The sequence below is a fragment of the Lathamus discolor genome, chromosome 13 (genome assembly GCF_037157495.1).
Source record: "Lathamus discolor isolate bLatDis1 chromosome 13, bLatDis1.hap1, whole genome shotgun sequence".
Classification (NCBI taxonomy): Eukaryota; Metazoa; Chordata; class Aves; order Psittaciformes; family Psittacidae; genus Lathamus; species Lathamus discolor.
Window position 1 is genome coordinate 7349215 of NC_088896.1, and position 1153433 is coordinate 8502647.

Genomic DNA, 1153433 nt, shown 5'->3' on the forward strand with positions numbered 1-1153433 from the left:
TGATTTATTCTTTATGAAATAGGTGGGTGCCTCCTTTGACTGTGCTGGAAGGAAACTTGGGTTTTATACTTCAAGGCAATAGTTTGACAATTACTTTTGTATTTGGGAAAGAGAGTGTATCAATTGCACCAAGTCCTTTTTTTCCTGCTCAGCGACACCATAAGTTAAAAATACAGACCAAGGAGAGTGGAACCAACAGTCCTACATGGTCTTCTTTATGGTTGGAAATGGGGCAGTTCTTCATAGCACAGAAGGTTGTACCAAAAGCTGGTGCCACACTTCTCAGTAGCGTGGCAATTACAGCGTTAACGTTCTGGGCCAGTATTTCCCTAGGTGCAAACCCATCACAGAGTGCTCAGAGCAAAGGTAGTGGGCAGCTGCTAATGGTTTTGATTGGGTTCAGTTGTGTTCTCAGTGCCATACTGAGCTAGTCACTGAAGCAGAAACTGGAAACCAGGAGAGATTTGGGTCTGTACTTTGTTTTTTAACTGTATTGAACACTCTCTGTACTGCATATATGATATTGCTGGTTTAAGTTTTTGGCTTTTGGTGTCCTGGCATGGGTTTCTACTGTTCTGCTTTTGCATTGCTCGATGGGTAACCAGAAATAGTAAGCGAATTAATGGGTGAAGAATGCAAGCTGTTAAGCAGGATGTTTTTGTGGGTGAGGCAGGGAGGAAGCAGTGTTATCTAATGCATGGTCTTCTCAACACTTTATTGTTACATGTATTTCAAAAGCTCCTATTTAGGAGGAAATGCTACTTTGTAAATAATCTGTATTAATGGTTGCGGTGTCCCATTAAATGTGGTTTCCTCTTTAAATGTGTATTTTCACATTTAAAAAATGGTGACCAGACTCTGAGAGTGCACAATTCAAATGGAGAACTCTGAATTCTGGTGCAGCATGTCAGAGAGCTGGGAGTTTTCTTTGCGCCCAGCTGCATGCCTACCATATGGTTGGTTCTGTGGGAAAGGCCCTGTTGGTCCTTGTGGAGGATTTGTGAAGTGTGCAATTCCCTGTGATGCTCTCTGCTTGTTCTACTCAGAGCTTGTCCTACTTGAAACAGGAAAATAAAAGGAGGAAGATGTTGGGGAGGGGGGCAGGGAGAATTAGATTATAAGGACTGCAAAGACTTGCACAGAAGAGTAAGTGAGCTTTTATAGTTGTGTGCATATATACATACACATATATAAAGAACCTTTTGTGTTTTCTGATCTTGTGAAGGTAAGAAGAGCTTAACAGTAGCTGTGCTGCTACTTTACATCCATCTTTGCTTTGATGATTATGGGTTTCTGCCCTGATGTTACATTTTGGCAGTCAGTATGTGCATTTTCTGCCCTCCCACAACATACACGCTTTTTCTTTCCTCTTGCAAGATGTGCTGGGACTACAGTGATTGTTATCATCCTGAATACTTAGTACCAAATTAGATGCTTTTATTCCAGTCGCTGCTCTGAGCAGCAGCTGTCTTGCTTGGATAATAGCTTACTTTGTTTTGTAAAGTTGGAAGAAAATGAACCAAATCAGGGGAAAATCAATAATTCTCCCTGTAATGGAAGGGACGTGTCTCTAGCATAGTTTTTGTCAATATGCATACTGAATTATCTTAAGTACAACCAAATATTAGGTGAGTTCCTTCTATTCTTACTCAGAGGTGTAGCTCCAGATAAGCAGGAAGTGTATTTAAAAAAGAGCATTTAGTTTTCCTTCGTGTGCTAGAGCTCCCCAAGATAGGTACTGCTCAGGTTTTCTGACTGATTGCAGGTGTTTGGATGCTTGGTCTGAAAGAGGTTTTAATTATTCTGAAAGCAGTGCCACTCAAAATGGCATGGTCTGCACACCTCTTACCTCATTGTGGAAGTGTTAGGTGGTAAAAGATGAGGGTCACGGCTTACACTGTTTCCCAAAGAAATTGTTGGATACCCTGGGTGTTAGTTTTTTTTTTCAGGTGGGTTTTGTCTGTTTGTCTAATTCATGGTTTTGTATTTGTAGTTCTTTCCTTTCCTGGGATCTAGTCAAGATCTTTTGGAAAGGAGTGGGAGAGGATCCTTCTGAAGACAAACATCAGAAAATACTAATGTTATCTGTCATTTCTTTCCTTCTGCAAACAAGGGAACTGAGTTTCCTTAGTGTTCTGATTTGCTTTGTTTGAGGCTAAGTAAGATCAGCAGAGAGGTCAGCATGGTTTGCTGCTGAACTAATGCTGTGGACCTACAGGAGATGTCTGATGTGTGAACCCAGTGGGTCACCATAAGTGAATTTATGAATTCTAAAACCTTTCACAAGAGGCAGTAGAAATAATAAAAATATCGTGGCAGATACCAGCGAGGAAAAAGATCACTTAAAAATATGCAGGAATGCAAGAAAGCCTTAATAATTGCATTAGGTATATTAAGCTATGGTGTTGCTTTTGCTTTCTGGTGTCCTGACTTCTAGGACGAGCCTAGACAAGATGAACTGCATTGAACCATCCTGCACTGACAAGCATATAGCTCAGATGGGCTGATGTGAAGACTGTAATGAATTTTTTCCTTTGAGTAGTGAATTTTTCTTAAAGAAACAATACGTAGGATCTTTAGCTCAAGTGAAACTTAATTCAGGAATATTCGGTGTTGCTGAATAAAATAAAAAAGCTTCAAGATTAACAAGAGATCTGGAAAGAGAAGTGTGAAATCTTGCTCTTGTCCTTTAGTTTTCCTCCACTATGCTGAGGCTAAAATAATCAAGAGCATAAGTCAGCAAGACCAATGTGATGAGTCACTAAGGATAGTATGTGACCAAGTCACTAAGGATAGTATGTAGGTTTTTTCCAAGCCCTTTTCTCTGTGAGTGTATTTCTGTTTTAATAGTACAAATTTAAGGATGGCTGTTTGTGAGAACTGAAGGTCCCTTTTTTCTTTATTTTTCTTCTTTTTTTTTTCTCTCATTTTTTTCCTTTTAGAAATCTATTGCAGGCTGCCACCTTTAAATCATGCTTAGAGGCTCCTGATCTCCATAGTATATATACTACAGTGGTTTGTGACACTGCTTTCTATTGTAATATAGTAAGTCATTTAATACATGATAGTTCCTCCAGTGAGCTGGTGGAAAGTCTTCTTTAGCTAACGGTGTTTGGGAGCTTGAGGTCTTGACTCTAAATGCAGGGATGATTTTAGTATGCAGAAAGCAATTACCAGCCTTGGAACCTGTCCAGAACAGTGAGACTAACGATGCTCCTCTTCTCAATAGTGCCCTGTAATACTAATAACCAAAAGCTCACTGTGCTGAGACATGCATTTTAATAGGCAGTCATGGTCGTATACTTAGTCTTCTCTGTTTTCATTTGAATATGTGTGAATGCATTTAACATCAGACAGAGCAGACTGAGCAGTGAATTTGCAAATAGACATGCAGTATGGAGACTTATAGAATACTAGCCTTGGTAAAATTGTAGCAGGTAAATTATGGGTGCTCTAGTGTATAATCTGCACTATTATCATAATTGCTATCTGCTTTATCTTTTGACTGGAGATGAAAATATTTTCTATAACAGAATTAAATTCCAGTGTTTGTTGTACTACACTTAATACTTTGATACCTTTTAACTACATTATGCTGTAAAGAATAACTCAAGTGGAATACAGATTAGTGATTGTTTGTAAAATGTCTGAGATGAAATGCCTGAAGATTGAGTGTAGCTGAGGCTTCTAGGATACTTTGTGGTTATAAGACCTTGAAATTGAATACAAGTTCATTAAAGAACACTGCTAATTAAATAATATGATTATTCTTACTACCTTTTGCAGAATTGCTCCAAACTATGAGTCTCTTTTACTTTCCAGGTGGTTTTTGTGATTAAATGATTTATGGTCAATGAGCTCCTAAGACTCTGTATGCAACCCTGCTATAAACCATTGCCTTGTTTGTGCATTAATGTGGTTTTCAGCACTATTGCACTTAGCAGTAGTCAAAGGAGGTGTCTTTCAACTTACTGCTTTTGAAAACCTCTGTGCCTTCAGCTTCACAACTGGTACTTGGTGTTCACAGTTATGGGCTCTAAAATAAGTGTAGTGGGAGATGCAGCTACATGTGTGGGATTTGCAGCTGCTGATAAACAGGTCCTGCTGCATTTATCAGGCAATTTTTAAAAAGCCTTCTTTTGCAGTTAGATTTCACTTCTCTATCAAAATGCAGTAACATTTGTGTTGGATATCAGGGTTTGATAACACCTCAATGACCGTATCTAGGATTGTGGCCTTTCTGTATGGACAGACTCAGCCTCTTCTACTGGTGTGTTTTCCCTGGAGTTCTTACAAGGTTTGTTAACAGCACAGGGGCTCTTGGTGGGTGTGGAAGACCAAGGCAGGATAAAAATGGTACTAAATGATCATGGAAGCTCAAATGTTTTTCCTTGTTCTGGAATACCTGGCGATGAGTTCCGTCTTTTGCCTTTGTTATCAAGGATCTCATGTTCATTTTTCACTGACTGCAAAAAAAAAAAAAATAAAAATTGAGAGGTTAAGCATTTCACTAGCCACAACTGTCAGGAGTTCTTAGATCAAATTCTAATATCCTACGTGCTTCCTCTGACACCACAGACGTTACTGCCATGGGTTTTACTCATTCGTTTGATGCTGTTCAGATGAATGCATCTCAGACTGGTCAGGGGATATGGGAGAGAAGTGTCTTGCCCTCCATATAACCATCCAATAAAGGTAAGAAAAATTAAGATTGATTCATGGAAACGGATGATAGTGTTGAGATAATGTAGAAAAGCAGCACAAACTGTCCTCTGTTCTCAGCCAATCTGCCAGTGCAATCCTGACAGTAACAGCCAGAGTAGAGAGTTTCTTGTGGAGTATTAAATACATCTTGTACCCTAAATTGAGACTGGAGAATATCCAGGCACATGTGAAATCTGTTTACATTTTATGGACATAACCTACTATGCTTCTGTGTCTTGCAGGGCTAACTGAACTCATACATTAAGGCCATGAACCAAGCAAGAAGAATCTTGTGCTTGGTTATTATCTCACCTGTATTATGTAGACTCAGTTATCCCAACCCACTGAAATGGTGAATGGTGCTGTTTGGTTAGAGCCATTGAATGGTGAAGGAAGGGGAAAAATGGCTAAAACACATACCCTGGCCCTTCGATACTTCTGTTATCATCTCTGGTTACTGAGACAGGGAAGTGGAAAAAGGCCTAGAGGGCCAAAAGCAGAATTGATGGATGTTATGAGCAAGAGAAAAGGGACATCCTATTGCTATGGTCAAAGTCATCCCTTTTCTTTCATACACTATGACTCCTTAGTACATGCTGCCCACTGCCTGGAGCTCATGAGGACAAAGAGGTTTGTCTGACTTGCTGCAGTTGTCTGTAGTTCCTGGTGTGTGCTTGTGATAAAGCTCTTTGTAAGCAAACAAAAAGCATGTTACGCTTTGATTCACAGGATATTAAATCTTGTGTGGAGTCAAAGAAACAATTTGCTGTGTGGCACAGAATGACCTGTCCAACTGTAGCTAGTGACCTTTATCCAAATGAAAAACCTTCTTACAAACATCTGCCTTATATGAGAAAGATTTCTTGAAAACCTAAGCTGAATACTGAAGTCTTGGGAACTGTAATGTATTTAGATTAAATAAGAACAGTTCTTGTGAAGCTTTGGGAACATTTCATTATCATATGATAAGCCACAGTACAAGGTGATAGGAGTTCCCTGGTTTTTGTCACATTTGGTTTTCCTTTGTAGTTACGAGAACATGGACATGGCACATGTTGGAGCCCTGCTGCTTAGGTCTCTTAGGACTTACCTGGTTACTTACTAAAGGTAACAGGTATATAAATGTTGCACAACAACTGGATTTCTGAGTGCAAATAAGAAGCTTGACAGGAGATAAACAGCTTTTATTAAGGCTGGATCCAAAGCTTAGTTTTCTAATTGAGCTTTGATAAGCACTAGTTTTTGGCACCTAATAATTTGGAAATGTGTAAGTGGGTTTTTTGTCTGGATAATGTATGTTACACCAAAGACACTGGGCTGTAACTGTGTTTCTAGTGCAAGGAAGGCTAATCCTTAAAACTTAATTGCCTAATGAGGAAAACAGAATCCTACCTCTCTATATTATCTATTGAAAAATAAACTATGTAATTTAGCACAAAAAATGTCATGATTTCTTTTAAAAACTCATTAAGTGGTAAAAATCTGAAGTTAATCTTATTAATATAAATGTATATGGGAGTACATTAACTTGAAGGTCTGGAGGACTTAAATTATTCAGATGTGCACTTAGAGGTTTAATTTTTATCTGTAGTTTGTTAGGCTATAGTTACATGTGAACTTTTTTTGCTAGGCTAAACAGTTCTTCCGTTTTTCCTCCTTCCCTGAGGTGTTCATCCTGCTTTTCCTGGTGGGACTGCATGGATTAATGTACAGAGCCTTGGAGAACTGGGTGGGTAGGGCAGCTGCTGCTCAAGCTGTTGTAAGCAGCACTGATGGTGAACATCCAAGTGTGGTCTCATTCTCTTTGGATCACTGTTTTCCAAAGTCATTATGAAATGGGTAATCTAATTCTCATCCTTTACACTTCCTCTAAAGCGATCGCTGCAAACATAGCAGGATGCTTTTGGAATGCTTCACACGCTCTTTGTTTAGTGTGCCTTTTTCCTTAGGCTTCTTAAGCAAGATGAATTGTTGAATATATTTGCATGCTGTTCTGCTTCAAATTATGTATTCACAGATTTTTTTTGTCTGCATACAACCATTTGGGCGTAGATACTCATTTTTAATAAGAGAGTGGCAAGATTCCAAGCCATTGTTTTCTGCTTTTTTGTTTAAAAAAAAAGTGTCATTCTCCCCAAGGAATTACAAACTAAGATGAGGCAGATTGAGGGCAAGCATGTGGTTATGAACAACTCCTGAATAATTTCATATAAGATGCTCAGTGATGACTTTGAAAACTTTGCAGGTAAAACACAAACTTTTCAAGTAAAACAGAACCCATCAGATCAGCAATTCCCTGTGCGTGTGTCTTGATTTTGTTTTGTTTCCTTCCCTTTTTATTGTATCTACTGCAAGGAAATTCTAAGATGATTATGATATTCCATTCATGCAGAAAACTTTGACAAAATTCAATATGTTTAAGTTCTTAAACTTTGTTTATTTTCTTAATTAAATCTCAGCTCTTGTGCAGTGATCTGCCGGTTTTGTGAGAGGAGGGTAGCTTATGGAAAGAATACATAAGAACATGGGATAAGCTCTTGCACAACAAGAAATCTCTTGTTTCCCCCCCCTCCCCCGGCTTTGAAACGCACTTCCGCAAATTGTCTTTCAAACTCTTATCTCTGACCTATAGCACAGTGGCTTATGGGGTCCCCAGTTTAAATTCCTTTTGTGCCTGATTTGAAGTAGGGATTTGGGTTTTGCTCTTTTCAATGAGCCATCCATAAACAAAATATCTGTGTGCCTCCAGTGGACCTCTTCCACCGTGGGTAATGTAGTTAAACCTGTCAACTACAGAGTGACGCAATGATGTTCAGATGTTCAATGATGTTCAGAAGAACATGCAGTGTTGATTTTGCCCATTACAGCTTGCTGATCTAGCCTATCCTTAGACTAGAACATTGTGTAACTCCTGTGGAAAAAATGGCTTAAATAAACATTGTCTTGCAATCTTTGTCCAGAGGTAGTCATACGGGTCCTGACACTGCTACAGGAACAGCCCTCTGGCTGTTCAATAGCTCTTCCCCAGTGTCCAGGGTTTGTAGATGTAATATGTTCTATGACTTCTCTGTTGTAGAAATAATGCAGTTCTTGTGATCTCATTTTATACTGCACAATTAAGCAGAGTGTAACCTGTTGCTAAATAGGCAAATATTTGGCTCAAGTCTTCTTCAAAGCTATGCAGAACTCAGCCATTTCTGTCAGTTCCAACTGTTGCTCTTACTGTTTGTGTCCCCCAGCTCCTTTAGGCCAGTATGTCTAATGGTAAGATACTCTGCTGCTTAATGTTGACTTCCCAGTCCTAAAGCAGGTAATATTTTTTCCTCTCAGCACATCATGCTCCTCTCCCAGATAGTGGAGTTAAAGCAGTATTCATAACTCATCTCATTGCTTCCAAGAACCAGACATGATCACAGCAGAATCAAAAAATTAATGCTAAAAGAGAGGCAAAAGGGTGAAATATATTACACTGACATTATGGCAACATAATGAAGAAATTGAAAGGCACAAAATGAGATCTTACATTTTCCTTAAGTTTAGTATACCCATTCTTTTGAGCTTTATGGATGTGGTGAACATCAATAAGATTGATTTTAAAAAGGCTGCAGAATGTTAAAATTATGCCATGTTGCTTCCAGCTTCAGTATTATTCATGCTTACAATGGGCCATTACCTAGACACTGTTCTTTATGGGGGAAAATAATAAATTAATTGCTTTCTTCTGTCTGTTTTTACCTTGCCTAAAGCTTGTCAACAACTTCTCTTTAAAGATTGCTGCAATTGCCATTTGCATAGTAAAATCTGCTTCTTCAGCTTGGCAGAAGCTTTGCTATAAGCCTAGTTTCTTCTGAGCAATTGGCTTTGCTTACTTACAGTGTGCAGCCTGCTGCTGTGTGATAGGAGCTGTGGGAAAGCAAGGACAGCAAGTGGCCAGATGTACAAGGTACGGACCTCTTGGGGTGGCAGTAGCTTGGCAGGGGCAAGGTCAGTGGAAGAAATTGTTTCAGCTGAAGTTGCTAGAAGCCTTTGAGCACTATAACCAAAACCAAATCTAAGCCTGTGGCTGCTGTAGGTAACACAGCACTTCTGCGTTTTGGTGGATGCATGATAATTTAAGCCTTAAAACTCCTATTTATGAGCTGCAAAGAGCTTCCATAGAGGATTATTTTCCCTTGACTTGACCGCATACCAGAAAAGGAAATCTGATTTACCTCAAGCACATTTCTTCATCCAAAAGGAAAGGAGAAATACTAGAGATGGTATAGGGATGATCCCAAGTGAAGTAAAGCTGAGGAAGAATGGTCAGGCTGTGTTTGTGGTTATTTACCTTAACAATAGAGTTGTGCTTCTGAGAGGAAAATACTCACATGGGGGAAACATAAGGGGATTAAAAAGGAAATTTAATCTTGCATCAATTTCTCTGTGGAGCTGACAATGTTTGGGTAATTAAACTGTTTACCTACATTTTGTGTGCCTGCTGTTACAGCTGGATGCTGTCACCCTCGTTTTTTCCCACTGTATAATTTATTGCTTTATCAGGTGGCTGAGGCTTCACTGGCCTGCAAAAACATCCACCCAAGGAATGGAGAGAAAGGGTTTTGCTCTTAATGTGCAGGTGCTTTAGGGATTCATTGAAGGAGATGGATATCTTTTTGATGCATATAATATGTATATTTTCTTGAATTATTTGGTTTGAATCGTGCCTGGCAAAGTAGGAGGAATTCTTTCTCCTTTTGAATGAAAGAATTGGCAATCCCTTCTCCTCCTGAATGAAGGATCTTGGGCAAGTGCAGTTCTGAAGGGAAGCCAGCCAAGCTGTTTCTTTAAAATCTGCTGCTACTACTCAAGCTCTGACTAGGATAGAGAGCTTATAAACCAGAAGAGGACCATATGTATATCATTTTCATCATGTATATACTTTGTGATTTTCTAAGGCTAACTTGGGTAAGATCCTGTCTGCAAAGGAGGCTGTGCTGTGCCCCTTTTACTGTTTTATTTTCTTTGTTGCTCAGAGCAAAGCCAGCCAGTCCCCAGCAGGGAGGAGGGGCAGCAGGAGCAGCCAGGCAGGGCCTCCTGCAGCTCAGACAGGACTTCACTCTGTTCCTGGCTGTGTACTTGAGTATTTCCTTAATATTTTTCATTTCATATTGCAGCTCTTCCTTCAGCTCTGTTTCACTTTGTCTCCTCTGTTGTTTGCTTTCTCCATTCTTTTACCTGATCTTTACTAACTCCTCCCTGCACCTGAGAAAGAGATGATTTTTGTCAGTCTGTTCATGTACTTCTGTTTTTCCCTCTTTACAGAACATCTTCAGGGCAGGAATACCTCACTACGCTGTATATATGGCACAGTGGTATCTATTAATGACTGGCTGTTAGGTGCACCTCATAAGTTTCAGTAACAATATTTCTGCAATTGTCTTCATCCCCATTACATGAAGCAGTCAGTTTGATGTGAGAAATCAATAGAAAAATTAACCCTTATTGATCTGAAAATGCAGACCTTAACTTCAAACCTGCTCTTTCCAAAGAAGTCCTCTGCTTTCAGTTGAAGAAAGGCCCTTTTGAAAATACCAGTCTGAGAGGTGGGCACTGATTCTCCTTTCCTTTTTCTGTGATAGGAACAGAAGCACTCCCTCAGCACAGGCATACCATAGGAAACATTGACTTTTCTGTTGGCATTTAATGGCTTTCACAGAAGTTATTCATAGAAGCAAATCCACCATACCACACTTAGTTGCTCCTGATTCTTTATGGGAAATTGTACCAGAAATTGCCAGGGAAATTGAAGCTTCAGAAGTAAAGAAATGAGATTTTTAGTTGGCATAAAGAAATGATATTTTCTAGTTAGCTCTGAAAACAGACTTGTGAACATCTATGGCATCTTAATGAATGAAAAAGCATCTAGAAAGCTAGCAAAGCAGGGGGATGCAAAACAGACCAATGCTTTTACTGGTGCTGAGCGTAATAAGAAATGTGTTAAATTTATGTGAATATTTACTATGTGGCAAACTCTGAGTAAACCCAGAGGAACCGTAGTGCTGAGACACTGTACCAACGCCTGCCCCAGGCTAAGGAAAGAGAGAAAGGAGCACAGGGCATGGAAGAGTTTATCTAAAACCAAACAAAAATAACCTGTTGAATTCACAGTGAATGACCTGGGCAAGGCACGTCTGAGCCACCCAAATTCTTTTTCATCTCAATATGATGAGATACTTGCTAGGTGGCTTTTCACGTATCTGTTTGGATGCTCTTCCAGGTGGGACTGCTGATGTGATATCACTCATGAGACGTGCACTTCAGTGGCTCACAGGAGTCCCAAAGTGCTTGAAATGTGCACTAAGCGTTGCAGGTGCTGTCTGATACATTGAAATGTATCTCTTTTTCTCTTTGGCATTGTCTTTATATTACATAAACAGGGGAATCTTGAGTTCTTCTCTATTAGAAACTCACATGTATTTTTCATGCTGAGGCAGACTTGATTTCAGTGCTTGTTTACCAAACTGGGTGTATTTTTCTGCTCTGTTTCTATCTGTTTGTGTTGTTCTACATTATCTTTTCCCTACCGAAAATCTTACTGAAAACAGTTCAATTATTCATTTCAACAGACTCTGCAAAGCAAGAAACAAAAAGAAAGGAAAAGTTCTATGGAGTGAACTGTTAGAAAATAAAAATATATACTTTTAAATTGCTCTTGACAAAACAAAACTAAAAGCTACCAAACACACAGTGTCTGAAACTTGAAGCTGAATCTGTTCTTATTGTCAAGCTAAAAAAAAAAAAGTCTAATAACTCCTAGAACTTGTGAGAAAAGTTGTCTTTTCAACCAGATCCAGGTTTAAGCCGTCTGTGATTCAACATGGGCAATACCATGCTGATTTTATTCCTCATAGTTTGGATGGAAGAAGTTGATGATAATATGTAGTTCTTCAATAACACGATGTGGTAGCATTGTACAGAAGATATTAATTAAAGTAAAATGATGCTGGTAGAGATTGTGCAGGCATTAAAGGGATTAATTCTGGGGAAACAAATTTATTTATGAATGTGTATTTGGATTTATTACACCTACAAAACACATAAAAGCTTGAAAACTCACCATACCTATAAAATCAAATGAGCAAATAGAAATTGTATACAAAGGTACTTAAGGATGCTAAGAGCCACCCTCCACCCATTTAAAGGAAAGGAAATAGGAGCAAAAAATTATATATTCTTTTATGCCAAAATGGTGCTGACATTCCTTTGTTTCAGTCTTAGGGAAGGCTTTTATTCCTTCTTGAGCACTGTATCAATATTCATCTCAGCTTCTGTAGCTCTACCTTCAGGACAGGCACCCTGTTGCAGAAGATCTGATTTGGGGTTTTGGGTTGTTTGTGGTTTGGTTTTTATACTTTGCAGAAGCTATCATGCCTTTACATTGACGAGGACATTGCTGGGGGGTGTTCAGCAGCAGATCTCCACAAAAGCTCAAAAGTTCAATTATTTCACCTCCCTTTTGAGAGAGTTGATCAAAGCAGTTGATGGGGAATGTGGAGAGCAGGGAGTGCACCAGGCTGAGGAGGTAATGAATGAGTGAAGACAGAAGCACAAGAAAATTCCCTTTTCTCCCTTCATTCTGTTCAGAGGGTAGGGCAGAATGGGCTTGGAAAGTAGCTCATTTGTAACCACTGTGTGATGGGAAACTCTGGCTGGTTGCTCTGACATGGCCCCAGAACCAAAGGGCCTGACCTGGGCTCTCTTCTGTCCACATACACCTGAAAACTTCTGCACTTGGATCACAAAGAAAGGGAGAATCTTGCCTTTTGAGCCTAGTTTGTAAACAACACTGGTATCTTGCAGAAATATAATCCCCTATTATTGCAGTTATCAGAATGTGGGCTACCATACACTGGTCTTGCTTTACAGACGTGTAAGCATAGTAATTCTTTGAACCAGCCTATAACTTCCAGGACAACTACAGCATAAACAATATAACAAATTTCACAGCCTCTGCAAGAGCTATTGCCAGATTTTAACTACAATATCTTAGAGATTAAACATAAACCTCTTCTTCACAAGGCAATTCTTCCCTAATTGTACAAAATCTGTCAAAACAAAACTACACATGCAATGCAATTATTGCAGAAAATCAAACCCCTATGTTTCTCTTAGAAATACTTATTTTTGGGGTAAGCTTAACCCAGTCAAGGTTTGGGGTTTTTTTGCTAACACACTCAATTGATTTGTTGCTGTTAAATGGCAGCTCCATCTATGCAGTTGATCCTGTCAGTTCTGGTGACATCAAAGCTTTGAGTATTTCTCCATGTGATGGACAACTCTAGAAGCCAGGTTTGGCAAAGATCATGGGCTCTTGGCATTTCTGGTCTTTAGCATTCTTATTTTCTCAGTAGTTCATTTTGGGTTTCCTCTGGTTTTGTTCCAGATTTCACTTCAATTCCATACATCTGTGGGTTTGGATCTGTTTTGTAGGTGGCAGCTATTTCATGTAGGAGAAGACTGACTTCATCTGACTGCTTGGAATTTTCTATCTCAGCTAATTACTAGTTATTTCTAATAACAGAGTCAATTACTGTTTTTTCTAATAACAGAGTTATATAGATATTAATAACTACTGCTTTCTGTAATGGCTTTACAATTTCAATTGTGTGTAATTTATTTTCAATTTATTCCAAAAAAACATTACCTATCCCTCACTCCAAATTGTATTTTAATATTTAAATTTCAACTTTCTCTTACTAAATACCGGAGTGTTTCAGATGTTTTATATACTTTCCTCCTGAATGAATGAGTCCTCTGTAGACTCAGTGTTCTCTCTACCATTCAAATAGTTTACCATATTTTATAGTAACTTTGAAGCATCCTGCTTAAATTAATTCCTTTGCATAAACTGCAATCCATGAATATTTCACCATGAGGAAAATAGGCAAGTGGATCTTTAAAGGGGGAATATGAAAATGGGCTTGGAACTTGGATGAGTAATAAAAAGCTTTTCTGTCTAATGAACATCTGAGCTTTTAGAAAAATAGTTCTTTTCTCAAAGGAGGCAGAGAAGGTTCAAACCTTAGAATGGTTTGTGAACTGAATCTATAAAAGGATGCACTAGGTTAATCAAGATATTTCATTGAGATACTGACCTCTTGCATTTAAAACAAAGACATAATTCTGAAGTCTAAATGAAGAAATCTTTTATAAAATGTCAGAACTTGACTTTTCAGCAGCTTAAAGTTGTTTTGTTTGGTTGGGATTTTTCCTGCCAGAACAGAAAATTCATCAGAACAACAATAAAAGATAAAACAAAAACCTCAGAACTGTTTCCACAATAGAATTTGCAAATCAATAGTTATTAAGAATTATTTAAAAATTAATGAGCAGATGTGGTTGAGATGCTTCAGAAAATTACTCAGACAAGACCCTTGAGCATTAACTTAGAACTTACGATCTAGCCTCTCCTTTTACAGTCTGGAAAGAGCTCCCTGTGTACCTTAATCCTGGGTATTTTTGTACAGTTTTCATATCGTCTGCTACAATGGATGTGTAGCTTTAGTTCTTTAACCAAACAATTTATATAGTCAGTCACTTAAATATTATAAAAGACCAGATGATGTCTTTATGGAATCAATGTAATGTTGCATGGGGGAATTGTTTCAGCCAGAAAGAATTTCTCTGGAGGAGTTAACATTGCTAGAGGAGTTTCTGATGCCTTTTCTTTTTTCTGCAACAGTATATGGTGTTCAGTTTAGCATAGGAATCAGCTCATCAAATCACTTAGTAAGGCAGGTGCAAATGTGCTGCTGAGTAGAAGCTCTTCTCATTCTTTTCTTCCTCCATCCTCTTGTAGAGGACCAGAAAAGAATGCCTGGGTTTTGCAGGAGTGTTGCAGCTGATGACAATGCAACAAGCCTTGTTATTAGGGCTAATGCTCCTCATGGTCTCTCTCTCACACGCACACAGAGAAATCACAACAATCTGACACAAACTGTTTAGAACATCTAGTCTCTGGTATGCAATTATTGATTTTTACACTGCATTCTTACTATGCATTTCAATCATGCTTCAATATTTGACTGATTCAGAGGTAATGTGTGTCTGAAAAGCTGAAAGCTATAAATTTTATGTTAATTGACAATATAACATCTGAATTTAGAAATACCTGGAATGAATAAAATGTAAACTGGGATGATTATGTGTGATTAAATAGTTGACTTTTATATTGTATATTAGTCATGCCATCATCCAATTAAAAGGATAATGGAAACAATAGTGATTTTTAATTTTTGAAGCAGTGTGGGCTGCATTAAGGGGATTATGCAGCTTTATGGAGTAGTTTGCATAATGTAATGATCAAGAATAGAGTCTGAGTCAAGGCTGAGCTACACATCGTAAATCAGGCAACTTTTAATTTCTCCTTGAGATAAATTTGGACTAAAAATTTTGATTATGAAATATCATGGAAGTGTCTCCAAGTTATGAAGAGGTTTGCAGAACAAGGTTGTGATTTGTGTTCATTTTCAAGAATCCTTTTCAGGCCAGACTTTGATTTGGCATGTGAGTATTGAGGTCAGGGTGGCTGTCTCTGCATTATGTGCTTTGTTAGACCAGACTTTATTCTTTCTTCAGCCAAGGCTGATTTAAATAATTGTGGATGCTCCATGCCAATAGCTGCCACTATGTTTTATCCACTGAAGCTTGCTCTGTGCAATCTGTTGCTTATTACTATTAGGAAGCCTTCTTCTCTTTATTAACCTAATGATCCTCTTCATTTCATCTGATTAACTGCAACATCGGTGAAAATATAGTAATGTGGCCTCTGATACCATTTATAGAGGTCAAAGGAATTGAATGTGGCTGTTTGCCTACATGACCAGATTCCACAGGGCACACTCCAGTGAAATATGAAACGTTGTGAGAAAGGTGTTGCTTTTCCCTCCCATCACATTCAAAGATGGCAACAGTTAATTCAGTATCTTCAACTTATTTCTGTTCTCCCTAAAGAACAGATTATTTCAGATATTTGGTTGTTCCTGCAGTGCAGGTGACATGTTTATAGGAAGGTTTTTTGGTATTGTTTGTACGAAAGTCTCAGCCCTTGCATTAGTCTTGTCAAAGGCAAAATGTTTTATATGTGTCATAAAATAGCTGCACATCTGCTGTCTTTAATAATGTTAGCACATTCAGAACTCCTTTGAAAAAGAATCATTTTTTGATTCAACATTGGTTATTGTTCTGCAATTCTTTAAAGTTTGTTTGTTTGAATGGGCTGACAGTTTCGCTGAAATATCCTGGTCATCATATTGTGTCACAGGGATCATGAGTGAAAATTGCTGGCAAAAAATAGATTTATACTGGTATGTTAATCATCTAGACTAAAGGATCCCAGTGCTCACTTGTATCACAAGAGAGAAACAAGCCTCTTCTTTTCTAAAGAAGAAAATCCCTTAATGCAACAATAGATTTACAGTTTAGCTGCTCTCAATTCAGCACTCCGAGTTTCCATGGTTTAATGCAAGGATGGTTGCACCAGGGATTCCTGGCTGTAGCAATGTCTGAATTACTACTCTGAGAAGGTGATGATTTATGTGGTTTCCTGAAGTTGCAAGAGAGACATCTGCAAAGCAATCCTAATGATATGTAAAAGCAGTTGAAATGAAAAGCTGTTATTTCTTGATTGCATTTCTTCTCTTGTCCTTCATTATTGTATGTGAATATAAGGAAGAAAACCCAAGAGAATGGGGTACCAGTCTGTGTGAATTTTGCCTGAACTGAGGCTGCATATCCAGTGTAGAAATACTAGCACTATAAAGAAGATAGAAACCACCTGAGCTTATCTGTACAAGCACACACAAAAATAGATTCCTGCCTTTTTCCCACAAAGCTCTATTGGATATTAGGTTGTGTTTTACACAACCCTGGCTTGTGGAGCAGCAATACCACCTTCCCTGACCTTCCCTGGGCTCATCAGTAGGTGATTGCTGTAACCTGGAGATAGCAATGGACAGGGACATGAGGATCCATGTCCTGAGTGGTTTGTTCACAACTCGGACTGCAAAACCTGAAGTAGCCCACAGTATTTTAAAGCGTGTAAGTGAACTATTCAGTGTTATGGGGAAGAAATCAAACATGCCAGAGTGTGGCCTATTCTGGCTGTAGAAAGTGGGTGAAGAATGAACTGCAGTCTAAAAATAAAGTGTTGCCTGAAGATGGTAAGACCCATGTTAGAGGAAGAAATTTGCAGAACAAACTATGGATGAATCTGACTGCAGCAGCTCTGGCAAAGCATAAAGTTGCTGAGTCAGTTGGAAACATGGGCTTGTTTGTAATAATTGGGGAAACCCCAGGTATTGGGGAAGACTCAAGTATAGGGTAAAATGAATGCAGTCTTGAGGAGAAGAGGTCCGTCATGCTCTTGTAGAATTACATTGTAAGTTTGTCTCAGACTACTGGTATAGTGGTTGGTTCACAGCTCACTAACCCATAAGTGTATTTTAGAGATGGTGCAGCTGGCAGAGAGAGAAAATACTTATATTTGCTTTGTCTTGTTGGCTTGAGCTTTGTGTCACCCTGGGGAAGGAGAGAAGGGAAGATCTGGGAAAAGCAAAGGAGAAAGAGGGAGGTTGGAGGGGAACTAGTGTTACACAGGAGCCTGCTGGAAGGAGAGATTGTGATTCCCCAAGAGGAACTTTGGTGTCAGCTCAGGTCACAAAGCCAACTTAAAGCAAAACCTACCGGGAAGCTGTGCTGCAAAGCAAGACAGGAAGCAACTGGCATCCCTCCTGGTGCTATTGGAAGGGGTTGTTCCTAAGCCTTGTATTTACTTAGTCTCCCACAGCAGACCTGAAACTCCTTTATATTTAAGGATTTATCTTCTACTTTATTATTTTCACATTTTGTAATAAAATGTGGCTTTAGAGCCTGGGAACTATTTCCTCTTTTTTCCTGTTTATATAAAGGAAAGAAGGATGGGAAGAATAGTCCACTTCAAAAGTTTTAGCTGCATTATACCATCATCCAGGAATGAACCTCTGTGGTGCTGCACTGGAAAAGAACCAGATTTGTGCACTGATACTCCACTATTCATTCTTTATGAAAATACATTTGTTTAAAGAAGCTGCTTTAAAGCAGCAACAAAGAGTTTGGTTCCCAAAATGGCATTGCCTGGGAGTTTCTTTTCCTAGACAGTGGATGCATTAGCTGCCTTTTGAGCAATGTCTCTTAGCCAGGTACAGGCTGTGGTTTTACACTTTGGGGTTAATCTGGTTCCAGACTGGTGTCACTTGATGAGTGAAGGATCAGGGACACAAGGGCTTCTAGAGAATTCTGAGTTGCTGTTGACCTGATTCACCTCATGCTTGGAGGAAAAAAAAGCAGAAATTACCCAGGAAACCAAGAATTTCTTCAAATCAGTCATTTCAAAGTCACAGCAACTTCTAGTGACTTCAGAGTAAATGGGACTTGACCACTCATACTCTCATTGTCATCTTGAAAACTGTATGTACAGGATTCCCCACACCATTCTGTTCCCATAGCTGATAGAACAGTGGTCACCTGCAACACTCCCCTTCATACCACATGGCCCCATAGCAGGGCAGCAGGTGGTATGTGAGTTGTAGGGGAATTGATTGGGGTAGGATCTCATGTTGGATGGCACAGCAATCCAGTCATGTTGGAAGCACAGCAAACGGCTGACTTCCCACAATGAAACATTTGGGCAATCCATTGCCATCTGTCTTTATTTTGCAAACCCACTCAATTGGCCAAAGCATCACTGCAACTTATTTCTCAAAGAGCATTTTTTTTAAGCCTGACAAAATTACCTACACGTTTTTATTCTGTTCAAATTGTAAAAGCCTTCTTTACATTCATGTTATCATGATGATTTATAAAATAGCCTTTTCTTGGGCCAAAAAATGTACGTCCTTGAGAAGTGTAAATACACAGTAGCTTTCATAAATGCTGTAATTCTATTAGGAATTCTAATAAACTATGATAATGAACCAGTTCAGCCAAGTAGGCTGTAAGGCAATGACTCAAGACTGTGCCATATTTATCTGGGTATGGGTGGTCTAGCACTTAAGAGGCAGTGATACTAGTGTTTGTGATCAGCTGTTTTGTTCCTTCCCTTTCCTACAAAATGCAATAAATGCTTGTACCTACATTTACAACATAGGAATGGCTATTCCCCAAGTCTGTATGTTGTTTGTGGGGCAAATACAGACTGCATGGCAGTAGCATGTCGTTTGACTCACACAATAGAGCTGTCTGTCAGTTTTTGGCTTACCTGACAACCTTTGGTCTTGATGTTTCTGAAGAATTAACAAGGGCAAGGATGTTAGAGGAATATGATATTGGAGAATTTGTGATCCCTGAAGTTTCTTGAAAGATGGGCAATTAAAAAAGTCACTCCAAAGTAAGCATCTTTCACTATACTTGCTCAGCACTGCTCTTGCTTACTGCTTGACTGGCTGCTTTGCGTCTCAGTGCACCAGTGCTTCTGAACAGGAGTTAACAGTTCTTTTTATCTTGCTTCTTTTGCTGGAATTCCTTATGAATGAGAGAGAATTCACTAAAACAAGTATTAAGACTAGTGGCAGTGTAAATACCTCTGCTGATTTAGGTCCTAAAAAATTCTCAGTCCTGTGTTGTTCTGTGTTCTCTGCTGTTTATACTGGGCACTGTTTCTACTCCAATTTCCTGACAACCTGAACTCTCATTTTCCAACTTTTCTGATTTATTTTTTTAATTTTTATACCTCTTTTTTTTTTTTTTTAATTTTTATATCTCTTTTGACATTTTTGAGAGTAAATATTCCAGGGAAAGCTGAACTGGGATATAAAGGAAAAACTGTTTTGGGGAGTTTTCTAGAAATCACATCACCTAATCATTAGTTTTCATAGTATCTTGTTCTCCTATGTCAGTTATCTGTCATAGAATAAAGCTATCGTTTTCTTCACAGGAGTGCTGGCAGCTACTTTTAAAAAAGTCTGTGATTATTCTCACGTTCCTTCCAGCCATATCCTATTAGTTCAGTTACACTTACTGTATGCTCAGTTTTAACACTTTAGAATGTCAATTAAGTTACTTCTGTGAATAGTGAATTTAAATTTCTTCATGCTCTATTACTATGTACAAATTGGGCATGTCCAGCAGCCAGTCTCAGGCAGCACTCTCTCCAATATTAATGTTGGGTCCATTTTAAACTCCATGTTGGCTTATCTTCTAATGCTTCAAGTGAATTTGTCTTAAGTTGCATCGCAAATGAACCCAACTTTACATTTCTAAGAAGGAGGGGAAGGTAATTGATAGCAACCTTAAAAATATGCTCTTCCTTGTCTTATGATGTAATGCCATTAAGCATTCTAGGAATAAGGTGAAATGCTGAGTGAGTCTGCCAAAAAGCAAGGTAATCCTGCCCTTTCAGTGGTGGCTGGGAACTATATCTATATCTTTAGAATTTGCAAGCTACTGGACATTTAAACCTCCCACTCTAACAGCTTTGAATCCTGCCTTTCTTTAGTCTCAGTGGAATATCATTAGGAAAGAGGTTGGAACAGCAAACTATGGAAGTGAACTTAAAAACTTTTTGCAGTTAGGTTTGTTACTGCAGCTTAAATGGAAAAAAAGCAGAAGTGTCTCCATGTAGCAATTTTCCTATACCATGCTCATGAGGAGCAGCTTTATGAAGAGTGTAGAACAGCAGGCACTGCTTGCTAGAGATACGTGGTAGCGATAATGTGCAGTCCCATGGCTATGAAAAACTGTGCATGCTTTTATAGGCCTCTTGTATGTAGCTAGGAAGAGCAGTACATTTTGCACTTCAATAAATTCTGAGCTTGGTTATTGTGAACAGCAACACAAAGTAGTGTCCTTTGTCAGACTTGCATTAAGGCTGCCTTGGAATGCAGGACATATTCCAGGAGGTAAAAACAGGTAGACCACTAAAAACCAAAACCAAACAAAACCACCCCAAACCTTCCTCCAAGCTAAAACTCAAAGTCACAGACCTGGTACAGACTCTAACACTGTTCAAACATGCAGTGAAAAGCTTATTTTGTACATTTCTGACTTTTAGACAGTGAGAGAAATTAATGCCCTAGCCTGAGGCCTCTGTGTTTATGACCCCTAGCTATGCAGTGATGAAAGGTTTTGTACATCAGCTTGTTCCCTACTGCTGAAATTCTTTGTAGAGCTACATCTTTTTATGCTGGGCTCTTTAAAACTTAAATTTATAAATGTATCAAACAGAGGCATTCTCCTTTTTCATTCCTCTCTATTTGCCTTGAAATGTGATCATATTAGACTAGATGTTTACTAGGGAGACAGTCTCCTTTTCAAAGTGATGTTTATGGAGTCTTAATTGGTCTGGCTAGTGTGCTCTGAAGATTAGGCTACTCCCCATAGATACAGAATTATAAAGTAGACTTAAAAGAACTGATTTTTCCAGCTTTCTCTTTATTCAGGAAATGCCTTCCTCATCCCCCTGCTTTGCATCTGTCACGGATCCATAGGAAAAACCTGCCTGCTTCTGACCAATATTTCTGAGAATCACTAACTTTACTATAAAGCTCATTTGTTTTTTTCAGTATAAAGCCATTGTTTTGACAAAGGGTCTGGCTTCAGAATGGCTATTCCACTTTCTCTGGCTGCTTTCAATGTTATGGCATTGTCGTAATAATCCCAGGCCTGGTCGAAGAACAGTGGGATTGCTGCGTTTGCAAGGAATGTTAATCAAAGCATTAGTGTTAATTCAGTTAGGCATCTGAAGACACTTATGCTCCATTTGATTGAAGGAGGCAAACACGTCCTGTGGATCTCTGACAGTGTCTTAGTGTTTGCTTGAAGAAAATAATCTTGGTGTGGATAATTAAACATCTTGGGCTACTTAAATCTTGTGGACTCTTACGGATAAAGCTGTTTCAGACCTTATCCTGTGCACTGTATCCATTTATCAGTGTGTCATCATTGACACAATAAAAATCTGTTTACAATCAAGCTTGAATATAGGCCAGAGGAAACTGAATCTAACCATGAGAAAATTTATAGATCCTAAGGACAAGAAAGACCATTTGGATTGGCTGGTCTGACCTATTTTAAATAGAGTAATTTATTTCGATCTCATCTGATTTTCCCAGTAAGAACGACAGCTTGCTGTTATTTTTATCAGATGTAGAAGAGCTATTAACCTCTCTAACTACTATTATATGTAAATTACTGGACTATTTTACTATAGGTTAGGGTGCTGTGGAAGGCTGTGTGTAGCCTTGGGATATGCTGGTATCTCTCATTGTAACAGAGCAACATTCTAGCTACAGAATGGTGAGTGGGATTTCGGGGCATTTCTAATCAGCTTGTGCTGAATTAATTCATTGGTTTAAATGCATCATGGCACTGGTACCAGTACAAATCTTACAAATAAGAGGTTATATTCTATTTAATTTACAATCCTTAACCAAGGTGTGAAGGTGGATTTAATTCTGAACCAGATTATGATTGTTCTTAACACCTTTTTAATTGCAGTCGTTTGGGTTGGAATGGGCACGGGTGATTTTAAATTCAAAGTGCTCCACTTACTGCATACCAACACAGCTCAATTGATTTTTAAGAGTTCTAGAGCACTGTAGGAACATTAGTGCGCTTTCTAGAGCACTGTAGGAACATTAATTAATTTCTGATTATCAAAGTTGTGCTTTTGAACACCATTTCCTTTGTCTGATCTACCTACGAGTATATTTGTTTTATTTGTGGGCAAGCATAACAGCAAGAAGATGGCACTTGTGTTACTTAAATAGAATTACTGATCACCTGCCTTGTTTATTAGGGTTCTAGCCAACTGAACAATATTAAAACTGGACATAATAAAGGGCTTTTCAGATCTTTAATTTATAGTCTGCTTTAGTAGCTTATTTACGCTTAGTTTGCTTGCATGAGAATTGCATGATACTACTATTCAGACTCCTTGGTCCTAGAAAATACAATATATTGATTTACTGACTGAAGTTGGAGACTCAAAAAGATGCTTTAATAAGGCTGGATGGTTTTGCATGTTAACAAAATGAACAGGATAGGCAAAACAATCAGCAGTTAATCACTGATAATTCCTCTGCCATTCATACAGGATGCATTAATAGATGTAGTTGGAATAGATCTCGTGTTGTCAAGAATTTAATATTAATTGAGAAATCATTTTAGAATTAAAGCCTAATGCTACAGGACTAAATTTTAGCATATCTATATTCAAGCTGCAGTACCGTGTATTCATAGAGGCGACATGACTGACTTGATTGTTCTTTGCTTTAATGTTTTTTGTAGAATAATGAGTGATGGGAGGGGGGGGTTATATCTGAAAAATTGCCTGATTATTGCAGTATTATGGTATGGGACTGTACACAAGAACTAGTGAATGGCTGGACCAAACAGCATCTAACACTGTCCTGTGCACATAGTCAGCAATGTGTGTTTGTACCTGCAGCTTTGCCTGCTCATATGTCACCTTTGCCCTGAATTGCTTGTTATCTCTATGGCAATTAGCTGTGGGGGCTTGAATACCATCAAGCTCTACCCACCTGTGACAGCAGACAAGACTCCTGTTTTGATATTTCTTCTCTCTTTCATCTGCTGGGAACGAAATAATGCTTTTCTTTAAATCTGTGTCTTCTCGACAGCTTTAAAATGATATATATGTATATATATATCTTTATGATGGATATGTGAATTTATATCTCAGCAGCCTGAAACATCTGGCAGACTCAAGTAGTAATCAGTTGATATTTTGACAAGAATATGCAGATAGTAGATATTCCATGAAACTTGTACTAACTTAAAGCTTCTGGAGAGCAAGCTACCAGCAACTTCAAACCATTTCAGCTGCTGGCTTCTAGTTCTCTACTGCTTGCTCTGATTGCTCTAGCAGCAGCATCCTTAAGGAGCCTGTGAAGCATGCATTGTGTTTGGGGTGTCTCTTATGTATTGCTTCCTGCTTCAGCTCTCAGGAGTTTATGCTGTTGTTTTAAGTTTAAATAAATAGTTATCATTTTAATCACAAGCGCATTCAGGGATCTATGGAGAGGTGGTTCTGACATTTTTTCACACCTCAGTGTTTAATTAAAAGACACTTGAAAACAAATAAAGAATTGGGGATGACATTTTACATGAGGTTTTACCTTATCTTTATAATTCCTGATGAGCAGAATTAGAAAGCAGACTTTATGAAGCTGCTATGTGTGGGATGTGATACTATTTTATGGCTCTAAGGCACTTGTAAGAAAAAGACATAGCAGAAATTAACAATAATGGATATTAAGAGCAACAACTCTGGACAGTACAGTGTAAGTTTAAAAAGTGACAGGTATTGCTAAAATATTTTGAATGGATTTCATTTTCAAAGCTAACCCTTACACACTCCAGTGCTCTGTATGATCAATACCATAAATTAATATGCAAAACTGCCATTAAAATGACAGATTAATCTATAACAGCTGTGAGCTGATGGTGTTGCAGCCTAAAAGAAGTGTGAGCTTTTCTGGCAGTTCAGTATGGCCGTCTCTCAGTTTTTAGGGTAATTTTACTCCTAGGGCAAGTACTATGTAATATGTGACACCATGGATTCCAATTAAGCTCCATCAACATTAAGGTGGTATTTGATGAAAATTACAGTTTTTAGTGTTGTCCATAGATTTCATATAAAGTGAATCTATCAGACTGTAATTGAAAGTGAAATGGAATCTTAAATAATTCTATGTGGCATCTTCAATTATTTCTAATAGAGGATTTTTTTCAGGCCAATTCAGTTGAGAAAATAAAGTAGGCTTGATTTTTAAAATCTTTTAATAGAGACAGACTTTCTGTGGAGTTGGAAGTGGTACAAAAGGAGCACAAACCCTTACAGCTGCTCATCTCTTAGCATAGGCCAAAGGATGTTTTGCTTATAAGTGGTATAAAAGGAGAGGCTGTCATGTAGTGATGGCAGTGTTTTTAAGTAGTGTGTGTAGATAGAGCATAACTTGTGACACCTCTCAAAGTGAGAGAGGCATTTTTCCTCATCTCAGTTCGCTAAAGTTGAACATGCCTATAGCATGTTTTCAGTTTGCTATATTCTCCCCTTTTGGCCCAGATGATGGACTGTGAGGAAAATGTGGCTTGAGCTCATATGAACTTAACAAAATCATGACAGAATTACTGCAACACTAACATGTACCACAGCCCACATCATGTTCTTTTTATTAAGGAGTGTTTTGTAGTAGGAGTTGCTTCATTTGGGCTCGCTTCCCCTTCCTGTGCTTTATGCAGGTGTGATGCTGTGGATCTTTGTTCACTATAGTACTGAGTGATCTTGGGGAACTGCTGCTTTTTTAGGTGGCTGCAAAATGACTTTCTAAAAACTCTTTGAAAAGTTACAATTAAGCCCACATTCACTGGGATTTTCACACTCGAGTGCTGGTTGTTCTGCAGAAAAGTGTTTTATTTGAGCATTTTGGGAGTACCTCTTCTGCATTTATTGGTTCAAGCACTAAATAAGAAGTAATTTTTATATTTTTTTGTAAAAATACGTGTACATTAAATCACTTCCTCGTGGAAAACCAGATTTGAAAGCACATAAGTGGGCTTCTCCCATGCCCTTTTATTCATGAGGGTTAAAAACTGGCAATCCCACAATCGCATTCAAAAGCAATCCAGCTCAGTTGTCATGGAGACAGCCGGGCTGTTAACGATCTGGATTAATATTTTAAAAGCCAAAGCACTTCCTTGTGTGCTTCCTCCTTCCTCTTTCCTGATCCTGAGATCCCATCAAACTCTGAAAGTGCAACATGCTCTTGAAAATGAATTGCCTTTTTTAATATTTCTTCCTTCTGAAGGAATCTTTCAGTCAGGGAGCACGTGGTAACTTAGCTCAGAGCCTTACGTGCCTATGATCTCTGGAGTTCATTCTCTGGGGTGTGATTAACCTGCACATTCTGTAGGGTGATCTTAACCTACCCATTCATCAGCAGTAGTCAAGGGTGCTCAGCACTTTGGCCTTTTACGTTGAGTCGTATTTCTACATGATCCTTCTAGATGCAAGTTTATGCACTTGTAGGCTGTATCAGTGATAGAGCTTGACTTATGTTTGCAAAAGCCCCCATTTCTTTGGGGATATATTGAGCTTTATACTCAAGCAGTGTATTTTTTCTCTTGGTTTACTGTTGCCAGCTGAACTGAAGAATGTTGGATGGGCTTTACTTACTGTGATAAGGTTAAATGTTTAATCACATCTGTAATTAAGTTGTTACTAGCTCTTATTTGGTACTCTTAGGCAAACTTAATTTAAAGCTTGAATTATGAAGACTGCTTATGGTTGACAACAAAATTTAATCTTATACTAAAAAAAAAAACCCTAAATGAATGATTAGTCCCGAAGTATGACAGATGTTTTCCATGTATAATAGTGCATGAGGTGTTGACAAGTTTATAAAAGAAAATAATAAAAGGCTAAAAACTGGGAGGGGAGGAAAAAAAACAACCAAAACAAACAACCTCCAGAACTTTACTTGTAGTTCTTATCCTTGAAGTTACAATGTCATCTTTCCTTATTTAGTCATTCCACTCCACTTTGCCCTCTGCCATTATGCAGGCTCCGACAAAGAAGGTGACCCCTAAATATTCAAAACAAGGCTGGGTAATATACTCATAAAAATTCATGTGATGTTTAACAAAAAAAAATAAAAAAGGAAAGCTCAAATCTTTGTTCAAGGTCCATTAAAATGTACAGATCATTCTGCAACGCTTTCATTGGCGAGCTCCTTACTCGAAAAAGGCCTGCTTATTGTGTGATGAATCCCCCACAGTATTATTGACTGTCTTGTCCTCTCCAAAGGTAGAAGATAAAAATAATTAAAAATAAAATAGTAGTATGGTGCAAGAATGATAGCAGTTCAGTTTCCTCTGCAGTCTAGCATATGATATGCATTAGCTTTGGGCAAACTCTGTTTGACCTCATATTATTTGGCTATTCAATATCATTGAAGGGGTCCATAACTCATACTACAAGTAAATGAAAATGCTAGCAAAGGTCTACATTTGTTTATAATATAACACCGGAACTCTTCTAAGGCTACCATGAAGAAGTAAAATGCAACAAAAAAAAAATAAAATAAATAGAGGTAAATGCGAACTTAAAGACTGGAATAATTTATCATGCCTGAAAACTCTTGTGCAATAAATGATCATTTCAAAGGGGACGTGCACATTTTAGCAGGTCTTTTCTCAGCTTTAGGGACTAAGGGACTAATGTTGCTTAGGAACAGCCTGCATAGCTAAATGTTTTAGTTTTAAATTAAATACCACAATTCAGCTAATGAATGCCAAGCTCTGAAACTAATTTCTGGACTACTACCTTGTCTAAAGGCTGTCTTTACTTACTTTACTTGCAACTGTATGAAAACATGCAAGAGTTCTCAGTTGCTCATGCAATCTGTAAGTTTATTCCTGTTTTGTCACCTTCCCAGTGAAAACTTTCCAACTAGTGTTAAATTCTCTGTGTTTCAAATACTATGCATGCTTTCAAGGGTAAACTGAACTGTCACAATTTGGTTCTGTGTCTTTACAACTCAAGTGTCTCTGGAGCTGTAGATAGTAAGCATTCCTGCCTTTGAATCCAGTAATCCTGGGGTTTATTTTTCACATATTGCAAAGGCAATGATGAAGAGGTGCAGTGTACTCAGTGAACTGCTGTGACCTACTAGAGCTGAGAAATTGCTGCTTGGTCTGGATGGATGATGGACAGTGAAGGTACATATAGCTATGGCTGTACTTTTGTAGCACCCTGATTCATAGGGCTGAGATCTCCTAAGTCATGTAAAACCTGCTCAACAGCTAAACTGCAAGTATTCTCTTAAGGTTTGTGATCGTTTTCCCGCTAAATTCTGTAGGGGTCTGCTCCTACCTCACAGTAATGCGGATCTCTGTGGGTGTTGCTGTTCAAAAGATAGCAGAAGGAATGCTATAGATGATGCGACTACTTGGCCTATATCATACTCTTCGAAATGTCTGTGGCTCATGTTGTATTACAGCTGTCAGTGAATAAAGTGTCTCCTCAGGGCTAAGTAGGTCTGTGGCAGGTCTTTCCTGTCTGTTCAGTTCTGTTCCATGTCAGAACTGCAGAGGATTATTTAATCTATGAAGAGCGGCTTCAGTTTTCAGCTGGATTTGCACAAGTACTCCACCAGCTCACTTCTTTTCTGTGTTCTGTTGAAGATTTTCTAATTATTCAATAAACGTATTGAAGGAGAAAGTAAGAAGGGAAATCTAAAAGATAAAGGGCTTAGAATCAGCTCAAAGAAAATCAGTCAATTGTGATAAATGTAAGGTAGTTTGTAATTGATCATGGTATCGAAGAATTTTGCCTCCATTAGCTCTATGGTCTCCTATTACATGCTTTCCCATCATAAGTAAACTAGACCCATGTGAGCCTTTTGTAAATAAGATCAGTCACAGCTCCTTTAAAGATTACTGTGCCTGGCAAAATCTTGGAGCAGATTCTCCTGGAAGGCATGCTAAGGCACATGAAAAAAACAAGGTGCTTGGTGACAGCCAGCATGGCTTCACTAAGGGGAAATCTTGCCTGACCAATCTGGTGGCCTTCTATGATGGGGCTACAGAACTGATGGACAGGGGTAGAGCAGTTGATGTCATCTACCTAGACTTGTGCAAAGTGTTTGACACTGTCCCACACCACATCCTTGTCTCTAAATTGGAGAGACATCAATTTGATGGATGGACCACTTGGTGGATAAAGGTGGCCGCACACAAAGAGTTGTGATCAATGGCTCAATGTCTGGCTGGAGACCAGTAACAAGTGGTGTCCCTCAGGGATCGGTGTCAGAACCGGTGTTGTTTAACATCTTCATCACTGACATGGACAATGGGATGGAGTGCACCCTCAGCAAGTTTGCCGATGACGCCAAGCTGTGTGGTTCGGTTGATACGCTGGAGGGAAGGGATGCCACCCAGAGGGACCTTGACACGCTTGTAAGGTGGGCTGATGCCGACCTCATGAAGTTCAACCATGACAAGTGCAAGGTCCTACACCTCGCTCGGAGCAATCCCAGGCACAGCTACAGGTTGGGCAAAGAAGAGATTCAGAGCAGCCCTGCGGAGAAGGGCTTGGGGGTGCTGGTCGATGAGAAAATTAACATGAGCCGGCAGCGTGCGCTCGCAGCCCAGAAAACCAACCGTATCCTGGGCTGCATCCAAAGGAGCGTGACCAGCAGGTCGAAGGAGGTGATCCTGCCCCTCTACTCTGCTCTTGTGAGACCTCACCTGGAGTATTGTGTGCAGTTCTGGTGTCCTCAACATAAAGACGACATGGAACTGTTGGAACAAGTCCAGAGAAGGACCACGAGGATGATCAGGGGACTGGAGCACCTCCTGTATGAAGACAGGCTGAGAAAGTTGGGGCTTTTCAGCCTGGAGAAGAGAAGGCTGCGTGGAGACCTCATAGCAGCCTTCCAGTACCTGAAGGGGGCCTATAAGGATGCTGGGGAGGGACTCTTCGTCAGGGACTGTAGTGACAGGACAAGGGGTAATGAATGGGTTAAAACTTAAACAGGGGAAGTTTAGATTGGATATAAGGAGGAAGTTCTTTCCTGTTAGGGTGGTGAGGCACTGGAATAGGTTGCCCAGGGAGGTTGTGAATGCTCCATCCCTGGCAGTGTTCAAGGCCAGGTTGGATGCAGCCTTGGGTAAGATGGTTTAGTGTAAGGTGTCCCTGCCCATGGCAGGGGGGTTGGAACTGGATGATCTTAAGGTCCTTTCCAACCCTAACTACTCTGTGATTCCGTTCTATGATTCTATGATGAAGACATTTTTCCCAAGTATTGCTCTGCAGCTCTACCCATACATTTTGCTGTGAAGCTGAGTCTCTGCTATTTTGCAATGACAGTGGGGGAAAAACGGACTTCTTGGCTTCACTTTATGTAAAGGAAGCGCACAGTAGAATTTGATGAGCTGTGTCTTAAGGTGAATGCAAGAAAATTTTGTAGGAGATGAAGTTTGAGATCTGTCCAGGCTTTGGTAAGTCCCTGAATATCAGTTCAGTATCAAAGGACATAATTCACCTAAAATGCAGACCTAACTTTACTGTTTGTATTACAATTTTTAGTGTGTAGCTTTCTTCATTTGTCTATGAAAGGGATGAGTTTTCCTTTTTCTGTTCTTGCTTTTGTGGTTGCATTTATGCTTCCTGCTTATGGGTGAGTACCAGTTTCAAACATCATACTTACCACTTATTGCTATTATCCATCAATACAGTAGCACACAATTCCACTGATTTTAATATAATTGAAGCAAATTAATTTTAATAAGCAAAATCTGAACATTATCATTACTTGAAGTGGGAATAAAATTGCTCCCATCTCACGTTTAAATCACTGCTGCTTTTCATAAATTTTAAAACAGCTGACTCCAAATTCCTACCTGCGTTTTGGGGGAGAAAATTTATTACCACTATTTTTTAACAGGGACTCATGCAGAATTCTATCAGTGGCTGTAGTTACACTAAAGATAAAGTGCAACAAAAAGGCTGACTGATGTACCAGAAGCATACGGTAAGGAACATTACAGCATAATTTTCTAATACATAACTGTACATCCCCAAAGGGTGGAACACATATTTGTATTAACAAATGGTGTGAATCAAATGGATCAAACTGGAAACTAAAATCAAAGCTCTGACTAGTTGAAATAAGTAAACTTTACGTCAGGTTTTGAGGAATTACTTACTGTTCTTGCCTAAAATCTCAAGCTATTTGATGCTTAAGTATGTTGACCTTTGTTACAACTTTCCCTAATTGACGGGGGGGATAATGAAAACTAATAACTAAAACACTAAAAATGCTCTTCTTTTGATCTGATCTTTGCTGCCATCTCCTAGCAGCCTGATGGTTATGTAGTCAGCAGTGATCTACAGTTCTGAGGCTCATACCATACAAACAAATCAGGTTGTTCTCTGTCTCCTAGTTCCATTCTAAAGGAAAAACTGATAACATATTTAAACTATCTCTAGATTTCATTGCCCCAGTTTTGTACTGATGTTGGAACCCCCAGAGGATTTCAAAGCTTTGGGGAACCCCCATTGCACTGCTCATCTGTGAAGGGGTTGGGGTTGCCATTGGTCCGTATTTACAGATTTGGAAACTGAAGGCAAGAAAAGTAGTGGCTTAATTGAATCTGGTTTTTCTTACTCAGGCAAACTGGCTTGCCTGCCTGTGTCAAAGGGTATAGGACTTGTTTGTATTCAAGAAGAAAAATGTTCCTGCACAACTCTGCTTCTCTTCTGCTGTTTGGTATTTCACTTCTGTTCCACAGTCATGGCTCTGACCTGGGAGGCAGGTCTCCATCTGCCACAAAAAGCTCTGTATCTGGCTGCTTGTATTGATTCTGAAAGTTCCAGTGGGTGAGCATATTAGCAGAACTGCCCTTCTAGAAAAATGCATTTGGTGGATTTACTCTCATCCTACCATGACCTGGTTGATTAAGCAAGTGATACTCCGGACTTTTACCTGCAGTAAGGAGTTGTATAGTCCTTTGAGGGTTGTGTTTTGACTGGAAGAAGATCCTGCTCTGGCAGCACACATTTACATGTGCAGTACTTGTAGTCCAAGTGTGAGGGACCCTGAATTTTACATTGCAGTCTTGTGGTTTGGAGAGATGCTTTCTTCTGTCATTCAGTATCTTTTCCAACTTCATCTCTCTACTTAAAATACTGTTTGCAAAAAGCAAGAAATGCATGTGTTGTTGACACAGGCTGGCTCTTAATTTGAATTAATGTTTGAAAACAATGGTGTGTCTTATCTCTGCTCAACTGAACTGAACCATGTTAAATTTGTTATTTTCTTTCCCTGCTTTCCTCAAGTGTAAAGGGTACACAGACTTTACTGAATGCTGGTAGAGGGGATCATGTTGGGGCAGATGATTCTTGGAGTGAGGATTAGAGTCTTTGCATATGAGAACTGCTAGCACTGCATCAACATTAAAATTTAATGGTTGATATGCATATGTGCACGAAGGGAATAGACTGACTTCTTAATTTGGGATAGTGAATGCTGTTAACTTTCTTCATGTTTATGAAAATTAAACTTTAATTATGAGACATATTTTGAAGTTAATTTCTTTCTCTTTGCTTTGCCTTTGTGCTAAGGTTGAGAACTGGAAAGTGAGATTACGTAAATTGTTTAATTTAATTAGCAGTCTCATGGTAAATGTTCTGCAGAGCACTAGTGACTGACCTGTGCCCTGACATTATTGAACTATAAAGCAAATACCTATGATAAGGAAGTAGGGTGAATTATCAAATTTTCTAGGAAGAGACGAAAATTAACCTGTTCTCATAAAATTGTATCTATGCAAATCCTTGTACTAATATCACTCTGAGAATCTGTTACTCAGGGAGGTGAAAACAGGTTTATTTCAAACTCCTCATTGAACTGACAGGATGCTAGTTAACCCTTTTTTCTTTTCCCTTCTCTCTCCCCTATCCTTTCTATCCTAATCCTTTGCATGGGAGAAATGCACTTCTGAGCTCCTGAAGTGAGTAGAGGGGGGTTTTGCATTTTATTTCAGCATCAAGTAACTGGAAAGAAGTAGCTACAGCTGCTGCCCCATCTGCAGTGGCAGCAGTTGACTTTAGAGGAGCGGGTTTGTGAGTGGGGATTTGACACTCAGAGCCCAGATGGCTGGGTCTGTCCCCTCTTCTAGTGTTAGCATTCAGATTTACAAAACTGAATTCAAAACTGCATCCACTTTTTACACACCGAGGATCTTGAGGATAGTCATGAGGAACAGTGTTTCAGAGTTTAATTGTTTGGTTTTTGCCCTAACAGGATGGGAAGTGGCCTGTAGAGTCTGTGGAGTCTGAGACCTTCTCCTGAGGTTTAACTTAGCTCAATTTCAAACTTGGTTATTCCAAAGGGTACATAAGAAAACACCTCTTAAGACTCCTGGAATATAATTTAACATATAGGCAATATTTTGTGGGTGGTGATGAGAATTTAAGCTACTTCAATGTACTGTTAATTACCAGTCATTATTTCTTTTTTTAAAATCATAAACTGCATGTGGAGTCTAAGAGAAATCAACATCAAGATGGAAGTTTTAATGTGGATCAAAGTGGAATTACAGTTACTTGAGGTAGTTTACCTTTAGAGATCTGGTGATTATAATGAATTTCTTTAATTTCTTTAATTTTATGAGAAGTTGTTAGCAGCTTGTAAAAGAAATGTGAACTTTTTTAAGATAAAGACTCCTGGAGCTTTGTGTGAATAGATGACTCCCTCAAAATGTTTTGAATGCTGTCATCTATCTAGGAAAACCAAGCCATCTGCCACATTGATTATGACAGAAACCTGTGATAATTTAGTTTCCTAAAAGGATTAGACTCTAATGAATTTTCATCCATATTGATAGCTGTATCTAAAGAACAGAAAGCTTGCTCTTACTTACCAGCATTTCATGAGCTGGATCTCTTCAACCCAGACTTGTTTTACTTCTCTGATGCTAGCTATTGTCTGGCATTTGGGTTTTGGTGGGGTTTTTTACTTGCTTGTGTGTCTTTGAAGATTTCTGGTACCTCAGAGCTATCTTGCTATCACTTTCAAGGCTCCTGCCGTGCTGGCGATAACAGTGCTGATGGGTACACTAAGAAGGAATCTTATATGTCTTAATGACACATTAAATGAGAGTAAAAAGCATAGTGCTGCATAATCTCTCACAAACATTTTTACAAATCTAATTGCATCTTTTCTTTTTTACACTTTGAAACCTTAATCTCTGACTTTTTTTATATATTGAATTCCTTTATAAAAGTGTGCCGTGATAGAGTTTAAAGACTTTGCAGCTTCCTACAAAGCGATATTATACTTCCCCCTTCTCTAAAAGTACGATTTCTAAGACATCACCTTTTACTTATTTACATCAACTTCTTCATTGCATCATCAAAAAGCAAAATGTGTATTACAGCTTGAAAGCAGTGTACAATCCACTGATCAGAGAAGGGAGTGAAACAGGGCTTTTGAACAGCTTTGCCAAGAAGGTGCAATGAGGCTTAGAATTATCATTAGGTGCCAGCTTCATCTTGCTCCGAATTCTTCAAAGCCGCAGGGCTGTTGTTTCATTAAAAGAATATATCTGCTTTTAAAGTAAGAAATTGTTAATTAAATGAAGTTTGCTGCCAAATATTGATAATATTTGAGTGCAAAGTCAGGGATTGTTAAACAGCTTGCTGTGCTATTTCTGGATCCTGAGGGCCTTCCACCAGGCTGGACAAACCATGGCAGTGAGTGCTTCAGGCAGGCTGTCTGGGAGGTGAAAGGTAAATCCTTAAATCCATTGAGCCCAGTGTGCATCTGCTGGGATTACTGATGCCTGGAGAGGGAGGGATACCAGCTGGTTCCATGACCAGAAGTCAGCTAATTTCTCATCAGTGTTTCTCTGGGTTGTTAGTGGAAATGGTGACATTTACCTACAGGAGCTCCTGTGCCATTAAAACACAGTTGTCATGTAAAAATGGTAGGATGGCCTTTGTTTGATTTTGTTGTTTTTTCTGTAGTGGCATACCTTTAGTCAGCAGATGGACAGATGTGGTACAACACGGTGGTTGTTTTTTCTGAGGCTGACAGTACATATCTAGCCTAAAAGTGGAACTTGAAAAAGATGTCCAGTCTCCAGTACCTGAAGCTCCAAAACTTGAATAATCCCATCCTTGTATAGGAATCACCTGGCACCAGACTGGGAGATCAGCTTGGCTCTCTCAACTAGATTAGAAAGCCAGAGGTACCAAACCTCCCCAGAAGCAAACAGCTGAGGTAACAATCACGATTTACAACCAGGGTTCTTAGGACTTCACAGAAAAACAGGACACAAGGGGGGAAATATGTCTGACAGCAGGAGCTGGCAGTTGTCTAGGCAAGCTTTGACTTTGTATGGCTTATCCAATTAATCCCTGTGACTCCTTGGCTCTTCTGCAGTACCTAGCAGGTGGGCTTAATGTACTAAACAGCCCATGAGCAAAGCAGAGAGAGCTTGTAGTACTAACAGTGTAAAACAGCTCCCGGCAGAGTGGGGAATTGGAGACAGTATCATCTCCTCAACATGATGCAGTTGTACCGCCTCAAACGGTACACTTCTGGAGCACACTGCACAGTAACTGAACTAAAGCCCTTAAGCAAACCAGGCAGAAAATATAAATTAGCTGGGAAGGCACATATATCTGAAAAAATCAATTTAAATCCTACAAGGCCCTTGCCAGCAGGACCAGTCTCAGATTTTTGAGATCGAACAGAAATGTTCAACACAAATGTATTTTTGAGTATTAGTACTAAATAACAGACCTCTGAACCAGTGATCTGGAGACTGCTACATTATCCTCTGTCTCAATAAGGCACAATGGAAATGTTCAGAACTGGGCAGAGTAAATGGATGTGAGTTCATTACAGTCTCAGCCCCTTTGGAAATCAAGTTCTGCTACTCTTCCCTTAGTATGGCAAGATAAAATTACATAGAATCATAGAATAGTTAGGGTTGGAAAGGACTTCAAGATCATCTAGTTCCAACCCCCCTGCCATCTTTGTTAATGTTTTGCATTAGCTGCTATCTGCACTGTAGCTCAGAGCATTTGTGCCTTTTGAGTAGGGTATAATTCAAGGCATAAGGGAAAAGGATGCTGGCTTTGCAAGATATCTCTTACCTTATACACAGTGCAGTGAGGAGTGTTTGCTCCCTCATCTCTTGGCAAATGATGAACTGTAGAAATCACTACAATGTTATTAATCATTGAAAACCAGACATACCCCAAGCAAGAGTTTAACCTAATGCAGACCTCACTTTATCAGTTTTAAACCCTGATGCCTGTATTTTCAAAGTTCCAGTAAATCACTCTTTTAAGTTAGTATTTGTATGCACACATAGCATGAGCTAATAACCAGATGAGGATGGGTTGGAAGGAAGTGATTTCCAGGTATAGTGGGGGGAGAAGCTATCCACACCCCTCAGGCTTGTGCTCTGTGTACACTGAGCTCCCAGTGTACAGCCTCTGTAAGGGTACCTACGCTTCATGTTCTGTTCTTATTCAAGCACAGGCCCAATTAGGACCTGACCTTTCTTGTTACTTCTGTACACTTCTGGGTGAGTTCAGTTATTAGGTTTAGCTTCCCAAGCTCATCAGCATGCAGGGAGGAAAACTGACACCTGAGAGAAGTATCTGAAGCTGATACTGCCTTCCATTATGAAAGCAAATGGAGTAATGGAAGAAAATATACTGAGGTGACAGTTCCCATTACTACATACTGTGTGAACTAGCTTCTAGGTATAAAATTAAGGGTTTTCTTTACATGCATGTCTGCACAAATACCATTTTTACTCAGTCTCCTTACTCCTTGTAAAGGAGCCTAATCTTTTTGTATGCAGCATCCTCTTCCATACGACACCCATGTGAAAGATTACTAGGTGACACTAATGCTTATGAAGCCAAGCAATCAGCAGGGGATGACACCTTGCAATTCTATGGGCACCTCACCCACATTAATAACAAAAAAAGAAAAGAGGAAAAAAACCTACACATTTCTAACATTAAGACTGGGATTCTGGGGATAAAAGGAAAATAATTTAGAACTGATTTAATATTGAGCTTTTCATTGGGTAAAGATGGAAAGTGCAAATACACTGAACTTAAACAATCCACGAGGAATACTATGAAATAATACAATTACTGATTTGTACTTTTCTGTTTGGAATAATATTTTTATTTCCCATTTGCCTTTCACAGCCACTTCCATATTAATTGCTAATATTTACTGACCCAAATCCCTCAGAAAATATCTTACAAATGTGTTACAAAACCCCTACAATTTCTGCTTGTAGTGATTTGTTGATGGCTGTTCTCCATGAATTAAAGTGAAAAGCTGCTTATGTGAACTCCCAGTCCAAATACAGATAATCAGAACTTTCCATACTTAGATTTAGCCATTCCAGTGGCTACCCAAAGTGAGAATGCATTGAGTCTGTCAGCAGGAGGAAGTGGTTGGCATCTGGAAGTATCAAATCATATAATCCTTGAAAAATCTATTGAAAATAAAACAATTATGGAAATAAAACATTGGCCAGAATAAAACATCTGGGCTTCTGTTTCAGGACAAGTTGACTTTGAGGACATTAGAAGATTTTGGCAATAAGGGAAAACAGACATTTATAGAAACAGTATTTTTCAAACCTTTTTCTTTTTTTACTTATCTTGGGACAATTTCAAATTTGAGGTCCTAAAAGTAAAAACAATGGTGAACAGAGACATGATGATGATGTAGTTAGTATTCATACTGCAAGAAAGGCTCCTATTCCTGGAAGTGTTTAACTGCAGCTTAGTCAACAGTTTTAAATGACAAACTATTGCAATGTGAAGATCCTACATACAGGAAAGTCTCATCTATTTCTATTTCAGGTGTTCTTGGGGGATGCATGGATGGTGTTGGGGGGGGACACAGCCTTTCCCTAGACTTTGGTGGTTTTTTAATAAGGGTCTTAAAACACAGACTCAAATTTTTGTTTTCTTACACAGGTCTCTTTGATAATCTTTTTAATAATCACCCAACATTTGAATTTCATGCACAACAGCACATGCCAGCCACAAACAGCTCTAGAAGTGTCGTTACATGATATTATCAACTCTCTTTTGAAAAGCTGTTTCATTTATCATAGAATTACAGATTGGTTTGGGTTGTAAGGGACCTTAAAGCTCATCCAGCTCCAGCCCCCTGCCACAGGCAGGGACACCTTCCACTAGAGCGAGTTGCTCCAAGCTCCATCCAACCTGGCCTTGAGCACTGCCAGGGATGGGGCAACCACAGCTTCTCTGGGCACCCTGTGCAAGTGCCTGACCACCCTTGCAGGGAAGAATGGCATTCTGTAAACTGTTACTTCAAGAGAATGGCAGTAATTCTATAATAGGATTATCTTATCTGCACAGTATTCCTGTCATGGCAGTGAAGGAAACAGACTTTCACTCCTTGCCTCCCTGTTTCCTTTTAATGGTGAGTAATGCTGTGCCAGATGATGCTGAGGGGGCAGCAGCATCATTCCCCAGGCACCCTCCTCCAGCGAGGCTGCAGCAGAGCACTACCTGCAGTCTTTATACGTGGCACTCTCCACACGTTTATTTTTAGCTTTATATCTTCATTTTATGCCAACTGAACAAATAAACAAATCTTTTTAAAAAGACTTCAATGTTCCCTGCTGCCAACCTGGAATGATGCCAGGTTCGATTTGAAGAATTGCCTCAGCCTCCTGCTGTGCATTATATTGGGGTACAGCGTGTGCTCTTCTGAGGTGGCAAGCAGGAGAGGTGGGCAAGGAAAGGAGATGAAAGGCAGGGGGAGGATCCCTCTTGCTCCTCTGTGTAACCCAGTCTCTACCCTTATATCTTGCTCAGTTCATGGTGCCTCCTCTCTTGTCCCACCTTGAACAGTCCTGTTCAAAGGGTGGGAGTGTTCTAATTTCCCCTGTCTCCAATAGATCATGTTGTATTCCTCTAGAAAAGTAAGGCATGTGTTCTTCATAATTCCAAGTAGGTGAACACAAATCATGTTTACCAATTCATCTTAAATTATCTGTTATTCCCATATTTTTAATCGGCAGAGAAGTCCCTTATGTTGGGTGAATTTTCAAGAAACAGTCACTGATCCAATTCAATATTGTCTGGGTTTAGTGATTCTGTCTGGCTACTTTAATCTAAAATCCAAATCTTATGTTTTATTCAACCTTGCAGGAACATGCATTACTTACTGAAGATTAACAAGCATAAAAATGTAGCGCCCTCACCTTATTTCTCCTCTTCCAATTAATATGCGACACACCTGGAATTGCTAATGTCACTACTGAAATAATACGTGATGCTGCAAGGATACTTGCAAAAAACTTGTGCCCTGGTTAGACACTGCTTCTTGGAATACATGGGTGATGGTAAAAAGCATTCCTGCTTAAATTACACTTAGAAAAAGGGTGTAATTGTAGTGATGCTTTGCTGTCTAATCTGGTAAGATCATAGAATCCCAGACTGGTTTGGGTTGGAAGGGACCTTAAAGCTCATCCAGTTCCAACCCCTGCCATGGGCAGGGACACCTTCCACTAGACCAGGTTGCTCCAAGCCCCGTCCAACCTGGCCTTGGACACTGCCAGGGATGGGACAGCCACAGCTTCTCTGGGCGCCCTGTGCCAGCACCTCAGCACCCTCACAGGGAAGAACTTCTGCGTCCGATCTAATCTGAAGAGCACTTATCTCCATCTGTGCTTTGCTGATGGGAGAGGAGTGTTGCAGGTGCTAGTTGCAAAGGCTGGCACTTGAGCAGAGGCAATGGAGTGCAGATCTGAACATCCACAGCCTCATCCTAGGTACTGAGTTGTGAGCTCTAACCAGTGCCTCTGCTGATCCTCACAGTGCATTAGCCAGCGTTAAGGGTAGAGGCTTTATATGGGAAGACAGGATTTAAACAGTGTTATGATTCCCTGTTTTTGACTAAATAGAATGAAGGTGAGGGGTTTGATATTTTTTTGGCTGTTCTTTGGCATTTGGTGAAGTGTCAATTCCTTACATAAAAGAATTGAAAACCTGAACGTTTTCCTTTTTACTAAAAAGAAAACTAGTCCATCCTATGGGAATAGCCCTTTTTCTTTTTTGTTTATGCATAAATAGGCAAAACACTGTGAACAGCGGCTGAGCAAGATATATTTTGTTTCAAGAGATCTGGAGTGCCCACAGCTATACTTGACTTCAGCAGAAATTCTGTGTGTTCACTTCTTCTGAAAATTAGACCCTTTGTTCTTTTCCTCAAGCAATGACAATCTGTGTCTCAAAGGTAAAATCACACCGTACCATAAGCTGTGATTGTAACAACACGCTTGTGGTTTTGCAAAGGAGTTTGCAAGTTAAAAGAAAAATAATGGAAGAAGTGAATTTTTAAAAGCTGGGTTTGATTTAACACCTCCTTCAAGATTTTTAAATCTTAAGCTCTTTCCCAGTCAGTTTTCCTAAGGGGACTTTTCTCACATTCTTCTGTCTAATAGAGCTGAAGTGAAAAAGGCATTGCTGTTGTGTTTTAATTGTGATCAGAAAGCATGCTAGCTGCTTCATGGAGCAGAGCTGCAGGAAATGGACAGTTCCTTTCTTTTTTCAGGTACTTTTCCTTGTTCTTACTTGTTATTAAGAATTTAAGACCAGAAAAAAGGCCCCCAAAACATAAAGCCTGATGCCAGATCCTCACAAACATAAATTTAGACACTGAAATAAATGTTTTCATTTTTCAGATGTTCCACACAGTTTTCTCCAAGGGTTCTTAACTTCTCTAAAAGCAAGTTGCATTTCTTTGTGCCTAACATTTGGAGAAGGTATTTTCTTCAGAAATGCTATGGGGTGTATTCACAGTTTAATTTTTGCAGTTAACAGTCTGTCCTCTGGGCATACGTAGGGCAAACACATCTGTGCACAAGGAATTATTCCTTGGAAAGCAAGATTAATCCTCTGGGTCTTAGTTACCTCTAAGTCTTCTCCTAGGTATCATTCTCTGGAAGATGTTGGATGGCAGAAGTGCCTCTCAGGTTATCGTTTTGTGCTAAAGAAGGTTATGTTTGTATCACATGTTAATTGGGAGAGAGTGAGAGGTCCAAATCGATGTGTTTCAAACTATCTCTTGGTTTATCTACAAGACTGACACATAGGTTTCAGCTTCTTATCTTCTCTGAGACTTTCTGTCTTTAGTATTGACTGGGGTTTCCTGATTTGTGTGTGCCTAAAGTAGGAATACCTGTTAATTAACTGATAATTGCATACCTAGCTCACTTAGATTTGTTGCCAGTCTAAGAAGATAGCGTAGGAGATTGTGATGTTTCTTTTCTTTAGTCAAGTCTTAGAAACTGCCAGTTTCCAAGATTGGAAGCAGAGCACAGGCTGAAATGCGTGTGAAGGACAGAACAGAGAATCAGGATAGAACTGGATGCTGGCAAGATTTACGGGACTGGGGAAGTCACCAAAAGAAGTTGTTCTTTTAGTGCCCACAAATGATACTGGACCCCCTGGCTCTGTGTGATGTCTTGGTGGCTGTGTTGCAATTGATCCTAAAATAAAATTAAATAATTTTATGAAACCCTTCACATTGCTTACAAATAGTAATTACTGTTGCAAAAATAATTAGTGGCATTTAGTTGAACTCTAATGGTATTCTCGGTATAAGACTTGGTCTCCGTCTTTTCTATGGTAAATTTAATGGCTTTTTAATGATAATCTGTAAAGTAAATTAATCAAATGTTTCAGCAGAGGTCTGGTAGAATGAATGAAAACTTCAGAATAATCCGAGTGGCATGTTAATTGCTTGATAGCTACATTAAACTGAGTGGCAAAGTAGATGGGATTCAAAAGCATAGCTGAATATATTCTTCCGACTCCATGATGGCATGTCAAGTTAAGTTTTAACGGCTAATTTAAATAATTATCTGCATTAAATTTTACTGTCTGTCATCTTACAGAATCAAAGGAATGAACTTAATAGCAGAGAACATATTTGAAAACATCTTTGTTGGAGCTGGCTGAAAATTTTAACAACTGTTTTTGATCACAAATGGCAATTTCATCAAATAAAAAATGTTTTCTGGAAGAATGTTGATTATTTTCAGCAGAATAAAGTCAAAATAGTGCTTCAGAATTTCCTGCTTTCATTTTATGCTTCTTGAGATTAAGCAAGAAATTGTTCTTAATTCCAGTTTGGGTTTCTCATACTGATTTGATACTTTGAAATTACATGGTTGTCTATGGAATACAAATTTCATTTTATGACTATGTCTAATCTTATTAATCAAAGTAGTTCAATATTTTATTTTGCTCTGGTGAAATAACCAGTCTGATTGAGTAGCACTGAAGAGAACACTTCAGCCCTACTTAGTTTAGAAAACTTAGCAGTGTTTTCTGATTATTTTTTAAATGTGGTAAGTGAAAGAGATTAAATTTCATTAACTTTCTTTTAAAAAAGGAAAAAATGTATAGTTCTTCATACCTGTTACGGAAGATTGGTTTATGAGCAAAATTACAAGAACTTAAAGCAAATATTTGCTCTTTATGGGGAGAAAAATGTTAATTGTGGAAGTAGAATTATACCAGAAACCTGTTTGAAGTGTTCTATTTATGCAATCATGATAGAGCTCATAATCATGATTGCGCACTGCATCGCAGGGGATAAATAAAAGCACCAGAGGCTTTGTTGAATTGTGTAAAATATTACAAAAGGAGAAATCATTAAGAATGAAAGTGAGATAAAGCTGTTCCCTGAGCCAAAGCAGAAGCACTTTCATTGTTCTTTAAGAATGACTTGCAGAGAGATGACTTTACAAGTTGATCCAGGCTGCTCTGTAAAGTTTCACTGATGCAACTGATAAGCAGTAAATTTAAGTAATTAGAGGTCTTGAGATCTGCAGGAGTTGCTGTCTGACAGATAACAGAGATACAACCATTGCATAAGGTTAATTAGTTATTGCAGGACAGCTCAGCAGCATTAGCATGACTGGTCATGTCGCTACTGTGCTTCATAGTTTGGGTACTTGGTATGTTTGTAGCAGAGTTGCCCATTAAATTTTGTCTCCAAGCTCTGACATTTATTCTGTTTGTAGAATTGGTTTCTGTGCTGCTACTGATTTTTGAGGAGTCCCTTTTCCCTAGACAAACCAACCTCAAAATCTTGTCTTTCACAACTGGTTGTTACACCCTAGAACAATTAAAAAGTGCTTTAACTACTTAGCACTACAGAATCACTAATATGGCAAATAACATGGCAGTGTCTATACTCATAGTCTGTCTACTCATCTACTTATTCATTCGTATAAATGCTTTGTCAGCCCAGCAGGTAAGCTGCACAATTCCCTTTAACGTCCAACCAGACCCAAATCCTAGATGAAAGGCAGAGTCTTTCCTCTTCTGAGTCCCTCTGTACATCTGCTGTCTATGCTTTGAACTTGAGTTCTGTATTTTACCTATGAGCACTGCCTCAGAAGGAGAAGCAAGGAAGGAGGGAAAGGCAGCTAGGAGCTTTGTTAATGTCTCTAAAGAACAAATCCTGGAGATTGCTGTAGGCTGTTTGGGATTGTGCAGTCTTAAGATTTGCACCTGACCCCAAAGTTACATGTATCCATCTACTGCTAGTTTTAAATCACTAAGTTATGGGGCTTATTCTTCTTTCCTGTCTAACATTTGATTACTACCATTAAAACTAAACCAATAAATCCATGAATTATGTCCATTTTCTTGCTTTCAATCTGTGAAGGCATATATGTAACATGGTTTTGGCACAGAAGAAAGTTCAGAGTGCAACCCTTTAGTTGGTCATCGCCATTATTAGTTCATAAAACTTCACCTTATGATTTTACCAACAACTTTTCTGGAGTAGGTTTTTCTAGACTGTATTAATAACAAAATTGGTGGGTATTGCAAACTGATGTGGATAAAGTACCCTAAGTGGTAGGCAGATGTTGCACCAGCATTTCCTTTGTTGTCATTGTCCTTTTCTTTCTTTGTTTCTCTCCTTCCATTTTGCTGCTGTTTGAAGCAACTTGTGAAGTTCAGTTCTGCCACTTCACGTGACATTTCTTGAACTTTTCAGATCATTTCAGGTCTGTGGAGCTTGTGCCTAGTAGGATTTGTATGGAGCTCGGGGCTCATCTAGTCTTCTCAGAGCAAATCCAGTATTAAAACAAAGCTGCCAGGCTTTATTCAGTTGTACCATTTTATTGTGAACTTCAGATGGGCAACTCTGAAAGATGATGCTTGTAGAGGGAAAAGATGGCACTCAAACAGCAAAAGAAAACCTGGTATCAAAACCACAAATATGTTGTGACAATCATAAATGTCACTTGGAAATTCTTTGTAGAGGCTTGAAACCAAATTTCCTTCCATTTATTTTATTTACTTATCCTCTTTCACTGTGCCTCACCAGCACAGCATCAAACACAGAACAAAGTGAATCAGCAAGAGATCTGCTTTTTTTTATAAATGAAAACGGAATCTTAGTAGATTTCTCTTAATTGTGATAATTAGAATCTAAAACCACATTAAAGCACAGCTCTGACCCTGACAGCTGTCGCTGAATTGTGCTTCTTCTAGTCTCAAAGTGATTCTTCCCCCCAACTCATTATTCTTTCCTACAGTAGATCAGTCCAGATTTCCATGTTCAAGCACATTTAGTTTTGCGAAGTTTAGGTTTGGACTTTGCTGAGCACATTTTAAATGTTTCTAGGTTCTTGTCGATAGCTGGATGATCCAAAACCTAAGTGACAGTTTTTGCATACTGCAACTCTTAATATATCCAAACTAGGCAGACATACAAGGTAATTTCTTGGGTTTTAATCTGCGAGAAAAACAAATTGCTCTTGATACTAATGATAAACTCATTGGTTTTTCAGCATCATTAGAATGATCTTATTTGTTGTTTTAATGGGAGTGTCTGTGTTGCAGTATGTTTTGGTTTTCTTGCTGGTGTGAAGAATTTAAATCTATGAACACAGTGCCCCAAGGCATCAAAATTGTATTTGCTGTGTTGTGAATGAGCTGGACTTGGTGCTGCTGCAGGGAGGTAGATTTGGCCTCATTGGGAGTGACTGTTGATGCACCCCCTAAGTAAGCAATCGATAGTATTGATCTTGCTCGGTGAATTGTGTGCTGCTCGCCAGTCATGGCACATGCTGCAGACTAATAGGAGAATGAGACAGCTCACCAACCTGCTGCTGCCTAGAATTATGAGAATTAGAAGTGACTGATGTTGAGAAAGCTAAAGAATTAGCTACTACCTGGGTAGGTGCAGCCTAATCAGTGGCTAAAGATGATGCACATACTTGCCTCTGCGGGAGCTGTCCTATTTCTACCTGAGTGCTTCATGAGGACCTGCAGCCTTTGAGATAACTGGTATCTTTTAAACTATTGTCCCCCAAGTGCTGAAGTGTGAGCTGAATTGCTCTATGACAGTTGCAGTCTTGCACAGATAAAAGACATAATAGAAGCTGACAAACTTTCTCTTATACACTGAATTTCCTAATAGCTTTCAGTTGCTTTAATTACTTTCCATGGGTACAAGGAGAGCTTTAGTATAAATATTAATGTTATGAATGAAACATGAGATCCTTTTATCTTAGTAGTGTCTTCAGATTCACTTAGAGTTTCCTTCTGGTAGAATGATTGATGGAATGTCTTGTTAGGAACTGGACAAAAATTGTTGTTAAGAAATAGCATCATTTTTAAAAGCGTTTAGCTCTTGATGTATTGATAGCAAGAGTTGAGCACATTTTAAATGTCTTTCAAATAATCTCTGGGAACAGTTGACACAGTGTCACTTTCAGACATTAGGAAAACTTCACAAATTGACAAATGTTTCCTTTTCTATTTCCTCATCCTACTTCAGAATCCATTTTCCTTTCCACAAAGCCATACTATGTATCGCAAAGCTTTTGCTGAAACAATTTCCTGATGGGAATCTTCTAACCACCTCTCATTCCCATGCAAGAACAAGGAAGAAATCCTTACACTTAAATACATTTTTGATATTTCTCTAGAACAAGTGACAATTTTTCTTACTCACCCATACAGTTTATACCTGACAGTGTCCAGCTGCTTTCCCAGCTCAGATGATACAGGATGCTGACCAGGGCTGGAAACATTTGCCAAGCTGATGTGAAGATTTTCTCCAAAAGCCTATTAATATGCTGGCATTGACCTTTTGGCAGAAAGTGACTTGTCCCATAAGTGCCTTTTATATCTTGTCCACTGGAGCAGGAATACTCTGGGATCGAAATTTTTCAGTAACATCAATAGTCTGAACATAAGAGAGATGTATGGGAGGTTTTCTTCTGAAGTGGCTATGTGTTAGAGTGGCAATACCTAAAGTTATCTGCTGTGAAATCTTAGGAGTATCTCAGTATTCAGTATTGAAATTCCTGGTTATGGGTTAAATCCTTGAGATATGTCACATAATACTGAATACATTCTCCTGAATCCTATGGTAGTAAAGCATAGTCTTCTTGAATGGATGAGAGATCCTGTGGAGCACCATTCTATGGGATTTGGTGAGAGGTTCTGTATCACAGAATCACAGAATCACAGAATCCCAAGGGTTGGAAGGGACCTAAAAAGATCATCTAGTCCAACCCCCCTACAAGAGCAGGGTAACCTACAGTACATCACACAGGAACTTGTCCAGGTATGGACAGTCAGCTCCTAAATCTCTCCCCCACTGTCTTTTTTGACAATTTATTTTCTATGGAGAATATTTTTCTTCCTAGGAAGAATTTTTTTCCAGCAGCACCCAGCTCCCAAAATCTAAATCTTAGATGATCCCTTCATTCATATTTGACCAGGAATCATAAAAGCTGCATGCACACATTTTTCCACTGAAAATAAGTGTGACAATAGGATAATTATATTTTCAAACACTTCTGCATATTTATTGTCATCCATAAGTTTATGTCAACTTTAAATACTGATGTGCACATTTCCGTCTGCATGTGAATATTCTTGACTACTTGTTTTTGAACAGATTTCTCTTCTATGCTAATGCGAAGCTTTGAAAAATCAATTCTTTTGAGTTAAAGCAGTATTGCTAGGAAGAATTATCATCACTGGCTTTAATGTACTCAGGAACCAAATATAGCATCCTTAATCAGTCATAGCAGAAAGCCTTAAACAGGGTGAGAGATACTTTATTTCACATTAGCTATTTTTTAAGTGAAAATCAGCAGCTATTCAGTAGAGTACATGAACTTTATGGGATAGGTCATGGGTCTTTTTACTTGTCAGACAGTTTTATGTTCCATACGGAGTCTTATTTGACAATTTAAGTAAGAATACGGCATCACGTCTGATACTTTGACTAAACATGATGAATCTGCTTTAACTTAGTTTCATGGTCACATTCTGTAGCCTTTACACAGACATTTTGTATGTTTATACATTTAAAGCCCCAACAAAAAATTTAAAATACCATTTATTCAGGTGCCTGAATATTTTATTATTAAAAGTTACTATTAGAAGTACTACAGTGTTGTGAATTTTTATGATTATGTATTGCTACACCTACATGTAGATTCTTTTTTATAAAAGCTATTTGATATTAAAATGCAGAATAATTCAAGATTGTTTCCTAAAGATGTGAAGTTGAAAACAATTTATACAGACGACAGTTGAGTAGAGGTATCTGTAAGTGCAGGAACAGCCTTTTTTGCCTTCTATGAAGGGCGGTACTGGCAAGATAATCATTAACAGAATCCCTCCTGCTATCAGACTGATGGAAATAAGAAATGTAAAGGTAAGACTTAGTGCTGTGTGCCTTTTGAAAAGGTGTCTGCACTTCTCCCTTGATTCTGCATTTTCCTTACAACCTCCAGGTTTTCATTTAAAAATAACTTTCTCTTCTTCTCCTGCCAGGAAGTTATCAGCTATCCTTGTGTAAATCTCTGCTGACACATGTTAATTCAACCTTGCTGAAGACCGTCTGCTTTTAAATTGCAGTGGCAGCAAATCCATAAACTGTAGAATTTACTGAGGGTCACATCAGTATTAAGATGCATCAGCACAGCAATCCCAAACCTTGATCCTGCAAATGGGCACACTCACAGGCAACCACCTGAAGCTCTGGAGAAGGTATGAGATGCTTCTAAGGATAGGGATTAAGTACTGGTCCTATAAGATGAGCATATTTATTCAATGAGAATAAAGATCTGGGGGGAGCTTAGCTCACTGGAGTTTAATTAATCTGTCAAGTCATATATAAACCACATTAAAAGGTTTAAGGTCAATTTTGGAAGTGTGTAACGTATTATGCAGTACCTTGTGCAAGCATTGGTGTCTTTGGTCCAGTGCACAGTGCCTCTGGCCATGTATAAGTTCACAAATAAACCCATGTTAGGGGTAGAAATACCCATTAGAGGAAGGTAGATGAGCATGTAGATGAGCACAGACAATCACACAGATGAACAAATCCCTCAAGATGACCTCTTAGCTGCCTATGTGTGCAAATAAAAGACTTCAGAAGCTAGCTAATGAAGCTTTTAACCTGAGGAAAAAAAAAAACCCGAATGAAATTCCAAGCACGGAATCACAGAATGGTTTGAGGTGGAAAGGACCTTTAAGATCATTTAGTTCCACCCCCACCCCATGCAACACTAGACCATGTTGCCCAAGGCTCTGTCCAACCTGGCCTTGAACACGAACTTTTTATTGTACACTGAGTATAATCTTTCTTGCATGGTATTTCCTTATACAACAGTGGTCCTTTATCAAGCAAAAATACAATAGCGCTCTTTTCCTCCTTCATCCCTTAGCCTCAGACAAGCTTTTTAATATCTTTTAAGAGTCTGTCACAGAATTTCACCAGTGATGCTAAAATAAAACCTAAACATTTATAGCAAGTAACACTTGAATTTGTCCTTCAACCTTTCAGGAGGAGGAGGAGGGAAGGAATATTCACCTAATGCCCGCATTTACTAGCCTCTGAGGAAGAAAGAGTATTTTTCTCTTAGTAGTAATGGTCCAGCCAAGGGAATGTCATTTAGCACCAAGGGGTGTCAACATGACAGAGCATTTGCTAATTTCATCAAGATTAATATAATCCTTGGCACTGGGTCCTAAATCACTGGTGACAGCTCATGGCAAAATGGGAAATATCACAGGGACCAGTGACACTTGTTACAGCTTTCCCTTCAGCAGTAGCACTTCTGACGTATTTATCTTAATTAGCAGCAGCAGGAGGAAAAGAAAGGAATAGAGACAGAGAGAAATTCAATTGAGTTTGAGCAAGATCATAATTAAGAGAGCATTCACTGTACAATTCCAAATGTAGGTTTCTGACAGAGAAAAAGAAACACAATTCGCTTAAAGGCAAAAAAATGTAAGGATGTTTAATGGAATGTTTTTCATTGTTTTTCCCTTTTTAAGCATCAGCTCTAATTTCTATCACTGTGTTACTCATTCAGAAAGGCTCTCATTCTTTCATAGAGAAATCTTAGCAAAGGCAGAAAGAACAACAAAAGTACTGTCATTGCTGAGAGGTGAAAACTGAATCATCCAAGTTGAGCCTGAAATGCCTTTGAAAACAAAAATGGTGGAATTAAATATAAAATATCATTTTTTCTAGATTATTTATTATGTATTTGTTTTCTGAGTCGTTGAATTGTCTTTATCTCCAGTAAATACCAAAGTGCTGAGTAACTGAGCAACACCTCTGTGTAGCCCCACTTTTACTGATATATGCTTGTAAAAGAGAAACAGATTCTAATATTATCAGTAATATGCCTAACTACAGTTTATCACTAATAGTTTATAAACATCTAAAATTTTAAGTTATTTAAATTAAACCCAGATATCCCAATGTTTCCAACTCTTCTCATTTTGCTCTTCAGAATACCATGTGAATTTTGTTCATAAACAAATCAGTGGTCTAGAATGAGTGAGTTTTGGGGGGTTTTTTTGTCCTGTTAAAGAAGTGGAGCAGCACAGAAACTGTTGGAAAGAGCAAAGAAGGTACTGGAAAGGAGAGATTAATAAAGGGCTGGATGAATAGTTATGGAGGAGGAGGTTCTGCTTCAAATTATTGCAAAAAGTGTGTTTTGAGCCTTTATAGGGAGAAGAGTGGGCAACATCCAGTAGCTCTAGACATACAAGATTAAATGGTTGTGAAAAAAAGATCTACACAATAATAAAGGCCTTGTAAAATCCCCTTTCACGTTCAAGCTTTTGAACTGCTTATTTTCACAAATGCCTGTGCAAAATTAGGTACAACTTCTTTATATAGGAGATTGTTTGATGGAACTGTATGTACAAAAAGCGTATTTATGTGTGTTACAGATTGTTGCTAGCACACATCACATGATTATTATGTGCCTAAAGTATGAAAATAGTCTGTACTCTATAGAAAAGCTGAAAGTTGAAGGCAAACATAGTGCATACCGTTGCTGCTCGTGCCAATATTTCTACTCCCAGCCTAACTGGATTGCTTCTGGGAGGTGAGCAATATTAAAGTCATCTTTTTTCCCTGCTGTCAACTGCATGAGGTGCCTTTCCCCTTTATTGACAAGTATCTAATAAGCTCAGATCTGCTCACTTTCATCTTTCGGAGATACTGTACTTATATCGAGGCTTTTTCATCTGGCAGATGGATACCCTCTTCTGTTACATACTTGGGAAGCATAAAACCTTGACCAGCTTTACTTGGTAATCATTATTACAATTCACCTGACAGAAGAGCATGGGCTTGCTGTGAAACCTATGTCAATTTTGTGCATGTAGCAATAATCTTCATAAACCCCTAACTTTTCCTGGGGGAAGGAGAGTGCATTTGGGAATTAAATGTTTAACGATGTAAGTTAACTGTTAATGAGGGAACTGTGAATATTAAAAAAAAAAAACCCAAAACAAACCAAAACATTGTAAATCGAGAAGAAACCTAAAGCTTGCAGGGCCACGTGGTTGCAGGGCTCTGCACTCACCACTGGCTTTCAGCAGTTACAGTTTGTGGGAGCGATGGGGAAACTTCCGGCTCAACCTGTTCCAAATTTTGTGCGAATTGAGCAGATTCCTGTCAGTATTAGATTCAATCTGTTAGTAATTTGTAACACCCGACCTGGCAGGTTCACTTGTGGGTGTGATTAGACAAACATTGTGAGTAACCAGCTCCATCCACTTTGGGGAAGTAAATTTGAATTTAGGTACCTTGCTAAGAACATGTTTGTGGATAATCCAGGCAGACTGTAACAAGACTCATTCTTAATCCCTCCTGAGGAAGTGCAGCAGTGGAAAGCATGACACAGCCATGACTGAAGCCACACTGTTCCTCCAAATGCAGAGGCAGCTGATCTGTTCTACAAAGCACTCACCTTTAGCTAGTGAGAGTGTAAAGAGGTGGTTAGATGCCACAAATATTAATTCAAAATCTGGGTTTCAATCATTCCTGGAGCTTCAGTCCCTTCCAACTTGAGTTGTTCTGTGAACTGATCCACTTAAATTACACAGCTTCAATCCAGCAAAATATATGGTTTAATTATGAGAAAATACTGAGCAGACTGGTGGCTTCCTCAGGCCTGAATGTGCTTCAGTGCAGCGAGTGAACCCTATGTTTTGTGGCGCGTGGACAGGCAATGCATTTCCCTGCTGCTTCACTCCGTGTGCTAGACAAGCTCGACAGGTTGCGAGTGTGGTTTGGTACTGTCGTGGTTTAAATCCAACCACAAAGCTTGTTCACTCACTCACCCCTCTTTTTTCTCCCTCTTTCTTTCCTTCCCCCCCACCCTGACCCTCCCTACTCCAGGAGGGATGGGGAGGAGAATTGAGAGAATGTAACTCCCACAGGTTGAGATAAGAACAGCCCAGTAACTAAGGTATAACACAAATCACTACTCCTACCACCAATGATAATAACAATAAGAGAATAACAAGAGAAGAGAATACAATGCCAGAGCCGAATGAGTTCGACCCCCCAAAGAGAGCCCGTGCCCTTCCGGGTAACTCCCAGTTACCTCCCTGGGCATGACGTGCTGTGGTATGGAATACCTCTTTGGCTAGCTTGGGTCAGGTGTCTCTGCTTCCTCCTGGCCTCCCCTCGTCCCCGGCAGAGCATGAGACTCACAAAGTCCTTGGCCAGAATAAACATTACTTAGCAACAATTAAAAACAATCGGTGTTATCAGCTCTCTGCCCAGGCTGGAAGTCAAAACACAGAGCTTGCACCAGCTACTAAGACGGAGAAAAACGGCTACTGGTGAACCCAGGACAGGTACCTGCACAGCGATGCAAAGCCAGGGTGCCTTTCTCCTGCTCCTTTGAATGCAGTAGAATTAAATATTATGAATTTATCTCCCTCCACTTTGGTGTACAACTGTTGTTAGAAATACTGGATAAATGTGAAGGGAAAGGATTGATGTGCGTGTACCTTCTCCTTGAAATATTTTAGTTTCTCCGATTTGCCATTTCTCTGGCATTTCAACAGTTTTTCCTTTTTCATTACACCTGAGATTAATGTTCACCTGCCACCTACTGAACTGACTTTATTTTGATATGTGTCAGCTTGAGATTAACATACAAAAAGGTTCCTGCCATCTAGCAATTAGTCTCTTGGAAAAATTAAAACCTTCAACACATGTAATAGGACTGAAATTTTTCAGTTGCTGTATCTCAAACTGGAATAAACCCACATAACCTCATAGCTGTCATTAAAATCTATTTCTTTACTAGAATGTGCTCCTATTAATCAGCAGGATTTTCTTTGTCCTGTTTCTGAATTTGTGCTCTTTTTCTTCTCCCACCCGCCTTCTTGTTGTGCAAGATCTGATTTCAGTTAAACACTTGTTCTGTACTTTATCAGTAAAATTAGTTTTCCTATAAAACAGTAATAAGGTCTTTAAGTCATGTTCTGCAAATATCTAGAAGAGGTCAGTTATTTTTGTGTGCATTTGTTTTCAGTGAACTATGCAGTAAAATATTTACTCTCCTTTTTGAACAATTTTTGTTTCTTGTATTTGATACAGTGAGTGACACAATTTAGATTTGATTACATGAGGATACTTACCCACACACACTCTAATCCAGACGTAGTTACACTCATCATGTTCTGGAAGATAACCCATGTGGTACCAAAATAATTTGAAATTATTGCAGTGTTTCAAGGAGAACAAAAAATTGGTACCATATTTCAGTATGATTTACTGTGAGATCTAATGAGAAACTGAAGTGCTCTTCCACTTACTTAGACTCTAAATTAGGAAAATACAGGAAGGAGTGTAGAACTACATGACATAGTTCTTGACACTTGTGGGTCTGCTAACTAACCCTGACCCCACTCAAAACACTGGGGTTTCTGTTTCCCTTCAAGACGGACACACTGCGGATTTCTTCTGTAAAGCACTTCTGGCTCTGAACTTGAATTGCTATGGAGTAGCAGCTCTATACCATAATAATATTTTGAATTAGGGACTTGCTATGGAAGTAGTTAAACTCTGGTGAATGTGAGATATGGAGTGTGTTGCACCCTCTATGGTCACAAGTAAATATGGACAAGTTATTTCTAATAAGTACCTGTAATCTGCTGGAGGCTCCACAGTACAGCTTTCTCTCTCTGGGAGAACTCTGTGCAACTACAGGACGTGGATAACTTTGGGTGTACCTAAGTACAGAGACCATTGCTTTCTGTCACATCTGGTGGCTTTGCCCTGGATAAGTCAATCCATACTGCTTGATTTTTTCCAGAAATAAAGAACACTCTGATTTTAAGGAGAGAAGGAAGGGGAGAAATTAGCCTGTTCTTAGTAAGTGTGGGTTGCGTGCTCGCGGAGGAGGGACATGGGGCAAATCTTCAGTCTGTTGCCTCCAGGATGCCTCTTGAGCACTTCATTGTAGCGCTAATGTGGAAATTCCGTGTGCTGAGGGTCCTGTGCTGGTCCTTTGCACAGGGGAGAATTTTTCCTCTGACATGGCAAGGGGCTACAATAGCTGCTACAAGCATTTCTTATTCAGCTTCTGGTCTCTCCATGCCTCACAGGTACTCCACGGGGAGCTTCCTATGCTGTCTACTCTGAGAAGTGGAAAGTTTTGTGCATATATTCAGTTAATTCCGAAATCTCAGGTGTCATCTCCTCAGCCCATTTCCAGCATCATTTATGTGGAACCACATCCTGCAGCCAGGATGGAAATGGAAAAAAGGTAGGAGTTAAAAAAAAGACAAACAAAAAAAACCCCAAAGAAAAACATTTTAAAATCCCACTGTCACTGCCTTCCCAGTCTGAGCGACTGTCTCCTGCCTATGGGAACCTGTGCAAAGCTCTTGGTTCTGTGTCTTTTTAAACTCATTTCAGGAGTCATGATATCAACTTGCATAACAGTTATGTGTTTTTCAGCATACTCTAATTAGCTGAGGTCTTCATAGCATTCTTAGCTTATTTATCCATAGCTCTAAGAAATACTGACCCTCCTCAGTCCAGTTACTGGATTTATGTGGGTTTTGTTATTTGTAAGAGATATTTTCTTGGGTTTTAATATTTGAATAGTCATTTTCAGCTCTCTGATATTGTTCCATTTCTTCCCCCCTCCCAGTTCATCTTTCCTTTTCATGAAACTGAGATCTCTTGTGATTTGTGGCAGATTTCCCATGAAGCTCTGTGACTAATCCCAGTCTTACCAGTGTGTTTATTGCTTTGGTGTCTGGTGGCAACTGTACAGCAGATACATGATTTTCAAAGGGAACATACTGGGCAATATCTGCTTCAGCACCCTCTCCTCTCTTTCATTTCAGGATGCTTTGGGGGTTTGTTTTCATTCAGGAGATAGTGGTTAAGCATAGTCCTGTCCTGTTGCTTTGAGAACCTAACCATTCTTTTCCGGTTGGTGGGCTGAGAAGTACGTAGCAAGTATCTTATTTTTAGTGTTTCTTTCAGATCATTAAAGTTACAGAAATTAATTATCATATATGCATAAAATCTCCTTAACCAAATTGCATTTCTTCCAGGGGAGATTACTAAGGAGATTTCATTCTATTACTGTCATTGCACTCTTAAGGGCAAGCATTTTTATTGTGTTATCTCACCTAAACTTAGGAGACCAAAGTCTTGTTTTATTAAGTATCTCACACACACATCTATAGTTTCCTCTAGCTCTGGCTTCCTTCATATCAAGCACTTCTCTGCAGGGAGTGAAGAAAATACTTCTGAGCCTGTAATGTTCATCTTTCTCTGACATGCCTGGTTGTGATATATTAATTATTTTAAAATAACATTCATTAAAACTGTGCTTGTCCTTTCAGGATTTTAAAATCAATGTCAGAGAAAATGAAAGCCTTTGTTTCAATTTCTCTTTCTGATTATCTTCTCTCTAATTGACTTTTGCTCCTTTCCAGTCAAGTTTTAATTTCCTCATGTGGCTATATGAGGCTCTCTGTTTCTATTTCTCTTTTTTTCTGTCTGGTTTTGCATTTCTGGCCCACTGTTGCATAACTGATTAATTTTTGTTGCCTACTAAATACTGTGCAGAATGACACCCCTAAGGTGTGCCTGTGGAAGAGTCATAGACAGGGTGTGCTTTGCTTTCGAGAGGTGCTTTGGTTTTCAAGAGGTGCTCAGTACCTCCATGGACATCAGCGGGTACAGGGGCAGGTCAGGATTTACTCTCAAGGTTTCATAGTTCACAGAGCCACCCGCTGATGCACATGGCTATAGTATGTGCAGAGAGAGTCTCCCCATTTTTGAGCAATCTTTATGACAGACCATTTTTAATGTTCTTCTGAATTATACATTGAATTCTAATTTTTGAATTATATATAATTATATATAATTATATATATATATATATATATAAAATATATAATTGTTCAGCCCGGGGATAGGGATAGGACAAGGGGGAATGGCTTTAAACTAAAAGAGGGTAGATTAGATGTTAGGAAGAAAGACTTAGATTAGGAAAATGGTGGTGAGGCACTAGCACAGGTCGCCCAGAGAAGCTGTGGCTGCCCCATCCCTGGCAGTGTTCAAGGCCAGGTTGAACGGGGCTTGGAGCAACCTGCTCTAGTGGAAGATATCCCTGCCCATGGCAGGGTTGGAGCTGGATGAGCTTTAAGGTTCCTTCCAACATAAACCATTCTAGGATTCTATGATTCTAGATGTTTTTACTAGTTTCAGCTATAAAACCCAGAAAGAGATCAGCTCCCCACTGAAGTGGAGTATGTGAATGAAACTGTTTAGTTACCTGGGAAGATACCGAGTCATAGTTTTAGGTATATTAAAACTTTATCATGTCTGTACTGCCAAAAAAAAAAATCTATCATACAGTGCCATTAAACAGACTGTCTCCCAATGTTTTTTCCTGCTTTATGGGTTACGTTAATAGTCTGACAGATATTCAGAATTACTGTATGTTTTCATGGAAAAAACTATGCAAAAAACTTCACCCTCCCCCCCCCCCAAAAAAAAAAAAAAGATTACAAAACAAAACCATAATATGCAAATAAATACTTAATCGGTATATTGTAAAAATAAGCTTCATAGATACACCTGATAAGTTAAACTGTTTTAATTATCTTAGTTATTGTCATGCTTCGTATTACTGTAAGGGAAGAATAATAGAACCACCTGCAGGCTTTTGCAGTGCTGTGTCTCAGGTAAATCATCTTTAAAAAGAAGCTTGCACTTAACTCAGTGTCTTCTGCTCCTGAGTATTAGATCATGGTATGCACCCCTGCTAATGCTGACCTTCCTGAAAACACCCCTTTGAGGTTCCTTAGCTAATACCATGAGAGCAGACGAATGTACAGGTTGATTATACAGCTGTCAGAGAACTGAACTGGGGGCTTTGATCCCTTTACCATCTGGCAGTAGTGACCTTCTGTTTCTCATTGCTCAAGGAATGCTATATGGTATCCCCTGTTACTTTATTTTGCCTAATGGAGAAAAACACTGCTGATGGAAAGGTATGTTTAAAAAAAAATCACTCCCACACCTGAAAGTGTTACATAAGGAGGAAGGTATTTGTGAGGATGGAGAGAACTTAACCCAAGTTGGTAAGCTGACTAAAGCACAAGTAAACTGGGAGAAAAGGCTGCATCAGAGAATGAATTAAACCTTAGTGCTGGTAAATATTGGCTTCATCAAGCACAGTGCAGGATGTAACATCTCCGCGGCAGATTTTGTTCTTTAATACTTTCCTCAACATGAGAAGGAGCTGTTGTGTTCTACAGTACATCAAATACATGTTTGCCAGCGGACTTTATTAACTTATTAAATCAGCAAGATGAAATAGCCACTTTGTTCTATTTAATTTAAAACAATAAAACTAAATAATAAAACTGTGGCTTCACAATGTAGTCTCGTGTTAGATAAGAAAGTCTTCTCTTCAGTATTAGAATTTCTTTTGGTGGTATTGCAGTTTTGTTTACACCCATAAGACACTACATAAGGGTCTAGATGCTTGACAGCATATGCCATGTAATTAAACGTGAAAAACTTTTGCAACTAATAAGGTTACTAAATTAAATGCATACAAGCCTAGAAACTGAAATTTATTTAAATCCAACCAACCAACCAAAAACTCTTCTCCGAATTCTTTAGGCTGCATGTATCATATGTGGAGGTGAGTGTGATAACTTTGATGAGAACAAGTCCTTATTTTCCTAGATTCTCACAGCTTAAATCGCTATCCACCCTCTTGTGTACTTGTCCTGGTTTTGGCTGGGATAGAATTAATTTTCTTCCTTGTAGCTGGTACATTGCTGTGTTTGGATTTAGGATGCGAATGATGTTGATAACACACCAGTGGTTTAGCTGTCGCTCGGTAGTGTTTATACTAAGTCAAGGACTTTTAAGCTTCTCCCATCACTCCACATGGATAGAGGAAACAGAATAGTTATGGTGCAGGTTACATCTCCATATCTTACACTCATCTGCAGTAGGTATAAACACAATTCTTCTGTTCCATCACACTATTTTTTGAGCTTAAAGCCACTGTTACCAATAATTGTAATGGTCTACAGCAAATTCCAAATGATTTGGGAACAAGTTTTAGCCAGACTATATTGATTTTTCAGGGTACAGTTCCATCTTCTACATCTCTGCTCATACTTTACTTAATCCACCTGTTCTTTCTGCCTGAATAAATGTACAGAATATTGAAGTGGGTACAAATATTCCCAAATTCAAAATTCCTTGTAAGAATATGAAAACACAGGTGCATTGTAGCTTTATTTGTTCTTTCCAGTAAAAATACATCTGATAATGCTTTAATACTGCTTTTGATGCAGTAGTTTTTAATAAAGGCTGCAGGAGCTGAGACTCCCTGTAGTCACTCTCTGTGTGCTATAAAACCTGCATATGAGCCTTCTGCAAAGTTTATGGAAATGCGGCTTTGGGTAAGAGATACTGTTGCTCAGAAATAGCTGTAGCTGTTGACATTCTTGCATGATTTTACTTTACACACAAGTAGCACAGCTTGGAGTTAGGTCTGCTATCAAAAGCTATGGAAGGGATTTTCTACTGGTACATGGCTAATCAAAATATGAAATACCGAATACTGTAAAGGTCACCATGGCAAACAGCTGCATTGTATTTCACTGAATACATTAAGCATTTCATTTCTAATGTCTCATTCCAAAGACAAAGATTTTAATGAAACTGGGAAATGGCAGGAATTTTTTTTTTCTTTCCAATCTGGCTGCATATTGCAAAGCAAATAGGCAGTTTCAAAGTCAGATTGCCATTACGCATTGAGATCTTTCAGGCCATGTCAAGTCTCGTTGGAGCTGACAAGTACATTCAAGTAAAATAATTAACACCTGCTGCTTACAGGAGTCCCCTCTTTCTTCTTCTTTGTAATTTTCAAAATGAAGGATGATATCAGGACCCACATCCCATACGCCTAAAGAGGAGGTTCACTGTTCTTCATGGAGTTTATCTGAACTTCAGTGGGGTAATTAGTGGTCTGTAATGGAAAAGCTGGATGGGAAACTGATCAGAACTCTGATTTTTGTCATGTTCGCACTGGCCATGTTTGCAGTGATATGCAATATGCTACTTGAATTTTATGACTACATTAAGACGTAAGACAGGTTTGATGACTGAAATTAAATGCCTTAAAGGATTTATTTTTTATTTGTGCTATCACTTAATACAAAAGATATCTATTAAAGCTTCTTATTAGGAGCTTACCATGGCAAAACCATGTATCACACCCAGCCCCAGGACAACAGTACAGTAAGCTGATGGCTGGTGGCCACCATCTACTGCTCTTTCCTGAGAGCCCCACAGCCTGTCCCCCTTGGTCCCAGACTCCTCTCCATTGGATGACCATTGGAGATGTCAAATACCATGGGACAAGTGAATATCTGGAGCAGAAGCACATGCATAGTAGGTCACAGTGTGGAGTGGGGATGGAGCTCCTCACTTACTCTGGCCACTTGGTTGCATGCTGTGGTGGGAAGAGCTGTTCTTTAGCTGGGTGTACAGTGCTCTGTATGGATGTGGGATCTGGATATAGGCCCTGCCTTGCCCTTGGCTCCTTGCTGTCCACCAAAGATTAGGTTAGAATCGTTTATAGGTAGGAATTAAGTGAGTAAAGGCTTTTGGCGCAGAGTACAATACCAGCATCCTGCACGTGTAGTTTAGCTTGTCTTTTTTCCTAAGAACTGGTAGAGATCTGATAATGAGATTTCACATTTAAACAAATAGATAAAAATCATAAGAGCTGCAACTATGTTTTGGTTTATTGCTATATTTGTAGCCTTAGGTTATAGGTTTATGAATAGAAAGAAACCTGGTGAGGATAAATGTAAAGTCTCTGCTAGTCCATTTAAAAACACAAATCTACAGTACACAGCTTCTTCATCAGATTGAGCTGATGCACAAGTGGTGTATCAGATTTGTCAGTGTCTGTCGGATGTTTAATTGGATAATTTGTGGGTGAGCAGGGATCTTTTTGAGCAGTGATTTGACATTTTCTACTGTGTGTACTTTTGAGAGCCCTCCCATTCTTCAAGTATGTAAGGAACTTGATTTCGAGTAACTGATTTAGAGTTCAGTCTATAGCAGCTATAGATTATTCATGACTCAACCTTTTTCTTTTGATAGAGAAAATTATGCCACCATCTCAAATCTTATGGCAAATATTTCACATTTCCAGTCCTACTGGGGCAAATAAAAGAAGTAAATATGTATTTTTCTTGTAAGTCAGAAAGCAGTCATGCTGCTGTAGAAGACGAGGTAAGTGCCATGTGCTCCGTGCTGTTTTGTCATGTCCCAAGCTCCACGGATCCAGGATCTGCTCACTGGACAAAAACATTGAGCCATGGGATATGCCTGCAATTGTAATGAATGAGGGATCATTTCCAAGAATGCGGAATGTTTCAGCGAAGTTGGTACAGGTTGGTCTGCTGGAATCACAAGCAGATAACAGCATATGTCTTACCTTGAGTATTGAAAACCAGGGGCTTTCAGGATTCAAGGTCTCCTGTTCTGAGTTACCTTCTGGGGAAGCTGCTTTCCACTGCATGCAGAGAGACCCAGGGGTACTGCTGCCAGGCTGAAGTTAGTTTGTTTTGTGGAAGTCTTCCAAAGTGTCCCAACTAGTTTTGTATACTCAAAATTCTTGGTCCTTTAAAAATAAATAAACCCCAAAGAAGTTGTGTTGCAGTTCATTATGTGCACAGAAAACTCCCCTTCCATTTTTTTTGCCTGGATATCGGTCTTTGGGGGACTATAATGGTGTAAGGGCAGTGTTCTTTGGATTTATTTTTCTGCTGTAAACTCAGGGGTGGTTATTTCTGCACATTGTTATACAGGCAGTTTATTCAACTGGCACTTGCAGGAGGGAGAAAGCAGGTGTGCTAATGGAGGTAGGATTATACGTTGAATATCAAAGCCATGCTAGTGTTCAGAAATTTGACTCTTTGGGAGATGTGATGAGCCAAAACAGTCCAACCAACCTGGATGATGTTTTCTGTACAGAAGGGCTAGTTACCGTGAACCTAGCTAAGGACCAAGAAGAAGCTGTTTGCTGTAGGGTGGATACAGGCTCTTATTAATTGCCCAAAATGTATTTTCTCATCACTTTTCCTGTATAATATTTTCTCTGACAATCAGTGATTGTCAGGAGTTCTACTGAGATGCACGCTGTGAGGATGCCTGCGTTGGGGTTTTCCATTTTAAATCATGCTTCCTTTCTCACCCCAGGTTTCTGATACTTTAGTGACAGTTCTGTGCTTTGAGGAATTTTGATGTACTTTACTAAGTGTGACTGAAAATAGTAATTTGAGGAAATTCTTATTTTGCTTTGCTTTTAAGATACCCACTTATTTCAGTGCTGCTTCTTCAAGTGAATGGCCTTTGGATGAATTATTGCTCATTTTCTATCTAAGATGAGGTTTGCTGTGTTGTTCTCCTTTATCATCCCCTGTGTCTGCCCAGTGCCTTCAACATTTTTGTAATGAACCTGTGTTCTTCAAATACTTACCCAGGGAATTAAGTATATAAGCTGATATGCTGAGAACTGGGTGTTTGTTTTTCCTGCTCAGCTGTTAAGATCTGTTGCAGCATATGACTGCACTTTGTGTTTCTCTCATGCACCAATATAAATACATAGGCTGGCATAATTGTGAAATGTATCCTTCCATTTTATTTCCTTATCTACTTTTTTTCATAGATAGGTGCAGTCTGACACAATTCTTCTTTAAATCAGTGACAATTTCAGATCCAAACTCCTATTTTCTCATTATCTGTCTCATCCAGGTTACTTATTTTACTACATTCATTTCTGAATATAGAATTTAGCAATTCACATTGCAAAAGAGAGAGAACAGAGAAGAAGGGAGAAAAGAGAAATGTATATGGAAATTATTAGCCTATTACTTTATAAATGAATGTAGAAATTTGAACTAAACATATACACATATATATGCATATAGGAAATAAGAAAAATTTAGCACCATAGAATATTTTTGATGCCTTTGGTAGCAGAATTTTAACAAGTTTCTTGAAAGTTTTAGGTGACATTTTGAGAAAAGACTTTGAATTTAATACAAACAAGCAACCCATCACCACAGAAACTTACACAATAAATAGATATGCTACTTAAATGGAATTAAATGTTCTTTTTCATTATGTCAACAACAAATTCTGTAACTCCCTTTAATTGTAATAGATGAGATACAGCTACAAAGTGAGGATCTGCACCGTGGACTATTAGAACAGATGCGTTATTGCCTCAATACCGCCTGCTGCTTTGTGTGGGCTGAGGTAAAATGGTCTCTTTTCAGAGATATTGATGTTCACTTAATATATTAATTTGTAGATTTGAGGTCTAAGATTGTTCATCTTTTTTGCTATACTGCAGGCTGTTGTTTACTTGCGTTGGTGCTAAACAGTAACCATGCAAGTATAATGAATGCATTGATTAATAATTTCACTGTAAATCATTTCTATTCCAAATTAAGTGGCTTGAAAAATAGCTGAGAACAAAGGGGGGGGGGGGGGCTCCTGTTATTTATGGGTTTATTCTTCTTGTCAGTGCCTGAGCCTGCTGGAACCTACTAGGCAACTGTTTCCTCCAGCCCAGTTCCTAACCAGAGAAGTTAAACACTCCTGATAAAGGCAGCAACAGCATCTAGATGCAAAATTTACATGTCAAGAAAGCTTAGTCCATTGTCATGTCTCTGAAGGAGAAGACCCTGGAATAGCACAAGAGAAGGATAAAAAGTTGGGGATTTTCTTCCTTTTTTTTTTTTTTTGTTTTCTTTTTTCTTTTACCTTTTTCCTTTTCTTTCCGTTTTGGAAGAAGCACACACATATAAAGCCTGTCACCTCAGGGTGTCAGCAACTTCCAAAAGGTCTAAAGGCTCAATAAAAGTGTTCCCCTGCAGACTGGATGGTATTTGGGTGTTCAGCATTACAGTCCAGAGCCAGTTAGTTAACGCTTTCCCCTGCAGATGGTCTCTCCGAATGATCCCTGAAGCTTTTTCAGATTCTCCTGGAACACTCTGCTACTACAACTGATAGAAATGAGAACTTACACAGTACTTTTTATCAGTAGGCCTGTAAGTGCTTTGCAGGAGAAATGAGTACCATGATGTGCACTTTAGCTGGAGAAGTCGTGGCACGGAAAAGTGCTATTAGAAGAGCAGGAAGAGCCAGATTTCAGGACTCCCTGCCCTGGGCTCTTTGAAACGTTGCCAGGCAAACAGGCTCTAAACTGGTGCGAGATCCACAGAAGGCTTCTCAAGCCTCTTATATTAGCACTCGGTATGAAGGATATCAGAATTGGGACATTGTATCATCTCAAGCCTATTTGTCTGGGATTGTTAAGTCTTAGTGCATAATAAAGGCAGATGAGACAGTGGCTTTCTTAGAAAACACTATTCCACTCAACAAAATGTTTCTCTACAGTAGCAAAGAGCAGGTTTTATTTCTGCCAAAATCTTTGCAACCAAATGGCCAAAATTTCTCTGTAGCCTGGCAGCCAGCATGCATTATCCTCAGTTCCCTGCTAAAGTATTAAAATTAATCAGGTGGCAAACTTTCATTATAAAGCCAGATCAAGTAAACAAGAAATCCAGGCTCTTACTATGGAAACATCAGTAAATAGAGCAGTACAATAAAATGTTCGAGGAAGCTCTCCAAAAGCAAGTCAAATCAAATTAAACTGCATATATACCAAACTATTTATTTTTGTATTGAATCTGCCATACAGAAGTATCACAAGCTATTATATGCTATATAATAAAGTGCAAATGCCACCAGCTTGGGGGGTGAGACTTTGCTGTGTATCCCTTTGGCTGACCCGTTAGTATTGATGGTGATGTGGGAATCAGCACCTACAGGTAAATTATAAGGAAGTTTGGCTCAGAGAACTTCCTGTTCCTACTAGATAAAGAAAGGTAGCTGAGGCCATTTTACCTTGGAATAGACTGTGACTTGACACAAGGTCTGGGAAGAGTCAGCAAAATGCAAGAAAAATTAGCCAGGCAGCAAGAACTGCATCCAGGGCATCGTTTATGAATAATAGAGATAAGGTATAGAGGTCACAAGCTCCTCAGGTCAAACAGACCTGGAATGAGGATAGAAAAGCTGAAACAGTGGCTCCTGGGAGCTATTAGGCATCCTGTAAGTTCTTGTGCTGCCCAGTGCTCAGACAGGGAGGTCACTAAAGTGGTTCTGATTTTATTGTGTCTGAGCCTGGCAATCCTTTCTCCAAAGGTGGTAGACCAGGAAGCAATGCGTTTGTTTCTGGCGTGAGGAAACTCATCTGTGTGTGTGTGAGGCAGCCAATATCCCTGTGGTGGATTCAGGCAGTCCTGGCACCGTTGACAAATCCAGACCAGGAGATGTGCAGCGCTGGAGAGATTTGTTCACTAAATTGGGATTAGGCTCAACAGCTGCAAAGCCTTTGTGACAGGCACTTGGGGAATATCAACTGCTGCAGATGAGGGCTCTCACCTGGCAAATTAATTTCCACTTTTAAATTGATCCACCCTCAAAACTGCCTGACTCTGGCTGTTGCACACATCCAAAGCAGGTGGATTCTGCTCTGCTGCTGTTGTGCAGACAGCTTTGGAAATAATGCAGAAACTTCTTTATGGTTTATTTAATGACTGATGCATAGTAGGATACATCTTTTCTCTTTCCTCAGCACATGCATGTTTATTTGATTATGCTCCTGCCCTAACATGAGTGTTGATGGAAGGTGGCAATGACGCATGTGTCACTCTTTCTCTAGAGTCTGCCCAGGGTAAGTGCTCTGCCCAGAAGTCCATGTAATCTGTTCCTGGGAGCAGCAAATCCTTACCCAGCAATGCAGGACCTTCTCCAAAACAAGCTGTGAATTTAATAAAATCACTCACCAAGAGCAAGAAATATGGAACATTTTGTGCAGGGGGCTGATAACCAGGACTTTCTAATGTGAATTTTCTCTCTGGTTTTAGGCATGTCTCCCTATTCTCCCTCCCCGTCTTTTTAATAAGTAAATACAAGTCTGAAGGTATGCTCTAGCATTAGGATTAGCAGCTGAGTGCAGTGCTGTGCACCTCAGTGGGCAAGTAATCAAGATCTACTCCTTTTCTGCAGCTGCATGCTAACAGAGGCAAATAATCAAGCTTATGAATTAAGCAGAGAGGGCCATGTCAGAACTCCTTATCCCGTTATTTCTATTTTGAAGTCTAAGTGTGGTGGAAGTGTCCATGTTCATAGGGTTCATACCAGGGGTTGACATTCTGTCACATTCCCAAATCCTTCTTGGTTGTTACACATACAGGTGATGAGGGCACCTCCAGGTTTAATGCAAGGCTGCCCAAAGCCTTTGCTCATTGCATTTCAGATACGATCATTTCACAATTCAATTATCTTACAGTGTTTCTTGAATCTATTATGTGGAAAGAGAAGATGGAAGGTAAAGGCAGAGAGACGATGATATGGATGAGGCCTTTAGGGCTTCCTACAGTTTTTTATGCCCTATTCAATAGCTCTGGATGGGTTTGGCTTAAATTTTTTTGTTGTTGTATGGATTTTTTTCCCCCTAAATACACACCAGACCTTTTGTATTAGTTGCAAAGGAGACTCCGACAGATGGGATGAAGAATGAGCGAGTCTTAAGGTGACAATTGAGTTGATCAGGATATTTTTAGGTTGGTTTTTTTTTAGACATTATAAACAAATCGAGTGGTTCATATTCAAAGAGACTTGGTTTGAAAACTGTACGTTGACATCTTGCACAATCTATTGAGCATATCAACAGCAAAGGCTGACCACCAGCTTGTGCGACTGGATTGTGAGGGGACTTGATATCTGTGTGTGTATGGGGAACCTACAGCATCCCTGGTCATTCTGCTCTTGTCAGGAAGCTTTGTGAACTTGCCTTGTGGGGCAGACAAAGGAAGAAGTGCCCCATAAATGTTTATGAGCCCTGGAGAATATTTTTCTCACAGGTGGTAAAACAGGATCCAAAGAGTTGTGAGTGGCTTCAGGGAGAGGGAAAGTGTTTGAGCTTCCCCTTGAACTGAAATGGCAGGATTTTAGCTGACACTGGAGAGCTTTTATCCATAAGCATATCACAGCCAGCTCTATATAGAGAGGGAGGTGTTTGGGGGTTTTAACTATACATGTTTTTGAGTTGCTGTAATGAAAAAAAGGGGAGAAAAATGCTGTACCTGGGATTCACTATTAAGCTGTTTAGGCAATGCTATGTCAGACATCAATTAATCAGCCCAATCAGAATGAATGTGCTGGTCTGAAATGAAAGAGTAGATGGTTTCTAAGCAGGAGATGTAAGCATATCAAAGCTGAATGGCTTTCTGGAAACAGCTTATTTTAGATGTGAGTTTTAGTTTTTCTGCTCTGGGAGGTGCTAACACCATCAAAAAAGCCCATTACAAGCAGGCTCTTCCTCACATCAAACCATGTGAACTTGGTCCTCCACTGTAAGGAAATACTCACCCGGTTGGCTGTCAGTTGGCAGGTCTTGAATTAATGAGTCTCTGTCTTCTGTGGTCGTGTCAGTTCTGCTGCACTGAGTCCCAAGCAGAACTTAGGTCTAGGCAATGAAATATAATCTGCGTGCAGAAATAGCACTATACCTGAGAACTGAATCTCTGCAGACAGACATTCAACCTGGGGCAACGGCCCTGTCAAATCTCATAACTTGAGCAACTGAGAGACAAAACTGGTGGAGAAGGAAGCAAGGCAGATAGTTCAGCTTTAAGATACTTGTGCCCCACTAGTATGATGTTAAGTACCAGCTCTTAGCGCAGGATTGTGCTACAGTTTAACTGCTTGACTATGGCATTGCTGCAAACTAAGATCATTTTATGTCTGAATACTAGACCTGGGAGAAATAAATTTGATTCCTGGCTTTACCACAGGCTTCCTGTGTGAGCAGCAGCTTTGCATGTTGCTTATATTCTCTGTGCCTCAGCTGTGAGGGGCAAATTAGAATTCACACTGCTCAGCTGGAAGAGTTGCGGTATCTTAAACTACAAGTTCACTAGCAATTTCTCCTCTTTTTATTGGAATCACAGTCACCAGCCCACAAGTACTACGCTTATTATGGTGGTATCAAAGCTGCCAACCAAGAATAAGGTCCAAATATACTGGGAACAACAAAAAGGGAAACTAAAACTCTCTGTTCCCCATGGTATTCATTGTTTTAAGGGGTTTTCTAAAGCAGAAAGTTATTTGGTATCAGATAAGTTGTGAATAAACTCACATAAACCAGTGTAGCTTCATGAGGCTCCTCTGATGCCAAATTAAAAGTAAATTGTGTTTGCCTGTATTTTTTTACTTTGTTTTCAACAGCTGCACCTCTTTGCAGGATTGCAGTCAATGAAGTATTTTAGCCTGGTGTGATTTACCTCCATAAACCCAAGTGTACAGAGGATTTTGTTCATCTCCTAAATTCCAGCGTGTTGTGCAGCTGTTTGCTGGTTTTATACCTATATATGCTCTATATCCTCCTAGAGCTGGCTGTATTTTACTAGTGAACAAAATGATTCCATAAAACATGCTCTGTAAAGAACCTAAGATGCTTTCGAATGACATGTACTCTACAAATGTATGGCCAGTTATTATAGTCCTGCCCCTCACTGGAAGATAGGGATGGAACAGAGGGAATGGCAGATAGTAAGTGGTACAAAAATGTCTCCCAGGGAGGAGAGGGGAAGGATATACCCTCCAGTGATATAGAATCAGCTTCATTAAAAAGTTACTCCACTTAAAGATCTGACTCATAAGCTATTTCTCATGCCATGATTGACGTAGAAGCTGTCTGCTGAACCCATTCAACAAATCTTCATCTTTATGATCAGTGGTTGGAGCTCCATCCGTATTTTAGTACCGTATCACTAAAAACATGAATTTAATTAATAGGGAGAAATTACATTCTTACTTTGTTAGTATAAGGACATTATGTGTGACCTAGTTCTGTGTATATTAGGAAGGAAATAGGTAGGCAGGAGTATAATGCAGTAGCTAATTTTTAATATGCTGTGAACTGCTTATAGGGCGAGAGCCATTCGTTCCAGTGATTATTTTCTCATCGTTTACATATTCAGCTGCATCTGCTTCTACACACAATTCACAAACTGACCTTAATTATTTTTAAGCCTACAACTTATAATGTGTATATTTTAAAACCCATCTGACTTAAATCAGTGCGTTAAACAGCAACATTTTCATTAACTCTGGGATACTTTCCCCTATTTGTGGTGATTTATTTTTCCTCTCTTACCTAGCTCTTAAGAGCAGAAGCTTATGGGTTCCCTATGGAATTCTGTTGCTATAGTGAAGTTTTTCATTGAAATTTGAGCAGAAAAAGCCTTGAGGGTATTGAAAAGTTTTCTGCCAAAAATTTAGTATTCCCAAGAATTAACAGAAACACCTTTTCCAGTGATCTGCTATGTGCTATTCACTGTGATTTTAATGCCTCAGCAACTCGATTCAGATTTTCACATGTCTGTACAGTTGTGTTCAAGATATTGTTGCAATGCTTGTTTAATTTCACAGAGCAAATATATTCAAATAAACCATACACATAATTAGGGAGCTTTATTTCTCTGAAATATAGCCAACGGGAATAATCCCAAGGGAAAGGAAATTCTCAGCTCCCATTGACTTGCATTGGTTTCAGGTAGCAAAGGCACAGGGACATCTGACATAAAGACAGCAAAAGAGAGAATGATTTAGGAGGTTGGAATATGAATAATTCTCAAATTCCATCAAGTAGTCAACTGGAGTTATTTAATAAAACACCAGGGAAGACTTGGGTTTATGGCTGTTGCATGGGAGGAGATGAGAAGAAAATAGTAGCACCTGTGTGGTTCCTTTGGGAAAATTATTGGAATTTCATTAATGGAGCATTAATGAGCAGCAGATGTATTGCCATGGCTGATCTGTGTCTCTGGAACCTGCGTATCATAGTTTAAGATGGACCCAATCCCACTCCTGCTGCAGTCAATGGCACTGTACCCATCAATTATTTCTTACACTTCTCATATATAAAGTATCTCTGAATTAAGGGCTTATGAAATGTCCTGGGCTGGCAGCCTTAGAGACTGAAATTGTGTTTATTCATGGAGTGGACCGAGCTTAACTAAGAGTACTTCTGGCACTTCATCCCAATGCTGATGTGTTTGGACCCTCTCTATAGGCGCAAAGATACTTGACCTGCCATCTCCTTTCACTTACTGCATCCCCCAGAAGTGCTAAGACAGACATCTCCTAGCTACTGAGGGCTGTTAGTTTTCCTGGGCTACAAACAAGGGCAGATATAAATGACTGTCTAAATTTCATTTATGACTAAATGTGTTGCACTTGTCAGCAGGCAAAGTGCATTTCTTCTGTACATACTTGGTCCTGTTTGGAGGAATTTCCTCTGCAAGGCCAAGCCTGGCTGTGTGAGGAATTGGATTTTAAAGACGCAGGTTTGCAGACCACTGAAGAGCCCTCAAATGCTAATGAGTTTCAGTCAAGACCAGCCAAGGGTACATTGGGAACAACAACCTCTGGGTGAAAGGTTCAATATCCTCTTACCAAACCTCTGAGGCCTCCAGTCATGTTGATGGATTTCTTTTCATGTTGCCTAGATATTAACTCTGTATAGAATAGAAGTAAAACCTGAGCCGTAGCCTGAGAGGCAAGAAAAGTATTTTTAAAAAATGGGGAATGTTCGTCATTTTTATTAGTATTTCTAAATAGTAATAGTACTTCTATAGAGCTGTAAAAGAATCTACAGAATAATGTAATCTATAGAATAATCTATATATAGTACATAATCTATATATAATATATATAATATATGTAATCTAATCTATAGAATGTTAAAAGTCAGAAACGTTTTAAATTGAGATTATGTCCTTGGGGAAATCAACAGGAAATGATTATTTAACTTGTGCTGTTTCATGTGAGAATATTAGTTCAAACAAAATGTTAAACTAGATGCGGCATGCCTGAGTCCAAAACTTCATTCAGGCTCTGCTAATTCACCCTGTGACATAGCGCACAATGGATGCAAATTTTTTAAAGAGATTAAAATCATATTTGGGAATGAATCCATCTGGACTTTATGAGCTACAAAAAAATGCAATAGAAGCTCTAACATTCACTTGGAATCGAGGAAATGTAACTACATTTAAGAGACAGAATTTGGTAAGCATCAATTCATACCGAAGAATCAATACAATCATCTAAGTTTCACTGCTGATGGGTGGCACTTTCAGGATCTGAAAGGCGGTTCTTCCTACATAATGCAATTGCACAGAAAGAGTGGAGCACTTTTGTGGGTTAGTAGCAGGTATTGCCAGGTCTAATTGGATCATATGCCAGTACTTACTTATGGGAGACAGCCTGATCCAAAGAAAAGCCTTTTCCCCACAATATTCAGATAGTAGCATGTTTATAATGGGAGCTGCTGTTGAGCATCTTGCAGTATAAGTGCTTATTTTAATGAAAATGTGGTATTACATGAACAATATGTATATATATGACACCTTCTCCTACAGTCCTCAATGTACTGAATGAATGGTGGTATCTCTTCCTAGAACTTAAGTCTGAAAAGAGTAGATCCTACTACCGCTCTTGGGTAATGGAGGTATTTTTTCAGTGTCAGCGGTACAAGCTAGTATTTCTGGCACGCTGACAGACCGTAATAAGGGTCATAACACTTGCTGTCTCCAAACTCCCAGTGACTTGAGTGGGCGTTTCAAGTGCGTAGTATCAAGCATAAGAATTACGGCTGAAGAGAAGCGTGTCTGCTAATAGTAATTTCTGGTAAACAGCAGGTGAAAAACAACCCTCACACTTCTGGGAGAGGGAGACAGCGGAAGCTGTGTGAGCTTTCTTCGTTTCCGCTAATAGTATTAATCCCAGCACTGTGTGTTTTACCTATGGGATAATAAAAATGCAAGTGCCACAGAATAATTTCAGGCACATGGAAGAGAGTTGATTCATTCAAGTCCTTTGATAGAAATAGGAACTACTTCTAAACTCTGACAGAAAGCCTGGGATTTCACTGCTTCCTGTGCTCATTCCTTTATAATCAAATAAAAACATCTCATGGTAATTTCAACTTTCTTTTAAAACTTGTTTGTAGTGATTTTGGTCAGCTTAGCAAGGAAAGCTGGTTTCCATTTTATTTTACAGATGCATATACACATATGTATATATAGGGTCTATCTCCATATAGAGTGTACATTTGGATTAGACATTAGGAAGACTTTCTTCCCTGTGAGGGTGCTGAAGCGCTGGCACAGGGTGCCCAGAGAAGCTGTGGCTGCTCCATCCCTGGCAGCGTTCAAGGCCAGGTTGGACACAGGGGCTTGGAGCAACCTGCTCCAGTGGAAGGGGTCCCTGCCCATGGCAGGGGGTTGGAACTGGGGGAGCTTTAAGGTCCCTTCTAACACAAACCAGTCTGACGTTCTGTGATATATATAAATAGCCATTTTTTAGACTTATTTTAGTGAGCCGTATTTTCTTCCCAGTTAATTAACGCCATAAAGAATTAATGATAAATATGGTAATCCTGTAAGATGTATTTAAGGCAGGACCAGGGTGACAGCAGGGCTAATGGGTTATGCAATTAAATTATACTTAAGAAAAGTCCTTTGGATTTGCAGCCTTTATGGATGATAGTGACTTGAAGATCCACAGGAGTTAGTTCCTACACAAACTAGGGCAGGTTTAAATGCTATTACAAAGCTGATTTAATCACATGTATCTTGTTTTGTACTCTAAACCCAGAATTTCCAGGTTTGCTGTCAGTGTTCTTCCAGATTCCAATTGTTTGTCTCTAAATGTCATTTCTGCAGAAAACCTGATCATTTTCTCAAAATGTTGATGGGAAAAATAACAGAGCTGTGAGTAAAGCTGCTGAAATACTCCCATTTTTCATCTGGGTCTGTCAAGAATGCAGTGGGCAACTGATGTCTCCTCCCTTCCTCCTTCACTCCATCAGTCTCTACATGAGACCAAGGACCTTGGACACAGCGGAACCAGTGAGCTCTGGGTAAATTTGGGGATGGGAAACAAGAGAATGAAAGGGGAATTAATATTTCTTCCAGACTGTGAAACAAGCATTGTCTTAGCTCTCCAAGAGCTCATCAGCACAGATATACAGGGTGAAGAGAAGTTAAAGGACCACGCATGGTTCCAAGCCATATTCAAGCTATATATGTCCACTGGATACAGAGTAAAAGTAGAAGGGAAATCTACTGTGGACTTAGCTGGCCCTCTGCAGTCCCCGCAAAAGGCTTTGGGTTTCTCTGTTTAGATTTAGCTAAAGTCTGTGGTGTGCCTTTATTTTGAGCAGCATTTATTTTCTCTTTCAACATGACTAGTTAGCCAACTAAACTGCTGCTGAGTGCGTGCAGGATCAAAACTGCTTGCATTTACTGACATAACCAAAAGCTTAGTGCCCTGGGAGAAAGCAAAGCAGCTTACACTAATCGTGAGAAGTCAGCCAGGTAGGGCTCTCACATGGTAAATATGTGCATCTGCTGCTGTTGAAATTGGTGGTAGTGGGGAACCTTTTGAAGCCGATCTGTTTTCTCTTGCGTGCAGTGTAATGGGAACTTTTTTCAGTGAATAAAAGAGTTCCTGGAAAAAGATAATAAATTTAGTAATTTTCTCTTTCGTGGCATTGTTATACATGTTTTATGATGACTGTACAGTGTTTGCCTACCTAGTTCTTCCTCTGTCTTTGAATGATTAATCTCTTTTATCCCTGGTTGTAAATTGGTTTGTTTCTTTGGGCTCTTATTTTGTCAAAGGGATGTTTTGACACACTGCTGAGCTGAGTGAGATTATCCCAATTACATTTTACTGATCATATCTGGTGTCTGATGCCTTCCATGTGGATATCCACATGGGACGAAATGCTGCCTTTCTTTTCTGTTTGATCTTGCTATACTCATTGGCGACTTGCACACAAATTATCATCTCCAAAGCAAGAGGTTAATTATGAAAATCAGTGACTAATGGACTCTTGATCAACAAGAGATTTAACACCCTAAATCACTAACAATAGGTATAGTCAGTGCTGGTCTCACAATCTAGCAACCTGTACTCATTTCCCTACTCATCCTGCGTTTATGAATGACCTATGGGAAGTTCTTCAAATTCTGTACCTCAGAAGACACATTTCTATAAGGAAAATTGACTCCTTTGGGGTGGGTGAACCTTCCTTATCTTCTTGGATAATGCTTATTTTATAGAGGATTCATGAAAAAAAAAAAATCCCACAGTCATAGTCTGACAGCAAAGGTGCTAGAGATGTACAGAAACGATGGTCCTGGTTAAGTCTGGATGCTCCTGAGAGTGATGCGGGTCATCTGCTAGGATTCACCACTCCTGCAGACAGACCTGTAATGCCAGGTCCCAAGAAGAGAATATTCCTTTCCCAGATTAGAGAGCTAACTCATAGAAGCCCTGGGATAGGGAGGATGTTGAAGCCTAATGTATGGCATCGCTGTTAGCTCTTCCTAACTGCGAGTACAATTAAAAATGTGGTGTTATTTTTAGAAAGATATTGTTAACTGTTCTTTCCAGCAATCACATTTTCCATTTTCATATTGTTGTGACATCTCCTATCTGGGTATGGCAGTTGCATGAATTAAGTTAAGTGCTGTTGTTCAGCTTGATTACAAGGAAAGTGAAATATGCCCCTCCTGGGTATTATCTGTCATGTTGCTAAATACAAACCCAACATAAAGCTCTGCTTGTTTCTGTAAAAGACTTGCATATCGTGCTCTGAACCAATTTCTGTGAGGTACTGAATAGCTCCTTCTCCTGCCAAAGTCTTCTTGATCCAACACCTCTTGGTGCTACCCTACTGTCCTGTGACACAGGAACTTTAGTGGTTTGGACTTCAGCAATTGCTAAGGTCTTTCACAGGAAGCCTCCCCAAATTCTCTAATCCAGCCATCTCCAAAACCGGAAATGACTTTTTTGTGCTTCCTCTGGGAAAGAACGCAGATTGTAATTCATAGGCTCTTTACAACTATGGGCACATGTTCCTCTCGGCTGTAAAGCATGAATTCATAATCAAGTTGCTAGAGCAGAACAAAATGCCTCCTACAGTCAATAATTCCATTTATGCCCCCAAAGTCACAGCCCTCACATTTGTGCAGCACTTGAAGGTAAAAGTAGAAATGAAAATATTGTGGTAAGTCTTTAATGTACCGTGTCTCTTCAAAACTTCTGTGGCACCATTTCTCTCCTGGCCTCCTTGTGTCATCTTCAACACGGCCTGCATGCTCATGCCTTCTGTGTGTTGTTTATTTAATACCTGTCCTCATTTCACTTTCCCAACTGAAGTGCCTATTTTAGGTTTCTCAGAATCTTGTCTCCAAGTGGATTGCGCCATGTTATTTTGCATGCCCTGCTTTGAAAACATGTAAGTCAAAAATGACTCAGGGTCTTGGAAGAGAGAGAACAGGGAAGGATAATGGTCCTTAAACTTAACGAGAAAATTGGCTGCTATCAACTCTAAGAGCATGCTTTGTTTTTCAGCTTGTACAGCATGCACATGCAAGCAGCAGCTAGCCTTCTGTTTTAAAGCAAAAATTGCACCTTCTCTATGTTTAGCTATTTGTTTGACAACCTCCAACATCCATTTTATAAAAGAGCACACAAAACTAAAACAGCAGCTAAGTGATTCTTTTAATCTTAGATCTCTGGTTTGAATAGACTTGTGTTTCCTCTTCTGTATCTTTCCTCTCCTTCCCCAATTACTACAGTCATGATTTCCCACTGTCCCCAATCAAGCACTCATGATAACATGGGCATTGTCTGGTTTTCAGAGCAGGACTGAGACCTGAACTGTGAGTGACTTTTATGTGAGTGTTGACTAAATAAGTTGACCCAGACTGCCCTAAAGAATGCTTTGGAGGTGCTCAGAAAATACAACGGTGTATGTGACATACATAATAAAAAGACTTGTCTCACAAATGCTAGGATTCCAGGAAATGAAAATTTCAGTGACCTCATTAGAAGCCTACTTTTTTTTATTTAAAGATGTTGCAATTGGAACAAGCTTTGAAACGAATGAAGAATTTCATACTTTGAATTTTCTGTAGGAACTGCTTTCCTTTTTTACTTTGTCTGATTAATAAGAGCTGAACAGACAGCAGCTGGGCAGTCATAGTCAAGGACTAATGGCCAGTTTGCAGTCTAATTTTTGGCAGATGTATGGCTTTGTTTGTAAATCATCCCCTGGAAAAGTCTGTACTGGGTGAAGTCTCTCTCATCTTCTCTCTCTGCTTTCTATCTGAACAAGGAGGGAGTAGCAGCCCCAAGTTGTTGCTTCCTCTGTGTGTGTGCGTCTGTCTTCTGCCAGGTTGATCAGAGGATGGAGAAAGGAATTTCAGGCTGTTCCCAAGTGCCTCTCAATGTGTTTATCTTCAGTGTCCCCTGAAGGGAGACTACTGGTTTTGTTCCCACTTCCCACACAAACAATGGGCAGTCTACCTAGTATAAGGCTCTGAAGTGGCACTTGAGCCAGCTTCAGCACTGGAGGCACGGTAACTAAATGACTCAGCCCTCCTTCAGAGGAGCAGAGCATGGCAACCTAGACAGAACTATGCAGCAGTACTGGTGGTGCTTCTCAGATGTCTCTAATGGCAATGCACCGTGCTGCTTATTTGCCCAAAATCACACTGTGTTAAGTCTGTGCTGGTGTGTGAAATTCAGCTGCCTCCCCAGTCAAGTACATGGGTAGCAGAGCATCCTCCCAGCTCTCCTGCCCACTGGGTCATGCAGCCTGGGAACACTGCTGTGGAGCCTGTTTCTTTCTCCCTGCAGGAAAACAGGTCTCTGTTCCTCTGCTTCTACCAAAAAAAGTTCTCAAGCAGTAGCAGTTTTGTTGACTTTATGAGTTAGGTTTCATCTTAGTTTGAGTATCTGCATACAGAAATAAGGAAAGATCTAATGGCAGTATTGTTTGACTAGGTGACTTAGAATATTAGCGTTTTTCTGAGGAATAACTCATGGCTTCTTTTGAAATTTGATTCATGAATTTAGTGCAGAATGACCTATAATTTTAGAACTCACAAGTCCTTTTCCTTGGTTAACTTGACATCGTAAAAAGACCTTCCAGAAACAGCTACGGTCTCACTATGTAAATCAGGGTCTTCTGAAGTGGCTTAAGTTGGGCCCCCATATAATGTCAAAAATAGTTTCACAAAGCTAGATGATTATCCTCAGAAAATTCTACATGTTTCCTCTTTGAGCTTACTTACAGAATACTGTACAGAGATGGCTATCAAGCTGCAAAAGAAACCAAGTAAATGAACATATTACAGCTATTAGGTAGCTTCAGGAAGCATAACAAAAGGTGAAATAAAACACAAAGTGGTTTATAATACACAGCACAGTTTCTTAGCCAGTCATGGTTATTTACTCTATAAAATATACCCTTGATGTGGCAAAGAAACTAATGGGTTGAGTTACATATTTTTAGACTGCGTTCTGTGCTTTAGTAATTTTAAGAGAAACTATCGAGGAAGAAAGATATGATGAGAAAACTCTTAAGCCAAGTATGAATCCGGTGTATTAAAATAACTTAGCATGCTTTGAGGGATGTTTTTTGCAGCAGGAGTAGGTAATCAAGATATTCTGCTATGCAAAGTGGTTTCTTTTAAAGAAGGAAAGAACAAGAAAAAATTTGTGTAGGGAGAACATTAAACTTCTGCTTGACATATGATGGTTTCAAAGCAAGTAATAGGCAAAATTTATGTGATTAATATTCTTGCTTTCATGCTACACTCTATGTCCTGTGACCAAAAAATTGGAGAACATTTTACACACCATTATGCAGCAACATAAGAGCAGGGTCTACATTTTTTTGAAAGCTTGTGTATCCACTCTTTGCATTTTTTATTCCTTTTATGTACTGCCCTGGGACATAAAAATACACCATATTCCCTTTATAGTTGTATAAATACTGGAGGTTAAATTGTACAAATGGTCTATGTCTAAACACTTGATATCAAATCTGTGCAGCTTACTGAGGAAGAGGCTTTAAAGAATCAAATAAATCTCCTTGTGTGCCCATGTATTGATATAGCCTGTCCTTACATGCTGTGGACGTACAGGATCTGCCAGGCAGCAGCTACTGCTGTGTCCAACTGGTGTGTATGTATTGACTTAAGGATGCCATGAGGTTTAGAGCAGCAAAGCAGAAGCGTGATGCATGAATGGCTATGTGACATTTTAAAAACCCACTGAGCCTACACAATCCTTACTTCAATAAATAAGAAATTTCTGCTTTCTGTAGTAAACAGTTACTTTCCACAAATAACAAGGAGTCAAGATCCATGGAAAATTTGACTGCACTTTGCTCACAATTTCCAAACTTGTTTTTAGAAATCATATTGGTGGGAGAGAAAATTAATGCTGCAGCCATTGTGAAGAGTGCAGGGTAATAGCAAAATAAAATGCTCTGTTCAAGAAAGAAGTCCAAAGATTTACAGTTACCTGAGTTATGAAAGTGTCCTTGAAACTTGCTCTCTGTGGGAAATGATCTGGGAGTATGTTCTTTAACAATTCTTTCTGGTATTTTTACTAAAAAGTCAGCATTGGGCTTAACTGATAACTTCTCCTCAGTGCATACATATGGAATAATGTGATTAGTTACCCTATTAGTTAAATTTTTATTAGTTATCTAAATTTCACATATTTTCATACGCAAAATCCTTTTGCTATATCCTCCTAGTAATTACTATATGTATGTATTTACATTATGGAGGATCAAAGCTGCTGCAGGACAGCTTTTTGCAGCTTGAATATTGCTTTTCTTAAAAAACAATTGCACATGCAAGCATTAAAAGAATTAAATTGCCCTCATTACAGTGGGACTGCACTGAACAATTTTCATTTACAAAACTAACAATTTCAGTGCTGTTCATGAGTTGTGGGTTTAAACATAACTGATTTCAGTTGGTTTAGAAAGTAATTTTATGCTCTTTTTAAAACAAGCAACTTCTTCATAATGCTAATAACTAGGATCAGACTCTGACCTTATAATGATTTGCTTTACTTGTTTATGGATTATTGCTAACCTAGGACTTGCAGTAAACTTCCTTTATATGTACTTTATAAAAAGTTGCATTTATTTTTATTTTAATCAGTTCTTCTTGTCAGATCAGGAGCAAAACAGAGCCTAAACTGTATAGTTTCTGGAAACAAGAAGCAGTGAAGTTCCCAGCTCTGGTAGCAGCTCTTGGAAGGATTCCTTTTGATCTAATTCAGAACTAGGTTACGGGGGGGTGCATATGCATTTAGAGCTCTTGGAAACCCTGTGATGCTCGAAATCCAAATCCTACTGCCAGTAATTAGCAAATCAATCCATTCCCTCCTCAGGTAAAAGAGGTGGTGTCCATATCCTGCGATTCAGGATCTGGCCTATCATTTAATCATTTAAACCAGAATAAAATTGTCCTAATTTTGAGCAGCCATTTGCTATAGGAACTGCAAACTTCAGTATTTGCTGTACTTCAGTGCTGCTGATTCTGTTTTTCTGTATAAATGAGCCCAAGAATTCAGGTTGGAATAGTCAGAAAAAGAAGCACAAATTCATTTCAGTATCTGATACCACCAAGCAGCAAAGGGTTTTCAAATCTTGGTCAAGAGGGGCCCTTATGACTCTTGGATCCAGCCTCTGTCTTCTCTTCCTACATTACAAGAGTTCGGTTGTCAGGTTGTGGTACTGACGTTTGGGGGAATAAAATTGATTTTACCCTATTTTGAAAACAGGGATATGAGGATAAAGGGAGATGTTGAAGTAATTCAGTGCTCTAGGTGAAGTTTCAAGGGGAATTACCTTCTACTTTCCCCCTGGTAACAATGCAGACTCAAAACGCATTATTCCCTTTCATATGTGAGTTTAGCATGACACATAGTCCAACCAAAAACCCACAACGCATCTATGATTTATTTAGCTGAGATCAAAGACTTAGAGCTGCAAAGAATCTAATTAAAATTTGATGATGCAGCAGGCAGGCTACATCTATTATTTAATTTGGAGGTTGTGATCTTATACAAAATTAGCTTCCAGATTTCACTTACACTCTTGGGCTGCAAATATACTTGTACTCAATCATTTTGATATGGAGTTGAATCACCGAAATTTCACAACAGATACTCAGATGTCCCATGTGGAATTTGTTGTCAGGAAAGGAGATAACAAATTCCAGCTTTGGACCAGCTCAAATAAGTTTCTGACCACATGTGTGCTTAGCACAAGCACAGCTCAGCTTGGTTTGCTTGAAGGACCAACTTGAAAACCTGACACGAGACAGATTTCACAAGACAGAACAGCACAGAATTATATAAGAGTCTAATAAATAGACTCTTTCCATTTCCTTTTTTTGGTTTAAAATAAGAGAAAGCATGTCATTTCTGTAGTCTCATTGATAGAAGACTGGGGAAGAAATTACTAAAAGAATTTTAATGGAAAATTGTTACAAATCAACCAGGTTATGCAAACACTCCCTTATAAAAGTGAGAGTGCCTGAAGGTGATGGTTTTGGCTGACCTTGCACCTAAGTAAAACAGCTCTGGAGAATGCACATCGCTTTGCTAATAGATACAATCTCCCCAGGGAAGTGGTTGACTCCACAACTTTGGATGCTTTTAAGAGTTGGCTGGACAGGGTGCTGGGAATCTCGTCTGGGTCATGCTTTGCCTGGAAGGTTTAACCAGATGATCCTTGAGGTCTCCTCCAACCTGTGATTTTGTAATTCTATGATACAATTTCTGCATGTGGGTACAGTGTATTCACCTAAGCAAGACTCATCTTTTGTTACACAGTAGCAATCCCAGCCCATTTATCTAATTAGGTATGTGATGCTGAAGCTAAAGTAGAAGCAGGTTCCAAAAGCCTAACTGATGCATGAGGAGCAGTCTCTGTGGAACAGGGATGTCCACGCTCCCTGTAGCCTTGCACTCTAGGTCACAGAATCACAGAACGGTTTGGGTTGGAAGGGACCTTAAAGCTCATCCAGTTCCAGCCCCCTGCTATGGGCAGGGACACCTTCCAGAGCAAGTTGCTCCAAGCCCCATCCAACCTGGCTTTGAACACTGCCAAGGATGGAGCACTCACAACTACCTTGGGCAACCCATTCCAGTGCCTCACCACCCTCACAATAAAGAACTTCTTCCTTATATCTAACCTCAATCTCCCCTGTTTATTTTATAATCCATTACCTCTTGTCCTATTGCTGCAGTCCCCAATGAAGAGAAGCATGAGTCAAGTATGAACAGTCAGGCATGTGCTAATTGTTCCCTGTCAACCCACCTGTGCCCATCTTCAGAATTAATATCGTTTTGATGTCAACAGTGGGATTTTTTCTGAAGTTATCAACCGGACATTTTAGTTCTGGATATCTGTTCCACTGCTGATTTAAGTGAAGTTCCTTTACAGCACAAAAAAGCAGCATTCATATGGCCGGGCACTGCTTTTATCTTAGAAAGGGCTAGTGAGAAAGGTGGCTGCTGCTGCTTCCTAACAGAAACTGATGTCTGACTGCAGGAGTATTCCTGGTCCACTCATTTGTGCAGCTGCATGGGAATGGGAACACGCTGCTATAAACCAGCTCTGCATCTTTCAGGTGACAAGGAAAAAGCCTTACCTGTTCTAAGCTGAAGACTTCTACTTACTCTTCTGCAGCCAGGGCAGCGATGGTGATGACTACAGAGAAGGAACAGCAGGACTCTTGCCGCGGAGGTTTAGGGAGGAGAATGGAAAGTAGGCTGAAATATTGATCCCACTTTCTTTAATGCCTTTGCTGTTTGGTCTGGGAATTTGTTGTGAAATACAGATGTACACTGCCAGAACCCACAGGGCTTATTCGAGATTTGGTACCTTTGCCAAGTGCATCAAGGGAGTCTGGAGAGAATGTCCGTCCTTAATTATGTTCTGAGATACTCCTCCGTCTCTCATTTCTTTTATGACCGCTGAATGTGTTTGCACTTCTCTCTTTTGAAGGTACCCAGTGGTCTAATTTTGGCTTTTTTCAACTAAAAAACAGAAACACCACAACAAAATAAAACCTCGAGATTATGTGGTATCTATTTTTTTGTTCCTTTTAATAACTAAGGTAGAAAGCAAGCTTTTCATGCTGCTGTTCTATTTTATTCACTATGGAGAAATTATCCCAAATGTATCACAGACAGATTAAAAGAAGGTTCATTGATTGTATCAATAACAACCACCAGGTTCCAGATTAACCTGCTTTGGTGTAAATTTGGATTTGGATATTTGGGTACTTAGCATAGAGTTATGAAAACTGGCAGTCTGAGGATGATTTTCCTAATTGGCAGATGACTGAGTCTATTATTGGTGAAATACACGCAAATGATTGAAATGAGACGTTAATAATGCAGAGTGGGCCTAAGATGATACATACTTTTGATTACCGTTCTGTTTGGGTTTTTTAATATTAAACTTAATCAAAGAAAAAACAAATTTCAGTTAATGAAAGGAAGAAAAATGTGATCCAAATCTTTAGGGAGTTACAACACTTAATTGGATTTCAAGTACTGTAGCTACATTCTGAATAGTGTTCCATTTTTGTTTCAGGATTACAGCTGTTTAGTTCCATTAGCCTTAATGTACAGGGTCAGCTTTTAAATTATACTGCATTAGTCTACTGGTTTCTTTTGCTTCATTCTTTCTCTTTTTCCTACATGGCTTCTCTCATAGCAATGACCTACCTTGGCAGAGGTCGCTTGTCACAGCCACGAGAGAGCTGCCACTGGAACTGACAGTCCTCTCTCTTCCTAATGATTCCTGTCTTCCTTCCGAGCCTCCAGAGTGTCACCAAGAAGTTAAGAGCTCTGTCTGTGCCTCTCAAAACAACAAGCTGAAGCTACTATCTGCTTGTTAAAATCAGTGTTTACCAACCGCCTTCCAACTGCACAAAAAGATTGAAGAACTTTAGTTGGCAGCACTCAATGAATGTGATTCAGCAGATCCTTAGGGTTTATATTAGATTCCAGATTAACAAAAGACATTATTAGGTGCGATGCTGGGATAAATTTATATTGTACAGGAAGCATTTTCAGTGTTGGGAAGGAGAGGTTCCTAAGCAGGACAAGTTATTTGCAAATGCTAACGTGAATAGCTTAAAAACACAGTTGTGAAATGTAAGTGGAATTGGGTGACAAAATCCAAGTGCCTATTATGGCTTCCACATAAAGGGATTCATTAAAAGAATTGACTTTCCTTCTTCAGGGCTTGTTGCCATTCAGTATGATGGGTTCAGGCAGACAAAAACCAAGCACTCTGCTGAATCCACTTTTTGACACGTATTAAAAATCTGGCGTGTTCACCGGGTTTGAATTGTGAATAGTTCTTCCTTTTGGAAAGAAACCCTTTTTGTAGTGAAAAACTGGAATAATAGATTAGGATGACTTCGCCATTCATTTATATTTCCTGCTTAATTGTAAAACTATGTAATAGCACACACAGCAGGTTCATTTCACTTAATTCTACCCTTAGATTTCCACTGCTTTAAAGAAACTCATTCTACCAATATGACTAGGAATAAACCCAGGTAGCAATGAGTTACACCAGCACTATGGGAGCTCCAATCTCTAGAGGCAACATTTAGTTTACCCTAAGTTTTAAAAACGTGTCAGCATTGTTTCTGTTTCAGAGAAACACCCAACGCTTCAGTGAACCTGACATCTTCTGGAGCTGACCCTATTAATTATTTTTGACTTACTGTGTACTATACATCCACAGGGATTTGCAGAGGATCAAGTACACTATTGCCAAGGGCTTTTATTTCTCTTTTAAATTTACTTGTGTGTACAAGAGAGTTTACATGTAAAACTATCTATTAGTGGATGCTATGCGATAGATGGGTTTAGAGATATAAATGCATCTGCCCTCAGGGAAAGCATGCGTAGCAGATTAATAAAATGCACTGTAAATTTTGTATCTGCTGCTCAAATATTCAGACAGGATATAGACTGCCTATGCACAATAGCTCATTTTACTGCAGATCTTAAAAGAGCAACTTCCAAGGTCAAGCCTGGAATACATTCCTCAACAGAGAGGATCAAATCCTGTTCTCAGGTATGCAAATATCAAATCTGAATTCTTACTAAATCTGAAAGACACACTCTGATTGACACTGGTGGCACAGAATGCAGAGTCTCTCCCTCTGATATTGTTTGCTCTCTGGAGACCACTGATGTTGAGAGGTGCTAAAGTGAATGGCACATTAGTTACAAAGCAAGAAAAAAGTTAAAAATGGTTGGGGCCGGGAGAAACTAACAGAGATGCTGAGAAAAATCATCCTTTTTCTGATTCTTTTTGTTATTCAAGAGAGAAAAGATGTAAACAATACGAAGGAAAAGAGAGGGAAAAGGCAAAACAATAAAATTGTGCCTTTGTACAACAAAAAGTCATTTCCCCATTGCCCACACATGCCCAGGTCTTAAGCAAAGTGCAGAATGTGTTGCTCCATGTAGTGAAAAAAAAAAACGAGGTAAAGAGTTTGGGGTTTGGTTTGTTGGGTTTTTTGGGTTTTGGGGTTTTTTGGTGTTTTTTTTTTTTTTTTGGGGGGGGGGTGTAAACCCATGACTTCTCAATAGATTTTGTCAGAAATTCAGCTGAGATTTAAAGCTCCATGTTAAAGGCAGCTGGTTCTGAGTTTAAAGCCTAGCCAGACAATCTGTCTAGGTCTGGTCCCTCACAGGCCATACCTGCATATGAGGATTTGGTATAGAAGGTGTCAAAAAATTTATTGACAGTTCAGGAATTGCCTTGTCATTGTCAGACAGTGTTGATTTCTGTTGCGAGACTGAACTGAGAACAGAGTAAGGGAGTGCTATTCTCTGAGTGATCCAATACTTAGCACTGTAAGATCTGCTTTTATGTGTGTGTGTTGTGGGCTTTGTTGGGTTTTGTTTGTTTTAATTTTGGGAGGCTTTTTTGCTTTTGTTTTTTTATATATTTTCTATTTCAATTGAGAAGTCCTGATGTACCTGCGTGACTCCTCAGTTGCCAAGAATGTGGGAGTGTAAATGAGAGTGTCAGCATGAATGTGATGAAACAAGACTGACTCCTGGAGGAATATAGTCTTGCAGCATAGGCTACAATTTTACAGCCTGCTCTCTGGACAGTCGAGTTTTACTATTTGAATCTGATCCCAGTATTGGATCACCATCTTTTAGTTGTTCTTTTGTTTCTCTGTAAACCACCATTTCCACCTCTGAACATTATGCAATTCAGCATTTATATGAAATGACCTCTGTAAGGGCTATGTTTGCTAATGGTTACCTGTAGGGCTATTTGACTGTACCTGAATTTCACCCTGCACTCAGAAGAGAGCAATGATAGTTGAGTACAAGTGGAAGGAAAACATGGCTTTTTAATGGCATCTTTATAACCAACTGGAGGAAACATAGAAATGGCATTGAAGTAAATGCAATGTCCTTGCAACTAATTATATGATCTCCTTTGTGTGCTGTACTGTGCGAGATGACAGTACAAGGTGATACTACAGAAGGTGCACTAAGCCATGCTGCTTTCAGAGATGGTGAATTAACTGAGTAAAGTATAACCTCCCTGGGCTTATTAATAAGCTCTACAGAGAACCCCAGCATTACACAAGTTAGTCTGTTAACCCCTGCAAACTGGGAGGTGAACAGTTTTTAACCAACATCAGGCTGCTGTTGACAAGAGTATGGAACAGGGAAGAGTTCCAGACAAAGCAACAGCCAAGTCTGGGTTGTGTTTCATTGCCTGTGCTCTCCTGCCTTTCTTGCCAAGCTTCTGAGTAGAGGAGGTTTCACCCCAAAAAAGTTTCAACCAGTAAAAATGATGGTAAAATAGGTTACAGAAAAAAAGACTGCTGAAGAGATGCATCTGAAGTATTTAAATTAGTTGATGGATCTTCTCCGAATCCATAGGAATCCCTACTACAGACACTCAGGAGATACGAGCTATACAGAGCAATATTGCTAGCAATCAGACAGCTTCCCACCAAAAAGAAGTCTCAGCTAGATTAGAAATTCCTTTTAATCTTTCATATACTCTGAGGCTTTTTCTCTGGCGCTTGTCATGAATGTTGGGTTCTTTTTAAACCAAGAATGAGGTATCAGCAAAATGTTGCCATTAACACCATGTGAATCATTGTTTTAAATGCAGTGCCGGCCTTTAAATGAAATTAGGTTGGCAAACAAACAATTTGTGCTTTTTCTTGGCATTTTCCTTTCGAAATGTACCAACTCTCCCCCTTGCTTTACATCAAATGTTTGGTTTTGGAATGTAGTTATTTTTGTTTGGGATTTGTTTAATGCTTTAATTAGGGACATGTTAAAATTTACATAAAGCTTTATTTTTTTTCACTGCAGTGATTTTTTTGTTGTTTTTTTTTTTTTTTTTTGGGGGGGGGGGGGAGGGGGGTGGTTTGGTTTTTTTAATGAATGCTTCAGCTGAAAGAATTTGGAGCAAACTTTCCAAGATTCTGAAACATGCATTTTTTAACTGAAGGCCCAAACTGAATGAACAGAGTGACAGACTGATTCTTCAAAGACCTATGCATGCAATCTTTCACTTCAGATTCAGCCCTACTTTCTGCTAATGGGATTTTTGGAGGCTCAGCATTCGTGTATGTCAGGAGTGGGTCTAACTGCAACAAAAGATTTAGCATCACACTGTTTGTGGGTTAACAGAAGTCGGTGATTCTGTCTTCATCCCAACTTCCTAAAGGACAAGTGACATCCTGAACTCAGCAGCATGACTAGAAAGAGGTGACAAGAAGGAAAGGGGCAAGCCAGGTGAACTTAAGAATTCATCTTGACTCTGCCGTCCTCCCTAAGCATGACTGCCAGTGATGTACTGTGTCTTCTTCAAGGAGGACACATTGGCCACGGGTGATTTCCATCACTTAGCAGACCTGTGGCTGGACATGAAGTTCTGCCCTATACTTTCTGCAGTAATTCGGGAGATTCTCCTTACATCTGCTAAGGCCGGTGCCTTGAACACAGAAGATAGGAGCAATAGGCATTCTTTTTTTTTTTTTTTTCCAATTTGTTGCAAATTTCCCACCTTAACTCAGATGAATGTCACACAATTAATAATCACCAGTAATAAACAGGATGGTTCAATTATTTGATGTCATTGATATTGACTGCTCAATTTAATTTGCCTGCTTCATAGTATTTGGTAAGAAAACACAAGCTGAGCCACAAGAAGGTAGCAGTACTGTGAGGCTGTGCTAAAATCGTCAGAGGCTGGATCTGTTCTTTACTGACAGGGTAATTTTTCTTGCTGTCAGCAGCTGCAAAAGTGTTTAATTTTATTGATTCTTTATTCATTTTTATAATTTATACCCTTTATGTGCCTCTCCAATGAGATTGTTTTCCTTGTGATGCATTCCCATGCAGATAAAAACAGCTCCACCTCCATAATTAGCATGTAGATAATTTTCTCAATACAGAAAATCGGATGCAGAGCAATATTCTCAATAGAATAGTGCTGTGCATCCAGATTTTGGTGACATTTCTACCACACTGTGGTAGAAATATCACCAAACCAGATGAAAGTTGATAGAAAACATACCCACCATCCCTCTTTCCACCCACCTTCAACCCCCTCCCCCCCCCCCTTTAGGATTCTAGGCAAAATAGGAATTTCAATACACTCTTTAATAAGTTGTGGACAGACAGTGCAACCCCAATGGAAAGAACCTCTGCTTTTCCATGTTGAATCAGCCTTCATCTATCTTAACTCTAAGTTATCATCTTATTTCTAGAGGAAAAGGAGATTTGAAGAGTTTTGTCTTCTGAAATGGGCTTAGAATTATCTTCTCATGTAAAAGTCACAAATTTCTAAACTTGCAGCAAATGGAAGGACAGAATTCACTGGAAGAAACTATGGAAATACCTTGTCTATGCCATTTGTTGAGTTAATTCTCAAAGCTGCCTGTTAAATTCACCAGATTTCAAGTCACTCTGCAATTATTTACAATTTCCATCACGCCTTTCACTGAAAATCTAATTTCAGGTTGCTTTTTGAGTGTAATTCCTGCCATACTTTCATTCCACTGGAGACACACCTTACAGGTTAGCAGCTAGAGCTTCAGGAGAGTATTTTCATTCAGAACCTTAAGAATATTAGAAGCACCTCAGAAACCAGAACTCATTTCTAGTCACCATTCATCTATCTCAATCCTTACTGAGCACACAATTTTGCTGACTTTGTTATTTTAAAATATTTGATGCATAAAATTAATCTTAAAAGTTCCCCCCTTTTTTTTTTGCCCCTTTTTTCTTTTTTTTTGTCATTTTAAGCTTAGGAAGCAGTGAATCTCTCAAACACTCTAACATGCCAACCTCCAGCTTCGACCCTGCAAATGCTGGTCAGTATACTCGACTCCCTGTATTTTGCTCTATTTTATCATCTTGGACAGTACATGGCCATTTCTTCCACCTCTGCAAAGGCCATTCCTGTTTCTGGAAAACAGATGCAACATCTGTATGTGTGGACCATTGTCCTCAGCCCAGAAACCAAGCAAATGCTTGGGCATCAGTGTATACAGAGACATTTGCAGGAACAGCTGTCTGCAGCACCAGGGAAAACTTGAAACATCAGGGTGTACCTGGACTTCAAGGCAGCCTCAGAATGCATTTTCATTACCCCTGAAAAAGTAGAATCGTTTCAATGAATATGTAGAATGCAAACACCATGACATCTGCAAGCAGAAGCTATGCTGGTTTCTCAAATTAGTTTAGACTTCACACACTCCACCCCCACCTTCTGTTTAACAAATGTATGCAGAGATGATAGGAAAAAATAAAGTCTACAGGGAAAAAAAACCCCAAACCATGGGAATGAACTAATTCTCCTGTCACTCAAGTAGTTATAAAACAAGCCAAGCATATACTGAAGGTGAATGTTAATGACTAAGGAGGCAGACAGATGGTCTGACTTTTCTTTAGGAGGTTCATCATCCTTTATTATGCACAGAAAATTGTCTTTGATAAATGGATATAATGTTACAAAGATATCTGGGCAACAGATGGGTCACCTTTTGCTTATGGTCAAGCAGGGTACATTTGGTAGACTTCTACCACCTTGTGACTGGTTGCAAATACAGCATTTTTATTAATTTTTTTTAGTTTTGTGAAGTTTTTCTGGGTTTCGTTTTTTTTTTTCCTGTTTTGTTTCGTGATTTTTTTTTTGTTGTTGTTGTTGTTCTTGTTCTTGTGGGTTCTTTTAGCACAGCTTATCAGTACTGAACTCCGTGTTTGTTCCCTCAACTTAAAAGCAAACTCCCATTCCACAGAAACCACAGTTTGTGAAGTCTCATGTTCACTCCATAGTGAGGCCACTTTCTTACTGCCGTAACTGCTGATACCTCAAGATCCCTCCTGCAGGCATAGCTATCACAAGGGAGGTTCAGGCTGTTCTGGATCCTTCAGGAAATGCTTTAGTGTCTCAGAGTACTCGGCCAGCCACAGGCCTGTTTCCCAGGAATATGAACCTTCTTTTTTTTTTTTTTTTTCCCTTTTTTCATTATTTCTTGTTCTTTTTTTTTTTTTCTTTTTCCCTTTTTTTTTTTTTTTTTCCCCTCTGCTGAGTAATGATAACCACCTAACCAGAAACTGGGAATTAGCTGGCTGGAGAGCAGCTACTAATACTGATCTAGCAAAGGCTTTGCTTTGCTTTACAGATGGAAGTGTCTCAGGAAGAGAGGATGGCCTGTCCCATGACATCCATCTTTCCCTTCCTGCTCCCAACCTCGCCTGCCATGGAATTAATGCATGGCAGTTGTAGCGGCAGGTTTGGAAAGGCAAAGGCATTCCATTGCACCATTATTCTCCTCCACACTAATTTATGGGTGGAAAGGATAATGGTGACCCACCTGGCAGAAGTTTCCTCCTCTGCAATATGACACAAATCCCCTAGTTTATACTCATATAAACTAGGGGATTTGTGTGTATAAACACATATATATACATAATATAAAAATATCATGTATATATAGTATATACTCATATAAGGCAAATGCTTGTATGAGTAAGTTTTACATGTTTTGTGACTAACAAAATGTAGGAGCAACAATTTGCATAGATGATCTGTATTTATGCAGGAGGAACACCACAAGTCTGCTTTTTAACAAACATCACCACATCCTTGTGTCTACCCCCTGCTTTATGTGAAAAAAGAAAATAAACCCCAACTCTGATTTTGCAGTGTCCCAATTCTATGTCCTCAGCATAGAATTTGGCTGCTGCAATAACACATATTTACCCCAAATACTAAAATACTGCTGCTGTATAGTGTATAATTTGTATTAGACTTCCCATTAATGTGTAATATTGAGTCAAGCACACTGCACCTTGAATTCCTCTATCAATTCACCTGTGTAATTGACCAGCATCTCATGGGTATAGATACCGCATTTCAGAGAAGTTGAACTCCTGCAAGCTGGACAGTTAGATAGTTCTGGCCAATTTAATTATGCAAATGGGTATTCGGTTTCCCGGGAATACATTATCAGTACGGCTTCAAAGACTTGCATAGAATTCTCTCCTATCATCTTTTCATGGGTTCTTTTTCTTTGTTGCACAAGTGAAAATGAAATATTATGATATATTGACGAAATTTGGTGAGAAAGTAAATGAGGTCGATACATTTGCGAATGTCTCCTGCTCCAGTGAGAGGCTGGTACGCTAGGAGTAAAGAAAGAGGAATTTTGTTCTTTCTTCCTCTCCTGTCTTGCAGCTAAGCTTTTATGGAGAAATTCTGTGTGATTTAAATGAAAACAGCATTACAGGTATTTTACATCACATCAAAGAATTTAATAGAATGTCTAGCATGTAGCATTCTAAAATGTATTTAAAAAAACACTATTGTAAAAGGGAATTTTCTCATAAAACTTTTCATTTGTAGAAATTGTTTCTTTACAGTTTTAAAGGATTCCGTGTAAAGCTCTAAGGGTAACAGCAAAAATATGTCTTCAAAAGCGGCATTGTGAAATCAGCGAGGAATTAGCCTGGATAATGAGAGAAGCTGCGGCTGCCCCATCCCTGGCAGTGTTCAAGGTCAGGTTGGACAGGGCTTGGAGCAGCCGGCTCTAGTGGAAGGTGTCCCTGCCCACTGAATGGCATTTTGGGCTGAGGAAACTCTCCCACCCCATCTCTCTTTCTCTGCATTAGTATTAGAGAGATGCACTCATCTGCATAAACGTCTTCTCAGAGTAGGCTTCTTTCTGGGACTGGGTTTTAATTTCTAGATTTTTATTTAATTAGTGCATTATTTCTTTCTGAAAGTGAATTCTTTGAATTCTAATTTCTCATAGGAGTGGACATATTTATAACTTCAGGTCTCATTCCCAAGGAGCGATGGTAAGTATAACTGTAAGTGCAGGTCAGAGCTTATATCCCAATAGCTTTGAGTGTTAAAAAGTCATAAAATAGCTGCACATTTCCATTTTTATAGCATGAGCAAATCTTTCTACAGTGAAGGCCAGCCTGTAGGCAATCACACTGTCTCATGATCTCAGTCAGGAAGTGGACTTCTGGAAGTTTCTAAAGGGCAGGACCACAGTGTTAACTCACGGCAAAAGCAGCTTTTTCTGAAGCCTAATGAAATTGTCCTGCCACTGAGACAGAGCTGAGTGAGGGCCTCTCTCTTTCATGGGCTGTTTTGATGTTAACCTCAGTTTTGCCTAACCAGGTTCTGCACTGAAATCAATTGCTGACTTTGCCTTAGTAACAATTTCACCATTTCTGACCATCAGGTTAGTGACGAACCACTGGCATCTGGCTTCTTTTTCCTCACTGCCTCTTGACAACCTCTTTAATCTTGCATTCCTTTGTCTCTTTTGTCTACAGATCATGAGACTTTTCAGCACAATGAATCATCTGGAGTACTTAGGAACTTGTTGGCTTTTAATCAATCATCCCTTTTTTATTTATTAGCCCATTTTCTGTTGGCACTGTATTGCACAAGGCCTTCCCCAATGAGCTTGTAATGAAACCAGGAGGAACTGTGGATAATCAGTCCTTGTTTGAGAGGTAGTCACTGTCTCAAAGAATTGTGCAAAAAAAAAGTAATTATAGCCCAAACTATGAAGCTCTCAAAGGCTTTTACGGACACCCTAACCTGCACACACATTTCAATTGACAAGGTTCATTTGAATCAGTGGCTAAAGAGAATAATGCGTAACATGGGTGACACAATACTTCAGACTGACACATTCAGTTGATTCCTTAATGTCACTATTCAGTGACACCATCCATTTCTTCATAGTTGAGTTCACTGGTATTGCATTTTGATTGAAAGACAGTTTGAGGCTCTCAACTTTTCCTCTACATGGGATTTTCTTACTATCTCATACTCTTCTCTATTTCACACCAATAAGCAATGCAAAATTGAGAGAGAAAAGCACAGAACTTCAGCATTTTCTGTCGTGCATTCACAAAGACTTTCAGTGTTCAAGATCCAGTAACTTCTGACAGAAGCTTGCTAGTGGGCTGCTCTTCAGCATTCCCAACACAGCCTTTGCCATATACATTTTATTGAATTCTTTCTCTTCACTGTCTGGAAATCAATCTTCTTAAATCAGTGGTTGGTTATTTGTACGGTAAACCAAGATTTAGGAGCCAAGAATCTGGATACCATTTGAAGTAAACTGCACGGACTGTTTAAAGTAAACCACATGCTAAATAGCACTGCTGCCAGCCTTCAAATTGGCAAGCATGCCCATCCAGTTCCTGTTAAACAGCATTAAAAAATGATGCTGAATGAGAAGTATGCACGTTAATACTTTACGCTAGCAGCTACAAGTGCCAGTCTTCAGCCTGAATGTGATGTGCCAAGACTGTCTAATCACAGACCACAGAGAACTATCTCTTCAGAAAGCCTTTCAGCCTACTGGGACGGCAAAAAAGTCCAGACAGACAGGGAGCACGGGGAGGTCAAGAAAATATTATGGGTCAGCTCAGAAATGAGCCAACCACAACAATCGTCTGGTGCCTCATTTTGGCGGGTTCGAGTCACAAGCAGGAGAGGTTTGAGATGAGAAATTTTGCTGAAGTTGTTGCTAATCAGCATAAACTTGGGAGGAGGGCTCAGAGCTGCGCACAGGCTGCACTGCCTCGGGACTGCCTTTGCCCAAGCCAAGGTGCCTGCAGGAGCCTCTGCTGCCCTGACTGGGTCCCTGCAGCCTCAGGTCCCTCAGGGCTGTTTCTGCCCTTACTGGGTCCCTGCAGCCGCGGTCCCTCGGGGCTGTCTCTGCCCTGACTGGGTCCCTGCAGCCGCGGTCCTTCAGGGCTGTTTCTGCCCTTACTGGGTCCCTTAAGCCGCGGTCCCTCAGGGCTGTCTCTGCCCTGACTGGGTCCCTTAAGCCGCGGTCCCTCGGGGCTGTTTCTGCCCTTACTGGGTCCTTGCAGCCGCGGTCCCTCAGGGCTGTTTCTGCCCTTACTGGGTCCCTTAAGCCGCGGTCCCTCGGGGCTGTCTCTGCCCTGACTGGGTCCCTTAAGCCGCGGTCCCTCAGGGCTGTCTCTGCCCTTACTGGGTCCCTTAAGCCGCGGTCCCTCAGGGCTGTCTCTGCCCTTACTGGGTCCCTTAAGCCGCGGTCCCTCAGGGCTGTCTCTGCCCTTACTGGGTCCTTGCAGCCGCGGTCCCTCAGGGCTGTTTCTGCCCTTACTGGGTCCCTGCAGCCTCAGGTCCCTCGGGGCTGTCTCTGCCCTGACTGGGTCCCTGCAGCCGCGGTCCCTCAGGGCTGTCTCTGCCCTGACTGGGTCCCTGCAGCCTCAGATCCCTCGGGGCTGTCTCTGCCCTTACTGGGTCCCTTAAGCCGCGGTCCCTCGGGGCTGTCTCTGCCCTGACTGGGTCCCTGCAGCCGCGGTCCCTCAGGGCTGTCTCTGCCCTGACTGGGTCCCTTAAGCCGCGGTCCCTCGGGGCTGTCTCTGCCCTTACTGGGTCCCTTAAGCCGCGGTCCCTCGGGGCTGTCTCTGCCCTGACTGGGTCCCTGCAGCCGCGGTCCCTCGGGGTTGTCTCTGCCCTGACTGGGTCCCTGCAGCCGCGGTCCCTCGGGGCTATCTCTGCCCTTACTGGGTCCCTTAAGCCGCGGTCCCTCAGGGCTGTTTCTGCCCTTACTGGGTCCCTGCAGCCTCAGATCCCTCAGGGCTGTCTCTGCCCTGACTGGGTCCCTTAAGCCGCGGTCCCTCGGGGCTGTCTCTGCCCTGACTGGGTCCCTTAAGCCGCGGTCCCTCGGGGCTGTTTCTGCCCTTACTGGGTCCCTTAAGCCGCGGTCCCTCGGGGCTGTCTCTGCCCTGACTGGGTCCCTGCAGCCGCGGTCCCTCGGGGTTGTCTCTGCCCTGACTGGGTCCCTTAAGCCGCGGTCCCTCGGGGCTATCTCTGCCCTGACTGGGTCCCTTAAGCCGCGGTCCCTCAGGGCTGTCTCTGCCCTTACTGGGTCCCTGCAGCCGCGGTCCCTCAGGGCTGTCTCTGCCCTTACTGGGTCCTTGCAGCCGCGGTCCCTCGGGGCTGTTTCTGCCCTTACTGGGACCCTGCAGCCTCGCTCCCTCGGGGCTGTCTCTGCCCTGACTGGGTCCCTGCAGCCGCGCTCCCTCGGGGCTGTCTGTCCCCACTTCGAGCATGGACTCCCGCCGCAGCGCGCTCGCACTCTGTTTCTGAAGTATCTTTGCACAGAGACCACCTCTTCCCTGCCCGGCCCACCACTGCCGGCCGCCGCCCTGGCGCGCCACACCGCCCTGACGCGCGCTTCGATCCCGCCAGACCCCGCTCTGGCGCGCCGCTGCCAACCAGCTGAGGCACCGCCCAGCTGCCCCGCCCCTCAGAGCCCGCGCCGCGCGGTGGGGTTATGGCGGGAAATGGCGAAGGGGCGGGACAGCAGTGAGTGCTGGTGCGTGCTGCACAGCGGCATTGGGAGCGGTTCTGAGAGCCCGAGATCAGTTGTTTATGGTGTGTTTTGGCCATTTCCCAATGGAAAGAATTGTCGCATTGTAAATATTAGACTATTTAAAGAGTTTTCCTTTTTCCTTCTTCATTTTTACATATTTTTGACAGTACTACCTTAAGTATCATTCACCTGTATTTGCAATGTCTACTTTAACACGTATTAAAGGCAAGAACATACAGTCCAGCAGCAATTAATTAGTACCGCCGTGCCCTACTGATAGAGTGCTCTTGCTTGGCTAATGTGCAACCTGTCATTATAGTGACAGGTTGCATACATGAGAAAATAATCCACTTTTTGACAGTTACCTCAGGTAACAGCATCAGACAGCATTAGGAGTCAAAGGGAGAAAATAACCTGAAATGCAGTAGTAACTATGAAGAATTTAATACTTGAGCTTGGATTTTGCAGGATGCAGTACAAGATATTATAATCTCTTTATTTCCATCTTCAATGCATCATTAGATTAATATTGAGGATTTCAGTCACTCACTACTAGCAGTGCTTGTGGTGAATACTGTAAATACCCCAGGAAGACAATTTATCTTTAATAGGTATATTTACCAGAGTGTCTTCAGTCAATTCTAAACCAAAGGTAGACCAAGGTGGAAGGAATGGAAATGGAGAGAAGGGAAACTGCAATGGTGGATCAGGTTAAATTGTTTTCTTCCTGCTGTGATAGTGCGAGGGACCGGTGTTCTTGTGACAGGAATTGGTACGGGCATGGGTCAAGAGATTGCCCCTACCCTGCCAGACTTAAAAATTCAAACAACAAACCAGAGGGTCAGGGGCAGTACATTGTATAGGTCATGAACCACAATGCAGAGAGATTAAACTGTCATAGTATCATAGAATGGTTTGGGTTGGAAGGGACCTTAAAGCTCGTCCAGTTCCAACCCCTGCCATGGGCAGGGACACCTTCCACTAGAGCAGCTTTTTCCAAGACCCTTCCAACCTGGCCTTGAACACTGCCAGGGATGGGGCAGCCACAGCTTCTCTGGGCACCCTGTGCCAGCGCCTCAGCACCCTCACAGGGAAGAACTGCTGCCTAAGAGCTCATCTCAATCTCCCCTGTCTCATCTTAAAGTCATTCCCACTTGTTTTGCCAATACAAACCCTTATAAAATTACTTCCCTTTACAGTCTGGACAGCAATGGAAGTAGCATGGAAGCTGGGACTAGATGATCTTTAAGGTCCCTTCCAACCCAAACCATTTTGTGATTTCCACTGCAAACTGCAGCCTGGTGCTGGGACACCTTGCTTCTGTGAGCTATGTAAACCACTAAAAGCAGGACACATCCACACACACTTCTCAGATAGAAAGCAAACCTCATCCCTGGTATTAGGATTCAGAATTAACTTTAGGAGAAACTGTAAAAGATACCTGGATTATACTGTTCTAGATTAATACTAAGTTAACCAGTGAACCATGAGACAATTACTTTTTATTGTTTTATCAAGTTATGGTAATTTTTACATACATTTCAGCAGCATCTAGTGGCCCCAAGGGTCATCAGGGCACCACTCAAGACAGGCACTGCATACAGGAGTAGTTAATTGGTCCCTACTCTAAGGACCCTATGTAGTAGATATAACACATCCTAGGTGGTAGGAGGGAAAGAACCACAGGTTGGTGTAGTGATTGCGCTGTGGCCAACAGGTATTTTAGCAGAAATAGTTATATATCCTGGGTTTGGCACTTGCATATTCTATTTTCATGCATCATTGCTCTCTAGTGAGTAAACCAACTTTTCTACAAATATGCTTGTTTCTTGCAACCTATTTTTTGCTAAACAGGTTCCAGCTAAGGAATTACAGTTAGCTATGCATTTGCAAATGCTTTTCTTCATGTGGGATTATGTATTAGGCTATTTGGTATCACATGATTCCGCTGCATGTCTGGATGACTTTATGAAAAATAAAGAGTGTATGGAGAATAACTTGCTTTATTCAGGTTTTGAGCTAAATTATATGGTATGTTAAAATGTATGAAAACTTTTGAGTTTACTAATATTAACATGGCCTGGTAGCATTGAATAATACAAGCAGCGAATTCACCGCTTCTGTTCATATATTAATGAATCTATCTTTATATCATACAAATGGCTGCAGAGTTCTCAAGATCATTAAGGATTTCTGATATTTGTTTTACATTAGAGGGAGGAATTATGGAAAAGTTTTCAATGGCAGAGAAAAATGCAGGAATATATATATATTGCAATGTTTTTCAAGTGTACAGTTCTATTGATTTAAGCAACCTGTAAAAAAGAAAATCAAGAAAAGTGATACACCAGCTCAAGTAGCAATTGTATATTTACTCTGAATTGCTCATGTTTGCTTCTGAAAATTCATAACCTGACGTAGAATTGAACAATGAAAGGGAAAAACCAAGCATGTAAAACCAATTGATGTGCTGGCCAGCTAGCAGAACATCTTTATTTTCAATAACCACATTCAACCCTGTTTCATCTCTATTTATCACTGAACTCATTGGGCAGAACAAAAAAGGTGCTAATGTTAATACCTCATGAATATGCACAGAAAATGTTCCCTTTTGGTTAAATATCAACACTTATACTAACCTTTTTGTTCTTTTGTGTTTAATAAGAATGACAGATAGTGGGTGCTGTGGGCTAAGACTGTTCATTAACATTGTTCCCTTGAGTATTCTTGACATTCAGTTTCAGGACACACGTGAAATGAATGTAGATCTTGTATTTAGTTTTTACATATTAAGCATTAAAAAAAAAAAAAACAACAAAAAAGAGGGCAGTAAATGTAGGGGCATATCCTCAGAAACACCATACACTGTTTGAAAGCAGACCCTCATTTTTAGGGAGAAATAGCACCTGATGATCAAAATGATCCCTCACAAATGCTTGCTGGCATTCAAAAGAGAAGATGGAAGTTCCAGATTACAGTGCTTGCTAAACCGAAGTACCTGTCCTGGCCATGAACAGAACAACCCATCGCCATCAAGCCTACTTAGTTTACACACGAGTTGTATGCCACCGACAACGTATTAGATACATCATTCGGTTTGGTGTGGAAAACCATGTGGATTATCCTGCAGGGGTAGAAGACAGAAGAGGCAGACAATGTCAAATGATTTCGCATAGTATAACAACGCACTTGTCGCAGTTCTTTGTTTGATGAATGTCATTGAATCTTGTCATTATAACAGTGCAAGCACATATGTTGAGTGTACGTACATATATATTCCGTGTGAGATGTAGGTTGTGACAAAAAAAAGTCTTTGAGTATTTTGGTCCATTCCAGAGCAGTATTTACGAAGCTTACAGCTACCACTGTTACATTGAAGTTAACCCTGTTCATTCGTGTACAGGCTGCTTGTAGAAGTACTGTGGGAGCTGAAGAGGTAGACCTTTTTCCATTCTGTCAGTAGAAGAGTGTCATGCCTTGATACAAGATGCGTGTAAAACACCTACTTGCAAATGATGTGACTGTCCGAAGGGTGGCAAGTAGGTTCAGAAAATCCAGTTCTGTAGATGATGACCTGCAGAAAGCAACTCACTCTTCATTTTTATCTGAGTTTGCTTTAGGTTCCTCAATCTGTTTCATGCAGAGCTCTTCGGTTAGGTGTCAAATACCTGTTAAGCTGCTTTAGCTGCATGTCTTCAGTTTGATTCCTGGAGAGAATGGAGCAGTTCTCTGAGGAGCAATGCAGGACACTAGTCACTGTGTGAATATGTGTCATTATTAATTGCCTTGTCCCAGGAACCCCAGGATTATTTCTAGTGACTGTATTTTAGTCTTATATAGCAATTGTGGATTTCAACCACGTTTTCTGAAGAAAGATTGGGCATTTAGAGTGAGCACTGGTTTGCTTTGTATCTAATAGCTGTGCTCTGGCAAAATTACTGTTCTCCTAGCAGAGAAGATAACCAACATTAGAAAGGAGTCCTTATTGCAGCACGCCTTGTTTTTATGAGTTCCTAAGTAAATCTAGCAGATGGACCCTGTGATACAGATACTATTACCTGTAACGCCCTCACTCTGTTCTAGGGAGGGGGAGTTTTTTCTTTTCTGCAGTTACAGACTTTGATTGTTACAATATTTGAACAGAAAAGACAGGGAAGAGTTCATGGGTTTTCTTTTTAAAGCCCACATGCACTTTGCAAGAAATGTTTCTCTCCTATTATTTTAATCTTGGCTTTAACAGAAAGGAAAGTTTTGACACTGACAATATCGTATGTGTGGGCTTGTCTTGGTTGAATCCTTTTGTGATCTTGCATCTGTTGTACAGTCTGCTAGTTCATAGAAAAGATTTTCAGACACAATCACAAATGACATTGTGTTTTTAACTTTTGAACAATAGCTCTTGCTTGGCATAAACAGGACTTGTTTCTTATACATTGGAGAAAATCAGAAAAGAAGTATTAGAAAACACTATAAAGCACTTACAGGCAGGTGAATCAAGATTTCTATAGGGGACACAGCATGTATGGTCTAATTTCAAAGACAGGCATGTGTTAGACAAAGACAGCCATATTCAGATATCAGCTTTCAGTGATACTTGTATTATCAACCTTCTGTATTTGCTTTCTTTTGCTCAGTGATACTTGTATTATCAAGCTTCTGTATTTGCTTTCTTTTGCTCAATATGTTCTTTAGAGGAGTAAATATTATTAGTGTCATCCTACACCTGAGAAATTGAGGCATAGGTTAGTGATAGCAGTAGTCTAACATCATATTATTAGGCAAAGAACAGGAAGATTAATGAGTGGTGGTAGCCTCGATGCCTGGGTTTTGCTGTCAGGTTCTGAGCCTCATATCTGAATGAAAACATCAACATTAGGTATTGAAATATTCTACCCAGAAAACGAAGCCAGATGAATAAGATTGTGTGGGATAGAAGGAATAGCATTTTCTCCTCGAGCTCCCCCAGATGGTCGCTGCCCGGACCAGCAGAATGCTGATGTAATTTCTAAGGTCATGAAGTTCATATAGAGCAGGTCGGCTTGAGGCTAACGCAAGTTTACAAGTTAGCGATGAAAAAGAAGGGATGAGGGGATTATTTTTCCCAGGAGTTCAAATAATTTACCTCCATATTCTCTCTTTACTTCCAGTTCCTCCTTCTTGCAGCTGACAGTTGATAAATATACCTCTGTCATGAAAACACAAGGGGACAGGAGCAGTACTGTAACTTTTAAATTCAGGGTAGAAGTCTACCTAAAAGATGATAAAGTATCAGTACAGGAAGGAAGATACCATGACTACCGTATCCTGCAATGAAAAACAAGTCTTGTCCTGCCTGTGGTTGCAATGCTAAGTGGGTTTTCATCTAATGTGCAATCAGAGCACCCTGTGTGAAAAGAGATGCTCGCTGATGATCAAGCATTTGAGAAACAAGAGTGCTCAGCAGGTTTTAAAGGAAATCAGGTGAAATCTTCCTCCAGATGCCACCGCTTCTTTATATGCTGTATTGCACTGATAGAATCCAATAAAGAATCATCCGTCATGTCAGTGTATGACACAATGTATTTGTGATGAGTAATGTCCTGAACACAAATTTCGTTGCACCGCAGTAGAATTTACCATTTTGTACTCCCCTTGGCCTACACATAACCAAGCCTATCAGGCATGATTTTGCACAGTGCAGAGGCACAGTATTGATCCTGTGTTAGTGAGATCAATGCTGTGTGGCCCTTGAATTGCCTTTGCCATGTAGCAAAATGAAGGACCAAGAGCCAGGCTGGATAGTTCATCACAACCTTAAGATGCCTCTGTGATGGGGTGGGAAACTTGATGAGAAGGGAGGAGCTTTTAAAACAGAACTGCTAGTTCCAATGACTGCCCTTGATTACAGAGGTTACATGTAGAGCGTGAGGGGGTGGCTGCCCTATTAAGCTCTGGCATGCAACAGAGGTAAAGCTCTTGGTGGCAAGGTCCCAGAGACCCGAAGGAGGCCAAGAAGGAACAAAAGGCTAGTGAGAGGCTGAGCAGGTCCTGGGAAGCATTCATGCTACATCTGGAAGAGGTGGGTGAAGGGCTTGTAGATGCTTAGCTTACAAACAGACCTGTTTGTATAGACAGCAGTGCAGTGGGATCATGAGAATGATTTCTGGTTATGGGGATTTGTTCTCTGTAGGCACTGATTTCTATTGGTTCTGTTAATTAATCTCAATGAGTCTTGATAATCTAACCGAAATTCGGGGTTTGTTTTGTTAAATTAACGTGGAGGGTATAGGTTGGGAAAGGAGGAGCTATAGCGTTATCTCTAGCTGTATTCTGTATGACTAAAATGTTTATTATCCCTTTGGTTGAGCCAAATAATGTATGTGAACTGGGGAGTGTTTTATGGGGTAGTTGAGTAGGCATTTTTGAACTTCTGAGATTTTTCTTAAAGTGGTTTCATAGGGCTGCTCATAGGCCTGTGTTACCTATTCCTGAACTGCAGCAGCTATTATGCCTGCAGGTCTCCTGCCTGTTCTTCGCAGAGTAGATTGCCTTTGTATCTTAAGACTATACTGGGATGGAATAATAGTATCTAAGTAAGGGAGGATGCTCCTTTGTGAGCCAGCAGAACTTGTGTGAAGGTTTGTGAGAGAAAAGAGGAGTTGTGCAGTTGTCTTCCAGCACATTTCAGGATTCACAAGCCAGATACAAATGAATTTTCCCAGGAAAAAAAGGAGTTAAAGGCAAACTGGAACTGGGTGTTCTAGGAGGAGTTCTGTCTCTTTCCCTTGTGCCAGAGGCCACTCGCAGGGCAGTGCATTTTTCTCTCCATAGCTCATGGCTGTGCCTGAAGGCACCTTTTAGTATTACACATTTATACTAAGGCTGCACACCTGAGACCAGCAGCAATCGTTTCAAAGATTTTACAGAAGAAAAATCCTGTTTGCCCGGGGTTCTCTAACAGAAACCTAAATACAGTCAAAAATAAGTTAAAAATCCAGCTGGCTTTGTTTATGAAGGGAATGTGTCTCTTAAAAGCAGTAGTTTGCTGCCGGCCTGGATTAATACAGACTTTCACAAGCAATGTGAAGAACAGGATCGCGATGCTGCACGCGACCTCCTGCACTCAGCAAGAAGCAGGTCGTTAGCGCTTATTTAAGTCACTGAACTTCCCAACTGGTCTCCTTCTCTTGTTAGTTGTTTCAATTATGCCTGTTTAACAGCATACCTGCTAGCTTAAAGATAGCAGAATATTAAACATATTCTATGCTGCTGCTTTAGAAGGATGTAATTCATAGCAGCAGAGTGATGGTAAAAGCTGTCTGTTTTAGACAGAGTCCCTCTGATGGGGATAATTCAGTCGGATTGCTTAAAAGTACTTTAACAGAGTTCTGAGAACTTTGTTGTTTTTCTGCTGCTTTAGTTGGCCCTTATTTGTGCTGGTGCTGTACACTGGTGACTTGGGGAAGAGACCTGCGTGATAATGTTAATTGTCATGCTACAAGAGGCACGTCTACCCAGTGAGAAACTCAGTACGCATTTTGGTACCTGAGCCACGTTAAGGAAGTCCGTTGTTGTATGTGAATGGCTGGTATTGTCTCTGTGTAAGAAAAGCCAAGGTGTGTAAACCTGCAGCTGCAACAAATCAGTCATTAAGATGATGGGAAGCAGCAGGTCAGCTTTGCAGTCCAAGCTTTAATTTGAATGTAATTCTTGCTTCAAGCCTCTCCAAGGGTTTTTGGAAACCAGTTTGTTAGTGATATCTTCTGTTTGTCCCTGAGCAAGCAGTGGTGCAAAATGAGTGAATGTTGGCTTAAAGAACAGAAAAGACGATGTGTGTGCAACAAGATGGTTTCCAAGGCTATAAGCTGGGAGGTTTTGGTTGGAGTGATTTGCTATTGTTTCTTCACCTGGGATAGCTTTGTGCTTGATTACCTTTTCCAGCTCATCTTTTTTTGTGAGGAGCACAGCTGGGTTGTGATGAGCCAAAATCTACCACAGGCTGGCTTCAAAAAACACTGCTAACCTGAGGAACTCCACAATTTGATTCAAGTTTGTGTGTCTAAAGTTGTTTTCCTCCCTGTATGTTGAGTTGGCTCAACTGACTTTTTGTTCACTGTTAAACTAATTTTTTTCATGTCTGCTTCTGAAATGATGTGAACCTCCCAGCTCTGTGGCACCTTTCACCTGCCTGGAGCTCAGCAGCTTCTTATGTTTGGATGATAAGAGAAAAACAACAGCACAAATTCCTTCATGCAATGCAAATGTCTTTGTGCTATGTAGTAACTCAAGGCTGTTAGGGGGAAGGTGACGCTAAGAAAATGACATTCTTCAACCCAGAGCAAGTTTGATGTTGCTGCTGTTACTAAGGAATTGTGGTTCCTTTCTTTCAGATGGTGCCCAAAGCACTTCTCAGCCTTTTCAGTGTAGTTTTCATAGGGCTTTTTGCTACTGGGACCCCTAAAACCAAGGTGGAAACTTAAAACCAGATAAGACCAAATAAAAAAATAATAAAGCAAAGAATAAGGAAAACTTGTTCCCTTTGAAGCCAATAGACAGGCTTTAAGGGACTTTAATGGTTCTCTGAAGTACTGTTAGCAAAACCAAAAGAAAACAAATGGAAATAATATAGTCTCAGTGCAGACCTCTCTGCATTATAATTCAGACTCAGTGATTTTCATTCTGCTGTTTGGAGAGTAAAACCTCAGGTTGTGGCAAGAGCAGGGTTACTTCATTTCATAACTGAACTAGAGTTCTACTTTGGCTTGTCTGAATCCTACCAGGATGGGTTCTGTAGGGCTTGCACAGCTCCAAGCTAGTAGAATTAAAAGTTTCTCTTTCCATTTTCCTCTTTGTGCTTAAATATCAGAACAGTGATGCCCTTTCCTGGTACTTCAGCCCATTTGGGTTTGTTCCCTGAACTGAGAGATGCACTCAATCACAGGTGACATCTCTTAATTCTAATGGCTTTTAAGGTGAGGTGAGAGATTAAAAGTAGAATTTGTAGAGTTAGATATCAAAGGAGAAAGCTAATAAGAAAAAAATGGATTTCAAGGGTGAATTTAAAAATACTGGATCCTTTATGAAGAATGTTGATAAAGAGGAGAAGGAAAAAGAAAAGGTGAGAGAATAGTTTCCTGATTATGATGTTGGTGGTGCAGGACTGTGTGGAGGATTAGTGGCAAGAGCATGTGGTAACATGGCATGGTGAGGAAGAAAATATTTGTAAACACTTGAAGGGGACGTGTGTTTCCAAGTATAGAAAGGCTTTTTCCAGCTTCTCAGAAATGCCTGTATCCTTAGGGTAACAATGCAACCAAAGAAGAGTTTGGGGAGGAAGTGGAGGAGACACCAGAATCCTATTGAAAGAGCAGGGGATGTCTCTTAAAGGGAATAGAGTTACACAAGCCAAGGATTATTTGGAGTAATGAAGTAAATGAAAGGATCTCGGGAGTTGTGTTACCCCTAAAATGACTAGATCCTTACTAGTGTTGTGAAAGAAGTTGTGATTATCTGATTATAATTTATGCCCTGAACAGTATTTTGCAGAAAGAATTAAAATGGTGTGTTTGGGAAGTGTAGTTGGTTGTCTTACTTCTGCAGAGAATGAGCTGGGGAAAGCCATATTGTATGTGTGTGGTGTCCCTCACAGCATATTTTTACGGGGTAATTTTGAGGATGCTATACGCCGAATGGGGAGGTGCCTCTTGAGCTCAGCATGTTACAAATACAGATGTGTATACTATGTTCTGCCCCAAAGAACTCAAGAGATAAAGTGTTAGCGCAGAAAGTGGAACATGGAAATGGGCAAAGTGAACGACATGATTTTAGCTTGTTGTATACAGATAGCTGTTTGTGTAGAATGGCTAGTTTGAAAGTAGTATTTTATAATGCCAATGATATTGGGTGCATCTTGCATCTGAAAAGCCCAACTCTATATTAAGTATTTTCTTGAAAAACTGTGTTCCACTTGTGAAGCAGACCAGCCCCATGACTTGGTGTTAAGGTTTCTTACTGAACAAGATGTTCCTTTTGCTTCTCCTGTTTGAACCTAACAACATGGGATTTATATACAGCAGTTATTTCTATTTTACTGAGCGAAGTAACTTCAGTGCCATGTCAAATCCTACTTAAAAATGCTTATCAGGCTGACGTTGGTGCCTGAAGACAGCAGACTTCTAACAATGCTCTCATTCACTGCTACCAAACACTCAGAAACCCTCATTTTATGAGGTTATTCCAATGAGGTTACTATGAGGTAGAATAGGTGGACTATTCCAACACACCCAGACTGTTTTGCTGGCTGAAAAGAAAGAAGACATTCAAAAAATGCCTCAAACCCACAAATGAAACAAAGATAAGCTTGCTACTTAGTACAATAGGGGTAGCTGACCTAGTGCTAAGCAGAGTAATTAGCTGCTGCAGCCCGTTAGTGAAGCACTTCAGACACTGTGATGTGCACGTATATCTTTTCTCTCAAACACCAAAATGTCTTTATTGCTGTTTGTATTATTTTTTTAACCTCTAGTTCTGACACCAAAAGAAACTAGACAAGTCTGTTTTGGAAACATCTTGTTATGATTTTGAAGTTGCCATGCCATTTAAAGCCCACAGAGGTCAATGTGAGATTTTCTTATTGACTTCACTTACATTTTTACGTAGCTCTAAATTCAGGTATACATCTACATTTGAACAAGTAGGAGGAAGAAATGCAGTATAGAGCAGAAAATTACAGGAGTGCTGAGAAATGTTTTGACTATATTCCGTTAGAGACCAGCTCAGAGTTCTTGCAATCTGCAGAAGTTTTGACCTAGGAGAAAACACTTCAAAAGCATCTTAGGGGTCGTTGTCCCTGCCACTAATATGGCTTGCAATATTCCTTTGCTCTATGACTACTCCTTATTCCTAAATTACATAAATGGTTCTAAAAGAAGACTAGTATCACGGGCAGTTACCTTTCTTCCTTATGCTGCCTGCCTCTTCACCGGGTTACAAGAATCACCCCCTCAACCAACCTACTTGGGTAAAATAAGGAAAATAAATCTTCAAATATGTTTCATCGGTAGATACTGGGTTTTACAAGAGCCAAGATGTGGGATTGACTTGATTTGTTTGAATTATTTGTGTAAATAACAGCTGTTATTAAAACATGCTGCTTATTTGTATTAAAAATACAAAAAACCCTACTGACAAAGGTCAGATTCAGAGGGTAGAGGCATTTCTAGTTTACTGGATTGCTTCATAATTGCATTCTTAAAACAGAAGTTCAACTGTGGCTGACTCTAGGTGTTACACGGTGTGAAATTTGGTGTGCTACTGAGACTAGATGGAGATTTTCCTTGAGCTAGAGATACTCCTGTGTTGCTGGTACACACTGTTCGTTCTTTCCATCCTCCAGGCAGATGTGTACATTTAATTGGTAAGTGCAGTACCTCTGGGCATCTGTCACTGGACTCAAAGGTTCCTGTAAGGGTGGATTTATATCTGACAGCCTACCACCACTGCAAAAAACCGCTCTTGTCAGATCATGGAGATGGTCATTGCAGGATGGAAATCATCAAATCATTGAGCTGTTACTTAACTTTAATACTGTCTTGTTGAAAGAGCTTCACAGTTACCAGACTTTTTGTTTTGCTTTAGTTAAATAGGTAGTCAAAAGTTTTTGTTAATAAGGTTCAAAAACCAACAAACCTCATCTTTTAGACCACGGTGATTAAAAGACACTCAATGTCCTAAATCTGATTCTCTTGATAGAACCGGTGTTGTTCTTTTGACATAAACTGCAAAGACCTATGGGATGAAAATCCCCAGTGCTAAGCACTGACTTTTATGCAGCTTGCAGTCAGGAGTTAATAAACAACAGAGAAATACGAATTTCCCATTGCGTGCTTTCATGCTGAAAGGTTCAGCCACTGAATGCTCAGGAAGAACTCTACAAGCAGTGAAATAATAAAGCCTGCATTGTCCCTGTGCCTTCTCATCAAGCTATTCTAAAACTTCTTACAAGCATCACAATAAAGGAAAGAAGGTACATCAATGGCATGTTGTAGCAATTTTTGGGAGCTCTGCTTAGCATGAGAAGTGATGTGGGGAAAAGCACAAATATGCTGCTTTGAACTTACATCAAAGTAGGTGGTGGAGGTGGCTGCTGTGAATTCATCGGAGATTGGTACTACAATGCAGTAGGCAGGGTAAGGGTGCAATTTTATTCCTACTGTTCAGCTGAGAAGCTAATATGCAATAATCTGTTCAGTGTGGGTCCTGGACCTGAACACATCCTCTGAACAGCCAATACTTGTGCCATGAAGCTGCCCTTACTCCCTTGCTTGTCACATCTGCAACTCCTTAATGAATCAGAGTATACTATCTCCCCTCTGTTGTTATTCCAGGAATCCCCTTCAATATTTGATAACCAGCAATGCTCATCAACCTACTGCAGAAGTGCTTTATGTGTTATTTATTGGTCAGCGAATGTGTCCTTTGTGGTTCTCTAATTTAATTGGATTTTTTCAATTTACCTTTGTTTGTCTCTGGTATACTGCAGACATAGTTAATTGCATGTGAATGTATTCCTCCTAGAATAACAGTAATAGAAACTAGAATATTATGCCTTCTTTCTCTACCTACTTATCATACAACAGTGTCTTTATATACTGTGGACTATTTTTTATTAAGCTCTAACAGCATTCTGGAGGATATGGAAATGTGCCATAAACACAGATTGGCTTTCCTTATTTAGATTAACATTTTCTTTTGGAATATTGTCCTCCTTATTGTGGTTAAACCCAAGCTCATTCAACTTTCTGCCCCTTCCCTCCTCTTGCTTTCCAGTTATGTATCTGAATGCTATTCCTTAGTACACGGAGTCTAATTCCAATAGTGATTAGTTTGGTGACTGGTCTACTGAAGATTCTCTGGTTTATTGGCCTTTACAGCTGAAACTGTTGTTAATACGTTGTCTTCAGAAGCATAGTTACCATAGTACAGTTGTCAAGGACTTTTAAATTGCAATCTGTTATGCTGTGGTTTAGGAGTTTTCACTGTTGAATATAAGCAAGGGTATTTTAGGAAATCTTGAGGAGGGGGGTGGAAATTGTTTCTAAAACCACCTTTCTGCTGGTGGGCTGTTTCTTTGCATTGATGTATGTAGATGTGTAATAGACACAAAGAATGCAAGGCAGGCTTGGCAACTGATGCATCAGGATCAGAACAGTGGAACAAATGTCAGAATATGTTCACCTTTTGCCAGAAGGTGTGATTCAAGAGGAAAATATTATGAAACTGCTGTCAAAGGCTGGTGGGCCAGGGACTTGTAATGTTTGTCATCCAGCCCTTTTGGTCTTTCTAAATGACAGTCAAGAAATGAAGCAGGCTGCTGCTTTCATGACAAAGAAATATCAATTCTTCAGTTCTGAAAAAGGGGTAGTAGCAGAGTAGTGCAGAACTATGTGCCACAGGGCACCTGCCTATGAACTCTGTGCTGATGCTTTTGGAGTGTTTAGACTAATATAACAGAAAATGAAAAGTCAGGCTGATTTTTAGACAGTGACTGGATCTCAGTGTAGCTGGGAGAGGCTGCTGATTAAGTAATTCCTATGAAAAGGACAAAGCATTTCAAAAACAATCTTTCTTTATGCGCAAGCATCACAGCAGCCCAGAGGTGATGGCCCAGAAATAATTTATCTAGCAAATCCTCGGAGTAGGAATGCCCGTAATCTGACAAACGGATCACTAGTCTGAAATCTTTCTACCATATATTCTATCTGCTTCACATGAGTTGTCTGGCTTGGTGGTTCTGGGAATTCTTTGAAGGCAGATGGTGTAAAACAGTCGGAGATGTCATACTTGTAAATTTGTGAAACCACTGAATTTTGGCTGTAATTATATTAAGAGATTTGAAGACTTGGTCAATGTGCCTTGAATCAGACATTCATAAACAATGGACTTTTGGAAACTTTAGACTAGATCATCTGCACTTCGAAGAATCAGAGGTAAAACAGGCTTTAGATTTGAGCTCGAGAAGTAAGAAGGCTTTATCTGAAAGACAACTTCAAATAACAGCTCCTCCAATCCAAAGACAAACTCAACTCATTTTCTCTGCTATACCCACCCTATTGATTGATTCCTAAGCCAAATTTGCTTTGCCTTATTCACTAGTTCAGTTGTAAGACTGAAAATCGACTGCTATTAGCTGTTGGGAATTTCTTTGTATGATGTAAGAATGTTTGTTTTAAGAAGAAATAGCAGAAATAACTTTTTGCCCCATTCCAGCTGGATTGGGCATAATACCCAAAACTACAGAAGATCAATCCCTGCTTTGGACTTCTGTATGTATTGATAGAAGGGTAGACAGTTTAGCTTGATAGAAGACAAGGTCAGCTCTTTTATAAAACTTGGCTCCTATGTAAATACAAATCTAAGCGGAGCAAAGAATGATTTATTTTTTTTTTTTTTCCCTGATTTATGGCGTGACCCAAGTCCTGCAATGTCCTTCAGGTCTGATTTAATGCTGGCACCGTCTCTGGGTTTGACTTTCCAGTTATTGGCCATTCATCAAGGAAACTGATGAATTTGATCTATTGTTTTCTCAGGTGGGCCACTGTTCCTGCTATGTGCTTCACAAAAGTTCAGAGGGATTGAAGCCAAAAAGGGAGGATTTTCTCTGTTCCCCCCCCTCCTTTTGCCTTAAGTAAAAGAAGAGTCAGGAGAAACAAATGTCTTCTAATGTCGAGTTATTGTCAGCATGGACCAGGTTGAAGATAAGCTGAACCAAGAACGTGTTGAAGCTTCCATACATATCTAGATTCACCACTTTGAAGGAACCAGCAGGAGTTAGCAGAGCACAACAGAAAATAGGAAAAGACATAGGGTTTTCAGAAATACCTTCTGCTGTCTTCTTTCTGAGTGCAGAACCATGACCTTTGAATTATATGAAAGGTTGAAGTGGCACATGCTGATTTTGGTGGTGAAAGTAAGAGCCACAGGAGTCAGCCAGTGGAGTGAAGCCATTTCCAACATTGTCTTCACATGGGAACCGTTAACATCCTGATAAATAAGCAGAACAATGAGTTGGTTACTTAATTTGGCACATAAATTGAGTTGTCTGGGAAATGACCTGCTTGCTCTGCCTGGGTTTGATGACAAACATGCTTAGGAAGCTTACATCACTTGAGACAGATTAAGGAGAGTTGGGTGCAACTTTTTCGTCTCTTGTTGAAATGATGGCTTCTCTCTCCTGTAGCTACTGGAATTGGATACTCACCTGCTGGGATTATTCCAAACACTGCTCTAGTCAGCAAAATAGCAAAAGTGAGAAGAGTTGCTACACTAGACTATGGATTTGATTGCTGGTATGGTTCCTTATGGGGGAGGGATATGACCTGGGAGAGGAAGGGGAAATAGAATGAATATAATTTCAACCCCATCAAGGAGAAATCTGGTATATCTGCAATTCAGAGGTCCTTCCTAAGTCCCTGAGAAGCCTGCAGAGCTCAGTGCTGACAGACGGCATATGTTTAAGGTACTAAACATTTTCACATCTCCCTGGCTTCGTATACTTTGACATGGAAAACCTTGCATTATTGAACTCTAAATCAGTTGATGCATTGTCACAGCTCCCTGAATAGATGGCTAAGTCATAGCTGAATTTTATTAACCTTGCCCAACTTTAACATTGGTCCAAACTCTGCTTCCTTTGCCTCTCTAAATGATCCCATTGGTTCTGCTTCATGTAAGTTACTGGAGTATTACTTGCCTTTGAGGTAGTAATCTGCAAGACAATAAATAATCACTGGTTTTAATTAAACTTTAAGTATAAAGCACTCACGAAGTAAGGGGACACTGAGACAAGCGGAGCCTAAATGCTCTCTAGTTACAAATACAACACCGCCATTCCAGGTGATTTTGCAATTAACTAGAAAAGCTAGAAATTCACTATGACTTCAAGCAACATAAGCTAAATGAAAGCATCAGTTACAATGCTTCAGTCTTCTGGAGATGTGTGAAACAGTAGGTTTTATGAGCAAACCTAATGCATCTTGGACTTCCTGAGGTGTGAAGGCAAGGGTGACAGACCAGCTCACCCGGACCTGCTTGGCGGTGTTATAGATGGCAGTGCGGTTACCAAGACAGATGGTCAGTCTTGCAAGGAACAACAGGGCAGGTAACTGCCCATGGAATTTCTGCTGCTTGTTGCTTTTCCTTGGGATTGATACCAGCTTCTGCCAGTTGGGTGTTGTACTGGTCGTGATTTGAGACCTTCTTACATGTGGATCAGGTTGCCAAAACCAAGCTGACGTATGGAGTCTGTCCTGGCTATGCAGGTGACCTATGAAACTTAGGCTGGGATTTTTCCCATGAATTCCAGTCTTCTGTCAGTCAGTCTGGATGACTTGGGAGTTCAGTTAACACTTGAGGCTCTTAAATAGTCCTGCACTCTGGCAGGACTCAGCATTAAAGAAACATGGGAGAGGTCCCCAGATGGTGTGGTAGGATGTGTTACCTGGGGCCAAAACGCAGAAAAGCGTTTAGATAGAAATTCCATCTGAAGCAAGTAACTGCTTTGCCTGAAACTTGCTGGAAAAGCTGCTTGGGCTTTTTTGGCTGCTTTTAAAATGGTGTTGGTACATGGTCGGTTGTAGTGACTGTGTGATACTCCTTCGGTAGCTTGTTAACATTGAGATTAAACAGTCCTAGAAAGCCCCAGATTTAGGAACTGCAACATAAAAGATTCAAGGACTAAGAAGCATTTCTTTTTCTTTTTTTTGGGGGGGGGGGATGGGTTGGGAGGGGATAAAGATCTTTGACTTGAGGCTTCTGTATAAGTTTCTTAAGGATTTGTGGAAGAAGGCTGCCTGAGGGATCCCTCAGCTGAACTGTGCTAAGTGGCAATGAGGATACTTTTACCTGTTCCTTATAGTAGCTTAAATTATCTTTGTATACTGTCCATGAAAATACATAACGTATTGGCTTACCCTGTATTGGAAAGGGAAAGCCATTAGTCTGGCAGGCTTTTTGATGCAATTGGACTCTATAGCATGTACCCAGAAAAAAAAGCATTTAGTCTCTTTGCTAACACCATCAGGCAGGTATTAGCTGCTGAGTCAGAGGTTTACTGTCTGTAGGCAAAAAGCTGTGATAAGGAACAAGCTACACACAGATGGCAGAAGTTAATAGTCTGATTCTGATCCTGCCATCAGGACACATAAAAGAAATTATCATCCATAGAAGATAGAACAGTTCTGATGGCTTGGAACAGATCTGTACTGCCCTGTACTTTGTGCCCTCATTTATGTAAGTGTTAGCATTCTGCTGCACTTAGTATTATTTTTAAACTGGCATAAATAATTCCACAAGACTGAGGATAACAGGGAGCTGAAAGACCAAGACAAGGAGTCTGTTTGACTTTATTGAAAAGAAGTGCTGCCATTCCCATTGATTTCATCTCCAATTAATGAATTTATTACCATGACTAAAGCAATATATGAATCTGGTCTCCAGAATGATGTTGCCAAGCTGTAACACATAACTGGTACCCAAATGTTTTGTAACATGGAGATTGGAAGTTTGTTCCCTTTCTCAAGTTGCCGGATGCCTGCTGTGTCTTTCAATTAGAAGGTTCCCCCAAAGCCTTGTGTGTGTGTCAGAATCCTGAGGCTGATCATAGTGGCAGAATTTTTCCCCTTTGTGTTTCAGTTAAAATATCTTGCACTGGGGCATCACATAAGTAGATCTCAAATCACAGCTATTTTAACGGTGAGGTGTGTATAAATAAACTTTGATAAAGTCTTACTTGTCAGACACATTAAAGTCCTAGACAAGTGACTGTTAGGAAGTACTACTGTGAAAGCACGAATACATATAAAAAGGTTTGTGGTTAAGTAATTCCATAAAGCCAAGACAGTTTTGCTTTGAAACAACACCTGTAAATATCTGATTTTATGGATGGATAAAGGCTGGATGTTGTGGTCACCAACACATCAGGGTGCAGTTCAATTAATCTTCATGCTGACAAATCTCCATGAAGTTTGCTTTAATGCTGCCATATATTTTGGCATGCAGCGTGCTGTCCAACAAGGAAACTTGGAAGCAAATATAACTTACAAGAAAAGTAGTAGTGAAATACAAACCAGCACATGCTCTACTACCTGCAGTGTACTTGGTCTTGCAAACAACCATCTAGATAGTTACTTTCATCTTAGGGACAGAAGATTGGAAATGAACATTCTAGTTCCATATGAATGTATGAAGCCAGGGGAAAGGCGTTCAGTCCAGAAGAATCATTGCCTGTGCTTAACCTGTTAGTGAGACAGCAGAATGTTGTGTACCTTCTAAATAGCAACAGGAGTTTTGCTTGTACATGAAAAAGGACAGTTGTTTACTTACATTCACTTCTATTTGTGGTTAAAGAGGTAAAGAAAACATTATTGAAGATGGGCCTGGACTGTTAAATGGCTAGTGAACTACTCTAATCTATTAATAGTCATCATTAAGACTTCACTAAGGCTGACTTAATGAATTGCAGCATTTTCCCCACAGTAGCTGCTATCTACAAGTACTGGACCTCTTAATTCAGTAATCTTTTTATGTTTTCCTCCCCTTCATCCTCTGGAAACTTGGTAGTATTGTAGGTTCCAGGTATAGGCTGCTGAAGATTAATCCAGGTATGTTTTTGTCTGAAGGCTTCACTGGTCTCCAGAACAAATGTACACTGTAAATGGAATTGTGTAGGTAGCTGGGAAGCTGGATAAAAAACAGATAAAAGAATTAGGAGCAGGATTAAGACAGAAATCTTACAGGGTACCTAAAACATGAGATTAGGGGTGGTTTCTGGGATAAAATACAGGGATGAAATGATGAGTGAAGCTTGGTGTTACAAAAATCAGTAGAAATACCAGAGTTCCACCCAGTACATGTGAGGGGTATCTTCACTCATTTCTGAGAACACAGTAAGAGGCATGTTTCTGATGTCAAACCAGACTCTGCTCCTTTCTCTATAGGTATGCGTGTCAGGCAACACTAGCACAGATACCGATCAGCCAAAGAGATGTTCTCTGATAAATAACACTCCTTGGTTTGAGCTTTTTATTGGAAGCATTTGCTTCTGTGATGCATGTAATACACTGAGACTTCTATCCCTCTTGTTTCTATCTTTATCCCCTTTTTTCCCTGCTGCTTTATAGTTTGTTTTGTAATCCTTTCCTTATTGCTGGAAAATTGTCCATTTTAGGCTGTGATTCTACTATCAGCTATGCCAGATCAAATCCACAGCAGCAACCCTGGGGAAGGGCATTCCAATCTGTGCACTGCAGTTGTCATACCAGGGTTATGTTCTGTCCTTTTTATCAGCAGTGCCAACCAGGAGTAAGTCAATAAAAATCATTCTTAAGTATTGCTTTTCTCATACTGATTTTGTCAATTATATTCAGGCATCAGATTTTCAGAAGGACGCTCCTGCTCATAGCTCACAGCTGTCCACACTATCTGATTAATAAAGGCTGTTGCAGGGAATACCAACCTGAACAATTGCCACCATGTTAACTGAAGTAAAATGTAAAAATAGGCTGATATTTCTTTATTGCAAGAATTATTTGGCAGCATAAATGTATTATCTCATTTTGAAAACCTGTGTAGGCTGCGAAATTGCAAGATAATTGGGGTAATTGCAGGCAATAAAATAAGCAAAATTTTGCAGCTCTTCTGAACAATGAGGCTCTGACTTTCCCCCTGCCAATTACTATATAAATACCATGAGCCTGTGTCTACATTTGGCTTGGCAGTGCAATTTGTAGGTCAATTTGAATGCGTGCATTTGCTTACACAGACAAACAATTACTACAACTCTGCCTTCTGCAGACCTGTAGGAATTAAGCCTCTGGTCAATTATCAGTGTTCTTTCAACTTCCCAAATGATGTAACATAGAAATTACGTTTTGAATAACAAATATATTGTACAAAATCATGTTCCATTCATGTACAATTAAAAGGCAGAACACTCATTTCTAAAGGAAAACATTCATCACAAATAACTTGTTTGGCTCTCATTAGTACAGAAATGGCACCACCATCTACTATATGTGGGGAGTGAAATTAGCTTAGAAATACTTATTTTTAGTATGCTGTACAAAAATATTTCAGATAACGAGTTTTTACTCTTACTGTGATTGTTGTAATTGTGTTTCTGAGTCACAGACGCAGGGTGGTGTATCCTGGAAATAAGCTCAGCTGTTTGGGAAGTATGAATAGTTCTGCAGTGAAACCCCTTACATATTTGGACATATTAATGTGCAGTTCCCTCAGTGTAGTCATCATAATGCTTTGGGTTTGAGTTACCAGTTTCGGGCAAATCTTGTTCCATTCACTTTTCCTAGTATTATTTTCCCCCTGATTTTTTTTTCATCCAAGACATGTATCTGGATCATTAGTGTGAAGGTAGGACTTATTCTTGCTGAAACTTGACTCATCCACATCCCTACAAAGTATTTTTAAACCCCTTTTTTCATAATGTGTTATGTCAACATTATTTAGCTCGCTGAGATCCTAGGGCTCTCCTCAAGCGAGGACGGATTGTTCTAGTCCTGTTTGAAAGTCATGTCACACAGCACACACTGAAGGCATATTTCAACTGCAAAACTCAAAATGTAAGATACAGCACTCTTGTAAAGCACTTTTAAAAGCCCGAGACCAGAAGATGCAGTTGAATTGTCAGACAGACATGCAATAAATCAGGAGCAAACCAGACCAGCTTAATGAAGTAAGAGAGAACGAATCAGTGTTTATCAACTTAATCATCAGATAATGAACATTCTGATTCACAGTCACACGGAGATGAAACATAGCAGAGAAAATATGTCAAGTGAAGAGCAACAGGAATACAAAGGCAAGAATCCTAAAGGGAAAGGTTTGTTAAAAAGGCTGGAAACTAGTGGCATACTTCATCATGAAGCCAAGGATGTTAGTTTTGGTCATGACGACAGTTTAAAACTGTGTATTTTAGTGTATTCCTTACTGCTGCTTTCTAAGTCATACTCAGAAGGGTGAAGTGCAGCCTATTCTGTATTGCCATGGCATCCAGTGTGAAAAGGGGGCCTTACCACAAGGTAAGTGCTCATGCTAACTTTTGGCTTGAGCTGTGTAAAATCAGAAGTTTGATTAAATGGGATCAAATCACCAAAGTCTCCTTGGGCTTTCAGAGAGTTTGTCTCATCTTGGTTAAGTTAAGATGTCTTTATGCATTTCACTGCTGCCTCAGTTGGTATTATAGACCCTTGTTAGGGTCCTTTGAAAGGTAGTCATTACTTAAAAATAACTTTTGAAGCACATCTCTTTGACAAAGCTCTGTTAAATTTTTTCTCCACGGTGTGGACGTTGTTATGATTTTAATGGTCCTGGAGAAAACATGGTTCTTAGTTATACAGGAATGGGAACTGAAGGAAACTCTCCCTAAGACGGGCAGCTAATTAGGAGCTTTGCTGTTTTGTATTGGGAATTGGACTATGGGAAAGATGATGCACAATGGCTTGCTTTTGACACAGAAGATGGTATTGTGGTTCTGTGTTAATTAAGGAATAGAGGTCATGGTCTTATGTTAATAAAATAGATATGATAGCTAGGTTATTTGTCTGGAACTTAAATAGAATGAATACTAGGATTGTTTTGGTACCAGGTATCTTGATAAGACACCTGCAAGGCTAAAATGTAATAGTGTAGCTATGGTAATGCTGTTGAATTAGGATTGATGTAATGTTAAGAACTAAGTTAATGTAATAATAAATTAATAAATTTCTAACCAACAGACTGACATTTGTGAGTTATACTATTGGGTGCTCTGTTGTAGGATAGAAAAATTCCTGGTTTTAAGTGGCTGGCCAAACCTGTTTAGCTGTGTGCAAAGGGGACTTGGTAGTAAAGACCTTTGGTTTCCTCTGCCTTTGTATGTGTGGGATGGGGCAGGGGGACAGGAGATTTGAGGTTCTTCTATCCTTCCCCTGATTGGGGGAACCCTTTCCTGAATACAGATTCTACTGAGTTGCCTTCTTCAAGGCAGATATCACATTTCTGTGGGGCATCATTGAAGTCTTCTCATTAGTCACGGGCAACTTCTTTTCCCCTTCCAAAAGTATGCTGTAACAATTAAATACCACAGTACTGGATACAGAAAACAAACTCTCAATCTAATTTATATGAAACTGTAATTTATTTTTCTAATAATCCTACTCTGCATTAATACAATATTTGGCATTTTATAGTCTTACCTACCTTTAGAAATGGAGTTTAATTAATCAAACCTCCATATTTCTTCTTATTTCCTGCTGCATTATTTGCTGTCTCTCTAGTTCAGGGTACATCACCACAATTATTTACCTCTTTAATTAGTTCTGCATCATTAATCTATACTGCTTCTCATCTGTCTTTAGATAGAGTAACAGTTTGCATTTCTGGGAGAGCAAAACAGTCATAGCTGATGCAGTTCCCTTGGTATCTTATGGCCAATATCTATGATGTGTTAAGACCTCTGTGCGCTTCACAGTAAGTATATTTAAAGTCAGCGTATTGCAGCCAAAGGAGTCTCTTTAGCTTCTTTAGCATCTAAAATATGTTCATGAACACTAGATAATGGTGCAGTTACGTCCGTGTACATTGAATAATGGTGCTCTATCTTTTTAAAGCTACTTGGAGTCCATTTTTCTTCATCACATTCAGGGTTTCTGCAAAGCTGAGCTGCCAGAACAATTGGAGAAGTGTGGTATTAAAGACCCCACTTAGTTTAGCAGTTCTGTGGATGTCTGTTGCAAGAGGTTCCTGTAGTGACTGATGTCTAACTGAAGTGCCAGGCTTCACACTACTACCCTAGCCCTTGCATTGATTGAAGTTAGGACTGCACTGAGCTCTCTCACACTTGTTTTTCATTCACTGCATTTGGTCTCTAAGGGGTCCACTCCTGCAGTCTAGGCTGGAAACCCAACGCAGCCTGTCTGTGAAGTCTGGGACTGCCTCTGAGTGCTGCCCATCTCCCCTCTCACCTTTTGCCCACAACTGCCCTTCACCAGAGTGCATTATCTTCATGTGCTTGTGTGAAATTAGGCTGTGACACAAGTGTTACAGACTTTCTGCCTATGTGAGGAAAGTGTTACCAAAATCACTTCCTCTTGAGTCTCTTGTTCCGGGTCTAGGGGGGAACTTTGTCTCTTTAGTTTTTTACATGGTGAGCTTTGTCCTTGTCTTATTCCTTGATGACTTCAAGATGAGGAGGCAGGAAAGTGATCAGTTTTCCTTTAGTTTTCTTTTTTCCCTGTAGAGATTCAAGACATCCAGTTAAGCTCCTACCATGCTGGGTTATTTTAACCTGTGGCTGCAGTTACACGCAGTAATTAGGCAAAGGAAGCTTCTTGGCTCTTCTTTTAGACAGTGTGACAAACTTCCCCTCTTTTGAAGTGAGGGGTATGCTACTGGGAAAGGGGTTGGTTGTACCTGCAGGAAGATAATGTATAGTACGTAAAAAATGCAAAATATACTATTAACAGCTTCTCACTGTTTTGGTCCTTTAAAATTGTTCGCACTTTGCAGAAAGAGCATTTTGATTTTATTGATTTGTTTTGATATTCTCAGAGTGATCTCATGAGGATTAAGATGCACAGTTCCCATTAATTTAAATTGGAATTACCAACACTTAAATGCATTGAATGGTTTGGGAAATCCAAGTTTTATTTTTTATTGTAGAACATTATTCAGTGCAATTAACCTACAGAGCAGGCAACCCTGAGTGCGGTGAGCTGCTGGAATAGTGATTGAGTGAGTGCTTGCTCTCTCCTGGCTTGATTCAGGGTTCAGGAGCCTCTGTGTGGTCCATGATGAGGGGTAGCATGTGCAGTGAAAGACTGCCCAGGAAGGTCAGTCATGCTCACAGATCAGAGGAGCTGTACTCTCAGCTTAAGAAACAACTTCTTTTGGATCAGAGTGAGCCCACACTGCAGGTGGATGGTGCTCCAGAGTGGGGACCAACAGCTATACTTAAATCTTTTTTATCTAAGAAAAGATCCTGTTTATATCTGTGTATCAGAGAAACAATTTCTGCTGTCCTGTCCGTGGCATACAGAACAACCTGTCCAACTGGTACAGCAGATTCTGCTGCTCAAAAAAAAAACACACTCAAGCCTGTGTCTTGCCTTGTGTACTTGCGGTTAGCTTGGCCTTTCTTTCCTATGCCTGTTGGTTCTAATATTCGGGAATAAATACACAGAGACACTGAAGCTACACCTGTAGCTTGGTGTAAAAGGGCAATGCAGTCATTATGTTAATAGCTAGGAACTCTAAAGACCCCAATTATATCTCAGGCTTCATGTAGAATATTTGACAAGTCATGTGCTTTCCCTACTTCTTACACATACCTCACAGGTTTTAAATGGCCTGAAAAGCTAAGAGAACAGAAGGGCAGTGTTCTAGCAGAGCTACCATTCTTCAGCATTCCATTCAAAATGTTTGTCTGATCCCAGCTGAGTAAATTGTATAAAGGAAAAAACAGAATTGTGAAACCCTCACTAGGTATTGGTGGAAAAACTGTCTTGGAACATTCGAGTTCTGTGTGAGTTGTGTTCCAGGTAAGCCCATGTTGACACACTTTTCATCTGTAAATTACAGGGGGAAATGAATGGTGCCAGGCTGCACTAAGTAAATGATCAGAGTACATTATTTCCACAGAAGGTAGGTATAGGCTAGAATCAAATTTTGCATCATGGGTATGAGAGCACTACTCAGGGAAATAAGTACATTAGGGCATGCAGCTTTCTTAGCAGCAGCTATTACATCCTTTTAAGCCATATTTTGGATAGTACATTTCCTTCTTGAAAATTGGGAATTTGTTCTATTTTTATAGAAATGAGCTTATTGCAAATTGGCATACTCTGTTGTGTACACAGCTTTTTGTGCCACACAGGGACCACAGGGCAATTATCAGAGGCATCCACTGAAGAACTTAAGTAATTTGCCAAATGTTATTTTGTTTTCAGATACAATGAATAATTTTAGTACTGAGGGGCATTTAAGTACTCTAACTTTTTGCTTAGTTTGTTTAAATTGTCTTGTTCCTCCTACCCTTTTAAAAACATTCCTCTGTCACTGAGCTTTTTATGTGCTTGAGCACAGTTATGTGACTGATTGCCTTTAATGTCTTATATAAATCTGAGCATATGGGAGCTCATGCCAAGATGTAGCTACACAAGGATGTCAATTTAAAGGCAAAGGTGTGTTAGAGACGTTGTTAGCAGTTTAAAACACAAGGTCCTCTGTGTGAGGAAACAGAACGATGGGGTTTGACAGCTGTGGTACTCTTGTTAAAAAGAAAACAATTTCTGATACAAATAATTTTACAAAAGCTTGTCTTCTATTTGTAGTGGATTACTCCTTGTATTAATCTGTGGTGCACTGCAGACATGACCCATGGTTCTACCTGTTGCCCGTCTAGATCATCACAGAAAGACCAGTGTGTCCCTTAAGCTGTTCATTTTGAATCACTCCAGTAATGACACGGAGAATGTGCATTGCAAGACTTTTAATTCTACCCTCTACTCGCTTCTGTTTCATTTTTAAACTACTCAGTGCTGTCTTTCCAGTGAGAATAAACAGTGCCGTGTGCTGTGTGTGTGTTAACAAAAGTCTTCAATACATGCTGTTCCTTGAACGACAGAGCTTATAAAGCTTAGTTTCCTCTTGACTTACCTCTTGTTCCCTGTGCTCAGACCAGTCTTAAACCCAGGTGGTGGGTCAGATGAACAGTGTGAAGCTGCTGGGTAGGTGAAGCATCCCTCCCTTTCTTCTAGTGTGCCTTGTCTATCTCCAGCTGCCGTTTTTGAAGAAGCTGCTAGGAATGTAACACCTCTGCTGCTTTGTCACATGTAATTACGGTTGGCCAGGTTCAAAAGCCGGGCAGAAGTCTGGCGTTGTGATCCCATAAGCCTTGTTTTCTTAAGGAACCTGGGCTAAAATTACTATCCTTTATTACATGGCATTGTATTACATTACTTAATGTGTGTCTTCAGGAAATGATAAATGCCAGGCAGCTTTCATTACCTTCAGCTCTAAGAGCATTCATTGTCCTTGTTACTGTGATAGTGCCATGAATTGTTACGTTTCCTGCTTTTCAGAAAGAACTAATACCCTCCTGTGCTGTACAGCTCTGCTTTGTCAGAAAGCCCACTTTAAGTTCACTTTGTTCTTCTGTTTGCTCTTGCTGGGGGACCATTAGCTCTGCAATAACACTATACGTATTTGTTACCACTTCCCAGCTGGTTTTTGGAGAGGAGCAGGTCTCTGCTGAGGCTGATAGGGAGGGCAGGGGGAGTGGAAATGTTGGCGCAAAGGCTTTCTGCGGTTGACTCGCTCTTCCCTTTTGCTACTGTGCAGAGAATTCTCCGTGGTTGCTTCCTCACTCAGACTGCTTTATCACCTTCAGCAGCCAGCCTTACCTAATCCCAGCCTGTATCAATCAGAGGTCCTGCATTTTTATCTTTCCTGACTTTCAACTTTCCACTTTTCAACACCTTCTTGTGTCTCTGCTGGCGGGTGCTTTTGAACAGATGCCACACTGCACCTTGTCAGATCTGTTCAGAAATACATATCTGGATGACTTCTGCAAGCAAGCAAGAGTTGCCATCCTTATTTACTCTTCTATATCAAACAACAGATTCAGATTAGTTAAGTTGGAGCTGAATAGGTGTGATTCTTGTGAGACTTTGATTACTCTTCGTGGCATTCAGCAATGCCGTTTGTAGTGGAATTATGATAATCTCAGTGTTTTAATGTAATTACTTTTACACCAATGTAACATGGTGAAGCTGTGAAATAGTGCCCACTATTCCTGAAAGGTTGAATGTCTAAAGATGTTGGTAAGCAGGTCCCTTCAGTGATAACAAACATTTGAATTGTAGTAACTGGTCTGCAGCTGCTTCTGAAGTTGTAGAGTTGATTGGTGATTTATTCCCACCCCAAACACGTGTGCTTGGCAATTTGTTTAATTACCTTTTCAATCCTGACCCACTCCTTTTGCCAGGCTTTGGTTCTCAAGTACACAGAGGAGAGACACAGATACTAACAATGAGTTTAGTCTGAATACCTTAACATAGAAAAGCAAACAAATGAATAAATGCATTTTCTCCCACTTCAGTTTTTATCCTTTGGTCTCTACCATATTGATGGTGATTGGGTTTTCTTTCCTGACTTCTCACACGGCACTCCAAATCTTTCCTTTTTTGATCTCGTCTCCTGGGTTTTACAGGTGTGTCTAAATGTTAGTGGTGTCAGCATCATACTAACTCCAGCTACTGAGTTCCTTTAATACCACAATTTGAGAGCAGGATCATTTAATCTAAAATAGTTCCTGTTTTAAGTTCATTCACCTCTGGCACATTGCTACCTACCAGTATGAAGTTGGCTGGATTGCTGGATGTGGAAACAGCAGGCTGTGGAGCATGCAAAGCTTCATCAGCCTCTTTTACACATAGGTCATAGAAGGTGCTTAAAGGCTTTGTGTACATTTAAGTAATTCTCATTATCTTTCTTGTCACAGTTGATTCTTGGTGTCAAATTGACTTTACCTTTCCTCACCTCTAAAGCTGTCCTTATCACAGTATTCTTGAGGGTAACAGAGATGAATCCAGTTTTCTATTTTTCATCTCTCGTAGTTCAGTCTTGTGCTTTTATAGAATGACTCATCATAGAAAAGGAAATAGCTGTTGGCAAGCTGGTGTCCTAGAAAACAAAGGCAACCATCCGAAATAAAAACCAAACAACTGACCCCTCACCCAGGTTTATTTGTCAGGCAGATAGAATGGACTGATATGGTCAGCAAACAGGAGAGTTCTTCATCTGACATGGAGGGAAAAGTGAACGTTGTTCAAAGGACCAGGTCGTGTATCGCTAGCTTATTCTGTGTGATCCTGTTCATTTTTTTAGTTTTGCTTTCTTTTATGTGAGGTTATTTGTCCACTGCCATTCAGATATGATCTGTCTTGAAATAATCCATCACTGATGGTAGATACGTCAGTACTGGTACAATCTTAAAGCCTTTTATGCCATTCTATGGGTTGTGTTCTGGACTCCTGTGCTGGCAAAGACCTACACTTGTTTGGTGTGTTCTCCTCTGGGATGGTGTTTTTTCACATCACATCTTGGAACTGTTACAGTACTTTTTGTTTTGTGTCAGTATAGGTGCATTATGCTTGATAGCAATACTAAAGTACCACCTTAAAATGAATGCTGAAAATTGTTGCTGTTCCTTTTTAATTATTTAATTTGTGAGAGTATATTTGAAAGAGAGTGTATTTCATAAAAGCCTCACCAGCCTAAGTTTCCCTTAGGCACAGAGCAGTGGTGTGATACGTTGTGCTTGCTTATTGTGATAGTTGCAAGATATCAAAGTAATCTTAACACTGAAGGAGTCATCAAGGAGAAGAAAAGCCTTAGAGCAGGCAGTTTGCAGTCTGTGTTGCAGTGCGTTCCGAACTGATGCGTGGACCAACATCTGAGTAGTTGAGACCACATGTTGGAACTGTTCCAATGTTCACAAGCCGTTAATTACTGATTAAATTTTTCTGATTAACTGATTAAATGCAGTAATGCAGGGCAAGAGTCATCCTTCATAACGTGAGCCATGTTCATAAGTCTGCACAGAACTGAAGTCTCTGTAAGTGATTCCCTGTATCACTGAAATCAGGAGCGGAGCAGTGCTGCAGTTTGTGTCAATAGATGACTAGACTGGAATATGAACTACAGGCTGTAGTGAGAAATTTGAGTTGATTGTCTGATTCTGGATGTAATGGAAGGAGACAATAATTAGAAGGGATTTGGCTAGCAAGCAGAGATGTTTTGAAGCATGATCTGGAGTTATAAAAGTCTATAAAAAGTTAAGTTTCATCAGTGTTTGATCACTTTGAGGGGAATTTAGTAAGACTTTCAAAGTCTAGAAGCTCTTATGGAAAACATTTGTCCACATGATGCTTTTTCCTAAAATGGAGGGATTCTAGTTGTGCTGACAGACAGAATGGCCCAGCCTCTGCCCCTAGAGTGGCTTGTTGGTAGTGATCAAGTTCATTTGTCTGTAATACCTGTTTGGTTTTAAAATATTCTTTTAATACCTCAGTTAGTATTTTGTGGGGTTTTGCCTTTTTAGGAATGAAACAACCAAACAATAAAAACCAAACCCACAAGCTTTAAATGCAAAATCATGGATTCAGCTTTGGAAACTGAGCATGTGGCTCTGGTGTGGAGCCCAGTTTAGGGTTATTTGTCTGTGTCCATATGCAGGGAACAGTATTCAGGGCTGAGCATCAGTGTAGTCCTGTAATTCATAAGTAAGTGTTACAGGTAAGTTCTTGGGTAAAATCAGTGGTGGTGCTGTTCACCAAGGAAAGCATTACTCAATGCCTCAATGTTCAGACTGGGGGACTTGCTCTGGGTACCAAGTTTTAAAGGAAAGACCCCAAACTACTTCCTCCCTGCATGTGCAGTGTGGTTATGAGCACTGCCTTTGAAGGCAGACAGCAGACAATCTGATTGCTTTTCAAATGGAATGCCTCACCTGCTGTTTGTAAACGTGGTGTTCTCTCATTTACCCTGTTTCTGAACAAACAGTCATTGATTTCTGATGCATGCAGCAATATCCCAGATTGGACTCAAATGCAGAGCCTCTCTCTGCTTAGTGAGGCATCCAGCTTAAAACTGCAAACTACTTAAGAAACTCTGGCCAGTCCATTCTATTGTTGATTCTGGTAATAAGGAAAATGAACACAGTGAAAGAGAATACACAGGTATTAATGCACTCCTGTCCTGGAAAACGTGCATGTGAAAATTAAATGTGAATTGCATTTGACTTGAATATGGGTGAGGGATAGCTTACATTAGAAAAGTGGTTAAAACTGTATGAATGGATGCATGGCAATTCTTCCATTAGACCAGAATAAATTGCAAACCCACTGATGCCAGTGTTGTGACAGAGGGCAAAGTCTGTTCATTGTTCTGGAACAGGATCTGTATTTTCAGTAAGAAAAAGGCACAGTGGATTTATTGATTACAGAATCTACATTATGTTCATATCCTTAATGCTTATGTTTTTTTTGTCTGTTGTTTTTAGAGTATGGCTTAGTTATGTTGGTTTAATTCTTATATACATACCTGATCAGCTTTCCTGCCCCTCCAACTTTGATTTTTGTAGTAGTACCAAGAGGCCTTTAGCTCTTGCTGCCTGTTGCAAATGTATGATGGAATATAGGCTTAGTTTCCATGTAGTATTTCTGGCACACAAGACAAGACAAAGTGTGTATAAAAGATTTAAGCAAAAAGTGGCAGACAGAGAAAAGCCAAGATTTAGGCTGGGATTTTCTGAAGAGCTCAATCTCCTTTCTGTTATTATTTTTTTAATTTTCCAAAGTATCTCTAGTAACTGAAATGCAAGTACAAGTAAAAAAAAAATCTGCTTCAGGATGGGATTAATTCAAGTGCTGAAGTTAAGTCTAGTTTGCCTTCAGATTTCAGAAAATGAAATTCACTTAGCATCCTGGTCTGAATTATCCTCTAATATGAGTACCCCAAATTTCCCTGTGGCTCTCTGCTGACTACATAGGCTGTCTAGAATTGGTTCATGTAATTACTACCTAGAATCAAATGCAAGACTTCTGACTTCATCTAGTAATAAGCCTTTTGCCATCCTTACAGTGCTTTAATTTATAAATGACAAGATGCTGGCATGAGGCAGAGCAGTGTGACAATGACTTGATTACACTTTGCTTCCCAGTATTTGCTACTTCATGAGTATACTTATCTCCATTTCTTGGAGCAGAGCAGCTTTCCAGCTGTGTCTAAGGGAGTGCCTTAGGTTAACTGTTCCACATGTTAAAGAATAAAGAATACTATGGCATTTTCAATGGCTTGCCTCAGGCCATAAGCCACACTTATTTCCTCACAATAGAGCTACTCAGTGCTACTGATGTGACAATATATAATTAAGGCATGTGGAGTTAAGGCAGTGTTATCAAAGAGCTTATACAATGGCATTGTACATTTTCAGTAAGAAGTGGACTGCATTCTTCCTTATACAAATAACAGATCAGTGTTTGGTGATTAAACACATTCAGAGAAGGGTCTTAGGCTTCTAAGGTGAAAAGTTTTGTGATCTGAAGTGTGTGGAAGACCCCTGATGGCAATAACCCCAGACTGATACATACCACCAAAGAATGAATTGCAGCTTTTCCTCTGTTTTGGGTACTGCTGCATGTCATTGATTATGTATTCCCATTCTAATGTTTGTAGAGCGTGCCACCAGCTCTTGCTGCCAAGGTACGTACTAAACTGTTTACACTTTGTATATGATTCTGATTTAATGGAATTTTCCCTCCTGGAATGTTCACTACAGAGTGTACTTTGCTGCACAAGTCTGTGGACAGAGTAAATCGCTTTGAGTGGTCTTGCCCAGGTGCTGTAATGCTTTTTAGGCCAGCAGTTTTTACAGAGAAAAAGACATGTCATCCTTGGTCCTTAATCTGCTCTTACCTGGATATAATCCATATTAGACTTAGTCTAATGTGAGAGCCCATGTCTGTACAGATTAAAAAGCCTTATGCAAACTATTTTAAATATTTTCACTTCAAATAGTTTTTTATTTTGAAATAGTATTTTTACTTTGAAATGCAATTTCAAATATTTCAAAATAGTATGCTACAGTTTTGTTATGGAATTCTTCATGGTTTTGACTGATTTTTATAGCACCATTAGGAGAAAGAGAGAATGAGGAATCCCTGGCTTGGATCATAAAAGAGACTACAGAAATCTGAAATGAAACTTGAATCAAAATTATGCAATTTTACCATAAGGTTTTCTGAAACTTACTATTGAAACAAGTCTTAAAACAAGCATGACTTTTCTAAGTCTTGCACAAAGATTAAACAAAAAAGGCTCTGGAGTCAAACAGCAGGTCTGTTTAAGCTACAATGAGTTGCCTTCCAGGTGTAGCACTGTTTGACCATCACATTGTGCTGTCACAATGTTAGATTAGGTAACACCCATATATAAGATTAGATAAGTGTGTCTTTAGTTCCTTTGCAATTAAATGCTGGTTTGAGTTGCATATATTCTTTAGACATCATCTATAGCTGCCACTGTTACTATTATAGATACTGATTATGCAAGTGAAATTCAGTATGTATGCTCGCAGGGGAATGAGTCGGCTGATGAGGCTCCTACATGTATACTTAGCTCCTGGGCTTGCCATTTAATTGAATCTAGAATCAATTTTCAATTAGTGGTGGTTTGGCACCTCATATTAGCAGTTAGAATTCTGAATAAAGGTAAAGAGCAAAGCATGCAAATCTATAATGACTTTTACCTTAATGAAATGAATGTTAGCAGCATGAATATGCTGAGTACATAAGAAGAATTCAGGAGGGACATTGATGTGTCCAGAGATGCTAACCTATACCAGGCTGGCGATGTGCTTGGTATTACTGCATTTATCAAGGGCAGGATATCTAGTCACAGTTATTTTGACTATTGTTTGAGAAACAATCCATCCCTACATAATGCTCCTGTTTATGTATATATAGCATGTATATCTGAATGCCCTGAGGGACACAGCAACTGCAGGTGGATTTTCCATTACTAGTTGTCTTAAAAGTTTCTAAGATCTTGTCTGTGGTGTTCAGGTTGGTGAATGATATCTGCCTCCTAGTGCAAAAGACCTAGCCCTCTTCCTATCAGCTGCTATCAGTGCAGCTACCTCCCCTCATACTGAGATCTGGTCAATACTTTTGCATTCAGTTCCATGCTGCAAGTCTATTCCAGAGTGACCATTATTTTGCAACCATTGCCTTATAGGCTATTTGTTTTAAATTGTTGCAACATAAAATCAATACAACAGAGCAGGGCTCAAATGGTGAACACTGAAAATGGGAATGCTGTTTCTTCTGCGAACCGTTCCGTGTGCACGTTCATTATTTTTGGCGCGGAGGATCGTGTGTTTGTCTTTCCCCAATTTCCAGCAAGTTTTATTTTGGTAAATTGGTGATTTTCTTTGAGATGTTTTAGTAGAAAGCCTGCCTAGGTCTTTCACAGGCTTTGGGGGTGAGTTTAATGACTAACAATGGAGAAGTAGTTGAAATGTTGTAAGGACAGACTGGATGGTCTTCATGTTTTGTTACTTTCCTGTATTTACATGGACTGCCTTATTTAAAGGACAAATGGGTGGCACTGAAAAAAGAAAACACAAAAAAAGCCCCAAACACCAAAACATGCAATTCCCATTGATAAAACACAAGTTATGAAAGTAATCTAATAACGCACAAGTAGTATCCAAAGTATGAATTAGTAAAATCTGTTCACTTCAGGCAGCATTGTCTGACAGCTGTAGATTTCTTTAATTTCACCCCAAACACCTTATAACTACAATGGCAAGAAAATCCCCAACAATGTCTGGACACAGGATCTTGCTACTGAGCACTACTTATATGCGTCTTCCTTAGTGGTATTTTAGAAACACAGGGATGGCATGGAGCACCGGCTCATCATGTTCTTGCTGTGCGCATTTCTGAAACTGCTATTATAGTTCTTAATGACAGGCTGTTGAGTTTTTCTTAGGCTTGTTAAACCTCTTATAGGTGTCATGATTCCACTTCTTAGCAGGACTAGTTCTGTGCTATTGCTGAGGACTGGACTTGAAAGCCTGTGTCCCATCCCACAGCCAATGAAGATTGAATGTGTTTGCAGTAAGCAGGGCTTTGTATCTTTGGTCACCTGCCAGTTCTAGCAACACCCGATTTCTGCTTTGCTCCCTGGTGAGTGTTAGAGTAGCCCCAGAGCTACACTGATGTAGTCTGACTGCTCAAGGCCGCAGGACTGTTCTGTGAGCAAGGGTTGAACAAGTCACTGGAGATTCCTCTGTCATACTCCCTTCATACAGGCTGGCACTGTATTGATTCTTAGCTACTAGAATGGTCCCTGGAGAATGGACCAGTGTTGTTAGCATGCTGATGTATCAGTGTCCTTTGCTGTTCTTCCTACTCCAAGTCAAATACAGGTAGTAATAGAAAAATTGCAAGAAAGCTTGAATGCTTCTATGGATTTTTCTTTGTTTTAATGCTGTTACTGTTTGACTGGCTAATACATATGGTTTTCTTCAGGTATACTGTGGCTACAGATGGCCTTGATTTGGCATCCAAGCTTAAATCTCTTCCAGTTATGTCAAAGTCCAGTTCTGAGGCTGCATCATGGTTTCCTGACTCAGCCCCATTTCTACCTTTTGCAGCAGTAATTACAGTAATTCATAGCAAAAAGACTATCTGTTGTGTTGCAGTTTAAACTGATTTCCTGCAAGCATTCCCATGGGTATATTGATTAGTACTGTGTATGTATTGAGAAGTATATTTTTATGTGGATTGCTTTATAAATTGATTATTTATAACTTTCAAAGAAATGTTTAGGTATATGTGACACTTCTAAGGAGTAAATAGAATTTTCTATTACGGTTTTAGGTTTAGCAGTTAGGGCAGTTTGAAGCTGAGAATTCCTTTGAAGTCAGTGCTTTTTTACTACTGCATTGCTAAATAAGTTTGCTCTTGTTGAAACAGCACATATAGCATGTGGTGACAAAGACTAGCAAGAATGCTGTATGTCTGGGGGAGGGAGCAGCTGTGAAGGTGCAGCCTTCACCATAGAGGATTGCAGTACAGATTTATAGGCCTGACAAACAGATCTCCTTGAAGACATTCATTGTATATGAGATGTATTTCTTCCGCATTTTCTTGTGCATCTTGACTCTTCTGTGTTGTTCCTTGTTACTCTTCTGTGGTGGTGCTGTGGGTCTTCAAAGGCAAAAAAGAATACCAGCCAATAAATGCTTAACAGTAGTGTGAATTATGTGAAATAGAATACACAGTTGTTATGGGGAAGCACAGATTAATGGGTCTGAATGCAAACTGCCATAAAACCCAAAATACCCTGAGTCTTTACAAGCAAACCAGCATTAGCTGTGATAAAATGAATGTTTGCAATTGTTCCAATGAATTCCTGGATGTTTATTGAAATGTTAAATGGGTTTATGTGTAAGAAGCCATTGGCAGCTGTAATTAATTTTTCCCTAAACATATATAATTTGTGGCACACTTATCCTCTGTAATAAGTAAGAATTTAAAGGCTTAAGGAGCTTCAGATAAACTACAGCAATGCCTTAATAAGCTTCTACATCTTACTGAGTACTTCAGCTATCTTTAATGACTCTTACTGTTGAAGTGTTCTAAAAGTTTATTTACCAGCCTGTTTACATTAATTAGTGTAGTTATTGCAAAATCAAAACATTTGCAAGCACTTTAGCTCAAGATATCTTATTCTTGTCTCATTTTATAAAGTTCCTAAATGTATTATTGCGCACCAGTATTGACTGCTGCAAGTAAAAATATGTCTAAGTCATCCCTGAGCCTAACTGAAGGAGCTGTATGTAATGCTGTGGAGAAAAATAGCTGAAAGGAAAACATTGCAGAGAACTCTCCATCTTTCAAACTTCTTTTCAGGTGGTAATGGTGGATTAATGAAGCTTGTGGTGTGCCAGTGAAAAGGCTCATGCTGGGCACACTTGAAAATTGGACCATATAGCAAAGCTGTGCTTTTCATGCTGACTCAATGAGCAGCAGTTTTCTGCTGAGACCACTGCTCTGTCAGTGCAGGCTTGGTCTCATCTATCTGCATCCAGGTAATACCAGAGTTTCCAATGTAATTTTACGGGGGAATAGCTGTTACGAATTATACCTCATTTCTGTCAGGGAATACGAAGATAAAGTAGGGAGTGGTCTGCTGCCTGCGCATGGGATATGTATTTACATATGCAGGAAATCTTCCCAAAGATTTTACCAGTATGTTGGGAGCTTTGTGTAACTGCTGTCACCTAATCCATATTGCATAGCTTTTTTTCCACTTCATTCAGTACTTCATTGACAGAGCATTGTTATTCTTGGAACCTTCAACTGCCTGTGATCACTGAAGAATAATCAGTCTGGGAGTTTTGTCACTAGCCGTAATTTGCAACACTTTTTTCAGCTCTGTGCATTGATTATTGCTTTTTAACATTTAAAGGTAAGTTAATGCTGTGACACAAGAACTGGCATAATAAATAGGAAGATTGCCAAGCCTTTCTTTAGGATCGAAAAGAACTAGCCTGTGCGCACGGGGGCAAATCCTGCAACTTTTGTGCACTGTTGTGAAATAGAGATGAAAGTCTGCAAATACAGAGTGAGCATCTTTATTACTCTTCTGACGACTTCAATATTTTAAGATTTGCATTCACCAGAGACAGGATGTCTTGGATCATCTAATTCTACATTTGAACCTGACAGTCCTTTACAAGCAAGGACTGCTCAGCAGTGAATATTCAGTTGTAAAAAGGAAGAGTTCTTTCAAAGGGCAGAATACATTGGTAATGTCATGTGTTATAACCTATAAACTGCACCTGTATAAGTACTTGAAAGGCTGTCAGTTTTCTTAGATAAAAACTTGATGTTCCAGCAAATAAATCTTTCTGAAACACTGACCCTTTATTTTGAGCCAGTTGAGCTGTAGAGAAATCATCATGATTAGGAATGCTCCATCAAACTCTTATTTTCTTTGATAACAGGTGTTTGTCAAACTTACAGCTGTAGCCTGGGCATGGAAATACAGTGATGCATAGGAATGGAAAGTGAAAGCATTGGAATGCTGTTGGGCTAGATATAGTTCTGAGCAACCTGATCTAATTGAAGATGTCTGTATTCATGGTAGGGGGGTTGGACTAGGTGACCTTTGAAAGGTCCCTTCCAACCCAGACTGTTCTATGATCTTTGCAATTGTGTGTATGTCACACAGGGCAAGTTTTCAGTAGTGGCTGGGGGACTGTACGATGTAGCTCAGAAAAATGGCTTTGACTTATCTTTATACTTTCCTTAGACAAAGCTGGAGGTGCTGAGTTTACTCTCCTTAAGGCTATTTTAATGAGCTCCAGTGGCAGCCCAAATGGCCAGCAATTGGCTCCTGCAGGGTCTTGGCCATGTCCCTTTCTCTAATCACAGGTAGTGCCTGCAGAGCTGGGCATGGCTGTGGTACAGCAGGTGACACTCCTTAACTGCTAGTCTGGATAGCACTCATTTCTGTATGGAAATTTAGTTTTAAATGACTGATTTTCAGCTAACAGTTTTTGTGTGTACAAGGTGTTGATGAGAATCAAGAAATGCATAAACCAAAGCTTTTCTGACAAACACAATTTGGGAAAACTGCAGCAAAATTGACGTGTTGATATCTGGTACCCGCGTTATGTTCTTCCCTAGGCATCTGCTGTGCAGATTTGGCAGCGGAATAGGAAACCTGGAAATGTCTGGGCAAACAGATTGAGGCAGAGTGCCTACCTGAGGGGAACGTGTTGAGACCACTTTGGCTGGCTAGTGAAGGAAGCTTGTTTATGTAGGTGCTGCAGAAGGAGAAAGTAGTGAAGGTAACTTAAAACTCTGAAATGCGAGCATCTTTATCCATGTGTTTTAGTAGAATACTGGACAAGGTACTTCAGTTTCCTTGTGTTTCCACATGAGTAACTCTGAAGCCTGGTTTACTACAACGCTAAGACACCATTGCAAACAAAACATACGTGCTTGGATGCCAGATGTGATACATAGCATGAAACAGAAAAGCAGACTAAGTCTGAGGGATCTCATTTAATGCTCGGCACTAGTTAACAGACTTGAATAGCTGCTCAGAAATGGAGCACTTGGCAATATACATGCCGAGTTAGTCTGTTAATATAGCATGTGTAAGGCTGTAGTGTAGTGCAGCCACACAATAGGGCTGAATTATGGTTGCTTAGGCCAGTTTACTTCTGGCTTTTTCTGACCTTAGAGTGCTTCCTTTGCAGCCTTGATTCTGCCATTTAAACAAGGGGCATTTGTGCACTGTTTTTATGGGATGTTCAACGGATAACAATGACTGGAGGTTTGGTTTTCTGCTTGATTTTGCACACATTGAAGAAACACATTCCAGGAAGCGTCTCTAAATTTATTCTTGTAACTCGCTTTGGCTTTAATTGGTAAATTACTTCTTGCAAGTCTGTGAGATGGAGAGTCTCGTTTCCTGGAGTGATTTGATTGGCAATTTAGAGATGATTTGTTAAACTGAAAGTGTATTTTGTAAGATTAAATATGAAATTACAGAACTGCTAAGGGGTGTAATTGCCCTGCTTTCTCCTAGAAACAGCACTGGGCTGGAAATGTATACACCAAGCATGTTCCTGCAGCACTGGTACTGAAAAGGAAACACACCGAGCTTGAGAGACACCTTGGAGCTGAGAATCAAGTACCCATTCAATCTGTAAACCTGTTTTCTGGTGCAGCCCCCAAATTGTATTGTAAATAAACGAACCTTGAATCATAATCTCAGCAGATTTGTATGTGATGGGTCTCTGCACCCTTTAAGGTTCTATCTGGTTAATATTAATGCTTTCTGGGCCCTTAGCTTGCAAGCTCGTCTCTCTTTTAATATGTACAAGAATTTACGTTAACGTTTTTTCACTCAATAGTAGATATCCTGGTCTAGTTGAGGGATTCTGAGACATCTGTAGTTTCAGAGATATCTGTGACAGTGAGTTCCACTCTCTAGTGATATTGTTTGTTATGCTTTAATATCACTCAATCCACTTACATTTAGAATACATTTCTTCAATTGGCTGGTGAAAAATTACTGCTTTGGGGTTTTTTTTATTCCCTTGGTCAGATGTATTTTCCCTGCCCCTAGCCAGTGCAGCATTACTGGTACAGCCCAATTAGGTCCTTCTGAATTCTTTTATATATTTCCATCTATTTGAGTCTACTGTAATATTTTGTTTTTTTGCAGAACAGCACAGGAAAGGATGGGGAAGCCACAGCACGTTGTTGTTGTCGTTGTTTCCTATGAAATTCCAATCAGCTTTTCAGGAGTAAATCTGTGATAAGTCAACAGGACACCCAACAATTCCCTGCCTTTTTGGGAACAGGAAATTCCAGGGGTCTGTTAGCTGGCAGTGTGTATTCCAGCTTTCTCCCTCTGTGTGGTCACAAGCTCAGTTGCAGTATGGCTTTGTACCAGCCACACCTGGTGTGGAGCCTAATGCTACAAATGCTATCCTCTCTAGACTTGTCTCACCCTTATTTCCTCTTTTCTCAGCTGGTGAAAGCATTTTCTCCTGCTCACAGTGCAGGTACAGCCTGGCCTCGCTGTAGTCGTTTTGCATAGGTCACTGATTCTGACTTTCCCCATTCTGGTTGACACAAACCTGGGAGGAAGGAAGACCGAGATAAATACCATGGGCACGTTTTTATTACTGGGAGGTCAAGAATCGAGTTGTTAGCTTTAATATTCAGCTTTCATTTTAAAATCGTTTTATTTGTGTCCCTTCAAAAAACAATTGTCACATCCACTCTGCCAGCTGTGAAGTTAGAAAGGGAGACTTGTCATTAACCAGGGGAGAATCCATGCCTTTCAGTAGCAAGTTTACTAATTCTGATTTTTATTGTTGCTTTTCTTTTACAGCTAAAAGAAGAGTGGTTTCTCTGGTGAGCAAGCAGCTCACCTTTAGACACAAGCCTGAAAACAGTGACCTATATGAAGGGAGATATCCACAGACAAATTAACCTAGATCAAACTCCACAATGCAGAAAGCAGATTCATTTAAAAAAGAAGCACTCATTGTGGTGATTTTTAGATTAGGTTATGTAGCAGAAGGAGTTGACTGCCATTCTCGCTGCTGAAGGTTTATAAGGCCAGCTTTTACAGCAAAGGCTAATATAAACCACCCAATTACATCACCAAACCAGTTTGTTTTTCTCATAAAGAAATCTCATTGACTTCATTATCTTTCCACATATGCTCTAGCCAGCAGAAAGGGGTTTTTGTTTGCTTTTAATTTGAACTTCTACTGATGAGCTTCTCTAATTAAAAATAAACGCCATTGACCTTAGAAAGGTGCAGGTTGTGTAATGTTAATCCTCAAGGAGTAGGAAGAACATTTGGGTTTTTCTGTTGCTGGGAGCACAAATGGGGCAGGGAAGTTGATGGAACAGAAAGTCTATTCTTAATCACTACCCTATGAAGGGTCTATTAGTTCTCCTCCACGTCCAGAACAAACTCCAAAGTAAGCTGGTGGCAGGCGAGGCACACAATGACTGGGAATGTTCTGTCAGCTAGAAAGGGAGATGGGCATCGTATCTTTCACATATAATGACTGATACAAAAGGCAAAATCACGGCAAAACATTAGTTAAGGCCAGGCTGTATCTAATGCTTTATGCTATAACTAATTATTAATAAACTGTGTTTAATCTCTTATTTGACCTGACGGAGACTCACACAAATTAAGAGCCTGCCAAATGAATTACCCACTCAGTCTCTGGGATGTCTGATTGCAGCACTTCTAATGATCTGTTATCACTTATTGCTTGGGATCTTAAGAGGGTTTATCTTCTGTTTCAGTACTAGCTTAAATCTTGGTGTGGTGGAGCACCGGAGCTGGCCCGGAATGACCAGTTAGATAAATAATTGATTTTCTTTTCCTTAAAAACTTTTTGCATGCTTTATGTACACAACTCAGGAGCTTGTCATTACTTAACCCTTGCTTGTTATATTGAGACCTTAATCAAAGCTGTCTGTGGTTTTTATTGACATTAATGAAAGTGATGTATCACTGTCTTTTGCTCTTGCAAAAGCCTCAACTGTTTGATCTGCTGTCATCCCCTGTTGGGCTCTAGTCCTAAAATCACCTATAATTTTAAAGTCTGTCAGAAACCGTTCATATTCCCTCTTGTGTAGACAAATGGAGGATTTAATTCTGTAATGAACAGTGTATTCTGTATTCCAGACTGCTACAATGAGAAATAAGTTTGTATTTTAACTGAAAGAAGAGTACTGATGGAAGAAAACAATTTATTTCTAGCAGGCCTAGAGTACTGAGGGCAGTGGAGGTTCATCACTGTCAGCACAAAATGCTGCTTCTATTAAGCCCTCTACTGCTTCAGTGTCTTTTGATAAATACTGCATTTTGCTGTGAATTTAACCAATAGGTCCTCCTTGTCTTGTGCATCGGATCTATGGAATTTGGTAAGAGACCTCCCTTCCAGGTTTTTACACCTCGCTATAGGATCTCTGTGCCACTTCCAGAATCTGTGGAATTCTACTGTGCGCGCTTAAACATGTATAGTAAAATGCAGCACTTCGTATTGCATGTCACAAACTTTTCCTGCAGGGGACCTGCTCTAGAAACATCACATTCAGGCCTGTGATGAATCAGCAAAACAGTGATAATGGGTTTTAGAGAGGAAAAAAAAAGCCTATATTTGTGGTTCCATCCAGCAGGAGCAGCTGTTAACACTGGAATACTAATTCTAACTTTTTTTTTCGTATAACTTAGTAATTTCTGTCAATTTCCCAGTAACTTAGAATTTTCTTGATGTCAGAATATTTGTATGTCACTGGGTAGTATGTTTTCTTCCCCTAGCAAAGTATATATACCATTCTGTTTACAGAATAACCCAGTGCTAATATATACTGTTTACGGCTTTAGGATTTGTGAACTAGATTGTGCTGAACCTTTGAGGTTTCCAGGCAGGGAGAGCTAAAGATTTGCCAGATGATGATGATGTCATTCAGTTCCCAAAGGAAGAAATTTTATGTAGAAAATTGTAACCTGTTTAATGATTATTTTAATCCTAACAAGTGGGAAAGGCAGAAAATTTCATTAGAAGCTTGTTAAAAAAATGGACACTAATGGAGAAGTAAAATTGGGCTGATGTTATTAAGAGTGAAGAAGGCCAGTAGGATTAAGTTGGAAATGGAGCAGATGGCCAAGTCTAAGGCCCACTTCAAGTACAGATTAAAATAGAGTATTTGTGTGGTTTAGTATTCTTTGTTCATATGCTGCAATTACTAAAGAAAAACAAAAATCTCAGACCACCCTAGTCAATTGTATTTCTCAGATAAAGTAAAGCAAAATAAGACTCATTCCAGTCTGGAGGGCATCGTAGAAAGGATGGCTTTTCTGTTGTATGGGTCTCATCCACTGCTGGAACTTAGAGCTGACATGATCATAATTCTCTTCAGATAAGTGCAACTCCATGTTTCAAGAAAAAAAATCAGGATGGGACTCCTGTGGGAGTTGCATTTTGAGGGCTTTTTTGGTGGGGTTTTTTCTACCCCAACCAGACTCCCTATTGTAATTCTTAACGTATAAAAGCTCTTGATCTAGCTGAGGGAGGTTTGTTCCTTCACTACACAGTATTGGGACTTTAGTTTTCTGTGCTGCTGAATTGTTTATGGTTATTTAATGTAGACAACCCGTTGACTAATGGTATAGTTTATACCTGAAGGTTGCTCAAAGCTAGTACAGCAGTGCCAAAGAGACTTTGATAAGAATACATTTCTCACATAGGTGTTGTAGGGATAAGACTTCTAATTCGCCACTGAGACTCTTTTTCTCTGCTATTGCAACCAGGCTGAAATGGAAGAATACAGCGGGGAATCTGGCATGCTATCTTGACTCTTTTAAAAGCCTCCTCATTCCCAATGTAGAAGTTTATCTCTGTTGAATCATTTTTCTGTGCAAAAAAAAGTTGAGATCTGCTAACATTTCTAAAGAAGAAAACATAAAGTATTTTGTCCAGTGTGGATAACTGAAACTGTTTCTGGGGATGAACTCACAGCATCTGAGACAACACATTAGAAACAAAGTGTGGGTGAGGATTCTTGTGGAGCTGAATATCACGATACAGCAGAGAGGTGTTGCAGATGGCTGGAAATAAAGATCTGAGAGCTTAGCTGGCTTGGCACTTTAGGGAGAAGGCAATGTCATCTTCTTGCCTTTAGCACTGTTTTTCTCATTGTGTATAGGATGATTTCAGTAAGTGCTGACAAAGAGCTATTAAATCTTAGTTCACTCAAGGGTTTGGCTGTTTTGTAGGGACTTCAAAAGAAATTGAAAACTGAGGTATGAACAGAAAACTTTTTATGTGTTATGGGATTTCATTTTGGCCCAGAAGCCACAAATCTCATTGCACTTATTACTGAAGTCCCTGTGGACCTGATAAATAATTGATTTAAGGGAACTGTTCTTAGAGCAAAGGGGAATGGAATAGCAAAGAGGTCAGCAGCAGGTTTGCACAAATACATGAGCTGTGACAACTTTAGTGTTGTATTGATCAGTACTGGTGAAAGGGAGATTTGTGTGGGGTCAGGAACTACATTATGAAGGGCATGAAAACCTCCTTGGCTTTAGCCATGTAAAGGAAAGCAAGCAGTTAGGGGTGAGGAATGACCAATTACTGGGGAAATGTGGACCTTGGCACTGTACCCAGAAGAACACATTTTGTTATGTTGCATGGTAAAGGGAAGGAAGGAGGATTAAGGGGTTTTAAAGAGTGACTATGAAGCTACTTAAATGAGTAGCAAAGGAGCTGTTGAAGCCTAAGCCACTGCAGTTCTTTGCTTTGTACTCTAGGGATATTTGTCTGTTGCTGACCCGTTTACAGTAGTCAAAGTAGCCTGTGGCATGGTGGTTGCTGTTCAACCCTGAATGCAGTGAGTGTCAAAATTAAAGCTCATTGAGAATTTGTATTTAAATAATGGTAGCTTTGGTACTATTGTTATCCAGAGCATGATTTTCCTTTTTCTGTGGGTGAATAACTTACCATGTAAGACAAGCAAGGGGACTTAGTATCTGGAAATCAAAAGCTTCAGGGGTTATTCCATTTAGTAGTTCTAGTGTTGCCCAGCCTCTCTGTTTGTCTGGTGGAGATGAATGCTTTCTGTTGGCACTGTCCTTTGATAGTATGAGAACAGAGAATAAGCTCCGAAGTGCAACATTTCATAGAATCATAGAATGGTTTGGGTTGGAAGGGACCTCAAGACCATCCAGTTCCAACCCCCCTGCCATGGACAGGGACACCTCTCACTAAACCATCCCACACAAGGCTTCATCCAACCTGGCCTTGAACACTGCCAGGGATGCAGCACTCACAACCTCCCTGGGCAACCCATTCCAGTGTCTCGCCACCCTAACAGGAAAGAATTTCCTCCTTATATCCATTTGTTTGGTTTAGGTTTATTCTAAGAAATTTTAGCTATTTGTTCTGTAAGGGAATCTGCAAGTTCACACAGAAAATAATCTTAGGTGGTCAGAAGTCTTGTTGGGATGATTGCCCGGAAGTGGGAAGCATCTATGGAGCTTGCCAGACAGGCAAAGGAATCACACAGTGCAATTTCTTTCATGGTATGTTGGTAGATTCATTGGATTTCCACCAGCTAAAATAAGGAGCTGTTGTTAATACTCAGAATTGGAATGGAACTGATCCAAGTGTGGAGTTAAAAAAAGTTAATTTTAAGTCTAATTTGAGGCATCTGGTCAAAGACTCTGCAGGGCTGCTTAAATATTGAAAGTTGAGATAATTTCATTTTTTTTACATTGATGATACTAATTTTCATTTAGTTCTGAGAACTCTGAAAAAACATAAATTTTGCATCTAGAGAGAGCAAGAGCTGAACTGGAGTAAGAAAGCCATCATAGCAACATGTAAGCTAGCTTAATGTCAGTGTTAGCTGCACAAAAAATTACTGTAATAGCAGTGGTTTACTGGCAGTCAGTATTCTTGCCTCAGTCCCGGACTGTGCAGGAGCACCTGGATCTGTGCATTAATTCCCTGGGTGACCTTGACAAGGAAGATGGAGAGAACTGAAACTAGTAAACAGTTTTTCTTGGTGCTTGGAAACCTTCTTGTGGCTTTGTCTGGATTTTCTGTCCTTACACTACACTGTCTTGCATGCAATCTCCCTTTCCATTTGTGTCCTGTAATCCATCAGACAAGAATCTTGCCCACTTCTCTAACTTCCCTTCCCTGTCTTTAACTTATATGCTCCTAGTATCCAGCCTTTTTTCTTGAGAAGACGTAGCAGATACTATATGACACTTGTAGGGTATTTGCTCTGTGTATTTTGCCACTTCAAGCAGAGGCTGTGTCTGTGTAATTTATAACCTTCTTGGCTCAGAGACTTGTATTACTCTGTGTGTACAGTGCCTGACACAAGCTGACATCACTCTGGCTTGGTCTTTAGGTGCTACAGAAGAAATATGAGTAATAATGGTTATAGGAAAAGGAACCTTCTTATCAGTTTTGAAGTTATCCAGAGCATCAACATCAATAAAGTGTCATAAAGTTTCCAGTTTGTGAACTTTATCTGCACTGAACAGCTAGGGATAGAGAATAAAAAGCACATACTGTAACATCAGACTGGTTTTGATCCTGGAACCGGGACTTTGCAGTTCATCTGGTTTCCCAGAAGCTAGCGGATACTTCCAAATGTGAAATGATTCCACTTGTGCAGAAATGTAAGGATTCAAAAGTTCAGCTTCAGCAGTTTCTGCTGGGGCTGTGCCCAGGGTCTGCCGCTTACTTTGTAATATATTTTTTCTAAATTAATTATATTTTCTTTTCAAAACATAGGAAGTCCAAGCATTTAATCTAATTTAGTTTATTTATCAGTTTTACCCTGCTGAGCCTCGCTGTAAATCCAATAACCTTGGTAGACCTGGAAACTTAAGCACTTGTCCATTGGCAAAGCTTTCTTTAGTTGTAAAGTGTGGAATATTTCCATCCCTCTCATTAGGTGGGAAGGATTTGGGTTGAAGATACTCTCAGAACTGCAGATAATGTCATCAACACCGAAGAGCATTTTAGAAGACGTTTTCTTGAAGGTCATCTTCATCTGTTCTTCTCCAACCATTTGTTCTATAGTCAAATGGTTGGTGTGGTTGGTTTTGTGTGTTTTCTTTGGGGGGAATATTATATTTCCAGGTAGCCAGATGGCTTGGTATTCAGCTGCTTCAGGGATCCTATTACAGCAGTGGTGAATATGTCTTAAAAGACCATCTAGCACTTGTATAGGGTGAACATGCACCACCAAAAGACGTATCATTGCTTCATATCTTCTTTTTGATGTTTAATGAGGATCATTAAAAAACTACAGCATGCTGTGGTCCTTTTTTGCTATGTGTTGTGGCAATCAAGTAAACTGACGATAAATCCGGACTCAGTGGAAATAAGCTGAAAGAGTTCCATTAGCTCCTGTGAGAAGTGGATGGGTTTTTCGTGAGAAGCTGAAGTAAATATTGAAAACAAGATTGACCTCCAGGTCAGAGTGAACCTTTAATGTTCTGTGTGACTTTATCACCATCTGCTTTGAGTTCTGTTCATGCTGCAGAAGGTCACATACAGAAACTTACAGTAGACTTGAGAAAGTGCCCTGCTGTCCTCTGAAGGAAAGCATGAGGCGTGGAAAACTGAATGTGGTTGGATTGCCAGCTGGATGCTGATGTAATGGGGGAGTTACTTATCAAGAAATGTTAGGTATGCTTCTGGAGCTGCTGGAGAGATTTTTTTTTTTTTATGGTCATCCCATTTGGGTATTTATTTTCTTGTTGTTAATTAAGAAGCAAATGATTCCCAGTTTTGTTTAGATAAACAGTGAAACATGCAATAAATGTATGCTGAAATTAGACTGAAATCCTCTCACCAGTTTGGGAATTAAGAGTGCAATAAGCAGTAACAGGGTTTGTTTACTGCTCTCTAATTTCTGAATAAACTGTTCAGTACATGAGGATCACTGTGTTTAATAATAAACCATAAGCAACTGCATATGTTTGGCCTTATGCTCTCAGACCACATTAAAAATTACAGTTAAACTTTGTGATGCGTTGTTAGGAGAAGGCTTATGATGCTCAGGAAATGCAGACTGGAATGGGTTTGTTGTATGGTGCATGTCATAGGTGCAGAGGGCACTTACTTCTTTCTTCAGCAACCTGGTAAGGTGTTTGGGGTGCTGAAAAAATCACACAATTTTGTAAAAGGGAGTGCAATTACATGACCAGAGCAGGTATATCAGCAGCCTGAACACTGTCCTCATCTGTGGTGGTTTGTTTCTTTCAGGAGGAGGCGGCTTTTAGTATTCTTATAATTGGTGTGTTAATGAAAATTAACAATTGCTGATTATCTACTGCAGTGGCCCTACAGAGTAAATCTGAAACCCAATGTCTGCTAATATATCAGTAGTCAAAATCTTGTTTTTTTTTTTCTTTTTTTTTCCCCCTTAACCTTAGTGATCTGGAATTTGCTTAAGTCCTTCTGCCCAGGAATTGTTCAGTGCTACTCTATAGGAATCGATAAATGTGTTTTACAGAGGAATGCTTCATGCAACCTGGATTACGTACAAAGAGGGTCAGGAAAGTAAGTGTCAGGAAACATTGCCCTTTTTGAGACAATAACTTTAATTTTTGAGTTTTTGGGGGATTTCTTTCGCCATATCCAGGTTTAAAATTAAGGACAAAAGGGCAAGCAAAATAAAATGGTGCTGGTCTCAACCAGAGTAATTCAGAGATGGCTTTTTTGAGGGGGAGGGACCAGGTGCAAACTGTTCCTTTAGTGTCATTCCTTCCCCTTTTGATTCTCTTCTTGTCATTTTCCTGAGCAGGTTTCACATAAATAGAACATGAATGGATTCGCCTGCTCTAATCCAGATGGGAGGATGCAGAGCTGATACAGTTTTGATGTGAAAGGTACATTAGGTTTCATTTAAATTATGTAAATATGTATGTTCTCCACTGAATAAGTGAAGACAAACTGGGAGGCATAGATGATAATTGTATATAGAGAGGTGTGAGCCCTTGGAATTGATACACACACGCACACAAGCTTTTCAATTTGGAACAGCTTAATATTGTAGATGAATCACTGACCTGATCTTGCAAACAATTACCCATGTGCTTAGTCCTGTGTACCTGTGTAATACTGTTGCAGGCAGTAGGTTAATTGAAATTTGGAGTAAGTGTACAAATGATAGATCAGATTGGAATGAAATTTTATGCTTGCAAACAATTTCCCCATTGCTGCATATATTTAGGTTCTGTCCTATGAAGTGAGTCCAATTATTGCAAAGGTTTGTCCCCCTCTAGGTAACAGTGCCATTAGAGAGCAGGCAGAAAAAAAGCATCCTTGAGAATAAACTTACCCCATGAAATAATCAAAACTTTACAAAGGCTTTGGGCCTCTTGAGTGATTTCCTTCTGGTGCTGACAGTCCAAACTGAGCCAAATGGATGGGCTTGACAACTATACGCTTGTGTTGTGTAGTATTTACTAACCATGGACTATAGACTGGAGCTTTACAGAGGGCAATGAAAATGATTTTGAAAGAGTCAAATCAGTGCACTGCTGTAACAGGCTTGAATTATTATGAAGTAAGATATGATAATGAGCTATAAAGGGACTCAGGCTCTGTTTTGAATAGCAAGTCTATTTGTTGTGAGGGCTTGGAGAGAACTCTGCACAGGTGTGTGTATTCATGTTCCTCATTAGAGAAATAAAATATTCTCCCTTATTCTTAGCTCATTTATTGTTCAGAACAATAATATTCCCTAAAGAAAACTAATTTTGGGGGAATAAACATGTGACTTGGTCTCCGTGTCAGCAATAGTAACTTCTTTTTGTTTCTCAGCTAGCTAGGCCAGCAATAATTGTGTAGTTCCACAGCCCCGGAATGCTAGAAAATTGTGATTAATGTAAGTAAAGGGAATGTATGGTGTGTCTTTTTATGCACATTTTTTATGTCACATTTGCGTTAAAGGCCACAAGCATTAGCTGTGGTGAACTTGAGGATGACTGCAGTTTTACCAGCTGTGAAGATCTTGACTTCTCTTCTTTATTGACACATAAGGGAAAAATTTAAGGTAGTATTTCTGACTTAATCACCTTTTAGATATTGATCTTTTCTCTTTATATGTATACACCTATATATACCAAATACCCTCAGAGCCAGTGATGATAATGCAGAGATTTTCATTTATTATAGGAATTTTCTTGTAAATAGAACAGGCTTTTACCAATTCCTGCATATTTGGAAGGAGATGTGATATTGCCCTACAAAGATTCTACAAAAATCATGATGTTGTCTTATATTAAAATATTTATTAGGAAAAAGATATTTTGTCTTTAAAAATAGATGTTTGGAATTAAGAAGTTGCTCAGCAGCAAACAATTGGAAAGTTTCTCCTATGCAGTGTTCTTTCAAAATCCTGCATTTAGAGTACTCGCTATCTGCATGCTGCTTAGGATGAAAGACTTATAAAACAATTGCTGTGTATCAGAAGGCAATACAATTGCATTTACTTTAGTTTAAAACTTACTTGTTTAATTAGAAATTGTCTCCTGAATGTATCTGGAAACTTTCTCTCTCGAGTCACTTTGTTGTTAATAGATTTTTAACCAGTTATAGCATACGATTAGCATCTGGAAACATTATGCATATTTTATATGGAATATATAGTCACCCATTTATAATTTAGAATATATGTTGCTAAAACATTAAACATTGACAGCTGGCCTCATGTTACTACTACTACTGTGTATTATAAGTACAATGAGATCACTCAAATATTCCCACAACCTTTCTATCAACATTAATTTATTGTTAATACTTTTACAAACTATGGTAGCATGAAAATGGCCATAATGTATCATAAATGAGTTATGAAGTCATCTCTGCCTTGTCATTTGTCATTTAGGCTGTATATCACAGACTGTTGTTAAACCTCTATGGAAAATACACTGATCCACAAGTATCAGAAAGAATACACTGTGCTTTGAGGAAATACCAGGGTTTTCAAGGAAAACTTTTTGGTAAACAAGTCAGTTACTGTGCTGTAATGTCCTGGGTTTACCTCTTGTAGCATGCAGTTTGTTCAGCAAACAAGCCTCCTGCTTTGCTTGCCCTCAAGGGCTTTCTGTATCTTTTAAAACCTGATCACTTTGCAGTTGCAGCTTTTCTGCAGCCATTTTTCTGTATGGTACTGCTTTTTGGTTTCCTGCTTTAGCTGTGTTATCACACAGTGTCTCCTCCCTGGCAGATTAGGGAGTAAACTGAGGTGGAAGGAAGGAAGTTGAAGGTCCTCAAGTCTAAGTGGGACTGCTGTTTGGGATGGATGCAGTGGGAGAGCAATCTAGTGGAGACATTGTCACCTTGGTGAGCACAGTGCTCTTTTGAGAACCAGAGGAATAATGGACTGCTGGTCTCCTTACACAACTGCTTACATGAAAAAACTCATTAACATGCTTAAGTAGTTCTGGAAGCAGGAGATGGAGTTTAGCGACCGCCCTTCTGAGGTGCGTGGACAGTGGCTCTTGCCTCCATCACTTTGCTAATGTAAATCAGAAGCACATGCACTTCCCTAGCCTGGCACATGCAAGACTAATGATCTTCCTCTCCAATTCCTTCAAATCTCTCCTTTCCATTGTGCAGTCCAGATTGATTTGTGGCCTTTGCCCAAGTCCATAAATCTTGATTCTGACAGACAGTTTTTATGAGCTCTGCTTTAATCTGCCTTTGCAAGTGTAAGTTATTTTGCTGCACTTTTGATTTTATGCCTGTGGAGAGGAGGGTGCTTCTGAGGCCTGTGTAAGTAATTGGTAAATGCTGTAGTATGTGCCGTAGTTAACTGCAGAAGAACTCTTTCTTTGCATCCAGTTATTCATTGCTGCCAGATAACCTGCTGTGCTATCTCTGCAGTGGTGAATGGCCATTTTGCAAATGCAGTCCCTGGACTATTGGATGTATAATCCTCCCTTTTGAATATTTAAACTGTGCCGCTGAATCAGTACTAGCCATTTTGTGATAGTATCTCAAAGCAGTGTGCTGGAATTCCTTGTGCTATACATGGCATATTATTATCTTAATAGTATTTCTGTTGATGAATTGGCTGCTTTTTGACTATAACCTATCACTGTGTACAACTTAATTTCTTCCATTCTGTGTGGTCCTAAACCAGCTAAGCTGCACTGTCTGAGAGAGGCTTTGCAGCCGTTACAGGTATGTTAGAGCTAGAATTTAATGGAAACTATATGTATTCTGAGATATCACTGTGCAAATGTATGGATTAGTCTACTTTTGATACTACAATGATAGAACTAGAATTAGTGAGGACCCCAAATGGTGTTTGAGATTGGAAGGGAATAACTTCAGTAGTGTGGATTCTCCCTATCTAAGCATAAATTAATTGTTCCATTGTTTGTATCCAGTTTGTAATCTGTAATTTGCTGTTCTGAAGGGTTTTTTTAATAAAGGAGAAAACTTTGAAATCCTGTTAAAGACATGGTAAATCCAGGCAAGATATTAGATGAATTTTGCAAGTTGGGGTTCCAGTGTCTACAAAGCCATCAATTCTTTGAACAGCTTATATCTACACCATGCTGCAAATCAACCTACACAGTTTCTCCACTGTTATGTAGAGATGGCTCTGAGGGCTATGGCAGTGATGTTTGGTTTATTCTGAAAGCATTAACTTCGTTCTCTCTGGTACTTGATTGATGGATAGGGATGCGAAGAACTGCATGCAGCTGTACTGGCTGATGCCACCAGGCTTCGTTTCTTCATTGTTACTCTGTGTAACTAGATTACAAATTAAGGTAATACTGTTACTATTATGGCCTTAAGCATAGAAATCAGTGTATGTGACTTGAGTTTGCTCACATAAATTATACATAAATCTGTTCCAGGATTAACAAGATTTGATTTGTGGAAGTTTTAAGGAGAAGAGTTGTAAAGGCTTTTAAAATTCAGTTTCTACCAAGTTCCTTTACAGCATCTCAAGGCTGAGGCAAGCAATGAAAAATCCATAAAAACACAACTTCAGAAGCAGAGTGGTGTGATGCAAACATCCTGAGGCAGTGTTCATTCTGAAGTAGTCTGGTTTAAAGTATTTGGAGTTTTCCCAGTGCATTTAGATATGTAGTTTGTGCCATCTTTCACCTATTTGATGGAGTTTTAGATGCTTACGCTGTACTCTTTCTAGGAGGAAATCATTGCCAATGAAGTTTTAATGTTAACTTTCAAACTACTTTTCTCATATGAGAGAAGATAAAAGATGACCTAGCAAGATCTGTGCGGATCTGATATGAATTGCTCACTCCAAAGAGGAGGCAACTTCAAGTTCTTAATAGGAACCTTAGAGATACTCAAAGCACTCCAGACTGGTCTGGCTGCCTGCTTTAGGTGGCCCAGCTTGAGCAGGGGTGTAGGTCAAGGTGACCTCTAGAGATCCCTTCCAACATCAAAAATCCTGTGATATTTTAGTAATTGGGTCCTTGATTTAGCTATCAAACCAGTGCTGTATTCTAGCCTTACTTAGTGAAGTATTTGCTTAATTAGGCACACTGAAAAATCAAGGTCCAAATCAAGACTCTTTCCTTTTTGCATCTTTTTAAGCAAGTGGAAGTGGAGGATTATGCTATGGAGGGAAAGGGAGTGATGTCTGCTTCAAATCCTATAGGAGAAAAATGCTTTGATAAATGGTAATTGTTGGAGCCAGGGGGTTCTGAACCTGTAAGAACAAACTCTGAAGACAGCATCCTCTGTGGAAGAGAGAGGGGGAGGAAAGCATGTCTGTGGTTGCATTTGCTTTGTTGATAATGGGCTGGGAAATCAGTGCATGGAATAATCAAGACCTTTGGGTGGTGCTGTTCCTGTCACCAACTTAGTAAATTAGAAACTTAAGTCCCAACAAAACTTCAGTATCAAACTGAAAATCAGAGAACCAGACTCTGGAAGCACTGCCTGGGCTATGTGGCCTTCAGCCAACTTCTTTTCCACTTTGCACTTCAGTTTGCAGAAGGTTTTTGTACTTTTTTTAGGGATGAGGTAGCATTTATTCAGCTGCATCTCTCCAGTGAGGAAGGAAAGCACTGACTCATGTCAAGTGCCCTTTTCTTGTTATTTTATTAGCAGATCTGGGTAATGTGCACAACGTGAGGTGCTATAAAGCAGCAGCCCTTGAGCCCAAGCTCTCTTCATAACTGTAACAGCACCCCACTTAAGCTAATAGGGACTGCTGTGATTAGAGCAGCAGCAGCCCACTTTGGAAAACCCTTGACTCAAGGCTGAGCAGCCATTTTGTAGGATAACAACTGGCAGTTTTCCAAAAGGATAGCTGGGGTACATGTCTGTCATTGTGGAGAGCTTAAAGCAGCTTCAGTGTGCTTCAAGCTGACTTCTTAGCATGCACAAACTGCTCACCGTACATATTAACATGTTTTCTCAAGCCCTGTTGTTACAATGATCTCTTGCTGTGTAAATGTTTTTGTAAAGCAATAGTAAATTCTGATGTTAAAACCAAAACAGAAGCAGGATTCAGGAGGGGATGACAGGCATGTGTTCCTTGTGTGTGGAAGTTGTTAAATGAAATGCTCTTGTTCTTCAGAGGGTTTTTTTTCCCCTCAGTTCATCTCTGACAAGGCTCTTCACAGCTTTTGGGAAATTTAACAGCTTTTCACATGCTAAAACTGTAAACTAATTTACTTGTGTATTGCCTCTTTCAGCAAAGCAGTTTGGCATGAGCTGAAGTGTAAGCATGTGTGTTTAGTGCTGAGGATGTCACCATGCTTAAGGCATCTCCTCAGTGATATATGGGAGCAGTGACAGAGCTCAAGGACAGATAATACATGGTCTGAGAGCGGATGGATTCTGAGTTATGGGTAGAGCCCCAAGTGTAAAAGCTGTAATTTTCCAGTTGTTGTGGAAGGTGTCTCCTCTTTGTGCAACATCTTGTTTTTCCTGTTGTGCTGCAGTAGCACATGAAAGGAAAAAGGCCTCTTAAATGTAGCATCACTTCATGACACCTCATGGTTGTCCTAAAAAACCATTTGTTTTTCATGTGCTGATGATGAGTGACCATCCTGAATTGGTGTGCTGTGAAAGGTGATAGATATATAGCTTGGACACTGCTAAACTAGGAGAAATGCAACACTCTCCTCCTTATGGAGTTACGGGTCTACAGGATGAAAATTAGCTCTGGTGGTTGACATGGATGCTTTGCTTTAAAGGCTGTCCTTTGTTAATCATATTTGGATAGGATGTTGGTCACTCACTTCACTATGAAAGGTTGGGGGAAACTGGGCTGCTCTGATGTTAAATCCTTTCATCTCTGGCGGCTCCTCATGGTTTTTGCTTTGGCTACAGCCTTGAACATCTGTTCTCTCCACTGTTGCAAAGGCAAAATCCAAAGGGAGCTCTTGGCTCCTGCACTTGGGGCTTTGTGTACTGGAATAGTTCCTTACTCCTACCTCTTTTCCACAAATATAGACATCCATGCAAGGTGGTTGAGTGCCTTAAATAATCACCACCAAGTTGTAAATGTTTATTTGTTTTCTTTTGTCGTTATTTGACAGGTTATCTGTGATAATTTCGTTAATTACCACTTGCAGGGAAGGATCCCACTTACTCTTTTCTCTATACTTATTATACATGTGTAAAAAATTGTCATTTAGCTTTATACACATTTACATGAAACACTACTGTTGCTTTGTAGGAGGATTAGTTCTAACTGCTTGACAGGAGAGTGTGTGTTTATATAATGTGTAGTATTCATGACTATAAATACATCTAAACATCAGAGCTGAGTTGCTGATAACGCAGAGCTATTGTCAGGATTCGGCAGGCTGCTCTACAGCTTGTCGCTTGGATGTGAGCGACAGTGCTTTTGAGCCATCTGGAACTGGCAGCTTTGGGGACCTTGACTGCTGTGAGTGGGCAGAGCAGTGGTGTGTTTCTGGAGGATGCTGTTCCCTCCTGTGTTCTCCCAGGGTTTTCACTAGCATAAGAGAGTCATGTTGGCAGAAGCCGGAGGGATGGGGGACTTGGACCAGCACCTCCTCTCTTCTTTCCCCCACAGTACTGGGTAGGGAAGTGGAAATGGTAAGCGGTGCATGTACAATTAACCTACTGCCTCTTTATCTTGAGGGAGCTTAGAGTTGACAGCAGCAAGAAAAAGTGCAATTGTAAGCTTATTTACTACATTTGTTAACCAGCTGGGATATAAAGCCTCTAAAGTGAAGGAGCTGTCAGATTTCATTCTAGTTAACCCTGTGGAAACAAAAGGCTTGATTTTAATTTCTTGCATCAGCCATTCAGTTTTAGTAAAAACCTTGCACAAAAAGCAGTTCTTGTGGATTATATTTTTATTACTATTTTCTTGATACATCCACGTTGTCATATGAGCCAATTACTGACAGGTCGCCAGTGGTCAGCAGGGCTCCTGCTAGAGGACAGGGGGAGGAACTCTTTTTGACTGGAGCTGTCAGGTGCCGTGAAAGGTGATGGATGCACACAGCTTGGAGACTGCTAAGCTAGGAAAGGTGCAACATTGCCTTTCGCCATTTATGGGGCTGCAGAGGCAAATTGGTTCTGGTGGGTGACATCGAAGTTTTACAGCAGAATAAATATGGTTTAATGGCTGTGGTACATGGGAAATAAAATGCTGATCTGGCCTCTTGAAATGGAGAAAAGGGATACTAGAGAACTGGGCAAAGACACTAGTTGGGAGCAGAATATAATGCAGATGCTGTTGCCTACTCTGCAGAGTGTTGTGAGCTCTCCTTGAGTTCACACAGAGAGAGAACAGCCAGGATTCATCTTCAGTTTCCTGAATAAGAATGCAAGAAAAAAAAATACTGATGAACTGGCACAAATTGTGATGGTTCAAGGTACTACAGACAGAACAATGAATAATGTAATGGGGATGGTAAGCTTTGCTATATAGTACTGAACCATCTTGCTTTGCTTTTGGTTTGTAACTGTAGAAACTAGTCTGTGTTCTTCTTTGCCTTTTTTTTTTTTTTTTAACAGTTTAGAGCTATTTTAGCAAGGTTGAGAACTGGTGCTGCTTTCTGCCCTGACCACTAGTGAGCAAAAGTAAAGAAGTTAAGGAAGAGAAATGACTTGAAGAGGGAAAACCAAATAAGAACAGCATCTCACAGCAGGAAGATGAATTTTACACTGGAGCAACACTGGCTCCAACAGAGCAAATGCAGTTTAGAGAAGGAAAGTACATTTGTTCATGGTATTTGAAGGAAGTGGGGAGAAAGATGCTCCAGTAGAGAAGAGAGAGGGGGAAAAATCCAGTATCAAGGACAGGACAAATCATGTAGGATTATATAAAGCAGCCATAGGAATTCTTTGCAAAGAAGGTACATAACCTTAGTGAGATTATCTCTTTTGATGTACACGGGCTTGGGCTCTGGCTCTGGCCTTGAGATCCTGCTGTTAGGTGTTGAATTTCCTCTCAGTGTGTATGGCTTTAAATAGGTGTGGTTGCCCCCAGGAAAAATGGGTAGTGGAAACAGCCCCTTGCAGTGTGGGAGTTGAGTGTTCTGCACTACTGAAAATCAGGTTGCTTTGGTGCCAAAATATGGGTTTAGTTGCTTAAAATTAAGTCTGCCCGTGTCCCAGTTTCCCCGTCTGTAAAACATGTTACAGCAATTTCAGCTAATCCTATTAAATTGTAGTACTAGTGTTTCACTATTAATACATCTACAAGGACATGCATCATGGTTACTTTATCCCGTGGTGACCGAAATGTCTCCAGTAGCACAGTATAAAATAATCAGAGCCTCTGGGACTTGAGCTCTCCTTCTTTAATTGGTCGACTAGAAAGGAATTATGCCAGTTTCCTCCAAGTACAGAACTGGTCTACCCTCTCCGTGAGGGACAGAAAGCATCCATTTCTCAGACTCAGGTTTTCTGTTGCCTCTCAACCCTGTTGTTTTAGGGTAACAAACAAGCAGGATTTGGTGAGAAAGCATTGTCTCTTTTTTGCACATTAAACCTGTGAATCTTTGTTTGCTTTATCTAACATCATTCAAGGGAGAACTCGGGTGCCTTCTAAATGCAAAGACCATGTGTAATGAAAAGACTTCCTGCTAGGCAAGGAAAAAAGCTGCAGAGGTAATTATAGCTCTGTTTCTTCAGCATTTTGTTCCATTTAGTGTTTTATGAAACCTCTCACCTGATCTTTGGTGTGTGTATGATAAAAGGAAGTTTGTAGTGCAGCCAACTCTGATAGATGGTATAATCCTTTTAGCAGGCAGGATGTAAAATAGGTCCCGTAACACATCAGGATTTCCTTGGAAATCTCTGGCAAGGCTAATTCTTTCCTAGCCACTGAGCAGTCGCTAACTCTCCCACGGTTACTAAGCGCTTCCGACCTTCCGTATTTCTTCTACACTGGTACAAAGATTACGCCTAGAATCCCTGAAGGACACAGCACCTGAGTTACTGCTGGAAAGCAGAGCTCCTCATGAAGAACACTGTTATTGACTGATGCAGTTTGTGCTTGCTTGGTGCGTCCTCTGAAGGCGGTAGCACAACATGTTGTATTGCCATAACAAAAAATAAAAAGCCTGTGTTGTTTGGAGTCCATTATATTAATAGAAGCCATTAATATCCCGTTGATTGCAGTAGCAATGCAGTAATTATAATATATCTCAAATGTCACTGTTGGAAGGATTGTAAAGGAAGGCTATGGCACAAGTTTGAAAGTAGGTGCTTACAGCATGCTGCTGGAATAAATCACTAGACAAAGGGAAGGCAGTCTGACCTAAAGAAATAGGTCTCAAATCCTGATCAAACATCCCAGACTGGTACTGAAGCCATAGTCAGAGATTTCAAGTGTTCACCAATGTGTGTTAACATTTTGGATGTCCAGATTTTCCCTGGATATCCTGAAGCTTGCTCTCTGTATAATGTTCTTCTTCAAACACTGATTACTACCAGCTTCACCCTTCTGTCTCACCATCTCCATAAGAGAGGCGATGGCCTAGGGCAAAACAGTCGGGATTCCCAGCCCTGCCTGTAGGTCTGGGAATCCTAGGGTTGCTGGTGAATGGGAAGCCTAGACTTAAACCGCATGTTCCTTGCTCTTGTAGGCACATTGTCTTTTGAAATATTATTGTCAAGTTTCTGACAGTGATTTAAATAAATAATCACCAGAGCTGCATTTCCATTCAGTTGACAGCCTGGTTCTTATCTCAGTAATTTTTATGGTTCCCCAACCAGAGCTCAATAAACCACATCTCTGAAATAATTAGAATGAAGCAAAGTGTTCTGTTGCTTTCTTAGAGGGACACATTTTTCAAATGTTCCCTAGGAAGGAGTTTTACCAAACCCAGGAACTTTCAATGCTGTTATAGCTGTAACTGAAACCATAATGATGCAATTAAATATGAAACCATCAATCAGATGCTCTGTGTTGCTGTTCAGTTAGATCATGAATACCCAAACTAAAAGGCAAACCCCCCCAAAACCCAGATGCAGAATACGTGACAGGTCAGTGCAGTTTTGTCAGACTAGAAGTGGAGGAAGCCCCAAGTTGTGTTTACAGCTGCCAAGCACATGATGATGAGACATCACAGAGGGAACTGGAGGGAGAATGCAAAACCATCAGCAACCTACAGTGCCTGGCACAATGCCGTCCTTTCTATAAGGAAGTGCTTATAGTCTTCGTCTATCTCTCACAGATAATACATGCTTTTTATAAAGCCTGTTTCTGATGCAATGTAGGAAAACCTTTACAATTGGGAAGCTGCAGCACAGGCGTTAAATGACTTTGAAGTTGTGCAGGCAAGTTGAGCACAATGGGGATTCAAACCCAGATCTTATAACTTGCAAAGGTTTTCTAGTAACTGATGGATTGTCTTTTTGTTGTGGCAATTATAATACTATTTTATGTGATGTTAAAAAACAGCCTGATGCTCCTGAAAACTATTCCACAAGCATGTCTGTGATCCCTGCTAAAATGCTATTGTAACATTTACATTGTAAATGCTCCAAATACATTTCCCTTCTTTCTGTGGAATTGGCTGGTTCATGTAATAAAGCAGCTCTAGGTATTCTGGAATACCCTTTATTTTTAGCTTGGGTTTTTCTTCCTAATTACGGAAGAGTGAAGCTGGAGGAGATTCTCCAAAATGTGACATGGTTCCTTGCTACTTCTAAAGCCTTTATATTGCTGGAATAGCACAGTAAAGCTCCTGCTTAATGAAAACCCAAGTCACTCAAACTATATTACTTCTACCAAAGGTAATTTTTAAAGCTCTGGATATACTCAGTAGGGCATGATCCTTGTAGCTAATGAGATCTTCCCTTTTCATTTACCTGGAGTTTTGCATTTCAGAGACACTCCTACAAGCTTTCTACAGATATGTTTTACCAGCTTTTAAACTAGAGACACGTACAGTCTGTATGTGCTCTACTTAAAACTTTTCTCTAATAAAAACTTGCTTTCATTATTTGTGTGTTTTCTTTAAAGTAATTCTTGGTCTCCAAGTCCATGTTCTGCTCTTTTTCTGTATCAATTTAACTGTTGTGACCTAAAAAATCCCTGTCCTCTTATTTTTGTCATTACTTGAGCTCCCATTGCATTAGAAATTAGATTGAATGAGCCTGCTTACTTCTCCCACACCCCTCTCTTACATAGTTTGTACAGGGTAACTGCTTGCAGCTGGATACTCCAGTGGTTTGCTGCATTTCAGAGGTTCTTAGGCTATTCATCTAACTGGAAAGCCAGCATTTTGCTGCAATCCCATGGAAGTGTATACATTGTGATATCAAAACTGCATGTGCTAGAAAGTGCATACATCCTCTAAATTCTCTCCACAATGGAGTTTATTTCTGCAGTATAGTGACTCCATTTTTTGAAATCTAAGCATTTGATTAATGCGGTGATAGGTATGTGTGACCCATTACTGTTTTCAGGGCCATTGAAGGCCAGACTAAATGTTATCTTACCATCAATTTGTTGAAGTCAAAAGAGCAGTGACAAACTAAATGATGATCTAGCCCTAGAAAGTGATCCAGCCTGTTGGAGTGTTCTGGCTGATAAATGGGAATGATGTTTGTTTTCTTACTTTGTAGAGTCAGAGCAAAGCATGCTCTGCAGGGATGCTGAAGTTGCTTGCAGCAATATTTTCTGTAATATGAATCCAAATAAGTGAACAGACATAGCTTTCCATAAGAGTAACCAGCTCACAGGGGAAGAATCCCTTTCTCAGATGCTGTAGGTATGTTTTTACAACAGGGGAATTTCTGGGGAGAAGCAAAGTAGTGGTGCAGTCTCCAGTCCTATTATGGTCTTGTTTAGAGTCCACATAGGCAAGTTATAACCTGCTGCACAAACAGCTTCTCCACTGCCTAATCCCAGCAAATGGTGTCCAGTGACAGCAGTTTCTAGGAAAGTATGTGACAGAGGGAAGATGTTCTTAACCAAAGAGCAGCATGTTACACAGTGATGAGGTGTAAGCTTTTCCTGTGTTTCCTATATATAGGCTATACCTATATTTATTTAGTAGTGTGACTGGCTATTATTTGTGCAGTCAAATAGGGGAAATAATGGAATTGAACTCTGCATGTATTTTAGACCTCATGAAGTTTGATTCAAGCAGCTTGAAAAGCCAGTGCAAGTCTCGGCACGATAATTTTGACATGCGCTACATCTCTGGGGAGAGAGTGCATCTGTACACTGCTTCCTTCATGTTGACCCCATCATAATAAGAATAGCTCATCACATGGAAATTACCTGTGCAAAGGACAAGGAATATCTACTGTGAGGGTGGTGAGACACTGGTACAGGGAGCCCAGAGAAGCTGTGGCTGCCCCATCCCTGGCAGTGTTCAAGGCCAGGCTGGATGGAGCTTGAAGCAACCTGCTCTAGTGGAAGGTGTCCCTGCTTCTGGCAGGGGGTTGGAACTGGATGAGCTTTAAGGTCCCTTCCAACCCAAACCACTCTGGGATTCTATGATTCTGTTTCTTGTAAAATACCCCCAAATCGTTACAATCATTTCCTTCTGTATTATGATGAATCATTATATAGCAATGAGTATAAAGAATACCCAACTACAAAATTCTGCTATCTCTGAAGATTCAAAGCTATCAGAAATTCTGCCTGGATAAGTAAATATGAATCTGCTTTAAATTTAAGTTTATAATGTATTTCTTGCCAACAGCGACAAAAAAAAAAAAAAAACCCACAAAACCCCCAACAAAAGTGCCCTCCGCTGCCCCCCCCCCCCAAAAAAAACCTCAAAACCAAAAATCACAAACTCCCACAAAAGCAAAACCCCAAACCTCAAATACAAACGATCCTGAAGAAAATCCCAACAGCTGAATCAATTTTATATATTGTTGGGTGAGGTGAAGTGTTCAGGTTGTTGTTTTGAAATAGTTTAATCATGTATAAAGCAATTCAAAACCCTTTCACAAATGGTTTTTAGAGCATAGATGCAAATTACCAGTTAAATTATACATATAAATCGTGAAAGGAAGATTAGAAGGTAATGGAAGTAAAACTGAGGCTCCTGAGTGAGCCTATAAAGATGTTCTATGGAAATGTGGAATTTTGAGCTGCAATAGATGATTTCTTTCCAGTGTTTAGATACTCAAATTCCCAGGTAGGATTTTTCTATCTAATCTTCATTTTAGGTTCCAAAAATCAGAATAAAGACCTTTTCTTCTTTATATATTGCAATTTGCAGACTAAACACACACGCCCCCCTCACACACCCCAGACCATCAATTTTGTGTCTTGCTCCAGCTATCAGGACCACTCCCTTCCTAGAGCACTTAGTGAGTAATTCTCTCAATGTATCTCGATAATGGACCATTATTCTGAGACCTTCAGCACCAGGAAAGAAATATATCCTTGTGCAGTTGGGTTAGTTAGAGATGGATGTGCCTCTTAAATTGTGAAAGTAAGTCTCAAGTGTGCTATCCTTCTGTCCAGCAGGGAATTTCAATTCCCAAAGAACAAACTTGTCCTATTTGATACAGAGGTGTTACTGGAAAGCAGAGACCCATCTTATGGCTCTTCTGTTGCGTTTAACACTATTTTGGCTAACAGAGCTTATCCAAGCCCCCAGTGACAGTTTCAGGTGTTGTTTTGCAATCAGCCTATGATGGTATGCCTACAGATTCCGTATGTGTTCACGTGGAGATAGCTCATGGAGCTCAAAAGCAATACTCAAAGTAGTTTGTGTAGGCTGACTTTTGGGTTACAATAACTAGGATAGTTCTTGAAGAATCATTTAGGGCAAAAGAAACAAGAAAAAACCCCAAACCCTGCAAATCTGTCGTGGTGTTGTCCCATATTGCTTCATGGGAGAGCCTGTCGTGTGCATTCACATTTATTTCTGAACAAAGTGGTGTTTGTTCCAGCCTGGAGGACATGAACATGTTTTTGTGGAAGCTGGACAACTGGGGGACCTGGGAACTGAGGTAGAGAGCACCCATCTGGACATGCTAAGGTATTATTGCTACCAACAGCAGCATGCTAGAATGATCCACACTTACCTACTTATGCATTCAAAACCATTTACACTTCACAGTCTAAGTCTAGGAATCAAGAGAATTGGGCAGCAGAGCATTCAGCTCAATTTGTCATGTTTATTAATGGTGGCAAAATAAAGGTACGTATTTAGGCTTGTGCAAGATTCAGTGTTATTGAGCTTGCCCGAGTCTCTCCTTAAGCACTGATCTGGTTAAAAAGCTGTTAGGAGGAAATCTGCCAGTTTGCTGTTGTTTGGTATTTGTACTGTCCATACAGTAACAGAACTCCATTCTTGAAAAGAATTTCAAATTACCCCTTAATGACCCCCTGTAGTGGTAGTAACATACCTGGACATCTCTGAAACATCTCCCTGAATTGTAGTGTAATGCTCCTTACCTGTTGCAAGGGGAATATTAGCACAGGCTGAGGCTACAAATTCCTGTTACGGTTGAGCAAACTGAGAAGTTTCTACAGAATCAGGATTCCCAGGAGCTGAGGGCTAGATGGGCCTCTGTTAGAATCATAGAATCATAGAACAGTCAGGGTTGGAAAGGACCTTAAGATCATCCAGTTCCAACCCCCCTGCCATGGGCAGGGACACCTCACACTAAACCATCCCACCCAAGGCTTCATCCAACCTGGCCCAGAAATGTGTTGCAGTCTCTTAGAAGTCCGTAGTTCATTTCCGTTGGTCCTTTATTGCTACAAGTATCTTTCTAAACTAAAACACTTGCACCAAGTTCTCTGGCCTTTATTCAGAAGTTGTTCTACCTTTTGTATAGGGCCATTTCTGTTATTGCACATTTCTGTATGTGTTCAGAAGAATAATTTCAACCTAGAATACCTCCAGTAGTAGTACAAGCATAGTCTTTACAAAGCAATTCCACTGAATATAGATTGGTTATTCCCATTTCTTAACATTTACTGAATCTACTGGCCCAGGGGTATTGGTACTATCAGCATGCTGCTACTATGGATGCAACTACACCAAATGTCTTCTATTTCTCAATTCCTTTCCCTTCCCACCCTCCAGTCAAAAAGTTGCGTCAAGCTACTGGATTAAACTGGAAGGATTGGTGCTGGTTTATGTTGTTACTTTTAAAGGGAAGCAGTTTCTTTTTATTTTTCCATTTCTCTGGGGAGGTAAAACTTTGCTACTGCTCTAGAAAGGTTTGCTTTGACAAACTGTTCTGAGGACTTATGAGACCATCAGTGCCTTTATCCTGCAGGTCTTTGCAGGGACATCAGGAATGTCAGGAGACTCCTCAGATAGTCTCTCTCTATGATATAGACTAGCAGAATGCCCTTCAGTTTAAGATCATACTGTGTTCAGTGAGCACTGTCGCGTGGTGGACATCTGCCTGTGGCACAAACAATTTATGGGTAGCTCATTTGCAAATGAACTACACATTTTGATCAGCGCTCCTGTTATCACATTGTGTTTGCAGTGGATGTAAGAGACACATCATCTGTTAGAATGGCATACTACAGTTATCTTAAACAGGCCTGTTAACAAGAGTTAACACTGTCTGCTGGCTATATAGATATCTGGGCTCTATGGGAGCCAATATATCTCAATATCAAAGCTCTCTACTGTGTTCTGAAACTGTGTTTTACAACACAATTCAGTTCCTTGTCAAAGTGCCTGAAAAGAAGGGGGAGAGAGGAATGAAGACTTGACATCATTTTAGAGCTGAGAAAATAGAGACTGAAACTTTTCATTTGTAATCCAGTTCATAGTCTATTTTTTTCAGTTGATACAGTGTTTTTGTTTTAATGTTTAGTCTATATTGTGCTATTCAAAATCTTAAACATATGCTGTGTGACTCACATTCAGCAGCAGAATACTCCTTCTGTCTGAATAAGCATTACACCTGTGCCTGAGTTACAGAAGCCAAAGCCTCTGGAAAATGTATTATAAAATATACTTTTAGAAAGCTGTAGTGTCTAAATTTCATAGTTCTCATAGAATCACAGAATGGTTTGGGCTGGAAGGGACCTCAAAGATCATCTGCTTCCAACTCCCTGCCACTAGATAACACGCTTCCCACTAGATAAAATAACAAGTGCTCACACATCATGGTGGAAAGGTTAGAGTCAAGCAATCATGAGCAACAATTTATTTAAAGACCTGAATGGTTTCTAATGAGAACTGTTTCATGGTAGTTTGGCTGTACAAAGTGTATGGGGGAGCTTATTCATGCTGTTCTGTCAAAATGCAGTCAAGAACTTGGATTCTTTTGGCATTCAGTACGGGAATAATCCCAACGGAAACAAAGCACCGGGTCGATTTCACCATACCAGCTAAATGGGCTCAACCCCATTTCTGCAATCCTATAGCTGCATCTTGGTGCAGTTTGCAGAACTGTTTCTCCATTAGGATTTACAGCATGAGATCTGGTGAGAGTTACCCACAGGGATTTGACTTTTTTGGCAGCAAAGATACAGGGAGGCTTTTCTGCCTCTCGGGGAGGCTCAGCGGTAGCGGTGGGTATAAATTAGTAGGTTACAAGAGCCTGTTACAAAGCTGTCCAATGTTAATCTCATTGGATGTATCTGTATTTAGAATTAATTGTGTTTCTGCTGATACAGGCTCACATAGGAACTGTTTGTGTACCTACTCATTTGCATGTTAATGGGGTTCTCCAGGGTTTTTCCTTGATCTTTAACAATAGGAAAGCCTGGCTAATTGAAATTTATTTGAAAAGGGTTTATTTGCCTCTTGGGCTAGGGACAATAGACTATAACAGCTGAGGAAGGCTGCAGTGCTCATGTTAGCGAATTAGATTTTAATACCTAAGCATACCCACACTGGCAGGATGAATTAACAAAGGAGGTGAATGGTTTACACTGATCCTCCTCATGCTAATCACCGTAAACTGGTTTTGGTCCAGCCTGTCCATGTAGTGACTCCTTCACAGCAGCTGAGTCGGCAACTCGTGTTTTGTAGTGGAACAAAGGTCCTGAATGTAAAGCTTTCCATGGGACATAGTTCTATGCTTGTAGCAGAGTAATCTGGCTCCAGTATGTAGGAATGAGACCCCATAAAGATCTGTCCCAATTACCACCACTATCACTCATAAGAGCTGAACATCTGCACTGTCCCTAAATGCCATACATTGAATCCTGGCTTTGTTTATTCTAACACCTCTGATTCTTTAAATCCCTTATTCCACTGTCAGTGTCTCAAGATGCTTCTATCTCAGATCTTAGTGGAGTTTTGCATACAGCCCCTTGCTCTCAACATGACTCCTGTCCAGAAATGCTGGAAAGTGTTGGTGAAGCATGACAGTTGCTGTAGCAGATCAACATACTCCGAGAATTACCTCTAGGCTGGGAATATTGTGATGGCTCAATTTATCAGCTGTCCCCTTTTCCAGCACCATCAGTCAAACTGGAGCTGGAGGTCAGGATTTCAGTGTGAAAATAACATTTTGGGTGAATGATGATTATTATTTGTTGGGGGGAAGGCTTGTGTATTTTTACTACTTATCCTCTGGGGCCTATGTTTTTGGCTAACTAACTGCATGAGAATTGTTCTGATGTGCATCTTCTGGGTCCTTTGCTTTTAGCCCAAATAGTGCGGTTTCTTTCTTCCTACTTAGTCACCAAAAAACACTGCAGGGCCTTATTAACATTTCACTAATATCTGTATTTTAGAACCCATCTATGATTTGGTGGTCTCAGTCTTTTTCTCTGCCAATATTTAATTGCTGAGTCTTATATTGGGGTGTTTGATTGCGAAGTGTTCATTATAAGGCAGACAGCACATTTGCTAGCGCAGAAAGTATAATCACAGCTGAAGCACAGCTGTCAAGATAAAATGAACACAAAGTGCAGCTATTGCTTTAATTGTGTTTATATCCTCGTTAACTCTGAAAATTTCCCAGTCCAAAGTGGTTCTTCATTCTAATAGTGTGGTAAGCAATGGGCTACCACACTTCTGTAGCCAGTCAAACTGGGTTGTGTCTTTCTGCCCTATGACAGACCTGATTAATGTTTTAAAGGGAGCGTGCAGTTCCCTGCACTCTTTCAAGGCAGTGGAAAGTAGATGTGACAAACAGAATATGTCAAGGACAAGGCTCTCATTCTGCCAAAGGGAAAAAGGGTCTGGAGGTACAACTGGATGCTGAGGAAGTAGAGAATTATCCTAGGGCAGTTTGCTATGTGGTCTGTTTCTGGTGGGCTCAAGGCAGGTGTTGCATTCAGAACTGATAAGCCATTGAGCAGCAAGCCCTGAGACATGGGCAAGCATGTTGTGAAACTAGCTCTCTTTGTACCACCTGAGCACCTTTTTTGTGCACTAACTTGGCATCCTCTTGGTTTTGAATACTATGACAATTCAGGGAAGGATTTTCCTTGACAGCCTTCATTTCTTTGTATTCCTCCCAACCCCCTGAGTCTGTTATTCACTGACATAATATCTACAGGAGAGGTAAAGATGTAAAGGCTCTACCATGGTGCACAGATGTACAATTTTCTGTAGCTTTTTGTTAAAGCAGTGGAAAGCCATAAAGGACTGGAAGGCACTTGTTTGGCCATGTCTCTAAAGGAAAAAGGAGACCCACAACCATGTGTCTAGTGCCTGCAGACAGGAATGTAACTGGTGTATTCAGCAAATTGCTGTCATCCATTGATGACTTTGTAGTTCCTTATAATCTCCCTCTTCATTGTCCTTGAGTAAGCATGACCCTTTATATCAAACTTTAGTTTAATAACCTTTAGCATGCTTAGGGTAAATGTTGTATCATAACTAAACCTTTTCCTTGTGCTATTGTTTGTGATTTCTTCTTCCTATCTACAAACAACAAATTATATGTATGTTACCATGTATGTATAGAGGAGTTTCTCATTGTCTCTTTCTTATTTTTGTCTTACCATGTATGTATAATGGAGTTTCTTATTGTCTCTTTCTTATTTTTGTCTTAGATTTCAGACATTGCTTTGGTCAAAGTTCCTTAAAAGTAACCTTATGTGTTTCTAGCATCAAATGCAGCAAGTCATATTTAGGGAAAACTGGATATTCCTTAATAATTGTTTCCATTTGTAATTTGGAGTTATGTGTTGTAGATGCGCAGCTCCTCCTGTATCTTTCTGAAGAGTGTTATTTCACAGGTAATGTTATACATGGGAAGAAAAATGGAGAAAGAGTGGGGTAGGGATGTGAGCAACTGTAGAGACAAGAGTTTAATCTAATAGCTGAATGCTCAGTTTTAACTTGGAGATTCAGAATCAGCTCACAGCTGATAATGAGTCAGGATGATCAGTCTGAGAGAAGCTGAGTTGTTACCTGAGAAAACACGAGTGAGGGGGCTCTTTAGCTTCTCTGCTAGCCTTGACACAGGTTCTGGCCATTAGAAGCTACTGAATTGGAATGTCAGTGAGAGCCCATGCAGGCACAAGGTTTAATTTCAGTGTTTAGTTAATCATATGCTTTATGATGTTTATTCCTATTTAAAAAGAGGAAGAATAAAGCAAGATTAATATTGCAGAGAAAATATTTCCTTTACAACAGTTTTAATTAAGTATTGGGGGAGAAAAAATATGCACTAAACTAATTCTGCTTGCCTGGAATAATGGATCTGGAAACTGAAATGAGCCTACTTTTTCTTGTCTCAGTATGTTAAGAATAAACGAATGATTGAAAGCTTCAGGACTCCTTCATATAATCATTTCAAAAGCCTCATAAGGGAGTTTCAGAGGCATATCCTGCTACAAATTTTAAGTGTTCGTGCATCTTTTCCAACAGTTGATTTTTAATATATGTTAGAGTTCATCTATTAAGCAATGGTTATTATGCATATTTGCACACGGCAGACAGTGAAATAGGAAGTTTGACAGGCTTTGCTGTGACTGATTAAATTCTTTTTCTACTTCCATTAGAGTCCTCAATCTCACCTTGAAAACCTCATCCCACACCTTGACATAATTTTTAAACGGCATTTATATTGTACATATGAAACACAGTAACGTCTGTAAGCTCTGTATTTAATAATGAGACTGAGAAAATATGTGGTTTCATTGGAAATCTCCCCTTTTTAGATAATGTCTCCCAAATCAGAAGGTTTTCATGTTGCCATTTTCCTTTTTTTCTTGACGCAAATTTTTCATCTTGAAATACCCCTTCTGATTTTTGAAATTAATGGTACCTTTAATCAACTTTAATCAATATATGTTTCTCCCATGTTTTAAGCATACCCACAGTTTAAGTTCACTTTTGACTGCCACCAGTTGAGGGTAAGGAAGAAGAAAAATAAGAATTCAAAGAAGCTGTGATTCACCCAGATTTATCTGCAGCTTCACTCCAAATGAAACTGAAATCTGAGACAAATGACAGGAAGCTGTGGGACAACCAGAAAGCAGTGAATCTCTGGGGAAACAGTGGGAAGATGCGAGCAGCTTTACACAGGCATGGTGACAAACCCTCATCCTTTGTCAACTAGTGAAGCTCCTCTGATTTCACAGAATCTGGCCAGCTATGAGCTTTTGAGAAAGGAAGACTCTTTGAGGTGCTATGACAGGTAATCTGCACATACAAAGAGTCAGTGTCCTCAGCCTCTGTCCCTAAAGGCACCCACTCAAACTTTTAATTATAACATCTTTTGATTGCATAAGAGCTGTTGTATTTTCAGATATTATAGGCTCCTGCATGTAGAGGAGCAGAGCTTGTTCTGTTCCTCAGCAAAGGCTGGATGCGGTGGGTCAAAGGCTGTTTCCAGATAGGTGGTTTTTAATACAGAAAATCTCTCTATTAGCTTCAAATGACCTATGAAACTAGTTGTAGTGTGCTTATCATCACAACATCTAAGTAGCAGATACTGTTGGCATATGGTTGTGTTCGTATGAGAACAAAAGCTGTAGAATCCGGAGGAAAGAACTAGAAGTACATTTTGCAGCTGAGTATTGGAGATAGAAAACTTCCTTTTCCCACCCTCTTCTGAAGACCCGCTGGAGGTTTTTTAACTGAAACACTGCATCTGATGGTTTCAAGCGTAACTTTTGTGTGTTTAGCTGGTTTTGACAAGACTTTTGTTAGTGATTCAAAGGTCAGTTTTTCCTCCCCTCTTCCCTGACAGCATGCTTGAACAAAATGCAAACCTCTGCTAGCTCTGAAATTTGAAATGGGAGAAAATGCAGACGTTATGCTTATTTCCAGTAGTTTTTAACTCCAGCTCAGGGAGACAGGCAAACACAGCAGTGTGTGCAGTCTGTGCCTAAAGCTACAATTCTTTAATTTCCCTGCACAGTGCCCATAAGAAGAATTATTAAACATGATTTTTGCAAGGCAGGCATTTGTTTTTTAAATCAGGATTGGAAGATATGTGGGGGCTTAAGAGATGTTTATGCCATTGCCTCTTCTGTAATTGTTTCTGTAAATGGATGTGAGTTGAATCACTTAGCATCATTTGCTTTGCTGGAAAAAAGCAACATTTTAAACTGAGCCTGTTTTCATAGCTAGGCAAATGATCAGTTATTCCTGAGCACACCTTGCTGTTGAGGTTTCTTGCTGCATCTATATTGCTGCCTTTTCCATCTGAAAGAGAAAAAACCATACAAACAGTAGCTCATCCTGTCAAAGCTCTAGGATATCTAAGGATCTCTGAAAATGTGCATTCTCCATACCCAAGTAAGATTTATATTCATAAAGGCTGTTCAGGACCTCAGTTCTTACTAATTTTTGCCAGCTCAGTTGATTTCACTGGTACTGATTTACCTGGCACCAGCTGTGAAAATCAGCATCCTGGATGTTTGTACCTTAAAGACAAGAACTTATTGCTGAACTGTTCTGTGATCAGAAGTGCGTGTGTGTGTATATATACTCATTATGGAAGTCTGCAACATTTAGCTCAACCACTTTATTGCCTTCTTTCACCCTTTTTTTCTATCTACATGATGTATTATTATGTTTATATGTCTATAAGCTTATGTGGATACATGCATACATATACATATGTTAGAAAACAAGCTAATGGGAAAGATAGAACTGTAAAAATCAGTAAATCAGTACTTCCACCATGGAGTAAAGCAGTGCCGTTCTGTGTCAGGTAGAAGTTTGTGCAGAAATGGGCTTGCGGATTCAAACTTGTACCTTCAGGAGGATTTTTGAATTAAGGCCAATTGAGACTTCATTAAACCTGCATCCTAGTTCTAAGTATTTGTTCATATTAGTTCATTTTCCTCATTTAACAGAGCTGAAGAGTGGCTCACAGGAGATTCCACAGTTACAGGTATGGATGATGAGTGACCTGGCAATGCCTGGTTTCCCTCTTTGCCAGCTGGTAGCAGCAGTGATCTGCATTGCATCAGATCCTCACCCTGGAAGGTGAGCAGGCAAGGAGAGCACGCTAGAGCTCAGTTACCCTCAGTTTGGGTAAGGAGCAGTGTTCAGGAATGCTGCTTATCTCACACTGCTGCTGCAGGTGACAGTGTAGCTGATCCTTGTGAGGATGCAGCACTGAAATGGTAGTATAAATCAGATGGGAGCAGGGTGTGCCGAGAGGAGTGCTGAGTCACATTATCTGTATGTCTGTCACTGCAAGAAGAAAGAACCTGATTTTCAGGTGGATCCTTTTCTGTTGTTATCGAACATTTACCAGTATGAAACGCCTACAGTTTTTGCAATGCCAAGACCTATTGGATTGTGTGCCTTTTACTCTGTTCATGGTCTGGACCAACCCATGGGAACTGGCTGTGTAGTTTCATTCAGGAGCCCATATGCAAAAATTGAGCTCATCTTTCAGCCAGACTTCTTCATTTAAGCTTGCTCATCTAAATATTTAAAATGGCTATTAAAGATGCCGTTTTATTCCTATACAGAGTTAAGTCTTATTTTGGGGACACCTAATGCAGTCAGTACCATTATTTTTGCATGTAAAGATAAATAGAAATTTTAAATAATTAACAGTAAGATTTATTCATATTTCTCTCTGTGAAAGAGAACTAGTTTGAGATACAGGGAAAAATACATTATTCATCATTTTCTGTTAGAAATGAGAACATTGATATGAGGATATTTGGCATGGACTATAAAATCTCATTAGCGGGAGTGTTCTGAGACGGTCTAAGAGGAGAAATACATTTAGTTAGACTAGATTAATACATGGTAGTGCCACAAAGTAAGCTATGTCCTCCTGATGATTTTTGTGAGGCTTCAAGTTAATAGTTCTGTTTCCTCTTGAAATTAATATTTAGTGAGCAATGTTCCAGAATGAGTCCCTCTGCTAAAAGCTGATTGCAAACTTGCGATACCGAGTAAGCAGAAGGTTTCCTATATTAGTTTTTTGCTCTGCTTGTTCCCAGCCTGACTGAATGAGAATACTGTGGCCTAAAGTAATGGCCAGCTCATAACCCATTATGTTGCATGCAGCTATAGGTCTTGACAGATTTTTCCTCAACCAACTTCTGGGAGAAACTTTTTTCATCCCAGGGAAAGCAGCTTTCATTGTGTGCGGATATGCAGTGTTTGAAATGTTGAGGTTGCTCTCCATGGAGCCTGCAGGTACTTCCCTGGCAGGAAGATAATAAAGACATTAAGATGCGGCTTTAAAGTACTCTTGTAATCTCGCAGTAAAATAATTAACTCTGATAGTTCAGCAGTTTGATACAGGGCAAAAGGTCTGTTTGAAGAATACGCTGTCACTAATTACTTTTTGTGATTGTATGTATTGATATTCCAATACAGAGTCAAAAGACAGTATCTGTCAATGAACTGTGTTAGTGGCAGGCTCCTGGGGTTGAAATCACAGGCCCATGGAAGTCTGCAGTAAAAATCCGCTTTATTTCTGGAATTAATGTGCTCGGGCAATTACACTCTCTCCTTTGGCAGAAATCTGTTGCTCAAGAGCTAATTGCTGGATAAAATCACAAGACTCTAAACTAATAAACAGCAATAATAGTCCTTGGTAATAACTAGAAGAACAGAAGGAATAAAGTTGATATTAAAGTGTGGTTTAAGTGAGCAATAATATACTTTCGCGTGACCTTTTACCTTGCTGGTTGTCACAGCAGTGTAAAACAGTAAGTTTTTAACACATGCTTTTAACAGTGGTTTAACGTCAGTGGTTTAACTTTCACTAATGTTCATGTTCCTTAAATTCCCCTGCAAAATGTGCAGCCATAGTATCATCCAGGACATTTGTAGTTCAGCAGGAATTGCTCCATTTCTTTCTGAACTTATTTTGACCTTTCTGAGGTTCTATTGCATAAGGCAGATAACTTCAGCTGCCTAATGAAATACTGACAGAAAATAAAAGTATTTCTTTATTTTTAGCTGTTGCTTTCTTCAGAGGCTTGGTTTCCAAGGTGAAGCAGGTCTTGGTTTTGCAAAACACCAATAGATGGCCACAAGTTCATGCAGTGTCATGAAAAGCGTTTAAGAGGCTTTATTGTCATAAAAAATACCTTCAGAAGTTGTTTCTGTCTCAGTTCTTATTTAAAACACTACTGGGTGGCTACTCAAAATCGGGTAACTGGTATTTGTCTTTTTTGCAGTAGACTCTTAGCTTCCTCTTGGGTCATTCTGTAGCATGGGGCTCATTCAAAGCTAGTTAGTTATTCTGTGGTACTCGGGGCAGCAGTGATGTGTTTATAACAACCTGTCTTAGAGATACGGCTAAAAATGCATCCATCTAAAAAAAAACCTAATATTAAACACTACTTGTACTTCATAGGTTATAATTTTGACCTTTTTTCCAGTTATTTTGAGTTCTCTCTTTCTTCTTGTGTACTTGTTGTAACTTCTCATAAAAGGCTTCATATTATGGCCATTAACATCAGGAAGAGGTGCTACAGGTAAACATGACAGTGTGCAGGTAAAAATAGCATGGCTTCTTAAGAATAGCAGGAAAATTTCACCAACCTCATTAGGCTAAGGACTGAGGAAGAGCCATCTCAATTTGGTAGATGTACTTTCATTCCAAAGACGTATGGGACCAATAAAATGTGTTCTCTTTAGCACAGCAGGCATGTTATCTATTTTATTATACTTGCAAAATCTAGCTTAAATGTTTTGGAGAACCAATTTGAAGATCCAGAAGCATCTAATAAGTTGTTCAAGTCAGGAGGAGATGCCTCAGGGATGTGATCCAGGTTAGATGTACTCTCATTAACCCCTTCTCTAGGTCTGCCACAATAGTAGTTTTGACACAAATGTTTGGTACAGGTCAGGTTGCTTTGGATCACACTGATGTAAATCCAGCTGGAAAATTAGCTGAAATTTACACTTTAAATTCAGAGAGAAATGTATATTGTCTTTTACAGGACAGTCTGGGTAATCTGAAATGTTGTGAACTTACAAATTCTGACAGGTTTTCTTTCTTTGTCTGAGAGAAACAGAAATGCCAGAAACAAGAATATTCTGTGCACTATAAAAAGAAAAAGGTTGGGAGGGTCAAAAGAATTTTCTCCATATAGAGAAATCTGTAGCTCAGGGGGAATCCACAGGTAGCTAGTTAAGGCTGCTTTGTGCTTCTGGCCAGTCCTGAGAGCATCATCCGTTATGTCTACCATATAAATCTGAGCCTTATACTTAAAGCTTTTTCTTTGGAAGATGTAGGTGTCAGTCTCATTATTCAATCATTCTTATTTCTGAACAGAGGGAACTATTTCAAGGGGTGTTTTCTTTTTTTCTTTCCTGATTTGGTATTTGTAGCCTGTTAAAATTCCCATGTAAATGACAGTGCAATGCAAGGCTGTCTGAACCAAAACAATCATTTAGATAGCTCTGTCCTCATAACAGTTTTTCCCGTTTACTAAGAAGGCAGTTATTTCAATATTGCCATGTTCCTGCCTGACACATCCCTTTCAGCAGCTTGTTCAGAAGCACTGTAGGCACAACACAGTAAAAGCAGAACAGCTATTCTGCCATTTTTCATCATTGACAGCATAGCTAAACCTTCCATGAAAGCTCTGTTTCTGGAAGAACAGGTGCCTGATGGAGAAACTGCTCCTGACTGAAGTGAATGGAATTGCTTTCTCAGATCTGTGGACTTCTATTAGGACAAAAATTCAATTTCCAGGCATTGGACCAGGGATCCTTTGTCGCCCTTCTACTGTTCAGTGGCCTAAAGAAGCCTGTAGGGTATGGCTAAAAGCAATGCTAATGATTGACAACTACCCATAAGCCTTCCTTTTCATTTAGGATGCACAATGTTGACATGTGATTCTTGTATGTACTGTTGCTTAAAAGCTGTTCTTTCAAAGTGAAGGTCTTACGTGACCGTAAAGTGGAAGGGTTTCTTTTGTGTCTATAGCATCTCATGTACGTTTTATGAGCCAAGGGGGATAAACAGGAGAAAGGTGCCAAAGTCATATACTACTCTTCGAATGTGGAAGAGTTTTCCCTGCCTTTAAGGAATATAGAAGGGTGTGTTGGGTCTGACAGTGGAATCAGACTAAAGTGAGAAGCTGTAGGCTCATACCACACCACAAGCACACGGTGTGTACCAGAGGTATTTCAGCTACTTGAGTTTACAGAAGATTCAACGCAATTTCAAGGGTTATAAATTTATTTTCTTCCAAAAATCAGGATCAAAATTGATCCTTTTTTAATTCCATAGGTTTTAGAGAAGTCACTTTGCTAGTGCATTTGGGAGGTCCTTGGGCTTGTAATCTTAGTGTATTATCTCTGACAGAGGAAAAGACTGTACTAGCACAAAGCTGGTGGAAGAAGTACCTGCATTGTTATTTATAAGCAGTTGGCTGAGGCCTCCTTAGCAGTAGGCACGCTCAGCATCTTTCAAAAGCAGATTCTTAGTGTCACCAGAGTTTATAGGTCTTGGCCCACTGAATTATATAAATAGCTACGGGTTACAGCTTTGTAAAATGCGAAATGTCCTTCTCAGGTTGCTGGAGGTGCTCAGTTCCCATTGACCTCCAGCTGAACTAAATAAAAGCTGATGTCAGAGGGAGTTAAATGCAATAAAACCACTTCCTTCTCTTTGGGAAGCTTTTGAGCAGTAAGACAAGCTATTGTATTGGATATTTAGTCAGGATTTTCTTACCTCTTGAGCTCATTTCTGTTTGTATGTGAATGTATGTGTATGGATCTTACAGATAAAATACAGGAGAAAGAATGAGTGCTTGTCCTAACACAGCAAAATTTTTGTGTTCTGTAGCATTGCTTGTTATGACTTTGCTTGTGTGACCATGTACGTACGGACTTTCCACCCAGGAAGCGTACGACAGTCTTCTAAGTGCTGCTGAACAGGGAGCCTGTGTTGTAGACTAGGTCTGTACTGCTGTTGACTTCTCCGTGTGACTGATGCCCAGCCTGAATGCAGACGGTGTCCTCGAGTCCTTGTGCGCACCAGTTTGCATGGTCTGGTGTGTTCTGCTGGGGAATGAATCCCTGTACTGGATAACAGCTGTAGTGGGTACCGTGTACAAACCCAGAGATTAGCTTTGACAAGATATGCACTTGTCAGGGTTTATAAGATTAACTTCTCAAGAGGTGACCTCAAGCTATGGTTGCCACTTGAAAGTAAAAAGCAAGCAGACTTCCATTAATGGAGCTCGCTGTGCACCTGCTTCTCTGTCACTTCTGTTCTAACACCCAGACAGGCTTGTTTTCTGAGCCAAGTAATCCTGAGGTGTAGTGATACAGGTGCTCAGGAACTCGCTCTGTACGGCCTGATGTGCTAAGGTTGAAAATTGCTGCGCAGATCTCCTGAGAACAGCTTGTCACACAATATTTTCACTGTGGTGTTTGCCTCCCACTACTGCCCTTAGTGTCACTCAGTTTGAGGGGACTATCTCTGTGCAGGGAAGCATTTCCTCACTGAGGACTGGTTTAGGGCTTCTGGATGGCTTGTAGGGGTCTTGAATCATGTACAAAGTTAACAGCATTCTGTCTGATGCTGTCTAGACAGCAGTATTAATGCTGGTCTGGGGTATATCTATGTACACAGCAATCCCTGAGGAGAGCTCAGCTGACCAGAGGAGTATCATAGCATCAGTTTATGCCCTTTGTGGTATGGTTGGTTTTCCACAGAGTGCCGGTCTGACATGATCAACACAGTCCATGCACTTTCATTTCTAACACCAAATTCTTTCTGTCTCTTGAACACTGGGATTTCCCTCTATATTTCTGCTTCTGTGTCATAGTAATTTGTTGTGGCTTCTTTGTTTATGCTAATTCAAAGGTTATCTTGCTTTTGTTCTACGTTATTAATGCTAATTTCCTAGATTTACCTGTATTTCCAAATGCTGGCCCCCAAACCCTGACTATTCAGATTATCCACTGATTTACCCTTTCCTGTGTACAGTCTGTGATTTTGTTGTTGTTGTTGTTCTTTTTTGGCTCAGTCCCATATAATTATCACTCTGCCCACATTACAAAGGGTACATTTTGGAGTTCATGTTTCCAACATATGTCACCACCACCAAAAGCATGTGAAGCAGCAAGAATATTAAAATAGGTTTTTTCTTGGGGGAAAAAAGCAATCTGCCTCCTGCTACGTAGACCACAATCCAATTACAGCTGGGATAAATCTGTGGTAGAGCTAGACAGATGTTCCCGGTAGTGTTTTCAATGTCTGCAACTATAAATGCAAATCAAAAGGCACAAAAATAAGTAAACTTGATGGGGCCTAAAAAGCAATCCTTCAACCGAGTAGCACAGAACCCAGTATTTGTGCTGAGTGTGCTAACCATGGGATCTCTAGAGGAACCAAGGGTCCTTTCGAGTGGGTTATTTGGAGTGGGTTTTATTGTCATAACTGAATTCTGGAGATATTTATTGCCATATTTAAAATTTGCTTAACTGGAAATACATTCACAGAGGGAGGGAAAAAAAGGAAAAGGAGAAAAAAAAGAACCAAGTGTGAACATATTCCAATTATTATGTTAAAGGAACTCCCATTTCCTTAATGGTTCTATTCAGTATCTTTTACTGATAATCCCCTCCAGTGAAAATTCATGGATTTTAGATGTTTCACAAGGGTTGCTCCAGGTAACTTTTTGTCAGCAGAAATTGCTCATGGAAATACATTGTAAAGTCTTCCTTCGTTTGTTAGTAGCTTAAGACATTTGAGAATGAGGAATAAGATTAGGTGATAAAATTATTTCTCTTTCTTCAATTAAAGCTTTCAAAGGAATTGATTGATTTGGGAAAAAAAAAAAATCTATCCTAAATGTAATTTCTGCAGGATAACCCACAAGTATGACTTTGATTTATTTATTTAGGGATCTGAGGAAACCTTCACTTTCTAGCATGTTTTCAGTTAGGAAGAGAAGTTCATGGGGCATATACTCCTAAAATCTCTAAGGGATGGATGCCGAAATCAGTAATTTTTCATGGTGAAATAGAGTTAATATATGGTACTTGCATGTGTGGTAAAGTGACTTTTTATATGCCATTAACTGTCAGTTTCTGAAAGTAGATGAGGGATGCTTGGTATGTTTAGATTATCTGTCCGGATGCTCTGGACTGCAGTATTGGGTATGATTTATCTCTTATCAGCCAGGATTAAAAACCCACCCACCTTAAACTCTCTTTAAGATTAAATGTTAAATTTCCCCATAAGCCCAGTGAAGTAACTGTCACATCCTGCACCTCTCCTGTGTCCCTCTACGTTCTGCAGTGCCCTCCTAAGGTATGACATAAATATTGCTCAGGACCTTCTCCTTCCAGCTACAACTTGCATTAAATATTTCACTTTGAGCACACACGAAAACAAACAAGCACCAAAAGAAAGTGATGTTTCAAAGGTGGCTGACAATAAGGAAAGGAGTATTTTATGAAGTCGAAAAACCTTCATTCTGTTGCTTTGTGTGTGTGATCTTTGCAGCACTAGTGAGCTAGCGCCCTTTTTCTTCTGATCAAAATTACATTTCAAGTCCAACCATGCAAAAATCAATATATTTCAGTCAGTCACATCTAAAGCTTTACTTGATAGCACATGTTCTTCCTATAATATACTAGGTTATCGCCTTCCAAATTTGATGGAGCTAAGGCTTTGGGATGAGATAAGAAATATTAATGCGGTGTGCAGTTTAAACAAATCAATGCAGCAATCTGCACTGAACGCTAGCAGAGTAAACAGCTGATTCTCATTTGACATGCAGCAGTCCCAGTACTTAGCTTGGCCACAGTTCCTGCAATTTGTTTTCATTTATGTTGAGCCACTGAAGTCTTTTTGCGCTGCCATTAGCACTTTGGGAGCATTAAGGAGGAAAGTGAGATGGATTCAAATCCATACTGGTACAAAATCAAACTAATCTTCCTTTGTAGCTGAGAGTGAAATTCAGAGCTCAGAATTCTTCAAAGTCATTTCTCCAAATTCATTGTAGAAATCATCAAAGCTCTGTGTTTCTGCTTTATCTAGGTCTGAAGAGGAGCAGTTACTTTTCTTGACAAGGCAGTGTATTTTGTATTCCAAATACAATCCAGGGTTTGCTCAAACTGAACTCTCATTTGTTCTTCAGAGCTGTACATGAGAGAAGACCTCATTGTCTACAGAATGACTACATAAAATAGCATCTGTGGGAGAATGGAACTTAGCTAACAAACTCGTTGCTTTGAATTTACCACATGAAGACAATTAAATATTATTTCTTTACAACAAACAGATTTCTTGACAATAAACAGGAGGAAAGCCCCCACAAATCTCTGTCCTGTTTTGCTTTCTGTGCATGTTGTCAAGCTTGGTAAATTTTTTAGCAGCTGTCAAAGTAAATTTATTACAGAAGAGGTCTTAAGTTCTTGTGTAATTCAGAAGGGAAAAGCCCTGCTGACTCGCTTTTGCTTCGTCTTTTGCCTTTGCAACAATTTTCAAGCCTCATGTTCCAAGATGCAGGAACAGTGCTAGTTGAACAAAATTTTCTGTCTGCTGAAGAAGAGTGTGTTTGGGTGTAGTGCTTGTGTGTGGAATATGTGGGTGTTTAGATCTAAATGAGAATTTCCTAATAGCTCACTTCTCAACAGGCCTGTTTTAAGCATGACATCTGCTAAGGATCTAAGTGTAAAGCCCATGAATTGGAATTTCAGAGCTGGAATGAGTGCTCCACAACCTGAGCTATTCTGAAACAAGGGAATTTTGCTGATGCTTGGCAGGGAGAGCTTAAACTTGAGTGAGGGAGGAAAGCTGCCAAGTCAGTGAAAGAAGACTCTAAGGCTGTGTATTATTGAAGGCTGTATCCCAACAGCTGTGTGGTGAGATGTCACACTAGATGTCATCAATGCAAAGAAACCTCTTAACCATATGTAATGTAGCACAAAGTGAATAAAATCAAGGGAAAAAATACTGTGTGTACAATGTATTTAAATGTATAAAATATCCTAAATATTCCAGAACTTTTGGACACAAAAAGCAAGCTAAACTTCATTGATGAATCTCTTCTCTCTGAGGTAGTCAGGACTGTGGATTACCTCTTGTTCTCCCTTCTGCTCTAGAAAGGCTGTCCTACCTTGTTCTGACATGCAACCATCTGGTCTATGTCTGTTAAGTCAGTTCTTTACTGCTCTGTAAGTCTGGGTCACTGGCAAAGCACTTCTGTGTTGTCACTCTTGAGAAATTAAAGTTAAGCAAGTATCTGCACTTCGGAGGGCGCAGTCTGAACTATGAATTAGAGCAAATAACAGCAAGAGGCAGAAGGAAATTAGAGAGATTTATTTTTCAGTTCATTTCTGCAGAGAAGTGCATAACTGTGCTCCTAACAACCTTCATTTAGATGAGTGTGTCCGTGCCTATCAATTTCCCCTCAAATGAAAAAGCCAAGAGTTCATTTAAACAAATACATTTAGAGAAACAACAAAAAAGCGAACAACTCCCTCTTCCCCCCAACCCAAAGAAAATACTATGTGTAAAAATAGGGAATAATTTGAACTCATAGGGATGATGTTTGTTTGATCTTTGCGGATTGTACCCGCACATGTACTCCCCAGATACTGATAAGCTCCTAAAGTGTGTGTAGTTTTCAATCCTTTTCAGTAGAGTCCCCAGCCCTGGTAATTTGCTGACCTTAACTGAAGTCTTTGATCATTGTGTGATCAGAATTTGGTCAGCTGGATTCTCTTTCTTAGCAATACTTACATTTTTTTGATCCACTTTAGACTTTCATAACTTGAAATACATTGAGAACTAACACCCCCCCCATCCATGTCTATCTGTGATCATCGTGCCTGGTTTTACAGCAGCTTTAATTTAAGTGAAAGAAGGCCAATAAAATCAATCTGCCTCAAACTGATTATTTTTTTTTTTCCCCAGCAGGAGGTATAAATGAATGGGGGGAGGACAGATTAATTCAGCAGGAAAAGCTGCGTAATTTGCTACCCAGCTCTGCTAATGAGACTATCACTGTTATCATTGTAATTCTATTTACTACACCCATTCTTTATGAATAGTAGAGTAATATAGCTTCAGGTTAGGTTTTAGTAGTCATTAAATTTGGGGGAAAATTATTATTTGCATAATATCTGCACTGCTTTATTCTTTGGCTGTGTTTTCCAAATTTGCCTAATCTTGCATAATAACATGACTGGTGTGAAAGATTGACCTATATTTGCTGAAAATATTACCTTTAAATATGCTTTAGAATATTTTCTTCTATTGAATTTTGTAGGGGTTGGAAGAACAGAAAATTGCCCCTCTTTGAGCAGACTCTTAAAGGAATCTAGAGTCCTTAAGAAAAACCTTGTAATACACTTTTCTAATAGTGTCAATGGGCTTGCACTGTGAATATTTTAATTAAGATTTTTCTGCAGCAGTAGGGTTGGAATTTGTTAAGGACTTCAGCAGTGACCCAGCTCTGTTCCTCCTGAAGTCAATGGAAAACAGCAATTGATTTCTGCAGGAGCAGAACTCAACAGCAGGTAATTATAAAAATCATATTCAAGTGTGTTTAGACCTAGGTTAAATATTGAGAAGCACCTAAGTGACTTAGGACCAAAACTCCCATTGATTTTCAGTAAGGCTGAGTTTCTCATCTGTAATTCTTTGTGCCTCTGGCACAAAGTGCGAAACTGTATTATCATTGTTATTTGGGATTAGGTTGCTTTTCAGATTAGTCTATGAAACTTCTGCAAACAGCTAGATTCTTCCGTTGCTTGTGTGACTCATCCATATGGTTCAGTTATGGTTGCATACATGACAATGATACAGAGATCCACACAGATTCTTATCTACACTCTGTTCAACAGCACTTACCATGCAAGTAACTGCTGTCCAATATGAATAAGGATGTCGCTATAACAAGTTTTGCTACTTTTCACAATGCAGCAATTTGGAAGCAGAAGGCAAAGTGTCACATAAAAGGTGATAAATTTGTGTATCAGCTGGAACTGCAGCCTCAAATCTTCTAATCTTCCAGGCTGAAACATGCAGTTTCTTCTCATTCAAAATTCCCAGCAAAGTCACTGGGCTTAGCTCGTGACTGACTTTGTCATTATAGGCATTCATATCTCAACAGAAACCTCAGTTACTACTTGTAATTGGCATGAAGCCCCTGCAAAGGGCCTAAGTGTTTTAATGTGTGTAGAGTAAGGATCCATAGCATTCAGCAGCTGTACTCAAATGTTTTTACAAAGGAAGGAGAATGGGAAGGACCAGATGTGAATAAGAAGCACCATCACTCTGATCTCAGTTTTGGGATTTTGTTCACATGGATCTTAGAGCAAATTTTATGTTCTGTTTCAGTTCTGTAGAATTTTCCTGAAGGTTTCTGTATTTTTCTCTGTGTCTTTGTTATCTCCAGGATCTCTATAATAAATCTGTAAAACTGCTCCTAAGTTTCTCTAAATGTTACTGAATTTGGCTCCTTTCTGACTTCAGCCCTTCCACATTAGGCTCCAGTTCTACATCATCAGCAAATTTAATTGGTCTGTTCATAACCTGTTTCCAGTTATTAAAGTGTGCTTACACTGGGGGGTCTTGATCATCCCTGTGGCATCACTTGGTCAACTCTGTGCATCTCAAATTGCTTCTGTGCCAGGTTCCTTTTCCATATCAAACTTAAGAGAACTTGAAGTGGACGTTGTCTGAAATTTTTCCTTGTAAAAAGCTTGCTTCCTCCTTAAGTAAGATGTGTGTTTGTGTAATACTTTCTTGCCTAAGGCAGAGATCCTGTGGATATTAGTTCAGTTGCATAATATGCTTGTACAGTAAATAAAATACTATGTTCATTCCTCATATAGAAAAAGCTGAGAAGTAGCCCACACTTTCTAGGATAATGCTAGGAATCTGTACATCTAGGATTTGAACTCTCCTGCTTGAATTTTCATTCAGATCACATTGCTTCCTTAATTATAACACCAGCTAATCATAGATATCCAGTGTATCAGCCCAGCAGGACTAAATTAAAGAGAGAACTGTAAATTAATGTAGCTTTCCAGAAGTATCTGCTTTTAATATGTCAGGTTTATGGAAGGCTTTTGAGGTGCATTTTTCTTCACTAAGGTTGTATTTTTAGGAGCCGTATAATGTTACCTTATGGTAATGAGAATCATTATTAACTTTTTTTTTTTAATTAAGTCATGCAAATATACTTCATGTAGGCAGCTCTGGTACCTTTTCTAGGAATGCCCAATGAAACATCCCATGTCGCTTAGGAAGACCTCACAGGTAGCATGAGGTGTTGCTTAGGGGCTAGGTACAGCGTTTTATGGGTTGAGTCATAACTGTGTCTTGGGTAGAGTGAGGTAAATTGGGATAACTGTTGGAAGTAAGTGAAAATGCAGGGGCATTAAACTCTTTTAAAAGAAGTCACACTTATTTCATGTTTGAAGTTTGATTGTGGGATTTCCTGAGTAAATTCCTAGCTCCTGGCAGCCAGTGGCAAAACTTCCTCTGCCTTCAAATGCAGCATCAATTTACCTCATATTTATTTGTCTGAGAACATCCAGAATGCTTTCAGTTGTTGCCATCATCATCACCACTAAAGCATTCTTACAATGCGAGCGAGATCAATTTTACTGACCATCTTCAGGGAATCGTATTTTGTCAATCTGGGTTATTATTTAATGTCATAAACCAATCCTCATTATAGATTTACCTTGGTGCTCTATCTAAAAAAAAAATATTACTATCTGCTGTTGCTTTCAGCACACTTAAACCTCTGTATCCCGTGAAGTCTTTGATCATTTGGGTAGTGGAATACCTTTTTGACAGCATTTTTCCTTCAAGGCCATGTGCTTTCTCTGTCTTTGCTATCACATGTGCAAGCAAACCTTTGTAGTCTGTTGAGTAGAAAGGAGATAGTGTGGGGGCTTTTTTAAAAAGAAAACCTAACTGTGCCTCCATTTACTTGATGTTATTCAATATCAGGATTTATTGAATCTTTCTGTTTGTTTTTATATAGACTAGAAAGTAGGTATTTATAAATCTCAGAGAATGGATGAGGAGTTCTAGGAATGAAGGACCTACCACCTATCCAGGCAGCTTAAGAAGCTTGTTTTTAACATGTCAAGAAACTTAATACTGAACGCTGCAAGCTGGGAGCAATCCATAGGACAGAAATGAAGGTAGCGAAGCCATAAGAGAAATAGAGAGACAGCAAAATGCAGATTGTGGAGACTCATAGCAATTCTTTATTGTGAGTGCCAATGCAGCCCTTAGCTGGTACAGAAAGTTATTTTGGTGCTTTTTCTTTATCTTTTATGTCTTTACTTTTGGTTTAGGTATTTTTATATTGGCTAATTAGTTATTTTTTAGCTCTTTGCTTTTCTATATACTGAAATATTGTAAATATTCCTTTTAACTTTGTAACCTGCAAAAATAGAAAATTCCTTAATGAAGTGGAAATCAAAACCATAGCTAAAGACTTCCTCAACCTGATAACTGATCGTACAAAGTTCACTATGGAATACATGATTTTTAAAGCATCATGGCACATATGGAGGAAAACTGGCTGTTTTTTCTTTGCTGAATCACTACTGTGATTTTACTTGAGTTTCATGATGCATTAAATGAAGAAGAGAGAAATTGCAGTTTTGACTGACAATGCAATTCTTTCCTCAATTTTTCTTAGAAAGTAATATTTTCAGCCAGTGGAGACAAATGTACAGGATCCAGCTACAGAAATCTGTAGGATTGATGTAAAGAACTTGGAGAAATTATTTTGTTCTGTGATATTTTAGGAATCTCTACCTATTCCCCCTGGAGTAGTGTGTGTTTTCCCTATGGCTACACCATTTGTACAATTTATAAACAGGGAAATAGCAAAATTCGTCAAATAAATTATTCACAAAGGAATTATTCACTCAGTTCAAGTATTTCCTTTAAACAAAACTGGATGTTGTCGACTCATATGTCTTGTAAGAATCGAAACTGTTTTATTTAAGAGCTCTTTATGACAAAACAGACAGAAGGAAACGCTTCATGTGACAGTGCTGGAGAGTACGGTGCTTGTCAAGTAGTTTGGGTATCAGCTTTTAGAAAAGCAGAGCAATACACAAGTACACCATTAGAGGATTCAATTTCTAATGTCCTTTTTGTGCCAGATATCAATATGAAATTCCAGTATCAGACATTTTTCTGCCAAGTGGAAGCACAGTGCAGGTGAAGCTCCCTGTGGAGCAAAGAGTGGGTTTAGTGAAAGAGTATTAAGGTAAAAACTTTGGTTTTTTTTTTGTTTTTTTTTTTTTTTTTAATTTTCATTAAGTTTTTTTCCTAAAACTAAAAACCAGCAAAACCTACCAGCTTTTCTAGTTAGAAACGGGTTTAAGCTAGAAAAATCTAGGCAGTAAGACGCTTTAATTAAAGTGACACCTTAAGAGGTAAATAGTCCTTTTTATGGTTTGTAAGATGAAAATATAATAAAGTGAGGGTATTTTTATGATCTTTTAATTCTTTGAAAGTGTAGTATATTTGCTTATGGAATTAAGACTCCTTGATTATGGAATTTTAATTAGACTATTACCTTGAAAGTAATGAGCTTAGCTCTCATAACATGGCGCCCAGTCCTCAAAATGCTAAAGCTCAATTCCCATCCTTGAGAATATGAAGCATCACACCTGCTTCAGTGACACACATTTGCCTTCTCTTACTCACTATCACACTGATGGGTGGACTTCCCATGTTGAAACTTGTTTGCCAGCAGTGCATGGTGAGAGAAAGCCTTTCAGTGAAGGGGAAACACTAGGCTTTATTAATCTTGCTGAGTTGCAACATGTCAGATACTGAGCATAAAATGAGAGCAAGATTACAAGTAGCAAACAGTAGAAACAGTGTGTGTACTTCAGTTATCTATTTGTGTTTGTTTGTTTCCTGGTTCTGATTGGCGGATAGTCAGCCGATGTGCTTATACAGCCTGTCGCAATTTGTATTCACATATGCCTTTATTCTAAGTAGCCGGTCAGCTTAAAAGGTTGGGTCAAATAGGATTTCAAGGAATCTGTTTCTGCTTTTATGGAAGAAAAGGTCGTGTCGAGTTTGGAGTTTTAAGCTGTGTTAATAGTTTTGCTGTGCCAACTTCTTAATTTTTTATTCCTTTAGTCTTTACTGTAGTATAACTCAGTCTTCCTGATAACCTTATCTTCCACTGCAGTGGGCCAATGGGAATGGATCATCGAGATAAAAATTAGCTGCTTCAGTAAGTTAGATAATTCTCTCCTGATGTATTTGTATTGAGATGCTATTGACAGTGAAAGACTAATGTATATGCAGAAAAACCTGATGGGATATGCTTTTTCTTTTGCAGTTAAACCCCTCTTCTTCGAAAGAGGTGTTGAAACCTCTTTCTTGGATTTGCATAAATACATTACCTAATATTTAACGTGGCATACAGATCTGAAATAAATTGTAGGTAGAATGATAGTCTAATTTTTTTTTTCTTGTTTTGGAGTATATTCTGGGTGTCCAGACACACCCCCCTCTCTTTTTATTTCTCCTTATTGGATATTTCTGTCTACAATAGTTCTAGTTCTTTATTTAGGTTACTGCCCCATTTTTGTGGTCATGTTCATGGATGTCTAGGTTTCTGGGATTTTCTTTATCACAAACTCAATGAAAACAGTGGACATTCAGAACAGGACATCCTGTGATCAGTTGACTTCCATGGGAGCTTTGCTTGAGATACACAAGTAATAAGTCACTGAATTTTATATGGTTCCATTATAGTTACTTTTTATATAGAAGGCTTTACCTGTTTCCTGGTAAAGGTGTGCTGGCTGTGTTACATGCCTGGCACCTTTTTCTGTTCACAAGGCAAATATCCCAGTGTGGTGTTTGGCTTCAGCACACTGGGTAAAAGAACACTGCCTTTGGGACAATGAAAACAGAGGTGAGATAAAGAGTTAATAGCAAGTCAGGAAGTGTGTTAGCAGGCACAGTAACTGTAACACTTAATGAGCCACACATGATCTATTGCCCATGTAACTAATTTGTTTTTCCAGAGGCACAGTAGAGGATATTTGCAGCTTGTGTAGAGCTGTGTCTCTTGTCAGGATGAGGCATGGAGCATGCTTTGCTCTACTATCTTTAGTGATAGAACAGTGTTTTGAAATCACTGGCAGGCTCTTTAAATGTGAAATCATGAGCTAGATAAAGCTGCAAAAGGGAATGATATCTGTTAGAGATGTAGTGGAAAGGAGATGGAACAATAGGAAGTAACAAGTCCTGGCAGGCATCCTTCCCTGTTTGCAGGAGCTGAATCAAGGCTGGCACTGATGGAGTCATTGCATGACAAAACGGAGCTCTGGGGATTTCATGAATGAGGAAGTATTTCCCCATCAAATGTACTTCTCGCTCTGAAATAGGCAAAACTAAGAAGCATGATATCTTGTGTCTGTTGTATTCTGTAGCTTTGCAATTCCTCACTAGCTCTTCTCCTTCAGTTCAGCTAAGCAATTACACCTAGTTTTGACACATCAAAGTAGTTAAGAATCAGAGCCTCTGTATGCAATTCCTGGCTACAAATTGGTGGTATTTAATGAAATATCTTCTAGACTTTAGGGTTTTTTTGCTTATCAGCTTTGGATCCTTCTATTCTGAAAGGGCTTCTTTTGGTTTTTGCAGTTAGACAGATCTTATTTCCAGGAATATCCGTACCTAGAGAATTTCGAAGTGTGGCTGAAAGAAAAGTATGAACTTTGCATCTACTAGCAAGGGTTTGTCAAAAAAGATACAGAGACTGTGTTTTGAAAAATCCTAAATAGTATTATGAGTACAGAGAGGTTTCTACAATAAAATGGTCAACTATAAAGAAATACCTTAAAAATACAGCTTTGGAAATCAGTTTTATGCCACTTCTGGTTACTTTTACTTTGGTGTCAGAAAAGAGATGATCTCTCCTTCTTTCAGGTGTTTTACGTTTTTTCTTTAAGCTTTCTATCCTGCTGTTTTCCCTCACCGTAGACTTTTAGAATGTAGTATTGTTTCCATCAGGAGAACTGTTTCTTGATTGCAGAAGCTGACATTCACATAGCTCTACTGTACCATTTGTGTCATATAACAAAACCCCTGGCTTTTCTTTTTACTCATTTAACTTGTTCATAGCTAGAAATAACTGGTTTTGAAATTCTGTGAATACCAGAAGTTAATTTTACTCAAAGTATCGTCATTCTTTATGGAAAATTTATGTTTTCCTGGTTAGATTTTTCCTTGTGCTTTGGGGAGAAAGCACTAAACCCCAGTAAAGGTGATTGCTAGGTAGAAAGTACAAATTTCTGTGCTTCAAAATCAGCTTTCTCATATACATAAATGCATGAATGTATCTACTTGACACATAAAGATATGTATCTGCCACCCTAACTTCACTTATGATAAGAAACAAAACCAAGTAGGATTCATTGAGAGTAGTAAAGAAAATTATTCTCTGTTTCATTCCAGGGGCATATTGGTGTCGTACCTTATGAAAGGATGCTAGTGATGAAAAAGTTGATAGTATTCTGTATTCATCTCTGAAACTGCCCATTCAAACACATTGCTACAAGACAAGTATATGAATTATCCTTTCATTGTTTTCCTTTTTCTTCTTTTTTTTTTTTTTTTTTTTACTTACTCTAATGCATCATCACCAATCAAAGTGCATAAAACTGGGGGTTCCAGTGATGCACAAAAAAATATAGAAACATCATTAGTGAAATGTTTGATTTTTATGGACTTCTCTGTGGGAGTCATTCCCTCAGCTGATCACAAAAGCATTCACAGATGCAAGATGGAACTATTATATCTAAACCCCCTGTTAATGGATCTTAAATTTTTCTGTAGCACCTCTCACCCCTGCAAGTCCTGAATCCAGGCTTCCTAAGAACACCATATTGAGTTTGATGACTGCTGAGTTCCTGATGGGAGACATTTAATGGTTTTTGTACCATACTTACTTTACTACATAAAAATGTTTAATTATATAGAAATACTGCTTTTGGTTGTTCTGATCTTAATGATGCACAGCTGTGGAGGCAGATGATACCTGGGAAAATAAAGCTGGCACATAAAGGGGCCAACTTACTATAGCAAGTAAAGAGCCTCTATCTGATTCTACAGTGTAGGTTAAGCACTTGCTTTCTGCTGTGGGGAATGTTCAACTTATCTGAAAGCCCAGGGTAGGATAAATGTTATTTACAAGACCGCTTAATAATGTCAGTAAAAATACCACCGAGCTTTAGATCTGTTCGTCTTAAGCATATAAGTGACATTAAAAGAAAAATTGAGCAAAATGTACCATCTGTAGAGGTAAAAGAAAACCTGATGGAAGTGTATGAGGAATATCGGAAGTGGAATACAATGGAAAAGGAAGCATGTGGGTGTAGAGTGGTCCTTTTATGCATCTTTGGCACAGGCTGTTTTTTTTTTTTTTTTTAATGGGATCTGTTTAGTCCTTTATGAGGTTTTTTCCTTTATGAGGGACTTGGACACACAGAAGTGCTCAATTCTCATCACTGCTTTATTAACAAATGCATGTATCTCCAGAAATCATTTGGTCACATACTTTATCATTCATGGTTTTTAGAGGCTTTAGGTATTTTTCTGAACCACAGAGGTTTCATAGTACCAATATTGAGTACTATGCAACATATAGTAATATTGAGGCTAGCAGCAGTCACTTATCTTTTCAGGTAGTCCAGCTTAGAGGTGGAGTCTTAGTGCCTTGAAAGTCTTGAAAGAATCTTCATTTCTTTTAAATTCAGAATGTATCCTAAACCCATTAAATGTACCAGATAAAGAACTTGTAGAGGGGAGAGCTGTACTTCCTGTTCGCATGTACATACATGTATATGGATGTCTGTGTTTATAGGCAGCACATCCTGAATCCCGCTCTACATTTGAGTTTGTTTTCTTGCATTAGGTGGTAACCAGCTGAGTATCTGTTACAAGGAGGGTGGATGTGGCTTGTGGAGCATTAGCAATCTGCAATCAGTATTCCTTCAGGATTATTTGCAGGAATTACTGTTCTTAGATTTTATTTTCCTCCTCTTTCCAAGATGTTCCTACCTAAGTGAACTTCTAGTTCATTAGTGAATTAGGAAAAAGTACTTGAAACAGGCTAGAGAAGTTTCTTCAGTCAGTTGATCTAAGTTTTCCATTTGCTGCATTGTTGGGGTTTTTCATTCCTCAGCCACTTAACAATCCATGCACCTGATGACTTTTCAGGGCCTGTCATTGCTAAGGGTCACCTAAATAATTCATGAAGATCAGTGAGCAGAGAGCTGCTGTTGACTTTTAATTGTTCATGTATATATGCCTTGCAATATTAGTTTTCAGGCAATGTTTACAGATTTTGTTTGTTCTTTAAGAAACAACACAGTTGTTGGAAACGGTGTTAAACAAGTGCTTGCTTTAATGGAAGTTCTTTTAAACCACCTTTTACTTTTGCAGCTCTGCAGACTGGTGCTAAGCAATATAAATCCCTGCTGCTTGCATGAGCAAGTGGAGGATTTTCATTTTCTAGAAGTTGCACAAAGAAAATGGCTGCAGTAGCTGCAAAGCAAATGAAAATCAATGTTCCAACCTTTGCTCTGATCTAAAGAGATTGTTTTAATTGTTTATATGTTTTTATCTGATTTTGAGACCTTGAAGAAAGCGGTGTTCTACAAGGGAGAAAAAAATCCTGGTATAATCGATCATGGTTTGTTGCTTTTAAAAATAAAGTGTGCAGCTTTTTATGTTGCAAATGAATCTTTCTCTAGATAGCTTAAAAGGAAGCTTTTGCCACCTTATAAGGTCCTACCTTTGTGCATTGTCTTGAATGAGAAAAGGAGCCTGTTGCTTTTATAATATTAGGTCTTCTACTAGCAGGGGGAAAAGAATCCTGTAAGAAATATGCAATTTTATAAAGACACTCCAGGTTTTGTGAGATCACTTCTTTTGTCATCCAAAACTAAGCAGTACTTTACCAAATAATTCTGTCAAGGGTTATCTGTGTTTATCATCTAGCTCTTCTTACGGTTATCAAGTGGAACTGAAGTCCTGGATACATGTCATGAGCCTTGAGCGTGATTTGTTCCCGATACCACCCTTAAAGAAGCCCAGATTTTCACTGGCTCTGCTAAGAACTAGTATGGAATGAGGGGGTTCCTGGGGTATCTACATATCCCTCCCTATGTGCTGCTACCCCTCACAAGAACTGTTATGTCAATGTTCCTGACCAGTAGCACACAGTTTCAGCTTTCCCAGAATGGCTGGACGATTCTGAGATCTCAGATGCCTCTAGTATTGCGACAGTTTCACACCAGGTCCAGGTTCCCACTGTCAAATGGCATAGCTCTGATTTCACTGACACCTGAAAGATTCTCAATGAAGCTTTCAGAAGTGAATGAGCTGGTTTCCCCTTCCCTCCTTCTCTGAAAATTTCTGGTGAACTGATGCATACTGACCCTGAAGAGACCTGAATCATTTTTGAAGGGAGTATGCTAAGTGTGATATGTGAATGCACTCCCGTGTTTCAATTTCCTTATGCTTACTATGAGATAAAAGGAAGAGGTTCTCCCCCCCCTTTTTTTTTCCATAGCAGCAATTCTTTGACTTTATGAAGCAAAGCTCAAACTTACTTTATGCATTGCTTTCATCATCCATATAGCATGAGTCATTTTAAGTATGCTAGATTTACATCTCATGTAAATGCATAAAAATAGGAGACTAAATTCAAAGCTAGAGATAGAAATTCTATTTCTTACAAATCAAACTATATAATTTTTTCAAAAGGGCTTAGAACAAAGTGATAGTGACATTCTTATCTCGGTAATTTAACAGGTTATCTTTCCCTGCCCTCTTTGCTGCAGTAGCCACCTCATTGACTCTCAGGATGTGATTATGCTCAGAGGCAGAGCGCTGGGATTGGGACTGCCGGCACCCGACGTTCTCCAGAGAGGAATGTCACTAGAAATGATTCAAAGTTTATGGATTGCTGCAAACCAGGAGAGAAAGGGGAACGAACCATTTCAAGTTTGTTTGCTTAAGGCCTGATCTAAGCCCCAAACTGTGTATGAGGGGAAAGTGCTTAAGAGTCTGCTCACGATATGCATCTGCTCCCTTTGGTGTCATGGTATGAGTCCTCATTTCTAGTGGCCTTTGGGTAAGGCCCTAAGTCCCCACAGCAAAGGATTAAGAAACTGCAATTTGACTGTTCATGTCAGAAGGATAATTCAGTCTCATTAACATTATTTTACTCAGCTTGATTTGCTGATACACATTGGCTGCTTTGCACCTCTCCATAGGCACAAAGCAGCTCTGTACCAGGTGAAATTGGGGTTATGGCTGCAATGCGTTGGCAGCAGAATATAGAGCATACAGGTAGATGTGACCTGTTGTTAATGGTGATACTGCAGTAATCCAAGATGCTTCTGCTTATTCATCCCATGGACATATAATGTCTTGCTAATAGTTTTTGGGAAACATGCAAAGATGGTCAGAAAATTCTTTAAACCTTGTATATCACATGTTGTATTTGGGAAAATTATAGCAAGGTTATAGCTTGAATTGGTGCAAGCTGTAGTTTTAGACAGAAAAAGCAACATCGATGGAAATTCAAATTTGGGTCAAGTACCACCCCAACTCCCACTTGTAACTGATAGCTGGTTCTTCTGATGGTTATTTTTCTGTCTAAGGTTTTACATGAGACGCATGCATTTTCTGTCCAGCTTGAGACAGATACGTTTGGTTTAGCCTTAGACTGAGAAAGACAGCATACTTTCTTCCATGAAGTCTCCTCCTCTTTCAGAATTGGTGCACTAATTTCTGTCAAGCTTCTATGTGATAGGCAGCTCTAGGACATACATATTCTTTCTACTGGGACCTCAAACAATATTGTATAAAACTGCTTCAACATTTTATGTAGCCAACATTATTTGTGATCCAGGAATGGGAATATGTCTGCAAGCAGTACAGATTGTCTCACCTAGCCTGTGGATGTGTAGAACAGAAGTTCCAGAGATTCAAAATCATCTTTGCTTGTTATTTACTCTCTTCTTTTGGCTATCCTATTTTCTATTCTGTGATCATGGTAGCCTTCATGGGTGAAATTACAGGCTTCTCTCTAGATCAAATGCATTTATGCTGTCCATAAAATGAAGAATGTCGTTCTACTGACTTAATTCTTGAATGCAGAGAAAACAGTTCTAATTCTAAAGAAGCTGGAGTCCTGGTGTTGAACTCGTTTCACTAGAAATCAAAATAAAAGCTTATTGGAAGGAATAGCTTGTTCTTGCTGAGAGAGAAATCAGTTCTTGGTTTTGGCCTAATATATTGGCAGGTGAGAGAGGCAGGATAGCAGCATGAAGTAGGAATGGTATTTTATTCATACATCATGTGCTGGAGATAACAAGGCTTTGGAAGATTTCCTTCTTACTTTTTACAGTTGTGTCTATTTTGGCCCTCTATAAAGTTAGTAAGTATATTGATTAACGTGGTGGGTATGTAGAGAGAGAGATCGGGGAGCTTAATTTGCTGGTGTCTGTGGTTAAGATTTAAAAGCCTATTTTGCAGCCCCCTGAGAAGTCACTTTGTAATGTAATATTGAAGGAACATAAGATCAGCAGGTATTCATGCAACTTATTTTGGTAAAGAAATAGAACAGAGAATGCAAACTGTCTGTAGACCACAACCTACTGGGATAGAAACACAGAATTCACAGAGACAAAATCATGGGCAGAATCCTCATGGATGGTAACATGGGAACTGTTCAGGGATTGAGGTAATGGAATAATTCATATTCACCTACTGCTCCACAGATTATGCTAACACCATGCAGATTCTACAACATTAGTAATATTTATAGTAACCTCTGTCATTCAGAACAACCTTAGGCAACAAGCCTAATTCTGCTCACTTTTCTCAAACAATGATTCCATTAATTTATTGTGGAATATGTGATTATATCTTCTATGCCATATGTAAGAATTACTGCCTCCAACCTTGCAAGGTTCATGTTTGGAGTCAATGTAAAATGAAACACAAAACAAGAGGGACTGAACACCTAATCAGGAAACATAAATGCTGAAGGGGTCTGTCCTCTGTAAAGAATTCTTCCTACAACTATTTCAAAGACATCCTCCTGATACCAATGGGTTTCAAGGCAAGGGTGAGGAAGATACTAGTTTGCATGGGAGAGTGGTTTCTTTGTGATTCAGGATCTGATTCAGATGACCCTTGAAACATAAAACTGTGTTCCCTGGAGGAATCTGGCTGGTTAAGCAGGGGGAGGAGAATTTCTCAACCATTTGATACTGCAAGAATAATTCGTGTCATTTAGAATAGCGTTGTAATGTACCCTAATAATTGCTGAGGGACCTGCCTTACCCTTCACATGAAACACTGCATGTTAACAGCACTGCACTGTAGACTAAAATAATTTTTCACAAAGAAACTTATTTCTGGCTTGGGAGTAAGGAAAAGAGGTTTTTTTTCTGAATGCAGGTGGCACAGATGCCTGTATCCTGAGTTTTCTTCCTGCAATATCTGTACAGCTGGGAAAGGTCTTTTTTGCAATGTGAAGGGTGTCTCTGCTGGGTGTCTGAAGTTCTGCATGTTGTTTCGAACACCTGCAGCTTGGGATTTGTATCTAGAATTTACACACCTTCTTGGGGGAGAAAGAAGCAAATATCTTCCTTTTGTGAAGAATGTATTCTTTTTATATTAGATACCATAATACATTGAAAACTTTAGACTTGCTTTAAATTAACAGTCTTGCAAGGAATAGGGGCCATCCAAAAGAGCCAGATTTAGGTAAAATATGTTGTGTTAAAAGTAATTCTGTTACAAAGTGCTCAATCTGTTTTATTTCGAGTTTCATTTGATTATTGTTTAAACCTTAATGTGTAGGTTTATATATATTTTCTGTCCCAGTTTTCGCAGAAACAGATGGTATACGTCTGATAATCGATCTGTCCTGAAGTGGCAGAGTAAACCACTTTTATTATAGCAAAAATTATTTAGAAAACTCCCGAGCTCACCCTTTTGTGTACAAAATTGACTTTTTGGTGCAAAGCAAGTTTTATCGCTCCTTAAACTGGTATTGATCAAACTATCAAAAATTGTGTTACGGTTTCAGCAGTTGTTCTGGAGGTACCTACAAGAATGGAGTTTTCTGTCTAAATTCTGAAATCAATCCTCATCCTGTGAAATACCATTTTTCAAACTAATTTGAAGCTTGGGTTACTCTCCTAACCTTTTATAAGACAAGACAAAAACCTGAAGTAGTGTTGTCCCTCTTTTAATTTCCTCTGAAAAGAATTAATTTGAATGTTAAAAGCCTTTCTGCACACCTCCAAGCCAGTCTTACTTTTGGAGTTAAAGGTACTGCTTAAAGCTCCAGTTATTAAGGAAATCAGTAAGAATAAATCAAGGGTTTGCTTCATTTAGAGCTAAAAGTAGAGTGAAATGCTCTGTGTAACATCTAGATGTAAACAAACTTCAGGGTATTGCATGCTATGGAAATGTAATATGTATAATGAAAATAAAGGCTATAACCATCTCAGGTATGTCATAGCTTCAGAAAACTGAATTATTTTAATCTACCTTCAGGTCACAGAAAGAGGAACCATGTATTCCCATTTCAGGAAATAGTATTAAAAACAAATAGGGGTTTTTTTGCATTACTCCTAATGACTTTCTATCTCCATTTGTAGATAAACCCCCTCCAGGACTTGAGTCTTGATTCCCCCAAATTAATTCATTTGCTAGGAAAACTGAACTACATTGATATTATGTGAAACTTTGGCCCTAAATATGTTTATTGATTTTGAAGACTGCATTTTGGTCTCTAGCCTTCTAAGCCAAGAATGAGAACCTCTTCCAGACTGAGGTGTGCTGCAAAAAGAAAAACTGTATTGTGGGCATTTTTTTATTTGAGAGCATTTTTATTGCATATTTATGCATATTTGAGAGCATATTTATTGAGAGCATTTTTTTAATGCTCTCCATCTTCCTTGGTTTGGTGGGCTTTTAAGTCTATCTCATGCATGAATGTAGTTGTAGAAACAATTAGGCATTAAAAAAACTGCAACTAAACCAAAACAAGCCAAATCCCAGAACCATTTGTGACCTGAAAAGCCTACCAGTTTACCACTTGGTCCTGCTTAGCATCGCGAGTTGGTCAGCAGAATGTGGGTGGAAGCATTTATTCCTAACACAGCTTCAGATTCAGAATACATTATCCATGTCAGTGAATGCTTTTTGCAAGAAGACACATTGATTTTAGTGGAACTATCATTCTCAGTTTATGATCAATTAGGCTCTCAATCTGGCATGAAAGAAGTAAATGAGGAAAATACATAATGTATAGATCTGTATCCTGTCTGGAAAACCCTGAACTAGCTTACTTCATTTCTAGTACAATGGAAATGATTCGATCATTACACAAAAGAAACTAAAGCTCTAGCTTTTTGTAGTGAGAAGTCTCACTGCTGTGAAGGATATATGGTTTTAGTAGAAATTTGGAAAGCTTTAATCTCTGAGGTAAGCTGTAGCAAGGCTGATTTCCAACAGAAAAAGTGAGTCAGGGAAGAAGAGAGGTATTAATTACAGTTAAACTCTCTGGAGAACTCTTTTCCACATATAGATATAGCAATGTAAGAAAAAATAGAACTGAAAATGTCCTGATTTACGCTGCTTAAGGTTGAAAGGTTGATGTTTATTATATTAATGTTTTGAGGCATCTTGAAAAAGCAGTGACTTAAACATGCTCAGAGCATTGCTTCCGGATTTGTTCTAAGTGGCGCATGGATATTGCATTATAATTATCATTTTACATAAACTTGATAACACTTTGGTATATTCTTCATTAAGGTATTCATTTCTCATGTGGGCAAATAAGCCTGTGTAAACAAAGAGGTATGTAGATGAGCTAGTGCTATTTAGTGTTTTTTCCATACAGTTTCTTCTTTAGTTTTCTGCAATTGCTGCTGCTCCGTCTTATTTGCAAGGCAGGCGGGATGGAAATAGGCAGAAACGCATTGCCATTAGCCTGTGTCTTAATTGTGGAATTCAAATGTGTATCTATACTTCCCCAGAACTGGGGGAGACTGAAAGTACAGTGTGGGTTTCTAAAGGAATGGTAATGACTGGTGTGTGTGGGGAAAACACCTATCCTGCTTCTGACTGGCCACGGGCAAGAACCAGTTGCACTAATATGGGGACCCTGTGTGACGGACCATTACTGCGCTTTCTTCAGGGAAAGGCTGAGACACAGTGGTAAACCCTGAGCCTTTCCATCTCTTTTCAAGAAATGCTTCTTAGGATTGGTAAAATCTTACAATGCAAAAGCAGTACATAATTACTTTATAAATACTGCATAAATTAACCAGTGCAATCTTAGCACTTGATTAATGGAATGAGTGAGCTACTGGGATTGTGTCAATGTTCACAGATGTAGACCATGAAACAGGAAATGAAATATATATTATACAAATAAAATTAATGGGAGAATTCATGTGAGAGTTATGTAAAAGCAGTAGGGATCTCATGTAGCCTGGGTGAGAATTCCTTTCTGTTCTTCAAAGCAAGTGCAGACACCCAGCTTCTCACATGTAAAGGGATAACTAGGGAATCATGCCAAATTGTGCCAGATGGAGATCTGCCCCAGAATATTTAGTTCAAGGAACAAATAATTGAACTAAAAAAACATGCTTATTGTTGAGGGAAAATGTCTGTAGTTAATGTACCAGACACAACTTCCTACATCATGTAAAACTTGATGTAAAAGTCGTGACAAAAGAAGCCATGGTAGATCACTGTGTGTGTCATTATACACAGGGGGTTTGTTCCACTAAATTTGCATCTAAATGACCTGAAAACCAACACTTTCTTGTCTATGTGTCTTTTCCCAGATAGGTCTGTAAACTCCAGATTTAGTAAGGGAAACATGCAAATGTTTGTTGAGGGGAACAAATGTGCTCTCTGTTTATTTTCCATACTAAATTGAATTTGCTGAAGATTTAACAGAGCAAAGCAGCACCTGCTAGTCTAATATTACATTATTATCAGTCATGCAGAGTGGGGGCCCTACTCAATGACTAGGTTGCTAGGTTTGCCTGTGCTTGGTAATTGAGATGCAATAGTTTTACTCTGTGCTTTGCAATGGGAGCACTATGTTTTGCTAATCACTACCTCATTATGTTTGGATTGTTATTCAGTAAGTTGTTTGATAGAGGGTGTGACTGACAAATGGAAGAAGAAGGTTAGCCTGGTAATATGTTTGCTCCTGACTTTTGGCTTCTGCAAAATCAACACAAAGAGCAGATATTAACCTCTGCTCTGAGGGGAACAATTTCTGCTTCGCTGTTATATCGGCTGATGGGAATATCAGTACAACACGGCATGGTGTGCAGAAGCGTTGTGGGGTTTTCTTAATATAACTTAATATAAAATATTTTTTTTTTAATTGGAAGAGAAACATTGAAGATATCTGATGATGTGTGTTGGGCTTTCTTTTGTTTTCTTTTATTTCCTCTGAAAGGCATGGGGGAGAAAGGTGAAGTTCAAACCTGCTACTTAGTACAGTAAGAAAGAGGTTGTTTTTAAGGCATTCCTAGGTGCTCTGGCTTCTGAGTACTACTTCCTTGAAATAAGAAGTTATTGCACTACCAGGTATGTTCTTAGCGGGACCCACAGCAGTTTAATCAACACATACTTAGTGGGTGAGTATCTTGCAAAACTTTGGACTGAGAAAGCAAGCATTTGATAGGATGTGGCTACTGACCCTCCAACATCCTAAATCTGTGTGTGGGAGAACATCTATTTAAGATGAAATTATTGTTGTCTTGGATTTCTGTAGGGCTTATGTTTTTTGTTTTTTTCCAATGCTAACTCTGATAGGTGTTAAGGCATATAACAGTATCATGCTTGATTACAGGGAGGCTATTGAATGTTATGAGTTTTCCATCAATTCTAAAAAGCTTGCACTCTACTGTTAGATAGCAATAACATTCCCTGTTGTTCCAATGAATGTGGTCATCTAAGTGAGCACAAAGGGTGTTCTAGAGTGATGAAATATTAATTCATCTCACTTTTAAGTACTGCAGTTATATTGTCTGGTAGCTTCCTTGCTCATCAAAAGCTCAAATGCAGTGAGAGCTGTAATGTTACTTCCTGCAGTGTGTTAAGGATAGAATTTACTCCTTTGAACTCATTGGCACTTTCAGCTAACTTTAGAAATTATTAGAGATTAAAATTATGTCCTCTTGTACAGATACCAGTCTTATGTAAAAAGCTGAAGTCCATGTTTAATGGACTCAGCATTCCTTGCCATAATAGTTTGTCCTCAGGTCAACTTGGTCAAAGTGTACCCTCTCCCGAGTATGCTTTAACTCAGTTACAAGTATATGGTTAATAGAGTAGGTGGAATAGAGTTGTATGCATTCATGTTGTTCAGTTGTCACCAATGACAACTAAATGGTCTGTTGAACCCCTAAAGGGTTATTTTACTGTCAGACCTCATTACTGTCATAAAAATCCTGTTTTTTGGGGCATCTCTGAAATCAGTGGAATATAATTAAAATGGAGCAGTGGCATTACTTCACACCCGGAAAATAAGACCATTGCTGAAGTAGTCCCATTAGGCTAGTTCTTTGCATTGTGTTACTAATTCATTGAGCTATATGTGTCTTGATCAAAAAATTACATCAGTGATCAAAATGAAGGCTGAAGAAGAGCAGCCCTGAAAGCAGTGCTGTTCTGAATACCAGTGTCAAATGGTGTTAGAGGATTGTAAAGATTTGTTTATCTGTGTATTTCACTACAGCAGAGACAGGACATAGGTTTATGGTAAAAAACCTTGATCTTGGAACATTTGGGTTTGATTCCTCTTCCCTTCATCAAATTGTTATGAATATACAGTTAGAAATAACTGGCTACAAAGAACTAGCATTTTAAGAAGTATTTAGTTCCTTAATGTAAATCTTATTGTCATGATATTCCAAAGTTCCCATGCACGAAAGTTTAACTTACTTTCATGCAGATTATGGCATTAAGTAATCTTGAAACCCTACTGATTTAATAGGATGTCCGTTTCTTAAAGGCTCTTAAAAGGGTTATCTCAATTTCTAAAGTAGTTTTAAAAATCAATAATTAAGCAGTTTGTCAACAAAACTTCCAAAGGAATTTTCCCCCTTTTCCCTCAGGTGCGTCTGGGCTTGTGCTTAATTAGCCTCAGCTTCAGGTCTGCACATTTAAAAGCAAACAATAACCAACAGATTCCTCACATGCCCTGGGGAAGGGCAGTGTCAGCAGTTTTGGCTTCCAGCCTGCTAAGTCGCAACCACTATGGTCTCAGTGTGAAACCGAGCTCTTCCTTGCACTTGAAATGCAATATTAATGGATTATTTCTGTGCTTGATTCAAGCATGTTCTTCAGTGCACTGTTCTCATGGTACTTTTCCCAAGCTCAAATCTTTTGCATATTGAAGTGTTAATCATCAACAGTAGAAGGATTGTCAGGGAGGGGTAGGAATTAAGTTTTCGGCTGAAGCTTTTGCTGTTTAACAACATTTCAGTCTTGCAACAGCTTTGTAAACAGACCCAACCAAAACAAACCATGAAAACCAACTGAAATCATGCTCCCTTTAATCAGTTTCTCTGGTTTTACGTTGGATTACCAGAAAGGAGGTGATCTTTAATGTACTTGTTTACTTCTACTCCATCAGAAAGCCCTGGTAAAATAAGCTCTCTAGTCTTGGAATCCTGCCCTTAAAGAGTGCTGGCTACCAACTGCTGAGGTCCTTGTTCAGGGCTGGATGCTTTCCCAGCTTGAAGTTGTCATGCAGGGAACCCAAACCAACCGTGGTGCTCCAAGTATAGGAAAACAACAAATAAGCTCTAAATCCTCAAAAGAAACTAGAGTAAATGTAAGGGTTTTATTACTATTGTGCTAATGAAAAGTGAGGTAAAGAAGAATTGTTTTTGAAGTCAGATTTAAACTACCAAACCTGAATTCCTACATTGTCAGTTACTAGCAAGAGGCGAATCACTTGTAATCCTTTAAAGCACATATATATGTCGGTATATTTTATTCTGAGGTGCAAGTTCTAACCCACACTCCATAGAAATTAAATCCTAGCTCTGCAGAAGGGATGTTGTATATTGTAATCCAGATCTGAGAGAAATAGCCTTGTAGCACTCATTGAATGGTAGATCAGGTTGTTCCCATAAAGGTTTAGCCATTGAAATTGAGGGCCACAATATTCTTGTTTATGAACATCAGTGGTACCCGATGGAAGTGGGAAGATCCTTGAAATCAGTTGTGCAGGGAAGGTATTTTCTATTGTGGCAGGTGAAGAAATTGAGATGACTGCAAACAGTGGCATAAGACTGAGGGGAGAAGGAAGAAGAGTCCAAACTCTTTATTTACAGATAATGAGAATAATTTATTTTCTTTATAGTCTGTTTAAATTTTCATTAAACTTGAGTCCTTTCTCTCAGGTCTGGATTACTGTGTCCTTACAGGCAGCTCTGCCACAAGGAAGGGAATCTCATTTCTATGGAAATTAAAACCAGATCTTCCATCCAGGATTAAAGCAGAAACACATCTTTGTTTCAAAGACTGCTACAGGAAATTGTCCTCATTTAAAGCTGTATTCCCAACCTTTAATGTTAATTACATTTTTGGGAGATGACACTATGTAAAGGAATTGTATTTTGAAGAAAGATTGCTATAATGTATTTGATTCACTATCAGAATTTATGCTCTGGTAATAAAAATTAATCCCTGCCTTTCTCTTCCCCCCCTTTGATAGCTACTTTGTGTATTTTGGTGATGTTTTTGAGGTTTTTTTTCATCATATCCTCTCAGTAAAATAATTTAAAAGCAACACAAGTATGATAATTTTGCTCATTTTGAAATCATTTCATGAAGATATTTTCAACCTGGCATGAAGCTGGGAGATAAAAAGGGCAATTCACCTGTTTGCGCTAACTTTAGGTTTGAGTGAGAAGAGGTGTCATGGTTTAAACCCCATCAGCCACAGTTTCCACCCCCACCTCTTTCTTTCCTTCTCCCCCAGCTCCCGGAGGGATGGGGAGGAGAATCGAAAGAATGTAACTCCCACGGGCTGAGATAAGAACAGCCCAGTAACTAAGGTATAACACAAATCACTACTGCTACCACCAGTAATAATAATGATAAGGGAAATAACAAGAGAAGAGAATATGATATCACCGCCGAATGAGTCCGACACCCAAAAGAGAGCCCGTGCCCTACTGGGTAACTCCCAGTTACCTCCCTGGGCATGACGTGCTGTGGTGTGGAATACCTCTTTGGCTAGCTTGGGTCAGGTGTCCTGTCTTTGTTTCCTCCCAGCCTCCCCTCCTCCCTGGCAGAGCATGAGGCTCACAAAGTCCTTGGTCAGAGTAAACATTACTGAGCAACAACTAAAAACTTCGGTGTTATCAGCTCTGTTCCCAGGCCGAAAGTCAAAACACAGAGCTTGCACCAGCTACTAAGAAGGGGAAAAATTGACTGCTACTGCTGAACCCAGGACAAGAGGGAAAGCTTAAGAACTTGCAAAAATAAAGGAGCTTTTACTGCTGCCCTTAGAGTACTGGAACGAAAGAGGAGCTGGGTTGGGGTTTTTATTCATGTGAGACATTTAGTTAAAAAATAGATCTGCTTAAAAAAAAAAACCCAAGGTTGTGATTTCCCAACCTGAGATCCAAACCTGTGTCTCACTGCAGTGGTCACCTGTCATTTACAAGATTCCTGTGGTGTGATTTGTTTTGAAATCACTGCTGCTGGACAGCCAAGTCTCCAGTCACTAGAAAGTGGTTTGAGTCCTCCCCTATGGAGCCTGTTGGTTACAGTAATGTTTCTGGTTATGTCATAGAGCAGAGCCTCAGGTAGTGGACCTAATGCAAAGCTTAAGCATAGCAGGTGCGTGACAATCTTCTCCTGTTACCAGTAGCTTCAGGCTCAAGAAGTTGCACATGCTGTTCTGGTGCTTCAGCAGATTATAACGATTGTGTATATATAAAAATATACATTGTAAGAAAAAGCAGCAGGAAAGGCAGAACAAGAAATTAGCTGTTTACCAGTGTGATGTCTTGCTGCCTCCCGCAAGGTGCTTGACTTTAACTGAAGTTGAGGGCTCTCAGGGCTTCTCGGGAGCAACTTATTTCTTCACTGGAGCAAACATGTTACCAGCAACCCCAAAGAAACCTTGGGAGATGGTGAAGATTGAGCTTATCTTATCATCAGCACAACAAAATAAATAAATATGGTACCTGGGGGAAGGGATAATTATCCAGCTATTAGAGAGTGGAAATGTACAGAACAGAGAATCACAAAGCATTAAAGGTCTTGCATTTCTGCATTTCTGCATTTCAGAAGCTTCCTAGGTGTGCATTTTAATACGTTGTCTTAACCTGAAGGTGAATCTCAGTTATGATTGTTGCCTTAGGTAAGTTTTGACTACATCTTTTCAGAATAGTAAAGCAGTTCCCTCTATGAATAGGCTAAGTCTCCTTGCAAGCAAACTTGTAAGTGCATACCTATATAAAATGAACAGAATGTACTATTGGTCGGTATGTGTGTTAAACAGCCAGTATTGGTGGCTATGCCATAAAATGAATAGAAAATGACCAAGCCAAATCCCTTTTCTCATTAATCCTGTGGTGTGTTGTGGGTATCCTAGCGTCCTGCAGAACATTCTGTGCTGTGGCTGTGTGGATTTTCAGCTGAGGATTTACTGGGGGATGGAGAGCAAGCCTTAGTGCTTACAGTCTTTTCCATGGGGAGAGCATTGTGTTTGCAGTGTGCAGCCTCAGTTACTTGGTACGGTGTTGGCTGATCAGACATGGGTCTGGATGCATTGGCATAACCAGCTGCTGGGCACTTGTATCTCCTCTTGAAAGCAAAGTGCTATTTTTTCTTTCTCTGCCAACCTGAACAGCTGAGCTGGTGGTGTGGGTAACCAACCTACATCAGGCTTAAAGCAAGTAGAGAGGAGAATGCAATTCCTTCTCTTCCCAGAGGTAGCGCTGACAGTAAAATTACGAAATACAGATAGGAGGAAGGACAGATGGTAAAAGCTGGTCTCAGTTTCTTCTTTTCCATTTGGGATTGTTTAGGGTAGTAACATAAAATCCCCTAAATCTGATGGGCTGCCCTCTTCAGCCACATAGAACAAATCAAAGAAGGTAATTGAGCAAGATCCCATAGGGCCACTGTGTCTATGCCACCTTGGCTGGAAAGGTGGCACTGTTAACTTTGACCTCAGGCTTGCAGGCTGCAACAGTTCCAGGTTCAGACAGGGCTGGTAGTTTCCTGTCCTGGCTGCTTGTGCCATTCACCTTGGCCAAAAGAGCTTGGGCTGTGAACACGGCCTTGGCAAAAAGCCTGTTGGAAAACAGTGCAGTTAATTAAACCAGTGCCTGGTTTCTAATCTGGGGGTAAACGTGTCTGCAGAGAAGGGCAAGTTCTCTGTCTGTGGATAATGTGGAGGATAATATGAGGTTTATGCTCACTGCTTGCAATCATTTCTGATCATTTACATTCTCTAGAGCTGTAGTGATCACAAGCAAGAGTCTAAAACATGGTTGTGTGAGAGGGGTGAGGGCATAAGTAAGGGTTGAAGGAAGAGAAGGTATAGTATGAGTGCTTGTGATTATATGCAGCCATGTGAGCAGGTGTGGTTTGGATCTTGAATATAATCCCTTCAAGACTTTTCATTTTCTCACATTTTGGGTTGTGCTAACTAGATTCTGCTAATTTGTCCTCACCCTTGTATTTCAGTACAAGTGCATGAATAAAGGAAACACGATCTAGCTGCTCATGATTTATAGCGATTGACATAAAGCATTGTTATCTTAGAAAACAGCCTTTCCACTTCCTTCAATTTCTACAAGTAGCTTTTTATTGAAGCCACTTTATTTTCTGAGAAGGCTAAGATGGTACTCTAGGAGGTCATAAGAGGAGGATTTTTGGAATCAGACCCTTCAGAACATTTGTGTTCTGAGTGTTTCTGTATGCATCTTTCTGTACGAGTTTATGCTGTAAAACAAATCATTGTCCTAACTTTCATATGTATTCATTGTCAAAGTCAATAGTGCTGTAATGATAGAGCAGAATTGGCTCTTCCCCAGTTTCTTCTAAAAGCTGCAGTCTACTCTGAAAAAGCAATGAATAGATACCGATTAATGACATATGCCTGAAATAGTCCTGGTTTTCAAAATGATAGAAACTTTAATTAAACACTATGAAAAACTGCTGGACAGATCACACAGGTAGAGACATGCCACTGGCACCTCCTTTTGAAATAGAGTTTTGAGGCTGTGATGAAAGATATTGATATTGAATAGCTGTGCGGTGGCCTTTCTGCTTAACTTCCTGATGCTATATATTGGGAAACCGGCAGTGATGGTCAGAGCAAGGTTTCTTTTATGATTAGGTTTAAATAAAAAGCTGGTTTCTCCATTATCATCTATTTGTAACTCCTTTGCAAGACTACGTTTTTATCAAGATTTATTGCTGCTGCCTCAAATGGAAGCAGTTGTTTGGTTACAAAAACCCATTCCTATCTGCAGGCAGCTGCTGAGGATTCAGTAACCACATGTGACAGGACATGTACATTTAGTGGAGGTGTTCATGGAACAGTTCCTCTCACTGCTGAGGTGTACTTAAAAACGTTCCTTGAGATGAGCTGGCTCTAAACAGTGACCTTGTAAAACAGCTTGCTATTTCCAGTGGCCTCTCTCCACCAAGTGTGTCGAGAGAGGAAGAAAATTCATGGGGCACGAATGTTGAAATAAGTCCGGTTTTTAGCTCTGTCTTTGCGGGGTTTCGTGTCTGAACTTTTCCCAGTAAAATGTAGGGTTTTGTTTGAAACATTTTTGCTATGGATTGCAAATGATTCCTTATCACTTTATTCCTGAGTATGACTTTTTTTCCATAAACAAAGTTGGTGCCATATTTAACTGGTCTTGTTGAATCAATTGTAATGAAATTTAAAAGGAACAAAATGCTGATTAGATGGAAAAATCCAATATGGAAATTGATTTACTGTTCCATTAGGGATAAAAATAAACTGTAAATCATACCCAAAGTGGTGAGAACTTCAGGAATATTTTGTTTTGGAACCCTGATTATTCGTCATCAAAACTGACAGCTGAACATCTCTGTTAATGCTTCTTGAATATGATGGACTCTGATTGACTTAAAGAAATTTGGATCAAAGCTGGCTTGCAAATGGATAGGTCACTTATTTAACTTTTAGTGATTATTTATATAATTTAATGTTAGTGTGTGATCATCAGCTTTGTCATATCTGCAATCATTAAAAAGGTGATTATATTTTATGTAACTTGTCTTTTTGCAGTCAGTATAAATTGATACCAGTACTGTCAAGCAATGCCTTCTGTACTGTCTTCTAAAAGTGTAGTGTGGGTAACACATTTGAACTTACGCTGTACCTGAGATGCTTTCTTCTGATATTTCTGAGCATGGCAACTCTGATTCTTTTAACTAACAATTAAATAGTTAACAGAATGCATTGTACCATCTTTAGCTGCTTGTTTACCAACTAATAGCTATCTTCAGAGAAGCTGTCTCGTGAAACAGAAATCAGTATTTGGATTGAGCCTTTTTCTTACAGCATTGCTTTGGTTTCTCTGTTAGCCCCTACAGGAAGCTTTTGGGTTTTCTCCGTGATATTTTTTCTTCATCTGGAGTTTCGAGGTTAAACTCTGCTGTTTACTTGGATAAGATGGACGCTGGGTTTTGCCTGCCGGTAGGAAAACTTGACAATATAAATGTTCCTTATGATATTACACACATGGAAAGGTAACCCCAACCTTGCGTTTCTCAAGCATCCTCAAGGTCTGAGTCTCTTGGGCTTGGCTACAACTTCTGCATTATCCTGATTCACTGTCTCTGAGAAGTTTTCTAAACTTTTCCATTTTCATCTTGATTCATCTTGTCCCTGAGCACTAGGCAGGTTTAATAGTAAACAAAGCCAAGATTTAACAAGACCAGAGGTCAAGGTTTTGCAGCAACGTTGGAGACAGAAAGGCACAAGTAAACTCAGCATAAAACACAATCCTGGGTGATACTTGACAATATTTCTTCCAGCCTGTTTGTTGTATCTCTCGTCTAGAATTCACTGCTACAGCTTCTTCGTGAATGCCAAGCTCCCAGGTTCATGGAGTCATTTTACTTCCAGAGGGCTGAGTATGTTTTCTCCTAAGCTTGTCACACTTGCATTGCGCTGGAGTTGGGGATGAATACAAATGGAAATGCCCTTGATTGCTTGGTGAAGGATCTTGGATACCCTATGGTAATTCCCCCCAAGCTTCTGCCATTCATACCAGAATGAACTATGAATGCTGCTGGTTTTGTTTCTAGACCTTCAGTTTCTGTAGACATCTGCTTCTAGGCAGCTTTGTTCTTACTGCCAGTCCAAGCAGTTTATTGTCTCCCCAGGCCTGTTGAGAGTAGTGTTACATTCATATTAAATATTAATAGTTAAATTCATAGTTATGTGCAGCCTGTGAAGCTCATGGTTGTTGTTATGTTACGAGCCTTCAAAAGAGCCTGTATCGAAAATAGTTGTCATAGTCTGTACATGAAACAGATAGCTAAGGTCACATTAAAAACAATTGCTGGATGTTGTAAATTCTACAAAACTACAGTGCAGAACAGCTTATGTATTTGTGCTCCAGGTTTTCTGTGTTACTGCTTTACAAACTGTAGTAAGTTTTAGTTTGCTAACAAAGAAGCAAGCAGGAAGATCAGTATTTGCAAAAGAAGGAAGCCTCTAAATTTTCTTTTCCTCTTTGATTTTAAAATACATGTGCGAGTGGTCTGGACACCTTTATTATCCATTCGATGATCTTTCAGTAAAAAAGAGACATGAAACTTCAGTATTGCATATCATTCTTTTGAACAATTCAGTCTTCATTTTTTAGCTAGGCACCCAAAAATCACCTCCATTCCAGTGATTCAGTTTCTATAGGAGCCTCTTGGGGTTTTTCACACAGTTTTTTCAGAACCATTTCTGTGCAGAAATGTGCCAGTCACAGCAGACTATTTCCTTGTGCTGAGGAAGCGTAAAGGTGACCTATACGCTGAAGGCTGAAGCAGAAATGAAAGCAAATGGAAAACTAAGAACAGTGAAGCCACAAGACGGCTTCATGTGGAAGGCTCTGGGCCTTGTTTTTCTTCAGGATTAGCTCTCTGATACTGCCTCCTTGGGTGCAGCCCATAGTGGAAAACAAATCTGTACTGTTTTCATTCTTCCCATTTGTCCCTACCTTTTTTAATGTTTTATTAGCTTGGACTGTGAGCTTTCAGAGACAAGAACTTTTCCCTTGTTGCGAGGTTAGTATGCCATCCATCAGTGTGGGTCTTTGCACTTAGTTGCACTGAAAATAAGTTGGATGAAAGAAGTCCTGAGCTGAAATAATGAACCTAACTGTGTTATCATCAGTTTGGGTTGTGTCTTCCCCCAGCAGAAATGTTTGATCAAATTTTCACTAGCTGTCTACAAGTTTTCCTTTGAATTCAGCTGGTGTCTTGCTGACTGTAAGCTATGGGTGAAGTTCTCTGGCAGCTTAAGGTCAATTAAATTACAGCTGTTCTGTTCCCCCCAAAGAGGAGAGATTAGTGTTTAGCTAAATCAGCCCCAACCATCCCCTAGCCAGTGGGAATATGTGGTTGGAAACAGAGGGAAGGTAGAATTAAACCTGCATTGACTTAAGCTGATTTGGAACAACATCATGATAGAGTAGACATGGAGATGGAAGGACTTGGATTATTCATTAACTGGTTAATGATGCCTCAGAGGATTACCACTTACACTGGCCTTCCCTGCAGTTCTGCTTCTGTGTGACCTGTTGCCAACATTAGTGTAGGAATAGAAATGGCAGGCTGTAGTTGTCACAAAGCAGCATCACGAGAGTTACTTCTAGCTGCCTTTGAAGCTGAACTCCGTGGCATAATACACAGAAGCTTTATCTATTGGCAGGGGGGAAGCTTATTACTGCAATTTCTCTGTTCTTCTGCTTCACTTAATCATATAGCCTGGGACAGTAGAAACCGCCTTACTGGTGGAACAGAGCTCAGTTTATGGTAATTTACCCTGCTTATGGGTACTCTGACCTCCCCACACACTTACCCGTTTACTTTTTAAATGACCAATTTAATCAGGCACACGTGAAATACAGAAATGGGTGTGTGAATATCTAAATATATGAGAGAGGGAACTTCAGATGTTTTATCTTTCATTAGCTAATAACAGCAGTAATGACCTCAGCAGCACAGGATGTCTTTTGCAAAATTAATAACCACATGAGGGTTAATGGCCCAAGGCAATGAACTCTCTCAGACAATCATTAATCTACCTTGATGATTATCGCTTCATTACAGAACACTGAAACCTCCTTGGTGTACCAGCGAATGCCTGATTTCAGCCCTCCCTACTGATGTTCATAATGTGCCCTCTTATCTTTCTTCTGGGCATGCAGAAGAAGAGGAGTAAGGCTCTGGGATGCAAATGAAGGTAACAAGCATGAGAAATATGAAACCCATTTGAATATGGGTTTGGAGAACATGTTTCCCAAAATTATTATCTGTTTTCTACCTACATATTAAATAGAGTTTTAAGGAGTATTTTTTTACGTCTTTAAATACCTGTAGTCTAGGAAACAATACCTGGCTTATGAAGCAAAGACTTTCTGAGATGATTAGGTGTATAGATTGTCTTAATTGGTTGTCTGTGTATTTAGATAGTACCCATTAGTACAGAGTCCTTGTTTTTCTTCCCAGGAATAGCATCCTGCAGCTCAGAGCTGCAGACATTTCCCATTCATTGCTGCTATTGATCTGAATTTAGACCTGTAAACTTGATGTGGAGAAATGGAAGCTGAGACATGCAAAAGAAAACAGCATGTCAGGATATTTAACACAACCAGCCCCTCCACAAACAGAAAATTTTATGGCAACTTAGTCCTCTCTATTTGGAATAGTGCAGTTCTCTGGACCAATGCCAGTATCTCTGGAAGAAAAGAGCTCTAAAAGCACATCATCTTGCTGGCTGTGGAATATAGAAACTTGCACAATCCCACATCCAGCCTTTTTTCCCTCCTTGTCAGCCTGTGACAGCTGTGCACATTAACCTTCAGAACCCCTCCTTTTTTTTTGCTGCTTTATCATCTCTGCTGCCAGGATTAGTTTTAGTTAGACAGTGATTAATATAGAGAGGGTGCTGCATAACCAGCTCGAATTTGGATAGGTAATTAGGACCTCTAGCTACTAGCTCCAAGTTAAGAACAGCTGCAGTTCATTTGGATTTTGCAGCAGCACAGCCCTGTTAAAGAGCAGAGAGACATGGAAGGTATTTTTTAAACTGCTCTGCCTTACTGGGGTGGAAGATAGCAACTGTTTATGCTTCTCTTACTTTGTTTTTTGTTTTCCTTTGTGGCATGTGGGAAATGTAGCTAAGCATTATTGATGTAAAAACCCTGTAATTATCAGCCATTATGATTGAAGATGGTTTATTAGAGATGGGAGAGCACTGTAAACCTCCTTGGGAGCAGTCTGATACTACACAAGTGGAGCCTGCCAACATTATGGGAGCTTAACAAAACACCAAAGTGTCTGTATCTCAGCTATAAACTGGGGACTGGGAAATTGCAGTTGTGAAAATTCATAACCTCACTCTGCAAGGTGTCTCCCCTGCACTCTCTGATAGATGGAGGCAATAGAAACTTTCTTACCAAGTCTTCATCCACACAGCAAGTCCAAGCTTTAGAAATGATTTCCTAATAATAAGCAGAAAAAGTCAAGTGCAGTAGGAACTGTAGTAATGACAGCAGTAACAGCTATTCCATTCTGCACATGGCTTTGTAGTTCTGGCACTTCTTGTGGTCCTTGTTTTTCATGGAGATTGATATACACAAGCATCCTGGATCTCCATTGACTCATTCTTCTGTGTCCCTATATGATCTATTGATCATAAGCCTAATGGGTGGTCAACAGCAAATTTGATGGGAGATTTTCTGTGCTCTGCTCTCACTAGAGAGTACTTACTGTGTGTCTAGCAATTAAAAAATCTCATTCCATTAAACTACTAATTTACAGGGAGTGAAATTATAAACAAGGTGATTACTGAATGTAATTTATGGCCCATGTAATTATATAGCTGTCAAAGCAACGGATGCAGTTGAATTGGTTTCTGGGTTTGGTGGGCTCTTGTTTTGTGTTGTATTTTAATAGATTAGGTCTGCACTTTTTTCCTGGTCTACTGAGTTTGTTAATTGTCCACAACTGAAAATACTTTTTCCATTGCAAGGCCACCAACCTTCAGTCTAAGAGTGTAGTTGTAGCTGGTATGATTAACTGCAGAACTGGTGGGAAATATTGCCGGTTGTTCTTGGAACCCCCTCGGGTAAATGAGAAAAGCTTTTCTTCTTTTGTCTACTGGTCAATGAAGAAAAGAACTTCAGTTCTCTGAGAAACAGCCAGGACATTACAGTAGTAAATAAATGTTGCAAAAAGAACTTGTCATAAGTGTCGTCTACAGGCTGGTAGGAAATACAGCTGTATATGATGTGAAGAAGAAATCAGAATGAAAATACTGACCATGTTCTTTGGTGGGATTATGGACAGCAGATGCATCATTTTATGATGCATTAAGCAACAAATGTGTAGAAACCAACATGGAATTGCTCTTTCACAAGCATTCAACTGGTGAAGGAAGGTCATAATAGAACCGCATCTCTTATATTTGGCAGCTGTTACCTTTATACTCTTTGTCAGACGATATCAGTAAGTTTAACTTTCTAAAGTAATTTTAAAGGATAGAACCATATTTGCTTATAGAATCTCTGCCTCTGGTGTAGTCTGCATTTAGTTCTTTTTTAATTTCTGTATTTTTTGTTCTCAGGAATGCCATGAATACGATGGTGAGGTTTGCATTTGCTTTCCGTCTAAGAGGGAGGAAAAGAAATCCTTCAGATGATAGTGCTAATGGATGCACAATGTTTTATTGCTTTCGGTCTAGTGTACACTGAAGAAGTGAATTGTGAACTTTTGCCACATTGCTACTCAGTGTACTAGCACCTATTGTCCATTCGTGCGCGTGGAAGTAACTCTTGCTCCTGGGGTAAAAAGTTCACCTTGGTTCTTTTATCACAGTTTTCTTCTAAAGTAATTCTAGCATGTCAACATGTAAGGCTGCTTTAACTTCAGGGTAATTGTCAGTCATTGTACCATATGTCATATGTCATGGGAGAAAACAAGAACATTTGTCACCTGCTCACAAGAAGCTTGTGGCAGTGTCTTCTACATTTTTTGGTTCACCTTGTACTTCAGTCATTAATACTGTGTTGAATCAACTTTGGCTGGCATGCAAAAGTATAAAAAATAATGATTTCACAAAAAATACTGAGCTGCACCTTATGCACGCATCCTTTTATGTTAGTTTCTGAGTATGCTGAAATAGCCCTCTCTAATGTTCTGGATAATTGAACCCTTGTAGACCGTTGTATGAGTATATTATTTATTATGATGGACTCTGATTTATTTATTTGGCTTGATCTGTTCTCTTCTACCTGGAAGATTTCTGCTCCCTTCCGAGCTTTGTCCGTGAAGTGTGGAATAACAGTGCACGTACTATCCCCGGAGTGCAGTTGTAGCTTGCATCTGCAAACACCATTACTAGTGCAGAATTAATGGTCTTTAGAAAAACCCCAAACTACTAAACACAAAAAAACAGCATAGGAAGGCAAGTGAAGCCTCCTTAGAGCTTGCTGCTTGTTTGCAGCACGTGCCAATATTTAGGCTAAATGACCTTGATTCATCTATCACAGTGTTTGCTTATTAACGTGCCACCTCTGACCTAATCTGTCTTACCTTCCATCCTGCCTGCTTAGAGGACATTAAATACTGACTTTAGGAAATGCTTTAGTGTAGAGTTTTTAAATTAGATTCCAGAACAATCAACCTTTTAAATGAACACCTTCTAGTGTGCTGGCTTCCCTGACTTCCTCCTACAGGAGAAAGATCACACTCTGATTTTCATCTCATATTCCCCTTTCTCCTCCCTTTTCCTAACGTTAATACTAGCTACTAGTGACTGCAGATTTATTGAGGAAGGTCTTTTGATGTGTCATTTTATCTGATGAAAGATGGCAGAAGGTTAAACAAAACAGACTTGGCTGCTTAGCGTGTTCTGCCAGACAGCCACAGTATGAAGGAGCAATGTGTGAAGTGTTTTGTGTATGGAGGTATATTTGCAATATCATTTGAATGCCAGAGTCCAAACCTTAAGCCATCAACAGTGCTTGTCACCTCACAGCATGCTATATGCACCAGTTTTCCTGGGGGCCATCAGTCGCAGAAAGGAACCGAATCTACGTTTGAGTGCTGGAAATAGGCATGGAAGTAATGTATAAAGTGGAGTGATACGGTGTTACCATAAACTCAGTTCCTTAAATGGCTGGTGTGAACTGTGAGGATTAAATTGCTCATTTTGGTTTCATTCCTTCGACAGTAGTCTAACCGACTTGGCTGCAGACTGTCTGCATCTCTCATTCTGCAGTCTTACACAGGGTTTCTTTTATTTAGTTCAGTATGACTGTCTACTTCTCAAAATATTTTGGGTTGAAATCTATTAATCATGTGAGTAATCCCCTTAGCTGGCTGAATGAAGAACACTCACATGAGTAAGAACAAAAAAATAATAGCTGTTAATGGCTTTTCTCCCAGTCTAGGTGTTGGCACAGGGAACCTTCTGGAATGAACATTTAACACAACAAACAATAGAGGTTAGTACCAGGAGGAACCATTTAGTTCCATTTTAGAACCATTTTAGTTTTCAATGTAAGAAATGGACTTGAAATGATTTCTTGATGTTTTTTGAAACTATGTGCATTCTGCTTGCCTTTCATTTTACCAGTCTGGTGTGACTACTTGAAGTAGCCAAATGTGTCTGTTAGGTCACAGGAGTGAGGAGAGTCTGAGGTTCCTGAGAATGCAAATAGTCAGTCCCACAATGCAAATAGTCAGTCTCGCCTCACAGGAAAGAGGTTGCTTTGGAAAGGTACTTAGTGGTTGCTGTCTAGTGTAAACATGTGCTGCCACCTCTTCATTGTAACTGTAGAAAAATGAGCTGCTGCTGACTTTGCTTTTGCTAATACTGGGTATGCTTCCTGGGAATACAAAAGCACTAAAAGACTGAAAAAAATAAAATAGTCTACATACTTTCTTGCCTTAAAATGTGTGAACTGTTAAAGCACAATTTCATCTTCTAAAGATATGGAATAAAATATCATTGTTTCAACTATTGCAATGACAAAAATAAAATAATAGACTTTTACAGACTCATATTTTTCCTAGTACTAGAAAGGTACAGTTAATAAACTGATGTAGGTTGAATGGGTACAGAAGCATAATCGTTTTCTAAGAAATGATGATTTGGAAGTCAATAAAGAGATGTTATAGTGTCCTACAAGTCAAAGCCAAAATCCACAGGCAACCATGACTAAAAGTATCTAGGCTTTTCATGGCTTCTCTTAAAAATGAAAGATGATTCCTATTCAGAATTCCCAGTTTACAGAGACGTAAGTGCTCATGTGATGGGACAAGAGGAAACAGCCTCAAGCTGCGCCAGGGGAGGTTTAGATTGGGTATTAGGAAAAAATTCTTCATCAGGAAGGTAGTCAGGGAAGAGGCTGCCCAGGGCAGTGGTACAATCACTATCCCTGTAGGTGTTAAAGGCCATGTAGACAGGTCAGATGATTTAGTGGTGGTCTTTGCAGCGCTGGGGTTGGACTTGATGATCTTAAAGGTCTTTTCCAACATGGTTGATTCTGTGATTCTATGTCCTGTTTAGTTCCCTTACTGCAGTCCTACAGTGTGTATATGCCTTCTGTAAAATTTCTGTGTAGGCTTTAGCAGTTATAAATTGCTCTGGTTGCCAAATTGAAAAACTAGGATATTTGATTTCAGTTTTCAGCCAAATTGAATATTTTCAAGGAATAATGAAACACTGAATTAATAAATGTATTCTTTTATTTGATGATGTATGATTTTTAAATTGTGAATCACTCCTCAGTTAAGTTGCTTCTTTGAGACAGAAAGATTGATATTTCAGTGAAAGGCTCATTCTTTCTCTTTCTGAAATTTACCAAATTACAGGTATTTTTGATCATGGAAGTGTTTTGTTTTGAGTCAAAGTTGCTACTCATTAAAAATTAATAATTTTCAGCTCTATGTAATGGTGCATTTTACTTTTTGGTGATTGAATTTGTTAGTGAAAGACCTCTTCTTCTTCCCCCCCCCAATTCCCTTGCAACAGAAACTCTTATACTTTACGTGATTGTAACTTTTGGGCAGAAAAAGTATAAATGAAAAATTAACTGGTAGTTTTATTTACTAGTAGACCTTGGTAAAAACAAGAGTAGGTGAAACTGGAATGAGGTGGACAGATTCTCAGTAAAAATGCCAACAGTCAAAAGCCATGCGCCGAGTTGGGCATCTTAGTAGTATGAAGAGGAGGTGCTACAGGACTCCTGTGATACTTTTTAACAGAGAAATCTGTAGTGAGTAAGCAAAGAAACAGAAATTACACAGGATAAAAAGCTATTTGGCTGCTCTGAATAGATGGGAAGCTGTATCGTATTTTAAGACCAGGTCCCAACTTTAAGCTCATAAAATTTTAGGCATTTTGAAGATTTTTATAGTTTTCCCACCCTTAGCCCCAACCTTCCCCTCAAAATTAAATGAGGTACTGTATTCAAACACATAGTTTACTTGCTTCTTTGTTGCCTGAGAGTTATTATTTTATGGATGTTTAGAAAAAAGAATGAGATTATGTCCTTACAGCAGAAGTTGGTAAAGCAGTGGTTCAAATTATCTTGAGTTTATCTCAAAAAGAGCAAGTGATGTGACAGTATAATAGTACAGAATATCACTGTGTATCAGCAGTCTGGTCTAATTATCATGTTATGTCCTGATGGATTTTGTATTAGTGAAGCTTCAGTAGCACAGTGACATTGCACAGGAAAGTGTCTGGAGAAAAATATCTATTAAGTGGCACAAACAACTTTGTGATTGTTTTATGTGAGAATGTACACGCTATTAGCCCAAAAGAATAGAAGGGAAAGAGAATATGATCTAAAGTCTGCTACCATTGTTGGAACAGCTTTTGGAGACTGCAATACCCAAGTTCAAATTTATGTTCCTCTATATACGGATGATGGCACATGGAAAACAGCAAGCATGTCAGCCTGTTCTTCTGAGCTGCGTCATTCTTGCTACGCGTTCACACACACACACTTGTGTATCGGGGGTTTTTTGTTGGTTGTGTTTTGGCTTTTTTTGCAGGAAATATTGATTCTGCTAAACAAAATTGGATGTTCTCTAGTGCAACAGTGAATTGTGTACATGATGTTCTCCAGTGCATAAAAATCTTGTTCAAGATCCCTATCATAGGGAAGAAAAATCAATCAGATATGCCTATTTTCTTTCAATGAAACCCAAATTATTGGTGTGAAAAATGACTGCGATAGTGTGTCAAAGGAGTTTTGACTGGGAGATCTTTTTAGCTTAAAAATGCATCACTTATTTAAATGAAAAGTCTCTGCTAAGAAAAATTAGATTGTATTAAATAGTTTGTAACTATAGAGTAGGACTGCAAGTTGTTACGTTACACATAAACCCTGAGAAAGCAGGGGCCTCTTCTGGCCTGTGGGTTTTGTGGGTGACTTTTTTGCTTGTTTGGTTATCAATTCAAGGCTATTATCTTGGATGATGATATCTAGAGTCTCACTGCCTGAATATCTGAAAGGCACGTTTAAATTACATTGGGGAAAATTACTAAGACAATTATGGGATTGTAATATAAAGTACCATAATTACGCTTTAATGCTTCTTATTGATTGTTGAGCTTTGCACTTCACCATGGCATAAAACAGTGAACCAGTGTTTTCTTTGCCCACCCAGAAGGCTGGTGCTTTAATATTCAGTTTGCAAAGGCAGTTTTACAAACTCAGTAAGTTTGTCTGAGATGAAAAATATACAGTATATGAATACATACATATGTACATACATTCATCATGTTTTGAAAGCCACATGTCAGTATATTTTATCTTTCAAGTTTTTTCCATCTTTAAATGGTCAAGTGTAGTGCTACTCCGAGGGACAGATGTGTTTATATGCGTCCATGAGGAAAGAACAAACATTGCCAAATGGGGAAGGATGAAATGATGTGATGGGTGATGCTCATACTTTCTGTAGCTAGAAAAGGCAGCCTGTTATCTCCCAAAATTACTAGGAAGCAGAGAGGGGACATTTCACTGAAGAAATGGGTTTCAAAACACCAGCCATTCCAAGTTTTTGGGGGTGTAGTCAAAAGACAGGTTTTGGATAGCTCTTTATAAACCAACCAGAGAAAATTCATAGCAGCTCTAACATGTAAAATTAAACTGTATACAAAGAATGCAGGTTAAAAGTGTGTATCCTTTCTGGCTTAATTTTACACACTGAGAATAATCAAGTATCTCTTGCATCTATTGCGGAGGCTCTCTGGATGAGGTTCTCTCACTATAATAATGAGTAATGTATTACCACTGCAAAAATTAATTAGCATACCTGTGTTTTCAGTGTCTGTTAATTCTGTTTACCTGTGTTTTCAGTGGCTGTTAATTCTGTTTACCTATATACTCCCTAAGCTGCTGCTGTAGGCTGTGTAATTTCAAGACAGTATATACTTGTATAGCAGATAAAATGAGGTATAGCTTTGCCCCCTACTTGCGCATACAAGAATGATATTCCCTCTATTACCTGGTATTGGGAAGTGTTCAGTTACCTCACTATGCTCCCTCAGATCTCTGGCTGAACCTTCCCTTTGCTCCTATACCTTCACCTACTTGGTAATGACTAGGGCCAGCTCATAGATATCTTCATCTCCTCACTGGTACCTTTTCTGCTGCTGTCTCCTTTATAGCTTGGTAGCAAATTTAGCCAATTTTCATGTGCTTTGTTTATAGCAATTTGGATGGTGAGTGTTCTTGCAAATGAATCTCTCTGAGCCTTCTTGTTAATTTATGATCGTTTTTATCTATGAGATTGAGAAATATGAGAAAAATTCAACCAGGCCCTTCATGACAGCCATAAATAAAGTCTTGAGATTTGCATCTACATGCCTTCCCTTCCTTTTACGGACTCTGTTATTTCCTAGCAGCTGCCTCTGGGCCTCGGGAGGCTCATACGACATTTGGATTAAGCTCTGCAATAACAATATTGATTGAAATGTCTTGCTGGTCAAAGAAGCAAAACTGTCCTGATCTGTAAATACTGTATCATCATGTTATCAGTAGCTTACATTTTAAACTATTCTGATGTAAAGTGGATTCGTCTTTCACTTGTGTATTAGACATAAACAGTCTTCTCCTTAGACTGCAGGATGCACTTTTTTCTTTGGCATGTTCACCTTTCCTGAGGAGCTAGCTATGAGCATGCTGCCATCTCATGGCAGGCCACAGCTTAATTAGAAATGACAAACAGTACAGGGCAAATGACAATTATTATGTAAATTTGACTTGTACAAAGATAAGTAAAATAATAATAATTCAGCCTGTGTTTTAAAACTAAGAACATTCTCTGAGTTCCATGTAACAGATAATGAGACTGTAAGTGCAGAGCAATCGTAGCTGAAACTACTGTGTATCCTTCTACATGCACAATTTTTTTGTGCTTTTAGAAAAATGAAGGACCTTGACTACACAGTATTAATATTAAAGATGTCTGGGATATTGCAGCAAATCCCACTGAATGTTACTATCAGCACAGTTTACTCCCTAGAAAAAGATCTTTGTTTTCAGCAGCAGGTATTAGTATACATGGTAGAGAAAACCACAATTAAATGTATTAAAGTGACTTGTTGCAGAACATAAATGTCTGAATACTTGATGGAAAAAGAAAACATTTTGTCTCTCTCTTCTGAGGGTAGATAATGCTATGTCTTCCAATCCTTGTTTAAGAATTCTCAGTCTGTGAGTCTGTTCAACCAATTTATGTTCAGCTGGGGTTTCTGTTTGCACCCAGCTCTATGATATCCAGCTGCCACCATGATACATGCATAACATGTGTTACTTAAAACTTTGGTCTCTTAGAGTCTTCAGTTTTGGCACAGGGTGTTTTGGCAAAGACCATATGGGAGAAAAGGTAGCCCATGTTTTGCATTAGAGATCTCTATTTCAAGACAGTGGTTTGACCATGTGGTCATGGTGTCAATGTTGAGAAAAACTGAAATCTGAGGCATCACTCAATAGGGCATCTAGCTCAGTGTCCTGCTTCCAGTAACAGCTATGGGAGGGCCAGCTGAACTGATAGCAGCTGTAGAAAGTGCTTACCCTTGTGTTTTCAAGGTAAGATGGTGTTTTAGAGACTGCCAGCCACACAGGATCTCTTTCTACCATTTCCATTTTACATTTGTGGGACTTTGGTGTCACAGATTATATATAAATTCTTGACCACTCATTTGGCTTATCTGTAGTGTGCATCTGCTAACCAGAGAAGGAGGAAAGAATGAGTGGTGTTTCACAGTGATCATTTTGTAAAAGTCTGTTATACTGTGCATCTGAGTTTCCTTCTGCTCTTAAAGAAAGAATGGATAGAGCTTTGCAGTACCTAAAGTTACATGAATTAACAACTGAGAAACCTCCTTAACCTTCTTGCAATTTAAAGTCTTAATGCATTGGCAAGCTTATGTTTCTGAGGCAGATTGTAATCTTGGTGTAGTCTTCTAGTCATACTTTTTAACCTTTTCTTTTTAATATAAACTCAGCCTTTGCTATGTTTGTGGCTAACAGTATGCTTTCTGAAAAGTTGCTTCTCCATTCACCAGCCGAGTTTGCAGTTGTGTATTAATACTGGCAACTCCAGGCTGAACTATTGTGATTTGCACCTAGCATTCATCTTGTGAGCACAGAATTGCTGTGCTCTTTCATACTGCACTTTCATCTGTGGATTTAGTGCTGTCTGGCAAAGTGAGCATGTAGGAGCAGCATGAATTTACTCATATTATGTTGGCAGTGAGGACCTGGTGTACTCTTTCTGAAAAATACTGTGAATAGAAGAGGGATTCTGAAGCTGTATAACTCTGTAATCTCTAGAAATTTCTAGGTGGCTGTTGCTTCCTCTCTAAAATAAAGAAGTATGGTGGTGATTTTTTGCCTGTGGTATGAGTGGGAAATATTGTCAACTGCAGCTTATAAAATGGCCTTCCTCTGGCCATTTGGTGAATAAATTGGAAGAAGAACTTCTAGTCTTCTGATTCTTAATTCTATACAGTTTCTTGTGTGTTTTAGTGTGAAGAGCAGGAGGAAAGATAGCTCAGTATAGTCTTGTTTTCTTTTCAGCCAGCTTGATGCTCTGAGAGTTTCTCTGGGTTGATTCAAAACTTTTACATGCAGGAAAAGAAAAGGCATGGCACTCCCCATAGAGTTTTCTGAGCTGCATGCTTATGGTGAGATCCAAGAGAATGCTGGCAGGCTAAGATCATATTGCAGATTCTAATCTGTGAAACAAATTTTAAACCCTTCTGAACTTTGACAACCGAAGTCTAAAAGGCACATTTTTCAATGTGAAGACCAACTCCTGTCAATAGACAAGACTCTGCCACCTGCTAATAAAAGACAGGTGGGAATTGGGTTTTATTTTCTTGAAGAAAAACCCATCCAGGCAATTGGATGATAATCAGTGATATTACCCAAAGCAAAAGCTGTAACACAAATGCTGCCATTTTTATCTGAAATTTGTGTCCCTGTAGTTGTCCAGTAACTCCCCTGTTCTGGGACAAACTCAGGGAAAACAACAGTGTTATTCAAAACAAGAGCGAAGGGTTAGGTGATCAAAGTGAGAGAATAGTTGCAAGCCAAGAGAACAAGCTAAACAATGAAGAACAAGTCCAGAGGAGGCCACAAGGATGATCAGGGGACTGGAGCACCTCCCGTATGAAGACAGGCTGAGAAAGTTGGGGCTGTTCAGCCTGGAGAAGAGAAGGCTGCGTGGAGACCTCAGAGCAGCCTTCCAGTACCTGAAGGGGGCCTATAGGGATGCTGGGGAGGGACCCTTCTTCAGGGACTGTAGTGACAGGACAAGGGGTAATGGGTTAAAACTTAAACAGGGGAAGTTTAGACTGGATATAAGGAGGAAATTCTTTCCTGTTAGGGTGGTGAGGCACTGGAATGGGTTGCCCAGGGAGGTTGTGAGTGCTCCATCCCTGGCAGTGTTCAAGGCCAGGTTGGATGCAGCCTTGGGTGGCATGGTTTAGTGTGAGGTGTCCCTGCCCATGGCAGGGGGATTGGAACTGGATGATCTTAAGGTCCTTTCCAACCCTAACTATTCTATGATTCTAATCAAGTCCTTTTTTTGTGTGTTCTTGGCTTATTTAAGAGTCTGGTGACATGCCACCTGCCAGTTTAGGATTTACTGATGGGGTTTCTCTCCTTAAATACATGTTCACCTTTTGTTCAGCATGGCATTCTTCCTTCCCTTCATGCTCCTGTTTTTATTCTCAGTCTGGTATAGGCTGCCATGTAGGTTAAAAGTGATAAATAAGCTTTACTCCCCTCTTTTTCATGCAGAACTTCAGTTTTAACACCTTGTGTTCATCACTTGGCACCTAACTGTTGTCTGCACCTTCTACTGTTGTATGAAGCGTACATCAGAAATTGTATTCTCTGTATGTACATGCTACTATATTTATCATTTTTCAATTGCTTTTAATTCTTCTAAGAGGTCACAATGGCATCATTTTATACAGTGTGGACCTGGTGTAGAGTGATTCTTCTAAATCGCTTTTCCCTACCACGAGCCTCCTTTTATCAGTTCTAGGGGATCATGCTGTCACAGCCATTCAAATAAAAATGTTGCTGCAACTTTTCCTTTACTTAGTCTCTTTGTACTTCCTATAACAAAAATTATGAGAGGATTTTCATTATAGCTGAGGAGAGGAGAAAGCATTGCAGGAGGCAGTTGTTGTTCCCCCAGGATGCTGCCGAGTGAATAAAAGATTAATGTGCATTTCCATAAGATACTTTGTCTTTTTGTTAGATATTTAGAGAAAATCTATTCTGAATCTGATATACTGAATGAAGGTGTTGGCATTTCCCAGTCCAGCTTGAGGGCTGATGAACAGCAGTTCTTAATGGCTTACTGTCAGAGATGTTGGCTATGCTATATCTATTGCTCCTGAGGTCATGGCCTGCCATTGTAATTGTGGATCAGGCACTGAAGATTAGAGATTGCAGCAGATCCATGGACTTTATTGCTTCACAATTATCCACAGTGATTCAACAGGTACCAGGAAGACCTACACGTCAGTCATTTTAATAATGCCAGTTCTTTCTCTAAATCTCTGCTTAGCCCAACTGAACTAAAAAGAGGCTAAATTAGTGCTGTTAGGGGTTTGTTTTTTGTCCTTTTCTGGAACTAGATTACCCTGCATGTCATTAGGACAGCTCCAAGATTTTTGTTTAACAACTGACTTCAGTGGAATATTCCAGTTGGTAGGAATGGTACAGTGGCAGCCGAACAGTGCACACCAGCACTGGTTTTCACACCAGGCCTTCCATTGTTTTACTGGACCTGACACCCTTATGCTGTTAATTTGTATATAATAAGCTACTTCATAACCAGTCACCTTGTATAACATACATAATTTTTAGTCTGTTTTTTGCTTAAAGGTGACTTACAGGATTCTCATGAAACAGAGATGCTCAGCACCTCTGAAAGTTGAAACCATTGTTCTGTGGAAAAGTGGTATAACAAAGAAAGGAAGACATGTAACTTCTCTGTGCAGCATTTTAATAAGGAATATGATTTGTCCTATTGGAACATAAGACTTCTGAACATAAGAGTTCTGAAGATGAACATAACACTTGAAAGAATTGAATAAATGGTGTCATTATTATATCCCTGACACTTTCACACTCCGGATGAGAAAGACTATAGAGAAATAAATGGAACAGTCTTTTCCACTGTAAGGGGACTGTTCTGTCCTGCTTAGAAAATGGATGTGTTACAGATGAGTGGTATAGTGATGAGGGGTATAAATACATTGAAAGAAAGTGGAAAATATAGGAAATTGTTTTAAATGCTGATTTTATCCACAAGGCTGATTCTTACTGCTTTCTAAAAACGTGTGTGTTATTTTGTGGGCAATCGTTCTGATCTTCACTGATGTTAAGTCTGAGGAAGACTTCTCTTTTCTAGAAGTAAGGAACCTGCTGAGAACAAAGCTGTCAAAAGATGGTTTTTTTCACGTGGCACTGGAATACTTCGGAAAACCACAGGTGTGCAGATCTCTCCCCTTATTTTTGATCTTTGTTTTTGTTACAGTGCTGGCTGTCTGGTTACATATGGTAAGTGACAGAGATTGACCTGATAGTAGCCAATGAGCAAACTCTGACTTCACTATAGAAGTGATTTCAACTGAGATGTTAATCCATAGCCTCTGAGTTACTCTTTTTTGTGCCAGCCTTGGTTGGAGCTTTTTTGATGTTTTGAGGGCTGATTTGTGTGTTCTTGGGCATGTACCACAGCACAAGGTATTGAAGCACATTGCACTTGAAAATCACCCTCCCTAAACAGAGGAAGGGAAGATACTAGAAAATGAAAAGAATTTTAAAATTCTATGAAGTATTGGATAAAGCCTTGGGAAGTTACAAAAGAGAACTCTGTGGTGCTCTGGGTCTTCCTTCTTTGATTTCCCTCAGTGAAGCCAACTGTTTCTAGTGCTGTTGAGCTCTTAGAGACAGTTCAACAGGGTTTGGTCAGATCATTGCCTTAAGGTCCTTTCCAACTCTAGCTATTCTATGATTGCCAGGATGGAGAAAGAGATGACTGCAGAACAGCTTTTAGGTATGCAGACATCAAAGCAAATGCTGTCTTGATTATTTTTCAAGACTCGTGGGTTATAACTCTTTAACGTTAATAAACTGCGATTCTATATTCATGTCAGGCTGATGGCATCAGGAAAGACTTTAATATCATTTGCCAGCTGTATGAACTACTTCCACTGACTTCAGCTGGGTGAATAGAATATATACCAGATTACCTCTGATCTCACCTATTTCCTGCAAATCGTCATAGAGAAAACATGATCACCTGAAGCCCGCTTGCAGCTGAATATAGCAGTGGAAGGAAGGTGAATTATCATCCTAATAATTTAGTCACACTTGACAATATTTGAATTCAATCCTGACCCCCTGCAGTATCTATCACACAGACTCTTCTTTTCCTGGACCTCTGTGTAGGGAGAGGGACTCAGTGTAGCTGCTTTCAGCAACCTGCCTCTACAGTGACTGGCTGTGTACTTCTGTTAGTACCTACTTGCATATGCCGGAGTTTGTTCCTGTGGTCCTTAACATTGCCAACCTTATCTCCCTAACATTTTGTTAAATTTATGAAAGGAAATAACCAATCCAATTACCCTGCTGTGCTGGTTGAATTGTTTAGTTAGCTTACTCAAGAGTCAAAAATTAAACTTCATTTGGAGGGGGGCAGTGACCAAAATTCAGGTTACTAATTCAATTATCTGTTTAACTATAGCTTTGGGAAGATAATTATATGGGTAAATCTGGAGATTTTTATTGAAATCTTAACATAGTACCCCATTTGCCATAAATAAAGTGTTTGCCCTATGTAAGTAGTTAATTTTTAAGTGTTTAGTCATCACTATTTGAGATTCCTTAGTCTCACTCAGCATTATCTTGGAAAATCTAGCAAGTCACTCCCATTTTTTTAAGGCTCTGAAGTCTTCAACAGACTTAAACCAGGCTCTTCTGGTTTAATCCACTTTTTCCTGTAAGCATGACAACCTGGCAGCATTGCTTCTCTTTAAAGGGAGAAATGCTGAGATATGTGTATTGGGAATCAGTTATTCTCCAAGTTTTGCTGATGATGCCATTTACCAATTGCTTGCAATTAGGCCTAAATTTTCTCTTTCCCCTGACACTACTGTCCTGTACATTTACATCGTAAATTCTGAATAAACACTACTAAAATCCCCTTGATAATAAGCAGGATTAATAGCAGCTACCCCAAATTAGTGTTGTGTGCTTAATAAATTAAACAAAAGTGAAAGATAGCAGAAAACTGCTTATTTGTACACTGGGGCTGATTCTCCACTGCTTTACAATTTACCTTGTCATCTATACTTGTACAGTGCTATTGTGTAAAACTAAATGGTGTATATTCCAATAGTACCACTTGTTAATTAATATCAGGACCTCATTTTGTTGCATGTTGTACAAATGCTTTACAGGGAGCAGCCCAAATTACATAGAGTTTACAACTTCGACATAAAGCAGTGAAACTTGTAAGCAGAGACATGATGAAATGCTTCATCAAAGCCACATGTCAGATCAATAGCAAAGTTAGGGCAGGGGGAAGTCTATTCTGATGCTCACTGTAATGGGAATAGGTGTTCATGGCATAAAACTAAGTCTTTGTTCTTTTGGAAGGAGTTGTATATGGTCATGTTGGATAGGAAGCCTTAAAATGTCTACAGTAAAGATAGCTTCCACAAAGCTGTCTCTTTTAGAGTAGTCTTTCACAACTGTATCCAATAGAGCAATACCCAGTCAGTCTTCACTATCAATCTCTTTCATACCATCCTAACAGAGGCTTCACAGGTGGTCATTTCACCGGGAAGTTATTTCAGGCATTCTTTAGTCAGAACATTAAGTGTCCTCATTCCATCCAGAGAAGAATTTAGAAAGGTCTTTTTTTTTTTTTTTCCTTTTTTTTTTTTCCTTCTTTTTTTTTTTTTACTGCAACATTATCTAAATGCTTAGGTTTATAGGTTTTTTTTCTATTAGACCCAGTGGTCAGGAGCTTTACAATTGCTACTTCTAAGGATAATAGTTCACTTTTCTCAATTCAAAGCTTGGTTTTATAAGCAAGCAAACAAAAATCTAAAGTTCCTCCAAATCAAATGCTTTGAGGAATGAATTCCCAGCACAAATAGCTTGTGTGACATGCTGGAATGGAGAAAGATGATGTAGGGAAAAATAATTTCTCAATGTAATTTTCTTTGCAGATTCTTCTCCTGCTGGCTTTAAGATACCCTTGAACCTATTTGCAACTGTTGCATTGCTAGTTAAATGCGGAAGTGCTATGTTATAATCTGGCAAGCCCAAAGTTATGATTTTTAATTCCTTGTACCCACCTTAATGAAAATGTGTTGGCAGCAATATCCCAAGAGTATCCATAAGAGAGATCTGTTTCTGTTGCCTCTTGGGAACAAAATTCATGTGGACCTTTCTGAGCTTTGAGTTGGTAAAGCAAAGTGCTCTGCTCTCATAAAGAATTATGGAGTCTCTGTCATACATACTATTCTTTTTTGCTGTTTATGAATAATAATCCTTAATAATACTATGAATTCATGAACTGTACAAAGTCCTCCCTCGGGTCTCAGTATTTCAGTCTGAATTCTGCTTGTCCAAAAAAGTTATCCTAGTTACTGTTTCAGAGAAATATTGTGTGGGCTGGTGAAGAGAATTTGGTCTGCTGGCAGTTCTGTGGTTCTTTTCCAGTTGTGCTGTTGGAAGTGATGAATGTTTTCTGTAGTCCTTCTCTTGTAGGAAATGGAACCATCACTGTTAATCTTGGAAGAAGCTGGTCAGCTGATGCTGAGCATTTGGGCATATTCCTCTGTCTCTTCCCATATGGTGTGGTATTTCATTCTCCTTGCCTATGCCAGGTTGTGACATCTATGTACCATGTCAGAGTACCTTGCGATCACTTAATACCTCTCAAAAACCTTCTAAATGAAACACCTGGGTGTCCTTCCTTTCTTCACTTTTTTTATGTGAAAAAAGGTACAGGGATGATGATTTATTTATTAACCCATTATAGATATTGGTAGCAGTAGTATATTGAAAGCAGGTTTTCTAGATGCAGACTGAAGTCTTAATCACTACATCAAACTTCTCCAAAGACTGGCTCTGAACATGACGTTAGTTCAGGATTCTTTTCACTATGTAGTTACACTGATACCTTCTTCATTTCCAATGAAGGGAAGCTTACAGGTCATTGCAGAAAATGAAAATTACTTTAAAATATCTGAAGTGGATGCCTCTTCACTCAAATAAACCTAAATACAGTCACATCTCAAATGCTTGATATTTCCACTGGCTAACCAAACTCTTAGCTCTTACCCAAAATGGGAAGAGACAGTGGTGTTTGGTTGTTCCTATCCTTGACCAAATGTAGTATCTGTGGGAAAGGAGGCCCCAGTGTTTGACCTGAATGTAAATACTGAATGAACGGCCTGAGTTTGTTGACTGCTAGTCACATTTGAAATAATATCTTAATTATATTTAGAGTCTCTTTAAGCACGCTCTTTTCCTGAAATTGAAGTCTTGGTGATAGATCAAAATAATTCTCCATACATTAAAGGAAACATTAGATTCTCTGATCTCTGTGGTGATTACCTACGAGGTATTAGCATGTAGGACTGACTATTAGAGCATGAAGTTACGCAACATATCACACCAAGAATGGTTTCTTCTATTGAACATGACTCTAGGGCCTTGTCAGTACTTGAAATCGTTCTTGGATAGCTATTTCAAAATAAGTATGAAGTCTTAAGTTGCTGTTTGAAGATTGATTCTCCACGAAGTGTTTTTCTTTTAGTGAGACTGCATAATTCGTTTTTGAAGTCCTTCCCTGCAAGAGGTTTGCAATCAATGAACTCTGGCCTATGGGCACTCTGTATGAGGCAGTGTTGCATGCAGAGAACTTGCTGGATTGGGTCCGTTATGTCAAACTTCCTTCCTCTCACCTTTCAAAGTAATTGTGAAAACTCACTCACTGCACTGAACATGCTGGCTCCAAAGACCATCCCACGCTGTGTGCTTTCTCTCTTTGTAATCTGCTTCAGTATATTGAAACAGCTTGCATCCTCCGATTACAAGCTCTCAGGGGTAGGGATGTGTTTTGTTGCTTGTTTTGCTCAGCTCTCCTACCATAGTGTTCCTTGTTTGTCGCTCTTGGAACACTGTATGGTACAGCAAAATAGTATTATGTTAAAAGAACTTAAAGTTCTGAACAAGTAGACAAAGAGCTTTGGAGTTCTTATTTCCTTACATTTTGATGTGGTAATTCTGAATATTACATCACAAGACACATATCCCTTCAACGGGGAAGCCTTAACTACGGTTACTCCATGAGTTCAGAGTTAAAGTGCCTTGCACTGTCTTGGGTTGAGCTCACATACTGAATCTAACTCTAACATGGCCTCTGCTACTTTAGTTTGAGTAATGGTTATACTACATAACATACTGGGTGGCAGATTCCAGCCTTACCCATTCTGTTGAGAAGGACATACAGTTACTTGGTGTCTACAGTAATATGCTCTCTTGTATTGCGGTTACTTGCTATAAGAACACAAGGTACAAAAATATGTTTTATTACCTTGCAGTAGCTTGGGTCATCATTTTGTCTGGAGGATGTATTTCACTCCACTTCAGAATTAAGTGACTCTAATATGTTTTTTTTAATGTGTATTTTCTTTGTTTTCATGCTGCAGAAATAGTTTGGATCTTCTGGTTGTTCAAAAGCCCAGAATGTTTTTTCTACACAAGAAATATCCTCAGATCTAATTTTGCACCCTTTGATACATACCCGTCTGTGAATTTAAGCTGAGGGATCACTTCTTTTTTAGTCTTATGTGACACACTTTAAATTAATAGCTTTGGTTTCAGCTGGAGTCAGATGATAGGATATTTTTTTTCTATTCTTGTATATTGAAAACAAAGTTGGGATGGTGTACGTATAGTAATATTTTCAAATATTTAAATCTCCAAACTTCTGAAATTCTAATATTTCTGTAAATTCATACACGATGACCAGAAATATTTTTGTGGCATAGAGAAAGTAACAAAATGTAATTATGTATAGCTGAACTCAGAATGGTTTTCCCATTGTCCATGCTGCTAAAAATGTGAATAGCATTCACTTTGTCCTCTTTTTCATTTTTTTTTATTTCTTGATTAAACTATTTTTACTATCTTCTTAAACTTTTTATCTAATCCTATTCACTGGCTTTGCAGTGCCCGTTGCCTAGTCTTTTTATGATGGCTCTCTGTCTTTCTAAAGTCTTTTATTAATGCCGCACATATGTATATTCTTTCATTTCATTCAATTGTGTTGCATTTTTTCCTTGCTGTCCCCTTTTCTTGTCTCCCACTCATTGTGATAAATACCATTTTTGCATTCTGTTTGTGAATCTTAGTCTTCACAAAAGGCAAAGATACCCATTTGACATCACAAAGAGAATGTCAGTGTTTAAACATCAAGGGCTTCATTTTGTAAAGGTTGAGAGTGCTTAAAGTTCCATACTGATATATAGGTGCTCAGTTCTGCAGACTTGGTCTTCTTTTCTTTCTTTCTAGCTGATAATAAGCTGTTAATGAATGCAGAACTTTGCTGAATAAATATATTAATCATTTAACTGTTACAGAAATCTTCAAGACTTGAAAATATCAAAAGAAACATAAATAAAATCTTGCATCTTTCTTGGGCCAGATTTTCCCAGTGTCAAATACCAGTCCTATGAAAATAGACATGAAGGCCACCATTAATTTTAAAATGACAGGATGTGTGCTGTGGATGCCATTAGCAGAATAGTCTTTCTAGAATTAACAGTCTTGTCTTCTGCAAATATATGAAAATGAGAAAAACCTTCAAATGAAGGAAATAGTGTGTCTGGTTTTTGGGAATGCCCTTGGTGTTAGGTAGATAGGATTTGTCTAGCAGTGAACATAGCATGGCTATGCCCTTAGAGTATGTCTTGATTAAAACTCAATCAAGTAATCTGTTGACAAGAGTCACAATGACTTAGTCTTAGGCTTCAATAACACAGTTGCAGTCTTCTGTACGAATTATTTTTCTTATGATTTCCCATTTAGCTGCTTTGCCCTCTTTTTTTAATCCTGAAAAGTCACAGATTTCTGATTTTGCTCTGGCAAAACAGTTTAGCGTATGCTGGACTTCAAGTGTGTCATTAGTTCTGTTGACTTTGATGGGATGTAAGTGTGTACTTACCAGCCCTGGAGACAAGAGCAAATTATTAGCTGCAGTACAGTCATTTCCAGTGTTGCATTCTGGAAGGACTCATAACAAGGCCAAGACTGATAAATGTAAATAGCATAATAGACAGCAGCAGATGTTTGGGAGTTACAGAGAATAGAGAGCTAGGATATTGTTATTAAAATATATCTCCAGCTTTATTCCTGCTGAAATGTTCTTTGTCTGTAATGAGTATTTACTGTGGCAATCTTTGCTGTTGAGCTCTGCCAAAACTCTTCATTCTTCTCCCCTCAGTGCTTGAGTTTTCCTCCCAGACCTATGCTTTTCTTGAGCAGACTGATTAGTTACATCAGTAATAACATATCTGATGCATTTTCTTCCTTAGCCTTGCAGGTCACAATCAGGTTATGCTCCCATTCTTGTGTGGGATTTGTTGCTTACCCAAATGAAGATACTTTCTTTCCAAAGAGACAGATAGTTATTGTAAACCTGTCCACAAAAGAACTATTTTTTTCTCTCCTAATGATACCTGGGTTAACGAAAGATTTGTTTTGTGTATTTCTAACTTTGTAAATGCATTAGTAATTGTGGGTTTTACTTCCAATTCCTTCACTGTGATGCACTTCATTAATTCCACACGTCACATTCTTTCCAGCTTTAGTCTAAATTGCTGTATCATTTACAGTTGATACAGTTGTCATAGAAGCTTTGATAAGTATTTGGTCTTTTCGTACCCTTTGGCAATAGATTTCTGATTTTTAAACAGCAGCTTCTTTTTCTCTGGTGTTCTGTCGCTTCTTCTAATACATCAACTAGTTGTCATGATGTGAATAGGTATTTCTTTATATTGAGCCATGTACAACAGGGACTAGCTTGAGACTACCTAATGGTAGCATCTAGGGTCAGGTAATGGGGGGAAAAAAGGATTTGCAAGCACATTTAATTTATACAATTAATTTTCCTTGGTGCTGTTATTTACCTGTTTAACCTACTTTCGACCATTCTTAAAATACTTCTTTTTTTTTCTTTTTTTCTTTCTATTTGTTACTGACAAAAAAGGGAATCCTGTAAATATTTGAACAAATGGATTAAGTGAAGATTTAAATCACCATCTATCTGGGCTTTTTGATTTTTAGTTGTCTTGTTTCAAAAGGTTTTCATCTGTTAAGCTGTGCTTCAGGAAAACACTTAAGCACATACATAAATCCATCAGTACAAGGAAGACCCATAAGCCTGAGTTTAACTAGATGCATATTTCTGAATCAAGGCATTAAGCTGTTTGCTCAACATGCAGAAAATTCCATCTTTTTAAATCACAGTGCTCATGTACTTCCTTGCCAAACCACACTACCATATATAAATATTTACAATTGAATGAGCTGTAGTACAGATGGGAAGGTATGTTTTTTTCATTAAAAACATCAATTTGGGATGTAAGTATAGCCAGATATTTGGTGGTGGCAAGAGAAAGATAGTCTGATTAGGTCTAAGCTTAACTTTCATAGACTAGGTACTAGGTAATTGACATGCGCTAGGTAGTATAGGATTAAATGCCCACCATAACCAATTTCCTACTGGAATTAATCACTGTGATGGCACAAATCAGCAGGATCCCTTCCACAGTGCCAGGTGAACACAAGATTTCTCAGTGTTTGGTCCATGATGATATTCAGTCATCTTTGGTTTCCATGAGGTACCCTTTCTTCCAGTCATTGTTTATGGGTCTCAGTTTGGAACCTCTTTTCATGAGTATCTGAAAGTCTAGTTCTTTTGTGCTGTCAATAAATCCTGATCCTAGTCAGGCTTTTGCCATCCCTTGAACATTGAGAAATGTTATGAGAAATACTTGAATGTAAAGGTGAATAACTCCATGGAAGGATAAGCAGCCCACTAACCTACTCTTTTTCCTGCCACTTTTGGACTTGCTGTTCTGTCCTCCTTACTTCTGCTTATTTCTTCTCTTTTGAATAAATTAATCTGAGATCTTATATCTCCTCTGACCTCTGCTCTCGTTTAGAGGATAAGGAAGTGTAGGAGAACAGACAGAAGGGAGGTAAAGTTGCATAATAAAATTCACTTTCTGGAAATCCTGCCATCAGTTTTATCCAGGGCAAATGATTAATGAAAACTCAAAGTAAATGAGACCTCCAATTTGTGATTCTGCCATCAAATAAAGCAAGCAAAGCCCCTGTACTTCTTGGTGTCCTGGCTTACACCACCCCACATGTGTTTGGAGCCACAAGCAGACTGTAAACAGCTTGCGTGTAGCTGATGCTGTAGCAGGAACTGCTGTACCCAGAGTTGTAGCTGTGAACACCTACCTAGTAAATTTTAACTGGCAATTCTGCCTGCAAGTTACCCATGCTGCAGGTCGACCCGCCTGATGCTGGTACTCCTTGGAATGTCCTTGTAGATGCTGGGCTATGAATCATCCTAAGCAGCTCCTTGCCCCTTTGCTCTCGGAGGTTTGCAATGTCTGTCTCAGCCTAGGGAAGATTTAGTTGTGCAGTTTATAGGATTAGGAATTTTGCCTGTTCCAGTCTAATTAGGAACAGTGTTGATGTTAGGGTCGATGTTCCTGTTTTATTCCTTGCCACAGTTCTTACCCAAATGAAAATGAATACATTAAACAGTGCTTCCAGATATATTTTATCAGATTTCATAGCGTGGGAAAAGAAAAGGGGGAGAAGAAATAGAGGCCATTTGAGATGGCTTTTTTTTTTTTTTTCTGTTTTTAAGCAGTCCATGTAATTAGCTCAAGAAATTACTGGGAGCATAAAATGACCAGATTGCATGTATGCGAAAGTCATTTCTCAAATGCTGTTTATTCACCAAAGACTGACGTCTTTTAAATGTTTCCCTGTAAAATATATTTTACTGTGACACCTTATGAATATTAGAACATAGGACTTTGCAGAACTGACAGATCTGAAATCACAGAAATGCACGATTCATTTCTTGTATCAGTCATTCAATCCATTCTTAGCTTCCCAGTGAGCAGGAGGTGTGTTATGATCTCTATGTCCCAGGAGTGAAAGTCAGAATATTCCCAGAACAGCATAGAGGAATGTATTTTCCAGATACTGGTATTGCATCTATTTGCAAGGTGTCTAAATGCAGAAATCTGAATGCATCTATATTCAAATCTAGAATTAGAACCAACAATTCACCCTATTAAGGGCCCTATTAAGTTTTCATGTGAGGTTACTTTCACCTTCTGTTATAGTTTACTGGTGTTATTGGGTGTTTGCAGTGCAAGCAGAAGAGGAGTCATCACAAAGCCACAGTGGCCTGGAATGTCAGGGCACTAAGATTTATTTTTTCATTATAAAAGGAGAAATTGTTTCTAATAATCTAACATATACTCAACTCTTATTATTTAAATTGAACATGGAGCTCAAGAATTTGCAATTTCATGACATAATTCACTACTTGCACTTTTATAGGAATAATTAGCATCTAAACAACATTTTTTTTCTTGTTGCAGTCCTAAGCTCATCTCATATAGAACCAATTATATCCCTGCATTTCAGTCTGTTAGAAGCTCATGGCACAGCAGTTGTTCTTACGGAGGTCAGCAATGGTAATAAGTTGTTCTTAGGGACTTTTTCCACTATTTGCATTTGACAGTTACTGTGCATTGTATTTATGCTGACAGCTCCTGTCAGCATCCACAAATATTAAACCACCTGTGTCATTTTTCTGCCTGTGGTTTGTTGGTCTAGATTTGACACTCATGGGAACCTGTGTAGGTGAAAACACAGTCGCTTGAATTAGTGCAAAATAAGCGTAGAATGCGTGTAGTGGCATTTAAATTAGGTAATGTTGTTGCTTTGCATCAGTGGAAAGGCTGTTTTGTTATGTGCGTAGAATGTAATGTGTATCTTAAATTATATTGGTTGGTGTTAATATCTGATAGAAATCAACCAGTTGCGGACTATTAATGGAGCTCTGATTTGCAAATTTTGACACAATAATATCTGTTAACTCTTTGTTCTTCATCTCTGAAAGTATCCACAGTATGAGCTAGGCTAGGGTAAGACTAAAGCCTATGATCCTTTCTGACTCATAGATATCTAAAATATAGTATTGATTCTGTTTCTTGTGTTAAAGTGCAATAGTATTCCTAAGCAGTTTAGAATTTACCTCAGAGATCACAGGTAATAATAATTTTAATAGTGATGCCAAGAAATTTGCAGGTTTGGGTGAAATGGATCTTTGACAAGGCAATCGTCCAATGGCTGGGGAATTTTGAGGACTTTATATAGAGCCAGTAATGTTCTGGGTAAAGCAATTACTTATTTAGAGTGAGGGTGTTCAGAATATTGGATGATCTGCTTTCTTGCCAAAATCTGTACATATCTAATAAATTCCATTTGAAGTGATCATCAGTAATTATGCTAGATGTAAATTTTCCATTCTTTAGTTATAAGATGCTACAGTTTCTTGCCAGATACCACGGTTAATTATAGACAAGTTAATTACTCCCCAGTCATGATTTACTGTGGCTACTGGCCGCTATTTCCACTTCATTGCTGCCACCTCTCAGAATGACAATGACAAATTATGCTCCAGATCGGATGTGAAAGGGAAGAGAAATCCAGTTTAAAATGCAAAACTAAAAGAGCAGCAAACATTGGTAAACTCCAGAATAGAAAGCATGGGGAAAACTTCTCTCCGTGCCCACCTCCTTCCTCCCCCCGCCATTGTAGTGGGCAGTTGAAATTGCAGTAATTATCAAAACCATGAACTGAGAAAAGCACATTCATATCTGTCCACCCCCTGACCCTGTTTGTCTGGTATCAAGCTACTGCATCTTGTCACAAATTATGAAGTCTGTGAAACGAGGTCTTTATTTGTATCAGTTCTCACAATGCAGAACAGGTCGTTTTGATCCCTGATACTGGCGCCTGTAGTTACAAAGTGCTGCATCATATCATGGTGGCATTTGTAACTATAATTAATATAAAACTCTTGTAACCTAGATACTTGCTTTTATAGATTCCGATTGTCTGTTGCCAAGTAGGTGTTGTCATTGTATAATATTTTTGTGTTGACTGAAGAATTTTCATTGCTTGTCCCTAGTGGGACAACTTTCTGATCTTGTATCATAATAGCCTGGAAAGGTTTGCACTGGCTAAACTGCCAGTGTCAGCAGCAGTTCAGTCTCACGTGTAGATCCAGTTAGTTAGCCACTGTTCTTGGGTCTCTTCCACCACAACCAGAATCCTGCTTCTAGACTTCCCCACCTTTGGGAGCAGAAAATGCTCTCAGAAAAAGCTGATAAGCAATGTGTATGCTGGGACTCGATCTTCAGTGGGTACTGGGGAGTTGGGCACCTGTGGTCTGTAGTTTTTGCTGAAATCTGGCTGTGCTCTGTTTTTATGTCTGGTACTTCAGTTCTGTACCTGCCACTGCGTCCTGAGAGTCTTGCTTACTCTGGTCTCTCTCTGTTTACATAATGCAAACTTGAGCTGTTTCCCTTGATTTTGCTATGTAAGGGATCGTTGTTAGAGTCAGTCTATGTTAGACTTAAACTTTGGAAGATGTGGACAGACACAAAGTGGTTTTGTTTTGGCATCTGAATTTTGCAATTCCAAGGGATTTGACCGGTGACACTTCTTGGATACCGGCCTCTTACACTCACTCTCTGCTCACCATGTTTCTTGAGGATTTTTGAAAGTGCATTAATAAGAATGTCAGCTCCAGCCATCACTGATGGTTACAGTGACAAAAATGTGTCATAAAAAGAGCTGAAAACTTACTTCACCTTGAGATTCACAAGGACGTTTATGCACACAGTCCCTCTTCTAAAACAGACTATGCATTTCATCTTCCAGATTTGTTCTCACTGCACACAAGCATTCATGGAGAAAATGTTTAGCCAATGCTTGGAACAACTTAGGCATATGTCATATAAAGAAGGAAAGTGGGATCTCATTAATTACTCCAACAATGAAGTCAATTAGAGAAGTGCATCTTCTAACGTAGCTGCTAAGATTCTACTTAATGGCTCATTAGTTGTAAGCAAGCAGTCTGATATCATTTATAGTGCCATGTAAAATAGTGAGTGAAATGGAAAAACATATGGGAGAGCAAACTGTGCTGTTATTAATTTTCTTTTTCTGTTTACTTTTCATACTGTTGGTAAAATGAATTCCTCCTAATACAGAACTGCATTTTACCTGTCCTATCCCACCACTTCTGTCCAACAAACAGATGACATGAATTGTCTTTTTACTGTGTTTGGCTTGGTATGCAGGATACCGGGTTTCAAGAGTTTTGTCTGATTGCCTAACAGTGCTTACTCCCTAAATTAATTTTTTGCTCCTTCAGTTATTCCATACTTACTAAATAGAAAGATGGGCATCTGTGAGTAAGAACTTCACTGGTGCCCTAAGGATTCCTGTCTCACTCTCTTTCTTGGCAAAGGAGTATAAGTCATGTAGGTGATGGCTTGTCGCAGCTGCTAGCAGTGAGAAAGATGGGGTTTGCATTCCTGTGCAGGCACAAGCAGGTTGTGTGATTAGTACAGTGTCAGGCTCTGGGTGATTGTTTCCTTGTTTATTCAGGCAGGGCTGAGTAGGCAAAGGCCACTGTCTTGTTTGGTGGTTATTGCTGGCTAATGACTCAACAGGGATCACGCAGTTATTAAAGCCTTTTGTTTCCCATTATCACAGTCTGCCTTAATACTTTTGCCCTTCTGTTAAGGCAAAGGCAGAGCATGAGTTTCCCAGTGAAGGAGCCTATGTAACTATAAGGGTGCAATGGTGACCTGCAAGGACAGTGCACTAGGAAGCTGATGAACAGCTGGAAACTTAGTCTTGAGATTTACCTCATGTAACACAATTTGTAATCCAGGTCTTAAGAGATGGAGCTTAGTCAACTAACCTGGTATCTGAGCAGTAATTATTCTAAGGAGTTCCATGATTAGGGTGCACTATTTACTACCATTACAACAAAATAACACAGTACTCTGTCTTGCTTTAAGAAGGGTAGTGATGCTTTAAAATGAACGCTGCTAACAGGAGTAATCCTATAATCAGGATAATGTTTTATACACCAGACTATTTTTATACAATGCCACTACAGCAAATGAGCCTATTCTGATAACATTGAACAAGTGCCACAATTTTCCAGGTGGGCAACTTTGATTAGACATTGGTCTTTTTCTTTGGGAACTTAAGGTTCTGCTAAACAACATACTGTGCTGAGTTGTTAAGTTTAAAAGGAGATAATTCCTCTTTATAAATACTTGTCTTGGCACTCTAAGTCCAGAAAGATGATTTTTATTTTCCAGCAATGCAGGGTTATAAATACCTAAATGCTTAAGTACTCTGCCAAAATACTGCCCTCTCCAGCACTATAAAATTGAGAACATTACAAGTTCTGGAGATTTATTTTGACCATAAACTTTATATGGTTAATGTCATTTTTTTTCACCTGTTTTATTGGATTTAAGTTATTGGGGGTTTTTTGAGCTCAAGCAACTGAAGAGATGTAACCCCGTTTGATCTGAAAGCAATGGGATCTGTAGTTTCTAGTACTGTTTTCCATAACTGTGTTCCTGGTGAGGAAAGCTGGATATGATTTTCACACATCTGGAGCAGATACCTTCCTTTCTCTAGTAGAAACTAGTTGTCTGGCAGGGTGGAGCATGCAGATGCACCTAGTCCAGTGTGTCTACAAACTCAGCCAAGCTCATGCAGTGATTTAAATTCAAAGTCGGTCATTTGATTTTGGCTCAAGTCTGTTTGGGGAGCCATAGCTTTAAAACATACGTGCAAGATTTGTGGTCTGGAGAACTTATGTTGAACAGTGTAGCTGCTCAGGAGGGTGCAGGGAAATCAAAGTATTAAGCATAAAAATAGGGGGAGGTTAATGTTTGAAAACATATTTCCATTTTCTTCAGCAACCATAATTGTATTATTTGATAAAAATGCTTTCAGCAGAAAATTCTAGAGATCAGGAATTAGCAGAATCATGTGTGGCCACAGACTGGGTAACAGATGCAGTGACATCTAAACTCAGAGCACCTGGATCTGCCAGAGCTGAGCATCACCTGCATCATGGCAGCATTTGAACCCATGGTGTCATCTGCTCCCCACAGTCCTGCGTTGCACGTATTGAATAGCACATTCTGGATTTTGTAGATCTGTGGGAATCCATTCCTGCTGCTTTGGACTCAGTGCATCAGCATTACATCTGAGTGTATAGAACATGCTTATTGTGCACTACCTATTTTAATTACAGATATCTCAAGCTTAGATTCATCATCTTAGTTTTCTTCAAGATGTTTTGCTGCTCTTTGTGCATTATGAGTATCATTTTCATGGTTCAGTCTTTAAGATTTTGCTTCCTGAATTAGCATCTGTATTTGACATTTTCTCGATAATAAATAGGTGATGCTATGATGAAAGTACCCGGGAAGGCTACATTATATTCTCTGGCAATTTATTGGAGAGACATGTGAAGTGTGTCCTTCTTTCAAGGCAGAGCTGATGCTATTCCATACAGTGTATTTCAGAGCTTTTAAATCCTCAGGGAAATTATCTTTCAAATTACTTAAGGGGCAAAAAATATAAAGGCAGCACGGCTTGACACTGAGGATTAACTGCTCCTACGTAAGTTAATTTGGTTTAAAGATGTGATACTTTCTGGATATTGACTTGGATATTTTAGTTCTATAACCCATAAATTATAGGCAAACTTAGCACATTATGAGGATAGTTGGCTGGATATTAAAATTTTAAAAGTACTTATGAAATAATTGCTAAAGTCATTGCTCTGAAATTCTGGAGGTTTTTAGAAAATTCAAACCCAGGAGAAGTACGAAATAAATCCATTTCTGGAAAGACCAGCATAATTTGTTAAAGCAAACAAATAAATCCCTCAGTTGGGGAACACCATCTGTGACTTTATATGTCTCCTTTGTGCATGTTACACTGAGTTTTCTACAACTGATTCCAGAGAGGCATGGGGATTTGGCAAGTAGAAGGTTTGAGTCTGTGGGATATTCAGCTGTGAGAAAGTAAAATAAAAAGCTTGCATCTCTTATAGGATCATTATCAGTAACCCTTGTGTGCCTTTTTTTTACTTGAAGATTTAACTTGTTCAGTGAAAAGAGTGTGCATTTCCAACAGATAAATGGTGTCTGGGAACCAGTAATGAAATGGCAAAGTGTTTATAGAGCAAATAAGTTAATGAAAATAGCTATTGGTATTGTTAGGTAGCTGTTGACAAGGAAAACCCAGTATTCTGCTCCAAAATATATTCATTTCTTATATCCAGTACAGAACAACAACCAAACAAAAAACAAATCAAACCCAAAACCTCATCAAAGAAACAAACAAAAGAACTGTATTCTTCTATATCCACAGAAGGAGAGCCTTTGAAGAATGTGAACCTCTGCAAGGATGCCATGTGGAGTTTGGCATCTCTAACTTGCTGGTCATGGGGTACAGTGGGTTCATGGGCTCAGCTGCCACACTCCCAGCCATGGGTTTGTACCATCATGATTTGTATGCACTGCTGAGGCAGCTTGGCTGCTTGGATGTTCTGCCTGCCCCAGGCAAGGCCAGGGAATAAAGGCTGTGCAACCTGGGAAAGGGTTATTGGGGTTTTCATTCTGAAGGGGATACTGCTGGCTTGCAGACAACATCCTACTGCTGACAAATGGAGTATCCAGCCAGGACATGCCTTTCAGGAGGGACTGTAGGAGCTGGCTGGGAGCTGACAGGGAGCCCCAGAAGCGTGTCCCCATTATTTTCTACCTTTGCAATGATTCTGCTGCTTTTGCAGTGCCTGTGGAAATGAAGTAAAAGGCATCACGCTGCGAGGGATGTTGCAGATAAGTGAATGTTGGTGGAAAGGATTCTATGGCAAACAGTCATATTTTTCAACAGCCACAGAACCTAGTAACCTGGGGTTTTCTATAGCTATTAATCTGTCTGTAGTTGCTGTCTCTTCCTCTTGCTATTATCTCTGTCGTTTACGTTACAGCTCTCCTGTATGGAGTAGTTGTAGTTGGTTTTATTTAGCAAAACACCTTTGATCACGCTTGATTTCCTTTGTGCTTCAAGACAATAGAGCTTATGGTGTGCTTGTACAGAGGTTTTGCATTTAAGACTACCTTTTACTCTCTTTTAATTGTCATGTGCATAAGTTACTGCTGATCTTTTTTGCAGATTCTTGCCCTCGAGTTAGGTAGTCTCCTACTGATGGTTTTTGTTGCTTACTTTTAAAACACTTGTCACGCTCTCAGGAATTATTTCAACGCGTCTCTGGTTTTTTGGCTTCCCATTGAAACGAATACAACCACCTTTCTGTTAAATGAGAATTATTGTTTTTCTGTCTCAGTGTCATTATATTTCTTTTGCTGAAATGAACGTGTCATTAGAATCCCCCTCAAGTAAGTCATAAGGGCTTGCCAGATATTGTGTAAGGTACAGATCATGATTTAAGATAACAGTGCTAATTAATTTCTTCTTACTACTTTTTTCCTTTAATTACACAGTATTATGTGAATAAATTGTCAAAGCTTCAGGATCTTTTCTAGCTGCAGTGACTTTATTTCTGTCAGTTTAAAAAATGCCACCATTATAAGAGGATGATATAAGGAAAGCGTGTTCAATTTTCTGGAATTTGGCAGCTGATACAGTTTCCAAAAGGAAATTTAGAGCAAAAAATACTCAAATCCATAGGTAGGAAATCTGTAATTGTTCTCAGTTATTAAGAAAACTGGCAAGGTTTTACTGCCTCACTTTTTAAGTGCACTTTTTAAGAATAGTTTATTCTTAACATGTAACAGAGATATTTGTTAGTAAAATGTAAAATAAGCTCTTTAAGTGCACGTCATCCCTCCAGCAAAGCACATCCTGCACTGTAGTACTTTAGGCAACACCCTCAGTTCAAATACTAGAAATACACTAATACTAAAGTATAGTGAGGATACTGAGTACACTAAACCTTTTTCCAGAAGTGGATTTAGTGGAGGGTGAAGGGCAACCTGATGGCATTTAAACATTTTAGTTCCTACAGGTTTTGGAGTCTTTGGAATAATGATCTGGACTCTTTTCTCCTTCAAAGGAGGCGGGAAGATAAAATAATGGTTGCTATTAGCCAAGACAGTCAATGCATAGTTCAACAAGGCACACAAAACTGATGAACATGAAGTATTTTTCTCTACAGAATCAAATCTAATAGGATTCCAATATTTCAATTGACTGAAGTAACAATCGGATTCCCCTTGCAGTTTAACGATTAAGGCTGTACCAAATGACATTGATCTGAGACAAGAAATTAAATCTTTCACCTTCATTCTATGCTTGTATTTCTCCCAGCCATAATTCACGATTCTCACCAGGAAATTGGATAAAATTTATTTAAGAAAGAACTAATATATAGGAAATCTTTTGCTTAAATATTTCTTGTTCATTTTCACCCTTTCTTCTCCTTTAGGGCTTTAATTACAAGATTGTTTATGTAACCTCTGATATATGTAAACGTCTTGTGGGTTTTCCGAGCTCCCACCCTTTCAGAACATTGATCCTTTTTTTGCATACCCAGAGCAGACACACATCAGCATTCCCTTTGTCTTCTATGCAGCCAAATAATTTGAAGCAGACTTTTTCTTCTTAAAATTCTGTTGCTGTATTCTATTATTTTTTAATTAAAATAATTGCAAGCCTCTCCTAGAATTCATAGTTTTTCTACTGAGACTTCTTTAAATAAGTGCCTAACACTCTACTTTCAAAGGACCCTTTGTTGCCTCACTAAAGCTGTGTTGGAGTATTCCCTGAAATAGCTCAATTGGTTTTGATTCTTTTTTCCTTTTCTTTCCTGCAGCCCTATCCATTCACTTTCAGGTTTGCAGTTTCTTCCTCTCTCTTCAATAATTACATCTTCATCTACCAAACTTTCCTTTTTCATTAAAGATCTTTGAATCAGTGTAATGCTGCTATGAAACTCAGCTGGCTTCCATATTGGTGTCTGTTCCCATTTTCATGTATTCCATAGAAGTTTTCTTTCAAGGTAGTTGGTATGACAGAGATTTTCTGAGTGTTTTACAGTTAACTTTTTTCCCCTTCATATGTGAGGTCCTTGACATTTTTATTCCATTTGAGAAGGAAAATGACATTGTTCAGAATACCATACTCCATGCTAGAATATCCGGTACCCTCTTTTAGACCATTCACCTGAAACCCAGAACATTCAAATTAACCTCTCTGTTTGTAAGACTATGTGTTTATGTGGGTTAGAAGATCTCTGGTACATTGAGTAATCTGGTTCTATGGCATTTCCTATCCATTTCTTTTGGCGAAAGTGCTGAGAATTCCCATGTTCCAGGAAAAAAACTGCTTCTTGCATAACCATTATCCTTTTACTTAACTGGTAATTCTACTTACGACCTATGAATAAAATGTACTAAGGACTACTTCTGGAAACAGAAATTTAGCTTTGAGCCAGGATGGAAAACACAAACCGAAGCCCCAGAAAAGCAGTGGTTCTGCTTATCATGTAGCAGTTTCCTCTGTGTAAAATGGAAACTAGCTGAACCTAAACGTCAGCTATACACATAGGAACATGTTACTTGGACGCTAAGAGTTCGTTGATAAACCACTACAGCTCTGAAGCTAAGAACAGTGGTGAAAATGTTGTAATTCAACTAATTTGAAGATAAAAATCTTCAGATTTTTATCTTTAGCCTCATCATAATAGTCCTACATCTTCCCAATTAAGGTGCAAGTTAGGGTGCATTGAGTGAAAATAATACAGTTGAGAACACAGCAGAAGTAAGTGCTATTAAATACTCTAAAGCAATCAGAGGAAATGCATTAATCTGTAGAGATGCTAAATCTACCAGTGCAAGCAGATAATAAATTATTAAGCTATTATTTAAACCTACAGATTATAATGCAAGTGTAAATCATAACAGAGTGACATATTAGGCTCCTTTCCTGGATGAGTCTTAAATTGGGGAAGATTGTCCCTTTTCAGCTGTAGGCTCTGGATTCGTGCTGCCTGAGCAATCAGCTGTTGTCAGGCTGAGTACTGGATAAATTGAATTCTGGATCTGACTGCTGAAGGATGAATACTATTAGGGCTGTACATGGCATTGTATGTAGGACTGTAGGCCAGTTTTTCACCTATAATGTAAATAATCCAGATTTTCCTACTCTCAATTTCTGTTCAAACATAATTTACTTCCTCCTTTATGAAGCTGCATTTTGTTACAATTTCATCTACCTTGCAACTGAGTAATCCTGAGATTTCACTGCATTGGAAACAAGCAAAATTCAGGAGTTGTACACATCCCAGACACCCTACAGCAACACTGTAATGCAAAACAAATATACCTCAGTGAACAGAAAAATGACTTTTAATAGCAAATAAATTGCAAGAATGTTGGTTTCAGATGATGCAAACAAGACCCAGCTATTCAGGTTGGCAACTTTGTCCTCTAATAGTTTAATGACTTTATTTTTGAGTGGTGGTTTTCAAAATGTTTGTCAACTGACCTATAGAAGAGACAGAAAATCCAGGTAGTCTTCATGATGCTTTGTGCTGAAAGACAAATGCTGCTCCCCCACAACTTGCATTAATGTCCATGATACCAGGGAAACCTCAGGCAGTTTTGCAGGCTCCTGCGGTTATGCACTGAAAATTCTTATTGGCTGGACGAAATCCACTGCATTGTCAGCAGCTCTCTGAATAAAAGCTGGTTTTGAGGATTTCTATAAGTTTTGATGACTGATGGATGAGGTAGGTTACAATTACTGGGCTGTAGTCCCACTTTTGGCAGTCATCGCTGTATATATTCATATCAATATCTATATCTATATTTATATTTTTTATATATATATATTTATATATACATTTATATTCTTATATATACATGTATAATAGTTAGAATTCAGGTTTACCCATCAGTAAAAGAAAAAAACCCAAATCAAAATACAAGTGATCCCCCCCCCCCCAAAAAAACCAAAACAACCAGGACCCTCGAAACACACTCACCCAAAACCCAACTGTATATAACTACTTGTCTTCTAGTTCTTATCATTTCTTAATGATTCTATGATTTCTGCTTTCCAGGGAGAGGAAGATTAAAGGGAAGTGTATGCACATTCTCTAACATGAAATTCAAGGACCCAGTTACTAGCATCATATATTGGGGTCACTGAACTAGCCTAATAGAGAACTGTGGGAAAGAGGAGATGAATATGGTAGCTACCACACTGTCATGGTTTAAACCCAGCTACACGGCTCGTCCACTCACTCCACCCCTTCTTTCCCTCCCTCTACTCCCAGAGGGACGGAGAGGAGAATTGAAAAGAATGCAACTCCCACAGGTTGAGATAAGAACAGTTTAGTAACTAAGGTATAACACAAATCACTACTGCTACCACCAATGATAATAATGATAAAGGAAATAACAAGAGGAAAGAATACAACACCTCAACACCAGCCAACCAATAACTCGTCCAACCACACCCGACCGAGCACCGACTGATACCTCGTCCAATCCTGCAGTGTCCTAGCGCTTCCGGGTAACTCCCAGTTACATCCTGGGCATGACGTGCTGTGGTATGGAATACCTCTTTGGCTAGTTTGGGTCAGGTGTCCTGTCTCTGCTTCCTCCTGGCTTTCCCTCCTCCCTGGCAGAGCATGAGGCTCTGAAAGTCCTTGGACAGACTAAAACATTTGTGTTATCAGCTCTGTTCCCAGGCCGAAAGTCAGAACACAGTGCTGCACCAGCTACTAAAGAAGGAGAAAAATGACTGCTACTGCTGAACGCAGGACACACACTCAGAGGGCGAAGCATTTGACAGTGTCTTCTGGTGTATTAATGGAGTCTGCCCTGCCTTGTGTAAGAGAATGCAAAATTCAGAAGTAATAGCAAAGCAATATAAATGTGTTACAGGGACACCGCTGATAACACTGCCTTTAAAACTTAAATATACTGTGAATGGCTTTAAATTAACAGCTCTTGGAACTGTACCTTGTAAAACTCACTCATACGTGACTTAATTTTATTACATTCCTGTTACACATACAGTGCTGAAATTATACATGTGAAGAACATTCATAGTGGAGAAGTGAATTATTGTGTGTGCTTTACAGGTAGGGTAATAGTGGTTAAACAGTGTCGTTGTGGTAATCATGCTGTTAGAAAGCTGTGAATCAGTTGCTGTGTCGTGGTTTAAACCGATCCACACAGCTCGTCCACCCACCCTCTCCCCCCTCCCCTACCCTCCCCGCTCCCAGAGGGATGGGGAGGACAATGAAGAGAATGTAGCTCCCATGGGTTGAGATAAGAACAGCCCAGTAACTAAGGTGTAACACAAATCACTGCTGCTACCACCAATGATAATAGTAAGAGAAAATAACAAGAGAATATGATACCACTGCCGAACGAGTTCGACCCCCCCAAAGAGAGAGTGTGCCCTTCCGGGTAACTCCTAGTAACCTCCCTGGGCATGACGTGCTGTGCTATGGAATACCTCTTTGGCTAGCTTGGGTCAGGTGTCCTGTCTCTGCTTCTTCCCGGCCTCCCCTCATCCCCGGCATAGCATGAGACTCACAAAGTCCTTGGCCAGAATAAACATTACTTAACAACAATTAAAACCAATCGGTGTTATCAGCTCTCTGCCCAGGCTGGAAGTCAAAACACAGAGCTTGCACCAGCTACTAAGAAGGAGCAAAACGGCTACTGGTGAACCCAGGACATGCTGTCACTGCTTTGCATTTTGTCTGAACACTTTTCCATTAAAGCTGTCATCAGCAGTGAGGTTGTCTGGGAAAGGATGCTGGGGCAGGGTAAGGGAAGATGTACTAGGCATTGATTAAACACATTTCTCATTAGTGCAAGTGCACTTACATGGAGGCATGACATATTCATGGGCTGCTAATTTAACAAGCAAGGCAGGTAGGCAGATAGTTAACCTAACAACAAGCAGGACTAATGCTTTAGCAAGGGCAGGAATCCTTGTACTGAATAATTATGTAAGGACAATCTCCTAAACCTGATTTAATTAGGATATGACCCAGGATGTTTCTTGGCGAAAATATTTGGGTATCTCCTTCCTAAATAGGACCATGTGTCCCCAAAGTATAGAATCAGTGTTCTTAGTGCTTTAGCAATAATAATTCTGCCCTGAAAATCTGTCCATCCTTGACTCAAATGCTATATATGTGTAAGTACGAATGGTGTCTTCATCATATGGAGGATTTCTTTCAAAATACAGACTATAAAAATAGAAGAGCTCAATATTCTGGAAGTCAGAGCTTCTGCCCACAATATCGAGGTTTGATTATAAGTTGATTTAATTTAAATGGCTTTTTGATTTTGCTTTATGTGCCAGAAATGATGTGAAACTTACTGACTGCATCGTTTGCTCTGCAGAAACAGCTGGAAAGCTTTTACTTGTAATGAAACACTTGCTAAAAGCTCATATATGCTCTCACCAGGATTAAAATTCCAAAACTTTGTCAGTATTTGTTCTCTGAACGAGTGAATTGCATGAGGAAGAGGAATAAATTTCATTGGGGATGTTGGGTTTTTGGTGTGTGTGTGTGACACAAGCATAAAAAAGCTTTGCAGCAGACACACAGAACTTTAAGCTTTCTTTCCAGTCACATACTGTCAGATGTAAATCTCTGCCAGGCTGGAAGACAGTGAAGAGTCAGGCCCCTTGGGAATGCAGTTGCTGACTGAGTGGTCAGACAGCGATGCAGGAACACCTGGATGGATGGCTCTACTGGCTACAGGATCTCTAAGGATCTTGTTAGTTCTTTGGAAGGAGATAATTTTCCATCCTCTCTCATCTTTCTGCTGGTAGCTCCTACCTCTCTATATTGTTTTACCTACAAAGTGACTAAATTGGCTATTGTGGAGATGATTCCCATCGTCATTACAGTCATACATTACATCGTCATACAGACATACATTACATCGTCATAAAGTCAAGGACAGACTTTCATTCTCACTACTACAGTATTACATCTCTTTGGAGAATCCAAAGACCATTAATAGGGTCCATCTTCTGAGATAGTGGGAGATATTATTTCCTTTTCTCTTTTTTGTGGTATAGTTTTTTGTATAATAGCCATAATCTCTACTGCTTTGTGGTATGTAGTGCTTGCCATAAATGGCTATCAGGATTGACTAAATGCCTGAACTTCAATGTGCCTCCCATAAATGGCTATCAGGATTGATTAAATGCTTCATCTTCAATATTTAATCAAACTCACCAGCTGTCGATTGCTGTATACTACAAAATCATGATTATTCCTTAAATGTGATGCAATAAAGCAAATCATTCATAAACCAGGTACAGTATCAGATATCTTTGTATCTTCTTTGCCATTAACTAAGGAAAAAGAATCATGGGCAGTGTTGACTGCCCATGATAATTCTGTGATGTAATTTTAAGAAGTAGAACTACATATAAAGTATTCTCTTTTCCTTAACATTTGTGTGAGTATTATTGTCATGTCTCTACTAGTTAAAATCAAAGATGTTGATTTTTCACTATACTCATGTTCTTTACATATAGATAACAAACGAACCAGTTGATTGAAAAAAATACTTCAATAAATATTCATAGCACTAATAAAATTTGCAGCAAGAAGTATCAAATAAAACAATTTAAATTAGTTTTCTGAATTTAAAAGATAAAAAAAGAGATTATTTATAAACATACTTTTTGTAGTTTGGGTTTGTTTGGTTTCTTTTTATCCATGTCGCTGCCAGGAAATAAGACTCCATTGATTTTTACAAGAATTACTTTGTCTAGTTGATGTTACCGCATGAATAAATAGCAAAGTATTCATTCTTTATTTAGATTCCTTTGTATTACAAATAAATTCATTGTTCTAATTTGCATTTTCTGCAAGTACCTGGTGGCTGAGCATCAAAATGTATTCAGCAAATCCTCCAGGCTAATTGGTAAACAGGAAAACCTGATTGTAGTTTATATGAACATAATTAGGCTAGAAGCAGGACCATGATCACTGAGTTACCTGGCAAAAAAATGCCTGTAATCCTCACTGTCCTTGTACATCCGGGTGGCCTGAAGTAAATTGTCTAGGCTCTATGCACAAATTCTCTAGGCTAAACACGAGTTGTGCATCTTGGAGAACTTCGTAATGTCTTGTTAAAATAGGAAATAGCAGCATCTCTTCAAATGTCTTGCTGATCTGCTGATGAGGCTCCACTGAAGAGTAATTCCACAACAGGAGAGTCAGTACTTCCATAGGGGATTTTATCCTGCAATATTTTGTTAGCCGCTCACTTCATTTTAGTTCAAAGGCCAAAAATCATGTTTTGCAACAAGGTCAGAATAGAGACCTGTGTTAAAGGAGAGGGAATTGAAATAATAGGGATTATATTTTATGATCTTTCAAAGAGAAGTAGATGTCGGCATGTGGGTGTTAATGGTGGTGCAATGAAGACTGTGTAGGTAATAGGTAATATCTGAAAATAATAATAGAATAATAAAAAATGAATACAAAGAAAAGTAAGTGAGCAAAGGAAACAATAGCATGAATTGCTTTGCACTAAATTAGAAGATTCTAGACTACTAATAAGGAATTAAAGCCTAAAATGATGGTGTACTTAGTGAGATTGGAAGGATGTATGTATAAACTGTAGGAGTGAGATTTAGTATGACTTGTACTTTCAAACTGAAGTTGGAATATCTAAGCAAGACATGAGGGACTGAAGATGTAAATGACAGAACAGTTCAAATACCTTGGTATTTGTGTAGATCTAATCTCAGCTAGTAACTATACCCCATTTAGAGAATTGCTAAATTCAAACAAAAGTCATCCTGATTAACTGACAGTCTGTTGTAGTGGAGATGAGATAGAGAAAAATTAAGAGTAGATCAGCTTTGAAAAAGAAGTAGCTGACATATGCTCAAAGATGTTTCTTTTTGGGTGAAATGCAATTCATTCTACTTCTTCCAGGGGGAATGGGAAAACAGGCAGGATGGTTTACAGCAGGAGTCAAGGAAGAACTGATCAAGAATAAGCATTGGAATTGTACAAACAAAAATGGGTAGAGAATAAAATGTCTTAACTTTATCCATGTGCCAAGTCCATGTTGGAGCCAGGATTAATATTCTGGATTTACAACAAAACTATGCTACCCACAGTTCATGCCCAACTACCTAAAAAATTCACTAGCCATTAGCAAGGCAATGATACACTGCATTTGTTAACATTCTGGGAAGCAGTAAGACTGTTAGTTTCCTATGAGCAGTAGGTAAAAGATAAACTGAAGGTCATATTCTTCCTGCTCTTGTGCTACATATTACAGTGGACTGGCTTTGGTTACATATAAACGTAAAGACCTGTGTTGGCCTAAACATACCTACAGAAATACACATTAGTATTTTTATGTGACTACATTTCTTTTCCAAAGACTATCTGCAGTATTAACTGACTTGGTTTTTCAGTCCTCACCACTTATTACAGGTGATAAACATGTGAGATAAATACAGTAACTGTTTAATTTAGAGGGGAAAATTGTGATTTAGTGTTTTGTGATGGCCTTTCCTCCTCAAAATGTTTTGTGTCATAAACTGATTTCTGCCTGATACAGACTTATAGAAGAAAAGTACTTTTTGTTTTACTGCATTTACTAAAGAAGCCATTTCCAATTGAGAAAGCACTATAAATGCTATTATAAGTCTTTTTCTTCTTTTGAACTTATGGGATGAGTTAAATAATGCTGTCACTGCTTATCCAGAGTATTAGTTATATATTCTTTGGGCAGGGTTTTGTTTCTTTCTTTTTGAAAGAAAGGAGGCTGCTGGTATTTCAGTCTAGGAAAAAGGAGAACCATAAATAACATTTAGTAATGTGCTTTTTGATAGCAAGTTCTTCTGAGGTAATAAGGCTAGAGAAGATACAGCCTGTTGTTTTTCTAAATACTTAAGCAATACAAAAGTATCATTCGATGGAACATATCTCACTAAAATGTCACTGCTTCCCAAGTGTTTGTCTTTTTAAAAAATAAAGACTTTCACTGTTTTTTCTCCATAGAAATTAAGGTTTTTCTTTAAAGAATATTTTGAAGTTCAGGCAACATTTAAGGCTGTGTGTTAATGTAACTGTTTTAAGCCATTGTTGAGTTTCCCCTAGACATGTTGTAAGCTAGGTGAATGTTTGAGGTTGTTGAGTTGTCTTTACTCTGCACTTTCGTAAGTAAGAAGAAATCAGAGATGTTATGTAGAGGATATATTACATTTCTCAATGTATATTAGATCCAACCTGGAAAGAAAGGAGAAAATAGAATTTAATGGCCTATTTTTATTTTTCTGAAGTTTAACAATATATTATTATTAATCTAAAGTCAGTGGGTTGTGTTTGAAGGCATAGCTGTAATTTCTGAACTTTCCCTGAACAGAAATGTCTGTCTGTGACACAATACCGTGCTCCTCACCAAAGGCCTAAAAGCCAGCCATCCCTGAAATAGCTGTGGTATTGCATCATCTTCTAGATTATAGTAATTTTTTTTTTTTAAAGCACTGGTAAGAAGTACGTATTTCATTATGAAAGTTTGACTTGAGAAGATTGTTCAGCCATAAATGTGCTTTACTGGTGTTTAGTTTAAGATAGATTTTACTCGATTTCTTCAGTTTGTTGTCTGTCCAAAGGTAATTAGGTGTAGCCCACTGCTGTTTCCAATAGAAAAAATATATGAATTATGAATTAGCACATGAAAATGAATTAGCAGAAATTGTTGCCTAGTTTTTGCTAAGTAAACAATGTTACTCTCTCTATGTTAATTAGATAAAATAATTAAAACAATTAAAATGCATTTGGTTGCAAAGTGCGCAGCACCATTCACTAAGTCCTCTTTGAACTTCCAGAGGTAAACTGTCTGAAGGTACTGCAAAGTGGAGAAAGCCCATTTCCACATTATGTGACCATATAGAGATAGTTTACTTTACTACTACATTTCCCTACTATAATTCTATTACATTTAGGGGCTCATTTAATAACACATATCTGTCTGATGCTAAACCAGGCATGACATAGCTAGTCCTGCAAAACTGTAATGCTGGAACGCAGCTTACCATCTGTGCTTGTAAAACACAAAACAGTACAAACCAGTCCTCCTTCCTTTGAATTTACCAGGTGTTAGAAGTACCTTATCCAAAAACACCAAAATAACCAAGCAGGGTAAGAAAGGACTGTTAACATTTATTATGTGAATGAGCTAAATAACGGATCTATGGAAACAGCTTTCTGGTATTGCTTAAAGATCATGAAGCAGCTCAAAATGAGTATGAGGAAAACAAAACTGAAAAACCTCTGCAGTATCTATAAAAAAAACCATGAGAATCCTTATGTCCTAGAAAATAGTTCTCTCACTTGTTTACAGCTAATGGGGTGAATGTGTTAATGTAGTCTTCTATCAGTGTTGTGACTTGTGAAGAGAGCATTGTCTCGTTTTATAGATTCAAAACTATAAAAGAGAAAATTTATTATTTAATAAAAACCCAAATAATTTATCCAGCCCAGGAAAGAGCTGAGCAAGGAACTATTCTTGAGTTCCTAAATTATATGTTGAGAATGTGCTTTCGGTGTTTGGTTTTGGCATAAGAGTCGCCAACACTACAAATATTTATGCAAATTCTCAGTACAGAGGTAACTAAATTGACTTTCAAGACAGTGTTAATTAATCTTGCTTCACTAGTGACACTAGGTCTGTACATACCAGGCAGCCTTCGCTTCATAAAAGCTCTAAAGTTTGGGATTTTTTCAGTGTGCTACCAGAACTTGCTGTAATATTAAAAGTCTGTAGAAACAGATATGCACACTCCACTGTGCAGATTCCTGCTCAAACTAACAAGTCTATTTCCAATTTAGAAATCCCACATAAAATAAAGCAGAGAGAAGATGCACACGGATGTCTTTTGAGTCTGATGTGCTCTGGATGTGTTGCGCTTGCACTGTAGAGCATCTTTATGCACTGAAACCAAATTGAACATGCTGAAGAAAATCAGATATGAGGTAGCAGAATTTGAGTCCATCCAATTATAATAGCATCTTCAGTTTGAATTATTTTTAGGAAACAATATTTTTACAAAGATATTTAGGCCATAATTCTACAATAGACTGCGAGCTGGAGAAGCTTGACTTGGTTTGGCACAGAGGCTTTCTCATCATCCACTTGCTTAATGGATTCAGAGGTTTTCTTAGTAATCACAATATAGATGTGTTTAGTGCGTTAAAGCCTAGCATCTATTGGAATTTGTCTTAATAATATTTTTTCTAAATATTTAATGTTGATTACCTTTTTGTTTATGCATATATTACCTTGCTAATTATGCTACTACTAGACTGATTGAATGTAATGAATTATTGAAGTACACCTGCAATGTTTTATATAGTTAGCCTCAAGAGGTGAACAGTTTTTAGAACCTTACTAATAACTGTTGAGGCTAGGATAGACAGCCGCCTAAAGAGAAATAAAGGGACTTTTTTAAAGTTCTGATGAAAAGTTGAGCATGGCCAAGGTTACACAGAATCCCTTATCCCCAGTGTAGATTCCCTTCTTCCAGCTTTTTACTGAAGTATATCTGTGGAAATATGAAATTTAACCATTGTTAAGATATTTTTTGTTCATATGTTGTTTTGGAATACTATCAATTTAGCTCCCAGTTTCTCCTCTGAAGCACATATAACTTATGTGAAATCCCAGCATTGTACAGTCTAGTCTGTGTTTGCATGTGATGCTTGGATCCCTGCAATTCTCGTGAAATTCCCAGTCTAAAGTGTTCCCTCACTCTTTTCACAGCATGATGTGGAGTTCCCATCCTTCCTTCACTGACCTATCCTCCTTCCTCTGTCTTCGCTCTTTAAAAAGCATCGTCGCTTAATATAATGGTAAGAAAACATCCTGCTCTTCCTTGTCTTTTGTGAGCTGCCTTCCTGAAGGTCTCCTTAAGCACAGTCATAGGTAAACATTTAGGGCTAAGAGCAGTTTTAGTGTGAGGTGTCCCTGCCCATGGCAGGGGGGTTGGAACAAGATGATCTTGAGGTCCTTTCCAACCCTAACTATTCTATGATTCTATGATTCTAAAAGGAACAATTTATCATTCCAGAAGATGGAAAAGTCTCTGGGAAAATTCCTTCACTTCTCCTTTTCATTCTTTCTTTACCAGTCCTATAGAAAATCAGATCTGAATGCCTAGGTACGAAATTATCCCCAGCAAATGCCCTTGGCAGCTCCCAAGGTCTTGCCAGAGCCAGCATCCCTACTTGTTCCGAGGGGGGGTGTCAGGAGTGGGATACAAATGGATTCTGCCTGGCAAGTACCAGTTTTAACCACTTAAATCACTGTGTTTAGTAATGTTTCTGCAACTTCATTTAAAATTGAGAGCAATGGAAGCCTCATATGAGTTCTGTAAATAGTGTAATTTTACTGAAGAGTGCATGACATGACTGATTCTACTGTATTCTCTTCTGACTGGATCTTGACCATATGGAGAAATACCCAGATAAATCAGTTAAGGTTTCTTTGTTTTCCTCCTTTTCTTCTCACTAATGGTAAGAGCTGCAGAGAAGAGAGGAGTTTCCTTAATTAATTGATAATTTTCTAGCTGACAGTCACACCAAAGTCCTTGGTGTGAAATGTATGGAGAAAAGAATCCAGAGTAAAAAGTAAAGGGGGGAAGAGGGTGGGAAGCGAAACTAGCTGTATTTTGCTAGATAACATCACTATGATTTAGGCTCTAGACTTTGCTTCTCAAATAACTATCAAACAAGTAATTATGTTGCATCTTGAACAACAACTGACAAGAAAATGAAAGTGCCTCAGGATTGATTCCACAGAAACAGAAATTAAAATAAATCTGAACTTTCTGGATAAATACAGGACCAAATCTTCTGAGGATGCTACTTGAAGTAATCACTTGAAGCTTCAAGTAACTGAAGTGGGCTGAATATTTTGCCTGTGAGCTTGTTGAATTTTTGGATTTCTGGTTCTTCCCTGAAAAATCATCAGTTTAGAATTCACCCGATAAATCAGGAAATGTCCTTCTATGTGAGTTGGGAGGATTTCCCAGTTCACATTAAATAAAGTCAGCATGGCAAATGGTGTAAAAAAAGAATTAGACCCGTGAAGTTTCATTTGCAATGTTTCTGTGCTGTATGATTGTGGAGATGGTTTTTTATATTCACTGATCAAAATCTCACTTTGGTTCTGTGATATATTAAGTTCTTTGCTCACTATTCGCAGCCCACTTTAGGATGTTGGTATGACTTTAGATGATGGGGGTTAGAGATGACATAATGCTGCTTGTACTTTGTATGACAGTTGTTTTATATGGAGGTATAAAATAACTTGACTCCACAGTCTTGAAACTGGCACCTTAAACGTAATAAGTGGGGGCTGAATTTTCTTTTGTTGCCTGAAATGTCACCTCCAGACCCTCACACGGGTTTATTTCTACCCTTGGAATTCTAAAATCACGTTACTCTTGCTTTTCCATCACCTCCCCTTTAAATTCACACATATGCATTAAAGTGTTAGAAATTCAGTGCAAATTCCCCCTCCTGGGATTATACCTCATGGTGATATTCAGTTACTGTACCTTGATGTCAGCCTGACTTTGGGGGAATCTGCTTTCTCTCTGTGCACAGAATACCCAACTCAGCTATTACCATGAGGATCTGAAGAAGAAATTTTGCTTCCAGTGTCTGGGTGCCACGGGGATTTCTCATGCCATGTATAATGCATGATGCAGGTCACTGCAGTTTTTCCCCTTGTTTTGGTGAATGGCTCTAATCCTTTTGGCCAGACTTCTGTAACACAAGTACCTGTGAAAAGACCATGTACCAACACTTTGTAATTGCTAATGCATGGGTCCTTTTTCAATGTTACGGTGGAGGTAAAGGCTTGATGAAAACACAGTTTGCATTCGTGTAAATAAAAGGCCAATTATAATGGCATTTTAACCACTGGACAAATGTGGTCCCAGAGATTTAGCCTACTGTGCATGGCTAATTAGAGTCCAGAAGCCATATTCTTAAGTATTTATTGAGTATTCTTTGAGCAAATCATAGCACTGTAACAGCAGCTCACGCATATAAAGGACACTGAGTAATTTTATTCCTTTCATAATAGATTCCCTATTCTGCCTTGGGAACGATAGCTCAAATTTTTGTGAATAGACATCATATTTTGTATGCACCAAGGCAGTGTAACTAAGTAGCTTTCAACAAAAGATTAATTACCTTCTTTATGTAGCACAGACCTAATGGATGCCATGCAGCAGCTATAGCATTTCCAGGACTGGGCTTGCTCCATCCATGTGGGATGGAGCTGGTTGACCTGACCACTAATAAGGCCACTCGCCAGGGCCGAGACAGAGTCAGCATCCTGGCTTCTCTGCTGTGTGACTGAACAGGCTAAAGCCCAGATGAATGTATTAGAGCATCATTTGTGATGCTGAGTCACAATGCTCCAGAAAAATAATATCTCTGATTTCTACACTGCCTCTATAGTGCTGGTGTGCTTATTCTGGTATTTCTGAGGAAGTCATCTTTGAAGTCCCTTGGTCCTGGGTTAGAGAGGTGAAAGGATCAAGAGGATTAACTTGCTCCCATACGGACTTGGAGCAGAAATTGGCAGTCATTTAAACAAAAAACAAGTTAGCATCTCAAAATGACAAAATTGAGTTGGCTTTATGTAAAATTCAAAGTCTGAGCATAAAAACTCTATTGAAGAAAGAATTGCCTGGAAAATAAGATCAAGCTTTGCAGTCTTGCAAATGTGTTGCCTGAAGAGAATAACCTCATTCCTGTCTAGAAAGAGGAAAAAAAACCCTAAGGATATGTACATCTTACTCATTAAAGTAAATAAGACTACTTAATATACAACAGCAGCACAGCCTTACATTCTGGCCCAGTTTTATATGCTGGAATCAATCCCATTTAAGGTAATGGGACTACTCATACTGCATATTCAAGTGCATAGTGAAGTGTTTGTGAAAGCAGGACATAAATGAGGGAATAGCTCCTCATTGCTTAAATGCTGGCGAGCTGGGCATGTGTCTTTCCCCATCTAAAGCTTTTATTTATTAAAACAAATGATTCACTAACGAAATCTAGGTTTTTCTGAATTTCGAGGTGGACATTCAGTCCAAAGGTTTTAATGACGGAAATAAAACTGTGCAAGCGTTAAGTATTAGCAATTCCCAGCACAGCTTAAAAAACGAGGCCTGGAAATTCACCTGTAATTCTTCTGAAAATTGATGCCGAAACATGTAATTTTAGTCTGAATGTTTAGACTAAGATATTTTGTTGTTGTTGATAGTGGTGCCTTGGGGGTGGTGGTGTTTTGGTTAGGTTTTTACTGTGAACACCAACGAAGCTGTGCAGTTTCTGGGGTTCCAGCTTAATTAACTGTTGGTGATTACAATAGGAGGATGTGCCAAACCAGCTCTAAGGCAGCTGAATTAATGAAGATACATTCCCCACCTGTTGCTTAAACTGGGATTTCCCCTGGTGAGGCTGTTTTTAAATTGCTTAGTATAAAAGGGGGTGTGGAGGTAGCAGGTAGGAGGTTGGTGCACTGAAAGATACGGTAAGGGGATTTTTTCTCTTTACTACAGAAGCAGATATGCTGAACAAGTAGCAAGCTCTAAATCATGAGGTGGGTAAGATAGCAGTGGACATATATCAGTGCTTTAATGTGATTAATTATGATGTATTAATCTGGGTAAATGATTAAGAAATGAAACAGGAAATGTGTAAGGTAAAAGGAAGCAAAGGATATGCTGAAACTCTTCGGGGGAAAAAAGCATCTTGGTGAAAAGCCGAAGAAAGGGAGTGAGCTGGGAATTGGCTAAAAGCTTTTTGTAGGACTCTCAGTAGATGCCACAGGGTAGTTACTGCTTTTCATGGGGATTTATCTGAACTGACATGGTGTTTGTTAACTGCTCCAGCTGAGCTCTGCACTTAGGACCTGTAAATAGGCTTAATAATGCTATATGCTGGGTTGTTTAAATTATTACAACTATAGTTCACCCAGAGTGAATCAGGTAAATCAGCTATGGTCTGGGGCGATGAATTGTCATTATTTCATCTCACATAGTTCAGAAATTTACTTGAGTAGAATGTGCCTGTAAGTATTCCCCTGACTTGGTCCACAGAAAGCTTGAGTTCTTTAGTTCTCTGGCTGCCTCCTTAGGAGCTTAAGTAGTTGAAAAACGTGTTTTAAGCTTCTCGGGTATCTTTCTCAAACCTTAGCACTGGTCAGCTTCACATATAGAAGGAGTTCTTGGATTTATTTTGGACTGAGATTCTGGTAGAGAAAATAGCAGGAGTTTGGATGTGTCTATGCCTTCTTCGTTCTTCTCATGCCCTCTTGAGAGGGAAAGAAGAAAAGCTCCTAAAACTCAAAGGAAATATGGTGCATGTCTCTGATGACTGAAATCTTCAGACTTAGATATGATGCATGAGACCAGCTCATGAGCAATATTCGTGCCTGTTACTGAAGCAACAACTAAGTGTTGCTCTTGTTCTTTCACACCTACATCTTCTGTCTCTGCCAAGATATGTTTCCTTCATCTGTGCCCTTATTTAGTATGCTGTCCACCTACTATCTGCATTTTCATTTTGTGTTTTAAATGAGCAATAAAATAACCATTTACATAATGAATACACTTATATATTGATACTATGTTATATAATTTAGAGACAGTTCTTAATTATAAGTTGTTTATAATTAGGCTTCATGCTATGCCAGCTAGCTTGTATGTTATTTATAAAACTTCAGAAATAGTAGAACAGCTTTACTATTTGGATGTGCACATAATCTTAGGTATTGCCTTTAGTAACCCTTTTGGGCCCATTTTCATTTATTGGGCCCATTTATTGGCATGTTTCTCTTTTACTGGGGTACATATGAATACTCAGCAGTATTTGCTGGTGAGGATAGACTGCAAAGAAACTGCTGTTATCAATTTTAGCCTGGATTTAATTTTCTCGTTGTTTCAGATCAGGAGGTAGAAATATTTTTTTGGGGGGAGGGGTGTTTTGTTTTTTATTGTGAATTGGTATGACTAAACACAGCAATGCAGTGATTTCATTACTTTATCTCTTTTTAAAAGCTGAAATGTATACATGCTCCAAAGAGATGTAGCCATCCAAATGTCTTCTAAGCTTTTATTTTTGATGCCTCTGATTGTCACATCTTCCTTGTGATGCATTAAAATGGATAGAGACTAAACTGTGATGAATGAATAGGGACAGTCTTCAAATGAAGATCTCAGCTTTAGAGATAACTGATAATTTGGAATGTTTCACTGTTTTAAGGAATCAGACTTGGGACCTTTGAATGAATGGTGCGTTTGCTCATCACCTTACAAAATGAAGCATTTCTATAAATGCCAAAAATGTGTTTCCCCAATTAGTAAAAACTATTGGTGTGTTAAGTCTACGCTTTCTGCATGTGCTGTTTCTTAACCAGAGTTATCACTGAGGGCAAACAGCGCTCTCATTTAGAGGGGAAAATAATTTGAGGTTTCACACATTAGCTATTCCCGGTTTGTTTATCTTTTGTTGAAGCGGTGACCTATGGTGTCTGTCTTACTGAGTGTGGTTTCCATAGAAACTAGCTGACTTGTAGCATGTTTGTGTTCTGGCAGCAGCCTAAAATGGTCTTTAACCACATATTGTGCTAGGAGGAGCAATACTTCTGCTGAACATCAGGAAAGCTGTCGATGGTCTGATATTGAGCCTGAGAACTGCTGCCCTGCCTTGCTCAGATTGTGACTGATGTGTCTCTTGAAGACAGTCCATGCAAGATGTATATAAAACGCAGAAAGTTGAGTTAGAGCTTACATATTGAAAGTTATTTTTGCCAAGGTCATAAATATCATCAAGAATGAGAAATAAAGCACACCGGTAACTGCAGCCTTCGGGAGTTGTTATCAGTGTCCAATGGCATTTTTTAAACTGAGGGGCAGCCAGCTTTCACTTAAAAGTAGTGAGCTCCTTTTGCTTTGTCACATGAAGTTCCCTCCCCTGGGGAAAATGAGCCAATTCAGACAACGTGTTTTTGAATGAATTGTGATCTGGCTCTGTAATTCTTCTTTTAAAGTTAAATAAATCAGGCTGGTCCCTGCAGGTTTTCCTTGGGAAAACTCAGATACGTCAGGTTATATACCACCTCTTCTGCTTCCAGGAGAGAAAAACCCCATAGTGTAACGTCTATGACTTCTCTTACAAAACTGGGTGTTTACAGAGATGTGGAAGTAGCTTGGAGAGCAACCACCCATTTAGAGATCATGTTTCAGAAAGGAAATTAAAACATTTGGCAAGGTTTGTTCTCTGAAGTAATATTAGGCTTAAAGATTAATGTTGTAAAATCATTGAAGAAGTTCGGATGGTCTCAAAGTATGGTTAAAGGGCGTCTATGTTTTAACAATATAGACAAATAGCAGTCATGCATTAATAAATCAGTTCAGGCAAAACAGCTGAAGCAGGTTGCTCTGACTGCTAAAAAATCTTCCTTTAATTTTAATTCCAATTAATTAATTGGCTCTCAGGTTGTCACAGTTTGTTTTCTGCTCCAGTGCAGAGCTGTATTTCTGCAGAGGCTGTGCTGTTCTCTTCATATAGCACAGACTGGCCTTACTTTTGCTTCCATTATGTAATTTTTACCATATTTATTATAGTCTCTTTAATGCTTTTCTCATTTTCATCTTTTTGTTTGGTTTGGATTGGAAATATGTTCACTTTTCTATTTTTAATTTTTATTATTGTTTTCTATGGCAGTCTTGTGGCTGCCCATTCCTCCTTAATTGATTGCTTTCCATAATGTTCCTTCTGGAAAAAGATGTGCTTTTTTCTTTTTATTTTTTTTTTAACCTTATAGATGAAAGAGAATAAGAAAATATAATAATGAAAAAAATAAATGTTTGATTTTGTTTTATTTTGAAACATGCATAGAATCAGGGAAGTATTGGCTGTAAGGGAGCTCTGAAGGTTTCTGATCCAATCTACTCAAAGCAGGCCTACCACATCAGCCATGATTTTGCCTACCAAAGTCTTGAGAACTTGCAAGGGTGGAGACCATTCTTGGTAGACATCTTAGGGCAATGTACCTATCTTATTCACTATATTTAAAAGTCCAGTTCACTTCATTTTGAAGTATATAATTTGTAATTGTTGATGCTTTGCTTTTTTTTACACACATCTTGTTCAGAGTCATTGACAGAAAAATCTGAAGGACTTGGATATAAGCTCTTAAAGAAATTTAGATTTCTGAACATTGTAGCAGAGAGATGTTTTTATCCTCTTGAAGTGGAAGGAAGGGATTCCTTCAGTGTTAACTGAAGATCTGTATTTCGTTTCTAAAGCTTAAATTTGAATACAGATTCAATAGAAATCAACCTCTTTCTCTCCCTCTAAAAGTGCTCTAGAGAATTATGTCCAAAATCCCCAGCTAAAATATGCTTAACTTGGCAGCTTATTTATTGCTTTATTGATCAACATTCAGACAACAGCAGCACTAGTGAAACACTCAGTTTTCCATCTCATTACTCTTATTTTTCTCTCTGTGGAGTACCTGGTGTATAATCAGTAGAAAATGCCAATTGTTCTGCTATCTCGTGTCTCAAAGAACAGAATAAATATTTTAGGCTACTTACCTGTACTTTCAACATATCATATCTATATTAAGCAAAGAAAAATTATTGGAAATATTTTTTCTTAGTTTGGTTTATCTGAAAGATATTTTTCCAGTTATACAAAATGTCAGGTGTATGGTGCCCCAAAGAATAAAAGCAAAAATCAAACTGACAGATAAAAGTGCTGGTTTGAATAGATTATGAAGTTTTGATTTTTGAATAACCTGGTGTATTTCTGAAAGGCTCAAGGTCCATTTGCAGCCTTTGAATAAGCTCTAACTCCAGGCTAGTTCAGTGAAAAGGCATTAAGTTTCAACTTTAAGCAGTCACTCCCTCAAGCTGTGTGGAAGGATCGGTCTGATCTCAGGACTTGGTTTCTACTGTTGATCACAGTATATTGAGTTACACTGGAAACACAGACCCATTTCCTCTAACTGTACGCCATGTTGCACATGAAGTCCTACAAAGCAATTCCTGGGCCTTCAGAACTCTATTTCAAGGTAGGTTTTTGCATGGCTTCTTCTCATGGTCCAGAGGCAGACAATTACTGTATTCATTCCACTAAGAAAGGGTCTGCAAAGCTGGTTGCTTTTAGTTAGACTGCCATGTTGGCTTTTTGATCAGTGGGAGTACCTCGGGACTAAGTGTGAGCACTGAAAAAAGACTGGAGCATAACAATAAATGCATGATTACATGAATAAACACTCCGAGTTCTTGTTAACAGATATGTCAGAATGATGCAGGACTTAACTCACTTGAACAGTGCAGTCATGTCACTTGAATAGGACTGCAATGTAGTCAGAGTAGTTGCTGTTTGGAGCAACTTATACACTGTATGCAAAAAGGTGAGATGCTGTGTTACACCACAGATAATGAGGGAAAGATATAACCTGGCTATTGTTTAACATGTACCACAGCAAGACCAGAGGAAGCTTTCCCTGTCAACCAAGAATAATGGTGTAGAAGAAGAGAGATCAAAGTGTCTCACTGGCTTATTTTAAAGACTGTGAATTAGCTCTGAGCAAGGTGTTAATTAAAAGACAATCTGGAAGAAAATTTCAGGATTTGCATTTTGCAACAGAACTTGACTCAAGTCAATTGAGAAGTTTATCTCTGCGTAAGAGAGTTTTCCTACAAGCCTGGCTTGATGTGTGTTTCAAATAAATGATGCAAAACGACTATCAGCAAGGATCAATGTGTTTGTCACATCAGAACTGCGCTATGTGATTTACATTACCAGGGACTGACAGTAGTCTGATTTATCAGAGTAGCCCAGACATAAAAGCTTCCTTCTGGGGCTCCATTTACAATTTTTCTAAACCATCTGTGGAGAATATTTTGTACCTTTTCTCCTTGTCACTGTCTTAAAAATACACAGAGCAAAAGGCTAAATAGATAGCCAGAATTGCAGGGGGAGTTTTAAGATCCAGTGGGTCTTAATTTGATTGTCTTTGTGCTTTCTCTGCTTTTTGTTGGGTTTGTGATTGGTCTATTGAGTAACTTGAAGGTCTCAGCTACATTGGTGTGAATAGATACACGCTTAAAGAAAACCTTTGAACATCATCATCTTTATTTGAAACTCAAGCCTATTTAATTCAAAAGTTGTTATCTGAGTCATTTATAAGAAAACACTGGTAGTGAGCGGGGAAGACAGGAGGGGGCATCTGGTTTGCATTGTGTTGGTCACAGGTTTCCAGTGAAGTGCTGAAGAATTGCTACGTTCTGCTGGGCTGTGGCTCTCTGTAAGGACAAGAGTGCTCTTTTCTGCTCTCTCTGTCTTTTGAAGCTACTAGGAATTTGGTCAAAAGAGAAACTGGGAGGCTCTGTGTGCTGGGGTTTTGAGAAATGAATAATAAAGCACTTACAAATGTTCAGAGTAAATACATTGGAAAAGACAAGCTAGTAAGTATTGCACATAATTAATACAGTTGTGCTTTTTTATCATTGTTTCTACAGTGTATCCATGCTGAATCTCCCAGGAGACACCTCTTTTCTATTAGCTGAATTTTACCTAGTGTAGCTTCCCAGCACTGTGTGGGATTTATGATCTCATCTCTCTTCCAGTGTCTCTATAATTAAGCAAACCTAGGGTAAGATTTAGTCAAATGATGCTGAAATGAAATTCATTCCATATCTTCTGAAGGACTCCAAATGTTATTGAAGCCAGGATACTCAATGTAAACATGCTGTATTTTAGTCTGGTTTATACTTCCTTTAATTGCGCTTGCGAAAAGTATCAGATCCACAGCAGTAGAAAACAGTTCCCCTGCCTTATGAAGCCTCCTATGTATTATTTAGGATCCAGAGATGCTATTACGTCTTTCCATCTATTGTTACGCTTATTGGAGCATGGTATTAATGCATTCTGCTGTAAAAGACTATGATGTAAAGCACTAGATTATTTTCAGTGCTTGTAATCTCTTCACATGGTTTATTACTTCACTTTGAAGTGGCTCTAGAGCTTCTTCCCTGCCTGTTGATTTTGCAGCATCTTTACAGTGCAAGTTGGAGTACTTTTTCTTGCTGCTTCAACATGTAAAATGGTTGTTATTATTGCCTGTTTTATTACCACCTTTAGTATTGTTAGAATAACAATATCATCTGATGAGAGTACATCATACCATTGTAAAGGGCTAAAAATTGTTGCATTTTAGCAAATGAGTAATTGGGAGTGTTCGTACTTTCTTTTTTGAGAAGCAAGTGGGGAAAATACCTTTTGCAAAGTGCTTTGAGATCTGCAAATGTGTGAATTATAAATGCAAGTTGCTATTTATAAGCACTAAAAAATGTAGGTAACTCAGAGTTCAGTACAGAATCGCTGTAGATATTAGAATAAAGAAACCCACATTTCATTAAGTGAGTCAGAAAATAAAAGTTCTGGAGGAGGCTAATAAGTCCACCGATGCCTGCAGAGAGATGTGTGAGTCACCATGCACTGGAGAAGAAGGCTTTAAAGTGCTGATAGGTGGCATAATTTCAAGGCATCAACTGGAGAGATTTAACAGCAAAATTACAGCTGAACTTCAGAGTGGCCACTGTGGAGTTGACATTCCCACTGCAATTAGGAGACGCAGTGTAATTTCTGACTGCCTTTGAAAATGTTAGTTTCTAAGTACATATATATTCTGTTCTCAGGCATTGTTTTATCTGTATGGCTTTTATTTCTCCTTTTCTTACCGTTCTTCCCTTTCAGTTGTGGTGAGTTGCTATGAAACACTATTTAAGCTTAGCAATTTTAGGGACATCCTGGTTATGGATGATGCTGAGTTTAGAAGCTGCCAGTAACTTACTAGTAGAAACCTAAAGTCCTTTGGCAATCTTTGCTATGGTAGAAAATACTTAAAATAAGCAGATTATCACAGTTATCCTAGTGCTAATGCACTGTCTTTCTCAGGCTGACATTTATTGTAATAGCAAACAGCAAGGTTTTTATTCTCTTACAAAAAATTGTGATGACTCTAAATCTGAAACCAGCTGGAGATCTTAATTTGATTTTGATTGGCCTAAGGAAGATTCTTCGGTTAAAAACCAGGATTTTCAGACAAAGAATCCCAATCTATCACAAAATTGGATAAATAATGCCTGGAAATACAAGACAGATTGACTCTGTGTACAAGACCTGATGGCTATGAATAGTTGCTGTATTCAGATGTCCTTGTGTCTTTCCATTTAATTCGACAGAGGTGCCAAAGGGAGAGCAGAGCAGTCTCCACCACCTGCAAAGCTCAACTGCAGTGGACGAAGAGTGCCCAAAGTTACTTCAGCTTTAGATATAAGTTCCATGGGGACTTGATTCTATGTGTTTCCACACAAAAGACAGTAACTCCCTGCAACAAGAGCAGCATCTATTAGCCTACCTATTTCAAAGGAGAATAGAAAGTATGAAAAACCATCAGCATGGCGGTACTGCACACATTACACTGATGTTTCTACCTCAGATGGGAGTTACTTGCTGAAGTAAAAAATCAGCAATAAGAAAAAAAGGACAAATAATAAAAATCATGGGTACAGCTTAATCCAATATTATCATGTATATATCAAAATTGGGAAAGAGGTTTGTGACAAGACAATATGAACCTGAAAACTTTCAACTCCACAGTTTATTGGAATGTTGGAATAAGACTAAAGGAAACAGTGGCATTAAAGAATTCCAGTACTAGGTTGTGCATATAGCATGTCCAGATTTATCTGTTGTTAGCATCAGATTGGGCTAACCATCAGGCACTGCTTCTAGAATTGAGAAGAGTATTGCATCACATGGGGTTTCTTATTTATTCTCCAGGACTGCATGATTTCGCAGCACAGAGGTTAAGAGGGACACACTAGTGAAGCTTTAATGTAGATTTTTATACTGATAGTATGAGAGCAAAATCGGCAGTGAAAAGTTGCAGCTTGATCCAGGTGGGCATCTTGCCCTCATATACCCACAGGATCCTTTCAGGCAAAGTGTGCTTGGTTTTTGTATTGCAATGATAGCCAATAATCTTAGGAATATGAAGTGGTGCAGCAAGTATTTTTCACCTTCCAAACACTCTCTCTGCTTGCAGACCTGTTGCAGAGTAAAGGTGGGCTGTATGTGAAACCATGGAGGGAAGTAGAGGTGTGCCATGCACTACCGTCCTCTCCCTGCTCCCACCACTGCTTCTCATGGCTTCTCAGAATGGTTTCTGAGAAGAAAGGGAGGATGACTGTGTTAGTGTTTAAAGTGATTGTTGCTGTGAACACTGTAACAAGAAACCCAGTTAACAGATGCAGACACCCGCATTACTGAACTGAATGGAAATTAAATGAATGTAAAAATGATGTTTCCAGAATTATATTAAAATGACTTTTTTAACTTTCTGCACAAATTTTCAGTTCATTATTGCCTGAGCAACTTCATTATTCTATAGCATTATATCAGGAACTGTTTTCTGAGGTGATGCTTCCTCGAAGTGATGAGCTGAAGGAAGCTGCCTCAGGATACAGCTCAGAAGTGGGCAGTGTGGCAAGTAGCAGAAGGGCAACAGCTGTATTTCAAGTAAAGCTACTCCAGCTATCTGCCCTTGTGAGGGTACAGGTAGAAAAGTGCCTCTGTTTTGACCTACTGCTGCTGTCTGAAAGGCATGACAAACTGAAATGGACACCCTGGTCATACAGGTAAGGAAAGCAATTTTTCATGCAAGGGAAACACCATAAATGATTCATAGTACCCATATTTCTCACGCTTATTTCCTGTGAGTGTAGAGAAGCAGGGATTAGAAATGAATGGCAGTGCTTACTGCTCATAAGGGGTTTGCCTGGAGGTGATTTTACTTCTTTAAGCTTTAAAATTAACTCCATGGATGCCAGTCCCAAGAGCTAAAAAAACCCCATTGAAAACTTTCCATGAGCTGCAGTTATAGACAGGGAAGTCTAACAGGAGGGAATTAAATGTGATGTGAAAGTGTTTTATAGTGTGCAGAGTGATTAAAAAAGTGCAAGTGCTGTAGCACTGGCCTGCCCTGAGCTGCTGTGAGTGCTAAAGAGAGAAGTGGTCAAGTCATGGGAGAAGGCTATGATGATGGGAGCAGTTGTAGGTATTTGGCAGAGCTTTTCCAGATAAGATCTGGCTTCTGGAGGAGTCCATCATGATCCTTCAGCTTGTGGTGGGAACATCAAAAACCAGCAACCAAGATCCTTGTTGGGTGACCCTACATGGAGCTTGTGGGGTTGTCTGGGGTTTCTTTTGGTTTTGAAATCAATTTCTTAACCCTGTTTTCAGAATGAACTCAACTTTAGAGTAACCTTGGAGACATAAAGACAGTGTCAGTCTGTGAAGTAGCTACCCCACTTTCCCCACTTTGTGCTGGTCTCCCTGCAGTGATAGGAGGTGAGCTGCTATAACTTTGATGTGGATTAACTTACTCACATACTTTACTTTGTCTCTGCTATACCTATCTGTAGGGTCAGGGTCAGTAGGCAAATAGTATTTTGCTGTTTGCATGGGAACAGATAAAGTATTTTTTCCCCAATGTTATCTATAGTTTGTGACACAGAGAACACTTTAGCCCAAGTCTCCTGAGATCCACTCAAGCACTTTAGACACAGGATAAATCCTATTTCTCTGTAGTGCAAGTACAGTTAAAATGCAAAACAATACACGTGGGGATGGGTGGAAACTCTGTCCTTAATTTTAATGGAGATTTATGTGGTATAATATAGCTGATCTTGGACTATCTCCTGAGAGAGACAAAATATTGCCAAGAATAAAAATGTGCAGGAAAAAGATCATAGATTCTATCAGTGAGCAATTAGGAGCTTTGCAGACCATATATTTTGCTTATATATCTGAATGAGTAGTATATGATATATTAGTTATATCTGCCCAGACTCTTTAATCTCTGGAAGCTGGGTACTGTAACCCACTGTTAATTTAAAAAACTATTGATTTCAACTTCTACTGCTTAAAAAAATCCCATCTGTCAAGTAATGAGAAAGTACCAGGAAGTATTGGAAAATCAGCTTGGTTTTATAATTTAATGTGCCAGTGAGTCTGACATTTGTAATCAAAACCTTTTTGAAAGCATCCTTCATCCCCTTCCTCATCATCATTCCATGTGCCAGCACTAGAAACCCACTAGTTTTTGCAGTACAACAGTTCAGAAGACTTCTTCTCAGAGAGGTTTCATCATTATGTACAGGATGCATATTCAGCAATCAGTAGCTGTCATTTGCTCTTTAGAATAGCTTTGGTAATGTCTTAAATCTGTCCAATTAGCTGACATAACATTTCTCATTGTGCTAGAAAAATTTAATTGGTATAAATCTTAGTAAAACCAGTAGTAGCCACAAGGGTTAGGTTATGGTGCATCTTGATGTGTATGTACTCATATATACAATGAAGTCCCAACAAAGATGTTACACAAATGCCTTATTTTATTTCAGTAAACATTTTAGACCTATCTTCCCTCATGTCTGCATTCTCTAAAAGGGTTTTGCTAGCACTGGATAACTCTATACTGCTCAGAAATAGCTCAAGATCCAGCAGGCCTGAGATGTCTGTCTGCATGTTTAACGTTCTGTTAATCATAAAGCAGATTAAGTTGCCTTTAATGTCTAATTTAAATTTCTTATGCTGAGCAGCTGCTGAGCTGCTCCACAATGGTTGCACATCGCTAAGTATCAATGTACTGCAAAATGAAACATTATGTATGTTTATAAGCTGTCCTGGTTCTATCTGCTGCGCAGGCACTGTGGCATTGGAAAACCCACCTCAAAGCAAAGCTTAAAGCTGAAATCCTTCTCTGTAGAAAAAGAAGGAAATAACTCCTTTTGATATCTCTTTATACGATTATAATTCTTGACAGAATAGCCTTTTTTTGACAAACTGATTTCCAACAGGATAAACCATAGTGCTTTTCTTGTGTTTTTATGAAGTGCGTGTTTTAAGTAGGACTTAGAAATAAAACAGAATTTCAGAGAATTTACCATATAATTTCAGTATGTACTTTTAAAATTCTACTGTGCCGTGATGTTTTCCTTTGGAGAATAGGGATGAGAAATAAGACCAGTCCCAGTATTTGTGTCTATTACCAAATGTTTAGTGGTTGTTGATTAAGATGTTGGTATTTAATATGTTCCAAAATATGGTGGTTTCTAAGATTCTGAGAGTACTGCCTAAACGATTAGGTAAGTGCTGAAGTATCTCCTGTATGTGTGTACAATCCCCTCATTTGTCTTTTCCAGAACCTGAAGACAGCTCTGAATAACACCATCACATGTTGGTCCTTTAGGGAAATAAATATGAGCTTGCTTGAGACAGCTATATGTTGATAACTCATTTTTACATTTAATGAAGACTTTCTGGGTGAAATTCTTTGTCTAGCAAAGCATGTCCTAGGATGTTTAATAAACAGAAATAGCGGAGGTATCTTTTCAGACTTCAATCCATCTCCTTTAGGAAAGATGTGGTTTATTGGGGATTTTTTTTTAAGGTTGTGTAAATAATTTTTTTTTACCTGATGTCAAACTTAATGTAAGTGTAATACAAAAGCTAATGAGTTATTCTGTTCTAAATCACAATAGCTATAAATTATTGTTTCACATGATACTTGGGCTGCTGGATATAAATAGATAGGTAACAGTTTATTTGTAATGGGCTTGCCCCAGCATGGAAGTGTCCTTGGGTAAAACAAGTCATGCCATACTTTTAAATGATCTTTTACCACTCCAATACTAGAACAGGGGTTCTAGGCAAAGGAAAGTAGACATAGCCAGAGAATGAGACAGAAACTTAAAGCTCAATGAACCCATGCTAATATGTTTTCCCTTTTTTTTCTTGCTCTCGTGCCTCTTATTTGTGTGCTGCACATTCAGTGTCCAATGTATAGAGACATCTAGAACAAAAAATTCCACCAGAGCTGGGGGAAAAATCTTGATCACCTTCAGTGAATGTTAAATGGCTTTGGTTTGTTTGCTTGGTGTGGATTTTTTTTCCTTGCATGGTCTCCGGAATACCTTCATTTTATGTATATATATATTTTATATCTATAAAAGTACTTACATTTTGCAAATATTTTGTCTGAGTGATTTGATCCAGTGCAGAAATTCTGAATGAAGCTACGTGTTCCCCTGGGTCTGTTTTCATCTTTGTAGGCCTTGATCTTAAAAAGGCTTAACTTCACACGCTGTGCAGGTACTTAAATAGAAATACTCCCGTGATTTACTGTGTTGATGTATGCGCTTAGAGTTTGGAAAATTAGGACACTAAGGGTAACACATGCTTAGGATGGGATTTAATGAAAGAGCCGTAGCTATGTACCAGCCCATAATTCTGCCAGAATCACAACACGTGCAGGCAGAGGAGACTGTGCATTTCTTTTTCTTTGTAGCTCCTGACAAACAGCAATATCATTTGCAAAACTTTAACTGTAGCGACACGTTCTTGCTTCCTTCCTGATTGATTTGTTTGTTTTCCTTTTTCTCCCTAAATGACTGCCTCACAGTTGAGAATGAGAAAGGCAGGTTCAGGTGTACAGCACCAAGAAGTGCTCTACTGGCGAGTCAAGCACACAGGCAGTAAAGTCATGAAGCTCAAAGTTAGTTTATTGTATGCAAATACATGAAACTGCTGTGGCCTTCCTCCAATTGCTATGTGTGTCTGTCTTCTAATGCAGGTTATCTGTGGTCAGTCAGAAACCACATGAGAAACTTCTGAATAGGTAGATTGACAATAGAAATGACTACAAAGGAGCCCAGATGTTCACCGATTGCATCTTGCTGCCACTGCCACTTAGCGAACTAATAGAAATGTCAGTCATGGTAGCTGGCAGGATAGGTTTTTGTTTAGGGAAATCAGAATTTCTGAAGTCTGTTGCTTTTTCCATTCCTGTTATAGTCAAACTTCACCAAACAAAACCTGTATTTAAAAATTACATACTACAAAGTCACTGGTTTTTCTGGGACAATGGCTCATGACTGCCCAGGTATAGAGTGGATATTCTAAATTATGGTCCTGCTACAAAGCTAGAGCTCTCCTTCTTTCCCATTTCATATCTATATGTCAGAGCACAATTCTGTTTGTAAGAGGCTAGCAAATTTTGATGGTTTACTTTTTCTAGTTTGGGGGTTTGGTTAATTTTCAGTCTGGAAAGAGAGTTTGCTTTGTGATTTTTTTGTCTTTTTCATTTAGACCCAGGAGAGCAGGTCTTTTCAGATCAATTGAGATTTGCCCTTACTTACACTAAAATGTCACTTGCTCGAATTATGAGATTTAAATAGCTTCTAAAATAAAAGTAATGAATGTCTTACTTATTTCAAACCTGTCTAAACCTGTGTTGAATTTCCCTGGGTCTGATTCTGGATTCCAGTACTGCATTGAAAGCCTTTGTCTAATTACATTTTAAGGACATAAACAATTCAAGGGGAAATACATAGTAAAGCAAGAAGATATCTATGTAATATGCTCCTCAGTAATGAAATTTAATTGAGTATGGCTGTCAATGAGTTTTATTTGTAAATGCATTTGCCATGTTTAACTGCATTTATCTGGCTCTTCAGTATCTCATTCTAGCCAACATTTTACTGTTCTTTTTTTGTGGTGATGTTATTCTTTGTACACAGAAGTCTGAAAGACTTCAGAAGTTATATCTGTGTTTACAGGAAAAATCACAACTTGTCCATTCTTCAGTTGAATAATCCATTGAAATAGCAAATGCTTGTCAAATGATCTAGCTGAATCTCCAGATGTTCCTCTAATTGCATCCAGAAAAGCTATATTCAGTCACATATAAATCTCAAAGCTCATTTGAGAAGCTTAGGTAATTTATTAATTCACCTGAATTGTTTCTTCCACCTCTGAATTTAATCTTATGAAAATTCTGCTGGCTTAAATATGCCTTTATTTTTGTCCTCTAGGAAAACAAATATTTGTTTGCACAGAAAAGCTGCACTTAGCTGTGGTAAATGGCTTCTTTGAATCATGGACAGAAGCTTTATGGAACCCCTTGTGATTCCACAGGAGTCTTATTTCCATTTACTGCCCTACTCATCATAGAAAGTTGGCAGTCACTGGAAAACAAAGTGACTAATGTCATCTTACTGTTCTTCACACCACAGCAAGAAGCATATTCCTTTGATCCAAATTGCCATTAGAATTGTTATTGAGATAATAACAGTGGGAGATTCAGCTTAGATAGTAGGAAAGAACTCCATCTCTAAGGATACAAGAGACTTGAACAAATAATGTTCAGAGCTTGTTATACCTCTTCTACTGGAGTTTGTAAAAAGAGGTTATACAAATATTTGAGAAAAGGGTGTAGCTGACCTTGTTTTGTGGTAGCAGCAATTGCCAAGATGACTTCTGGGAACCCTATGCAGATCTGTATTTATGTGGTCACAAGCTGGGTATGACATGGATTGCATTCTGGGAAATGTATGGCACTTGTAGCGCCATGGTATTCAAAATGTCATGGGCTGGTTTGGGTCATTTCATCTGTAAGTACCAGAGTGCCTACAGCTTTCTTAGATGATGATACTGCATTTATGTATGCCAGCACTGCTCTGCAGCATGTACTGCCAGCCACTATTCACTCAAAGACCAGGCAATGACAACTTAAAACACAAAAATCCCTTCTTCTGTGGTACAAGGTGATTTTAGAGTGGTAGAGACCATGGCTGGTTACAGGACTTTGGATTTAACACATACAGAAACAATGGAAGCTATTCGCATGCTTGTTCCATTGTTTTAGAACAGAATTGTTTTTGCTTTGCCTGTTTTATATTGGCTACATGTACAGGGCCAGCATATTGAAGCTTCGGTTTAATTCACTTGTGCTCAAGAGGAGCATAAAAGCTTGTATATTGAGAGGCTGAATTTGAAGTGCACTCCAATCTGAAAATACTTTATTTTTATGCATAAGTGTAACACTGATATACATTCAGCAAAAATATTCCCATTTCAGTTGCATCTAAAGAGAATAAAACGTTGGAACCAGTCACAGACGTGACAATTGCTTTTCCCTAATTTCTGACTTAACACAAGCATTGGCTAATGAGAATTAAAGCTGTCGGTAGTGGTACTTTCACTGAAAATAACTTCTGGGTGAGGTAGTGCATTGTCTGATGATTTATTTATTCTGAGAAAAAAATAGAGTATTATATTGAGAGGCAAAAAGAAAACTAAAGGTATTGATTTTCATCTGAAATGTTCACCTTTGCATTTTGATGCAGAGGAAACTATGCACGTGTGTTCAAAACAGGAGCGCTTCAGGCCATGTAAACACAAAATGTTCAGATAAGGTTTTTAAATAGGGTTCTAGGAGCTGATGAAAGAATGCAGGTGTGTACCTAAGGCTGAAGAGGTTCAGCTAGAAAGAGAGAATGCTGTTGAGCTCCCAATAAGAAATGTAAATCTGTGTGTCAAGAATAATGTCTCCCAGTTACATTAGCTCAGCAAGGTTGTACAGGTTGGAACCTGTGTGTTCTGGAGATAGCTGCCTCTGTAAATAAGAGACAGCCATGAAGTTTTCTTAAGGTATTGAGAGAAATCAGGAGATACATATTTAATCAAGTGGGGTTTATGTCATTGCTGTGATTTGTTTTTTAAGAGCTTATCTAAATATTATCCTTACTTCTGAAATAGCCTTATCACGAGACACTACAGCTGACACTCTGTGTGCGTCAAATCCATTTTTGTTGCACACAGCGTATATACTTTAGTCAGTAATTTGCAACAATGGAGGTAGGATTTTAAGCTACTTTCAGTAAAATATATTCTTGGGCATCTTGCTGCTGGCCCATTTGTCTTATTACAAAAGGTCTGTTAAAAGAAAATCAAAATAATGAAATATGGGCTAGAAGGACTGTATTTAAATCAGCCTATATTTAGCCCTGTTAAGTTTCAGAATGGCATCAGAAGCAAGGGCAGTTACCTGCTGACAGTTTGTTCGACAGAGAAAAAGTAGTCTGTGTTGCTAGGAACTGATGTGTGAATCACTGGGGGCTTGTGGACGAATACAAGAAGGGTGAGAGAAAACAAACAGCTCAGTATGATTTGGAGTCCTAAGGGCAGCCAGCAGAATATGGGCATGACAGGGAAAGTGGTGGCTAACACAACTGGTGTCACAAGAAGTTGCTTTCTAGTCATATGCGGTGTCATCTTTGAGTTACTAGGATGAAACAAGCAAAAATGCTACACAATCCTACAAGAAAGGGAGATAGGGAAGGGAATTGTCTTTTTTACATGAGTCTATGCAGGCAGCTGCAGGCAGTGCAGGTTGAACCCAGGGGCTCAGTGTCACCCTAGTCACTGTGATGCTGATGGCCCATGAGCTATACAATGGCCATGGAGAGGCTCTGAGATGCTTGTGAATTAATTTGATGCCATTTATACGTAGCTTGTATTTGAAAATCTCTTTATATTAATGTAGGTCGATTTGTGTTAGTGTTATCAACCTAGAAGAAATGTGGGAAACCCAGAGGAGAAATGAGCTAGAAGCAGCAGGAGGTACTGGTGGTGCTGTAAAGGGACTTAGGGATGCTGATCAGCTGGGATTTGCTCTTTGAACATAGGTTGCAGACAGCTAATGCCCTGTATCACAAGCTGGAATGTGTGTCTGCTTCACTCATCTGGACAATAACCTGCAGTTTCTGGCTGCATTGTTGAGTGATGTGTTAACAAATCCCTGCATGCTGGCAGACTGGCTTTTAGCAGTCATGGATAAATTACTCTTGTAAGCGCATGCAGCGGTTTATATTACAAATAAGGTGTTCAACAATGAGAGGATCCTCCCTACCACTTTCCTGTGCTTGACTTATACTGAACTTTAGTGAAATAGGTGGGCTGGAAGCAGAACCAGGTGTTATTATAGTGACTGCTTTGGTGCTTCCTCTAATCTGTCACATCTGCCTCAAAACCGCAGCACACACAGTGAAAATGTGCTATTGCTCTGAAAAGCAGTTATACTGTGCTCCCTCTGTTTTGGCATTCTCACAAAGTGGTATCATTGCTGCAAGACTTCTCCCAGTTTTGGTTCAATTATCATATCTTTGGCTTTTAGCCTGAAGACTTATGTCATAGTTTTAATAAATATAATCTTAGGAGTTTAGAACATATGAACTAACATGGGGAATAAAAGGTAATTCATCTTGCAGTCAGAAATGAGCTAAATGTCCCCTCGCAGCCAGTTTGATCTCTCTTTCTGGCTAATATACAAGGTTTCATGGCTCCCCAAACACAAGGCAAGACAGATGGCAGGTGGAAACAAATACCATCATGGAGCATCCCGACACCGTGACCACGGCAGTGTCTTGCACAGCCACATCCCTGGATGTTTGGCTTTGAACAGAGGGGCATCTACATACCAGTGTGCATTCCGTACTCTGGCTCTACAGGGAAAGGACAGATCTGCTTCGTTTTTACTGCAGTAATTGGTGATTTTATTTTCCGTAACAGAAACCATCTCAAAGAATTACTTTTCTTTGTATCTGCCTGAGATTTATTCCGTATATTTTCCACGTGAGATCATGCTGTATTTCAGTAATTTTAATCTATGTTATATGCTACAATCACTGTGGTTTTGGAACACACATTAGTGTAGTCCATAGTATATTATCAATATATTATCAGTTGTGGAATAAAAGCTTCAAAAGGGAATATGTGTTATTGCACTGTTACTAGTTTGAAAACAAACACTTGGATAGTCTTTAAATTTCAAACCAACAATATGTTAACATATTTTCCTCATACTCGTGATTACTTGGCAATGTTTAAGGTCTGGATTCTATAATGTATTTCAGTATTAGCTGGCATGTGCCATAAATTACTAAGAAATTAGAGCTTGGCTTCAATGGGGAATACATTAACAGATTATTTATATCATAAGGGTTTACATCTACCAATGAGTGAGGTGTTTCAGAGCAAAAAAGCCTTGTGTTGTTTAAAGAAGGTAAATAAACATGTTGTTCACAGGTTAAACAAAGTATAAAATTAGGACTAACCGTATTCTGGTGTAGATATTTTCATGAATGCGATATGATAGCTTTGTGTGTCTTGTTGCACTGAAAAAGGAACTTACGAAAGAACATCTTATGAATGAACTTTTTGTAGAAAAGCTTTATCTGAGAGTTGTCTGAAATGTTCTCTTTCTCTCTTCTTTGTTCTACCATATTTTTCACTTGTAATAGAAATGTAGGGGAATAAGAAGAGTTGGGAAAGCAGGTGCTTTTCAAGAACATTTTGGTTATTCATGAAACTCAGAATTATGTTTCCAAACCCAATACAGAATGTTACAGGTTTATACAGATGGCCATTGTTTAAAGACATTAGTGGGGCTGAGGTATATAGGCACTGCTCATTTGCATCCCAATACGTTGTATATATTTTGAATAACACTTTTTTGTTGTTGTTGGAAACATAGGACATTTAAAACCATTTTATAGGCTTTTAAAGACAGAGTGAATTCACCTTACAGCTGGGTTTGGCAAGTCTGCACCCCATACAATGCTTGCCCTGAATTTGAGGATTAATATTTTCTTAAACAGCTTGGATAACACAGCCACTGCAGATGTGTACTGTGCAAAAGAAAGAAGTTGGACACATTCTTTTGATGTCTCCCTACTCTGTTATAATTCTTGACAGTATAACTGTTTATCAGCAAATGAATTCCTAAAGGAGAAGCAGTGTATTGGATTTCTCTGCATTTTATCTTTTATGGAATATAGCGGAATCATCAGTATACACATCAGTGGAGAGCAGGGAGGGACTTAGTGAACTGAGAGCTAGCTTGCTTCAAAAGCCCATGTTCTTATAATTAAAAGGTTAAAAAGTTCTTTAGAAGTCATACTACTTATTTTTCTCAAATAAACTGTTGTGCTGATGTATTCTGTTGCATGTGTAAGATGTATAAGGCCCAGAAATAGTTCTCAGTAGCCATTTTCACAAAAAATGACTAAAATGTACAGAATTCTACATCGTATTACTTAAACTGAGAATTTTAGACATATTTTTTCTTGCTGCAGAGGATGAGAGACTGTATTGTAGCCACTCACCTTCACAGGATGTCTTGATTTTTTTTTCTCATGTCTTGTAAAAGATGGTTATGATGAAGTAGACAAAGGGAGGTGGGAGAAAAATACATTGCAAGTTCTTAATAGTAATTTTATCCAAACTCAGCAAGTATCTTGCCAAAATCTGTAAAAGTTTTCTTGTTTTTGCTCTTTTGACCATTAAATGCAAAATCATCATAGGTTTCTTCAGAAACCCTCCATGTGCCGTGTTTCTGTAATATTAAGTAAGACGAAAAAAACCACCACCCTGCCATGTTTACACATGACCTACAAATAAGAATAATCTCACCTAACTTTTTAAGGTAGCAAAATGTCATGGCATCATAATGGCACTAAAATCTCATCAGGTACCCCAGCTGCTAGAGACAGGTATTTGAACGTGACTTTGTGACATTTGCTTATTTGCTTCCTCAGTCTGGCTGTTGGTTTATATTGGTTTATAACGTTGCTAATTTATGGCTTTCCTTAGTCTTTTTAGTGAATATCCTGCAGAATCATGGCACTGCCAGCAGTGTTTCTGCATGCCACAAAGAGAGGAGCCCCAGTACTCCAAGCAAGTGGTGATAGTTTGCTGCAGAGGGTCCCATGTTGTTAAGTGCAAGCAAAGGGTTTTTCTTTGCATACTGCCTTTTCTGTAATAGCTGGGTTTAGTGTACTGTGTGTGTGGCCAAATTGCTGCCTGAGGTGTCAGAAAATCAAATGTCTCTCTAGTGCTTATCTGCAGTGCACAGCTAGAAAGCCCTAACTCATGTGTTTTCAACCTCTGTTTTGTTGATTCCAAAGATGATAGCATCCTTAAAACAAACTGAGAGTCCAGTGTTTGCATGTCATCATTGCTCTCAGTCAGTAAATGACTCAGTTCAGATACATTCTGAGGCCTGAAAGTAGTGTTTTCAGCTATCTCCCTAGGTAAATATTGCATGGGAAATAGAGGTGAGCATGCTAAAAGCTTTGCAGTCCTGTGCCAATTTGATTTGTCCTTGGGAGAGCTAACCCTTTTGTTTTGTGTGACGGACTTTTGCAATGACTGCTGACAAGAAACTGTCGGATATGGCTCTGGTGAGACTGAATGAGATATTGGATGTCATCGGCTGAAATATGACTAAGGCACAAAACATTTTCAAGACACTTGAAAACGATGACAGTTCACACATTTTTCTGGGAAGGAAGGCTACCAGGAATTTAGGATAGAGAAGGTTTGGAGTTGGAAAATTCATTTGCATATCTTATAGAATCATAGAATAGTTAGGGTTGGAAAGGACCTCAAGATCATTTAGTTCCAACCCCCCTGCCATGGGCAGGGACACCTCACACTAAACCATCCCACACAAGGCTTCATCCAACCTGGCCTTGAACACTTCCAGGGATGGAGCACTCACAACCTCCCTGGGCAACCCATTCCAGTGCCTCACCACCCTAACAGGAAAGGATTTCCTCCTTATATCCAATCTAAACTTCCCCTGTTTAAGTTTGAACCCATTACCCCTTGTCCTGTCACTACAGTCCCTGATGAAGACTCCCTCCCCAGCATCCCTATAGGCCCCCTTCAGGTACTGGAAGGCTGCTATGAGGTCTCCACGCAGCCTTCTCTTCTTCAGGCTGAACAGCCCCAACTTCCTCAGCCTGTCTTCATACGGGAGGTGCTCCAGTCCCTGTTAAGCCTCTGGAAAAAGCCATAGTATGCACGTGTTGGGCTAGCTGCGGTACTGTGCATATTTATAAGCTGAAGAGATAGCAATCAAAGTTCAAATGTTCCACAGAAATACCATTTCAAAATGCTGCCAAAGCAAATGGAAGGACAAGAGAAATTTGTGACATTTATGATACTGGCAAATTTAAAGTAGCTGGAAGGTTTAGAACTAGATTCTTAGCAGAATAAATCCTTACTTTCAGTGGTGCTCAGACTCTTTAAACCAGCAGAAATCTGACCATTGGACTGGAGGTTATTTTGCTTTCTTAACTTCTGATTATAACCAAAACCAATGTTACTGAGAGCTCAAATTTATGTACAAACATTCCAAAACCTAAAGAAACCCTGAATCTGTAGGAGGCAAGGGTAGGCTAAATGGAACCAAGAGAACAAAAGAACAAATCGGAAGAATGGAGTTAGTGCTGAGTCAGAACAAGACAGTGAAGGAGAAGGCTGCTGGGGAGAAAAACCCATTACTTTTTTTGCTACCTGTCAGGAAGATAAATCTTTCTCTTTGGGGTAGCATTTCAGCCCTGTGCCGCCCTCTCTATTCTCATTAGAGGTACAAAGCCTCCACTCAGCACCAGAGGTTCAGTACATCTCTCCTCCCCATCCTCGTGGGCAGTTGGCTCCAGGTAAGTGCCAGAAGAGCACTTGGTTATAAATAGCGAAGTCGAAAAGCATCAGCATGGATTCCAAGTTCAGGTGTTGTCCTAAGCCTCAGCCCTATCTGGGGAGTGCTCTGAAATGCAGGCTGCCTACAGGGTTTGCATTACATGTCTGCAGACAGTGCTTGAGCTCCCTGTGGTTCCTTCTCATGTTCTTCACTGATTTGTATCAGCCTGCCAGTTGCATATATTTAACTCATTTTCTATTTTTCACATGTATTTTATAAGGTAAAATACTTTCAGTTTTCCAGAATAGAAACAGTTGCTCTGGCAATGGGAGTGAAAAGCCAGCATCAAAGCTCCTTCTGCTAAGGCAGGCTGATTTTTATTCCCTGCAAAACTGCAAATGTGGATTTCAAACATATTTGTTGGATAGCTTTTCTAATGTCCACTGCAGCTGCACAATATATTTGCAGTACCTCTTGCACATACTGATACATACCTACATCTGTGGTGTGTAGGAATAAATGTATCTGTGGTCCGTGCAATTAAAAATGAATGGCCATGTAAAAAAGATAGCGGGGTTGTTTCCATATGATGACGAATCCATAAAAATAGATTATTGCATAGTAAATGATCAGTTTATAGATGTAGCTTTCTTTTACTTTAAAATGCCAGATAGCTGAAGCACATTCCCACCTCTACCACCCGCTTGAGTCATTATTACGAGCTTTCTTCCTAATACTGAACAAACATTGAAATAAAAATACATTCTTTGTTCTTTGGAGTTCTGGCACTTATAGGCAGTGGTTATGTGTCTGTGTGGGTGTCTGTAGGTGGACATTGCTGCTGTGCAGCTGCTGAATTCTCTCATTAAAATAGTAAGAGGGGAGTCCTGGCTTCACGGAAGGAAAGACAGGATTGCCATTACCTCTAAATTCATCCCACTGTCAGCAGGATGAGCAGTTGAGGCAGCTTTGACTCATTTTGCTTTTCCTTCTTTTTAAAATTAATCCCTATTGTCTGCCATAATAATGCACTGGTAATGCTTTGATAGGGAGTTAATATCACTGTTCTTTTCCGGGGAGTGAGATGTACCTGCAGTTGGCTGCGGCTGGTTAGGCAAGCTGATAACCTTGTCCTAGCATACTGAAATTTTTGTCCAAGGGCTGAAACAACCATGAAAGCTGGTTGAAATCTGAAATGAATTATTCCTGTAGAAATAGATTCATAAGGTATTGGGTATACCGGGGCCCTCTAAGCTTTTTGGAAGCTTCACAGGATGGCAGGAGAATCCGGTTACTATTTTAATATGAATTCTTTCAAAATGACAAAACAGATTGGTGTTTAAATTCTGTGTAACTTACTCTCTGCTCACAAGGAGTTTCTAGTTGAATAAGCTCTCCAAAGAGGTTTCAGAACAAAGGAATAATTGGTGAAAAAATGTATATTCCCAGAATTGGTCTCATTCACTGATGCTTATTTAGAAGGAATTCTGGACCCCCAGTGTTCAGAGGGTGCACATGGTAAGAAACATTTTAAGCCTCCGTTACGGGAGCCAGTTCAGCTCTTCTCACAATATGTGCTGGATTTGATATGTATATGCTTATGTATATAAGCAGTCAGTGAATATCTTAGGAAGAAAAGATGAGTTTCATATCTGTGCTATTCTCTCTTATTTTTTCAATGGTTTGCTAACACCAGTGTTTATTTTGTCAGATTTAATGGCTCAAAGCACAGGACTGCTAATGGAAGACAGCACAATAGTTTTCAATTCTATTGTTCGGTACTCCTCAGTTGCCAATGTCATTTTCAGAGGAAAAATCTTTTGAGCTGTGTGAAATAGCAAATCATTTAATTGTGTCAGAGCATATAAGCAGCTGCGCCTGTTAGAAAACCTCACACACACTTGATAGAGATAACTCTTTAAGAATGTCAGTATTCTTTTAAGCAAAATATAAGCAGAAAAGCTGCTAGGTTTTGTGGAGTTCATTCATGCAGAACGTTATCAGAGTAAATCTACTCTTCAAAAGTTAAATGGAAGTTTCAAGAACTGAAAACTTTTCAATTTACTCATTTTTATTTCTGCATGGTGGCTATCCTATATGTCTGTAGATTCCTCAGGGGCTTCCATATTTGCATGAGTGTGTGAAGCATCACAGACTTGGTACACCAGCACTGGCAGGCTGCCTCACTACCAAACGTTTGTGGGACTGCAGCTTTCTTTGTTGGTATGTGGACACTTGCAAGCTGTGATCAGTGGGCTCATGCTAGCAAATACTGACATGGTTACACTAAGAACTGCCTTTGGCTTATTTTTTCTTTTTCCTTCTCTGCTAGCTCTGCATGGGGAAGGCAGTGTCCACATTAGTATCATATACAGAGATAGGGTGACTATTAGCATCATCGCAATCATCAGGAATGAGATGAGCAATGGTGTGTGGGTGTAGTATCAGGTTTTGAGTCGTTTGTTTGGACCTGGAACTTCCATATTCCTGGAGCAACGCATTGATGTTTGTGCCTTTAAAATGTCATGTTATTGAGCTGCTGTGGCATGGTTATAACTGTTACAAAACAGGAAATTCAGCATTGCAAGTGAGACTAAAATACCAGAGCAACACGCTTATCACTGGGAAGATAAATCATGTCAGAAATTCCAACAAGTCTGCCTCCTTCCTGTGAACAGAAACCTATCCGGTGATCAGCACAGATTTCCAATAATATAAAACAAGGATATTTCATGTTTAAATGCTTTTTGTCCGTGTATCAACTTCTTATTTTCGTTCAACCTTCATTCAAGTGAACAGAAGATTCTACATTACTTGTGCGAGCATGTTTTCAAATGTTCAATGATTGAGAATTTTTATTGCACTTTTTTAGTAGATGCTGAATTTGCTGTAGGCATGACTCCAGTAACATTAGTGTGAATTCCTGTTAGAAGACAGTGTGTATCTTTGGAGGGTGGGTGGATGATGTCCAGATCATGCACAGTTCATGTGCAAATAAGACTGTTCTTTCTCTCTTTATGTATAATCTCTGATTTTCTTGTCTATACAGTGGCAAGCACAGATTTCAGGAAGACTGTAGCTTTCTTTTTAGAGTCCATAGCAGTATAATTTGTGAATATCCCCGTTACCATGCATCTGATCTGGGTTGGAAAGGATGCTAAATCACTTTACTGATGTCAGAGAATGATGATTTGAGGAAGAGTCCTTTGCTATCCTTCCCTCAAATATCTACAAATTAACTCTTACTTAAGCTGATTAGAACATGCTCATAGAAACAGTCATGTTACCACAAGGTTCTGTTTAACACCAACTGTCTCATTTTTGGAGATGTGTTCACTTTAACTTGTCATTTTCAGTGTCCTTTGATCCTTGTCTTCTCTAGTTAATCAAAGGTCTGTTTCTGACAGTAAGTTCAGACTTTCTTTCTTTCCCCACTCCTTCCCCCACAGTTCTTCTCTCTGAAGCCTCTAACAAGCCACTTTGGAAGTGATCTTCTCTTGCTGTTTACATCAGTGATCTTTTTCTTCGCAGTGTTTGACTTTATGGCTGTGGAAAAGTATTTTCCATTTTGTGAGTACATGTGGCACTTCAGGTTGCCTGGTATTTAGGTTGCTTCAGTTACAAAACACAAGTCCCTGTGCATATACTGAAGATCTGTGAATGCTTGGATTTATACACTGTATTTGTGACTTTTCTTAGTCCATTTTTATGTACAGTAGGCTCTGACTTGCCAGGATTTAGAAGAGGCTATTGATGGTGGAAATGTGAACTCTAATTCTGTATCTTTTGGCACATTATCATGAGGCTCACAAACAATGATGTAGGCACTGAAAACAGTTGGAGAACAGCAGAGGAAAAACATGGCCCTCTGTCAGCTTCATTAGCTCATGCAATAACAAAATGTAACATCTCTTAATCATAGAAATACTGATTGGAAGGTGGTCCAATCTCCTGTTTAAAGTGGGGTTATTGCCCACATTGCATGAGGTCACTCTTGGCATTTCTGAGTCTTCAGAACCTCTGAAGACATAGTTTCCACAGCCTCTCCTCCTGGCCTTTTCAAAGGCTATGCTACCCTTATGGTGAAAATCCTCTGCAGTTTGTTTGTCCTGTACACATGGACAACAGTGCCATAGAAGGCACAAAACGCTGACCTTTCACTATGGGCAATCTCTCAATTCAAGCAGAAGTGTCTTCTCTGGCAGCCCTTTCCTACGGCCACCTCCTGACAGCTGTTTAATCAGGTACATCAGGCAGGCAAGCTTGAGCAGAACATGAGCGTGGACGGCTAATAGAGGAGGCCTTTGAAAATGCAGCTTAGAGTCGTTGCTTCTCAACAGCTGATAAATTTTGTAGTGCTGCTTGTGAAAGCTCACTGCAGAAAATCAAGATCTTTGTAGCCCATTCCGGCACTGCTATAGCAATATATTATTTAGTAAACAGACTTTCATGCACAGTTTGTTTCATGTTATCATCACACACTTTAGTTCAGCTTTGAAGGGTCCTTTTTTTATTTTTCTGTTCCTTATTTAAAGCTGGGTATCTAATAGTGATGTCTTCAGGTATTTGTAAACAGATTTGCAACCACAGTTAAAGGGTGACTTTTTCTATAGAAGCACAGCACGCGTTTTTGCCAGAAGTTTCAATCTCCAATAGATAGCATTGACTTCCTGCTGTGGCAGACACAGACATGCAGAAAATAACCCCTTCCTGGACCAGGAATTCAAAAGCTCTCTGATACAGATGGGACCGGCTTGACTTTCCCGTTTTCCAGACAGTGTGTTTGAAACATCTGCAGCAAATACAGTAAGGCATGACTTTGGTATTGCAGAAAGTGTTTATTCACTGTGGTTAGAAATGCTGCAGAGGTCAAAACAGGAATACATGTGGGCTGATTGATGTTTGCTGCAGAATATACAGAGACTGAATTGCTGCAATAAGGCATAGAGATGGGCAAAATGTGAATGCTGTTTATTGCTGAAGGTCCTGCTGTGCTAGTTGTTCTGACAGAAGTTGTTCCTATGGATGCAGTAGTTTGAGGTTGCACTTACGACAGTTCATCCTGAATGAACATGTTATTTATTATTGAAAAAGCTTTGCAGGAACAGTGAGACCTGAGCTTTAGATGCAGATATGTCTTTCAAAAATGCGCCTAGAAGAGGCCCTTAGGCTTGCTTACAACTTGCTTCCAAAGGAAGCAGTGATTAAACCACATCAGCTTTTTGTATGGTGCATTAATCTTGAGCCAGCAAAGTTAAAGAAAAAAACATTTCAGTGTAGAGACATCATGTGTTTGCTGACGCAGTGTCAGAGCTGCTGAATGTGACCAGCACTGTTACGCCAGGTTTGCCTGACCGGGACAGTGTTAAAGCTGTTTCTCATTAAGAAAACTGGCTCCATAGCCTTGGAAAATAAGCTTTTCAGAAACTGTGGACAAAGAGAAGTATTTGGACAAAAAAGATCCCCATAATTTGAAAGTAAATATTTAATTGTGGCTTGTCTTTTCATTCATTTATTCATTCATTTGTTCCCTTGTGTGTTTATTTGACTGCTTGGTAAGGAACAATCCTGAGCTGCTTCTGGTCCTTGAGTGACAGGGTCTTTTCTCAATGCTTGATGTGGATGGAGGTTCTGTAGCAAAGGTGGCAGGCAGCATCTGCTGACAAGCGTTACAGTAATTGTCATCTGGAACGTCAAAACCACTTAGTAGCAGACTTGTTGGGTGAAGAACTTTCTACTCTGCTCTTTATGCCAGCAAGATAATCATTACTGTGTTTCAGAGCGTGACAGGATTTTTCTTCTACTGTCGTATATCTGTGCAGAAATCTTCTCTTGGGTGCTACTTGCAGGAACTCACTTTGTATTTAAATTGTATTACCAGTGTGCTTAGTTAGGGAAATAAATGAAACAATGCAGTATATTGCTCTGCTTTGATTTTAATTTTGACTTAAGTATTATGTTCGGCACTGCAAACAGTGTGTGGTCAGAAACAAACTGAAAACAAGTATCTTGTGGTTAAGTTAACAGTAGTAACTTGATGGTCTTAAAGCACCATCAACTTGACAGATATGACAGTTCTGGGATTTTGACTTCTCTAGATGTATTCTGGAGGGAGAGGAAAAATTAGAATCATAAAGACTCATTTCAGAAGGGAAATCACAATGGGAACTTGTATGTTCTAGTTAGAGGTGGTAAATGGGAGCTGCGGTCTGGAGATGAGAAACGAAACCAGGCTGACATTTCAGATTAGTTTCTCCTTTGCTCTCAATACCTTAATCTTGGAAATTTTCTTGAAAGGAATAACATTCCTTGAAATGGAAGTTAATTCCTGATATTCACTTGGATCAAAGTATTTTCTCCCTCAATCTTAAAGGACAGCTTTTGTGAAGAAAGTTATACAGAGGACAGGAAAATCTATTTCTAATGTTTACTGCAGTGCAGGCTGTTCTGTAACCATTTTCTCTGCAACTCTGACTTGCCAGAGTTTAGGTCCAGCAACTACTGTATTGTCAATGTAATAAATCATATTGGTTTCAAAATGCCTATCATGTCTTTGTTATCTAAATAATAATGATTGTGAGCAAAATCTGTCATTTTGCTGTCAAGTTGATTCTTCCAGAAATTCTAAAACCAGCACGGGGACCAGCTCTAGCTCTGTCATGAATGACAGTTCACTGTTGTGTTTGGCTTAATTCTGCTATATCTGATTTACTCCTTAAGCTTTCAAAGCATCAACTTTAAGTCTATTTGTTGCCTATTTTTCATATTCCACTCACCCCCAGCCCTCACCATCCCAGTAGAATCACTGAATTGTTTTTCATCCTAAGCAAGGTCATTTTAATATGTGTTTTTTCTCTTCCAAACTGTTTTGTTTTTTGGAAAGTTTACATGAAAGTTCTAAACCCCATAAAAACTTATGTTTATTAGAGGTATATTGTAGGTACATTTTCTGGCTGGTAGAACTGTTTTCCTTGTAGTGCCAGTTAAATAGGATATGTTGGTATTACCGGGGATCTGTGGGTTTTTTCCCTTGTGTTTAAGTGTTTCATTACTAACCCTGGGACTTTCAGTCATTCTGTGTTCTGGATACACAAGCAAATGCATTTCCAAGGTCTTGGAAGGCATGAGATGTATTATCTCTTGGGATTTGTGATAATACCTATTGGTTGTCATTGTTGATATAGGAAAATAAACGGTAGGCTTTTATAATATTACTCTGGCTGTCATTTGGCATGTGACTTACTCTATGATCTTGCCATTACACTCACCTCTTCCTTATGACTGTCAAAGCATTTTAGCTTTGCACCTTTGTATACATAGGATGACTGTATGTTTGTTCGTATACAGATACGTGTACACATGAATAAGCACAAACACACCTTATTTATAAAAAAAATACAGAATGTACATGGTTAAAATGTCTTCTAGTCATAATGAAGAGATGAGGCAAATGACAAGTTTATGTCTCTAAATATGGATAGAAGACTAGAAAGAGCTCTCAGAATAGAGCATATCTTAACTGGAGGCCTGAAAATGTTTCTGCTGCTGGATATCCCCATGTTCCTGGGGGGATGTCACTGAACCAAGAAGCTGTAATGCACCAGAAGTGAATTTTCCCAACTTATAATAAACAATTTCTAGCTAACATTTTGATTTGGACTTTAGATAGAACTATGCTGATAAGTTGGTAATTTATATTTTCCTTTGAGGGGAAAATATCTATCTGCAGAAGCGCTATAATCTCTTGTGGCATTCTATACAAATGTTTTTAATCTATTTGCTTTGAGCATGTATTACCATTTGCCAGTGATTGCAGCTTCAATGAAAGGTCTGAGTGTTGTCTATTCACCTTGTGCTGTAGGAAGCGATTACATATTAATATGTGCTTGCAATTTTCCTTTTTATTTTCTTTCTGCAAACATGAAAGCAAACACTTTGTAGAGGGAAGAACTATTCCTTTGTCAGGAGCTCTGGTAATTAACACAAATAAGCCTCTCCTTGTTTGATAATGATGGGTTTATAGGTAGAGTGATTTCTCCCTTAGACAGGAAAAACTTGAAGCCTCTATGTGAAGTTCCTGTGGTGGCAAAGTCAGGCAGAGGGGAGGTAATTTCTTTAACTGGTGGATTAGCTGGCTTTTTCTCTGCACTTAATCTAGGCTGCCTACAGAGTGGGGAGTGCTGCACAACTTGCCTCCAGAGCAAACAGAGATAAAAAGGGAAGTAAAATACAGTGGGGGAGAGGAAAAAAGAAGAATTTTGTCTTTGTGCTGGTCAGAAATGATCAGGTGTGTCGTGCTCTTCTGCGTTTCAGGAATCTAGAGTTTCATGGGATATATTTTTTAGCTTCCAGGTGTATGCGAGCAATTCTCCCACCCCCCGCTGAACTTTGTATTTCATGTTAATGCTCTAAGAGTTTCTGCTGGGTTCCATCCCTTGCAGGCTGTGCGGTGTGACTGACAAGAGCCTGTCTCTGTGACCTTTCCTCCCAGCTTGTGCTTTGTTGTAAGGTGGAACAAAAAACTGTAGGCTGCTGGACTGGCCTGTTACTATGGGTAGTCCCATTTTATCTTCTTTTGTACATAAAAGAAGCTACCCTTCTGTGAACATGAAAAAGCTACATCTTGTGTGAATTCACTGCTAGTTCAGCTGATGGATTAATAAATATGTTAATTATATGACTGAAAGAAGGGAGAATATCCAGATGTTTCCTGAATTACCAGCAGGGGATGAACTAAGGAAGAGACTTGACTGAACTTTGAAATAGCAGACTCAACGAAAGAGTCCAGACAGTATCATTAGTGTGTTCTAAAACAATATGATCATATGTCCTATATTGTTTCATTATCAAGTGTCCCTCGTGCCTGGAAAGATTTAGAGGGTTTCCTGAAGCTTAGGTGCTCCTCTGAATCAGGACATCTTGCTTTCCAGCCCAGCCTCCTGTAGGAGAAGGTGGTTCACCATGCAGGAGCAAACTTCTGCCTCACTGCTCTCATAAGCACACTTCCAAAGTGCTCAGGAGCTCCTGAAAAACTCTCTTGCCAAGTTAGATTTCTTTGCATCTCAACAGTACGTGCTCTGAGACTTTTACACTGCTTTTCTTTCTTGATCGTTACTTTCGCAGTTCTGCTGCCTGCACATTTTATAACTTTTGTACTAATAAACTCATCTACTTTAACAACTATTAATCTAAGCATTTTGAAACCACTGTGGATATTGCCCATTTGCTCTTGAACGTTTTAGGAATCATAAATGTGACGTGATGTAAATCTGTAAATGAAATATTACCTCTCACATAAAATCTGCATAGATTTTTGCCCTGGTTATTTTATAGTCTTCTCTCTGTGGTCATTTTTTGTATCATTAATGTCTTTCTCCTTGCCTCTTGAATATAAAAAATCCTACTAATTATTGAACAGTGTCTCCAAGTTAAGCTAAAATAAGGATTTAATGACTTCTCGGATTTAAGACTTCATCCATCTAATATATGATACACAGATTTTAAATGCTGTTCATCGAGTTGAACTATCCTGAGAATGTTCATAAATTGATGTTATTTTCTCTTCCCATCTGTAATCTGGAAACAGAAAAAATTACCCTGTTTGCCATTTTTTTTCTGTTTCACTTGAACACTACAGGTAGATGCATTTTCTCCCTCTCCTTTGATGTATCAATATGCTTTAGCACTAGAGGTCTTTTAAAGTCGTGATAACCTTAATTCACCTCTGATTATTATGCTGAGTAAACTCCAGGATGTTTAAAACTTGAGATAAGCACAGATTGCTGCAAGTGTTTAATACAAAACATTTGAGTCTGGGAAAATTCTCTAGGATTTTTTTTTCTCAGCCAGGAATTTCATAATAGGAATTTTCTGTGGTGGGGAATTCATTTTACAAATCAGATCAATTGAACCATTCAAAAACTTTTGGTAGTCTTGAGAGGGGAAATAAAAAAAAATGATCATACTTCTGCATTATTTTCTTCTTTGTATCTGCTCTTAAATATCTTAGAAGAGTGACAAGGTGGCATAGATCACCAGAAGAACTTGGTGATGCTTGGGGCGGAGGCCATGATTCATTTTGCCTACTGCGTCTCAAAAGAATGCTGATTGATAGACTGAGCACAGCTATGTTTCATCACTATAAATCTGAAACTGCAAATAACTTTGGCTTTGCAGTGACTTTAGACTTTGAGCTGACAGAATCATGAGACTGCTGAAGTGAATGGACTCGTGATAAATTTACACCAGTGCAATTGAGAATAGAATTTGATTTAATATTTCTTAAAGATAATACAATGATTTTCTGCTAGTGTTTTCAACAAGTCTGCTGGTCTTTTTAATGTAGTATCCAATTATTAAAAGAATTTGCTTGGTGAACGTGTCTGTCATATGATTATTTGATTATATGATAGTAATGTTTCTGATCAGAGGAAATGGTAGTGTCCTTCACAACGTCTTTTAAATGAGGTTAGGGAAGTCTTCAATATACTAAATATTCTCTGAGTTCTTCTGCTTTGATTGGAAGCAAGATTCAAATGGACCATTAGTTTCTAGGTGAACTTAATGCCTCATATGATACCTGTGTATAATGCATCACATTAATGGAAATGCCAACAGACCTTTGGGACCTTGGCCTGTGTTCTTTTCAGTAGCTGTCATAATGTACCAGAGGGTGTTGTGATCGATGCAGTATCAATAACAATACTGGGTAACCTGCCCAACTTATTTTGCAACCATCCTAGGGAAATGATTTTGTAGTTAGGACTCAGAGGATGTTGAGGAACATACCTCTTACCAGAAACTTTTCAAACCTGAAACCAGCTTGCCTTCTCAGTAGAAACAGGGGAAAAGAGGTAGTCATGTAGGCTGGAAAGAGAACCCAGCTGGGATTACAGAAATAAAAGTAAAGTAAAAGTAAAGTGAAAAGTAAAATAACTAGTTAAGTAAATAACTAAAGCAAATAACTAGTAAATATGAAAAATAAATAACTAAAGTAAATAACTAGTAAAGTAAAAGTAAAGTGAAAAGTAAAATAACTAGTCAGTAATCAAATCAGGTATGTTAAGCATCACATGATGCTTCAAAGCAGGAAAAGATGAGTTGTCATTTCTGGTAATTTGTATTATAATTCAGTAATAGATGTTCTCATTTTAAGTTCTGTTAGATTATTTTGAAAATTCATGATAACAATATCTTATAATATTCTTAAGATTTGAGACTGTTTAATAGTATTACTATAAAAATTAAAAAGTTAATGATGACGACTATAGGTCTTTTATAGGGAGGCTTGTGGGAAACAAGCATCTCTTCAAAATGGCTTTGCAAGGTTTTTATTCTCTTCACTCACAATAACCGAAACCTGCCTGATCCTTAGTATTTGTTCTAAGACTAGAAAAACTGTTTTATTGCAGAACATGTGATTTATGATTATTTTTTAACCTTATTATATTTTTTCCTATTTTATTTTAGGAGTCCCCAAAATGAGCATGATTACGTGCAGCAAAACTTCCTGTGGTGAATGAGGAGGCCCTCCTTTTGCTGACCTCAGATTGCATCCAAACTCCTTTGCAAGTATCCAGACAAAAAGGCTTTCCTTTCATCCTTTCCACTGGACTTCAGGTAGGAAATGGATTACACATTCTGTTGGTCTAGATGATGAAAGGATGCAATGTCTACCTGAGTGACTCATGGCACAGAAATGGTGGGGCATAGGCAAGGTCAGCTTCTGTACAGTTTTCATCTAAGCAAATTCAGGTGCTAGTTACTGCTGTCCAAACAGTTTTAGTGTTTCTCTTGAGTAGCAGTGTTATTACCATTAGGAGTTTGGTCACGCAGAATTGGATCTCTTTTTAATTTTTGATGCTTAAATATTCTTCCTGTTGAAAAGGTAAAAGGTAGCTGAGCTCTCTTGGGAAAATCTTGCTCTAGTGTGAGCTGAACAAACTTTATGTGGTTATAGAAACTCTGTCTCGTTACTTTCATGTGCTTTGAAAGGTGGTGTTCCTCTCCATGGGCTTCATGACCAAAGCTGTGCTTTATGAATGTGCTAAGGCTGCACTGCTGTGTAGGTAAAAAGGGCATACTTAAGAAGTATTCTCTGACCAAAATAGGGTGATTTTGTGATAAACCTAGAAACACATTTAACGTAGCAATTTTGTTAAAGTATCTCTCTGTCTAAGGTTCTTTAGAATAAATTTCTTCTAATGCCACTTAAAATCCAAATAAATATGCATTGGCATGATTGAAGCTGAAGATTTGTAGCTATCTGCCTTTGTAGAATATCAAAGGCATGAGAGGAAAAGGTTTGGCTCAGAGGAAGCCAGGACAAGGAAGAAAGGATGCAAACAGACATCAGACTAAGTACAACTTTCCAAAATTGAATCCTGCAGGTCAAATTAGAAGCATATCTGTCAAGGTGTTCTTATCACATATAGAACAGCTAATTTAAACACCATTATAAAAAGTTAATTAAGCATAATCTGCAAAAACCTGAAGTATAAAAGTAAAGGACTGAAATTAATAGTGCAAGAATGAGATTCATTCAGTTTTAAACTAATGGTTTTTACATGATATCTTCCATTAAACCATAGGCTCATTAGGGGACTGCAGGATAGTAAATTTTTATCAGGATTTAATTTTGCTTAATTTAGAGCAGAGTTCTATAATAACATTTACCATGGAATACTCAAATTAGGTTAATTATGCATGTCAATTTTTGTTCATAAATCATTTTTAAAAATAGACTTGGGACACAAGGTGGGTAATCCACTACATTACTGATAATGTATTTTAGAGTGGTGTTTTTATTGGGATGCAGCAGAAACTGCTGGTGCTGTGCATTATGTATTTGTAAAGACCATGAAGTCGTAAACAACGTAAAATTAATCCCAGGATTAAGCAGTTCAGGTTGTCCCGAATGAACATGAATCAAATCCAAAATATAGAAATTAAGGTATTCCTTGGAATTAATATGCAGAACATGACCAGACTGTGTTGTGTTTCTTCACAGTAAATGCAAATAGCTTTTATAGGAAAGCACACATGAGTCATTCTATATCACCTTTGAAAAACCCTTTCCAAGACTGTGGGCATTCCATGTAGTGTTCTTCAGCAAGTAGACAACAAAAGAGAAACTGTTTGAGTTGCAGGAGTCCTGTTGACAGGGTTTTCTAGTGGTTCTAACTGGAAAATTAGTCAATCCCCTGAAACACGCTTTTATTAAAAGATGTTTCATTTTTTTGCTGATGCCGAATATGTGCTTCTTTCTACAAGGAATGTACGTGCAGGCATTATCCTCTTTTCCAAATGCAGATAACTTTGTTTTAAAAGTCAGTTCAGTTGCCAAGTGATTGCAGTGTACTTACCTGCCACATTATTTGCAAATCTCAGGAACTTAACAGGTAGGAAATGATTAGTTAAGGGACATCATAAATCTTAACACAGCTCACACAGTCAACACATTGGCCTGAATCCAGTCCTTGCAGCTGGCCAAAATGCATTTTTTACATGACCCTGAAAATGAGAATTTAAATAGCTTTGCATTCTCTGTGAAAAAGTTAGCAGCTCTACCCATAGGGTAGCCTGGGGCAGGTTCAAAGCACCCTAGGTTGCAGTTTTGTAGCCTCAGGGGCTACTCTAGAAGATAAGGAACCCTATGATACTCTTGTCAAACAGCAACTTTCACAAGCTGGATGCTGGGGACTAGGAAGAGGGCTATTGTGTGACTAAGCTGGCAGTGCTTCACAGGAGAGTAAGCTCATCATGATAAGCAAGTCAGGAAGTTTGACAGAAAGCGCTACTAAAGCCAATTTAATGACCTGTAGTAGAAGCAAGAAATCTGATGTATTTTTCTGATCAGACATAAAGGAATATTTATTTCCTCACAGAACCTTCTCTGGCCTATAGTTGTGAAAGTGAGGTGTGGCATTTTTCAGCAAGATTTCTATACTGAAGCATATTCTTTCAAAGGGTAATCATTAAAGTAGGTGCATCTGGGTTGGGGGTTCAAGAGTGCTAGCAAGTGTAGTGTAATTTTGTCAGATATAGCAGCTCCTAAAACGCCTCCAAGGTACATTCAAATTCTAACAGAAGGAGCTCAGTGGATCCCCAGAAAGTAGATTTGGTATCTGACTTAGTCATCTATCTATTGATTTATCTGTCTAGTTTATCTAATCAGCTTCATCACCTGAATCTTTTAAAATCTAATTTACTTTATCCATCAATGTTTTTCCTAACAGTTCTCCTGCTGTGTTGTTTCAGCGAGGAAGCTGGAATCAATAAATAAAATGGCAAAAAGTACGAAAAAAAATTTTTAAATTATTTTTAATTTCACTTTATTTTCCTTTTATTTTTCTACTTTTCTTTCTTCCTAATACACTAGAGAGGCTTGGTGTTTTTTTTTCTCTTGTTCTTCCACCTAAATTTGCAGTTGCCAAATGCTTGTACTTAAAGGGACAACTGCCAACACCCAGCAGAGCCCAGATTTGTCTGTGCTTTGTGGGTAACTGCATTAACTGCAGTGAGATGGCAGTACCCATTTAGGAGTTACGGCTCTAATACTATTGTGGAACATGCTTTTGGGGATGATCAGAGGATATGGATTTGTCTGGGACAGAGAATGTGTCCATGCAGAGCATACATGCATGAATACACGCACCTGCACACACAGACAAATTGATCTTTTCAGTGGAGTAAATGGACATGGTGCAACCAAGAGAAAGGAGAGAAAAGATAGGACGCGGCTTTTGCAAAGGACTCAACTGTCTCCTGTGTCTGCAAATACAGAGACACCACCTTTTCATAGCAGTCGTGAAAGGAAGCTAAAAGAGCAAGCTGTATAGGGAAGCTGTGTCTCATTCCCACCACACAGGGTGCTGTAAGGTACCTTGTCTGTCTGATTGTGTCAAAACATGGACCTGCTAGCCAAAATCTTTGTCAGTCACGTTGGTTTGAGATTGAGAAGGGAAGCATCACTTGCTGATGGAGCCTTTATACACAGAATCAGTCTCTGAAGGCACTGTCCAGGGCTTTCTTATTCCATGACTCCCAGGAAGCCCATCTCTACATCACTGAAATGTCACGTTACCAGATGGGTGCACATCAAATGTGCGACCACACAAATGGCGCTACCATTGATTAATTATGAATAGAGTGATTTTCTGTGTTTCTTTGGTTCTCAAATAACCTGAAAATCAGTGAAATGTGGGTGACTAACCCTCGTGGGATAGGACTGCACTGAAATTTGGAGGCGTGATCACATCACCGGGGACAATGCCCAGATACCTTTTATACTAATTGAGAATAAGAGCGAAAGCACATCAGCACAAGACTCGGCACGGCAGCCAACTCCTGCCTGCATCCTGAATTCCTGGAGAGCTTGTTCAGCTCCTGCCCAGCTTCTTGTCACTGTTGCTGTTATTTCCTGAGTTGACTCATTTGAAGTCTGTGCAGACATGCCTACGCACACTGCACTGAAGACTGTACACATACCCCTAAGGCTCCTAGGAAGAGCTGGTTAATGATGTTTATTCCGCTCAAAGACTCTTTAATTTAGCCAGCAATGGCATAACATGATCTAGTGTCTGAAAAGCAGAGTTAAAAGCATTCAAATTGGAAATAAAAGGCCAGCTTTTTAGCAGTGAGGCTAATTAATCATTGGCATAGTTCATCCAAATAGTAATTTCTTTTTTTCATGTAGCTATTTATGAAGGGCATGTAATTCTCACTTAAAATATAGGAATGTCTCCCTGGTAAAACTCTTCTGTAGTAAAGGAGCTATTACAATTACCTAAGGAACATCAGACCCACGTTCCACTTCAGCAGTCGGCTTTAGGGCTTTGTGCAGGAGTGCACACATAGTTGGAAGACAAGGGGTAACGGGTTAAAACTTAAACAGGGGAAGTTTAGATTGGATATAAGGAGGAAGTTCTTTCCTGTTAGGGTGGTGAGGCACTGGAATGGGTTGCCCAGGGAGGTTGTGAGTGCTCCATCCCTGGCAGTGTTCAAGGCCAGGTTGGATGAATCCTTGGGTGGGATGGTTTAGTGTGAGGTGTCCCTGCCCATGGCAGGGGGGTTGGAACTGGATGATCTTGAGGTCCTTTCCAACCCTAACTATTCTATGATTCTATTCTATGATTCTGTTTCAGGCCAGAAGATGGACCAGTTTCTGTTCTTTGTCCCCTTTGATCTTTTAGAAACAAGTGGTGGGCTCTTCACAGGTGGTAGCAAGCTGTGCACTTTCATTTCCATTCCTCAAAACCCTACTCTCGAGATTTCTGTGCAGAATCCATAAAGCACTGCTATTTGTTGAAGCATTCATTGTGAGAGACAAAAAGGTGTATGCTCCTCAGGGCTTTTGCCATGAGAGATTTATGTTTGTGTTTATTGGAAAACTCTTCACTACTGTGAAGGAAGTATAAAAAAGTTGAATCTAGTCCCAGAAGTTTCCTACCCCCCTAATGCTATTTTAGAACTAATACATTAATGTATTTACCAAGAAACAAAATCATTATTTATATTGTTTTTCACCTTTTCTTACCCAAACCTTTCTATTTTCCATTTATTTTCTCTCCCTGTAGCACACTGCTAGCTTTTGTCAGATACAAGGCTTCACTGCTGAAATAATGTGCTATTCACTGCCAGGAGTCTGATAATGGGAAAAAGATCAGCCCTCTCTGAAAGTGGTTTTGGCCTTGAAAAGTTGTGATCTTCTGTAATGAATACTTTTTATGATACATAATGTGACTTGTCAAATTTGAGAAGGCAAGGGAGGGAATTAAAGCAGACCTTCCAAAGGTTATATGCAGCTGCTGTTTTCTTTCTCCTTCCCACTCTTTCCTGTCCTTGACACTGAAACCCCTTGTTTAGACTCCTGGCTCATGTTTCCCGTGTCCTTCTTGCTCTTACCTTTTCACAAACTTACTCACTGTTCTCTGCTTTTTGATTTTGGAGCTGGTTTCCAAATTGTTCCTTACTTTTGGAGAGTAGACACATTCTCACTTCAGTTTGGTTGCTTTCTCCCTCTCAGTACTTGCCCAGCACGTTTGTATTTTTTACTTATTAAACTAAACTAGATTTATTTTCTCAAAATGAGATTTTGTTCCGGTTGACGTATTCATTGTGTGCAAACTTCTGGTGTTAGGTAGAAAGTTGTGAATAGCATTTATTAATTGGCTTATGTGATGCAACTTTGTTTTGCATGTCATTTGTCTCATTTCACTACCAAATCTCATAAGACTTACCTCTACTTAAGCCAAAATCTTGCTGACCTCAGGAGAGAGTGAGAATTAAATCCCAGTCTATCTTAATGAGTCTTGAATGAGAGGTAAGACCCAGGGCACTCTGCACAGGGAGGTCATCAGTTGTCTATATTGCTAACTCATGTTGAAATGTTCTTTTTACACACACCTACAAACCTTCATGAACACACCAAGTGACAGTCCAGTAGACTCAGGAAAGAACCTTCCATTTAGAAGCAGATCTGAGTAATACAAGAGTAATGAGATCAATTTGTTCTGGTCTTTCACTGACTTTCTGATTAGTTTTTAACTCTGGCAAGAATCCAGCATGGATAATTACATTCTTCCTACCTAATTCTCCCTGTTGTTTCAGTTGCATATGGCATTCTTTGGCTTCTGTTGTTTTTTTGTTTTCTGGGAACTTGAAGAATATGTTATTTCCTTTCCTGACACCCTTCATAACTCTCAGATCTTACAAGTTTACTAAATATCTCTCCATAGTATTGGTGGGGTTGGAAAGGAGCTCTGGAGATCAAATAGCCCAACCCCCTGCTTGGAGCAGTGTCAGCTACGGTGCTTTGCTCAGAACGGTGTCCAGTTGGTGCTGGTGTGAAGTCACCATTTATAAAAATGAAGACTTCACACCCTCTCTTGGCATCCTGTCATGGCAATTTACCACTCTAACAGTAAAAGAGCCGTTTGTTATGTTTAAGTAGAATTTCCTGTGTAATGATTTGTGCCCTTTGTCTCCCATTGATTGATGGGATATCACTGTGTCATGGTTTAAACCGAGCCACACAGCTCATCCATTCACTCCCCGCCTCCCCCCCCCCCCTTTTTTTTTCCCCTCTTTCCTTCCCCACACCCCCAACCCCGCTCCTGGAGGGATGGGGAGGAGAATCGAGAGAAGAGTCTGGTTCCATCTTATTTACTGTCTTCTATCACATGTTCATAAACATTTCTAAGATCCCATTGAGCCCTCTCTTCTCCACTTTCATCATCTCTGAGCTCCTCCTTGCATGTCAGATGCTCCATGTCCTCAACCATCTTCATGGCTTTTTACTGGTCTCACTCTAGTCTGTTCATGTCTGTCTTATCCTGGAGAGTCCATCTCTGGACACAGCACTCAAGATACGTTATTCCCAGTGCTGAGTAGAAGATAATAATCTCCCTTGATTTGCTGGCAATGCTGTTCCTAATGCAGTTTAGGATGACATTGGTCAACTTTATCACAAGGAGACATTTCTGGCTCTTATTCTGTCTGGGTTTTCAGAATTTTTCAAAGCATCATTCGCTTTTTACTCAACCTTTCACTTCTTTTTTCCACTTAAACTGTCACAAAAATGGCAAGCTTTAGTTTAGAACTTTGTCATTTTCAAATCTACTTGCTGTAATCTCTGTAATAAATTAAATTATATAGTAGTTGGTAGAGTAGGTCCCAAACCAGAAGTTTCAATAACCCATGTGAGCCTGAAAACTTTATTTCTTCTAATACTTCCTGTAGTTGAGAGTTTGCATAGAATTGTGGACTAATGAGATAAGGTTGCAAATAGAAAAATTAGTATTATGATATTACTAGCAAAGAGAATCAGGCTTTCTGATGACTGAGGTTGTCCGATTACGTAGTTTTAAGCCTCAAAGGAAGAGGTTTCAATGGCGTGAAGAACTGATTAAAAAATAATAGAATACCCTCTAACACAGCTAAAAAGACTAACCTAATTAGAGCAGGATAAAGGCATATTGCAATCTGGCATTCATTTCTAGCTTAGCTACAGGCTTTCTGAGCAACTTGCAGAAGTTGTTTATTTTTTCACCTCTTTATATTTTCATCAGTAAAATAAGGAGCAAAGACATTCCTGGATGCTCATTGTTACCCTAAAACTGGCAGGGAGGGAGAGGAGTCATCTTTATTTTGCAGAGGTGATCCAGAGGGGAAACAAATCTGCTAATTATGAAACCTTCAAATGTTACCATAATAGAAGTAGTAGGTGTATGTAACTAACTAAGTAAAGACATTATCTAGATCCACAGTTAAAATTTGCACAATGTGGGCTTTTAGGATTTTTTTCTTTTTCTGGTAAAGCCACAGTTGTCCTTCATTTTAAATAGCCTATGTCCATTTTTACCATACAGTGCTGCTTACTTGAAATGAGAACAGAATCATAGAATCACAGAATGATTTGGGTTGGAAAGGACCTTAAGATCATCAAGTTCCAACCACCCTGCCATGGGCAGGGACACCTCCCACTAAACCGTGTCACCCAAGCCCCTGTCCAACCTGGCCTTGAACACTGCCAGGGATGGAGCACTCACAACCTCCCTGGGCAACCCATTCCACTGCCTCACCACCCTCACAGTAAAGAACTTCTTCCTTATATCCAAATGAGAGAATTTTATGAGAATTTTATTTGCATCTCAAATTCAGGGAATAATTGGGGAATTATAGCTGAATTTTAAGAAAATGAGAGGGTAAAGGTTTTCTTGGACCCCCTGTAAAGAATCTTAAGCATCAGCTATAAAACTAGGAGAATTAAATGTAATTGTGGCACATACCTCATTGACATGCATGACAATTTCTGCTGTAATGTTAGAGATGAAAATTCACTTCTAACGTCTGTTAATCTCAAATTTACTGTATGGATTTTTGCTCCTGCATTTTTAATTGCCAAAAATATAAAAATATCTGTTTGTGGTTTTGGGGTTGTTTTTTTCTGTCTGGTTTGGTTTTTTGTTTGTTTGGCTTTGGTTTTTGTACTCTGTTCTTTACAAGTGGCTCTAGAAATGCTTTGTCTAACAATCAGGGTCTTTATTTGTTGTTGGGTTGGTGTTTCTGATTGTATTTTATCTACTTAGAGTTTATAATTAGTCTGGAAAACAAATGTGTCCACAGGTATGCTAAAAGCTTACAGTCAGGATCCCTAGTATTGGTTTTAAGCTTATAGGCATCCCTACAAGGATAGTCATGTCTTTTTTCCAGATCTGGTCTTTTTTTTTTTCCCCCTTCCTTCTTTTTTGCTACTTTCAGCATAGCTGACAGTTGCTGGCATGGTACCTGCTCCACATCTTTGAGATCTTGGTGAGCTTTCTGATTTTAAAGTGTTAACATCCCATGTTTTCTAAAATATAGGACTCAATTGCTTTTAATGGCATTAAATATGGAATTCCATTCAGGATTTGCAGGATGCAAAGCTGCAGATAAGGTCTCAAAGTAGAGAACTCAGTCTGAGTCCTCTTGAGAAGTGAGACCAGTTTTTAATTCCAGGTACCCAACAAAGGTCTCTGTCTCTATTAGCTTGTCTTGGTGTGAAGAGTAGTGCTATGATTCTTGCCAGAAGTCTACAACTATTTGAAAGATGAATTAGTTTTCCTCCCTTCCAAAACACACAAAAAAAAAGTGACTAGGAAGATATAAATACTCTAAATTTGGCCATAAAGTAGCTTAAGCTGATTGTTTTCCTTTGTAATTTTAGACTGTCAAAATAAAATCTGTCCATAGCAAGATAACCTGATCTCTTATAACAAGTCATGTAATGTTTGTGCTGCTGCTTTTTATAATATCCATTTCACCTCTCTGAGACAGGCATGTTACCATCTTTAAAGCTGATGTTCCAAAAATATCTTACTTTAGTAATAGTTTCTGTCACAGATGGTGACAGGAATGGCATTATGTGTCTGGCAGTACTAGAAGAGTTATTAGTACACAGAAAGTTAGTGTTTTGAATGCTGCCTTCTATGTGCAATGCTCATTTTGAGCCTTGCTGTATCCTCTGCTGGAATTGTTGTAGTTGCTGTGGCGTCATTCCCAAGTTCTGTTATTTGTGGTATTCCCTTCTCCAGGAGAGTTATTTTTTTATCCCAGTCATGACCATTACAACAGTTGTATCATTTTTGCCTTGATGGTTATAATTTTAGTAATTTATTTTGGTTCATTAGGGCACTGACCCAAAAGGAAATTTCCAATGGGCTCAGAAGGTCGATCTTGTGCTTGTATCATGTGATTTCTTGGGAAAGCCCCAGTCAGTGAAACCTGTCTGACTTAAGACTTAGAAACTTCACCTGATTTAACTTTATTAAGTGTGTGTGACTCACAATCATAAGTAGTTTTGTATTAAGATCCAGCTAAGGCCATATCCCCTCTTTGTTGGCCCATTAGAAATGTGAGGCAGGGGTCATGGGATGAGTACTGGATGATGCATATTCTCCGAAGTATGCAATGGAAAGACAGCTGTGATAAGATCTTCTTTCAGACATTACATAGAACTGTTAAGATAAAGTGTCATTTAAGTGAGCTCACTAACTGTGAAACTCAGCAAGTTTTATGAATTTTTAGCCAGGTACGAAGTGTTTGATAATTTTATTGATAGAGTTCAGAAGCTTGGTAACATTCCACAGCAGAAGACAGATAAAAGCTAGCCCTGAAATGAAATACTTCAATACTGTCAAAGCAGGATACTTTGACCATTCTAGGGGCTTACAGAATCCACACCCATGTAAATGTTTGAGACCTTGAAAAAAGTAAATCCTTGTTATCTTTTTAAAATCTTAGATATTCTCAGAATTAGGTAAAAACACTCTCTTTTTATCTAGCAGTGTTTTGAGTGACAGCATTTTGAATGGTAAGCTTAAACTGGGTTTTTTTGAATGAGATCTTAGTGTGATATGGAATTTTTTCCTTCCTGAAGTTTAGTATCTTTTAAAGCCCTGTGTGTGCTATACTGCTTACTCTCCAGAAAAAGCTTCTTGCTGTTTGGCCAAGACATGTTCTAACTAAAGTATTTTACCTTTCTTGCCAAAATAATGGCACCTTCTGACTGGTGGCCTCCTCCTTTTGAGTCAGGAGTGGTAACAGCTGGAGAAAGTAGTTGCTGCCTTATGAGAAAAGCCATTTGATAGGGAATATCACCAGTTGCAACCCTGCTCTTTATCTTCTGACTGAAGCTCAGAGATTCAGGCTTGCTTCTTAATAGCTTTCCTGTAATCCACTCTTGTTATTCTGATGTGTATCTAGGAGGCAGGTATTAAGTATTAATAAACCTGCTATTTAGCTTGGTTTTGCAAGGTAGAGAAAATTGAGATCCTTATTTGTCAAGGCATTTAAAAGTGTGTTAAAAGTCCCATTAAAATCAGTGTAACTACTCACATGCTTAAAGATAAGACCCTTATCAATCCTGAGACCACTGCTCAATACTTGACAGAATATAGCCCTAAATATACTGTCTCTGTATTTCCACACGCTCCAGATTTGCACATTAGTCATCCTTACAAGATTAGAGATCATAATAAAGCATTTAGTACCTTAAAGTCTTCACTTTTTCGTCTTACACAAGCATCATGAAATCTTAATATTATTAGAGGTTAAATAATTTATGTTGTTTGCATAAGAGAAAATGTCATAGAGTGCCTGTGGTCTGTGGGCTTAAATTTCTGCATGTCTCTTATTGACAAAAGACAACATGCATTTGATCAAGAAAATGTTTTTTCACTCTCCACTGCCCCCCAAAAAACACCAAACAGTCCAAAGAAAAATAATATAAATCAAGAAGACAATCCAAAGAATAAATAGATATTGCTGCAGAAGTGCTCAGTTATTTTCTGAAGTGACATTGTTTTTCCCATGCAATAGTAGTTTCATCAGTCATTAAGAATTACACCAGTACCTGTTCATTCTTTCCTTTAAAAACAACACGTTGTGTGCCAACTGAGATATATGTGACCCAAGATTTAATGGCACGCTGTACCATCAGCTTGTTTGAAAGATTTACAGGAGGAGTTCTCTCACTTATTGAAGCAGAGATCTCACCGATTCTGTTTCAAGGTTGCAGTCATCAACAAGGATGGCATTTAGACACAAGGCAAATGTAGTCTATAGATCTGCAGGTGGACTGAGAAATTCAGAAAGTCTCAGAAATGGCTGAGAATAGCTGTCTAAGCAGATAGTTTAAACCCCATAAATTGTGCAGCAGAGAAATGAAGAAAGGAGATACACCACTGCTGATGGAGTTTTAACTTGCCGATTCATTTCCTTCTGTAGTACCGATTTGGTTTGGGGGTTGGATTTCTATTTATTTAATTTGGGTGAAAATTAGATATGAAATAGTAATTCAGTGATTCAAGTTAAATTCCAAACCGGCGTACAATTTGGGTTTGGAACCACATTTTCTCACGGTTGTGAACTTAGGATTCTAGATGAGGGAGATCAATAACTTAAACATCAGGTTTGTTTCTGAACACTAAAGTTGAAATTAATCTTTCCTGCTAAATGCCACAAAATCTTAAGCCCACAAAATAATTATGAGAAAACTTTCCTCTTAAAGCAGGAAAACCTCTTTGCTTCATCCAGGGCTTGTGTTTGTAGTTTTAGCTTCTCACTTTCCAAATCATTATCTGAGTTTTGAGTCCAGTATGTGTGGTTGTGCTAAGAGTAACATTTCCTGACCATGTTGTTATGAAACTGGTACAAAGTTATTTGACTGCAAAGTAACTAAAGCTAACAAACTTGAAGAAGGAGACAGTGTTATTTACTGCTTCTCATTACTGGCATTAAAGCAATGTGCACCAAGGGAAAAAAAAAAAAGTAATTAAAAGAATCCAATAAATACAATGTTTAAAATTAAAGCAATTTAAAAATATTTACTTGTGAATAGCTTATAATGAAATACTTAATTTTTTTAAGTATTTATTTAAAAAAAATCGTGACAAAAAATTAAATTACAATAACGTGGTGACTTCCACCAATTAAAAGTGTAAACTGTAGGTTCCATCTCCTTAAATATCCCATCAGAACCATGTGGTGCAAGAATTTGAATGACATGATTTAGCCATCAGCTTCCCTGCTTCTTTGTGACTGCTATCTAAATAGGAGGTATAATCCAGAGGCAAAGCAGCATGCAGGGAGCTGGAAGGAACTGCATGTTTAGAGGCCTGAAAATTCATGACAAATTACTTGATTGTGGTGACAGCCAATAGGTGCTCCCAAATTGGCCTGCTGTGATGGAAAATAATCGAGTTAAAAATGCTGCAAGATGATACAGCAGGATAGAGCCTTTCCTGATGTCATGGCAGTGTTTGGAATGGGTGTTATCTGAGGGCATTGCCTTTTGGCATACATACCAAGAGGTTTCTTCTGATGACATCTCTTGACTATAAACACGTTCTACAGATGAAGGCATGAAACTTAAGGGTTTGTTCGACACTGTAAGGTGGTCTTCGGCAGCAGAGCTGGAGGAAAAAGTACATTCTGTTGGCTCCTGATTGTTCTTTCAGCTTCAAATCAGCCTTTCCCTTTTTTGTCCACTCCTTTGCTCAACCCCCCCAACCCATCAAAATAATCCATTTATTTATTCTACTTGAATGGCTTTGTATTAAACAAGAAGGGTTTGAGCTCTGTGATAGACGCTGGGATTGTCTTAAGAAGGCATAAAACCCTACTGTTTTATTAAGAACAATTTTCATAAAGGAAGTAGAGTGAAGTTAAATCGTGGAATAAGTAAGTCTTCAGTGACCTTCTGGTAGGTGGAAGCTAATAATAACATTGTATGAACAAGTTGCTTTTTGATAGTTTGCAGGCAGTTGATGGAACAAACTCAGGCTGTTGGAATTGTAGCCTATATTAGAGTAGTAAAAGAAGCAACAACTTTTCTATGAGAACTCCATTAGTTGTGAAAATCCAATTCCTCCTGAGGGCAAGCCTGCGATGTAAGCATTGTTTCAGGCTGTTTCACACACAGTTTTCTGTTCCTGGCTTTTTTTCTTCCTCCCTGACCTTGGACAGGAGGTTGGAGTCAATAAAGTGCATTTCTTCTTTTCTGCTGCAGATACTTCGGTGTTGAGGAAGTTTGGTTTGGTTGGTTGAGGTTTTAAAAACTTTTTCATTGCATTTTTAAACCTCTCATTCTGTGCATGTTTTGCAGTTTGACCTCTTGGAACTACGGTATTAAAATTTCCACAACAAAACGCGTTTTGATGTGGCAGTTGTAAAGTCTTTATTATTGAGGGATTATACTTTAGCAGTTCACGCTGGAAAATACACTGTCCTCTAGGTAAAGAGTGTCCCTAGTTTTCTGTATTTGTCTCTAACGATTAAATGCTATCTATCTCTACTTAAGAGAAGTATTCCCATCGTGCTGAAACTGCTCTTTGTGGTCCCCATCAATGTCAATGAAAAGTCTATCACTTACTGCTGTGAGTCTGAAACAAAGCCCAGGTTCACAAAAGCATCCCTTTCCCATACAAGTACTAAGAATGTTCTTGTATTAAAGCACAGAAAAATAATTTCATTTGAAATGTCTGAGACTTCCCACTCGCACAAATGATTAAGTATTTGGCTGCATTTTGGATCTAGTAAATTGGAATACTACCAAAGGTTTCAGTGGTGCACGTGAGGCACAACTGAATTAAGAAGGCAGGCAGAAGGGTAACATGTTGGTCAAGACTTCTGGATCACTTTGCTGTCTCTGAATTCCCCTGGTGTGAAAAGCACCACATCTTTCCATAGCGCCAGTGCAGTTTCAGCTGGAACGAAACAAATCTCCAAGGCTTTGGCTGTATATGTAGCTTATTTCTTCTTACTGGAGTGGGAATAAACACTTTGAAGGCATAGTTTTGATAGGTAAGGTACCACCACTGCATGATAGTATAAGGGGGCAGGTGGCTGGAGTTTGTTTTCATTTTCTTCCTTGAAAAGAATGGGAAGAGAGGTTAGTAGAAACAAGGGAGCCTTTAAAAATAATATCCAATATGTGATTCAGTATACAGCCTCAAATACTTACCAAAAAAAAATAAAAATATATATTTCAAAGTAAACAAAACCAACATGATTCACAGTGTCCAATAACTGCAGTGCAAGGTCAATTAGCCTCAGTACAAACTGCAAATACTCTGACATATCATAGAACCCCTAAAAAACACCAGCTCCTGAGCAAATAAAGCAATGTAACTCATGTGTCTCTGAGACAATCCCAAGGCTTTCTGAAAATGTCGGACTTGGAAGCAGCAACAGCAGAAAAATAAGTCACTTATTTTGAGGGAGCGGTATTTTCCATTGCTTTTCATGCTTCAGTGCCTTGCCACTGTCTAAACCAATGAGACTAAGTGTGTTTTGGTTTTTGTCAAACCTTGGGAGCAAGTTAACAGGTGACTTTTTCACCCTATCTTCATGCATTTTCTTCACTTGCACTCTAATTCCCAAATGTGGTTTTATCATTTCAGTCCTGATATAATGCAATACATAGTTTGATACACGCAGTGCTATGACAACTGCTGTAATCATTACAGTTCTGTTCCTGTGCTGAAATCTTGGGAATCTGAGAGCAAGGACAGAAAATACATGCCTTTTGATGGTTTGTTGCCTTTATTATTTGTGACCAGTGCTTGAAAGAACGGGAGATTACTCTTTTGAGTCTTAATTTTGGTCAGACACTAACCATAGCAGAGGGGCATTTATGAATGCACATTATCAAGCATCAATCTTTGTTAACAGTTTATCAGTGTTAAAATCAACCTTAGTCATATGTATTTTAGCTGAAATAATATTGAGATGGAAGCCTGGCACAGTGGAAATGCTAAAGTAGAAAGAAATGACTGTTAATGTTCAGAGGGAATGAAGAATATGCATGTAGGCATGACGTAGACCCAGCAGCCACTGCAGTAAGCATTAATTTAGCTTTCCGTAACACTTGGATAACTTGGATATAAGCCTGGTGTGGAAAACAACATGCACATCATTTTAACCCTGCCTGCTAAAATGTAATAGCAATTCTCTCCACTAACTTAATCAACTGCTATCAGGTTATTAAATGCAGCCTGCCAGGGTGGTGCAACGAGCAGGTCTGCTGCACAAACTGTGAAGTCTGAAAAATAAATACATTTCATGTCAACATCTATTGGAAATACCTGAAATGCTTTCTGAGCTATCACTTCTCTGTGTGCTTATGAGTAAGTTTGTGGGGTTTTGTTCTGTTTTGGGCAGGCGTGGATGGACTTTTGAGTACCTACATTTCCATGAAAACAGGATTTCAGTCATTACTTAGGGAAAAGAACACCTCTCTTATTCTATCCAGTATAAGCAAAGCTAGGGAGGTTGTTTATAGCATAGAGAAATAAGTGTGCAATGCTTTGATTTAGGAGCGTGAGAGGAGGAGTTGGGGGTCTGAGGGCATATATTATTTTGCAGTATTATTGCAGGGTACAGAGGAGGAGAGAAGCTATTCTAAACTGAGAATCTAACCCTGTAGCACTAACTTCCACTCCAAATTTACTGCATAGTCCAATTGAATGTTTCATTGTGAAGATACCAACATGTTGGATCTTCATCTTTTTGAAGGCAGCAGAAACACGTCCTCAAAGGCCAGTGCCCATAGGAGATGATTTATTTGCTGAGAGGAGCAGGAGAAAGAGAGAGGAAAAGGAAATAATGAATAATGTTGCCAGACTTTGCCCTCTAGGTCAAGTAATTACATGAAAGCCTTGACTTTCTATTTTTCTAGCTGCATCTCTAATTATCTTTCTTGCATTTAAGTATGCTTGTGTCCATAACCATGAAAGCTGCAATGTAGGATATAAGATCATAAATTCATGGCACTGCTCAGAAACTAAACTAATGCATTGCAGTGTTATATAAAACAGGTAAATTACCTTTTAGATAGAAACCTGGCTTACAATGTTTTGAATACTCAGTTTGGCAACAGCTTACTATGCTTAGGGTGATACCCTTTTTGGATGTTGAACCTAGAGCTATGCCCCAATTAACCCAGGAGTGTTCCCATTTAACCACTGCCTGCTGAAACAATCTCTGAGGACCTGCTTGTGAGAGATGTCTGGAATCTTTTGCTAGCTCAGTCTCAAAAGAAGGTATGCAAAGAAATGCTAAGTACATCCCCAAATTGGTCTCTGAGACTGACTTCAAAAGGCCCCTCTGAAAAGCACTTGAGATTCAAAGGGTCGGGGCTAGGGGAGGGAAAGAGGCAGATCAGGAGGAGTGTGAGCAATGCAAACAGAAACGGGAGCAGAAATACATCTGCGAGGAGAGATCTTGAAAGTGAGAAGAAAACGAAGCTTGACCTTGCTAAGTCAAAGAAAAGAGGAGTCAATGAGGAGATCTGAGGATTCCTATAGACTTCCTAATATTCAAAGACTTTAAAAAATGTTGGGTTTTTATCATTTATAACATTCTATGGCACAGATATAAAAAGTGTTTAGGCTTGTATAAAGCTAAAACATTTAAAAAATAGATCAAAACAGCACCCAAATTCCTTCTGAAAGGCACGCACATTCCTCAGAGAAGAGGACAGTCTGAGTTTTACCATCTTATCCAAGATTAATAGAAATTCAGAATTTAAGCTCAGCTCAGTGGCAGTTTAGAGCAGAAGGGCAGTTGTTTCCAGTGTAAATTGAGACTCATACTATCAGGAGACACTGATGACCACAGCCCTTTGAGGTTCCTTGGGGAAAAGTTGAACACAGAACCAGGTTGTTGTAACAGAACATCCCCTTGGCGCATTAACCAAAGCCAGACCTCCCATCAGCATACTTGTGATTCTTTTTTGCCACTGGCATTTCTGATCCCAAGGGAGTTATAATGAGACAATATACTGCAAACTACCCCAGTTGTGTTACTGTTTGTATTGTGAATGCTATTTGGAAAGAAATTGTGCTTGACCTTTAACTAGATAAGTTTACAGTGAGGTCTCAAGGAGTCAACAGTTAGGAACTAATCAATAAAAAGTTATCATTGGCTCCATGACTCCTTTCCCTGATAGATTTAGGCTTTTACTGATCTACAAATGTCTGTAGTTTAAGTCTTAGCAAGGCCTCGAAGGCAGACACCAAGGTAGAGGCAGGAAACAATGCTGATACTGCTCAGGTGCCCAGCTTGCCATTCAGATGCAGGTGGTAAATGCTGAGGGTGATTGTCCCTGTAAAAAACCTTCTGGCTCAGAAGGTTTCTGCAGTAAGTGGGGAGTTTGCAAAAGGGACTCTACATTGCTCCATCCAAACTGAGTAATAATAAAATGCTACAAGTGCATTGGTGTAGGGAAGAGTTAGAAAAGCCTGTAGGAGACTCCCAGAAAACTTAAACTGAAGATATAAACATGCCATGCCATCTTTCATAGAATGGTTTGGGATGGAAGGAACCTTAAAGATCACCCAGTTCCAGCTCAGAGTGTCTCCATAGGAGAGGGGCTCCAGCCCTTTGGTATCTCCGTTGCTTTGCTACAGCAGGTCCAAACCCTTCTTACACTGGGGCCCTGGATCCAGTACTCCAGGTGGGGTCTCGTAGGAGCGATCTTTAATCATCAGCACCTTCTTATGCCAGTCTGTGGCTAACATTTAGGACTTCAGCTTCAACAGTTCAGACTGTTTGGCAGTGAGCTTACCCAGCTTTGGGGTGACTGTGCATCAGAAGAGATTGCTACAAAAGTGAGACTCCAGCTGTATGGATGAGGTAATGGAGGGCAATCTAACATATTGTAAGAATAAGTAGTGTTGTCTTTAAATTCCTTGTTTCAAGTCACTACTGCAACCTTTCTGCACTATGAGAATGACCCTTCTTTCCCATGAGGTCTTGATGTGAAGCACTGGTTTGATAAACTGCTGTTGCTTGGTTTTAAGCTAACCTGTAATTGAACATGGTGTATTGCAGTTTTAGTTGAGAGGTCAATCTAATTGTCAAGTAATTGTCTGAAAATTACATGAACAATAAAACACAAAGTTGTACACTTTGTAACATACAGTGTGAGGCTGGGAAGAAATGTTTTTACATTTAATTGACATTTAACAAAATAATTACAAGTCCCTCAGGATAATTAGAATACACACTGTATTTGCAAAGTGCTTAAAATACTAGTTGACCTTTAGGAAGTGTGTTAATCAATAACAAACATGTAACGCGCTATTATGCCAATTAAATGCCTGTGTATTTCACTCAGGTATTTGAAGGCGAAGGTTAAAGCATGTTAAATCACGGCCTGTCCAGGTGGGCACTTTGCGCTGGCGCGTTGCTTCCAGAGGAAGGAAGGTTTCTTTTGGAATGTCCCAAGGGTCCTACGGATCCATTTTAAATGTACAGCAGGGATTTTAAAATCCTGATCTCGTGTGAGCTGCACCCACAGGGCTTGTTCCCAGGAACGGTCTTTCTGCCCCTTGAGTCTCCCTAGAAACTCCCAATGGATTTGGGCTGGCATGAGACTGTGGGAAGGGTGACCCTCAGCAGTGTCTGCCGACATCCAGAGAAATATAGCGAGGTGAATCTTACAGGGGTGGGGTGGGGAACTCACAGGGTTTGATAACCGGAGCAGAGGGGAATCTTGCAGGGCTGAGAACTTGTGTGAGGGGAACTCGTAGCAGGGAACAACTCATGGGGATGGAAACCCACAGGGGCAACTCATGTGGAAAATCTCATGTAGAAAAACCTGCATTGAAAAGTCTCATGTGGGAAACACTTGAGCCAGGGAAAACTTGTGTGGACTAATCTCATGGTGGGACAACTCGTATCGGGGGGAATCTCATGGTGGGAGAACTCTGAGGGGGAGGAACTCAGGATGCAGGGAACTTGTGGGAAAAATCTTGACAGAAAAAACCCTTCACAATCTTTAATGTGCCCTTAAAACCTATTTGTGTTGTGTTACTCTTTTCTGTAACACTTGGTGCAGGACCTCAAAGGTAAGAAGTGGAAATGGTTGGCACACGCAACCAGAAGTTGCAGGTTCTCTGCCAAATTCAGTGAAGTGGTTAAAAGCAAGGAAAAGAGAGGAAGTGTTGTTTTTTCTTTCTGCTTTTGTAGGAATTTTTCCAAGATGTTATCTTTGCAAAAAAAAAAAAAAAATTATTCAGACACAAGTGATCTAAGAACAGAATTGTTGCTCTTGATGTAAATCAGCATTACTCCACTAAGCTGTAACTGTTCAAGTATGTTGAGGATCTGATCAAACATATTTGACAAAGGTGCAGTAAATTAATATGGCCATTCTCTCTTTTTCAACAGTAATATGCTTCTGATTTGCATAAAGGTCAATGAAGTGTTAAATTGAGGCTGATTAAATACACAGTGTGAAGGAAATGATTCCAAGAGCAAGAATCAGTGAGACGACAGATACGAATGAGGATGCAATAAAAATAAGGTAATCAGTGAATAAGAAAACCACCTTCTGATATACAGAGTCCAAAGCTGTGACGATTTGAAGAAGCAGTGGCACAAGTACTGGGGAAAAATAAAACCAAACTCTCTCCTTCCTGTGTAATTGAGGCTTTGTACTTGTCAGTATTGGCTCCGTACCGGGAACTGGTATACTTAGAGCAGAAGGTCAAAGGCATCAAGTCAAGTAGTTCAGAACTACCTTTTAATAATATCGTCCCCAGGCCCAGTGCTTCCAGAAAAATTCTTTTTCATAACCATATGTTTAGATAAAAGCTCCTCTTCCTGGTCCTGCCTTTACATTGCTATCACAGTGTAAGTAGGCAACGTGCTCATCTTAAATTTGCTAAAACAATGCAAATGAAATATGGTATTTTCCAAGTGTTTTGTTAATGATAACCACTGTAAAGCAATTTTTGTTCAGTTTTTGTCTGGACTAGATTTACTAAGTAAATAAGGAGCTCCATGTTGTCCTAAGAGCCCATGGAATTCCCAGTTAAGACTGAAACTGGTTTGGTCTGAAGGTTCCCGTGTTGCTCCAACATGAGGTTATGACTAGATGTGATTCCTCATATTCACTGGAATATCTGTCTATTGCATTTTAAAGCATAACACAAAAAAGAAAGCAAACCCGCTATGTTTGCGTTACCCATATGAAATAAAGCCTTATTTTCTAGATAATTGTCTTCTGAATAATACATTGCTCCCAAGATGTAATCTAATTGCCTAAGAGGTAAACCGGGAATTCTGCAATGAAGTTGATGAAACTGAAGTCAGACTCGCATCAATAAAAGCTGTCCCTAAATATTCCCCTAAAACATTCTTAAACTTGAGGAGTATACCTTGGGTTTAGTATTCACAGAAATAGAGATTTACAGTCAGTGAGAAGCTGATGATGAAAAAGTTGAGAGGTTTTATGAGTCCTGAGGCAATAAAATGCCAAGCTATCCATCAGGCCATTTGAAATAAAAGCCCAGAAATCGCTCTCCAAGAGGATTGTTGATTTTCCATGTAAATAATTGATAAAATAATGTACAGACATCTTAGCTGTAGACGTAACTGCCAAAAGCTGTGAAGCTGCATTAGAATACACTGCATTGCTTTCCTTTAGAAAGTTCAGTTTCCAGTATGATTCCAGCATTACTGAATTCCATCACTCAAGTTTGGGGAATCTTTCTCACAGGTTGAATTCTTTCTGGTTGATGTAAAGTTTTAAAGTGTGATTTCTTCTGCCCTACACACACACACAGAGCAGTCTTTTATGCAGAAATAAGCTATTAGCGATCCATTCATGACGCAGTCCCAGTCTGATTTGATCTTTATGGAGCAGTGGTGCATAAGGTGGAGCATGGTACTCCAAATGATATTTCTCTGATGTTCTGTAGAGTGGCTTTACAGTTTTTCTATCTGTTTCTGAAATGGATCATACTACATTTGCATTTTCTGAGCTTATGGGAGTCCATAACTCCCATTTGCTCAAAACAGTTTTGATACATCTAGAAGAATGAGTGGAGTGGAGACAGAGGAAATACTGTTATCCACTAGTTGCAAAATTTGCCTAAGGGGCTTTACATTGTTTTTCCATAGTCTGTTAGTTTCCTGCATGTGTTTTTTGTTTAAGTATAGGTGCTAAGGACCATGCAACTGCCATAGACCAAAGTGTTCTGAAGCTGCAAGGGAAAAATACTGAATAAGGCAGCAACTGGGAGTAAATTAACCATACTGGGGATTCAGCATCTAATTCTCCCCTGCACTGCAGATACCATGACTAAAGAGGAGCAATTTCTTCAATCCCAGGATAAACTGTAGTGAAGAAATACTGAAGGAATTTAATATGCCAGAACTAGATAAATGGCTGCTTTAATATGGCTTCATGACAGGTTTCTGTTTAGTTTCTACCTAGAAGCTAAACTAGGAAAGAAAAGCTTCCCTTACAGTTCCTTGATACCAAATGTCTGTGCAATGAAAAAATGGAGCAGCTACATCAAAGTGAGAAAAGTACTGAATGAGGGTTTGTCCCAAATTTAAATGTCCATCACTATGAAACTATGTCACCTGTTACAAGAGTCAAAGGAACTTTCACAGGCATTTTGCTCATCATATTCAGGATGGTTCTTTTTGCCTGTCTAAAGTGTTGTACTAAAGCCTCAAGGAAGAGTTATAGTCTCAATTATTCCTTCTGCATTGCTCCCATATTCGTACTGAGTCCTGAGGGAAGGGTTACCACTAGTAATTAATCTTTCCCTAGTTTCTCTGAGCAAAAGTACCAAGCTTGCAAACAGGGAGACAGTTTCCTTTTTTAAATGTCTCTGCTACTGTCTAGAATTTTTATTGCTTTAGTTACAAGAATTAAGTCCAAACAGTTACTCTGGAATCTGGTAGTTTGGTTTTGGAAATGTAACAGGCAGAGTTCCTGTGTTGGTTCTGTCCATTATTCACCAAGATCCATCATTTTAATAAATCACATGGTAATACAGATTCCAGATTAATGGTCCTGATACCTTCTGCAGTAATCACTGAAACTAGAACTAGAAATATGCTACTTAACCACTGTTTGATGGTTATCACTAATGATTATTTTATGTTGTTTATTTGCATTGTCCTAGTTTCTTCGAACTTATTATCCGTAGGGTGAGGTGAGCATTAAAAGATTTGGATAGTAAGTCCAAAATGCAAGTATCTGGTAGACTGACTTAGATTGTTCGTATTTCCTTCATCTCCCATGTTGAGGGTCATTGCATAGCCTATATGCTGTTTAATTGCTAATAGGTAATACCAGTGTGAAACCATAATTGGTTGATTTTATGCTTCAGTCTTGTGGGGGATTTGCATCCTGTAGGGTGTATATGTTTCTTTTTGAACAGTTTGAGATCCATTTTCATCCCTGCTTTCATTTTCCCCCTTCAACAGTTGCTCAGAAATATCAAACAGTTCATCCTTGGGAAGATTATCTCATTTGAATCTGCTTTCCCATTTAGACTTAAAGAGGCACCTGAAGGTATCAAACAGAGCTCACATTCATTTCAGCTGCAATTATAGCCCAGAATCACTGTCAAGGCTATGCTGAGCTTTACCTATCCCCTTAAAAGCTTAGATTTTGTGACCCTTTGTTGTTTCAACATTGGGAAGCTCTTGCTGCTGGGTGATAGGATTCTGAGAGCTGGATTAGAGCACGTTACCGCAATCTTCCTTTGTATATAAAAATTTTCCTTTTCATAAACTCAGCAGTATGGCCACCAGTCTGGAAATAGAAGCCTGGAAGTGGTGTCAAAGCTTAGAGATTTACACTAAAGTTAGTATGCATTAAGTAAAATAAATAAATAGAACCAAAGTGGGAAGTGGCTCGTCTGCTCTCTTTAGGGCATGTGTTTGCTTATAGTCTGGCAGTTCGGAGTCGCAGCCAGTTTTGGAGACTTCAACTTGGTGTGGTGAAATACTAATGAGGTTAAAATACACGTGCTCTTTTTTTTCTTCTTCAGAGATCTTATCTAATTAGTGCCTTAAACCATTTAAGAGAGTAAGGTTGCAAACATGGCACTTTGCTGAGCTTTCAAGTGGGTTCACTGCAATACCGCAATAAGCAAGTTTGCTTTTTAAGGTGTAACCTAAACTCCTTGAGTCTGTGACTTCTTAAGTTGTGAGCTTTAACAAAATCTCTTCTCCTGCTTCCTGTAAATAAATTTTTGTTAGCTCACTTGAAAGGTATTTCTTGTAGAAAAGTTAAGGGCTTTTGAGGTTTCTGAGTGCTTCCTTCAGAGTAGTCTGATCACTGCACAATCAGGCACCCTGGGTCAGGTCCAGAGTAACTTGAAATCCACTGGAAAGATTTCCCTGGACTTGAGGAGGCTTTGGGACAAGTTTTATCTGGAGCTATTTCAGTCCAGCTTGAGGCTTGCAGGTTTCATAGCTTAATGTGTAGATATCTGGGAGGACGGGGGTAATGGAAGTGGACCCCATCAAAGGTAATGCTGCTAAGTGAGGGATCTCTGATTCATGACCCTGCACTACCAAATGAAAATAGAAATTGTACATCTATCCTGAACTGAGCCTCTGGCATATCCACTGTGCACTGAAAGCCTATGAAGAGCTCTGGGAATGTACCCATGTGTCTCACAATAGCATTAAGCAATCAGCCAAATTAGCCTAGGTTCACTTGCATTAGAAAATATTACCTGGTCAGGATGCCTAATTTCAGAGCTGCAAATGTGCCTGCCAGCTGTGACAGCCAACACTTCCTAACCTAGCAATTGGGTCACACAAGGCAGCCGAGTAGATGTTTCAATACAGAGTGAAATGAAATAAGCCATTGCTGAGTCCAAGTTACCCTTGCTTTTAGTATCTATACTGGCCTAAGCTCCAGGACAATTAATTTTACAATAGAAAAATGAGTGAAAGCTACAAATGCAAAGTTTGTTCCCTGCTGTGCATATTAAACTCTTAGTTTAAATTCTACCTTTTCCACATGTCATATATTAAAATAAATTAAAATGTATTAGGCCTCATTCTCTTCTCAGTGAGACAGATTTCACAATTGTGTGGTTCCAGTGCCTGCAATAATGGCTTTGCAGGCTCAAATTGCATAGAAGAATAGAAAACTCAAACTGCAGAATATTTATGTTGAAAACTGCACAAGAAGCAGGCTGATGGCTCACAAGGTGGATTGAACCAATGTAACAGCTCATCCAGTGTTCTTTAGCATGATTATTTATTTTACCAAAGCAAAAATTTGGGTAGACCTGATAAGGTTTTGGCCTCTTCATAAATGTACAGCAATTGTCTTTTCAGATCTTCCATGAGGAAAGCATTTGTTACAATTATTTTGGCGAAACTCTGTGAAAGTGTGAATGACACTGTAGGTAGGACAAAGATTCTCACGTAAAATTGCAGAAGATTTAAAATGAAAAGCTAATACTTTCCAGCTGTAAATATACAGACTGCTGTGAGAGTTTCCTTTATGTCCAGGAGGTGTGAATGCGATGATAAACTAAAGCACACTGGGAATCAGAATCAAGGCTGTCCCCATTCAGAATAAAAGTAGAGCAACTACTCACATCCCAAGTGTCAGACTCAGCCATGCTTTCTCAGTACAGTGGAGCATCCATTTAGCCTCTTTTGACTCTTCTCCAAAAAATGGTTTTGTTTGTCCACATGCAGTCAATATTAATTTAACTTCAGTTAAAAATGTTTTATGACTTCAGTGAAGTAGGACTTCACCTGCCTCTTTGCTTTCCATTTCTTTTCATCCTTAGCTCCTGCAAATATGATGGTCTTTCTTATTCCCCATGTGCAGAATAATCAATGTAGGCTATTGTATCAGTGCTCTTCTCTAGTGCTTGGCAGATTTTCTCTCCAGACTTCCCTAGGGAATTCCCTGTTGTGCTATTTGTTGTTACATGTTGTTTCATATAGTGAACACTTCACTGATGTTTATTATGTAGAAAACAAGAACAATGAATGGTGGTTAACACTTTGTAGGTGGATAGCTTGTCCTCTAAGTAGTTCTTCTACTCAGTCTTTTGCTTTCATGTTTGAACACTCATGATTGATTTTCTTTAAGTTCATCATATTGTTTAGCTGGTTGATTTTAGTCTACTGTACATGATGTTTGAGTATTGCTGTATTGATTCCCCAACAAGACATTTTAGTTTCAAAACATTAATGACTCAAACTATAGGTACTGGCACAAGTGTTTTCTTTCATAAAATCATTCAACAATGGCCAAGGAATAGAAAAACTTTGTGCTTATTGCCTTTTGTTTGGAAACATTTAGCTAGAACCTTTTTTTACAGTAAACTACTTCCAGTGAAGGAGATAGAAGCTGTTATAGCTCCTACGCAACTTAGGCAATTTGTGATTTAGAAGCCACAGTGGGACTTTGTCCTGCAATGCTCTCTCCCGTGCCTGTTAGCCCTGTGCTTGGATTCTCTGGGGAACAGCTGCTAATAAATAACACTAAAAGAAGTACTAGACCTCCCTTCCATTTGTGTTTCCCTTACTGCAGACCTCTGTGTTCTTAGATAAGGATGTGGTGATACGCACATAAAAGAACTGTTCTCCACTGCTGAATATACTTCATATGAGTGTCTTGTTGAAAGACTGATTTTTGCCACTGTTCTCTGACTTTATTTGTTGTCAAGATGAACATGCACACTATGCTCTGGAAACATAAACATGTATATTTGGTCTTTTGTCTGCATTGGAGAGCACTGACTATGGCATGTCATGAACCCCCTTTTCTAAAAGAATCTGAAAATTGTAAGCAAAAAAAAATTTCAGGTTGAAATTATTACTCAATTCAGTCTTCTTGAGAACTTTTCACACCTCTATGCATAAGATTTGCATAAATTCTTATAGTCTTAGACCAGTGTTCGGAAAATCACATGTGCGAAAGCAAGAAGGTACCATAAATTAACACAATAAATTGTATGTGATATTCTTACTAAAATAAGACTTTGGTGCTGGCTTATTTGTGTATATTAAGATCTTTTAAACCTGTATAGTTGTGTTTTAGCATCATGTCATACTTTCATTGCAATACAGTGCCTTTGCATAATAGTTTGTCTGACACCAGCTATTGCAAGGGACTAAACAAGGAGAAATTCTATTACTTCGTATTATGAACACTAGACTTGATTTTTATTGTAGTCTAATAAATGCATTAGCCCTGCAACCTCCTGTATTCAGTTTTGTCCTTAAGCCATGGTGCATTTTAGTTATTGATTTTGTGATGATCTCAGCTTTTGTGCGGGGCTGGTTAATGACTGCAGAAATCAGAACACATTAGTGAGAGGCGCTGCTCTCAACGGTAATCTCTATTTCTTCCTTCAGCCAGTTTGATGAAATTCTGCTGGCTTCCTCTCTCAGCAGGTGAGATGATTATATGTGAGTTTGGGAAAGGTATCTGACTCGATTTGCACCCAGTGGTTCAGTTGCATTTGATTATTCAAAGCATCAGTCATGGGACTGTGTTTGTACACATTAGTAGCACAAGTGCTGTCCCATAAAATTCAGTCTTGGAAAGATTCCCTTAGCCGGGAGAGTTACAACAAGGAAAATCTCTAACGCGTTTTGTGCTTAGGGTGTGACTTTCTGACGCAGTTCAGAAATGGTATTTTCAAATGGGGATCGCCCCTCCTTCTGTTAGTGCCCCTCCGTCCCCGTTGAGTGACCCGGAAGTGTTTGTTCCAAATTTTCTGATGTCCTGAAGGCTTTTGCACGCTACCTTTCTAGTTTTTGTCCTGGCCACTTGGTGTGAATGGAAGCCATCTCCTGTGCTGCCAGAAGAGGAGCAAGTGCAGGACAGACATGCTGCAACAGTGAGTCGGGCGGGATGAGGGTATAAACCAAGTCATTCTGAGGTAACTGGAATGCTGCTCTCACTGAAGCCCTGTACGTATTCCCAGCTTACAGAGCTCTAATTTAGCATGAAGTCATTTAGGCTCACTAATTTTCCAATTATATTTTCAAGAGTATAATGTGCACTTGAGAAAACTGTCTTCCGCTGTCACTCACCTTCATTGTACCCAACACAAAACCATTAGAAGGGGCAGGACTAAGGAGTCAGGGCAGGACATTGTGTAGACCCTGCAGGACCATGGGTAAAGCAGCTTCAGAAGTTGTTAAGGTGAACTTGAGGTGATCTTGCAGATATGTTTGTAACTTGCTGTGCTACTGATTTGAGGAGGGGTGATTTTAAAACAAGTACCATATGCAAATACCATAAATCATCTTATTTTTCAAAGGGAAAAAATGTGGTTTGGTTTTCTTCTGTTTCTCCATTGCGGAATACTCCTCCTGGGCACTGCCAGTCCAGTGAATCTCTTTCCATACATACATGCCACAGCATGGCATGTTCACCAGTACATCAGCCCAACCTATGCAGCAGCACTGTCTTCGACAGGACATGTACAGCTAAGCAGTAGACCATGTTGTCCTGCTCTGGAGAAGAGTTATTTACTTGTTTGTCCTCTGTTAGTCCTCAACTGTTAACCATAGATTATTTCTTTTCCTAATAGCTATATGGAACCTGGGGGCAATACCCACTGGGATCTGTCTGCTGACTTAGATCAAATTTTAGTTCCAGATATATTTTCTGTCACTTCTTTTATATAGGACTTGTAAATCTTTTCATGTAGAAACAGTGTGGAACTAAAGGTCTAAACTTCCCCTTTGATGTCAGTAAGAGCTTCCCTGCTTAGTTGGATTGGACTGTGATATTGTACTTTCACTGGGAAAGAAAACCTTGATAATGGGTTGTTAGAAACTTTATTGGTATTTTTAAATTAAACTTTAAGTGGGCATATTAATAAGCTGATATAATGAGCTCTGCTGTGGGCTTGGGGAAACACGAACAAATATATGTATTATTAATAAAATCAAAAGTGTAATCAGGTGGATATTTCCATTTATGTGCAACAGGTTTTGTAAATCAGCTATAAATCTTACTGAAATCTTAAATGAGCTAAGGATGCTGTATGGTTTCACTGCGTACCCAAAGCACTGGAACCCTTGCTGAGGAAATTGTGTTAAGGACGTTTTATTCTTAGTTTATTGCAATATTTCTTCTGAGCAGGGTATACAGTTTGAGCTGCCCCTGAATGTAGGCATGCTGTGCTTTCTGGAACAGAAACAGATGCGTTCATCTCTTCCTTATATGTGGCACCCAAGAGGGAAAAAACAAAACAAACCCCAAACCTAAACAACCCATGCTTTGGGGGTGGTAACTATTCCATGTCCTATTGATACCCCTCTCTCATCTCTCAGAAAGCTGGGATTTTAAAGATAGTCACCGAGAAGTGTACAGGCAGAGTATTTGTTCTGTTCTGATAAGCATCTATTATAATCGTCTCACCTGGACAGATCCTGCTTTGACATTCCAGAATCTTCATGTATTTCAAGCTATGTAGATTTTAAGTAGCATCCTAATACTTTCACATACATATAATTTTCACCATTATATATTATTTCTATATATTTTATTTGTATTCTATTTTATTTTTATATATTGGTCTTCATTATTTTGTGCATATTATGAGGTTAGTTCTTCTTTTCCTCTCTAGCTGTAATTGCTCGGATAGTATCAAGAATGCAGTCTGGTATAAATTTGGTAGTTCCAAAGACATGACTGTCTTGGGTGATGCTGCATGGGTTAATTTAATTCCCAAACTACTGTACGTGCACTGCAAAAATGCATTAACTGAAGATTTTCCGAAATACTGATTTCACACTAGTGCGGATTGATACTTAAATGAGGGAAGTGATAAGTTTGTGTATTAAGGCTCTGATATTTACACTGCATCGCAGACTTTGTGTTTCACGCTGTCTCTGAACTCTGTATGTTTTTCTAAACAGCTGAATATGCTTTTTCTTCTGAAGAGTCAGTATTTCAGCTCTCAGCTTTTCATAGGCCAACAGCAAGGGGGAAGAGAGAGAAAAATAAGAACAATAATTACTCCCACTTGTGTATCTTTCATCTCAGTCTCCCAAGCCAAACACCATTAGTCAGACAGGACTACTGGTTTTATTTCTGACCTGCATCCAAGCTGCCTTTTCTTGTGATCTGGCTCGAGGTAATTAGTGATAGGAGAATTGCTGGGTGGCCAGGACAGAGCTGACTCTGGTGTCAGTACTGAGCATCTCCGATTTCCCCTCTTGTGAGTAAAGAGCGTCTTTTCCAGGAAATCTCCTGCTGAATGGGAAATAGAATCAAGAGTCTAAGGCCTGTTTAGTTATGAAATATCGTAGAATCCCAGACTGGTTTGGGTTGGAAGGGTCCTTAAAGATCACCCAGTTCCAAACCCTGACCATGGGCAGAGGCACCTTCCACTAGAGCAGGCTGCTCCGAGCCTCGTCAACTCTGGCCTTGAACACTGCCAGGGATGGGGCAGCCACAGCTTCTCTGGGCACCCTGTGCCAGCGCCTCAGCACCCTCAGAGTAAAGAAGTTCTTCCCAATATCTAATCTAAATCCCCATTCTGTCAGCTTAAAACCCAAATAATCTCCTGTGGATAGACACGTGCACAGGAAAACCTTGCACATGAAAACACGTGAAGAGCTCGTGTAGCGTGGGGAAAGGCGCATGGAACATCCCAAGTGTGAGGAACGCGCCGGGGGCGAACATTCGGGGGCGAGGGGGGAAATCCCCTCCGGGAGGACACCTCTGCGGAGGGGGGAGCTCGCACTGCGGATCTCGCGGTGTTAAAGCCGCAGTCCCCGAGCGGGGAAGCGGGAGGCGGGGACAAGGGTCCCCCGTGTACGAACCGGCTGCCCTCGCTGTTACCGGGAGAGAGTAAGAACAGGCAGGTGGGTAGGTGCAGAGTGGGAAAGGACGGAAGGGACCAGTGAGCCCATGAGCTGCATCCCAGCAGCTCTGGATCTGGGGGCAGGACCTGCGCTGAGGGCACTGTCACCGTGCTCACCTCCCGCAAAACCGGGCAGGCTCCCCACGCTGCGCACCCGGACACATGGCTTCTGCAGCAGCTTTGCCAGTGCAGCACCGGAAACGCTGCAGGCAGTGCTTCAGATTCAGAGTGTTGGTTGCTGTCAGTGAAGAAGTGCTTTCTCCTGTTAGGCCGGGCAGGTCTCTGACCTGGGAATAGCCTTAATGGTGACAGTTCCTTTTAACTGCCTGGATCTTAAGATGCTGCTTCTGTGGAGAGTTGACAGATGAAAACAAGGCTGCTTCTCACTTTACTGTGGCTGGTTTCCCTTTATTTTGTTGAAAACACAGGAACAGGCTCCTAGCCCAAAGCCTCTTGCCTGTCCTGCGTGGAGCCATGTGTGCTCCGTTGCTGTAGAAATAAATAGGGATGCTGTATTTTGAGCTTTTTGTGTGCAGACCTGAAGCACTCAGGAGACTCAGGGTTATTCCATCACCCAGCGAGGGAAGGAGCTGGGCAAGACGAAGGAAACCCAGAAAAGGTCTTGTAGAAATCCAGGTGAGGAACTGTCCATCCATCCATCTGCCACAACGCAGACATCCCGGGTGGGCAGGATTTAAGGTATTTCCTCTGTGTTTGTCGTAGCCTTTCCTCCCTGGACAGAGTTGATCCTGCTTCTCCCAGACACCAAATGCTTGTAGGATGCTGGTTTGAGTCTTATGCCACAGGCTCACTGTGCAGCCCTCAGCAGGGCAGGGCTTAGTCTCTTTATCCTGTTCTGCACCGATAAATGATGCAGACCACCTCATGGCAACTGGCAGGGTAGAAGCAGACTTATAAACAAGCAGGCTACTGAGTATGACTTGGTTGTTGCTCCATCATGAGCTGCCTGCAGGTCCCCTGTCATGGGCAGACCTCCTCCTGCAGGCTCTAACCCCTGCGTAAGCACAGGCTGAGGTAAGCAGTTGGCATCTACTATAAGGATGCTTAACCTTGCAGTGGCTTGTCTCAGCCTGAGATACAGATCTTCATTTGAGCACATGATAATTATGCAGTAACCATAAGTGACAACTCAATATTTCCCATGTTCCCACATTTTGATTTTATAATGGAAGAAAACTTATGATCCTATTAACAAGTTGTTTGTTTGTGGTTTTTGTCTAGAAGTTATGGCCTTTTGATGGATGTGTTATGTACATGCTGACTGATTAAATGTGATGGTAAATGAAAATGTATTCAATAATACAGGCTTGGGATGCCAGCCAAAGTATTCATGAATAAAACCAATGCGTGACAGAGGACATAAGGGTTGTGTCCTGTGGCAGGGTCTGAAGTCCAAAGAGTGTCAAGTTCAGAGTCAGTCCCACCAAGGGGTTTTAGTTGCAGTCAGATCTATGGCGTTGGTTTGTTTGGTAGTGCACCTGCAGTGAAAACTCCCTCCTGGGTGCTTCTCAGGAAGAGCCTCATTTCTGCCAGGGTTTCTGTTTGTTTGGGGTTTTTTTTACCCTAACAAATGTCAGTATGGAAACCAAGGTGTGAAATGCCTGTGAGCCCCAGCACCCGGTGTACAGGCTCAGCTCCCCTGCTCAGCTCCAGCCTCTGCTGTGGCGCAGTCCCACCAGTTCTGATTTCCCACAAGCTTTTTTGTCATGTTAAAGGAGTAGATTGTGCTGAACTGTCTTACAGTAATAAGCAACATGTTCTGTTAAATCCTCTGTCTTCCTGGATCAAAGTCATAGTGGAATTGTTGCTGAAGCCTGTTTGCTGACCTTGAGTTGATACAAAGTGTACGAATCCAAGACCTTTTCTACATGGAGACTAAAAAGGAAGTGTTAACACTAGGTGATTTCAGTCTGTTTTTCTTTCATGCAAATATAGTGAGATGCAGCCACAGGAAATTTGTGATGTCAAATTGTGGTCCAAGATCAAGATCAGGAAGTTTTTACTGGCTTGCAATATCTTACTACCTGCATCCTTCCTCCTATCGCCATAACCAGCAGTCTGCAGAAGGCTTTAAAACCTTGTAAGCAGCTTAAATCTTTCCACAGCACTGTTTTACATTTTAGTTCCACAGGTCCCAGTTTTGCAAACCTGTTAAATGTGCTCTGAGAATGATCCCAAAGTTCTCTGCGAGTGATTTATGTGCAGGAAGAGCACCCTTTCCCATTGAAAAGCTGCCACCAGCTGAGGAAAAAAAAACGTTTTATTCTTGGCTTTTCAGTGTTACATGTTGGAATAGGCAGAAATTCTGGGTTAAAAGAAATCCTTCAAGGGAATGGGGAAAAAAAAGCTTTAGTCCTCAAGTTATAATAGTAAATGGGGACTTTTTCCATCCTGTTAAAATGAGAGACTACACCATCACTGGCAGTGACCTGGATTTTGTTTTGATAGACAGATATGCACGTATTTGGAGATGTGCTCCTCTGGTCAACTCCCAAATCTTGCACCCTCCCACTGCCCAAAGAGCCATTGGTTTTCACAACTCTTCCTCCCTCCCACCTCTGTGCAATCGAATTACCTCAGCCCGTCGCCAGTGAGGAACAAAGCTCAGTCAAGGCTGAAACGTAGCAGAAACAGGATAAAAGTCATAAAGGGGAAGTTAATGGCCCAGCAATCCCTATCGGGAGCACTACTGAATGGGCTCTGTTATTTCTGCCGTATCAATCACATCTCGCTCAGGGAATCTTTGATGGTTTCCTTGTTGCTGCTTTTACTGAGGAGAGAGCCAGGTGAAGAATCCCCCCAAAGCCTAGCAGGGGGCTTGTTAACCAGGAGCAACCTGTGGTATTTATCTTGGTGTCACCTCATAGTTCTCTGCTTGTTCAGCAAAGTAGCTCCATCAACATCAGTGTCTTTGGAAGTAGCCATTCACTTTAAATCAATCGGCGCTTGAGTGCCGACACACGTTTCGGGCACAGCAACATGGTCAAAATGTTGGTATAGAACAAAAGGTTAGTGTCAGGAGTTACACGCAGCCTTGGGTGCCATGGTTTAGTGTGAGGTGTCCCTGCCCATGGCAGGGGGGTTGGAACTGGATGATCTTAAGGTCCTTTCCAACCCTGACTGTTCTATGATTCTGTGATTCTATGGTTTAAAAATACAGAGTTATATCCGATGCTCTTTCTAGAGGTTTAATTTGGTGTTTAGTTTTCATTCAGGGTAGCTTCTAGACCAGTTGCAAAGATCACTTTATAGAAATCTGAGCTATTTACACCTAAATAGGATAATCTGGATGTATGGATGCTGACTTATTTAGAATGTAGCTCTTGAATATAAACATGTAGATCTGCTAGTGATGAGCACATTTTAAACCAAGGAGAAAATAAAACCTGCAAAAGACTTTATTTTCCTGCGTAGTGCAACTGTTGGGTAATCCAAGCTGTAAACTTGGTGTCATAGATTATTTCATTGTGTTTGTAAGTGTACTGTGGGAGAAAGTCTAAAATATTCCAAATAGTGATAGCTCTTCAGTATATCAAGTTCTTCTGGTTGTGTATTGCAGTTAGATAAAGAGTGCTATAGGGTTGTTACCTGTTGTCTCTTCCTTGGCATGAGCATTCTGAAACAGTCAAACCATAAATACATGTTTTGTGTGGAATTCTACAAGCCTGGGGACAAATAAGATCATTTCTTGACTAGTTCTTCCTGGTTTATTTCTTTGCATTTGCTTTAGTTATAGCATCCTAGTTTTGATGTTTCTGTGCTCACAGAGCTTGATAATTATTACCAATGTTTTGTTTGACTTGCACTCTAAAATCCTAATATTTGCAGAGATAAATGTCTACAAATATTTGGCTACAAGCTTCACTTTTGGTGCATGCAATTTGGTTTCAGTTCAGAACATGCCTTTCCCTGGTTTCTCTTTCCAGTGCGGAGTGTGAAATCTTCTGTTAAATTACTAGACAACTGTCGGATTCTAGGGCTGTATTCATCATTGTTGGGTAATGATTGGTGCAAATACAAGGTAAAATGCTGTTGTTCTCAACCAGTAACTTTATATTCCTACAGTTGACTATACACAGCATAGAGAAAAGGGAAATTTTATTTCCTAATGTATTGCAGCTGACATTTGACTGGTCTGGGACTAAAGGAAAGCTAAGAGGAAAGGTTAATGATTCCTCAGCTCAGAAAATGTAACCTGAGGATTTGAAAGAATGTTTGATGTACATATGCCTTGTGATTTCCCTGTGCTGTGCTGCAGACTTATAAAGCACTGTAAAAGTGATAGCGAACATACGTATTTGATGTGTCTTAATGACTTCCAGATCAAATGTTTTTAAATTACAAATAAGTCATATTTTCTAGCTGAAAAGCATGCACTACCAGCAGCTCTGGGTGTCCCGCTATAGTGATCTTTCTAGGGCATCACCTTAAAGTGTGTAGCTGAGGTCAGCTATTCAGCGTGGTACCTGGTGGGGCTGTCTTGTAATAAACTTAGGAATACGGAATGGTATTTGGAGCCTCAGTGCAGAGAGGGACATGCGGGAAAATAACAGTAGCTTGTGTGTTGCTGCTGTGACTGTGTAAGTCTTGTTTCAGAAGATTGAGAGGATGGATTTAGTAATATAAACTGCTGAAATACAATGTTTAGAGTGGCAAGTCATCATGAAAATTAGAAAATATATTTAGCTATTACAAGGGTGCTGCATTTAGTGTGTTATATTTTTTGACTCTCAGTAAGCCAGACACACTCCCTTGACATTTTCATTATATGAGTCTGGTAGTGGGCATAAATATTAGTGCAGAATAACAAACCAAAACTCAGAGAAACCAACTCAATTTACCTTTGAGTATTAAGAATTAATATTTATGCATATATGAAGTGAATAATGCCCCAGTGTTTTACTGTAATTGAGTCATAGCTTTCTGGGAGTCCAAACAACAAGCTGCTTGGCTGGTGACAGTTTCAATAGTAGTGGAGGGCCACCCCAGAAGACCACAGAAAGGGAAGCCATGAAGTATTTGAGACTATTCCAAGGGCAAGATGCAGGGTATCAAAGCCTGCAGGAGATGAACATAGCCCAGAAACTTTATTAATACGTTTGTGCATCTCACAGTGACCACTTTCCCTGCTAGCCCTTATGGAAGTGAACCTTACCTTTAAAGCATGAGAGTGCTGCCTGACCCACACTGCAACACCAGTAGCAGCTGCAGCAGGAGGAGAGGTGATGCTCTAGGAGGCTGTGTTGGTGTACTGCAGCCCTCTGAGAGCCAAATCCTGTCGATGTTGTTGTGAGAGTATTGTATTTTTCATGCATCTCATCTTACTGCATCATCTGTGATGTGTCTGGCTACGTGAGGAAAAGAAATACATGGAATAAAATTCAGATTGCCGTTAACTTCTTTAAAGTTTAATGCAACAGGAAGTGTACCAACAAGAGCAAATTACAAAAATCACCCATCCCTGACTTTGATGGATGTTCCCCTCACAAACTCACCACATACTGTTTTATGAACTAGATTATATGCCTAAATCATCAGCACATGATTGATTAGAGAAGCAAAATGAATACATAATCACTTCTACATATCTTGCTTACTGCAAATAAGAAAGTTTTGTACAACAATTTATTAAAAGCTGATTAGATTAAAATAAATTGTATAGTTAGAGCCCTGACAAATGTTTCTTTTGTATTGAAATACTCTGTGGTTAAACGGTGTTGGCTCAGCAGCTGGCTGAAGACTGGCTTTGTGTCTGCTGTAGCTTCTAGAGCTGTGCTGTCAAAGCATGCTATCAAAATGCTGGGGCAGGAAATATTTACTATATGAGTGACTGGGAGACAATAAGTAAATTCTGTTTTCATGTCTACTCCGTGCCAGCTACTGGCGACATCAGTAAAAGAATTACTCCTTTGAGAAGTAGGGATAAGGTCTTTCTTGCTAAGTTTGCTAATAAATGAGAGAGACAAGATTAGTGGAGTGGAAAAAAAAATCCTAAACTGTAATTTTAGGATTACAGCAATTAAACCCAGCAGCTTTTTAATGTAGACATCTTTTTTACAGTATAAATCCCGAGTCTGACAAATATTTGCATCATTTTATTATAGTGTGTGGTAATAGAAAACCTACATAGGATGTTTTAATCTGAAATCTAGGAATGAAGCTGGAGCACATTTGTTCCTCTGTCCCAGTGGTTTTGAGGCATGCATTTAATCCCCAAATGTGGAACAAGTATTGAGGTGATATAATGTAACTGTCAATTTAAAGAAAAATAATGTGGTCATACTAAGCAAGGGAGATTAAGCACTATGAAAAATGAAACTGTATTAAAGAGCCATAGCTTTTAAGAAAAATGCACTGCCAAAGTATCCAGAACTGATTCAACTCAATCTATAACCAGTCCTGAGTAAGAGTAAAATTGACTCTTAACATTATATGAATAAAAAGCATCTTTGGGCAAGGTCCTGTCTTTGCCAAAGTCTTACAAAGTGCTCAATTCATTTTCAAAGATCAGTGTCTCTCCCTCCTCTCTCTCAAGTTAAGAATGATGGGAAAATGAATAGGAGAAAAACCTTGTTCTTTAGCTAGAGAGGTTGCCTTTTTATATTGATCAGCATGGTGATGGGCACAAAGTAATGGAATAAATGATGTGATTTCCACCTCCTGGTGTGTGGGGGAATGAGTCACGTATTCCCAAATTGTACCCTAAGAACAGTCATCTCCAAAATGAATTTGCCATTGCTATCTGATGCGTAGGCATCTCCACTGTAGCACAAAACCACGTGTTGCAGCAGATCCATCTCATTCAAAGGAGTTGCAGTCATGGAAGTGAGCAGGGTTTGAGCCAGTACAGAAACAGGACAAGGTGTATGTATTTCTGCTTCTACTTTCTCTAACAGTGACCAAGACAGCTTGTAAACAATCCTGAAAGGATGAAGCGTTAATGACTGATTTACAGAGGGTTCCCAAATTGCATGAACACATCTTTCAAGCTAAATTAACATTTATTTTTTTTTTAAATAAAAGGGATAATTCATCTTTAGTGGACTCTTTTCTACATGGCATGGTGGTGCTTTTCTTAGTACTATCAAGAAAGTTACAAGCTCGTCTGGTGTGATACATTATCAGTCTTCTGTTTTCTGTGAGCCTGTTTTCAGCAGAAAATGTAGTATGTTCAGTTGTATGTAGTGAGAACTTAAGTAGTTTTAATTGCGTAGGCTTATTTTTTAGCTTTAGATGCAGAGCAATTTCTAAGCATATTATTAAACTTTCAGGGACCGATGGCTACTCACTTAGATGGCTTAATATTAAGCATGTGCTCTTGTTGATTGATGGACTGGTTAACAACTGGGAAACTGCTTAACCACCTACCTGGCTGCAGTCTTTGCACAGGACAGAAAATGAAATGATGTGTGTAAAGATGCTGTGGTCAGGGTGTGTTAAAACCTGATTTATCATCAGGAAATTATCACTTGAGCTATTGTTTTAGAATAATTTTTAATTATTTTTTTTTCTCTTCTTAATAGGGGAGAAAAATACACCAAGCTTTAGTTGGTACCATCCTGTAGAATGTCTACCTATTATCTGTTATAAAGAATTCAGACTTCTTTTATATAAAAGACAGGCTTATTAATGTCTCAGTGCTGCAGATTGACACAACACATCATTAAAGCTCAGACATAGTCATTACCCCATGCTACAGTGCCTGGAATTATTAATATTTTCAGCGCTATGAGGACACAGGAGATGAGCCACTACTGCACGCATTTCCAAGCCTTGTGATGGATTAAAAGAGGGATGCCTGGATACAAAGCCTGTTAATACTGTCCTGGCCTTTTTTAAAGCAGTCTTCTTTCAACATTCAGGGAGATATTTCTATTGTTCCACTGAGCATGTGCTAATTAAACCGTTGGGAGGACTGATTGCAGGATAGGTCTCCAAAAGTGCTATGCTAAAAGGAGTAATATTAGATTTGCTTTTGAAAACTAAAGTTCTGAGTTATGACATGTGCACATTCAGTAGACCACACACTGAACTGGAGCCTAATCCCCAGAAACTGAGCATTGAGGCTTTCAGTATGTTAAAAGCTCATCTTGTGGTTTCCAGCAGACATGCTGCAGGGCAGAGAGGACAGAACACGTGAAGTGGTCCCTCCTTCCTACACTCAAACACAATTTAATGCACATGACTGCTGGCATATGCAGATCTGCCATCTCCTGGGCACGATGGGAATGGTACAACTGCATGTCCTAGACCAGCCCATCAGCCAGGGAAATTTCTCTTCAGACTCAGCTAGATGGGGTTGGACATCTGTGTTGGGCATATTGCACTGCCACTCACGTGCAGCCTAATGATGCTGAGTAGCAAGTCCATACCACTGCGTAGTGCAGCAAAATGCATACGGATATACAGTACTTATGCTACCTTAACTGGTACAAACACAATGCTGGCAGTGGGATAAATCCTTGTAAAAAGGGATTTTAGTGGTGTAGCTGATGCTTTGCCTCAGCTCAGAATGGTTTTCAGTCCTAGGTTGTTTTTTAGGTAAAGAGAAGCAGTTTCAGTGAGATCTGTGACTGTGTTAGAAATGTCTTCTAGACTAAATCAGGTAGCCAGGAGTGTTTCCCCCTGTGCTGTCATGCACAGAGAAGTTCCCTGCGTGGGGACTGTGTGTACCTTCTGCCAGCTTGACTATTTTCAGTTTTGCTCTGAGACAGATGTCTTTAATATGAAGGTACAGATTGTTATCACCAACCAACGTGAGGACTCTAGTTTAGTGTTTGGCTCATTGAGCTCTTCTTTGGCACTACAATGGTTTTATAATTATTATTGACTGAATTGTCCTTTTCAATACTTAATCCCCATGTATTTTGCTGACCAAGGCGGATGTTTTAGCCATACTCTTATCTCTGTTTTCTATAGATATCTCTTGAGTATTTTCTCCTTGCCTGCAAAACAGTCTTTGATTATAGAAGTTTCATGCATAAAATGAATGAGAGTAACTTTGCTAGTACTGGGCAGTGTGGAGAGAGAGCAGAGCCCTGAGACACTGCAAGTGGAATTTCGTTATACGACCTTTTGCACCCGCTTCTTTTGTTGCATTTTGCAGAGTTTAGAAAATGACTAACTATACATTCTCTCTTTTGGGGTTTGCATGTTATCTTTCCAAATAGCCACTCTTTTATGGATGCATTCTAACAGTTACACTTTATAACTAGCATTATTTATTCCCCCTGCATAGGGGCATGCAGGGCTGTATTCCCACCTAACTTCCGTAGTGCTGTAGTTGTGAAGTCAGTGGACTTCTGTTGTTTTCTACTAGCTGAAAACATGCACTTTCCTATAACAGTAGAATATTTTCTTATTGCAAGTTATTTTTGTTATAGCATGATAACTTCTTAAAAACTGAACAGTGTTGACTTGCCATAGGATTGTGTTATGCTGACATTGTAATGGGAAATTAAAAGCATGATCTAAAACTACTTTCCAAGAACTTCTTTGAGAGGAACTGCACCAAATACATTTTGACTAGCATGTATTTGGACAGAGAGGAGAAATGGTGCCATAGAACTGGTAGCTGCTACTTCCTAATTTTGTGAGGTAAAAACAAAGCAAGTGAGAATGAGGGAAAGCCAGTAACAGTGTCGTTGGATAAGCCACACACTGTCGCAGGATGCATTCAGCTACCACACATGCAGAAGACATACCTGTCTCGCTGTATGAGACCACCCAGCATCCTTAGAGAGTTGTCTACTTCTAGCAGTTTCTGAGCTCTGAAGGTCCTTGACTTAAGGAGAGCTTTCCAAGAAGTGTATGGTGTGAGCTCAGAGATTCCCGTTAAACTTCTTGCTGTTTTGCTTCTCTTTCTGAAAAATAAGAAGTTCTTGCCTAATGGACCATTTAGCTAGTATTTCAGAGAAACCCAGAGTAGTTAGGCATCTGGCACTCACTGACTTTCCACCTTAGTTATTATATTGGTTAATCCAGATCATTTGCATCAGCATTGCAAAAGCAATAAGCTCCCTAACTCAACGAGTTACACTGCTGTCAGTGTTTATTGACTGGTTGACAACTTCAGAAGTGTTATCTATCATGATTCCAACAGCTCAGCAGGTAGTAAACATTCTCTTTAGTATAACATATTGAACAAAATTTGTATGCAAGTCTATTAGCAAAGCTTGTAAACACTTGACTAAACTATGTGGCTCAATTAGCAAAGAATAATGGAGCAGTAAGTAAAGCGTGTGCAATTTTATCAACTCTTTGCAGCTCAGTGAAGTCTACAGCATTATCAGGAAAGCATAAAGAGCAATTGTCAGTGTATCTCCCTGAATATTTGCATATTGCCTTTGACTGAATCACAAAGGTATGTCAGAATCAGAAAAAATGATTAAGAGCATCAGCATGAAATGCAGCACCAACAGGTGCATATAGTCATTAATTAGCAAATGTGTACTACCTGGCTAATTAAGAATATAAAAATGTCACATCTGAAGTATACTATTAAGTTATTGAAATAGCAAGGTTGATCACTAACATATAGTACATAAACAGCTCCATCATGGAAAGTATATATACAGCACAATATTTTAATTATGTAAATATGAGCACACTTAAAATACTGCTCTATAGTCAGCATGTGAATTGGATACTGCCAGGAACCTCTATATTGCACCCAAACTCAGTTTGGCCTAAGGTTCAGGTAAGGATTTGAAGACTAAGATTTGAAGACTTAAAATTTTTGCAGCCCGAAGACCAGCCCCTGTGGTATTGTATCTATCTCAAGCTTCCACAGTGAGATCAGGAGATGAAACACTATCAAAGGGACAGTTTGGGTTTATTCTTTGACATCTTTGAACACAGAAATCAGGATCTGGAATAATGTAAATATTGTAAGTGTATAAAAACACCTTAGCACTGTCTGAGACTTTTGCAATATCTATAGCAGTAAAAGATATCTTGGTAGCATCGAGTATTTTGAATTTAAGGCATTGAAAGACTGGACCATTTAAGGATTGCTAGCCACAAGGCAGCTAGTAAGTGGAGACTTTTGCTTCCCTTCATTTTCTCTGCACTTTCTTGCCAGCTTTGCCTGGCTCAGGAGCTGAAGAGTTTTGGTTCCAATAAGAGGGGTAACATCAGATAATATTAGATGGGTTTGGACTTCTTTCTCCTGTCCCACTTCTATCATACTCATCTCTCCCAGCCCAGTTTCCTCTACCAGACTTCCCTCTTCAAGTCCACATATTCTCCCATTACTAGTGGGGGAGCATAACAACAGCTTTTCTTGTACTAGGTAGCTAGACAAAGGGAGAAGAAATCGGTGCAATTCTAACCCAGTAACTCTTCACTGCTCAGCAAACAGAACAAGTGCTGCCCTGGACAGAGGTTCTGGCAGGTACCTGAGGCCTGGAATTTGAGATGAAACAGGGCTGTGTGAGACAGTAAAGTAGGAGGTACCACTACTTTGGGCATCTAATAACTGTGGTAGAGTGTAATATTTCTGTACATTCTGCATGGCAAACACTTGTGGTGTATCATTCCATTGTGTGTCATAACTGCTGATGAACTTGTTGTCTTTAAGAATGATTATGTACAACATTAGCTGATCTTCATTGATACTATCTGTGGAGACTTCTGTGTTATATGTTCCATAAGCACTGTATTTTCTGCCTGATGGCTAGAGATTATGAGGGATATGGTGAGATTAAAAAGAATATTTGAAATGTGCCTTTTCAAGAGATGTCTTTGTGGCTTTGAAGTTTACAGGAATCTTAATGCAAAGCAGTGTCTTCTCACACAAAATCAGATTCTTTAATGAAACTTTAGAGAACCTCTGAAATGCTTTCAGATTAAATGGTATTCTCTTGGTATTCATAGTAAGTCACAAGTAACTGCAGTGGATTCTTTCATTTTTTGCTTCAGATGTGCATTAAAATATAAATGTTCAACACAATTCCGAAAATCAGAAACATCTCAAAGACTCTTGAATGATACTGGTTTGGTGGTTGTACAGGGACCATGGTTGCATCTTTTGGTCAAGTTCAAAGAAATTAGTTTAAACACAGATACAGATTGCTTTCAAACTACCTCTGTGGAGACCATTTGAAGTTTTTGGGGTATTTTATTTGATGCTGCGCCTGTGATTTGCATTGCCTTGTCCTATTTTGAAGAATTAGAAGGATCAATACATACCTTTTTTTCAGATAAAAGAATTGTGAGTGTTTGTGTGTTGTAAGGAATTTTCCTGATCTTGTATGGACAAGATAGCTCTCTGGCTTTATACCTAATTGCACTGGGAACAAGTGGCTTGGATGAGAACACCAAAATCCAAACTTTTGCAATCATTTCCTCAGTAATTTATCATCTCTTGGCAAACTCTACATATTGGCTCAATGATACTGTCAAAGCACAGAGATGTGGTAAGCTGAGTACAGAAAACTAAATTTTACTATAAATTCAGTTTAAATGTCAGTAAACCACAAGATGAAAATCTATAGGAGACCAGGCATCCTTAGTTCTGCTGATTACAGAACTGCTTATTAATAACAAGATAGTTGAAGCACCAGGGAATGAACGGGCAGTTTTCAGACTGTTAGCTGCTAGAACGTGGGCTGAACAGCTAACGTACTTGGCACTAACAGCCTTGCGTCACCTGCACATCAAGAATCAGTGATACACAATGGATGGTAATAACTGCTGTGATTTTAGTTATAGTTACTGCTGGAGAGCTACAAGTTTGTTAAATCTTTCGTAGTTGGCTGTGGAAGTGTAGCATGGCTATCTCCCTTGGTGGAGTCTATGAGAGGATGCATGCCTTTTTGCCATTGCATTGAGTGTCCAGCTTCTTCACAGTAGCAAGGTCTTCCCAGTACATTTTTGCACTTGGATTTCCTGTGATTCCAGCTATGGCTTTAAACATGCAATTGAATGACAATTCAGTGATCTGCATTGTGCTGGAAAATTATGGAATTTGCAGTAGTTGTGCAGGCAACCAAGTCTGTGTGACTCATGAGCAACTGACTTTAGTAGGAGAGACCCTTCAGTCCCTTAGAGTTCATCCACATTCATTGACGTAAACTGACTCCTAAACAGAGGCCAAAGGCCTTTATGCATTGCATGTCTTGCTTAAGCCTTCAAGACTGCAATTAAATGAGATCCGGGTTGTATTTGGGACTTGTGCACTGATGCTGCCATGGCTGTTCTCTCTATTTTGTGGTAGTCAGATGTGTTTTCCGGTGATCAGAGAGCTAGGTAAAAGGTTTGCTGCTCCCAACGTCTCTTTGCTGCTCATCACAGCCCTCCTGAGGTGGGCTGAAAATGGCTGAAAATGCCCAAGTGAATTAGGATCATGTTGGTAGGACAGAGCGCACAGGTAGCCCACAAAACAGCTGAGCTACACTGAGCCTGGCTCAACAGCATCCAAACAACCTTGCTGAAACTAAGTTTCTTGTTTCAGCTATCTAAGGGAGCCAACTTTACATATTTATCCTGCATGCTGTATTCCCATTTTGTTGAACTATATGGTGTATTTCCATGCATACACTGCAGTTATTCGAGCTTTTGCTTTTGCAAAATCAAGTCTGCCTATACCCAGCCAGAGGAGGGATCTGTCATGCTGCACTAGGTGACTATATTTTTTATGACAAAGAGAACAAGATTCCTTATGGACACAATAAACTGCAAGAGAGATCTCTAGAGCACTATGTATATTCAGGCTAGTGGGCTTTTTTCATCATGAAGCCATTAAGTATGGCATTAACTACAGCATATGAATGGGTACCACAGATTATAGCCATAGGAGGTAATGAGAATGTGCCCCCTCTTACAGTGTTTGTAGAAATGCGGTCATGTTGTGACGATTTATGTTTTCGTTACAGAACAATTCCCATAATAACAGGCATTGAATATGGATGCTTAATGTTGAGTACAGGGGGAAAAAAAAGTAGAACTACACTTTGAGTAATAAGTTTTGATTGAATGAATGGCTACTTTATAAACTTTCATTACTGTGATTTGGTCTGAGGGAAATAGCAGCTTGTCAGAGTTTTTCCAATGGAAAATTTAATCAACAGAAAATGATGCATTAGGAGAATGAAAGGGCTATCAACACCATTCTGTTGGAACCCCACAGCTCTGCTGCCTTTCTAATCCTTTAGCAGCCTGGGTTTTCAGGGTCCTGTCCCCTTTTCCCTTGGGCTGCTGGTGGGATTGTTGTGGTAGGAGCTGCGCTGGGAGCCTGCAAAAGCTCTCGAGAGCTTTTTGATCATCTCAGTGCCAACTGTGATGTTCAGTCACATTGCTACTCCTGAGTGAGCGACACTGTCCTCCATGGGTCTTTGCTAAACCATCCTAAACTTGAAGGCTGTCCTAATGCAAGTTGGATAAATTCAAGCTGGTGAGGGGTCTTACAAACAAAACTTAGGAGGATTGGTTGAGGGAGCTGGAGTTATTTAGCCTGGAGAGAAGGAGGCTCAGGGGAGACCTTATCACTCTCTACCCTGAAAGAAGGTTGTAGCAAGGTGGGTGTCTCTTTTCACAAGTAACAAGTGATAGGACAAAAAGAAATGGCCTCAAGTTGTGGCAGGGGAGGTTTAGATTAGATATTAGGAAAAAAATCTTTCACTGAAAGAATTATTAAGCATTGGGAAAACATTATGCACGTACTGAGGGTTCAGAGCATATTTAGTTGTTAGTGCAGTGGCACTTGGCTGCACTCAGTCTGTATTTATGCTGTCTCTGTGTAGGACAGAAGTGTTTTTACTGGGAAATTCATGAGCATAGTGTCATTTTCAGTAGAGATATGACTTTGAAATAGTACTGAAACATCACCATAATTCCACAATCTTGTAGTTGTAGCACTACAATTTAAAACTTTTCCAGTGATAATCTGCAATACTAGTCAACATCTATTTTCTTTATGCATTACTTTGATCAATAGAGGTTTGCTTTCTTGTTAACGATACCTGATTGCCAGGTATGTTTTTGAGGATCAGATTTTAACCCTGTGATTCAGTAACTGTCTCTTCCCCCTCTCCTCTTTCTTTCTCACTTTCCAGAAAGGAGAAAGTGCAAAACTAAGTCAGATTCTTCCATTTCCTATAGCTTGAGCAAAGTGGAAAACAGGGAAGCATGTTTAAAGAAGAAAATCAAACCATGAGAAGTCACTGGTATTCCCCCAACTAAAAGAGTCCTTGTAATATCCGTGGGTAGAACATGAGTGATACCTGTCTACATGCTGGCTTTTCATCTTAATTTTCCCTTTGCAATTCTACTATTTTGTATTCTGCCTGTTCTTTCTCTCTATTTGTTTTGTCCCAGGCTCAATCGTCTTTGTTTCAACCTTATTCTAGGATTTTCTCTGTTTTTTCTGAATGAAAACTACGATTTTATGCACAATGTTAAAGCGTTTTGAAGGAATTCTTCCACATCCAGCCCCAGTCCTAAATTTTCATAGCAATTTGCTGGCAGCTCATCTTTCATTTAAGTTGCTAAATGACTTCTTTTCCATTCTGTTCTCCAGGCATTTTTTTTCCCAATTATCCATCAGTTTCAGTAGCTCTGTGCTTTGAACAGTAACAGCTTCAGCCAGCATGCTGTATTGAATTATTTGTTCTGCACTCCTAATCAGGAGACTATTAGTCTACAAACTTAGAAGAAATGTACAAGTCATATATACATAACCAGGATTTGGAAGTTTAGGCTTCGAGGGCTTTTGATCTTAGAACTGTGGATCTAAATAGGTGATAATATAAGGTCATGCAGATAAATTTACCATTTAATAAGCTCTTTGAACCAGTATATTGCAGAATCTACAGCACAACTGGTTATCACAGCACATTCCAAATGACAGCCGTAGAACTGTACGTATTACAGAATCCTCATGGGTTTTGCCCAGATTCAGCGTGCATTTTCAAATTACACTTTACCCACTAGCTGCTCCCGTTACTTGAACAGATAGCTGGCTTTACTCTCTTTATGTTAATCATGAATTGTACCGTTTCCACTGCAGCAAAGCAACACAGTCAAATGCGTTGTAAGTAAAAAGCTACAGTTTAAGTGGCATGTTTTTCCATCTTAGTGTATGTCACCTAACACATATTGTTGTGACGGCAAGTACAAATTCAGCACTTTATACTTCTGATGAGGCCTGTGTCATTCCAGGATGAGGATAATGTGACATGAGTACATCTTAGCTTGAATTCTCTTTGGCTGCCTAGAATATTCAGTAACACAAAATCTGCCAAGAAGCCCTAATCAAGGAGACATGCAAATCTGGTCACTGACTTCAAGGAAGCCTATACTTTGGGTGTCATTCTAAGCACAGAGAGCAGCTTCTCTGCTGGTGTAAGCGGAAGCTGCTCAGCCGAAGTAAAATATTTAAGAAGCTCATTATGTAGTTGCTCACCTGTTGGGTACATGACCCTCTCAATCACTGCCTTTCTTTATCTGCTTCTCTGATTCAAACAGCGGGTGTGATCCTGCATAGTCACAGTTGGAGTTGAGCTCTTCATGCACCTATTGCATATGTATCAGTGAATGATGCTGAATATTTGCTTTCAGATACAGAACTTACTGACTTGCATGGAAAAATAGCACCATACTCTAGTTGTATCGTTCTATAAAGAAGTCAGTTATTTTATTGACTCCCATTTCTTGTGGCAATTACATATACATCCTACATAAAATAACATTTGCTATTACGACTCAAAACTTGTAACCAGGCCAAACACAGAAAAATTTACAGTTTACCCCTTAACAGTTTTTTTTCTGCTTGTAGATCTGAGAGAGATGCAAACTGATTTCTTCATGTAGTTTTTGATGAGTCCCTGTAAGATTTGACTAAGATTTTAAGGGCATCCTTCTAACACTGATGACAAAGGAACGTTATGTTGCAGTGGGATATGTGCAAATCCAGTTCAGATCTCTCCAAACAGGACAGGAACTGAACGTACCACACCGCAGATGAATGTCTTCATCAGTGACCTGTGAGCCTTTCTTCCATGACTATCTTTCACAAAAAAATCCTTTTCATTTTGGAACAAAACTAAATTTCTACGTTCATGCTGTTGACAAAAAAGTCTCATTTTCCAGTCTCCCATCACTGTTGCTATACTTTAGCACTTCCCAAGGCACCCTGATCAAGTTGGGATTTAGGGAAAATATCAGGATGTGTGTATGACTGTTGCTACAATTAAATTGTGCAGAAACAAGGAATCACTTTTCCAGATGTTCCACAGTTAAAATTTTCACATTAATAAACTAAAAGCATGTGAAATCAGGGGGATGATACCAAGAAACACAAATGACAAAGCTACATCTCTAGCAAATATGTCTAGCCAGGCCATGGGGTATCGTTGACAGTCTGCATGTACTTTAACCTTCTATATGTTAGGTGATAAGTTCTTGGCTGCAATTGCAAGATACTGTTCTAGCTATACAGAAATGTTCTTCACAGAGGCAGGTCCATTCATCTTGTTCTTGTGAAGTGCTGCAGTATAAATAAAACAGCTACAAGGACAAATAGGAGAGGAAGAAAAGTTGGGAGCATATCCCATATCCACTTGCACTATCAGGCTTCTCATAAGAGGTTTCACTTTGTTCTTGAGAGTCTCTGTTTACTTCAGTGCTTGATAACAATGTGCTTGAGACCCCTCTGTCACTTAGGACAAAGCTCTTTCAAGCAAGGACCAGAACACTATTGCTCGTCTTCCACAATAGTATTTCTAGCTTTGAAGCCTAGGATTTAATCCCACTTTAAATCCTATGCTTCTTTGCACTTTCAGACACTTGGAAAACACTGGTATTTGATGAGCATATCTTCAGGTGCTAGAAGGATTCTTACTGCAGAGTGGTTTTAGAGCCTTTTTTAAATCTAGAACCTGAGGGCTGCTGTTGATGTGACTAAAGCAGTCGAAGAGAATCAGCAGAGCTAAACCAGATGACTCTCCTCTGTGTGAGCTCGTTCCTAAATACTCACCCTGCCTGGAAACGTAATCTCTATACAGTATTGATCAAAAAGCCTTGGTTTCGGAGTGTCCAGGTTGTGCTCTGTCAGTGATGCTGTAATTCAGAGGGACTTGGTGTCCATGTGGACAGCAGCTGTGACAGCAGCTGGGCATGGATGGAGCTGGGAGCTGTTGAAGTCTTGAGCACAAACCAGAACTGCGGAGCTGGTGCATAGGAAGGTAGAGTGAGGATGGACCCAACAAATTATTCCTCACCAGGGCACTGGGCTGGCCTGGAGCATGGCTGTCTCTTCCATGACAGAGCCCCAACATGAATCCAGCAATTTGACATTAGCCGTAGAAGAAAGACTGATTCCTGTGGGCTAGCAGTCATCTCAGTTTCTCCATTGTCCTCCTGTGATTAGGGTTTAGGGGAGTGAGGATACATGCATAACTCCCTAGTCAAGTTAAACCAATACAGTTACAGAAGTACTTGTCCACTGCAGAACACCTTTGCTTTCCCATCCTTAGGCCAAGTCTCACAGCCCTCCAAATGATCATAAGCCACAGGAGAGAAGACTTGCCATGCAGATGTCTCCTGAAATACACGCTTCAGCTTTTTCTGATAAAGCCTTTCCTTTAAAACAGGTCTTTAGAAAGTTTGGTTGGTTAGCTTTTGACTTCTGCTTTCTCAACGAAATGTATTCCTTCCTGGAAAGCACTGGCTACTCTTTGGGGGGGTCCCTGTGTGTATCAGCAGCTCTTGCATACAGGACTTTGATAGCCTGGGCACTTCTCCTTTGAAAATGTATACTCCATCTCTTTCTTACCTCCTACATCAATTTCCTTTGTGATAGAATGACACCAGGGTACTTTTTTGCTCTTATCTTGGCCTTTTCTTCTTTCAAAGGATGTGGATTTTCCACCTTTTCATTCTTTGTGTGCACATCCCATTCATTGGTTCTTGTTTTTGTGTTTGATGATTTATTGATAAATAGAATGTGTCCTGTTTATATAATCTTGATCCTCAACCGAAACACCACAAAGCTAAATAAAAATCCAAGCCACAAGAAATAAACCCAGAAGACAGGAGCAGACAATAAGAATGGGGGACATTCTAACAGTAATAATGTTTTTCCTCAGCTCTAACTGTTGCCCTGTGCATTTTTATGAGGCTTTTTTAGACCTAACTTACTGCAACTTTGGCCATGAGATAAAACACTCAATAATTCCTGTTTCAATTACAAATGACTGGAACGACCATTCATGTTGGCCTGAATGTGGATACATGAATATTCACAAAATATATATGGGTTTTTTTCCTACTTAATTAAAGGATGATTAGTGTGATAAATAGTGACTTGTCAGTCAGATACAAATCTTCACAATAAAAGCTTTTCACAGCAATAAAAATAGTGAAATATCCAAGCTTTCAAATGAGACCCTCTGTGCAGTCTCTGTAATAAACACACCTTCAACACATTCTGACCTCTTCATTTTTCATTGCAAAGATTAATAATAGGTAGCTTAGCAACGATGCTGTATTGTCAGCACATGTTAGAGACTTGGCAGCATTCAAGGTCGATCTGCAATAAGCTTAGATTGAATGCCATTAGCTAGATGCCACTTTGCCTCTGGAGTTTATTGCTAAATTTTTATTCCAGGAGGGAAAGAAAATACCTTGCTGACACAGTTAATATTTGGACTACAGCAGAAAGGTCTGGATCACTTTACATGACCCATGTATTGAAAAGAACTACAATAAATTATATTTTAACCATTTGAAAACTGAATCTATTATAATTTATTATTGAGTGTAGAGTGAGAGTAGTCATTGAACTGCATGCAGTTATGACTGCAATGGTTACCTTTTTGACTTGTGAGAACTAGGGTTTGACTAATGACTCTGAACCCGGAAAATCGGATACGTTTGATCATTTGTTGGCCCACCTCTATGAGAAGCTGATTCTTGGGAAATAAGGATCCTCAAAATAATGTTAGTGCCTAGAACAGGGATGATGTATCTATATCCAAGAATTTAAATTCAGAATCCCCCTTTAGCTGGTGTTAAGAGCATCAAAAGACCCATTGGGTAAAATCTGTAAATGGGGCAATTTGGGTTGGATTTTGCTGCAAAGGGGCAGCTGTTAAACTCTTCTTATAGAACAGGTTTTGGATCTGCAGAGATACTGAATACAAGTGGAAACAGTCCTCTTGCTTTCATGGCTACACGAGATGCAATCAGTGAGCGCGTGCTTGATGAGTGATCTTTCCCTTCATGAGATTTGATTAAGCTGGCAGTAAACTTTCATTGACTTTTGAGGGTGGAGGGATTTCACCCCAAAACTGATCAACTAAGTCTGAAAAACGATCACAGCTCTAGCAAACTGTATGGATTGAACCTCTGGATATTAAAGTGCTGCCAGTCACCCAGCTTTAAACCCTGCTGTGACCAGTCATACGTGCAAAGCCACATAATTCTAGGATAGTTTTCAAAGCACTAAATAACACAAGACAAAGGGTTGGAAATTTCTTTGTGAAGCCTGAAGCTTTAAAATGCCATAACATTTAACATCTGTCTCTTGACTAATCTGTGCTCAGTGATAGCATGAATTCAGTTATTTCCTATGACTTTGGATAAGCTGCAATTGCACATTCATTTTTTATTGCTACATAGCACTTAATCTCTTGTATCTCTGACCCAGCATTTCCCTTTTCCCCAGTGCCTGCTTTTTCATTTGGTCTCATGCCTGAGGCACACTGTGGCTCAGTACTGGAGTTTGCAGGCATGGGTGGTGAGAACAGCAGACATATTCTAGAGCTTGTTTTCAAGCTACCACACACAAATGCTAGAGGCCTATGGGTCTTTAAGATAACAAGAGTTACCTAATTTCCTTAAACTAACTCCGTTTCTTAATTAATAGGTAGAATCTAAAAAGTCCTGGAGGTGTTTATGGGAGTCTTTACAAACAAACTCCATTGTTTGAAACTGTTACGAAGAAAGCAAAGTAACAGAAATAGACTAGTTTGACATTGTGAGAGGAACAAAGAAATGTTTTCCCTGTAATTTCCATGTTCCCACTGTAGGGAATCATTTAATAGCGGAAAAAAAGAGAGCAATGACAGTAAAAGAGTGAGAAGAAAATCCGATCAATACCACATTTGATGTTCCTGCTACCACACGGTTAATAGCGCAGCTGAATTTTTCTTTCCCTTGCAAATATTTATCTTCAGTTAAATGTCATTTCTTGTGCTCATGATTAGGGAAAATGCAATTACAAATCCAGATCTACTGCATAATCTTCTAATAAAGTCAACTTTTCCCACTGTTCTTCTACTGCATCCATCCTCTAATTTATTTCTCATTAGGCTATAGCATTGCTAGTTAGGAGTAAAGCATGGAAATGAATCAACAGACCTGAGAAGGATTTTTAATAATTATTATTTTAAAAGACACAGAAAGTCAAATTATTGAATTGCAGTCATGTTTCTGATGCATAATTTCTATTTCAGAACTTTTAAGAAATTAGAACTTCCCCCCCTCCCCCCCCCTTTATTTTAGATCTGTTCGTTTGTGCTCTGGGTAGGATGTCCCAAGTGCATTTATCATAAATTGGTTATCTGAAATCATTATCACCAAAGGAAATCAAATGAAAGTTTATTCTAGCTACTTGTGTTATATTTCATCTTGTATATTCCCTGTAGACTTGGTTATGAGTTTAGAAGTCTCTTTCTTGAAAAGAAATAGCTTTTGCTGGTTGGCAGTCTGTCTAGCTTTCCTGTTTTGAAATCAGACACAGTAGCAGTTCTTCACTCTTTATGTGACGTTTGATATATAATGTACAGGGAAAAAAATCAAAATCAATCAACATGCAAACTACTGCCCCCTTTTGCTTAGTCTTCATATACAGCAGTCCCTGCTTAGGAACACAGTGTACAGTGGGACCTGGCTTTGGTCCCATTTATTGATGCTTTGTGGCATGATCCTCCATCAAATCTAAATAGACCGATAAAATGTAGAATAGTCTGAACTTAATTCTGTGGTTCTGCGCCAGGGGAATTGTCTTTGCTGAATTTTTGCAGATTGTTCTTGTGCATAAGCAAGCTCACAAGAGAACGTGTGCTGTCTGGGGGGTTCTAGGAGACACCCCGCACCATGGCCAAGAGGTAGATGGGATACTTTAGAACCTGGCTCTATATTAATCAACGTAATCGCTTATATTACGTACATTGAGTAAATGTATATGAACATATGAGAAATTATTAGCTAAAATACTTTTAAAATCAGTACAAGAATGTCCATCCAGGCTGATGTACACACAGGAAAAATGGAAACACTTTTTTCAGACCTGCAGGGAACATTGGTAATCCATGTTGAACCAGCAGATTACTTGCTGTTTTAAGGAGATTATGACACCAGTGTCCAAAAGCAGCACACCATTGCAAGAAAACGAGTGTTTTCAAGATGATTACAGATCAGCAGCAAGGCCATTTTCACCACTGCTGAGGTGGGGACTGTGCTATTTTCACTTCAGCTGCAAATTAATTCTGGGGAGGGATTGCAGGCCAGATGAATAGAGGAGCAGTGACAGAGAACAGAGCTCTTAAAACTGTTTAGAGGTAACCAGTTCCAAGGGAGGAAACTATGGTGGAGATGGGAATAAGCAAATGAAGGAGTGGTGAGCTGAGCTGCAATATTTAGCACGTTACTTTCAGGGCTGATGTGAGTGCTAAGCTTGCTGAGCCACTGAAGGACCTTCACAGCAGCCTCTCATGCTTTGAAGTTGTGTGTCCTTCTGATCTGTTGCGTAGCATTGGCCAACTGAATTCACGTTGGTTAAAATATCTGTAGTATGCCTTGCTACTCTGAATGTTGTCTGCTTTATACTTCAGTTTTGTGCAGTGTGGCCCCTCATTCTATTAAGGGAAGTATCTGCTACTATGGAGTCTGGGACTACTGCACAGAAGGGGTTCTGCAGCTAGTATTATTGCTATTCTAATTATTAAATGAGAAGAATTTGAAATAGTATGCCTTTTTAAATTGATCCTCTCAAGTGACATTTGATTTGTTCAGTGTATTTTTATTAGAGATTTCTTTTTGTGCAGTTATTTGATAGTGTATATGCTTACTTTAGAAACTTAGGCTCACTTTATTCGTTGCTAAAAGAAAACCTTGAATTCATATGCTTTATGGTTTGTAATGCACATTTTGCACCTCTCCAAAGGAATATATTCAATGTGTTTTGCTCAAATTTACTTTTTCTTTAGTCCCTTGGGCCTTAATATCTTACTAACATATAGTCTTAGGAAAAGAATGAGGATACACAGGGCCTTGCACCTTTAGGTTATTATTTCTGTTCTTGCGCAGATTGACAGTGCTGAAAAGAGACTGCCCTGTAAAGAACATGTAGTGCCCGCTTATATACAGGCTATACTGGTATCATCTGCCTTGTCTGTGAAGATCACTTGTTGCTTATTATCTAAATCAACAAAACTGTAAGTAACCTGAACAGGAATTTTGGTACAAGTCAAAACATTGAATAGTGTACATAACAATAACAACAATGAATACATTGCTGATGGTGACAGAAGAGGAGTAATAAAAGATAGAATAAATAGGCAGTTAATTTCATAACCACACAAACTATTCTGCATTATTTGTATATTGCTTTTCGCAGTGTGCTGTGACAGCAACAGCAAACTAGGAGTGATACATATTATGGAAATAACCCATTGCAGAATGAACATCTGCTTTGAATTAAACAGGTCTATGGGAAATTCAGCATATTCATATGCATAATTAAAGATTGTTATTACCAGAAAGTAGAGAGATACGTTAGTAATTAAATATAGTTGAAAATTATTGCACTCTTTCTTTATAAACTGGCCTTGCTTGCTTAAAAAAGTTATCAATTGCCAAACTGATCATTTTGAGGAGTACATTCGTAACTTAAACAAAATTCGGGAGTGGAAATATTCTCTCCCTAAAATGCGCCTCATTTTTACTTTGAGGTTTTGATTAATGACTTAAGATCATTCATATTTTCAGAGCCTTGCTAGAGATGACATTAAAAGCTTTACTATCAGAAGGTGATGAGATACCTTCCTTCTGAAATACTGAACACTAAGTGTCAGAAGTTCAGCATCCACAAATGGAGACATCTGAAACTAGTATTCACATTAGCAAGTGTCGACCTTTTGCTCATGTGTCTCCCTAAAGGCATTTGACTGAAGACTTCCCACATGAGACAGAAATTGCCTAGGGATTATGGACTAAAATGTCAGCAGGGCCTGTAAAATTTATTGCTAGTGAATCTGGTTTTGATGAGCCAACTTTAGATAGCCAAGGAGTCATCTTTCCCCAAAACAGCAAACATACAGGGTCTGTGGCACAAGTTGCAAGATGTTATAGCAGCAGTCGATACAGATAGTCAAAGCTAGGCCAAGATAAGACTAAGAAGGTACAAGCAGTTGGTTTAAGAGTAGAATTTAAACAGAAAGAAGGGGGTCAACAACCCCTCCAAGTTACTTTCCTTTTAGTAGAGATTTGCCAAACACCATATAAACTGGCAGAAATCTCCTGCTGAGCAGTTTTGCTCCAGCCCAGCATTTGGTAGAGACTTTCTTGCTAATTATTGGACAACACACTGGTAATACTGAAGCTCTGTGACACTTACCTGCTGTGTGGGGACAGGTCATTGATCTCTTGGGCTTTCTGTTAAGTGTTCCCTTCTTTGGATGAGTACCTGTTACAGTACTGAAATAAGCACTGGTTTCGTCTGCTTTTTGACTCATGGAAGAGAAAGCTCAGTGGGGGTCTCGTATCCAGTCTGGAGAGCCAGATTCGGTCAGAATCTGAAACAAGAAGTAAATATGTGTTGTTATTTCATAAAACTGTGGGTGCTTTTCCTTGACTTGCCTAAAGTATTGGTACAGGCGGGGGAAAAGAGAGATCATTGATAGGTTGTTATTTCATATTTTTTCTCCTCTGTTGCTAGTAGTTTAATTGATCCCCTACTTTACTGCGGTTAGTAAGCAATCTACTTGCATACATTCCTCTGTGGTTTATGCCCCAGTCATCATCTTCAGCTGCATAAATTGGCTAACTTGAAAACTGCTGATACAGACCTGTCATGGTCTTTTCCTTAGCTTCATAAATTATGTTTTCCAGGTGAAGGACATTGTGTTAATGGACAGTCTGTATGCGCCTGCTTCATTTCAGGCTGTGTTGTCTGAGATATGTGAAAACTCAAAGTGAACTTCATACTACAGAACTCAAGCAGAGAGAAAGATAACAACTATATCTGAGAAACCCTACAGTAGGAATAGAAAGTTAGTGTAGATCTTCATCACAGACTTATACCAAGGTCTCTTTGTTTATATCTATCTTACTAAGGAATAAGCAGAGAAATATTATTATTAGTTTGCAAATCAAATGAGCCTTAATATTAGCTTCTCCAGCTATTTCTGCAGTGGGGTCGTCTGCATGGTTCATAAGGTTGGGCTATTGAAACACTGCACAGAGTACTGAGCCAGGTAGCGGTTTAGTTGACTAGTAAAAATTGAGCACTAAGTGGTATCTTATCCCTGGACATTAATGTGGGGAGAATTAGATTAATCTGATGAATTGCTAAAGGTCTGTAATTCATCTGGTTGTTCTCTCTTCTTGTTTTGGTTTTCTGTGACATGCCCATGTAGAATCTCTGTATGTGTTTTCAAACTTAACTATTTCTCTTCTTGTCTGTAGGTTCATTTTCCTTCCCTCTTACACAGCAGACCAGACTTTAGCTCATTGAGTTCACGTAGCAGTAAAAATGAAGAGCGAGGAGGTAAAATACTGCCCTGGTTCACACCATGTAAATCTGAGGTAATTACTAGAACCAGGTTGAAGATGGAGTTTTCATCCCAGGGGCACATCCTTTTAATTTAGAAGCCATACCAAATGTAAAAATATTGAGGGAAGCAGAGTTTAAATTTAATGACACATTTTGATTTCAGAGTCTCAAGATTTTGTTTCAGTTACTGCAGTGTTTCCATTAGAAGTATATTAGTATATATTAGTAGTATAGCGCTGTTGAGACAATGGAAATGAAATGCTTGGATAATTCTTATACAGAAGATGGAGGAATTGGATGCGTCATCGTATATTTTGGGTTTTGTAAATCAGTGTTATTCTGTGGAATCAAGATCTGGAGGAAAGCTTTCAACCAGTTCTTGTGTTTAACTGGAATATATAAGTTAGATTGCATTTTCAGACAAAACTGCGGCCAAAATAGCACAACCAAGTTACTGTACATACTTCAGAGTTGCTTCAGACTCTCACAAGCACCAATGAAATCTAGTTCAATAAATAACTTTTTTTTTTCCTGTATCCTTTCACCACTGTGACACAGTTGTCTTCAATGTAGATACAAATTACTGGGTTCATACAATTTACAATTACCTTTTAAGTAATTAATTGGCACTTGCAATAGACAAATTCAGGTAGTTTATTATTAAGCTTGAAATAACCCTGGGTATTTTGTCTGTTCTGACTTCTTTGCACAAAGGCTTTGACTGAAGACTGCTTCCAGCTATTATCGACTACTCGAAAGACCTGTGTTCTCTGTCACTGCTGCACAGATTATTTAGGTTAGTGTTAGAAGTCACTGGCAAATAAGATTCAAGTCAAGTTGGGAAACGAACAGTACTCATTTTTAATATCTTAAAAAAGAACTAATCAAATTGTAAATACATGAACAAGTATATGCTGTTTTGACTTCTCCCCCCCCCCCCCCCCCATTGATCTATGACCAATTTATAAGATGCTTTGAGGTAGAATGATTAGAAAAAATTAGGAGAGTTTAGGTCACTGGGAAAGATCTCTTACCAAAGAGTGTCTGAAAACCTTTATATAATGCATATGTGTAATCTCAAATTTGAGTTTTGGGTTGAGCAGAACTAATTCAGACACTTTTTTGGTGGGGTTTTCAGGGCTTTTTATTTATTTCTTCATACCATCACCACAAGTGACCTAAATTTTAGAGAGAGAGAGAGAGAGGAGTTTCAATTTCTATACTTTTTTTCACAGCAGTATGAATGTTCATCACACTTTATGACCAAAATATTAAACTCTACTGACTTGCACAGTTTTTGATTTGGAGCGACTTCAAGGGAGTTAGTCCAGACTTAAATATTGTAAGTGGAAGCATGAATATTTGACTCAGTATGGATTTGATTCTGATTTCAGCTGCAGTTGTCGATGCTGTAGCTCTTATTTGATTCAGAAACTTGGGTTAGTATAAGCTGTGTGACAGTGTCCTTTTCAGATGGAAATTACTGCAGGACCATTTAAATAAAGTCTTAATCAGGTGTCATAAAAATTCCTGATTAAGGTTTTTAAATAAAAAACTTGAAGTTAAAACCAGCAGGGCATAAGAAATTCCCAGAGCGGTGAATACAAATTCATTAATCTGAACCACTTGTAATTCCTGCTCGGAATTTGTTAGTGGAGTAGTTAATTAAATTGCGGTTCTGCTTTTAGAGAAGTATCTGCTGTGAACGTACACTCATTTTTTGGTAATCAGAGATGTCAGGCAATAGTACTCACAGAAACAACTTCTCATTTAATCTTTGAATACAGAGTAAAAAAAATCTCATGGAGAAGATTTGCTTTCTCATAGATAGCAATCACTGCAGCATGAGACCAGCAAGAGCATCAGTATGGAAGTCCTAATGCCTGGCAAATCACACAATAATGAAAAACTGAATATGGGAGGCCAGGACTGAGCAGTGTTCTTCCATAGCCTTGTAACTACATATGGCTCCTGTTTGCAATGATAGAAAGCAGAGATGACAGCAGTTCAGTGAAGTAATAATGATGGAAAAGCAGAGTAAACCAGGTCAGAATTAGGACCATGAGTTTTCTTGTGTTTCCTCTCTATTCACCAGCTGGGTTTGCTTCTGTTCCCTATCCATTTTGTAGAAGCTATCATGTCAGTGTACTGGCTTTATTCTGTAAAGAACTAAAGTAATGTTTTGTATTTTCGGCAGAGTCTTCTATATTTTCAATGCAGGGTACACTCAGGCATAACTCAACTGCAGTTTTATCACTGCTAAGGAAAAAGCTTCTGATCACTCAGGTTGATGGGGTTGTTTTGCTGAGGCTACCTGTAGAACCATATTGGTGATGAGCAGGAGCCCTGCTCCTAGGAGCCCAAGTCTTCCTGGGAGAGAGAGCAGATAAGGCACAGCATTAAGTTGGTAAAGCTGCTTCTTCACATTGAAAATAGTCTGACCTTATCTCTAGGAGATTCGGGATTCTGTGAAGCTTGTTAGTCATGTAAAGAGGTCACTGTTAATGATTTTTGGTGTGCATGGGAATGTAGATGAAAAGCTTGTAAATTACTTTTTTAACTGCCTCTCTGCTGGGCTCTGGAAAGACTTCTGTGCTCACTTGCTACTGTTTTCAAGACTCTTCTAATGTGTTTACTTAGCCTGGGGTTGAATTCTGTCCCTCACGATTTTGGTTCAGGTAAATTCCTGGGGTTAAAGAGTGCTATTGCTGTTTGCAAAAGGTGAGGAATCCTGCAGCACAGAATTGGGCCCACCAAGCCAGATGAGATGTTTGTGCTGGCAGAGACTGTATCCTCAACCACTGGTCTTTCAGCTGTGCAGAGACAGGAAGCACAGTGGTGCAGCCAGAATCAGTACAGATAGTCTCAGCATCATCTCCAGAGAATGACAACCTTGCGGAAGCAATGCCTTTCTGTAGGTTTGGGGTTTGTTCCTAAACTGACACTAATCAGAGAGGTACCAAATGGAAGATTCAGCTGGCTTTAGTAGAATGCAAAGTAATAAAATGGGAAGGAGGGAGAAGGGATTCCCCAGGAAAAAGTAGTAATTCACTGCAAGAAAGCCTAGCCCTAGAAGACTTGTGTTCCATGACTTAAATCAGTGGGAATGTTGTCAGCTCTGGGCTAATTGCCTTTTCCCTGTGATAAATAAATGTGCATACTCTTGAGTTTGAAGCACAGATTTGGATCCAGCTCTCTTTGACAAAGCACTTCTGTACATGTTAAGCGTTTCAGTAATTTGAGGCTCCTGTGAAGTGCCTACTGCTACAATTTCAATTTAGAGAAAAAGGGGTGAGAAAGCTCAACCTGTCTCCAGGGGTTCCCAAATACTCATCACACGAATGACCCTGTAGCATGAAATAGGGGATTTCTTAGACTCTCCATGCAGCAAAGCTCAAACATGCAGCTAAGAATTAAGAGCCTTATATTGGCATTTTTACATATTCATTAATTTAAGGAAACAAGTTCTGTACAACAAATAAACACAGGGTATGCACAGTGAATATTATATTGCTTAAAAAAGGAAAACAACATAATATGTTCTCTGTGTGACTGGAGTATCCCCAATGCTTATTTTCCAATTAAGTGAAAAAGCACAGAAAAAGAGGGAAAATATAGAAAAAGTATCTCTGAAGTCATATCCAGGATATTGGTTGAAGCAACTAACAATAATTTTTGTCTCACAAGAGTACTGTGAGAATTAGCTCGTATCTGCAAAAAAGCTTTTAAAGTTCTGGGATAAAAGACCCTGCACAAATATAAAGCATTTTAATATTTTGCTTTAATCGCATTCCTTTTGCTGGAATTACTTATACTACAAGATGGAAATAACAGTAAGGATGTCTTTTGTTATCTGTGAGGGAAATCACTGCTTGTTGTAGCTAAAAATAACCTGTGCTAGGGAAATGCACTTCTGCATCTTAACCAGCACTCGGGTCATTGATAGTTGATGGGTTTTCACCTCTAAAGCTTAAAGATTAACAAAGGTCTCTGGGCTCATGGCAAGACAAGTAATAGTGGTGGCTTTCAGTGGCATCTACCTCTCTTCCACTAAAATCTGTATTTACAGTCCCTTACAAACCTAGGACTGTATAGGGCTGTATAGAGCTCACTGCATAGATGTGGGGTTTCTAGACCACACTAAGAAGCCATTTTTTGTATTTGAAACAGAACAGAAAGAACCTGTGACTTTCTATCTATTCTGTGCAGCCCTTACAGAGGAGAGTGATTAGCTTTACTGATTAATTAGTGAGCCAAAAGAGAAGGTGCATAAGGGGAATGGAAATGGAGAAGAAAAGTTAAACATATACAGCAAAGGAATGCTAAAAGCTCATTCCAGACTAAACTTTAAGCTCAAAACATTCTGTTTAGGGTTTTTTCTGGATTTTCCACTGAGCAGTAATTTACTGCTTCTGAATGCAGTAGGAACTGATGATATTAATGTTTTGTTCCCAGATGAATGAGCCATCATGCATAGCCGGTGTAGTGGAGCTGTACAGGCAGCATGTTGTGCATATGGTGGGAGAGCATGCTGAAAAGCACCATGATTGGAGAGGATGATTTTAATACAGAAAAGAAAGAAGGGGAGGGTTGGAAGTGAAGTGTGACAGAGGACGTGTGTCTCTATTTGTGGTCTGATTTCAAGGCACGAGGAAAAATAATTACTTTGAGAGTTTAGAAAGAAGCCTTTACTGAAAGTAGCTACAGCCAACAACCTTGTCTGTGCGAGCTGGTTGTCACTTACTTGACAAGTTACTATTAATCCTCAGTCACAAGTATCAATTCACCCTACAGAAAGCAGTGAGTGCGAACCATGCAAGAGCTGAAGAAGTCTCTTGATAAGCTGGACTTGATGCCCTGAGACTTGACAAGACAGGTCACTGGGCACAGCAAAAGGTGGTGTTATCTGGGTGGGGCTGATGTGACAAAACCCCATAGTACTGAGTTATTTGCAGTCTAGAAAGGGGAGGAAATGGCTCAGTGCACTTATCCATGTCTGTAGATGTACTGAATGCACAGATATAAGAATGGCTTAAATCGAGGCTCTGTATTAAGAACAGGTTTTTCCTAAAGTCTTAATGTAGTTTCCAGGGAAGTAGATGGGAGAATTCGAACATTAGGACAGTGCTTGAAATCAGTTAAAACACGGTGATTTTAGGCTTTTTATGATTGTAAATATGTGACTTCACACACAAGTCAGAACTTGACTAAAATGCAGAGATCAGTAGAGCTTGCGTTGGTCTCTCCAAGCTGCACGCAGAAAAACAACTGTGTTAAACAAATACGATTTTGAGACCTAAATGTAGAAGTATTAACTTTCAAGGTGTGATGTAAAGTAACCAATCTTCTATAGAGTCTGTTGATAGGATATGACAGTGCAGAATTTTTATCTCATTAGTGAGTGATATTTTGTGTATGAGGTTTGCAAACACAATATGGTTTTGTCATATAAAATACAGTTAATTTTGCTCACTGCCCCAAGGGAAATTTTGAGATAATTTTGTCAGCAAGCTCTGTAATGAAATGAATCTGGGGGCTCCCAGGCTCAGTAACTTTCTCAGCAGAAGAAATAACACTTCTTAGTCTCACTCTGAAGGTTGGTGGCGACTATAAAAATCTATAAGTACTTTGAACGATAACATTTTAAAAGGTTAGAAACGAGCCAGGATGAAATTGGCTGCTCCTTTCTCTCACTTCAGAAACATAAAAGAATAACAGCAAAGGGAAATGGGGGACGAGTACTTGCACACAAACAGAACCTAGGGAAAACTAAGCCAGCTCAGAGTGAGGTGCCCGAGTTTTAACACAGAATGTGACAAAATCATAATCCTTTTTCAAGGATGGGTGGCACAAGACATTGGCAGCACATAGGTATCATATGTCTTGAACGGCTGGTTCACTGGTGGGTATCTTGGTTTGTATTGTATTTATCATATTCGGTGTCTGGCACAATGTCCAAGGTTGAAATCCAGTAGTTTGGAATCCAGTTGGTTTGGAAGGAACTGATGTTGTGGAAATGCTGGAGCATGACATGGTTTTGGATCAGAAGCAGGCTGTCATTGCAATTCTTGCACATAGCTACCTGTCTAAAAGCAAACTGTCTGTCCTTATGGGAAGTCCTGCAGCCTCCCCAGTGACCTGCAGTTCCCAGACAGAGCTGATGTGGTGGGATTTTGGTATTTTAGGAAAGCAGAAGCTCCCTTCTCACACTGGAGCCCAACCAAAAGGTGGGGTTTGTCTGTATCTGCCCTGAAAATGTCAGCATGAGGCACTACAGGAGGCACAGCACTGGTGAGGCCAAGGACCAAATGCTCCAGCATGACTTGCAGCAGTGAAAGAAGAGACTGTGCGCACTGATGCGCATCTGTGTGTGGGCAGGTAAAATAACCTCCAGCCTTTGCAGGGAGTAAACCGCCTCTGGCTCGGGCCCTGATCACCCTGTTTAGATGGAGGTTGGATGGTGGTAACATTAAGAACCAATAGTAACACATGTAACACTCTTATTTTCAAATTATCTGAAAACGACTGAAATAACATCTAAAATAAAGGCTCTGGTATAATATGCGAGTCACAAATGAGATGTTACTGGCATTTCCATACTCATGCTCCACAGAGGACAGTGAAGACACAGGGAGGCTGGTCCCTGAGTGCTGACCTGTAGCAAAAGGGCCCCGACTGCTTCCACATTTTCCCTGGAAGTTTGGACTTTGTTTTGTGCAGGTTTTTCCTGCAGTGGGAGGTGCTATAAACAATTCTGATGCAAAGATGGGATGAGGAGGTGAGGCCCCAGTGTTTCTGTAGCCACTGTTATATAATCTCAGGCAAATTAATGTTTAATGATTTGACTCATTCAGGTTTTGTAAACCAGAAAAATAGCACACTTAAGTGCTTAATCTCTTTGCTCCATTGACTTTAATTAAACTCATCTGCAGCTTAGGAGTTTTGGTGAGCTCATTACAAAAACACACAAACAAAACTTTGCTTGTGTGGATGAATTACCCTGAACTCCCAGTTTCTGCATTTTTCTATTTCATGTGGCCTTGTGAACAGACAAATTAGAAGTAAATGTGAGACAAATTATTGCAATGAAGGTGTTTCTCAAATCATGATGGATTGAAGGGAAAAGTGGCCACATTCTGATTTTTACCAAATTGTCTTTGCACAGAAGGCCTGGTAAGCATGAAATGAGGAAGCGTGCATCCTGTTTTCATTGTCAAACTCTGGACCTTGGGCAGACGCACTTTCCAGAGTCTGCATCTGATAAATTATTGGGACTAGAGTGGTATTTGAGGTGATTGGATAAAGAGGCAATAAAAATATTTTTCTATTTGTTTACACTGAAAAAATATCATCTACTGAACTGTCAAGCCTGAAAAATGGGTGCTTTTGACTTCACAAATATTCAGCAGCCTAATAGAAATGTCAGATGTGTGTGTGATGGAGAGAGAAGGAGAAAGGAAAAAACCAACTACATAATCAAAATGTTCATTTGTTTTCATCAGGTTTGATTGTCCCTCATGTAAGGGATGGATCCAAAGACCAAGAAAGTTTATGGGTTTTTTCTTCTTGATTTCAGTGATTTTTGATTGAGCACTGTAGAATACTAGGGTTGAGTAGCAGCTCTTTACCATCACCAGTTCTTCTTGCTGAACAACTGGTGTCAGGTGGGTTGAGATGCATGTCATAAAAAGCAAGCAGTTGAAGCTGGTTTTCAGCAAGTTCTAGCACAAGGAGCACACAGGTTTGGTGATGAAGCAGAACCATGGTGGTTGTGACTGCTGCCTTCTAGCACACCTCCGCTGCTCCAAAATGGTTTGCTGGCAACCTCTCTCCCTGCTCATCACCGGAGATGGGGCCATGCCGCCTCTGACAAGGTGGGTTGGTTCCTGTGGGTGTAAATGCCATGCAAAGGTGAAGGTGGGCAAGATGTGCAGCTTGCAAGCTTTAAATGCCATCTGACTGCCATGGAAAGCACCTCTCCATGGAAACTACACAAACACTGTGCAAGATTCTACCCCTGTTCACATGCAGATTGGAGAGTTGTGGAAAGGGTGGGAAGGGGAGCAGTCTTCTACCCTATGAGTATTTAAAAGTTGTTTTTTGGTAATTTACTGCTACCTTCTACATTAGAAAGGGAAAAAAAACCCCACCGAACAACACTTAAATAATGGGAGACTTGAATGGATCTTTCCTATGTTAAGTAGGAATTACAAATAGTAGCAAAAATAGGACTTTTGAACTGTAGGGTCAGAATCTGGGAATGCGGAAACTGGGTCATTTTGATCAGGACCATACGAGAATGGTCCTGGGCAAATTGGCATTTTTGCCTTATTGCCCTGAGCTGCCAGAGCTGGACATTCTGCGGTTGTCGATATCATGTGCCTACAGACATATACAGTGAAAAGACAAGAACAAGGCAAAAACTCTAGAACTAAAGCCTGCCAGGATACAAGAGAAAAGTCTCGTTCTTGCTTCTTTCAAATTTCTCTCAAAACAGACTTTAGTCCCTAATGTCTCCAATGGCACAAGTCAGAATGGATCAGTTTTGTGATGGTCTTTGTTTTTCCTGTAATAGCTTAGGACAGTTTATCCTTTGGGCAATAGCTGTGTTTAAGTTTAATTATATAATTAGAACAAATGTGTGTAAATCAGATAAATGGGACATAATCAGTTATAAGATTTTGTGGCAAACATTCACAGTGCATATGAAGTACATGGTTTTAAGGTTCAACTAATGGAACTGTCAGCAGCCATTAACGATGATAAAGCTGTAGCTTTCAAGACCTGGCTATAGGGAACAGGAAGAATTGGGAAAGCGTTAAAAACGCATACCCACGTGCTGTTTCAGCTGACAGTCTGGAGAGGGCTGGACCCATTGCTGTATGTCCTGCTGCCTTGACAGGAGACAAAGAGATTGAGGTTTTGGGATCAAAACAAATCACAGCTGAGGAAGAACACCCTGTGTTTGGGGGACTGTTTGTTTTCCATGTGCCATTTCTATCTCAGACTAATGTTTAATAAACTACAATTTTTGAAGTATTCATTTACCCTCTGAGGCAAAAGCCATGATTTTATCTAGCCCAAGCAACAAAAGTAGGGAAAGCCAAGATAGAAAATGAGATTGTATGCAACTGTGAAGAAGAATTTTGTCCATATTCATCTGTTCTTTACATATAGGCTGGGAATTGCATTCTCAGAGGAACTTGTTTACATGGATGCCTATTTTGGTCTTTGGCCTAAACTCGTTCTTAAATCTTACAAACTTAATAAGAATTAAGTCAAAGCTTACAAGTACTGTCTAACTGTTACTCATTCGCTGAAGAAAAGAAATTGGTCTGATTAAAAAACAGCAGGAAAAAGAAACTTGTCTAAGGAGAATGGATATTGTTGTGGGATAATAGTCCCTGATAGTCTGTAAGTTATGTTCATGCAAGCTAAAGGGTACGATTTTTAATTCTTATAATGCCTAAATCACTGTGATGGATTGCAGGATCTTTGTGTTGTTGAAAATCTAATTCAGTTTTTGAATTGTTTTGGTGGAGACTTGTGAGCAGCCATACTGTCATTCATTATTCCGTGTTGGTTTTGAATAGCATTGAGATTTGCTGGAGAGAAAGCAAGTACTGCACAGATTAGATATTGTCACGCTACAGGCAGGCTATAAATAGCTGATTGGGTTGGCTTTTGTTTGCGAGCTTGGGTTTCTAAATTGCAGCCTTTTTGGTATTCCCTTCTCTGAACATTGATGGCTGCAGAGACACAAGAGTCTGTAAGAGAGTAACGAATGTCCTCGCGCTGCTGAGTTTGCTTCTGACTCCCCGTCTGAAAGAGGGTAATCGCCATGCAGTAGTCTCTGAAGCTATCCCCAGATGACTCTCCTGTTACAGGTAAAGGAGTATAGTGTTCTTAAAAAATAGTATATATTACCCTTTGAAAAGAATGTCCTTAGTTGAAAAATGGATGCCTGGGACTTTAGGACTATTGAAAGAAAGAAAAGAAAATAGGAAAGTTGATTGAGGCAGGTTATATTGAACTGCCTGGAAACTCTGTGGAAGTAGTGCTTTGAAAGAACAGCAGGGGTACAACAGATAAATAAATCAGCAGCAGAATTGCCAGCAACTGTCAAATCAAAAGCAGCAGTAAACCAGAAATATACAGTCAATATCAGTCTGGATAAGCATTTGTTAAACACACCAAGGACAGACAGGCAGTTGTGCAAAGCCATAACATCAGTGATGTTTTCAACAGATAATTGTTGCTGTTAATAGTAGCAGGTAGTTAATGCTCTGTGCTGATGAGTATGACTGTTTTAATCAAATGAATAAGTAAAGAGCACAATGAAACCTTGGAAAGAAAGCAGTGAATGTGTTAGTTGTGTTTGATGGAGTGATCCTGCCACCCTTTTTTCACTGAGTTTTCCCATGATGGAGTCTGCTAGGAACCAAGACTATCAAGAGGTGACTGCAGCGTTTAGGAAAGTATCAATCAGATGGGGACCCAGCTTGGCTGTGCACTCGTTGGGTACTGCTGGTGGCTGAAAACGTTTCACTTCCCCACCACAAATGTTTTTCCCTGTGTCAGTGGTGGCGGATTCTCTCAGGTCAGTCTATACAGCCTTGGTCCGCACACACACAGTGCTGTTCCCAGGTTTGTTACTAAGATTTTAGAAGGTGCAGCTTATCTTGTAGATCCATACAAATCAAATGCACACTAGAGGAATGACAATAAAACACAGAGCGCACAACAAAGCTGAATTTGACAGAATATTGTCTAATTCCATGTGTGGATAATGGATAGTGTCTGTGACCAGTTTGTGTCTGTAATTAGGTTTTTGAGTTTTCCAGGCTATTAACTCTGGCAAGCTTCTAAGTAACTGGGTGTTCCCAGGGCTGCAAACAGGGGCTTGTGAGACAGGTTTGGGCAGTGATGAAAGAATAACAGCTGGGGGTTTCACCCACTTCCCCTGCTAGTGAACCCAGAGCCATATTTTATTAAATTTCAAGTAATTTTAGAACTAATGATATTAGACCATCTCTCTGTAGTTTTTCCCATGGAGACTGTCACTTCCGCAGGGCATCTCTTAATACACTTACTGTAATTTCTGTTATTCCTCTAACGCTGCAGGAACAGGACACCTGAAATGCTAAGAGACTAATCTTCCCCAGTCCTCAAACAGGTTGTTTTGAGAAGCATGCTCATGGCATGCTTTTGAACCAGAAGCCAGCAATTGCATACTGCTGTTACCTTCATGACACGGGAAATGTTTCATTGGATTCTTTTTGATGTACTACTTTGTTTTCTCATCTGGGATCACATCTGATAAGGACAATCTAAAACTTTCCCTAGCAGTTGCAGTGAAACTCTATGCAGATGTGTGCTTCTCTGTATGAAAAACTGCTCTAAAAATGTGCAGCTTCTAAAGCCAAGCCAAGTTGAGAGAAGCTGTGGTACCAAATGTGCATCATCAAAGTTCACAGTGGTTGTGGCTTTCTTTTCCTTTCTCTCATCCTTTCAGATACTGAAGCAGCAAACTTCAAGGGTTTGATGAGAAAGAGGCGTATGCTCCCTTTTGTGCAAATCTGCTTGATGCATGTGAACACTGTTCATTCTAAATCCCCATTAAGATACTTTCCTAGCGGTGCAGCTCTGGCAGAATAGATTCCACAGCAAGGAAAAAAGGAGGGGAGAAAAGCCATCTTGCAAGTCTGTCACTCCAAAGAATACATAAAAATAACATTTATTAACACATCCCATTGAATAGGGTAAAATGGAGTGGAAAAAAGTATCCAAAATTATAATAGTGCAGCAGACATAGGTTTTCCTACTAAAAGTTGCCTGGGCCTTTGGAGTCTGGGCTAGATCCAGCATTTCCAGAAAATCTGTCTCCTATGCAATGCAAGGAGTGAAGAAACTCACAATGAGGACCCACTACATCCTTCTTGCCAAAAGCTAGTCAACAGGAAAATAGTGAGGGATTTCTCTGAAACCTAACCTTCCACTGGTGCTGTACCATTGCCATGGTGTTAGGAGAGGGGTGTGAACTCTTTTTTGGACTTTGAGATTTATATCATCACAATGTACCATATGTGCAAGTTTCTGTATACAATATATACAATTCTCTATATACAATAAATAGGAAACAAGCCAAAACCAAATGGAAATACCATTTAGAGACACAAAGGACCTATTTCACTCTTACAGTCAGAATGTCTCAGTCTTACTGCTTTGTCTTGAAATGAAATTTGTCAAAATTGATATATCCTGCCAATTTTTTTCAATTTTGTAAAAAGCTCCTTTGCTCCAGAAAGCTAATAATTGGATTCTGTTTTTCATTGTTGCCTGTAATAATCTTGATGGTTTAGGATTTTATCATCTCCCTGAGAAAAAAAGAAGGGGCAATACTTTGATCACTTCTATGCTATGAAAGCCAGGTGTAAATGTATAGAAGTCAGACAGATTATTCTGGATTTCAAATCATAAACCTGAGGTCATGGTTTGCTTAACTTTAGTGGAATTTATGCTATTCTTTTGGTGAGGTTTAATAGGTTTTTTGACTAATCATACTTTCCATTAAAGCATTTGTTACTGGGAAGCGGTGGTTCTCCCTACATATTCATAGTAATACATAAAGCAACTTCTTATCAGTTTAGGGGAAAATAACGTCTTGTATTTTGAATATGTGGCAGTGTTTGAAAGCCTCAATGGATTACTGTCCTTCTATATATTCCTGATGTATAATAACTGCTGTGACTTCGGACAGCTGGTTTTAAGTAATTTTCAAGGTTACACTTGCTACTACTGCAGCTATGAATGTCAGAATACTGTTTATCAAATGAATTATTGATCACTATTTAAAATCAATTATCAGTGGATACATCAGAGAATAGGTTTTCCTGCCTACTCACTGTACCTCTTCGGTGGCATGCAAGTAAACAAGCACATGGTGCAGTATGTTTTCTTGCAATCCTTTTAATCAAAAAGAGGCCCAAAAGAAAGCAGATACACAGAAAATAATTGTGTCTATGAATAGAGATGCTAGCACAGATCTAGTCACACTAGGCAGGGGACCAGATATATACTCCCATCTGTAAGTGTACTTTGCTACAAAACAACTAACTGAAACTAATTGGCCACATTATGCAGTGTTTGTATGTTGGGAGTAAGCATCTGAATCTTTGCCTACAGCCAGTTAGTGCCTCTTTCCTATGCATGGATAGCTTTCCAAATGTTCCTACCTGAAAATGTATTTCACAATTCTCATGCCTCGTTTTAAACAATGAATTAAAACCAAAACAAAAGGCACTAGTCGTTTTTCTTCCAAGTCCAACTAGTGTACTCACTCTATTCAGGCAGCAAGTATGTGGTCTGGTACATGTTACTTCTGAAAGTACTGAGGAAGGATGTGTGTTTTGAGACCTGCGTAGCACTGGGATTGCTATAGATAATAGCCTTTGTTGTCAATTCTGGGTGTCCTAGTTCTTCAATCTATGAAGATGCTTTACATCTGCAATGAAAATGTAAATCTGTAGTGCTGTTCTCTAATTTGCCATAGAGAGAATCGGACCTTGAGCTTTTATCCATACTAATCTAACTGGTTAGGAATTTGCAGACTTATCTTTAGTATTTAAATTTTATTTGTTTTTAAAAAAGTAAGATTCAAAGGTGGATTAAGTTTCTCATGACAATCTTGAGACTTGACTTTCCAGTAACTCCATCCTCTCAAGTTACTGTTTAAGCACCATGGTGATGGCCCTTCTGTGGTGGAACCTGATAGCATCTGGGATTTTCAACTGCCTGTAGTACGTCTCAGAAATGTGTCTTCACTTTAAACACCCAGAAAGGTGTAGATTCTTCAAGTATTATGCCATGCAGTTACATGGCTTACTTCTTCACATCAGTGACAGTCATTGTTTAGCTTTACTGCATTCTTATGTTAGAACATGGACATTGATGTTTCTGCATCCTTGTAGCTCAGTCTGATTTCCAGTCTCTTTCCTGGGTCCTCAGTGGGACCAAGACTGGGTTTTAGCTGAAGTTCTGGATTGACATGTGAACCTCTCCATCACAGATACTTCAGGTAATGCCTTGAAGCAATTGCATATTGCAAACTAGGCAACTGGACAAATGATAGGAATCAGGTGTGTGTCAGTAAAGGCATTCCCCTCCTTCCAACAACTGCTATGATAATGTCACTGTTTCACCGTGTGATTGCATTATTAAGTAAATTTTCTGTGTCTGTACATCTCCTTTTGTTCTTGCCCACCTAACATCTTTCCTCTGGATGTTTATAGTTATTGTTTTAATAGCACCTTAGAGGCCTAAAAAGCAGCAGGCGTTCTACTGGTTTAAACAGAGTTTATTCAGCTTCTCTGCTCTCTCTTTTCCAAGTGTTTAACACCTATTAAATGTACATTATCTGGCACATAAGAGCCCGTGGCAATGATGCAGGACCCAACTGAGGTAGACAAGACTGTTTTCTCCCTGCTTTATAAATTCTGAGAAGAAAGGCTGTTATGGGATGCCAAAGAACAGGCTCAATTTTGGTACAAGCACTTGGAGAAGCATGAAAGTTACATGGCATAACTCTGTGAGTTCCTACCTGAGAATGCACTTCTCTGGGTCATCTTGAGTGCTCTTTCCATCACTGACCTAGAAAATACGGTCTAATGCACATACAGGTTTTTTTTTTTTTTGGAAAAGAAAATGTATTTTGCAGAAGAGGCAGCTTAAATTCTATTTCCATTGGAATGAGGAAAGTGGCGTTTTCCTTCGTTTTGGCTAATGTAAGTGGTTCCTAATATGTAACTACTGCTACCAGAAAAGCTAGGTTCAGGTAATCACTTATGTCTTTAGTTTTGTGACAGTCGCATATTAAAAACACAATGAAGTCAGCATCCTGATAACATAATAGATAACACGTTAGAAAATCCTGAGGGTCACTGTGTAGAGTAGGGTTCAGTAATTAAAAAGACCGGGGTAAGTGAAAAGAATAGAGTATACTGAAAGAAAACCAGGATTTGATGCAGTGAGAGAGGTCGTGAACAACTGTTGATCGTTGTACTGAGAATTTTAAATTGGACTTCTTCAATCTGATTATATGCCCCTTTTGTAATCTTGCTAAAGTAGATACATTTTTTGAGGACCACAGGCTGGTTTTATCAGTGCTGAGACTTGTAACTTAGTGCAACAAATCGTTGTCCCAGATCAGGAGCCACACAGGCACCCAAGGGGCTGTAGTTTGTTTATGTGTGTCTCCTCCTGTGGATACATTTGATAGACGGGCATTAAGTGGCGTGAGTGAAATTGTCAATGTTTCACGTTAAAGTCAGGGAAAAGAGCTCTCTGTTTATGGGTTTGGTTTTGTCTCTCTTTCTAGCAAAAATAGACATATTAATTTGTGGAAATCCAAGAAGCAGTAAATAAGAATGCAGCAACCTTAAAAGGTCAGGCAGAGTATGATCCAAATAAGCTTTTCTACATCATATCTACTTCCTCCCTAATTGGAAAGGTGAGCAAATATCATACTGCTGCTTTCTTAACTAGGTGAAAACATAGCTGGTTTTGGTAAAAATATTGCTGTCCTAATGACGGCAGCACAAGCTGGAACCTTTAGGATGTTTATGTCCCCAGCACATATAATAGCTTAACTCTTCTAAATATTTATGATTTCACTAATGGGTGGCACAATGGTAATCCAAATACTAAATGACATGCCCGCTAATGTACTTCTTTTCCCAGAACAATAAATAGGCCTGCCTTTTTTGCAGTACTCAGGGGATGCTGTAGTTTTAGAACTAGTTGCAGCTAGCAACAGTAATGTCAGTTCAAATTTTGATGAGTTTAGTTGAATCTTTTATTGTATTCCTGCTCCTTCATAACTCACTGGTGTATGTTTATGTATGTATGGGTTTAAGCCTAAACAGAGTTAATTTCAGGTTAAATATAAGGAAGAAGTTCTTTGCTGTGAGGGTTGTGAGGCACTGGAACAGGTTGCCCAAAGAAGTGGTAAATGTTCCATCCCTGGCAGTGTTCAAGGCCAAGCTGGACAGAGCCTTGGGCAGCATGGTCTAGTGTGAGGTGTCCATGCCCGTGGTAGGGGGTTGGAACTCAGTGCTCTTAAAGTCATTTCCAACCCAAACCATTCTGTGATTCTATATGATTCTACTGTGACTATTCTCTAACAAATCCTTGATGGCAACTTTTGAAGACAGACGTGGGCATTCTGGGTCTGTGACTATGCCTTTGGTTACAAGAATGAAAGTTGCAGGTCCTGAATGACCTGATCACATATTAACTTTCTCAATGTGTGGCCAGGTATATATACTTAATTGATTTTTTTTTTCTGGTGCTGATTCATTCTGTTTTTCCTGCCTGTTACACTGCTGCTTTTCCCTCCTGGCTTATTGGGTTGACTGAGAGATAAAGCAATGGAACTCTCCAGTCTGGGAAATTATAAGGCTGCTTTTAGCTTCTGCTGGTGTATGCTCTGAAAAAGAGGAGGAAATAATGCCCTTCCATAAAGCTCACCTGATAAAGCCTGCCACATAAAAATGAATCCACAGAATGAAATATTGGAAAAGCCCAAGGATGCACAACAGAACTCAGGCAGTCCTTTGAGAGCAAGATACCACTATTTAGTAGAAAGGGTTGCAAATCTTTTCTTTTTTCTTTAAACTTTAACTTCAGAAAAGATGCAGAGAAATTAAAATAAAAGGCTGATTCACTGGCTATGGCAAGCTGAAGCCCAGTTCCTTTACTCTGTTCATAACCCTGTACAGATCTTTAGGTGTAGCTAGGCCACTTATTTTTACTGACTTACAGTGCTGCCTGTGGATTGAATTCCTCAAGACCTGTGTATCAGGTCTTTGTGGTTTTCCTGGATTTTGTAGAAACCAGGGACTGACTCCTTGATATAATTGTGTGTTGTTTGGGAACCTTCTCATCAGGAAACCAAGTGCCAGCACAGATTTGCAGAGTCCTTTCACATAGTTGTCAAAGAGAATATCCTGAATAAGTCTCCAAGTTGACTCTTGAATTAAAAACAAACAAAACACCTTCAAAATAGTTATTCTTTATGAGCAACATACAGATCCCAACCCTGTCAGAATTCTTTTTTTCCTGAAATGCTGTAGACATGCATTTCAATCTGCCAGCAATCGTATGCTGCATCCTCTTTTCTTATTCTTTCTGAAGATGCTTGTTAATGAACCTTCTTGAAAAGGCGCAGAGGAGGATGAAAGACCAGGGCACTGGTTGGAAAAGCAATACAGATTGGTAAAGGCAGAAAGCTTATTTAATTCTTTCGTTTCCTGATCTTAACTCCCTCCAGTTATCTTTAAAAGGGTGTTTAAAGCTGACAGTTAAAACTTTTCTGTATTTAACTGTAATAATTAGAAGCAGCTAAGGTAGCATTCAGGTCCAAAGGGAAACATTTCACCATCATTTCAGCCATTGCTGGTCATGTGTATCGGGGTGGATAGGATCTTGAGAAGAGTTCACAGCCACCTTTTTACTTTTATTTTTTTTTTTAGTCTATTGTGCTTAAATTTCATTCATTAAGATTTAAGGTCTTCTTCAAGTGCCTGTAACTTACCAATCCTATGGACTCTAAATGGCACTAATGACTCTCAGTAGCACCAAGCTGAGCTTTATTTGAGGATGTAGTTTTATGACTCTGCTATTGAAGTGAAAGATGTGGGTTGGAAGAAGGAGCTGGGGATGTGGGAAAAGTAGAGGGATAGAATCTGTCATGATTAAATCCTTAAAAAGTGGTACCGTACTTAGCATGCTGCTTGCCCTGTGGATCACCATTCCAATGGGATGCTCAGGATTGACTGTTGCTAATGAGAATATAGACCCAGGAAGCATAGCATCCTGCCCACATCAATGACTAATTCCAGCTATTTAAAAAGGACATAAACCCCCTATATGAATCTATTGATTCTGTAAGGGAATGGAACTGCTGATACAATATTCTAAATACCAAGATCTCAGTCGACATAATTCATATGCTTTTCAGAGTGGGTTGTTGAAGTATCTTAAACACAGATTGAGACTGTTACAGGTGAATGTCTTCAGTTTCTTCCATGATAGATGGAGATCACTGGTCAAGCTTCTGGTCGAGCTGAAATCTTGATGTAGTAGTATCTTAAGGGCTCAGTTTATTCCTGTATCATCTTAGATGTGAAGAAACAAGAAGAGTGTAAAATATTTCTGGACAGTGGTCACTACAATATGGCATAGAGCTAGAGTAGGGGTTATAAGTAGGACCAGCCATGGGGTTTAGGAACAGGGAGTACGGGCCAGTGTATTCACAGCTTATTCTATTCGTATTAATCACCTAGAAATAGGATGAGGTTGTAGTCAAGAGGCATGATTTGATTTCTTCTCCTGATCCTTGCTGTGGGTATGAGTTCAGACAGTAGAGAACTGTTAAGGTTGCTTTGGCATACTATTAAAAAGAGAGCTGTATGGAATTGCTCATATTTATAAAATATACAGGGAGCTCTGTCCCCAAAACTTAAAACATAGGAACCAAGAAGTTACTTGCAGGAGACTGGGCTACTGAGCAGGCTTCAGGAGCAGCTTCTCTGTGACTGCACGGCAGTGCACTGCTTTTTAGTTGTTCAGTTCAGTCTTATCCCACAGCAGTAAAACTGCAATTTAAGTATTGTGCACTGATCTTTCCCACCAGTGCACACAGCACAAATCTGCTGAATAGCAGTCGAGACAAGGCAGTTGTGTAGGTTCTTACCTACATTGGCCACTGAATCGTGAGGTTCAGTGTTTCTCAGGTACTGTGTCTTGTGTGCATTGCTAGCACTAGAGCACTAAGTCTATGTCTTCGTTGGACCTTCAGTTTGCACCTTATCACATTTATCACTAAGAAAAAACACATCCCTCTCACCCAACCTGAGTGGATCCTGCAAAAGCTTGAGCTTTGCAGCTTTAACATCCAAATGAATTTGGTCAGGCTGTTAATGTTTCAGTAGATGCAGACAAGCCCCTTTAATTTATTTCCTTCCACTTCCTTCCAGCTGTTCCCTCCCCTGTTCCTCAAAAGATTACACATGTGGATTTTTCCCCTGGGGTTTTTGGGAGCTGCATGGGAGAGCACTGAGCTTGCTGATACACAGAGCAAAACACTCGGCAGTGTTTATGGGTCAGCTTGGCCATGCCTTTGCCTCCAGGCTTGTCTATGGCTCAGTCCTGAGCTACTTGTCCAGAGAAGGTATCAGATCAGATACAGGAGCAGCAGCAGATCTCAGGACCTCCCTGCCTGATAAGGCAGCTACTTTCCTTTATCACAGCTGCAGAGGGATGCTGTTTCTTTGCACAAGCAATCCCTTCTGCTGCCCTACAATAGGCAGTGGACTCAGAATGTTCTTTGCCAGCTTTTCCAGTGTGTTTCAGGCTTGCTTTTGTGCATCTCCTGCAGACAAATTGCTGATCCACAGACTGGGTAACAAAGCCACAGCCCCTTTCCCTGTTCAAGTACCTTGACATTTGCAATGGCAACAGTTGGGGGGCTGTGCGTGTTCATTTTATATGTATGCACAGATCATAAATAATGGCTCACTAATTCCAAGGAGGGCACCAGTGTCTAGTCACATCAGCTAAAATGAAGTCTGTCTCCCAAGATGCAGATAAATGTAATCCCAAAATCCAGAGGCTTTCTTTGCCGGGTCCCTATGCCAATTATACTGCTTATGTATTTATACAGTAAAATACGTCAGGCAGGGATTACCTCTCCCTGCTGTACTTTACTCAGCACCACACATACTGCTTTCTCTTTATGCAATAACATTAATAATAAATCTTGCAGTAATCTGGTTACAGCATGATCTTCAGACTGTTCCTTCCACTATGTGTGAGCTAAAACAAACTGACAGATGTTTTGGGGACTCCTGAAACCATGTTTTGGGTTCTTCAGTCACTTCAATATGGAAGGATTGGATTATATGGCAGAATATGGTTTTATGTCTGCTTTTGCTGTTGCACTGGAGTAACCTAGGAATAACTTTTCTGAAGTTATGAGACTATATATATAATCTCCTTAAGGCAGGAATCCTCTCACATAGCTATGTGTCATCACACAGGCAGTGAAACTAAATAAAAGCTAATACTTAGCTCCTTGTGGTTACTTCAGGCAGAATATTGGTCTTATAAACTGTTTGATCAGCACCCCGTTAATCAGCAGTATTAGCCTTTTGTAAGTGATACATAAACCTTTTCTGGGCCTCTGCAAAATGGTTAACGTTTATGCCCATGAAGTGGTTGGACACCATACATTGCCCATGCATTTATCATAAAATATCAACTTAGATTAAAGCAGGCAGCTCTGAATATGGAGCTCGTGTGCCACTTCTTCTCCAGCATCACACCTGGAGGCTTGGAGGTTTGGTTTGCATGTGATCCATCAGCCAGCACAGGCTGTTCTCCTTGTTCCCCTTCTTACATTCTGAACTATTCCGTTTGCAAACTCAGCAAACTTGATAGGTCCTTCGCACAAACAGTGCCCATTTGCTTTGGCATCTTATTTGCAGGGATTGTCCAAAGCCATGCCTGCTTGCCGTGGATATCTTTTGGGTTTTGTGGGAGAAAACAAATTTGTGTATTTGGCTGGCTAGCAAGGGAAGAGCTGCATTTCTGAATGTGTACATAACTGATGCGTAGTTAGCGTTACACAGGCCTTCCTTGTGCATATGTGCGTATACTAGCACATAGGTATACAGACAGGGAGAAAACAGGAGAGAAATCTGACTATATTCAGAAACGTGGTGTAAAATTGCTCTCCCAATATACAATTTGTAATTTAGGAAACTGTTATAACTGGAGTGAGGTTCAGGAACAGGTATTTCCAAAGCTGTGAGTGCTGTTTGTATTTGCTGATTAATTCCAAATGAGGGCAGAAGCTCTTAAAGGAATACTATAAAGGTACATTTTCTCTTTTCATTTAGAAACATAATATCTGAGAGGCATTTATTAGAAAAGCATCAACTCTATTTGCACATTTCTAAACAGACTATTAGAGCAGCTGAATCTTAATGTTCATGTCTGTAATTTGTTAATATAATTATTGTACAATAGTTAGGTGATTTCAGATCTTTCAATGTTAATTAAAAAGCTAGTAATTTGAAAAGCTATAAATACTGGGGTAGAGGATGTATTGTTCCAGGCAGTTAATCCTTTATTTGTCATTTACTAGAGATCTTTTTGCTAGAAGGCTGGGCTTTATACTGAGTATGGCACGCGGTTTCTCAACTCCTCCTTGCTCCCTGATAGATATTCCTACCATGCACAGATTTACCTGCCTATCTGTGGATTGATACTTGTCACAGTGTGAAACAGTCCTTCTCTGGTTCCTTCTAAAGAACTTATCAGCTGGCCATGGAGAGGTTTTGCAGCTTGTTAGGTAGAAACTATGAGAAACTCTTTGAAATGCTGTCAGCCGCATCAGGAGCAGTGATGTGCGTTTGTCAGAGGATGTATCCTTGCAGCTTGTTGCCGACAGCAGTTGTAGGAACCACACCTTGATCACTTAGATCTGATCAGTAATCTGGTCAGAACTGGCTGAGGTATTTACATTTCCACATCTGGGGAAAATTGTCATGGTTCAAAATATGAAAAGGAAAGCCAATCTTTTGCTGGAATATCTGCCACTATGAGTCTCCTGAAACAAGTTATTGGGGTTCCCAATGAGCTTATAAAGTTCAGTTTGCACTACTACACTGGTATAACTCTGCAGGCTATCATGCATGGAGCTAATCACAGCTAAAGAGAAAAATACTCCGTGATCATCATGCAGTGTGTTTAAGTAGTATAATTCATGTCTTATTCTTGCAAAGTACTTACATTTTAGTAGTCTAGAATACGAATCACTTTCTATGCAGTGTTTACTCTTTAGGATGGAAATGAAAGAAAGATTTTATTTGAATATAGTGATCCTGTTTCTAAATTAACATTGTCTGGACAGAGCCTGATTTTAATAGAGTAACTCGTGATCCATGCTAGTAGGGAAGAAAAATGCCATTCATTAAACCTATGGTGGTCTGGTGCCAATTGTTTTAAATGTTCAGAAATAAGACGTCTGTTTTAACAGCAAATGGACTTGCTCTTCAGTTACGTAAATGAAGCACAAACAAATGAGTCTGTGCTACCTCACAGAAGGAAAAGCTGTGATTTAAATTCTAATCATACAGTAGCATTATGCTAGATAACATACACAGCCAGACACACACACACACACACACCACAAAGCAGCTGCGATTGAGGCAGATCTTTAAAACAAGCCAACAAGACAAATGTTGGAAATGGGAAGCGACATTCCCTCTTAGCAAAGACAATGCTTAATGGCGTACCTCAGCATTGTTTCAGCACACAGTCGTTTACCTAACGGAAATCATTAATTCTGCCCAGCATTTCTGAAGAATAGCTTGATGATGAGCTTCCTAAAAGGCACTCAAAGGAAGCGCTGCTTTCTGCCGTTGGTTCAAATTGTTTAGTGTTTGTCAAACTTGAATTGCGTTTGAAGGATACATTGTGAGTGATGGATTCTCTTGCTATTTACACATGGGCAAGGCTGCACAGCCATTCCATGCTGCAGTTTATTGCGCTGCATTATGTATGAGGTGGTTTTGCAAGCAGATACATAAACACAAAAGGGAGGAGGGAGGAAAAACCCAGAAGAAAGCAGATTCGTGTATTGTCCAATATGCAACTGTTAGGAATAATTTACAGAACTTTAAAACACTCGTGTGCAAATGTTTGGAACTGCAGCTCTGAAATGAGTTATTTATTGCATGTTTAGCAGGGAACACGGTAGCTTTACCATGAAGCAACTCCTCCTCCTGTTGGAATTAGTTTATAGCTACTGCACTGCTGTTACATGACACTGACAATCCCAACAGCTTTCATTGAAAGAGTCACATCCTAAAAAGAGCTATACTTCTTCATTTCTCATTGCTTTAAGGGGATTTTAGGTGCTAAGTCCATTTGTAAACCTGCTGTTCAAACTGTTAAGATGTAGGTGTGTAGCTAGTAAGAAATACCAAATGGCTGAAAATCACCCACCATGCACTGATTTTCAACAGGCATTTAGGGTATGCTCTGCTTAGGGATTTATCAGTAAATCCTACTAAGCTACCCTCTAGGTAGTCAAGTAACTGTGCTGTTCTGTGAGCACTAACAGGAGATGTTTAACACCTCACAGAGCTGGATTCTCCTAGGCTGACTGTATGTTTCTTACTGAGTAGCACTTAGCTGGTCCAGAGCGGCCTCATTCGAGTCAGCTCATTCCCTTAGTAAAGTCAACCTACGTGTAGCGGCTGATGAGAGTCGCTGCTCACCCATGGGAGTCCACAGAGCTCAGTCTGGCGCTGCAATAAGACTAATCAGAATAAATTATCACTTCAAGTGAGGAAGGATGTCAGGATTTGGCTCTTTATCACTGGTATCGTTACTGACTTGGAACTTGGCATCTGCGTAGCTGGGACTCACCACTGTGCTGACCACAAGACATTGGCATCTTGTCAGTACAGCTCCTTGGCTTTGAGAGTATCATCTGCCTTGGAAGGGTTTATTCCTATTTCTTTAAACCTCCCAAGTGCTGTGCTGAACTGAAGCTCATTGTGGGTTTCTTGGATGAGCTGTCATGAGGGCAAAAGGAGATACAGCACATCGCAAACCAGAGCTAATATTTAGACACTTTTTGTCTGAATATGAAATCAAATGTCAGAATCTGTGATTTTATGAGGAGACTGTCTGACCATGGATATGTTGTCTGGGTATAAAGTGCTGTTTGTTAGTTCTGGAACAAGCTAACTAATGAGCACTGACTTGGTACAGGAGTCAGAGAAGCTTTTTATAGGAGATCGAAAGGGGCCTGTCAGCCATTGCAGTGAAAGACTCCAAAGCTGCTTATCCAAAGATACTTCCCTCATAGCACATGATGTATCGTAAATATCTATAATATTTTTAGAGACTGTTTTGATTTATCACCCAGCATACTGTATTACTATTTGATGCACTTAAAGTCCGCTGCTTCGCATAAGACTATTTGAATACTGAGCACATATATGGACCTTTATAACAATTTTAAGTCTGTGAATGCCACGACAGATGCCAAAATGTTTTTCTATGATTTGTGTAAGATGGGTAGGGTCATGAAATACCTTTCCTGAGCTCACTGATTCCCTTTGGCAGGGTTAGGCTTAGAACTCAGGGCATTACTCCTTGCCTCTTAGAAAATTCACATTTCCAGACCATGCTGCTCCTCCTAACAAAGGGGCAAAGAGAGAACTCAACAGCCTCATGAGCAAGCTCCAATTCAGATCTCCATAGGCTCCTGGGACTATTTATCCTCAAATATTATGTCCTTAACTTGGCAGAAGAAATAAACTTAACCAGCCCAAAACATTTCTAAACTATACCTGGCAGGTTAGATTCCTTGCAGGGCTTCATCCCTTCTGCAGGTTGGAATTACTACTAATATACTTTAGAAATACTAGTCCATCATAGAGATAGATTACTTCTAGGCAGTGTTAATATTGTACACAAGAGCATAAGGATTGATAGTCCTTGTAATCTCTTATCTAAACATAGAAGAGCTGCATATGCTGTTCATAAAGCACTGAAATTAATCATTATAGTGGCAGACAAGTAATTGGGAAGCAAGCTCCTACTTGTGCCAACCAAGAGAGGATAACAGCCTTCAACAGGTTTTTGCAGAAATGATTCGCTGTCTCAGTTTTTAAACTTCAAAATCTAAGGTGAGTCACCGACAATCAATGTGTGAGCACTTAGATAGGCAGCATGAGTTTCAGAATTGAGAAAACCTTCCATTCCCCACAACTTCAAAAAGCCTGAAAGTTATCCATCACTTCAGGTGGAAAGACCTAGGAATGTAGGGTGCTGGACTTTGATGCTGATTTCTTGGTACCGAACTGTGAGGAGAGTGGTTCAGAGCTGTACATCCTGCTAAGCGATAAAGACCAGCTATGTCTGCGTGGCTCTAAGAGTAGGATCAGGTTTTAATTAACGTTTCTTAACTCCTTTGAAATGTTAAGGCTTAAAACAATTATATGACTGCACAGCTCCATCATTTTTTTTAATGCAAGTCTTGTAAAGGGGATCTTGGAGCATTTAAGAACAACTCTGCTTACACGTTCAGCCAGATGAGGATAGTCAGAAAGATTCAGTAATTAGGAAGAGTTTGTTACTAAAAGCTCCTCCATGTATTAAACATTAATAGAATGTTTTTAACTATGAAATGAATTAGACCTAGCTAAACTGTTGTATGAATTAGCCGTATTAACTCTATGATTTTCAGATTAGTTACATTAATTTTAAATACTGCTTTCTGCCAGGAAGAGACTAGTAAATACATAATATTAAAAATTGACTGCCTCATTAAAACATTGAGCAAAGAATATACTGCTTTCATTAATTTTGTTTGGTTTAGGTAACTCATTGTAATCCACAACTTTCATTGACTTTGCTGGGATTTATCCTCTTTTACAACCACACTAATAATTATTTTGTTCTGGTTTTTATTACTTCATAATATGAATGAAAGAGGTTTCCATTGCTCAGAGAAGCTCAGTTTAGTTCTGATAGAAATCTATATAGTTGGCAATGGTCCCACATATCTACACAACATTATGTAAGTTCTCTCTGCCCCTCAGTGTGGTCAGCCCCATCCGTGCTTTCCTAATTGTAGAACAACAGTTGTTTCCCTTATCGAGGCTTGGGATCGGTTTGGGGTATTTTAGTGTTGTGTTTATTTGGTTTGTTGGGGTTTTCTTACCAATTGTGATCAGGATCTTGGTCTTGCAAGGAGTTTGTGTGCAGGTGGATCTGTGCATCCATCCAGCTCCCATGAAGTGTGAAATACAAACCGGTATTTGCCACGTGTCATCGGAACGCTGTGGGCTTGGGCAGAGAGGGCTGGTTGTGTCTGTATGTTGGGGGTTGTGACCACAGCTTTTTGCATTTAGGGCGAGCTGATGGTTAGCTTGGAAGCAGTGGAAAAGCAACAGAAGAAATGTGGGATTTTTACTTTTTGTTTTACATCCTGTGACAGTAAAGCTCTTACTTTAACAGACTGTGCATTGCATCTTTGCTGCTGCGCATTGCATTTGCTCTCTGATGACTCACAGCGAGATTGCAAATCCTTTACTTTCTTCCTTGGTATTGTGGTATTTAAAAAAGTACAAACAAACAATTTCATGTGTGTTTGAAAATTATCTGAAGGGTGTTTGAATGAGTTGCAAGGTTTCAAGCTATTGCACAGTGTGTTAGAGTTTGTTGCAGAGTTTCTTCGTAGATAAATAAAAGCTCTAAAGACTCTGGAAACAGACTGAATCCCTTTGCAAACGCTTCCTCTTCCCTCTTCCCTCTTCCATCTTCCGTCTTCCCTCTTCCGTCTTCCCTCTCCACTCCGTAATTGCTGCCTATAACCTCAGCAGAAAACTCACTGAAGAGAATTTGTCTCTTTCTGGAGATACTTACATGCTATTCAACACAATAGAGTCCTGATTTTAACATAAGGTCTTCAGATGCCACCTTAATGCCAGTCAATAAATAACCATCCCTAAAAATACCTTCAGACATGAATCTCGATTATACACCAGCATCTGGGTCTGCGGCAAAATTTGCCTTTTAAAGTTATTCAGTTCTAGTCCAACATAAACTTCTTGATCTATTACAGAATAACTACCTCCTACCATGAAAACAATTCAGCCTTTTCTGCCCAGAAATGTGCTTCTCTCTTCCAGGACACTGCAGGGAAGTTGGAGCGCTGAGGCAGTAATTTCATGTTAATTTACTACTTGGGATCTGAAAAAAAAAAAAAAAATCAGATGAAATTAACATCAAATATCCTCTTCCTTTGGGTTCTGATTTAAGACAGCGCTTGGCTGGGAGAACTGGAAGGGGGCTTTGGTCTCTACATGTGTTTAGCTTGGCACGGGAAACTGCTGTGGTTTCACAGGGTTTCTATAGGAGCCGGCAGTTCCCCTTTACTTAGTTGAGGGTCGTGGCTGTGACATTCTGCATTTGTCAAGGACTTAAGCACCTCTCCAAGTAACACATGCAGGCACCCTTGTACTTAGGTAGAGGATTTTACCCTTCTTTTTAAAATTACTGGTTAATTGGTCATAGTGCTGGTTTAATCACTTATTTTCCCCATCTGTTTTGGATGCTAAAAGCTGCTTGTGAATGCACAGCCATCAAAACCATTAATACTTGTCAGACTTTAAAACTTGTGATCTCAAGCCAAGTACGGTCTTTTTTTCTGTTTTAGAAGCCATATTCTTTATGAAAGAGGCCCTTGCATAAATTTTGGTTCTCTTGTGTACAAAATCACACATGATTACTTCAGCAATTAGATGCCAACATGAAGAGGGAGCAGCAAGGCACTCCTGGGAGAGACTTAAGAGTGCAGTGCTTCACAAGATGGGGCTGTTAGAATAAGGCTGAAGGCTGAGAGCTGTTAAATGCAGCAGGTGTGAATTACTGCACTATAATTTGCAGGCTTGGGTGTCCTATTAGAATTACAAAATAGCCCCATGCAAATATTGTTTAAAGATGCAAGGGCAAATAATCAGACAAAAATGGGGCACACTTCAGCTAAGGATCACGAAGTCTTAAACAGCGATGAGGTATTGCATCAGAAAAGTAAAGAAGAAAACAAAAAGGGCTATTTTATGTTGATTCAAATCAAATATGAGTGCACCAAAATGTTTACTTCTAGATTCTTTGTCAGACACTGTATTTGCCTGTCGCAGTCTCTGCAGAACTTCCCTATTCATTCTTCTCCTGGTGGTTCTCATTCCAGTGCAGCAGCAGCTGAAGTCCCTATAAAAACAGGGGTTTGATCATCCATGTTTTAGGAGCTTTTTCACAAGGATTAAACTATTATATAAATGACTGAAGCATAGGCACAGTATTGCTGTTTTGAAAGGGATGCTCTAGTTTTGACTACATAGCTTTAGTACTCACTGTGGTGAATTTATACTTGTATCTGATGCAGAATTCACTGCCGCCTGCATTTATCCTTAGCCTCCAAAAATCAGACTGCTCCATTTCCCATTAAAATGTTAAATCCGTGGGCTAATGACAGGCCAGCCATTGTCATTACATACATGACCCGAAAAATTGAAGCCATCCCTTCTAAACCTGCACATACTGATAGATCCAAGCACATTCTTATTGTTACAAAACCACTCAAATCCCAACAGATGGGCTCTCAGTAAAGAGTAGTTAGTGGTTTGTTTAAGAAAGGACAATTGATGAGAGCTTACTGTGAAAGAGGGGCTGGGATGGAGGCTGGGCTCACGAAGAGCTAAATCAACTTGCAGGTTGTGCAGCAGTGCCAAGCAAGCAGAGAAGCCTGGTGCGATCTAATGAGCTCAACAGCTGGTAGGTGTCAGTCTGCAACAGTGCTATAAGAAAAGCTGATTTGATGTTTTGCCTCGTGGGAGATTTATATTTAAAACACATATTTGGATATTTATGTTCTCCAGAATGTTTCTCTAAAAAAGGTCAAACAAATGTGACTGAACAGTAGCATCATTTCTGAGTTTGGGGTTTTATTTGGCAAGTTACAGTGTTGGCAATTTGCAGGGTCTGTAAATAAACCAATATGTAACATTTTAATCTTTTAATTTACTTAGCATATGGTCCAACCATGAGAAATACTGGCATCTATGGCTCCTTTCTGAGTCAGAGGGTTTAAAGTGTGATTGTTTTATTTACCAAGTATATTATCATAGATCCAAAATGATCCTGGTCCTTAACTGAGGTTGTATTACCTTTTCTATGTAGGGAATGTACTATTCTATATAGGGAATGTACAACTTACAATATTTTTAAGTCCCCTGCTTTTATTCAGTGTTTATTTGGGCTAAAAATCTGTATTCTGAGAGCACTGGAAAATGAATCTTGGTTTAGCTGAAACTTTGGTGGCAACCCTCGATCAGTTAGGCTTCTTTAAAAAGGCATCTTTCTCTGAGCACTTATTTCATATCTCTTTTTCTTATCACTGCTGTAATAAGCTTAGTAACATGCCCCAGATTAGATTTCTGTTACGGTTATTTGGGGATATTTCAATACATTTACAAAATTGAGTCATCTCTTACAACGATATCACTAATTAAACGCAAGATGAGCAACTGCTTAAGCAGCTTGGTGGGTACGATTGCAAAGTTACTCCAGCACATGTTACAGCATATGCATCCTTTAGGAACATCAGATGAATAGAAGTTGTGAACCTATCCAAGAGTGAATGTCAGATTCCTCAAGCAAAAGCCTGACTGAACTCTGATGCCCATCTGAGAGTCTAAAAAGGTCTCCAAACATTAAATAGAAAAGGCAGTTTGCTATGAGGATTGATTTCATTATATCCCTCTGGCCCATTCAGGGGATACTGCTGCAGCCTCCTACTCTGGGGTGTTTTAACCTCTGGATCTGACAAAAGGATATGAGCAAGAACTCGTACTAAGAAAGACAATGTCACCATGGGAAGCTGAATAAGCCTTTAAAATCACAGCTTTGCTCTACCCTGTGTCCCTGGCGCTCTGCATTTCTTCAGGCTCGTCTAACAGTGTGCATGGCAGGCTTTTATCTCCAAAACCTATCCAACAAGTTGCTGCCATTTTACTACTCTTCATCCTTCACCAGGCTGGCATTTTCTGATGGAGACCCAAGAACTAGATTTCTATAACAGGGACACAATTTCCCCACATAAAAAGGTTTTAAATTACATTTAAAGCATGTTCAAAGGCATGAGGATTTAGTCAAGCGCAAGTAGGTGAAAGCAGCAGTAGTCGTGATAGCAACATCTCCAGACAAAAAATGTGATTACTAATTCCTCTCCTTAAACAAATTATAACACACCTTAGCTGCTGTTTTGGCTCCACAGGAGGGTTGGTAAATAAGGACATCCAAGATTCTTCTTATTCTTAAGGTTTGGTGATTTCAGACTGCCTGAAGTCATCATTTTAACTTGCCAGTCAAAAGGCAAGAACAAATGGAAATAATTGATCATCTTCTAAAGTAAACCTTCTGAATTGGTTTCATTTGCTTCAAGCTTATGTAAGCTTACCACTATTTCTGCAAGCATGCTTCTGTTAGGGTTATTGCTGCATTCGAATATGCTCATAAATAACAGTCGTTGTCACTGCAGGTCTGAGTCTACCTGTCAAAATGAACCAAAAATCTTGCGCAAGCCAAGATGTTAAAAAGATTTTCCTGGAGCCAGAGCTTTGAAATTCTCTGTTCAGGATTCCACATGACTGAAGAAATGGATTAAAAATATCATTGGCTGTTTCAGTTATCAAAATGATACCGAATTCTTCCCTGTGGATGCAGATGTGTCCACTGCACTCACTGCAACTCTGGTTTTCATTTGTTTTCCATTAAGCCCATTTTTTCTCAAGTGAGATTTCAAGGCACGAAAAGCCTTTTAAAGGAATGCAAAATTTATGCTCAAGGTAATTGAAAACAACACGTTGTTTTCTGCATTTTTGCGTGGTCACTGCAGGACAGAAAGGCTCTCTTGAGTCTCTGCACTTGTGTCACCGCAGTAAATTCTTGTGTCACCGGCATTAGCTTAACACAACATGACTGATCTAATTAGACACGATGTGTCTCAGCAGCTGCACGCCAGCCTGGAAACTCAAATAGGCCTTTTCAGGTGATGGCAGCTTTATATGTTCCTTCCACCCACCCACAGCAGCTGATTAAAAATGCATGTATTTTCAACCTTGAAGTTGAAGCCCTTGCACAGCTCCCCAGGGAGACCACGCCAGCCACTGTGTTATGGTGCTGGGTGCAGGCAGTGCTGAGCCCCATGGGACCCACCAGCAATGGGCACATCCACTGATCACTGGTGGCCCAGCCCCTCATGAAGACCTTTTTCTAAGGGCAGACAACAGCAGCAAGACTCACACCATGAAGGGAAGTTTCTCAATCAAGAACTCTCAGTCCTCCAAAGGGATCTGCATCCTGGTCTGCTGCAGGATCCTAGCTGCTGGAAACTGGAGCTTTGATTCTATGGGGCTGCCTTTGAGATTTATGGGAGCGAGGTGTTTGACCTTCTGAACTGGAAGAAGCAGCTGTGAGTGCTCAAGATGGTAAACAGCATATCCAAGTGGTGGAGATGTGCGAGGAAGGAGTCACCAGTGTGGAAGGCATCATCTAGCTAATTGAAACAGGTAGCTAGTGTCACATGTTGGCAGGATCTCTGCCAACACTCACTCCTCATGGAGCCATGTCATCTTCATGCTCAACAAGAGAGGGCATTTGTATGCCAAGTTTTCCCTGATTGATTTGGCTGGGAATGAGCGAGGAGCTGACATCTCTGCTGCAGACAGGCAAAAAAAGCTGGAGGGGGCTGATAATAAAAGCCTCTTGGCACTCAAGGAGTGTAGCAGGGTATTGGCACGTAACAGAGCCCACACACTGTTAAGGGCTAGCGAATTCACCCAGGTCCTGGTGGACTCATTTATAGGGAAAAATTGTCAGTCTCTTGGAATAAGATCCCACAAGCACACCCTTAACACCCTGTGATATGCCAGCCGTGTGAAGGAGCTGATGGTGAATTAAAATTCCCTTGGACAGCCCTGTCAGGAGGTATTCAGCCTCCCACGTCACTGGAAACATGTGCGGAATCTAAGGACTATTCAGACCTCTCCCAAGACAGCTGAGTTACAGCTATTTCAGGCAAGCAAGGAAGTCTCCCCCTAGTTATTTACTTTCACTGCTGGGATTGGGGAAACACAGAAGAGAAAAGATGTGGATGAGAAAACACTGATTGAGAAGCATCGGGAATCTCTGTGGTGGTTTAAAGTATTCTTAGAAATGGCTTGGAAAAGAGACTACAATGTAGATTTTAATGCTGCACAGTTTGCATCAGTCCTGGGTCAAACAGTCGGCATGCTGACCAGCTTCCAAGAAAAAGTGAGATCATTCCGGTCATCTCTTTGCAAGGAAGAACAGGGCAGTACCCAGCGCTGCATGAATTGATCCCATGCGCTGTAAGCGGTGCGAGAGACCCCTGAACCATGAAAGTACTGCAAAATGAGAGCTGTTATGGTGCCTCTCTGTCAACTGCCCAACAACTCAAATGCCTTAAAAAGTCTTAAATAGTGTCTGCAGGGATATTCTGGTTGGGTTTTTTTTTCCTGGAAGATAGTAGGTCAGACATGTAGAAAAATAGCAGTGTTGTTGCCAGGTATTTTTCACTGTGGAAAGTAAAATTGTCCAGTTGTGAGGATCTAATCTGTAAGAAAAGGTAGGAATTTACTGAGAATTTATCTCGCCTCATCTGAGCAGGTTTCCTCTTCATCCCTGTAAAATATACACATGCATATGTGTACACAAGCACATGTATATATATATATACCTCCCTAGATGGGGCTTGCCTCAGGGTTATGTCAAACTGCACCAAAATGAAAATCAGGGTAGGAGGTATTTTGAATGAGTCAAAAAGGCATTAAGAGTGCAAAGCACTGTAATTTCTGAGCATGATGCATTTGGGAAATGAAGGTTATTTTGTCATGGTATAAGCAGTAGCTTTTTTTATAACATCAGCTCACATTTTGCCCCTCTCCTTGTCTCTTCTTTAACTATGTTCTAACAAGACATTAAAAGGAAAAGGTGCTAGAACATGCCTTCATAAAAATCAGACTAAAGATCATGGCAATTGCCTGACCAGTGGGGAGAAACTATACCTGCAAGAGGGAAGAGTTAATGCCCTGTATCAGGTGCCTAATGAGAGGAGACTTCCCAGATCAAAGGGTCAACAAAGCACCATCTGATGGTGTGTATCAGTGAGGTAGCAGCACATCCCAGGCTGCTGCGTCCTTGATGGGAAACAGAGCAAAAACTGCTCTTGGTAGAGGGATTTATGCATCAGGCAAATATCTTTGTTTATTATTCAATTTGAAAATTAATTAGTATAAAATAGTGAAAGGATAACAAATAACTGAAAGAAATTAAACTGTATAAATAATTAATGGATTATAATCTCCCTTCATTTCTTCATGCTGCCCGAGCTCTCTCTGGCTGTTAGTCCCATCCACCAGTTTCTGCTTTAAACATCTGATCTCAACTCTGAAGAACAACTTTGGCAGCCTTTAGCAAGACAGAAATTTGTTTTCAGTGATGAAATTATGAGACACCAAACACTGTTTAAATGCTGGTTGTCTGCTAGTAATAACGTGCCATGCTTTTCATCTTCAGTGCACTTCACAAGCATTTAATTGGTAATTATTTGTTTTGATATTCCTGGTTTCAGCAGCTCATAGTTTTCAGAGGTGCAATGAGAGTACATGGTTACTACTTGCCACATTAAGATAAAAGTGTGTTGTTTCCAGTGGGGTTTCTGCTTTATGAAAGTAAGCTTGACATTTCCTCCTTGGATTCTTGTGTTTGAGGTGCTGGACATAGCAGGGCTGTAAAAAGCGCAGGTACCCCATCATGGAGTACAGTGTGTGAAAGCACACTGGCTTCATGGTCACTTGCCTGGCAATATCTTGCATGCTCCTATTTTAGCTGGGTGCAGGAAGTGTTTTCCACACGAGGGATGTGATAGATTCAGCATTTTGGCTGCCTGTGGTCCTTACTCCAGGTCGGAGTTCCTGCTGTTCACATGCTGTGGCCATGTGTTAGCTATAAATCGCGAGCATGAGATGTTCTGGCAAAAAGGGCTATGAATTAATTGAATTGGGCACAGTTCTAGAAACACAGTTTTAATGAGCTGGAACAAAGTCATACCAGGGTGGGATGGTTTGTAGTGAGTAGGAAAATGAATTTTATTCTCTCTGTGTTTATACTCACACATTCAGAGGCTGTTTGCAGCTGAACTCAGAACGTGACTCATGAGCACACCCTACTGCTTTCTAAGGCAGATGCAAAATGAATTAGCTAAATTAGACTTTTCTTCCATTTTTGTGGTTACGTGAAGTGTTGATTAACCTCTTTTCCGTTTTGGATGATCTTCATGTGCATATTTTCTTTTGCTTTCTAAGCATCAATCTGGTGTATGTAGACAGTTCAGAACCGTATCTTCCTATTACCTGGTCTTTTAGCATGCTTACTGCCTGGTTTCCATGATTCTGTAGCCACAAAACAGCCCCTTTTACTCTGGGTTTGGAGGTGCAGTTTAAGCATGTTTGCGTGTGTCCGTAGAGCCCAAACCATGAAGGTTCACAGTTTTAATGAAAATGCACTCTGATTTTTACTGGTCAAGACGTGCCTTTGTAATGAAACCAGATAAGCGTGCTGGGGTTTAGGTTTTCATTGCTCTGGTGACCATGAATGTTCAATTAAATAAAGACCCCTAATTAATTATAGCGAGGTCAGCCGTTCACTTAACCTGTTAAACAACCGAAACACTTTTATGGGATGCATTTTTTGTTTATAACTGATTATAGCTGAATGAACAAGAAAAGCAGCCGTTGTATAAACAGAACCTGGCTAATCTAATCATTTAATGACAGATAGTTAACCATAAATATTGCTATTCTGTTATGTTGCAAGGATTTAAATCTGTTATTTTCCTACCTGTGTTGTTTCTAAGGGAGATTTCATTCGTATTGAGGCATTATACTTAGGAGGTCTATACCCACATACCCCTCACCCCAATACTTCATATGCCTCTGCTTATATATATACACTCGTATATACTCTCTGTGTATACCTCCACTGTCAACAAGTGGTAGTAGTTCCTGTTGCAACTATATATAGATAGACTGACATATGTACACATTGGTCCAATTTTCCAGCTGCCACCTTCCTAATTCTGAGCTTGGAACAACTTTGGCTGTAAAATATATTCTTATTTCCCACACTTCTCTAGTGTTTGCCATTTAATTCTGTCAGAGCAGCACTGCAGTGCCTCCATAGCTTGATTCATTCTCTGCTCAACTCCTTGCTAGGTTTCCTCATCGCTTGTTCCAACTCTTGCATCTCAAAGGTTTGAAATAAGATGCTTAAGAGCTTGACTTTGGCAGTACAACTCTTAAACCTGGCTTAGGCACTTGTGTTGAAGCCTGTGCAAAGGTAACCCCTTTCCTCAAAACCTCTGATAACCAGGTGGTTCGTTGACCATTTGAAGACATCATTATTTGGCTCTCTGTCTATGGAATTCCAGGAGAAGGATATAGAGGGCTGAGCTCAGGGCCCAGAAGACCCGCAGTTTGGTGTGATTTTGGGAGAGCTCACACAGGCCCTAGGACAGGAGGTGGCCTCATTCTGCTGTAGGAGGGAGGAAAGCTAGCTATGTGCATTGTGTGATAGGGAGCAAGTTGAGGTTCAGCCCTGGCAGGAGACCCCTAACTGCAGCATTTGAAGTTTCCAGTTCAGTTCTGAAGTGTTAGTCAAAATGGGAGCTGGAATGAATGGGTCAAAATAATCCGTACCCTGCAAAGACAATCTGGGAGAACAAGCCACCTTCTGGTACTGCCTCTGCAGCAGGCGGTGTGCAATTTGCTCAATTTAGCATCAAGCAAGCATGGCTGAACTTAGCCCTGTATTTTGGGCTTTATTATTATCTGAGTATTACAGCTCAGCCTGTTATCATGAGGCTAACTCACAAGGTTTTATTCAGATTTTTCTCTGGCTTCCTGCTCAGACAAAGCCCAGGGCAACTGGGATTTTCTGGAGTGGAGAATGACTGTTGTCGCTAATAATAGCTTTAGTCAGCAACATATGTTTAGTGATGCACATCAATATTTGCACTTTCACAGATGCTAAGATTTTGCATTTTCAGTGTCATTGTGTCCAGGAGCATGCTTTATCTCCATATAAAAATGCATGTCAAATATTGAATTTTTATACCTACATTTCCCAAGTGGAAAGCTGATATTCCTCTGTGCTGTCAGGCCATGTTACATTGCAAGCCGTACCATTTCCTACTTTATACCATGAATCTTTGAAATATGCATCTCAGCTATGATTTACAAGGTATTTGTATCATTTTCCTTTTATTTTTTTACAGAAGTGGGTAATATCTCATAGGGCATGTTGAATGCCATTAGGTTTTGAAGCAATTCACCTGGTATTCTGCCTCGCTCGCTTCTTTAACACTAGAAGGGATATGTGATGAAACAATGTTGTTATTCTTTAGATAGTTCCTTGAAGTTTTCTTGTGTTTCTACTTCTATATTGTGACCTCCTAATTATTTCCTGGGCAAGAGACTGGGATGTGATGTGCATGGAGATGGTTTTAGGTGAACAGGAAAAAATACATCAGAAAAGCAGGAAGCTGAGATGTAAGGGTCATGTTTATATGAAAAACTTTCAGGATTTGGGTAAAAAGCACAGAAATGTTTAAATTTGCATCACAATGTTGTTCAAACAGCAAAGCACAGTCTTGTCTGCAAACTAGAAGTAGAATTCCTGGCAATTACCTCAGGTGTGTGACTGGATGGAGGGAGCTGCCCTCCTCATTGTAATACTGTTTTATTACTGAGTCGGTGGGATCAAATCTGAATGGTAATGGTTTGGCATTTATGTATGCTAACATTGTCAGGCTTCTTTTAAAGCATACCTATTAGTGTGTGCAGTTCAGATGTCCTCTATCCAGAAATGATAACAGCTCCTCTTCACATTCTGGATGAAAGAGGTTGATCCACCATGTAGCTGTGCTTATTTTTGTAGACATAGGTTTTGCTTGAATTTATTTCTGTCTTAAGTCATGGTAAGAAGTAAAAACATGAGGAGCCTTCTCTTCCTCGGGACAGGCTGGGGCCAGGCTGATGACAGCATCATGCATCAAAACACTTGTCCCCTTTATCTGACTGAATCAGTTGGTCACAAAGAAGCATTTTGTTTCTTGTGTTACAGCTACAAACAGGCTCCTACAGCCACTGCGCACAGACATTTTCTCTCAGTGAGCTCTGCTCTTGATTTTGAGGAACAGAGCGGTAGCTGCTGAACAGCTGCTGTGTAATAACCTGCCTCTGTGCTGCCTCTGCGTCTCGTCCTGAAATTGATGTTTAAACTCATTCTTGTTAGACTTCACTGGTTTTGCTTGTCACCTGAGAGCTGACTTCATAGGTCTTGCTTACAGCTGAGCAGAAGGGTACCATGCTGGTCTGGGGTTTCTTCTGTTGCTCACAGTCTCATTTTCGTGATTTTATACCAATTTCAAGCAGTGTTAAGAACCTCTTGAAATAGGACATCAGTGCTCAAACTTTGCTTGGATACTTATTCTCTCCTTCTGCAGACTCTCTTGCTCCTGTGAGATGCTGTCTGTGATGCTTCTCCCTCATTTCTTGTCACAACAAACCACTGATTATAACCTGGTCCTTCCCTTTTGGTGAGTTCGTATGTACCATCCTCCACGGAGTTGTTCCAAGGAGAGGAGAGTAGATACATCACCTCCCCTCTGAAAGAAAGAAGTTCAGGCAGAAATGCTTCCATTTCTGATACTTCCTCAGTTAAGTTTCCCACTTTCCTTTTTCTTTATCTCCCACTCATGGTAACTTTTGGGTAATGGTGCTATTCTTGTGTGACCAATTTGCATAAAGCCATAGGAAAATATCTTTGTTTAAACTCGCTTTTAAAATCTTTTAGAACTTTTGTGTGTAATTTGGTAGATGGAAAACCACAGGGAGGTGCAGAATTCTGTTTAAAATGTATCATGAGTCAGTGAGTGCCCTGGCTTTTCACTTTTGACTTAGCAGCTTCATGTAATGGAGGTTGAAACTACCAATAACTGTAAATACAACCCATTTTTATTGGCATAACAGTGACATCTATTGTTCAATATTATATACATCTATGCCACTCTTAGCAACTGCCTACAGGTATTGAACTGATCATTCTCAATTTCACAAGATGCAAGCATGCAAAGTCACATTATTGATTCACAGAATTATGTACTAACACGTGTAGTAATGCCATTGGACAGCTATGAAATGAAATCTAATTTGTTTTGTCACAGCCTAATTTACCAACCAGCCTGGACTGATGCACAAAGAGAGGTGCTTCTGAGTGTCAGAAGATGTTGCTTTTATGAAACCCATATACGAGCAATGCAGCGATGCTGAATCTTCACAGTGTGCACAATCAGAGGCTGATTCTCCCAGGAAAGAGAACCAGCCTCTGACCAATTCTCTCTTCTGGGAGCCCAATACAAAGCCCAGAATCAATGCAGCCTATGGAAGCCGCCTTTGCAATGACCCACAGTGCAGCTTCAGAACATCTGCCGCTCTGAAGTCCTCGAACCTAAGCAAGCAGTTTAGCAGTGCTGAATATTCAGTTGCAGGCACAAGTGGTGTGGGCAAGCAGTGACAAACACCATTGCTCATTTACTTTTCACTGAGCACCTGCTGCAAGGCAAAACCACCAGCCAGTGCTGAGTCTGCCCTGGCCACCAAAGCTGAACTCAAAAACAGCCTCAGGGGTGTACAAGGGATGGAGCATGCCAGGTACCAGATCCGGGTATTTTCAGACTGGTTCTTGCACAGAAAACAGAATTCCAAAGCATCAGGCCAGGGGAGTTTGAAGTGTTACTTTTCTTTAGTTCTTTCTTCTTGTCTTCTTTTGATTATCTCTTTCTACCTCTCTCTCCTTTTAATAGAGGATACAGAATTCATATAGGGGAGATTTTAATATAGCAGTAATGAAATACAGGGGCTATCTAGTGTGTCAGACACTGTGGCTGATTAGACTTTCTGATTCTTGGGCTAGCACTCAAGGGAGCAGCAACTGTCTCTTTTATTGCCTTGTCTATGAAAACAGCAGAAGGCTATGTATGCTCATTACTATTTTATGTGATTCTGAGCATTAGAGCAGAAGTGGAGAGAGCAGAGCTACAGAAAGATATGTTTAATAATTTTAATGGAATACAGTGTTTAATTCTTATATAAGCAAACTCTGGATAAGTCATTACTCTCAGTAAAAGTATTTGGTACGGGTAAATGAAGCAACATAGTTCCCTTCTTTTAAGGCATAAGCTTTAATATAAGGATGCAGAAATGTAGGAAGTGTAGGTAAAGCAAATACATTGCCTATAGACCATGCTGTGAAGATAGCACTGAAATATGTACTAAACGTTCAGCTTGCACTTAGAGTTCACTGGTGTACATAAATGCTCTCTTGAAAAGCCATAGCACATTCCTAAACTGAGGATATAAAGATGGGCTGTGTTGCCTAATCTGACAGGCTTAACATCATTTGAGAAAGAAACAGGAGTAAATACTGACTTGTCCTCCATGGATCAGTACATAGATGGACTTTTCCAAGCCTTCATTCAACTGCAAAGCCTGCAGGATGGAATATTAATATTAAAAATCTTGGATTAAAATCTACATCTCTTTTTTTTTCATTTATTGTTCTCCATAGTGATATAAACTTGTGTCTGATTTCCTATGTTTAAGCCTCCCTTTTCAGATGCTTTCCACATAGTAGCACCCAGCTGCAAAATAACAGCAGCTGTGTTTCTAAGGGCCCATATTGAACTTCTGTGCTTTCCAAAGAGAGAGAAGAATAAATGTTATAGGAACAAGTAACACAGATTTCATAAATAAACACGTTCTGAAGGTCTCACTGTTACTTCAGTCAAGAGGGAAGAGGAGCGCGTATAATGAAAGCTCTGAGTATGTGTGGTGTATGACAGGAGCTGGAGATGCAGACATACACCAAACCCTACTGGGCTGTATTTCCTGAGATGAAACGTTCACAGAAGCAGTGAAGGAGGTTGTCTGTTTCAAAAATGTACAGTTTCATGGGTGAAGAATTAAGAGATCTGGTGGTGGCTGTAAGAAGCAAGTGGGGTGCTACGGGGCAGCAAGATGAGAGGTCAGCACCTCTGTCTGAAGCTCACTGCCCAGAGATTCTCACTTCCCAGAGACTGTATGTGAAAGTGTGTGCAGTGGTGATGGCAGCTGGTATCAGAGACTGGGGCTGGAGATGGGGGTGCGAGAGAGAAAACTCAGAGTGTAGGGATAAGGCACAACCCTGGGACTAAAGACAAGCACTTGCCAGCAAACACAGAGCCAACCTGCAGGACTTACCAGCCATGCTGATGGAGCCTCTGTGGTCGGTGTTTCTAATTTGCTAATTAAAATGAAAGCCTCGGAGCAGTTGGTGCTCCATGAAACCCTAGAAAATGCAGGGACAGGGAGATGTAGAGTAGCTGGGTGTGCCCAGGGATAATGGTGCAACTCCAACAGCACCGGTTTGGATCCTGCTGCGTGTGTCAGTTCTTTCTGGAACTTCTTTTGTCCCCCAAATTCTTTATGCAAGGTTATGCAAGTGCTCTCTTCTCCGTAATTGTAGCTAGAGCTATCACAGGCGCTGAAGCAACAGCACCTTGACCACAGTGTTCCCTGGCACAGGAGGAAGGTCCTTTGCCTTTAGCAGATCTGTGCAAAATTACATGCAAAATTGCACTGTTTAATGGCAGAGCTCTTCCATACCCCGATCTTTCAGGAAAGCAATGCCCTAAGATAAGGGAATGCAGTTTGCTAATATATTTAAACATGTCCTGCTCCATGTGCCCATAGCTCTTTGGAGACTCTAGCCTAGGTGAGAACTGAGCTTTCCTGTGGCTCTTTCTAGCTTAGACATCCTGGTATTCATACCATGGGTACCAGTGGGACCAGCAACTGGAGAACCTCATCCCCCGCACCGGCCACGAGCCCACTGATCCTGAAGGTATATGTGAAAGAGGGAGGGGTGTTTTAGTTGTGTCCTGACACGTGGCAGAACTAATGGAAGTGCCAGGGCTCTTGAGGAAAGCACCGCTGACTTGCGGCACTCCAATGACCCAGAGCAGCCATAACAGTTCCTGGCCTCGCCAATCTCAGGAGGAGCATTTCCTCTCCATTTTCTTTTTATGGGCAAAACCCTGAGGTCTTTATTCAGTCTCTGTTCTGCACTTGTGTGCCAGAGGACGTCACTGTGACTGGAATTAAGTAAGCGCTGAGACTCAGGCCCCATCCTGGCAGAGGCACCATTGATTTTGGGTGAAGTTTCTTCAGATTCATCTCACTGCAGAGCACATTTTCCCCTCTGGTTCAGTCAGGCATCCAAGGCAAGCATCCCACTAAACCCCGCCACCACCACACTGGTGTGGCCCCTTTGCAGCTTCACTCCCCTGCTCCAGATGCCTGGGGAGCAGCAACAGGGTTTGCAGCAGGCACACAAGTAAAGCTGCAAGACTCTTAAAGACCTGGGGGATGTAGGAGCCTGTGCCACACTGATGTTCAGAGGGCACTGTGCAGTGAATTCCCCACACGTACCCTTGAAATCCAGTCCTGTGTATTTATTGCCTCTGAACTTGCATCCCTTTAGATTGCAAAAGCAGAGAGTGAGTGATAGTAGCTTCTGAAAAATCAGCGTTAGCAACATGCAGGCAGCCCCCAATCTAAGTGGAGGGCAGTAATTTATTATCCATTAGGTGATCTGTCAATCAAAGAGGACTAACAGAGCAATAAACTTTGAAGTGATCGGTGGAGCTCGGCCCATACTACTAGCTGGCTATCAGAAAGGTCAGGGTGGCAAGATGGATAGTATCCTCTTCTATAGACACTATCTTTCTGGTGACACACACAGCTCCCTCTCATCAAGCAAGATTGTCAGCTATCTCGTGTGGATGAAGTTAACCCCAACCCAGCTGCATGTTTTACTGTTTCACAGGAAAGAATCAGAAGTTCTTATGTTTTACTGAAACAAATTCCAGTAAGGACAACAACCCCTGTTGCTTCAGTGGTGCTGGAAGTGAGGTGCAGCCTTTAGTGCCAAACCCAACCTCTTCGCAAGGCTGATGCTCTGCAGGGCTCCCGAGGTGGGGGGCAGATGCTGATGCAGTGCAGCTGCAGGGAGGTTTTGGCAGGTAAATTACTCTCTTCTGTTGCTCCATTGTAGTCAGTGTGCCAGGCCCTAGATGTAAGACCTCTTACCTAGGATTCATTTCTTGTTTCTTGTCTTTCACCTGATCCATCAACCTGTGGGCTCCTGAAGGGCAAGACCCCGATCATCCTTCAGTTTGAGCTGAAATTCAGGATTCTCTAAGCCAGACAAAGCAAGAGAGATTCACAGGCCCCATCCTTGGGAAATGGGGAAATTTAGATTTTTGGTCCAAAACAGCTTCAAATGTTTCATCCCACACTTGTTCAAGCAAACCAGAAACACTCCTGGAGGCAGCAAGTAATACGTGTTTTGAAAGGTTTCTCTAAAGCAGGTGCAGAAGCTTTCCCAGCATGCTGCCCTAACACATTAGTATTTGCAGCAGGCTACCCCAAACCCTGAACAGTCAGTTTTGCCTCTGGGTGGCCAAGGAGCCATATTTCTTGATTAGACTTTTAGCACATTTGAGAGCTCTGTCCAAACACAGTGCACAAAGCAGCCCAGAGCGCTCTCGTGATGGGGCATTAATCCACGCTCTGACACACTCTCGGGCCCTGTCCTTCTTCCTTCACTCCTTATTGCGCTGACATTTGTTACCAGTCTCTGGCTTGCAGCTACAGGCAAAAGTGTAACCAAACTTTCAAGCCCTTGGGAGGGAATTGGAAATGGTCCCAACCTCAGATGCCAGCCCAAAATACAGTTCTGGTATTCCCCATCCTTATTGTTATTGCGGTATCGTGCACATGTTTATTTGTCGTACTCTAATAAGCTGTATGTGAACAGCTAGCTTGTTTATTCTCTAAGGATAGATTAGAGCAGCCAGTCTCCTCCTGGAATAAGTGGAACTTGAATTATTTATTTTCTTCACAAGAAGCTTATAGCATACTGGATGTGAAGTCAGAAATAATTAAGAACGATGCTATGCATTCGAACAGGAGAGAGAGACGTAGACCAGCTGAAGTGACTATTGCTGCCCCACTGTTCATGCGTAACAGGTCACAGCTGGTCTGACTGTGGTCTTGGGATGGGAAGGGAGTATCTTTTTGGTAGTGGAAGATCCAGACTGGAAGGATGTAGTGATTCTGTGGAAGTCTGTCATTTTATTTGGAACACTCATGTTCGCTTTCATAACAGTAGGTAAGCATCTGGAGGATGCTTTTTACCAGAAGGTGTAGCAGTGTTACACAAAACAGGCTGCTATCACCGTGTGTGTTTGAGGGAAGGGGATACTGAGGCAAGAGGAGGGGTGAAATTCCAGGGTTTGGAACATTTTATCCCTTTAATTATGCTTTCAAATATGGCTCTCTGTATTCAAGGTATGATTTCTGTTATTGTTCATGCAGACAAAGTTTGAAAATACTTCTCTCTAGGGATGCATCTTCTTTCTTTTCTAAAATGTTGTTGCTTCCCATAGAGGAAAAATTCTGCTTTTGTAAGTTTCTGTTCATTGGTCCTGCACCTCAAGTCAGAATTCTGAATAAAAGCCAGTATTCCCCAACAGTGAGGATTAGAGCTGGTTTATAAGGTGTGAACTAAAATCCCTTTAAAGAACAATAATAAATTACTCCTGTTGCTTTACTGATACTGGATTGATTTTACATTGCCCAAATACATAGTTGGATGTGTCAGCTTGGAAGCATTACATATACAGAAAAAGCCTTTAATTATGATTCTCATCACATGTGGAACAGGATTTTCTGAAACAGATTTAAGGAAAAAAATACATTTCAAGGACTAAATCTTCAGTAACCCCAATTGCTGGAATTCCATTTGGGAATAAATAGCCCAATGTGCTCTTTTCAGTTTAAGAAAGAAATACATTATCTGTAAAGGTATTCTGAATGAAAAAGTAATCTCCTTTCCCATTTCAGGACAAACCGAGTCCATCCCATATAATCATACTTTGTACTACATACAGATCTGTGATTGCTCGTAAAAACAGATTGTCTAGGTTTAAAGCCAATTGCCGCTCATGTTTAAGTGAAACTGCTATTTTACCTGAGGGACAGCAGATAATAGTCATCTCAACCTATTACCAAGTCCTTAGAGTTTAATTAATGGATGTGAAGTGCTTTGAGATCATAGATAAAAGGTAGTTTGTAAGTGTAAATATGTGATGATGACTGCCTTGGCTAACCTGCCCTGCAGATGGCTGGAATTCAGAGCAGTGGAGGGAGAAGAGCAGGGCTTTAGCTTTTAACACCAGCCATCTCTGTGGATGCCACGCAACAGGGATCTGTGGCCAGTGGGTTACGTGAAGGTATGGTTATTTAATGCCAGGAGGCAATCAGATTAAGCACCTCGCCTTGCATGTGGACGTTTTTAAGGTTAAAATCCTGCAGAGTATTTCAGAGCTATGAAATAACATGGATTTTGCTAGAGTTGAGCAGAATCCAGCTGTTCAAAGAGATAGGGATTTTCCAAGTGCTCCAAGGTAGTTAGGTACCCAGCCTCTGTTGAAGCTCACCGGATACTAGCCCTGACTTTCCTGCAGTCCTTTGAAAATCCTCGATGTGGTAAAAAAAATTATTTATGAAGGTTTTTTAGCTTCTCTGGGAATAACAAAGCATAGTTTGGATACTTCAAACGGCATCTGCTTACAGCTGGGACAAATTCTTCTGTTTTTTCTCTTTAAAGTAAATCCTTCTGTATATATTTGAGGCTTGAGAATTTATGATTATCGAACTCCATAATTTACCATTTTAAAATTCATGAAGTACTTCACAGGCAGTGTAATATTCTTCAACCACCTTCCTGGGCATCCCTGTGCTGGCGGCTTTCACAAGTTCTTTTAAACTAGGTCAGTGAAATGTCCTCTCAGTCGAGGCTTTTTTTCTTTGAAGCAACCTCACCAGAACAGCCTTGAGTTAGCATAGTGAAATGTATCTCAGAACATAATGTATAGCAGTATATGGGATATAAGATTCATTGACTGAGCTAAGTTTAAAAAAAAACCTAATCCTTGTTCCCTAAATCTTTGATGAAACATTATTTTAACTTGCAATGTTATGTGGCATGTAGTAATTCTTCCTTGGGTATAAAGTTTTATTTCTGCTTCAAGCCTGTTTTGGAAATCTTGGCACTTTCAGCTTACTGCAGACAGCTGCCACAGTATGAAAAATCCTTTACGATATTGGAAAGCAAGGTGCCTCAGTGCTGTGTGATGTGAAAACTCATTTAATTATAGGAAGAACAAAGATGATAATTTCAGAATTAAAATATCCGTGCTGGAAACACAGAGGTTGAACCCAGTGTTCAGCATAGAGAATTGACTGACAGGTTCAGAGGACTTTTCTCATCCCAGATTGCTTGGAAATCAAGCCGATGCATCGGTTCTAACCTCCAGAGATGGATACCCCAAGCTGTGGGAACATGGTGTGCTCTGAAAACCATGTTGTCATCTGCAGTCAGTGACCTCCACCCAGCAAATGGGACCACTGCCAGTTCCATCAGCAGAAGAGAGCCTGAATGTTGTCAAGAACCCATCCCTATTTTATCTGAGTTAGTGCCTAATATTTGGATCCACTAGCCTGCTTACAGCACGTTGTGTTTCCTTGCTTTGAAAACTCATGCTCATTTTGTAAGTTTAAAGAAGAAAAAAGAAGCAAACCAGCTGCATGTTTTGGGAATCTTTTAAAGCTAATACTGTTCCAAATGCAAGGTTGGAGATTTGGAGACCTCTCCTTTCTTGTTTTTGCTTTATTTCCCATTTAATTGCTCAGTATCACCAATTTTGATTTGCAGGCAAAAGTCTTCAACTCCAGTTACAGGTATTATCCTTATTGCCATTACACATTCTTATTTAATTATTTTTAAACATCCTGACCATTACAGATTAAAAGTCATGAATGAGGTTAATGTATAATTAATGAGCAATGGTGTTCATGATGACAGCTCAGAATAATGATGAATGAGCTGAACAAGAGATCTGACGAGCTGTCCAAGGTCAAATTGCACATGGGAGTGTTAATGTTGCCTGACACAGCTTTCTTTCTTTCTGATTTCCTATTTTAAGCAGATTTGTTATTCTTACAAAGCTGTTGAGCCATTTAAAGGGATGGAAAGAAGTCCTCTGACCTCTAAGTGAGGAGTGTTCCTTTCTGGTAGTCCCTTATACTATCTGCCATGAAACACCACATCCAAAATCTATTCCTCTCTCCTGAAGAAGGCCTTTTCTCTCAGTTGTCCACTAAGCTCAGAGGACAGTTTATTAGGGGTGAGGGAAGAAGAAAGAAAACAAACCAAACAGACCAAAACCTCTTCACCCCTAATTACAGATTCAAAGAAAAACCTGATCCATTTCCATACAGCAAATAGTCTGTTTACCGAAATAATAGACAGACTGCAAACAGCATCTCTGATTTCTGTAGGAATCCTGGCTTTTCTGATAGCACTGACATTCTTGCTGTTGTCTCCTGTGAAACCATGACCAAATCCTATGTAGAATAGTAATTGGCTGGTGAGAGTACTGTAGCAGTTGTTCTGTGGATACATAGCCTGGCCCCATAGTTTTAATCCCCAAAGATAGCATACTATCTTTGATAGGTACCCAGGCCCCACAGCTGCAGGAACATGCTACTGTAATCTGTACAGTATGTTTTACAGCAGCAGCAATTAATTCTGCCCTTTCTCCTTACTTAAAGGTGGGTTGCTTCATCAGTAGCCTTTCCTGGGAAGCATGACATTAAAGATGATGGATAGACTGTGTGTCAGGATTACAGGGAAAATTGTTTATGTCTGCTGCCTTTGGGTTTTGTTATACTGGACTGTGGGCCAAGTCTGGTAGATGCCTTGAAAGTGGGCAATTTGTCTAGTTGCAATGTTTTCCACAGAGTCTTAATTCACACTTGTCTCGGGGACGAAGGAGAAGTTTTCTGTCTCTCTAATCATTTACTGTGTATGTTGCCACTACTTAATTTATTTTCTTTGGTCAGTATTGTCAAGGTATTGTCAAGGTACTCCTCTCTCAATCATGCACTGAGTTAATTGAATGCTGGTGCATACCCTGTCTTTCTGCAAGAAGGTTGCTCAGTGTTACGCGATATCAGTAGGAAACAGCACAAAAGTCTTGAAGATTTCTTTTCTTGTCTGAAAATAGTTGAAAAGGAAGAAAGATTTTCCGTTGTTACTTGTCATTCCTGCCATAGGCACTGCCTATGCAAACGTGCCTGTTTTGACCCTATGACCAGAGCCAAAGGGCAGACTCTGAACCCACTACACAAACCAAGCCTGATGTAAAAGGGGTTTGCGTGTGACTGGAAGAACCTCTGCCCCATGCGTGTTCCCATGGAGTCAGGGTAGGCTGTGATCCTTTGATCTACCTGTGGTACCTTGGGGATGCAGAATGTTTCTGGCCAGCAGAAACTGTGAAATCACCGAGACATTTCAAACCATTCAGGAACATAAATGTGAACTTCTCCTACCCTTAAAAAAGGAAGAAAAATTCCACAATCTGTAGACATATATCAGCTGCTATAGAGATTGTGCTAGCTTGCTTAAACAAAAACATACCATAACGTACAGATGCACAATATGCTTTTGTGTGGTATGGCAGAAGAGGAGGTTATTTATAGTGCATATCTGTTTCCTTGAAGGCTGAGATCACAACAGAGGGGGTACACAAAAACATGATGATCTGTAAGAGTTATTGGTATAAATCTTCTGAATCAAAATAATTAGGGTAGAATCAGAAACACTAAATGATGTCCTGCATAAACGGTCACTTAGAACTGATCTAATTTAGGCTGAATTAACATAAATCTCCAGTACAGTATATTTAGAAATTGTTTTCATTTTGTCATGTTCTTAAGTTCAGCTTTTGCCTGATGAGGATGTATTTAACAGGACATGTACTGCTGATGATTGCACATAAATAGGATTAAGGCAAGCTAGAAAAAAAAGATCTTTCTACCTCCCATAGTGCTGTATGAGCAGAGGGGCATGTCACCATGCAGACACACACTGTGCCTGTGTAATTATTTTTAAGTTAAAAGTTAAAAAAGAGCTGAAAATGAGCAACAATGACAAAACGCAGCCCATGCGGCATTATGCATGCTGTATAAAGAGAGCGACCTGTTCAAGTCAGTAAGAATGTGTGAGACCTGCCCCAGCCTGGCACTTGTTCAAGGACAGGGTCCCTCCAGATCAGGCCACCAGCGCAGGAAGGTTCATGTGATGCCAGTCATCAGTCAGATCACAACACGCAGGACGACTGACCCAGACCCTGTCTTGTAGTTCAGGAACTTCATTTGTCAAAGCAGACAAACACACGTGTGACTCTGCTTCCACAGATTCTATCATGGGAGGTACCTGCAGTGACTTCTGTTCACAGATCCCAGGACTGGTTCCTAATTTCATGTGTTTGGTTAGGAAGGCTGGGGGAAGGAAGAATGTCACACATTGCTGTGTGACAGGGTAAAGAGGTTGTGTTGGCAGGTGTAGACTTGGCTGGTCCATGTGGCTTTGCCAGCCAGGCCCCTGGCTTTGCTGGGGTCTAGGAAACACTCCTTTGTTTTCTGTCTTAGCAGAGACCAAAGTGTTGGTCTCAGCCAGCTGTACAGCAGTGAGGACATGATGGCAGGAAGGAATTGCATTTCCTCTGCCTTTCAAACCCTTTCTGTCATTCCAATAATTTCATAATGCTAAATTTTGCTTCGAGTAAACCACAACCTCATCACACATTTGACATCAGGGATTAAGTGCCCAAAATATACTTCTTATTTCTCCTCCTGGATTGTCTCTTTCTGCTTATGTTTTCTTTCCGCTCCTAGGCTCCAGACTCACTCAGTATTCCGGTTAGATAAACCCCACATGTTCTCCTTTGAAGGGCTAGTGTTTTATTCATGTTTATTGTTTTCCTGCGGTACTGTTTCCACTACTTTTTGGGGGAAGGGAAGCTTTTTTTGCCCTGAAGCCTGCTGGAGCAAGATCTTAAAACCAAGAGAAGCAATACCTTTTCAAAGAGAAAATATTCCTGAATTCTGGCAAATTCTGAAATGTGAGTTTAAAGAGCAAAGTTCCTTGTTATTTCTGAACAGAGACTTTTAGGAAAGGGTGCTTGGTCTGACGTGGTGCACTGTGTTTTCTAGATGTGCTGCAGTAGGGACTGATCTGACAGCCTTCTAGACATGAGATTTTACCTTGGTTGGGATAAGTTGCCGTTAAGCATGTTTTGTTAGGAGGAAATAAGAGAACCCCCATCCCACTGATACAACCCCAGCTGGCATGGGTCAAATTTGAGCAACGTAGAAGTCATGGTTGCAAGAATTGATCTTTGTAAGCAGTGACACAGGTGCCTGGCATGGAGAAAGAGCTGAGGTTTGGGTCCGGGTGGAGTTGGTTTTATTCTCTTTGTCTTGTTTTTTTTTTGAAGGGGGTAGAGTAAGTGGGACCATGTTGGGAACCACAATAAGCAATGTCCCACTTGGAGAAGATAGTAGCGTTTGGACACGTAAGATGTGTGCGCCATTTGATGTGTATTGGTTGCTAACTAATCAATTCTGAGCAGTTTTAAAAGGTGGTTTGAAGCTGTAGCAGCCTAAATGACAGACCTATACCCATCCTTCTCTTTGCTGCTATGAGTAAGCATATGCAATGTTTTCATGAAACCTGCTGCACCTTTCCTTCCAACTAATGCACGTAAACAGACTATGATTGTTTTGCACCATGGAGCAAGAAGCAAGTTCTACAGGCTAATTTGCTGCTAGAGTCCTTCTCTGGACAGTATCAACAGATAACAGGAAGTAAGTGAATATTCCTGAGCATGACCTTAGGTTGCATATGGGAGAAAATGGAGGAGGAATATTGGTTATCCCTTAAATTTTTTATGGGAATCGCTTTTCCAGCAAGTCAAGAGACCCTGGATTTTTTTGGAGATTGGGTGCTATGTGAATTTCATTATTACCTTTACAGATTGGTGAATCACGTGCTTGTCTTGCATTTAGCATTTCATATCTGTTGCCAATATTCTCACTCAGGGTAGGATACATTGAGTTCAACCAAACACCTTGTTTTCATCTCAGAAAAAAACAGTTCCACTTCAACTCGTACAGTCTCCAGAAAGAAACCCCTTATTTTCTGTTCCTCACTATTGTCCTTAACCCTGTGCGTCTTTAAAGTGTTTCTTCCTCAACTGTCTGTTGTACAGTGGTCATCAAACCAGGCAGAACAGATTCCCATAGGTGATGGTGTACAGGCCATTGGGCTATGAAAGAGCCTCCTGTAGCCCAGCTGCTGACTCCAGGTCTCATGTTCTTTAGGCTCACCTAAATACAAACTGAAGTGCAGTTTGTTGCTCACAAATTGAGGTTGCTCTCCTGGTGTTTGGAGCTCCCACGAAATACACTGTGGAAAGACACAGGTCCAGTGGGGTCCTGAAGGGATATTTACATGTCCCTTCTTCATTATTAGGTCAGCTTTTCCTTTCCTCCTTCAACTGTCCTTTTCTTACACCTTTTGATCTTTTGGATATTACCTGATTTCCCATGTCTCGCATGGGCCCTCCCGCTTTATACTACCTGCTTCTCCTGGCACTCCTGTGCACCATCCATTCCTATGCTCACTGGCCTTTTTCTTAAGTGAATCTTTCCCTTATTCTTATAGTAGAATTAAAAAATCCTCATATCATCCAATGCTGGCAACTTGTCAGTTAAGTCACAGGACCAGGAATGCTTTGCCAAAGGTTTGGACAGCTCTGGTCAGCCCTTACCATCATCCCCTTTGCAACTGATATCCCGACAGCCTCCCAGCTTCCATGTAGCGTCAGTCCTGAAAAATTTTCTTCATATCCATCTGGAGAAGTTTCAGACAGGTAAACACTTCTAATTCAGGTGCTGGGAGCTGATGCTGTCTCTTCCAGCTCAGTGCCTGGCTTGTTAATCAGAGAATTAACAGGCTGGAGCACAACACCAGCTGATGCTCACTGACGGAGCGAGGAGGATGCCAGGCCTGGAACCACATAGGAGGGAAACGTGATTCAGATGTCTGTTTTCCCTAAGCATATTTGCCAGATCCTGGGCTCTACCCTGTCAGTAAAAACTTGGCTTCCAAGTAACACTTCGGGGTGTTTTTGTCATTGATGCTATGAATATTTGCAACAGCTAAAATCACTTGGAAAAGCCCATATTGGTTAGTTATCAAGGTCACCTCATATGCAAAGGCTTTGGGAAGCTTTTGGTCAACTGTAAGAAAGGTTTTACTATACTTTCTGCATTTAAATGTGGATGAAAATATTTCAGGCTGTTTTAAGTAGCATTTGTAGTTTTGCAAATGAAAGTCTGTAAATCCAGATTGAAATTAGGATTTGAAGGAGTTGAAACAAACAGATGCAGAGAAAGCTGGAATTGCTTGTCGGTGAAACTACTTCCCTTTAGAAAACTATGCTGAACATTTTTTCTTGTTCTTGATACTCAGTTTCAAGATAAAAGGCGTAATGCCCAAATTAGACAAGATGGGCGCTCTCCTTATATTTGTTATCCATAGCATTTATTCACATAAGCTATAGAACACATGCACACTTGTCCGGTTCTGTGGCAAGGCGGTGACTGAGAAGTGACCCTCAAATAACCCAAGTGAACTCATACGTCATGCTCCCACTCCTAAATTAATGATGAGGGTTTGAGGACTATGCTACATCTTGTGAGTGCTTAAAGAAACATTTCTCAAATCAGCCCCCTGATGGTTATTTTATTTCCTTTTTTTTTTCCCCCCATACCTAATGAAGATCCCTGCATAGTTTGTGTCACAAAAAATGTTTGGAAAGTTCCACTATTCAGTATGGAATAAAGACAAATTTTAAAGCTTTGGGAAGATCTTTGTAAAACAGGTCATTTTTGGTCCAGCTGTACTTGGCAGTTTCTGTTCAAGTCGAGGGATGCTGAGCTGGGGGTAGCACTTGGCAGAGCTCATCTTGTAACACCCTCGTTATTGTGTTCTGTTCTCTCACTAATTTCATCTATTAAACAAATAAATGAGCGATTATGCCAGATGAGGGTTTTTTTTTGTATGAGAGGATCATCTTCTAGCATCGCCATCTTTTAGTGGTAATTATGTGTCATACAGCTGTTGCCTACAGGCAGGTTGGAAATGATAATTTTGTAAGGTATATAAATCACACCATCAAAATAAATGGAGGCAAGCACCTAATCAGAAGACAAAAGGGAATTAAAGCTAGGGATCCAGATTAGAGTACTGTGCTAGACTCGTATTACAGTGTGTCCTGGCTATAACTGTGCTATGTCTTTACATGATCACAAAACCAAGCTATTAAGGCTCTGGAGCTTCAAAAGAATTATACATGTGCTGAAATGTCCATACCTTGAGCAATTCAAGTGTTCTATTTCTTCTTTTCTGCTTAGATTCACAGTGCAGAGTGGGGAAAAATACATGGTGGAGGAAGTCAAGTAGATGTGTCATGTTTTGGAGGATAAAAGCAGGCCAGCATCAAAGCTTTGAGAAACCCAAACCTCAAACTCGCAAACTCTGTGTGCAACACTTAGCTAACACATTGGCTCATACATTTGGATGAAGATCCTGCCCAACATATGGTCTGAAATGGGTCTCTCCTGTAAATTTCATGGAGTTATTTTCTTTATGGCTTTACTCTTTTGAAGCCTAGTAAAAATTCCCGTTTTCTGTTTATTCTGGCTATTTAGTCTGGCAATTATGTAATGTTCATGAAACAGAAGCTGCACATAATTTTTATGGTTCATAATACTCTCCTCAGCAAAAAGCTGGCCACTCGGAGGAGTCTTCTTATCCCAGGATGCTTTTTTGGTGATGAATTTTTGGCAAAACCAAACTGCTGCAGCCTGGAGGGAGTCATTTTGTGACTGATTGACTGCTCTCTTCCTGCTTATGAGCGTTCATAACTTTTATTGCTTCTCTTCCCCGTTTCCCTTCTCTTCCTCCTGAGGTGATGATAGGACAGAAATGTCTCATTTGGGCTTATAAAGCTGCCAAATTTCAGCGTGATTTTGTTGGGGGTGTTCTCTTTTTCAAGAGATAATGGAGGAGACTGCATGTGGGGAAAAAAAGAAGTTTGTGTCGGTTTAGCATTTAAGGGAGGTATAGGAAGTTCATGGATGCTTTCCGTCCCCTGGGTTGCAGTTCAGATGTGTTTGTACCATACAGATATGACTACAATATTGTTATGTTTTTATTTAAAACCATAAGACACTAATAAAAAGATGTACTTGCAGGCTTGGTTCTCATTTTCCTATAAGCCCACAGTAGTTCTGTTGAAGCCAATGGACAAGCACTGGTTGAAAAGAAAAAGACAAAGGAAAATCGGGACATTCTGTTTAACTGCTGTGAGAAACATGTTGAACATCTGAATTTTAAGAAAAATACAAATTAAGTAGAGAATGTATTTGGAAAATTCAGATTATTTGATTCATATCCGAAAAATGGACATGGATAAAGACTGTAACCTTTAGTGGAATGACAGTTGAGGTTACAGGGATAAATATTTATAGGAAAGGTGTGAATTATTTATGTGTTCCAAGATGGAAGAGTTTAATAGCATCCTTTCCCTGGATTTGGCACAGTGTAAGCTGGCGGTTGCATACACACTGGGTGTTAGAAGATTTGTATTTGACACGAAGAGGCTGCAGTGGAGGGAGGGGAGCAGCCTTGTGTTTGCGTTTGTATTCAGAATAGGTGGAAAGGCCAGCAAAAGCTCGCAGCTCTGAATAAAGAACATTCGAGGCCCCACAAATCATCAGTCTAATGTTATTATGATACAATGGCAAATTATGCTGGTTTTATCTCTGCGGTTAGTGCAACAGATGGTAAAGATTCGCACAACCAGTTAAAATTTGGGGGAAAGTAATTTGGTCTGGATTTGTAGCTGAAGAATTACCCGGGATACACGGGAATGTTTGGACCAAATGGGGAAAAAAATCCCAAAGTTTTTTTCATAATCTCTCTTCCACTTACAAAATAAAATGTGCCACGTTTTTCTAACAAGCAGTAAATTTACACCAGCAGTTTCCATTCATGCTTGCACTGTGGCAGGGAAGACTGCCAGCCACACATTACCCAGGAAGCTGTTTCCAACAGGGAAATGCCTAGCAGGGAGCAATTCCACCTGTTAGGTCTGTTTGGGAAACTCAGCAATAGGACAGACACTGCGTGTTTGGCTGCACAAAACACCAGTCTTGTTCTGCTACGTGTTTGCACACTGGTGGTTCCCAGATGTGGCGCTCTGAGTCCAGTAGGTGTGAAGGAAAGTTAGGCGGATCCACATGCAGAATATTATGGCGATGCCTGGTCTATATGCTTATTTCTCATCTTTCAGTTGTTACTCTGTTACAGTCACACTTTCCAAAGACTGTAATTACATTGAAGTTTGTTAAAATTTCAATGCAATTTCAGCGCATTTTAATACATAATTGTCTGTTCACAGTAAAGCTGAACAGTTACAGTTAGAATCCCTTTTACTCCAAAGGAATAGCTCTGAATACATGTACTATTAAAATACAGGTATTATAACAAAACTGTACTGCTCCCATGCTCATTCTCTGTTACCCATTGAAGGGAATTGGGGCTAATTTTAAGAAGTGAATACAAACCACTATTGAACAGCAGTGCTTTGCTGATTGTTTTCCGCACTGCGCTTGCATGTATAGAGCCATATGTAAAGCAGCAGGGATTAAGCTGTGGATTTATTCTTGCATTTATTTTAGCTGTTTCTTGAGTGGATTTTAACAGTGAGGACTGTGCACTTGCAGCTGTGCTGAGTAACACATCCACAAACTGTGTGAAAGTTGCTGGGGTGGCAGCATCTTCTTGGTGCCACATGTGGCCTGAGCTGCCCATGCCCCTAATGCCATGGCTGACGGCACCATGGATATAAACTGGGGTAGCTGGTATGAGGGCTCACACAGGAGCTCTCACCAGACGTCACACAGGCTGTTCTCATTGCCTTCCACTGCCAATCAGCAGAAAGGTTTGGGGAGGCTTTTGGGGTCTGGTCCTTGGCCAAGGCAAGTGGCGGAGCTTGTAGGTCAAATGCTTCTTCCCACCAGTGCCTTAGGCAGATAACCCTGAACAAACTGAGTGGACCTAGAAAGTCTGCTTTAGATGAAACGCATGTGGCCATCAGTCCTAGCCTGATCAAGGGCTTGGATTAGGGCTGATAATGGGGTTTGCAGGACTGTCAGGCTTCAGGAGGTTTCTCCATGTTCAAGGTCCCGCCTGTGCCCCACGGTCAGCCTGCATCTGGGCCAAGGGGCAGGGACCAAGGCTGAGCAGAGGTGGAGGTCATGCCTCCCAACAAAAACTTTGCTGCAAAAAATTTAACTATTCTATGATTTTAGAATGCTTGTCCTTGGGTTCTTTGGTGGAAAACACAGGACTGTTATCCCTCTGAGGGCCATCAAACCTAGCTGCAAGCTAGGGCTGTGTTGATGACTCGTTTCCCTTTGATTTTGGGGTTTCTTTTTGTCAGTAAGACACTGCACTTCTGGGGGAGGGGGAAAACAAACCTGGAGATAAAACAGATAATACTTGTTCATTTCTCTGCCAGTTCACCCTCGGAAAGAAGAAAGGCAGCAGCCCAGCCTCGCTTGAGATAGTGATTTTTCAGCACTTTTGATAAATTTTTCACAGAATTTCTCTCCAGGTTCTGCTGGATGGTTCCTGCATGCAAAACAGCAGTTTTAACTCCACTTGATTGTGAACTCTGGGCTGCTCTGTGAAACAAGCCAGTACATGCTTCTGCCTAAAGGATGTGAAGTCCTTAGTGAGTCAAGCCTCGATATGGCTGAATTTAAGAACCAAACTCCTGCTGAAGACAGTGTAATCTCAGTATCTAAAAGATTCTTGGAGTGTTCATCTGCATCACACTGTGTCCCTGAGATAAAAGACTGAGGATGCTGCCTTGTAACATGGTTAATTAGAAAGGAAAATTATTCTTTTAATATTGTGATTAATTAGTTCTAAATGTGTGACCCTGTAACAACAGAGAATTTTCCTGGTTAACATCCTTCATTCTGGCTGAATCTCCTTCGAGGGCATATTGCTGATGTTTGACCTTTAATTGTACCTGGCCATTCATCCTGGATTTATGTGATGCTGTGCTATAGGCTGCCTTTATATTTTTAGCTTCATAGAAGTTGAGCCCTAATTTCCCTTTGCAGATAAGCTGTAGGCATTTGTAACTTGGATGAAAAAATGCTACAACTTCCCCTCTTTCTTTTGATTGCAACAGCTCTTGATATTTCCTCAGCATTCGGAATTTCTACCTGTGAAAGCCTTCAAACACTTGTCAGCATTGCTGCTGAGACAGAAGAATAAAGTTGCTTTACCTCAATCATCTGTTCAATTACAAACTAGTGATTGTCACGCTACCGGTACTAGTTTGAAAGTTTTTAACATGTTCTGTGGATTTTCATCTGGTATTTTTGCTGTTTCATTGAGTAGCTGTGACCTTACATTGATTTCTACTGAATATGCAAACCATTTCCAGGCATAGTCTGGCACTGTAGTTTAGTAGGGGAAAAAAAAGTCATTTTTAATCTCAAACACAATTTTATCTTCATTTTTCACAATGAATTAAAATGATATTTTTGATAGCATCTGCTGTAAAATGCACGTGCACTAAAGAAATATTTTACCTTAGCAGTCAAATATATTCAGAGTAATTAAGAATAAAATCATTTTACGCTGCTTATAAAGATACCTAAAGCTTTGTAAGGCAAATGTGCAACTGGATTTCTTCTCTTGTACCTTAGAGTTCAAAACCATGCTCCTGCTTTGTATCACCAGACCTCCCAGTGTACTGTCCTCAAAATAGATCTGCCTGTAAAAAGCAGAATAGAAGCTGTGCATCTTCCCCTTCTTCACTTTAATTGTACAGAAGGCTCCCCCAGTTGTCATTGCCCAAAGCTGGAATAACTTGATTTGATGGCATTACAGAAGTTGCTCAGTTCATATGCAATCATCTGGGTCCAATATGATCCAGCTCAATTTCCAAGAGAAAATCTGATCCTCAGACTTCTCTTGTTCCATTTTTATTGCCAGCTTGCTGCGTAAGGTGTTTCTCAGGAACCTGGCCTATTTTTCCCCCTTATTTGATAAAGGTACTGCTCTTGGCACGCTCATATGAACAAGTAGGGGAAGAAAACCACCCTCAAAAAGCAAAAGCATCCTCAGCTGGACAGTGGTTTTTTAGCGTTGTCAAGGACTTCATAATGCCCAGCTGATTTCTCTAAGGATATGTATTCCATTTAATTTGAGCTCTAGCCCAAATGTTCAGTGCTATAATTGAGGGTTTTGTTAGGTAGAGGAAAAAAGAAGCATACCCACAGCAGTTATCTAAATGAGCAGATATTTTGTGGCAGCGACATTTCTTTTTGATAAACTAATTTTAGAGAGAAACTATTAAACCTGCATTCTCCTGCAGTTCAGGAGATAGAGCTGCAAATAGTTCTGGTTTGGGCTGGACTTCTTTAAATTTACATTAGTGCTTAAATCAGTCTTTGATTTTTTGCTTCCTGTTTTCTGTTACTTTCTAACTTTGTAAGAACTGAAAAACATCCTCCCTAGCATCAACTCCTAAAAAATGGGTCAGAGCCATTGTTTTTCTTAGGATTGAGTCACTTGAGTGAGAAAGATTAAGAAGAAACCCTCAAACCTCCTGTCTGCCATAAGTGAGTAACAAGATCAAATTAAACAGTGAGGCACAGGGGGCCCTGGGGAATCAATTAGGGTCAGCACACTTGTGAATGATGTATTTAAAGAGGGCACTGAAGGATGCAGCCGGGCCACAACTTTCCCAAAACAATGAAAGCTTTGGGGACTGGGAGGTGAATGTTTTGTTGTTTTTCGAAGACTTCTTTGATGGGCTTCCTTTTAGGAAATAAGATGCTAAGAGGCAGTGATTTCTAGTGCTTCCTTAAGGACTGTGTTTAATTTTCTTTGTAAGTGCTTGAGATCTGGAACAGGGAGGGGGAGAAGAAAGGGAGGTAGATAAACAAGATCAATGACTTTTAATTTTCTCTGATGTGTCTTTGGATAAAAATTAAAATCTCCTGCAGCTGAGTTTGTTAAAATAGGAATTGATACTGCTATTCTTCATCCTGGGAGACTTTATTTACTACAAGAGCAGAGAATCTATTTTTTTCCTATTATGGCAAGGTTTCTATTTATACCCTTGTTTCCTAAAGAACCAATACTGAAGGTATATTCATCTCTTCCTTTATCCCTCACTTCTCTCCTCAGTGATCCGAGCCCATTGACTGAGTTCAGCCCAACTGGCAGAAGGATAGACCTGGCTCAGAGGCAATTAATTATTATGGATTTTGCAGGAGTAGGTGGCTGGGTAGAAGTTTTGCTGCAAGTGCTCTTCTGAAGAAGAGGTGATATGGAGAGCTCAGGCCCCTTTCTAATATAAAATAATCAGTACAGAGATGTTAGGAAGGCTTCAAATGCAGGGAGAACCTACAATTGGAGCTGGCACCTTATCAGACCTCAGGACAGCCGTTCACAAGATGCATGCCCAGAGCACTCCAGCCCTCTCTTCTGCTGCTTGCAGAGCAGCCTGTCTGTTCTGTAGCTGTAGATGCGCAAGTACTTTGTTTTTGCACGGTTTTGCAGCAAGGCTTATTGCTGTCCCTTTGTGTCAGCCTTGTTTTGTGCAGGTTGCTAACAAAAATTCTAAGCAGGATTGGCAAAGAGGATGTCACAGATGAAGCATCCGGCTGTGACAGTGGGATAGATGGAGGCTGGCTTGGCTGCCTGAAAGAGGAGACACTGAGGGATTGGTTCCTGTGGCTTGCAGATGGCTTCCTCAGCTCTTCACAATAGTCTCGTGATCCTTTGCCAGTAATTGCCACAACAGCAAACATGTCAGGGGTGTTTCTGAGCTGGGAGGGGTATCACAGAGCCCCCGGACCTGTGTTGTATTCCAGCCGACCTAAAGCCCTGGGTGCTTTTGGTCAGCCAGGGTTGAATTTCGGGTTGCTCAGGGCTTCCTGGCAGGAGGACTGTGCTCTTGGCAGTCCTGGGAAGAGGAAGGGCAAAGTGCTCTGTCTCTGCTGCTGTGCTACCTATTGCAGTAGCAGAGGATTAGCAAGCCCTGAACAGCCTTGCCCTTCTCTCAAGCACATGGAAGTTGCAGGGGCTGAAGCCCTCCGGCCAGAGACTGATAAAAGGTTGGAAAACATTGTCTAGTTATTCCTTGAGCCAAAAGGAAATAAGTCTGTTATAAATGGGTAAAATTCTCTGAGATGAGCACCTAGGAAAGAATAAAGTAATACCAGTGTCTACCCTCAGGAAGAACACTTTCCGATTTTGAGGCTGAAATGATGTCTGTGCTTTAAAGACTGGGACATCTTGAACAACGCTTGAGCTAAATTGTCTGGTTTGTAATATGAGCTGGTAAATCCTGTCTTCCTCACAAATTAAGTCCATACTCTGAAATACATGGAGCAGTTAGGGTTTGAGAGGGTCTTGTTGGATCAGTAATCAAATAATATATTATTTTTTTTCATGACTCAGAATAATTATCCTTATAAATATTAACTTCAGCTCAACGTGTATGCACTCTGGAGTTCTTAGGAGTGAATAACAATATTTAGTTGCAGAAGCTAGAATGTTCATTGAATTCTTTCAGATAATCTTCAAATGGGGTGTATTAAGAGTCAGATATGTGCTAGCAGGAGGGTTTTCTGCAGAGCTGGGAAATGCTCTTTGAAGTTTCCCTCTGGCCAGGAAGATACCACAATGTACCACTGCTAGCGTGGAGAAGGAAAAATAGAAACAGGCTTTGTGTGGCCAAAACAGCTTCACGGTAATATACAATTGCAGGTATGATTTATATAGCTAATTCTACCTCCCTACCAATTCGATTAGTATTTTAAGTAGTATTTTATAATTAGCATCTTTCAAAGTCATTTCAGGTTGAGCAACACTGATGGAACAACCTTTCTGTTGTGATAATCCCATACTATTCTAAAAGGGATGTAATATGGAGGTTTGCTTCTTTCTTTATCATTACCCTGAATCCAGGAACTTTGTGTACTGTGGAAAAGGCAAAGTGAACTGTGGACATGGCTCTGTCCACTCATTTGCTGCTTGGCAACAGAGTAACATGCTAAAATCAGGTTTATGAGGGGTTCCTGAAATCATAGGAAATAAAAGGGGAGGTACCTATAGGAAATAATCTATGCCATCCCTTCCCCCAAGCCAGCATTGGCTATACAGATGCTGCTGCTGACTGATGTTTGACTTGGCATTCTAATGCTCTGCCACTTTCTTTGTACTTGCAGAAATATGCTGTTGCCTTATTTACAAAGGAGAAATGCATCTACGTAATTAATAGACTCAGTGTGTGTTTTGTCTCGCTCTTTCTCAGGTTCAGCTCCCCACATAGTAAACCCTTGTGATGAATCATACAAATTTAGGCACTTTATAAGCCTTGCTTTCAAATTTCTAAGGATCTTGTCTGGAGATCAGCCGGAACCTCCCCAGATAAGCTCCCAGTATGTTCATCTTTGAATGGCTTAACTCACAACTGTCAAAAGCTGTTTGTGAATACAGAATAGGCAAGGCACAACATCCGAGCCTCATTGCAGAGATCCACTTACTGTCTGCTCTGCATGTCAGTTCCACCCAAAATTGTTGCTGCTGATGTGTCTTTAAACAAGATTCATTGATACATCATTTATCCGCTTTTTCTGCTGGAAGAAACATTAAAGCAAAAGGAATATGTGTAGTATCTAACCCAGAAAAAGATAAGTTGAAGCCTTAGTGAATGTAGGCAATCTGAAGGAGAACATCTGCTAGCCTAGCTTGGTTAGGGTGGTTATTGCCCGCCCCCCCCCCCCCCCCCAATATGCTAACAACAGCTTCCTGATTTCAAACCGGGATGCATTAAGAGCACCAGGCTGGTTATTCATTTAGACTAGTAGTCACTGTTTCACTCTTTTATTATGTTCCCAAAAAGCTTTGACTGTTTTCCCATGCATCTTTTTGCTCAAATCCATCCTTGGCATACCTGAGTTTTGGGCTCTGTTTGCTGCTGACTACTCGTGTGTGGTAGCATCCAGCCCCTTAATCGAGTCAGGTGATACTGTTTCTGATTTCTGAGTAAATGCCCCAAACTTCTTTAACAAGGGAATAACAAGGAGTTAGCAGTGAATTACTGAACACTCTTGATCCCACAGGAATATCTTTGTTTGCATGAGAATGTATTCATACAAGAACAGCCACTCCCCAACCATTTGTGCAAACAAAACCATGTTTCCTTGAATATTCATGAACAACAAGGGGCACAAACACGGCTGAACCAAGCAGCTGCTCGGAATGCATACAACCGTTTGGTAAACACGGCTTCGCAGTATTTGACCAGCTCTAGGTACTGCTGTCAAACAGGAGCACAAATGAGCTGAAACCTTGACAGGGCTTACAGCAGATGAAAAAGAAAGTAATCGGTGATACATTTACATACTTGTTAAATGTTCCTGTGTATAAAGGCCAACAGTGATAATGAGCCTAATTCAACTACTTTTGTCTTTGATGATGAAATACACCAACATAACAACACATCTCATTGGTTAGACCGTTTTTCTCAGACCAGTTTTGCTATCTTATCTCTTCTGGTGTTTCCTTCCTTCATTATTTCATTTCCATGCTGCAGGCTTGAGTGCTGGAATAAATTAGTTGCTTGAAAATTGGGGTCCTCTACTAAATATTCTGCTTGATTTCTTAACCCGTTTTCCTCCACAGGTGTCCATTCTTTCCACAGTGAGTGCAGGGATGCTCTAGGACTGGAAGTGGAGCAAAAATCATCTTTTTAGCCTGCGCTGTCATGGCTGTTCCTTGTTCAGCTCTCTGTGATGATGCTGCTCTGTGCAGAAATGCCAGTATTTTACCTGAAGAGAAGTAGAATGTGGCTTTTTATCAATGAGAAAAACTTTCTAGGTTGGTGAAGGAAAATGGCAAGGAAAAATAAGTCTTCGAGAGTAGTGATGAATAAAAAGGGAGACGAGTTTTCAAGAGTAGCTTGGAAACTGTTCTCAATTTGGATTCGAATTGCTGACTTCCCAAACCAATTTAGTCATTCATCCATGAAGCTAAATAGAGTTAGCTGCAGCCTATGTCTAGGAGAGTTCTGGAAGCTTTTTTGTTGTTATTTAATCTACATCTGATCACTCTATCAGCTGGGGTTTTGTGTGTGTAAATGTGCAAATTAAAAGTGCTCTCTGGGATTTCTGGAGCTCTACGTGGAAAACTATTTGAGATCAAACGTGAGATTTGAGTTGAGCAGTTCCTAATTTCTCTAGTATCATGCAGAGATCAAATTCAGTATTGTTATCTGTGGGATGGACATGAGTTAATCGGTAGGATACTGACCTAAAAGTAGGAAGGTCTGCAACCGACCTACTCAGTTTGGCTAAACTTTAGTTTCCTCATACAAAACAATAGGGAACGAGAACTGTAATTAATCTTCTTGGGTCCATATGAAGCTGAATTGATCATCTGATTCTTCATGTGTATTTTCTGAAATAAGTGGAAGACAAGGCACTGTGTGCATCTTCCTTATGATCCTTTGTTTTTCTCCTCCCTTTCAATCAGGGAACCTGTGTTAAGAGAATGTTCTTGCTCCATCTCGACTGTCCACCTCCCATGGAGCACCCCTCATTTTTCATGTTGCTCAGTTACATTGATGATAGTGTGATGGCAACAAGGCAAATGCAGGAGCTAAAAAGTTGAAGATTAGTACAAAATAATACAATAAAGTTGGTTGTGGGCATGTGGTTTGCCACATTAAGCAAACATGCTTAGGAATTATTCAGAAGGTGGAATACATTTGGAAAAAAACATGTATCTTTGCATAATGCAGCAAATTTCTCAGCTTTTGTGCACCACAGAATGTAGATGAGATATTCGTTTAAGAAGTTTACAATCCTGCATCCATTCTAATATCTGTTTATAATAAATAACTGTGAGTGTAGTTTGAAAAGAGGAAGGTGATCTCTTACAGCCATTGGGTATTAGCTGCTACCGGAAAGATGCATTTTTAGCATACGCTGTTTATAGTGAAATTACATGTTTGCCATGGAAACCTACACGTTACGATATACTATCTCATTCTGAAGTGCAGGGGAGCTTTGGAGTGAAAACCAGGAATATATCATCTAGTGCTTTTTTCCTGATCTGTTCCGAGTATGATTTCTTTGTATCTCTGATTGATCTAATGAGGATAGCTCTAACTGCTCAGACTGTGTGGAGAATGAGTACTCCTATCTACTAAACCTTATCTTCCTTTGAATCCTCTTTTACCTCCAAATTCCAGACTCTTCTGTGAAGGAAAAGCCTGAAACACATTTTTAAGGAAGTGGTTCTCTTTCTTGCTGGCAGAAACAAACATTTGTTTGCTTTTTAGTTTGATTTTCGTTTGCATTTTGTGTTAACTCAAGAAACCACAAAGCAATTGAAATTTTCCATTTGAAAACATGAGCTGTTTCAGCTTTGCCCTTATGTTCTATGTGCTTTCTCTTGTTAAAAGCAAAATCTAGTGAATGTCAAGTAATTTTTACAAACTGGGCTTTTACTTTTGATGGGACTGAATATTCTGTTCTTGGAGGAGTTCTGCTCAGTATTGTATCCAAAAGCCACTCACAAGTCACTAGGAATTGCTTCTCTTCTCGAGGTCAGGCATGGTGCATGGTCCAGCAGCCTCATCCTGAAAATAACCGTAGCATTCACTGGATCTGTTTGACAAAGCTGCAGCTCTTATTCCCCCACCAAAGGGTTTAATTTAAAACTAAGAGACTTGTGCAGCCTAAGGCAGTGTTGGACATCGCTGCTGCTTTGCCTGAGCTTCTGAGCAAGGAGGAATGAGTTTGAGCGCTTATGTGGCTTTGAGCTTTATGTGAATGAAACCGCTTGTTACAGGTATGAGTTTTTCAAGACTTAGTGGCTTGAAGCAGCTGCTGCACAGATGTTAGAATACAGACTCCAACGGCAAAATATGTCAAAAGTGGTTTAGCATCTAGAGGCTTGGGCACTGTGTTTTGCAGAAATTCATTAGAACATAAACCTGCGCCGATCGCGCTATTCTCTTTCTTCCCCTTCCACTTTAATTTTAATGGAAAATAAAACTACTGGATGGTGGCGGGGAAGGAGGGGTGCTTTTCAAAGAATAGAAATTGAAATAATAGCACTGTTTTTCTTCTTTCCCTCATTTTTCTCCCCCTCTTCTCTTTTTTTGGCCGTGTCTGAGAAAGCCAGTCTTCTGGAAGATACCCCAGTGGGTCTATGTTCTGATGTCCTGGGGCTGTTCTGTGGCTTGACGGATTCTTCTCTGAGCTGTTTAATGGACTCCCAGAATGGGTTTCCATTCCCTCCCGCGCCCAAATGGCTTTTCCTGAGAAAGAGCCAACTGTGCTTTGCACAGAACTTTCTTGCAGGCTATGATGCCAAGATAAATAGCATGCAGGTAACTTCCTTTGTCAGAGGTGGAACAGGATACCTTAACCCAGACTCGTCTGAGATCACGGTAACAGGCTATGCATACAGGCGAAGTCTGGGTTAACATTATTGTACCCATGCCTGGATCTGCTGGTTTATACCTTGCTTGTCCTTTTTGAACTATTTTCTTTTAAAAAGGATCTCAGTAAATGAAAGGGGGAAACGGGGATTGGTGCAGCCAAAATAGATGTATAAATTAAAGCAATAACTCTTACAGAAAGCGGTTTAATAACCAGTGTGGCAGGCATTGCTAATGTTAAACCCGCTTTGAAGTCTGTTACATAGTGAAACTGGGATTTCACATCAAAAAATGTTATTTACGTTTGCACATGCTAGCCCAGCTTTTGTTAACAGCACTGGAAGAAGATTAGATGTAAATGATCTGAGACCAGTAATAGAAATGCAATAGTGTAAGGCATTTCTCAAGGAGGACATTACAAGACTGGGGGGAAAAAACTAGGAACATGGTTAGGAATTTGAATACTGTCTTCCACAGCGTATTTCCAGATGCCAAAATAATCTCAGCTAGCAAAAGTGAAACTCATTTGCTCAAACCTTCCCACTTGCTGAACTTGCGTAACAAGACACTTGAGACATAAGTTTACATTTTTACAGTGAAAATTAGATGGAATGATGCAAAGCTCTTAATGTCTCCTCCCTTGATGTTTCTACTTGTCTGACATCAGGTGGTTTAACTGTCACATCTGCATCTTTCCCTAGACTGCAGTGATGTTCTGATTACTGCTTGGGGGAAGATAATTCCTGGAGGTATTGGGATTTTGAGAGAATCAGGGGTAGTGTGAGGAGACTACCACATGGTTTTCCCATCTCATATCCTGGAATTGTGTTGCATAGGATGGACATGGTTGGATTTCTTGTCTGCTCTGTACCTCTAGGTTAATGCTTTTACTTAGGCCTAGATCCAGGTTTTGGATGAGGTATTTGATTTTTAGGCATCTATATTTAAGAATCAGTTAGGAGTCAGTCCTTACTAGCACAGTGTGAATCCTACGTGGAGGCATGGACTTCTGTCACTGATTTTAGAAGGAGTGAATGTTTTCACTGGAGACAGTCTGATTAGCAGCTGAAAGGGGAGTAAGATATGGCCTGTTCTCCTGAAGTAATTGTATAAGCAGGTAAGCTGTTTTTCTCTAAAGCCTTATAGAAATATCAATTTAGTCCCACAAAGGACAGTCAGGCTAAGTGGGGCTTTGGGTCATATTTTGACATGAATTCACTCTTATTTCTAGTTCTAGGCAATCTTTAGTAGCTTTTCTTTTGCCTGCTGTGAAAAGCTCAAATAATAATACTGCTACTTAGAATTAGACTTGCTCTGTTCTCTTTTGCCTGCTCAGCTGCCACTTTCTAGAAAGCCAGGGATGACTTTCAGTTTCCATTCAGAAAACAGGCAGGAATTTCTGCAGTATTTCCTGATTATTAAGGCAAACCAGAATCTTTAACCATTTTTGAACCACGTACCAGATTCGTCATTCATAACTAATCTCAAGTAGAAATAGTACAAGCCTGATTCTCCTTTCAGTGGGAACAATAGGGAATGAAGGATTATTCCACTAAAGACGCTTTAATTAGTAAAGTCTTTAGCAAATAAGAATCAAGATTACTGTCAGGAATGAGAATTAAAACAAAAATGAGAGCAGATTCTTTAGAAAGGTCTCAATTTTTCACATCTTGTTTCTAGAAGGTCTTCATCAGTGAAGCCTACTGGGCTTCACTGAGAGTCATGGGTCCCCAGTGCTTCTAACAAATAAACTGCTGCTTTTAGCTTTTTAACAACTGTCAGACGTTTTTATGGCTGGGTCAGATTAAAGTGGAAAAAATCCAAAAGGAATTTATCTCTCATGATAAGCATTGGAAAATTCACACTGATTTCCCTTGAGTTTCATTTGAAAAGTCTTAGTCTCTGTGTTTTATCCCATTTTTAAGTACCTAAAGTCACCTGTTATATTGGTTATTTGCTGTGTGCAAGGTGAAATCTGGTATTTGAAGCATGCAAATAAATTTCTTAACTGTGAATTTGTGGGATTTTTATATTTATATTTTTTATATTTTATATTTATATTTTTATACTCTGCAAGAAGAAAAGAAAAAGGCACTTTAATTCTTCCATTATCAGTGCATCTTTTGTACCTCTTTCCATTTTGGGGGTAGTTTGGTTTATAGCCCCACTCAGAACTCTTTTTTCTAAAGCAGAAGATGCAGCACAGTTCTCAATAAATACCTTGATTGACATTCTGAAATGAAGGTTACTTGCATACTTTATGGGGCCTTTGAATAGCATCAGATGAATAGCCCAGTGATTGATTCTGATCACCATCCACATATTAAAGAGTTTTGCAGCACTCTAGAATTCGTGGAGCTACATGTGTGACTTCTGTGAAATGTTCATCAAGTCAGACACTGGAAGCGTATTTAACTTGAATACAAAGAAGCAGATCACAGAAAAAGTGACTGTTTGGGTCAAACTCATTCTGTATTATACCAGCATGAATTTGGCATCACAAAAGATGGAGGCAAAATAGAGGATTTTGTCCAAAATTTATTGGAAGCATATCTTGAGCCAAATCACACATCACATGTGCATATCCAAAAACCCTAATGCTGTGTCACTGAACATAGCATCTGTGCCATCTTCATTAGTCAGTTCCCTAAAAACCAGACTACCGGTAAGGATGGATGCCAATTCCTGTAAAGCTGCTTCTTGTTATATTGTTCATGTTACCCTAAGTGATACAACCTCACTTTGTTAGTGGAAATGAGCTGGAAAGCAGGGATCACTGATCCCCATGGGTTTGAGAGAAAAAGGAGTGATAGGCTCGGGGTTTTCAACAAGCCATAAAAATGTTAGTGCCTGGCTCCCAGGCATTAGACTTATGAAAATGACAGGCTCGATGCATTGATGCTGCTTCATTTTCTGTTTGTCAAGCTGCAAGAATTTCCATCTTCCGATTGTCAAGAGTGGTGGCGAGCTCAACCAGATAAATACGTGTGGAAATTCTTATTTACTAGACTCTTAACTATGTACTGCAGCCACAATGTTTTAATAGTTAACATAAAACATAATGGTCACTCAGCTATTTTCAGAAAGCAATATATTGCAGGAGGGTCATCCATTTGATTAAATCAAAACATGTTTTAAACATTAATTTGCACTGGCTGCTACTGGCTGGAAAGCACAGTGGCTGGAATGGAGCATTTTGACAATATCCTTCCATGGCTGCTACAAGGCTATTGCTGCGAATCCCTGGCTAGCTTAGCAAAGCTGTCAACACCATCACAGGTCAAATAGCAGGTAACTCCTGTGTAATTCCATAGAATGATTAACCAGATTGGATGGTAAAAGCTAAAGCACCTGGGTAATTAGAGACACCATTAAATGACATATCCTGCAAAGAGTAGAGGTGGTATTGTACATCCCTCTCAAATTAGGTTTCAGTGAGCTAGCAGCAATTAAAAGGACTTCAAGTTAGCATTTCTGAGAGGTGGTTGACGTTTGATCTGGCATGTAGGAGATGCTAGCTGAGAAAGTGACCTGCTTAAAAGCCTCATTGATAGGGCTAGGTTTGGAATGACTGCTTCAGGAATAGGGGGAATAGATTTTCCCTGACAGGAACTGTCCACCAGGCAGATGTCTCTTGCTTCATTTACAGTTAATGCTTTGAAGGAGAAATTCATCTGACTTATTTTCAGCGTTTACTTAAGGGTGAGATAAATCTTGACCTAAAAATGCTTTGGTCTTTTCTGTGAGTATGTGGGGTTGCGACTGTTTCAGGTCTCAGTATCCAACTTTAATCATTCATTTATATTTGAAGAATATGAAAAGGTATTGGAAAAATATAGTTTCTTCAGCATAGACCAACATAAATTTTTATTAGTATGTGGACATCAAGGGGAAGCAAATTACACAGCGGAAGAAAGATCACTCTTGCCCTTCCTTTTTCTTTGTATTCCTTTGAGTGCAAGTTAGACTGGGGGGTCCCACAGGTCAGGGACCCTGGGACTAGACTTACTCAAGCAAAATCCCAGGGAGTGTTTGCGTGCTCAGAAGAAGAGACTGTAACTCACCTGTATAAGCAAAGAAAGAAATCGTAACTCATTTGAAATCTTGACATTCAGTTAGTGATGTTTCTCCTGTGCACTGTTGCCTCTGTGTGGCAGCTGAAATAAGTAGAGATGATTAAGCCCCCGCTATGGTACTGCTGTATATAGATGTCTGATTTCTGCCACTTGTATCTCCTGTCACTATTCAGTCCCTGCAGTGATTTCTTAGAGGAAACTTTTCTTCAGCAGAAATAGCAGCAGCATGTCATGGCTGGTCTGCTGTAGCTGTGTACTGTTGCTGCTTGTGGTGCTGCTCCCAGGGAGCTCTCCTGGTGTGTCTAAGCAATTATTTCTAGATCTGTTGCTAATTCTGTGTTAAGGAAGGAGTTGGGGGTCCAAAGCCAGAGTGGGCAGATGATGCACTCAGCTCAGTGTGTTTCATGCAAAATGAAAGAAGAGATAATAATACCATGTCCCTCATTTTCTGCTCTGTCCCCTCTTACATGTGTATTCACGTATCTTTGCTAACTATTCATCTACAGTGGGATGCCTGGTAATACTTAAGCACATGTCAAAACATGTCCTAAACCATCTTTTTTGTGCATTTGCTGCTGTTCTTCATTTTAATTTGCAGTAATTCTTACCTCTTCTCAGTTTTCTGTCTTGGCACTTTGGTTGCAGTATTTATCAGCTTTAGCTAAATGATAGCAATATACTTGAGAAAGATCTGCTACTCCTATTGATCTAGTCAATCCTGGGGGATGATGACAGAATTGTAGCAAAATCAAATGGCAATTTAGCATTGTCTTTTCAGCACATCTTTGACTCAGTCTTGTCACACATAGAGGACCAGTAATAACCTTTTTAAGCGTCCTAAGTACCAACTTGCTTTCCTACTTTGAAGTTCCTCCTTTAATTCACCTAAATTTGGCATCTCCCAAGGTGTTTGTTTACATATCAGAAAGAAAATGAAATTGTCATCAATCTGTATTTTGAAAATCAGAATTTGAGACATCTTAAGGTGTATCACTGTTTCCCTCACACAGGCTAGATGGGAAGTAGTTGAAAGGAAACATCCATGCAAAGGATTTCCATCAAGGACATTAAGAGCAAAAATGCTTCTTTGAAAAGACTGGAGATTCCCTGGAAATTAAAAAAGAGCACATGAGTATGGTATGAAGAGCTTTTATGTTTTTTCTTAGGAGCTAATGGCTCCCCTGTAACTATGTGTTTTCCCTGTTGCAGGCAGTAAACAAAATAATTCTGTGCTTTGACAGCTACTCATCTAGTTTCTTCCTCCATCCCTACCATGAAATGGGTTTGAAAGCTAGGACAGATTTTTTCCTAGTACTTCTTATTTCAAGCTTTTTGAATCTTTTGATTCAAACATTTTAAATCTTTAATTTCCTTCAAGAAAAAGGACTAGAAAGTTAAGGAGAAGTGGCTGTTGTTGCCCTTTTTTTTCCCTAAGCCAATATTCTCATGTTTTCATGTCCTCAGCTTAAGGAGTTTGGGAAAGAAATGCCAAATATCACCTATCTGTGATAGTCATGACTTGTCATTTCTATCAATTCTTGAAGTTGCATATATAAAAGAATGTATATAATATGCATCAATTTTTTACTGGGGAAATAAGCTGTTTTCCCTGGAATGTATTCAGAGTTCAATGCATCCAGGTACTGTTTTGTAAATAACACCACTCTGGGTTTGGTTTTATTTAGAAGGGGGGGATGAAGATCAGTACTTCAAATTGTTCATATGAAAATAAGGGTTGTAATTCCTACCAGCTTATTTCTGTGAGCGTTCCTGTCAGGTTGGTAGGACTTACTTGCTGACCACAACTCACAACCTCTTGGCTTTATGGGCTTCTGACACATGCCTGGAGAAGTAAGGTGGAATTAACTACATCAGCTCTTAAAAAGCTTTATTCTGAGCATGGAAAAGTTCTCCTCAGGTTGCACTCCCCCAGAACACAACATGCCTTGCCAGAACTGCAGCTTTCTGTAATGAGACATAGGATGAAGCTTCAACAACATACGAGCGTGTTACAGTCGCACATGGTGCAAGTGTTGTATTTATTCCTGTTCACTGCTGTGTTTGTACAGAATTATTTATTTCCTTTAAATTTATTTTTTAACCCCCAAATCTCAGTACTTCCCAGGGTTTTAGTTTCCAGTATTCCCCATGTCTCTCACAACATGCTCTTTTTTAAACTATGATTTTGTTGTGTTCCTCTGTCAAACCAAAGCCTGTAATCTGCAATGTGAATTGGCCGGGTGCCACATACGGCAGATGGACTTGAGCATGTTTCTGCCAAGTAGCTAGCATGTGCACCAAGCTCTGTGAGTGTGGCATCCATTTCCTAACCAGAATGTCAAAACAGCTGTCTGTGGAGGACTCCTGCATCTGTACTAACAGGATCTGCCAGAAGTCCTGCAATTTGGAGCCTGGTTTCTGTCTGAATAGTTCAAACAGTTTTAATGTGCCCAAACCTGGAGCAATGCGCTCTGAGCACTGTGTGGTTTACACCAGTTTATATGAGAATAATCCCGCAGGATGGTGAGGGTTTGTGTCTGATGCACATCCGTTTAGCTGTGTTTACCAAGGTGCTAAAGAAGCGAGGAGAGGGGGAGTTGGATCTGGTTTGGTAACTATTTTAGAATGGGTTTAGAAGTTTCTGGCGCTGGCAAATGGTACCGGAATGTAAAAAGCCATTTGGATGAGTGGGAAGTTCCAGAAGATTTCAAGGGAAACGGGTGCAGCCATAGCTGGTCTGAAAGGAAGGCGCATCAGCAGCAACAGGCAGGTCCTGGGTGAGACAAAGCAGATTATTCCTGTCCAGTGAAGCTTCTGAGCTTGGTGGGAAGCAGCTTCTTCAGTCACGTTCCCTGCAATTTTATATAAGCTAGCATGCTTTCCTGCTTGGCCTTTGCCTCATTCATAGGTTGTTGGTTTGAACAGTTGCCCTGATTTTTGTCTTTCATAGGGCTTGTTTCTTAATGAATAAACAAAAGTTGAAGAACTCATTCTAAAAAATACTTTTATTCCTCCATTTTATTAATCTAGCACTGCCTGTCTGACCTTTTGTTTCTGTTACAAATAATCACTTCCATTTTCTCAGGCATTATGAAATGGCTGTAATAAAGGTATAGCACTTGCCCTTTGGAAGAGACAAGAAACCAGCCATTTCTGTCTGTAGCTGCACCTTGCCAGTGAAGTTAGAATTGTCTTGGAACCTTTTCCCCAATAAGAGTTGAAATAATTGCCCTATTCTGGGTGGTTTTCTCCCTTGTTGTTCTAGTGCTTTTACTCTCAAAGAGCAAATGGCATTTAGAATGATGAATGTTTTGTTTCGACTTTCCTTCCCTAAAATACATGGCAATAATGTCTACTAGACATTTCTGAAATGACCAAAAATGCATTTTTGTGACCAGTTTTGTGTTCATTTTAAATGGCCCTTCTTGGGATATGTAGCAGATTATCAGATCACATGATTTTATTTCTCTGTTGCGGTACTCAGTCCTGTAGACTGGAAAACTGGAATTAATATTTTGTGATACAATTGACTGACTATTGAGAGCCATGCAGTCATGTTCTGTTGCATAGTTTATCTCACAGCAGCACCGTGGATTCTTGAGCACCTTTCCACTGAATGTCAAACGTGTCCTTGTAGCACATCTTTAAGTGATGTCAGTGGTCACTATGGTCCAAAGAGTTTGGCTTGGTTCATACTGTTTATTTCTACTCCCCTGTTATGTTGAAGTTTCAGATTCTTAGGTGTTGCTTTTCATTCCTACTTTATGTTTCCTGTCTCTCTAACTCTCCTGTACTGGCTTTGAGTTCAGATAGATGTAGGGTGCCCATTAAATTGGCTTGTATTAAAGTGAGGGCTAGCTAAATGCATTGAAGCTGCATCAATATGTTGAAGCTAATACAGACCACTTGTAGAAAAACCAAGTAACCTGAGGGTGCTATTAATTTTAGATTAAGAACGCATCAAGGAATGAAGGCTAATCCATTAAACTAGAATTGTTTTGCTGTGATTCTAATGTAAGTAAATGTCAGAAAAGTAAAGATATTAGCAGCAGCTAAGCAGTTTCACCAAGATCAAGCCAAGGCTTGAGCGATGTCCTCCTCGTTTTTGTGGGTTTGTCATTGTTCTCTTCTTCCTTACAAAAGGAAAATCAGTACAAAATTAATCATCAACACTGGAAATAATTCAGCTCTAGATCAAAATAAAACAAGTCCTTTTGAGACTCCCCTAATGTCTACATATAATCTGTACAAACCCACAGAACCAGGTAATTATGTACAAGAAGCAAGCACTGAAAAATGTAGTAAGAAAAGGAGAATTTACTTTTTTCCTTTTCCAACAGTTCTTTTAACTGTTGGTGCTTTCTAGAACAACAGATCAGTGCTATAGGGATGAGTGTGACTTTTAAGTCAGAACTATCCTTTAGCTTTTTGCAATTTATTATGCATTGCTTTTAACTATTAGCATATATGACATACAAAGAGCTGTCCCTGTGTGCCTCTGCCTTCATCTCTGAAGGTAAGAGGCACTCACCTGCTATGGAAATCTGCAGCCACAGATCCCAAGCTTCACAAGAACAGCTCCTGCTTCCCCCTTTTTTTATGGAGAGATGTTTTTGTAAGGAAGTCCTTATTCTGAATATTATTTTTCCTTTTATCAGAGTGTTTCTAGCAGTTTCCATTCCAGTGCTTCAGCATATGCAGGCATAGCTGGGATGAGGCTCCAAACAGCCAGTGCCTTTGACCAGGCACAAAGGAAGCAGTTTCCTTGGCAACCACAACCCCAGAAAGGTCCCAAAACGGCACTTCCACCTGCCTGAGATTTCGTTTTAATTTAGGAGTTTGCACATCGGCTTTGCATGGAGAATTGGGTTCTTAGGGCTTTATTCATAACATAAGTTGCTTACAGGAATCATGTACTTTTTGCATATGGATTTATACTTTGGAGTGACTAGCTTACTGGAAAGACTGTTGATTTATGTAGTGACAGCGGATGCTGCAGTAGCACGTGGTGGGATTCAGGAACGACAATACAACACATGCTACAAAGATTAAAACACTGCATGGAGTTAAAAAAGAACTGTCTAGCGAAGAAATAGTTTGCTCCTATGTCCATGTTAGAAATGATGAGATCAGGGAAACTGCCAAACGTGCGTATGTCTTTGGGTTCTACTAGATTTGTTAACTTTAAAGGGGAAACAGCCAAAGAGAAGGGCATTAAGTAAGGAAACACTAAAACTCGATCCTCACTGCTGAGGGATGGGTATCTTCGTAAAGAAAAGTTCACTCCTGCTCCTGGGGTCACTTGGGTCAGCTCCTGGCCATTAGCAGAGATTGGCTCCATTTACCCCATGTAGGCTGGGGTGCCCCATGGCTGCATCTTGCCTGGGGCCAGCCTGCCCCCAGTGTCTGTGAGGTGCTTCTCCAGAGCGTGTCTTTAACAGCCATTTAACTTCAATACTCAGATGCAGTTTAAAGCCCAAATATGTTTACTCAGCTCCTGGCTTCCGAATGTCATCAAAAATAGCTGCATGTGAAAGGATCTGAGCCTGTGCTTTGCACCAAGGGTGCTGTGCAAATGCAGGGTTGTCTCCTTAAGAAGAAATAGCTGTGCTGTGCAGGTGACACCAATTGCCCCCTGCCCAGACCCTGCCGGGCGGGAAGAAATTGCAAAGAGCTATAGCAATAAGGAGCTGGAGCCAGGGCAGGCTGAGGTATGAGACTACAGGGAAAGAGGTGAAGCAAATAACCTCTGAACTCCAAATGCAAGTGAAAGCAGAGCATTAGTTGCATGGGCAGCAAAGCCTGGATGAGTGAAACTCTCTCTGTGGTTGGAAGCTAGAAGTGGAGGACAAAGGTTAAGGCATCACATCTCATCAGTGTTGATGAGACAGATGTTCCTCAAAGGTATGTTGCTGCCTTTTCGTGTTGTATTTTGTGTTTAGTGAGACTGTGCTGCCAGGGAAGCTGTTTTCAGGTCGGTGGGGTTGGTCAGTGCATCTGGTGATGCCTGTTTCTAATGTGAATTTTTGTGGGTTTGTGTGCACAGCAGTGATTGTCTTGTTCTTGTGGGGTCTAAAGCTTACCAGAATGTGTGGGAGAGAAAGAGACATCATCAATTTAGCCTGCTTTTGGTGTTAGGCAGCTTCTTCAGCTTGAGGTCTCTGCTCCACTGATTTGGCTGTCCCAAGACCATGTTCCTGGGTAGGCTGTGTCTCACTTTTACATATATCAGTGCTTAATTTTGTAAAAAAATTAGTTGGTTGAGGTTTTTTCTGTGTAAAAGGTGTGTCTTTGTGCAGCACATGGACCTTCCTATCCTAAGTAAAAGGATTTTCTGTGACTGCTTTAACACAGGAAACTAAAACTAGACATCATGTCATAATGCTTTGCCAAAACTGTGTATATGTTGTAAGTCTCTACCTAATACTTCCCATTTTCATGAACTGCACTTGGAGAGGGGCTGTTTGTGCTAGTTAGCTTTATGTAGTGCAGTTAAAGCAGACAGCCCCTCCAGCAGCTCTAGTGAGTGCCTCAGAAGCATAGGTGCTAACTGAAGCAGCTGTGGGTGATAGCTAAAGCTAAGCAGTGTGCCTGTCCCTCCTTCACCCCAGTTCCCAGTACCCAATTAATGTTTCTTGAACTTGAGTGATGAATCTCAGAGTGAAGCTCTGTGTTTTAACAGGGAGAAGAAAAATTCTTCCCAGCTGCAGCAGCTATTTCAATCCCTCTTTGACAGAGCTCTTTTAATATGATGCTCTTGTCTCCCTGGCAGCGATGGATCCTGCTAGCATGGAGGCTTAAGTCGTGTTGTTAAGAGATTTTTGTGACCTCATTTTGGTTGGTTTTATCCCCAAAATTAACGTGTCACTTACCTGGTGATGCTTCACAACAGAACGGGTTTTGCTGTGAATGAAGTTAACCCCAGAAGCAGGTTTCCATAGCCTCCAGGTTTAAGTGTGGGTGTTGGAGAGGAGAAGTTTCTTTTTCCAAGCCTGGGCTCAGAGAGTGATTCTCATACCCAGTGGAAATGCTCTGTCAATAGAGAAAGACTAATGAAAAGGAAGACGTTTTCAGGTGTCAGAGCTCTGTCAGCTCTCCAAAGCACTACCTTGATTAGCCTCTCCCTTCCTGGTCACCTACATAACAACATTTATTCATTTTGTGTAATGCTTCAGTGGAACCCCTGAGTCCTCAAGCTAAATACCAGCATATGTGATCTCTGCATATTAATGTCTCCCTCTGGTTTACATGTCACTAAAATACTGCAGACCTGCTGGGTTGTTGGGTTATATATTTGTGAGAGAATAAATCGAAGAAAATAAACTGTGTGACAGCAGTGTAATGAGGAAGCAGGCAATGATCAGCCTAATGGGAGGGTCAAAGACATAGCCCAATAAATAAGGGAGAGATGGAAGTGTCCCCATCAGCTAATATGTGCAGATACTGTTATCTGCTTACCAGCTGAGCCCCTGCACAGCTGTAGGGAATCAGACAGACTGTGTGCTATTGCTAGCTCTGCCAAGGGTGAGAGTAATCAGTCTGAGCTTGCAGTGCTGCGCTGCTCTGGTACTCCGGCCCCTGACTTCTATCCCTCTGTCATTTATCCTTGCTAGAAAAGCAAGGAAACTGGTGCTTGAGAGGAAAGATGAGTTCCTTGCCTGGTTTTGTCTGTGCTTGTTACCCATGCCCTGCTGCAGGTCCTGCTTGCAATCATGAGTAAATTGTTTGGGTAGTGATGTCCTCTCATGGACTTTGGCTGAAGAATGTTAGGGACCAAGATTCCCACTTCCTCTTAAAACCGTGTTTAGTAGGGACCTTGGTTTCTAAAGTTAACATTCCTCATGTATCTTAGAGTTTTGCCTCTTAATGTACGGAGAATTCTTACTGTGGTTGAGCTGGTTAGTGCCTAGCTTGGGTTCGATATTTTTCCTGATGAAGCTTCTTGGCTGCTTTCTTCATTATAGGGGGATAAAAGTTAAGTGGTGATGTGTTGAATGTTTTTATTTTTAAGGTCCTTTTCCCCAGTGCTTCAGATCCTCATCTGCAGAGGCAGCATTAGTTACCGTCTTTCGGTGATATCTTAAGGAGTTGATGTACTTGTGCTTCGTATCTGTATGTAAAACTAGGAAGATGTAGCAAAATAAAAACATCGTTTCTCTGCCTTTTAGGTGCATTTATTAAGGTAGGTCTTCATTAATTCTCATCATCCCAGTGCTGGTCCTTTACTCCAGCTTGAGGTTGCATTCATCCTTGTTAAATGTAGGAGATAATTTCAAGTACGGGTTTTCAGGTAAGGGCTGGCACAGCAGTAGCCTGCATTAAGTGGATAGGTGCATTAACAGGCTTTGCATAGGACCTGAAATTTCATGTGGTGCATGGAATGCTGGTAGAAGGATGTGGGGTTTTTGTTGTGGGTTTCCTTTTGGTTTATTTGTTTGTTTTGTTTTATCATTTTCTGAGAAACAAGGTCCATGTGAAGCTTTCTTCCTGTAAGTTGGCTGTGCACGGTACCTGCGTGGACTTAGTCTTAACACAGGTTTATCTATGGGGACATGCAATATGGGCCATCTTCTGCTTTCTAAAGAGATAGACATACTGACCTACGGCTAGAAATGCTCAAAAAATTATCTTCCAAATTTCCTTTTCTCTTGGCTTCATTATGATAAAAGCCTGAGCAAAATTGTTCTGAACTTCCTGTTGTTGATTTCATAATTGCTGACTTAAGCATCTTTAAAGTGTTTAAAGCAACTAAATGGAAGTTGGAAATTTCAGGCAAAATATTTTTATGTCTTTGCTATAAAACAGTAAACAGCAGTTAGTGTTTGTGGACACTGCCAAAATGAGCAGTACTGACTGTGCCACAAACTGAACTTCTTTGCTTGGAGTCAGCTACCTTGAGATGACATTGTGTGATGTTTTTTCTGTCCCCTGTTGACTTACACATAAACGCTTTCAGCCGTTTGTGTAGAATTGGAAGAGTAATGAATTAGAAATGTCAATTCACTTCCACAATTGTTAAGGTTTAATGATAACCGTGTTATTGCTGTGATATTCTTATTGAAAAGACTAAGAAATGTGAATGGTTTCATTTTGCATTCTCTGAGTACATTTATGAGATGAGATGTGTGATAGCAGAGAAAATTACAGTAGGTAGTTTACCAATTTGCTTATTTCTCTTTTTAGATGTTCTCATTTTTCTTGTAATATTATCTGGTATCTCCTACCATTATTGAGTCCTTATATGTGCATGCACACGCACAAAAGTCGGTAGGTAATGCATGACCCCAAGATGTGACAGCAAAAGACAACAAAAGAAGCAAAGGGACCATGAGTACCAACTCACAGGTAGGAAACTAATGTTCAGTGAGATTTAGCAGTTTCTAAAAGTGGTGTACTCCCAGCATACACCAGCATAATTTCTGTACTTTGTCGTATGAGGTTTTATATATATGCTTGAATTTTATAGCATCTTAATGTGAATTGTTCCTAAGAGGAGTGTAATTGCAGCATCTAGCTATGATGGTAATGGACATTATAGAATTAACCTCTGTGGAAAAGCAGATCCTATATATAGTGATGATGTCATCTGAAGGTTGAATAAATGAGAGAATCTCCTTGTTAAGTGGGATGGGATGTGTCAGAGATGAAATAGGGTTAAAAATGGAAATTTTATGGAAATAAGATCAATGAGGCGGCTGGAGATGCAGGGTGTACCCCATGGGTCACTAAGAGAGAGCAAATTTCCCTTTCTCTTGCATTCAAGTGAGAGCTCATTGCAGCCAGACTGCTGCCCAGCATTTTTGCTGCTTCTGTTTGTCACATTTGGATGTCAATGTCTAATTAACTTGATGATGCAAGGTAATCTACCCTGGCCAAGGAGCATGTAGCACAAAATAAATCAGGAAGGACAGAAACTGATGGTGTCCTTTGTATGCTTTCAGTCCTAGGCTGACTGCAGGTGCTCTGAGCTGCCACACTTCCTTGCTTGGGGAACTTCTTTGGCATAGACCATCCTTCAGGTTTTCAAATTTATATAAAGGGACCATTATCACGTTGCCGATACTTAAGATTAAAACCTTCAGTGGAAGCCACCAGATTAATGGTAACATTAATCTTCATGATGCAAATGAGATGGTGAGACACAAAAATGATTCCGCAGGAGCTGTGATGGAGAAATGAGCGCAATGATTTGATTTTATTTATTTATTTAGGGCCTGTGTCTGAGCTTTAACCATGCTATTGCTCTTCTCCATGAAGAGCACATACAAGAAGTCTTGTGAAACCATTTACCTCCATATCATGTACTTAACCCCAACTTGAGTACTATGCCTCAGAAAGGCAGAGCAAGTATATTTTTAAACCACTAAAAAGATTTTGTTGAAGTATATAAAGCCCTTGAAAACAAATCTGTGATACAGGATTAAAAGCTATTAAATCAATGCTGTGCTCCTCTATTTAGTAATTTCTAAATATCTTGTACTGATACAGAGAGAAACATGATTTTAAAAGCCAACAGATTCATTAACATGGTGTGACAACGCAAAATACCTGTATATTATAAAAAGATAATCAACAGATCGATAAACCTGCCTGAAACAGTTGTCTTGCAGTAGTATTGAATTTTGAGGTTTTTGCACCAGTCAGTGTTTTCTGAAGGGATAATTTTCCATTAAAGGGGAATTGTGTCATAACCAGTTGCTGGGCCACTGCTTTTATGGCTAAGGAAGAAGAAAGATCTGTACTGATTCTATCTCCTAATTAGCAGGGAACTTGATCTGAGTCCAGAGCTTATTCTTAGGAGGCCAGCCAGGCTGTCTGAATGGAGAAATTAGACATCTCGAATGACCTTGGATCTGTAGCATGCTTCTGGTGACCCCAGTCTCTCCCTGTCTTCCGCTGTGCCAAAGGAGAGCTGCACCATATGGTGGAGAAGTGCAGTGGAGAAAAGGTGTCAGCTGATGACTAAGAATTACTTTTAATTCTAGCTCTAGACAAAACAGAGGGCAGGGTGCAATCCTCTGTCTTCATTTTTACCCATTCTGCAACTGGGATCTCTTGTTTCCATCCTTCAAAAGCATCCAGGGAGGTGGAGGACAGATTAGTACATGCAGCTGCTGGCTGCTTGAGTTCATTAGAAAATGCATGTGCCGTAACCCACAGCGATTTGCCCATGGAATGGCATCGCTTGAAATGTTGCAGGGTTGATAGAAATCAAAACAATGTTGACTCCAAGTTGGTTTTTAACACTGATACCTAATTTAAATAAATACCAGATGGGACAGAGGCAGTTTGTCTAGGCTGTTACATGATCCCCACTTGCACAATGCTTTACTGAGGCTTCAGTAACGATATGCATGGAAGCATCCAACAGCTGGGATGCTTCTATAGCAAGGAGAAGCAAGGCAATACAGCCAGAGTGGGAACAGGGAGAGAAAGGTGGTTCACCCCATGCCTGGGATTTTGGTACAGCCTGGAGAAGCTTTTGAATATCTAGGAATAATTAAAATGAATGCAAGAAATATGAATGTAAAATTAGTGCTTGGCTAAAAGTTACACTTAATGTGAAATTGCAAGTAGTTTTGCAAACAGCCCAGGAAGTGGCTGGTAGCTTCTGATGTCTTTATTTTATAGCAGTAGAAATGGAAAAGGGAGTTCAACATAAATTGAGAAAGGACATTTAATTAGTAAAAATTCGACTAGTAGCAAATCAGTTCAACTAATGTCTTTTAGATTTCTTACTTGGAGACATCAGCTATCACAGAAATTTCATTAAACATGATTAGTTTAATTATTTTGTCCTTAGTGAAGACTGCTAATTAACTCGGCTATGATAAATATGCATTTGAATATCATTCTGAAATCCCCACAGATCCCAATTATTCTGAAAGTCTAAGGTGTAGAACTTGCTGCTACAATACCTTTTTTAGAGCAAAGATTTTTTCAGGGGGTACCATTGATTTCAAAGGTGAGTAATTTTTTTTCTTCTGAAAAAAAGGGAGGCAATTTTTGATCAAAATCGGAGGTGAAATTATGAGGGCTCTGAAAATAACCTTGACATGTGTATCTTGTTCCTAGCCATGGATTCTGCCTATGAATTGAAGCCAAATGAAAATCTGCAAAGAGGAATGGTTAACTGCTAACCATTGTAGCAGCTTCAAATATGTAATCAGTTTGCATATAAGAATAGCATTAGTTACACTTGAAGGTAAAAAGGAACGATATATGGCAAACCCTCTTAAGCATACATCAGGCCTTAATTTGGGGCCATTGTCTTGTAATCACAATGGAGTGAAGATGATCCTCCAAAATCATTTTAAAACCCTGCATGCGTGCCCTTTCTGGCAACTTGGAGCTCATGATCTCCCTGACTATTGACTGGATCTACGACTCTCTTGAAGACTGAGCCGAGAGAGAGGAAAAAGAGAGAGCTCTCTCTGAAAAGTTTTTATTTTAAGCATCTCTTTGGTTTTACTGCCTAGAAAACTTTTACTAGAGCAAGCCTTTTTGCTTTCACATGAATGGGCTAATGATGCTGTTGGGTTATCTGTTCTACAGTTCCTTTTTCTTGGCTTCTTGCCAGGTGTAATTATAAAGTAGATTCAATTCCTTGATGTAAGAATGAAGTTAAGGTAAGCTAATTAAAAATGGAGTCACTATAGGTGTCCAAAGGTGCTTCATAGATTTGCTTGGGTTTTTATTATTCAAATCTCCCCGTGTCAGGATATGTTTCTTTCTAATCCTTGACCCTGTCAGCTAATCAAACAAAAGCATGCCTGTCTTCTAATTAACAGAATAATTTCCCTTGTGGATACAGATGTTCCTGTAAATCTAAGATAAACATCAGTGCAATTAAAGTGCAGTTCAAGTTTCTGAAATTTACTTTGGAACACCAAAATGCCATAGTATTAAGTGTTTGAGGAACTGTTACTCCATCAAATGATTCATGGGGGGTTTTTTGTAGTAATAAAAAGGAGCATTTTACACAAATTTTAGTATCAATAATAAAGATAGTGCTTTGGCCATATTGTGTCCAGGAAATACTCTCTGTCCTCAAAATGTGATAATTATAAGCTGAAAAATATAGGATGAGTCTGATTTTTGTCAATGATCTATCACTAGAGCCTCTTAAAGTTGCAATAATACAAGGGACATGAAAAGCAAAAAGGATGTAAGTGCCTTGACTTACAACAGTAATGAGTACAACAGTTTGCTGGAGTAGCTGTAAATCAAATGTACTGTAGCTATAAAAAGCCCATAAGACATTTGGATGTGATCCTGGACTGCTTCCACGACATAGAAGCTGTGCATACAAATGAGAAGTCATCCATATTGCATTGTGGGGAGGACTGCATTATTGAAACTGGAAAGATGATAATAGAAAGTTGGTTTTGGAAAACTACTGAAGCTGAGCTTCATTGTGTTGGTGCCAATATAGGGCAATTACATTTGGGACAACATCAATATCAGTTAAATAGAGGAAATGTAATAAAGAAGGAATATGTGATCATTAGGAATATAAATCGAATTCAATTCTGCAGATTAAAGGACTGTTTATTTTAATTTCATTTTAGCCTGATTTCTTCCCCCCAGCCCTCACCATCACCACCACACATACCCCCCTCCTCTTCCCCCTTATTTATTTCGCTTTATGCTTTATTACTTTTAAGCTTTTTTTGCCTTGGTGCGGCTGATGCTTATGACATCTTCTTTCTACATGCTGTGCTTAATAGAAGTCTTTAAACAAAGAAATCTCTTGGGGTAGACATTCAAAAATCAATGCACCGTGTATAACATAGGGCTGAAAATGAACGAAGAGGGACAGGATGCCTGGAAGCTCGTCTTAAAATTGTTTTAGGAGAAATATTCCTATAGATTAGGATCATGTCTGGGGACCTGTAGGACATGCATTCAGTTCTGACCCTGTTGTGTCTTTGTTCTCCACCTGTATAAGCAAAAAACCTTCCTTCCTCTTCCCTGATTCCTACATGTGCTAAGTCTTTAATAATTTTTAAATGGGGTCTGGTTTTCACAGTACAATTCACTTAATCAGCATTCTGATTGCATTTGGAGTCTAGGTGTTAATTCCAGTGTTTGTATTATTCTGACAGCATTTAGTATTACCACTTGTTAAGGTAATATTAATGGATTTCCTCAACCGAGCATTACACTGGGTTAATGCTGGGACTGCGTGTACGCAGTCTTGTCTCAGGCAATCTGTTCCATAGTGGCCATAGGCTAAATCTAATGGGCAAAACCTGTAAATAGGAGCATGGTGACTTGGATTCTACCCTTGGGTGTAACCCGGCAGGCTGGCTCCCTGGTGATGTGCCTCAGTTTCTCAGTGTGTGGGTGCAGAGCTCTTGTGTGGTAGACCACGATGTTTGTGAAGTGTCTTGAGACCTGGAAGAAGACTCTTTACAAGCATGATGAATGGGTAGGAGCTGCCTTATCTCCAAGAGACCAGTTAACTGTCATAGGTGTTTGAGTAAGCTTCTGTTTTCTTCTGGTTCTTTAACAAAACCCAAACAAATCCATGAAGAAAAGGAGGCACTAAGCGAAAGGTGGAAGTTTGAATGTAGGTGTCAGGAGTTTGACTTGAATGCGCTATACATCACAAATCCATAAATCACCGTCGTACTGAATGGTGAGAGATCCCACAGATGTGCAGTTCTTGCTTGAGAAATCCAGGAGTAAATTGGCACACGTAGCTGTAGAGAGAGAAAACAGGAAAACTTTTGGCTTGGGAATTTTCATCTAGCTTTGTTGTACATTTCTTATGGAGCTCCTTATATGCCTTATCCAAGAGAATGGCCTCATTGTATTAAACTGCACAAGTACACATAACCAAGCACTTCTGACTTTGGAAATTATTATTTATCCTTTTAATAAAGGAAAGAGAATGTCATGGGAAAAGTGGACAAAGACTAAAATCAGTGTTGAGAAAGTTCTGCAGCAGGTGAGTAGCAGTGATGACGCTATATCCATTGGGTCACACTGCCTCTGTAAGGTTTGGTTGCTGCTTCTGATAGTTGTGGGAATGCATCAGATGGCTGCCCAGGCCTTCTCTGCAGAATGGCCCCACGATGTATTAAGGGATAACCCCCCAGAAGCTATGAGTTTGTGTATTGCTAGTTATTGGTAGTCTTTGACTAGAGAATGGGCGGTAGTACTGCATCACTATCGGCACAAGACTGAATGTTGGATTGCCTATAGCAACGTGCTGCTCTGGAGTACATCTGTGTTTGCGAATAGCTTGGGCAGTGGGCCAAGGAGATTTCTAACGCAAATATGTAGGCACTTTACTGTAAACCAGCATAGCTGAAAGGGGGTAATTGTGAGGGGACAATGGTAGTCTTTCACCTTACGCACCGGGTTTATCCTCACTGCACCTTTGGACTGCTGAGGCAAATGTCTGGAGGCTGCAGTCTTGTTCTTTTCCTCTCTGTGCTTCTTCCCATAGCAAGCAGTAATCATGCAGAGTTTTGGTGAGTCTTGTCATATAATGGCCATTTTTCTTACCTCAGGGACTGGAGGGAAATTTGCCTTTAGATCCATCTGTTCATAAACCAGTGGGGATCTATTGGTCATTCAACTTAAGATTTGTGTGAGTAAATGAGTTCACATAAATGCAGTATTTACTGCAGTGCCTGTTTGCTGCTGGTACCTGTTAGCCAGTGTGGGGATCACTTCTTTGTACTGTTTCTACTATCCTTGCAGTACTCCAATGCAGGTAAGGTTATTTTTGACTCTGTTTTTCTCTGATCTGATTTTAGAAGTTGACTTGAAGCTGGAAATGCACACTCTCCATCCCACCCCAGCTGATTATTTTTTCAGCACATGCAGACAACTAAAACAGCCGTTTAAAATTGTTGCGATTGAATGTTCAATTGAGTGATTAGTATGCTAAAAAGTAATTGTTGGAACACATTCCTGTTATTTCAGGTAATGTGAGTCTAATTTGATTTAACCATTAGGCCTCCCTTTTCCTGACGTGCTGGCTTCTGAATCTTTTTCTCACATTTGGAAAATGCCAATAGACAAAAGCTTGCACTTTAGAGTGGGACATGTGAAAATATCAGGTGTAGTATGTAGGTGATAAATCCTTTGGGTTCTTTAACAGCTTTATTGATTTTTGTCTGGTGATATTTCTGTCAGGAGAGAGATCTAATCCAGCCTGAAGTGGTGTTACGTATAGGCCTAGCAAAAATAATCAGAAACTCCTTATCTGTACTAAGTATATTTACGTACTCTGCTATGCAGTTTGGATACTTTTCTCTTCATAATGTTTGAGTGCTGAAATACCACTCTGTTCCCCAGAGGCTGAGAGAATGTTATTGGTGTGTTTATTTGCTCTTGCCACATACATAGCATTTAGAGTGATTAATGGGAGCCATGTGCATTAAACCCCCTGAAAACACTAATTCCCAGATGACTGGAACAGCCCAGAACTGACATCAGAGGGCCAAGCCCCTCTCATAAGCTTATTTAATAGACATTCCCATTGATCTCCTCCATTTGGTGGAGGCAAAAAAGAGCTGAGATCAGGCCATCACGAAAGTGCATAGAAGCATCCCAGGGTAGGTAAACTCCCTGAATTGTGTCATAAAGTTTCAGGAGCCCTCATCAGACTTTCTCTAACTTTCTAATACTGGCTCCAGCTTGTCTGGGCTGGCAGGTAGGCAGGGGTTACTTCTACTTTTTGTTCTCCTCTAACACTGGTGGTTTTATTCCTCCATCATATGTTGTTTGATCCTGATGGGTGCAGAGCAGATCCCACCAGTGTGATTTGCCCCCACTGCATGTAGCAGTTTCTCTTTTCCTTGTGAACCCAGTCAGTGATGGCAGGTATGCAGGGCACAACAGAGCGGAGGGTCTGTGGGGCAACATGGTAGTATGGGTAAGGAACTTACCATGCTTGATGCTTCATAAAAGCTGGCAGAGCTGAGTTCTGGAAGCCAATGTAATGGTAATGTCAAGTTCATAAATACCATTCTATCTAACATACCTTTTTTTTTTTTTGCTCATTATTACTTGAGAGTAGCCGATTGGCTCTTTGAATTAGACAAGCTCTGATTCAGTCTACGTTGTATCTCACAGAATGCTTTCTTCCATCTGGGTGTTCTTCAACAAAAAGTACAGGCTTATCTTTTTCTCTCAAATTTCATTTGTATTATTTACTACTTGAAATAGCGCTAGTCTCCTGGGCCTCCTTATTTTCATGCTAGAGCTAGTTGGCAAGGATGGATACCTGTCATGACTTAACACACACATCAAAATGAAATGAAATGGGAACTTTGCCATTTGTCAGTACCAGAAACTATTGAACACGGAGTCCTTCTCCTGTACAGTTAAAAAGAAGGGAAAGCTCTCATCTGCTAGAGTACATGAAAGAAAGTATTATTAAAAATGTTGAAGCTTCATTCTTCTTGGTGTGGCTTCTGAAGTGGGCTGGAATGAAAGCTGGCCCTGTCTCAGCAGTGGCATTGGATACTCGCAGAGGGGTCATGGCATGTGCTTGACGTACACCCCCAACACATTAGCTTGTGCAGTAGAGCTGCCCTAGTGTGTGCTTTGGTTGGGATAATGCCCAATGAGTCTGATTCCTCCAGGCTGAATCTTCAGTGAGCAAAAATACCTTGAGAAATGAAGGCAGCAGCAATAGAGCTGTGTGAAAGGAATTTGAATAAGGACATTACACGACCTTTCCAATAAAACCCCAGACAACGAGGGGGAATCTTTTGAGCTGTTACATATAAACTCTTTATAAGGGTTCTGTTTGCAATGGTGACTGTAAGGAGGAGAAACAAAAATGGTATGAGGATTAAATAAGTACTGTATAACCTGCAGAAGCTGCAGTCTTGTGAGCAAGTACAAGTAATGTGTCCAAATCCTGAAGAATAGAGCAACTGAAAATCTAGAATCTCAGCAGGGAAAATTGAGAAAGGAGGGAGGGAAGGGTACTGTTTATCCTAGATAATAAGCCATTTAGGGGAATAAACATGGAATTGTTCTTCAGAGAGGCCTGTTACATAAAGGAACAGTAGAAAAGTACAAAAAAAAAAGCATTAATATAACTGATATGCATACACAGTGAGCAAATATCCATGCCAAGAAAATGTTAATCTGCTATCTGAATGTCCTTTTTTGCAGTGAGCTGAATGTTGATGATATCAACATTAAATCTAGGGAAGCATGTTAGATGAATTGTATTGTTTTCTTCTTTAACCAATTTATGTGAAACCTGCTAATGAGGGGATGGTTCTCCCTGAGATGCTGTTGGTAAAGCAAAAGAAGTACCATAATTATTCTGTGTAAGTGGCTTGAAGCTTTGGATTCACAACCCTTACCCTTCTCTCTGATGGTGCACAGGATACAATGAGCTGTTTGTCACTTAAACCTTTGATAGCAAGGCTGAGGGCATTTGAGGCAGGCGCTTTCAGTCAGAACTTTCTGTGCTTTACATAAAATCCCTGGGTGAATTTCTGGACATCGCACTGAATGTTTGTCAAAGATGATCTGTCACTGTGGTACTTGTGTGGTCCCTGATCCTGTAAAAGTGGCTCCTGTTGTGTTTAATCTTCCCAAGGCTGTGAAGAAGTGTTATGTTAGCGATGGTCTGCGATGTCCCTTGAGCTTCCCATTCTGCAAATGAACCTGGTTATCGCAATGCCAAGCAGTGCAGTGCCTGATGTCAGGCACAGCTCTAGGCTCTTTGACACCCGGTTCGCCTGAGCAGGATGGAGGGAGGTGCCCTGGGGCGATGCACAGTATGTGGAAAGAACTCAGCATTTTGGTGCAGAACTGCTGAGCAGCGTGCCCCAAGTGTGACCTGGAGGTGGAATACTGGTACACTGGTAATGATAGAGAAAGGTAGAGTATTTCTGAGAGGAAGGGAACCTTGATTTTAACCAATACCTGGGTAAACACCCAGTTTCAAGCCTACTACAGAATGAGCAAGGTTGTTGGTGTGCTAGCTGTTTGCAGAGCTGAGGTTGTTTTTGCTGAAATACAGAGCCCTCTTCTGTTAGCTGGCACTAATACAAGAGATTATACCTTTGCATCAACAGCTGGATGGAAACACATTCACAAACACTGAGAAGTCATCCGTCATCAGGCAATGATGCAAGTAGACCCTAATGCATGGTAGTAACAGTTCTATTACTTACCCATTAGTTCCTCCAGGAACCTAACCCTTTTCCTCAGTATTCAATGCCAGTGTTTTTGGTGTGTTTGTTTTGCAAGAAGCTCAAACTGTGCCTATACCTTTTATGAATTTGAATTGTTAATGTGAACATTTGAGCTCATTATAACTCTGAAATGTTTCCTTTGTTACCAGTAACTGACAAACCTGCACACACTGCTCAAAAAGCAGTAAGTGCTATTTCTAGGATTGTATTTTGTTCACTGCTGTGCACAACAATATGCTCTTGCCTTTGCTAATGAAGTTTTTCTTTAATGAACACAATTAGAGCTAGGCAAACAATGCAAAAATATTTTCCATGAATATTCATCCAGAGTCTTAAATTAATTCCCTTCAATTGTGTTTGCACCCATTCATTGTCCTTTTTTAGCGGCATTTTCCAAGATTCAATCTTTGATGCTCGCGTAATGAGGGTGCAAATTAAGTTTCAGCTCAGGGGTTACACTTCTAATGTTGTCTGACTGGTTATTTCCTATTGCTATACTTGCGTTTCTGCAAGAATACCTGGGTAGGGAGGTAGCGTTGAACAAGAAATGTGCATCTGGTCACTGTAACAGTGACTTTAGAGCTGAGACCTAGGCAACCTGGAGACAAAATCAGGATCATGTGGAGGAGAAGAGCTGTTGAGGACAGAGTTCTGTGAAGGTGCTGGGGTTTTATTTGTTTCCTTTCTTATTCTGGTCTTTTAACAGCCAGTTCAAGAACTTCAGGTACTGTTGCTACTAACAGAACCCTTGTCAATGTACGTATACACACAGTACATTGAGATACAGTACTTCAGATTTAAATAGTAAAATGGGATTTTAAACTTATGGGAAATGCCACTGAATAATGACAGACAGCAAAGAAAGCACAGGGTGAATGATCTGGTTTTAGATGTTTTCCTGAAAAGCAGCAGCAATTAAATCAATTATAAACTCTTTGCTAAATTCTAATTACGTTTAGCAGTGTGGAAGAGCACAGAGCCTCTGCTGAGAATTGCATGGGGCTTATGGAACCTTTCATGTGCACAAGCGTTGGTGCAGACATCTCCCCCAGGAGCATCTGAAGTCTCAAATCATGTCGTGGCTGCTCGGTGGTCCATGTGAAGCCTCCAGTCAGCCTGTGCTGGGTGAGGATCTGTCTGCATCGGGGAAGAGCCAAGTGCTATAGCTGTTGTTACTGCTCAGATTCTGAAGGAATCTCCGGATGAGGTAGATATTACCCAGAAGCTCTAGGAGCGGTTCTTTTTTGTCCCTTCACTCCCCTCCTCAGAGCACAAATCACAACTTCAGTGTTAAATTTCCATGAAATTTTGGTGGAGAAATTATTTGCTTTTAAATTCTTCCTCCCTAATTTCCCCGAGACTTTCCTGTACCTGACGTTGATCATAGGCTGCTCAGAGGCTTCCTGATGAGGAGGAGTCTAAACTCACTTCATGCCTATAAAAATTCAGTGGTTATATAGGAAAATGAATGGATAGAGTAATCAAGATAAGGGAAGGAAGTTTCCTGGCCAGTTTCTCCAGCATGTTTCATAAAGGCAGTTAAAAAAACCAAAACTATCAAATATGTCCAAGGCAAGTGGTCACTGGTTAATGCCCAAATCAGTTCCATTTTTGGAGTTTGAGGGTTGGCATAGAGAGGAATAATGAAAGATAAATGAGAAGACCAAAGCCATAAATAGAGCTGTTATCTTGAGGGCTTTAGGAATTAAAGCTTAAAGCCAACCAGCTGATGTATAAGCCAGGTGTGTGAAAGCAGATTATTATGCATTTCATACAGAAATCTCCTACAAGGTCACTTCAAGTTCTAAACCATTTGGGTTTTTTCATTCCTGTGTAGTTTCTTCCAGTCCCCAAGTCCAGAGACAGTAAGTGTGACATGTGATGAGCATCTTTTGTTTGCAGTGTGGTGACTGAACAGGAATAGAAGAGCCTCTGTGGAGCAAAGCTTGAGAGAGTTTTAGTTTTCAAGGTAAACAGCTGCAGCAATCCTCTTACTGCAGAGAAATTATTAAAATGGAAAAGCCCTGAAGTATTCCAAGGGCACTGCTTAATGTCCTCATAGTTGGTTGTGGTTAAAGTAGCCACGTTGTTGTTCATTATCTATCTATGTGGAAGCCCTGTATCTAAATCAAAAGGACTGCTGTAATCACTTTTAAACGTTACTTAGATTGCAACCTTGGCACAAGCCCATGTAATGTTAAAAGCTGCCGCACTGTGCTCTCTGCTCTGTGAACTGATTGCTGAGCAGCACCTGAAATCTGCTCAAGGTATAACAATTATGAGGGTGTATGTTGTATGTGATGTCAGGGTGGCACAGGCAAGCATAGCTAATTTCCTGTTTGCTCGTACAGAGCAAGTATTTTTGCTAGGTGCTCCAGGAGAGAAGACGGTGTCAACACAGCTGGAGAGAGCCTGTTGGAGATGGCAAGAGGGGTGATGTGGAAGAGGGAGAAGTGCTGTCTACACCTGTGGGCCTGAATATAATTGAGCACTTAAGCATGTGTTTTGGTTCATTCCTATTCAACAGATGGTTTTAAGAATGCAAATGATGCCACCTTGAAATGCAATGGAGATGCAGTTAAAGCTGCTCCCTAGGAAAGGCCAGCTGTCAGTATGGCCAGGGTGCTGTCTCCTGTCCCTCCTGAGAGACCCCCTGTCTGTGACTCCTCTTTAGGCTGCTAGAAACCATTGAGGAACTCAAATCTCCCTTGTTCCTTCCTTGTCTCACTGCCCCAGAACTGGTTGCTAAAATCCTTACAGTTTTGCCTAATGTTACAAAGCTGGTATCTGCAGACTTAAGAACAATCATTACCTTCAGTAGTGCTTGTAGAGATTTGGTTTTTAATGGGCAGGATGGTGTGTACTTTTGTGCAAAGATAAGGCATGAGGGTTCCCCTTTGACAGAAGTCCACGACTTTGTGCATCAAAAAGTCTCTGAGGTTGATAAAAATTGCTTTCTTTAAAAGTTTTCCAGCTTCCTCTGTGTTAATACCGACTGTTTCTCACTGGCTCTTTTTATGTGAGTGTCAACAATATATGCTTTTCAAGGGCCTTTTCCCAATGCTTTTCCAAGGTCCAGGTTGAAGACTTGGAATTAGAGTCATTTGATGTAAGATACTGAGTATTTACATCATGTATATCTTTATTGCAGTTTGATTCCTATGTGAGAACTTTTGTACTAGGCAGCCTTTCTACATAGTGTCAGCGCATTGTCAGAGAGCTAATATTGAAGCCTCTTGTTGAGGCAGTTCAGTAATAAAAAAGGGGAAAAACAGAGGAGGCTGACAAAATGCACTTGAGTAGAAAGGGGTTTCCTTGAGCTTTTCTCTTAAAGAAAAAGTCCATCAAGCTCCCTGCTAATCAGCAGCAGCTTGGAATTATGTTCCAGGAGGAAAAGTACTTTTTAGAGGGTCCTTGTTGCCATAATGGAAAAATCTTCTAAGAAACAGACACACGTAGGCTTGTTTTCATAAGGGAAATACATATTTGACTTTGGTAAACTGCAAGGGTTTGTATTGTGTTAATTATAAAAACAATAGGATGAGATTGTGGGTGCTGTAATGCTCTGCTCCTTGAAGGAGGACCTCCAAGATCCATGCTTGTTCATATGCTTTGCTATAGCAGGATCTGAGGCTGATGATGATGCGGCACTATTGAAAAGCTCCTCTTAACCCTTTCCAGCAGGAAGCTTTTAGACTATTGTTTAAATCTCGGAAGCATGTAGTCAGGAGTAGTAGGTAACTTGCCTGTCTAGACGGAACAGTGTCCCTTTTGATGTCAGGCTAAAGACCAGAACCAAAGCCAGGAATTAATTGGCGAACAGTTCCAGTAAGCAGCCAAGCTGGGAAGTCTGTAACCTGCTCCTGGATGAAGTGCAGGACACAACTGCAGCTGCAGATGGCTCTCCTTCTTTCCCACCTGCCTTCTGATGGGTTCATGCAGTTGATAGCGTGGATTTATCCAAATGCTTTTAGCACACGCACACACGCACACACACACACACACACACACCATTATGTACTGTTCTTTATTCATCATTGTAGGTCTGCAAATGTGTATCAGTGTTGGCAGAGGTGCAACGGTGGCTGCCTAATTAGCCATTATTGTTCACACGTTGTAGTTTTTGTAGTTTTACCTCGTGTCAGAAACCACAGGCAAGATTCTTCAGGCTGCACTGGTTCAGAGCATTCACTAAGGGTCACATTTTGCTGTTCTGTCCCCAGAGTGAAACTGGTTTTAGTCTCTCTAATTAACATACAAGGATTTACTGGAAAGCTGGCTTTGTAACATTCATATGAAGTCACTGGAAGATGCCGCAGACAACAACTGCCACCAAAAAGCATTCTTATTCCAGCTAATTATTTTTTAATGATACTGTTAGTAATTGGAACTCACTGTACACAGCGTACTCCAGATAAAGATCTCAGCAAGTTTTACATAATACAAATGGGAAGCCTCATAGCACATTTAAGTTAGGGCGAGTGGATTTCTTTTATAGCTGTTTTATACGCAAGTCACACCCAGGCTAATGCACTAGTTCCAAATCAAACTCCATCAGAGCTACAAGTTTGAGCTTAAAGGTCGCTTGGCTCCTTGTCCTGATGGCTGTTTGCTGGTTTACTTCATCATTTAGTTCCATTCCCTCAAAGTGGAGTTCATCATCATCTCACAAGCACTTTGAGGCACCAGTTTAGCTCTGTGTGAGAAGTCGCTGCTCGATATCTCCCTGCTCTAGCACCAGCCAATTTGACCCTGATTAAGCAACCCCAGACAGGGAAGGAATGTAGTCTGCCAATGATTAATATATACGGCTTCACCCAGAAACAAACAAGAAGCAAATGAATCATGATCTTGCAAGATGTTAAGCTGCTGGGAGAATAAAAGGAAGCAGGGGCAGTGTAATGTGTCTTTAAACTTCATGTCTCTGCTCTGAGAGCCAAGTTGCTCAGACCAAAAAAAGGTGGGAGTGCCTGCCCCCCCCAATGCCTGCAATTGTTGTTCATAAATATCTCTGCCCCAGCAATAAATCATCCCTGAGTGCTCCAGAGCAGCAGCCTTTATCCTGTCAGCTAGGGAAACCTGTCCCACATAAACACGCTCATTCAAAAGGGGTTTGGGCTGCAGCTCTCTCCGTCTTTTGCCTGTGTTTCAAAATAGCCTTTGCATTTTTTCAAAAGGAAAAGCACGAGCATTAAAGGCTCTGTGTCACCCCGTGCTCATGGCATCCCTGACGAGAGTTTGTTAGAAAAGCTGAGTTTTGTGGGGTTTGGAGGAGATAAGAGTTGGTTCGGATTGAGGACAGGAGATATGACTCCTGAAAAGCTCTCTGGCTTTTCTGCAGGATAAGAAACAGCCTGAGCACAGGAGAAGGACTTGTCCAAAGACTTATTTATAAATCTGTGGACAAGACGATCCTCTGTTTATTACAGCAGGCCTAGCCTGGAAAGCCAGGAGCTGCCGTGTGCCGCTCAGTGTTTCCTTTGGGAGGGGAAAGCCCACAGCTCTGCTCCTTTCTTCAGAGATGCTCTGACCCTCTCTTCCACATTATCTTCTTATGCACATCTATGCCAAGATAGAAGTTGCAATGCATGAAGCTGCTGTTGCTGCTTCCATTTAAATGAGCTGTGCTTAGGGTCCTGTCCAGTTCTTGGAATTTAACTTTGTACTTTTATTTTGTGGTCAGGCTGGCCACAAAGCAAGTGGTTCTCTAGCAATATTTTATTTAGGTGAAGGCATATTCTTCACTGCCATTTTTAGGGTATTTTCAGTGTTAGTGCATGCAGGAGCAAATGCCTTAATCACAGTACATGTACTTTAACTTCAGTGCTGTTTTTATCCTTCAGTCATGCACAGACACTCGTGTATACACACGGGGAAGATATTTAAGCCTTGGGGATTTTGTTTTTGTGCTCACAAGAAAATGAGATTCGTTGGTCATTAATTAGTTAATTGAATTAATTAGTCATTCAGAAAAGTGAATCAATCCATTGTAAAACTATAGCTGCAGTAGGGGGGTTTCCTTTGTTGTTTTGTACATCTCTGCGCTTGAAAGACGGAAGATTTCTGCAATATGTCATTCTGTTTAACGTCTTTTCAACTTTGGTATTAACAAGAACAAAGCAAAACACGGTAAGGAAGCAAATCAGCGAGTCCCAAACCAGCCTGGTGCCGGTCAAAAAGTGTGCTGAAAGGCAAACATAGGCTCTGCAGGCCCCGTGCCCCTTAGAAGAAGGGTAAATTCTGCTCCTTCAGATTAGTAACTGAAATGAGAAGTGTTTTATGGCTGGCAAGAGTTAGTTTTCTCCTCTTCCCCTTTTCAAGCTGGAAACAAGGGGTTAGAGCTTGTTACAGCTTAGCCAGAAACATAAACCACAGTGGAACAACCAGTGCAAATGATCATGGTCCCTCTGTATGTCTGACTGGTGAAGGGACTGGCTGCAGCGTGGCTAGCATGTGATACAGATAGTCTCTCAGAAACTGTTTGCGTTAGGATTCTTGCTGCTTTACTGTGTATTGTCAGGTGAGTAGGTGGCAAGGCATGGTACCCATCATGGATTCTTTAGTGGTTACTAAGTCACTTAAGTGTGGTTTCTGTTCCACAGCATTATTGTCTGCAATGGTTGTTTTTTAAATGCTCTTCTAGTTGCATGGCCTGCTGTACAAGCCTGTTATCTATCAGATACCAGACCCAAGATGCTCTTGTCTGTGTTGTCTGTTGAACAGACATGCTAGGTGCCAGGTCAGATAATAGGAGGAGATCAGAGTTATTCACAATTCTGAAGTGATACAAGATGACTTCATGGTGCTGCTAACTGATCTATGCTGCTGGAGTCTTTTGCCATTCAGACATCTCAAAGCATTTTCTGTGTTGTCTGATTTGATTTCTTCCTAATGTAACTGGAGTTTTTACATTTGTCCTTACTGCTTGCTTAGTATCAATCGAGAGAAAACCTCTTAAGAAATAACTTATTTCATAACTTCTTATGTTCTCTTCCTGTTTCTTGTTTTAACTCTTTGCTGCCCATTCCTTGAGGACTGAGTTGACAGATGCTGTGCCTTTTGCGGTTATAGCTGGATCTTACGCTGAGTTTGAGCCAGCAGTTTTTGGAAGTCAGTGGTGCTTTAGCAGTCTTAATGGTTGTGTGGCCTTTGGGGGCACTGTTCTCATAGTATCAGAATGCTAACTTTTGTGTCTCAGTCATGCATTATCTGATATGTGTGGGCTGCCTGCTGTGCAAAAGGTTCGTGGCATATGAAGATCCTTCTTAATACAGTTGTTTGATCTGTGCCCACCGTGTCTCCCATGGTTATAAAGTAGATACATACTTGGCAGCTTTTCTTAAACACATGAGTAAGCCTTTTGTCTTGTGATGTTCCTGATTACTGATGAACTCCCTTGGACTAAGGAACCATTAAAATCATGCTGGATTTTCAGAAAGGCACCTGTCCATGATATGAAAGAGCTGTTGGTAACATTTACAGGACCATGCACAGTACACCTTAGGATGCTTTTTGCTTTATACGATCTTTGTGTGAAATATGTCTTCACAGGTAGCATAACTCACATTTGCAGTACGCATCCACCTGGCACTACCAGAGATGACCTAAAGAATAACACCGCGGCCTTGCTTTTTGAGCTTGAGGAATAGAACCACAAAAATAAGACTGTACTTTAGAAAAAGTGAAGATCAGTGGGTTGTGTCAGCAGGAACTCAAAGGTTGTGTTCCTGCCTTTTACAGAGATTGAATGTGTAGGAACACTCTTTCAATTCTTTGCAGGTTTCAGTTGACATACTATTACTGAAACGCTGACATTTGGAGAGAAAAGAAAATGGACAAAAGTCAAGTCCTATGGAGCACATGTCAAAGTATTGTATCTCGGATGTGCAGCTTGATTGCAGACCAAACTGAGGACTAGTATTCCTCTTAGATACAGAGCTACACTCCATTTGCCTTTAGAAAGCAGTAGCAGAGCTACATAGTAAGCTCAAAAAAAAACCACTTTCAAAATGAGTGTTTTCATATCAGGAAGCTTCAACCTACATCTTCTATACAAAAAAGTCACACCAAGTACTCTTAATATAGATCCAGAACTGTGTGAGCAGGAGCTTTCTGTGCCTAATCGGGGCATCAGCACATAGGCTGGAAGCCAAGGAAGCAAAGCCACGTGAGTTAACTTACATTTGGTAAAGGCAGATTTTAGCTTAGTGTTGCAAGGCAGCTTGCCCAGCATTAGTTGGGTTTTAATTGCTCCACGGTTTTAAAGCAAGCAAATCTTGACAGTAGCATCTGTGATAAAAATGGACTGGAAATGTCATCTCTCTAGAAATTTAACAGCCTGTCTTTTCAAGCCTTTTTGTTCTTAAAAATGCAATTTTGCTGATATGCCAGGTCCAGTTCTCATTAGTTCACATGGACTCACACTTGGAAATGAGTGACAGATTTGACCTCGTGGCTGCCCTTATTCTTCTTCACTCTACAATTACCAACACGGATCAATTTGGAAAAAAAACCATGTACCTACTCTAATTTTCATTAGCAGCTGAACTATACCATGTTTCTAAAAGGGACGAGGCCTGGTAAGCACAATTCTCACTTTTATTTTTATTGTCACTTGAATGCTATAGACACCTCAGTAGGTAATCAGGATATCCTTAATTAGAAAATCTGCTTAACTGGGACATCCTCCAGGGTACTGAATTAAGCCCAGTGGTATTTAATTATATTGCTTAGGGAAGGTTTAGTTTCTGTTATCCGCACCTTCCATCGCCTGTGTGTTGGAAATGCTTCCCCTTCTCAAAATACCACTTAGCTGTGACACATCCTGCATCAGAGTGAGGTTCTCATCAGTCAACCCATGCAGTTGCCCGAGTAGCTTCTTCAGTTATGTGCAAAGCAGGATCCTAAGCTGGACTTGGCCAAGGTAGAATTCACCACTCTTCAGAGAGCCTGGAGCAGGGTGCTGCAGAACATCATCCTCAAAGTGACTGAGACTGAAGTATTGCACAGACTCCAGTAACTCTGGGCTTTAGCTGTGGGTACTAATACACTATAAAAAATTTTACTGCATAAGCTAACATTTTGGTTTTTAGTGCAGTTCCTGGCCAACTAAAGCTGTGTGGAGCAAATCATAGTACTGCTCTATCTGAGCTTTAAATTGGATCAGAAGGTATATACCTCTTTGATACATAAACTTATATTCAGATCCATGCCTCAGTATTTTTCAAGGTTGTTGATTATGTCACAGTATGATAGCATGCTATTCGAATGGAAAGCAGGGGGGAGGGAAAGGCTTAGATGTATCACTTCTGACACTAAAGCCACACATTAGACAGTGAAAAATGAGAATTCAAGCATCGGTGCCACTGCTAGAATTAATTTGTGGTTCACAGTGTGAACTGTTGATGCTTGATGACCGTGTATTTATGTTAAAAATGTGTCATTGCAGTAGAACAGGGCTTTAGTTAAATGGGTCCATTTTCAAATGACAGCATCAAACTTGCAAATCAGGCAGTTCGTTGTTAATTGTTGTATTTTAATGTCTCTTCTAATAAAAGATACAGCGGCTCTTTGCGTAACTCACAAAATGCTGAACTCAAGTATCTGCAGTATCTGCCAGCGTTGTGGCTTTTTAGTTAAAGGCATGGTGCTAAAATAAATCTGAGCTTCTCTCAAGTTATCACGTACAAGAATCTTACTGATGGAAATGTTATTTATTAAATGAGATGTACGTACTTTAAACAAACTTTCTTTGAATAAGTCTTGTGGTATCCCTGTTTTCTCAATCTCCTAGCCTGCTTCCAGAAAAAACCCTGTATTAATATGTCCAGTAGCTCACAATATTTAGTTCATTTGCATTCCCTTTCTCTGTAAGGGCATGATATTTGGTCAATTTTGTTGAAGCTTAGAAAGTTAGCATTTACAGAATCGAATACCAATGAGTCAGCTCTTCCTCATTTGGGAGAGGAAAAGCAATGAAAAGTTCTGTTGGAAATAATGACATTAGAAATACCGTGTTACACAAAAATCCAGCGCTGCAAAATAAAGCAGGTGCATATGAATTGGAAATGGAAAAGATTCAAGATACACAAAAAGTGAGGCAAATTATCCTGTTTCATTTTCTGGTGGAGAATAACTCAGAAAAGTTAAGCCATGTAGCAAAATTTCAATTAAGCACTAGACTTTTCTATTTTAACAGTCCCTTTTGGTACATGGCTGGTATAATTAGCAACATACCTGGCATTGTAAAGACAATGAATAATGTAATGAATGTAACGCCTTTATTTCAGCCTTCCAGCTGCAATACCTGCCTTTTATTCTTAATGGCTGCACAAAATTAGGTTTTGTTAGTGCTTCATATACCGAACAGATAATACTTCTCATGTTGAAGAACAGATGTCCAACTGCACAAAGTGCTAAATCCTAAATTCTGACCTTAGGGTCCTATCACAGCCTCAGCGTAAAGATAGATGTACACAGACTTTACAGCTGTCAACTCCTAAGCCACCCACAGGAGCTTCCAGACTGATGGGAGATGCTGCTGCTTCCCCACATATGATCCAAACCCATGATCTAGCTATGTATAAGTGTTGGCCACACATTAAACCCTTATTTACACACACATACACACACACAGCCTTACGCATATGTGCTCCTCTCTAAATCTGTTCCTGGCTGTCCACATAGCTTTTGGAAGTAGCTGGCTGAAGCAGCTACACCAGTATAAACTTAGCTTGAAGTGGCATACAACAAGGAGCAGGTTGCACTGAAATGCATTTGATTTAGAGCCAACTTGAAACTTGCATAACTGCTGAGCATAAGCAAAGCTGCAAGTCAGACTTGGGTCTGTGCTGTGCATACCTGTGAGCACAGCCTGCCTGCTGCAAGACATTGCTGTTGATTTTTCATGGAAATTGTCCCATTGATAGTAAAGGGTGTCCTGTCATCACTAGGTTTGAAAAGTAGCTTGAAGTACGTTCAGTAGCAAGCAAATAAGCAGTCAGCCAAATTGGTCCATCCGTCTTTAGCCAGAAACACATATTTCCCATAATATTTGAGTGAAGCCATTAACCAAGCTCAGTGCCTTGTGCTTGGAGTTATGTTAAAAAGCAGTCTACCTTTTAATGCTTTCATTTGGGTTTTCAAAAACAGCATTTAACGCCAGTTTCAAGATAAGCAATTACAGCAATTTCTTTGGACCCGGTCATGTCAGGAGTCTGTTGAGGCAAAATCCTATAGGAATGCAGGAGGGAGGCGGTTGGTGGGGGAGAACCAGCTGGGCTCAAACCATAGCTCAGGCTCCCTCTGAGCTGGAGCAGCTTCTGCAGTAAAGATTTCTGGCAATCAAAGAGCACAAATGCAGAATGAATTTGAATAATTACATCCTTGCTTATGCACAAGTGGTGCATAATAGATATTTACAAATCAGGCTGCTTTTCAGACATCAACACAATTTTATCTTTGGAAGATGGAGTTCTGCTAGTTTCATTTTGTGCTCCAGAAGGAGAATGAGTAAAATGAAATGCGATGAGTAGCCTTCCTCAGGGGTCGGTGTTGAGGCTGGCACTGTTTACCTTTGGTGGTGGTGATGTGAACAGGGGGATTGAACATTTTACCTTCAGCAAGTTTACTGATGATACTGAGCTGTGTGATGCACTACTCATGCTGGAGGGAGGTGATAGGTTTTGATCATGGGAACCTTTTCCACCGTGGGTTTGGACTGTGTTAGTTGTGGAGCAAAAACCCTTAAACCCCTTAGTTTTAGACCTGCCCCTGCTCCTGTTTACTCTGTTTGTTCCACTGGAAATGTTTCTGAAAATCAAAATATGTGTTTGAGATATGCCATATTCTGTACTGGGTTGGGGGGGGGGAGGAGAGAAGGGAGATTCTAATGATTAATTCTTCTTAGTTGGCTTAGTTTCACTCAGTGTATTGAAATAGGATGTTTAAATTAATAGCTAGCTATAAGGAATTCACAGGAGTGTTAAAAAGAAAGGAAGGAATTTTATTTCCTGGGATATTTCACATATTGTTTTGGAAATGAAGAGTTCAGTCTGGAAAATCCCATTTCTTCCTTGGCTGTCTTCTCTGTATGTTGCGTTGGGAATGATACATCTTACCTTCAGAAAGAATTAGATATCCTGACTGTGAGTAGCACAGTGTACATGGTATTACTTGACTTTGTTTCGTTCTTTATCCACAAGGATATTAGAAAAGACCAGCTCTTAAATTAACCCCTCAAGGCTACCTTTTTTGTCATTATTTTTAAACTATCTTTTTTTAACTAAAAGGTGCAGTGCCCTGCAGGGAGTACATAAAGGCACTAGACAATAGTTGAACTAATAATGGTCAGAACTGTGTTTCTTTTCTCTCTACATCTGGATTTGGTGCAGTGGAGGGCCAAGCTGGCACTCCCAGGTAGGCTAGCTGAAAGTCAGTTCACCTTTTGGAGTGTGGAGAGGGGAGGAGGAAGCAAACAAACAGGGCTCGTTGCACTCAGAAGCGCAGCACCCAATTCCTTGTGCTAGGCCAGGGTGGACTCCGAGACCTCTGCTCTGCTTCCAGCTTACCCACAAAGCTCAGCTGCCCTTCTTGTATGAGCAGCCCTTCCCTTGCTCTTGGTGTGCTGATGTGTCCACAGCCTTACTTTGGCTGTTTGGGGTCATTTTCATAGTGATGACAAAATCCTGGAGGAAGGGGAAACCCAAACCAAACACACACAAATCAACCACAAAATCCTACATAGCAATCTAAACTATTTGCTTCAATCTTCACTGGAGCTGCTTTGGTGACCCTGGCAAGTTCATTCCTGCTTGCTTTCTCTGTATGTTCAAGCAGTCAGGCTTCATTTGCATGAGCACCCATCAAAAGAGCTTTTGCAGTCGTGTAACAGACATACTGTTGTAGAACACAGGACAGGGATGTTTTCCGAGACAGTAACATCATCTCCTCTCTTCTCTGTTCATGCTCAGGTTCTTTCTTCTTGGCCGCATCCCATCTCTTCACATTTTCGTGACCCCATATCACACAATTTTTGCTCAGGAAATAACTTCTGCTGAAGGCACAAGAGAGTCTTGCTGCTGTGGATTGCCCTTTCCCCTCCTATAGCATGTGAATAACTCCCTTAGAATAGAAGCTGCTCATAAGCTGTGGCGGTAGAATGGGGTCCCAGGGTTTAATCCAGGGACTTGGTGCACTTTTAAATAAAAGGTTTCTCTGTAGAAGGAAAAATGTTTCAAAAGTTTAATGCTTTGTAGAGATAAACTGTTCCTTTTGAAGTCATTGTTGTGTTGTTCAGGTACATCATCTCTGAGGAAATAATGCAGAGTGCTTTTATGTCCATCCCTGTGCTGCCTGCAAGGGGAATATCTAATACAGGCTGCATGCGGTAATACTGAATTCAGAGTAGGGACTTCTGTGAGGTTAGGGAACACATCCGACTCTTTTACCCCCCCTGTTCTTGTCCTCTGTGCACCTTTTTTCCCTCAGATTGTCCTTATTTTATACAAGGTCAGAGCAAACACAAAGCACCCTTTTGAGAGAAACAGAGATATCGGCAAGGAATGATTTAAAGTAACAGCAGTAGTTCTGTGGGGAACTTGTATCTGCGTGGGGTCATGCTGGTCCTCCAGCATGTCAGAAAGGGTCCAGCCCCTCTGTTTCCTGGGATGTTGTGATGAGAAAAAAATAAAACAAATAGAAAAGCATTCCAAAGCATGGGAATGATAGCAAAGAACCTCCAATCACCTACAAAATGAAGTTAATTTCGGTCCAGTGCAATATTTACCATGAGCAACGCAGCTGTACCACTTAAGAAATGTCTAAATAGAGGTATTTGAAGCAAAAGATAAATTACTTGCTCAGAAGAGAGCAAGTGGAGATGCTTAAATCTTATTCAAATGTTGTTATTTCTGTCCTGAAGTTTCCTTGAAATGCTCACCTGTATTTCTATATGTGTGTGTGTATATGTTTTCATGTACCTACATGTTCTCCCAAAGCTGGTGGCCTTGGCTCTGAGGTGTTTGTGCCACCCTGTGCAATTCTGAGTCCTCCTTCTCCTGAACTAACCTGAAGAGTATTGGATTACCATCAAGTTTTATCATTAGCTTGACTATTTATTATTGTTGTCATTTGTATCCATCTGGGCCACAGTTTTGAATCTTGACAAGCAGTCACTTTCATGCTTGTCAAGCAACCAGATTGCTAATGCCACAGATACAGCTGCACACCGGGAACTGGCCCGAATTCTGAGTCTCAGCTTGAGTCAAAATAAACTGGAAAGAGTTTTGGTTTTCTCTGTGAGTGGCTGTGGTCAGATGTTGCCGTTAGTGGTTTGCAGGCAAATGAGCAGCTTTCCAGTGGGGAAAACAAGCAGAGGATGGAATCAGACCAAGCCAGAGGAGTAAAAGCTTTACTGAGGAGGTGCATCTTAAAATGCATGGCACTTAAGGTCTTATTTAAGATTGAGCAAGTTTCCTGTGAATAATGGACACTTTGTCTCGTTTTTCAAAGGCACCAATTCTGGGCAACCGCAGAAAAAAAGGAAAATATAATTGTATTTTCAAGCTGTGTTTTTCAGACTTTCAGGAAATTGAGAGCTTTTGATTGGGACTTAAGAACCAAAGATGATACGGGGGGTGTTTTTCTGGCCTTTTTGCCCTAAAAGCTCCCACAGACATTAAACTTTGAAGGCTGTAGAGTTTTGCTTTAAAAGCTAAATCAGTTTTAAGTTGTGGGGCATATAATAGCCCATGAAAATGCTAATGCTATTTTTCTGCTGTTTAAATGCCAGCCAGCAAAAACTGAGCCAGAGACTTGTGGATCCCCACTGAGCAGCCCAGCTTTTTATTCCTTTTTTTTCCCCCTTGCTTTTGGCAAAGTACAACTTTCTCACTCATTTGCTAAGGAGAAAATTGCTTTGGGGCATAAGCCCTAAGCAGAGGTCTTAATCTCATCCAAAGTAACAGCATAGTTTTAATTGCACATACTCTATAGTTTGCAAACACTGGTATCAGCAGGCTGCCTTTTAGGGTTTCATCAATGAAAATTAATCCTTTTTTGCATTAGAAAAATGTACTGGGCTAGGAGATAATTGCAGAACATTCCATATCTTCACATATGGGTGAATATAAATGGATCAGGTTTACAGAAGACTGAATTCCTAGCGTGGGGCTGCTAAACTGAAATCCACCAAGATGCACTCAACAATATTAGTTGGAAGTTTTGCCATATAAACTTCTGCACGTTGTTCTTTCGTAAGGGTATGACTTCCCTGTCAAGCACAGAATACAAGTAGATACCTCAATATTAGATACAGCAGTAGGTAACTTAAATGTTTAATGTGCCCTTTGCATTTCTTTCAGTTGCCTGTCGGCAGCTGCAGGCGGCCATTCAGAGAGAGATCAGGACATGGTATAACAGGTTTGATCTGCTCTGAGGCTCTGTGCGTGTGTGTGGTTTGAGCAGGTAGGTCATAGCCAACCCACGTCATTGAAGAATGAGCCTGGGCTTCCTTTTTATCCCCAAATAGATATATTCTTTTAAACTGTGACTTAAAAATCAAATGCGATGGCCCTTGACTACATTTTAGGCTGGTTTTGTTTTCTTTTTTTTCAAGGTACTCTAAGAAGGAATGTAAATAAAACTACCTAAAGAAAAACGCAGGTATTTAAAAGGTAGGAGGCTCATAATGACACAGTAAGATTCTGATGGCTCAAATCCCGTGTTCCCATTTCTTCTTTTATACCAATATTTTCTTTGATAGTTGTTTCCTAAAGCCTTGCAGCCAATAGAATCAGTTGACAGCTATTAGCAAGAAGGGAACAGAAGAGTGAGGCTTGGGAGAACATTTGATTTTGTGTTATTAAGAGTATTTTTAAAAGTAGGAAGTACACTTCTACATACTTTATATTTTTATACATCCTTAAGTCTTTTTCTGGCTTAATAATTCTTTGTTAGATATGTCAAATAAATGCAGTTCACGGAGACCCTCCATGTGATACCTGTATTCCTTATCTATTCCTTGCCTCTCCTAATGGGTATTTTTTAAAGGCTTTAGAGCCTTTTCATGTGGGAGACTGAGGCAGCACTGCTGAATCGGGTCAATGTTTCTGTTGTATATTTGAAAGCCGTACATGTATATTTAATATGTTCTAATATTTGATCTTTTTCATATATGGCTTAGCTGGATTACGTGATATAACTCTCATTTGATGCATGACTCCACTAGAGCTCACACTAGATACTAATCTGTATTGAGATCCAGTTAATAATGCATACAACTCTTTCTGTGAGTCATTTCTAAGAGTAACTTGGGGTGTTGAAAGGATCAGCCTACCTTCCTCTCTGAAGTAGGTTTTCTCTGAAATAACGGGTTGACACCATTTGAGACTCATTCCAAAAGCAGCCTCAGATTAGGTACTCAGGTCCAGCAACATGTTGGGGTAAACAACTGCACTGAGAAAGCAAGGTAGATGTGAGAGTGTTGTAAAAGAGCAGTAGATTTAGTGGTGAGTCCTGTTGCACCTTTATTACCGAGGTCCAAGTGCTGCTGGGGCTCTGTTAGCCACTGAACATGGGGTAAGCTTGCTCTGTGACTGACAGGACAGTCCCTTTGCTCTGGAGTTTAGATGCACGGTACAATAACCACCAAATCCCACCCGAAGAGGTTGAGAAGATCATGTTCCCTGTTCTTCTGGCAGCTCAGGTGTGGCCCTGAAATGTCTTCCGCTTTTTTGCTGCCTAGGTGCAGTGTGACAAGGAAAGAGTATTTTTCCACTCAAATACATAGGATCTGCTCCACATTCTGTTGCAGTGTCCTGCTCCTGGCATGACAGCGCTAATGAGAACAGCAGTTGTCAATTAAACATTCAGGTGCAAACGATGTAATGAGGAGTATGGGTCAGCATTGCCTGTTGTCATTTCCATCAGGTTAAATTGTGAGCCTCTCATCTAGTGCTGAGCCTGAGTGTTAAGGGTGAGGCTGATGAGACCTCCTGAAGCAGCTGTTTGGTGATGCTGGCTGGGTGCACTCTCCCCACAAATAGTATCACACTCGGTTTGTTAAATACATAGTGAGGGATTTACAGGCTCGGGCTTGGGTATACATTTGCTGTTGAAAGGTTGTATCTTGTAGCTTCTCTTTGCTCAGAAAAATAGTTCAGACAAACCTTGGACCACATGCAAGCACCTACCCTTCCCCTTTGATTTGGGAACACTCTGAGGAGTGGCACTGGTCAATAAGAATGCATCAAGTTCAGTTCCTCATATAACACTTACTACTCCCCAAGCATTATTACAGCACCAGTGTGCTGGACAGGCAATTGAGTTGGATCTTGTCCTTTAACTGTTCTCACTCAAGTAATCAAGCCCTAAGTGAATATGTGCATCTGCCGATATACATGCTGTGGAAAACACCCATAAAACTGTGTTAAGAGGATCACTCCCCTTCATTACAGGCTACAATTTTTCATGGTTGCTAGCAGGTTTTTGCTGAAACTTGAAAATAGGTCTCTTGGAAATTGCCAGAAGTGGGCCCTGCTGCTCTGCCTTTTTCTCTTTCCAGATCATTCCTTGAATATTAGCTGAGTATTAAGTTGTTTAACAAAGCTGGCAATATAAATATATCCTTTATTCCCATGCAAACAGCCTTGAAAGAAAAAGGATGAGGCAGTGAGAATTTATAGGAAGGCAGTGTCTCGTGTGTTAATCCCACTTTACTTCAAACTGCTTTATTGAAAAAGCAGTGAGCTTTTTATTTTATGACAAAGGCTGTGACTCGGCAGCGTAATTGGTGCAAACCAGGCTGCCTGGACAAGCTTGGTTTAGATAAGGTCTAACTCTGGGAGGTAGATGTGTTGCACTGTGCAGAATCTGGTTTTTCAGAAGTTTTGGAGATGTCTGGAGGTGAAAACTTTCCAAAAGCTATTAGTGAAGCTCTGGGTAATGCCAAGTGTTCAAGACACAAAAATAACAGAAACCTCATCCTTTTGGGTCTGATTTCCACATTTGTGACTTCCCAGCTGCCCTGGCTGCTCTGATACCTTTTGAGCCCTTCACTCTGAACTTCAATCTTGAATTGAATCTGTGTCACTCCTCTTAGGAAGGGAAGAAAAAAAATGCATAAGCATTAACCACAGCCTTAGGAAATGCCACCTGGGGATGAAGCTTAAGTATTAATCTTTCAACAATTAAGTGGTGCTCGTTCTCAGAACATACAGGTAGCCTTCCTGCAATCACTCTACCCAGTAGGCAATCTCTCTGCTTAATGTCTCTGCTTAATCATCTCTCACTTCTATCTTTGCCCTTTCCCAGCCACCCTCACAGTAACAAATCTGGTTCACCCCTAAAGCTATATGTGTAGCGGATTGAACAGATAATACGCTAAACACTCCCTTTTACTGCTCAAGGTGGAGGTACAGGAAGGCTGTTTAAACCACTGAATGCTTTTGCTCCTTTGCCTTTATGTGTGTTTCTTCCTTTTGAGTGTCCTGTCCCCCCCCTCAGTAGATTACTCCCTGTCCCTACTGCCTGCTACTTCTCTGGGGGGTAGTGAAATGCCTTTGTCCCTCTTTTGCAAAACCCTAGTTGCAATAAACAGCCAGCTCCATCTCCTCTGAGAGTGCTGCTGCTCCAAGAGGTAGTCCTGGCCTCCAGTGGCTCAACTTTCTGTGGGGTCAGCATCATGGCCCCCATGCAGCTACACGGCTACTGGTGCTGAGGCAGGGAAGGGCTGAGGAGCATGCCGGCAGAGGAGAGGAAGAGGAAAGGGCTGCTCCACAAAGCAGAAGCTTAGTACCTCCATCAGCTTACTCTGAGAGTGTAGCTGCACTTTTAACATATGTTTAACTACATGATCCACTGTGGTGTAAAGATACCTGAGCTGGCTCTGATTGAGCTGCCTTCCTCATTTCATAAGTCCCAGATGCCATATAGCTCCATTAGCATGGTAATACACCCAAACTAATGAGTTTGGGTAAAGCTGATGCTGCTGTATTACCTTCCCTTCTGGTGATAGCTCATTTCCAGCTAGCTCAGATGTCTCTTAAGTGCTGTTTTGCATGATACAGATAAACCCTAAATAACCTGTGCGAGGCGAGCACAGAGTCCAGTAACACACAGATAAATCTCTGTTTCCTGAGCTGTTCCTCTGATTACCAGACCAAGCCGGTTAATACAGCATTTTGTATAAAAGGTAGGTATATTGCTGTGCACAGCCATTGTACTACTTAACTGTCCTGCCAAAGGTTTTGGGGGTTACTGATCTGAGCCGAAGGGAAAGATCTCAGGAAATTCTGAAGTTGAAAGGAGAAATTTATCTTGGTGTGCAGTCTGTCCATTTTAGTTGGAGGTTTTTTCTCCCCCCACTTACCAGATGTTGGGAGCATTCACTGTTGCTCCTTAAGTAACTTGAAAGCCTCAGGTATTCAGTGCTTCTCTAAGCTGCGGATCTTGGAAGCCCCTTTGGAAATAGCAGCTACAATATGCTAACAATGACTGCATCACACAATACGTTGAGATGAAAAGGAGATCATTTCCTTGATCTCACTTCAGAAGACTGGCATGTCTCTTGGCAGAACTCATTTGGATGTTGCTTTCTGTAATTAAAGAGTGTATCATCATGCATACAGGGCATGGTTGAAAGAAGGTCTCTGAGAGGCTCAATTAAAGCTGCACAGACAACCTTAATTTTGGCCTTTCCTAGTGTTCAAATACTTGACTTGCAACTTCAGTAGTGTTGGCTCTTTAAAATTATTTACAAGCAGTCTCCTAAAGGAATTGATTTGCTTGTTTAACTTTGAGCTGCCATTGAGTAGCATGTAATTCTTGGTACATAAAACATCACCAGGGTTGGACCCACTTGTCACTTGGGTTGCTAACAGAATAACAGTGGCTGTAGGTTTCCCTTCTCTGACTGGACTAGTGCTAATTTGAGATGGGCACTTAGTTGCTGGGTTTAACAGATGTTGACTATCGGGAACTTTGGTTTCCATTTTTGGTGCTGGTTTACTCAAATTCCCCTTCCCTCCACACACACACACACACTTTTTTTTTTTTTTTGGTGTTGCTTTGATTTTTGTATTATGAAAATTTTCATTATTCTAAGAATATTTTAATGCCAGGAGTCCCAGGAGTTACCAGATTCTTTCATTACAATGCACTCTTCCTCTCAATCCTGGAAGAGCTATTTTCATCCATCCCCTAGTACCAAGCTTCACATTTAATTGTCTATCTGATCTGTTTGTGATTATTACTGCAATCAGCCCCCTTCCTTCTTGGACTAATTAATTAGAAGAGTCCTAATGATTTTCTTCTGGAAGCACAAAAATAACTTTGGGCAGGTAGAAACCAAGGAAAAAGAGATTCCAGATCAAGATGTTTTCTATGCTCCCGTCATACCTTGTTCACACATCTACAGCATATATAGCAATTCTTCCTGTGAGTAATGCAGCGTAACAGTTCAATGTGTAAGCACCAGTGTTTCCTCAGTAACAGTATATGTGTCTCAAAGCTGAAAATAGTCTGCAGCATTGTCTCTATATTGTCTTAAATCAGAGATACTTGTCTATGCTGTGAAGATCCTGTTTCCTGTATTTTTGTGGTTGGTTAGCACAGTCCTGTCTTGATGTCTCATGGTGACTGCTGCAAATATCATAGAATCATAGAATAGTTAGGGCTGGAAAGGACCTTAAGATCATCTACTTCCAACCCCCTTGCCATGGGCAGGGACACCTCACACTAAACCGTGTCACCCAAGGCTTTGTCCAACCACACCAATGCTTCCTAGATAACTGTGAACACGCAGAGTGATTGCAGGAAAAATACTATGATGGAAATGCATTCAATAGCTTTATGCTGCACTGTTTCATCTAAATTCCTGAGTGGAGGTTTCATTATTTCACACTGGTTAATCAGTGCAGGGGTAGGGTAAGGGGGAAGGATTGAACTCAATCAGAACATGCAAAAGGCAGTAGATGGGTCCAGGGGGTGCCCAGCTCCTTAGATAACTGAAGGCTGGAGTTTTGCTTATCTTCTCAGTTAGGGCTTTTTAGATTCCAATGCAAGAACAATACAGAAAATAGTTTGGAACACACAGACGATCCTGTTCTCTTAATAGTTCAGTGTAAGGCAACATCTTGTATGTCATTCCCTTTTATCATGTGTAATCAATGTTACATTTAATGCAGCATGACTTTTGAAGTGATTAAGGACCTGGTGGGGACATTAACAATGTAAAACTTTATTTGCATTTACACTAATGATTTTATAATGAGAGTTTTACTATATTAATGAGGACTGCTGAGAGAAGAAGGGAAAAACAAATCTGAAACTCCCCTAATGTCTTGCTTTAATAGAGTACCCTCTGCTAGCACTTTGTTGGCATAGGTGCTTATTTGCATATAGGAAAATATGGGCATTTGGAACTATTAATTACTGAGTGCTCAATGTATTTTGTGGTAATTATGATAGTGAAATATTTTAGAAGGGGTTTATGGAAAATTATTTATTTATACAATTCAGAGGGGAGAGAAAAGTTTTTAAAATAGCTGCATTTGTATCGTCATGGTACCACATCTCAGTAACAAAATATGGGATAAAAATACCTGTGAGAGCAGCTTACCTTTAGGCAAATATATCCATAAATGCCATGAACTGCTTTCCTGCTCTGTGTTGTTTCAGTTAGTTACAAACCTTTTTAACTGGAACAGGAAACTTGCAAAGGGAGAGCTGTTGGCTGTTGGAGTCCAAACACTGGCAGGACCTCCCAAGAACACGAATTAGCCTTGGATCCGAGTTCTGAAAAGCAACATCAGCTGCTTATTACTACTTCCAGATGTTGCCTGAAGGAGAAATTAAAAAGCAAACCAGAAAACCCCTTACAAAACCAAACTGAATTATTGGAATGGACTGCACTTGAAGCAAGCTTTGTCCAGTACTGGGCAGTAATAACATAAGAAATGAAGTAGCTCCACTCAACACTTTGATTTTTGCAGTGCAGCTCTGAGGCTGCCCTCGTGTAAGTACTTATGCCAGCAGTTTGCTATATTTTCACACAATAGTTTTTCCTAAGCTCTTCTCTAAAGTAGAGATCAAAATATGTCGTCTTTCTTGATGCATCAATTATAACCCTGGCATGAAAAGTGAAGATGTTGGTAAAACAGACGAGCCCACTGAGAATGTAGTAATAGACTTGATTATTTAAGGCAAAAGTATTGCAAACCTATCCATATTGTTTTCATTCTGTCTACTTAATGGCTTCACCTAAACTCTTTTGCTTTGATTTCCCTCCAATGGACTAGCACAGGTACTACCAGCGAGCTGGTTTTCCTGTAATTTCTGCAAATGCTCTCTTATAGTAATTAGGTTTCTTGGCAGCCAGCCTTAAAAGTCAGCTTGCTGTCAAGAGATTGAATTTCATTGCATCTTACTTAAACACAGGTGATGTGACCGGTATTAATTAGGATTGCTATGAATAGAGTTTGGGAAATTAAGGATGTAGGTAGGCATTGTGGGACCGTAAGGCTCCCTGAATAAGCAGAGGTTTGCAGCATGAATGTCTGGGACAGGAGCAGGTAAAAATATCGGATTCTTCCAGAACCCCTCAATGTTAAACAGCCAGAGCTCTACATTAAATAACTCAGTGATGCTGCTGGAAAAGATGTTTCAGTGGGGGAGGAAAGTGACACTAAGTGGAATTGTAGCAATGGACTGGCTGTTGACTGGGATCTGCAGTGGCAGAAAGCAGGAGCTGGAGGAGAGAGAGCCCAAGTCCAAGTTCTTTTGAGGTCTTTTCCTAACAGCATAAATCCTGATTAAAGTACAGTGGACTCTGAAAACTGTAGCTCTGCTTCAGCTATGACATATATGATTTATAGCTCTGAATCAAGTATTCCTTAGGTATATCTTCCAAGGACTACTAAAGTGAAGTCAGAGATAACAGTTGAATTCAGAGGTGTTTTTATCAGGCTTTAGAGGACAAAAGAGACCCTCACAATCCAGCTGAATCGAAAGAAAATAATTCTGTTGGCTTCAGTGGGTGAGAATCTAGAGGTTTTTGTAGGGTTAGGGTTAGGGTTTTGTAGTTTGCCACATACAAAACAATTGTTTTAGGCAATGACCCGTATTTTCAGAAGTTATCTACAGCATAGTATCGCTATTGGACTGAATGAGTGGATCTCTGGAACGGGTTCTGTTGTAATCAGTAGTTCCATCTTATGGAATCATAGAATAGTTAGGGTTGGAAAGGACCCTAAGATTAGTTGCAACCCCCCTGCCATGGTGAAGACTGATCTTAATACCGGTACTGTAACAATACAGCAGCATGAAACAATTCCCTAAAAATGGGTTTAAGCAGGCTACTTCAAACTACGCTAATGTTGAACTTGCAGTACCCTCTAATTAAGCTTTGCATCAGACTGGTTCTCCAGTAATTTACCTCTTTACAAAAACCCTACAATAGGAATCTTCTTGCACAAGTTACCAGAAATAGGTCGCAATCTAAAACTTTAACTTTTCAGTTTAGTGAATGTAAATATTTATGGTCTTGGAAAATAGACATTGTCGTTTCCCATCTACAGCTCTGTATAAACAGAGCATTTAAGTGGAAATGCAAATGTTCTTTCTTCTGCGCTTCTGTGAACACCTGAAAGATATATAATGGTAAAGTGCATGTTTTTCAAAGGATTTCTTGAAATCAGTTTAAACTTCTCTGAAGATTCTAGCAGGAGGCATCTGAAAAGAAATGAAGAAGAGTCGTGCCAAGGAAATTACATTACTGTCATTGTTAATTTGCTTTAAATGACTGTGAAAAGAAGTAGTCTATCCGCTGTTAAAATTTCCCATTGGCTTATAACCAAGTGGTGAATATTATGTTTTATAGACTCTGACATGAAGTCTGTGTTTAAATATTTATCTTTTGAACAGCTATGTTTACAGGTAAAACCTTCCTCCAACTTAAACTTTAGCAATAACGTGATCTATTCCTCTTCTGAAGCTGTCTCAGGTGAAAATACATTAGCAGGTCAGGTTTTATGCAGTTCTTCAAATCTCTCGCATTGTTTGTTCAAATGGAGGTCAGTACTTTAAAGATCAGGGTGATAATGCCTGCAGTACACTACATTCACCCTTGCTTGCAGATCTGTTGAAGCAATTTGGACTTTACCATAGAACATCGCTCAGTATTGACAGTATTGCGTATTAGCTTCGCTGCTGGGTTTTGAATGAAGAGAAGTCATCGGTCTTATCGATGTCCTGTGAATCTGCCAGCTTTCAAAGCCTTTTTCTAGTCCTCCCCATTGCTGCTGCTGTTGTGGTGTTCAGGCTGCTACTTCAAAGCTATCACTTTAAGTCTGCTGACAGCATAGATGGAGGGCAGGCCACAGCTGAAGTGATCAAAATACATGGCTGTGCTTCTGGCTAAGAGATAATTAACTCAATAAATTGAGCTTGGTTTTCTTCTCCATAATACTTTTATTTTCTAAACTGCAAAATATGTGTGAGTTCCAAAATGAGCAACCAGAATGCCCTGTGGAGCTTTGCTGAGTAAGAGAGGAGTGCTTTCCCTCTTGTGCCATGTAAAGGAAGCGTTGAAAAGTGTCTACTGTCATATAAAGGAGCCTTTAAATTTATTGTGTCTGTGATTGTGGTTCAGGGAACATGTTTGAGCAGGTATAAATTTTGGTGGAGAGTCAGTTGGGCCTCATAAAGATGCCACTAGGAAGCCTGCAACTCTTGAGTACTAAACTTGTTAGTGTTACAATATCAGGGGAAGATATAAATCTGTTTTACGTGATGCATCTATCCCGTGCACATGAGTTTGTTTGCCACTGGATGCTGTTGTTACAATGTCAGTTGTAATGAAATCAGGAAAGATTAAGCAAGATAATGCCTGTTTTAAAAAGACAATTCCTTACAACCACATTCAAGGAAAGGACCGAAGTAGAGCCCTGTCAGTCTCGGGAGCTCTGGCAGGATGCAGGGTGGCAGCAGGGGCAGGGATGGTTTGAGCCAGACCATCAGTTGTGGCAGAGGATGGTGTAGGAAGACAGACTGAAGTCCTTCACATTTCCAGGTCTGAGTCTTCAAGCAGCCTTTACCATCTGGGTGTGGGCTACAATCACAGATCCTCAGAAGCAGCTGGGAGGCTATATTTAATATGTTCACCTGGATCAGTGAAATCAAAGTGCCTTTTTGGATTAAGCTTCAAATACTGCTTTTGCACTCAAAGGCACTTTTTGTAATTGTGAACGTTTAAGGGCAAATACCTGCAAGATTTCTTTTTGCATATTTTTTTGTTAAAGTGATTCATCCTGTTGGAACTGCGAGGTGATTTACAGTATCAGCATGTACCAGTGAACCACTCTGAATGGCAAGCCCTTACTTTGCTCCAGGTTTTTCATCTCCACTGCTAGTGAAACAAATTGATCGATAGCAATTAGTCTTCTTAATGGCACAAATGGTAGCCTTATGCTGAATAGGTTCTGCAGGCTTTGTCTGATGGAATTTATTTGTGTCTTCCTAGGTTAATCAAGTATTTCAAAGAAAGGTGCTCAGAGAATACTAAACTCTTTTTGCCTATCAGTATTCTGAACAGCCTTTTCTAGCTATCCAAATTCACTTGAGCTGATGTACATGTATTATACAAGATATTTATTGCCCAAGTAGATTTTTATTTTTTGTAAATGCAGTCTTCTTGCAATTAATAAAGCTCTTAGGAGATGCTTTTGCAGGGTGCTGTGTCCTTCATAGAAATGCCAAAGTCATTCCACAAAGGAATTTAACACTTTGGGAAGATATGGAAGAAAAAAACCCGAACACTCTGGTGCTCAAAATTGCACTAAGTAGTTTTTCCTTTCGTGTATTTTTAACTTGGGTATTTCTGAATTTCAGCCCAGTAATTACAAAGAGATCTCTCTAAATGCATCATGTGTCTCTCTCCGATCTTGAAAGTGTTATTTAACAATATCTTTGAATTGCAGAAGTGCGCTAAAGTATGTTTCAAAATAGTTTATTCAATAACTCCTAATGGGAGGGAAAAAAACAAACCACAAACATTTCCTAGAGAAGAGTTATATGGAAGCGTTCCCTTGCTGACATCTCGGAAGTGTGACATTTTAAGGATTGCAAAGGTGAAATCTAAATAGAAGTCACTTTTGATTAGCGGTACATTTGCTGTGGTGGTGCAGGTAATTTCATAGAGGAAAAGCTGCACCTGTTCTGTTCAGTGCAGAGGCTGGAAGAGGATTTCATACCACTAATAAGTTGTGAGGTGTGCGGTAAAGTTTTTCCTAATTGCAAGTGGTGCTTCTGCTCTTAATGGTCAGCTTCCTCAAATAAATTGATGCCATGTAAAGATACTCACATTGTATTTTACATCCCAGCTGCTCTGGCCAGGTTTTACAAAAACACAGTTGCAATTTAAAACTCAATCCTGTGCTTAGGCCTTTTAGTTGTGCACAAAGTGTGTGGATGGGAACACAGCTGCAGGATGCTTAGGAGGGTGCGGAGGATGTTCCTGCTGTATCCTAGTGAACACAATCTAGCCTCCAGCTTGTACTGGACCCCCTTTCTGGTGGGGGAGTCCTGCCTTCAGGGGTGGATGTGGGACTGGTGATGACCTTATTTGTCTCTATTTAAATTCTTAGTTGAGCATTAGCAGTTGAGTACCTCTCCCTGCGCCCTGTCATGGTAGCGAGAGGACTTGACTCCAATCCCTCCAGCAGTGAGAGGTCAACTGCACCCACCCTCCCCTGAAAACGTCCCTGCAGCACTTAATTACACAGGGAAATGTTCCAGCCAGGCAGGCCAGCGAGCTAAAGGTTTGCTTCCCATTTATCAGGGAGGGCACTGACGCTCCATTCTTTACTTTTAATAAGTAAAAGTTAAGTAAGAAAATAATTTTATTAATCTCATTAAGGTTGCTTTGTTTTAACAAGCAATAAAAATTATAAATAATTAAACAACCAAAGAAGCCATGTGCTAGCGGGTTATTAATGCAGGCCTAGGGCACATTGTAAGTCATGATGGTGAAGGCAAATTGACTTTAATCAAAAGGCCTGCATAAATTACTTAGTCATTCCAAGCCCTTTTCTTTTTCTTGCTGTGATGATATCAACGTTTTTTGTTTAGCTTTGCTTCGCCCCAGCAAACACAGATATTTTGGGGACAGAAAAAAACCCAGAAAATCTGCAGCATAGATTTCAATTTAATTACATTGGCTGAGATCGAGCCTGCTGTAGTCCCCAGCCGCAGCACATGGCTTTCCAGCTTCAGTGTACAGTCAGGTTTTTGGAGCCCTCCCCAGTTCAGTCACTGATTATGAGTGACCAAGTTTTCATGCTCAGTTAATGAAAATGACTTTGGACAAAGCGTGATGAGACACTTTTGCCTGAATTTGTACAAAAGAACAGAAGAGCCAGGTTGTCTTGAAATTTGTGCCTTAAGGGTTCATTTTCATTGCTTTACTGTTACTTCTTGTGTTGGTCCTTCCTCAAGGTCTTCAGAACAGCTGAAATGCAGCCCTGGGAAGGTCAGTGGAAGGCTGGTGCAAAGCAAAAACCTCATTTAAGCTCAGCATTGCAAGCTTAAGCATTGCAAAGGCCTTGTCCTGTCATTGCACCGAGGGCTGAATTCCCTTCAGGGTGAGAAATCCTGACTCTGTTAAACCAAAATGCTGACTTGGCCATGTGGAAATGTGTTCTTTCAAGCCTTGCATTAAGATACATAAATGGATTTTTATACGTTTTTAGGTAGCAGTATAGTATCAGCTCTCAGGAACTGGGGCCTTATTAGTACATGTGACCAAGCACAAATGAGTTGTGTGTTTGTGCGACAAATGCGTGGCTTTTGTGGAAAACTCTTCTTCCTTGTATGCAATGTGGTAATTCCTGTACATTTTGGTAACTTGGATAGAATCAACCCAGAAATCTTTGAAGAATGGAATTTGCAGAGTAGTGATTTTTATTTTTTAAACATAGAACATGTTTATACAGCAGGCCAGTTGCTACTACTTTTCCTATGCTATTTGAGATATATGTATTTAATATGCATCCTTCATATATGTCTGGTGTCCTCAACATAAAAAGGACATGGAACTGCTGGAGCAAGTCCAGAGGAGGCCACAAGGATGATCAGGGACTGGAGCACCTCCCGTATGAAGACAGGCTGAGGAAGTTGGGGCTGTTCAGCCTGGAGAAGAGAAGGCTGCGTGGGGACCTCATAGCAGCCTTCCAGTACCTGAAGGGGGCCTATAGGGATGCTGGGGAGGGACTCTTCGTCAGGGACTGTAGTGACAGGACAAGGGGTAACGGGTTAAAACTTAAACAGGGGAAGTTTAGATTGGATATAAGGAGGAAATTCTTTCCTGTTAGGGTGGTGAGGCACTGGAATGGGTTGCCCAGGGAAGCTGTGAATGCTCCATCCCTGGCAGTGTTCAAGGCCGGGCTGGACAGAGCCTTGGGTGGGATGGTTTAGTGTGAGGTGTCCCTGCCCATGGCAGGGGGTTGGAACTGGATGATTCTAAGGTCCTTTCCAACCCTAACTATTCTGTGATTCTGTGTATGCGTTTAAGTGTTGTACCACACATAGTAATCATCCTTGTGATTTCCCAGGTCTCTGCTCTCATTTAATACCTTATTTTGGTCCACTTCAAGAGCACAACAGGGAACTGGACAGATTAGCTTTTGGTGCTGCGGCCTTAATTCATTTGAAAAGAAAAGAAACATATGAAGACTTCAAACTCCTTAAAACTCAACTCCCATTGCAACAATCAGACTTGAAATAGTTGCCGCAGGTTTTAAAGGGGAAGGCCTCCGTCTTTCAAGGTTATCTCTAGTCACTATGGCAGTGCTGTCACTGCAGCTTGAAGGTACCAGTGGTGTCACCAGTGTTATTCTCCGTACAGTGTTTGTCAGTGGATGGTGTGTTTCCAGAAAGGTGCTGCTGCTTTGTTTTTTCCTCATAAAGCTGTTGCAATGCTCACCAAGCGGACAGCTAGATTTATGTTTAAATATCAGTTTAATTACATCTGAGAAACTTGAAGGAACCAAGGGGGAATGGCTTTCAGGAAAGCATGTTTAGGTGGGCTTAGTATTCATAACTGAGGTCTCAGTACCTGCAGAGAAACATCTGGTCACTTCTTTAAGGCACTTAAACAAGAAATTAGATCTTTTGACTGTCTGGTTCTAAATTCACTTACCGTGCTAGTCTTGTTAATTTTAACTTAGAAGGCAAATTTGTGAGATCTTCCTCTCTTCCTCCTTGCTCTCTTACAGCTGTCCCAATCTTTTGGAGGCAGCGAAGCTCTCCAAGTTTCATTGTACCTAAGACTAAGTGGGAAGATTGTGGGGCTAGGGGAAGGTGACCTGTCTGAAACAGATGCCTATTACTGGCCGAGGGGGATGGAATAAGCAGAGCCTGAGTCCAGCTAAAAGAAGGGTAAAATAAAGAAGTGCAGTTGTAGCTAAAACAAAGTCCTGTGAAATCAGCTATGAAGTTGCAGTGCGTACACAAAAAACCTTTCCTTTCTGCAAGCATTACAATTACTTCCCTTTAGCTGCCTCCGGAACGAATCGGTAAGGGCAGAAACGATAGAACACCCTTCAGGCTAAAATGTCTACTGCATATGGGGGCAGGTCAGAGATAGTGCAGAGGAGAAAAATAATTTATCTGTCATCAAGGCAGATGGAAACTCAGTGAAGCAGCTTAGAGAGAGCCAGAGCAGCAGGTAGTTATTCTGGAGCAAGGGTATAAATGCAGGAATGTTGAGAAAAGTTACCATGGATTATGATGCCAATAAAGAATTAAAGTACTTCAGCCATATCTGATGACAGGCAGTGCATATCTGGATAAGATAGCTTGCCCCGGGTAATGCTGTAAAGCGTCTTGAGAGCAAGTTCCCATTTAGATTCTCCCAGGTCTTACACCTTTATCTATCAGTCTCAAATGAGCATTCTCAAAAAAGCAGTCCAGAGTATCCTGGGAAGGAGCTTGAGACAACTGATGAGAACAGGGAATCTGCCACTGAGAACCTTCAGTGTTCTGCTTCTGTTATCAGCCTCAAATGTAATATACCTTTACACATAAAAAATGGGTGTCATAGTGTGCAGCTCTTGGACTACTTCAACCAGCCAAGCAAAAGTGCCAGTTCATTTTTGGTGAAGATGCTGTGTAATAGCTGAATATATGTCGTGCTTGCATCATAAGGCTGTGTGTCTTGACCAAAAGTAAGCAGCAGGTTGCCATAGGCTGGGAATATGTGTGTTGGAGCTACACCACAGTTCCTAAGTACAGAATTAAGGAGGGGAAAGGGAGATACTATTTCTCTTGGATGTATTAGGTTAAATAAAGTGAGATTCCTTATGAGAAAGTGTCTTGAAGATGTATTTACCCAAAAGAAAGGACATGGAAGATCATCTGGAAGTACTGCAAAAATGTGTTTAGAATCAAGGTTCTTCTGCAAAAAGGAGTTTACTCAGCCTGTGCCTGATCCCTGACACTGGTTGCTCAGCCAGCAGTACTGACACGCATGCAGAATAACGAGCAGGTATCCAGTTCCCATTGCAGTTCCATGGGAACAGGAACCTGCTTGGGCTCTGAGCTTTCTTTGAAGACCCATATACCAAATCCTCACTCTGCATTTTCCTGTTCTGAAATCTTACGCTGTGCTACTGCTTCTAGACGAATTGCAGTTAACCACAATGCAAATTAAAAAGCCTCCTCTCAGTGCTGTGCTAGTTTAATTGCTAAATGAAGACAAGCACCTGACAGAAATGTTAGCAACATGACTTGTACCAGATGCAGAGATGCTTATTCATTCAGATGAGGCGAGATTCGTGATTATCAGGAGCAGATTTGATGGTGTAGGCTGCTCCGGGTAGCGTCTGTCTCAAAACATCTTTGCAGGAAAAACAAACCCTGCCCTTGACTGCTGCAGATCTTTAATGCAATCCAGTGAATTTACACAGAGAAGAGTCTGGATGCTTTGTCAGCTGGGCGAGTGTCACTTGACTCTCATATTCTCTGGCTGATTTGGGATAGCTATAGGTCCATGTGGATAAGCAGGGTTTTTTCAGTACCTATACAGTCATCAGGGATGAGCACTGTGGGTAAAAATCATTTCTGGTTGATGGCTGCAAGTTGTACACCAAGACAGGGACCTGTAGTCAGGGCTCTGTACTTCAAACATGATACTGACATTGAACAGAGTGATGCTTAAGCCAAAGTTTAGGCAGAAGTTAAGCAAAACATAAACGTTGGCTTTTAGCTGGGTATCAGTTCATAGTTCCAACATGCACAGTACAATATTCTGGGAAAAACATGCATGGTTTTCCGAGTTTGACCTTTTCCATGCAACAACATTCAAAGGACAACAATGAATCACTTTGCCCCACTGGGGGAAAGCTGTTAGATCTGCTTTAGGAGGAGAACAAAATATAAGTATCAATACAGAAGTGTCACATGGCTCTTCTAGAGTTCCCTCCACATCACTGGAGTTGTCACAGCCTGATAATTTTGATACCAGACAAATTGGGAAGTGAATTGGATAGAGATCCTCTTACTGACATCCTACAAAGCTTTAAAAACCCTCCCTACTTTAGACTGTAATAAAAACATCAATGAAGATAGTTTTTGCTATGTCTGTGTATCTAAAATGGGGTGGACTGGACTATCTCATTTTCCTGAGTTTCTGCGAAATCTACATTCTCATATGCATATTTTACAGCTATTTTGACAGCCAGTGCATAAACATACAGAATAAATACATCTATCAGCTAAGAGTATCTCTAGACATTGTCATTTTCATTTAAGCTTGCTGATGATATACACAATAATCACAGGAATGTATTTACTGAAAGCAATACAGGCTGCTGTGGTATATTACAATATTAAAAGCATAAATTCCCTCATGTGGGGAAAAGAGTGTAATACGCAAAAAACATCAGGCAAGTGGGAAAAACTGTCACTAAGTTTGGCAGTGAAAATGCTTCATGAGAAAGGTGGAGTATTCAGATTGATTTCCTGTACAGGGGGAACTCCAGGGGCAGTGTCATCTCTAGAACTGAGTCCTAGACAGTTTGTGCTCATTGCCTCTTTCCAAAGTCTTTATCTTATTAATTACTTCTTGTTGTATCAAGACTGCTTGGAAATGCTTACACCTACTGCTAACCTGTTACTAATGAGCCAGTCAATATTACTCCAGAAGGTTCTGATGTCCCCAATCTTGGGTATAAACAATTACTCTCTAAAAAGGTGTGATTGTATTTAATGCTGAGAAGATTTTTGAAGTTGAGGCTTTTAAGGAGCACAGTCGTGGCAGCGACATGGCAGAGCAGAAAACAGCTTTGTGCCAAGCACAGCAAGAACTCAGCTGGGGGAATAGCAGAGAAGTATAAATATAGTTCTCATCTTTTCAAGTGTAAGGAAGTGAATTGTTTGAGAAGACTTCCCATAACAGAGTAAGGAAAGCTGCACGGGATTTAAAGATCCTACGTTTGTTCTGACCAGATAGAGATTGGTTTAAATGTTGGCACATAAGAGCATAAGTTAGCTCATAACACCCAGGAGACCAAGGAGTATTTTTCTGCCTCCAAACCATAGTCGCATTAACCCACTATAAGTACAGCTGCTTTGTCAGTTACAAGGAATGTCTATTATAAAAAGCATGAGTAGTTCACAGAAGTATCCCAGAGTATCCAGCAGGTTCATGTGCTCCTTTGTGCGCGTGGGCCACTTTTAAAAAGGAGTGTGAACTCATGAAGCAATTGCGGCTAAAAGTCCCTTCCACCCTCAATGGAAAATATTTTAATTCCCATCTTTTTAATGTTTATTCCTGTGCTATTTATAAGAACTTGTTTTGCAATCCCAGTGCTTTATTAACCATAATTACTCTGAAATGTGCATCATTGCCCTTTACGTGGGCTGTATAATACACACAACAGAACATAGTGAGCTGTCTCTGCAGTGAAGCTGCAGCAGGGATGACTGGTGTGCTGTATGCAAACCAGAGAGCATAATGTTCCAACGGCTTTTTGTTCCCCTTGGTCTCATTCCCAGCAGGATGGCCTAGATTTGGAGTATACCTATTAATATTACCTACCAGACACAACACAATGAGTAAGAAATCCAGTGGTGTTTTTTAAATTGCCCTATACTAGTAATGATTCATTTAAAGACAAAATTGCAATCTTCCCAGTTAATTCTGGGAGAGGAACCCATGGCTGTGGCTTAATTATATTTATTTTTCAGAGTAGTTCATGTTCCCTACCCCTACAAGGCACTTCAGATAAAAATACCTGTATATGAGAAATAGATTTTTAAAGCTGGAGAACTTTTGTTGCACATAAAATAAGGAATATTATTTAAGTTTCAGCTACGGCTTTGGAGCTCCCGGCTCTACAGTGAGAGGGCAGCAAGTGGTTGTGTATCCATTGCATCTGCCCTGCCACACCTCCTCCAGCCCTATGGCCCTCTCCACGTATTCCTTCCAACCTTTACCATCTTAATATCTGGTCTTTGGAGCCGAGAAAGAGAAATTAATTGTTGCAGCCAACAATTTACTTACAGCAACAGATTGGGATTTCTTTTTACTGCAGTAAATTATTGTTTCTTTACACTGATTAAGGTAAAAAGATGGAAGTACAGTAAAGACTAAGGTGAAAAAAAGTATAAAGTTGTAGAAGAATGCAGGTAAAATGGGGAAGGAAATAGTCAACAAGATTTGATTTGTGTATTTTAATATGTAAGACAGTCCTGGAAGCATTCTGCATGCATTGGAGGTGATCAGAATGGCATTCAAACTGGCCAATAACTGTGATAATGCAAGATATGAAAAAGGCATCTGATGTGAGGTAACTTTATGTCTAGCAGAACACCAGTATATTCCCTGGAACATCTGTCTATGACAAGGAGCTGCACACAAAACTGTGTGGCGCTTTGTATGACAGAGCTGCATCTGAGGATTTTCCACCTCTCGTATACTCAGCAGTTGACACACATGTAAAATCATCTTCAATGTGATTTTTAGATCTGAAGCATCTTAATGTAATTACTGTACCAGCTTCTGACACAATGATTTCTATAAAGGAGTAAATCTGCGTGCATGTGGGGGCACTAATATAATAGTTGATATTAAATGCAAAAACGTATCAGTAAACTGAAAGCTTTAATTCTTCAATTGGATAGCACAATCTGTTACCTTAAATTAAATTTCCAAAGGAGTATTTTTTCAGATATTACATACTTCATAGGTGACAGGGACACTACCTAATTAGCTATTTATATGCAAGGCATAGCAGGAGATAATTAGAAACATGGATTATGCAAAGGCAATCAGACTGACAGAGGGCAAAAGAAGCTAACATATTATATCAAATTTGTATATAAGCTTAGACAGTTTATCATGTGTCATTTGGGTTGTATTACAGTAATACTTCATTTAATGTGTTGGTACACATATTACTGTAATTCACTAATTTGTAAATTAAACATGTGCTCTCCTAAAAACAGTATCTATTGGACTAATGAATCAGGCCTGCAGGAAGAGGCTTAATTAAGTTACATATGTATTCCGCCCCACGGGAAATGCCCTACGCATCTCTGATTGCATTTGTCTGTGTTCAGATATGGGCTTTATGGCTTACTGCTGTCCTCAGCACATCTTAACACATACTCAATATTTGTATTGCCAAAGCAGTGGTGAATGCAGTGTGAAGTGCAAGGGTGGTTGTTGCTGAGCCAAGGAAGAAGAGAATGACAGTGGTTAATGTTCTTTCCTAGAGTTAGGTAGAGCATTCACATTATGTATCATCTAAATTCAAGCACATCGGAAGAGAAGGTCATTTGTTGTGTAAAGTACATAACTCTGATATGTAGCATAGCTAGTTTGTGTAGCTTATGGGAGAAGTAGGCTTCTAAAGTAGCTGCTCTGAATCCCTTTGTGAAGGTGTTTAATTTTTTACCACTGACTGTATCGAAAGTCTAAGGGACTTGCTCAGCCAGGTAGTGTCGAAATGAATGACAGATAGACTATCCTTCTCAGGTATGCAGGTAGAGAAGTTTTCCCCACTTTATGACCACCTCAGTCAAACAATTTTTCTAATTTGAGAATTAAATGTGTCAGGCCTGCAGCATATACACATGTACCTATGCAATCAATACAAGTCCTTCTAAGTTTTTAAATGGCTGGCAGATTTGTTTCATGGGCAATTGACAAGTCAACAGTAGATCAAGGCACAGCTGCTGAAATCTAGATGATTCCCCTGCTACAAGATCTAAAAACTTTGTGTAGTCTGTTTTTACTACTTCTTATTAACCATTCATAAGAAATTGTGTTTATATGGCAAACGGAGGGTCAATTCTTTTAAGGTCTAATTGTAGGAAAATCATGTAACAAAAGCAAAGGATGCATGAAAGCAAGAGGTACGATTAATTGTGTCTGCATCACCCAAGAGACTAGTGGCTTTTTATCTGGGAGGAAAGAAGAATCTGTATTGTATTTTGTCTGAGTGACACTTAAGGTAAACAGTGAAGAACAGTGCATTTTGGGTTGATTCATATCCATTCCTGTTGTTCCCTTTCATTTCTTCTGATAGTGTAGTAAAGCATTCGGGATTATTAGCCCTAGATCTTGGGTAGCCATCAGCAGCTTTTTTTTCTCTGAGAGAGCTGATGTGATCATGTAGGAGTCTAGATATGGCTGGCGTTGAAACTGCATTCAAGTTACTCAAGTAGTATTTCTTTTTCTTTACATCTGAATAATTCTAATCTATAGTGACTCTGCACACTATTTGTGAACTTGAGTGAAGGGCAGCAGAAGTTCCTCTTTATAGCTTGAAGTTCCTCTGATAGCTCATTCAGTGAAATAGGAGCAGCCCTCCAGCTGATGTCTCATGGGAGCTGGCAGTATGCAGCTTCTGACAGTGTGCTTCCAAAATATCATGGGCTCCCCTTTTATTCAAACTGTAAGCCCTGCCTTAAATAATTTTACTGACATATGAACCTTGGCATAACTGAATGCAGAATTTACCTCCTGGAACTTTAAATGTTTTCAATATTTATTCTTTGGTCTCTAATAGAAGGATATTTGTCATCTTAACTGGATTTCTGGATGAGAATCAATGGAACATTAGTTTTAATTACAATATATCAATGTCATACTGATACAATTTATATGTAATGAAATTAGTGTCGGTGATGTAGTGTACTGTCATCAGTAAATTCTTCATGATAACTATGAATATCAAAACCTGTTTTCTTTACATTATTTGCAGATTGATTCATCCAGTACAGTCTAATTAAACAGACGCCATTTAAAAAGTGATTGCATATTAATGTTGGATGAGGTATGAATAGATTGGCCCACCCAGCTCTGAGAAAGGAACATCTATTGTAGCAAGTAATATAGGGATCATGTAGTGTGGGAAAAGAATTAGACTGGGAAGCAGGAGTTTTGTTTCTGCTACTAGTACTACATTGTAGCTTATATTTTTCAGAAGCATTTGCATCTCAGCATCTCTATTTCTCAAGTTGCTTTATTCTTTGTGCAATTATATAAACAAGAAAAGATGCTATATTATAGGTATTTGTTGTGTGTTTCATATCAGGCATGTTTTACTGGCTCAGGCCTAGAGTCTTCAATAACTTCCAAGGTAAAGCTTGAGACATCAAGCTACCTGAATGTCTATGATAGCCCTCAGCTTATGTATCCTGAAATAAAACTGTCTATCTCAACTGATTTCACTTCTACAGATGATAGCAGAACTAAATGTCAAGACAAATAGACTATTGGTAGCCACTGACAGACCAGTAAAACAAAACTGATTAAAGGTCCAATAAGTTGTTTATATTTCTGTCTCATAGATGAGTGGCAATTATTTAATTGGTTAATAACAAAAAAAATAAAGCAAGATTAATAGCTTGTAGGAAATGAAACAAACTGGTATTTGTGCTAAGGAAGTGTTTCTGAAGGCCATTCAGTGCTCACCTGCAGCACCACTTACACTGACACCAGTCTAATCCTTATGCAGCAACGAAATTTAGGATTCACAGTAAAGGCTCCTTGAGAAGGTCACATACATGAAGCATCCTTCTGAACAAACATCAAATGAGGCATATCATGACTGGGGTGTTTCATTCTCAAACTGGAGCTACCAACAAGAGAATCAAGGTTGCTTGGGGGTTTGTTCATTTATGACTATCTATTTTCAGTCCACTCATAGCTAGGAGGGAAGCTGCCCGTTCACCAAAAGTTATCTGGACAGAGTTGGGTACCTTACACCATATGATCGATGCTTTTGTAAGTCTGGATGGTGATGATACCACAATGGTTCAGTGTCAGATTCTTAACTTCCCTCTCCTGAGATGAGGGCAGTGAGACCACTTCTAATGAAATGAAGTCTGCATTTGTGTTACAGGACCAGGGCCTTACTTCATAAATATACCTGATTTTTCTATCATTTCTTCACTTGGTTTTCATTTTCTGTCATTTATCTAGCTTTAAAAGGAGGCAAAATAATTAAGGTGTGCACGTGAATGTGAAGTAGTGCTTCAGTATTTGCAGTTGGGCGTAAGTTACTATCAGTGATCTGCAGAAGGGATTTTCAAAGTTCTCCTGCACGCTCTGTACCTCAAACCCCCACAGTTTGTTTTCAATGAGATCTGTTGTTAATTTATTTGCCTCTGAATCTTTTGTTCCAGTTTCCTACTCTTTAAGGATAATTAATTTTAATATGCTCTATCAGAATAATTCTCTCTCTTCCATTAATGAAATCTTCACTTGGATAGCTCAGAACATCCAAATCACTTTGGCAACAACAGATGTGGAACTGGGCATTAGGATAGTCCATGTTTATTTCCTTACTCTTCCTGAGAGAAGTTTGCAGTTGTGCTTTGATGAGGAATAGTGAATAGTAGACACTACTGAAATGAACTATTTGTCTACATGAGAGCATCTCCCTTCCGTTTGTTTGATATGTTTTTATGATGTTTTGTTGAATGTAGTTACAGGGTTTCCTAAGAGACTCCTTACCTGTCTCTGAATGGAACTGGAGAAATAGTCCTGTGGACAAAGATGTCGGTGTGTGTCTGGAAGGGGGAGAGAACTGGGAAACAGAAAAATGCAAATGCTGTCACTAAGGATACCATGACTAAGTGCCTGAGATCCCTGGCAGAGCTAGCTTTATGTGCATTTTGTGGTAACTGAGAAACAGTTCTATAGTTTCTGACTTTGGTCCCTCGAAAGGTGGAGACCGAGGAAGGTGCGCGTTAAGTTCATGTTTGGAAAAGCTTGGTAACTGCAAGAATGTCTGCATAGTTTTCCAAGGAAAGTGGGAAAGGTGGCTTCTCCAAGTAGAAGCTTAAAATCAGAATAGTTTGGATTGACGGGGACCTTTAAAAGTCATCCAGGCCAACTTCAGAGTTACACCTTGAGGAGTTTGAATAAAATGTTTTTGGGAAAAGTAACTCAACCCCTCAAGGTTATAAAGAGCATGAATCCGTTTGATAAATGCTGCAATGAGTCTTTTTTGTTTTCTTTGCAGCACATGAAGCCCTCAGAAACAGCTCCAGCTTTGCCTTCTAAAGTTGTAAAAGAGAATCATAAAGAGCAACCGTGAAAAATACTGATGTATGAACAGTTTGTGACCCTGCTTACACCTTGCTGCACAGTGTGAGAAATCCCATCCAGAATGCTCCCCTGCTCCTGGTCCAGGACTGGTTCCAAGTCTGCTGATGCTGGAAATAAGTCTTGCTCGGAACTTTCTATTGCTTGGGATGAGCACTTGTCTGGCAATGCTGTTACTACTGCTGTCATCCAGACCAAGTCAGGAAAAAGAGGTAAGAATTATGATGCTCCCGCTTGTTACATGCGTTATTCTTTCACTTGTATATACAAAATGTCCTTTCAATTCCATTACATTCATCATGTTTAAATGTACTTTGTTATGGTCAATAATCTATTACTTTAGATGTCTGATTATTGAGAGCAGGGAGTGTTGGCATTTCTCATTGGCAAATGGAATTTCCTGCTGTTTTCTTCCTTTTCTGCTTAGGTGAAATATTACAGCTTCATAGATGGTAAATTAAATGTCAAATGTAATTTGGCATCTAAACCATGAAGTCTATTTCTGTCCTAAGAGCAAACCTGACAGATGCCTTCATGTACTGGCTGTATAGAGAGCTATACAGGATAATAAATCACTTTTTAGTATGTCATCACAAATGGTTCAGCGTAACTTCTTCATGAAAGCTGAGGATATTTATAAGTGCTTTAAAAATCTTTTTACACAGCTGGTAAACTCAAATCCTGGAGCTCCTTCAATCAGCTTCAACATTTGGTTTTTTATTATTACTATTTTCTTCTTCTCTTTTCCCTAAATCATGTAAACATGCCTCTAGTTGATTAAAGTGTGAGATGCTTGGTCCCTAAGGTGTTTGGTCGCAGCATTATCATGAGAAACCCCCATAATTCCTATTTAAAAATAGAGCACCTGTAAAATTAGGTACAATAAGAGAGTGAGAACTTGTTTAAAAGGACCCCAGAAATCTCCACCTGAATCTGTAGGAAGAATAAAGCCTAACCAGAGGTCATTTTTAATCCACATCACAAAGTGCTGTGGATCTTTTTTATTAACATGGTTTCCATAAGGCTGTCAGTGATGCATTTTGAGGTGTTGCATCACATCCTTGTGTGCGCATACACCTTAAAATGCCAAAAAAATGGTTATCAAATTAAGTGAAACACTCCAAAACACCCATGAACTGAAACCTTGGTGTTGTAAAACCAGTGCTGAAACAGAACCAGTATTCCTAATGAATAATGAGTCCTTCTTGAAGGAGATACACATTGGGATATAATTGACATATGGCTGGACTCTATAATCTTAAGTTTTTTCCAACCTAAATGGTTCTATGATTCTGTGACATAATGGCTGAAAATCAGGCACATGGTCATCTGGCGAATAGCTTGCCCACAAATACATTAGCCATAACAACAAAGCAGCTCTTAAAGTGGTGTCTGTCAGTGCAGAAAAATGTCAGTGGGTGTCCAAGTCAAGACTGACGTTCAGAATTGCAATAAACTCCACAGCCAACCAAAGTCATCATATCTGGGTAGCTCATAACAGACTTCACTCATAACAGCCTGGGTAATGTGCAGAGATCCTGAGCTATCGAATCGGCAGCAGAAATGATTTTTCTTTAGCTGGTGTTTATTTTGTCATTGTTTTCTCGGCCTCCTTAAATACGTGTCAGCATTGACCATCAGAGAGATGAAAGAGCCTGAGATCAGTATCTGGCTGGAACGTCTTCAGTCTTTCAAAAGAGATTAAATTTGTATGCTGGGGCGTTCATGCAGTAAATACGATGAAGGAGGAAAGCAGAAAGTTTTATATAAAATTGATAGTATTTTCAGAACAGAAACATGGGAGTTAATGTATTGGATCAGTGCAGTGTCTATGTAGCACATAGCTGTCACCGACAGAGTTGAAACCACGGGCTTCAGAGGCAGCCCAAACAAAAGGCACAGGTAGTCCAAAGAACTCTAAGGGCAAATTTTCTCCCATCTTCAAAGATACAAAAAGCTCTAGAAATGTTCCCTGTGGCACGGGAGTTTATCAGCCTTCTAAAGCACTTAGAAATTTTTGTTTTGAACTCATAATTACACCCCAGATTGTACTGGCATTCTTGCAAATGCCTAACCTCTCTGTAACTCCTTGTAAGCTTTCAGACTCACGGATACACTGAGTCAAGAAATCCCACAGCCTGATTGTTCGGTTTCGCTATCAGTTTTGAGAATGACATCTAGTGTTGCTGGGAAGAGAAATGTGAGCTCATTAGCTTTGTTCCCCCTCTGCAAAATGGTAGTAGTAGCACAGTTACCATAATAGTGTTCAGCAGAATATCCACATCCTTGATACATCAGCCACATCGATTCCTAAGCTGTGGATCCACCCAGAGGCTGAGGGAAGCAATGTGTCATTCCAGAATTTATGCATCAGGTCAATGGCAACACTAGGAATACAGCCCTGCTCACCTAGGTTAATACGCTACCCATTAGACCTAATTCTCTGCCAGCCACCGCTAAGTGATAAACACCACAAAGTATATAACTTATCCAGTAACATGCAGTAAAGCACTGTACTTTATGGTTCTTTAATCTCTGTTTTTTATATTGCCTATGAAATTAGCAGAGGAGGAGTAAAAGGAGTGAACATAGTGCAGACATCTTGCTGATAGATTGTTAATAATCAAAATGTAACCTGTCAAGCAAGGGACAGTCAAGTCAATATCTTTTTATTCTTGTTTCTTTCTAGCTGCCTAAAGGTGGCTGCCAGACTGAATCGCATAAAACACGTGCAGACTGATATTTCCTCTCAGCATATTTATATAAAAGGGTGTTAAAACAAAAACCATCCCTGGGAAAGCACTCTGTGTCCAAGACTATATTCACTTTCACTTTAACACATTCATTGTGACTGAATGGGTTACTCCAGCCTTGGCTACTGTAGTTGATTGATGGCTCTCCTTCCTCTTACGAGGATGTTGCATAAGAAGCAGTGTAAAATGGAAGAAGTTTTTGAAATGTCCAAGTGGCGTGAGAGAAAATTCTAGTCTGTGATTTGAAGACTGCTGCCTGTGTTTAACCATCTGTATCTCTCCAAGAAGTGAAGGTTGCTAAGTGACCAGTACTACTTGTCCAGTACAGAATCAACTGAACTGTTTATCCCTACCTCTTTCTGCTACTGAGACCAGTTGGGTGTTGCATAAGTGGGTCCTGAGCATGCTCATGTCTGCTAGTCACAATGTGCAGCCAAAAGTATGCTGTGCACATAACTTCAGCCAATAGTTTCCCCATAAATTTTCTTGGAGGTTGCTGTGAAATTCATGGCAAGTGGAGCTGGGTCTCATTATGCTAAACAGCCCTTCAACAAACACCTGAAGGCAAGCAAATAGCTCAGTGTGAGGTATCAGTGTGGGAGCTAGAAAGTTCTGCATTTCCTTAATGGATGATCTGGGAAGTGGTATGATAATGTACTGCTACTAACCAGCAAAGGTTGTTTCCTAAAGTAATATTGAGATAAAATTCCATCCTATTCATGATAAACTCCATCCATATTATAAAGAGTAAGGAATATGGCTACAATGAGAACTTTATATTTATTTTCCAGTGTCACAGTATGCACTATAGGAATGCTTTGCATTGGCAGTCAAGTGCTGTAACTACGTAAAGAAGGAATGAGGATCAAACTCTGCTCCTAGCTGTGCCATGTGAAAATGACCTTGGAAATATGAATACGACAATGCTTGCCTTGGTAAAGTGCTTTGAATAGTCTTATAAAAAGAGTGGAGAATTAATACTCCTATCCAGTTACATGCAAACACAGTTTTGCTTTATAAAACAGTAATAGAAGAGAATTATGTGCATATATTTTGATGGGGTGATAAGATGTGGCTTCTTCTCACTAAAATATTCATGGTGAGGTGTACCTTTCCCATCAAGTGACTGTAAAAGCTGATGTAATGGAGTTCAAGATTTACTCTCTTCCTGAATATTTTCGTACAAGGTTTTGCAGCTCATCAGGGGATTGTTTTTAAACTGCAGGTGCAGGTGTTTGCAATGCAAACCAGCTCCTCGGTTGTTCAGAGATAGTATAAAGGTGGCTGTGTGTGGAAGATCTTGTAGCAGTGGATTTGGGGAGAGAATAAGGGTTGGGGTGAGCTGGGGATTCTGGAGAGGGATTAAGATTGGGTTGAATTTAGAGCTTGAAGGTAGCCCTAGGAGCAAGCAGATATTTTTACTGGTTCTGAGCTGGAATGAGCTTAGATATCGATTGCAAGATGTGGACTCTGAGCTAAAGTTGAAGAAGTGCACTAGAGGTAGGTCCTTGTGCAAGGGTTGGTTGATGCTGATTTCCAGTCTCTTAGTTAGCATTCTCCAAGATGTTTCCAAACACTTGGTAATCTTAAAGCATTTCAGTCCTGGTTTGTTGAGGCATATGTAGGGTTACGCTGAAGTGCTTTAAATTGACAGTTTCTCATAAGAAACTCCTGAATCTTCTTGAAGCTGTAGCCATGGCTCTGTTCTTGATTTTGGACAACTGTCTCCATGCATGTTCTCTGCCTTTAATGTTTTCTTCTAGTGTTTGTCTTCTCATGGTTTTACTCATTAACGGACTGCTAACCATTCACTCGAAGTGCTTATAAGGATGCTGGTATATGGGAATGTCTTGTAATAAAATGTACAGCACAGTGAAATCTTTTGCCAAGTGTTTAAAGCAAGAATGGTGGGTTTATAATCTCTAATTCTGAAAAACAGTAGCAGAATCTGCTATATTCACCACAAGAGGGGTTAAGCCCCTCTCCAGCATTAGAACAGCATTTGCTCCCCAACCTCACGCTGCTGCTGTGTGCCCAACAAAGTACCATAGAGGGTGGATATATGTGGTTGAGAGTGCAATATGATGAATAAAGAGAGCAAAGCACAAGGCTGCTTCTTTACCCTCCAGTTAATGAGCGAATAGGCCAACATCTCTTCCAAAGGCACATTCATTATAATTCTAATTAGTAATATGTATAAAATAGATTTGCATACCTAAAGGAAGAAAAACTCCCTCTGAGAAATGCTAGAATTACCAGTTTAAGAAAAAGAAAAGATGATTCTCTGAAGCAAATCTCATATTTTTCTGCTGCAATTAGCTGGGATTTTTTAAGTTGTTTATTCTAAGCCTTTAAACATCTTTCAGCCAGCAGACAGAGTCAACCATCTTTCAAAGTATGAAGTGGCTGACTCTGTACCTGGAATCAAAACACAGCTGATTCCAAATCAAGAGTTTTAAGCTGCTTCTTAGATCCACCAAGTTGTTCTGATGATGCAAATCCTTGAGCTGATACTATGTCAAGATAAACTGACAAAAAGCGAACCAATACACTTGTTCTGATATTGTATTACATTATGAAGCATACAAGGACAGAAAATCTGTCATTTTGTGTGTCTGTGAAGTATCAAACAGCTTTTCATGATTCATAAATAATGACTAGTAGAAGTATTTGTTAGAATTACATTGCAAGGCAAATCTCTGGCATTCACCTAATGTCTTGCATGATCAAGTGCTTTACAGACATTAATTAGAGTTTATTTCAGTCAGTAGAACAATGTTGAGATAAGTCTATTAAACAGCCCAGAGTGAATAGTTATAATATTGAAATCGTCAATACCAGTGTTTCAAATTGTGTTGCAGGAATGATATACAAAATCCATGGCTATTAACAGCGTTTACTGGACTGAGCAATGCTCTGAGTTCCAGTTCCATGTAATTAAAGCCTAGCACAGAAAACAAGAGTGTTGCTATAGCTGTAGCTGTTTGGTTTGTGTTCAATGAGATATGGAATGTTTAACATATGTTGAAACAAGTAATGTTTGTAATCCAACATGTATTCAGTGTTTTAAAGTAAATGTGTGGCAGAAATATGTCTAATTTAATTGCAAGTAGCTCAAAATTCAGTGGGAAAGCTGCAGATTCAAGCAGTAGCTCTGGAAGGATGTTTAGAATATCGCTTGAGATGATCTTTTCCTTCCAAGCTTTTGGGTGTAGCAGTTTAACCTATGTTTGACAGGCTTGAAAAGCAGGGTCCTGTATTTACATACAAATACACTATTTAGGCGTATGATTCCATTCAAATTATTTAGGTATTAAATTCTTTCCTGAATTTAGGGCTTCTTTTAAAACTTTATTCAGAACTCACAATTGAAATGAGCACAACCTTGTGCATCAAAATTCCCGGTGACCAAGGTATTGCAAAACGTAATGAATGGACTTCTGATAAAATGTGGTGTTTTCAGAGAGAAAACAATAATTTAGCTCGTAGTTCAATAGACAAAGTGTGTTTTATTTGGAAATTAATGTGTATACATGTACGTGTACACATGCATAATAATCCTTCAAATGTAAATGAAAACACGATCTATTAACCTGCTGTTCATGTTTTACCATGCAAAATACTGATCCTTTTTCTAAGTTTCATATACACAATAGTTATGTATACGCTTCAACCACTCATCTGTGATATACAGTCTATAGCTTCTAATTTTAATGTAATATTTGACATCTGAAAATTCAGGCAATTAATTTCCATTATTTCTTACCAAAATGTGCATGCATCGTTGCAAGAAACGGAGATGGTTGTCTTCGTCCTGATTGCTGGCATGGAAAATCATTCCTAGCACTGCTAGAAAATATATTGCTAGGTTATTTTGTTGTTTTATTTAAGGAAATCACTTTATGATAATTCTATCTGATAACATGTATGAGAAGAGTGAGTATTACTTTAAAAACAAACAAACAGTACAAATACCAAGTGCATCCACAGCCCATCCATATTTGTTGTCATAGTGATGCTAAAACCAGGAAGCAGCCAGTGACTGAGCCATCCATCAGTTGGACACATAGCATATTTATTGTTATTATGAAATTGTGGATTGATGGCTAGTGAGTACACTTCCAAGTTATCAAGTCGTCCTCTGTCCATATCTTTGTAAAAGGAAAGCACTAGTTTCTTGAGGTTGTTTTAACAGGTGGCCAGCACCATGGTCTGAGTTCTGAAGTGGCAGAGAAAGTAGTAAGTTGTTGACACTGGGTACAAGTTTGGGAGCAATCGCACATCCTGTACAGGGGGAGAAAAAAAGAAGGATTAAACAAGGTTGCTGTTGTTCTGAGTGTCTTACATTGTCTAGTCCTCCATGAACAGCTTTTATTTTTATTAGCAAGTTTACTGAAAATAAAACACATAGGATGTGACTTTTGTCCTTCTGCAGAAAGAGGCAGTGCCCAGGTCAGAGTCTGCACAGCAATATGATTTAGCAAAGACACTTGCGAAGTACAGTTCTCCACGTATAAGCTTCTCATGTGCCATCCACTCATTTCTCTTATTTTTTATTAGTTTAGGGAAGAAGAGTAGGAGTATTTCTAAAACCATTTTTTTTTCCTCCACTATACCTGACTACCTAAAATACATATTGTGATGAGAATAAAACTAAGAGGCCAGGGACTATCTAAGACCATAGGAACAGGAATCCGTAAACAAGCTCATCCAATATGTTGTCAACAGGAGACATATTTATGGTGAAATGGTTTTCAGAGTCGAAACTATTGGGTCCTCTTTTTTTATCTGTTCTCTGGCAGAGGAATGATTTAAAGTGAACCTCAACTCACATTTCAAATAATAGATGACAGGAGCTCATCCATTCCAATATAATTCACTGCACTGCATATGTATGGGGGAGATTTTAAAGGAAAATGAGGGAGTTATATTTCTAAGTGAGCCACCAAATTTTTAAATGTGGTATTTCCTCCTCACTTTCCTTCTATTAAACTTATTGGCTTCCCTGAATGGAAGACTGCACTTGTGCGTTAGGTATTGCTGTTTGTCTCACGCCAGCTCTAGAGCTAGGGGTGCAGCGTAGGGTGCTTATTGATATTCTGACTGGGTTCTGGTAGCTTGTTTGTTTCTTGTTTAATTGTTGTTTCTCAAGTACTCGTTTCCTGTTCACATATAGTACAATTCACTTTCCTGAAAAGCTGTTAGTGCTCAGAGCTCGCTCCTTGCATGTGTCTGAAATACATGAACCCCAGTTCTCTTCAATATCATAAACCTGAAAGTGATTTCATTAGTCTCTTACAGATTTCTGGGTTGGGTGTTTGGGGGGGTGAGAGGGTGGGGAATGTTCTTATTGATTTCTTTGATTTGAATCCTGGGTAATGACATTCCCTATTGAAAATCTTCCTTTGTCTGAGAATCACAGATCAGAGACTGAGTATAGCTGAATGCTGAGGGTGCTGGGTGCTTTCACAGCCTGGTACTGTGCTTGGGAGTAGAATCTGGAGCCTTAAATATTTGTTGGAGTCAGATGTCCGGACTGAAATCCTAGACGTTGTAGTGGATGACTGCCTTGGTTTAGGTGAATCAGAGGCTATTCACGGGGTTTTGTCCCTATTTTTAATGGGTGAGGTCCCCATTCATTACTTCAGAGATGCATTGACATGATTTGGACATTGCATACCAAGTCCTTACTGCATATGCTGCATGTAAACTAAAGCAGATGCTAACATAAAATGTGTCAGAGTTGTTCTAGCAGAAAAATCAGTCTTTTGTGGTTCCAGGCAGTTTTCCTACATGAACAGAATGTTTTATATTTGGAGACAACTACTTTATGGGAGGAATGACAGATATGGCTTCTCTTTGAAGGAAACAAAGTGCATAGTCAGTGTTTTACTTTCCATTGAGCTGCAAACTTATGGTAAAATTTGGCTGATGAAAGCAAAATTAAGTTGTTTTAAAATTATGAGAGCCAAGGCATTTTGGCACAGCAGATTTGCGTCCAATTTCCATCATCAATTGTTGCACATTAATGTTGGCTGGAAAGGCTTTCATCAAGACATTCACTAAACCAAAAGGCATCAGAGTAAACCGCAGTGTGGGACCTGGCAGTGAGTGAATCTTGGGGCAAGAAGGGGATATGTGTGCCAAAGCAGCTGAAGTAACAGGTTTCTCTTCATATCCATTTGTTTATCACCTGTTGTTCTTAATTCACCTTTCATTCAATTCATTTCCCTGCTCTTGGGAAAAGTCAAGTTTAATAATGCCAACCTGTACAGAAAAGTATATGCATATTCATGAATAAGAATTATTGTTAAGTTCCAGTTGAGTCAACATTGATCATGGCAAAAGGCAATTAAATGCACTCTTCTCGTGGAGGAGAAAAAATCCATCTCAAATGACGTTTTTTGTCTTGATCACATTTGAAATGCATTTTGACAAAAAATAAACCATTGAAAGGTATCAGCTGAGGAGCCCATATTTCCTGTCTATAAAGCTCTATCCTGTTAATCAAAACAGTGTGTTTTATAGCTCCAGATAGAAATACAAGAGGTTTTAAAGGTCTCTTGGGGTTAAAATTTAAAATTCAGATATCCTGGAAAGTTTGCAGTTCATTCAACTTGTCTCATCCTAGTGAAAACGTCTCCTGCTCCTTTTTGTCATTCTAAGGGAACTGACTCGCTGTCTATAGGGAACGTTTCCATGACTGTCACAACATATCCAAAATGTGATGAGTAGCACAGGTAAAAATTCTTGACACAAGCATCCTGTCAGGAAATGCAAACCAATCAAAATGTAAGTGTTTCTCAGGGGTACATAAACTTCTCACAAATCATAGGTGGAAAAATGTGTAAGTTAGTAGATTTAGACCTCATAGCAACCTTCCAGTATCTGAAGGGGGCCTATAGGAATGCTGGGGAGGGTCTCTTCATTAGGGGCTGTAATGACAGGACAAGGGGTAATGGGTTAAAACTGAAACAGGGGAAGTTTAGATTGGATTTAAGGAGGAAATTCTTTCCTGTTAGGGTGGTGAGGCACTGGAATGGGTTGCCCAGGGAGGTTGTGAGTGCTCCATCCCTGGCAGTGTTCAAGGCCAGGTTGGAGAAAGCCTTGGGTGCCCTGGTTTAGTGCGAGGTGTCCCTGCCCATGGCAGGGGGTTGGAACTGGGTGATCTTAAGGTCCTTTCCAACCCAAACTGTTCTATAATTTAACTTTGTCATTGCATCTTGCCTTATTCCACATGGACTTTTATATATTGTCCCTTGTGATTATCCTTTCAATGCAAGGTTTCCACACTGTCAGGACTGTATCACTGAGAATTTCTGCTCAGCTGAAAATTTTGTGACTTTTGTGTTTTGTTCTGATCTGAGACACAAAAAGTTTCTTTCTATTTCCACTGGAATGGACATTCTGATTTCCAGTTCTGGGCTGGATTTCCAAATCTATCCTCAGTTTTTGTGTGATCAAACCTAACCCTATGGTTTGAGAAATCAACCAACCAATGTAAACCCATTAAGGTGTTGCAAAGATTTTCTGCAGTAATCGTATGAGGAATTTGCCTTAAAAGGTGCTGTTTCTTGAGCTGAGTCCTATATTGCGATGGTCCTTATATCAGATTCCTATAGCTAAAGTTGAGCTTGGAGAAATGGGAGAATTATTTTAGTGCTGTCAAAGGAAGAATATGATGAGTCTTGAGGTTTTGGAAATTTCCTGAGCACATGTAAAGCCGTATATTGTATTCATATTATCTGGATGTTTGACGTAAAGATAATTTTAATTATGCAGGTTGGCATTTGTTAGCCTTTTGTTAGTGTTCTTTGAGCATTGAGCCCCATTGTTTTTCCTGCTGCTGTTTTCTTTGAAGGAAAAAGTCAAGGAGTGCATGCTGAAGGACATACTGTCTTCAGTGATAATAGTCACATCTCTCCCATATACCAGAAGATACAATCCTGTGGAATTGCTGTATTTTAGGTGAAGAGCATCACAAAATGAGAGCCAAACTACTTTTTTATTACTATTTTTTTAACAAAAGAACATGGGATAAGCCAGGTTCTTACCATCATGCACTCAAAAGGTATAGTTTGGACTTGGGTAAAATGCCTGAAACCTACTGTCTAATGAGAAAAACTGATATGCATCTGATTTGAAAAGTTTGTCCATCACATGAGATAAATGTAACGTATATATCTCTTCTGCAATACCTCCGTTGCAGTCAGTGCAAAATGGTTGCTTGTCTCTGTAACTGAGGCAAATCCTTGGTTATTTCAACATGTAACATAGTGAAATCAATGAACTTGTTAACCAGCTGCAGTTATTTTTCTAAACCAGATTTCAACCGTTTTCTGACTTGTTGTTATAGAAAAGAATAACTTTCCTGAGAAACACCTGGTCAGGCAGTCCAGTGGTAGATTTTCTTCCTCTTTTACTGTCATTTCTCCACTCAACCTTGTCCGAGTGTTTGATACAATTGCAGTAGTGTTCCATTGCTTTTTGGTGAAGTAGAGCAGCGTGCTGGGTCTCTTTGTTCCTCGCCATTTCTGCTTTTACGAGCAGCCCACAAGAGGAGCTGGTGCCCCTCCATAGTGCAGAGGGACCAGCTCTGTGAGGGCTGGCATGACTTCTGCATTGCATTCAAGGTTTCGAAGGACAGAAGGGCTTTCACTGTGGCAAGGATCTCTGAAGCTGTGTTACAATCAAAGACGTAAGCCCATCTACCTGAGTAATATCGCATCTAGGCTATCTACAGGGGACAAGAGGCTTGGTCCACCTGGAACTGTCTTTACTGTGGTGTTTCCCATTTCTGGTAGCCCCAAGAAGATAACTGGGGGGAAGCATCTTTGACGACTGTGCTAGATAGTGCACTAGTAGGGAAAAGCACGCAGAGCCCTGCACAGAAAAGCAGGGCAAAAGGGACTAAAAGGAAATTAGAAGCTAAAGAGCACTGTAAATATCAGCAACACATTAAATATCAGGTCAGGAAAACGGTAGCCTCACTGTTTTGAAGCTTGCCCTTTCTGTACCAGGAGGGATGAACCAAGCTTCCATGTAAAATGCTGAGCTGTCTTCTTTAGCAAAACTTTAGCAATACATAGATCAATGACAAAGTCATGAGACCTGGTTTAATGGTTGTTGAGTCTGTCTTTCATACACATGTAGCTAAGCCATTTTCATCAGGCTGCAGTCAGTTTCTGACTCTTGTCTGGCAGACTAAACCAAGTGAAACAAGAACATGAGCTGGGAATGAGAATGTAAATGTGATTTCATGGCACTGTAATCAAGAAGATGCAGTTCCTTATTCATTCATTGCGAAGACAATGTCAGAGAAATGAAAACAAAAATAACTTTAATTTGTTTGCTTAGTAATTGTTTCACCTCCATCCAACATTTGGAATTACTGTTCCATATGCCAAACCATGCCTTTTGATTACTGCACACAAGCTCTGTCCATAGAAACCCATCAGTGTTCTTGGGTTTTATTCTTTCTTCCAAAAATAGAAAACACACATTTTTTGCTTTCACTGTAGAACATACTCTTAGATTTAAAAAGTTCCTCAATGAGAAAAAATGGTGCCCTCACAATTTATACTGTGTCTGTTTTTTTCAAATGAATGATTTAAACACTCATTAAAGTATTTAAAAGTCTGTTTGGGCTATTATGGGATCCTTTAAAAATCTTTTGGGGACACAAGCTACTTTTAAAAATATCACTTTGTTGATGGGAATACTTGATTTCTTCCTAAATGATTGACATTATTTTAGGGATGCTGAAACTCTCGGCTGTCTAAACTCACTGTCGGGTTCAAGGGCAGCAAAGGTCAGTAGACATTGCTACATTCTCAGTTGCTGAGTATTTGCATAACACAGGCCTCCTTGATATGGGGAGAAGAGCAAGAGCCACAGACAGCAGAGGCAGTGAGCGCTGGTGTTGGTTTGAGTCTGCCTTGCTGGAGCAGATTTCTAGCACACAGAGGTCCTGTGCATTGGCTACAGTTGTGGCAGGGCCTTTTTTGCCAGTGAGTGGATTAGCTGGGTCAGGGCTCGGTGGCATTTGTTTTGGTCATGTTCTTTGCAAAGGGCATGTTGGAGGATCCAAACCTCAGGGGTTGTCATGCCGCTGCTTTTCAGGCATCCTAGAGTCAAATAGATGGTTCTTTTTCAGGCCTGAGCAATCAGGACTCCAGAGTGTAGCAGCTTTCTAATGTGGAGATGAAACAAGCACTCCAGAATGTTCAGAAACAATAGACATTCTGATTGTTTAATACACTGATAAGAATGTGTTTAAAAAATAAATTAGCTACTAGCTGCTGGGACTGCTTGAAATGCCATTAAACACTAATGAGAGAAGGCATCGCAGACAAATTAATAAACACCCTACGCACTAACCTAGAAAATACCAGCCTAAAACCTTTGATGCTAAACTGATTAAAATGAGAAGCATATTTCATGTGAAACCGCTTGGCATATTTCAGTGTATTAATTGAAGCATAATGAAAATGGAAGATAGAGCATAGAAAAGGGAGAATATACATGATAAAGTAGACTTTTTCTGCAAAACAGTCATAGGCAACTGCAGCCTTAGTTTCATGCATATGAGCAATTCCATAGCAGTAGAGAGAGCATAGAAGAAAGTTAAATATATTCAGATTTCAGATTTTAGTGCATTTTGGTTGGTGAAATCAGAGAGGGATTTTTTGCATATGTTATAAGCTGGCAGGCAGGGAGGGGTTATCGTCTCCTGTCTGGAGGAAACAAGTCTATGGCTCCAAAATAAGTATTTTCTGCTTCCATGAAATCTTTAGTGCAGCTGTGGTTGGAAAATGAATTAGTCTGCCCCAGCTAAATAGCTGGAAGTAAGAAGGGAAGTGCCCAAACTAACTTGGAGCCAGAGCTCCCTCCCAGACACTTCTAACACCAGGTACACTTCTGCACATCCCCTTCATTTCTGTTTGGCCATCTCAGCTTTTCAGTAGGGAGCTCCCTGCCTCCCACTGAGCCCCTGTATAAAACCTTATTCAGGCAAGAGCCCTCTATGAGACTTCTTGTGTGTGTGCAATGATATAAAGCTCAGGTTCTTTTGCAGTAGCAGCACTGTACCGTTTAGAAGCGGTCTTTGGTGTTCATGTGTCTATTCATCAAATGTGTCTCCTGAAAAAAAGTAGTTTTGTGTTAGACTTCATCCAACAAAGTATGTGTACAGAGACAGTGTATGGTTAACATGGTCATGCCCTAAAGTGAAAGTGTCATCAGGTCACGATACATGAAGTCTGATTGAAAATCTTCCATGCTTACAGTTGTCACTATCTGGAGTGACAGTCCCGCTGGCATAGTGAGCAGGTAAGCTTAATGAGGAGACTGTTCAGGCACTATATGTGCTATATGAATCGTGCCCTTTCCTCTTAAGTATGTATTTGTGATCTACATATAAAAATGGGGCCCTAGACATTGGTAGCTATGAATTGAGACCTTACAAATTAGTATTAAAACCAAACAAAACCAACCCAACCAAAACCCACAGTGTTTTGTGTGTGTGTCTGTGTATATATGCATTCCTCTATTTGCATTGTTTCTAACTTTTTAAGTAGTGTTTGGGCCTCTCTTTCTGTAGGAACAATTGGAACTAAATGATGTGTATTTTTAAACAAAATTGAGCAATCTCAGTTTTCTGTTTAGTATCAGGTATAGGGGGGTGCAAAGCATTGGTCACAATGAGGCAATAAAATCACAACCTTTATCTAAGCCATGTCCAGATCCTAAGCCACTCAAAACCAGCAGGGATCTGTGAATGAATTTCAATGGACTTTACAGCAAACTAAGCAGCTGTTCCTCTTCAGCTTGTAATTCTTTTTGACCATTGTTACAAGTTTAAATATATTCTTTCACAAATGAGAAATCATTTTTTTCAGCCTCTGGAAAATGTATGACATGGCTGTTGTTATCTGTATGAATCAAACCTGCGTCAGTGAGGTGTAACACAAACCACAGACTACTATCACTGAAATCTGTAGGAGCAGCAATGGGCCATTATTCATTTTTGATGGAAAGGGAAAAGGGATAAACACTCCACAGTAAATAAAGCAGCAGAAATTAATAACCTGCACTCCAGACAAAGAGTGGATACTTGTTCTGGTATTCATAGTCCTTCTATTTTTCCCAGTGATGGAAGATGGTAGTGGTGCTAGAAGTTCTATTTTTGGTTAACTAATAGACTTTAGATTTAGCTATTTTAGATGCAGCATATTCTTTATATTAACTAATAGGTGTGAGGTGTAAATTTGTTGAAATATTAAGGAAAATCCCAGGATATATTAAAAATTAATCCTCTTAATTTCAGACTCATGGCTTTGAAGGAACTGAAAGCGTAGTGTAAGTGTGGCAGAGAGTGTAGTGGCCAAAACTCATTACCACCTATGTCTGTTTCAATAGTAGCTTTTATTTGGGTTGACTGAATTTACAGAAGATAAAGACTTTTTTCATTAGGACTGGCTTGTTTCAGAGGTACAGCTAGTTTCTGAGTACAAGCACATTGATTTAGACAAATTAAAACTGTTTCCCAGTTTTACACCTTCACCCAGTTCTGTAGTGACAGGTTTTTTTGGAAGGCTGTTACATCTTTGGTTATCATTTCTTTATCATGGTTAATGTTTCTTTGGCCCTCTTCTTGATTTGATGGAGCCAGAAAAGCATAGAAAAGCCATGAGACCAGGATTTCTAGAATATGCAAAGCTTTCTTTGATACTCAAACTATATTAGTAACTTTTGGTTTAGATTCATCCCAGTTTGTGCTGGAAAACTGAAACTAGAGCCAAGTCTGACCCCCTTATTGAGATACCACTATTATGAAAAGCAGCGCTAAGTAAGAACACAGAGATTTGGTTATTAATATTATGTTGATTTGCTGCCGGAGTAATACAATAAAACCCCACGGTGTGGAACTGACATTTGTGTCTTGGAGTATATAACCACCAACGTTGCAGGACTCTCTGAAACAAACAGTCATACATTTTTCTTACATCTTTCTTATTAACTTTTTAAAGCCTCTCCTGGCTTTGTGGGCTTATTGCAGTGAATTTGAAATGATGGATGAAATAAGAAAGGAAAAGGCAGGTTCTGCTCCACAGTCACTACTGTGTGGTGTTGGGTGATGTTATACTGAGCTCATAAAAAGCCAGGACAGGTCTGAGCTTTAAGAAAGAGAAAGAAAACTTCACTGCAGACGTATTAGTACTCCTTCATATAGCGAAACTGGCCATGATGAGTGATTGCCCTGATGCTGTGTCTTTGCTATGTTTTTCCTGCTTCTTTCAGCTGGTAAATTCTGCAAGGTGAACTTTCCAAGGCTTGTCCCTACCCCGGGCAGTTACATCCATACTGAATGGATACCCCACAGGGCAAAACCTGTATTGTGACTCTGCCTATATTATTTAGGGAAAGAGTGAAACTTGCATGGTGGGAGTAGCCCTGTTCCAAGGATGGCTTTTCTTTTTATCCAATGTATCAAGCACAAGCCCTACTTGAGTTCATACTTTATTTTTAGTTGCTTTACTTGTTTCAAGACTGCTTTTTCTTTTGTTTTGACTCCTGTTGCTCTTCCATCTATTTCTTACACACAAAGGAAAGTAAGAGGAAAAGAACACTGACTGTTCTTTTCTGTTGGATTGAAAGACCTTTGAGACACAAAGTATGTTTTTTCCCATCATTAGTGTCCTTCATTTTGATTTGCACTGTAATACAAATAATAGTATTATTTGTAGAGGGTTTTTACATAGGAGTGCAGATCTTTTTAGGTGTCTTTTTAAAGAGACAGGTGCAGCCAGAACCAGCAAGAAAGACACAGATACAACAGAACAATAGAAAATGAATGAAAAGAGGGAATAAATATGTATGTATCAATTTGTAATTCATTTCTATCTGGATTTTATTGATCTATGATGGTAATATCATGGTTCAGGTGCTGTCTGAATTTTTATCAGGTTCATTCATGTGGTTTTGTCATGTTCTTTGAGAGATGTTGATTAAATGTTAATTCAGTTTGATGGGGGAGATGGGAATGTAGAGCACTGGTAACAATGAAAAGTTCAACCAAAATGCATTTACTTCCAGAATGATGGACAAGCTTCAGCCTCACAACTATGCAAATGCAAGTAGCTTTGATGGATGTTACAGCAGTAATTCTACTCTCAAGCTTCATTTGCGGCAAAATAACCCAAACAAATTCATAATAATCTATGGTAGATAAGTCGTGCCTGTGTGGAAGCCATGCTCCTTGTGACCATTTCCTTGACCATGTACAAGAGACTAAAGAGTAGTCAGTAACACCACATAGGAGACACACTGTTGCACTTAGCACAGAAGATTCTTGGTCCAGCATGACCCAGGTGGTCTGGAAACTTGGAAGTGGAATGGAAATCGTAAAGTTTGAGTTAGAAATGTAGTAGTGCAGCATGAGAGGAGCCTATCAAGCTGTGCAGAACAGGAGCTCTTGTCATTTCATATTAAATGCATCCTAGAAGTCAGTATGAATCATCAAACAGGGTGATTTCTTTTATTCTGGTTTCGGATATCTGAATCAAAATTTACATTTTAAATGAAGGAAAATAATTGTGGATAATCCCTTCTAATTCAATTTGAGTTCTAAGTCATTTTTTTCTCTAATGGTATTGGCTTTATAATGAAGTATGATTGAAGCTTAAAATAAAGCGAAGATGAAGTGAATATAAGTTCCGAAGAAGCCTGATCTCCAAATAATTTTGCATAATAATCTGAAATAGTCAGATGTGCAGGTTTTTATGCCCATTTACACAAATTAAGTCTACAATTTATGTGCGGTCACAAGCAGGCTCCAAGCATCTTACAGAGACCAACATGATTGCCTCCTCATCTTTTCCATTAGCTATGAGAAGGTTGTTACAGGTAGGATAGGAAAAAATGAAGACCTCATTCTTCTTTCCAATCTGTAATACTTTTTTCTACTGCATCTGCCCAGTCTGAATCCACAGCACAGGGCTTTCCTTTTACCATTATCACCTGCTCTTCTGTACTGTGCTTGTTGGCACAGTGAGCAGCACCATCTGCTTCTCAGAAAATGTCTAGACATCCTTGAGTACCATGCAAGAGGTCATCAGAAGGGTTGTTGATTACAGGTCCCTGTTTAGCTCCATTGTGGGGAAGAGGCAAAGTGGAGCGAGTTGGACAAGCTGCTCTCAAACTCATCAGACCACTGTGGCAACACGTCTTGTACAGGCTTCCTGGGAGCAGGCTGCCTGCTGTCCTGTACAAATGGCACGCAGCACGAAGCGGTGCTGCTGGGCATGGACAGTGCCTTCCTGATGGACCACAACAGAACAGATTTTCTTGTCAAATTCATAGCAGCTTAAGCAGCTTTTAGTTACAGAGTTCATTTCTCTTCCTACTTGCTTCAAACAGAAAAGGCTTTTGTTTTACTAATTACAGAAGAACAGTAAGTCAGGAGATGCTCCTGATTTGAGGTGGTATCATTAACTGGATATGAGGAAAGGTACTGAACCTCCTTACTCAAAGGAGTATGGACATGTGAGTTTCCTCTTAATAGGTAATATGATTAGATATAACATATAATTCTGTGATGTGGAGGCTTTCATTTGTATATTAATAGAGGCCCTATTCAATGTAATCAGTAAATTTGAGGTGTTGCAATGTCTTTTTAGAAAAGCTTTGCTGCTTCTTAATGTGAGATCTGTACAGACCTGGTTTTCTGTTTAATCTCTCTGGCAATAATATTGCCATCTAGCCATTTGTATCTAGCCTATATTGCTGAATCCACACGTCTTCCAATTGCTCTCGTGTGAATCCAAAGTAAGTTAGGAACATGATCCAAGGCCCTGCAAAGTCAGAAAGAGGGTTTTTTTCCTAGCTAGTAGGCTTTGGAGTAAGACTGTAGTGGGCAATTGAGTCAGTTGCTTGTTGAGAGACGCTTCATACCCTGGACACTTTACACTATTGCACTGTTGTCTGTCCTCAGGCTGCCTATTAATTTTTAGAAAGACTTTTAAGTTGTTGGTTACTGGCCTATAAAGCTCTTAGAGATTTGGGAGCCGTCTGAGACTCTTAAGTGAATCTGCTGGACTGGTGATCAGCAGAGGCATGAGAGTGAGTGGCATTTTCCAAGCAGGATACTCAAGATTGAATGTCCCTATAGAGTCCACGTTAGGGCTTCAACTGGGCCAAATAACCTGATCTTTCTGAATGTGGCAAGAGTGCAGTTGGGGTTTTAGAAAGGATGATGGCTGAGAAGTGTTTATTATAGAGTGGTAGGAATCTTTGCTGATTGAGTGTTATTTCCAGTTTATCATGCTGAACTGTTCTTTATACTGGTGTAATGTTTTGACACATCCTGCGTTTAAGTAGACATGTACATACAAGTACTTAGAGGTTGATAGGCACAGCTTAATAACAAGTAACTCTCTTAGGAGTGTATGTTCATCTAGGCAGGGACTTTCTTCTAATGGTTTCTTGCAGAAAGAAACATGAATTTCTCTTCTCCATCAAGGTATGAAAATCGGCATTGATTCCCTTGATAAACGTAGGCTGATTTCCTAGCAATTCGCAGTCATGATAATTTCTAATGTATTGCCATGCCTGTACATTTAAGTTGTGAACCTGTATAATAAAATATAGTTTGAATCTCGGTGTTCCTGCCAAAGCTGGTTAAGAATGTGGGTGATTTGCTGACACATTTCAACAGCAGGCTCTCAGGAAGGTGTCCCTGTAAATCCTCCTCTGTTGTTTGTTTGGCCAGTGATGCTGTTTGTAAATGGAATGCTACTTCATGCTGTCTTGTGATTGCTCTTCAAACTATGATACGTTTGCTCAGCCTTCAGCTGAAGGGAACAAGCAGCCTGGGGAGTACTTTATAAGGCAAGATGTATCTCTTCAATATTAAAGTCACAAATCTCTAAGGAGTGCAAATATTCTGTCGCTAGGATGCCAATTCCCTTTTATGACTCCCTCAGTAATTACTGAGTAATATTTATTATGGAGCAGTGTACTAGGGAATAAGTGGGGTTTTGTAGATGGGGACCAAAGTGAAGCTAAGGTGTTTGATAACTGAGGTCTGCCTAGGAGGTCGTGAATGTTCCTGGTGTAGGACAAATTAAGCAGAGGTGGATTTTAAAAGCCATCTTGTGGGAAAAAAAAGTTCATAGTCAAAAGCGTTTGCAACTGATGCTTATTTGGGATGCAGAGCACAACTTGTTCCCCATTGGAAAATGGCTTCTGCTTCCCCGCTGTCACACGTGCATTTCCCCTGGCTTGAGGAAATTGCATTAAATAGGCTGGGTTTCCACCACACTGCTTTGACCTGATATTGAAAACATGTACATAGGTATTAAATTCCTCAGAGTTGGGATGCAATGTCTTTGCATAGGTCATTCCCGGTGCAGTGGGACCCTCATCTCTGGCTCAAGCTTCTTCCAACACAACCAGCAATAATGCCTTCTGTTTTACCAGCAGAGGAAGTTTTAAAGGCAGGAGAGACATTGAGTTATCCAGTGAATGCACTGGGCTGTTACTGGCCTCCAGAGACCCGCATAGACAAGGACGATAGTGCTGATGATAGTGGGGATGGGAGAATCAAACTGAGGTCGCACCAGTACAGGCCTAGGTGCAATAAACACCTTTTCTGAGAGATAAAATCTCTTCTGTGTTGTTATATTTGCCCACTGCTGCTGACCTTGGCTCAGATTTCTAGGTCTTATGGTAATACTGATGTTATTAAAACGGGCTACAATCTTCAAATATGTGCTGTGAAAACAAGCGAAAACTAATTGTATCTACCTATGATTCACAGCTTTCTTATTCCAAGGAAACTGTAAGATGAAAATTAAGAGTGCACATATGTGCAAAGGTGCATATCCATCCTCTCTATAAACTCATATGATTTTTGTAGATATATATGTATTTTACATTTTTATTCCATGCATATGTGAATAAGTGAGTGATATGTGCATGCACGTGCTATATGGTATGGTAAGCTCTTAAAACTTACTGATTCTATCTTATTTTAGTAAATGCAGGAATGGAATGAATAAGGTCCTAAGCTTCAGCCAGTGTACTAGCACTTCACTCTGAATATCCATGTCCACAAAGGCAGCAACCTCATTCCTTCTATAATACATTAATATTTTATGGAGCAGAACAACACAGAGTCAACCATTTCATATTATGATCATGGTGACATAAAGCCCAGTACTCGGCATGTTTTTCATCTCCAAAACCTTAAAAGCCTCCTGCCTGCACACGACGCAGGTTAGATCTTGTGGCTACATCCTTGTTGTCTCTGGACGTTTATCTGCCTTGCAGAGTGACTTTCTGCAGAGAGGTGGTGGGAGCCTGTGTGGCTGCCAACAAGCCCACCTCTGTGCTCAGGAACACATGATCCCACATGCTGTGGCAGATATTTTGCAGCCAGGCATGCATGGTCTATGCCAACAGCCACCAACAGTGCTTTCTATAGTGGAATGACAGCTAAGATGAAAGGGAAGAAGTTGCTTATCTGGGCTACTGATATCACCATGATGTGAAACGCATGGGGCTATATAGCTGCATTTATGAACATAATTAACGACATTTAATTAAGGACACTTAAGGAGACAAGGAATTACTCTGAGCTGTGAAGTGCCAGGTAGTATGCAGAATGAAGTTGAGAATTTGGATCAACTGAGCTGGAAATGAATTGGGCTCTGAATTATATGCTATATAATTGCTGCAGATGTCGGGGCGACCTGACAAGCTGGTCATTCCCTCTTCTCCTCAGATGCCCCTGAGGAGTCTGCAATGGGCAATGGTGACAGAAGTAGATTCTTCCCTTTCTTGGCTTGAAAGGAAAAGCATGTACAAGTAGAAGAGTGATGTGGTGCCACTGCCCTGCTTAACCTCCAGTTAATGCCTGTTTTGAGGTATTGAGCAGGGCATAGGCTGTCTGCTAGTTCTTTTCACCAGGATGGAATTTCAGCCAGTGTGTTTAGCTTCAATCCTTATTTATCTGATTGACGATATGGAAGAACACAAGAGCTGTACTTGGGTCAGAGCAGAGGTTTCAGTATCGGGTATTCAACCTTTGACAGAGACCAGTAGCATACACTCCAGAAAGATGGCGTACACCCTTGCAGTTTTCTCCCATGGCACAGTGTTCTCTTTAGATGAATTCTGATATTTCATTAATAGATTTTTAGCTATTGAATGTGAAAATGACATGGAAAAATGAAAGGTGTTTCCTGTGCTCAGAGAAGGATGCTTACTGCAGGCAGCATTAGAGAGCTCAATTTCCCTGCTCCCACTTTCATGCTGGCTTTCTGCCTAAAGCACATGGCTCAGTAAGCTGTCACAAAGACAGCAGCACTTTCATTTTGCGAAACAATCCACAGTTGTTGGTTTCAATTTGATATTTGTTTTGCTTTGGTGTTTTCTTCCTATATTTCTGTTCTGATGCTGTCAGAGGCTTCTTTCTCTGCAGGGCTGTAGAATGTCTTAACATTTTGGCCTTGGTTGTGGTGTGTGTGTACTGTGATTGATTGTGTTCATTAGGAAAGTTGACTGTTGTTTATTTCACTATCAATAGATACGTTAGCAAACAAGATAAGTCAAGACCAGCAGTCTTGCTCTAGTAATTACTGTAGGCTCAGATAAAGCATGTAGCATTGGAGCCTCACCCTAATGAATCCTTGCTGATCTGAAACAGGAGGTGCGTTATATTTTAGAGGCTGAAAACTTCCCACAGCCAAATGGGAAGAATCAGAGAAGAAGAAAACGGCTAATTCCTTAGGGCAGTATGTGTAGCACCTCGAATAATGAGAGCATAGTTAGTGCATGGCACCAGCTTTTAGCTGTAGCACTTCTGTTGTGGATCCAGGGACATCAAAAGTGTCTGATAAAACTGGATCAATTTTGATGAGATCTTATTGGAAAACACAGTGACAGCAAAACTCAGTTCATTCCAGCACAAAATCTTTGCACAGCATTTCTTACACCTCCCCATTTTGAAGTGCGCTTCTCCTCCTTTACTTAAAAAGCAGTTATCTCCTTGAAATTAAAACTAGATATTTTCCAGGCACCTCTAATGTTCTTCACTATCCCTCCCATGCTCTGTGTTTCATTTTTTTCCCCTGTAAGCTCAGCATCCCTCATGCCTATTTCTCCATCTCAAGCTTCTTCTTTCCACTGGCTCCCTTGTGCTCTTCTGCTGAACTGGAAAGAGCCATTGCAGAGGAAGTGCTGCTGATTCTGGCATGCTCAGGATCATCTCTCATCTTTGCGGAGCTTTGGACTTGGCCGTGCTAACCAAGCACTCTCACAGGCTTAGGTCAGCCAAATGGGAGCAAGGCTTTTGTTTTGTATTAAAAAACAGCAGAGGGCTCATCCTGCCAAGAGCCTGACTTCCCATAGCAATCGCAAAGCCCTTTTCTCAAACACAGAAGCTACTGTTTTTACTTATTTGTTTTTCAGAATAGCCAAAGCCAGGATCTTGCCTCCTTCCTGAACCATCTTGTGGAGACTCCAGATATTTAAATCTTGACCTTAGAACATATTCTGTTCAGTGGAGATGCACTTCCTTAGAGATGTGATTTTGGTAGACTCTGGCTTTAAAGACAAAGGAGTAAATTAAGGAGGGACATACAGGCAGAAACACAGTGACCCTGCAGCTGAGGTTCCTTGAGCAGGAGGATATGTGTGGGAATGTAAAGCCAACATGGCAATTTAACCACAAGAAGAAAAAGCCAAGAATTGTTTGTGCCATAAACAGGGTAGCTCTTCAGATGTAAGGTGAACCTCCCATTCTGAATCATTTTCTCCCTGTAGTCTCTCATCTGTACTATCCAAAAGCTCTAAGAGATGATTAGGACCTTTCCAGGGGTTGTGGGGGAACTGGGGATCCCCCTGTCCTACACTGTGAGGATCAGAACCTTTTGGATGTGATGAATTAACTCCTAGTTAGTGCAGTGAAAATCTTTTACATCAAATACTGTCTGCTCCTAGGTGTGGATCTGTATTGTTTCAAGCAGTCAAAGTCAAAGACTTTTTGTACCCCAAAAGGAAACAAGCGGCAAGTTGCTGCAAGATGTAATTTTAAGAAGCATAAAACACTTGTGATTTTAATTAAGTAACAGTTGCTCAGTATCTGCCAAACCTATCCCCTAGTCACTGTTTAACTAGTAGTACAGGGGATGTTTATACCTGCAGCAGGTGATGGAGCTGTCTGTTCCTGCATCGCTTTCGCCATTCCTAATGTACTTGATAATGTACTTGATTAGATTTAAGGCACTGATGCCTTAAAAAGCTGTTCTGGAAACTATGCAACAAGAATTTGCAGTCCTACGTGTAATGTGTGCCATGGGAAGTTTTTAAACCCAGCAGGCAGAAGAGACAGTACCTTAAAATAAGTTATTTTAACACCAAATAGGCTCTTGGAAGCTATTTGTGATCATTATGCAGCTATGTTATCTCAAGCATCAATTTCTACAACGAGGTGCAAAGAACAGATGAACAAGATGGATCTTAGTTACCTTCACAGGGTGGGGGAGAGTCTCACAAAGAGGATTAAAGATAAGAGAGATGAGAGAGCCCACTGAGAATGGATTTACAAGCATTCAATACCCACATCAGAGGTGACAGGTGAAGTGGCAGAAGTTACTTTGCCATAATTGAGACTCCCTGATGCCACTGCAGACTCATTTAGATCACTAGCAGTCTCATACTCCTTGTGTAGGAGTTATTCTGAGGGACTGTAGGTTGGTACAATGGGTATACTGAAAAGACAGAATGAAAGATCTGAGGCACGTTATAATTTCAAAGGCAGTCAACTTTAAAGCAGTCACACCTTATTCAGGACATTATTTGCATCCATCCTAACTTTTGAGCCCCAGGCATCCAAGTGACATCAGCTTTGTCTTAGAAGTGTTGCAGAAATATGTGGTGTGAGCCTGTGAGTTAAAATGAATGGGTCTTAATGAGCCCAAAATGATTGCTTATACCTACATGCATTTGGTGTAAGAGCATATAAATCAGAGTTGTCATTATGTATTTCCTTGAGCTACAAATCAGATCAGTATGTCCTGAAACAGAGGCAAGAACTATGCTGTGGTGGAAGATGGAGCAGGGCAACTTAAACAGTATCGATTGAAGGGGTAGATGTGCAATAGGTTAGAAAAATCAGTAGTTAGGTAGTAACCTGGTCTTAAACTTGGAAGTTTAGTGGGACAATTGTGCTGCTGTGATTTATTTGGAATCAGGTGCATAGAGGAGGGTGGGTAAAGTTTCAGACTCTGTTTTTGTGGATCATTGTGGCAAACTGAAGCTCTGAATACCTGTGTGTAGAGACTGTGCTTGAATTACAGCTTTTATACAGGAGAGAGTTTTATCTCCCGTCATGCTTCGTTTAGTTTTATTTAATATTTATCTAAACATTGTTTTTTCAGAGCAAAATCATAGTCAATATAAACCTAAAAATTGGTGACACTTTTAACTTCAGCTCTAAGAATTTAAATAAATTAACAGAGTAATATTGTAAAAACCTCTTGTCCTTCCTTTGTTCAGTGGTTTGACGTGGGTAAACCATTTGTTATGACTGCAGAGGAAGTACTCTGGCACCTTCAGCATAAAAGGTTGACTCAGGAGAATAAGTTGCTCAGAAAAGCAATTACATAGCAAGTCACCCATCACTGTAAGTTTGCAAAGAGAATATGGTCAACCTCACATTCATAGTGACACAGATTTCTTAGGAGGGAGAGAGAAGCAGTATTCCAGCTCTCTGAATGTGAGCCACTGCACTGAAAAGTCAGCACACAATTCAGTAGTGAATGAGAGCTGCTTTGATGGTGGAAGCACCTCTAGAAAAGGTGTGTCTGGATGGAAAGAATTCCTTCTGTGTGGAAAACCCTTCTGTGATAGTAATTCAATGAAATGCCTTTAGTATTCACACTGGGTCTCCATTGATGAAGCTGTAGCTGGGAAATCCCAGCAGTGCAGTGCCCTCCAAATTAACAGGATGGCATTCTTCAGTTCTGTGTGTGTCTGATATTTGAATGACTGATGGCCCAGAAAGGGCACAGCACTGACTCAATGTACCTGTGCCTTCAGATGTCTTTTCCTTTCTCTGATTTTCTGAAGTTAGTCTAACACGATTTGAGCTGTGTAGGACTAGACAACTGCAATTATCTTCAGCTTTGGCTTGAGGGAAGGAGGCTCTGAAGAAATAGCTCTGTATCATAAAAAGATTAGCATCTTAAACTGTAGTACATGGCATAATTCCTGCAGCAATTTCAAAGTTATGTACCATCAAATGCCATGTCACGTCCCTCATAATAGTCATTAGCAATTATGTCACATTGAATCACAGAAAACATGGTGAATTTGGTACTAATAGAGCAGAACAAAGTCTTTTCTGGCTTACGAGTGTTGTGCTTTAATCTCTACAACTGGACGTTGCAGTTTAGTACTGGCAGGGAGCCCTGTTTCTCTGTAGCTGTGTGCTTGCTTTTAGTTTTAAGATCATATCAATTCTAGAGAAAATTCTGCCACTATTAGGCATGCAAGTGTGGTAATTTATGCAGGACAAGAACATTATCTGTTGAAACCAGCACTTGTCTGCTTTGTGTTCATTGTGCTTGTAAATCTGGACAGCAAAAGCCCAATGTGCAGCCACACGTAACTATTGACCAGTTCAGCTTGGCTTTGCTGCTGCAGGGAAAACTGCTATACCATGAAGTAGAGGAAGAGGTGCCAAATCTCACAGGTTTGAGATTTTTCTAGAGCAATGATTATGTACTTGTATTGGCAAGAACTAACTTGCCAAACAGATGTGTTCATCTTATCAGTGCTCCTTTATTGCCAACTCATGGAATACTTTTGCAGACACCAGGAAAGTGAGTATGAACTGTCTTTTGGAGTATTCAGTTAAGAGATAGCAGACTGTGCTGCAGTGACATTGTTCAAGAAGGAAAAACTGTGTTTAATAGGAATCCTGAGAATGGCTCAGAAATGGGAATGGGAAGGAAAGCGAAGCATCAGCACGAAGTGGTCATTTCTTAGGAAAAGTGGGAGAAAGGACAGTGAATGGAATGAGCAATAGTATAACTCTAAAAAAAGATTCCCACACCCGTGTGCATCATAGCATAGTCATGGGAAAACAATAAGCTCTTGGTCTTGTTAAAGTTCCACCAGGATGAATAAGGGCACAAAAGACAAATAGCAACTTAATGTAAATACTACCCCAGAGAGAGAGGAATATATCTATCTTTACGTTTCCAGTGACCTCACCAGATGTTAGCATGAGCCCTTCTGGTCCCAGTTTTCAAAGCTGTCCTCATAACCGGACCAAATCAGAGCTTTAAGGTTTGTGGGTACCTTTAAATGTATGTTTTTTAAACACTATGTGCCCAAGAAGTTTGATCTGTTGAGTGATGATTTTGTGTACATGCTCTGCCTACAGGCCAGGGCTCTAATGATGTTTAATCATATATAGGGAAAATAAATGTAAGCTGTTCCAGTAACAGTTTGTTACCACCAAGCTCTAACTGGTTGACATTGGCTATCAATCTGGCTGCATGGGAGTTCGCCTCCTCCTAAGACAAACCGCATTTATGTTGTTAAGTGGATGATGCATTAAGCAATGAACGTTGTCCTACAAGTCTGTTAAATATCACAGAAGAGTGGTCGGCTGAGCTGGTCACAGTGATTTTTCTTGAGGATCATGTAAGGCAAACCTAGCAGAAACTGGGATGAGCCATCTCTCCCTTAAATTTGTTTGGATTTTCTAAGAATTTTCTCTTACATTGAACTACTGTGAAGTTAGCAGTGTTATAGAACTACTGTTGTCTCTACTGTTTCAAACAGTGATGTATCCAGCTTTTAGCCACCTTGTTTATTATGAACTTGGCTTCCTGTTTCTGAGACTTAAGAGCACCTCTGTATCCCATAGAGCATTCGTTTTGAAAATGCAGCGTGACAAAAAGGACTTCTAATTTTGGACCTTCCAAATTGATAACATGCTCTCAAAACAGAAGTAATTGATGGGCATGTATCTTTAATGTACTATAATACACATTATGTTCTTCAAAGAGCTTCTTAGCCTACTTTCTGGTAATGTTGCTGCGGTGTTTTTTCTATAGCTATTTTTCTTTCTTTGTGTTACTTCTAATGACCTCATGTAAAGCTGGTCATTTTACTTTGCCTTGAATATCAATTATTTAAAAATGGCGATGATTCTGAATAAGAGTCAAGCTGAGCTCCATAAAGTATCTTTTTTTCCATTAAACCCCAGTCTGCAGCTATTCTTTGGTATAGGCTTCATGGAGGTAAAAGAAAGATGTGAAATTTTGACAAATTACTTGGGGAAAAAAGAAAAGGGGGGGATAACCCAGTGCATTGTTAGAATGACTCTAACAGCTTTACGAATTCAAGACACTGTTGTGTTGTGACCTTTCTCATCTTGTTAACTTGTTTCCCCAAAGTGTTCTGACCTTAATGTAATGTATTTGCTAAAATGTTTTCTCTATATTGTCAAACTACTGCTGTACTCAATTCTGTCTTAATGGCTCCCTACAACATCAGCCAGCACTTCTTTTAATACCATCATTACAGTGTTAGCACAAAAGCATCCTCAGGTTTTTTAGTCAAACTGTCATTTGCTGTTTTCTTTCAGCACTGTATCTTTATTATATTGTTCCTTGTTAAGATCCTGTGCTACTTCTCGAAGAACTTCTTTTTTCTCTTCAGTTCTATGAAAGTGGCTCATAAATGTAACATTCCTCTTTGAGCAAACCATATCTGTGTTCACATCTGCCTTTTTCCTCCTTTTCTCGAACACAAGAAGTTGTGCAATTGTTATATATTTTTAATTTCCAAATTCCTTCTAATTAAAAATTAAATCAGGAAACAAAAATCAGAATCTACCTTGAGATTAATTCTGGGTTTCTTGTGTTGGTTTTATTGCGGTGTCATTCAGCTGAAGTTGGCAGTTATTTCTGATTCATACAAGTAAATTCGTAATCAGAACCACACTTTGAGGCCTCACTCCAACTAAGCGTTTAATTCCCTTATTCTCTGTAACAAGTTTATGCAAATACTGTCTTGGTTGGCAGCTTGTTTTTGTTAATGAATATGATGCAGGTCTTGTGTGTTAACAGGCAGCTGTTTGTTGTAGGGTAGCTTCAGAACACACTGTTAGGGGATCTGGGCTGAAGCGGTGGTCTAGAAGAGCATCATTCAACAGGCACAGAGTAGCCACGAGCCATGGTACCTTGTTAGCTGTCGTGAAACTAATGAGTTTTTCCAAAACTGAAAAGATGTAAAGACACACACTAAAGCATGTGATTGCTGTACTGCAGGGGGGTCTCATGAGAGCAGAGGGGGAGAACCCCCTCCCTTGATCTGCTGGTCACACTTCTTTTGATGCAGCCCAGCACACGGTTGGTTTCTGGGCTGCAAGTGCGTACTGCTGGGTCATGTTGAGCCAGGTCATCAATCAACACTCCCAAGTCCTTCTCCTCAGAGCTACTCTCAACCCATTCTCCACCCAGCCTGTAGCTGTGCATGTGCCCCCACGCAGAGCCTTGCACTTAGCTTTGTTGAACCTCGTGAGGTTTGCACATGAGGGTCCGTCTGGGTCCCATTGCTTGCCTCCAGTGTGTCGACCACACCACACAGCTTGGTGTCATCAGCAATCTTGCTGAGGGTGTCTGTGCTCAATCCCACTGTCCATGTCTCCAGCAAACAAGCTGAACAGTGCCAGTCCACTGTTTGATGTGGTTACTGGTATGATTTTATTCCTTAGGTGAGGCTTGTTTCTGTTACTTGCTGACTTGGTCCGCTGTTCTTTTAAATCCACCGTGGGATGAGCTGAAAGAATATTCTAAACATACACCTTAAACTGATGCTGTAATTAAGTTCCAGAACAACAGCCAAATAAACTATTCATGGAAGGCACAGATGTTCTAGTTTCAAAGTAATTTTTGAGGATAACTATTTCCTTCTCTGCATCCTGAAGCAATGGGTAAAGAAAGATTACAGCCATGAACAGCATGCGGTTCTCTTTTAAAATGCTTTAGACGTGGATTGCACTGCATGGTTGATTTTTGCATAGAGGTCGCTTACATGTATAAAAATCACTTCCCAACTCATAATAAGCTGCCCTAGGTGACCATGAACTAAATTATTCAGTGTAAAAATTAACAAATAAGGGAGGTCTTTGATGACATTGTCAGAAGATCAGCATTTGTTACCAGTGAGCCCTCCCAAGCTCTGTGTGCTTCAGATAAAAGCATAGGAACGCCGCATTCTTCTGGGAATGAGTGAGGAAGGAGCTGTGTTGCCACTGTCAAAATGCCTTTGTGGTTGACAGGTTCTGGAATCTAAAGAGGATGTCATATTTGGGGGGACTTTGTGGTATCTAGTTATTATTTAAATATTTGGATATGAAACTAAAGCCTGACAGTGAGCCACAGATTAGCAATTCTGGTCATGGCTCTGTCTTCCTTTTCTCTTCTGCACTGAATTTTTGTATAAATTAGAAGAGCATTTGATCCAAGCTACACTTATTATTCATCTGCTTCTCATTGGCTTCTCTTTTTAGTGACGTACTCTCAGGCTTTAAGTTAAATGCGTAAAAGAACAGGGACCTGTTTTATTTGAAGGTCTGAGACTTTTGAAACTCATTCCCAAATTAGTAGAGCCTGATGAAATTCTAGAAAGTTGCCGGGTTTAGGGGTCTTTTTCTCGTCTTGAATTTGTGTTGCTTTTTCTTGATGATTGAGTGCTATGAAGGTGCTGTCAAGCCTCGGAGGAAGGAGGGATTCTTCAGGGGGCAGCTTACAAATCTGGCCAGCGACTAGGTATTACTGCCAATAGGAGGCTGCTGGGATGGGGTAACCCCGTGAGTGGCTTCTGAGAAACAGAGATTTTGAAGGGATCTCTGAAGACTCAATGAATTTCAGGGCAGTTTGAAAATCCCTTTAAAAGAATTTCACTTGTGTCCATACTCTATCAGAAGGAAAACTTAAGCTTGCCAGAAAAGTGAAGTTGAAATCAGATTGGACTCAAGGCACCACCTGAGGTGGGAACACATGGCAGGAGCTGACTGTCATGATGCTTCCCAGCTACTGCACTGAATTCCCCTAGTTCTTTGTACGTAGGGAGTTCTGTTGCACAGGCAGCTTTCCTCATTCAGACCTTTTGTTGATGCCACTGTAGGAGGTAGGCCAAGTGGACAAGGGGTAGAATGAGCCCTAACCATAACGGTTGAGGATGCACTGACTGATGTCATTGCTCCCGTTAATGATGTATATCTCATGCCAGAACTAAGGAAAGGTTTTCACAATCTATTTACATTTAAATATATGGAAATACATATTTACCTATTTACCATACGTTTATGCTGCCAAGACCAAAGCCAAACACTGTATTCATTTCCTTGGTTCATCAAATGCTCTGATCTGCTTTTTGTCAGAACGTGTTATTAAATGATGTACGTATTCACGTGTTCCCTGACTTCCTGACTAGCTACAACAGGAGCTTTAACAATGTTGGCAGCACGAAGCTAAGGCTAAAACTAATACCATGTGACATGAATATGTATAAAGATATTAAATTCAGTCCTGGTAGGGATTCTTTTTCAGTGCTTTGAAGACTCCAGTGTTGTGAAATAAAGATTTTTCTTGCAGCAACTTTTCAATTTATATTTAATTGACTTTCTGTAAAATCATCTGCATTTTTATATGTTTTTTCCCCTAAAAAGCAATATGAACATTTTCTGCATTTTCCTAATAATACAATAAAAAGTGTTTGTAAAATGAGCAAATATAAAAATGAGACAGATAGGAGCAACTATTATTAGAAATGAGCTACTTGCTCATTCATTTTGTTGGGTTTTAGCAGGTCTGGCTCTTCAAGTCTGTTTAAAAACTGGCTGAGGGTAGAAATAGGTTGACAGTATGAGAACAGCTGTTTCCCATTTGTTAAATATCAGATTAAACAACTATAATATGAAAAGTTAATAATAAGGAATATGTTCTAGCTTCGGCCAGTCAGACTGCAGCAAATAGAGGCTTGATTTCTGTTCAAAAGGGATAAAACTCAAGTAATTTCAGCACCAAAGATGAATGGATAAATTACTGTATTACTAGGGCGAAGGGAACATCCCCAATGGCATTGTCCATGAAACAATGGCATTGTCCATCCAACCTCATGTGCATAGCAGCACATCTACACGTGTGCTTAGGCAGCCTGGGCAGACGAATGCAACTTCCCCACTCAATACATTCCTCACCTTTGCATCAGTTTAGTCCTAAAAGATCCTTTTGTTTCTGGAAGCCCCGTAAATAAACAGAAGTCTGTGGTTTGTTTATTCAGGAAGGCTTTAGTTTGAGCTCAGGGAGTCAGCAGTGGAGAAAATTTAGCTAGAATAATAATAAATATCTCTTCTGAATTCATGAAACCTTCCCTTAATGAAATTTGTTCCAGCTTCCTGCAAGTCACAGGCTGTCATTGTTTACTGGTAGAACAGGCGGCTGCCCTTAGGAAGTTCTTATTTTCATGATCCATTGCAGTGAGCTGTAAGGTTTTTGTCTCTGCACTTATGCTGGCAGCAGGATGGTTAGAAAGCATGGCAGCGAGCTGGTGAGATCCTTGAAGCATTCCTGCTCCTGGCCAGCCCTGCAGAGCTTCACCTTCCTGAGCAACATCTGAGCACAGCAAAAACTAGGGGTAGGGTTCTGAAGGAAAGCAATATAGCTCATTCCTGTTTAGAAGACAGTTCCTTCCTGTAGTCCGGTATGAGGTACCACTGTGGGAGGCAAGAGTGACCCTCAGCAACTTGTTTTTCTTTCTTTTGTTAAATAAAATATTTACAGTGAAGCTTCAGCTTCACCTCCAATGAATCCTGAGCTACTTTTCTATCAAGAGCTTCCCTATGCTCCCTTCTAAGTGCTTTCTGTTCCATGAGGCACACACGTTCTGTCTCCCACTGCCTCCTTTAACTTTCTCCCAGCACAAACACAGAGCATCTAGTATCCTATTGGTGAGTAAAAATACCAATATTGCACTTGATGCCTACAGGATGAGTAAGTAATAAAAGGGTCTGTGTATGCACACTGAGAGCTCATCTGGTGTTTACCAGGGACTGTTTAGAGATGCTGCAGTTGCTTCATAAGCATCTGTAGTAGTAAGAGGGGAGAAAGGAGCAGGGACAGAGGTGAAGACTCAAAATAGGTTTCAGCTGTGATTGACAGTACGAGGAAGCAGGCCAGTGAGATGGGACTCCAGGCTAAAGTCAACACCTCAGTGATATCAAACCCCTCCATTTTCCTACTGTGAATGAATTTTTCCAATATGATCCATGAACATCTTCCTGTTTGCTGTGGATAATATCGCTTGCTGGGATGTTAAAAGACATTTTACTAAAACTGAGCTTTCTGAAGTGTTTACTTTTGTTATGTGTTCTGCTTTATTAAGTAACCCAAGTGAAAACAGGGGAAGCATGTCACCCTGCAGGGTCATATATATATTATGTTATAAAAAGGTTTATTATTAAAAGGTTAGAAACCTTTTGTTTCTGATTGTCAGTTATTTGGAAACTATATGTAGTACATCTAGAAATAAAGGGGATGATTACTTTTTATAGGCAAGAAGGGATTAATAAAACTCGTAATGCTCAAAGAAACAGCTGCTTCTCTGTTCTATATTGCTTCTAAACCCTCATCTAATGCTGAGTGAGTCAGCTGGGAGATGCCACTAGTGTTAAAAAAGAATTAAATGGAAAAGTAGTGGTTATTATTTGAAAACAATTATTCTCTAATTGTGCTGGGGGGGGGGGGGAAGAAAGAAAACTGCTGTTAAAATAATTTATAATTGGAACAAAGTATAGAGTAGGAAGAAAATATCTTTTAAAATAAAGACTTCCTAATCCATAAGCAGAGATGATGTGACAGCAATTGTGTTTTTATTAGTCTGCTTTGAAAAGGCTGCATTGTTCACAAGTGGCGTTGATGCGAGTGAAGTCAGGCTTCCTACTGGAGTTGCTGTCATGGGCTGGGAGGGCAGGAAACTCCAGCTGCATTCCCAGCTCTGCTGGGAATAACCTTGGAGCAAGGCACCGCATCTCCTCAAGCCTTCTTCTCACCCTTTTAGCCCTTTTTTATTTGGGTAGGGTGGTTTGAACTGTCGAGGGTTCAAAGCAGAGGCTCTTTTGATACGTACAAATATAATGTGCGGCTTGAACTTCAGTTGTTGAATATGGTAGAAAATAGTTGCTGGCATTTCTGTGCTTTTTTTTGCTTCAAACATTCATATGGGTTTATGATTTGCTGGCTGATTGGCAGAGGGAGGAAAAAAGTTTGTGTCTCCATTATGCACTTTCCATTAGAAGTGCATATTTTTAATAATTACTGCTTACAGTGACCTTAAGCCACATGATGTAATCCTGATTCAATTTTTAATAAAGGCAGAATTCCCATCAGGTGAAAGACATGTCAAGATTTACCACATTAGGTTATAAAATATTCTGCCCCGGTGCCTTATGTTCTTTCAATAATGTATTTTAATGGCATATCTGGAAATGCAGGAATACTCTTTGATTACTTGATAGATTAATGGACTTTACTATTAGTCTTTGAAAAGAGCTGTGATCCCATAAATGCCTCTAGGTTTATAAATGGTATCTTCATAACGTGTATGCAGCCCTCATAACTTGTGTTTAGCGTGACTATTTTTACTTCTTGTCCTTTAGGTTTTGGTTCAGTTCATATTACTTTTCCAACATACTTGGGTTTTCTTCAACCTAAACAACCAAATCTAACATATGCCACTGCAGGTGAATAAATCTCTATTCCTAACTTTTCTAGGAATTTGGCATTCAGAAATTCACAGGTTGCTTTTAGAAGAAACATAAGGGAGAAAGAAACCAATAAAAGACCCAAGCAGCAGTGTATCAGTAGCTTGAGAGCCAGAGGAAGCACTGGTAAAGAAATGACTGCTTCATTCTTGCCATTTTCCAGCCTTCTTCCATTTTCAGTTGCCTGTAAAAACTTGCCAGAAACTATATTCCCTTTATGGATGAAGAACCTGACATGTTTTGTGTAGTTGCAGATTGTGTTAAATGGGTGATAGGGATATAAGACAGTGGTATATTCAGAAAGACACTGGGTTTCCCTATTTTCCCTGGTGGTCACTGTCTCCATCTATTTATCCCTATTTTCTAGACAGTGCTGCAAGGTGGTACACTTGAAGTTCACTCTCGGGGAGTTTGAAAATAAATGAAGAAGACCTTCTTGAGGCTGAAGAAAAGAATTTATTAGTCCTTAGGGCTGAAGTGTATAAATTTGGAAGGCCTTTATGAGGCTAAAGGAAATAAATTAAACCTAAAAAGATGCTATTTCAGGGACAAAGATTTATCATTTGGAGGCATGCGAGAGCTATACTCGTATTGCAAAGTTTCATAAAGGAGACTTTGTTTCTTCTCTGTAAAATCTATTAGGTTCAAAAATGCCGAGCCCACTCTGAATTTCAAAGTACCTGCTGTTGCCTCGCTGTGCCTCGCTCCTGGAATAAATTACTGTCCCCTCTCTCTGTGAAATTAGGCTGCTATGCCATTTCCTTTGCAGGATACTTTGCATAGAAAAAGTAAATTGTGCTATTCCAGCTCTACGGCCGCGCGGCAGGCAGATGTTCTGATTTATCATTCACTCTCTCTAGCACGCTACAGGAACATTCTGGTGCATCTGATTCAGATTTTCCCGTGTCACCAGAGAAACAGAGAGTTCATTTAATTTTGTAGGCTCTTTGTCACTCCAACGCATGTGATTTGTCCTGGAGCAGAATATCCTGGAAAACAGCCCTTGTAGCAGAGAGTTCTGCTTGTGCTGCTGAGCTGGGCAGGCTGGCAGCAGAGAAAGCAGCGATCTAGGGGGGTGCAAGAACTTCGTGTCTAACCTCTCCTGGTTTTCTTCTTTCGAACCCAGTATGGAGTCAGGGGCTGGAGGGATTATGCAGACCACAGAGGGTTTTGTGTTACGTCTGTCCATAGCTTTTACATTCCCTGATACTGCTGGAGTAGTAGGAATAGATGTGCTGCTTCTAGCAGAGAGCTTTATTGGATGCGTGTGGTTATTCCATCACTGATATCATTCCCATGGTTTGATAGGAGAGAACTTTCTCTAGAATTTTCTGTTTCCCTAAAGAAAGTTTAATTGTGACAGGTTTGGAGGTTATTTTTGTTGATGGATGCGTTTCAGCATTGCTGACATTTTCCCTTTTTTTTAACCTATTTTCTGGCAAAACCAAATCATTCCGCCCCAACTTACCAAATTCCAGAAAATTCTGTAATTCACAGGGTACTTCACCTCGTGTGAAGGAGAGAGAAGGTCATCATGCTTATGCTGGATTTGCAGCACCCCCTGTTCCTTCCTGTCACCCTGGGAAGATGTGTTCCTTCTGTTTAATGTATACAGGTTGTTGAATGTATAGGCTCTAAGAGGTTGGCCTAACCACACTAGTATTTCCAACAGCTATTCCAAAGGGGAGGCAAAAGCAAGTGGTAGCACACAAGCCCTGGATCAAACAGTTCAGTGTTTACTTTATTTGACCTTCCAGAGTGAGTTGAGTGGAATCAGCTCTGGAGGATCAGCAACCCCAAGAACATGCCTGGAGGGAAGTCAGAACACTGGTTTGCAGTTTTGCCTCTGGCTGACAGCTGTAAGAAGTGTTAACTAATGAACGATTCTAAATGGGTAAATAAGAAAGGAAGGAGGAGAAGCCAGAAAGCTGATAGAAAGCTGCCCAATAAGCACAGAGTGAATTAAAGCTTTCTAACTGCAAAACTCAAGTTTCTTTTCGTATTTTGGGATTGATTCTCTGGTCAGCATATAAACCAGCCTGTGAGCCCAGAGCAGCAGGCAGCAAAATCCTCATTAAGAACCTCACGTGTCTGTTGGTTTTCTTCTCATCTGAAGATTTTCCTCTCCCACATCTATGTGTGCTGTCAATATCTGGAGGGTACTCAATTTAAGATGCTATATTCAAAGTTTTACCTTTGCTAATGTACAGATCATGGCTTCCCACTGAAAAATAGAGAAGCCGTAGCCATGGCACTAACCCTGGCTGGTTACTGTGTAGAGTGAGTCCGTAGTCCAGATAGTGGTTCTCCAACAAGTGGGGAGCATCCTGCACCAAGGCATGACTTCCTCCAGAGCCCGGTTTGCTCTCTCAGCCAGGTTCAGAGACTAGAGCCAAAGCTCCTGTTGAGTTTGCGTCCACTTACTGGGTGGCTCCACCTGTCTGCTTCTCTTTGAGCAGCCTGCCCAGGCTCAGTGAGCCTCATGCCTTCAGAACTCTGGGTATCTTCACTACTGCCTCACTGAGGGCTTGCCCCTGTCCCTTTCCACCTGAGAAGGTTAGCACCCCAGCTACCCATCACCACCCCGTAGCAGGGGGTGACCACCTCTCCCAGGTCAGTGGGTCACCTATGCTCTTCCTTAGGCAGTAGAAAAAGCTGGAAAAGTGCAATTTTCCCTCACAATAGCATCCAGAACAATTGTGCTGCCATAGCGATGAATAATGAAGCAAAGCTGCCTCCCTCAAATGTGTCACTTTCTTGCCCGAAGGATTTTTCTGTTATTTTTCAGGTTAAATCAATTAGACTCAGCTTGTGTTATGAAAAGTTATGTAACGGAGATGTCTGTGTTCCCTGCTCCAGTGATACACCAGAGTTTGGTTTCTTTAAGCATTTAATATAAATTGACCTTTGGGGCAATTCAGGAATACTGCAGGCCAGGCTGTGCTTTGGTTTTATGAGTTATTAGCAAGAGAAAACATGTTTACAGTCTAATAAATCATGTCACTTAAATGTGAGATTTTACTCTGCTCCTCGTATATATACAGAAATGTAATGGGTGAAGTACTCCTAGATAATATTTTGCATGTACTCACAGAAGAGGAAGAAGTCTCCATGCAGCCATTCCTCTTCCCATTTGCAGGCATGGAAGGTACAGCTGGAGTTTTAACTCTGTATTTGATTAAAAAGCCAGCATTGAGTAACCCACACAGTGGAGAAGCAGAATGCACCAGAGCATGGCTGGCATAGCTCCTCCAAGCAGCCCTTTAACCAGCCAAAGCCACCATCTGCATCTTGGCTTGCTCCTTGGGAAGAGATTTGGTACTCGTGAAGAGCCATGACAAGTTGCTCGAACTGGATGCCGTGTCCATTTCTGATAGTTGCTGGAATAAGAAAATAGGTTTCTATCCTGGTTCTGTTACTGAAAGCATGTACAGTGTGAGAGAGGTATCTCTTGCTGTAAAAAATAGGAATTCCTCATTCAGCTTATGGAATGTAATTGCACTGAAGAAAAGCAATTCAGTAACAGCATTTGCCTCATTAATAAGTGATGACCAGTGCAGGCAGTTGAAGCTTGAGTCCTGTGACCTGTTTTGACTGTGCAGAGTCCCACTAGAATCAGTTTCTGTGCACACTGGTACCGTCCACTGCAATGACACAAAGCTTTGGATTTCCAGAAAGAGCAAAGGATGTTGCAGCGATAGAAGTAATAATAGTCCAAATGAAAGCTGTCCAGAACAGCAGGTTGTTCCTGTTGCAAAGAGTGCCCAGAGCTTTCCACTGCATCTCCTTATAGTGGCAACATCTATTTTCAGTGCTACATTTCAACATTCAGCAGTAACACTTCCGTCTGAAATTCCACAAATACTGACTGGGTGATTTAAAACCCAGTGTTTGTCTTGCAAACTCTTGCTAATGCTGACTTTCTCCTGCATGCACAGCTGATTTATATACACTGGTACAGGCAGATATGTAGAAAGGGAACTGTTTTCAAATGGAAAATAAGACTAAAGTCATTCTGGTTTTCTAACATGACCGTTAGTAGAAATTGCAGCTCCGGAAGAATTTCCCAGGTTTTCTTCCATGGATCACGCCACTTGTCAGGTCCGCACACAGATTTAAGCATTAGGACACCTGTACTCAGACCCCATGGATTTACTGTTCTAAGCAGTAAGTGGGTTTTTTGCTGTATTTCTCTGCCTGAAAAAAAATAGTGCAGCTATCTTTATCTGTTGCTGTTTGTGCATCGAACACAAACAGTTTGGCTTCCCCCAGCCTTGTATATATTACAAAACGTATTTAGCCAGAAGTCACAAAAATGCATTTAAAATTCATTTGCTCTCTAAAAAAAGCAGATGTACAGTTATGAACCAGTAACCTGTAGGGCAACATGAACTTTTGCCTTGTGAGATAAGATTCCTGCTGTCATTCCTCCCTCTTTCTCTTTATGTGTTCAATATTTTCCAGGGATACACATCGTAAAATCTACAGAAGATCAAATCTCTCCTGGATTTGGTTTCATTATATAAAGGCAGCGCATTCAAATAATTTGTGTCATGCTGCTACCCTGCACTGGCTTGGCGTAATCTGCTCCAGAAGACATTAACAAAAGCACAAGTGTGACATCTATTGACAGCACAAAACTCAAACCCAGCTGGCAAGAAGAGCAGGCAGCCTGTTTGCCTGCAGCTTGCTGCAGCAGGAGCTGTGGAAGGGCAGTAAGATGCTGCAGGGCTAATCTCAGAGTGATCTTAGAGCAGAGGTTTACAGCAAAAGGCTAATCTTGGCTCTGAGCTGCATGTGGTTTTCATGGTTTTAACCCAGGTCATTACACAGATTCCTAGAAGAAAAATCCATCTGGGACTATGAGACACAACAGATACCAGCTCTGTCTCAGACAGATCTTGTGCTTCAGCTTCTGCTGCAGGAGCGCAGAAGGGAAGTGATGAGTTTTATGCTTCTGATGCCCATATGCTCTTCCCCAGGCATTTGCTATTCGCTAATGATTAGTGTACCTATCCCTGGAGGTCAGTGCTGATCAGCATGTATTAGCTATAGCAATACCATGGTTATCCAAGTTGGAGCAACCTGAGGAACCATAACTGCTGTAATGAGCCATCTGCAGTTTTGCTGTGTGTTGGCCACTGGCCGAATGAGGATGCTGGGCAAGGCAGACCTTCTAACCTGGTACAGCTGGTCTCATGTGTAAGCTGAGCTGTAGGAATGAACATTATTTACAGTGTTACAGCACTGCTGTGTTACAGACTCAGTATAGCTGGTATTTTGTCCTTTGACGTGGGTGGCAGAGGCTGGTTAGAAGTGTCAAAGTGCCTGACTTCAGGGCCTGTACTGTGCACAGAGAGCTTCTTGAATCATGCTTTGAAACTTTCCTAAGCCATATTGCCCTTTTTTAGTAGGAAAAGGTTTTCTGGCAGTTCTCTTAATTTCTGACAAAGTAAAAAAAGATATTTGCATTACCAATAGCTGAGGTGTCCCTGCCCATGGCAGGCTGGACACTAGGTTGGTTGGAACTGGATGATCTTAAGGTCCTTTCCAACCCTGACTGTTCTGTGATTCTATGATTCTCAAATAGTTGTCCTTAGACAGAGTCTTTGTAACAGGCAGAGAGGTGGTCTCATGGTGATCTCAAGCATCAGACCTGGACTCACAATGTTTTCTATATGTCGCCTAAGTTCAGCTCTTGTAATTCCACCTTCCCTAAAAGGAAGGGTTTTGTCTAAAGTGTTTAAAGGACTATAAGCAATCAGCTGGGAATTAATTGCCAAAGGCTCCTTACTGAGATCACTGCCACATCTTGAGGACCTAAAGGTACTTGTATGCCTTTAACCATCTGAATATTTCTAAAAGGAAATCACCTTTTTAATTATATTCTGATCAAGTTTTATAATGTGTAATTCCACTGACTTTGGAATGTTGTCTGATGCTTTGTGTTGATGTAAGAAAGATTGCGATCAGCCTTATTTCCAACACAGCCTATTTTTGCTGAACCTTTGGAAGGCATTCTTAAGATGGATTCCCAGTATTTTCAGTGGGGATAGCTTTAAGATGGATTTATAAATCTGATTAGATCTAGAGATTTTAACCTTCATTCTCCATTATATTGCTGTCATCAGATGGGTTTGGATCTGAGCTTAAACTTTAGATCCTAGTGTTACTAAGTGAACCTATTGTCGTTAAATATTATATTACACTTTAAAATTTGATACATTTTGACTTATTAAATAATAAAAAGGAAAATGAGCTCATCCTGGTGATCGGGTTCTTTGTGAGTCTGAGAAAAGATGCAGAAGGTGACAACATATATCTGTGATTTACCTTCATGCACTCATCATCTGAGTGCCAAAAAGCTTCTGTGCTGAAACAGTGGGCTGTTATCTTTCCCTTGAATATAGAATCATAGAATAGTTAGGGTTGGAAAGGACCTCAAGATCATCTAGTTCCAACCCCCCTGCCATGGGCAGGGACACCTCACACTGTATCTGTGGGCAAAATTGCATCCCTGTCCATTCTGAGGTCTCCCTTTGCACCGGGGCTATGTGAGGAAGTATTTTAGTGCATTCTGAAAGAAAAAAGGCTTCATTTTGATCTCTCTGAGCAAGGAATGCAATTTTCTTTGATTGAAAAATCTTCTTTAATATTAGATGATTTCACCTGGCTTCCCTGGCAAGAGCTTTCCCAGGTTCCCTTTTACCCATGTGTTCCTGCAAGGAGGCAGGCTGTACACATGGGAGCTTTTTTGTATACCCTCCACTTTCACCCACTGCAGTAACTCAGCTGGGATTGCTGCCTCTTACACACTTATGTGCAGAAGCTGTTTCTTTAAATCAATGCATGTCTGAAAGTATAGGAATTAACGCAGAGTCAGAAGGACAAGCAAAATGTCTTCTGTCTTTTTCTTCTCTGTTGCTGATTCTTAAGAAAACGAACACGCTCCTTCAGTAAACCAACACGCAATGAAAATTGATGCGAGGGAGCGTGGATAAAATACGTGTAATTTCTAAGTTCGCCAGTTTTCTGAGCCCATGTGTTTAGCACCAAAATAAAACTACAACACGGGGGGAATTGGATGATAGATCCAGGACAAGGGGGGGAAATATATGGCTATTAATTTGTAATTTTGTTTTGCTAACTGTGAGACAAGAAGGCTTTCAGCACACTAAATAATGACGGTGTTTGGAGTGATAAATCTGAGCATCCTTGTGCTGTCTCCTGCTGCTGAATAAATCTGTTGGTCTGTTACAGGTTAACAGTTCTGCTGATGACTTTAACTAGGCTGTTTCACAGAAAACCAGCCTCTTTCCCCTTGGCTTCTCTGAGATCCTTGACAAAGCATGAATAGATGCCCTTCTGTACAGCAGGAGCAGAGTTGGGCTGTCAGGATGGGTCTGCCTAACACAGCCTCGGTTCTCTGTTTGGGAGATTGTTTCTTAAGCTCCCTGCTCTGCACTGCAGCTGAGAGGAATGAGCTCCTGCTTGTCATGTTATGGCTAGTTAGATGTACCCTTCTTTCACATGAGAAAACTCAGAGCAATAGCGCTCATTAACTGCTTGCATTAAAGCCTTGACAAAAGCAGGGTTGGAGTGGGAAAACTCATTTACACCTGATATAAGGGGATCATTAGGTAGCTGAATGATTACAAGAAACCCAAGGCCACAGCACACCAGAGAAGAGACTACAGGCAGGCAGGAGGCTTCCTGTGAGTCTGGGAACTGTTAACTCTTTACACTGCTGTATGCACAAAGGAGGAGATTTCTTGTTCCTTTGTTTGTTGTGGGGTTTTGGCTGATTTTCTTCTCTTCAGCTCCATTTTCTACTTCCTGGCAACTGTTGTAATATGCAAGTGTGGGAGTTACAAGACTGACACCAAGTTTGCACAGGCGCATAAACTAGATTATGGCAAAGTAATCCTACACTGCCTTTATTGCCAACTTCGTTGCAGCATAAAGTGAGACTTTCTACAAAAGTAATTGAGGAACAAAGAGGAGCCATGTGTTACGTTCCGTCAGGAGGAAGCAGCAGTAGCTGTAGCTGATGTTAGCAGGCTCAGGTAGGCAATGTAGGAAATGGCAGACCTTGCATTAAAATAGCGCATTTTAAAGATGCGCTCACACATACTCTCTGCCAGTAAACCATTTGTTCAGGGGGTTTAGTTACGGTTTTCAGGGAGAAAATCTGTTCAGATTGCTCACAGATAGGTAAATAGGATTTCACAGCTGTTATTTTGGCAAACTGAGAGTTGGTGGCATTTGGTTTATTTGTTGTCAGATGTAGCTTGTGGGAAGGTGAGATGGTGATGGCAGATTAAAGATCATTATGAATCTTTCCAGGCTTGACCCTTGCTGCATGATCAGCTATAATGGCAGGGACTGGGCTTAACCTTCCTATGCTTCTCTTCTTGTTTCTTTTGTATAATTACTCCTCTGTGGACAAACACTTGAAGTATCATGTAATGTATTGTTATGTGTCTGTATACATAATGTTGGCTGTGAAAGCCTCATTCACAGGATAAATGTCCTGATCTTCACACTATTAAAAGTGCCTGATTTAAAACACAAGGTCAATCCATTACCAGCTCAATAGAGGAGTGGGTGCAGAACTGTAGATTCAGATCCCAAGGGAAACAGACATCTCTTTAACACAACTGGAAGTACCAAAATCTGTAGGAAAGGAGCAGGACTTATGTCTGTCACTCATCTTTGACTTGTTATATAGCTTCTTTCAGAGAAAGTTAAGGTGGTACATGTTGAATGTGAGCACCCACTTATATTTGCTGACCCAGACATCCAGGGATCCAGGGTGACCATATGTCTCCTAAGACAAGTCGTATGGAGACAAATGGGAGTGCTCAGTTGTATACTGAGTTCTGGTGATGCAGCCTCGTGCCTCTGACCTCAAATTCTTGGTTCTTTTAGTTTTGCAGTCAAATGTTTGAACCCAGTTGAAAGCGAAGGCCATAAATTTCAGCCATGCAAAAGAACAGAGCGAATAGTTGTAATAAAAACGAGCTGATAATTTGAAACCATGCCAAAAATACACTCTATTGTCTGGAATTCATTTACTAAGATTTTACCATAATTAGAGCTTGAACATTCATTAATTATACTGAGTTTATTCAGAGTAAGTCAGGTAATTGCTGCTTTTCACAATTACTCATGAAAGATTGTAATTAAAGAGCCTTTTGCCGTTCTCAGTCAGACTCCATTGAAGTGACTTGCCCTGCGTTGAGAATCCCCTGCTTCATTTTGCTTCCACATCCTTCTGGCAGGGCTGCTCAGAGCTGCTAAAAAGTTCCTGTGGCAGTGCTTGGGGGAAGATTTGTTCTTGTATTTTGTCCTGTTTGTGGTAGTTTTACCTTGTTTCGAGATCTTTATTGTGCAAGAGTTACCTAAATGTGAGCTGCTCCAGAGCGAGTATGTTGAGGTGGACAGGAGGGAGAACAAGCCTAGAAGTGTGGTTTTATTCTCTGAATCCCCTACATTTAGAATTTAATACGTTTTATAAAATGTATGTATGTTCTGTGGGTTTGGGGAAACTCAATAGTGCCATGAAAGATGAGGGAAATCAGACAGCTGGAACGCAGTTCAAACTTTAGTTGTGATGGCAGATTTATCCCGAATGGAAGAAGTTTGGAAGAAGTCATGTGGGGAAATTATTACAGAATTCCACTCTGATTAGTTTCCTTGTGTCTTCCTCTGCAGCATCTGGATGCTGTCAAAAGCACTATGTTGGACCATGGTTTTTATCTCTGTGACAGTTCTCTCTTTACTCAAGTTACTGGCTTAAAATGTAATTGATAATTTTGAACTGAAAAGATGGCTGGGGTCTGTCTCAAGCATGCTGCTAATTTTCAAAGTGATTTCTATGGTCTTTATATGGTCTTACTGAAGAGCACTTCAGTGTTAACTATTGGAAAATGAGGCACAGGCTCCGAGGTTGTTCCATTGGCACTCTCTGTTGTCAGCAAAGAGAGGCAGGCAGCTCCAAAAGAACTGGTGGAATTCCTTTATTACTTATTTTTTCTTTAAGAGCACTGGAAAGAGCAGAGAAAATGAAAAAGAATCCAGGGCACTATCCCTGTTGTTGAATTAACACTGTTACGCCAGCGATACAGCGTGCTCTCTTCTTAAGTTCATGCTCCTGTTGAACCTCTCATTACTATACTACTTTAAAGAAGACATTACAGTCTGTCACACCAATAACTCACTGGCTGGAGCCCATGAAGTACATATTTGCATTGTTCTTATTGTAATGATTTCTAAAGGAGATGTTATAGTTCAGTGTGCCTGCTAACATTTAATCAACAAGCCATAGATAAAAATCTCTGAGTGCTGTGAAATTGGATAAAAGATCATAATCATTGCAGGGTTTTTCTTTATTAAATTATTCTTAAAATAAGAGGTCTCCTGGGCTCAAACCTAGGAGAGCACAGAGGATCAGGGCAGTGCTGAGACATGAACAGAATTGCTGAGGATGATACAATTCAGTTCTTTTAGGAAAACTGAGTGGTAAATGAGCAGGATGGCAGTGTCATAATGTGCTCTGCAACAGAAACAATTGGATGCAAGATACTTCACTACTTTCAAGTAGTCTTGCAAGTGGTTCTACATTGATTCTGTGTTGCTCACATCCTCATTCAGATGTAGATCTTTCTGAATTCACAGTACTTCTGCTAGGAACCAAATATCCCGGGGCAATCAGTGGAGATTGAAGCTACGAAGTGTAGCACAGGTGGCCACATCCAGCTCTATCTTGCTACCTATTTGCTGCTTTGGAGTAATGTTTTTTTATATTGCTTTCTCTGCACTTATAAGGTACAACACTGTGTGTGGTTAGTTATACAGGCTTTTTGAATGGTATGCTGCATAAATTAGACTTGATAGTATTATCTGAATAAAAAGTTGATACGTGTCTATTAAGGTGATGGTTAAAACTTGCAGGCGCCTAAGATTCTGGTAGTTTTCATTTGTCTTTGTGGACTCAAACAGAGCTTTGAAATGTGAACGGGAGATGATGAGTCAGCCCAAGAAAGGTCCCTTGGTAGTACCGGATCAATTGGACAAATCCCAGAGCTTATTATATCATTTGGACAAGTGTTGTCTGAATATTTGAATGCTTTTCGGAGACAACTCCCTTGAGCAGATGAATGAGATTCAGACACTGCTACCACTGAGCCCGATTTGCTGTCCTTCTGGCTAGAAGGAATAGAAAGTTCACTAGAAATAACAGCCATGGCATTACAGGACCAGGGCTAGATTAGAAAGGAGTTATGCTGGCACTTTCTATTCTCTCTTGGCCCACACAGCTATTTCTTATTCACTTTCCTGTGTGTCTGGATTTACGTGATGACTGACATTCCAATACAAATTGAAATTTAAGCTTTAGCTATATGTACATAGTTGCTTCTTCAGGCTGAGGCAGTGTGAGCTAACGGTTAGTCCCTCAATGTCAAACAAAAGAGGAGCCAGACTGTGAGGGGAAGAAAGTGGTATTATATTTGGCAGATGTTCTCAGTCTTCCCAGCAAAGACATGACACTTGCAGTAAGTGGAATTTCCCACAAATTAATGAAATGTTCTGCAAACTTGCCTGTCTGTCCTTTTAAGTCCTTGAGGTTTTTACACTCTGAAAATGATAACAAGCTCTGGAAAGTTGGAAGCCAGTTAATGTTCTCACAGGAGAATAATATACAGTGAATTCTGTCTAAATGAGCACCTGATATAAAAGGCGTACAGTGATAAGACTAAGTAATCCGTATTTGCTGTCTACCATGCTGCTCTCCAGTGGTAATGTTTATATGCAGATAGCCACATAAATGAATACCTTATGAATAACTCAAAGTCAGAGAAAAAACCCAAATCCTTCTGTAAATAGATAAAACAAATTATGAGATATCTTTTAGGATGAACTTCTTTGCATTTGCCTTGAGGGGCAACTGTTCTGGAAATGAATGGAGAGAGACCTTCCCCTTTCCCATTCTCATCTTGAATTTCTTGTTTCATGTCACACAGAAAGGGATTGGTTACAGCTTTAATGGGCATAATATTTAACCTGCTATGCCATCCCCATACATGATCCTAATGAGCATGAAATAAACCCTGCTTGTCCTCATTGTGGTTATGGAAATCAGAGATTCTATGGCAGCTGTTAGGTTATCTCTCGGTTTATAGAGTAAGGAGAGAAAAGCACTTGCTCCAATAAGCCAGATAGGGAATTTAATACAGACCTTTCTTACGGTCCTGTGAAGAACATAGGGCCAAAGTCTTTGGTATTCAAAGGTTAATTAAGGGAATACCAAGTTTAAATTGGCTCATTGTGCAGAATGTATTGTCAGCTTTCATGCTTCTGTTTAGTTACTGGCACCAGTTCCATGGAGGATTTTGTTTTAAATAGAAGAAGTTTGCAGCAGTTGCTTAAGTTGCAAAGTCAAGTGCATCATATTTAAGTTTCTATATGCAACTTGAGTTGTGCCTGCTGGATACTCCCTCCTGATCCGTGAATGAAGAAGGTTCCTGGAGAGGGTGAGGGTGTTGTGGCAAGTGGGAAAACGAAGGTTTTCTCACAGATTTACTTGTCATTTGGTCTGAGAATCATGCAAAAAACAATTGTACTGCATCAGCAGGTAAAAATTCCCCTGCTATGTCCTTGCCACAAGTCAGTGCTTAGATGAAAATGTCCTTGTCATGAAAACATCACTCTGCTCGGCCTTCTCTTAATGAGTGGTCAGAGAGCAGTGCTGAGACATGCTAGCTGTGAAAGTGGAGCTAACGCTTTTATACAGATCAGTTAATTATTTGAGCCATTTCTGCCATCTTCTCTTACCTGATTCCCCTTATTTCAGTAAAATCCAAGCAAGTCATCCAATACACACTTTCCCTGTCAGCTTCAGATCTAGGGACCGCCTTTACCTTTTGATCTTCACCAAAGAAACATTTATCTAAATTTAAAATTAATTAATATCACACAGCTAAACCTGAACCCTGTGGATTAGATTAAAGTTTATCCAATAAGAGCAGAAAGTCTGATCCTCTGAATATAAATGACTGCATCATCTGCATGAGATTTAATTGAGAAAACTGCATCGAAAAGGCAAATTAAATAGCAAGAACACAACAGATTTTCCACAGCGAAACACCGTGGGAAGTGAAAAGCCATCTGTCCAGAGAAGAACAGAATGGTATTTTTGCATCATGTCAGCCAGATAATATTTTCTCCTTCTTGCATTATCTATGTTAAACATTTTGATAAGACGCATAAATTAATGTACTTCTGCCTATCACCTGACATTAGTTAAGATGATGAAAAGATGATTGCAAACTCGGAATGACACAGGAATTTTAAATGCTTTCAAATTTACATTATTGCTCTAATCTTGTTTGAGACAGACAAAAAGGCAGATTGTTAGGAGTGCTATGTAGAATTCCTATCTAACTTTTAGCCTGGGAAAATGCTTCTGGAGCCCTGGTTTTGCACAACTCCAAGCTTTCATGGTACATGTTTCCTAAAAAACGTACCAATATAGCTTTATTGGGAGATTTCCAGTAAAATTAACCCCACTGTTAATAAATATGTTTAAAAATTATGTTTCACAGCATATGTTTCAAAACCTCAGAAATGCTGCCATCTGGTTTTGCCTGAATTCTGAAATAGCCACAGTCAAGCGGTACTGTCAAAGCCCAGTAGCATCCGTATGCCTTTAAACCAACAGACAAGTTGGATGCAGGATTTCCAGTGCCATATGGACTAATGTCATTTTCTCATTACTTCAGCTAAAACCAGCATTTTGTGTTTGTGTGTCCTGGTTCCAGATTCACAGGTAGTCCAACAGAAAAAACACCCCCCTCAAGTCACTGCTCCTCAGACCTAAGGATTTTTAAGGTTAAAGAGCAATAGCAGCAGCAAAGATGTGATATCCACTGAGATACAGGAGCTCAATAGGTTATGAGAGTGTTGCTGGAGTTTAAGAACCTTTCTGCTAAAAATATGTGGTATTTAGTGTGTTTTCCTCCAACAGTAGCTACATCTTTGGAATAGACGTTCCCAAGATTAACTAGGCTCCATTTAAAAGGACCTAGACAAGGTGCTGCCGTTTCTAAACAGCCATTAATTTGTATGTAACCCAGTATAATACACACCACACGGGGAAACTGGGTGGTGAAAATAGCTCTGTTTCTCTAAGCTGTCAGCATGCTCCTGGAGTCTGCAAAGACTCTGCAGAGTTAAAAATAATGAACTGAGGTATCCACACAATTACTTATTTTCCAATTGGTGAAGTGCCATTTTCTTCTCAGTTCAGGAAATTAACCTCCCCGAAAGCCAGCTTGCTCTACACAAAATTAATAAAGCAGAGCATGCTGGCGATAACTTGCGCATGTTTATTTATGTGTCATGTCTCCAGCTAGAAAGGCTAAGATGAAAAATTGACTCAAAAGGCTGCACTCTGAGGGGATTTGCTCCTGGGTTGGGCCCATTTTCATGTTGTTTAAACTCAGAATTGATGGAACATGAATCTCCTCTGGAGCCTATAAAAATTAAGCCCTTTTATGATCACCTTTCCTTTTTTATCCCATGGCACACACCTAACTCTTTTAGAAAATAAGGTGAAGAGATTGCCAGTACAGGTCTAAAGGGGAGAAGCAAGGGAAAGAAGGGAAAAGGTGATGAGGGTTGCGAGAGATCTGTTGGTACTGAGCATGGGAAATAATTTTATCCGTGTCTTTGCCCTGAGCCTTTACATGTGTCGTGGTTTGAACCCAGGACAACATGGTTTGAACTGAAGTCGTATTCATGTTAAGTGCCTGTGAAATTTTGTCCCAGCATATGTACTTGCACTTGCTCATCTGAGCTTTGTAAGACGCCTCTAGAGCTTGTAGCACTGCAGCGTCTAATGAAACTCCCCCCAAGATGGGGCTCACCCCAAAGTTAAGCCCCAGCCTGTGGAGCTTGGTGAACACAAGTGGTGCAACAGGGCTGAGGTGCTCCAAAATCAACTCTCTTCATCAGCCTGATTCAAATTTGGCGTGAAGATGGAGGGTGATAGAATAATTTCCCTGGGATGCTTTTTCTGCTTTGTTGTGTTTGCCCTCACCCTGTTTTTCTCCTCAGGGAGCACACGTTAACAATTCCAGTTTGTATTTATAACAGGTCTGTTATCCTTGTTTCTTCACTGACAGCTTTGCATTGTTCGCACTATCCAGAGTACAGGATTTAGCGAAACTTTAGCTTCAAACTTGGCTGTGAAGAAGATATTTCTTCGCAGTCTTGACATGCCTCTGCTGGGTGCTGCATGCACAGAGCCATCTGGGGTGCTCCCCAGGCTGTGCAAGCAAAGGCAGTCTTCTTAAGGGAGCTGTGAGGATTTCAGGTGGTAGAGAAACCTCTTCAAAGTGAAGGGATAATGTTTGATTGTGTCTTCCAGGTAGGAAGCTGGTGATCGTGCTGGAGTCCTTCCTGTCCTGGGCAGGTGTGGTTTTGAAGGTGAGATAGGCTCATAAGGACTGATGTCCTGGGCACCAGCTGCTCTCTGCTTTTTGATGCTGTGGAGGGCGAAACTGGAAAAGGGTGAATGTGAGCAGTGCAAAAATCATAATGGTATTAATTTGAGGCCACACTGGACACTTCTTAGGACTTTTGCTGTCCTATTCAAAATGGGGTGTTCAAGTGCTATCACATATGTTACTTCTCAGCTTCTTCTTTGAATGGTATCGTTTATCATCAGGCATCAACGGGAATGTCAGGCCATACAGAAAGTGTTGTCAAGACAGCCAGCGTTTCATAAACCATCAGAGTGCCACCCTCTTCTACTTGTCCCTTCCTTAAATACTTGAGTCTTTTATCCAAAATAACCCCAGCTGACTGCTCACTCAAAATGAATCCGGTCCATCCAAAATTGCCACCCCATCAGAGTTTAAAAGTGTCATTAAATTCTAGGGATTTCACAGCCTTGGGGAGAGGTAGCGCTGCGTGTATCAGGGCTGACACATTTTGGCTTTCAAATGTGTCCTTTTGAAAATCTGAGAGATGCTGCCGTAATCATGTCAGAAGTATAGTTCGTGTGCAGCAGAAACCTGTGTGTTTTCCCTCTGGCTGCAGGGTGGCTGCAAGCCTCTGACCAATTCTGTTCTTTTATTTGAGGGTACCTTGGGAAGCCTTTTGTTCTGTTTCATCAAACCTGAGTTGCACAAACATTACTCCTAGTAACTCTTCTGTGCCTGGAAGATTTTATCTTTGTGGCAAAGGTGCCTACAAAAGCCTTAACAGATGTTGGTATCTTGTTATGCTACATAATGCAGCAAATAATAATGCTTTCATCTGCTCTCATACAATCTAAACAGGAAAGATCCCCTTCTGCCTCTTATCTGAAACAGGGACTGGGCGCAGGGAGTGTGAGATTAGCCCGAGGCTATGAAAAAGCCAAGAGCCCAGTACAGATAAATGAGACCAATGCCTAGGCAGGAGATCTCATAGCTAACTAAGGACAAAAAGACTGTAAATACCTAATCATTGAATGGTGGTGTTTCCTGGACCTGCCTGAAACCAGAATATGCAAAGAACACATGCATATATCAGGATTTTCTTTTAATTAGTTTTACTTCAGAAATTTGGACTAGCTTTTGGGCAGAGGCTTTGATTTCTTTTTGAACTCGGTTCCTGTGATTGCCAGGAAAGGCAGTTCAGTTTCATTTTCCTTGAAGTCAACAGAACTACTGTCTTCAAAAGCAGAAACAGGCCCCAAATTAACAGCAGTTGTGCAGCTCATTTGCTACATTCCCTAACTGAAATCACGATTGTTAATGCACTTCCACTGAGGGCTTGGACCACCATTATTGCTTAATTTCCAGTGTTCAGTCCAGTTGTGGGGATAACTTAACACCAGTTATTAGACAGCAAATGAAATGAAAGTCTGATTTTCAAAAATCCTCACTAATTTCTGGCATAGTTTTCAGCTCTTCCCTTATAAGAAATACTGTCTTTCATGTAGTTTCCTTTATAGTGATTTAATCTGCAGAGATACTTAATGTATTCTCTTTGATGCCCTCCCTGTAAGTCTCAGTTAGAATGCTCTCACAAGCAACCTTCGACTTCAGCCTTTAAAAATCTTTTAAGTCTTTAACACTGTCAGGGTGTTAAAGATGTGTTTCTTGGTTTGATACAGGTAATGCACCACTGAATTGTGAGCTTTATGGGTGCATTTTGTTTACTGTTTTCAAATGGAAGCAATTCCTGTTCTTGCAATACTAGGTCCAGATTTCAAGCATTGTGAAACCTGACGGTACCAAGAATTAAAGGAGTTATAGAGCCTTTTGTTTTAAGACAAGTAAATGGAAAATTAGACTGAAATCAGAAGGGACAGCCCCATCCTGAAGGATGGTAGGGAAAACCTTACCTGTTTTAGAGTGTGTCCAGGTACTACCCCGTTGGGCAGCACAGTTCAGTCCTGTGATAGGTGCAAGAATTTCAAGTGTGAGAAAGATGCTGATTCTCCATTGCCTTCCTTAATGTGGCATCATTCAGAGCCACCCTGACCTTCTGCCGTTCTTCAGAGATAATTGAATCATGAATATTTTGGTCCTGTGCTATTTGAGCCTAACAAATGAGCTGCTTCAAAAGCCTGTGTGGTTAATGGATGAAGGGAACAGATTCAGCATGCTATCTGTAATTCTCTTATGATAGCAAGTGCAGAAGGACTGCCTAACCTACCCCTCACTTTGCAAGCCTTTGTAATGATACTGATTGCCTCTTTTTAACTTGGAAACCTGAGCAACTCCTGGATGAAAAGCAGATTGATTTGTATTTTAGTTGGTCAAAACATTGATTGCATAGTTCACTGTGCATGTTTCCCTGTTTTTCTAAATAGATACGGAATTAGTGCCAGATTTTCTTATGTTGATACAAGATAATTACAGCGATGTTCCAAAGTTGTTTCTTTTCGTACAATTTGGTCTCTTTCCCTGGTTTCCCCATCTGACTTTCCTCCTTCAGTCTTCAGGCTTAGCTATGGGTAAACCTTTACATTATGTTGGGCATGATTCTCCAACTTTCTGTTCCTGGGAGTTTGGGATGAGATTTGTTTATCCTAACATTTGCACATAAAAATGAGATGTCTGCATTTTAGAGAGCCAGACTAGACCAGATTCTTTTTTATAGTCAGTGGAGAGAAATACATATGTAAAATTTTGCACAGTCCCACTGTGTCCAGGAGTGTGCTTTAGACTGTAATGTAGACATTCAGGAAGATTTAATTGCCAATCCTGGACTTTGGCCAGGGTGAGGAATTGATGGCTGTACTTACATTAAATGTGCTGCCGAGCATTAAAGATAACGTGATAATGGCTTTCCCTTTTCACTCAACTGTTCCTTTTGTAGGAGCCTGACTTCCCCAAGCAGATGTCAGGGCAGGCTTTGTTTCAGAGGTGGGAGTGTTGCCTCCTGTAAAACTAATATCAAACGCCTCTCAGAGGCAGGAGATTGAACGTGTTTTCCAGTAGCATGGACCAACTAAGTGGCAGATTAAATTGCTTCTCTGTTTTAACAAATACACCAGAATCAGATTGCCCAGTCTGTTTTATACTTCACTGTTGTATATTTGTGCGGGTCTTATCAAGACTGCCCAGTTATGTGGCACAGTGGTTGGCTTGGACCCTTTGAATGTATGTACTTGCCGGAGAAATCAATATTTGATCAGTTCTACCCCATTCACTGGAACTCTGTCCAAGATATTAAATTCTGTCCAAGAAATTATAATGTCACTGCATGGGTGGTTCTTCTGACAGCCTTAAAGAGGATTGTGCACAACTGCTTTGAAGAAAATGGGTTAAGAACTTAGATGATAAATTCACTTTTTATTTGTAGCAGAAACCCTTCTGAACACGAAATGTTGAGTAGAGTAAGAAGTTGCTACTCGCAGTGTTCACGCTGGTATTTTCAGATGTATTTGCAGAATTACAATGATATTGAGCACAAGGGGGCAGGTGCGCTGTTATTCCTGTGATTCACTGACTGTTTCATTCTCCCTGAATGCATTCTGATTTATAGTACCTGGCTTCCACCTGGCATCTCTGAGTCAGAACAGAAGAAGGAAATCCTTGCCAATAGACACAATTATAGTTAACTCTTTTTAAAAGCAATTAAAGTACATCAAGTTCTGTAGTTTTAGTGGGCTCATAGCAGCCTTCCAGTATCTGAAGGGCGCCTATAATGATGCTGGAGAGGGACTCTTCATCAGGGACTGTAGTGATAGGACAAGGGGTAACAGGTTAAAACTTAAACAAGGGAAGTTTAGATTGGATATAAGGAGGAAGTTCCTTACTGTAAGGGTGGTGAGGCACTGGAATGGGCTCCCCAGGGCGGCTGTGAATGCTCCATCTCTGGTGGTGTTCAAGGCCGGGCTGGACAGAGCCTTGGGTGGGATGGTTTAGTGTGAGGTGTCCCTGCCCATGGCAGGTGGGTTGGAACTGGATGATCTTAAGGTGCTTTCCATCTCTAACTATTCTATGATTCTATATGTGTGTTATGGACAGCTTCTTCTGGTTTTCAATTCAATAGCCAGCTAGTTAAAAAAAAAAAAAAAGAAAAAGACTTTTTAGTATTAGAAGAGCAAGATATTGTCTAATGGGTATCAATGCACATGGAAAATCAAGTCATCTAAGACTTTGTCTTGTCACTTCCATTTGTATGCTTTAAAAGTTTTGAAAATGCACACTCTTAACTTGCAGTTACAGCAAAAAAAAAAAAAACATATTTTCTTCCTCTCTGAAGATGAGATTCTGATTCAGTCATTCAGAAAGTCAGGGGATAAAGAGTTTGTTTCAGGTTCATCTATTTAAAACAGTCTTAATATACTACACTTTGGTATTACTCCTATATAATATGTTTATGTTCCTTTGCCATAGTTACAATAAATGCAGAGGCCAAAGTTTCTTCAGGAATGCCATCACTTTATTTTTCACGTTGGTCTAAGTTGCCCAGAAGAAGCATATTTTGGCATCTCATATAGGAAAATTCTTAACACCTTAGAGCACTTAAATCCTGAGATCTGTATGGCTCCACTGGAATCATCAGAAAAGGACTTATTTCTCTGTCTTTAGACTGTATAGATTTTAACAGGTTTTTAGGTCATTATTCTGATAACACTTCCCAAAGGAGACTTCTTTAACACAGCTTTCTGTTGCTCTACATTCCTTGTGGCAGTCTTGGGTATGAAACTTCCAACTACATGTCAAGAAAAATGAGTAAAACAAGGGTGGTGGAAAAGCATCCAAGGAAGACTTCTGGTTGAAAATCTCAGTGGAAACACTGGAAACCCAAATCCAGGTTTGGCAGCTGTTCCTCGTTTGCATGTCCAGATGCAGGATGAATAATTCCTTCAAGACAAGGAGATAGCATCTGATCATTCCGTGTATATGAAGCCTTAGAAATGCTTCTGTCATTCACATTTTCACAAAGGAAATATAATTTGTGGTTATTCGTGCACTGCATAGACAGATGGAAGCACAGCAGGTAGATAAACACTGACATTCTCTTCTATGAATCCCTTCAAAAGAAAGGTCAAAGGTAAGACAGTCAGTAAAGTGAATGTAGATTAGGCAGAACATCTGTTGAAGTGGGATAGTAGGGAAAATATTCATTGCTTTGCAAATAGAGGTTCTGCTTTAAAAAGTATTGATGGGCATCTGCTTAATTATAAATTCTTTGCCATCCGTAACATTAGTCTTTCAATCAAATACAGAAAATAGAGAAGAAAAAGCACTATTAACCCCAAGAGAGAATTTACTTCTGCTTCCATAATATATTACCAGAACTTGCTTGGACTAGATATGCGAGAGGGTAGCTTAGCAAGTATCTAGAGTACAAGAGGTGGGGATGAAGGGCATGTCGGGCAGTGTCCTCGTCCTTCTGTACTGTCCCATTTAGTAGAGTGACAGAATGGAATAAAATCCTGAACCTGGGTAGCTCTGGCTGTTGGCAGTTGCCTTGGTATGATGCTCTCAGCAGGGCATCGCCCTTCTGTAGCAGCAGGACAGACCTGACTCTATTCATTTCACACCAAAAAGAAAATCAGTCACATGAAATGAGCATGGCTTTCATCCCTCCTACAACTGCCCTGATCTCAGTGAGCTTCAGAGGAGTGAAGGTAGGCTATTTTCCATAAGTTTATGTGAACAGAAAATCCCACTAACCAGACTGAGTTTGTGCATGAAATATATCTCTGCCTCCTCTTGAACTCTTCATTGATACTCTACCTCTTAGGATTGATTAAATACGGTCAAAATAATCATTTCACTTTCATCACTTTGATGTTCCATTTTTCACCAGTCTCTGCTATTGATCTGGCATGTTCCCCATTCTGGGTTTTCATTGGACCAATTGTTTGTAATGGGTGTGTAAACAGATACCAACCCAATTTAAGGACAGTGGGAAGAGGCAACCCCTTTCCTCTGACCTTTTTGCCAGAAAAATCCCATTTGATAGCAGTAAGAAAATGACTGCTATTATTATAATGACATACGCTAATCAGGTACCTGTCAACCCAGAGCACCCTTTACATCATTCCATGTGTGACTGCAGCTGTCTGAAGAATTAAACAGCAGTAAAGAGACTGTTGGGTATAAATATGCAGGTGACATTCTGTAACACTGATGTGCTGCATTTTTCTCTCTGCACCTTTTGCAAAGCACCAAATGGTTCTTGTATACTGAAAATTAAACAGAAAGGTTTTTTCCATGCATACATGTGTGCTTGTGCACATCCCTACAAACACAAGCAAAGCCATCATTTTCAGTTTGATACTGAACTATGACCATTGCTTTCAGTTCATACTGTTGTTAATATCTTTATATTTCCAACCATGCAGTTAAGATTCCTCCATACACATACATATGTAATACTACCTTTGGGGAACTAAAGGAGGACATACTTGGATCTCTCTGTATCCTGTAATTGGCCATTTCCACTTGGGATCTAAAAGCACCTTGTCCAATAGCCAGGGATTATGTATGTGGTAGGAAGGTTGTCTGATGGTGCAGGTTGTCCCCCAGGAGGAGGGAGACGCTTTTCGTGGAGCCATTCAAAATGGGAGCGTTGATTGCACAGTATCAATAACATCCTGCTGCTTTTAAGGGTAACTGATGTTTCCACAGGGTTCAGTCACTGGACCTTCCCTGCTTTATTTCCTATCTGCTGTTAGTTTCAGAAACATTCCCATTTTTTTCCCCACAGATAGAATATCTGAGCCTTCTCCAAATTAAAGAGTTCTTACTGTCTCATATCAAGGGCCTGTTATCACTGGGGGAAAAGCTTTGCTCTTAAACACTTCACATACCTGAAGGTTTCCTTGTTCAAAGACTTTCCATCAATTGCCTTCCCTTTCAAAGGACTTGGCTTTTCTGGAGGTTGTGTCCAGCTTCAAAGTCTCTTGAGTTCATGTCCCAGGCAGGGACCCTGCCTTCAAAGGGCTGTGCTTGCTATGGCCAAAGGAGTTTAATGGAATGACTGGGGAAAAGTGCTAAAACACGGCTTTAAGATTTGATGCTGGTCTCAGGGATTTTATTTCCTTTCTTAATCAAACCTTCTTTCAGATGAGCATGTCTTAAGGAAACCTGTTCCTAGGCTTTGCTAAAGAAGGGACACAGCGTGGTATTATTTTCCTCTCTTTCTCTCTAAATATCTGATTTAAAACTCATGAGACATCTATATTTGCTGTATCATGTATACAAACATTTAACACTAGCCATATGTTTCTGTATTTTCTTAAAGTCCTAAAATAATTTCATAAATCATCCTTCCTTTTCAACTTCTATGTTCAAGTGCCTTTTTGGCAGCCTAAATTGCTCAGTGTTTAAGTGAAATTTATTTCATAAAAGAGAATTTATATCTGTGTCTATTTGCTGCTTATGCCTCTGAGTTCATTAGAAAATAGCGTAGTGTGCAATGTAGAGTCTAGGACTTTCTGTATAGTCCAGAAATGATCTGATCATAGAGCCAAGCATGCTGCGATATGTCTCAACAGCTTCAAAGCAGGAGTGTAGAAGGATGAGCATTAAAAATCAAGGAAAGTTAGAGAAGACACCAGGTTCTGTAGGGAAAATGGCAGAGGGAGCAGCCTACTCGATGAAAAGGCAGGTTCGTTTTATAGTTGTTATAAAAGCTGCAAGTAAAGAACCCCTCGGGGTGAAGTTGGACAGTAACCCATTTTGGAATGAGTGGGGCCAGGGCCTCACCTTTTAACAATTACCTGCAAAGAGCAAAGCCGCCTTGCATTGAATAACAATTATCATTTTCACCAGCATTAAGCTATGCTGGGAAGTTGCCAGGAGCTGTAGGGCTGAACCTGTTTTATATAAACACTTGGCATTCCGAGATGAATGTGCCCATGGAAAGGTGAACAGCCTTGTTTTGATGCAGTTATAAAGTTCTGTTTCTAGCTGCTGAGAGAAGACTGCAAAAGGTGAAATGAAGTAAAAAAGGACTCCAGCAAATAAAAACTAGAAGGGAGATGTAAAACAAATGCAAATGGAAGATGAATGGAGAGCTTTCAAAAAAATCTAACTGCTTTCTTCTGAACACAATTAGCCTCTAATCCTGAAGTACTGTAACAACCATTCAGCTCTGAGGAAGGACTCTGTAACAGACCCTGGATTTGGCCCATGATCCGTAACTTAGACTTGGAACCGTTTCACTACCTTCATGTTCTCAAACCACTCTTTAATTGGAAAGGAAGTCATCTCATTTTCTCATAGCAGTGTGACAGAGCAGGAGCTTGGAATAAGTTGCAGGCTTGCATGTGGAAAGAATATCTTTGTCTGATGATGTCAGATTTTGATACAGCCTTGTCAACATTATCAGCTCATGGGAGAATCCGAAATCTAAGCTTGTATGAGTGCTGGGAGCACCTTGCAGTATTTTCTCTTAGGCAATCACATTAGGATGCATAATGGAAACCATAGTGATATAGTGATTTAATTCATATAACTAGATTCCAAACAGTATAGAAATGTTGTCATAATTAATTTTCAACCACCAGCTTTTTTCTTCCCCTTTCTAATTAGTAGAGTACAGATGAGATGATACTGCATAATTGATAAAAACTCTGGTTTAAATTGTGTATATATGATCATTCTTACATAGTTACATCAAATGAATTGTCATTGCCTTTAATGCAGCTCAAGGGCTAGAGAGGATATACCAGTCATTTTATGCCTGCAGTGGAATCATATTAATGCTCATTGCTCTTCATCTGAAGACATCAAAGACTTTTGCAATGCTGCATGGATTTTTCTGCTTCCATATATGGGGAAATGGAGGCTCAGAAAGATTAGAACACACATTTTTTAAATCAGGAGATCATTCAATCATGAGATCAGAATAAGTGAATGGTGCTAAAATCCTTAGTCTGAAAGATTTACACATATAGGCATCAAGCACAGAGCTCTGAACCATCCCTTATCCCTTATAAATTAAAACATGTTTTATTCGTTGGTCATGGCAGATAATATAACTGGTAGACACGATGTTTTCAGAGATACCGATAATAGCTTTGCTCTCTATGAGCCAGTTGCACCAGTAGCAAGGCCTAACCAGCTGTCCAGAGCTAAAAAAAACACTTGGAGAATGAGCAAACATCAATGTTGATCTTTCCAAGTGAAGGATTTCCAACTCCACACCATCTTTTTTTGATGTGGCTTGGAACATGAAAATAATGATTTCTAAATCCATCCACCAAGTTGAAAAATCAATTACTGCACTCCTCAGCTCTAGTGAACTGTTTGTTCCTTAATGTAATGACAATTGTCTTCCAAGCAAATTAAGTCCAGCACTACAGAAAATAAAATATTCATTAGAAAAGTTATTAGAAAAATAGATCAAATTATATTGAGGCAGTTCATTTTCCATGTTCCTACAAGGTGCTTGTAATACTGTGTTGCCTGATTTTAGGTAACTTTGGGACAGTCTTTTGCTGTTCTAGCATAAGAAGTTTTCTATGTAATTCCTAGAAAGTCCCATAGGTAAAAGCATAGGTAAAAGCATAGACAGTGGAATTATCCTGAATTACCTTTTGCTTCTACAGAGTACAAGAATTTAAGTGGAACTGGTTGTAGCAGCTGTGTCTTGGGAAAGAAGGGCTGTAGTGTCTTAGCAAATGTGTAGAGGGCTGAAAGCTAGATTTTACACCAACAGTGTATCCTGACCAAAAAACACACAGAAATTCTCAGCCTCCTTAAGAAACTATGGAGCTGCATTATCATTCTGGAAGATGGAGGAATTGCTTAATACAAAAGGGAATGCAATCAAACTTCTTGCTCTTATCTTCTGCACAAGGTTGTGTCTGCTTCAGGTGCTTTTTCCCCAGCTGGATAAAAAAAAACCCTCAACAATCCATAATATAACAACAAGCACCATCTTCTACGCTGCCTGCACTACCAGCTGGCACAAAGAACTTCAGGCTCTTGAACTTTAGTTCACACTTAATAGCCTAGAGATGTCAGTAGAAAGTCTGTAAGTACAGCTTAGGTGCCTATATCCCTTCTGGGAACTCTTGGATGAGAATATGCATGTGCTAAGCTTCTGGGATCCTTTCCCCTTTCTTTCTGAAGATGTGATTGCCTTTAACCTACATGGTAATCAAACCAGACTCATCATCCAACAGTCAAAGTCAACGGTGAATCTCAACCATAAGCTCTTCTATTCAGAAGTCAGGGCACGGTTGCCCTGCCACTCCTAGACAATTTTCACTCATGCAAATAATCCTTCAGATTAATGTTAAAGCAGCAGCAGCACAGGGTTGATTCTTGGAAGCAAAACTGGGTTCATTTGACAGAATTGAAAAATCGTTATAATTATTCTCTGTGATCTCTCTACATTGCAGGGAGAAAGAAAAGGGAAAAAAGCAATTACGTTATTTGCAAGTATGGTCATATATTATGACTTTTCCTCTTTCTTTGCATGTGGGAATCTGTAATGTAGCTGACAGTGATTTGGGGCTTTTTAAGGATCTCTGCTTTCCTGGGAATTTTAAGTGTTCACTGACCTAGCTAGATAACGGTGAAGGAAAAATATTTTCTTTATTATTTGGAGTAATAATGGGGAGCATCTGAATAACTGTTAATTACTGCAGCCAAGCTGAGCTCTTGTGATCAATGTAAACATTGTCCTTGCATTTATCACAAAGCAGAGGGTAATATAGACCTGACCTGAGCATAAAAACTTAGAGATTAATTAATGACCTACTTGCAGATACACGGAGCAGTCAGCCAAGTTTCACTTTCCTATAAGAAGTATTTTGAGTGTGTAGCAGCTCAGCACCAGATCTTGGTGCATTCTGCAGGACTGCTTGTGAGTAGAAGTAAAAGGTACTGATCTGGTCTTTCGATAAATGAAACAGGTGGAGGAAGCTCTTTCTAGAGATGAGACAGCCCTCGATGTTAACAAAGTAGGCGATATCATTATGTGTTTTTGCAAGCTGGGACGTATCGACAGCCCCTCTCTGTGCAGTGTGGTTTTAACAAGAAGGTTATCCCCTTCTGTCACCACCGGCAATAGCAATCTTCTCTTATTGCCTCCTTTTAAATGTGCTGAAGAGAGATGGAAGGGGCTGTAGCTCAACACTCCAGTTCAAGGAAGCATCCCTGTTAAGAAGGGTTCTTGAATGCCAGCTAGAGTTTAAACACGTATTTAAATGCTTTTCAGGGTGGTTTATAGTACACAGTAACTGTTTTCCTGCCTCAGGGTTTTAATTAGGAAATGATAGTGAGCATCTGTGCTTGCTGGCTGGTGTAGGCAACTGAAGAGAGTTAGAAAGCATCATGCAATAACTAGAGATACATTTGGTGGTTTGGTGTCTGTTCATTTTAAAAGGTTGGAGATTTCATCCTCTAAAGATACGTCTGGGTCTCTGTCTTCTTTCTCTAATTATGATAAAACATACTGAAATTTTGTAAGATATATTTGGTCAAAAAACAGTTTACTTTAAGCCTGGTTTGAGCCAGTATTTTTAGAAAGGAGAGTGCTGCTAAAGGCCTGTAACTTTAATTATAAGACATGGCAAAGCCTGATTTGTGTGTCCATAGGAAGGTTAGGCCAAACAGTTCAGTTCACACAAGATGGAGGCAGGTCTGGCACGTAGGAAAGCAAAACTGCTCTTTCCTAGTTTATTCAATAAGAAAACCCTTAAGTGTCATAATGGCAAGGCGGAGGTTTAAGCACTACAGTCTGGGAGTTGGTACCTGTGCTAAATCCCTGCACCCTTTTTGGGCACCAGCATTTGGCCTCAGTTTGATCTGTGAAGCATTCCTCTTCACTAAGGTGTCATTGCTGAAACTGTAAAACTGGGAGAGAGAGAAGCACCCCCCATTTTCCTGCCATAAGCCACTTAAGATCACTGGCAAAGGACCCTCTTGTTTCCTGATGAAGTGTTGCACATATATTTTGCTGTGATTTTGTTCTCCTATTTGAAAACGGGTAACAGTGGCATCTGTCAGCATGGGATTCCCTTTTGTCTCCTATAGCTGAGATTGCACCCGTACACAGTAAAATGTTTTGCATGTTTCTGCTTGAACTTGCACGGCACTTCTCTTCATGTAATTGATAGACACGGGTATTGCCGAGATGGGTTATACACCAGTGGTAAATGATACCAGTGAAATTCTAATAGATCTTTCCGCAGCTCTGAGCCAGTTAACAAGAAGCTCTGCTAGCAGAGAGGTGAAAAGAGGTGCAATGCACGCCTTTTGATAAAAGAGCTTTATCGTCTCCAGAATTTCAAAGAAAGCCATTTCACTACTTACATAGTATGCCAAGAGTTTTGTCTCTCACTAAAACATAAAAACCAAAGGGCCAGATGTCTCCAAAACAAATGGTACAATATTTTCTTATTGACCAGAAAAGCTAGTTTGTGTCTCTGTTCATCAATGGAGTACAATGACAATTCATTCTTCTCTCTTCCTTCTGGTTAATAAGGAGGGTAAGAAGTTCAATAAGGGGAGCATTATAAAAGTCAGCAAAATCTAGATGTTGATTATTCTACCCCCTCCCCAGTGTTGAAATGCTTCTTGGCACTGCTGAGGATTTAAACAGTGTTATTCGCGCTCATGGAGTTTTCATCGGTACCTACAGCTTCAGGAGCAAGGCAGGGAGAAAATGTGGAGGAAATTCCCCTCTCTTCTTTCTGTTTGGTTCTTGAGCTTAGAGGTGAAGACTGTCTGGGGATGAGCTCCATGTTCTTCTATTATTAATAAGATTTAATGTTCATATTATGGTTGTCACCCATTGCTTGGTGTGTTAAAAGGCAGACCCTGTCCTAGGAGTTTACAAGACTAAATGTCGTGTGAAGTTTGAAACAGATGATTCTGCGATTCTGTGTAGATGCAATATTTAAGAAGAAAAAGGAATTTGGTAACTGAAAGAAGTTGTTTGCACCCAAACTTGTTTGACAGAGAGGTATAAGGCCTGACAAAAGCTTCTGCAGAAAGTGGCATGTGGGGAGAGGAGCAGGTACTGCTGGGGATCAGAAGACACAGGCTGCACCTCGCACCCATAGCGGAGCAGAGCACCCAGCCTTCAAGAGTTCTGGGTCACCACCCTGCTCAGCCAGGCACTGTGGCCATGGCAGGGACCTGGGGCAATGCAGGGAGGGGAGGGCAGGGGCCGCAAAACACAGAACCACTGGAAAATGGACTTCATGAATTGCATTGCTCATGAAAAAAACTTATTTTACGGTGCTTTTACAGTTCTGGCAGCCTCGTCCTAACATCCTGTTAACTGTTACTTTCATTTATGCATCTGTTTACAATTTTCAACTGACCAGATGATATATGACCTTAGAGTTTTCTCTCTCCTCCTGTCTAATATGAAGCATTTGGCCTTTTGTTCTGGACTGTTTCTTGCCTTCGTTATTTTCTTCCATTAATCTACTTTGGTACTGGTTTTTCCTCCCTTAAGTGCAACATTTTCACTTTCTTGAGCAATGGACTGAACCTTTGCTTTTAACAGATTGGTTTTTAGAACTTTGTGACTTTTTAGTTTTTAGGGAACTCTCAGGTAAAAAAACAGATTTTAGAGGAGATCAAGGGCGAGTTTCAGCCTCTTTAGGTTAGATGTGACAAGGGATAAAGGAAATACTTGAAAGAGCTGTTGCAGTAACAACTGCAACCTGCAGCCTAATTGTCTTTTTGAAGTCGAAATTGATCCTAAAGAGTTATTATTGCACTGACTCTGGTAGGAAATGTAACAGCAGATCTGGGTTTTAATTTGGTTGTCTCCTCAAGCAAACTTTCAGCTTTTCCAGCTATGTTTTTATGAGTTAATTGTCTGTTCTCGTTCGTACCAAAGCTCTTTTGTCTTGTGAAAGCTTCTGTAAGGTGCTTTGGTTTCAGCAGGATGGTAACAGCTTCCTGGGAATAACTGGCACATGAAGCTGCATTTTAGTTGGCTTTGCCTCCATTTCCAGCCCTCGTAAGACAAATTAGTGCGTGGACCAAGTTATCCACTGGGCAGGTAGGAGGTACCTGCAGCCTCAGAAATTTAGTCTGGTTTATATGTGTAGTAGCTTCTCCTGCAACACTTGGGTTATTGACCAAGGCTTTCACCTCTTCCTTGCACTTGTCAGTGTTGGCTGTAGTGTGAATGCATTTAAACCTCTTTGTGGTTTATGTGTTTTAATACTTTTGATCTCTTCTGAAATGCTTGATGTGTTCCAGGTGTCAGTGCTGGCTGTAGTAGACCTGTCAGATTTGTCTCTTGTTTCCTGAGCAGTTGTGTTACACCCTTTGCAGTCTTCACCCTTCTTTTGAAATTCATTGGTCACAAAGGTGCAAGCTCAGAAAGGAATAACTTCCATTTTGACATATTTAAAGACTAGTTTATACGGAACTTCCAAATCCATCAGGAAATGATACCAAATGAACAAACTGAAATAAGCCCAAACCTAGGTATGTTCAGTAATTAGCATTCTATAGTCTTTATTTAATGAGTTAAGTAAAGGATGCCTTACACAGAAAAAATATACTGACACGGAATAATAGAATTAACAGCAAATAGCTCGTATGGAATTCATTGGAGTCTTCCTTCCTCCCTAGGCTTTGAATTTCTATGTTTGAGTCATTCCTTTTATCCTTCCTAAGGAGCTGCTTGATTGGCAGCAGAGAAAGTTATATTCTAAACAGTTAAAAGGTGTTGTCAGTGCATGTATCTGTAATGCCCCAACAATGAATATCCAGACCTGTAGTGGGCAGGATAGCAGGTTTCCATGTTTCAGCTGCTTTTCCAAGGCTGATAATAAAAGAAGATAATTAAGACTGAAGTCTACTGGCTGCTGCTATAGCCCAGCCCTGCGTGTCACATACATGAGAGGTGGAACATTAACCGCTCAAAACTATACATCACCGCAGGTATTGCATCAATAAGGGGTAAGGCACAAGATCACCTAGAGGGAAGAAAGAGGTCTGGAATAAACAAGCAAAGACTTGAAGGTTTAGAAGCCCCTTGAGGAAATGAATCGCCTTTCTGAAGTGTGATTAGCAATCACAAGCAGACAAACCCGAGCAGCAGAATTGTCGTCCCTATCCAAATGGACTGTCACATCACTTAACTTGCTTCTTGCTGGCAGCAGGCACTCTGTCAGAGACTGCAGCCTGAAAAAACAAGAAAAGGAAGAGAAATAGCAGACATTTGACAACTGAAGCGATGCTTTGCTGTATTGCCATTGTCCCTGAATTTTGAAAGGCCAACATCAAAATATTGTGACTCCCAAAATGTCATAATTGCAGTATCTCAGCTCACGCTTGTCTTCACTCTGTGCCTGAGACCTTATGTTTAATCTCTTTAATGTACTATAATTATGTCTTCAGTGTGGATCAATTATCTCAGAATAGGGAAACAAATTACCATAATCATCTCCAATTATTCTTTACATTTTCTTTTATCCTTTTTCCTTTTCTGGGTTCCTTTACTGGTGACAAAAATGTAGTTCACATTTGTGCTCCTTTATTCTTCTCTGCCTGAATATATATTTGGCAGTAAATCATCTGCCAAGCAACGAATTGTCCTTCCCTGTGCTGTTATTCCCCATTTCTCCTTGTTGGGCAACTCATTACTTTCTGCATATTCAAGTAGGTTTATTAGAAATACAGCTCTCAAATAAAACCAAAGATGGGGAGCGGATAGACTCTTTTTAATTCCTCAGGTTGCTCACTAAAGTACTTACCTCAAATTAACATCCACTATATCCACAAGAATAACATTGGTATCTGCAAGACTTGAGTTTATTGTGACAGTAATTCACAGGTCAAAGCTCACTCATCTGCACTGATGTGACAGCTAATGGTTCCTATTATGTTAGTGATCCATGAATTATAGAGTAACTTGTCACCATTCCATTACAACTATAAATAAATCTAATGAAGTTGGTGCTTTGAAAAAAAAAATGCATTAAGCTACAGTTGGACTGCAATCTGGTAAAGCAGAGGAACTAAATCTGTGAATTTCAGCTGCATCTTGTGATCTGGTCATTGGAGAAAAGTCACTATAACACCATGTACAGAGGTTCTGTGTTCTGCACCCCCAAAAAGAAAGCTGGTTCTTAAAACTCAATCTCGGCAACCCTTCTCACCTAAATTATTATCTTTGGACTCCAGGACAATTTATCTGTATAAGGTAAACTACGCTATGTATGTTGCTTGGAATAATGTCAGCGAATTATTTCTGGTGTGATACTGGTAACTTACCTGTTTGGGTCTCAGCTGGAGTCTGTGAATGACACCAAGCTATCCAAGTTAGGATATTTTTTGAAGGTGATGAATTTGCTGTAGGGATTATGTCTTATTTCTTCTGAATTGGCCAAGCTTACCTCCAAAATGTTGCTCTGAAAACCAAGTTTCATACAACAGGAATTTTTACTAAGTAAGGCTTATAGTGGTAACTCTCTTGTAAAACAAATCATATCTCCCTGCCCTCCTCTCTCCATTTTATGAGGTACCTTTCCCCTTCTTATTGCTTTTTCTTCCATTTCTCACTGTCTCTGCTGCACACCAAGACAATAAACTACTGAGGTGCCTAAGAAAAAGGCAAGTATGTACTCAGTTCAGAATTGCACCGAACCTGGCTGCCGCTGGAAAATAGCAATTTCTATCAACTGTATTTCAAATTAAAATGCTAAAGTGCTGGAGAAATGGGGTGTGGAAATACTTAATTTGATAGCAGATTACATTTATGGGTTGAGAAAATGATGTCTTTTAAAAATGGGTCCCAATGTTCAGTGCATACCTGTTTTAATTACCCAGGTGTGAGTAATAAAGACAGAGATGCTTTGCTGGGAACAGTTCAAGGACTGCTGATGTCAACAAATGGCAAGGCAGCAGCACAGACCCAGATGGTTAGCTGTAGGCTTTTCTTAACCATCTAAACAGATTCACTCAAACCTCCTACAAATCCAGAATCCAATACAAAGATTAAAGCTATGCTTCCTTGTGCAGGGCTTTATTAGCTCCAGTTACAAGACATGTTTTTAAAACCGAGGCAAAGTGGAAGATTTGGGGGAATTATTAACAGCGTTTCTGTTCTTTGCTGTTTCTCTGCTGATCTGTAGTCCTCTGGGTGACTCGCAGGAGAATTTGATGCGCAAAATAACAACGAAGTTAACAGTGAGCACGCTGCCTGGGTTTAGACTGTAATGCAGGCATCAAAGGCTGTAGTGATGTGTCAGCTCTTTACTTCTGAAAGTTAACTTCTTACCAGTACTGGTCTGAGCAGCAGCAGAACTCATGAAGTGGAACCAGGACCACTCTGCAATGGCGGCTGTGCAAGAGAAAAAGGGTGGGAGTTTTCTCTTGTGTAAAGCTTATAACTTCTTGTCTAGAATGTTCTTTACTGATGTATCTGTGTTAGGTAGAGACCTGGTAGATCAATGGTGCCTGTAATGTTTTCTTGCGTGCAGTTTCATGGCGTGGCATTTGGCCGTGCCCACAGGGAGCGTGGCTGTTCTGCAGTAGGGACCCTCTGTACCTGTGTCACACAGGCAGCCAGTTGGCTTTAGGGAACAATTTTAATTTGATGATTGTTTGGGAATAATGGAAAATTGGTATCCAGTAGGCTCAGGATCTCCAGTGTCTGGCTCCCACCACAGGGGTGATTCCCCAGGGTCAAGAGCAGCTTCCCCTGTAAAAGTGCAGGAGGATGGAGCTCACCCTGCACCACCAGACCCTGCACCTGCATACAGAAGAGGGCATCAAGTGCTACTTTCCATTGCTTTCTCCTTCTGTATGGCAGCTCTGCTCTAAGACAAGTGACTATTCTATTGATAAGTGATTATTCTATTCTGGGGTGGATTTTGGCCTATGTTATCCTAAGTATAGTATTACAATGTCTTTATAAATTACCATCCACTTGCTGCAATAACTTTCTTGCCGCTAGACTAAGCTCATGAACACAACAGTGTACTTACAGCAATCTGTATGACAGCTGACAGCTAACAGAGATGAGATTCTAAAGCTTCTCCAGCATTTCTGAAGAGTGTTTTGTCCTCAGACCTGCAGTTGAGCTGGCAGAGGTTTCAGGGTTGTTTTGAGATCAGTAAACAGTATCTGCAATGACCCGTTATGGGAATGGGCAATGCCGGCGGGACTGCACCAGATCTCTCTGCTGAACAGTGCACCAAAAGGAAATTGCTGGAATTGGCTTTTAAAGAACATGAACAGTTTCATGGCTCCAGAATCAGGGCTGGCTGGTGGTGTCTTAAAGTGTCTTTGGCATTCATTAACTTCTCCAGTCGAAAGGGTAGTTACCAGCATTAAAATGACTGTCATATATTAGGGTCATTGAGAATAGTCACATTAGAGAAGTTAGAGAGAAAAGCCAGCAAAATCCAGGCTTCATCTGACAAATCTCTCTGTAATGAGCTCCTGTTACTTCAGGGGTGAATCCAGGTGAAGGCACTGGTGTTAATGCAAATCTTCACTAATAACTATATTATTAATAATTGTATCTGTTAATGTACGTGAGCTGCCGTTGTTTTCTAGTGCTTGGTAATAAGGACTGCCAGCCTTTCCGAGGAGGCTGAGGGTTGTGTTTGTCTTGGGGAAGTTTCCTGAGAGTAGTTGTCTAATAAACACTCTGTGCTGGAGGGGAAAACAAGTGATACACATTGCAGTACAGCAATATAATGAATTAGTTAAAAGCAAGCAACCCCCAAAACAGGAGACTGCCAGGACAGGTCTGTGTCTGCCAACCAATATTTCTGTGCCAACTTTCCAAATGGAGCACAGCCAAAAATAGGAGTGCAATAACTCATCGTGAAGGAAGAAAGCTATTACAAGGGGGATGAAACAGCAGCAGTCTCTCACCAGTGACCCTAGATTACAGGTCTGATTCTCAGTCCTTTAGCTTCTGCTGTAACTTGCACCACTGCTGCAAACTGTGCAAGATGCTAATGAAACAAAACAGTCTCACACCTCTCTCTGTAAGGGCATAGTTGGGAAAAGTGGTCAAGAAAGAGCTGAACTCAGTGCTTGTGTGGCTAACAGGAATGCTGTACTCAGTGGAGCTAGCATAAGTAATGGGAACATCTTCCGTGTGCTCACAGGTTTAGTGCCTTTGCTTAGCGGGTCATACAGCATTGGCAGCATCCAAGTGACATAAGGAATACCTGAGGCATTTTACACCATGGGAGATAAAGTTGTCTAAGGCAAAATAGGGCAGGTGTTAAAGGGTGACCTCTGCAGCCTGCTTGCCTGTTCTGAGTCTGCAAGTGTTGCTGAATCTAGTGTCAGCAAATTAAGGTGAAACAGGAGAGACGCTTGCCAAACGCAGCTCATTTTAGTCACCGTGCCACAGCCAGATGTCTCCATTCACTTTGGAACAAAGAATTGCTCTCTCATGCCAAACAGCTGAAATAAGATTCATCAGCAAGATGAAATTCAACTTATTACACGCTATTAGGAGAGGAGAAGGTGATGCACAATTGCTGCTTGCAGCATGAGGTTAGTGAGGAAGAAATGCTCGCATTTTGGAAGTGGGCAATGATGGCGAACATCTACTTCATTTGCAGTTTCGCAGATGCGGAGGATATTTCGTCCGACATCCACACTTAGAGCCAGGGCATTCTTCTCATCAGGCTCCTTTGTACCATTTGGATTTGCTGAGGAATTATTTAGCAAGGAAAAAAATGGGGGGGGGGGGGGGGAATGATCACCATTCAGTTCTCCCTGCTGCATAATACCAATCGATACACATGCTGGAAGGGTCACAGATATTCAGGTACTAAGGGTCTGCTACAATGTGATGCATCCAGCCAAGCTCCCTGGTGCTCATCTGAAGTTTTACAGTCCTTGCTAGACCTACTGAAATTGAAAACTATTACATCTGTGTGGCAATAGAGGTTACCTTGGGAATTTTGACTAATGATAATACACTGGAGTTACAATGCATTTGCATTGCATTTCTTTCTCCTTCCATTAGTTTCTTTTTTTTCCCCCAGAGCATTATTCTCCGTTAAGTCACAAAGTCACTACTGCTAAGCATTTCACTGCTTCAGGAGTGAACTGAGAAGACTTATCAGAGAGACAGAGGCATACCTTCTCTTGGGGAGACACTTGAAATAGTCCCTTGAATATGTTTCATGACCACGGAGTGCCAAATTTCAGATATTTCCTTTAAGTTTAGATTTTTCAGACCAACATACCCAGCTCTGAGGCACTGAACGTTGTGTATTCCACTTCTTCCACTGCTTGAAGTAGAAGGGTTATTAGCAGCATATAGAATTGATGGTTTTATGACCCTGCAGTGAATAGAGGTCCTCAAAGAGTTCTCAAAATCCAATCCTTTCTGCAGAGAAAATATAGAAATCCTACTCCACATGATGCCCTTTCCAAGGGTATTTCCCAGGTGATGCTACTGCAGGTCTAAACAGGTATCTGGTTCCTTCTGTGCAGAGTAGGCACTGTATTTTTCACAGTAGCAAACTGGGATCTGTCCTGCTTCTGTTCAAAAAAGACTGTGCCAGCACATCCCGGTCCAGCCCCTGAGAATCCGTTCCATTGCACTTAACTGAAATGCAAAACCACATGATAGGGTGTTTTAATTTTGTTTCATATCGGAGAACAATAGGGGGGGAGCAGGAATGATGACCTATAAATAGCCAGTAAAGTATTAATAGCTCTGGAGAAATGTTATTAAGAACGATCCACAAGGATATTGTGGCATTTACCTCCACCAGGGAGCGGAGCATCAAAGGGCAGGACACTGCCATCCCTCCTCAGCTCTGCCACTGACTCCTTAAAGAGCTGTGGGCCACTCACTGCAATGTTTCTGTGCTGTAAAGATCATTCCCACCCTGGACAGAGAGATTACAGCTGTAAATTTAAATGCAGCCATTTTATAGTGACGCTGGAGCTCTTCTCATGGTTGTAAAGTGATCTGGGACACTTAAATGTGAAAGGTGCTATGGCTGCTGTGATGTATTTTTACACATAATTTGCCTTGGAAGCAGCAAGCGAGTCCTAAATAAATGGGAGAAACATAACCAGAAACAGAAATCACATTAGAGATAGCACAAAACTTGGGCTAAAACCATGAGATGTCTCAAGCTGGAAGTACCCTGAAGGAGAGGGGGTGTGTCATATTGCCATCCAAGGGATGTCACTTAAAGATGTGTATATGACGGAACTAAGGTTAACCACACTCCTACACTGACTAGTTAAATACCTTATGTGTTTATCCGGATAAGTACTTTCTTCAGGATCATGGTTAACTGACATGCTTGTATTTAGATCTGTGACAACATCTTTTACATCTTCTATGGTTCTGTCATCTTTTACAGAGCCTTTACAAGGTTTTCGTGCAGATACATCCAGTGTGAGTTTATGCAGCATCTTCTGCAATCCAGAACTGAGATTTTCAATTTTCATTATTTTTTCTTTCTTTTTTCCCTACCTGCATCACTGCTGTTTAGCAAGAAATGTTTAGCATTAGTCACATAAAATTAAACCTTCTACTCATCAGTCACTGAAACGCAAAGGTATTCTTAGCTGTCGTTGGAAATGCACTGAAAATATTAGGCAAACACTACAAATTAGATGTAAATGGAATCAGAGAAACAGCTGTCACCTCTTTTGCAAGCTGATTAATTTCTTCCTGAGTCATAACAATTACATTTCAGCATGTTCCAGCCATCGGACTGCCACCGCTGCCGCTCCTGCTCACCCAGAGGCTGGGGGGGCAGTTCCTTGGTGGGGAATCTTGATTAATCTCCGCACCATTTAGCATAACTTCACCTTAGCAACACTTGGCACTCTCCCCCGGAGGATCTCCTCCCGTCAGTTCCACTCGCAGCACACTGAAGTCACGATGCTTTGAAACATGTGTGGCAGTTATTGATTGACAGAATTCCCTGGAGCGGATCCCTCCAGACCCCCAGTTGTTCCCAATGCCAGGCATTTCTTAGCTTCCACTGTCCTCTAGTGGTGCTTCATTTCCAAACCGTTCTGTTGGCTGCCCACGGCGCTCTGAGTCCTGTGCATGGGGCTTCCCCTTAACCTGGAGAGAGCCAGGATGGAGCCTGGAAGTTGTGTCGGACCCTGGCACATGGATGGGTTTCTCCGCTGAGAAATGCTGGTTTAGAGGAATTGTTTCCCTCCGCTTCCCACTCACCAGCCTCTGCCGTTGAGAGTCCAGGCCTTGCAGTACAGCAAATGGGAAGCTTCAGCGTGTGATTTCTGAATCAGCACGGATGTCAGCCGCAGGATTTAGATGGAATTTAATGGGTTTGTTTTGTGCCCTGTGCAGGGATTGACAGTGCTGCTGCTGATGTGTGGCGTGGAGCTGGTATCGGCTGAGAGCTCTGCAGCTGGGGCTCTCAGGAGGAGGCATTGCACTTAGGATGTTGTCAGCATGTAGGCTTGCATGCTTTAGGGCATTAGTGGGAAAAGGTGCTTGCAAATATAAAGTATTAACCAGCCTTTGTTTTTAATAAACCTGATTACTGTGAGGAAACGAATCATGTTTGCTATAATGTCACTGAGTTTGTTATATTTCCTGAATTCGTTTTATGAGTATCTGTTTTATCCCTCACTTGCATTAGGAGACCAGCTGAATATTGTATAAAATCAGTATTTCTGTAATATTCAAATTACCGTATCAGTATTCCTACAGATGGTGCAATGTATAACAAAATGAATAATTCTCAGAAAGCTATTTATTCAACAAACCTAAACCCAAATTCCACGGAGACTTAGGTGTACACTTAACATTTCTCAGGAGAGTAATCCTATTGGATTTGCTGTCAATATTTGCATGAGTGAATGTTAACATGTTTAGGGCTTTCTCCTTTTCCGATCTCTTCTCTATTTACATAATACTACAACCTTGACTCAATTAGACAACTGATTCCCTGAAAATTGCCTTTATGTCCTCCTTTGAGCTGCCTGTGACCAGCCGCGCTGTGGTTTGGGTTGGTTGGCTGCGATAGCTTAGCTGTGATCTGGCTTGTTTGTATTGGGATAAACATGCAAGCACTTCTAGCAGTAATGCTTGCATGAGGGGGTGTTTTGTTTGTTTCTGGTTGGGTGGGATTTGTAAATCTCACGTGGAAAGGAAGGTAAGCCCTTGGTTTGCTTTTTGTTGAGCAGAGGATAAGGTATTCTTCTCCCTGCCTTTATCTGGCTTTCCTAGCACAGGGGCTCTGCAGTGGAGATGTTCGCTTCCTATGCAGGTTTTGTATCCTGCCTTGAGCCTCTATTATAGAATTTCTCCTATAGCAGTCATGAAACTTTGATATTGGTTGTTTTTCTCTAAAATTCCTTTTCTTGAGTACTGGCAAGAAGTGAGATACAGCAAAGGGTGACTGGTGGAGACTGGTTAAAGCTACAGTGATCCAAATGATGATGGCAATAAAAAAGCAGGGTATTGATACCGTCTGACTTCCAGTACCTGAGACTGCAGTTTCATAATCGCTTTGGGGTAATTTAAACACAAGCTGCTACTCAGCTGTTGCCTCCCCCTCCCTTGTGCCAGGGTTGGCACTTGGATGCTTGTGTGGGCAATTTAAGCCAGGAGCCACCCCAGGTGAAAAGCCATTTAAAATAAATAAATAAAAGAGTAAGAATCATTGGGGTTGGCTTATACCAGGCATGAAAATACCCCAATTCGGGTGTCCTGAATCACTGTCTGAAGTGGCCTGAAGGCCACAGCTAATGTAGGACCCAGCCTCCCAACTTTGCATGCTCTGGATCATATCTTGGTGTCAGCTTGAAATAGGTGCTGTGAGACCCCTGTTCGCTGCAGCTGATGTACTTAGGCTCCCATTATAGTTAATGAAGACAGGATCCTGCACCTCAGAGGCTACTGTGACAAAGAGCTTAATTTATCTGCTCAGACTTACCATCTGGGAGGGGCCTGGCTTTCTTTATGAACTGTAAAGAGGAGCCTGAGGGTTTAACCTCCCCAGGCTGGCAGTAGCCTTTATGAATCCGCACTATCTCTGCATTGCCTCAACCCATGAATGTTTTTTTCCCTTTTCTTTCTGTGTCTTGCTACAGTGCAGTCAGGATTTGTTATGGAAATAATGCCCTTGGGAACTACAACAAGTTCTTGCAAGACTGAATACCAGGGATGTAATGGAGATGCACAACCACAGCACGTGAACAGGTACAAGAAAGGAAAAAAATTAGCTGTGCTACTATGCTCATGCTATTTACTCTCCTGCGTTGTTATTTGGATGTGAATATGAAATGTATTTGGTATGCCCTTCAGCAAATATTGTTCTCGTCAATATTTACAAGTGTATCAGCTGTGCATTAGCAGTACTCATTCTCTCTGGAGTAATGTTTTCTGCTCTCACTGGAGAGCCTTCAGAAAGATCTTTAACCTTTGCGAGCAGCTTTGTCTACCCTTTCGCCTCCCATGAGATAAAAATGAGCATCTGAGATTTGATTGAATCTGTGCGTGGGGAACTCAGGGGATGCCTAAACACCGTGTGGCTGCTAGAACAAATTAATCTTTGCTGTAAATCCACATTTCTGGAAACGACTTGGTACCAGAATCTTGATGTGAAAGTCCTTCACTACCCTGCAGAAGCTGTGTCTCCTCTATAAAGCTATAGGTCTTTAAAATGTGCAATGGAATTGCACTGTTGGGTATCTAAACCATCCTGTGATATGGTCCTCAGTGGTGTGACCCCCATGCACTGAGGAACAGCGTCTGTCTGTTGTGTCTATGGTATTCGCAACATCAGCCTCCAGATTTAATACTGTTTTGACACAAGAAGAAAAAAGCCAGCTTCTCCAGTGTTAAACATAGACCAGTGCCCAGTTTTCTTTCTTATTTGTACTTTCAGTGCTGCATTTCAAGGGGAATTAAATACAAAGCTTATCTTGTTATTTAGCCAACACTTTAGTATGCCGCTGTTAACAGCAAAATACTGCTCAGGGAGGTGTTCACCTGGATATGTGTGTGAACTTCTGCCAGTAGAACTGTTGAGATAGTTTAGGAGAAATAACCGTAATTTCCCTCACAGTTTCATCCCAGTGGTTTATTTCTCCAAGCTATGCCATAAGCTTCTTCAGGGGCATCTGAAGAGCCAGATTTGTAAAAAGAATGGATAATTTCATTGCAAAAAGACAAAACTAGCATTGTGCATGTTAAGTTAGGGGTAAACAGATCTCATGCTTCAGGGCACAAAATGATTTCCTATTGGGCTCAGGAAAGATGGTTTTCTTCATGTAAAGCACTGTACGGTTGGGCAGACACATTACTAAGGGGTTTGTTTATTTTGCTGCCCTCTGAAGCATCGGTTTAGGAAGCTTCATTTTAAGTTCTGCTAGAGGCAGGATGCCAAATGTTGTTATGGTTTTACTTAGCATCAAGAATGTGTACTATAAACTTCCTGCTCCAGTGGACCTGTGATGCCTGCAGATGCATAATGGAGTCCCTCAAAGCAGGCCAGACTCCCCAGCCATGTAATCCAGCATTGGTGAGTCCATACAAGGATGGAGCTGCTCTTTCCTTGTACTCAGAAAGAAAAGGATACCAATATTCATTTAACTCATTTTCCTCTTAAGATACTACTCATCTCCTGCTTCTAGAGAGCAAGTGGTTACTGCAGGTGCATGATTCCCAAGATGTGTTATCAGGGCACTGGTATTCAACCGTGCCATGGTGTCTGCCTGCCAGGTGTACCCGAATACCCCACAAACCAGCTCCCACAGGTACAGCAAGCAGAGTTTTGAGTTAGTCTTTCAGCTGAGGGCCAGGAGCATCCTGCCTGCTCTATACAGGGAAAGAGCCTGTAGCTGGTCCCAAAAACGCCTACTCACTCCCTGGATTCGCATTCTGGCCATCCTCCTGTGCAGCAGTAATTCAGCCTGTGACTTTAGTACAGAGATGAGAGGACATAAAAGCAACTTTGAAAGTTCCCACAAGAGCTGCCTTTGTATTTGATGCCTGGAGTCAGTTTCCTTTAAGGAAATGGAAAGACAGAGAAATAACTCCAACAGCCTTGGTAGTTTTTATTCTAAGTGGGCAGCCTACATAATTTTGTAGAAACAGAAGGAATCCAAATCTGTGCGTGCAGCAAAAGCCACAGGAATTTAGATGTATGCAGTCAGGAAATTCACTGAGAGGAAAGGGACGGCTTTCAGCTAAAACATTCCTATACACCATCTGAGCTCAAATTCAGTTCATGTGTTAGTCGTGTGTGCTTTGTAGAAGTCACCTCTTCTCTCCGTGACTGTATTTTGCATCTGTAAAGCAAGGGTGACAACACCACCTTTATCCAGTCTAGGATTCAGGCTGCTCTGCCTTGGGGCAGTTGCTTTATACAGAACTTAACACAGTATTTTGTATAAGTAACCACAGTGCTTTCCAGACAGAAATGCTTGTGTTGTAAGGCTGAAACATTTTTCCCCATTCAAAATGTCTGGGGTTTTGTTGTTGTCTCTCATTTCCTCTTCTCTCCAGCCTGACTTATGTTCTTGAAACCTCTGGTGGTTCCATCAGTTAATCACAGCCAGCAGACTGGGTACAGCTCTTCTATAATGATCTGAATTAATCTGCTGGGGGAGGAGAGGTCTGCTTGTAGATCACTAGTGCTTTGTTTGGGTGATGAATGAGGAGTTTGACAGCTTCATGTCCCAGGGTCTGTCATGGTGATGATCAATTGCATTGAGCTGTAATTGCAGCCTTTAAGATAAAACCACCTTTCACAAGGGGGCCAGGGACATCTCCATTACTGCAATCTCAACACCACCACCCTGTACCCAGCCAAGGCTGTCTGCTCTCTGCACAAGTTCCTGTAGATGGGGTGGCTCAGGCTATGGCTGTGTGACAACCGGAGTAGGGAACACAGCTCTTGTAGGCATGGCTGAGCTATTTTAGGTCAAAAACTGAGTTTATGGCAACTCAAAGTACACTGTGAGTTTTCTGAGTCTGTGTAAGAGCTGAGGTAATGATGGACATCAGTCCATGCTGAAATCCATGCTGCTTCGTTTTTATGCAGACTGGTTAGATTAAAGCAGGCTCATGTGCATCTGGGTGTGCCCCCCTTATAGCCTGAATGTAAAATGTTTTGTTCCCCACATCTTCATTACCACTACAGTAGCATTCCTAGGGCCATGTAGACATACTTGGCTTATGCAGGGATCAGGAGGAGAGTCTGTTTGTTCTGTACCCCCTGGCACAGGAGGAAAGGATGTCCTTTGGCATGAGGATGTTGCAGGATGATGAGAAGATGCTTCCTCATGCAGATGATGTCTGGGGGATTTAATATAGTTTCCAAATGTCTGTCTTGTAGTTATCCCCACATTCCACTTGCTGCACAGCAGAACTGGGATGATCTGGAACTGGGAAGGATTTGGCTTGAGAATAGGAAATACAGCTGCGTGTAAAAGGATTTGCATGCTACAAAGGGAGGTGGCCATGAAATAGGATCAACAGCTGCTTTATTGTGAGCCAGCTGGTGGCTGGAGGAGACGCCTTGTTTGAAGGCTAAATGGGTTACCTTTCTTATTTGAAATACATGTATATTCTGCTTAAGGCACTTTTGCTATCATAAAACTACACAGATTTTTTTTTGTGGAGAAGGTAGAAAGCTGTAATTTCCTGAAATTTAAAACTTCTGAAGAGCAGCAGATTGCAATTTCAGGGGCACCTTGTCCTTAATAGATACAAATATTTCATCTCCATTGAGACTTGCTCTTCAAATTAGAAATTCAGCTCTTAATCTTTCAATCAAACAGCACTAAATAAAAACAGCGTTTAACTTTTGCTGTCACTGCTCCTTGAAATAGAAGATAAAAAAGAGAAACTGTTGCTGGAGCCTACTCCAGAAACTCCACGTTACTTTGTCAAAGCCTTTTAATGTTGTAACGTGAGCTTCTGAATTGCAAATAGCTGGGCTTGGAAGTAATTAAAGAATTCCTACAACACTTCAAGCAAGGACCTCAACACCCTGCACAAATGTTACTGTAAGAGTGGCTGCTGAGATAAGGAGGAGATCAGGGAATAGGAGACAAGGTCATCCTTGGAGGAGATGTGTTATCACTCGCGGTGCAGCTGAGGCCACAGACCTCACAGAGGCTGGAACATCCTAGAGCACAGTGCGATACAAGCACCACCTAAAAAGCAGTTCCTACCTTGAGGACTTTGCAGTCAACACTGGCAGCAGGACACGGGCAAATTCCAGTCGCCAGGTTGTAGGTGGGAAGGAGAGGCACATAGCATGAATCTGTAGCAGGAGTCGTGCTTTCCTCATGATGTTACTGACATGTTAATCATGTTTGTTCTTTCTGCTTGTGATGCAACTCTTCTGTGTGAAAGTGGGGAACTTGCAGCCTCCAGAAAGTCAGTTCCTTGTGTATGGGATTAAAGGTAGCCATCAGATGTCCATACATCAGTTAGCTGGCTAGGGAAACTTCATTTGTGGGAACTGGGGACTTGTATATTTATCTCATCTTACTCTTTGCTACTAGGCTGGACTCCATAGCAAAAACTGCAAAGCGAAGTTCCCTTCACTGCTGCTGCAAGCTGACTCGGAGGTCAGGTTTTCCAGGAGCCATTCATTTCTGTGCAAGGCCCTTCTCGTTTGAGGCCATGCATTTTGCCATTACTAGCAGTGAGATCCTCGCAGTTCTTGGCATGAACCAGGAGGCTTTCACCCCTTCCCTTAGTAGTTCCTGTTCAGGAATACAAGGTAGTGCCTTCTCCACAGTTGTAGAATGAGTCCATAAATGCAGCAGATGTGCCCACCATGAAATAACGTCAGTGCGTGGAAAGACCAGTGATAAAGGTGTGTAACAGCAGTTATGGTTTGAGCTCTGCAGCTCCGGCTGCTGCAATAGTTCCTGCAGTTTTGCCACAGCAGAGTAAGTTAAATCAGCTCTGACTTGGAGCTGCTTCCTGACACAGATGAGGGAGGAACTTGGAGAGGTGCAGAGGACAGAGTTGCTGTAAACTTGTCTGCCTTCAGCACAGTTTGGGTAGAGGAGAAAGCTGACACTTCATCCTCTATCATTATATATATCTATTTTATATTTCGCTATATTATCTATTTTATCCTCTATCTAACCCCGCTGGGCTGGAATTTTTGCATGGAGTTAGTTCAGTAGATAAGAAAAATAAGCTCTAGGATGCAAATATCTCCCAGTGTAAGAATTTACCTGAAGGGGAGGGAAACCATTTGGTCAGAAACAACTGTCTTTTTCTTCTGCCAGGTTTTGATGATAAAGGATCCTTGCAGGAGACATCAAACCAAATTTGAATATGACTTCATTTTGCAAACACACGGAGAATCCTCTGTGTATGGTGGGAGTTGTCTGGAAAATGCTGTTCCAGGAGGATTAGGAAGCGATGAGCAGTGGTGCCAAGTGGCATGTTCAGAGGATGTTTGCTGCCTTCTGATGTGCATTGCTTGAGGAGTCCATCCTGGAGGGCAGGCAGGTTTGCAGCCAGCACTGGGCTCTGTGATAGAGTAGAAAGCTTTGGTTTTTGGTTGTTCTTTTCATGTTTCCACACAGTTGAAATAACAATGAGCAAAGCAAGTGGGTTTGAAATACTTATCACAGGACCGTCACTGCAAGAAGCTGTAATGCTTTCTATTAATAAAGGACAGGCTCTCTCAAGTAAGGTGTGAATGATACAGGGCAAAGACCTGCTCCCCAGCTTTCCCATCAAGGACAGTGCGAGCTCTCAAAACCCGTATGTGCGGTCACAGCAGGGAGTGCCCAGATGTGATTTACTTGTTTAGATGACTTCACAGGTGAGAAACAAAACTGCCATTAGAGAAAAGGGGTCAGCATCTGCCATGGGGCCTGCCCCACATACATGAGAGCTCTCCAGGGAAGGTCAGGCACAGACGCTCTCTGCTTCCTAAGAACCTCACTGTATTTCTGCAGTCTGAGTCCATAGGCCTTCCCTTGGGTCCATCTTTAAACAACCTGGGGCAGGAGTGGCTTCAGCAGGGCCATAGCTTCTTACTTCTTCTAACAAGTGTGTTTATTGGTTTTGCCTTTCCTTAACATGATCTGAAAAAGTTAAGACCCTCCAGGGAAGCAGCTGTTGAGTTCTTTCCCCTGAATGATCCCTTTCTTCTGGTGTATAAGTACCCGCAGTAATAGTTGTGCCTTATTAGCACTGAGATCTTAAATTAGCATAGTCTGGATCCTTTTGGGACTCACACATCATCAAAAGCATTTCTTCTGTGCTCTTGTTTTTCCTTCTTCAGTACTAGTACCAAGAAGAGATGGTGTAACTGCGGGCCGTGTAGCATGCTGTGTGGGCAGCCGGATATAGCCTCTTTTGTTTTGTTATTGGCAAGGAGAATCAAGTTGAGATTTGATTTCCAAAATGGAGAAGTTGTTGCCTTGTCTGCAGATTTATGAAACAAAATACCCAAGAGAAAAATTTGGTGGTTCCTCTGCTCATCTCTTCCCAACTGCTCATCCAGTTCATTCTTGCTGTTGTAATCTCCCTTCAAAGCGCTCTGTTATCTCCACTGATGCCTGCAGAAAGTCCCGGTTCTGCTCACAAGAGCCCTGAGGGTGTTGGTGGGGAATGGGGTAGTTGCCCCTGCTTCCCCCCTGTGCGAGCAGATGCCAGACAAACTTCCCACAAAGAGTTTTTACAAAATCAGGAAGAATTCTTTGTCAGTGGCAATGAATTGAAGAAAAACAGCCCCAAAAAGAACCTTTTATCCGAAATCCCTCCCTCCTCCTCTGCTGGTTTGGGGCAAAGAAACAGAGCTTGGATGTTCTGGCTAGAGGCATGGAAATTTATTACATCTGCTGTGTACTGTGAGTGCAATTTTCAGGGAGTCCACTGTGTGCTGGAAACAGCTCCATCTTGGTTTTGCTCCAAATGTATTGAGAGAAACCCACTGTGCTTTGTCACTGCACTTACTTGTGCATCTCACCATCTAAAAATAATTTAAGTTGAAAGGATATGAATTTTGTTTGTGCATGGAAAAAAACCATAATGGTTTCAACTACTGCAATTTGGGGGAAACAAAGATGACAATAACTTACAAAGTCAGCCTGCTTGTGTTATCTATAGGTTCAAGAAATGTTTAAAGCAGTGAAATTTAGACCACTTTTCCCATCACTTATACCTAAACAAGTGGAGTCAAAGGCAAGTATAAATCAGTGCAGAAATGTACTAAAGCAAGTAAAGAAAACAGAAGAGACCGGCAATTGTCTCAAAGAGCATATAGCTTTAGATTTAAATTCAGTAACAGAAGTTGGTGGAAAGCTTGTAGTTTTGTTTTAAACCTCTATTCTTTTTTACTATCTCCAGCACTGTAGCAACTCTTTAGGAAGCAATATATACTGTAGATGAAGCTTGCTGAACTAGAGGATGGAGTATTTCCCTGGTGTCTTGAAAAGCTGCGGAACAAATTGGACTGGGTATGACAAGCTGCACAGTGTTATTTTAGTTGCTGTGGATAACGGAATTTCTCCTTCTAGTCATTAAGTGTTACTAGTTCATGTATCACGAGTCAGATCCTGCTGCCGGCCACAGAAGTGCGAGTGCAAAGGATCTCCAATGGAGACTCAGCAGTGGCTGGGGAAGCTTGGGATTTATCACTGTGCCATCCCAAGCTAGGGCTGCCTCTCGGGGCCCTTCCAGGAGCAAATGTGGCAGTCTGTAGCCAGGTAAAAACTTCATTTACTCTTCAAGGCTGTGTGAGTTCTCAACTGTTTAATACAGGTGTAATTAGAGTCATAGAATCATAGAATAGTTTGGGTTGGAAAGGACATCCAGATCATCCAGTTCCAACCCCCCTGCCATGGACAGGGACACCTCTCACTAAACCATCCCACCCAAGGCTGCATCCAGCCTGGCCTTGAACACTGCCAGGGATGGAGCACTCACAACCTCCCTGGGCAACCCATTCCAGTGCCTCACCACCCTAACAGGAAAGAATTTCCTCCTTATATCCAATCTAAACTTCCCCTGTTTAAGTTTTAACCCATTACCCCTTGTCCTGTCACTACAGTCCCTGACGAAGAGTCCATCCCCAGCATCCCTATAGGCCCCCTTCAGGTACTGGAAGGCTGCTATGAGGTCCCCACGCAGCCTTCTCTTCTCCAGGCTGAACAGCCCCAACTTCCTCAGCCTGTCTTCATATGGGAGGTGCTCCAGTCCCCTGATCATCCTCGTGGCCTCCTCTGGACTTGTTCCAGCAGTTCCATGTCCTTTTTATGTTGAGGACACCAGAACTGCACACAATGCTCCAGGTAAGGTCTCACAAGAGCAGAGTAGAGGGGCAGGATCACCTCCTTTGACCTGCTGGTCACGCTCCTTTTGATGCAGCCCAGGATACGGTTGGCTTTCTGGGCTGTGAGCGCACACTGAAGCGGGCTCATGTTCATTTTCTCATTGACCATCACCCCCAAGCCCTTCTCCGCAGGGCTGCTCTGAATCTCTTCTTTGCCCAGCCTGTAGCTGTGCCTGGGATTGCTCCGACCCAGGTGTAGAACCTTGTACAGGTCCATCATGGTGATGGAGGCAAAGGGACAGATTTTCCATTGTCATGGACCAGACGGTCTGTTGGTACGTGGTACTCTTGTGGTTTAGCTTTGCGTGTGCTGTTTTTCTCTACATGTGTTACAAGTTGTGCAGCTTCTCCAACACTTGTCTGTGTGCTAGAAAAGGAGGGTTGTTGCGCTTGGCAAGGAGAGAGCCTAGTGTCTTTGAGCCAGGGCTGACCTTAAAGACATCTGGGCTCCATTCCTGCTGCTGCCATTTATTTCTGGTGTGACCTCAAGCAGGTAATTCTGCATGCTGTCTGAGCAAGCCTATGGAGGTGCTGCAAGCCAGCTCCAAAAGCAGGAGCAAAATGGCAATGCAAGGGTAATGGGGCAAATTAGCCCTGGTCTTTTGGACCTGAGTAGTGCCTTAACATAGTACCGTATGTTGGGCAGAACTGCTTGTGGCAGCTATTAAACACAAGCACATATTCCCTAAAACTGTTTTCGCAGTGCTCCCTTGCACAATGCAGACATGTTGTATAGCTCAATCCCAGGTTATTCTGCTCATCTTCTGGTTTGTCAGGAGGGGGAAATAAAAGGGTAGTTAAGAGTCTTGCAAATGAGCTGAGGGGGAGTTAACAGGAATACAAAGCAAGGATAACTCTCTGCTCCACTGGGCTCTCTAAAGACAAAAGGCTCAGGGACCATGTAGGAAGCGAGACAGGACATCTGTGAGCAGTACTTTGGAAATGAATTAAAATAATTCACAGAAAGCCCCTTGGCCATATTTATAAACATACCATTGGTCTGTTACAGCAGTGACAGCGTTTAGAAGGCAACACATGTTTACTTGTGCTTAATAGTTGCCTCCAGCAATTTACATCTGCTAATGCAAAAATGGATAAACTTGTGTCACAAATACTGGGGACATCAACTTCTTCTTTAGTGCCTAAACACATGCAAGATGTTATGAATCAAGAGCAGTGTATGCCATTTCCAGACACAGACTGCAGTAAGAGTGTAGCCAAATCTTGTCTTTATTGCACCTTGAAGTACTATTTCATTAGTGAAGGAAAGAACAAATTTGCCTTTTATCTCTTCCTTTACATTGAATTAAACCAGGTACTTTTAAATTATAGACCTGAAATTACCAACACTTTGGACTCATGCATTTTCCCATTAAATGTGATAATACGGAATTATCTAATACGTATTATTTTGGGTAGATTAATACATCAAATCTGTCTGCCTTCATTTAGTATCTCCTTAACAGTGTAAATGTATTTGATCTGGGTGAGGATTCATACATTTTATGTGCAATGGTGGCATGGCAAAATTTCTTGGGTCTTTCACATACATTTGTACATCTCAGAACAACTGAGGTTGAATAGAAGTTACTGCCACATCTCTCACCAAGTAACTGAGTGCAAAATTACGTATTATAACAGAAGTTAGCTCTGTGCACAGTGTTCAGGTACGACTGTTTGCTCTGCCCTTGAATTTGTTCTAAGGGTGGTTTGTTTGACTTCTTTTATCTACTGGACTGTGAGAATTTCAGTTCATAGTTAATAGTTGGTCTCTAATTAGTCACAATTTTTGTGATTATCTGTATTAGGCTAAAAATAGCTTCTAATTTAAAATTCAAAGGAGGCCTTAATAATAAATCAAATGCAGTCATGACTAATTTGATCTGTAAATAATACAAAGGGCTCACGTTCAAGCAAGACCTCACCTCCTGGATGTACGCTGACTCAAGCACAACCATGGGCTCATGTCAGTCCATTCTCTTTTTGGGTGATCACCCAGTTTTCCTGACCTACCTCCAAACGTGAGTGTCTGCTTTTGTACAAGACCACAGTGAATGTGGCTCACGGGTATTAAAGCACATGTGGGATCTGTGCATTGTGTTGTGTCGGTAAACGCACACTAAGTGGGGAAAGTGGAGGAGTTTGCATGTTCCCTTAGCTTAGACACTATCAGTTTTACATGATGGTTCAATGGTAATGCCAGAAATCAGGGGAGCAGCAAAACAGGAATGAGTTTCACAAAGGTTTATACTTTGCTTGTCTTTATTAACTGCTGCTGTTGAAACTCTTTAACAGCCGCTCTGGAAATTGGGCGGACAACAGGGAAAAGCAGCAAGGATCATAATCTTCTGAAGGACGCCATAAAGATTAAACTCAAACTCCCACTGAATTACCTTTCTCATACACTCACACATTATAATAGAATTAGTAATTCTCATGATTCACCAAACTGACAGTTTCTTGCCCAGTGTGAGTTAATGGGGTGGTGGTTCTCTGCCAGGGGCTGCCACCTAAAATACTGAATTTATGAGCTAGCTCACTAACTGAAATGCTGTAAGATCCCATATTTTAAAACAAAGATCCTTGAATAATCTAGGCTGGTTCTCTCACATTTTATGTGGGAGTGGTGGAGAGGTAAAATGAGTTGCATAGAGTAGACCTGCAGAAATGTTTCTGACATGAATATCCATCTAATAACTAGTAAAGCCATCACTACGACACCAAGGCATCAGGGAACTGTATTATGTTTCATTTCTGTCTGTAAGAATTCAATCAAAAAGCCACTGGAACTCATTTCTTTCCTCTGAAGGACTTCTACCAGGCGCTGTTAGCACAGCTTTATCTCCAGAAGGTCTCTTACAGCGTTATAAAAGGCTTGATGAGAAGAGGGAATTTTCCTACTAAAATGAGAATAAATCATAATTTTCCATTCTGTAGGACCTGCTCATACAAATGGGATACTGCTACAATACAATGAAAAATTGCTTCATGTTATTGCTTTAGTCACCGAGTCCAAATTACCTCTGGAAGCTGCAGGTTGAGGCCCGTCCTCCGGGTACTTTCCTTGGTGAACTCAATGTGCCAGATAGAGAACGAAGTCATTTACTTTTGCAGTTGCAGGACTCTAATGGTTTTTAATGGAATAAGCAGCATAATGGCCGGGGTTGTAAAACCCAACATAGCTTCAATTTTAGCAAAGATCCCTTACACTATGTATTGCATTCAGAATCATATGTGGGACTTGCCTGAACTCAAGGTTTAGTGAAATCGTTAACATTGAAAGAAAGGAAATGTAAGGCGTGGATTCTCCTTCTCACCTGCCAGAGGGTGGTCACTCCACTCCTCTGTACCATGGTATCCCCTTAAGGAATATGGTACAAGCTATCTCATCTCATATGAATATGCGGTACAAGTACAAAATACTGACATAAAAGTACTACCTATCAGCAGTGTTGTACCTAAGAGGGACTGTGAATTCATCATGATTTATGCCTGTGTTGTGTTTTATGGTTTGCCATGTCACAGGGACACTTTGCTGCTGGTGATGAGTAGCCTGAGACTGCAATATAAGAGAAAGCTGTAAGTGAACATCTTTTGTACATTAAGTGAAAGGCAAAAATAACATGTCCCAGTGCTTGTTTTTGCAAATACCAGATCTCTTCTTATTCCAGAGTAGCAAAGACAGCTTTGGAGTGTACTGCAGCTGAACCTGGTACACAGGGTAGGACCCATTCTGTCAGTAGGATGTAGTATATCGAATTCCCCCTTGTGTCCTCCAAAGACATACAGGCTCCATTTATATCCCTTGGAAAGTCCCAGTGAGAGACTGCAGGGTTTGAAAACCTGGCACGAAGCTCCTTTGCTGCATTGCTATTGCTGAGCTGTAGCATTAAATCTGGCATAGAATAATCTTTCTATAATCACCTTAGCTGCAGTAGATGTTGGGGAAGGTTACACTGGCGCACTGAACTAATACAGAGTCAAGAGGCAAATGACATTGGCACCGACTCTTACCATCATTATTTAAAAACAATTGAAGTAGGAACATTCTGCTCTGTCTTTTATCTGCTTATACAGCAAATGTATGAGGGAGACAAAGGAATTTCTCCAATTGTTCAGTAAAACACTCTCATGTGTACTCAGTGGTGATGGCTCCGGACAAGGCTGCCCGGCTGGGTTGCACTGAGATGGATAAATTCCCTCTCTCGAAGCAAATATTTGCTACAAGTGTGCTGAGAAGCTGGCAGGTATAAAGCCGCTGTTGTCAGCTTTATGTTATCTCATGTGAAGTGTTTTATTCTGGAAACGTTACATAAACAGGCCAGAGCATAAATTTATAGGTGCCCAAAAGCCACTCTGCCCAGGGAATAGCCATACCCAAGAGATTTTATGTTCAGTCTAAGAAATGAAAACCACTTACCATAGCAACCCTGGCATCAGTGATAGCTCTCAGGTAGGGAATGCTTCTTCAAAGCAAGAAATGGGCTTTAAAATACTTGTTATGTACCCACACGTTGGCTTCAGTTCTACAAACTGGTTTGGAGAGACCTTTGAAGTCTGTGAATATGAGACTTGGTCTCTTGGCCTCCATCTCCTACTTCCAGACAGTGGGGCTGGGGGCAGGATGTTTTGGTCTGTCTCACTCTCCACCACCCTGTGCATTTTGGGGACGGTTATCAGCAGCGTCTGCCACAAGCCGGGCAGAGAATTGGCACCGTGCTGCAGCTGAGACACGCTCGCCAAATGAGGTCTCTGCTCCCAAGAACTCAGAAAGTACCAGTCTGGATTCGGACCGGGATCCGGGACATCACTGCAGACTTCCTTCTCTCTCTGAAAGTACTGAATTATTTTATAGCATAATGTATCCAGGTACAGGAATGGAGAAATTTCTCTTCCAGACATTTGCCCTCCTTCCTGGTTACTGAGTTTTTTAAGCATTCTGTTCGTGCTGTCTCAAGGATGATATTAACATGCGGCTTATTTCACTACAGAGATGTCTGCAAGTGTTTTCAGATGGGCACATTTGTAAGTTATTCAGCTCAAAATTGTGTAGTTTTCAGGTCTCATTATTTGGTTTGGTTTGTTTTGGGTTGTGTTTTTTTCCCCTGAGGTGAAGCAAGAATATTTCATGTTTGGATTTCTCCCATTCCTTTTGTTGAAGATATAAACCAGGGAAGGGAAAGAAGGGGGCATGAATCCAAGACTGGTCCCTGGTGATATAAAGACTCATTCCTTCCTCTGGTAATCTTCCAGCCAGCTGCTGTCTAAAATGCTCAAAGAAGTGTCTTTAAAATAGGTAACAAGAGCTGCCGGCTGGTTCTGCTCCTCGGTTCACAGGGGCTGTTGGTGGAAAGACACCCCAGGCACTGAGCAATGGGGAAGGAAGGGAGAATCATTATTTTGCTGTCTGTTCTCTGTCTGGCCTTACTTGTTCAGTGGTGGCCTGATGATGTTGGCATCAGTGTCCCCCACGCCAATGGCAACAGCAAAAGCGATAGTGGAGAATGCTTAGCGTTACAGAAACAGGAAAGGGGCCAGTAGAGTCTCCCTAAATAAGAGAAAGGAACTTGTGGCATCTGACTCCTCTTCCTCGTGCTCCTTCAGCCTCTCTGCACCCACTTCATCCCCCATGCCTCCTTCCAGGGGCTAATGGTGTCTGCTTCTTTTGTAGAAACAAACAGGTGGTGGGGGCTGCAGCAGCTGATGACATTGCCGGAGTCTTTCTTTTTCAGTCTGCTTGACTTCAGTGAGTGAGTCCAAGTGGAAGCAGCCCAGGATGAGGCATGGAATGGCCCCAGGTGACAGGGAGGTTCTCACTTCCCTTAGAATAACATGGAAATCTAGATGGGCAGGGAGTTAAGGGTTGCAGTGCCTTGGCTCTCCCATGACGTGCCGTGTAACCCTGGATAGATGCTGCCCTACAAAGTGGCAGCTCTCTTACTTCATTATTCTTCCTGTAATGTGCAGCCTTTTTCCTTACTTTCAGGTGTTGCAAATTGTTATTAATATTTATAAACCTGTTGTTTACTGACAGAGACACCAAATTCCAGTGCAGCATTCACCCACAACTGGCTTCCAGTTGCACCTTCCAGAATCAGTGTTACTGTTCTGTTCCTTAGTCCTACCCGATACCATGGCAGCGTTAGTTAATTGCAGAGTCAGTTGGCCCACTCATGAAGATAACTGTCATGTGGTTCAGTGTGGCTTCACTCCTGTGTTGATTCTGGTCTCGGTGTTACCAGGGGTAATTTCATGTTTTATTCTAAACCTGTAATAATTATAATTTCAAATTATTAAGCAAAAAATACCAAAAAAGAAAAAATAATAATTAACTTCTCATCAGTGTCAGGGCTAAAAACTAGGCTTTCAGATAGTAAATAGCACAAGTGGGTTGTAATTCATGGTGCCTTAAGAGATGTCATGGAGGACACAGTTCTATAGAAACATACAAACAAGTATCTCTAAGACTCCATCATTTTAATGGAAAAGTCACATTAATTTCAATGGGAGAAAAAATGATTGTGTGTCAGAATATTAGTAAATTAAAATGAAGTGGGGTTAGAACATTACTCATGTATATTGCTGACATTGGCTGGAGGTAAGCAGTTTTGCATTAGCATCAGAGAATGTTTTCAGTAGCATCTGCCTTGCACATAGCGAGTTTTCCTCCTCTTCTGACAGGAAAGATGTCACAGTAATTATTTTAATGTTATTTATCCTTTCTGGGGCTATGAAGTTGTTGAAGCAATTATTTTATAGGTTGCTTTTTCTTACTCGAGGACAGAATCAGCCATTCCAATTTAGGTATAAATGCACAAGTGTGGAAACATTGTAGGCAACCTCAGCCTAAGACAGAGAGTCAGCAAGGGGAATTTCAGCCCAAATGGTTTAAGTCTGGCAAAGTTACTAATAACAGAGAACAGGGCCATGTAATGAAAGTGTCAGGCAGTTGTACTCATAGATATTGCTACCTGGCCTGCCTAAGGTGGATATTTTATGTAACTAACAAGATACACCTTATTTTTCTTTTACTCCTGTTACTTGCTGTGCTGTTGCAGACATGTAATGTGAATTGACAAGAAGGGGTTTTCCACCCCCTGTTCCAAATCTGAAATGCCACTGATTCTGGGAAGGGGGAAAAGGAGAAAACTCTTTTCCCCGCTCCCCATCCCCAGTGTCTGTGGTATATTTGAAGGGTTATTTTCCTTTTTTCATGCCTATCTCAGGGCTGTATTCAGACAATGCCAGCTCTTCTGTCTTTCCTGATCGTCTGCCCAGAACACGGTATTATTTCAGACAGCCTGGGAGTTCTCCTAATTAAAGTAGCTGCTTTATTGGAGCTCACATCCAGTTGGATCCCACGTAATTTGGTCAGAGAAATTGGAATTGCAGGAAAACACTGAGTTTATCCCCACTCTTCATTTGTGATTGTCCCTCCCTTCCTTTCTGTAATACTTTCATCTGACCCCAATCTGACCCAGTATAATTCAGCAGGAACATATGTAGCACCTTGTTCCGCAGTTCCCCATATGGCACAGTGAGGGAAGGAAAGCTGGTGCCAATTGCAGATCCAATTATAGCCAAGCAAGGTTGCTCCATTATTGCATTTGAAGCCATAATTAAATTTGCTAACCGTGAAGAGGTGCCAAACCTGCCATTTCTTTGGAATATGGGACATCTGTTTAGTGCTAATGCTAACATGGGATTTGAGAGGTAACATCAAAACCTCCATCAGTTTCTGCTGTTTCATTTCTTCATTAAAAAAACCCAAACCTTCCAGTTAGTAGCCCCTTGGTTTCAGTTTTACATTTCTTCAGGCATTTCTGAACCAATGGTTGCAAAAGCTCTGGCTCCTATGCAGTCCAGATCCTTCTGGAAGCAAATAGAGGTGCATTGAGGCAGTGCTGCTCCAGAGTGGATAGACCCCATAGTGTCTTGTGTGTGCACATGAGCTCATGCAGTTGAATGGGTGCTGTTGAACTGCCTATTCACAGAAGCTAATGTTCTCTTCCTGCATCCATACACCCAGTCCTTCTTAGTCATGGTTCCTTAGCAGACCTCTGATAAATGGTGGTGTTGATCTGGTTTGGTTTGTATATTTTATATATGACAGCATCTTTAAGCGTGAGCAAGTTTTGCAGCCAAAACAGCCTCACACCATTTGCTTTCCCCTGCTCTACAGTGTTCCATGGCCTTGAGTTTCTCTGTCTGCTTGCACCCTGCCCAAAGCTGCCTCTTTTGCCTTTCCCTAAAGGCAAAACCATCCCTAACAGCTTGGTTATGATTGCATGCATTTGGGATGAATTCAGAAGCTCCTTGCTGTTTGTTGCTAGTACCACCTCATACAGGTTCAGCATGGGACAGAGTTTCTGATGGGACACTAAACTTTTAGGCTGTGTAAACCTGTTACACCTTTTGCTCCAGGTACACACTCCACCAAATTGCTGTGCAAAAAAAGAACCCCCATTTTTCTTGCATCTGGCAGCATTCGAGAAACACATGTACTTCAGAGTACCTGAAGTAGTGCTTTCTCTGCCATTGATTTCAGTGCAGTGTGAGACAGGTTGTGTGACCACTGGCCCTTTACAGCATTGAGTTTCTGCTGACCATGTAAGTACAATGCTGACAGAGTTAGGGGTATGGGTGCCAAGTCCCTGGTCCAATCTGAGAAGAGTAAGAAGGAGGACAAACAGTGGCAGATGCAGAGTAATGTCAACATGTGCAAGCTTTAAGTGTATTTTAGTGATTGAGAGAAACATGAGCAGCACTTACTGTTGTTATCAACCAGGCACAGCAGTATTTGCTCCTTAGCATTTCAGCGTCCAGGTTTTTGTGTGGGAGATAAAAGCTCTGCGCTTTGACTCTTGGTTCTGACATTGTTTAAAACAGACTTCATATTTGTCTCTACCTTTAGATTTTTCTTCTTCACATGCCTTCTACTTCCCTTGCAGTTGTGCCGAGCTGAGATTGCTCACTCTTAAAATGGTAACACAGTTTGCTAAATGGAATGTCAAAATACACGGGGGAGTTGGATGCTCTCTCTTCGTATATTTTCACCCCAATGAGTTAATGATTTCAGGAGTTTATGTCCTTATTGTTAATATACAGCCTGGTTGTAAAAAATGAAAATATAGCAGGTCTGTGTAGGAGGGAGAAAAAAGCAGGTTCAGGTAAAATGCCTCCAGAGACTCAATTGGAGACAGGATGATGGATTCAGCCGCTCATTCCCAAAATATATAATGGCTGTAAGAACAGGCACTGAAAACATTAAAAATTAAAACATGGATTTCCGTTACCACCTTCAAATGGCAGCTGAGAAATTCATGAGGTGTAGAGTTGAGAGTGCATATGTTATGAGGTGGTCTACAAGAACGTATTTGCTGTTGACAGATATCAAAATGCAATGTAATTGCACCTCTAATCAGACATGCAGGTTTCATAATCATATCACACTTCCAAGTGCATTTTTCCTCTTAGAGTTTTAGCAAGAGAGAGATACAACCCAGGAGACTGCAGTACAGATATATTTATGAGTACTTCTAAGCACGCATTTGGCTGTCAGCCTCAGAAGTGAAAAAGCAGTCTGGTGGTGGTTTGGAGCACCTGCTTGGAAAGCAAGATTTCATGAGTCTGTTCTCATCTTCCTCAATAGTAAGTCCACAGACAAACCAGGTAATGCTTTGGTTCTTTTTACTGGCCAGCTAGAAATTCTACTTACCCACCGGAGTGTGAGTAGTTCAATAGCACGTTCTAAAATCACAGTGTGCTCTTCATAAGGTTTTCAGTATCAGAAAGTATGTAAAGACTACGATGAACAAATGGTGCATCACTGATAAATTACTGACTGATGTTACAAATAAGGTCTGGGCATGTGTTCGTTGGTTTAGAGTGGGACTTCTGCCCTGTCCTGTTTCAGGAGGCAGCATTACAAACACTCACCTGTATTGGCTGATTTCAGCCAAACCAAAAGTTTTCTGTTTGCTTCTGCAAAAAGCTGGACAAAGCTTCAGAGCCCTCCAGATGGTTTGAATGAATAATACTTTAATTGCACGAGCCCTTACATAGACTGCTCTGAAACGGCTATACAATATAATTCTTCTCTTTACATTCAGGTATCTGCATAGAAACAGCTGGATACAGAATTCAGGTCAATTGTTGGTGGGATGATAGACCAAAGTCCATGCTTCCCTCTGCTCAGTTCACAAATTCTGGGGTTTCTTCACTTGTCAAAGCATTAGAAGAACCCTGCTAAGGATTCTTACTGTACAAATGCAGTTGGATATAAGCTTTGGTACAAGAACATCTCTACCAGTGAAGTGCAGCTGATGCTCTGAGAGCTTGAGAGGGCATTTTCAGGTAAGCAATGTATCTGTGCCAGGCAATCTGCTGTTCCTTGAAAGACACTAAGCAGTTCTTGCTCTCAAATAGTTTTAAAGCATCTCATTTCTTAGGATACCTCAGGGCACTTTCTAATTCAGTTATGTCACTCTAACGGTATCTGTCGTGAATACAAACCCACTTTTCCTTTGCTAGTTGTATAGCCTCAAAGCAGTTAGACTTTGTACTGCCTAGCTCCTGCCTGTAGATATTCCATGCCTACTCTTTGATATCATCTCTGAAAGACTTTATGGTTCTTTCATGTGGATTAATAAGACTCTAATCAAACACAGTAAAATGTCTATGGCAAAGTCATTTACAGAATAACAAAGGAATACTAATAATGGTACAATAATGCTGTTTATATTACAACCATTTGCAGCTCAGTAAGTTGTTCTTATGGCTTGGCCTGCTGTGAGAATAGGGACTGATGTGGCCATCCATTACTTTTAGGAAGCTCTTTTCGCTCCCATGTGTGTCAAATGATGTGTATGCAGCCCCAAGTGCCACTCATGGAGACATGAAGCAACATTTTCAAGTTCATAGTGTGTTATACAACAATAGGAAGGGCACTGAGGTCACTGGATGAAAGAGTCTGTGAGGGATTTTCATGTTTTAAATGACCCTGAAGGGAAGGCAACCCACATGGACATTAATGCCTTGTTCTTAAGTCTGGGCTTTTCTGCCCACCTCACGTCTGTGATTTGAATATTTGTTTTATGGTGCCTCAGGAAGTCTGTGCCAGTGCCAGAACCTAGTGCACTGTCAGTGCTTCTGGGCTCTGTTTTATAGCATAGGTTTACAGCATAGATTAGCTTTTGAGGTTTTTCTTTACCTCTGACAGCTTTCATTTTATTGTGGGATAGTGAGGGGTTTGTAAATCCGGGGGTACAAAGCTGAATGGAGTTAAGCTTCCAGGGGTATTTCTAGCTTATATGTCATTTACATGATTTCCTGCAGTTGCAGGGAAGTGGCTCAGCCACACAAAGGATCCTTTCCTGTCACTAAGACAAATGCTTCCATATTGAATCTATAATGTTCCAATTTCATATAATGAATCACTGCTACCGGCTTGGCATAAAACAATATGAAAATATGCAAGAGGAGAAAAGGATAAAGTGATATATCAAACAGCAGTTTTCCATATTCAGTTTCTTGCATTTCCAGGTTTTGCTTGTGGTTTTGCTTCTACATGGATTGACATGTGTTTAGAAAGATTATGTGAAATAGAAGTTCTAACATTGATGAGCTTTCTGAAATAAGTAAAGGAGGTTTAAATCATGCATAACTTTGAATGGTAAGACACAACCCAAGCTAGATTTGGTGCATGGTTCTAGCCAGAGAGATGAGATATTTCAACTCTGATATTTTACCCCTCAGATCATTCGCTCTAATGTGTTTCTTCCTCTGGTGTTGACTAGGTGAAGACAGCAAAGGATTATGCACTCTCTTGGTTAACCTGCTGTTAACTTATGAAAGGATTATTTAGGACATTCCTCTTGTAACCAGGCTGTAAGCTCATGGCTGCTGTTATTCTGCAACTCACTTGGATGACACAGATGAGCACCTGGATCAGCCCTTGTGTTTTAGCTGCTGTGCAGCTTCATTAAAAAATGTAAGGTCAGTGCAGGCAGTAAAATGTCTCATTGCAGGGGATTTATTACGTGGAAAGGAATGCTGCAAATATGCTAGTTTCTTACTGGACCCTCTTGCTGATGGCATTAGTTTTTAAAAGTCATTTCTAGTGGATCCCCAGGGGTGCTAAGGCATTAACCTACAGAATTTATGTACCTCTTGCTCCATAGAGGCATTGTGGCAAGTTTTCCAGGGCAGTCAGTGAGGCTGGGTTTTCAGGTGTCTGTTAGGAACAGAGGCCCATTGGGCATTGATAGGGTGTGAGTCCCTAAATCACTCATACACTTCTGAAACTTCTGCCTTGCAGTCCATGTGTCCAGTCACACAGCACCTTAGAGTTCTGAGCAAGGGAACTTTTAAGTGCTAAAAATTCCACAAAACAGCTGCCTTCTCATCTTCTTTTTCTTCCCCTTTTTCAAAGAGATTGCCCTTAAAGCAGTATCCGAGTCAGCAGATTAAAAGGGATTGTTTGCAACAGAAAGCCTAGTAGGAGGAACTGCCCCCAAATAAGCTATTCTGGGAGGAAGACAAGTTCATCGTTTCTTATCAATACTATAACAAGGGAACAGAGGTACTCTAATTACCGGTGTTTAATGAGCAGCCCAGCACTGTCAGGGAGGAGGATCACGGGCCTGAGTCTTGTGGCCATTAAGGATGAGGATGTTGTTTCTAAAATAATTGTGGAGTTTCAGTCTTTTGGCTTTTTGATGCCATTTGCTTCCTACCAAGCCAACCCTGCCATCCAGACACCATCTTCATTAGCCACTGCAGGTTCCAAACAGCAGCTAAACTTCAAGGCACAGATTCCTAGAAATGAAACTTCAGTGTTTCAGCTGTTCATAAATCACCTAATTGGTGGCTCAAGAAGAGCATGATTTGAGCAGATCTTCAGCTGGTATAAAAATAAAGAGACCATTGATGTGTGTCATTGAAAACATCATCTGAAGCTTAAGTAGAACGGCAGCCAAAAAAACTTTTAAGTTATCACTCAAGCCTTAAAGAGTGAAAAGCAGTAATGACCTTTTTCTCAGGGAGAATCTTTAATTTGCCAATGAGTTTCCGTATATTGGGGTTTTAGGTAACTGCTGAAGTGATGTCAACATTCATTAATAATGAAGCTCTCAATGAAGTAGTAAGAGGTGTGCAGATCTCATCAGCATTGTTGCTGCCGTCCTTGGAGAATGGCCCATCCTTCAGCTGGAAAGCCATATCTCTGGCACATGGATTCTTGGAGTTTGCAAGTGAATATTATGGTCACACTTCACCAGATGGCTTCAGCAGGGATTTTGTTTGTTTTCACTTGGAAGGCAGGGAATAGAAGTACCTTGATGTGGTAGAGAGCTGCACAAGGAACAGAGAAACAATTTTTGTGAGCTTATATGTTCTCGACCCCAATAGGTATTGGATAATATCATTGTTTCACCTATGAAAAATTGATCATCTGAACTTTTGCCTGACTAAAAAGTCCTGAGAACAAGTAATATCTCATTATACCAAGTCAGATGACACTAGAATAAAGTTGATGTGATGAAGAATATCAAGAATTATTTTTTATGCTTAGAACTAATTTTCTGACTAGGGAACCACTGAACATTGGCTTAATTACTGCATTCCTCATAAACCTGTTGGCACATCTCTTTCAGGGCTCATTTTACCATATAGTTACAGCTCCACTTGTAAGTGCTCACCATCATCAGCTGCAGCCAGGATTTCAAGAGCACAGTTCTAGTGTTGGCACCAAGAATGTGGCCTATGCATTTCTAGGTCTAAGGAGCTCACTGTATATTTTTAGTTTCAACTGATCCTCACTTCATTAAAGAAAAGTGAAATAATGGTGGGTTTTTTTCTGGACGTACAGATATTCCCAAGACACTAAACTAAGGCCTGAGACACATAGACTCAGTCCTGACTGTTGAAATAGGAAGGCAACACAGGTTTTCTCGTACAGGTTTTCAGCGAGCTCCTGAAGGTGGAGCATTAATTGTGTGTTCTGCCCCCATGCCATCTTTGTCTTTAGGAGAGTTAGCATTTGGGGTGTCACTCAGAAAGAACTTTTACTGCCCTTAACAACCTATTTCTGTAGCAAAGGTCAGATTTGTTATCTATCAGGATGTAGCAGCACAGTGGAATAATGAGTTGCCACAATGAACTGGCCTTTTTACCTTCTGAATGGGCTTCTAAATCAAGCAGAGGGAGCATTGACTGAAAATCATTGGGTCTGTCTACTTGAAAGGTCACAGTCTGAAATACTGCAAGATAATTTCACCCTGGTTTATATAGTGAAGCAGCCACTGGTACAAAACCCACCACCTACGCCAGTTGTTCAGTTCTCTAGCTGTCTTGGGATTTGAGATGGTAATGGGGAAAAAAAAAGAAGACTACTTTGATCTGTCACAGACCTAAATTAGCCAAGGAAAGATAGAAAATAATAATGGGTTGGCTGCTTTTATTACTATTTTTAGCTTTGTGGCAAAAGACACCATAGCTTGCAGTGACTTTCCTTAGAGGAAAGTCCTTAAAGTCCAAGTAAAGTTGCCTTTCTTGCCCAACAGTGGAGCCCATGTGTGGATAGTACATCTTTCTAGGCCTTGCTTTCACAAGTAGTTTATTTTGTCTTGCTCAATACTCAATTATTATCAGTTTCCTTCCAATCTTACTTGCCAGTTCTAAGGCCCTTCTCTTTACAATTTCAGTCAAGACTGTATTTCTTAAACACAGAGCTGCAACTTCCAGTATAGCAAAAGGTATGCAAGTCCCTTATTCTCATGGCCTGTGACAACAGTCTTTAGTTTTCAGCCAGTCAGACATTCATCAGCTCTGTCAGATGGAGATGCTATGTAAAAGCAATACTCAACATTATACTGGTATAAAATAAATCTCAGTAACTGGTAAATTAAGGTCTTCATAAATAAAACTTCTGCTTGAGCTGTTTTGGAAAGCTGTTTAGGCCTTGGCGTATGGATCGTCATCCAATACTAGCCAAAAATTTCTCTGTCTTTCCTCCAACTCCCATTTCTCTTGCAGAGAAGCCAAACGAAGTTCATTGTCAGTAGCATTTGAACCAAATTCTGCTGCTTAAGTGAAGAATATCAGTCTAGACAAGGGTCCAATTCTGTACTTGAAACTGGCTTTGCACTGCTGAGTTACTTACCTTTATGATGTTGCGTCAATACACCCAGCTTTTTCCAGTAGCCATAGAAATATTTAGTTTTACTGCTGCAAGACAAGGCTGTGACTTGCAAAATAGCCTGAGCTCCTGGACCTGAGAATTTCACCTGAGTGAATTTGTCCTCATGACACGAATCTTCTTCTGATACAAGGCAATTTCACCTCTTTGCTGCAGGAGGCAGAGCTTCTTCAGCTACTGTCTGAAGCCACAAAGTACTAAAAGTAAATGATTACCACAGACCTTTCCATCTTCCCTATCAAAACCCAGCAGGCATCTCTGAATTGCTCTTCACTGAATACAGAGTAGTGGGTAAAAAACCCAAAGCCACATGCACCCCATGAAAACAAACCAGAGCACTTCATGTCTCACACAGTGCTCTCCAGAGGCAGGATGAAAGAAAAAGGAATAAACCATGTCTGACAGATGTTAATGAACATGGAGATTCATTTTAATGAAGCACTGGAAAGCGGCCAGGCTGTTGTTAGGACATTATAAACCATACGGAAAAAGGAAAGGACACAAAGAATTGAATCTCTTTTCTAAAAAGTATCCTTCTTGAAGGATGTTTGGGAGAGTTTTGTATGGTTGTCACAGGGCATCTTCATGTACGTACAAGCAGAAACCCCTACTTCCTGTGAAGCAGAAGTGCTCTGATGACAGTTCAGTTCTTGGGCACCAGCACAGCTCCATCCGTATCTGCTTGTTAAATGTGCTGGAAGCTACTTGGGGAACAGTTTCAAAAGGTCAATAAGCACCATAAATTGCCAGTGACAGTTCATGAATGTGGTTCTCTGTTCTCCCACTGTAAATGCTACTCAGGCAGTTTAGAGTGATGCTGCAGAACAGCTCTTCCCAGTGATACCAAAACAATCCCCCACCTTCCTCTGCAAAGGTACCATCTGGTGGCATGGGCTGCTGTGGCTTGCAGCAGTACAGGGCTGTGCCTGCTCTGAACTAGATCCTGTGTTGCATACTGCCCACTTTTGTTTTATCTGCCATCACCAGGGAGGTTGTGATATTTAAATGTATTACATTTGAAATATTAGGAGGAATAAATTATTAAACTAAATGTACTAAAGAGATAAGCAAGGTGCACAAGGTAAAATGCTAACTTTAAATACTAAAGAAACCCACAAACCAAACGAGAGGAGGGAACTTGTGGACCAGCAGCCTGAAGATTTATTCCACATTATTATATTAACTTCAGGATTTAAATTTAGCTTTTGTTCCAAGTAGACTCCTTAAGGAGTTGTGGCTAATTTTCAACGTATTCAAGAGTGTACACTGAGCCCTCCCAAAAGAGTAATTTCATTAATTGCTTGGTACTGCTGCTGCTTGGACTTCTAATCCTTCCTTTAAATTACAAAGAGTATTCAAGCCAAGACAGCTTCCCTACATGCAGCACCAGAAAAGATTACCCTCTGTGATTCTGCTGCTGCTGTTGACACAGTGGTCATCTGCAAATTTCATGCTATTTCTGGGAAGAGATCTGTTTATAATAATATTAATGTACACATGATCCCTGCAAGTCTTCACTTTAATCTTGGTTAAATAGCCAAGCTATTAAATAGTAATTCCTGATGCTGGAAAAACATCCTCCTCCCATGCGGCAAAACAGGAACAGGGAATGTTTACAGCACTGGCATTTTAAAGCTAATTTAAGGAGGATTTAGCACAATTAGAAAAAGAGTTAATGAGGGATATGTGCACATTGTCTGGGTAATAGTGATCCGCATTGTACCCCCATCATGAAGCTGAAGGGTAACTCAGAAGAGCAAACTCCTGCCCTGGTTACAGACACCGATGTGACTGCCACACAAGCTAAGCATCTCCAATATCACTATCCAAAGAATCAGTGTCAGAGCAGCTGTGAGTAGTACTTAATAGCCCAAGACAACTGAAATGTGATTGACAAGAATAAGAGAATTTCTGTGGCTTAAGGCAATATAATTAACACTGCCTTCTGCTCTGCTTTATCTACAGAAGAAATACCTAGGACAAGTTTTATCGACTGCATTCATGATTTCTGCAAAGAAAGGCTTGTGAAAAGGTGAATGCTGGCTGAAGTCTTCATGATTAAGTTGTTTAAGAACCTCCTCACAGGCATTCTGCATCTCCTGCTAGAGCTGCCCATCTGTCTCTTGAACAGATTGGAGTGCAGGTACCAAGTTCAACACTTGTTAATACTCCACAGGCTCCAATCGCAGGTCTGCCTTCTAAAACTTCGGCTTCCTAGTCCCCTTTTAGTGATTATATGGGCATTATTCCTGTCCATGCTCAGACTGGTTTTTCCTGTAAAGCCAGAAGCATGTGTATATGCAGATAGATCAATGGGTGAATGGAAGGCAGACAGTAAAGCAAGCGTGGAAGGCACACAGGCAAAACAGCAGGGATTTTGAGCTCCCTCCAGAAGCAGCATTAGTATTATGTGAGCATGGCAGCTATGCTTGGCAAGAGCTGAGCTGAAATCCGGATCAGTGACAGGAAAAACACTGGCCATGGAAAGCAAGCCATCTGATGGATGTGAGAGAGGTGGCTATTTGAGAGGGTTAATCCTAATAGAGAAGAAAGCAAAACATATGAAAGGAGTCTAATGTGAGCCAGTTTCCAGGAAAAAAAAAAACATTTTTAACAGCTCTGCTGGTACAGCAGCAAGCTCTAAATAATGGGCAAGGGCTGTGAAAGATTTGGCTGACGACATCTTCTCTACAGCAATACAAACCACACTGCTTACTGGAAAAATCTGAGTAAACCAATCTCATGTTCCAGGTTTTATTACTTTTGGCTGGTTGTAATTGAAGGTGAGACCTTGCAGAAGACCTCTTCGGGGTCTGGGGATCCATGTGAAATTGTTTGAGGTCTAATGAAAACCCCAGGTAGATTACCTAAATATGTACAAAACAAATCAGTAACTTTGGTGTCAGTGTTAGCAGTGGATCTTGTTCAGTGTTACATTTTGCTGTGTGCTTTCCTTGGGATCGTGGGGAGGGAATAACAGGATTTTAAATATATATTAGCCCCGATTTGGAATTCTGACTTTATCCACTGCCTCCATGTCACAAGTTAGATTTCTGAATTGGATTTTGGAGCAAATGAAAGGGTCCGCCTGAGGGTTTGTAGCCCCATCAATAATGGAGCTTGTGTTCCAATACGAAGTTAATTCAGCACATCCTGTTTTACATGGATAACGTAACACAGCAGCTTTCAGATTTGCTGAGACTGAAGGCTGAAGTCTCACTTAGTCATTTAAAACATGTTCAAAAAATTGAGATGCAGTAATTTTTCAGCTTACTGGACTCCCAAGTAGGTTTTGTGCCAAAACCTTGGAAGAGAATCACTTCTCTCCTTTTTAAGCCCTGCACTCTTTAGAGCCTGTACTGATTTAATGAATTCTTTTTAAGAGCAACTATAAATCGTTTGTTGTGATTGATGAGCAGGGCAGCAAGAAACACAGCATGTCTTTGTAGCTTCCAAGTGTGCTTACTACTATAAAAACCAGCTTGATGCAAACTTAAACCCATTCTGCTGATGCAGACTGTTAGGAGGAAAGCCCTCAGAGGAAGGGAGGGGATGTGCATTAGAAGAAAGGCAGAGCTGACTGAAACAAGGAGGTCTGAAGTGAAATGTGATGTTTCTAGTCTCTTGTTACAAAATCAGATGTGTCTAACCTTATTCTTCTCCTGCTGGTCAGCTGCTTTGATGTATGCTTTTCTGTACAGTCATCTAGAAATCTTTCAGGGAGGTTTTGCTTGTGTTTGTGGGATATTGTAGGTTAGATAAAAATGCCTGATGTGTTTCAAATATGCTTCAATTAAATTCAAAACTTGAAACAGTTTGATCTTTCATTACTTTTCTGTGTGAACTCTGTTGCTACATTCTTATTGTTGCTCTAGTGGAGCTGAATTTGCCTTTTCAGTACTTTTTCAGAACTAGAATCAGGGGTAAAGCAGAAGACATATTAATCTCCTTATGCCAAGGGGAAAACAGTGTCTGCTCCTGTCCATTCCTGGGCTAGATCTGGTGCAGTTCCCACTTGGTTTAGTGCAGACCTGCACTGCTCTGCATGAAGATGCCAGCTCAGGTCCCAAAAGTGACACACAAGCTGCATCTGTGCATCATTTGGCATAGACTTAGGCTTACTTCTCAGTGCAGGCTGTGAACGCAGCAAGGCTCTCTTCAGTTCCAAAGCCAAGCTGGCCCTGGACACGTACAGATCAGACTCCTGGTTTTCCAGCAGTTGGTTTGATTCTGAATTGGAATGTGTCTCATGGAATAGAATTAATTTGAAATGTTACTTTTAATTCTACCATTTTTTCTGTTCATAACTACAAGGTTTTCTAAGTGGATCTTTGTTGACATAAAAAGTTCTGTTTTCAAGCTACATTTAGAAGTCAGAAAAGTGTTGAGCATTTGATAACTTTGGATTGGTTCTTATTCCCTAAAATGTAGGGGCAAAAATCATCATTTCCATAGCACCTAAAAGACATTGACCAGGACTGAAAGCAGGCAGAAAATACTGCAAACAGTCCATATACTTGCTTTGTATTAATGACAGACAAGTAGGTATAAAGAAAAATCAGAATAAATGGGACAAAATCCATAGCTGTAGCAATGAGTAAAGGAGTCTTTAAAGGTGTTCATACAACTGAATCCTGTGGAGATGATTTTTTCTGCCAAATATATATTACCAAAATGGTTCAATCCCCAATATATACCAAACATGCAAGAAGTATCAGGAATTTCTATCCCTGCATACTGGCCAGCCGTGCACAGTAAGTAAATCTTCCACTAGATTTGACTCCCAGCAGGAGTCTGTGAAAGGATGTGTCACTGTATCCGTGCACTTATTTTTGCATAGCAGATTTATGCCTTCCTGGAATAGACCTGCTAGTCAGCCACAGCATCTGGTATCATCAGAAAGTTCTAAACAAATGTAGTATTAGATCAATCTGTTCACCTTAGAATAATTTTAGTTCCTTTTGGCATTTCTATTTATGGGGTGGTTGTTCTTTTACATATATCTTACATAGAGATACAGATAAAGAAGCAGAACAAACAAGGCGCTTTTTCATTTAAGAATCTAAGTTACTAAATCATTTAAGCATATGCCTGAACTCAGTGGGTTTTAATAAGATTTAGCCACATGCTGAAGGAGGTAGGTACTTAATGCCTTTTGAAAAACAATTGATATTTAAGGAAAGCACCTAAAGATATAACAGTGCCTTTTTCTGTATTCAAGAGGTTTCAGTTCAAGGCACAAGCAGAGTATTGAATTTCTGAGGTCAGTCTAATTAGTTCTCTTGCATTGCGCAGAAAGAGCAACAAGAGACAGCAGTGATGGTTGTCTGTGTTTTTATATTTTATCATAGAGGTGATCCTTCTGTCTCATGTCTCACCCATCACTTTACAGTGCATGTATCTGGATAACCACAGCTCTTCCAGTTCCACCCTGACCAACCTGCTTCAAAAGGTGATTGTTTTCCTGAGTGTGTGATATGAGTTATGTGGATACTTGAATTTCATGGCCAGTGGTCACCTTTATGAATACAATTCCATGGCAGTGGCCTGTTCTGTCTCTGCTGAGCTAAGCATGCTCTTAGCCCAGCTCCACTCTAAACCTGTAACACCTGCAGTACCATAGGTTAATGACTGCATGAACGAAACTCCTGTTACCTTCCCAGCTGAAGGTTATCAGCTTTGACAGTGTTTGCTGATGCCCAGTGAACCATAAGCCATATTCTAAGAGTACTTATCACTTTACTGTCTTGCTGCCAAAGCAATTCATAGGTAGTTTGTGAGGGAAAAATGTGAGCAGGGCTGAGGGGCACATGTGAAATTTTGGAGGGGGGGGGGGAAGGAAGAGTATTTGGCAATGTTAACACATCAAAATAGGCCATAAAAAACATTAAAAATAAGAGAGGCATCATGGTGGAAATAGCTAGAGCACCATCCATGTCAGTCTGGTACATGCTTTTTGCTCACTCCCGAACCTGCCTGATTTGAAAGCAATCTTTGACATTTATGCTGTTAGAACACTTCTTGCCGAGAGATCACTGTATAGTTTCACAAATGTTATTGAAGTCTCACACAGTGCCTGTGAGGTAGATCTTTGAAGTTATCCCATTTTTATCAGATGAGTAAGTTACCACATAGGGAGGTGATTTTTTCTTTCCCTCAGACCACAGCAAGCCAGCTTGAAAACCAGAAGCGGGATCCCAAGAGTCCTGGCTCCTTCATCCTGGTTTTATAACCTGCACTAACAGAGTCCTGGTAAGTAATTTTTATGCATTAATTATAATGTGTGATTATGAGTCAGATGTACCTATACCTGGTGCTAGTCCCTATGCATTAAAAGAGAAGGAGGAGGTGCTGCTCAGTAGGATTATGGTTGCTAATGTTTGCCAATCAGCCTAAAATATTCTTTACTAGTCAGCGTCTGTTGTTACTCTGATGCCAATAGTGTAAAGAAATACTCGGAAAGCTATTGGTAATACCGAAAGGTTGAAAAGCTTTCCATATTACCAAGCTCACAGATATCCTATGATTTCATGTGATGCCTCATCCTGTGGGAAATCTGTGACTTCTCATGATAAAGATAGTCCAAAGACTCTTCCATCCACAGAGTAAGAACTTATGAGCATCTGAACTGTAGCTCCTATTAGCTACAGTAGTGTTTCCCACAGCTACAGAAATGTGTGTTGACCAGGAATCATACATTTTGTGTTAGATAATGTAAACTTCATGTAAACATTAAGTAAAACATTTTTAATTGAGAATGTAGAGAGACTGCTGAATGACAAGAGGTTTGATTAACAGCATCATGGTTCTAATCAAAAAGAAACCCCTAATAAGTTCCCTTTCAAAAAGCAAAGAGCTAAGATTTTCTGGCTAAAAATATGTAACCAGTCATTCTGTGCAATGTAAATTTACAGTCAGTCATTAGAACTATACAAAGAACTGAAAAAAAAAATACAGAGGAATAAAGATTGACTTAACTGATAGCTAAATATTAAATATCAACAGTGTTCATAAGAACAAGGGAAATAAGAAAGAACTTGCCAAACTGTGAAATGTCCAAAGTGGCTGACTGTATCAAGAAGTTAAACATCCTTGGGCAAAGCAAACTGTATACCAGCAAAGGTCATTACTGTTTCCTCATAGGGTTTAGCTCTTTCACTCTGCAGCTAAGCTGGGGTTTTAAGAATAGTTTCAGTATGCAGACTTAAAGGTCTTTGTCTGTGTTAAACAGAGATCCTTTGAAACCAATTCCCTCTAACAGATGTTAATTAATACCAGCAGGTTATTAGGATGTTACTTGTAGCAGCTTCACTGTGTGATACTGTGTGTGAGGGCTACACCAACCATACAGTGGTTAAGGATCAGAGGTTTAATTGTCCATATTGCACTGACCTTGCCTTTAGACCTCAGAAATAAAAGGATTGAAAGATGAGCAAAGGAGAGATTATTTTGTCTTCCATCGGAGCAAAATTGGGATTGCATCCTGCCAGTGTGCTGTGCACTGCACCCATGCCATTGCACCTATTACCACTGCATTGCTGTTTCAGGCTGTGGTAGTAGAATTAATTTCCTTTATTATACCTGTATTCCATTGGCACAGAATTTACTGAAAAACTAAAACTGATGTGAAATGGTCCGAATCCAGTGACCACTTTCCTGGTGTGTAGGTAAACATACATCTGTATTCAGAAGTCTGCTGACAATATTGTACAATTTGCATATTTTCTGCCATTGATTTGAGCAACAGGAACAGTAAGAGTTTAACTGCAGCTCAAGTGCCCTGTTCACAAGATGATGGTGCATTGTTAACTGAGTCAAAGGTAAGACTAAGCACTACCTGAAGCTTATTACCATTCAAGTGAGACCAGTTAAAAAGCTAGCACAAACTTAGAGCTGGTGACCTTGAGCTGAGTGTTGTATTACCAGACAGAACTGAGTACGGATTCAGTTCAGCTGAGGGGTAGGCACGAACTCACAGTAAAGAAATTATAAGTAACAAGCCACTGCAAGAGAGGCTCTGTCTTGCTTTCAGCCCTCATTCCCCACAAAGTCAGAAAATTGATGGTAAATGCACAACATCATCCATGGGTGGTTGGAGAATTCCAAATTGAAAGGGGCTGAGGTTACTCTTGGCTAGCAGATGAAATGCTAACTGTATTTCAGTGCATTTGGGTGTAGCGATGGAAAACATAATTTATCTGGGATGTCAGGAATGACTTTGCTTTTCATTAACGTAATGAGGCTTTGCTCTACTACTGTGTAGGTACATGTACTGTCAATTCCTGGGCATATATATAGATACAGAATTAAGACTGTTGGAAATTCCTCAAAACCTTGCTGGGAGAAACCTGTTAAGAGCTTATAGCAGGTATTTATTTTATGTTTTAAAAATTCAATAGACTCCAGTTAATCTGCCCTCTGGTAATCCACAAAATAGTGACTGAGCCAGACACTTAGCTGGTGTAATGTAGTGAAGCTCTTCTGAAAGCAACAGTCAGGCTGGTACTCTAAGAGGCTTAGGCTCAATTCCCTAATTTACCACAGATCTCTTTTGTAACCTTGGGCAAATTCCTTATACCTAGATAAAAAGGGGGTTTACAGGCATCGAACAAAGTTTGAATCCTGATGATGCTCAGACTGACTACATGATGTGTAAGGAGAGCAAGGCTCATTGAATGAAATGCAAAAAAAACCACAGTGGCTGGGCACTAAGGAGGCACTCTCAGCATCCTCACATAACTTCTGTATGGCTTTAAGAAACCAATTCTGTGAAGTAAGGCATAATCCTATGTATTTCCAATGAGAATCCTCTGGTACTGCTTACATCAACAGCAGAGAACCTAGTGAGTGTGTACCTTACTACTCCTGAAGATAGGTGTGAACTAGGGGCCAAGCTATTCAGTTCAGTCATGACAAAAGACACTGTGGGCAGGCACAGAAGTAAAATTTTCCAGTCTCTGGTCAAGCCACAGCTGAGAGCATGTTTCAAGCATCAGATCTCTGGAACTAGACATCAAAAGAGTGACTTCAGAAAGCATAATGACTCTAACATTTAATCTTTCTATTGTTGCTTCACATCTTCAGTATGGAATTGGAAGCTAAGTGCTTTAAGAAGTATAAAGCATTCAGTTACTGTAGCAATGGGGACCATATAAGTAGCTAAAATTAATAGATGCTGTCATTTGTAATTGCTGAGAGTTTGAGCACCAGAGTGCACGATAAGTGAGTATGGTGGGCAGGCTTGAGCTCTTTAGAGTTACTAGTCTGGTCTCTGATCCATACAGGTAAAGCTGTCTGGGGGGCCATTGTATGGAGATGTGCCAGGCTATAAAGGTCTACCCTGCAGACATGACTGCAGAATAGGCACTTTCAAAGCAGCAATGCAAGTACAGGGTGTAGCTGCTCTGTAAGCAAGTGGTCAAGTGAGTAGTGATGTCAGTGCCCTTTTTGTGGCGTAGTACATGAGGAAACCAGTTTCATGCTTCCTACCTGCAGGACGTTGCTTTGTCAAAGGATACCTCACCATGAACTGAAAAGTTATTTGCTGTCACTCTTGATAGCATTTTCTCCAGCCTCATCTCCCCCTCTTTGCATTTGACTAAGGAGAGGTATTGATATCCACTATGACCCTTCAGGAACATTTTCTAACACAAAATGTCACTTTGAGAGAAGTGTGGCAATTTACAGTTGAGTTACTGTCCTGGTTTTGGCTGGGATAGGGTTAATTTTCTTCCTAGTAGCTGATGCAGTGCTGTGTATTGGCTTCGGTCTGAGGATCATGCTGATAACACACTGATGGTTTAGTGGTTGCTAAGTAGTACTTACTCTGCGTCAAGGACTTTTCAGTGTCCCATGCTCTGCCACTGAGGAGAGCACAAGGAGCTGGAAGGGAGCAGAGCCAGGACAGCTGACCCGAACTAGCCAAAGGGATACTCCATACTGTAGAACATAGAAAATGGGGAGAGCTCACTGGGAGGTGCTGATTGCTGCTTGGGTCTGGCTGGGTACCCATCAGTGGGTGGTCAGCAGTTGTGTCCTGCATCACTTGTGTTCCTTTGGGCTCACACAGCTCCATGGTACTTAGTTGCCAGGTGGGGTTAAACCGTAACAGTTACTTACTGCTGGAACTCAAAGCTCCTTTTAAGCAGGACCACTAGAAGACAGTGATTTGTCAGGGGCCAGCCGGAGCCCAGCATTGTCCTTAGTGATGAGAACAACCTGCACCAAACTATTGATAACCCCTGGCATAGAACAAAGCGTGTAAGGGAGAGCCCCAGCCATCTTAAGCAGGTCCTTCTGTACAAGACAAGCAGAAAAGGCAGAAATGGTTATTGGTCTGCAGCTGGCATACTTTTCTTATTCATTGTATTTGTTGTTAAGCTACATAAGGTCCCTGCCAAAATCAGTGTGAACTCCTTTAGGCATTCCCTGTCTGTGTAACAGGGATTGTTCAGACAGGGGGTTCTTCCCCAAACTGGTGGTCCCGAGCAGGCATTTTCACCATCCAGCACATGTGTAATGAGTCACTCCTTTTACTTTTCCCTACAACCTCTGATACCTACTTCTACAGGTAATGCAAACACCCGTGTCCCTTCCTGTCCCTGCCAGGACTGTTTGGTGTTTAGCCAGAACAAACATGGACCATAACAGAGCAGGAACCAAGTTTAGGTTTGCTCTGTACTAGCCTGGTTTCACAAAGACTGTTTCGTGCTGAAATTCAGCAGCGGTTTTCAGAAAGCATCAGTACACAGCCAAGGATTCTGATTCTTCCAAGCTGAGAGGTCAAAAGCATAGCTCAGCGCTGAATTTCATGTGTCTTTTCGAACAGAGTTGTGTGTACAATTTAGCAGACTCTCTGTTCACAAGATCAGAAGCAGGGTGTGCACATAAGTGAATGTAATTGGAAGGAGAAATGTAGAAAAGATGGAAGAACTCTCACTCCTTTTCAGAACTAACGACATCAGTAAGCAGCAACAGACTCGGTGTAACGGTTTTGTATGGGAAGAGCTCTGATCATGGCAGAAAAAGCAACTCTTGGAGGCTCTTCCTCACAGCTGCCTTCACAACAAACCATTCAAATAATTTTGATACCCTTCTGCTGCATTAAATGTTTCAGTGAAAAACCCTGTATTGCTGACATTGGAGCCTCATTACCCAGCGATAGCCATGGTGCAAATCCCAGTACTGACAAGCTGAAATTTCCAGTTTGCCTACAGGACACATGCCGTCTGTTAGAGCGAGCACACGCAGCGCATCCAAAACTGTTCTCTGCTTTTAGAAACACCAGTGGGATTCCTGCGGTGTGTAAACTGTATCTTTTAGACATACTGAGAATTGTCTCACACAGCATTAAATCACTAGTAGCTGCATGGTCTTGCAACTGCCAGTGCTCCAGCTCCCTGGGTAAAATGTACTGCACAAGAATGTTTGCCATAAACATCAGTTTGGAGATGCAGCCAAAGCAGTGGGTATATTTTGAGTTTTACAGCTGTTGTGAACAGAGATTCAGACATTTTAACCTTAAGTTTCAGAGGAGCAACCGGCAGTAGCTTTACCCTGCTCCATCCTGATACAGGGCACATATCTTCTGCAGTTGCTCTCCTTAGTGAACTTAATTATAGCGAGCTCAGGCTCTGTGAGAAGTCACTGTACAACGAGGTTGGTTCATATACATGCTGCAAACCCCAGTAAACTTCAATGCGAAAGTAAGAGCCTGAACTCCATGAGAAATGTGTGTGATTCCCCTGCTCCACAGTACTTGAGGCTTAACATGACACAGAGGTGGCAGTGCCATAAATCTCCATTTAGGTAACATGTATTAACCTATTAGCATCAGCTGTGCAGCAGCCCCATTGGTCAGAGCATAGCAGTAACTAACCAGGCACAAATGTGGAAGTAAAAGGAATCCAAATACTTTCTTCCTTAGAAGAAGGCTCAGTCCAAACACAGGCAGATGTTGTTTCTGTGTTCAGGTTGAGAAACTGGATTTACGTTTGCTTCCCTTAGCAACAGGGAAAGATATTCTTCAGCTCTCCCTGAGTTCCAGCATTAAAATCTGCATTTTTTTGTTTCTTCTATGAACTGGCAGGTATGGAGCTGATTCTTCCCATTTAACAAGTTGGCAAAATTTTCTCCACTGACAGCAGGAAAATCACTGCCTTTTAAGTGGGTCTTTGGTAGGTCCCCATAGCTCTATCTTCACTATTGGAAAGAGGTTCTGTTTGGGGTTTTTTAACTTCCAAGCTCTGAGGCAATTAGCGTGTGGTAAAATCTACAGCTGCTGGGAAGTTCTTCCAACAAAACACCTCTGATAATCAAATACTGATTTTTCAGTCAGAGCTGTTCCTGGGAATCTGGTTTCATTCAAATCCAGTTTCATTGAATTGTCAATGAAACCTAAAGATTTTTTGGCTTTGAATCATTTTTTTATTGACTTGTATGAGAAACATACTTTGAACTGGCCTTCTGTTAAGAAAAACACAAAAGTGCTAAGAAAATCCTAGCATGGGCAAAACCCTTTGTCATTTCTTACATGACACTAACACATGAAAAAAGATTACAAAATGGCTCATTCTGAAGAGGACAGTACCATAAATTGTGCATTTGTGTTCAGTTTAAACAAACAAAACAAAACAAACCACACAAACTCTGCAACGTTTCCTTCCCTATTATCCTCTTTAATAACCAAAAGCCTACTACCTCTTTCCCCAGTTCAACTAAGAGCCTGCGTGCACCGTCACCATAGGTGAAACTTGGATGGAGACTCCTGTGGAACAGCATAACTGAAGGATAGTTCAAAATCATGGCACTGGCTGCTTCTTGCTTTCCTTAAAATGCTGTCCCTGAGTAGCTTTTCAGGCCATGCCTGGGTTTCCTGCAATGCATTTATTTGATGTGAGCTAACATTTTTCTAAGCTGCTTTGTCAAGTGATTGAAGTTATTAGTAAAATTATGACAACATTTGTTGTCCCTTACAAGAGATAGATGAAAATTAGCCTTCTACTTCATGTTTTCTATATGCTCAGTTTATGTAACAGTAATTACTGAGTAACCAACTAGTTCCATCCTTTACCTTGGCATAACTACCAACCTAAGGAAATACTCGATGTTCTTTTTAGAGGAAAAGGGAGTAAAATGTAGCAAAAGCCACAAATCAAATTAGGAACACAGATTTATAAGCTTCTTTACCTTTAAAAACTAGACCGAGCAAAATCTGTTGCTATTGTTATTTTTTATCTGAGAAGTCACCCTGCGCTACAATATCCACATGGTACTGTGTATACTGCTCACTTCAGTTTAAAACACCTAAACATCCATGAGTCATTTGTTTAATCATGTCTGAGTTTTCATGCCAAGCACCTGCCTTTTAAGTTGCTGCAACCAACCTGAAACATCTGTCAGTTTTTTCCCCATGAATTAATAATGCTGTAATTAAAATCCAGCAGAGAGCTCAGCTGAGACTCCTGGTTAATTAGGACAGGAGATAGCCATGTGAGCAGCATGGCATTACAGTAGTTGGAGAAGGCCTGGATTTGAACCAGAGCTCTGTGGGTGACACGGACTTACCAGTCCATGATTTAATGATGAAGCTTTGGGATATTTGTTCCAGTAGCCAGCATAGCTATTTGTGGGCAGTCAAATATTGCTGAAAATATTTAATCATATGCAGTGCCTGAAAACTATTTTCTTTAAATGTGTATTTTTAAAGGATCTGGTTTTAGTTGTTGCTATTCTCTAAATACTAAGAAAATGAGAAGGAACAGTGCTGAACTAAGCTCTTGCTTAGAACTGTTTTGCACTTCAAGTGGAGTGTCACTAAGAGAAAAATTGGCTTCTTGGTAAAGGCCATACCTGCTGCTAATGTGCAAGGATTCTGGTTTCTTCCAGGATTGCTTTCTACGCTGATAATTGCAGCGGTGTCCAAATAATCAAGATTGTTCTTGGTACTGAAAGTTTCAGCTTGATTCAAGTTGATGTAGATTGATTGCTGCAGCTTTTGAAAGAATCCTTATACCACAGACTTGATATGTAAGGATTTGGAGATTCTTCTTTTGCTTTTTGTTTTGTTTTAAAACAGCAGAGAAACCTATTTGTTGTTACACCGTGTTTCAGCACACCTAGAAATGAAAACCTCATCACTTGGATTTTTTTAAACAAGTGTACCAATAGCCCAGAATTTTCCAAGGTTGTTCATTGAAGACCAAGGAATTTGTATTGCAGCTGAGAGGGAGATACAAAAGACTTTTATCATGTACTTAGTAACTTGAAAACAAAATTAAACTAAGCTTGTAGCACACAGTGATGTATGTACCATATGTAATCTAGAAGTTCTGCTGTGTACCACAGATTAAAAAGTGTCACAGTAACTCAGAAGGCATTCCTGGTTTAATTGGACAACTTCTGTTTTACAGCTGTCTAAAATTCACAAAGGATCTCCTACGAAATAAAGCTCTTTAAATAGCTTTAATGTAGAGAGACATTTCGCCAATTCATATATTCCTCATTGTCAGCTTAAATGTGACCCAGTTATTTGCCATCTTCCTTTGCAGACAAGATGATAGAAAAGTTCCCAATTTTTCATATGCTAGTTTGCTGTAAATCTGAATTACTGAGTTCATACCTTATTTTCCATTTTGAGCTTGCTCTTTATGCAGCAGTATATATATATATAGCAGTCACATCCCATTCATGAGAAAACTAGCTACAATTCCTGCCAGTTAACATTCAGGCAGGTTTTTGATTTCTTCATAAGTTTTCCTGTGAGACTGAAGCAGAAGATTCTGCCTTCAGTGGATAAGGTATACTTAATAATTAACCTCATACAGGAAAATTGAGTCAAGACTCACAGTATTCTGTAGTATAATAATGATTTCATCATTTCTTTATAAACCTGGAATCCATTGCAGGAAAATCTGCCTCTGGAGAGAAGCTGGGGGAACTGGATGATGCATCTTTGTCTCTGAGAAGGTGAACTTGAGAAAAGGCTTTGGTAAGTTCCCTAAATATACAACAAAACATTTATCTCCAGCTTTGATCCAGGGAAAAAGGAGGATTGTTTCCTGAAAGGAAAGGGAGGAGAAGCAGGAAAGCTTTTGGATTACCACTGCAGCATGAGGGTAGAATCCCAGAGTAAGGTAATGTTTCATCTCTTACTTAAACACAAAAAGTTAATAGATGTTAATACTTGTTTCTGAAAGACTTTACACTCAGTCATATGGAAAACAAGTACACATGGTTTTAGCTTCAAATCAGCTGTGGCTCCCATAGTGTGTTATTAAAAAGATGTTTTTCACTTGGAATTCTCAGTGTTTTAGAAGGGGGAGAAATACAGATTTGTCCAAGTTTATGTGGAAGTCCCAAAGCAGTGGCAGTGTGCTGAGGGTGTGTGCTCCACAAAATACAGCATAGAACTGAGAGTAAGACAACCTGATTGTCATCCCCTTGTCAGTCCTGAGAAACACCCCATCCCATACCCTCTCCTACCCTTTGAGAGCTTTGCATTGCCTATACAGCGATTATTTTTTAACATTTCAAATGACAAGAGATCATTATAACTTTAAAGAGCTGCATCTGAAGCACACTGTGTATATAAGAAAAGCCAATATGGCTGATAGGGAATTGCCTTTTCCAGAAACCATCCTTTGCTTGGAGTAGCCACAGCAGGAAAACCGAGGAGATTCGTTGAACCATATTGCCCTCTGCAGGCCACAGACACCTCCCTCCTTCGCTAATACTCATTCCGCTTTTCTACACAGGCAAATTACATACACTGTTAACACAACAGGGTTTGGATTTATATATTTTTTCAATAAATTAGTAATTAATTAAATGGATATTTGGGGGCAGCTCAGTATTCTTAGAGAGATTGGGTCCCAAACAGTAATTTACTTTGCTCGACTAGCTCCTGATTACGTTTGCTATCATCTGAAGGCAATGAGCTAATGGAGATGATACAGAAGGGATTTGATTTAGCTGCTTGCTCAAGTTGAGCTACCAGCACAGGCCATAACCAGCATATGGTCTAATGAGCTACAGTGAGAATCCTGCAGATCCTGTCTTTGTTGTACTGGATAACAAGGCAGAATCACACTAAAATGGACTACTTCTCACCTGGTAAAGATTTTGAGAGTAAACACAGATCTTGGGAGATGGGAGGAGGCAATACTTTACGACTTCTCACTTAATCTCTGTTGAATAATGATCTTTTAAGAACCTCTGTTGGTTTTAAACTAAACCTGAAGTCATGACCATGGTTTATGATTTTCATTTAACAAATAACAGCAGGTACAAGTCAATACCATAAATCAGTTTATGAACATGACAGCTGTTTAAGTATTTCACTCGATGTGTTATGTGCATGTGATTCCTTGAAAATAGGATTGAAGACTAAATAAGGTAAAGGTGTGATTTTTAATAATCTAAATTATTGATATGTGACTCTGAGCTCTATAACTTGCAGAACTAGATTGAAAAAAATCTCTGCATCACTGTCATACTTAGGGATATGATTTTATATTTGTAACTGACATAGCAACAAAATCTCTAGTCGAAATAAAAGTACCTTGACACGCTTGCCTATGTTGGCATAATACATGTTAGCTCAAGAGGCCAGGTATAAACTATGCCACTAAACTCTTTTGTCACAAAACATTTTGCAAAGAGAAATTATTTACCCTTTTCCTTCTTTTTTTTTTTTATAACACATTATGTGTGCTTGCAAAAGATAGCAAATGTCCTTTAGCAGTAATAATTAAGTATAATACTATATCTGTAATAACAGTAAAATTGCAAGGATTCTCCTGGGACTCTTTGACCCACAACTGATAAATACCAAGGATTCTAGGGAAAAGCTGAAGAGTCAGGCAGGCTTGTTTCAAGCAGAACCTGAAACTCTCTAGCAGTTAATAGATCTAGACTAGTAGCTGATTTCAATGAGTAACTTTATTCAGTAAATTCCAGTGAAACAAAAAAGCTTCATCAGTCTTTTTTGTCCCCAGAGTAGCTCAATAAAGTGTGCTGTCTGGAACAAGTTCTGACTTGCACTGCAGGGTGAACAAGGGCTAATTTAAATAGGCCGGTATTTTCAGTTTTGGTGTTAAAGAGCAAATGAGATGAATACAAAAAAAATTTAGAGGATGTCTTTAAAAATTCTGCAACCAAGAATAAGCAAACTCCTGTTTTGACAGATGATGTCTGGCTTATAACCAAATGACGAGTATCAGACGTAGGGAAAATTGAGATGCATCCCTTAGAATGGAAACTCACCAAGCTGTGTGATGAACTAACTAAAGAAAGAGTAAGAAAAAGTCTCAGCTTCTGCGTTCATTGTACGTAATCAACTTGCCAAAAAGTTCTTGTAACAACTTGCTTTTGTAGAGATACTGCAGGTACACAAACATGTTCTTCTCCAGCCTGTTACAGCCATCCAGTAGATGGGGCCATGGAGTTACTCAAAACGCAGAAGAAAGTAAAACGAGCTTATCCTAAGAGCTCCTCTCGTAATCAGTGCAAATAGAGCTTTGTTAATTCATGAAATTCTAACGTCAGGCAAATAATTTATTTGGTTATATCATGTTCTGACTGTATAACTGATTAGGCTGCACTCAAATGCTAGTTAATATGATTCCACATTTGTTTGATACTGAAATAATTACAACTCTCAGTCAACAAAAATTACAGCTGAGGTTTTAATTCTCATTCATGCCACATTCATTCCCAAGTATTGTACAGGCCTGAGATAGTCAGACTTGAGATGAAGTGACACAATGGGAGGCATTGATAGTAATTGTAGCAAGAGAGTCCCACATGTGGAAGCGTGTATGTGGTGAGAGGAGCGTGTTAGTGGTTCCTGCAGAATACAAAGGATGACTTTATGACTGTAACTTACACGTGCTGTTGGTGGTTGGTTTGTTTGTTTTTTCCCTGCTTCTTTGAGATCTGCGCATCTGTTCCTGTTAAACAGAAAAGGGCATACGGGTTTGAGAAAACATGTATGAACGCTGCAGGAGCAGCGGTCAGTCCCAGTGATTTCATGGCAGGGGATGCTCAAGTCTGAAATGTGCCTGCACACAGTGTGCTGTATGGCATAGCCGAAGTTGCCACCCTGTGCTTGCAGTTCTCTTTTAATATGAATGAATTATATGCAATCAGTTTAACCAGCCAATTGCATCAGGTATGAATTTACAAGTGCACATTCTATTTTGCTGCACTTGAAAACCTGACTTTTTTTTATGGTCTTGTACCTGAAAGATCTTCACACCTGTATAAAGTTGATCCTTTGAGTCAGTTATGCTATAAAAAGTTGTTCAAAACAAAATTACCATCACTCTTCCGTGCCACTGAGCAGGTCTGTGCGGGAGTGCTGCAAGGGTGGTGTTTTCCCCCTTTGTGTTGCTGTTAACATCGGTTTCCAAGCCACAGGTGCCGGCAGGAGCCCTGGGTCGCTTCGACCCGGGTGTTCCGAGGCTTGCCTTACCGCACGCCCCGCTTCCCGTGCCTTCAGCTGCCAGGTACCGTCCGGAGCTGCCTGAGGGTCCTCGGGGGTCCCAACAGCGCCTGAGGAGGAGGGCGTGGCTCCATCAGCCCGGCCTCGCGGTGCCGCGGGGCAGAGCCGGCGCGGTGCTGCCCGCCCGGCCCGCACGTGATCCCCAACGGGGAGCCGCGACGGCACCTGGAGGCGGCCCCGCCCCGGTCCCAGGAAGGGAGCGGCCGGATCCGGCGGGACGGGACGGGACGGGGCTGCCGCCCCTCAGAGGCCGCGCGACTCCGGCAGCAGCGGCCATGGCTTTCGGGAAGGCTCCGAAGGACCCCTTCGGCACGGCCGTGGGCAGCCTGGTCGGTGAGTAGCGAGGGGCCGCCGCGCCCCGCCCGGCTCCGCAGCCCGCCTGAGGGGAGCCGGGGGGCGCCATTTCCCCCCGTCGCCGGCCCTGGCCGTGGGGGGTGCGGCGGTTCGGAGCGTCCCCGCTGCTCCCGGCCGGCTGAACGGCGGCTCCCCTTGGCCTTTCAGACCGGGCGACGCTGGGATCGCTGCAGACGGAGGACTGGGGGCAGTTCATGCACATCTGCGACGTGATCAACGCGACGGACGAGGGGTGAGCGGCGCGGGGGGCAGAGGGCCGGGGGGCGGCTCGGTGTCAGAGGTTCTGCCGCGGCCCCTTTCGCCTGCAGGGCTGAGAACAGCCGGTTTTCGTCTCGGAGGTAGCGCCGGCGTTGCTCGAGGGCAAGGCAAAATCGAGCAGGCAGTGTATGATGTGTACGTAAAGTTACCCAAAACAAAGGAGCAGCGGGGAGCAGGTATCTTTGGTTCCTAGAGAAGAGTTTTGTCTGTTTCGGTGCCTCTTGCTCAGCTATTGGGACTTGTAGATTAGATGTGTAGGCTGCTCCCCACAGACAAGCGGTAGCGAAAGGTGGTAACATAGATTTCTCACCCGAATCTGATGTACTTTGTATAACCTGTACTGTTTGTCAGGCAAAACGGGTATCCTTGTGCTCTGCAAAACCCAGCCTGAAAAAAGACCTTGAGCATTTGGTTGCTTACAATGCTATTTAAAGCTCCATGTTTTTAACTTAATCAGAGTTCCCCACTGTGCAGTGTCTCAGCCAGCCTGTGTCACGGCAGGAGCAAAGCTAAGGCTGGATTTCTGTTCAGTGGGATCCATCGTACCAAGGTGTGTACCCGGGGCAACCAGGACAGAGGTGGCCTCCTGCACTGAACAGCCACATCCTGGTTTACTCAGCCACTTGCTGCTTTGTGCTTCCCTGTCCTTACCTGTAGAAGGAAATTTGTTCTCATGTAAGATGCGCTTTAGTGTTGCATTGCGAGAATTTCCTGCTAGCAGTGGCATATTTTAACACCAACTGGAAAACTTGCTTCAGGAGAGTGAGCTGTGCCTAAGTTCCTGCACGGGTGGGTTTTGGTGGTTTTATATCAGCTTTTCCTTTCATTTTTTCTGGATCCCACACTGTCACCCATGGCTCATTTCCAAAAGCAACAGCACACTTTGACCCTCAGTGTTAGTTTCTATGTCAAGTTTCTATGCAGCAGAGCTTTTTATTAAACATTTCCTCTTGTGCACATCTTATGCTTACAGAGGAACTCCTTATAACTTCCTCCTAGCAACTACTGGTCACAGTCTGTAACAGGGTACTAAGAACAGCAGAACTGCTGTATCTAATTAGGCAAATAGGGGTTTTAATGCAGTATCCAGCTCCTGACCAGATGCTCCAGATGCTTCAGTGAGAGAAGCAAAGAAGCAGGAGTGGAATAATAGTAGTTCAGCTTTCTGCAGGGGAAGTTTTCTTCTCTGCTCTCATGTTCCCATCCAGCTCTTGATGCTGTACTGATATGGCTGGGTATAACATAGGATTAAGAAAAACAGATGTATTTATCATGGTTTTATCTGATGAAGTTAAACAACATTTCAAACTGAAAAAAATGCAGTAATACCCGTTTAATTTTATTTGCTTTGAAATACTTTAAAGATTTCTTTTTTTCATATTGAAATATGGTGGATGTGCCTATTGCTCTATCTTAGATTCTAGAGTGATCCTAAAGAGACTTTAGGACATCTTGTTTTTGTTGATCATGAACATTGAGCTGGCCCTAATAATTGTACAGTATAGATAGCCCATATTAATTAGGCAAAACTGTTTCCCACATGTGATAAGCTTGCTACCATCTTCCACCCTTTTCCTCCTACATAGATAGTTAAAAGATGTGGGGTGTATATATATATAGACATCAAAATGACTGGGCTAGAAATGCCACTATCTTTGGGGTGGAATGGGTTGGCCATCCGTACATGGTAATTACTCAGGTGAGTTAAAAGCATCCTGCAATTACAAGATTAGAGCTAGCCAAGACACCCCTACTCCTGTCAGCACTCCCAGGAGAGTATTTTTTAATTGCGTCATAGATGAAAAATAGGTACCAGTCAACTCTTGATAGAGTTGGCAATTGTTATTCCCTTTCATAGCAATAAACTTGGGAAAGTAAATCTGTTGCAAAACAATGAAATAATATAATTTTGGAGGAGACTTTTCAGAGGCGAATAACTTAATTTCTCTGCACAAGTCTCTGGAGTAATGCAGAGTCTGCAGTAACAAACCTAATTCGCTGCTTTGCTACTTTAGCTCAGTGCTGAAGTGATTTTCCTGGCATCAGTGGGGTAATTGCTCTAGTTTTGTATGGGTGTAAAATCAGGGATGAATTTGGTCGTGTACCTGTGGCTGGTATTTTTGGCTCTTGGATGAAGTTATGAACTAGAAAAGCAGTCTGGTTTCACTGGTAACTTTTTCTACTTAATTTGTCACAGGCCTAAAGATGCAGTTAAAGCACTAAAGAAAAAGCTTTCAAAAAACTGTAACCATAAGGAGATCAGGCTTACCCTGTCTGTAAGTACAGCTGTATTTCTATTAATTAGATACTAAGAAGGCAAACATTTTAAACGATAAGGTGGCGTGCAAATTATCACTGTCACAACTCCCCAGGATGTTTTCTGTCTTTGTTGTTTGTGTGTGCATCACTACCACAGTGCAGATTAGATGGTCTGTTGGCATTCCAGAGATGATACAAATTTGCAGATTTATTGTTGCTTTTTTTTGGGGGGGGGGGGGGGAAGTGTTAACTTTTTTTAAAGTACATGAAAGTAGTATAGTTCTTATTTACTCCAATGGCTGTCCCTCTGTGCATGCCCCACCTTGTTTGTGAAAGATACGGAGGTTGAGTTATTGCATAAAAGCTTCATTTGGCCATTCTATTGCTCGCCTTGTGGTACTGATCCTAGTTAGGCTGAGCAAGGTATGCAGCATGGCACATCCCACATGGAATGTGCACTACCTGTTTTGTAAAGGTGTTATCACATATGAATGAGAAACCTGAATGAAAGGGTAGCAGTGGTGAGTTAAGCAAGGGAGCAAGACTCGTGGTAAGCCACTTAAGATTCAGATGTTACAACTAAAGGTTGGCATAGCTAGGAATATCCTCACTTGAGATAACCTGGCCTCCAGAATCTGACAGTGTTTCTGAACTATCTGAGAGTTTGAGAAATTGTGATTTCAACATAAGATTTAGTGGAGCATGTTCACAAGGTTCTATTTTCCACTGCACTGATAATGTAGGCAGCAGGAAGTTCCTAACACTGTCCTAAGTCCACAGTTCCCAACCTGAATTACTTCTGACTAACAATAGTGCAACTGTCAGAAGAACCATACCATTCCTGTTTTAAGTTGTTGAGGATTTGTCTTTCGTTATTTGTCTAGAAGTGTTTTCTTCGCTATTTCCTTTTTTGAGGTAGTAGAGGCTTGTCTGCATTGCACTTAATAGTATTACTCATGAGTTTGGTATTTGTTGTGCAAAATCATTGTCTATATCAGTATGTGCTGCAAAGTGATTAAGGAAGATAGGTGATTGATAGTGTCAAATTGTAGGTCGCTTAGCAATTGCCCAAGTGTCTCCTGACAAGTTAGAGGTGCAGATAAATGTGTTAAACGTACCAATGTATACCTTCAGCTCATTCCATTTCCGCACTTCTTTCCTGGCTTCCTCCTCCACTGTCTCATGAGTCACCTTTTTGTGTGCTCTGTGTGTTTGCATAACAGAAACACTCGGTTTCCGCTGTAATTGTAATCCCTGTATCAGATCTTTCTTTCTCCTACAGCCTTTGTGCACCTCAGTCCTTCTCTGAACATCTGAAGCAGTCAACTGGAGTTATAATAACCCAGTGTCAACATTTAAGAGCCTTGCTTTGGTTGTTTACTCTGCCGATATGCCCAAGGTGACATTATAGATTAGCTCTTAAGAGCATAGAAGTGGGAGAAGGATCTTGTTTCAGGTGTATACAGCAAAGACCTTTCTCAACCTGGAAGCTCACTGTATTTGCTCACAGATGGGAGTGTGTACCAGGTTTCAGTTGTGCTTGTAGGTCATCACTTTCTCGCAGTCTCTTTACCATTTCATGCCCTTTTCTCCATGTCTGTTCTCACCCACTCACATGTACACGTGTAACTGCCTCCCCAGGCAAACCCATCCTTTTGGCCCAGCTTCTGTTTTCTGACTGCAGGTTTCTTCTCCCTGAGTTCCTTGATTCTTTTATTAATAAGTGCCAGCTTTTCTTCTAATTCTCTTTCTTCATGCTTTTTGTTCTTGTGTAAGATCTTCCATCCTTTGCCTCTCCTTCTGGCCCTGTCTCCTTTTTCTCGTTATCAATCAGTACTGACATCAGTTTAGCATGTGTAAAAGCTTCACTTTGATAACCTCATTGCTGACCATGTGTGACTTTTATCTCCTTTGTTCTCAAATCAGTCTTTCTTTGTGCTGTATCTCCTGGTTTTATGTTCTTGATTGCCTTAATGAAACCGTTACTGTTTCCCATTTTGAAATGCATAGGTTGAAACAGCAAATCATTGCAAATGAAGAAACAGACATAGTTTTCAGTTCCTAAAACACACATACACACTCTTGCAACACTTACCTCTTAATGTTGTTTTTCTCCCAAATTCCTAAAAAATAAGGGCTTTTTTCTTTGAACTGTTATCACCTCTATTTCCTACAGTAAATGTGGTAGTCCTGCTCTTGAGACTGTACACAAAATTGTCTCTCTTACCTGCATTAGATACAGCTAAGAAGGCACCAGATCTACAAATATCTTTTAGTTTGAAATGTACTTTAATCCACTTTTATTTACTCAACCTTGGTATTCTGGAATTTAATCTTTCTAATGAAACTGCTTACAGAGCTTATTCCCAGAGAATACACATGGAGTGAAATGTGCAAGTCTTCATCTGAAGTAGCGCCGCTGCACGTGTTAGCCCTGATTCTGCCATTGAGAGATGTTAAATCTCAACAGTATCTTCCTCCTCCTGGCTCACAGGTGTTGATTTATTTACTTGGAGGAAGAAGGATGAGTGCCAGCTGTATAAGGTGTTGGCTGTAGCTTGACTTTATGTACTTTGATCTGCTGAAGCACAACGTGGTGCTTGTGAAGTCACATGGATAGAGGTGTATGTGTGTCAGCCCATGAAGTTGCTTCATGCACAGTTTGATAAAGCCAAGAAATCAGGCTTGGCAGTGGTGATTTTGCAATCAGAGTGAAGAGGATTAGAACTTCTAAGCGGGAATCCAACAAAGCGTCTATGTGTTATTTGACTCCTTATTGCTAATACACTTTGGATATGTAAACTGTGTTTATGCAGTGAATGCTGAGATGCCTGTTCAGTTGTCTCTGTAGATCTCCCTTGAGTTCGTAGAGCATTTTTGCTCTGATACCTTTAAGGTCTTAGGAGCTGAAGAGCACATGGGGAAGCAGTTTATCAAATGTGTCCCTCTCTGTACTTGTGTCCACACGTACTCTGACATACAAAGCAGTGGATGGAAATATAAGGTGAAGTTATTGTTTCACTTTGCATTGTTGGAAAATTTGTTAGAGGAATTCCTTGGTTATACTTAATGGAGTTTGGTTGTTTTTTTTTATTTTGCCTTGAAAAAAAAATCCTGGTTTTGCTTTTAATATTTTAGAAGTTTTCAAATGTAAAAAAATGTTAGCATCACAGATGCGGTCTTCAGATTTTCCTTTGTTTAATTAACATGTCACAAAGCAGAGGCTCTAAAAAACAAAAGCATGAGAGCGCCCTTCAGCTCCTCTATCAAAAAGTCCTAGTCAATTTTATTACACTTTATGATAAATATGAGCAAAGAGGAAAAGAGAAGGATATTGAGTGGGAGCAAAAGAAATCCATGTTTCAGTGTTAAACATATATGTATATATGTTTACATGTACATATACAAAATCTGAGAAATTCAAGATTTCTGAAAAACATTTTTTAAATGCAGAATCTTGGTAAAATCTATATAGCCACTACACCATAGCTGAGGAAAGGCAGCTGAAAAAGCTGCTTATACAGGTTTATTTTAAATGCTGGCGCTTGGAAATAGTGTCTTACTGTTAAAAAACTCTCTGGGTAGACATCACTTTATGTTTATGTTGTGGTTTAAACAAAAGTAATCCATAAATCATAGAATCATAGAATGGTTAGGGTTGGAAAGGACCTCAAGATCATCTTGTTCCAACCCCCCTGCCATGGGCAGGGAATCACACAGTTGCTCTCTCACACACACCCCCCCCCCCCTTCTTGCCCTCCCCCTGCTCCCAGAGGGATGGAGAGGAGAATCAAAAAGAATGCAGCTCCCACGGGTTGAGATAAGAACAGTTTAGTAACTAAGGTATAACATGAATCACTACTGCTACCACCAATGATAATAATGATAAAGGAAATAACAAGGGGAAAGAATGCCACACCTCAACACCAGCCAACCAATAACTCGCCCCACTCCCCCCAGCCAAGCACCAACCGGTACCTCGTTCCACCCTGCAGTCCCCTAGCCCTTCTGGGGTAACTCTCCGTTACATCCTGGGCATGACATGCTGTGGTATGGAATACCTCTTTGGTCAGTTTGAGTCAGGAGTCCCGTCTCTGCTTCCTCCCGGCCTCCCCTCCTCCCTGGCAGAGCATGAAGCTCGGAAAGTCCTTGGCCAGACCAAACATTTGAGCAGCAACTGAAAACATCGGCGTTATCAGCACTGTTCCCAAGCCAAAAAATCAAAAACACAGCACTGCACTAGCTACTAAGGAGAAGAATTACTGCTACTGCTAAACCAAGGACAGTTTAGTAGAGTGTAATCCTGGAGATGCATTAATGACTTGTTCACTTTGAGTCAGAAAAACAAAGAAGCAAACTGTCCATCTGTGTTTTCTTGCATTCACTTAGGTCTGAGAAATATCCATCACAAACTACATCTATTCATTGCAACTTTATGGTCTGTTCCTGGCTGTTTTAGATGGGCAGAGTCCTACCAATTTCTGAGTGAGATCTCTATTGATAAGGAATGTAGCTGACTTTCTGTTATACCCACCAACTTCTTCCCATCCTGTTTCTGCCTTACAGTTTGTCTTCACCTCTGTTCAGATGCCTTTTATCACTTTAATTCTGTACTGCTGTCACGTGAACCAGAGGGCTTTTACTGCAGCTTGACCCCTGTTTTAGCTCAGTGCAGATCTCTCGGCTGGACATCTGCTATCAGCTAGTCTGGAACATAGCAGCTCTGTCACTTCAAACAGTTCTTGGGTGCTGCCTGTCATTTGCTCTTTAGCCGTTAATGGATTGGTTGAAGTTAACTTGCCAATTCTGTTATTGAAACATGTTTCTATTGAGATACCACTGTGCAATGTGAAACAGTGGTTGACTTGGCCGCCTTGGACCTATTCATTCCAATGGGACTGCTTGAGAAGGTGAAGAACTGTTTGCAACAATAAATAACTATATTGAAATTCTAATGAAAGGTGTTATTAGCACAAAAGTGGCTTGTTCATGAATGGTCTAGTTAAAAATAATTGAGTTAAATTTTTCCTTTTTTTATACCAGTTTAGTTTCACTCTGAGCAACTGGGCTGGACTGGCATAATTGAGTGGAGGATCTAGCCCATTAGTTCAGTACTTTCATTCAAATAGTAAATACCCAGTCTCTTAAGTAGTGAATTAAAAGTGAGTAACATACTAGATTTCCTGTGCACTGGATTGAAAATGTTTTACACAGACCATCTTTGAAGTACTGCACAAGCAAATGGCTTGGCTTATTAGCATATGTTTCATGTACTCTTTCAAATGAAAAATAATGATTCGAGCCAGGAATTTTTTGTAATTATCTCTCAGTTAGTTGTTTTTTTGCACAGCAGTCTGCCAGCATCTCTTTGTTCTACCCTGTTTTCATTTCAGCAATTTATTTTCTTCTGGTCTTAAACCTGTTTTCCCATAAGTTCCTGATCATGCTGGGAGAAAAATCCCCAAATCCTGAGGCTAGAAAATGAGTTACTAAAATTATTTTGACTTAGTCAAATATAGTCTGCTCTGAACAGGAAAGTATATTTAACCTACTCTTATCAGGATTACAGTAGTGTCCCTTGAAATCTGTGTAGCCCTTTGAGAATATTGTGTGCTTGTTGCATGATTCAAGGGAAGTTTTGTCTTGCATTTGCAAACTTTTGTTAATTTCAACTCTGCTTTCACCTTTCCATCCTCCTTCTTAAAATAGGAGGAAAAATAAATATATGGTTGAAGAGCAAAAAGCACAGAGTGACTGGTTTTCTCTACTTGGGCCATCGTAGTCCTGTGGTTGATCTCCAGATTTGAGCCAGTCAAGAGAAGGTCTGTTTCTGATTCTGCAACTGATCTGACTAACCCCAGTTTCCTATCAGGACTTGTATTGGCCTGATTTCCGGTGACTGGAATGTAGTGACAGCTTTTGATATCTCTTCTGTAAAATGGGAATTGTAATCAGGCATCTCCAGGTGTACAAGGGAGAAGTATTATGTCATTATCGCATACTGCTCTATTTCGTAGCTCAGACATGTTGCTTGCAGGGATCCTACTCTGAGCATTCCAAGTAGAGTTTTGGGAGTAGACTTTTTTCATAAAGATGAATCTGACGGTTGGAACAATTCAACTATTCTGTTTCAAATCAATGTGACCTTTAAAACATGTGAAGAAATTGTACTCCGAGATGTTGAATTTGTTCTTTTCTATTTTTTCATTTGTCTGTCTCTCACAGGGCAGATTACAAGAGAGGCATTTAGTAATCTTCTTATTTTCTCCTTTAAGAGTTCTTCAGAGTCTGTCAGCCCAGTGTACCTCTATGCTAGGCAGTGAATTAATTCTACTATCAAATCTGTGATTTCATGGTGTTAAGGTACCGTATGTGCAATAATTGCCATGACATGGAAACAAGTGTGAACATACTTCCTTCTTAAAAATAGTATAACTCTGGCGAACACATGTAATTTAGTATTGTGTTAGGTATTTGTGCACACGGTGAGTTACTCTTTCCCTGTAGTAACCTCATCAAACATTCTAGTGAGATATCTAGGTGCATATAATCTGTTCATATCTATTTCCTCATACCACCTTGGAACAAATTAAACAAAAGGACACAAAAGCAGTCAAGTTGGCTTTTATTCCTAGTATCTGTGTAACCGAAGCTTTTTGTGTGTGCAGCTGCTTGACATGTGTATAGAGAACTGTGGCCCAAGATTCCAGTCTTTGGTTGTGAAGAAAGATTTCTGTAAGGACAAGCTAGTGAAATTACTGAATCCAAGATATAATCTGCCAATTGACATGCAGGAGAAAATCTTGTCCTTCATCATGGTAAGTCTAAAGTAAACAGTACATGTTTGTGTCTCTGCTATATGGTAAACATTTAGTGTTGCAGCCCATTTATGTACTGCAACATACTCATGGGAACCTTTTCATAAAGCAGACTTTATTCTCGCTGCTTCATGCATGAGCAGCCCAAACTGGAAGACAAAGGGAGAGAACTGGAAAACTGTCAACCTCCACCTTTTATATTCCCTTCCCAGTCTGCGTTTGTGCTCCCACTGTGGTTGCATGTAGCAAGCAGGATGATAGAGCTCTTGTGGTTCCTGCTGCTTTGAATGTGGAGTTAGCTGGAGTGGATGGAGGACATGACCTGCCTTTAGGACTGTGTTTTAGAAACACTTGTCTGACCCACTGACTGTCCATTTCTGTTCTTATTACTGTTCTTGTTACTTTAAAACTAGACATGGGCCCGAGGTTTCCCAGGAACTGTGGATGTGAGCGAAGTAAAAGAAGTTTACCTAGAGTTGCTGAAGAAAGGAGTGGAGTTTCCATCTTCTGACACCAGCAGAGGGGGACCTAAGGTGGGATTGCACAAGGATATTTCATTATCCATTGTAAATCAGAAACAGGATGTGTTTATTGTATGAGCTCTGTAGACAAAGCAGGTGTGTCTGTTTTGTTTTTATTTAAGTGCTCCAGGGCAGAATATGACCAACCTACTTAAGCATGTGAGCAGGAATCGGTGTCAATTATAGCAGCTAAGATAACAACAAAGAAACCTGGCCTATATAATAGTTTATTTCAAACTGCAGATTAGTGACTATGTTCTCAAAAAGGAAGCATCTCTCTTGAGACTTTTGAAATGTCTGAAGGGTTTGGGCACACTGTTTATCTCAAGATGAATGAGAGCTGAGTGTTCTAAACTTGTCAACTTCTGAAGGCCTCAACTAAAAGGAGTAAGATTTTTATGAAAACATATACTGTTCAGAATATAAACATTATCTACCTTTAAAATTAAGCCAAGGAAGGTAGGAACCTATAAGAAGAGAATGTTGTTTGTATCTTCAGCTGTTTGCACAGGAGTTTTGGGAAGTGTGAAAACCATCGGCCAATTGCAGTTGCAGAATTGGATGTCTATAATCAGTGCAGACAGGAATGACTCGGATTTATCCTAAGTTTGATTTGATGATTGGATAGTGGGATGCACAAAAGCTTATGTATGTAAAGATTGTTTGAACAAGCTGTGTGAAGAATGTTCTGAATAAACAATATTGTTTTTCTCACCAAGTACAGTACAGATGATACATGTCTACCACATGTATGTGCCAATTCAAGTCGGTGGTAAACCTTCTGCTGATCTTGGCAGCACCAGACCTTGAGCACAGTTTTCACCTCACTCTCTAGGAAGTGAAGGACATGGATGTGTGTAGTCTTCTGCACATGGGGTTTTGGATTTGGATTTATTTTGTCTCATAGCAGTCAGTTCAAATGCCATGCAAGTGAAGCCTTCTGCAGATAAAGCGCTCCAGCTTTTCAATCTGTAAGGCCTTTGTAGTTTGTTATCTGGAAACACCCAGACTTCAGCTCCCAACTTTTCCACTGCTTCTAAGTGTGATTACATTCTAACGTATCCTTTGTTATAAAATTGCAGTGGCGCTTTGGGAAGGACTCTTGGCTGTTAGATGGCTTAAGAGCTCAAGGAGCTAGCCTGTTCTTAGCCATTCCCACTTTTTCCGTGTTAGAATTTGCTTCAAAACCCATTTAAAAGATATCTGAATTCCAAAACTCATTTAATTACAAAATAACCATTAGATTTATTCCTGTAAATAGAACCTTGCTCAACAAATTTCCTGTGAGCACTGGTCATGAGAAAGCCAATGCCCAGTTGTCTGGTCTGACAAAGATATTTTGGAGCTGTCTCATCAGTACGTCTGCTTCAATTCTTTTGTTAAACCTGAGCTCTGTTCCTTTGTCTTTCTGCAGACTTCATCTCAGCCTTCTACAAAGTCATCACCATCTTCTTCTAGTACTCCAAAACAGCCTTCACCACCTCTTCCCACAGGCCCAACACTGTTCTTGACTCCTGATCAGGTGCAGTACTGCAGGTTTGGAGGATGGTGGGTCCACTTGAAATGTAGTGCTGATGTGTGATTTAAACAGCCTGGACATATAGACCACCAGATGCAGTGAAGAATGCACTGGAAGGGACCATAAGTTCAAGTGGCATAGCTCTATATTCACAGTTTTAGGTCCATTCTCCTGAAGATCTTTTATATGGTGGTGTGCCAAAGCAAACTACGCAGAAGTGAGTTCAATAAATGATAGGCTGCATCCCAACCAAAAAGTGGAATCGTTTACTCAAGTATGAGAATACCTAATGATGTCTTAACAGTGTTGTCATGCAAGTTGATGAAGGTTACTTCAAAGATAAGTGAGAAAGCCAAACTTACTTTTGTATAAGATTTGTGTGAAGAGACTGTTCCAAAAAGCAGGTAGGAAAGAACAGTTCCCTTCCTGCTTGGCCTGTAGTTAACTGAAAAGAGTAACAGTAACATTAGTGAGAAGGATTAACTGCTAGGAAAGTTAATAGCACTATCTGACTTGGATCTTAGTTTGATTGCACATATAAAAGCTGAGCTGATTCCATTCATTTTCATGGTATATCACCAGAGTGAAATAATGGTAATGAGGCTTATATTATACCTAATGGTGAAGAAAGTACATATTAGAGATAAGAATTATTCTGCTCGCTCTTTTCACCTATATAATATTCTGTCCTGTTGACCCCAACAGATTGGGAAACTGTACAGTGAACTGGATATGGCAAAAACAAACGTGAGAGTCATGTCATCAATACTGAAAGAAAATGTCCCTGGCTCTGAAAATCCAGATGACATGAATCTTTTACAGGTATAAGAATTCATTGGTGGGGTATATTGGTTTGGTTTAGTTAAAGTTGATTTTAAAATGTGTTATATCCTTTCTTTTAACATCTGGATTCAGATTGCCAAATGGAAACCAACAACAGGTTTCTGTCACTGGTTTTGCTCAGCTTTCTCTTGTTTCTTTCACCTTCCCTGACATCTACGTAGTCAGGAAAAGACAATAAAGCTTGCAATGCAAATTGAAGCTCTAGGGAATTCCAAGGGCAAAGGAATTTCATAATGGAGCGTTCTCTGTTAAGCACGTTCTGTCAAACAGCCCGGAGAACATTCCAGTTGAACGCGGTTGCCTTGTGGGTAAATAGATGATAACACATTCTCTCTCCCTCATATCCGTCCTGGAGTTTTCAGTGCTCTCTTTATTATTACCAGTACCTTAAAGGCAGTGAAGAATATGAAGCATTGGTTTTAAGTGCGTGACCTCAAAGACTGGGAGCTTGCTGTGCCATGGATGACTCCATGTGCTCTTAAAGTGTAGCCTAAAGGAAGCATATTGCAACAGTCTAGTTTAGATTTGATGGTGAACATGAAGATGTTCTTTCTGTGATTTCTTCTACTTGGTTGTCCTATATTTTCTATTATAAATACTAAAAATGCATTATTACTTTGGCATTTCAAGTGACCTGTGTCAGTAGACATTCTTCTGTTTCATGTTGTCTGCAAGAATTTAAAAAGCTTTTATCACATCCTTCTGTTTCTAAACTTGTTTCCAAACACCTAGGATGAGGAAGTATTTTGGATACTTTGTCAGCATTGAACGTGTTGGAGAGTTGATCTAATTTTTGCAATCCTTCAGTGTGCTCTTGCTCAGTGGAGAATATTTCCTTTGCAAGGAACCTTTATTGGTTGGTTTACTTTCAAGGTTGTGCTGTTCATCTGTGTCCATTTATGGACTGGCTCACAACTGGAGGTTAGATACAGTGAGATGGCATTGCCGTCTAACATCTTTAATGACAGGCAGTGCTGAGGAAACCAGATAGGAGACAGATGCCATCTTTCCAGGGGTTTTGCTCTCCTGGATATTCCTCGCAACTCCAACACTGTATGTCTTGCAGAGATTTGTGGAACTACGAGTCCAAAGAGGGAGAGCCTGCGAAGTGAGGGGCTGAGGAGAGTAGACTTTTTACACAGGCAAAATAGATTGCAGAGGGCTTGCTTTGCCTACGCTAGAGGGCTTATCGTAGCTTGTTCCAGCACTGGACACCACCTAGGCAGCTAATCCATGGCTGTTCTGTGCACATTACTTCTGTAGTGAAGTACACCAAGGAGGTTGCCAAGGTGCAGACTGGCCTTAATGATTTAACCAGCCCTAGGTGGGAGAATGCACTGGTTTAATATACTCTGTCCTGTCCATAACAAAGCAAGTGCTTCTGGTTGCAAACACGAAAAGTATGTCTTTGATTTCTTGTCTCCTACTGTGGCCCTTCTGCATGTGGGTGCACATATTAGGTTGCCCGCAGTACACCAGTGGATTCTTATTGACACTCCCAGTAATAAAATTGTTGGCAAAAGTCTGAGGACAGGGTGTGGAGTTCCCATTTGTGGGAGAGTGACTGAAAATTCATTCCTTCTATGTTAATTTCACTGTTGTTGTTTCTGTTCTTTTCTGCTGTGCACTGAGTAGTATAAAGCATCAAGCATGGCTAGCTTGTTCCTTTAACAGTGTTTAATGTTCCCCTTTGTTTGTGGCTCTACTTGGATTAGGCTTTTGTTGTCAGAGAACAAAGTCCTTTATTAAAAAAGCTGCTTGTTTAGCCTTTGAGAGAGCTGGAGACATTAATTTCAGTCCTGATTATCTGGAGTCCCTCAATAAAAACTCGTAACAGGGTAAACTTGATCAGTGCAATGTATTTTCAGTTCTGCAGCTTCATTAGTGGCTAGGCTCCTCCCTTTCTCCACCCTGTTTTGGACAAGGCAGATCTCAGTTGAAATAATGTGCTGACCAGGAGCAGTAGTTAAAGAATAGCTAAAGCTCAGTGTCAGCAAAGAAGAGTAACAAACTTTCGTAGTGGGTAGTGAATAGATGTACTTGATGGACATGCAAGAATTTGGGTCCAGGTCATCAGCTGGTAAGAATTAGTACAAATTCATTGGAATCACTGGTGATTGTTATTCCAGCTGGTCATCCACCACTGTAAAACTCCAGCTTTCAGAACAGAAGAGTGCCTGCACCTTTGTGGGTAGGAGCAAAGTGTAGTAAATCTGTGCTACAAAAAACAAGTGTCTCAATTTCTTCTCTGTTGAATGTGGATATTTATAAAGGAGCTGGTCTGCCTGTATAATGGAGTCATAAGAAATACACATTTTTTTAAATGGTAGTAAAGTCTGGAGTTACAGAGGTTGTAAATTTAATTACAGACATTAAGCTGAATACATTTTTGTATGTTTTATCCTGGGCTATGAAGATGCAGTGCTGAAAGGTGCAGTACTCTGTAATCCTTTTGCAGATTTGGCAAAGGGGTGCAAAACTGGGCTTTTATTACATAAATAAAAGCATTTACTTATGTGAAGTATATGGGTTTTGAGGGGAAAATTAGTCTGAAAAGAATACCAGAGCAATTTCTGAATAGCAATATGCAAATGGAGTAATTTTCTCTCTTTTTTTTCTTCTTTTCCTGACACAGAGCCAGCATTTGCAAATGCACACTGGGGGGTAAAAAATGTTGGCTTGAGTTGCAGTTCCTGTTGCTAAAGAATTTGTTTCTTTGAGCATGCAAAATCTGCAGTGGAGAGGAATATAAATAAACTGTCTTCTATTTCAACTAGCGATAGGGCAGAATTCTGTTCAACAAACTCATAATTCTATCAGTTGATTCTGCTGGGTTTGTGTTATGTCCTCATAAGGTGAACAGATTTAAGTGCTGCCAAACTTTCCCACTTAAGGGAATAGCTAGACTGGTGTCATGGAGCACTTCTATCTTTTTGATTACTATTGTCTTTTCTTCAAGCAGATGTTGATCAGGATCACATCCATTACATCCATGTGAAGTATCCTGCTGAGTTTAATCAGCTGCAAACAGGATCAAATCAAATTTGTTCTGCATCACCGAGAGGGGTCTTCATGATTTTGCGATTTGTAATTTAGACTTTAGAGACAGATATATCTTGAGAAATAAAGGTGGGTCAGGAGGTAGGGATTGGGTAGGAGTGCTGGTAGTGATGATAGGAGTTGTCAGCCTGCATTGCAGAGATCAAAGACATGAAAATTATGCTATTTGCAATGTTTGGTATGCAGGTGGTTTGTGTAAATTAGGGAATGTTTCACATGAGGCTGCAGAGCTCAAGTGTCTTATCATCCTTCTACAGAACTGACAAGCTGGGAGACACAGTTACGATTTATATATTTCTTTTTTTCTTCCTCTGCCTTGGGCAGAAACTGTATAAGACCTGTCGGATGATGCAGGAGAGGATCATGGATTTGTTGGTGACAGTGGAGAATGAAGATGTGATAGTTGAGTTAATACAAGTAAATGAAGATCTGAATGATGTTCTCCTGGGACATGAGAGGTAAGTAAGTACATAGCCTCTCTCCTCCCACTTGGTATCTTCACTGAGTAAGTGTACTTCATAGATGCAGATAGTCCTTACATTTAATGTTGATCCTCCACAAGGAGACATATTTTTACACTTAAATCCAGAAAAAAAAGTTATTCAAAAGGAGAAACCTATGTATTTGCCTGCTCCCAATCACCTCAGAAATGATTAACAAAGGTAGTTGGAAAACCATTAGAATGGGTTAAAACAAGTTAACAGCACAGACAGGAAGTCAGATGGAGGCACACAAAAACCATTTAGGAGTTTAACATTCCTTTTCGGTAGCACAGAGTGAATTTGTCATCAGTGTGCTGCAAGCCCCTTGGTACTGATGATGGTCCTTATCTCTGCTATAAGTGTATATGCTTCCAGAAAAGAACACTTTTCTCCTTTCTAAACAACTTTGACAGCTTTATTGGAGAAATCAGCTATGGAGTAGCCTCCTTGCATGCTTAAGACTTGCTTGCTTTTCTCAGCTAGATTGAAACATGCTGTTCTACTTATCTTACAGCAGAAAATGTTTTTCTTTCACATGTGGAAGCAAGAGTGCTTGCTTTGACATCCTGTATATTTGTTTGTTTACATCATTGGTAGCATGACTGGATGCCAGCAAAACTGAAAATAATTTTAAACTCAAAATTCCAGTATTATCCCCCAAAATATTACAAGTATACTCATGGAGAGTATTCTGGTTTAATAGGAGTTAGCCTTCTGTGTTAAGTAGTTGATCTCTTCCATGGCAAAGATACGCTCTAGAAATCATTATGCATCAAGTGCAGTGGTTTTTCACAGATTTAGAGAATCTTGTCATCTTTACTTTTTAATCCTTTTCTGAACTCTGCGCTGAAAATATCACTGATTCTTCTGAGTGTTGTGGCACAAACTTTGGGCCTAATCTTGATAACATTTGGCTTTCATTTACCCTTAAATCTTATGTCTACATCAGTGTTGGCATATTTTACAGTAACTGCCCTGGAAGAATTGTGTTATCACTTCTTGCTTTAGGAAGTTTTTCATTTTAGTAAAGCAAAAACAGAATTCCGTTTAGCTTCTGTAAGTCCACTGAAATCAGATGTGGGCTTATGTTTTTGTTACAACTGAATACTGGCAAGGCCAAGAACTTCTTCAGCTATGAGTTACAGATTGTGGGTACAATTCAAGAAATTCCTTATGAATGACTTGCCTGGTGACTGAAGGAGCAATTAACTTGCCATAGTGAGACTGAACAGAAAACTGCAGCTTTTTAGTACTGTACTGGTATGGTTTAATGGACCCTAATGAGTCTTCCTGGGTGCAGTTGCATTGCACTTGAGAGTTGCTAAATATTAAAATGTGTTCAGTTAATGTTTGCTGCAGAAGATTGGTTCTATGGAACTCCCTCTGTGCAATGAAATATGTAAAGGACAAACTGATTTTAACCAGCTGCATCTGTTTCATACTATGTGTATTGTTTGAAGACAAGTTATGCTGCATTCTCTGTTTCTCATTATTAATGTGGAGTCCAAATTAAATCCGGAACAATCACCGTTGTGCAATGAACATGGATGGATGTAACAATGACTCCCTCTAGTGGCTCCAACAACTTGCATGTTCTGCCTGTATTTCAGATCAATATATCATGTTCTGCAGTTGGAAAGCTGTTCGAGTTTTTTCCTTCTGTTCCTCCTTGCATTATACTGTCTTATGTGGGCCTTGCTAGTATGGTAACCCTGAATAGCTAGTGCAGTTGTATAGACAGTCTCATAGCCATACCACTTAGGGTCTTATTTCTGAAATGGGTTGACCTTATGAATGCTGAATATCACATGGCTGGGTCTCCTTTGGACCCTGTGTAGCACTGTTATTACTCCTAGTACATAAATATTTCTGCAGGTGGATTTCCCACACACACACTTTTTACAAATGCCTAAAGTAATGAGCAGGCTGCATACCACAATAGTCATGTGGTTTGTCCTGAGATGGCAGGAGGGAATGTGGGGACCACTGAGGACAGAAAGTTTCCTGGGACTCAGCTGGAAGCGTGTTCTGGTCGGAAGGAGCCAGGTTTGGCACAGTGGGTGTTCATAGTTAACTACCCTGGTATGAACAGAGGCAAACTTTGTCAGCTATGCCTCGATTTTATTTTGGAAGAAACAGATGGCTGTCTCCACAAGTAAGCCCAAGAACAAGCTGATTGGTGTTAGTTTAGGTGATTGGAGGACCACAGCTCTGGGGAAGAGTCTAGTGCAGAGACAAGTGCCCCACAGAAAAGCACCTGTAGTGGTTGTTTGGCACCTCTGGAGTCTTGATAATCAAAACTTTGGTTGTATCTGGTTTATAGTTTTATGAATGACTTCACAGAAATGCAAGAATGAATATCTAATACTGCAACTTCAACAGGTTCTCCCGAAACAGAGTGCGTTTTTTGGAGAATCAGAGGATACAACGTGAGCGCGAAGAGGTGAGTAATTACAGATGAACTGCTGGGCTGTAAGTATTCTTTTTTTCTGTTCATCATGAAAAATACACTTTTGATATATGCAGAACTTTATTCTCTAGTTGAAGTAGAGGAGACAACAGGCTGTTTAGAAAGATCTTGCTAATCTTTCTAAAGTCTAACTTGTAGAATTTCATGCAGATTCTTTTAACTGAAGTAGCAAATAATGTCAAATCTAAGATGGAAGCTTGGGTAGGAAAAATGAGAGATCTATTCAAATGCTGATTTAGTACCTCTACAGCCCAGCAGTACTATCTGCCATCTACAAAATGAGGAGCCATCATGTTTCTTTTCATCCATTCTCAGTTAGGCATTTTATAGGCCGAAATACTATTACACTATTAAAACTCACTATTCCTGATGGGTTTTTTTTCCCCTGAGTCAAAGCTTTTTCTGAATTGTGAATAATGGCTTGTAGCAAATCTTTAATGACTATCCTTTATTGATTGCTAATTATGGTTGTTAATTATATTGCCCACAGTAGTTTTGCACATGTTTCAGTTTCTGCTAAGCCGTAACGTCTCATCATTTAGAGCTCAATATGAAAATGACTGCATGGTGAATGCTGAAATACAGCTGACAATTAAAAAAAGGTAGAAGGTGATCTTGTTTTCCTTGAAAAGCCACTACAACTGCATTCTGGTTATATAGGTGGATGGTTTTGCTTGATGGATGCTCTGTTGGATTAGCTTAATAGTTAAATCATGCAGTCTGTACGTTTTCATTTATTCAGGAGTCCCCAAGTTTAAAATGCATTATCTTTATTTTTAACCTGGTGTGACCAAACCTGTCTGATTCAAGCGTATGAGTTTATTAAAATCTTTGGTTGGCTACATTTTTAATTCTAACACATTCAGATGGGAAACAAAGGGAACCCTTTTCTGTGTCGTAGGAAACACTGTTGTGATTTTAAACTTTCCCTACCCAAATCAATCTCCTAAGTATGTACCAAACCTCAGTGACACAAATAAAAGGCATGAAAATAATTGTACAGGATCAATCAGAAGATCAGTATCAAACCTGTATCAAACAAGCTCATGGTTACTTTTTAGAATTGAGTTCATTCTATTTCCTACTTCAGAATTGTTTTCCTTAGTCTTTTGAAATAGCAACTTGAAATAGCTGAAACGGATCTTCTCTGGAAAGCACTTTTTGTTTCACTAGCTATCTTACACACACACACACACACACACACACACACAGAAAATCCTGGTATTCTCTCATACTTAAAATGATAATATTATGATTTTAAAAGTTTATGTTCTGTGGAAAAAAAACCCCACAATTTGTTCAAGCTGTACAAGTTCCTCTAAAAAACCCAACCAACCAAACCAACCCAAACAAAAACTTTATTCCTTTTCAAATGTTAAGCTCTACAGGAAACAACCATCTGCTCCCTCAAGTGATCTACTTGACCTCTCCTTGGATTTGCCATCTGCTGTGTCTGCAGTGGTGCTTATTGACTCTGCAGCATCTCCTTCAGGCCGTAGTAAGTGATGCATATTTCTCTTGCAGTTTGGTTTCTAAAGCTTCACCAACAGTGGAGCAATCAAGTTCCTTACAAGAAAGAAAACAAAGATACTGCTTGACTTTAAGGCTGCTCCTTAAATCTCCTTAAAAGGAGAACTGATGTGTGTACATGGAGAAAAAATGTAAGTTACCATAAGGTTGCCTGTGATTTGTTTATGGTGGAAGCAATAATCTTCCCCCTGTTACATAAATTTGCACAGTAGAACATGCTCTGTTTTCTGTTACAGTGAAGCCTGTAAAACAGTCTGGTCATTGCTTATTCTGTAGACCTGGAGAAAAGAAACACAGATGTCCTTGATGTCCTGAGTTTTCAGGAGACAGTGTTAGAAACAGTTCACTTTGAGAAAGGTACTCATCTCCTCTAACTTTAGACTTCTTTCTTAGTTAGAGGAGTGAGTAAAGACCCTAAGTTTGGTACCCTGCATGACTGTTTGCAGAAGACCCTCCTTTATTCACTCTAGGGGAGTTCATATACTGAAGTTAAAGGTGTGACTGTTCCTCCAGGAATGAATGCCTGTAATTCTATTTTAATCTTTTAGAGATAGTGAAAGAAGCTTTAAGTGGTATCTACAATGTACAGCACTACTGATTTTGTTCTGACATTTTAAGGAGATAAATACATTGCATCCAAAACCTCCTCTTAGTTATTCAAATTTTGCCTTTCATGTTATAAACAGCAATTTGTTTCAGACACTTTATATGCCTTCCAAACAAAACTTTGCCCTTTCAGTGTTCATAGTACAAGTAACTAACATTTGCTTAATAATGTTTAAGTGATCATTAATTATCACTTTGAATTTCAGATGGTGTATCTGCACGCCCTGAAGACAAAACCAAGCATCATCCATCAATTTATCCACAGCTAGATTTAGCTCAGCAATTCCCGTGAGTAATCTCTTACCAAGAAATGGTAACAGACAACAGATCTTCAGAGGTATCAGTACTCCACAATTCATCTTCTGAGTTTATAGAAAGCCCTGAGAACACAGATTTTCTACTTTTACACATTAGTTCATTAAAACAAGTGAAAACTGCCTGTATGCCAGACATTGCTTAACATGCTTAAAAATACACCTGCAGCATTATTTAGTCATAGACATGAATTTATCTCAACAGTCAAAACATTCTTGAGATACCTAGGGCTTTGTTGTGTTGCCAGTGCTGCGGTGAAAGGGATAAACAGATGAATTGTACAGGTCAGTAAGAATAGTTCAAGATGAGAGGTGTCCTTGTAGTTCCTTAACTTCAGTGTGAATGGGACACTAGCCCACCTGCCCATTCTGCTCTCAGTTGTGACATAAGGTAAAGACAGACCAGCTAAAACATAACGTAACAATCAGAATGTACAGTTTTAATAGTTTCTCAGTTACTGCCAATGTGTTATATTACTCTCTCCTAGATTTGCAGCTGAAGCATCAAAAAATAGTGTCAGTGATCCAGCTGAACACACATACAGCAATGTGAGTAGTGCTCATGTTCAGAATAATCATAAGCTGTCAGAATGAAAACTGTTAGGATTTACCCTGACTGCTGTCCAAATGGGATACAAAGGTCTCTTCTCTATTTGTGACCAGGCCAGCTTTCCACTCTTGGTACCACAGATGCTAATATGGAAGTATGTTTTCTTGGGTCCAGCATAATCACAGGGGAGTTTGCAGAAAGCAGTTCCTCTATTATTTGAGTTTAATCTGTTGCTTTGTGAAGCAAGCTGAGAACTCCTTCTGCTGCCATTATGTTACACTGGTGTATTTCCTCTCTCAAATAAGTTATTAAAAAAACCCCAAAACCTAAAATGAATATGAATTAAAAAAAGAATATGATGAAGGGGCTTGGAAGTAATTTTAGGAATTCCATGCTGTCCTGTGGTAGACAGCACGAAATAGAAAAGATGAGAAGCAGTCCCCAAGCTCATGCGCATATTCCCTACTTTAAACCACAAGTAAAAGCAGATGCCTGTATTGTGAATACTGTGGTCTTTGTGTAGTGTAACAAATTACACAGAAGTACATTATACAAGTGTGCTGTAGCTAACACTAAGAGATGTTTTGATGTTTGTGTGCAGAATCAAGGTTAATAAGATTGATTACTGTTGGCCTTAGAATTTATGTGATAGAGTCTAATGATAAGTCAGCAGGTACAGAAGTTAGGTCAAACCAGTTCTCACAGAAGAGTCTCTTTATGTGGTCTTTTGCTTGATGTCCTTAGTTGGCGACTGTCTTAAGCCCAGTGCCTCTGAATCCAGGACAAACTACACCATCAAATGAACTGTCAGCAGCAGGTAATACTTACTGCAGACCACTTAACTTCTACAGAGATACGTTTTTCTTGTTAGAACTTAAGGGCTGCATAATGGCTGTTAAAGACGGGGTGCAACAAGCATTGATGAAATCTCGTATTACTCATAGCTTCTCTTATACGTATCTGTGTATAAGCAACTAGATTCATAAGAGATAATCTGCTACTTTCAGGAAGATACACAAAAGTAACATGCAGCAAGCGTGCTTTTCATTTACATTTAAATCTGTATTGTATCTACCTCTCTTTATTCTTCAGCTGCATCAAAGAACAAGGCACAATCATCTCATTACTATGAGATAATGGAATTTGATCCCTTGGCTCCTACTGAGTAAGTAACTTTTACAATAGCTAATAATACAGTTGTCTTAGGTGCCAAAGGCAGGAAAGCTTTTTTCTTCTAAGTGAGAAAACACGTCATGCTACTTAGGCTGAGTTGGGTGGCCAGCTGGATTGCTAATGTAAATGAGAGTGGCTGTGTTTTGTACATTTTATTCCAGTATTTCTGGCATGACGAATTAAGGAATAAGCTCTTATATGTTCATTAAACAGCATCTGTAAAAATGGTGGAGTCAAACACAGTCTCATAAAATCCTCTCCAGTGATAGAAAATTAATATAAAACTAAACTGATGGCAGAACTCTCCTTTTGTACCAGTAATTTGTAAAAAATTTGAGCCATTGACACAAAACTTATTTCTGAGGAATTCTGATGTAGAAAAAATCTCATCAAAGGTTTCTCTTTTTAATTGCACACCACACGGTATGCTTTTGCCATTTGCATTTTGTTTTCCTGTTCCCAAATTTATTTCAGTGGAAGTGACCACGTCCAAAGGTGTCTCATCAAAAAATGTATTGTCACAGACACATCATAGGATTTGCTCCTTGTTTCCATGGAAACCTGGGCATCCTGCAGCTGGTGCTGCTCCGTTAGGCAAACACTACACGTTCTTGGCAGTTCATGGTTTTGTTGGTGCACTTTGTCAAGGTGAAACAAATGTGATGTTGGAGTTGCCCTGTTCCTCTTCTTTCAGAGCTGTTTATGAAGAAATTGATGTTGTGCTGAAGGCGGAAGCTAAAAAGAGTACCGAATGCTGAAGGTGAAGGTGAAGTTTTTTGCTGAATGCAGGTTATTCTCTGATGCTGGCCCTGTGCAGTTCTTCCTGTAACATAGAAGTGAATAACAGAACAGGTTTTGTGTTTAGACATAGTATTCCAATACTTGTTTATTGAGCTGTGTGGAAGTTGAAGTGTTCCTTAGTTCTACACCTTGATAACTTGTCCTCAGTGTTCAACTGTGTCTTCTTCAAGGTGACTTTCGTGATTTATTTTTCAAGCATTTTGAGGGCCTTTAAAATATGATTTCCAAATTCATCTGTGTATCAGGTAACACTTGACACAAACAAAAAGGATGTTAGGTGTACAGAATCTGTGAACCCAGTTTCTGTTTCGGCCTCATTGCTGTCCATGTTTACCTCACTAAAAGTTTAAGGGGGCTTTGGTATGTAGGATGCTGATAGATGTCTGAAGACATGCAGTGTTAACTCTCCTACATTCATATTCTGAATACAGGTTTTTTCCTCCTACAAGCCCACAATATAGTTGGATTTTTGTCTTCATAAGAACCTGAGCTGGGACTTGAGGTGCTGTCATCCATGATAAGCGGAACAGAAAAACCCCTGCTTGTTCCATTGTTGTTGTTACTCTTATTTACTCAGTAAATATTGGAGGGGGATGAGTAATTTCTTTCAGTGTTCCTGCCCTGCAGAGGTGATTCTGGTGAAGGAAAAAATAGTCATCTACAATGCAGATGAGCAGTGGTTATCTGTTTAATCTAACTGTGTAACCCTGTTAATAACAATTACCTTGATAATTAAAGTGCCTTATCTATTTTAATGCTGAATGTAAAATGTGCACTTTAACAGGTATAGTTCTCTGAGTTTATAATTGATATAAAGTCTGAGAACTTGGTGTTCATAGCTGATAAGCTAGGGGGTTGTGAAATACTGTATTTTACATGTTCACTATATTAACTGATTTAAGTGATAAATTCTCAGTTGGTTCTGCAACTTTGTAGCATAAAATGCCAAATAAAATGAAATGCTTACTGAGAAGTTAACCCCATCATGTCTTGAGTTTTTGCATGCACATCCCATGAAATACCAAATGTAGATAATACTACATAATAGTAATTATAGTAATAGTAGTAATAGTAATAATAGTAGTAATAGTAATAGTAATAATAGTAAGTAATAGTAGTAATAGTAATAGTAATAGTAATGGTAGTAAGTAATAGTAGTAATAGTAATAGTAATAATAGTAAAATAAGTATCTTACTATTTTTCTTGTATTATTTGCAATGGTCAGGACAGCAGCCTGAGAAGACTGCTGAGCAATGGGATTTGAGGTGGATCGGTTTTTCCCTACAGTTTAGTTGTATTGGTAAAACCCTGGGACACTGAAGCGTAACAGAGTAAGTTATTTCGGTGCAGTGATCCATAATGGATGATTGTGAACTGAACTTTCCATATGTAAAGAAGTAAAATGGCCATAGATAGATGGCAGGGAACTGGCTGATTACTGAGGTCAGGGAACTCGTTTTATGGCTGGAATGTGCTCAGTGGGGGGGGGAAACCCACATTTTTAGGGGACTGGCACTTGCCAGGGAGGGTGCTCCTGTTCTCCTGAAACACGTGGCCAGAATAAAGCAATATGAGAGAACTGTCATAATCAGTTCAGCTTCCAAAAAGGCATTGGACTAAAGACAGCCCAGGTAAGAATTGTTTTATCTAGCCTGGATTCAAAGATTTGTCTTGTTTTTTCTTACTGAAGCATAACTGGCATCATAAAGCTTATTCATACAGATCTGTGTCCCTTGTGTGGGCTCCACGTGTTCTGATGGATAAAATGCTTTAGAAAGATGAAAGAATGAAAAGTTTTAAAACTTTAATAGAATGCAGATGTGACATGAGTATCATCCAGAATCTATTTAATCACCTAATAAGTACATTAGGTGCATTTTAAAGTAATGCATTTTAAAGGTAGTATCCACTTCAAACACTTAAAATTATTGTATGCAAACCTGAGACTGAAGTAACTGCAACTTAGTTCTGATACACACATTGCCTTCTTAGGGTCCAAACAAACCAACATTAGCCTTACTTTATTAGCTCTCATCTGCTGAAAGGGGTGGAAAGAACTGGCCCAGCAAGTGATGTACTGGGCCAAGGTTCATTCCTGTCTGAGGTCACTTTAAACTTGCTCAACTCCCTCCTCACTTGCAAAGCTATGTTATTATCCCTACCCCACAGATAATGACCAAGTTACCTGAATACAGACTTGCATGTTGTGATGGTACATACAGCCCCTATGAGTACCTCAGAACTGATAACACTGCCGGACTTGAATGAGGTTGATTTCCTTTGGGGTTTTGAGACTCCTAGGCTACTAATTTAGGCTGCACTTTAGAGCAGTTGTTCAGGTACTGCCTTTCCCTTCAGAGCATTTCATACACAGGTTGTGGACGTGCCCAGTGTACTGAGTTGAACGCAGCATCAAAATTTGAGGGTGGCATTTCTAAATGGAACCCATACCATAGATTTGACGTGCTTACATCTACTCTTCCTCATTCAGATGATAACAGTCTGCTCTTACCAAATGAACTACAGATGCAGTACTAACTCAAGAGGCTGCATCACCTTCTGAATCATCATAACCTTCTGTGCCATAGGAGGGTTATGCAGCAATGCAGTCTGACTTTGTTCAGCTTTGAGACTTCATGAGCTGATTTCATTTTTTACTTTTTTATCAAGTAGCTTACATGGAAGTTACTTTTCAGAGGCAGAAATGCAATTTTAGATGATTAATGAACTGATTTCTTACTCTGTGTTTAAATGAAGATCTCATTTTACACTTGGGTTGAAAAATCTGCCTCACAGTACTGATTATTCCTCTCAGCAGTAGTGTTCCCTTCTATTGTCTGATGAAGAAATACTCATCCCTAAGAAATAATATTCCAACTACAGATGTTTTTTGTTTAGTTTAATAAAAATATATCCTTTCATAACAGCAGCATGTGCCCATGGTCGTTTAATAATATAATTTCATACCACACAGTATTCCCACAGTTCGTCCTTCCATGGAAGAATGGTTTCTAAACTGGTAATCAGGTACCAGAAGTTGAATTGGGTAGAGAGTGCCTGTTACTGATACCCAGGAAGTGGTAACTTCTGTCCTTCCTTTGCTTCAAAAAAGGTGTAAGAGAGAGTGATCAAATCAACTTTAGCCATTTTAGGGTCCTCTACAAATTCTGGGTCAATGTAGAAAAAGACAGGCATGTCCACTTCCTCTTGAGGATTTAGCCGTTGTTCTTCAAAACAGAAGCACTGAATGGGGTGGAAAGAAAAAACATAGTTAGACAACACTAGCTATGGTAAACCTAATCTCTGCCAACGTGACAGAGTTGCTGTCTTTCAAACTCCACTCTTATTCCCTGTACACCCCTATAATCCTGGGAAAGATCAACCCTATGAGCAACAAGACAGCAATTCTATTCCTTCTGTGTTACAGGGGAACAAAATGAGCTTTTAACAGTGTCCTCAGGTGCAAAGGGGCCAGGCTGGCTCACATCCTTGCCACCTGCCCCCAGTGCATGGCTACTAAATACCCTGTTATTTAGGAGCCACTCGAATCAGATGTGTGCTGCAGTTTGTTGTTAAGGTAGGATGACTAAAACTGAACTCATGTGCTGGCATTTGGAAAAATCAAGGTATCATCTCAAAATGCTCAAAACTAGACATGGATCCAGGATTAAAATGAGAAAGAGTCATAAATTCTCAGTCACATAGAGGAAAACGTGATCTTTGCGTTGTTCACACTTACCTGTATCTTGTTGAAGTACTGTCCTGCTTCAAAGGGTATTACATTGTACGTAGAGATTCCAATTATGGGTTTGTCAGTCGGGTTTTTCGCTTTGTAAAAGGCCAATGCTGTTTCTCCTGGCACCACCTGTATGAAGCAATTGCACAGTGCTACTGTTTTTGTTAATATACCACAGCACTGCGTCCTCAAACAGAGTTCTGTGGACTTCAGTTAGAATTATTTTCTCTTTTGCTGTGTCAGTTTACAAACATTTTGCTTATTCAGTTCCTACCCGTTCAAAATCAAATGCAGCATCAACAATGTTACGTATGTGCATTTTTAATCTTAACCTGTTTGCCAGCAAGACTTCCATTATTCCAAGCAGTTTAGCAGCTTTCTTAATATGTAGATTTATACAGGATGTACATTTAATATTTGAGGTTATTCTTTCTGAGCTGGACTTGGAAACCAATTGAGAAACGTAATTCCTTGTGAGAGTCTTCATTAAGAACTAGTTTTAAACAGTAAGGGTAGACTACAAAAATCAAACCAGTCCTACAAGGATAGAGGCAACAAGAGGTTTAGGTATATGGCTACACCATATATATTTTAAATGTATACACACACACGTTTTATGCGTATAAACATATACCAAATATACATGCTTGATGGCGTATATACTTTTGTGTATATAATTTTGGTGTGTATGTGTTGCGTATATAAAGTGATACACTTGATAGCGATTGGGGTTTGGTAGCCTGATGGGATGGCAGGGGAGCAGCTACGCTTCAGTTACACTACAAGAGGCACCAAGTCCTGCCCGAGTAGCAGGACCCTGCCTTCCCAACCCGCACCAACACGGTGCTGAAGCAGCAGCGCTCCAGGAGCATCTCAGTGTGGTTTCCCAACCCAGGGCCAGACCCACAAACCGGTGCCTGTGCGGCACCAAGGAGGTGGTACCCGGGGTGTTCAGAGCCCAGGTGCGAGCGGTTCAGGGCAAGCCGCGGGCGGGCGAGGGCACTCACGAAGATCTCGCTCTGCTGCGGTTTGAAGTTCCACTGCATGCTGGAGTGCACGTCCGCGTTGAAGGTGACCCTGATGACCCGGTCCCTCACCGGCTGCATGCTCTCGATCTGCTCCGAGCCGTGCCCAGCGCCCGTCGTGCCGCCCATGCCCGTGGCCTGGCAGAGAGAGCAGCAGTGAGAGACCCGCGCACCCCTCCGGGGCACGGGCAGGGACGGGCAGCGGTGCCCCGGGTACCTGGCAGTAGAGGCGGTAGAGCGGCACGGCCGCGTACGACATGCCCACCATGCCCACGGCGGCGGCGGCGATGTACGCCAGCGCCGACCGGTTCCGGCGCCGCCATTCCTCCTCCTGCTTGCGGGTGAAGGGGTTGGAGCTCCGCAGCCCGCGGGCCCCCCCCGGCACCGACACCCAGGGCCCGCCCCGAGCCCTCCCCTCCAGCCGCGGGGGCACCCGGCCCAGCACCGGCGCCCACCGCGGGCCCGTGCCGCCGGGGAGCCGCAGCGCCCCGCAGCGTGCCCAGCGCCACCCGCACAGCCGCATGCTCGGGGGCGCGCGGGCGGCTCCTCTCGCGAGATCAGGCGCACGGGGTGTGCGCGCTCCCGACGCGGCGTGGGGCCGGCTCGGTGCTGCCGTGCGCCGCCCCCCCCCGCGGGGCTTAGGGCTCGGGGCAGTCCCCGCCGCCGCCGCCGGTCGGTGCCCCCCCTCGGGCGGCGCTTTGCTATCGAGGTAACTGCTGCGGCCGCGCAGACCGGCGGGCCCCGCACCGGGCGGGTTTGGTTTGCTGCGGGGCCGCCGGAGCTCTGCCAGTAGCGAAGCGCGGCCGGGGGCGGCGGGTCCTGCCCGGGTAGCGCAGGGCGGTCACTGCGGCGGGCGGCGGTGAAGCCCCCTTCGTGCTGGGGCCCCTCATCACCGAGCGTTGTGTGTGCAGAGTGAGCGGGCACCGCTCCGGGGTACCAGCGCGGGGAGGAGAGGACTCCATCCCTTCGCGTTCCCGCTGTTGTCTGGACGCTGACACCGGTATTCCCCGTTCAGGTGCACTCCGTAGGGTGTGAGGGTTTGGTTTTGTTTAGGCACAGATGTTGACACGCTGCGGTGATTGAGACCGGCTGCGAACAGCAGCCACCGGCACAGGTGGCCCCTGGACTACAGCAAACTTTGCCGTAGCAGTGCTCGAGTTTACTGCTTCAGGGCGCTGCTGCTCTTCTCCTGTGCCGGTTCCAGTAACGTGAATCATTCAGTGCCTTGTACGTCCTGATAGCACTTCTTTTACCGTTTAGATGTGTTGAATAAGAGGCTCACAAAGCCCAGAATGAAGCGATATTGTGGTGTTCTCTGTACTTAAACGGTGTTGTTTTTTTTTCTGATCCTTTAGCAAGAGATGTGAAACATTTACTGCAGGAAAACTTCTGCTATTCCAAAGTGAACTTACCAGTGTTTTTTTCATGCAGAAATACAGCAGGAATTGTTCAGTGGGGTTTTATGTTGGCTGGTGCTGTGCACCCAGGGAGGCTGTTGTATTTCAGCCCACGTTGTAGCATATCACTGGTGCCAGTAGCACCTGTGGCTGTCTTCTCCCTGTGCACTGTTCAGAGAGTTCCTTGTCCTGCTTGTATCATGTCTTAGGAGTAATGATCTTTTCTGGTTGGCAGCCGTGTGAGGGTTCATGAAGCCTGCGTCTGACATATTTCACGTGAGAATCCCATAGGCCTAAACACTAGATATTAAGTTAAAAAAGGTGAGAAAACAAGACACAAAAAACACCCAGTCATGTTCAAAACAAGATTCCCTCCCCAAGTAACCATCCCTGGAAATAGATTGTGTTTGTCTTTAGCAGTTACACTGATTTATCCTGGAGTTGTAATCTCACCTATTTCATTTCTTAGATTTTAATCACGTGGGGTTCAGGTTCACCCTAATTCCTGTCTCATAGACGAAGAGGAAGTTAAGATGTCAGAAGTTTTGGTACAATATATAGTGCAGCCTGAGTTAACTGCTTCCTTTCTTCAGTGATGAAGTGTATGTGCTTTGTGATGAAAGTTCTCTTTTCCCACTTGCTTTCGGCTGGTCAGTAACAAACAAGAATAGTTGTCAGTGTCTGATGCTAAACATTGCCGTGTAAGTTTCAAGAAGTGGTTTCTCCTTTCTTACAGCAGCTATTATCCTGCTTAGGAGCCAGAGCTACCTGTGTCAGAATCCTTCATTCTGATCTTCAGCAAAAGTAGCGCGCTAAGAAGATGTCCAGTACAGACCCCCTAACAAATACAGACGAAAAGTAAGTACTTTTATCCCCATACATACACACACAGGGGTACCATTGCTGGGTTGTAATCTGCAGTTTCATTAGTAGCATCTTGTTTTGATAAAAAAGCTTTGGTATTGAAACAGTCTGAAGCAACCTCTTGGAAAAGCTAATACCAACACCAGTGAATTTACACATAAAGTGAGGAAATAGCTCTGAAGCTTTTCATTAAGTTAATCAGCACTTGGTTTAGACTGGTTCTTGCAGAGATAGAACCCCACATAGAAATTCCTTAATGCTTCTCCAGCTATGAAAACGTGTTCGTAAAGTATATAGCAAATGACTCCCTTGTACATCTAGGGCACCTACAGTAATGTAAGACACTGCATAGAGCTTATGTATGAAAATACATTACTTTTTGAGAATACTCTGCATGCTTTAATATTTTGTATGTAGTGCTTTGGAACCACCTTGGTTTTTATCAGCGCCATGGGATATTAAATGGTAATTATATTCATTCTCTAAACTGTAATATTATCCACTTAAAAGTCGGATCGGATTCGAAATGGCAGACATGGATTCAGTGTGATTGAAAATCCTAACTCCCAAACATCTAACTAACCATGCCAACACTGTCATCAAAACCTTAACTAAAGACAGGCACAGACAGTTCGTGCTGGACTATCATGTTTGCTGTGCTTGTGCAATAGAATCCAGCAAATGGTATTCAAAAGCTTTGTCAAACAGTTCGACGTAGATTTTGAATTACGCCACTTCATAAATAAGTTGGTTTTTTTTTTTTTAATAAATCCACAAAATAGCAAAAAAGGGATGCAAACACTCTGTTTGCTGGAAATGCAGGGACTGCATCTACAAAACAGCTGTGACTTGCCACACTTGTGGAAGGTGCATTGTATGAGTAGGTACTAGATCACTGAATTCCAGTGTAAGAGATGCATATAACTGCACTTCAGCTGCATGGTGGTGGAAGACTATAATTTTCTATACCTATTTATTTTCTGGGAGACAGTATCAATGCACAATGCTTCAAGAATGCACATGGTTATATGTTAATTGAGGTTTACCTAAACTTTAAATAATACCTTTCTTCTCTGCACAAGGGGTTAGCCCCAAACCATTCATGCTTCCCTCCAATTGCAATGTTGCTCAAGCCTTTTTTCATGTTTAACAATTGCCATGTAATGACATGTGTTTTCTTTTAATCTTTATGACTTAATCAGCAAAATGTATTTTGCATAATTGGTGGGTTTGGATAGATCAGCAGGGTTTGCTCACACCGTATGATACAGCGTTCTCTTGGCTGTCGTCCTTAGTACCATAACCCGTTTAGGGTTAATGAACCTGAAAGGTGTGATTGACTTGTACAGGATTTTTGTAACAGGCCTTTGTTTCGTTTATAACACAAAGATCTTGTGAATCGTGGCTCTGAAGATTCTGCACATCGTTCCGTCATGTGCTAAATTCTCCTGTAATCTGTCTCAGTTGCTAAAGCATTACAAAACTTCCTTTGGGAAAGGCGAGTCATAATAGTGTTGCCAGAATAGAATAGTTTACTGGCTGTTTGAGAACAGATCCCGGTTTGTTTGCTGCATAAAGTAACACATGATGTCTCTTGAAAATTTAGTCTTACTGATACTAGGTTTTATGGAGTTTGAAGTTGTTACGGTATTCCTAGATCTTTCTGGAAGGAAGAAGTAGTTTCTGTTCCCCCGAGTATGTTCTTGAAAGGCAGGGAACTTGCAAGAGAGGCAATGATACCATTTTTCTATATGAGACCTTTGGAAACACTAAAAGCAGCACAGCAGCAGAATTTTCAGGTAAGGAGGGATTGAAGCTTTGGGGGTGAGTTCAGGCTGTATCGTTTACATTGAAGGAGGGATGGAGGAGCAGTTGTTTGAACAAGTGATGTATTACTGATAATAACTCTAATAAAAAGGGCTGGGAGCAATAAGCTTAATCCTAGTTTATATGTGCTTAAATTGTTTGGAAGTGTGTCATGTCTGGTCTAATAAAACTAAGTTTTTGCTGCTTAATAATGGAAAAGCGTAGCCTGGAGCTGTACTTTTAACGGGAGGTGGGTGGTGGGTGTGTTTCTGTTGCAGAAAGCGCATCTCTGGGAACAAGTTGTATTGGTCTGAGCGATTTGTTTTGACAAATGTTCCTCATACTGATACCACTGATTGAATTCCTCTGCTGCCAAGACAGTTTTGTTGGAAAAAGGCTGTTGGCATTTTATGTTCTGTAACCTGGCCTGCAGCACATCTAATTGATTATGATCCTTGGAATATCAGTACCTTTTCTTTCATATCAGACTGTGATGCCAGCAGGGTTAAACTGATGGAGAAGAGACTATGAAGAGTCAAGTTTTCTTCACTGAATGCATGTGAGCAGTCCAAATGGTGCCAGTGGAGTTCTATATGCTCTGGGAACTGGGGAGGTTGCTTCATATTCCCCACTTCCACCACTGCTTTGCTCTTTCATCTGTGGTGGGTCACTTCACCCTTCTTTACCTTGGGCATGCAGAGTGGACTGGCCTCTGTATATTTGAACACTACACAGCACATCACCTACAAGCGAACAGATCCTTCCTCAGAATGAAACCCCAGTCACTACAACTTTAAAACAGAAGAAGGTGCCTGAGCTCAGCGTGTGCATTCCTGGCATAGCTGAGCTGTCCTGCTGTGCAGCTCCAGACGTTGACAGATGCTGTCTCATCACAGGGTTACTCCCTTTCTCCTGAAACTCAGTGCAGATAGAGCATTTTGTTTTCTTTTTAAACTGCAGTCTCTGTGCGATCTTTGAAAGAGGAGGAGTAATGGGAGTGCATGTTCTGGTGCAAGCATGGAAGGAAATAGCAGTTAACAGAGCTGATGTTGAGTGCTCAGATCTCCTGAAGATACATCTCTGACAGACCCAGCCTCAGATCAGAAGAGAGTCTTACTCTGGGAACAGTGGTATATGTTTTTTTCACCTGGATTATGCTCAGTGTAATGATATAAATTCACCATTTTTATTCGATTTCACAAAAAGAAAACCCACCAAAACCAGTATCAGCTTCCATTTCTAGAGAAAATATAAAAGTTATGTGCTATCTTTTGACTGTTGTATATTGAACTACTAAAAACCAAATTAAAGCATGACACAAGTCAATGCTGTGATTGAGAATGTAAAGTAATAGCATGATGGCATTTGTTTCATTAATGCTTCCAGTCTGTCTGCTTTGCTGGCTTTCCCTTTTGTGTGTGGATGTACATAATCCAGTCTGCTAGGAAGATTGCTTTAGAAAGGTCATGAGTTACTGCTTTTGACCTTGTTTGGAGGGAGTGTCTAAATGAACTATTGGAAGCACATGAGAAAATAAGTTTGCTTTAATTACTGCATTTGCTTTCAGCTGCTGGATAGAGACTCTATAATCACAGCTGTACCAAGTGCAAGTCAATTTTCTCTCCTTTGCGTTTATCAGGGTTTAAAATTGCTATACATTTCCATTTGAAAGAGAGAAAAAGTAAACATTACCTTGATAGGTGCATTAGTCCATGTGACGCAGAGGGTTTCAGAGCAGATTAAGTAGGCAGAGACACTCGTCTCGAGCTCTGTCTGTTTGGGGTTTTCTTTAGTAACAGAAATTGTCCTGCACGTACCCTGTATCCGGCTGAATTGGAAACCTCGGCTGTATTTTGGTTGCTTTGTCACTGCCTTTGCTGCCGTGCTGAAGAATGTCTTTGCTCTCACCAGGAGATGAAGATGAACCAGAGCGTTTTGATGGTCTTTCTCTCTTATACTGGTATGCTTAACCATTAGGTTCTGATAGCATTTTCTAGTCTGTAATTGGGGAAAGTACAGTAAAGATAATTTAAAAGCTGTAGATTTTCTCAGCTTCTTTTCATTAGCAGATGGAGTTTATAATTTAGATTTTTGTGTCAAATAATACTTATTTTGTGAGGGAAGGGTGTTATTTGTCCATTGATAAACCTAGGTAAGCATTTTGTCTGTACACAAAAATGACTAGTAAGTTGAAATACAGATCAGAGGAATGTGCACAGCTGTATATTCTGCTAAGACTCTAGAAGATACGAAACATAAAGCTGTGAACTTCCTTGTGTATGCTGCTAAAAACTAATAGAAAACGGTATAAAAGGTTTCATTTTAATTGCCTTTAATAGACCATCTACACAAAACGATACTAGCCCGGTCTATCAGCATTGCAGAACTTCTGTAAGAGCATTGAGTTTAGTATATTTTAGTGTTACACGGTTAAATATTGTGGAGTCTTGCTTGCTTATTTGATGTGTCGTCTCTCATTTTCTGTGTGCTAAACCCTTGCTTACAAGTGGTTTTGCACGAGTTCTCAAGGCATGAACCGTGACATCTGATTGTTTCATTTGAAGACCCATCTCTTACATTATATGGGATTAAAAACTAACACCAGAAGTCAGCAAGAGGCAATATGCTAAACAAATTTGGGGCACTTGAAGATCCTTGTCTTTTATGTGATAAAGTTACTTTAAACCACGTGTACTGAAGGGATTTAATCTTTAGAGCATAAATACAAACTGAATGTTTTGTAAAGGGGTCTGGTCAAAGTGTCAGTTCTTTTTAATTCTAAGTGGCAAAATCATGACAATTTCACTGTTTCAGAGGTATCTTATTCCTCTCCATTGTGAATTAGTAGTTTGTATGTGCTCTGTATCCTCTTTGTCAGTGGTTGTGATGTGTCTTTTGCAAGTATTGCCTGTTACTTCTAGAAATGTGGATCCTTTCTTAAGTGTTCTGTGCCTAGATTAGATCGTATTTATACAGTCATGGTGCGTGGTTGCATATAGGTAGGTTCTGTGATTCCTGGTGAACTCTGAACTTTAAAGTCTGAGATTTGATCTTTTCAGGCTTTACTGAAGTGAACTTCTGTGTGAAGTGGAAATAGCATTTGTTCTTGCTTTTTTGTGGTACTAAAAGCCACTATGTGAGAAGTGCTGAGAGGATGGCAGAGCCAGGAACAGAATAGGAGTAGCAAAAGGCAAGACAAACAGAATAATTGTCAGTAATAAATAATAAATAATAAAGATCATTGTACCTTGTTTAAGTTTTCAAAGGAAATCAGGACAGACCTGTAAAGGGCATGACTAGCATGTTGCCTTTTAGCTTCGAAACCGTTTAAATTCATGGGATAATTGAAGTGACAATACTAGGTAGTAATTCAGAATACTCTGCTGTTGTAGGAGTAATCGTATCAACAAAGTTCTGTTAGAGAAATAGCAGATTTAAGGATTTATTCCTTTCAGACTGTGATTAAGTAAAAGCGGTTTGATTCACTTTTAGCCTTAGAAAGTGTACTTTACGGCTGTCGCATAGGGACAAGGTCATGTGCAGTCTTGTCAGTGCCCAAATACCCTAACGGGGTTTCATCAGTTCTTTTTAGCCTGTGAAACAGACACTTCAAGAGATACTGCAGTGAAGGTGGGTGTTTGAAGCAGAGGCTTCCTGTTTCTGTGTTTCTAAGGATGAATTACTAGGTCCGTTCTTACGGCCGGCGTTTCTAAAGGAAGGGCTAGTTTTGCAAATACTTGGGAATTTGAGGTTGTGGAACAAATTCTTGCTTTTCAGAGCAAGTGCTTATCCCTTGGTAAAAATCTCATCCCGTTTTCTTGCACAAAGCCAGAAAGAATTATGTATGTTGTTCAGAAGCTGGATCTCCTGCCTGGTGCTAGAATTTAGGGACATCTGGACCTTCTGGAATTCTCTCTTCCCTCTGGCATGGTACCGTTTAATGCCATGTACAGAAATCCCCACTTTCAGGCATGGAGTTCAGGCTGTGTGCTGGATTTGGTAGCATGGGAGGATTTGGGTCACTATGTCCTCCACTTTGATCTTCTTTTCCTTCTGCTAATGATTTCTAGTTGTTCCATTTCACTTCAACATTATGCTCTAGAAAATGCAACTCACTACCTAATATAGAGCAATATGTAGGTCAAAGCAGAAAAACCTAAGTGGTGCTTCTGCTTTTTTCTGGAAGGGACCTGGTGAGACTTCTCCAAAGTGAGAGGACAAAGGAGCTGGATAAAAAAATACACTTGGATTTTTAATGATAATTCATCTAAATTGAAATAAAAACTGGAAATGGGTAACCTGGATTTATAGGAATTCTTGACTCTTTGCATTCTCGGAGCTGATGCTGATGGTGTGTCTGATGGAGCTGTAAGTGTAGGCTTCAAAACTCTTAATCCTTCCCTAATTCTTCAGCATTGTCAACTGCCTCCAGAATACTTGTCTGCCTTTAGACCATTTCACCTCAAAATTCTATGTTAGATCTCTTAGAAAACATTTTTGTATACACTGTCCTCACTGTGGTTTTGGTTTAGTATTCATTACCTGATCTAAGATGTTATGATACAGGGGTTTTGCCCAAAGGCTAAGATGATCCAGATTGTGGGATTTTGTTTCTATTTAATTATAATCCTTTTATTATAAAGAAAGTGGAATTCATAATTCAGCCTGAAATGCTTTGAGGGAAGAGGAATATACTTCATTTTACCTTGCCATCTAATATTAGCTGTGAGGAGACTGATTTTTCACTGGGGAAAGAAGGGGTGCTGCAGAGGGATTTAATGGATTTTATTTTATTCCTTAGGACTATTATGGGCCCTCATGGAATCAATCGAGCTGTGCACCGCATTTCTTTTTCTGACTGTCAAAATGGATTAGGTAATCCCATTCCACATTCTCTTGATTCAGAGTAAACCAAATATAAAAGCACCTGGTGAGGTTTTCCACTTCACACTGTCGTTAGTAGGAATTTCATTTATCTAGCTTTTAAGGATTTGACTGTAAATCCATTCAGGACAGTAGGTGGAATAACCAGTTTCTTTCTTGTTTCATTTGTTTCTTCTGCAGGAGTTAAAATTATTGGAGGTTATCGGGCACAAACAGCAGAAGATTATGGGATTTTCATAAAGAGAATTCTACCTGGAGGAGTTGCTGCTGTAGATAGTAAGTAATTTTAAAGGTTTTATTATATATATTATAATGCATATAAAAGCTGTCAAGTCATCTTTGGTTTACTTCGTGGATAAGGGTACTTAAAGTGTGATTTAGTCAGAGTTCATGATGCTTTGGCGTACTTTAAAATGGAGAAACAAAATTTGGACCCTTCATGGGAAAAGATTTTAATACTGTCAGTTCTTGAAAATGTGTGCAGATCTCAAGTTGGCTGGTGTGAAAGCAGTTGGCAATCTCAGCACTGCTAAATGAGCATTGAGATTCTGGCCTTTTAATTCCTAAAGGATAAGAGTAGTGTTTCCTTTATAAAGCTAGTGATTTTTAGTAAGTTCTGGTTATTTATTTTTTAATGGGGGTTAAGATGTTCAGAAGAAATCATACTAGGCAGAGTTTGCAGTAACAAAGTTGTTAGTACAGACTGCACTTCTGTCGTAGGTCTGTATATGGCGGGTTTGAGATTCCAGCTGGCCTTGTGCACAATGATCATTGAAAATAATCTATATCTACTTCAAAAGGGGTTGCTCCTAAACTTGAGATTTACAGAGGGTTACAAATAAAATTGGTTCTAAAAACATCTTGTGGATATCTTTATGGATGTATAAAATGTTAATGCATTCATATGTGCTTACTTACATCTATGTTAAGCACTGAAATATAAATTCTAGTCCCACAAGTGTAAATAATACAAAGAGCTAAATAACATTCATTTTCAGTGACTGTGCTGTGATTTGTACAACTGATTGATAGTTACTAGTCTTATCACAGTAACCTAGATTAATTAGGATCAGAACCTGATCTGCTATAAGTAATAAGGCTGTACATTGTACAGTAAATGTGATGTTTATTGCATTAGGTCACATAAAATTGAAAGTCCCTGTTTTATTACTGTGATTACATATGTTTACCATTTTCCTATTGATTCATGCATTACTGTTGATTTCTTTACAAGGCCGTTTGCTCACTGGCGACCTGATTTTGGATGTCAATGGAGAAAACTTAATTGGAGTAACCAATGAAAGGTATGTTTGTTCCGATTACTAAATGTTCATCGGTCTTGGAATATTATATGCGGATTTTTTTGGCCATTACTGACCACTGATTTCATAGAGCACACTTGAGTTCCTTGGGGTTCAACTAGCAACTAATTTATCCTGTAAATCTAATTCAGCAAAACTACCTTGGAATTGTTTTATAAGCTTTTATAATGACAGAATAAGATAGTTTCTTAATGACATAGATTACAGAATGTATGTGAAAATAGCATTAAAATACATTAAGTTGTTAAAATATTTGTATAACTATCCGTAGGTTCAGTACTGGTGAATGTGAATGATGCAGCCAGGAAGTATCATTTTTAGTGATGAAGGAGAAACTGTCCAGGAAAACCTGTAGAACTTGTTGGATGGTTTCTGTAGCTGGATCACCAGGGATCAGCACAGCTTAGCTGAAGACATAGGTAAAAAATTCAAAGATAAATTACAGTAACTGTTGTTGAGAGCAGTACCTGGGCAGATGTTCTCCTCTGGTGCAGGCTGTTAATCCAGAAGGAATTCCAGGAAGGCAGTAAGGTGGACCAAGGAGAGATGAGAACAAAAGGGAAGGGGAAGAGGGCAATCCCAGTTTATTCTTGGCATAGATTCACCACAGTTCTCCGATGCTTCATTTGGGTTATGCTGCTGGCAAGCATTTCTCTCTGTTTCTGGCAGTGAAAATGATAACTACACTAACAGTTTGTCCATTCTCCTGCTCTTTTAGCACTACTCACCATGTACTTCTTGCCAGCACCTTGGTTTATTTATTTGGCTTTCCCCCCCCTTCTAGGGCTGTTGACATCTTGCGAACAGCATCAGCGTCTAACCACATGTCTCTGCTGGTTGCTAGAGATGAAGAAGCAAAGTAAGAAAAGATAAAACATTGCTTTAACCTCAGAGCTAATGAAAAGCCAGAGCTACGTCTAAGGTTGGGGGGGTGGGCTTGCATGTGTTTTTCTGTCAGATTAGTTTAATCGCAAAATTGCACCACATGTCACATTTTTCCGTGTTAGGATTTGATACCAATTCTGAGACTGTTTGCATCAATTAAAGTAGCAAGCTTAGGCCAATTTCAGCTTAATGAAGAGGATTGAAATGTTATGTTACCAGCTAATGCCATTACAAATCATTTACTGTGATAATTTTATTTTATACTTCTCACAAAGAATCGGGGAACCCGTTAGACCTGCAGTGCCACAAGACTGCGTGGTTTAAGCTGGTCTTGCCTCCTGAAAAAAGACATTTAGGGATTGTTTCACCCCGGAAGTTTACTTTTTAGTCTTTCGTGAGCCTTTGAATTAGCTCGGGTAAGTAGGTTAAACTGCTCAGTGCAGTAGGTAGTCTAAAATACATCCATTGTAAGGACATTTATGTTAAATATTGCTCTAATCTTGCCCTTCAAAGTTAAGCACATAAAGCAATATTGGCAGCAAATCGTCGGAAATGGCAGGATCCAGGTCTCTATCGCCTCAGATCTCTGGAGGAGATGGCTGTTATGTAACCACATTTGATAATCATTGCAACAGTACCTGCTGTTATTTGCCTTTCCTGGGATGTTCCCTTTACAGACTAATCTGTCCATAAAGGAATTTTCTCTAAATTCCTTTAGCCTTTTGCCCAATCTAAGCTTCCTCTTCCTGTGCTTGTATATTTTGTATGTGCCAGACATTTAAATCCCTCTGTAACCTCTGACCTCTCCTTTTTTTTTTTTCAGACTGCCTAGATATATGTGAGGTCCACTCTTAATCTGCTTTTATCTCAAGCATACTGACCTAGTTCCTCCAAAGTCCTTGAATAATTCAAATCTCTCAGTCCTTTTCCTGTTCTGGTGTGTGTGTGCAGAAGATGTCACTGCGCTCAGTCCTCACTCAGGCACCTGTGGATTAATTCCCTGTGACTGTAAATCCTGTGCTAAAAGCTGGTTTGATTTACACTCAGCTGTGTTTATGGCTATTCCCTGCCTCTGGCGTTAGTTAATAAATCTTGTCTTTAATGCATCCAGCAGATACGAGCAACCCTCTGCAGTCACTGGAATTACTTGGGAATTATGTTCCCAGCAATCAGTTAATTTATGTTCTCTCTAATTCTATGGTATTAATTTGCTGATGTTTCTGGCTCCCATCATTCTTTATTATCTCTTTTTTTCTAATCTGTTATCACTGAGGTAACCATAGCTCAGATTATAAACTTCTCTAAATTAAGCTGTGCCCAGATTAACCAAGAGGGTTTGTTTTCTCTTCAATACATGTCGTATGGGATGCACATCTTTGCCACTGTCTTGCCCATTTGTTACAGTATGATTGGTTTCGGCAAAGAACTTCTCCTTTTGTTCTTTATCACTGTTTTTTCCACAGTGCCTCTAACCAAGAATTTCCCTTTATTTCATCAGTTGGGGATGTAAAAACAGGTTTCATAATGAAAAAGATAAGCAAAGCCCAGGCGTGCACATTATTTAATATGTAATGAGATCTACCTCAGACCCTGTATTCCTGAGAAAGCTAAGGAGAAGTTAAAAATTTGCATGTTTTACTTATTCTTGAATAACTAATGAATATATATTTTCTATTTTCTCTTTTTTTGAGGTGCCACATCTTTGTTTACCAGCCTCTGCTGGGTTCTTGTTTAGTGTAGTTAAACTAAAAGCATTCTTTAAACATATTCATATGCTATAGGTGTATTATGTGATTGCTTCTGATGGTAATAACTTGGTTTGGACCTCACTATATCACAGTCCTATTCTCTGTTGTTGACTTGAACTAAAAGTTTTGAAATGGGGGGTAATAATCAAGCTTTTCTACTATTAGTCCATTTCATTCACAGTCTGTTGCTATTCCACCCTTAGCCTTCTCTATTGCACCAACTTTTCCTTGCCTCTTCTGAATATTGGATAGGGCTTTCTTCTTTCAGTTGAGGTTGAGCTGCCTTCTCTGAGGAAGGGAAACTGTCCAGTAGAAACAGTAGGAGGTTTCAAAGGGTGCATTTAAACCTGCAGAGTATCGTTTTATTGCCACAGGAAGGAATTTCATGACCTGATGGATAAATACGGCTCTCACAGTGACATCAACTCGGCCAGAGGTTCTCCAACACAACCATTATCTGGTGAGCGATTGCTTCCCAACCTGATGTAATCCTGTGGGATAGTAGTCCTGCTTCGCTGGAGTAGAAACCTGCACTTAAAACTCTTTTCATTTGGGGGGAGGATATATTGAAGGAAGTGACTGCAAATCAGGCCAAACACACGTTTATTTAGTCTGTAACAGTTTGTACTTGAAGCATGCACCTTGTAGGGTTTGAGTGTCAGTTTCCTCAACTCTTAAAATAAATATACTACTGCCTACATTCAGCAAGTTTAATCAATGAACAGCATGAAAAGTATTTGGTGCTTGTACATTTCAAAGTACTAATGAAAATTTGAGCTACAATACCATGAATTCTAATCCTTGTGGAATTGTTGCCTGATTAGGATGCCTTTATATAGCCTGAGTTTCAACATATATCTATATAGCATGAGGGATTGTTCTTTAGGAAAGACAGTTGAGATTTATTTAATTGCTTTTGAACCCCGTTTGAAAAACCCATCGGGTGCTGTGTTTTGAAGAGTTAACCCTGGGTGATTCACAATTCTTACGCTGTTTAGACTTAATCTTTCTCTTGGTTGTCTGATTGCTTGTAGTTTGTGTTTCCTAATATAGAAATAGTCCTACTGAGCTTCCTTCCGTGAGTTGAAATTTTGTTCTTTTCCCCTAATGTGTGCTTTAATTTCTTTTTTTCATTATTTCTTCTTTTTTAAGCAAAATCCAGTGACAGCCCTTCTGGGTCATCCTCAAGGTCACAGAGCCCTCAGTTGCATCCGAAGGATAATGTCACCACCAGCAGCAGAAATAATTGTGGCCCAGCACCATTCCCAAAGCTTGCAAAGTAATCTCCAAACCCGACTGTAACTCTCTTGTGTGAGCTATAGAAAATGTTGTATTTGGCTGGTCAGGAAACGTTTGGGTTGAGCGCTAAGTTTTCAGTTGTATTGATTCATTTCTTAAATCGTATAGTTTGCTATACCATTGATACTGCAAAATTTCAGTTTTCATAAGTCATTATTCTCATTTATTTATTGCTTTAGAAATAGATTAATCAGGTTGACTTTTGACTTCTAATGAATTGATTCTTCTGGTGTGTGTGCACCCAGGTAGTCCCATAAGCCTTGGTCGGGTATATACGGTAGATATATACAGTAGAGAGGAACTTTTAGCCTTGTAAAATAACCTATTAATTCTTTCTGTAACTGCCAGAATTGTGCTGTTGATTTTGTAGTAAAGAAGCAGCGCAATGTTTGAACATGACGGTTATGTCCACTCTATTAGTTGTTGTAATATGTATTTGTGAAATCAGTAAGAGAATGATACTACATCACTTGAGTCTCTATTGAGTATGTGGTCCTGTGAAGTAATTCTGCTTTTCTTTCTCTTTGTAGCGATAGTGCATTTCAGATGATCTCTGTTTGCAAAGGAACAAGCCTAGGTTTGAATATTGTAGGAGGAATTAACAGAAATGAAGGGCCTTTGGTATATATTCAAGAAATTATTCCTGGTGGTGATTGTCATAAGGTAAAGACCTTTTTTCCCTCCCTCCCCTTCAGTCAGCTGTATTTTTGCCTTCATTTAGTACCAACTTCAGTGGGTTTTATGTATGCAGATATATTTTAAATACAAAATTTATGTTGCTCTTTGCTTTCTCTTTAAACAGAGTTCTCTTATTGCACTGTATCATGGTTACATGGCCATGACAATTATTCACGAGTTCGTTTAGGGTAAACGAGGCTCTTATTCCCCAGTTTACATATGAGAAAGTAAGAAACCAGCTTCTGTAAGAGGTTGCATGATGCAAAGTAAATCCGCAAGGATGGGGCAAAGCTACAGGTTGCATCTCTTCTTTTGGTTTTTGGTATTCAAAAAATCACTTTTCCCTTAGACTTCATTTAGCTGGATCCTTGCATTGAAAGCTTTGTGTAGGCAAAGCAGGAAAAAAATAGGACAGACTAATAAAATGTATGAATCAGTCCTGGTTACTTTTCATATATGACAAATGCAATATGTAAATCAAGAGGGCTTGTCAGTTTTGATGAACAAATAGTTGTTTGTTTCAAATACATACAAATGTTTATCTGAGCGTCTCCTTTTGCATCCTGAGTTATTACAGTTATTTGATGTGTAGATAACCAGCTTTTGCCTCTTGCCAAGCAAGAAGGTGTGAGTTAATTTCAAAGGCAATGAGTTTTGCCCTAAAAGTCTGTAACTATTTGTGACTGCATTTGTGCAGATGAAGATTAATCCTAAAATGCCAAAATGGAAGGAAAAATGCAGTTTCTTCAGACTTTTAGTAGATAAATGGTGATCATTCTTTTCTCCTATTTCATTATGGTTTCCAGAACATTTTTTCTTGTTGTAAACATGTAATTTAAAGCCTATCACACATAATCTGACTGAGAAATTAATCTGCAGTAGGTTCTACTATTAGCAGGAGTAGAGGTAATTTTCCAGTCCAGGTTATCCTGTTTGAGAAACCCAAGTAGCAGGCGTATTTTAAACATGTGCCACATGAGGGCAGCATTGAAATGGATATATTTTAATAGGCTGGAGGCAAGTGAAAGAAAAGATCTACATTTTCTTTAATCAAAACCGAAACAGTCAGTGACAAAAAAAAGTAGTAAAGTTTGAAATAGGTTTGAAATAACACAGTTATAATCATGCTATGTGGGTATTAAATATGTAAAAATATACTGGTTTTGGAAAGGTGTTTCAGTTATATCTTCTGTGCGCAGTTCGTATCATATGGTCAGATTGATTCTGTGGTCAATTTGTTGGGAGCTGGAGAACACAGACATGTTATTTGTAATTTGATGTGTATTAGACAAATGTCCCAACTAACTCTAACCATATTACGTGAATTTTCGGTGAAGTTATTGATGCTTCGTTTAAAATGTGAGTAAGGAAGGCTTTATCCTAGTGGAAATCTAGCCTCACATGCTTGAAGTCTTGTCTTACAGTCTCCAGGAGAGGAATGTGATATGTTACTGTGTTGTGAGATGTTTGCAATGAGTTCAGCAGAAGCACAAAGTTAGTATTATTTCTATAGCATTTTTGACTGGTGAATTTCTTATAGACTTACCTGTTTTCTCATCAAGATGAATATGGCTAGTAAGTGCCTGAAGAGTCCCATATTTAGCCAAGAACATTTGGTTTTGAAATACAAATTAATCCAGCTCACAACTGAATGAATTAGTAAAGAACCTTCCTGTAGTCAGATGGGTTGGTACTCCTTGCTGGAAAAATTACTATCTGTGGCTGGTTTGTTTAACAGAAACATGCGTCTGCGTCCAGATTTCTTCTTTACACAGTACCTGAGATCCATTCTGTCTGATGAACTTTTCTAATGACTGCTATCATGGTGATCAGAGGATCATTTGATTTGTTTATTTCTGGAAGATTGGCAGGCAAAACATATAGCTGTTCTTGATAGTCCTTGTCTTAACTGATCCAGAGGAATGCGGTAAATTGCTGTGATTACGCAGCTCTTTTTAGAGTGTTTTAGCAGTTAATAGAAATGTTGTGGGTTTTCTTTTTTATTTGTTACGTTAGGATGGACGATTGAAGCCTGGAGATCAACTTGTATCCATAAACAAAGAGTCAATGATTGGTGTCTCCTATGAAGAGGCAAAAAGTATAATCAACAGAACAAAGATGAGGTATCTGGTAACCCTCTAAAATCAGCTCACCAAAATGGTTATTGTTTGACATTTATGATCAGATTAATGTGAACTATTTTCTCATATGTACTTGGAGGTAATGCAAGGGATATTAATTTTTTTCAGCTATTCAATTGCAATATTACTTCCTAGAAAAAGGCAGAAATGCGTCTTTTAGACCTGTACTATTATGACACCTTCATAGAATCATAGAATAGTTAGGGTTGGGTAGGACCTCAAGATCATCAAGTTCCAACCCCCCTGCCATGGGCAGGGACACTTCACACTAAACCATCTCACCCAAGGCTCTGTCCAGCCTGGCCTTGAACACTGCCAGGGATGGAGCACTCACAACCTCCCTGGGCAACCCATTCCAGTGCCTCACCACCCTAACAGGAAAGAATTTCCTCCTTATATCCAATCTAAACTTCCCCTGTTTAAGTTTTAACCTGTTACCCCTTGTCCTGTCACTACAGTCCCCAATGAAGAGCCCCTCCCCAGCATCCCTATAGCCCCCCTTCAGGTACTGGAAGCTGCTCTGAGGTCTCCACGCAGCCTTCTCTTCTCCAGGCTGAACAGCCCCAACTTCCTCAGCCTGTCTTCATACGGGAGGTGCTCCAGTCCCCTGATCATCCTTGTGGCCTCCTCTGGACTTGTTCCAGCAGTTCTTTGTCCTTTTTATGTTGAGGACACCAGAACTCTACACAGTTCATTCCTTTCAAAAGGAAAAACAAAACCCAAAGCCACAGTATTTGCCTTTTTAATGATGAGGAATAAAACACCCTTTTAGAAAAGTAGTTAAAGCATATATGGTGTTTGGGAAAACGTGATTTTTGCAAGAGTAATGTAGAATCTTACCAACAGGATAGGTACAATGTGTTGAAACTTTCTTAATTTTAATTTTAGGTCTGAAAGTTTTTGTGAGATAGCTTTTATTAGGCAAAAAAATATTCCCAGTTATTCAGAGAGTCTGCAGCGTCCTTCCAGCCTCTTAACATCTTCTATAGCGTATGGAGACCAACAGGCTGCACTGCTTAGTTCTCTTGCATCTCCTAATGGGAAGCTTGTTTCAACGTTCATTCCAGATGCAGTGAGTATACGTACTAGTCCTCTTAGTATAAAGTGAGCAAATGGTTGGTTTTCCTGATTTCACTGGAATTTCAGTATGGAGTTGTTTTAATTCAGCTTCCATCCTCATAAAAAAATGACTGGCTTTTTCCTGGCAGTCATCAAGACTTTTCCAGAAAATGTGTTGTGTAACAGTAGAGTAAAACACACTGATGAGAGGATTAAGAATATTACTTGACTTGTGGTAAGAAAACAAATCAAATAAAATAAGCATCAACTGTGTTCTTAGATGCAGGGTTCTCCTCACTTTGGAGGAGTAAAGTTTCAGAATTGGGTGTACATATTGTTATGTATTTCAGAGATGAAGTACTCTGCTCACTTCACATACGTGAGTACAATACGAGCTCACAAGTTACACTTTCTCCGTGATCTTTTTCACTTAAAAATCAGAGTTCTGGTTTATTCCCCTTCTTTCAGCTAAGCAACAGCTGTTTTAATTCATGGAGCTCACTGTTAGTGTAAAGAAATAATGTTGACCATAAGAAGTAAGATTTAAAAACAATTATTTCAGTTTAATAAAAAATAATTCATTTTTTGTATTTTTAAAACTATTGTGTTTGAACAAGAAAGAATAAATGCTCCATGTCAAGCGTAAGGTCAAAGCAGGTCATCCTCAGTTGTTCTTACATTTGTACTTCAAATTCTTGCTCATTTTTCTTTCCTGCTCGAGATATAAACATGGAAACAGGTTGCCTAGAGAGACTGTGCTCTCTTAAGCTGTGAAGATACTCAAAACCAAACTAAGGTTTTGATAAGGTCCTGACCTAACTTTATTGAACAGCATTCCTTCTCGCCTCCCAGCCTCCCGATGTGTTCCATTTTCTCCTAGGGCTGTTTTGATCTGTCCAGCCCTATTTCTCACCGAGTCTTCCTTCCCCTCCCTCTCATTTACATTAATGTGTATTTCTAGTTTGGCTTGTGATCTGCTTTGGAAATGGTATGACTTTTGCTTTTCTTTCATAGATACAGACTGGAGTCATGACAGGAGAGCAGTCTCCAATTACTTCTCTAGACGGCAATCCTACTGATGTGTCTGCCACTGGTAAAGGCTGATTTAATTCCCTGCCACCCTTTTTTCCTTCAGTAACTGCCATAGAGAAAATAGTACAGAGTGAGACTCAGTAGTCTTTAAAAAAGGAATATTGCACTGGGTTTATAGTACTAAATAAGGACTGAGATCAATGGATTGTTTAGCAGCTTCTGTCAAATACAACTTACATTGTCTTTAACAAACAGCTGAAACCAAATGAGTGATCACAACGTTTGCTATACAGCAGTAATGATAATATACTCAGTAGAAACCAGATAATGAAGACTCACATATAGATCAAGATTAGGTTGCCATAGAAACTGTGCTTGCTTGATCTGGTGAGATTCTGGGGATGTATACTGCTTGTGCTCTTCTTTTTTGATCAGGGCAGCATACTGGAAGGATAATAACATGCAGGCCTCTTTAACAGTTCTTTGATTAATAATAAATAGAATACATATGTGTTTATTTAAGAGTCATGGCATTCAGACAAAGACAATAGTCACTTCGATTGTATAGGTTAAAAAAAACACCACCACTGAGGAGAATTAGAGGTTGTAGAAATTGGTCAGAACCAAGTCTGAGCTGAACAACTGTAAGTCCTTCGGGAAGCAAATATGTGTTGTATTTACAAGCAGTGAAAATGCAGTACTCTGATATAATAATGAATCTCAGTTGATACCGTAATGGACCTGATTCTGTTGTGTATTTCTTTATGAAGACCTCAACTATATTCTTTAGCTTCAGGCAGTAGTGTGTAAGCATAACCTGTGTTTAGCATACAGAGAAAAGGAAGGACAAACATACAGGATCTGATTGATTCTAGATGTTATTTAAATTGTACCTGTATGTATCATGTCAATTTGAAATGAAGCAGTCTCCATATAGCACATCCGAGCAGTTGGCTTCCTTCCTTGGAGGGTGAGCTGACAGAATGTGAACTTTTAAAACTGAAAAGTCGTAGTGTAGAATGCACCTGGAGTTTAATGATCACACATTTATTTCACACTGATCATGACAACACCACAACTAAATCAGAGGAACAAGACAAAAGGCTATTTTTTTAATATATTCAGAATATGAGACTCTGGGTTAATATAATGCAATACACAGGAGCATCATTGTCGCTGAAAAAGACCAAGAAGGCCACAGTTCTTTAGCATATCTGAAGAGCTTAGCTGGTAGAGTGGAAAGCAGAAATACTGCAGCTCCTGTTTGTACTGTTTATTGTCATTTTAAGTTTTAGTCTTACTGAACAGCACATCCTTATGTGCTCTCTCCTGCTGCCCTTTTTCAAGGATAACCTTTCAAAGATAACCTTGAAAAATCGAAGTCGCTCTTAGATGATTTTTTTCTTAGTGCTGTAAGAAAAATCAGCATAGTTTTGAGAAATTCTTGCCCAGACTCATACACAACCCTGTTTCATTCTGAGCTGAAAGGACATGTGCCAATTCAGCTGAGGTTCTAGCCCACTGTCTTCAGAATTTAATATAGCATGTGAGAGGTGTTAGTGTCAGAGATTTTCAAGATGTTTTGGTTTATGCTTTTGGCAAAGAAGGAGAATGTAAATCACTTTGAGCTTGGAAACAGATAGCTGTGAAAGTGGGGAAAAAATTCTATGAGATTCCTTCTGTTCCTTTAGAGAGAATCTCAACCTTTAGTTCTCTCAAATGCTGGTTTTGTTTTCAGTACCACTCTAGTTCATTAACGAAATAATTAAGATGCACGTTATGTTTATAAATAAGGACTGAAAACGAGTATTCCATTTTCTTCTGAAAAAAACCAAGTCAATGAATTTGTTCTATTTACACACATTTAAAATCTGAGGAAATTGATAGTTAACTGCTCCTTTTGCCTACTGTCTGTGATCAAAAGCTTCCAAAGGTTGCTGCTTCTCGTGTTGTAGCCATAGGTGTGTTCGAAACATAACAAATCTGTGACACACACACACACACACACACACACACACACACACACACACAAAGAAGTCAATTACCCTGAAATCTTGCACATGAAGTGCTTGGTGCTGTGAACTCCTTTTCCTTTCCTCAGCTTAATCATTTGGGTATGTTGGAAATAAAATAGATGCACCATGAGTTGTTAATGCAACTAGCTAAAACTATGCTGTCTGTAAGGACTGGAGAAGAGGGGGATGATGGGTGATGGTTTAATGAATGATAGTTCTTGTAAAAAGAGTTCCTTCCCAGGAAAAAAATGCTGGAATTCAGTCCAAGCTGCAGCCCTTAGTTGGCAACAGGTCATTCCCTCTCTTTCCACAGTGTTTTCCAGATCACTAGATCCGCTTTTGGGAACTGTTGATTATGCCAAGGGTGTGCCTTGAAGGTCTTTCTCAGAATTCACAAGTGTGTTTCCCTTCTGTTTCCAGAGTAACTGTGTATCTCTGAGAGAAGAGAAAATACCGCAAGTAGAAGCCATATGCTTGATGGATCAATCAAAGTTATTCTGGTTTCTTTCTGCTAATTTGCTGCTTGTCACTTTTTGATGGGGAAAACTAGTTTTAAGTGATTGATACTCACAATTTTTGTTTGTTACAATTATGTCCTTTAAGAAAAAAGTCAATCTAAATATTAACATTTATTTGTGGCAAATGGGCATTTAGCTGCCATCCTTTTGATAAGCAGATCTTCAGAACAAGTCTTTCAAAGGAATAGTTACAACTGTATCATTATTTAATGTTAATTGTTTTCTGCTTAGTTACTGGCCCCAGCCAGAATGATGATTATGAGCTGCAAGGAAGGAACTCTACTATTCGTCTCAAAGCAGAAAAGCTGGAAAGGGTAAATACTTGTAATCTCCTGAGTTTTCCTTTCTATCCCTTCATGATGCACGTAAGACATCTGGAGCGTATTTCTAGGCTGACAAAGTTTAAGGTGTGAATTATACACCAAATTTTCTGTTTGAATAGTTCTTTTAGGTTGCAAGCTGATATTTCATTTTATGTATTGGGCAAATTGCTGTTTTTGTTAATCTAATTACTGAAACTCTTCCGGGAATCTGAATATCCCTCAGGATTTTTAAGGCAGTTATTAAGGACAAAGGGGTTTGCTTATTACACTCTTCCATATTCAAGGTTAAATAATATCTGAACATCTCTCAATTAGAAGGAAAAGTCACAGAGTGTCTCTGGAATAAAAGTGTTGTCAGTGAGAGTGTACTACGAAACAAAGGCTCTTTGAAGTATAGCTCTTTAATTACTCCCCCTTGTCCCTGCAGTCATTATCCCCAGTCCTCTCTTTTTTTTCTCCAAATTAAGTTTTCTCCTTCCAGGCATTGAATTATCTTGGGATTCAGCCCACAGATGAACAGCAGCAAGCCCTAAGGCAGCAACTTCAGAAAGATTCTAAAGGAACAGTGTCTTTTGGAGGTAATAATTTGTTAATTACCATGGAAAAAAATGAAATGTGGGAATATAGAAATGATGATAGATAATAACCGTTAATATCTTCTGTGTCAGTGTTGGGTTGCTACTGCAAATAAAGTGATACTTTGAGGCTTTTTTTTATTCTCCTGTATGAAAATAAGCTTGGAATTCTGAAACTAAGCAATTGGGAAGCAAATCACGAATTTGTCTGATAAGAGCAGCCTTGAGAAAGTTGGGATTTGTGCTCACAAGTTCCTACATTTTTGCCTTGACAATAGGTTAATTGTTCCAAAAATCACCTGGGATGGTATTCATGGTTAAAGCGACTTCTTGAAGGAACTACGCTGACAGCTATTTAACTTCTTTAGTTTGGGAGAAGCAAGAACCTTTCAACTATTGCATATAGAAAGGCAGGCCATCATGATTTTTCTTCTAGTTAAGTCTAATTCTGATGGGAATGAGTCGCTTCTGTTGGTTATGACAATTTTGGTAGGTGACACTAACAATTTAAGAATATTTCTTATAAACTGTGAGACATGATAGTTCTGATGCTAAAACTGATGGAAATTGCACTTTTCCTAAAGTTTAAGAAAAACAGCATCAAATACTAGTATATAAAGATAACTTCTGTACTTAACCACCCAAAATGACACTGGATTTTCAAATCAAGTATCAAGACAGATACTGGAATGTGAACTTCACATCATCTTTTGTTTTCTCCTTCACACCTTGACTCAGTGATATTTTATCCCAAGATCTTTGTTGAATATTTTTATGCTGATTCTTACCATCATTACCAAATGTTTCTCTTCAGAGAGCTCTGTCTGATTTTCATGTTTTCCTTTAGAAATCAAATGGAGGGCAGACTCTGCATTTATAAAAGAGTAGCCTTACGTTGTGGTTTTAGCGTGTTGTGTTTAGCGATACTGCTACAAAACTTGTGAAAAAAAGCAGCAAAATCTAACCTGTTTTTTAGATTTCATTGAAGTTTCAAAGAATCTGTTCTCTATGCAATTGAATGCAACAGATGACGGCCAAAAATCTCCAACAGCTGGAGTCAATGAAATTACCAGCTACTTGGGTTCACAGGTAAAATACGTGCCTGGACAATGTTTAATTTTGGGAGGAGATTATTGGAGAGTTTCTTACATATAAGATTACTCCAAATCTTGGACAGATATTTAGAACAGCTCCATATTGTGATGTTCTTTAAGATAACCTAGTTCCTGTGAAGCTTTTTAAAGCAACCTACTTTGCAGAAAGCAATTCACATAATTACGTTGTAATTTGCTGTAAGTATGGACAACGGTGATTTACTGAGGTTTCTTAATGGAATACATACTGCTACGACTTGTGTGAGTGATAAACAATTATTGCGTCCAGTGATTTCCACAACTGCTATAGTAAAAAGCACTTTCTTCTAGGGTCGACTTTAAGAAAGAGCATTTGCAGCATAGGAGTAATAAAATAAAATCATGTATTATTAAAATATTGAAGAAAACGGGGGCTGTTAGTGGTGTAATTTTGATACTTTAAAAAATATTAATCCTTTTTAACAGGAAAAATATTTATTGTTTAGGAAGAAAAGTTGGGCAGAATTTTCTTGAACATTTTTAGTATTTTCAGAGCTTTAAATTATTGTAAAAGTAAGATTTTCCTCTTATTTTACTAATGAGCTTTTAAGAGAAGATGTTAAGGATTATAGAAGATACAGTTAAAAACATGTTCTAACCTTTAGTATTTAAATGTGCACAGATTGTGACCTCTGATTCTTTGGAAGATGATGTGGAAAGACTTAAGAAAGAAAGAAATGATGCTTTAAAAGAAATGAGTAAATTAAAGGTAATACTCAGTTTCCCTTTGCTTTGAATTACTCAAGAGGCTAATTTCTCTTTGAGTGTATATAGTAATTTACTATTTTTCTTTTGAGTTTTATGTGCTATTTTTGATGACTACATAAAAAAGCAAAGCAAACAGCCCTAATGTTTGAAGTTTGTTTGCTTACAATATGTTTCTGGAGGTGGTGAATTTGGTTTGTTATATTGACTACTAGAGCATTTTTTATCTGATTCACAGAGAAATGAGTCGAAGCAGACTTAACAAAAGTGAATTTAGAGAAATGAGTGATTTGCATAGCAATTTTATTTAGAAACGTGTGATCCTGGGAACTGCAGTTTCCTGGCATCTGCTGATATTTCTGGAAGAAGTCAGAACTGGAGGATAGATTAATCTGTTTTCAAAATTAATACGTATTTTCACAGACATTACAAAACGCGTAAGACCCGAAGCCACAAATACATTTGTTGTTTCTTAGTAACTTGGGCTACGACCGTTGTCCTATGCTCCTGAATTTCTTTTTTCACAATCACAAAGATAAAAGGTCCTGGTGCAGAATTAAATGTGTTTTACTTATCTCACAGAAATGTTCGTGAATAATCCTCAAATGCCCAAGAAATTTGAACAGTTATCAGTGAACCCTCTGAAAACCTGCCTTTTAGAGATTAAGATTTGGCTTTGTCACAGGTTCTGTAAAAGCTGTTGATTATTATTTCCATCAGAACATTTTTAATAGGTGTGTTTCTGATGATGCATCATTAATAACAGACTTATGTTGCGGCCTAGAAACACACTACAAGACAGTACATTGGTGGAACTTCAGTGTTGCTACCTGTAGTTGTGAAAAAGCTAATTGGGTTTTAGGAATAAAACCTCTCTGATTTCAGACCTGATTATTAATGATTTCCTTTCTTTAATAGGAGAAATTATCTGAATCCATGAATTTAGAGAAGCAGTTAACAGAGCAGCTACAGATTGTCAAGCAAGTATGTTGAAGTTTCTTTAAACACAAATTATTCTCCTCTTTTTCCTGTTATTTGTGGGAGAAGGAAGCATTTCTGTCTTGATTCTCATATGGACTATACTTCCCAGTGACTTCCACACAACGTGGTTATTTTGTAGCTACAAAGCTTTTGATTAGAATTGGAGACTATTGATCCTTAAGTTTTTAAAGCAGTAGTTCTCTGCTGTTGCATTGAGGCTGAAAACCATAAAATAAGCTGGGTCAGGTAAGTTGGGTAATAATGTAGTAGTACCTGTCTGGTCTTAAGTGTTCTTGAAGTGATTTTCCTGTTCTTAGACAACAGTGTGCCTATCCTACAGACCAAACATTAACTACTTTATATGTCAGCCAGAGTTTTAAGTATGAAAATACAGACACTTGACAATTCTACCTGATATGTACCAGGAAAAAACAGCAGTGTTTTGTGAAGAATGCCTTGTTTATGTCTCTATATCTATCAATAAGAGAAGAAATCAGAGTTTTGTGTGAAATTTAGCCTTCTTGTGTCTCTTTAAGGAAATTTCCAATTATATGTAAATCCCATGTAATTTGTAGCCTGGATTCAAAAACAAGTAACTTGGCTGTTTCCTGATTCTACTGAATATCATTCTGTCAGCTGTTTTCTTCTTATGATCTGGCTGCCTTTCTGCTATCCTGTACTGTTATACGTATTCCTTATAGGTTTCTCAAGGCTGTCTGTTCCATCAGATGCCATATGTAAAGTTGCAAGATAGAGGTTAAAAATCTGTGTACTGTTATTAAGATGAGGTTTACTCCTGTATGTAGGTTTCTTCAGCACCTTCATTATCACCTTGACTATAAAAGAACTGTTTGAAAGCTTTTTCCATGAGTGTTCTGATGTTGCCTCAGTAAATTGTGGGACAGCAGGGAAATAAAATGGATTCTTTTTTTGGATAAAATTGAACTGGAAGTATGTGCCAGTAGCGCACCTCTTGTTTCCATTCACTAATGGGTGTTCAGTCTGTTGCTCTAAACCAGAGCAGATGTTCAGTCTACCAGTCTAGACTAAAGCTGGTACAAACACTAAAATGTAGACAGCGAGGATATCAGGTCCTCAGCATCGACTGTTTCACTTCCCAGACCTGCTCTTACTGCGAAGGTGGACTTGGGCAAAGGTGGTTTAAGATGCTCTAAGTGGCAGCAATGCCTGTTTTCTACCACACGAGGTCCTCGAACTTTAATTTTTCTCTCAAGTACTCTCATGCGGTGGTGTGGGTCAGCTTGCAGCGCAACCCTCCAGGGGATAAATACTCTGATTTTCTAGTAAGCATTTTAAGTGACTGCTGTTGAAAAGGTTCCGCATAGTGAAATGAAAGAGAAATAATAACTTATAGGTACTTACAGCACTATTTTAGGAGATACAAGCGTGCCTTTAGTGGGAATTTTAGTTCTGTTTATACATGGTGCATTTTCAAGTGTTTTATGTATATTTCTGTGGTTCAGAACCAGTGCCGATGCCGAGATTCGTGGCGGTATAGGCTACTTGGAGTACAGAGAGGCTGCTTGGAATACAAGTGGCCGTTTGCCTTATGATGATGTTTTCCTGCTGAAGTGAAATGAATTAATGGGTACGTTATTGAGACTGGTTAAAAGCAAACTTGCGAACTGGCTCAAGTATGTGCATAAGGTCTTCTGAATTCAATATATTTTTAACTTTTTTTCTTTTTAAATCACTGCTTTCCTAAAAAAGCAAGGTTTTAAGTTAAGATACAGGCTACCCGTCATATCTTGGAGTGTCTTGTGTGTTTTTTCTATCGTCAACTAATTGTGAATTGCTGAGATTACATCTTAATTAGGACAGGCATACAAATATTCTGGTTAATGAACATGTTTTGTTAGTATCAATTCATTAAACAGTGCATGAATCAGTAGCTGACAGCATAAACAAACTCTTTGGAAGTAGTGCTAAATTTGAAACGAGGTAGTAATTATTTTCTAATGTTGATCTGTGAGAATTAAAATGTATGAATTGATATTTTTTACTTTAAGATTGTGATGTTGCACTATCTTTGGGTCTTCCTTGAAATCATATGGAAGCTGAAATTGGCACAAAGCATAGAAAGGCACTTTTGAGTATCTGAAGTCTTGTCAACACCATGAATGTGAGATCTGTAATGATGTCTTCTGTCTTCTGGGATGAGTTTGACTGTATTGTCTGGGGCTGAAAATCCTGGGTCATACCAACCTGAATGATCTCTTACCTAGTAGAGCTTCTTTGGTGCACTTAATTGTCACTGAACCACTTCAGCTGAACATAATAAATATGAAAAGTTGTAAAGGTAGGATGTTTATGATCTCCCATACTGCTGGACTTGTATTTCATAGGGCTGATATTTGCTATTATGTGCTTATGTTTTCTAAGGGGGAAAGAGGTGCTTTGAAGAGCAGGACTTGAATAATGGCTGCTGATTTAGAAGCAATATAAAATTTATTTCACCATGCCTGAAAGGACTATTGGGTTTATTTCTGTTTCATTAGCTTTTTTATTTTAATACATAGTAAAGATACTCTTAAGTTCTCTTAAAGAGTGTTTTCAGCATATAATTTCGGTAAAGTTAATGAATAAACATAATTCAACTGTAACTACAATTTTTCGTGTTGTTTAAAAGAATACCTTTGTTCCAGTGTTTGTGGTGGCTGGAATGTAACTTTGATAAACTCTTTTCCCAAAACTTGAATTTATCCAAGAAAGAAATCGAACCTGGCTTTCAAAGAAATCTGTGCCTTGAAATTGATTCTGTAAGGATTCAGTTGCTGTCATCCAGCCTGCAGTTTCTTGTTTGTTGCAGTGGCTTCATAGCAGATTAGGACAAATGGTCCCATCAGGCATTTGTAGAGATGAAATATTAGCAGCTGCAGATTCCATTTCAGTGGCGTCTTCTTTCATGCAAGCAGTTGAACAGGACAAGAGAAGATGCTGCTGAAGCATGCTGTTACCCATCTGTTCTTCACTGGTGGGGGCCCCTCATCTGTATAAGAAAGAGCACCACCATGCCGGCTTCAGTAACTGTAGGGTGGGGAAGCCTGATGGTATCATTTCTTTTTGTGCTTCCCTGCTCTACAAACAGCTCTGGTTTGTCAGGAAATTTTGCGAGTTCAGTTGTAGTGTGAGTAATTGTTTCGTTGTAATGTAAGAATCCATTGTTCATTAATTATTCCTTTAGGTCTTTCGCTGTTGAAATCTGGTCATACTTAGTCTGCTATTACAGAGAAATTAATATTCAACAATTGGGTTTCCGAAAAAAAACAATGGAGGAGTGAAGGCAGTTCTGGATTATAAGAGATTAAACCTTTATCTGAAGGAGGTCTTGTTTCAAAATTAAGACCTCCCTTTTCATTACAGCAATTTTCCCATGACTTTTCTGATGCGGTTTATTTAAGTAATTCCTATGTGTGCATTTTTAAAATGCCACCCTTTGTCAAGGACTCTATGTTCATTTATATTAGTCCAATTTAATATCAGACCGTCTTTTCACTTCTGTCTTCGAGTCTTTTTCCCACCTCCAGCTTGTTACTGAAGGATACCTTCACTGCCCCATCATCCTCTGTATCAGTGAGCCCAGCTTTTCTTGCTGCTGAGTCACACCACTTCTACAGCAGCAAGAAAACGCCCTCTACCTGGGCAGTGATTTTGTCCTCTACCTTATAGATTCCGAACTTCTCAGAAGCCCCTGCATTCTCTGAATTGTTCCTAGGAAGAACAGCAATAAGCAGCTTGCAGGAGGGCTGGATTGTTCCTGTGGTCTTTCATTGGGTGCTTTCAGTAATAGCCTTTTGCGCTGCTTTTAGTGCTGTGCAGACAGACAACTGTCTAACAACCTGGGTAACAGACAGACATGCAGTGATGAACTGTTGAGCAGTCTGTGTTTGCAGGTGGAGGTGCTCATCATGTAGAATAGGCTCATCTAACGCCTTGTGCTTCCAAAAGTAAAAAGAGGAAAGAAATAAGTCATTATACTTGCTGTCAAATTAAAGGTTATTTAAATATATCCCTTTTCACTTGTGTTACTGTAACAGAAACCTCTAAACTACATAACACCAATGTGACGTGGATTCACTAATGATGTTGCTGTTTGCTACATGTGTGATGACTTGTCTTATGCTTAATTTTCTAAGAGACCAGAATGTCCCTGGCAATCATCCAAATAGGTACTATATTGCAAAAGCCTCGTTAACTATTAGGAAGATGATGGCCTATGTATATGTCATTGAGATTAGTTTAGTTATGGTTTGAAATAAATATATATTATTTAAGACTAACAGTGTGCAAGTTAAAAAGTCATAGAATCTGAGATCGGTAGATCATTTTACATTATGACAAAGTATAGGAAAACCTGACTTGAAGGATGTTACTTGCACAGAACAAATGCTTCTAAGTTGGAAAAGAACAGAATTAACCTGCTTTTGTAAGCTTCACTAACCTCTCTAGACAGTTATGACACCTGTTAAATATTGTATGACTTTTCTGCCACAAAAATAGGAAGATGTAGTGACAGGACAAGGGGTAACGGGTTAAAACTTAAACAGGGGAAGTTTAGATTGGATCTAAGGAGGAAGTTCTTTCCTGTTAGGGTGGTGAGACACTGGAATGGGTTGCCCAGGGAGGTTGTGAGTGCTCCATCCCTGGCAGTGTTCAAGGCCAGGCTGGATGAAGCCTTGTGTGGGATGGTTTAGTGTGAGGTGTCCCTGCCCATGGCAGGGGGGTTGGAACTTGATGATCTTGAGGTCCTTTCCAACCCTGACTATTCTATGATTCTGTGATTTGGTCATTCAGTCTTTTTCAGAAGCTGTGATTTCAGCACTAGTTTCTAGAGGGTTATTTCATGCTTGTTACGGATTCATAGTGGGTTTACTTTTTTTCTCCCTGCCTATTTCTCACTAGTTCCATTCCCAACCAGGATATAGCTTTAATAAGCTACAATAGGTAGACTAGGTGTAGAATATTCACCTGAGTATCCTTCAGTGAAGAACTTGAAGAATTTCTAGCTCTGTGAATTTGTGTATTTCAGTTTATAACTTTGATGATTCAGAAAATTCATCAAAAGCGGAGGGAAGGATGGTTTACGGGTTTTGGTGCCAGTGAGCCTCTATGCCTGCACTTTTGATGAGCAGTTTGTTTGCTGTTTCCTAGTGTAAACTCGTCTGTTCGCCAGACCTTTAGTTTGACTTTCTAAATTTACAAAACAAAGTTAACTTAATACTCAATAGTAAAATGAACTGAGCAATATCCTTCTCGAAATCAGATTTTACTACATTTAGGGATTACTTTAGCTGAATTCAAGCCAACAGTTTTTAATATCCTGATTTTTCCATACATTATTTATTTATCATTTTTATCTAACACTCTTCTGTGATAATACAGGATAACGCTATAAGAGCAGGAACTAGGCAGAGAAATAGAAACCAACACTTACTTGAGAATAGTGTGGACTGAATATTTGCATTAGAACTCCTCCTACATGATGTGTGAACTGTGAATTGAGTGTGAATTCAGGCAATATTAATAAAATGACGTGACATCTCATTAAAGTGCCTTTTTAGCGTGGAAATGATGGGCAGCTTAACAGCATCAGGTGTGTTTCTATAAAACCTTTCATTCAATTAGATTTGCAGTAATCATACAATTCGTGATTTAATTTATTAGGAAAATCATCTCTGTCTGTAAATACCTATTCTTCGCTTGCAAATACTACACTTAAAAATCAACAACTGAACCATTTAACCATAGATATTAAAAGTTAGCCCTAATGCCAACTGCAGCACTTTTGAGCTAAATCTGTACTACTTTGTTAACTGGAGTTTTAATTTCTCAATTAAATTCCATGATCTACAGGAAGCCAAGGCAGCTGTAGAAGAGACAAGAGCCCTGCGAAGTAGGATTCATCTTGCAGAAGCCGCACAAAGGCAGGCTCGGGGAATGGAAATGGACTATGAAGAAGTTATTCGCCTGTTGGAAGCTGAAATTGTAGAGCTGAAGGCCCAGCTCACGGATCATTCTGGCCAAAATAAAGTAAGCAAAGCAGCCACTGGTCGTAGTTACCATGGTTTCCCTGCTGTTGTCATGTATCTTGTTTTCATTTTCTTTTCATCTGCTTTTCCAAAGTAGGTCACTGTTTGTCTTGTATTATTCAATAACTGGAATGGTGCGTAGAGAAGGGGGTAATGTGGAGCGTATTGCGTCTTCCTTTATCCATATATCTTTGGGTTGGAGAAATAGGAGTTGGAAGCATATGTGGGTCATAGGTCAAAATGGCACATCTCAAGCATTAAAGCATGGAATAGTTTCCAGGCTGCAGATTTATTATCTTTAAAGACTATACATATATTTGTATGCTTTTGTATTTATGTAAAAATGCCCTTCATGTATATGTTTATTAGGCAGATAATAACAGTGTAAGATCCAGTAGTCTTCTGAAGTAAATTTAGATTTAATCAAGATAATAATTTAAGGCTACTAACAGTATCCTGCAGAAAAAAACCAAACCCAACCCACAACATTTTTAATTGAGCCTCATATCTTCAAACCACTTCGTCTCCAGTGAGGCATTGCAGAACACACTAAGGAATAAAGTATTTGAGGCCTTTCTAAACTTTTCCTCATAATTGCAGATCCATTTTCTGCACACAGTTTGAACAAGTGCAGACAGGTTGGTGTTTGTGTGTTTGCCTTGTTTTCTTCATGGTAAGGGGGGGTGCATATGAATTGATGAAGAAAACCTACTGAAATGTCGTCTTATTTCATCATGAGAATCGTAGAATCATACAATAGTTAGGGTTGGAAAGGACCTTAAGATCATCTAGTTCCAGCACCCCTGCATGGGAGAATTAGTTCAATATTGCAAAGTATTGAAAGCTAAAACTGAGCTCTGTGATATACAAGCTTGCCAAGAAGCGACATAGCAAGTACGTGTAGCTCCCAGGGAGGAATTCCTCTCATCTAATCCTGAGTGTGTGTGATGAGATGAATCACACCCTAGTTCTTCTTTCTGGGTGAGATGCCCCATCTTTAATGTCTGGTATTTTCGAAGCACTGTTTGTTTTGTAGGACTTGAATAAATACCAGAATTTGAAGAAATTGAAAGCATGTGGGTTGTTTTCTCAGAGATTTGGTTTTCAGATGCTAGCTTGGATTCCTGAAATTCTGAATGAGCACTTGGATGTCTGAGTTGAGGTTTGATTCTCTGCACTTCTTACTCAAAAGAAGCAGTATCAAGTAGGTGGTGTACTCTAGGTAATGTCAATTCTGTGGTATGCTGTCTTTGGTATAAAAGAATGAGGTCCATCTGAGGGCTTGCCAGCCACTTCTCCAGTAGTGGCCAGTGAGATTGACAAAAAAAGGTGTTTTAATCCACAGGTTCTTTGACATTCAGAGTGATCACAATGTTACTGCTTTATATAGTGTATACAAACAGATGTGTCTACTTGTTTGCTTCAAGTAAAGATAATAAATGGGGTTTTTATAAGGATTTTATAGTAGATAGCAGGCTTTCAGGTAAGATACCTACAGGGATGTTAAAGTTTATTTTTAATGGCAGTGATATTTTCTTTAATTTGGAGAGTATTTTGGTGTAGATGATTCAGCAGCCAGCTTAGCTAAGCAAATATGTCCATATACATGTGAAGTCTTCACTCGTGGTCCCATTGCACAAACAGTGCCAGGGACTCAAGCTGAAACTTCGAGCCTCCAGAACTTAATAAGCTAATGAGGCTCACATTCTCTGTAGCTTAAGTACAGAGAGATGCATAACCCTGATCAATAGGTTATACAAGTGCATGTAGAGAAATACTAGGGGGTAATTTTCTCCAAGAGATGCCATAATTACTCAGTTTCCCAAAGGATGTACAGATGCAAACCAGCAGACTGAGTTTGTTCACATACTGGCTATTTATGCCACCCTGCTGACAGATACTGCCACCATTATCAGGTTGGTGGTTTTGATCCATTCATGAATCAGTTCAGACTGAAGCTGCAGCCCTATCACTGGTGTTAGCTGCCAATTTCAATTTACCTTTGTATCATTTGCCCAAACCTGGTGCAGTGTGTGAGCTGATTTACTAGCAGATCATGTATACCTGCCTCAGGAGCAGCTGTGTTTGTCAGGAACATAGAAAAGTGTGTGTTAAACATTTCAGACATCCATTTCCATTCACACCATGTATCTATGTGAGCCTCAGCAGAAAATAATTACAATAAAAGCCTTAAAATATCTTTCCCAGGATAATATCCAAGACTTGAGAAAGAGAGTTACAGTGCTTGACTGCCAGCTGCGGAAATCGGAATCGGCTAGGAAGACCTTTGAGGTGGCTACTGAAAAATTGCTCCAATTTGTAGAGGTAACTTTGCCTTGCTTTTCTTGAAGTGTTTTATTTGGAAAACTTTTGTGGACATCATAAACCGACTAAAATTAGTTTGCAGAGATCCCTTTATTGTTACAAATAAAGGTGGCATGTAAGTGTATAGATCCATGTAGGAATTTACTTAATCTTTATGTCTTGCTATACTACACAAATTAAACTGATCAGGTACTTTGTTTTTTTTACCTAAATTGTCACAAACTCATCAATTTCTGAAGTTTCCCAGAGGAAAAAGTAATATTTGATAATATTTTGAAATGCTATGGAAACTGAGTGATGTTTTACTGAGTGTTCTACCCTTCTAGCTGGAAGAGGCTAGAATCTTTAATTACAAATCAAATCCCCCTCACCCAAATAGAACATCATATGATAAGGTATTAACTTTTTGACTGTGTTGGTTTATAAACTGTTAACTTCTTGATTATGGCCAACAGGTCGTGCATGAAATACTTTCAGATAACTCTACTCCCTCAACAGCTTTAAGGTAATGAAATGGCATAGTTATTAATATTGAACTGACAAAATTCATGTTGAAAAACTCTACCATTGTTTCAAACTCTCTAAAAAACATCTTGTAGCTGTTTTTTCTCTATTTCTTGCTGTATGCTTCTGAGTGTCGTCTTATTGGAAGAGAGGGAATGGCATGAATTATAAATGAGGCTTTCAGGATACAGCTTCATTAAAAACCTCAGCATTAAATTAAAGCAGTTAGTAATTACATAGCTATGGTTGTCTGGATGTTTCCATAAAGTAATTATAATGTGTTAAGGATTAGTTAAAATTGCAAGGAACCTTAATAGTGGGTTATAATTTTATTTTATTTTTAGGTTTGTCCAAGTGCTTTTGCATCATCCCTAATCCAGTAGCACGTACATAAATTGAATACATGTATATCAATTTAAGTTTTAAATATGGTTAACAGCATAGAACAATTGGGTCCCTGAAAGCAGTGTCCCTTCTTAACTGTTAATATGAAATCCACTTTTAAGCAAGTTACTTTCCTGACACCCACTAATTCTTGACACTGGATTTTGAGTCATGAATGTTGCTTGAATTGAACTTTCCTAATACCTTTGTTGTACAGACAGAGCTGCTTCTGAGACGAGCTCATCAATTTGATAGTGGGAATCTTTGTTCATACAATGAGATCAAAACTGATCTAGAAACACAGTTTTGCTTTATTAAAAGTAACCATTTCTTTTATAATCTTACAAATGCATAGTAATTTTTGTTCACTTAGTGACAGAACATCAACATTGTCTGCTAAAGCACTTCTCGCACGGTTGGGAAGGACTGGACCTACTGTCACAACAGCTCTTGCAGCAGAAGCCAGAGACCTTGCCAAGTCTGTCCGTGCCATTTTGGAAGTAGACTGTGAGTGAGCATGTGTGTCTTTGTGTGCATGTCTGCATGTACACACACACACACATAAATACTTCCTTTTTTCCATCAAATGTCCTGATTTAGCATCTTGCTTGCTTGCTGAGAGCAGTGTTTTAGTAGTCACCGTGATTCAGGTTTTCTTTTTTCACTTTTGTTCTTCTGTTTCCTTTGCCTTTTGCACAGTCTCTTTATTTTTATGTTCATCAACAGGCTTTTATCTAACAAAGACCTGATGAAAGTGTAATAGAAGTTTATTTTGATGTGGTTAATATCATTCATCACTCTTCCAAATACAACATACAGAGGACTTTCTGTAGTTCAGGGTCTAAACGTTAGGAGGAAGCAGCACAAGGTATTCTAGAGACTTGGGTTTCCTTGTCTCAAAAGACATCACCTGAAACTCATTGGTGGGAATATTTCCATTGATCTTGATGGGCTTTGAACAAAAGTGGTGAATGCAGATTAAGTCAACAGGATTTTGGAATATGAGCTTTAATAACTCAGTATCTTAAACCACAGAGAGAGAGATCCTTCTCTCAAGACATGAAGGGTGCATCAGAGTGAGAAGATTTCTCCAAATTCTTAGAAAAGCAGAGCATTATTGTTAAGGATTTTTTTAATGTGAGTTTTGAAGTCAGGAAATGTCCTTGGGGAAACAAATCAGAAGATAGAGACTTTGATTTCAGATTGGATGTGAAATGGCAGGATAAATCGTTGATAGCACCAGAGGACAGGGCAGGTTCGGTGTCAGTTCAGAATGCACCTGCATCAAACTAATTAAAATATAAAGTTATTCCAGAGGACATTTTTTCCTGGAAATCTTAAAGCAGAAAATTAATGCCCAAGTGAGGAATATGAAGATTGCCCAGATCATGTAGAGTTAGCAGAATTTCCTGGCTGTAATGCTCTCTTTTCGTATGGGCATGTTTACAAAATGTTGTTCTGCTGAATTTGCATGTATCAAAGTATCTAAATGAAGACTTTCTTGCTGTAGGGCGTGAATGCAGCCTGCAGTTTCATTTGGAGATACATGTATATCCTCAGGTCATTAACAGAAGTCTGTTCCCATTGGTAAAAATTATGCTAGTTCATGAGCAGTTACTGTAATCCATGCATGCAGCTGCAAATCTAAAAAAACAGCCGTGGCTTATTATATGATACCCAGTTCAGATCATTGAAACAATTGCATGTTTTGATTGTATTTACCTGTAGTTGAGCACAAATGTCAGTTCTAATCCAGCAAAAACAAAACAGAAATGGTCTGACACATCACAGGAGTTTTTAGGAAGCTGGTGAATTATGGTTGACAATAGTCTTTGTATAAAAGACTGGAATATCCTTTTTACATTGTTTGAGAATTCATTTAGAAGAGACTGAATAAATATATTTGTAGAGGAAATGTTTCAAGATACAAAAAATGCTTTATTTGACAATATTCATGCAATATTTATGGTTAATTATTCAGTATTTCTGGCTAACTGTGACATCCTATGGAGGAGAAAGATACAAAAATTACTCAGAAGGGACGAGAATATCAGAACTAGAGTTACTGTTGGAAGTAAAAATAACAGTGGCCAGGAGAGGAGATAATTGGTTTTCCATTAGTGACAGTGGTAGAGTTCTGTCACATTGAGTCGTTTCTATCACACTGCACAGGAAATCGTGCAAGGAGAACTTTTAGTTCTAAATGTGACTGGGTTCTAACATGGAGTTGTGTCGTACGTAATAGGTAGGATACATGTTAGAAAACTCTGGAGCCACAGCAGGGATCCATTTTGTGAACCTGAGAGTTAAAAATAGCTTTGCAGAGAAGGATTTAAAGATTGAACGTCATCCTTCTGAGTTCATTCTGATTTGGAGAGTATTACAGATAGATTTGGGCTCTGACAAGCTTGTGTATGAGATTAAAGCTTTAAACCTTGCTCTGTCCCTCTTGCTCAAAATATAGTAGTTAAGGCAGAGTAACTGTTTAGTAGCATTCTGTCTGCAGTCTTCTATGCCAGATTCTCACAGAATGTTTCCTGTGTGATCTTCCATTTTCTTCCAGATGGGCTGTCATAAAGAGGGGGTCTCAAGTATGTAGCATCTCATAAATATCATACATCAAAGAGAAAAGTACAATAGACTTTACATTGCAGACTGAAGGTTTTTCTTTCTTCTGCAAAGATGCCCATGATGTAGTAATTTCTTAATAGCTTTTAGAGAATTGAAATTCATATATGTGAGATTGCTAAGGGCATGAAAATGTATAGCTGGGCAACCATCTTACCTTCTCAATAGAACTTCTCTTTCATTAGTTGCTTCATTTTCTACAACATCAAGAGAAGAAGCCCCAGTCAAAATACCTTTTGATTCATTTACATGTGAAACAAATCTAGATGCAAAGACAAGGTTGTGGAGTGTTCTTCCAAAAGGAAACTGCTTCCCTTCTTAAAAATCATGCTTGAGAACCAGGTCAAAATTACAGATTTATTTATTAGCCACACAAACTGTCTTTTTCCGTCCATAACAGCACAACATTTTGCCCAAGAGGTTTCAAGAAGTTCAGTGTATTCCTGAAAATCTCTAAGCACATATTGCCTTGTGATAACGCTGCAGATCAGTTTTCAGCTGTGTAGGTTGAGTGACAGCTATGTGAAATCAGTTTGGCAATTCTTCAAGTGAGGATTCTGTTTAAAATAAAACCCCAACTAAACCAAGCTTGTTTTCCAGTGCTTACTACTACAGGATCCTCCAGATCCAGAAATGCAAATAAGAAAGTAATAAACAGAATAATAATCAAGCTCATCCCTTGAAAGGTTCAGCCTTGATCTTCTTGAAAGGTTGTAAACTATTTTTAGAAACCAAGTCCTGAGAGGCCTTTCTGCTTTGTAGAATATGAGCATCTCCTGAAGACATAAAATTTCTTTCATCATACAAAGGGTAATAATGCATCAGTGAAAGAACTGTAGCATTTAAAAGTAGTTGCTGGCTGCACTTAGTAGACCATATGGTGCAAATCATGCTAAAAAAAATTGAGAAAGCATTTTCTTCTTTCCTATTACAAAATTAGAAAAGAAATATACTTGGTACTGGTAATGGCCAAAATCTGATTAACCCTGGAACATGCTTATCTCTACATAAAATAGCAGGCAATCGGCATTTTGAAATGTGCACTAGCATAATGCAGCTTTCAAGTATTTTGACCGCTAATTTCCTCACTCTGCCTCTGAAATTTCTATCCAAGATACAATCTTGCTCTTGTTGATATAATCCCCGTCATCAGTATCCATTAAGTGCTATGAAGCCTCTTTCTCTGCTCAGCAGGAACTCAAGCAGTGCATCTTGAACTACTTTTTGCCCATATGTTCCTTTAATCTGTTTCCAGCCTGGGATCTGACACACGGCAGTCATGCTGAAGTCCTCTGAAATGGTCTCAAATTAATATAGCTTCCAAAATTCCTATTACCTTACTGATATTGTATCACTTGGGTGACATGGTTTAGTGTGAGCTGTCCCTGCCCATGACAGGGGGTTGGAACTAGATGATCGTAAGGTCCTTTCCGACCCTAACTATTCTTTATTCTGTGATACCAATCCTGCTAGTCACAGTAGTTACTATGCCTTTGACGATCCTACAGGCAAAAGGTTAGTTATCCAGTTTTTGTTTTACTTTTCCTTGTATACCATCTATCTATAAGAAGAAGGCAATGGAAGCTGCTGGTGGTCAGTGTCCGTTAGTGCTTGTTCTCTTGATAGTTAAGTTGCTTTTGATCTTTGTACCAGACGAAGTCTTAAGGTCTCAGGCATTAAAGGCTGAAATATGCGTTCTACCCATTTCTTCAGTTTAGTCTCTTAAACTGTATTATGGTCAGTTGCCAAAACCATTGCATATTTAGCAAAGTGTTAGTTGTCCCTGCAAATTCTTTTGACAGTGTAGATGAAACAGAGTTAACAAGGTAGAGCAGCAAGTCTTCACAAGTACCAGTTTTGCTAGTTTGAGAACTTTTAAGAGTGTTAAGTATTCATCTTTCTTTTATTTATTTGTTGTTTATTACAACAGAGTTAATGCCATATAGACTGTTACTGTTTTATTCCTGAAATTAAAGATCCAGCAGTGCTATATTTTGTACAGATAACTGGCTGTAGTTCATCATGAGAGTTCTGAAGTAGTTGGCATATAAGTGTGGGCTTGTCCCCCAGTTTTTGGTGTATGCCTGTACATCGAAATCCAGATGTAATTGTAGCATGGGCAGGCATACCCTGGCTGACTTGACTTCTGGTAATTAGGCTAGTGATATAAAAATGCATTTGCAGAGGCTGAATATCAAAATACAAGTGTTCTTTTGACCCCAGGAATATTGTCTGGTTGCCAGCGTTTGCTGAAACTCACGCTGCTATGTCTTTTTATACTTGTAGTATTAGAAAGAGAAGATTATTTCCTGCCAGATGATCTTTGTGGGGACAGTACTGCATTGGGAGGGTAGCATACCTTTAATATTCTTTCAGCTAATAAACTAGAACCGTACCTTTTCTTCCTTTCTCGAAAAGCTGCTCAGGAAGGAGCAGCGTAATGATAAATAGATAGTTTGTATGTATTCATTGTTCTGGCAAGGCCATAAATATTTCAGGGGATTACTGAAATCGGAAGTAGAAGGGACCTATTAAATAATACAAGGTGCATCCTGGACACATCTGTGCAGCTCCCCTTTCTAGTAGTTTCTTACTAGCAAAAGAATTGGATCTTAAAATCAGTGCCACATGCTTTAAAAAGAGGTTTTGTTTGTCAGTTCAACGTTATCTGAGACAGTGCTTCTATTAGAAAATACTCACTTGGTGAAATTACAGCTTATTATTCCTTTGAAACTTTCAACAAAAGAGGTGAATTTTCCTAAAAGGGAATTTATCAACTGTTTTATCCAGTGGACGAATTCTCTGTTTTGCAAGTCACTGAAGGCTGAAGATTTTTTTCCTCAGAACAGAAGTACCTCATGGGAGGGTCATTTCATTTTTGTCAAAAGTAATAATATTCAGTTATTAACAGAACTTTTTACTGCTGATTTTTTTCTGACTTGACATTTTTAAAAGAAAAGATATATCCCAGAATCACGTCAGTAATTTTGGAGTACGACCTGGCCATCTGTGGCTCCTGCTTGGAGGATTATGTGGAATTCTGAGCTATGGGTACTGCAGTCTTAATGCCACAAAATGTTGGCACTGTATTCCTCATGTAGCATCATGGAGTTATACCAGATGTTGTCATCTTCTCAAGAACAATGCTCCAAAATCAATTTTTCCTTACAGAAGAGCAGGAGTTAGGTGTGCCTGTAGCACGTCTTCCTGGCCTCCACTAAGTTCTGAAGGCAACATGAGATGTAAATCCTCTTCCTTATGTGGCTGAAGCATCTCCCAGTTAGGTCTTGAAACTGGAATGTAGTTGCTTTCTTGTTTGCTCAGTCTCATCTTGTAAAGACAGCATAGGGTAGGACCAGATAGAGCAAGACAGGAGTTTCATGCTGCTGCTGAATGCATCACTTGGTTTGGTCTCTGTGGGGCAGTGGTTTTCTGGTTTCCAGCTCTGCTGGATGGGATACTCCATAGGGACTGGGCTCACTTGTCTTCCAGTTCAGCATGTGCTCCATCTGGATTGTAGGTCCCTGCTGTCAACCATGCACTGTGAGTGACTCTGTGCAGGAGCAGTGGCTAATTCACAAACCGATAATTTGTCCAAAAATCACACTTAAGATTACAAGAAATGTTCATATTTTTCATTTAATTGCAGTTACCCTCATTTCTCTACTGATCTGAAAACGTTGCTGGTGCAGCACAGGAATAGAGTTTGGGAATTGAACTAAAACTTAGTAATTTTCCTTTTATTCTGTCTTCAATGATGTAAACTGAGGATAACCCTTGACTTAATTTTAATTGTTCCAGCACATAACATCAAATACACATGAGATGAGAAGTGGATCCCTTTTGCCCTGTAATATTGTTTGTCTCATTCTGCAAATGAGAATATTATATTACAAAATCGATAGCTTATCAGCAGCTCTTTAGATACGCTGCAAATCCAATCACAATAAGAAACCCAGAGGTGAACAACTGATGTACTTTAATAAAAAATAAAATTCAAAGTAGCGTTACAGGGAAAATGGTTCCTATAATCATCAGGAAGAAAAAATCCAGGCATATTTAATGCAGTTTTCCAAGGTCACAGACAACAATTTAAAAGCTTATTCTACAAAACTGTTTACTTGCAGCAAGACTTTGAATTTTCTGCAGATCATTTAAATCTCCAATTTTGCCTGCATGGTAAATAAGAATGAAGGGTAGCAATTGTGACGGTGTTCATAGGACGGTGGTTCCAAAAGAAAAATCTATTCAAGAAGCTGAAAATGTTTCATTGCAATGGAAGGGAAGAGTTCAACTTCAGAAATGTCGTAATATATAATATTTAAAATACTTCCAATCTAAATGAAAATAAAATGAGTGTGCATGGAAATTGAGTTAAAAATGGAGCACTGGACCTGTGAGAAGTCAATTTTTCAATCTATAAATCCAATAGGATCTGCTTTATTTACATAATTTGTAAGCCTTGATTAGGATTGTTATCCCTATTTTAAGAAGGCATTTGAGCCATAAAGCAGTGAACTTGCTCATTTGTAGGAAAGTAAAAAGAAGAGCAAGGAATTTAACTGAAGTCTTCTGAATTTAATAACTTTTTTCTCACTAGGTGTCATATTGATAGGAAATCCCAAATGCAGTTCATTTTTCTTCCTTATATTACTAGATATTGCTAGAATCTATTACAATATAGTTAATCTTCTGCATTCTTAGATAACTGTCCAGTTTGTTAATGACTTACAAAATAGAGTAGAATCATAGAATAGTTAGGGTTGGAAAGGACCTCAAGATCATCCAGTTCCAACCCCCCCACCATGGGCAGGGACACCTCACACTAAACCATCCCACCCAGGGCTTCATCCAACCTGGCCTTGAACACTGCCAGGGATGGAGCACTCACAACCTCCCTGGGCAACCCATTCCAGTGCCTCACCACCCTAACAGGAAAGAATTTCCTCCTTAGACCCAATCTAAACTTCCCCTGTTTAAGTTTTAACCCGTTCCCCCTTGTCCTGTCACTACAGCCCCTGATGAAGAGTCCCTCCCCAGCATCCCTATAGGCCCCCTTCAGGTACTGGAAGGCTGCTATGAGGTCTCCATGCAGCCTTCTCTTCTCCAGGCTGAACAGCCCCAACTTCCTCAGCCTGTCTTCATACGGGAGGTGCTCCAGTCCCCTGATCATCCTTGTGGACCTCCTCTGGACTTGTTCCAGCAGTGACATGTCCTTTTTATGTTGAGGACACCAGAACTGCACACAATGCTTCAGGTGAGGTTTCACAAGAGCAGAGTAGACGGGCAGGATCACCTCCTTCGACCTGCTGGTCACACTGCTTTTGATGCAGCCCAGGATACGGTTGTTTCTGGTTCATCATTACTGTATGTCATATTTATGCAGTGTGTTACTGAACAAAAATGTCAGTTGATGCCTTGATTGTGGAAGTGTTAAGTAGCACCTTAAGCACTCTTGAAGTCTGCATTAGAAAAGGAGAATGACTAATTGCGAAGGGTAGACTTGAGAACAGAGGCAGCCATAGGACATAAGCTCCATCCTACTGGGCTTGGTTTCTTGCCTTTTTAGTTTGAATGGCTGTATTTTGGTCCTCTGTATTTATTGCAACCTTTTATTGCTGTGTATTTGATCTGAATTACTTTTTTAATGCCTGGTTATCCACATATTTCAGAGTAACTCAGAATTACAGCTGTGGTTTCCAAGCTGTAGTTTGTCAACAGCCACTGAACCACAATTCTCTTGCAACCGATTTACAGCTTGTCTACAGAACCTTAACATTTTCACGTTCTTTTCAATTGCAAGGTTCATAATGATAATCTCTCAGAATTTTTGAGGCTGGGTAGTGATCCCTGACTCAAAAAATGGGAGATCACTGAGCTAGAGCATCATCACTGCTTAAATAGCAATGTTTGCTGTGCTTAAAAGCAGTGCCTATAGTGTTAACCAGATAAGTAAGGCCAGTGAAGCCAAATCAAGGTTGAGTAGGTTTTTAGAGAGGTAGTAGACAGCAAAAAACCCTTTCACAGTTTCACCTTTGGCTGTGTTTTTGTTGTCTGGTTGATTTTAGTATTACCGGGATGTAAGTTCAGGCACTGAGAAGCCTAAAAATCCCCTGTACTATGAATCCTGTTTCTTTGGCCAGTACTGGTTTGGTTTTACAATAAATATTTAGAAAGAGACAGAGAGTTTTTTGGAATGTAATATAAGTAAAATATATTACTCCGGTGAAACAAGACCTAAAAATGCCTTGCAAATGGGAAGCAGCAGAAATGTGTGTGTGTGATGTAAATTATACAAAAGTTTAGAAAACTAGCACTTAGATGGTACTTTGCTAGCGAGGAATCAGAAAAGATTTGGCCGGAAAGGACCTCCAACAATTAGGCAGTTCACCCACCAGCAACATAAATTATACCTACATTAATCCAAACAGGTATTTGTCTGGCATATTCCACAGCTTCTGTAGGCTAACTATTCCCATCCCTAGTTATCTTTGCCATTAGAAAGCTTTTCCTGTGGCATAAATCCTCCTTATTGCAGCTTAAGCACATTACTACTTGTCTTCATCCCTATAGTTCTTGAAATCACTCTACTGTTTTTCTCTTTGTAGCAGCTTTTAACATATTTGAAGACCATATCATCTCTATGCTATTTTCTGTTCCCCGAAATAAACTGATACCAGTTTGCTCTTTGTTTTTCCTTACACAGCATGTCTCCTAGCCATTTCATCACCCTTGTGTTTCTCTGAATTCTCTCCAATTCATCAAAATGATATTGAGTTCTGTACTGAGACCTGCCTGTTGGAGACAAAAATGGCATGATAAGTTTGTTTGCTTCAATATCTGACACAGCAGCTCTTACATCCCCAAATGGTTTTCCCTTTCCCTTATAGCCTTATGTTACTGAATCATATGAAGTCTGGGCTTTCCTGGACTTCCAGAGCCTTTTCTGCTGAACCAAGGGCTAGCTAGACATACCCCACTTGCTTCTGTGCAGCTGATTATTTGCACCCAGGGTAGTACTTTGTAGACTTTATAGAATTACACCCTATTTATTTCAGACATCTAATCCAGTTAGCCAGGCTCTTACAAAATTCTAATCCTGGTTTCCAGTGACATTCCAAGAAATGTCCATTTACAAATGGGTTTTAAATCCTGAGTTATCCCTGACCTCTCCTTATTTGGGCTAAAAGCACATTTTGTTGAATGTGAGCAAGGAATGACATGGTTTTCACATAACTGGTCTTACTTGTGGGTATTGTTACAGGATGTAGAAATTAGACCCCACTTGTTTAATTTGATGTATGAGGGTTAGAGCATTACAGTAATTATGTACAAGCAGAGAAGCTAGATAAAAGGTGACACTAATAAGAACAGAATATAGCTTGATCAAATGAAGAATTACCAATTATGAACGTGTTGCTAGCCAATTTATTGGTGATTGAACATATGTGTGATTTCTAATGTTTCACAGGAAGGAAAAAGCCAATTCAGTGTCTAAAGCTTGTATATAAGACAGTTCTTTAATGTGACCTAGATTTCAGAACCCTGTTGTTGCTGGTAGAAAAGCAATTTATTCTCTCTCCATTCACTTACCTTTAATGAGAAAAGATGAGTCAGCTTTTGAATAGGCACTGTCTGTACTGACTTTCAAATCAAAACATTTTAATAATGAAAACCAAGTAAGTGATATTATTATACCTTAAAATGCAGATGAGCTGTCAAGATTTGCTCATTAGGTTAATTTTCAGCATCTCTGAAGGAAGACTTCATTAAAGAGCAGACCTTGAAAATCTATGGACTCGTGTAGTTCATACTGTGAGCCCACTATGAAAAATTTAATTGACTTTGTGTCTCTTCCCATACAAGTTGTGCTTGGTTCTGGTAACTATGGAGACTGAAGTCAAAACCCTCTAGAAATTTTACTAGATGGTAAATACTTTCTAAATAGCCCATCAGCTAATTTCTGTTGACAAAATACTTAGAATTTTGGTATCTTTATCCTTCATTATAGTATGATGTTTTGACATGAGGGGGGAGGAATAAAGTTTCCACACTGCGTAGCATGGAGGTACAGATTGCTCACAGTCAGAGGAAATACGCAGGTGAGACAGGAATTGAACCGTGAGGTCTCAATCCCAGCTCAGCATCTCCGTCTCAAGGCTGACACCCCTCTGTTGTCTTTTGGTCTTACTGAAGTACAGTTCAGACGTAGCTGGCTGGTTATCGGAGAGGTGGGTAACCCCATGTCTCTCTGTGGGTGTATGTGTCTGCACGCCAGTCCAGAAGAACTGTCTCATTATTTCAGGTACCAAACCTTAAAGCAACCATTATAGCATGGAGCTGAACCAAAGGAGTTGTGCATACTTTTGTGCAGTTAATGCTGAGTTAATTTCTATGGCTTCACAACTATGAGCATCCTGAGAGAGCTGGCTGCAAGCTGTCGGGGAGAGGGGAATGATCAGACCTTTGTTTCGAGTGTCAATGTGTGCTAAAGCTATCGGGGCTCATCTTGTCTCAGAGGGTTGGTGTGCTTTTCTGTCGGTTCCTTCAGTTGTCACATTTTTTCACTTCTTTTCAGTGGGTAGGAGTGAGAAGCTGAGGGCTAGCAGAGCTCCTTGGATATGGTGCACAGTGTGATAATTGAAATGGAAAGAAGTACAGAGAAAGTCAATTGCCAAGGATGATATAGGAAGCTTCTTAAAAGTGTATTTTCAGGAGAATTTGCAAGAGGAAAACATAATTGCTTGGTGCTTAGGAAGGAGACCTACATGAGGTAGAAAATGTGCGTAAGTCTCATACTAGATCTGTTATGCCATAAGCATCTTTAAGGGCAATCTGTAACTGGAAGTTAAGGATTGAGATTTTGCTTTGCATTAGTGATTGCTATGGGTATTACGTTTGAATTCTTTACAGTTGAAGTAAAATGAATTATGGTAATTTAGGCACATGGTGGATTATTTTTCCCCATCAGTTTTATATCAGAAAGGAAAGGCATCTATCCTAGTGTCTTAAGAACTTTAGACATTCATTTTAAAATATGCTGGCTTTAAAGTCATGTCTTCCTGTAAATAAACCCCTTCTTTTACCCATGTGCAGCTGCAGTGTTTTCTGTAACAGGTTAAAAGGATATCTTGCGTTAAGTACTTTTCACAATTCTTGTTTCAAAAGGAAGAAGTATGACTTTGGTCTGTACTTAGCGTGAAATGAGCTCAGCAAAGTAGTCCTGTGTCTGTCAATTGTAGGTGGTTCATGCCAGCCCCCTGTACAGTTTAATTTCATCATCAGTGCAAAAAAGTAAGATATTACTTAGCAAGAAAGGTATATCATGTAATACTACTGCTTTTTAAATCTCAGACAATTTCTGCTCAATTCTAATTTTAGTCATTTTAATTTGTTACCAATGAATGCTTTTAGAAAGCTTATATTTAACTATCACATGCGTCAGTGAGCAATGTGAGATGACAGTGATGGACGTGGGTGGGTAGCACAATAGATGGTGACAAGAGAAGTTGATCCAGTAAGGAAGGGAGGAGATGGGTGAATTCCGGACCAGGGTAATCAGGAGAGCAAGAGAGTAGGACAACTGAGGAAAAGAGAAATGGTTTAGAGCTGGGCGATACAGTGAACTGTTCCAGACTGTTCCTAATTACCAAGTCCTGGTGGTGAGTGTGTGCAGAGGCTTGTATTTCTGGAGTAAGAACGCATTATTCCAGCCTCTCTTTAATCAGCTGAAAGTGGATTGGACCAACAATCAGAACAAGAATGTTCTCAAGAGGTACTTCTATGAATTTCTTTAGCCTACCTGGCGTTTCTGTCTAGATCCCCAGTTGTGGACTGTAATGTTTCCTGTCTTACCTTCAGCAGTCTGAAACTCCTCTCTGCCTTCATTATCCCTCACCTTTGAGGGCTTACACTGTCCTGACCTGATGACTAAACAAACATATTACGTTCATGACTAAAATAGCTGTAATGTTGGAGGATATACTGCTTAATGATATGTCAGGCCTCCCAAGAATCAGTTGTGAACTTTTGACTATGAGATGTGTGGTATGTGAAAAGGCATTGTAAGCCAAATGGGATGCATCTTGATGATTGTGTTATAAGTATCTTGAAATAATAAGCTTGTTTTTTTCAATGTAAGTTGCTAAATAATTCTTTTTCTCAGAAAGGTAATTACATTATAAAAATAATACTCATTAGTAGTACTTTAAATTCCTCTCATGTCAGCATTTCAATTTCAGTCTTTTTTCAGCTTTTTGAATGCTAAAAAAAGTTCCTGGTTTTGCATCAGTAGCTGGTGTAGATGCTCAGATTCTATCCTGTGACGGCAGGTAATGGATAAATATTCTGGTTTACCTCTGGGCTTAAAGGAGGACTTTACCTTGAAAGAACAGCTTCTATTTGGTGAAGCAGACAGCTCAGTACTTCATTTGCTGTATTCTTTCTATTCCCTTTAGAAGTCAGGATGGTTTATAGTAATGTTATTGTAAAGTATGTCCTGCAAGCTCCAGTGACTTCTGCCATTTCTGCATAATTAGTTGTACATGTTTGATTGCCATCAACTAAGCAGAAGAAAGTATTTTATTACCCTTTCAAGTGCTGTGCTTGTTTTGTGCATTCACTGCTAACCTCCTGCATGGATAAAAATAAGCATCCACTACACCTTTTGCTTCTCATTTTAATAACAGTCCAGGTTGTTTTGGGCAGGTTTTTTTCTGGTGTATTTCCTATATTCAGCTTCTGAAAAGGTATATTTTTAAAGTAGTGTTTCAGGAAGATAATAGTTTATCCTTCTTGAGGACAAATAGCAGCAACCTCATTGCTCGGATGGCTGTAGCTCTCATTTGTGAAGAATTCAAGTGCACATGGTGGGCAGAGTTTGTTCTAAATTTGGGTTTGTTTATTGTTTAGGTAGGACAGCAGTATATCTACAGCAATGTCTGATCACATATACTGATTGAGGTAATTCTTACTTCCTCCAATCAGTCAGTTGGCTGGTCATTGTTCATGTATTACAATTTCTGTTGTGTTCGTACTGTTTCTAATGACCTGTACCAAGTTATTCACAGACAAATGTTAGAATAGAAAAAACCCCACATTTATAACTGTAATTTCAAAATTACAATTAAGCTCTTAAAATTGATCATATAATTTTTCAGCACACAAAGCAAATGATTTTATAGCTCTCATTCTGAATTGTAACTTGATAGGATGTAATTGTTTTAATAAGAGGTTAATGAGTTTGCCAGCATAGATAGGTTAGTATCTTATGATTAATAAAAGATGGGAAAACACAAGGTCACCATGCCCTGGACATCCAAAGAAAAATATTTTTCCTGAAGCATGGTTTCTAGGATCGAGACCAAAGGGAGACAAGCCAATCTGCCAGCCATATTCTGAATTAGCACAGATTTCAGTTGCTGGTATTTCCCAGATGTCTCCACTTGAAAACTACTTACTCCATCTTTGCTTTATTGAATTAACAACAACAAAAGAAAAAGAGCAATTTCTTTATAATAGGATTTGATATATGAAAGAAAGGAAAGGAATGGCCCCTTAGCAGACTATTATTCATAAAACGAAACACATTTGTTTGTGGGAAGAGCCCTTGAAATGATCTGAAGAATAAAGTGGCACACAAACAAATGCCAGAGTGCGTGCTCACTTCTCAAAGCTGTTTTTCTGAACCCGAGTTTTTATATTCAGTTCACAAATAAGTAGTAAAATACAGTACGTGTTACTGACAGCCTCAAAAAATAAAGAGCCCTTTTATGCCTGGACCTCATTGAACACGCTTGATAAGCAAGGCTGGATGTTTCTCCACAAATTTCTGCTTTAGCTGTGCCAAATTGCCTGACTCCAAGGAGTTCCTCTGCTGGTCTTGCATCATCTGTTACCTCTAGTCTCCTATCTGGGATATTGCCATATTCCTGTAGCACTCAGGAGCCAAAGACCAGCTAAAGCAGGATCAGCGAGTCAGCTTTTCTTCCTCTTTGCATTGCCTACATAGCTCAGAGAGAAGAGCCAAAGGCATTTGGGATCTCAACTAACAAATTTTACATTATTATTGAGGCCACGTGAGGAAGGTTTAAGTGTTGGTAAAGAGCTGGAATTGGTGGATATTGAAAAGAGATCAGAATTTAAAACCTCATTTATCAATTGACAGAGAAAACTTTATAATGTCCTTTAGCAAGTCTTGCGTATCAGAAATACTTCTATCGGGTAATTTCTGTTTCTTAAAAAGAAGGCATCATTTTTGAGAACCTAAAATCTAAATAAATTGTAAGGAGGCAAATATAGGGTAGTTCTGAGCTAGCTTGTGCTGTCTCTGTATGCATACTTTAAAAAAGTATGTATAACTGGAGAAGTCAAGCGAGGTAAAAGGATACATGAAAAAAGACATCCTTATTTCAGTAGTTGGTCAAAGAATGTGTTCATTGTAGAACAGAATACTTGTACTATGTGGCTTTTCAATTCCAGATAGGTATTACATCCCTTAAGCACAATACTTAATATGAGTTCCAGACAAGGTAGTTTAATGATACAGACGTAGGATTGTTTAGCCTTAACAGGAGCCAGTTGTAGCCAGACATCCTTTTTATGGTGGATAACAAAGCTGTGAATGCTGCTGGAAATAAGTTTCTGCTTCACAAAAGAGTTTTGAGGTGAGATTATCCCTCTGGTAGGCAGCTATCCCTAAGCACTCTTTTCAAACTCATCAGTACTATTTGTGTGACTGCTTATAATGGAAGCAAGGTTTTAGTCTGGCCTTAAGGTCCATATAAAGCACTGGACATGCTTATCTTAAAGCATTTAAATAGTCTCACTTTGTCCAAATCTGGATAGAATCCTAGGGGACAGTAAACTTTTGAACAGTTCTTGCTATAGACTCTAAATCTCTCATTTCCTTTGAGTAATTTTGTCAGAAAAGAAGAAAAGTAAACCATAGTTGGACAGCAGCATTTAGATGTTAAGGAAATAACTGTCAGTTTTGAGCCAGCTGAATATTCATGCTATGGTATCTGCTTTTATTAGTTTCATCTGCTGATCTCCACATTTCTTTTGCTTTAACATTTTATTAACTAACATACTGGGAGAAAACCCCACCCAAGTACATTACTGCATAGTTTCTAGCTTTGATAACTCCAGTAAAATGAGGCTTATTCCTAATATCTGTATTTTCCCCCTTCTTGCTTTGGGGATATACTTTGATCATGCTGTATGCAGCTTTTATTGAGGAAGTGTGTATACTGGAAACAGTAGACAAAATCTTGAATTCAATGTCTGTTGTTTCATATACGTGTATAAGTTGGGCTGATGCTGATCTTTCTACTTACTGCAACCAGCCAAGTGTCAATGCTGATGCATTTTCTGTCCTTTTAACCCCAGGAAGTGATAAAGATCGATGCGATCCACACTTCATCAAGTGTCAGGAAAATTTTGCTTGCCCTAGGGTTTCATTTCCTTTCAGCTTTATATAATGTTAACTTTACAATCGTGTTATCACAGCAGGCATCTTGCAGCCGAGGAGGCAGGCAGGCACCAGGGGTTCTGCCTTGCTGCTCGGTAACCAGCTCACAGTTCTGGTATACATATGACAGCAAGTGGTTTCTTGTTTTAATTCTTCACATCGAATTATAGGAATCTCCTTCGCATTAACCCTAATTAAATGCATATACTTAGTGGAAAATAGTGGTAGGTTACAACGTATTTTGGCTAACACTCTCTCAGGAGACTGTTTCTTCTGTTTGGGCAAAGGATGCTTTGGACTGTATCTGTTTCTTTTGCAGGCATAATTACTTTTGCAGTTTTACCTTTTCTTTACCTTGCAAAAGGTAAATAGTCACAAATATTTGAATAGGAAGAAGTCCTGTCTTTTCTGCTGAAATCCCTTTCAAATGTTGTAAATCGGCAGGTTTTTTAAGATGATATATGCAGACAACTGCAACCAAGATATATTATTCATGAAGTTTCATCAAAGACTGCAGCAATTCACAGAAGAAATTATAAATATGTAGGAAACCTAAGACTGCCAGGGTTTATATAGGCTAAGTCTTGTATCTTTCAGACTGTATTTCTGATGGTTTGAGCTCCTGTACTTCCCATTTACTCCAGGTGACAGCTTAGCAGTTTTTCAAAGCAAGTCCTAGGACCGGCAACAAATCTGACCCTGGAGGGTGTGAAAAAAATAGAGCACTAGGAAGTAGATCAACTTATGAATGATTCATGGAGAAAGGAGCTTGAAGGAAGTGAAGATGATGTCTAGGGAAACACAATGCAAAACATAAGAGCCTTCTGGCTGCCATGGGAAATACCAAGAGATGCAAGTACAAATCTAACTATGAAGGAAATGAGTAAAGGGAACAGCAGTGAAAAACTATGGAGAAAAAGTAGAAATGTGGAAAAGAAAGGCATTAAAAAACACTGCAGATGTAGGTGGAACTTTGACGCATATAAAGAGTGGATAGGATATACAATCTAATGCATATATAGTCAAAAAGGCAAATAAAACTGTGGAGATATCTCCGGAGTTTAATTTATAGGTGACAGATGTATTCAGTGTTTTTGAAAAGCACAGTCTCTTGTGTTAAGAAAAGAATACAGAGCATCAGTTTTCATTGCTACCTACGTACCATTCTTCATTTAGAAATGAGAAAAAAAGACATAACTTTAATCAACTCTCTAGTGAAAAAAGGGTTATAATCACTGATGAATGAAACAGGTGATAGAGGGGATCCGTGTGAGCACAGAGCAGATGCTGAGGCTCTATTTATAATTTAGAAGAGATGTTCTTGCTTATTTTGGATATGCACGTTGCATGCAGGCATGAGGAAAGGCCAGGGCAGATGGAAGCAATTGAAGGATGAACCCTACTGCCATGTAAATGATTAGAAAATATCCATGTTGAAGGAAGGTCCCATATTTCATGGGAGAGGAAGTGATCATGTCTAGCATATTCGTAACTTGAAACATCCTTTTCTTCCTTTCTTCGTGATGGGTTCAGAGCCTGAAAAATGTTATGCAGCAACTACCTTGTATTTAAAGGGAAGTAGCTGTGGATTATTCTCTCTGAAAGGTAGTAGGTGGCATGTTTTGAGGAACAGATTGTATAGCTCTGTTCTAAACTGAAAATGGGAAGAAGTCTGAGATAAATGACTAATATGGGGTAAAAATGAAAGGAGAAGTAAGCCAGTGAGCTTTTTGCTTTTCAAGCTGTACTGAACAGTAATGGTGCTGTTCTACAATTACTGATTCTCAAGATTCCTTCCTGACTTCTGGAGTTCTGGCTGCCTGACTTGTTGCTCTTCACTTGATGCCTACAGGTATAGTTCCTTCTCAGATGGTTTATACCTGCTCCACTGTGCCAGGTCATGATTCAGTAGCTGTAATGACTCTGTGTATCTTTGAGAACTGAAGTTAGCCCTTTCCAGACTAAGAAGGACCACACCAAAGACAAAGTTGTGACGATGGGAGAGAAGAAAATGAGCCTTTTGAGAAAGAAGTTCCAAAATAAACGTGTGTGCTTAGGGCATTCCTTGGTATGAAGCAGCTTTCAAAGATCATCTGGTGCTTGCAGGCCAGCACATTTTCCAAATAAGAGTTTTAAATCTAAAGCAGGCTCACAGATGGTTCTAATGAGCTGGTCTTTGAGATACTGTGACTTGCACAAAAATAGTTTAACTCCTAAGACACATTTTGAGATGGCTCCCAAGCTAAAGCACTTCCAGAATAAGTTTTCATGCATATTTTAATTTCATATACATATTTCTAGTCTCCAAGAAAGGGAGGTTTTTCAGGACCTTTCACTTTATCTACATTACAGTGCAGTGTCACAAAAGCATCCATCAGGAGCATTTTTGCACATTGACTGATGCTTCTTTCTCCAGCACTTTCCAAACCCTACAAACAGTTGGTGTTGAATGAACAGTAATTGAAAAGACAGAGGTTTGCTATGAAAATTTAGTTTTTAAGGTGATACAGTATTGTACCCTAATAAAAGTATTATGTATTACTGATCAGTCTCATGGATCGGACTTCCAACCTAGAGAACAAAATCCAAGATGGAGTTTTTAAGATTAGCTTGACTGATTACATTAGTGTAAATCACAAATTAAGCAATGCATTTAGTAAATTAACCTTGTTTAGGATATATAACAGAAATATCTGTACATGTTTTCTCCAAATCTGTCTCTGTGTGGAATTTGTGCCTGAATTCCCCACAAATTATGTATAAATACAAAACTTAGTGAAAGAAACAAACAGCAGAGGATTTCATTCTGCCCATACTTCTACCTTGTATCATTATTAGCGTCTGTATTTAACAGCTGTAAAAACAGACCTCAGCAGAAGACAGGCACAGGAGGGTTTTGGTCACTTTATGTAGGTGTAAATTGCAATATAAAGTTCAAAAATACTTAATTACTGTGCTGTGATTTGACCAGACTGTCAGCTTCTACAAAAGAAACGCTAGTCATGAAGTATCATGAAATGGTTTATAGCTTTGCAGCACAGCGAATAGTTATTAAATTGTATCGTTTAAATTATTATGTTACAAAATAGCAAAAATTCATTTATCATCTTTTTTAGACATGGTTTGAAATTACAGCATTCTGATTTATATCATCTCAAAACTATGTTCTTTGTGTCACTGAAGGTTTGAAACACATCTGATTTCTTTATTTCATCTTAGGTCTGCCTTATGGATGGGAGGAAGCTTATACAGCAGATGGAATCAAATATTTCATCAAGTGAGTACTTCTGGGGGAAAGTGGGTCAGAGTTGAAGTAAAAGCACATTAAACGTATTTTAAACCTAGAATTAATAGAAAAATGAGTACAATAACAAAAGCTGCCATCTGCTTTATTTGTGTCTTTATTGCCAGTATCACTTGTTCTTTCCTGGGTTTTGTGACTTCATTGCCTAAAGGGTCCTAGAGGGTCAGTCACAAAACCAACTGAAATTCAGTATGCAATGTGTGTCTCAGGCTTTCACATGGTTTTGAAAACCCATCTGCAATGTTGAGAACTTCCCTAGTTCTGTGTTTGACCCTGTAATGGACCCAGGAGGTAAGGAAGAAAAATCTTATCCCCTGAATGGTTTACAAGTACAAAAATCAGGTTTTAAAAATGCCCTTATAGTTTGGGTAAGTGGAAGAATTCTTTTAGATTTTTAGAAGGTACTGCTGTGGTTTCACCTCAGTCTAGTTACTGATAGGTTTTTGTGAGGTCGTATCCTGCTCCATTGTGTGGAATAAGTTGCTCTGTTGCTGCAGGAGGGTGAAGCAACAGGAAAGAAAGCGTTTAGGTACATTTATCAAACAGTCAAGAGTTTTCCAACTGCCATACCATTCATGTAGAAGAAGAGTCATTATCCTCTAGTCTTTACACTTCAGATGATAAATGGAGGTTTACTAACGTGAGTATCACCAAATACTGACATTTCATGGTATCACTGGCTTAAGTAGCTTCTATTCCATTGATCATGCCACTGAAGCTGCACCAGGTGCAAAAGCCTTCTCTCGTATTCTTCATATATACTATTTATTGTTCCCAATTTCTGCCCCATGAAAATGATACCTCCAGTGTCCATAGGGTTTGCTTTCTGTGTTTTCACGGGACAAAGACAAAACCATACTTTTCATAGCGGCTTATTAGAAATACTCATACTAACTAACGTGAATCGCACTGAGAGGTGCTCAGGGTGGACACTGCACCAGGGAGCAGTTGCTGTGCACCCAAAAAAAAACAAATTACAGGAAAATGTTTTGCACCAGGAGCTACCTGGGCCTTTTTGGAGATGTCGCAAACAAATTTCTCAGAGCTCTCCAGAGACTAGAGCAGAGGTGCCATTGATAAGATGTTACAATCACACATCAGCTACAGCACAAAGAAAACCTCCACAAAAGCTTCAAAGGCAGTAATCATTTGGAGATGCAATCATCTGGGGAAAGGAAAAACAAAAAAGCAAAGCACTAAGCTTGGGCCCTTGTTACAAAGCTTTTTTTGGCTTTCCTTAACTGTAAGATTTCGGTAGTGATCACTTTTCTGACAGACTAGAAGAAAAAATGCAGTACAGATATGTTATTTACAAAAACAAGGCGGGGGGAAGTAGTACTTTTTATAACCAAATCCGAACTGTGGTTTATATCCTGCTAATGTCAGCAGGACATAATAATACGCCTGCTAGGTAGAGAATTGAAAGCTTTTTTACAAAGACCTGCTTGATAAAAGCTGTAGGAGTTTGTTGTAAGCTATAGGAAAGATTTCATTTCAATTGTATTCTCTGATGCTGGAGGAAAGATGCATGAAAAAAGGGGTAGTTCCACTGTGTGTTCCAGAAGCTTCTGGAAGTGAATTGAACAAATATGCTGTTGTTTCAGAATATAGTGAAAAATCATTAATATAATAGGGGGGGTTTATTATTCCTTTAAAAGACTGAAATAATTGGTGAAAAATATAACTCATCTCCACTGCACATATATCATGAATCATTGTTGAATTAAGAGCAAGTTATTCTTGCTGCTGAAATTGGCATATGGTTTTATTCTTATAGGTGCCAGGAAGCCCCTGTTTTGCAGGTGGACTTCCACAGTCTCTTCAAAGACAGGAAAGGCAGCAAATCAATTTTTGCAGGCAGATAGAATTACTTTTACCCCAAACTGTTATAAAGTCACGTAAATAGCATTGAAGTTTATGTATGGGCAAGCCAAGAGAGGCAGGGACATTGCTTTTCCTTTATTTCAAACCCACTGCTCTGTTGTCCTCGACTCACCCCGTGGTGCCTCGAGCTGGATGTATTAAAGCAGACATGTTTTTTTCTGCAGAGGTTTCCAAGCACACAGTATATGATACTGCATTCCAGCTCTAATCAAAGGGTGGCTTTTCTTTTCAGACAGATGTAGGTTACTACATGGGATTTATACCAAAATAAATTGTAGGAAAATAACTTAGGAAATGAAAGTGAATTAAAAGCCAATTTCATAGCAATGGAAATAAAAGCAAGAGCAACTATTAAAATGGAGCACTTATTTCCTTGGTCTCCATCTGTTCATACAGGGAGCCATTATAGGACAGTTAGAAAGGTGGATGCTAGATTCTGTTCTGGGTAAAACACTTGCAATACTGTAAGTTTATACCTGTGTAATTGGAAACTGAGATGGAAGATAGTATCATCTAGCAATAATAGCAAATATAATTTAGAGAAGGAATAGAAGAAATCTCATTTTCTTCAAACATCTCGCCTTTTTTTCTGCTGGTTTGGTTACTGTGCTTCTCATATAAATACTTACGTTGGTGACTCAGCAGAAAGCTGGATTTGCTGAAAATGTGCAAGAAATTTCTTCTAAAGTTCTGCATTTGGACACTGACCTATTGCAGATGTGACAGTAAATTCAGATGAACACCACCAGCATCCCAGCTAATGTAGAGGGTGGAACCCTCATTTGTAGATGGCTTGCACGTTACCCCCACTTGCTGAAACGCCAGATTTTAGTTCAATAGGTGACATGAACAGGCTTTTTAAGGAGTTTTTGCGTATCTGATCTTTGCTTGTTAAGGACTCATGAATGTGCCTCCCTCTTGTTAATGTGCTCCTAGCATTTCAAATGATAGTGCCTCAGTTTTCCATCACTGTTACCCACCCTATAAAGTTCTGCATGTCACTCTTTGTGGCAGGCAAGTAAAATCTATCCATTTTAATTGCAGGGAAGGGTATGAAATCACCTTTCGTGACCACTGCCTAAAAAATTCTATTCTGAATGGAGCCACCACGCTGGTGTTAAGTGCTCTTAATGCAGTTCATTAGAATGGAATTAACTGAGCATTGTAATAAGGCATCATGGTAATTAATATTCATTTTAACTATTTCCGTATTTGGCTTTCATCACTCTTTCCTAATTACAGTGTAAGCCAGGCTGCTTGCATGCTTGAAAATTCATACCTCTTACTACACTTTGTAATGTGTATGAAGTCAGCCTGAGAATGTGTATGAAGTCAGCCTGTTAACTGTTTAGAGCAAGGAGCAGCGTTGCCCAAGTCTCTTGTTTCTAACATTGAATGTTAAGAGATTTCAAGGTGAAAATTCTGCCCAACACTGAAAGTACCTTTTTCCATGAGGAACTTTGCTTGAGGTGCATCTTAACAGCTGATCCTTTTCAGTAGGATTTAAGCTAATTGTTTAAATGGGGATTAATGGAATAGTTGATACTTTACAACCCTGGAACTAATACTGTAACCTTCTTGTTCCCTTTGGCTGTGAATTTTCATTCTTTGGTGTTTAGAACAGCCAAAGCCACAGGGTGCTTAAAAGTATTTCGACACTAGTTCACTTCCATGTATACAAACAGATAGAAAAACGTTATAATTCCCTAAGTGTAGCCACAAATAAACTGATCTTACATGCAAATTGTCACTTTTCTTATTACGCAGTTAGGCTGGGAGGCTTTATAGGAGCTGCAGTGGCTCTGTTTAAATCCACAGCAGTTTTACAATATGCTAAGGACAATCAAGTATTATTTTAATTAGTAGTTGCCTTCAGTTCCAACATGCTTTATTGGGCCATCAAGTAGCTGAGTCCATAAATCTGTATGTTATAAATCTAATGCAGTAAACACCCCAGAATGGAATCTTAATGGCACATAAGCTTGAGAGAGCTTGCTGTGAAATTTCCATAAATATCTCTGAAGGGGGTGTAGCAATATGAAGTGCATGAGAAATCAGAGTTTAAAAGAAGCAAACCAGCTGGCTTGTGTTACACACTAAAGTGAAACCCACTTATGTGAATAACTGACATGAATAAAACATTTACATGGCTATATCCTAAGGAGCCGAACAGCTCTCTATACCTACTGGGGAAAGCTGTATTTTGTCCATGCATCTTCACCTCAAGACAATCTTTGAAATCACCTCAGGAAATCATTTCAGTCTCTCAGTAAGGCGTTTTCAATCAACCAGGTTGCTAAGATCAGCCACAAGTGTGAGAAAACTACCTTTTAGACTGCTGGTGTGTCAAACACTCACATGATTCTGTGCTAGGCATTAAGGTCATCTATAGGTTTACCGTGAAATAGCAAACAGTGATGTCAGCCCCTCTGAGTTACATCTGTGTATGCACTGGAAAAGAAGCAAGCTCAAGTGTCTTACTAATATAACAGCAGTTATCAGAAGGACAAAAATTAAGCCAGTAGAATAAAAGGGTGGGATCAGGTTCATTGCTAGTATAACTGTGCTTTCCTGCTGCTCAACTGCATTACTCTGCTGCTGCTGGAGACTAAAGGCTGAATTTGGCCCTAGATATGTTTTAAGATAATCTGGTGTACTTTAATGGAGAGAGCAAACACTTTTATTTTGCCTGTAGCAATACAGTCATTCATACATAGCACCAGATTCGTGCCCCATCAATTAATGTATAATAGAAACATATTAGTGGTGCCTGTTTCCTCACCAACTTACATTTCTCATTTGTAGCGCTGTTTGTATCAGCCGGTTTGGTTAAGAAGAGTTGAGATTCTGACCTCATTTGCTCAGTGACAATTGAATGTATCCTAATGGGGGTTTTGGCAGTCCACTACAGTTCCAAAATCATATAATAAAATCATAGAAAAGTCCAGACTGAAGGGATATTTGGAGGTTATCTGAACTGATGTCTGTTGAAGAGTGCTGTTCAGAGCCCTGTCAAGCCAAGTGTTGGGTATTTCCAGTGAGGGAGATTCTGTCAGCTGTCTGGGCACGCTATTCCAATGTTTAGTTGTTTTCAGTGAAGAATGCCCCAAGCTTTCTGTGCTCTAGGCTGAGCCCTTTTCCCAGTTCCTTCAACATTTCTTCCTGAGCCAAGTTCTCCAACCCTCTCCAACCTTCACTGGATCCTCTCCAATTTTTCCATTGTCTGTCTTGAATTTGGAGGACCAGCGTATTGAAAAGACCCTGCACAATAAGGTAAAAAAACCCATATATCAATATTAATTATTTTATTTATTAGATGATTAAGGCTGTTCTGTTGGTAGGAATGAAATTACTGATTTTCTAATAGAAATTCCTGTCCCAAGTAGTCATTTTATCTGTAGATCCCAGAAGCACAATGGGGCTAATGAGCTCTCATAAAGTATCACCTACATCCAGATGTGTATGATGCACTTACCAGTAAGCTGGGAGGCATTAGGATGGGAAGAGCTTTGTAAGTAAGAGAAAGCCTATCTTGTTCACTTTTAAAGCTAGTCATGTGGCTATTTTTGCCCAGGCTTAGTTCAACACTTTGGTTGTATTCTCTGGCATTAAAAGTCCTCATGGAAGTGATGGAACTGTAGCAATGCAAACAGAAAGTGTATTCTGTCATTGAGCAGATTTTGTGAATCGGTAACTTCTGGGTTTGATTTTCAAATAGGAGAAAGTGTGCAGGCATAACTGCTCTCTAAGTGAAGTATCATGTATGCTAATTGATTAATGGTTATACACTGGTGGTTTAGGATTACAGAGGAACAGTATAAAAAATTATAGCTGGGACACTGTAATTTTTTTACCAGAAACCCATTATAGTCAATCTCTTCCATCCTCCCACTCCGTTCACCTTTAACATACGGCAGCTTTGTATCATGAGACTGGCACCTAAAATTAGGTAGGGCCTTGCTATTCTCCATCCTACTCCTACCCACTCCTTGCATATGTGTACAGTTTGTAAGGACCAGCTGTGAATTTTGCCCCTGTAAACACTGTTCTTCTAGCATTTTAATAGGACTGGGTTCCAACTATTCCACATTAACTGTTGCTTTCCTCAGGAACATGCATCTTAAATTTTCCTGATAGACAAGTAAAAGTTTCCAAGTATTTTAAACTTTTGGGATCTTTTCCCTTAGATGCATTAGGGCCTGTGATGTTTTCTGTCTTACAACAAAGGGGAAATGGTAATAACATGATTAAGACTTTCAGGAGTTTCATATGGAAGCACTGTGTGCTTCAGTGTAACAAAGTAGGCAGTGAAGGTGCCTTCATTGGAAGGTACAGAATTGGGTTCATGTTAAGTAGGAGCCTGAAGTCAATACTTGTGAAACGCAGATAGATAAAAACCGTACATGGCATGTTCTGGCAAATCAAGCTTCCACATTGAAAGCCAACACATCATACTTGCCTTTTATAATACTCTGTTTTGTTTGGTTTTGCTTGGGAAGGAGCCATCATTAATTTTACTGAAAGGTGGGCATTCATGGAAACTGTTTATGATTCTATGACTGAACTAAGAATAGCAAAGCATGTGTGATAGATGAGGAACTTCTGTAGTGTAAACTTCAGTGGTTTAGAACACTAAAGGTATCATCATAAATCAGAGCTTATTTTGCTTACTGCATGCTAAATTGAACAACCAAAGCTGTTCCTTTCTTAATGTTACTCTACACGTTTCTACTGTATTACAAAGGAAGGACCCAAAACCCAACATAGCGAGGTACGTTCAGTTTTGCCTCTGCTGTCCCATTCCATTATGTACTAACATATTACAATATACTAGTTATCTGCAGGTTATCTAAGTAGTGGTTGGAGTTGCCCTTCCTAAAAGTAATCAAGTTCAACAAAGTCCAGATCATGGCAGAGCTGATCTAGAAGTAAACTTCTGTATGTTCTACTCAAGTTTCAGAGTTCAGAGCAGCAAACTAAGCAAAACCGTGATCTGCTAGACTGAACGTGCAATTGAAATCCCTCTGGATTGAATCCAGTACAAGCTCTTGCTCCCAGCCCTCTGTATAGCAGTAGGCAAGTTTGTTACACCAAAATTATCAGTTATCAAAATCATTGTTGTAGGTGTCTCCATCTTAATAACTCTGATGCTCTGTGCGTACAAACGGGTATTTTGAGGCATGGAGTGCTTTATGTTTTCACTGAGTTCAAAGAAAGATCAATTAAGTTGCATCTCTTAAAACTGGAGCTCCTGTCTGAAAGTAGAGGAAAGAGTAGTTACATAGTCACAAAAAAGTTGCAAATATTTAAATAAAACTGGCTCAGGAGTAGCTGTTACTGCTTCTTTTTAATGTAGAATGATCCAAAGCGCTCTGTATCCATCAGCTCAACATCAGTTCAAACACTTTCAGATGTAACTGTATGAATTTGGGTAATCCTGACATTGTTCTTTTTGATTTTTTAATAACTAACTTGAGACATCTCAGAGAACTTCTATTTTCATGAAGTGTTAATGCTTGCCATCTGAAGTACAGGACTTTGCTGTGTCTCATGTCGGTCACCAGGAATAAATATATCCAGAAGTAATAGTCCTCTTCTGAAAAGTGTACCTCCTAGTTGTTCTTTGTTCACAGTCCCTGTAGAGTGAAGAAAGAGTTCTTATTAAAAGACACAGCCATGATTTAGTGCAAGGCATTTTGCTATCTAAAAAATCATGAAGCCTTATAGATAGGCAAGATCCAAATTCCAAATAATTCCTAAGGTTTAGGAATGGTTGATTGCCTGATATTTGTGGTGTAGGGAACTCGGCATCTCTGATTTTCACTGAAATCATTTTGCATGGCTATAAGGAAAATAATCTCAGATGTGAAACTAGGAAACTTGGTGTTGGATTTTATGATAACATGAGCTTGTAATAGAAGAATGTTAAGACCTTAAGCTGCTTTTGGTGGGGCAATCTCTTTTCCTGAGAGGGTGTTTGGTTTTAGTATCAAGAACCAAACTGGAGAAACAGGAAACTGAAGCTAGAAACTGGTGTCTTTCAGCTTCCACAGACACTGCACACTGACCAGGTTCTGCGCTATTATAAGGCAGCTGTTAAAATGTCTTCTGTGAGAAAACACATGAAGCTGAGATTGTTTGTTCACTGTAGAGCTACAGATCCCACTGAAATCAGTGCGATGGGTTTGTTGCCTCTGCTGGGTTATTTTACTCTTAGACTGATGTGACCAAAGGTGTAATTCTTCCCTACTTCTGTGAGCAGGACTGGAAATGTAAAAGCTCAGACTCCCAATTTTCCTTTGTTACGGCAGGATTTGGCACTTGGGAAATAACGCTGGGGAGAGCCATGGGAAGCAGAACAATGCACAGCGGGGTTTTTTCCAGTATGTGCTTCATCTGAAGCATGGGCCTAAGCCATTGCTCTAGCTCTGTTTCACTGTAGTACACGTATAGTTTAAACATAAGCCTTGAGCACGCTCTGATGCATTTGCAAATCAACTGCACCAGATTTTTTATGATCACTTAAAGACACGGGATTAGGAGTAACTGCATACATCAAGCACTTTTAGAATAAGAGCAGATGGCTAATACTGGGGGGAGATAGATTTCAGGTAATGCTTTAAAACTGAAAAGTCTGCATATCCTATCACTCAGACCTTTGGGCATATTCAGCCTTGGCTCAGATCCTGCTGTTATTACTGGTTTTATCTTCAGATTGGGTCATTTGCTTATTGTTGGCAGTTTTTAATGATATAGCACACTGTTTGGCTATATAAATCTTCTTCCTAGTGATTACTGCCTTACAAAATCACTCATATTTTTTCTTAGCAGACAAGAGTTTAATCAGTTTAATCAAGGAATAAATAGCGAGACTGTCTTCTGGGGTTTCATTTTATATCCTTCAATCTTTAATTAATACTCAAGCAAAATCTGTGATCCCCAAGGGAAATACAAGAAACATTTTTGTCGCCTTAGGGGACAGCTCCATGAGGTGACAAGGGATCTCGATTTTATTGCAGACAATAAAAGTTGAGGTCGCTGCGATCTTAGGACCTGCCCAGCAACTCCTATTATATGTGGTATGTTCCTTGTGAAATGCTGTCTTGAAAGAGGGCACAGTCTACAACCAATTTTAACAAAAAGGGGAAGGAAAAAAGAACTTTTCATTTCAGATAATCTGATTTTTGATAAATACAGTGCAAAAACCCTTCCCAAGCTGCCTGTAGGTTCCGTGTCTGGAAACTGCCTTTTCTAAATGCTCTCAGGGCTGATTGATTATACTTGTTTTATTTGTTCTAATTGCTTATCTACTAAATTAAAATCCTTCAGTTACAGTTCAGAACAGGTTATTCCTTGCAGATCCTCACAGCATTTGCTCTTCAAAACAACAGGAGGTTTCTATTGCTTGATTTGGTATCCCCTTACAGCATTTTCAAGGGGGATACCAAACATGGAAGACATCACAACTGGGTTTGCAAGCATGTGATAGCTCTAGAAGCTTACTTCATGGTAAACACTGACATAGAAGAAACAAAAGATTAATAACAGGATCTATTTTTGATGTTATGCTTTCTTATTATGCAATGTTTCAGGCAGTACATAAGGAACATCGATCCGTGGCCCAAGCGACTTACATTAGCAAGTTAGAGAAGTGTGAGTAAAACAGAGATGAAAGAGCCTGGTACTTTCCCAAAGGTGCAAAATTTGGGACAGTGAGTTTTAAAGGAAGAAAAGGATCTTTGCAAAGCAAAAGGCTGTTCCAGGCTCAAAGGGAACAGAAACAGAAAGCCCCAGCAACCAAAGACAAAGGCAGTAATTAAAACAAATCTTGCAAAGCTGTGTGTAGTCCAGCAAACAGCTACACAGGGAGATTCTGTGCAAGAGCAAGCGAGGAAGATGATATAACCTCTAGATGAAGGATTAGGTTTCAGGATCTTCATTCAGTGGCATTGTTCTTTGTTTTCCTGTTGCTCTGGCTCTCATTAGCCTCCAAACCACCACTCTATGGGGGCCTGCATATGAGTGTGTAACAAAGGAACACATATTCTCCCATATTGTTAGTCCTCTAGCAGATGGTATATACTCCTGTCACAGTAACTTCAGAATTTCCCACTGGGATAAACGTGTAAGTCTAAAAACTGAAAATATGGAGTACATTTCTGGATAGTAGAGAGCACGTCCCCTTCCAACCCATTACATCTGCATCTAGCAGTGCTGTTTGCTGCATTTATTTAATGATTATTTCAGTAACAACAGTGAAAGCTCTAAGGGTAAAGCTTTCAGAGTTGTTGGCAGTATGACACTGTGACAATGGCTTTGCAAGGGTTTTCAGATGAGCACAGATCAGTAAAACCTCCCTCAAGCATCAATACTCTAGCTGAGCATTACTGCATTCCAAAGGATAATGAAGTTTGGGAAATATGAAAGTAAGATAAGAAAGATGAAAAGTATAGCAAAATTACTGCTGTGCATGTAAGTTATGGGGTATGTTCATTTAGGGAGGAAAATAGCTACCTTGGAGTTTGTGTTATTTCGTGTGAGCAGAGTCCTGCTTTCACTTTCATCATCAATACTGCTCAAGTTGGTAGAGAAGCAAAGGGTTCATATGAGGCCAGAATTGGGCTTTCTAGGTTCAGATGCAACTAAATCCTGCCTGGTCTCTAATGAGTACTGGTCCCTCATCAGTATGAGAGTTTGACTGATTAATTGTTTAAGTCTGCGTTTTGTCTCCTGAGCAGATGTCAAGCAAATGGGTCTTGCACAAGATTGCTCCTTTTAAAGCCAAGTAACCCTGGTGAACTGGAAAAATTCATCCGGGTGTTATGAATGTCAGCCCCTGTCAAAGGGGGAAAAAACCCCAACTTCAAATATTGCATGATTGCTTTGTAGCTCAGCATCCTGCGCAGTGACCTACAGCAATTCTATTGTCTGCAAGATGTGAATCCCTGTTAGGCTCCAGAGTTTGGCCCTAGTAAAAAAAGCATGTTTTGATGATGCTCAAAGCTAACAAAGGTACAGGCATTTTTCCCATTAGTTTTTCTTTGAATTTATCTTTTCTTAAAAGATCGAGGTTCTTATTTTAAAAGAAAGCATTTTCCTTGCAAAGAAGTAAGAATCAGAAGGAGGTTAATTATAATGGCATTTTAAGTAATTCACTAGCATTTCTTTGCCAAAAAATCCCTGTGTTCTGATGGTTTGTTTTTCCAAGCTCTAAAATTTGTCCTGCAATTTGCTAATGTTAAAAAGATGGAATAAGCTACTGACATATTTCCAGATCAAATGCTTCTGTTTTGTAACAATAAATTTGGCTGCCCTCCGATAGCAATGACTTGTTTGAAAACCTAAAAATCTTTAATTATTGTTAATTGCCCTGAAAATGTAAAATTAGTCTTTTGAACAGGAACCTTTGCAAATGGAAAACATTTTACATCTAGGATTTGTAGTGCTGGCTGTCCAAATATTCCTTTAATACTCAGTTTTATCAATTAAGCAAAACCTAGAGATAGATTTGAGTTCACTTTTTATTGCTGGCCCTCAGACGCGAATCGGAGAGGATGTATTTCTAATACAAGAATGTTCTGCAAACCATTAAATCTGGGATTATCTCCTCGGACTGATTATGTCAAAGCTCTTTAGCCACAGCACTTTTGGAGAGCTAAAAATAAATAGGGGGGTGGGGGAGAGGTTATACATTTATTCTGTACCTAAATAATCTGTGCGTATTGTGTGTGTCTGTCTACAATGTGAGACACGGTATGTGGACTTCAAGTTTATTTATAAGAGTACTTTTCCTAGTGAGGATTTTGGCAACGGGTTTAAAACAAACTGTCCTAGTAGGAGCGTTCATGGGATAAAGTCTAGAGCAAGTTTAAAAGAACCGAGTTCACATCACAAGCATTTAGAGCAGATTGACATTAGAGCAAAATCTGGCCTCGTATTTTGAAAATGGATGAAAATAGTTCTTTTTTAACAGTAATTAACCAATGTTATGCTATCGAATATAGACAATAGTAGCCCTGGTTTCAGTGCCACAAATCTGCACTGTTGAAGAGCTGGATGATTTTTGCACTGAATTTGTATGAGACCAAAATCAAGTTCTGAGAGCGGTTAACAGGAAGTTAGGCATGCTCTCGTGTGCCTCCTGGGCCTGAAGTATGTAGGAGGGAAATCTTGTGAAGAATAAACACTTAACAAAGAATTTTTAGTCAGTTACATTTAAAGACCTGTGGATGCTTTTCCACATAACCCTTCTCCGGTGCAGCTTCTCCCATTTCACAGGATTGATACATGCTCATAAGCAAAGAGAGCTAAGGCTGTAAGTACACAGCAGGTCATGCTACGTGGGGAAGCCAAATGGGAAAAAATAGAATTTACAAATCATTTTGTTCTTATTTAAATTCAGCAATGGATTGCTGAGAAATGGCTCGATAAAGGCAAGCAATATAAACACTTAAAATAGTACTGCAGGCAATAAATCTTGCATTGGCAGAGCTGGAATGGATGGAATCCAGTTTATTCAGCTCCCGTGATTTCACAGGTATTGGAAGGAGCTCTGTGTTGTTATGCCGATAAATGAAATCACATGCCGGGACTTCAGTTTAGAGTGCTATCTTCTGTATTAAGCCATATTGAGTACATTGTTTAATTTAAAATATATGGCATTTCCTGGTATTATAGAAAACATTGCAGAAAAATACAGCAAAGATATTTTCCTTTGTGTATTTACAAATACAAATATATTCATAATATATATAATATATATGAATGTTTCCCTGTGTTGTGGGATAATGGAATCATGTTCCTGATTAGACTGATGTTATTCACAAATCTCATAAAACACTGTAAAAAGGAGTCTTCGTATCCTTCATTGCTGGCTGTTGTTCGGCTTTCTAAAGGTAAACGTTGGAGACTTTGGGAAAGTTGCTTTCATTGCTAGGAAAAAATGGTACATTCGCTTTGTTAGAATGAAGTGATTCCTGTTCTTGAGAATGGTCAGTATGTGCTGCATTGTACTTTCTATAGCTACAGGTTGCTCTTACTTCTGTGAAACTGATGTCTGCAGCTCTGATAAGGTGATGCATGTTTTTGTAGTATGAGGGAATGGAGTCCATCCAGTGCTGCTCTGACCAAAAAAAGCACTTATGAATTTTTTCTACACAAAACTGGAGCTTTTGTGTTTGGTTTTATTTAAGGATAAGAAGTGAGGATATGGCCTTTATCTGCCACATTTTGTTTACCCTGCTTGGTCCTTGCTTAGGCGTTGCTTAAATTGAAGTAGTGGCTTAACTGAAAAATTACCAGTTCCAAGATAGGTCTGTTCATCAGCTGGAGATGTGATTTATGTTAGCATCGTACCTACCTCTTGTGAACAGTATTGTTGTCCTCATTATATCCAGCTTAAGCTCAGTATACTGAAATGAAAGGTGTGAATACAAGGTCAGATCATAGCATGATCATGTTGACTGGAATAGCGATTCCCATACCCATAACATTGACTCAGTTTCCTCCTTTAACCATATCCATTTCCATAATCGGATATTCAAGTGAGCATTCCTGAAGGCAAAGACAAAATCTGTTTTCACTTAAAAAGGTAAATCTAGAGTAGTTCCGTCATGGCACTTCATGTTTAATTAAACCAGTGCACCTCAAAGGTGAGGATAGGCATGGGCTTTAGGTGACTCTATGTCAGAAGTTGTGAGAAGAGCTCTTTGTCTTTTATGGTGTATATTATATGTACAATATTTTTCTGCTAGTTCTTGAACTTATATTACAAAATTCATCTTTGCACTGACTTGACTATGAAAACTGTGAATTTATTAGCAAGATTTTTTTTTAAGCGAAAAGAAGCTATTTCCTTTATCAAGAACACATTATTCCAGAAGGGAGAAGAGGCTGTGTCTTGCCCACACACAGTATGGCTAGTGTGCATACTACCAACCATAAGGTGTGCAATGTTCTCACCCACAAACAGTAAGCACATTCCATTTATCTGTCCTTACTGAGCCTTGGTCAGCTTCTTGCCATTCATACAGAAGTTTACCAAAAACTATAAAGCAGCTTAAACTGCATGTCAAATGTGGGCTTTAAGTCTTAAGAAGTACCACTGACTCGCTTTTCTTACATGTGTAAAGACTCTGGAAGCACATCCAGAGTCTGGTCTAGGGGATGTGAAACGAATATTGTTCTTTTCATTTAGTCATCAGCCTGTTTCTGCAAGAGGAAGGACTTAATGATGCTAGAGTATTAGTTTATGTTCTAACAAATTGAGTATATTTCTATGATGTGATTCCACATTTGGTCAACTTCCTCTTGACCACTATGCCTCAGGCTTTATCTTGTGTGATGGCAATGTTAATACCTATGTCAATACCTGGAGTTTTGTAAGTCTTTGCTAGTCTGGGCTGTACAGTGTTGCTGGGTTCATTGTCTACAGCTCCATTATCAGGAAGTATCTCCAGTCTGTATTAGGAGTCTCTTACAAAAGCATTGTCTCTAATGTACTGGGGAATGGGACCTTTGTCCAGTTTCTAGCACCCAGAAGACTCCATGTCTTGTTTGTAGAAATCTCATAGTTAACAAGAAAAAGAGGATTCTGTATTTGAAAGTGTTGTAATCACCATGACAACTCCAGGCTCCATCTTGTATTTCTTGCTTTGAAATTGGTAAACCTCTTTTGGGTTGCTGATAGCATTTCTTGTTTCTTTTTAGCCACGTGACACAGACAACATCATGGATCCATCCTGTAACAAGCGCGCTAAGCTTGCTTTGCTCTGAGGATGACGATGATGGAATAAGAGAGCTTCCCAGGTCCAAGAGCTGAGGACATCTGTCGACATTGTTGCAGTTTGTGTAGTTTCAGTACACTAGTGAGAAGATGCACACTTTTTGCATACTTTCTAGCCTAATGTAATAGTACTTGATGATGTTTTTCCCTTTCAAGTCAGAGGAAGTTTTGCCATTTTTTAGGTGGGTTTATTGATGGGTGCTACAGAAGATGCAGGCACTGCAGAAGTCTCCCTTCAGTCCTTAATCTGTTACTGTTCAGTGTCTAGGGACCAGTCTTATCTGGGAGCCCAGTCCAGGCTTTTCAAGACCTCTCTGTTGGCCTAACTCCCCTGACCTGAAGTGTAATTTTCACAGCTTTGACCAGCATGAGAGTTAAGATGGGACCATTGGTTGTAATTTCACATGCTGGATTCCGGCATGGTTGACTGAAAGCTGCCAGGTGAGGTGTGGTGGGTTTTTGTTAACCAGTGCTAAGTGAATGTAATGTAGATACCTTTTCTTCAGCTACTGAAAATCTTTATTTTTATGGAAGAAACTTGTGAATAAGCTTTGCTAATAGAAATTCAGCAATTTATTACAAGTATTGGAGCCCTGATGACTTTTAAGACAAATACTTTTGAAGATTGGTGGTAGGGCTTTAGAAAAATGAGTCTTTGATAAGTTGTCAAGTGAAAAGAAACAGTTTGGTAAAGGACATCATACTCTGTCAACAATGTGAGGCAAGAATGAGAATTATTCTACTTTTGTACTCTGCTAAACCGGTACATACATGCATCAAATACTTCAGTGGAAGCTGTGAAGTTTCAAGTACAATGAAACCTGTGAAACCACCTCCAGGATCAGCAGAAATCAGTCACCTCCTCAAAGTTGGTCTTTAAGTAGAACAAAATCATTTTTTACTCACTGGTGATGTTTTAAAGAGGATAAAGAGCATGCCAGGAGGTGCTGGTGCAAGCTAATGAGCAGGTTTCACTGCACCTTGATAGCACAGGGTATTTTAAATCTCATTATTCACAGCACAATGTATGATGTCAGCTCTCTGAAATATATGGTTTTATGCTGTGTTTCTCTGGAGGCTCTTTACATATGTGTGTATGGATATAATATGGTAGGTGTTGATTAATGAATGGAAGACAGATCTGAAACTCTGCAGAATTTTCTCATCATACTGATGAGTACATCAAAGGAGAGCTCTATCTCTGATCTTCAGCCTGAGATGGATAATGGGATCGTATCAGTGTGAGGGAGGACAGGCTGCAATCTGCCACTCTTAAGGACTTGAGACCCCCCCTGGAAAGGTTCAGGCTCGCTCCTGCACTCCAGGTCACTGTGCTGGCCAATACAAAGGGATGGGGCTGTGCAGTCACAGTTTTTGAGGTCTGTCTTCAGCAGGTGTAGCGCTGGATTTAAGTCCTTTTTCTCTGAGGAATAGGTAGAAAGCCCTGACTTATTTGCAGTTCTGGTGCCTATGTCCGCTCTCTGTCCTTACCATTACCGAGCTGTGCCAAGTCAGGCACACTGTAGCTGTTGATCCTTTGGAATCAAAAAGAATAAACCTTCTGGTTTTAAATCCAAGTCAAGTCTTTTCTTTGAATGGCAGTGCAGTGATTTGGCCTGTGAGCTGTAGAGCACATCCCCAAATGTTCTTCCCAGAGGAACAAAGTGCAGCTCATGAACGAGTTTTTTGCAGGCTTTGCTGGAAGTGGATGTCAGGATATATTGAATAAGCAACCAGGAAAAATCTGTTTTGTACTTTTAACTAGGTCAGAACCAAATTATCCATGAATCTACACAGGTGGTGTGGATTAGGAAGAAGAGCTTGCTCAGCAGACCTAGAGTAACCTGTATTTCTAAGAAAACTCCTCATAGCAATAACACATAAATGCTTTAGCCGTATTTTGCTCCAGTGGCTCCTACGTGCTTCACAGAACGCAATGTGAAGGGACAGAGCACGTGCTCCAGTTTCAGGGTTGGACACTCTAGAAGCATTTTTATTTAAATCCCTCTTCTGAAAATGGCAGACTCATCACCCATAGAGGATATTTAAGGTTTGGAATTCCTTGTGATATTTGCTGTAGCTGTAGTAGTTTGGATGCTTTATGACAGGCACTTTGAATTCATACATCCATGATATCCAGACTGCATATAGATTCCAGTTTTCCAGTTCTGTTTGAGAGGCTTGAATCTCCACTTGACCCTCACAGCCTGGATTTATTCCGCTAGTGGCTTTGTGACAACTAGCTGGGTGCTTCAAACAGAAGAAGCTCTTTGGAGACAGAGGTTATGGATCAGGCAGGCTGCATGAGCAGAGACTTTACAGAGAGAGATTCAAAGCACTCCTTATGCTGGGTGAGCTGGAGGAGGACAGCTATGCCCATTGCGCTTGCCCTTCCCGGGGAGCTGGTGGTGATCTCTGGCTCGGAGCGCGCAGTGCTCAGCCTGCTGTGCACGAGAGGGGGAGAAACCGAGACACGGCGCTGGCGCGCTGCCTGCTCTGCCTGCTGCCTCCACCCACAGAGAGAAACCTGGAGACGATTCCTCCCTCTCCCTCATAAATTTGCCTAGAAATTAAAGACGTTAGAAACAGATCTCGGCTTCTATCTGGCTTCTCCTCCAGTGAGCAATTACCTCTTCAGATAATCCACTAATTCAGATTCTCCGTTATTGAGACTACATTTTCATACCTACAATCTCCAAATGTTCCAGCCTATTTTTGTACGCCGGCATACTTGTTTCCTAGGTTATTTCTCCCTTAGCTCCCCTTGTCTCTTCCTTTCTGTGAAATAGTTTGTGGAATTATTTTGATTCAGATGAACTGTGTATACTGAGACAATGGTTCTAGGATAACTTAGGAATTGCAAAGAGCAGTTGTCAAAATATACAACCCTATAAACAATGACTCTCTATTTTTATTCCAGAAGAATAAAAAAATAAGTGGAAAAGAAATGAAAGTGCACGTTATATCCTTTAAAATAATGAAACTGCAGCTAATAACGGCCACAGGGCCATAAATTGTTCTTGTACCTCTATTTATTTTCTATTTAAAGGTGACATTGTGATAAATACTGTTCTGCTACACACTGGTGTTAATCTTTACCTGAATACTTGCACCACACTGCCCTTTGAATACTGCAGATATCCAGTAAATTTTAAATGGCACATTCTCCCATCAGGCAAATAGCTTCACACAAATAATACCTAGGCAAGCGTATCAGATACACGGCTTCACAGGTGCTAAATAACTTCCTTGTAGCACTACTCAGTGCCTCAGTAGATTAGATGATCCTTTCGTCCACACCATCAGATAAATACAAGTACACATACATGAGTGGCCATTCCATAACCATGGCTTAAATACTCACAGAGTAGCCAGGCGCATATGTGCTGGCCAGTGCACAGCCACAGTGCCCTGCAGTGCCTGCACTGTGCTTTTCTACAGTGAAGTCTATAGAAAAGATACTGCTCTTAGGTAAATATAGACAAAAATCTCTATATTTCTATGATCAGTCAGGGTGGAGGGATAACACACCAACAGCTGCTATTTGCACATTTAGTGCATAGCAAGGACCACCTTGGATGCAACCTTAGAGCACTAAACCTGCTCTGACACCTTGGGGGCTCACATGGGTTTGTGGCAGTGCCAGGCTCTGTACAGTGAATTTCACTGTCATTCTCAACTAGTGTTACTCTCAAAGGATGATCCCCCTCGGCCTTTGCCTTGAAATCCCTGTTTAATAGCATCCCCTTTAAAACCGTAACTGATGCAGACTGCAGTTCCTTTGTCCTCAAAAACATCGGTGGTAGAAGTCTCTTGTGTACAGATTTCAGTGGTGGAAGGTACTTTATTCTCATGTAATTACAGTACAAATCACTTCTTTCCTTTATGCTTACTTTGTAGAGCTGTTGTAGGCATGCCATGGGACAGAACTCCCAATGGTTGGCCAAGGAGAGAGAGAACAAACCCCACTTTTCCTGCTCTAACAAAATCTTTCAGAATTACCGAAATCCAACTTATAAAGGAAGATAAAAATCAAACCTGGCTTGTTACAGTTCCTGCGCAGGTCTCTGTGGAGCCTCACCTACTTTATTTACACTCCCTACAGTTGTAGTTTATAGAACAAAAGCTAATGGTATGCTAGCTAGGAATCAGTTGGAAGCTTTAGCCTCTACTGTAAATTAAGGAATGAGGAATTACTTACACTAAAACGAGAAATACAGTAAAACAGGGGCAATTCCCATAACTCATCAGTTTAGCTGGTTTAGTTCAGAAAACATTTGCTTTGTGCACTCTTACCTGGTGGGTGGCCTCCTCTGCTCCTCGGAGGAAGTGGAAGTGGCATTACCTCGAGCACCCACTGCTGGAGAGCACAGTTCCATGTGTGTTTGGCTGTGGAAGATAAACCTCAAAAGCCAGATACAGGCTCAGTCAAGGAAGCGTTTCACTCGGGTTCATCTATCCCATGTAACCTTTACCATCTATTTAAACACTTCTCGTGACTGGCTGCTTTATGAACCTGAAGCAGACGGGTTGGTTCATCTCTTTCAGTCTGTTTCTGACGGGCAGGAGGGTGTTCATCGGCATTGAGCTAAGGCAGGGAAATCCTTTAAGACAAATGTGTGTGTGGAACAGGCCAGGCTGTGCCTAGTGGGAAAGGCCCTCCTGAAGCTCAAGGAACGCTGTTGACTTGGGCTGTGAAATCTTGATTTTTCAAGGAGCTGGTGGGATTCCTAACACTCGGCTCAAGAAACTGAGTCAGAAACATGAATGGTTACCAAACCAAGCACCAGAATTCACTGGTCTTCTGGCAAGTGTTGCTCTGGGTGACTTCTGTATGGCTCTGCCTTCAGTAGCAAATCTTGAGGCCAGCTCAGGAGCTGCTGTTCGCTTCTGTGCTCAGGTACCATCCGTAACCCTTGATCCAAGGAGCATCAGCTTGAGCTTCATCTGTGGCAAACAAGCACAGCCCAGCAGCTCATACAGTCACCTGTACCCGCTTTGCAAAGATGTTTAGCAGCTTAAACATGCTGATGGAGTTAATAGGAATTAGGCACCTAACCTACTTAGATGCTGCTATAAATGCTGCTAGGCATGTTTAGGTACCTAAATACCTTAGCAAATCTTTCCCCTTACTGCTTGCAGTGATAGAATACCAAAAATCAAATAGTAAGGAACAAAGCCTAACCTTTGTCCTCTGTAACCAGCTTTGCCTTTCCCTGGGTGTTGTTTTCATGTAAAACTAAAAATACCAGCCATCCCACAGGTTGTACCAGCCAGATCCTGTTCATATTTTTGATGGCTTGATTATTTACTGCTCATTCTGGATTTTTTCCCCCAAACAATGGCTGATGTTGCCATGGATTTAATAGGTTGATGTTTCGTAACAGCCTTTTAAGAGAAGTTATTTTATTACAAGATAATGGTATGGAATTCTCTTCCCACAAAGCTGCAGTGAGTTTTGTATCATCCATTAAGTGATAAAAAAAAAATGGAATGTGCCAGAATTTCTTACAAATCAAGCCTCATGTCTCCAGATATGAGGATGGGAAGTTGAAATTTCATACCCACTACTGATTCTGTCCCCATGGTACAGTATCAAAGTCAAACCCAAACTAGTTAAAGCTGTTCATTTAAAGAGAGTCAATGAAAAAAACCCTTTATCCCTCCTGCTCCCACTTACAGGTGGTTAGTCTGTCCCCTGCAGATTCTGTCCCTGAAGCCATAAGGCCATGTTTGATCTGATGTATATGGCACAGATCTCCATTCACAATTTCAAGCATTAGCTGAGCTTAAATATGTGTAGAGTTAACTACTGTCTAAGGATATTTTCTTGCATTAGAGCATATACATCAGCTAGGTTCAGCTATTTTCAGCATCATGGGAAGGATGATGATCATTTAGTAGTTACAGTGGTGCTCAAGACTCATAGAATTCAACATCTTTTCTAAAGCATAGATAAGCTACGTTCTTCAAGTTATGAAGGATATTGAGGAACATATAGAGTTACTGAACTGCAACTATATGATGCTATTAAGCAGTCAATATTTCGCTATGTTCCGATTATTACTATTGTCAAGAACAATCCTTTCTCTTGTCCATGAAAAGAACTCATTAAAACATAGCAATAAAATGGAAAAATAAACTGAAATATGTTCGTGGTCTAAAATGAAAATATAACAATAACAGTGATTTGGAAAGAGAAAGGATCTTAGGAAAGGCAAAGCTTCTAATCTTTTCATTTTTACTCCAAAGGCTGGTAATTCATCACTGTTCCTTTCCAACCCCAATGGCCTGAGAAACCCAAGAGCCCTGAGCTCTCCAGGGATGGTGAAGCTGTCACCCCCCAAGCAGCAGCCTGAACTCTGTTTTTTAATCTCCAGTCTCTGCCACTTGGGATCCTAATGTTAGATACTGTAATTAGTCACCATGGGGGTTACACGTTCCAAGTCAAAGACAACTGTACATAATTGATGTTATGGCAGGAGCAGGAGCACAGAGGCCCATTAAGAAAGCTGCCTGTAACGCTCAGATCGCATTATTCCCTCAAATTAAATACAAAAGTGTTGTAAGTAATGAAGATGCAGAGGAACAGGAAATAGGATGCCAACAGTGCTGAACTGTGTCTTGGTGTGTGGCTATTTGCAAGATGCAACCAAAAGGAATCATTTTGTTATTAGGGGAAATGTGTAAATGCAATTAATCTCATTCATTTCCCAACTTTGGGAATGTAGTAGAGACATTTGAGCTTAAACTCTCTACATATGTGCTTAACCCATTTAGATTTTAGATGCTGAAGTAGCCTGTAATATAGACTCTGGTACTCCAGTAACCATGTAGAGTCTCTTCTTGCCCTACCTGGTTCTTATCACTCCCCTAGAGAGAAGTGGGTCTCAGCTGCCCTTTCCCTGCCGTCTGCCATGTTTCCAAGGGGAATCCTGCAGCTCTGACAGTTCCCAAGCCGGTGAATCGAGTCTGCAGTAATCCCAAATACCTGAGATAAGAAGCACGGCTCTGGCGTGGAGACTGAAGGCTTTAAGAGCAGGGAAGGGCAGGGAGTCAGATGGATGTACGTGCCTTATGTCACGTGTCCCTGCCAGGGCTGGAGCCTAATTGGATTTCACAAATGGGACTTCAGCGTCTCTTGATCACAAAACCAAGTTAAACCTCACGGAGTTTCAAATAAATCCCTACCTCAAAGTTTGCCTCAACACGAACTTCGGGAGAGAACATTTCAGCTTCTCCTCTGCCCCAGAACGGGGGTAAAATGAAAACTTCCATCCAAAAACTACTGCTTTAAAACAAATAAGAGGAGAAGCGCAGCGCAAGCAGCAGGATCTGCTGAATTCCTGGGTGCACTGAATGAAATCAGTCATGTGATGATGATGGGATTTTCTAGAACACCTTTTAGGCATGCAATTTCTGTATTAAATGTATTCAGACACCCCTAGAACAGCTGTTTCTGCTGTAAGATGGGAATAACAGCCACTTTCCACAGTGCATTGACAGCTACAGATAAAAGCTTGGTAATTGCTAGTAGTGACTACTGCCTACCAAGAGATTTTCTTGCAAGTTAACCTGCCAAGATGTTTAGGACTATTGCACATCTGGATGCAGATTCTGGTTTAGAACCTCAGCTGTGACAGCCCTGTGCCAGTGACACAGTTTTGAAGTGGGGGACATGTCAGAATTACAGACAACAGTGGGATTCAAACAGATTCAAGCCTCTTGAAGCCAGATCACAAGCAGGCTGATGTCTGGAGTCGAGGCAGGAGAGGGAGCAGAGCTCTCCCACCGAGGCTTCCTGTTCCCTCTGATTTTGCTCTTGATGTGACCTAAAAGCAGCCTGCGCTGCTTCAGCACATGGTGCAATGGGCTGCTCTGCCTCCCTTCGGGGAGACACTGAGACTATAGCTAAAGCACTGGGTAGCCCAGAATGAGAGGAGCCAATTACAGCTAATGCCTGGGAAGATCCACAGCTCTGCAGCAACAAGGGTCCTAGCTGCTTTTCATCTAGCTCCCTCTTTCCCTATGTTTATTCATGAGCCGGGGTGCAGGGAAGATGAAAAGGCTGCCAGCAGACTTCTCCCTGGAGTCCCCACTTGAAATGGTACCACATTTCCAGGGAAGCCTCGCCTGTCTTCAGAACAAGGCTGGTGCTCACAGGAATGCCGTAGTTCCTCTGTAGCTCTCAAGGCAAGCAAACATTGCCCTTATTGTCCAAACACCAAGGCACGAGGAGAAGTCATGAATTCTAACTTAATCTGGTAGGGATGCTAGAGTGAAATACTACCACTCTTGGAAACCCAGTGGCAGTATTGTGATGGGTTTGCCTGGTGCCAGGCTGTTCTTCTGGTAGTGAATACATGAACAGCTGTAAAACAGTACCTAAACCCAAGGAAAAAGGAAACATGGATTGCTTTCACACAGGGCTCCAGCAGAGCAAACTTCTGCTACAGACAACCTCACTGACATCTTCGTTTTCAATCGGGAATGGCAGGTACGGGAGGAGAAAAATACCCCATGTCTGAATGGATGGAAAGTAACTCTAGGGTGGCACCAGCTCGGAAGAGCTCCTGGTTTCCTCAGTCACCACTCACTCCATGAGCAGGGATGGCCAGGAAAGGGCTGTCAGGGCACTTGGTTCTCAGTATGCAACATCCTCTGTGAAGGAACAGCAGTTACTCCCCTGAAGCACCTGCAACCTGGAAAAAAAAGCTAAATCGGGCTGATTTTTTTTTATTTCGAGGGGAATTCTTATGAATATTGACAGGAAATCCCATCTCCTGTTATCTATTATAGAACTGAAAAGCTTGCAATCATTTTCTTTCTCGGTTGATTTGCAGTCTCATTAGCACTGTCTGTGCTGATGCCTTATCATAAGGGTGCCTCCGAGAGCTGAAACGTGTATTCCCTACATGAACCAGAAGCACAACATCTTGTGTCTGTAACTGCAATGTGTAAATCCTCTCGCTCATGCATATTTTTGTTACAATACACAAACACCTTCACATAACAGCAAATCCTATATTTATAATAGAGCCAGCATCACCTCTCCAGAGAGGACATTTTCATGGACCACAACTGGCCCTTTTCTGACCCTTATGCCAGAAATACAGTGTTTGCACAGATTTCTTTGATTTTAGGAACCAGTCCCTGTGGCTCAGGTACAGCACCTGACAAATTCCAACAGCCTAGTGAGAGCGAATTGTTCTAGCAGAGATTACTCATGAGCTACTAATCTTAGCATAATAAAGCCTTTGACTGACTTCCAAAGGACCTCAGTGCAACTCGTAAGTAAACTAGTTTCACCTAGTAGTAATCCAGAGTAATCAGAGAGTTCTCTCGCAGCACAGCATCTTGCAGAGGTGCCCTGTCCGAGCCAGACTGGACCTGCAGCATGCCGAGTGCCTTTATCAGGCTGAGGATGGTTCAGCTCTCAACAACCATTCAGCACCCGGTAGGATCACACCCTAACTGGGATTTAAGCAGTTCAGGTTTCTCATGGTGAGAAATTATTAGACTGTTTGTCTGTGCTAGCAAAGTGCACAAACCTGCCAACTCTGTTACTAAGCAGATGCCTTCTCCCAGCTCTGAGCATCTCATTAACAGGGCTTGAGAGAGCAACAAGAGGATATTACTATGAGGTTCAGAGAAGTACAGTGTGCTGCTCCAGGACTTATTACTGGAAAGAAGTAACTGGCTGTCATGTACAAGAGGCTTGCAATCTGTCAGTGTCATAACAGACCTCATTACCCCTTATTTATATGTGAAATCACACAGCTAACTCCTGCAAATACTCATCTGGGATACAGATGTTACTCCCTTAAGATTCTCCTACCTACTCCTACAGGAAACAGGGACAAACAATGAGACAACACTGATGGAAACTGAGTGACTTGTCCAAGGTCATGCAGCAAGTGGTGGCAGAGGCTGGAGAGATGAGTGGTAGTCTCCAACCTGGTGCTTTAACCCCTGTACTGAACTGTCTGGATAAGTGAAGGCTGCAGATCTAGGGTAAAGGTTTAAGTTAGAAGAAAAATGTATTCTTCAAGCACAGTGTTAAAATAACGCTTCTGAACTTTTCCATCTGAGAACACACAGAAGAGCAGTTCCAGTGATGAAAACTCCAGGACCGCATGGATGGCAAACATCAGATGCAGCTCTGCACCTTTCAGTGTGGTTGCATGGCTCTTCACACCCAGCAAGGGCTTCAGACTGGAGGTTCGCTGTAGCTTAAAGCCCAAACATATGGCATTATAAACAGACAAAGAGTGAATACATTCCCTGGACCCATGTGCAGGATGCAGAGGGCCGTGGGAGCCCAGCACTCCAGTATCTCAGGGGTGCCTGGGTCTAATGCTTACTGCTCAAGGGAATTCAAATGAAACAATATGTCCCTGCTTGCAGAAGGGATAGCCTTTCCAAGGAAGACTCTGCATAATCTAACAGCTGATAAGTCAGATAACAGCCAAGGTAAAATAATGGGTGTCTGAGCAAAGCATCAGAGAAGTGTTCCCAAAATCCTGTCTAAAAGTCTACAGCAGTTGAAGCTTTGTTTCTGTTACATGGAAGCTTCTCGGCCATAGAAGCATTTCAGTGTCCACTGGCTCCAGTTCTCTCCAGGACAGAGAGGAACGAGCACCCTGAGGAGCAAAACAATCATCTGGTTGTACAAGTGCAAAATACTGTGAAAAGCTGATGGTACTTAATGGAGTTAGCGGATGAAATGCTGTATCCATGGTATCTAAGGTGACTCATGTCACCACTATAAATACTATCCTGCTTGCAAAGAATATATTCTAGTAAAATCTGCGTTTGTACTGCATTTGCCCAACAAGCTTGCACTGAGGTTCCACTCCTTCCAGCATTAACAATGCATCTCTCAAGATGAGATACTGGTGCAGAACACCTGAGGCTCAAAGGGAAGTGGTGTTTCACACACTCTGCCTTGCCTTTCTTCAGCTGATGGCACTCAGGAATGATCACGACGCTGCCACTAGCAGAGTACTGAGCTTGGCATTGTGCCTCTGGCAGCAGGCAGCTCTCCCCAGGCTGAGCAGGTTATCATGCATTACTATGAATCAGTGAGGAAACCTCTTCAAAGATGCTTAATGCAGTAATTGTAATTCAAAATACTTGCTTCACACAGAGACAAGCCACTGGCTCCTCTCTGATGCTGTCAGCGTTATCAGTCATTAGGAATATACTGATGCCACCTGGAAAGAAAGGTAGCTGCAAATGGGATAGCCATTAAATAGCTGCATGCCAGCTTATGTGGATCTTTCCTGGGAAGCAAGAAAGTATAGTATCTGAAAGTTCCTAGAAGAAACAACAGACCTCATAAGGTAAAGATATCAGGCAGAGCCCCACTGGCAATATGGAATTCACATCAGGAAATTGCTTTGGATATTTGCACTGGGAGAGGAGACTGTAACCTGCCTCTCTAGGAAAAAAGGCAGCCCCTCTGAACTGACAGAGCTGTTCACTTCTGAGCTTTGGAGCTTGGTGCTCCTGAAGCAAAGAAGATGTCTATGGGTTTCAGAACATGGTGCTCCCCTAACTAACGAGCCAGTTCTTCCGGCTGAATATTGCAGGACGTGAGTAAATCATGGGGAAGGGAGACCTGGTCTCATGGCTGCACTATAGTCAGAGGTCCTTAAGCAATACAAATAGGACTTCCAAAAAACAATATACTGAATTCTTAGTGTTTTTTAGGAGATACGGATAACTGTCTTGTTACCAGAACCTTCTTTGCTCCCCTTGTTTAAATATTCCCTAGCTCAGTGAAGGTGGAAAAAAGTCAGAAAGCTGAGTTGGTTCAATGCTACAAGGCTTTGGAAAAAAGAAAACAGTGATAGACAAGCACTTCTCCTCTGTCCAAGGTCACAAAACAGATGAAATCTATCTGCTTTGGTAGGGTTTTTTCTGCATGTGTCACTGTATGTCTTGAGATTCTGATAAAATGGAAAGATAATCGAACTGGAACTCCATTACTATGTAACTTCTGTAAGAACAGTAATTTCACAGTTTATTAATTTTTTCCTAGATTAAAAGCCTAACAGCACTTAAGAAAGAAGCATGGGTAGCCAGTATTCCAGCATCGCTGTGAACATCTGTTCTGAGTTACCAAAGTTCCAGCTGAAAAACAAATATTTCCACTATAAATCAACCAAAACATTATCCTGAGTGTTGTAACAGATGCAAAATTATTCTGGCTTCCTCTGCCCTGTGGTTTGGCTCTCTCTTTAAAGTTGCTGTGAATATATTTATTTACACACTTAAAGAAACACACGTGTGAAGTGGCTATTTAAGCTTACTTAGAATATGGCTGATGTTAGTTCAAAGCTACTGATCAGTTGATGACTGTCAATGCATTAACTACAGGTTCTAGCAGTTAATGTAAACTCGTTACAGCTTTCCAGATAACCCTGATTTAAAGCAACACTGAAAAGTCCTGCACAAGTGTTCAGAACACTCTTACCTAATGCTACTAGAAATGATGACCTGGAGTTCGTGCAATGGGGAGTATTTGGTTTGGGTTTCATGCTCATCATGTTCTGGTGTGCTTAGGTGGGGTTTTTACCCCTTGTTGCTACTGTTGTTATTTATATATCATTTCTTGGGCTAAATGAATCAGAAGAGAGATTGCTTTAGCTGGATAAAGAGATGAGATTTGTTTACTAAGCCTGAAATTTGCAAAAGGCTTTGCAAGACTTCCTGGTTAATGGTCTCAGTACATGAATAAAATGGTTTGTTCGGGCAGAAGCTGCAATTCCATGCTTTGAGGTGTTCAATTGCATTAAGCTGCATCTGAGCAACTCTGATTAAAGATGCTTTCCTTTTTTGAAGCATTTCATATGTTAGAGATAAACCAGACAAGGAGAAAACTGAACTATGGTACCATAAATAACAGAATCTTGCAGGGGGAGAAAAGTCCTTTCGGCTTATCCTTCTTTGCACAGAATATACTTTGGGGGAAGAACCAACACTGTGTTTTGAGGATGACGTTTTGTAGTTGTTAATCATTTTCGGTCTTAAATGCTTGGAGGAAAAACAGTGTGTGTAGACTAAATATAACCATGCCTTTTGTGATGAAATGGAAGCTGCAGGCTAGTTATCCTGCCCACAAACAATAGGAACACATGGTCCGTCCAGAGATGTGATGATGGCAAATGGAGCACTTGGGGGAAGTAACAGGGCACAGCTCATGTCATCAACACAACCTAGGGTTTTTCAGAGTCTGTATCAGAGCAAACAGTACAGAGGGGGTTCAGCCATCAGCACCTGCATTATTCCCCTTCAGAGATGCCAAAGATGTTACAAAAATCTAGGACCACGTTTTCCAAAGGCAATTTGTTAATTAAGGCATAACAGTTAAAGAAAAAGCAGCTGCGTATATTTAAACCAGCACAAGAATGTGTATTTTGTTCAACATTTCTTTTTGTATAGAGATTGCAACATTCTATATGCAGGCTACATCCCTTCTGTGGCATTATACATTTGCTTTATATATTGTTAATTAGACCTAATTTAGGCCTCGAAAAACCTCATTAAAATTCTGATTAGTGATGCTGGCAAGCAGCCATCCGAAAAGCCTCTATTTCTTCCTTTGATAAGTTTGAAACTGCTATAACAAACAGTAAAAATAAGATCACAGCCTTCATTCTCATGCCAATCAACATAATGCGTTCTCCAGGTCAAAGCCGTTTAAGGGAAAACACAAGAGAAGGACATCTTTATTTCCCTGCATAAATGCTGTCATATGGCTATAGAAAACTGTAAGTATGTTTATGCCCTTTGGTGTTTTAAAAAACCCAAGAAAAAGAAACAACAAAACCTGCCTGCGGAAATGCTAATTGTGAGCTTTCAAAACCAATTTACTCTGCAAGGGAATTAAAGATTTTTGTTGAAAGGCTTTAAAAATTAATGGAAATAAAAACAATACAAAGCTGGTTTAATATTAAACTAGTTGTGTCTGATGTTTTCTGTATAGATGTCTGCCTGATGTGTACAATATAGCTTGTAGTCCAAATGCCTGGCCAGGAAAACACAGAGACAAGAATATCTTTAGTCCAAATACAGTCAATTATGCACCCACATTATTGCAGCTCAGAGCAGATCACTTTAAAAGAATACATGACACAAAAAAGTCAAAGGCAGAATAAAGCAACAATAGCAGTGTCTATGCTTCCTTGTGCCTGCATGTATATTGAAGGGTTATTATGATACAGCTGCCAGCTATTGTGCTCATCTCAACTAACTTAAACATTTCAGTTCAGTGCATAAAAACAACTTTACAAAGCTGAACAGTTTGAAATGGCAAACATTATACATCTCTTTCAGTGTATGTCTTATATGTACGCATTTGTCTTTGTAGGAGATGTTAGCAATTAGTTGAGTCTTTCAGAAGATGAAACGGGCAGCAGGACTGCTGCAGAGCTGCTGACTCCAGTGGGAAGGAGAGGTAACTCATGGTCTGAACGCTCCGAATCCGTTCCTCTCCCTCGGAGCACAATCCCCAGTGTGCAGCTGCTCTATCCTGCGTCACAGCACGCAGCAGCTCTGCACGCTGGTAAGACAAAGCCAACGTACGATTATGGGAAAATACCTCCTTTTGCTAAACACAGAAATCCAGCTTTGGGATGCTCTGTATCAGTAAAGCTGATTCTATGGTTGGACGTACATTTTAAAATCCACGTTACTAATACTCTATATTTTCCAAGCCCTTTTAAACTGTAATCTTTAGAGATCTAATCAGACTTTCCTGTATCAGCTAAAATGGGGAGATACATGCACAGAATCTGGGGTACATTTGCCTCTTAAGACAGTGTTCACTGTTACTGTGTGTTGCATTATGGTATTTGCATAAGGAGGTTTCCAAAAACCCGGGAAGCTGACGTACTGATATTGAACATATTCAATGTGCATATTCTGATACTGAGACAGCAACTAGTTTCCAGCTGGTATTTCTGATCAGAGATTTTAACAGAATAAAATGGGCCATAAAACAAAGGGTAATTTAGCAGAATCCCCCTGGCTGGGCTAAAGAAGGGTGCTGCAGGCTGGCATCCATATCAGGAACCTACCCTGCTGCTGCATATAACTGAAAGGGGGAGTACATTGAAAAAAGAGGGGAAAAAAATCCATAAAACCAAGCCAGTCTCATCCGCAAGATGTAATGAATCTAAACCTAGAGAATAAACTGCATACAGATTAATAAAGTGTGTTTCTGCCACATTTGCTGCTCATTTAAAATATGTGCAGTTACAGTGATTCTTTCATAAAGATACATGGCATGATTTTAGTACCTTTATATATAGAAGCCCGGTTTTTGTCTGTAGGAATTTTCCCAGTCTTCTGCAGAAGGTCAGGCTTTCTTGCCAAAGACAAGAGAGGTTTACCACACTTCTGGGTTCTTAATAATCTAAACCCATGGGATTAAAAGCCAGTTTGGGTTTTCTGCATTCTTTCTTTACATTTCTTTTTAAGAGGGAAACCTGGGAGCAAGGTGGATGGCACAGAACTGATCCAGAAATTGAGAACAGAAAGAAATCCCAAAGTTAGTGCACCCTTGCAAGCGTGAAGCCCAGGGTACCAGTCAAGTCACTGACTTTCACAGACCTCACTGAAGAACATGGGTTTTCAGCTGCAAGTCGTACAGATCCAGATCTGATAAGCCTATGCATGCGGAATACTTCAGGCTAAATTCTTCCTGACCTTCCCCAGCACCATGCCTCCGGCAAGCTCTCTGAAAACAGCCATTTGAAGTCAGAGAAATCTGGGTCATTGACTTCAATAGAAACTCTGATTAAGGAGGAGATGCTCAGCTCCTGCACCTTTCACTCTACCCTTCTGTTACAGCTCTGCCTGTGGATGGGCTGTTTTATTCTGTGCTCGTGGGTGCTCTTCTATCTCCAGTAAAACCAGTGCCAGCTTCCAAAATCAAACAGCCTGAGCATGTAAGAACAGCTATTTCCAACTGTCTTTCTGCAGCATGCAAGCCAAAAGTGAGACAGAAAGAGGACTGGAGTGCAGAGGAATAAATGGAAGGGATCAAGTTGCTTCCCATTGGCACCAGCTGGGAGTTGTCCTTATTCAGGGAAAGGTCTGACTGCAGAACAGGCCAGCTACTCCCTTATCGCTTGTCTCAATCCAGTTCTGTCATCTGGCTGCTCACACCTACTGGGTCTAAATAATTTGCTAAGGCACCAAGGGCACTGGGTGCTTGAAACGGGCTTGAGAGGCTGGTTAATGCTTTACAAGGTTAAGGTTGCTTTAAAAAGCATAGCAGAGCATTAGTTCCCAAAACGCAGTCATCAGAGAGAGCAACACTTGCTGAGTTCAAACGAGGTCAAGCTGCCCAGCAAGTACATGTATTTGATCTACTGTCATGGTGAAGGCTGACTGTAAACTTTGGCAGAGAAGATTATTAATCTTTCAACTCACAGCATATAAGCAATGACTGGTAATACCTATTTTTCTGAGAACTGGAATGCCTTTTGGAACCACACCAGATTACTTAAAAGAAGTTCCTCTGCCATTACCCAAAAGCAGTTCCAAACCTGTCTCGCCCACATCCAATTAAACCTTAAAAAAATAAATAAAATAATAATAAAAGAAGGCGGGGGCAGATGATGGTTCATTCAACAAGCATTTTCCTCCTTGCGAGGAGCCGCAGCAGCTCGCTCAGCTGCACACCATGTGGGCAATAAACATCAATTTTTAAGTAATCCAGCATTGCTGGTAGCGGCTTTCACTTGGAAAGCTGAGCAAGGGCTAATTCCAGCACCTCCACGATGGTGAGGGAAGCAGGGGTCAGGCTTTGCTCATGGGGCTCCTCGACCTTCTCTTCAAAAGCTGCTGTTTTCCAGCTCCGGTTAGGGTGTGGGTATCTGGTCGTACTCGTGTGGCTTTTAAGTACCTCTGAGTTATGCGTCACATAATGCAGCTGGAAATGTCCCGCTGTCTGAGGCCAATCTGGGAACGTTTCTCTGTTTCAGGACAAATCTGAACTAAAACGAAGGCTGAATCTTGAGCCTCTTCAAATTCTCCTCTCTGTTTTTTCTGTGCATCTCACTCAATCCTTTCATCTTTTGTCTCCCAAAGGGCTGAGATGAGGATCTGTCAGTAAACCAGGTGGTATTTAAGGTCCTGTAAACCATTTGCTTTTCCCATGTGTTCTGTGCCTTGACCCAAAAGCTTGTTCTCCTGCATTATTTATCCTCTTCACCTTGTTGCTTGTTTTTGTCCCCCTGCTTCTGCCGTGCTTTTCTCCAGACAGAACATACTTAAAAGAAAGCACTTAACCGAGGAACTGGCATTGACAGTCCAGCTGTATCCATGTGAATACCTGATCAGAGGAAGCCTTGCTTAAGTTTGAGGGATTTGTCAAACTGCATGTACAGTGCTGGCTCCTTTTTAACCCAGAGGCAAACGACAAGGTCAGGAAAAGGGACTGGATTCTTCAGACCAATCTATATTTAAATACATGTAAGCTGCAGATTATAAGGTGACTATGATATACCTGTTTTACAGCCCCAGAGCAGGCATCTTTCCATCTATCAGTATCGATATTTATGCTGAGCCATGACGACTGCACAGCCTTCCTGGCCAGCTTTTATTCATGTTCATGGAGGTAGGTCCCCTGAAAGATACTGGTTGAATGGATCCTTGAAGAAAACTTTCACTCAGGCTTTCTGCATAGGGAAGAAAAGCTGCAGTCTTGTTTACAATACAATACCTGGTTTACTAAAGGTATTTTGGAGCAGAATTCCCAATTGCCAGGGCAAGGTACGGAAATGCGTTAGAGAAAGGGAGCTGCAGCAGAACCGTGCACATGCCACAGTTGTGAACTCTTTTTAAACAAGCAGAACCTTTATTGTAAAACATGCTTAAAATAACTTCATTTTGGAGAAAAATGCACTCCTTGAGTTTTAACAGCCTGGATAAGGGCAGACTGAGGAACAGGACCATCGGATGCTCTGCTAAGAGACACCCACCCGTGAGCAGCGGTCCCATCAGCAGCCACCCCCGCCCTCCCGCGGCAGGGCCGGGATTTGGCACGGTACCGGGGTGCTGCACGGCCGGGCCGCCCCGCTCGGGAACAGCCCCGGGGCGGCCCCGTCGGGCGCTCGCACCGCACCCTGGGGTGCAGGGGGCCCCGCCAAGCGCTGGGCCAGGGCGAAGCGGGCACAAGGCGGCGGCGGCCGGTACCGGGCCGGCCCCGCGGGGCCTCCGCCATTGGCCCGAAGTAGGTCAGCCCGCGCGCTCACGTGACGGCCCTCGCGCGCCTCCGCGTGACAGCGGTGCCCGCCGGGGTCCGCCCCGTCCCGCCGTTACTCCCGGCCCGGGGCCCGGCTCCGAGGCGGGGCTCACGGCGGGGCCGGCGGCACGGAGCGCGGCGGGGCCCCGGAGCGGAGCCGCGGCTGCTGTGCGGGTTGGTGTCGGTGTCGGAGCGCTCCAGTCAGCTGCAGGGCTGTGGTAACCGCTTGTTCGCAGGTCTGCGCCGCCACAGGCTTGTGCTGTGACCGGTGCCTGACCTGCTCTGCTTGTCTTTCGGGGGGAAAGAACCCTTCAACGTGTCACGGCTGTTCAGATTGTGTTTGACAGCTACGGTGGAAAAGGCCTGTAAGATCATCGAATCTGACCTTTATCCCAGCACTGCAAGGCCACCCCTAACCCATGGCACTGCGGGCCTCCTCTACACGGTGTGTGAGCACTTGCAGGGACGTGCCCTGGGCAGCCTCTTCCAATACCTGAGCACCCTTTGGGGAAGGAGCTGTTCCTAATACCCTGTATAAACCTCCCCTGGCACAGCTTGAGGCCGATTTCCTCTTGTCCCATTGCTTGTTACTTGGCAGAAGAGACTGACCCCACCTCACTACAACCTCCTTTCAGGTACGTGTAGAGAGTGATAAGGTCCCCCCAGCTGTATTTGATAAAGAATTACATTTTTAAAGGTGTTATTAGAAAATAGAACATTAACCTAAATGTACTTTGAAAAACAGAGCCCAACAGGATCTTTGGGCATGTAACTGATCATACTTCTGTGATGAAAACAACAGAAACATTAAACATTGGCTGAGATTTATCTTTTTTAATTGGGGGACCACCTTTGGAGAGGCGCAGCCAGCATATTTGGGTAACTCACAGGTACATGTGACACACGTGTTAAGAAAGAACACAGTGTCCTGACAGCCTGGCAGTTTAGGCAGCTTGGTATGAGACCTGCCTGTGTGGCAAGGCTGGGCTTAAATTACTGCTCCAGTTGTAGCGTCAGACTGACAACAGCTCCAGCACCCTGCTCAGGTACATTGCTTAGCGTTTCTGGCTGATCTGATATCCGGAAGGGTTGTTCCAGTGTTCTCGCCCAGAAAATTGCAAGCTTCTGGCTGTTGGGAGTGCAGGGTCTGTAACTGTATGCAGGCTGCTTCACTGTGCTCCGTGCTTGCACAGATCTACACATAATTTAGCCGACTCAATGTCAAGTATTGACACAGTGCAGTTCTACTGTCATTCTGTTGAGCTGAAAATGCAGCTGTTGAGTGTATTTTGACTGTAGTGGTCAATAACCATAGCATAATAATAAGTAGTTATGCTCACGCTGAGCTCCCATCACATCCCTAACCGTGTTTGTTATTGGTGTTTCCCAATATCCCCTTGACTTTTACATGTTATAGAAAAATAGAATAGTAGAATCCCAGACTGGTTTGGGTTGGAAAGGACCTTAAAGCTCATCCACTTCCAACCCCCTGCAACAGGCAGGGACACCTTCTACTAGAGCAGCTTGCTCCAAGCCCCGTCCAACCTGGCCTTGAACACTGCCAGGGATGGGGCAGCCACAGCTTCTCTGGGCACCCTGTGCCAGCGCCTCAGCACCCTCCCAGGGAAAATCTTCTTCCTTGTCCAAAGCCCCTCTCCAGGTTTCTTGTAGCCCCTTTAGGCACTGGGAGCTGCTTGAAGGTCTTCCAGAGCCTTCTCTTTTCCAGGGTGAACCAGCCCAGCTCTCTCAGCCTGGCACCATAGCAGAGGTGTTCCAGCCCTCAGAATATCTCTGTGGCCTCTGGGCTTGCTCCAACAGCTCCACGTCCCTCTTGTGTTGGGTGCCCCAGAGCTGAATGCAGGACTGCAGGTGAGGTCTCACAAGAGTAGTGTAAACATCTATTATTTACTCTTCATTGTTGCTTACCTAATCTCTTACATGTATTGTTTGGATTTTTTTTCCCCTTTATACTGCATAGAAAAAACATTCTGTACCACATCTGCATATGGATTGCCAGTTGCCCTAATCTTTCTGTCAGTCACCGTGCACCCCTGCAATTAAAGGTTTCCAGTAACTAGCAATTTGGCCGTCTGAGGCAACATTGGTATGTGTACAATCATTTAATAATCCACTGCTTGTTTCTGGTTAGGTGATTTTAAAACTACCATGCTGCTACTGTGACATTCCTGCTCCCAACCTCTCCAGCCACTGACTGCGGCCTTGGAGGTTCTCCCACCGGCACTGCTCAGGTGTCCATCACCATGTTCGTACTACACTATCTCTGGTTCTCTGGGCCTGGCAATTCCAGCCGCCTGTCCTCGGATTTCGGTTGTGCCAGTACAATTTTATTGATCTGAATGTACTTTGGACTTTGATTAGTTACTTGGTTTAGTTGGATTGTTTGGCTAGACCCTATTCAGTGCACGTAATTATAGGCAGGTATGTAAGGGGAGAGCAGCGCATTTCAAGGCAGACTTCTGCTCCTCAGGCTGCTTTTATTTCTAAATACTGGGCTCTGCAGCTAAATGTTTATGCAGTTAATTTACCTTTATTTCCTTACAGTGAGTATTTATTTACATTTGCTAATGGTAAAGAAATGACTTGTGAAGAAAGCTTAACAACTAAATATGGGCAGTAAAGCTTTGCAAAACGCCTCCCGAAAAGCAGAGCTGAGAAGGATGGAGATAGATACAAACACTTGCAGGCACTGATGGGTGGGAGGACTTCGGATCTTGAGCAGCCCATGAACAGGGCTCCGCTCCTGACAGGGTGGCTTGAGGTCTGAGGGGATGAAGCCTGCCCAGCTCGCAGCGAGGACCTTGGAGGAGAGGGAAGCTCCATCCTATAGAGTTTGCGATGAGACAGAGGGACCCTGTGCGGGGCAATTGTTATCTCACCCCGGTTTGTCTTGGTAACCGGTGACAGGAGCCATCTGCTTTGGGAAGTGAGGCGTGCGGAAGGTCACTGTGGCTCCCACAGGGAATGCCCACAGGCCCGGTAACCGGTGCCCTCAGGAACGGATGAACCCGCCGCGCTGAGTGCGGCCGCCCCGCTGCCCTCCCGCTTGGTGCCCGACAGCGGGATCACGGACACGGGGCCCCGCGGGGCGGGCCGGGGGCGGGGCCCCGGGCCCCTCCATTGCCCCCGCCGCGGGGGAACGGCGGCCGCGCGTGCCGCGGGGGGGAGAGGGGCGTGGCTCGGGGGGGAGGAGGCGTGGCCGCCCGCCGCTCCCCCCCAGCGCCAATGGCGGTGCCGCGCCGCGCCTGACGTCAGCGCCGGTAGCGCCTGCACATGGGCGCGCGGCCGGGGCGCGCGGTGCAGAGCGGGCGGCGGGAGTAGTGGTGTCGGAGGTGCGCGGCCGAGGGGCCTCTCCCGCTCCTCGGCTCGGCTCGGCTCGGCTCGGCTCGGGCGCTCGCTGCACCGCGCTGCGTTAGCGGCGTCGCCAGAGGCAAGGGGAAGGAACCGTTGACCGCGCAGCTGCCCCGGCGGAGCGCTCACCATGTCGCGGCCGCTCCCGCTGAACCCCACCTTCCTACCTCCCACCTACGGCGTGCTGAAGTCGCTGCTGGAAAACCCGCTCAAGCTGCCGCTCGCTCACGAAGACGGTGAGGCTTCCCCGGGAATCCCTCGCTCGCCCGGGGCCGGCGGTGTCAGCGGGCCCCCTCGCAGCCCGGCCCCCGAAATGGCGGCCCCATCCCGCTGCCTCGCTTTCCCTTTCCCTTCCCTCCGACCCCGCTCCCCGAGGCGGTGCAGTGACGGGTGATTTCGGTCGGGGCGCCGAGCGCAGCCTGCCCGGCCGAGCGCACCGCGCTCGGGTTTCCCATTGCCGCAGCGGGGACGGCTCCGGCCACCTGGAAAAGCAAATGAAAGGGTGCGATTTGCCTCGGTGCTGGGCAGAATGGGGTGACGGGGACCCCGCAGCCGGAGCCGGGTTCCCCCGCAGCCGCCCCTGCGGCCGGCAGCTGTCCGGTCCTGGCCGCCGGTCAGAAACCTGCCGTGCGACGGGAAGGCGTCCGGGCGGTGGGAAGTTACAGCTGCCTGGGAAGGCTAAGGCGGTGCGCAGATTTATCAGTGTTTCTGATGGATCAAACGCGCGTTAAAACTAGAAACCTGTGAGAGGTCTCCCAGAGCCAAGGCATTTTGTATTCCCGGCTTTCCCGGTTTCACTGCAGAGCGGTTCTCAGATTTTTACCGGGGTTGTTGCATGTGGTTAAAAAGAAAACGCTATGAAGGTAGTTGACAGGATGCTTTATTGGTTCGGAATCTTGCAAGTCTTGTAGCAAAAGTGAGTGTTTCACTTCAGAAGTGTGTACTGAAACCTCTGGAGGTTGTAGGAATGAGCAGGAAGCATCATTTTAACTTTTCTCCTCGCTTCTACTTTTGAATTTTTTGTTGACTTTTCTGCACATCAAAATGCATGTTCTGTCAGACTGCACTGCTGTGCTGAGTAATGTCAAGAAGTACGGGATTTGAGGACTGCTTTCCTCGTGTAGGGAGTAGCAAGACTGGGACCTTAATTCAGAAGTATGACAGGATAATAAATTGCTGGGATTTTAGGTTAAGACTGCCTTTTCAACACAATACAGCCATAGTTTCCAGTTTGTTTTGCTTAAATAATCACTTTTAAGTCTGAGCGATTGAAGCTGACAGTCAAACATGTATGCAGTGGAACTGTTAACTAAAAATAGAGGAAAAATCTTGCTGTTGGATACAGCAGAGGTGCTCAGCTGGCATGAGCCTTTGATTCTCTACCACATAGAATGAATCGAAGGGGTTATTTTCATGAAGGGAGTATTTGTTTCTTACAACTGAGTGTGGCAGAAAGAATGGAAATAGTAGTTGCTAATATGTTAATTACTGAGCTCTTACATCTTTACTGTATGTTCTGTTTAAGCATTTGGTAAAGAAAAAGACAAGGAGAAGAAGTTAGATGATGACAGCACCAGTACCACAGTCCCTCAGTCGGCTTTCTTGGGTCCAACATTATGGGACAAGACACTGCCATATGATGGAGACACTTTCCAGTTGGAATACATGGACCTGGAAGAATTCCTTTCGGAAAATGGCATTCCACCCAGCCCAAACCAGCATGAGCATAGCCCGCACCAGTCAGGTCTCCAGCAAGCTACCTCAGCATCACCTTCAGTCATGGACCTCAGCAGCAGGGCTTCTACTTCAGTCCATCCAGGCATGGTGTCGCAGAACTGCATGCAGAGCCCGGTCAGACCAGGTAAATCAGCCCTAAGAACTTCCAGTGGATTTTGGCATGAGTCCTTCTCCCCTGTGTAAATCATTACTTCTCCCTGTATGGTTGACAGGCAGCTTAGAGCCAATATGGTTCAAGTCACTCGCACTCCAAAGAATAAAAATAATAGCTGTATTTATTGCTAAATTGCTCCATAGAGATTTTTGCTTAAACTGTGTAAGGAAGCTGTGGGAATTCCAAGGAAACTTGCCTATCTTTTCTTCATTGGTAGCCTAGCTATTGGCATGTAAAAAGACCACAGATGGAATAGTAATGCAGAGATGCCATGATGTTAAATGAACAGGGAGAAGGACCAAGAAGGAGAATATTCCTTTGGTCAGTATTCAGTGTGAGAACATAGGAGTGGGCGATTATTTTGAAGTTGAAACATAAAGACATTGCTTCCACTAGTATGAATCCAGAATAACTGCCTTGGCTTGACACCAGCATGGCTGAGATCATGGTCAGTGGAGTAGTGTCAACATTGAAGTTCGGAAAACATGGAGCTTTGCCTTTCTTTTTTTCTTTTAAAGACCAAGGGTGACTTATTATTGTGCTCTTCTGCTCACACAAGGTTTGTGAGAGCAAAGTGTGCTCTTGGCAGCAGGAAGCCACTCCTCACCCTTCTGCTTGATCGTTTGCCATGCTCAGCGTGCGAAGTCATTGTCAGAATCATCTGATAAGGAGGCAAAATAAATAAATAGAAGGACAAAGTTGTGGAGCAGGATGAAATAGAAAAGTCTTACAAGCCTGTAACATTCTTTTCTCATTCAAAAGTAATAAAACACCCCCCGAAAACACCCCAAACCTGGCAACAGACTCCTTGGCCCCGAGTCAGAAGTGTGTGTTTAGTCGTGGATTTCGTTTACTTACTTTTACTTCATGTGGATTTGACTTTGTTTTGTTTTGAGACATTCCATAGTTGACTAATAACTTATATGGGTTTCCAAAGTTAAAATGTATTTGGAGTTGGCAGCGCAGGATGTAAAAAAACCTCCTTGTTTTTCCTGAGCCACTTTAGTGCGTATATGCTACACTGTTTTCTGTTGCATGTGCACACACAACATTATCTGGCAGATAATCTGTCCTCATTCTTTTTCTATTCCAGAGGAGCCTGGTTATAAGCTGGGCTTTTAATGATCACCTGTCAGAATTTATTGGTAATCAGCTGTCTCTGTGACTTTTCAACTCATTGATTTTATTATTTTTTTTTTTTGGAGTTTTTCCTGAGCTGTTTCCAGCTCAGGGTTACAACTTGACTCATGAAACTGTGCACTTTTTCACTCTTGTAAAAGAAGTCCTGTCTCTTAGGGCAAGATAAAACCTGGTTATTTTCAGGTCTCTTTTCCCCATGCCATCTGGCCTGAAGAATAATACAATTTTTTTGTAAAATGTGTTTTTAAAGGGGAGCTCATTCCATTTCTTAAACTAAGAAATACTAAGCCGTAGTACCCACCGCAGGGGAAATTAACAGTAGTCTGTTTTTTCATCAGGTTGTTGAAGTCTTTGTGCTGTTGTATAGAAATCTTTCTTTGGCAATCTGTTTTGAAGAGAATCTTAAGAGTTGAGCAGATTTTAATAGAAGAGTCTATATTTTAAAAGTCAAAAGTTAAAAGTCAAAATGAGTATTTAAGGTGGTTGTGAAAGTGCCAGTGTGCTGCTTTGCAATATGAAAGTCTGGAGGTAGATGTTAAAATCATTATAATGGATCCCTTTGGTTAATATATCTCAAGACTTGAAAAATACTTCCTTTTTAAACTGTCACATGAAGAAGATCTGTTCTTATTTTTAACTGGTGTGAGCTGCCGTTACAGTATACCTGTTGTGATTTGTATTACTGTAATAAAACCCAAGAACAAATAGTATAAAGTATAAGATTTCAATAAAAATTAATTCCATGCAATCTTCCTATTTGTAGGAAAACTGAGATTTATTCTTTTTTTAGGTGATAGTAATTCTCCTAAAAACATTTCATCTTTGTATCCTCGGCATGATCTGTATCCTGTCTTACAATGGAAGCCTGTTTTGAGCGTGTGGACTCTGGCTGAAGGAAGGGTCAAATCCTGTGCTGCTTATGTGCTTACTTTAGCTGGCTCTGCAGCACTTAGCGTCAGTGTATCACGTGCAGTGGGTCAAAACTCTTGTACCTGCATGTACTGTGTACGGGGGAGGATTCACACACGCACATGGAACACCAAATGTGACTCTTGTATGTATGTGGTGTATCTCAGACATAGATGGTCTATAGAAGAGTGGCATTAGAAGATTTAAGTGTGGGTGTGTGTTGAAATACAAGCCATATCTGTCTTTAGAAGCTAATGGCATTGCCCACATATGTGTTTTATGCCATCTCGGGGAAATCTGCATTGGTTTTCACTAAGAAGTGTCATCAGGCTCAGCAAAGCTGAGCTGACCCTGGCTGTAAACCTGACAATACAAAAATCTTCACTGCTGCTTTTTTTTTTTTTTCTTAAAGGTAAAAAAAAAAAAACCGAACCCTAAAACCTATCAACAAAAAGGTTTCTTATAAATTTAACTTAATTTTGTATTTCCGGCTTGGATTGACTAGTCAATGGAAAAATGATTAGGTTCACCAGTTTATCATCTGTTCTCTGGACTATAGCAAAAAATAAAGCAAGCATCTGCTTTTCCATAAATTTCTCTTCAGGAGATGTACATGTAGCAAATCTGATTTTTTTTTTTTTTTTTTTGCCTCTTTTGAAGAGGAGGGACACGGCATAATGGGTGTTGCAAGATTCCAATCTGATGTATTTCATTTTTACAGTTCTGACTTTGTTAATAAATAGTATTTTGATGTATTTTAGCATTGCAGACCACATTGTGATGCGTAGACACGTTTAAAACTTCTGTGTTGGATGCTGGTTCGTCAGTTGAAATCTAGTCTCCCTCAAAACCAGGTTTTATAAAAGCTGGCTTTCGAACCTGTTGCTGCAAATGCATTTTTGTTCATCTGTTCATCTGTTGCACACCTTGTGTTGTCTTTCACCGGTTTTTATTTGCTGGAATGTAAATCTCTCATTTAACTGCAGAGCACTTTAAGGAATTTTGTAGTATTTGTAGCTGTTAGTATGTAAAGGGAGGTTCGTATTTTGCAGGTAGCTAGTTGGTTGCTTTTACCTGGCTCACTTCCCTGTGTAGCCCTTATTTGGGTGAATGGGGCAGTTGCTGTAAAGGTTTAAGCAGAGTGGAGTTCAGAAGCATTGTCTTGAGTTTGGTGGAAGACCCTAATTAGAAGGGTTTGGGGATTTTGTGGTTTAGATACGAATGTTCTGTTTGCCCCCAAAGCCTTGGGTATAGGGCTGCAGCACAGAGATGCTGCTGGCACAGTGATAACCTGTGTGGTGTTGCTGCCCTGCTCCTTAAGGAGGATGCGGCTGACGGGGGCTTTGGAGAAACTCGCTCATTCTTTGTGTCCCTGTGACAGTGGATTTGAGTCTGTGTTGCCTGGATGACTGGGTGCCTTAGACTACTTGCAAAGGATTTGTTGAAGGTTATTTAAGGAAAGATAAAAATGAAATAAAGCCTTGTAATTAGCTGCAGAAACACACCTATGTGCAATATCTGCAAGTCTTTCAGTTTAAAAGCAAAAGAAGATACATATATTTGGGAGTACCTTAATCAAAGCTGAAAACTGTTTCCATGTAAAGTGTGCTTGCACCTTCCACCCCCCAAGAACACAAAGACTTTATTACATGCCATGTTTTATTTATTCAGCCAAGATACTTCATGTACAGCGGAGTATCCGTTACCTTTTACTTCTTATGTAGATGCCAACTGTAGTGATTGACACTAGGCGTGATTGGGTGGTTTTCAGCATTTTCTTTCAACTCTTGTTTGTAATGGGCACTGCAGCCAAGTGGGAGAGGTTTGGTCTTGCTCCATCCAGCCTCTCAGCTGCGTGCTGGGGATGACTTGGTGAAGGGGGCAGCCCACAAAAGGGTGTGTGCGCAACACTCCCTTTATTGCAGTCTTCCTTCGCTTGTGTTTCTCTAACGTGACCTCCCTTCTCCTCCCTCTCCTCCTCCAGCACAGCCTTTGTAGTGCGAAGGGCAGCCTTCCCGGCAGCCAGGTTCTATGTGGAATCCTCTCCTATGCTTTCATCATTGTTTACAAGTAGTTGCTAGGTGTTGCATGAGCCATAGTGCGAGCCCCCGTTCTTAGAGTCGAAGGACTCCAGCGCCAAGTGGAGCTGGGAATTTCCTGACCTTTGGTCTCCCACGTGACAACATGGGAATGACCAGCTAAACCATCAGGCAGGCTGGTACAGAGAGCTGCTCTTCACATTGACTCTCACGTGAGGCTCTGGGTGGCTGTTGCCTGCATGACCATGTGCTGTAGGCACGTGGCAGTCCCCTGTGCAGCCTGCTCAGCATGGCTGTTGCGAGAGCTGCAGGCACGCACGCAGGGCTGTGTGCTCCTGCCATTACCAGCCGATGCCGAATCACAGTGAAATGGAAAAGCTTCGCTCTGGACTGCCATGGCAAGGGGAGTGCAATATGCAGACAAGCCTCACAAAACTGCTTTCTGGATCAAAGGAAGATGCAAAATATATTCAGGCAAATATTAAAAATAGCCCGTCACATGACAACAGGGGGAAAAAAAGTGCTGAATGCACAAGCAAGTTAATGCTAGAAGCAAGAACACTATGTCTCCTTCAAGAGATCTAATTTTAATATTCACTGTTAAATGTTGATTATTGGTTAAATAATTGCTTGACTGTATGAAAACGCTTGAAGTTAGTTCAGACAGTAAGCAGCATGAAACATCATGGGTTTTATGCTGTGCTTTCAAAATACACCTTCAGTTCTCATTGGGAATAGTGCTTTCCCCACAGACAGAGCTACTTAGGCAAGTAAGGGCTATCCAGCATTAGGAAGTGAATACACAGAGGGAACAAGTAGGGGTTTTGTCACCTTAGAAAGGCATTTCAAGGATATTTGAGTGTTGAACTTGTTGCACTTACCTACAGAAGTACAGTGTTTTTTCTCAGAGCCTTGCTTCCCATCTCAAAGTGTTTTGGAGAGCGTTTGATTGAATGATGCTCTAGTGCAGTGATCTGATTTATTTCTTTTTTTTTTAAGAAACAAGTATGCCCTGAAGTCTTTGATAAAACAATATGTTACAGTTAAGAGAGAAGACGTCATCAGGAGATATATACAGTGAAGGCACTGACATTATCTGATTAGATGAAGCTCCTAGGAAGCACATTAAATTGTTCAATCTCTACATGTTTATACAATGGCAGATTAGCAATTGTGGGAGTTAGCAGTGGCAAGATTCTGCCCAATTAATCTCAGCAATGAGTACTTTACTCCTCATGTGGTCTTACTGATTTCAGTATTGCTCAGCAGGTGAGCAGCTTGTTGACTGCTTTCTGTCAACTCCTAGGTGGAGCAGTAAAATGTCACCATTCACTCTCTTGTCATTCATCTTTCTGGATTTCTTTTTTCAAGGGGGGTTACAGCTCTTGGAGTGCCAGTGGAGTTTGCTCAGGATGGAAAGATGTAGTCATCATCGGTAGAGAGGACTTGAGAGCATTATGAAATCAGAAGCTTGGTTGGCTGGCAGTACACTGTGAAGCTATTTAGTATTTATATTGCACAAACATAATTTAAGTTTCCTTTTTTTGAAGTCTTACTTTCATAACGAATAAAATACTTGTTCAGTATTTTGTCTAAATTCTGCAGAAGATTGTGATGATCAGAAAAGCTATTTCAACAAAGTTATATACGGAAAACCCTATGGTTTGAGCTCTTCTGCATTAAGTAGATAATGAAAGCTCTGAAAAAAACCCAATTTACTTACAACTCAAATCTACTCCATTAAATGGAGTAAGTTATACATGATGAGCTAGTATAGAAAATGAATGTAAAATGCTCGGCAGTGTCAAAACAAATACATGACAAACATTTTGTAGCTTGTATCACCTTTTTTTTTATATGTATGTATGAACAAATGGCATTAGAGAAGCTGTCTGTTTCTCACAAAGCTGAATTTGGTCCTGAGAGCTTAAGAGCTCACGTGGGAAGAGCTAACACAGGTAGGTATGGCAGCACGTGTTGCAACAGTATTTATTTCTTGTCGTTTTTCTTTCTCATTTCTCCTGGGGCTTTTCATAGCCCTTCAACTTTGCATAACTGAGGTGCTATCCATCAGCTTTTAAACAAATACAAGTTATTGTTCAACCTCTCACAGTCCTGACACGCTTGAAGCTGTTGTACGGTTAGGCTGCCCAGTCCCATTTTCTGAGCTATATCTTGCCAGGGCTAAATTTGGCCCAGATTTTCATTGCACACCATCCAGCACCATTGCTTAGCTTCTCTGATGTGGTGTGCTTTTGCTGCAGGGTTCTCTGCTCAACTTTGAGGGGAACGGCTTTAGCTCTTCATCTTACTGGTATTATTCTCTTGTTCATGTTATTTGCCATTTAATGAAAACAGGCATCGAGCATCTTGAAGCTCTTTGCTTGTGTTTTGGTGTATGGCCGTTTGTAGGAGGAAATAAAAAATTCCAGTTGCATTAGGGTCTTAGAGAACTCAGGTCCTTATTACTGGAACACAAATTGAGTTTATCGCTGAACCAAAACTTGACAGGAACCACAGATCGATGTATTTTCATGCATTTACTACAAGTAAAAGCTAGAGTGAACAACAGCAGTAACTCATCTGTGACAAAATACCATCCTTAGATATGTAGGTGTATAAGCAGAGAGGCAAAAACACTTAGTTTGGCAGATTTGTTGAGGATGGAGAATGGCTTAAAACAAGAAAAAGCATTCTTTTCCAATTAGCCTTAGGGAGCTCAGCTTGCTATAAATTCTGTGTTCTGGAACATGGCTGTGGACAATAGGTCAAAGATTAAGGAATTCATTACAGAACTGGTTGGTAGTCCGCAATTTAATAAACAAATGAATGAACAGGGTTCTCCATCCATAGCAAGATCCATTAGTGTGGCAATGATTGGATCCTAAATTATTTTTCTTTTAAACTCTTGCAAAGCTCCCCACTAACTTAATTCTTGTATGTGGACATTGCTTTATTTGAGGCGACCTGGTAACGATACAGCACTCAAACCAGAAATTAAATGCAGGCCTACCAGTAACTGCTTATAACTTGAGATTCTAAGGAGGTGAGGAAGAAAACTGTAGATCGCATTTTGAAAAACCGAAGGAAGAATAATGTGAAACTTCTGCACACAAAATACTCCTGCAGCACTCTGCTTGATGGAGCAATCAATATTTTTAGCACAGCAAGAATACTGAAATTACAGCACTAAACCTTCTCGTAGAAGAGTACATTACTCAAGGCTGCAAGATACGAAGCACAAGCTCAAAGCGAGAGGGCTGCATTGAAATGGAGGAGGCGACTTAAAACAATTTAGTCCTTTTTACAAACTCACTATTTCAGCATTTGAAATGAGTCGTGTTCCATCAAGAAGTCTGCTTAAAAACCAGCTGTATGCTCAGATTCTAATGCTTAGTAAGTAGGAACTAAGCGCTCAAACCCAAATCCTGTTCCTCATCAAAACAAAGAGGGTTAAACTGACTTATTTTGAAGGCCCCTGCAGCAATCAGACATACCACTGTTCCCTCTTTCTTTGTGCTGCAGAGTGGAAATATAGATGTTACTGACGTCTGTAATCCCCGCAGCTGCGGCCCCTTGTTGCAGCACGGGGCATTTGTCTGTGCTGTGTATGTAACTCTTGCAGCTCTGTTCCTTGCTGTAGTAGATGAGCATTGGGGTATTTGTTTTTGCCTGATTTGCTATGAAAACAAACTATATCCAGCCATGCTAGGTATGTGCGGTCTCTTGATCCTGATTTTTCAATATATTGGGTGATGTGTCAAGAAAGTTGTGATCCTGAAAGAATAATCACATTCCTAAAAATTCATGAAAGTAGATGAGTGGATAGGGTGGGAATCTGTTACTGAGCAGGGAGAGCTGTAATGTAAATGTGCATTTTCTACATCAGAAAATTTACATAAGACCTTTAAAATGCCTGATCTGTGTGAAAAGCTTCTGGGAAAGCTGACACCCATTTAGACACCATGAGATGTCAATTCACTTTGAGAAATGTATATGAAAGAAACCGGGTTTAATTGGTTTAGTGTGTGTTGGGGGGGGGGTGTCACAGACTTTTTTCCACCATTCTTCCTTTGAAGTGCTCTCAGCTCCTGGGGTCCTGTGATTATATGAGACTCCAAGGTTTCATTTATAAAGCTAGAAAACCAGCTATGAGATTTGTAGGGCATGCTCTTGAAAACACTCAACCCAGGCAATGGAGCGCTCTTGATCCTCTCCAAAGTCAAGCAAAGTTATTTTACCTAAAAGTTTTCTGAACTTTTACAGAACCTTGCCGTGTGGTTTTCCTCTTTTGCAGCAAGTTTGAAGCTACCTGGTAGTCGGCCAGCTTCAAATTTGAGGCCTGTTATTACAATTATTGCAGTATCACAGGTGGGCAGATGTCCAGGTGACCTTGTGTATGCATCTTGCCATTCATCCTTCACAGCCTGTTTCGGCTGAGGCTCTGTGCTCAAAGCTGCCTTTCATGGCTTGCTCTAATCAGTGCAAATTTCCGTTCTGCCACTGGGGTTTGGGGTGGAGGTAGGTTAGAAGTGAATGAGAAGCAGGGGAGAGCAAGAATGGGCTAAAAATGTTGAGGGCTCAAAGAGGAAAAGTAGGTCGTGGCAGGGTATGTGTGTTGGGAGGAGGACAAGGGGGAGCACAAGTAGGGGGAAGATTTGTTTTCCTATTGGCTTTTCAAAGTTGTGCAATTTAAGAATTGGATTAACCTGATATGACTTTGTTTTTCTGCCAGATTAGATATGTTGAGTTTCTTGGCATTGTGAGTTGTACAGTACATTGTGTGCTGTAAAATATGGGTGTGTCGGGATAGAGCTGTAATGACACAACATGCTCACAGTATAATGCAGTGCTGCTGGGTGGACTCCCCTGCGTCCCATTCCCTCTACCCCTCAACACAAATACTTGTTGGGGCATTTACAAATCTGTTAGAACCTCTCTACCTTCCTACGTTCTGTTTCCAGCACAGCATCAAGACATTTGAATACACTTTGTGATAAGGTGAGATTTACCTGGGGCCTGAAAGCCCATTTGATCTGGCAGTGGCGCACACTATATGAAGTGTCTTTTAAAAAACAAAGTAAGGAACTGCTATATGAAGACACTCAAGTTTCTTCCTGCTTTTTCAGGATTAAATTGGGGAAGGTTTACTGGGAAATGTTGCAATTTTTGATTCATTTTCTCTGCCTTTTTTAAACTAAGACATTGACTTTGGAATAGTGAAAAATCAGATACAGATCTGAACTAACTGCAAGTACTGAGCTCACTGTTGTTTGAAGTACACTGCAGGAGCATATCGATGTCAAAGTAAAATTTTCACAGCAGTATGTATTTGTTCAGTTGGTGTTACCTGCATCCTGAGATAATTTAATTTGGTGGATCCATTTTATATGCCGGACTAGCCCCATGGAGTAACCTTATTCTCTTTGCTTACTGCAAAGCATGGGGTGCAGTAATGAGTGACTGCAACTAGTCAGCTGCAGAAAGGTGGCCAGAATTGGAGCCCTCTTGAGCTGGGTGGTCGCTGCTCTGAGGGCTAATGAAGAGTGTACGGGGTTGGGGGCATGAAACTACAAATACCTTAGGGCACCATTGGTTAATTCCCTCTTTTGATTCCCAGACTTCTCTGGGGATCACAGATACCCAAGCGGGTTAGCCACAGGGGACTGACCATAGTATGGTCTCCAAGTGTCCAGGGACCTGCCCTCTGTATCAGTTGAAAAACAAGGAATTGATTCTTCTGCCTGTAGTGAAAATTATTTCTCTGGGAAGTGAAGAGCATAAATAGCAGATAAGGTTAAATAAGTTGGGTGTCAAGAGAGTGCCATGTTCCTTAGCTGTATGTTCTTACAGTGCCTTACTCTAATTCACATAAGCAAAAACAGTGCGGTTTGCTCATCAGCTGTAGGTTTTCCTGAGTGATAGTAGGGAATGGTAATTGAGCCATTGAGAGCAACACAAACGGAGTAAAATGGAGCAGGAGGTTGGTGTGCATCACTGCTGTGTACTGCAATGAAAGAATTAGGAGTGCAGCATATTTCAAATTAACCTGTATATCTGCCTTATGAGGTTAATCCGCAGGCTTTCAGTTATAAATGTTGGACAGCTGTGGTTTGGGTGTCTGCTTGAAACACCTGAGCTGTTGGTGTCTCCGCACTTAAAATCTCAGGGCATTGCCCAGACTTAGGGACCTCCTGTTCATGCATCCGTAATCACGTGGCTGCTCTCAGAAAGCCTGATCTTTCTGCTGGACTGGAAGCATTGCCAGGTTTAAGGAGCACTTTTCCAAACTCTCTTATCTGCTCAGTTTTCTCAGTGTGACGAAGTGGTCGAAGTCGTCCTTGAAAATCGTGGTAGTCTCTGTCTGGAAGCTATTCTGAACACGTGAAAATAAATCATTAGCCAAATAGAAGAACTGGAGGTGTAATTATCAAACTCGTGTGTGTCTCTGATTTCACCAGCTGCTGCACGTGTCTAGGTTATCAATTTATTTCTGTTGGAAAGTAAATAAATCTCACTTTTCTTCAGCATCCTCATGACTGTTTCAGCTGAGTAGCTCTTATCTATAGCAGGGATGTACTTCTGAGGTCTTGCATTTGAAGGCTTTAGTTTCTGCTTCCACGTGCAACGTGCTCTCACGAATTGTGCACCTGTGACACTGGCTGGGGATGCTGTTTGTCTCTTCTTAAGTCAGTTATTTAAAAACATTATTATCACTGCTGTCAAAATATGATACCTTACCATCAGGGTGGCTTTTGTCCCATTAGATCCTGCATGGGTTTTGGCTTGAATCCTTCAGCCAAATTCTGTCTCACTTCATCAACACTACTGTGTTCGCCAGTACTATATGGGGGCTATTTAAGTAGCGTCAGCAAAATCTGAACCGTAGGGGTTATACAGCATCATCAGATTCATACCTTTCCTGTACTGGGCCATATCCTGAGAGGCTGAAGTACCTCTGGTTCTCCTAAGTATGGAATTTAAAGTCATAATGTTTTGCATTTTTGAGCCACTGATGGGAAGCTTTCACAATCCTGTACGATGAAGATTTTATAGTGCCTTTTCCAAAGCAGGTCCTCTCAGGGTCTGCATCCTCATCTCCTATCGAAATCCAGGTGAATATCTGGTGCTCAGCGCTGAATGTGCTAAGCCCCATGAGCCCAGTTAACACCAAGTTAAAATACAGCACTGGCAGCACTAGCATTTAAGTAAACTCCTTAAGTGATTTTTTTTTTTGCTGCCCTTCAGTTTCTAGCCCCTGGCTGCTTGTTTCCCACTTTCTCACGTTTTCCCAAAGCCGCTGATGTGTACAGTCTGAAGATCACATTTAACCAACACAAGGAAATCAGCTTGGCCCGACGGGCTTCTTTATCACGTGGCTGAGAATGTGTTCACTCTGTTCTGCCAGATTATGGCTAGCTGAGCAAAATACAGTGAAGCTCTGGGCTTCTGGCCAAGCTTTTATTTCAGTTTGGAGCTTACAGCCACATATTTGCTGTTTGGCAGGACATCCACTGGGGTATATTTGGATAGTAATCTAGCATTGTTTTGCTCCTTTTTTTCTTCTCCTCTCTTTTTTTCTGGTTAATGCACACAGATAGTATAATCCCAATGCTTACTCCGGCCAGTCTGTACAAGATTTCTCATTGTGCACCGTTATGTATGTGCACACAGAACTTGTAGCCATGGCCTTTGATAAATATAAGTCAAAGCAATTAACTTTCTTCTATTGAAAAATTGTGGATGTCCTACTCTTTGCCCCCATGTGCTGATAACAGAGCTGTGTTGTTACTCTTCCCAAGATCAAAAGCTTCACTAGGGTTTGATTGAAGGCCAATTATGGAAGGAAGTAGCTGTGCTGGAGCTCTGAAAATAGCAATAATTGTTAAAATAATAAAGTGTGTCCTTGTGTGTCTTTATCATATTTAAAACTTCTTTTAGGGGAAGGGGGTGGCTTTCCTTTAGTTCGAAAATATTAGCAAATGTCTTGGGAAAATAGGAGTGTGCTGTTCGGAGAACAAGCATCCCTCTCTGGATTTCTTCAGTTCTGTTCTCCACCCCAAGCCTTGCCTTCCTCTGAAGCTGTTTGCATGCAGCCTGACTCATGCAGGAAAATAAAGCTGGATTTGATTTTTAACTGTATGGGAGGCTTTGGGTTCGGGGGCATAAAGGCTTTATGATGCAAACTCATTTATTTCTCTGTGAAATGAAAACGGGCTTTTCAAAATACAGCGTGTTTTGGAAAGTTGGCTCTGGTTTGAAACCCAAACATCTCTGAGGGCACCCTTGTGTGAAAAAATAGTACAGAAAGACATAGCGCTTGGGGAGGGGGTACGAAACAAGCAATAGTGTTTAGGAGCGGTGCTTGTTACTTTATAAAGGGACATCTGTCTCGAAATAGGAGTGAGGGAGGGTGGTTGGGTGGTTGGTTTGTTTTATATGGACGGTACCGAGCCTGGAATTCTGTTTTCACAGTAACTTTATCAGACACTTGGAGCTGTGTCTGAGCAGATAAATGCTGGCAAAAGCTGCAGACTTTTCCCCAGATCTGTACATTGTTCTTTAGGATTTAAATTTACAGTTGCCTTCTCTTGGTCTTTCTTGAATCCTCAGAGAGAAAAGAACCTGGGAGAAAGAGCCTCGGCTTGTGTTGGCTGAGTGCTTCAGGAAGGGAGAACTTGGTTCTTAGTGTTAAATCTTGGCGTGTATAAATGTCCATTTATCACTTGCAGTGTAGCTGGGAATCATCAAGGGGAATAGATAGAAATGAAGATGGTGATATGGACAGTGCTAAGTAAATCGTCTGCAGTGTTTTATATTCACGGCTGTAGGTGCTGCTTTGGTGATCATACAGTTGTGACTGGGTTGAACTTACAGCAAGATTTTACCAGAGTTTGGGTTTTTATTTTTTAATTAAACTCAAGTGCTTGCAGACATCTATAGGACAAGATAATCCTTATGTGAAAATCATGAACCCTCTGTATTTCTTTTTAGCTAACTGGACTCAGAATCACCAATTACTTGAGTAAAATATTTGCATTATAGATAAATGGTATCAAGTAATAAGCCCAGAGGATTGTACAGATCCGGTGAAGCCCTTTGATTTGTCACTTGGACCTTAAAGACTAGAATTCTCTTAGAATTCCCTTGAATTACTAGGATAGAACCTGTTACTTACTCCTTTGAATCTCACTGTTACACTCTCTCCATTGAAATGAGAATTATTTAGTCTTTCTTCATTCACTTAAACATGTTTCTAAATCATCTGTTTTTTCTGACCATAAGACAGTTTTATGTGTATAACAGCCATAAAATACTCTGCCTAAAATAACTCTGTTCACTACTGTTACTGGGTTTGGATGGATCTTTGGTATACAAACTGCTTCATTGCCTTCTGGAAGTTTTAGTTGTCAAAACCACAACCTTAGTGAGGGGTACCCTGTTGGTTGACTTAAAGATGTTTGTATAGTTGGCAGCTTCAGCTGCTCTCAGAAACAGCCTTGCCTGATCTCTAGGAGCTGCTGAAACTCATCAAGCAGGTTCCTGCTAACCAATTATCCAGTTAAGCAGAAAGAGGAAAGGTGTTTCTCTGTTTTTTTCTTTGCTAAGTTTAACCCATTCTTCCCCAGGCTTCAGTAATTATGGATGTTCGTAACACTGGAATGACAGCAGTGAGAGTAAGCAGAAGGGTGCTAGAAGGGAACTCTGATCTTGCACACAGATCAGTATTTGCATCCCTCAAGTGGGCAGAGACATGCAGTTTCCAGCAGAAACGTAGAGCACTCGGGTTCTTGGCTCTAAGCCCTGTCTTGTGCCCCTCACCTAGCTTTTGGTCTTGCATTTTAACAATATCTTAGAAATAAAGAAATACATTCCCCCCTCCAATCAGCCCCCTCCCCACTCCAATAATGAGTGTTTCATTGCTGCCAGAGCAAATTTGTTGATTCCTAAACACTCCTACCGTGTCTTGCTTGGAAGACTTCAATTGCTTGTGTAACAAGTGCTGTGGACAATACAGAAAAAGCTCTTTCAAGTAGAGCTCTGGTTTCCTCTACATATTATAAGAATAAATAAATGCTCAGCTGATAGCAGACAGCTGGGTTGTCCGCATCTGACTGCCTTCTGCATTGATTTTTAAGACAGGACATGTGCATGACTGCTTTCATGGCTATCAATACCAGATGTGTCTGTGTGGAATTCGCAGAGATGGCAAAGTGACAGCGCAGTTGTCAAACAAATAATTTTGCTCGTGATTACTGGAAATAGTAAATGGGTGGGTGGGATAACGTGCAAAGACATTCTCAATTCCAGTAGAGAACAAGAGCATTAAGTGACTTTCCTGACTGCTCTAACAAATAGTAACATGAATACTTTTCTCCTTCCCACTACCTGCCCAAGGAATGTGTTCGATGAGCAGCAGAGTCTCTGTGGGTCCTGTGATGGGTGAGGAGGCTCCTGCAGCCTTCCTTCAGCCAGGGAGTTACCAGCTCCTTTCATTTGCATTGTTTTCACAAAGCTTGTTAGTAATACATGTGGATACCTCTCTGCCAAATTGGTTTGAAATTGGCCAGCAGTTTCAGAAGCTGTTGGGAGGAGGCTAGACAGGCATGTGCACAGCACGATTGCACAAACCTCATTTCTCTAGGAAACTCAGCTGAAGAGTAACTGTCAAGTACTGGGACACCGAATGGAACTTGCAAAGTAATTGAAAGGGCTGAAAGGCCATTTGGTATCTCAATTGTGTACATAGCCTTTAACCAGGAACACAAGTTCTTGCCCACAGGTTAGATCCACACAGGCAGATTTCCATCTGCCCTGGACCTGGCTTGGCAGAAGTGAAGTGTAATTTGGTGCCTGCATTGATTATTTTGAAAGTGACTGGAAATGCTTATGAAGAATTAGGTACAAATACTCACCAGCTTAGGTTGTGGCTGTTGCAGAGCATGACCTGGTGGTCTGAGCTGTGCTAGCGGCTGAGTTGTCTCTGCAATATCCTTTGACTTTCGTTTCGTGAGTAGCCTGAGGGTGTAACTGAATATTTACTACTGTTCCCCATTGGTTTGTTTGGTTTTATAAAGGAAGATCTGTGTGTGCACAAGTTGGAATGTCTGTTAATAACAAAAATTTAATAGAGCCTTTCTGTCATCAGGGTTTTATTGAGTTTTGCTTGTGCATTGAGTCCTCAAGGACCTTATGCAGGCATCAAAATGGAGACAAAGGAGGTAGAGCAAATTCTCAGCTTAACTGAGCAAGGAAGGAATCTGCAAAGCTAGGTGGCCCCCCCATCCATAGCAGCTAGAGCTAGCCTTGAAACGGGTAAAGATGGGTTGAGACTTCTGCTTCAGTAGATGCTTCTTCCAGGCTGCAGATTGCTGGGGTGAGGTACATGGGTTGAACAGCATGTTGTGTGCGGTGGATGGGCAACAGCATCTAAACTGGGTGTGAATTAGGTGGAATGTACGCACATAAATGGCCTGGGCATGAGGAAGCAAAGATGGTTTCACCTGTGAATAGATGAGCTACTTCTGGTGAAGTGCACCAGAACACAGGGTTGGCTTCTGTAGAAAGAACACATTAAAGGTGGCACAAAGCATCTTAATCAGGAAACTAGCTCTTAATTTATTTTTGACACTCGGGAGCCCCACAGATCTGGTCAGTGCCATTTTCTTTATTCCTTCTGCATTTGTAATGGGAAAACTAATAAAAATGTCCTGCTACGTTTTTTAAAAATACCATTTCTATGGCATAGCTCTATTTTGTGTAATTTTTTTATGTCCGAAAGATAGAGGGCTTTAGAATAGAAGAAGAAAAGTGGCGTATCTGAGCTTAAGATAAAATAAGATGATCTCTGTGACAGAGACAGCAGAAATGATGTGATACGACAGTTGCTGTAGCAACACCACCTACTTCATGAAAATCAGAGTTAACAGGAGTGTAAAAGGTAAAGCCCACATAATTTTCCAAGCCCATGAATTGTTGCTGCCCTCAGCTTGCACTGCTTTCCAACTCTCCGGTGTTTCTCCTTTCATTTGGGCACAGATACACCTTTTTCTGCATGGCCAACTCCTGCAGACCTGATCCTGTATTCAGCAGGGGCACACAGTGGGGGTTCTGCAGGAGCAATGAAGCCTGCAGTGTCTTTGCTTACAGGTGACTAGGTGAATAAGAGGGCAATAACATGAAGGATTGTGTCATGTCATGTCCTGTCCTGTCCTCCCTCCCAAATCCTCTCAAAAGCCTTGGACAGCAAAATGCTGTAAGGCCTATGCTGTCTTACAGGTATTTTGTGTAGAGAACGGGATGACCACCATTGTAAAAAGGAAACCAGACCACTTAATCTGCTTCTGTGGGAATAAGCTTTTAGTAAAGCAGTGTTATGTTCAATTAAGTATTGTAGAGACTGAAGGTGTCAGAGGTAGAGACGTCTTCATTATCAGAATGTTTCATTACATCAGATGTAGGGACTCTTCATTAGGGACTGTAGTGACAGGACAAGGGGTAACCGGTTAAAACTTAAACGGGAAGTTTAGATTGGATATAAGGAGGAAGTTCTTTCCTGTTAGGGTGCTGAGGCACTGGAATGGGTTGCCCAGGGAGGTTGTGAGTGCTCCATCCCTGGCAGTGTTCAAGGCCAGGTTGGACGAAGCCTTGGGTGGGATGGTTTAGTGTGAGGTGTCCCTGCCCATGGCAGGGGGGTTGGAACTGGATGATCTTGAGGGCCTTTCCAACCCTGACTATTCTATGATTCTGTGACATTGGCACTTTGCCCGCTCCCAAATAAACCCAAAATAGCGGTGTTCCATACCAGCAATATGTAAAGTATCAAAACACATTGATTTACATCAGAGTGGCCTTGAGCTGGTTGTCTGACTGCTGTACCAGGAGCTGCTGCAGAGGGCTTTGTTCAGGACAGGCAGAGACTACTGTGAAATGTTCTGTATTGAAGGGAGTAGAAGGGTCTCTGTTACAGAAACGTTTCAGTGCCAAACATTGTTGGAAAGTTATTTGGTGTGTCTGGATTGACAACTCATTTTGAAATTTGCAGCTATGGTTACTGGAAGAAAAATCCTGTATTAAACATATGGTTGCTGTCAGTAAGGCTGCTGTTGGCTTGCACTCTTCTTAATGATAGTTCTCAGTGAGCAGGGTCCTCAATGTATATTTATAAAATGCAGATGATGTGTGTCTTTAAAAGCTCCCATATGCAGTGAATTGATTTGCCAGTTCACGTTGGCCTCAAGGTTACACTCCAATCTATTTCTGGTTTGAATATGTTGATTTTTTAATATATATCGACTTGGTGTATTGGTCATGTTTTTATGATTGATTGGCAATGGAGAGCCAAAATGAGTGTGATAATGGAAGTAAAATCTCTGTTACTTGTGAATTGGGGGAAAAGAGCTTGAAAGAAACAACAGCCTCAAATAGCAGTCAAGTTTCCCTGATCTGTTTTGCTGAGATGCCTTCTGAAGGCAGCACAGTAAATGCACTGCTCAGGAGATGGAAGGAGGTTTGACTTTGGTGTCTTGTGGCATTTTTATTTCATTTGTTATGTAGTTCAGAATCTGCACAGGTTCATGCAGCATGTTTGGAATCACAGTTCTGGGCTATGGATGGTTTGCAGAGGAGGTCCCAAGAAGGAAAAAAAGTATTAGGATTCCAGGATTTCTTCAGGAAAGATCCCATCACCACCCTTTTTCACTGCTACTGTTTTTAAAAGATAGAAACGTAAAGATTTCAGTATGTGTTGCTTTTTCTGGTGACATGGCTTACCTTCATCTTCCTGCAGATCACCCTCTATAAAGCACTGCTGTAGTTTTGTTGCAAAAGGAGAGTGCTTTAGTGAGCAAAAAACGTAAGAAAGCAAGAACACAAAGCTCCTGCAGCACATAGCTCAGGTTTGTGTGTGCAGAACAGATCGAAAGAGAAGAGATTTGCAAGTTCCTGTAACTCTGCCCAGTGACCCCTTTTTCTTAAGGGATATATTCAGACAGCAGCTGATAGCATCTGTTGTCTGTCTCTCAGCCTTGCCATTAGCTACAGATTGGGAGTTAGAGGGAAATGTACCTGCTTCACGTGGCTTTTCCATGCCGTTTGAAATCTCACTTGGCTGTGTTTTGATAACACACCCAAGCAAGAAGGGCTTGGGTACCAGAACTGGGTAAGAGATACATGAGTCACGGATGGCATTTGCTTTCAGGATTACATGATGGCTTTCTGCAAGACCTGTTTACTCACTGAGAGCGTGCTGTCCTGGGTGTTCATTACCCGAATAAATAGAACAATGTGAGACGAGCTTACTTGGGCTGGAGCCTTGCAGAGCACATTGGCTGTAGCATGAGCCCATCTTGAGAACAAGCGTTGCCTTTGTTTTGAGTGGGATTCCACGTGAGGGTACATTTATGGATGTCATATGAGGCTGTTATCTAAAGCAGAGACTCTATCTAAAATCTACTGTTTGAGACCGGTTAATGAAAGCTGGGTACATAATTGTCCAAGGAAAGAAAAATGGATCTTTCTGTCTCCTTCAGAATAGGTTAATAATTCTGATGCTTCTCTGGAACCTTCCCTTTAACAAAAGAAAGAAGAATTGTACTTTTTGAACAACTGTAATATATGTGAATTGCCAATTAACAAAAATATACACCGATATGCCAGAGGATGTCACGAAGCTCCAATGCACCAGAGAATAGCAGCATCTTGAAGTGAAACGTGCTTCTAAGCCAAATGTAACTCAAAATGAAATACCTGTCTGAATGTTCTTTCCTGAAGCTTTTCTGTCCCCACTGAATGCCATCTTTGCCTATCTTTGTGAGAAAAGCAGCATCCTACAAGAAAATTGGGCATTTAAGAGGGCTGTGGATTTCACGCTTTTCAAGAAAGTGAAAATCCCTGTGCAGTGTCCTGGGAGCAGGATCAACCCCTCTGTTTCCGTGTGTAGCACTTCTGCAAGGGAAATGTTCAGAACAGGAGCAACTACTTTCAGGCATCTTGCAGGGGCTGGTTTGGAAGGGAATGGAAGTTGGATTTCCTGATAGCTTTCAGAAATGGGGCCTCATTGAGCTGCTTTCACCCAGGGCAAGGTTTGCAGAATGCTGATCTTACAGAAAAGTCTTAAATACAGTAGGTGTAGTGGAAAATTTTACCTGGTGGTGCCTCAAACTTGTTTATTTATTGCTTTTATTACCAGCAGAACAGGCATAGCATATTGCATGCACATTAATCTAACTACACGCAGGAGTTGCAAATCAAGCCCTCAAAAGCCTGCACTCAACTGAAGGCCACGTGTGCAGCTTCAGATGGAACTCCCCCCCCACCTTGTTTGCTTGGATCTCACAGGCTTTAATTAGATTGTATCCTCTTTTTCCCCTCTTCCCTTTGGAATGCAGAGGTCAGACCAGCTCTGAGTTGAATCAGGGCTGTATCAGGAAGGAAGCGGTTGTCTGTAGGATCTTGGATCTTGACCTCATTTGCTGCAGATGTGAGAGGATGCGGGGAGCGACAGGAGGAGAAGGGAAAATCTGGCAGGAAGGACAAAAGGATTTTATCTACAGAGACTGGATTTTGCCACAGAGTTTTAGCAGAATTCTGAGCAAGTCATTTGATGATGTGAGCTTGCGCACTGCCTGCTTGCTTCCCCTTCTGTGAGGAGCCCAGGCTGGGGGCTTGTGGGCTAAAACTGTTTCTGTGAAGCATGCAGATGTGGTAGTCACTGCTAGAGGAAACTCCTATGAAGCTGCTATTTGCGTCTCTGAATGAGGTTGGAATAAGTTGTGGCGAATAAGGTAGGGATCCATTTGGATAAACCAAATGGGTCAAATGAGTGACTCCTAAATGAAGGAAAGAGTCTGGAAAAAAATAATGTGATCCAAACTTTAAAGATTGTTGCAGCCATGACTGTGCTGCTTAAAACTTGATTTTATAAAGCAATTGCCAAGAAAGGTTGGACCAAATGATCCCTGAGGTTCCTTCCAACCTGGGAATCTCTGATTCCATGATTTTATGAGGGTAACAGCGTTGCAAAATGCTGTGATTCTATGAGAAGACAACCTGGATTTTGTGATGGGCCCCTGCAACAACAAGAACATTGGAAATGAGCAGGAATGGACCTGACAGCACCCTCAGTGTCCTGCCGCTCAGATTGAGTGGAGCACTCTCGCTCTTAGGAGCCGAAGGGGGACAGGGCACTTTGCCAGTGTACTGTTTGCTGATCAGAGGATCTGTGGGACTCGGGCATCTGGAGCTGCATTTGTACCATCAGCAGAGGCGCTCTTCTGCCCTGTTCCCTCCAATGATGCTCTTCTACAGAACACAGTCATCCCAGCCTTTGCTGAAGCAGCCTTCCTCTTCCAGGCTCTCCCGCTCTCCTCTTTGGCCACCGATCTCCCTCATCCTCACCTCCTTACCCCCTTCTCAGCTTCGAGTCCTACTCACTTAGGGAAACTGCCGCTTTCTCACCCAGCATGCAGGCAGTAGATTTCAAGGCAGCCAACAAAAGGGAAATAGCCTTGATCAGGAGCTGCTCCCACTTCCAGTGCACAAGCCACTAGCGCGGTTCTTTGAAAGGTTTGCCAGCAATTTGTTAACAGGTTCAAAACAAAGTGTTTTTGCTAAACCTTTTTCGGGAAACTGGAGAGCCATGTTGGCAGAAACATAACTGGCACACATATATCCAAACAGAGAGGTTGAAATCTGGCAAAAGTCTTAAGGAACTGAAGACGGCGTCCTCTAATGGGAAGTGTCAGACAATCTTAATAAGACTACCAGTCCTGCCTGTAATAATACTGTAGAGGCCCAGAGCAGGGGGCACACAATGTTGAGAGGGGAAATAACAATTCTTTCATAATTAGATGCACAAGGTTTGTAAACAGTGCTGATATCTGTAAAAAGTACACATTCTAACAGCACTTCAACGTGCCAGTCGGTTAGTGCGTGTTAAGAGCAGCGAGTATGTTGTGGTTGTGTTGGATTAGGATCCTTCTTTCTGCAGGAAGTGTTTGCAGTCACCCCGTGTTCAGCAAAATAAAGTTTGTGTAAGATAAGCAATAGAGGAATGTCTGTGCCAGGTTGGAGCACTGGGCAAAATACACTAATCGCTAGTGCAGAAGAAAATAAAGCTCCTCTAATAACTGCTTACATAAATACACCCAGAGGTGAAGTGTCTTCTGCACCCCCAGGCAGAGCGGTTTGTTTTGTTCTTCCAGTGGGAGGGCTGGAAGGTCAATACAGCACAGCTTGTCATTCCCTTTAGTGCCTGTATGGATTATGGTCTTACTGTCTGTGTAAATGTTCTGGTTTCTGGAAGACACTAAAATCCTAATAGTAGGGAAATTGGAGAGGAAGATAAAACATTGTGTATAATATTGTAAGTGAGGAATTATAACGTGACAAGATATCGTCCTTAGATAAATCTTGACTTCCAGAATACTCCTTTTGCTTTACTGCAGGTGGATATTTTTGCCCTGTGTTCTGCAGTGAGGTAACTTCTCCTAGAGGCTGAAGGAGTTAACACAGAAATAGATGACAGATTAGTCTGGGACAGGCTGTGATTTGGAGTAAGAGAACTATTCCAAATAGCTGGCCAGGCACCAAGCGGATAGACAGTTTGGAAAACATATCAGCAGAGCCGTGGTGTTCTCTGGAGCAGCTCTGGGTGAGGATTATCTGTCAATTTAACTGCCGCGCTATAGAGTCTGACTGACATTCCCAAAGTGCCTTTAGTTTATATAAAGAAAAATGATTAGCAAACACATATTTTATCTCCGGGCTGCTAATAAATTGAATAAGAAGCTCCTCTTTTCTTTCCCTCCAATACATGCGTAAAAAATAGGGGAAAATATTTTGATTAGAACATTTCCACTCCCTTTTCTTTTTCTCATCGCTGTTCTCCAGCCAGCTGCTGAGCTGATGAAAAGTGTGGAAGGGCTGTGAGAAGGGAGATTTTGTGAAAATGAGGCTCATTTTCATGGGAGTTGACTCATGCAAAATTGAGTTCCACATAATTTAGCAGGGATCTCTTGCAGTACAGATAAGTCTGTCAAGCAGTGGTTGCAGTTGAAGAGGTTATTTCCGTCTTAACTCTCCTGGGCACAGCTGGAAGGTGGGATGTTTCAGAAGGGGGAAATCGGGAGTCAGGATACAGTGACTGAGCTCCCCCCGATACCGGGTCAGCGTTTTGGTTTTGTAGGTGTAAAACAAAGCGACTGTACTTTTGAATCGTGAATTTTAATTATTGCAAGCAATTAAAAGCTGCTGTTCTTTTTCTTTCACCAGCCGCTCGCTGACCTAGATAACACAAGTGAATGGCCTCAGTTCATTTCTCTTTGAACAAGGAAGCACAGTGAAAATGTTGCCATTACGTTGGGTTTCCTCGCTGGCATCTCTGCTGGGAGGAGGACTGGAAGGGCTGGAACAGCCAACCTGCTTTCAAGTCCTTCTCTCTGGAAAAGTTTCTGCTATTGCTAATATCTGCCAGGGCAACACCAAGAGTGTGAGCGAAGGCAAGATGTTGGGGCAGCCGTAGCAACCGGGGCTGCCAAAACCCGGCGGTCCCTTTGCCAGGAGACACCGGGAGCTGTGTCTGTCCTGGTATAGTCAGTGTTGCTTGAGTGGAGCTCTAGAAGCGGGAAGGTCTCCAGACAAAAGGCCAATGTTGTCATAAGTTGTGGTGTCTCCAGGCCACGGTGGAGACACATCACTAGGGTGGTATGAGGGGAAGTTTCCATTAACCATTGTTCCCAGCTTGCATCCACCACCACCGTGGAGTTCTGCAGTTGGATTTCCAGAAGAGCTTAACGCTCAAAAGCTCTCATTTCAGCAACTTAAATAGAGGGGCCAAGTTCTTTCCAAAACACTTGGCAATCCTCAACCCCCATTGAGAACAAAGCTCAGCACATGAAACAGTCCAGCCACTTCACTGTGAAGATTTGGCAGAGTGGTTAAATAATACAGAGCCTGGCAAGAAAGGCATCTGGCTCCCCATGCTGAGCAGTGAGGTGCTTTACCTTCACTGGCCTTGGCGCCTGGCGCTGTGGGCTTCCTCCTTGGCTGATTCCTTGCGCATCGCAGCCTCTGACCGGCTCTGTCTCTGAGTGTTGTGACAGCTGTGGAGCTTGCTGATGTGAGGATTAGTCGGCTGCTGGGCACATGACGTTCAGATTGCTTGTGCTTATTTGACCTACCTCTGATTGCAAGGAATTTAGTGCATAAAAATAACACCCAGAACAAATTTGGCAGAAGGATGCACGGCTGAAGTGCCATGCACACAGAGGGAAAGGAGCTTGGAGAGCAGTGTAACATGAGGCCATGTCCTGTTCTCCTGCAGTAACAGCGGTGCCAAATCCAGCGCAGCCCACGCTGTCTTGGGTTACAACGAGTTCCAGCACCACATAGATGTAATGGCCATTAGCCAGTAAACTAATGAAGACAGGTTCCTGGCATGTGTTATTGGCAAAACTTGGTAGAATAAATAAAAGGATAGCAAGTGCCAGGAGTTGCCTAATGTAGAACGCTGGACAAGGCAATACTGGTTTTTCTGCCTGGGCTTTTAGACACCCTGAGTAACTGCTCTCAGTGGAGTTCCTGCTCATCTGAAGGAGTGTGACAGGACGGAGTCAGCCTGCGTCGACTGATGGGGGCCAGTGTACCCTGCGAGTGAGGGATGCCTTACAGGGCAGTATCTTTTGGGCTCCAGGTGATAACCTTTAGCTGTGTGCATGATTTGTTCAGGCTTTGGAGTGGTGAATAGCATTCACCTTGACTGAGCTTCACACCGGCACCTGGGATGTCTTACGTTTGCTGAAGCAACCAGGTCTTTAGTAGTGAGAGCTTCTAAGACCCAGGGAAGTGAAATGTGTGCACACAGGGAATGAGGCAGGATCTTGATTGCTGTGGGTTCTTCTCCCAGATCACTGTGGAGATGTGTCCCTCTTCCCTTTACTTAGTGGTTGCACTGGTGCAAACCCTCCATTCCCCATGATTAAAAAGAGCATTTCTGCCCTTTTTCAGAGATACTGTAAAATTTCTTGAGGCCTGTGATTACAAAGCTCATGTGGTTGTGTAATAACAGCACATTATAGATTAATGATAATATGTAAACTGATACTGTGTACCTAGAGCTTCGGCAATATTTAAATACAGGTTCTTTTGTTTAGGGCAATTAGAAAGCTGAGACAGATTTCACAATCCACTTGACTTTTAGAAACACCCTGCATGCTCACCAGAAATAATACACAACTATTTAGCGCTGGTGCCTTGCTTCCGTCTTAGCTCTTTGACAGAATTTGCAAGATTTGTGGTGCATGTGTCTATACATTTGTCTGCATAAAAAAAATACCAGGCTGTTCTGGTACCAGCATCACATCAAAGGAAGCTTTCCTGCTTTTAAGCCTTTAAATAAGCCTGTTTCTGCCAGCCCGCGTATCCGAAATGAGATTAGCCATCCCTCTGGAGCAGGGCTGCGGCCATGCCTCGGTGCTCTGAGCCGGTCGGGCCGGCGTCAGGGCAGTTCCTGGCCAGGGCTTCCCCCCGGTGCTGCTGCAGCGTTTTAAACACGAAGCGCCCGCTAGTGAAACCCCGCTCCCTTCCCTACAGCCGTGGAGATGCATTAGTAACTTTGATCCTCCTTTTCTCTTCTCCCAGGCCCTCGCTAGCCTTTCCTGGAAGCTGATGTTATCGCTGTGTTAAAACAGGAGTTACTAAAGCCGAGCTGTCCCTTAGCAAGCCCTGTTTTGCGCAGTGCAATCCCCTGGTGCATTTTCTGTGCAGTTCCAGTGTTGTTGCTGCGATCACCTAGATTAAAATAATGCATTGTTAACACTGGCCTTGGCTTGGAATTAGAAACATTGATCATTTTACACCCTAAATAGTGCAGATGCAGGCTCAAATAAGGAAATATTATGCAGTCACAGGATGTTTGTGTCGTTGTTCTGAAAGCCGCCCGTATTTCTAAAGGCAAAGTGAATTAGCTAATAGCCAAAATGATACAGAAGAATGGGCTTCAATCACAAGTCGGCCCTCTGAAGCCTGTGGGGCTTGTGCTTCTGAGGCATGTGAGAACTTCTGAAGATTCTGCCCCCGGGGATAGTCCCTGTTTAGGCAGCTGACTTCAGGGTCCTATTTTGGGAACCTTTGGTTGGGACTTTAAATTGGATTTTTAGTGGGAATGGTGCCTGAATTGGTGCTGGAGGATCCTGAAGGCAATGTCTAAGATTAGAAAAGGAAAATTGAGGGGGGATAGCGTTCTTTTCTGGGGATAGGCTCCTTTTTATTAGATTTTATACACCATAAAAGAGCAGGGTGGCATGACTCAGTATTCATTTTTGCAGAGCATCTTTAAGTAGTCATTGTAGCGTTTCACGTCCAAGTTTTCTTCATTGTCATTTAGAATATCACAGGTAGGATTTCAAATCTCCTTAGAGGAGTGCTTCAGCACAGCTTGACAGTGCATTTTCATGAGGTATTGTCCTCTTGCAAGTACTGTACATCATTGTAAACTAAATGTACACGCAAAGGTATCTATGAATAAATCTGTGTATGAGAAAGCTGGGAGGCATTACAGTGTGGTGAATAAATCGGAGCTAAGTGACAGTACTTAGGATTTGTTCCCGAGGATGTGATCTTAATGAAGAGGCATGAGTTGAAGCAATGTCTAGTGCAATCAGTGTTGGATTCACTGATCTTATGTGGGCATCCAAGATGATTAGCAGCCGGAAATGGGAACCAATTCTGAACATAACGGCATGAGCATGTCTGAATCTGAGTATGCAGAATGGGCGGTCTGGTATTTAGCAAGAGTAGATACCAAATGCACAGTAAGGCTTGAAGAATTAATCCGTGTAAAGCATTGTGAGATCTCCTAAAATCCATGTTCAGTGATGTTATTTACATATTTTCTAACATATCTGGCTTTATCCTTGCTTTCTATAGGTCAGATCTTGCCAGCAAACCGAAACACACCGAGTCCCATTGATCCTGAGACTATCCAAGTTCCTGTTGGCTACGAACCTGATCCTGCAGATCTTGCTCTTTCCAGTATTCCTGGCCAGGAGATGTTTGACCCTCGTAAGCGCAAGTTCTCTGAAGAGGAGCTGAAACCACAGCCGATGATTAAGAAAGCTCGCAAAGTCTTCATTCCGGATGACCTGAAGGTAAATTGGAACTGGTGACGAGGTTGGTTGTACTCTGTAACAGTTCCTCTCTGAGGTACAGGTTTGGAGCATCAGTCTGGTTTCTCCTGTAAGGTAGATCTGCCAGACTGTGTTGTAGAATGAAACTGTCAGCGGTTCTGAATAAGGCTGAGGGGAGGATGTCCCTTATTAGTTATGCAACAGTCGAAATTCATGAGATCAATATTCATTTCCTTTGTATGCCAGAAACTTCCTGCGTGACCTTGGACAAGCTTACTTTGTCCCGTATTTCCCACTAATGAAACAACCTGATCATGTTTCCTTTTCCTCCAGCCTCAGTGTGCCTCATCAGCGTAAATGGTGAATTCTGAAAGGAAGAATCTGTGTCTTGCAGGGTTCATGGAGGTCCCTGACAGTAACAGAATGAAGTATATCGTGTCTGGTTTGGGAGCTGCTTTAGCTCTGTGCCAGTAACTCTGTATCCCAGTAATGAGTGGGAACAATATAGAGCAGTATACCAGAAGCCTAGGTGAAAGAAACTAAACTGGTTGTAGGAAAACAGAACAAAACTCTTTTGCTGATCTGTATATTTTAATGCAATATTTATAAGAATAATATTACAGTATTTTAAAAGAAAGAGCACCCTTGTCTGTGCCTCTCACTGCCTCTGAGATATGAAGAGCAAAGAGCACGAGGAGAGCAGCACAAATCCATCAGCAGATTCAGCTTGTCAGGCACCTGTGAAAATTGTTGTGATTTGCAAAATTCTATCCCCAGCACGTGATTTCCGAGAGGATCTTTTCTGTCAGAGGTACTCAGTGCAGGATGCTGCTGCCCCCAGGACCCAGCCTGAAGCCTGTCAGAGTCGGTGGGAATCCCTGGCTGCGCGTGTGAAGAGACTGGGATGCCACGTGTTCACACCAGATTGATAGCATTAGGGGAAGAAGCTGATGCTGTTTGCTATTTTTATCCCTAAGGATACTGTTGTGCAAGTTTAAAGCACAGAAATCACGATTCCAGTAGTGTTCAGGTGCTGTTGCTGTCACTTTGTTTGTGGTAACTTCAGCTTTCCTTTACACAGGTCTGTCTGCGCCATGCCATTACTTGCTTAGGCAAATTTTACTGCAGAGAATAAAGGGGTGAAGAGAGGTGTGTGGTACAGAAATGGTTGTAAGGAGACAGGAGTTTGCTCCTTGGTGCCATTTATCATCTTGTGGTATCTCCTAGGTATCCTTATTCATCAAAGCCAGACTTACCAAAGCTGCTGTTGGACTGCCCCATGCCAGAGATGGAAATTGCCAGTGTCTTGCATGCAGCAGCGGGACACAGAAGTTTTTAGCCTAGGACTGAACTAGAAGTTCAGGGTCTTGCATTTCCCTGAGATAATCCCATCCGTTGCCCTTGACTCATTTCAGAGTGCTTGACCCAAGTGCTGCTTCTGCCCTGGCATGTGGAGCGGCTGCTGAGTTCTGGGGGAGGGTAAGCAGATTAGATCAGTCAATCGTCTCTGGGTTGCATGTGATTTTGAAATGCCAGCCTTACCTCTTTCAGGCCCGGATTAAGGGATTTGCCATAGCAATTTGTTAAAATAAAGAGGGATGAAGCCTAGGTGGCACACTAATAAATTGCTTAAAGCTGATTTTTATGGAGTGGAATGAGATGGGAAATTATAAGTAAGATTTGGGTCATAGCTTTTTGCTGCATGCTGTTTTTAAGAGGATTTTTGGGGGTCCTATCTAAGTACAGGTGAAGAGCAATTTAGAGATAGGCTGGCTCCACCATTGCTGCACACCTTGTTAAGCTAAACTGATACAGAGCACTTCTAGGGGACCTCTAGCAGTTGTGTTGGTCTTGCTTGGCCTTGCAGAAGCAGCTGGAGAAGATGCAGAGCAGCAGTATCAGGCTTGGCCTGGTTTATGCTGAAAGACACAGGAGCGATGGGATGTGTTCAGTGCAATGTAGGACCTGGCTCCAGTGCCTTGTCATGGACATGGCGCTGTGCTTCCGTGCGTGGTGAGACAAGAGCCACACAAGCACATAGGAGCACGTGAAAAAGAAGGGATGACTCTGGGAGGGGATGTGTGAGCTCTACTGCCCAGGCAGTTTGAGGCCTGAAGGGCTGCATCACTTTGTGATGTGTCCCCTTACTCTGCAGGGGACTGAATTCACTTCTCGTGGGAGATTCTGGTTTTACTGAGTTGTTCCAAATCTCTGGAACTCAATTCAGTGTCAGCGCAGCGTTGAAGCTGCCGTTTCACTGAAGGCCACCTCCTTGGAAGAGTAGGAAAAAACAAGTAAAATGCAGTAGTTGCCTGGAGCCTTTGATGCACCGGTGCAGTGATCTCCTAGAGGCAAGCCTTTAGAGATAAAACTTTGGGAATGTGTTAGCTTATGAAACTTCAGTGTTAATGGACTCACTCCTGGCAAAAGCTTATTTTCCCATGCTCAAAGCCTATTGTGCTCTCTGCGGATGGTACCAAAGCAGCCATCGTTGCAGTGCCAAGGACTCCCCTCCCAGTGACTAGGGTGGAAACAGGAATGCTCTGGGGCTCTGCAGAGAAAGAGCTTTGAACATTAAAAAGAGCTGCACAGAAGATGAAATGGATGATACCAGCGAACAGAGTGAACCAGGTGTTGGCTGGCAGAGATGAGCAGGGACATACAAGAGGTAATTAGCACCGCTCCAGCAACGGTAGGCAGTGAGTCATGGGCACGCGAAGGTGGATGTGCTAACTAGGTCAGCCGAGATGCATTGTGCTGCTGGAATATCGCTTCCTTTTCCCTTGGAGGAGTTCACAGTCAGGAGGATGGGGGGGTTGGCGTAAGCATTTTGACAGAACGAGGCACGAGCATCTGTGCTCCCCGGATGGGTTATGCCGTGTACATCTGTAACGGTTGTCCCAGCAGTGCCTGGCATGCGCAGGGCTGGCTGAGCCGGGCAGGCAGGATAAGCGAAGTCATCCCCGGAGCCGAGGCTGTGGCTAAGAGCACATCCTGGTGGCTGCTCGGTTTACTGGAATCTAATACCCCGTTTGCTTCTCTCCGTGTTTCATGAGCAGGATGACAAATACTGGGCAAGGCGCAGAAAGAACAACATGGCCGCGAAGCGATCGCGGGACGCGCGCCGCCTGAAGGAGAACCAGATCGCCATCCGCGCCTCCTTCCTGGAGAAGGAGAACTCGGCTCTGCGCCAGGAGGTGGCCGACCTACGGAAAGAGCTGGGCAAGTGCAAGAACGTCCTTGCAAAGTACGAAGCTCGACACGGGCCCCTGTAAATTGGAAAGGGGGCAATGGGGGAGGGGGGTTCTTTCTTCTTTCTTCTTTCGTTGCGGGTTGGCATTTGACTAGATGGACGATGTGTTTCCTGTTTGATAGCACCACACCCAAACCAACCTTTCTGTCTTCAGCACTTTACCAGAAGCAGAAACAAAACTGACTTAAACGTTACTTCTTCTTTCGTTCGCGTGTGCGTGTACCTGCGTACGTGTGTTCACACGTCTGTACCCGTGCGTGTGTGTGTGCATGTGTGTGCGTGCGAGCGCATCTCAGCACTTCCCATTTGTATGAAGCCCTCTTCAAAGGGTGCCACATTTTTACCTGGACTGTTGAGAACCGCCATAGTAAGCTTTTTATTACATACGGTTTTTTTTCAGTGCTGCTTCAGAGTAGGGGTTTTATGTTATTGTAACCAGCTCCATCCCGAGGGACTCGGAAAGATCCCAGTATAAATTATAGAAAAAAAAAAAGGAAAAAAAAAAAGAAAAAAAAAGAAAAAAAAGAAAAAAGTAAAAAAAAAGTAGATCTCAGTTTTTTGGAGAGTAACGAGCTCGTGTTTGAGTCTGTCTAATCAGAAACGTTAACACGCTGATAAAGTGCACACATAATTTAGTACTACACTGCAGAAATATTAATTTATAGATTGCTTTCGTTGTATTTTAAGTTTTGGTGGTAATTGTCTTCAGATTTAAAGTGCTGTTAGACTGAGTTAGCTGTACTCATTATAGAGCCCATAATGGCTTCTCTGTAGCTGTTAAGGTTCCTTTTCTTTCCACAGACCCCAGGTAGGTAGGAGTCCTGTGATGGACCACAGAGTGTGTATTTGCACTGTCTGTACCTGAAGCAATAATCCTGTTGTACGCTAGCGCGCATGCTGCCCGGGTGTTCCCAGTGGACCTAGGATGGTTTCCCTCCCCAACAGGAGTTTTTAATGTCTTTAACAAAAAGCTAAAGGTAAAAGCCACCTTCACGTGAGCATGCTGATTGTGTCCCTGCTCGAGGGAGCGCATGTGTGAGAAGCAGGATACTGAGTTGAAATGAGAACAAAATCGATGGTGTCAACCCAGAGCCGATGTCGAAATCAGAGGGGCTTTTCTGTTTTCTGTTAGTTTTTGCATCTCTTCGAGTTCCATTTTGTGACTGAAAATTAAGTAAATACCCCGATTAATTTGTTTTTTTTCCCCCCCATGTTTTGTAATATATTTTCTGTGGATTATATCTTGCTGGTTTAAAGATCACTTTCATTCGGTTAGGAGAAGTCACTGGTTTGCAAAGCCCATTTTTCCTAGTGATTGTTGTTCTGAGTGTGACATGAACTGATGGTTCTGAACTTTATTGTTTTAAACTCTATTTGCTTCTGAACATGTTTGTTCTAATATAAAGTGGACTTCTGAAAAATGAATGTAAGAGACACTGGTGTATTTCAGAAGGGGATGGTGTTGTCATATACTGTGGTTAATCCAATCAATCTAAGTGTTTACTATAGACCAAAAGGATAGAGATTATAAAGTGTATAAAGTTTATACAGAATAATTATAGTATGTTCGTTTTGTACAGTATTTTTCAAGTACAAATACTGACAATGTATTTTGAAAGACAGACATATATATAGCAAAAAGAAAGAAAAAGCTATTCCATGTTTAAAACTATATAGCAAAGATAGATATATATTCTCCATATTGTACAGAAAGGAAATGCTATGGGGTTTGTTGGTTGGTTTTCTTTTCTTAACTAATTCTTTAATATTTTAAGCCTACCGCTGGCACACCGGCATGTTCTGTGCTTTGCATTAAATTTTGATGGCAGTAATACGGCTTTCAGGATGTTCCATATTACTGGAAAAGAGAGACTTCTTTATTATTTCCCATCCAAAACACAGAAAGGAACGTTTTAATAGGGACAAAGCACAACCTGGATTTTAGTCAGCTGTTGATGGGACAGGACAATGTTTTGTAAAGGCAGAAAAGTAATGTATAAGTCAAGAAATCTCAGTCATTTCTAATCTGCTGCTGCTGCTAGAATCTGTTTCCAGCCGGAATGTTTCTTACAGCTAGCTGTGTTTGGGGTATACGGTTGTACGTGCTGCATCTGGTTATTAACAGGTGAGGAAAACACGGTGCTACGTCTTGCTCACAGTTCTCGCAGTGTTTTGACCTTATTTTCAAATAAAGAGGTTGTTCATTCCATTAAATCATTATTCATGCTTCAGGAGGTTGATACAAAGGACTCCCCATTTTGTTCAGCATTAAAAATACCCTCGCAGGAATGGCATCTTTCCAGTATTTTTCCTCAAACGTACCCGAGCTGTCAGCAGCCCCTAACGTGCGGGACTTGCCTGGGGACCGTTTACTCAGCAAACTGAGTTTCCGTGTGCTGCAGCAGAGTTTAAAGCGCAGTAAGTTGTTCTCTAAAGGTCAGTATAAGCCACTGGATGCAGGGGTAGAGAAACGAGACTGGCGGTGTTGGGCACAGCCTCTATGAGATAAACTTCATTTCGCTTCTTAGAAGCAGCGTGACCGTGGCAGGGCTCAGCGGCTGCTGCTGTGGGGACACTTTCAGCAGCAGCACAGCAAGTGGCAACAGCTTAGAGTCACCCTCACAGTGACTGTTGTTGGGGTGATGCTAGAACAGCCGATGGTGTGAGTGAGATCAGCTGTACCGAGCCCGAGCCATGGGTGCGCTGTGGTGTGAGCACAGAACTTCCTTTAACATGTAAAAGGCAGCTTGGAAAAGCAATTACAGCCGATTCTCTTGTTTCCTTTGGGCAGGGAAGGGCTGGGAGATGACGGTAGTTGTTGTAGGCCAGAGAGCACAGATTTATTAAGTCACAGAGCACAGAGGTTTCCAGCAGCTACCTCGTCCAGCGGTCCCAGAGCTGCTGCCATGCCCCCTGCCCCATCCCGCTGTGCGGGTGGATGGGAGGGCGAGCGTGTGGCTGGGGGCTGGAAACGGGCCGAGGGGGAGCAGGACGGGTTATCCTGGTGTCTCCAAAATGCTCACCATTAAAGCAAGAGAGGAAAAGGCAAGGCAAAGGATGGGGCTGAAACTCGGGATAGGTTCTGTAACCAGGGCAATGTAAATCCAGGGCAGTTCAGCTCATTTCCGGTTCCTGAGGACAGCTCAGCTGGGCTCGTCACACCTCTGGTGGCTTTGTTGCTCACGAAGGAGCTTGTAGGTATATGAAATTGTAATTTTATAAAAATAGAAATATATATTTGCAGAATAATGACTAGCTTGTCTGAATAATTCACTGACTTGCATTAAACCGTAAATAAGCATTGGTCAAATGCTGCTTTCTGTTTAGTTGGGTCTTTTGCTGAAACTTAGAAGGGATTCGTTCCCTTTTACAAAGGAACGCCCTCTAAAATCAGACGGCGTTTGGGATGTGTTTGTGAGCACCGCGGGGCTCTCTGTGGGAAAGCCGGTGGCAGACGAGGCTGGGGGGGATTGTTCCTTTTCAAGTGGTGCTCGAGGCACTGACCCTCGCACCATGGGAATAACGTTCGGACTTGAATCCATAAAAGCAAGAAATTCCCAATGACAGGCCGGTGCCAGAGGCTCCGCGCTTGGCTGTGCTCTGTGACTGCACATGAGGTGAGTTCAGCAGGGCCAAGGGACCCCGGCATTTGACTCTCTTGCCTCTGTGGGTTTGTAATGCCCCCGTTGATGCTTTAGAGCTGTTTGTGCATGTGACACACTAGAGATGTGCAGTTCAGTTTGATTTTGTCGACTTCTTTCTATATGTGAAGAGAAAAACAAAATGTATTAGAACTCACAAGTGATCAACCATCGTATTTCTGGCAACACCACAAGGCAGCGTCTGTTCCAATCCAGGTTTAGCAGCGAGCTCAGCGGAGCTGTGTGACGTGAGGTGGATGCAGCCTGCGCTGCTCAGCCCAAATCCTCTCTATTTTTATTTTATTTTTTGTCTGTTAATGTTTAATAAACTTTGAACTTTTTCTTCTCTCACCGCGTGCTTTGGTCTCTCCGTGCGTGCTCTGCTCTGTCAGCGCTTCCCCCGGGGCTTTGGGAGGCTGTGCTTGAACCTTTCTCCCCCAGAAAGATGGTCTGGGAGTGCCTGTGGCCTCCAGTCCCAGCTGTGTCCCATCGGGGGATGGACCGCAGGGAATGGGGTGCAGTGTTCCCCCCAGCCCAGCCCTGCTGTTGCCAGCAGCCTCGATGGAGGCTCGTCATCCAGTACCACCGCAACCGTGCACTAGGATTAGAGAACAGATTGCTAATTGTGGTGTATTCAGTGCTAGTTACCATTTTAATATTGTACATATATCACACTATATAACTATTAAACTGATACAGTGTAGGCTATATTACATCATTTACATAGATAGACACTATACACTTTATATATCATGGGAGGTGATCGCACAGCCAGCAATACATTCATTAAAATGCTGCTTAATGAGTATTTTTTATTCTAGTATTCAAAATAATGCATTAATTTTCATCTCCATTATGTTTAATATTTTGCATAGCCCACATAGGTAATATGTACTACAATCTTTTAGATACAGAGTTTATATATAATACAGATAGTGAGAGAAAAACTGTAGCTGCCACTATTTATGCATTTTAAGTCATTAAGTAGGTGTATGGGTGATTCTATAGATGACACATCTGTAGATACAGAGGGCATTGATATAAAGCCTGGGTTTAGTATATATGTATTTATTATCTGTTATGTTCAGTGTGTATGTGTTAACACACACATGGATACGTGCACACATATATGAATATATACACAGGCGTGTGTAGACACATACAAAAACCACGCACATCTATACACACATGTACCTGTGCACGTGTGTGCTCTTCTCTCTTCTCGCTGTCCGTCCAGCCACATAGATACAGACCGTGATAGACACATACACATATATAGATAGATACATGAGATAGACACATATATGTGTATATATATACACATATAAGCATATATACACATATATAGATATATATATGTGATAGACTCATATATATGTGTGTATATATAAACATATATGCATATATACACATATATAGATATACACATGATAGACACATATATAAACATATATACATATATATATATACACAAGTGATAGACACATATCTCTATTTTTATATATATATATATATATATATATAAAGGGCCAAGTTTTAATATCTAGTATCTTTATGCACAAAAAACATTTAAATAACACAGTCCCTCTCTTGCTCAGCCCCCCCCGTGTGCGTGCACCTGCTCATTAGCTGCATCTATATAATATATAAAAATGATGCATTTTAACACACTTAAGCACCAACATTAAAAAAAGAATAAAATGTGACTATTGAAAAGCATTTAAAAATTCTATTTTCATAAACCATATTTAGCAGCATTTATTGTTAAAATTTAGCTTTATCAATGCATATAGTAGATTTTATTATTACAAAGACTGGGTGTAATGAGACTCAAGTGTATTTGTTCCTATACACAGACACACAAGTGCACACTGAGCTCTCTATGTAGCTGTAGAGAGCATTGGTTTAAATTGGGTAATTGCACTTTCTTAGCATGTATTTAGCAGCATGTACTTTATTACTATGACTATTTTTTATACATACACTATATTTGCTATAATACACACCACACCCTGTACCATCAGGATTTACTAATTGAATATGACTTTAAAATATATATTTTTAAAGCTTTTATTGTTTTTAGGATAAATGCTGGGTATTATGCACACGATTTGCCATAATACACATATATGCCTGCACACTGTGTATCTAAATGTCTATATACTGCTGCATATACAACTATTATATATATAAAAATATGTATAAATATGCATAAAATATGTATTAATAAATAATACAAAAATATGGTCATACAGCATACTTAACAGCCTTTAATAATCTAGGTTTATATTCGTGTATCTATATAAGTACATATTTTTCTGCTATGAAGGTCTGTGTTTAATATCCATTACGTACTATGCACAAAGTATATTTGTTATACCATACAGATGCACATGCAAGCGCTCACACCACACACACGTGCACCCATACACGTGCATAGACACTATGTCTACCCATACAGCACTTCAGTAATGTAACTTCTATATAGTGTATGTAACAGAATTAATTTTAATAAGCTTTTAATTATTTGAATAAAGATGACAAAGCATCATCACTGACATACAGAAGGCTCAGTTTGAATATGCAGTGTATATATTATGACCCAAATATCTTTTAATAACAGTCATGCTCAGTTGCTCCTCCCCTATGCACACGTGTGTGTGTTTGTGAGAAAAAGCTGTATTAAGTGATACATTAACACACACTCGCAGACACACATATAAATACTGTGCATCTGATGAAGGTAAATTCCCTGTATTTTATGCCCCATAACTGGCTGCCATTTTTAAAAGCTAGGCTTAGCTTTTTGTATACATTTAAAAAGATTTAAACTGGATTTTACTGGTGTGAAGATTTGAGTTTCAATAAATGTAAAGTGAAACACAAAGGGCATTTGTTCTAACAAACACTCATACGCTTGCCTCTGTGTACATACATTTACCTGTAAAGGCACGTAGCTAATGGTAACTATAAATTCAATAATTAGACTTCCACATAGCACATTGAACAGCAGTTCCTTGGTTCCAATGGCTTCATAGCTTTTTATAGATACACATACATCGATTTTATTGATATAAGGCACTAATTTTGCTATATATGTTCTATATTATGCACAAAATATATTTGTTGTAATACACAACACCTTGACTTTGCGTCTGTGTGTGTGCATCTGTACACGTGTCTGTAGCATGTGCTCTCTCTCCCTGTATGCATATATATAAATTTAATCATGATCCTTAATATATTTATAGCAATTTCCTGATTAATATAGTTTTATGATAGATATAGATAGATAGATGATGGATGGATAGATAGATATTATTGCTATTAAGATTTGGTTTTAGTATATATGTGATACATCAGGCACAAAATAGATTTGTTGTAATACGCACATGCGTGTGCACTCTCACTTTCATACGTGTGTCCATATATCTATAGCTGTATCACTGTATGTTCATGTACTTCTTGTATATACAACATATAAGTTGTATATACATACACCTGTATATACAGATATATACAGGTGTGTGTGTGTATATATATACACAGAGGTATAAATATATATGCACACACAGGTATATATATATATACACACACACAGGTATATGTATATATACATACACCTGTATATACAACATCTATATTGTATATACAGGTAGAAATACAATTATCTTTTCATCTATATTATTATATCTATATATAAAACATATAATTTAACTATCTAGGTCTGTATGGATCCATAATTAGAAAACGTATTGCTATAAAAGGTCTGTGCTTCATATACATTAGCTATTATGCACAAAGTGTATCTAACACACACAGAGAGTGTCTCTGTGCATGTGCATGTGTATATTCATAGCGGTACCTTTAATAATCATATTTCAGAAAGCCAATTTAGCAGCATATTTTAAACAGATTTACCTGATATTTCTATATACGAAGTGGATTTTAGTGGTATAAAATGGGCTTTAATACACAGGTACAAATTCCTGGGGCTGTGCCCTTGGCCCAGCCCCGAGCCCAGGGTAAGTCACTGCAACCACACCGCAGTCGTGCCCTGTGCCACATGGGCTTATATAGGGTGTCTGTTCACCAGCTTTTTATTAGTATATTCATAGAATCATAGAATAGTTAGGGTTGGAAAGGACCTCAAGATCATCTAGTTCCAACCCCCCTGCCATGGGCAGGGACACCTCTCACTAAACCATCCAGCACAAGGCTTCATCCAGTCTGGCCTTGAACGCTGCCAGGGATGGAGCACTCACAACCTCCCTGGGCAACCCATTCCAGTGCCTCAGCACCCTAACAGGAAAGAATTTCCTCCTTATATCCAATCTAAACTTCCCCTGTTTAAGTTTTAACCCATTACCATATATTCTTATATAATGTTATAACAGAATATAAAACATGGTTTTGGAGATGTTTGTGTTTTTATATGCACTAACACATACAATGAAATACCTATACATACAATGAGACAGGCATTGTAATGGCTTACTATAAAAATTCAGAGCTATTGTTAACACAGCATCGTTAGCAGTATTTTAATACAATACATAAATACATAAACTATTTCAGGTCTATAACAGGGATTATGGTGATAGATGAAACTTCTCAATGTGTGTAGGTAGCTGTAAACCTGTGTATATTGATACATATTTAGAGATATTTATACCTAGTTGTATATACCCACATGTATGTCCATATATGCACGTGTTCACACTTGTTTTGAAACAAATCTGCAGCTCCCCTGAGCCCCCCCATAACCCAGAACTGGCTCAATCAGAGCCATTTTTAATTGTGTTTTTAATCAGCCTGTGCCTGGTGCCCTCTGGAGCTGCCCATAGGGAAACACAGCCCCAGACCCCCAGTCTGAGCCCCTTTAGGTCTCTGTTAAACTCTCCCCTCTCCTCAAAGCAATTGTTCAGGAGTGAAATAACCATGCCGCTGTACCCACAGCACGTCAGGCGGCAGCCGTGCCCTCAGTAAGTCTGACCAGTGCAAAAAGAAGCCTTAAAGGGGTTCTTAGAGACAACGAATAGGACTTGTCGCCATGCCTAACACCGGTGCGTTTCTGCTACACCTTTTTACGTGTAATCATCCCTTAACTGTAACCGTGCGCGATGGAAACGGGAGAAACCCGTGGGTGTGAATGCGGGGCTGTTTCGTTTCAGCATTTACCAGCTCCCTGCGGCAGCACCGACACAAGGGGTCACACAAGAGCCGTGCGCTGGGCTCTGCTCAAAACCATCCGCTTTTCCTCCCGATCTCTGGTCAATTCTCCTCCTCCTCCTCCCCTGTGCTTTGTTCCCTCCATGCCGCCACAGCAGGTAAGAGACCCCGCGAAGCTGAGCCCATGGTGAGGGGCCACAGACCAAAATGTCACCAGGGATTAGGGCACAAACGCAGCCTCACCCCGTCAGCAGCCCCAGTTTTAACTGGAACGTACGGAACCAGCCCCAGCGCTGGGCAGCAATAACAGCCAAGTTTCACCTGGGATTGATGAAACCAGCCAGAGGTGGTTTCTAATAAAGGCTTTGACCCAGCGACCTCGTTCCTCTCACCTGTGTTTCAGTCTCTGCTCAACCTCTCCATCTCTGCAGCCTTCAGTCGGAAGACACCTTCACCTGCTCAGCCGCGATGCTTTGTCTCAGCCCTGGAAACTGCACCCACAGTGCGGATGAGCTGGTCCCCATTACCGAAGCCTCACTCCCATTTCCTTTCCTGCCCAGTCCTTCAGGGACTCCCCTCCTTCCAGGACGATGCTGTGCCCAGGAGGGGCTGATTTCTCCTCCATAAAGTTTTCCCTCTTGGCTCTCCGCTGGTTTCAGGGGGATTGCGTGCCCCAGGTTCCCTGTCCCCCTCTCCTGGACCCAGGAATACAGCTCCTGCTCCCAACTCTCCCCCCTTGTGCACTGTCACTAAATTTCCCAGGTCCCTGTGTCACCTTGTCAGCAGGAAAACAGTGCCTGAAGCCGCTCTGGGACATCGGCTGGTTCTGTTAAATGAGGTGGCTGCAAAGAAAGGTTGAAGGCATCGAGTCTGAATCCAGGGGAGAAAAAAGCAAGGCAAGAAGTGAGTCTCCAGCTACATAGAAGCTGCCTGTAACGGCTTTTCTCTGTGCCCACTGCTGACAGGACAAGGAGTAACGGACTTGAATTACAGTGAAGAAAATACTGCTTGGACAGCAGAAAACCATCTCAGAGGGCAGAGGGTGGAACACTGAAATAAACTGCCTGGGAGGATTGTGAAATCCCCATTGTTAGAGGCTTTACAGAACGCATTGGACAAGCACGTCAGGAATGACAGGCAGAGCTGGGCCTGCCTGCAGGCAGAGGATGGGCTAAAAATACCGCAGAGCCCCTCAAGCTTTATTTTCAGTGGTTTAGCAGAAGGTTGGTTAAACCCCCAGCACCATCATTCGCTTCAAGAAAAAAGCCATTTCCATTCAAACATGCTCACATATGAAGAGGTATTTAAAAACCTAAACCCCGTATTCCCTTCCTAAACTAATCCTCAGCTTCCCGTGTGCATGGGTTTTAATTCGAGAAGATGGCAGAGACTCCACAATGTTCACACCTTTATGATGCTCCTGCATCATTGCTGTTTGAATCCAGATGTACCGTGGGTTCCCCGAGTTCAGGAGCGCTGTGGGTTGGGTTCCAGTGTTCTGACCTCCTGAGTAATGACAGCTCTGCATCCAAACATCCTGCGGTCCCTCTGAGCTTCCTGTTGGAGACAAGGCTCGATCAGCAGCTGCCCATGCCACACAACCACAGTCTGTGGCTGGTCACTGCTCACCACACCTCTGTGTCACTCCTGGAAGCAAACAACACACCAGAAAGCAAGGAGAGGGCTGCTGGAGCGGACACCACTGATTCAATAGGTCTCTACTAATGGCTTGCCACCTACATGAAAATTTAAGGGAGACTTTCAAAGGCACCTGCAGGATCTGGACACCCAAATCCACCGCCAGCAGGGCTCATGCTGCTAAGCAACAAAGACACCTGACTCTCCTTCTGAGAGCACGCTAGCCTCGTTAGAGTCAATGATGTAACTTCTGTTACAAAACTGGTGCTGCCTTCTCTGCTAGACCTCTGCAAGAGGATTTTGGTTCCCCAGCTTATCCTTAGCAGCAAGTGCCCTGGTTCCTTGAAGGAAACAAGCATTGCCACCCTTACCGCTTGCGGTCAGGCTCACCAGAGACAGGAGGAGGCTGCCTGGTGTGAAAGCAGACACCCAGCTCGGTAACAGACCAGGGGCCCACTTCAAAATACCACCCAAACAGGCATCTGAAAGCGCCTTTTTACAGAAGCCAGCCTCCACCTAGAGGCTGGACCTGTAAGAAGGAACTGCTCCATTAGTTCAGACTGCGCGTGTATGGATACTCTAAAAGTGCTTCACGTCAAACTGCTTTGTGCTGAATTTTCAAGACAGGCTGCAAAGAAGGTCCAAAACCTGACACTGAGCAGCCTGGGAGCATTCAGCCTAAAGCACAGGGTTACCTCTACACTACTGGTGTGCCATGGTTGGCCAGCACCGCTTCCCCCAGCACCGCTCTAACACCAAAGCATCCAAACGTTTCCAGATAGCCACCAGTGAACACTTCAGGTGTCTCCTGTGCATTCCCTTTCCAGCCTGTAACAGTGAATTTATTCAGACAAATGATGAATGAAACCCTTTCAAACAGCAGAATGACAGCAAGCAGCCTCTGGCTGTTGACAATCAACAGTCCAAGCCACAGGCCACCAACCTGCTCAGCGCTACAGCGAAGGCAAAAGGCTGGAAGCGCCCGCAGTGGAGCCTTGCCATCCCCATCGTTCCTTTGTTACCTATTTTTAGCTGTAATCTTGTGACACCTATTGATGGTGAAAGCAATTAGCAGAGACTAACTAAAAATAGCAAAGCACGGAGAAAAGACTTAGTCAAGCACATGATGTGAACATGACAGCCTTATCCTCCAGAGGAATCACGGGGCTGAATACACCACACACCTAAATAAAGAACTGTGTAGGGGTCCTGAGCATGAGGGGCATTTAAGCAAGAGGTTTAATAGGAAAAAGTCTATGAAAAAGTTTAACTTGCTCATTCCAGCCCTTGACACACACATTGCACCAAGCAGCAGCTCTACAAATGCTACACCACCTGTATGATTTACGCAAGGCACATACTAGCATGGAAGAGTTCAGCTACCGGCTGTGAAAGTCATGTAAAGTCCCATACTGCAATTCATGATCTGCCACAGCAACCCCCCTGAGCCTCAGGAGCACATTCCTGCATCCAGCCAACACTGTACAACTGCTGGTCTATGGAACAACCAGAACCCTGCATGCCTGACCCAGGCTTGGCGCTTCAAATCAGGTAGGAAACCAATTAGAACAAGCCTGTGTAACACGCACATTAAAAGGAAGTGCCTTGTCTCTCTGATCTGGGATTTGGCTTTTTTAAGTTTTGGTAAACCAGCTGGTGCAAAGAGTCCATGAAGGACCCCATTTTCACACCACACCTCAGTGTGGCTTGGACACAGTAACCATGTTTGGACACTCAAGCCTCCTCTGAAAGGACTTCATTACTTCCCTAGAACTGGGAGACAGTAATACAGTTTCTTACCATAATCACAAGCAATTCAGAGGGCTCTGGGGAAAGACAGCACTGGAAAAGCAGCCTGCTTGTATGACTGCTTTTGTTAGCAGACAGAAAAAAGGCAATTATTTCCTTTGTGTGTATTTGTATATTGATGCTGTCAAATAAAAAATGAATACAACTCTATAATAAAGCACTCTATAAGCGCACCCTATAATAAACACTTCAATAAATCCCTTCAGATAACTGAATTATTTTTTAGATGAACACAATAAATCGTGTTAGAAAAATGCAGCCTAAAAGTGATGGGACTGAGAGCAAGTGGTATTCAAAGTACCTGTTGTGTCCTAGACATCCTCCAGAAAAGTCCATCTGCAAAACACGTTATCACTGCTTCAGTCAGACTCAGTGGTGCACTTCCAAAAGTAGAGGCGTAAGAAAAACAGGAGCAAGTGCTTTAAAAACACTTGCTTCAGAAGACAAAGAAATCCCATCTCTGCTAGTGCAGCAAACATTGCTGGGAAAAGCATTGCTGCTGCTCCTGGGAGCAATCTGCCTGGAGAGCTGGAATTAGATGGAGGGGGGGGAATAAGTAAGTCTCTCTGACATACTTGTTTTCCCCACAGAAATGCATTTTTAATTCAGCTTGCATGCATTTTATGCAGTGATGCTGCTATAGGGATAGGAGCATAATTATGTAGTTTAGTGTTACATCATTAAAAAAAAAAACAACCCAGAAGTATATAATGGCATAAGAAAAGTGATCCATAACAGCAAAAGGGAAAGCAGCAGGTTCCCAATGTTGACCAAATTTAGACATATTTTTCCATACCACAAATTGAATAACTTGGGCTGTAACCTTTCCTACTGCTTTTATCCTGAAGAGTTGGCTGAGGGTCATTGGTTCAACTCTGGGTCTCTCATGTCAGGAGTAGCAAGTCAGTCCCTCACTTTCCTGCATAAGTGGTGGGGGGGGGGGGGGGGGGCGGGGGGGAAGAACAACCACTGAGGATACAAGTGTCCAAATTGCACAAAATGTTTATTGTTAGTCTGGTACATTCAGTATCGTATTGACTAGAACACAGTAATTCAAAATACTTTTGGCGAATTGAAATCTTTAAAAACCATTTCAAATACTCCAAAAAAGCAATGCCATGAAAAATTAACTTAAAACAAACATGTTCAAGCAATAGCTTCACTTCTGACGACAGAAACCCCTTACATGTATTTTAGTGGTTTTAACAGTACTGCATTTTTAACAAAATAGATGAACTCACAAAAAGTGGAAAGTATTAAAATAGACACAATGTTAAAAAACTGAGGCATCCAGATGTGCGAGTGTTGTACTAGGAATCACCTGCCCAGATGTTCCATCAGTTCTCTTTCGGGGCAGTCAATTAGTCTGCTGTGGTGGTGCAATTTCTCCTACCACCTGCCAACACCATCCAGCAACTCTTCAATGCCTTGAATTTAAAGTCTGTCCCTCTTGTAAATTCTGTATACAAATGTGTGTGCTCTAAAATATGCAACCCACTGGCAAACCCAGGTGCAGTATTAAATGGTACCTTGAAAAACATCCCTATCTTGATACTCATTGTTTGCAGACAGGCAATATCCAGAACAAAATCTGAAAAAGGCAACACATTTTGGTTTTGTTTTTAAATACTGACATGAAAAACTGAGTAAATTAGAAAAAGGATAAAGTCAATCTTAATATAAGACATTCATTATATAGTGGGACAGGATACAATTATTGGACAACCAGTATTACAGTGACTCTTCTACAGCTGGTCATTTAATGCACATGTTCTACAATCATGATTTGCTACCACATTTGCTTTTCCTGTACAGAAAGACATCAACACAATTAATGACCAGTTTTGCTCTGTGTAACATCTCAGAATGACAAGTGACACTGCATCAGGTTCTTCAAGCTCTCCCCCTGAAAGGCTGTGCTTGTGATGAACCAGTAACCATGACTCAAAGCGGTCAGCAACTGCTCTATAGCTGCTGCTCTGACCAGGATCTCCCAACAGAATAACCCCAGCAGCAGCTGGTGGGAATGGGTTCTGTTGGACAATATAAATCCCTTTGAAAATCCAAGCCTTACTATTACAGCACCAATACCTGTGTATCTATCCTGGAGAAATGACTGACTCTGGTTTGGCTGTTAGCTGTCCACCTTCCTTAATTCTGCCAACCCTTCCTAAGTCAGCTTTCATCCAAGCTGCTGCCTGGCTGGGCAGCATGGTGGGGAACTGGGAATCTGGAGAAGAAAAATCACATTAACTATTCCTTTTGAAGCACTTCATTTCCATCACTAATAAAACCAAATTAAAGCGCTGTTCAAGTGGTACTATAGACGAGCAGGATGCTATCATGTTAAAAATCAGCAGAATCACATTTAGATTTTAGTTTGTAAAAGTGGTTATTACAATTACACCTGTAATACAACCTTTGGAAGAGGTACAATGTTTGCTTGTCAGTACAGTATGTGGAATGTAACCATTTCTTGCAAGATTCTGCAACATGAGGAACTGCATAGATGACACTTGTGTGGTTTCAGTTCAAGAAGTATCATTTCAAAGTTTACCAAAAACACAGAAAGTTTCTATAAAAGTCACATTATACCAAGAGAATGGGTGGTAAAAGTAGATTATCTGTCTGTGATTCGTGTTTAATACATGATTAGTGGAAAGGTGATAGAAACCAATTGCAAATCCAGAGAGTTACATTTTCACTCTTGCACTGACTTCACCTTTTGAATCACTAATTTAGAAAAATCCACGTAGTTAAAAATTGTAAAATTAAACTAGAATACAAAATTTATTTGTAAACATCAGGTAGCCAGTTCTGCTAATGTGGAATGGACTCTTGGTACTGCAGTACAGTATCTTGGTTATTGACAGCACTTGCCATCTGATGGGCAACTGCAGGACACACACGACATCAGTTCACAGTAATTGTGTTCAGAGAACTACCAAAGTCAGTGCAGTTTTACTGTGCAATTTTCCAATCTCCCCCCAAATTCCTTAAGTCAAATAATACTGTTACAGAGGCCAAGTGCAGACTATTTTATATATATATATATATCTCATAAGTGTCGAATTATGTCTGCAGGACTTCTGTAAAGGTACTTCCAAATGGCATAGTAATGAACAGCAGCTGCTGTGGCCACAAATATGTGCCAGATGGCATGGGCAAACGGGATGACTCCATCGCTCTTGAAGAACACCACACCCAGACAATAGATCAAGCCTCCCCAGGCAACCTCCTGAAGTCCATCGGTGTTACTCTGTCAATTGACAAGGAAAGATTAGGGATAGGGTATAGAGAAGGAAAAGGGTATTTTATATACAAAATACAAAGTGATTTCCTCCCCCAAGAGAAGACAGCTGGCTGTTACAGCTCAGAACATCATGGATATGACAGATGGACAAGTGAGAAAACAAGTGTATTTAGATTATATTTTGTGAAATATGCAATATATCAGTGCACTATAGAAGTAATATTTGGGTAGCTTGAGAATTATGGCAAGCTTGATGTTTTGCTTCATGCTCACTACCAGAGCAGTCAAACACGGAGAAAGAAAACCACATTACTGTGTGTAAGGGTGCCTTTAATGCAATTCCTACTAGTTGGGGGAAGCATTCAGCAAGGTTTTGGCATACCAAAAGGTACTTCACATCCACATCGTTTTTACTCAAATGGAAGTAACTGAATTGTATGTCCAATATCCTTTCAGAAGTATCTCAGAAGTGAAGTCTGAAACCTAAACTCTTTTTATCTAGAGCCTGCAGCCCAGATTGAAGAAAACAAGGTAGCATTTCAACAGAAATGTAAACTATAAACCAAAAATACAACTGACTAGATTTGGTTCTTCTGCAGAGAGAAGATTCACAATTACAGCAGACTAAAATTAACATCTTTTCAGATAAAAGAGACAGACCTGCAATGGAACTTAAGCTAGTTATAAAAGGAAAGTCTGTGTGTTTGTAACGTTAATAGTCACATTCCTTACCATGGATGTCACTACCAGAGCAGGAGAAAATCCCATCGCTAGATAGAAAAATAGTTCAACGATCTTATACCTAAAAAGGAAGGATTGGAGTCATTTAAGGAGGTGTACAAGAGGAGGAACATAATTTTTTTATTAGCATGGGTCCCTTTAACTATTCAAAAAGCTTTATGCAGATAGATAAATACTAGCTTTATTTTTGGTTATCTGTGCATTGTACAATTACAGCCAATACCTTCTTCTCTAAATACTGCCCAGATGTATTCAATTGCACTAAGTACTAGTGAGAATAAAACATTGAGACAACTTGTATTTTTTTATTTGACAAGAACATGAATAGCTCATCTCCAAAACGAAAGAGCTGGGTCCTGCTCCCTGAGGACAAGTAGTGAAAGCAGCTCAAGAATTCAGATCTGAACTCAAGGACTCAACTCAAAACAAAACCAAGAAGGCTGGATAAGAACATTCATAAAGCAAGAAAGCCCCCACCCTTCAATTTTCAAGCTTTCAGTTTAAGCTTAAATGCAAATAATAATTCTTACTTTTCATGGTAGAGAAATACATAAATGGTTCCTCCAGCAGCCATCAGCCAGATAAACCAACGCATGTGAGATGCTAGAGGTCCAAGTTCACGTAGATTTAACCTGGAGGTACAAAGATTTCAAGAGACAAAAGTGATGAACAAAGGGACCACATTGACAAAAGAGGAGTAGGGCTTGATAAAAATAAATATTCACAGCTATAACATAGGCACGATGGGGGAGAAGACACTTGGACGTTCTATACAGAGAGGAAGAAGGTGCATCTGTATTAATGTGAGGGAAGCATGGATGTGGAATATAGATAAATTACTTTCGGCTCAGCAAAACCCAGGAGATTACATTATGTAGCATTTTGCAATGCAGAATGTAGTCAACTGTACCTAAGAAGATACCTCTAGATTTTGGAAATAAACTGTTCATATTGGAAAAAGCTTTAATCCTGAAGCTGTACTTCAGGTTTCTTACCATGGTGCATATGATGCTGCAATGAAGACATAGATCATCATTCTGTCACACATGTGAAAGCAATGCTCCATTGTCCTGGTAAGAGAGAACAAGTCACCAAGTTAGATTTTTGAAAGGTTTTTGTATTATATCACACACACAGTATATATGTATTATACCACACACACATACAATTTTGTATTGTATCCCTGACACACTTTGGAATTACTTTAGGGAAAATACCATCAGCTCCATAAGCTCTTAAAACCATTTGTTGGACTGTTCAGCTGACAGGAGGCTCTAAATGGAAGATGCAAGGAGATGAGCACTCCTCCATTTCTCTTCCCTTCTCCACCCCAGCATACATCCTGCTCTCTGGCAAGGAGGCAAAAAGCTGGCACATCAACTCTGCCTAATGCAGAAGCTGTTACTATTCTGTGATCACTGGTTAAATCCAATTTATGGCCCAGAATTATACAGGAATCTTAATGGGACCAAAAATATAAACATAAGTAATAATGAAAAAAATCCCATCTCAATTCTGCTGCTGCTGCCTTGCTCCCCATGAGGCTTCCTGCCAGTTAGCTGTGTATGGTATTATAATTCTCTTGGCAAACTCTCTGTTCCTCAAAGTATTTGAGCATGCCATAGTCCCAGACAGTGTTCTCATTTCTGCAATGGGATCATATTCACTGTGCACTTAGATAATGTTTTTCCCATTCAAATACTGGATTAAGAGCCACTAGGGCCTAGAAAAACAGCAGACATTGAAGCTTATTTGTGCAAGAGCTTGGCTCACTATTTCTTCCAATAGAATCAAGAGTGTTTTTTGCATGATTCAGTACATGATACCACTCCAGCCTTCTTTAAAGCCATCAACACAGTGGAAAACCCATCACAGGACATGAAAATAAAACACCTCCTACATCTTACAGTGATACCTTAAGTGACTCTTTTTCCAGGAAACGATATGAAATACTGTGGAGACAATGAAGAGCGCACAGAGCCCCACGCCGTACATCCATGCTGTTATCTTTTCCCATCGATCATCAGAGAGCCGGTGGAGAAGGGCACTGCCCACAATTGCAGGAACAATGAGGAACTAAGGAAACAAAAGGCCACTGTTCAGTCTTTTTCTGGCAGCCAGCGCAGTACCACCCACAGTACAGCACCAGCAGGGCAGAGACAACTGCAGCGTGCCTGGTAAGACTGTACACATCCGACAATCCGTGACGAGCTCTGAACCAGAGCAAGTTTCTCCTTTAGCTGAGTGTTGACACATACGCATCAAGACTTCACCAATGTCTCAGACATCCATGTTATACCCGTTTGTGACAAATTTGTCCTCACATGGTATTAGGCTAGGTTGCTAGCTCCTCTAGCCATGAAAAAATGAGACAAAAGAATCTGCTACATCTTAATAGTGGGTTTATTTTCACATTCTGCTTTGTGTTTTGACCTTACTCTAGGCTTGACCCTAAGCCACCTCTTGTGCATAAAGGCAGAGCATGGGACAGACCAAAATAAACTTAAATCCCAAATGAAGAAACAAATCATCTGCAAGTATGAGGTTAAGAAAATTAAGCAAAAGCTTTGCAGAACTTGGGGTTCAGATATCATAAATAGTTCTAACTCTACATTTCTTTTATTAATAGATTCTACAAAGATGTTCTTTTAATGAAGTATATCCAAGTCTGCTCTGCTTACCAGCTCCCTCTCAAGCAGCTTTAATTCAGATCTTCCAAAGCAACCACTGTTAGAACATCACGATGGAATTAACATGCTCATATGACGTATCTAAGAAGTAGGCTTCAGGCTTCATATACATTTACAGAATACCCTGTTTCCAGAATAAATTACATCAGGTACCGTTGCCTCATTCAGAAAAAAGCTAACAAGGAAGGAAGCAGGGGGGGGGGGGGGGGGGCGGAAGACATGCCTAACAAGTATTTCAAACATTTCTACCTGTTTCCTTCCACTACCAAGGCATATCTCCATATCTTTGTCAGCTTTCTAAGTTAAAAACACCACACAAGTTTCCTTCCAGTCCCTATGGTGTATCTTAAGATGCTGAATTGTGAATAACCTTCATAGGTTAAATTCTTCATAGTTAAACCCAAGCCCCACATGCTAAACAATAATGCTTAGAACAAAAACTGTTTAAACGAATCTGCAGATCTGCTTTGCATTACAGGTCGGATAGCTCAGAGGGCAGAGTTCTGATCTAGCCTGCACTGTCTTTGTCCTTTATCTGCTTAAGGACTAGAAGAAACCAAGGTTCTGATCACAGCTACAGTGCAGAACATGCAGAGTAGTTGGTTAATCCAGAGTTGTAAAAAAACTCCAGACAACTGAGGGTGGCTTTTGAAGCATATGAACCACAGCTTCATTCCTCTATCTTCTTCCTTTTTGAAAAATTGAGTACGTTTACACCAAAAGCTGTAGAGCCATGGAAGTGAAAAGTATGGTATTCCTCTATCCACAGCACTTGGATCAGAGGTGAAAACGCTTTCGGAGTTTCTGTAATGAGACTATGGAAGTTGACCTCATGCACTCTCAGGACAAAAATAGTCTGCCAGCCTGGCTTCTCATTTATCACAAACCATAAATTTCCATCTACATATCCTGGACAGCCCCCACATTCAGGAAAGGTTAAAGTATTTCACTCCTCAGGGGATTAGTCACTCCTGGTTTTCACATATGACATACAGTTTAAAGAGTGGCTGAAGCCCTTGAGACAGTAAGGGTCTGACTAGCTGTGGCAGTTGTTTCATTTAGTTTTTGCAGGAGACAGGAGGATACTGAGCTCCAGAAATAGCTTTTTAGCCATGATTCTTTAAGCTGTGCAGTCAGGCTGTATCCATGTTCAACAGATTCCTTCCCAATTTCTAGTGCAAATTCTGGTTTTGACAAAACTAACTGAAAGGTTCGGAGAGATTATGCACCCACAAGTATCATGAACACAAGTACTGGGTAAAATAGCAAATCCTTACTAATTCCCTACTAAAAGCCTGGGCATAAGCTGCTCAAAGATTTTGCCTGGAGCTCTGACTGAGACCATTTTATAGGAAGGAAGGCCACTTTGGAAACCAGCTATTACACAGGACAACTTGCCTTTCTTACACAGCTATCCCAGCTTTTTCTAGTCTACCAAAGTAAGTATTTCACAACTTAAGCTATGATGTGTAATGCTCAAACGGGCCAACACAGACTTTGATGTCAATCACTCTTTCCAGTAATTATTGTATATAAAGTTATAGGATTAAAACAAATAATCAGTCTTCTTTGCATCTTCAGAATGAAGAATGCAGCTACAAATAAGTATGTGAATGAAGACCTGAATTAACCTTTTTTCTGGCTTGTCTTCTCACAGGGAACAGCACTATACTACCATAAGAAGGATTTACTGTTTTTTCTAAGCATTCTATTTGGAAACACTTTTCCCTCTGTACCCGATATGCATCATGAGAGCAGTTAGACTAAACAAGAGATGTTTTATTACTCTTTTTCTGACTAAAAATAGCTAGATTAAAGACAAAATCCAGAAATAATACCCTGCTGTTCCAGCCAACTGGAAAAGGGTTCTTCAGATGCTAACGTCATACCACATAACATATGCTACAATGGACTTCATTATACCTAACATCCATCTTACAAGATAAATGTAACACTTTAATCAACAAAACAAGGCAGATTTTAACATGTTCATTCAAAAAAAAAAAATAATAATCAATCTCTGGTGCAAGAAGTGCATTTTGATCTTCAGAATGGAGAAGCAAGCAATCAGTCCCTTAAAATGAGAGCTATTCAATCAAAGAGTAAGAACTAATAGAATGCGAGTGCAATTGCAGCCACTGCAAAAAAGCCTTAAGGCACAAAGAAAGATGCTGAAAGGTGCTAAATCTTCCACCTATCTGGGGTTGCTTAGGATACTGATACGTTGGTCCGTATTTTACTGTATTCTTTCTGTATTTCTGCAGAAAATCTCTCCCACTGAGAGGTTTAAAAATCTCTTAAAATTATGCTTTTGTATATAATTTACTTTGTCATGAATGTTATTTTCTTCGCGCACAGGCTGTGCACGTCACGTAGCCAGCAACAACTTGCGATGCACAATCCACTGTTGCAAAGCATGGTGTTATTGTTGCAATGGTGTCATTGCTGTAATGGAGTTATTGTTGCAATCTCATGTGTCTTTCATTGAGAAACACTAACATAGAGATGCTCCCCACACTTCCTCTTGGGAAAGGAAGACAATGGAATGATCAACGAGGCAGCCAAAAGCACATGTGACACTCAGAAGGAGCCATGAAGGACTGTGTGCATCTCAAGCCGCCCACTCCAGACTGCAGTCCTGAAGCCAAGTTTCCCTACTCACCAGTTTTCTCTTCCCAAATCAGAAGATGACCTACTTGTGTTGGTCAATACACAGATAGCAGAGAAACTGCCCAAATCAGTCAGGTAGAACAGAGACTTTTTCAACACAAGAGTCTTTCTGAAACCTGATGAGCCCTTCTTCCATGCTCAAGTGGCCTGCTAAGTGCTCTAGGCCTCATTTTTGGAATATTTATACTTCTTGTTTTTTCCATGCACTGCACAAACCAAGACTGGAATTTAGAGACTGTAACTTATGTTAAGAATAGTTCCTCCTTTTAAGGCAGTTGGAAGAAACTTAGAGCAGTATAAAGCAAGCTGTGCCTGAATTCTGAGGGTTTAATACAGCAGAGCATATCTTTTGTCTGATAAACCTTACGTACACTAGAAAGTTTCATTGCGAAAGAGCTATCGCTCCCCTTAGATTTAGCTTGCCTTACAACTCAAATTCTTAGAACTCCTGCTTCTCTCATACACTGTTTCCTTCCTGTTCTTCTAAACACAGCGAGCAGCCTTTTCTGTCTCTGTATTCAACTGCTTAGCTGCCCTTCCTCTCTCCTCGTGTCTAAAGACAAGTCAGTGCTTCATTTAAAGCTAAAAAAGTCAAGACATTTTAAACAGCCTTACTAATTAGAAATTTGAAGATACCTTTACTATGCTACACAAAATTACCTTTCAAGCATCATACCAAAAAGATACGCATGGGGTTATGTATCCCCATTTACTGTTCAGGAGGTTTTGGTTGGTTGGTTTTTGGGGTTTTGGTTTCTAAGCAGCTGCATAAACTGTATATTTTTAAGTCAAAACCCAGACAGGATAGCTACTGAGGATACAGCCATGCTCATAAAACACAAGTTGTCTACTTCCTGAAGCATGACTAAAGCTTTAGCAGGGGTTCTCCATATATTTTTCAAACTGTTCTGTAAAATTTACATCAATCTCAAATGGAAAACTCATGCTGTAATCTAGTGGCAAGGACTCCAAGACCACTTGACTGTCTAACATTGAGTAAACCAATCTGTAACACGGAGGTGAAGCAAGCATGCCCCACAGCTTTTTCTGTATAATCCACTGTGCTTTCCCAGATCAGACTCCTATTTCAAGGGTTTAGATTTTGATTAAAAGTTATTTATGGCACACAATTGTATTTAAGGAGTAACAATCCCTCTTTTATACTACACTATCTTCTTCCAATGGGTATGCCAACATTGCATATCCCCAAGGCGTTAACAGCTCATGGAAGGTTTTAGCATGTAGCTTGGCTGTTCAGAAAGCAATTAGACAGCTTCACCAGCAACTGGAGCATACCAGAAAATACTGATAGAACACCTTGGCTGCAACCTACTGCTAGCAGGCAGGAATAAGACGTGCCTATTTTCCAACTAGATGAAGGCTTGAATTGCTAAGGAGTTCAGCAACTTCTGCCAGATATTTTGAAATCTAACTTTTTGCCCAGAGTAAGCAAGATTTGTACAAGGATTATGAGATAAACTACATATTTGTGCTAACTAACAGAATGTTGCTTCATTCCCTAGACAAACAAGCATATATTTACATAATGCTGTACATGAGACCCATGGCTTACAAAACACTTAAGCTTCAGTTACCTTTTCTAAATGTAAACCAAGGTGATCTTGTTTTCACCAGCAACACTGAGCTGTATGTTGGTTATTTATACACAAAGGGTCCTTAAGAGCAGAGCTCTTTCTAGAACTGAAGAGTCCTGTGCACTACCTTGAGCATTCCTATCTGTAGCTCACTCAGCCACATTGGAGATAAGAGACTAAGGACAAAGTCAAACATACTTCAGATGTTTGGAGTTAAACAAGGGGCTGAGGAGAAGCACAAGTTGCTTTTATAAAAGGGCAAATGCTATCTTGAAGAACAAACACACACATTTTTAAGTCTTGTTCAAAGTGCCGGACAGCAAATTAAACTTCCTAATTACAAAAGAAAAACAAGGGGGGGGGAACACGACACACACCAACATGACTGCTTTCCTTATTCTGTCTATATCATATATGCAAATCTAGTACGGGTCCTTACAGTATGAAGATAAGGGCAGAGTAAGGTTTTTAGTAGGGCTGTCAGCATTATTAGTGCCTCTTTCAAAACAGCAGTTTTCTCAAAGAATCAGTTCATAGATATTAAGCGTAAGAACTAAGCTGTTCCTGATCTTCTAGCTACCATCCACATGGTAGTCTTAGGAAGTCTTCTACTTCTAACACAAATAAATCTTACAGCTGCAGAACATGATTTGCACAGTATTATGTCAGCACAGTGCTGGGAAATCTGCCTTGCAAGACTAACTTGCATGGGCCTGTGTTCACTTTACCATAGTCACCCTTTGACTGCAACAGAGGAAAAACATCTACTTAAAGACATGCAAGTTACTTGGGTGAAAAGGAGTCTTATGAAGCATCTGGAGCTCCTAGAGATTCAGAACAGGGACTAGTGATTACCAACCACCTAATTAGCATTATGGCTTCTGGACTGTTATATACCCGGGCAAAAGTAAGCATTTAGCCATCCAAACCCACAAGGATTTACCAAAACAGCTGGTTTAAAAAAGAAAGGAAATGTACTTACTGCATGTGTGTAACAGTTCGCAGCATGTTCATAGCAAGTGGGTTTGTAGCGGCTGTTTGCTGGAGCTGGGTGGTTCATGAACCTGTTGAATGATGAAGAGGAGGTATTTTTATGAAAGTTAATACACCATCTCTTTGGAGTATCATGAAGGAATACCTCCAACCTAGTCACGTTAAAAATCGTAAATATAGACATGTTAAAAGTAACTTATTTAAACTGGAAGATCTCTTAACAGAAACGCACATTAAATACATTTCTGTGACCGCCTGTCACAGTGGATCATTATCTTTAACCAAGTCTTTGCATACTGAAGTCAGACCCCCTCTTTTCTGACAGCTTGGTTGAGGAACCAACTATTTCCTATTTAAATTACATAATATGGGTTCAAATTGCTCTTGAAATATGGACTTTATAACTGCCAAGGGTTACTCTTTGTCCTGGGTTCAACCACGATACTCTTTAAAGAAGTTCCTGAAACTAGAGCAGTATTCCAGTATAACACCTTGGAATAAACCAACTTGAACACTGACTTTTCAATTCCTACAGCAAGCGATATTCATGTTTGGAGCATTGGATGGCTCAATTTTTCTTTGAGGCTAATGCTATCTTCTGCTTCTAATAAGATCCAAGCTACACAGGGATGAAAGGAGACTCTAATGGTTAACCCCAAAGAGGAAAAGTTTGAAGAGGCTTACCATAAACTTCTACTTTTTTCTCTAAGAATTTTCAAGTATTACCCAACAATCACACCAAACACAGCCTATACAAGCCAAAGGGAATATGACGAAACCTGAGAAAGCTTTGGAAGAACTTGCCAACACAAACATCACATTTAACTACCCCAAAAAAACAAACACTTGTTTCCGTGAGACTACACAATTTAAATCTGCGTATAAAAACCTCTATAAGACAGCACACATACATACAACCAGACAGCCATATCAAAGCTATGAGCTACTGCATCTACATCGCCATGTCTGTTATCCCAGCACAGCCTACCATCATACAAAAGTGATTCTCTTCCACTAGTAAATTCCAGTTTACTGCAGACTATTAGAAAACCATGCACTGACAGTTAGTCGGGTATCAAACAAGCCAGGAACAGCTTCACAACAAATAGAGGATACGCCTGTGTGCTCAGCACTGGGAGCAGCTCTGCTAGCTAGTTGTATAGAAAGAGCTTGTTAGACAAACTTTGGCCTTCCCCCATGTCCCTCCTGGTTGAAGTCAAACCCAGTCCCAATTTTATGACACCCATAAAATATTGGCCAATCTCAAACCAGGATAAAAACAACCAAACCCAAAACAGCCAACCAGAATCTTATAGCTTGAGTCAGCAGTTCCAGACTTCTGGGATACCAGACACTTGGTTTTCTTGACTGATTTATTAAGTCATTTATTTGTAAACCTTTTCTTTTCTAAACTGATATATGAAAAATCAACAGCATTTATAAAACAACAGTGCCCATGATAGCTCTTCAAATTGTGGCAATTTCAAAAACCAGTTTTAACTGTTACTAATACATAGGATAAGGAAAACGTGTATTTCATTCATAGGCTGTGAGTATAAATGGCTGTCAGGAAGTGAAAAATTCCATGGGAGTTAATATATTGTTAAAAACTGGCAAGTCTTTTGTCAGTGGCAATGACACCTTGCTCTCATCTCCAAGAGGATAATCACATTGCACCCGTATACATTTGGAAACTGATTTTGTTGCCCAGTGCATGCAGGTCTTCAACAGCTGCTGAAGCCTATCTCAGCATCCTCTAAACATGGAACATTCAGTTACTCAGTTCTGCTTCCAAGTTAGGAAATCACTGTGAAATAAAAGCATCTGTTGGCTCACTTGAATGACCAGGATTAGGCTGCTTTTGTCCCACTCCATAAATCCAGAGCCATGGGAAACCTTTCCCTGATGACACGTAGAATTTTATTATGTTTCTCCAAAGGCCATGGTGGTACTTCCGAAGTCTCACACGAAGTAAAAAAAATAGTAATAAATAAATAATAAAAGGCATAAGCTTATCCTCAGTATGAGCTTTATCATTTCTCTTGTTCCAAATTTCTACACAAGATGTTATTATAATCTAAAAATCTATAAATACTTGAAGGCAGCCTGCTGATGGGACCTTCCATTATCCACCAGAGGTCTGCTTCTGATATTTCTTACTTTTCATTCATATTTGTTTGATAGAAAAGATACAACGGAGCCTGCGATAATGTTAGATTTTTAGATAGAATTATGAACAAGCACTTCAGAAAAGCCCGTTTATTATTAGGACCTCTTACCTTCACTGGTTTAAAGACAGTGTTATTAGCAGTAAAACACTACACAGACGTGAACAAAGCTATCCTTTCTCTGTTATCTACGGTTGGGGTTTTCCCCCTTTCTTTGTGCCAGCCCAGGAATCATGCAAAGGGTCATTCACCTGTGTGGTAACTTCAGGCTGGAAAACAGAAAAGGACCTGGCTTCAGAAGACTTCATGCTTACAAAACATTTCAAACTTGTTTTTCTTTTTAATTATTATATATTTCAGTTCTGATTATTTAAAACAACAGCGACAAATGGCTGCTGAACAGAAAGTTCTACTGGACTCCCACAGCAGCTGAAACTTGCTTTTCTTCCAGCAGAGAGAGTTCTAGCAGAACACCACCATTAGCAATGTGTTACCCATCCCCTTCACCTACATGCTTATGCTAACAGCACCAGTACCAGTACTGTGTTTGGTTTGGGCAGCAGAGGAAGTGTTGACTTTACCTCTGCCTTAAAGAAAAGGATCTCGCAACACCCCAGTACCTAACTTTGGTGGATACCTGACATACCTGAACCTGTCCTTTCTGAAGGGTATCAACGACAAGACCCAGACTGCAAATGCTAGAGCACATGAGCTCAGGTCACTACTCACAGCCGTTTCCAGTAAAGCAGAAATTCAGGGTTGGTTTTTTTTCCCCATGCCTTTTTATAACACTATTTATAAAAGTTACCAGAAACAACTTTAGAGGAAGGGTCATTTATAAAGTAGCTGAATAGGGCAATAATTCCAGCCAATGCTTCTCTTGCGCTTGTTTCATTTCCAGTTTGACAGTTGGTGTTTAATGTCTTAAGAAACAGACCTGAAGTTTGAAAGTAGCTGCTTTGTGATACTACACTAAAGTAAGCATCAAACCCAGGAACAATTATTTTGACGCATACTGTTAAAAGTCAGTCATACACTCCTGTATCTATGATATTGCAATATGAGGGCAGAAGAATTTGGTTGCAGACTAATTCACAGTCTAGAGGCAAATCTGTTCTGTTCTTTCTTAAAGATAAATAAATTAATAAACCTCACACCACTACCAACAATGGATGCTTTTTGTTTTCTGCCACATGAATGCTGCAACACAGAGACATTGTTTTTCTTCCTCTCTACAAGTCAACTTTGCCTCTTCTGGAAAAGATAATTGTGAGGAATATAATCTTGCCTTCCTAAAAGTTGAAACTTGATATACAACCTTCAGATGCTGTTTACTCTCAAATAAAGGCTCTCTATAACACAACCATTAAGGCTATTATCAAATGCAGGAGAAGACCCCATTGAACTAGATTACAATTTACAGGAAACATCTTTAAATGAAGCCTTTTGATTCTCTAACAAATCTCTAATGTATTCTTTAATAGGAGCTCCAGTGAAAACTGGAGTGATGTAATCAGGGGATATGCAGCATTACATCACAAGAACACAGAAATATGTCTCCATTTAAGATACTCACAATCCAAGACCTTTAAGGATAAATTATTAACTCCTGCAGTATCAGAATATGAAATTTCCAAACAAAAAAGACTAGTAACACAGGCATAGAATGCTTTTGCACTGAACCGAGTTACAAGATCATTGTCACAATTTAAATGCACTCTTAAAGTTCAAGATCTACTTGAAGCCAAGGAGGCCCAAGCTTCATAATTTCACAGCATGCAACAACCTCTGATGAGCACATTCCCAGTGTAAGTGGAAAAGGGGTACTGAGGAAGACATACGGCTATTTAAAATGAGAGAAAAACCTCATACCTCTCCCTTTATACTACTTGAACGTAGATCTTGAAACACTTCAGATATTTACAATGTTAAACATATGGACCAATCCATTCTTTGTGAGATTCCTGATCTCCAGTTCCTATTCATTTCTAAGGAGCAGATGCTGTACGTTTCATAGTGATTCCAGCAAGCAGGAGGGAAATCTGAGGTTTCTTAATGCTTTGTCTTTACATGCAAACCAGCTTAGAAAAATAAATGATAAAATCCCAAATCTATTGTATGTATGTGTCTGGAATTTGTCTGGTATCACAGCTTATACCCCAAACTGCAGAAGAGAAAAGCACTTTCAGATCTTGCCTTATTCTTGAGTCCCATCTGCTGAATTAGTTATTCTTTTAAGCATAAAAACAGCAAGCACTGATAACAGCCTCAAAGACCTGGATTTTCTAGACTTTTCAGGAAGTCCATTTCCTTTGTACAGCTCAAAAGGCCTCATACTTCCTTTTACCAGCTTAAAAGCACATTACCCTTTTTTGTATCTCTTTTTCTTGTGCTTTCCAGCAGCAGGAGAGGCCATTTAGATGTAATAAACCACAAATAACAGCATATGAGGAACTGCAATAAGGTGGTGATAACTCCACAAACCGGCAGCAGCAGCATTCATTAAATGGGGTTACATATTTCGTCACTGAAGCAATTTCTATATTACCTAGGCTCTTTGTTTTAGAGAGGAAAAAACAAAGCCAAAAAAATCACAAGCATGTCAAATAGATCAACGCTACATTTTTCATGACCATCTAGGTAAGATCTGGAAGAGAACAAATAGGTTTATGAAAAGCTTGCTTTCTTTGACCAAATTGGCAGATATTCCCTATTTACAACTTCAGTCCATTCAGTTAAAAATAGAGCCATACTCCTCAGGACTAGCACCTTCCTTCCTGGATTACAAAACATCTAGTTGTGGTTTGTAGCTGTTCACATAATCTTTGCTATCACCGAACAACTGAGTCACAGAAATAACTCAGATCTGCACAGCAGCAGACCACTTATTTGGAAATATCAGTGAAATCACATGCTGCGTAAAGGTTCATGTACTTACAGCAGGATACTCAAGATAAAACGAAATCTGCAATACTCTGAGAATCCATTAACAATTGTGGTATCATACATAGATTAGGTCACGGAAAAAAGTGTCCGTGCATCCCGCTGACCTCCCCAAAGACTCCTCAGCCTTCTGGTAAGTATGAAAGGCAAAATGTCAAGTGAAGAGTGTGGAGCAAGAACACGAGTCACACAAGGTGCTGCAGCGCATCCGAGCTCAGGGCCAAGGCATCAGCCAGCACAGTAGCCTAGGTGTGGGCTAGCACCAGGTCTGACCACATTCACATCCTTCTCTCAATTCCATTTCCTTTTTAACACTTAGGCTTTGGTTTCTTGAGCAGGTTGGTGAAAGGAGAGCAGGGCAGCCCCACAGCAGCATACCTGGCCGCCTCTGGGAGCCAGACTCAACAGTTACCGGCCTTGCACCTGGACTTTGAGCACTTCAGTACCTAAAGCCCGCATACATCCATGTTTACCCGAGACCCCGGGTCCCAACCGACCCGCCCTGAAACCGGCAGCATCCTCAGCCCTCCCCGAGTGACACCTGAACGAGGAGCTCCAGCGCCGTGCTGAGGGGCGCGGAGGGGCCCGGCCTGTCGTGCCCAGCCCTGCCCGGGAGCCACAGGTCGGGCTCCGCGGGCGGCGCGGCGGGGCCGGGGATGTGACAGGGCCGGACGCGTGAACCTTCACCCACTTAAACTGGGGGAAGACAGACAAAACCATCAACAAAGAGCCCCCGCTCCCGCCCCGCTCTCCTCACCCAGCACCGGCGATGCTCCGCGGACCGGCGCCCCAGCGCGGCACCGGCCTTTGAACGACACCTCGGAGAGCCACGGCCCAGCCCGCGCACGACCCCGAGCCCCGGGGCGCCCGCCCGGCCGCGGAGGGAGCACGGGGGGGCCCCACCGCCCAGAGCAGCCGCGGGGAGCGGGGCAGCACGGCCCCGCCGCCACGGGAAGGGGGGTCCTCACCTCCTGAACCTCTCCTGGAGCCGCCGCATGGGTCCGGGCAGGGGGTCGGGACGGGAGGCTGCGGGCGGCTCCTGAGGCGGCGAGGGCCGGAGTCCGGGCCCTCATTGGCGAGCGAGCCGCCGCGGCGCGCAGCGACGGCCGGCGCCGTCCGCCGTGAGGTGCGGGAGCCGGGCGGGCGGGCGGGCGCTTTAACCGGCCTCCCGGCTCCCCTCTGCCCGCCCGGCCCGCGCCTCCCTCCGCCCCTGCCCGCCTACGGCGCCTGGGCCCGCCCCCGCCGCACCGCGGCAATGGCGGGAGGGCGCGGGGTGGAGGGAGGCGCCCCGGGGCGGGGTCGCCCTGAGGGGTCCTGGGTTGAGCCGGGGTCCAGGCTCACAGCAACAGCATCAGCATCAATATCTATATCAGTATCAATATCAGCATCAATATCAATGTCAGCATCAATATCAATGTCAGTATCAATATCAATATCAATATCAATGTCGGAGGCTCCGGGCTTCCCGAGCGCCGCGGCTGCAGCTCGTCCCCGCAGCCCCGGGAGCGGCGGCCGCGATTTAGCAGCGGAGATTGACAGGAGGTGGTGGCCGGGTTGCCATTGTCTCAACGCGTTCACCCACACAGGCGCACACATGAGGATTTAGCGATTTCAACATGCCTAATTCTTAAACTCTGGAAGCTGGAAGAGCCCTTCCTCGGGGAGTACAGCATCGGCTGAGCGAGGCCCTGGCCAGGGGTGCCCTTACCCCCCAGCCTGCCTCGGGCAAAGCTGAGGCTCTGCTGTAGCATAGAGCTGCATGTGGAATAATTTACTTGTCCCTAAATCAAGATTACAGTGGCTAGACAGCTTGTGATAACCTGGTTAGCTCTCCTCCTTGTTCCCCCAGCTGTAAACCATAATCTTATCTACTCAAACCAGACTTTTCCAAGCAAGGGTTACTTCACTAAGCGAAAAGACCATATCAAGCGTGCTTCTGAAAGACTAATGCTGTGTTTCCTCAATTGGTATAAATCAGAACATGAATTGCAAGAATATAAAGTTCTATTCAAACGCCTGTTTTCTAATCTCAGATGTTGTTTACAATGAGATTTCGAACGGTTCCAGCCCTCAATAGAAGTGATTAGCAGAGGCACACCAAAGCCAACCACTGGTTTAGACAAATAAACCATACTCATGATCAACATCTTTTATGATAGGAGTGAGACAGACAGACAGGATCTGCTGACTGCTGCTGCCATGGTTTGTAAGTCAACTCCACAGACGAACTGTCACCTCAGGCAGCAGAAGGAAGCGGGAGCATCATGACTTGGCTGGTAGTCAGTCCAAATCTGGCTTTACTCAGTCCCTTTACTTAAATCTTACTTCATGCCAGGAGTGAGGAATTGATTGGGTGGTAAAAGCTTTGTAAACTGTCCCTCAGTTTCTCTAGTTTCAGGATAGAATAAGCTCTTCTGGTCCAAACTGCAGATTTTGGTCTCCAGCAAGGACAGCTGCGGCTGGGCCAGAGGACCACTGCAGACAGGAGGCTGCTCAGCTTCGCTTAAAGGGAAGGTAGAGCTTGTTGCTGGAAAGGAGAGCTCCTGAAATGCAAAGCCAAGCTAGTTCCCTGAGAAATACTTCCATTAATCTCAGTGAGGTATCACTGTTAATGAATTAGTTCAATCTATCACCTGATTTAACAGTGTCACTGCTTATGAAGTTTCATATTGCTTATGTTATCTGTTAATCCAAAAGGAACAGAGTTTGAGGACACCACTGATGAACCCAGCCATGCGCGCATGGCTGCATTTGAACATCTGAAGCTTCAGCAGCATCCCAATACACGGCTTTGAGGTTGAAGTTGTGGAGGTGCAGCTACCTTCCTGCTCAATACCACACACCCACCCTTGCGTTGCTCTGTGACTGCCCCAGTCATTTGCTCTTTCAGGCCGTAAAACTGTTCTGGAATGGGTGATGCTGTGGACACCATGGCAGCAAGGCTGACTTCTGTGGGCTTCTGGTGAAAAGCTGGACCGGCTTATAAAAGGGGTCTGCTGAGACCTTCAAAGGTGCGCACAGAGGCATTGCATTTTGTTTCCTCTCACTCCCTCTGCTCTTTGTTGACTCTTCTGTCTCTTTCCAAGCCACTTTCATTTTCATTTCCTTCCCTGCTGCCTTTGCCATTTGAGCTAGACAGCAAATGTTTCACAGAGAGTTTTTCTCCTCACAGTTTTCAAAGCCTGTTTTTCCACCTTCATTCTGTGGTCACAGAATGGTGAGATGTTTAAAGCAACAAATGCTGTAGCTTCCTGTTGCTGGAGCATCAAAGAATTACAGATTCAAGATACAGCTAAAAAAAAATAGTACTGTTCCCAACTTGTTCATTTTGAATGAAAACAAGAACATTCAAATCATGAAGCTTAACCAAATGGAACCAGGTTAAGAAGACCACCAACCACCATGACAGCAGTGATGAGACTGGAAGATTTTGATCTGAATGTCTATGTCTCTTAAGGAGACCACTAAATTACTCAGCATAGATATGGTTAAAGCCATCCTGACCAGTAACATGTTTGTAATACCAGTGACTCTTGTTGAGCTCATCTCTGTAATTGCTTTTTATGATGTAATGAATCAGAATGTCTTTAAAAACAATCACAGCAAAAGAACTCCCTTATTATGGGCCAAGTGACTATCAAACTTAAATCCTAAAAACTGGCATTAATCACTGGCATTAAGCATACTAAATTAAGGAAGCAAAAACCTATTAGTTTGATTACTCTTATTTACAAAGTAAGAAAGAATAAAAAGCCTTCAAATACCCAATGGCCATCTGATTTAAAAATGTTCTTAAGCCTGGAACTATGTCATAGTGAGCTCAGCCAGAAATGTATTTTAATAAATGAGTCAGGGTTATGAGAAGACGGAAGAATTTTCCTTACTGAATGCATCCCTGCTGCGGGGCACTAGCACATGGTGCACTGGGAAGAAGCAGCAATGTATTGAAAATGAACAGCCAAGAATAATTCATTAATAAGGAATTTAACCAATTATTTTTTCATTGGGCAAAAGGAATTTGGTTCTGATCAGGCCTGTGAGGTATTTGTAAAATGGATTGTCCAAAATGAACCAGGCAATCCCAGGTTGATACCTAATAGACCCCCTCTGGCACATAATAGAAGGTATTTGCATAGCGAATCTGTTAGTAATCGCAGATCCTGACAGTCTCAGCAGTGAAGTCAATAAGCACATGAGCTATGTGGTTTGCCCTTATTATTTCTAGGTCAAATTTTCCCATGCTGAATCTCCTGCTGGTCCCTCACAGGCACTATCTGCTTGTCTAGGGATGGAGGAGTTTGTTCTCCTGGACTATTTATAAGCATTAAGTTGACACATACAGAGACATACGTAATTCCTGAAGCGGACATCAAATGCTTTTATAGGATTATGCAAATAGGGACACAAAAGTGGGGTCTGTTGTTTTCCTGCACTGTAAAATTGTCTTGGGTTGCACAAATCTGTCAAACAAATAGGCGGGACTTGCTGAAAGCTTCCTTTTCCCCACCCAAGAGGATAATGAGATGTCAGTGGATCAGGAGATTATACGAACAAAACTAAACATCTCACACAAAAGCTGGGTTTCTTCTGGCCATTTGGCACAGACAAGTTCTTACAATAAGCCCGCACAATATCCAGTCTCTTGATTTATTAAACAGATAACAGAGAAACAAACATTTGAAAGCAGCTTCACGGTTGCCAAAACAGATGTATTGGTGACAAGACATTGCTAATGTTCCCAGGTACTTACTTTTTGGAGATGCCAGTGATGAGAGGCTGACTTTGGAGGGAGCAGAACAGCGTGCTATGGCTTGAGAAGCTCTTAGCCAGTTTAATGCAGCAGGGAGGCAAGCTAGGCATCACGGGCACTAATGAGGCATGGGAAACAAGTTTGACAGGTGAAACTCCTCTCCACTCCCAGTCTGCATGGGAGAATACATCAAGCATTTGTGGCGAATGAGGGTGGAGGAAGATACTCTTTTGTTTTCTTTTGACTTCAAAACAAACAGAGAATGAGGACCTAGTCTCTTAGGGATATACGTGATAATGCAAGAAGGTTAGATTTTGAAGCTTTAGAGGTAAAGCTCCTTCCCCTCCTTAGATTTAGAGAGCAAATTCAGAAGTAAGTGGTAACTGAGTGCCTGCTTCAGATGTGTGTGTGGTTATGGTAGAAATATGTTCTAAAACAGACCTTGGCTGTTAGAACATAACTTACTGGTGCAATTTTTGAAGGAAATTCTATTTCTTCTTCAGGTTTCTAATATAAAAATCAGTTTTTCAATAACATGGACTGTGAGACCAGGGCAGCAATAGGTCTTAGGCAAGCCCAAGATAAAGCAGTGTGCTCCACTTTGGGTGCAAGCTCATGCTAAAGTGTGAGCTGTGGGATGCTCGCTGGAGGAAATGCTTGAGGTTGTGCTCCCTCTGTATGCAGAGATGTGTCCTCAAATACATCTCTGCAGAACAGATCAAGTGGACAAACCAACACAGAGCCCTTCAGAGAAGGGCTTGGGCTTTCTTGCTGTGTCTGAGGACACACAGCTGCAGAGCCGCCCTGCTAAAAGTTACACTCTGGGTCTGAACCAGGACTAGGGTCCTGCAGGCAGCTGGATGTAACTCACTTTTTTTCCTTTCTTGTTGCAAACTGACCCAGATTCTGCTTTATCTAACAGTCTTTTTTGAGCGCAGTGTGAAGGAGAAGCATCTCTTGCTGAAATGCATGTCAATGGACTTGTGAAACAAGGACCTCTCCCTCCCTCAGCCTTCCTCAATCTAATTAATAAGGTCATCCCACAGAAGGCAGGCTTATAAATAGCTTTCCAAACACTAATGGAATTAGTTCTGGCCTGGGCAACTTTTCCAGGGTGACACAAGTATCTAAGAAGGGCTGGCTCCTTGGCGTATACAGCTGCTTGCAGTAGAACTGTTGAAACATAAACATGTACCTGATGTCACAGTGCTCTTGCTGCCAGCATTAAAACTGAAATTGGATTACAGCATTACCTAACAGAATAGAGAAGACTGACAGCAAGTAAAACAAGGGATTCTGGAGGGATGTGCCTTGTATTAGATTACAGCAGGCTAGAAAACGAAATGTCAAATTCTGCTTAAAGTTTCTCTTTTGTCAGTAATTCTGATAAAGGTGTACTTTGCATGGCCTCAAACCTGTAAGACGGAGAAACACCATTTCACAGCCGCTTGGTCTATGTATCAAATAAGAGTCCTACCATGTATTGCATTTCTGGTAGGAAACAAAATCACACAGATTTGAAGATCCATATTGAGAAAACCAAAGATCAATTTTGATACTAATTTATCTTTCAAATAAGAGAAAATATGAAAAGGTCTCTTTTTTTGAAAGTTGCTGAGATCCCATGGCATGCTTATCCTAAAAGCACATTTCTATTGTATCAGTTGTTAAGACTGTTTCAAGAACACTGGTATTTCTTCCTTGCTTAACAGAGTTGAGTTTATGTGGATTCATGATTTACCTCAAACATCTTCCCATAAGTAACAGTTTTCAGTAGGATAACAGTGATTTATTTGTTACAACGAGAACTTTCTTTTGGAGTGAAAAATCAAATTCCTTCCTGTTGAAAGTTACGCTTTAAACCTCCTGCTTAGATGAAGTTGATGCAAGGGCAGGAGGTGCTTTGTGTAACTGGGAAAAGATCACATCTTTAGAGGAGAAGGAGGAAGAGCAGCACTTGTCAGTCTCTGTACTGGCCTTGGACCAGCTGCACAAATTCTGAGTCATCAGATGAATCAAGTCTGTTAGTGACTGCAGACGACCTTTACTTCAAAAAACATGGAATATTCTGCTTTCAGACATTGATTCTGTAGTATTTCCTTTGGGAAGCTTTAGTCATAAAGGTGCCACAATTCAAGGCTTTTTTAGAAATAATAAATGTCAGGCATTTATAGCTTTCAGTAATTGCACCATAAAAAAATATGATGAAGGATTTTAACCTGTTGGTGATGGTTGTGTGGCACATAGCCCTCAGAACATCTATCAGTTCCTTCAAATGAAATTGGTATGTAACTTAGGCTAACAGGCAAAAAATGTTCACTCATACCCAAGCCACAGTAAACAAGCTCCATGTTTAAATCCTTTCCACAGGTAAAGCTGACCATCTTTAATCACTGCTTTAGACATTGACATGCAAAACCATTTCACCCTTCTCTTTTGTTCCCACCTTTGGGGTTTCACTCAGTGAATGTGTCTGCCATCCGTAATCACTCTTAATACCTCATTTTTGACATCACAATCAATGAAGTGAAATAAGCTGTTACTTAGTGGGTCTGACATAAAATCCATTTAAGTTAACAGAAAGGCTCTCATTGTTTCCTATCAGCTCCAGGTCAAGCCTAAAGTGAATGGAGGGGGTGGAATTTAGCCCATCATTTGTCATCTGAGACGAAATGATTTCCACATCCCATTTGGACTGCTTAGAGATTTTAAACATATTTAGCAAAAGAAAACAAATTGATTTCTTGTCAGTGGTTAAAGGGTTGAAATTTTACTCTGAATTATTTTGAGATTTTAAAGGTAAGTTTGCTTGAATTGTATTTTGATGACTGTATTTTAGCTTAAACCAGCAGCTCGTTTTCTCAATAGTTTAGAAAACAAATATAAGAGATAAAGATGAAGATGAATGAAATCAGTTCAGCTGAAGAGGTGCGTGTGAGGGTCAGGCTGGTGCAGGGGCTGGGTGGAGTCCAAGACCAGGCAGCCTGTGAACTCACGTTGTCCTTCCTGCCAGCACCGTATGGACTTCCTCACACAGCACACGGGGGACACCTGGTTAGCTTTCTGGGGTTTAGGTGTGGAAAGGGAGAAAACTTCTCTACCCCAATGCACAGCGTTACCTCAGGTCTGCAAGGATTTGTAAATGGACTTCATAAAATACGAATCCATTTTCTCTATTGCTGGCAAAAGTTTACCGACACAACTCAAAAGCAAAATGAGTATGTTCTTCACTAGAGCCCAACAAACACTAGACACAGTGTTCCTACCATATCTCCCAATCTAAATAATGCTTGTTAGCCTTGGAAAGAGGGAGCAGAGGGGCTGGCAAGGACAAGAAAAACCAGAGATCGTCTGACTTGCAATTCCCCTGATAGGCTGAGAGACTTTGCTTTCCCCAGTGTTTCTGCAGAAATCATTGATGGTATTCAAGGACAAAAACCCAAATGCTTTTTCTCTTGGCTGTGGTCTGTTACACAGAGTAAAGGGAGTTCTGTTTCACAACATTCCTTTGGACGGAGGGAAATTCTTGGTACGTACTATTTAATTACTGGTGGGCAGCCCAAGTTGCTGAGAGGTTAGAGGACATGCAAGAGACAGAGGCATCAAGAGATTTGATTCCAGTGCAAATCTGTCTACTCAGCTCGCAAACAGTGATTGCAAAACAGATGTAACTGCTGGTGGCAACCTTTGTGAGGCCTTGCTTCCATTATCCAGGCAATTTTCACTCTTGAGATAGAAAAAGTGAAGATAGAGATATGTTATGTTACCTTTGGTGGAAGAGAGAAGTTTTCAGACAGACAGTGACCTGACTATTTCTGTTGTGGTGGATGAAAGTCTGGAGTGTTCCTGTGGTGTAACTGAGTGGTTGGACCTGCAGCGGTGAGGCTGATCCATTGCATAACTGTGGGAATGCCTACAGGGAAAAAACCCTACAGCTGGGAGGTTTTTAGGAGGCAGTAGAAGAGTGAATGGGGAAACAAGCATCCAGAGGGGCACAAGAGTCCCTCAGGCTGTTTTTCTGAGATTGGACCCTCAAACAGCAAATTCCTGTCCCCTGGACTCTTGTGGCACAATAGCAGTGTATACAAAGGTAAGTGGGTTCAACAAAACCAAGTAATAACAGTGTCCTTGTGAACGCTGCAACAGAGATGTGTGTACAGAGCATGGCTCTTTGGAAATTGCTCCTTCCCCAGGGCTGTTACTCCTGAGCTGCTTCTGGTTATCCAAAGAGAGGAGCAGGAATCCTCAACGGGGCTGACCTTGTTCTGCCGCATTGGACGTTACAACCCTCTTATCTGTAGCTTGTGGAGGCAAAATTGCAAGGCCACATTTTTGGGAATGGAACCCAGGGCCTTGGAGGAAGGCCACGCTTTCAGAATGTGTTTGTTTCCTCAGTAGCTTCCCCGGTGGCTGGGATGTGGTGCTGGCAGCAGATCAAAGCCCGGGAGTTCCTGCGTTGTGCTTGGACCATTCCTCCTGGCTGAGGTCACAGCACTCTCCTCCTTTCCGTCTGGTTTTGGCAGGATCAGTTTTATAAATTACAGGGTGAGATACAGCCCCGGTGGGAGAGCGAGGATGGGGAAGGTGTGTGCTGCTCACCCAGTGTGACACACAGCCAGCCACCACGGCGGCATCTGCCTGTGCCCTCAGCCGGCCCCTCACTGCTGTTAGCAACTGCACACGACTCGTTTCAACCAGTCTCACATCTGACATAAATAGGAATGTTGGGGTTTGAATGGCTACCGATTAGTTGTAAATTTTAGTGGAGTTTTGCCCTACTATTTTACTTAAATATTAGCTTTTTAAACAAAAAGAAGCCGAAAGCCATCAGTTCCTTTGGCACTGGGAAACCCTTCGTGGAGGTTCCAGTGAAAATGACAAATGATTTAATCTGAACTTTCTAAAGGCACATTTCAGCAGAAACCCAAATTCCCTTGTTGTGGCAGTAGAGCTCTGCTGGGTACATCTGGACTAACGTTAACTATTTAAAAGACCTTTAGTGCCCTTCAAGACTGAAAGGAGGGAACCTGCTTTGAGAAAAGACGCCCCTCAGCAGTGGACAGATGACAGTCTGGAGGAGCTCATCTCTCTCCTCTTGTTCTAGAGCTTTGGCGAGCAGAGGCCCAACCTTTGAGCAGTTACATTAGTCCCATCCAAACTGAGGAGTACACTATACCTCCACGGGTATGCCTGCGATGTAGGAGGTTAAAATAAATGGTTGATAGGTGTCATTAGTTTTGGGATCCTCTAACAGAGCTTGTTCAAACTGTTGCTTTTCTTACAGCTTCCCTGCAGGCACAGCAGAGCCCTGTGCTCTGCCACACAAGGAGGTGGTTTAAAAAGAAACATTTTTAAGCACAAAATCTCTCCACCTACAGCATAAAAGAATAGTGCTAAAGTTGCAAATCAAAGGCCTTAACATTAGAGAGCACCAGAATTAGTCAACTCTGGCTTACTCTTTCTGTATACATCTAATATGGCGCAGTACATAATGCCATAGCCAAACTATTTTTTCCTGTAGGAAAAAATCACACACTGGATAGCCTATGTTCACTTTGGGCACAGCTAGTCAATATTAAATTTTCTCTTTACTTTTCAGTATGCATTCTAAGGTTTTAATCCAAGCTGGGAGGGAGAGGTTTTATAAACTGCAGTTGTGATAATCTGATTTGATCCTTGGTCGTTTGTAGGGCAGCCCTAATCTAATTTGAGCACTCAATCTGCATGCTAGATCTTTTCCTGTTGACTTCTTTTGTCTTTAGAAACATGTTTTTCCCCTGTAGTGAGAACAGTATCTTGTGCTGCAGTGACTGCAGGAGAGCAAACTGCCTGGAGCAGCCAAGTCCCACTGGGTAAATAACCACCTGCATTGGTGTGCTGTTGGCTTGGATGCTTATGGCAAGAACCTTGTGTTCATGGGGTGCAAACTGATGCTTGTGATAACCAGATATAGATGGAATTGTACAAGACCGAGGATCCCAAAGCTGTCCTTTTTACAGCCGCTACCCAGACCCCGTGGAGGATTTCCATCATTTCCATCACTGCAGCATGGCTCTGTCGAGACTCTTGCCTCGGTACAGCGCTATGGAGCGGGGGCTGAGCTACACGTTACACAACCTGCAAAATGAGCTGGAGATCTATAGCAGAACCAAAATTGGACCAGTCTTTTGTAACAAGTGAGTAGGACCTTAAATGGAGATGTTGTTTGTAGGCATCTCTGCTGCTAAGGAGCAGAGAACAAATATTTGTTCATCCGCCTTCACAAATCCTGTTCACATAAACCCTCTCCCCTCCCTGTAATAAAAAGCTGCCAGAAAGGTTGGCTCTCCATTAAACTTTGCTGCGGGTGATGAACGTGCCTGCCTCTAAAAGCCGTGCTGCACTCAACACCACACATGGCATGACAGGAATGAACCAGCCCTTCTGCTCAGTGTGAAGGGCAGATCCTCAGTCGGTGTCGAGAGCTGTGACTCCAGGGCAGCCAGTGCAAGCCAGGGCTGCTCTCTGCACCTTTATTCTTGGTGATTCTGCAGAGCTTTACGTCTCAAATCCTGCTTTTTATCCTGAAATATGAAAACACAAACCAAGCAGTTCAGAGTCTCTGTTTTGGTCACAGTTTACCCACTGCAAGTATGGTTTGATGGTGGAGGGATGAAGCACCATGAAGACACCAGCTCTGCCCATCGTCACTTCAGTCTTAGCACCCATGAAGGACCAATCAGCCTATGCGGGACTGCATTCCAGTCATCTGCTACTGTTTTGTTTGTGAGGATGGGCTCGCAGCGACGGTTCCCACTCTGACACCCCACAAACACTGTTCATCCGGCTGCCAAAAAAGGGCTGGTCACAGCGTGGGCTAGGGGGTATCTACACCAGATGGAAACATTTTCACACTGGAGGGTGTTCCAGCTGGAAGGAGAATGGGACAATGCTCATCCTTCCTCTAGTGCTCACACAGAGGAGGTGGTGGAGCTGGTTTTGTTGTCAAGAATGGGCACGATAGCAGGGGACAGCTTGAGCTAAGCACGTGGGAATGCAGGCAGCCACTCTGCATGCCTGCCCTGGGGAGCCCTGCCAGTTCACCTCCAGCCCTGACCTCACGTAGCCCCTGTTATTGCAGCTCTTGAGGCCAGCTCCGAGCAGCAGCTTTGTCCTCAGTGCAGGAGAATGGTTTGTTTTGACGGCAGGATAATTAATGTGCCTCAGCTCCAGAGCTGTAAAATCCCTGCGGAGATGAGGCGTGTCCAGTTTTTACTGCACCACAGCCAGGTGAGCAGAACACAATATTCCTACTGAGGGATGACCATGCTTAGCCACCTGACTGCAGTAAAAACGGCAGCTGTTTTCCTCATCTTATAGTGGCAAAGCTGGTATCTATTAACCATCCTACTTGGAAAATAACACCCAGAGAGGCCACAGTCAGAAACTGCCAGCTAGGGCTAACTTTTTTCATGTGATTTCATAAGAAATCATGTTTCTTACGTTGGGACTTCAGGCAGCATTGAAAGAGTGAGCTCTGTCTTCTGCTGCTTGCAGGTGAGGCGGTGAAACTCTTCCTTTTTGTTACTAAAAATGGGCTAAAACCATTTAAAGCCTAAGGGAATTTTATATATGCACATTTATCCCTTCATATAACAACATTCACACTTACATGTGGCTGTTCTGTCCAGGTCTTACCCTGATTTCATAAACAGTAATCACTATCTTTTCTTCCCTGGCTCTCCTTGTAGCTGAATTGTTCAGTCCTGTTTTGGGAATGCTCAGCGCTGATGTTGGATAAAGGCACTGAAGCAGCAGCAAGGAAAGGTTTACTGACACTACTCCCATGTTCAGTATGGTTTATTTTATGTTCACTATGGCTTACTTTTTGTTCCCTTCACCATTATTTGTGCTAATAAACTCTGCAAACATAAATATAGAGCCTTTTTGTATGTGTTTTTCACACTGATAAAATGACAATTAGCTTTCCTGCAGATTCTCCATTACATACTGGCTTCCACTATGTGCTGTACATCGACATGAGAAGGAAACATTTGCCACGACAGCCCTTTGCAAAAATGGTTCTCTTCCAAGCTTACTGTCCTGCTACTAAGTAAACATGTATGTGAGATAGTCTGTGTATATTACTACAAAAGACTGTTATTTACACATCCAAACCTAATGTACAGCTCACAGCAAACATTTCCTAAGACACGGAGCTGCAATGGAACTTCTATACAGCTGTGCTCACACCACCTCCAAGACCTGAAGCCCAAAATACACAGTAGAGACCAAACTGCCTTCTTCCCACTGAATCTTGGGTATCCAAATGAAGTGCCTTGTTACCTGCAGCCTTCTATCAGAAGAAACAAAACCCAGCTAAGGTCTGAATTTCCTCTGGAGGTATCCATCCCTCTCCCTTGGCTGTGGAAGCACACTGGATTTCTTATCAGGCACTCAGGTTGGTAAAAGAGAGAAGGAGTGCTTTGATAGCCATGAGATTGAGCTTGAAATCTGATTGAGCCATAACACCAACTCTGGAAGAAATCATCTCACCTGCCAAAAAAGGTAAAATAAGGAAAATTTTCAATACCAGCCAGTGGGTACAGTCACAAAGCATCACTCTTAGAAGAGCAGCAGTTACCTGGCCCGAGCATGGGACTGCAGACTGGCAGCTATTCGAGCACTGGGCTTTGTGTTCACATCACCTGTGGTTCATCCCTGCACATGGGCACAGTACAGAGCCCACGTGTCCTAGGAGTGGACCCAAGGGGAGGGAACTGAGTAGTCCCAGGATCCCTTTGTTTACCCTTGGGAAAACAAGAATAAACCTGAAATCAGCACCTCCTGACCTCATTCTGTGCTTACTCTCATTTCCATTTAGCACATTCTCTTCCATTTTGCATGGATGACTGCATCGTCAATTTAGACCCAGCTCTTGGAAGCCTTGCAAAGATGTATATGTGTATTGCAAATGAGTGTGTATTCATGTATATGTATATACATACCCACTCAGAGACGGGTCACCCATGGCTTGCCACCTAGATTTGACTGCAGAAGTGATAGAAAGGGGAGCAAAGACTGATTTATACCAGCTGAGCTCTATATGTTGCAACAAAGCTCATGTAAAGTAAACATGGCCTTGCATCATAAACCATAGGCTGGAGCCAAGAAGTAGCTCAGCTGGAGAAGTCAGAGAACGAGGAGAGCACAAGCCTCTTCAGGTAAGAGTGCTCTGTATCTAAAAGCATGTCCTGACTTATTCACAAGAGGTAGTTTTGAAGCTGTTTTTTTTTTCTCTTGCAACTCCCCAATCCTCTGAGCTCATTAAAATGAAGACACTCTAATTTCCAGGAGTGGCCAGGAGGGAAAGGTCAAGGAAGGATTTCTTTGTAACGCTGAGTCTCAAATTCCAGGGAGAACAGCATGGTTTTCATTAAGCCACTGTCAAATGATAAATTACCACACTATCAAAAGAAAGTAGGACTGCTCTTACCCTCTGTGCAAAAGCTAGAGAAAGAAAGGACCTGATGATTTATAGCTTGTGTACAAGTCTGCCTTGTGTGATGCACAGGCCATTGTATAGGACTGCCAGAAATGAGATCTCAGGTTAACAAAAACAAGGTCTTGTTACCAGCAGCTGGCCCCAGCTGGGTGAGGAGCACACAGAGTTGCTATAATGGTACCGTTACACACCCTCTTTGCACAGGAGGCTTTGTGGGGGTTATATCCATAGGACCTCAGTTCTGAAGGTGCAAAGCTACTCAGAGAATGAGATGTGTAAAGTCTTGAAAAGAAGCCATTTTTAGCATGCACCAAATCTCAACTGATGCCAGAAAGCCCTGGGAATGCAGTGAAATCTCTGCTGAACAGGACTCAGCCCCTCAGGGAGGTCATTTGCTGTTATTTGCCACTCTCTGTTTCCATGGATTGACACCAGAGGAAGGCAGTCTGATGGGATAAATTATTTTAGTTCAAACTGAACCAAATACTTGATTTCATTCATCTTCCACTCATCTCCACTTGAAAAGGGCCATCTGTCCACTAGCAAGCATCCTAACTGACTAAGAAAAAACATTGCTCGAGGCCCTCAAAAGGCAAACAAAGCACAGTGCTGTCTTGCAGGTGCACACCCTAATGACATGGCTTCAGGGTGTTCACAACAGTAACTGCCTTTGCCTCTCAGGAAAGCTTTCCTGGAGTCCATGGGTTGAGTCTGAGGACTAAGACAGTGTCTTTTTAACATTTAATTAGCTGGAGCAATTAGTGGTCATGTTGTTGTACAAAGAGCCACAAAAGGAGTGTGGAAACCAACAGGCTGAGAGCTGCTCATCCTGAAACCAGAGAGGGATGGCAGAAACACGTCCAGCAGCCAAACTGTGTCTTGACACAGGCTCTGAAGCATGGCAGCTGAATGTCAGTTGTGGGTGTATTCATGCAAATTTGGACATTCTCTCGTGCACTGTACTTGCACTCGCGTCACCCTTGGGTATTTCCACTGAAATCCCATTGAATTACCTCTAGTAACCTCCTGCCCACAACGGGGAAAGGAAGAGCAGAGCACAGCCGTGGCTTAGAAGCCTGTCCAGGTTCACAACCGAGCCCCAGGCAGCAGAATCTGTCCCCTGCAAATCCAAAACCTGGAGCATGGAAAGAGCAATGGTTTGTGAAGAGAAACAAGATGCACTTGATGGGCTGTGCCTGTGTCCCAGAACATGCTTTTTGGAAAGATGATGCTTAGGACAGTAGCTGCTTGACGCAGCTGACTGTCAAATCATCTGCCCTGTCTCATTAGCTCTGGAGAAGAGAAAGGGTGGTCCAAGGCAAGGTGAAAAATGAGAATGAAGCTGGGCTGACTTCTGAATTCAAGCTACTGTAATACACAGTTTAAACAGAAACACCTGCCATCTTTATGCAATCTGTAATTATGTGCACAAAGACATATGTCTCTGCATGTGTAGGTGTATGCATGCATTGTACGTTAATATGGGTATAACAACCAAAGAAGCTGATACAGTTGCCTTTATCTCGATATTATCTTTCATTAGGAGATAATGGATTATGATTGTTTCAATTTTTTGAATTCATGGCAAAACATGAAAGCATTTTCTGACTTCACCACATGCCCCTTGCAGGAGCCTGCTCTGTGCCAGCAGCCAGAGCTGTACCTACAAACCTCCTTCTCAATTGTGGCAGCCTTGCCCTGCTCCAGTCAGCTTGGGCACTTGCTGTCCCCACCTCAGGTTAAAGTTGTGATCAGGCAAAGCAGCCCTTTGAACTCAGAGATTATCCGGGCCCTCGTTGCCTTTTGGCAGGTTATTCTGTGAGTTTCAGATGGACCTGATCTGGCTGACAGGGGTTTATCTGTTAAGACAGGAAAGCTGGTGCCCTGTAGGAGCAGAGCTAATCTGATGGGTTAGCACTTAAATCAAAACAAGAGTGGTAAAACACGTCTGATCCACGAAGATGCTTTCAAGCCCTGCACTGGGCAGGATGCGGTGACAGGAAGCTGCACCACACTTACAGCATTGTCACACACTGCTTCTACTCACACGTCCTGCTTGGCCCTGCTCAGGACATGCATTGGTGCAATCTTGCCAAGGTCTGGGTGCTCACCCACGGTGTCTGGCTTCTGTGCACATGCAGGTGGCTGCTGAGACCCATCTGCACGGGATGGGAAGTACTTGGAGGTCAAAGGGTGCCCTCTGCATTGCAGATAGGCAGGAGTGCTGCTGTACACCTGCCTGGGAAGCAAATAACAGCAAACAGCTGGACCTGGGCCAGTTCAGGTAAGAGCAAGTCTTCACAAAGCCTAGAAACAAAGAGAGGTGCTTCACCTTGTGTGCCAAGGGCACAGCCTGGCCTTAAGCTATTTTCCTTCATCCTTTTCATCCAGTAAATATGCTTTGACTTCTGCTCTAAAGCAAATGGAAATGACCTGGCTTCTCTAGTGCCTGTTACTCCAGGTTACCCTGTGCACTTCCCAGCAGAAAGGACACAGAAACACTGCAGTCACAACCCACCTCCTCCCAAGCAGCTGTTAAACAAAACAGGAAACAGCAGCCCTACAGTGTGACCATGCTTTGAAGCTCTGCCCTGTGGGACAGGCTTCAGTAACCTTTGGGGGGAAGCTTCAACAGCCCCACTACTGCTGGAACCGTTCTCTGCCCTCTTGCCACAAGCACTGCTGTCCGCTCCTCTTGGATCCTGCACACCAGGCTGGGGACTCTCTGTTTCACTGCATGCTAACAGGCAGTAAAATCACATCATGTATTCACCTTAAGGAGATGAGGAGGGCTAAGCATTTTCTGTTTGCAGAAGGGGAAGAGCAGCGAGTCCATGTATAAAATCATTTCTCATTAACCAACCTGCAATAGTATTTTACATCCTGCTCGTGGCAGTTTAACTGTCACCCCAAGCTGATGGACCTTTGAAACACAGAGAACACAAACTCACAAGAGCAGGGAACCCCCAGATCTGCCACACTGCAAAGCTGGCAAGAGAGAGTTTGTTGGAGGGAAAGAAAAAGGGTCCTTTGTCCTTTCAGCTCTATAGAGATAGTAACAGGAGAGCAGCATATGGCCTCCAGGCCAAATAATCCTGCCAAGACGGTTGCAAAACTACACAGACTTGACAATGACGAGCCGTATCTTCTCCTTCAGTTATGGCTTAAAGCTCCTACTTGTCCAAGCAGTTCTTTAACCTCTACCACGACAGGTTGGTTAAAACCTTCATCCTCGCAAGGAACACTAAAACACCAGTGAACGCGTCCCAAGGATGCAGTGTTAACACTTCACAATTGTTTTTTCCATGCCAGAATGAGTTAAGGTAGGAGCCTCTGTCCTGGCTTCGAATTTCCTGGCTATCCCTTGTCTGCGTCACGATATAATTCTTTCCAGCCATCCTTTTCCTCAGATATTCAGAGTTAGCATTGGGATCCCTGCCAGGTCTCCTTCCCAAAACAAACACAGAGCCTCCCGATGCCAAAGGTTTGCCTTCTATTCAATGCCCCAGGGACAAAACACTTGGCTTCACAAGCGCTGCCCCGATTTTCAATTCTGCAGATGTATATAAATAAAAATGCAGCTTTACAGAGCCTTGTCTGCACTAGAACAGACTTAATGGCGTGCCCCTACAAGCTGTCTCTCTCCATCAACTGTAAATAGAGCTTCAATTAATTAGGGAGGTTATTTGCCAAGTTAGTGCACAGAGTTTCAGCAAACATAATAAGGTTTATTGTCAACTTACTTCTTCCTGGTGTGATCATGCCTGCATCAGAGTTTTGCTAGTAATAAAAACACCCACCCGTTACAAAACCACAGTGTAAACCTGCTGTAAAACTAATGCCCTGAAAAGTGGTCAAATACTATTCCCATCCAATTAAAAAGCTTTTCTTGCCCTCCAGTGTCCCTGGGTTCATGCCTTATCTGCTGCTGTAACCTGTGTTTGTTGCCTGGAGGGCTGGAAATTGCAGAGCTGTTGGTGGCTGATGAGAAACGATTCAATGGAAATGTTGCTGTGAGCCCTGCAGATAGCAAACCACATCCCTGCACTGCTCTGAGCTGGGAACAGACTGAGATTCGGATAGATCCTTTCTGTCTGGTAAGGGATGTGTCCTTCAGGCTCCAGCCAGGTGAAGTGTGTGTCCTTTAGCAAGCCAAGGCTGCTGCTGCTGCCTTCTTTTCTTTTGGAAGGAAAACAAGAAGGTTTTCTCTCTTTGAGGAAAAAAGTATGTGACTTATGTACAAAAAGAACATGCAGAGAACAGAAACAAACCCCCTCCAAGAAGCGCTATTAATATGCTTTCATCAAGTACTGTCTTTTTGTTGTTGTTAGGGAAGGTAAGTGGTACAGTGGCTATACCCAATGACCGTGGCACATGCAGACATTAAATCAAGTGCTGCTACTCACAGATCTTTTTTCAACCAACTTTATTCTTATTAGATTTGATTTATATATGCCCAGTTTCCAGCAAGGACTTGAGATAACTACATTAATCCCTCAGAACTTCGGGTCTCTATTGTGTCATTTGAAGAAGGCTCAGGTGAAAGATATGCCTGATTCCTGCCTTCCCATCCCTTTCTTCAAAGGTTTAGACATAGAATTGGCCTGAATTTTAAATTTATTTTATTTAAAGGTGGTTGGGCTATTAAAAATACTGATAATTTAGGCAATCTTATTAATACAAAATAGAGGTGGATGCTAAGCCTATATTCTTTGCTCATGCTGAAGTCAATAGCAGTTAAGATCAGTGTATTTTTAGGGTAATGAAGAGCCTAATAAGCTTCAATACTGAAGGAGTGTGAAATGTAGGTGTTTAAACAATACGTCCAAGTCTCCTTGCGCTCAGGAAGAGACTCAAATACATAATCATTCATAATTAACAACATCTCTGTAGCACCACCCGTGAAAGGATCGCATGTTCCTTCATAAATATTAAATCAACCCAACACCCAGCTGTGTAACAATTATTATTGCCATTGACAGATGGAGAAACTAGGGCACAGTCTCATTGCCCACACAGAGCATCTGCTGCAGAGCTGGGAAGAGACTGACCTATCCAAGTTGAGCAATCCAGTGCTGGATCTGGATGTCTCATGACAAGTATCTGCCTCCTAAAGCTGGACCCAAATTGTCACATCAGGGTGGAAATGCTTCTTTGAGAGGTTAATGCCAAACAATGTCATTATTAGAGGGGGAAATGAAATAGCAGCATCTCCAAGGAAACAGGAACACGTGAGAAGGAGGGAGCGAGGAGTTGGAACTGCAGTTCGAGATGGCAGCCATATCTATTGTCCCGTGTTTTATATTCCTGGTATGACTTTCTAGTAAGTTAGGCAGCTTCCTGCTGTGAATGTCAGAGCAATTTACTTATGAACAGTTTAGCTTTCTGTCACTCAAGCATGAAGGACCAGATCTCTACCTCAGAGCCCTGACAGATGCCCCAGGAGTCACCCTGCTTTCCTCCTGGACAGCAGCAGTCACCAAATAACCCCAGCATACATCCTCCCCCCAGTGTGTGTATCCTCACTATGGCTCTGGCTGTCATTTCACTCCCCACTGAGATGCAGCTATTCTGGGTACAGGCTGCAGCAGTTCCTTAGGGACATCAACAGTACTCATGTGTTTTCTTTCAACACCTAGACCCTGAAATTCAGCAGAGGGAGTCAAACACTTGGGAGAGTCACAAAGTCATTTGGGCTGGAGCAGGAGACACAGGTCAATGCTTTGCCTTATAAAAAGGACAGAGGTAACTTGGGAGATAGGGCTTGCAGGTTTTAATCCATCTAAAAGATGGCATGCTGGGCTTAAGGCTCCCCTAAGTACAAACAGTATCAGTTTATGGCTGAGAGAACAGTATTTCCAATTAAACACCCAATATCAGTTCTTCTTTTGGCATTCCCACCAAAGCACCAGCATTACGCAAGCTGAATAGCTGATAACACAAGGCAATGCGGCTCTAGGCAATAAAAACTATTGTTAAGCCCTTCTTAGAGCCAAGGGGTTTGACTTGGATGTGTTGCTGTGCTTCTATACTCAGCACGATCAGAGGATGAGCATTTGCACCACAAGAACAATGTGCTAAAAAAAAAAAAAAAGAGAGGAAAAAAAAAAGAGAGAAGATTTATTCCTTTTCCAATTAAAAAAGAATAAAATTATTGCAGGGGAAGGAATTCTCCCTTGCGGATATGGGTTAAGTCTGTCTGGACTAATCCTCTACTCATATGCGGTGGCTTATTAGGGATTTAAAAACCCCTGAAGGCTTAGATGTATATTTACAATGGAACAGGCTCACATGAAAGATGTATTTTCACTGAATTTAATGACACATTTGACTTGAATTCATGTTGGAGAAATCTAGAAATCTGGTTGGTTTTGGGGTTTTTTTGCTGTTGTTTCTGTGAAACCCTTCAATAAAGGCTTTACAAGAAGCAGCAATACGTAACATTAAAAGGGCTCTAAAGCCAATTGAAAGCGAGCCAGAGCAGTCTGAATTCCTGCTTCCGGCAGAACAGCAATAAATCCTTCTGCCACCACTCAGTTCCCTTCAAGCCACAGTTACAGATCATCAGACTGCCACGATGACCAGAGCTCACCCAAAGCAAGTGTCCTGGGGCTCTATGCCCATTGTTTCCCTGGATGTACCATGGTTTGTTCATCAGCTTTGCTGCTCCACCCGCTCCAGCCATTTTTTGTTGGAGTTTATTTAATTTTCTTTCTTTGAACTTACTGGAATTAGTTCATAAAATGCAATTCAAGTGCAGCCCCTGCATGGTTTAGTAGTAATCCCCTTAGGAACCACACTAATGGCTAAGAAGAAAGCAATCTCAGTACAGAGGACAGCAGAGCAGGAAAAACTAACACAGAGCAGAGACACAAGGGGCAAAGTGGGAACTGAGCTGCCCAAGGATGTCCCATAAGCCAAGAGCAGAATTGGGAACAGCATATTTCCTAAATCCTCATTCATCCAACACTCTCCAAATCATATTGCTTCTGAATAAATGTTAACACAATTCTTACCAGCATCTTATTTGCACATAGCACATACATCAGAAGATACCCAAGCCTTAAAATACCACTTAATCCTCTCAGCAAAACACCTCTACATAGGCACAGACGCTGATCAACTGAACAACAATGTAAGAGCCACACAGAGTATGTGAAGAGCTCCAGGAGGGCTGTTTTACTGCAGCTGCAGATCTCAACAGCATTTCCATCCCAGCGCTTTCCTCATGTTGCCAGCTGCGGACCAGAGCTTGCACGATGCTGCAGATACCTCAAAGGGATACCTCAGTCTCTGCACAGCTCCCCTGCATGGCTTGGTTTGTTATAGGTATTGGCAGAGCCTCGCTTCAGGATGCTTTTTAGGCTGCGTGAATTCCAGCAGGGGACACACATTTTACATGGCACAATTCAGGGAAAATAGTTGCACTGCTACAAGAATATTTGTGCCCAGTTTCTCACAATGATGCAAAGGACGTGGCAGAGGACCGCAAATGCTGGAGGGAATGCAGCTTCACAGGTGATTTCCTCCAAGCTTGGCCTGATAAGAGCCCATTTGCATGCATTAATCCTTCCACAGCCATTAAGTAAAGCATGGTAGCAGAGACCACATACTGCAAAGCAGTAATTTCACTCACAGCGACTTGGTTACTTGCAATTCTCTGTACATACCCAAGGGCTCTCCCACTGCTTTCATACAGCAGTATTGTTCTAGTAGAGACGAAACTAAGAAAGCCATTTTATTCCCATTGGAAAGACAAAGTCCTGATGCACTTTAGTCTCTCATTTTCTGGAAGGGGATTTTACCCACTGCTTAGAAATACTATCAAGAGGAAAGTGTCACGTACTGCTCCTACCTCCATGTTTCAGGGCAGAGTCCACCAACTCTATCACAACTGATAAATTTCCACAGATGTGAACGCTGTGCTCCTAGAAACTGCCCCCCTGCCTGCAGCCTCCCTGCACACTCCAGCTGCCTGCTTAAAGCTCAAGCAAAAACACCTGCCCACACCAAAAATCAATGACTTTGCCACTGAGTTGTTGGAGCCAGGAGTCTGTGGTTGGTGCACACAAAAGGTTTACAGATCTGGAGAACTGCCGCTATGTAAAAGTACTTACGCAGCCTTGCAAGCCTCTATCTCTGCATTATTACTTACATAAACGACAGGGTGGTAAAGATCCTTGGGTAGCTCAGTTCCCACTTTTGTCTGCTCAGTGCTAATTTTTCCTGCTCTGCACTGAGATTGCTTTCTGCTTAGGCATTAGTGTGGTTCCTAAGGGGGTTACTACAATACTGGCACGCAGGGGCTGCACGTGAATCGCGTTTTATGAACTAACTCCAGCAGGTTCAAAGGAAACAAAATGTATCCCGGTATCATTACACTGTTTGCATGACCTTCGTCAAAGAACTGCACAGTTCCTCTCTGGCATTGTGGCATTTTATGTGACATCTCACCATCAATGAAGAGAGCTGTGCCACACACTTTGTGATATTTCTGGGCTGGTTTTCATCCCCCAAGGTCTTCTTAGCAAAGATTATTATTTCTGTTCCCTAACACCAAGAATCGCTTATCACCAAGAAGTCTCCTAGCATGTTAGATGATATATGAACACACAAAAGGCTTTCAAGAGCTTACAAACTAAAGATAAGGCAGATAGGAAAGCCCAAGAAAAGATAACACTGCCCTGCATGGGTGACAGTGGCAGTAACATACCAGCAGCTTAGTCACTGCCAAGTTTTGGCAAAGCAGCTACAACTTGTGGTTACTAATTGAACTTTTTCATTGCTAAATAACCAAAACAAGACATTCAACATAATTATTGCAGTCTGTGTGGCAAAGGACCATGCCTCCAACTTCTGATTTATTACCAGTTTCATCACACCAAGGGTTTTAATCAAGCTTCCCAGAAGCCTTCCTTCCAGTTCAGGCTTCCTTCCAAAACCAGGGGTATATGTAACTCACAGGGGTGCAGAGGACAGATTGAATACAAACCTAGGCTCACCCTCAAGAATTTAGAAACCCAAATGAAAGCCACGACCCATTCTGGCTGCTTTTTGAATTACAGACACATTAAAAGATACTTAAGATTTCTCTGCTTGTGCCAGGATGCTCTGCTGGCTATGCATAAATCACCACTTTGGGATGTAGCACAGGCAGATGGTTACCACCTAGCTGAGGTACAAACCATGCAACCCAGCTGAACAAGAGCTTCATTCAATTGTGATTTGAATTCACTGCAGTTTATTTCTGGAAGTATGTAAGATGCCTGTGCTGAAGGCAGTAGGACCACTGCATCCAGTGAGTCATCCATGACACCTGATGTAGGCAGGTAATAAATTTCAGCATGTTTACTAAAGCTTTCTATAGGACTCTGAGGGTACGTCACATTAAGATGATGTAAAATAGCATATGGGACAAATACCTTGAACTGTGTGGGTCCAGCACTATTTTTCCCTTAACAACCAGTTAAAAATCACCAGTTAAAGAGTACCACACAGAGTAACTCTGTGTTAACCAGAGGGACACAGGAACCTGGCATTATACATCTTTGGATTTCAGAAAAGAAATTTCAGATTTTTGCTTGATCACAACATGTTTGGGTAGAAAAAAACAACTTAATCCACAAATTCCCTGTAGCCAGATTAGTTTTAAAATCTGGTTTGGTCACCAGTGACAAAGTGCCTCTGCAGCATGGAACACAGCAGGAACCAACCCAAGCAGCATCTCCCCAGCTTCTCAGGTGAGTTTTGCAGTCCAGCCTGATGGGGACAGAGCAGGACCCGAGCTGGCTGTGCTTGGGAACAGCTAGATAACACTGAAGCCACTTCTGTGGCTACAGGATCAACACTCTTCTTGTCTCTGTCCATTTGTGCTTCACTTGGAGGACAAAGAAAGCATTTTCCTTCCTTTCAAGAGATGTAAACTTTAGTCCATCAAACACCTACAGGGAGAAAACCAGCAAGACATGGAAGAAACTTATTAGGCAAAAAGATGCCTAGCTTATAGCTCCCAAATGATGGGGAGAATAACAGGAGGTGACACAGATAAAGAGTAGATTTACTGGAGATACAATAAGAGCCTCCATGTGGCCCAGCTGGAGCACAATACAGCTGAAAGAAGGCTTGGGGACAAGAGGCAGGGTCAGACAAGTGGAGATGCACATTGAAAGCAAGGACGTAGGTCAGACTTGCTGCAAAGGGTCAGAGATTCCCGTTTCGTGGGGCAGACAGCAGCAATGACTCACACGTATTGCATTACTGGTACATTTACCCTGGTTCACACTTTCCCTTGGGCAGGAAGCGTTGTACCCAGCTTTTCCAGGAAGCATATTGTATCCTGTCAGGGGATTTGTGCAGGGCAAGGGGTACTCTGCCCAGTAAGAGCAGAGCTCATGTTCTCCGTATGGAAAATAAGTGCCAAGACAGGCTTGGCACTGCCCTCTGGGGACAATATGGAAAGTATTAAGTTCTGATGGGAGCAGCAGCTGGCTTCTATCAGAAAGGCACTATCTCTATCCTTTTAAAATCCTTTGTGCTTCTTTTCTCACTGGAGAGATAAACAGCCTACCAAGGTCATTTGCTCTCTCCTGGCTGGAGAAGATGTGCTGAGGCTACAGGGCAGTGCTGTAGGTGGGATGCTTTGAACAACACCGTGTTCCTGCAAAACCAACAGTACCAAGCATGACTCCAGGTTAAACCAAGGCCCTTTTTCACTGCCTAAGTCGATAAAGCATCACTGCTTCTGACTGCCAGAGGGCTGCAAGGCAGCAGCAGTGCTAATGGAAATTAGTCTCTTCATGGATGGCAGGCAGGACTGCAAGCCTATACCAATGCAGAAAACAGCTAAACGTAAAATGACCCCCCTGACAATGGCACCGTATCAAATAAATCAGCATCTCAACTTACCTTGTGAACACGTTATCCTTCTGCACACGGAGAGTAAACATAGCAGAGGAGGCAAGCTGATCAGCAGAAACCCGAGCTCCGAGGCAGGGTCCCCTTACACAACAGTAGTCCTTTTCCCTGGCAGGTCAGAGGAATTCTCGTAGGCAGAGATCAGCCCCTTTGCCCAGCGGGTGCTGGGGGAGCCCTGCTGCATCACCACCAACCGGATCGGAGGCTGGGTGTCTGCAGGGACCTCAGGAGCATATTCCTTGCTGGGATCCTTCCCCCTGCAGTCATAGAGCACACAGGAGATCAGGAAAACCAGAAGCAAAATAACATAACTAGCTACCAGAATGATGAGATTCAAGGTAACAGGGTCAATCTCCAAATAAAACTCCATTTGGTCCCATACTATTGAGTGCAAACCCAGAGAATGAAGTTTCATATGCTCGAGTGAGCAACCACTAACTGATCAGAATAGATGTATTGGCTTTGTGGTAAAAATACATTAATCCTCAGGTCTCCTGTAGCAATGGATTTCCCTGAACTGGATGATTAAAGCAGCTCAGTTTAATAACTTAAGCTCCTTCTTCTAATGCCACGTTGCCTACAGTGGCAGAAGCTAAATTTGAATGCTATATTGACAGGAAAACATCCTCCTTGCTCAGGGAGTATCTCTTTCCTTGCTGGGCAGGTATCAAACCAGTTTTCATCTAAGGGCATCTTGCAGAATCTCCCTTCCTCAAGTAGGTTTGGGACTGTGGGCTGAAGAGAATCAAGCTGTGTAATTAATAAATGAATACAGAAACAAATCAGGGAGAAAGTAATTTGCAAGGTAATTTCTCACTGGTTCTGATTTCAACTAAGACCTTAATGTCCTGCGCTAGTGCTATAGAAGGGCTTTAAAAGTGAACTAAAGACTTCTGTTACCCAGTTCCGTATCAGGACTACAGGGACATGTCACACCATATCATATCACATGCTGCCCAGCCAGTCCTTGCATGAACTCAGCTCTAGGATCCTGCTTCCCACAAGCTGCTCTGTCCTCTTTCAGTCTCCCACATGCAAGAAGGTGCAACACGACTGCAGCATATCTGTAGCCTGGGCACCACTAATTTCTTTTTCCTACATGGACCCTCTGCTTGCTAGAACAAAAGGTGAAGTCTGTGATGTGACTGTCCCCTGCCTGGCAGCAGTGCCCCACTGCCCAGCCACAAAACCTGCAAGTACTTCCTGCATCTTCCAGATTTACAGCTCTGAAGCTGATGAATGAGTAGGAACACACGCAGCAGCCACGCATTGCCTACACAGCACTTGCTTCAAGGCTGCTAGAGAGACCACCCTTCCTTCTCCTCCTCCATAAACCCCAGGTGTATAAGATATCAGGAAGGCAGACACAAAGGGCAGGAGGTGATGCTGATGAGCACCACAGACCCTATGTCGACATGCTAACCCCTTCCACACAAAACTCCAAGGTTTTGGTCAGCATTACAGCACAGGAGGGGTTTAGGAAAAGATTAGGCTGTCCCAGCTCTTAGCACTGCCAGAGCTGTGGAGAAGGGCTTTACATGTCAGCAGGAATCCAATCTGGTGCATCTAAGCTGTAAGAAATATGTCATGGGGCCATCCTGCTGCCATGGACCTCAACACATGCCGCTCGTTTTAAGGCCAACATCAGCTGCATTCCCCACCGTCTGCCTTCATGGCTTTTCAGCTGAGGAGTAGCTTGTATTGAGAAGTAATCCCAAGCCTGGCACTGCAGGAGGCATGCTTAGCAGGGAGCACAAAACACACGAGGCACATGTGTGTGACCCTCATGTTGTGTCTGTTACATTACCATGTACTACATCTGCAGCAGACCAGGCAGTTGGCTGTTGGATGTAGCTTAGATGAGGCTGAGACTTTTCAAGACAGGCTGAGGGTTTTGATTACACACTTCCCCTCCACAGCTATGACGATCAGAGCTGGGATTCGATTTCATGCTTGCTGGGAAACTAAAAGTCTGGTGAAAATCCCTCCAAAATGCCCCAGAAGCACAGGCCTTTGAAAGGCAATAGAGTTTATGGTCTTAGGTTACAATCATGTTGCACTACAAAAACTTAGTACCAAAGTACTAAATACTGTATAGTTCTTATGCTGAGAGAGAGATGGGATTTTACATTCCTTTAAGTCTTTTAAACTTGTCCTCAAATGGCAGCACTGTTCTCACAAAAGAAAGTTCGTGCGATTTTTCCCCTTTGCATTTATTTAGTACCAGCAAGTCTGCCAAACCTGAATTGTCTCCTTTAAAGTCCTCCAGGCTGGTCTCAGGTGTCTGACCAATATTGCAGCTGGAAGATACATGCCATTAAGTGTTTAATTTAGATAGGCATTGAGCCAGCTCCTAGGGGACTTTTCAAACTGTAAAATCTGGTACTAGATTACTGCACCACCTTCCGTGCTGCTGCAGACACAATCTCTCGGAGAGAGAAGTCTCCGTGTTCCTACATCTCTGCAGCTTCTCAGAGAAAAGAAATGGAGTGAAAACACATGATACTTTCAAAACACCCTTAGAAGGCTGTACCCAGGGCCTGTTCGCAGCAAGACCTCATATTAATGCTGTTGTATTTCCAGGTCCCTGTCCTTGAGCCAGAGCTGCTCACAGCAGCCCATGTCTGAGGTCAGCATGCTGAAAACTGAAGTCTATGAGGGGACTTGGCTTTGATGCCATTATTTCTTCCCTCCTCCCAGCTCATTGCACTGTTTAATATTCCTGTGCCAAAGGATTGCCAGGGTCTAATTCCACCTGCCAGCACCCCTGCCCAGAAGAAGCAGCATCACTCCACCTTGGGAACCTCATCTGCACACACGCTGAGGCTTTTTATAGCAGAGGCTCACTCCAGCACTGGCACTATTCCCGAGGCTGGTATCCCAGAGTCCTCCCCTGCCCAACACCGCTCTCTCCTGCCCGTCATGTAGCCACAGCTCCGCAGCTGAAATCAGTCTGTGAGAAACTCTGGCATCTTCTCATCTAACACAAGAGTTCAACAGTGGGTGCCTGCTGTGCCAGCTCTCTTTGAGCACAGCAGGTCAGGGCTGATCACACCAGCATTCTGGCTGGTTGATCCCAGCTGCAGCAGCTCAGAAGCGGGACCCATCACGCAGTGCATCGAGATGGATGTACACAGCCAAACACCCAAAAGGGACCAGGCTCTGCTGGACTGAGCCATAGGGCAGCAAAAAGCAATTTCCAGTCCTGGTGCTTCCCAGATAAAGCTTGAGTGCCTGATGTGCTGCAGAACATGCTGCTCAATATGCCTGACCCCATCCCAGCGGCTGCACCTCAGAGCTGCAACCCAGTGAGGGAGCCCATCACAGCTCGTTTGGCTTAACTGCAGTGCCATGGCTAAAAATAGCCCCTAGGAAATAAATCTCCTCAATAGCGCAGCATGAAAGAGGGGAATATGGATGACAACAATCCCAGCATATTTCAAACAGAATAACAAATGGTCTGAGGCCATTGTTGTAATGAACAGAATAACGAATGATCTGAGACCATTTGTACCTTTCTGAGGTATCAGAAAGGACAGGCCTACCTCCTGTATAACACCTTGTCCTGCCTTGTCTTTTCCATGTGCCTCCTTGCAAAAAGGGAGTCTCCTCGTTCTTTGTAGCCACTGTTTAAATACTGGAGCACTGCAATAAGGTCTCCCCTAAGCCTTCTTTTCTCAAGGTTGAATAAACCCATCTCAGCCATTCCTCATGTGGCTTCTCAGTCCTTGGATCATCTTTGTGGTCCTTCCCTGGACCCTCTCCGTCGTGTCCACATATTTCTTTTGTATAGCAAGGACCAAAACTGACCCGCGATATCCCGACTTTAAGACTCAGGTTTTTCCTAGCGATCTTTCAGCTCAGGTTTGTAGGATCATGCCCGCACCGTTACAAACGCCTCACTCGGGCTGGCCACACGTAGGTGCTGTTGCTTTCCCTATGAGAGCATCGGAGCGGCTTTCCCCGGGAGCGGCTGTGCGCGGCGCTGGGAAATCACATGCAGCGCCTGCATCCCTCCGTACCACACAAACCCCTCTGTGCGAGATACAGCACCGCTTACAAGGAAGGAGAGCTCTACTTTCATAAGCCCTTTTGGGCAATGGTGTCAAGCCTCCGTCAGCATCTGACAAAAGAGCTTCCACAGTTATTGTGCAGGGTTTATACTGTCCTCATTCTCAGGAGGCATTTGAGTGCAGTGGTTAAACTATTTCCTACTTTAGGGGTGCATTTGTTACCTATTTGACCTCGACAACATTAGAAAACAGCAACTAAAATGCTGCTTTTGAGAAAGGAATAGAAATTCAAGTAGAAAGATGAAAAGGAAAAATACAAAATAGCCATTATGATACAGAATTAGTCTACTTTGTTATTTGCATTGCATCTCCCTCCAGGGACCCTAAATCTGCAATACACAAGTCAGTAAAGCGTCTGACTTTGGGACTCTGAATAGTCCCACAGAGGTAAAAGAGAAGCTGAATCACACAGAAAAAAAGCCAGAAGCCCAAAACAAAGGCTGAAGCTTTACCCCATTGAACAACACTCACAAGCATTACCTGCATGTCTTCAGTTCCTCAACCCAACACCTTAGACACTACCACATACATAAAAAGACACTACTTCTCCCCTACAACCCTTTACACCCATCAGCCAAACACACAGCCTTAAATCCAATTTCCTTTATCTGCAAATCAACTTACTAGAAAAGCCTCAGCTGGAGAGGATCTGGTGCTCGGTAAAAGAAAGGCAGTTGCCATAAGGTGGCAGCTGTTGATCAGCTATTTTTCTGATTGCTTTTTCTTCATCTCAGGGCTCCGGGTGAGCTGCATCCTTCAAACCTGTGGCCCAGCTGAGATACATCAAACAGACATGGGGTGCTGATGCTTACTCCTACCCCAGCTCCCTGCAAGAGCTCTGCTGGTGTCAGAACTGGGTCTATTTGGTGCTGCAAGAAGCAAAACTCAAAGGGATCTGATTTTGTGCTGTGATGGTTTCACTTTGGAAAGGGATTATGCAGGCAAAAAGATAATTTTCCTAAGGAGTGTGTACAAGTCCAGGATGATGCATGACCCTGGATTTAGGTGACCTTAGCCAGGGGCTTCACGAGGTGTGACAATCTGACTGCAATCCTTTTCATGATCCCTGTAGGATGTAATTCAAATGACGCTGAATGTTCATGAAAAATAGTTTAAAATTTAGTTGACTTTTTCTGTTAGCCAAGAAGACAGATTGGATATGAGAGGTAAACCCCACCACTTGATTTTAGAACAGTGACCCAAACCTTCATGTGAGATAAATTTATCTGTATAACTTTACAAACATAACTGGGCTGATATCAGTGGAGCATGGGTGCCTTTTAGTCAGTGCTGCTTGTAGGGTGAGAGTCTATAGAGGGTTAGTACCTGAAGAAAAGCAATATTATTTTTCATCTCTAGGTACCTTTCCAGTGAGAGCTCAAATAAGTCAAACTGTAGCAGATCTAGTTTGATGTGATGTGGAATATTTGGTCAGTCCACTTGTCCTCAGCTGCTTGAGAAGCGTACACAAATGTGAATGCCTTTATTATTATTAATGGTAAACTGACTTGAAACAGGAGGAAGAAAATGAAGATGTTTGATATTGAATGCAAGTCTTCTGAAATGGGTCACACATGGGTAAAGCAGACTCCAACTGGGTCTCAATTTTGCTGGAGCTGAGCTGCTCGCTTGGTTTGTCTCCTGTCCCATAATATATCTTCTGCAAGAGCTAATGCACATAATGCAGATATAAAATCAAAGTGTATAGACGTGGTTGCATCAAACTCAATGAATCTTCTTTTGCTTACCCCACTGGAGTTCACTGAGTTCAAACTCAAAATTACAGCACATAAACTATCCCCTCCTTCCCACTGTTCTGACTCGGTGCTGCACAAACAGCTTTAGCCAAGACTTTAAAGATACACTTCCCTGATTTCCCTGGCACTGTAGTGTATGCTCATATGCTTTGCCAAACTGGGATGGATTTAGGCACACACAGCACTTAGCTCAGGCATGTGTGTTCAGCTGAACTTGGGCTATTAACTACAGTGTAGCTGCCAGGAATACAAGTATTATTGTAGGTAGTAAAGCACTTAATATGAGAAATCACTAATGAGAGCTATAGTTTCTTGATTTAGAGCACTACAACTTCTTGGTTTATTGCTTATGAAGATTAAGGGCTATATTCTTTCCTTCCTCATTCCCAGTAAATCAGGATTTTGCCAATCTGGTTCACTGGAACTGGAGCTGCTGGAGCATGTTAGCAAGAGGCACTTGATGCACCGAGAGCCAGGCTGTGCAGGGGATGGTAACCTCTTCACCGGCACAACTGCAGCCTGCAAGAGGAAAATAGGTGCTGGCACCACCCTTAGGTGACCTCCCTGGAAAGTCTGGTGCTAAAGCATGCAAGAGAAGCTCCAGGGCCCAAGCTGGGAGAGGGAAGGTTCAGGAATGGAAGGCTGCAACTCCTGGCAGTGCTGCTCACACATTTTTGCCATTGCAGACGGGCTGCAGAGCAGTTCCCTGGTCCTGACTGGCACAAACCCCGTACATCTATCCTTAGGGTGACATATGGGACATATCAATCTTTAAGGTCCCTTCCAACACAAACCATTCCATGATTCTATGATTTGTGATCTATGTGCATTTGCCTCTCTCTTTACCTTGAATAAACCTCTGTGAGGCAGGATGTAAGGAATACATCAGTATTCCTGGGGCATGTTTGAGTGCTGGGGTGATCAACTTACGGATTGTGGGCAATAAATCAGTTTTGCTTCTGAATTCAATCTGCTTCTCCTTGATTTGCTTTCAAGACTCTGCTACCTGGGGACAACTGGCAACACATAGCTATTTTTCAAGGCACCAGAGGACTTCTATGAGCTGGGAATACACAGAGGCTCCTTGCCCAGGCGTGCAGGAGGCACCATGGTTGTGAACAGCCACTGCTGACATGTCTGCAAAACCAGTGGTCTCTAGATCTGACCACGGCTCTGTTGAATGTGATGTTGGGTGAAGGAGGCAGAGAGGAGTTGGATGATGAGAAGAGGAAGATTCACTAAAAATAACTTGGCAAAATCAGCCTGAGAAGGTCTTGCAGAGCTCTCTGCTTTATTCAGCTGGGGTGCATCTGGAGAGGAAAAACCCTGAGGTTCCCTGAGGCAGCTTTTCTTGTTTGTTTTGATTTTCAGGCTCCTTGCTAGGATCCCTGCAAATCTGTGTCACATCATGTGCGAAGGCAGCAAATAAAGTGAACTCTGAATTTTGCCTTTTTAGGGTTATTCAGGGAATACAGACCTCCCTCAAAAGAGGATACTTGAATACCAGTCAGACACCTGGTGAACAAACCAGCTGTTCACAGCTGTTCTTTCCATCTCTCTTCTTCATTGTTTGCAGAAACAATGAAGTGATCGAGGACTAAGAGAGTTGAATGATGAAAAAATAGAGACCCAAGTGCCAAGCTCTTTAGTGCTCTTTGTAAAACTCAAATAAATGGAAAAATAAATCAAGCTTAGACATCAACAGGAAATTGAAAAGTTACATCAATGGCAGGACAGAAATGTATACGTCAATCATTTGGCTGGAGATGTTGTGGTATAAACAGATTTTTATCACTTATAGCTCTCTATTCAAATGATTCTGCCCTAGATTTCTTTTGTAAAAGTACACAGAGTACAATTTTGCCAACAAGCCTCTGGGAACAAAAACTAGAGCAAGACTGGCTTTGCTGTCCCTGATTTTGAGTTCTCAGTGGTTTTAAAGCAACAGTTTAATTTAGAAAAACAGAACAGGCTTAAACCTAATCCTCAGTCAAGACGGCAGGACTTGTTCGATGCCTCCAGCTAGGCACATGTGGACATCTTTGCCCAGTAGAGATGGATGCTTGAACCGTGCCATTCCCACCATGTTCAAACCTAAGCAGCAACATCACCTCTCTTGTCCCTCCTTCACAGCAACCTGCATTTCTTACAGTTAGTCCATTTGCCCACAAGGGAAGGTTAAATGTGACCATCCCGGCACCCCAAGCCCCTGTTCCCATCCCTGCGCCTCTCAGCTGACGCACAAGGCCAGCCTGGCGCCACCTCCATCCAGGGACGTGGTCCCTTGCCACCGGAACCCCACTGCTGCCAGCCGCCCTCGGGTGCAGATAACCGGCCCTTGAGGACAAAGCCTTTGCCTTCCTTTTGAGATGGAAGATATGGGGATACAAACAGTAATAAATAACTGATGTGTCAGTCTGAACTGAATCCTGTTCCCCCGCCTCACCCACTTCCACTCTGTTCTCCAACAGGCTTCTGTTTTTTGCTCTCTCTGCTTCTTCCACACCCACCTTTTAATTTTGTATTCCCTTGGACAAAAGCAGGACTCCTGTCTGCAGCAAGGACTTTTCCTGGGAGCTTTTCAACTCTGATGAAAAGGAAACCACGTCCCCATGCTGTTGGGAGGTTTGGGCCTCTAATTTCCTCCTTCCAGCTTTGCCCCCAACACTTGGGCTTGACTTCTTGTCTAGACCCATCAGTTATACTGCAGTCAGTATAACTGTCCTGCCGTGTTGCTTGGGTTTCTTTCTCGACACCAGGCTTGGTTTTCTGCTGCACATTTAGCCCCAATCATTTCTGCATTGTTCTCTCCCAGCTGCTGTCTTATCATTGCTGTGCTGCTCTCTCTTGGCTTCCTCTGCGGTTCCTATCTGTCTTCTGGCTCTTTGTGTACCACTGTAGGCTTAGCTTTAGTCAAGTTTTGATGTCATTCATCAGACATCTTGTTAGTGCTAATTCATAACATTCTGGTTTCTCTTTGTTCCTGTTAATGTATTTCGATCTCTCTGAGCAAAAACTCAGCTGAACTCAAGTTAAATGTGCCCTTTGACTGAAAGTGGAACTCAAAGTGGTGGGAAGGTGATCATGAAAATGTTCACAAGCACAAGATGAAATGAGGATTTCTTTGCCCTGAGCTTTCCCCAGAGCCATAGAGCTGAGCCCAGTTGGCTAAAACCCCTGTGATGCTCCACAGACCCATTTGTGTGAACTCCTACTAAAATACAGCTCATGCTTTCAAGTAATTCACTACCCAGTAGCACTTAACTGTGTACTGGGCCATTCAGTGGAGACAAATCAGACAAATCCATGATACTCTGAGAACAGTTACAACATTTTGAGCCAACTGCTCCGCAACTTCTTTTGATTAGCAGCACACTTAATCTTCATGTAGCAAAGGTGGCCAAAGAGGAAATTATGAGAGCTTAAGCTTTAAATCCTCCCGGCATTAAATCCACCATTTGTGTCAGAGGCAGGTCCTCCTGTGAAAAGGGAGGATGCTACAACAATTTATGCTCTTGTCCCACTCTATAGGGATATCTATTTTCAATTTAATATATCAAACTTGTCTTTTGTCTAATGTTTAACAGTTCTTGGTCACAATTATACTCAGATAATCAGTAGTCCTTTGGGACAGAGATGCTGTAGTCAAATTATTTAGCTATGTGCCATCTTCGTGAGTCAGTGATGCATTCCAGCAGTTGCAGCCCACATGAACCCAATCAGTGCAGAGACATAACCAAACCAAAGGAAAAAACTGTGTGATGTGAGACTGGTAAATGCCATCCTCCTTTCTGGTATCACCACGCTTCAGTTAACCTGAGGGCTACGTCTGGGCAGCAATGGCTGAACCTCCTGATGGTGACAAGTCTGAACTCCACCACCAGTATTGTCCTAGTTGAGGCAGTACCTTAATTAAGTGCAGCCAAGTGTTGTTTTCATTCTTATTCTGACAGATCAACTAATTTGAGTGCAAAATCACATTCTCATGCTTGGCAAATCCTTTGGACTTTGAAAGATTTTGTATTTTTTATTCCCAGACAACATGGAGACTCAGTGCTCCACTACACAAAACAAATATCCGATTTCAAACACTTGGCCCCAGGCTGAAGCACTTCAGTGGACTGTCGTGATTCAAAGGAGAAAAACTATTTCATTTTGAACACTGTAATGCTTTTCAAACAGCACACTGGCTGACCTGTTCCGGATCATGACCTCGAGAGCTCCACATACATGTTTGTGAAAATAAGGTTTACGATTTGCCTCATTAAATGGATGAAGAAGCTTCACAGCTGTAGGAAGGTGAGAGGAGTTGCCCCTCTCCCCCTTGACACTGTTTCAAAGGACACAGAGGTCTCAAATGACCCATACTGGCATGTTATCAACCCCAACCTCATCCCCAACTGTATGACCCTGAACCACAAAGCAGTCTACAAGAAGCCATGGACAGTTCTTCAGTGTTGAAGGGAATGGCTCACTTGTATGACTGTGTGTCTGTAAGAGTATGGATTTAAAGGTCAGATTCATGTGGAAAAAGCAAGGAGGATGTATCTTTTTCTCAGAAGAGGCAGTTTTGCTTTAGGGCTTTCCATTCACCCCACCACTTTCTAGAGATACCTAGGGTGGAAACCAGTAGCCATCCCCCAGTACTTGTCCTTCAGCTTCACAAAGGGCAGAATTTTACAGCAGCAGCACGCGGCTTTGGGAAAAGCCTTGGGATGTAACAGTAGGGAAATGAGATGCCTGATCCTGCAGAGGAGATGTTTGTGCTCAGAGGTGTGTTAAGTCTCAAAAGACTCAGCACAACACTCCTGCTCCATGTGGACCACCCAGCTGCATGGCAATAAACCCATTTTTCTCATGGTTTCAGCCGTTTCTTTGCTGGACTGCTGCTTTTACAGTAACCTTGTTTTCCCAGCTGGTTCGTGTGCCTGAGCTCAGGTCACTGAAAGCAAAGGGCTTGCTCAGAAGTTAAACAAAAGCTCTTTCAAGTTTAAAAAGAAGGAAAAAAGAAAAGAGTCCACCTGCAGGGAGCCCCCTTCTCCGAGAAAGAAGAGTTTGCTTTGGAGGCCTTGCTGCAAGAAATCCAAGGCTGAACCGGCCTGTGACAGCCATTGCCAAGGTGTGTGCGGCGGCTGAGATGTGATTGCCTCTTTAAGCTAAGAGAACTTCAGGAAGACTTCAGCAATAGAAATACTGTAATCAAGTAATTTAATGGCAGCTTTTTTCCTCTCTCCTGCAGCACAGAAATCAAGGCCCTTTCTTGCCTGGCAGGAACCAAACAGGCCTTGAATGAATCAAAATTACTGGAGAAGAATGTAAGGACTTTAATGTTTTACGCAGAAGACCAACAGCTATACGTGCTCTGTGAGCACACCGGGACGTCACACATCGATCCCTGCTATTTTAGGTCCTTGCAGACATACTGTCTTGAGTTTTAAACAACTGCAAGAGTAGGAATTTTGTTCCCATGGAAGCTATTTTTTTTAATTACACTTCTAAACCTAATCTTAATTCTTCCAAGTGTACTTTGGACCATGGCCAACCTGTGCACGTGTGGTAGGAAGCTGCCTCGCACGGCTCCCTGCAAAATGGGACAACTGAGAGTGGCTCCACAAGCTCTCATGGCATCCAGGTCCGGGAGAGGCAGAAGGTGTCTTGCCAGGAGCTTGGCTGGCAGGAGATGGCAAGTGGCACCCTGCAGCAGCCAGGGAAGAGGCTGGTGTGACGGTCGCGGGGTGGAAAAGCAACATGTAGAGATTAAACAAACAAAAAAAAAAGGAGAGCGAGCTCCTTTGATAGCCTTAATATCACAACCAGGAGAAACTTCCTGGCCTCATATTTTCCATATAAACACTCTCCACTGGATGAAGTTAATGGTTCCCTCACTGCAATGCAGAAGGGCTTGATCAGTTCAATTGACGTCACAGATTGAGTATTTTAATGAAATGTGCTGTGCTTCCCCCATTTATATGTTTGACCCTAACCTTTACCAGATGTTCAATTCATGCTCCCTCACAGGCACTGCAGCACTGTGCTTTGGAGGCTCTCAGAAATCTAAAATGCTGAAGTGGAAATAAAACCATCTGACATGAACTCTTTTGTTTGAGCTGCTCCACACCACGGGCTGCACGGAGGCCTTGGCTCTGCTTACCCAGGAGAGTGCCTCATGAGAGAAAAGGGGAAAAAAAGAGTCAAAAGGGTTATATTGTGTACTGCCTGCCTATGGAGGAGAATAAAGGATCCCCCTGCCAGGGCTGAAATCACAACAGTCCCCTGTATCCCCCACAGGCAGTGATCTTGAGACCAGCAAAGAAAGGTGAGCCTGTGTCAGAGGGAGCAGAAGAGCTAGAAACCTGAATTCAGCATTTGGCTCAGTCATGTGTCCTTGGGCAAACTGTTTCTGCCTTTCAGACTTGTTTTTCAGCCCTAAGACAGGACAATGTCCCTTTGCCAGTGACATCCTGGGCTTATCAGGGGCTGGGGAGAGGTTTCATGGCTGGGGCTGCAAGGGCTCGCTCATGTCCCCTGGAAGAGCCTGAGCTCTTCCCTGGGTGTGAGCAAGCTGGTATCAGCACTGCAGTCCCACCACCCCATGATGCAAATCTGCTCCATGCTGAGACTCCCCCCCAAGCATTACACATCCAGAGCAGTGCATTGCTGAGCTCTGCAGGAAGTGAGACCAGCTGAAGATAAGTCACCATTAGGAAAAAAACATCTCATCAGAAAAGTTGCCATCAAAGGTTTTCTGGTGTTTGATGCTCATTTAGAAAGTCTCCTCATTTTTTTTCTGCAAAGAAGATAAAATGGTGGAGCAAGAGCGGGTTAAAAGGAGATCCATGTCCCCAGACCTCAGCTTTGGTTTTCAATCACTTCATTTTAGATAAATTTTAGATAAATAAAAAGCTGGACCCAAGCCACCCTTTAGTTCTGGGTTTGGATTAGCAAATTAAAAGTCACTGATGAGGTTTTGCAAAACCAAACCCATATCCTCCTTGGCCTGCTCCTACTGAAACCGAGCTAGCCCTGAGCAAAAATGAGTGAATCACTCCTTAAAACACACACCAAAAATGCTGAACTCAACAACCACAAACTGAGAGAAGGAGCCTGTGAAAGCCTCTGCAAGGCACTCATTCCTTTTAACCCAGGAGAGGCCAAACTTGCAGCACCAGCACTTTGCAACACATTAAACGGTAAAAAAAGTTTGGAAATGTTAAAAATGAAAATTGATGGGTTTGTTCATGGGAATTCCATGCACACATATAAAAACTCTGTATTCTGCAGCCAAACCGTTTGCATTTGTCCTCGAGTAGATGGCAGTGGCTGTTGGTGTGGCAACCTCTGACCTGCTCATGTTTCACTTTGACATCAGTCCTGCAAACACAGTTCAGTGGATTGAAAGAAACTGGAGCCAAGGCCCTCTTGACCCCAGGATAAGACCAGAACTGCATCCAGCACACATCTTGCTGTAACCCAAAACAATGTCCCATGTTTAGGTAAGTCTAACGTGTTATGTTCTTGAAAGTCACAGCTGCTCCTTATCCCCATGTAATTGCAAAAGAAATCTCCCACCTGCCTGGTGTGTCCAGAGGATGAAGAGATGCTCTTGAAGGACAAGCCCTCCCCTGTGCCACAGGGCAAAATATGTGGACAGGACGATTTGCCTGGGTGCAGATGATGTGCATCGATGAGGAAACTCAAGCTCTGGCCACAGGATGGTTGTCATATGCCAGCGGAGATGCAGCAACACCATGAGAACTGTGGATGATGGTTTGGGCAAGAGCTGCCCACCACCACAGTGATGACACTGCAGCACTGCCCACAGCACCACCAGCCTGGGGTTTTCTTCCCAGAAGTTGCAAAAAGAAGTGGGAATTTTACAGTAACTCAAACCACGCTGCAGAAAGCAGACGCTCTGCCTACGGGTTCGCAGCCACAGTGCTCAGAGCTTGTGGGGTGTGCACAGTGTCCCAGACCTGCACTGCAACAATGCTCCCTTAATCCCATCTCCTGATCACTGGCCCATTTACACCACCACATGTTTATTAGGGGGAAATGCTAAATCCAGCCATCAAGATGTTAATGTAATTGCAAACCGATAAATCAGTAGGTTGGGCCCCTCTTGGCCCCATGGTGTGCAGAGGGGCCTCTCTGAGTTCCCAGATGCACAGTAAATACAACCTGAGCATCAACAGTTAAGAGTATTCTACCAGTGGCAACAAGAGGGATTCAAGCAGAGCAGGAAATAACAACATCTTCATTTGGATCAGGGCTGCGAGCTCAGCCAGCCTGCCTTCCCTACCATAATTCACATGTCCCCACAGACATATGGATTGGAAGTGATTTTTACAGCCAGCCAGGAGACAGCTACCCAACCCACACCAGTTCTGGTAGGAATCATACGCCTCAGGCCCCTACAATGCGTCTGCCTCTCTGGTGAGAAGAATGTGGAGGGTTGTTTTCCTGGTATCCCTTAAGCCCATTTGGTTTTATTTTCCTTTATTTACTGGCAATAAATTGTTCCATTTTTCCTGCTCACCAAACACTTCTCTTTATACTGTGCCTTTTTGTGTGTGTGTTTGTTTGCTGATTTGTTGTGACAGGAGTGGTGAAAGGCTCTGGGTTCTCCAGATCACGCACCAAAGCTAACATGGGCCGTGCAGCTTCTTTAGTCTCTTCTTAAAACCGCACTTCCAGCTCCCAGTCCTAGCCCACCCCTGTGGGCCAGAGTCATGCTGGAAGATGTCCAGATCCCAGACCAGCTAGGCTTTCCCACCTCCTGCCTTCCTACATACGGCTTTTCCACTGGCCCTTCGCCCCAGCGACAGTTAGAGGACTGATGCATCTTGTAGGTGCTTCTTATGTATGGATTTGTACCCCACAGACAAGAAGCTGAAAGGGAATTCTGCCTTCCCTTTCTGAGCAAATTCAGTTATCTCGGGGGAAAGGCTTTGTTCCTGAGGAGCTCCTCTATAGAAAATCAGCTCTGGCACGGTCCGACATAATGGGTTATTCAGAGAGGTGTTGATCCCAGTTAACACACAGCTCCTCTTGCAGCAACCATCTCCCTGGCTGGCTTAACTCAGCTGCAAAAGGAAATTGCCTCAAGTGAATGCAAGTGGAGCCAGCGAAGCAGACAGCATAATCATTTAGTTTTGTGTTTTCACAACCGGGCACAAAGGACTGCAGCCTGGATTTATGGCTCGGTTTACAGCCTTCGGTGCCTCCTCGCAGCTGTTGTGCAAAATAAACCAGCTCCCAGACCAAAAATCACCCAGTCAAGAGCACTCCACCTGAGAGGGAGAAGTGCACTTATTAATGAGACTGATCATTGAGAATAAAATATCTAAGAGGAAAATCATCTTCTCATTCAGACGAGAAGTGTAACTCCCTTGTACTCGGGAGCGCACACGCACTCAGGAGAAACACTTGGCAGCCCTGCAGCTTGTCCAGGGCACAGGCTCTCGCTAAAGGCTTTATCCAGTTCTCCCACTCCAGCCGGGGCTGAACCAGAAGAATAAACCAAGGAAAAAGTGGAGGAAAAAAGTGAACTGGGTGTTTATTGAAACACAGAGAGGGGGAGCCGCAAAGAATAATCTGGCCTTTCTCGCCAGGTTGTGGTATCAGCTGCACCATGCTCTAACTGGGCTCCCACACTAGCTGTACAGACAGATCCAACCCAAGTGGCAATGCTGGCTGGGGTATTGCAAGCCATGCTTGTCCAAAAACCCTGCCAGGATGCCACAGCCTCAAGCAGTCAGATAAACTGGGGGAAAAAGAAAGAGTGGGTCAATAGCATGGGTAAAAGTAGGGTTGCTATTAGGGTTAAAGTGCAAGTTTTTGGGATGATGAGTAGTGGCAGGGCCACTTTGTGGCTGGGCTGGCAGGACAGTGCCACAATCTCCAGTGTGGAAGTGACAGCTACAGTGAGTTTGGTGGCTCTAAACTGAGCTCCCTGGCTCACACGGGAGGGGAAGGAAGAAACGGGATTTGATGATGGCTGTTGTATTAGACATGACGAAGCTGCTGCTGATTTTAGGCCAGGGAAGAAAGATCTACTGTATTCCCTGGTTGTCTTGGCTCCTGCTCATAAAGGCACTTAAAAAGCTGTCTAGCTTCAAGTATGTGCTTAAGTACCTTGCTGAAATAGTCAATTACCATATTTGCTTTCCTGCAGTCTTTGCAAAAGTCAACTGAAAGCACTGGGATTTTGACAAATGCTTTCTGTGGCCTCTGGAGCAGACAACAGGTACGAAGGTGCCCTCCCCAGTCACACTTCTGTATCCTGTGGCAGCCCTGCCCTGCTGAGCTGCAGCATGAGGAAAAGCTGAGCTTGGCTGCTTGCATCTGGTCATCTCCAAGCTATATCGAAGCAACTTTTGTGATCAGCTTCACTGTGTCATTTGCAACACTCAGTGCCATTTGCAAACTCCTGACTGCATGAAGCAGAGCTCAGTGTGTCCTGCCAGAGATGGGTTTAAATTCTTATGTTCGGAGTTTGCTTTTCCTGCTAACTGGGGCTCTGAACTCCAGTGATGCTTTTCCTTAAATTTAATTAAGGGAAGCTGTTTCCAAGGAATCATACATATAGCTCACATCAAAGACTTTCAGAGCAATGATGCACCCTGAGATGCAACGGATGTGATTCACAGTGACTCACGGGCTGTGTCCAGCTGCCAAATGAGTCAGCACTTGCAGCAACCCCATCAGAATCCACCCGCCAAAATTAAGGCACAGTGGTACTGTGTCCACGCTGGGTGGAGGAAGACGAGCTCCAGATGTCCCATTGCTCCTCAGACCACAGCACACAGCAGTGGCCCATCCCCAGATGCTGTCCCGTGGGACATGTAGCTTTGCACTGCCATGGACACACTGCCCAGTGGGAGCCTTGGTTTCCTTTGGGAGCTTGGTTTGTTCATGGAAGTATAGAGCAAAAAAGAGCTGGACTTCTGGTGAATATCAAGACTGGGTGCAGAAGACCTCAAGCCTTCTCAGCTCATTAAAAGCCAGACTCGAGCCAGTTCCAAAGGAACTTGTGGCCAAATGAAGTGCTGAAACAAGCTGTTTCTTCTAAAACTTGTGCAGAAGCAATATCCTTGCTGGTGCAGCCCAATGGGAGGATCATGGAGCTGCCTCTTCTCCTCTCACATGGGCCAAACAGCAGCAAATAAGGGATTTTTTTCCCCTTCTGCATAAAGAGTAATCCAAATTCTTGCCGATTCTTGTAAAACCTGAAACCTGAGCGAGCCTGACTTCTCTACACACACCCCCTGTGTGATTTGGGGTGCATTTCTGCCAATGCAGGGGCAGACGACAACCATCTGTTTTTCCGGATGGGAGAGTGAAAGAGCCGTGAGGAAAGTTCTGGTGAGGTGGCTCAGCTCAGGGCTGTGATTTATAACTTAATATAACAAATCCTCTCCAATTGCCCTGGCGTTGCTTGGGAACCAGCATCCAGCTAATGGAGCAAGCTAAGGTCAGGCGAGTTACAATGACCGACTTGACTGGGATAGCAAGGGAAGGGCCAGATAAATTGCTGCCCCCAGGACCAAGCTGAATTGCTGTGGACTGTGGCTCTGCAGCCACTGGCCAGGACGGAGTGATGGGCACTGGTGTGTTCCAGTGGCCTCACAAAATGGGGCTTAAATGGCAAATGCAAGAATTCATCTCTCATCTCTGCCCTCCCAGAGGCATTACCAGGGACTAACAGCAGCAGTCAGCTCTGTCCCGGTATGTCCCGGTCAATGCAGGCTGCAGCCTCTGCACTTGGAGGAGGCAGCAAGACTGAAATTTTACTTTGGATTGGTTTAAAAAATAGCTCAGCAAATCCAAACATTTTATTTTAAATTCCGGGGGGGGGGGGTGGGGGGGGGGGGGTGGGGGTGGGGGTGGTAATTTTTTCTTTTTTTCTTTTTTTAATGCTTATTCAATTGGAGGAAATGCTGAAACCATTTCCACCACCCTGTCTCGAAATGAGGACCACTTTAGTGAATCTTAGAAGAGGACATTGAAGTTATTTTTAGAGAAAACCCTAAATATCTAAACAGAAGCTTCAACAAACACCACATAGGCTCAGAAAACATCCTGATGTCACCAAATCTATACTTTTCACTGGAAAAAGATGCATGAGAAGCATTTGCCTGTGTTTACAAAGAGCCAATGGGAACAGACTGGCTGCTGCCATGTCCCTGGGGCTTTTTCCCATTCCAGCCTCCTGACCAACCCCTCCAAACTGGGAACACCCCTCATACCCACATGCACAGCTCTGCTGGTGCAACTGGCACCATGGCGTCAAAGGGGCGAGTTACAGGATGGGCAAGGAGCCTACATGCTGAGGGCCTCGCGAGCTGCGCTCTCTGAGGGCATCTGTCCCTCCAAGGACCACACTGGCTCACAGCAGAGCACGTCCTTTAAATCACTGCTGGAACAAAACTGTGGTGAATTCCACACACAAAATAACTCGGTGTGTTACTTAGTTTAAATGATATGTTTCCCTTTTCATATCCAGCAGGGCAGACTAAATAAGTCAGAGCTAGGATATCACACAAGTCCTCGAGCAGGGCAGTTTTATTGGAATAAGCTGCTTTTCCCAGAGTATTTGCCAAATGGCACAATGACACAGAGACCCCAACTGGGGCTCACTCATACTGCTGTGGTTGGGTGCTTCCCTTTGTGGCCACGTTCTCCAGAGGACACGGTGCAAATCAACACTGATATTGAAACATCCTTGCACACCATTAGTGGCCAGCAGCCTGCAGGGTTGCCCAGAGGAGCGGGACTGCAGGCACACTGCTAAAATCCCACCTAAATGTGCAAAATCTCAGACTTCCCTCACCCACCTCATCCCTGCGAACAAATCACTGCTTTTACAAGGCAGTATTTAATTCTTTCCATGCTGAGCATCCAGCCCCTCCACAGACATGGGACAGACTGGCACAGGGTCGTCTCAGACAGGATATCCTCCAGGGAACAGCCTCTCCACAACACGAAACAATAGAGCCCTGCCTTTCAAACCATAGGCATTTTAAAAGATATACAACATGCCCAGCCTCTTCTCCCCACAAACCTCGGATATCTGCTATCTGCACAGCAGTCAGCACCATGAGAGCAGATCTACAGCATAATTTATTTCCTGCTGTTTGTGAGCAATTCCCTCCAGCGTTAAAGGGAGCAGAGCAGGCTCCAGTCCTGCGCCTGTGTCCGCTCCTTCTGATGCTGCAGGTTTCAAGAGCTCAGGAGTTTGTACATTCGCACGCAGAGCTGAGACAGGTCATTCTGCTCCCAGTGCTCAATGGCACAAGCACACCAGCCAGTCTTACCCATGGCAATGGCTACAGAGGCCTCACCACAACCAGTTCCATAGGTACCATCAGTGTCTGCAGATATACATAACATACTGAAGGCTTTCACGAGGGCTTTAAAGAAACTGCTGGACTGAAGCACCTTATGTACCAGATGGAGAAACAACATTTACAGTGATCCGGGGTGATCATAAACCAACCAGCCATTTGTTCAGGGTCTCTTTGGTTTCATCAGGTTAAGTTGCCCTGACTCGACTGCTGTCAGCTGAGCTGCTGGACCCTATTCTGCTTTCAATTATGTCAATGCAAATTTGGAACAACTCCACTGACTTTCAAAGCATAAACTAACTTAATGGAGAGCTTTCTAGATTCATACTGAGTAACAGGGAACAGACTTGAACCTCTGACTCATTAGCAAGAGGGCATATACTGAAATTAAGTTCCCAGTAGATGAGCATCTCTTGAGGCTATGGGTTTTTTGCCCTGGTTGTGGAAACGGTGTGACTTGACACTGAGCTGTGGCCTGATACCCACTGCCTGCAACTTCTGGAGTATTGAAAAGGTTTTCATCTGACAGACTGAAACAGAGAAAGTCTCTTTAAAAGCCATGATCAGACTTAAAGCAAAGCCCTGAAATCCTGCCCGTGGGAGTACATGCACACTGAGCAGCCTTGAGCAAGCAGAGGACTTGATGGCATGGCACTAGCAGCACGCAGGATGGGTTTCGAGAGTCCAAGAGATATTTCTTGTGTGCGTATCATATCTTGTTCCTCCCTCATAAGTCCACTGAAGCTGGGCTTGATTTATTAATGTATTTGTCAGAGTGGACACTGTTTATACTGCGCTCTGGGAAGAAAACCTGTAACTGAGGCACACACTACTGTGGGCTGGCTGCGCAGAGCCAGGTGGCTCCTTTCTGTCTGGTAGTGGCCTCTGGCATACCCTTCCCAGTGACACATCTTTCACAAGCACATGAAAATGAAGAGCACAGTAAACAGCTTCTTTTCTCCCCCAGGCAAAGCAATCCCACACTATCAGCACAAGCAGCACTGCCCGCAGGGGATGCCCTAGGAGGAGGAGTCCAGTACAGATTTTGGGAGTAAGAGCCCTAACTGGCTGTCATTTACAGCCAAACACTGGACATTGCCGAGGGTTTTGATGCTTTGGGATCTTTGTCATCTTTGACAAGAGCTCAATGATGAACTGTGCCTCAGTTTACCAGCTCCTATGGCAGATAACGTGCAGCATCACATTGGCCTGTGAGCACAGATAGGGAGTGAAACCCCATGACCTGGGACCAGCTCTCCCAAAACACTTCAAAGAGGTTCAAGCAATATTTTTCCACTTGCTCTCCATCGAGCTGCAGCAGTTGCTGCGTCTCAGGGGTCTGCAGGGTCAAGCTCCCTGCCTGCTCCTTCAGCCCCCTTGTGCCCCAGTGGGGATCAGCCAGACCTGCTCTCCCCACAGCTCCCGCTGTCTGAAACCCAGGATCTGCTATGCTTTCTGTGCAGCCTTTCAGAAAACAGCTGGGGTTTGTAAACAGTTCTTCTCCCACAGACAGATTCCTTTGTGCTCGCTGAGGAGCTGGGACACCTCCTACACTGGGAATTACAAATAAGGAGCAGGTCACAAAAAGAACCTTTAAACCCCCCCCAAAATCCCTTGTGCCAAACTCTATCTCAAGTAGACTCCCAGCCTGTGACGCTGGGTGCATTTCACAGTGAGAGCTGCATTTAGCTTCACCCCAAGCAGGAAATGGCTGTTCCAACATGCAGTTTCTTTGCTGGGTCCTTGTCTTTTATTTTGCATCTCAGAGCCAGTGCAGGATTTGCAAACATTTAATAATTCCAAGAACAAGCGCATTAAAGCCTCGGAGCAGGGGGAAAGCCCTTTTCCTGCCAAAGAGGCATATTATTGTCAATACCCCATTGTTGTACTTGCACTCACCACCCCTTAAAGCAATTAATGGATAAATCAGGGGTTTTTCTGTGGCATTTCTGTGGGTGGAGTTTATTCCCATCCTTATCTGAGCAGCGGATCTTTCCCACCAGTAACCTGGTGCCAGGGTGTCCCACAGCCCGTGACGCCGGAGCGCGCTGCAGAACAAACAAACTCAATTACAGGAGGATATTTACAATTGCTGACCAAAGTCTCGATTTCCTTGGTAAGCTCCTCAAGACAATACACTCGGGGCGCTGGCCTCCAATTGTACTGTCAGAAATTCATACAGGCCCAAGAATGAGAAAATACTGTGTTTAGATTTGTGATAGGCAAGCAAAACAAGTTAGTGATGTTTTGGGGGGTTCCCCCCCCCTTCATGTGTTTGTTTTTACAGCCACAGGATAGAGCAGGGTGAGTGCGGAGCTTCCCCTTGCTCCTGCCAGCAGTCAGCCACGCAGTGCCAGCAAGCACACGGTGCTCCCCTGGGAGGATGAGGAAGGGGGTCAGTGCTGCAACTTGTGCATGAGGCGCTCATACAGTGGCTTCACTGAGCTCATTAAAACAGCCTTCCCCAGGCCTGCCAGGATTTAAGCAGGATTTAGATTAGATACTAGGAAGAAATTTTTCCCCATGAAAGCTGCTGAGGCACTGGCACAGGGTGCCCAGAGAAGCTGTGGCTGCCCCATCCCTGGCGGTGTTCAAGGCCAGGTTCAACGAGGCTTAGAGCAACCTGCTCTAGTGGAAGGTGTCCCTGTCCATGGCAGGAGTTTGGAACTAAATGCACTCTAAGGTTCCTTCCAACCCAAACCAGTCTGTGATTCTACGAAACCATGGTGTCAACACAGGTTTCCAGCAGAGGATAAAGGACGCCTTCACTTCCCATCACAGGGGTAATCCTGCTCATCCAAAGGTGCCCAGCACACTGCAGCTCCCAGCCCTGCCCTGTGTGGGTCTCTCAAGCACCTCTTTGCCGAGCAGCACTCACGCGTTGAGTTAACCCTCACCCAAGCAGGGGATCCAGGCTTTGCTCCCTTCTGGCGCTAGTTTAATTGTATTTTTATTGATTTTGGTCATGGAGCAGCTCACATACAGCCCTCATTCTTACCCCAAGCAAAAATCAGGTTTACACCTGCATACACCCAAATTAACACCAGAGCTTAACTCTGCTTGTTGGCGGTTTAATGTTTGGACCAATTCTCTGTTCCTTATTACACTAAGCAGATCCTGAGTGACAGCACTGCAAGCAGTGTTCTCCAGATCTGCTCCAGTTTAACGAAAACCAGAATTTGGCTCTACATCTTAAGAGATAACGCTCTCTGTACTTGTGGCCAATGCATTAATGTCTTCCAGCATCACGAATCTTTCTCCAAAGCCTTTGCAAGCCTTCCCTTATGGGTTATCCGGGGATCAAGGTCTGAAAATCCACAGAACAGACTGGTTGTACAGGATTTGCATTTATTGTAGTATGGCTTTTCTTATGATAAAGCAGTCCTGTTTGACTGCAAACCTCCATTTGTTACTTAGGGGATTAGGAACATACAAGAAGAAGAAAAGGGGCAGGTTCCAATAGCTGTGGGACGTGAATTCAGTAAAACATGTAGTAATTTCTCTAGATTTACACCAGACTAATACCAAACTCTGGTTCAGAGAAGGAACATAAATTAGTTGGTTAATGAGAACTGGATTCCAATCAGCTGGATTAGGATTCTGTAATACTCATGTATTCTACTGTTCTCCCCTTACTCTGTTAACTGATAGCAGGCCACCCAGGGTAACAAAGACATATGACAAATATAGTGTATATTTATGTTGGCTTGTCTTGCTGTAGTCTCCTTCAGGGTATGAACTGACTTTAATGACTCAGAGACTTACCCTATCGCTTTCTGGCTCATTTCCTTGTGGGTTTATAACATATACAGTCCTTTTCAGTTTATCCCTTCAGTAGATTTGGGAAAGAAAAAAAGAAAAGGAGAGAGGGAAAGGGAAAATGGCTACAAAAAATCCTTTGAAATCCATCTCAGGGGCTCCTACACATGTTTATTAGCATGGGTCACTTCCAGACTATGTTTCCCCATGGCCAGTAACAGCATCTTCAGAGAACTGGAAGATGTGAGCACTGGTATCTGTTCCACTCTCAGTGAACTGAGAACTATAAACATCCTCAAGGCTGGGTAATTTATCATTACAAGAAATTATACAAAGAGGCAGGAGTTGAAGTAAAATGAGGTTATATCATAGGAGGATATCTGATTGTAAAGGCATACCAAAATATCTTCTAATCCATCAGCTTTCCTAATGACTTGCAATGGCTTGTACATTCAGTTCTCTGTAGCTGAGGCTGTTTAATTTAAACCTGCTTGTTTCCAGTTGCGTACTTCTGAAATTATTAGTATAGATTGTCTGGTGACATTGCTATAGTTATGCTGCTAAAGTTCAGAGAAATCACCAATGTTAATAGCAATTTCAAGTATGCTACTGGGACAAGGAGAGGGAAAATAAAGTCTTACAAAACTCAGTTATTTAGGAGGGAGCAAACAGGTTTTTGGGGTAGAAGTCCGTAATCAATGATTTTACCTTAAGGTTCACAAACAGGGAACAGAAGCAGACATTTTAGTTTCTATAAAGCTCTGTTCCACTCCATTTGTTTATCCTTCTTAAAGCAGGTAGTTCCTAAAACTGAGATTAGAGAAGTGGCGAGTACGAAGATAATTTAGGACTAAGGGAAGCTGATCCCAACTAGAAGAGTGAGAACTGCCAGCCCAAGAAGAAGAAAAAGCAGCTGTGACCAGGTTGAAGGGGTGATCCACAGGCATACCAGTTGTGCCTCTCAGGTGCAACAAAGGATTCAAAGGAGCCAAGCATCTTGAGGAAAGAAAACAAAAGAATTTGCCTCATGTGAACTTTAATTTTGTCCAGAAATTCCACTCTGGATCAAAGAACTCCAGTGAAAGTTTCCTGTTAGTTTGAATCAGCATTTTCCTGCACAGAGGCTCAGCTTCAGCAAGTGGGAAACTTTTCCCCTCTCCTAGTTTTGTCAAATCCCTGGCCTCTTCTAAAGTTCAGCCCAAAGGCACTTTTTGGAGAAATATCAAATGCAAGACACGCTGGGACTGTTATTGAGCTGACAGGGTAAGGCACATAGGAAACACTGGGGGACTCCTGTAGCAATTAGTCTGCCAAAAGCCTGGAAACGATTTGTGGGGTGCAGAGAGTGAGGAAAGGTGGTTGGTTCACATGGAGATGTAGCCCTGCCCCTGGGTCTGAACTAGGAGGCTGTGGAGTACAAGAAGGAGATATCAAGTCATGAACTTCTGGGATACTTTTAGAGAGTTTGGTCCTTTTCCTAGGGAGAAAAGTTGCTACTGGACAATGCTGAGAGAAAAAGCTACTGCAAACACTGAGGATGTAGAGAACACATGGAAGAGTGAGCAGAGACAGCAGATTCTTGTGCCGCCTTGGTGCAACAGAGCAGATGGGAGGTCACAAACATGCCTGGGAGTTGCATTGCGATGGAATAAGCATTCCAGCTCTGAGCATAACCACACTTGCAGCTCTCTGAATAAAGTTGAGGATTTAATCACTTGGTTTATAGAGATGAGACATGATAGATTTACTACCTTCTCCCTGCAGTTCATTATCTAGTGACATGGTTTCCTTTTCAAGTTCCAGTTTCCAATGACTTTCTGGTTTTAGCACTGCAACAGCAGAGTGCACAATGATGCCAGTTAGCTCTACTAGTGGTTCTTCACACTGCTCTTTGGCTGGTGATCTCAGTTGTTCTGAATAGACTCAAAAAGTAATTGGAAATCTGAAGTCTTTTGTCCAAAGCTGGAACTACAATTGATGGTTTCAATGAACGGCACAGGAAGTCCTCCTTTACAAAGATTAAGCCAAGTAGAGTGATGAAAATCTGCCTTTATCCTTTGAAATAGGAGCGGAGATCAGGAAGAGATCTGCAGAACTGCAGACAGCAGTTGTGACATGTAATTGCTCACATACACTTGGTAAGCTTCATCCTGTAGGGGGGAATCAGTTTCTTTCCCACACTTCTTTAACTGAAAGAAATTCTCTCTGATGGCCAGAGATCTTCCAAATGCCACCCCAAGTATATTTATGGCCAGCCTAGACTCATTTGTTCTTGTGCCAACATTGTCCTGTTTCAATAGCTCTTCTTCCTCCCTGGTGCTTACCCTTCTGATGTATTTATTACCCTCATGATATAGTTAAATGAGGATGGCTTGTATTCAGAAAGCTTCTACATCTTCCTCATTGGTTACTTTATTGACAGAAACTGTAAGTGCTTTTCCCAAGGCACTCAAAAAAAGAGGGAGCAATGCAACACTCACTGCACCTGGTAGCTCACCCCAACTCAATAGCCTGGCAGCAACTAGCTATTGATGATCAACTCGCAGTTTACAAAATGTTAAACACCTTTTGGTAGCATCCTGTTCCTTCACTGTTAACTCTGAAAATAGATACAGGAAAAAGAGTCTGACTCTTAATCACAGGCTTACCATTAAGTCAGTGAAACCCCAGTGGTTATTGGAAGTCGGGCAATAAGACATCAGCACTTCCTCAACAACTATGCCATCCTAGAAAGCAGTCCATCGAGCTATATGCTAGAACTGCACATTGTCATCAATAGAAGTTATACCTTCATATCAGCAACTGCTACTGGAGACAGGTCCTGATAGATCAGCATCATAGCCCACAGCAGTCCTTCCTAACATGCTGGTGGTGTTCAGGGCTCACATGATAGCAGGGCTCCAACACACACATGGAATGTCATTTCAGAAGAGCAGAACACTGATGCATCATCCTTGCCAAAATAGGGTATAAAGAAAGCCCATAGAAAGCCGCATTACACAGATCTGAATATTGATTCTGCTCACCTCAAGATCTGAGGATGTTCATTCCTGACTGTTTGTGCTCAAGCTGAAGTTGGAAAGGAATTCGCTTGGCACACTCACACTTGGTGTCTTTCTTTTGCAGTGATCCTATTGTTCTGAAACATAATGGGGCAGAGTTTTCTATAGTCCCACTGGGACTGTATCAAAATTGACATCAGTAATGAAAAGCGTGCTGTGTAATGCTGCTGCCTGCTCTTAACACCACGATTTCAGCCAAAAACAGTAAGTTATTCACATGTACTCCCAGTGAACTGGAAGGCCTTTTATTCAGGCTCCACATTAAATTTCAGCTGCCCAAAATGGTCTCATTCTTATTCAGGTCAGTGCTTTTGACTTCTTAGGCTTGTACAGTTCCCAGGGCAGCTCTGGCCTGCAGCAGCTCTGAGGAGCTATGTTTTCTGCAGCGTTGTTACTTGATATCATGTTGTTTTAAGCCACTGCTTTTCTTCAGGCTCCTTCAATCAGTACCCAGTAAAGGAAAGTGGAAAACAAGCTAGTCAAAGACATCGTATTTTCCCCCTAAATTCTGAATTCCTATTGACATCCTCACCTTTAACTTTTTCTACTTAGATCTGTATTTGAAGCTAGAGATGATCAAAAAGGGGTTTGTATCTTTGGCCTTAAACTAGTAACATTCGTGTATAGCTGAGGTAAACATTGCGAGCCAAGTATAAACCTTCTCATAGTGTCTAATTGTGCAGATGACATTTCACAGCAGCACAGAATGGTCTCGGTTGGAAAAGACCTTCAAAGGTTGTCTAGTTCCAAACCCCCTGCCATGAGCAGGAACATCATCAATCAGATCAGGTTGGTCCATCCAACCTGGCCTTGAATCTTTTAAGGGATGGGGCATCTACCACCTCTCCAAGCAACCTGTGATTGAAGGGATGAAGGGAATACAATGTGCAATGAAGGGTTTTCCTTCACTTTCTCCCCTTGCTCATGTGAAAGGCTTTTCTTTAGAAAAGCCACTGAATAATTTTTTCCTGCCATTTACACTGGTAACATCACCGTGCCTATCTCAGGGACTGAATTCCTGCTACATGAGACAGGGGAGCATCAGGAGCCTAGGGCAGATGCTGCCTCCTATGGGAGAGATGGCATTCAGGGCCATTACTCTGAGAGCAGGCTGACAACCTGTGAGGTTGCTGTGCTTCTACAGGGACATTTTAAATTTAAAAGACAAAGAGGGTCCATGAGAATCCTGATGAAAGCTGAAAAATAATCAGACTTCTTGAGAACGTAGTGAGCTCTCAAAGATAACTCAATATGTAGATTATTCCTTTGCACAGAACGGCTGCCAGCTTGCCTTCAGGTCTCTAGGACAGTCTAACCACACTGCAGTCCTCCAGGATGCTGCTCTGAACCAAGTCAGCTGCCTTTGCTTTGGCTGTGCCTCTCCCTTCAACAAGACCTCTGTGGATGCTTCCCCTGAGATAATGCTCGTTCTCAATCAGCATTTTGAGGGTCAGGGATATCCAATAGGCCTGATTTCCCCTTCTCTCAAGGGGGTTGGCACCAAAAGTACTCTAAGAGAGTTAGTGGGGAAAAAGAAAGGTTTAATTGCAGTAAATGGTGCTTGATCACCACCAGAAACAACTGCCTCTGTGAGCCCAGAGCTGTGAGAAGCACTGGACAGTGTTGTGGTTTGCACCAGAGCTCTCTGAAAAGGAGCCTTGTTTGTTTTTCATTTTCCCTTTCCATAGAAGTTCTGCCAGCACAAAGCTGGGGAAACCGAGTGTTTTCTTTGGAAATGTCTCAGAGATAAACACACTTTCAGAAACGGCATCTTCCACATGCACCTCAGCAACAGGGGAGGTCTGAATGAGCAGTTGGATGCTCCTTAGCAGCACTCTGCTCCACCCTGGGGCAAAGCCTCAGCACCCTGGTGCAGAGCTGAAGGTCCTCATCTGCTGGGGCATCCCACCCCTCAGTGGGTGCTGGCTCCCTTGCTCCTGGCAGTAAACGCTTGATGAGGACCAATGAGTCCTCATTTCATATAGACTCAAGAAGATTCCTTCCTCTTGGACATGCCTCATGATGATAAAAGCCATTTCACCACATCCGTCTTCCCCCTAGTAGACACAGCAGGGCCCAGAATGGTCATTTCTGTCATTGCAGGCTCTGCTGTGATCTGTAACCAGCACAATTCCCTGCTGGCTCCAGCTCCAGGGTATATTTGGCACCTTTACATAAAGCACAAGGCCAGATCTGATAAAACCCACGGTTTACACCAACGACATGGGCAGAAGAGAGCAACTGGGGGAAAAGTGCTTAGCTTCCTTCCAAGAGGTCAACCAAGGAGGCATTTAAAACCAGGCCTGATGATGTGCAACATGCCTGCATACACTGCAAAGGATGGAACACTGACACACCTGAGCTCACTGCTCTCCACAGGTTTGGGTGTTGGAAACCCCAGAGACACGCTGAGGAATTTTGGGACCTGTGGACATGTCAGCACCTGTTTGCAAATGCAGCTCATCCAAAATTAGCCGGGAGAAGTGGAAGAACCATTTGTCAGCTCCTGCTCTCCTCAGCCATCTTTGAAAAATGTCACAGATACATTGACACTTCTGCTGTCGATTTAAATAGCAGGCACCATCCAGGATCGGCTGCTGGGCCAGGGGGCAACGTGTAGCTCCTGTCTCAGACTCCTCTTGTATCAGATGACTCACCAACATGCCTGAGAAACTCCTTTATACCACAGACTCCAGTAGCAACCCCACAACAAACAGTTGTCCAGGGCTTGCAGTCATCCTTTGGGGTTAGGATGTAATCCTGCCAGCGCTCAGCGAATGGGGCGTGAGATCGCAGCGCTTCATCGCTCTTATCCTGCTGCTTCATGGCCATGTTGCTCCACTGGGATGCAGGTCACAATAAGCTGTTCAGTCCCTTGGTCCTGGTTTTAATCCAGTACACTGGTGATAGCAAAACCTCCTCCCCAACTCTTCCAACTGACCCCTGAACTCCTTGAACAAGAGGATGTTCATACCTACACTTGCACACTGTATTGGCTGGGCCTTTGTGTACTGCCCTGTCTCTGAATCACAACTGCTTTCTGGGAGCTGCACTGAAGTATCTTGATGCACAAATGCATCCTCAGAATACTCTGAATTACGAACGCAAAAAAACTCATACCCCAGAGGAGCTAGTGCAGCCATCCAGTACCTCCTGTCTGCAAAGAGATAGGAGTTTCTAATCCAGCCAACACTTTGGCAGCGTGATCCATCAATCCTGCTTTTTTAACATGAAAATACAGAGCTCCTAGGAGTGACTTGGAAAATCATTTCCCCTCCACCTCTCCTATCATGCTGAGGGCAGGAGCCTTGATTGCAACACTCCCACCCCTACCCTGGAGAATTGTAGCTCTACCTCCGAAATGCAATGAAGTGTTTTGACTCTGCAGCTACCCAGCTCTGGGGAGGACACTCCTAAACAAATACTTCTCTCATCTGGACCAAGAAAAACTACAGAGCTTCCTATGACCTCATTGTGATCTGCACCATGACCCTCTGCAGCTGCATCAGACACACCTTCATCCTTCTCTAACTGGTGCAGAGTCCACACAGCGCTACTCACACTGTCCACACTGTTTCACTAGGATGAGTGGAGCTGCACATAGGATGAAGGGCAGCTATTTAACATGGGTCCATAGGAGCAGGCACTTCATTATTTAAGCTACCCCAGCACGATCTTATCACACTAAATATTCTCTCTTCATCTGTCAAGAGAACTTGACCAGTATCCAGGGATTTCTCAGCAGCACTGGGAAAAAAGCTGTGCTACAGATGATGTATAGTTTTCAATATGACAGTGAAACTATTACATAAAGGACTTAAGAGCCAATACAAATCAACATCCTATGAGGTTTGCATAGATATTCCAAATGTGATTCTGCTCTGGCCATGCACAAAAAAAAAAATATGTAAACTGTTATAGGTAACATTCATTTTATACTTAATACTGAACTTCTGCTGCTGTAAATCCACTCAAGCCATCTTTCCTCCACTGAGTTTTAAGTCTCTAAACACACACTAACTCAAGCTAATAGAGTTAGAAATATACTTTGTGCGAGTTTTTAATGCTCTGAAGAAAGACAAAGTGTGTTTAGGGCTAAAATCATGTCTTTATTTGGAGCCCAATTCTTCAAACACACAATTATGTAAATAGTCCTTGGCCAGGCAAAAACCAAAAATGTCTTCAGGATTTGTAAACTGTGAGCCAAGATTCCCAATCTGCAGAGCTCTGCGAGGAGGGAGCCTGCTACAGGCAATAGAGCAGCAAACGCAAACAAGACCCAGCTCGGACTGGGGCTCGATGTTTGCCTATATTTATATCCCATTCAGTGCGCACCCTCTTTTCGCACTGTTAAGGAGTAATCAGCATCACTAACTGTATCACTTACTGAGCAGGAGCTCACGTCCTTGCTGCCCAGGTCAGAGGCAGGTCTTTCCAACCCAGGACCCCATCCCAGATGGCCACCAGCTTTGGGAGATGGCAGTCCACAGCCCAGGAGCCAGCCTTGCAGTACATGATATGCAATTAATTGTTCTCACGTACCCATGAGAGACCCAGGTCTGTGTATACATTCAGATGGAACCGCAGCCCTTTCCTACTGCTATCTACCACACAATGTTTATCAGGGCTTACAGACCACTTCCTTTTTAAAACCCTTATTGAAATTTGCACAATAAACAATTTACCCAATTGGCTTTAGGAAGCCCTCAGCCCTTTTCCTTTCAAGGCAAAAGAAAACAGATTTATTTATTATATAGAAGCAGGCTGGGCTCTGGAGGGGCTGAGGGAGGCAAGCAAGAGAGCTCAAGACTCCGGCCATGAGCATAGACACTAGGAGGGGACATACCTGCCCCATGAGACTGTCAGACCTCAAGAGACTAGAGTATATAGCATCTACGCTCCAACCCAGACACCAGAGATCATCCACATCACAGGTTAAAGCACGGCAGCAGCACAGATTTCCTGCAGGTATCAGGATTAGGAGTTGCACACACAGCATGGTCTTAACTGTTCCCCTTGATGGCACTGCCTGAGCACTAGTAATCATGAACAGCCATAGGCTTAATATCACTGACACTTCTCCCAGCTGAATGTATAGCTTATATGTAAGCTCTCCTTTGGATGAGGAGAGGACACCACAAAACTACTGCTTCACCATCCACCTACAAAGCTTCCAAGATCCTGGAACCCATTTGGCCCAGGTTTGCTGCAGACAGAAGCAGTTCTGCCTCCAGTTGTGGTTTTGGTCTCTGGTTTGTTTTGTTTCCGAGGAAGCTGTGGAAAGCATCCTCAGGGACACAGGAGTTGCCAACAGATCACCTCATACCACATATGGGTGGCACAGCTGGGAGTGCAGATACTTATTAGGTCTGATTTTCAATTGTCTTCCAACTTTTCCAGGTGCAAAGAACTGCACAAATGTTGCATCCCATTAGAAATTCATTGCCCTGTGCATCAAGCATTTGAAGACCAAGCACTACAAGCCAAGCATGCAGTTGTTCTGAGAGAAACAAGGAAAATCTTTCTGAACAGAGAAGATGCATCTTTAACACCATCCATATGAAAAGAGGAGACAAGAGATGCAAGGGAGTACTTGCTCCCTGGGAGAAGATGCCCATTCAAACTGCATTTGCAGAAAGCCACATGGCTATAAGGAGGACTGAGGTGACTGTTTCATGCTGAGCTGCTGAAATGAGACCCCTGCCCAAGATGAGCCAAGCAAGGGGCAGCAAAAAAAGTGCAGTAGCAGGGGAATCTTTGAGCCTGGAGTAATTCACAGGTACAGAAGACTCCCAGGGGAGAGCAACAGCTTCTGTTATTTTGGTAACCCATGGATTTCTATTAGCCTGAAGCCTAGGCAGTTCCCTCTCCCTTCTCCACCATAGAAACCCCTACATTGGGTTTTTGGCAAGATTTTTAGTTTTACCTTCTGAAGTTGCTTATATTACAGAGTACAGAGAGAAGAATACACACTTATCACTGTGTTATCACCCAGGAGAAGTAGCTTTAATACGAGATGTAAACAATTTACTTTGTTTTTCTCTGTCTGAACTGTCATCACCGGCAAGGGGCAGGATTCCCATCCCATCCTGAGGAGGGCAAATAGCTGCTTTGGGCAGTAACTCACAGACTGCTGGAGATTCTGACCCTTTGTGCAGCCACTTCCAGACCTGCAAACAGTGGGGATGTATTTGCTGGGGGAGTACTGACCTTTCTGCACAGCAGGAATTCATGGCAATGCTTTGAATGCGAGAAGAGCAACAGATAAGAGATACCACATTAATGATGTATCTAACAGCACAGTGACTTTCATGTTGAACAGCTCCACACCTGGGGTGTTTTTAAATTGACTTTATACCGTTTGCAGATCTTGTGTGAAAAGCAGGCACATCTGGAGGGGAAGGAGTTAACCCACCAGTACCGGACACACTGCAGACAGAAGGGATGGATACCGTGGCAACAGGCATCTATCAAGTGCAAAATCGTTAGTGCTTTCATAAAGTGCTTTCAAAAACAGTGAAGGGTAAAGCAGAGTTTTTTTGCTGGAGTGCTTGGGGTAGGAAGCGTCACAGCTGGAGCTGGGATAGCTCAGTCTTGCAAAATTCTGTTTGTGTTCTCTCAAGGCAATGAATACTTGCTGGGCAAGCCAAATGCAATTAATTCATGGTGAGAGCTGGCAAGTACAATTCCATCCCCAGATTTCCACCCTTCCCCTCTATCCTGACACACACATTCTGCCTCCAGAAAAATACACGCTCATCAGGAAAGCAAGCAAGGAGTACAGTGTCCTGGGAGCCAGCTCTGACTCCAACACTGAGCTCCAGTATTCAGCATTTCCCAGGGCCAGTCATGTATTCTCTCAGCTTTGGCTGTGGTCAGCTTCTTTTGAGGAGGGGGTGGCAATTAAAGTCACAACTAATCACAATTTTAAAGCACTTCACTACTTGTCAGAACAGAGATCTTACAGATGGGGCAGTGTTAGAAGCGAGCAGTAAAATGCTGTGATTAAGCACCTGAAGGTCATGGATGTCCTGTACATGAAGGAGGGAAAACTTCCTCCTTCCTACCCCCATCCCTCCTTGATAGCACAAATTAAAAACAAAGCCAGATGTTCAGTTGGGAGTGACTTTAGTTTAAATCTTTCTGTTTCTTGCTCAATAACCCTTTCATTATAAGCTTCCTGCTGGGAAAGTTTGTGAGCCAAGGCATGCTACTGAACACGCAGCACACTGTCTGCGGAGAACAAGCGCCCAGCGAGCCCACATCCACATCTTTGTTGAATCATTACGATTTCTAGACCTGATGAGGCAAATCAGAGGGTGTTGGTTTGAAAATAAGGAGTAAAAAAATTAAGATACAAGCTGTTCTCCATGAGAAACTAATCACAGGCTGGAAAGTTCTGTGGCAGTTTGAAGAGGAAGCAAGAAACAGAAGGGAGCAGCTTCGGGATTTGTGCAGCAGGCTGTTTCTTGCTCTGCACGGATTACATTCGTAACATAACCTTTCTAATTGAAACAGTTTGTTCACCTATAAGCTCACTCTAAAGTCCTTGGAGGTCTGCAGGAAAGTCCCAAGAAAGTCCTGGGTGGGCTTTTGCTCACCTTCCCCATTGTTTGCATGAAGGGAAAAATCTGAATATTGCTATAAACCCAGCAATTTGGAGGCCTTGCTGCCAAACACTGGATGTGGACAAGGGCAGATGGAGAGAAATAAAACATGATCAGAAAGGTAGCATGGTACACTGGAAGAGGGTTTCCGGCTGCTATCTCTGGCTGTGATCTACACCTGGAACATACAAGATGTGTATTTGGTATGTAAATTGTGAAATTGAAGAGCATCCCACATTGCCTCTGAAATGCCTTTTCTGAAGCACTGTCTTCAGAAGAGAAGTTATCACAATCACCCCTTCAGTGGTTGGATGACACAACTTTATAATTTACAGAAAATGCCACTATATCCAGTGCTACCTGCCTAGATACATATCCAGGAGAAGTTGTTATGCTGCACAGAGCCCAGACAAACCAGTTGTGGGCCCACGGAAACTGCATGCAGGGAAAAACTGCTTAGTAACACTCACAGGATCCAAACACCCACCCAGGCTGGGCGCATTGGGCTTTCCACCTTTCAAGTACCTCTAGCTCAAGTTTTACTTCTGCTGAACCATAATTAAAGTCAATGAGCTCTTGTAAGCTTCAGATCAATCCATGCAACCTTTGTTTATACAGACTTGTCAGCAGTTTAAGAAACCATTCTCAATCTGGCTGACTACACCTCTGCAAGAACACAGTGGTCATTCTTTTCCCTTCAAACACTTCAGGACCCAACATGTTAGTGAAAACAGATAGCCCACCCCAGCCCTCCTCCCCCAAGTGCTCCAGTGTACATTACATTCAAAGAGCTTCACCACCTCCATTCCCAAGGCTGTCACTTTCTCTCAGCAGGTCACTCATTTTGGGTGTATTTATTTGCCCAGTGCTGGAATATCCCGTGCCTGCTGACATAAGTGATTGCACGGCAGCCGAGGCTCCTCTCCCCCACGCAGAGTGTGTTTAGGCTCTTTTGGGGTTTGCACAGCCCAGACCTCACAGGCAGCTGGGCTCGGTTCTCTCAGTCATCGATCAATCTTTCAGAGCAGTGGCTGACAAATTTGTTTTAACACGAGTGTCTAAAAAATTCTATTGCTCTTTAACAGCAAGAGTGAAGGGGTAAAAACCCCACCTTTTTCCTACAATGAGACCTAAATACCAGGTCTGTTTCAAATGACAGAAAACGTAAATGTTATGGTTACAGAATTGAGCATGCAAGTGCAAGAGGATACTGCCTTCTGCCTCAGAGAGAGGTTCCACTGTGCAGCTACAAAAACACACTGGGGAAGGTGAAGTCAATGCCAAGTCCTAACGACTTTCAGTAGCACTGAAGTACTCAGAATTCTACTCCTACAGCAATGGTCTCTTGGGAGAGTATCACACCCCTTCATCTCAGGCCCTTTACACTGAGCAAAACATCATTCCCAGGACTGCATCCAGTAATTTCTTTAATTTGCCAACAGCCTAAGCTGGAATACACCTTTAAAGAGAAATCAAATCTATAAAAGTTGTAGAGCAATAGAACAGCCTGCTTAATGTCATGTCTTTGGGGCAGAGCATTCATTAAACAAGCTTGTGACATGCTAATTCCAGGGAATATCTTTTTTCCAGAAGACTAGCATTACAATAGTGTCACTGAGTACTACCAGAAAAACAACCCAGTCATCTCTAAGTTCAGCAGTGCTCATGACGACATTCCTGTCCTGAGGCTGCCACCAAGATGTTCTCATCCAAGCCAGTCATATGGAAATCATAGCTCTGAGAGCAGCTGTGTTTTTTGGAAGTGACCTCGTATTTTTGGATGTTGTCTACCACATGGAATCTAACATCTTCAACAGCAAATAAAGCTCTTCCTTTCATCCCATGCCATATTTCCTCCATGTAATAAAGGTGGTAAATGATTTTTAACTCTACAATTACTTCTTTTTGCTGCCTCCTTTACAACACTGTATCAGTAAATGCCTTTGCAAGCTTCTGGTATTTCTAATGCAAGTTTTGCTGAGATTTTACACAACACTGAAAGGATTCTTCCTCCCACTTGACTCACATCTGTGCTGATGTGGATCTACTGACTCACTCTAAAATAGTCACTTTTGCAAGTAAGTTCCTTTCCCAAAACTACATGTTTCATAATGACAGTTCCACCACGTGTCTGTCTGTCAAACCACAAGGATTGTTGGCTACCATCTTCCGGAGAGGTCCAGCCTGTATGGGACATGCCAGAACACACCCTTGGACCCTGGGCCATGTGAACCAGCAGCTCAGAGAGCTCAGGGGTTGCCAGCAGCCAACACCTCCGCAGCCTCCCGTTAAAGTGATGGTTGACGACTCTTGCAAAGGGGTAACCAGAGGACATGTCAGGCTGCAGTGACATGGCAAGATGAAGGGCTGGGGTTCATCGTGTTCACCAGGAAGGAACTTTCCTTTTCATTAGGGTATCTTCATCTCCAGCCATTCCCCACAGGTGCAGCCCATTCAGAGGAAGCGACATTGCTCCCCACACATTCAGGCAGATGAACTCAGCTATGCCAGCCTGCTGAGTCACAGCAGTTTCCACAAACACCAGCCAAGGCAAAAGCTAACTTCAGTTCCTCCTGCCCTGCTTTGCATGATAACCAAGGCCTTTCTCAGCCTTCTCTTCAGTAAACAGTGCTCAAGCCCCACTACAAACAAGGCAGAGCTGTCCTTTTATCTGCTTGGGAACATACTTAAATAAAAACCAAACATTTCCATTTGAAATAACAACCATCTGCACATTCTGCTGGAGTGTATCTGCCATTCTGTCACATCAGTCAGCTGCTCACCACTGGAAAACAGCTGGATCTCCACCAGCGCCAAATGGACACGCACCAAATGTAGCTAACAAAACACAGGGGATGCTGCTCCAAGACCCTGCAGTCAGGATCTGCCCCAGCTTTTCTGATTTGAGAAGTTGTGCAAGTGACTCTCAGATCCACTGGCGCATGGCTTCTATCAGTTCAGTTCCTGCAGGTCCAGGTGACCGTACTTACTCCCTACTATTCCAGGAACTCATAAAAGAGCATTTTACTTCAGCGTTTTGGAGTAAACTCCAGACATACACCAGGATGTTCAGCTCTTCCAGACTCGGCCCATTTTCTACCTTGTCCGGATCACTCAGACTAATGGCAAATTGCAGATTTCAAAGAAGTACCTGAGGATCCAGATGCTCAAAATGGTACCAGGATCCTAAGGGGCTTTAGAAAAAGCTTCTTTGCTTTTTTAAATCCCTAAAGGCCTTATATGTATTTTAAAGTACCTTTGAAAATCCAGTCTTATTAAAAAAGTTAAAGCTCTGCATGTAAGGATAGAAAGATGTGAAAGTGATTATACATACATTTAAAAACAATCGTACGTTAAACACATTTTCTATCTAACTTGAAAGGCATCAAGAGACTAAGTTTCTTACCAAAAGATAAACAACTCAGCAAGATAAACAAAAGCATCTAAGAGAGCCTGGGTGATGAGCTTCAGACACATTTTCTCCATAACTGCTTAAAAGTTGAGTGCCTGACCTCAGAAGCCTTGGTGGAGGCTCCCATTGCAACACTAGGTAGTGATCGGATCACAACAGTGCTGGCCCACACTAACTTCCAGGTTTCTTCTTACCTGAGAGGGTGCCCTACACAGTTGGCCAGAAGCTCACTTGTGTGGGCTTATATCTTCCTCATCATTCTGTTCCACCCCATCAACCACAAAGTATTTTATGTAAAGCGGAACATTTCTCTTTAGCCTACACAGTAAGGGACTAAATTCAAGATAGATGGACTAGCAAAACAGCTGAGGAAAACCAGAATCACTGCAGCCAGGTGAGCCCAGAGCACTGAGGCTGCTAATGCTCTTGGGGGCAGTAACCAAGGACACTCACCTGATGGGTGCTGGAGCATTCAGCTTTCCAGAGCGAAGCAGCATCTGAGTCAGCTGGGATGCTCCAAATACAGACCCTCTAGCAAACACCCACCTTAGACAGCAGATCAGGGAACATTACGGGGTTGCCATAAGATGGTTCAGCCCTTCCACAGGCCTAACCCTGCAGTGCTTGTAGGAGACTTATCCAGGTTGTTTTGTTTTCCTGGGTAAGACCTGTCTGGAATTGAAAATTTGCATACATATATAAATATATATGCAAGCTGAAGCTAGCCGGGAGGGAAGTAAGCAAGGAAGTAGTCAGGAATTGGGAATAGCAGGGTGTCTTTTAGTTATTTAAGGTATTAGCTGGCCAATGGGTATGCTCTTCCTGTTTTAAATAGACACAATAAGATAAAGGTCAGCAGGGGAATTGGTTACATTTCTCTTTCCCACGTATAGGTATACTGCAATGGAGGATGTAATCCTGCCAGAACACTTTAAAGATACACAATAATTTGGAGATTGTAGAAGTATCATATTGGCTCCATCAGCTAAAAGCATGCTGCATTATAGGCACTAATTCCAGTAAAAGCCAGAATTTGGGTATTCTGATACTCATACAGCAAAACTAAATCCTGCTATGCAACTAAGGGATCCCATACGGAACCTTGTTTAGCATCAAAACTAGCTACCCTGTATGCTTATCTTTATAAAGCATTACATTATGGGGAATATACTTTTTCTAATCAGCTTTCTTCTGCTTCAGTAGATAACAGAACTAACAATACCTCTCAAACTACACCAAGAAGCTCAATAAATACCACCAAAAATAGTAATTTCTTAATCTGTAATTAAACCCTTATTTTTTCAGTATACCAAACAATTACAGAAGCAACTCACAGGTATCACAGCCTTACAAACCTGCATATCCCATTGCAATCAGTAAGAGCCTTCAGCTTAGTGGGAATTCAGGCTGACTTGCAACCGCATTTATAATGCCTTCTGGTGCATTAGAAACCAATTGAGATCACTGGCAGCTCTAAATAATTCAGTTGATCAGTCGCTAAAGCACAAAGAAAGTGATGCTTCTGGTTACAAAAGTACTTTTAAATATGATATAATTTCTTGAAGGGATAACATTAAAGGTTGGGTTTTATATAAACATACACTTTTGCACACAGGCATGTATATAAAAGCCCAAGAGATTTTGTTTCATGGAGAAAGGTAGAAGGACCTTTACACTGGGCAAAGTGGGTGTTCTGAGTGTTGTTTCCTTAGTTTTAAACATGAACTCTAAGACTGTCAATGCAAAATAGAGAGCAGTCTGCCTGAGGTATTGAGCATGTTGTGTCTTGTATCCAGGTTCCATTTTACAGTTCCCTTATTGCCTCCAGGATCATTACGCTGGAGAACATGCTGTTAACTCAGCAGAAGTCAGAACCCTGCTCTCAAGAGCTAAAGGAAAATCTATTACAAAAGCTAAAGCGTCAGGTGTGATGTTACGGGAATGTTCCTGAATACAGAACTTAAAGCAATTTGTTTGCTCTACTTTTGTTTTGAAAAGAGAGCAATGAAATATTCCTCTTAGGATCCAAAATGAACAAGAGATCCATTCCCTCCCTTTATTGTAAAATATCCATCTTGCAAAATCTGTTTTGGTGGCCTATTTCTGGTCCCAAGATTTCAAAATGTATGTGGCTGTCCTCCAAACCTTCCTTGAAAGACATGAAAAAAGACTGTGTACTGTTTTAACTTAAAAAAACATTCCCACTGTATGCAAATTCCTTCCCTGGCCTAGATCATAGCGACCGTGAGTTGTGAAACCTTCATTGTACAAACCATGATACAAACCACTGTACACACCATGATGATGTGTGGTTTGAAAAACACCTTATTTCACCCTTCTACTTGACCAGTTGAATTAGCACTGAAGGGCAGAGGTACAAGAAGTCAAACAGTGTTTGCTTCAGGAGTTATATCTGTTAGATTAGGTTTGGTTCAGCAGAGCAGCAGCACCCTTGTTTAACCTTGAGCATCTAGGTATTCTTTGCTGAATTTGCAACAATAGCAGAAACTCATCCCAAAGTGCAGTCGTCACAGTGACTTTCATCTGAACAAATGTATTCAATGATTTCCAAATAAAATACATAGACCAGGGAATAAGGGGATTTGATACTGAGTGTAATTGCTGTTGTTTGGATGCCTTCAAATAACACTAGGCTTTGGGCAGGCTGCTTTCTCAGCTCATTGTGATCCTACCAAGAACCTCTGGCATCTGAACACACAAAATGAGTGTCAAAGAGTGAGCTGGCTTTGTGATATAGCAATTTAAAGAATAATGGATCTCTAGTGACAAAGTCTCCACGTTGTGCTATTATGTTAGCAATTATGGCAGAGGAAGTTTGTTTAGGATTTAGGCCCAGTGTTCCTTAAGCAAGGCTTGTAAACAGCGTGGAAGTTGACTTTCCTGTTGGTGATAGACTGACAGCTAACAGCAACCTTTTGTGTAGCAATGACAACTGAGATTATATTGCAGTTTCACTGCAATGTGATTAGATTGTAATTGCACTGTGGCTCTGCTGGGGTTTTGTGTTGCTTAACTGATGGCCCCAAACCAAATGACTTTCACTATGACAGAAAACCCCTGAAATTAAATTCCCTGATGTTGGTTTAATACATTCTAGTGCAGTTTCATGCTTGTAGAAAATGAATCTTCTTTATCCACTTTGGTTAAAACCCACAGAAAGAGTAGAAAGATCCACTGACAGATTCTGTGGTGCAGGTATCTGACAGATGCATCTACACTAAAAAGTTCCTCAAATTTGGTTGAAAGAAATTGTTTTCTGTTTTGATTTAGAGAATGGTACAAATTTCTTCCCTCAGTGCCATAAAACTGTCATGAAGATGAAACTCCTTTTATAATGAAAAAGTAGTTGTCAACAGAGAGACATCTGTGGGTACGACCTTGGTTTTATGGAGATCTGAAAGTTGTGTTATTAACACCAGTGAGACAAAGATATCATCTGGTGGATTCAGAACAAAGGAAGTGCTGGAGTTTCTTTATATTTTAATAGGTGTGCTGCTCAGGGCACATTTCTAAACCTGAGAATTAATATTTTTAGGTCTTCTACTTTAATGAAGAGAAAAATAAAGCATAACAGAATGATTGCTTATATACACAAAGATAATACACTGTTTAACTGACGAGATGTTAAAACCAACGAAATCGAAACCAAATAATGTCTGAGAAAATCAAATCAGAACTAATTTCGTCCATTAGGATCAAGTGTCTAATGGGAAGTGTAGCTAATAACCCCATCTAGGAAATGTTTAAATGTATCCAGAAATCTGAGCCACAAGCTTGTATTTGGCAAACACTATCAGAATGTTCCAACATCATATGATAAGAGTGAGTTATATAAACACAGCCTATGCATGAGAAAGTCCCCTATATTTGCTTCTCGTATCAAATAAGAGGAGGGGAAACTTGCCAGTATTTAAAAAGATCCTATTAAAAAACAGACCTTTCTTTCTTTTCTCTGCAAGAAAGAGTGAGTTTAGAGAAGATGGAGACAGGAGCTGAGTTCTCTTTCTGGACCTGTTACCAAGATCTCCATTCAAAAAACAACACAGCTTTTATTTTCTCCCTTTCAAGCACCTAGGTATGCTCATCAACCTCTTAAGAGTCTTCTTTGTGGATGCACACATTCATTTACAAACAGATTCAAAAATCCTCTAAAATGACCCAATGTTGTAGAATCCATTCTTCCTCCATTAGGACCCTTTCTCTGCAGTTGAAAGCCATTCATTAGCAGCTGCCAGCCATGCTACAAGCCCCTCTCTAATCAGTCATTCCATCATCACTTTAGGACACTTGTAATGCTTGACAGGACTTTAATATAAAACTTCCCAAGGCAGTTGTCAGATGGCCATGAGTTCTGACCATGATATAATTCACATGTTCAGGAATGTAATTTCATGCTATGTGTGTTGCTGAACTGCAAGCTTTTAGTTCTGACTTCACGGTACTTAATCTCTTCCATGCCAAAAATTGCTTCAATAGCATCTTTTATGTTCAGCTGAACTGCTGCACTAGCCCAAGGGAAAACTTTGGTTCAAGGTGGATTTAAATTTTGCTGGAAACAGAAAAATCTAATCAGACCATTTAATACAATGTACACTGTTGCTCCTTCTGCCTGTGATGCTCAGGAGACGCAGACCAGCTCTGCCCACCTCATCCCATCAATGCCTGACACACAGCATCTCTCTCTGCTCAAATGTGGATTTATTCTCCTCTCCTGCCTGTAATACTTGTTCTCCAGGGGCTTTTGAGTGACTGGCTTCCTGAACACCTTGCTGGACCACTGGAGACACCTGCTCACTGCTGCACTGTGCCCTACGCACCTACACAGACACTGTCCTGCTCAGAGAATAACACTCCTAATATCAGTTTTGAGCTGGAATGAAAGTGAAGAGTGACTTTGCAGGTTATCCTTCACATGGTTCATTCTCAGACTTGTCTGTGATTAAATGATCCCTCTGCACAGCTAGCCTGTCCCAAAGGACCTAAAATGAGTGGCTGAATGAGACGGAAACAGAAGTTGTCCCCTGCAGATGGTGTCAACATCAGGAGCTAACAGTGCCCAAGCCTGAGCAGCCCTCCAACTCCTGGTAAAAACTGGCAACTACTGCTTCTCTCCTTTGCTCCAAACCATTTTTCAATACAACTTCATGTCTGCTGTCTGGTGTTCAGGCTACAGCTTTCTGCAGCAGGAGCTGCCTTCCCAAATACCTGATGGGTGTGATGCTAGAGAGACCTGAGATTTTCCTTCTTTCAAATGCTGGATCTGTACAGATGAGAACTCTCTCAAAGCACTCTGCAGAGCGATGCCAGCCACATTTGCAGAGTTCCAGCGTTTAACAAAGCCTTCACTCTGGGGACAAGAGCATTGTCCAGCAAAGGAGGCAACAGAGTCGTCAAATCTATATGCCAGATGTCGGTGTCGTAACTCGTACTGAGGCTCCTTTCTCTTTGTACACTTGGCCTCACTGCCTGCAACGTGCATTTCCCTGCTGGAAAGACCTCGCACACTTCTAACACTGGGAAAATGAAAATTGCCCAAAGGGAAAAAGTACAAAGGTTTGCCTGTGCTACAGGAAACTGGAACTGCCAACAGTCTGCTTTGCTGGACTGAGGATGTCGGCAGGACCAGGGTTTAGCAAGGTATCAGCAGTGTGTGCATGGAGAGAAACACAGAGAAAGAGTCGCCCAAGTCAGGCTCTTTTCTCTCAAATCAACATGGAATACAGAAATAAAAATTTAGTGATGGGAGCTCTGTACAGTCTGGAAATTCAATCCATGAAAAATTCCAGGACTGTTCTCATTTTATTACCTTCCCAAATCAGGGTGCAACTCTCAGTTTCCGGATTTTATCTACGCATGGATTAAGGCATACAGCTTTCACATAGGTGTATAATATTTCATTTCAGCAGATGAAGATGTTCTGTGTCATCTCTCTCTTTTTGGTGTTTTTTAAAACAATGCAGTCAAAAATGAAACGTGTCATGATTATAATTTCCTGGAAAAATGAATAAGCAACAAAATTCTTACATTTCTGTGAAAAGTTTGGAGTTAATCAGATCATCATATTCCAGTGGAAGACTATTCCCTTGGGAGTTTCAGACCAGCTGTAACTCCAGCATTTGGAAATCTTTCACCCTAGGAAATAGTGGAGTATCAGAACCATGAAAACATGGGAGCTTGCTGTGACACTGTAGTCCATCTGTTGCTGTGACAACTGCGTGTCCATCAGTTGTGGGAGCACTGCGGTGCTTAATTCTGACTTTCTCATTCTCCTCCTCAATTTGAAATCCTTCAAGGTATCTATGAACACGTAGGCAGCACAGTTTGCGTGCAGTGATAAAACAGATAAAACTCCAGTAGATGGCGCTCAAAAATATCCAAAATTGGTATCCCTGCAGGAGGCCAACGGGACCTTGGTGCTGCGCAAAGGGCGCCGTGTGGGCTGCCCTGCGGCGCTGGGCATTCGGAACAAGGTGCTGGGCTGGCACTGCCATGTTCCAGCTGCTGTGATGCAGGTACTGAAATACCTTTGCAAGGGAAGAAAAGTTTGTTTTATTGGTTGTCGGGGTGTTCTTTTCTAATTTTAAAAGGCAAATGAAGGTGTTGATCCTATTACACGTAATCGCTCATCTTGTAAGAGCTGAAACATTAGCAATAACTTGACCATCTTCAAACCTCGTCTGCTTCAAGCCTGGATTTCATTAAATCTAACCTGTACCGGTTTTGTTCCAGATCAGGCAATGACTGCCCCAGTCATTGGATTTTCCTATGAAAAATACTTCCAGGAAAATGGCTAAGAGATCAGAATGTTTCTTTACAAATTTGTTTTACAAGCCAGAGTGATGACTGAAAAGCTGTTTGCTTGGGTGACAGCAAAGGTCATTCTTTCAAGCACCATCAGCTGGTAAGCAAAGAATGACATTTTCTTTGTCTCTGTCTAGCTAAAATCAAAACAGAAGTGGCAACTCTGCCATGCAGGACATTGATTCCAGGAGACTAAGCCAATTCTCATGAGCAGTGTATCTGCCTCCAGCACTCTTAACAAAGGAGCTCTTGAGTTACATGATGTGAAGTATAGTGGGATTTCAGCTCTTCCATTACACAGAAGATGAGGAAAAAATGTCATGGTTTGATTCAGAGGCCCAGACATCTCACCACATGAAGCCAGAGCTAGCTTGTGGGATCAGACATTTTTTACCCATAAAGCTGCAAAGGGAGTGGGGAGGTGGTGAGCACTGGCTTACAAACAAACTTTCATTCCAGCTCCAGCCCCAACATGCCTGGCCCTTCCAGCAATTATTCTGGCTCTCAGCCATCGGCCCTGGGAAGAAGCTTCCTTTGGGGGAGTGCATTTTTATGCTGCAAGCATTAAAAGTGTACTTATCTGAGGCTATTTGTCCCTATATCTAGTCAAAGCAGCATATGTGTGTGTGTCTATGTGATCTTTTCTCTTTTTTTACCAATCCAGAACAGCTCAAGACAATAAAACAAATGGACTAGTGACTTTGGGTTTCAAAATGGAATGTCCTTCAGGCGAGCACAGCTACCTCTACAGCTTTGAGATGAGGAGCAAGAGGACTAATATTCCAGATTAATACTCTGAGTAGCTCAGAGAAGATTTGCCATATGAGAACCTAAACAGATTTTGCCACATGTGATCTGGCAGAGGTGTGAGTGGGAATAAGAAGTCTTTCTATTCTCCTCTCTGCTCTCTGCCCAGTGCCTATGAAGGATTTTGGGCCACCAACTACCCAGATTGACAAGGGGCTACTGAGGTGATCTTGGAGAATGCACACTTCAGTTCGCACCATGTCATAAACTGAACCCAAATCTCATTTAAGGGATGATTTGGGCTCCCCTAACTTACCACTTAATCTTCCAAGAGTTTGTCCTGCTAAATACTGAAGAGAACTACCTTTCCCAGGGATAACAGTGCAGTATCAGGAGAAAGCTAGCTGCCAACCATTCAAACTCCTGTTCCCACCCAGTGCATTTCCCTCCTGAAGTGGTTGAAGTTCTTCAACGAAGCTTTTGTGTTCTTTGGGGGAATCTCAGCTAATTCACATGCAGGCCTACTTTGTATTTTTGTCTCCTTGTTAAGCAACCATTGTACTATCCTCAGCACAGACAGAATGCAGGGGAGAGAACAAAGAGCAGCCGGCAGCAAGAATGTGACACCATCTCTTCCCATGCAGCTCTGTTGCTGCAGCTCAGGGCGGCTGGATGTTATTTTAGTGGCTCTGCATCCCACCCATGCGTTTCTGTGGGCCCTGTGGCTGTGACGCCTTGAGAGTGCGAAGCTTATTCATGTTCAGGAATGGGAGGGTCAGGGCCATCGACACACACCAGCATCCTGCTGCCTATTATTTCCTGCCAGTGCTGGCGTCGCACCAAGCCCTAACATGACAGGTGGATGGAGTTCACAAGGAAATAATGTCATGGGCCAGTTTTCCAGGAAAGCTGTTAACTCTATTCACAAACTCGGGCCTTCAGATTGAAAGGGAATGTGGCTGAGAAGAGGTGGTGAAGGGCTGCTCTGGTGTTATTTCTTTAATAGATGATTCACTGACATCTGCTGCAGTACAGAAATCTTTACCTCTATGTAATGCCTACCTCTTCTAGAGTAGATTGTGGCTGAATGCCTTCTAACTTCCAAAAGCACGGGGGCACTGCCTCTGCAAATCCCAAATGGCCATTTGATTTCAGTCAGATTGCAAAGGATGTAAGAAATTAAACTCCTGCCTTTCATTGAGCTAACTGGTTCCTGGGAAACAGAAAAGGAGAAGAAATATGAGGTGAGATCTAACACTGATCTTAACCTGGAGACTTCAGATATTTTATAGGAAAAAAGCGGAGGATACAGGCAAGGATGTATCAGAAACACGACTTACATATTTATACAAATCTGTGTCTTTCAACAAGGTATTTGTGTAAAGCTCTGCTATCCCTCCATGACTTTTTGCAGTGTCCATTTGCTGTTCTGTTCTTTGTGTTCTCTTTCCTCTTTCCCTCTGTTTTTAAAGTTTAATACATTTTTCTCTTAGTCTGCAAAGCACAGAAAGTGAAGAAGTGAAGCAATGTGTTTGCCACAAATGCAAATTTTTGGGTGCAGGAGTTAGGACAATAGGACTCTAACTGCCTGTTCACAAGAGGAAGGATTAGGTCCTCTGTCATGTTAATAGTGGCATCAACAACCTGAATAAAAGCCAAAAATCCAAGTTGATTCTGCAGTTTAAGACCATTGTTCTCCCATGTGGTTTAGTCTGTAAGATATAGTCTACACATAGAACTTTTCCAGGATTTATATAATGTTTCACATCATACAGTGCAATTCTGGATATGTTAATGTACTTTTACATATCGAAGCCCTTTGTAATTGACAAAAATTTATACTGATATAGCTAAAAATTCCTACAGCTTAAAGGCATCAGAGGTATTAGAAATACATATGCAAAAAGATGGCTGCCAATATTGTTCTGTTCTTCTTATTTCAGAGCCCACTGTAAAAACAAATCAGGTGAAACCTGCTAATAATATGCAACAACCTCCACATCAGATTAGCCCTGGACTTTGGCTCCGGATAAGCAAAGCTGAGGCAAGAATACGGGATATTCCAGAGGGCTTGTTCCTGGCCTGACCCTTCCGGATCCTGATGAGACTCTCAAGCCTTTCTTCATTCCGTACTCTGAGCCCAGTTCCTGTTCTGTTGAGCTGCAGTAATGTTGTACATTCGTTGTTTGGTAACAGGAGCTCTCCCGAGTGTCCAAGGCAGAGGAACATAACTCTTGAACACAAGTCCATGAATCTACCCTTTCTTTCTCTCTCTTTTTCTTTATTTTTTTGGCAAATTCTGGTATTAGACCCACGGTCACGTACAAATCACGACACGTTAGTGACTGGGGAATCGTAAATTGGGCGTTTAGACTTGAACAAATACTGAGCATTGTCATCCTAAACTGATTATTATTTTAAATACTGTCCCGGGCTATAACTGGCTTTGTGTACAATAGCAATACAGGGTGTAGTTACAGACACAATTTCCTGTGCTTAGGGTTTGAAATTATTATTTAAGATCACTGTAACGTTTGCCCGGTGCACCAGCGCAATTCCCCTATTAGATAATTTTCTATCCTTGTGAGGGCAATTTTGCTTGTGCAATGCTGCCAGAGCTTTCAGGAAGGGAGAGACAAGCAATTGTGACAATAAAATTTGCATCAGCTCCCACCCAACCTCTCCCAGAACTGAAATACCATTTGTCGCATTCAAAGCGTTTTCGCATCAGAAGGGAAGGTGTTTCTGAGCTGGAAAGTCATTGTGATCTCCACAGGGTTGCATCCTCCAGGCTGGCTTTGGCCTCTCAGGTTCCCATGAGAAACACCAAACAGCAGTTGCGGAATTCCATATGGCTTTGTAGCAAAGACTTGGTGGGTTGCCTGGCCCAGCATCCAAGCATGAAAACCCAAATCAATCCAGTCATGGGGTCAGAAGCTGAAGCTGCGATTGTGCTGTTTGAGGGGGTTGACCCTTGTAAAAAGCATTGCAGATCAAACAAAATTACCAGTTTCTGGAAAAATGAAGGTGCCAAACCTGCCACACTGTACTCATGTAACACCTCCTTCAGAACAACTCAGGGTTTAAGGGCTAAGAAGAAGGTATTGTTCCTATGTTGGAACCAGCACCAGGGGCACAGGGAGAGAGGATAGTAATGAAAAAGTCTGTAATACGTAGATTTGCAGGAATGAAAGACATAGACTGTAAGACTTGTGCTGGATGTCATCATTGGTCATTCAGAAAAGATGCTACTGCTACTTCAGATTGTCCCCAAATCAATGCACATAAATCATGGTGGTGAAGTCTGTGCCAGTTTCTAAGGCCTTGTGGCAATTCAGTGATGAAACATGTGAAAACGTCTTCAACAGCATAAGGTCTCTGACTAAACTGTTCACAGCCTCTGCCTTGCTCCTGCAAGACGCCAAGACCAAGCGCTGGGATTTTTCACCATAAAGTTACTATTTTGCTTTTCTAAGTAAAGGACAAACAAGAGTGAATTCCTGCACAGATTTCACTCACTGATTGATATGGAGAGGCTTGTGCATGTATGTTGTACCACCGGGATAGAGCTGATGCTGCTGAGCTCAGCAGTTCGTGCTGTGGCAGCCCTGTATTACCTAGAGGTCTCAACCTGTCTGCTAGCTGGTATCCTAAGACCATGCAGTAGCTGAAACTTTGTTTACTAGAGCACAATGCTGGCTGTCACTGCTCACATGCTGCTAAATGCCTGGATGCCCACACTTAGCAAGGCAGAGGGTGATGCAGGCACTCTGCTGTGTCCTTGTATGTTCAGGGCAAATATAAAACAGAGTAGAGATAAAGGAAATCTCTAGCAGTATGAGAGCAACTCTGACTCATATATACTTTCCCTGGAAAAAAAATGCTCCACAAAACCCATTGCCTCTGTTCCACTGAGTTTGGCCTTTTCTTTTGACTTGGAGCAGAGCCCCACCTCGCACCTCTGCTTCCCTTCCTCATGCTGTACACAAGGTTGCCTCTATCACAGCAATGGCGAAGGGAGGACCCACATATGGGAAAGACTTCTACAGAGGACAACAGACTGGGAATGATGGGGTTGAGCTGCTCCACGTGTGTAGTGCAAATCCCTGCATCTCTACAGTTCCTGCAATTCTCTCCTCGGCAGCCTGCAAAATTCCACTGAGAAAAACCAGAAATGGGGAGGGGGAAGAAAGAGTCAGACAAACTATTGTGTTCCTAGGGGGGAAAGAAATAAATAGCCCTATTTAGCTTATCCAGCTTTGCTGATGTCAATCACTTTTCTCATTTTAAACAGGAAAGACACCACTTTAGTTCCACCTGTTCCATTATTTATCATGCTATGCATTTCCCATAAATTGTCACTCATGCAAAACCTGTACATCGTAAGGGGACACCCTAATATTTTTAATGACCTTAAGCAAAGTGATTGACATTAGACACCGGTGTCAGATGTTCTGGTGACGCAACATGTTCTCCTAGCAGCAGGAAAGCTTCCTGCCGTGATTAAGTTAGGGCCATGGAAGTGCTAAAATGTGTTGTCAGCTTTCCTCTGATGCAAGTGATTTTATTATAGCGTCTGGTAACCACGGAGTGTGGCAACGCAAATACTGACTCCAAACATCCCCTCCCATACATACAGCTTGCTCTATTTAAAACATGAAGTGCACTGCACAAATCCAGGGATAGATTATGGATGTAACAAGCTTAAACCATGGAGAGCAGAGGAAAAGGTGGCACCTAAGCCAGGATGCTGGGTGATTTCAGGAGGTGAAGCATACAGCTCTGGGATGACCTGTGGAAGGCAACCCCCTGGTTGGCAGGGATGCTCTGCAGTGGCATCACCACTGCTGTTGTGGATACCAGAGGCACCAGAGGGCAAAGAGGAGGCACATTAATATCAGCCTCACTTGCTGCAGCAGTGGAAACTAAAAATCACATCCAGCCCTTTTGAGTCGTGAGAAATTAAGGACAAAAAAACAGAGAGGGGAAAAATAAAGAGGGCTCCATGCAGCCCCTCTGCCTTCTGACACCCTCACACACACTGGGGTGGAAGCCTGTGACTTGGCTCCACACCAGTTGTCCTTCAGGATAGAGATGAAGAAATAACATTCTGGTTTGCTTCAACCTGTGACGAGCCCCTCAATTATTCATTACCTGAAAGAAAAGCTGGAAGACCTCTGGAACTCAAGAGTTACAGAATCAAACATCTTAGACACACACAGGGGACGCCTGGCACCTGCTTTTCTGAAGATCCATAATCCCAAAGCTCATTCAGCAAACAGTTACTACACAGATGACTTTGCTTCCACAAGCAAATTATTCATAGTTGTGTCTAAAAGTGACCATGCCAGTATGTGTCTGCAGAACTGACCGTTACGGTTTTCCAGTAACAGAGTTGTTAATCAACCTGCAAGAGGAATGGGCCATCAAACTAAAATCCTCACTCTACAGAGATTTTGGGAGGAGATCAGCAGTACATATGTTCACAGTTACTGTTCTACGAAAATAGAATCATAAAGCAGTCAAAGTTGAAGATACAAGATATCTTGATAGCAAGAACAGATTTTCTAAAGGTCTAGCAGCACTGAATATTATTTTAATGAAATTTACTTTTTACTTTTATAGCAAAATAATCCAAAGTGCTAAACCTGACCATTTTAATTTATAAAACCAAAAAAGTCTCATGTTTTAAGCCATAATCATACCCCGTTATTTAGGTTAGACAGTATCGTTATATATTTCTACCTATTTCTATTCAATAGTAGAACAAAATTAATATTAGTTGGTTTAAAAAAGGGGGGAAAGTACCACAGATACTGGGAGGGGAAAGTTACATAAAATATAAGAATCAGCTTATTGAGCAATTTGCAGTGTTTGGTTGTTATTGCTTTTTCTTTTTTGAGCTACAATTTCAGTCACAATCTGGCCACAAGCTTGTAGTCACCTCAAATGCTATGATTTCTCCCTTGGTCAAATGTCACAGTGTGTATTTTAAGGAGATTCTGGTATTTCAAGACAGTTCAAACTATTCTTAGTTTTCACAAGTCCCTTTCCAACATGATCGGCATGTTGGAGAATGCAGTTGTGATGATGGAAGTCAGGATGATGCCGCTTTCTGTACAGGAAAAGTGGGTTTTCCTCCATCTTTAAAAGAATCACTACCGAATCTGCAGTAAGAAAAACATTAAGAGAACTTGCAGAGTTTCAAAGAGTATTTCTTAATCCATTCCATTTCCACTTCAGTTCATTTCCAAAGTTAAATTAAAACTTGGAGTCTCTCCTATTGATAAATAGTCAAGTTGACTTACAAAGGTTCTGCCTTCTGTCCAGCCTTCTCCTGGTTGTCTTTAACCAAACAAGGTTCTCTGATTTGCCACAAGTGCTGTCTGGCTCTCCCGCCTCTTTGCTTTCTTGTTTTGCTGCCTGATTTTCCAGCACACTGCACTAGAAGCCAGCAAAAGGAGTCCTGATGACAAAAGGACTAATCCAAACACCGAGATGATCGATCCATGAGAATTAAAGCTGTATGCCACAGCAGTAACCACGATGCCGGCTATGAGGATAACCACCCCAAAGGGAATGGTACAGCGGTAACAGGAGAGTTCTGCTCCCCCTGTGGCTGCGGTCAGCTGGCACTCACTGACAAGAGGGATGGTGGTTATCACACAGTCATTGTTATTACACTTCTTCATGGTTACAGTACCAGGATGCTTTGGAGCGCCCAGAATCTCTTTAATAGGTTCGTTTGTCATCTTGATTGCCTTGACTCCGTCAGTTCTTCGGCTAGAGCAGGCACTGCTGAGCACACGGTGCACTGTGGAGAGAAGAGCACGAGTTCAACCAAGTGTTACTGTTGCACAACAAATGGGTGAGAAGGGGTTATGGACAAGCTTCCTTGTAACACTAGTGATTGTGGAGGATCTGAATAAATTTTTATAGTAGTCATCAGCATGTGCTAGAAAGAACACAGACCAAGACAGACACCAACCTTAAAGTGCTCTGGGCTAAATCTTATTTTAAGTCACATCTGAAAGTTGGCATTTCTGGATGCGGTTTAGATTTCAATAGCATTACATCTTCTGATGAGGAGGTGAAGTTCAAAGGCTGTTTTGGTTAAAAATTCTGCTCTTGCTCACACACTTTTTCAGTGTTTCTTTAGAGCTACACCTCTACATACACATTATGTAGATTTGCTTCAATACACATCACAATAACATGGGCAAGAACTGGTCCAGTAAAACCCACGACTTAATAGCAAACCTCTTCTCAATGCAAGTGCTACTCAGTGAAAAATTCAAATGGTCATGACTAGATATGGATGTGGGAGGAATGGAGATTAAAACAGTTCCCTGCACTCAGCAAACACCAGCAGAAAGCAAAAGTAATGGGCCCCTTTTAAGTCATAGAGTCACAGAATACAAGATTGGAAGGGACCATAAGGATCACCTGGTTAAACTTTTCTTGGCAAAGCATGACCTAGACTAGACTTCCCAGCACCCTGTCCAGCTGAATCTTAAAAGTGTCCAACATTGAGGTATTCACCACTTCCATGGGGAAATTACCCAAGTCCATGAAACCACATCCATGTTACTCCATGGGAGGGAAATTTAGTGTAGTACTCACTCATTTTAGTGACAGTAGGTCACTTTCCTCCTGTTTCCACATTGTATACACACTTTCAGTCCTACAGAGAGTATGCACAATTAGATACCATCTGCATTATGAGGCAAAACAGCTTTTGGCTCCCTGTGCCCAGCGCCTAACTGGAGTCTGTCTGATAGGGAAAGATGAGCCCATGACTCTCTGCTGCTACAGGCAGCCATGAACAGACCTCATAATTCCTGTGGGGAATGTGGTGGTATGGGGGTTAGTGAGCCTCTGACAATGCCAAGGCTACCATGGCTGTGTGCTCAGTGCACCCCACCACATACAACAGAGACTGGGACACCAGGGAAGCACTAGGTTTTCCTTTTGCGTGTAGCGCACAGGACTCTCCCACCACTCTCTGGTACAGGCTCTGTAGCTTTTGCTCTTATGAGCAGCATGATATGCAGCTCAGAGAAGAAGGAAGAGTGCTGGCAATGCAGTAATTCTTTTATCATTTTTATCACCTTCACATCTGTGACTAGGAAGTTAATTGCCAGATACTTGTGTTCTCCTTTTCCTTTCCCACCACTCCACCCTTGTTGCTAAGATATATTCATCCATTGTAGAGAGCCCTTGGTTTTGTATCTCAGTACCTCCTGTAACTGTGTGTTTTCTGAGAAAGAGGATTTCTCTATTTTTAAACACACACACAAACAGGCTACACTGTAGTCAGAGAGTTTGTATTGGAGTTTCCTTGAACCCTACTGACAGAAAGAAAGTTCAGATCTGGTTTGACAAAGCTTTTGTTCTGCTGTGCTAAAGAAGAGTGCTCAACTCAGTAGTGTTTCTTGCTGTACACAGCTGTCCTCAGGGCTCAATCCCACAATGGGTTCAGCAGCCACAAGACAGAGTAGCGTCCTAATGACAACACTGAGCACAGCGGAACCGAGCACACACACTGACAACACAGGAGACAATGGGCACTAACTGAAAACACAAGAAGGCTCTGTCTGAACATCAGGAAGCACCTTTTTACTGTGAGTGTGGCTGAGCACTGGAACAGGTTGACCAGGGAGTTTCCGGGGTCTCCATCCTCAGAGATATTCAAAAGCCACCTGAACAGATTTCTTTAGGTGACTTGCTTGAGCGGGACACTGATGGACCAGATGACCTCCAGAGGACCCTTCCAGCCACAACCGTTCCACGATTCTGTGTCTTGCTGTGAAGGTGTCTGGTATCTCCAAAGGCAGGAACAGGATCTGATCAGTGCTTACTGGACAAAGCAAATAGATCTGTTCTCTGAGGTTCTGTTGCTTTGTTCTTCAAATTCCAATGCATGATTAAGTGCCTTTTAGAGCAGACAGAAAGAGCCCGGGAAAGCCATGGGGTTGCTCTAGAGCACCACTGATCTGTTACCACATGGGCCTGAGCCCAAGTTCTGTATTCTCAATAATGTCTTACATGGCAGTGAGACTGACTGGTGCCACTATGTTGCTGCATCACTTACCCATTAAATGTCACAGAAGTTCTGCATAATGGGAGAATGTGCTCCCTAAATGTCACCTTCTTTTGATCTTACTAATTGAATAGGGCTAATCTTTGATATTTGATAGCCATATTCAGTTAGTTCAACATTTTATTATTAAATTTGAGAGAGGAAAAAAAATAACCATTTCCCATATAAAAGGTATTTCACATCCAAATACATTTTAATGACTACGCAAAAGTCTAAACACACTAACAGTCACAGAAATAGGGAAAGTTCCAATAACTTGAAAAGACTTTGGACTGGGGTCATAGTGAACATGATTATCCTGAAAAAACTTCAACGTTCAGTCAAAGTATATTTACTCCTGTCCCTAGAGTCCTTGTCCCTCTGCTTCAGGTACATCACCAATGAACATTAATCTCTTAGTTGTCTTGTACAGAGGTTTATGAAGAAAGGAGATGCATTTATAGAGTCAAAACTAGCATTAATTTTTTAGCAAAAAATCTTCTGAACTACCAAAATTAAATTAATGGCAAAATACCTTTTGACTTCCGAGAAGCACATTTCTTGCCTGTAATAGGATGTAAGCAGACAGGCATTCATATAAAACAAATAAACAACCCCCTATTGAAAGCCTCTAACTAAAATAAACAGTACCTATCTGAAGTGGGAGTAAAGGCCCTAGAAAATAAGGTACTAGATCCTCATTGCCAGCAAAGTCACTTCTGACTTATGCCAACAGGTGACTTGGTTCAAGTTTCAGGGTAAGAAATTTAGGCGAAGATACCCGGCAACACCAGCATCCTCTCACTAATCATACCACGAGTACTGCCTTATGGAGCTATGGTGACTTGGAGGAAGAATGTGTTTCTCTGGCAATCTGTGGCTAACACCAGACAAAGAAGAGAGGAATGTTTTACCCACTAATAGATGTAAGCTGAAAAGCCATGAAATCCAGCAGCACACATGCCTACCAGGTCCAGAAGAAATCCATCGGAACAAATCCCTTGGCTCACTAAGCAGAGGAAGATGGCTTGAGATGTCTCGTATGTCAATTCACAGGGTAGTCATGCAGCAGTAAGTGCTGCTCCAGGCTTTGAAGTGTTCAGATGTTGCTGAACTGGAGGTAACAATATTCTAGCATGGAAGTTTCCTACAAGAAAAGTTGTTGGATATTTATCAGCTTCTTAAGAACAAAGCTCCTGCTGTATGCTGACTCCTGCTGCTAACTGAATGGAAGCAGGGGATGTTCTCCCTCTGGTTCTCCTAGGGGTTTCTGCCTCTCTTCTTGGCAGCAGCCACACATTTCTGGCCCTACATAATTTTTCTTTGATGATGTGACATCTCAGTGATGAATGTCACAACTCAGGCAAGACCTCAGAAAGAGCTAGGTAGGACAAGATAACGCATGGGAATTTCTGTAGTCATAAATCTCATTTAACTTAATTTCTATTGCTCACTTACATGAATCAAAACTTGGGGTACTCGGGATTTTGCCTATTCTGTCTCCAGTTTCTTTAAGCAAATTACTTCATCTCCCTGTGCCTTGGTTTTCTCAGATGTAAACTGGAAATAACAAGATGCTTCCCACTAAAACCCCCTCTACTGTAACAAAACCTAATATAAACCCAAAAACTCCTCTCAGAAAAAACAAACAGGCAAGCTAATTGAGGCCAAGAACTCGCTGTAATAAACATAAGTCCATTATATTTGCTAATTTCTGTTATTTGGATTTTTAAGAACAAGGTTCATAACTCAAATAGGGACAAGGCAGACTCTGCAGCACAACAGTGATGGAAATTGAAATCAAGTGCAGAAACAGCTGGGAAGTCACCAAGCAGCTGGGTAAAACTCATGAAGCAGCAGAGATTTATGTTGTTAATCTTACTCAACATTCCCTTTCTGTATAGGCATGATTATGGAAGCTCATTTCCACACTGAATTTGGAGTCCTAAGTGGGGATGGGAATATATTCATGAGGATAAGTTTGTATAATTATAAACTTTAAGGGCTTCTTCTCCTTTTAAGTTGCTTAGACCATGCTAACAGCTCACAAACATTTACAGGCACAAACTGCTGCTGCTCTTCAGCTGATCCTTGGGAAAAGCCTGTGACACAGCTAAAGTATAATTAGCTGGTTAATGAAGGTAGCTAATAATAAAGGTCTTGTTTATCTCCTTGACTACATTCTTGTCTCTCCCAGCAACTAGTTTCACTTTTTGAAAAGTCTGGAGGGAAATGCAGGAAACCCCCCACCTCAGATAAATTCTCCAGGTTACATCAGACCAACAGCACACCTCTGGAATAATCTTGCAACTTGCACACCTATTATAAGAATGGTTATGGTTGTTCAAAAGGCTCATCCTAGCACATTTGAGCCCCTCAGCCAGCATCATTCTTTGCAAAGATTAATCTCTCTGTCAGCCACTTCTCTGGATTTGATTTGACCACAGACACTTCGGGTCAGTTTTTAAATCAATGTCTTTACCAACCCCCTGACTGACAGACTGAATTTCTTCCTCCCCTCCTTCCCTCCCTCACCATAAAGCCAAAGAAGCAGGAATACAAGGAATCTCTGCATTCAGCTTCCAAGATTTTAACTGGGAATCATTTCAATGCGGTGCTCTCAGGAGGCTTTCCACATGCTGACACTCTCTGTGCAAGTGCAATGAGCTGGTATTTCTCACCTACCACAATTCTCTCTCCTTTCTCCCATTTACCCAGCAGTGGGGAACATTAAGTTTTCTCCTTTATCACAGACCTGAAGCTGTGTCTTGCATAATATCTCAAACACCCCTTTTTTCCTTATATAAATTCCAATAATTCATAATGCTCGTGCTTCACACTTGGGTTTGTGTTAAAGTGACTATGGAAACCAGTATAAGGAGTCAGTCCTCCTATACTGAGCGGAGAGCCAGAGTTCATTTGGAATCCAGCAGCCTGTGGTAACCCTGAACGCAATCCTGCAACTCTTCCCCGCATGAACGCTCCTGGAAACACAGAACTAGGATTTGTACTTACAAGGCTCCAGGATCAGGCCATGAATTACCGGGAGTAGAACACGTTACACTCCTGCGTGTCAGCTCTCTGAGCCTCGGGATGCCCTAAGTTCCCATCACCAAGTTTTTCGATAAAATAATTACCAGGTCTGAGCTCTCACACCTTTTTGGACCTCCAGACATAGCTGGGGCAGGACGGAAACCAGACAGACCCCTCCACAAACAAATTGCTCTGTAACACACCACAGACACCGAGGCAAAGCACGCGTGTCGTGCCTGTCCGCCCACACCTATGCAAGCGAGAGGAGCGGTGAGCAGGGAAAGCGCAAAGCACAGCTCCGGCTGCCCGCACGGTGAGGCTTCCATTGTACCACCAGCCCCTGGGGCAAACCCTGCGCAGTGCAGGAGACAGCGGTGCGGGAACCGCCTCAGGACCGCGGGCCGGCGCACGGGTCCCCGCAGGGCCCGAGCAACCCCAGCGCGCCCCGCCGGCTCCGGGAACCGGGAGCTGCCGGGCAGCAGCGGGGCCGAAGCCCAGCGGGCACTCAGTGTGTGCGGGTCCTGCGCCTGCGAGCCCAGCCGAGCCCTGCTATGCTATGCCGAGCCGAGCTAAACCGCGCTAGACCATGCTATGGTACAGTATGCCGAGCGGAGCCGTGCCACGCTGAGCTAAACTGAGCTGTGCTAAACTAAGCTGAGCTGAGCCATGCCAGACCATGCCAGTATACTATAGTATACTAAACTAAACTGAGCTAAGCTAGACCATGCTGTAGTATAGTGAGCCGAGCCGTGCCTTACCTCCCGAATGCCGGGCAGGACTGCAGCGAACACCAGCCCGGAGCAAGTATAAGAGGGGGATGCCGCCCGCTGCACAAGGGACTGTAAACAAAGTTCTTGTGAGAGCGGAACAATTGAGGGACCGGAGCAAACTCAGCGGCGGGAGCTGCGGCGGGCGGGGCTGCACTCACCGGGGAAGGTCCCGCTCCAGCCCTGAGGAAGGCTGGCCGGGGGCGGGCAGGCGGGGCTGGGCAGTCCCCCGCCTTGTCTTGCTTCGCCTCGCCTCGCCTCGCCCTGCCCTCCGCGGCTCGGCGTTGCGCTGTTCACATGCCCGGTTCGGATGCGTTCGGTGTCTGCTGCTTTGTTCGGTCCCGCACTGTGCGGGGCTCTTCTGCACCCTGCCAGGTGAAACACGGGGCCGGGGGGTATCGTCCAGCCCTCTTTGCCCCCCTGCACAGCACCATGGGGGGAGGTGTGTGTGTCTGTCTGTCTGTCCCCCAAGTAGCAAGACACCCTGGTCCGAGCAGACTAGGGTTCGCTGCGGGTCCTGAGCCCTTAGGGGCTGGATGACACCGCGGAGCACAGCCAGGCCCTACTGGAATCCGGATGAACTCCCAGCTGGTGCTTCACTTCTCAGGCATTAAATGAGCGGGAGCATAGTTTTGGATTACATCCTTAGAGGATAAAGCTTTATGTATCATCTAGAAATATTTTAACTGGCTTTTCTATGCTTTATTCACTCATTTCAGCGGAACATTAAACTCTTCAGGGGGTTGGAGTGGAAGGGAATGGGTGTTATTTTTTACCATGGTTTCTGATCTTTCCCAACAGATTTTGCTTTTGAGGCTCATAAAAGAACATGTTTGTATTGTGTGGTTAAACTTACCCAAAGTTTATATTTAAAAGGCACTATTTTATCAATGATTGATAAAAGAGCAGTGCTCCAGATGTATTTAATCAGCCACTCTGTCTCTTAAAGCATGCATGTACTTTTGACTCCCTTTCCAGGGTGAAATCCTGGCCTCAAAGAAATGAATAGCAAAACTTCCATCAACCTCACAGGAGCCAGGATCTCACCCTGTGTATCATTAAGAACTCCCCAGTGATGGAGATCCTGCCAAGGATTCATCTCCTCCAGCTGAATCAGTCAGGAGGTTCTGGAAGAGCTCCACAGCTTTATACAAGAAACTGGCACTTTCTTCTCCATTTGCAAGTGTTTCCTCCGAGCACATTGGCCTTTCAGCAGCAATGATAAGCATCTGCATCTGAGGGCAACTGTCCCCGGCAAGGAGCTCCTGGGCTATTAAATCCAGGCCTTTCTCATATAGGCAGCAGTGCCAGGTAATCTCTTTATTAAATTTGCTAAGTTCCACCTCAAACCACCTGGATTTCCTGCTGCTGCTAGAAAGCTATGAGCATTATTCTGTTGATATCTAGGAACCTTAATCTTGTTTCTAACTGCATGGATTCATAGACAATGATACCTTCAGCCTTGGGCTGAAATAGATGATCTTTCTTTTGGTGATTAACCCTCTAATGTCCTAAGAGGTAGAAATTGGATGCTCTCAGGCTTACTTTTGATCATCATTTTTTCAGATGTGGCCTTGCCAATATCCTGCATGGATGTAAAATATTTTCCTGTCCTACCACAAACACTAACACTTCATATTTATCCTCTGATTGTTCAATATATATGTATTTTTCTCCAGTATCAGTTCCATTTATCACTTTATATTAGAAATTCTTGCTGTTAGCACGTATGTGCATGACCTGACTTTCACCCCATTCCTATTACATCAAGTCCTCTCTAGTCTTTCCAGTGTAGCATTTGGTCCTGTGTTGACAGAGAAACTCCCTCCTATGCTTACACCATCAACAGTTCCCCTAGTACATTCTTACTTTTCCATGCCAACTTTATTACTGAAAGTATTATATAAAATACTGAAAGTATTACATAAAATAACTCCCAATGCTGATTTTTGAGGAAGTAGTCTGAAGTACACGTAAACAAGCATCAAACTGGGCTTAGAATTCACGTGTTTCTGAACAAATAAATGCCCTAACAATAGGCTAGAAAGTTACACTCTCTTCTAGACCCCGTACAATTGTAACTCCTTCTTGTGAAGCAGAAGAGCTGCTATGAGAAGTGGTGGGAATGATGCCTCCTTTCAGTGCTGTGAGAGCAGTGAGCTGTCCCCTACAAGGGGAGGTTTATAGATCTGAGACACAAAGAGGTCAAATACAACCGCCCCTCTGGCCTTTTAAAACGGGGATGGCAGACTACCTCTGCCTTTTAAGGGCCTGCTGTGCTCGGAGCATGACTCTCCAAGGATATAAGGAAAGAAGTACCAAACATACCCGAAGCAGCACGTTTGGCACCTGTAGAAATGCAGTGCAAACAGCTGAGGAAACTTCAGGACTGAGCAACAGCTGCAGCGAGGGGTTACAGGTTCACAGTTTTGGATTGCCATGCTTAAATGCCTCATAGTTCCCCTTTAGGACCTGCCCTAAATGACAAAATCTGCTCCCTGTGGCCTTAACACAGCTGCTCTGAGGAGGTGCAGCCCCAGAGGGGACAATAAACAGAAGCCTGTGTCATTCTGGAACTCCTGCAGCCTATTGAAAGAGCTCAGTTTTACTCCTGAATCAAGCAGTGCTGTTGCTCTGCCTACTAAGACACACTTGTAATACTTCATGGCTTCCTTTGAGTTCCTGACAGTCTCCTGGGCCTTTAGAGCACAGCAAACAGTGACTCATTAATCTGGCAAAGCACAACCTTTGTGGGCTCCCTATTCAATTAGTTTTTCTTGCCTTCTCCCTAACTCTCCACTGAATTTTCCTTTATTTCATCCCTAAGCCCACACACGGACATAACATGTCCATTGATTGCATTTACTGAAACTTTTAGAAAGCACTCTTTCAGCATGTTTAATATGTTGGAAATGGTCCTCACCATGTCCTGCTGTGCATGTGTTTCATGATGGGGAATGGAGCTCTTAGCAAAGCCAGTTAAACCAGAGAACATAAAACATTGTAGCTCCCCTCTCATTAAACCAGTTTCCAGCACCAGGGAGTTCAGCCCTGTTGGTTGATAGCTCTGCAAACCACCCACTCAGTAATCAGGCTTATGAAATGGATGTGCTTATAATGATAGTGAGAAACCTTGGTGACTAGGAATATGGAAAGGAATTTTCTTTTAACTCCATTAGATCCTACCCATACTTTGGTCAATTTCAGCTATCCTGCTGTGCATTTGAACTTCCTTATTGCCCTACTCGACTTTCACTTGATCTTCCTGCAGTGCTGAAGAAGACAGGACATCTGGAGCTGAAAACAATTACTCTTATCTCCTACTGCTTTCATAATTACATGAAGTTCACATTTGAAAAGCTGCATTCCTTATGGGGATGTGTGCTTTTCATTAACTGAGGGATGTGCCACACCAGCAGAAGCCAAAGCCTGAAGCTAGCACAAGTCTGTTACAGAACCTCTGAATCTTTAGCCAACTGGAATCTCTGAATCTCAGCTTTCTGGCTGAGCTAGGAGGAAGCCTGGTAACAAAGACAAGACAATGAAATTTCAACATAACAGTGCTTTTTCTTAGAGGTTATTGCAGTAGAATCCAGTGGATTCAGGTGAGATTTAAGTCAGGGTAGGAATGAGCTCTTCCCAAGGCTCTGCAGAGGGCTCTTACTAGTTTCCCACCTGCACTGAGTACCCCAAGGAATTCACAGGGCACAAAGATGTGGAGGGAAATAAAGACAAAAGAGTTGCAAAAGTGGCTTGCCCAAGCTCATGTAGTGGGTGATATCAAGATGCTTTGTATGTCATTTCCCTGCTCTGCCAGTGGGTATGGCACACACTGTTCCCTCTTCTAATGCTCACTCCAATGAATATGGATCATTTCAACCACTGTAATTGACTTTGACAGTAGACAGAAAATGACAAGCTGTTAGCTACCCTACACAGGCCATCGGTTGGATTACTTCCTTTAAAACAAGGCTCTGGACAGCTTGGGAACACTGGTGAGAAGGGAAAGAATTATGGGGAAAGCACCACTTGCCAGTAGTGTTCAGGGGCTGCTGATACACAGATATACAGGTCAGAAGAAGCCTTCAGATTCTCTTAGCTGACATCCTGCATATCACAAAGCATTCCATTTTACATTCAGCCCAAGATCTGGACTATGAAACCAAACTTCTCTGCTCCTCTGAAGTATATTTTGAAGAAAATTATCTAGTCAAGAGATGGAGAAGTTGTCTTACCAATTCATTGAAATGTCACTGTTTAAAACCTATGGTTTATTTCTGTTTTTTTGGGGTTTGTTCCCCCCCCCCCCCCCAATTCCTTTATGTTAATTTTAACTCTTTAGCCTTTACCATGTCTAATGAGTCTTTTTTTGTCCTCCTCCACTACAATCCTTGGAACTAAATTTATATCTAACATATTGCATGTAGCTACATACACAGTTTTTCTCCTGCAGAACAGATGATTTCATATGGAATTAGCAGTAAATTACATGTCTGATCTACAGAGGAATTAAGAAGAAAGCATTATTGCAGTAAGCCGAGTTCTCACTGTTTCCACTAAAGAGAGCTTCCCATCCATATCATCTGCCTTAGCATCACATGCTAAGGGAAATGCTTAGAAGTAGTTGTACATGCACATAAACAAGTTAGGAAAGGAGAGGGTGTGGTAGCGACAACCATTTGCCAAATCAAGTCAAGATCTAAACAGCCTTGCTTATCTTCTGAATGACTCATTTTAGGTCATGGAGATGATTTGATAGTGCAATCCCTTCTTTCCTATAGGGAAGTTGTAAAGTTGCCCCTTTCCTCAAGGCCAGGTAGATGGGTTGCACCTCATAATCTCCAGTTTATTTGCACTGTGAGAGAATGTGGCTAAAAGGTGTAAATCAAAAGTAAATATGGCCAAATGAAGAGATGGGTCCTAACACCAGGAGTCCAGCATATTAAAGATAAATAATATTGAGTAGTAGCAGGCAGGAAAACAGCGGAACTCCAGTTATTCTCTGAATCTTCTTCTGTTTGAGTAGAGCTCTGTTGAAACTAGATAATACAGACAGAGTCATAGTTTGGGGTTAAATTCAACTCTATGAAGAAGACTATTGCATGCTACTGTTTAATGGCCACTTAAAACTTCTTCTGACAGCTCGAACAGTGCATGTCTTGTGCTAGTTCTGGGTGCCCCTTCCTGCCTATACACTTAGGCAGGAATGGAAAATATATAGAATATATTTTTAGATAAAATATATACAATACATATCTCAGTGTGTCAGACAGGCTAGATTTTCTGCATGTTCTTTATGTGTTGGAAAAACAGATTTCCCTTTGACTCCCGCAGCAGAGGAGAATATAGACTGCCTTGCACAAGCATGGCTATACTGGGAGATGCTATTGTTACTTTCCAGCTTCCTGGATGAAGAATTTGCTGCTTGCAAGCTGCAAAAGTCATGAAACACTTTGTAAAAAAAAGGCATTTACATAATGCAATCAAGCAAACAACAGTAGCATGAGATTATAATTGGTCTGGCTGTGTGTAATAGAAATATGAAAGTGCATACTGCATAAATGTCAGGACTATTCAGCACTTTTGCAAAATTTTTGGAATACACTGAGTGAAATGGAATGACAATAGTATATAAATATCTGCACAGCAGTAGAATCCATCAAAATCCCACATCTTTAGTTCATCTTCAAGAATTTCTCAAAGTGCACCAGTGCCACACAGAGACAGACACAGGAAAACACAATATAGCTGGTAGCACTTTCACATATGGATACCCATATCCGAAGCAAACACTGAAAGTTATCTGAGGCCTGAAAACTTTAATGTAGTATGTTGCTGGTTTCATTTCTGGCCACATATGATTTTTAGATAGAGGAGTTGTCCTGTTCACTGCTTTGATGCCACAGCATAGAATTCAGTGGATTACTCAGAGCTGATTTCAGAAAGGGTGGAAGTAATACAGATTATTTCCATTCTACAGAACAGGTGGGCAATTTAGGTGCGCTAATCCCATGAACAGCTCAGATCAGCAAGTTTCCTTGAGGTATCATTTCCCACTGAAAGCAGCAGCAGATGAATACCTAAGAAATATTAAGTATGCGGGTCAAGTCCTGGGCAGTTTTGAAACTCCCCCTCATTGCCCTAGAATAGTAACCCTCTATTTTCATTCAGATAGTATTTAGGTCCTGATCCATGTGTGGGACTGGATCGTGCTGTAGCTAGGCTGCCTTTGGTAGCTGTGCTCAAGCTTGGGTTCGTGTTCCCAGAACCAGCTGCCTTAAAGCAGTTGCTATCCCCCTGTCTGTTGGGATAGAGCTCTAGGACATTGGTCTCTGCTGTGTCTGAACTCCCCCCAGACTACAGCCCACTAGCCAATAGTGCAGATATTAAAGGGTCTGAGTCCAGAGTTTAGCTTCTGTCCCTAAGGTAAGGTCTTATGACATACTAGTGATAAATAATAACACTTACGTAAACATACATGAAAATAGAAAATAAAGTCTCCTTTCAGAACTGTTTGTGCTTTCTTAGTACTCACCACTCCTTCTTTACCAAGAAAAAAGGGCACATAGTAATGTCCTTTTTGAAAGCTTTGGTCCCTAGAGTAGCCTTGGGAGATAAATCTCTTTTTCCATGAGAGTGTTAGGGGAAGGAGGGAGTGGCCGGGCAGCTGTAGCCAATGTACAACTCTAATGCCATGTGGACAACAATATAATGCAAAAGATCTACTGTAAAATGAAACAAAAAAAAAAAAAAAACCCAAAACAATATTGAGCTATGATCACTTGAGTCCTTTTGCACAAATAAGGCTCCTTGAGAGGTCATGTAATCCCACAGGCACACGTCCTTGCTGCATGTGAAACACTAGCTTTTGACTTGCAACTCCTCCTTTTTCATACGGGGTGAAAGTTATCTCTGTATAAACAACAGCCACAAGCTCTTTGTGTCTCATTTGAGTCCTAGTTCAGAGCATGAATGGGATTTAAAACCGAGACAGAAATCTGATAAAATCACTGCAAAAGTAAAACTACCACTTAAAGAGATATTTCTGCAAGATAAACTACGTCAGTCCCACCATTGTCTCATATTCCATTTTAAAGAGCAGATCCTCAGCTGGGTGAGCAGCACAACTCCACTGAAGTCACTTTAGCTCCACCAAGAATTTACTTGTAAGGCTTCAGCCATAAGAAGCGTCATGTTTTGGAGAACCAGCTGGGCTGGTGGGCACACCATTGTAATTCACAAAGAACACAAACAAGCCAAAATATTTTACATATATTGTATAAATATTAACAATAAAATGTCATAATACATGTAAGCATATTACGGAAGTCAAACACAAGAACTGGAATGTTTGCCTAGGAGTTTCATTGGGAGGTGAGAGGAGGTAGTGTGAGAGCAAAGACTTAGCAACTATTAGGGACATTATTTTAGGAAGATGCTACAGGGAAAATTCTGGTATCAAATATACATGCTGGGGGGAGGTTGTTGGGTACCCTCTTGCCTTCTGCCAAAACTCTCTCTCCAAAAGTTCTGTGGACTGTGCATGAATGCTCAGCCTGTGTGTCCAAACCAGAGTCAGCCAGAAATGCTCAGCTCTGCTTGCAGACCGATTGTCTGGAACTGGAGAGGACAGCTGACATAAGTGAACTCTTTGTCAAAGAACTCAGCCACTCAGCAGGAAGCTAGAAAAAGCTAACTTTTGCCAGCCTTGCACAGAGGTTACCACCCAGGGCGTTGCGCTAGTGAACCTGCTCTTTGTCAGTCAGTAGGTTTGATGATGTCCCATAGCTCAGAGCTGCTTGTGTTTTATTCTGAAGACACAGTGTTCAACAGGAAAGTCTCACAGGAATTAGAAGAAAAAAGTTGGAATGAAAACAGGCTTACAACCCCAGGGAGAATACCTGCTTTAGCCTCTTACATTTTGATGACCTGAATGCACTGGCTGCCTGTGCCAGCCTCACACATCAGCATATAGTTATAGGTGGTGTCATTAGCAGTAGCCTAAGTAGGATGTGAGGAGTGTCCCATCAGTGAGCTCCTCCCGCCCAGGAGCTCAGACCAGTGGCAGTTTTGTCCCCTTCCATCCTGCCCATCCCAGTCCACCATGAGCCAGGGCCTGCTTCCATCTCTTTGCCGCCCACTTTGCAAGCTGGCTGCTGTGTACCTGTGTCCAATACACGTACCAGCTGCTGCACAATGTTTATGGGTGCATTATATATAGAATGATAGAATGGTTTGGGCTGGAAAGGATCTTAAGATCATCCAGTTCCAACCCCTCTGCCACGGGCAGGGACACCTTCCACTAGACCAGGTTGCTCCAAGCCCCATCCAACCTGGCCTTGAACACTGCCAGGGATGGGACAGCCACAGCTTCTCTGAGCAATCTGTGCCGGCACCTCACTGCCCTCACAGTAAAGAATTTCTTCCTTAAATCTAACTGAAATCTCCCATTTAAGTTCCTCATATGAGCCGCCCATAAGGAAAACTGCTTTATAAATGTGAAAATACCTACACAAAAATACACGTGCCCATAGAGACTCTTCAATCTTAGTCCTGGGGGACACCCAAAGAAGCCAAGCTCTGACACATACCAGGAGAACCTGACCCTCTTCCGGCACCGGACATAAGACATTTAAACACCGCCTCCCCAGGTGCAGCTGAGCAACCGAGACCTTATCATGAAACACGGAGCGAACGTTCACCCCGGCGCACCCTACATCCTCCGCCCCCCGCACCGCCCCGGCCCCGCAGCCCTCTCCATGCTGCGCGGCGGCCCCGGGGCGCGGCGGGGGCCGGTCGTGGTGCGCGGAGGGGCGGTGCCGGCCATTGGTCCCGAGCTCGCCGCCGCTGCGGGGAATGGAGGCGCCGGCGCTGCGGGGCTTCCCCAAGGAGCAGTTTCGGGCCGCCTGCCGGGAGCTGGACCAGCCGGCGCCGGCGGCGGGGGGGCCCTGGCAGCTCCTGGTGGCGAGCATGGGCGTGAGGATCTACCGGCTGTACGACGAGGTGGGCGGGCCGGGGGAGCTTCCCCCGCGCCGGGGTGGCCGTGCATGGGCCCTGCCAGGCCCTGAGCCTCTCGGGGAGCGCCTGCGGCGCGCTGCGGGGAGAGGGACTCGGAGGGTCGGGGCAGCGGAGCGGGTAGAGCCGCCGGGCCGCGCACAGGGCGGGCTGGGACCCGTTGCCCATGCAGGTGCCCCTGGCCTCGGCTCGGTTTCTCCGGCCTGCCGGAAAGCAGCTTTCAGGGTAATGCTATTAAATGCTGATGAGGAAGCGGCTCCGCAGCGGTGAACGCCGCTCTGAGAGGCGGTGCGCTGGGAAACCCGCACCCGGTGAGGCCCTGAAAGCTCGTTAGCAGCCGATCGGTGCCGGGGGCGCTCCTGCTGGAAGGGGCTCCCGGCCTAACGGAGTGTTCACTGCGGGTCCTCTCTAGCAGTGGTAGTCTGGGAAACTGAAGGCAGCAGTTATTATTTCCTATTGGCTTTCCAGCTCCGTGCGGTATTCCAACCCACTGATTGAAAACCTGAAATGTTCCACTCTTGGTTTAACTTTCTTACTGTAAATTGCTGGTTTTATTGAATGTCTGTTTTACCTCCTGTAAGGTGTACTGTTCGCTTCTCAAATCAAATCTGTTATTTCATACTGTTATCAAAATCCTTCCTTTTTATTGGAACATATTTAATGATGTATGCCATAATTTGTCTAGCAGTGGTACAAATAGATTGGGAGAGAAGAACACAATAATTTCTTGCTCTGTCTTGAGCGACAGTATAAGAACTTCAAGGCTACAGATGTAAGAATGAACTGACATTAGGAGCCGACCTTTGAATGTAAGGTAGTGTCCCATATGTAAAGTCAGCACAATCTGTAGCACAACACTTGCACTCTCAAGTGACTTCTGAATAATGTGACAGTAAATGGCATTGCTACAGCTCTATTTTAACCTCTGATGGAGGGTTTACCTATAACAAAAGTGCTTTAAAGACCTATATTGTTTGTGTATATTTTGATAATCCTCAATTAAAAAGTATTCCAGGCACTTCCAGCTGCTGTAGGGTGGAATGTGAAAGCTTTAGAAACAAGCAATACAATGTAATAGTTTGTTTTCCTAAAAGTGTGGAACTGTAGCCTGCCCTCGCTAAGGTACAAAGCAGACACTTCTGTGTCTTTGAGGCAGGCTCTGATAGCTTAAATGAGAAAACGGCTGCATGGCTTTCTTCTATCAAACAAATTGCGAGGAAGCCAAAGGATGCAAAGGATGGGCGAGTGTGCTGATGAACAGCAAACTTTGCGTGTCGAATGCAGAATGAAAGGTTTCTGTGAGCTTGGTTTGTTGCCTCTCAAGATGCAGCCATAATCAAAGTCCAGGAAAAGAATAGAAAGAATATTTTTGAAGCCCCAAATTTTGTGCTCTGGCATATGCTGTAGGGTCTTGGCTTAATTTCAGCTGTAATACTTTAAAAATGAATTTTTCCTTGTGAAAATAAACGTGGATGCCTTTAACAAAGACTGTAAGAGTGTGTGGGGCTGACCAGTTCAGGTTGGAAGCTTGTGACTGATGCTTCAGTGAAGCCACAGTAAAGATGAATAGCTGAAGAATTATTGTATTTTGGTGTATCAGTTCTTTGTCTTCTGAGGTTGATTTGTGAAGGGGAGGGGAAGAAGAAAAATCAACCATTCACTGACAGAATGTTTTATAATCCCTTCCTTCCCTTGAGAATGCTTGAATTTGACTCCTACACTGTATATTCAAAATACTCTCTTTGTTTTAATTTAGTCCTGAGCTGGTACTAGCAATAGTACAAATGTTCTACAGGCGCAGATGGAGTTTCCATATGTTGAAAGTAACATTAAAAGTGTTAACATGGGAGATATCCTGCACCCCACCCCTTCATTGCAGACAGCTTTCAGAAAGAAAATAGCTGATAAATATTGAAGGCAGCTATAATAACACATTGTATATAAGTGTGAACATTGTAAAGCATTCTTGTGTCACAGCTCGAAGGATAAGCACACCTACTTTGCTGGAAAGCTTATTCCAGATGGTGCAGTACTTGGTAACCTCCTGGGAGGTTACCTGAGATTCTTAAGCATGTTATAGAGGGTCTGGAGGCTTTGCCACAGGAATTTAATGCTTCTGGTAAGCTTTGGTGTGGGCAGGATTTATTCTACACTGACCACTGGAGATGAAAAGTTGGAATGTGTGTGAAGAAGCATGCTCCCTTTGGAGTGACTTACGAAGTAAAAGGGTACTGGTGTAAGGGAAGGAACAACCATTGTGCAGGGCAGGTCAGCCTGTCTGGATTTACACTTTCATGTGTAGATCAAAAAGTTGAGAGGTTAAAGACTGAATCTCACATTGTTTTTTGAGCACTTCTTTCACAGCTCTTGGGCAGATTTGTAGTATGTGCCCCACCTAACTTCCTTCAGCTGTTCTCCCTGCTGCAGAGTGCTTCCCTTTCCTGTGTGACTTTTCCTCTCCCCATTCTGTTTCCACAGCAATCAGGACTTTATGAATATAAAATCTTTGGTGGTCTTGCTGACTGCTCCCCAAAGCTGTGTGTGGATGTCTATATGGACTTGGATTTCAGAAAGCAGTGGGATCAGTATGTTAAAGGTAAGCTTCTCTAGGCCATTTAAATCCAAGCTTTATGTCCACATTGACTCTTCCTACCAGAAGTTTCTTCAGAGGTATTTGAAGTTGCTGCATCCAAAGACTTTGAGCCAGACTTCAGTATCTTTTGGGATAAGGTTGCACTCTGCAAATACACACGTAAACACTGACATTCGTCACCATACACTTTTTTTTCCTGGAATGAATTATTTCCATGTTGATTAAAGCATACGATTGGCATCACTTTTTATGCTGGAGCACCTTGTACGTTCTAGTTGTAATTCCTTAGTTAAATTTTAGTAGAGGTACTGGGGAGCAATGGAGATGGTACCTCTTCTGCGTCTTTGCATATTGCGGTGGAGCGGTGCAGTCGCAGAATCATAGAACACGAGACTGGATCAAGGATCATCAGGTCCAAACTTTCTTGGCAAAAGCAGAGACTAGACAAGATAGCCCAGCACTCTGTCCACCTGAATCTTAAAAGGTGTTGGGGAATCCACAACTTCCCAGGGGAATTATTTCAATGGCTGATTGTTCTCATTGTGAAAAATATTCCTCTAGCTTGTACCAGTTTGGTATGTAATGGAATGTGTTTTTCCTGAAAGCATTGGTTGTTCTTAGCACCTGTAACAATTAGAAATGGATGTATTGAGAGAACAGTTGATGACTTCGGGCTTTTACAGAGAAAGGAATAACTAATTTAGTTGTGTTTATTTAATGTTGTCTATGAAAAAGGGAGTTGAACCTGGGTATCCATATGATGTTAAAACATCTTAAGTCAGCAGTGACAGGGCAAGGATTCAGCTGATGTAGGTGTCCAATAATCCATGTATTTTAAAGATGGGAAGCCTTTCCCTGTTAAGCCTGTGCTTAAAGTCAGTTCAATAAAAATGAAACACGGTCAGAATGTTTTGCTGAACAAAGAAAAAACAACTGTTAAATGTTGTGCTTGTTAAGTCTAGGACAGCTCTGTGGGGAATGACTGCTAGTGATGCCTTTGGCTGTATGGGTATAGAACCACATATTTGACTCATGTCAGTACTTGGTCAAGCTTAAGAAGCTATGTCTTCATTAGTAAGTGTTATTTGTCAAAACAGGCAATGGATTTCTTATAGCAAAGGCCACTTTGCCATTAATGAAGCAACAACACCCGGAGTGGGTTCAACAGTATCATACTGATGTAAAAATACTGTTATCTTGAGTTACTTCAGTAGTCGTCAAGTGCATTTAGGAGAACTGAATCCTTCTTAAACAAATACTGCTTTTTTTCTCAATGCCTTCTTAGGAAAGGAAGTAGTTCGGGGAAGCTACACCCTGAAACTGAAAACTAGATAATGTTGCAGAGCTGGCATTTACATCCTTGCTGACCATCCTATGTTCATTTGTGAATATGTACTTGTGCTGGTACTTCAAGTCCAGTGTCTCACAGCAGTTAACTCTTGGAAGGTTACAAACATAATGTTAATGCTTTCCTTTTAGCTGAACAATTGACGCAAAGCCACCCATTCTTCAGAACTGCACACGGGATGAAACAGTGCCAGCAACTGTTTTCAGTGTTAATGATATAAGCTCAGGTTTTCTTTCATATTCAGGCAGAAAAAACAGACCACTTTGATTCACAGCCTTCTTGCTGTTTGTTTTACTGTTTATATTCCTTGTTGCTCTTAGAGCTATGAATGATGGCAGTGCAAAGTAGACTTCTCTGCTGAAGTGCTGTCTGGCATTGAAATAAAAATGTGACCAGAGTAGATGTAGCTGCCTTTTTATCTGAAAAGGTACCTGCTTTGGTACACGGTGTAAGAGAAAGTAATCTCTGTCCTCTAGTTCTGTTCAGCAAAACTCTTCTAAAGGCCTGACTAGCAGCCGATACAGAAAGTACTACAAGTACTTCAGATTGTTGTGCTTTGATCTGTTCTTCCAGGGGTTTGCCTCAGAAACATTGGTTACCAGACTGTTACTGTTGTTGCATTGCTGTTAGTAGTCCGGCTATTTCCAAAGCAGGCTTCTGGCTACCCCGAAGATGTGGACATTCTGAGGCCACATTCTGAGTGCAGAAACTGCCAATTCAGCAGGAAAGCTGTGACTAAACCATGGAATAGTGATTGAGGTACCATATGCTTCTGTGGCATGATCCAGAATGGCCGGGCCAGAGCTATATTGCAGTTTGCTCCTCCTGATTGCAAGAGTCCTGATTGAGCTCATGGTAAAACAGTTTAATGGTAATCACTGACTGCTAAAGCAGCAAATGCAGCTGTGCCTATTATGAATAGAACAGCCTTGTGGTTGATTGTGGTAATGCTAAGTGAAGTCTGGTTATTGATGAAAATATGCTGTACTCTGTTTTGGCCAGAAGCTGCCCATTGGTATTGACAGGCTAAAGTGACAGAGATGGGACATGACTTACCTATTGTTTGTTTTTAATGTGATTGCAAAGATACAAAGGTAGGTGTGTTAGTGGCTAACAGTTGCACTGAAGTCTTTAAAATACTGACTTTATCCCCTGAAGGAAGGAAAGCTCTGCAGTTAGGAATGAAAGTAAAGCTAATATACCAATGCTCCACTGACCTCTGGTGGATAGCATAATGCTCCAGCCTGGAGCAGAAGAGCTGTTTATGTGGGTGACAGCTGACTTGCAGGGCACGCTAGCAGAAGCCTGGTTTGGAACATATTACATAGGAGAAGACTCTCCCATCAGTGACACCCTTCCTTAGCAATGAGAATATCAGTCTGTTCAGCCTTGTTTTCAAAAGAACCCCCCCCCCCACCGAAAGTGATGTGCAGATGCATTACATCTGCAGGATACACAGTACCTGAGGCAGAAGTCTGCTCTAAAGGAGGAAAGCTCACTCTGTTTATGTGAACCACCTCTCTGGATCACACCCATGATAATGCATCCGTGTAATGGCAGGTCCTTAATAGACAGGAATTCACCATGCTCAGCCTCATGGCTTATCAGGTCTGTTCTCCTGATAATGGCAGTTACTGCCTCAAGGGAATAAGCTGTACAGTAAGGAGCTTTTCAAACTCCATTATGTAGTTTGGTTTTAACTGTTTTCTTCTCCTTTTTGCAACACTGCTGTCTGGCTGAGTCATTGCCATGATTTAGGGACTATTCTTAGATTTTTCTTTCTCTTTTCCTATGCAGTTGCCTTCTGACTGAGTTTCCAGGCAGGCTGGAGGTGTGATGAAGGCTTGTAAACTGCTCAAGCTTCTTCTTCACTGTTGTCTGTATATACTGCTGTGAAATTCCTAATAGCTTTTCTAAACTTCATTAATCCCTCATGTAAGACTTCTTACATGACAAGCAGTGTTTGTCCTAGTTCTGTGTTAACTCAGAATCATTTACAAGGATAGTGACATGCTTGTGAAAAAGCATACTGTACTTGTGGCTCAGATTTATACAGAATGTGGACATATGAGGGAAAAGCTTTGAGAGGGAAAGGCTGTGGATGAGCTGACTGTCTGAAAGGAATTTGACTTTGCCTCCCCCCAGAATTGTTCTGGTTTTGTGGTTTGTTTGGGTCTTTTAATCAACTAATTCAATAGCAGCAGAAAATCAGGCCACTTATTTTTGTGTATCTGATTCCTGCACAACCCTGGTACAGAACTCTTTTTAATGCCTCCTACTGCTACAACTTTACATACATATCAATTTTGATATAAGGATGCCATGTAAAATGTGTTCATGTCATATCTGAGCAGCTCTTGGTCCTGTTGCAGTAGAAATTAAAAATATCTAACCATCTTCCTTTTTCAACTGCAGAACTGCATGAGAAAACATATGATGGTGAAAACGTAATCTACTGGGAAGTGAAGTACCCTTTCCCCCTCTCAAACAGAGATGTATCCTTTCAAGCTTTTTGTTCTCTTGCACCCTTTGTCACTTGGTCAACCAGGGATCCCAACAGTGTACTGATTCTGCTGCTCTGCTGCACATCATCTAAGGTCTTGCAGTCGTTGTGTGACATGAATATGTATAACATGAAGGAGAGTGGGGGTGCCTCTTCCCACACACAACTAAAGCTCACATAACTGGATTGAATCCTGTAGAAGCATAAGAAATAACTTGAAGGAGCTGGTATTTGTGATGGAACTCATTTGTCAATTCATCATTTGTCAAACTGACACTGTTTTGACATGCCTCCTCAACTTGAACACAGTATGTCTATATCCGTGAATGCCGAGAGATGGATGTTGCTGGGCGGAAGGTCTGGGTTGTGTTAGCTCGGAGTGTGTCTATTCCTCAGTGCCCTGAGAAGCCTGGTATTATCAGAGTTAAAAACTACAAACAAAGCCTGGCAATTGAAAGTGATGGCAAGACTGGATCAAAAGGTAAGAGGTCAAGAAAGTGTGATCACAAGTCGTGTAGCCAAAGAATGTCTGTATTAGCAAGATGCACAAAGAGGAAGACTGGAAATTTTAACCTAAACCCAGGTACTGTAAAGTGGATGTACTGAGTCCTGGGAGTACTTTAAAGTAAATGAAGCTCTTGGAAATGCCCAGTGCAGTGTCCTGCTGTTAAGAATCTTTTATTTAACAGGCTGGGTAGTTAAGAATGAACTACTGAGACCACTTCATTCTGACCCCCCATTTCTCTCCTGCCAGGTGGTTCAGTTGGGTAGAGTCTGATGCCAGCTGCAGTCTCGTGAATTCAGCAATGATTTAAGTGTCAGGTTTGACAGATGTATAGATTAAAGGGTTTGCCTAGAGCTTGACTCCTGTCTGAGATCAATCCTTTAAACACAATCTTATTTTAAAAGACATGCTGCCTAAAATAGTTTGCAGTAGTCTAAGTTAATATTACGGCACTCTCAAGCTTCCCAGAGGTTACCTGGGAATGGCTGTGCTTATTTCACATTCCACTTCAGCATAAGTTGACTATTTTGTGAAGAAATGAGAGCAGAAATGTTGTACTTCAGTCATGCACACCAACAGCTTCTGTCATGTGCTGTTACAGAAATGGGCTATGGCTGGATAACTTTCTGGTAACTTTTCTCTCTAGTGTATATGTACTATTTCGATAATCCTGGGGGAATGATTCCATTGTGGCTGGTCAATTGGGCTGCCAAGGTAAGTAAAGGCTGACAGCACAATTGTCTTTGGGTTATCTGTTTCAAACAGTGCATTCACTGCATCATACCTTCTTCTGCATGGTGGGTAGAATTATTTTCTTTCAGAAATGGATGTATTGACCTGTGTAACAGAGCCCCGTTTTTAGAGAATCACTATTGTCTGCTCTCACTGCAGTTGTCTTCATTTTTGGTTTTGGTTTTGGTTTTTAAAGTCCTATCAAATCCTTGGTTAGTCAACCAGGCAGTTACATTTCTGCAACAAAACCAAGAAACCCATCTTCCAGAGCATATGTGAATAGCCTTAACACAAGGAAACTTCAATAATGCAGTCTGTTCATGAAGTATAAAAGGAATGGTCTGCTGCCTTGTACCACATCTTAGAATTGTCCTGAATTAGTTAAAGGCTTTTATCTGTAGAAGTGGGATTCTTATTCTGCTTATAGTTTTTCCTGACTCCATTATGCAAGAATGACTTTTCCACTTTTCTCTTTACAGAGTGGCGTGCCTGCTTTCTTGAAGGATATACAGAAAGCCTGCCATAATTATTCTAAGAGCATGTAGGTCAAAGTTGATCTCAATTGCTTAATTTCTAGAGCTCTGCACTTTCAGGAGTGGCTATGATATATTACACTGGATAAAATCTACCTCTAATATTGGAAAGAATTTTATTATAGTTGGTTTATGCCTTGAATTTGATTAGATCTTTGTTTCTATCTCCAACTGAAGAGCTAGCCACTAACAAGGTACCTGTTTCCTGCATTCTTTGGAAAGAACGTAAGTTGAGCCTTATCCCTCATGCTTTGCTTCTGCTGATCGTCACGTGCCACCCAGAAGAGTTCTGTTGTCTCAAATATTGCATCCTTGGACAAGAGACAACGATCTTGCAAGGAGAAACATCTGAACTTGGACTGAAAATTCTCTGCATGTCTTATGCCTGGATCTGCCTTCATGGCCTTGCAGGGTGGTTGCCTACTGAAAATGGGTAATGGAACTTGGCATTGCTTAGGAGGAAACACTTTTGCTGCTCAAGTTTTTAATTCTTAAACCGTGTGCTATAAACCTATAAAATGCTGAGGACATGCAGGTAAATTACTAGAAGTCTACATCAGGAACTGGAGCTCTGCGTTATGATGCCTCTTTATAGTGGCTTGAAGTCCAGAGCTAAAGGGATTTGTGCCTAAAGCCTTGCATTCACATCTCAATACCCCTGTATGCAAAGTAAATGCCATTGGAGGAGTTGGCTTCCATATCTAATTTAATGGGAACAAGTTATGTCTTCAGAGTCTGTACCGTATCTAGAAAGCAGCTTAGGTACCAATTTGAGACTGGAAGTAATTTTAAACTGGATGCCTGCAACTGATTGTGACTGAACCTGATGTGAAGTTTGGGCTTGCTTGCATTTTGAAATTTCATGCTGCTGTGAACTGTGATTTTGGATGGTGATCCACTGAAAGCACAACAGAGCAGGAAATTACATTTCTAGCACCTTTGCAGGGGGCAGAGAGGTGGTGGAGTGCATAAAACATGAGAGGGCCTCAATCTCAGGGATTTAACCTGTTCTGCATTGTTACTGAATCTAATCCTGCTACTGAACAATTCTTGTACTGGGGTAGCTCTGTCCTGTTAAAAAAGAAATGGTTGGAGTGATTGCCTTTATACTTTGTGTACATACTCATTTCCAATAAATTATTATTCCATCCATGCAGTGTTCTTGTTCCTTCTCTCATGTTCAACAGTGGCCACGCTGGGCAGGTCATAAATGACAGCTTGATATCGTGGGCTGCTTTTTAAAGGCTTTTGAAAGAATAACTAAGTAGGATTCCATGTATTCTGAAGAGCTTGCTGCCAGCAGTTTAGGCATTTTTCAAGTGTTTTTGACTCGGAACTACAGAATTCAATATTACAGTGTTAGGCAATTTTCAATCCATTTTAAATTTAGCTGTCACATTTTTTCTCCAGCAGATAAAGAACAGACATGGAGAGAGAACAATTCTGAAGCATAATTCTTTTCCCATAGTTTTTGTGCATGGGTGCTTGCTGGAGGTGGAGCCCAATTTTTATGTATGTGTACTGAAAATTATTTATCTGCATCATACCAGGAATATGATGGTGTTTCACCTGAGTACATAAATTCTCCAATTTTCATTTGCAGTGTTGGAACAAAAAAATACCATCAGAAAGCATTTTAGCAGTGTGGTAAGTCTGTAAAAATTCAAATGTCATATGCAATCGGGAATACCACGGTTGCTTTTGAACAGCACAATGTGGATACAGGTTAATGTTCTGAAGCCCAGCAGCAATGGTGGGTCTGGGGAAGTTGTTCAGGAAGGTGATAGAAAAGCAAAACAAACTGTTCTAGACTTGATGTAACAGCACTTAAGAAGGGGACTAGCTGAGGATGGATCTTCCTGGAGCAATGAAGTGATTTCCAGTTCCTTCTGGACAAAACTGACCTCTGTGCCACAGTACAAACCCTGTCTGTAACTGTGAACCTACCTTAAAGCACAGAGTTTCAACATTTACGAGAATTGTGTACCTAGCAAGCTGAGTATGTGCACAGAGGTGAATCATGTCCGGATGGGGTTTTTTCATCCTTTTTCTCCAACCAACCCATAATTTTGTTTATAAATAAAATGCAAGCAGGAGAGAAAGCATTTTATAATAATAAATTCATAATCACATTTTTGTCATTACAGTTCTATGCCATCACAACAGACCATACATTTTTCTCCAGTGGGCTGAAAAAGTTAAGACTGAGCATTCAAGAGGGTGAATGGCTCCACTGTCAATCTTGCTGAAAACCTGATTTCCTACAGACCCCACACAGAGAGTATAGAATACACAACCTCTGCTCATGTATCCTTGTTAAACTATTGCACAGACAGTTTTTTGTGCTATACACAACTTTCCAAATCAGAACACATTTGATTAAACAGTACCTCCAGTGATGTTATAACAAAGTGAATATAAACCATTTTTCCACGTTGTGTTCTAGTCATTCAAATCCATTCTTTCCATGTGATCTTGCTGTAAAACTATTGTATTTGAGTTGGAAGGTAAAGCAAAGGAAAGATTCTGAGTAACCCAAAGTCAACATAGTGAATGATGTCAGATACGCAATCACTGCAGTGCTGCCTCTCAGAAGATGATGTGTAAAGGGAAACACAATTTGTCTTTGCTCAGGAAACATCTGGTTGGTACTTCATTTCTCAAGCAGGTTATTGGCTGTTTTTATTATTTAGTGGAACAGAAAAGTGGGAAGATAGAGGGATAGGCTTCTGGTATGAATGCACACTAGTAGATGTATCTTCTCACCAACGCTTGTTTCCATTCTGTTAATTTTCTATGTATAAAGAACATTTTCAAATGGTGTCTAATGGTATTTAGATTTCACTTAGCTGAGAGTGGTCTCTCCCTGAGAATGGATTTGCCTTCCCTAAATAGGAAGAGATTTCATAATCTAATTTGGTGCTGCACTGTAGTCTTCTGATCAGAGGAAACAACTAGACTTTCAGACAGAACACTGGTTTTCATTAATCTCTTAAAGACTAAAAATCACTGTAAACTTTCATGCAAAACTGGAAAGGAAGGCTTCTGATATGTGGTAAGTTGTTAGAAGTCTGGATGGACTGTATGGAAGATAAATGCTTTTTGGGGAGCAGTAACAAGAATAAATCTCTATAGCATGATGAGTATTGCTGGAATACTCATACCACTCTGGCTTACAACTGCAGATTTAAGAGGCATTCTGACCAACAAGTTAAATAGAACTGATGTGTAAGCATCCAACTAATTCTTCTCTGCAGCTGCCAATCAACATGTGAATTAGCATTACATATGAACAAACATGCACACATAAAGAGAATGTCACCTTTCTCAGTTCAGCATTCGCTGTTCTTTGAGAACTTGACCATAAACAAGTAATTCTCATCTGGAATCTGGATTACAAAAGTAGCCTGGGGTCCTGCTGTGAGACAGGAACATTTTAAATGGGAACAATTCTCCACTGGAAACCTTCATTTCCAAAGTAAGAACAACTGCATCCTGTGAATAAGTGTTTCAGTGGAACATGCCATCGTAAGCAATTACATTGAGGGGCCTTGAATATAAATATTAATTTTAGCCTTGTGAAAAATTTCCTGCACCCCAGCTGTGTAAGCAGTTAAATTGAAAGCTGTGTCTGCAGTTGAAGCACAAGTACCTGTAACATTAAGATTTGAGTTTGCCCTTGTCCTCACTGGATTTCATGCAGATTTTTAGATTTTTCTGTGGCCTGTTTCATTACTGCAACAGAAAAGGTTCTATTATGGCCTTTGTGACACTCGAAGTGTCAGCTTTTGCCCCAAACTTAATTCTGGTATTATTCCTCATCTATGAAAGAAGTTCCTGAGAATTAATCATTTTAATAGACTGTGTTGTTCCTGAAATGATCAGTTTGGGATTGTAGCACTTCTTCCATAATACATAAGGCCAAGGATTACGTCTGTGCTGTACATATTTTCAGTAGATGCCTTCTCTTCAGTTACAAGGACCACTGCATTTCTGCCTAAGTATATCTTGAAAGGTTTTCAGTCTTCCCCTATTTCACCTAGAGTTATGAGGGGTTTGGCTTTTAATATTCCTAGTGCATATATATATCTTTCAAAGCGTAATAGAAATTGTAATTGGCTGTATGTGGATGTTCCATATTCAGCTGAAACTTGGAGACAGGGTTTAAGAATGGGTTTGAAACAGTTTTTATTAAGACCAGGCTGCTGCTGTGCATTTTAAAAGTTAATGTGTTTTCTCAGCATGGAAATCATATAATTGATTTGTACATTTGAGTTGAGAGAATGATCCCACAAGAAGCCAAAATTGCCTGGCCAACCCTTTTGCCCTGTGCAAGGCTCATATGATGCTGTTCACCTATTCAAATAAAAACAAACAGTAGGAACATTTCTTCAGCAGGAAATTACTTTGACACTAAAAGGGTCTATTGTCTGAGCATGAGGTGGGTACGTGAAAGGGTACATTGCCTTCCACTCATTTTCTGTTTTAACATTGGAATAAACTGACCCTTGATAACATTTGAGGCGTGGTTGTAGGAACCATGAAGTTGAGAACATTATCACTGAATAATGAGCTCGATTAATTCACTACAGGGACAGGCAGCGCGTCAGTAGTTTAGAGAAAGGACCTTAAAATCCATTTGAAACAAGTTAAAGAGTAAGAATAAACAGTAATCTGAAGGCCCTTTAAGGTCTTTCAGCAAAGACAGGCCTAGAAATACCTGCCAGATTACCAAATACAATCACAGGCATCACGTAATATAAATCATTCCCTTTCATAAAGTACATTTCACAAGCATGTCTTTAACCAATCTTCTCTTTCAGACTAGTAATCCTGTATGCTGAATATCTTTGCTAGTAAGTTTATTGTGAACATTAGACTTGAGTAGAGAAATAATTTTGCTCTTCATCATTTTTATGATCAACAGATATCTGAATATTTTATGACAGTATAAAGGAAGTGTTTTTTCACAGTAGTGCTAATCAGCAATGAAAGAAGTTGATGTGAAACACTTGAAGTCTATCGGTTTGGAGATACTCAAAGCTCAGCTGAACAACGGCCTGGCAATTTATCTGACCTGGAAAGTAAAGCGAACTTCAAATCTGGTGCTGCATTGGGCTGCAGGTTGGACCAGATGATGAGGTGATCCCTTATGTCCCTTCTAAGTTGAATCATTATATGACTTTTAATAATAATAAATCCAGGAGATTACAGTGTGAATCCTTCTGAGAAGGAAGCCTTATGTTTTTTCTAAATGCTGTTATTTAACAGACCAACTTGAAGGAGCTAAATTCCTATGATACACACTGAGATACACAAGTATACAAAAATCCTATAATCAAGATCTGTATTAGAAACAGGTACACATGCATTTTTGACAGGATGCTTCTGTAGGCTTGCATTATTGCTTTAGTTTAGTATTTTAACTAAAATTACTAGTAGGAGTTGGTGAGAAATCTGGGAAATTTAAACTACATTAAATTAAAGTAGAGTTTCTTAATCTTTGCTAGTGAGGTTTCATATAATAAATACAATATCAAGTGTAAATATGGTAACTGCTTTTGGAAAGCGACAGCAGTAGCAGGCAAACTGAGGCTGTGCTGCACACTCAGGGGAAAGTCACCGAGACTCTGTTTTTGTCAGATATGTACTCAGTCATATTTAATTAAAATTAAATTAGTATTAAAGGATATTTAGTGTTAGTAAGTAGAGTCTTCACAAGACCTGGTGCTCCTTATCAGCTTAATTCGATACTTAGCAGTAGAGATTAAGAAATCTCTGTGTTGATTCTATAGTGTGCTTCCCTCCAAATGGTCCAGTGAGCGATATTTACTGGTGAATACAGTGTCCTTTACTGTCACATGCCTTTCCCTTTCCCTTCCCCCTTCCATGTTGTGTCAACATTTGGGATGAGCCCAAATCCTAATGTGCGATCTGACCTCCTGACATCTTAGCCCAGTGAGCTACCGACTTAGCCATGCTTCCTGCTCTGGAGAGTAAAGCACAAACATCACTCTCAAGGATCTTCTACCCACCTATTATTTTTATGCCTCTCAATGCTTGTGAATTTTGCTGTATTATAAAAATCTTGGATGCATTTTCATTCCTCAAATATGTATGTGGATCTATGTATCTGGATTTATGTGGGAATAAGAATTATGCCTTTCGGAAGTGGTAAATGTTGAACTAAGAAAAATGACAGGGAAAAATACAAACTGGACTGCAATCAGTATTGAATATGAAATTATGTTGGTCATCATTAAGCAGCATTCTGAAAATATAATAGTTTTGTGTTTAAAATGACATGATAAAGCATATGCACTATATTTTATAATAAACCAGGACATTTCTTCAGGTACATTTGTCTCTTTTTTCATTAAGCAGAGACATACTTTGAAATCAAGACATTTTTGGCTTGTGCCAACTCATCAAAGATTAAAACTGTTTGCTAGAGTCCCAGTAAATACTGCCTTCTGTTTTTCAAGATGTATTAGTTTAGCACTTTTGAACTAATGGAAACGCCACGCTGTTAGAACACTCTCCCCTAGATAAGTTTCCTGTTTTCTCCTAATATTTCTTCTAAAGGTTAAAAGAAATAATCTGCATTGCTCCACCCTTGCCTTGAACAGAGGCTCCAATTCAAACACTGTTTTGTTTTGGAGTAAGAAGTTCATTGCCTACAGTAGCAAACAAGGAGGAAAACAAGAAAGGTTCCCTTTGAGTGGCAGCATCAGTAACATGCCTTTTGCAGCTTCCACAGCAGAGACCAAATGAGTGAAGCACCAGCGCACTGGGATAGTGCAGGCTATTTTTGGTAGTGAAGCTCATCTGCATCACTGGGAATATTAGAGGAAATGCAGATACTGTGGAAGGCTGTTCTGATGTCACATGCTTTTAGGTAGGTTAAAAGGACAATACTGAGCATTTCACTTTGGATTTCTCTCTGGCAGTTGCTGTTTCTCAAGCATGATGGTGGGTTTGTCTGCATCACTGAGACTGTCTCATAAGCAGCAATTTGTTTCAAGTACTAATGAAGTCTATAATGTGGCAAAAGTACATAAATAAGCAGTGGAATAAGTACAGATTTTTTCACTCAGCGTTAAAAGATACTGGAAATCTATCGGATTAATTTCAAATGCAAATAGAAAATAGTGAAGCTTTCCCTCATCATTTTCATCCCACTTCTCGAATTTTAATTATTAAAATAAAATGGAGCTAGAGAAAGATGTAAAAAGAGGGATAGCAGCAAGGGAAATAAATCTCAGGTTGGGGAGAAAACTGGGGCAATGCTCCAATTGCCATGGAAAAAAAAAGAAAACCAGTATTTTACTTTTGTGAAAGAAATTGAACGTTTTTCAGCTACAAACAGTCTGTTCCACTGCTGCAAAGCAGCTAATACTCTGCACAAAACAGAGACAAGGTATTAAAACTGCAGAAGCAAAAAACCCCCTCCCTTTCTCCCAGCTGTATGGCACAAGCAGCAGTGGAAAGTCACCCCCGACACTGTTTTAGAATTGAAGATAGGCTTCTAGCCAGAGCATTACTTCCTTCTCAGCAAAGCCCTGAGAAGAATCCTGCCTCTTTTCCCCATTGACTTGGATCATTCTGCCTATGTTGAAGATTTGCTTTGTAGAGCAGCACAGTCCAGGTACAAAAACGTTTATCTCTCCAAGCCATTTATGATAATGCCTAGTAAAGAGACTGAAGTCTCATTTTGAAGCCAGCAATCTCTAAGTAAAGGAACGCTTGCTGCCATATTACTTCAAATACTATTTAATTTGTATTGGAAGGCCATAGTTTGGGAAACCAAATGCATAGAAATACACATATTTATTATCATCCTAACTTTGGCTTCAGTAGAGCTATCTGGAGAGCTAACAGCATATGCATAGGAAAGAAGATCTTTAATTATTGGACTTAAGACAGCAGATACTGATTATTTGAGGAAGCTAACAAACAAACCCAATGTGTCCTGAACCAGTGGATGCTATTGCTCAACTGGCAGCCTCATTGTCTTATAGAGTGACCTTGTGCATGCAGCCTGGTGAGCCAACTGGCACAGGCTGCAAGCTCAGGGTTACTGACTCTGAAATGTGGCAAAGGGGAAGGAAACCAGCAATACTTATGCACAGAAAGGCATGCCTGTGAAGTAAAAGAGGGCAAAGCAGCACCTGGAAAAGGGCAGTAAATAGAGCTTCATAGTGAGGAAAGACTACAGGAAACTGGGTACCCAAACACAGTAGAACCAGGAAGGCATATCAAAGCACTAGGGAAGGGCCACAGGTACAGCCTAAAAAATAAGGGCACCGTTGGGCACATGCTGCTCACTGCTCTGGGCAGGCTCCAGCACCAGGGATTTGGGACATAGAAGCAATGTGGACACACTATCTTTATTTTTGTTTATCTGAGAAGTCACATCAGCATTTGGTTTCCTTTTTCCTGATACTTTCCTGATTTTTCCCATAGGGTTGGAAGAAGACCAGAAAAATTAAAAGAAAAGGAATTTGGTTTAAAAGAACCAGAAGTGTTTTGCTAAATCATGTTATCCAGAGGCTAAAGTACAGCTGTGAAGTGAAAGAACAAGGATGTGGCCATTACTGGAAGAAGACAATGAGCAAATTCTGAGTTGGGAGTCTAGGTTCCTAGGAAGGACCCTCACTCAGGTCTATGAGAGAATCCACTCACACAAACAGAGTGTATTACACAGAAGTGTCACCCTGCAGTTTCACTGCCCAATGAATCAGAAAGCTCAACATAGTATTTTCAAAATTGTGTCAATACCCTGCTTACACAAACTCACATGCACAAAACATGGATTTCTGTCAGCTGATAGCAAGCGTCCTAGAAAATTTGTTCTCTTAACTTCATAACCACAAAGAACGCAAATATATCAAAAACATGTAAATACTAAGATTTGGTGACTGGAAGTTTTAAGTCTCCTAAAAGTCATGATGAGGTCTCAACTTTGCTCTTAGAGATATAAAACAGTCTGCAACTGCCCACTATAAACACAGGCTGAAGTCGTACATCAGGCAGTAGGAGTTCTGCTTTGCCTTCCACGCACCCAGTCTCTTTTCAGTTCTGTTCATTTCCAGTGTGACAAAGGAAATGAATTCTTTTTATACTCTGATATTTTGCTGGTCACCATGTGAATAAGGAAGCACTCAGCTTTATAATTTCATAAACTGCTAATAAAACCACAATGGACGAAATGTCATTTAGTCTTTCAAACTTCTAGCTGATAATATCTTTTGGATTATTAGACAAAACTGCCTAGATTATCATGAACTATTCCTTCTCCCTTCTCCAAATTCATCAAATAATTTGTATTTTTTAAGCAAACAAAAAAATCGATAGGAGTTCTTTATTGCAGTAGCTGTTTTCTCCTTGTTAGTTCTGATTTAACACCCGAATCATTGCAGATCCCAAAATCTAGGGCAGTACCTGCTTGTCTGTGACTTCACCTCTCTATATCTCCACTCAGCCATACATTCTGATGTCTTCTCACTCCCTCACTCTTCCTTATTCAAGAAGTGACAGAGCAGCCACCCATCATTCTCCCCACCAGCCTCTTTGCTATGCTCACAAGTGAGATGTGCATTTTCTAGTATATAACTTACTTTTTCTCTGTTTCAGGGCTTATGTTTACTAAATCTTTACAGTGCTTTAACATTGGGCACTCTTCTAAGCCAAACCCACAGGGAAATGAACAGTCCTTAGAAACTTGTCACATTTGTCAAATCACTTTCTGGTATGAGCAGCAGATTACAAAAAATGTGTCATCGTGTCCTCTTGAAGAGAATCTCTGAGAGTGAAGAAGTGGAGGAATCTACAGATAAACTCTCCTCAGGAGATATGTGTCTAGTCAACCTGTTAGGGCTGTAAATTATTCTCCAAACGTGAACAAAGTGTATTTTTAAACGCACTGTGATTTTCTCAGTTTAAACAGCGCCTGCGAGGAGTTACCGTTGTTGTTTTTTTTTGGTTTTTTTTTTTTTTTTTTGGTGACACCTGGTGGTGATGATTGTATAAAACAGAGTCTGCAAAACGCAATAATCACAGTCTGGGGCATCACCGAGCTCTGAATTTAGTGTTTGCATCTTGCTTTGTAAAATTATGGCTGTGAAACCTGCCACAAATTGTGCACAGTGACAAGAAACCTTCCTGAAAAAATCTGTGTGACAAATGAGCTGTTAGTTTGACTTTTCCCTGCAGTGCTGCAAAAGAAAACATCCTAAAATGTATTCTCTCCCTGCTGAGCACTCTGGTTTGCAGTCTTATGTATGAGCTGAACTTCAGGCAGGTTCAAAGAGACCCATTCTAAATCAAATGAAGAAAATGCACAATTGCCAACACTGTATCTGCGAGTGGCAGGTACTGCTTTCATTTACAAAGGCAGATCATAATGTACATTTACGTTGCATCTAATTCATTGTGAGCTAAGAATTTGTAAAAGATAATTATTTATTTTAACTATTTTATTAAAATTAAGGCCAAAAGCAAATCTGTTTAGGTTGTGGACATCTAATGACAGAAATCTTTCAAAGTGTCTGGACTTTTAGAGACAAATCTGTAAAGGTCACTTAATATTTGTGTTCTTCTCTTTACACCACCTTTTACATGGGTCTAATTACCATGCAGAAGATTGATGGTTTCAAGGAACACTGAAATTCCCCATTGGAACACGTTACTGGTGTAAGTCAAGTTATGACGTAAAAGATATTGGGAAGAGACATTTATTCCTCTTTAAGGATGTTATTCATAGTAATATATCTACTTCTGCAAGATAAGAAAGATAATGAAAGAAAAAGAGGGACAAGAAGTAAAGGTAGCAGTGGCTTTGGGCTGTGTAACTGCTCTTTCTGTTTTAAATCAACAGAAAATGTGAACTAGAACTGGGCTGTGCTTTTTCTCCCCACTGGCTTCTAAACATAGAATCATAGAATGGTTTGGGTTGGAAGGGACCTTAAAGATCACCTAGTTCCAACCCCTTGCCACGATTCATTTAACATGATTCATTTAACTCGAATTTCCACCAGTAAATGCAGCAACACTCAGTCAGAAGTCAAGATACTGTTTCTCTGGCTTCACAGTATGTAAATGCATGAATAGGATCTTCATCACATCCAGGGAAACAAGTTCAAATATTGTCTCCTACCTCCTGGGAACTGACAGATACTAACTGCAGGCAGACGTATCTCACAGCTCTGGAGACAGGATAAACATTTTAGCAACATCACTAGATCATTTATGCTGGTCACAGCTGACAATGAACTAACCAGAGGAATAAACACCACTGTGCTATTTTGTATCCTTAGAAAAGGGGTTGATGAGTTTTGTCTTAGCTGGGGGAAAGACCATTTTATGGTATTCTTTGAACACAGAAATTGCACAAAACTGAACTTTGTCTGATCAATGTTCTGTGTGAAAGGGCATGGAGTATGTTTCATTAGATCTATAAAAAACAATTTGCAGATTGGAAGGAGAAATAATGAAGATTCATTCAAAATTATAGCTGCTGTAACCAAACAATACACTGACATTCAATCATTCTAATGTAGTTTATTTACCTGTTTAACAAAAACACCTAAAGCTTTAAAACCTAATGAAAAGTTTTTCTGAGCCTTAAACTTTAAAGCAAAAATCCCCAAGTCCTTTTTCTAACCAAGAAAGACATTATAAAAATCTGCAATGTAGAGCAATGGCTGCTTTAGGCAAAGACTGCTCTATTGCATCTTGTCACGACTTGGCGTAGAAAAATGCCCTCTTATTAGTCTCCAAGTCTTCCAAACTCTTCTTTCAGCAAACCTGTTTTTAAACTGAGGTGCTGGCCTGAACTAACCCCTCCTTTAGTGAGATCACTCCAAAGAAACCCAAAACCTTAGTACATTGGGAAAAATCTGACTTTGCTTCATTCCATAGGCTGTTTGAGGTGCACCATTATGGTGAAGGTGTTTTCAAATCATAGAAAGTAATAAATACATTTCACAGTAAGTAATCTTAATGTCACAACATTTCTCATGGAGTAAAATACCAATCAACCTGAGCAGGAAGGTCAGAGTACAGATACTTCACTTAGCTTTTATAATATAAAAACACAGCATCTTACAAATAAACCCAGAAGGATTTTAAGCATTGTCCAAAATATCATTCACAGAAGTTTCTTATAGTTTGCAGTTTCTCACTCACACTTACTGAGGTTTAATATTACCAATATCTCAGACTGAAACCTTTTCTAAAGCATGAATAAATGTCGGCTCAAGAGATGGATTCTGCCACTGACATTTTAATTTGAGAATAGGGTCTGGAAAGATCGGGACTATTCTCTCTCAAAAAGAGATTATTCACTCTCACTCTTACAAATTATGTATATAAAGAACATTCTATGTCACCATGTAGATAATGGTAAAAATTTATAAGGGTTTGCCTCTAAAGAGATACATTGTAAGGACCCTGTTTATGAAAAATCAGAGGGAGAAAAGGAACTAGTGTGTAATTAAATCGACTTACTGGTTCTGTTCATCAAATATTGATTCTGCCTGAAGGAGCACGAAGTCATGAAGTGCAGAGAAGGGGAAAGAGTCCTCATTATGGCTGAAATGAAATGAGAGAATATGACTCAATAGTCAGTAATAATTGCTACCAAAACCTGCTTTCATTAATTTATCTTGATGTGCTTTCATAAACAGTTAAATATCATTATTTCCATTTTAAAGACAGAACACAACAAAAAGTGATCCACTCTGTCAACAGCAGAACAAGAAATGTAACCCAGTTTTCCTGGATCAGTCACATAACCCTGCAGGAAACTTTGTCTTTATCATGAAATGAACAGCATATGGTCAAGTCTACAACCCTCCTTTGGGTGAAGTTTCACTCAAGTTTCTTCATCCAAGCTCACTCACATAAACATTTATTAGTCAAAACTTTGCCTCAGCAAAGAGGTCTGTTTGGTCCACAATCAAGAGGTGTTTGTATGAACACAAGAGACAAAGATCCATCTTTCTCTGATATTCCTTAAATGATAGCCCTGCATCTTTAAGATGAACACATCTATCATCTCAATATCAGTGCATTAATAACAGAAGCTTCTGCAGTGAACACATGCAAGCGGTTAATAGTTCACAAACTGGTTCATATCTGTTTCGGACAATAAGAACAGAGGCTCTCTTACAGTTACGTCAATTTACACCTGATGAGAAAAATCTCCAGCAAGACTAACTGAAACTACTTTTTTGTACGCTCTGCCATTGACATTCATCACATTTATTTCATCTTCAATGCAATTTCATGATGGCAGATTTGGCTAAATGTAATGATGCATAAAGCTTTTTGATTTTGCTGGTGTCTGAACTGACGATTCTCTTGGCAGACACATAAAGAGTTTAATTAGTTGGCCCTTGCAGGGGAGTGTGCTGTGTGCTCATGAGAAATGGCCTTTGTGGTCAGCTTAGATCAACTTCAGACTCTAGACCAAAACAAACTCAGCAAAGAAATGTGTTTCTATTTTGCACTTAGTTCATATTTCCTAATCCAGATGACTAATGATTTAGGGAGTTGATGATTTCACTGGGAAGAGATGTTGCTGCCATCTAGTGCTATGCAGTAGCCTCAGCCTCTGGCGTACAACTGAAATCTAGTATTTTAACATGACACGTGGAAGTATTAGATAAAAAGATTACGTTTCCCATCAATTGATCTGGGAAGCTTAGGATACAGTTGAGTGACATGGTGACTTTTGGTCTGGCCCCATGATATGTCCTCTATTAAGACTGTAACAATGAACAAGCTCCAAAAGCAGACAAGAGGCAAGGCAGAAACTGTGCTGAAAAGGTGAAGACTATTATCTTCAAGCCTTAGCCAGGATAGGGCTGTCTTTCCCTCTATTAAATGAAACCCCAGAGCTTTCAGGTGGCCTACACATGGTTTCCCATCATGGTTTTTCTGAGATCATATGGTAAAAATTTGTCAACATTCGAGACTAAGGCAATTTCTTGGTCAAAATTTAGACCCTTGACTCATAATGAAAAGAATAGTATTAAAGTTCTGCTGGTTTGGTTTATGAGACCAACTTCTGGATGCTGATAAGACACTTGGAGGGAAATGATGCTGAACCACAAAAAAAGGCTGCCAAAGAAAAAACACATTTTAACTATTCAAGCTCTGTTAGATAGTATGTGACTAAAATAACTTCAGCTGTCAGCACTGAGTATCTCATGTTTATTGACAACTATAGTTGGTACTGGTGCGGTAGTAGAGAAGCTGAAACATAAAACCCCCTGTTTGTGCAGAAACAGTTCAAAACTTATCAGAATCCATGAGACTCTTGATTTGAAATTTAGGCCAGCACTTCAAAATATGTAAAGAGAACTTCAAGTATGGCTTACAACTGGCATGAACAGTGCAGAGTTAAAATACTTGTGGGAGAAGACTCATGCAAAAGTCTGTTCTGCATTTCTCTCATTTAAAACTCATTATTATTTCTCCAAATAGAGATGCTGCTCAGGAACTAGAAAGGTTAGAATAATTATTCAGTCAGTTTGGGCAGTATTGGAAAAAGTCCCCCAGCTATATTGTTTTTTATATCATATTCCACAGCAAGTTGAATAAACTGACTATAAACAGTAATTGTGAGCTTCGTGCAATACCCACTAACATCTTTAACAGTCTTCTATTTCTTTTAGAAGGCATCTGATTAAGGCCTAAAGGTAAAATTACAGCTTAAATTGAAATATAAAGGTTTTAAAGGATTCAAAGGTGGATTTTTCAAATGTGGCTCAAAATAAAAATTAAGTCAATGATATTCTCAACTCCTCCTTTTAGATCAAACCTGTAAGCTCTTACTTATACTTTCCTTTTACTGAAGGACCTGAACAGTATCTTCATGGTTTGTGCCACTGAGATTATGTAGGTTAATAAATTCTATAACATATCAAAACATGCTATTGTAAAATTGCTTTCTTCAACTGACAAAGGATGAAATGTCACTGCAGCTGCTGCCAAGTGTAGCCATTCATGTTTTCAAAAGAAGTTTGTGACAGCCTCTTAGTATAATAGATTTTACATAATTTAGGCAGCTGTCTTCGTTTCTCCATTTGCTGAAAGTATATTATAAGAAGTCATTCTTTTCCAGTTAATAGAATTACACAACTTGCAGCTAGAGCAAGAGTAATATTTCAGAGTGATTTCTAGGACAGCATGTAGAAAAGAAGCCCACTTTGATTCCTTTGTTATAGTTCAAAGAGAATCCTTTTCTATTTCTAGACACTTCTACCCTGCAATGTATAAGAATCCTACAATAACATCTAGTGAAACACACTTCAGTCCAAGTTCATCCTATAGTGAATGGAATGCTAAACCAGTAAGATCCAAGTCAAATTTGTAACATTTGTTCCTTGAATTTAATAAAAACCCCAAATAAGAGTGCTGGTGAGATCTGCAACAGCCCTCTGGTGTTATAAGAAGCAGATTACAGATCAGATCTTCATTTCCTTTTGCCCTGCATTGGACTAACATTTTATAACCTTTATAAAACTTCAGAAACAGTGGAATGCTGTCTTTTTGCACTGCTGAGTACAAGAACAACCCAGAATCAATTCCAAAGTGGTATGCTTTGTAAAAATAGGAATGTGCCTACTCTTTGGGGCATCCTTTTGCCTACCCAAAAGCCAAAGCTATGGCTTAACCATTCAGCCTGCAAATCATTCTCACCACTACAATGATTCCCAGAGCTAGTCACTCCCTCTTTGTGTTTTCATCATAGGCATTTATGAAGACCTTCCTGACCAAAGGCCTGCAAGCTTGGTTGCTTCTTCCTTTTTCTGGTCCCTCTCCCATCTTTGTGTATATTCAAGTCATCATTCAGGCTCTTCTGAGACAATGCTTCCAACTTTCAAGGATCAGTATCAGTTCCATCTTCTAGCATCTGCCCAAGATGGATGACCACTAACATAGGCTGGGCATGAGCCTTTTATCACTGGAATTCCTTGTGCAGTGCAAACCCACACAATCAATAACTCAAACCAGGCATACATACAAATCTCCTGGCTCAGCACATAATACATCTCCCCTCAGGATACCAAAGAGTGAAAAAAGCATCTAGAAACCTGCCCATTAGCTACTTATTCTCTTTGCAACGTACATAGCCCAAAACCAATGCAAATGTAGATATTTCCCACTGAAGAGAAACTATTTGCGTTTCCTACGTTATGATCAAACCAGGCTTGATACGTATTAATAGAAGAGTATTGCTTTCAAGTCAACAATTTCCCTTTGTTGCAACCACAGCAACAGAGTAAGAAACCAAGTAACAGAAGTAGCAATCCTGGGAGCTGTTAATGACAGATTTGGAATTGCTTTTGTTCTGTGACCTTAATGATAGGTATGATACAAAAAGAGAAGCATGTAAGAAACAGCCTTCTTCACAATATGACTTAGTCAAAATCAGCTTTCAGAGGAGACTGAGGCAGACTACTTTACAAGATTGAAGAAAAGGCCATTCCATCAGGGAAACAGAAAAACATATCTTCAATTTCTGAATAAACAGCACTGCTATACTGATCTATGGGACCTTTTCCTGCATCTTCTTTGCAAAGGCCAACATCTTTCCCCTTCAATGAGAATGATATCATATAAACTACGCAATGCAATAACAACGGGAAAAGTTGATCCAAAAGGACTTCAGCAGAAATGGATTAAGCTTGAGAAGACAATTAAGCAAGTACTTGACAACAAAAAAATGAAATTTCTCATCTAAAGTACAATAAACATCCAGAAACATCATAATTGATGGTTCTAAGCTCAGTAAGTCCTGCCAACTAACTCTGCAAATACATCTCTATCTGAGCCTGAAAAAAATGGGACACATTACAATGACAGGATGCCTTTCTTTCAGATTATATCAAAATGATAGACGAGAATGATTTGTGGCATGGGAAAGTTTGCTCTTGTCACAAGGGAAAGAGCTACTAAAAAGGCAGCCTTGGATTGTCTCAGGGGTAAAGGTTTTCCTGATTGAGATTATTTATAGAGAATTAGCTTTTATGGTGGGCGTTTTATTATTTTCTTTTTCTCTTGAAAATTCCATCCGTTCCTTGTTATTCATTTCAGATGTTCTCCATGAATGAAGCATATCAAGGTGTCCTTTGTAGAAAAAATCCAGCAGCAACTCAGTGAACTCACCATCAGTGTAAGTAAATTCAACAATCAGAAAATTGCTAACATTTGTCAGAAATGTTTTGTCTTCTCCCTGCTAACCAGCTAAATGCATTGGAATTAATGGTGTACTTTAAAGTTAACCATCCACGCTGCAGAATATATATATGTACTATCTGTGGGGTAATGAATTTCTCTCTAAGCAGATCAGAACACTTGAGAGCAGTCGCATATTTAAAATATTTCCTGAGCTGTATTTGCCAGGATGGTGTTTTGCATGGGAAATTGATTTCTACTTAGTTTTTACTGTATTCGCAGCACTGGCTTTCTCACAGCTGCTGACTCCCACTGTCAGACTTTACCAGGGTTAGTATATGCACTGCCTTCTTTACGATTAGCAGTTCTATTATATTCAGCATGATTATAAAACAAATTTCCATTCTTCGGAGTTTTTTTTTTTCTTCTGGATTTCTCAGTGATTAAAATCTGATTTCCTTAAAATCAGTGATTTTAAGGAAAATAACACTTTCCTTATTTGATAAAGTATCCTATGCTTACGCTTTCATTGGTAGAAAAGGATGTTTTCAATCAACATTTAAAACTGTTTCGATCTAAGAATGTCTGTATTTATGAAATCCTAAGCCACTCCAGGATGATGATTAAATGACTTAAAATGTAGATACAAAAAGATACAACCACACACCATTAGAATTTCAGGGCATGTGCTTAGAGGGCCACACTGATAGATTATGTCCTTGTCCATCTTGCAACTGCTCTTGAGATCAGACTGACTCTCCTCTGGACTTCAGATATTCTCCTCCCCAGAGAGAGCGCAGGAGGTAAACCAGTATAGCACATCCCCAACATGTTTATATCTCCATATTATATTGTCACATGTTCATTTTATGAATACAGAGGCTTCTAAAGGTAACATATATCCAGGCTGTCAGGAGGCATAAGAGATATGGGCACAATGTTTTCTGTACACAGATTACATGGATGCACCTTCTGTTACAGTGGTTGTGTGGGAGTATTAGTTTTCGTGTTTCTCAGTCAACTTTACAAAAGGAGGATGAAATGATGACATACTCAGTGATCACAGAAAAGCTGTTCAGTTGTCTTACAATCTGTGCTGAGTTTAAGAGTAGAGCTTTGTCTGTTTTTTTTATGCCTATGAATGTTGCTTCTAGAGAAAAAAAATGCACTTTTATGAGTGACCTCGTCTTTACATTATGTTATTTCTCTATGGCATATAGGACCAGATGAAAACTGACACAAAGAAAAAATCAATTCTCCCTCTCCATCCATTGACATTGTAAATAATTTCTATGGACCCCTGGCCTCTGTACAATAACAGGCATAGAGAACTGTAAAACTGTGGGCTGTTGAGCACTGAGTAACAATCTTCTGAGCACTGAGGCAGCTAGAGAGGTTAAAACCCCACAGAACAAAAGAAGAAAACCAAAGAAACCAAAAGAACAATGTTATAGTCTTTAAGTCAGTCCTACAGCTGGTGTAAATCAGTACTACCTCCTCCAGCTCCCATGTAATTCTGACAATATCAGCTACCTGAGACTGGTCCTTTTCATGCAATATTGTGGGGAGTATCATGTCTAAATTGGCAATTCTCATGTTGATTGCCCTCCTTTTTCACAAGGCAGTGAGAAATGAATGGGCTGTTTCCTTGCTTTTAAATAAGGTATTTTCCTTCAATTCCCACTGTTCGTGGGAAAAAGATAAATTAAAAAAAAAAAAAACAAAACAGGAATTGTAAAAGTACTCTTTATTTCCATTTTTTTAATTGAAAGATATTTTGTATTTCAATGAAAACTGGAAAAGATAATTGAAGATGGATCTTGAGAGATAAAACTGGAGGATAAAACTGGAAAGCAGTTTCATCAACAAGGAGTGATTCAATGGATGACATCCATCCATTTGAAGGTGTAGGATCTTTTAGTATCATTCGAATGGCCTCATTTCACAGCTTGAGTACCTTGTGTCTCTGCCCTCCCACCTTTGGGTATTGCTCTACAACAGGCGAAGTTTGAGACATTGCATGTATCAGTCTTCCTCTTTTGAAGCATTTTTAGTTCTGGACCATTGGAAAGTGCTTTAGATAAGCAAAACTGATTTAAGAAGCCAATGGGCCAGTTTTCGCTTATGCAATTTACATTTTTCTCACTTCACACTCCCTTCAGATTTGAATGGTTGAATAGTTTCTTGCTTCACATTCTAAATAGTCAGCTATATAGTTTCTCATAGAGAAATGCTTTTATGTTTTCTTCTATAAATAACTAGAAGTATGAGTTTGGCCTTTGTATAGTGCATGGAAAGTGTCCCTTTAATACCTTTTAGATTGCACAATCCCATACAAGTGTCCCTTTGATATCTTTTAGATTGCACAATCCCATACAAGTGCAAACTCTTGTATAATTGCAGTAATTGTCAGGAGCTGCAGACTCTACAATAAGCTTGGAGGTAGAAGAAATCTGTTCTTGCAGGGAAGAGTTTTTTTCAATTCTCCCCAGAGAAAATGGAATGATCTGCATGCTTAGCATTAAAGAAATGATTACAGTGATTATGAATTTTGTAGTTACAGAATTCACAGAACAAAAGTGCCTTTAAGAAGGATATAATGTCTCACTGTGTATTTATTCCTCTATTTGCCTGTTTGATTTACTGTATTTAAGACCTTTTCAAATGATAATGTGTGTGTAAGGCAAGAGATGGGAAAGAGTGAACTAGTACAAATCAGAACACTTCTACTAATTGAAATGGACCAAGAAACATTTATTTCAGCTTAAGTTCTGATTAATGAATTCAAACCTCTTCCAGATGTGGATATTCCATCCAATTCTTTTTAATAATTTGCCGGTCTAAAGAGCTGTTCACAACAAAGTGATCATCAATCAAAACAACGTAAGCATAAAAATTAGAAGTAGCTTCTCTGATGCAGTTTGGCTTGGTAAGAGTCTGATGTTTCCACATGTAAAATATACATAATAAAAGAATTATTGGTGGCATTGTCTCTATCTCAGAGAACAACAATATTAGATTTGATTGAGGCTCAGAATGTATTCAGTGCTGCCTAAATGAGTGAAAAATTAGCAAGTCAAATTCCAACTTTATGGAAACAGAGGAAGTAGAGGATTGTAATAAAGCAGTACTTCTACAACAGAAACTCAGCATGAGTGTAGGTCCCACTGATGCTGTAGGAAGTATCCCTCCATATTCCTTTCCTTACTTTTTTTGTTAGCTGTGTATGAAATAGTACACATAACTTTCATGACAGCAGTTTCATTTTATGATGTTCTTGTAAGACAGAGAATTTCTTGTCACAGTATTTGTCAAGGACATCATTCGTGGTATTAGGGAGGTTTTATATGTTCTATATTTTGAAAGACTTTTTTTCCATTTCCCTACTCACCCAGTGACTTCCTCCGTGCCTGCAACAATTGGACCCTCTTAGTTCAGTCCATCTGATTATTTCATTACATCTTTATTGTTTTCTGTCAATGGAACTGAATAGAAATGGTTTCCAGGGGATTTTAATCTGTTCTGGTGAAGATTACACTTTTCAACTAGCATACAGCTATATAAGCAGGGGTTCAAAGAATACACTTGTCCCATAAGGATTGCTATGCTTTGTTTTCCATTTTAAAACCAGAACTCAAGGTTACTCAGTGTCAAGAAGTCTTCTATGCTCAAAAATTAAAGTTCCAGGACTTCACCAAGCCTACAAACAGCTACTATAGTACTAGCTGATAAGGGATTTACCAACATAGGAGGGCACTACAACTAAGGATATCAGAGTTTTAGTTCCTTTCGTCCAATGTGACTTCAGACAAATACTTAAAGATCTTGATTGCTCATCTGTGAAACAAAAATAATCTCTTGTTCCTTCAGATGGGAGTTACTGTATGAGTCATGAAGCCTATTCCCTATTTGAGCAATGCGAAGCACTAAATAACTAATAGCTATGCCACAAGATGATGGGTTCGTCTGTGTTATAAGTAGCCTGGAAGCTACTCAGCTCTTCTCCGATAATAACAATAATGGTTCACTGTTTCAGAAATTTGAAACATATTCAGATCTGGTCCCTGCCCATTGAAACTTGAAGGTTAGGTCTGGCACAACAAAAGGCTGCTGATAGAATGCACTAAGAGATTGCAGGAACCCCACATGGTGGGCATTTATCAGAGCTCACCAGTGAAAGGCTTTTTTTGTATCCAGTACATTTGAGCAAGTAGGAAAAACTAATAGCTTTGCCTTCAGGAGGCCAGACAGTCTGTAGAAAAGCACTATGCAGATCTCCAGACCGCCCTGCGAAGGCTCCTCAGTTCTTGCCCTCAACACTCCTATTATTCCCTTGCAATTGCTGCCAGTTGGCTTGGTAACCATGGGCATATTTGAACAGCTGAATTCTTCCCTCAGTTACATTTGGCACCAATACGGACTTCAGGGGAGCTACAGGGTGTAACCGAGGGCAGAACTTGGCTCCCGGTATCCACTACAAACCAGGTCAAGGCCACCAAATTTTATCCTTAATGTTTTAATCCATATCGTTAGCAAAAGGAACCTAAACCAACTGTATCACCTTGCCTGAGAAAGCCTGGCTTCTTCATTTGGCCATAAGATTCTGTTGTGCAGGAAACTTTGTCAGTGTGCCAGGGAGTGTGGAAAGAAACATGTTTCTTATACCTGAAGTACAGACTCGGTGTCACTCACATTGCAGTCCACCCACCTATCACACCAACTGAAGCTTCCGGAGCTCGACTTGAAACAGGGCTTTGTTTTAACCACAGATTTTTATTTCATGAAACAGTTCTAAGTATCCTGAAACTAAAGGAGTATTTCTTCATGCTGCTATAATTTCTGCAATAATGAGACATTTTGGTCTGTTAACTCCTCTTAAGTCTCACCACAATGTTATGCTTTGACTTCATTTGTGGTTGCAAAATATTTACTTTTCTCTTTAGCAGATTATATGAAACTGTGTATTTTGTCTTGGGAGATATATACATATGTTTATATATATATTTAATCTTAGTAGGAGCTCTTAGTAAAGCTACCTTTGTGCTCTGATCTGTTTTGGGGTCCTCTTTAAGAATATCTACCAGGATATTGTGGATTTATTTGCTGATACTACCTTTTGTCAAAAAAAGTTAGGACATAATAATAATGTTTTTCCACTATGCAGGTAATAGACATACAAAGAACTCTTCACTTGAATGGGGAATATATTCCCCAAACAATTACTTAGTAATATTAAACTTCCCTCATTAGAGATTATTAATACAAGGTGGTATTTCTAAAACTGCCAGAGGGAGTTAGAATCTTCAGTCTTCTAAAAAGTCAGAGTGAGCTTTTACTAGTACTAACTCCACAGTAAAGGAGGCAGTACTGTAGTATTAGGATTTAAACAGCAGGGCACCTGGACTTTCCTTCCTTCCTTTTCTACCAGCATACACTGGGTTCAGTCACCAAAACCCTGATAATCACTCATTTATCAACTGAGCTGCTATCCAAGCAAAGTTCAGATAGGAAGATCCAATCTAAACCCAAACAGCTACAGTGTTCGGGAGATTTCCGATTCTACATTTGAGCTACCTGTAGTTACAGCGTTGCTTATACAATGTGACTATGAAGTAATCAACAATTAAATTTAATTGATATTATATCTTTTGAAACAAACAAATGTGTATCTAGTCATTCTTCTCTCCCCCACCCCTTCAGCGAGAATTCAAATGTGACTTCTTCATTGTCCGTGAATGCCTGGACAATGTTGTTTCTTGGTAATTAGAGTCTATCTCAGGTGGTACCTTTGTCTCTTCATTCCCTATCAACTTAATGCCTTGGTGTCCCCACTGCTGTCATTATCTTGGGGATGCCTCTGCCTGCAGAGACCCTAGTAGCTACTGAGTTTGGCATCAAGGGATGAAGTAATCTGCAAAGGAATTCACTGCACACAAGGACACTAACACTGCATCATTTTCACAAGTTAAAGGGGCTTTTAGTAATCTTTTTCATCATTCCTGTGGCTCTTAAGCTTGCCCAGACTCCCAGCAATTTTAGAGATGTAGAGCACCTGAATCTGGCAGAGATTCCAAGACCTATATGACCAGTGCCAAATGCAAATACAACATAATCCCTCCACTTTTATTCAGCATCTCCTTTTCCTAAACTAAGTATTTGCATTTGCTCTGTTGGCCAAGGCATTCTAAGGTGGAAAGTCATGATCTGTTGAGCCTTCCACAGAATTCTCGAATCTTTTTCATGGGTAGCTTTTCCCATGTAAATGGTATTTTACTTGGTTATACTGAAATGCAATTTAATGTTCTCACCATACTGAGTGAGTGTTGCAGACTGCTGTCAGCAATCTTAATTTTTCATGGCTTGTCAGTGTGTGTGATCTGCAGTTCCTGTCAATTCCATTTTCTTTACATCTGACCTGAAACACTAAACTTGACAGAAGTAGATTTTCAGAAGACTTTATGTACCTAAAGAAAGGCACCTTGTTACATTAAATAGGGACTTAAAGAAATAAGGTACCTAATTCCTGTTAACTGCCAATGGAGAAGTGCTTAAAATATTTAATGACTTCTCACAGTTTAATCAGCTGCTTGCACGTGGTCTTAAGTCTCTAAAAATACTTTTGAAGATACCAACCTTAGCTTTTCATTTGTACATTGCTTCTTATTCTAGAAGCAGAGAAAGGACCCAGAAATGAACGTGAATTATATCCACTTTAAAGTCCCTTTGTGCTGGAAGAATAAGATGAAAGTTTAGTTTGTTGTACTTTGTACTTGTGGACCTGTGCTGTCTTTTAAGCACACTTCCAACTGCAGACAATCTGCAGCTGGGAATCCTTATGCTAAATATCTATATTAAGTATAAGATTCCTAAAAAGATATAAAAGTAACTCAAACTGGGCCAAAATTACTTTTTTTTCTTTACTTTGCAGAACATAGATATAACATAAATTCCTGACTTTTTTTTTTTTTTTTTCATTCTTGTATAGAATGAAAGCAACTTGGGGTAAGGGAGAGAAAGAAGGTAGGAGTGAAGGGGATTTTTCTAATTTTTCTACAAGGCAAATCTTGGAAAAACATGAATTAATTTAGGAAACATCAGATGCATATGTCTTCCAAATGTCTCATGTTTTTTGAGCTTGTGAGGAAAAATGGTGTGTTTTGTTCATGTCTTTGATACCTACTGATCAACTACTTGCTTCTAGTGAAGTCCCAGGATTTCTGAGACTTAGGTTACAGAGGAGCCACAAAAGCTTGATTCAGTGAGACAGTCTGACACTGGTCTTGTACCTCTGCACAGGAAAGTTCATTTTTGCTGAGAAAACTACATATTTAAAGCTGGACTAAAGTATTCCAAAACAAGCACTGAGGTGCTATTACAATAATCACATATAATTTAATCAAACACTTTTGTCCAGCCAGGGATGAAATCCTACAGAATAATGCATAGCTAGTGAAAACTTTATATACACCCAAAAAAATTCTGGCTAAAGTGTAAACGTTACATATTCATGCTTCCTGTCAAAAAGCTTAGCCAAGGGTTTACTTGTTCTACTGATAATTTTCCTGGATGCAAAGAGGACCAGCAGATACCTCCAATTGTCACACGCATGCTTTGTCACTGAACTCCAGAGGGCAGTAGGGTAATATATATGAGATATGTCCATCAAGTCATGCAAGCTATTTTTCTCTCAATATAACAGTTTGGCTGCATAAATATCTTGAATTTCTGAAGCTCTGATTTAGCTTTTTGACTAGGAGTAGGGATGGATATTATGACTATCCACCTATACCGATCAAACTCTGGAAGTAAGAATTCTTTCCAGGTCTCCAAAATGAAAGCAGAAAACAAATTTGCTTAGGTACATCTCTGTCTTTCAAGGTGATGTATACTCCTGAGAGATCTGTTGCAATCACCAAGAATATAGCTTATTCTTATTCATATGAAGACTGGAGAAATGTGCTTGTCATTTCCTGCTCATATTTAGGGGCCATGGGTTGCTCCAAGTCATAGTATGGACTATCCCAATTTGCAAGTCCTGCTTCAAAAGCCCAGTAGAGTAGTTAAAGTAGTGCAATAATTCATTTATCCTCCCCTTTTACCAAACTCTTTTTTGGTTTCCTATAACTCTTTTAATTGTACCTTTCTGCGTAGATTTCACAATTGCCTAAAGGTGCCATGAGCTACGGCTTAAGGCATTTCTCAAAGGTCTGAGGTCAAAGGGTTGATTAGAATATTTGACAAATTACATTATTAGAGTACAATTTATCCCCTCTATCATGGTCCTTAGCTTGTTAATGTGGCAAGTAGCCAGGTTCCTATTAAAAGTGAGTATGTATGTGCCAGAATGCAACTGAGAATCAATAGCCACCATCACAGTAACAGTAGAAAACGATTCCTCAAGAATATTATTAGATACAATTACAATAGGATCATATTCCAATTGTTTTAATAAAATGACTACAACATGAGGCATTTTTAGTCAGCATTGGCCATAAAATTCTGAAATTAAGCCTAACCTGTATGTAGCAGGAGGTTTCATATAAATAATGCCAGCAAGACAAAGGGGAATCCCTATATAGTGCAGCCATAAAAATAGCTTATGGAGTGTTGCCTTGCTTATTATGGATTTTATCAGGGGTTTGTGGAGTGAAGTAGCAATTAAACTAAATATACTGTCCTAGAAACCATTTCAGACTCTTCTGTCTGTATAGAGCAGAATATACTGAAAGAGACCACAATTTGCATTTCAAAACATGCATTAGGCTTTCTTTTCAATGGTTGTAAAGAACCTAGTCTGAGTCTGATCTGATGAAGCCAAAACCCTACTTTTATAATTTTGGGTCCTATGACACTTGCCTAACATAGTAGGAGCCTTTCTCAAACAATTTTTAGGTCATTTATGACTTCAGTAATCCAATATAGTGTTCTTAAAGTCAAAGGACATTTTCTGGGTTTGATGAGCTGTGGAACAAGTCTTGTAGCCCACAGATATTTTTTGTTGTGTGAGGCTTTTTTTCTTGCTTAGACACAAGAAACCTTCCCAAGGAATTCTGGGGAGTTATCTTTTCCTGTGAAACTTTTAACATCTTTTGAAGGAAAACTACAGAATCACTTTTATCCTGGGACCTTCTCAGTCCTGAGCAATGTCAGGATTGTACCAACACAGGGCACCTGAATGTGCAGCAACACTTTTGCTCAGTCTCCTCCAAAGAGAAGTATGTATTTAAGGAAGGATCAGTAGGTGAAAATCAGTAATTATAATCTGTAAATAATTGTGCTTAGAAGGAGGTTGGCTACAGACAGTATCTTGAAAGAGAAAATACATTTCTCCAGTCTGAAAAGACATGGATACTGCCACAGTTTGGTTTTGACAGCTCATTAACTTTATCTGCTAACCTGCCCTTAGAAATAGGGATTTTTTGGCTGAGTTCTGCTTTACCATTTATCTGCGTTTTGCAGGTCTAGCAAAGCTGCTTTCATTTCCCTTTGTCCACTTGTTTGTTTTGAAAATAGATTTTAATAGTGCAGCCAGGAATTTTACTATATGAAAATCAGACTGCATGCAATATTTGCTGTCTGTGTTCGAAGGTACACTAACTTAGGCAGCAACAGCATTGTTTAGCCCTGTAGTAATCAAGTCTCATACTTCCATGGACATCTACAGTGATTACAGTGGACACATAGACAAGTGTGGACAGAGAAGTACCACAAGTATATGGTAAATAGATATTCAACTGGCCTCTGTAGTTAAACTGCAATAAAAATATTTCCATTACACAACAGAAGTAACAATGTGGATTGGCACAAGACTGACAAGAAAGAATGCTCTTGTAGGTGTAGTGTTCCCTTCAGACTCAAGATCTGTGTTCACCTCCTCATAAATATTTTTTTTTGTTTCACAGAGGAAAGTTGCACATTTCTGCCCTATTTTTCTCCATGTGTAACACGTTCTGTCTGTTACACTAAAACAGCAAGATGTTTGGGACAGAGGCTGTGCAATGACACTCCTTGTAGAATCTTGTAGCAGTACTAGCTGATCTCAGCTGGGTCTGCTAAGTGCCGTATGCAAAACAAACATTCTTGGATTTGGCTTGATTTCACTGCCAACACTTCAGGTCAGCCCCCAAGCTGCGTTAGTTTTTAATTAAAACACATCAATAACACCCTTTGAAAGGTGGTGTCTCTGTTGTTTCCAACTACACACTGATTTTGTTGTCCTCATTTACACAACATTTAATTTTCTGGTTGTTATCTGGAGAAATTCTATATTTTTCAGAGCTTTTTTTCTCACTGCTGTGGATATGCTAGCTCCTCCAAAAGACACCTGCCCTGAAGGCAAATCAGACTCTTTGCCATCTTCTTACTCACTCCCCCCATGATTTCCACAGGATAAGAACATCAGTCATTGGCCTGTAATTACCTTTAATTCACTGGTACCTTTATTGGACCAGTTGCATGAGGGACTGAATGAGAAGTCAGAAGTCTCTGGGTTCAATGAGAAGACCGAAGCAGATACATAAAGCAATAATCAGAAGAGGGAAGCTATACACACACGTAACTGCAAGTACATCACTTAGTCATGGCCCCAAAGAAATTATGATCGAAGGCATTGGTTCTGGAACCTTAAAGCAAGTGCCTCAGTGACTCAGTGCTGTGCTGCCTATGTTGCCAACTCTCTCAGTTCCTACCAAGAACTTTATAATGTATGACATCTGCCTAAAATCTCATTTCTGAAAGTCATAAGTCTGCATGAGAACCTCCAGATTCATTTGGGGAAAAAGCAGAGTTTCTGTCATGGCACAGAAAAAGACTGGAAAACATGATGCTGCTTCCTTAATGCTCAGTAAACAGAAAGCAAATTTTAAAATACTCTTTATAAAAAAGTTCTTCGGTTTAAAGCTCACCTCTTTTAAATTTAAAGGCTAGCCTGATGATGTTTTAGTACTTCAGGTTGACAGAACGATCAGTGGGACTATTCACAGAGTATAAAGATAAAAATGTGCAAAAGATCTTTGTCAGATCTGGGCTTCCAGCCAGCCTCTCACTCCCCAAGAGCATGTCATATGGCACTACTTCTAAATTTGGCTCAAATTTGTTTTGGTGAGTGCAAAATTTGCCTAGATCCAAAGCTGGTTCTGTATCTACCATTTAAAACTTTTCCATCACATGTAGAAACCTCCGAATAAATAAAAAAGTACAGAGAAGGTTTTATCTGGATGTAGATGTGTTTATAAAAAGTAGGAGCAGTGAAAGCAAAACAACATTGGGCAGGGAACCAGAGGCTGATACCTCAGCTATAAACTACCACCGATTACAGTATTTAGTATATCCACTAAAAACCTCTTCCTCAGTTTCACTGCTTGCAGTCACATAGCTTCCCAGCTCTTCTTGTCTGGACTAGAATTTGCCCCTATAAAGCCCCAGGGAATCAAGATAAAAGCAATGGCAGAAAATGAACAGGATAATTTCCTTCCTCCCCAACATTTTCCATGTAATGCTGGCAGCTAAATCAGCAAAGTAACAGTTCAGCAAAGGAAACCTTTGACAATGACAGCATGTCTCACATTGCAGCCCCTTCCTCCCACTTTTTAGCTGTTTATGCTAAAACACTTTTTATTTGCCATATGGAAAAACACCTCTGTCTGCGATGAGGATACACTGTGCATGCAGCTTCTTCCTTAACCCCTTCCGAGCAACAGAAAACTCAGAGAAAAGGGTAAAGTTTGCTCATCTCCCAGTAAAAAAACAGCAAAAGAAAATACCTGTCAAAGCAGTAAACGGTCCCTTCCCTCAATTTGCTAATACATCCAGAATGCCAGAGGAACAACCTGCCTCCTCTGTCCCTTCCCGATAGACTCTTCTCTCTGCAATCACTAGCTTTGCTCTAAATAGGGGAGGGGGGGAAATTACAGCAAAATCAACAGTAATATGGCAGTAAAGTATCACCTAAAAGACCTGTGACCTGTGCCTAGGCCAGCACCTTAACGTGAAAGCCCTCTGGAATTTTCTAAGCAAGGACCACCGGATGGGTGAGGTGGGAAGCAAAATGGCGCTGCCATTGACCACAAAGGCTGAGGTGGACAGTTTGTAATCAAACCTTTCAGTATGAACAGCAGGTTTTTTCCTCCCAGCTTGTCCTCAGCCCAACCAAGGTGCTGCCTACCCTCTGGCACTCAGGCCTTTCCCCGAAGGAAGGCTCCTCTCCTTCCCCCGAGGGAAAACTCTTGTCACCTGAGGGAAAGATTCTCTCTTATTACCTGAAGGAAAACTCTTGTCAGTAACAGAAGGCTCCTCTTCGGTCACCTGAGGGAAAGATCCTTTCTGTCACCCGTGTGAAGGCAACTCTCTTGTCCCCGAGGGAAACCTTGTCTTGTGTCTCCTGAGGGATGGCCTCTGCTCTGCCCTGCCCTGCCCTGCCCTGGAGCTGCACTCCCTCTGAGGCACCCCACTCAGTTACCTGTGCTCTGCCCTCCTCTCACCTGCCTTCCAGAAGCTTCCACAGTGCAGCCCGCCCAGGACCCTCAGGGCAGCACGGCTCCTTCCTGGGAGGCTGGAACAGGGAAACAGCCAGCCCTCATCCCAGCTTTTTCTCAGCCATTTAACAGAGCATGTGCTGGAGAGCAGCAGAGGAAATGCTTTGGGAAGGACACAGTCCTAGGAAGTCCCTGGGAAGACAGGTACAAATGTCTGCTCTGGCTGATGGGGTAGGGCTGAGGTAAACTCAGGCCTGTTTCCCGGGCAGTTTGGTCTATCAGGCAACTTCAGAAATAAAGTAGCTTTCTGAAGGTGAAACCTCTCAGAAACCAGGAATAAAACTGTAGGCCCTTGAAGTGCAGTACAGTGTGCTCTCCTGGGAATTAACAAGGCTTCAGAAGTCTCAGAAGCCCAAGAGATTGGTTTGGGATAGCAGCCTGTCCCTTGAAGTGTTAATGGCGGTAGAGCCGGATTTCAGACATCTTTCCTCTTCACTATTCTCTTTTCCAGCAGCACCACGGTCCCTGGGGCTGGAGAGCAGCAGTCTGATGCAATCCGGTGCAGAGCTGGACTTTCAGGCTGTGGGTGCTGGTGGAAAGGTGCTGTGTGGGAAGGTGAGGTGCGATGACAGACTGCAGCCGCAATCATGGTTTACGTTTTAAGATGCAGTTTTGAACTTCAACCACCTGATGGCCACATTTAAAAGTCTTGTTTCAAATAATGCCTGTGGTGTAGTCACAGAGATAATGAGCTTAAAATGTGTGTGGTCAGAAAACCATCTAGACAGCCTCCCATACAGGAGAATGTTTGTGCATGTGTCTATTTTGATCGTGTACATGCTTATTTCAAAATCTTTCTGAAACAACTGTATAATATGGCATGGAGGAGAGGAAAAGGTTTTATACTACAAGGGGCAATTCAAGTTTAACTGGCTGGTCATGTAGCCTGGGGTGTGGTAGTTCTTTGGCATCCATGGCCTTAGATTCCATAGCCGCATTGTGGCTAGGATGTGACTGCTGAGAAGTCTGGAATAAACATAGCATTGTCTTTATATACTTGTACAGAGCATAATAATACAAAGCTAGAAATATTAAGATAACAACAGTTTGTGAAAGAACTAGCTGTGGCATGAAAGAGCCAATCCAGCTCCCAATTTCAGTATTGAAAGAAAACACATTAGAATACATTCTGAGATATGTTAAGTTTTTGATTTATGAAGAAATGGGGTAATCTAATGGTAGTTCCAAATAGAAAAAGTAGTTCCAAAAAAGTTCCAAATAGTTTCCACAAGAATGCCTCATGTGGAGAGTGGGTGCAAAACTGGAATTCTGAATTTTTTGAGATTTAATTTCCTCCTAAGTAAAACATTCGGTAAGTCAAAATGAGTTTTTGGCTTTTACAAATTTGTGCTTTGAGCCTTTGACTGAACCCTAACCCATTCTGGCTAGGATCATGGCCTGAGTGTTTTACCTGAGAAATGCAAACCTGCAAATGATTCAGGAATATAATCCTAATGGATACAATTTCCTCTCGGAATTTTGTTCTTATGTGGCCCATTTGAAAGTTGTACAACCTGATGTCATTGCTTGTTCTAAAGTTCTTTTGCTCCTGCCATAACCTCAGGGTTACAGGGCCTCATTGGCAGGATAATCACAGTGTTAATTCAAACAGCATTGCTCCTTTTAACTGTCTTGAGAGCACTTCTGAACATTTTATAAAAGGAAAACAAGTAAGTTTACTGTTGCCAAAAAATCTTGAAATACAAGTAAGAGAGGCTGTGATAGTACTGAATAATAATAAAAAATTTATATATTCCTACTGCAATTTGATAAGATCTGGACAATTAAACAGTCATGTTTCTTTGGATTACTTTAAAATTTCTTGGTGGTATTTTTTAAACGTTGGAAATTTTATTTTAAACTTGATGGAAAGAAAAAAAAGAAAATAAAATAATATTTTATTTTTTCAGCATAGTTTATCAAGGAGTTTGGGACAGGATCTGGCTCCAAGATGTAAAATGTTCAGTTTAGACATTATAATAGGTGAATTTCTAAGACTGCAGTATAAATTTCTGCCTATTCAACAATGAAACTAAGTTATGTCTAATCTCTATTTTACTAATTTGACCTAACTACATCTCATGACGCCAAAAGACAGTATCCTCTGCTTAGGTTAATGATCCTTTTAAAAGTTGATAGTAGTGAATAAGATAACAGAGATCCAAGTTTTAATGTGGTTGAAGTGATTCTAAATTTAAAGCAAGCTAGCAGGGGTTTGATCTGAAGCTGGAACTTCCGGAGCAGTATTGTACCAAAGAGCTTAAGCTGGGGAAAGCTCTTGGGCAACAGCAGTCTCATGAAAATTCACTAGGATCTACAAAATGGAAGACTCAAAGGGAAACTAAGAGTTGATTTGTGTTGTTTCAGAAGCTGGTTTTTTGAACTCTGATACAAAGCTAGTTCCTTTTTCTGATTCTTTCTGTTCAACTCCACGTGTATATGAAATGCTGAACAAGAAGAGCTTTTTATTGTTCTTTCCTAATTTTGAAGCTGTTTGAAATTTTGTTTGATAAAATCTAAAATCACCTATCTACACTATGGTCACCATGAGTTTCAGATGGTTCTAGTAGTTGATCATACTTAATAATGGAGAAGAAAAAAAATGCTGCAAATATTACTAATCTTTGTTTTCTTTCACTTCTTTTTTCCTTTTCCTCATCATCCAGTGTGACTGTGGCATTGAATACAGCTGAGACAGAGCTGGTTCCAGCCTCTGGTACTTATTTTGGCTTATTAATCTTTGGCAAAGAAAGGACACTTAATAGGTCTGACTTTCCTGGCTAGGTGGTGATTGATCAAAAGTCAGCACAGTCAATGTTGTTATTTTTTCCAAACTTGTAGTAATGCTATTCCCCAAGAGCCCACAAAAACAAAGCAATTAGGCTGGCTAGATAGGAATGATGGTGGCTAAACCAGCATCAGAAGGAAAGATAGTGGCTTTCCATGGGATTACCTTTCCCTATTTTTTCAGAAGTCTGCTGCAGTCTAATTTATAAAATGACAAGGTAATGCATGTAGTATTTAAAATACATTATCTGGATTATGCCAACTGTGCTCTTCAGGAATGTGACATTGTGAAATGAGATTTCCACACACCTTCAGGAATGAGCAGACACAGTATTTATTAGCCTAGTAAAAATACAATCTTATATCAATAACACCCAGACTCTCTCTCAGTTTCTTCCTGTTTGTGTTGTGTGTCTGTGTCAGCCTTGTTCTGAGCCAGTGTTGCCAGGTGTACTCGCCAGAGTCTACTCAATTGGAGCTGTGAATACCAGCCAAAAATAGCTAGCACTGATCAGATGCTCCAGCAGAGTTAATAATTCAGAGTCAGTAAAAGCACATGCAGAAGGTACACACAGCTATTGGCTGCTGGAGGTTTGAACTTGCCCACTGAAGATGAAGTTGTAACTGACATCGGGATGTGGAACACTGTTAGCTGTCTGGGCAGGTTGGTTAAGTAAGAAACTGAGTGGTAACATCCAGTCTTTAGGTTTGAATCCTGCCTTAAGATACTGAGCTACTGGGTACTCTTACTTAGTCACTACTTGGTGACTTGATTTCCCTACCTGTGGAGTAGAATTATTCTGGCTGTGAAATGAAAAGGTTATATATTCCAACGAAACTCAGTGTTGCCATTATTGACAGGGAAAATATACCAGTTGGATTGATTTGGGATTTCATAACGTTGCTGGTACACTCTTGAATAAGGTGATGCTGCTGGTATTCAGTGGAGTGCATTCTCCTTTGCAAAAATCAGGAGGTTTATGGGGCCCTGTTGGAACTGGTGATATAGATGTGCTCCATATACAGATGTATTTCACTAATTCCTGTTTGAATTTGTGAAAGAATCTCTGGGGGGACTGAGACCAGAGTATCTGAGACTTACCAAAACCCTAGCAGAACTTTCTGTCTTCATCTGGGCATGTACAACAGCTCACAAAATGGAGAATGTTCACTTTGCTTTTATATCATAGGTTTAGTGTCTCCCTAATCTGATAACACTTTTGCTAATGTTTTGGGAAAATCAGGGTTTGAATGAGCCCTGAGAAACTACACTTTCAGGATTAATGAAAGCAGCAAATGGGTCTGGTTCGAGATCATGTAAAGCAGTTCTGGATTGTTTGCTGCAGCTGGTAGGCTTCCAGGAGGGGTCTGAAAAGGGAAAACTCAGCTTTGGTTAGGAATACTGTTGGATGACAAAGGCTTGGGAGCCTGAAATGAAGAATCTCTTTCAGAGTCTTCGTATATAATGGTAGGCACAGCAGGAGTTTGCTTTCTTTGCATGTCAATGTCTGACTCACTCTAGTCTGAGCCTTACTCAGTAAAGCCAAATTGTTGGTGCTTCAGAAAGCCAGGGAGCTGCCAGGGAGCTGCAAGAGGTCTGCTGAGGTTTGAGCCTGAAAACAGTGAAATACTTTGTTTGTGTGTTATTTGAACTTTAGGAAGGAATGAAAAAAATGTTATCTAACTGAAGTGCTAAGTCATCTTAGCCTGGAAAGTGTTAGGAGCTGCTTCGGTCAGCTAAAAGGTTGAGAAGGAAAATACTGACTCAAGTATTTTCTCGTGTCAGCAGAGGGTCCCTGCTGCAGTATGGAAATCTGAAGGGAGACATTATACACAGCAGCTGCTTTAAAAATAGCATCATTCCTTTGCTTCTGAGGATTGCCTAAAGTCATAGGAAATCCTGCCATAACTGTCCCTTCTAATTTTTCAACAAGTAATATTCACATCTCTGTTAGTTATTTTCTAGCAAGTTCCATTACTTAGTGCTTATTTAAGAAAAGCTTGGTTATACATCCTTTCCCTAAACTGGCTTCATCTCAAGCAAAAATTTCAGATGCACAGAAGTGATTTAGAAGCTTAAACCTGACTGAACTTGAATCACTCCTGATAGTTAGACCTGACATTTATGAAAATGTTATCTGCAGCCTATTGCTAAAATCATAATCATAATATAATATTTTTCAACAGCTTTGGCTGAAAGTCTCAAGAACCTTGTGAATTTAGAAATGAATCATTTCGTTCAGCGTATGTGTAATGATGACATCAGTATGATGACATCAGTATGGCCCTTGGTCATGAGAACAGTTTGGGAATTTTCTGATGTTGGAAAATACTTCAAATGGGGCTCTCAAGGCTTCATTTATTACCCATTCTACTTTAATTCCTATGAGCTGTAATGACCAAGACCTTTACTCTGGGCCTTGGGCACAATTTGGTGTGACCTCAAAACCCTGCTTCATTCCTCATTCTGAAAAGGCCTCCACGTAGCAACTACTTCAGTCTCCTCTTTGCTTTTTGCTTTTCACCTGAAATAGAAGACATGGTGTTCCACTGCTTCTTCCAGCTATACATGCTGCATCTCTAGCATGCCAAGATCTGTTCTATTAGTGGTTGTAAATAGCTCGACCGTGGGAGGGTTTTCTTTACATAAGTTATGAAATGGTTTGTCTTCTATCAGTTCTCTTCATGAAGTAAAAGGAGCAAAGATTTGCAACAAAATTTGCACAAGATCTTTCATTCAGGGAATGGGGTACAAAGAAATTCCCACTAGATTGTTTTCTCTTCCCTTTTCCTCCAGCTTGCTACCTAGCCAGTGGGGTGAGAATAGCACATCCCTAGCTAGTCTTGTCCATAGAAGTCACACTGAAGACCTTGTGACTGTAATTATTTTGTCTCCTTGCTTTCCAACACTGCCATGTGAATGAGGTCATGGTAATAAGTGGTTCTAGTCTGGCTCCATAATACCTTTGCTTTATGTCCTGAAGGACCTATGGGATCTAAGGGGGACTATTAGGTAGGAATCATTTCTTAAGAATTTAATGACATTGTTGGATTTATATCCTTATGTGCTTTCTATATTGAAGTGATCATTTAAGTGAATATAAATGACAAGATTCTGGTAATGTGTATTCTGCAAAAGGGTTCGGGGCAGGATTCCCAACTGATTGCAATTCAAAAAGGGAATGCCCCTGCATAAAGGCTGTGCTGTCCCAAGCATTGCAATCAGATTCCAGTTTGGAAAAATGAATCAAGGTACTTAAACTTTTCTTCTAACACTGTATTTAACATTTCTTTCTCTTTTCACTTAGTGTCAGGAAGTGGTGCTGAGTTGGCAGCAGTATATACCATCCCAGTGGAGGCTGTAAAGTAAGTGTTAAAAATGTTTACTCCTGTCTATAAAAATGACTTTTACTGAACTCTAAAAAAGTAGTAACTGAACTGCCTCTTCCGGCAGTTTTTGTGGTTATTAATAGATGTTAGTGCATTGATTATTTTCTAATTGAGATTTAAATTCTCATTTGAAATCTGTCTAATTCAAACATTCTCTTAACCTCAGCTGCCTGACAAACTTTCTAGGAACTCCTTTACATAGAATGCAATTCACCACTGTTATAGTTAGTAAGCTTGTGAGAATTATTATTGATTCATATGACTAAGTGTTGTAGAGACTTTTTTTTTTTAATGGAGATCTTGCCTTGAAGATTGTTACAATTCATCTGTTCGCTTGTTTCATCACAGAAGTTATTGTAATTAAGGTCTCATAAGCCAGAATTAATTTCTCAAGCTGTATTAAAAAGATGTCTCTTTATCAGAATACTAACATTATATCCTGTTATTTCTTCTAAACTGAAGGTTTATGATATAAATGCTTACACTGCTTCTGATCCTCATACAATATAATTGTCAGCTTTATGGTGCTAACATCCATAACGTATTTAACTTACTGAAGTGGAACATAGTATCTGTCAGGATTATTTCAGCCTTTGCTGTTCTCCTGCTAAGGAGAAATAGAGAATTTTTCCTTTTATTAAAACATAGTATCATTTTAAAGGGACATCCACCTTTTGAATGCTATGATATTCATGATACCAATTGTTTAAAATACTTTTCCTGTGGTGTTGTGCCCCTAGACTTGTATTAGCAGTATTTTATAGTTTTTCTAGGGGTTCAAAATGCCACCAGAGGACAGCTGACCTACCATAGTATACCATTACAGTCTAAAGTGTTACTTTGTGGTCTCAGGTTGCTTTGCCTTGAGTAGTTGGATACTATCAGTTGTCGGTTTCTCATCTATTGTTTCTATCCTGCAAAAGCTCAGTAAGTGGGAGATGACAGAGCGGACGTGCTGCCTGTGTTAGGGGAGCAACAGAACTCCAATAGTGATATGAATTATTGTAACAGTGTTCATCTGGGGAACTGCAGACAGACAAAGCGGCTCTGAAGAAAGGCATCCCTGTCAAAGACGGTTTGTTTCAGCTGAGGCTTAAATAACAGCAGAAGTAAAAATAGAGTAATCTGGTGAGGGAGAAAGCAAACTGGAGCCACTGTATGTAAGTATTTTCAAATCATTTCTGATAAACTTCACTTATCTGATGAGCATATTATTACATGCACTTCTGGAAACAATTTTTCATCTTTGAAGAATGAAAATTGCATTTCCTTTAATGTGATGCATAAGCAGATTATATCTTTCTGTTCTCTAAATATGTGGAATGTTTTATATGAAGAATGGAATTTCAAATATTTGTAGGGGAGAAAACACTTTTGTTTTTGCCTTCCAAGTATATGCAGATATTTATTCCAAGTATAGACTAGTACTATGATGTGTGGTCAATACCTTTTAATGGGCAATAGTTATGAACAAGTAATTATCATATTTAACACTAGGTGTTTATAATTTCTATTTATGGAACTGTTTGCATTTCTGCTGTTTTCTTCAAGAGTCAGTTTATGGGAGGATGTTCATAGCAATAACTTACCTGCACTTACCACATGAGCAAACCCAGTGCTAGAAACTGGCAGCCTGGAATGAGTAAGCATAGAGTTTGTGGCTTGTGACAGTGTGAGGCAAACTGTTTTTTTTATGAAAAGTTCTTGTTTCCTTTGATTCCCAGCAAAAAGGTGTGTGTGTGTTTGTTTCTGATAGCTAAAGAATAAGTACATTTTGGCATTACCAGAAACTTTATGGGAGCAGTTTTGAATGGGAGAAATTGACTCCTGCCAATGGGAGTTCAAGGAGCTCTGCATTGTGCTACCAAACTCAGACTGCCATGACAAATGGAATAAAAAAGGATCATTTGGATTTTCTGAAACATGGTATTAATCTGCAGTTATTTCTCAGTATGTTTTCCAAGCAATACTCATTAGCAACGAATTCAAAGCTCACAAGCCTTGCTATAGCAACAGCACTTCTCATTTTTAGAACATTTATGGAGAACTGTGGCACTGTACCAGCCTAGATTTTTTACATGTTTCATAAACTGATTATGATGCCTTTTGGAAGTGAAAAACAGTGCTATAACTTAGCATGAGTGTATCTTCGCTGAAGAATTTGATTTGACTGCATCTTGTCAGAGGCTCTAGATAAATAGTGATTTGTATAGCTAAACAGTCTCATGGAGACAGTTCCCTCTGATGGAAGAAACTTGGCGTGAACATGCATGTTACAGTTTAATTGACTGTCTTGGAAGTAACATGACATTCTTGTCTGTATATTTTTCCACATACACGACGGAGTGGTACTGGTTTCTTTTCTTAAAGATAGCTTAACGCTTTTAAGCTCATGATAAGGGAAGTCTTCACAGAATATACCTAAAACTTTGTATTGAGCTCCATCCATGCTATTATAGAAGGGTAGATAAATCACTATAAATCACTGTAAATCACTAAAGAATTCATACCCCTTTCTTGTGTTTTCAACGTGATGTCCAATTACACTGTGTCTTTATGAACATTTGCTGATTGAGGTTAAAACTTTACTGCTTATCTCCACAGGCTCTCTTGCACTTCTTGACTTTATTATTCATAGAGCTTCCCTAGTGTAGAGTTAGTAGATGATGTTATTAGTTGTTATAAATCTAGGATTTTACAAGCATTTTCTGCATTTTTTAGAATAAATTGAGGACTCCTTATTCAGCCAAATTAATTATGTTCTCAATTTTATTATTAAAAATTAAGCATAATGTATACATATAATTGATATATACATTAAAAAGTGTATGTTATACATATGTATATTATAATTCATTGTCTCTCTCTAAGAAGTAAGTTTCAATCTCTTTGAAAAGATTAAAATCTCAGCACTTTCTGATGAAAATATCAGTCTATTTATCATATAAAGTATTCAATTTCCCAAGCACTGTTTTTAAAATGAAGATTAAGCATCAGTGAAGTCACTTCAACTCCCAAGATAATCATATTTCTGAAGGTGTTTGTGTACACTTCTGATATAAATGACCACACTTTCAATAAACTTGGTGGAACATTCTTATGCCAGTATTTGGGTGGCTCAGGGCTAACCAGCACTGTTTTGATGTCTGCCTGGCCAAGGATGAGAAGAGGAAAAGGGCAACCAGAAAATACTGATTGTAAATTTATTCTTTTTGAAATAGCTAGAACTGCATTTTTTTCTTTTTTTCTTTTTTTTAGGTGAATAACATTTTATCAGCTGGAAACCATTTCTGAATCAGTGCTGAACTGCTCTTTAGTTTGTTCAAAAAAATTAAGCAGAAATCTTTGACTTCTGTTTAAAAACAGTGTTCGGAGACTAAATTTAGCTCTGTTTAAAAAACTAATTTAAAACCTAAACTCTTTAATAAGGATATTAAATTTGACCTCTAATTCTCATTTTGATTTTGACCATTGAGCAAAATATAAATACTCCCTATTAGTGCATTTATAACTCTAGGAAATTAATTTCCAGCTAAGGGATTGACTTTTCAAGAAGTGTCTTCTTGACAATCTTCTTGCCTTCTTCATCCTTAAATTGATGCATTCCTTAAGCATGTAAAGAAACTTGCCATGTGTCAAACGAGTTGCCACATATTTGGCCTAGTATTCAATTAGCATTTATGAGTGTAAATTATTACTTCAGAGCACTTCTTACACCAGCAGAAAATATATCCCTTAGAATTGACGTTTCTGTGCAGAGAACTTCATAATCACTATGCATGCAGCGTTCTACTACGTTCCCCTCCTACTTATGCAGAGTTTCTGCTTTTCAACCCAGATTTACTGATCAAATGGCCTAGCTGATTATATGACTTGTTACAAACACTGTTATACCTCTTTTAAGTGGTATTAGAAAAAAAGGTTGGGAATTGCAAATGCAGGCAAGATAGCTGAGTTGATGTTTGATAGATAAGAAAAAGCTTTGTATGAAAGACACTTCTTTGTATCTTTTTAATATATCTCTTACAACAGTGTTCGACATCTGGCTGTATTTGTGAGCCCAGTAGTCTATCCTCTGTCTTGAACTTTGAAAAAAGCAGAGTGGAAACTCACCAGTAAGTCAGATGAAAACATTCTGCAGCCTACAGCTGTTTCTATGCTACATGGCCTTTTAGTTGCCTGAAGAACAATTGTGGAGTGTGGGAATTGCTTTACAGAACTCATAGATTGCTTGGGGATTTACTCAATAGATTCTAATTTGAATGAAATATGTGATTATGGAAGCACATAATAAGCATTTTCTCCTACACTCACAAAGAGCCTTTCAAGTATTTTCAAATAGTTCTCTGTTAAGAATACTCAGATTCCATTGCATTGTATCAGCCCAGTCACATGCTTCAGTAAGGTTCCATAGTGGATTTGCTAATGATTGAGAGTTTTACCATCTAAACAAATAAGCAAACAGAATTCCTACCTGTCATACAAATAGCGCTGTTCTTGAGACAACTGCTATGCAGTGATGCTGGGTTTGTTTCAAGCATGATGCCTCCACCCTTCCTGAGAATGTGAAAAGAGAATGAAGAGCACAGTTGATTAGAACCTACCTATAAGCAGGTAGAACCTGTTTCTTGCGTAGATCCCAGTGAAGAATTAGCAGAGAAGGCCTGATGGTAGCAGAAAGTGGGGATGTTTGGCCAACCTTCCACTGAAGCTTTGCTGTATTAACTGAATTAAGACTTTGTCTCTGTTGAGTCCCCAGCCCATAAGGGGTGTGGTGACAGAATCAGAAGAATCTATATCAAAACATGACAAAGATGAGGACATTCTAAAAATTTCTGAGCCATAGTAAAACCTATGAGGGTTTTTCTCTTAGCTTAAGGAAGCAGCTGAAAAGTTTATTGCCTCTAACACTTTTTTTAAGCATTTTTAAAATCAGGAGCAAAACTATATATCAGTTGTCAGTGCTGCTTAATGTCCTTCCTTAATAGCAAAGAGGTAAAATAAATCAGGGAATTAAGTAGAGATCCAGAGCCTCTTACATGTAAAAAAAAAAAAAAAAAAAAAAAAAAAAAAAAAAAAAAAAAAAAGAAAGGTATGCCCTATAAAATTTATATTTAAATTTTCTGAAAGGATAAGTGGATTTTTCTCCTGCTCCTTTCCTTATCCTTGTAGAGTATTTTTAGTGACTATAAAATAAAAAATGTGGTTATTAAATAAAGAATGTACGTCTTGCTGGAGTATTCCTCTTCCATATATAGATATCAAGATAGCTACAGATTAATGACAGCCTTTTGGTCCAATGGATTTGTCAGCAAAGGAAATCAAGCATTTCTCTTAACAAAATAACTTTTCAGCATCCTTGAGGACACATGAAGTGATCTCTTTAGAAGTCACATTTAGTAAGGTAATGAGCATGATCAGAGTGCATTCCTTCCTCATGATCAACTTCATGGCACTGGAAGGAAAACTCTAGGTAGAAGTCTTACAGTGATACTAAATACATAGATTCTTATATTCTGTATTGGAATGCATGACACACTGGCTGCAGTTTAAATGACTGTTTAAAGTATTTTGAGAGCAGCAAGGACATAATTCAACTTAAGCTCTCACTTTCCCTCAACAGAAACACACAGGGCATTAAACAACTTGGGCAAACAGTCTGGAAAGTTACATTGCGGTTCATCTTGTTACACTTGGTGCTTTTTGTGTAATGGTGATTTTTGCTCTGAGTTTTAGTCAGTAAAGTTGGGACTTCAGCTTTTTTAATGAAAACAGGAATTTACAATACCCTATCTTCAATGTTGTGATAATCTATGTACTGTAACACAAAGTGAAAGCGTATGGAAGTGATAAGGATCACTTTCATCACATTCTTTAAAGTTTGATATCTAAAAGATTAAGAAGATTGCATTATAAATTACATGAAAAAATGTTACTGTCTTTTTTAATTTTTAAAAACTTAACTGTAAGTGTTGTTTCGTATTGCTGAGGCACCTTCAATGAAGTTATTTTGCACAGTGATGTTTTTATAACATCCACATGAACACTGCTCCACAGCATTGTGCTCAGAGTATAAGGTCAGTACTGTTCCCTATAAACTAATATTACTGTCTAATCTCAGTTTAGTTCACTGAACTATATTTAAATTATTGAAAGCCAATAGGCTTTGCTGTTAGAATTTTGATCGAAGTAAGATGGAAAACAAAATATTGTATTCCTTAGAGCTTGGGGCTGAGGCAAAAGAACATCATGGTGTTACTTAACATCGCATTCACGGTTTAAGCAATGAGTTCTTCAGCAGAATTGCACAGCTTAAATACTCTGTTTTCCTGTGTGTCTGCTGTGGTGTACTGCCTGCCTGCTCTTAGTTTGCTTGAACAAATGTCTTGTTTCAGCTATGATGAGACAGATCAGTGTAGCCCCCATATACTCTCTATTTTATTGCTGGTTTACATTGGTCTATCAACCAGTCTCCATGTTTCTTCTTGTCATATGGCCATTGAACCACTTGAGAAATTATTTCTAGCTGAAACCATACCAATATACTTATTCAGATTAAACTCTACCAATTCTGGGCCACCAGGCTCCTATGAAAATGAGTGGGCTTTGTTAACTGAAAGAGCTTTACATGTATAATTCCTGGGAAATAATTATTACTCTAGCCTTGAAAACAGTGACTGTTAATGAGCTTACCCCTAAACATTTGCCTAAAAGTTTGTTCAGTTACGTAGGCTGAAGCTCTTTAATAAAGCTAGCCTTCATTAATATAGCTAAAAATACATGTGGAGAGGTTTAAGGGTAGTCTTGTCCACTGAACCTTAAGAACATACATGCTGAAAAGGACAGAGCAGACACTGGTGGAAACAATTGAGAAAGAAAAATGTCAATCCATAAACCAGGAATTGTTTACATAGGATTACTTGCTGGTTTTGAGACAACAGCAGAGGGGATGGTTATAGCAGGTGTGTCAGTTCATCTCAAGAGGATTGAGGCTCCAGACTTAGTCCTGAAATAAAATAAAAATGACTTCAATTATGTGCATTTTTTCCACCTAAAGAGCAATAATGCTATTAAAAGACATCCATTGGTTCCTTTGTTTCCTTAAAGCTGTATCAGAGCTCTTGTTTTTCTTCTATAAGAACTGACTCCTGATTGCACAGTCCTGGTCAGGTCAGTGAGGAGTCCTTGTTTTTATCAGACAATACTACTTTATGGTACACTGTAATTACAGATTACTGTTTGTGAAGTCTGTCCTACAGAGCAGAGAAGGGGAGAATGCAGTCACATGTTCCACCTTTACTACAGCATTCTTTGGAAGGTTCCATATGTTTACCTTTATCTGACTATAGATACTGTGCTTTTGTGGTTGCTGGCAAGAGCAGTTGAATTCTTTCATGTCTATTGCTTTAATAAAGAATCATAGAATCATAGAATAGTTACGGTTGGAAAGGACCTTAAGATCATCTAGTTCCAACCCCCTCGCCGTGAGCAGGGACACCTCACACTAAACAATGTCACCCAAGGCTTTCTCCAACCTGGCCTTGAACACTGCCAGGGATGGAGCACTCACAACCTCCCTGGGCAACCGATTCCAGTGCCTCACCACCCTAACAGGAAAGAATTTCCTCCTTATATCCAATCTAAACTTCCCCTGTTTAAGTTTTAACCCGTTACCCCTTATCCTGTCACTACAGTCCCTGATGAAGAGTCCCTCCCCAGCATCCCTGGAGGCCCAAGAATGTGAAGCCACATATATAATAACAGTAGAACACAACAATCTGAAGCACAAATGATCCTTGATGGGATGTATATCTTGAGTAGGGTTTAGGAATGCTTTGCACCAAATTCTTTATTTGGACTGTTACACTTAAAAATTCCAAAAGGGGGCAATCTTACCCTCTGCCTGAAAGTCTATAAATATAATTCAAGTGAGAAAATACAGCGCACTACTTTCTAAGTTTCATTTACCTTAAAAAACTGAAGGTTGGTGCAATGTTGAAAACAGCTTTTAGGGGGTTGCTTTTGTTTTTGAAAATAAAATTGTAAAAGTGTTTTTACTGGATTTTTTAACTTTTTTAACTGCGTTAGTTTGAATCCATGTGGCCACTCTCAAATTGTGATGGTTCAAATCATCAGACACCCTTATTGTAGAGAAAAATCATGTTATTGAGAGGAAGAACCATAAAAAATAATCAATTATACACTTAAATTGCTCTTGGGCATAAATAAGCACATTTATGATGCAGATTTAGGGAAAAACAGAATTTCAAAGTCATCCTATTTTTCCAGCTGACTGGCAGTGATGAATTTGAGACAAAACCTGTGTGCTCTCTTGGAGGAATGCAAGTCAGGTTTTATAATTTCTTATCTTTCTGTGGTATAGATAGGAAAAATAACCTGTAGCCTTGTGGAAAAAAAAACAGCCCTTCAAGATATGTGCTTGCCATTCATTGTGGTAACTTTTTAATGTTATATATTATTTTCTGTAATAATTATGCCTATTTTCTTTCTATATGCTTTTTAAATGTCTTGTGGAGCCATCTTTTGTAATTTGATAGCAACAATAATTTAACTATAAGAAAACATTTCATGTACAGGAAATATATATATGCATCTACTAGCTGCCAAAAAAATATTATTTCTGTAGATATTGGAGAGTAAATACTAAATCAGTATCCTTTGGCTGAATTAAATGGACGTTCAAAAGGAAGACTGTGAGAAAGAAATGCTGATGAGAGCATTCTTGCTCTTGACTGTGTATCACACCCTTTCAGTTTTCCCCAGGTACCAACTTTCTGAATATACTCTCTTACTCTGAGTGAATGTCTGCTACATGTTCATAATTCTGGGATCTTTCTGATACCTCCCTGCCTCAGCAATCATGAGGTATTGTGCAGATACCCTCTACCTCAAGTGAAATAGAGCCAGCATGCTGATGGGAAAGATCTAGGACTTCAGATGTGCTGTTTGTTAGAGGGCATACGAGAGCTGTGGAGGGTGAAGGAAATGGAGGGATACACTGGGACATGTATTCTGATCTTGGCTTTATCTTAAGTTTAGTTATAGAACACTTCTGATGTTTTAAATCTTTTGAGAGACTTCTGTATGCTGATATTTATAAACTGCAACATCACTGTTCATTAATTTCTCTTTTGCTTGTGGTTCATCTGGTTACACCATCGCCGCGTATCTTCTCATGATAACACCAAATCCTAGAATTAGTCATTACTCCATGGAGTCTGGTTAGAGTTGATAGATTACTTGTAGTTAAATGAGTTGCAGCTTGTGGTGTTTGGAAGCTTGAGCTCCAGTCCATGTAGTATTAATAAAGAGGTACAGATTGTTAACCTGTATATGCTGAAGTGGCTCTGACCCCTGATTCAGAGCCAAGCATATGGCTGTTTCAGCTACAGCTCCATAAAGTGTCACAGTTAAAGATGTTTTTATAAGATGTAAATGAAGCTAAAATAAATTATGGCACCACTTTATTTTTATTGTGATAAGCGGTATGCATAATAAATGAATATAATCTTTCTCTTTTTTGCCTTGCTTCACGTTCATATGATGTGGACTATTTTAAACGCAGCTGCATTTTTTCCCCTCTCAAGAAGATGACCATACCAATTGCCTCACTATCTGTTTACATACTGGAAAGAGTCATTTGGGATTTTGTCTTTCTGAAATAAACGTTTGCTTATGGATTTTTTTTTTATTGTCACATCCATGGCATTTTTAAAGTAAATAGGAGTACAAGGTTTATATTATTTTAAATGTATATTGTATTTGTCTTCCCAACACTGTGGTTTTTAGTACTGTGAATAACGTAGTATGGAGCCAGCCTATTAAACAGCCTGTTTTTGTAAGGAAACTGTTAGTCCACCTACAATATTCTATTGCTTACTGTGTTCTTCCAATATGCTTAGCATTCCACAACCTAAATGATCATTTGTTGAACAAATTCATGCTTTTATTAGTCAAAATACAGAGAAAACAGAGCCCCCCTGTTTCAAGATATTTGCTAATGCACGGTTAATTATCACATATAGCTTACTATAATTCATTTTACAGGGAGACCTCCTGCAGGTAACATACTAGCAGTTTATGAAGCAAAATAACCTCACTATAGATTAGAACTGTTTCACTACTGGTCAGACAGTTGCTGCTTCTAGGCCTTCTCACTTCACATTGCTAATTTGAACAAGGCTTTATTTTTATATTTGTCAGCAGCAAGACTGTAGCATGGTTGTTAAACCTCTCCCAGGCCTAATTAGAGTAGCAATGCAAGCATTCATAATGAATCTCGTGTCCTGGGCTGGAGGAGGTAGCCGTGGTGCTACAGTAGCTTCCTGGCAGACAGTTGCTGGCAGGTTTAAGGTAGCTTGTGGCTTGCAATATTAAGTGACTGCTGAAATTCATTGACTCCACTGCGGCTTATGTGTCTAGATGACAACAAGTTTACACGGTTCTTTTATAGTTACAGCAAATGGGTCCATTTAAATATTTATTAGGTGATTATGGTGATGTGAAATGGAAAAAAAATTGCAAAGTACAGTATTGCATGTATAACTGTTTTAACTGTTTGTACAAAATAGGCCTGTGGTATCATTTGAAATTACAGCATCTTTTTTTCCTCATAAATATTTATAGTGTATCAGTAGCTAGGAATGCTAATTTATTTGCATTTTGTTTCTTATTTAATTTGACAGCCATTTGGGTAGCCATTAAAGGCACTCACTCTGATTTGAATGAAGGTTATTTCAATCAGCAGTTGAGTGGCATTTTGATTCGAGTGGGTGAAGTTCAAATTTAGGAGTTCTTTTGGCCTTTATGAGACTCAGAAAGGAGTGTTATCTGTGTGTGCTAAGTGACACCCACAGCCTGCTTCTCTGAAACTGCTACTTTTGAGGAATTGTCATAACTATTGGATTAAATATAGTCAGTTTATTTTGTTCTTTATCTGGCTTAATCAAACTAAAAAGATCACAAGCGCCAGGTATAAATTAACAGAGAGTTCCTGTAAAATATGCGACCTGGATGATAGAACAAGCTGTCGCAGGTATATAGATCAAGCAATTAAACACATACAGGAGAAAAAGAAATCCAATGTATGGACAGCTTTGTAGCTACTGTTTACTTCTTCATAGCAATAGAAGAGATGAAAGTGAGTCAGTCTCACTGAAGGGTATGAAGGAACATAATAGTGATATCCAGAGGTGTCACAACAGATATGTGCATTTGAAATGCTCTCAGTAATAGCACCGAAAATAGGTATAGTGAAGAGAAATCAAGTATAGTACAGTAAATTTAGTCTGATTATCTGTATGTGTCTATATCTATATTTAAACTTAAATATAACATTTGAGACTTGTTCTTTGTAATAATTAAATGCACTCCAGCAGTTTCACTAATGATGCTATCACTAAACTTTGCTGTTGTTTAGAAATTTGAATTTGCTGCAAGTGGGTGGCATAGCTTTCTAAATCTGTATTTTATAAAGAGCAGAAATTAACAGCAGAGAGAACAAATCCAAAGTCATCTCTTGTCAGGGGAAGTGTAAGATGCACATCATTGTCAAGTGGAGGCAGCGAACAGTTGCTGAAGTCATTTAACTACATTTTGGGATAATGAGTAACATATACCCATAGGTCTGATTTGTGCTTTCCTAATTCTGTGCAAAGACTTTCTTTGATAGACTCCCATTACTTTCAACAGGCATGGAATACATTCTATTTTGCTGTGGTAAGAAATTAATTGGAAATTAATTAGTCCTGCCCTCTTTGGGTGTTCCATTCTTTTGGTTGTTTTCATTCCTTTGTTCTCCTTTAGTGCTTTTCCTTCTTCAGTTCTGCCAGTGTCTCTTATGGCCAAACTTGCTCTTAAAAAAATTGTGAACAATTATTCTGTTTCTTTTGCAAGGGATTGGTATGAATACTGCTTAAATTTATAGCTGGAAGGAGCAGAATTAAGAATTTAAAATAAAAAATAATGAGCATAATTAAGATTTAGAAGACTTCCATGATTAATACGAGTATACCAAGATTTCTAGAGACCAGCAGCAGACAGGAAAATATCTTCCTTAGCGGAGCCAATTTTGTCGATTGTACAGAAATATGGACTTCTACTTGAAACAGAAATAGAGAAGTTTCACACTTTTGAAAGTGAGGTGAGTTACTTTTCCAAATTTCTGGAAAGTAAAATGGAGACATGAAGCTGAATTAACTCTGCCTTAGACCTCCTTTAGACTCTCTGTAATATGTCTAGGGTTGGGGTATTGTCTACTGTAAACAGTGAAAGATTGACTGATATTTTGTTATTTCAGTAATACGTATTTCAGTATTAGTAGAGAAAAGCAAGACAGCAATTCTACAGGGATATGTTTAATGCCGGCTTTAGCTCGTAGTTGATGCCCTTGCACCAAGCTGAGAGCACTAGCGACTGATGAATACATCTACCATACAAGTAGTAAGAATTACTCAGTTGAGAATAGGTTGTTCAGTTTCTGAGAACTTAAAAGCTTAGGTGATTGCTTACTGCATTAATAAACCGTCTATATGGTTATATAGATATTTAGCCTCAGGCCTCGGGCTTAAGAAATCTGTGCTTTATTTCTTCACTACCTTTGAGTGAAGTCCTATTAATTCTCAAGATGATAAGTTAAACTTGCAACTCAGATTGAACGTACAGCAGAGTGAAGCCAAGGCTCTGGGAACGGCTGTGTCCTTGTGCACACACAGTAACCCTTGGTCTTCAGGCTTGTCAATGTAATTTTTTTCACAAGCACTAAATTCATTTAAAAGAAGACGAAGGGGGGGAAAGAACATTCTTTAGCTTTTTGAGTCTGGAACTTCTGTCCTTCTGTTTGCTCAGATTTTCCAGTGAGATCACTTCCTGAATGGGCATAATGTAAATAAGTGTTCTGAGAGGCAGGTACAAAACCTAAGCATGCAGAAACTGTCCAAATTTGCAGTTATCCCGCCAGTGACAAAGCTGAATTTGGTTCAAGTTTTCAAATAAGCTCAGAAATTTCACATGTGCAGCTTGATTAAGATGAACATTTATTGAATCTTGCATGTTAAGTTTAATTAGACTTTAAATTCTAAAATACTATTTAGGTTTTAAGAAACCTTGATGTACATATGCACCAGTAGAATAATTTGGTCTGAATAGAAAAATGACAGAATTTCATTCTAAAAGTACCTGCCAAGCACTTACTTACAAAAACTTTAATGTTTTTTAAAACATTACATGGTTTTACCTCCTTATGAAGTGCTATTGCAAAGACAGATTGCAAAATTCCTGAAGTAGTATGGTTATAATCAGTTACTTTCATAGAAAATTTGTGTCCTAGTTATAGACCAGGATTCTGTCCAACCTCAGTGCAAAAGCTATTTATTTCCTCCATAAGCATTTTGATGCAAGCCTACTTGGAGAAAGAAAAATAAGACAAAACATGAATTAACAGAAAACTGTTGGTTTAGCCAAGGGCTCATATAGTTGTTTCTGCTGTTAGTTCTGAAGAATGAACTCAGAAAGAATTATTTTCTTACTGCCATCCATTGCTATCTGTGATTGGTATCCTAACGCCCCTCTCAGTTTTACTTCATGAGTAATTAGAACTGTTGCTGCAGCAAAATAAAACTATCCTAAATGCAGATGGAGCAAACAGATTTTTCCCAAGTATAGTAGAAGCAGAAAATTAACTATACAAAAGTTTCTGAAGACCAATTATAAGCAGCAGAATGGAACTGCTCAAGTAAGCAGCTCTTTTCTGTGTAGGCTGTTAGCTGGACTTGAGAAATATCTAGGAACATCCCTGTAATTTTGCCTGCATTTTTCCCTATTATTAGGCAGTAGTAAGCGCTACATTAACCATCCTTTTCACTAGTTGAAGTGGCATCCAGGTGTCACTTTCCAGTTTCTGCAATACCTACACCATCCTGACTCTTGAAGCCTCTTTACTGAAGCAGGCATTGCACCTCTTGTCTGGCCCTCCCTTGTTTTAAGAACCCTGTTCAATACATGAGTGTTTTTTTTTTACATGATCTTATATTTTGGTAATGATACACTACTGCTGCCTGCTGAATACAGTTTGAGTGTTCGAAGTAGGATCAATGAAGTATTCCCACAGAAACATGAGATTGAACTGAAAAAATTCTGTATGTACCTGACAGCAGAGCTTAGTGTTTTGGCTTTTCTTCTATTATTAATTCATGTACATAAGCACACTCATGTTCAACTTGCTACCTTGAGGAAATGGAAAAATAAACAGATTTGCAGAAAGGCCATGATGGAATAATTGGTTGGTGTCCATAATGATCCATGAATATCTGAAGCAAGGCTTGTAGAGGAGACAGTAACTTTTGTTAGCTGGAATTATATTTCAAACAAAGGAGAAAATCTAGAGAAGAAAACCCTGCAGAAGACCATATGGACACATCAGAGCCTTCAGCTTCTGATTTGGGGAATAATAAAGGGGAGAGGGAATCAGCAGATTTAACTAAGTAAATACAATAATTAAAAGGAGTGTTGGAACACGTGGGCTAAATTAAGTTTTCATATACAGTTTCACCTTAAAGAATCTGTGAAATCAAATATCTGAAGTGTGTGTGGGTGTGTTGTATGTGCAGCTAATATGTGGCTGACTGTTCACCCAGTGCTGTAGCTTTCTCCACCTCTGATTTCTGGCACAACTTCGTGACATCTTTGTTCAGGATTCATTATTTTTAAGAGATTTCTGCAGTTGAAGCAGTTGAAATTATTTTATACATTTTCAAGAACTGTTAGGGTCCATTATTATAATCCCTATATACTAATTTTAGTAATACTGCAAGGTAGAGATGTACTGTTTCCTCTACTGAATTCGTACAAGGTTCTTGTTCCAAGATGCGTATCATAATCTGCCTCAGAGTACAAACTAGCTCTCTCACCACTGACTCTCTTCTACTGACACTCCATGTTGTGATCCATGCAGATGAAAGGAACTGAGGGGTGGGAGGGCTGCAAAAAAAACATGCAGGCTTGAGAGAACAGCCGAAATAAAGCTTCTTTCTCAGTAACAGGACAAATAATTTCAGACAATCGGTAGTACAATAAAATATATTCTACCTCTGTGCATGACCACTGGGAAATAGAAATCCATTTTTCAGTTGAATGAAAAATAGGAGGTCCAAGTGTCAAGATCTTAGCACTAGGACAAGTTGGAAACTTTCCAGTGGAACATTTTTCTCTCAGCTAATGCTGGTTCACCAAAACCTAACACGTTGCATGAAAATGTCTATTCCAATGAAATTTTTGATGGAAATGTGTTTGGTTTCCTGCCAGCTCACCCGCTTTTCCCAGCTCTCAGCTCCCCGGCATCTCACATGGAATGGTGCCAGAAAGTCAAGTTTCTTCACGTTCTTGGCCTGTTTGGCAGACTGCCACAAAGGATGGGAGTCTGGGCTCACGAAAGTGGACAAGAAACCTTATACATGCACATACAACCATACACATACTCTCACAGGTCATTTAAATCCATGTCAGTTCATTCAAAGTAGAGGGTATTTTACATAGAGGGTCTTTTAAATATGACCCTCCTATGGAAAATTTCTCATGTCGGAATTTTAATTCCAAGTTGCAACTAAAAAAAAAAAAATGTGGAGAATATGAAAAATTTTCTTTATGAGGAAAATACTGGTTCCTGTGCAGATGCATGTTGCACTCTTGTCATTGAGGCTATCAAGGGCTCCATCTGCTTCTCTTTTCCATTCCATAACAAGGTCTATATTTGTAACAGGTAAGGTGTTTACACACTTACCCTTAACAAAAGAAGATGATATTTTTAGAGTTTTGTGAATATTTGTTTTAAAAATTCCTCTTAAGCCATCTTATATAGGGCAGACAATCTTTTCTTGGTCACTAAGATTTAGTCTGTGGACTAAGGGGATAGAGAGTTTTAATGTTTTTGGCTGGATAATAAACAGAAAATAGGCACATATACTGAAATTCTGACTGAGAGGTCCCTGAAGCAGGAGCTCTGTAATGTACTTTTCCATAGCTTCACTTCATGCACGGCAAGCTGCTCAGTCGCTTATTATATGTAAGTAAATAAATAAACTTCAATCACTCTGTGTTAGGTAATTTCTGACTGGGGGGATGTGTTCACATCAGAGACAAAAAGCAGTTGATTCAAGTAGCCAATAATGAATTCCTTTTCTGATTATTCTTAATACCTTGGATTAGCATAACAAAGTCAAACTCTTTAGGAGATCAGTACTTGAAGCAGTTAATTTTTCAATGGAGCTTTTGAGAAGCTGGGATTTATAGTACTAGATAAAGTTCTTACTATTTCTTACTTACCAAGAAAGGCTCCTGTCTAGAACTCCACTTCTGTGTAAATTGGTGTTGTGATATTAAGCCTGAGCCTCACTGCCAGCCTGTCAAAAATATGTTGCTTTTGGAATAATAGGAAAATATCAAATGCCCTGTAGAAGATAACTAAAATTCCTGTTTTAGAATAGAAAGAACATCTTTGTTATTCAAGATAAGGGGAAAAACGTTATTTTTTTTTTTTTTTTTTTTTTTTTGTGGAGCACAACGTGTGGTAAAGCAGGAGGCTGCACTGATGCTGCCCCTGGCTCTTTCATAAAACTGTAATGTGATCTGAAATTGCTCTCAATGTCTTTACATTCTGAAGTGATAAAATGGGAATGATCAGCAAAATACATCTGTATTAATGATAGCATTATGTACACAGATACTTGCAGCAGGCTTACATAAAATGCAGTTAGAGTCACTAAGCATTAATTTAGGGTGTTGAAGATATTTATGCTGGGAGCTAACTTTGAATGTACTAAATGTACATGGGTTTGCCCTTTCATTGTGATAGTGCTGAAGAAGGCTCCATGGATTACAAGCGGCAGAAGAAAGTAAAGAATTTATTGACAGAAAAAATTCTGCCAGTTTCAGGATTGTCCTAAAAGCTGTTGTCTTCCTCACTGTGGCTGCACAGAATGGCAAGATCCTTTGCTTGCATTTACCTTGACATCTGTCTATCCATGAGGAGGAAGAAATGGGATGTGTGTGTATACAAACACAAACACCAGGATTGAGCAATTCAAATCAATCCTGTGAAAAGAAATTAAGAAATAAAACCACAAACTTTTTAAATTGGTTTGCTATTAATTGTTCCTTGCTAAAAATGATGCAACAGAAACCTGCATGTTACCAGCTCCTTTCTTAATGTCCCTAAATCGAACTCCCTGTTGCCCTCTTGAATCTCCTAATCTTTTTGTAAAGGAGAGCAGAAGGGCCTCTCTACAAAGCAATCTTGACTGCTTTATTTGACTCACTGGGGTGAGAGGAAGAAGGGAGAGGGGGGGTGCAAGGCATATCATGCTGCAAATACAATTAAACATGTGCAATGAAGTGACAGCTGAATTCTTCAGGTCTTTATGTCAAAGAATCAGTGCTGGACTGTGGTGTGTAAGCAAAGACATACTGTTATCTGACTTAGTGTTCTCTAAGAGCAACAGTCTGACCAAGGGGAAAATATACCAACTCAGCTCTCTGGAAAATAGAGGAACACTGGCACTGACCTTCCACAGCAACTTCCTTGCTTGAAGTGAAGCTCTGCTCTTTACTCACTGTAAGCCTGAACTAGGTCTGACCTCTCTTCACTGTTGCAGGCACTCGCAGCTGCTCTCTGGTGGAATGAGAAAAATCTGATTTCCATACAGAAGTGCATCATCTGAGATCCTGAACTTCTGCCTGTTCATCCTGACATAATGTACCATATTTTTCTGATTGTTCTCTGGATTTGTTAAGGGACTCAGATAAATCTGTGCTTGAAAATTTGGATCTGGATCCAAACCTTTGACCATTTCTACCACATAATCTTAAGGTATTGGAACAGATAATTCCATAGGAAAAAATACACTCATTGTACTTTGGGATGGCATTTTTGGTGTCACCTGAAAGAGACAGTGGGATATGATTGTGTTGTGTGATGCATACTGTGCATAATGAGGCTGATGTTCTTAATTCAAACAAATGGAAAACAAAAATGCAAACAAAAAGTTTGCATGAGGAGGCTAGACTCAAGGTGTTTCTATTCCCATCATACTGACCTCCATGACAATTTCTATAAGCTCTTCCCGTTGTAGGACCTCAGACGCACAGTGAAACCACCCATATCCAAAATACACATCCTGGTACATGCGTTAAACCCAGGGATGGACAAAGATAACAAGCAGGGATTCCTAGCTCCACATGCTGAATTGGACTGAGACCAACTGGCCTCTGCAGAATGTAGAATTCTCCAATATTTGGGGGTTCAGGAACATGGCCAGTACAGTGCTGAGCCTGGGGCACAACAGGCAGCAGGGGAGAGCAGCCACAGAGCACAGAGCTAACAAGTCAGGTTTGGATATTTACAGGAAGTAAAGGCATCTCTCTTCCATAGTCAGACATGAGTACCTGTTGAAAGCTTATATTTCTTGCTATTATTCTCTCTCCATTTGATGTAGTAAATTGGATCTGGTTTCTTGATCAAGATAGATCAAGATTTCTGTAATCAGCTACCTTGATCCCAAAAGCTGATTACAATAACTAAATTAAACTGATGCAGTGGTCTCTTGTCCCATCAGATGGCACAGATGAGTTCTACAGTCTCCTTGGAGTCATCCAAATCAACTATTAATAGCTGAATTTTATGTAAGAATTCTGAGGCAGTTCAGTGTTTCTTTGGTATAAGGTATTCTGGAGGGTTGGCTTTTTTTCATCCTGAAATTGTTGTGCTGTTTGCGGTACTTAAGAGACAGACTCCAAACGAAGCAGCCATTCCTAACCTATGCAGACAAAGGGAGTGGTTCCCTTAGCAACAGGAACCATGTGGAGGTTCTCAGAGAGCTCTCTTTTCCCCCTACTCGTGTTTTCTTTTAACTCAACATTTTGCACAGCATCTTGCATGGAGACTCCGACAGCTGGGCTGGAGGCAAACGGTTCTTCCGGCTCTGGCTAACCAGTGCTCCAAAGGCAATTGTTCTGCGCTCATCAGACAGCAAAATGATAAGCATGGGTAAGTGAACTGGCACAGGATCAGAGTTCATGCTGAGGAGGGGGAAAGTTTACTGGCTGGCAACCAGAAGTGTCCAGCACTTCCCAGTAGGCATGTATGTTTGAAACAGGGGTACTAATGTGATGATTACCTTGGTTATTGCTAGGATTGTTTGTCTGCATTTAGAATTTCAGGGTTTAGAAACATTAGCACAACTGTGTTCTAGTCCTTAGTATGTTACTGACCTCCTCTATATCCCTGAACATCTCACCTCTCTGCTTTCCTTCCTCATCCACTAAATGGAGATGATATGGCATTAGAATCTTGAAAGGACTGTAAAATACTGTAGAAATATGCCATATTGCTTGTCAAAATTATATTTGCTTTTGAAGTTAATGATAAGGTGTGCAGAATCTGAGATAAAGTATTGCTCTTTTATTGAAGATTTAACTCAATTAACTTTTTGGTAGATCTAGTTGGTTTTCTTTATGGTATGGAAGAGATGTGTGCATGTAGTGTTTGTACAAACATATATATATATGTATAAAAAATTGTGTATGCTGATGTATAAATAACAGAAATAGAGCAGTTTATTTCCCTCAAAATAGCTGTAGCATTGGTAAAGTAGCAGCTGTGGTTCAGTGAAACCCAGCATACTACAGAATAATGAAATTTAATCTTTGTATGTCTTGAAATAAACACTTGCTCTGCTGTCCCAAAAGCATTGTGTATTACCAGAGCTCTTGCCAGTCTCAGCTGGAAAAGCTTAATGCATAAACTCCATAAGTTTGTAGTCATTTACCTAAAAAGAGACATGGGGATTAATCCAATTTTAAGTCAGTTATTTTGTGGGGGACTTGCATAAGGGATGAATTTGTCCCTAAGTCATTCCTAATTTAATGTACAAAGTTCCTTAGGTCACAATTTTTCATCATATTTGAATTAAAATTCAGGCACTCAAGTTCATATCGTGACAAAGAGTGCTGCATACTGATCATTTGTATGCAGGCTTCCTTTTATTCCACTCTTAGAGGCACATCTCATAATGTCGCAGTGAAATGCATTTACCATTACAGTCAACTTAGTTGCTCTTATTTCAAATGTGATTACTGCAGGAAAAAACAGTCGTTGGTAACTGCATGCACAGAGCAGCTGCAGAAGGGTCATGCAGTGGCTGTCCACAGTCATATCAATAATGTACTGTCATTACTCTTCCTATTCTTTGTGCAGCACTAACCTTCTGCATGTCACTTGCTATGTGCTTGTACAGCACCCAGTACCACTGACCTTTCCCTACATGATCACCCATTCAAACAGTCAGAATACTCCCCTTTGAGTAGTAATTGACAATTTGTCTCTTGGCTCCAATTCAAACTGAGAAAAATTGCCCTGTTTGCACCTTTCTGAATAATGTTCTCTGCCTGAACAAAGATGAATGCAATACTGTAATGTAATTGAAATGGATGGTACCTCTTTTCTCTCTGTGGTTATATTTCCCTCCTTTTATGCCCTATTTCAAACAATACTAGTGCATGAACCAGTGATAGTAGCTAAGGTACAGGATTAAAATATTTTATATTTAGTAGGTGGTGTCTGAATTCCTAATTACATCTCAGTTTGGTTTAGTTTGTAATATTTGAAGAAATCCTGTGCGCAGCAGAGGCTCAGCAAAGGTTTTAAGTAACTGTAGATTGATCTTCTTGATTACTCCCCTTCCGCCATTTGGTGTCTAGTTCTGAGGTTTCCCTTGTTTGACATCGACCCTCTCTTTTTGGGCATAGTTTATTTTCTTTCAGATGAACAAAATCATCAGTCCTTTTGCCAGGCCTGCTGGTAGAGACTTGGTATGAGTAAACCACTGAGAGCCACTTTGAGTTACTTCAGATTTAATAAGTTTGAGTTGTAATTAGCAGTAGTTACACTGTGCTTTTCATGAAGCACTTGAAGCATACTGCAAAAGGATATGAAGCCTCCCCTGAAATCTGGAGACAAGGAAGTAACACTGAGAGATTGCTTAATCCATAAATTGAGCAAAGAACAAGAATTCTAATCATCTTCAGAAGCAAAGAACAGGAAGCAAAGATCTAATGTAGAAGGAGCAGATTAGACTGTTACCAATACCTATTTCAATCTCTTGCTGCTTTACATATAGGACACACAAACAGGCTAAGCTGAAACGGTAGAAAAAGTGGATGTTAGTCTTAGAGGTTAAAGAAATGAATGATGATTGAGTTTTAGGAAGAATTATGAGAAGCTTATTTATGTGGCTGGCAGCCAAAAAGCTGGAGAAGTTTCGTGCTTTTAGCAGGAAGCATAATCTTATACAGGTCAAATTTCTGGATCTTACCATTTTTATGTACTATGTGATTTTTCAATACCAAGTCAAAGGCAAGGCTTATAATGGGAGTAATTCTTTTTTCAGTCTGGTTTATTCATTGGAAGATCAGCAGGTAAAACTCCTCCGAGATACCTCTGGCTACAAAGCAAACCGTATATTAGTTTATGCATGGTTCATGGCTTTTTCTCTTGCAGCCCTGAAAAGAGGACTGGTGTGATAGCCTGGTGTGATACCGCCCCTAGCAAACTGTTATCACTCATCTGATCCAGTGCTAAAATACATTACTATTGCATGAAGGGCATCCTCTTCTTTAAAGACTTTTCAACATCTTTTGTGGGAAAAGCCAGAAAACCTGGGAAATGTGAATGGCTCTTATGCAGCAGTTTCCAGTCCTGGAACTGGTCTGACATTTTCAGAGAGCCTAAAGGATTTAAGAAGCCAGGATTAATGACCTTATACAGACTGAAACTGCTGTTCAGCAAAGTAGATAGAGTCTTTATCCTTGTGTCATTTATATCCTGACTCTGAGTATGTCTACATTGCAAACTTTGTAATGTAGCTAGAGATTCATGTAGGTCTGATGCCAATTAGTCCATGGGACTAATGGCCCAGCTCTTTGCTTATACACATGGAGACCCTGAAAGTAGACAAAGTGCCCCAAACCTTTCATTGCCCTGACGTTGCACTTAGTCATGTTGTATCACTGAGCCAAATACATCTTACTGTAGCAAGTGTGCTCCTATTGACATAGGTAACAGCAGCTGTAGAAGCACTGCAGCAACGGGTTTAGCTTGTTCCAGGTTGATGAGAAGACAAACTCTCCCAAGACCCAGGAGGGTACTCTAGTTTCTAAGGTGCACTAAACCTAGTGCCTTCACATCTTCATTGCTAGTGCTGTCCTTGCTAGCTCATTTATGACAAAATCTGCTATGATCACATTATGTTAACTTGATGTGTAGGCATACTTGATGTGGTATAAACCGTACTGAATAAAAAATTAGAAAGTGTTATAAAGATTTATTTCACTGAATAAAAGTATTCCCCACAAATTAAGATGTAAAAATAACAATGCGAAGTACTTAAAAACTTGATGGCAATGAGCAGTGCACATACATCTTTTAAAGTAGAAGAGCAGGGGGGACATCTGAAAGAGTTCAGCAAGGAGTTCGGATAAACAAGCCTTGTTCCAAAGCTTATTTCAAATACACAAATATACATACGAGAAGATGTAGATCAATGTTTCTTCTATCTACTTGAATGTAATCAATAGTTTTAACCGGCAGCCTTATGGAGAACTGGTATTACTTCCTTATTTTCTCATTTTTAATCACTTGCTTCTATTAACTCTTTAGTCATGGGATTTGTAAGCTGTTTTCTCCCCTTATAACAAACTGATTTTACTTCTGTTTTTGTTTATAGATGTTCCATTTCCATACTTACTTTCTCTTACTTTTCTACTGAGTGGATAGAAACTGAATCTTTTCTTTCTTTTCCCTGGTCTAGTGGAAGGCGTCCCTGCCTGTGGCAGGGGGTTAGAACTGGGTGAGCTTTAAGGTTCTTTTTAACTCAAACCATCCTGTGATTCTATGAATCTCTCTCTACTCTTTCAACACCATTATGAAAAAGCACATAAATGTGTTTGTAGAGTCTGCTATACAGAAGCTATTTTGAATTGTAATAAATGTGTTCCTGGGATCATCCTTCACACTCTAGTCTATTGCCTGGAACAGTTGTAAGAAACACTAAATGACATGCTCTTCAAAATAAACAATAACCATGGTTTATCATGTCATTTGTCTGTCTCTAGAAATGTTTCTCTTTGAACCAAAAAAGGTAAAAATAAGACCTGAACAAAGTCCTTTGCTGAACTTGTAGCCTGCCCTTGTGTCATCTTCAAGCCTGTATAAGGATCATCTCCTGCATGATTCAGATTAGGTTTTTCTGTAGAAGTAAATTTTGAGAGTTTGGAATGTATTTTGTAGGGAAGTCTGAAAATTCAGTATGAACTTAAAGTTGATGCCTAAACTTGCCTTCCCCAGAAACATACCAGCCGTGCATATACAACAGCTCTGAGTTCAGGGTTAGTATTTTGCCCTAAGGCAGTAGGTGAGCTGAGAAAGAAATCTGCAGAGGGATCCTAAAATACCCTTTCCAAAATCTTTTAAGGCTAATGTCTCCTTTTCCTTTTGCATCCTGACAATGCTGAAATTAATGATCTTTGGATTTAAATTTCACATGGAGTCAAGCTGAGAAGATGTACCTGAATCCAAGTTTCTTCTAAATACAGAGTTGCTCCAGCTTTTGTTCAGAGCTAATCCTTGTGTGAATCATATGGCAACGCTCAGCATGCCTGGTCTCCTGAAGATGTTCCTTTGAGGTCAGCAATTGTCTCAAGCAAATATTTGCCACTTCATAAATCTCTGCTTGTATAGGCTGGGTTCTATAGTCTCTTTTGGGGGCAGTGCAAGATTATACAATAGCTATCATGCATCACCAGGGAAGTAACAAATACTTTTGGAAAAGGAGAGTAAGATATTCAGACTGGAACACAATGTTTTTTTTGTGGCCAAACTAAGTTAAAGATCAGTCAGAATGTCACTTAAAATAGATAGGAGTTTCAGGTCCAACATCTGAATGACTAAAATAATCCATTGTGGAAACTGATGTATGCAGTCAGTGCACTTCTGAAAAGGAAAAAAGGTTGAAGTATTTCACTGAATGTATGATTATAGTGGTTGGGAAGTTTCTGTAATATTATTTAAAATTATGAATGTATTTCAAAAATTATTAGAATGAAGTGTACCAAATCTGTTCAGAAGTTAATATTGAGTTAGAATTGCCATTTAGCCATTTGTACGTCTTGAAAAGTGTATATATCACTGGGCTGGGCATTTTACATATGGAAAATTTGATCTATGGTCATTGCAAAAGGATATGGAAAAGAACTGGCCATTTTTACTGGATTCTGTCTGTGTGACAAAACTTTTTGGCTCACAAGTGAATGTAATCATTCAATTGTAATTTAATATATAGCCAGAAAGTTATTCTTTACAAATAATCGACATAGCATTTTACTTTGTTTGACTTGGGGTTTAAATCAGATGATGGCTTTTAGGGGCTTTTGAAAACCAAATGAGCTGATACATTATAAAATACCTCACATCTAATTAGTTAATGTTGATTATTTTAGAAGTGTCTTCCATTGTATAATTTCTTCTGCATAACCTGATTGCTTGATTGCTTTTTGCTGCAGCACTGTGTACAAAGGACCTCTGACATCATTGAGCAGTGAATGTCTGTGTTGTCTGTTTAAAATGGGTCTTCCAGTTTCTAATACAAAGTTACAAAGCTTAGACAGATGCTGTCTGAACTTGACCATTGTGGTCAGTTTAGGATTAACAGCTCTACATTCACTGCTTTCCAGGATATTCTTATATAAAGTACATTTTGTGTCTCATTACCTGCATCTATTTTGAGTGTTTAGGACAGAAAGTGTGCAGCCCAAATGTTCACAGGGGTAAAGCATAGAGCCTCTACTCTGACATGTTTCAGCATTACCAAATTCAGTTGAACTAGTACAGTTTATATTAGCTAAATTGTTCCTTGCAGCAGTACATTAAAAAATAACTCAATTTCATTTCAATAATAATAAGAGGCTGAGAGTTGTAACATTTGTTGCCCTACGGCGCAGCGTGTATTATTATGTCATGCTACCCGCATGAGGTTTGGGGCATTTTTAAAACTTCATGAAAAGACACAAAGATGAAGTTTTAGAGAGAATACCAGATTCTGAGCAATGTAAGAGAAAAAGAGGGTGGAGAGAAAGACCAGTTTGAGAAGTTGGAATTTCTTTCCTTTTGTCACTGCTTGTCTGCAGTTTGGTGATATCCACTGCTCCAGACAGCTCACATCCTACCTTGCTATTGTACCTATTGAACGATAGTAATTTTTTGCTATTTTCTATTCAAGGGAACAAAGCAGAAGGGCAAAACCGTTTCTCCAGCTGATACCTGCTGTTGTGTTTATATGGCTATTTCTTTAAACCAATGGTATGCAGACAGTAAACTGTGAAAGGGGTATTATTTACACTTAGCATTCTCTGTCCTCAGTCTGATTATAGCACCAAATAGGGTTATATTTAGATTCATCATTCAAGAAACAAGGAATTAGGACTGAGAGGGAAGAGATGCTATAGGAGGATGGTAATAGGAAAAATATAGATGTCTCAGCCCATTTCCTCCTAGTCTACATGTCTACTTGGTCACAGGGCAGTGGAGCTCTGCAGGTAGAGGTGGCTGAGAGATAAATATATGTAGCTTCATGCACTTTCATATCTTGCAGCTAAACATTATTTATAGATATTAATTAGTTCTTTGCCTCTGCTATTTTGTTACTTCTGTTATTTTTGTTGATTTAAAAATTAACTCCCTGCAGCAGTCTGTAGAGAGAAGAAGGTTACAGTCATTTATAACTTCAGTGTGATACTGAGAAACCGTGCATGGAGAGTAAGTGTAGTCATTGCAGGGTGTGATTTTTTTCCTTTGAAAACTTTGCTGAGCTTAATATTGCTATTGAAAAAGGTGATGTTTTAGAAGTCAGATTTAAGTTGTTGACATAAAGTGTATTTAGTTGTAAACCCAGCAAACTGTCTGTAAATTGTATGTCTCAGACCTTACTCTTGCAAACACCTACTCATAGGTCTTACCTCATCAAAATCAGCTATTTATACACATAAGTGTGCCGATTGGGCTTTCTTGCTTTAAGTCAATGACTTAGGAAAGACTACTGCTTTCAGGACACTGATTGATTTATGCATGTTAGCCATAAAATACGTAATGTACCATAGTTCTTTCAAAGTGCACAACCAACTTTATTGGGGCTTTCATCCTGCTCACAAAGTTTGCCTTACAGGACCAAGTTTCAGCAGTGAGAGACTTCACAACAAGTGGCTAGATTGTTTATTCCATGTTCATTAGGCCACTATATTCCTTAAATAGGTTTTTTACATTTATCTGGGGATTTCAAATTAATATTATAAAGGGGTTTTGTTGGGACAGAAAAGGAACATAAACCAAAAGCCTCTGAACTTAATGGGAGTCTTTACCTGATTTCAATAAGCTTTGAGTTTAACTCCCAAAGGATGTCTGAAGGATTAATCAACTCATTTAAATAGATACTGCATTTATGAATGTGATAAGATCTTTTTCTGTCTTGCTAAAAACTACAAGGTCTTTAGGATCAAAATCCTGAAATTTCAAGTTCCTGGTACTGTAACTGAAGTAACAGCTCATACTTCATTTTACCATTCTTTATTTTTTATCTTAAAGAACAGATTGAAATTACATATAAAACTCAAGACATTCAAGTGGTCAGACACTGGAATGGGACTAACATTGGCCAGCTGCTAATCGTATCTCCACTACCATGTAGCTAATCCTACATGTAACTATTATCTTCTCACCTTGCTGTTCCCTCTGTGTCTTACTTATTTATACTGAAAGCTTGAAAGGGGAAGTATTCTCTCTTGCTAAGTGTTTGTAGAGGATATAACCCCAGTTTCAGCAGGGGCCTCTTGATACCACAGTAATAAAAGTAAACAATTAAAGTCAAGAATAATTGCTTTAATTAGATGGTTTAGAGCTGACCAACTGCAGATTATGGTAGAAATGTGTCATGCTGGCTGCTGTACTGGGTACACAATAACTGGTTGGAGTCCTTAGGCTTGCCAACAATGTTCTTTTCAATGGGAGTTATTAACCTGTATTCCTTCCCAGAACTGAAATGTAATACCAGTATGTAACAACCATAACAAAAACGTATGCCATGTTTCATGTAGTACTGAATTGTTTCAGGAATAATTAATTATTCTCTAATTCCCCATTCCAAATCTGTAACACAAGGGATTTCCACAGATCTTTGCTGTCAGCACATTCTCTCTTATTTCCTTGATGATCTTAAAAGTCTTTCCCAACCTAGCTGATTCTATGACTCTATAATTCATACTTCTGTATTGCAAGGGTAAGAGTAATTTTCCTAAGAACCAGAATTTTTCTCCTTTCTGGAAGTTCTGGTTTCTGTTCATAGTTCTCAGTTTGCAGCAGGAAAAAGTTTTTAGTGTTACTAAATTTGTGTTGTCAGTTGTTGATAGTTGAGTGCTACAACACAAAATGTGCACCATGGTTGATAAGTGTGGGAGGCTGGAGAGAGAGACGCCTCGAGTTTGTGCAAAGATCTGCTGCTGCACTTGTCTGGTGTGACTAGAGAAATTCTTGCAGACAAGAAGAAAAATAGACTCAGGGTTAGAAATGTAGAGTAAATCAGATAAATTGTTTCCTTTGCATAATGAAACATGAATAGTTTACACATGAACCTACAGGTGAAATCCATCATTAATGGTTTCCTGTTCTTTGGTTAAATCTGAAACAGGAATGGATAGCTTTTGAAAGTTCTTACTTACAGTGTCTTACTGTAGCAACTAGTAATTCCTTCCACCGTGTGTGTGAGAATGTTCTCTAAGTATAAGAGAACTCTGAGTGTCAAGAGTCCAGCAGACATTTAATAAAACATGAGCTTGTTCTTCTGAACAAAGAGTACTTTAAAACAGTGGCCTTTGGAGTCTGTCCTTGTTGGGAGCCACTTCATTGTTTGATTTAAAGGTTGGACTCTGAGATTTGTACAGGAAGAGCTGGATTATTAACATGCAAAACCAGGCACCACAGACACATAATGTACCTGTCTCAATATACCTTTGAAATGTCAACTAGAATAGTTAATAACTAATAGAAAAATTGCTGCAAAGGAAGCCGAGGCATCAGATTATGTGCACTAGCATATGCAGCAACTCTGTGTGGTCACTTTGACCACTCAGTAAGTACAAGACAGTTTATTCCACTTTGTAAGGATTTGGGGTATGGTGAATGGATTAACACAGGAATTACTTCAAAGTAGTTGGTATGCTGTAAATTTATGTCCCAGTGTAATTTGCATTAGTTTCCTGGGTAGACAAATGCAAAGGAAAATGAAAAGGAAATAACCAAAGAGGCAGAAGCAGAGCAAACCCCAGCATGCAATCCAGGCTGCAGGGCTGGAAAAAAACCCCCAAGTTTCCATTTGGCTGATTATAAAGGAAACACAGTCCATAAAAGGGGATACTGAGATCTCCAAGTTCAAACGAGGACAGCTATGCATCCTTGGAGAAGCCATGACCAAACTTGTATGGATAGAAGTATAATAATAGACTGTCAGCAACTTTGTGGGTTTGTTTTCATGTCCTGTAAGACAGTCACTGGTGGCAAACAAACCACCCCAATTTGCAACTGACTGATCGGTACAGGAGGTTTAAAAATGAGATATGATTTTTTGCCTAGTTTCTCCTTGTCTGCTTGATAGAACTTTTATGTGGCATATTTGGTCAGACCTGATGGGGAAGAAGTGGTAAAAATAATTTGTAGACTACTATGAAAATGAAATGCAACCCCCGTATACGGGAAACGTGGGATTTTTTATCTAATTCTGTCCTAGTGCACCAAAGCATTTGTCCCTCAGCAAAGTGCTGATACAGGAGTGGGACCTAAAGGCCCCACAGATATCTTTCCTGCCTTGGTTAAATGCATTCATTGTAACTAGAAATATAAAGACAACAAATGGCTCATATAAGCCAGACACCTGAGCACGTCTTCATTTTAACTCTTACAATCTGTTATTTCATAAGCAGTGTTACATTTCCTTTCGAAATTTTATTTTGCTTCTGTTTTTGAAATGTAATGGTCAAACAATCTGAAATCTTTAATGGGAACCTCAACAACTAAATCTCACAGGCTCCTTTGCAAAATCTCGCCCTTAGAACACAGAGAAATATATCGCTCATTTCCTGCTCTGACTTTTGGCAGTGGGATTAGTGGTATATTTTTGCAAAGTGAGATGCTTTTCCACAGCTTTGAGCACCAACATCAGTCTTCAGGGATCCTTGTAGGCTGGCAGGAAACACCTTGTATCACAAATGTGTCTTCCTCACAGACCTGACAGTGTTTGCCTGTGCATACTGCACAGGTTTATCTGAATTCATCACCTCAAGGGGATAGGAGCAAAAGAGATTGTATTTGCCTGTGCCTGCTTCTGCACCAGACAAAGTTAATACTGCAAGAATAAAATTGTCCAGCAAAAGAAAAAGCAATTCTTTTCATTGAAAATTGGAAACATAAAGATAGAAGGAAAAAAGGGAAATAACAAAATAGACAAGACTTGTTACCACTCGTCTGAGTGAAGGAAAGGCAAAGGGATCTTTCTACCCCTCTTCCTCAGTTAGGCAGGACAGATCAACCAACATTTGTTGGTTATCTTGTTATCTAAGCCAGTTCTGTAGCAACGTGTTTAACTGGAGCAGGGAAAGAGGCAGTTCATAGACGGGTTCAGTATCACCAGGTGACATTAAACCATGACTCATAAATGCTACCACACTATTACTACAAATACCACTTTCTACATAGTGTGTCAACCTGAGCCTCCCTGTAATCATCCCAGCTCCATCACCTGCAAATCTCTTTGCAAAACTTCTTGTTGAGGAGGAGAACCTAACCTGGGTTTAACTCTGTTCACCAGGAATATGGTAGCGCCCCTTCATTCGGTCATGCAACAGACTCATAAAGAATTAAAAATAAATCTGATTTTCATTTCTAGTTTGTTCCAGCCAAGTTCTTTTGTATAAATGAATGTTGTGGTTCTTTTTCCAAGAACGATGTGGCTTGATGGGATGGGGGTTCGTATCTTTTGAGTTTACATGGAAATTGCTGACAAGAATATGAAACAAAAAATGTATTTTCTTAATTTAGAAGCCACTCCAGGAGGCTGATTTCTCAAGAGCATAAACTTCTCCCACATGATTTTATTTTGTGCTTTTCACAACTGATTAGAGAAGATAATGGCAAAGAACATCAAAGAAAAAAGATGAGAAAAACACTAAATCATGAACTGTAATAAGAACAAAAACTTGACTGTCACCTGTAAATAATCTGTCTTGTTTGGGGAGTGTTCCTACCGGCCCTCTCTCTTTCAGGGCAAAAACTATTTTAATGTAATTATTTTCCCAGTTTTCTCCCTTGAAAAGTTGAGCTTTGAATCTGACTATTATTACAAAAGCATTTGAAAATCACATCCCTGATGCTGTATGTGAAGCTCTTCCCCTTTCAGAAATCAGCTGACCAAGATATTTCAGCTCATGCCTACAAATAATCACATTAATTAATTGTGCTGAGGTAGCTGCGTGAATTTCCACACATGAAGAAGGACTCAGGCTTCCAAGTATCTTTTTTAACTGCATCTGAAACCTGCATTTCATAAAGTGTATTTAAGGATGAAAAGAGTGCTCCAGCTATACCTGGTTCAGTCCTTTGGGCAGTAATGGACTTCCACTGCAGAAGGTACTCGCTGCACTTAGGCAGCAAAACGGGGCCCCAGACTCGCCTCATGGGAGGTAGGTGACATCCAAATTTAACTACTCTCAGCTACTCTGAGATGCTTCCCTCCCTGCTTTGACAATAAAGGAAGCATTTACTACTGATCCATATACCTAAAATGTAGGTGTGACAGTCTCTTCCCCACTAAGCCTTACAACAGAGCTAGCAGTATGGCATTTTGATTGCAGGATTTTCTGCCTCTCAGATAAGCGTTTGTTGCTCTTTAAACTTTTATGTCATTGAAAGAAAGGCTACATCTCTTTAAACTGAAGTGCATACTTAAATATTTTACTGCATAGGAGGGGAAGAGACTTTATAAAATAGACTGATGTAATAGAAATTCTATGCTGTGTGTTGCTCACTTACTTGATCTATGAAATCAGGATCTGAACCAAATTTTGTTGAAGTTTTATAGCCTAGATTTTCACTGTTTGCAAATGGTAGAAAGCTGTTGCTCTGAAACTTCTAGCTTGTTTTTCAGGCTGTCAAAGCTCACAAGTTCAGACAGACATTTGGCTAAGAACCCAAAACCTGGAATTTCCACCAAACTGGAAAATTAGTTGAATTTTACTTGTCACTGTGTATAATACTGATATTGGCATTTACAGCAGCAAATTTTCCTTTTCTAGCTAGGATTGTAAAGCTTTCAAAATGAGGTTCTTCAACTTAAACACTGTGACATCTATGAAACTTCTGCCAACTTTTAACAGCAAAATCATTGGCTCTCTGGAAATAAATACTACAAGCCTCTTGATAAACCACTTTAGACTTCAGAAATTTCCAGCTTCCCAATTGCGATCAATAAAGGATTCTTCAATTGGCAAAATAACTTCCTTTTATATATAAGCTTTCTTTACACTCCAATTTTGTCGACATCAGTGGATTTTGTGTGTGAAACAGCACTAATGTACAGTGGAGAAATATCTTGAACTGCAAGAAGAGTTTTACAGTAATTGAGCTCACATATAGAGTAGTGAAGGATTTGCATGGTTACAGATGTGGTAGAAGATTAAATATAAAGGCACTGTTACCTGCAGGAATGAAATCCATCTTGTCAACTAGTTGGAAGACTCACGAGAAGGAATTTCCTGTTGTGGCCAATTCCATCTCTCTTTCCTCCGCCCCCATTACGTCTTTGCTGTGCCTCCTTCTTCAGCTCTATCCGAATGTATTTTCACTACGGCACATTTAGTTATCAATCAACGGGAATCTCAGCTGCTGTTGTGCTTGGTGGACAAACTGTTCTTTCTTTACACTAACAAGGAATGCCTGAAATAGCCAGACACATAGCACTGATTGATGCAGCTACAGTTTATACACCTAGATTCAGACAGTCTGAAACTGCCAGAATTAATGGCTTATTATTAGAAAAATACTTTTAAATTTAAAACCATTTAAACGTCTCGGGCACAATCACTGAAGTTAAAGTTTTAGCTCATTGCTCGATGGTTTGAATTAGATGCTTCTGCCTGTCTCAGGTGTGTTTTCTCATCATGGTTTTGCTGGTTTCAGGTTTTTCTGTGTTTGTAGGATGTGATATCTGAGATGATCAAGATTACATCACTGAGCAAAAGAGAGAACTGTCCTTCTTCCACTGATTCAAGCCTACTCCAAACAGGGTCAGGAGCTCCCACTTCTCAGTTCTTGTAGAACTGTTCTAGTGTCAGCTTCAGGGAGGGAGGAATAATTACAAAGTGAAATGCTGACTTCCCCACTCCATAAGCTACAAAGAAAGGGAAGAGAAGGACATAGCAAACAGCATCAGAGATGGGATCTGTTTCTTGCTTATCACACTAGTGAAGACCATGTTCACATGCTCTTGCAATGAGCACAGTTCTAAAGGGCTGAGACTAAAAACCAGCCAAACTTCAGATCAGCTGGAATTCTTAAACCATATTAACATCCTGAATTGGGGGAAATCACAAGAAAGATTAAGGGACCCCAAAGTTTAGGCTATGTAAAGTTGTTGCACAAACAGAAAATACTGGCAAAAGCAACAACTGCTTCTTCCCCTGCAATTATTCTATGACACATAACAGAATTAAGAGCTTCAAAGAAAACATGTTGGAAAATAAGGGAAGGTATCGAGTGAGAGGTGGGAGGAATAAGATACCACACAAACATGGGCTATAGGACAAATAGCTCAATTTTGCCACACACATTCTTACCGCCTTTGCCTGTGACTCTTAACCTAATGGTTAGCCTGTCTGGTTTATATATGAGACTTTAAGTTTGTGACTGGCTTTCATCATGAAAATGAACCATGATTTAAATGCTCAGACAGCTAAAAATGCAGAATACTGAGCTATGGGAAACTTGTCCAAAGGCTGTATTAGTACTGAGTGCTCCAAAACAGAGCATGGGCTGCCCAGTTAGGTGAAATCAGAAAACATGAGGAACTAAAAGAGCACTGTGGCTCTGAGATTCAAAGCATAAGGCCATGTGTTGTCCAAGCAACAGTCTGCACCCAGAAAAAGCAGCTAAACAGACCTGGATATTCTCATCACTGAGTGTGTTCTGTAACGTGCAGTACATAGCGCCAGGACTCCAGAGCAAGGACAGTCTTTTCTGTTCTGATGAACTGTAAGCGCCTAGAGCTTTGCCACTGTGTTAATACAATACTCGTGGTTTGTGTTACTGCGTAAAACTGTAAGAGCAAAGCTATCAGTGCACTTAAGGAAGCTTTTAACTGATGGAATTCTGTTAACTAAAATAACTCTGAGGAATGCTCAGCATTTCAAAATATTTATGAAGGCTGATGCAAATATTTATTTATATAGCACCTGCTAGACATCTTTTTATCTCTATTCTGTTGTAACCTTGTCAATCAGAACATCTAGTGCTTGACTCAGGGTAAGCTTTTTTGTGCATTGATAAACTAAAAAAGGTGGTGTATACCGAACAGCATATTTGTTTCATGACAAGTTTATGCTTCAACAACCACCAGTGCTGTTATTTTAGCAGTCTTTTTTTTAAAGAGAATCTTTTCCATGGTCCACTATGCCATTCTCTAAGGCATCAGGAAAAAACTCAGCACTACTGCATTTTCCCTTTTGAACTAGATGTGTGCTATTTCAAAGTGAGATACTTCGGAGGCTTCTATGTAACCTTCAGAACATGTGGGGCTGCATCCAGGGCTGCCTGTGTGCTGAGGACACACAATATCAGTCTGCCAGCTCGGTTGGAAAAACAGATTTTTTCCCTTCTCTGGCAAAGGGCATCTTTTTTCCTGCAAGCCAGACTCCTGGTAGCTGAGCCCGGTGTGTTAGTCTTTAGAGCACAACAACAGCGTGGACACTGGTGGTTCTGCCAGACCATTGTTTCTTGGTTTGTCAGAGCACTAAGTCACTCTGTACATATGCATGGGGTGCATCTCTGTTCTCTTTCTGTAAGGGCTGCTACTGAAAAGGTTTTATTAACTTGAGCAGTGGCAGGAAAACCGCTGTTAGTATTGATTTTGTAGGTTATCTGGGGCAAAGTCTTGTTTTACTTTCTCTGGATAATTTGAGGCATCCTTTATAATCATGACTTTGAGACCTTCCTCAGAAATGACAGAATTTTAGAGCCTTTGTTCCTCTCTTTTTTTCTAAAGTGAATTCAAATGTAAGTCCTTTATTCACCCATCTTGGTGAATCTCAATACACATGCTCTATCTAAATAACATGGAGTTTTCTATTTATTTATGTTTTATTTATTTCAGGAATAAGTTCCTAATACAGCCAGTGACAATACACAAGTGCCTATTTTTTATCTGGCTCTGAGTAGTTAGTATACTTTTATACAGATTTGGGCTAAATTAATGACATGTTTGCACTAGGAACACTAGGACTCTTTGCACTCTCGTTGCACATAGGAAGTTCATGCAAGGACATATTTCTTATTTTTACTTAACATCCCAAATTTTATTGACTCAAAGTCTTAAGGTTAATAGGCATATTTATAAATATACCCACATCAATCTACATTGTGGCTCTCAGTAAGTGCTAGAGAGGAGTTGTTTGCACAGGAAGTTGAGACAAATTAACTAAAGATATGATTTTAAAGTATATTAGTTAAAAGTGCATTAAAGCTTGGTGTGAATGTTCTCATTCAGAAGTAAAGTGACTGTAGTTCACTTTACCTTAATGCACTTTAAATTCACACCTTTCAGCTAATTTAGCCTAACTTCCTGTGTGGACAAGCCTTAAGATTGTTCCCATTAAATAGCTGTGCTGAGCTTTATTTTCTACTTCTTAAATGCAAACATGTAAAACAGTCTTATGTTCTAAAGAGACTGTTTTAAAAAGAGATTTTGTTATGAGCTTTCCAATCATGACATTTGCTTGAATGGAGCATTAAGTGGAAAATGTTGGGATACATTGCAATTTCTAAATTTTATTTATTTTAGGTATAAGATTAGTGAGAGATAGAACGCATTTATCGAACAAACACCACAAGACACTGGGCAGCACCTGGAATTACACAGCTTTTACTCAGTGAGTCTGGATTAACCAAGATTGAGTGAACTAGTACTGACTGAATTCAACTCACGTTATGTGAGTTTATCTAGATTACTTGTAGCATCATTCACCCATCACAGAACTAGTGCTTCTGCAGTTACCTGCGGGTTGTTGCATCAAGCTCTGTACAGAGCTGGGTGATCTAAACACATTCAGCTCAACACAAGGATGTGAATTACTGGTTGGATCTGCAAAGTGTGTTGGTCCCAATCCAGCAGCCCACCTGAGCTCCCACTGCATTTTTGAGTACTTAAGTGGTCTCAGTGTTTTCGGTGGAACTGCCCAGTGTTTCAGGGGGTTAAAGAAAATCATGCGCTTAATGCTTTCCAGGGTTAAGAGCAGAATGCTAAACACACTTTTGGGTTTAGCACTATGCATTTTACTCTGCTGCTGACATGAACTTTAACCAGGGAGTGTGTGTTACATTTGCCAGCTGTTATCCCTGGTGTTCTATGGTTTGATCAGAGCCGGCATGTAGCTCCAAAAAGACTGTACAGCAACTGATAGTAAAGTACGTGTGTAATAAAAATTGTAATTTTGGTCTTCAGATAATGGTGAAAAAGCTCCAGTTCTCTTTCATACTCTTTTCCCCATTCGTCTTATTGTTCACACTTTTAGGAAGCCATAATACAAGTTTTAGATCTGTCTTTATTCACTGTATTCACTTTGAACATAACTTCTGCTCATTTTTGCGTTGTTGATAATAGTTACATATTAAGATAATTAAAACTATCAAGTACAAGTAATTCCCGATGGCCTTTTCCATAATAATCTAAACTTGTGTGAGATAAAAGCATAATGTATGAAACTGTGGGTTTAAAGAATGGGTAAAGAACAACAGAGATATCTAGTACTGGGACACATTGCCAGAGACCAACTTTTCCACATGCTTTAATAAGTAAAATAAAAGATACTAATTGGTGTTTGAATATATATTTGTACCTGATATGTACTAGAAGATTTGCAGACTACAAAGGAAACAAAAAAGCCTTTAGCATCATTCATGGTTCACATATCTGGAAGACTGTTTTGCCACTGGGAATTATGATAATGTCTTCTGTGAGTCTGACAGTTGTATGTTGCCATCTCTTGAATCATAAACGTAGAGGGGATGTCTAAATAACCACAGGCGAGAAGCATTTTACAGATATTATTTGTGTTACAGGATCACCCAGAGGCCCTATTTTATTAGGTATTGCATGTAAGAAAGCAAGCTTGCTGTGCAGACAGATGATGGATGAGGGTGGAAGGGGTCAGAGAAACAGGAAGCAACTTGGTCACAGTCATATAACAAGAATAGAAACGAAGTCTCCTCATTCCCTAACTCAGCGTGCTATCAGGCATTCCACACTGCTGCTCTATCTGTATGCTTAGGTCTTTCTTAAGCTCAACCACTGCTTGAAATATGAGCCCACCTACCCTAGATGTGACAGTAAACACCACCGAACTTTTAAGTGGGTATGTTGAACGTGCAGGTATAGCACATTACTTAGCAAGTGTAGTATCAAGTTTCTAATTTTATCTACAGACATCATCATTCCAGTTGCATTTTAGCACCAAAATAGCAAATCAGACAAAACAAATTTGGCACAGTGAGTTTCTCATCTGTTTCTTTTGTATATACATACAATACAAAATTGCATTTCTAGTTGCTTCACGCACAAAAGTGTAGAGTGCAGCATGGACTGTAAAGTAGTGGTCTCTGCAGCAGGTTTTTAGATTTAGGGGTGATTGTCAAAGGAAATCTCCTTTCAAGCTGTTTTAGCATCAAGAATAATTAACTTGTACCAGCTTTTAAGCTGAAGTCATAACCTCTGTGGACTCTTTTCCCTGGTAAGCCATGTTCATTTAACAATAAGCTGTCTTTTCTGTAAAAAAAAAAAAAAAAAAAAAAAGAGAGAGAAAGTCAATCATATTATTCTGAATCAAGCATGCAATTTTATGGCAAGCTGAATCCCTTCTGTAGTGAGTGGAGGAGTGAGATTGCTTCCTTCATGCTACAGTGCTACTGTAGCAAAGGAGGAGTATCCTGCAGCTGCAAGAAACTTTGTCCCTGTTGCATACATGTAGGTTATCTCACAGTCCATCATGGGAATGTTTAGCTTGTACTTGGGTCATGTGTCAGACTAGATACAACTGACATGTGTTAACATTACAGTCTTTACAGTGGTTCAAGAATTTCAGTTAGGAAACAGTTCTTCACACTGGAGCTTACTGAAGAAGAAACATGGGCTACCACACGTCCAGGTTTTCCTCTTTCTGGATAAGAACTTTAGCTTCAAAGATCTTGAGTTATTCAGATATTTATCCAGGATTTCTGGTAACACAGAAGGCCAACCAGAGCATCAGTGGCTGCATTCCGTGTGGCACTGTAGTAGAAATTCTTGAGTAAGTGTGCATGCGTTACACAGTTGCTGTCTGCCTGCAATAGATCTGACACTTGCCGGAAGTTTTGGACAGACCTGCCCTACCACACATGTGCTTTCAATTCAGGCTGCACTCACTCAGTAAGCCAGGAAGCATCTAACCTGCTCCACTAGCTCTGCATATTTTTTCCCTACATGCACAGATTCATTCTCTTCCTCATGTGCTCAACAATTAATACCCCATACAGTAGGTCTCACATGATGCTTTCAAGGTGAGGTGCTGTCTGCACAGGTGTTGCGCAGCATATGTGTAAGTTTTTCAAGCTGGACTTAGCATAGGGACCCCAGAAGGCTGTGACTTCTGTTTAGCTGAAGTAGCTGCATCACAGACGATTGCTATGGCAGAACACAGGACACTGAATTGTTTCTGTATGGATGGAAAGAGAGACAGGGAGGTGTGGGGAATAAAATTACCTCAAGCCAATTCTGCTGTCAGAAGTGCTTCTGGTACTCCAGCCTTTATGTGCATGTGCCATTGAGTAACTTCAAGCACATGTATTAATCCAACATATCTCACCAGTCTAGGTGAGCTGATCACAAGCAGTCTATAAAGCACCTGTACACTAGGCCTGAGGACCTGCAGAAGTGTTAGACTTAGCGTATATGTGATACATGGATAACATTTGTATAGGGCAACCCTGAGTATAGACTCATTCACAGGCTGCAGGAACACAAAACATAACCACGCTCTGCAGCTATAGTGGCTTTGAGTACTTAGAAGAAAGTTGCAAGTTGTGCTTCAGCTGCAGTATTATTTAGGAATTATTTTTCTTCTGAAATAGGGAAAAGATTTGTCCTTTAACCTCCATAGAAGGAGAAAAAATACATTTAGAAGATTATTTTAATCACAAATGGAAATAAATTGCATTGAGTAGTCACTCCTATGCACAGTTTATTTACACCATGTGTCCTATCAACATACTAAGTCATTGAATTTTCTGTTTACAAGAAGAGTGTGGCCAGTATGTTCAGATGTGGCTGGTTTTCACTTGTTTAAAGCATCATTGTCTGCTCTTCCAATAACTCATTTGCATTAGAAATTACACTTTTGTGCAAACTGTTAGCAGATAACAATTACAACTTAAGCTGTCAGCCAAAATACACCAAAGCAATGGTTCTGGTGTTTCCATTCTGGTATTCCTTCACTGTCCACTGAAGCAAATTAATTACACTGTGTTTCTTTTGCAAGTCAGCAGGAGGTAAATTGGTTTCGTAGAAATGAAAGGGAAGAGTCAAAAAGAAAATTGTCAACCAATTTGTTAAGTTTTCCTTTCTCTTTGCTACATTGTTTTGCGATAGCAAAGCCAGAAAATGAAATGCCTGTCATTGTTTTGGGCATTGTCCTAGTGCTGCTGGCAGGGAACTGATAGTGGTAAGTGAAAATCTCAGATGGCTTTTTGAATGGCAGCTAAAGGGCATCATGAGGACTTTAAAAATCTGTTTCCTCTAATTTCTAATGGCTTCATCATTCATTATGTTTAAGAGATATTGAATTAGACGTTCCTAATTTCCTTTTTTTAGGCTTCTGGCATCTTGGCCTGTGTAGGTGGGGGGAATCCATCTTAATTTTTTCTTGACAATAAAATGCTGTTCTCTAAAGTCTGCACTCCATAGAAGTAAATATTCAATGTATTATATTCCATGGACTTTAGGATTGGGTGTGTGTGTGTGTATATGTGTGTGTGCGTGTGCATATATACGCACATATATAAAAATCAGCACAATGTTGTAACTGCATGTATTGCTCGTACATTTTACACCTGTGTTGCGGTTAAAGATGTTGAAGAAACCCATTACTGAAGGATGAGGCAGAAGTACAGTATTTATGTACAGAGTATGATCCCACACCCTCACCTCAGCTCCTTATTTATTACCCCCTCTTGCCTCTCTCAGTTATGGTATACCAGAGTGCACAGATCTCTAAGAATATTGGTTATCAATAGTGCTCAATCTGGAAATGGAGTGCTGCGCAGCAATGACCAGTCTGACTGTGAGCCCTTGTGGATAAGCTTCAGTGTCTCTATTTTGAATCAAATGATCTCTAGTTCCAGTGAGAAAATTAGAAGAATGACATCTATTATTGCATATACAGATAAAAAATAACATTTGCTACAACATTCTTGGGGTAACAGAAGCAAAAGGACATCATGAATGGTATAAGAATTTTTAGAGGTGGACAATTGATTTTGAGCTGAACCTTGTTGTCTAAAGTAGAAAAAAGCCCCACATGTAAACTGGAAAGCCTCAGAGCATTTAAAAAACCTTTTGGTCCAATATTTCTAAGTTTTAAAGTAGAGGGAAAAATCTCTTCCTCCCACCCCCTCCCACTGGGTAACAGGTAAAAAAGTAAATATGAACTTTATATAAGAACATTCATTGAAATTTGAGATTTCAGATTAAAAGAAAATTAAAATCATCAGTAAAGCTGAACATTTTTTATGCTTCAGAGCAGCTTCAAACAATGACACTAAACCCCAGTTTTAATCTCTATAGCATTCATTTTCAATTCTATGATTTTGGCTTGCTGAGCAGATGGTGTGCAGTAATAAAGCAGCAGTGACATGGCTTGAAAGGAGCTGCAAATATTAGAAAAACCTTTTATTTTGTTTTATTTTATTTATATATAAGGGCAAGTCTGAGGAGTTCACTAAAGTTAAGTATGTTGGTTCCCCTGTATGCAGTAATTCTGTCTTCTTCACTGAAAGGGTTAAAGATCTGACTCTGATCTGAATCTCCAATACAAGTGCAAATTGAAAGATGTAAATCTGATCTCACAAGTCTAGACATAACCGTCAGCTGCTTTTAGCAATTGTTTTGTATTGATTTTCATGTTCTTAGTTTTATTTAATGAATAGGTTATTTTTCCTTCCTCTGTAATTCTGATCTTATTCCATAGAATCTCAATCTGCAGCTCCCCTCTAACTTGCAAAAAAATCTCTTCCATAACAGGTTCAGAAAGCAGTTTCCTGTGAATTTTTATGGGGATGTTATGAAAATTAGGGTTGCATTTTTGACCCCATTTGATCAAGCATCTGGCTTGCACTGCTCTGCTTGGTGATGTTTCTTTCCCCCAGTCTGACTTTGATAAATACTTTTGGTAGGCTGCTTACCCTTTGCAATTCAAAGCATTAGAGTTATTTACTACACTCCTGCAAACTTTCCTATTGTTTTCACTGTCCTTTGTATCAAATAAGTTGAAGACCAGCACCAGCTTTGCAGCAGATTGATTATGTGGCTGTTGATGGCTGCTTCTTTTGGTAGTTTTGAATTTCAGTTCAGAGTAAGAAGAACTGTGCAAGTACTATAAAATTATATCTTTCTTGCTTTTATTTTCCCTTTGCACATGATGCTTTTATTAAGATGATATACTATTTTTATTTGCCATGAAATCTTAGTTCTACAAAACTAATTTAGTTCAGATGGCAATACTTGACATATGAATTTTTAAGAACTTTGATGTCCTACAGGACAAAATTCTTTTCATGCACCTTTAGTCGATGAGCTGGATTTTTACTGTCAGTAATATTTACTAGTTTTTCTTTGCAGCATAGTAGTACCCCACTGTGAGCAGATACCCATTGTAGTAGGCACTAAACCAACATTTATTAACAGAATTCTTGCCCTAAAGAATTTGCAGTCTGGACATAAACATATAGAGGAGAGGAAAAGAAGGACTGTTTATACTTCTTTTACAGAGGAAAAATGTGACTGCAGGAACATGAAGGCTCAGATCCACATAGGCATTTAACTGCTGTTGAAGTTGATTCAAGGTCCACGATCACACTCTGCATAAGTATGAAGAGGGAGGGCACCAAAGTTAAATGTACACTTCTGAATAAAAATAATACAAGTAAAAATAATATAACCAGCCACAAATACATGTATACATATGGTAAATCAGGATGCTTTCATCTATTGGTAGAAAACACTTTTCCAGTATGGGTATTGGCAGCAAGAAAACCAGCTGTATGCATGGCAATTCATAGTTCAATGATCTGATGATCAGGGAAAATTAAGAGGCATTTCAGGAATATAATCAGAGAAAACTTGGAGGTTTGCATTTGTCCTTGAAAGCTAATATTAGAGGCTGCAAAGTTCACTGGTCCAGACGCATGGTTGTGTGGAGGTTTTGTTTGCTATAAACAGAGTTATAAATACATAGTTTATAATACTTTTGTTTAACATGGAAAATACCCGTTAGAAGTACAGAAGCTGTATGACATGTACAGTGTGTGCTTCCAACAAAGCTTCTCATTGATCTGCTAGAGATCTTGGGGTTTGATCTCTGCCCAGTGGATGCCCCCAGACCAGAAGATGAGCCCTAGGACTATAAAAATAAAACACTCTTTCATCTAGGGTTTTCTATAAAAAACCCTTTTGACTGATTAATCTTAGAAGAAAACATAGAGAAGACTGATTAAACCATACACTCGACATGGGAGTAATACTTGGAGACCTGGTACTCTATTTGGTTATGTTAGCCAAAAAAACCCAGGGCAAATACAGGGCTTGAAAACTAAAATTGCATACAAGCTTTGTTGTTTCCTTAGTAGCAGCCATAGTGACATAAGCCAGTTCACTCATTGTGAAACAGCACTCGAAATGGCATCATTTCCTTGAGCTATTCAGGCAAATACTGTGTTCTCAAGAAAATTATATGTTTCATAATTGGAGAGAAACTTCACTTTTATTATTGTCTTGACACAGATTATGGCATAAAAATAATTAGGTAATTTGAAGATCAATAAAAAATCTTTAGAGTTAATGTTTTCCTAATAACAGCTCACTCTAAGACATATCTCTATAGTTACCTTACAGATAGTTCTATTTCAAAGCTAGGAGAGGAACTGCTTTTACATTATCTCTCTGGATAACAGAAAACCCCCAGTAATTAATGCCAGACTCTCAGCTCTGATATTTTCATTGAAGCCATTAGGTTGATGCCAATTTACATCATTTGAAGATCTGACCCAGCAGGTATAAAAATGAATATGGCAAGGCAAAAAAATATGAGCAATTTGATATCAATAAAGATGTGCCTGAGGTCAGCAGGGAAAAAGGCTTTTCAAGTTTCCTTTGACCCTTTTATCCTAAGGAAGAACTTTGTTTCTCAGTCACTGAGCAGGTAATGTACAGCAAATGATAAATTACGAAAGAAAATAATCTCTTGTAATAAAATCTGGGCAGAGGCCCAAGTATTTGTTCCTAAAATATTTATTTTTCCGCAGCTGTATTTGTCTGTGAATACAGCGATGGTTCTAAAGCAGCCACTACAAAACGTAGCATCTTTGGAGTAAGAAACTGCTTTTTGTTAGGAACATTTTAACAAAGAGGTTTTCCTTTTTCAAAACTTGAACTTTGACCTTTCTGAAATCTCGCCATCACAAGTGACAAAGCCCGACTGCTGAGACAAGAAATTTCAATTCAGAAGTTTGAATCAAATTTTTCACAAAGAAAGTTACTCAGTTGCCCAGAAAAGAAACTGTAATAGATTAGAGGGCATGTTAGCCTCTTACTTTAAGTAGCAAATGTATTCAACAGGTTGCATTGAAATTATTGTCACTGTAACTTATGTCTGGAAAAGGTTTATGAATAAGTACTTACCAAAGAAACGTTAAATCAAAGACAAATACAGAATTTGCTGTTAACTCTGAGGGGATGTTTTCATTTCAGTGTAACACTGGTAAAAAACCTCAATTCAAAATTTTTGTATGGAGAATCACAGTTTATATAGTGACCTGGTTGGGGGGGAAGTGGGAGGGAAGCTCAGACCTGAGATCTGAATGTAGAAAATGGAAAGTTTGAATTTTAGTGAGCCACAGGGCAGGAATATTGTATTAAGGGGTAAGGGTGTAGCCCCACATGTGATTAATTAGCTGCACCCAGGGGGAGATAAAAGAGCAAGCAGCTCAGTTGTGAGTGAGAGAGCTGCAGGGAAAGGGGGTGATGTGGGAGTGCTGGGTCAGGGAAGGGGCTTGCTCTACCAGCTAGATAAAAGGCCTTGTGGTCTACACCTGCTGTGTAGACAGCAGCAGAAGCTCTTGGAAACAGAGGTCTTAAAGAAGGCCTGACAGCAGGGTTTGGTTTATCTGTTTTCTTTATTGATGATCCATGTTTGAACAGTAAATATGTTCCTTAGAGGAGGACACAGTGATGGTGAAGATGTTTTGTTAAGAAGTGTGACTGGCTTATGTCAGGGCAGGGAAACTGAGGCAAGAATGTTTGAAGGTGGAGTTGTTGCTTGTGTTGCAGTGAAGTACTGTTTGTTTCTGTTAAGTCTGTCTCTGACTGCTCCCTCCAGCCTTGCTTTGCCTTCAGAGTGTGTTGTGAGCAGTGGAGCAATTTAGAATGTTCTTCAGATCTCTTACTGAAAGTGAACAGCAATGATAGTACTGGCTGCTAGGGCACTACATAGAGAAGCTGGGAACAGAGAGTGAAAGAAGTGAATCCTATGGAGGTGAAGTTCCTTGTCTAGAATGGTTTGAGTGCATGCTGGGGCCTAGACTCGTTGTAAGGAATGGATTATATGGAATCAAAGTGAAATTCTATATAGGACAAGAAATGGGGTGGTCTTTATAGCAGGGTGGTCTTACACTGAGGTTTAATGTATGTACAATATACAAACATTTTTGACAGACCATTAACACCTATAATCTTGTAAATATTTGCAATTTTCTAGATCATAAATATAGCTGCATAAGCAGTTCTTTCAGGACATCATTTATACTCCATTAAAGGTTAATTTACAAGTTAGTACCTTATAGAAAGAAGATATGTGTACTTTTATGTTAACTTTCTGTAAAGGGAGACTGGTGTCTCCAGCAGCAATTTGTAATTCTCCTGTGACGCTCCCAGTGGCACTATTCAAAGCACTATTTGAATTCTTTTCATCAGCTCATGTTCACAGCAAACTTAATCTTCTGTTTTGAAGACAGAGGGAGAAAGAAAGAGGCGAAAAAAAAAGAGCAAGATCTTAAGTCTTCTGTCTGCATTCCCAAGCATCCAACTGTTTGTTTAAACAGTCTCCCCTGACGCACATTCTCATTTGTCACAGTGCTGATGATACCTGCTGCTGCATCTTAGCCCAACTTCATTGGCTTGGCTGTGCCAGAGTCTTGGTTGTTAAGGGGGGCAGGGAGGGAAGACGTAAATAGTAAGGGATTGACTCTGTGGGCTATGACTTTATTCACTGTAATGGCGTTTGTGCTTTCTAAAGATCAAAGGCCAGAAAAAGGGTGGGGGCAGGGGGAGAGAAAGAAAATTGTTCACTGTAGACCTAGTCAGGAGCTTTCAGAAGTGCCTGTGAGAAATTAGGTGCCTCTCCACACATTTGATCATCTAACTTTGAAATCCTGATGAGAGAGGGTAGGGAAGGATCTGAAGAGAAGGGTGAAGAACAGCTCATAAGTTGGGTCTATTGGGGAAGAATGAACAAGAAAGGTTTCAAATTTAACTGATTTTTATTTATTTTCTTTTTCTAAATGATAGCTTTCCTTGCTGAGCCTGGTAGGTAAACAAGTGAGTGCCTTTAAAAATTGCAGTTAGCTGCAGATACGGGGTGGGGGGGAGGAGAAACCTGTTGTAAATGCATCTACTTTGTTGTCAGTTACTGGGATTAAAAACTATCTTTCTCAAATGGTATGGCATGAGTTACTAAAACGATTTCTATGGTTTTATTCACCTTCCATAGGATTTCCTACAAAAAGAAAAGCTTTTTTCTTGTTGCTCACTATATAGTATATATTTACCTTTGTTATTCATGTCTTAATAGTGTAAAGATTTCAGCAGCATTTTTTTTTTCCTGTTTCAAACAACTGTGCATGTTGCAGAATGTTCCAAGCTTCTATTCTTCATACAGTGAGACTTCTTCAGCTGGTTTCATACACAAAATGGAGAGTGGGCATTATGCTTGTTTTAAATGATTGCTTGTTGTCTCAGAGAACTTTCTGTGGCACCACTTGTAACCTCATACCGGTTTTTCCTCAATAGTTTTAAAAACACATCTTTAATCCAGTTGTACCTCAGGTGTTGAATGAAGTAGGCTGGAAGGAATTGGCGTGTATCTTAGTATTAAATTCAATGGAGGGACTTCTTTTATAAATGTAGCTGGAGTTGTACCTGGCTCTAGGAGGTATCTGATATGCCAGTGCTCGTGCTGAGTCCTGGTGTCACATGCATGGTTGGAAATCACGGCATTTTGCATGAACAAGGAGACACTTTAACAGGACCATTAATCTTGGTACCATGTGTGGCACACGAATCCAAAGAAGAGGTTGGAGAGGGCAACTTGAAATGGCAGAACTGGAAAGTTGGTCACAAGTTCCGTCAGTGCCCTTATGGGGTGCAAAGAAGTGACTCTAGTAAGTGGAGTGCTGGGTTTGCATATGCATATCAAAAATGTGGCTTTAATTTATCTTGTAGCAGTTACCCTAAATATCCCTGTTGTAGTTGAGGTTGTAAGTGGGTGGGCAAAACAAGAGTAATCGAAATGTCCTACAATCGCTAGTAAAGCAGCTGTGGTGAAGGAGCATGAGGTTTAATGGCTGTGTAAAGGCTTTAATATAATTTAGCCTTAGAAATCAGTTAGCCTCAGTGTGTGCAAATCCCTTCACTATTTTTTTTGGTACGGGGCTTGCTTGCAGATCTATGGCTGGCAACTGAGAAATACTTGTCATGCTTCTTAGTGTAGATAAGTATTTCACAAGGATGTTTGCCACTCATCTTGCAGTCTGTGAAAGGACTGCCTTTATCATTTATCTGGTCATTCCTCACGCCTCTTGAGATAGCTCTCCCCTTATCCTTCAGAAATAAGAAAATCTGAAGAAATCCTTTCTAGTACCGTTTTTCCATCCCTGCCTCTTAGCTCTAGAAATGTGCAGTCCACATTGTTCTAGTTAAGGGCAGGGTCACACCTTAAGAGGGTCTTATTTCACCTTTATCTGGTGCACAGCTGAGGGATGGCTCTGACTTTGCTCCTGCAGCAGCTTGAGGTATGAGTATTTAGTGAAGTGCTCATGTGTTTGCAGGGTCAAGCCCAACACGTTTACTCTTGGCCTTCCTCTCTTACATTTCACCTATAAATGTAGACAGTGGAAGCTAAATTAAAAAAAAAAAATCTTGAATAAATGAATATATGAGTATCTCAGTATGTGAAATCTTCCTGAATTCTTTGGGTTGAATCCAGAGTTGCACAAGTGCAGAGCTCAGTGAGTGCAGACATTGTTTGCCTCTCTGAATTTTACAAGTTGTGGAGCCTTTAGGCTCCTCTATAGAAATCTTAATTTAAACAAAACTTTAAGGTCATAAAAGCCTGAAGATGTAGATTAAAGCAGGATCCATTCTATTAACTTTGTTTCCTAGAATGGAAGCAATTTCAGCTACATTAGGAACTTAAAGGAGTGTTTGTTAATTATTAAACTCGCAGTTTAGAAATCTAGCAGACTTGCTTGGAATTGCATGAAAACCTATTTTGTATGTAAATGGGTGCAAAAGTATGTTCAGTTGCCCAGTCTTTGAAGTAGTGATATGTCACATATATTCAGGAAGCTTTCCAGAAGGTTACTTGAGGACACCACTGGTGTATAACATCTTTCTGCTGATAATTGTGTATATTTTATGATGAATGTAGCTCTTGCATCTATCAGACAAGTATCTTTTCCCTTTTCATTTAAAGTGTGATGAATGGACATAAGAGAGCAATTTTTCTTTACTGTTATGAGGGAAGGGAAATGTGCCAGCACTTACGAAATGACCGTGTTCTGGTTTGTTCATGACACAATTGAGACATTGATCAGAAAGGGTTTGTTCCTTCAGTAGCAAAGTTAATGAGAGATTAACCAGTGCTTTGCAGTTGGATCAGAGCTGTCATCCCACAGTGCTATTTTACCAATCTTCCAAATTGCTGCTTTTGTAGTTGAGTATTAGTGTGAAAGAAGACATTTGAATGCTTTCCTGTCATCTCTAAAAACACTTTGTTATAATTCCAAATACAAACAAGCAATTTCATCATTGCAGTAAAACTCTGGGTATAATAGGCTGTCATTAACTTGTTTTGCTTTAAGTAGCTTGTAAATTGTCAGTACAATTTTCCTGGGTAACAGTTGGCTTTCTTGTCCGAGTAATAGTTTGTGAGTTGAAGATACTGACAACTCATGGAATTCGCCACACCCCTATGTTTCAATACATAGCACAACTAAAAGGAAGAGCTACCAGAGCAGTTTATCCCAAATCCCACTCTGAAATGATGTATTTTACAGGACTACTGTCATGAAGGTGAACATCAAAGTAATGAGAAGACGTAGATCCTGAGTTTTCTAAGAGAGAAACTATCTGTTATCTAACATTTCTTTTAGGAAGTCTGATGCACCTTTAAAAAAGTCTTCTATTACATCATAACCAGACAGCACAGAGGTAGTAACTGGGGCATCTTTAGACTGTAATAAACAGTTGCTAAATCGCCACAGAAAACCTCCAATTGAACAGTTGCACAGATTTCTTATTTTATAATATCTTTTTATTACTCAGAAGCTACTGGAAAGCTCTTTATCCATCTCTTCAATAAACTTCTATTTTTTTTATATTCCCATGTATAATACTTCAGCCAAAGGGCTATAATTCTGATGGCTTTACAGGAAGACAAAATGCTTGAGATACAGGTATAGATAGATCTATCTATCTATCTATCTATATCTCAGAGGTCCTGTGTTGTTTGTTTATACTTTGAAGATCCAATAAATCAGAGTGTTTCTTTCATTGTTGCATAAAGTCTGTGTAATTGTGGTTCATTTAGCTTTAGGAAAAGCAAATTCCTATTTCCTCTGTTACAGAATATTCCTATGGGGAGAGTGTCCTATTTTTTCAGCTGTTTACAGACTGCTATTGTAATTGAAGAACTATGATCAGAAGTCGCTCTTGGAAGTCCTGTATGTTTTCCTTTCCTAGACCCTGTCACAAATCCATTCTATAAAGATAAATGTTAATTCATCCTGGACCATTTCTTCTCAGATACACATCTATTGGGTGTTTTGAAATCATTTATTAGAGTAGTGGCTCACTTTCTTCTACTGACTGAAATTTTATCAGTTTAAACTGCAGAGAATCTGAAAGTACAGCTACTCTTAAGAAGGGATAATTCCACTACTGAAATTACATTTTCATCTATCTTAGTTTCACTGTAATCTATCCTTTGTCCACCTTTTGGTACTGAATTAAATTTCAGCATCTCCTTCTGCCTTAGTCTTTATCTTGGAAGAATGCTCCAGATGCCATAATAATTTCTCTATTACTTCTAAGCATCTGCAGTTTTTAAACAAAATGTGTTTCAAGATTTAAAAAATCTTTCTCCAAAGCAGTAATAGGTGGAAGTTACACATTTTGACTCTGACAGTTGCTTATTGTTGCTATGATGAGATCAGTGGAAGTTAAAGAAGCTTTTGTCTTTGCTGTTCAGATTTCATAAAAAATGCCAGTAAAAGAACATAAACAGGTGAGATGTGGGTAATAGGAACAACCTGCAGAATGTGCAACCTGTAGTTAAAGCACTCCACATCTTCTGTGCTGTCCAGCAAAAGAATTAAAGCAATCAACATGCACTCTTGAAGAATCCTGTTGCAATTAATAGTGACCAGTACCATTAGATGGTAATTTCCGATCCATGAGTGTTCATCTTCATTTGTTGAGGTTTTTTGAAGCTACTTTTTGCATCGTTCATTCTCAATATAGTATTAGTTTCAGAGCAGCACAGATAATACAAATGCCATTTTTTTGACCTGTTTTAATCCTGACCTATCGATTGCAAAAGAAGGTGTTTTCAATGTTCTTCATTTTCTATTTGTTCCTGGATTAGTAACAGTGTAAAATCCCATGTTACTCAAAATATGTGAAACTATATCAGCGCACTGCCTTGTCATCTTAGACACAGAGGTGAAAATGAGTTTATATAGAACTAATATAAAGTTCTTTTTATATAGAACTAATGTAATACAATTCCATTGTAATTACTTTCAGACTTCACTGACTTTTACATTTCACTCATAAGCTTAATTTTCTCACCCATCTGTGTATGCTCTTCGGTTGTATTAATTGTTCCATATTGAAAGAGGCTACTTGATAATTAGTTGGTTGTATAATTTGAAGCAAATGCTGTAGTGAATTTTGCTTTTCTTATAACTCAGAAATCATCTGCAAGCAGTTTTCTCTGAAGTACTATTTACAGAGAATTATTTACCTGGTAGTTCTACTGGAGGAAATACAATTGCTCTCTAACCATGTCTAAAAGGCTCATTGTGTGTATCTAACATTTTACTATATTCTAATTCTCTCGGTTGTTTCTTATTAGATGGACATATTGATACAGTAATTTTCAGTACAGCTATTCCTTCACTTTCTGCACTGCTTTTCAAGGATAAGAAAACTTATCTCAGAGATAAGTCATTTACATTTATATAATTATTTGCTTGGAAATACAGTTCAGATGCTTCTTTGGATAGACAGATCAATGAAAGAAATCAAAGGGAATTAACTCTATTGTGGAGCATTCTCAAGCCCACGCCTTGCAGGCAGACAACTTTTACTGCAAATTCAAACCTTATCACTTCAATCCTGTTTTATTTTCTTGTATACTTGTGATCACTCATTCCACTTCACATTTCAAATGTATTTCTTGGTACACAAGTAGCATTTAATTTTTGCACTGTCATCTACTGAAGGCAGCATGTGCACAATTGGAAATGTTGCCTGAACTCAGAAACAGCTTTCTTCTGCATTTTGACAACTGATTGACAACACAAACCAGCAATAGCTCGGATCTGCCAGCATTAGTTAGGATTGGTGTTTCTGTTGTGTTTTTATCAGTTGAACCTAAGGTTGAAGAAGGATATTCATATGCTGTGAGGTTTCATATCAGTAACCTCTGGATTCTCCCTATCCAAACCTAAAATCGAAGAGCTAAGGAAGCTTACAAACTATCACATCTTTAGCAGATACCTGAATGGCAGTAATTTAGAGCAGTGGTTATCGTTTGCTAATAAAATAGGAGCCTCCATTATGGAATGCAGTTCATATTGCATCAAGCTGTGGAACTTTACTTAAAATTAGAGAAGATTCATTTCACTCTAAAGCCTGAACTCCTTATTTTTCATGTATAAATGATTCTGGCTAGAAGTAACCAGCTGTATTATTCTCGTCACTATTCTCAAAAGCCTGCTGGGCAAGATGCTGCATACTGAAAACACATTTGATTGTTCATAGAAACATGGAAAAATCCTGATCAGAATTGATGGTTTTCTCATGGTGTGAAACGATGACTGAATTATTCCTCTAAACTCATATTAGAACTACTTGGAATTCCATGAATCATGTTTTTTTCTATTACTTATTAAAAAGTTAAATCCTGGTATAAATAGAGGGGAATTTAGGCAATCTTTGTGCTGGGCTAGTGCTGTGGAGCTTATATCTGTGTTTCTTCCGCTAAAACATAACTGCTTCACTTGTCTTTTTCTGTATTCTCCCAGCACAGTTTGTATCTGATATTTCGGAGCATTTATTTTTTAGAATGCCTATCAGTTCGTATTGTCAGGAGGCTGGTAGTTACTGTCTTGGGTTTTTCACTCTTCTAAGGAGTCCTTCTTTAAGGACTGCACTTGTTTGAGCATGATTTTCTAAGTGTCTGGATGTTTTTCAGAAAATAGAAAGTTGAGTTTAAACCATGAGATTGTGCTCCAATAGTGGGCTCAGTAATCAAACTTTTCTGTAATACTGAATTGCTGATACTTCAGCTTGTTGCTGAAGCACAGGTTCTCTTAGGAATAAATAGGCACAGGAACAATATTAATGTTCAATTATAGCTCTGCCACAGGTACATTCAGCAACCATTGGGCAAATCACTCTCCCAGCTTCCCTGCCCTATTTGCAATCCACTGAACTTTCAAGTTCTTACACAGTAATTCCCGTACAAAACTTACGTTTCTGGAGTGAAGTCAGTGTGAAAATGTATCTGAGTGTTCCAATAGAATATTGTAGAAGGGATAACTCTGTTATCCAATGCTCATGTTTTTTAAATTTCAAATGGAATTTTTATGGTGTTTTTCATGGTTGCTCTTTATCTGTGATTCAAAGTTGAAGTTGTTCTCTCTGGCTCGACTTTCTTCCCTCCCCCCCCGGTAGTTCAATATTTCTGCCAAGAAAATTCACCTTATTTATATTGAACAGTAGGCAACAGAGCCATCTGCACCAGCAATTCCAGGATTCTTATGATTCATGTTTAACACTGCTTCTTATGAAGTGCAGCTGGAATAATCAATTCGACCTTCTGTTTTTCAGCAAATTCATCTGAAAGATGAAGCAAGACAGAAAATTCATTCTGAATACTGATAGTGTGTAATTCTCAAGTTTTTTCCAATTGGGGCCCCTAATTAAAACGAAAATACAGTTTTATTATAAAGTACAGGGAATAGAAAAGATCAAGTGCGTACAAAGTATTAGAGCACAAGATTTTTCTTAGAGGACTGTATATAATAAACTGTCATCCTGAGAATCTCTGAATGTCTGACAAACATTGGTGATTTGAGTTTCACAATCATCTATCAGCTGCATATTTAAGAGAACAGAAGCTGAAGCAAATTGTAACACAGCTGGCACACAGTGAGTTATTCATATTAAAACTGGGCTTCTTGAACCTTTAACTTGTTCGTTAATCTTCAAGACTTCCTTCCTTCTTAAAGAAACAGGTTATTCTACCTAAAAAGCTGTTGCTATCAACTCTTAATACACCATAGTGTAAGTAAACGTTTAACAGCATCATAACGTAACTGTGTTAATTTTGAAAGGGGATTGACAACACATAACCAAAAGACAGGAAAAAATAAGTACTTAATTTCTGAGCAGGGTATGCATATTTGCCAGTACTGCTCAGATGAGTTTGAGGTTGGCTGTTCTGGGGTTTTTTAATGTTAGTCAAGAACAGCATCTGAATTAAAACCTGTGGGCATTTTTTCTGCACCAGGGCTCAGGTGTCATTGATCAGTGATACCTTAAGGGTAGTTCTTGTGCCAGCACTTAGGATCTAAAAGATTTCAGTTGAATTCAGTGTTGTCTATAAGCAATTCACTGCATTATGATGTAAGAGACTTCTGTGCTGTAGGTTACTTTTATTCAAGTTATCTATGAAATACATGCATACAGATCATGCCCCTTTTTAAATTGCAGAAGAAAAGTGCTCAGTGAGAGGTTTCACATTGTGTGAATTCACACAATTTTTCCTTATAGCACCTCATAATTTTCTGAACAGAGATCATTAATCATTGCAAAGTGTGTAGAAGTTTGTGTGATAGCTGTAAGACCACCAAACTCTGACCCTGGAGGAAATGAATTCCTAAAGGTGAAAACCAAGTGTTTTCTTAATTAAGCCACCTAAGCTGCCTGGGTTTGCAAATATTTATTAACTCCATTCAGATGAAGTCAGATTAGCACTTCTAGCTACAGAGAATGTTGTTCCATTGGACCATGAGTCCTTGTTTCAAATCAGTTTTAGATCTTTTAACACAACAGCAAATTATTCTCCCCATCTGTCTCCTGGAACAACTCTAATAAATGTTGTATCTGGATGGTTTTTTCAGTCCTGAAAGGATAAGCGGCTTGAAGGCCACATCTCAAGTGCTTTGCTAAGTCAGAATATGGATTTCTGGAAATAAACCTAAAAATCTTATGGCTTGAATCAGATTCCCTTTGACCTCTTGGAAAACAGAGCAATGCTTGCTGCAACCTGCCATGAAAAGGAAGAATTTATTTCAGCTTCATTTCTCACCTTTGGTGTTGATTAATGTGGTAGTTAGGACATGGGGAAGATGGAGGAATGGAAAGAAGAAGTGTGAACTAAATCTGTCCAAAAAGTATGCGCGCATTAGAGACCAGCAATCACTTTATATTCTGTCCCCATTTCTGCTGTTGGGGGAGATGGCACTTGTGGCAACAAAGTGAGGACTAGTAATAATGTTTATTGCTTAGCAAGAGGCTGACATAATGAATTGAAAGGAAACAGATTCGTCAGTTTTAGGGCTTAAGGAAAGTGATGAGAGGATGTTTTCATGAACTCTATTCTAACCGCTACATAAAAGCCTCTGCTGCAATAAAAATGTGATGATTTTTACAAATTATGCTACAGATGTCCCATATTCTACAAAGGAAAGATTTGGTTGCATTTCCTGCATTTGAATTCTAACTTTACTGAAATGCTGGATTTCATGGAAAAACAATTGCATACTTTGAGTTTTGCCATTGGTCTTGCTGTGCCTTGTACCCCTTGTAAAGTACTCGCAGGCAGGTGTCCTCGACCCTGTGCATTATAAAAGGCTTTAACAAAAACTCTTGAATATCCATGTATGCTGCCTCTGTAGTAAACCTTGAATCTGCCTGATTTGAAAGCTATCATAAATGCTCAGCGAAAATGAATGTTTAAATGAGTCTTTTAACTCCATGTGAAATAGAATTGCACTGGAAAGCCTGGAGTTACTTCACAGCAATCATTTCTGTTCCGTTTAGGTTTTGCATTGCTCCTGTGAGACACTGGTTTGGAACTCCTCAGAGTTATTTTCATTTTAACTAAAATGTAAATGAACAGTCACATCAGACCAAATGACTGCAGCATGGATTCCAGCCTGTGTGAAACTATCATAGCTGGGAAGTGTGATGTTTCCCTGTTACAGAGATGACCCATGGGGGTTATTACTCACAAAAGCTGGTCTAGTGAGACAGATCTTGTGGTTCTTTCTCTGATGATGCAGACAAACAGGCTGTTGTTATGAATTGTTGTTATCTAGAACAGTCTGTCTCTATCAGGATCTGCACAATGACTCTCCCCAGGTTATGTTAGGTTATTTGAAAACAGTCCCCTGAAGGGGGGGGCTATCACTCCTTGCCTCTCCAGTCTACAGATCAGCTTATGGTTGGGAATCAGGGAGTCTCGGTTGGTGAGATATTGCTGCCAGTGCACTGTTGTGGTCACGATTGGCACTTGCTGTTCTTTGACCTTCAGCAACCCCCACAACAGAAGGATCATCTGAGAGACCAGGCAAGGTGGATAGCTGCTCAATTTCCTCTGTCTCCAAAGCAGCAGTACCAAAAACCCATTGGTACCCTTTTGGGTCTTTGAAGTACCCTCTCCTGAGGTAGTCTATGAAAAGGATGCATGGAGCCTCTGGAGCAGTCACAGTGGGGTGCTTTTGCCACTTCCTCCAAGTCAGGCTGATTTCAGCCTCCAGTACAGTCAGCTCTTGGGATCCTCCTGTCACTCCATGTAGCATCGGTTGCATGACGTGTAGAGGAGACCCTGCCTTTGAACGCACAGCCCAGCACGGGCAATTGGGGTATCAAAGTTTTTCTGAAAGTGTAGTTCTTGAAATGCATTATTTTAACCACTGTAAACTATTTGTTAAAGGGAAATCATTGCCCTTCAGTTTCTGCTTTGATAAGGCAAACAAGCTGCTATTTAAGGAGTATGTGTTTAGTGAAATAAACACTGCTTGGGGCTCACAGAATAGGAGGAAGTTGTTCCTCTGTTACCAAAGTTGTTTCTTTACTCAGTATGAAAAATGTGACTCTTGTTTAGTGCTTTGTAATAGATGTTCTTACACATCAAGTCACGAAGAAAAAGGAGAGTCACCATCAGAAATAAGCCTTATGTTAGTAAGTGCACCGCTAGTCACTGTAATCAAAGTTGCAATGATCCCTATCTAATCTGTAAGTTCCTTTTGGTCTTTCTGATGGCCATGTCACAACCCTAAAAGTTGTTCTGATCTTTTAAGAGAGCATCAGTTCATAGCTATAGCTTAAAAAACAAAAGAAAGGGTCCTTCCCTGGAGTCGTGTGTATCTGCCTCTGTTCAGCTTTGTTCCATGCTTAATTTTGGTAAATCCTTATTCTCTCCTAATCTAGAAATTGCCAGCTATGAAAAACCGTTAATTTCTGTTTGTAAAATGTTCTGCTGCAGCTTGGATTAAGTGCAGTGCAGCTGGGAGTAGTCATGGCCAAACAATATGTGGCATAAATTAGCTGTGTATGAAGTGTCTGACTAGATAGCATAATCAACACAAGACTGACAAAAAACAACACATTGAGCTGCTCTTGCTGACAACTTCATTATTCCTATGATGTTTAGCTGGGTAATTTGCTTCTGAAGAACAACAGTATCTTCTGATATGTGTGATGGTCTGTATGTTCTTTTATACCGTTTCTAAAGATAGATGTATTTGCACAGGTTTAGGTTTTTTCCTAATATGGAGAATGACTGCAGGGCCTACTAGCAAAGAGTGTCCTGCTCTACCCTGGTTTTGCAATAGGGCAGCATTTCCATCAAGCCATGTCCGTGAGCATCTCATGGTATGCATGTGGATCACTCAGGATCCACATGCTGCTCTTTGATTCCTTGTCTCAAACAGTAATGGCTTGAAGGACCTGACAAACTTTTTATATTAAGGGATTTCTGTTTAACTTAGACTCCAAATGATCCCAAATAACTAAGTACTATTATGTGCCTCAAACGCTCCAGGCCTGATTCTATTCCACTGCATCCAGGGATTGTTTTTCTCTGGAATCTTCCAATTAAAAAGACTGCGGGGGGAAGCCACTTTGTTGAAAGCAGACTGTACGAAACTCATGCCATCTTTGAAGAATTCCAGCCAAACAGTTCTGTAGTCCTACTAGTTCACTTAAACCCATACTGTGAAATACAAGCAACCAGGGCTTGCAGCTCCAAGGCACTGCTGCTATCCAAGCTGCCACAGAGCTGGAGAACTCCTGGCCTCCATGTCCCTTCCTGTGGAAGTGGGAGTCTGCAAGTCCCAGGCACTGACATACCTGCCAGCTTCAGCCCTGCGGCAGAGCATGTTGAAATTGAGGTTGTGCTGAGATTAGGAACCACGGCAAAGGCAGGAAGCCTGGAGGAGCCGGGGCTGCCAAGTTTGGTTTCTTTTAGCCACTTACATCATGGGTGTCTCAAATATTTCAAAACACTTGGTAAAATTATTTCATTGGGAAATTTTCTAAACTTAATCCAAAGACAATTATTTTTTCTTCACTCACAATTTCAGAATTTCTTGAGTTTGAGCACGTCTATGACTGATGAACTGGGAAATATTTGTCTTTTTTTATGAACGTACTGAATACTTCTGTGTCTCTGTGGATAATAGGTTATTTGCTATGGATCTGGATCAAGAACACCGGCGAAAGAAACTAGTGAAACAGTAAGACTCAGATCAATGTCTTTGAGGAAATACAAGAGACCAGGGAATAGGACAGGGAATTAACAGATTGGCAAAGGGGTACGTGTGAAAGATGATAGGTAAACAGGGAGCCAGAGAGGCAGAAATTGCCAAAACCAGAGTTGGAATTCACTACAGTAGCTTATATGTATAAAAATCTGCAGCAAAGAGTAAGTGTGGAGACAAAGATACACTTCTATAGGCTTGTTTGGGATTTGGGGGTTTGGATTTGTTGGTTTTTTTTTTTTTAACCTTTCCCACTGTATGTTTTTGGCTGCTTGAGAAAAACACCTCAATATCTGAGCAGAATCGCTTTACCACCTTTCTAGTTATGGGTTTCCAAAAAGAGAGAGCATGCAGAAGTCAGAGTTGGACTGACCATGCTACTTTGGGACAGAGGCTGGAGATCCCATTCCCAGTTACTTGATCTGCCTGGCTCCATTGTCTGACCCCAGCTATCACGGGGTACAGGACATCACATCTGACGTTTGAGCAGTGTTTGTTCTTTTAGGGGGATCATGAAAAGTCTAAGATACAGCTGTGTCTCTAATAATGATGACAGCTTTGCCACTGACTGATTAGGAAGTAAAGTCAGGCTCCACATGAAGTTTTCAAGTTCTGCATGTCTGAGTTTCTTTGCTCCAGACTTCCCACCCAGTTTCCAGACTATTGGTCTATCAAGTATTCTTCACAAGCTGACTGTGTGCATAGCATTGAAACACAAGGCGATATAAACCGGAGAAGCACTGGTTTCTGTACGTGGAGGACGTGCTTGCTACTGAGCTACCATCTGCAACTACCCTTTGGACATTGTGTACTTTGGGACAATGTGATACCTGCGTGTGGCTGCTGCTCCATGGACCACATGAGGGGTTTGAAGACCTGGGTGGATACTGCCACCTATTGATTGCTGAAACGAAAATGAGTGTCTCCAGCTACCCTGAGACTTCACACAGAGCAGCTGTGAGCTTCCATCCTCTGTGTGAGAGCAGCCTCCCTCATCCCAGAGCTGTTCCCCGTGTCCAGAAGAAACAAACAGGACTTGCTTCATGGAGTTAATGGCCAATACAATGTGATGCTTGGCTGCTAAAAATGTCTGTGGTGTATAAAGCTGAGAACAATACAGGATAAACGTTTTCACAGTTAATCAGCTAACTTGGGTGGCCTCTCTAAACGAAGTGTACTGCTCAGTGTACATCTTCAGGATATCTTCACTTTAGCAGTAGTAATAATAATGATAGCAGCTTGTGGAGCCAGCTCATGATGTGCACTGCATGTAGGTAGACTTCAGAGGGATGAAACACGGAATGAAAGTCTGTCGCAATGGGTTAAGTGGTATAAGTACAGCAAACAAAATGATCTGTTCAATTAGTATGAAATATAGGCAAGGGAAATAATAAACGGCTGAAATCTTTGAGACATCTAATGAAATCATCAAAAGCTAAGAACAGTCAGGTTTCTGTACAAGATCAGGCTAACAGATGTCCTTACATGTATTTTATCATAAACCCAGGATTTTGGTTTCTGTAGATCTTTAAGTCTACTTCACCTCCAGATGTAGGTGTCTCTCACACTTATTTACACACATTCATTCAGCATTTTTAGTAATTAATTTCATGGTTTTATCATTCAGTAAATTCATAATTCTCTTGCCTTCCTAGTGTTGCTTTATGTCTTCTGGCTTTTGAACAGCTTAAAATGAACTTAAGTTCATGTGACAAAAAGGTTAGAAGTCTGTTTGCTTGATATAAACAAACTATTGTCTTTCATAGAACTAGCTTGGGCAAGAAAACGTCTTGTCTTTTAATGCTCTTAGTAATGTTTGAGTTCCTGTGTTAAGCATTATAAATATTGAAATGGCAATAACAAAAGTTCTACTTTCCACCCAGCTGAGGGGAGAAAGCAAAGGAGAGAGGGAGTATTGCCCCACAATGAGCAATTGCTAGAAAATGTTTAAGAATACCCTGGTTTCAGTAAACACACTTCAGGGTTTTGCCCTGAAAACAGCTGGAAGTTGAGAATTCCCTCATAAGTGAGTTCCATAGATGGGCTCTATAGAGACCAAAAAAATCTTAATCAGGGATTTTGACTCGGAAGAATCATCCCTATTCAGCACAGCACTGAAAATGGGATTTTCATGCTTACATTTAATTTTAACTAATTTAGACATCTCAGATTTGCAGCATGCTTCTTTCCCAGATAGTATCCCAGTGTTAGAGAGGTATTCAGTGGTTTTCGAAAGAGTTCCTTGGCAGGGAGCGGTAACCTCAGTCAGCTGTCCCGCAGCCTTCTTGCTACTGGTCCTTGGAGCAGCAGAACAAAAGAGGGAATCCTGTACACTGTTAGCCTGAGATGTTCATGGTGTAGGAGAAGGAATGTTGTGCATAGCTCATTGTCATGACGCTTTGTAGTTCTCTGCTGCAGCAAAATATGCAGGGAATATGCAATATAATAATATATATGCCATTTGGGAGAGACTTTTTAGCAGGGTCTGTTGCAACAGGAGAAAGGGTGATGGTTTTACACTAAAAGAGGGGAAATCCAGGCTGGATGTGAGGAAATGCAAGTGCTTACAGAAAAATCTTTTTTTTTTTTTTTTGTTAGGTTCACATCCAGATTAATTCAAAAATTATATAGTAAGTCCTATGAGATACAAATGTCAGGCTCAAGATAGATTTTAGTTTCTTTGGCAAAAGGGTGCTATTTGGTATGAGGTACAGTACCCCTAACTTGGTTTTGAAGGGTGGGAGAATCAGACTGGTCACCAGCTTTTGGGAGGTTTCGAACTTCAAACACCATGTCTGAATAATGCAAGTCAAATTTTCCCAGCAGATTGCCACAGTAGCTCCATTATCCCTTTAAAAGCAATAAACCCCACCTTGTCTGTAGCTATTAATGATCATTGGCTACGACAGACTCAGGAATCAGTGTGTTTTGAGTTTTGTCTATTGCCAGGTATTCCTCAGGCGTGTTTTGGTTACATGAATTTAACCCACTGGACTCTCCAGAAAGGATAACTATTTCCTAGGCTGTTGTCTTTGCTTATCATCTACACTAGGTTTAGAGTTCTAAGGCTGGGTACGGTTATTCCATGTTCTGATTTTGGAACATCTTTGTGGGGTGCTGTGGGATTCAGCATTTGCGTTTTTTGCCCTATGGTAGAAAAAAGAAAGTATTTTGAAATGTCCCCATTCTACTGTTTTTGGAAGTTCTTGATGCAGCCATTACAGGATCTGGTTTAGCTGAAACAGAGGCATCAATAAAATACGTTTTCCTTATTTATTTAATAATCTTAATTTAAGCATAACCTGTTCAGTCTGGGAGCTTGCAAATGATCTCACAGGTGTCCCATAGCTATGGATGTGGTTGCTGCTTTTGTTGCTATGATTGCAGACAGCTGTAGTAATAGCTTGAAGAAAGAAGAAACAATACATCACAAGCAACATGCATTAAAGGACTGAGTGTAGGACTGTGATTCTTCCCTTACCCCCCCTTTACCTCCCACTTTCATTGATTTAACATAAAACTAACTGCTTTAAGATGACTGCATTAGCGTCTTTTTGCTACTACTTCATGGCAAATTAATTACAATCACAGTTCTGTTTGCTCTGGCAGTAATTATTTTTCCTACTCGTACTCTGTGCTGCTGATCAATTTTAAGGGATGCACCAAGCTGAAAGCACACAGAACTTGAATCATCTTTCACTATGGAGGCAAGAGCTTTATGAATCAGTCATTCCTGTAGCTGCACAGGTAGCTAGGACAGAGTCAAGGTACCAAATATTTTACTTGTGATACAGCACTATTTGCTTTTAAATGCTGGTTTGCTCTGAGATCTTATCAATGAGCTTGGACTTCAGTAATTGCTGGTAATAAGCTTTTCATATCTGATCATTCATGCAGTGTAAGGAAGAGGTTTTCTCGTTTTGCCCAGAGGCTGAAGCAGCACAGACAGCAAAGCCAATGTGATTCATCAGACAGTGACAGTGGACAATTACCAGCAACTTGTTCACGCTTTGCCTGGGATAGCCTAAGCTGGTAAGTCACATTTAACTCTTTAATGCATTGATTCCTAATTATTAGTTTCAAGTGTAAAATTGTTTTATAAATTTATGTTGCATAACATATTTAAGAATACATATAGTGTTTCATTGTTTCTTGGCTGTTGTATTTTTCTAAAGCTAATGCTTTTCCAGCTAGGCTGTGTCCTGCTAGTGCACCTGTCTATACAGTTCAGCACATATGTGCCACATGCCACAGACATTGATCTAGAATTTAGATATTTAATTTTTTTAGATATTTAATTTTTAGATATTTAATTTTTAATTTAATTTTAGGTATTTATTTTTTTTATTTTTAATTTTATATATTAATTTTTTGCAATATGCTTTTAAAAGGGCATTAATACTGGGTCAGTATTTGCCAATCAAAAAAGTAAAGCTTTCATAATGGTAACAAATTTGTATTCATTTCTATTTGAATTTGCCTTTTAAAGCACCCTGTTGCTGGCCAATAAAACAGTTTTTATGCTGAGTTACCTCTGAATTAAGTGTTGCACAGTTCCGCTCTTCTTTTTTATCCTTGTCTTGATGATGTTTAGGTTTCTGCGGTAAATGCAAATTGTTCTCTCTGTCATGAGTTTATTAGTAACTGCATGGTATTTGGAGTTCAATGACTGTACTCTTGAATTAAAGGATTTTAAGAAATTGAAACTTCCTTTAAGACCATTCCTATGACATTTATTGGTGTGTTTTTATCTGTAATATGAAACTGATTCTTGACCCATACTGTATCGATGAAAGGAAGAAATTCTTGCAAGCAGAGGCAAGAGGAGAAATTTACATGGGATGATCTGTAGCTCAAAGCTATGGAAGTGTTACTCTAGCTGAGAATGAAATTATTATTGTTACCAATTATTATTTATTATTATCATTAGGTAAATTGCTGAGTTTCTTTAAAATCCCAATACGATGGGCCAGTGGAAGATGAGTATTCATCTTTGGGAATCATTGGCTATTTCTTAAGCTTATTTGTAATAAATACTGAAAACAAACAGAAGTGTTGAAGCTCTGCTAAACAGAGACAGATGTGAATGAAACCTTTTGACCATCCTTAAAAGAATTCTATTTCATGTTTATCCTCCCAAACGGTTCCACAGATGCATCTGTAAAACAAAAGGCTGTCTTCTTCTAAGTTTGCCCAGTATTAAAACTCAACACTTAACAACAACTTCCATACAGTTCTAACTGTTCTAACTTCCTAACCCACACTTATTCCAGCACATGGCTCCAAAACACTCTGGCATGTCTGGAACATTTGGTAGTTGGCATTGGTGATCGTAATTTTAGTGTTTTTCTCTAGTCTGACGTTAACAAGCAGCTTCTCATGACAGAGACTTTGATTTGCTCTGTTTCTTGGTTTCTCCTAAGCCTTTCTATCTAGTCTGTTTTGCAGGGCAGAGAATAAAACGCTTCATTTGAAGAGACAGTGATTTCTATTAGTCCTTGCAGGCACTGCTGAAATGCATGTAATAATTAAAAGGCAGAAATAATTGCTTGTGTGAGCCTCACATTACCTTTATTCCATAAGCTCAGAGAGAAGCAGCCCAAAATCATTGTAGTATTGTCACTCCCTGAGCCCCAGAAAGCCCATTTCTTATGATATCCCCACTTGCATATTAGTTTCAAGGATGCAGCTCACATAATTCCCTTCTGATTGCTCACACTGTTGTTCTAATTCATCAAAGTCTTCTCATCACACATGTCAATTATGTTGACTCCATCTCTCTTCATTCAAAGTTTTGGTCTCTTTTCAATACCCCATGAGCTTGGAGAATATGTGAGACTACTTGTAATCAGACCCTTTTTTTTGCTCAGGATGTCTGCTCAATCACAACATACAAATGAGAAAAGAAGGTGTAGGAAGCTTATAAGACCTGGGTGGTGTCTTTAATCTCAGGGGCCAATTCATGTCACCAAGCAGCCTCAACAGCAAGGAGAGTGTTTAGTAAAGAAAGTTTTTATGATTATAGTTATTAGAGTCTGGTCCTGCAGCCTGATCTACTTAGGCACAGGCTGAGACCATAAGAACAGAAAGTTACAGGATTTGTAGCATAGTACATAGTACAAAGAATCTAAAGATTATTTCCAGGAAAAGATAGTCTGAAAGGGTAGCCAGGTCTACTGTCACATCTGTGAGGTCGTCTGGAGACATTCTGTCTTATAAATGTGTACACACTCTTATCAGGGGAAAAAGGAAATGTGAAGAAATTTGTCACCTTTTCACAGACATGCCTGGGGATATTTTCCTGCGCTTGCAGTTGGGTCAAGTCTGATTCTTTGTTTTCCTTCAGAAAGGCAAAACTATTCCCAGAGAGTTAAGTACTAATTCAGTTTTTCCTAATATGGAAAAATGGCTGTAATCATAGAGCATATAAAGTGTTGTTTAATTATGGGATAATATGGAAATCCTATTAGGCTAGTCAGTCTTGGAGAGAGGAGGCAGTCCCTCTAGGAAGAGTTTGTAGTCTAAATGGACAGGGCAAACACAGAGCAGGATAAAGTTACACAATACATAGACAAAGCCAATGCCTGTTCATTAAATGCGGGAAGAAACTACTCAGTATGAGACTGTAAGCAGCATATATTAGATTCACAGATTATTTTACCTGTAAAACAGTGTAAGGTTTTTGTTTGCAATAACCTGGACACTAGCTAGTCATAGGTAGTTTAAACTAAAGATGCACATATGCCTCATTATGCCTACAGCAGAGCCCAAGTAGGTTTTCTGTGTTTCAGCTATTATTTGCTCCAACTTAATACCTTAAGAGTCTCAGTCACAGAGCAGGTTCCCTCCCTCTCAAATGCTCCTCAAAACTAACAAAAACATTCTCTGTAGCAATAGACTGTCATATGGATGACAACATGTCAGCATGTGATGCAGATTTAATGTATGTTCGTGTATTATTTCTGTAGTAGCTTGTGATGGGTTCAGAGATGAACAAGTATTTTGAATCCAGCCATTCTTTCTGAGTGAGAAATACTGCTTGAGTCTCTGGAGAAGGAGAATCCACTCACCCAACTGAAAACACCACATGCTTTTGGAGCACAGTTTCCTAGCAGGTAGCAATGTTGGAAATAAAGCACATGTCTTGCCACCCTTGTCTGTGTCAAATATAACTCACTTGACCAGTTATAAAATTCAGTCCTGCATTGTGTTCCATAATCAGTTAGATTTTTTTTTTTCCTCTCAATTGATTCAGTTTTAAGAAACCACCATACTGACAAAGTGCAGGTTATGTACATGCTACCCAAACTGTATTGTAACATTTACATTTGGGTGTAATTTTTCTGACACCTGCATGACCAGAACTCACACTGTCAAAAGGCCGCTTCCTCAACTAAATGAAACCCCTTCTCCTTATACAAATTAGCAAAAAGTTCTGGACTGTTTTATTTCTCCATCCTTAATTCTCCCTCCCCATAGATATCCTGGCACTAAATAAAGAGCAATTTGCCACTGAACAAGCTCAAAACCATGCTTGAGTGCTTGAGCACTGTGTGTATGAAAGTGATTTACAAAGTCTTACAATGTGCATTGCAATGATACAGCTCTGATCAATGATGTTAGTGCAGCAGAACCTTGCTAAACAGCTGTTGCTTTTCTTCTAGAAACCACTAGCTGAAAATGACACAGCAAATGCATAACTTAAGTCTCCTCCAGACTAAAAAGAACAGCATGCCTTCCTCTCCAAATGCTGCCAAGCGGCTGTATCGGAACCTGTCAGAGAAGCTCAAGGGGAGTCATACATCCTTTGACGAAGCGTATTTCAGAGCTCGATCTGACCGGCTCAGCCTCCGTAAGACCTCAATGGTAATTATTTGATATTTATCTAATTGGCAATTTACTGTCCTGTTCATCTCCTTACTCAGTTTGCTTTTAAACTGTACAATTTTCATCATCTTACTTTGTTCCCTGACCAGAGCTGTATGTTCTTTATAGAATTACCATTTATGATCCTGCGTTAAGCTCTGACCTTCATGAAGGCTAAAGAAAAGCTACTTAAGTGATGATGCTTTATTTTAGGGCTAGGATCTTGGCATTAATTTAACAAAATATGGTTTAAATATATATATATATACACAAGTGATTCTTTTACAAGAAAGGAAGAAAAAGTACTCTGTGAAAACTTAAGATGTCTTAGGTACCTCCAGGTATTACCAGTCTGGGGCCTCAGCTGATGTCCACAAGCCAGTCAATAGTCTCCAACTGAACTTAAAAGTCTTTGGATCCCATTCTATCCATTTTGCCTGTTGTTTTCACAGTTTTCCCTAGAAATATATAACAAGGAATCCATCAGAGAAGGGGTGGAAACATTCCAGGTCAAGTTGCTAGCTGATGTATTTTCTAATCATTGGGTTTCTGTGCTACAGAGCAAAGCCAATGACTAAAATCATGTTTCCAGACAAGTGAACAACAGTTGTTAGGGTTTGTTTTCTTTCAGCTTTGGCCAGTGAAGAGTTTTCTTTCCATTCTCTCTTGCTGTGCAACACTTTCCATTCAGTAAATTGTTGTCTTGCTGCAGACATAGCAATGTCCCAAAATAGCTTTATTCTTGAACTCATGTTTATCAAAACAAGTCTTTGCAGAAACTACTTTAATGTTTTTTCCAACTCCAGTAGCACATAGTGGACTTTTTCAGTCAAACCTAGAGCAAATATCTTGAAAGGGGCACTTCATTTTAATTAAGCTACATAAGATCGCATTTCTAAACACTCCAGCACTGAATCACTTACTGGAACATGGTTATTACTTACTGCAAAGCAATACTGTAGTCCTTTTCAGTATACACATTTGTGCATCAGAGTAACACCTAAATAAATTAATCACATAGCACAGCTGTCTAGCTAATGATTAGAGGTTGTAGAACTGAGTCAAAGGAAAAGCAATGTAAAAAATGCCCCTAAGCTTTACCTGATCACTTGTAAATGGGATTCAATTTGTTTGAATTCAGTGGTTTTGTCCTTTCAAAGTGGAAGAAAGTTATATCTAGTAAATGTAAATGAAGGCAAAAATCAGAAAGCTCTTGTTAACATTTGTGACAATACCAGTGGGGTTAAAATTGTGCACATGGGTCTAAAGACACTATCTTAACCCTGTTTGAGTTTCTTACTCCTTGGCTGCAATTCTAGAGAGTGCTTTACACTGAATATGATCAGCTTTTGGCAGAAAACTATATAATCTTCAAATACCTTTCTGTTTTCTGTGTGAAAGCAAATAAGCAAATAGCTGGGGAAAAGTTGGTCAGGTGTGTCGAGTGTTTTTGTAGACTTGGAGAGCTGGGCTCGATGCAGACATCCAAACAGGGCAGTCTACTGGCATGGCTAAAAATGTCGTAGATATTTTGCTGTCTGTCAAGGATGTTTCTTGACCAAAATAGCAATAGCGTGGTTAGATGCGCACTGCTATGTGGATGAGGGGATGCATACATGCCCAGTTAGAAAGGCCATATCACAGCTCCCATGTTTTTACGCTCTTTGAAGTGACGAGACGTGCCAGCATATTTCAGCCTATTGCTTGTGTCTGAATTGTTCATTTGGAAAACCTGATATTTGCAATTTGGTCTCATAATTGTTTGGATTGGATGAAGTAGCTTATAAAATTCATGCTCTGTTTCTTGTTTAAATCAGTGCAGCTTTTTCGATCAGTTTTCTAATGAAATGAAGAAATAGAAATTTGCTCTTGTGTTTTCCCTTTTGGTGAAACATCCTCGCCAACAGATTAGTTGGCAAGAGCATTTATGGGGAATTAAATTCAGCATGTGCTTAGATTCTGTTCAGCAACTTAAGGCTAAAATTTCACATATACTTCAGGTATTTCATTTGGCAAGCAAAAAAAAAATCCAAAGATACATTTTCAAAGGTATCGAGGCAGGTCTGAATTTTGACAACAGAGTCCAAATCAAACTTTTAACAGTAACTCTACAGTAATCATTCAGGTAGGTAAAATGTGTGTACATATATGTGAAAACGGCCAAATGATTTTGTCAGCTGTATCATTGGGTTAATTTCAGCTGTGATACTGAACCTTGCCATTAGTTGTTTTATTATGTAACAGAGATGTTTTGTTTTCATATAGCACAAGTAACTCCTGAGATGTAACACAGGATTTAATGAGTTTCACCCAAAATTGGAATTAAAGCCAAGTAATGGTATTGAGAGCCTAGGGTAGTACACTACAAATACCAATTTGTTTAAGTTTTATGTTCAAATATCAAGTAAATTAAAAGAGAACGACCATTTCGATTTCAGAAAAGGTGAAAACCCTGTACGTACCCAGTGCCACAGCAGTGGAAATGTGAACCAAGGAATAGCTGGTTTCCTGCCCTAAGTGAGCACCACAAGCCTGTTACTAAGCAGTATCATCATCAGGAACTTTTTGTTCTGTTCTCAGACCATTAGCCCATGTTTCCTAAGATAAACTTCACTAAAAGAAAGGAAAAGTAATGTAGTCATTCAGTTTACTTCAACCAGTTCGCTTTGTAGTAAGCCCTTTCTGAATGTACTGTTAAACAAGTAGATTTTCCTAGCTGTGATCAGTTACAGGAGTAATACAATTTTGCTCATTTCCTGATTGCATCAAAATGCAGATGCTTCTGAAGCTTAACTACCCTTTTTTTTCCGTAAACAACAGTATAGAGGAAGTTCCAAAATCAGTAGAAAACGAATTTCAAATGGGTGTAAACTGTAATGAAATTAATGTTTTTTACAATGTTAACATAATTTTTGGTGAATTGGTGAATATATTTTGCATTTCTAATAATTTATATGAAAATTCAGTCTATGAGTTTAGTTCTGCATTCATGATAATGAAGTTTCAAAGAGCAAAGAAGCACAGCTGCTATTTTTTACAGCTCTTTAGGTGGAACATCAGTGATCTATTTATGTTAATTTTGAGTACAACTGTTCAATGCATAGCATTCATTTGAGTGGCAGTCGATGAAATTAATTAAAATATTTTGACATTTGAATTAAGTTAATTAAAATTATTTAATTTCTAGCCAGAGCACTTCAGAATAGGGTTCAAACACCAGAATAAGGGTAAGATCTCTGATCTCGGGATGATAAGGTGCTGTATAAACAAGGCAGCACATGTGTGGAGCTACTGGAATGAAAAGAACTGCTGCATTGCAGTAAAAATATGTCTTTAAGTTTTACCTTAGAATAAGAGAAATATGTGCTGGCCTCTATTCTAAGATTTTCTGGAGCTGTGCCCCCTCTAATGACAGTCTATGTCCTTAAAGATATTATCTTGCTTTGGAGGGGGGGGGGGGGTGCTGGTGTGGATAAAGAGAGATAAATCTGGCTGCTTACCATTTAACTGTTCCTTTTCCTGAGCCTTTTCTCTTACACCTAACACTGCAGTATGAGCTAAGTATTTGGTAATGAAATTAACTCTGAATCTTACAATCTAGAGAAGAATCTCTAGATTATAAGCAAGAATTTGACAGAGACTCATTTTGATGCAGCACTTGTTGAAGCGGTGTCTTTTATTCTGTATGGAAAACTACAGCATAAATATTTCTCCAGCATGAGCTCTCTTTTGTATTTAAGTGCCTAAAAGGTACATTCTCAAGTCAGCACTACTCTCCTAGATTTGCTTTATTGCTGCATGACTCATCTCATCCTTACACAGTCATTTAACATACGTACTTTGTAGCATGGTAGCAATACTTTGTATGCAAAACAGTAGAGCAGAAAAATTTTGTCAGGCCCAAGAACTTCTGAAACACAACCGAAACAAACCCTGTAGAACTGATCAAATACCAAGGGGCAGCTGTGGACCCTAGGTTTCTGAACTGCTAGCAAACTATTAGTCTATGCTTTTTACTCTTCCAGAAAGTGCTGTTTCCCTGAGAGCAAAAACTTGGACAGGGATATGCCAAATAAAACTACATCAATTTAAAAAAGAAAATGAAGCTTTGCTGTGGCTGAAATCCTTGTTTCTAACCACAGCAGAAGGCTGTATTCTGTATTTTCTCTGTTTCCTCCATGTGGGTTTCAGGACACAGGAATCCAGTTTACATCATGTATCTGGATCACTTCCTCTCTATGTATCCATTCTCCAGTATGCCCACTGGCACAATCTATCTACACAGATCTCTATTCCTTTATGTTACCACATAGAATCACAGAATAGTTAGGGCTGGAAAGGACCTTAAGATCATCCAGTTCCAACCCCCCTGCCATGGGCAGGGACGCCTCACACTAAACCATCTCACCCAAGGCTCTGTCCAGCCTGGCCTTGAACACTGCCAGGGATGGAGCACTCACAACCTCCCTGGGCAACCCATTCCAGTGCCTCACCACCCTAACAGGAAAGAATTTCCTCCTTATATCCAATCTAAACTTCCCCTGTTTAAGTTTTAACCCGTTACCCCTTGTCCTGTCACTACAGTCCCTGATGAAGAGTCCCTCCCCACCATCCCTACACATGCTGAGCCCTCTTTGCTTAGCTGGGCCTCTTGCTTCTACTAATTCATTCTTAAGAGGAGAAAAATCTACTGGGTAATTATGGCAATGGGACAGTGGGAGAGAATGTTAAGAATCTTGGCACATATCATGTCATTACTGTAGGCTCCAGAAGGACATTCTCAGAACAGAAACCTGCAGGCCCTTCTACTCTCCTGCACCTCCTTTTCCCCAGCTCATTTAAGTGAGAGGTTTCTTTATATTCTACCATTGTTTTACCTCCTTGACATTGGTAAGGAAAAGTTTCAGTGGTTCTCCCTGCTTGAGAGTTGGTGCCATGTATGTTCACGGGTTGGGCTGCTGTGTTCTCTGCTCTTCAGACACATCACTTTCTCGGTATGCCATTTTTTTCAGTTTCACTTCTTTAAGGACTGTACATTTCAAAGCTGCTTCTACTTCCAACTAAATGCAGAACTACAAGCACCTAGAAATGACTGAAGTGTTTGAATGAAGAGTACCTGTTACTGCTCACACTGGAGCTGTGAAGGGTTTTCTCCAGAACAGCTTGATTGATCACCTGAGTTTGAAAACTCAGTAGTCCAAAACTGCAAAAATCATAGTCTTTCATCCAGTTTCACACGGAAAACATAAAATGTTGCTCATATAGTTAGATTATAGGGCAGATGTCTAAATAAATATGGGTTTGTTTTGTATAGGCTTGAATCTCATTTGAATATTTCCAGGGACATGCAGCAAGTTCAAGCACACAAGGTCCAGAGGCAGACAAAGCTCAGTTTTGCTGCAAACCTTTCTCACGTCTCCAGCTGAACTTGAGCTGTGGCCGCAGGATCAGTATTTTACAGCAATCTCAAAAAGTACAAATTTTCTCATTTTATTTTTAAAACACTGACATTTGGAAAGTTTTACTGAATTTCTCTTTTTATTTATACACAGAATTTCCAGTGCAACGAAGCTATGTTTGAGGCTGTAGAACAGCAAGACCTGGATGCTGTTCAGATTCTTCTTTATCAATACACACTGGAAGAACTGGACCTGAACACACCAAACAGTGAGGGACTAACTCCTTTGGACATTGCCATTTTGACAAACAACGTCCCTATTGCTAGGACCCTTCTACACGTTGGGGCAAAGGAAAGCCCACACTGTAAGTAAAGACACAAATGTAATTGATTTACATAATTGCCTGTAGATTAGATTTGCTGCTCTTTTGGCAAATTTATTACTTTATACACAAAAATTGCCTGGTTTTATCATAAGGATGATTTTACCAGCAATAGTGCCACAATGCTGGAGAGCATTTGCAGCAATATCTGCTTGTTGAATGCATGCTCAGTAGATATTTTTTGTTCTCTATGTCAAATACACCAACAGATGAATCAGGCTGAGCTTCTAATGTGATTAACAGTGGGACAGGGGAGTCAATGTCAATGCTGAGGAAAAGATCTTTAAAAATATGGGCTCAAGAACTGAGTGATTCAAATGCCATGGTCTGAAATATGGAGTTTGTCATCAAAATGAAAGGAGGATGGGTTGTCTAGACTTTGGTTTATTTTGATTATCCTTTTGATTTTAGCTGTGCTGCCTTCAGGTGACAGGTTGTGTTGAAATCCATCACTTCCATTACCCACAGATTCCTACTCTTCAAGTGGCCTAAAATCTCACTTTAATGAGAATTTCAAAGTTCTACAGAACCAGTGAAAATCCAAACACAACACAGACCTTCTCACTTTACCGGAATACCAATATCCCTTATAACTACATATTGTAATTCTAAAACTCCTTTGTATTCCTTCATGGGCATTTTAATGCCCAGTTTGTGGGTTGGAGGGTGACTTACCAACCCAATTAATCAACCCTATACCATGACACAAACTCTGACGCCTTACTTGTGTCTAAAAATACACCAATGTATGCGAATTTGTTTTAAACTGTCAATGCCTATATTTAGGACATTCCCAGCAAGGCTATAATGAGACTGTGTTTGAGGGGTTCGGCCACTGCAGACTCTGCCATTAATTTGAAGTTAGTTAAATTAACAACATTTAGTGCTGGCATGTCAATCTCAGTGCTCCAGGAAATTGCACCTTGAGGCTACTAACATTGCCAGTTTTTTCACTGGAGAGTGTGTGTGCGTGTGCGTGTTGAGCCTTTTTGCCAGACCCTCGGTGTTGGTACACCTTTATTGCTTTTCTATGTCCACAGCACTTATATTATCATTTATTCTGGCCTCCTTTAACCTTCCCTGGAGATTTTTGCATAGTGTAGCTGCTCAGTGAAAAGAGTTTTTTAGTTTTATATTTATTTGTTTATTTTTCTGTCATGGTTCATGACTGAGGCTTTAAAAAAAGTGTGACAGCATTTAGAGTACATGATTGACTGCTGAAGCAACATTCATTAACCATGACAAATCTAGAGGAAAACACAGTCTTGAGTGTTCTAAACAGCAGTAAAAAAGACTAAACTAATTTTTCATTGACCTCATCTGTAAATAAATGCAGTCTGATGGCGAGCAGGGGCAATCATAAATTAGTATTCATTTCCTGTAATTAATGCAAACATGCCTATGAACACAGAGAATATGAATATATAACCACCTCATTTCCATTTCAAAATATACCCACCAAATTTCCACTTCACTTATCTTGATTTTTAGCTTTTCTGATTGAAATAATGGATGAAGCGTTCTCACTGAAAAGCAAACGATTGTTTGCTTTGTTGGATTTCTGTTTAGCTTCAGGGTTTGCAGTTGTGCTACTTGAAAGCAAAATGCAAAAAGTTATTGTCAGCACTCAAGAAGTTCACAGCATCTTTGTATGTGGCTTCATTCTCGTGGACCTGAGAGCACTCACTTTCTATTTGTCTTTCTGCTTTGCTTTCTGCACTTCAGCAACGCTGTTAGGATGAAATCCATTCTGTTTGTGTGATCTCAAGGCAGCACCCAGCGGGAGAGTTTTCCTCTCTCCATGGTGGGCATTTGAGCAAGGCTTCTGCATGCTGAGTGGAATTTCAAAGTAAAATTCCGACTCATGCCAATTTTGGCACAGGACACAAGCATCTCTTAAATCTCATTGGAAGCTTATAGGACAGATGCTCAGATCTGGGAGACTGCAAGGCAGGAGAATTCTCCATTCCAAGTGCACACAGAAAGCTTCCTATAGAGAAAAGTCTTGTTCTTCCACTGTGTTAGCTGTAGTGACCCAGGTGAAATCTCATTATAGCCCCTAATCTAACACTGTAGAAAAGGGGATCTGGAAGACAGATAGCTTCCATCTGCATCGCCTGGACTTCTGCCTGGAATAGGAACAACAGCAGAGAAAGCAATAGAAAGTAAAACTATGGTCTTAATTTCCACATGGAGCTCAGACTGTGTAAATCTTAACAGGAACCCATCTCTTAAACACAAAGTCAGATCAGACAGTGCAGCACTTAAAATGTTAATTCATTTTGGGAGGAGGCAAAGTCCACTGTGTTACCTTTTCAGTTCCTCTTATTCATCATACTCATTGTTTGGCTTGGTTTGCTCATGTGAACCCAAATGAAAATAAGATTAAAATTTCCAGTGGCTGATCAGACACATTTCCAAGCCCTGACAATTGTGGATCAGAATCTTGATTAAACAGATAGAGCCAGGTCCTTAGTGAGAACTTGAATTGATGCCAGTTCTCAATTACCTGAAGTTCTGGCACATAAAATCTCCTTCTTCAGCCTTGTTGTGCTATCAGATGTGTTGCATACTTATCGTAGGCTTAGATCCAGTAAACTGTATCACCTTTGGCCTCCCAGTAAATAGGCGGTTCTGAGGATACCAGCACATTCCAGTAAGCTGGGCCATATGTCTCTGATGTCCATATGAAGAATGATCAGACTTCAAGCATGGCTTCCAGCCAGCTTCTGAAAGCAAAGTCTTGGAGACAAACATTCTTCAAAAACAACCTTTTGGATGTCAGAAGTGTTGAGTAATTTGCTCTCCTCCTGTGGCTTTAATGATCCCATGGCACTTTTCCTATCAGTATGTGGGGTTATTCTTGGACTCTGCTGAACTTCAATTGTGATACTGTTATGAGAGACAGAGGGCAAATAAAACGAGAGGTTCAGACTGGATAAAAGATGCACCTTTTCACCTTAAGGACAGTAAAGAAGCGGAGTAGGTTGCCTAGAGTCTGTAAAGCTTCAATCCTGGGAAGTTCTCAAGATCAGATAGGTATTGGCCTCAGTAACTTGGTCAGACCTCACAGCTGACTTTGTTTGGAACATGAAGGTTGGACTAAAGAATGTCCTTTCCAATCTGATCTGTCCCATAATCCTTATGATTCTGGTTTAGGAATGGCACATTCATGTGCACAGACATCTCTGTTCCTGTGGTGTTTTGATGTCAAAAAACTATCAGAGTCTTGGTCCTATGTATGGTATAGTTTTCAGAAATTGCTACTGCTCATGTAAGTGAGTGACCAGTGCATCCTTTGCAAGACTTAGCTGCCCTCTAAAATCCTTAGGGAAAAATAGAGCCTGGCTGTCCCAAGAGAGCAACTCCCCGTCATTGCTAAGAGCAGTTTGTGCTGCTTAGCTTGTGCTAGGACAGTGCTTTCAGTAAATAGGGGCCTTTTAAATGAAGATTCTCTTGGAGCTCTTCTGCAAAAATACCAGACACCAGAGAAAAAAATACCAGAAAAAAGTAATTTTCTGTGATTTCAGAATTACATCTCTTGTACACTATTTCCTTCTTACTGCACATCAGATCAGTGGTTGCATTTATTTTCAGATAAATACCCTTACAAGCCCCATTTTCTAAACTGCAAATAGTTTGAACCATTTCAGGCTAAGAACATTGCTGAAAACAGGGCTTGATTCATCACTTTTCATGTATAACAAGGGGCTGGTTTAGGGCAGTCTTGTGGACTTGGGCTAAAATCAAACCTATTTTAGTTTGTAACCTATGTGATCTTCCTTTTCACCTTTGCATAGCACAGAGTAGTTCATACAGACAATCTGAACTGCTAAATGTCAAATTAAAATTATTCTGAGCACTGGAGCAAAACAAAATCTCTGTGTCAAGCTGCTCACTGTCTGTCCAGCCTGTCAGAGGACTCATTAGACATTACACAGGCAAAATTGTGGCACAATGAAAACCTGGGAAAAGATCCATTCTATACCAGCCACAGCTCTTAAGCACAGAACTCTTATTCTTAAGTTTGCCAATGAGATCTCTCTTTGCTTTATTGTATGTGTTTATAACCAGTAAAAACCTTTTTTTCTATGAAAGCTTATGGTATTATGGTGAACTGTGAGTTGGATAGAAACCAAATGCTTTATTATTTTAGTTTGTTTTTTAATATTCCACCAGTTTAAAACATATATATACTCTTGATGACAAGATAATGACTAGAAGGCAAAGTGTTCAAGTATTTAACCTCGTGTGTGTTATACCAAAATGCATAAGGCCAAAATTTTGTCGCATAAGTCCACCAAGCATTTTCCCTTCTCTTGGTAGTTGTTAACATGGAAAGCAGGTCAGTGCATCTGAGTACATTGGTCCAGGAAGCACAGCAGCGAATTACTGAATTGTCTGCACAAGTGGTGAATGAAGACCTTGGTATAGACAATACAGAGAAAGAGAAGCAACTAAAAGCATGGGAATGGAGATACAGGCTATACAAGCGCATGAAAGCAGGCTACGAGCATGCTAGTAAGTAGAAGAAATCAGTTGCAAATCTGAAATGAACTGTACAATTGGGAACACTCTGCCTTTGTTGAGCAAGCATGCTCTCATCAAGTGATCCTCACAGCACTGATGTGAAGCCGGCTAATGTTAGAGTGAAAGAAATCAGGCATATGGCTAAACGGCCTTCCCACAAATGAGGGATATGTCAGAACAATAGAGGGCCACATATCTGAGAGCAACAACCTCATAACTCTTAGGAGTGGGCTGCATAAAATTGGTGAGATGAGATCAGGATCTAACGATTTGGTCTTGCTCATTTTTCTTCACATTTACTCCTCGATCTCATTTAATGCGCTCAAAGTTTAAAACAGGATGATTAGAACAGGATATGTGAATAGGGAGAGAGAGAGGGACATTGGCCTTTGTTCTGTTGTGATTATATTTTTTTTAATTTATTCTGATTCAGAATGATCAAACAATGGAATTTCATTTTCCTAATAAAAATTCATTTTAATGTTGGCCTCCACGTCTAACATTTTATCAGCATAGTCACAGATTGGGCCGCTTTAAACAGTTGTACAAGTGACCCTGTACCCAAAGTAAATGTGAATTTGGGGCCATAGGAAGGCATAAACAGGGTTTAATTGTTTCACGTGTAGATCTTTTAGCTGTATCCTATTTGATGAAATACAATCATTGCCATTACCATTTTTACAACCCTTATAGATGCACTTAGAAATAATTTTCTCCAATTCATTGCATTTTAAGATTACTTCTTCAAGACAGATGTAGTGCTCCTTGTATTAGATACATTACTGCTGTATTTCCTGCTTCTAATAATATAATGAGTTTTTAAAACAATCCCAGCAGTTACTCATGACATGTTTTGTTTGATTTCTGAATTGAGTCTGATAGATATTCTATGAATTGAGCCTTTAAAAAATGAAAGTAAAATTAGGCCTCAACTGACAACTGTATTTTGCAACTTTTACACTGACACATTTGTGGAATTTGCAATTTCTGCGTCACAATAATGTAAAAATGCGTTCTGTGATTTGATAATTTGAGCTTGTGAGTGAAACCATAAAGGTTTAATTAGCTCTTTGTGGTTTTGTCCTTTCTCTCTCCTCCTACCCACCCCAAGAGATTTATAGGGGCTTTTCATTGACATAATTAGCATGAATCTGTTTTATTGGGTTACATATATGCAGGAAGATATTTTTAACTGAAAGGAGCCAAAAACCATGATAGAAACAAATGGTGTCTGCAGGATATTGTTAGCAGGGGCACTAATTAAAATGCTCAAAAGGCAGAGAACACAAACACCTACAACCCAAAGCTCACAATTGCAGGGTGATTTTCAGTGGGTTCTTTGAAGACTCAGAAACATTGTTTGAATAGGATTTGTTGTGTTGAAGAGCTGATGTTTTCTCTTCTCTCCCAGGAGCCCCTGAGGCGCCAACCAATGTCTGTCTCATGGTAACAAGCAGTACATCACTCACTGTCACCTTCCAAGAACCTCTGAGTGTCAACTCAGCTGTGGTGACCAAGTATAAAGGTACTGATTTAGACATCTTTCATTTATGCTATCAATGTACAAAACTTCGAGGTCTAAATGCAAAGGTATTTATCTACAAGAGATTTATTACAATGCTAATAACCTTTGAATTATTTTTCCCAGTTAATAGCCGTAGAAGTGGAATTTTCTTAAAAGATTCCCCAAAGACAAAATCTTTATTAAAAAAAGAAAAATAAATTAACCAAAAGATTTCTCCATGAGTGCTTTGAAGAAGTTTGCTTGACTCACTGTGGTTAGGACATCGGCTCAATGACTGGGTTGAGATGAGCAGTTCTAAAACAAAAACTAACTTTTGGTGCCTGTGGGCTCCTAAAACCATGTGTATCCTTGTAAATGCCAAACCCACACCACCATTCCTTAAAGGAATGCCTCTGGAAGCTGAAACTTTTGGCAGAGGCATCATACAGCCCAACTAATTAGCTATTCCAGGGCTGCCACATCATTCTTGGAAGAGCAATACATTTGGGGTGGCACCAGTTAGTTGCAAAGTGGAATGAATAGGAAAACGCTTCCATCTGAATAGCACTGTTGAATAGAAATGCTTTTAAAACAGAATTTCTGTTCCACAGGAAATTCCAAAATTAAAATAACGAAAAATGTTTTATTGAAGATTAGAACAAAAATGAGAAATTTTAAAATTTCCTGTTTAAAGGAACTTCTAGGTTTTCTAAAATGTTTGGAACAATAAGTTCTTCAGTGTTAAGTGCAGCAATGTGCTGCAGCTTCCATTTTCCAGTGGGAGCCTGAGTCTTCCCACAGGTCAAGGGATGGAAAGCTCTGTTCCGAAGTTCTGAGGTCTTCTTTGCCCAGCCCAGAGGCGTCAAGGAATGAGGAGCCTGGAAGTCCTTTTAGTTATTTCCCACTGCGTCTCTCAATGTTTCCTGTTGTGTTTGTTTCTTTGTATTAATAATTAAAAACTCTTATGAGAGAAATTTGAACCTTGGCTTTCCACACACATAGCAAGAACCGTAATGGCTGTGTTGTGGGGCAGTTTATTTCATGTTTCCATGTGTGGGTGTCACAGGGATTGCTTCAACAGGAGGGATTCAGAAAGCCCCAGCACACAGAGGGTCTAGTAGCTCATGGAGCTCTTCTGAAGGTGGGACATGCCAGTGCATAGGCTCCCCTGGCATCAAGCATAAGCACCCAAAGGATTGCATAGTTTATTTTGGAAAAGGCAGATTCTCTCTTTCTTTCCTCCTCCTGTGTCTGGTCACAGATTCCCATCACCACTGGCTATGGCCAGTAAATAATTTTTTTACAGCGTAAGGAAAAAAAACAACAACCTCTCAGACATCACTAAAGCCATCAAAGTGATTCCATTCTGATAGCCTCAGTAGAGGGGTATATTACTGTATTACACCTAGTCAGCTGTGCAGTGCTGCAGGAAGTGTGATTTTCAAAAACATCAAAGCCCTTTAGAAGCCTAAATCTAATTTTCAGCAATGGGTTAGGTTGCCAGGAGACTAAATTTCATTTAAGGGTTTCCTACTGCCTGATTTACTTGTGAAAATGATACTTGGGCTCCTAAAACATTGAAGTTCCCTTCAAAATATCAGCCTGTCCTTTGTAACATGTGTATTAAACAGCATTGAAATATTGTCCACACTTAAATTATAATGGCTATTGATATTTGCACAGTAAAGCAAACTCCCAAATAGAAATGATTTTTCATAAAACATTTTCTAAAGCTTGTAGTGTATTTCTTCTACGTATTCACTTTGCTTGAATCTGTTTTGCACCGTGCCAGTGCTGTCTTCTTTTTGGTAAGCACAACATTCAGAGAAATTTAATCCGACCCAACCTAACATTCTAATCAGAGTAGGTAGCATTGCTGCTGTAGTTCGAGTTACCCTCACTGGTGATCATTTTATGCTTTATCAAGTTGACAGTTAGTTTTGCCAGAATGTTCTTTTTAAATCCTTTATCCCAGGAGACTTGTATATTTATGGTTAGATAAAAAGAAAGATCATTAATAGCTCCTTTTGGTGACTTTCGGGAATTAATTAAGCACTGCTTGTAGAATTGTTTATTACATTATGGAGTGAGATTCTTTGTGCTACTTTGAGGGGTCATAAAATGAACCTTTCAAATGATCACTTGTAAGAATGATTAGAACCAGCTAGCAATTACTAACCCTGAAAGGAGAGTTTGGTAACATTGAGAGAGGATCTTTTTAGTCATATATATATAAACCTCCTCTCCAGAAGACTATCTAAGCACTTTACTAATTCAGGGATGCGAATAAGCTGGTAGTTTTTTCCCCTCAGTACTTTACCATTTTTTTTTCTAAGCAAATTAAAATTCAGGAGCATTTGCAGGAGTGTTTAGGGAATACCTGCTCATTAACAGAAGCTAATAATGTTCTTTTCTCTGGCTCTGAATTATAGGGGATAAAAACTGACATCACTTCTGCTCAGTTTAGTTCCCTAAAAACAGTGTGAAACTGCCAATTCCTTTCTTCTGTGTCATCTTTTCTTTTTTTTTTTTTTTTTTAACATACTTTTTCCAAAGTTTTATGTGCCCAAATGTCTTTTAGAAACCGGGCTTGGAACATTATCTAACAGTCTGCTGTTTTCCTGTGTGTGATCTTTTCCCTTGTTAGCTGTATAACTTACAAATAATAATACAGGAGAATAATACTTTGCACTCACTCTCTAACCACTAAAACCATCTCACTTCATTAGGAGATTTAATTTTAACCACACACGGTGAATGGGTATTGACTTTGGTGTCCCAGCTGGATGGCAGTTCAGCGACTGCATTCTGTTGAGCCATTGCTTTAAGGAGCCAGAGTATTCTTTACTTCCTCTCCTGGATTGTTGTTTAATGTTGCAGGCACCATCCTAATGGCTCCCTTCAGTTTCCCTCCAGAGTAGGCTACAGCGTGGTGGTGGCTGATGTGAAATGATTCCTATGTATATTGTAACTTAGTAAAGTGTTTTGAGGCTGGAAGCAGACAGGCATGACATAAATCAATAATAATAGCAATAATCTGCTCCATGCTAGGGAAAGATTCAAAGCCAGAGACACCTCACCCCAGCCAGTTTTAGGAAGGATGTGAAGCATCACTGTGATATTGAAAAGAAAAACCCATGCTCTTGGCTAATCATGCCCTAAAGCCAAACTTCATATCCCACCGTGGAAGTACTTAAGACCTACTTTGGTTTTGCATCTTTGAAAGCACAATCAAAACTTTCCACACTAATAACACAAAATAACTTGGCACAGTTTGAAGGTAGGGTGAACCTTCTGCTTACAGTCTTATTGTTACTGCATGATGCATTTTTATCCTAGAGCTACACTATTGTAACTATCTTCATGCCAAAAAATCCCAGCAGCAACATAATCCAGATAGACACCACTTGACTCCTAAGAACAGTACCAATAGAGACAGCCATAAGAGCATGTAGGGCTTTTAAGAACTATTCCCTCATTAATTAGCCTTCCTAGAGTTCACATGTCCCACGCAACACCTACACATAAAGAGAGCAGAACAAAATTATTAACAATGATAAGTAATTTTGTTGCATGTATTTTCTATGCATTTTAAATCTGACTATTGCTTTGCTACTATGGACAATAAGTTCAAGGAAACCTCCCCTTACTGCACGACATTTTTCATCCGTTTCCTATCAGAAGTAGTGATAATAATGCTGTGATCCCCAAGTACAGGATGAGAAAGAAACATGGACACAGCACTGATCATTACCTACTGGAAAGGATCACTATGCAATGGAAAATCTCTGTTTATGTTTTATTTACACTTGTAAAACAAACATCTATATTCCCTTTTGGAGGAAAAATGAAACAGCTTGTATAACCAAAATTGAGCTAATTTATTTAAGAGCCTGGAACTATTTATGTTTAAAGAGAGAGGAAGAGAGAAAAAGAAGTCTGAGCCATGTTTGATGTAGCAAACAGAGCTGATCTCTCTGTTTGGATGTAGCTGTGCACTGGGATGCCAAGTTATTTTCCAGATACGATGCTAAGCTGTCTGGGCCACTGTAGCCCTTGTTACCTTTTTGCTTAGCTTCTTATTTTAGCAGAGTATTTCACATTTGCAGCACTGCCCAGCTGCCTTCTAGGATTTCTGTTGGATGGGGAGAAGAATTTTTCATTTTCTCTGTCAGTGTAGCTCTTTAAAAAACCCAACACGTCAGCCTAGATCAGGAAAACAAGAGTTATGTCTTGCTTGAATCTTGACATAAAAATTGTTCCATGCTCCCTTCTTCCAAGGCAATTTGTGGTTCATTTCAGAATATTTGCATCTGAATAATCTAAATTATCTTTAAATCACTGGTTCAGTCCTAGCTAGATAGGCCACAGTATGTTGCTGTCATAGCCACAGTAGATAGCCACAGTTGCTGTAGATAGCCACAGTATGTTGCTGTCACATGGCTGCGTGACATGGGTTGGTTACAGGCAAGTTCCTTTGCCCAGTAGAGGACACTTTGGTGTTATCACTGGAAGTCTCAACAAAGGATGAATGGAGCTGCCTTTTTTTTAAGGTCTCAGCACCCCAGATCATGGACTAAGGAAGCCTGACAGCCTGGGCCTGTATGATGTATGTTCTGTACCTCAGAACTACCTGTATTTGAGATTCTCATCTGACATCTCACTGTATCAATGAAAACATTTCATTGAAAGTTTCAGTGGGAAAAACCTCCGAGGTTTTACAAAACCCACCTACCAATTTGGTGTCATTCTGTGGGTTTTACTCTCCAGGGTAATCCTTTCACAACCAAATAATCTTACCATTTTGTGTGGGCTTCTGCTTGTCCCTGTGAGCACCACAAACAGCATATACCATATGTTTTGTAACTCTGTATTTGATTTATCTGTCAATAGTTGACTTGTCATGTTTGATCAAGTTTGGATTTCTTCCATAGCAGGCTTCCTGCAGTGATCTTTCTAGTGCTGTACAGTGGGTTTGACTCGACAGATTTGGCTAGTCTGGTTAGGCAGAACTTACAGAGACCTAAATACATATATACGACATCTCTAGGGTTCTTCCTCACTTTAGTGGAAACTAGCTGCTCTCATAGCAGAGTCAGATTAGGAAATAGAAATGCTGTGATTTCTTTGATTTCTAGAAGAACCCGTTATGGAAATGACTGCTTGTAGAAGTGAAAATGTGGTGCTTTAATACTGATAACTGTGAATCTTTCTTAAGTAGCTGGTACGTCACTGCTGGATCCTGTTCCAGTCTATCGTGGCATTAAGTAGCATTCTGCATTCAACTTGATCTTGAAATCCTTTTCACTTATTATTCAAGGTTTCACTGTATATTTTGAAACTCATTCTTTCTTTTCCCCAAAACAGTTCTTACTCCATAAAAAGGAAAGAGAATACATTTCTTTGTAAAACATTTGAATTTATCCTGCTGAATAGGTGTGGTCTGATACTTTTTACAGTAGTTCATTTATGGCATTTTATTAGGTCTCCCGGGCACTTTATTTGCACATTACGTTTTGGTAGCTACCAGGACTGTGCAACTTGACTTCTATTTTTATGCCTAGCAAGTACAGAAATGTATAAATGTTAAAACAAACCTTTCTATTTCTAGCTCCTGTCAATGTGTGTAGTACGTGTTGGACAACAAAAAACTTAAGAACTTCTATTTTTCAAGTTTGCTGTGTATTTAAAACCACCTTTGAACATGGATCACATATTAAGGGATGGTGTAACTAACTCATATAGTTGATCAGACACCAGCTACTCAATTCAGTCATTCTTTCCTCCTACTTTGTGTTTTATAAGGATTTTGAATAGCAGCTCAGATGAACAGCTACAAGAAAACCCAGACATAGAGTCTCTGGTTTTGTCTGCCTTTGGTGTCTAAGAAAAAAGACTTTTATCATGATGTTGCTGAACTCTAGACATTGCTTTACCTTTTATATTCGCTTTGACCTTACCAAAAATAAGGATTTTTTTTTTATTATTTGCATGTGGCTAAGCATTACAGCTTCCAGTTCATAGATATTGCATAGAAGAGGTGACTTTCTTGTAGTCAGTGGCAGGACTGGAACTCAAGACTTCCAGCTTCTGTCTTGAAGAAGGTTCCTGATCGAGTGGATCTTCCGATTCATGGGTTTGGGAATGCTCTCTCACTGGAGACTTAAAACCAGAATGTCTTCAGAGGGATTGTGGCAAGGTTCCCCTGCATATTGCTTTGTCTGAAGTCACAGACCCACAGAACTGATAAATGAATGTAAATTTGGAATTGGGCCTTTACATATGTATTGAGCATAAATTGCACAGTTTTCTGTGCTCATGCATGAGCACCCAATTAGTTCATGCATGAACACCCAATCAATTTATGCATGAGCACCCAATGAGTTCATGCATGAGCAGCTATTTAATTTACTATGAACATCCAGCAGCTCACACAAGCACCTTATTAACTCATGCCTGAGCACCCAGTGAGTTCACACAGGAGCACCCACTTAGCTAGCACCTGAGTACTCTGTCAGGTATATACAGCAGGTTTGAGTAGCCAAGGGCCAGTGGTGTAGCAGGAGGTCAGGAGATGCTGGGTGCTGGTCACAACCAGCCTGGCTACCTCTAAATGCAATGAAAAACCCCATCTCTGAGTTCAACCTCATAGTGGAGACCAGGGAAAGTGGGAGTGGGAAAGGATAGGTGAGCCTGGGAAAGGTGGTGGAAAGGTGTTCACTTTTTGTTTGGTTATGATTTCTTTCACTCTGAATAAGTGATTGGATGTTTGCGTTAATTGGCAATAAATTAAATGAATAAATGAAGTAAATTAAATTACATAAATGAAGTAAAAAATTCCCAAAATCAAGACTGTTCTGCCTCGAGCACATAGGCTTAGTGCGGGGGACAGGTGAAAGCTCTTTAAGTTACTATAGGGATTAGTTTATAAATAAATAAAAGCCTTAAATATGATTAATTGGTATCTATGCAGCTAAGTCCCTCTTTAAATGTATATTAGAGTAGGACCAGGGAAGGAGGAGGGGAATCCCATCAAACAGATTACTTGAATTAACATTAGATATTTGCTTTGTTCGTTAGGTGCTGTGCAGTGTTCTGGTTTGTCTTGTACATTGTGATAGATGACTTTCCTGTTTGCATTTTCCCAACTGCTCTTTATTAATTAGATTTTAATGTATTCTGGTTTGGGAAGAAGCTGAGCCTAACCCATGCTTCACACAGATGAGTAGTCCTTACGTTCATAAGCTTCCCACCAGATTTGGTTACACAGATTACATGAGTAAAATGTACTCACTTGGAAGGGGAAATATGCAGAATCAGAGCCAAGCCTGTTACACCCTTCTATCATGTGAAGCCTTTGCATAAGAATCCCATTTATTCTCCAATCCCTTTTCGCAGTTCTAACATGTATTTCCTCCCACTTTTCTCTTCACAGCCAGAGCAGGGTATGTTTGTCATTGCAGGGCTGAGACACAAATCTTGGCTGTTATTATAATCCACTGTAGCTTTTTAACCATGGGCTCGCACCGAAAGCAATATACACCCACATGGCACATTTTCTTAGCTGTTATAAAACGTTAGCAAGAAATGTCATTTTCACTTACAGAAAGGAAAGAAGTTCCTTCTTGTACTGTACTAGCTTGACCTTATTACAAGCAGATACAGAATTGTTAGTGCTTAGAAAACACTGATCAAATACTTGAGGAAAAAAACAGTCTTTTTTTATTTTCCCTTGGTGAGAATTTTATTGCAATGCAATAAAAAATGGTATCTTATAAATCATTTATATAATGTAGTTGTGCTAGAAGATGAACTAGTGAAACCCTGATCAAGCAAAGATGTGTCTTTGGCACCCAGCCTGCTGTCATAAGGCTTCCCATAAACATCAAGACATAAAACTGAGTATGCTGGCCTGGGTCAAAGGAATGTCCAAAACCAGGGCCACAAGAAAGGTTATTTAACATCATCGGTTACTATTAGCAGGTGTAAAAGGTAAAGGAACCCACAGCTATTTGGGAAGCTTTACCCCAAATCAAGCATTTGGTTATTAAAGCAATTCTCTGAAATAAGTATCATGAAGATTTCTACCCAGAGAAGTTTCAAATGAAGATGTGCTCTCTAGGGAATAGTCTAGGAATGCTGTTCTTGGTACTCTTCTTGGTGCTGTTCTGGCTGTTGTTGTAATGAGAGGCCCTTAAGTCCATGTGCAGCTCTCACACTAAAACACAGCAGTGCTTTATTTACTTCAGGTGGACACAGTGCTGCTTGTTTGTGTCTCCTTTCATTCCTCTTCAGCCTTATTGATGTTTCTGCTGACCCAATACAAAAAGCCTTGAATATGTTTACAGAAATAACTGAAATAATAGATAACATCCAAAATAATGAACATTAGTATTTAGAGCACATAGGAGCTCAGCTTTTAGTTCAAGTAGTACCTAGAAAGCCTACTCCAGACCATGGCTACACTGTTTTGACTTCAGTGTTTGCACAGCAATATGCCCAAGTCCCTTAGGCATTGCAGTAAATCCCAGTTAGAGTCCTTAAACAAACAAACAACTGGAAAGTTCACCTGTTCCCTTTGTAAATGTTGTGGCTCATATCATATTATCGCTGTCTACGCTCCTGGAGCAGAATGCAGCCAATTCCAGATGTTCTGTTAGCGTGCATTTGAGGATGGATTATACCCTTCATGCAAAAAAACAAATCCATAGGAAAAAATACAAACTCCTCGGTGCCAGACATTTGGCTTTTCCTAATGGAAGCGCTATGCTGGGATCTCTGTCAGTACTCCCCACAGCTGGTATGACTTGAGAATTTCTAAACATGAGGGAGGCATGAACAGAGCCTGAACCCAAATCTGCAAAAATTGGGTTCCTTACTTAATTCAGGCTGGAAAGAGCAGTTCCAGGCAGCTGTTTGCAGTATGTGGTCAATGTTCTCCATCGGAGCTGGTGATGCTGTCTACACCAAGAAACTGATTCCTGCCTTTCACTAGTGTTCAATTCTCTTCTTGTGTTATACATTCATTTAGGTACTTTCACCCTGATCTTTTTCACCCAAATGGCAGCATTCAATATCCTTAAATGAAGCTGCTAATACATTATGAACATAAGCCATTGACATTATTTCCTAAAATCAACAGGCAGAAAAAGACGGTATGAAGTGGTTTCTGGTGTGTCAGTGTTCCCTTTCAGTTTTGCATTTTAAAGGAAACTATTGAAGAATGCAATTATTTGTTTGGAGGCCCCTGGAAATGCAAGCAAAGATCACAGTGTCTTTCAGCCTAGCCATGGATATGGGGAGAAAGGGGAGGAGAGAGCATCTTTGTGCTTAAGTCTGGGTTAAGCACTATAGTGGCATAATGCTTTGCCCAAGGTCACACACCAGATCAGCAGCAAAAGCAAGAATAAAGCCCAGAGCCCCAGCTCAGCGCACCATTCTGTAGACCCCATCCACTTAGCAGCAGAACTTATGTCCTTCAGTCTAATTAAACTCATCAATTCAGTGAGTAATTTAAGTGCAAGCAAAAGTAAATGCCAAGAGAAGTGACAAATTCTACCGTTGCTCGAGGTTTTAACTTGACTCAGGAGAAGGTGCACTCCTGAATGAATCTACAATAGGCTCAGGAGCTGTTTTATGCCTTCACTTCGTCTCTTGTCTGTCTGTCTGTCAGTCTCTCAGATAAGCTGTGTAAGGTGGGCTCGGTATAACAGTGAGATAGCGTGTGGAAAAGAAACAGGTGAAAATAAACTTCTCCTTTTATTTCAAAGTGCATGAATTGAGTATTAAAAACCCCAAAAACTTGGCCACAAGTAAGTTACATAACTTAAGCCAGTCTAAAATTATGTGCCAGCAATTTACATGAGTTTTATGTAACTGTTTATACTGCTGTTTATTTAAAAATTACTACTTATCTTGGCGACCGCAGCAACACATCGTGCATTTGCCCGCTCTGGAATACAGGGCACCTTCATTAAAGCACATAGTCACCAATATATTAAACATACAAAAAAAACCTGCTCTGACATAACATGAAGTGTCAGATGGAAAGCCGCAACAGCAAAGACATTCAGCGTTCACAACAAAGCAGCCCTTTGGGGTGTTCAGAACAGGACTGGAACATGCTCCATCCTTAATTCACCCAACAGCTTTCAGGTTCATTACAGCACAGTTGGTACAATCTACAAGACCAGCTCTTGTTCCTGGGCTCTTATAAAGGGCCCTCTTCATCTTTCTATGCTTAAGTATTTTTATATTCAACTTTTCCAGTGCTGAGGTTACCTCACCTTTTGTTCTATCTTAAAGTCCCAAGTACTTCAGTTTCCCAAATGGCTGATAGTTTTTGTTTCCTACCAGAGCAGTCTCTCCCAGAAATAAGGCAAAGGTTCAGCAAAATCTTCATGATGGGTTGCTCCTGAATAGACATGATTTCTTGATCCAGATTAATCACAAGTGTAAGACCACGGTTGTGTAGCATTTTTCTGGTACCAGGAAGAGCTATATGTGTCCCATGTAGCCAGAAAGTGTGAGAGACACTGATTTAATAGTCGTAGGATTTTGTCCCTTGTTTTGGGACCTGCTGAGTGAACAAAATGCCCTGCCTCTCTTTACCTTCATTTTCCCATCTATCAAATAGGAACACTTGTATTCACATCCTTCTAAAAGGTTTAAAAACCAATCAATGAGTATGGTATAATATTATGTAGTATTTTTAGCCAACCATTACAGCAGAAAGCTGAAATCTGGCAATGTATTACAGCAGATATAAACTCCAGTTATAAATTCCTTGCGTTGATTTGCATTTCTTTAGAACTATATCATAGAATTGTCTTCTCACTTTTGTCAGTAAAATCATGGGGAAAAAATTGTTAAAATCAAAAGTAAGCAAAAAATTCTAAAATTTGTTATGAGTTTCTTTAAGACACATCTCCTGAGTCAGAGACTGACATTCTGTCAAACAATTGCAATGCTTCAGTGTATCCTGTTAATGTGTTTTCAGTAGTACATTGAAACAATGGGGAAAAGAAGGCACTATTCCAAGCCAGCTGTTCGAAAAATATTTATTTTTCATATTGAAACTGGAGGGCAAGAGTTTTCCAAACGTGAGGGTTTAAAATGCATCTATTTGAAAACTGAACTTTGAGTAACTTTGTAGAAACCATTTTGTTTGGTAAACGTCCTTTAAAAGGGGGATTCTCAGTTTTAATGATAACCATAACCTGATCCACCAGCTAAGACCTGTTTTCAGTTTGATGGGTCTCAGCCACCACAGCGTAAGGCTGTGTAAGGAGAAGCACAGTTGAACCTCAGCCTAGCAGCCAGCAAGGACTCACTGGTGAGGAAGCTTATAGGGGTACCCAGCCCCTGCAGTACCTCCTGAAAGGACTAGGTCCTTTCCCTAGCAAGTAGTTGTCCTTCAAGAGACTGGGAGATTGCTGTGTTACCCCACAAGTGGATGAGGGTGTTTGTACTGCACATGAGGCTCCACTGATGTGACCTGGGACAACAGTTTGCCCTAGAAGATAAGGACAAAGCTGTGATTTATTCTTTTAAAACCCACTTCCTCAGCTGAGATGTTTAAGGCAATGTCAGCCTTTTCTCCCCTTGGTAACTCAGCTTCTTTCTCTGAACTCACTGGTCCTTGACTATTTCTGAGAACAAACTGCCATGCTGTTACTAGTCTTAATACTAGTACCATGATGGTCCTGCTGTACACATGCTGGCAAACGTGTAGGATTGCAATCCTGTTCAGATTAAGGTAGTGAATTCCTCTCCAGGCAGAGAACTCTAAATATTAGGAGCTCCTTTCCGAATGCCAGAATACAAGTGGATGGCTTGAGGAGACCCACATCAAGAATAGGGCTGCAATGTTTATTTGTGTAAGCTACCCAAATTTAAATATACCATCTGAATTTCCACTTAATGTTTGGGCAGCCTTCAGTCCATAGAGCAGCTAAAATTTTGGGAAGCTCAAAAGCCGCTTAAAGCTGCTTATTTCACCCTTGGTTTTTGTTTTGTGCTGCCTAAAGTGCAACCTTAGCCCCACACGCTGAGCAGCACACTCAGTCATGCTGGAGGCTTCAGGGAAGACAGGATTTGCTGCCAAAGCCTGTCCTGAGTGACATGATTTTGCTTTACATGAGCCTTTCTTTGAAAAGAAGAATGGTATCTGAAGTGACTGCAAGCCTGTTGATAACGTGTTCAGCAGTTCAAACAGGGTTTCTCCAGCTTATCCCTCTGGAAAACTGACATGTCTAAGTTTGCAGCATGTATACAATGTCCTCAATGATTTAATACAGTGGAGTTATGAACCCTGAAAATCATGGTTTACAATGGAAAATTTGACAGGCCATCAAGTTCAAAGGTACTTAGAAGTATTCCTATAATTAAGTTGTCAACAAAAGCCTACCATACAGTACCATAACATTCTCTACGTATTCATACTAATGTACAGAAATAGCTTCCACTAAAGGTGGCAGGAATTAGGTATTTAAAACCTTTGGAAAACTAGGAAACTACCCACTGTAAAAGTTCAAAGACAATAGAGAAAACCAATATCCTTTTCATTGCAGCAAACAGAAAAATGTTGCAGAACATGCTGTGCATTCACAAACTGCAATCACAGAAAAGGAGCAATTAGGAGAGAAAGGAAAAATGAGTTGTGCTATTGATACTTGGCTGCTTTAGAAAAATGTGTTGGCAGTTAAATGTATATACTGAGCACAAAATTCTGTGAAGCCTTTCTCTTTTAACGTGAAAATACCAATGTGACGCAGCCAGAAGATGAAAATTCCACATGCTGAAATTAAAATACCTTTATCCTCTGATCCAGGCGAAATGATTGAGTTTTATACTAACAGATATGCAAAACCAGAAAGGTATCTAGAAACTATTTTGTGAATCTTAAAGGGAAAGCTTTGGGTTGAATTTTCTTCCTTGGTGTAAATCCAGAAAATGGATGGAATTTTCCCATGTCTACAGTAGAATAAGAGATTATTTTCACTATGGTTTTGAGAGGTTTTCCTGAGGTTGAGTGTGAGGGTGCAAGTTACTGAATCCCAGAGGTATGTCTCTAGGATTAACCCTAACTCTAATCATGGTACCTGTCATTAATAACGTATAATTGAAGAAAAAGAGGCTGTCCCTATACCTGCAGCCATCAGTTCCCCACTTGCATAGATTTCTTTCTTAAAATCCCCTAGTAGGTTTCTGTGGCCTGTTTCATGCAATTTTATGTCCACATTCATTTTTGCAAGCATTGGAAAGAGTCCTGACAGCAGGACTACTCCTATATGAGTTGTCTGTACAAGTTGATGGGAGCACTCTGAAGGTACCCATTGTAATTTAGGCTGCCCGATAGGTTAGGAGGGATGTGTCAGCCCAGTGCCACTTAATTCCCTTTAAAAGTGGATACAACATAATAGATCCTTGTGGAGCTCTGTAATTTCAGTGACCACAGCAGCATCAGGCTTGGACAAGAGAGCCAGAACCCACTGAAACCAATGAAGAGACTCCATTGAGTGTCGGATCCAGTCCAAGGAGGATATTTCTATACAAATTAGCCAGGGGTAGGTGATGAAAGCTTTGTGGACCTGTGGAGCCAAAAGGATTCTCTGCCCATTCCTACCTATGCAGATCCAATTGCAAAACAGCCCTTTTTGTCGGTTTGGATGTATAAACTGCCAAATGGCATTAGCAGGTCCAAATCCTTTACCTACTCTTTTCCACTACTCTTCTTTCTTTAAAAGGAAATTGTTTAAATGAGGGCAAATGTTGACTGAATGTAGTTTGTATTGCAGTGCATGAGGTTAGAGTAGATGATCTCCAGAGGTCCCTTCCAACCCTAACAATTCCATGATTATGTGCATTTTTAAGCAATCTTTCCTGAAAAGCTTTTGAGCAGTATTTTGCTTTTCTCTCTCATACACAGAAATATAGTTTAATTATTGTGTGAAGTTTTGTTAAATGTTATTGTTAAACATGGCTTTTAGTACCCACATGGAATGGGAAACTGCTTGGAGAGAAGTTAACCTGTGAGTGATTTGAGTACTTCGATATCTTCTCTTGGACTGGTATTTGATTTTATTTTCTCCTGCTATTTGTTCCCTAGTGGAATGGAGCTGTTCAGAAGACTTTTCTCCTTTGGCTGGTGAAATAATTATGGATAATCTTCAGTCTTTGAGGTGCACCATCACAGGTCTCAGAACGGTATGTGCCAAAGGACTCATTCAGGTCTCAATGTCCCCTGCCGCCCCAGGGATACAAAGGCACTGATTATTTGCTTCCATGCCTGTTGGCAATAACTGCAGAGTGCCTTTCTTCTAGCAACAAGTTCCAGTCATTAAACATCATATGTCTGGCATCCATAATCTGAAAGTCACAAAGGAATAGACAGACAGCATGAACTGGTTTATGTCATCTTAGGGGAGATCAGAAAAGGCTGCAGTGAAAGATGCTGTTTTCTAGATCACAGGATAATCTTAGCGCAGATCAAAGGCTCATGGAAGATCTAGACCTGACTCTGATGACCAGCAGCTAAAATAACAGTTCTTTCTCTTCTGCTTTTTCCAGGAACACATATGATGATGGCAATCATTTTCATTTCTGTTATTTATCTTTGTATGGTTCTTTTTTGCAGGGCCAGAGGTATTATGTCCATGTTTCAGCATACAACATGAGAGGATGGGGGCCTCCACGCAAATCTACTCCTGAATATGCTTCTCCTTCAAGTAGGTTGAGTTTGTCTGCCCTCCTAGTTTGATTAGTGATGTTGATATGTGAAAATGCTCTGTCTTCAAATAACAGAAAAAGGCAAATATTCCAGAGTGGATGATTTAAATGCTGTCTAGGAGTGAAATAAATAAACAAATAAATACAACTTAACTCCTTCCACTCTTGAGAAATAACCACAATAATCATCTCCGTATATTTACATCTTATCTGCTATTCTTCTCCAGTCCTTTGACAGAATAGTCATCTAGTCACTAATACTTCAGAAAAAACGAGAAATATTTTAACCTTCATTTCTCGTAATAGAGTTCTGCTATATGGAACCTCATTTCTCAGTACATGAATGGATCAAAAGGTGAACCTGAACTTGTATAAGCAAAACACAAACTTCATATGTAATTTTGTATTCTGCCTTGTAGCATTATAGATCCCATTCACTGGACAATTCTTATAGCATCCTGTGTGTAATGCGCTCTAGGGTGGACACACATGTTGATAGAATCTAGCCTGTATGTACTAAAATGGTCTAGACATGTCCAAAAGCCTTTCTCTCTTTTCAAACCTGTGGCAGATTTTCTCAGACTCCATTAGGACTATGATTTTTCATTTGTAATTTTTAATCTATTATAATGACATTGTATTGTTGGTTGCTCTTCCAGACTTGTGTTCACTGCCAAACTGGCTTAGCATATGACAGCTTCCCTTGCATTGATAATGCAGTAAAGCGGGACTTTCCATTTTATTGCATTAGCACTCGTTTTTATTAGGCTAACATAACAATTTAATAACCTTGCATGCTAATGTGAAGAAATAAAGCAAGCTGTACCTATTCATAATGGCGAAGGTTGGATAAATGAGGCTCTTGCAGTACCATTGAAGCATCTTGCTTCAGTTTTGCTCTTGTTTATCCCAGAATAAAACCAGAACAAGACTAAAGAAATATTTTGTTTGGGAACAAAAATGTGTTACAATCTTGGGACAAAATTCTGCTCTTGGCTACACGGATACCTCACTACTTCAGAGTTCTTTTGAATAACTTAGTGACATGCAATTACCTTGACTATAGTCAGGTATATCTATACAGGATTGGGCCCCACAACCCAAACATTTACAGCAGCTGAGAAGCAGACTCTACTGCAGTAACTGGAAGTTATTCAGCTAAACATCCCCAAAGCACTGCGCACCCCTGGCAAGGCAGGTGGTATTTAAGGCTGTATCTTTGTAGGAGACACACTTTTGATTGAACATATTGTATTGTCTTCCCTGTCTATTTCTTGTCCATTGTTATTAACCTGAAATCTGACCATACATGCCAGTTCCAAAGCCTTGGGATGCAGGGGAAGTTCTCCTGCAGATTTCAGTGGATTAACACAAAAACTATACAGAGAATTAAGCTCACTTCCCATGTTTTGTGTCTCAGGGACTCTGAAGTGCCTGGGATAATCACTGTGGGGGTGTTTCTCTGAAAGGTAACAAGTCTTTTGGATTTCCCTGTAGGAAAGCAGGAGCATCATTTGATATATATGTGATTTTTTATGAGTTTATGGCAAAGATAAATGTTTATTCATGGTTACATATGTATGTTTTCTTTGTCGATGAACACAGAAGCATTAGGCAGACTTACCTCATGGCATATAGATAGTTGGCAAGAAAAAGGTATTTTCGTTAATTATCCTTAGTAGCTTAAGCTTCACAGCAAGAGAGACCCTCACAGCTTAAATGTGAATGCTTTCATTAAGTAATAATAACATCAGAATTTTAGCTTGAAAGACAAGATGCTGTTTACCATTGCAGTTACTGGGGGCAGAACTGCTTTACCCACATGACTGCCTTCACCACTGGTTTTGAAAACTAGCAGACTTGTGCTTGGCAAGCAGGCAGCAACTTGAAATTACACCAGTGTTGCATAACAAAACATGGCCTTAAGCTAAAAATTAAATGTGAATACATTAATACTCTACAAAGCTGTCTGTAACGGCAGCCAGAAGAATATGCAAGGGAAATTAAAGCCTCGGGGCTTAATCCTGATCCATTCCAATCCCGGAGCATCAAAGCGACATCCTTGTAGATTCATCTGTGTAGCATGACAGTCAATGCTTGCCACTGTCCTCCCATTTCTTCCACATACACAGTAGCCTGGAAAGTGGTGGCCAGTGTTGTGCAGCTGGTCTGTGAAATCACCAGAGGCAGTAACATTTCTAGGCTTATTCACTAGCACACGAGTGATGGACAGTAAGGGATGCTGGTCTGATTTCCATGTTGTGTTTAAGGGTGTCAGCAGTCTGGGGTATCAAAAAGTTTGGAAACCTCTGGAACAGAGGAATCATGAGGTTGTTCAAAACTCTACCAGTCTGATGACACCAAAGCACTTTGAGGTTGGCTGCTCACAGGGGATCCCCACACAGAGCTATAAATGCAGTCAGCCCTTGATCTCTGCAATAGCATACAACATGCAAGAGAGCCTCTCTGCAGCTGTTAGAACTGCCCACAGGCTATCGGGATAGCAAATGTCTTCTCTTTCCACCCTTTCATGGGGCTTACTCTAGCTGCTCTATTAAATGGCAGCAAATACATATTTATATCCCTGGCATAGTGAGCCTATTGGAAGGAATGCTTGACTCCAAACTTGCACTAGAAACTAGATCTGTATATTTAGTGAGTGAGCAAACTCTTGGTGGCTGTGAATACATACACAGCCTGTATGCCAGCAAGATGGAAACATGTCTCCCTTGCAGACAGATCTCTTAATACCTTGATCCACCATTACTTTGGGTCAGGAAACCAGTGCAATGCTTTTTTCTTATAATAAAGTATGAAAATAAGCAAGTCTGGAATTACAAAGCTCCTCTCTAATACACACAGCTTCATCCTTCTATTTGTGATGAGATTGTTTGCTTTTTAAAATGAAGATTGAGATTGTAGCAAGCAGCACATGGGTGAAAACAAAGCCTTTTGTAGGTTGGAGGTATGTGGGACAGAAATCGCAGCTTCTTGCCTCACGAGTGCAGTGCTGAGCAGAGCGTGTGCTCCAGGGCAGGAATCGCCAGCGTTTGTTCAAGCATCTGCTGAGAGCAGGTTTTCAGAAGTGATTTCACTCAGAGCATGTTTCTCTGGCTGCAGAGCTAGCTCTGGATGTAGGAAGATGCTGTTTCGCTGCTCTGCAATCAGTTTCCTATATAACTGTGGAAGAGTCACTCAGCCTCCTGGGGTCTCAAGCGGAAGAGCAGCAGTGTGATCTTAGTGAGGTACCCAGAGTGTCAGTGCGGTATGGGCTGAGAGTAGCTCTGACCCTGCAGCAACAGAGGCCACTTATGTACTGAAGAGAAATAGCCATTGTCTAGTCAGTCACTAGAGGAGCTTCTAGGAGCTGATTGGGAGCTCTTTGTTAATAATCATTATGATTAATTACTCAACTGGCACAAGGCAAAGCAAGCTTACAAACAACTGCCACTTTTTCCTGCATGCCCAGATGTAAAAATCCCCTAAAGCCAAGAAGTATCAGAGGCAAGAAAATGTTTTAAAACCTTCTCCTGCACCTTTGTGTTTCATTTCTGTTTATTTCCTTTGTTCAACAGACTGGAAAGACTGCAGTGGAAGAGAACCTCGGCACAGGGGACACACTGAGGCCCTGGAACGCCTCCTTCAGCAGGTTCGAGCAGCTCATCAGCATTATAATTGCAGAGGTAAGGATGAATATCTATGTGGTAGGGCACCAGCTGAAGCCTCTGCGGCGCCTGTAATTTTAGCAGTTTTCTAACTAGGTCATACCTTCTCATTCATCAGGAAAAGAAAGATATTAATATTGGCCCATCTGGAATCACTTTAGTGCACTATCTTGCTCTTAACCCTTGAAATTAGTTGGATGAAAACATCCGAAAGCTACAGTGCACGCAAGCACAGACACAGCCTTTCTCCCTCTGTACGCTACACACCTCTTGGTTTGGGGTTTTTTCCTACAAATTAGTTTCACACAGGATTTCACCACAATGTTTCAAGGATCTCCCTCATTTTTTCATATAAAGAAATACTTTTGAGACTTAACAACTGTTTGGATCAAAAGCGGGGACTTGGCTGCCTCCAAATGGAAGACGCTAAATACTCCAGTGGATGTGATGCCAACGAAAAATACTTGCACAATGCAGTGGGAAGATAAGATTGCTAAGTTTTCAAATAGAATGGATCAAAACTAGGAGAGAGTTCGAATCTCAGCCAGCATTTTGCTCTTCATTCATGAGAAACAGACTGTGCCTTTAACAGCTCACGAGCCAAGACAACAGCTTGGCATTCTTTTTAAGGCATATATAAAAACTCCTGTTCTATACGGGTTGTTGAAAAGTACTATTTATTTTCTTAGAATAAACTTCTAACTGGAATACTGCTTCATTGCAAAGGAACTTATTTTAAACTGAGAAGTTGAACTACCATGAAGTTTTCATTTTTCTTCCCACAGTATGACTGTTATGTCAAGCTGCACCAAGTGATTTAAAATCATAGAAATACTTAGGGCTAAAATCATCTGGCTGAAACGGAAAGATGCAGCCTTTGTTCTTTACATTCAAATATGTCACTATCATGATGATCCACAGTCTGCAACAACCCACTGTAACCATAGCAACTTAAAGTATTCAGCTGTGTTGCTTGGAAAGGGAAAGGAGATACTGCAAGAAAATGTTGTTTCTCTAATTAAAATCCATACAAGCATTATCACTTGCAGGTGGCCTTGCTACTGAAAATACAGATGATGTATTCCACCTCTTACATAGTTCTTCATGCTATTAAACGAGTCTTTTTTCCCATGGTACAGTTTTCCCTTTCTGAAGTTAGTGCACATCTCAGGTATTTCAGGCCACCTTCCTCATAAACAGGGAAAAAGTGATGGAATATCAGAAAACAGTATAAATTGTTTTACTGACATAGCAGAACAGCAGCAGTTACAAACAACACGCAGAAAAGCCTTTCTTTTGAGAATCTGACACCAGTGCCTGGTTCTTATAAAATTCCACTGCTCCAGAAATCAACCCCAGTCTCAAAGCAAAGCACAGACAACTCTGTTGTTGATTTCCTAACTCCCTTTCCTTAAATAATAAATAACAATATAGAAAGTCTGTTTTACTCAGAACGTTTTCTTGCATGTCTGAAGGAGGATGTGGGAGCTTACATGTGGCAGTGCTACACTGGGGAGTCAGCCTGAGCAACGCCCTTGCCTCCAACCAAATAAAAATCTCATAATTGCTTGTAATGCTAGCATTACACAGTAGTATATTTTGGATAACTCAGGATTGTAATATAATAGAAAGGCCTTTGGAACTTGCCCTAAATACATGACAGATGTCAATCCCCTGTATTTGGTAAAGAATTTGGTAAAGAATCAAGACAAAGAGTGTGCAGAAAATTAAGAATTATGACACCACTTTGACTCTGAAATTTGATTCTGGTGAATCTCAGTGAAATCTGAGGAGTTTAATCAAGGATCTCAGATAAGCTACTGTATATGTCTGACAAACCCAAATAATGGCTTTCACTCCATGTAATAGAAAGGCCTGAGATGCATTCTTCATTAACGTGAATTAGCATGATTCGACTGACAGGGATAGCAGTCGGCACGGATGTGCTGTGATACACAAGCTGAGGACCTGCCCAGGCATCTATCCATTCCTTACCATTCTTCTCTTTACCTCTCTCTTCTTTGATTAGACATTAATATTCTAACCTCTGATTTCTTCAGCTGTTTTAGAGATGTAAATAGCTGGACATTGCTTGTAGAATATCCCTAAATCTGCTTACAGCCACTGATTTGCTGTGGCTTATAAATAAGAGCAGAATCCAGCTCTGCATGAATAAAAGCTAAGTGAAGACAGAGATAGGACTCAAACCTGATGTCCCGGCACCTTGGTTTTGCACCAAGTTATTACTCTGCAAGGTATCACGCTTATGGTGTTCAGGCTGGTTGAAGGAGAGTGGAGGGTGAATGCAAGGGATTGTGATAAAAAATGAGGGTGAACCATCTGACATTACTTGGATAACATAGGCAAAAGCCTCAGAACACAGAGGAGCTGGAGAAGCCAGGCTGTGTGCTAGAGCTCCAGTGTGACCTGGGAGGGGTGAATTGCCCAGATTCCAGGCAGATCCCTTGCCCAAGTCTGCTCATTCAGGCTTCACACTGCAGTCTGCCTTTTACCCTCTGCTTTGCTTTGCAGCGGCTAGAGAAAACAAGCTTACAAAAATGCCGGGAAGAAGACATTGGAATGTACAGTGAGTTTAAGAGCTTTTGGAATTAGATCAGCTGTTGCTTTTGAACCTGCTCTGTGATATGATGAAATCTCCTAGGGAATTACTTAGGAAGCTTTGCTTTCATATGTTTAATCTTCTGGAAAACCCTGATGATTACAAACAACAGTCATCCATTTGTCTTCATAATACCATGCTACAGACTATCATAACTGAGTTACTACAATTGTATGTCCTGGCAACACTTCAAATGTATTTTTTAAGTATTATTTTCTTGTAGATCATTCTTCCTAAACAATTCTGAGCAGATTAAGTAATTGTGTGATGCTCCATTAAGAAAGGAACCCAACTCTCCAGTAAAATGCTTACCAGATATTTTCCTTCTGAAATTTGGTTGAAATGTATTTTACTAGACAAGTTAGAGGTGAAATAAAAATGTTCTAATCATAATTTGGTTCACAGGCAGGGCACATAGTTTTATTGCATTTAACAAAGAGAAGGCTCATTGATTCCACCAGGCACTTAAAGAGTTTAGCTTACAATTATTTGTGAAAAAAGACAAAATCAGGCTTGAGAACCAAGCCATAGACTGGGAAGTTCAGGTAGGGAATTAAAAAAGGTGCGATTTCAGCTCTTGTGCTTGATTTTGTAATCCAAAATATACCTCCCAATGATACGACTGTCATGCTAAGAGCTGCTTCATGACATACAGAATTGTCTTGTGAAAGACATCTCACCTTGCGGTGAGGTAAAACAGAATCCATCATGGTCTCGAGCTATTTAGGTGTCTGGCCACTATTTATGCCTTTAACTTCTGTGTGGAATTATGTCTCCATGCGTATTATCCCAGTGTCAGTTGTCTGCACTGCTAAAAATGTGCAGCGTTAAATTGAGTTTGAATTCATCTGGAAGTTTCCAGCTATTGGATGTATTTTCATAAGGTTACACAATTAGTGAAAACTCTAAACCCCATTTTATGCCCTCCACTAGGATTTCAGTGGGATCTAGCTCATCTTGTGCTAATTTATTTCCTTATTCAGGGTCACCCTAAATGATATTTAGCTGTTCCACATGCCCTCTGATTTGTGGGGCTGAGATCTCAGATGATTTTGCACTGAGGTAATTCCATTTCCATACACTTCACATCTGCCCCACTTGAGGAGAGGCACCCGCTTGTCTAGTGATAGGACAAAGAATTCCAGATGATCTTCCTCCTCAGAGAAATGGCACGGCATAACAGACATTCCTCTAGAGCAGAGATCCCAGATGCATGCTGGCAGCCTGAGCATGCAACGTCGTTCTTACTCTTGCACAGCCGACTTATGTTCTTATAAGTATCTCCTGTATTGAAGTGAACTGCAAAGAAGCATTTCTATTTTCTACCTGAAAGAGAAAACCTGCTAATGTTGTAGTTAATTGCCTGTTTTACTCCAGCTTTGAATGCTTCTGATCTAAATCTAATCACTGGAAATTCTCCAGTTTCAGCCACTATCTATTCACTCCTGAGCATCTATTAAAAGATCTATCTACAAGCTCTATCGCTGTATCATTTATTAATGTTGTTACTGGTGCATTTCTATAAAGGTTATTCTATGTTATTTATTAGTTAATTAAACAACAGACAAAGTTCTATTTCCTGTAGATCCAAATTATCTCCTAATCTCAGCTCCACGGTTTTTGGCTTCTAGACAGCCTATACTGTAAAACAAGCAAATAGCAATGTAGGAGTTTACAGTCTCCATCTAGTTTTACACTATTTCTTTTGCTGTTGGCTTCTGCAAAGCTGTGGACTGAACCCAAACCACTGAATAGCCCAATAACATATATTTCACTTGTAATGCGCCCTCTTACTTTAATGCTACACTCTCTGGGTGCTTTATACAGAATTATGTTGCTTTGCCTTCAGCAATTTCCTCCTCCAGTCCCTCCATAGACATAGAGGCAATAGAGAAGAAAATAAAAACTGCATAATGAGAATGAAATTTATGTTCCTAAATTGGTCTTAACCTTGGAAGAAGGAAGCAGCAAGACAGGAGGTCTCATGTACCATTTGGTTTCCATTACTGTGATATACTGAAAAAAGGTCACAGTAAAATAGAAATTATCTCAGGAGATATGGATAGAAAAACAAATGGATTTTTTCTAAAGGAAAAGAAAGCAAAGATCAGTTGCATCAAAGGAGCAGTCATGGCTTTGGATGAGTCTGTTAAACCTAAACTGAACAGCGCAGTGGAGAATATGCCACGGAGAACAAGTTCGCACTGGAAACACAATGGATTTGATGATCTAATAAGTCTCATACATCGTGCGTGATTTCACCCCCAATAGAACCTTGTTCTCTTTGTACTTACTGTTCAGCAAAGTGGTAATTATTGCTAACAATGTGTCTTCTTTCTGTGGTTTTCAATGTGCAAATTACAGTGCGAATTTATTCATCATTTAAAATATGTTGAGCACTTCCACAGATGGGGTTTTGACAATAGCACATTTAGATGTTCTTTAAATGTTCAAACTTAGAACTCACTCGGGAGACACAGACAGACACCTCCTATTCTGCACTGAAGATAAGTGGGAAATATGTTACTCTGAAAGCACCTAAGCAGACTGATTAGCAGCTTTCAGCAAATGGTTCCTCATGAGATGTATTTTTTCCCCACTGGAGAAGGGTGTCCCTCAACACGTTTCACACTTCAGGCTGGATGGGTATCTGTGCTTCATCCAAATCAAGTCAGATCCTGGAAAACGGTTTCATTTTCTTTTGTCTTTCTTTTCAGATTACAGTAAATATCTGAAGAATTAATTCCTATTTCAAATCAAATGTTTCCTCTGTTTCTCTTAAAACAGCATTAGACAGCAGGGACATTGCAAAAGACAATGAGAAAGAATCCCGAACAGTTTTAAGCACCCATTCCTTTTAAATGCTGTAAGTGGACAACAACTGACAATACATTTTACATTACACAATCCTGCATGTTCCTGACTGCCGTCTATTGGCATACCCTCCAAAATCTGGCACAGGTACACAGGTGGACACGGCTGCTCCACAGAGCTTGGGAGTTCCAGTTCCCACTGGGAGATTTTCCCTTGGCTTACAAGGAAACTCAGGCCATGCGTGAGAGAATGTAAAACATTCAGTTAAATTCGTCAAAGTGAAAAGTAACACAATGTATAAAAATTTAACCACATTTTTTACAATATTAGGCAAAAGATTTGACTTTATAAAATTCTTATGTTGAGAGAGCTGGTCCAGAGATCCTTGCAGGCACACAGTAGGTCTCAGCTTTACAAGAAGTGAGCAAATGAGCTAAACACCTCTTCCTTGGATTCCAGATGACTAGGGAGCAAATATAACTGTGAAAGCTCTGAAACAATACAGGTGAGTGGAAGCTGTTGTGATGGGGGGGGGGAAATATCCAAGCAAAAGCACATGCATTTAATGTGATATAGAGAAAGATGAGTTGTTTCCTTAAAGCTCTCACTCAAGTCACTGTGATGATGTGGTATTACCGACGGCCAGTTATTCAGGTCTTAGAAGCTTAAGTTATATATGGACAGAAACTAAGGAATTACAAAACCCTAAAATGCTGACTGATAGCTCGAATATCTTCCTGGCTTTTTGAGACCACTTGCAGAATTCATATCCCTTCTGAACATTAAGAGTATGCAGTTCTGGTTCAAGCTACATTTTTACCAAGTCCAAGTTTGCTGCAAGTAAGAAACTTACTTATTGTTACATATCACTGAGATACTGAAAATATAAGCAAAAGGTTGTATTTGAGCATGTTTCTAAATGTCGTCTTTTGAAGGGAATACGGTGGGCCCTGACTGAAATTTAGTGTTGTGGTTCAACAGACAAAGGCTCTTTATGAGACACTAACTGGAACTAAAGCGCTGGGTTTGTTTTGCTTTTTATTTTCCATTTTAGAAAGCTCTAAACTACAGAATGCTGGTCGCAAGCAATCAGTTTCCAGAAGCTTGAAGCACCTTTTCCATTCATCAAACAAGTTTGTGAAGACTCTGAAACGGTTTGTCATTCATTTTATCTCCCAAACATATCAAGTTTTAGCTAGCAGTTGTTGCTCTTATAGCGAAAAGCACCTTAGAGATACGTGTGACTATTCCACTGGCAATGAAACAGCAACTGATCAGAATGAAGCGGATAAGAACATGTAAGACTGGTGTAGCTCATAGGAAAATATGCTCCAGCTCCTACTGAAAGCAACAGAATCTTTTCATTGTTACTGTTGGAAATGGATTTGAATAGTAACAGAGTGAAATATTCTGCTCAAACACAAGTGCAGTTTCTGAGGTATTTTGGAAGCACTGCCCCTGCTGCTGCTGAGTAATGAAACTATGGTATTTATTTCATTCATAATACAAAATGCAGAGCTCAGGTAACACGTTTTAATAGTCCACTGGCAACAAGCAACATATCTAGAATCCTCCAACATCTTTAGCTAGGTTTGCAACCCAGTGTGACCCAAACAACCCTCAGCCGTGATGATTTGGTTTAGCACACGGAAGCTGCTTAATGCTGGATTATTGTTTTTTTTCACTGCCAGGAGTGTTCAGTTGCTTTTTCTTCTTTGTATTTTGATAAGAGTTTGATTCTTTTAGAAGAGCTCTCCAGAGCCTTTAAATTCCCTGAGGCAGTTACTTAACGTATGTAACTAATTGCAAGGGTAAATATTGAAAGGAATGATCTCTATAAACAGTTTTGAGATATGCTGGCCAAATTACACTCAATTACACTAATGTAAATCCATAATAACCCACCTGATTTCAATTGAGTTACTTTAGATTTACTGTGAAGCAAAGGAGGGCAGAACTAAGCCCATTAATGATAAAAAGTTTAAGTAAAATTTCTGATTTCTAAGGGGCATAAAGCCTCTATTGTGTACTGTTTACTCTGGCAAAATCCTTACTAAAGCTGATGTCAGTGGCTTGCATAGATTCATAATTTCTTAGATTCCTGTAGTCTCACATCATCTAACATGATAAGCTTCCCAAATGGGTTTCAGAATTCACTGGCTGAAGTTGCATGATCTACATAGCACAGAAGTTAAGACCAGATGACTGGATTTGTCTCCTCGGAACTTAACATCTATGATTCTTTGACTGAAATTTGGCATGGATGTGAATAGACATGAAAGGTGTTTGATAATAATTGTTTCCTTCTTTCTTCAGGGGACTCTACTTAGCTGTTATATTTTTTTACAAAGACAATTTATTAGTAACCAATGAAGATCAAATCCCAATTGTGGAAATTGATGACTCCCACAGTAGCTCAGTTATGCAGGATTTCCTGTGGTTCACAAAGGTAACGGGAGCCTAATTTCATGTATTGCTTCTACCAATTTGTTGCTAGGAATGCACAGGCTTTAGCTGATCATTCTAATATATGAAACGGTGTCATTAAAAAGCTAACAAACCATTTATATGGGTTAAATTCTGACTGGGTCACTGGCAGTGGCACAATGAACTCTTATATGTAGGAGCCTACACAAGTGATGGCTACTTGGGTACATAAAGGGTTTATCGACATTTAGAGGAAAAGCCTAAAGAAATAAGTAGAAAATTTAAAGTTGGTATTATGGCTATGCTGTCAGTCAAAATATCTTCACACTATTCCTTATAGGCCAAAACCCAGTAAATCAGTTTTACACATTAGTCCAAAAAGCAACTGAAATAGGTGCATGATGGTTACAGAACAACTTCTGTGTCTGATTCAGTCTGTTTCATGTTTATCTAGGCAAGTCACTGCCACCCGCAGACACTCAAAATGAGCAATAGCTACTGGTTTTTCCAAGTCCAAACTGCTTTTAGTTTCATTTCTGCTTTTGTAAAATGCTGAGAACAAAACCTGATTGAACTGGATATATTTTTGCAGTTGTCTTGCATGTGGGATGATATCAGATGGCTAAGGCAGAATATGTCTATATCCGTGTCCTCATCAACAGCACTTCAAGCCAGGCAAAAGATGCTTTCAGCAGCAGCACAGCTACAGGTTGGTTGCTTTGCGTATTTCTTGATTCACCCATGCCTTACAAACTGCTCAAGTACAGCTTCTGGGGCAGGAGTTCACTGTTTGACCAACAGGATGGCTATGCTCTTGTAGATTGTCAGCAGTGATGTAAAATTCAGTCTTTCATTGAGTTCCTAACTGAGCTGCCAGGTTATTTAAGGTAAAATGTACCTTTTGTGCAGAGAACCAGCAGAGACCTGTTTAACCTTTAAAACCAGAGATTAGAGAGATTCAGTGGTGCACAGGTCTTGTGCTGACCCCTCAGCACAGTGGTAAGGGCAGCAGCACTGTGTGCGCTCTTCATATCACATTGTCATGGCACAGCACTCACCCTCAGGATGGTTCTGTTCCAATCTGTGCTGCAAACTGAGTGGTACTGAACAGGTCACTTAATCCTTCTGTGTCTCAGTCACTATTCCATATGCAAATAATAATGACACTCTCTCCAGCAGAACATTTCAACATGTATTATGAGGCTTTTGAAGAATGGCTTTCATGATAAGATGAAATCTCATGAGATTTTTACTTGTGTGGAAGGATTCATTTTCAAAAAGATGCGTGCATAAATCTCATAGGAAAAGTATATCCAGGCCCCACTTTCTCCTACCTTTTGTTTGAATGAAGCCACCAAAGCTTCCCAGAAATATCTGTGGTACAGTCTTGGAACTAATGAAGACCTTGATATTGCAACCATCCCTCTTGTTATTGCCAGCCGATGCAATAAGCTGGTTTTACAGCACTATGAAACCCAGATACTTTGTGGCCATTATTAACAATGTCCATGTGGGGTTTGTTTTACATCTTTTGGCAAAGCCTGCTGTACAGGAGAGTAGCCTTCATGGGCAGCCACCTGTCTGGACTGATTTCCCCAAAGTATCCCGAAATATCTGGAATGCCAGTCTGCTGTACCTTTATTGGAGGACCACCTGTGTTAAGCAGCAGCTGCTTGTCAGTCCTTTGAGCTGTCACTAGAGAAAGTTTTAACTATATCTGCTGAATGTTCCCTCTGGTGTGGTTAGCTCAGCTTAGGTAGCACAAGCTCCTTTGGTTAGCTCAGTTTCATTCCCCCTGTGCTGATTGCCTTTGACTGAGCATTGCTAGTATGAACTTGGACATAACCAAGGTTTCTAGTACATTGTGTTATTATTTGCTACCAGAGATGTTAAGAGCAGAACTCGAAGCACAGAGATACAGCAAATGTGCCCATGTGGTATGTGCTCTGTTGACTCTGGCAAATTTATCGTCCTTAACGTTTGTTCTGCTAGCTTTGTCCCCTGATGAGCACAGGGATTGTCACCGGCCTGCCAGCCTCTAACGGTGTGTGGCCTAATGGGATCCGCCAATGGAAAGATCTCAATAAAGTTTATATGGTTGAATACATTTTATTGAGGCAGTTAATAGACTGGCTCTGCAGGAATTCAGGACAGAATGGAAAAGATCAGTGACAACACAGCTGCTAAGGGACTAGATCAGCAGATTCAGAGACAACAGGGACAGTAATTTTGCCTGTTGTTACTACTAGACAACTAAAGCAAACAAAACACAAGTGGTGGGGTGCCAGGCTGAGCAGAGTATATGAATTTTCAGTATATGAATTAGTCACATATTCTTATTAGTAAGTACCTCCATTCTCTATGTATATTCTGATGCGAGTCAGAATATACAGTCAGTGACAGTAAAGAACTGTTTTCACCTAGGCACATTCATATGTTGCAGTGATTCATCTGACAACTAGATGGCTAACATCTACCTGCATGATCTATCCAACCTGGGGGCACATGGACTAAAACAAAATGTATATTGAAGACACCCTGTGTTAATCTGTTACTGGGGCTAACCTCAAAAGGCAGAACAGTTAAAAAGAAGAGGGGAGGTGCCATATAGACATCAACAGTATGCCCTGGAGACGGATGCATAAAGCTAAAATAACTAAGTTATGTATGCCACGTAAAGGGCAGTCACTGCGCTGACTACCTAGAGTTTATAAGCAATTTAATAATACAGTTTATAAGTAAATATTGCCTGCTAAGTACAGATAAATAATTTCAGGATAATCTATCCATTTTCAATGTCATTAAGTTAATGTACAGCACTTCCCTAAACATACAATGTGCTACATTGTGAATGCAAGTTCTCATTTTAAACTACCCCCCTACCTACTCAGCTTACTGTAGACCTCTTGAAAAGTCGCAAAGTAACGAGCATATTTTAAATGTCAGGCATTTTTCTTTAAGACATCTGGGAATCTCTTCAGTGGCTGGTCACTGGATTGAGTGTGTTTGCACCTATGAGCAGATGCCTTACTGTGTGAGGAAAGGGATTTTGACCAAAATATGTATTTTATGTGGAGCCTTTTAAAATTACTTTTCTTTAATCCTCACATATTTTCCTGGAGAGCTTTGCCCTGGGAGTTTGTTAGTTTCTGCTGGTTTTGTCTACCACATTCTTGGTATCTGAAGTAAAAGAGTCCACGTCTCTTCAAATTCTTCTGTGTTCCTTCAGAAACACACTCCACAGTTTAGCTCCAAATTACTTGCATTCAACACAGATATGAGGGCCTCTCACTTCTGTTGCTGAAAATAATCTGAATAATTTTAAAACAGAGAACAGAAAATACAGATTACAGTTAGAAAACACTTGGAAGTGTCCATTATGAATGATTTGGGGATAGACAAAGAATTTTGTATCATCGCTGACATTTGGTTATGGGGAGGTGAAGATAAGCACCTAGCTCTTCAGTCAGTTCAAATCAGAAGGGCCTCATTGATACCAAAGGAGTCTCCACTAGACCAGCACTGAGTGCTTTTGGAAAGCGCACCCTTGATCTTTAGAAGACAGAGGAAAAATAGGAAGTTCTGTCTAAGTAAGTGAATTACTTTACAGTGTTTCCTTTTACAAAGGTGCTGGGTCATAATGCCCTTTCTGTTCTCCATTAAATGTTAGACTAAACACGGCTGAATCAAATGCATCGGAGGATCCACCTCTGAAAAGAACCTAAGGAAAAACTGTTCCTTTTGCCACTAAATGATATAATATAGGGCAAGTGTTTGAGAAAGATTGTGTGTCTTGTTGTTATTGAAGTCACCAGGACGGATGTCAGTGAGCACAACGTTACGTTTCAACATACGCCACTCTCCTGCTACGTGACAAATAACTTTTGGTTTATAATGTGCTTGTTTTCTAGAATTTGCTGGGAACTCACAACCTAGGCAGAGTTTTTTACGAGCCAATCAAGGATCGACATGGCAATATGCTGATAGTGACTATTAGAGAAGTGGAGAGTCTTTATTCATTTTTCAATGGCAAATGGATGCAGGTATCCAAACTACAAAGCCAGAGGAAATCCCTCTCAACTCCAGAGGAGCCAACAGCATTAGACATCTTGCTTATAACAATCCAGGTAGTGCTTTGCTTCTCTTACTGTATGTTATTTGCTTTTGTAAAGCCTGCGCCAGAGCCCTGACTTTTGGAAGATTCTTGTAGAATTTTAGGCCTTAATCCAGTGCCCAATAAAATTAATGGCAAGGCTCCCATTGAAAGCAAAGACTTCTATTACTTCCAGTGGGTCTGGGATCAGAACCTTAATATGTAAAATATCCATGAGATTCTAAAGAAATTACTTCAAAGTCCTAACATAGAATAGTAGTTTCTATCAGTTTCGGGAAACCATGCTATAGAATTCATAGCAAGGGATATAAAAACCTTTAAAATTCTCTGGGATGGTTTTAAGCACCTATACAGACACTTACAATTTCTACACTCCATAAGATTTTTCCATCCAACCTTGGACACTAAATCTGGGTTTAAAACCTTACTGTTCTACTTAATAAACTTGTTCTGTGGGGTTCAGAGTTCCTTGGAGCCTGGTATAGTTGCTAAAGAATTCTTTACTGACCATAGCCCTCTTTAATTTCTGTGTAACATGCTCCTACACTACACAATTAGGAAAATAAAAGGCAAGGATTGATGTTAGAAGTCACTTTGCATAGTTGGTTCAATTAACATTGAGAGCCATGAGCTTTCAGCCCTTCAAGAATCAGGGTTACTGGCAAACTCATGTTAAACAGTAATGTTAAATGCTAATACATGTTTTCTGTAGGTAATAACAACCTGTGTCTCCCAAAGTGTCAGTAGCCAACCTCTAAAACTCAGCTGCATGGTTACCCAAAATGCTACAAGACAAATCACTGTCTTAGTCCCTTCTTTAGCACCCTCGACTAGACGATGACTACTGTGGTTAGGTTTGAATTAGAGGCACCTTCTTGGGCAGAGACTGTGCTTTTTGCACGGAAGCTGAGAGGCAATCAAAATACACATTACCAGCTTTTAGGAACATTAAAACATTTCCAAAAGACAATAAAACTTACCTGATCGATGTTAGATTTAATGTATTAAAATGTGTTAAAGGTGTAGAAAAATACCAATCTGGGCAGAAGTTTTATATTAGGAAACCCAAAATACAGGCCTGGTCAGATTTCCACAGAGATCCTAGTGGAAAAAATGTTCCCCTGGTGGTTTACACATTCCTATCTAATGCCCACCCTTTCTTCTATTACTTGTTTAATCATCGAATGGGTATTTTGTTCATGAAGTGCTTGTGAAAATGAGGGTCTAATTGCATTGGTCAGAGCCAAGTACAGCACTGGCAGATAATTTGATGGTTCCAAGAGTAAAGGCATAAGGCCAGGTGTCTTAATCCTCACCCGCTGCAGAAGCACACATTTCTCAGGATGGCAGCAGACATGACTTTTAGGGTAGTTCTGGGAGGCTGCTATACATAGCCTTAAAAGCATCTCCTGGCCTCAGCAAATCATTATTAATTCCTTCTAAGCTCTGTTTGTTGGTAAAGACATTTGTGCAGAAAACACAGCCATTAATTAAAATTAGCAAACCACCAATGGCAGTGCTCAGTGAGATCTCCCTGTTGACAGCAGGTGACACAGAACAGGCAGGCTGGGCCTCTGAAGGGATTTCTTTGGTGTCAGTCCTGGTTTATACAGCTCCCTCTCGCCCACCTTCCCCAGGGGACAGCCTTGTCCCAGTGCTGCTCTACTCCATCTGTGCAGCTACACACCAAATGTGAACCAGGGAACTGCTCTGGCTGCTCCTTTTCCAAGTTGTTTTTCAGCAGAATCAAGTCCCTGACCCAGCTCACTGCTGAAATGACCAGGCAGGAGTGCAGAGGTGGGTGCTATTTAAGCTAGTTTAAATATTACTCTTGTAGAAGACTGAAACCTCAGGTTTTAGACCCAATTCCTACATGACATTGAGAGCTTAGAGAACTTGTGTATGACTTTAAGTTGTCCAAGTGCATCCAAACTACCAGAGATTATTTATATGCTTAAGCACATGCTTAAATGCTTTGTGAATTGGGAACACTTGAAACAAAAAGATGGCTGTAAAAACATTTGTTGCTTTTTATCCCAAAGACTTCCCCTTATGTGGAAAAAAAGATGAGATTTTTATGTAGGACTGTTTCTCTTCAAACAGGACATACTCACCTACCACAAACGAAGTCAGCAGCGCCTCCCTCCTGGCTTGTACCTGGGTTACCTTAAACTCTGCAGTTCTGTGGATCAAATCAAAGTGCTTGTCTTGCAGAAGTTGCCTAATGTCCTGTGTCATGTTAAAATCCGAGACAACAGCAATGTCTCCAGGTATGTGAATACATACATACTTATACAGACATACACATATTTATACAGAACATTTGTTTCAAGTTTAAAACAACTGATCAAATTTAAACGCTAAGGCAATTTTACCATTGCAAAATTGTAGGTGCCAGCAAAGTCTGGCTCAGATGTGTACCAGCACAGAGATTGTCACCGAACTAAGGTGGACCTGTGTATTTCCAGCAGTCTGAAGGCCTATCCAGAACACAGCCAGATGAGCCCATTGGTTTCTAGCAATAATATTATGTTGTTCGCTCAGATTTCGCACAGTGGTAATGATCTTCCATATATCTGCTAGGAAGATCATAGCCTGCATCCCGGGTTCGGCCTCCAGTGAATTCAATGTCATCCTTTTTCCTGATTTCTCCTGACCATAGGGTGTTGACGGTGGTGACTTTTCTGTGTATTTCCTGGTATAATACCTGGTTTCTCTAATCCATAGCAAACATACATCAATTCAAAACATGTATTCAGACAAATGCAATCAGCCACTGAACTGCTGTGCTCTGGGAAGGCCATTTTTCCCTTTGCCCATTGCTTCCCTTTTCAGTTGGGCAAGTGCATTTACTTGTACTGCCTGGTCCTTGCCTAGTGGGCAACACATTTTATTGGCTTCCTTGCGGAGCTTTTTAATCCCTTATTTCAGCAACCAGCTGATAATTTTGCATGAGGAAAGGAACTGGCTATCTGCATGGACAACAAGGATATCCAGAATGTAGTAGTTAATATTAACAAACATTTTGAAGGAATATAAAGCCAAGGGCTTCAGAGTTTATACCAGTCTCTGACTCTTGAAATTTAAGATCAGATCTTTATTTAGGAGCAAACTGTACCACATCTATTACTCATCTACTAGTGGGGTTTCCTGTTCATTTTTCTCTTGAATGTTTGGTGCTGGCTGCCTTTCAAGACTGAATACTGGGCAGGGTGCATTAAGGATTTGATCCAGAAAGATGATTCCCATGTTTATCAGATCTAAAATGGATGTATGTCAAGCAAACCAGGAAGTTCTTTGGTTCCAGTGAGTGGAATAGAGTCTGCCGCAGAAATGAAACTTCCTGCTAATTGTCACTGTTGTCATTTCCAATGCATGCTTTTGAAAACGTTGTGGTAGATAGGAATGAAGTATGTGAAACAGAAATCCTGGAGTGAGAAGCCTTACTGAAATCTTTTAAAGGCAGTTGGATTTTCAGGGTTGCAAGGAATGTTCAGCTTGATGTACATGTGCTAGAAAAATCACACGTCTCAAAGTCAGACTGTTAACCACAAACAATCAGGGCTGCACAAGTTTAGAATGTTTTGCTATATGAGGATTAAACTATCAACAGATCCCAAATGCACATACACTGAATTCCTGCTTGTGCACTGAACTTTTGTTGTATTTCTAATTTTAACTTGACTCAACATACAGAGATGAGTGGGAATGGATCCAAACACTTTCTGGCTCAGAATCTGTGGAAAGTATGGATCATACTTCAGACTGCCCTACTCAATTGTTCTTGTATGAGCTCCAGATGGCAGTGAAAGCTCTCCTTAAACAGATCAATCTACCTCTGCATCAGGTATTTTCCTCTGTGGTATTTATCACCTTCTTAAAAACTGATTCTTAAGCACACAACTAAAAGCTACAAACTGTGTAACTTGCAAGCAGGGATTAAATGATACGGTTGCAAGAAAAGAAAAGCAGAGAAGTTCTGTATTCCATTATTCTAAGGGGAAGGGGGTGAGATGAACATCTTCAATAAAGCCGTTATTCTTCTGGATATCTGAACGTACAAGGATTAAGAGACAATTTTCAATTAGCTCCTATTTTTTGCATCTGTTGGCATTTGTGCAACTTCAGGCAGGTGTAAAGAGGCACTTTTGCATTAAGCTAGTAGTTGTGAGAGCCTTTACCCAGCTCGCAAAGAAAAACAGGTATTTTTCCAGGCAAGCAGGGCAATAGACTGTTCTTCTGGAGGCAACAGTCAGAGCGTATGAAAAGCCTGCTGAAGACACAGCATTTTGCCATTCTTTTACACATGGACAAACGTAGCACTCCTAAACCACACAGTTCTAGACCTCCAGATTGCTGTGGGTGAGGAGAGGTATCTGGCTTCTGGCTTTACATTTATGTACAAGAAATGCGTATGTGAATAAATAAAGTCAGGGGGGATAATCTATGATGTGAAAGATCCATGAAAAAATAAGCTAAGGAGTTTGTTTCTTGTTTACATGAATTCCATTTTATTCTGGTCTACATGGGTAAAGAGGGCTTAAAGAAGTAAATCATCTTTATATTCGCTCCGAGGTCTGTTTGTGCAGCTAGAAAGATGTGGCCTTACAATAAATTAATCTGTGTCTACATTTCTTGATTTTGAAAGGTTTAGGCTTTGCTTTTAAAAAGGAATCCATCACTGCTGCACCTTCTAGCCTGGGAAGAGCCAAGTAAGACTCAAGTAAATCCAAAATTAAGACAGATGGTGTGCTGCCTTGTGGTCAGTCACTCTAATTCAATAGAGCTCTGTACAGGTCTCTATGAGGGTGTATTTTCTTGGAGGTTATAGCTTTTGTGTATCTTTTTTTTTAACCTAGGAATGTGCAATATATTCCTTAGGCTGCAGCTCAGCCAAGCATTTAAGCTCATCTATTGTACATGAGAGAGAGACGTAAACATGACCTTGCAGTTAAACAGTTGTAAATGTTTTGATGGCTCAAGACCAAACTCCTGTGTTAATTAATTCCATTTTTAATTTAACAGATTTGTTTATGTATTTTATGTATTTTGGTGGTAACAGAACAATGGGCAGTGATGCTGGTGCATGCCCAGGCTAAAATGCAGTGCTGCACACAGCAGCTCTACAGCAGTCTCCGGCCAACTCCTGCGTGTGCCATTTTCTCTTGCTGCAGCACTTGTTAAACCTTTTCAGTGCTGTGTTGGGGGAGAGCTGCATATTTCTCTTAACCAACCCTAAATTGAATCTTAAAGGTTTTTAATTGAATCCATTTTCATGTTTTCACATAATTATGCAATCATAATCTTGAAAAGCACATGGCATGTGATCATTTTCTGCCTAATAAGAAACATAAATGTTGTTTTCAGGGGGGCTGTGCCTGTGTGTGTGTTGTTTTAATGTGGAACATTGCAGCTTTAAATCTTTATTTTATGTAGTGACATGAACCCACATTTAGCCCCCCCCCCCCCCAAATATTTATGTTTTATAAAAATTCCGAGCTTGATGTTGTGCAAATTTTCTTTAATGTTTTATATCATTTGGGGTGTTGTTTATATAAGTGCCATGTTGTAATTCTCTCCTATTTCTTCCCCCGCGCGTGTCCCTCTACAGGCTAAGCACTTCCGTCTGTATACACAGGAGGTGTTGGAACTGGGTCACAATGTCTCCTTTCTTCTCCTGCTCCCCGCCTCAGACGACGTCTGCACTGCCCCAGGACAGAATAATCCTTACACCCCACACTCAGGATTTCTTAACCTCCCTCTTCAGATGTTTGAACTCGGTATAGTAGCTTGCTTCACCTAGAAATATTAACCCAGTCTCCTTATAATAAAATCACAAAGTTGTATCTGTTTTCCCCCTTGTCCCAGTGGAGAGTCAATAAATCACATGATGGCTTTGGCAACAACACTACCTATAACTGTGTACAAGTTATAGAGGGAGCAGAGCGGTTAAAGCATATACTGTAGCAATCGTTATTGAAATGCAAAGCATAGAGCAAAGCCCACAGTTATCCAGTATGTGTCTAGAAGCTTATTTGGAAGATGATGTGCTCTATAAAAACAGAACCAACAAAATTACACACAACATAGCAAGGCTGGAGTGTGAAAGGAGATGCAAAAAAGAATCCCTCTAAATTGTCACAAGAATCATCACTAGTTCTGTAGAGGAGAATTTATGCAGTTTCTGATTGCAGATAGTCTGACTCCCTCACAGCTTTGTGAAAGGCGAGTGGAGTTTCCCATGTGAGGGTCATCATTTTTCCGTCTGATTCCTGGAAAAATGCAGAAGACAGTCCCATTGCAGTTACGGAAAAAGCCAAAGCACTGGACTTGAATCTGTTTCTTTAGGGAGCGCATCCTGCGCTGCAGCAGATTCAGCCCTCTTGTTCCACAGCATTTCTGGCTGGGGAAGAATTCCCCAAAACAGAGTTTTCCAGCTGTCTCACAGAAGGCATATGATGCTTTAGCTTCAAGGTCCTCTATTTCTCATTTCTTCTTGTTTGGTCCACAGAGAAAAGAAAGGTTCCACATAAAAGCAGCTCATAAAGACTTAATAGTTCTTCTTAGAAAGAATATTGTAAGTATGGGGACTGCTGAGCCTTACACATTAGTCTCCTCTGTTTCCTTCTGGCCTGTAAAACTGGATATCTTTCTTCCCTCTGCTGTGGGGAAGAGAAGAAAGATATAAGCCAAAACTGATGGAGTCAGTACACACACACAGCCACTACAGAATACGCCTCTAGTGACAACTGTGTCCTCGCTGGTATCTCTCTCAGGTGCTTATGTGACACCATTACCATCCTATTTCCCGTATGTCATTGCTAAGTGCAGTTAGAATCACTAATGTAGCAGAACAATGATTAGATGTTAATGGAGGATCTTACCAACACTGTATTTCTGCAGTCACAACAGATTGTGACCTACCATCCTCCAGCAACACAAGTACACAAACAGGAACACACAACAGTGTTCATTCCACATCAGCCAGGGCACACAAAGTGGCGCCTGTGACAGCTCCAGGGTTTTATGCTGGTTGTAGGAGGACAGATGACAGCTACCTGAGCTGCCACGTAATTACAAGTGGTACAGATCCGCAATACATGAGCTGTTGTGGTCAGCTCAGGAAAAGTTAGCCCTTCAAAAGAAAACTGATGTAATTGAACTAAAAGCTAGTTCAATGCTTTAGGTCATATGTCCATGGCTGTAATGCCTTAAAGCCAGACTTATCTTCCCAGCACACAACCCTGAAGCTCACTATTAGACTCTGTATTGAGCGTATCATTTCTTCCTATGAGAGGTGACTGCTGCACTCACTGTGCAAATCAACGCATGAAGCATACTCATTTCTGGTGAAATTAATCTCTGTGCTAGAGGCTTTGCAGACTATTTAACTCTCATTGTGTGGTACACAGGCCAGGGACAGGAGTCATTCTCACTTCTGGGACATAGTTTGCATCAGGCTGAGAAAGCAATAGACACTGAATGGGGTGACGTGGTGCAGATAAACATGCAACAGAGCAATCTCTCAAAAGGCACTCTGGGTGCAGACCTCTCTGTTTAGCAGTTCATGGTGCCGAAAACAGTACAGAAAGTGAATTTTATGTTTGAGTGTTTTTATACCAGCAATCATCTAGCCAAAGACAGATGACATTTCTATATGACATTATATATGTATCCCTGATGTTCTATAAAGTGACTGTGATTCACATCTCAAATATTAGAAGCTTCCATTCCCCATTAGCTGGTGGCTACCAGCTATATAATTGCATAACCACAAAAGACTATGTTGAAGCAACATTTGTTAAAGTAACATTAAAGGGTCTGACTTAAAACCACAAAGGCTAGAAACTTCAGCACTGGAGCTGAAACCGCGGCTGTAATTCACTCAAGAGTCCACCACATATGGCACATATACTGTAAGACCACACACTATTCAGACTAGATCCCTGCAATATCTCAGCATCTTTGAGAAACCAGAAGGTAGAATTCTTTCTTTCACTCTTTTTTGTGAGATTTCTATGTTCAGATTAGGCCTTTACTGTTATGCTAATGATGTGTCTGTGAGCGGATTTCTTAGTTTGAAAAAGTCTTCTCAGTTACTCTTATCGTGTTGTTTGCATGGGACAGACAGACACATGATGCTGTTTTGATTTCTTTATTGATATTTGTGATAAGAACAATGCATGCAATTTACACTTGAAACACCCTGAAAAATACCCTGCCCCAACCCAGAGAAGTAGCAGCAGCAACCACGGGGCGCTCACTGCTATAACAACATCATGCTTTGTGCTTGCATTTATTCAAACACCACTGAATGGGGAAGTATTTCTGAGTTCTCCCTCAGCCAATTTCAATGTGTCTGTGCAGAGGCTCATAGTGATAACTGCTAAGTCTTGCCTGTGCAATTGCAGGTTCTATAATGGAGCTTTAAGAGGCCAGGGAAACTAGCACATGCGAAGCTCCACGGCACTAGAGCTCTTGTGTCTCTGTTACCCAATTACCTCTTCCAGAGGTAGCTCAGACAGCTCTGTGCCACTCCAAAGTCAAATCACACAAAGCAAGAGGTCATTCTGCACCTTCTTGTTACCCTTCTGCATCAGAGTTCAGAGCATGATGTGTGCTAACACCTAACAGAGTTCTAATTGTTTCACCCAAACTGATACCACTGAGATGCTTTTACTGCTGAGTCATTTACATTTCAGTTACTGATTTCAGCCAGCCTAGCCCAAGAGAAAGTTATCACCCCCTGAAATGATACCTTCTGTCTGAAACACTCAATTAAAAAAAAACAAGAGATGAGTTCCATTTTCCAGTCATGTCACTGCCTTCTTGATAAAAGAAATGATGAGCTATAAAAGCCTCAGAAACAGCCTTTCTGATTGAAGCTATCAAGGCTAAGATAGCCTCTGGAGTTGCATACTAAGGACCTGATTATCCCTTCACTTACATATAAATTAGAAATGACTCTTTTGAAATCAGTGAAGTTACAGAGTAAATCCAGTGTAAACGAGAGGAGAATTAGAGCCTGTATTATTTATTTCTAGCTTAAAGTAACCCATCCAGAGTTAGTAATTATATCTAATAAAACTTGTGCTCTGAAAGCTAAGGATTTCATATTTCATAACCAGAATAAAACAATGTTTCCTTTGCACTTGGTCTTTTCACAGTTCATTTTTGCTGTTACAAGGAAAAATTTATAAGCCTGTATTGCCGCCTTTCTGCTGTCATAGAGCTGGACTCTCTGAAAACCCAGCAATCCCTAAGGGAAGCAATTTCAGACAGTGAAGTCGCTGCAGCCAAACAAAGACACCAGCAAGTTATAGACTACATACAGGTAATAGTCTGTTTCTGCCTATTCCAAAGAGATTTTAAGGTGGCTTTCTTAAAAATTGCATAGGGCTGTAACTTGAAATCTAAATGGAGAATTATTCACAGACATCATAAAAAGAGCAGTTGTATCAAAAGTGCAATTCTGTTTTTATGAAATTCAAACCCAGAACATGATTTCCTTAGTTGTTGCTTTTATAGAAGGATTTTTATGGGCAAAATCAAATGACAGTTATACTAGACTGTTATAAAGAAATGTGTCAGCCTGCTTGTAAAACTCACTCCCATCTAATGTGAGGTAAGCTAGTACCAGGCTCGGGCATTCATTTGTGTAATGGTTTTACTCTGTCTTTGTGAACTGAGGACGTTTTTCACCATGAGAAGTTGCCAATTAAAAAATTAAATGAAAATTCAGACTAGTTTGCTGAGCCAATCTTCATCAACGATATCACAGTGCAGAGAGCAGCTCTGCACTGAACACCCCAAGCCAGCCCCAAAGCATCCGGAAGTCTGTCCAGCACCATGCAGTGATACAGCTTCAGTCCCCCAATGCAGAAGGATCACACATGTTATCATATGTTATCATTCTTGTCTAATTTGCTTATTCTTTGTATCTTACACTGATTTTCAGTACTATTCCCAGATCAGGGCTTTACCAACTCAACTCGTGGATCTTCCAAGTACACCCCACTGTGCCCCATAGCAAGGCCTGTACTTTTGCAAGCCATTTTGGTAATTTAGAGCTAAAACTCCTATGGACATGGTTGATCTGGCTTTCTACAACTGAGGTGCAGATACACTAACAGCTCTGCACTCTTAATATTCAAGCAAACTTCTGTTGGAATAGGGGCCAAGACAACCGTTTATCCCATTGATAATACGTTTTTATCCATTATTATGAACAAGATGACAATATTTCTCTTCCTCTTTGCTCTGAATTCAGACCTCCTTTGCCTTGTCCACTTTGGAACTTCTGGCAACATGCAGGAGGGCAGAGAGGAATGCTCCATCGTACTTTCACTGCTCAAACACCTCCTTCCTTCTCATCTTCCCACCCTCACACTCAGAAAATCTACCTTTTTCCCAGTGTGCAGGAGAATTTGGCACATTTTTCTCCTTCACATCAGAAATGAGTATACACATGTTAATATGCATGCACGGTATAGACAGGTCTGTGTTCCTCTTCTCCAAAGTGTCTGAGTCACATATATACGCTGAGAAAATATAGGAGAATATTTGAACCTTCAGTGTTTTGTGCTGAATTATTGTGACAGTGTATTAGCCTTGTCAGGTTTCCCCTCAAATGAAAACCAGCTGTATTTCACCTATTGGCAAAAATATCTCAGCCCACCACATACCGCAATCTTCAGTGGTGACCACAAAACCGCAAGAGCATTTGTGTGATCCTAGATCTAAGACAGTGTTGAAGTCACTACACAAACCAAACATTGTAAAGAGCAAGGGAGTCTATATAAATGCAGTTCTGAAAAGGAGTCAGAGGGCAACTGAAAAGTAGAGATTAAAATAAAATAAAAGAGCAGATAAGGTACTCGGAGACTTTACCAGAATGTTACACAGCAAGAAACCCGCAGACACTGAACTAGAACTGAAGTTAAGCTGTGAATTATGCAGTGTAATGCTTCAGACGTTCCTGAATTGTAAAAGAACCACAGTTCATTAAAATGACTGGTCCATTATCCCAGGAGACACTGCGGAATGGCATCACGGAGAAAAACAACAGGATTTGCATCTTATTAACCCGCATGCAGTGTGATTTCTGTTTGGGATTGAGGGAGGATCACAGACAGAGAATACAAAATCTCCAAAATCAAATAGGTGAGACGTTTACTAACTGGCATTCCCTTCATGGAGCAACACTGAAGTCTTGAAATGATGTAGGATTATGAATTAATCTCTGAGCCATTTGCTATTCTTATCAGTGTATATTCTTAGCTCAAATTAACTCAGTGGCGAGGCTTGCACTGACATCATTGGAGTCGGGATTTCACCTTTACATAAAAATGGCCATACTAGGTCAAGACAAAGATCCATCTCTCCAGTTATCCTGTCTCCAACACAGCTCATCAAGAACTACCCTAGCTAATCTGGCATCTACAGTATCCTTTGGCAATAAATTTCACACTCTGAATGTGCATTTTGTGAAGTATCTTCAGCTAAGAATATGTGCTGGAGCCCTCATCTTACAATATGAGAGTCTGCAGTATCCTCTTCTCTGGTCCCTTTGTTACTTCTCTATTTGATAATGCTGCACAAAGTACCACTCACTTTTGCCTATCCATTTCCTGACCCAGGGCTCTCATTCTGCATCCCTGCAGAACATAGCTTGCATAACTGCAGAGCAGTTTCCCTTAAACACTGCAATATTAATATGAAGGCTCATTTCTTTAAATGCAAAATCTTCTGTAGGAAGAGGAGTGCAAGGGAAGTTCTAGAAAGGGTACTGCAGCAGAAGGATAATATACTCACAGCTACTGTCATTTGCTGGGTGCAGCAACATCTGCTCCAGCATCAAACATGTTGAATTGCTTGAAGATGGTAAAAGCGTTCCATTATCAGAAGACTCTCAAAACCCACAGTAAGCAGCATCTTTTCTCTCTTCATAGATGCTGTCCTGGGTTGAGCAGCAGCAGTCATTTTAAAGCTATATCCCGCTATTGACTTAGGCACCTGTCTCTTATTGCCATCAACAGGCATTAGAACTGTGTTAGAACTGTCTTACGGTAGATTTATACTATTAAAATATATGAAGACCAAAATGATGATAAGGGAGAAACCTGCAGTTTGGCTCATAGCTGTGCTTCTGCCCTCCATGAATGTATATTCTTCTACGTGTATGTACATTCTTCTGTTAAAAACTAGCTTTGATTGGAGCACGCTGCTTTGGAACATAATCCTGGGTTTGCAAGGATGCTCAAGAAGTCTTGCTTTCATGACAGTACAGAATGAAATCAACTTTCAACTGCGCCACAAAACTGATCACATTTTTTACTCCATCAAAAGACCATTTTCATTTTCTTTCCATATCGAGTTTAGGCCTGAATTCACACACCCACACCCCACTAAGTACAGGTTCTTAATTGAGGTATCTCATTTGAGAGTCAGACTCTGCAGTGGTGAAGGAGAACAAGCACCAAACCAAAGGCGGTTCAGACCATCTACATCTGAAGTGTCCTGTCAGGGGATCCTGCTGCTGTCTGTTGGCAGCATCCACACACCCACTTGGGCACTTTTATAAAGTACACACTTAGGCAGAATCAATACACAGACTAACTGTGCTTTTTCACCATTTCTTTTCTCTACAGCAAATCGATGAGATCTGGAGGGAAATGAGATGGATCACAGAAGCGCTGCAGTATGCAAGATACAAGCAGCCAGCAGCTGGCCTACCCATAAAGAAGTTTGTGGATCTTTCAGAAGAACACTCTCAGAAGAAAATCAGTTCATCCTCTTCACATTTAGATTGTCTTCCTTCACCTCCCCCTTCACCTGAGGCTAGACTCCAGAGAAGAAAAGCTGTGAGTGGTAAGAGAACTCTCCTTTGTTCATCAAACAAAATCCTTTCACTTTCACACAAACTCACTTTCACTTGTAACAGTTCCTGTATTGTCTTTTTATAAAAGGAGTCAACTTTTTCCCATACCTGCCAGGGTACTTTAACAATCATTTTACCAGCCATTTGCCACTCTCTATACTGAGATCCCTCTACAATCTTTACAATCGGTTTTTAACTACTCAGAATAATTGCTCAGCATCAGCCAACTCTGTCAACTCGCTGTTCCACCTTATTAAATGAACAGGTTGGAAGGGACAAGTGCTGTCACTGACTTTGCTTTGTTTTGATAGAGCAAATTTTAGTGCCAATAGTCCAGTTTAAAAGTCATTTTCACATACCTCAGTGTGGTCAGTGCTCCAGACAAGCACTTTAAAACACAGACTTAAACAAGTAAGTACCCACCTCACTGACTGTTACTACTTCTCTGAACAGCTGGAAAACTAAACTGATGAAAGAAATGGATAACAGCAAATAAAGGTGAAGCAAATTAAACAGTAACACCTAATTTGCTAACAGAATAAGGACTTTGGAGAAAAATGTAATCCATCATTCTGCTGAGCTGTCTTTAAGCAATAAGTAGATGAAACAGTAGAAACAAAAGCACCAGATGCTGCATTAAACAACTGCCATGACCATTTTGGTAATAATAATTTGTGGGTTTTTTTTCAAATTGGAAGTTTTATACCATAAAGAAAAATGAATACACGTACTCTGATTAGATTAGGTTGAAAGAAACCCAGAGACGATGGTACTTTGATTCACTCCATTACACCACAGTGTTCTTTCTCAACATCTCTCCCTAAGCTAATTTTTCCCTGTATTACAGACCATGAATGCAGAATAATCCTTAGCTCTGGCACCATGATAACTAGAGCATTATCTTGTCCTGCATGGGCTTGGTTCACTATTGCTGGGCTGTATGGCGATTTACAATCAAAGTGAATAGTCAGCACTGTATAAAATCTACATTTCTTTTCCTTGGTTCTAATAAAAAACCTGCAGGGCAGTGAAGCATCAACCCACTCTATCACATATGCCACTATTTATTATGTTATTGATCCTTCTGCAGCCAAAAGACAGCAGTGATTCTAGCGATGGTGTGGTCAACAAATTCACATCTGAATTAAGTGTTCTCTGCTTTGTATTTGAACACACATGACACACCTGGTGGACAAAAGGGTAGTTTTTGTTCATCTGCCTCCCGATGAACCTCTTAGGCACACACACAGTTACAGAGGTATAAATGTGGAGTAATTCAGCTGACATCTTTAATAAAAACAGAACCTGGATTAAGAGTTTTTCTCTCCCAAATCTCCATCTCTGTGAAATTCGGTGACAAGAAGATAAAAGAAAACAGATTCTTTCAGTACATAATCCCAGTTCACACAAAATACACATGTGTTTAGAATTGTAGATCTGAGTCTAAATTAAGGGGAAAAAAAGCCACAAATGACAGTTAAGCCATTTCTCTCCTGTGCTTGTCTTCTTAATCAGTTCTCTTTGCAGATTCCCAGCCCTGCTCAGATGAAGAAGGCTGCTCTGAAGTATTCCTTCCAACTGACAGTGACTATGATTCCAGTGATGCATTGAGCCCCAGAGAATTAGACCTGATTTACTCCTCCTCACAGGACATATCCCAGCAGGCCAGCAGTGGCCTGGGTGGCAGTGCACCTGATGTTCTCCAAGTCCACGACATGAAGCCTTGCCTAACATTGAAAGAAGGCCTGACAGAGTGTAGTGCCTTTGATACTAATGCCGAATGTTGCACAGAGGACATGAGCAATCTAACAGTGTCAGGACTTACACTGAAAAGCATAGACAAGTCCTCTAGCTCCAAGCAGGCACTGAGCTTTCTAGGGAAAAAAAAGCTAGGGAAACATCAACACTACAACTACTTCAGCCGGCACCATCGGTGGCTGCGTGTGTACAGTGAGACACAGTCTGGCTCTCTGTCTGAAGGGGTATATACTCAGCATCTCATGAGACCTTCAGATTTGTCTCAAGAGCCTAGCTCCACTGAGCAGTTGAAGATTCCCACTGATGGATCTCGGAGCACTTACTTGCCTCATGCATCCAGCCTTCCAGAAGATGGGAAAGGCAAGTATGAGGAGTCAAAGCAAACTGTCCATCAGATACATGTGGAGCCTTATAAAACATTTCTGGATGAAGACAGCAAGTCCTGGGCAATGAGCACACAGTCTGTAGAACACGGGGATGTGCACAGTGCTATGCAACAGAAAATGGGTCCAGATGACCAGTCGGGTTCTGCTGTCTCAGAAGTCTTCAGCAGCACACTTTAACCTCAGACTTATGCATTGCTTCCCACTGCTACACAATGAGAGAGTGAGCATCATGCGTATAGGGCCATACTTTCAAAACCACTTGGAAAACTCCAGCTCCTGAAATGGCAACTCGTGCCACTCAAAAGAATCCTATTCTTTTGACTTCATCACCAGGCTTCTGGTCTTACAGAGGTATCATCTGTCATGATGTAAGCTTTATTATCGGCATCTGCACTTTTGCAGGTAGAGTTGTAACAGTCACCATGAAACAGAACAACCTGTGACTGCAAATCTAGTAATGAGGTTTTGCAGTTCTCTTGGTTTCCATGTCTCTCTGAGCACGCAAAAATTTAAGCATGAGTGGTTCTGCCTGCAAGTTAGCAGAAACTGTAACATCCTTGGTGTCCTCATGTTAGGACTGTGTCCTAAACTTGTACTAACCAGTTCTCCATCATTTCCTGTAAGTTTTTCTACTTCTTGAATGGATTTAGGCTGCTAACTGCTGAAGTGCTAACTGCTCTAGGAACACATTTAACCCAGAGTTTCACTTACAGAGGAATGAGAAGTCTTTTGGTGCCTAGAAAATGCAGTCAACACCATCTCTGAGTGCTGTCAGAGCCTGACATAATTATCAGAAGGGTTTTTTTCAGCAGCTTAGATTTCAAATTATGTATTATAAAAGCTTAGCAGGTAAACCTTTGGGGTCAAGAGCAGGCAGAATGAGACCAAGTTCTGAAGGAATAAGATGCAGAGTCTAAGTGAGACTGAAGCTTGGTCTTTTCTTCTGCCCAGAACACAAGAGCCCATTTCTGCATGTCTGCAGCATGCTCATACACCCACTGAAAAGAACTGCTCCTACTTTTGTTCCTGAATATTCACTGTAAACTTCAGGGGTACTTGATCACCATGTCTGAAATCGGGATAACTGTAATGATTAGGGAAATTTGGGGTATGGTTTGAATCCATTATTTGGGCCACCAATATTGTATCATAAGGAGAGTGGGAGGCGGTGTTTTAGCTTGCTGTGTTTGTCTAAAGGCAGATCACACCGAGTCACGATGTTGTTCTTTGCAACCAGAATCAGACTTACAGTACTACAGGAGATGATCTCAAAAATGAAATCTCTGTTAACGAGAACCATAACATTTGAGTCACTAAGAAATGAACGAATGTGGAGAGAAACCCCAGCTGTTGCACAAGCTTTAATTTTTCTTAAACAGTTCTTGAAGTTTAATTTTATAGGCCACATTCCTGCTGGTTAAATTCCCTCACTCCATGTTTGCGCAGCCTTCTACCTTTCAATTTTTCAGCCTCCAGGTGGATACATTCTAAGGCCTCCAATAAAGAGATTTGAGTTAAATAGTTGAGTTTACAAGTCCTTGAGGTAAAGGTAAGGATTTGGGCCCATGATCTGTGGTCCTTATTAAAATAGCACTTCCATAACCCCAGTGCTATTAAAATCCCTGTGAACTCAATCCATAAATTCAAAAATAAATGTTATTCACTATTTTATGCTTGGTCAGTATGTGGAAGCCAAGAAGAGTCTTTGCAGTGATACAAGGGCAAAAACTTTCTGTAAGGGATTTACATTTGTAACTTCTCTTTTTGGGAGAGGGAAGTTAGTTTTTCACCCAAACTATTCATTCATTCCCTGATCCGAAGCTCAGTGAGGATGGAAAGACTTCCATTCACTTCCACAGGGTTTGAATGAGACCCATATTGAAAATTCCTGTGGGTGAGAAGATGCGGGGGGGGAGCAGAAGTGTCAGTGCCAATTTGCAGCTAGAAGGACATACATTGTATGTTGTATGCCACATGGAGCTGCAAGGGGAAAACCTGACTCACACACCATAGAACCAAATAGTGATGTTTTACTGTCACTGAAGGCAGTAACAGCTTGTTACATTAGATTATGGTCATTAGCAGAAGGCTTTGCACCAAGGAGAGCCAGACAGTGTAATGCTCATATTCAGAAGTCAAAATAATCTAGATTGTTTTCGAGGATACAGCACCTAGCCCAGGCACCCCTAATCTGTTTAGCCTCTAAGCAAAACTGCCATAAAACTGTCTATTAAAGAATAAAAATAACAATACGCTGAGGCCATATGTTTTTGCAGGAAGTGATGAGATAAAACAAGATGTTCCTAAATGAAACCCACCTTGCTTTGCTTTGGCTCTTCAGGAACACTGAGGGCAAGAAGTAGCAAGATCTACAGCAGAACAGGTACACACTGCTGGTTAGGTAAGGATGTAAAAATCTCTGTTACCTGCTCCTGCTGCTGGACTTTTCCAGCAGTAGTCATGTATCTAATAATGAGCTGGATTCTTTACTGGTAGAAAGGGCTTGATTTCATCATAATCTGCTGTGCTAAAATGGAATTTGACTCTGAGAATGCAAATGCCAGCCACAATGTACCCCATCTTGATTCTAACTTTGTTACATAGAAGTAGTGTTTACATGATGGCCAATGGGGCATGCTTCCTTAATTCTATTAGCTCTAGATTGAGGTTCTTCCACATACTTTAATAGACAAAGTAGCAATTAATAGTTCTGACTTTAAATACTTCTGATTATAAAGCACTGAATTGTCTCTTGTTAGAAATACGTGTTCTTTGTTCAAAATTATTATCCCTATCTATTCAGTGAGTGATTGGTAGAGCAACTCTTTAAAAGAATAGAAATGAACACCCAGAGATAAATACATAGTAGAAAGTGGTGCCTTTCAAGTACTGTCATAATACTAATCATAATGCTTCTGCAGTTGTCTTAGGAAGATCACTCACACATTTCACATGCAGCCACAGCAATTCAGAAGCATCCTGCAAACTACAGCACTGTATTCCCACTCCAGAAAGGCACAAGTGGCTCTTCTGAGTAGAGCTTAGAGTAAAGGCTCACAGTCAGGAATCAAATTAAAATTAGGAACTCAGATCTTTGCTTCAGTTACTGGGAACCCTTTCTCCAGGTTGGGCTCGAGTGCCCCTCCAAGGATTCCTGCACAGAACTCGGAAATGCTGTGGCTCAGAGCCCACAGCACACAAGAGTTTCATTAGCCAGCAGATAGCTCATTCAAATGAGTCTGTACCCACTGAAGCTCTGCCCTAAAATGGGTACTAAGGCTTTGTAAACTTCTGACCATCTCTCTCTTACTCCTGTATCTTGCCACAGAACTTTGTCCTGCATTTTCTAGGGAGTGTATTTTCACCTGGGCTGAACTCAGACCCTCCTATCTCTAGGCATGAATTGAGTGGCTAGGAAAAAACATACAGCTTTAATATTATGACTCCACAGCAAAAAAAGAATGTGGATCATATCTCCCTGTTTAGTGGACTAAAACTTTCCTGTTTCTGCTGGTAGGAAGCGAGTTGGAGATAAACTGCAAGGGAATTCCTAGCGTCAGCAAGAAGGCAGTCTGCCCATTGATAGTTTGCCTCAAGAAAGCTGTGCCTCGAGCACTGATTTCCCAGGCTTGTATTTCTTCTTCCTTTGCCTTTAGGTATTAACTGACAATTGGATTTTGTAGACAATAAAAGCATGCACAGGGAAATCTATAATATTTTTAAATATAGCTATTAAAGGGGGAGGGGGAAGATGGAATATTTTATCCTGAACATTTATGTTTAGAGTGTTTTGGAAAGAGATGGTGCATCTTTAAATTCTCTAAGGTATAAAGAAATGCATTAAGTTGCTGGCCAACTCTTTTAAGGTGTTTAAATGCATGGCTCATGACTGTTATGTAAAACTTCAATAGAGCCTTACAAACAACAAGGGTATAGTGTATTTGAAAATACGGTACACAGCCTGGAAACTTACTCTGAATTTCTCTGAGGTGTTGAACTTTGCCATCAGCAAAAAGCATTTTTAGTAAAGAGGCCTTGAATTTTCAGACAACGGAGATTTCATCAGGTTGGGTCTGATTTTTCCACTACAGAAAAACACTAACTAGCTGGAATACTTTATTTGTAAGTATAATCTATCTTTTGATTCCATCAAGTAGAATTCGTAAGGCTAAATCATGCCCAGAAGTGAGAAGCAGAGCTGTTGGAACAGTATACTCTTTGCAAAACCCAAGGGCAACATTCCCCAAGGCAGGCTGCGCACTATCCTCTGGCAGCTTTGGCCTCTTTTGTGCTAAGTGAGCATCTGCAAAGTCAAGAGAAGTCAGTTTGTTGATTCGACTGGAGCAGGCCCCAGGTACTGCTGAAAGCTGTGCAGACCCTACCAGCTCAGAGGACATCTCTTGGTCCTGGTGATCGTGAGCACTTACCCAGCTTGTTGTCCCAAACCAAGCTTTGGGGGTGAAATAAGAGCTAGGCTAGAATACATATTCACACCACAGCACCTTGGGCAAGATTTAGCCTTTAAACCACTCACACTATAATAATGTGTTAGTAAGCTTGTCTGTCATTAGGCTACAGGAAACCTTGTCTTTTGCTTGTCAAATAATAATAGATTTTATATGTTTATGTTCATTTTCTTCCTTGGAAAAGCTATCTGAAATTGACCTAACATTAGAGAAAGTGGTTGGTGTAGCACTAATCTACCTTATTACTGTGAATTGTAGTAATTTATTAAGCAGATTTTAAGTTAAACGCACAGAGGTTTTGTGGTTTTGCTTTATATAATGGTCAGTCTGAGGCCAGTTGTGCTGTCCTTAGACCTCACTCCAGGTCCTTTTGCAGCAGTGTAAATCAAGAGTAGTTCTACTGAAGGCAAGTCAGGTATTGCCTTGTACAGATCAGCATTATCTCCACTGGCTCACAAGGCTGGCTCAGCATCAGCTGAGGATCTGGATCAGCGGAGTCACCACAAACACAACACATAGATGCTGGTGCAAAAATGGGATGTGTAAGGAAGACAAAAGGGGATTTATCTCATGGAACATCCCCCTGGAGGTCACAGGGACAGTTGTTGGAGTGGGCTCATAGAGTGAGCCCACCATGCTGCTGTATTACCAGTTGTACTGGGGGGGGGGGGGGTAATTTATACTGCATGATCTATTGCTACATTTGATAATAGGGACCAAATTTCTCTCCCGTATTATGCAAATGAATCCCCTACTAAATGTAACGGGAGTTCCAGTTATTTTCCTGATAAAAATGAGGACTGTTGAGGGTTACTGGGGACTTGGGGGAAGGGAAGAAGGGTTGTTTGGTTTTTTCCCCTCAGAGAAAAAGTAATTTAAGTGAAATGTGCAAGGCAGTGTTTAATTGCTTCCTGCCTTGTTTGTACATAGCAATTTGGCTGTTTATTGGTTGTCTTTGTTCAGATTTTTATTGTAACTTGTTGCTATATATGCAACCAAGCGTATGTTAAAGTTTAAACTTTGGTACATAATAATGCACAATTTTATGTGCTTTAAAACTTTGTAAATATCTAGATGAACAATGTAGGCTGTGCTAACTGTGATCTTGAGACTTGACACGACAATATTTTCATGCATATGTACCTGCAAATGGTTTGAAAATAGCAAAATATATATTGAGGATGGCCACGAGCCAAGAGTAAATGAGTGCCGCATGACTCATGCTTCTTTAATAATTCCTGAAAGAGGCATGTCTAGTACATAAAATAGACAGTAAAAATAATTTTCAAGACTACAAATATTTTTTATAACTTCAGATATTAAATACTATTTTAGAAAAAAGACTGGTTGGTAAAAGAAATCAGGTTTATTCGAGCGAATCATTGTCATAAAAATGTTCTTAACATAGATTTTTTTGTTTGATCTAATATCATAGAAACCCAGCTCTTTTAAGATTTCGAAGACTTGAAGTGCTCTTGTGTTCTTACCACTCCTGTCATCTTCTGAAATGATGTACTTCAGGTCTTCTCCCTCATTAACAAAAAAATGCTAGCATACACATTCGGAATCCTAAATACCATGTGCACTTGTGTGTTTGACCATCACCAAGTACCCACCTATATGAGCTTTACAGTCCATGGAAATCTGAATGTAGCTTGTGTTTTCCCCTGAATTCTTTCATTTTTATTAGAAAATGACTTTTTCTAAGGCCAAGCTTTCAAATATGGTCTCCAAATTTGAATTTTGGGCTACACATTCAGAAACCTAAACAAAACGCTTCCAGAGCTTGTGGGTAAAAATAACCTGCCATCAAAGTCAACAGGAATTGAAATTCAATTTGTACAAATGTAATTGCCTCAATACAGCATTGATATGCGGGGAGTTGATTTGAAGTGGCATCTTTCTAATCTATGTGTTACAACTGCAGAAAGTGCTGGTATACAAGCATCAAAGCAGTGAACAGCATAAAGATCTTGCAGGCTGACAGCCCAAACCCTCTCCAAGCCCAGGGCTGTCCTATGGGCTCGGCAGCTTTTGGCTGAGTATTTGCAGTGACACCCAGACAGAATTCACTGCACGCTTCTGGTGTGAATCTGTGCTTTCAAGCCATGTTGTAAACACACTGTATTGGAGGTGTACAATCTGCCTGTAGCCAAGAAACACCCCAGATATTGCCTGCTGGGGGGAATTACCTTATAAAATTGAAACACACTCTTCCATTGTGACTCCTCCATTTTTCACATATTCTTGTTCTCAAAAAGCATGGCAACATTTCCAATGTAGGATAAAATTGGGTTATTGTATGTAAACAAGAGAAATAAGAACAACTCCATTTTCAATGCTGAAGGGAAAGGACTTGGCTCACTTTTTACCTTGTTTCCAAGATGGAGAGGTTTCTAAATGTATTTTAACCACCATACTGTGGGAGCCTCTCACCATCTTATGCACTATTCTACCTTTTGTACAGATACTGCTGTAATTGGAATAAGTGACATGCCCAAGGCCACACAGAGAGCTTGTGACAGAGCAGGGACACAATTTTCTGGCTTAGCATCCTTACAACATCATCATCAGCCAATTATTCATAGCTTGTGCACCAGTATATGTGGTAATGTAAATGTTGACAAATGTCTGTATTCCAGCCAGGACATGCCAACTCATTGCAAGCTTCAGGATAACAGCATCTTACTGGAGTATCTGTGGGTATTTTCACACATGGAAAGCATTGTAACCAAAACACAGCCAAAGTGGAGCTCAGCAGCAGAGTGAAATACTGCTTAAACTGTAAGATAAAATGTTACTGTCGGTCACCTCTGCTTCCTTCATTTTCAGTTGCAAAACATTGTTACCACATTTACAAAGTTAGTGAAAGAAAAAAAAACCAAATGCAAGAAATTAGTCATGTACAGTAAACTAAGGAATTAACTAGGAAAAACACTGCAAGACAAAGAAGGATTTTTGTGTGCATGTACTTAAATTTGGGGCATTTCTGCATGTACCACGCAGCTTTTAGAGCCTGGTTGTTCCTATGTTTTGCTTGCCCCGAGCTGAGATTTCTTCTTTATATGAGAAGATAGGTAAGTGAACAGTGCAGTCCTTCCAGGCCTTTCTAACGCGTTTGCCATGGTTCCTTGAAGGACAGTGCTGGTTTATAATTGCCTCTGTGTTCTATGCTGAAACGCTTTTAAACCAACTGGAAAGAAGTTAACAAACTCTTATCGGCATGTTTCTGACTCGTTCTTCTGGCAGCAAAAGATGCCATTTCGCTGTTCCATTCAGATGTATTAACTTATATAAACTGTCATCTCTCTGAGCAAACTTATTAACTCATTTTTTAATTCTGCCTTTAAATAAAAGCTTTGGGTTTGATTTGGGGTGTTTGGTTGTTTTGCAAACACACAAAAGATCATTATTAATAAGCTTTGTTGTTCTCTTCCCCAGACAGCTGTACTCAAACTCTCTTTTCAAACAAACCTATGTTCATTTAGAAGAGCTAGTAAAATGTTTCTATTTTAAGAGGTTTTAATTACTAATAATTACCCCTAATTAATCAGTAGGATTTCTGCTCCTTACCTGTGTGAATAACAGAGCTAATTATTCTGATTATCCAATTCATTTTTATTATGGCAAACATGTCGGAAAAAAAATCAGGTAGACTCCTCTGCTCTGCTGCTTACACACACACTCAGTTACACAGAAAAAACGGTAAAGTGGGCAGCAATTTTGGGGCTTTATAAGCTAATATTAAAGACAGTTTAAAGACAAAACAGCCTCTAATACCAGTAAATAAAAATGGGGGTTTTGGTTAGATATCAAAATAAAATCCCTGCCTTTGGCGAGATGAGCAATTTTTTGACTTAATCAATGCAGTATTTGCAAAACAAATTGTTTTAAAATTTCAACCAATTTGCTTTTTTAGGGGGGAAAAAAGGTCAAAGCCAAAACGTTTTGCTTGTAATCACTTTCTGAAAATCCTGAGGCAAAACGTTGCAAGCGTGGATGCCATCATTAAGTGGTGATAACTAAACCCGTAATAGTGGACTAGGTTGAAACACCCTTCTGCGAGCAATGCCGCTGCTGTTGGTTTTAGTGGTACTTGGGAGTGCTCCTCACTTCTGAAAATCAGGCATTTTGTTTAAGTGCTTAACATCAGTCACACACGTATGAGAATGTGGCTCCGGTTCCCCTCCGCTGTGATCATTTCTGGACCACAAAAGAATCCTGCACCTACACAGAGGTGTCTCACAAGAACCTGCACACCTTCACCTTTTCCCATACTGCTTTTGAAATGTTTGAGAAAGGAAAATGTCGCCCTTTTTTTTTTTCTTATCTTTTCCTGAAATGGTCCCAGAAAGGAGCTAAATCAGAAGTCAGGCTTGGTAAGTTTAACACCCCAATCTCACGGCTATATGTGCTTCGAACCTAGCCCAACAGAACATGTCTTTTTTCAAGCTTTCTTCTGGGGCACACTTGCTCCTTCCCCCTTCTGTGCCTTGTGTTCTCATTCTGATCCCCCGCTCTCTCATGGCTCCATCCTGATCCCTCTCTTCCTCGAGTCTGAGTCACAGGAGCAATAACCCAGCCTGCTTCGACCTACTCAGTGCCTCAGCTGTTAGGGTAAAGCCACGCTCCCTGGGGACTCACGTTTGAGTACAACCCCAGGATTGTCAGGGCTCTGGCTGGCAGTGCTGCCGAGGGGACAGTCTAAGGCTCTATTTTAATCTTCTGGAGTCCAGCCAAACACTGGAACGGAGCTGCCAGCACGAGGGGGGCCCTCCTGCTCACTGCGCCTGACCTCCCATCAGGAGAGGTGCTGGTGTGTTCCTACTCAAACTACTAGGGCTCTTTCATTGCGCCTGACCTCCCATCACGAGTGCTACCAGGGATCCAGCTTTGACTACTGGGGGCTTAACCCTGGCACAGGTCCAGCACACGAGCTACACGCTGCCTGTCTCCAGATGTAAGATGCACCGAGCGTACACTCGCACACCACGGGCTCAGCCGGAGGGGGCTGTTTCAGGTACTCTGTACAAGCAGCCACACAGCACTGCCGACCCCTCGCCCTGTCTTACAGGGGTGGACGTACCCCTGCAGGGGGTTCCGCTGATCCTTATCTTTTTATCTGGGAAGATGCAGCGTTTCACACGTGTCCGCAGTCCTAGCCTGGATCCCTACTGCAGCTGACCCTGCAGCTTGACTGCAGACGCTCGCTCCTGTCTCGAGCAGTACCAGCTCCACAGCCTGTCTCCATGGACAGGCATTCGGTGAGATGTGGCTGTGCCACGGGCCTCGGGGAGGAAGCCCCGGAATAACTGTGTCCCTGCTCATGGCAGGGGGATTGGAACTGGATGATCTTGAGGTCCTTTCCAACCCTAACTATTCTATGATTGATTTTATGATTCTATGATTCTAACTGTGAGGCACAGAGTTACCCTTTCCTAGGTACCCTGAGATGGGAAAGTTACTGAAGACCATCACAGAGGCTTGCAGTTCAGCTAAACCATGCTGTGCTTTGCTGCTCAGCTTTGCAGGCCTCCCTTTCAGCAGTCAGCAAACCCAGAAGCGCTCTCCTCCTCTCCATACTCCCCGTGTGCTCAGAGCACCAGGACGTCAGCTGAAGCTCATCCTGCGCATCAAGAGCGTCTCCCTGACGCCAGCAGGCTATGAGCTGGGGTCTTACTTGCTAGTAACCTCCTGTCTTGTCTTCTTGATGTTTGCTGAGTATCATGAATAACCACATCACCCTCCAGGCCAGCCTAACACCCCTCCAACACTACTATCTTCTGTTGAAACAGAAACACACTTTCAGCAGCCCAGCTCAGTGTGTCGCCATCCACCAGGCTGATAGTAAAAATGCCCCTCGGGCCAGCTCTGCAGAGTTAGCAGGTTCGCACCTCGGCACCCAAAGCCCTGGTGCAGCTGCAGTGCCGGAGCACATGGCAGCGGCAAGCAGCTGTGGGCTGTGGCGGGTCAGGCAGGACTCGCAGTACCAGCCACAGGCTAAGGCTGCCCAGGGCCACCAGCCTCGGCCTCCCCAGGTGCCGCCTGCGCCCGCCCTGCTGCTGCCCGCACACAGCAGCACTGTGCCAGGCACCACACGCTCCCCTCACCACACGCTCCCCTCGCCACACGCTCCCCTCGCCACACGCTCCCGGCACCACACGCTGCCCTCGCCACACGCTCTCCTCGCCACGTTCCCCTCACCACACACTCTCCTCGCCACACGCTCCCCTCGCCACACCCCTGCCCAAAATGGCGTCCCGGGGGAGCGGCGCGGCGCCCTCTCCCGGGCAGGCTGAGGTGATGGCGGCCGCCCTGCCGGAGGTGCGGTGCCCTCATGTGCTCTGCGGCCTTCGCGGGACGTGGAAGTTACGCAAGGAGCCTCGCACAGGTGGTGAATAAAGCTCCCCGGTGTTTACTACAGCGCGACCCGCAATGGCGCAGCACGTCCATGCTGCAGGTATGGCACCCGCATTGCTGAGGCTCAGCCTGTGTGGATCGCCTCCTCAATGTCAGCCACTGATGGCTGCCGCCGCTGCCTCCCAGGTATTTATCGTTTTCGGGGCTCTGAGGTAACCCCTGAGGGCGATGAGGGCTGTGACAGAATGGGGTGGGTCGGGTGTGCCTTTGCACACCAGCCCAGTGATGGCTGGTCTGACCTCCCCAAGCGGCAACTTGCAGCCACCACCAGCAGCCTTAAACCCCCTCTGCAGGGGTCTGCGTCGTACCTTGGTGAAGCTGTAAGGGTTTTCAGCTCCGAGGGGTTGAATAACACAGCTCTAAGTCACAGGGAAACACCTGAGGTGCCAAAACATTCAGGCATGGCTCCACGTGGATGAGGCGTTCCAGCCACCAAGGGCGGCTTGTGTGTCATCCGCGGGGATGAGCCTCGGGAAGATGGTTTGCACATGCATTCTTGGCAAAGTTAAGCTCATAAAGATCGCTCTGTTTGAGGGATTGCATCACCACAGGTTTCTGAGCGACTCCAAGCTCAAGATGCATATTTTAAATCTCCCCTGCTGTTGCTGATAATTTGTTCCATATTTACCGTATTACTTAGTACTTGTAAATGGAGGGGGTTTTAGAACATAACTGTTAATTAGATTAGATAGCCATAGCCACTGCAGGCTGAACTCATCTCTGGCCCTTAAAGCCATTGCAATCCATGAGTTTAATGTTCGGGATGAGTTTAGTGCTATTGATGTTCTCCTTACATTAATCCCTTGGACTTGAAAAGGAATGGAGCTTTTACTTCTGTGTAAGCTCATTTCTGTGTCAAGCTTCGTGCTGGCATTGAGTCCTAAAGGTTTTCAAAGGATGAGGCTACTGCAATTGTACTGCTTGTTTAAGTAGTGGCAAAGTTAATGTGATAAATATATACAATTCTGGACTTATTCAAAGACAGGTCTTACATTTGCCTCTGTCAAGGTAGGATTTAGGTAAGAATGTAGGTAAAATAAAAGACTTCATGCAACAGGCCTTCAAAAGCACATTTTCTCAGCTGGACGTTTTATGGTAATAATTTTCTTTAAAGTAAATCGTCAGACTCCCACAATATCAGAAAAAGGGGCAACTCAGAAGAAATTTATCTCAACCACTGTTCTTCCACGTTCTGCAAGGATTGCATCCAGTATAGCATGTGTAAAATCCGTTGAATTAAATGATCGTTACCATTTAGGACTAGAATGTCCTTTACACACTTGATGATAGCTTTCATTTGGAGCAAGTATGATGTAAATGAGATCCGTGCTGTTGGGCCCACCAATGTGCAAGCTGGTGAGAGGTCCATTGTTTTTGTGACAGTTTTACTGTTTCAGTTTCAACATGTTCTACGTTATTTGTGAAATCGGTTTAGAGAAAATCCATTCAACCAATGCTGAGGAAAAAATTGTTTTAGTTTTGGCAATTAATTATAAACACAAACTGCAGATTCATTTCAGCATCCACTGAAGCCATGAAAGCCAGAGAGAATGTAGCTGTACTGAGCATCAGCTATCTGATTACCCTCCAAGTGTTTTCAGCTTTTATGTTAAAAATCTTACTCGAAGTGACAAACCAATGTCTTTCACTGGCATTGTTCTTGCTAAATTCTCCTCTATTTGTTGTTTAACCAATTAACTTTAATTCGTTGCCAGATGACCAGATCTACCACATATGGATCTATATTAATGTAAAGTAGTAAAGTATTTCATCCTGTTTTGGAAGTCAGACTTCAGAAGGATCATTAGAGATTTGTAAGAATGATTCAGGGATTGGTAAATATACCTTAGAGCAAGATACCTCAGCAACTCTTCCTAGTTCATTTAACCCAGAGGTGACTGAGAGCTGTTAGCTTGTGTTCAGTGTGTGTGCTCATGAGGAGGATGTTTCTGATCTTAAAGGTGTCCTAACATTGAAAAGAAACTGTGTTGTAAGACTGGTGTCTGGGTATTGGAGCAGTTGTGAGTAGAAATAGGCATTTTTTAGAGAAAATCACTTTTAGAGAAACTTCCTGAAGGTTGACTTGCCTTTTGCACTGGACTGCCTCTCTGAATTCACATTTCTTATTGGAAGGGGTGGGGGGGGAGGGGGAAGAAAAGGAACTATTTGCTTCCCAATACCTTTTGTTAAGTGAGGAAAAGCAAAAATGTGACTTATGATGAACTCTAAAACATATGCTGTATGATACATATACCACAGCATGTATTCGCATGAAAAAAATTAGGAGGAGCTATGTTCTCAAAATAGTTTGTATTCGGTCCTATGCATGTGTTATTCATTGTGCACACATACTGTGAAAGTTGAAGGGAATAAACAAGTATGAAGTCATTAAAAGAAAAATCAATTCAGGTGGTCACACTTCAGCCCAGTTTGTGTGCCCGTGTCTGTTTGGTTTCGGGTGCTTTGTTATTGTTATTTAAGGCGATGTGCAAAGGTATAAGCAAAACTGAAGAATAGATTGAACTTTGCTTCTGGAACATGTCTTGGGGTATTCTTTATATTTAAAAATATCTGTTGAATACTTCTTCATACTGGATGATGCAAGATAGCAGTTCCCCTCTTTAATGTGAAATATGTGGAAAAAGAACCAGTTGTCCTCATTCCCTTATAACTTCATCATGTACTTTTGGTGTAGGTATTGTCAGCATAATGTAGCTAGTCCTGCTGGTGTAACAGTTACTGTCTCCTGTGCTTTAATCATACAGGAATTATTCTGGTCTACATTGTTATCTAGGCTAAACAGACTGCATGTTAGCAGCCACTGAAATGAAGCATAGTTTCAGACTCCACATGATGCTTAGCAGTTTATTATTAGCTCCATATTTTGTGCACTTTCATAGCACATAGTCACTGCCCTTTTGCAATAAAAAGCAACAGCTGTGGAAAAAATGGTGCAGTTGGGCTGTACCTATTCCTTTATGGCCTTTCTGTCCCTGTCCTAATCCACTGAGCCCTGCTGGAGAGCACAGAGAGCCTGAGCAGTAGTGCAGTAATACCTCTGTGCTGCTTAACTAGTTGGGGGGGCAAGGAGGTAGTCTGTTCATTCGGGTTGTTGGCAGTCAGGAGTGAGTATTGGACAGTGACCTTGCTCACAGGTGAGAGCATCTCTTGGTGCTGACTTTGCCCCAGTGTATGGCCAGGGAACTTGTTCCACTGAGACCTCCAGAAAGGACATTAGAAAAGTATTGTCAGTGTGTGTGATCTTGACTTAAATCTTCCAGCCTGAACAAACACACAGCTCTGGATCTACCCTGTACCCTCTAGGCTGACAAGAAGGTGCCAACTGAAGGTGCAGATAAGTGTACTTTGAAGATTGTTTTGGTGTCAATTGGTGTGTGGGTCAGGCAAAAATGGCGGAGCACTGAGGCTACAGAATATATAAATTGGGATTTTGTGCATCCAGTTTTACTGGAAGTGGAGACAGAACTTCACTTTTTGAAATAAATTAAAAGTACTGGAAGTTGAATGGCCCCCATGAGTGTTGGTTCTGGGAGATGAACACACATAAGACCTGCCTTTTGGGATTCAGTCTGGCAGGAATGAGAGTTGGCAGAGCTAAGATGACAAAGTGCTTCAAGATCCTGTCCTTGCCCTTCCAGATCTCTGGGTAGTATGTTCCCCCAGGCTGGGTGACTGTACACAGCAACACCCCTTTAAGTACTTCCATTGGTTTTGAGTATTGGCTCATGCTCTTCTTTAGTTGCCTGTAGTCAGATTTATAATGTATCTGCTGAGGCTTATTTTGCTTACGTAATTTTTTTGAATCGTGCTTAAACTGAGAAGATATTTGGTCTGTATCTTTGTCTCTTTAAAGGCATTCTGCTATAATCCACTGCTCTTACTATGGGCCTGTTAGTTTCACAGAAACTTGTAGAAGCCTTTTGACCAGCACTAAAGGTCTGTTTGCCATAAAGACCACCGCCTGCTTGCTAACCGCCTCCTCTTTGTCAAGGTGCCTCTTCTCCCTTATTTCAAGTTCAACAACAGAACTTTGTTAGCAACCGTAAACAGGTAAGTAGCTCAATGTCTATTCAATGAGTGGCCTGCCAAGTTACCAATGCAAGCATATTTTTGTGAAGAAATATGCTGCTCAGCTTGTGGTGGCATTGAGAAGCTGAGCTGCAAAAACATCAACACCACCAGGACACAATATTTTTCTCCTGATTACAACACACTCATTTACTTTGGAATTCTTCATGCCAGCTGAGGACTACAGGGCAGTGACAGTAGAAGAGTTGTCCAGATGCCAAGGAAAAGAGAGAACTGTATATGTACTTCTGTCCTGAAATGGTGGAGGGCAGGAAGAAAGGCTGGGTAATGATTCAAAAGAATACATTTCCATAAACTTTTCAAGGGAGTCTTCAGATTGCTCCCACAACAAATACCTGCAGTACTTTGAAAAGATGTCTAAAATCCAGCTGATTGCTGAATTCTCAGGTCTGTTTGTTCACTTTGCAGAGGTCTGCAGAGTCAGAGCAGCTTTTCTTTTAAAATTGACATAAATTATTACCTTTCAAATTAGCTGAGAAAGCCATCACATAATGAGGTACTTGTGGTGGGAGCAATCCCTGTACTATGTATTCCTAGGGCTTGGGAGAGAGCGGGCTCTAACATCTGACTGGGTTGGCCAGGCAGCAATACAAAGAACAAACAAATAACTGTAATAGATACTTTGTTTTGGTTTGTGTGGAAAACTCAGATCACTGTGTTTTTCTCTAGGGTACGTAGACAGGTTTTTTACCTCTTCATAGATGATTGTTTCTGTGTGAAGGCAATCTATCCAGCACCCAGCATTTATTCGCTTTTAGATTCACTAGCAGTTCACGGCACTGACTTTGCGAAAGCAACCTCATGTTACTTAATGGTTTTAACTTCTGCTATAAGCTTCTGTGGGAGCAGGGATGCCTTTTTCTCATGCATTTGTACGATAGCAAACATTGTGTGTCCATGTCCAAGCTGTTAGGTATTATGATATTATAAACAATCTTTGAAAGGCTTTATTATTTTATCTCACTGGTATTATCATGGGTGTGATGTCATTTTGTGGCTGGAGAAGGAAGACATAGATGCTCTACAGTCAAAATTACTAAGTATCCCCTAATGGTGGGTGTGCTTATGGAAGCCACCTAAGAGCTGATATTTTGTATCAGGGCTTTGTGTTCAAAGCCCAGTTCCAGTTGTCTTGAATTGCAGCTGTTGTAAATGCATGCCCTGTGATGAATGGAGTCCCAACTGAGGCTGCATAGCTTAGGCATTGTCGAAAATGAGACCTATACATTATGTGGCCACCTGTGAAAAGTTTTCAGTTCCTTATATGCTACTGCACTGGGGTTCTTTGGCAGAACTCGGGGAGAGAATTCATTTTTCTGTGATGATGTTCAGTTCCTGCAAGCGTTGCCTTTATCTTCTTGTAATCTTCTGCTTCAGTTGCTACTTAGCATCCAATTACTGTAACAAATCAGAGAGCCCTATTTCTGCAACATCTTCTTTCATTGCATACCCACTTTCAGGTGCATGATCAGTGAGCTCCAAAGATGAAAGTCCACATACTGACTACAGAAAGAAGTACACAGGGAGCAAATGGCATTTGCTCAAGTAGTTAAAAGTTGTAGCAGGAACTGTGAGAACTTTTCAGGGCTATTTCTCAGACACTGATGGCACATGATAGAACATGATTCATTATCAAAAATGTGCTTCCTCCACACGAAGGTCCTTAAGCTTCATTCCCTTATATATCACACTCTGAAGGTGATTGAAGCTCGCCTGTCACAAGGACTGGTAGTTGAAAACCAGTGACTATTCATAATAAAATAGTGAGAAGCCCTAAAAAAGTAACAATTAGGTTAAATTTTGAAGGCTGCTTCTAAGCTAAATTTTGTCTGTGTGGTAATTCCTTGCTGCGAGGATTACTTTGAGAAGTTGTGCAGAGAGCAGCCAGTACTTCACACACTGCACAACGGTTCCCTGTAGCTACAGTTCTTATTCTGTCATGTTCCTTGCCAGTTGATAAAGCCACTGTGGAGTTCTGCCGTTGCCTTTCATGCAGCTGTGATTTGGATCTCCCTTTCTAATTGATGACTAACTTCCATTGTAATGAAATCAGACGATGCTGTAAAATCCATGAGGCCCTGTGGCCTATCCTTGCCAACGTTATGCTCTTATAAATAGGAACAGGTCCTAGGCAGTGGAGCCCTCTTCTCAATTTTGCTATTTTGTGACCTTGGGCAAGCCAGTTCAGTACTTCATGTGCTTTTATCTTCTCACCTTTTATCTGTGTAATCTATTGAGATGATCCAGAATTCAGACCCTGAATTGCCATTTGACGTGCACAATGCCTACTGCAAAGCGATCCTCATTACCCTACACTAACATTCACCTGATAGATTTAGCTAAAATACAAAGTGAACAACTGACAGAAGAAGCTGAACTCAATAATCACTGAGCAAGCACTGGGGGCACACAGCACAGTGCACAGATCATGTACCGGTTTGTATGAAATGTGTTCAATTGTCTTCCTAGTGTCTCTAATAAATCTTTTTACAACACCCCAGCTGTCCTTGTATACTACTGTATATGTGTTCTTGATGTTCTGAAAGTGGCCTTTCAACAAGGAGCCATTATTTTCCTACGTTCTTAATGCACGATATGATAGTCCTATCTCCTTATACAAAATATCTTCTTTGCCCAGTGAATGATGTAGTTTGAACCTGTCAAATCAAAGTCAAGTTTCATCATAAGCAGCGTCACATGTGACACAACACGATTTTGAAAGCACTATCTGGGATTTTAGAGCTCTCAGTTCAGTTTCCAGCTTTCTCATAGATTCATATGACCATCTCTGCTCAGGTGGTGGCTGCACCTGATCAGGAATGATTAGCCCAGCTGAGAACAGTCAGCCTGGCCTGGGCCTTGAGTGAGTGAGTGGGATGGGGTCCTCCAGCTAACATACCCTGATGGTCCTTTCCAGCTGTTTTGTGGCACAGCTCAGCATCCGGCTCTTTCCCTGCACACACTGCAGTTTTGCCACTGGTTTGAGCAAGCATTCACATTTGGGTCCAGTTCCTACTGATTTCATAAACATGACCTATGCCAGGACAGTGATTCAATGACAGGAATCTGGAAGGAAGCTGTTCTCCAGGGGGTTTGTTCTTCTTGGAGATCAGCATTTGTTGGCACTCAGTTGCAGCATCCCTTCTTGGGTACCTCTGTGTGTGTGAGCATACATGCATCTACTGCCTTTGGGTATGCTTTTTCAGCAGCTAAACAAATGAGGATGTAAAGGAATCAGGAGGCTCGATTGCTCTTTGTTGCTGCCTTTTGGAAAACTGTTGCCCATTAAAATCCATGTGAGCTTTTTCTGTCACTTCAGGCTTTTTGAATGAAGTATTTTCCAATGTCAGGATCTAAGCTGCAGGATCAGGCTGTTACCTTGAAAATCTGTGCATTAACTGCCTCGTATCTTATCTATATAGCTGTTGAACTAATCAGTAAACACTCTACTAGCTACATTTATCCTCCCAAGCTGAGGGATCACGCACCACTGGCATTGAAAGGCTGAATGATTTGCCCCGGTTCATGCTTTTGAATAAAATTGACAGCTATGAGATGGAAATGTTCAGCTCTTTTTTTAATTTGCTGCAGGAAAGATTTATCAGACAGAGGTGAAGTCTTTGACCCAGTTTTGTCCTGCTGGGGTCTCTCTGAATGGCTTTACAGGCTACATAGGGAAAGGAGATGTTCCAAGCACTGATATTTTCAGGTATCTCTTACTCTCCCACTTACAGCCGTGATACCCCAGCAAGCCAGTGGGATTTTAGGATACCTCAGCAGCTCCACATTGCATCCTGAGCAGAGCTTTTGCAGGGCTGGTGAGAGGCTGCTGCAGAACAGGACTCAGGGCAATGTTCCCACCCAGCCGGGAGCAGGGCACCTCGAGGTGCCACATCCCCTCACAAGGAGCCCATGGGATGCTGCTGGAGCTGGAGCGGGGCCGCGTTCGGACCGGCCGAGGGCTGTGCTCCACGCGGGGTGCCGGCGGGCCGCGGGCCTGGGGGCAGGGCGGCTGTCTATTTTTAGTGAGGGTTTTATAGAGTGGATCCCTGCGGTCTGGCTCCACACTGAAATATTGTCCTAGTCTCAATGACATAAACACAGGGCCAGCCTGTGATCCTGGCGCCAGCTTCAGCTTAGGGAATGTGAATGAAAGTACCAGTGGGGTCCAGGCAAGAAGGAGAAGAAAAAAATCCCGACTGTAATTACAAATAAATCCCAAACCCTTTCGCTCTCATGGCTCACTTAGTACAGCAAATAGCCTCTGATTCTCTACAAATAAGTCCCAGCTTAGTTACTGACAGATCTACCAAGAGGCAGTTAATGGAATAATGACTAAGGGAAGCTTAGGGTAATTTACAAACAGTTCCCAGTGTTGGAGGGCCATTCCCCCACCTCACCCCCCCGCCCTGCTCCCATCAGGTCCTGCAGCAGTAAGCCACTGGGCAAGACCAAAGCCTGGGCACAAGGGCTCTCTTAGGCTGGGGGGAGAAGGCTGCTTGTTTATTTGTTTACTTATTTAAGAGATCTAACACAGAATAATGACAAACAGACTCCAATATCTGGAGCTGAATTGTACCCCTAGAGTGAGTGATGTAGTTTAGGGTCCATAGAGCAAGGTTATACCCACCCACTTTTTCAAAGAGGAAAGTGGGGAGATCTGAAGTGAAAGTGGCATAAAAAGCCATTAGACACTTTAAATGCAGCAGTGTTTCTTTTGCTTCTTTTCCTGTTACAAAGAAAAATGTCTCCTCTTTGAATCTCTAGTCCAAGCCTGTTTCAATACCTGAGCTGAAGTGTTCAGTTTACTTAAAACAGTTAACCCTCATGTTCACAATAGGGAGAACCCTGGTGGAACTTCCACAGTGGTCAGGGCAATGCTCTTTTTTGTTCGGTTTTCATCTTTTTGTAAGGAAAACCAGAACTGTTCCGAAGAGACATCATCTTATGAAGATCACCATCTTCCCACAATGAGAGAGTTAAAGTATATGCCATTGTGTCTGGCATCTTCTTGAACTGCTGAGGTGTTTATTATGAGGACATGTACTTTAGAAGGGGATGTGGCTCCAGGAGGCAAACTTGAAAGGATATTCTGTTGAAGCGTCATTATTTCAATCCTGCTTGAAAGAAAATGATCCCAAGACCAAGGTGTATGTGGAAGTGTCAAGCTGCTTGTTAGTCCTGAGATAGGTTGTTTCTTGTTACTGTGCCACCTTAGACTTTCCAAGTATCTGCATTAAAAGGAGGGTAATAGTCACTTGTTAATATTTTTAAATGAAAAAACCCAACAAAGTCCTTACTCGGGCTTATTGAAGGAAGTTGGTTATGCAAAAGTGATGCTTTGCTGTCAGCAAAGTAGTAATTTGGGACCACTTCTTTCTTTGTGGTGGAGATGTGGTGGGGCTGCTTGTCATATTCCTGCTATACCCTGTGTCAATGCTCTTATAGAGATGGTGGTGTTGTGGGACACTGCTCTATACCTAAGAATGGCTCTAAAAGCTTTTAACTCTATCCTGTAATTGATTTGTTGTGAAAACTGCAAGAAAAGAAGGATATTAAAAAAACGGGGGGGGGGGGGGGGGGGGGAGAACAACATATTTAATGAGGATGAGTAAACACACCCAAGATGTAACTGTAGATATAAGAAAAATAAAAGCAGCTGGGGGGCTTCTGAGACATTGTTTGTCTTGAAAGTGATGAGAAGAGGCACCATCAAAAGACTTGTTTTACTACAGTCATGCTTCATTATGGGGATGGAGAGTGTGGGGAAGGGGAGGGGTGGAGGTTTCCTACGTGACCAGGTTGCCAGAAGAGGGAACCTAACTCGTTTGCATGGGCTAATTAATCCCTGAACCCAGTCAAAGCCTGAGTCAGAGGGAGAGAGCAAATGTCAGATCTGTGTCTGGGAAGCCTAGATTCATTATTTTACCCGCCTGGGTCCCCTTGCCTTCACAGGCAAAGACTTGCAACTCCCAAGCCAAAGAAACACATCCCAGAGATTCATACTGAACATGAGCAGGTTTGGAATCAGTCTCCTTTGTGTCTGTTTCTGTATCTGAATTAATCCCATACCGCCATGTGTGTGTCTGTTTCATCATTTGTTAGAGAAAGGGGAAATCATTCCATTTGCCACTAAAGGTACAAATTTCTTTGAAAAGTATCCTATTGAACATACAGCTTTTCACAGCCAGCCCAGTCACTGAGTTCATGTTTTGTGACTTTGTGTAGTGGCTGCAAGGATAATGCTGTGCACTCAACTCTGGCTGATTATTGTGATCTACTTCTTTTTGAAGATATCAGATTCCCTAAAGGGCTAAAGCATAAGAAGCAGGGAAGAAGTGATAAATACAGAATGCTGGGGAAAGAGGCACTGTTTCATCTTTCTCTACCTATTAAAACACCTTCGTCCTTGCAGATTTTCTAGCCAGAGCAAATTTTAAGGATGTCTAATAAAGCAGCAGTTCTGAATTTGTGGGACCTTCCTCTGCTGCATTTACTCTTGAGGCAAAACTATAATCAGGAGTTGTTTTATATATTGAGCTAAATTCTGCTCTTTTATTACCCTGTGGCCAAATTGGTTCTTGCTAGCACAAAGTGAGCCAGTTTAGATTTAGACCAGTGTTTCCGAGTTAGATATATTTGTAATCCCGCTCCCCCTGGCTCCCTGATCAGGATTAAACTCTGCCTTTGGGATTTTGTGCTCCCACAAAACCCATGAGTCTCTCAGAACATTTTGCCCCAGCATCTCGGGCAACATTTACTGAGTGGAGGAGACTTGGGGATTCAGGACTTAGTTGATAGAAGTACTTTTAAAATAAGTTTCATTTTCCCTCATTTGTAACCAACAGAAAATATGATGTAATCGGATTTATTTTTTCTTCTTCACCCCCACTGGAGCCAGGGAAATGAAATAGTTGGGAGAAAAGGGGTTGTCATTTTCAGTCAAGCAGCCATTCATCACGGAGCATTAGACAATTAGCAATAAAACATTCGAAGGGCTCCATTGGTGCTAAAAGGGCGAGGGGGTCTTTTTAAATATCAGAGGTGGGAAATGTTATGTATCAGGGTTATTCAGTAGCTGGCATCAATGAATCACTCGCGTGCACGCAGGGCTTGATTGGGGGGGTTGCTGTATTTCTCACTTCATTGAATCTCTGTCACTCAGTTGTTAGTGTTTTATACAAAGGGAATAATCAAAACTTGGTTTATCTCAATAGATGTTTATCTTAATAAGCAGGCTGGCAAAAAAAAAGATAAATGCATTCCTACTTGTCATGTGTATGTATATGTAATATATGCTGCTACAGGGAGTTTGTTTGGATAAACAACATTGCCTGTGTGGAAATTCAGATCCCCGTCAGGAGCCATTGCTTGTAAATATAAGTGTCATTTTTTAACATAAAAAATGCCTTGGTTTCTGTTTCATCTTTGCCAATTCTCCCACTGGCCTCTCTCTTCATAATGAATTGGTCTGTGAACTGTGAGACACTCAAGCAGCTCTGGTCTCTTCTCTTGACTGCTGAGATGTTAGTATTTGGCACTCAAAGGAGGATGGTGAGGAGGGGGAGGACTGAGAAGAACTTTGGTTTTCCTCCGTTGCAAAACTTTTGCGTGAATAAATAAATAAATAAATAGAACCAATTCCTCCAAGTGGGGTTGCAGCCAAGAAAACTCCGTTCTGAGAGATTCAGATTTACGGCAGAAGACACTGCTGAGAGAAAAAGCGAGAAACGGAGACAGTGGAGTTCCACCTCCCGTGATATATAGAGCCAAGGGGAGGTATAAATACCCGTCACTTCCCGGACAAACACCCAGGATCCTGTCTCTGGCTGGCTTGCAGCAAGGCGCCCTCATAAAAGCTAAGATAAACAGTTTATCAGCAGATGAATGCACAAGCTCTGTTCTAAAGACAAAAGTCTATACCTTAGGAAAAATGCAGGAGCAAGAGGAGAGTGGGCTGGGAATCAAGGAGGCACAGTATTTTAGGAGCAGGAATGACATGAAGTGAGAAAAATAGAGCAATTCTTTAAGGACCTTGCAAGATTTTATTCTCTTCTCTTTTTAGGCAATGGATACATCTCTGTATATAGCCGGTCTTAAAGACTAATAACTAACTTGTTTTATTTGGGAGGTCTCCTTTTAGTTTTGCTTTTTTTCATTGCTGTAATGCATCAGTCATTTTAGGATTTACTCCACTATAAAACATTCATCCCAGAGCTTAGTTTCAAAATATATTATTTATACATCATTTATCATTGCAGATACATTTGGCCAAGAACCTGTATCCTTCCCCATCTCCATTCTGTTGGGATTTCAAGGTAGAACTTTGCTGTCTCAAGAAAATGTGTGCCTTCTGAAGTATGTGATTCAGAACTGGTCTCTTTCAGAGCAGCTCATCACCTGCTGCCATTATGTGGTCCGTTAACAGAATCCTCATTCTGTGGCCCTTTCCGTAAATCAGGAAAGAGACAGAGAAATGGATGAGGTACCTCGAGAGGCAACACCATGTTTCAGACATCCAGCAAAGATCTCCCTGAATCTTTCCAGACTAATCAATGTAGCTTTAAAGCAGTAGAACAGTGACTGCATACCTGTGGTGCATGGATTCTTGGGTGAGATCATGCATGACTTTTGATAGCCAGTAATTGTGGATTGGGTAGATGGCCATATGGTATATATGAACTGTGTAAAATGTCTGAAAACTGTGCATTTCCTTTAGAATTTCTTTAGGGATTCACAGTTTAGAAAATTAATCTGTAAGGAGTCCCTTACAGAATGTATAAGGGTGTGACCAAAGAAGAGGGAGCTGGTCTAGAAGCTCACTAGGATTTAAGGCTAGAATTTAAGTGATTTAATTCAGTTGTCAGCAATATCGGTCACAGGTTTCCTCTGTAATTTTAGTAAACCCCTGGATATCCCTCTGCATTGATGCAGCTTTTCTGGTAGCATCTCCTCAAACTCTCCAAGCTACCTGTGAAAGAGGCAGGGATTGGCTGCCATTCCTGCGCTACAAATTAGGAAAGCACAATGTGAGAGCTGGACAGAGCACTCATCTGGTTGTGTGGTTGGTTTACCTTTCTTAGTGATGAATAATCACTATTTCATGCTAATAGATGTTCAAAATAGGAAGTGAAAGGCAATAACATAGTGATTTAAATAATCTTTAAGTGCAAGGGAAAATAGAATATTGTAAGGAAGCCTCCACTCCTAGGGAAGGCACAGCTTTTCCAAGCACACATGGCATAGTTCTTCCTCATCCCAGTTTTGTAGTGGTTTATTTCTTTCTGTGAGACTCCCTCCATGTTTTAGAGTGGTGCATGCATTGAGCCTGAGATAACACTCTGGCTCATAGACCAGACTGATTTGACACCATGGACTGAATGCAGTGGGATGTCCCTGAGCACTGGGTTGGGTGAAGTAGGTCAGGCCATTTCTGTTAGTAGATTTAACGGAAAACAAATCTATTCTGAATTCTTTCAGTGCATCCTTGCTGTTGTGGGCTGAAACCAGATCCTTACAGAATGTGTTTTCAGAGTCAGCAGCAGAGCAGTGCAGGCTGCATACCTCTTCTCTCCTCATCAGAGATGTGACCCTGCAGAAGCGGTGTCTTACTTTTGCCCACATTGGCTTCCTGTGTGCCTTGAAGGTTATATTTGCTTTGTCTGCTGAAAAAAACACATTTTTACTTCTGACAGCACTCCAGAGCCAATAAAGCTGAGGCAAAGGGAGTTGTATTCTCTGCTGCTTCATGCACCATTGCCAGTAGAGTGATCGTCTAGGGCCTCTGTGAGCTGCTGGCCCCTCTCCCTGTCCCAGGAAGGGCTGGCATCATGCACAGCGCCTGATCAGGCCCTTTACCTCTAGGTTTCATTCACTGCTGTTTTCAGCAAACCCTGAAATAAACCGATTTCTTTTCCCTCTGACCCAGAGGCTTCTGCCAGAGCTGTTACTGGCAGCTCTTCCCAGTCCTGCTATCAGCCATTCCACCAATAAATTCTTGGGCCACAAGCGACTTCTGTCACTTCTGCATCCCTTGAGCTTTCATGGCCTTGCCAGGAGCCTGGTGCAGCCCCAGCAGACACCTGCACTTGAGGAATTACGGAGCTCCAGCCTACTCTGCTGCTAACAAACCTCCTTGTACCTTAAATAGGCAGTCCCTCTGAGCCAGCCTTGTCCCAGAAACATTTCTTCCTGCAGGTAACTCAGTTTGGGAGAGAAAGATTTTCAAGTGCTTGCTTAGGATCACAGTTTTGAATGTAGGATCTGGCACAAAAATAGCCAGGACATAGGCTTACAGGCTTTATTTTTAGCCTTAGAGACCTTTTTCAGATTTTTAGCCTTTAGAGGCTGATCGTTAAAGAATTGTTCTCAAATACCAGTTGAGTAAAATTGAGTTTATTATAAAAGAAGAAATACAAGACCTTAGGTGTAACTTCTGAGTTTTTGCTTTCTGTTTGAAATGCAATTATTTTAACCTCTATTATTATTTGTGCCTTTGTGTTTAAACAAGGTGGTTTAAAAGTGTATTCAAAAATACTGGCAGTGACCTCCTTATTGGCTGGAGGTAGGAGTGAGGAAGAGGGAAAAAGATAGGCACCCAAAAATACCATAAACACCTTTGCTGGGATTGGTCAGCCATCCCCACAACTGCTCCTTTTTGCAAGCAGTCATCAGTCCTTCCCAGAACAAGGGGACCAGCCAACGAGCTCTGAGCACAGGCTGATGCTCTCGTGTGTTGCGTTGAGAAACATTTTGTCCTGACAGGTGGGCAAAAATATGGAATGTGTGTGGAAGAAGGGGTGAGTAAAGCCTTCCCAGCTCGGCGGTAGGGGAGCAGCTTCCACAGGCTAAATCCCAGGAAGCAGACTGGAACCACGGCAAGAACAGGTCAAGATGTGGGTGAAAAGCCGAGCCAGAAGCAGTTTGTGTCTGAGCTTGCCCACTGGCTCTGCACAGATCTCAGCTCCTCTGTGTCCTGCCCATATTCAGCTCAGCACCAAAGTCATACCCAGTTAAGTCCTGAATTCAGCAGAATGCCTGTCATCTGCTTCTACCCCTTGACTTCTGGGGAACTGTGTTTGAAAGACAAGGATGTGGCTTCTCCCTTACTTCCAGGGACAATGTGTATGCCAGGGTTCAGCAGTGAGTTTGTCAGGTTCTAGATGAAGGTAGAGACCTGAACTTCCAGGTGAAAAGAAATTCAGTAAACCCCTTGCAGATCCTTGACTGACATCACAGCAGCAAGTGTCACTGAGGCTCCTTTTACAGATGGGCTAGCGTCAGTTTTCCATCTTTTTAGTGTAATTTATTCCAGTTCTATTATTTATAAAATGCCCTACATGGTCAGGATTAAAGCAAAGCGAGAGTTGGTTTAAATATAACTTAGAGTGAAAATAGTTGAGAAAATATTGTTACTTTTTAGGAAAAGAAATATGTTCACCTCAGTAATAAGATCTCTGTATTATTTTCAAAGTGACCCTAAATTTAAAGGTTAACATTTAAACAAGTGCATAAATAATTCAGGTGGAATGGCTGAGCTCGGTCCCATTAAACTTGGGCTCCTAAGTGCCTAAATAGCCTGCAGGAATGGGATTCGAGCGCTTCAGGAAATATTACTGGAACCGTAATGGCCTGTTCGCCCCCCTTGCAGCGCGGTGTCCGGCGAGTGCTCTTGGCGAGGCGGCGGCTCCGAATGGAAGTACCGTTTAGTATCAATTTTTTACGTTGTTTTATGCCTCTGCTGCTGAGGTGGGTTTCCCGTCCTGTCCGTGCGGGCTGGGGCACGGCTGGAAATGGTGTTGCTGATGATGGGGAGAGCTCTCGGAGAACTCCCTAGACAAAATGCTTAGGCAGCGCTCGGGGGCCGGAGCGGAGCGACCCGCAGCGGGATCTCGGGGATCGCGGGCTCCGTGTGGAGGGTCCCGCTCGGCGGCAGCCCCTGGCGTGCGAGCACGGCCGCGGGGCCCGCTCCTCCCACCGGGGATGCTCCGCAGGGGGTTCCACGCCGGTTTCGGCGGGCGCGGGACGCTCATGCCGGGGGCTTCCCCGGCCGCGCAGCCCGCGGCGGAGGCGCCGGCTGCCCGCCGCTCCTCTCCGGCCGGTGCCCGCCGCCCGCCGGCGGCGCCGCCAGCAGAGGGCTCGCTCCGCCCGGGAAGGCGGCCGGCGGCGGCCGCGCGGCGCCGGGGCCGCGGGCGGGCGCGGGCGGAGGAGGTGTCTGCGGCGGCCCCGCGGGCGGGCGGGCGGCCAGCCGGGCGGGCGGCGCGCCGCGGGACCCATGTGCGGGGCCGGGCGAGCGGCCCCGGGCCGCCGGGGTAGCGCCGACCGCGGCGGGGGAGCCGGCGCGGAAGCCTGCGCTCCTGCGCGGGGGGAGGCCGCGCTCCGCCGCCGCGCGGGCTGCGCCCATGGGGTGACCGGCGCGGCGGGGCGCGGCGGCGAGGCCGAGTGAGGAGCCGGCGGTGGAGGCGCGCTCCGGCGGAGCGGGCCGGCTGCCCCGGGGAGAGCAGCATCTCCCGGGGCGCGGCGGGCTCGCGTGAGCGGCGGCGTGCGGGAGGCGGGGGGAGGCAGCGGCGGCTGCCGGCTCAGCCTGCCCCTGCGGAGGGTGTGGGCAGGGGGAGCCGCGCGGTCCGGGACTGTTGTGGGAGTGGGGGTTGTGTTGTGTGTGTGGGTTTTTTTTAAGGGGGGTGGGGTGGGTTAGAAGAGAGTCTGTGGTTTCCATGGAGATGAAGCTGAAAGTGCAGGAAATTTAAAGGCTTTGGGTCCTTGCAAAGCAGACAAACTGGTGCCAACGTGCGTGGCTGCTGCTGCTGCTGCTGCTGCTGAGGAGGCTGCTTCGCGGACGGCGGAGAGGAGCGGGGAGGAAGAATCGGCAGCAACTTCTCCCATACGCACGGGCAGACAACGAGGAGCAGCAACAGCAAAGCAGAATTTGCAACAAAAAAGACGCATCTCCCTTTGCCGGGGAGGGTGAAAAGAAGAGGCGGCAGCAGCACAATTTTGGAGCGGCTCCACCAGGAGAAATTTTATCGAGACGCCTGCAAGGAGAGTGTTTGCAGGGGGCTTGTTCTGCGGGCTTGTGAGGGGGCTGCCTTTGCCGGTGGTGCGGGCAGCGGAGGGGATCCCCCGTAAAGACAAGCTATTTTGGATATCCCCGTACAAGTTTTCTGATGTATTTGCTTGCACCTTCTTCCCCTGCTGCTTGGTGAACCCAGCCCCCCTCTCCCCCCCCCCCCCCCCCAGCGGTCTCCCAAGGATGGATCATTCCCAGTGCCTTGTGACTATATACGCCGTGGTGGTTCTGCTGGGTCTCCGGCTGGAGCAGGGCGCCTGCCAGCACTATCTGCACATCCGACCGGCTCCCAGCGACAACTTGCCCTTGGTGGATCTAATCGAGCACCCGGACCCTATCTTTGACCCAAAGGAGAAGGATCTTAACGAGACCTTGCTAAGGAACCTCATGGGCGGACACTTCGACCCTAACTTTATGGCTGTTTCCTTGCCCGAGGACCGGCTCGGAGTGGACGATCTAGCTGAGCTGGACTTGCTGCTCAGGCAGAGACCCTCGGGAGCGATGCCCAGCGAAATCAAAGGGCTGGAGTTTTACGACGGGCTGCAGCCGGGCAAGAAGCACAGGCTGAGCAAGAAGCTGCGCAGGAAGCTGCAGATGTGGCTCTGGTCCCAGACCTTCTGCCCGGTCCTATACACGTGGAACGATCTCGGCAGCCGCTTTTGGCCCCGGTACGTCAAAGTGGGCAGCTGCTACAGTAAACGGTCTTGTTCAGTCCCAGAAGGCATGGTCTGCAAACCTGCCAAGTCCGTGCATCTGACGATCCTGAGGTGGCGGTGCCAGCGCCGGGGCGGGCAGCGGTGCACATGGATCCCGATCCAGTATCCCATCATCGCGGAGTGCAAGTGCTCCTGCTAGGGCTGCGCTGCCCCTCCGCCCCGCGCCGCGGGGACCTGGGCTCACACAGACATGAGGGACATTTGCTTTCTGGTTAACGTTGTAATGCACTGTAACGTGTAGGAGAATGTATATTGTGTGTATATATGGCACCGGTTTAATATACTATTAAAAGGTCAGTATTATACGTGAAATAATCAGCGTCTACTGTATTTTTAAGACTATTATCCTGATCGTTGCTAATGTATCTTTTTGGGGGTATTTATATTCCGGAGAGAAGTTGCTTCGCTTTGGCGAAGTAGGATTTTTGTTGGTTTTTTGTTGTTTGGTTGTTTTGTTTTGTTTTGTTTTTTGAGTTTTGGGGGGTTTTTTGGTTGTTTGTTTTTTTTTTTTTAATAAAAGGATTAAAAAGTAGAAACCAAACTTTTTGATAAGAAAACGTCTTAAAGCTATTTTCCATTATTCGGAAAGCGTGTGTGTGAGGGTTGGTTTTTTGGTTTTTTTCTTGTTTTCCTTATGGACTTTAGATTTAAAATAAAAAATAAGCGCCTAGAGCACAATGTTATTGTAAATAGAGAGGACAGTTTGAATGACTTAATCCTATGTAAATGAAGAGTATCTGCTATTTATTCTTTATATCCTTGTAGTAAAAGCGCAGTGCAGAATTAAAGTCAACCACTAAAACACGAGCCGCTTGGATTCTGTTTGCTATCTGCTCTGCCCGCCCTCGGGGGGGTGTCTCCGCTCTGCTCCGCGCTCAGCGGGACGTTCCGCGCCGGCGGGAGGGGTAGGAACCTGCTCGCGGCTGTGCGGAGGAGCGGGGTCCCCTCCGTTGCGGTACTGTGGGGGGGTCCCGCCGGCTCCGCTCTGCGCCGCCCCCCGCCGAGGCGCTCACCGCAGCGCGCAGGCGGGGCGGCCCGGCGGCAGCTGGCTTGGGGGTTTCTTTTTTAACCGCTTGACATTTCATTTACAAGGGGACACGTGTCTTTCACACCTACCATTGTGGTGGGACATTGCTGAAACTTGACCCTTGGGCTCTGGGGGCTTTCAGCGCAGACACGTTATTAGCCCGATCCTATGACAGCCTCGCACCCCTCCCCGCCCGGCCGCCGTCGCCCCTCGCAGCCCGGTTAACTCTTGGGCTCCCGCCAGCCCCGGGTGCTCTTCGCCTCCCGGCGCCCGGCAGCACCGGGCTGCCCCGGGGCCGCCGGGAAGCCGCGGTAGGAACGGCCCCGGCCCGCGGGCGCGTTACTGTCCCGCGGCTCGGTCGAGCCCGTCGCGATTAAGCAAGTGTTTTGAGTTTTCCGTGCTGGAAGCTCCGGCGGTCCGTATCTCATAGATGCCAACTGCAAAAACAAACTCTCCACGTGCGCTTCGGAGGCTCCCTGACAGCGCAGGAAACCGTGTTCCTTATTTGTCTTGGAATCAACAACCTTTATATTTTGTTTCCCCCAAACCGAGGGCATCTGTGTCATTATCTTCAACCCGTGGGTCTGCCAGTGCCAAAACCCAGCCCTGCTTTCTCTGACGTTTAGCTCGCCTGTCTCCAAATGCATATTCATTCCTTCTCTCGCTCTTTCGCTGCGTTTTACCACCCGTCTCTTTGCTTCTAATTTCAATAGTTTGGGAAGGGGGAGGGGGGGGGAGGAAAATCAGATCTTGGGACATTTAGGGTATTCATTAACCTAGTGAAGAGGAACAGAGGCATTATTACTCACATAGAAGGCACCCTGCCCCCATGTCTATCTAAGGGTTCATTGTAAAAGGATTAAAAGTTAAAGACCTTCATCTTATGATTCCTTCATTTAATCTTCGTGGCGCCTGAAAGACATGCTGGATGGATGATCACATTTAAAATATTCCTAATGTCGGCTACCTTAGGACTCCAGGCAGGGCAAACAAACGTAATTTATTTCTAGAAGAAAGGGTATATTGAGATGTTTAAGTTTATGAACCACCATTACCATGTATATTTGTTAGGTTCTGACAAATACCCAAATAACATTAAAATCAGCCATTCATCACATATGAATTTATGCAAAACCTTGTGTGCCTGGGGCCAATATTTTTTTAGACAGAGTTTCATTTGCAAAAATAAAAAAAAAAAAAAAAAAAAAAAAAGAAAGAAAAAGTTTGTTTAAAAAAAAAAAAAAAGCCCAAAGCAAGAGTTTTTCATGAGTGGTAAACACGAGAATTATGTGAACAGAAACTATTTCATACTGGGATGGCAGCCAGGGACTCGGGAATGTCAACAGAAGTTCTGCGAAGGTTGAAAATGTCACTGGATTACAATACAAGGTCCTTTGCCCCATTAGCAAACTTTACTGAAGTGATATTGGCACTGCTGAGCGAGGGGACTCACCCTGTGATTTATCTGCCTGTGAGCCCAGTCATGGGGCAAACAGAGGCTTCAGCTGGGAACCACCACGCGCTGTTTGCTTATAGAGCCTCAGTCTTTATGTGTGCAGAGATGTGTGTGGATTTGTGAGTGTTACGTGAGTGTGAAAGAGTCTTGTTAATGTAGTCTAAATATCCATCACCGTATCCGTCTTCTCTTTAATCCGATAGTCATTGCAATCAGTAGGACATATGTTCTTGCATCCTTTCTCAACTAAGAGTGCCCCATTATTAATAAATTGACAAGAATATTTGGGGTTAAAAAAAAAACAGGTTTCCCCATGCACAAGGCCCATGACTTTATTTTCTTTTTGAATAACTAACTAGATTTTGTCAGCTGGTAGAGCAAAAATAAACTCGTAGTTTGCACTGTTGTTTCTGGTCAGGTTCACTTTCTGGTCCTCCTGCCCCAGTGTTGAAATGTTTGGCTTGCAGTGGAAGTGTTTCAAGCCAAACAAATAAAATATCTTTCTGATGAATGTTTCTATGCAAATCTTCTTAATATTGGATTTTGTAATATGTTTTTAAAGCAAAATTGAATTATGGCTCTTTTAAATTGAAATCAGTTCATAACACAGCCAGTTTTTGTTTGCTTATCTTTGTAGTGGCATCGTAAGACCTCACAGAGACCACTGTGGGGAAGAAATAAGAAGGGAAAGGTTAAAAGTTTGCTTCTAGCTACTCTTCAGTTCCTTCTTTTGCAATTCCAGTGTTTTAAAGTGCAATATTGGAAATTGAGATTAATTCCTACCTCCACCACAGACTGTATAGCATCATTTGAGTCATTTACCCTTTGCTGCAGTTCCTTGTGACGAGTCCAGGACTTCATCTTTTGTGTCAGTGCATTGAGTCTTTATCCATGAGAATTTGTTCTTTCACACCATGTGCTTATTCAAACCTAGTAAAAAAAGTTAAGGCCTGGTGTTCAAGGGAGGTGGCTTGATGGGGTTGGATTTAGCATCCAAGACATTGATTTTGCCAGTGCAGAGCAGTACCTCATGTAGGACTCTCAAATGCTGCATACTTCTGTTTATCAGGGAGAGCATGTGACTTTTAACAGAAGTTGTGATGGTACAGGTGAATTTGAAAGGGCTGCGAGTAATACGGTTGATAAAAGGATTGAAAACATAAAGATGTCCCGCATTTGTAATAAGCTCAATCAGAATTAGTCCTGGTAGTGTGAAGAAAAAGACCCAGCCAGGAGAAGTTTGTTACGCATCGAACCATCACAGGGTTGTGTCCTCACACATGTACTTAACTGAAAAAAATCCAGTTGATTCATTTAGCATTTTCAAAACACCACCCCAAAGATAAATGCTTGAGATTGCGTGAGTGCGTGATGGAGTCATCGCAAAAATAACCACAGCTAGACATTCCCCCAGTAGTGTTTGTAGAAATACTGGATAAGTTTTTCCTCTTCCATAGTTTTAATGGAGAACCTTAATTTAGTAACATCAACAGCTGCAAAAAAACACTCCTAGCAAGTTCACCTTACTTGGGTTGTGTTATATAAATGTAATCTGCACCAAGCTGCGGGGATCTTGGAGCCATTAAATAGAAGATATTCCAGCTGGGAGATTTGCCAGGAATCTTCATTGAAAGTTGAAATAAATATAATGACGTCATCATACAATATAACATCATAGCTTTCAAGGTAAGCCAAACCAAAGGTATGTTGGCAGGGGAGTGCTGCCACCTGGTAGATCCATGCTAGGAATAGATACGATACTCTCATCCAACGGGGAGGAGAATAGCCACGCTCTTCCTGGAGTGCCCACAAGGATCCTGCAGTCTTTCTGTGCATGCAAGTCCTCTGGGAGCCTTACTACACGCGAGAGCTGCAGAACCTGTGTCAATGCGCTCTTTTAAGAGAGCAGCTACAGAAAATTTGAAGAGACCCTTTCATTCCCTCTTCCTTGCTCCCAGACCAAGTGAGAAGCTCCAATGGTTAAAAGGAAGGGAATGAATACATTCGCTTGAAACAACTGTTGGAATGGTTCAGAGGGGAGCAGAAATATTCAGCAATCAACATTAAAGACTCTAAATCCTTAGAGGTGTTATTGCAGGATCAGCAGCTTACAGCCCTCTTTGGTGAAGGCTGGGTACCAATGTATTACTGTTAAGCCTGCTGCAGCTAGTTCCCTGTGGGGAAAAGCAGCTGCTCTGTGATGTGCTTTCAGAAGAGTCTGAGAGAAAAGGTACTGGAAGAGAAATCTGCACTGGGGTAGTGTCACGCTGAGTCACTTTTCTGTGCTGAACTGGAGGACAGGAGCTGCAGAGGTGGTGCAATTCAGCCTCTAACTCTTCAGGTGGATAGTTTAGATGGAAACCAGCTGAGAATGGATGCTCAGGGCCTCACTGGGTATATGTTCTGCCTTCTCCAGGGTATATTTGTGCTGACATTAGGCATGGTGCTGAGCCAGTGATGCAAGAGCTACCACAAAGCTAAAGGCAGCAGTACTGAGTGAGGCACACAGATCTTAGCACTGACTAGGCTGGAGCCTACTCTTCATCTAAGACAGACATTCTCTCCCTTAGAGAATCCAAGAGCAGTAGCTGCATCAGATAATCATAACAGTTTGAAAATAGGTTTCACACTCCCTCCTTGGGGTTTTTTCCCCCTCGTGAGAGGGGGAGTGGCAAGACTCCCATCACAAAGAACGTTACTCAGAACCAGAACAGATCTTAAGGCACAACACTAAAAACCTGTATGCAATAGAGAAGGACTGGGTGGCTCGGGGGATTGGTAATGGTATAAAGAGCTTTTCACCGCTAGGCTTCTGGCTTCAGTCCAGAGGTAGTAACTGAAAGCCACAGTCATCTGATGCCTGCATAGTGGGTTGTGTAGAATGAGTTGTTGGTCTCTGCATAGATCCTACCAAGCAGGATCCAGATCACAAAGCCACCACCAGAACTGACATGCTCTCAAGGAATCTCAGTCTGAAGAGCGAAATGAAACAGGAATGAGGATGTTTGATCTGTGTCTGTGATTTAATAGCAATAAGGGTATATTGTTGTTGAGGCGTTTCTGTTTGGGTTTTGGGGGAGGGATTAATACAGGAGAATATAACCAGTATAGTCCCTTGTATAGACACAACACTAATAGTATTTTCTTTCTGGCATGGTAATATCTTTATATTTGACCTATACCTGGCAACTTATTACCTGTCTTGGATTATACTTGGCAGCGTATTACCTGTCTTGTGGTCTGGGGGAAGATGCAGCAGATGCAAGGGCCGTGCATGCTCCACTGTATTAAGCAGGAGTCCTGCTGCACGGTGTGGTGTGCATTACTTGAGAGTAGCTGCATCTTATGCCTACCAGTACAAATGCATCCTGCTCGCTGGGTGGCTCTGCTTTCGTTAAGGCAACACAACTTCTCAGGGCTCAGGTTAGAGGTTACCCTTTCATAGGACCCCCAATCATGCAGCTCTGAACAAAGGATGGAACAAGCTGGGATTCAGGATATGCTTTGCGAGGCTGCTGTGTTATAATCCAGCACCTTTTCTCAGCAATAAATAACCTGATTTTAAGTTCAAGCATTAGGAAAAGAAGTATATAAACCCAGTGCATATTTATGTAAGGACCAGTGTAAACATCACTCCTGTGTTTCACAACGAACTTTCTGGTATTCCAGGCACTTCATAATATTGTCTGTGAGTGAAAAATGGACAGAAAATAATTTTCCTTCACTCCCCCTCCCAATTTGCTTTGAATATTTAGAGATACTGCACATCTAGTCAGGGGTTTTCGCCTTTTGCATTGATTTGTTCCTCCAAGGGCACTCTTTCTCTCATAACAGCATCAGAATACTGAAGCATATTGCATAAATATTATTTCAAATGTGAATAAATCATAGAGGGATTTTACAGGCCAGTGAGTGAAGCTGAAATGCTGTCTTCTAAAAGCAAGTGGACTTCCAAGTTCCTCGTGTCCTTTTGGGATAAGTGGATACAAATTTTGGTTTGTAGGTGATACTTGCACAGGAAATGAGGTCATTGACTTGAACGTGGGATGTCATGTAAAGGAACCTCACTGTCTCAGTTACAGCCAAGCCTTAAGTCTCAGTGCTACACTAGAAATCTTTCTCATGGCCTTAGAAACACTTGGGTCTCTCTCCTCTGCCTGGTTGTATCTGCTCATAGGCTGTTGGCTTCAGAAGGGTGTGAAGAGCCTTTTTTCATCCAGTAGTTTGCTGGATTCGGATGTTACGTTGTTGTGGTGGGTTCACGCTGGCTTGATGCCCAGTGCCCACCAAAGCTGCTCTGTCACCCCTCTCCTCAGCTGGTTAAGGAAGAGGAAATACAAGGCAAAGGCTTGTGGGTTGAGATAAGGACAGGGAGAGACCACTCACTGGTGGCTCAGGCTCAGGCAAAACCGACTTGACTTAAATTAGTCTGGCATTGCCTCCATCGCACATAGGGGAAGCTTCTAGCAGCTTCTCACAGAAGCCAGCCCTGTAGCCCCCCTGCTACCAAAACCTTGCCACACAAACCCAACACACTTGTGTATATACACAGTGGAGTATTCTAGTTAACTGGCAAGTCTAATAAAGTTCACTAAGAACTACATGAAGAAGGCATTAAGGCTGGACCACCAGGTCAGGGATAGTTATGCTATACTTAAGCTGTCTTCAAAAGTACAGAGCATTCTGGTCTGAGCCAACAAAATCTGAAGCACTTACTCAACGTGGGCTCCATGAGCACCTCCACAGAGGACTGCTCACCTAACTGAAGTGAAACCTGAACATGGGTTCTCCCTTGGATCAAGCCAGAACACCCAGCACCCTGTATCTGAGTCCCGAGGGAACCCAGAGCAGCCTGGGTGTTCAGGGGAGGGCTGTTTTACCTAACCAGGAACAGCTGAGTGTTGTGGTTTGTATAAACTGTTTGCCATGTATGTGTGGCATGTGGCAGTAAATGAAACACTTACTTTAAAACTTATTGAAGTTCCTTCAGCAAAAAAATTAATGTGGGGTTGGCTTTTATGCGTTGTTTCAAATGAAGCAGAGATTTATACACCTTATTATCCTAATTTTTTTCCAGACACTGCCCTGAATATCTCTCATATCTTATGGGAAATTAAATATCAGAGTTTCTAAAGAGATCATTTTTAATTTCCCATCTATGGTAGGAACAAAAAAATGAGTAAGTGTAATGAAGTGGCATGTGGTCAAATGCTCAGACTGTAATCGTCCACAAGCCGTTTAAAGCAATCTGAAAGAAACTTTTCAGACAGCCATACCAGGTTCCTCTTACTCCTAAGCTTCTGAGAGATGCCAACGGACTTGAAGGTTAACATTTGCAGGCCTCGGTGCCTAACATTAGGCATCTTGTTCAACAAGCAGATACCTATGAGGGGAAAAAAACCCTATGGCTGGAGTTCCGGATGCAGAAATTCGCATCTCTCGGTAGGAAACAGTGATACACCATGCAGTGAAGCAGCAGATGTAGCCTCACTGATCAAGTGTCTGTCTGATCTGTGAGTTTTATAACTGGTTATAATAAGATTTATTCTTTTTTTCCAGAAACAGCTAATAGATGCACACTAAAAAAAACAGAAGTAGAATTTAGGTCCATAACTTCCCTAAGAGCTGCAGAAAATCCCGGTTCCAATGTGCTCACTCTGAAGTCATGAGAAAAAGAAGAGTTTCTCACAGACAAGAAAAGTCCTAAAGCAAAAGAATTAAATTCTAAGGCCTATCATTCTCCAGGATGGATTTGGAAGGATGGGAGAATGGGAAGTTGGGAAAAGGGAGGACGAAGGAAGTAGATTTAAGGAAATGTTACTCTCTTTTCACTTTTTTTCCCTCCTCCTGCCTCCCACCAGCGTGGTTGATGCTGCCACATCCTGAAGGAGCAGTTGAGTCCACTCCCTCCTTCATTTCAGCTCTCCATCAGCCCCTGCAGATACAGTGGATACATGTATTGACTTCAGTACGGTTATTCTATGGCAGTTGAAGCTCTCAATCTATTATAAAATAAGCAAAGTCTTTCCAGAAGGTTCTTTTTCTATTTCTTATTGCCTAAAATATTTCTGCCTTTAACAGAACAGTAATGAGCTGTCACTGAGTTTCTCTTTGTCTGTTACCGTATTTTCCCTGAAAGTGGTTGTGATTTTGTGCTTACAATGTTTTTTGACCAAGCAGTAGATGTTTTGTGAAATGGATTGTTTTCCTTTGCAAGTTTAGCTTTGTGGAATTTCATTAGTTTTCTATGAAAGCAAAGCAAAACGTGGTATTTTTTATCATCCCTTTCTTCTGCAGAATAGTTGGATTCTCAAGCTATACTGCTCACTCTTGAAGAGCTCATGAGAAACTTTCAGTATAGCCTTAACCATTTTGCTAGAGTTGAGATGAAAGTCTGCAATTCAAAGCACTCCTTTGGTCACTCCATAGTGTAAAGCAGTACTGTTGAGGGGCAGAGGATAAACATTATTTCCCTGGTATAATATTGCCTGTCAATATCTTGTAGGATCTTTAGTCTCTCTGCAGAGACTGCTACCACTTCACCTGAAGAAAGCTGTCAGCAGTAGGAGGCTTCTGTTCTCTGTGCAGACTTGCCTTCAGAAAAGCATACGGTATATGTAATTTGCAAGTGTGCTAGATGCCTTCGAATGTTCAGGTTTGGGACAGCTACTACTGCAACCTCCAGTGACCTGCTGTGCTGCTCATTGGAAACAATCACTTGAACGCTGAGGGGAAATTGCAATATTTATAATACATTAAGCCATGGAACATGTGAAACCTGGTTTCCTGTGGATTTATGTCTTGCAAGTGAATTGCTGGAGCTCATTTGCCAAATGTTTCCGGAGCCAAACCTGGACAGCACTAACCTGACCCTCCCATTTCTGGGGAGCGTTGTCTTGTGTGCCTGGTGACATCAGCTTTGAATAGACTGAGAGACATGACCTGAACCTTGCTCGGTCCGTCTGTCCCAATGGGTGAGGCCTTATGTTGGATCCTTGTTTTTTAATAGCAGCTGAGCTTATGCTTCAGCTTACCTTAGTAGTGGGAGACACTTGGTCTCTTCCCAACATAGCTTTTGGGTTCTGTTATATTGTTGTCAGCAATTTAATATTCATAACTGAGTGAGCATATAGAGGCATCCACAGTAGAGTGCAATGAGTCTCCTATCCTTTAAAAATCCTGGAGTAGCTCTACTGCAAGTATTAAATAGCCCTGTTTCAAATCATCCTCTAATCTTCTGCCTCAGATGCATCATTTCTGCGATGGCACTTGTAGTATGTGAGTCAAGTATGTTATTTATTTCAAAGGATTTTTCTGCCTTCCAGCCTTGCTGAGCAACTATATAGTTTATTCTGTAAACCTTGTCCCTCTTCTTAGTATTTTGGAGTCATTTCTTTGCCCTGCGAATGAAACCAGATTGAAGGTCCCTTTGAGAACATGTCCCTGTTTCTATATTTCTGCTGTAAATTGCTCAAAATAGTTCAGGTTCTGTTAAAACAGTAAATGCTCCTGGCCCTGCTTGTGCAAATTGTCTTACTGAGGTCAATAGATTTACAGCTGAGAAAAATATTTTAGCAGTGTTTCTGGGGCAAATATGGTGACTCAGTGGCAGGGTAACATTTTACAGATTCCCATCAGCTGAAAAATGTGGCCAGTGGCCAGCTCTGAAACATTAAACAATTTCTTTTAAATAAAATACTTTGTTCTGGTGTTTCACACTATTACTGATTGAGTTTTTAATTTAAAATGATTTTCTTTTTCAGTTTAAAAGTCCTCTTTCAATTCTGTTACAAAAATCCATTCCTGTGTAACCTATGTAAGCCAAAATCCCATCTCAATCAAAATGAAACTCTTGAAGACTGAACAGAGCAGTTTGTGTGATTCTGAGCCAGCATTTCTTACTTTGCAGCTCACCAAAAATGTTGTAAATGTATTATTTTTGGTGAACTCCAAGCATGTATTTAAATTATTCACCAGAGCTGTGAGGAATGGAAAACTCACATTGTCTCACAGCTCAAATGAGATGCCAGATCCATCACTGCAGTAAATCAGCACAGCTCTGCTGCTGTTGGGGGATCTATTCAGTTCTATGCAAGCAAGGAATCCAGTTCCATTCAAGTGTTTGCTTCAGTGGGACCATGTAGGTGGACTCTTCAGGTGGGTATGGCTTGTAGCTGAGATTCTGGAGACGAAAGACTTGTAAGACAGAAGTATTATCTGATTTATCTGTGGCATTAACATGTGATGCCTGTGTTTTCAGTATTGGTATAAATCCTGTGTGCATGGCCATGTATTGCATGAATTTACTGCTATATTCCTTCACTAGGATTATTAAAAGTTGCATGACTTCCAACTCTTTCTATGTGCTGTTGATTAGCATTCCACCAGGATCACTAACCTATTAGAGTGTCTGTCACTATTGGTGGAAAAGAGTCTTTTATTTCCTTCTCAAATGATTTTGCTTTTCTTCAATGGTGTCCATAGCAACACATACTGGTAGTGATGAGTCCCTGATTCTGTTGCAGGCTTTCCACAGCAGTGTCTTGCCAGTAACAACAGTTGACCCGACATTGTAAGGCTGCTCAGAGGCACGTAGCCACGCTGGGTCTCCTGATGAATGGGAGGTATCCTTTCCTTATGTGGCAGGTCAGTTCTGGTAAATGCCATGGCTGATTCCTAATCAGACTAGCATCTGACATTATTCTGAACACAGTTATGGGAGTCTAACTTCGGAAGGACTGTTGGCTGAAACTCCTGTTCTGGATGGCTATGTGCATACATGCATTCCTGAGGATGTGTGTGACTCTATGAGTGTGAGTTTGCTACTCTAAGCTGCAAGTTAGCTCTGATAGCAAACTGTCTGTGGAAAGGATTGTCCAGAATGTAGGCAGGGGACAAGGAAAGCCATTTGTCCCTTAATCTTCTCAGTCTTCTCTCCCTGGTTTTAACGTGTTTGTTGAGGTAAAACTCATTTCAAGGAAATGAGTAATCTGCAATAAGGACTATCTGTGCTGCAGACTTTAAATTAGATCCAACAATCTAGCATCACACTCAAATAAGAATGACTTCATTACCTAGGCTGAAGCTGGCAAAGAAGACAAAACACTCTGCTGTGTCTTCTCCTGTGCCTGCGTCTCTCCTATATTCAGAGCTAATAGGAACAAGTCTTAGACTTAGTCAGAGTTGGCTTTATATAATAACGTGCATAGAGCAGGGACCAGATGCAGTGACTGTTCTTCATGCAAGTAATTCCTGCTCATGTATGTGATTAATGGGATTATTTGCTTAGGTAAAGATTCTCCACATGCGTAAATGGGGAAGAGATCTGGACAAAATTCTGTAGTTTTTCTCTCTCTGACTCATGCTTGTCTCTGGGTCTGCTTTGTGTATGTATTGGCACTGTGGTTGCCTCCGAGCCTCAAGTACATATCTGCAGTTCTTTATGTTGTATTTTGAATGCCAAATAGACATCCTGAGTTCCTCATGCACCCATTGAAGAACCTGCATTTTGGAAACAAGAAGTTTTGACCCAATGCCTGTTACATTATAAATGAACATGATTCATGCTGACTGTGGTACCCTGCCACCTTCACTTGCCCTAGTGGTGTGCGATGTCTGGTGTTCAGGGTTATTTTTTCCAGGGACAGCTTCACCCCTGTGTCTTGGTGTAAGGGTCCCATCTTAGCTGGGACCAAAGCACAATGAATGTAATGTTAACAGATGGACATGCCTGCAGTCAATAGACCTGCTTAAGTGTGAGCGTTGAGAGCAGAACTCACAGGTGGGAATGGCCAAATGTCTGTCTGTGCTGTGGTTAGGGGGACATACCATTGCTAATTCTGCTGTGGGCTGACTTAACTGAAAAAATAAATTCTTCCTTCACCACATAAGGAGAGGTTTTGGCCTGTTGGAATTGCCTGGGTGGTGCAAAGGAAGGTGGGGTGTAGAGAGACATTCTAATTAAGTCTCTATCCCCTTTTGTTCATATCTTTTTAGGAAAGCCCCCACGGAATAGACCAAAATAAGCTCCTACCCCTAGCTGAATAGGTTGTCAGGGTGCAGAACTATATTCTGCAGACTTATGCATGTGTAAGGGGTGTGTAACATTTTTGTCTGAATGGAGCCCTATGTTCTCATAATTTATAGTAAGTAATCTTATTTGCAAAGCATGCCCTTACAGTTTTAAAAAACAAGTTAATTGACTTGCATAAAAATCAAACATGTCAAAGTTTTCCATCTCCACACAAACAGCACATTGAGCAGCGCATGGCTACAATAGCCATGATGCAGTCTGGGCTACCTATTGAGATATTTCATAAACCAAAATGGAATCTTAAAAACTTTGTCAGTTTTGCATTCCTCTGCGTTGCTGAATTTAGGAGTCCATTACTCGGCTAATTATACAATGTTGTATTTTTTTCCTTGTGTAAATAAACAAACTTGTGTCTGAATTTTGGCACGGGGCACTAGAAGCCAATTAGAAGGTGTTCCCAATGTATTACAGTATTACAAACAAGATGCCTTTTCTTAGAAAGGCGAACACACCGTGTTTCTTTTAATGAGTGTGAAAATATACCAGTTGCTTAATCACTAGCAACTTATAAGCATAAGTGAGTCCTTTCTCAGGAATGAAAAACATAGCTTAGTTTCTTTACTAACAGATGACATTTTAATTTAAAGCTCCAGTTTTTGTCTAGAAGGGCTAAAACATCTGAATTATTTGAGAGAGAAATAAGGGGCGGGGGGGGGGTATGAGAGAGCAGGCAGGGTTTTCTTATCTGAGTAGACTTCACCCATTTGAGAGGTGAGGGTGGCGTGTTCCCCTCATTCTGTGTCTTCAATGCCATCTGAGGTACCCTGTTATTTCCAGTGTCATTCATTCACTCAGTCTTGCCGCACTTTAGCATGAAACTGGATCCAAAACTAAAGCTCCGTTAAGCCACGGATGTCGAGTTACTTAAGGATAGATTGTCCTTTGTGCATGTTTTAGGGATGGGTTGGAGCACAGTGGCATCCGTGGAAGCGCGAGCCCCAGGAAGCATGGTGACTCAGCTATCGCTTCTTCCCATCATCCTCCTCTGGGTGAAAAACAGGGATGCAGCTTGGACTGACTTTGAAAGGGTAAAGCTTCCTCCTATGCAGTTCAACAAATCACAGTAAGCAGGCTCGTTGTGAAGCAATACAAATATTAAGCTGGATAAGAGGCTGGATAGAACAAATAGCTCCTTGCAGAGATCCTTTATCCTTGTTTTTTCTGACATGTTTGTCTAGAAACATAAAGATCACTTGATTTATGACTTGTTCAGCAAGCTCCAAATCAGATGGCGTTGCATTCAGAGCAGTGAATCTGTCAGCCTGGTATTACTGTGCTGCAGCCAGTGGAGTGGTGCAAATTCCACCCGACGACACATCCCCAGCTGCTAGTCACTGGTATTATGGCAGGAGTATGCTGGTTGTCAGCAGACAGAAGTGTGGAAGAATCTGTCCCATCATGATTTTTAATCCTTCTCATAAAAAGAAAAAAAGTCTTGGGAAAGCTCTCCAATGTTATTTAAAAATAGAAGAATGAGTGTTAGTGGTTTTATATGGATTACATAAATTACTAGTTTATTAGGAAAAGGGATAATTTTAAAAAGAGAGAATTTCCCTCGAAGGGAACGTTTAAGTTCTTTGGGTTACTTTATGGATATTTTATTTTACATTTTAAAATAATTAAATCTTTTAGAGCAGAATTTTTTGCTTTTTGTCAAAAAATGCTTTTCCTTCTTCAGAGCTGCACAGCCCCTGGTGAGCCTACACAGGGGCCACTCAGCGCTAAGGCATATGTTCAGTAAGTTATTGTGTGTAGCTTTGGTCGTAGTCTGTGCACGTACTCTTAATTCAGCAGTGGTAATGGTGACTAACTTGAAAACTGAACGCAGGAGATTCAATCCAAAGCCAGCTATTGGCTGGTAGTAGTAGTATTGTCAGGTACACAAGTCAGATTACTGAGTTGGTTTAGCGTTCCTAGTTGCAGTGAAAGTTAGGAGAGGCAGAGCACAGTTAACAACCTATTGACCCCCCAACTTATTTGCCCTAAATCATGGTCAGAATTTTCACAGAGGCTGTGTAACAGCATAGCAAAAGCAGTTCAGGAGACACGAAAGGTAAATGAGTGCCAACTGCCCACTAAACACACAGCCTAACCCTTCTGAAGTGCCAACAATCCTGCCTGGAGCAGGCTGACTGCCTGACCGTGGGTGCATCACCCCTTTGGAGACAAGCTGGTGAGAAGAGGAAGCCGTGGATGGTGAACCCCTTGTGGGTAGGCAGCTCAGTGCAGATGCAGATCAAAAGCAATTCCAGCTCCCTGCTCAGGATGACGAGGGGACTGGGATGGGGCTGTGACTAGTACTGAGTCTACGTGACTGCCTCCCAGAGCCAGCCCTAGAGTGGAGCTGCTGGGACACGGACCCTTTCTCCCTTCCCACCATTCATAGTTTTGATGAACAAGAGGAAGAAAACATAGGAAACTGTCCCTTTTGCTGTGATTTTTAATGGAAAGTTGCTCTTCTCAAAAAACTTGTCCTTTTTTTCTGTTAGCACTGCATCTGAAAATGTTCAGGTTCGGATTCTGAAGAAGTTGTGAGGCTCTGATTGGGTAACAAACTTTCTGTTAAAACCAGGGAAAAAATCAGGTTTGCTTGTAAAAATTCTTTGGTTTTCAGTACCCAAAAGCAGAGGGGAAGAACTTCGTTCAAAACTGAAACATTTCAGCTTTCTGTCCCTGAAAACCAAAAAGTTGTCATTGAATTTTTTGTGGTGAAAGTAATAGTTTCTAATCTAGTCCTGAGATTTTCCAGGACATGTAGGGAATGACAGGCTGTGCTCTGGATGGGGACACAGGAGGCCAGAGCTCAGTTCTCAGCTTTGTCAGAGTCTTCTGACAAGCAATAATCTAATTGGGTATGTCTGCATGCCCTGATAGAGGTGGCCCAGGGCTCTGCTGGAGTCGGTTCTGTCTGGTTTGGTAGAAAGTAAAAGCCAGTTAATGAAGTGGTGGCTTAAAGCCACTTCAGGCAAGCTCAGCCGCTCATTGCTCTCCCCTGCTCAGAGAAACCCTGCTGCCTGCTCATGTTCAGCGCAGCAGGGTGTTTCTCCTTTCATCACTCCTTCTCTTTCTCCTTCCCATTCACACCTTAAAGCTCATCCAGTTCCAACCCCCTGCCATGGGCAGGGACACCTTCCACTAGAGCAGCTTGTTCCAAGCCCCATCCAACCTGGTCTTGAACACCGCCAGGGATGGGGCAGCCACAGCTTCTCTGGGCACCCTGTGCCAGTGCCTCAGCACCCTCACAGGGAAGAGCTTCTGCCTAAGAGCTCATCTCAATCTCCCCTCTGGCAGGTTAAAGCCATTCCCCTATGTCCTATCACTACATACCCTTGTAAAAAGGGCATGTATATGCTATGTATGCTGCCTTGGCAAATTAGGTCCCTTTTGTAGCTGCAGAGACATGGCTGTTAAATTTTCCCTGCTGAGGAAAGAATATACATATGTCTAAATACTCCCTTTTGTTCAGATTTTTATAAGCATTTTGCTTTACTGGGAAAGATCCTCAAGTGTTGTAAATTTGGCAGGCATCCACCAAAGCAAGAGCAGCTCTACCAACCTACACCAAGTGAGGAGCCCAAAGTATGCTTGCAAAAAGAGAGTAGGCTTGGTGTAAGAATCCTTTTGTTAATACAATTAGCATATTTGTATTTACAGCGTTTTGAAAAGTTCTGTTAAAAATAAATTCCTGAAGGCCTGGATAAATAAATAGTTGTACAGAAGAGTCCTCTGTAACCACGAAGTTGCCAAAAATTATCAGTAATCCTCAGTCAGATGGAATGTACAGTTGGCAAGGGCATGGCAGGAAAAAGTCCTCACCAGTTCTGCCTCGTATTCCCATACAATGAGAGATGCCAAGTTTTTCCATTAGTGTCTGTGATGCAGTTGAAGATGGGAGTGTTTGTCATTAAGGAGACCTTGTTTTAGTTAAATAACCAGTGAAGGGCTCAGTTCAGTTGCATATTTTTCCATCACTAGACGTCAGTTTCACACGAGCTGCTTTATTTTCTTAATGAAATCTGACTCTCATTTCTTCTCCCTGTGCATTTAACTCAATTTAGGTCAAAACATAGAATATGCAAATGAATAACCACAAGTCCAGCCCACTAGTGATGTGGTTTTCAAGTCCTGGATAAAACTAAGAATTATTTACAGACTAGTCTGGGGCAATATATGCCTTGAAAACTGACATCCAGGATCCTGGCAGCTGACGCAGGGATTTATTTAGGCTTTAACACTGGTAGGATCTATAAATTGGGGGGGGGGGGGGGGGGGGGGGGGAGGCGGGGTTGGAAAGTGACTGGTGATTTTAAAGGCTTTTATTCTGAGTGATGAAATTCAGACAAATGAAACTGCCACATGCTCCCTGCCGTCTGAAACACTGCTTTATTTCAGCCCTGTGTAGTAAAGCTTCAAGCTCTTGAGGAACCCCCAATCACTTGTCAATTCTGTGTATCTTGGCCCCTGGACACAGTGCATGTAAGTGGATAATGGATCAAGAGCTGTTTTTATTTAAAACTGTGGAATTCCCACTTGGTTCAATGGGAATTACACCTGTTCAACCAAGGGCAAACTTTGGGCCAGGAACTGCAACTTAAAGATACCACTGCATAAGAGCACAGACACACCATGCAATCACAGCCCTGCCACACAGCTTTGTTTCAGAAGTATTACATCTACACCAAGCACACCCCAAAAATGAAATAACAAAGTAGTAAGAAAACAGGAATCTGCTCAATCTGAGGTTCCCCAGTCTGTTTGACTGGATCCAGCTCTGATAAATACCCCTACTGAATGTTCCACCATTAGTTTTATGTGATTGCTTTGTTCTACGCCAGCAGAAAAGTTAGAACCACTTTGCTGCTTAGAAAAAACATCTGCTGAAAAGTTTAGTAGCTTAATTGCAAACTTTAAGCGTGTAGAAATGTTTAATAGTCAGAAGAGTAGAGCTGTAGTTAAAGGAGTGACTGTGCCTGCTCAAAACTTGCATCTTTTCAACTAGCCCTGAAGGTAGACGTCTGAGAAGAGAAAAATTAAGAGAGACTGAAAAGATTTGCCATCACTGCCATGATTAAGCTCCATTCATACTCCATTTTTCAGTGTTTTCCTGACCACCAAAACATAAAGGCAAAGTCTGAACTATTTAAGGAGTAATACAGCTCCACTTTAAATTAATGTCTACATTATAGCAGCTACTTACTGTGACTGTCAAAAAGTTAGTTTTACCCCAGAGAGAAGGTACAAAGAAAACAATGGAGGGTCTTCTGTGTGAAACCCTGAAATCAGACCCTACCAGCCATGCAGATGTAATACAATCTCACCTTTTCATGTTCAGACTAAAGCATTTTCATTGAACATTAGACGTAACGGAACAGCTTTAAACCAGCCACAAAGAAGTGACCTGGCATGTTTGGGCTATAATAAGCATTGATTCCATGCCTATAAATTTTATAGTTGAATCAATTATACTCGTTCTTTATAGGATTAAAGAAAACGTTCCATTTGGAATGGATCTTTTTTTTTTTATTCTCACGACAGAGAGGATTTGAAGGGGGAAAAAGAAGACAAATGAGTCAGAAATGCTAAAATTATTAAGCAAATGCCTAGAGTATTTTCTCCTAGAAGAAAAGCTGTAGGTAGAATATCTCAGCCTGTGGAAAGATCCCCAAACACTGAGAATACTTCTTATTTCCCATGAAGAGAGAAAAGGGCCAGCTGTGGGCTTTCACTTCCCACAGCAGTTAGGAGATGACACTCAGACCTCACTGCAAGCCTGTGCCATCAGACTCAGCACTGAATGGGAAGATGCACATTAATCTCTCCAAAACTGGGATTTGGGGAGCTCCGTTGAATTTCTGTCTCTGCCACAGGCTTCCTCAGACAACTCACCTTTCCTATGACAGCATGGAACGTTCAGCCTGGTACTGAGGTTTTAGAGAGCGCTCAGTCAAATGGAACTCTCGGTCTTTGGGGGGACCGGATGAACACAAAGCCTAGTTATCTGTAACTGATACAATGGTGTCTATGGAATGCATTGCTCTCAATGCTTTTTGCTTGTTAAGTGATAGAGTTGCAACATAAGAGTAAGTGGGAATGAGTGATACAGCTCCAAAAATCTTTGGTTTTGTCATTTCTGTATTTGGCCACTGAAGCGGGGGGGGGGGAGTTGAAGTACTTTTCAAGTTGCTTATCATGCTGCCATTCCAAAGCAGACATATTTCTAGATGTTTGCAGAGAATTCACTGAGATATCAAAGGCCATCGTTAGTCAGAGTTCATCTGTTACAAAGCGAGGAACAGAAGCCAGCATAGAAGCTCTTCCCATTGAGCCACATCTCCTCCTGCTGTGAAAACATCCACTTCACTACGCTGAAGTGAGATTGTGAAGGAGCCTGTGACAGATATCAACAACACAAACCAGAACTCTTCACAGTCTCCAAAACCCAGACGAACTTGTGTACTACAGTAGTCTTTATTTACAAGTGCTCTGAGTAAGGTGCCAGTCCACAAGTGCTAAAGATTACATCATGTGTAAGGATTGAAATCATACCCTTGGTTTATTCAAAAGCAACCGGGACACAATTTATACCCTGAAGTTTGGGGCCTATGTTACAATACTTGTTCCTATGTATCCACACGAAATTTTGCTTCAAGTCAGTAAAATCTGCTGTGTGACCTAAACAAAACCAGCACAGTGAGCTATAAATTTTCAGCCACAGGCAGTAAAATATTGCTATGGGTGCACACCTCTGAAAGCTCTACTGAGAGCTTAGAAACCCTTGGCTCTTGCCTGCAGGATACAGTGTGGTATGCTAACAAACATTTTCAGGGTGAAAATAGCCTTGGGCAACAAGCAAGTGCTCTGTTGCTAGTGTGTGGAGCTCCGCTACCACAGTGGAGGTGGGAACTGTTGTGGTTCTCCTGCCCCTGGCACGAGCCAGGGCAGTGCATGCCTATGGCTGAACAAGCATTGTGGCACTTGCTCAGTCCCTGTTTGTCCCTGTACTGAACTGGACCAGCTCAGAGGACAGCAAAACATCCTTGCCCAGACCAGCGTGCTCCACCCCATGAGGGATCCTCTAGGTCAGTCCAAGGAGAAGAGAGAAAAGGAGCCATTGGCTGCTCCTTTGCAGTTCCTGAAGGCCAAGGCCTGGGGCATATACAATCATTTTGAGTGATGGAGTGCTGTAGTTGGTCAAAGTGGACTAATTGATGATGCTTGATTTTATAGTTCTAGATTAATTATACCTTCCTCTCCCCCATTACTCTAAATACCTGGCAAAGCAGTGCCCAAGCAAATTTCCATTAAATGAAGGGTGTGAGAACAGCTTCTTTTGGAGGATACACCAGACATTTTACACCGGAAACAGTAATGGATATTCAGCTCAAGAAAACATTTATACATGTGTAAAAGTCCCACTTAGTCAGTGCAATTTTGTAAATGCAGAATATTTAAGACCCGTTGATGCAAGAAGCATGTATTTAAAGATGCCCTTCAAAGACTTCCTGAACTCAGGCTGGGAACCAAGGCCAGGTAGTGCTGACCAGGTGAAGATGGGTTCTCTTTGTAAGGAGGTTTATTCCACCCACAAATAGCAAGCCCTGGTTTGCCATCATTAGCAGCCTAATGCAGTGAGTGATAATGGACCATTTCCCTGACTCGTTTGTGGGGGTTTCTTTTATTTTTAGAACAGTAGCATTTATATAACAGTCTTGGTAGAGATTTAGGGTACAAAAAAACCCCAACCAAGGCTACTTATGTGTTGTGTTTATAAAAAGCCACTTTAATACGCTGCTGTATAAAGTATGTATAAAAAGCAAAATCCATTACAACCAAGGGGATTTTCAATGGAGTATTAGCCTGGTAAGAGGGTTAACAAGGAAGTTTGGTGCTTTTTTTCCCCTTCTTTTTTTTTCTCTTTAAATCAAGGCATGACATAGTGTAAGCAGTTAATGTGCAGGTTTGGTGCCACAGATTAAGTTGTGCAGGCAAAAGTACTGCAGGGGTTTTGTAAAGACATATATTCAGTTCATTGATACATATAAATAAGATTATACCCTTTGCCCTGTACTTCATTAGCCAAGACAAGTATTAGACATCATAATACAGAATGGTTATTCACAGTTCACTAATTATGGCTTCGTATCTTTAAATGAGATTATAATATGGCCAGCTCTGGATCCTGGTACAGCCTGACTGAGTTATGCTGTGACACTTGGAGGCAGCAGAAAAACAGCCTGGAAAAAAGGTTCTCATACCTCCGTATCAGGTTGGTAAAAGTGTGTGTGGGCAGGGAATGGGAGAGAATGGATCCTAACTCCTGGTTACACGCTTGCTCCAGAGCTGGGATTCCTGGTGCTGTCAGCTGGCACTGCAGGTGCTGAAGGTAAATAATAACAGATTACATTGGACCTGGGAGTGAGGAACCGACGGTGGCTGCCTCCCAAACGCTCCCACGGTGCTACAGTAATAGTGGAGTCTGTCCCTGCTGGAATGCTTTCAAGGACTATCCCAGAGATTTCCGATTCAAGCGAAGATGTGGCCATGCAGCTGTTATATTGGCTCCGGCCTTCAGTAGACCTTTCCCAGTTGTGTGCTGGCCAGGATGGCCTTCAGATGTTTGGGCAGACAAAGCTCTGTGACAAAGAGAATGCAGGCTGGGTGAAGTTTGATTTTGTATATGGCTTTTATGGGGATGATAGCCACATCCCATCCATTTTCTTTAGGAGCCTGTCAAATCTATGCTGCTCTTCCCCTGTTCTACCCTTCACAGATTTGAACACAGTCACATCTCTGGCTCGCTGGGTGGCAAAGGGAGCAGGGTGTTGCGGTGGAGGTGAATGTTCCTTTTCATTCCTACTGAGCTACAGCCTAACATGTTTACCATCATGTGTAAATCACAAATAACATCACAGAACTCGGTGTAACTGCAGTAAGATGTGGAAGAAGAGATTCAGGCACTCTGATTCTCTTCTGCTGTAAACTGCTCTGTGGTGTTGCTCTGAGCTGTTGCTACTAACCCCGCTCCCCCGAGATCTGGCTGCATGTCAGTGATGAATGAAGCCACCCTATGTCCAACATGCCTGTTTCATTTTAATTCTGCAGAGCTCTTTGGAATCTTCTAGGATGAAAGGCGCTGTATAAGTGTGAGATTGTTGTTTTTATTTGGATTTGGAAATAGCCTGTCTGAAAATAGTAACTAGTAGATTAAATGCCAGACCAGGATGAGGCAATACCGCTTTGTACACAGAGAGGATTATTAGAAATATTTCTGTCGAATGGTACCCAGAATGTGCATTACCCAACTTGCCAGGTTACTTACGAAACAGGAGAAGTTACAGGAGCACTTATGTAACGTTGTTTTTCCAGAAAAGATCAGTGGTGATTTTTCTCAGCAGTTCCATCTGCTAAACGGGCGCACATCTTGCAAAACCCCCTCGCTGCTTTTCCTCCCAGAACTTAGTCTAAGCGGGCACATACAAAAGCATATCCATGAGTAACAAAGATCAATCTCACATGTTTAAAGTAGGCAATCGGATACAAGAACAAGCTTGGACTACTTGATGGGTGAGAAAGGTCAGTTTGTTTTTAACTTCTCTGCATATAAATCATCTATGAAAAAGTTTATTTTGCAAATGTCTTGAGCAGTACAAACAAGCAATACAAAGTTCAGTGATCTGGGGGGGGAAGGGGACAAGTTGGCCAAAAAGGTCTCTTGCCATGCATGGCTTCATCCTTGTTCCACCAGCGTTCCATTACTCTGCCCCAGCAGCAGGCCCTCATAAGCCCCTTCTGGCACAGCAGTGATGTGAAAGGGTTTGGTGTCAATGTAGAGTGACTCCTGCAACGTTCACCTCTCCTGGTTACAGCAGTATTTATACATTAACAACTGCTCCCTCTGCTTTTGGAAAGACTGGCTGGAATGCTTAATATCTGGGGCTGACTCCTCCTAGAAATGTAATTATTATTTAACACCAAAGCAAAACGACTTAGTCAACTCAGAGCATTCGCTTCTAGGCAAATATATGGGAGGTCTCTAATGATACAAAGTTATGTTGTGCCTACAGTTTAGTCTGCCTAATAGCATGTTCAGTTTTGGGCACCGAGCTGACAGAGATCTCTTTCAGAGGGTGTATAATTTACCCCTTCAAAACAATGCTTCTTGATGCTTATTTTTTATAGTATGTTAAAACTTACTACAGAACAACAACAACAAAGAAACCCTCCTCCTTGGCTCCCCAGTAAAGCTCCGAATGGGTGTTTATGTCACTCCCTTAATGGGCATTTGTATTTTATGCCTTATTTTAAAAATGCATTTACAGATTTCTTTCTAATTAAATTTTATGGGTGAATTTACTGCTCATGAAAGTGAGTGATTAATAATAGTGGCTCGAGTCAGATGCAGTGGGGTAGGCTTTATGCAGACTTCCCTGCATGGCTCTGCCAGGGCATCTCAGTCTTGCTCTGTTTTACCCTGGAGAGCCGGCTGGCCAGTCCTGTGATAGCTGGGGCACATGCTGTGCCCTTTTCATCACATGCCACCATGCAAGCTGCCAAGTAAGAATGCTCCTCTGCAGTGTCAGTGGCTGGCACGGTTCTGTGAGTTCTGCTGCTGATATACATGGTGCTGCAGTGGCATTAGTAGCAACAGGCGAACCTGGTTGGGAGCTTTGCACTTGGCTCCCGGGAACACAAAGAGTACCTAACTTTCCTGTCACTTGGAGAGGGTCTGAAACTTCAGTACCTGAATAGCTTCAAAGATGTACATAATCCTTTTGCCTCGAGAAAAGAGTCATCTGCTTGAAGTCAAGCATGTGCTGAAGTGATATGAAAGTCAAAAAATAGCAGAAGCAGTAAGACAGGGGAGGTAAGCACGCCAGACTTGAAATCAGGTCATTAGAAACTAGATCACTAATCTCTCGATATCAAAGCATACCTTAGAAATGCAAATAATAAATAGGATCCTCTTGCTAGTCCTTACCTGCTATTCCTTGAGAATCTTATGGTCTGTGTATGTGTGTGTGTGAAGAGCCACTCGTGGCAAATACTAAGCCATTTATGGCAATGTGACCTGAAGTAATTCTAGGAATAGCTTATTTCCAAAAGCTTGTAATGCCCAGTGTGCTTCCCAGTGACTCCTTGCAAGTCCTGAAATGCACGTCCGCTTTCACGGTTACAGAGCAGTTCTGAGTGGGTACTGTGGCAACCTCACAAATCCTGCTAACACCACACTTACGACGTTAGAGCAGCTCTGAAAGGTACAGCTCTGAGCTTTACTCAGTATGATTTTGAAACTATAATCTTGAGTATCGCTTGTTCTTTGACATTTCCTGTCTTGCAGAAATCCCCATCCCTTTTATTCATCTGGAAAGGAATCTTATATTCACCGTGACTGTCGCAATAGATCATTTCTAGAAAGCGGGATTCCCTGTGACAGCTGTTCCAGTCTTTCTCTTCCTATTTTTAGACAGTGGACACGTCCCTCAGCTATTATGCTCTCGAGCAGCACTATCAGTTAAACTGAAATTCTCAGTAGCCAGAGTTCAGCCCTGACCCTTTAAACACTTCTTTCAAATCCATTTTGAACTGTGTCAGTCCTTAGCAGGTTGCATTTGTATGCCTGTTACAGGCCCTCTCTCCAGCACATACTTTCTATTAAGTGTTGCCAGTCCTCTTAATACTTAGTGTTTATATGTAAGGGCTTGGCTTTGGGATTTGCATGAAGACATTAGGATAGTCATTTAGGAGTTTTGTGTTTAAATATGTATCTCTCATTACTGTGGTTATAAAGTTGGACACGGTTCTTAGGACAAAAAGGCAAACAGAGGTCAGTAAATATTTACAAACTGTCGTAAGAGTTTGGGGTTTTATCTAAGAAGACGTTATCATTCTGTCTGCTGCATCACTTCTTCAAACACTTTGTAATGCTGTAATAGATATAAATTACCATCAGGAGGCAAAAAGGGCTCTGGACAGAATGAAATGATGCTACAGTTATATGAAATTAACTGCAGTATATAAATAATGCCTGTGCTGCTTGACCAGCATTAGCCAAGCCTCCCACAACTCATCTGATAATGTTATTTGTTGTTTTATTTTTCCTCCCAGAGAGAGTTCTGGAAGTCCAGAAAAGTCTAATGAAAACTCTAATGGAAAGACTAATGGGAGTCAATGGAGATTTAAAGTAATGCTGTTAATGCTGTGGGGTTAGAGCAAGGACAGTTGCTGAGACAGTTTTAGAAAGCAGCAGTTGATCCAATAGCATTGGTATAATTGATAGTGTGCCCTGGACACCAGAAGCAATGCTGGTACAGCAGTAGGGTGCACATGGAATAGGCTTCCACTGGGTGACAGTCTATAATGGGATTTGAAGTATGGACTACACCTACACTCTTAAAACCAACTTGGAGCCCTGAATAGAGACTCTTGTATCACAAGACTGCACCTAGGTAAATGACACACTCAGGGGTGCACCCACTGCAGCATTTTCAGCACAGATTTTAGGCCACTTCATAGGGAAGTGGCTGTTCATGTGTGGAAAATGCAGCAACGTCTTCCTAACCGCAAACAGGTTTCCAGTGATGTTAGGCAAAGTAGACATCTACAGTAAACAGCAATGTAGCTACTGTAAGTGTGTATTTTATATATGCACTTTTATATATATATATATATATATATATGTATATGTATCCACGTTTTCTTTCCCCTTTTGAAAACTTAGCCTTAAAATGCCAGGTAAAATGCCAAGCTTCAGACAGGGTCTTTATTTCTAGGCCTATATATAAATGAGTTTCAAATACTGCTTGGAATATATCTAGCTCACAATGATTAAACTCTAATCCACATTATTACACATTGTCTTTTATTTATTTATACCATGTTCTGCAAGGCAATTGTTATGGAAATTGCTTATGGGGAATGTTCCACTAGGAATGAAATGCCAGTCAGATATCTTCAGGAAAACTCTGATTACGTAAAGAAAGTGACTGATCATGTAATAGGCTTTGTTTCCTGGTGAAAACTGTGCTGTCTGCATTGGATTGCTAGGGGGTTTTTACAATCACTCATTGCAGAACCCCATAAAGAACTTTCCATCACTCCTGGCTTTCACTGGTGTAAATCCAACCTAAAGCCTGGTAAACGAGGAAGAATCTTCAGGAAAGAATTTAACGTTTGCTCCTTTGGAAAGTGTAAAGAGCGACCATCAGATAGGACTTTGCAGGGAAAATATTTACCTGCAATAACACTGATGTCTCAGTAACTGTGAAGAGCATTCTCCAATGAATAGTCAATGTTTGGCTTAAACTCAAGTGGCCCAACAGCTAATTCGAGTTGGCAGGTTTTGTTGACCCACAGACCTAATTATTTACACTCTCCAGGTATTGTGACCTTTCTGGAGCACATTTCAGGTTGAAGTGAATGGATATATGCCACTTTACACCAGCTGTGGAACCAGTCCTTGGTTTTACACCCTGTTCTTAAACATTCTGAGTCAAAACTGAAGTGTGAGGATTTGTGGAATTTAAGTAATTTCGGGATCCATATCCAAGATTGCTTCACCCCTTCCCTAGGCTTCCCTTCCATCAGATGTCGTCAACATAATAATTTATGCCTTCAGAAAGGCAGTAATTACTGTTTCAGTAATTCCTGTCTACATAAAACAGTTTGCCAAAGCCTAGTTCTCTGCTGGTGAAAATCAGGCGGAATGTCACTCACCTGCCTACAAAGCATTGAGAATCTTTGCTAAAGGCCTCACCTAAGGAAGGAAGAGTAAGGGGTAAGTAAACTTATAGTTTACTTTGTAAGCCAGAAATAGCACTTATGTTTTCCAACAGTCTCTTAATACCCAGTCACTGGACTACACAGGCATAATTAGGAGGCTGAATTAAGCTGTAAACTGAATCCATGGGAACTCAGCATAGAAGAGCTGGGCAGAATCTCAGGAACAAAACTGTCTTGTTGAAATTTGAAGGGCTCTTTTGCCGCGTTCACAGAGCACTTCTGGAGCCCTTTGCGTGTAGAGCACTTAACTCTGACGCTGTCTCCATTCTCTTACTCATTTTTATCGCATGAGCAATAGAACACCTACAGGGAAAAACCAGGGGGAAATATATGGATATTAGTGAAAAAAAATATAGCTGTCCAACACATATCAACTGGAAGTATCAGAGTACTGCACTGGTGAGCTTACTACAGAAAGTCATCAAATCCTGCCCATGAGAATTGGACCTGTTTTCTTACACGTAATCACAGTAGGGCAGATGAGAACATCCCAAATGTACTTATTTAAGAAATGGAAGCAAATTTTTAGAGGCCCGCTCTTAATTTTGCCCATGGATTGCTATGATAAGGATAAATGCAGATACAAGCTAGGACATCAGCTGAACTGTGTGGATTTAGCCTTAGAAAAGGGCACGCTAGAGAGTGATCTGCATTTCCAGGGTTCCTAACTCAGTGCATGACATGGGTGCTTTGATAAAAGCAATGACCACCACAGACTGCAACTGCTACTGTTGCAGTTCTATTGTTCTGTTGTTTTCCATAGAAAAATACCAGTTTATCACAACAGATTTTGAATTTTAATTCAATATTCTGATATTTAGGAAGGAATTTTGGATCAAAATTGGAGAAAGACAAACTGTTCCTTCCACCCATTTCAAAATAGTAAGGTGGTAGCTGGGACAGTTACTTGGAACGTGAGATAACTGGCTTCTAATCCCTCTGATTCAGAGATTTAAAGCTTATCCAGCACTTTTACACTAACTGTTACTCTGGAATTGTTAGCTTTTTGTTTTCTTCTCTGATTTTTGCACATGAAAATTCAGAGGGATTTAACTTTCGTTGTGCAAGAAATGCTTAAGAGTAGGTGCTAATATTAAACAGTTCCTATAAAGCATGGTTCTTATTTTCTAGCCTGGATTTCTCTCAGAAGCTCTCCAGGTAGCTGTCAAGAGTAGTTTCTGCCATCCTTCTTCCATCCCTGTCTGAGCTTTGACTATAGGGCCAGGGAAATCTAAGTGCATGCACTGAGATTTCTCATCTCAGTTACACTATACAGGGAAGACTAGAAAACATACAGACATTCATATTATTTCCAAGTTGTATTTTTATCTGTTGGCTTTAAACTTGCAGCCATGTGTATGAGGAGTTGGGTGTGCCAATCCCACTAACAATAATGGGAGCAGAGGGCTTAGTTCTCCACATACTATGCTGAAAATGTGCCCCCTTAAGAATAGTGCGTGTGTAATTGATTTGGGCTATTTGTTTGAACTTGCCAAATGGATTTCTTGAATATTTGTAGCTAGTTTTGAAAGCACTCCCATCCGCAACCAGACACACACGTTATTAAAGGATTTGATTTGACATTTAACAATTTTGTATATTAATATTCCCCTCTTTTTCCTAAATCAACATAATCCCCCTAAATCCCAGCATCAACAGCCATTACACCAAAAGAACAAGATGTTGCTGGTGTCGCTGCGTTCCAGTATTGAATTCTGTATGAGCTTGGCTGATTTGGACAGATTTATATTCTGCTATTTCCTGAATTGTGAGCAGGACCTTGCAGGTTCAGCTCCTTGAAAGCATTCACATAAACAATCTCACTTCATTACTTTGAAGGAAATAGATTCTGTGGCATCTGCTCGAGTGCTGATACTCTGTGACACAGAGAGATAGCTTTTTGCTCTCAATCTTGGCTAAGTCTTGAGTAAGACTCAACACTCGGTACCAGGAGACAGGTATGTGATGGAGACCGATCTCAGCTAGAGTAAGATTCACATCATTGTTTGCTACTCTGGATTTCAGCTGTTCCAGGTGAGAATGACAGCAAAAAGCTTAGTTTCAGTTGATGATAGTGATTGATAGTTCTTCCCATAGCCAGTGTGAATTGCAGACTGATGAGTTTGATGTTTTTTCCCAGCTTTTCCTAAGGACTATTTGATAGATATAGATCTTCATTCTGTCTCACAACACAAAAGTGCTTTTCATGTCATCTCAGAAGCTATAAACGATGTTTTGCCATCCTGCCTAAGACCAAGTATTGCATCACTCAACAGATAATTCCATTTCAATGAATTGGGCTACTCAAAACATTCACCCTACAGCTTCAGATCTGGGTGTGATGGAGTGAACAGGATTCACTCATCAACTGACTTCCTTATTCCAGTAGGTAAAGTGAAGAATGAATCTTGGCTCTAATTTTAGATTCACTAGCCAAAACGGCAAGGTCAGCATAGCAGGAAGATGTTGTAATTTGCTGCTGGTGTAAACCAACAGTAAGATTCTACCCCAAAGGACCAAGAGGAAGCAATGAAAGCAGAGTGACTCAGAGGTGTGTCTCTGAGTCACGGATGCCCTGGGGATTATCTGCACGACAGCAAGATTAACACTCAACCCCTTGTTGGAGGCTGTGCCTGAAGGGACAATATGACCTACGTGATGAAGATTGATCTGCCCATTTGAGTCATAATTGCTGCTGTGCTGAGAAAGGTGAATGCTAATCCCCAAGTTCCAATGTTGAATATAAGTGGTACAACTCAATCAGCCTTTAGCAGGGGAACCTTTTGAGAAATGACAATACCTGAAACTTGCTGTGGAAGATGCTTAACACTTCAAACCCAGGCTGAGGAGCTTCGAGTACATTAATGTAGATACAGCTGAGTGTTAGTTATAGCAGGATCCCCCAACAAGTGAATAATGAACTATGCTTAGTGCCATCCATTTATCAGCCTTGTTTTGTTCCAGGGTATCTAGCAGCATGTTGACATTGCAGTGTTTTCCTGGCCTAACCACATCTCTCCAGGGAGCTCTTTCTGACCCCTTTTGCCTTTAGGTGTCAGTTCAGACTTGAGACATGTGTGATCATCTAAAGCTTGTTCATCAAACAAACCAGCAGTGACTACCAGCATGTGTGTATGTCTTTGTTTAATTATTCTTATTATTATTTTTGGGTACACCATATCACCCTTCACATTTTTGTTATGATTCATGGAAAGACCTTGGGTCTATGATTCACGTACTTTAAAAATCACCAGTGCTGTGACCTTTATTTCCTAATGTTCTGAGGGAAGTTGTGGTCTTGGTTGTGTTTTGTAGTTTCCTCCAATTAAAATGTCTTTAGAGAAGTTGTGGTTGAGGTTGTTATGTAAAATAGGACTCTCACAGTTGTGATGACTAAGAGTGTAGCTTATTTACTGGGCTCAGCAGGACAGAGAAGGGCTGCATTAGCAGACCAAGCATTAGCTTTTCTAAGGCCACTTAGGACAAGCGATCCAAATCTTAGTAGCATCTCCTTAACCTTTTCTGCTTCCAAAGCAACTGAATTATGTATCAGAGACAAATGAGGGGAGAGCTTAAAGTCTTCTCTAACTGATCAAAACCGTGTTGTCCTCTTAACAAAAGAGAGAGATTATTTTAGTCAAAATACTGTGTTCTTGCTGGTAAGTGTTGGGAACTGGCTGTTAGTGCTGGAGCCTCACAGGGCCCTGAAAGAATCAAAGTGGCAATCTGGTCATTAAAGGCTGACTTGCCTGTGGTGTGGGGGAGAAACAATGCCGCTGGCAATGCTCACTTCCATCCTTCTCCACCTTCATGGCACAGTTACCTAATCCATGTTCTGCCCTCAGCAGCTACAGCGCAGCATTACATTAGCAGCTTCAGAAGTAAGGAAGTTAATAGCTCCAGTGTTGTGCTTATGTGTGTCCCTGCCCCTGCTGCAGTCACTGCTAGGGAGAAAAAGGACTTCCCCTGACAGCTAGTGCTCCTGAGGCCAGAACATTTTGGTGACACTGCTGGTATGTGAAAGGCAGCAAATAGACTTCATACATTACTGTTTGGGGGTTCCTGTTCTATGAATGTTGAAGAGACAGGACTTCTTGGGAGGTGACATTCAGTGATATTGTTATATTCCATTCCACCCTCTCCAGGTTAAGATGCAGTATTGCAGTCTTGAAGGAAATTATTTCCCCTTTAAAGTCTTAAACTTTTCATCTGGGCTTGCATGTTTGACTTACAAAAAGCTTGAATTAGGCAGGAAAAGAGAGAACTCAGAATGAAGGGAGTCCGTGGGGAAAAATAATCTCTCTTTTGTATTTATTTGAGCTGAGCTTAATTACTCTGTTAACAGCCTGTCTTTGGCAGCAGCACTGAAGACCTGTCCCAGCTCCTGGGGAGAACAGGAACTCACCCACCCCAGCACATTCACTGCGCAGGCCTGGACCGGGCTCCTGGTGCAGGAGCTGTGCCCTGGCAGCGGCTCCAGCCCTCACACCTCCACCTCCTCTCTCCCTGCAGGGCTGCTCCTGCTGCCCCAGCACCCAGGCTCAGCCAAGGAAGGACAGACAGACACCTTGCATAGAAGGCTGTGAGAGAGGCTGCCTGCTCCAGGCCTGCTGTGTGAATAGGGGGTGAGTAGAGCAGCAGTATTGATATTTGTGGTTTTGATCAGTGTGGTTATTTTAAGTTTTCATGTCCCTAAAAACAGTACATAGCCCTTTATTGTATGTCAGCAGCCTGCAGCTTAGCTCTGTTAGCTCCACTGTTTTGTGCACGTTCCATAAATATGAATCATATAATGAACTTTAAAAAAAGAGGGCTGATTTATGCTTATTTATGCTGAACAACTACAAACATCTGTGTAGAAAATAAATATGGACACTGAAGAAAAAAAACACTTCAACCTTCCCCCCCCCCCCTTATTTTTAAACCTCACAAAGGCTGCCCATGTGGTCAACATCTGGAATGTATGTGGGAATTATTCAAATGAGCCTTAGTGGTAGTCGCCTTGTGCCAGGCTCCTGAAGTGGCAAGGAGGAGTGACAGCCCACCACGGCTGTGTACATGCTACTCTCTTGCGCACCACATCCACATTCCAGTCGTCTTGTTGCTGGGCTTGCCGCTGGTAGAACATAACTACACCTATATCATATCAAGTATATTTTGCATGGCTATGGTCACATCTATTCCAGGATGTCAGTGCTTGACAGTACTTGACAGGAGGGAGGGAATGGATATTGTTGATGGTTTTAATCCAGAAGGATAATGTTGAGCCACCTGAGAAATAGATTTGCAAGGTGAAAGGAAGACAGTCATAGAATCCTCGAATGGTTTGGGTTGGAAGGGATCTTAAAGCTCATCCAGTTCCAACCCCCTGCCATGGACAGGGACACCTTCCACTAGAGCAGGTTGCTCCAATCCCCATCCAACCTGGCCTTGAACACTGCCAGGGATGGGGCAGCCACAGCTTCTCTGGGCACCCTGTGCCAGCGCTTCAGCACCCTCACAGGGAAGAGCTTCTGCCTACGAGTTCGTCTCAGTCTCCCCTCGGGCAGGTTAAAGCCATTCCCCTTTGTCCTGTCCCTACAGGCCCTTGCCCAAAGCCCCTCTTCAGCTTTCTTGTTGACCCCTTTAGGCACTTGAAGCTACACTAAAGTTTCCTTGGAGCTTTCTCCAAGCTGCACAAGCCCAGCTCCCTCAGCCTGCCTTCATAGGATAGGTGCTCCAGCCCTAGGAGCATCTTCGTGGCCTCCTCTGGGTACACTCCAACAGGTCTACATCCTTCTTACATTGAGACCCCAGTTTATAACACCCCACATTGCTCTAGTTGGCTTCCCTGAACTTGAATAAAGGCAGTGTGAGAATGTTTCTTGTATAAAACTTGTTTATTTGCTGCTTTCTAGCTTTTTAGCTGGAAGTCCTTCATCAAGAGATTTCATCTTATGGATGCAGGGGATGCATTTAGTGTAAGGTAGTTTGGGGTTTTCCCCCATTACTATCAGATAAGAGTCAGTGTCCACTCTTGCAGAAGACATTAAAATCTTTTTCTCTGTCTTCTTTGCTAATACAAGAATCACGGAAAACACACTGGAACTGAACAGACTTTCTCTTGCTGACCTGACAAAAATTGTTCCTTTTCTTCTCAAGTAGACAGGCATCTTCTGATTAGGAACTGGACCGTGAATGCCTTACTCACATCAGAGGCTCATTACATGTCATCCCACTTACGTCCGTGCTGGGCTGATACTCTCCCCGTTAACTTTGATGGGAACAGCCGTGTGTGAGTAACTCGCGGTCCTGAGCTCAAGCCTGGCCCCGAAAACGCACTGTACTGGGAGATAAACAGTGACCGAAGCGGCCGCGGTGTCGTCAGCCGGGTTTGCCGGGTCGGAAAGCGGCGTTAGGGCCGCGCTCCCCGTCCGTCCCCGCTGCTTTGCGGGAGCGGAGCCGCCGCGGGGCTCCGTGGAGCGAGCAGACCCGCCCGCCGCCCGCCGCCCGCAGGACGCGCTCCCCGGCAGCGCTGCTGCCTGCGCTCCTCGGAGCACTGTGAAGCCTTTTGACAGCCTAGCGGCTCGGCGGCGGCGGCGGCAGCACCGGGCTGGACCTGGACCACACCGCGCCCGCAGCCGCGCCGAGCCGAGTCCCGCTGCGCCGCGTCGCCCGGTCCGCCGGTGCCCTCTAGCGGCGGCGGGGCCGCCCCGCGGCGGTGGCGGTGGGACCGGAGCCGGTCTCGGCCTCGCACACGGCCACACGAAACGAGCCAAAGCTTTCCGTGGTGCGCAGCGGCGTTACGCCGTTGGCCCTATTGCTAATTGACTCCAGCTGAGGATCTGGCCCGGCTTGTTCAAACAAATTAAAAACGATGCAAATCAGCCGCAAGTACTTGATGATTTCACTGTGCTAAGGGGAATACAACTATTTGGCACTGGGTGTGCTGTCAATGGGAGGATTGCGAAGTATTTTGCAAGCGCAGCACTTTCTAAGTGCAAAATGGCTCACTTATGCTAGGGCTGATCAAAAATATTTTGTCAAAACTGGTTTTTCAGTGGAAAATTGAATTTCCAGCACCCTCCTCCCCCCATCGTTTTCACAATGGAGATCTGCTTTTGCAAGAAGAAATATATTTCCCTCGAGAACAATTCAACCCAAATTTTAAACTTCTGTTTGCAGGCTCTTGGTTTCTGTTGAAATTATTAATATTTTAGGTTTTGAAATAAAAAGTTTGCATTTCTGCAGGAGAAGAGGAGTCATTTTCCATACAGGTCTATGAATTAACTCTCATAAAACCCCAGCCAGCAACACAAGCATAGTTTTCTTTTTATGGATGAGAAGCTGAGAAGCAAAGAGGTTAAGTGATTTGGCTCCAATCCCTACAGGCACCATTAAAAGCTCCTGGCTCCCAGTTCTGTGCTCAGAATGTTAGATCGCATGACATATCTTTGTGAGGCAGTTAAATGCTTTCAGACTCCCTTGGATTTCAACGGGAGAATCAGTCAGTCTACCGAGAACAAAAAGAGTGATGGAGTAGTCTTGCCTCAGCTCACACAGTGAGTCCTCGGCAGAACCAGAGCCGGGCCTTTTGGCACTTGGCTCTGTGCACTGCATCTGGCACAGCACAGCTGGCTGTGGCGAAGGCCTGTGCTGTCTTCTGGCCCACCTGGGCAGAGCTTATGTCTTGAGATGGAACAGCAGTGGCCGTTCCTGGGCAATGGTGTTTGCCCTGGATCTGAAATCTGGTTGATACCCGTAACTGAAAACTGGAACCTTTGAGTCTTACTGAGGGGTTAGTAGTGCACTACAATAGTGCACTATCAGACCCAAAATGGTGATGGTCAGCCACAGGGAAGAAATCAGAAGACTAAGTAGACTGACACGTTGCCCAGAGAAGCTGTGTCTGCCCCATCCCTGGCAGTGTTCAAGGCCAGGTTGGATGAGGCTTGAAGCAAGCTGCTCTAGTGGAAGGTGTCCCTGTCAGTGGCAGGGAGTTAGAGCTGGATGAGCTTTAAGATTCCTTCCAACCCAAACCAGTCTGGGGTTCTGTGATGAGGTGACTTCAGGGTGTCAGTCCTTTCCTCATTAGAGCTATGAGCTGAAGTGCCTAAAGCTGTATTTCTAGTTTTGGTACTCTCATAATGTCTAAAATTGGTTAAGTCATAGCATTGCCTAATACCTCAGGTTTCGTATACGCTTATGAAGAGTTTCCAAACCTTGTGAGAGAGCAAGGTCTTACTAAAAGGAATGGTATTTAGCTGGGCAGAAACTTGGGTTGACCGCACTGCGGGTTTTGTGCATTCTCCAAAGTTACAAGAGGTGACATTACCTGCCATCTGTGCTCTAAACTTGCTCATGTAACTCCAGAGGCCGTCATCTAAAGCTAGGTTCCCACTGTAGCTAGGCATCAGAATTGAAGTGGCCTGGTTTTAGTGATTTCCTTTAACACATCTCTTCACAGATGTTTTGAAAACTGAATCACTTTGTACATTGACTGAGTATCTCATTGTGAGCAGCCAAGATGGAAAATGTTACTTAGAATGCTTTGTACACTGGAAAGCACAACGTTTGTTCCTGGGTGGTACAGATCTTTTCACTCAAGCAGCTCTGTGTGGTAATATTTTCACATTGAGGCTTTATGATCTTCATTCACAATTTCTTTCTTTTAGGACTCGTTACCCCTTCCTTGACATTTTTCTTCTATTGTGGACCAGTATCTTGACGAACCAGGTTGAGGAACTGGATTATATTGTATTGTTTTGTATTGTATTGCACTGCAGTTGCATTACCAGGTTGTACTGTAGTACTGTATCTTCTTCACTTTGCCACCCCAGTCACTGTATAGAGCAGGGTGGTTGTTCTACAGATAGCTGGTGCTGTGATCTCACTCACAAGTTCAGCCAGCCTGGTTCTCATGTTCAGGAGGACTCATGGTTTGGTAGGAGCTGTGCAAGAAGCCCTACATCCAATTCAGAGGCCACTGACCAGAGCAAACCTTTATCACAGGAGCCAGTATAAAGAAGCCAGCTTTTTCTCCTTTACCACTTCAACAAAAGATTGCTTTAAAAATATGGTTCCAAAAATATTAGTGATTTATTTTTAATCCAGAATACCTGGTTTGAGGAGTCCTTATGTCCTAAATACCAGTACTTTTCTATGAGCAACTTGAGATTTACATGGTTTTGCTGTTCTTTAACTATTTGTAGCTGCTGGCTGGGCCTCCCCTCTTCACCTTGATCAGGTACTGTCCACCACAGCCTTCCTGTCACTTCCAGCCCCACATCCCTAAGGGAGCGGCCAGCCCAGGTATTTCAAACACTTGGACACTAGACAAGCATTCATCTGGCTTACTGTACACTTCCTTTTCCTTGATAGTGGGGAGACAGAAAGAGTAAGCTGTTAGTGCTGGTCTTATTCTTTTCCCCTGCTGTCTGAAATACAGACACTTTGAATGTCCAAAAATTGATTCTATATAAGTAGGAGATTTAAAGGCCCGCAAAGATAAACCACTCATGCAGTAGCCTGATAGAAACCTGGAGATTAAACTCATTCCTTGAACCAGTGATCCTCATTTGTGAAAGGGGAACTTTCACTAATTCAGTTCCTGTTCCACTTCTCTACTCTGTTAACAGGTAGCTAGATAAATTGGCTGCTTCTAATGCTTTGTATTTCTGCTGTTCTGGATCACAGACTTCATATTGTGCCACCTACTTTGCTCCTCATGTGGGAGAGGCTTGTGTGATTCATTGCACTGAAACGACTTTTGTTATCAAGTCAGTTCAAATTTGGTAATTTGCAGATAGAATTGTTCTGCTTTCTGACTCAGACAGGAAGCAGGTGAACTTCGGGGTCTAGATACCCCTGTAGATGAACCTGCGACTGGTATCTAACCATCCACTTACAGTTATTTAGGCAGCATAATATGTGTCATATGCGTTGTGTGACAGTTGCTGGAAGTCCATGTCATTGTTTTCATTAAGTCTTAAAAATTAGTATCAGCCAAGAAACGGTTTTTCTGCCTCAAACTAAGGACACACAGGCACTTGGGGCTGCAGCATTGTGAAGCAGTGAGCTGGTAGCTGCTAGGGAAAAGTAACATGTCACATAGCGGTGTCCATCACTGAAATACTCTGCAAACATCAACCCTCATAATCCCTTTTTCAAAGACACACAGAGGCAGAATTAGTTTAAAATAGACTTGTCCAAGAGCCTGTATTAAGTCACTGCCAGATGCAACATGAACCCAGGCTGTATCAGTGCTGCTACTGTGCACCCAGATCTCCATCTCTGGTGTGGTGATTTTGTCCTGTGCTTCTTGGCCTGTTTGGATGCTGGTAACCCCCATACTGGGAGGAGCTGGAGAAAAGGCCTGATACTGGTGAGACCTCAGTTGTGAACTGGTGTCCAGATTGTTTCCATTCTTTGATATATGATTTTGTCAGTCTCAAATGAAAAAATGGGCCTTGTCATCTCCCACCAACACAAATGGAAGGAAAAGAACATTCAGGGTCTTTGAAGGAGCAGACAGTGAGGAACACTGCCCCAAAACCTTGTTTCAAAAGCTGGGGGGGAGGATTTGAGCTCTAGAGTCAGGAGAAAGCAATGCATGTAGGGTTTCAATTTCCTTTCTTGCAGCACGCTTTATTATAATTTATTATTGCTGAGGTCTAAAAAGGAGGCTAAAAACTACTGAAATTCCCTGTAACCTGAGTAGTGTCACAGTGATTGGCATGGCCTGGGCATGGTCTCTCTGGAATTCAGTGGAGCTCCACTTGCAGTTTTGGTCCAAGATGCACTCTGAGTTGTGTTTAAGGTGCCTGGCAACACGGTAATGAGCAGCTTTATAAATAACTCTGTATTATTATCTTTATGTCTTAGTAGTAGTATTGTTATTTTTATGGTACTGTAATGTTTATTATGGCTATTTTATGGTGTAATTTGATTAGCGTGTTACCCTAATGTCACATAGAAAAGGGGAGGGCATTCCTGTCATACTTCTGAACACTGCCCCTTCTGTTTTCATCTGAGGAACCCAGAGCCCTTTGGTGATCATTAATTGTCCCACACCATATAAGTAAACTCAAGCACAGAGAACTTAAATGATTCCCCCAAGCCCACACAACAAGTCAGTGGCAAAGCTGAGAGTTCGACCTCAAGAGTCCCGACTCCCTGATGTCTGTGTTAAGCACTAGGAAACGTTCCCATCACAGTAACAGCAGGTATAATAGAAATGAAGAGTGCCACTTCGGAGGGGTTTTGTAGGTCAGTTGTAATGAGAGCACTCAGTGTTTTACAAACCCTTTCGGTTTCCTGTTTAGGACTTGATCAAACCATAAACTGCTCGTTTAAATAAGCTCCAAAAACAAAATGTACTAGAAAGCTGAGGAGTAAGGAGACAACATCCAACAGCAAACTTATGTTTATTGCTCATTTGCTTCCCTTGCTGGGATGATGCCGTGTACTTAGATTAAATATGCGGAGCCAAATTCATCCCTAGGGTGTCATTTTTTTGGGCTCTGAATGACACCAGGGTGAATTTGGCACATTTACACTCAAAATTAATATGGGGTTTACGAATATTTGGAATGGTGTCAAAATGTTGCGGGTTAAATTCTGTTCTCAGTTCCGCCAGCGCTAACACAGGTTAAGGCCGTTCTGATCTCGCACTGGATTTACAGCAATGTAATTCCACTGGCCCAGCGTTCAGCTGGTGTGAATTAGTTTATCTGCACTGGAATGCAGGCGGCTCAGCTGCTTTACACCACCTAAGAATCTGACCCATAATTAAACAGAATCACTCCGAAAACACACAATGGCAAATGCAATGTGAATTAGGTCTGCTCTGCCCCTCATCTGCACTGGGGAAACAGCTGAGGTTCTGCAGCTATGCTGTGCAAGGACACAAAGTAGTGTCACAAACCTGAACCTGACCCCCGCTCGCTCCTCGGATGCTTTCTAAGTTTTCAAGTAACGCTGCAGCGTTACACATGCCGCACGTGTGTAAATCATCCCAAACTGCCGCACATCAGCGCCCGTTCTCTGGTTTCAAAGCAGAGATTGGGAAGTGCTTGGTGATCTTCGGGCTCGGCTCAGATATTCCAGAGCTTGGATGGATGGATTGTTTTGATTCTTTCTTTGAACTCCTTTCCCACCCCTGCTAAAAGAAACAGCTCCGCCGAGTTAAGCGACAGACAAGTTGGAGACAATGCGGCACTGCATTGTACCACCAGTACCACCCCCCACATGCCAAACGTGCAGACATCTGCTAGCTGGAGCAGGGCGCTGTGGCGGTAAAGAAGTGCTGGTATTCATGTGATGTACTGCCTTCAGCCTCCACAAATGACTGAAATTAACCTCTCTTCTATGGGCCTTAACTTGGTTTACGACTGGGGGTCTTTTGTTTTATACCACTATACAGAGGTGCCTTTGCCATGCTAAAGATTTAACTAAATTATAATGAATGATCCTCACCAGCACTGTGCCCCTAATTAGAACAAGTCGCACAGACATATTGTCTCCTTGATTTCCTCTGTTACATTTCTCTCACTCTCTTTCTCTGCCTGAGACACATGGGTCCCATTAAACATTTTAGCATTTAATGTGGTTCCCTTAAATGACTTCTCAAGTTTTCAAGTTCCATTTAGAATTGTATGTTACCCTCTTGACTGTGGTTTTGATTTTGTTACGTTTCATGCATTTAGCCAAAGCAATTGCTCTTCTCCCCCCTCTAGTGGGAAGCAGCTTGGGTCTGTGGAAGCCTGTGTGTGTGAGTATAGTGCAGTGTCTACCTGTACAGTTTGTAGACATTCACACCAATCTCTACATTTTTATATATATAAAATGAGATGGAAAAATAGCTCCAATTGATTGCTGTATGCAGGCATGGTTTTTGTGTGATGGGTTTTGAGCGCAGCACAGTTTTCTTCATGATAACAGCATCTGTTTATTATGATTGTATTTCTATCAAGATCTCTTTGTAAGGGTTTCTGTAATACACAGAGCTTCTTATTTATATATTTCTAAATAGAAATTATTGACAAAAGCTTTTATAACATGGTTATATGTGTGGTGTATATTATCCCCCTTATGTAGCCCTGTTGTACAGATGGAGTGCTGAAGGACAGAGATTTTGGTCTTGATCACATTGTCTGTAATGCACTTCCTCGATATCCACTACAATGAGAATACCAAATTGTCCTTTCCAAGAGTATCAAATCAAGTTCAAGGTCTGGACCCTAATCCTCAAGGTATTTTGTGGCCAGGACCCAAGGTGTCTCATAAAGCTTGTCTGCACTTGTCTTAAAGCTTGTCTATACCACTGTAGTTATCCCATTTCAGATCTATGCCTGGATAATTATTTTGGAATAAGAATGCCTTATTTCCCCCACTCTTTCCCCATTTCGCTTCTGCTCCTCTGAAACTGGTATATGCATATTTAAAGGAAAAGAACATTCTTATTCCAAAATAAGCATCTCTTTCCAAATAATGTCATAACAGGAAAGCATATTATAATCGCATAACCCAGCAATATATATTTATAAAAGGTAAGGTTTATTTAAGAGAAAAGGCCTTTCCATAGTCATAAAGGAAATCTGTTGTTACAAAGTGAGCAGTAAACCTGGATATGCAGGCTCCTAGTTATGTACGTGGCATTATATCGAGGAGCTGTATCTTTAAGCTCTTGATTTCCTCAGCACCAGACTGACACTGGTTCCTGTTAGGATACTCTTAGGATTGTGAATCCAGAAGCTTATTCCTTCTTGTTAAGTACCCTGGTTCTGATGCCGCTATCGCAGTATTTAATGGTGGATTTTGCCATGCCGTAACAAAAACATAAGACATCATTTCAATGACAACATCTTGCTGCTTAGATCCCTCAGATGTGAAATGAGCAAAGATTTCATGATGGTGACTTACCGACATTGCTTGTTCTCTAGATAATTCTCTAAAGTTTCCGTGATGTATTGGCTTCCAGGTTTTAGCCACAAGAAGCTTGAAATTTATCTTTGGAGCTGAGATTTAGGTTTCATTAACAGTTAAGCCATCGTCTGGAGTGCTGATGCGTTCTGCAATGGGTAACTTGGCTTGTTAGTAACATTAGCAGATTTGTGAGTCCTCAAACACATCCATGGATAATTGTGTTTCAGCCTTGTGTTCTTTATTATAATCCACTGTCTGATAATGGGTAACAGGGTAGATAAGGGAAGGAAATGCGCCAGCAAGATTTCATTCGGTCTTGTACATTCTAGCCACAGCTGCTGTTTCCTCTAAGGTGATGGCTGACTTGGCATCTTTTCCTTTAAACCAGAGAGAGCCACGATTGATGGCTGGCAGCTTAATGTGTTTCTTACCAGCCACTCATGGAGACCTTAAGATTAGTGTAAAGATATATCACAGGTCGAGGAGCTGCTTTCTGGAACCATTCTTCTTGCAGTAGTGCAAGTGGACAGCTTTTGTTTCTATCGCAGCCATCATCACTGTTTAAATTAAATAGAGCTCTTTGAAATGTTTTTGACAGAGCCGTTTGCTCTTGATAAATGCAGTTTCACTAAAATCGAAATGTTTCTCCAGGGAGGGTATCAATTTTGGCAAAGTTTTCCGTGGGAAAGTTAAAAGGAAGCATCTTGGCTTTGTTGACAGGAATTTTATGAAGTTGAAGTATTTGGGTTTGACTTCGTCATTTTAATGAATGTTTCGATTTTCATTTTTATACCAAGGTTGCAAAGATAGATATTTAATAACATGATTGCATTCATGTGTTTCATTCTTTCTACACAATTGTAGTAATGTGCTCAGCTAATTCTAAATCTTAGAAATCTTGGGGTTTGGGGAAAATCTGACATTTCAGTTTAGCATGAAAACAGATTTTAAGTACTGCTATTTCCTATAAGAAATTAGTTCCTGTGTTAAATGCAGACATTATTAATTTCTCAGTTGATCTTTTAGTTCTTCATAGCTCTGCAGCCTTCTGAAGAACTTCCAGTGCATGAGAGCTGTGCCCTAGAAAAGATTAGGGTGATAAATATTTGCCTTTCTAAGCCTAGAGTAGCATTTCTTCTTCTCACAGCAAGGTAGCCTTGTTTCCTATTGGACTTTTCTCACACTATTGATCATTTCACTTACAGTAATACCTTATTCTACTGTCTTTGCAATATATTATAATCACAACACTGCTGTTGAAGTAGAGATTATTTCTGTTTTATGAATTAAAAAGGTGGCAGAGAAACTAAGATCCAGACTCTAAGACTCTCCTGCTGCTTTGGCTCTAAGGGACTTGCTCTGTCATCATCCTGGTGCATGCTCTCACCTTGGGTGAGGAATTAACAGGCTTCATTTCCCTGACCACTCTGTGGCAGGCATCTAGCAGCAGTTGTGTGCCTTACATGGATGACAGCCTATGATGAAAAATCGTGACTCATGTAATTTAAAGGGTTAATAATCGAAGAGGCAAAGCAGCACCACCAAAATGCCATGCCTTTGATTTAATAAAGAGATAATCCTCTTTCTATTAGCTACGGTAATAATGACTCACCAGTAGTAAATGAAGGAATATACACAGAGTGACATCATGTGAACAGCACAGTGTCTGTGGGACTTGAAACGAAGAGGATTATTCCAATATATCAGTTCTGAGCCTAAAACTGGCAAGGATGGATCAGGAGTAAAATTTAACATGAGAAATGTTTATTGAAGCACTAACACGAGAAAGGAACTATATAGCTGGAGTTATTAAAAACAATAAGCTCCTACTTCAAAAGCTTTAATTTCAGTAGAATAATATACACCCAAATCAACATAAGGCTGTAAGTCTATTGAGTCATTCCCATGACATCATGAACCACAAGAGGGGATGTGCCATGGTTTACTGATGTCTGCAAACCCCACCCCGTTCCCTGGGTGGAATTACAGCCTCCATCTTCCACTGGAGACCAGAGACTCATCTGGTTCTTAATGGGGAGGGAATTGCCCTGAAATCAGCAGTTAGTCAGGACTGATATAGGTGGAAGGTAGAGCAGTTAAAGCACTGATAGCTCACAAAGCTGAATTTCCTGGCCTTCTGCTTCTAGATGGCCCATCCATGTGCTTTGTCACAAGAGCTTCCAACTCCTTTATATGGATCAGAGAACATTTAAAACAAATTATAAACTGTACCAAATTAACATTGTGATTATAGGACCTTACTCTGATTTTTACAGACAAGGGACTTGCTTTAAATTGATTTTATGAGTTTGGTTTGTCCCAGGTCAACAGAAAGATTGCTTTGCTTCCAGTAAGTGGGAGCTGGGGAATGGCTGCAAGTAGCCACTTGTCTAACTTTAGAACTAAAATGGTAGTTTTACTATACTGTGAGCAGAGAGAGGTTCCTATAGAGAAGGTTCCTATAGAGAATGATTCAGAGCAGAAGTGGAGTAAAATGCAGATGGGATGTTCAGGCTATACTGTTGTATACAAGGAAAAGGTGACACAACCAACTCTCTGTGCCCCTGATGCAGGCTTGGGAAGGTTTCCCTTTAGCTACGGATGCGCAACAGAACCTGGTCCCACAAAACACTTCTGGAAAATCTTTCAGCCCACGTGTTTCTGTCAGAGTGCAGACACTGTCACATGTGTGTCATGTAGGTTGTTGGGCTAGACACCAGAGAAGTTTTACTCATACTAGGCTTGGATTTAATGTTTTACTGTAACAAATAAGGACACACAATTTAGATCGAACAGGCCAGAGCCTGCTTCTATTTACTATCCTTATATTCAGATACTAAATCCTGAATGTCTATTTCTGGTAAAGTGGATTCCAGTGTCAAGCAGAAGAATACCTCAGAGGTCAATGAGATTCACAGTGGTGCCACTTATGATGGGTCCAGTGAGCCTTGCTTGTGCTGATGTCAACAGCAGTGCTGGGGGGAGGAATCCGCCCTGCTCCATTACTCAGAGGGTGCTGACAGAGTTTCTTTTATGAGGAGTTTTAAATATTCTGGAATCTGCTTCCTACCCTCGTCCAGAGGAGCCCGGATTTGGTGACTTTCCAGGCATGCTGCAGAAGACATCCATTTGTCAGATATCTGGAGAAAGTAAATAGAAAATATATACCGAGTAGACTGGGGAAGCTGGGCTATAGGGAATTCTACCTACACCTTGGGGTTGGAACAATTTCTTATGCTTTGGAAAGAAGGAACTGTTTGTAAAAGGACTGTCACAGTTTCTGGCAGTACCAGCAGGTCTGTATTTTCCCTCTGTTTCTCTTATCTTCCCTACCCACCACTGAATGATGAAGGTAGAAATATTTGGTTATCATTCAGTGAGCTGACTTCTTCTCTTGGGTGTTGGTCATTGATAACATAAGTTTCAAATGCCTGATTCCATTTACTCTGCTGTAGTGCTGCGGACAGTGTTACAAAGGCAATTACTAGATGAAGCCACATCAGTAAAAAGGTGGATAAATAAATGAACTGGGAAGAAGACATTCTGGAGTGGAGCTCTAAAGCTTCTAAGTAGGGTCATTTTTCTAATTATAGGATGGTGAGGCCGAAGACTCCAAGTGCCCAGGCAAAGGATGAAAAAGTATCCAACTGAATAAATAAATCTCTTAAAGAAAAAGATAGTTGTCTGCCAAGAAACTTAATATGAAATGTTGAGAGTGCAGTTCTGAAGGAGATTTAATTGGAGATAGACTCCTAAGAATACGTAAATAGTCTTTCAGTTTCTCAACTAAAAGGAGAAACAGATGCCAGCTCTAAGATCTGAGATCAAATATGAAAAGGACTGAGGCCTCTAAATGTCACTTTAAATGTATATAATTAGATTCTTATCTTGCTAAGAGCTTGGCCAGTGCTTTTCCAGTGGAAGGTATAAACTCTTTAGATGTATTTTACAGCGAACGGTTCAATTGTCTGCTTTAAATGCAGTTTTAAAAGAGAAATCTAGATTTTAAAATGTAATTTAAAATTTTCAGTGGCCTTAAAACAACACAGTGATGTGTCAGTTATGGCTAGGCAGTGCTTTGGCACTCATTAGTTTGGACCTACTGATGAGGGAGCCAGGATCTATGTAGTGTCTGGGTACCCCAAGAGTGAAAAATTCACCGATGACATTTGGACTTGACTATGATGTTGGTTATAGATAGATCAGTGAATTTGAGTAAAACAAATCAGTCCATTTTTAGTCCCCATTAGTCAACTTAGTCCTCACACAAGGGCAACCCTTCTGTGGGGTTGGAGGTCAGTCATTAAGTTGCATGTGTTTTTGCCCTCCCTGACTTTGGTAGGGACCACCAAGGCAAACACTGAACCATGGAGCAGAAATGAATGTTGGCAGAAGGGGTGGCTCAGTCACTGCCTGACATGGCAATTTTTCATTTCCATGAGGACACTAGATAATTCAGCAGAAATTAGTATAACCCCACTCTGCCTCCAGCAGCAGCCAGCAGACCCAGGAGTTTATTTGGTTTGTCTGGGGCAACAGCTCTGACTCCAGCTCTCCCCAAAGCCAAGACATAAAATGATTGTGACGTTTCTGATCCAGTAGGAATTTGTAACTACCAGAACATTGAAGCGATGTTCACTCCACAAGTCACAGGTTCAGGTGGGAGGCTCAGTCTTGCGCTGATTCTGTTCAGTTTTGATTACTGCAATAAATCTGAAATGAACCTGAGCTTTCCAACACTGAGTTTCCAATGATGCCAGCCTAGATTTATGGTTCTGGGAACAAACCATACAGTTTTGCAGAGATTGTGGTGTTGCCATAGAATCATAGACCTAAAGAGCTTAGTTCAGTCCCTCCTGCCTGCTCTGAAACAGAGTGAACCCTACCTAAATACTTTGTCAGATGCTTGTCCGGCCCGTTTTAGGGACCGGTAATGGTGATGTTCATAGAAAAACACTTAGAAAATGAAACTACCGCAGGCCAGCTCCTTTGTTGGTGCACCTCAGACGTACCTCAGTGGCAGGCAGTGTTACGTGGCTATGGCCCATGTATGATGAAACTAGATCTTACTTGCATTAAATGTTTCCATTTTGCTGTTCAAAAACATTTCAGTGAAACAGTTTATACAAAATGATGGGGGGGAAATGGTTGAAGTGAGTCCATTTCCCTTATCTTGGAGAAAAATCTTGGGTTAAAGCTTAGAAAACTCAGTACTTTCTAGTTTTTCCAAAGAAACGTCCTACTGTTATGAAATTGTGACAAAATGTGAAATTCCTCCAAAGCTGAAGGTTTCCAAGCATTCCCAGCAGGTCGGTGCAGTGTTAGAGTTTTGTGCAGTTTCCCTCCCACCCCTGTTGTGTTGGACGTGCTTCTCACCCATGCTCCAAAGCTGCTCTACAAAGACAAGGAAACAAATGGCGAGTGAATATCATTCTCAGTAAATCCGACAGGAAACCTTTCCATTGCCTTCTGTACACTCTGGGGCAGTCCCAAACAGAAAATCAGAGCAGGATAAGGGGTGCCTAATTCTACCGGGTTCTTCTGCGTGGCCTTCTGTTATCCCTGAGTACGAACTGCAGCCTTACTGGAAGCGCTCCTGCCTCCACTCCCTGTCCTCTGTGCTAAACTTGTGGAAACCCACACCACAATTCCAGTGCTGCACTGTCCCTTTTGGAATCGACAACAAACGTTTAGCCTGGCCAGGAGCATATCTGGGAGGGATTTTTATGTCTGTGGGGACAGTAGCACTGACCCTTGTGCGACGGGGCCGGTGCAGACAGGTTGGCACCTCTGCAAAAGCCAAAAGCATCACCTTTGCCTTTGCTGTCTGCCACAGCACTCAGATCTCCCACACGGTCCTGGAATGTGCCTCTTGTCTGCTACCCGGCTGGCTTGGGAAGTTTTGAAAAGGTTTAATTTAGCTCTCATTTGAGTCCCTTTGTGCTGCCAAAAAATCTGAACTTTGGTTCCAAGTGGAGCTTAGGAATCCTGGTTCCCAGGAGAAAAGAGGAGGGAAGAACAGGGGAGAAAGAGTTGGGCATTTTAAAGGAGAGAGAAAGAGATGACACCAGATAATATGTATATTCCCCCCCCCCCCCTTTTTAAAGGGGAAGTTGTTACATGTTCTGATCTGCTTCATGCTGTAGCACAGATGAGTGACCAGCTCCAAAACTTGGATTAACAGCGACACTCGGTGGCCAGCTCTAACCACCCACGTTGGGCTTTCCGGGGCCCCGGTGGCTTTGCTATCGGTGACAATTCTCAGTCTATGCGTATTTGACATGTACCGATGTGTAGGGCCAGCCTGTGCTCTGAGGAGCAGCATCATGGTCCTGTGTGTTGCTCAGCTGAATCAATACAGTGTTGATAAACCTTGTCATGCTATTGCAAGTGCAGCAATAGTTGGTGCATTGCTTAGAGCCCCAAGTCCTGGCTCATGAGGATGCGCAAGAATCTCAGCTTTCATTTTGAAAATTCTTTGTACTTGTGTGGAAAAGCTTGATAATGTAATCCAAGCAATCCTTAAGGACTTAAATATCTGGAGGCAAATGGAAAAGAGGAAAAGAAAGGGAAAAACCTATGTGAGCTCTCTGCTACATATTCGAAATAGCCTCATTACTTTGGAGATCTTGTGGCTGCTCTGCTTGTTGGAATGAAATGATTTGCAGTGTCTTACAATTTGATCTAAATATCCATAATACAGTAGTATAGGTACAGAAATAAGTTTGTCTTTCTTGTAAGAGTAGAACATGTATTAAAGCTGCATTTGCCATTTCCTACTAATCTTTCCTTTTAAACTCTTTTCCCCTTTCTCAATGACATGAGTATATCCAGCTACCTCTGTAAAACACAGCAGCTCAGATAGTCAACATTTGTGAATCTACAGCTATTAATAGTTTGTGGTGCCATCCCAGTAATTAGACAGACAAGACACTTCATGTGTGCAAGTAAGGAGCAGATACACAAGGCAGCAGTCCCAGAGACAGCGTCTGCAGGAAGATATTTCTTTCCTATCTGGTTATGGCATCTGTTAGCAGTTTAACAACCAGCTGTCAGGGAGAAAACTCTGCGTCTCCTCAGAAGATCAGCAATGGGACATTTCCAATGATCTCGTTGACCTCAGCTGTCAAACATAATCAGGTTACCACACCAAGCAGTGAGCTGTGTAGAGCTGTCAGCTTATTTAATACCCAAAGGACGCAATCCTGCAGCCTGCTCACCAGCCAGTGGCACTGCTGATACAGGAGGATTTCCCCAGAAGGAGTTCTGTATGAAAATACTACTGGTAATTAGTTTACTAATGGCTGCAGGCAAAGTTATGATGGAAGGAGCAAGAATAAAGGCATTTACGTCTAGAGAGAAGAGGTTTCACTGTGAAAGTTATTCATGCACTGTGGCAGGGGACACCCGTGGCCAAAGACTGTCAAGTTTCCAAGCTGGCTGCAGAGCAGGATGAGGAGATGGTTATGCTGGAGATGTCAAAAGATCTTAAGGAGCTAGGGACCCAAATGGCAGGCACATGTGAGTGGAAGTTAAGTAGAGAATCCCAACTTGCCTCGTAGAGATTCTGAATGTGTGAAGTCCTCTACCACCGTGAAATGTAGGTTTCTAGGATCCAATTCACAGATGATTATTGGAACTATACTTCAAACTTTTATACTATAAATTATATACTATAGGAAATTTAAGTTTATACTTTGGCTGAGAATTGTATTCCCTGCTACTGACCATTTCCAGACATGAGAAAGGTTACCTGTTTTGGAAGGGGTATAAACTTGCATTAGGTAAAAGCCTGACATACACTGGGGGAAGTTGAACTGCCACACTAATATGCTGCTGGATGAAAAATAGAGCAGAGAACAAATCTGGGAAGGGAGGGGAATGTGGGGTGTGTGTGGAATAACCAGCTGGGGAAACATGCTGGTCCCTTCAGCTTAACATTGAACTACCCTCATAATTGAAAGATCTTCATAAAGCCGGAAACAGCCTGAACCAGTTCTTACTACAACACAAATAATGACTTTAGAGATGTGTAGTGAAATAAGGCTGATGGAATTAAGAGGAGAATCAGACCCTCTTGTTAATTAATGAAGAACCCCGAAGTTTCAAAGGAGCAGGCACCAATGCTTTATGTTTCTGTGTCACTCTTCATTTGAAGATCTGAATGCTTCACAAATTGTAATTAAGCTTCAGAATAAGTGTTTTACAGATTACCGGAATAAGAGGCAAGGAGATTAAACAATTTGTCCGGATTCACAGGGTGAGTGAAAGCAGGAGGAGAAGCAGGGGTATGTCCTGCTTTCCTTTGCAGAAGCAGCATCCTGTATGATTGGGAGCCCGGTGCTACTCCTGTGTATACCCTGTGCATAAAGCTAGTTATAAATTTAATGTTCCAGGATTAAGATTGGCAAATAGTCCATAAAGAGGCCTGAAGTAGTTATATTGGTGAACTAAGCTATTGCACATCACCAGCAGTTCTCAACAGCGTATAGTGCCTCCATATATATGACCTCAAACAGTGTTTTATAAAGAGGATACTGGCAAGCAAAGAGCTTTCCAAGAAGGGGTGTTCAAAGGTACCACAGTTATGGCTGTATATAGCCCAGACGCTGCATAAATACCACTCACATTTCATGCTTCATTAACTTCTTTTGTAGATTAATTCATGTTTGCACAGAATGCTTTAAACCTATCCGCACTGATCCCATGCATTTACCACATGCCTTGCAGCTGCAGCTGCTTGATCCCACTCCATTAGCAGTTCTGTGAGCCATAGCATATGAGCTGGCCAGCGGGGACATGCGCACGGGTACGGACAGGGCAGAGAGGTGTGAATTCTCTGATGCCTTATTTGTGACAGATCCATTTCTGCAAAGTCATTGTAAATCACTGTCGTTCTGATCTAGCTTGACTCCCCATTTCATTCACACTGCCCTGAACATACTGACCTCACATGCTGTCACCCCTGATTAAAGATAGGTGGGTAGAAAAACAATTGGGTTCAAGTGTAGCTAAACATCTTAAATTCATGCTGTGGGCCGGATCTTGAGCTGATATATTTCAGCAAGGATGTTATTCTATATCTGCTGAAGACATAGCTTCTGGTTTTTGATTAGCCAGAAAATAGCTTCTAAAAAGCCTGGGAATATAATATGCTGGGAATTCTTCACAGACTGTTTTTCCATTAGAACTGGCTGCCAGCCTGCTTACGAAGCTGTCTGACATCAGGTATATCTTTCCTAGGAAGTCTCCATTATCTGATACTGGTATTATTTTTGTGCCAGTGATTGAATTACACTATTCTGTTCTTATTTCAAAATGAAACCATTCTAATGTAAAAGCCATGGATGGACAATATCCTTTAATTCAACTGGCTGAAGACACTTCCTCTTGGTTTAACCAACTCAATCTAAAAATTGAAGTGGTCAAGAAACTGTAGTCTGAAAGAGCTCATGAGTTACATGCCAGGGAGCTGATGAGACAGCTGTCTGAGCCAGGGGAAGTAAATACCGATCTCATTCACACTGATCGAAACTCAGTTACATGCTAAAAGTCACAGGAACCACTTCGATCAGCCGAGGCTGAGATCACAGTCACCAGCTATCTAACAGCAATGCTTGGCCACGGCTGCAAATTAGATCTCACATCTCCGTAAGGAAACACCCTGTCCAACTGGAGCAGTGACTTCAGGAGCAAGGAGTGTTTGAGGATGTTTTTGTCGCTGACTGGAGTTGAGCAGAGACTGATGAGGTGTTACGCTGAGACACCTCAAAGGAACTGAGTTTTGGAAATCCTTAAGCCATGAGGCTGTTCTCAGGGCTGGCTCAAGTGAGGCAGCACACAACAGGCATGCAAAGTCACTAGTCCCTTTTCAAAAGCATCAGTCTTCATCTGCCTAGCAGACAGATTGGGAGATCAGGCTAATGTAGACATATTAGCTGTGAAAAGCCTTGAAAGTTCTACAAATATAAAAAAGAGACTTATTAGTGCCTGCAAAATCTGCATGTGTAGGGCAGGATTTCTTCTTCTGAGCAGCAGAACATGCTGTACTGTTGCTGTCATCCTCACAACACTGCTAACGATGCTGGTTTTATGAATAGGCATTGGAAAAAGCTGACTGTCAACTTGGCACTGCTGGGACTCAGCCAGCCTGCCCACTCGCCCTTATTCTAATAGCACTGATGCTCACTGTGATGTGTTGCTTTTGAGGATGAATTAAGGCAGAGAAGGGAATATTTCTTATAGTGATGCAAACTGAAAATGGTTTGGTTCAGTTTAGAGCAACTGCTGTAAGTGATTTGGGAACCAGCCTGAATCAGTTTGAGCCACTTCCACAGCTTGTTCTACACACATTGCTCCTGGTGTTATCTCTTAACAGGACTAAATATCATCCTAAGGTAATTTATTAGATACTTGACTTCGCTTTGCAGTTAGAGACCATGAAAGTAGGAGTTCCCCTGGAAACAGGTTGAGAATGACTACAGCACGTTAATATGACCACATTGTACTTTCATTCAAGGATCATGCAAAAGGTATTGGTAATCCACCACTGGAAACTGAACACACTGGGATGCATTTATTCAGGAGGTGGATTCTTTCTTATTTCTCTCTTACCTTCTCCCGCTCATCTTACCTGTGACTCTCATCCTGGGACTCTGATGAGGACTAGAAAAATACATGTGTTGGCTTTGAGAGGCAAAATGAACCCCCCCATCTGTGATGACAGTAACATTGACTAAAAGCGAATGAAACGGGCGGCATTATGATGTCAGGAGGGTCAGAGCCAAAGGTGGTTTTCTGAACGGAGACTCTGCATGAATCTCCCCAGACTGCCCAGCAGTCAGGGAGATTATATTCTCAACTGTTAGAGCTGTTTACACATACCAGCCAGCACTGACTGCCTCTTTGTGGCAAGTTGTTTACATGAATTTATTTTGGGAAAATTCCATTAGACGGGACCAAGATTTCTTCATAAATCATTGAATTTAGCTTGTGTCCTGATAAAATCTGGTTAGTCATTTATTCTTCTGAGCAGCGCTTGGTTAGGAGTGCTCATTATTTGCAAGGAGCAACTTACATGGGTAATATTAAAATATTGGATTGCCTATGGCTGTTTTCAGTGGTGGATATTTTACTCTGCTGGGACAGATGTATTAGAAAATGACCCTCCTTACCAATTCATCTAATAAAACAAAGCACTCATTAACTACAGTCACAGACCTAATGTATGCTCTGCATTTTGCTAATTTAGCCAGCCAAAATCTCCCAGTGAGACCCTGAAACTGCTTTGAAAATGGTCCTGCAGATGTGTTTGCTGTGATCTGTATTGCTGTGTCCTCTGGAGCAGTAGGGATCTGGCTGGAGATATTACTGCAACTGCAGTGTTTGGCTCTCTCTTATTCAAAGGAGGACCGATGCTGTTGGACTGGGCTGCAGTGCCCTCATTTCGTGCACTAGCAGAGAGCGAGTTTTCACAATTTACCACATCATGGGAGGGATGGAGAGAGGTAGAGAGGACACAGAATTCATTCCTTAGCTTTGAACAGAAACTTATTCTTGCTTTGAACTAGCAGAGGCGCTTGCTCTGCGATTTCAGGTGAACATACAAAATGTATGAAGAAATCTAGTAACCTTAAAATTCTATAATTTATAAAGCATCTTTCTGCCTATTTGTGACTTATTTACTAGTATTTGCTGCAGTGCATTCATCTGCATAGTGTATATCAACACTATACAAAGATGCATGTAAAAAAGGCCCAAAAAGCAAAGCTGGGCTCTAGATGTCGGTTTTAATACAAACTTCTGACACGTTCAGACCCAGGATTTTGGTTGCTTCATCTCAAGTAAATGGACCAGGGTCAGATTCTTTGTCAGTACAACTGGAATAACTTTTTTTATAATGAACTGTCTGCATCAGTTTACACTAATATGGAATTTGACACCTTGCCATTGAATGGAAGGTGGCTTTTCATCCTCTAAATTCACACAGACGTATTAATCCAACACTGAGGTTTGGCATAATCTCTAATTTTATATAGCACATTTCTTCTCCAAGTGCCTCACAAATATCAGTCAAACGCAGCCATGTCTGGTAGGGAAGTTAGAAACATTCCACAATGCTCACTAAAGAAGGCAACTTAACGCCTCCTTTTATTAAAAATAACATTAATTCAGAGAACCACAGCTTCAATTGTGTTGGAAATACTCAGTCACTCAGACTAAACGGCATGAGGCTCAGTTAATGAGGTGTTTAGCTGCTCCTTCCAGAGCCTGTACCTCTGCTTCAGGCAGTCTCTGTGTCTCTTGGATGAGTCTAGATTTTTACCTTGAATTAATAATTTGCACTTCAGAGGTTGTCTTGAGGAGATTGTGTTCCCATAAAGACAAACTGATCATGCCTTGTGCAAATAAGGCTGTTCCCACTGAAGTTACTTAAGAGTAAAGAGCTGGCAATGATGCTGTTAATTGCTGCGAGCAGTGTTTTGTCATGGAAGAAATATTTCTGATATTTGACATTTTGGGGATGTTGAATTCTTTATTCCATTCTTTGTATCTTCACCTTCACCAGGAAAACCTCATATGCAGGTTATTGCATCTGCAATATGTCTCAGTCCTAAAAGCAGGTCCTCTGAATAAGATCTCTCTCTGCATGCAAACTACTCAGATGAAGATTTAGGCTATCTTCTCAAGAGAAAGGAGGAAACATAAAACCTTCTAGACAACAGGAAGAGGCAAGGATGGCACAGGTGGTTTGTATGTTAGTCTGTGGATGAATTCAAATAATTCAATTAAGTCAAATAAAGAGGATTTAATGGTTGGTAAAAGACAGACTGGCAGAGCTGGAGTCTGGATGTTCGCTGCCAGTACAGACAAGGGATAAATACATCGTACCACTCCTATAAGCTTCCTCCTTGCACACCGTGCTGCAGATGCAGGCTTCAGGGCTGCTGTTTACCTCTGCAGGAGCAGTGGCAGCAGTGGGTATCAAGCGGAAAGTGAGTTCCACATGTGCAGATCCAGGTGGAGGCATTTCCCTTGCTGCAAGCTGCCACACCGCTGCTGGTGTTCAGGACTTCCCTACAAGAGCAACAGCTTTATTTTCCAGCTCGGGTTCCTGAAGGACTCTCTCAGCAACCTTTCCCTGAGAAATGCACAGAATCAACCTACTTCTCAGCCAGCTCAGCCTTGAACTCTGCTTGTTTGGGCCAGCCGACTTCAGGAGCTCACCAGCCACATCTGAGCATTTGAGCATCCCTGGAAGAACAGATGTTGCTGAGGTCAAAAACTTGGGTGTGAATTGGACCCCAAAAGAGTACACATCACGCTTTACTCTCACTTAGCACAATGTGGGAAGTTCTTGAGCAGCAACAAGCTTCAAGCCAAGCAGATACTTCATTTTTTTCCTCTCCCTTTATTGATTGTTTGCTTTTAAAAACAGATTGGCACATCCAGTGATCATGAAAGCCCCGGATGGATCCAGTTGTAGTGTGGGCAGGATTTGCGTGAGTGCCTCTACAGAGCTCTGCCAATGCACTTTTGTCCTGGCCAATTCCTTCCCTTCCAAACCTTGGCCTTTCCAATGCAGACACTACCAAGTCAGGAAGAACTGAGACGTATTATTAGGTGGTTTTGAGCTGTGGATGCTTGCCTACAGAAAATGCTGTGCTTGCTTTCTCCCTGACCAGACGCAGCACTTATGCTAGGCTTCCAGAGGCAAGACTAAATGTGACTAATATGGAAAGGAAATGGTGAAGAAGGGCCATATTCATACCACTTGCCAAAATATGCCCTGTGGAGAGGGCCCTGCCATGGGGAGTTCCAGGGGATGTTGTGCTTTCTAGAGCATTAGGCAATGATGTGGCTCCAGTCTGTCTTGGGGATAGGATTCCCCTTGCTGGCTGAACATGGAGGCCTCTATCTTTACTTAGGTTGCTGTGCTATGCCTATCTCTACGGTGCCCAAACCCATCCCTGGCTAAGGGCAGAACCTGCAAGTCCTCTTGCTTCCAAAGGACAAAAGGGACCATTGTGGACTCCCCTAGCACAGAGCTGGTAGGTGGAGTAGATCCTGGCTGTTGTTCCCTGATAATTCATATGCACACATGCTGAGGCTCCCCATATGCAGGGGCTAGGCAAGGTCTGAAAGGCGGTGTATCTAGTGACCAGAGATCCAGAGAACCTGGTTTCTGCCTGGCTCTGCCTGATTTTCTATGTGACTTCAGGGAAAACTACTTGGCATGTTTGTTTCTCTTCACCTTATTTGCCTTTTACGTGCTGGTAGAGCACTATCATGTAATTTCATGCACTTGAGGGGGCTATGGTGTTAAAAATGATGAGGCATTGAAGATCATGTTCTTCAAGCTGGAAGATTTCACACTAAAATGAGCAAAAATGGAGGGGTTTGATGTTACCTCCGATAGATAGCAACTTTTAACTGAGTAAAATTACAAGATTAGGGAAAACTTCCTAAAACCACCCAAAGTGGGGATAGGTAAGCGGAGGAAAGCTGTCTGTCACACAGAATGCAGAACTCACAGAAAACAGTTTCCCCCATGCCTAAAGGCAGGGGCTATAAAATAGAATTTTTTTTCCCTTCACAAATCATTTAAACATAAGTAAGAAATCAGTAGCTCCCTCTTCAGAAGCACCCTAAGGAATAAAAATGCAGTGAATCATGGGTATTTTATTACTAGTCTGTGTGTCTATCTGATGGCAGGCATCAATGGCTTCCCTTACACAGGCTGCCCAGGGGGATAGAGGAATGCAGGGAATAGCTTACTAGTTTCTGTGTCTGTCTAGTGGCAGAAATCCATGTTTTCTTATAGAAGACACTGTGGTAATGCACGGGCAGCATTTCAGTGCGTGTGCCTGGCTTTCTGGTGGCAAAGCATAAAGTGGGATTGAAATGTTGCCACTCCTGAAGCGCCTGCTGTGCCAGCAAGGCACGATCAGCCCCGTGCAGTAGAGGCAGGAGCTTTCCCTGTGCAGATTTGTTAAGGGTAGCCAAGGACAAATGTTAGGAGACCAGGAATGCTGGGAGGGGGAATATCCAGTTTAATAATAGAAACAGATACCGATACAGGGGTTTGTTCTGCCTTATGGGGAGGGAATACGGGCAGAAAGGTAGTGGTTAACACTCAGGCTAGGGTGGAAGTGCGATAAGGCATCAAATGCTTACATTGGTGCGTCTTAGTGCTTTCAGAGAGCTGCTTCTGTGTGACTCTTGACAACAGTGCAAACCAGGAAGGACCCAGTACTTGACTCCCCTCATAGTCTGAGGTTCACAAGCAAGAACAGGGGGTCGGAGAGGACCAAAGCCAGCCGGTCCCAGAGGAAGACGTTTCTTACCCATGTTGCTGAGTGATCTCAGTTATAGTGTTTGTATTTTACCTGCACACTCTTTAGAGAGGGACTGGCTTCCAGGCCATGAGCATCATCCAGTGCAGCCCATAATATCTATCTGAGCTTTAATACTTCAGATAGAAAGGTAGACATGTCACATCTACACTGGAGACCACAGGGAAGAGTAAAGATACACTGGGTAACTTCAAATAGGCTGGTGGGGACAGAGGGCACTCCAGCTGAACTGAATGGGGTAATTTACCAGAAAGCTGGTTAAATTGGCCTAATTACTTTGTACTAGCCCTGCTTTTTGCTGCTAGCCTGACGTTACTGTGGGAGCTAGGTGGTTTCAAAATGGCTCTCATGTCTCTGCTTTACATCGCAGCATGACACACAGACACACGCCAAGTCTTGATTTAAAGACTGTAAGTAACAGGAATCTTGTTCATCCCTAGATAAGATACCACAGTGATGAACTGCCCTCATTGTTAAAATTGTGCATGTTATTTATTAGCATAGACCAGTCTGTACTAATAACATTCTGATCTTAAAGAGAAAGGGTTTCTAAACACCATGGCTGGTGCTCTTAAACCTCTTGGCTGCTTCTGAAGATTGCTTTTTCCTGATAATAACAGTGCTCCAAGATCTAAGGCAGGAAGAGCTGCTCGCTCCTCAGCGCAGTTCGTGCTTCTGTTCATCATTTCCTTATAGCAAAACATCATGTAAAAAACAAGCCCTATAAAATGTTGTTCCTGTAGTGATTTATTTTGTTTTCCCGGTGTCTGGAGACACGATGTTCTCCCGGCCCCTCGCAGTGGTTGTGAGCGTTTGGCCTGGCTGTTTCTTGTGGAAAATCATAAAAATATTTGGTGAGCAGAAGAGAGATGCGAAGTGCTTTGGTGGTCTGATGAGGGAGGGTATGGAGAAAGGCTCTGTGTTTTGTTTTGAATGAAATGACTGGCTGGATCCTTTACTGATGGCAGAGACACCCCAAACTGCAGCACAGTTTGGTATTTTTCTTCTAAATCATTATTTTCATTTAGGATGCTGGAATGTTTGGCGTGCACCTCCTCACTGGTATGTTTTCAGTTGAAACGACTTTCTGGTGTTTTGGTGAAGGTAAATAAGCATCCTGACAGGGCAACCCTTGGAGCACGCCAGTCGCCAAGGCCAGCTGAAATGTAATAAGACAGAGGGTGAGTAATTCCCAGTCTCACAGGAGATCAGGAGACATGGATAGCGCGTCTGAGGCAAAGGGCTGGAAACCAGCCTTGGCAGGCTTTGGATGAGGCGAGTAAGAGAAGAGCTGGCCAGCTGAGAGAGGAAGTTGTTAATGCTTCAGAAGCAATTGCCTGTGGGGAAATAAGCTGTAATCAAAGCCTATTAGCACCAGAAATATAATTTACCCAATGCCATCATATATGGAATTAGAGGTATCATTTCAGTGAAGACATGCGTCATGAATTCAGTTTTAACAAGGAAACCAAATTCTGTTGCATTTTCCAGACCATTTGGTCTGTGCTGTTTTTGAAGGGAAAAGAAAAAAGTCCAGAACTCTTTCATAAATACATTGAAATCGATAAATGTGAAAGCACAAACTTGAGCTATCACTGGAATTATGACAACTGAAGCTTAAAATATTTAGTTACTCAATATCAAATTAACTCCTACAAAGGAGGTTTGGAGCTACATGATCTTTAAGGTCCCTTCCAACTCCAACAATTCGATGATTCTCTGACTTGCAGATAAACTATACAAATCCTAATAAGAAAATAAAGAAAATGGCAAAAAGTAACATTTACTGTGAACCCTCTGGGGTACGGCTACTTTCATAGTGGCATGTGGGTAGTAATTTTATGAATAGCCCTAAGCCACTTGTGGCCCAGGCATGGAGCTATTATTACCAGCATTGGTTTTGCTGTCATCATTGCAGTGACCTAAAATATCATCATGCTGCTTCTTGGACACCCTGTAGGAGAGTCCTTGGATCTCAACTCGTCCTAATTTACTCTGCTTCTGTCATATCTGCAAAGATATTGCGTACGTTGTAATCGAGTGGCTAAAGAGCTCAATTCCCCCTTGGACCTTTCACTGCTGACTGAGGAAAGCATTGCCCCACAGTGTCGTGACTCTTTCCATAAAGTGATGTGCAGGGAGTTGCATAGGGAAGTTGAAATTCCAAGTTGGATGCTCAGACCTTCGTGTATGTGCCAGTTCTAGCCCAGAAAGAAGATGTCTTAGAGAAAGTAGGAAACTTGCAACATGCAGCCAGTGTTTTGTCAATACCCTATGGACAATATTCAATATCGACCCCTTTTCACTACAGTCCACACTTTCTATCTCTAGCTAATGTATATGCATACACATACATGTTTTGATTTGCCACTTCATTTAACTCCTCTGTGCTAGGAGAAATACCAATATTTATTTCAGAACACTGTAAAGCTTTTCTGCTGCAATGTCTGCTTTCTGATTCCAGGAGAACACTATCATGTGAAAGAACCTATTCAAAATCCATTGCATTCCCGTCCTTTTAATTTATGCAGTCAGATTTATACTCTAACTTCACATATCAGTTCTTGTCTGCTCTTGAGTTCATTTGCTTTCATAGCAGACGGAGCTGCTGAAGTGGCTGCATACATACCAGCCTCCTTACACTGGAATGATATTGTCCCTAGGTGGGTTTCCTTATAATTGCCACAGATCCTCCCAGAAATTCTGGCAGAGCACAGAGCACATCACAAGTTCAGCAAATGCGAGACCATCAGATGATAAAAGCCTGTTTGTGCTGCTCTTAACTCGGTAGGAGTAATAGCTGATTCTTCACATGCCCAAAATGAAATTAAGGGGGGTACTCAAAGAGGTTGTGGTTGCACGGTCACTTTAATCTGGCAGAAATCTGGCTGCTGCTGAAAGGGGTTGTTCCACTCCTCTCCCCCCTCTTCCTCTGCACCCAGTCACTCTTTTCACCCACTCTCATCTGGCACCAGTGTTGCTACGGCTTTGGAACAGACCTGATCCAGCTGAATATTGGCTCCATTAGTTGTATGCTTTGTTTTTCTTTTTTAATTAGTTTCTGAGGGTGGCACAGCCACATGAATGCTTGTGCTGGTGTAAGAGAGCACAGAAATGGGTGTCTGGAGGAAGAGGGAAGGGAAGAACCACTTTTTCAGTAGCAGCCCAAAGGGCCGTTGAATGATGGCCTGATTAGACTGGAAGCATCCAACCCACACAAGCAAAACTAGCTAGGATGTGCACCTCTCACATCCCTTGGTAACTCCTGTGCTCCTCTGTCATAAGCACCTTCCTGTTTCCCAGTAGCCGCTGTACACTTAGGGTTTCCAAGCACTCCTTGTCCTGGGAATCCTCTGCCCATCTCTTCAGCAGCAAACACATTATCCGTGTTGCCTTCTTTCTCAGCTTGTGATTTCTACAATCCCGCAGCAGTCCTGCTCCCAGCATGTCAAATTAATTCCCATCTCCCTTTTATTCTCATTTTTTGCCTTTTCCGCACAATGTGCACGCCATCCCAAACTTTTCCGCAGACCAGTCAACCAAATTAAAACAACATATTTTTCCAAATTATCTAAACAATGAGCATTTCACTTCTGCGACCCAGCCCAAAGATCCTTTCCCAATCCAGTGAAATATTGTCCTAGTTCTGTTAGGCTTAGGGGCAAGACGCAGTATGTACACAGTTGAGTTATCCCAACAGCAGAGCAGTGCTTCAGTTGTGGCTCCTGGGTTTCCTCCTTTCCAAAAGAAGCAATCCGTGTTAGCATTGTGCTTGGCTCCGGCTGCGTTCCCTCCTTGCCGCCTGGCTGCCGCGGTGCACGAGGGGTGCCAAACCAGAATTCCTCAGCTCCCCTTCCCAGCCCACCCGTTCCCCACCCGTCTGTGTGGGAATGGGGAGGGACAGTGCTGGGACCTGCTGCGCCAGCAGCCAAGGTGGGAGAAGAGAGACAGAGCTCCCAAACTCTGCCACAGGGGAAAAATCCTCATCCCCACTGCTCAGAGTGGGCAGGTTCAAACCCATCGGCAGCAATAACTGCTGCAGCATCAGTGACTTTCTTTGCTGTGGTGTACACAGCTCTTGTGTGCAGCACATCTGCACAAGACAAGAGCAGAATGTGCTGACGACAAGAGCAGAATGTGCTGACAAAAGGGAGCACAGAACTCAGTAACAGAACAAGAGAAAATGCAGCATCATCCTGGAAAGACACAAATCTTCCAGGTCAGCGTTTTCCATTTGCTCATGCTTGTTGCAGTTTTATCACAGAGCTGATGATCACGGTTGCTGGTTATATGCACCTTCTGAATGCAGCTGTCTGGTACAGAACAGCTCAACACCACAGATTTCACCCTCTACCATTGTTTCAGTCATACTGGGTGAGGGTCTGTGACACCTGATAGCAGTTAATATCACTGTATCTGCAAACCAGCCCATTCAGTCAGGGTAGCAGAATCTGGGTGGAAACTGTTCCCACTGATTTGCTGTATTTCTTCCCCCTGCTGCAGTAGAGGCTGATATCCAGTGACCTGTCCAGGTTTAAAAGAAATGAAAATCTGGCCATTAACAACTTAAAATCCCTTGTTGGAGAAAAAAGATGAGGTTTTATTTTCAGGTGGAACCTCCAAAATCAGTTTGCTGGGACTTGCCATGCGGAGTACTATGGTTCCACTAAAATCTGGGCCGATGAGAAACACTTGCACTATTAGGATAAAACTTAGGGTGACATTAAGGCTTTACTGTAACTGCGTTCTGAGATAAATCATACACACAATTTGACAAAAGATTCTACGAAACAAACTGGAGGTTCCTGCAGAGAAATATCTTCATGGTTTGACTCAAAACCCAGCGGAAAGACACTTAGCTCCATTTTCACTTAGGGGGAAATGCGCTCTTTCTTGCGCTTGTTTTCCTTTTATTTTTTGGTAGCTTGAAATGGTTTCTATTTCTCTGACTTGCTCTGGTCTGTTCCCTCCCTGCTCTTGGAGCTCATTTCTATGTCTTTGTCTCCAAAAAAGATTGCATTTGTATCATCTCCAGAGAGGTCACCGGAGGTACATTGAGTGCACACTGGATATGTTACACATCTGGTTTATATCCTCCTCCACTGAGCCGCTTCACATCCCAGAATACAGTATTTCTGTATTGTTGCCATATATCAAAACACAGGAGCACAGGCGGTGGGGCTAGGTAGGCACAGCTACACCAGACACTTCCTCATTAATTCCATTCAATTAAGTTAAAATAGCCACTCTTCTTGTAAGCACAGCTCCCAGGTGTTGAAGTAGAAGCAATATCAAACTGAAGAACCATGAAACAGTGTAAACTTCTGCACCAGGAGGGTTTTCTTTGCAACAGCCTTTTGGCATTTGTGTATAAAATGAGTGAGAGACTCCTTTTAGGGACAGAAAAAAGAAATTTCTACTTAGAATGTGTGGCAGTCTCTCATTTTTCATGGTATGGACTGCAACAGAGATTGCCATACTAGTGATTCTATGCAGGTTCAGGGGCTTCAGCCGGGGAGATACCGTATGTCCCATAGGTGACCCAAGGACAAACCTAAGAAGGCAGCAGATGTTCGGTGCCTTCAGACTGGCATCTGCTGCCCCTTCTCTGCCAACTCATCTGCTCTCCTCTTATGAGACAGGATGAACCTTTCTCAGTCAGCACAGGACAATAGCTCTGGAGGCAGAATGAAAGGATTGTGCCAACAATAATCCCTGTGGCACTGCCACTGTGGGCCAAGAGATCCTCAGAGCACAGGAGGAAATACTTTATGCTACCTGGGGCTTCTCCGCGTCTGGCACCACCTCGCTGTGGAAGCATTCTGTGCCATAAGCAGGTTTGGTTTGGCCTGTTACCAGCAACAGAAACTTCCTTTGGGTTCATCTGTAAGCTTGCAGTAATCTTTGCTCAGATTTCTTGGTGTTTCCGGCTGGTGCAGTGACACAGGCCAGGCAGGGTTACAGCCATTACCCGGTGTGATGACCTGGTGCGGTTCTGAGGCGAGCATACAATGTTGGTGGCCTGACTGATGGGCTGACAGACTGACAGCCAAGCAGTGTGCTGGGCAGCCGCAGAGCAAGCAGGCCCATGCGGAACCCCTTGGACTGCAACCATGCAGTGCAACTGCAACGTCATGAGGGAATCAGGCATCCCAGAGATCAGCTCTTGTCATTGGAATCTCTGCTTCTGTAAGCACTTGGGTAACGTCTCTCTGTGTGTCCTGAAAGGTGTGGCAGGAACAGGAGCTGGCTCAGGCAGCACATGGAAGAGGGGCAGCACCCACTGCCCATTGTCTCCATCCATCCTTCCATGCATACCCCAAACGTGTGTGCACACATGCACCCGCACACACCCAGTTTCACTCTGATTTGTCCCTGGATTGAATTACGCTGAAGGATCAAAGAGCAAAGCTGGGACACTGTTTCCACACAGAGCAGAGGCAGGGACTCTGCTCTCAGAAACCAGCCTGGTGTTTGTCCCTGCTGGCCTCACCTGATTCAATCAACGTACAGCCAAAGGTCTTCTCTTTCCAGCCCTAGCTCGCTCCCATCACATCCCCCTCAGCTTTCTTCCCACCTGGGCTCCTTCCAACTTTGTCCCATGTTCTCCAAATTGCCAGAAAGTGTAATTCCTTTTTTTCCCCTGGAGTTGGCATTGAAGCTGGAAGCAAAGACATTTCTGTCTGGTCAGAGGGGGAGAATATCTGTTCCAAATGCTTTTGAAAAAGGCACATCAAACTTTATGACACTCCTTTTAGAATAGTGGATTCTATTTTCCTTATATAAACTTTGGTGGAGCAGTTTTCCATGCCCGCATACATGCAGACTGCTTTGTTCCAGGGCTTGGGGAGGTTGGCTCTCTAGTAATTGAGCCGTGCAGTTTCTCAACGTGAGCTTGCATTTTTGGAAGCATTACATCTTCAATTTTAGCCTAAAGTTCTATTGAAAGTCTGGCTCTTAATAAATAATGATACACAGTTATGGAGCTTTTCAGTTTAATGCAAACTCTCAGTGCTAACTTAAGTAGAATTGGGATACTTTAGTTGCTGGTTCATTATTCCACCCTAAAAATTTTAGGATGGTTGAAGTGATGTATTTATAGTTGCTAAGTACCCCAGCCTAATCACAATCAATCTTGAGCAATGGCATGCATTGTTCCTGTGATAGCAGAGGAGATCAGAAGGTGATGTTTGTCAATGGTAAAATCTGGTCGTGAGGCAAGTAAGTGAACAATGTCTGCATGCTAATGTTATGGTAAATGCTGATCTCCCTGATTCTCAGTAACCACTACAATTCCTTGCAACATCTAATCAGCTCTGTCACCACACGGGTGAACACAGCCAGTGCAGTCCAGAGTCGGTAAGTTGGTCTATACAGCAACATTATATGGGGAGTTGTTTGTACGCTGCTTGCCGTTAACAGGACCTGAGTTTCAACAGGGAACGTTTGGCATTTCTGTAACTGTATTCCACAAACATAAGGAAATTACCCAAAAGTGCATGAGGTAATACACACCTGGCATCTTTTGTAGTCCTTCTCCACAGATAATGCTCTGTAACATCTCTTACAGGACAAAGACAGCAGAAACACAAAGGTGAAAATAAATGAGACACACGTGTAGGCTTAACTTGGAGCAACAGTGAAGGAAAAAGTGACCTTGCTGTCATTGCGTACATTTCCTTGTCTTGTTTAATTTAGGAGTCCTGTTCTAAAAGAGCATGTTTTGCTGTTTCTGTTGTCCCTGTGCTGGTCTCTGTGCTGGTGATTTACTGTGTGTAGCCCTGAGCTGTAATCCATTTCTCCCTCTGCTCCAGCGAGTTGTTCCGGGCACGTGTGTGTCCTGCTGCTGACAGCCTGGAGCCACAGGTGCTGTTCACTTCACTCCTGAGAGAGTGCGGTTTCAACAGCAAAGCTGCTGATGCAAATGGAGCAGAATTAAAAGCTTGGGAATAAATTAATAAATTAACTTGTTGGCTTCAACATTTGTCATCCTGGTAAGCAGGAAATAGATGAGCAACTGAAGTGACGGAAGTGGCCTCCTCCTACCCATTGGCAGCCGTGAATTTCAGATATACAGGATGATTCCTTCTCAAAGCAGAACTGGAGATGCGTCAGCACTGAGTGTGTAAATAATGCTGCAGCCCTTAGTGAGCCCAGTCAGTCTGTCATCTGTGCTAGAACCATGCCTCCTCGGGATGGATCCCAGCCAAAGTGTAAGCAATGCCCTCTGCTCAGGGCACTGTTGGAAATGTACTGCTGGAGTATTTTGTTTGAGGGGAACCCCTCTTTCGTTCGGGGGTGGATGAAACACTGTGAGTACCTCTGGGGTGAGTCACCTCTAGGTGCAGCTGGAATGATCGGTACACAGGCTGACCGGTGGCAGAGCTAAACCAGACAGCCACAGTACACAGCCTTAGACACATTGGTAGTGTTGGGTAAGAAAGCTTTAACCTCCCTGGGCAATTTAACCACAGCTGCAGAATTTACCAAGGAGAAGGCTGTGCAGCTGATAAAAGCACCTTAAACCACATGGAAGTATCCCCAGTTCACTGAAGCTGGTGTGGAGAAGAGAAACGAGAGGGTCCAGTTCACACTTAAAGCTTGGAATTGAGGCAAGGAAGGCGTTTCTGACTCTGACTCCGTAGTCTGTTCCATCTATGAGATTCTTTCCTGAAGCTGGACTGAAGAGCTGTGGCTGATACTATCACACATAATGAGTTCTGTAGGCATGCACCAAAACAGAAATTGGCTTGCTATCATCTGCAGGGATTTTGGTCTTTGACTCTTTCTGTGGTTGTTCACTTTGCTGAAAGTCATTGCACTGAAGGGCCTCTGCAGAAACGCTGTTAGCCCAAAGCCGTATTAATATTTAAACTGCTTTTCCCAAGCAGTGCCACAGCTGTGCAGTGTGAAATAGGAGACATTTTTCTCTCTTTCCCTGAGCACCTCTAAAGCATCTAATGATAAACAGGGAAGAGTGAAAAGAACAAAGTCTGGGTATTGTGATAGCTCATCTAAAATACCAACTATTAACACCCCGCTGTAGATCTGAAGTGAACAAAACTTTGTGTATCACTGAAATGCCCTCAAATGTTGAGGACTTAAACACAAATTTCTCTGGGCAGAAAGTGTTCTTGAAAACTTTAATTTCTGCAGCTGGGATGCTGAAATGTGATTCAGATCCATCCACTGCTGAAACATAAGCTTAATTTCTATCATTTTGAGTACATTAAAATATCTGTAGATATATACATACATAGAAATAAACAGATGCAAATCTATTACATTTATGTGATTTGCTTTGAAATGAAGTTTGTTGCCTGTGAGCCTAAAATTGTGGTTTTCAAATTGGAAAATGAATAAATGTACATGCCTGGATGGCAGGGCTGAGTGAAAGCAAGCCCTGGCCTACCATGGTGTCCCGTGCTGCTCTTGCCTTCAGGCTTTAGCCTGGCCCTCCTTAGAGTTGCCAATAAATGTCAGAATCAGAAAGAACAGGGTATGTCATGTTTGGAACTGCTCCCTCCCTAGGGCCACAGGCAGAGTCTGCTGTACCCAAGTCACATTTCAAGCTTTTCTTTGTGTCCATGGGGGCTAGAACCATGTTTTCTAAATGGAAGAGGAGATTCTGATTTCTTCATGCGACTCTAGGAGATAACCAGTAGCAGTTCAGGCTTGATCCATCCCAGAGAGTATTCTTAACACCAACCTGTCATCCCCTTCTGTGTTAGCAAGGAAATGAGCATGTTTAGGAGTTACCAAAATTGTATTTGGTGACAACAGAAACAAACCTGTTTGAGTACCGTGTATCGTATCCTCTTTACTCCTGTGGAAGGCTGGGATTCACTGGAGGACTTCCGTGGGCAAGACTCACTCCTATTTTACAGAATGAGGCCCTTACTATTTATTTTTTAATCATATTTGTAAATTATTTCTTTTTTAGCCTCAAGGCCTCTGATTCTTGTGAATCACGGTATTCAGCTGTTGTGCAGTCTGAGAGTTTCCTCTACAGTCACCTATTTGAACTGCAACTCATACAATAATACAGGATATCTGTAGTGTAAAATAGTACCAGTAGATAACACAGGACAGGATGGTATAGAATAACCTTCTATAGACTAGAAAGAAATCAAATCTACAGCTGCACAGTACTGCTGTAGACAGTTCATGATACATACGGTTACTGGCCACAGGTCTAGCTGGTGTGTGAGCAAAGAGAATGACACTCTTTGCTGTGCAGAACTCTGTCCTTATTTAGCCCTAACTACCTGTCAGTTGCTTTCAGGAAGCATTTGCTTTGTGAACATTTCAAAAGTGCGGGGAGGTTTTAAGTCATTGCAGTTTCATTTTTAGAAAGGTGGGGAATCCAACATCCTACTCTGAGTAGGGCCCTTTGATGGGTCGGGATGCTGCATGAATGAGAAATATGCCCGTAGACTTACAGTAATATCTAATGGCATGTAACTAAGGTGTAAAGGAGTAAATTTTACACAGGTTGACCACTTCCCAGGCCTTGTCACTTCCCAGTAAATTAAAGAGTCTTCCATTGGACCGGTAAATTTCTTGTACTAGTCTTCTCGCCTGACTACAGAAACAGCTGTTGTGATGGACTGTTCCATTCCCTGCAGATGACAAGAGTCCAGCGCTGTTCCTGTGCATGCCATGGCACCAATAAATTGAGCACAAAACCTTTCGGCAGCTCTTCCCGTGGCTGACACTCCGTGTTAGTCATTCCTTTATACTGGTGGGGGGTTTTCCCAGAGCCTTGATCCGTCTTTTCCAGGAAAAACATGCTCTGCTGATGACTTACAGGCAGCATGGAGAGGAAGGCCATGCTATAAGCCTGGATTAATTTCACACTTCAGATGCGTGTGTGTGTGAGGTAAAACTACCTTCTTTGCTTAAAATCCCATGGGTTTACATTCCCTTCTCATGAATATCCAGTCTTGCCTATGATTGCAGAGGGTTTCCTGGGGTAACGGATCCATGGCGTGCTCTGCAAGGAATGGAGACTTCTTGCCTGGTGCTGTGCTTGTGAAATGATCCTTCAATGGTGCAAAGAGCAGGTGGGAAGGTGCTGGGGCAAGGAGGGAGAGCTCTGTGCTTATGCCAGACTGGGTGAGGCCAAACCATGTGCTGTGAAGGATCTGCCACATCCTAGTCAAGGTTTGCTTGTACAGGAAATTGTTGCTATTGCTCCATGATTGGAAGGTGAAGATTCTCCATCCCAAATGTTCCACGGGCACCTGGGTAGCTGTTTGGGTACCAATGGACAAAGATGCTGCCAAGTGAAATTCAGAACTTCATAAGCACGGGATGCTTTGCAACCACAGGAGTAAAATGTTCAAAGTATCATGAACACAGGTGTCTGAGCAGGAAAACGACCATGTCAGTGCTACACAATTGTTCTTTCTGCATAATAACGGAGGATCTGATTTTGAGAGAGTTCATGTCCCTCGTAATCCATGACAAGAAATGGACACTGGTAGAATGCCTATTTTGAGACTCTTCTTTAGGATCAAAGCAATCATGACCTAGAAAGAGCGGATAAATCCCATCATTGCTCATTATTAAGTATGCTTTATTTACATTTACATTTGCATTCCTGTTACTGGTAAGGCTTGGTTTTATTTTTGGCTTTTCTTTCTATGCAGCTATGCAGCAAACCCTGTTTATTTAAATCACTCATCACTGATCGCACCTCGGATTCCTGGGAGGTAGGTGAGCTCTGCTATAGGCATCTTATGGACATTGCCTGGCCCATTGCCTCCCAGCCAGAGAGGAGCAAACCCATCATTCTGCAGGGTTTAGTTTAAACTGTGTCTCTAGCTGATCAATAGAGGCTGTGACAACACTCAGAGTAGTTGACCTTTGTCTGTTAGGCCTGGTTTTGGCCAAAAGTAAAACTGGGCCCACCAAAACGTGAGCAATCTGCTGATTGAACCGGGTAAATCTATGTACTAGAACCATTTATCTTAAATAACCAGGACAAGCTCATATTCTGCAAATAATTATGTGTGTGAGTAATTTTTCTCATCTGCTTGAAGTTTATTACTGATGCTGGAACTAATCCTATACAGTGCATGGGAAGTATATAGAAGTACATCCTGATTGCATTAAGTGGAATATTGGGCTCTGTTGGAGAGTAGAAGTGCTATGGATCTGATAATCCAGGCATTTTGTAGACTGGATTCTTGTGTCAGTTTTATAGGCACTAGATGGGTACATATTCATAGTCACGGCAAGAGAGTTCAAGAGCAAATGTCTGAGCCAAGCATATTCTGAACATTTAGAGCATTTTGCTAAATTGATTTCTGAAGCCACTCAGTAGTTACTCTTTATTCTGAAAAATTCAAAATGAAGCAATATTCTGCCCCATTTTGTCTTTGGTCCAAGATCTCCTATATTTAATGTTGGCTCACTCAGTTTAATAAAGGTATGTGTATGATGCTCTGTGTGAAAAAGAGAGATGCCAAAATGGATCTTTAGATCCAAATCCTCCCTGGAGAAAAAATGGTACTTAAATTCATCATTACTTACTGAAACATCCTGAAAAAGACAGGCAGGACCAAGAGGAGCATGAAATTTAGAATAATGCTGGTGCTTCAAAATTCTGGTTTCATGTTGAGCCTTACACTGGGCTGGACATGCCTGTTTGATAGAACAAGGAGAGTTGTATTAGCTCAGAGTTCATTGAACGTTTTCTGCTTTTTCCTGTTTTTTCATTTCAGTGCACGTCTTTACCCCCAGACCTGAAACAGGATTAAAATGCCAGAAAGGAGACAGATCACTCAGCATTTCCAATCACGTACCAGAAATCTCAGGACACACAGTTCTCACAAGATTGCCTACCCTTTGTAGACCATAAAAGGCTCAGATAACCTCCCAAAGTACACGCTCATCTCTTCAGTCATTAAAAAAATGCACTTTTACTGAGAATCTAAACTGGATTCCTACCAGAGTGATCACATTCAGTCAGTCCAATTTCACTCCATTATTTATGCATTCATTCATTAAGACAGATAGCAGAAGCCTTCATTCAAAACAAGGTTCCAGCATTCAAAACAAGGCTGCAATTACGGCAAAAAGAAAGCCCTGAAGTACTGCAAGGAAACATTTCCATACGCACTCTTTCATTTCAGATTGTTATGGTTATTTACTTTGTCTCTGTCTTTGATGTTCACTTTTCAGAATGCTCCAAAGAAGCAGCGCTGTCATCATGACTAGAAGAGTACTCTTCAGTCCCCACGAGAAGCAGGCAAATACTCTATCATCTAAACTACAAACTGGTAAGTTCAAGTTTTGCATTTCCAATTGCCTTCACCTCTGTGCAAGTGAATTTGGAATAAAGCAAGTGATTGACTGGAAATTCCAGTCCTCATAACCAAGTACTTCTGGTGCATGATCTCCTGCAAGGTAAGGCAGTCTCATAGAAACAGCCAGTTAGTTGAACTGCCAAATTGCTTAGTGGCAATAGCATAACTCCTTCATGTGCTATTTATCTGTCTGTGATAAAATCTTTTAGTCTTGGCCTTGCTGAAGAAGTTGGTGCTTTCAGAAATGCCAGCCTTTGTCTCTTTCCCTGAGTTACTGTGTATTTAAATTAGATTTGATATTATTTATGTACTCTTTATAGGGTGGTACTACATTTTGGGCCCTAGGCGCAGTCTGCCTTGTCTGTACAGGTTTATACTGCACCTAACACCTAGTCACTCCATCTGCTAAAGATAATAAATATAATAAGATAATGTAATACCATAAAGAGTGATGCTTTTACCAATTAGTCTGCAGCTTACATTTTGGGGTTACTGGAGACAGATCATATGGGACCTACTGTGAAAGGGAAGAACTGCAGCCACACAAAATCCTTTCTTCAGATCTGCATTTGAATGGCAGAGGGTATAAAGTCACCACTCCAATATGCTGTGTAGAAACTTTCAACCATGGCACCCACATAACCATGCAGACTCCACACTAGCGTCCGTGTTCACAGCAGTCTTGGATCCAAAGGGGGAAAAAATCGGCCATTTGCTAAAGTTTTAGTGTTTTGTGGGTTTTTAAGGTTTAGAGGTGACTATTTCAGTCATCTGAGCTGAACACTTTAAGAAAAGGGGTGAAAAACAAGGGGCAGGGAGAAGGAAGGATGCAGTACTTTGAGTCAAACAGCGTTTGAGAGCTGTGGTGCCGTTTATATGCAGAAACAGTGGCATCTAGTGGGCAAGTTTTCAGATGAGACAAAATTAGCAGACACTGAATATAAACCAAGGCAGCGATTAAAGCTAATGATATATTTATCTGCTTCACAGATTGAAGATTTTCCCAAGTTGTTTGTAATCCTCTTCTGTAAAGGCATTTGAAATCAACTATTTTGACATTAGCTTTCCCGTTCAGTATACAACTTTCAGAACGCTTGTTCATCTTATTTTAGCTATATGAAGCCCTCTCGTGGCTTTCATATGCAAATTCTAATTACATAATGCCATATAGATTATCATAGGGAAGCCCATGGTTTGAAAGCATATATAGAGCTAGCATTTTTTCCCCGAGATTTTAGACATGGACCAAATAGACCTTGAACACACTTGATCTATTTCCCCTTTAGATGATTTCAAGCACAGCGTGGCTTTGAAGGAAAGATCTGAGTAAAGGGCAAGAATCAAAACACAGTAGAACAGCCACACTGAAGGACTGTGAGAAAAGCTTATTACATAGTTTCTGTAGCTATAAATATGGTGTTTATGCAGTGTTAACTTTTTGTGCTAATTCTGCATGAGTGTTTTCATTGGTGAGTCATAATAAATGCTTAAATTAATGTATTTATACCTGACCCTAAGATGCTGTTCTTTTATTAGTCCATGGATCACATGTAACACAATATAGATTTGTTATGGACATACAGAGATGTATAATAAGCAGGGTGAGGGGGTGCTACATCCATTGTAGTAGTCTAAAGCAGTCACACTCAACCCATCCCTCTCTCTTTAGACTTCAGTGTTTGCCAGTGCTGAGCAAACGTGTGTAAGTTTGCTGTGCTGTGATGGCCTCCTCTTCTTTGTCTCTCTCAGGTAGGCTGAAGGGTGATTCTCTGTTTACTTGCAGGGCCCAAATTAATTTGGATGAATGAAGGATTTGGGCTCTTAAATCTAGCAGAAGAGCTGAACATATTAAAAAGAAATATATTGGATTCTTCAGAATTACAGAGGCACTCATAGGCTTTACTCTGGGTTTTTCTTCTTTAATAAGAATCTGATAATAATCTCTGTTCTTTCTCTCTTTTACACTTTTTTCTCCCTGTATTCTCTATGTTTCAAACTTTCCTATATGGCGTCCGCTGTTTTTTCATGTCTTGATGGACCAGGAGGTACTTCTATGGTCAGTTCTAGCACAGAACAGAAGTGTAGGTACTTTCAGGAGAGAGTTTACTTTTGTAAAGAAGCTTTAGTGCTGTAATTCTAGAAACACTGGTGAGCTTTTGATTTGAAACTGAGTGCAGATATGGGTTGGCTCTTTAGCCCATTGACTAGATCAGGCAGCCTGACACAAATGTAGGCTAAAGACTATTAACACTATACCACAAAATTTTCCCTTATAAAGTGAAAGAGAACATGGAACAGGGATGTGGAAGTACTTCACCTTTTTGTGTTTCTAGTTTTCTCCTTGTGAGTTAGACTTAATAATCCTTTGCAGATACCGATATGAGATGCGGAAAAGCAAACTTAGAACCAATAAACACTGTCTATTCCACATGTTTGCTTTAGGATTAGCTCAGTGTTACCGAGGTAGGCCTAGAAGCAACTATTTAACCTTACTAGTTATCTAATTCATGACTGAATATAAGTAGGTGGGAGTTCTCGTGTTTCAGAGAAATACACCTGCTTTCACTAGGTGAAAGTTGGCATAATTGGGTTTGGCATGAACTTTTCACTGTGCAAGAAAAAGAAGGGCCAGGATTTCACCTAACGACTTTAACTTCAGTAGAGATATGCAAATTGAGACCTATGTATTGTGAATATTATGAATGAAGTACACAATAGCAGCCTGATGATACTTTTTTACCCTCCCAGATTTAATCTGTGATTTCATCTTGACAGCAGGGGAAAGCGAGCCTTTGATGCTTTGAGATTTAAATTATTTCCTTGGAGTCATCTAGGAGAGCTCTCTTACTGGAAGGAAAGCATATTAGAAGGACTGTTGATCTGTTTCAGTCTATCAGATGCATCAGTAATTACCTTATATATATGAATAAAATTGCATTTTATTTTGCTACCAGTCCTCAGGCTCTTAGTGCAACTGCAGCGAGGAGCTCTGAAAGTTACTTTATTCCGTTCATAACTAATTCTATTGCCATTGCAGATCCTAACAGTCACGTAAGAGCCATCAAGACATTGTTCATGTTGCTTTGCAGGTATCATATGTTTACCATCTGATTGTACAAGATATTCGATACCAAGGCAGACGTTATAAAGGTACACAGGCAGAAAAGGAATGGCTGGATACATGTGCCTGACCTGGCAGAATTAGGAAGGAAAGGGAAAAGTTGTGCAGAGAAACTACAAAATGGTAAAGACTGCTTCATAGTCCTTCCCAGCTGCTGATCCTAGAAAGTCCTCTGACATTTCTTCAGTACTTCACCGTAATAAGCTTCACTTCCAGTGATCTTTGTATGGGAGACTAAGGTAACAAAATCATCTGAAAATAGGGTTGCATCAAGCTTTTATTATGCGACAACACATGAAATAGTCATCAGGCAATTAAACATAGATCGATGTTGCATAAATGTTATGTCTTCATACAATACTATTATTTAACCTAGAAAACTGTAAGTAAGGATTCCTCCAAAGTTAGGGAGCTATCCTTCTTTTCATGATTATATCTCCAGTTTTCTATGAACCTCTCCCTCCAAGTTTCTGCTGCTTCAGACATTCTGAAGCTGTACCCTTAAAAAGCATACTCTGGCACTAATCAGTGATTTAGTCTTGCCCATACTTCAGAATCCTCTAATGATTTGGGTTGGAAGGGATCTTAAAGCCCATCCAGTTTCACCCCCTGCCATGGGCAGGGCCACCTTCCACTAGAGCAGCTTGCTCCAAGCTCCCTCCAACCTGGCCTTGAACGCTGCCAGGGATGGGGCAGCCACAGCTTCTCTGGGCACCCTGTGCCAGCGCCTCAGCACCCTCACAGGGAAGAGCTTCTGCCTAAGAGCTCATCTCAGTCTCCCCTTGGGCAGGTTAAAGCCATTCCCCTTGTCCTGTCCCTACAGGCCCTTGTAAAAATTCCCTCTCCTCTGGACTCGCTTCAACAGGTCTTTGTTCTGATGTTGGGGGCTCAACAGCTGAACATCATACTCCAAGTGGCGTACTAGGGGAGACCCTTGATTTATTTATTCATATATGCAATCATTACTGGTAGAAAATATATGGTGGTCTATAACATAAAACTTCCATTTACAGTTGGAAGTTCTGCTCTATCACTAGGATTGCACTGTATTGCAGAGGTTCAGCTCTACAATGAGCACGTAGCCAGTGCAGGAATAATCTTTTCCTCCTTAACATAATCATGGTATATACCCTCTTCAGTGGCCATGAAGAGATCTGTGGAAAGAAAGAGATCTGCAGAGAGAAAAGAAAATGTCATTTAAAAACATGACTAATGTTACTGACATTACTAATAACAGAAAGGGCTTCAAATCATGTAAGCACTTCTCTAACACGAATTCTTCACAATCACCTGTGAGCAGCTACAGCGAAGGATTCCAACAGCCAGCGAGCCAGCTTTCAGCTGTGCCTCAGCTGGAAGATGTTTTGAAATCTGCCAACTTGCCGCCTAGGGGTAAGGTTTGGGAATTTTGTGGTTTTGTTTTTAAATATGTTTCAGACCTTTGGCTTATGGTGGACTAGCAGAGCTCCACTGAAGTCTAGCACAGCATCGAAGGCATTTAGATATGGACAGATACAAATAAATAGCAGAATTTTAAGCAGACAAACTTTCTGTCTTTGAAACAGATCAGCCCTGACAGACACCGTCTCTGTTTTACTTGGTTTTGAAAGTATGGAGCTAAACCTGCAACTTGCATGTTGTAAGGTTAACTGTAAGTGATACGGCATCACTGTTACGGTGATTCAGATTTACCCAAGTTGACAAATTTCATGTCTGTTTGAAGAATGTCAGAAGGAAGGTTCATCCTGTTATAAGCATTTACAGATGTAAGTGTATCTTCTTTTTTGGCATCATTTTGGCTGTTGGGTTATTGGAAGAGTTTACTTGTATTTTATACTCCTTACCTCAATGCATCCCATTTTTTTAAAGTAGTGATAAGCTGATGCTCTGTGCAGAACACACAAGGAAAAAGGATGACCATATCACAAACCAGTGTGCATGGAGTACTACTGGGATGTGTCATTTTGTCACCGATTGGCTTGTTAGTAGTGCCTGGTTTCTGAGCTGTGCTTTGGAACATATTTTCCCATTAAATTCTATGATGCATGTGATAAACAGAGGCAATAAAGCAAATGATGGTGTCTATTACACTGGTGTTGCAAACCATGCACAGAACTAATAATCCATGCAAGCTCTGTGAGAATGTTCCGTGTTAATGTTTGCCGGAATGTGTACTAAATAGTGAATTCCATCTAAAAAGTCAGCAGCCAGCAAATTATTTCAGCTGAGATACTGCAGAACAGGCTCAGCTCCTAACAGGTCAGACTGCATCTTACATATCCTGCCACAGTCCTCCAGAGAGCTAAGTGAACAAGTCCAAGACTTAAACAGATGAGTTGGAAAAGGAGCACAAGCAGACAGGAAAGAAACAGGAGCAGTCTGAAGCAACATTAGTAAGAATGTTTTGTGGTCACCAACTTAGATCCATGTAGCACAGAAATTGATAACCACATGTTTTAGTAACAGCAACAGACTGCAGTGACACAGTTGATGCCAAGGACACTTGTGTTCCCTTCCACTGATCTGCTGCCAAACACCTTTTAGCGCAAGGTACTTCCTCCAGCCACTGATTATTCTCTCCTCTTCCTGTTTGTGGCTCTGCCCTTTATTACAAAGAAAGAAACAGGCATTGCAAAAGAAATCTATCTACCATTTGTGGAGTAGGCCATTAGATTGGATGCACCAGATCCCTGTTGCAGTGTGGGACGCAATGTGGATTCAGCCAGTGTTCAAGGAATTGTTCTTCTGCTCTCTGCTCCAGGCGCTGGAGGTAAAGCATGTACTCCTGTTGGAAGACAAGAAAAAGTAATTTAATTATGTGGTCACTCAAGTCTAATGTCCGGCCAATGAACCTTACATAAGAGCAAGTAATTTACCCCTTAAAATCATCAAACATAGCGAAATGGTGATGCCAGTCAGCTTCCCCAACCTAGCAGTATTTACTGACTGACACCAGTAAAAGTGTTGAGCAAGAATTTTAGAGTATTCATAAAGTAGGGATTCTGCATACACATTTCTTATTTGCATAGAGACACAGAAGCTTCTGTTGGTCCTCAGGGTACAGAAGGATTCTCACAGATAGGTCTGTTGTAGCCTCTTTTGAAAATAGATTCCTGCTGATTAAAAACCATGAGCCCCTGACAGGATCATATGGCAGTACACCAAAGGGTTCTAGTTAGTAGCATGCATCGGTGCTGACCAGTCTTTGTGTGAGCCATAAAATCATGTGCATTTCCCATACTAATTCACAGGCGGTTGGTGTAAGCAAACAGTTACCAAACTGAGGTGGGCTGTGTACCAAAAACCAGATCTGCACCAGAACAAAACTTACTTTTAAAAACGTAACAGCCCCAGCGCCTGAGGGCTCACAAGCTCTGTGAACACTGGGTACAGGTTTTCATACATATCATCCCCCCACCGCTTCGCACAGTAGGCGTTGCAGGATTGGAAGCTGTAGTGTAAACCCTTTGCACTGGCCAAGTATTCCTGCTGTGATCCAGCTCTTTGTGCTGACCAGAGGGTTGGTACACTGGGGGCCAGCAGGAAGCATTAGTATCCTGCTTTTTAATGTGCTTTCTCTCCTGGCAGCACAGGGAGACTTGGCTCACATCCGAATTTGTGGAGAACAGAACTATATAACTGATAGGATGCTGCAGGATTAAAAGCAGGGTCTCAGTCAAAATAAGATTAAAACATGCTGATAAGATAAACGACACTTTAAAAAATAATCAGAAATGGCAGATCTTGCTGTCTGTAACTGAACAGGCTTTTTGAGTGAAACAGCACTTGGAAGGCAAACAGTGTCATAAAGAATTGCAAATTAAATTCCCCAACTCAGCATGATCTGGCCTAGTACAAACAGCTTCTGCTTAAAATAGATGAACAGAGGTGGGTTCATCCCAGCATTCATTTCATTCTGCTACAAAGAATCCATACAAAAGCAGGTTTTCTCCTAGAGCCAGGGGTACAACTACGCACAGGGATAGAGGAGCCATGCACCTTCATTCACAAGGGAAAATCCCCGAGTTCCTCATGGAGCGGGAAGATAGGTTTTCTGTCAGTAGATATTTGCTTATATACTGAAAACCTTGACAATTAGTGAGGAAAACAAATACTCTTCTCTTTGGGTTTTCTTACAGAAAGGCAGCATTGCTGTATAGGAAGAAAATTTTTAAAAAGGACATAAAAAGAGGGTTGGAATGTCTCAAAAAGTGCTGCTGATCGTGGTAGGATGGGAAGTGGTGAGGACAGAGCAGCAGAGGTCAGTGATCTAACACTTTTCTAGCCCTAACTCCCTTTACTCCCCACATAGAATCATGGAACCACAGAATACGGAAGGGAAATTGGAAGGGACCCATAAGGGTCATTGAGTCCAACTCCCTCCTCTTCACACGGCTACCTAAAACTAAACCATAGACTAAGAGTGTTGTGTGGTTTTGGCTCTATTATATGGTCTTCATTGCACAAGATTGTTAACCAGCATGATGTGACATCCTTGTGACAGCTTTGAGTTGCTGTGGCCATCCCACTTGACAAAGAAGGGTGTGCATCAGGAGTGGCACACAGCCAGGTGGCTTCTTTTTGGCTGGTGTACAATAACCAGTGGAAAGAGAAGCCCATGAGCTGTCTCCACAACCCTGGCACACACTGAGCTCGGTCCTGCCAGGTACGTAGCACTCCTCATGTCCTACAGAGTTCTGAAGTGTTCAGCACCTTCCTAAACTGAGCCCCACATGTGTATTCGTCACACATGCACCATCTATTGTGAGCTTTCTCGCTTCTGTGGGTTTTGCCTCTTCAGAACCATGTCATTTGAGCACAGTTTATTTACTTTGGAATGAAATAGGCAGTAATTTTAAAACACCTTAAGTTCCTCTTGAGAAGTGCAGAATTATACGTTACATCTTGTCAAAGCAAGTAAAACAGAAGGTTCTTTAATTCTTTTTCTTTTCCTGTAATATGGTTTAGAAATAAATACAAATATTTCACGCAATACCAATGCTGCTGCCTTAGGCTAGCAAGTGAAAATTCCTACCATATCATAACAAACCATCCTATCTGTAGCATCCATAAAAAAGTGAAAGAAGTGATTTTAAAAGCTAGCTGAGAACTACCTCAATCTCCACACCGACCACTGACACCTACATCTCCTTTCTGCCTCAAGTGCAGAATGTGCTGTAAGCAGAAGACATTTCCTGTTATTTAGTTCTTCAGAAACAACATGATGAAATCCACATTTCTATAAATGAAAAGCCACTTTCTTCTCCATAATTTAATTGACTTTTTTGAACCGTGATAAATAATTTCCACATTCTGCAAGCGTACATTTCCTCAGCAGCATTCAGCACTAGCAGAATGCTGCTTCACAGTAATTGAAAGAATGTAAAGGGGGGGTTAATATTTCACAGAAAAACTCAGCTGCTTAACAGGGTGATGATATTCATAAGATACTGCTTGGAATTAAACCTCTATAAATCTAATACTAAGCACAAATGTTTTGGGGCTTTTGGTGTTGTGGGGGTTTTAGTTAATGTAATTTTAAACTGAAAGTCATAAATCACCCTCATTGGCTCATCAGGGAAACCGGCTTTTCTCGGTCTGTCTCCGCGGCGAGTTCTCAGAAGCTGTTTGGCATCTTTTCCAGCCAGAAGTGGGGAAGTGTCTAAAGACAGAAAAGCAGAAAATAGCTCTGAAATTACCAAAAAGTTAACATTTTATCTGTCAGTTGTAAAACGAAACGTCTCCAAACCTGATTTTTGTCTATATACAAAGTGTTCTTTCATTACAGCCCGTTCCCAGGGGATATTGCATTCCAGCAGATATGAGTGGAATTTTAAACCATTTTTATAGTTGTGCTTTCTCTAGTTCTACCTTTATGAAGCAAACTCTACATATTCGTGTTACTCTCTAAAATGAGAGCATATAGCAGCACCATCTAATCACTGGCGTTAGTGATTCCAATTCTTTGTTCTTTTCTGTACTGCTTTACTGTTTAGGACTATATTCAAAGTAGCGAGTTAGACTTTTGTTGCAAAGGAGAGCTTGCACTGAACATTTTGCTTGCAGAGCCTTGGGCAAATAATATTAAAATAGTAAGATAGGAAAAATAAACTTTTGGTTTTACAATAAATGAATGCAGAGAGCAAACCAGGGAATACAATAGCATGATTGCTAAAAATCAAATCATGGAAAGCCTGCAATATAAAAATAGTTAGGTGTTGAAATATGAAGATACTAAAATGCAAGGTTGAGGAACTAATACTGTTATGACATGCTCTGCCGCGCTGCATACACGTGCAGGTTTGTTCTATATAAACTCTTACCTGTAAAAGTGGCCATCAGGATCAAAAAGGAGACAAACACAAGAAACGTCTTCATTTTGATTCTGCTTTCTCTCAGCCTGTTCCAAAATGAGTAGCGCTGACCGAGGCATCAGCCTATTTGAAGTAGCTACGTCAGTCACAAGTGTTTGTTTATGCTTTGACTCATCTGAGTGATAGCAGAATTCTGAAGACATCTGGCCTGAGGTTTTGAATTAGGCTATTATCTGCTCGCACGTTCTCAGCATAACTGTTCCTGAGGGACAGAAAATAGAAGACCTTTTTTCCACATCAGGCTTCCGACTTACACTGGATAGCTTACATTTGTGAAACCAGACACATCACCTTGCATTCAGCAGAGAAGCAATGGGTTTGGGTGCCTAAGGTGAGCAATTGCTCTTTAAGAGGAACAATTGCCCATTACTGAATGTTAATGTTAAAGGCAGTTGCAAGGGGACCCCTGTTTCAGAAACTGTTTCAAACTGCAGCACAGAAATGCATGTTAATGGGGTTTAACTCTAGCAAAGGCAAATTATCACTGCTGGAAAACACAGCAGAGAGGTTTCTATTATTGAGTTAATAGACCTCACAGAATCATTCTCTTTTCAGGACAAGTTAGTAGAAAACTTGGTTATAAGAAACAGGATTGTAAGTGTCCTTACCAGTAAATATAGTGTGAATTGAGAACGTAGGATAACAAATATCACTGCAAGCTGATATTTGATATCACTGCTAGCTTCTGTCTGTAGAAATGTGACTGTACAGTGCTCTCCCGTGCCATGGACATACAGCACCAGCATCACCAGTTTGTAAGAAAAGAAGTAAGTGTCCCTTTGAATCCAGGGTATGAAACAGGCACACCCCTGTACCTGCTGCACCCCAGGGGTTCACCGGGGCTTGCCAGCCCTCCTCATTGAGGCCTTTTTATTTCCTGAAGAGGTGGTGTTTATTCCCCTGTGCCACCGCGCCTGCACAAGTCAGGGTGACCTGTGGCAAAGAGCGTGGGTCTGAATGAGATACAGAAAGGCTCAGGAAGTCCAACAGCAGATCAGAGCAAGGCCGGTGAGTGCCCCTCAGGCATGTTATAAAAATTCTGAATTTGTCTGATTAACCTTATTTACAATTGATTAGTATTGAGAGGCAATAAGCAAGCAGCGCTGGGTGCGCCGGGGAGTCTCCGCTCCACCAACGACGCACGAATCTTCTCAAAGATTCTGCCCTTTTATATTCTTTTGTATCCGGTATACGTGTCCTTTCACATCCTGTATACGAGTCCTTTTCATGGTATGGTCTGAGTCTGCGCCAGTCTGTTGCTAGGGGGTCTTGATCTGCCTCCTTGAAGACTGCTGAATCGAAGGTCTCGAGTCTTCCTGTTCTGTGACCTTTACACAGTAAGTGCTAAGCTTGCACAGGCCTTGTTTACATTACCAGATATCTGCGGTTAGCATAAGGCTTCGTTTCAGCATATGTATATGTCCTTCTTTGGACATAACGTGCTTGTGGTTACAATCTTGTGTAAGCATGTATTAGTTGGTTAGTTTATCTCTGTTAATATAGTTTAATGCAAAAATTAATTCAATAGTTTTCTAAGTTACTGACACGAATCACACCCATGACCCTCACAGGCACACGTTGCGGTGTGCCAGCTCCGTAGCTAGCCAGGCTGCATTAGCACAGCTCCTCGCACTGATCTTTACGGTTCGTAAAGGTCTGATAGAAACAGGGTGCTGCAGGTGTGAGGGCTCGTCAGAGTGACAGCAGGCGATGGAAGCGCTCAGGGCTCGGGCCATGCTGGGGTTCGGGCATCCCGTGATGGGACTTTCCTTGGAAACCAGTGTTGTTACCCTGTGGCACGCTGGCATTTTCCAGCGTGTTTTCAGATCCCAACAGCCTAAAATCCAAGAAACGCTGTGTCTCTTGGGTGGATGTCTGTAATTGCTCCGGGTACTGTGCTGAAAGTCCGAAACCCTGTCCTTTGTAATGGCAGCAGCTCTTTATGTGCAGAACCGCCACCGGGGAGCCGTGTAACGTGTGAGGGCAGAACGGGATTAGGGGGAAGCGCTTCTGGCTGGGGTCACAGGAACCGGCAGCGCGGTGACGGGGCCCGGAACCGGCTCGGCAGCGGATGCCCCACCGTGGCCCTGCTCCCCGGGTTGCTGAAGCCCCGTCCCGGGGAGCTCCCACCATGCTGTGGCTGGAGCTAGGCGCGGGCCGCCCTTCCCCGCGCTGTCGTGGAGCCGCTGGCGATATGCCCGGTGTCGCGATAGCTCTGTAACGAGCCCGGGCGGCGCCCGTCTCCTGGCAACCGCCGCTTCCGCTTCCGCCGCCCCGCGCATCTCGGCGGCCGCCGCTCGCCTCCTGCTCGGCCCAGCGGGAGCCGCCGCCGGGACCCCGCTGGGGCCGCGGAGGGGGAAGCGGGCGGGCGGCGGGGAGGAGGTCGTGCGAGGGGCCGGGCCCTCGGCGCGGTGCCGGTCTCGCTACCCCGAACGCCCGCGGAGGGGCCGTGGTGGCCGTGGTGCGGTCGGGGCAGCCGGGGCCCTGCGGCGGCTCCCTTGTGCCGGCGGGAGGAGGCCGTTGCCGGCCGGCATTGCGCTAGGCCCGGGCGGAGGCTGGAGCCCCCCGCAGGCGGCGGGCAGCGGCATCCTGTGGCGGGTAGGTCGGGGGGCCCCTCGTGGGGCGACGAGGTGCTTGGCCCTAGCAGGGGTTAAAACATGTTTGATGAGGCTGCGCGTCGGCTTCTTGGACTAGGGGCTCGTTGCCGGGCTCTCCCTGCCGTCTGCCCGAGTGCTGTGAGGGGTTAGGCCGGCGCGGCTGAGCTGCCGAGGGATGGAAGGGACGGGGAGCAGGAGCAGCACTCCCCTCTCGGTCGTCACAGACCACGGTTTGGTGTTCTGGACTCTGTGCTCCGTGCTCCTGCCGGTGCTCATCACCGTGTGGTGCAGCTTCCAGCGGTCCCGGCGGCAGATGTTGATCCGAGATATCTTTCGGAAGAGCAAGCATGACTGGCACTACACAGACCTCTTCGGGCAGCCCTCCTACTGCTGCGTGTGTGCCCAGCACATCCTCCAGGGCGCTTTCTGCAACTGCTGCGGCCTGCGTGTCAGCGAAGGCTGCCTCAAGAAGGCTGACCAGCTCTTTCACTGCAAGGAGATTATGATGAGCAACAGCGGAGCCCGCAGCCCAATGCCACACCACTGGATCAGAGGCAACGTCCCGCTCTGCAGCTGCTGTATGGTCTGCAAACAGCAGTGTGGCACACAGCCCAAGCTCTGCGACTACAGGTACTGCAGGGGAATTTGACTTCGTATGAGTAAGTACGATGCCATATCCGTAGGGTGATTGGAGCATGTTACCCCGAAGGGGATCCTGCAGGAGTCAGATGGAAAACCCTGTTAAACCAACAACTTCAAAGAACCAAAAATTAAAATGGATGCTTGTGGGTAGTTGGAATCAAAGATTAAGAGTGTGGCATTATATCTCCTGTCTGCTCGCTCTCTTAATTGCATTACTCTAGACTGATGTGCTATCTACTCTGTAATTACGTTTAAAAGGTTATCTGTGTCCAGGAGAGCGTATATTTTAGAGAATGACCTGAAGAAGGTTCTGATGCCCTTGTCATTTGTGTAGTGGGTACCTGAGCAATTTGGGTGGCACAGCTCCCAGTTCAGAGGCACCTGCTCAGTCTAACTAGAACAACCATCTTAACACTACTGAAGTTCATTTCTAAGGATACTTCAAAAGAAAGCCAATGGCAAATTTTAAGAGCTTCTCTAATACAATCTGTTGTTAGAGTTTGTGGTGAGAGTGTTAAAAAATCCAAGGAGCCATTAATGGGCTTGCAAAGTTGTCAGCATGACACATACAGTCATGCCAAAATACAGTGCTAGTGATCTAGGTCCTGGGTACAGCATAAATGTTACTTCAGCCTTCTCGAAAGATGTCATCTTTCCAGCATATATTCTGCCAGCTTTTGCTTTGTGTCTGTGTAATGCTGTCAGATTGCTTGGTAAGTAAGCAGAAAACGAGCACACTATTGGAAACAAAGCCTTGAGAGAGTGTGTATAGCAGAGGAGGGAAGGAGAGGGGTTTGAAGGCGAAGGGGGAAGGAAAGAAGAGGGAAAGAAGTCGTGCTACAGGGCAAGTATCATTCTACTCTGGATTAGTCAGGAGGACTCCAAGAATAGCTTTCACAGCTGCTTAAACCAAGGCTTTGGATGTAGCAAATGAGGATTAACATTCTGCAGAGGCTGGCAGTGGATATTGCAGCATTTCCTCTTGTTCTGGCCCATTTTCCAGGACAGCTTTTAGAATGCGTAAAAAGCAGAGCAGTTTTGCATAACAAAATCCCAGCAGCCTTGTACCACACTGTGTAACCTTTTAGGTTTCAGACTTAAAGGGTTATTCTACATCTTATGAAATTTATTAATGAATGTTACTTGTAACACTATTAATTTGAACTCTAGTGTTTCGTCTGTGCTCTTTAAGGATGGATAGAGTTCAGTTTCTCTTTCAGTGTAACTGTTAGTATTGCAGACAATGCAGAAGGATGCTTATAGCACCTAGGTTTGGCATTAAAAAGAATAGAGTCAATTTTAAGCTATTGGGTTTGGGTTTTTTTCCTCAGAATTCAAATGCTTTTCTAGACTTGCAAGCACAATGGCCTAGTTATGTCAGTTTCTGTAGCCAATGTGCTTAAAATACTACTTATAATGGTGCATGTAAACAAGCACTTTTCATAGTTAGGGTGTCTAAAATAAATGAGCAATATCGATGTGCCTGTTGTTTGAGGATTTCTTTTCCATGGCTTTTGGTCTTTATTCCAGATGTGTGTGGTGTCAGTACACTGTCCATGATGAATGCATGATGGATTATTTAAAGACGCAGAAGTGTACATTTGGAGAATTCAGAGACTTAATTATTCCACCATACTATTTGTCTACAATCAACCAGATGCGTAAAGAGAAAAGAACCGATTATGAAAAGGTAATGCTCTGCTGCTGCTTGGGTTTTAACATATTTTTAAGAACCCCCGACAAACAAGCAAAAAAACCCTTACACACATTAAAATCTGAACTCAGAACATTGTCAGGTTAATCATTCTCAGGTGAGTGTTTCAATACGTATGAAATACTTGCAGTGTTAATTCTCAGGTGTCTGTCATTTTGCTAACACGGTAGTTGGAGCATGAGCATACGTTTGGATTTTGTTACTCCAAAACAACACTGAGATTTGGGTACCTTGCTTGAATGTTTTGTGATATTTTTTTTTCCTGCTACTGGGTTCCTAACATTGTAGTATTTGCTGTCCTAGGCACTGCAGAACAGAGATCTTCAACCTTTATGTTTCTGGTTTGACTGCCGCAGACTAATTGGTAACTTCCTTGTTTCCGCACTTGCAGGGGACAGGTTTTGGAGCAAGGCTGTAAACATTTCCAAATGTGCAGTGGTTTTGTGTCTGACTGACTTCTCCCCTTTTGCAGGTAGCACCTTACTGCAGAAAACACTGGATGCCAGTAATTGTACTGGCCAATACTCGCAGTGGAAACAACATGGGTGAAACTTTACTAGGAGAATTTAAAATTCTGCTGAACCCTGTTCAGGTATTTACAGTGAAAAGCCACTATAAGAAAATAAGAAGTTTAAAGTAGAACATGGCTTTGCTTACACAATGGTAGTAGGATCTTATGGAGGATCAGTAAAGGAAACAAATTCATGCAGTTTGTTCTTTTAGAAAGAACAGCTTTATAAGAGAGAAACCCAAAGTGCAGAGGCTCCTCCCACCCCCGGGTTTGTTACGGTTCTAATACCAGTCCAGGGTTTTGTTTCTAGTAATAGATGCAGTAATTCTGTTAATGATGAGTGTTTGGCTCTTGAAACTGTGTGCAACTGTTAGAAAATGAAACTTTCAGATCTTCTTAATTTGAAACCAGTATCTGTTTAAATCCTCACTCGTGCAAGTGTCAGTGTTTACAGTTGCTGCTTTGTGCTGTTGCTTTCCTTTAAAATCCACGGGGATGGACCAGGATGTTGACGTAAGGCAGTTAGTAGTTCTTTGGATTTCCTGGCTGCACCTTAAGACTCTTCTTTTGAAGTTCAAAACGCAGCCTTGGAATACAGGCTAGTAGAAATCACTATGTGTGTGTGTGTTTAAATGCTTTCCAATCAGGCTTTAAAGAATAAACCCCTTTGTGTGCTGGGTATTTAAAAATAACCTTTATCTGAAGTCTTTCATCTCTACAGAATTCATCATAATGCCTCTAGATAGAGACTTTCCTTAGGACACTGTCAGCTCCGTTTATCAGTGGCATTTATTCCCAGTGAAGCAGCTGGAGGTGTCTTGTGAATTTGGGAAACCAAATCCTGCTCATAGAAGTCAAGACAGCTCATAATATAATATTGTAAATGTAGAATCTTTGTTTTGCATTAGAATGAACTTCTTGAAGTTGTTTATCTGCAAGGCAAATCCTGAGTAGTGTTCTGTGAGCTCAGGGAACTCCTTATTTTCCTCTCTTCTAGGTTTTTGATCTAAGCAAAATCACACCTGCTAAAGCACTCCAACTTTGTACCTTGCTGCCTTGCAACGCTGTCAGGGTTCTCGTCTGTGGTGGGGATGGCACAGTAGGCTGGGTCCTGGATGCCATTGATGAAATGAAGATAAAGGTATTGTGGTTTAAATTAAAAGATGTTTTATGGAGAAATGAGTTTTGGAGCTGCTGAAGTGCTGCACCTGATCTCTTAACCTGCATTTATTGTTTTCATTTTACTGAATAAGCCTAGAGAGAAATATTTGCAGAATTGCTTATTCATACCATTTCCTTGGTAGTTCAGGAAGAATCTGAAAGCTTTAGGTTTTAAATGATATTTCAAGTTGTTCTTTTCCATAAAAGAAGAAAAGAACAAGCTGCAGAATATTTTATGCGTTGTTCTTTCCTCTTTGCCTAAACAGATTTGCTGTAAATGGCATTGCTGCTAATGTGCTCTGACTAGTTATTTCTCCCAGTGCGCTCAATCTTGTATAATAACCTCATAATGTTGCTGGCTACACTGGTTATATTGCCAGTGCATGAATGAGTGCAGTCATTTGGTTCTGCTCCTTATCATATATTCTAAAGAGCCTGTCACAGCTGTCAGTTTGCAGCCTACTGTAGCCCCTGCTGACACCAAGTAGAGAAGGAAAATTAAGCTGTACATTTACTCTTGATTTGAAATGGAAGATATTGCAGTTTACAGGGCTACTTAGAACTATTGAGAAAATAAAAAATGAAGAATTATTAGGGCTTTAGTGCTTCACCTATAAACTTTTTCTCCAGTCATAAAAGGAAGAAAGTTCCTCTTATATAAAGATTTTGTTGTTGGTTTGGGGTATTTTGCTGTGGCTTTTCTGTTAATACATGAAATGTTTTAGTTGAAGGCCATTATTACTACTTTGTATGTAGTCAAACTGAGCTTCTATCAGGACTTTTATGTACTGATAAAGTATAAATGCAACAAAGCATAACTGTAAAGGTTAATGAAAGTGAGTATATGGTTACTTGGTCTTAGGCACCTGGTATATTGTCCCTCAGAGCCAATATAGTTGATTAAATCTGTGTTCTTTTTTGTTTCCAAGTATTCAAAGTGAGTAATTGGAGTTAAATAAATACTGATGAGATTATCCACAAAACCTTTTTATTATCAGCAATAGGTCATTTGCTCCCTTTGTTTATCTCGACTTTCAAACACAGGTTACCTAGCTGATAACTCCTTGAAAAAACAGTAACCATAATGCCACTTGTTGCAAGTACTTTTCACAGCTGAATTTCAGAGGCCATAATAAATCTGAAATAACTCTTTATCCTTCTATGGTAAAGAGAGCAAAAACTTTTGCTGAGGTGGCCATTCTGAATGCCTGCTGCTGTCACTTCCCCTGTGATCTGCAGAGGTGATTATCATCTGCTCCATCTGCTGATGACAGTTGGATCTGTGTGTGCATGTGGCATCATTGAAACTTAGATACTGACTTTCCTTCTTTGAGTATGTGAATTTCTGTCCATGGCTGAATACTCTAGTGTTACGTGCATCTGCTGTTTCAGACCTAACCTCACTGCAGCCTTTTAAGAGCATTTCAGTTTCTCATGATGGTTCACAGCCATATGTTATGTCCCTCTTAGTGTTCATATCACTTCTCAGAGTTATAGAATCCCATAATTGTTTGGGTTGGAAGGGACCTTAAAGCTCATCCAGTTCCAACCCCCTGCCATGGGCAGGGCCACCTTCCACTAGAGCAGGTTGCTGTAAGCCCCATCCAGCCTTGCTTTGAACACTCCCAAGGATGAAGCAGCCACAGCTTCTCTGGGCACCCTGTGTCAGCACCTCAGCACCCTCACAGGGAAGAACAGCTGCCTGAGAGCTTATCTCAATCTCCCCTCTGGCAGGTTAAAGCCATTCCCCCTTGTCGTGTCACTGCACGCCCTTGTAAAAAGTCCCTTTCCACGTATCTGGAAAAATCTATTATTGCTTATGTGCAGTAATAGCGTTAGTAACTTACCGTGGCTACAGCAAGTCAGCAGCAGCAAGTCAGGAAATCAGATGCCAAGTTCAGAGCTCCTCTTCTAGATCTAAAGCATCATCTTTGTGAAGGAATATTCTGTTCAGTATTAATAACACATTGTTTCCGTATTGTGTTTGTATTCTCTTCTCGCAATGTTTTAACATTTCCTTCTTCTGCATTATCTCTACAATAAGTACCTAAATGTGCCATCTGCTATTAGTGCTGCCAGCTCTATTGCTCTGCACTATGTAACAACCTGCTGTGAAGATTAATGATATTTATCTAACCTGAACATTTGGGGATAAAAGGGAGAAAATGAGTGCTGAAGGAGGAGCTAATATGCAGTGGTTTTGTATCCTAGGGGCAAGAACGTTATATTCCACAAGTTGCAATTTTACCTCTGGGAACAGGTAATGACCTGTCTAATACACTGGGCTGGGGTGCAGGTTATGCTGGAGAAGTCCCTGTAGAACAAATCTTACAAAATGTCATGGAGGCAGATGGAATCAAACTAGACAGGTAAGTAACAGTGGCAAGATAAGTTCTATAGAACCAAATACTACTATAGCTCTGCTGATACCCAGTTGCAGCAGTATATGTAAAGAAACACAAGTATTGCTGGAGGGGACTGCAAAATAACTGAGGTCCAAAATTAGTCTCGCTTTAATTGTTCTACAAGGCTTAACTTTTTTTAATTTAACTAAATTTGAATATTTTGATTTGATCCCAGTATAGATATGAGATTCCTAACTACAGCTTTGATGCTAAGTGAGAACAGTCTGTCATGGGTCTAAGTAATGCTGTTGTTTTTCAGATGGAAGGTTCAAGTAACAAACAAGGGATACTACAACCTAAGGAAACCAAAGGTATGGTTTGCAAGTATAAATATGGATTCTGTGGAATACCTGGGTGTTTATACTAATTTTTGTGGTTACCCATTTTCCATTAAACACTGTGACTTTTAAATCCTGATAATGATATTTAATAAGACCATAACTACAAGTTCTATTTTACAGGTATTCACAATGAACAACTACTTCTCTATAGGACCTGATGCTCTCATGGCTTTAAATTTTCATGCTCATCGTGAGAAGACTCCCTCTCTGTTTTCCAGCAGAATTATTAACAAGGTGTGTTTGGGGAAGTGACTTTTTTCTCCTTGTAGTTGTTAACTTAAGGCTATTTTTTGCTTTACATTGCTTTACTCCCCTACTTCCTTTCATGCCATTTTAAGAGTCTGAGCTCGCTTTTCTTGGGGAGGGGATTCCATGGGTAAAACATACTTCCAACCCTCTGCTTTCTTGCTTACAGAATATACTGTTCAGTTTTTGTTTAGAATGTCTCACTTGCTCAGAAACTTAATGGATTAAAGACATTGCCTATTTCCTTTTAATGTGGAAAGCAAGTTTCTTATGCAAGTTGTAGCCTCTCTCATGAAGAGAGCTTAGTTGAAGGATGTGCAAATATGTTATGTATTAATATTAGATAAGGTTTGCAGGATAACAACTACACGTGAATATTTTATAGTCTGGATTTGATTTGTCTTTTTCTAACAGTGTTTTCTGTTGTCCCTGTTTTGGGGTATTTTTTTACAGGCAGTTTATTTTTTCTATGGAACCAAAGACTGCTTAGTACAAGAATGTAAAGATCTTAACAAAAAGGTTGAGGTAAGTTTTTTAACTTGCTTATCCTCTGGACAATTGGTGAAGTGTCAAAACTTTCCTTGTGAAAGAAAAGGGGGAAAGCTTTGCAGCTTACATCTGCATGATACTTGTGTGAGAATGGCTTTGGACTTGGAGTATTTTTGCAGATAGACAGAACACTGACATATTTCATTGAATTCTTGTCTTTGAGCTTACTGAAAATCCCTATGTATTTTCTGACCTTGACTCAGTTCTGTGAGTTCAAGTACTGACACTCAGATAAAATTTGCCTTACACCAGAGATTTACATAAGTGAGAGTTCCTTTTTCTGTTCTGTTAACAGAAGTCTATTAAAGCTTAGGATATCTTGTGAAATCAGAAGTAATTTTTTTAAAGTATGAGAAGAAAACATGTTCTATTTGTACAGGGCCAATTTTTCTTCAAGTGGAAGCCTCTTAGATGCATAAAGAGAATAACCAGCTTATATTGAAGTACTGAATTTGATCCACAATAATAAACTTCTGTTTGTCTTTTAAAGCTAGAGTTGGATGGTGAGAGAATTGAGTTGCCCAATTTGGAAGGCATCATTGTACTGAATATTGGATACTGGGGAGGCGGCTGCAGGCTCTGGGAAGGAGTGGGTGATGAACCTTACCCCTTGGCAAGGTACACAGTGCATCTTCTTATTTTTGCCTTTAATAGCTCTTCTAGTGCAAGCAGTTCTCTCTCCTAGGCTGTGCTTATGTAGTCAGACTTGTCTGAAAGTCAGAAGGATTCCTTGTGGCAGCAGGTTATCTAGGATTTATTATTTTCTTCATGTTAGAGATTTGGCCTAAGTGCATCCCACACATGAAGGTGTTTTTTAAGACCTTCTCATGATTAAGCAATAACATTGAAGAGGCTATTGGAATAAAGGTAGCCTTCAAAAAGTAGCAGATACGTCCATTTGAGAATTTGAAAGAACGCGTCTTAATAGAGGTTGAAATATAAAGTAAAAACAAAGCAAGCCAAAAATTTGACTGCCATGCTTGAGTCAAGTTGGCTGGAGCAATACTATAAAGGGGAAAAGCTGGGCACATTAGTTATTCCCTCTTGTACTTCCTTCTTCAGAAGCCATATATGAATACAATTCAGAGTTTGGTTACAAGACTTACCATGTAACCGTTAGGGTTGTCAGGGACCTATGGAGATCATCCAGTCCAACCTCCCTGCCAAGGCCTCCTAGAGCACATTACACATGTCCATGTGGATTTTGAATGTCTCCAGAGAGGGAGACTCCATGATCCTGGATTTCTGAAAAATATTTGGGCAAGGTGCTTTACCAAAATCTAAAGAATTAGGCCATTAGAAGCTTTTCCTGTAGAATAATAACTGGATGAAAAGACAGAAAATTGTACACATTTATGGAAGAGAAATCCACTGTGGGCCTTGAATGTGCACGATGGGCTTAAGTCATACATCTGTAGTTTCCAGAAGTTAGATGGGGTGTACCAGCTGGTGTATTGCTCCATACTTGTGTTTCTGTATGACTTCCCTTGCTGCTCAGTGGGATTTCTTCAGTGCTGGTCAGCACAAATAGCTTAAACATATTTGTAGAATAACATGTCTATAGGAATAGCCGTAAAAGGGCTGTGTAATATTTGGACAGGTATTCTAGGGCTCATGAGCATCAGTAAAAAGAGTCTCCTTTCTTAATTCATAGACACGATGATGGACTTCTGGAGGTTGTTGGTGTTCATGGTTCTTTCCACTGTGCCCAGATTCAGGTGAAGCTAGCAAATCCTGTTCGTCTGGGGCAGGCACATACAGTGAGGGTAAGTGGTGGTGATGAACCTGTTTCCCTTAACTTACTATTTTTTAATACACAGTATCAGCATGTTGTTGTTGTAAAAGGGATCCCCAGAGCTCCTCTGAACCGCTGTGATTGTGTGTTCTTCTATTTAATACTAGCTGATCTTGAAGAGTTCAAAGATGCCGATGCAGGTGGATGGAGAGCCGTGGGCTCAGGGGCCCTGCACTGTTACCATAACTCATAAGACACATGCACTGATGCTGTATCACTCGGGTGAACAAACGGATGACGATACTTCCAGCAGTTCTGGGGAAGACCACATGAGAGAACCAACGGATGAAGATACATAGATTTTTGTGAAACTTAACAGAATACAGCAATGAACTTCAGCTCCTTTAAAAACACTGAGAACACCTAATTTAAAGTTTGTGTCCTAAGCTTCATCCTTGTGAATGAACTAGTGCTGAGGAAGAAGCCATGCTTTTACATTCATGAAAACGTCTACCGCTGAATGACCACAACTGTTTGCCTTTTAGATTGGTGGTAATGCCCAGCCTTTCTAGCTGGAGGAGTTAGTTACACTAATGGCAGGAAAGAGACAGATACCTCAGCCCTCCCTTGCTGCGGAATCAGATCTTCTGCTCATACAGTCTAGTGTGCAGAATGTTTGATACCCTTGGAAAGGGGAACAGCTGGAGTTTGGCCTGTTCCACCTGCCCTTTTCCCCAGAACAGAAAATCAGACCAAGTAGGGTGTGAGCTGGTTTTCTGACAACAGTCAGCTCCTGGCTGCCATCTCTTCTTGGGAGCAACACAAACACCTTTTCATGCACCTGCTTGTGCAGTATCTAATAGTACATCTAATTAGATACACTAATAGATATTAGTGTATCTAATAGGCTTGACTGGGAGAGCAGAGGATCTGGGAGCTCTTGGGAAGGTGATTACCAAGAAAAATGCTTTTGGACCAAAGGTTTCTGGAAGTGTTGTGTTAGCAAATGACCTTTTTCTGTGGTTTTATAAGCCATAGACAGAATACTCCTGAGGTCCCAAGTAGCCAAGGTACAACTTCAAAATAATTGTACCATGACTTGCACTGAATGATCCTGTGACTGACTCTGCTTCAGTTCAGTGAGAAACTAATTCTAGTTCTTGTAAATAGCAACGTCGGAGTTCTTGAGAAGGCTTTTTGAAGGAAAACTTGGACAAAGGAGCTGTCTCTTTTTAGCAGTTTAGAGGAGGGGTTTAGAGAAACAGTGACTGGCAAATGTGTGTATTGGTCATCTTGGGTTTCTTAAAGATTTTGCTTCATAATCACTTGAAAATGATCAGTAGCAAGCCAGTCTGTTAACTGTTTCAATTTTAAGTGTGGCAGTTGAGAGCTAAGTTTGCAGAAGTTAGCAAGTTCTGGTGTTCACGTGTATAATTTGATTGGAGAAAAAAACATGGAAGCATTTGTCTTCTGACTGGCTCTAAGGAGGGTCAGAGTTACCATGCTGGACCTGAAACTTCATTTCCCATATGAATATATAGCGAGAAAAAGATGGGTGATCTGTACTGACAGTATGGGTTAAGAACACATACAATACGTGGAAACTGTCAGTTTGGTGTATCTGAAGCTTCTCAGGTTAAAAGCTTCTCAGGTGAACACATCTTCATGGTTAACAGAAGTAAAAACCTGCTTCCTTTTTTCTTTTCTGTTGTGGGTATATAAAGCCTGCAGCAGGTGAGAGCTATGAGCTGAAGTTTAAACTTTGTCTCTAAGTAACTCAGTAAAGTCCAGTTGAGTTACTGGAGGTGATCTTCCAAATAGGAAGAGAATTTACACTGAATGTATACTTTCATAAGCCAGGATGGTAAGAGAAGATGAGAGCTTTGGTCTAAACTTTGAATGTTGCTGCTTTTGTCAGAACTCCTCCATTATTTTGGTGGTTGTGTCTTTTTTCCTCCCCCTTTTTTCCTTCTACTAAATGAAAGTGATACCACTGGGTAAAGTAAGCTGTGTTTCTAGGTTTTGTAAACTGAAGCTGTTTTTCAGCAATTGTAAAATGACATTTGCATTAATGGTGAATGAACTATTTATATTTTAAAATAATTTATTGAAACCTTGGCAAAGTCAGTATTTTTAAACCCTTCAATTGTAATCCTCTTTGGAGAGCATTTTTAACTTGATGGTATTTGTTGTAGAAAATGTATGTACTAGATCTTAAATACTACTGATTGTCAGTGAATTTATAGCTGTCTGAAAATGTGATTAGAGTGTAATGCACTGTAAAGCAGAAGCCATGTGTAAATTCCACACTCATTAGCTTTATGCACCTCAACTTAATTATTGTGTGTAAATATGGAGAAAAATGAATAGTAAAAACTGTGTAAAAAGCGTTTAAAATACCCAAAAGTATACTATGTTAGAGAAATCCACTACCCTCTTTTTTTTAGTTATGAGCTTCAATTTGTATTAATTAGCTTCAAAGATCTCACTAGCTAAGTTATTATTTATATATATAACCATCAGCATCCTTAAAATAGTGAAGTTCTGTGCTATGTTTCTTACCTGTTGTTTACAAGCAAATGCCACGTCTCTGGAAAAGCAGGGTATATGCTATGAAAGGCAGTATTTTCTCAAGGGAAATGACATCACTGGCTACTTAGTCTCAGCTATTCATAATCAGTTTAAAGAGTTACCTGAAGTTGATCAGGTGATTGCGCAAATTGTTGTATAGCCTAAGAACCTTTAACTGCCCCAAAACTTCACTCTTTGCACTCCTGACGTCTAGAAGAAAAATAATTGATGCCAAGACTCTGAAAGTCCCCCTTTTGTGCAGGAGGTGAGCTGGCTTCTCCACTTGTGCCTTGCCCAAGTGGGGACCAGTGATGTACCATGTTTGTGCAGGCAGGATCCTCCCAGTTACTCAAAAGGTGTGAAATCCCCTTTGGGAAGTGGAAATCCATCATTCCTTTTGGAGAAACAAAGGAGAAGTGAAAGTAGGATTTAATTGGGCACTTGTTTGGGAAAACCTTGGTAAATGGCCCTGTTTGATGGGACAGATCATCCGCTTCTTGCATGTGGAAGTGAAGAAGCTTGTGTTTCACAAGCTGTTAGTGATTGCTGCAAATGACAGGTAGCAAATGTAGCCATTTTAAGCATGGGAAAGCCTCTTGTAAACTGTACTTGTGGTATGGAGAATATTCTGTAAGGTTGAAGTGTCCAGTTCCCAATCACACATGGGATCATCTGTCTGTTGTAACTCTCTGTAGCTGTTCTATGCATGACCAAAAATTGTTTTTAAACATACAATGTTAGCACTAGAATCTCTTGGGAAGTCCTGCTGTATCCAACATGCTGTCCTTGGATTTCTATGTATCCTCCTTTCCAGGATGTTCCAAATTGGGTTAAAGCCTGTTTTGAGTTAGTTTTATGGCACTGTTTTGGTGTCCAACTGCAGGCAGTAAATGTCAGCAATGGGCTTCCAGATTCTAATGCTAGCATAAATGCACTGTTCTAATTTGTATATAGCTATAGCTGCTTGATGTTGTCATGTTGTGATTGTAAACCTGTTACATGCGGTTTTAACATGGCAGGTGTAAAAAGCCCCAGGACACATAGCTACTCTGTAGCTCTTGTGACAAGAACGTGGAAACCTGAAAACACTGCAGTACGTTCTCTGTCCAGGAGAGGGTGCTCTGCAGCGCGGTCTCATGCCCTGCCTTGAGGAATTTTTCCTGACCCTGTTGATGCTTAACGTTGGAAAAATACCAAAAGCAATGTTTCAGAGAGGCAAGTCATGAATAGTTCCCTCTGGCAGTCTTCACTCGGTTATACCCTTGTGTAAACCGCACCGGTGAATAACAACATCAACTGTCAAGCACTCAAAAGTGAATTCCTGAAGTTTTACTGCCGCATACACTAGCTTAACTGTGCGCGGAGCTTCTTGTAGGCTTTCTTTTACTTTGTGTTTCCAATTCAGCCATTCATAGCAGGGTTAAACTGTTTCAAATGCCACCAGCATTTTGTGTCTTTCTCCACGTCTGGACTTCTTAGAAAGGTGTATGAAGTCCGGACTTGCATTCTTCAGCTTCAGAAACAGCTGACGAAGTGAATAGCATACACTTAGGTAATTTTTTTTCTATGTATGTCTATTGTTTTGGTGTTTAAAGCAGGTTAGAGTAGTGCTTAGAGCATACTTTTAACAGCACTTTGCAATTATTGCAGTTATTAGTATAGTCTTATGTTTTCTACTACAATTGCAATATTGCTGTTTCAAATTAATGTGGAATTTGTTCAGACTTGAATATTTTTCTCAGCTGTTATGAATTACATTTTGTGTTCATAATGTGAGAACTATATAGCATAATTTATGCATTTGATACTCTTTTTGTATGTTCACTTTCGATGTTGCCCCTTCATAGGGTTTTTTTTCCAGGTCTTGCTTTTCCTAAGCACTAACTTGAAACACCATTTACTTTGGTTAGAAGCTTTAAGTACTTGCTCTCAGAAAACAGACTTGAGATTCTTCTGGTTGTAAAAGAAAATGCTACCTTGTTTGAACACCCTTGGAGAAAGGCATCCTGTTGAGGCAATGCTTATAGCAAAAGTAAGTTAAAAGTTTCTTCTGTATAACTTCAGCTAATTCAGATTGAGAATACATTTTACCCATACATTTTGCTTGCTAGTGTTTACAACTACACAGTAAGCTCTTCTGTCCCTCAGTTATTGAATTACTCAATTTATGCTGGCTCACTTTCAGCTAAAAATCTCATTTGAGACAATATCAAAAGCTCTGATTAAATTGGGATAGTGAGCTTCTCTTCTATCTACTTTACCCCTCATGCCAGATAGCTTGTCAGAAAGGAACATTGGAATGGCTTCATGAAGCTTATTCTTAGCCCAGCAACCCACTTGTTTTGCTTTTTCAGTCACCACCACCACACCTGTAAGATACCAGAAAGGTCTCCAAAGGCTCCCAGACCGCTGACCTATTCTGAATGTCCAATTTTCGCTCTTTGCTGCTGGGGAGGAACCTCCCCATTCCCCACAGGTTCTGAGAACTGATTGTTAAAGGTTCTGGTTTCAGTTTGGGTGGTTCCTTCTGGTTCTGTATTATGTTGCACTGAAGCTCACGGCTCTTACAGTGTGTGTTATTGTATCTCACTGGTTTAAAAACCAAAAAACAAATAGCAAACTTCAAGCACTGTACCTTAGCTGTGAACAGCATAATGGTATCATTGTTGTAGTAGTTAGCCTTTTCTACTTAGCAACAAATGCTTTTTGGTGGAGTACCACTGTAACCTAGTTATTCTGTGGGTAAGTAGGACACTTAGGAATCTTTGCATGTGTTCTAACTGAAAAGCCTTTTTTGTTCTGTATTCCATACCAACTACTAGCAGTTTTCCTTTTGGAAAAGAAAAGAAGATTTGACCCTTCAGTTAGGAGTACACTAGGATATCTTCTAGTTTAAAAATACTAGTGCTTAACTCATCCTGTTGAAAGTGAACCACTTATTTTAAAATGCTCTGACTTTTTTTCTGGTAAATTATAGCTGCTTTTTGAGCATAGGAATGAGACAACAGAGACCACTTGTTCATTTAGTATATTGAGAGAATTTAGACATTCTGTATTTCACCTTTGTTTAGGCCACAGTTCTAAAAGCCCAGCATGATCACAGCTTTTTATCTCACTAAGAGTGCTGATTACACAGTTCAGGTTTTGGGCATCTCAGGGAGAGACTTCTAGCTGGAGTAAAGCCACATGCCTTGACTAAACCTAGTGACATTACACAGACTTACACTAGCTGAGGATCCAGCCCTTAACTATTCAAAAGTATGAATGTAACCAACATTGCTTTGTTTCCTGTGCTGTGTACCCTTACTGATGTAATTCACTTTTTGCATTGTTTCGTTTGCAACTTGCTTGTAGATTGCAGCGTGAAAATAGTTCTCTTTTTAAGAGTAAGTGGGAACTTACATTGTGAGCTTATCGCATTCTGTACCCAAAGTTTACATCCCTCAAGAGCCATTTTATCTGCTACCAACCATTGTAATCTTTAGAGTAAGTACCTCCAGCCATCTCCTCTTTCTAGGATTTTTATAGTTAAAACAGAAAGGATTTTTATTTTTGTAGCTTGTAACTCCAATCTGTATAGCAGTGACTTGTATTTAGTCATTAGTGGTCAGAGTACTGTAAAAATGTTACCTTTAAGAGCTGTAACTTTAAATTAGTAATTACAACTTGCAAGAAAATACCAGCATGTTAAGAGTTGGGAAGAAAAAAAAAGTTATTCTTTAGCTTGGAACTACTGTGATGCTGTGACTTGTGATTTGTATTGAATGTGTTTATGCGTATATTCTGAAGTTGCACTAAATGGGGAAAAAATGAGCTTAAACTGCAAGTAATAGATGAGAAAGTAGAATTTATAAAACCTTAGGGTTTTTTTTCAACTGATATAGGTGGCATTTTGGATTTGGTATTTCTTGGTTTTCCCACAAAACAGTAAGGAGGGAGTGATCAATGTGCTCCTGACAGAACAACCATTTCCTTACGGTCCAGTTTGAGGTAGGTGTTATTTAGTGCCCAAACATAAGCTGAAGCTGTCCTTACCAGTTCCCACCTCTCTTCCCAGGAAACAGAATCTCAGCGCAAACCTGGCTGCTCACAGCAGTGAAGTGTTGAGATGTAACAGCCAACGGCGTATCGAAGCTTCAATATAAATGTTTAAAGTCAACATTGATAATTCTTGACACCAGGTGATGCTTTCAAATCCCAAATTGTTTCCCATTGTTTTTTAAAAGGCAGCAGGCTGAAACGAGGGGATAAGGAGGTATCACTGTAAAACTCTATTAGTCATAAAAGCTGGGCAGCATGTTCTTCATTTGCTGCGTAGGCACAGGAAGTGTGGTTGTGGAATGTCTTGTAAAAGCCTCTGCTCTGTTTGAACCCTCTTTGACTTCACCCAGTGTTTCTGAAGTGGTTGATGGTACCATTGCCCCCTGTAATTGTGACAGTTGCTCAAATCATTACATGTGGGTGATGTGTATTATTTGGGCCAGGTTCTGTCTGTGAGAAGCTGCAAATCCAGTGAAATCACAGAACTCCACCTGGTTCTCTGCTGGCACTCCACACTTACACAGGTGAAACTGAAGAAAACTTGTCTTCGGTCAGTTGTATCATGGCCTGTCTCTGTGACTTCAGCACCCCAATGCTCTTCTGAGTAACATCTGCTCCATATTCTTCAGAGAATTTTGTAAATGCAGTTTTTTTCACAGCACTGACTCTGTTACTGAATTTCCTAACGCATCTTTTTGTTGTCTTGTTATTTCTACTGTATTTCTCTGTAGATTGAAGTGCGTGGATTAAAGTATTTAAACTCAATTTTTCTTGTTCCTCTTTAAAAGCAAATGTGAGGTTTCAGGTCTGTAATAACAGTGATGATAGCTGCCTGGCTTTTAGAGGGCTGCAGTATGATCAGCTTGGTCATCTTGAGATCAGGGTTGTATCTTCTTGAACACTGCAGCCATGCTTGTGCCTGAGATTCCTGCCACAAAGTCCAAGCATTTCAAACCTTGGATACAAGGAAAAATTTCTAGACAACATGGGAATGTTATCCAGAGGTAAAACTAATACCATTGGTAACCTTACAACTATGTCTCAGCAGCTGCTTGCCCACTTCTGGTCCATCCTTCTCCTCAAGGTATTCACCCCTGGGGAAAAGCTGAGTTTGTGTGGCTTTACAATGGTTATGTTTAAAAGGGTTTTAAATCCCACGCTTCTCTAGTGAGATTAAATGCCTCCATGGTTCCTTCTCCCTGATGCTGTCAGTAATTCGGGATCTTAAAACAGTTTGTGGCGCACAGTCTGTATTTAGTTTAAGCGGGGGAATCGCCTGTGACTTTCTTATCTGTAAAGAGCAATTTCTGGATAAGAGTTTGAACAGGAGATGGTTTGGTGTTCTGGAATGTTAAACTGGAGGCGGGAGGGCTGCAGAGAGTGCAAAGTCAGCAAAATCCACAGGGGGCTTTCCAGGGAAAGGGGAAATGCTGCTGGAAGAGGTTCAGAGATCAAGTGGCTCAGTGCTTTCTCTCGAGGCAGCAGATGGGGTGGTTTGGGCTTTTGGAAGTGAATAAATCCTCCTACAGGGCCACTTTATCATAGTGTCACTTCCCTCCCGAGCCCTTTCCTCTGTTCCCCAATCTCATTTGCACAAAAGAGAGAACAGGCTCTGGCCTTTTAGCTCTGGCATTATGCCATGATCCAGCCTTTTGCAGCCTGTGTGTGTGCTGTTTTCCATTCAAGCTGGGGTCAGAGCATAGACATTCAGCAGGGTTTTCCTTAGATGGGGAAGGCAATAGTTTCACAGCTTTGAGGATCACTGGCAGTAATGTTAATCAAGATTGAGGTTTAATATCTTTTTATCTGTTTTTAGACTGTTGGAGTGAAGCATGCACAGCACCAACTTGAGCCGGGCTTTAGCCTAAAGTTGCGTGAGAAGTCACACTACAGGTATGTGTGGGGAAGAACATGAAAAAACACAGTCCAGACTGAAATTCCATTTCTGTCTTTGGGTAATGATTTACAGAACAGAACTTTGTAACTCACAAAGAGTTCTAAAGCAGGTATGTTTATTGCGGCGCTGGGTGCGAGGGGGATCGCTCCTCCTAACTCGCACACCGAGAGCTCAACAAGCTGGGTATTTATTACACACAAACATACATATTCATCAGATTTCACAAGCATAGGAGGAGATTATTCCAATTAGTTCCCAGAACTCATTAATACCATTCCCCTCCCCTCTGCGCCTGCATGCTGTCATCTGGTGGTCTTGGGCCAGCGGCTTCTGCATGAAGTAAGAGGTCTTCCTTGCCCTGTGATTTTCATCCTTGGCACAGTTTCCCCAGCTGGCAACCTGAAGTCTTACAGAGACTAGCTGAAACGGGTTCTTGTCAGACATTCATCTTCTTGAGGGAAAAGGGTCCCTGATTTTAAACAATGTGTTTCAGCTACCTATTCTATTCTGAGTTGTAGTTTAACCACAAGACTAGCAAGAACAAGAACATATCTGTTCCCTGTGCTAAGACAATCAATGCATACCCGTCTTAACCCTTTCCTTAGTCTGTTACTATTCTTCACATCAGTAATATAAGTAAAACTGTGAACTATTTGGTGAATTTAAAGTAAAGTGGTTGTGTGGGGGCCCAAGTAAGATTTGTGGAATCCAGTGTTAGACCTTGAGACTGATTTCAGGATGTCTCTTCTAGCCGGTATCTTTTCCTCTTCAGGAAAAGCCCTCACTGCGGAAGAGCAATGGAGGAACCGCTTCCCATCCGTCCCTTGCGCATCTGTGGGCAATGTGAGAACCCGCTGCTAACCGCAAGGTAACAGATGGCCGGAGCACCCCGGCGCCCACGGAACAATGTCGCATGGGTCCCGGCATGTGCCCCGGCAGCGCCCAGCGCCATTGTCCCGGCCAGCCGTGAAATCCCGATTCCACGCCGAGGAGGTGCTGCAAGGAGGCTCTCTAGCTCTGACCTGCCAGCGAGCAGCTCCCTGCGTCCCTGTGGAAATAGGGAGAGAGCAATGCATATAGAAATGTCATTATTGGTAGGCTTTTAGCGTGGTAACTGCAGAGCCTTGCGCGCGGACCCCCGAAAGGTCACCGTGACGGCAAAAGTTAACCTCCTGAGTCTGCACCAGGCATGCAGCGTTGGCTCTGATGGTGTCGACACCATCAACGGCCGCGAGGACCCACTGCGAATCGCGCTGGGGAGGGGAAGGGGGGCTGCCCGGCCCTGCGGTGGAGGCGGGCGCTGGCCAGGCCTCCCCCTCCCCTCCGCGGGTGTCCGTGTGTCCGTCCCATCCCCTCAGGCGCTTATAGCCCGGCCTGCGCCCGCCCGCGCCTCTCTGTGCCCGCCATGGCGGCGGCGCGGGGCCTGCCTGCCCTCATCGCCCTGCGGCTGCTGCTGCTGCTGCTGGCGGGCGGCGGGCAGCGACCGGGCCGGGCCGACCGCTGCAGCTGGAGGGGCAGGTACGGGGGGAGCGGAGGGGTAAGGCAATGGCGGGGGGCACCGGAGCCGACCCTTTAACCGGGGCCGGCGGCTCCCCCTTCAGGGTGTCCCGGCTGCCCTGAGGGACCAGCCGGGTGCAGCAGGGGAGGGCGGGCGGCAGCTCCGCCTCGCCGGAGGGTTTCCTTTGACAGGAAAGCGCTTAACAGAGCTTTAGCTGAAATCATGCCCCTTCCCTCTGCGGTTTGCGTTTTTCCTTTTAATAGACTTCATCTTGGTCAATAAGCGACTTCCCTGAAGGCAGGGGTAGCGCAGCACCGTGAGCGGGAGCTGAGGAGCAGCGGCAGCCCCGCCTGCTTTCATTAGAAACGTTTTCTTGATGAATTCTTACTGAAAACGTTAAAAATAAATTAGAAATGTAGGGTTTTAAATAATTTTGTCAGAGGTAACATCAGTGCTGGCTGGGCAGCTCCTGCTGTGGTCGGGGGGTCCCAGCCCCACACACCTGCGGGTAGGACTGTGAGGAGCTCTGTGCTGGCCCGTGCTATCACATAAGGAAGTTCGTCGCTATTTGGCAGCGAGAAGCTGCTCTCTGTCATCTCTCTGGATGCTGCGGGCATCCAAGCATAGATTTGCAGCCAGAAGGGGCTGAGGCTCCTTTTCCACACAGCCTGGTGCAGCTCCGAGTGTGAGCAGAGCCCCTCGCTGCCCTGCAGCCCAGCTGGAGGAGGTTTAGCTCGGCACTAGGGCAGAGTTAGAGCCGGGAGCTCTGGCTGCCGTCAGGGTTGTTGTGCCTATGGCTCGTGATGGACTCCTGGTGTTGTCTTGGCAGCGGTTTGAGCTGGGAGCCCCGCTCCCGCGCCGTGGAGCAGGTTCATCTGCGCTGCACTGAGGGCTCCCTGGAGTGGATGTACCCCGCACGAGCTCTGCGCGTCGTTCTGGAGCCCAACCTCTCCAGTGCCCGCCACACCACTGTCTGCATCAAGCCTGCCAGTGACTTCCAGGGTGCCAGCATCTATGTGGAACGTGCTGGGCAGCTGCATCTGGTGGTGAGCGAGGCAGAAGGGGCTCAACCCCACCACGTGTCTTGCTTCAGTGCCCACACACCACAACGGGTGGCCCTCTTCCTGCAGGCCAGCCCGCAGAGGGACATCAGCCGCCGGATGGCCAGCTTCCAGTATGAGCTGCTGAGCAACCAGAGCGCTGCGAGCCCCGACTTCAAAAAGATGGCACTGGTCGAAGGTAAGAGCAGGGCCAGCCTCAGGGTGACGATGCTGGGGCAGATCAAGGTGGCATCCAGTATCCATTCACCTTGCCTATGTGGTGCTGGTGAAAGGAGATGTGTTGGGGTGAGGGGTTTGTCACTGCAAGGGAGGTCCTTCTGATTTCCGCTGTGAGGGCATCCATGTAGGCATGGGAGGGAATGCTGCAATGTAAAGAGAAACTCTGTCTCTCTATTAACAACCAGCTGGGTCCTGGATGTCGGCACTGTGATCATGGGTGTCTTCAAGCCCCTGGCAGTACCATCACTTGAGAACACCTGAGTAGATGTAGGGAGCCTAAATACCGTATTCAGAAGGGATTTAAATTCATCAAGGCCTCAAGATGGTCTCTGGAACTTAAAATGATCTCTTGGAAATGGGATTAGCCATCTAAATTACTTGGAACTTCATTTACATTTGTTTCATATTCTTACACCAACATAATCCTTTCTTTGCTTTATTTATATTGCATAACAAGAATTTTGGTTTGCAGCTGAGCATAATGCTCTTAAACCAGGTAGTTCTGCCCTATTTCCTCTTGTAATGCACCAGTCCTTCAGCAGTGAGACACAGTATAGTATTATCAGTAACCAACTGTTGTTTTTTTCTAGCTATGTGCCGTCCTTGTGACAACATGGAACTTCTCATGGCCATTTGCAGCAGTGACTTTGGTAAGCTGAACAAGTGAAAGTTTTTCTGTCTTTAATTATGCATTGATTATTTGGATTTATTTGCTTCTTTTCTTAAGATAACATTATGAGGATGCTCTATGATCTGAGAAAGATCACTAGCTTTCACTAGTGTGAAAAAGAAGTGGAATGGGGGGAAATGAAACCCAGAAGGAGCAAGCTTTGTTTCAAGGTCCTCATTTCCTTCAGGCAGAAAGATTGTGTTCTAAAACAAAACTGAAAGTAATTTACAAGTGTGCTGCTGGCTCTCACATAGAGCAAAGTTACATTTGTTTGGACACGCATACACACGTGTTCTATGTGCTTGGTATATTCCTTTTTATTCCCTTCGTCCCCCAATGATGAATATGCCCTCTCTCTTCCCTCACAGTTTACATACTTCCTAGTTCTTCTACAGGGGTAGTGAATTGTTTGTAATTTAGCTAAGGATTTCAGGTGGTTTAAACTTCCTTCAGTGATATACTGGTTAGGTTTTAGGCCTTATGACAAAACAAAGCAGTTAATATTCCATAATAAGATAGTGATTTGGTGGGACATTAAAAGCTTTTTATATTTTCTTTGCTTAATAATGCAATATAATTTTTTCTCTTGATCATGGTTCGTTCATTATGTTCCTATAGCTTTGCACATGAAAATTTGTACCTCTTTGATTATGTCCAGTAGCTAAAGCTGTAGAGCTGCGTCTCCACATGGCCACAATTACAGTGCTGTAAATGTATCTATGTAAAGAAATAAAACTATGAACTATATTTACCCTTATTCAGTGTTTAAAAACCACACAAATTCCTGCTTTCCTACTACTGCTTTCTTGCCATACTTGAAGGCTACTGATAAAATCAAATGCCGACATCATGGTGCTAATACAAATACAGAGTGTAGAGCATGCTTCTGTAGAATGCTCCTCAGCTGGCAGTTTTTCTTCATCCTCTAAATTAATTGATGCAATCCAGCACATTGCTGCTTCTTGATGAAGTTGTCAGTTCCCGTGCGAGGTGCTCTCCCTCTGCACTTCCTGAAAGACCAGAGACTGACAGATGTGGAGGCCCAGGCACACAATGGGGGGCACTTACATTTACAGCACCAACAGAGCAGAAGAAATACCCCTTTGAACCAGTTCTATTTATGGCCTGACTTCCTTGCCCTGTGCTCACAAATCGCTCTCATCAACTTTTTTGATTAGAGAAAATAGCTGCTAATGAAAGTGTAAATGACACTGGGAGTGAATAGGAGCTTTATAGTTATTCATAAGATGGAGGTCTACAGTCACTAAGCCCTGAGCAGTGCAGGAGCAACATGGAGCATGGAACAAGGGCATTATGGCTTGTCAATAGACTTGACTGCATCTGATTAAAGCTGGTCACACAAAGAGGGAGACAGAGAGCAGAGACATCTGTTACACAAAATTCTGATTCCCTTGGAAATTGGGTTAAATGAGGATGTTCTCAGAAACTCCAGAAATAAGCTTTTTCTGCCTCTTGGGTTGTTGACTTCTCTGTACCTGAATAAAAGAGCTGTGTAGCAGAAGTGCGATGATGTTCCCATTGCATTGGTAACTTCTTATTTGCTCAAGAGCTCTTGGCTCAAATGGTGGCATATTTCTGAGCCTTTCTGGATAAGGCATTGAAATTAATTCAATTAGTAGAAGATTAATTGATTGCTGTGAAAAATAGGGGTGATGAGAATGAGAGAGATAGCTTCAGGACAGCAAACATCAGTCAGATGGGATGTTTCATTCTCCATGTGGCTGATGCAAAGGATGCTTTCAGTCAGGAAGACTATGGCTTGTTAGGCTTTCATTCCCAAGATAATTCTGGGAGAAGGAGGTACATGCATGATGTGTGATTTTTAAATAAGGCTTCAAATAAAGTTGCTTTAAGAGTTCTGCATGTTGTCAGTCATCTAAAGTGTCTTTTGGTGGATGGATGACATTTGAGGGAGGGGAAAAAGTGCCAAACCTTTAAATGAAAAATGTTGAACAATCTCTGGGATCACCCTGTGCTACTGCTGTCAAAGGAAAAGCTTCAGAGTCCCCTGGAGACAGGAAGGAGGTAGCCTGTGACAGGCATTGTCTTGGAACATAGACTGAATAAAACAAATCCCTGAGCTGACCTTTTTCATGTGCTTTTTCATCCTTTACTGCTACTCTGCATTACCAAGCAAGTTACATGCTTCTTCCTCAGATAGATGATGTGAGTAGTCACAAATCATGCTTCCAGGCACCTGTGTAAAGGATGCAATGTAAGCTCAGAAATACATCCACCTTTAGGTGGTGGGTGTACAAACTGCACAACAAACCTGTTTCTCCAGTTGTTTCATTCAGTGAGCTCCTAGTACCTGAACTACTTACCTGCTGCTCCATAACCAACTCCTGTCTTCTTCACATCTAGTGGTGAAAGGATCTATCCGAAATGTTTCCCACGATTCAGAGAACCACATGTCACAGGTTGATGTCAGCGTCCACAAAGTCTACAGGCAGAAAAACAGGATTTTCCAGCAGGATGAAGCAAGTGGTGAATGGCGAGGCCCTATCCGGACCCTGCTGCAATGCAAGGTGAAGAAGGGAAGTGGAGATTTCCTTTTCACTGGAAATGAACACTTTGGTGAAGCTTGGCTGGGCTGTGCTCCTCGGTTTAAAGACTTCATGTTCATTTACTGGGCTGCAAGGGAAAGAGGAGCCAACCCATGTGAGTTCCAGCTCAACTGAACGGAGTGACACCGGCGTTGAGACTTCAGAAATTTCAGCCCTGTTTTTGATACTGAGTCTGAAGTGGATTAAACTCAAGGACTAAAGCTAACAATTTCACCAAAACTGGGGCCTGGAGAATCTCCTGAAGATAATGGCTCTGTGAGCTCTGTAACCTTTGACTTTTAGTCCACATTTTCATTAGTTGCATTAGTTTCTTCTTTGCATCTTCTTGGCATCACAAAGTGACTCTGAATTTTGAAAAGGTTGTCTTTTGTTGTGGTTTGAAAGCAGCCTGTGCTCAGTATTATAAAATTCTCTCAACATCTTTTGCTCCGTGTACATGCTATGCTCTTTTTCTCTAGATTTTTTTCTCTTTCCCCCCATACCTACTTGATTTCCTTTCTTCTTTCTTTTGGTTTTACTTTTTAATGAATGCTAACTCTCGTCTTAGCCGTAGTTACTAAACCTTCAGGCAGTTGGCAGGTTTGCCAGGTTTTTTGACTGCTGTGGGTTAGCAGAGAGATTAACAAACCCTCTGGGGCCCAGCCACAGCTGAAGTAATTCTGCAGCACCCTGTTGATTTCTGCACAGTTGACAGCATCTGATTTTGCTGCATGCAGACAGGCCAGTGAGGGATACTGCACTTTAGCTAATGGGAACACTGACACAGTACTGTTACTGTAAAAGTCAGTTGGAGAAACTCTCTAAGACTCAATGTGGAGTTTCAGAAGGCAGCATTCTTTATTGCAGCACTTGGGCGCAAATGTGAATCACTTCAAAAAGGTGAGCGTGCCTGATAGTTGCCAACAGCAGCTATGTGTATTTAGCATCCTCATGCATATTCATAGATTTTCCAGGAACTAATTGTAGTATTTGCATCCTCATTACACATGTGCTTTCTTGTTGAGTGGGGGTCTTTGGTGGTCATGATAGTCTTCCTCACTGTGTTTACTGAATGACCTCAGTGCTTGCTCACACGTGCAAGGTACTAGTGCTGAGTTAGCTGAGTAGCATTTGGTATGTCCTTGCTTCTGTTCTGTTCCAGTCTTGCTCCATGCTGGGCACCACTTTGCTATCTTGAAGGCTGGCATCCTTTGTCTTATTTACGTCTTCTTAGTTAGTATCAGTCCCATGGTGTTCCTTCCCTTATCAGCTGAACATTCCTTTCTCTCTACATGTTAGTAAGTTAGAATGGTTTGGTTTATTCTACTATGTTAAAGGCACACACACTATTGTTAGTTTAAGATTTAAGGTTACAGTACCACTGCCATATGAGAAAAGGTCTTTGGGAAGTGCATTGAAATAATCAGTTTTGGCTCGGTGGCAGATTCAAACCGGCCACCAACAGCCACTCTCGATCAGTTGCTGAGGTGAGTAGCTTGAGAGAGGACGCCTGCAACACCGGAGCAGAGAGGGGAGAGATCAGCGTCCAGGAGCCTCACCTCAGAGCGACAAGAGCCACTGAGGAGGGAGCCTCAAGTCCTCAACAGGACTTGCCCAGGACTCGGAAGCTCAGCTCCCGCGAGGGACTGACTCACAGGGGGCGGAGCCA

At 40.8% G+C, this 1153433-nt stretch overlaps 13 protein-coding genes and 5 long non-coding RNA genes across 58 annotated transcripts; 12 read left to right on the forward strand and 6 right to left on the reverse strand.

Moving 5' to 3' along the window:
- Positions 1-99023: 99023 nt before the first annotated feature.
- Positions 99024-564502, forward strand: LOC136021578 (uncharacterized). 3 transcript variants are annotated; one of them, XR_010615832.1, is made up of 5 exons: positions 99024-99182; positions 282664-282813; positions 464825-465119; positions 539049-539157; positions 564444-564502. It is a non-coding gene; the product is annotated as an uncharacterized LOC136021578 (long non-coding RNA). The 3 variants fall into 3 exon arrangements; XR_010615831.1 differs by lacking the exon at positions 564444-564502 and having other exon boundaries at positions 539049-539287; XR_010615830.1 differs by lacking the exons at positions 464825-465119; positions 539049-539157; positions 564444-564502 and adding an exon at positions 302413-302604.
- LOC136021580 (uncharacterized) lies at positions 140268-141908 on the forward strand. The gene is made up of 3 exons (XR_010615833.1): positions 140268-140384; positions 140629-140713; positions 141780-141908. It is a non-coding gene; the product is annotated as an uncharacterized LOC136021580 (long non-coding RNA).
- Positions 557356-581477, reverse strand: LOC136021577 (uncharacterized). Its single transcript, XR_010615829.1, has 3 exons — positions 580799-581477; positions 580366-580429; positions 557356-560632 (listed from the first exon to the last, which is right to left on the reverse strand). It is a non-coding gene; the product is annotated as an uncharacterized LOC136021577 (long non-coding RNA).
- On the forward strand, positions 580943-605519 carry TOM1L1 (target of myb1 like 1 membrane trafficking protein). 5 transcript variants are annotated; one of them, XM_065693954.1, is made up of 16 exons: positions 581010-581316; positions 581485-581569; positions 583793-583871; positions 590523-590672; positions 591086-591205; positions 592608-592715; positions 593418-593534; positions 596940-597073; positions 599480-599540; positions 600948-601065; positions 601910-601991; positions 602506-602566; positions 603312-603384; positions 603660-603732; positions 604435-604506; positions 604973-605519. In XM_065693954.1, exons 1-15 carry the CDS (start codon positions 581259-581261, stop codon positions 604496-604498), a joined length of 1383 nt encoding a protein of 460 aa, XP_065550026.1. In that variant the 5' UTR covers positions 581010-581258; the 3' UTR covers positions 604499-604506; positions 604973-605519. The 5 variants fall into 5 exon arrangements, with proteins under 5 accessions (XP_065550024.1, XP_065550026.1, XP_065550025.1 ...); XM_065693953.1 differs by having other exon boundaries at positions 604435-604500; XM_065693952.1 differs by having other exon boundaries at positions 580943-581316; positions 604435-605519.
- Positions 605520-607426: 1907 nt separating this feature from the next.
- Positions 607427-609845, reverse strand: LOC136021576 (cytochrome c oxidase assembly protein COX11, mitochondrial). Its single transcript, XM_065693957.1, has 4 exons — positions 609521-609845; positions 609286-609441; positions 608282-608407; positions 607427-607785 (listed from the first exon to the last, which is right to left on the reverse strand). Exons 1-4 carry the CDS (start codon positions 609824-609826, stop codon positions 607603-607605), a joined length of 771 nt encoding a protein of 256 aa, XP_065550029.1. The 5' UTR covers positions 609827-609845; the 3' UTR covers positions 607427-607602.
- A 57-nt stretch (positions 609846-609902) lies between these two features.
- Positions 609903-680955, forward strand: STXBP4 (syntaxin binding protein 4). 9 transcript variants are annotated; one of them, XM_065693949.1, is made up of 24 exons: positions 609903-610012; positions 611437-611558; positions 615282-615330; positions 618172-618245; positions 618435-618530; positions 619489-619558; positions 620361-620435; positions 622584-622669; positions 623362-623488; positions 624039-624171; positions 626203-626309; positions 627216-627399; positions 628401-628479; positions 631183-631265; positions 631756-631852; positions 632826-632938; positions 633605-633691; positions 634606-634671; positions 640543-640719; positions 642927-643043; positions 643499-643548; positions 644305-644438; positions 663250-663307; positions 677927-680955. In XM_065693949.1, exons 4-24 carry the CDS (start codon positions 618179-618181, stop codon positions 678036-678038), a joined length of 2118 nt encoding a protein of 705 aa, XP_065550021.1. In that variant the 5' UTR covers positions 609903-610012; positions 611437-611558; positions 615282-615330; positions 618172-618178; the 3' UTR covers positions 678039-680955. The 9 variants fall into 9 exon arrangements, with proteins under 9 accessions (XP_065550021.1, XP_065550015.1, XP_065550020.1 ...); XM_065693943.1 differs by lacking the exon at positions 615282-615330; XM_065693948.1 differs by lacking the exon at positions 615282-615330 and having other exon boundaries at positions 631780-631852.
- Positions 680956-696771: 15816 nt separating this feature from the next.
- On the forward strand, positions 696772-698804 carry LOC136021400 (uncharacterized). 2 transcript variants are annotated; one of them, XR_010615761.1, is made up of 4 exons: positions 696772-696899; positions 697991-698133; positions 698243-698327; positions 698414-698804. It is a non-coding gene; the product is annotated as an uncharacterized LOC136021400 (long non-coding RNA). The 2 variants fall into 2 exon arrangements; XR_010615760.1 differs by lacking the exon at positions 698414-698804 and having other exon boundaries at positions 698243-698345.
- Positions 698805-699497: 693 nt separating this feature from the next.
- On the forward strand, positions 699498-734984 carry HLF (HLF transcription factor, PAR bZIP family member). Of its 2 annotated transcripts, none has more exons than XM_065694057.1 (4): positions 699498-699869; positions 701159-701494; positions 727540-727760; positions 730796-734984. In XM_065694057.1, the coding sequence occupies exons 1-4, from the start codon at positions 699764-699766 to the stop codon at positions 731012-731014; spliced, it is 882 nt and encodes a 293-aa protein (XP_065550129.1). In that variant the 5' UTR covers positions 699498-699763; the 3' UTR covers positions 731015-734984. The 2 variants fall into 2 exon arrangements, with proteins under 2 accessions (XP_065550129.1, XP_065550130.1); XM_065694058.1 differs by having other exon boundaries at positions 699503-699869; positions 730799-734984.
- Positions 734985-744236: 9252 nt separating this feature from the next.
- On the reverse strand, positions 744237-761504 carry MMD (monocyte to macrophage differentiation associated). 3 transcript variants are annotated; one of them, XR_010615845.1, is made up of 8 exons: positions 761274-761504; positions 755184-755265; positions 749162-749322; positions 748242-748316; positions 747777-747878; positions 747238-747307; positions 745344-746511; positions 744237-744843 (listed from the first exon to the last, which is right to left on the reverse strand). XR_010615845.1 is itself a non-coding variant. In XM_065694059.1 (7 exons), exons 1-7 carry the CDS (start codon positions 761300-761302, stop codon positions 746311-746313), a joined length of 720 nt encoding a protein of 239 aa, XP_065550131.1. In that variant the 5' UTR covers positions 761303-761504; the 3' UTR covers positions 744237-746310. The 3 variants fall into 3 exon arrangements, 2 of the variants coding, with proteins under 2 accessions (XP_065550131.1, XP_065550133.1); XM_065694059.1 differs by having other exon boundaries at positions 744237-746511; XM_065694061.1 differs by lacking the exon at positions 761274-761504 and adding an exon at positions 757474-757494 and having other exon boundaries at positions 744237-746511.
- A 9460-nt stretch (positions 761505-770964) lies between these two features.
- SMIM36 (small integral membrane protein 36) lies at positions 770965-785838 on the reverse strand. 3 transcript variants are annotated; one of them, XM_065693662.1, is made up of 2 exons: positions 785445-785838; positions 770965-771618 (listed from the first exon to the last, which is right to left on the reverse strand). In XM_065693662.1, the coding sequence occupies exon 1, from the start codon at positions 785821-785823 to the stop codon at positions 785539-785541; it is 285 nt and encodes a 94-aa protein (XP_065549734.1). In that variant the 5' UTR covers positions 785824-785838; the 3' UTR covers positions 770965-771618; positions 785445-785538. The 3 variants fall into 3 exon arrangements, with proteins under 3 accessions (XP_065549734.1, XP_065549733.1, XP_065549732.1); XM_065693661.1 differs by lacking the exon at positions 770965-771618 and adding an exon at positions 776719-776846; XM_065693660.1 differs by lacking the exon at positions 770965-771618 and adding an exon at positions 783753-784480.
- A 45521-nt stretch (positions 785839-831359) lies between these two features.
- On the reverse strand, positions 831360-843290 carry TMEM100 (transmembrane protein 100). 8 transcript variants are annotated; one of them, XM_065693593.1, is made up of 5 exons: positions 843082-843290; positions 842912-842992; positions 840089-840267; positions 837662-837722; positions 831360-836852 (listed from the first exon to the last, which is right to left on the reverse strand). In XM_065693593.1, the coding sequence occupies exons 4-5, from the start codon at positions 837663-837665 to the stop codon at positions 836386-836388; spliced, it is 471 nt and encodes a 156-aa protein (XP_065549665.1). In that variant the 5' UTR covers positions 837666-837722; positions 840089-840267; positions 842912-842992; positions 843082-843290; the 3' UTR covers positions 831360-836385. The 8 variants fall into 8 exon arrangements, with proteins under 8 accessions (XP_065549665.1, XP_065549667.1, XP_065549664.1 ...); XM_065693595.1 differs by lacking the exon at positions 843082-843290 and having other exon boundaries at positions 831360-836205; positions 836347-836852; positions 842912-843075; XM_065693592.1 differs by lacking the exon at positions 843082-843290 and having other exon boundaries at positions 842912-843075.
- LOC136021410 (uncharacterized) lies at positions 843063-850172 on the forward strand. The gene is made up of 3 exons (XR_010615767.1): positions 843063-843295; positions 843899-844231; positions 846192-850172. It is a non-coding gene; the product is annotated as an uncharacterized LOC136021410 (long non-coding RNA).
- A 1415-nt stretch (positions 850173-851587) lies between these two features.
- On the forward strand, positions 851588-860342 carry PCTP (phosphatidylcholine transfer protein). Of its 2 annotated transcripts, none has more exons than XM_065693839.1 (6): positions 851588-851923; positions 854414-854531; positions 858292-858371; positions 858689-858860; positions 859531-859598; positions 860096-860342. In XM_065693839.1, the coding sequence occupies exons 1-6, from the start codon at positions 851777-851779 to the stop codon at positions 860159-860161; spliced, it is 651 nt and encodes a 216-aa protein (XP_065549911.1). In that variant the 5' UTR covers positions 851588-851776; the 3' UTR covers positions 860162-860342. The 2 variants fall into 2 exon arrangements, with proteins under 2 accessions (XP_065549911.1, XP_065549912.1); XM_065693840.1 differs by lacking the exon at positions 851588-851923 and adding an exon at positions 851980-852246.
- Positions 860343-939831: 79489 nt separating this feature from the next.
- ANKFN1 (ankyrin repeat and fibronectin type III domain containing 1) lies at positions 939832-1018311 on the forward strand. Its single transcript, XM_065693610.1, has 20 exons — positions 939832-939878; positions 941289-941318; positions 956957-957091; positions 960724-960925; positions 966478-966688; positions 971033-971227; positions 972648-972761; positions 986851-986948; positions 987379-987469; positions 991046-991153; positions 997624-997723; positions 998886-999018; positions 999589-999705; positions 1002908-1003123; positions 1005214-1005380; positions 1006807-1006957; positions 1008722-1008890; positions 1012278-1012444; positions 1015761-1015980; positions 1017518-1018311. The coding sequence occupies exons 4-20, from the start codon at positions 960740-960742 to the stop codon at positions 1018309-1018311; spliced, it is 3237 nt and encodes a 1078-aa protein (XP_065549682.1). The 5' UTR covers positions 939832-939878; positions 941289-941318; positions 956957-957091; positions 960724-960739.
- Positions 1018312-1045800: 27489 nt separating this feature from the next.
- NOG (noggin) lies at positions 1045801-1047227 on the forward strand. Its single transcript, XM_065693554.1, has one exon. The coding sequence runs from the start codon at positions 1046380-1046382 to the stop codon at positions 1047049-1047051; it is 672 nt and encodes a 223-aa protein (XP_065549626.1). The 5' UTR covers positions 1045801-1046379; the 3' UTR covers positions 1047052-1047227.
- A 71950-nt stretch (positions 1047228-1119177) lies between these two features.
- Positions 1119178-1125531, reverse strand: C13H17orf67 (chromosome 13 C17orf67 homolog). The gene is made up of 4 exons (XM_065693461.1): positions 1125289-1125531; positions 1124527-1124627; positions 1121616-1121750; positions 1119178-1120137 (listed from the first exon to the last, which is right to left on the reverse strand). The coding sequence occupies exons 1-3, from the start codon at positions 1125341-1125343 to the stop codon at positions 1121634-1121636; spliced, it is 273 nt and encodes a 90-aa protein (XP_065549533.1). The 5' UTR covers positions 1125344-1125531; the 3' UTR covers positions 1119178-1120137; positions 1121616-1121633.
- Positions 1125532-1127717: 2186 nt separating this feature from the next.
- Positions 1127718-1144617, forward strand: DGKE (diacylglycerol kinase epsilon). 9 transcript variants are annotated; one of them, XR_010615861.1, is made up of 12 exons: positions 1127718-1128566; positions 1130109-1130268; positions 1130765-1130884; positions 1131801-1131944; positions 1134176-1134333; positions 1134629-1134680; positions 1134831-1134944; positions 1135410-1135481; positions 1135996-1136123; positions 1137160-1137271; positions 1137408-1143992; positions 1144296-1144617. XR_010615861.1 is itself a non-coding variant. In XM_065694157.1 (12 exons), the coding sequence occupies exons 2-12, from the start codon at positions 1128250-1128252 to the stop codon at positions 1137597-1137599; spliced, it is 1569 nt and encodes a 522-aa protein (XP_065550229.1). In that variant the 5' UTR covers positions 1127718-1127937; positions 1128228-1128249; the 3' UTR covers positions 1137600-1144617. The 9 variants fall into 9 exon arrangements, 2 of the variants coding, with proteins under 2 accessions (XP_065550229.1, XP_065550228.1); XR_010615860.1 differs by having other exon boundaries at positions 1137408-1143297; positions 1143696-1144617; XR_010615863.1 differs by having other exon boundaries at positions 1137408-1143297; positions 1143869-1144617.
- Positions 1141781-1152143, forward strand: LOC136021679 (meteorin-like protein). Of its 5 annotated transcripts, XM_065694163.1 has the most exons (7): positions 1141781-1141843; positions 1145669-1145745; positions 1146522-1146617; positions 1148077-1148293; positions 1148378-1148486; positions 1149118-1149177; positions 1151583-1152143. In XM_065694163.1, exons 1-7 carry the CDS (start codon positions 1141781-1141783, stop codon positions 1151897-1151899), a joined length of 939 nt encoding a protein of 312 aa, XP_065550235.1. In that variant the 3' UTR covers positions 1151900-1152143. The 5 variants fall into 5 exon arrangements, with proteins under 5 accessions (XP_065550235.1, XP_065550233.1, XP_065550237.1 ...); XM_065694161.1 differs by having other exon boundaries at positions 1148077-1148486; XM_065694165.1 differs by lacking the exon at positions 1141781-1141843 and adding an exon at positions 1143988-1143992 and having other exon boundaries at positions 1148077-1148486.
- Positions 1152144-1153433: the final 1290 nt, after the last annotated feature.

Bases quoted from the DNA above. Each gene is read 5' to 3' on its own strand.
- TOM1L1 (XM_065693952.1), top strand. From the start codon at position 581,259: ATGGCTTTCGGGAAGGCTCCGAAGGACCCCTTCGGCACGGCCGTGGGC. The intron at 583,872-590,522 runs GTAAGTACAGCT...TTGTGTGTGCAG, and splicing joins AGATCAGGCTTACCCTGTCT to CTGCTTGACATGTGTATAGA. The intron at 602,567-603,311 runs GTGAGTAGTGCT...TGATGTCCTTAG, and splicing joins CTGAACACACATACAGCAAT to TTGGCGACTGTCTTAAGCCC.
- LOC136021576 (XM_065693957.1), bottom strand. From the start codon at position 609,826: ATGCGGCTGTGCGGGTGGCGCTGGGCACGCTGCGGGGCGCTGCGGCTC. The intron at 608,408-609,285 runs GTGAGTGCCCTC...TGCTTCATACAG, and splicing joins CGCAGCAGAGCGAGATCTTC to GTGGTGCCAGGAGAAACAGC. The intron at 607,786-608,281 runs GTAAGTGTGAAC...CACCCCATTCAG, and splicing joins AGTACTTCAACAAGATACAG to TGCTTCTGTTTTGAAGAACA.
- STXBP4 (XM_065693942.1), top strand. From the start codon at position 615,263: ATGTCTTTGCTCTCACCAGGAGATGAAGATGAACCAGAGCGTTTTGAT. The intron at 618,246-618,434 runs GTAATCCCATTC...TTTCTTCTGCAG, and splicing joins TGACTGTCAAAATGGATTAG to GAGTTAAAATTATTGGAGGT. The intron at 623,489-624,038 runs GTAATCTCCAAA...TTCTCTTTGTAG, and splicing joins CCATTCCCAAAGCTTGCAAA to CGATAGTGCATTTCAGATGA.
- HLF (XM_065694057.1), top strand. From the start codon at position 699,764: ATGTCGCGGCCGCTCCCGCTGAACCCCACCTTCCTACCTCCCACCTAC. The intron at 701,495-727,539 runs GTAAATCAGCCC...TGCTTTCTATAG, and splicing joins GCAGAGCCCGGTCAGACCAG to GTCAGATCTTGCCAGCAAAC. The intron at 727,761-730,795 runs GTAAATTGGAAC...GTGTTTCATGAG, and splicing joins TCATTCCGGATGACCTGAAG to CAGGATGACAAATACTGGGC.
- MMD (XM_065694059.1), bottom strand. From the start codon at position 761,302: ATGCGGCGGCTCCAGGAGAGGTTCAGGAG. The intron at 755,266-761,273 runs GTGAGGACCCCC...ATCATTCAACAG, and splicing joins CTCCAGGAGAGGTTCAGGAG to GTTCATGAACCACCCAGCTC. The intron at 747,308-747,776 runs GTAAGAATTATT...CTTCCTTTTTAG, and splicing joins GTATTTCTCTACCATGAAAA to GTATAAGATCGTTGAACTAT.
- SMIM36 (XM_065693662.1), bottom strand. From the start codon at position 785,823: ATGGAGTTTTATTTGGAGATTGACCCTGTTACCTTGAATCTCATCATT.
- PCTP (XM_065693839.1), top strand. From the start codon at position 851,777: ATGGAGGCGCCGGCGCTGCGGGGCTTCCCCAAGGAGCAGTTTCGGGCC. The intron at 851,924-854,413 runs GTGGGCGGGCCG...CTGTTTCCACAG, and splicing joins TCTACCGGCTGTACGACGAG to CAATCAGGACTTTATGAATA. The intron at 854,532-858,291 runs GTAAGCTTCTCT...TTTCAACTGCAG, and splicing joins GTGGGATCAGTATGTTAAAG to AACTGCATGAGAAAACATAT.
- ANKFN1 (XM_065693610.1), top strand. From the start codon at position 960,740: ATGACACAGCAAATGCATAACTTAAGTCTCCTCCAGACTAAAAAGAAC. The intron at 999,019-999,588 runs GTAACGGGAGCC...ATATTTTTGCAG, and splicing joins ATTTCCTGTGGTTCACAAAG to TTGTCTTGCATGTGGGATGA. The intron at 1,005,381-1,006,806 runs GTATGTGAATAC...CTCAACATACAG, and splicing joins GACAACAGCAATGTCTCCAG to AGATGAGTGGGAATGGATCC.
- NOG (XM_065693554.1), top strand. From the start codon at position 1,046,380: ATGGATCATTCCCAGTGCCTTGTGACTATATACGCCGTGGTGGTTCTG.
- C13H17orf67 (XM_065693461.1), bottom strand. From the start codon at position 1,125,343: ATGAAGACGTTTCTTGTGTTTGTCTCCTTTTTGATCCTGATGGCCACT. The intron at 1,124,628-1,125,288 runs GTAAGAGTTTAT...TTCTGTCTTTAG, and splicing joins CCTGATGGCCACTTTTACAG to ACACTTCCCCACTTCTGGCT. The intron at 1,121,751-1,124,526 runs GTGATTTATGAC...GTCTTCCAACAG, and splicing joins TCCCTGATGAGCCAATGAGG to GAGTACATGCTTTACCTCCA.
- DGKE (XM_065694156.1), top strand. From the start codon at position 1,128,112: ATGGAAGGGACGGGGAGCAGGAGCAGCACTCCCCTCTCGGTCGTCACA. The intron at 1,130,885-1,131,800 runs GTATTTACAGTG...CCTCTCTTCTAG, and splicing joins TTCTGCTGAACCCTGTTCAG to GTTTTTGATCTAAGCAAAAT. The intron at 1,135,482-1,135,995 runs GTAAGTTTTTTA...TGTCTTTTAAAG, and splicing joins ATCTTAACAAAAAGGTTGAG to CTAGAGTTGGATGGTGAGAG.
- LOC136021679 (XM_065694161.1), top strand. From the start codon at position 1,141,781: ATGCTACCTTGTTTGAACACCCTTGGAGAAAGGCATCCTGTTGAGGCA. The intron at 1,145,746-1,146,521 runs GTATGTGTGGGG...TTTCCTCTTCAG, and splicing joins CGTGAGAAGTCACACTACAG to GAAAAGCCCTCACTGCGGAA. The intron at 1,146,618-1,148,076 runs GTAACAGATGGC...TTGTCTTGGCAG, and splicing joins AACCCGCTGCTAACCGCAAG to CGGTTTGAGCTGGGAGCCCC.